General features: G+C 38.5%; 2 long non-coding RNA genes, 1 other non-coding gene and 2 pseudogenes across 27 annotated transcripts; 2 read left to right on the top strand and 3 right to left on the bottom strand.

Annotated features, from left to right (window-relative positions):
* The first annotated feature begins 131,550 nt into the window (after positions 1 to 131,550).
* Positions 131,551 to 861,021, top strand: LOC147343611 (uncharacterized). 22 transcript variants are annotated; one of them, XR_015156274.1, is made up of 10 exons: positions 131,551 to 131,727; positions 132,536 to 132,584; positions 147,848 to 148,025; positions 168,472 to 168,546; positions 259,771 to 259,841; positions 529,187 to 529,245; positions 639,053 to 639,159; positions 738,068 to 738,116; positions 784,779 to 784,850; positions 849,112 to 861,021. It is a non-coding gene; the product is annotated as an uncharacterized LOC147343611 (long non-coding RNA). The 22 variants fall into 22 exon arrangements; XR_015156273.1 differs by lacking the exon at positions 639,053 to 639,159; XR_015156271.1 differs by lacking the exons at positions 639,053 to 639,159; positions 784,779 to 784,850; positions 849,112 to 861,021 and adding an exon at positions 740,192 to 741,164 and having other exon boundaries at positions 738,068 to 738,118.
* LOC147343615 (chromobox protein homolog 1 pseudogene) lies at positions 141,971 to 145,008 on the bottom strand (annotated as a pseudogene). Its single transcript, XR_015156270.1, has one exon. The product of XR_015156270.1 is annotated as a chromobox protein homolog 1 pseudogene (transcript).
* On the bottom strand, positions 146,446 to 146,535 carry LOC147343614 (U6 spliceosomal RNA; annotated as a pseudogene).
* On the top strand, positions 210,704 to 210,870 carry LOC147343613 (small nucleolar RNA SNORA81). The gene has a single exon (XR_015156524.1). It is a non-coding gene; the product is annotated as a small nucleolar RNA SNORA81 (small nucleolar RNA).
* LOC147343612 (uncharacterized) lies at positions 418,949 to 423,586 on the bottom strand. Of its 3 annotated transcripts, XR_015156295.1 has the most exons (4): positions 423,571 to 423,586; positions 422,752 to 422,863; positions 420,991 to 421,184; positions 418,949 to 419,400 (listed from the first exon to the last, which is right to left on the bottom strand). It is a non-coding gene; the product is annotated as an uncharacterized LOC147343612 (long non-coding RNA). The 3 variants fall into 3 exon arrangements; XR_015156293.1 differs by lacking the exon at positions 423,571 to 423,586 and having other exon boundaries at positions 422,752 to 422,892; XR_015156294.1 differs by lacking the exon at positions 423,571 to 423,586 and having other exon boundaries at positions 418,949 to 419,386; positions 422,752 to 422,892.
* Positions 861,022 to 943,222: the final 82,201 nt, after the last annotated feature.

Raw genomic sequence — 943,222 nt, 5'->3', positions numbered from 1 at the left:
CTCCATTATTTCTCACCTGCAAGGGCATCTTCTTAAGGTAAACGGAAAAGCCTTAGTGCACCTGGGGCGGGTAGGGACTCTATGTTCTTTCTTCTTCATTGTCAAAGCCATGGGTTTCCAAGGTAAGGACAGAGCCTAGTGATAGCAGTATGGCAGTCATATCCCTCATTTTTGAATAAATAAACCCGTATACAATTTGATCTCTCATTTACTTCACTTATTCACTTGTTTGTTCATTCAACAGATTTATTTATGAAGCAGTTCCCCGGGAAAGAAAGGGCCTTTCCTTAGCATCAAGGGGGAAGGAAGAGAGGCTGTTCAGATATTTAAGCCTGATTTTGTATGACTTTTGACAGTTTTTAAATTAAAATAAGATTTAACTTGGAAGGGCAAGAGCTGCTATCCCTGGAAGTATTAAAATATCTAAAAAAATTGACACCGAAAGAACTTGCAAAATGTTTTTAAAAATGATTACCCATGTTGCAATGACCGTGTGGCATTCCAAGGTTTCACAGCGTTCAATCAACATTAATTAGTATCCTCTGTGTGCTTGGTGCAGGACAACTGTATTGGGAGTCACAAAACAGACCGTGAAGTCCTTGACCATAGGCACTCAGTTACCGTCTAAAGGTAGAAAACCTCAGAGAACGTACTTCATGCTCTGGGTGAGAGGATGTAGTCAGCAAGTACATCTGGTGAGAGAAACAGAGACGCTTTCATGGAGATCGCACTATTTGAGTTAGTCCTGAATATCGAGTAGGATTGTATACAACAGATACGAGGGGTATTTTGTTAGTTACATGTCCGACTTCGGTCCCTGTTTGGAATTTCTATTTCACTGGCTCTTTAGAGATACAAAACTCACATTTTGTATCTTAAGAAGAGAGGATCGATTCTTTGTGCGCAGTACTTTTCACAGAATTTCTTTGTGTTGCCAAGCTTACCCATAGAGCTGAAGCCTGTCAGAGCTTTAGTTCAAATGTATGATTGAACTAAATTACAACCCTTCACCTCTGCCCCTGGAGCCTTATGCTACCCAAGGCTCCCAGCGGGGATAGTCCGCCTTCTGTGATTTATTTACAGACCGAATGATAAACAATTGCAATTCCTAGGCTTAAACCAATAGCAGGGGTCAGAAATTACTTAAATTTTGTGATTTGCACTTATAAATGTCGTCTTCCAAAAACTGTTATTTTTCTAACATGCTTGAATATACTGAGCCATAGGAATTTTCTTAAATGCAGGGAGGTAATGAAAGTGCTTTATAAACTGTTAAGTTCTAATATTGTTATTATTAGAGATACTTGTTGTTAAAATATTGGCTGATTTTAGAAAGTATAGAGATCTTTTAATTGTGAAATTATTCTAAAGCATGCAGAAGCATTTTGGAATAATCTTTCCCTTTAGAACACTGTGTCTGGTTTTCAAATTCCCTTGATTTATACTTTTAGCATTGTGTAGATTAGCAATGGAGTGTATTATTGTCCTTGAGATGTAGTAATATTTTTGTATAAATCTTTAATCTATCAAGGAGAAGGCTAGGTAAATAGGATCACAATTGTCCCATCATTTTGAAGAACGATTTAAGACCATAGGAAATAGTGACTTACCTTTTCCAGAGAGGCAACTAATTTTTTTGTATTTTTACTTATAGCCAAATTTATCCTGCCTACCTTTGATTAATTGAAACAGTATGTTATCATAAACCTTAACAGAAAAATTATTCTTCTTCTGTTTTAACCAGAAGAGAAATGTGAAATGTTTTGCTTTCTTGGACCTGCTTTCTGTGTCTCAACATCATAAAACATTCTTGACACTTCTATAATCTTTAACTTCAATTTTTTTTTTCTTGGCTTAAACAATCAAAATGAATTACTTGAATTTTCTCCTCCTCCTCCTGTACAAAATGGAACCTAATTTATCCTTCTACTCCCAACCCCTGGGACCATTCCTTTTACTTCTGTAGTCTCTATTATTTCCACCTTGTTCAGGTTGGAAAGTTGTAAGTCTCCTTACACCCCACCCCCTCCTGTATTCTCCCTTCTAGTTTCTGTTTATTCTGCCTTCTAGAAATCTCTTACATCCACTTTATTTCCATTTCCACGGCTGCTCCGTGTTTAGACTCTTTTCGTTTATTGTAAGAGATTCCTCCTGTCCCTCCCCAATTTATATTCTTTCTAAAAATGTGATGTGAGGTGATGGTGTTGTCAGTTCCTCACAAAGAAACTTTGCACGGGTCCCCGACACGAACACCAGCTGTTTAATATGTTTAGATAGTCTTCCGAGCTCTGGCTCTCAGTTATTTTCTGAGCCTCTCATTCTGCAAAGTAATCAAGTAGATCCCCCACCCCTGCACCCGTCTTCTGTTGCAGACCTCCGCCCCTCTCCCTCTCCCTCTCGGCTACCTTCCTCTTGCTTAAACTTCGATGGGTTAGCTGGTGACTGACTGTTTCATTGAACTTTGCACACCCCACTTCTTGTGTGTTCTGGTATTTGTCCACTCCTGGGTTTTGTCTTTCTACCTGGCTTTGTTTGCCACTTGTACTGTCTCTGGCTTATCTGCCTGATTCTGTTCCTTGCAAGTTTCATATCTACTTGTTCTCTCAATTATTTTTTAGCCTCCTTAGACCAAGCTCCTTGTCTTGTATCTATAAACTGCTGTTGGCTTGAGAGTGGCAGTGTATTATTTTTTTTTGAGAAGAGGAGAAATAATTTTTTAATTGAAAAAATAGTTGATTTACAATGTATTGATTTCTGATGTACAGCAAAATGCCTCAGTGATATATATATATATATATAAAATACATAAATATATGTGTGTATAAGTTATACATATATATTATATATGCATATATATATATTGTTTAGTTGCCAAGTCATGTCCAACCCTTTGTGACCCCATGGACTATAGCCTGCCAGGCTCCTCTGTCCATGGGGTTTCCCAGGCAGGAATCCTGGGTGGTTGCCATTTCCTTCTCCATGGAAGTGTATTTTTAATCAAATTACTTTGTTGCTATAGGTCCATGATAATGGTGCAGTAGATAAAATGGATCTTTGAGTGTATTATGACTTTACCTTGTGATGCATAAATATATATTTGTGTTATTACTGATATTTTCTAATGGGAGGGTCAAGGAGGGCAGGGTTTTATTTATTTTAATTTTATTTTTTTTAACACCAAAAACATTTTGTATTGTGGTGTAGCCAATTAACAACATTGTGATAGTTTTAGGTAAAACGTGAAGGGACTCAGCCATACATATACATGAAAGGAAGGCGGGGTTTTGGCCACTGATCTGAGTTTAGACTTTAACTTTTCTTTCCTGTTTGTGATCCCTGCTAGAATTCTGAATTTTCAGTGCCACTTGGTGACCTGATAAACAGGAATTTTGTGTTACTATGAACTGAGCAGCATTTCAGCATTTGACTGTTGTATCGTCATTTCTGTAGGCTCAAAATGTAAAAGAAATCTTTACCTTTTAACCCAAGAGTATCTCAGGTTTCAGTCCTTAGCCTCTTTCTACCTAGACTCATCCCCAAAGAAGTCCAGTGGTATTAAATGTCACCTACACGCTGAAGACACACAAATGTGTATCTCTGGTTTCAACTGCATCCTGAGCTCCAGGCTCATATCTCTAATTGCATGCTAATTCTTGCCTCTTGGAAGAGTCATAGACAATTCAAACATTACATATGCACAGGAGGATTCCTGCTCCCTCGCTGACATCCTTGGGCCCCTACACCTGCTCTGCCCTTGATCTTCCCCATCTTAGCAAGGGGCCACTCCATGCTACCCATTGCTGGGCAAAAAAGCTCACCTTGACTCCTCTTTACTTCGTACACCCCAACCAGCAAACACGAACTATATTCGAATCTCACTTTTCTCACCACATCTATTGAGTTCAGTCTACTTCCCTCCGTACATCATTTTCCTGGGTTATTAAACAGCCTCTTAACTCATTTCTCATATATTCACTCTTGTCCCTTGCATTTTATTCTTCACTCATCTGCTAGAGTAAGCCTTTTGAAACATGAGACAGATAATATTTTCTTTTTTTTTAATTTTATTTTTAATACCCAAAGCATTTTTTTTTTATTGAGGTTTAGCTGATTAACAATGTTGTGACACTTTCAGTCCCTTTCAAGTGAAGGGACTCAGCCACACACATATACACACATCCATTCTTCCCAAACCCCCCTCCCATCCAGGCTGGCACATAACATTGAGCAGAGTTCCACGCGCTATACAATAGGTCTTTGTTGATTATCCATTTAAAATATAGCAGTGTGTACATGACCTTCCCAAAGTCCTTAACTATTCCTTCCCCCCAGCAACCATGAGTTCTGTTTTGTAAGTCTGTGAGTCTCTTTGTGTTTCGAAAGTAAGTTCATTTGTATCATTTCTTTTTAGATTTCACAATAAGGGATGTCATGTGATAGTTCTCTTTCTCTGAGACAGATAATATTTTTTTTTTTGACAGATAATATTTTCATATGCTTAAAAACTTGCTATCATTTTTCAGATCAAAGTAAAAGTCACTAACTTGCTACAGTGAACAAGGCTTTGGATCATCTTGTTCCCTGACTCTTCCCTGATCTCAAGTCCAACCAAGTCCCCCTCTTCCATGATAATCCTCCAAGATGCCAGGCAAACGTGCTTCTCCTGTGTCAGGGCCTTTGCCCAGAAAACTCTTCCACCAAGTGTCACCCATGGCTCCGGGACTTCCCTGGTGGTCCAGGGGCTAAGACCCTGTTCCCATTGCATGGGGCCTGGATTCAATCCCTGGTCGTGGAACTAGATCCCATATGCTGCAACTTAGAGTTGTGGCTCCTGCATACTGCACTGAAGACTGAAGATCTGCATGCCAAATAAATTAAAAAATTCCTTTCCCATAAAAGAGCCAAATATCACCATAGCTCACTTTCTCTCCCTTTATCCAAGCCTCTGCTTAATATTGCCCTGTCATCAGAGGAGTCTTTTCTGACTCCTTCATTTAAAATGGTGTCCTCACCATTCTCTAGTCCCTTTGTTGTTCAGTTGCTGAGTCATGTCTGACCCTTTGTGACCCCATGGACTGTAGCACGCCAGGCTTCCCTTTCCTACACTGTCTCCGGAGTTGCTCAAATCATGTCCATTGAATTGGTGATGCCTTCCAACTATCTCATCCTCTGCTGCCCTCTTCTCCTTTTGCCTTCAGTCTTTCCCAGCTTCAGAGTCTTTTCTAATGAGTCGGCTGCAGTCCCTAATTTTACTTTATTCTTTTCCATAGCACCTCTTACAACCTGACATGTTTCATATACACTTTAAAAAATGTCTTTCCTGGTAGCTCCCCCCTTCTCTAATGTGATCCTCACGAGATCAGGGACTTAATTTTGTTTTTTGCTGTATCACCAGTTTTAAAAATAGTACTTGGTATATGGTAGGCATGCAGGTACATATTGCACACATGAATGAGTGTATTCAAGAGGTACAGTGGAACTATCTTAAAGATTGTCTCAAATCGGCTAGGTGCTGAATATTTATTTGTAGAAAAGACAAACAAGCAAACGATAAAGAGCTCAAATCTTTTCTGAATATTTTTTCTCAATCTTTGGGTTAGTTTAGTACTCCCAAGTCTCGCAGCTTCTTTACTTCTAATGACTCACTGTGCCTCCGTTCCATTTAGTTGATTGTTTTCTACCTTGTATTGGTGAATTAATTTTACATAGATATCCACTCTTTTTAAGAAGACTATAAATTTCTTGAGGGTGGACACTGGGTTATTTGTATTAGGTAAAAAATGAGATTTTAATACACAGATTGAACCTGTTTCGTTAGAATTCATTTTAGTTATATTGTCAAATACATACAAATGATTAAAGATTAAGGCATATTGTACATTGTATGACTTTGGGTCCAAAGGTTAGGGTAAAATGGAATTCAAAGAAAAAACTCTGGAAAATAGCACCTGTACCCCTACTCTGACTGTTCTTTGTTCTGTACAGTAAATTCTATATATGACAGAATAACCCCCTAGCTTCTTGGAAGGTGATTGTAATAATATCAACACCAGCATTGATATCAACACTTGAATAGGTCCCAACTGACAAATATTTGGGCAAGAGTGTTGAATATTCCACTGTAAAAGTGTGAATGGAGGTTTAAACATTTTCCTCACATTTTCAACACACATTAGGTAACACAGGTGTTTAGTACAAGAAGGATGGGGAAAACGTGCCCTCAATTATTTATGGAAAAACAAAGAATATGTAATTTTCTTTTGTTCCATAAAATATCCCCCAATCATGTAATGCAAGACTTTTGATTTGGCCCGTGGTGGCGTTTTCTTGGTGTCTGTTGAAAGACCATCACCACATCCAAGTAAGACATTATAATTTTTTCCTCTCAATTTTGTTTTACTTCCTTAATTTCATGTTTTCTGTAGCTTTAAATAGATAGTTGTATCTTCCGAAGTCATTATTTAGGTAAACCATACAGATCTGACCTTCCCAATCTTTTCACATAAATAATTCACTAAGGTGTTTAATTCTTATTTTCTTTAAATATTTTTTTTTTGATGTGGACCATTTTTAAAGTCTTTCTTGCCTTTGTTTCAATATTGTTTCAGTTTTATGTTTTGGTTTTTTGGCCACAAGGTGTGTGGGATCTTAGGTCCCTATTAGGGATCGAACCCATATGCCTGTGTTGGAAGGTAAAGCCCCAACTACTGGACCACCAAGGAAATCCCTGATTCGTATTATTTTCTATCTCCTAAATTTTCTTTAATATTCTGTATTTTTCTTACCCAAAGTCCCAGAAGCCAAGCATAACATTGACACTGGTCCTCTGGGTCTTTTTCGAGACTCCCATATCACTTCTCAGATGCCTGTGTTGGTACCACCCACATCTCAGTCACTGGTTTTTTTTCAGCTGTCATCACTCATAGTAAATCCTGTTTTAGTTTCTTATAACAGTTCTATGTCTCTTCTATTATTATACTTTTACAAGGACCTTCCTTCCATTACAGAAAGGTGTTTTATAACATTCCCTACAGAGATATTACCTTACTAGGCTGGATCTTATTTTTATTGCCTGCCTCCATTTCTAATCTGACTGTATTACTTGGTTTCATTTCTCAGCTCTGAATGTTAACAACACTGCACAGATGGATGTTGTGATTTGCTTGCAGAGGTTATTAAGATGCTATTTGCTTCTCCTCCCCAAAGTCATTAATAAAGATGGGGAAAGTCAGGTCAAAAAAAAAAAATCCCTGTGTTACAGCATTAGAAACTCTCCCCCACCCCCAAACGAATTTAATATGCCATTACTTAACCCTCCCTTTTGTTTTCTTTCAGTCAGTTGATTCCCTTTTGCTGTGCTCATGGCAAAAGAAATGTAGCCCAATTTTGTGAGCTGAATTAGATGAGTCCCTAAACTTTTGTCATTGTTAGAGTCGGGATTTAGGACATTTTCTTTTATGAATTAGTATTAACAGCATCAAAAGAGCTTAATGAGATTCACCTGGTATGATTTGTAAGGTGATTATTTTTCAGAATTTACTGAAAAAGAGAAGTCCTTTGATTTGTTATGCTTTCAAGGAGTAGAAAACAGCAGCTGGGAAAGGATATTGAAAAGGGTCAAAGTGTGTTAAGGCACGGCTGAGTTTCTTTCCAACAGATTGGTGGGAGTAATTTTGTGTTCAACTTATACTGGTGTCAGCAGTCTGAACCAGACAACACACAGAAAGGGCAAACAAAAAATGACTTATGGTCATTCATTTAACAACTGATTACCTACCCCAGCCGCTGGGATGGCAGTGATGAATGAGGGACATATAGGAGGACATGGCAACCCACTCCAGTATTCTTGCCTGGAGAATCCCCATGGATAGGGGATCCTGGTGGGCTGCAGTACCTATAGTCAAGGAGCCAGACATGACCGAAGCAACTTAGCGTGCAGCATGCATTCCTTACTTTGGGCTTCCCAGGTGGCTCAGTGGTAAAGAATCTGCCTGCAATGCAGGAGATGCAGGCTGGGTTCCTGGATTGGAAAGATCCCCTGGAGAAGGAAATGGCAACCCACTCCACTATTCTCGCCTGGGAAATCTCATGGACAGAGGAGCTTGTCGGGTTACAGTCCGTGGGGTTGCAGAGTCGGATGTGAGTGAGTGACTAAACAACAATTCATTACTTTGTAGACTTGTTATACTGGGGTTAGCGGACAGGTGGAAAGACCATTTTAGGACAGTGCTCTTATCCAGAAAGTTCAAGGTGCTATAGGAATTAACTGGGGGAGGACCTACCCTTTTTAAAAGTAATTGAAAATGGAAACATCTCAATTTTGAAGCTGTTAGCAGTTCCAATGGACTGGAATGGCATAAAAAAGTTGGATGAATCAACATAGAATACTTATTTACAAAATTTTTTATTTATTTATTTTTGGCTGCACTGGGTCTTTGCTACTGAGAAAAGAGGACTTTTCTCCAGCTGCCGTGTGCAGGCATTCAAGTGCGGTGGTTTCTCTTGTCACGGAGCACAGGTCTAGGGAGTTCAGGCTTCAGTAGCTGTGACGCATGAGGTTGGTTGCCCTGCAGCATGTGGGATCTTCCTGGACCAGAGATCGAACCTGTGTCCTCTGCATTGGCAGGTGGATTCTTAACCACTGGACCACCAGGGGAGCCCTAGAATACTTATTTATTTGGGTGAGTTAGCATAGACTAATAATTTAATTGTATTAAATTAGCATAAAAATAATTTGTAAGGCCAACGGAGAAAGAGATATGGGAAATTTTTAGCAAAGGTGTTGAAAACACATATGCTATACTATACAGTTCTCCTAAAAATGTAATAAGAATATGCATCAGTGCCATGCAATATGAAGAATACTATTGAATGTTATTCACTGATTACTCTTCACAGCACAACTCTTAAGTACTCAGTAGATGTTCATTTAGTTGGTGAATAGAATTAAGGAGATGCAGAGGGGATAAAGAAAGTGAAAGTGAAAGTCACTCAGTCATGTCTGACTCTTTGTGACCCCATGGACTGTATAGGGGTCACAGAATTCAGTCATGGACTGAATTCTCCAGGCCAGAATACTGGAGTGGGTAGCCGTTCCCCTCTCCAGGGCATCTTCCCATTCCAGGGATCGAACCCAGGTCTCCCAGAGGGGGTAGAATTAGTGGAAACTTCAATTAGGAATGACTACATCAGAGGACAAACTTCACCTGGATGATTTTTAATGACTGAGAGGGAGGCTTTAAGAAGCGGATTGCATCCTATATGAGGTTCGAGTCAGGGAGTCTCTAGTGGGACCAGCCAGCCTGTTCCCTAAAGGGAAATAGGTATCTCTCTGAAGTGAACTTCAGAAAGTACCTTAAATTTTCATGAATCCCAGGAATAGAGTCTATTATGAAATCCTGAAACACTCAAAGATGGCTTTGCTTCCAGGAAGGGCACCATCTGAGATAAACAAGGTCATGTGATGTCCTGACATGGCTATCCTGGCCTTGAAAATGTAGAAATGCTCTTGGTGCAAAGGAAACAGTGCAGCCCATTCTCTGAACTCAGCTTTGCCTGTAGGAGTGGAGCCCTCTGCAACGGTCAGCTTGAGAATCTTAGATGTAGTCTCCACATGAATGTCTTTATGTTCTTTAATTATATATTCCATTCCTGTTTGGTTCTGTTCTGTTTTTGCCATGTTCTTCATTTTAAGATTTGCTGCCCTGCCAGAATCTTCTGGCTACATGAAGATGGATCACTTGGAGGGCTATTTACAACTCTGCACTTTATCCTCCTGTCTTCTGCTCTTTTTGATTTTACCTGTATCTTCTCCTCTGGGCTTCCTTGGTGGCTCAGTGGTAAAGAATTCACCTTCCAATGCAGTAGACGTGGGTTCAGTCCCTGGGTTGGAAAAATCCCCTGGAGAAGGAAATGGCAACCCATTCCAGTATTCTTGGCTGGGAAATCCCGTGGACAGAGGAGCCTGGTGGGCTAGACTCCTGCTGCTGCTGCTGCTAAGTCGCTTCAGTCGTGTCTGACTCTGTATGACCCCATAGATGGCAGCCCACCAGGCTCTGCCATCCCTGGGATTCTCCAGGCAAGAACACTGGAGTGGGTTGCCATTTCCTTCTCGAATGCATGAAAGTGAAAAGTGAAAGTGAAGTTGCTCAGTCGTGTCCGACTCTTAGTGACCCCATGGACTGCAGTCTACCAGGCTTCTCTGCCCATGGGATTTTCCAGGCAAGAGTACTGGAGTGGGTTGCCATTGCCTTCTCCGGGGCTAGAGTCCATGGGGTCACAAAAGAGTTGGATACAACTGAGCAGCTAAACATCAACAACAATCTTCTAGTCTGTATCAACTGCTGGTTTTGACTTCAAATTCTTCTGATATTAGGAGTTCAAAATAGAAAAATTTCCTTTCACAACTTTCTTTACTTGTCAATATCTCTTTAAAAGAAAGTAAGGATGGGGATAAAATAACACAAGTTATGGAAATAGAGGGAGACAGCAGCAGGGCCAAGAGCAAAGGAGCATGTGGGCGGTGGTCATCCACTTTGCTGGGGACTCTAACATTTATCGGTCTTGGGACTATGATGGCTTTTGCCATCTTAAAAGTGTTTCTGTTCTCTGTTTCCTGACAATGATGTGCAGCAAGTATGGTCTGCTGAAAATAAGACTTGATTATAAAAAATTGCAGCTGTAATCTGGATCCTGCTGAGATGGCAGATTATGAAAAACAAATTGTGAAAAATCACATTTGGGTGAAAACCAAATACGTGAAAACCAGGCAAGACTTTGGTGACTTTCATTCACCACAGTGCAGCTGTCTGCCAAGCAAAAAATAATAAATCAACAAGGGATTTTTGTGGCAAGGCAATTATCTAGTACCTTGACTGTGGTGGTAGATACAGAAACCTACTCTGGTGATAAAACTGTACAAAACCTGATAGGGGGGCTTCCCAGGTGGCACTAGTGGGAAAGAACCTGCCTGTCCATGCAGGAGACAGAAGACATATGGGTTCGATCCCTGGGTCAGGAAGATCCCTTGGAGAAACACATGGCAACCCCCTCCGATATTTCGTGCCTGAAGAATCCCATGGACAGAGGAGCCTGTGGGCTACGGTCCATAGGGTTGCAAAGAGTCAGACATGACTGAGGCAACTTAGCACACACTCAAAACCTAATAAACACATACTCAGACTCAAATGAGGACAAATATAAGGAAATCTGAATAAGATTACTAGATTGTACAAGGTCAATTTTCTGAGTGTGGTATTGTATTGTAGTTTTGTGAAATGTTACCATTGGAACAAATTGGGAAGAGTATATAGGGAATCTGTCTCTATTATTTCTTATAACTGCATGTGACTTTATAATTATCTTGATAAACATTTTGATTTAAAAAAGGCTTGCAGTGAAAAATGTCTGGTTTCGGTATTATATCATGATGATTTTGCCTCTGAAAAATAAGTCAGAGCAGACTCCTTTAAACATTAGGGTGTAAGGATATAGTTCCAAAGGAAAACCATTTCTGAAAATTTTAGCTAACTCATTTGCTTAGAGGAAGGATGATATCTTAATCTAAAAATTTCTCCAAAGGACGTAAAGTTTAAAAGTTTCAGAGTCATATAAGCAATTTGGAAATAACGCATAAAGATTCACTTTCAGTGAATTTGTAAATAATGTGATATGCTATCATATGTGTGAATTTAAATTCAGTTAAATATAATTACACAATTATTTAGAAATCAGAGTCTATATTCACTGTTTCCTAATCTGTAAAAGATGAGTTCTTTCCCAGCACATCCAGAATGTAATCTCTATGTATAAAATCAAGTAATAAGTAGTAAAAACACTAAGTTTACCATTCCAGGTCATTGCCATTTGAGAGTCTGTGTGTTTATGAGCTCAGGAGACCAAATATTTAGTCCAGCTGTTCTCTTAATCAAAACTTTCTCTGAACTTTCTGAAAACGCTTTTGGACTCTATGACACATTAATTTGGATGTCATCAGGGGAAGGAGTGTTTGCTTTTTGAGGAGAGTGAAATAGTCAACATCTACCAAGTTAAGTCTGGTAAATAAAGTGGTAGATGAGATTGAATCATATTCTCTTGGGTCAAAAACAAGGAGTTACTATAAAGCAATGCATTTACTTTTCTTGTGTGGTTTATGTATTGGTTCTGAAAAAAGTAAGAAATGTTTAGAGCTCAAAGGGGTAAGCCTTTAGGACACTCATTTGTGTATGTTTATTATAGAACCAGAGTTTTATGACTCTGGGCAAATCTGATGCATAAAATGATTTGATACTCTGGGTATAGACCAACCAACAAAGACATATTTGCTGAATACTTTTCTATATTCCAAATGATGAAGGAATTGAAAAAAAGAGTACTAGATATATTTTCAACCCCATGAAATAATCCCGTTCCATATATTTCGCTTACTTCCTATACTTAATGGGCTTCCCAGGTGGCGCTAGTGGTAAAGACCCTGCCTGCCAATGGAGGAGACATAAGAGATGTGAGTTCGATCCCTGGTCAGGAAGGTCCCCTGGAAGAGGGATTAGCCCCCCACTCCAGTTTTCCTGCCTAGAGAATCCCATGGACAGAGGAGCCTGGCGGGCTACAGTCTATAGGGTCACTCAGAGTCGGACACGACTGAAGTGATGTAGCACACATAATTATTCATGGAGAGACCAGCTACTATTGACCAATTTTATTGAGAGGTTGGTGATTACTGCATTCTGTGTATGCAGCATGCAGTACTTAGCAGGTGTGTGTGAAACTGGATCCTTGTGGGCCAGAGCTGCTGAGTGGGAGGAATCCTTGTCACGGAGCAGAAGGAAGCCTGTGAACTCCTAGGATGAACTGATATAAAGAACTTGTGAGAACTCTTCCTGTCAACAGTCTGGGGAGATTTCCTTGTTCCCAGAGAGAGCTGAGAAGCTCTTCTTGAGTCCTTTCCCCTAGGAAGGTAATGCTCCCCTATTTCTCCTCTGAGGGTGCCCAAGCCAGTGCTGTGTTCCCTGTAGTTGAGTGCAGCTCTATTCCAAGGTCAAGAAATCAGGGACTTCTCCAGGTGTTAAGTGTTGGGCTTGAGAATGAAACCTGTAGACTGTGTAAACAGGAATGAAACCTTCATTACACTGGGGCCTGTGAGTTACTCAAAGGTTCCACTCTGGGCCCACAGATTGTGGACTGTGATAAAGTTATAGAATATCTGTGTTGCTCTCCCAGTCAGCCTTGTTTTTGAATGTTGATATCTTTGATCAAGGATGCAAAGTGATTTTAATCTGCTTGTTTACCTGTGGAAGAATGACTTATTTGCCATCTCAAGTAGGTCATCTAAAATTTTAATTTAATGACCTATTGAGTTCCACAGACTTTAAAAATAAGCATTATATCAATGTAAAACAATGCATATATAGAAAAATTCCTAACAGAAATATTTGGGTTACAGATATCACAATAGGAAGGTTCCCTTTTAGAGCATGAGAATACATAATCTAGACAGCGTGGTGTGTTAAAAAGGAGAGGGGAATCCAGAAAAAGGAGAATTGGAATAACTTGTATTTTTCATTTTTTTTGTTTCTTTATCTTAGGTTTTGTGGGATCCAATTCCATGATAAAATTTTCCCTATTATTATTCTCCTGTTGAGCCTTATGATTAGGAAGAAACTAAAAATGATCTTGCCTTGCTACATTTTGGTTGAGTAACCTTATTTTTGGACAGCATGAATACTAATCAAATTAAGTTTATTAAATAAAATCCTGTTTCTTTCAAAATTTGCCTCTGTAGACCCCATACCTCATTAAATGTCAAGATAATTCAGTCATAATGGTTACAAGGGTTATTCTTTACATAAGAAAGAAAGAATTGTTTTCCTGTAAGTGAGTAGAAACTGCTGAAAGATGGGGCCCCAGCATCGTGCTTTTATCTCGAGTTCCTGGGGGAGTCAAGGTGCTAAGAGATATTATCCATTGTCCTCCAAGGTATTTTTAAAGATCCTTAGGCTTCCCATGTGCTAGAAGGTGAGAGAGGATTTAAAGTCTTTCTGAGAATGATTCCTCACATTACTGTGGTTTTTTTTTTATGACTAATACAATACTTTCCCAACATCTGTGATGGGTTTTTTTTTTTGCCCCTCCAAGGTGGTGAACACAGCTAACTTCTCTTAAGAAACAGAATAGTTAAGTATAAGTACCAGATTGTTTACACTTAGCTCCAAGTGGTTCAAACCATTCATCCTCTGAAATACTTCTTTTTTTTCCCTAAGAAAAGTACAGCTATATGTTTATGAATACTAGAGAAATTCAGCTTTGGAGAGGGAATGTAGCATTTCAGTTGCTGTAGCCTTTTTATTGGGATATTAGCTATTATTTATAATAAGAAGCTCCAATTTTCTCTCCTGGGTCTATCTGTTGTAAAGGGTGTAACTACTGCCCGCCCTGCCCCACCCCCGCCCCAGCACCTCTGGATTCTGCCTAAGCGAGAATGAATCCCCTTTGGCAGTAGAAGTGAAAGTGAAAGTGTTAGTCTCTCAGTCATGTCTGACTTACTGTTGGCGACTGCATGGACTCTAGCCTGCCAGGCTCCTCTGCCTGTGGAATTCTCCAGGCAAGAATACTGGAGTGGGTAGTCAACCCCTTCTCCAGGGGATCTTCCTGACCCAGGGATCAACTTCCAAAATATGGAATGTAATTTCCATGAGGAAGGAGATTTTTCTCTCTTTTGTTTGATGTTCCATCCTGATTGCTCAAATAATGCTTGGTATGTAGTGGACCCTCAGTAAATATTTGTGGAATGGATGAATGAATCCTTAAGAAAAACTGTGGGTTGTGGGTCTGTTGGAGTTTGATTTCCAGGGACCTTCATATGGGGAGAATGTTATCAACGAGTTGCGCCGATGTGTTGTTTCTCCTTTATCCTAAGAAAAGCTTGCCCCCTTCTTCCAAGTTTGGTACCCGAGGGAGAAGAACTCTGTGGCCAAACTCTGCAGCTCTTCAAGGGGCCGTAGTTGAGAATTTGAAAGCCCTCAGAGTGGCTGCATCAGGCTTGTAGAGAGATGCCCATCAGCAGAGGGACTGTTCCAGGGCCACATGGCAGGCTGGGCTGGGTGCTGGCTAGGTGTGGAAGCCTTTCTCAGACTCATCAAATGCATGCCGTAGACCTGGTTAATAAAGTATAAACCAACAACCAACGATTCTGTTTTAGAGTTCTTATTTCATCATAAAAAACCCAAAGTATGTGAAGATAGGTTGGAATGTGTAAAGAAAAGCTAAGAAAGCAGATTTCTGATAAGACCAGCATGTGACTTGTATAACAGCTGAATTACAGTCTGAAGGATGGAATGCTGACAGTTCCTTCTTGTGACCGCTAGGAATAGGCCACTTTTGAGCCAATCTTAAAATGAGAAAATACTTTGAAGAATTATGCTTGACATGGAGTATATCTCCCTTGTTATCAGTGGGGGTTCCACTGCTTACAGGGTGGGTGGAGATAATGCCCATGTCTTTGGACATAATGGCTTTTGACAGACAGACCAAAATAATTCCTTTTTAGCCATGCAATTGTCTGTAAATCTGCTTAGTTGGTCATTCAAAGTGACGACATTCGAGATATAGTTGATGCACTGTTTATCTTAAAGAAACATTTTAAAATTAATTCGTCAGACCTGTGCAATATTTTATCTTTTCAGTTTAATAATATCCAAATGTGCTTTGGGTTGCTTTTGGGAGGCAAAAAAACACATGTGTGTTTGCTCATAAATCAGTCAGTTAGCTTTGAAAATATAGTACATTTCAGATATGTAGCAAAGACCCTCAGAGCAGTTATTAAAGCAGCAAGAGGAGTTGAGTTTGCTTCAGTTTTGGACTTTTAATAGACTTCACTGTTACGTAGTGAAGACAGAATTGTGCCATAGAAGTCTCTGGTTAAGAGCCAAGACGTTTTCTTTTCTATTATTTTCGAGCCTTTTGTTTCTTTTCACAGAAGGAAACATATGCATTTATACTGTTGGGTAAAATTTGGCTCAGACAGTAAAGAATCCGCCTGCAATGTGGGAGACCTGGGTTCAATCCCTGGATTGGGAAGATCCCCTGGAGGAGGGCATGGCAACCCACTCCAGTATTCTTGCCTGGAGAATCCCCAAGGACAGAGGAACCTGGTAAGCTATGGTCCACAGGGTCGCAAAGAGTCGGATATGACTGAGCGACTATGCACATTAGAAAAGATAATTCCCATAAACCTACTCTCTTGACTCTTTAGATAAATATGTTGGCCCATGAATTTGAAATTTCAAGTTATGACTTTGTAAGAAATTTCCATGTACTTCCAGTGAAGGTATTATTGCACTGGTGTTCTTTGCTTGATTTATCATAAAATTATGTGAGACCTTTATGTTTGTCAAAATATATATCAATGTAACTTGAAAGTTATTTTAAAATACACATCAAATTCATCACTTTATTCTGTTAGTTGTCTCTAAATAATTCTATTTCCTCCTTTGTTTTAATTGCACCTCTTGTCACACCAGTACAGAACATCATCTCTTTTCATTAAATGATCTACTTGCATAGAATCCTCTCCTAATGTACTGTGATGGTTCATGACACAGGAAACACTTTATGGTTTCTATGTAGAAAAGCAAAGTCTCAATTGAATATTCAAATAAATTGTTGTGGAACCACACCAAAGTGTTAACACATTGATAGAATTAAGACTGTAACTTATTTTTCTCTCATGCTTTTAAATATTTTCTAAAAGTTCTACAATAAGCATGAATTGCTTCTAAAATATTTTAAGATTCATTCTCATTTTAAAAATTTCAAGCAATACAGAAAGGTTACGATGAGAATATATGGGGCTTCCCCAATGGCTCAGTGGGTAAAGAATCCGCCTGCAATACAGGAGACACAGGAGATGTGAGTTTGATCCCTGTGTCAGAAAGATCCCCTGGAGGAGGGCATGGCAACCCACTCCAGTATTATTGCCTGGAGAATCCCATGGACAGAGGAGCCTGGCGGGCTACAATCCATGGAGTTGCAAGAGTTGGATGGACTGAGCAACTGAACAGCAGCAGTAAGATGAGAATATATTATCACCTAAAATCTTACGACTTCAAAATAATAGTCAGCAAATTAGATGAACACCATGCCAACACTGCTGTCTCTCCTTCACATATATACTCATAGACACACCTACACACACGACATACACATACACACTCAGAGGGCAAAGGACAACTAGCCAACTAGTTGGAGACAGACAAAAAATAAAGTTTTATAAATCCAGGATCAAACTATACATGCTTATTTTAAATAAAGGCTTACATTTTGTATTTCCCTAATAATTAAAAAAAGCTTTTAATTTTATATTGTAGTATAGCCAATTAACAATGTGATAGTTTCAGGTGGACAGCAAGAGGACTCAGCCATACATATACATGATATACGTGTATATTACCTTAATAATTTATATCCCCCCAAATTAAGCCTTATTGAAAATACAGGGTCACATACTATCAAATACTGGAACAGAAACATACAACTATAGTGTTTTCCGTTATGGATTTAGATACAGGCTGCATCAAGCTTATTGTTGTTATTTTTCAGTCAGTAAGTCGGTGTGACTATTTGCGGCCCCATGGACTGCAGCATGCCAGGCTCCCCTGTCTTTCACTGTCTCCCAGAGTTTGCTCAAATTCATGTCCATTGATGCTGGAAGCCAGCATATTGCATATTGAGTGCATACTGCATATTGAGTGCAGCACTTTCCACAGCATCATCTTGCAGGATCTGGAATAGCTCAACTGGAATTCTATCACTGCCGGGAGCCAGTGTGAGGAACTCCGCCCATGGCAAAGGTCATGAGGAAGGAGGCTCGGCATACACAAAGGCAGGATTGAGCCTCAGGAGTCCCCCTGGAAATTCTCGAGCATCTACCCCCAAAACCAGAGTCTGCCTACTTTCTGCTTTGTGCTTTCACCTACACCTCTGACTTTACAGGGGGCTGTCCCCCACTACCTCTCTCTGAAAAAAGAGTTAGCTTACAGCTCCAGTTAATAATTCCTGGGTGTGACAGTGTTTTAACCTACAAACTCCTTTGGAAATCCTCTAGCCTGCCTGAATAGGTTTTTCCGGCCACATGTGATTGTTCAGAGCCTCCCAACTGTGAGAGGCAGGAGATGTTCTAAACTGTCTAAACACAGATTCCTTTGAGTAGTTAAAAGATTGATTAGAAATTGTATTGGTGAAGGGTTTTTCACTTGTTGGGCCAATGTTTGCTGCTAAGTCTCCATATCCCTTACCTACTGTGTCCTTGGCAGTGTATTGATTGATATAATGGGTGTATAGAAATGTAAGTAGTAGCCTCAATGTTTGTAACCTTGGACACTTGAGTTAATTCTTTTCTTGATTGAGCCCACCACACCTTTGCCCTATAGGAATGCAACTTTATCTAATGCTTTTGGAGGGTGGCTCCTGACTAATCACCTTTAGAGAAAAATAAGTTTCTTAAAATGTTAACAGGCCTCCTGGCCAGAAGATGATGTAAATCACCTAAACTTTTGCATACGATGAGTTTAAAAGCCTGGCTTCGATTAGGATCAGGAACTGCTGTCCTTGCATGACTCTACCGCTTCCCCCATTATCCTCTATGCACAACTTAAGGTATAAAAACTACTTTGGAAAATAAAGTGCGGGCCTTGTTCACCGAAACTTGGTCTCCCCATGTCGTTCTTTCTCTCACCTTCTGGCTGAATTATTCAGCCTCTTTTCTCCACTGAATTTCCTCATTGAGCTATTCTTATTTCAGCCTCTTTTCTCCACTGAATTTCCTCACTGAGCTATCTTCATTCTATTACTCTTTATATCTTTGATGAATATTTAAATAAATAGGTCGCCGATGCCGTCTCTCCTTCGAATACCCTGGATCAGCCGGGGCTGGACCCCGGCACATTGAATTGGTGATGCTATAGCCCCCTTCTCCTTCTGCCCTCAATCTTTCTCAGCATCAGACTCTTCACATCAGGTAGCCAAAGAATTGGAGCTTCAGCTTCAGCATCAATCCTTCCAATGAATATACAGGACTGATTTCCCTTACAATTGCCTGGTTTGATCTTGCTGTCCAAGGGACTCTCAAGAGTCTTCTCTAACACCACTGTTCGAAAGCATCAGTTCTTTGGCACTCAGCCTTCTTGATGGTCCAACTCTCATATCTTTACATGACTACTGGACAAACCATAGCTCTGACTATACAGACCTTTGTTGGCAAAGTGATGTCTCTGCTTTTTAATATGCTGTCTAGGTTGGTCATAGCTTTTCTTCCAAGGAGCAAACATCTTTTAATTTCATGGCTGCAGTCACCATCTGCAGTGATTTGGGAGCCCCCCCCTCCAAAAAAAAAAATCTGGCACTATTTCCACTGTTTCCCCATCTGTTTGCCATGAAGTGATGGGACCAGATGCGATAATCTTAGTTTTTTGAATGTTGAGTTTTAAGCCAACTTTTTCACTCTCCTCTTTCACCTTCATCAAGGGGCTCTTTAGCTCCTCTTCAGTTTCTGCCATAAGGGTGGCATCATCTGCGTATCTGAGGTTGTTGATGTTTCTCCTGGCGGTCTTGATTATAGCTTGTGATTCATGTAGCCCAGCATTTCGCATGATGTACTCTGCATATAAGTTAAATGCTTTGCCTACTTTCTCATCTAAGGCATATAAAGCTCATGCTTCCAACCCCAGAAGTTGTTGCAAATACCTGGTTACACCTCCTACTGCAGTGACAGCTTACCACTCTGGATTGAAGTTCTCATTTCATTTTTTGGCATTTGAAAATTTCTACATCCTTTAAAGTTAATTATATTATTATTTCTAGCTCAACAATATATTTAAAAGAATCTGAAAATATTCTTTAGTATTTCTATGTGTCTATATGATGAGAATTTTTTAGAACATTTATTCTACAATATTATTAAAAATGGAGCATACAATATCCTTTTAATTGGTTTTCCCTTTCTGCTTTAGCCTCTTTCCAATCCATTTTCTACATTATAGGCAATGTGATATTAAAATACAAATATGATCATGTCACTTCCATGGTAAAATAGCTTCAGTAGCTTCCTTGTTGTGGGCTGAACCTTCCTGGTATCTGTGACTGTGACCTTATCTGGAAATAGAATCTTTGCAGATGTAATCAAGGTAAAATGAGATCATACTGGATTATGTTGTTGTTATTTAGTCGCTAAGTGGTGGCCCTCTTTTGCAATCCCATGGACCATAGCCTGGCAGGCTTCTCTGTCCATGGGATTCTCCAGGCGAGAACACTGGAGTGGATTGCCATTTCCTTCTTCAGGGGATCTTCCCAACCCAGGGATTGAACCCTTGTCTCCTGTATTGGCAGGCAGATTCTTAACTGCTGAGCCATATACTGGATTAGAGCAGGCCCTAATTCTTGGATTGTTGTCTTTAGTAAAAGGGAACTTTGAAGACAGATGAACACCCAGGGAGAGGCCTCGTGGTGCTTGCTGGGAATTTTGTTGCCACAAGCCAAGGAATGCCAAGGATTGCAGGCAGCCCCCAGAGGCTGGGAAAGGGACTCACAATAGTTTCTCCCTGTGAGCCTCTTTGTAGGAGCCAACCATGTGATCAACTTGAATTCAGACTTCTGGCCTCCAGACCTGTGAGAGAAACAAATTTCTGTTGTTTTAAGTTACCCACTCTATGGTAGTTATAGTCACCCTAGGAAATGAACACACTGGTAAACAGATGGACCAGTGAAAACACATAGAGCAGACCAGAGAAAACTGGAAACAAATTTTTTCAGAAGTGAAGCCTGAAAACAAGCTGACCAGCATTGCAGAATGAACACTCTTCCTGCCATAATTAGTGTAAAATAAAAGAGCCTCAGTATGCTCTGTTATGCCTTTTTGATTTTTCCTGCTTTAGTTTTCTAACTTCACCTTGCTTCTGCTGCTTTCACTGGCCTGTTGCCGTTCCTGGAATAAGTCAAGCTCTTGTCTGACTCAGGGATTTTTGTATATGCCTATCTCTCTGCCTAGAAAACTCTTTTCCTACGTTCTGCTTGGATGGCTGTTACTCATCATTTATATCTGGTAAAATGTCACTCCTCAAAGACCTCTCCCATAATATTTTCCCCCCATCTGAATTAGGTTCCTTAGTTAAATCTTGTCATGCACTCCCCACCCCTGCTTCCTAGCATTTATCATGGATTGTGACTAGAATACATATGTTATTAGTATGATTGTTTTTTTAATGTCTGTCTTTCCCGCTAGACTGTATTCTCCATTAGGCAGCAACTGTATCTGTTTTACTCTTCTGTGTTTCCCTAGCTACCAGCATCATGACTGGTATGCAGTAAGTATTTTTGAGTGAATGAAAGCACATTTTGTAGCTTATAATTAGATAGAAGGACACAAAGAGAAAAATATCCATTTTTCAAATTTTCTTCATTATGGCCAGAGTATAGTTGAGCCATTTCAGTCATTTTTACTTATGAAGCTATTCTGACAGGTTAATCATAAATGCCATCATAGTAAAAGAGCAACTACTCTTCATTCACCAGAGTCGTATTTTGAAATATATTTGAAATGCCATGCTGTTGCTGCTAAATCGCTTCAGTCATGTCCGACTCTGTGCAACCCCATAGACGGCAGCCCACCAGGCTCCCCCATCCCTGGGATTCTCCAGGCAAGAACACTGGAGTGGGTTGCCATTTCCTTCTCCAATGCGTGAGAGTGAAAAGTGAAAATGAAGTCGCTCAGTCATGTCTGACTCTTAGCCATCCCATGGACTGCAGCCTACCAGGGTCCTCCATCCATGGGATTTTCCAGGCAAGAGTACTGGAGTGGGGTGTGTATAATTAATATTTTCACTGGTTGCTTATAGTAGATACCATTTAGATATTTAAACTAAGTTGGTTCAGTATTCAAACTCAGTACTCTATGCCAAGATAGCAGAAACAGTCAGTGAAGATAGTGTAAAATGTGTGCTCTCTCTAAAACTTGTGTACTTACATATAAACTTGTCATTTTGTGCTTAATTACAGGCAATATCTAAGATTACCCAAGATTTTCTATATAACAGTTCTCAAAATTCTTTCTAGAATGTGGCTCATGAGGCCCTCATGACGGAATTCTCCACCTGCCTTGGTTTGGCAGAAAGCCAGCTCACTGACCCTTACAGCAGGCTGTGAACTCACCTTTAAAATGATGTATGTTTCCTGAGTGTTTTCTCTGTACTTGTGCCCTGAGACAGTTAAATTATGGAGGGCACCATTCTGTAAGTCGAAATATATCACAAATAAGTGTGGCCCAAGGAATTCTGAGAAAATACAACTGAAGGGACAGCTACCATGGCCAGGCCCAGCTACTCCATTAAAGAACAGTCTGCTCTAGCTGGCCTCAGTTAGTAAGTACATTTATTTTTTTTGGAGTTTTTTTTGACATGTACACACTGTCTTGTTATTTCTTTATTTTTGGCTGTGCTGGGTCTTCTCTGCTGCCCGAGCTTTTCCCTAGTTGTGGAGAACTGAGGCTGCTCTCTCGTGGTGGTGCATGGACTTGTCGTTGTGGTGGCTTCTCTTGTTGCAGAGCACAGGCTCTAGGCACGTGGGCTTCGGTAGTTGCGACACGTGGGCTCATTAGTTGGGGCTCACGGACCCTAGAGCATGCAGGCTTCAGTACTTGTGGCTCATGGGCTTAGTTGCTCTGAGACATGTGGAATCTTCCCGGACCAGGGATTGAACCCGTGTCCCCTGCACTGGCAGGTGGATTCTTATCCACTGAGCCGCCAGGGAGGTTGCAGCAAGTAAATTTTAAGGTTATTGAAGAAAGTAAGCAAACACTAGGAGCATAAAGACAGTTGTTTCTAATCAACTTAATGGAAATATAACATATACAATAAAAGTATACATTTTAGAAGTAGTTTTGATATAGTTGGATAAGTGCATGTGACATCACCAGCATGTGGAACACTTATGTCTACTTAGAAATTCCCTCTTGTCCCTTGTCAACCTCCCTTCCCCAGTCGTCTCCCAGCCCCAGGCAACCACTGATCTACTTCCTGTCGCTATAGGTTAACTTTGCTTCTTCTCGAACTTTGTATACACAGAATCATACAATATTCATACATTTGTGTCAGGCTTCTTTTGCTCAGCATGAAAAAAATTGCATATTTTATCAAATATTTTTAAGAAGGATGATTTTATCTACTGTATCATACAAAATGCCAGTTGACCATTTTATCTTGAATATACCTCAAACAAGGCTCTCGGCTTGGTCTCCTCTCTAATCATCTTCTGATAGTCTGCTGCAGCTCTATGGGTTTTTGATTGGAGTGGGAAGTCCAGAGGTCCAGGTCAATTCTCAACTGAACAAAGATTTTCCACCAGAAAATGTACTGGCACTCCCCATATATGATGGTCCAATATCCCCATGACTGAGACTCTGAACTGTCAATGCTCCACATTTCACGGCTGTTTGTAATGCTGGAAGCAACCAGGTCTCTTTTTCCCAACTTGGCTACCTTGGATCTGCTTAGGGAGATCTCTGGTGAAAACTGCAAAGCAGGAGAAATCAGGCTTTGGTGCTTTCCCAATGACCCTGCATGTTTCCTCTTTTTCCCATGTCATCTGCATCACTCTCGCGCCCCAGCAATCTCCCGTTGCCATTCCCACACAAGCTTGTCTTCCACTTGTTTCCCTACCAGCAGAACCCCGGTCTTCAGGGTCTCATTTCACCCAACGCTGCTCTCAGCTGGCTCCCATTTCAACTAGCTCCCATCAGTTGATGGGCTAATCAACTGCTTCTTAATTGTGGGATGCAGTCATGTGCCTAGCACTAGTAGAAACTGTGGTGAGTTAAGATGTGGTCTTGTTCTCAACGAGTCCAGAGAGTGGTGGGGGACCTTCCTTCAGACAACAATTCTAATCTACAGTCTTTTCTCTTCTTCTTCAAGGTCCCTGTTGTGTATTTGGGAAAGCGAGGGGACTTGTGGGTCCCCACTGCTCAGTTATTCATGTGGCCAGTACTTCTCCATGTCATGTGTTTCTCTCTGCACGGTTGTGGGACACTGTTCGCTTTGTTTTCAGTTGTGACTTGGATTCCGAGAGAGTGAACCCTCTCACAGTCATTGTGATACCACTGCATGAAAAGGAAGTGAGGGAGTTATGTGTAAATAAGAAGTTAGTCCCACTTCTAATGGACCCTAGAAACCTGTTCTGTCACCACCGTTCAAAGTTATGTGGACAAATCAAGGAAATGACGGTACACTAGGGAAGATTTAAAAACCGTCTCCTAATTATTACTTCTTTATTCATCCAAAAGAATAGTGCCCAAGAAGTTAAATGTGTGTGTGTTCTTCCTGTTATTAATCAAAATAGTCTGTTAAGAAAAATAGCTTGCTAAGAGGATTTTCCAAGACCATAGGACATTAAATTTCTGAACTCATTGTATGAAGAGTTCATTTCAAAATTAAAGTTTTAAATAATTTTCTCCCAGAAGTAGGTTTTTAAAAGCATAGTTTTGGAAATGGTAGAAAAGTATGTTAAAAAAATTTAAGTATGCCACTTTCATTTCTGTGGCCCCCAAATTAATATAACACCATCATTGTCAACTGAAATAGGAGGCATTTAAGGGGCAGAGCAGAGGGCCGTACTTTAAGTGATTTGAAGTTACCTTAATATGATTTTAAGCTCCCGGAATAGGGAGAGATTTGGAACTTAAGGATATATAGGGATATATTAACCTTTTCTCAGAGGTTATATAGCAGATAAGAAGAGCTCTAAAAAAATTTCTGGGTCTAATGCAGTGCGTTCAGACAAATGCTACCTCCAAAAAAGGCATATGGATGAATAGATTGGCCAGGAAATTAAGGTTGAAAATGAACACTTTTGGAAATGATGAGTTTGGAAAACAAATGTATTTTCAGAGATGTGGAGTGGAAGAAAAAGGGAAAGAGGATACGATTTATGAAGATTTTGTGACCTGGTTCTAAACAAGGTGGACTAGTCATGGTGATTTGGCCTTCAGATAGATACTATCATACCATGATTTATAGCCGGTGGTGTGGTTTACTCGCTAAGTTGAGACCCCATGGACAGTAGCCCACCAGGCTCCTCTGTCCAAGGAATTCTCCAGGCAAGAATACTGGAGTGGATTGCCAGTTCCTTCTCCAGGGCATCTTCCCCACCCAGGGATCAAACCTGGGTCTCCTGCACTGCGGGCAGATTCTTTACCAACTGAGCTACCAGGGAATTCCCCTGGGAGTGGGTAAAGGATGCTATTTGCATTGACCGTACAGTCTTATTTCATCAGAATTTAGATCTTTAAAATAAATGGAAGACATTTGATGACATTTGTATAGTAAATTGCAAAGAATTGATTACAAGTGATAAAATAAAAAAAACATGTTGAGAATGAACTGGTGAAAAAGATTAAAAAAGTATATTTGCATGTGGAAGTAAAACTGGCCTATTCAGCTCTGGGTCCAGACTCTTATTTTCTTATGGTGTGACAGGCAATTTAAACTACAAAATTAAACAGTAAGGGATATGGCTTTAAAAACAAATGAATTTAAATCTCGGAAGAAATCCAAACTTCTTAAAATGTACTTTGTTATTCCAATGTTCCTTTTATTTAATAAAAGCTTTTGTTTGCAAGAGCTTATAGTGGGTGGTCAACATGGATTTATTGTAAGATTTTGTCACTGAAGAACAGCTTTAATGAAATATCAGATGTGATTTTTGCCCCAGATCCACCACCATTAAGTTGTTTAAGTGGTTACACTTATAAAACCTTTGAGTTTTTTCTCTCTTTTTTGGTATTAGTATATTTTATTTGTATTTTTGATGTGCTGGCTATTTTTTTCTTGCCTGCATCCCCTCTCCCAGAAGCAAAGAAAGGATGGGTTTCCAGGGATTTTTCACAATTATCACCCAAAGCAGTTCCTAAATCAAGGATCAGGAAGGCGGTTTTGCCGTGGACCTAGACCTAAGTCGGGTCTGACCCAGTGGGCATCTGCCCTGTACCCTTGCTTAGGACCCTGTGCCCAGAAGCATCCTGCACTTGATTTAAAGGTCTGCTGTCAAGGTCCTGAAACTCTTAATAATTTTTGAACAAGAATTCTGCATTTTCATTTTGCACCAGGTCCCACAAATCACAGCACCATTCTTGCTGACAGTAACATGAGAGCTGACATTTATTGCATTCACACCGTGTACCAGGCACTGTTTTAACTTTCTCATATATATCAGCGCATTTAATATTTATCACAACCCTTGGAGTTCGGTCTTATGGTTCCCACATCACAGAGGAGAAACTGAGCCCAGAGAGGATAAATAAGGAAAACGAGGCCACAGTGGAGCAGAGATGCTGGCCCGCACGGCCTGCCCCTAGCACAGCGTCCCTGGCCGCTAACCCACCGCCTCCATCCCACACGATTTCTCTCCCAGCTCTCTCTTACAAAATTCTCACTGCCTGTGGTCTGCTGAAATGGGCAACCCTGATGGAACCCCATGTAAGGTGTGCTTTCTGGAAATGCGTGGGACAGGTACAACCTTGTGACCTGAAGAAGCCAAGCATGATTCTTTAATCTCCTCTAAAGGAAGTAGCTGTTACTGTGGCCAGGTTTCTGAGGGAACAGACCGACAGAAAGGAACTGAGTGAGGGAAAGAACTTAAAAAAAGGTGAGAGCATGGGCTGCAGACACGCAGGGAAGGGCCTGGGCAGCCAGCCAGCTTGGGAGGAACGAGGGGCAGCGGGACCCAGGCGGGCTGCTGGAGAAAGGAAAACGTAAAGAAGAGCAGTCCGTGTTGCCTACTTCGCAATTTGATTGCAGCAGATGCTGGAGACCAACACAGACAGCTTTTAGATTGTTTTAGGGGGGCTAAGTGAGAACACTGTTTTTCTGATTTACAGGTGGCTGGATCTGTGAGGCTGGTGGGCATGTGACTGGATGTGGCTAATGGAGACCAACCGCTGGGAGAGGCAGGGAGAGGCCTTCTTGCCGCTGGGGCTGGGTAGAGGGTTTGCAGGCTAACCCATTTCAGGCTACCCAGGGAGGTCTTCTAGCTGCCCCTCAGATCCTGTTATCTAGGACACGGCACCCAGTAGGCACTCAGTAGTATGTGAGCAGTGAACGGATGAATCTAGCCACTACCCACTGTGCTAGTGTTTAGTGACAGTGAAAGTTGCTCAGTCATATCTGACTCTTTCCAACCCCATGGACTATACAGTCCATGGAGTTCTCCAGGCCAGAGTACTGGAGTGTGTAGCCTTTCCCTTCTTCAGGGGGTCTTCCCAACCCAGGGATCGAACCCAGGTCTCCCACATTGCAGGCAGATTCTTTACCAGCTGAGGCACAAGGGAAGCCCAAGAATACTGGAGTGGGTAGCCTATCCCTTCTCCAGCAGACTTTCCTGACCCAGGAATTGAACCAGGGTCTCCTGCATTGCAGGTGGATTCTTTACCAGCTGAGCTATCAGGGAAGCCAGCTAGTATTTAAGGCAGGCTCAATACTGCAGTCCATTGGGTCTCAAAGAGTCAGACACGACTGAGTGACTGAACAGCATCAATACTGAACAAGTATTTTTCTGACTTATTGGGTGTACCAAGTTATAATTTGTCATACTTCTCCATTCTGGCCCTCCTGTAATTCTTGGTGTGCCAAGTAGGGCAGGGAGCTGGGATACTTATGTCTTCTTGGGTATTGTGTTGCCAGTGCCCAGCCTGGCACATGTTAGGAGCTTAGATATTTCCTGAAAAACAAAATGAATGTTGTTAATGGGGAATAACAATTCCAGTTAATATTTGAGGTCCTAGGTTCCATATTTTCCATCCTAGGTTAAGTGCGGTGATCCAGCTCACTGCATTTTTGTATTCTGATGTAGCTTGTTCATTACTGATAAGCTCAGATGCAGGCTGTCTGTTTTGAGGTAGCTAGAGTGCTAAAGGTCGGTAAACTCCCCATTTGCTTTGAAAGAGAGCCAGCTATGAGGAGGCTCTGAAGTATCTACCTTCCAGACAGTGTCATCTTTGGAAGGGTATTTTTCTTCTTTAATATCATCAAACGTAGAGCTCAAAGACCCTGGCAGCCATGTGATTATAGTTAGCTATGTTAAATGTCTGTGCCATGCCTAAAATTTCTATTTTTGAGCCTGGCCCCATAATATGTACTGCAGGACTCCTAAGTCTATAACAAGGCAGTCCTACATGGGTGCCTTCTTCCTAAAGATTTTACCATCTCCCTCCTCCCCCTGCCCTTTTAATAACTAGACCTGTATTTTTGATCAGAGAGGTTAGGGACTATTGTTCATGTCACTTCTGATTATTATCACAGCCAATTTCAGGCATATTCTATCACTAGAGTATCTTAGAATATTCTAGTGATAGAATATTTAGTGAGTCATCCTATCTAAAGATTCTATCACTTAGGATGGCTCACTATTCATTTCTGGTGAGAAAGTGTTCTTTTAGTAAATTTCAGTATTGATCTAAAAGGCCTGATACATTAAATAAAAGGAAGTAACAGAATATTCCCAAATAGTAAGCATTTTTGAATCTCAGTTATGTAAAAAATGATTTATTTGCTTAAACATCTGCACATCTGAAAATTCAGACATTTAGACTATGAGCAGGGACTCTGATCATCTTGCTTATAGCTCACATCGACTGCTAGGACTGTGCCTGGAAAATACTAGAAATTCAGCATTTGTTGACTGACTTCTCAGAATTCTGAAATCATTTTTGCATTAAAAAGCTTTGAGCTTGATTTCTGATCAATAATTGAAAATGCTGCAGTGAACATTGGGGTACATGTGTCTTTTTCAGTTATGATCTCCTTAGGGTATATGCCCAGGAGAAGGCAATGGCAACCACTCCAGTGTTCTTGCCTGGAGAATCCCAGGAGGGGAGCCTGGTGGGCTGCTGTCTATGAGGTCGCACAGAGTTGGACACAACTGAAGTGACTTAGCAGCAGCAGCAGCAGTAGGGTATATGCCCAGTAGTGGGATTGTTGGTCATATGGTAGTTTTATTCCTAGTTTTTAAAGGAATAACCATAATGTTCTTCATAGTGGTTGTATCAATTTAATACACCCTCACCAACAGTGCAAGAGGGTTCCCTTTTTTCCATATCCTCTCCAGCATTTATTGTTTGTAGATTTTTTGATGATGGCCATTCTGACCGGGGTGAGGTGATACCTCATTTATAATAGCTAGTACATGGAAGCAACATAGATGTCCATTGATAGATGACTGGATAAAGAAGTTGTGGTACATATATACACTGGAATATATCACTCAGGCAAAAAAAGGAACACATTTGAGCCAGTTCTGATGAGGTGGATGAATCTAGAGCCTATTATACAGAGTGAAGTAAGTCAGACAGAAGACGACAAATATCATATATTACCAAATATATATGGAATCTAGAAAGATGGTACTGATGAACGTATTTGCAGGGCAGCACTGGAGATGCAGACATAGAGGACAGACTTGTGGACACAGCAGGAGAAGGAGAGGGAGGACTAATTGAAAGAGTAACATTGAAACATACACATTGCTGCTGCTGCTGCTGCTAAGTCGCTTCAGTCGTGTCTGACTCTGTGCGACCCCATAGACAGCAGCCCACCAGGCTCCCCCGTCCTTGGGATTCTCCAGGCAAGAACACTGGAGTGGGTTGCCATTTCCTTCTCCAATGCATGAAAGTGAAAAGTGAAAGTGAAGTCGCTCAGTCGTGTCCGACTTCTAGCGACCCCATGGACTGCAGCCCACCAGGCCCCTCCGTCCATGGGATTTTCCAGGCAAGAGTACTGGAGTGGGGTGCCATTGCCTTCTCCACACATACACATTACCACATGGAAAATAGCCAGCCAGGGGGAATTTGCCGTGTAACACAGTGAGCTCAAGCCTGGTGCTCTGTGACAACCTCGAAGGGTGGGATGGGGTGGGAGGTGGGAGGGAGGTTCATGAGGGAGGGGACATATGTATACTTATGGCTGAGTCATGCTGATATATGGCAGAAACGAACACAATATTGTAAAGCAGTTGTCCTCTAGTTAATAATGTTTAAAAATCTAAAAAATTAAAAATGGATAATTAATAAACTGATAAATTTATTATTATCTACTCCTACTGTGTGTCCTTCGGAGTGATGGATTATGCCCCTAGGCACTGTGATGTTATAAGCAGGGCTGTTGGATGCCTTGAGGAAAAAAGAAGAGAACAGAATCGAGAGGATAAGAATTGCTATCACCATTAGTTGTCCCCCTTTGCCTTATTGATTACGGGGCTAGTGGAAGGTGTAGGGAGTCAGCATTTCCAAGAGGAATGTGAAAGATGACAGGGCACATACCATTTAGGTGCGGTGTGACCTGTCTGTGTGTGCACGCTCAGTCGCTTAGTTGTGTCCAACTCTTTGTGACCCCATGGACTGTAGCCCACCAGGCTCCTCTGTCCGTAGGGTTTCCCAGGCAAGAATACTGGAGTGGGTTGCCATTTCCTTCTCCAGGGGCTCTTCCTGACCCAGGGATTGAACCCAGATCTCCTGCGTCTCCTGCACTGGCAGGCGGATTCTTTACCACTGTACCACCTGGGGAGCCTCATGACTTGTCTACCATCTGGTTATTTATCTCCTGAGCCTAAGCGTCGGGGGAAAGCCTGGTGCCTGAAAGAACATCTTAGGAATGTGATGCAAACAAAGGATGTGCATCTGGTCCACACGGGAATGTTCTCTGCTACTTAGTTTGGCAGATGGGAGTGCTTTTACGGAAACAGAATCCTGAGTCCTAGGAAATCATTTTCTCTTTCTGTAAGAAGACTCAAGAGGCTGTACACTTACCTTCAGTGGCATAATTCTAGGTGTCTATTAAAGGTTTAAAACCCGATCAGGTGCAAAATATCCATGTGGTGTCAAGGCACCAGGGAGCAAGGCAAATGCCTTGCAGTCTCCATCAATTCTAACAGTGCTGGCATCTGCTGTCTCTGTGGGTAGCAAAGACTTTTACAAGCAGTCCTTCACTTCTCCAAGCATGCTAGAAAGGTAAAAATCCTTAAGAGAAACTCCGGATTTAGGGGGAGTTTGAAACTGCACTGGGCTTCCCTGGTGGCTCAGAGGTTAAAGCGTCTGCCTGCAATGCAGGGGACCTGGGTTCGATCCCTGAGTCAGTAAGATCCCCTGGAGAAGGAAATGGCAACCCACTCCTGTATTCTTGCCTGGAGAATCCCATGGACAGAGGAGCCTGAAACTGTATTATAAATTGCTTCTGCTAACTCCTTGTTGCCGGTAAGCCACAGACTTTAAAATGGAACACATTTCACAGTTTGGGCTTTCCCATCATTTCTTTCAGGTAAGCAGCTGTCCTATTTCCTCTAAAAAGGTAATAAGCCTAAGAACTCACCGCAAGCTTTCAGGGTGTGTGGCTAGAGAGGCTGGAGTGGGAGCCCTGTGATGACTCCTCCCTTCATTAGCTCCTTCACTGTGGTAGATGGCAGGCCCTGGCCAATTCTGTTGTTATGTTTATGCGGAGGAAAGACAACGGCACACCAGCTTTAAGAATGTTGATTTCTAACCACAGAACCAGACTTCAGAGAACCATTTTAGAATCTGCAGGAATGTCATATTCAGTTACTTATTTCTGAACCTCGCCTCTGTGGCTCAGCTGGTAAAGAATCCGCCTGCAATGTGGGAGACCTGGGTTTGAGCTCTGGGTTGGGAAGATCCCCTGGAGAAGGGAAAGGCTACCCACTCCAGTATTCTGGCCTGGAGAATTCCCTGGACTGTATAGTCCATGGGGTCGCAAAAGAGTTGGACATGACTGAGCGACTTTCACTTTCACTGGTGGTTCAGTGACCAAGAATCCACCTGCCAATGCAGGGGACATGAGTTCAGTCCCTGATCTGGGAAGATTCCACATGCCACAGGGCAACAGGGCCTGTGCGCCCCAACTACTGAAGCTCACATGCTCTGAGCTTGTGCTCTGAAACTAGAGAAGCCACTGCAGTGCAAAGCCCGGGGCACCATGGCTAGAGAGTAACCCCTACTCACTGCAACTAGAGACAGCCTGTGCACAGAAATGAAAGACTCAGCTCAGTCAAAATATTAATAAATTAATTAAAAAATACTTATTTCTGACCACAGAGAACAAGTTCTAGAATGGAATTATAGAAGAAGCTCTGTATAATCGGCACTCAGGGTCCATGGGTTCCATAACTGTGGAGTCAAACCAACCTTGAACAGAAAATATTTGGAAAAAATCTTCCAAAAAATTCCAAAAAACAAAACTTGAACTTGCTGCACGCTGGCAATTATTTGTATAACATTTACATTTTATTTACAGCTATTTACATAGAGCTTATATTGCATTAGGTATTCTAAGTAATCTAGAAGTGATTTAAAGTATGTGGTACAATGTGCATAGGTTAAATGCAGATACTGTGCTGTTTATAAGGAACTTGGAGGATCCTTGGATTTTGGTATCCAAAGGGGTTCTGGAAACAATCCTCCATAGATACCAAGGGTTGAGGGACAACTGTTTGTGGAAACCAGATGGACTCTTTGCTTCAGTCACTGGAGTGTGGAAGGAATTCAGCCCAGAGAACTTCTGAAAGAGCCAATATAAGGAAAGAGAAATGGCTCTGAGAGGAACTTGACTTTCCCTGGGCTCCAGACTTTTTTCAGATTCAGTTTTCATGCCGAGCCAGATATTCTGCAGATTACAAGTGACTGCTGGCTCTTCTCACTTGCTCCCCCAGCAAACTCTGTTGTTCGTAGATAACCCAGTACAGAAGATCTCTGGGGACTGTGATTGGCAGGTACCTTTATCTTTAATTAATGGGTATGGTAAAAAAAATTTGCGCAAAGTGATAAAAATAATAACATTCAATTAGCAAGGGCTTCCTGTGTGTCGGGTAATGTTCTAAGTGCTTTAAAAAAGAGGATGTAACTCTTTCAGTGCTTACCCTTGCCATACAAGGGGGTGTTGTGTAACTTTAATTTTGAATATGAAAAAGAGGAGGCTTAGGGAGGCTTAGTATCTGGTCCAGAATCAAACAGCCAGTAAGTGATAGAGCTGTGGTTCAAATGTAGGTCAGCCTCACTGCAAAGCTGTTCTTGTTAACTACTGCCTCTAAGATGAAAATAAAAATGGGAAAGTACTACACAATATTTATACAGTGCAGTGGTTTCAATCTGGGGGAAAGTATTTCTCAATGATTCCAGTTCTTCCTTCTCTCTTCCCTGCCACAATCCATTGAGAACTACTGGTATTACACTTTATAAAGTTATAAAGGGCTTTCATGTACATTTTCTCAGCCAGAACTTGGGACTTTTTCAGCTTTTCTATCTCTGATGGCTCTCTTATTTCCTTAATGATGGAGTAAGTTCTAAAATATAATGTAAATTGTAAGGGCATATGAAGTAAGGTTGCCAGATAAAATACAGGGAACCCAGTTAAATATGAATTTCAAGTAAACAGAGAATAATTTAAGAAAATTTACATATGTACCAAATATTTCAGGGGATGTACTTATACTAAAATATTATTGCTTGCTTTTCAAAATGAAAATTTACCTAGCGTTCTGTATTTTTATTTGCTATATCCAGCAGCCCTAATTAAATCAGAGAGGCTTGTGTATAAAGGCTGAAAGTTGAGTTTGCTATTTCACACCACTTGCTCATCAGCTGGGAGAAGGCAATGGCACCCCAGTCCAGTACTCTTGCCTGGAAAATCCCATGGACGGAGGAGCCTGGTGGGCTGCAGTCCATGGGGTCGCTAAGAGTCGGACACGACTGAGCGACTTCACTTCCACTTTTCACTTTCATGCATTGGAGAAGGAAATGGCAACCCACTCCAGTGTTCTTGCCTGGAGAATCCCAGGGACGGGGGAGCCTGGTGGGCTGCTGTCTATGGGGTTGCACAGAGTCGGACACGACTGAAGCAACTTAGCAGCAGCAGCTCATAAGCCAAAGGAAAACAAATGAAGAAAAAGAAACCTTGGGGCAACTACACTGAGTGCTTAGATCTACTCATTTTGTATAACTGTGCTTTCCATCAAATCTTGCTGATACCAAGTAGTGTTTTCAGTCATTGATATTTTGTGTAGTGTGGAAATGACTAGAAGCTTTCAGATCAGATCAGATCAGTCGCTCAGTCGTGTCTGACTCTTTGCGACCCCATGAATCGCAGCATGCCAGGCCTCCCTGTCCATCACCAACTCCCGGAGTTCACTCAGACTCACGTTCATCGAGTTAGTGATGCCATCCAGCCATCTCATCCTCTGTCGTCCCCTTCTCCTCCTGCCCCCAATCCCTCCCAGCATCAGAGTCTTTTCCAATGAGTCAACTCTTCGCATGAGGTGGCCAAAGTACTGGAGTTTCAGCTTTAGCATCATTCCTTCCAAAGAAATCCCAGGGCTGATCTCCTTCAGAATGGACTGGTTGGATCTCCTTGCAGTCCAAGGGACTCTCAAGAGTCTTCTCCAACACCACAGTTGAAAAGCATCAATTCTTTGGCGCTCAGCCTTCTTCACAGTCCAACTCTCACATCCATACATGACCACAGGAAAAACCTTTACAAGGGTTGTATTACTTTTATCAATAGTTCAGCTGAAGCTCTACCCAGACAAGAGATTCAATGTAAACTTTGTTTTAATATTTTCATTAAATGTACTGCAGGGACCTTGAGGTTTTCTGGGAAAAAAGTCCTTCCATCAGCAGGGACAAGGACTTTCTGAACTGAGATCAGCATTTCTGCTTTTGAAGGCTCAGTGGTGGACTGCACACACTGAGTTCTGGAGTTATTCCCCTAATAACTTTGATTCAGAAAAGCTACCTCTGTTTAATAGAATGAAACCACGAATATTTCATAAGTGCCTACTTTTCTGGGCAAAGGAAGCTTCTTTGTTAATAATGTCTTGGCTGGAATCCTGGTGGTGGTGATGGTGGTGTGTGTGTTTCTGTGTGTGTGTGTATCTGGAGAGGTGGATGAAATGGGTGTGTATTTCTTTCCTAGAGTGATTTTGACAGAAAAACTACTTGTCTCTGGAAGTTTACTTGAAGAATATTTTAGAAATATGTCTGTTCATTGTGGAGTACATGTTTTAAGCAACAAACCAACTTGTAAAACTGCATTGCAGCAACATTTATTTAAAAAAAAAAGTTGCACCTGGTATAAGTAGTGAAACATAAGTGGGACTTAGTGAAAAGAAAGAAATCAAGAAAAGCTTTATTTTCTGACAGTATTTATAGGTTTTTAAGGCCCTGGTTGCCATTGCTTTTTTTCTGAGTTGCCTTCTCTGTGATTGATGATGTGTCTCAGATTTGGTTACTTTTCCCCACATGTTAATTTCAGATGTTTTCCACGGGGTGAATATGGATTGATAATACACAGGGAAGTACAAGTGCACAGGAGAATTTTAATATATAATAAAAAGGAATTCTGTTGTAAGTGATCTGAGAGTTCAGTTCTTTTATCCACTCTCTGTTTTATTTAACAACTCCCAGTCTATTAAGACTTTGCTTCACTCAACGATTTCATGTTAATCATCTTTTGTTTTATAACCCCTATTTTCCTGCTGCAATCAATATCCCATCAACTTCATCCACCATCTACTCTGTGATCTATGAGAAGGCGCCCGTACAGGGTTGAATTCATACCAGAGCGATTGGCAAATGTTACCAGCATTTTATCCAAAACATTTCTTCCAGCTTATTCTCATAATTTTGCTGCTTTTCACAAACTTGCTTCCCTGCTTTTAAAGAATAAGGAGTGATAAGTAAAATATAAAATGTCTGTGACAGGCTATAAAAGCTGGGCTCAAAACACAAAAGTTAAGTCCATGAAACAATGATGTAAGTTAAGCGTGGCCTCTGTTTTCACATTGTGTGGCAATTGCAACACAAACCTGATGAATTTATTTCCACTTTGCTGGCAAAACTGGATCTTTTCAGTGAGACCATATTTTAAGCCATTTTTTGGATCCTGCTGGTATATTCAGACTGCCTCGACTCAAGCAAAATCAATCAATTTGGCACCCTGTAGATGCATCATACTGATAATCTCAGATCTTTTTCCTTCTCTGTATTTGCCTGCATTTGGCTGGTGGCAGCTGTCTTTTATATCATTAGTATAAATCCAAGTTGCACACCACAGGAGGCTCTGGGTTCTTTGTAAAGATTAATTTAGAAATTAAAAGTGCATTATCCTCCTCTAAAAATACATTACCCAAACTGTGATGCCAGCATTTTTAATCAAATTAATGATTAAGTTACCTCATTTAATCTTATCATCAAATGTAATTGTTTCCTTATCACTCAGAAGTAGGCAATTAATTCTTTCTTGATGTCTGTTAGGACGTTTTGTCTCACAAAAGGCTTTTAACAGTAGTGATGACACCTTGTACTTTTCAATGATTATAATATTCCTTTTAGAAGATACTATTTTCTTCTTAAATCTTAAATCTAATTCCCAGTGTCCACATGAGGCAAATATATTTTAATTTGTTCCAAGATGTCTTTTTATTTTGAGTGTATAATAAAACATAATGAAAGAGCAAGTTCAGCATGTGTGTAAATTCTCCTTCTTGCTGAAATTGCTTAGATCCTTTATGAGGAAGTTCCAACAGCAGTTTATTTTAGTGGCCTAATTCGAAGAAGTTAATAATCGGTGCCCTGATATCCTCTCAGGGAAAGTGCTTAAAAAATAAAATTAGTACACAAAGGCAGATTTATTTTAAAGAGTGACACACATTAGGGATAAACAAGATAGAGTACCTATCAACATACATAATGTCCAGTTATGTTGTTGAAAATTATTAAGAATATGTTAATCACACTTAATGCTCTCTCTGTATATGTGTGTGTATATATATATAATTTTTTTTCTGCAACTCTTTTTGCATTTTGTCTCTTGATAAGAAAATCCCTTTTGTAGTTGCTATCACCCTCTTTTTTAAAAAAAAATTTTTTTTGGGGGGGTCATGCTGCATGGCTTGTGGGGATCTTAGTACCCTGGCCAGGGATGGAACTGGCTCCCTGCAAGGGAGGCACAGAGTCCTAACCAGTGGACTGCCAGGGCAGTCCCGCTATCACCCTCTTCACTCTGGAATTTTGAAATCAGCTTTTACAGTTTGTTGTGTCTGGTGACCCAAGCAGATGTTGCTTAAAGTAGTAAATGACATCAGATTTTTCTCTGGGCATCTGAGCTGTAGGTGACCAGCATGCCGATTCTTGAGGCTAATTCCTTTCACTGGAAGAGAAGATTGCTTCATAGGACGCTTTCTTTTCCTTGCTGCATCATCTGGAGCTAGACCAGACACAGCCCACAGGGTCTTGGACACATTAATTCAGTTCTTTTCTTTTAAAAGACTTTAAACTGTTAATTTTATATTGGAATATAGCTGATTACAGAGAAGGCAATGGCAACCCACTCCAGTGCTCTTGCCTGGAAAATCCCAGGGACGGGGGAGCCTGGTAGGCTGCCGTCTATGGGGTCGCACAGAGTCGGACACGACTGAAGCGACTTAGCAGCAGCAGCAGCAGCATAGCTGATTAACAATGCTGTGATAGTTTCAGGTGAACGTTGAAGGGACTCAGCCATACATATCCATGTATCCATTCTCCCCAGACTTCCCTCTCATCCAGCCTGCCACATAACATTGAGCAGACTTCTCTGTGCTATACAGTACATCCTTGTTAGTTATCCATTTAAAATAAAGCTGTGTGTACATGTTGATCCCCAGCTCCTTAACTACCCCTTCCTCCCATCCTTCCCCCTGGCAACCATAAGTTTGTTCTCTAAGTTGATGAATCTGTTTCTGTCTTGTAGATAAGCTCATTTGTATCACTTCTTTTTAGATTCCACATATAAGGGACGCCATCCGATATCTCTCCTTCTCTGTCTGACTTACTTCACTTGATGTGACAGTCTCTAGGTCCATTCATGTTGCTGCAAGTGTCTGCCACGTGAATTTAGCTCTGACCTTGTACCACGCCATGCCCTCACAGACTCACGCTGAGAACAACTACCATCTACAAATGAAGATATTTGCTGAGGATTTTGTGCCTTGCTAATAAAACATGGAGAAAGAGCTATTTATTTGGCAGCAATTACTCAAAAGCAGTGTCATGCATTTATGACAAAACTCATATATCTAAAGAAAAGTGATTTACTCACAGTGGGAATAGATTTAACACAGATTAGAAACATCTTTTCCTCCTTGTCTGCTTTATCTTTTGTATTTTATAGGAGGTTAAGACCAGCTCTGAAGTATTATTAATATGTTTTACTTTGATTGGCAAAAAGTCATTTTAGCCATATAATGAAATTCCACCATTTACTAATGACGTCTGCCTTTGAAGTATAACTCTTTCATTGCAGATACAAATTATGTTTTGGATATGATATTGTGCTGTTTAAATGTGAGTTTCTGACATGCTAATTTATAGTGGCTGGCAGATGAGGAGACCTTAGGGGAAAGACAAGATCAGCACTTGGACAACTAAAAGGCGCAAGGGTGATAGATTCAAAGATCTATTTTCAGGAAAGAATTATTCTTAAAATATGTATTTAAATGGGAGTAAGTAGAGTAAGTAGCGGAGAAGGCAATGGCACCCCACTCCAGTACTCTTGCCTGGAAAATCCCATGGATGGAGAAGCCTGGTAGGCTGCAGTCCATGAGGTCGCTAAGAGTTGGACACGACTGAGCGACTTCACTTTCACTTTTCACTTTCATGCATTGGAGAAGGAAATGGCAACCCACTCCAGTGTTCTTGCCTGGAGAATCCCAGGGACGGGGGAGCCTGATGGGCTGCTGTCTATGGGGTCACACAGAGTCGGACACGACTGAAGTGACTTAGCAGCAGCAGCAGCAGCAGCAGAGTAAGTAGACCATGGTTCTTCTTTAGGGCTTATGGATGCCAAATGCCAGGATTGAAAAAAAAAAGAGGTCAAAGATCAAGTAATTTGGGAGACTTTAAACTGACCCTGATTCTACTGTGAACCCAGGAAGAAACAAGAGTGTCTGAAGAAATGGGTATTAACAGGCTGTCAAGGTATCAGGCCAGTGCCCTGAGGTGGTTCCGCAAGTTCCTCCTCCTCCTCTTCATCTGCTTGCTTGCTGCTCTTCTCATCAAAGGGCAAAACAAGACCACCTCTACTTGAACCCAAGCTGGCCTTGTGACTGCTGTGACCCACAAAATGTTGTGAAGAAGACATTCTGGTACTTTTAAGCCTAAGCCTTAAGACAGGCTTCCACTTCCTTTCTCTTGGAATATTTGCTCTTGAAGCCTTTACTCTCAGGAACCACTTGCTATGGACTTCCATGGTGGTCCAGTGGTTAAGACTCCATGCTTCCAATGAGGGGGTCATGGCTTTTATCCCTAGTCAGGGAACAGGGATCCCACATGCCATAAAATTATAAACAAGAGAAAAAGAAAGCACTTGCCATGTTGTGTGAAGCCCAAGCTGCATGAAGAAGAAGCCATGTAGAAGAGAATCAAAATGTTCTAGAATTGCACCAGATAAGCTCACAGCACCAACACCATCCATACGAATGAGTTATTTTGGATATTGCAACTCTAAGCCCCAGATGCGGAGAAGGCAATGGCACCCCACTCCAGTACTCCACTCCAGTACTCTTGCCTGGAAAATCCCATGGATGGAGGAGCCTGGTAGGCTGCAGTCCATGGGGTCGCAAAGAGTCGGATATGACTGAGCGACTTCACTTTCACTTTGCACTTTCAGACATTGGAGAAGGAAATGGCAACCCACTCCAGTGTTCTTGCCTGGAGAATCCCAGGGGCAGGGGAGCCTGTTGGGCTTCCGTCTATGGGATCGCACAGAGTCGGACACAACTAAAGTGACTTAGCAGCAGCAGCCGCAGCAGCAGCAAGCCCCAGATGAACTGAAGCCCAAACTGTTATCACACGTGGCAGAAAACCCACCCAGCTAAATCCAGCGACCTACAGAGTCATGAAGGATGCTGCAAGATCTACCTCATGGGTACCTTCTTCTACTCCCGGAAGTGTAGTCGTAGGTTGGGCATGGCTCTGAGTGTTACGGTGGATCAGTCACCAGAAAAGGTTTCTGTGTATCTGTAGCTTACCTGCCCGCAAAGAACTTATGCCTCCACAGTCCCCATGCTGTGCTGTGCTGTGCTAAGTCACCCAGTCATGTCCAACTCTTTGTGATCATATGGACTGTAGCCTGCCAGGCTCCTCTGTCCATGGGGGTTCTCCAGGCAAGAATACTAGAGTGGGTTGTCATGCTCTCCTCCAGGGGATAGTCCCAACCCAGGGATCGAATTCAGGTCTCCTGCATTGTAGGTGGATTCCTTACCTTCTGAGCCACCAGGGAAGCCCATGAATACTAGAGTGGGTAGCCTATCCCTTCTCCAGGGGATCTTCCCGATCCAGGAATTGAGCTGGGGTCTCCTGCATTGCAGGTCGATTCTTTACCAGCTGAGATACCAGGGAAGCCCCCTCGTGCTGTAGTAAAGTAGATTTTTGCATTTTAAAAGGATGGTTGGTGTGTGCTGGGCTGATGCTAGTCTATGGTACCAGGAGGGTTCTTGAGGGTGAGGTTAGAGGTACTTCCTGTATTCTCAGAGGATGATTTTGGTTGTGAAAGTGACAGTGAGAGAATGTTGAATTTTAGTTGAAAAAATCTTCTGAGATGTTGTCACAGACTTCTAAAGGAACCTTGATATTTAAGCAGGAAAATGGTGCTTTCGTATTTGAATCCATGTGGCAGAGAAACAAGCTTTGTCCAAGAGCTATTTACACATTTATGCTTTGTATGTTTTACATTTTATATTTATGTTATATTTTAGCTTTTTTTATGTTATGTTTTAGCTTCCCACCGCCCCCCTTTTCCCAGATCAAATCAAGGCTTATGCTTTTGTATATAAATGTATGGTTTGTTTTTCAAATGTTTAATTTCCTCCTTAACTTTAATTTTTTTTGTTTCTTGTTAAATATTATTTAAAAGCATTATGAAGTTTATTTTATTTATCCATGGAACAACCTGATATTTTTCAGAAAGCGTAGATCATAATAAAGATGTCAAAAAGTGTACAATACATATAAGGAAAGGAGAGAATATTTTAGACCTATTTATTTGTAAATAGTTTCAAATTTATAGAAACATTATAAGAATAGTATGTAGGACACATGCATACTCTTTATCCAGATTCAGTTCAGTTCAGTCGCTCAGTCGTGTCTGACTCTTTGTGACCCCATGAACCGCAGCACACCAGGCCTCCCTGTCCATCACCAGCTCCTGGAGTTTACTCAGACTCATGTCCCTTGAGTCAGTGATGCCATCCAACCATCTTATCCTCTGTCATCCCCTTCTCCTCCTGCTTTCAATCTTTCCCAGCATCATGGTCTTTTCAAATGAGTCAGTTCTTCGCATTAGGTGGCCAGAGTATTGGAGTTTCAGCTTCAGCATCAGTCTTTCCAATGAATATTCAGGACTGGTTTCCTTTAGGATGGACTGGTTGGATCTCCTTGCAGTCCAAGGGACTGTCTTCTCCAACACCACAGTTCAAAAGCATCAATTCTTCAGAGCTCACATCCATACATGACTACTGGAAAAACCATAGCCTTGACTAGACAGACCTTTGTTGGCAAAATAATGTCTCTGCTTTTTAATATGTTGTCTAGGTTGGTCATAACTTTTCTTCCAAGGAGCAAGTTTCTTTTAATTTCATGACTGCAATCACCATCTGCAGTGATTTTGGAGCCCCAAAAAATAAAGCCTGTCACCATTTCCACTGTTTCCTCAGCTATTTGCCGTGAAGTGATGGGACCAGATGCCATGATCTTCGTTTTCTGAATGTTGAGTTTTAAGCCAACTTTTTCATTCTCTCTTTCACTTTCATCAAGAGGCTCTTTAGTTCTTCACTTTCTGCCATAAGTGTGGTCATCTGCATATCTGAGGTTATTGCTTTTCTCCTGGCAATCTTGATTCCAGCTTGTGCTTCATCCAGCCCAGCATTTCTCATGATGTACTCTGTATAGAAGTTAAATAAGCAGGGTGACGATATACAGCCTTGATGTACTCCTTTTCCTATTTTGAACCAGACTGTTGTTCCATGTCCAGCTCTAACTGTTGCTTCCTAACCTGCATACAGATATCTCAGGAGGCAGGTCAGGTGGTCTGGAATTCCCATCTCTTGAAGAATTTCCCACAGTTTGTTGTGATCCACACAGTCAAAGGCTTTGGCATAGTCAATAAAGCAGAAATAGATGTTTTTCTGGAACTCTCTTGCTTTTTTGATGATCCAACAGATATTGGCAATTTGAACTCTGGTTCCTCTGCCTTTTCTAAATCCAACTTGAACATCTGGAAGTTCATGGTTCACGTATTGCTGAAGCCTGTTTTGGAGAATTTTGAGCATTACTTTGTTTGTGTGTGAGATGAGTGCAATTGTGCTGTAGTTTGAATATTCTTTGGCATTGCCTTTCTTTGGGATTGGAATGAAAACTGACTTTTCCAGTCCTGTGGCCACTGCTGAGTTTTCCAAGTTTGCTGGCATATTGAGTGCAGCACTTTCACAGCATTATCTTTGAGGGTTTGAAATAGCTCAACTGGAATTCCATCACCTCCACCAGCTTTGGCCATAGTGATGCTTCCTAAGGCCCACTTGACTTCACATTCCAGGATGTCTGGCTCTAGGTGAGTGATCACAGCATCATGATTATCTGGGTTGTGAAGATCTTTTTTGTATAGTTCTTCTGTGTATTCTTGCCACCTGTTCTTAATATTTTCTGCTTTTGTTAGGTCCACACCATTTCTGTCCTTTATTGTGACCATCTTTGCATGAAAGGTTCCCTTGCAATTTCTTATTTTCTTGAAGAGATCTCTAGTCTTTCCCATTCCATTGCTTTCTTCTATTTCTTTGCACTGATTACTGAGGAAATCTTTCTTATCTCTCCTTGCTATTCTTTGGAACTCTGCATTCAAATAGGTATATCTTTCCTTTTCTCCTTTGACTTTCACGTCTCTTCTTATCACAGCTATTTGTAAGGCCTCTTCAGACAACCATTTTGCCTCTTTGCATTTCTTTTTCTTGAGGATGGTCTTGATCCCTGTCTCCTGTACAATGTCATGAACCTCTGTCCGTAGTTCTTCAGGCACTCAGTCTATCAGATCTAATCCCTCGAATCTATTTTTCACTTCCACTGTATAATCATAAGGGATTTGATTTAGATCATACCTGAATGGTTAACATTTTATTCTGTTGCTTTCCTATGTCCCACTCTCTCTCTTTGGGGTTGTGTATCTGTTTGTGTATTTTAAATAATTTTTTCCTCTTATACCATTTGCGAGTAAATTGCATTCACCATGGCCCCAAAGTCTTTAGTGTGTGTTTCCAAAGAATAAGGATATTATCTTAAATACAGTAATTATCAACTTTACTATATTTAATATTGCTACAATAGTTTTATCTGGTCTACCATTTATTTTCCAGTTTTGTCAATTGACCTAATAATGTCCTTCATTGTCCCTTTTTCTTCTGAAGTACATAATCCTGTTTAGGAACAGATTGGCAAGTCTCTTTATTTTCCTTTAACCTGAAACATTTCCACAGCCTCTTTTTGCCTTTTATGACTGTGACATTTTGAAGAGTACAGTCCCTTTTTAAAAAACACAGTGTTTCTCATTTTGCAAGTGTCCGATGGCTCCTCATGATTCCAATTTAGGTGTGCATTCCATGACAGAAGTGTGCCCTTCTCCAGAGGCACACGATGTCCACTTGCCCCTTGATGTTGACATTAATTTTGATCACCTGGTCAAGGTGTTCTCCAATTTATCCGTATACTATTTCCTACTCCCCTCACATGCAACTAATAGGCTATCTGGGGAGACCATGCAGACATTCTACTTCTTATGAACCGCCCCTCCCTGCCCCCACACCCCCTGGATTTGGCCTCTGTTGGTGACTCATGCCTAAACCAAAGTTTAGGATGATGGTTGCAGAAATCTGTTTTCTACATTCACCAGTTATTCCACATTTACCAATAAACATTTAGCATTCCATAAGCAAGAGCCCTTTTCCCTCCCAACTGAGTTTTTTTTTATATATATAATATGTATTTTTTATTCAACAAACATTTATTAAGCCCCTACTTTATACAGGTAAGCATTTGTTACACATGTTAGATGCTTCATATATAAAGCACAATTTACTCTCATAATAGATGCTTTATAGCCAATGATGAATAAAATGTGAACATTGTTCTTATGATAAGTCCAAAGTTCTTCATATAGATTACTAGGCTTCATAATTGCTAAATTAAACGGCTTTTTTTTTTGTTGTTGTTGTTGTTTTCCTTTTGGTCTTTACCACATTCACATTCTTAAACAATCTGATGTACAGCAGTTATCAGGAATTGGGCCAGGTACTGGGAATGTTCAAGACAGAGTTTGGACTCATTAACTCTATGTTTTCAATGGTCTAAAATTCATCACAGTCCTTAATTATTTTAGTATTTAAATTATCTCAAGTTAGGATCATGAGAACATCATGAAGTGTCCTTGTGATGCCCTCATTTTAAAAAAGCACTTTCTTACTTTCTGGCATAACAAGATTTCCAGGTTCATCTTGTATGCACTCTATTGTAGCCCTGAACTCAACCATTTCTTTAAGGAGCCCTGGTTTCTTTTGGTGGGAAATTGTATTACATACAAAGATCTCTTGGCATTAATGTGCTGGGAGTGTGACTTTTGATTTTTAAATTGGCTTTAGAAGAATGCTGTTCACTCCAAATTTTATTTAAGAACTATGGCCAAAATGATGTCTACCTACTTTTAAATGTTAAAAATATTTATTTAATTTATTTATTTGGCTACATCAGGTTTTAGTTGTGACAGGTAGGATCTTCATTCTTCGTTGTGGTGTGCAGACTCTTAGTTGCAGCATGTAGGATCTAGTTCCTTGGCCAGAGATCTGGGTAGTAATGTGATGCTGCTATAAGAAAGCTCTGAACACATAGGTATTTGGGAGAAGAGTGGTAACCCAGTAACTGTATTGAACAAAGGATAAAAAAGTACAGAGAATTTGTGGGGGATTTTTTTTTTAAATTTAAAGAATAGGATGATGGAGATGCTTTTATCTATCTCTCTCTATTTTAAAAATTTGTTTGGCTGTACCAGGTCTTAGTTCTGGCACACAGGATCCAGTTTCCTGTCTAGGGATCTGGCTCGGCCCCCCTGCATTGGGAATGTAGAATCTTAGCCATTGGACCAGCAGCGAAGTCCCTATCCATGTTTACGGAAGTCCATATCTATGTTTACAAAAGACAAATGACTAATTTTCTGCCTTACACTGAAATTGATACATAAATTCAGGTGACTGTGTCAGAATGAGGTGCGTATTTGAGGACATCATCTAGATAATTAAATCTCTGAGTCTGCTTTTAAGGATAAAAATTTCATTTCTTTCTCTCTAGAATCTTTTATTATTAGCACCTGTAGTGAAAATGTAATAAAATTAATGTTTGTTCTATTCTAAAAACATAGACTATGTTACTAAGTACAGATAAGATGTTGAGTGTATTATTTATTGATATTTTAGAAATACTCAGAGGGTTGGCTATAAACTGCTATAATTTCACTTCATGTTGAAATTATTTGCTTGTCTTTGTGCCATTTGTCCAGAAAATTCTGAGATTCAGTAATTTGATGTGTTATGAAAAAAGAATGAAGAAAACCTCAAGGTCCAACACTAATGGGAACGTAACAGTCAGAATTAGAATGTAAAAAATGTAGTACCATAAGAAGCAAATCAGGATTGAGTGTGTGCCTGAGGAATGTGTCCTGAGATCGGTTATAGGGATGCCATGCCACACCCTAGCTGTCAGTGATACGTGTGATATTGAATGGAGTATGTAATAGAATCTCCCATTTCTAAAGAGTGGTTACACAATGTGGCTGAGAGCAGCTGAGTGTGTGAGTGTGAATGTGTGTGTGTGCATGCGTGCCTATGTAGGTGAGCTGTGACAGAGGGAAGGAATTTGCCAAGTTTCTCTGTTTGTGAGGATGCAGTGGACTGCCAGGTTTTCCTTTTTCTAGTTTCTACCCATAATAGGGACGATATTTGGAGATCTATCACTATGCTTTTCTTTTTCATTCAGAGGAGCTAATTTGCTTCAGTTCAGTTCAGTTCAGTTGTTCAGTCGTGTCCGACTCTTTGCGACCCCATGAATCGCAGCACGCCAGGCCTCCCTGTCCATCACCAACTCCCGGAGTTCACCGAGACTCACGTCCATCGAGTCGGTGATGCCATCCAGCCATCTCATCCTCTGTCGTCCCCTTCTCCTCCTGCCCCCAATCCCTCCCAGCATCAGAGTCTTTTCCAATGAGTCAAGTCTTCGCATGAGGTGGCCAAAGTACTGGAGTTTCAGCTTTAGCATCATTCCTTCCAAAGAAATCCCAGGGCTGATCTCCTTCAGAATGGACTGGTTGGATCTCCTTGCAGTCCAAGGGACAATGTTTTACTTTTGATATTTGAAACAGTATTTCTGAGTCTACGGTAAGCCCCGAAACCAGGGACTGAAGAGTTAAAAATGAGTTTTTAAAATTTAATTTCCGTAACAGATCTGTGATTCGACTAAATCACAAAGTTTTACTGTAGGCTGTGGGGCAGAGAGAATCAGAATAGGATGTCAGAAAAATTCCTGTTGTAGAAAAACTGGAGCGCCTCCTCCTCCTGGCCTGGGACTCACAGCAGGCGAAATGGAGGGAGGTGGGATAGATAGAAGGTGAGGCACAAGTGTCATGGTGAAATCTCACAGAAGAGTCATCAGCTAAGCTGAGGGGAAAAGGCAGAGGGACTTTTGCTTACCGTTCTGAACTTTGGTAGGGAGACCGAAGTGCAGGGCAACCCCATAATAACAAAGGCTGTCATCATGGAGTAAAAGCAGCACGGTTGGGCAGAGGGAGCTGGAGTCAGCACTGGGTCCCTGCTTGGTCACTGTGGCTCAGACGGTAGAGAATCTGTCTGCAGTGCAGGAGACCTGGGTTCGTTCCTTGGGTTGGAAGGATCCCCTGGAGAAAGAAATGGCAACCTACTCCAGTATGCTTGTCTGGAGAATCCCATGGACAGAGAAGCCTGGCAGGCTACAGTCCATGGGATCGTAAAGAAATGGACACTATAGAGCGACTAACACTTTCACTTCAAGTCTTCCCTGGTGGCTCAGATGGTAAAGACTCTGCCTGCAATTTAGGAGACCCACGTTTGATCTCTGGGTCAGGAAGTTCCCCTGGAGTAGGAAATGGCAACCCACTCCAGTATCCTTGCCTGGAGAATTCCGTGGACAGAGGAGCCTGGTGGGCTACAGTCCATGGGGTTGCAAAGAATCAGACATGACTGAGCAAATGACACACACTTGGCCATAAGGGGAAAGTAGATGATCACCAGCTCTGTTGATAGCCAGGGCCTTGCTTCCAGGGGTCCCTAACGAAAGCAGGGGTGACCCTACTGCAAAGGCCATAAAGTAAACAGTTCTTTAGGAGACAGATGGTGACCATGGATGAGAACGAAGGGATGAGGGGAAGAATCAGCATTGATCAAGAAAAGAGAATAAATCACAATCTTTCCAGGCATGTCTTGGAAGAAGTTGTGTTAAGGGACCAGGGAACATGGCAGGCTGGTAGTTTTACAGCAGACATCAGCAAAGATATAAAGGACCCATGCAGACCCAAAGCTGCTTCCTAAAATTGCATATTCTCCTCTCCATAAGCCACCATTGTGGATACTTTCAAGACTGAATATTTACCCCCCAAAGACAGAGTCAGTTGCTGAGAGCTGCTATTTGAACTGTAAGATTGAGTCACCATTAAATGGCAAGTTGAAAGCATTTCTCTGCAATTCCCCCATGGTACCCCAGTATGATAGAGGTTTGAGAGAAAGATTCAATTAGTCATAGATAATGAAAATATTACATTTTCTTTGCTTGAGTAGAAATGTATGACTTAAGATTCCATTACACACTCTTTGGCAGAGGGAGGGCAGAGATCATTCCAGAATCCTGGCAGGCAGTTTATCTTACTGGGCACCCCCACTCCACTCCCTCTTATGGCAGTTCCCACTAATTTTGGAAGCCTGAAAATTGGATGGCTATGCCTGTTGCCCACGCTGTGTTATGAGGCTCCATGGAGAGTCCCATGTATATATTTTGAGTTTTCCTGGGTAAGATGTCCATAGTATTCAGTTATGTGTGAAATAGATTTGGTCCCAAACCGTCTGAACTCAGGAGAATCAACTGTAATTGGTTCTGGGAGATAAAATATGTTTCCCCAGGAGCTGATGATTTTGAAGGCAGTTTTTCTTCTGGGCCAGATAGACATGAATCATCAGATAGGTGTACAATGCAGCGTCTTTGTTTCTGACCACAGGATCCAGACGTATGGCTCTGACTAGTGGTTCCAGGTTTCTGGTCAGTCTCACTGGGTTAATAGTAATTGCTAACATTTGGCTGGAGCTTTAAACTTTTCCCGGTACCTTCATGTGCGTTTGTCACATTAGAGGGGGCCTCTAGTACTGCATGATTTGTTTCTCCCCTTTCTGACCCACACACCCTCCCATGGGGTTTTGTCTCTTTGTAAGAATTTCTTCACGAAGTCGATTCAGTTACTCAAAGCTGTTATAGAATAAGACAAAAATGAATGAGTAGAGAGACCCTTGGCCTTTCCTGCTCTAGAATATCCCGGTTCCCTGTTTGTGGTCATAGAAGATAAACTTTAGTTGGTATTGGGAAGTGTTTTTTCCTCTAGTTTGACCTGAGGTCGCTTTTCAACAACAAGCAGCTAAGATGGCTTGGTTCAGCTAAGTTTTTTCAAATTGCCTGTAAGCATTTCTTTGAAAGCGTTGGTAATCCATAGACATTCTATAAAGGGCCAAATCTTAGGTGCTGGCCTTTTACTTACATAGGTGGCTAAAAATGATCAGAATTGGAAGAATTCACAACAATTAAGTCTACTTTTAGAAGTACATTAGCATGTGGCTTCGTAAATTCACATTTCATTCCTATAAAAACCAGCAAGCGCTGTCACAGAAAATACTGTCAAGATTTACAGCTTCTTCATGAGGCCCAGGGCCAAGCCAGAGGGACACCAGGTACCCTAAGCCTACTTATAGCTGCCGTCTCTGAAACCCTGCTCTGTAATTTGGTAAGTGTTTTAAAAAAAAATTCTGCTAAATGGCTACCACATGGTGGAAAATTAGCAATCTGGGACTGAAACTTTTGTGTGGCATTAAATCCACATATGGAAAAAATTAAATATCATCCTCAATGCCCTCCATGTGCTCACTTGTATTAAATGAAATGCTTAAAAAGTGTGACATTATTTAACTTTTATAAGGTTTGTCACATCTAGTAAAATTATTACGGTTCTTTTGAAAAGCTTCATACAGGTGCCTTCTGAGCTCACATCAGTCTGGCTGTCTTATGGTATACAAATAATTTGTTACCGAGTACAGCGCAAGGCAATCAACAGAACTCCAACCAGGGCAACGTAATAGAGCACAGAATTCGGTAACTGGCAACAGGCAGTGCCCTAGTAAGTTTGGTCCCTAATCATCTTCTTCCCTATGGAAAGGATTTTATAAAACATAAAGGGCGAGGTATTTACCATAAATTAAGAAACTCTGACACTTTAAATGACTCCAAGTATTTTATATTTTAGTAGATTTTAAACAGTGCCATGCAACATTTGCAAATGTGCCTGGGTTGCTCAAGAAATGTCATAATCATATTGATGCCGCTGATAAAAAGGGCTTTTCAGGGAAATTTGTCAGCTCAACTCTGTTTACTTTGGTGCAGGGAGGTATTTCCTGAGCTTGAGGGCTAGTTGCTCCATTTACTAGAGGCTGGCTAGTAATGGTGGAGGCTTGGAACCCGGCTGTTCCTGGGAACCTTGAGCTCTGTTTCAATAGGTGTGGTTTATAGCCCATCAGTGTCAGAATCATCTGGAGCAGTGGTGCCCAACCTCTTAGGCACCAGGGCCTGGTCTCATGGAAGACAATTTTTTCCACAGACCAGGGGTTGGGAAGATGGCTTTAGGATGACTCAAGTGCATTATATTTATTGTGCTCTTTATTTTATTTATTTATTTTTGGCTACGCTGGGTCTTCATTGCTGCGCAGGCTTTCCTCTAGTTTTGGAGAGCAGGGGCTACTCTCTAGTTGCGGCATGTGGGCTTCTCATTGTGGTGGCTTCTCGTTGTGGATCTAGGATGTTTGGGCTTTAGTAGCTGTGGCACGTGGGCCCAGTATTTGCGGCTCCCGGGCTCCAGAGCACAGGCTCAATAGTTGTGGTGCATGGGCTTAGTTGCTCTGTGGCATGTGTGATCTTCCCTGATCAGGGATTGAACCCATGTCTCCTGCATTGGCAGGTGGATTCTTTCTCACTGAGTCACCAGACAAGTCCGTGTGCTGCTGCTGCTGCTAAGTCACTTCAGTCGTGTCCAACTCTGTGCGACCCCATAGATGGCAGCCCACCAGGCTCCCCTGTCCCTGGGATTCTCCAGGCAAGAACACTGGAGTGGGTTGCCATTTCCTTCTCCAATGCATGAAAGTGAAAAGTGAAAGTGAAGTCGCTCAGTCGTGCCCGACTCTTAGCGACCTCATGGACTGCAGCCTACCAGGCTCCTCCATCCATGGGATTTTCCAGGCAAGAGTACTGGAGTGGGGTGCCATTGCCTTCTCTGAGTCCATGTGCACTTTATTTCTATTTCTCTTACACCATCTCTACCTCAGATCATCAGGCATTAGACCCCAGAGACTGGGGACACCCTGACCTTGAGGATTTGTTGAACATGTGTGATCTGGGTTTCATTCTAGATCTACCACATCTGCATGCATATTAAACCCTCCAAGTGATTCTCATTCATTCTAAAGTTTGAGAGACCCTGACAATCTAAAGCCCTTTGGTTGTGGTTGTAGAGAGAAAACCAAGGCTGTGAAGTTTATCAGATGGCTCAACTATATACAGCTGTGTATGCAGTGTGCAATGATGTTTATTATCCAGCAATCCCTGGAGGTTTTCAAATGTGCAAATGTGGTCCACAAAGAATTGGCTCCCTGGGATAAGGTGAATTGTAACAGTGTATTGACTAACCTACTGTCATGGCATTCCATGTCAGAAGGACTCAGTGCGTTCAGAGTTTCAGGCTGGTGGACGGTGAATAAGGAAACCATTTGTGTGGAGACTTCATACCCAGAGGCCTCAATCTTTCCATACAGTTTATGCAGTGTCCTTACTTTTCCTACATTTAGATTCCAGTCCTGGAGAGTTTTTAAAATTTTTTTTTAAACTGTGGGCCAAAAGAGTTTAATCTGCTCAGATCTGTAATAGATCAAACTTCCAGACAGTTTAAAAGGTGTACTTGGTTTCAAACAGAGCATAGAAAAATTTATCAAACCCAATTCATCCCTGTAAAGAACAGGACTGAAGTCCGTTTTATGGCTTCATACTGTGAGACAATGTCTGCTGGGCAAAAGCTCCAAGGGCTGGTTAAACAATCTTAATGTCATGAGAAATATCTGGGCTCTAATGGCACCCTGAGACGAGCCGGAAGGAGTCAATGACTATGTCTACAGGAAAACAAATGGGCTGCTTTCAAGGAGGATTTTGAGGTTCTCAGGCACAGTTATTCCTATCACCCCATGTTGCTGCTGTTCTCAGTGATCATGTCACTGTGGCTTATGTTACAATACCTTTGGCTGCCTCGGTCTAGATTCCCCATGGAGCAGCAAACTGCTCAAGGCAGCTGGCATACAATCAAATGCTCAAAGAGCCACTAAAAATGTAACCACTTGTAAATGTCAATGTTTTCCAAATAAGTGTCTTCTCTTTGGTTCCAAATTTTGTGTGGTACAGTCATGTCACTTAGGAGTGGGCATCAGGGTATCTGATGGGACCACTCCTGTGGTTACTTGCTCTCTGTTTCTATAGGACTTCTTCATGAAGCAGTGGTAAAAGCCTGTGAACTGTGTAGTTTCACCCCACAAGCACCTCTTTGTTGCTGTTGTCCAGAGTATTCCTTCCTCTTGGGTTATCTGCAAGGAGTGACTGTTAACTTTTCATGTTAACTTCATGCCTTTGAAGTTCCAACAGAATCACCAGTGTTGGGAGGCAATCCTTTTCTTTCCAACAATGGTCCAGGCTGAGTTTTGTGGTACAAAAATAGTGTTTGTCATCTTTTTCCACTATTGACAAAAAAATGAGCATTTATCCTCCAGCAGCCAACAGTCAACAGTTTTCAAAAGACTGGTAAAATGCATGATATCTGTTTGTTTATATTTCCGGTTGAGAGTGCAGATGGATAACTCTTGGATTTTGGAATCAATTGTACTTTCTAATGAAATATATGGTTCCATTTGTCAGGAATAGAAGAGTCAACCACCCAGTTTTGAATGTGGCAGTTGGCCTTTGATTGCTTTGAGTCAATGGAGGGAAGATGATGAGGGCTGGGTCCAGCTGGAGTGGGCTGTAGCTTCTTTCCCTGAAGCAGAGATCTGGCATGGTTGGGTCTTGGCTTTCACTTGCCAGGACAGTGTGTGTATTGAATAGAGGAGAGCTGTTGCATTAAATGAAGCTTCGTTCCATGGCAGGGCTGCCTTCTGCATGGCTTAGAGCCCCACAGAAAGTCTCCCTGCCATCTGGCTCCAGGGAGGGCTGGTGGGGAGTGCTTCTGCTGCATGAAACCTTAAGTCCATAGTCCAGATGAGATCTTCAAGGACCACTGACAGTTTGTGACACTTGAAGGGAAAGGAAGTAAAAAAACACAGACTTGCTCCTCCACCGCTTTGGAAAATACTAGTTAGGAGAACAGTAAAATATTTCAGAAGTGATCTTATATGACAAGATTAAGATGGATCATTTGTTGATTAGTTAGTGTGAAGTCATTTGATATATAAGATGTATGTGGTTGTGTTTGTACATCTGTCTATATACATGTGCGGTGCTTAGTCACTCATTTGTGTCCAGCTCTTTGCGACCCCATGGACTGTAGCCCACAAGGCTCCTCTGTCCATGGGGTTCTCCAGGCAAGGATACTGGAGTGGGTTGCCATTTCCTTCTCCAGGAGATCTTCCCAACCCAGGGATCGAACCTAGGTCTCCCACATTGCAGGAGGATTCTTTACCGTCTGAGCCACCAGGGAAGTATATAGAAGTCTGTATACATATTTATAATGGCGCCCCACTCCAGCACTCTTGCCTGGAAAATCCCACGGATCGAGGAGCCTGGTGGGCCGCAGTCCATGGGGTCGCTAAAAGTCGGACAGTACTGAGTGACTTCACTTTCACTTTTCACTTTCATGCAATGGAGAAGGAAATGTCAACCCACTCCAGTGTTCTTGCCTGGAGAATCCCAGGGACGGGGGAGCCTGGTGGGCTGCCGTCTATGGGGTCGCACAGAGTCAGACACGACTGAAGCGACTTAGCAACAGCAGCATGCACATATATTAACTTAAAAAGCACACACATATATTTGTTTGATCTGTTGATACATATCCAAGGACTTTTAAAAAAATTTCTTGTTGGCTGATTGGAATCCTGATTGTCTTTCTTCCAGAAGGCGCCACCGGAAGTCATTTTTCATTTCTTTAAAATACAGTGAGAACTTACAGGGACTGGCAGAGCAACCTGAAGGTAGATTCCTTATGAAGTTTTACCTAATCTGATGACTATTTTAAAAATGTGACTCATCTCTATTCTAAAACAATCACCTTCACTTTATTACAGAAAAAAAAATTATCTTTTTACACTCTCAATTTCAGTAATAGTTCCTTAATTTAGGTAGTTAAGAATACAGCTAGTATAAAGGGGTTGGGTACAAACTCAACAGACTCATGATAACCAAACAGCCCCTGGGATGGGAGGAGAAGAGAGCAGGAGGTAAGGAGTGTTCTGCAGCCAGAAGTAACATTGCTCAGCTTGCTTTGTAGAGCAAATGGAGAGCATTGGTTAATGAAGGGGCTTGGAGAAAAGAAAAGTCATTTAATAGATGTTCTGTTGTATTTAAGAGGAGAAAGCCAGTGTCTTTCACCTATCTCTGTGATGGACCCACGACTTAGAAAAGTGGTGTGAAGGACCTTTCTTAGGGCTATGTAGACGTGATTCTAATTAGAACTGTAAACCTCGAGTGTATAAATTGTTGTAACTTCTCTGATGGACATAAGCCTGGTCAGCTAGGCGAGCACTAGGGTGTGAACTGAGTCAGGCTCCCATTCTTGGACCTCACTTGTCCAAGTCTTACTGGGAAAGTAGCCTATGGAATACCTTTGCCCTTCTATATATGAAAAAAATTGAGACTTGACAGCCACATGGAAAAAAAAAAGATATTAGTTGAAGGGCAGACCTGAGAACAACATCTGGTTTTGGTAAAGTCTGGCCTTTGTGCCCAGTTTTACAGTTAAGCTGACTGAAGTACCACAAGGTCATGACTCGTCTAGGGTCAGCTCGTCGGTCAATAGCTCAGTTGCTATCTGATCCCCAGACTCTCGTAACTTTCAACCCCATATTTTAGCTATTAAGCCACGTGGCCTGCTACAGAATATGCCACGAGACTTCCCAGATGTGCACCAAGAGAAATCCTTCCGTGACCCAGCTAGCATCAAGGCCCCTCCGGACATCCTGGTTATTAAACGTTCTTGGAGACCTCTCCTTCAGTGTAAGTGCATTAACCCGCGTGTCGTGAGGATTTCCCCAAATGACAGTGTTATAAGATTTTCTTATGAGGTCACTTCCTAGGAAGGCAGGGATTTAAAAGCCGCCACAACCAGCAGTGAAGCAAGCAACATGTGGCTTTGCTTTCTGTCATTTTGAGCTATAAAGAATTTATATAGATAAGATTTCTAAGACAGCTGATGTTAGCTTTTTGTTTGTTTATAGGCTTTGGTTTCACCTTGAAAACATCCTCTCTGAACATCAGAAGTGCATTTCATCCCTGAACGGTATATTAACTTCCAACATTTCTGACTTCCAGTCATAAGGATTTCAAAACCAATTGCGTATAGCACTGAAGCTTTTCACTTTTAATGGTGCATTCAGAAGGCCAGCTTTCCCCATTTTCTATGCTATCTCCATCCCATTAACTACTATCAGCTCTGATAGAAACCAACCTTTCGCCTTGAAAAAAAAAATGAACCACATTCTAAAGTTACATCTTGCCTTTTGAAGACAGTATTCATACTAAGAATATGTTGACAGCTGGTGTTTATTTTCCCCCAAACCATCACTCAAACTAGTCTTTTATTTCCATTAAGATTTGTTGGTGACTTTTCGCTTGGGCCTAAACAATGATGGGCCCCGTGTAGCTCAGTTGGTAAACGCATCTGCCTGCAGTGTGGGAGACCTGGGTTCAATTCCTGGGTCAGGAAGATCCCCTGGAGAGGGAAATGGCAACCCACTCCAGTATTCTTGCCTGAAGAATCCCACGGACAGAGGAGCCTGGCAGGCTACAGTTCATGGAAATCGCAAGAGTTAGACACGACTTGACACTTTCTTTCTTTCAATGCCACAAAATACAGGGCATTTTTTTCAGCAATGTCATGGAATTTTTATGGGACATTCTGTTTTTATATTAAAAAATTCCCACCTAATTTGTTAACTTAAAAAAAAAAAGTTTATGAACTTGCTGGGACTTTTTTTTTTAAAAACACAGATTGACTTCCTCATACTGTCCAACTCTGCATATGATTGTCTGAAACAAATTTGCTAACTCTGGGTAATTTGGTATTTTGGTTCTCTAGAACATACTACCAATCTTGTGTAACCAGCGATTATCAGCAGGCCGCGTGACACCCAGAGATCAGGAACATGGCAGGAGAGATGTAGAAGCCAGGCTATGGGACGAAATGGGCCACCCCGCCAGGAGGCCTTAGAACTAACAGTTCAACTACATCCTTCAGGATGTGCTTCTCTTTTCCCAAGGTGGTTCTGAGAAAAGTCAGGATACCACCAATAGTCTCTGTTCCCAAATCTAACATAGGCTTCTTCATGGAAATCTAGTAGAGCCAAGGTGTGTCTGAGATAATATCCACAGACTGCTTCTGTCACTGCTTCACTCTGAGGCCTTGGAAAACCATTTCAGTTTCTGCTTCTGTCTTGTCCCATGGGTTATATTCTGGAAAAACATGACCTAAACTGAAATGATGAAAGTCAAATCTAAGTTTTTCATAGAAATGGTGTAAGAGGGAATTATGTCCATTTTAATAAGAAACACCACATTTCTTTCTTTCTTCCTTCCTCCCATTCCTCATTCTTTCCTTAAGAAATATTGAGTATCTGTTATGTGCAAGGCATCGAATACAGTGGGAAACAATGCATCATGTGTCCTTTTAAGTCACATATTGTTCAGTTGCTCAGTAGTGTCAGACTCTTTGCAACCCTATGAACTGCAGCACGCAGACTTCCCTGTCCTTCACTACCTCCCAGAGCTGGCTCAAACTCGTGTCCATTGAGTTGGTGGCGCCATCCAAGCATCTCATCTTCTATTGCTTTCTCCTCCTGCCTTCAATCTTCCCCAGCACCAGGGTCTTTTCCAGTCAGTCAGCTCTTTGCATCAGGTGGCCAAAGTATTGGAGTTTCAGCTTCAACATCAGTCCTTTCAATGAGTATTCAGGACTGATTTCCTTTAGGGTTGACTGGTTTGATCTTGCTGTCCAAGGGACTCTCAAGAGTCTTCTCCAACACCACAGTTTGAAAGCATCAATTTTTTGGCACTCAGCCTTCTTTATGGTCCAATTCTCACATCCATACATGACTACTAGAAAAGCCATAGCTTTGACTATACAGACCTTTGTTGGTAATGTCTCTGCTTTTTAATACACTATCTAGTTTTGTCATAGCTTTTCATCCAAGGAGCAAACTGTTTTCCATGAACAGTATGAAAAGTCTTTTGGACTCTGTGGGAGAGGGAGAGGGTGGGATGATTTGGGAGAATGGCACTGAAACATGTATAATATCATATAAGAAACGAATCGCCAGTCCAGGTTTGATGCAGGATACAGGATGCTTGGGGCTGGTGCACTGGGATGACCCAGAGGGATGGTACAGGGAGGGAGGTAGGAGGGGGGTTCAGAATGGGGAACACGTGTATACCCGTGGCGGATTCATCGGATTCATGTTGATGTATGGCAAAACCAATACAATATTGTAAAGTAATTAGCCTCCAATTAAAATAAATAAATTTAAATTAAAAAAAGAGAAAAGTCACACATTATAAATCTTTAAACAGTGTGTACAAATTAAACATTTGTATGCACTATTAAGCAAAATTAAGCAATTCAGTCATTAGCAATAATTATACCTAATTAAGTATTTAATCAAAGTACTTAATAAAGTTCTTTTTACTCTTCATCAATCCTACCATATTTTGATGGTAATCATTTGTACAGTATAAGAACACTTCCAAACAGGAACCCAACTTAATCATCAAAACATGTTTGTTGAATTAAGTGGTGACCATAGACTTCAGAAGGACTTATTTGGGACATTTTAAAAGAAATATATCATTTATTATTTTCCTGACTACATAATATTATTTCATTGCTGAAAAATTAGTAAATTCTAGAAAATGTGAGGAAGAAAATAAAAATCATTAATAATTCTGTTACCCAGAACTAGCTAGCGCCACTGATATTCTGATATATTTCTTTTGGCCTTGGTGATGTGTGTTTGTATATAAACAAAGAAAAAAGAGAAATATTGTCATATTTATTTATATAAAACAAAGCTGAGATCACATGGTCCATATTGATTTTAAACTTGTTTTTAAAATTTGATTAGTAAAGTATGATTTTTAGTGGACTACAGAATATGGCATCATGTGAATATACACATAAATTGGAGGCTATTTAAAATTTTTAACTGGTGTAAATAACTCTGATTGTATTTTTTTGTTGTTTAAATTCATTTTCTAGTAAAAGTTTTATTGAAGTATAGTTGACTGGCAGTGTTTCAAGTGTATAACAAAGAGTTATCCTTACATATAAACCTTTGTGTACATCTTTGAATATTTCTTAGATAAATTCCTAGAAGAATTACTGAAGTTACTGACCCAAAGGAGATGATTACTTTTTAAAGCTCCTAATTTCCCTCCAGTGTATTTAAATTAGCAGTCAATGAAAATAATTGCATCCTATATATTTTTTAATGTTGTATATGGAAATTTTAAATGATTATATTTTGGAAATATTTACACAGAAATTACATTCTGATTATGGAAATGGCAATAGACATGATCTGAGAGAATGAATCTTGGAATATCTTTCAGTTAAGCTTACATGAGTACTGTTTACTTTTTAGTTGCTGAGTCATAGAGACTGACTCTGAAGGCCTTAAATTATATAGGCCAATATCTTACCAAAATGAGACTGTAATATTTCTTTTGTTTTTGGGGGGGACTGTGATATTTCTTTTAGAGGGTCATTTTGTTTGTGCTTGAACACTTCCAGGGACCAGGAGTTCACAATTTCACCAGGTAACCCTCATATTTAGTCTTTTCTTACGGTACTTAGTTTTTTTTTTTTTTTTTTTAACAATTTTTATTGGAGGATGATTGCCTTACAATATTGTTCTGGTTTCTGCCTTACGTCAACATGAATCAGCCACAGGTATACATACGGCCCCTGTCTCTTGAAGCTGCCTCCCATCTCTCTCCATCCCACCCCTCTGCTTATCTGCCTTTGGGTCCTTGGAGGTGATCCAAACAGACTTCATTGCCAGTGAACCACATTGTTGGTTTACATTTCCCAGAAGTCATGTGTGGTACATATTATCTTCAACCCATATTTAAAAATTTACAGTAAACTAGGGACAATTCTAAAAGAATCCAGCAAAATAATGGCACTAGATATAGGTCAGTTTCAAGTTACCTAATTATGGTGTACATGACTATATTGGACCGTGTGCCTCTGCCTCCTAGAATGATGAATTTGCTATTAAGGGGAATGTCTTAGACTGTATATATTCCCTGAAATATAATCCTGTGATTGGGACACTGGGGATTGTATCATGGGGAGTTTCCTGGTATGCAGAATTCTTACAAGAAACACTATATTTGTAGGGTTGGCCAACATGATGCCTTCTTATTTATTATTTAGTATTACCATGATAAATAGTAACATTTATATAATACTTTTTATTTAAAATTATTGCACTAACATTATTTTCTACTTTGATTTCCCAAATAATCCTGTGCGGTAACTATAATTGTTCTTGCTATCCTTTTTCTTATTATTAGGTATAACTACATTTTCTCTACTTTGTGAATGAAGTCAATGTTTTGCCAAAAGTCACAGTTAACTTGAACTGAAATCAGTGCTGAAGTTCAGGAACAGAATTTCTGATTCCACATCTTGTACTCTCTTCACCTCTTAATTTAATATAGTACTTTGGTGGTTCATTGTTTCTTTTTTTTTTCCTTACAGATTAAAAAAAAATTAATTAATTGTTTGGCAGTGCTGGTCATTGGTGCTGCACACGGGCTTTCTCTAGCTGTGGTGAGCAGGGGCTTTTCCTTGTGGTCCGTGGGCTTCTCATTGCAGTGGCTTCCCTTGTTGCGGAGCACAGGCTCTAGGTGCGTGGACTTCAGTAGTTCTGGCTCGTGGGTTTAGTTGCTCTGGTGGAATCTTCCAGGACCAGGGATTGAACCCCTGTTCCCTACCTTGGCAGGCATATTCCTATCCACTATACCACAAGGAGAGTTCCGTTGTTTCTTAATGCTTATTGATTTTCATGATTTTACTATGAAGTCAACACCTAAGAGTTCTCTATGGGTCTTGCTGCTGCTGCTAAGTCACTTCAGTTGTGTTGCATTCAAAGCACCCTGTGGACTTGGGTCAGATGGAGTCTTTTTTTTAAGAGAAGAAATTTGCATTTGTATCCCATGTTCACATGGCCAAAACCAATTTTTTTTTTCAGACTAGTACAAATTTTATCAACAAGAGTGAATAAAGGTCAAAATCTTTCATGAGATTTGATTGCCTGTCACATTTATTGGGAGGAAGTAAAAAAATGTAGAAAAGCCTGTGACTGGCACATGGTGAGTATCTGCTGATACTGGGCACCTTCACTGTTGAGGAAGACGGGGCCAAGTTGGAGAGGGCAAAGATGACCCCTTTTGGGTCTAGTTAGTATTTATTTGTATCCATTTGCTGTTCATTTATAAACATTGACATCCAAAAGGTAGAAGAGAGGGAGAGCATAGATTTCTTGAGCCATGTATGACCTTTAGCTCCTTGAATGAGAAATGCCCGGGTGAAGATAAAGGTCATGTTGGAAGTGAAGTATCAAGACTTTCATTAGTCCATGAATCAGAATTTTATTTCAGTCTAACTCTTCATGCCGCACCCTAGGGTGTAGTAAAACAGAGTTCTAATCAAAACAACATAATGAAATATAATCTAAAAAAAAAAGGTTTATAGCTGAGCCTTCAAAACAGATGTGTTTTGTTATTTTAATAATAAAAGTGTCTAACCAACAAGCTTCTTTTGTAGGTCAGTATGATCTGTAAGATGCATTTTTTTTCAGAACTTCAAGCAGTCGGGTGGTTAGAAAGGCATTTAAAGGTCACATAAATAGAATGAAAATGGAACTTGGAAAGCTTTCAAGTTAGGAGCAGTGTAGGTAGAGATAACATTAACTTTCTTAGGCGTCACTATGTAATTTTTTCTATGTGGACGGACTGATTGAACTCAGTGAATTTGTTGATTCGGTTAATCAGTAAGTATTAAGTGGTGGCTATGTGTCAAGAACATTATTAGATCTTGTACCTGATGTGGTCCTTTACCGCCACAAGTGGACAAGAACAGTCAGGAAGTAAAAGGCTAATTGTCAACTGAAACACATACGTCATATGATTGCACTAAGCTGTTTGCACAATCCCATGTTCTCAGGCACATTGCCTCCCAGAAAATGTTTCAGCTAGGTTTAACTGTGAAGATTTAAGTATCTAATTCGAGAATTATAAAGAAATTAGAAGTTTAGATCCTATATTTCTCAATTATTGTGCATGTTACTCAGCTTTTAAAAGCAAAGAATTATCAGTAGTGGTAGTCACCATATCAGTGGAAATTGTTTTATGGAACTGGTGTCTTTATTATTTTAAAATCCCATGACACTAACATTTGTAAGATAAACAGCTTTCATAGATGAAAAATGTATTAATAGCCGACAATTAAAAAAACTGACAATAGCATATATTTATTTATGCAAATGTATTTAATATTCTGAAGTTTGGCTCTAAACCTTTGTCACATTCAAAGTCTAGGGTTTCTCCTGAATCATTTTTAGTATCTGCAGTGATGCATAATATCATGATAATGTATGGCTTTCTCTAACCCATATTCCTGCTCTGTATCTTCTTAGCACTTGGAGAGAGTTTCTGGCTACTATACCTTGGAGACATATTGAAGTATACTATGTTTAAATGAACATATGTTGTTTCACTTTTTCCTTATTTGATTAATAATCTCTGGAAGGTAGATAACCTGACACTTCTGATAGGTAGATATTTGGAACCGAAGAGAGGATCCTTTGTGGATTCACAATAATGTTTCCTAGCTCTGAAAACTCTGTTATCTTTCCCAAGAGATTTGGCTACATTCTTATAGGCGATGGGCTTCCCTGGTGGTGCTAGTGGTAAAAATGCATCTGCCAGTATAGGAGATGTGAGAGACATAGGTTCGATCCCTGGGTCATGAAGATCTCCTGGAGGAGGGCATGGCAACCCCCTCCAGTATTCTTGCCTAGAGACTCCCGTGGACATAGGAGCCTGGTGGGCTACAGTCCATAGGATCTCAAAGAGTTGGACATGACTGAAGCGACTTAGCATGTACATGCATTTAGGTGATAACAAGTTGTAACACTAGTTGCAACAGTAACTTGCACATGGGAAATTTCTTTTGACTTAGATTGCAAAATAAACCTTTATTTCAGAAATGTTAAAATATGAAAAAGATGATCTTAGAATTAAGGAAATAGAGCAATTAAAGCAGAGGTGGCCATGTTGCTTCCTAGGAACTTGACCAACTGGGCAAAAGAGTTGGTGAATTTAGTCTGTTCTTGCATGATGTCTGATAACCTTTTAGCCACATTGATTCCTCTGAGGGTGAATGTGTATGTTTATGGTTGACTGCTTTGATATATTCCATTTCAATTTCAAAATACCAGAAGCCAAGAGTGACTAAACCAATTTTATCAGTTGTTCACAAGAACACAGAAACCAAATGAAGATCTAGAAAGAATAAGACGTTTAAAGAAATTATGTTTTTCTGTTAACATTAATGTTAAAAAATAGCACTGAAACAAAACCAAAACACAATTCCTTCTCTTCCTAAGAAAAAATTCAACACTCACACTCATAGCTTTTAAAAAATACGATGGTTATTAAATAAAAAGTATGTTTAATTTTTTTTACAGCATTGATAGTCTTCCAAAAAATATATATAGCTACTAAAATAAAAAGAAAGAAAATCAACAGGTATTATTTCTGATGCTTGATACAAATAGTGTGTAGATAGAACCAAATGCGGCTGGCTAGTTCTTTAGCAATGACAAATTAATTATCAGTTTGAAAAGGAATTTATATATGTATAAATTATAAAAGCGCTGGGCCTTTATTTCTAGTTGTGGTGAGCAGGAGCTACTCTTCACTGTGGTGTGTGGGCTTCTCACTGCAGTGGCTTCTTTTCGTTTTGCCATCTATCTTTCCCAGCATCAGAGTCTTTTCCAATGAGTTGGCTCTTCTCATCAGGTGGCCAAAGTATTAGAGTTTCGGCCTAGGCATCTGTCCTTCCGATGAATATTCAGGGTTGATTTATTTAGGATTGACTGATTTGATTTCCTTGCAGTCCAAGGAACCCTCAAGAGTCTTCTCCAGCACCACAATTCAAAAGCATCAATTCTTTGGCACTCAACCTTCTTTATCTTTCAACTCTCACATCCATACATGACTACTGGAGAAACCATAGCTTTGACGATACAGACTTTTGTTGGCAAAATGATGTCTCTGCTTTTTCATAATACACTGTCTAGGATTATCATACATACACACACACTTTGTATGGTTTTCATTCTAAAATTTACAGAAAAGTTATAAGCATAATGCAAAGAACCTTTTCCTAATCCTTTTGAGAGAAAATTACTTATGTGATTCCTGATCATTTTTGAATTCTGTTTGGTGTATTTCCTAAAAATAAGAACAGTTTTGTACATGTCCTTAATATAATTATCAAGATCAGAAAATTAACATTGATACATTACTACTGTATAGTTTGAAGAAGCCATTCAAGTTTGTTAATTGTCCCGATAATATATTTCTGTATAACAGAAGGATTCAGTTCAGAATCTTGTGTTATATTTAGCTGTCGTATATTTTTTGTTTCCTTCAGTCTGGAAAAGTTTCTCATTCTTTTCTTGACCTTCATCATCTTGACACTTTTGAAGATTACAGACCAGCTATTCTGTAGAATGCCCATCAGTCTGGATTTATCTGATAATTCCCCATGATTACATTCAAGATATGCATCTTTGGCAGAAATACCAGACAAGTGACACTGTTCTTCTCATTACATCATATCAGATGGTGCAAATTTCTATTTCTCACATTACTGATAACAAATTGATCTCTTGATTACGATAGTATCTACCAGTCTTCACTAAAGTTACTCATTTTTCTTTTTAAAATAGCGAGTACTTTGTGGTGAGGTACTTGGAGACTTTGAAACTTTCACATTCCCAGTCAGACTTCAATCAATGTATTTATTTATGTTGGGATGGATTAATGGTTTTCTACTTTATTCAACTGGTTATCATCTGTTAGTATCATTTGTTTGATGTTTCATTTTTTCCTTGCTTTTACTACTGGGTGCCCCTTTAAGATGACATTTTTTGTCTTTTAACATGTCTCTATGAGGATGCCCTTTTCACCCCACGTGGGAGCCGGCACCTTCATCGGGTTTCCCTCCTGCCCCACCTCTTGGATGCCCTCCTTCCCCTGCTCACACTCTGGCACCCTCCTCTGGGCTGCTTTGGTTCCATCCCAACCCTCTGTCAGTGGCAGAGACTTCTTTCCTGCCCTGGCTTTTTGACTGAATTGTTCAGGAAGGAAACAGGAGGATGAGCTTTTGTTCTCGGTCCTGTCCCTCAGTGCCCTTCAGATCTTCACTAATTCATTTAAAAATGTATTTGGAGCCACAGTATAGTGCTGCATACTGTCTTGGTCTAGCACAGATAAAGTCACATCATTGTCCTGTGTTGGGAACACAAAATCTATCAGGGAAGCTAATATATAAATACGGCCACCTGAAATCTACAGTGCTGGTGTTCTTTTTAAAAAATTAATTAACTTTGGGCTCTGTTGGGTCTTTGTTACTGAGTGGGGGTTTTCTCTAGTTGGGCTACTCTTTGTTGCAGTGTGTGGGCTAATCGTTGTGGCACTTTCTCTTGTTGTGTAGCATGGGCTCCAGAGTGTGTGAGCTTCAGTAGTTTGAGGCTTGGGCTTAGTTGCTCTGCGGCATGTGGATTCTTCCTGGACCAGGGATCAAACTCATGTCCCCTGCATTGGCAGGTGGATTCTTAACCATTGGATCATCAGGGAAGACCCGATAGTGTTTTAGTAGAGGCATAAAAGAAGAGACCCTCAAGGGTCATTTTGCCCACAGTCACAAGAGAGACTTCAGAGAAGAGGTCACACCCAAGCTAGTCAAGGACAGTCCAGGCTAGATTGAGGCAGTACAGATCAAGGCATGGAGGCCTGAATATACATAAAATCTCTGGGGAATAATAAGTGGTCTAGGATATTTGGGACCTGGGAGAAAATGGAGGGAAAAAAACTGTATAAGTATAGATTAAGATTATAGCAGAAAACTTGGGGCCAGGGTAAAGGATTCTGAATATCATGTTAAAAGTTCAAACTTTGCAGAGTAGATGAGATTTGTGTTTTAGAAAGATAACTGGCAGCATTGTGGAGAGGCCACTGAAATTACATGAGAGACTAATTTAGGAGGATATTACCCAACCTTTCTTCCTAAGCAAGAGACCCAGGTATGGTCTGCATTAAAGAGCCTCCAGAGACAGGGAAGTTGGGAAATTCTGTCTCTAAATTTGAGCAAAGACAGTTGTGTGCTGATAAATTTGTTGTTCAGTCACTAAGTCGTGTCCGACTTTTTGTGATCTGATGGACCCCAGCACACCAGGCTTCCCTGTCCTTCACTACCTCCAGGAGTTTGCTCAAACTCATATCCATTGAGTAGGTGATGTCATCTAACCATCTCATTCTCTGCCGCCCCCTTTTCCTCCTATCCTCAATCTTTCCAAGCATTAAGGTCTTTTTCAGTGAGTCAGTGCTTCATATCAGGTGGCCAAAGTATTGGAGCTTTAGCTTCGGTGTCATGCTGGTAACCCAGCTCTTCAGAGAAACACAAAGTTCTAATTTGCAGCATTTGCTGAATGTCTGAGGTGTAAACAAATACAGCCACTTTCAAGCTACCAGCATCTCATGACTGAACAGAGCTTGGAAAAGATGAACATAATCTGCTGTCCTCAGTCAGTGCAGGCCAGCTCTAGCACAGTATTGGAAGGTGAAGAGGCTTCCTTTACAGGAAATGAAGCTAGATCATTCAGGCGGCTGCAACAAAATACCATAGACCAAGTGGTTTAAACAACATTTCTTTCTCACAGTTCTGGAGGCTGGGAAGTTCAAGACCAAGGTGCCAGCAGAGCCAGAATCTGGCAAGGGTCTGTTTCCTTCTTCACAGATGACCCTCTTCTCGCCATGTCTTCACCTCAGGAAAGGCAAGGCATCTTTCTGAGGTCTCTAAGGATAGTAATCCCATTTGTAGGGCTCCACCCTCATGATCTAATCAAACCCCCAAATGCCTGCCTCCTGATACCATCACATTTCGGTTTAGGATTTTGACATATGAATTTTGAGGAGATGCTGGGAAAGACTGAAGGCAAAAGGAGAAGGGGGTGGCAGAACATGAGATGGTTGGATGGTATCACCGACTCAATGAATATGAGTTTGAGCAAACTCCTGGAGATAGTAAAGGACAGGGAAGCCTGGTGTGCTGCAGTCCATGGGGTCACAAACAGCTGGACATGACTTAGAGACTGAACAAACAGTTATCTTACAGACACTGTTCTAAACACTTTACATATATTAACTCTGTCATTGTCACTCATATAGATGAGGAAATTTACATACAAAGAGATTAAGTTAACTTGCTGGAGTCTCATATTGGTGAAAGTGCAGCAGCAGCCTGACTCCACCGTCCACTTCCTATGGAATAATCGCTCTGCTACACTTCACTTTCACTTTTCACTTTCATGCATTGGACAAGGAAATGGCAACCCGCTCCAGTGTTCTTGCCTGGAGAATCCCGGGGACAGGGAGCCTGGTGGGCTGCCGTCTATGGGGTTGCACAGAGTGGGACACGACTGACATGACTTAGCAGTAGCACCCTGGGAAGAGGAAAAGTGCAGGGAGGACAAAATACTGCTATCCCCAAATATAACCCACTGCATAAATTATTAATAAGTCAGTTCAAAACCTGGCATATAATAGGTGTGCAATTAAAGTTTTTTTAAAATAAATAAATGAAAACCTCCCTTACACCACTTAACCTTTTTGGAATGAGTGTTTTATAGTATTATACTTCTGTCTTGCTTTTTAATTGGGGATATTTTATAATTAAGATGGTCTTTGAGCATTGTATTTTCCCAAGCAAGAATTTGAGAAACATCAGAAGAGTACGTATTTCTTCAGTTTTGAAACCTTGTGCCAAATATGCTCCTAGACCATGGTGCTCTTCTTTATCAATAGATTTAGTTAGTTCAGTAATTCATTTAGAATAGCTCTTTCTCTCTTGATCTATTTTACCCTGAAGAATTCTTTATGAGGCTGGCCAGGCTATTACCATGGAGAGTTTCATGAGGTGACAATCAGTGCTCTGAAAACCTGCCTTGATCTATGAGCAGTGTCGGTATACTCTGCCTGACACAGTGCTCTGGGATCTGTCTTTACTTTCCTCTGAGCTTGTTGCACCCATAGAGTCTACTTTTCACAAGAAGTCAAGAATGCATTGTTCCATCTCCATGATGAGAGGCAGATCTTCAAACAAAAAAAGAAAACCTCTGCATTTTGAAAGACCAAATAGGTTGGCACTTAAAAGGGAATTCTAGTTGGTTAATTTAGGGTGCTGAGAAAAACATCCAGCATAAAAACGCTATCTGGCAGTGGGCCCACAACATTTTCAACTGGTTGTGAAATGGAGAGATTTTCATCACGTCGGGGACTTTGCTTTTCATTATCATGTCCTCTGACACAGGAGAATAAGTGAGGATGCACAGATTGGTCATGGTATCATGACTACAGTCATGAGCATGATCAATGCCAGTTGTAGCAGAACCAGAGATGGCCTCATGCTTGCTGACATATTTGAAGTAAAAACAACTGAACAAAAATTTTAAAATGTTTTCCCTAAAGGTCATTTTGTTCTTTTTGATTTTTGCCTTCTGAGTTTTTTCCCCTTTTGTGTCTGAGAAGATATTCTGAAAATGTGAAGAGACTTTAGCTAAAAGAAGGCTTTAGAAAGTTGTCAATTTTTGGTGGTTTTTTTTTTTTTTTTCAGTTACTTGGCACACAAAAATTTATATGAATCCTCTGTGGTACTGGGCAACTTTCCAAGGCAGCTGTCATCCACATGATGACTCAGCAATTCAGACCACTTTAATCTTTTTGTCTGTGAAGTCCATGTAAGACCTCCATGTTCTTGGATGAAAAGAGAATCTTAGCGTTGTGTAGAGGTTTTTCATGGCTTCAGGCTGAAAGTGACAAATATAGCATGTCTGCTCTCATTTCACTGGCTGGAAGTTTTCATGTGGCTGTGTGTGACTGCAGGGATCTTGGAGGGACAGTCTTCCGTGTGCCCAGAAAGAAGAGGACTAGATGTTGGTGAGCACTGATCATGGCTGCCATAGCCATGTTGTCCCCTCAAGCTTGCTAGACATCAACAGAATCCAAACGATGTGTGATCCAAATGAATCTATTAGACGCCTAAGTTTTCTGCCACTTGTAAAAGCTAACACAGTGAAACTGCTGCCATTGTGAAGTCCATTACTTTCTCTTTTTTTCATTTCTTGTTTCTGTAAGTTGTTTGAGATTCCTCAAATGAATTCCGCCTCTCATAGAAATTTTTCCTTTCTTGTTTGTCTATTATTCTGTTGTTTCAGACAGAGGAATGTTGCTCGAGTCCTTGGGTAGAGTCTAGATTTCTTTAGTTGCAGCCGTAGCCCCAACAACTAATGTACTTACTTATCAACACTTTCAAGTCTGAATTTCTTCAACCTGAATCTTCCATGCACTATTGTAAGAACATTTAGAGTTGTGTGATGCAGTTGGCCTCAATAGGACTAGTGCACTTTTTCTGCACTCCCAACCTGGGTGTTGGACTGATCTTTTCCCTGTACATCCTTTAAGGCTGCTTAGTGTCCAAAAGGAAATGGCCAATTTAGGGATGATTGGGGCAGGTGTTTGCATCCAATATTTGTTTATTGCATTTCTAACACTCTTCATGGCTTTGTATAAACCCAAGTTTCTGATATAGTTTTCCTTTTTCTAGAAAACTCTTTTTAATATCCTTATAGTATAAATCTGTGGGCAGAGAATTCTCTAAGTTTTGGTTTGTCTGACATTTTATCTCTCCATTTTTTTTTAAATTTTTTAAAATTAATTTTATTTTATTTTTAAACTTTACATAATTGTATTAGTTTTGCCAAATATCAAAAGGAATCCATCACAGGTATACATGTGTTCCCCATCCTGAACCCTCCTCCCTCCTCCCTCCCCATACCATCCCTCTGGGTCGTCCCAGTGCACCAGCCCCAAGCATCCAGTATCATGCATTGAACCTGGACTGGCATCTTGTTTCCTACATGATATTTTACATGTTTCAATGCCATTCTCCCAAATCTTCCCACCCTCTCCCTCTCCCACAGAGTCCATAAGACTGTTCTATACATCAGTGTCTCTTTTGCTGTCTCGTATACAGGGTTATCGTTACCATCTTTCTAAATTCCATATATATGCGTTAGTATACTGTATTGGTGTTTCTCTTTCTGGCTTACTTCACTCTGTATAATAGGCTCCAGTTTCATCCACCTCATTAGAACTGATTCAAATGTATTCTTTTTAATGGCTGAGTAATACTCCATTGTGTATATGTACCACTGCTTTCTTATCCATTCATCTGCTGATGGACATCTAGGTTGCTTCCATGTCCTGGCTATTATAAACAGTGCTGCGATGAACATTGGGGTACACGTGTCTCTTTCCCTTCTGGTTTCCTCAGTGTGTATGCCCAGCAGTGGGATTGCTGGATCATAAGGCAGTTCTATTTCCAGTTTTTTAAGGAATCTCCACACTGTTCTCCATAGTGGCTGTACTAGTTTGCATTCCCACCAACAGTGTAAGAGGGTTCCCTTTTCTCCACACCCTCTCCAGCATTTATTGCTTGTAGACTTTTGGATCGCAGCCATTCTGACTGGTGTGAAATGGTACCTCATAGTGGTTTTGATTTGCATTTCTCTGATAATGAGTGATGGTGAGCATCTTTTCATGTGTTTGTTAGCCATCTGTATGTCTTCTTTGGAGAAATGTCTATTTAGATGTTTGGCCCATTTTTTGATTGGGTCATTTATTTTTCTGGAGTTGAGCTGTAGGAGTTGCTTGTATATTTTTGAGATTAGTTGTTTGTCGGTTGCTTCATTTGCTATTATTTTCTCCCATTCTGAAGGCTGTCTTTTCACCTTGCTAATAGTTTCCTTTGTTGTGCAGAAGCTTTTAAGTTTAATTAGGTCCCATTTGTTTATTTTTGCTTTTATTTCCAATATTCTGGGAGGTGGGTCATAGAGGATCCTGCTGTGATGTATGTCAGAGAGTGTTTTGCCTATGTTCTCCTCTAGGAGTTTTATAGTTTCTGGTCTTACGTTGAGATCTTTAATCCATTTTGAGTTTATTTTTGTATATGGTGTTAGAAAGTGTTCTAGTTTCATTCTTTTACAAGTGGTTGACCAGATTTCCCAGCACCACTTGTTGAAGAGATTGTCTTTAATCCATTGTATATTCTTGCCTCCTTTGTCAAAGATAAGGTGTCCATATGTGCGTGGATTTATCTCTGGGCTTTCTATTTTGTTCCATTGATCTATATTTCTGTCTTTGTGCCAGTACCATACTGTCTTGATAACTGTGGCTTTGTAATAGAGCCTGAAGTCAGGTAGGTTGATTCCTCCAGTTCCATTTTTCTTTCTCAAGATTGCTTTGGCTATTCGAGGTTTTTTGTATTTCCATACAAATTGTGAAATTATTTGTTCTAGCTCTGTGAAGAATACTGTCGGTAGCTTGATAAGGATTGCATTGAATCTATAAATTGCTTTGGGTAGTATACTCATTTTCACTATATTGATTCTTCCAATCCATGAACATGGTATATTTCTCCATCTATTAGTGTCCTCTTTGATTTCTTTCACCAGTGTTTTATAGTTTTCTATATATAGGTCTTTAGTTTCTTTAGGTAGATATATTCCTAAGTATTTTATTCTTTCCGTTGCAATGGTGAATGGAATTGTTTCCTTAATTTCTCTTTCTGTTTTCTCATTATTAGTGTATAGGAATGCAAGGGATTTCTGTGTGTTGATTTTATATCCTGCAACTTTACTATAATCATTGATTAGTTCTAGTAATTTTCTGGTGGAGTCTTTAGGGTTTTCTATGTAGAGGATCATGTCATCTGCAAATAGTGAGAGTTTTACTTCTTCTTTTCCAATTTGGATTCCTTTTATTTCTTTTTCTGCTCTGATTGCTGTGGCCAAAACTTCCAAAACTATGTTGAATAGTAATGGTGAAAGTGGGCACCCTTGTCTTGTTCCTGACTTTAGAGGAAATGCTTTCAATTTTTCACCATTGAGGATAATGTTTGCTGTGGGTTTGTCATATATAGCTTTTATTATGTTGAGGTATGTTCCTTCTATTCCTGCTTTCTGGAGAGTTTTTATCATAAATGGGTGTTGAATTTTGTCAAAGGCTTTCTCTGCATCTATTGAGATAATCATATGGTTTTTATTTTTCAATTTGTTAATGTGGTGTATTACATTGATTGATTTGCGGATATTGAAGAATCCTTGCATCCCTGGGATAAAGCCCACTTGGTCATGGTGTATGATCTTTTTAATGTGTTGTTGGATTCTGATTGCTAGAATTTTGTTAAGGATTTTTGCATCTATGTTCATCAGTGATATTGGCCTGTAGTTTTCTTTTTTTGTGGGATCTTTGTCAGGTTTTGGTATTAGGGTGATGGTGGCCTCATAGAATGAGTTTGGAAGTTTACCTTCCTCTGCAATTTTCTGGAAGAGTTTGAGCAGGATAGGTGTTAGCTCTTCTCTAAATTTTTGGTAGAATTCAGCTGTGAAGCCATCTGGACCTGGGCTTTTGTTTGCTGGAAGATTTTTGATTACAGTTTCAATTTCCGTGCTTGTGATGGGTCTGTTAAGGTTTTCTATTTCTTCCTGGTCGAGTTTTGGAAAGTTGTACTTTTCTAAGAATTTGTCCATTTCTTCCTCGTTGTCCATTTTATTGGCATATAATTGTTGATAATAGTCTCTTATGATCCTTTGTATTTCTGTGTTGTCTGTTGTGATCTCTCCATTTTCATTTCTAATTTTATTGATTTGATTTTTCTCCCCTTGTTTCTTGATGAATCTGGCTAATGGTTTGTCAATTTTATTTATCCTTTCAAAGAACCAGCTTTTGGCTTTGTTGATTTTTGCTATGGTCTCTTTTGTTTCTTTTGCATTTATTTCTGCTCTAAGTTTTAAGATTTCTTTCCTTCTACTAACCCTGGGGTTCTTCATTTCTTCCTTTTCTAGTTGCTTTAGGTGTAGAGTTAGGTTATTTATTTGACTTTTTTCTTGTTTCTTGAGGTGTGCCTGTATTGCTATGAACTTTCCCCTTAGGACTGCTTTTACTGTGTCCCACAGGTTTTGGGTTGTTGTGTTTTCATTTTCATTCATTTCTATGCAAATTTTGATTTCTTTTTTGATTTCTTCTGTGATTTGTTGGTTATTCAGCAGCGTGTTGTTCAGCCTCCATATGTTGGAATTTTTAATAGTTTTTCTCCTGTAATTGAGATCTAATCTTACTGCATTGTGGTCAGAAAAGATGCTTGGAATGATTTCTATTTTTTTGAATTTACCAAGGCTAGCTTTATGGCCCAGGATGTGATCTATCCTGGAGAAGGTTCCATGTGCGCTTGAGAAAAAGGTGAAATTCATTGTTTTGGGATGAAATGTCCTATAGATATCAATTAGGTCTAACTGGTCTATTCTATCATTTAAAGTTTGTGTTTCCTTGTTAATTTTCTGTTAATTGATTTATCCATAGGTGTGAGTGGGATATTAAAGTCTCCCACTATTATTGTGTTATTGTTCATTTCTCCTTTCATACTTGTTAGCATTTGTCTTACATACTGCAGTGCTCCTGTGTTGGGTGCATATATATTTATAATTGTTATATCTTCTTCTTGGATTGATCCTTTGATCATTATGTAGTGACCTTCTTTGTCTCTTTTCACAGCCTTTGTTTTAAAGTCTATTTTATCTGATATGAGTATTGCTACTCCTGCTTTCTTTTGGTCCCTATTTGCATGGAAAATCTTTTTCCAGCCCTTCACTTTCAGTCTGTATGTGTCCCCTGTTTTGAGGTGGGTCTCCTGTAGACAACATATGTAGGGGTCTTGTTTTTGTATCCATTCAGCCAGTCTTTGTCTTTTGGTTGGGGCATTCAACCCATTTACGTTTAAGGTAATTACTGATAAGTATGATCCCGTTGCCATTTACTTTATTGTTTTGGGTTCGAATTTATACACCATTTTTGTGTTTCCTGTCTAGAGAATATCCTTTAGTATTTGTTGGAGAGCTGGTTTGGTGGTGCAGAATTCTCTCAGCTTTTGCTTGTCTGAAAAGCTTTTGATTTCTCCTTCATACTTTAATGAAATCCTTGCTGGGTATAATAATCTGGGCTGTAGGTTATTTTCTTTCATCATTTTAAGTATGTCTTGCCATTTCCTCCTGGCTTGAAGAGTTTCTATTGAAAGATCAGCTGTTATCCTTATGGGAATTCCCTTGTGTGTTATTTGTTGTTTTTCCCTTGCTGCTTTTAATATTTGTTCTTTGTGTTTGATCTTTGTTAATTTGATTAATATGTGTCTTGGGGTGTTTCGCCTTGGGTTTATCCTGTTTGGGATTCTCTGGGTTTCTTGGACTTGGGTGATTATTTCCTTCCCCATTTTAGGGAAGTTTTCAACTATTATCTCCTCAAGTATTTTCTCATGGTCTTTCTTTTTGTCTTCTTCTTCTGGAACCCCTATGATTCGAATGTTGTAGCATTTAATATTGTCCTGGAGGTCTCTGAGACTGTCCTCATTTCTTTTAATTCGTTTTTCTTTTATTCTCTCTGATTCATTTATTTCTACCATTCTATCTTCTAATTCACTAATCCTATCTTCTGCCTCTGTTATTCTACTATTTGTTGCCTCCAGAGTGTTTTTAATTTCATTTATTGCATTATTCATTATATATTGACTCTTTTTTATTTCTTCTAGGTCCTTGTTAAACCTTTCTTGCATCTTCTCAATCCTTGTCTCCAAGCTATTTATCTGTGATTCCATTTTAATTTCAAGATTTTGGATCAATTTCACTATCATTATTCGGAATTCTTTATCAGGTAGATTCCCTATCTCTTCCTCTTTTGTTTGGTTTGGTGGGCATTTATCCTGTTCCTTTATCTGCTGGCTATTCCTCTGTCTCTTCATCTTGTTTAAATTGCTGAGTTTGGGGTGTCCTTTCTGTATTCTGGCAGTTTGTGGCGTTCTCTTTATTGTGGCTTTTCCTCGCTGTGTGTGGGTTTGTACAGGTGGCTTGTCAAGGTTTCCTGGTTAGGGAAGTTTGTGTCGGTGTTCTGATGGGTGGAGCTGTATTTCTTCTCTTTGTTCAGTCGCGCTGTGGGGAGGGAGGGAGGGATGCTGCAAACAAATAACACTGGCGTGCGCTCACAGTGCCTCAGCCACACTGGGTCTGCCCCCGCTCACAGCGCGTGTAGCCTCCCTGCCCACACTGCTCGGGCTCTAGGTTGTTCCGCCGGGAACAATCCAAGGCTGGCTCTGGGCTGCATGTACCTCCCAGGTCCAAGCCGCTCGGGTTCAGGCACTCGGGTAGTCCTCAGAGGCGCAGACTCAGTTGGGCCTGAGTTTTGTGCTCTTCCCAGGTCCGAGCAGCTCAAGTGATGAGGTGTTTGGCGAGCGCCAATGCTGCGACTTATCGCCTCCCCGCCACTCGGTTATCTGGGTGTAAAACCGGCGCACCTTCTCAGGCAGATGTTAACCGTCCAGACCCCCAAGAAGTTTTAGTTAGCAAAGAAGCCTGCTTACAGTTTTATAGATAATGTCTCTCTGGGGCTGCGATTGCCCCCTTCCGGCTCTGGCTGCCTGTCACCGGAGGGGGAAGGTCTGCAGCCGGCTATCTCTGTTCAGTTCTTTGTTCCATGCGCGGGCCTGGCGGTGTCTTAGGTTGGGGCTGGCTTTTCGCGTGGTAGATATCCCACAGTCTGGTTTGCTAGCCCAAATTATTTCGCTCAAATAGTGCTCAGGGTATTCAGGCCAGATTCTTACTCTAAGCGATGCAGCCTGCGCTGCGCCTCCCTGCCCAGCCCCCGCTTGCTAATGGCGCGTGCAGGCGTCTGCGCTGCTTCTCCGCTGGGGGAGTTACCATAGGACTCGCAATCTTCGAGTTTTAATTGTTTATTTATTTTTTCTTCCTGTTATGTTGCCCTCTGTGCTTCCAAAGCTCGGCACAGATTCGGCAGTGAGAAGGTTTCCTGGTGTTTGGAAACTTCTCTCTTTTTAAGACTCCCTTCCCGGGACGGAACTCCGTCCCTCCCTCTTTTGTCTCTTTTTTTGTCTTTTATATTTTTTCCTACCTCCTTTCGAAGAGTTGGATTGCTTTTCTGGGTGCCTGATGTCCTCTGCCGGCATTCAGAAGTTGTTTTGTGGAATTTACTTGACGTTTAAATGCTCTTTTGATGAATTTGTGGGGGACAAAGTGTTCTCCCCGTCCTACTCCTCCGCCATCTTGGCTCCTTCCCCTCTCTCCTCCATTTTTGGAAAGGTATCTTTTTGGGGAATAGAGCACTCTATTGACAGCTTTTTATTTTAGTACTTTGAAGGTATCACTCCACTGTATTCTGTGTTGCATGTTTTGTGATGAAGAGTCTACATAATCTTTTCTTACTGTGAAGAACTGTGAAGGGTCTGAGATTTTACTCTATTCACAAGCTAAAAACTTAGTCTGCCACAGGTTCATAGAAGCTAGAGGAAGACATGAGATTTCTGAGTGAAACAAAGAACTTTATTACTCATGGCACAGAAAACAGAATGAGCACAAGCATATTTGCATCTGTTCCCCTTGCCCCCAAGTCCTACAAGGATGATGCAAATGATCCCAGATGGGCTGCATTATTGGAGAGGAACCTGAAACTTAGGGGACCCAAATCTTTGATCATGAGCAGTAAATGTAGCTATCTTTTATTCTGGAGAGAGACAGTCTATCTTCTAAGACTGTAAGCAAACCTGCCTTTTGCTCTGGAAAGAGACACCATTTCTATATCATCAGGCTGTTTCATAGACAATATTGTATGGATAGTCTGGAATAATGGCCAGTGTTTCACTTACAAAGATATTCAGAAACACATGTGACCTATAGAGAGTTGTCTCTCTACAGAAATATGTCTCTCTCTCTTTTTTTTTTTTCTGACTGCCTTCAGGATTTCCTACTTGTTTTCAGCACTTTGAATGTGAGATACCAGGTGTGTATATGTGTTCATGCCTGCAAGTGTGTGCGTGTTTTGTTATTTATTTCTGTTTAGTGTTCTCTGAGCTATTGGATCTGAGGTTTGGGGGTGGTCATTGATTTTGTCACACTCTTGGCTAGTATTTCTTCAAATAATTCTTCTCTATTTTCTCCTTCTCTTCTGGAATTCCAGTGATACACATATTAGTCCATTTGATATTATCTCACAATTCCTGGTTGCTCTGTTCTTTTTCCTCCCTCATTCCTTTTTTTTTTTTTTGCTTTGTCTTTCAGACTAGGTGATTTCTATTGACTTGTCTTTATCTTTGCTGAATCTTTCCTGGGTTTTATGAGATTATTCATGAAGCTATAGAATGTATTGTTCATCTTTATTACTGTGCTTTTCATTTCTAGGATTTGAACTTGTTTGCTTCTTTTTTCCCTTCCAGATATAATTGACATATAACATTGTGTAAGTTGAAGGGATACAGTGTGATGATTTGATGTATGTGTATGAGATGATTACCACAGTAGGGTTAGTTAACATCTCCGTCATCTTACATAAGTCCCCTTTTGTGTGTGTTTGTGGTGAAAACATTTAAGATCTACTCTCTTAGTAACTTTTAAGGATACAGTACAGTATTGTTAACTACAGTCACCATGTACATTAGTACATTAAACACAGTGCGTTAGATCTCCAGAACCGATTCACCACGTAACTAGAAGTTTGTGCCATTTGACCAATATCTCCTCATTTCCCCTTTTCCCCAGCCCCTGGCAACCACCACACTATTCTCTGCTTCTGTGTGGCTTCCTTAGATTCCACATATAAGGATATTACACAGCATTTGCATATCACTGTGTGACTTATTTCACTTAACATAATGCCCTCAAGGTCCATCCATGTTTTGCAATACACACATATGCACACGTATGTACACATATGTGTCGTAAATGCATGTATAGAGAATTTTTAGACACTCAAAAAATAGAACCTGGCCCCACAATCTTTTAAAGCAATTTCTTTCACTATTCCAGAGAAGCTATATGTAAATGCCTTAATACACAATGATATATATAAATCGCCTTTGAGCCTGTCATGGGTTGAATTGTGTTCCCCAATAATTCATATTTTAAAGTTGTGACTTCCATCGCCTTAGAATGTAACTGTATTTGGAAACAACATCTTTAAAGAGGTAATCAGCTTAAAATGAGGTCATCAGGGTGTGCCTAAGCCAGTATGACTAGTGCGCTAATGTAAGGGAAGCATAGGACATACACAGGTACAGAAAATAACATCATGGCACAAGGAGAAGACAGTCATCTATAAGCCGGAATGAGATGTGTGGGGCAGGTCCTCCCTTCACAGATCTCGGAAGGAACCAACCCTGTTGACACCTTGAACTTGAATTTCTAAGCTTCCAAAAGCATGAGACAAATTTTTGCTGTTTAAACCACCCAGTTTGTGGTACTTCATTATAGCTGTTCCAGAAAACTATAATGGCCTTCCCACGTGGCTCAGTGGTAAAGAATCTGCCTGCCAGTGCAGGAGATGCAGGTTTGATCCCTGAGTCGGGAAGATCCCCTAGAGTAGGAAGTTGCAACCCACTCCAGTATTCTTGCCTGGAGAATCCCAAAGACGGAGGATCCTGGTGGGCTACAGTCTGTGGGGTCACAAAAAGTCAGACACAACTGAGCATGTATGCATGAAAACTAGTATAGGACCTATAGGCATAGACTTCTTTCAGTTACTAGCCCTGTGTGTTACCCTAAAACTTTGAAACTTAGAATAGACATTTTATTTTGTTCTTTGGTTGGTCAAGCATTCAGATTGGACAGTAAGGATGAATTTTCTCTATTCCATGCTATCTGAGTCTTCAGCTAGAAAGACCAAAAAGACTGGTGGATGGAAATATCTTAAGACTCATTCATTCATATGTCTGGTGCTTGGGCTGGAAGGATGCAGACTAGAGCTATTGACTGAAGAGCCTGCATATGGCCTTTCCAATAGCTTGATGGCTTTATGACAGATGTGAGCATGGCTCAGGAATTCAAGCATGAATGTTCCAGCATACTGGCAGAAATTGCACCATCTTTTATAATCCACCTTAGGAGTCACACAGTCACTTCTGCCACTTGATCTAAGTGATTATAAGCCTGACAAAATTCAAGGTTGGTCAGGGAGGGGGCCGATGTGGACCATGTTTTAGAACCTTCACAACTCCCTGAAATTATTTCCTTGGGAGGACTGGCATGTTTATTGCAAAGCATATTTTCTTTTAATATAGGTCTTTGTAAGTCTTGGCCTATGTGAGATTAGACAAAAAGGGTAAGGTCAGATTAAATAAGGTCTGAAAGTCAAGTGGAGAAAGTTCTATGTGGTTAGGTAGGAAAATTAAGATTGATTTAGCTTTTTAGAGATATGTGAATGCAAAGAATAGAACCTCTTTATCTCCTTTTTAATAAGAAGATCAAATACACCAAAGTCATCCTCTGAGAGTATTAATATGGGGGAACTTTCAGATGAACACATTAATCAAAGCCTCATGCCCTGATCTAAGCAAGAGTTTGCCTGAGCCAGAAGCTCATTTGACAGAATCAGAAATGCTGAAATGCAAACGTCAAAAATATGGTTACAACTTGTAGTTTTATATGAAAGTCAGGGCCAGACAGATGTCTCTTCTCCTTGATAAAAGTGAATTCATGATATATCCAGTATTTAAAAGGACACTTGATCTAGCTGCAAATCAGTTTAACTCCTGGGCAGGGAGCTATGCTAGGTGTTACGGAAAGTATTGAGATGTGTTAGAACATGGGTCCTCCTTTAAAGAAGGTGTAATTTAGTTAGGACAATTCCCATAATAAGCTGAAATAATTAAAGCACAGAAAAGTTAAGTATACCTTGGCTAATAAAAATATTTTTAAATGATTCAGGCAGTTCCATATCTTAGAATTTATTTCCCAGACTATTTTCATATTTCTACTACAGAGAAGAGTTTGATGGGTTTAAAAGATAAGTGAAGGAAGAAGAAGCTTTCTTTCCTTTTGGAGGCTAAAGTCCATTCCTCTGCTTTTTTATTCTACCAAGAGAGAATATAAGATGAATGCATTTCTATTTTGCAAATTTTCTTTACAGTGAAATTTGCTGTTTGAAGGATCTTACCTGGGATTCCATCCAAAGGGTTGAGTCACTATTTTATTAAAAAGGCCTCTTCTCTAAGGTAGTCTTTTGAATGGGTCTTAAGGACAAGTGGGTTATTGTGGGTCTCTTTTTATAGAAGTCTTAGATTGGCACACCTGTATTTTCCCACTTCTAGGGATCAACAGAAGCTTGAAAACAAATCTTTGTCTAATGCAGACAAATGTACAAATGTACATGCCACCAGGTTATAAGCAATACAGGAATGTTGCCTGGCTGTTTATGAACTTCTCCAGCAGGAATGACTTCTGGTTTTACAATTTAAGGAGAGATTGAGACAGATAAAAGGAAAGTTTAGATTTGTGTTTATGTACTGTTCTCTGTGGCGGAGTATTTCTTTTTAACATATGTTTGGTTGGTATTTGAAAATGCTGGGTTTGTACAGTGCTATACTGACAAGTCAATACTCCTAAGAAGAGTCATACATTATGTTACCATTTGCTCAAAAAGCACATGGACACAAGATGCCACAAAAAATACTATTGGTTTTTGAGAAGCAATTTATCTACCTTCATAATTATATGTATGTGCATGTATGACACCGAAGATGTAATGGCAATAATTTCTGTTTCCTAATGCAAATGCCTGGTGCTGCTGCTCTGGCATAGGCAAGTAAATAAATCAGCACTAGCAAACCTGAAATCATTCTCCAGGCAGGGATTCTACTACACTTATCACCCAAGAAAACAAACACAACAAAAAGAGTAACGCGGAAGCCTGTGAAATATGGGGGAGGTGGGGCATGCTTGCTGGGAAGCAAGGAAGGAAGCGGAATTGACACATGATAGGTAACCCATTATTAAACCTGGGAGACAGATCAAAGCTCCATTCCACCCTAATTAGATCAAATACGGCGCCATTTGTATTCATTTCTGAATGACAACTGCGTTTACAGTGAAATATCTTTGTAATATATTCTGGGAGATGGGATGCTGAGGATATGGGATGTTGGCAAGGACTAAATTGTGGTAATATTACATTATAGATCTTAGGCAAGGCTCTTTTTTTTTTATGCTATAATGAATTCAGGAAAGAATAAAGTGAGGTAGAAGGCGACTTATGATGTGACTGGATGAACAGTACTTTAGCATTCCAAAGATGAGGGAGGCAGAGCACAGGATATGTCAAGGGATGGGGGGCATTTCTGCAGTTAAAAATCACCTTTTGCACGGTTGTGTCAAAGGCAATTCTTCTCTTTCCTTTAGACCTCATGGTTTTATTTATGTAGTTAGTTTACATTAATGTGCTCAGCAGCAGCTTTTGGTAATGTATTCACATTCCCAACACAAGGCATAAATCCTGCAGATTAAAAAAAGTGTGTTTAAGACTATAGGTTTATTTTTACTCGGATTAAAATGAAAGTCCCTCTTCTGATGCTCATTTGCAGGAGTTCTCATATGAGTTGATGCCTCTGATTTTCATCCTTCCTTTTGGAATTGGAGGGGTAGCTCAATCTACCGACTCAATATTATAACAGCCTGTCCAGCAGCGTGTGCTCTGGCAAGATAGGTTATGCCTGGGCTAAAGCAGCGTCATTATGTCTTTTGGAGCCTGCTAGACTAGGATTCTATAACTGGCTCTTTCTTGAAGTGAGTCTTCGGGGCCGAATTTTCTTATATCTAAAGTAAGGGGACTGAACCAGGTACCCTTTAAACTTCTTCCAGCACCTATAATCACTCTGGAATCAAAGAAGTGGCCTCTTACTTATTTCCCCGTATTTCCTAAGCACTTAGAAACAAATTGCCAAATAATGTTTATAAGAGTATAGGAATGGAAGGGACCCTGAAAAGAATCTGTTCCTTTTTCCTGGTTTGATTTGAATACTTCAGATAGATGAAGAACTGATCACATTTGAAGGTAACTGGGGAGATAGAAATGAACAAATATTGTTGAGCATTCACCCTGGGACAGGCTAATTGGATCCTCAGAACAGCCCTGGAAGAGGGTGGTTACTGTCTTGTCTGGCATCTGGGGATCTTGGGCTCAGAGTTGCACAGGGTTAGTTAGCTGGCAAGAGGCAGAGCTTGGGTTTGTGCCTGGCTCCATCTACTTCTGGGCTTTCCTGCTGGCTCGGCTGGTAAAGAATCCGCCTGCAATGCGGGAGACCTGGGTTCGATCTCTGAGTTGGGAAGATCCCCTGGAGAAGGGAAAGGCTACCCACTCCAGTATTCTGGCTTGGAGAATTTCATGGACTGTGTAGTCCATGGGCTCACAAAAATCTGCACATGACTGAGCAACTTTCACTTTCTGTTTACTTCTATAACAGCTTCTAGAGTCACAGCTCTTTGCCCTAAACAGCGCCTTAAAAAATACTGATCAAAATATATTCTTCACAGTAGCAAGAATCTGCTAGTAAAGCAATTTATTTGAATGACTATGATGTGAGGAAGGTGTGGGACAAGAACTGTTCCCACTGAGCAGATGTAGATACTCAGGCCTGGAAAGGTGGTGATGGTGTCAGTGGCAGCTTCGAGGGTGAAGCTCTAGATGTTTTCTCCTCAACTGACCTTCATTTCTCCACCTACTGTAGAAAAGTCATTAAAAAAAATTAAATTGTCTTAATTCATTTTATTTTTTAATTAAAATGTATTTCTTTATTTGAAAAATATATGTTGATTTTCATAATGAGCTTTCCAACCACAAATATTCAAATATCACTTTCATACAGCTTTTAGCATAAAATTTTTCCAACATATTTTCACCTAATCCTTTGAATATCCAACAGACTCATCAATACATTTTTCAAAGCCTACTACTCAGTTGCCTCAGCTGTTCTTGCTTCATTTAAAAAAAATATTTATTTTTAATTGGAGGATAATTACTTTACAATATTGTGTTCATTTCTGCCATACATCAACATGAATCAGCCATAGGTATGTATGTGTCCCCTCCCTCTTGAACCTCCCTCCCATCTCCCACCCCATCCCACCCCTCTATGTTAGCACAGAGTACTGGATTTGAGCTCCCTGCATCGTACAGTAAATTCCCACTGGCTATCCATTTTACATATGGTAGTGCATATGCTTCTGAACTGTGGTGTTGGAGAAGACTCTTGAGAGTCCCTTGGACTGCAAAGAGATCCAACCAGTCCATCCTAAAGGAAATCAGTCCTGAATATTCATTGGAAGGACTGATGCTGAAGCTGAAACTCTAATATTTTGGCCACATGATGGGAAGAACTGACTGATTGGAAAAGACCCTGATGCTGGGAAAGATTGAAGGCGGGAGGAGAGGGGACAGCAGAGGATGAGATGGTTGGATGGCATCACCGACTCAATGGACATGAGTTTGAGTAAACTCTGAGAGTTGGTGATGGACAGGGAGGCCTGGCGTGCTGCAGTCCATGGGGTTGCAGAGTCGGACACGAATGAGTGACTGAACTGAACTGAACTGAAGTGCATATGTTTCCATGCTATTCTCTCAATTCGTCCCACCCTTTCCTTCCCCCGCCGTGTCCACAAATCTCTTCTCTATGTTTGCGTCTCCACTGCTGTCCTGCAGGTAGGTTCATCAGTACTGTCTTTCTAGATTCCATATCTATGCGTTTAAGGTAGAGGTGACATCATATCTCTGGAGCCAGAGCCGTGTTGGGGGGTGCAGGGAAAATGAATGCTAGCAGCCCTTTCTGTGTGTGCATTTTGACTGTCCTCTCAGCTGTAAACTGCACAGAACAGTGTGCACCTTGATGTATTGTGAGGTTACCTGAGCTCATGCTTCGGCTGGGAAGGGGCTCAATAAACTCCTTCCTCTATCTTATAAATGTATTGCATTCAGATGAGAGCAGAAATCTACGGCTTGTCTCCACAGTGACACTATTGTGACTAGAAATTAGACACAGTGATTTTGCAGTTTTTTTTTGAAAATAGAAGGCCTTCACAGAGCTGTATTAAATTAGTCAGTTTCTACAGAGCTCCATTTTAGGTGTCCAGGCTGCTGCCACTGTAAAAGCATAATCCAAACACAAAATGATTTTCAAAATAATTCAACCCCATTGAAATTTATGCATAAAGACAACATTTAAAGAAATATTATTTTCAAAAATCAACACACATACATAAGTATCCTTAAGGTTTGTGTAATGTTACTGAGCTGTGAAATGGAACTGCCCGCTCCTCTCACCTGAGTGCTGGCATCTCCATCTTTCTTGATGTATGTTGGTGTTAATTATTTAACATCATAAATAAGCATCAATAGGAGTCATTCACATTGACAAAAATTTCCTCTTAAGTATATTGGGTTGGCCAAAAATGTTTCTTTGGATTCTTATGGAAAAACCCTAACGAACATTTTTGGTCAATCCAATATAAAAACTACTTAAAAAGGAACAATTAGAATATTAAAAAAATATTTTCTTGATTTTAATAATAATTTAGTTAGATGTGGCTGAATATGCACTGGATTACTCATGTGTACATTACAGTACACATGAGTGGAGTCATGTGTACATGGCACAGATTAAGTTTCATGTGCCCAAGATTGCTCATTTTAAGTAAAGTGTCTCTAGCCACATATAGTGAATTCACAGCACTTCTCAAAAATCCTCTGAAGAGAATGCAGAAATAGTCCTTAACCTGGATATCCAGCAGAGGACAGTAAAGTCCCAGTTTTATTTTCTGAATGGTTTCTTTCATTTGACTGCAGTTGTAGAGTGTTGAAGCACTGGGGTGGTTGACGTGTAATTGCAGACATTAAACATTTCCGAGGAGAGACATAAAATGTATTGTGAGGTCAATGAAATTCTTTGTCAAGTCTTCTCTGCAGGTCTGACCCCTTAACATGGCGGTGCAGACCTGAAGGATAGGCCCGGCACTCACGGACTTGCAGTATCAAGTGTACAATGAACTTCACTGGCCAAGCACTTGCGTGTTTTATTTTGTTTAAACAGCAACAGCTTTCTCTGCAACTGTGTTAGTGTACAATTTCACCAAGCTATTCATAAATGAGTTATATTGTTTTCATATCTTATCCAATTGCTTTTGAATTTCAAGTTCTCTTAAGCAACAGACCATTCGGATTTGGTAAGATGGAAGGAAGTTTCTGTTCTTTCTCCTCAACCCTCCATACCCTTTCCTCCCTTCAAATTTTTCTTGGGAGTTGTCTGGCAATTTGGCATGAGTGGAAAATGAAGAACAGTTTCTTTTTTTCTAAGTGAATTCTCAGAGGGCTAAAGGAAAATAGAGAACTATGGTGGGAGTCTTTGGTGAATTTTAATCATGTTTTGGGTGTCAATCCTTGATCTAGGTGAGTAGAAATGCTATGAGTTACTTATCAAGGAGGTTGATGCCTAATGCAGGGCCACAATAAGCTATTTATATGGTCAAATTGGAATAAAATGTTATGGGCATAAGTCGTTCAGAACCACTAATTCCTATGTTTCTTTGGAGAAAATCATGAAAAATGTGGGCAGTAATAACATGTTTTGGTAAACCATATTTTTGAGCTCTGTGTAGCCACTCTACTGTTTGTGGTCCATGCTGGAGCTGACCAGTGGGTAGTCACGTTACATATCATATCAAAGACCTAGTGAGCAAAAGGAGAAAAAAACTACATTGGGCAATATGTATATATTTTTAGCTTAGAAATTCAGAAAATGACTTGTTGACTATGGTGACTCCACTCAGTGTTCCACTGGTTCTGGACATTAGGAAAGCCTTGAGGGCTGAGATTTTGTTCTTTCTGGAGAGTTCCCAGAACATAAGTTCTTCATCTTCAAAGCAGGCCATTTTGCTTACCTGATGAAAGAAATACCACTGTTTAGATCATTGTCTGTTCTCCATATAAATTGTTGGACAAATGAAATGGATTATTATTTTAAAAAGTCAGGGCGAAATCAATTGAAGAGTTTTTTATTAGGCATATGCAATCTATATTTTCCATTACAAACTGAAATTTTTTCCTATTAAAAACTTATTTAGTCCATTTATTAAATTTTTGCATTACTCTTTTGGAAATGATTGAAACCTAATCTTTATGCTGGAAGTACATTGTACTGTAAGCTTAAATGAAATATAAATGTCTTTAATAATTACTCACTATGCTAGGTATAGAGAGGTAAGCAAAGAAATGGGAAGGCGTTATCCTTATCCTTGATGTATACAACGTCATTGAAGAGATGAAGCCAAGTCATGCGAAAGTACTAAGAACAGGATAAGACAGTGTATCATTTAGAGCTTTACTTCAGATTAGTAGTATAATACAGATTAGGAGAATACAAGATCACTGGAGACAGATGTGATATAGGAAAACTTGTTGTTGAGGTAGGACTTGAACCAGATAGTGAAAATGGTCTGCTGTGGGGCAGAGATGAAGGGTATTCAAGATGTTTATTCTTCTTGGACCTTGAAATGGGGTTTACCTATGCCTTTGTTAGAGCAAGTGTCATACTCTGGAAATTATTTACATGTGGGTCCCATATCCCATATTAGAAGTGTAAGCTGTTGAGGGACAGGGCATGTGTGCTTGCTCAATCACTTCCGTCGTGTTTGATTTTATGACTGTATGGACTGTAGCCTGCAAGGCTCCTCTGTCCATGGAATTCTCCAAGCAGGAATACTGGAGTGGGTTGCTGTGCCCTCCTTCAGGGGATCTTCCTGACCCAGGGATTGAACCCATGTCTCTTACATCTCCTGCATTAGCAGATCAGGTTCTTTACCACTAGCACCACTTGGGAAGCCCCCAAGGAGGGGCAGGGACATTATCTTAAATAACTGGGAGTCCTCCACTTTGCCTGGCTCACAGTAGAAAGTTAATAAATATTGTTGAATTAAAAAAATGGAAGCTGAGGACTGGAATGAGCATGACATCTGTGTGTAGATTTAGGGTGAAGTGGAGAAGATAGGGCTCAGTAAGGAAATCCTACCAGCTGAAGCAGAGAATTTGTGTTGAGAGTAGTAGAAACAAGTTTGAAGCAATTGAGGGATGTTACCATTAAGGAAATAAAGGAAGAATTTTTATGAGATATGGTAGCAATAAGAAACCACTTAAGCGGTAATGTGACATAAAGTTAATGTTATAGGAAATTAATCTGGCTGTGATGCATCAAAACTAGCATCAAAACACTAAAGTATTGGAATTTGACAATACAAAGGCTTTTTTCCATTTTTTATGTTTTTCTTTTTCTTAATTGTATTAAAAATTTTTTTATGGCGTATAGTGGCTTTACAATGTTAACCATTATATTAACCAATGTATTAACCATTGTGTTAACCAAAGCTATTACATGTTAACCATTAACATGTAAATGTGTTATTTTCTGCTGTACAGCAAAGTAAATCAGCCATATGTAATACAAAGACTTCTAAAGCAGTCATACTTTTCCTTGCAACCTAAAATGATGAATATACATGAATAAATTGTTGGTCAACATAGTTTCACAAAAATAACTTCTTTTTCTATAAATAAGAAGAAAAAATAGTCACTGAAAGAGAGAGTTAAAGCCAGAAGAGTTACCTTGAAATAATGTGAACTCATTTCTTTAGCATGTTCTAAGCAGATTCTTATTACTTTGCAATTTCTAATTTTAGTAATAAACAAGCAGGTAATAAATGACAACCATTAACATGTAGCAAATAGACTTCCATGGAATATGGTGGTGGTTTAGTTGCGAAGTCTTGTCCAACTCTTGTGACCCTATGGACTGTGTAGCCCACCAGGCTCCTCTGTCCATGGGATTTTCCAGGCAAGAATACTGGAGTGGGTTGCCATTTCCTTCTCCAGGGGATCTTCCCGACTCTGGGATTGAACCTGGGTCTCCTGCACTGCAGGCAGATTCTTTACCGACAGAGCTACCAGGGAATTCCCCTCCATGGAATATGGGGGAGCTTCATTTTGAAGCCAGAGGTGGTTACTTTAACAGGGTGATGTTGAATGTTCAGGGGAAAAGCTTTTTTCTACAGAGTGCTGTGTTTTATGTAAACAGAGGTGGTTACTTTAACAGGGTGATGTTGAATGTTCAGGGGAAAAGCTTTTTTCTACAGAGTGCTGTGTTTTATGTAAACAGGGAGTGTCAGAAAACAACATTAGCAAATTACCTGTGTGACTTGTGACAGAGATACATCACACTGCTCAAAATGAGCAAAACAGCCAGGACTCTGGGATTAGGGCCTGAATCTGGCCTCCGGCTGGGCTGCACGGGCAGTCAACAGTTGGGGACTTTAGCGGAAAGACACATGTTTGGTTGGCAGGCTTTAGCCTTATCACCTCATTGGTTTAGCCTTTCACCTCATTTGTAAATGTGGGAAAAGAATCATCATCGCCCATCCTGAGGTCTATTCATTCTCTAAGGTTAGTACAAATATCCCATCCCACCTGTCATATTCTCTTTTCCCTTGACTCTCTTCCCTTTCTGTTCTTACAGATTTTATACCTACTTATTTGAACTGATCATATTGTATTTTTCAGCACATTTAATGACTATCTATATGTCTGTCTCCTCCCACTAGACTCTGATTTTCTTGAGAAAGGGATCCACATTTCATTATCATTATTTTTGTATCTTTAGAACAATTAGCCTGGGAAGAAAAATGAGTTAACACTTTACTGAGGACAATGTGGTGTGATGATCAGAGACTAAGATTTAGGCTCAGATAGGTTTATGTTTGAAGGTCAGTCCAGGCAAGTGTTAAGAACTTAGGCAAATTACTGAACATTTCTGAGCCTTGTTTTTCTCCTCTGAGAAATGAGGAGAATGATACCTATCACATAGCATCAAAAATGGATTAGAAGAACTAGTATGTGCCACTGCAAAGCTTGGGTTGCAATTATGACCTCTAACTTCACCTCAGACCTCAGGGTTGAGCAGAAATCCTGTCTCCTTAATAGCATCTCTTTTCCATTCACTACAGAGGACCTGTACATTCACTAGCGCAATGCTTAGATGGAGAAGCTCTATACAGTCAGCAAAAACAAGACTGGGAGCTGACTATGGCTCAGATCATGAACTCCTTATTGCCAAATTCAGACTTAAATTGACGAAAGTAGGGAAAAACACTAGACCATTCAGGTATGACCTAAATCAAATCCCTTATGATTATACAGTGGAAGTGAGAAATAGATTTAAGGGACTAGATCTGATAGATAGAGTGCCTGATGAACTATGGACGGAGGTTCATGACATTCTACAGGAGACAGGGATCAAGACCATCCCCATGGAAAAGAAATGCAAAAAAGCAAAATGGCTGTCTGGGGAGGCCTTACAAATAGCTGTGAAAGAAGAGAAGTGAAAAGCAAAGGAGAAAAGGAAAGATATAAGCATCTGAATGCATAGTTCCAAAGAATAGCAAGGAGAGATAAGAAAGCCTTCCTCAGGGATCAATGCAAAGAAATAAAGGAAAACAACAGAATGGGAAGGACTAGAGATCTCTTCAAGAAAATTAGAGATACCAAGGGAACATTTCATGCAAAGATGGGCTCGATAAAGGACAGAAATGGTATGGACCTAACAGAAGCAGAAGATATTAAGAAGTGGCAAGAATACACAGAAGAACTGTACAAAAAAGAGCTTCACGACCCAGATAATCATGATGGAGTGATCACTGACCTAGAGCCAGACATCCTGGAATGTGAAGTCAAGTGGGCCTTAGAAAGCATCACTACGAACAAAGCGAGTGGAGGTGATGGAATTCCAGTGGAGCTATTTCAAATCCTGAAAGATGATGCTGTGAAAGCACTGCACTCAATATGCCAGCAAATTTGGAAAAGTCAGCAGTGACTACAGGACTGGAAAAGGTCAGTTTTCATTCCAATCCCAAAGAAAGGCAGTGCCAAAGAATGCTCAAACTACCACACAATTGCACTCATCTCACATGCTAGTAAAGTAATGCTCAAAATTCTCCAAGACAGGCTTCAGCAATACGTGAACCGTGAACTTCCTGATGTTCAAGCTGATTTTAGAAAAGTCAGAGGAACCAGAGATCGAATTGCCAACATCTTCTGGATCATGGAAAAAGCAAGAGAGTTCCAGAAAAACATCTATTTCTGCTTTATTGACTATGCCAAAGCCTTTGACTGTGTGGATCACTATAAACTGTGGGAAATTCTTAAAGAGATGGGAATACCAGACCACCTGACCTGCCTCTTGAGAAACCTATATGCAGGTCAGGAAGCAACAGTTAGAATTGGACATGGAACAACAGACTGGTTCCAAATAGGAAAAGGAGTACGTCAAGGCTGTATATTGTCACCCTGCTTATTTAATTTATATGCAGAGTACATCATGAGAAACGCTGGGCTGGAAGAAGCACAAACTGGAATCAAGATTGCAGGGAGAAATATCAGTAACCTCAGATATGCAGATAACACCACCCTTACGGCAGAAAGTGAAGAGGAACTAAAAAGCCTCTTGATGAAAGTGAAAGAGGAGAGTGAAAAAGTTGGGTACAGCTCAACATTTAGAAAACTAAGATCATGGAATCTGGTCCCATCACTTCATGGGAAACAGATGGGGAAACAGTGGACACAGTGTCAGACTTTATTTTTTTGGGCTCCAAAATCACTGCAGATGATGATTGCAGCCATGAAATTAAAAGACACTTACTCCTTGGAACGGAGAAGGCAATGGCACCCCACTCCAGTACTCTTGCCTGGAATATCCCATGGATGGAGGAGCCTGGTAGGCTGCAGTCCATGGGGTCGCGAAGACTTGGACACGACTGAGCGGCTTCACTTTCACTTTTCACTTTCCTGCATTGGAGAAGGAAATGACAACCCACTCCAGTGTTCTTGCCTGGAGAATCCCAGGGATGGGGGAGCCTGGTGGCTGCCGTCTGTGGGGTCATACAGAGTCGGACACGACTGAAGTGACTTAGCAGTAGCAACTCCTTGGAAGAAAAGTTATGACCAACCTAGATAGCATATTCAAATGCAGAGACATTACTTTACCAACAAAGGTCCGTCTAGTCAAGGCTATGGTTTTTCCTGTGGTCATGTATGGATGTGAGAGTTGGACTGTGAAGAAAGCTGAGCACTGAAGAACTGATGCTTTTGAACTGTGGTGTTGGAGAAGACTCTTGAGAGTCCTTTGTACTGCAAGGAGATCCAACCAGTCCATTCTAAAGAAGATCAGTCCTGGGTGTTCGTTGGAAGGAATGATGCTAAAGCTGAAACTCCAATACTTTGGCCACCTCATGCAAATAGTTGACTCATTGGAAAAGACTCTGATGCTGGGAGGGATTGGGGGCAGGAGGAGAAGGGGACGACAGAGGATGAGATGGCTGGATGGCATCACTGACTTGATGGACGTGAGTTTGAGTGAACTCCGGGAGTTGGTGATGGACAGGGAGGCCTGGCGTGCTGCGATTCATGGGGTCGCAAAGTCGGACAGGACTAAGTGACTGAACTGAACTGAACCAATATAGATACACACATATTGAGCTCATATGTCTTAAGTTGGACACCTTATCCCAAACCTGTTCTGCTTCTTGTGTCTCTACCCCAGTAAATGAAACTGCCACCCACTCAGTAGGCCAATCTACGGATTTGGATTTTTTTTTAGTTTTTTTAGAGTTCCTTTTTAAAATTGGAAAGTATTCCTTATTAGTAGAATTATCACAGATATATGTAATAGTCTACATAGTTTTCATCTATTCCCCTTTTCTTTGGCTTACTGCCTCAAAGTTTTTATTTATTTTTTAATTTTATGTTGGAGTATATCGAGACCTTCTAGAACTAACACCAAAAAAAAAAAAAAAAGTTCTTTTCATCATAGGGTACTGGAATGCAGAGGTAGGAAATCAAGAGATACCTGGAGTAACAGGCATGTTTGGCCTTGGAAGACAAAATAAAGCAGGGAAAAGGCTAACAGAGTTTTGGCAAGATAATGCATTGGTCATAGCAAACACCCTCTTCCAATAACACAAGTGGGCTGTAGTAAGCATCACTACAAACAAAGCTAGTGGAGATAATGGAATCCCAGTTGAGGTATTTCAAACCCTAAAAGATGGTGCTGTGAAAATGCTGCACTCAATATGCCAGCAAATTTGGAAAAGTTAGCAGTGGCCACAGGACTGGAAAAGGTCAGTTTTCATTCCAATCCCAAAGAAGGGCAATGCCAAAGAATGTTAAAACTACTGCATAATTTCACTCATCTCACATGCTAGTAAAGTAGTGCTCAAAATTCTCCAAGCTAGGCGTCAATACTACATGAATGGAGAACTTCCAGATGTTCAAGCTGGATTTAGGAAAGGCAAAAGAACCAGAGATCAAATTGCCAACATCCACTGAATGATGGAAAAAACAAGGGAGTTCCAGAATAACATGTACTTCTGCTTTATTGACTACGCTAAAGCTTTGACTGTGTGTGTCACAACAAACTGTGGAAAATTCTTCAAGAGATGAGAATACCAGACCACTTCACCTGCCTCCTGAGAAACCTGTATGCAGGTCAAGAAGCAACAGTTAGAACTGGACATGGAACAACAGACTGGTTCAAAATTGGGAAAGGAGTATGTCAAGGCTGTATATTGTCACCCTGCTTATTTAATTTATATGCAGGGTACAACATGTGAAATGCTGGGCTGGATGAAGCACGAGCTGGAATCAAGATTGCTGGGAGAAATATTAATGACCTCAGAGATGCAAATGATACCACCCTTATGGCAGAAAGCAAAGAAGAACTAAAGAGCCTCTTGAAAGTGAAAGAGGAGAGTGAAAAAGCTGGCTTAAAATTCAACATTCAGAAAACTAAGATCATGGCATGTGGTCCCATCACTTCATGGGAAACAGATGGGGAAACAATGGAAACAGTGACAGACTTTATTTTTTTGAGCTCCAAAATCACTGTGGATGGTGACTGCAGCCATGAAATTCAAAGAAAGTTGCTCCTTGAAAGAAAAGCGATGATTAACCTAGACAGCATATTAAAAAGCAGAGACATTGCTTTACTGACAAAGGTCTGTTTAGTCAAAGCTATAGTTTTTCTAGTAGTCATGTATCGATCGGAAAGTTCTTTCTTTCCATAAAAAAAGCTGAACACTGAAGAATTGATGCTTTTGAACTGTGGTGTTGGAGATGACTTTTGAGAGTCCCTTTGACTGCAAGGAGATCCAACCAGTCCCTCCTAAAGGAAATCAGTCCTGAATATTCATTGGATGGACTGATGCTGAAGCTGAAGCTTCAATACTTTGGCCACCTGATGCAAAGAACTGACTCGTTGGAAAGACCCTGAAGTTGGGAAAGATTGAAGGCAGGCAGTGAAGGGAACAACAGAGGATGAGATGGTTGGATGGCATCACTAATTCGATGGACATGAGTTTGAGCAAGCTCCGGGAGTTGATGATGGATGAGAAGCCTGGTGTGCTGCAGTCCATGGGGTTGCAAAGAGAAACAACTGAGCAACTGAACTGAACTGAACTGATAGTTAATTTACAATGTTGTGTTAGTTTCAGGCATACAGAAGTGGTTCATTTATACATATACATTTATCTGTTCTTTTTTGAATTGTTTTCCCATTTAGGTCATCACATCACATTGAGCCGAGTTCCGTGTGCTATACAGTAGGTCATTGTTGGTTATCCATTTTAAATATAGCAGTGTGTCCATGTCTTTCCCAAACTCCTTAACTATCCTTCCCCTCACCCACCCTGCCCCGGGTAATCATACTTTGTTTTGAATTTGTCTTCTTTGCCCTTCACACCTAAATTAACCACTGAGCTTTGTCAATCCGTCCAATCCCCTCTTTACCCACTTCCACTGCCCAAGCCCCCGCTATCAACATTTCTTGCCGTGTTCTCCAACAACAATCTGTAAATGGTTGTCCTGCGTCTACAACCCTGCCCCCCTCTATGAATTCATTTATATAACACACAAATGTGAGGATTTTCAGACCACTCGGGTTTGGGCCTTGTATATCTATCTAACCCTGTGTTCCCTTATCAAAGCACTTGTCATGATATATTAGGAGACATGTTTGTAATCCTCCCTGTGAACTCCCTGAGGGAGGGAAAGCATGCTTGCCTTGACGGCACTGTAAACAAACATTGTAGATGGCAGGTATGCCATAAATGGGGGAAAGAAAGAACAAAGCACCTAGCATGGACCTTGAAAGAGTAACCCTTCTCTTCATACTCTTATTTTCCCCATCTTCTTACCTTTTTTTAAAAAAAAATTTATTTATTTGGTTGCACTGGGTCTTGGTTGCAGCACTTGGATTTTCAGGCTTTTCAATCACTGGGGCATGTGAACACTTACTTGCGGTATGTGGGATCTTGTTCCCTGACCAGGGATTGAAGTAGGCCCCCACTCCCCTCTGCACTGGGAGCATGGAGTCTCAGCCGCTGGACCACCAGGGAAGTATTCCCCGTCTTCCTTTTCTTTTTCTTCCTTCTTTTTCTCTCCTACATATAGTCATTGGTTTTAATTTGTATCATTGTTTTAACTATGATTAATATCATAATTATTATCATCATCAGTTATCACCTAATGTCACTTCTAGCAACAACTAGAACCTGGATGGGGGCCCAGCAGAAAAGACTGCAGGGACTCTGCTGAAAGCTACTCAGGGGACTTTCGAGGAGAAGGAAGGCGTTCTGGACCCTCCTCAGTTACTTATTTGAAGGCCTCTGATGGAGGCAAGAGGGCTTCCCTGGTGACTCAGATGGTAAGGAATCTGCCGGCAAAGCAAGAGACTCAGATTCGATCCCTGGGACAGAAAGATCCCCTGGACAAGGAATGGAAACCATTCCAGTATTCTTGCCTGGAGAATTTCATGGAAAGAGGAGTCTGGCAGGCTTGCAAAGAATTGGGCATGACTGAGCAACTGATACTTATGGAGGAGAGTAGCAGGTGCACTTCTCACACTGATATACCTGGAGCATCAGCCTGACTGCTTTCAGCAGAAACAGATATGTCAACTCCATCTCCAGTGGCCTAGCTACTGGGCTCCATCTCATTTGTCCACAAAGCCAGAGGGTTTTGAATAAATTAAATGAACTTAACTCTCTACTCCTTGTACTTTGGTCCTCAATTTTTCTCTTTCAGTATCTTCTTGCTCTCTTTGTCCATAGGGACCCAGTATTCTTCTGCCTAGAAATCTTTAAATCTACACTCATTATATAGAGATTAAATGAAGAAAGATTAGGCAACTTGCTGAAAGTCACATGCAACTAGTCATTTGCTGAACAGGGACTAGAACTTGGGTTTTCTGAATTCTAGAGTTTTTCCTCCCATAACAACTTGCCCAATGTGAATTCAATTCACTGACTGAAAACCAGAAATGAATTCAGAATGGAGCAATGGAGATTGTCTATGAGTGTGTGTGTGTGTGTGTTTGGTATATGGTGTGTTTTGGAGGCGAGCAAGTGGTTTTTGTTGCTCATTCACTTCTTCCTGCCCTCTGCCACTACTTTTACTCCTTCATGCTCTCCCCTCCTGTTTTCATCTTATTTTCCCCATTCAGTTGTCCCATTCTCTGCCTGTCTTTGTCTCTCCCCATAAATTGCCCTTTTTCAAATGCTTTCTTCATTCTTTCCCAAATCCTAATCCCTTTTATCTTTGCCTTCTATTTCTCCTTCTCCTTTCTCTGCAGCTCCAAAGGTTCAATAGTTCCCTAAAAAATATGAAATGTTGGAGCTTTAAGGGACATTAAAGATGTATAATTTTGATTAATTTATATCATATCCAGTTTTATAAGGACTATTTGATATCCAATGAGCCTTTGGAAAGTCTTAAATTTTTTTTTTTCTAAATTGGTAATACTACATTTTTTTCAGTAAAACTAAATCAAGCACTTGAAGACCAATTTCTCCCTCGGGAACTTTATATCTCCTCACAAAAGAGTGTGTATGCCAATCTTTGCCAGTATGGAAGCTGTATGAAATGAACTCTTTGCAAATTGTAAATAAAGAGAAAGTTCTATAGTATGTATCTATATCTGGTCTTAGGGGGCAGTGGTAGGTGTAGGAGGGCAAGATTTTGAACACAGATTAAGCAGAATGTTGTCAAATTGAGGAATGATGATAGTGGGACTAAGTTGAGAAGAATCAGTTAAGGCAAGAAGACTGGATGAAGGAAACTTGGAACCTTGGTTGACCAATGGGCAGAGATGAAGGCTGGAAGAACTGTGAAGCAGGCTGTGCTGCTGAGGTCTGAGGTCAGCTTGGAGTCAGGGGTTTTCTCTGTTGGCATAGTGTCCCATTACCATGGGCACCTCCTGTTTTCCTCCACCTCTCATGCTCTGAAGTGGAGCCTACTGAAGGGTAAGGCTTATAAATGCAGGACTTGAAAATTAACAGAAAATGCCCTTATTTATAGCAGATTGCTTATTGTCTATGATGGATGATCATACCTCCTGGGAAATGGATGTTTCAGGGCCTCATATTTTCCTTTAACAATCCATCCATCCTGTTCATTCAGGCCTTTTTTTTTTTTTTGCCTTGCCACATGTTTGGTTTGTAAGATCTTAGTTCCTGGAAAAGGGATGGAACCCTGAGCCCACAGCAGTGAAAGCATGGAGCCCTAACCACTGGACAACCAGGGAATTCCAGGGAAATCCAGGTCTTGATGTTGTCTTTTAGTGACCTAACTTCTGGGGTCCAATGCTTTCTGGCAGGACGGTGACAGGAAGTTCTTACTTCTCCTACCTAGGTTTCCTCTTAATAGGAGAGTAACGTAGGGGGCTTAGTGAAATATCAGAGCATCTGAATTAGCTGATACGTGGTTGTGGTTAAACATCATAGACCAGCCTCATACATCTTCCAGTCTAGACACTCTGGACTGCAAGTTCTTTGGTTTCTATTTAAATAGTGTAGAGATTAAGATCACAGATTAGGTGGGGTGGGAGGTAGGGGGAAGTTCGAGAGGGAGGGGACATATGTATACCTTTGGCTGATTCATGTTGATGTTTGGCAGAAACCATCACAATATTGTAAAGTTATTATCCTCCAATTAAAAATAATATAAAAAATTTTAAAAGTCACAGATTAGGGATCCAAATTGCCTCAGTGCTTCTTGTGTGACCCTGGACACATTATTTTACCTGTTTCTTAGTTTTAACAACTTTAAAATGAGGATAATAATAGTAAAAGTAAGGGCATGTTCAATTCAGTTCAGTTCAGTCGCTCAGTTGTGTCTCTCTCTCTGTTACACCATGGACTGCAGCATGCCAGGCCTCCCTGTCCATCACCAACTCCTGGAGTTTACTCAAACTCATGTCCATTGAGTTGGTGATGGCATTCCAACCATCTCATCATCTGTCTTCCCCTTCTCCTCCCACATTGAAGGCAGAAGGGCATGTTAATAATAGCTATTATATTTGTTGTGGTTATGGCCAAGGGTATGTCCAAATTGGCATAGGGGAAGAAGTCTTTTGAAGCTGCTGGGAAAATCATGCTTTTAGATCTGTGTGATAGATGATGTCTGAGCACCCATTTCCTTCTACTTCCCCTATCTGTACTACAGAGGCTGCAAAGCCCAAAGCTACATCTTTCTTAGGCATCTTTGGCTGGAGGTTCTGGATGGAAATTGGCCTTACCAGTTAGGTTCTCTCAAGTTAAGATTTGGAAGGCAGAAATGAGAAGGAAGTAGTGTATTCATTAAATGAGCAGCTCTAAAGTATTAGAGGCAAAAGAGGAACTGTTTAGATTGGGCCCATATTCTTGTCTTATTTGGACAAAATGTCAAGTCAGATCTCAAGGGATGGGAAAGAGATTCTGGAGGAGCAGTTAAATGAATTGATGCCCACGGGTGAAAATCTGGCTGAGGATGAAAACCCCAGATGAGCTTTGAAAGGCAGCTCCCACTGTGGGATTCCTACGTCATAGAACGAGGTGAGCACGCTGTGCTGATTCCTTGAGGACCTGAGTAAGGTGATCTGCGCCACCTCTGCGGAGGGGTCTTTCCCCTCAGTGTATGTCACTGGTAGCTTGGAGTAGTTCACTTGGACAAGTTAAGCCATTAGCATATTTCTTTAAATCCTCAAAAATGTAGGCTCAGTGGGAGTGCTTGCATAAAATAAGCCCCCTAAAGTGTTCACGTTAACCACTTGTCCAAGAGGAGAGAGAGGCTGAAGGTAGAGAACCTTGGTGTGAAATTCCTGGGGCATATTTGCAAATCAAGCAGTGCTGTGCGCCTCGTTCTTGGAGGGTTAATGAGTATCTACACGTGAGGGTGAAGATCAGATGCCTAAGAAGTTTAGTCACACACCCTGGGCCTGGGTGGGGGGTTGCCAGGAACCAGTTTAGCTGGGATTTGGACAATCTGGACAGATTTGTAAAAACCCATAGCTTCAGGCTTATTCACTCAGCCAGAAGGCTTCAGTGGGCTGAGGGCAGCCAGCAGAAGGAACGGTCAGGGTAAACAGTGAAAGTGGATTCTAGACAGTGGGCCAAGGCAGCTCCAAGCCAGGTTTGTGCTCTCTGTGGCTTGACTTTCCTGATTTGAGCCAATTTCTTTCTTCCTTTCCTCTTCTTTTTTAAAACTCAATCTCCTCCTTTTTTTCTTCTTTGTTTTTCTCCCTTCCTTCTTTTCCTTACTCCTTCTCTTTCTGCCTTCTTCTATTTTTTAAATTTTTTAAAATAAAGTTACACATGGTTTGAAGAGTCAAATAATTGCATTTGGTCTGTTATGAAAAATAATCTGCCCTCCCTCTTCTCTTACCTCTTTCTCGGAGGCAACAGTTTCAAACTTTAATTGCCCTCCCCCTTTTGGTTCTGCCACTGTATAAAAATAGCATGATTTTATTACTATTCCCATATTTTCAATTTTAGGTATTATTTATGGGAGTTAAGGTTTTTTTTTTTTTCTTCTTTCCTTCTCTCCTCTCCACCTCCTCACAAACATCCTTTCCATTAGGTTATACTTTTGGTTAGATCCACAATCACTGTTTCATGATAGTGGCTATGTAATTACCATCCACTGCTGAGCCTGTGGCAAATTGTAATTGCTTTTCTTTTATGGCTTTTTGTCTTTTCTGGATTAATAACTGTTTTTTCATGTTGTTACTTCTGCGTGTTTTTTATTACTAATACAACCCCAGGCTCCCCAGTGTTTGTCTAAATCCCCTGTGTAAAAGTTCCGATCTGGTGGATGAACCTAGAGCCTGTTATACACAGTGAAGTAAATGAGAAAGAGATAAATATTGTATATTAACACATATATATGGAATCTAGAAAAATGGTACTGATGAATCTATTTGCAGGGCAGGAATAGAGACACAGGCCTAGAGAACACAATGCCCCAAAAGGAACTCTGTGGTCACAGATCCCCTCCAGGAGTTTCATTAGCCAGGAAAGATGGACTTGTCACCAGAGAGGAGGCTATAAATGACACCATCCTCAGACCCACATTGTCACAAACTACCTCACCTCCCATCTTGTTATTATTTGGGAGTATAATTGCTTTACTACGTTCTGTTAGTTTCCACTGTAGAAGAAAGTGGATCAGCTCTGTGTATGCATACACGCCCTCCTTCGTGAGCTTCCTTCCCCCCACCCCATCCCACCCTCTGGGTCATCACGGAGCACCGAGCCGAGCTCCCGGTGCTCTACAGCTCTTCCCTCTAGCCATCTACTTTACTCATGGAAAGTGTATACATGTCAATGCTGCTCTCTCAACCCATCCTCCCCTCCCCTTTCCCACCATGCCCCCACGTCTGTCTCTGTACTGGCGTCTCTATGCCTTCCCTTCATCAGTGAACCTCCTGTCTGTTCTGATAGGGCCCATTCAGCCTCCTAAAAATCATCTTCTCTCCCCTAAGAGACCTACATCTCCCCTCCCCTTGCCTTATTAAGATGGTATTTAAGCCTGAATTCCAAACCACCTCAGGAAGTTACTCCTTTTCCTCTAGATAGCTTTCACATATACATGAGGTATGCATGTTAATAAACTTCTGTTTGTTTTTCTTTGGTTAATCTGTTTTTTTTTAATTGCAGGGTTTTCAGCCAAACACTCAGAAGGGTAGAGGGAAAATTATTTTTCCTCCCCTACACTATCCTGTTGGTGGTGTTCTGAACATGTATGCTTATGTTTGGGATCTGGACGTCTGTCTGTTTTCAAATAGGCTTCTCAACATTCCTCCACCCTCACCCCATGTCCAGAGTTATGTGGTTCCCTAAGCCTATAGGGATCTTGGCATGTCAGTCAAATTGGTTATTGGCTTTCCTTACTGCTGGTTGAGGAGTTGTCTTTCTTTGGTCTGCCAATAAATTGCCACATGTCTTTCTGCTTTCCAGCTGTGGTTTGGTTTTTTTTTCCCTTCTCCCCATCCCGGTAGATCTAGGCCCCGAAAAGCTTTTTTTTCATGATATTTCAGTGGAATTTTGTGAGGGCATGAAATTAGATATGTGGGATTCTTAGTCTCCTTCCTAAGGCAGTTTCCCAGCCCTGAGATTAGGGAGCGACTTTCCCCACTCAGAAAGGCTGCTTTCTCTTCTGGAGGATGTGAGGTTCACCCCAGGATTGGCTGCCTGTGGGCTAGTGAAGGGCTTCCCAGGTGGCTCAGTGGTAGAGAATCTGCCTGTCGATGCAAGAGACACAGGAGACGCCGGTTTGATCCCTGGGTGGGGAAGATCCTCTAGAGGAGGAAATGGCAACCCACTATATATTCTTCTGGGAAAATACTATGGGCAGAGGAGTCTGGTGGGCTACAGTCCATGGGGTTGCAAAGAGTTGGGTATAACTGAGCACACGCATGGGCTAGTGAAGATTCAGGCCATCGTTCATGGCTGTATTCTCTGAGGCTCAGTGTAACTTCTAGGGGCAAGACAAAGGACCTGACAATACCATGTTTGCCTTGAACCTTGGCACCATCTTCTCTTTTTTTTCAATATTATACCTTTCATTTTTGTGACCACATGCAACCCCAGTCCCTCCCCTGTCTCAAGTGACCTGAGTTAAGTGCACGCCTTCCTGAGGGAACCAGAAATCATTTTCCTTTTTAAACTTTATAGTTTATACTGGAGTATAGCTGATTAACAGTATTGTGATAGTTTTAGATGGACAGCAAAGGAACTCAACCATACATATACATGTATCCATTCTCCCCCAAATTCCTCTCCCATTCAAGTTGCCATATAACATTGAGTAGTGTTCCCTATAATATACGAGTGAGCTAAGTTGCTTCAGCCATGTCCAGCTCTTTGTGGTCCTATTGACTGTAGCCCACAAGGCTCCTCTGTCCATGGGATTCTCCAGGCAAGAATACTGCAGTGGGTTGCCATGCCCACCTCCAGGGGATCTTCCCAACCCAGGGAACGAACCCAAGTCCCTCATGTCTCCTGAATTGGCAGGTGGGTTCTTTACCATTAGCACCACCTGAGGTAGGTTCTTGTTGGCTATTCATCTTAAGTGTGGTATATACATGACACTCCCAAGCTCCCTAACTATCCCATCTCCCCATGCTTTCCCCAGCAACCATAAGTTTGTTCTCTAAGAACCAGAACTCATTTTCTGAAGGGCCTCACTGGGGCTAGAGCTCCCAGAACTTTTTCTTTGCCTGTATCATATTTCTCATTCTTTTACTGCCCCTTCACGTTATGGCTTAGCTGTTTTGCTGGGTGTATTTAAGAGACTAATAATGGCTTAATGCATTATACCTTAAAACCCTTTTGCTTTCAAGCAGTAACTCTCTCATGCTTATAGCTCAAGGTGTGCTAAAGGTGGACTATTCAGGCAGTATTTTTGACTGAGAGGTTTTCCTCCAGTGTCTGTTTATGTAAAGCCACCCCAGGGGTGACATCTTTGTGACTTTGTTCCCATTTGGGAGCTAAACTAGCTGAGTTTATTGGGAGTAAAGCAAGGTAAACCTTAGGAGTACAGAGTTTTTATGGCCAAAAGAGAAGACACTGCCTTGAAATTTGTTTCTACAGTGTTTCGATGTACCGATATTCCAATCTTGCAGAAATCGACTGGATTTCATGGAATTTGAAGTCCGTTGAAAGACAATCTGTTGGAGTCATTTCATGAACTCAAAGCATTCAGAGAAAAAGTGTTTGCTCAGCTATGGTGATTGAGAAATTGAAGGCAGCTAGAGTGAAATGTCATGCTTGGTTATCTGTTGCTCTGACGCCAGATGAGAGTAAAAGTTGAACTTTGTTTTTGAAAGCCACCGTGGAAAGTGGAAACATTGATTCTGGATTGCTGGGTGGTGGGGTATTATTCATGTATCCAGAAATAGAAGCATTCTTGCCTCAGTGGGCTGAGGTGACAGCATCAATTCTTATTATTGCAATATAGCCCAGTTGCCTTCTTTTTTTTTTAATTTTGAAAGAGTAAATATTTAAATAGGTAATACAGAAACATTATTGCCAATTTTCCTCTACAGGCCATGCCTGGTTAGTGAAAAGAGAGAGTCAGGCAGAATTCACAGGTGGAGAAAAAAATATTGTAGAAATGACATGTAATCCTTTTAAAGCAAGGGCATTGGAATTCTCGACTTGCAGTTGGCCAAACTGAGCAAACTTTTCTCTGAAAAGGCATTTTAAGGGAAAAAAATTAAGAATTTTCTTAAGCCATGTGATTAGAGTATAATGCGTATTTATGGTCCCCCCAGGTGATACACAATAAAAATGGTTAAAACCTTTAGTCCTTTTAGTAGTTCACAGTTTTATTGCCAAAGTTATTTTGTAGATTTTATGCTTAAAGCAAGGTCAGTGTATTGCACTGTATAAATTATTCTAAGTAATTGCTCAGTTATTTTATGGCTTAGTCACAGGATTTTTTCATTATTAAACGTAGCCTTTCTTTTAAAGTTAGGATGGGAAGGGCAATATAAATCACAGGGCAGCTTGCCATTGGGGGTTTCAGTTTTACCTGTGATAAGGGTTTAATAACAATCTGGCCCAGACACCAGTTCCTTCTCAATTACCTTTCCACATGGGCATTAGTTCACACTGTTTATTAAAAACTCCCCTTGTAGTTTTTAAATGGAGTGTTTCAGATTAATGGCCCCCATGGAGTTTAACTTCATTGCACTTCATTAAAGCTAGATTGCACAAAAGGTTACTTCAATTAAATCCAGAACTCGACCTTAAATCTGTATAGATTTTTTTTTTCAGAAAATGTGATAAAATTGTTCTGCCAATCCTTTGAGATTAACAAGGCAACATCCCTTTTAGTTACCCAAGTGCAAAACTCATGAGCCTGTTCTGAATTTTCCCATAGCTATATATTTGGGGCTTTACGAAATTAGAAGCCAATCCATGAAAAGAGCCTGGGGTTATAAGTGGATGAAGTTACTGAAGACCAGACCCACCATGTGAGACTAGAGAGTTTGTGAAACCTTTTGTTACAATTTGAGTGGATGCAGTAAGTTGAGTACTTTAGAAAAAAATATTTTTGTTTCCCATATAATAAAAATATTTTTCTGAATAGCTTGGTTTGTGTGTTCCAGCAGAGAAAATGATACAAAATTTTCACTCTTCCTAAGACTTTTTCTCCCTTGGCTACAACAATCTGTAAAGCATAGCTTGTGGCAGGTCCTAACTGTTGTTTCCTCTGAAAACTCATGATAATTGGAAGCATTAATTACTTATCCTACACTGTGAGAGTATGGCCTCATTATCTTCAGGCAATGTGTGAACGGATGCTCATTAATATCATAACTCAATAACTCAATTTTTTTTTCTTTTTGTGAGTTTCAATTGACTCAGTGAAACCACCCCAGATTCATTTTCTCCTCCTTTTGGGTAGGTGAGATGTCAAAATTGTGCCTTCTTATAGCCCATATTTGTATGTTGTTTATAATTTTAAGAGCTCTTATACTTTAGTTTTTTTTTAATGCTTATGATTTTTATTCTTAAAAAAAAGTCCAGTTGAAAATGTCTAAGTGTTTAAAGAACTGATACTATCATTGTTTGTCTTTGAATATCTTCCTGTATCTGAGGTTGTTTGTTTTTTGATTTTTGTTGTTCTACTTTTCTGCTGATATTTTTGCTTTTTACTGGGATTTTATCTGCTTTTTATGCTTGAAAGTGGCACTTAGTAAAGGATGCAAAATAATCTAAGTATTTATTCCAATATCTCATACTTATACCTGACAACATACACTGTATGTTTGAGTGCAGGGTCAGTACTCAGCAAAGAGAGAAGAGCATTGGGTGCCTTTTGTGAGTTTTCCCAGGAGGCTATCATGCAGGCGAACTTAGGGTCTGGCTCTCAAGCTGGTAGGCTCAGAAATTAGATTTTGTCAACAAATCATCCACAGTGAGGGTGGAACTCGCAGAAGCCAAATGCATCAACAAGAATGCTCATTTGAACATCGTCCTGTAGACAGACCTGCTTTAGAAATCTAAACATTTCTAGATGGTCACTTGCCCACAAAAGAGGCTAAGAAAGTTCTAAGTTTGGTATTTTTAATCTCTGCCATGCAGGGGGTCTTGCTAATGTAACCATTATACTAAAATCCTTCAGCTAAGGTTCTCTGTTTGAGACTGTCCTCAATGTCTGCATCTCTGACTTTTTGTTTGCTGCTTTTGACAATCCATTTTACCATTGCCACATTCAGTTGTTAAGTTCTTTAATGTGATGAATCAGATTATTGTTTATTTAATTTTTATTGGAGTATAGTTGATTTACAGTGTGGTGTTAGTTTCTGTTGTACAGCAAAGTGAGTCAGTAATACATACACATATATCCACTCTTATTTAGATTCTTTTCCCATATAGGTCATTACAGAGTATTGAGTAGAGTTCCTGGGCTATACAGTAGGTCTTTATTAGTTATCCACTTTACATATTGTAGTGTGTATATGTCCATCCCAATCTACCAATTTATCTGTCCCTCCTTTCCCTCTTGGCAACTATAAGTTCAGATTATTGACCAGAATTTTGCTGACCTGCAATTTATTCTGTCTCCTTAAGGTGATGTTACTTAGCTTGGTTCTGATACTTTGGGTCTTGATTTCATAATTTAATTCATGAAGAGTGATATTTTAAAGTTTATCTTTGTTGAGGTATAATTGGCGTATAACATTGTGTATGTTTAAGGTGTTCAACATGTTGATTTGATACATTTATGGGCTTCCCTGGTGGCAGAGCTGGTAAAGAATCCTTCTGCAATGCGGGAGACCTGGGTTCAATCCCTGGGTAGGAAAGATCCCCTTGAGGAGGGCATGGCAACCCACTCCAGTATTCTTGCCTGGAGAATCCCCATGGACAGAGGAGCCTGGAGGGCTACAGTCCATGGGGTTGCAAAGAGTTGGACACGACTGAGCAACTAACGCTAAAACTGTATTCCAGTATGGTTTTTCACTGCAGTGTTAGTTAGCACTTCTATCACATCATTTCATTTTGGTGGTGGGTAGAATTAAGATTTGCTCTCTTAGCAATTTTGTTAGCAAGTTTATAATATAATATTTTAAAATCTGTAATCACTGAGCTGTGCCTTAGGTCTCCAGGACTTACTTATCTACTGGTTGTAAGTTGTACCCTTGAACAACATCTCCCCAATTCCCTACACCCTAGCCCCCAGTAACCAACATTCTACTCTCCATTTTTATGAGTTTGGTTTTGTTAGATTCCATATATAAGTGATATAATACCCTTAGAGAGTGATCTTAATTTTCTTGTTTCCAAGTACTTGAAATAACATTTTATTACTTTACTGTCAACATCTAACATTTAACTCTCATAATAGCTATGTCAGGAATACACAGCAGATGGGTATCATCCCCAGTAGATAAGGAAACTGAGGCTTTAAAAAATTTATCCAAATTCACACAGAGTAATAGGGCAAACCAGTATTGAAAGTGATGTTTTCTTACTACAGGCCCTCCTGATGGAAGACTTTCTATCGACTAGAATACCTAGCAAAGTGCTGGGATCATTGCAGGTGCTTACTACATATTCATACAAAAAATAAGTGAGAATCCATCTATGAAAACAAAATGAGACAAATTATTAGTACCTTGAGGCAACATTAATTGTGGAAATCTAGGCTTCTTGCTCCTCACTTAACTGTGTCAAGCTACTAAACTAATTTCAGTTTTATGATTTGGAAAATGAGCATCATAATTCTTCTTGATGTAAATTAGTCAGGGTGTGACTGGACCATGAAGATTCAAGACAGGTTATTGGAATGGCCATGAGTCATAGACATATGGATGAAAGTTTAGGAAGATATTAAGCAGAAAGTTTAGGATTATAACTAAGGCTTTCTAGGTCATAGAGTTATAATGGAGGTCAGAACCCTGGATAGATCCCTAGTCTACAGCAATTGTAACTGTGAGAAAACTCTTCCAGATTCAGTTCAGTTCAGTTCAGTCGCTCAGTCATGTTTGACTCTTTGTGACCCCATAGACTGCAGCACACCAGGCCTCCCTGTCCATCACTAACTCCCAGAGCTTGCCCAAATTCATGTCCATCAAGTCGGTGACACCATCCAACCATCTCATCTTGTCGTCCCCTTCTCCTCCTACTCTCAATCTCTCCCAGCATCAGGGTCCTTCCAATGAGTCAGTTCTTTGCATCAGGTGGCCAAAGTATTGGAGCTTCAACTTCAGCATCAGTCCTTCCCATGAATATTCAGGACTGATTTCCTTTAAGATTGATTCTTCCAGATTAACACCTTTTATTTACATTTTGCTTTCCTGGGTGACCTCTCCCCAGGTAAAATTCTCTGGCTTGAACATTGAAGGTTTCTAAGTTTGGAGAGAGATTTTTATTAATGAGGTTGTGTGTGCATGCTAAATCACTTCAGTCCTATCTGACTCTATGTGACCCTATGGGCTGTAGCCCCACTAGACTCCTCTGTCCATGGGATTCTCCAGGCAAGAATACTGGAATGGGTCGCCATGCCCTTCTTCAGATTATCTTCCCAGCCCAAATTGATTTGGGTCTTTTGTATCTCCTGTATTGGCAGGTGGGTTCTTTACCACTGGCGCCACCTAGGAAGCCCATTAATGAGGTGTTCAAGTTGCAAACATCAGAAATCAACTCTGGCTGACTTCAGTAAAAATTAATTAGAAGTGCCTGGTGGGCTACGGTCCACGGGGTCGCAAAGAGTTGGACACTGACTTAACGACTTAACGACTTAATGTTCATTAGAAATATTTTAGAAGAGTCAGTGACAAGTCTGGAGAACCATACTCAGAAAATAGGAAGGAACCAAATGAAACTAGGTAGCTGAGAACACAGCCATTAGCCCTGCTGCTAATGAACAGTCACTGCCCTGATGCTGCTGTGCTCTTAACTACTCTGTCACAATGATAGAATATCTACCATCTTCAGAGCTTTGCATCACTTTCTCAAGATCCTAAACCTGAGCAGAAGCTCTGCTTGTTCAGGCTCAGGTTGTTCAGGCTTGGGTCATGTGTCTCTGCCCTGCTTTCTGGGAACAAAAATGTCACATATCTGCTCTTTCTTTGGCTTCTATAAAGGGAAGTGTTCCAAATAGAAAATATGGGGAACTTTTATTTTATTATTTTGTCTTAATGAATTTTTTCTCTGAATTTCAGGATTCCCACTCTTGGAAGAGCTGGGTGAGCTTTTGGACTGGCTTTGGCTTTGGCTCGCCCTCTCTTCCCACCCACCCACCAGGCCATAAATGTTGTAGCTGGAGCTCATTGAGTATGGCTAATACCCAATGGTTACAACTTGATTTTAGTGCTCTGCTTACCTTTCCAGGTTTCTGATTTGACTTAGATTTATAATTCTTAGTATTTCTTACTTTCCTGCCAACTCACCAATATTTCCTTAAAAGATGTACAAATACTGTATCTACTACTTATCTTTATTTCCAGTGTGCTTAAAGTGTTAAAAGTATAGTTAAAGGGTTAGTTGCTCAATGGTGTCTGATTCTTTGTGACCCCAGGGACTGTAGCTCACTAGGCTCCTTTGTCCATGGGATTTTCCAGGGAAGGTTACTGAAGTGGATTGCCATATCTTCTCCAGGTGATCTTCCCAGCCCAGGGATCAAACCCTGGTCTCCTGCATTGCAGGCAGATTCTTTACCGCTGAGCCATCAGGGAAGTCCCAATACCTGTAAATCAAACATGCAGAAATAGGAGTTAGGACTAGTTCTTTGAAACTACCCCATTAAAAAGAACAAAAGGATGCATATGGAAATAGTGAAGAAAGTGATTCTTGGATGTGAGAGAAGGAGGAGTGAATGCATTTAAAGAAACATGCTCAGATGATAAATCTAAAGGACTAAAGAACTATCAATCAATGCTCAGTAGACAGAACCAAATATAAACATCATGACATAGTTTACTTGGATTGTTTACTGTGTCCCTGCTATTTCTGCAGTTTAAGCACTTCCTTAAAGAATAATATCCCAAGAACACACAGACTGGTGAAACAAAAAGCCATGTGGTCAAATCTGAATTTAATAACCATGTCAAACCCATAGTATATATTGGAGTTTAGCACTAGGATCAGCTTCTGGCTGAATTTTGAGCATATATTTGGACTTTGCAGCTCAAGAAAATCCCCACAGGTAGATTTGCATGATGAGAGCTATGCTGAAGTCAAGATGGGAGTCCTGAGGTTCACTTTCCCAACTAGGAGAAGGGAAGAAATTGTTTTTATTTTTATGATTGGTAGTATTTGGTTACTTCTGATGAAGTTAAAAAATGTCTAGCTAATGGAGTCTATTGATGAGGGAAAACATTATTCAGCATGTTAGTCAAGTTGCTCTGAGCTTGCCAGAATGATTTCAGAGGAACCCTTGACTCACTCCCATCTCAGTAGTTCTCTTGGTGATTGTGTCAATGAGATGCGCTTCCTAATGTAAGCCTGAACCAGCCACACAAACTCCCCATGCCTCTGTTTCTCTTATGGCGAATTTTAGAACCTTATTAGAAGACTATTTAAAATATTCATAAAACTTTTAGGTATTGTGTTTAATACATTGATGGTAATTGATGCACTGCATTGATACTAATGTTGGGTTGATTTTTCATAATTCTGCCATTTAAATGATCAGCTTGAGCAGTATGGAAAATATAGAATTAAATTTCACTGTTGAAACAGCCCAAGGTCAAATAAATACCTTTTCCCTTGTAATATGTGCAATGATGTTTCATTTAACCAGCAATAAAGGAAGTAGGTATTTCATATAAATGACTTTTTCAGGCAATTTAAGGTTACCCCTTAAAGAACTGTAACTTCTAAAAATTTTAACTTGTTTGAATGGAAAGCATTAAAAAGTGCATTGTCCAAATCCTGAATTTGGAAATAAAAGCACAGAAAAGTACAGAGACTAATCAAATCCATATTTCCTTCACACAAATTTCCCTTCTTTATAAATAGAGGATATTGAGTGTAATTTAATATTTACAAAATGACCCTGGTATTATTATAAACATTGTTATTACACCATGCTGTGTGATAAAATATCACTCATGTTTGTGGAGTACTTGGATAGTTCAAAATTTTATTGAAGTGCTTGCAGAAAACATGAAACATATAAAGAAGAAAACCAAAATGTCTACAAGCTCACTGGGCAGAGGCAATCATTGCTAACATTTGGGCATTATTACTATATCTTAATAAAATTGAAGTGTTACTCTGTCTACAATTTTCTAATCCTTCTCTAACTTTTAAACATATTATGAATGTCTTCGCATAGCCTTGTATATTCCTGATGATTTATTTGCTAATGGCTACATGATGCCCCATTGTGTCGTGGACCATTATTTCTTAACCAGTCTCCCACTGTGGTGGTCATTTACTTCCCCAGTGTTGAGCCATTGTAAGCATGCTTCAGTGAACACCTTTGTACATGAATCTTGGTGGACATCTTAATTAACATATTCAGCAAGTGTTTATGGAGCATTTACAACGTATTAGGAAATACTCTAGGTGTTTGGGATACAAAAGTGAGAAATCCTTGTCCTTGTAGGACTTAAATTCTAGTAGGTGGAGACTGACAATAAACATAAATAAGTAAATCATATAGTATTAGAAAGTGATAAGTGCTATGAAGGTTAATAGCATTCCCTTAAGATAAATTCTCAGAAGGCTCCTGACACATATTCTAAAGTGTCTTCCCGAATGGTTGTACTGATTCGTGTTTCTACCAAAAATGTTTGAATGTCTCTTTTCCTACCCTTGAAAACAGGTGTTTCTAAAGAAAAAAAAAATACTGTTTTGTTAAATGAAATGTATCTTATGTTTAAATTTGCATTTTCTGGATGCTAGCGATTTTTGAACACATTTTAATATGTTTGTTGATTATGTGCATAATCTTCTGTAAAACTCTCTTTCATGTCTTTTGAATACTGCAGAGTTGGGTGGCTCAGTTTTATAGAGCTCTATAACAAAGTACCATTAACTTGGCACCTTAGAACAACAGAAATATTGGGTTGGCCGAAAAGTTTGTTTGTCCATATTATATAAAAATCTGAATGAAAATTTGGCCAACCCAATGTATTGTGTCATAGTTCTAGGGGCTATAAATCCAAAATCAAGGTGTTGGCAGGGCCGTACTTCCTCTGAGGGGTGTAGGTGAATCATTCCTTTCCTCTTCAAACTTCTGGTGATTTCCTGGCAATCTCCAGTGTTATCTGGCTTCTGGATGCATCCCTCCAATTCCCTATTGTCACATGATGTTCTCTTTTGTGTGTGTGCCTCTTTCTCTTTGTCCAAATTTTTCATTTCTATAAAGACACAGTTATATTGGAACAGGGCCTGCCCTAATGCCATCCTCGAAGAAGGAAATGGCAACCCACTCCAGTATTCTTGCCTAGAGAATCCTGTGGATGGGGGAGCCTGGTGGGCTGCTGTCCATAGGGTTGCATGGAGTTGGACATGACTGAAGCAACTTAGCATGCACGCATGCATTGGAGAAGGAAATGGCAACCCACTCCAGGATTCTTGCCTGGAGAATCCCGGGGACGGAGGGGCCTGGTGGGCTGCTGTCTATGGAGTCGCACAGAGTCAGACATGACTGAAGTGACTTAGCAGCAGCAGCGATGCCATCCTATCAACCTTATTTACAATTTGAACATCTGTAAAAGTCCATTTCCAAACAAGGCCACACTCACAGGTACTGAGGAGTTAGGACCTCAGCATATTTTAGGGAGACACAGTCCAACCAGTAACAGTGCCTAAATCCCATTCTTTATTCCTTTTACCTCCTGGAGGAAGAAATGGCAGCCCACTCCAGGATTCTTGCCTGGAAAATCCCATAGGGCACAGGAGCCTGGCAGGCTACAGTTCGTGGCTTCACAAAGAGTCAGACATGACTGGGTGACTGAGCACACACACCTCCAGGCCTTAGAACAATCAATGACAAATGGGAAGTGAGATTTACTTTCTTAATTTGTGTATGCACTCTATGATTCTCTGAGGCCAAAATGGAGTAAATTTAATCCTCCAATTTTGCTCAATTCAAGCTCCAGCCCGTCTGCGTAGATAGGTCTGAGTCTACAGTGCCCACTTACAATTTATCTACTCAAACTCATTGGCGTAGTCAAGGAAGATAGTTGGACTGAGCCACACAGCCATTCATGGGGAGGGGGCAGGGGAAGAGAGAAAGACTAACAGAAGCAGGCTCTGAGTTCTGCCTAGAGGGACGTTCTGTGAGGGGACAGAGAGAAGAGGACTGTCCACGGTGTCCCGCAGGATATTACAGGTAACTGCTACATCTGAATCTAGATGCTGAATGAAAGCAACTCAACTGTCTGGTTCTTGCTTCTGAGATTTTGACACACCCTTTTAAACTCTCTTGGCAAGCACTGGATAAAGAGGTAAAGGCAGAGATGGAATTGTTTTCTCTGACACCTTCTGTCTGCTCTCCCTGAGTGGAAGTTGCAATAGAAGCTCCCTCTTCCATGGAAATGTAAAGAGAAGGGATAAGACTAGTTTTTATAGCTCTTCTGTCCCCTACTTGCAGTTCTTGTCCTTTCTGTTCTATTGTCAGGCTATTTGCCATCACTTATTTCTGACAATGTCTGCTTCCAGAAATCTATTTTTTGTTCTCTTGTGCAGAAGCCAAATCATCAAACTTGATAATTATACTCTTGGTAATGCCTAAAGGCAGTGCTATGACTTAGTGTAAAAGTTTTGCAGAGCTCTTTTTCAGTAACTGCATTTTTGTCTACTTTTGAGTTTTTAACTGGTTTTAGGATGGGGTGAGATTCCTGGAGAGCTCACCACTAAGTAAGGTAATAGTTTTTTCATATAGAGTGAATATTATATAGCAATAACCTTAACTAATGAAGCAGCAAGTAAACAGAAGACCATTTCCCTCTAGAACTAAAGGGCAGCATCTGTACAAAAACAAAAACAAGATGTAAACACGTTATTAAGAAAACCTTTAAAATAAATGCTATCTAAACATTAAACTTTGAAATGACCCCAGGAAATATGAGCTGCAAGAAGTCAAAGGGAAATGTGTTTTCACTTGACAAGTGATGATGATAGGAACTACTGACAGTATTGGATAGAAGGACCAAGTTCTTAGTTGAATTATCCCAGCCAGGACTAAGGCTGTGAGCTGGTTTCTAAGTAACCCCATTCCACAGTCATCTCTTAATTCCTTCCTTGTTTGTGTTAATGTTGGTGGCCTTTGAAGTAAGAATGAGCTGGTAATTTCCTGACTCAGTTTTTTTATTTTTTTGTAAAAGGACTAATATTACAATAGTAATTATGTAGCTAGTATATTCTGGAAAACTTGGTCTTCTATCATTTCTATATGCTCGTGGATTTGAATATTGATAAGGTAGTAAGTGCTGAAGTGATTTTATCACGTCTTTGGTTCTCCATTTGTCTACTTTCCACAGGAATGAGATTTCAAAATAAGCACCTAATGAGCCAAGTTCTCCATGTGTGAATCTTTCTTTGGAAGGAAGCCCTCTAAGAACTTCCTCAGGAGGATATTGTATCTGCCTGGGCAGGATCAGGACAGCGTAGTGTAACTCCACTCTGTATGATCCTAGAATTAGAGAGTTGTTTGGAAGTCTAACGCTAAAATGAACAGAAAAGAAGAAAGACCAACTCATCTTCTCAGGAATTCTTTCAGCCCCATGATAGCAATCCTTCAGTAATTCTTTTTTTTTGCCTGATATTTTGAACTTTCAGTTATCAAGAAATAATATCAATCAACAACCAAACAGCAGGCAGCTTGTTATAAGAGAGAACTATCACTTTTGTTAAACAGGAATCTTATTTGACCAAAATGTTGAGAATGACTTTGGAGGAAGGATATGCCATTCATTGAGACATCTCTTCAGTCACACAGCAGTGCAGATTCTATCTCCTTTGTCTCTCCCAAAAGATTCCTTTTCCTTCTGCTCCTGCTTTAGTTTAAGTGTCCTTAATCTCATTTCACTTAGATTACAACTAAAAGCTCCAACCAATCTTCTTGACTTCAGTCTGGTAGCCTTCATTCCATCATAGACTCAACCCTGTACTTATCTTCTAAAAGATAAACCTGATTACATCATCTCCTCTTAGAAAATTTCAGTTACTTTTTTTCCCCTTTCAGAGTAAAGTCCAAATCCTAGCCAAGTATCCAAGCTTCCCATGACCTGGCTCCTGCCAACACATCAGACTTCATCTTTCTTGCATATGGCAGGCATTCAATGCATTTTGCTACTGCTAAGTCGCTTCAGTCATGTCCGACTCTGTGCAACCCCATAGATGGCAGCCCACCAGGCTCCCCCGTCCCTGGGATTCTCCAGGCAAGAATACTGGAGTGGGTTGCCATTTCCTTCTCCAATGCATGAAGGTGAAAAATGAAAGTGAAGTCGCTCAGTCGTGTCCGACTCTGAGCAACCCCACGGACTGCAGCCTACGGGGCTCCTCCGTCCATGGGATTTTCCAGGCAAGAGTACTGGAGTGGGGTGCCATCGCCTTCTCCGTCAACGCATTTTACATACTGGGTAACACTGATCACCCCTCAGGGAGGTCTTAATGGTCGGGTTAGTCCTATGTCCTTGGAGTTGAAGCGCACTTCCAAATGATAATGACATCCTTTGTGAATAGTAGCTCAGAAACTTTTCATTCTCAGGATCCCTTTACACATGTAAACATTATTGAGGACCCCTAAGGAGCTTTTGCTTTTGTGGGTTACACCTATGTATATTTCAGTTCAGTCGCTCAGTTGTGTCCGACTCTTGGCGACCCCATGAATCGCAGCACGCCAGGCCTCCCTGTCCATCACCAACTCCTGGAGTTCACTTAAACTCACATCAAGTGGGTGATGCCATCCAGCCATCTCATCCTCTGTTGTCCCCTTTTCCTCCTTCCCCCAATCCCTCCGAGCATCAGGGTCTTTTCCAATGAGTCAACTCTTCGAATGAGGTGGCCAAAGTACTGGAGTTTCAGCTGTAGCATCATTCCTTCCAAAGAACACCCAGGGCTGATCTCCTTTAGAATGGACTGGTTGGATCTCCTTGCAGTCCAAGGGACCCTTAGAAATTAAACAGAAATTTTAAAAATATTTGTTAACTCATTTACTAATGACACTAAGTCCAACGCACTTTAACATAAATAGCATATTTTTTATGACAAACATCTATATTTTACAAAAGCAGAAAAATCAGTGGAAAACAAAATTATGTTCATATTTTTCTAAACCTTTTAAATGCCTGATTAGTGATAGATGGCAGATATATTGTTAGATCTGTTTTTGTATTCATTCTGTTGTGATAAATTGTTTCAGTTGATGTATAGGAAGAAAAGTTTCATATGGATATGTAGTTAGAAAAAGGAAGAGTATTTTAATAACCTTTTTACATGATTGTGGACATTCTTCTTTGATATTTCACCAAAACACGACAAGTGGTAGTTTCTTAAAAGTTAGTTGCAGTGTGAAATTGAAAGCATATCAGTACATTTTTACACTTCTACATAAAAATCCACTTTCTATTTTGAATGGGTCTATTATGCATTATGATTTTTTAATATTATGCTTCAGTCATTTTGAAAATGTCAGTTCATGACTTATACATTTCTTCTAAATATTGACCCATTTAAAAATTCAATATCCAAAAATTACATTCACTTCTATCATCATCAGTCTCATTAGAAAAGCCTGAAAGTATCAGGACAGTTCTCAAGTTGGAAATTTATCCTTAGCAGTGAATGCTTTCCTTGAAGTGACAGACTCACTTTGTTCATTTTTGTGAAAATGTCTGCCAAATGCCCAAGTCTGAACAACCATAGTTTACCCATCATTCTTTCTATTAAAAAATGATGTTTCCTGTAGGAAAAAAAAAAAAACAATTGACTAGTTCAGCTCATGACTCAATCACACAAGTGATTTTCTTCAAGCAAAAACTTTAATTCAATATGTATAGCAGAAGTGCTGTCCATATATTTCCCATTTTATCACACTGAATATTGAAATAACCCAATATCCAAGGATTAAATTGATGAAATTAATAATCTATGTTGCTTCTTTAAGGAGATCCCTAAGTCTCATGGACGAGTGTTTGGAGGTGAAAAATATGATAACTGCCTGTTGAGTTTGCTGCCTCTGCCTTATTTGTGCTATCGCCCAGCAGTGTACCTGCCCTCGCTACTGCACCATCAGTGTGAATGTTGACACAGTGTGAAAGGCAGCCACGTCTTAGTGCTATTATGAAAATAGTTTTGACCTTGCTTACCCCTGAAAGGGTTTGGGGACTTCGTGGGTTGGTAGACCTCACGCTGAACCGTACTATTTTAGAGACCAGCCAGTAAGTACTTTTTCTTCCCAAGAAAGGACTTGTTTTGAATCTCAAGAGAAACAACAATTTGCATATTTGATCTAACTTTTGTAACCCTAACTCTAAAAAGAATTTTTGATAATTATCTCTGTTGGATTTTTAAAAATCGAATTATGCAGCAATGAATATTCAAAAGAAAAAGTGTAGCAGTAATAATTTAATGTATTGAATGCTTTTTATGCTCCAGACACTTTCATCAAATTTTACATATACTTCACTTAATATGCACAACAACCTTAACAGGCAGGTACTATTTTTGTTTCCATCTACAATGAGGAATTGAAGTAGTGTGTGTGTGTGTGTGTGTGTGTGTTAGTCGCTCAGTCGTGTCCAACTCTTTGCGACCCCATGGACTGGAGCCCACCAGGCTCCTTTGATCATGGGACTCTCCAGGCAAGAATACCGGAGTGGGTTGCCATTTCCTTCTAGTGACGTTAAATAATTTACCCAAGGTTCACATAGTTATGGGCTTCCCTGGTAGGTCAGCTGGTAAGGAATCTACCTGCATTCCAGGAGACCCTAGTTCAATTCCTCGGCAAGAAGATCCCCTGGAGAAGGGAATGGCTACCCACTCCAGTATTCTGGCTTGGAGAATTCCATGGACTGTACAGTCCATGGGGTCACAAAGAGTTGGACAGGACTGGGCAGCGCTCACTTTTACATAGTTATTAAGTGGCACAGTTAAGTGTGTCAAACTCAGTTCACTCTAACTCAAAGACTACACATTAATCATTACTAAAGTTTCTAATAAACTATTTTCCATCCTAACTACATAAATGAAAGTTTGGTATACTTTCAGGCATACATTTGGACTTATCATGGATGCTCCTAACTGTAATTATTCAGTGTTACTTCTTCTAGGAAGTCTTGTCCACTTGACTCGATTTAAATTTCTCATTTTGGGGCTTTTATAGTTTCAGTGATTGCATGTATTGCTGTTTTCCATTATTACTGATATTTTTACCCCTCCTTTATTTCCACTTACTGTAAGCTCCTTTAAGTCAAACATAACTTCTTATTCCATGTTTATAGTATATCCCAGGCTTCTCTAGTGGCTCGGTTAGTAAAGAATCTGCCTGCAATGCAGGAGACCCAGGTTTGATCCCTAGGTCAAGAAGATCCCCTGGAGAAGGGCATGGAAATCCACTCCAGTATTCTTGCCTGGAGAATCCCATGGACAGAGGAACCCGGTCGGATACAGTCCATGGGGTCGCAAAGAGTCAGACACAACTGAGTGAGTAGTACTTTGCTTCATAGTATATTCCAAACTAACCACTGCAGCAATAGTGTCCCATTCACAAACATTCTGTGAGCTTCAGCTCAGCTGTGTGGTGTCTTGCACACCGCCACAATCCTATTGCAGCTCTCATCGTTGAGAGGTAGAACATGTTTTACTTCCTCTTGGATCTGGTCTGACCTTATACCTGCTTTGGGCATAAAATGTAATGGAAGTAATCTCATGCAAATTCCAAGCCTGGGTTTCCAGAAGCTTTGCATGCTTCCGCTCATTGTTTTGGAGACCTATTCAGCTACCAAGTGGATAAGACCCACCTAACCTACTGGAGGATGACAGGTCATGTAGAACAGAGATGAGTCCTCCTAGTTAAGCCATCCCACAACAGCCAGACCCCAGCCCACCAAGCAACTGACTGCATATGTATGAGTAATCAGCCCAGATCAGCTATATCCGGACCCAATATAATTTATTTATTTTAAGGAATTGGCTTATGTGAGGATGAGGCTGCACAATTTGAAATATGCAGAGCAGGCTGGTAGGCTGAAGACCCAGGGAAGAGGTGATGCTGTCACTCTACTCCAAAGGTAGTCTGGAGGTAGAATTCCCTCCTCCTCTGATCTCAGTCTTTTTTCTCTTAAGGTCTTCAACTGATTGGATGATGCCCACACACTTTATCTGCTTTACTCAGTATCTGCTAATTTAATGTTAATGTTCAGTTCAGTTCAGTTGCTCAGTCGTGTCCGACTCTTTGCGACCCCATGGACTGCAGCACACCAGGCTTCCTTGTCCATCACAAATTCCTGGAGCCTACTCAAACTCATGTCCATCTTGTCAGTGATGCCATCCAACCATCACATCCTCTGTTGCCCCCTTCTCCTCCTACCTTCAATCTTTCCCAGCATCAGGGTCTTTTCCAATGAGTCAGTTCTTTCTGTCAGGTGGCCAAAGTATTGGGGTTTCAGCTTCATCATCCTTCCAGTGAATATTCAAGATGGATTTCCTTTAGGATTGACTGGTTGTCTCTCCTTGCAGTCCAAGGGACTCTCTGAGAGTCCAACACCACAGTTCAAAAGCATCAATTCTTTGGCACTCAGTTTTCTTTATAGTCCAACTCTCACATCCATACATAACTACTGGAAAAGCCACAGCTTTGACTAGACAGACCTTTGTTGGTAAAGTAATGTCTCTGCTTTTTAATATGCTTTCCAGGTTGGTCATAGCTTTTCTTTCAAGGAGCAAGTGTCTTTTCATTTCATGGCTGCAGTCACCATCTGCAGTGATTTTGGAGCCCAAGAAAATAAAGTCTGACACTGTTTCCATTGTGTCCCCATCTATTTGCCATGAAGTAATGGGACTGGATGCCGTGATCTTAGTTTTCTGAATGTTGAGCTTTAAGCCAACTTTTTCACTCTCCTCTTTCACTTTCATCAAGAGGCTCTTTAGTTCTTCTTCACTTTCTGTCATAAGGGTGGTGTCATCTGCATATCTGAAGTTATTGGTATTTCTCATGGCAGTCTTGATTCCAGCTTGTGCTTCATCCAGCTCAGCATTTCTCATGATGTACTCTGCATATAAGTTAAATAAGCAGGGTGACAATATACAGCCTTGACATACTCCTTTCCCGATTTGGAACCAGTCTGTTGTTCCATGTCCAGTTCTAACTGTTGCTTCCTGACCTGCACACAGATTTCTCAGGAGGCACAGCAGGTAGTCTGATATTCCCATCTGTTTAAGAATTTTCTACAGTTTGTTGTGATCCACATAGTCAAAGACATTGGCATAGTCAATAAAGCAAAAGTAGACGTTTTTCTGGAACTCTTCTTGCTTTTTCGATGATCCAGTGGATGTTGGCAATTTGATCTCTGGTTCCTCTGCCTTTTCTAAATCCAGCTTGAACATCTGGAAGTTCATGGTTCATGTACTGTTGAAGCCTAGCTTGAAGGATTTTGAGCATTACCTTGCTAGCATGTGAAATGAGTGTCATTATGTGGTATTTTGAACATTCTTTGGCATTACCTGTCTTTGGGATTGGAAAGAAAAATGACCTTTTCCAGTCCTGTGCCCACTGCTGAGTTTTTCAAATTTGCTGCCATATTGAGTGCAGGACTTTAACACCATCATCTTTTAGGATTCAAAATAGCTCAGCTGAATTTCCATCACCTTCACTAGCTTTGTTCATAGTAATGTTTCCTAAGGCTCACTCAACTTCACTCTCCAGGTTGTCTGGCTCTATGTGAGTGATCACACCATGATGGTTATCCAGGTCATTAAGCCTTTGTTTGTATAGTTCTTCTGTGTATTCCTGCCACCTCTTCTTAATATCTTCTGCTTCCGTTAGGTCCATACCATTTCTGTCCTTTATTGTGCCCATCTTTACATGAAATATTCCCTTGGTATTTATAATTTTCTTAAAGAGATCTCTAGTCTTTCTTATTCTATTTTTTTCCCCCCTCAATTTCATTGCATTGATCACTTAAGAAGGCTTTCTTATCTCTCCTTGCTTTTCTTTGGAATTCTGCATTCAGATGGGTATATCTTTTCTTTTTTCCTTTGCCTTTCATGTCTGTTCTTTTCTCAGCTGTTCGTAAGTCCTCCTCAGACAACTATTTTGCCTTTTTGCATTTCTTTTTCTGGGGGATGGTTTTGATCACCACTTTCTATATAATGTCACAAACCTGCATCCATCCATAGTTCTTCAGGCACTCTGTCTATCGGATCTAATCCCTTGAATCTATTTGTCACTTCTACTGTATAATCAAAGGATTTGATTTAGGTCATACCTGAATGACCAAGAGTCATTGTTCGGGAGTGAATGTAGGCAAAGAGTTGCCTTTCTTAAAGCAGGTTTTGGGTGCCATGTGGAAAATTCTTGAAGTATTCTTCCATTGCTCATTAAGTAAATATTAATTAACTTCCTTACCTATTATATGTTAGGCCCTGTGCTATACATTCCCTCTCAACATTAATCTCTATTCTCCAGGTATAAAACTAAACTAGAGCATCTTTTTCTTATAGGAGTTCAGCCTCTTCTTATAACAATTTGCTGTTTTTTATGTTCCATCTCTATTTTGTATGTTTAAGTACTTTCAATAGAATAGTATGTATTGGCTGTTCTCTTGGAAGAAAGTACTCTTTTTCCCCCACTCCCAGAAACAGTGTGGTATTGAGCTGGTCCAGCACGGTCCTTCTTGCCAAATCTTTGTTTCTTCATTTTGTTCACAGATCTCTTGAGGCAAGGATTACAAGCAGTGCATTGTTTGTGTTTCTGCCTTTTGGCAGCAAAGAAGAGCTTAAAAACACTCCAAGACGGGTATTTCCCGTGCTGTGAAACAAAAGAGCAACTAGATGAAAGTGCTACTCACTTAAGATCTGCAAAACTTTCCAACTACAGCTGAATCTTGGCTTTTTGACTCGTCTTCAGTTCTGAAATGAGGGAATCAGCTTTTCTCTTTGTAAATTTATCATTTAACTGTGAAGATTCTAAATGCATGCTGCTACCTTTGAGGATAACTGCATATTATGCTTAGTCACTCAGTCATGTCCGAGTCTTTGTGACCCCATGGACTGTAGCCAACCAGGCTCCTCTGTCCTTGGGATTTTTCAGGCAAGAATACTGGAGTGGGCTGCCATTTCCTCCTCCAGAGGATCTTCCTGACCCAAGGATTGAATCTGTGTCTCCTGCATCTCCTGTATTGGCAGGCAGGTTCTTTACCACTGAGCCACCTGGGAAAAACTATATATTAGAGACTAAATATAATCCTAATAAGTACCATTTATAGGAGGCTTAAAGGTATATTAACATTTAAGCCATTAAAAGGCTTAAACGCCATTTACAGGTTGGCGTTCTTCGTGGCTCAGATGGAACTCTGCCTGCAGTGCAGGAGACCTGGGTTCATCCCTGGGTTGGGAAGATCCCCTGGAGGAGGGCATGGCAACCCACTCCAGGATTCTTGCCTGGAGAATCCCCATGGACAGAGGAGCCTGGAGGGCTACAGTCCATGGGGGTCACAAAGAGTCGGACACGACTGAGTGATTAAGCATAGCACAGCACTCAGGTAGTAAGTGGAAGACTGGACATGAACACTGGTGTCTGTGTGACACCAGGGCCCATGGTCTTGAACCCTGCTTTAGAAAGCCTGACATGATTAATAAGCCAGTGCACTGTTTACAGAGTGATGATGCAGTTCTAGTTCAGTGGTTGAGTGCAGGTCCCAGACCAAGACTGCCTCAGATCAAATCTTTGCTTCTTTACTTATTAGCTGTTATTTAATCGCTCTGTGTCTCAGTTTCTTCTTCTTGAAAATGAGGATAATAGTATTGCCTTCTCCCTGGGGTTATCACAGGGATTAAATTAGTTAATACATGTGAAATGCTAAGAATACCACTTGGCACATACAAAATGCTGCTAAATGTTATCTATTCTTACACAAATGTATGAGGCTTTTCCATCAGACTGTCAACTTTTGGGTTTCCTGTGCAGCTAAATCAATAATATTACATTTAGTTGCTAATGACTTTTAGATTAAAGTTGTTTCTACACTAAAGGATAAAAAAAAAGTCAATTTGGAAACATGTCAAGCCAGTTGCCAACTCAGTGAAAATATTAGTCAGAATCATTATTTGGTGTCTCGAGGAACAAAAGCAGAAACTCTTTTTGTAACAAAGCTTTTAAAAATCTTTCCATTGGTTGGATGATTTTTATATTGAAGACAAACTTCAATTTATTAAGAAGAAAAAGAAAGGAAAATTCATGGGCAGGGAAGTCAAGACTTTTGCAGTGTGGTTCTGTACCATGCCCTCTCTAACATGAAGTAGTCAAAATGGTGGGAGTTGGTCAAGGATGGTCTTTTCCCAGGAGCTTCTGAGGGTGTGTGGGCATCTCAGGCGAATCATCAGTTGTTCCATAATTCAGTTTTTCTTGTTGTAATTAGTGAATAGAAGTTCCTTACTTAACTGCCCCTTGAGAAGGTCTCAAGTGTACTGGTGAATGTTTTGATGTATAGAATAGAAATGCAGCATCAGTCAGGGCTTTCATCTGTTTTAGAATGTCCCACATAATTACAGATGTTTCACATTATTAAATGTATACGCTTTCAAATGTTTTTGCAATTTTAATAAATTGTCTTAATATTTTATAAAATTGGGAAAATATAGAAAAGCAAGAAGAATAAGATAAAAATCACATGTAATCCCCCCATACAATATCAGTACTGTTGTCTCCAGTAAAATGTTATTGTTTTAAGATGTTTGCATGCCCTAGTGATGTCTGAAGATGTAGGATGAAATGAAAATGTGATTATTCATGTCAGTCCCAAGAAAGGTGTTATTTGATACTTGATACAATTTATCCTGGCTTTAAAAAATATGTTAATCTGAGCTGAAATAACAGTAGAATTTATTAAGAATTCATCTAAGAGTTATAAGTCAAAACAAGGCTGTGCTATCAAACAGTTTAAATCACAATAATGTGAAGATGAATTGCAATTTTGCAGCAAAATCATGATGGTGTTATTTTTTTGTCAGGCAGTATTTCTCGTTGGGGTGTTGGGGTGGGGTTGCTAAAGTTGGTGATTTTTTTGGCTGCACCAGGTCTTTGTGGGTGCACATGGGCTTTCTCTAGTTGTGACAAGTCGGGGCTACTCTTTAGCTGTGGTACGTGGGCTTCTCATTGCAGTGGCTTCTCTTGTGGAGCACTGGCTCTAGGATCGCAGACTCAGTAGTTGGGGCGCACAAGTTTAGTTGCCCTGAGGCATGTGAGAGCTTCCTGGACCAGGGAGGGACTGCAACTGTGTCTCTTGCATTGACTCCTAACTACTAGCCCACCACAGAAGTTCCTAGAGTTGGTGATTTTTGAGGACTAGCAACCTTGTGAAAGGGCTTCTCTGGTGGCTCAGATGGTAAAGAATCTGCCTGCAATGCAAGAGACCCAGGTTCTATCCTGGGTTGGGATGATTCCCTGGAGAAGGGAATGGCAACCTACTCTGGTATGCTTGCCTGGAAAATTCCAGGGACAGAGGAGCCTGGTGGGCTACACCATGGTGTTACAAAGAAGCAGACACACAGAAACACACACACACACACACTCGACCCTGTGAAAAGCAGAGGCATTAAGCTCAAAGATGGCTCCGGGAGTTTAGGTGCCCCTGGGGGACCATCTCACAGCACTTGGGGAACTGTCTAACCACCTCTGTGGTGTAACCCAACCTTTGACATAAAAGATAAGTTGTGCTTCCCACTAATGGATGGAAATGTCAGAATTGGCTGCCCAAGTGGAAATAGCAGTGAAGTCACAGTTATCATCTGAAGCCACATCTATCCTGGTGCCTGAGTAATTCTCAATAAATTCTCCTGGGTTAAACAGATGACCATAATAGCGTTTCATATTAGCTTTCTGAAAAAGAACTCACTTCATGTCTTTTCCCTGCAGGCTAAAACTCCCCTGGGACTCCTTGGAGAAGTTAACAAACTAAGATTTAGAATGAGGCAGGATGGTATCAAACCTTCCCCTTTGGGGGAGCCTGTGACGAAGCTGGTAATGCCAGCTGGCAGGTACAACTCCTGTCTGCCTTCCCAGCACAGGCCAAGCCATTTATTTTCCACAATCATAACAGTCCAGCCCATCCATTATGTATCTAGGATGTCTTGGGAGTTCACGGCCACTGTACTCTTTGCAGCATGCTTCATGTCTGTGATCGGGATGTCTGAGATACTCTCATAGGCAAATAAATTACAGTGTCAAGTTAATGGTCTGTACCTGAGGAGGATGAGCTGGAAGGTCAGTGCAACAGGTGTGGGCTGTCGTTGGATTCAGTGGGTTATGCTTCCTTACACAGTGCCTGACATCAGCACATAAATTTCTGAATACTGGATGTGATAAAAGACAACCTACAGCTTTTTGTTTGTTGAAAGGAGAGGAGAAGTAGACCATGAACATGTTTTTCTGCCTCTAATTCTTCCAGTCATCCTGACACACGGAAGGAAGAAGGTGGAGACAGTCGGCAAACAAGAGCATGGTCTTCTATCCTGGTTGACTGTTTTGTTGTGCGTCTTTAGCCTGCTTTTCTATTTACTTTTATGAACCACAGACAGGGTCTTAGGAACCATCTGGTAGCAAGTTGAAGGGACCTAACATAATAGCTGGTTTAAAACTCAGTTGACCAACAGAGAGTCAGGTTCTAACTTGCCTCTGACCTCAGAAGCAACTGATGATCAGGCTGCAGAACTGGGTCTACTGACCTCCAGACATTGAAGTTTTCATCATGTCATCCCATTTTTCTGAGATTCTGAACAGGAATGGATTTATTTGTCTCTTCAGTTATAGTGTTCTTCGGTTCTGTGACACCCGTTTGGTAGTTACATTTTCTCTTTGTTGAAGTTCTCACTGTATTTGTCCATTGTTCTCCCAAGTTCAGCAAACATCTTAATGACCATTACTTTGAACACTCTGTTGGGTAGGTTATCTTTCTGCATCTCATTAAGGATTTTTCCCTGAGGTTTTTATCTCGTTCTTTTATTTGGAATATAGTCCTTTGTTTCTTCATTTTGCTTAACTCTCTGTGTTGGTTTCTATGCATTAGATAAAACAGCCACATCTCCGAGTCTTGAAGGAGTGGTCTCATGTGGGAGATGAATCTTATGTTTCATCTCTGCCCTAGCTCTCAGCCATCTCTCAAATCTTTGTGATTGTCCAATCAACCTGTCCTATTTTTAATAGCTCTTAGGAAATGAGGGTGTGCCAAGACCTGTTAAGTGTCCCAAAAGGGAGGCTTTCAGGCAACACCTAGATTCAGATTGATTGGAATCTAAATCAATCTGGAATCAGCTAGACCCTCTGGCAACAACTTTTAAAGTATGTAAATGTATTCAGTCCAGTGTGACTGCATGCATAAATCCCCACTGGCCACTGCAGTCAGACAATATGGAGGTATCCTCTGGGTGACTGTTAAAAAAACCAGACAAGTGTATAAGCTCCTTTCTGGGAGATACAGGTGAGCTTAGTGAGGCCATGGGAGAGAACAGAAATGGTGGCAGCTGGCCCTCACTGTCTAAGAGCGCCTCCATAGGCCTCTCTGCTGTGTGTTGTTGCTTAGTCCCCAAGTCATGTCTGACTCTTTTGTGACCCCATAGACAGTAGCCCGCCAGGCTCCTCTGTCCATGGGATTCTCCAGGCAAGTATACTGGAGTGGGTTGCCATGCCTTCCTTCAGGGGATCTTCCCGACCCAGGAATCAAACCTGCATCTCTTGTATTGGCAGGCAGATTCTTTACCACTGAGCTACCAGGTAGCTACCAGCTACCAGAAGCCCAGGCCTCTAGACGGGTGCCAAACCTGAAGCCTGCCCCTCAGGCCAAAGCTCCCAGAGGAGCAACTGGCCTTTTTCACAGAAAGACTGGGGGTGTGTTTCAGTCTGTGGTCTGTGCAGTGCCCCGGGCTGGTAGCCCACCCACAACTGTCTCTCCAATAGTTACAAATCTGTGGCACCCAAGAACACAGGCCTCCCTGGGCTCCAGAGCCAGGAGATCAAAAGGCACCCCCTGGGCAGCAGCCACAAGACCCCGGGTATCAGATGTAGGTGAAAAACCCTCTGGGCTATACTGTACTCTGGAGTGTGGCAGAGGGAGAGCATGGAGAGGGTCCCGTTGGCTGGGGTAAGGTGGGGAGAGTGTACAGATGCACCCACATGCGGGAATCAGCAAAGAGGGAGCAAATTAATAGCACCTGCAGGAAAAGCAAAAGATGATGCCCCTCGGGCAGCACGCCTGCAGACACATGCTCAATTAGACGCTCTCACCCCTCAGGCTGATGCGTGAGGATTAGCACATGAGGCTCATTCAGGTCAAGTCTGGACACCTCAGGATGGGCCGCTTCTGCACTGAGCTCTGGGCAGGTGAGCCCCAGCCCTCGAGCCTTTTAAGAGCCATTTCTCAAATTGTAGCCTTGCGGGTCTTGTGGACTTGAACTCTGCTGGCTTTCAGAGCTAGATGTTTGGGGGCTCATCTTTCAGGTGCAGGTCCTAGAAGCTGGGCTGAGTGACGTGGGGTTTACACTTGGCTGCCTGGGAAGAAGCTCCAGGTTTTGCACTGCTCTGGGGGGTGGGGTTTAGGATGAGATGGTATCCCAGCCTCTCCTAGTGGCTTCAACGTGGGCCTTTTCTCATTTGCCGGATGGCTAGGAGCTGCACAGACAGATTTTAGTTTTTTTTTCTCCAGAGGAAATTCCTCCATTTGTAGCTGCCCAGGATCCTCCAACATGGCCATCTTGAACTGGAACCTGCGAGGTCATTCATTAACTTATATGCATCCATATGTTCACTCATGCCTTGAAACCTTCAAGGAATCTACTATTAAGGATTTTTTAATATGTTAATTAAGGGAACTAGATAAATTTGAGAGTTCAAAGGTTATGAAAGTATTTTTGTAGACATCTTTTTTTGGCTGTGCTGGGTCTTCAGTGCGGTGTCCCGGCCTTCTCTAGTTGTGGCAAGCAGGGTCTACTCTTTGTTGCGGTGCCTTGCTGTGGCGTGTGGGTTTCTCTCTGTGGTGGCTTCTCTTGCTGTGGAGCTCGGGCTCTGGAGCACATGGGCTCAGTAGTTGGTGGCACAAGGATTTAGTTGCCCCATGGCATGTGGGATTCTTCCAGACTAGGATCGAACCTATGTCCCTGGCATCAGCAAGTAGATTCTTAACCACAGGACCACGAGCGAAGTCCTTGTGTAAATATCTGATTGAAAGAATCATCTCATGATGAATTAAAGAAATCTAGGATATTTTGGTGCCTGTCTCTAACTTTTTGAGATTGATTTTATAGGAGATAATTTTATCCTTTTGGGAACCATTTTCAGAGGGAGAAGCTTGGAGGTGGAGAGGATCAACTGGATGCATGCTTTGCTCTCTTTCAGTAACTGTTGCTATGACACACAAGCTGGTGTTCATGGGCATTCACTTGACATCTTCGTGGAGAACAAGTTTTTTTATTTCTCTGACAGTTATTCTAGAGCAAGTAAAAACAATACTGGTTTTCTGAAGCATTTCTTAAATCAACCCTTTTGTGTCATACAGGGCAACACCTTGTTATTAGGTTTGTGGAATACTGGGGTTCTCAATTAGCCTTACTAAAACACACACACACACACACTTTATTCCTCCAATGTATGTTGGAGAATAGTATCCACAAAATAACCTTTATAGTGAACCCGACTTCCTGAGCTCTGCTAATGCTGGCAGATCACATCTGGATAGAGATAAGGCTGGCGACGAGATGTCTCCTTCTCAATTCATGCAGTGAACTGCTTCATTGGAGGGGAAGGATGGTGGCAGCAAGATGGTGTAGAAGGACCTGTGTTTTAAAAAGTCAACCAGAAAAGAAGAGCGAGAAGTAGAAGCAAAGAGAAACAGCTACTAATCTTCTGAGTAGTTTGCTTTCTGGGGAAAAAGTTAACAGCTGTGTAAGTTTTATGGTCCTGTCCACACACTCAGAGGGCTTGCTGTTTCTGGCATTTGACGAGATTTGCACGCCCACGGTTCACTTGAGCTCTGTGAGTCTGTCATTTACAGCAGACATTGGAAAGAATCTGGCCCTCCTGGTGAAATCGTTTGGTATCTAGATTCATCAGGTATACAGACGATAATTTTTGAAAAGATGCCCATGTAATGTGTTGATGGGGGAATTGAAAGGCTGAGCTGTCTGAGAAAGACTCAAAGGCAGAATGCTGGGAGGTGCTGAGTGTTAGCTCAGTCTCCTGGTAGGTACTTTTCATTCATTTCTCTCTAGCATGTGGTGTATTTGCTTTTGCTTTGTCAGAGAATTTGGTGCCAAGTGTGGGAAGCAATTATTAGGGTTGGTGACAATCCACATATGTGGAATTTTGAGGGCTTTTACAGATTTTATAGATTTGGTGCAGCTCCACAGCAAACTATAAAATCACTATTGCAGCTCAGAAGGTTGTAAAAGTTAAAGTACAAATATCTGAATTATGGGGTCCAGGAAAGCATGCAAGCAGCAGTTTAGTGACCGTGTTCATCAACATCAGGTAGCATTCTAGTGATTCACTTGGGTAAATACTTTTAGCAGCTTTTTGCCATTATAATTCCTTGAAGTAGACTGATAATTTTATTTTCACACTTGGTGATGACATATGGACCAAGGTTATGTAGGGCTTCCCAGATGGTGCTGTGCTAAAGAATCTGCCTGCTGATGCAAGTGACCCAGGAGATTCAGGTTCGATCCCTGGGTTTGGAAGAATCTTTGGAGAAGGAAATGGCAACCCACGCCAGTATTCTTTCCTGGAAAATTCCATGGACAGAGAAGCCTGGCAGGCTACCGTCCGTGGGATTGCAGAGTTGGGCACCACTGAGCACACACGCAGACAAGGTTATGTAACAGACAGACAAGGTTTCTAATAGGGTAAGTAGAGCGAGATCTTCACTTTTGAGATAAAGAAGTTGGTGTATTTTATTAGTTATATTATTAATAGTTACATTATTTTACATATTTTACTAGTTACATTATTTTTTGGTCCTTATTTTGTTCTATTTTTGAATTTGAAGTCTGTTATATATTGATAGAAATGGGTTAAAAATATCAAATTCTGCCATGCATCTATACATTTTTGTTCAATACATTTTGGGACACTTTTAGTTGGCATATTAAAGTTTATAAATATTATGTCTTTCAGTTCAGTTCAGTTCAGTCGCTCAGTCGTGTCCGACTCTTTGTGACCCCATGAATCACAGCACGCCAGGCCTCCCTGTCCATCACCAACTCCCAGAATTCCCCCAGGCTCACGTCCATCGAGTCAGTGATGCCATCCAGCCATCTCATCCTTTGTCATCCCCTTCTCCTCCTGCCCCCAATCCCTCCCAGCATCAGAGTCTTTTCCAATGAGTCAACTCTTCGCATGAGGTGGCCAAAGTACTGGAGTTTCAGCTTTAGCATCATTCCTTCCAAAGAAATCCCAGGGCTGATCTCCATTAACATAATACAATGCTCTCTTAACTTAAAATATTTTTAAGACTATGTTGCCTGAAGTGATATTGCCAAACCTGCTTTCCTTTGGTATAAGTTTGATTAGTTAAAATGTACTCAGCCCTCAATTCATTCTATTTCAGCTTTCTATATGTCTCTAGTAAGCAGCATCTTATTGGGCTGTGCTGTTGGATTTTATTTTAATTCAAATAAGACGCTGCAAATGGAGGTAGACGAATTTAGGCCTTTAATATCCAATGCAAGTTTAAGGTGTTTAAACTCACGATTGCCTGTTGTCTTTCCTCTGTGTGGCTTTGTAGATAGAGACTGCGAGCAAAGCTAAGAGATGTGGGAATGGAGCTGGGACGTCTCTGAGCTCCACATGGAGTCTTAATTGTGATTAGCAAGGGGCCAGGTGCTCGCTTGTTTTGTCTGCAGGATTATTGCACACACGTCACATTATGTTCACGCTCTTGTACTTTCTTACTCACTTCACACCTTCACATCTCACATACTCTCGCATGTTTTACATTTTCTAGCTCCATAGCATTTAAAACTTAGCATTGAGGGGTGACTGACACTTCCTGTGTAACCTGCTGAGCACTGTTAAGTGACTGCAGGAGAGCAAACCCTTTGAGACCCCAGATTCAGAGAGAAGTGGAGAAGGGTCGGGGAGCTGATGCCTTGGAGAATTCCATGTGCATCTGGGTCTGGCATCTTGGCAGCAGAGGGTGAGACGCTGGCATGTGCATAGAGCAAGACGAACACTTATTTTCCTCCTCACTTCTGTAACCAGCAAGCAGTGCTTTATCACTACCAGCTATTCCATGGACTAAAATGTTTTATTTCTATGTAATAAGGCAGACATTGCACAGTTTAGCTTACATATTTAAAAAATAATATTCATCTGTCTCAAGGGGGTACCTGTTCATTTTTACTGAGGATAATTGTACCAACAATAGTAGCTACCATTTGCTGAGTTTCTTCAACATGCCCACCACAACACTGCACTTAGGGTACATTATCACCAGCTCTTGTAATCTAGGACAAGTTTTTATTTCCAGCTGATAGCTGAGGAAACTGAAGCTCATACAGCTAACAGACATCAGAGCACCCAGTGTTTAGCTTGAAGTCCTAGGTCTTCCTTGTTCAAGGAGGGTCCCATCTGGGTCACTGTCTGTCATGAACCAGGTTAGGACATAGCTTGGGTTAGAGAATCTGCCCTGTTGGGGAAGCCTTTCTCCTCTCCTGTTCCTTATGGGGAAAGCACTAGAACTGATGAGTAGCATGGGTTTGTGGTCTCAAAAAGTGAAAGTGTTAGTAGCTTAGTCATGTCTGACTCTTTGGGACCCCATGGACTGTAGCCCTCCAGGCTCCTCTGTTCATGGGATTTTCCAGACAAGAATACTGGAGTGGGCTGTCATTTCCTTCTCCAGGGGATCTTCCCGACCCAGGGATCAAACCCAGGTCTCCTGCATTGCTTGCGGATTCTTTACCATCTGAGCCACCAGGGAAGCCCGTTTGTGATTTATTTTTTGCCTTTCTAATATGAGCCTGAGAGGAAGCCTGTAGATGAGGGTTAATCAGCAGTCTGGAGGCTGGTGTCAACCGTTTACAAGAGTTGCTGAGGACATTAACTGCACCTGGAGATTTTGGACCTGCAGGACATTACTGTGGGCAGAGGGGATGAGGCCACTACTATTTGGGAAGCTGAACTTGGATGTTGCTGCTCCTTCCAGGGAAAAAGCAGACAGGAGAGTGGTCTCGGCAAGGTGCTGTCCAGGCAAGGCTGAGTGAGCAGCTGGGGCCACTTTGGGCCAATTTGCTTTGAGCTCCTCACTCTTTCTACAATATCACACTGTTTTCATGTTGTTTGGTAGGTTTTATTTTTTAATATCTCAGTGGGAGAATGTGTGTTTTGTGAAAGAAATGACCAACCGGTAGAAAACTTTTCATCTGTAATAAATCTTGGCCAGGTTTGAGTGAATGGCCTCCAAGGAAGGACTATTTAGAATAGAACTGGACAAAGTGCTAAATAATATACTGTCCAGCAAATCTACTGCCCTCAAGGGAGAGAATCGAATGACTCAGTATCAGTTTTCCATCTTCAGTTTCAATAACCTGATGTCAGGATCCAACTGCAGAACATTCGGGCTGCCTCAGTATGCTCCCCATGTCCCAGGTTCCTCTTCTCATGATCCCTTTTCCTCTGTGATGTCAACCCCAAGGAGCTTAACGAGTACACACACGGAAGTCTTTCTAATAGTGCTGTGAAGTGAGGGGAGTATAGTGATGTGCCAGAGAAATAAAATTGAATTTGGACCACACAGAGATCAGCCATTAACACCAAAGACTGAGTTTTAGTGGTTGCGTTTCTCCCCAGTTGTATTGAGAAATAGTTAGTATTCATCACTATATAAATTTAAGGCATAGAGCATGATGGTTTGATTTACATATAGTGTGAAATGATTACCCTAGTAGGTTAACATCCATATTCTCCTACAGATACAAAAAAAAAGAAAAAACAAGAAGAAAAAAAATCCCTCTTTATAGGAGAACTTAGAATTTATTCTCATAACAACTTTCCCATGAATCTTACAGCTTTACTCTTATAGCTGCTATAGTTATTGTGTAGTGCATTAGATTCCTAGGACTTGTTTATCTTATAATTGAGTTTTTACTTTCTGACACATTTCCTTTGATTCTTCCACCCTGCTTCTAATAATCACAAATCTGATCTTTGTATTTATGAGTTTTTTTTTTTTTTTGAGATCCCACATTTAAGTGATATTGTATGTTACTTGTCTTTCTGTATTATCCCTAGTGGCTCAGATGGTAAAGAATCTGCCTGCAATGCAGGAAATGTGGGTTCAGTCCCTAGGTCTGGAAGATCCCCTGGAGAAGGGAATGGCAATCCACTCCAGTGTTCTTACTTGGAGAATTCCATGGACAGAACCTGGCAGTCTATGGTCCATGGGGTCATAAAGAGACAGCCACACACACACACACACACACATATTATTTCATTTAGCATAAAGCCTTCAAGGTTATTGTTGTAAATGGGGTATTTCCTCATTTTCTGTGACTGAATTATATATATATCTCATAACTTCTTTATACATTCATTGACTAGCCCTTAAGGTGTTTCCAAGTCTCGGCTATTGTAAATAATGCTGCTATAAGTGTGCTGTGCTTAGTCTTTCAGTTGTGTCCAACTCTGCGACCCCATGGACTATAGTTGGCTAAGCTCCTCTGTCCATGGGGATTCTCCAGGAAAGAATACTGGAATGGGTTGCCACACCCTCCTCCAGGGAATCTTCCCAACCCAGGGACTGAACCCAGGTTTCCCACATTGCAGGCAGATTCTTGACCTTCTGAGCCAGCAGGGAAGCCCATGAATACTGGTATGGGTAGCCTATCCCTTCTCCGAGGAATCTTCCTGACCCAGGAATCAAACTGGGGCCTCCTGCATTGGAGGTGGATTCTTTACCAGTTAAGCTACTAGGGAAGCCTTGCTGCTATGAATATGGGGGTACAAATATTTTTTTGAGTTATGTTTTTGATTTCTTTAAATATATTCCCTGAAGTGGAACTTCTAGATCATATGGTAGTTCTACTGTTAATTTTTGAGGATACCTCATGCTGTTTTCCAGAGGGATCCCTTGTGGCTCAGACGGTAAAGAGTCTGCCTGCAATGTGGGAGACCCAGGTTCGTTCCCTGGGTCAGGAAGATCCCCTGGAGAAGTAAATGGCAACCCACTCCAGTATTCTTGCCTGGAAAATCCCATGGATGGAGGAGCCCACGTGGTCACAAAGAGTTGGACACAAGTGAGCAACTTCACTTTCTTCTTTCTTTTGTGTTATTTTCCAGAGTGCCTGTACAGTTCCACCAGCAGTGCACAAAGATTTCCTTTTCTCCACATCCATGCCGGCATTTGTTATCATTTGTCTCTTTGATGTTGGCCGTTTTAATGGACGTGAGGTGATATCTCATTGTGGTTTACATTTGCGTTTCTCTAATGACTAGCGGTGATGAGGATCTTTTCATCTGCCTGTCACACTTTTCTAAATCTGTTTTGGAGAAATGTCTATTCAGGTCCATTGCACATTTTATAGTTGGGTGATTTTATTTTTGATATTAGTTGTATGAGTTCTTTACATATTTTGGATATTAACCCCTTATCAGACATGTGGCTTAAAATACTTTTACCATTATGTTGTCTTTTTACTTTTTAAATCGGAATCTTTGTATATTTTTATGATACGTCCTTTGTATTAATGTGGCTGTTTGTGGGTGAAAGGAGTAAGAGAATGAGCTTTTTTGTTCACTATTCTAGGTGTTTCCAAGACTTGCTGTATAATCAGTGCCTTTATGACCTTTCCTTCTTTTATGGAAGTAGTTTGTTTCCAGTACATCGGAGCATTCAAAATTAGGCTGAAAACAGCAACTCTAGTGATTTTCTAGCAGCAAGAAACTTTTTCTTTGATGAGGGGGAAATTCTGGAGGGTCAGGAAGGAAGGTGTGTTCTGAGGTGGAACTTAGGGGAGGAAATGTATCAACTTACAGATCCTGGGTGCAAAACCAAACTGGTCTCTATTCTAAATGAACAACTAGTTTCTTTTTTTTTTTTTCCAGTAAGTCCGATGACGATATGAGTAACTTGGCATAGAGAGAGGGAAGGATGGTAAGTAAGCCTACTATACTTTCTAGCAAGTGGCCCTAGCCAGCTTCACTCTAAGTTTTAAAATTTACATTTTAAAGATTCTTTTAATCTACTGTTCTAAAGAAGTTTCTGAGCATGTTTTTTGGAATATCCAGATTACCTGGTGTTGGAATGGGAAAGGGGATGTTCAGATGTTCGCACACTTCGCAGGGCTCCAGCGTTCTGGGAGGAAAAGTGCTGGGTGATCTCTATTTGCACCAGTGTTCCTTGTGACTTTTACTCAATGGTCTGAGTGGAGATCCTTCATCCTGTGCCCTTTTTAGGGAAGCAGGAGAAAAAAAGGATCTTCACAGGTGGCACCAGTGGTAAAGAGCCTGCCTGCCAACGAAGGAAACATAAGAGATGTGGGTTCGATCCCTGGATCGGAAAGATCCCCCAGAGGAGGGCATGGCAACCCACTCCAGTATTCTCGCCTGGAGAATCCCCATGGACAGAGGAGCCTGGTGGGCTACAGTCCATAGCGTTGCAAAAAGTTGGACACGACTGAAGTGACTTAGCATGCATGCACAGGAAATAAAAATCAGGCTCCTTTTTTATATGAAAGGAAAGATTTTCCAGCTCATTCCATCTTTACTGTCTGCGAATCTCATTCTGATATGTGTTCTGGTATGTACTTAAACACTGACATCTTTCTATTAATTTTTATAAATGGCTGATGATGAATAATGGCTCCCACTGCCCCAGGGTAGACTACTGAGAAAATTTAAAATTAGTCTTCTGGTCTCATCTTTGGTTAGTAAAACCAAATGCTTGTGAACAAGTTCAATTACAGTTTAATACATTATTGCTCTAATGATGTTTTGCACTGATTATTTTTATAACAACTTCATAGTTTATATTTACAAGAATATTGTGAAATTAGAGTACAAAGTTTACATACGTATACTCCTCACCATGTCCCCTATCATTAATATATTATTCTATTACATTATTGTGGTGCCTCTATTATAGTTAATACATTATCATTAACTAAGTCCATATTTTATTTATGTTTACTTAGTTTCCACTGAGTGTCATTTTTCTGTTCCAGGATCTCATGTAGGACACCATATTACTCTTAATTGTACACATTATGTTACACTTGACACTAAGTTGCCAAATCTCTTTAGTCACCTCTTGGCTATTTCTTAGGCTTTCTTTGCTACGTGTGACTTTGAAAGTTTGAGGAAGACTGATCAGGTATACTGTAGGATGCCCCTCTCTTGGAATTTCTTTCATGATTAAACTGAGATTAAGGATTTTGGGAAGAAGGCAATGGCACCCCACTCCAGTACTCTTGCCTGGAAAATCCCACACATGGAGGAGCCTGGTAGGCTGCAGTCCATGGGGTCGTGAAGAGTCAGACACAACTGAGCGACTTCACCTTCACTTTTCGCTTTCATGCGCTGGGGAAGGAAATGGCAACCCACTCCGGTGTTCTTGCCTGGAGAATCCCAGGGACGGGGGAGCCTGGTGAGCTGCTGTCTATGGGGTCGCACAGAGTCAGACACGACTGAAGTGACTTAGCAGCAGCAGCAGCAATGTTAAAGGTAAAGTGCTATAGTTTCCATATTGTATCAAGAGTACATACTATCAGTGTGACATCACTGTTGATGTTGACCTTGATCATCTGGCTAAGGTGGTATTCGTCAGGTGTTCTTAGTCTTCTTTTCTCTCTTTCCATAGTGTACTCTTTGGAAAGAAGTTATCTTGTTCAGCACACACTTAAGGAGTAACTGATCATCACCCTCCTTTTGCATGAGGTTGTTTTATGTTACACTTAGATTCTTTTGTCATGGATTGCTTAGCATTAGTGGGCCCCCAGCCTCCTAAGTGATTTAAAAATATTTGCATACATTAAGGTTTATTCTTTGTTCTGTGAAATTATACGCTCTATTTTGCTGCTCTGCTAAGCCATGTCTGACTTTTTGTGACCTTTTAGACTGTAGCCTGCCAGGCTCCTCTGTCCATGGGATTTTTCAGGCAAGAACACTGGAGTGGGTTGCCATTTCCTTCTCCAGGGGATCTTCCTGACCCAGGATCAAACCCACATCTCCTAGGTCTCCTGCATTGGAGGTGGATTGTTTACCTGCTGAACCATTGGGTAAAATTCTATGGTTTTACAAATGCAGAACATCATGTATCCACCATTACCATATCAGAAAGTTTCCCTGACCCTAAAACTATCCTCTCTGATTTGCCTATTCAACCTTCCCAAACTCATGGCAACCACTGATCTTTTCACTGTTGTTTTCACTTTGCTAAGCAGAGCTGTAGTTTTGCTTCTTCCAGGGACTTCCCTGGTGGCTCAGATGGTAAAGAGTCTGCCTGCAATGTGGGAGACCTGCATTCGATTCCTGAGTTGGGAAGATGCCCTGGAGAAGGAAATGGTAATCCACTCCAGTGTTCTTGCCTGGAGAATTCCAAGGTCAGAGGAACCCGGAGCCTGGCAGGTTAGAGTTCATGGGTTGCAGAGAGTTGGACATTACTGATTGAGTAACACACACACACAGTATGTAGCTTTTTCATATTGGTTTATTCTACTTAGCAATATGCATTTAATGTTCATCAGTATCATTGGGTATGTTGATAGCTCATTTCTTTTTATATGGAATACTATTTTCTTGTGTTAGTATACCACAGTTTGTTCATTCACATATTGAAGGACATCTTTGCTTCTAATTTTGGAAATTATGAATATACTGAATAAACATTTGCATGCAGATTTTTGTGAGGACTTAAGTTTTCAAACCAGTTGGGTAAATATCTAGAAGTGTGATTGCTGGATCATATGGTGAGGCTATGTTTAGCTTTGGAGGAAACTGACAAGTTTTCTTCCAAAGTGGAATTACCATTTTGCATTTCCCCCGGCAATGAACGAGAGTGCTTGTACATGTTTGCATGTTTTTTTCCAGCAATTGGTGTTTTAAGGCTTAAATACTTACCCATTCTAACAGGTATGTAGCTCTTTTAATCTATTTTTCACTGTTTCAATTTGTAATTCTCTAATGATATGTGATATTGACAATTTTTTTTCACATACTTATTTGGTATCTGTGGGCTTCCCTTGTGGCTCAGATGGTAAAGAATCCACCTGCAATGCAGGAGACCTGAGTTCAGTCCCTGGGCTGGGAAGATCATGTGGAGAAGGGAATGATAGCCCACTCCAGTATTCTTGCCTGGAGAATCCCATGGACAGAGGAGACTGGTGGGCTATAGTCCATGAGGTCACAAAGAGTTGGACATGACTGAGCGACTGCACAGCACAGCATTTGGTATCTGTATAGTTTCTTTAGAGAGATATGTTTAGATCTTTTCACACTTTAGAATTGGGTTGCTTGTTTTCTTATTGTTGTATTGTAAGAGTTCTCTGTATATTTTAGATATGTCCTTTTTTCAGAAATGTGTTTTGCAAATGTTTTCTCCCAGTTTGTGGTTTGTCTGTGATACTGTTTTTCAATGTATTTTCACACTCTAAAGGGATACTTGGTGAGGAAAAGAAGTGAGTCGATTGTAATGTCTCTATGTGAAAATGCTCAACCTACTCCCTCTAGGAATTTATTTTTCATTGCCTTTCCAAAGGCATTGTTCTTTTCAAAGTCTTATGCACAGTGTAAGAAAGATATTATGAGCAGATATCAGTACCCAAATATGTAAAGAAAAAGTGCATTTAAAAAAATTTGATTCTCCATGTTGAGTTGATTTATAGTGCTTTCCAGGTCTACTGTATCCTTCTACTTTTCCATCCATTCTATTAATTTTTGAGAGTTTGATATTGAAACTCCAACTAAAAATCTTAATTTGTTTACTTAAAAAATAATTGTAATATATAATGGAACTGTATATTTTATATTTTCCAAGTTTCCTATAAATGTGCTATCATACTTTCATAATTTAAAAAAGAAAAAAAGAGAAAGGTAGAAAGAAACAGATAAAGTTCATTTAATTATTGTATGTTTAACCCAATTTAAAAAATTTGATTCTCACAATGACCCTGTGATATAGATGAGGCGGGTGTTTGTAATCATGTTTATTATCAACTTTGATAGGAAAGTTTTGAGATAAGGAGACACCCAGGAAAATAACATGATTTGCCCTGAGTTTCACAGTCAGCAAGAGATGAAGCCTTGACCACACTTCTTTTTTTCTCCTGGCCCCAGATTCTCTTACCTGTGTCACACTAGCTGCTGCTGCTGCTGCTAAGTCGCTTCAGTTGTGTCCAACTCTGTGAGACCCCATAGATGGCAGCCCACCAGGCTCCCCTGTCCTTGGGATTCTTCAGGCAAGAACACTGGAGTGGGTTGCCATTTCCTTCTCCAATGCATGAAAGTGAGAAGTGAAAGTGAAGTCGCTCAGTCTTGTCTGACTCTTAGCGACCCCATGGACTGCAGCCTACGAAGCTCCTCCATCCATGGGATTTTCCAGGCAAGAGTACTGGAGTGGGGTGCCATTGCCTTCTCTGTGTCACACTAGAATTCTGTCCAATTAATGGGAAACCATTATTGCTTTGGTTTAAAGTGCAAGCTCATGGATAATCCACATAGGTAACCATTTATTTTTCTGATGCATTTGATCTTTGGCTGAGTTGGATAAATAACTTGTTCAAAATGGAATGAGCTAAGGTGCATCCTGAACTTTTAACTCCATCTTTGCTTTCATGATGTTTTGCAGCCTCAGTTATAGTCTGTCATCTGATTCTTCCAGAGAATCCTTTATTGGATGCAGTGTTTTAGTACAGATAGTCCTTGGCATTTACCAATGTTTTCTTTAAAAGTTTGGGAGGAAAATATCTGGTATTTAACCAATTTGAAAACTGAAAGTTCCTTTAGGGCAGGATTTCTCAAACTTGGTGCTGTTGTACTTTGGGCCAGATATTTTTTTTGTTGTGGAGGGCTCTTGTGCATGGTAGATACTAAGCAACATTCCAGGACTCTACCCAATACAATAGATGCCAGTAGCATCCCTCTCAGTTGTCATAATGAAGAATGTCTTGGATACTGCCAAATGTCCCCTTGTGGGGAGGAAACACTTTCTGTCAGGCTCTACTGCTCTAGTTTTAAACTGTTTAGTGAACAGTGATTTAGCCAACAGTAGATTCCCTGGTGGCTCAGACAGTAAAGGATTTGCCTGTAATATGGGAGACTGGGGTTCAATCTCAGAGTTAGGAAGATCCCCTGGAGGAGGAAATGGTAACCCACTCCAGTATTCCTGCCTGGAGAATCCCATGGACAGAGGAGCCTGGCGGGCTACAGTCCATAGGGTCGCAAAGAGTCAGACATGAACTGAGTGACTAACTCATTGACTAACACACACACACAGATCATATTAGGTTAATGTCAAGAAGATACTGATTTTATAAGCTAGCAAAATTCATTGTTCTATATTTTTATTACCTTATTGGTATTGTAATTTAGTATTGTTGTAGTTGTTTAGTTGCTCAATTGTGTCCAACTCTTTTGCAACCCCATGGACTATAGACCGCCAGGCTCCTGTGTCCATGGGATTTCCCAGCAAGAATATTGGAAAGGGTTTTGCCATTTCCTTCTCCAGGGTATCTTCCTGACCCAAGGATCAAACCCGCATCTCCTGCTTGGCAGGCAGATTCTTTACCACTGAGCCACCTGGGAACAGATTCTTTTAATTTAGTATAGCAAAATAAAAAACATTTTATTCAAAATTGTGAATAAAATGGAAGGAATAGGGCTAAACTAGGGGAGGGTTAGGAAGGATGACATGGAGGTCAGCTATGGGTTAAATAAATTTTTGGCAAGGTTAAACAATTTTATGGCCCATGGAAAAGTTCCTCATAGGAGCATCTTTTGCCTTTTGTCTTTTCATTGTAGAATCATGGAATTTTATTGTCTGTAGGGCCTATAGTGATGAAGTAGTAAGTGCTAGAACAGAATAAAGGGTGAAATATTATTGTTGGATCCAGTTTCTATTTTAACACAGTCTATTACTCTGAGTACTATAATATACATACTTTAATTATAGAAAATCTATAATTCATTATGAGCTTCCCTCCTAGCTCAGTTGGTAAAGAATCTGCCTGCAATGCAGGAAACCTGGGTTCAATTCCTGGGTTGGGAAAGTCCCCTGGAGAAGGAAATGGCAACCCACTGCAGTATTCTTGTCTGGAGAATCCCATGGACAGAGGGGCCTGACAGACTACAGTTCTTGGGGTCGCAAGAGTTGGACACGACTTAGCGACTAAAGCACCACTACCATAGTTCATTATAGCATTAATTATAGCATAGACATAATCTAGGAATTACACATTATAACACTTGAATATTGAATTTAAAAATTGTCCCTCTCTGAAACTGGGACCCCTAGAGAAATGGCTGATTCTAGAGCTAGGGCAGGGAAAATTCATGAGCCTGGAACATTTTGTGGTAAAAGGAAGGGGAAAAATGAGAAGCAGGGCATGTCAAAGGAACATGGGCGCTGAATTCTAAGAGTTACCAGTATCCAGAGCTGGAACAATTGAAGCAATAAAAATAAATAATAAATACTACTTAATTATAATCTGAACAATACAATATTTATAAATTCATATTGATATAGAAATAAAGGATTGAATGAATATTTAAGTGGTAGAGAAGTGACAAGTCTTTATTACAGAAAAATTCCAAATAGTAAATGTAGAAAGAATGAGGGAAATGGAGAAAACACCACTAGCATGCCACAGTAATAATTGCTGCAGACAAGATTCATGGATGAAAGCTAAAATGAATGGCTGAAATATTAAGGAGCAACAGAATATTTGCTCAAAAAAATTCTCCCCCAAATATTTATTAACTACTGTTGTGAATTTAGTACGTGTCTACAAATTTTTGGTACTTCAGTTCAGTTGCTCAGTCATGTCTGACTCTTTGCGACCCATGGACTGCAGTACTGGCCTCCCTGTCCGTCACCAACTCCCAGAGTTTACTCAAACTCATGTCCATTGACTTGGTGATACCATCCAACCATCTCATCCTCTGTTGTCCCCTTCTCCTCCCACCTTCAATCTTTGCCAGCTACAGGGTCTTTCCAAATGAGTCAGTTCTTTGCATCAGATGGCCAAAGTATTGGAGTTTCAGCTTCAGCATCAGTCCTTCCAATAAATATTCAGGACTGATTTCCTTCAGTATGGACTGGTTGGATCTCCTTGCTGTCCAAAGGACTCTCAAGAGTCTTCTCCAACACCACAGTTCAAAAGCATCAATTTTTCAGTGCTCAGCTTTCTTTATAGTCCAACTCTCACATCCATACATGACTACGGGAAAAACCATAGCTTTGGCTAGATGGACCTTTGTTGGCAAAGTAATGTCTCTGCTTTTTAATATGCTGTTTAGGTTGGTCATAACTTTTCTTCCAAGGAGCAAGTGTCTTTTGATTTCATGGCTGCAGTCAAAATCTGCAGTGATTTTGGAGCCCCCCAAAATAAAGTCTGTCACTGTTTCCATTGTTTCCCCATCTATTTGCCATGAAGTGATGGGACCAGATGCCATCATCTTAGTTTTCTGAATGTTGAGTTTTAAGCCAACCTTTTCATTCTTTTCTTTCACTTTCATCAAGAGGCTCTTTAGTTCTTCTTCGCTTTCTGCCATAAGCGTGGTGCCGTCCGCATATTTGGGGTTATTGATATTTCTCCCAGCAATCTTGATTCCAACTTGTGCTTCAGCTAGCCCAGAATTTCTCATGATATACTCAGCATATAAGTTAAATAAGCAGGGTGAAAATATGCAGCCTTGACATACTTCTTTCCCAATTTTGAACCAGTCTGTTGTTCAATGTCCCATTCTAACTGTAGCTTCTTGACCTGCATACAGATTTCTCAGGAGGCATGTCAGATGGTCTGGTATTCCTATCGCTTGTAGAACTTTCCACAGTTTGTGGTGATCCACACAGTCAAAGTCTTTGGCATAGTCAATGAAGCAGAAGTTTTTCTGGAACTCTCTTGCTTTTTGATGATCCAACAGATGTTGGCAATTTGATCTCTGGTTCCTCTGCCTTTTCTGAATCCAGCTTGAGCATCTGGAAGTTCACGGTTCACGTTACTGTTGAAGCCTGGCTTAGAGAATTTTGAGCATTACTTTACTAGCGTGTGAGATGAGTGCAATTGTGCGGTAGTTTGAGCATTCTTTGGCATTGCCTTTCTTTGGGATTGGAATGAAAACTGACCTTTTCCAGTCCTGTGCCCACTGCTGAGTTTTCCAAATTTGCTGGCATATTGAGTGCAACACTTTCACAGCATCATCTTTCAGGATTTGAAATAGCTCCACTGGAATTCTATCACCTCCACTCGCCTTGTTTGTAGTGATGCTTTCTAAGGCCCACTTGACTTCACATTCCAGGATGTCTGGCTCTAGGTGAGTGATCACACCATCATGATTATCTGGGTCATGAAGATCTTTTTTGTACAGTTCTTCTGTGTATTCTTGCCACTTCTTTTTAATATCTTCTGCTTCTGTTAGGTCCATACCATTTCTGTCCTTTTATAGAGCCCATCTTGGCATGAAATGTTCCGTTGGTATCTCTAATTTTCTTGAAGAGATCTCTAGTCTTTCCCATTCTGTTGTTTTCCTCTATTTCTTTGCATTGATTGCTGAGGAAGGCTTTCTTATCTCTTCTTGCTATTCTTTGGAACTCTGCATTCAGATGCTTATATCTTTCTTTGTCTCCTTTGCTTTTCGCTTCTCTTCTTTTCACAGCTATTTGTAAGGCCTCCCCAGACAGCCATTTTGCTTTTTTGCATTTCTTTTCCATGGGGATGGTCTTGATCCCTGTCTCCTAGGTAATGCAAATTACAACATATCTGAGAGAAGAACTTTCTAGGCAGGAGGAGCTGGTAGAGCTGAGATTATAGTGTACACACTTGTCTTTTGCCTTCCTGAGCAAGCAAGCAGGTCATCGTGGCTGCAGCAGTGAATGAGGGTGGAGTTATAGGAGAGGAGGTTGGACAGGTGTGGGAGACAGACCGTGGAAGCCTCGGAGGCCATCCAGAGAATGCTGTCTTTTATGCTGAGTGGGGAGCCATGGAGAGGGTGTTGAGCAGAGGAGTGATGTGATAAAACTTAATTGTCTCCCCCTTGGGCTTCCCTTGTGGCTCAGCTGGTAAAGAATCCACCTGCAATGCAGGAGACCTGGGTTTGATCCCTGGAAGATCCCCTGGAGAAAGGCAAGACCACCCACTCCAGTATTCTGGCCTGGAGAATTCCATGGACTGTATAGTCTATGGGGTCACAAGCATACATGACTGAGCAACCTTCACTTGAGGCATGTAGGGTCATAGTTCCCAGACCGGGGATAGAACCTGTGTCCCCCTGCAGTGCAAGCTCAGACTCTTAACCACTGGACCACCAGGGAACTCCCCAAACTAGTTTTATTTACTTATTTATTTTTGATTATAAATCTATATAGTTTTATTAAGACAAAAAACTGACAGTGTTGATATGAAGTTTACATTTAAACAACTTTTCACAAAAACCTAACACATGCCTAAAAATTACAATGGAGTTCTAGATGCAGATCAAGATGATGTCAACAACTGATGGATCTCATGACTCAAGACAGCGTTTTGGATTTTAGTTAGTTCTTAGGATTAAAAAATTTGTTTTGTTTTAAAGTGAACCACTACCCCAGTATGAATATTTATCTTCTCCTGAGACCAGGGCTTTTGAAATCATTCAACTCTTGAACTTGTGCTGTCAGTGACTGAACCCTGCCACCAATGGTTTCAAAGTTCAAAAAACAGAGGCTCCAAGAGTTTTCCACCCTATGAGCACCGGCCCTTGTCTTTCCCTACTCACTTACCTCCTATACCACTCTCTGCCCTTCCCTAAATACTTCACCAGTGGCTTGGATGGAGAAGCTGATATTTGTAACTTCACAATAGGAAAAGAAAGGGTCTTCTTGTCAGTTTCATGAGTAGCACCTCTAAGACAGAATGATCTGCCTGTGTATACACTCCAATAAGACTTATCCTCCTCAACCAGTTTCCATCCCCCAAATGGCAGCTTTGGTAGCTTCTTATTCCTTTGTTGGGAACAGCATTAAGCTCAGGCAGGGAATACCTTGGCTTCTAAGTTTCAGGCATTCACAGCTTTTAAACAGTCTCTCACAGTCCTCATTTAGGTTGCCAATGACATGTTTTGAAAGGATACAATATTCTGAACACAGAACCCAATCATCATTAGTTGTTCTTTCCTTTGTTTCACCGTTTCCCCAAATTTCAACAAAAATGATCCTAACCCATCTCCCTTCTTTCCCACCCCACCCCACCCACCCCAAATAATACACCAGTAATAGCCAAAAACTACACACATGCTACGCTGTAAAAATGCAGAGTTAACACTATGGGGAAGAAGGCTGTGTGGGTTGTGGAGATGCTCTTTGAAGATCTACAGTACCTCTTGCTCTCCCACATCCCATTCTACGTTTTGTCCTTCATAGAAGACCCTTTGCTTTTTTTTAAAGCAAAGTTCAGAACGGGTTGCCTTGAAACACTGACCCTCCTTCCCCTCCACCGGGATGGGTGTGCAAACTGTACAGCATGGAATGGCTTTGAAGCCCTTGGGCTGCTGTAGGGCACAGAAACTATACTGGCTCTTCAAAGGACATCTTCTCAAGCCACCTTTATGGTGTCAAGACAAGGAGAACTCCTTCTTTCCCCACTTGAAACCCACAGTCAGATGTGACAGGGGCTGGTATTCAAGAAAGTTAATTCTTATCATCTTTTTTGTCATAATCCTCTGAGGGGTAAGAATGCCACGTCAGCCTTTCCTCATAGAAGGATATGACAACCTGCGGGCACTTGACATTGGCTTCCTTGGCAGGGACCAGATCAGCCTCATCAGAGTTCTTCCATTTCATTAGGAACATGAGTTCTCCACTGGAGTCCGTAGCTCCAATAATCCTCTCTGGTTCCAAACCCCGGGCAAAGCCTCGTGGCTTTTCTGACTCTTCTTTCTTCTTTTTTGGTTTGCTCTCCTCCCCCTTATCTTCCGAATCAGAATCAGCTTTGCGTTTGCCTCCCTCTGATTTATCCGTCTCGTGTGCTGTTTTCTGTGACTGCAGAAACTCAGCAATGAGGTCAGGGCAATCCAGGTTCTCTTCTGGTTCCCATGTGTTATCCTCATCTGAGAACCCCTTCCACTTTAGGAGATACTCCACTTTGCCCTTTACCACTCGACGGTCTAGAACTTTTTCCACCACATATTCTTCTTCCTCTTCTTCTAGCACCTCCTCCACTTTCTTCTTGTTTTGTTTTTTCCCCATAGTGCCCGCCAGCTTTCTGGTATAAAGGATGACGCTGCTCAGAGCAGCGCCCACAAGCCCAAGAGGAATCGGTGTCGCGCTACTGGCGGGTCTTGTCCGGCCGGCCGGGGGAGTGGAGACCAGAAAAGCAACAAGCCGGGTGATCACTGTCGAGCCCCCTCACTGAAGCGGCGTACCGCAGACCCCTGCCAACGGCCCTCCCCTCAGACGAACAAAAAAGACCCAAACTAGTTTTAAAGTGATATTTCTGACTGTGGCACCTGGATAGACTGCAGGAGTCAATTGTAGAAGCAGTGAAACCTACTGGAGGCTAGTACAGTATCCGGGTGAGAAATGATGGCTGCTTGAACTAAGCTGTAGCTCTGCAGGTGGTAGCAAAGTCAAGTTCTGGTGGGATCAACAGATTTTGAAAAGTGGGATCAACAGATTTTTCCTGAGGAATTGGATATAGTGTATGAGAGGAATAAGAGAATCAAGAATGATGCTCAGGTTTATGGCCTCTTGCATTAATAAAAACCCTTTATATACAGAAATACAAAAGGAAAACATTGTAAAAGATGTTATCTTATAACAACAACACCTGCTTTTGTATTATAATCTCATACCATTGTTATTTGAAAATGCCAATGGAATAACTCTTTGTCTGAAAAAAAAATTCATCTACAACTTATAGTTCTCTGGGAGAAGTGTTCATTTTTCACATCAGCTTGCTTCTAGCAGAGGCACACAGCTAAAGAGATGACTCTCATGTCTTGTTCTGCTCAGTCTTTGAGAATAAGTGTTTAAAGTACTAATATTTGTTTTTGGTTTTGCTCTGCTTGGAGGAACAGCTCATAAGTACTCCTGGTGCTTACAACGATGAAAATAATTATTACTAATTGTGTCTATGGGCATGCAAGGCATAAATATGTACAAGATACTTAATAATAACAGCATTGTGGTATCTATTCTCACTGTTTCAGAGTTTACCTTGGTTAAGAAATTCTAGCAGGAGCTCTACACATTGCCTTTTAAATCATTGCAGTAAACGATGATTCTTTTTTGGCTTTTAGGATGGGGAACACGTGTATACCTGTGGTGGATTCATGTTGATATATGACAAAACCAGTACAATATCGTAAAGTTAAAAAATAAAATTAAAAAAAATTTATTATTGGAGTTTTTTCATTTCATAACAGATTTTCAATACTTAAAAATTGTGATTATAGCTTTTTTAGCTATAGTTTTTTTAGCTTTTTATTGGAATATAACTGATTAACAATGTTCTGTTAGTTTCAGGTGTACGGCAAAGTGATTCAACTGATTCATACATAACTATATGTATACATAGATCTATTCTTTCTCAAATTCTTTTCCCATTTAGGTTGTTACATAATACTGTGCAGAGTTCCCTGGGCTATACAGTAGATCCTTTTTGATAATCCATTTAAAAATATCCTTTTCTAACAGATGAAGGATCTAAAATCCAGAAAGATTACTTAACCTGTTTATGTTTAAATAGATACTGAAGAGTGGGGCTGGGCTTCCTAGACTCCAGACCTGTTTGTCTTCAAAGACAACGTTCTTTTTGATTTGCTGCTGTTCAATCTCAGGGACTTAGATGAATGATGTATTTGTAGGATGTTAATTCAACAAACATTAATTTAGCGCTTCTGTATGTCAGAAACTCAGTTAGTTTGACATTGGAGGATAAGAAGATTGATTGATTAGTTGATTAAATGACTACTGAATACCCATGATATGCCTGGAGGTGTGCAGGGCTGTAGGAAGACAAAGATGAATGGTCTTTGCTCTTGAGAAAGAGTCACTGGTTCTCAGAGGTGCTGGACAGTGATGATTGAATCTTATAAAATAGTAGCAGAAAACTAAATGGATCGGCTTTTGTTTGGGATGGCTGTTCTGATTGATTCAGGCGTTTCAGAAATGTATTAACTTTCTACTTCTTTGAATTGGAAAGTCTACACAATAGTATTTCAAGAATGGTTTGAGACAGGCCTGTATTTTGCTTTTTTACATATCATTTTCATTCAAATGCTTATTTTTCTTCAAAACTCACTACTAGATATGTGATGAATAAAGATATAGTATTCAAATCACTTGAAGATCTGAATGTATCATTTCACAACACAGTTATCGGTACTTAAGAACTCAAGTGTCATCTCTTCAGAGATCTTCCTTGCCTCTATTGTCTAAATTAGACCCCCTTTCCAACCACTCGACATCACTTTATACTGTTAAATTTTTTCATGGCTTTATCACTATCAGATACTAGTATCCATATGCCCATTTGTTTACTTCCTGTCTTTTACTACTAGAGTTTCATGAGAAATTTTTACAGTGATAAAGAAATTTAACTTTACTTAGGTAAATTAGAAAAACGGATTGTAGTGTTAGAATTTTTCAAATGCTTTACTTCTGAACTATTTTTCAGGATGTTTGTATACAAACCATAACAAAAGAGAAGACAACAAACACATTGCTTTCATTCAAGTCAGAGTATTTTCTCAGTTCTGAACTTGTCCCTATCACTTCAGTTTTTAATTTTTAACAGAGGTGTTGTTTTTCTGTTTCTTTTTTTAAAAAAATTCACAAAGTGCCTATCATCCTTGCACTGGGGCCATGTTAATCCTCATTCCAATTTTAGTATATCTGCTTCCAAAGTGAGCACTGTTCTTTTTTGAGAAAGTGCTTGATTGACACAATACAACATTTAAGTGGATGAAGGGTCAATGATCACCCAAAAAATTAAAAGATATTTTCCAATCAATATGATTTTCTCTTTATATCTTTGTCTATATTAAAATATGTTTCATGTGAAAAAAAATCATACTTGCATTCATAGATAGTCTAAATTGCTGGGACTAAATTTAACACATATAAATCCATGGTTGATCTAAAGACAACACAGAGTCAAATATTTATATAAACTCATTAATGTGAATATTTGCCACAAATTAAAACATGAACAAAATTGTTAGGAAATAGAGGAGACAGATGTAAAGATCTAGAGCAAGAACGTCTCAGACAGAGAAAAGGCAAGAACAGAAGTTTGAAGGGTGGTAAAGGGTGGAGGATGTGTGAAGTACCCATAGAATGCCAGAGGAGAGAAAAATGTAAAGGTGAGCAAGAACCAACCACGTGGGGCTCTATGGGACAGAGTAAGGAGTTTGCGTCTTATCCAGGATAACTGCCAAGTTAGTGGAGGGCTTAAGCAATGAATGGCATGATCTGATTTATGATTTAGAAATATCCCTGTGGTCCCTTGGTGGGAAAGGGATTATAAGAGGGTAAGAATTAAAACAGGAAATTCCGTTAAGAGGCAATTATATTAGTTTAAGAAACAGATAGTTAGGACTAAGATAGTGCTACTGCAACAGAGAGAAAAAGGTGGGTTCAACTGATGGGCTAGTTGTGGGGAATGAGGAGAAAAGGATGGGTCTGCTAGACTTTGGGCCTGAACAACTGGGTGAAGAGTGCCATTTACTTGGATTGAAAGTCAAGAGTCTTGTTTTGGATGTGTTAAGCTTCAAAGGCCTATTAGATATTTAGGTAGTGGTATTGAGAAGTTCTATCCTACTGGCCTGCCCAGAAAGAGACCACACAGCCCAACCTCTCTTGCAAAAAGGCAGGTCTGCCTGTCTAAGCTCCCCAGCAAGGGCAGCCGGGGCAAAGGCAGCACTGAGCCAGACCATCAGACCTCACTTTCCCGATGAGGACGTGTGTACATGCTCAGTTGCTAAGTCCTGTCTGACTCTTTGTGACCCCATGAACTGTAGCCTTCCAGGCTTCTCTGTCCATGGGGTTTTCCAGGCAAAATGCTGGAGTGGCTTGCCATTCCCTTTTCCAAGAGATCTTCCTGACCCAGGAATAAAACCCAAGTCTCCTGTTTGGCAGGTGGATTCTTTACCACTAACACCACCTGGCAAGAGAATGCCCTTAAAAGGGGATATTTTGTATCCACTTCCTCTCTTTTCCTACAGGATAGAAGGTGGATGTTGCAGGGAGACTGTTCTGACCATGTGGCTTGATTAGAGTTCCCTGAGGGATGTCAGAACAATGGAGCAGGAGGCATCCGAGGCCCTGGATGACTTCGTGGAGTGGAGCTACTCACCCTCTCCGAACCACTTGTCTACTTCCAGAAAGCGATGTCAAAGAGAAGTAAGTTTCCCCTTGCTTGAGTCCTTAATACCACACAGTGGTTCCCAAGTTTGGGTTCTGAAAATATGCTAGTCTTATTAGGCCATGTCATGAGGTCACATCAACCACCATTTAGGAACCTAAAGCATTCCTGGCCAAGACTAAGGTGCATTTTGAAAAAGTGGAAACTGCTGTATTGTTAAGTTCAGTTTTCTCCTGAGTTTGTTACTACCTGAGGGATTACTCAAGATTTGTTAATAAGTCCATAGGTATTAAAATTAAAAGAAAAAAAGACTGAAGAGTAACACAGAATTCTCTTAATGTTTTCAGTTACATGACAGGTGCCATTTGTCTCATGTAGCTTTCTGCTTCTGTTCAGGAGATGACCGTATTAGCATTTCTTTAATTTTGGGGTGAATCCTGAACTCTCCATCTTGTTTCAAGTACAAGGAGGTGAATAGGCCACATAACAAAACAGTTTCATCTCCATGGCAGGATCTTGGATTCCCTTCTTTCAGCTGCAGGCTGAGCAGATTAGCTTTTCCGTCGTTCTGCCAGTCCAGGGACTCACAGGTCGAAAGTCCCCCTGCTCTATAGCAGGTTAGCAGCCTTTTATTCAGCTGGATGAGGAATGTAGCCTTAGTGAGGACTGTAAAAAGCAGTAATGCAAAGTGTCTCAGCTTTTTAATGGAGTGGTGTTAATCATATTTCTGGCTTTTAAAATGCTGTTGGGGGAAACACATTTTTGTTTGTTTCAAATACAACATTTTATGCAACTCGATAAGAAAAAAAACATCACTCTTATTTTTATAAATACTCCGATTTGCTTTGTTAGTTCAAGTTGTATCTTTGTCTAGCAACTCCTGTGGTTCTTAGAAAGTATGCTAATCACATAGCTTTGCTAACAAGTTAGTGGTTAATGCATTCTGTTAACCACTGCTACTACAAAAATGCAGGTTTTCCTTTTACTGCTGTGCAGTCTTCTTCCCTAATCATTTCCTAACAGGTGGCGTACAAGTTTCAGTGGGGTTGAATGCAGGTAAAATTAATTTTAATAATATATTGAATTTAGTTCCATGTATCAAAAATATTCTGGGCAACTCTGGAAGACTGTGAGGGACAGGGAAGCCTGGCATGCTGCTGTCCATGGGGTCACGAGGAGTTGGACATGACTTGGCGACTGGACAAGAATCAGAAATATTATCATTTAAACATGTAATAAGTTAAAAATTTTAATGAGGTATTTTGCATTGTTCTTTCATACTAAATTTTTGAAGTCCGGGGTGTAGTCTGCGCTTCTAGCATAATTCAATTTGAACTAGCCCATTTCAAGTGTCCAGTGGTGACTGTACTGGACAGCACAACTCTAATCACTGAGATGACTGGGATTCAAGAAGAGATGACTTCATTATCATAGCTCTTAAACCCTGTATTGTTCTCTGTCTCTCTCTCTGTCTGTCTCATTCCTTGAGAAATATACACACCCACATAAGCTATTGTCAAAACCCTCAACCTCACTGCCAGACCCATCTGACTTGATTTTGTGAGAAGGGCTGTGTGATGTGGTGCTTCACGTTATGAACTAAGTTCGACTTGGGTTTCTCCTAAGAAACTGTTGAATCTGAAATACAAAAGGGGATCCAGCAAAATGCCATCACACTCATCTGCTCAGCCCCTTTGAAAAACCTCAGATTACCATAGAGAAGGATTGACACTTTGTTGTTACAACTTTTTGTCAGCTGTCATGACTTTTATTTATAGCCAGTGACAATGCATTTTGTATAATAGGATTGGCCAGTCCATATGGGTAGGAATTGATGTGAGAGGATCATGATTACAATTTCAGCATATGTTTTTAACAGTGCCATGTTGTGCATTTGAGTCAATGCTTGAAACCATATGACATTAAGAATGTATAAAGAAAAAGACATAGGTGAAGGAGATAAAGAGGTGTAAATTTCCATTTGCAAAATAAGCGAGTCATGGAGATGAAAAGTACAGCATGTAATAATGACGTAGTATTTGTGTGACATGGTAACTAGACATGTGGTGATCATTTTGTCTTGTATAGAAATATTGAATCACTATATTGTGTACCAGGAACTAACATAGTGTTGTAGGTCAATTACTTCAAAACAAAAAAACAAAAATAGAAAAAGAGATCAGATTTGTGGTTACCAGAGGCAGGGAGTAGGGAAGGGGGAATTGGATGAAGGTGGATAAAACATACAAACTTCCAGTTATAAGATAAATACTAGGAATGTAATGTACAACATGATTGTCATAATTAGCAAGAAAGTTGTTATATATAAAAGTTGCCAAGAGAATTAATCCTAAGAGTTCTGTCTTAGGGAAACAAGGAAACATATTTTTTCTTTTTTTCTTAATATTTTACATCTATACGAGACGAGGGATGTTGACTAAACTAATTGTGATAATCATTTCATGATGTATGTAAGTTGAATCATTATGCTGTTTGTGAAAGTGAAAGTTGCTCAGTGTGTCCTTCTCTTTGCGACCTCATGGAATGTAGTCCATGGAATTCACCAGGCCAGAATACTGGAGTAGGTAGCCTTTCCCTTCTCCAGGGGATCTTCCCAACCCAGGTATTGAACCCAGGTCTCCCTCATTGCAGGCAGATTCTTTACCAGCTGAGCCACAAGGGAAGCCCTGTTCACCTTAAACTTATATAGTGCTGTACATGAATTGATGGACTTCCCAGGTGGCCCTAGTGGTAAAGAACCTGCCTGCAAATGCAGGAGACACAAGAGACGCCAGAGACACGGGTTTGATCCCTGGGTCAGGAAGATCCCCTGCATGAGGGCATGGCAACCCACTCCAGTATTCTTGCCTGGAAAATCCCATGGACAGAGGAGCCTAGGGGGCTATAGTCCATGGGGTCTCAAAGAGTCGGACATAACTGAAGTGACTTAGCACATAAGTGAATTACATCTCAATAAAACTGGGGGAGGGGGAAGAAAAAGAAAAAGAGCTTCTTCCAAGACAACTCATGAGATAGCTATTAATATAATATTGCTTCTTTTTATTTGAATTATTTATTTAAGCATGTAATTAAGGGAGGATGTGGCCATGTAATTGATGCCTTCATTAATGCTATTTCTGTATTTGTATCTTTAAATCTGGCCTATGCTAGTGAAGTCTTTCAGAAACAGTCTTGTAGACCAATGGATGATGGTACGGCTTCTATATTTGCCAATAGCTGGGCAAGTTCATCCAGTTTCTCTGGAACTCCACATTCTCATCTGCAACGAAAAGCATTCAGGTGAGGATAAACATCTAGGAAAGTATCTAGTATAGTGGTGGACATGCAGTCAGCTCGTGTTTTCTTTTCCACTCCCAGAATCCCAGGTACTGGTGCATAGTTCTAGTTTAGCTCTGTTCAGAAGTAGTAGTATGAGGTCATAATGTGCAGTTTTAGGGGCATTAAGAATAGTGTCAGTGAGATAAAGGCATCTTTGTATTTTTTATAGACCACTGGGGTCAGCTAGGTTTAAAATTCACTGGGCAAAATTTTGCAAACTATCTTAATTATTTTAATGTTATAAAAGCATGTAATCTTGTACTTCTGATGTCTGGGTAATTAAGCTTTGAACACCAGTGACTTCTAATCTTCCATAGTTTCATAATCTTGCATTTGTTTCACTGCGGATTGGTCATTACTCATCACCACCTTTCTGCTTCAGTTGAAATCTTTTTCACTGAGGCCAGGAGGGGACAGGATGGCTTTGATTATAAATTACTGTAAAAACAACTTTTATGTGTTAAGCTGCATGGAATTTTTATTTGCTTGCTGAATTTTATTTTATGGGTAAAGAAGGTAAATAACAAAGCAATTGTACTTAGCAGATGAAAAGACACATATGAAAACGATAACTTTAGCTGTGGCTATCTCTGACCTAATATAACAACTATCTCAGTTTCTAAAGCCTAATTATGTTTCGTAGAAACTTTTAACTTTGCTGATATAACTCAAGAAGAATTCAAATAGCTCCTTAGGTTTCCCCCAAATATAGCAACTTTATTAATCATTGTTTATTAATTGCTTTTTTAGGTTAAGAAAAATGGTAAAGGAAGTTTTTAAAGTTTAAGTCATTAAAATAAAATGGAATTTGACATTTAAATACTTTACCCTTATAAACTATGGGACATTTTGTGCATTACATAAGTTTTCTGGAGTTTTTGAAACGGCTTTAAACAGAACTTGGTTCTTTTAAGTTTATTTTCCCAGGAAACTTTGCTAGCTAGTGAGAAATAGTTTATTTACTTGGTGTGCATGTATGTGCTCAGTTGCTCAGTCATGTCTGACTCTTTGCAAGTCCATGGACTATAGCCCACCAGGCTTCTCTGTCCATGGGATTTCTTAGGTACTTTCTGGAGTTTTCTCCATGGGATTTCTGGAGTGGGTTACCATTCCCTACTTTCTGGGGTCTTTCTGACCCAGGGATCAAAACCACATCTCCTGCACTGGCAGGCAGATTCATTGCATGCGCCACCTGGGACACATATAAATACTGAATGTTAAATGTTTTGGAAAGATAAAAAAGGCCTGAATGTATCAATTGCTGTTCAGTTCAACATTTTAAGCATACCGTTAAAACAAATTGTCCAAACATACTATGATTTTCAAAATTATAACAAAAGTATGTCATGTCACTGCTGCTTCTGCTAAGTCACTTCAGTCGTGTCCGACTCTGTGCAACCCCATAGACGGCAGCCCACCAGGCTCCCCCATCCCTGGGATTCTCCAGGCAAGAACACTGGAGTGGGTTGCCATTTCCTTCTCCAGTCATGTCACTATAACTCTCATAAAATATTGATATATAGATTGTGTGTATTATATTATATATAAGCATATATTATCTATCATGCAGTGATATATATTTTATTATATAAAATGTAATATTTTACAGGAACTGCTTTTTCAAGCAGAATGCCATTTTTTGTTGAGAGTTTATATAAACTCTACTCTTTGATTATTATTTACCTTTAAGAAATGATATAGCCCTTTGGACAAATAAATCTGGACAAAATTTTCCCTTCTGTTTTCCACAGAGCTGGTTTAGTTGAAACCATTTTAGTTTTTTAAACTGACAGATATTTTAGCATGGATTTTATCTTGATTTAACCCAAGTTTGGGATTCTTCGGTTCTTTACTTTGGAGTTGGGAATTAAGCCTCAAGAATGATCTTGTCTGATTGGAAAAGTTGTCAAAAGCAAATGTATCAGCAAGAATGGCAAAACAGGGGGTTGTGTTAGGGGAGGATGCTCAATCAACTGGCCATTGCACTCTGGAATACTTGACGAGTGCAGCTGTCATGGAACACAGCCAAGGTCATGTCCAGGAACACTTGACTGAGTTAAAAACCTCAGTCAAAACCCAAAACAAACCAGAAACAAGCACATCAGACTCATGCATAATATCTGCTATACCTGCCTGACATATCGCTGCCTGGAACATGCTAACAGGTCAGTCAGGTCAGTTACAGGTAAATATCATAAAGGTGCATTGTCTCTGCCTCTTTCATTCCTGCTTTAATGACCTGGCCTGCCCATTTACCATCTTCCAGGTATCTACAAGAGCCTGTCCTGGGCACTAGGCTTTGTTCTGGAGTCTTTCCCAGATTGCCCTGACATCTGCTTTCATGGTTCAATGTTCCCCGTCCCCGGTCATTTCATCACCTGGTTTAGTTTTAGTGTAAAGAATACAGGGGCTTCCCTGGTGGCTCAGTGATAGAGAATCCACCTGCCAATGCAGGACACTCTTGATCCCTGGGTCGGGAACATTCCCTGGAGGAAGAAATGGCAACCCATTCCAGTATTCTTGCCTGGGAAACCCCATGGACAAAGAAGCCTGGTGGGCTACAGTCCATGGGGTTGCAAAGAGTCAGACATGACTGAACAACTAAACAAGACCACTAACAAAGAATTCAAACTTTAGGTCAAGGAAATGGCAACCCTCTCCAGTATACTTGCCTGGAAAATTCCAAGGACAAAGGAGCCTGGTGGGCTACAGGCCATGGGGTTGCAAAAAGATGGACACAACTGAGAACACATGCCTTTAAGTCACAGCTACCATTATGGTAAATTCTTTAACTTTTCTGTGCTTCAACTCCTTTATCTCTGAAACAGTTTATTACATTAACTAGTTAAAATCCCAAGCCTTGCTAGGAAGGTTTATAGATCATGGGTCTTTTTATTTGCAAGGAATAGAGAATAAAGGTAAAAGCAGAGAGAATTTAAAGATAAAGGGATAAGCTTGTTTAGATGACAGTTATGTTGTTTGCTTTGAAATGGTTCATTTTATTCATTCATTTTAGAAATTCTTGTTGGTTAGCTCCAACTGTTTACCACATACAGTGCTAGGCTCTGGGTCTAAGCAAATACAGAGAACACAGCTCCACGGGCTCCTGTTTTCATGGGGAGGGGAGTGGTGAGAAACAAGACCAAACAGGTATAAACTGGAAGCATTGTGAGTTATATGTCAGCAAGGGGAACCATCCACAGGAGCACAGCGTTCTGTCTGTGACACGGAAAGTTGTCATAGAGAAGGAGAATTTGCCCTGAATTTTGCCAGGGTAAGGCTCTTCCTAGACTGGAAATGGTGGCAACTGGCCCAGGAAAGGCTTGTATGAACAGTAGGGCTTCTAGGAACAGAGATAAGGAAAGGGATGGAGAAATCGAGGGAGATTAGGACACTACAAAGCAGGAGGATGTTGCAAAGGATTTGCTTCCAGCAGCATTTTTGTTACAGTAGTTGGCTGTGGTAAGCTGTCTAATGAGGACCTGTCTATTGCCTCCTAGTACCCCGTTCTGTGCTAGGTGCTGGCAGACACGCTTTAATAACTAACTCAAGAATGGCTTTTAGAATCAGGATTTAAAATTCGCTTTTGTCCTTATAATTAGCAAAATTTTTGTATGTGTTTTGGTTTGTATTTGAAATGATGAGAAATATGAGGTGTTTCTACGTCTTGTGAGATTGAAAAGATGAAACAGATGATGAGGTTTTTTTTTTGTGGTTGTTGTTCAGTTGCTTAGTTGTTGTCTGACTCTTGTGTCCCCATGGACTGCAGCACGCCAGGCCTCCCTGTCTTTCACTATCTCCCAGAGGTTGCTCAAATGTCCATTGAGTTGGTGATACCATCCAACCATCTCATCCTCTGTCTCCCGCTTCTCCTCCTGCCCTCAATCTTTCCCAGCATCAGGGTCTTTTCCAATGAGTTGGCTCTTGGCACAGGACATGGAAGGTGGGCAAAGTATTGGAACTTCAGCATCAGTCCTTCCAATGAATATTCAGGACTGATTGCCTTTAGGATTGACTGGTTTGATATCCTTGCTGTCCAGGAAACTCTCAAGAGTCTTCTCCAGTACCACAATTAAAAACCATAAATTCTTTGGCTCTCAGCCTTCTTTATGGTCCAGCTCTCCCATCTGTACATGACTACTGGAGCAACAGTATCTTTCACTATAATGACCTTTGTTGGAAAAGTGATTTATCTGCTTTTTAATATGCCATCTAGGTTTGTCACAGCTTTTCTTCCAAGGAGCAAGTGTCTTTTAATTTCATTACTGCAGCCACCATCTGCAGTGATCTTTACCATCCAATGTTTATATTCTAGTCCTATGTAGAGTAAGCTAAAGCTTTTATTTGGACATTCAGTTCAGTTCAGTTCAGTTGCTCAGTCGTGTCCGACTCTTTGCGACCCCATGGACTGCAGCATGCCAGGCCTCCATGTCCATCACCAACTCCTGGAGCTTGCTCCAACTCATGTCCATCAAGTCGGTGATGCAATCCAAACATCTCATCCTCTGTCGTCCTCTTCTCTTCCTATTTGGATATTCAGTTCAGTTCAGTTCAGTCGCTCAGTCATGTCCGACTCTTTGCGACCCCATGAATCACAGCACGCCAGGCCTCCCTGTCCATCACAAACTCCCGAAATTCACTCAGACTCACGTCCATCGAGTCAGTGATGCCATACAGCCATCTCATCCTCTGTCATCTCCTTCTCCTCCTGCCCCCAATCCCTCCCAGCATCAGAGTCTTTTCCAATGAGTCAACTCTTCGCATGAGGTGGCCAAAGTACTGGAGTTTCAGCTTTAGCATCATTCCTTCCAAAGAAATCCCAGGGCTGATCTCCTTCAGAATGGACTGGTTGGATCTCCTTACAGTCCAAGGGACTCTCAAGAGTCTTCTCCAACACCACAGTTCAAAAGCATAAATTCTTCAGTGCTCAGCCTTCTTCACAGTCCAACTCTTACATCCATACATGACCACAGGAAAAACCATAGCCTTGACTAGACGGACCTTTGTTGGCAAAGTAATGTCTCTGTTTTTGAATATGCTGTCTAGGTTGGACATAACTTTCCTTCCACGGAGTAAGCATCTTTTAATTTCATGGCTACAGTCACCATCTGCAGTGACTTTGGAGCCCAAAAAAATAAAGTCTGACCCTGTTTCCACTGTTTCCCCATCTATTTCCCATGAAGTGATGGGACCAGATGCCATGATCTTCGTTTTCTGAATGTTGAGCTTTAAGCCAACTTTTTCACTCTCCACTTTCACTTTCATCAAGAGGCTTTTTAGTTCCTCTTCACTTTCTGCCATAAGGGTGGTGTCATCTGCATATCTGAGGTTATTGATATTTCTCCTGGCAATCTTGATTCCAGCTTGTGCTTCTTCCAGTCCAGAGTTTCTCATGATGTACTCTGCATAGAAGTTAAATAAGCAGGGTGACAATATACAGCCTTGACGTACTCCTTTTCCTATTTGGAACCAGTCTCTTGTTCCATGTCCAGTTCTAACTGTTGCTTCCTGACCTACATACAGATTTCTCAAGAGGCAGATCAGGTGGTCTGGTATTCCCATCTCTTTCAGAATTTCCCACAGTTTATTGTGATCCACACAGTCAAAGGCTTTGGCATAGTCAATAAAGCAGAAATAGATGTTTTTCTGGAACTCTCTTGCTTTTTCCATGATCCAACAGATGTTGGCAATTTGATCTCTGGTTCCTCTGCCTTTCTAAAACCAGCTTGAACATCAGGAAGTTCATGGTTCACATATTGCTGAAGCCTGGCTTGGAGAATTTTGAGCATTACTTTACTAGCCAGTGAGATGAGTGCAATTGTGCGGTAGTTTGAGCACTCTTTGGCATTGCCTTTCTTTGGGATTGGAATGAAAACTGACCTTTTCCAATCCTGTGGCCACTGCTGAGTTTTCCAAATTTGCTGGCATATTGAGTGCAGCACTTTCACAGCATCATCTTTCAGGATTTGAAATAGCTCAACTGGAATTCCATCACCTCCACTAGCTTTGTTCGTAGTGATGCTTTCTAAGGCCCACTTGACTTCACATTCCAGGATGTCTGGCTCTAGGTCAGTGATCACGCCATCGTGATTATCTGGGACATGAAGATCTTTTTTGTATCGTTCTTCTGTGTATTCTTGCCACCTCTTCTTTATATCTTCTGCTTCTGTTAGGTCCATATCATTTCTGTCCTTTATTGAGCCCATCTTGGCATGAAATGTTCCCTTGGTATCTCTAATTTTCTTGAAGAGATCTCTAGTCTTTCCCATTCTGTTGTTTTCCTCTATTTCTTTGCACTGATGGCTGAGGAAGAATCATATATAATGCCTATAGCATTTTGTTTTCATTAAACTGGCTAGAGTTATCTCTCATCATTTCTTTGAAGCATCAGATTTTAAAATCATTTTTTTCCTCTGTAAGTCCCCTAAAATTGTTTTGATTTGTATTTTATTACATATGGGAATGTTGAAAGAAGCCTTGTTAAAAAGGTTTATTTCCTTAGACATTTAAAAATTTTCCCTTTTGTTTTAAAATGATAACTATGTATATATAGTAGTTATATTTCCCACTGAATGCACACTGGTTGTGCAGGTTGCATAACTTTGCCATCCTAAGGGTTAATAAATATATTAAATAACTTGCATCTGGGAAACACTGATTTAACAGATAATTGCTTATTCGCATTTCTGCTGGACATGTTAAGTTTCATGGTGCAAAATGAAAACAGATGAGCAAATCAGAGGCTCTGGGTTACACAACTGATGTGAGTGAAAATATGAGTAGCATCAATAAAATCTGGAGATCACAGTAGAGAGATGGAATCTATTAATTGGGAATTCATAACAAGGGAGTGAGCTTCCCAAGTGGCACTAGCAGTAAAGAACACACTTGGCAATGCAGGAGACTTAAGAGACGTGGGTTTGATTCCTGGGTTGGGAAGATCCCCTGGAGGAGAGCATGGCAATCCACTCCAATATTCTTGCCTGGCGAATCCCATGGACAGAGGAGCTTGGTGGGCTACAGTCTATGGGGTCTGAGTTGGACACAGTTGAAGCAACGTAGCATGCACAACAAGAGGATAGAGGACATCTGCAAAGGAAACCTCCGTTGACAAATAGCAGGAACTGAGGGGTAAAGCATGTTGCTGCTGCTGCTAAGTCACTTCAGTCGTGTCCGACTCTGTGTGACCCCAGAGACGGCAGCCCACCAGGCTCCCCTGTCCCTGGCATTCTCCAGACAAGAACACTGGAGTGGGTTGCCATTTCCTTCTCCAATGCATGAAAGTGAAAAGTTAAAGTGAAGTCGCTCAGTCGTGTCCGACTCCTAACGACCCCATGGACTGCAGGGTGCCAGGCTCCTCCGTCCATGGGATTTTCCAGGCAAGAGTACTGGAGTGGGGTGCCATTATTAAGTAGTGGAATTCTAGCCAGTCAGGTAATCAAAGAACATCTAAAATATCTATTGAGAGATTTTCACAGGAGAAGACCATTACAAAAAGTTTGGTTTTTTTTTTTTGGCTGTAGATACAATTTTACTTCAGCAGAAAGATCACCTATGATTTTTCTAATCCTCCTTATCTAAGTACTGTACTGCCAGTAGAGTGGTATAAGTAGAAAAGCCAGAATCCTGTTTAATAGATTTCTATCCCAACCAATGTCCTTCAACTAAATTAAAAATAGCTGTTAATTTTTTTATTCAGATCTACTTTCTAAGTTGTATTCCACTCTGTGATCTCCTTGCCTAATTGTTCACTTCATCAATATTTACCAATTTTCCTGAATTTTAGGTATCTAATTTTGTATTTCCATGTTTTCATCTGAATTTCTTTCAGATTTTAATTTTCTGTAATTCCCACATAGTATAAATTTGCAAGAGAAATAAATCAATATTTGATAATGATCTTAAACTGCATCTTTATTTCAACTCTATCTACCTCAGAAAGGATTTGAGAGGTTTTAAAAGAATGAAAAAAAAAAAACAACCCCAAAAACCCCAAGTCATAAAAAGTGTGGAAAATTAGAATCAAACACTACTTTTGCAGAGGCCTGCTAAGACTTTTGTCTGTCTTGTTAACAGGTGTAACAGCAAATTGGTTTAATATAATAGGTTCTCAATAAATGTTTTCCAAGTGAATGTGAGTTAGAAGATGGGGGAATGATGATTTTTTAAAATATAATTTTCTTCCATTTTGCTTGGCCTCCTGGGAAGGAATCAGGTAAGGTAGGTGAAAAGGGAGATACAAGGTTAGAGACTGACATAAAGAGTTAGAGGGATTTCTCTAACAGTTCTCATCACAAGGAAAAAAATTTTTCTTTTTCTTTTATTTTGTATATGTATGAGCTGATGGATAATCACTAAACCTATTCTGGCAATCATTTTATAATGTACATAAGTCAAACCATTATGCTCTATATCTTGAATTTATACAGTGCTGTATGTTAATTAGATCTTAATAAAACTGGGAGGAAATACAGGAATACGGGGATCTAAAGTGCTTGGGTGGGCAGCACTGATTGTACTGTTAAGATTCTACACTGAGTCTCTTTGGATTCTGGAGGAAGTTTCAGAATGAGATTCTGAACAAGGAAGACCTTGTTGGTAACCCTTCACTTGCAAGGTGAGCAAAGTTTAGCAGGTTACTAACCTCTTGTGGCTCAGCTGGTAAAGAATCTGCATGCTACGGGGGAGACCTGGGTTTGATTCCTGGGTTGGGAAGATCCCCTGGAGAAGGCAAAGGCTACCCACTTCAGTATTTTGGCCTGGAGAATTCCATGGACTCTATCTATAGTCTATGGGGTCACAAAGAGTTGGACACAACTGAGCGACTTTCACTTTCCTCATCTGTAAAACTGGGATATACTTAGTTCACAATATGATTATGAAAGTCAATTGAGTTAAGAAATTTGGAAGCATCTTTGAAGACTTCAAGGTAAAAATATTGTAATCAATAAAATCTCAAAATGAAGGACCTTTGCTTACTTTATAAGAATAATTTCACAAATGGATCCCAAACACAAAACTAAGGTCCACCTTTTATATTAATAGAAGAAAAAGATTTATATTTTGTTTGAATCAGAATCAGTTCCAGGTAACCTTAAGCAGCTCTCTACAGATAAAACTGAACCCAAAAATATTTTCTATGAGAAAAAGATTGGGGAAAATTAACTCACACAAAGTTGGTGAGTTTGTTTAGAGTGTGTGTTAGTCACAACAAAGCTGACAAATTGATTTACAACTTAAGTGAGAAAGTTCAATTCCTCATTAAAAGAGTGTTCTCAGGCCCAAGAAACAAATACTATTTCCTATGACAAATATTTTTTCTAAACTTTGTGGTTATCATAAAACCATATCACATGGGAGCTGAGCCTCATGGTTAAACATTATTTGACTGCTTGCCTGGGAGAAGAAAACAAAAATTAAAAAGAAAGAAAACATATACACCAAGGAAACTAGAATTGAAAGAGACACATGTACCCCAATGTTCATCTCAGCACTGTTTACAGTAGCCAGGACCTGGAAGCAACCTAGATGTCCATCAACAGATGAATGGATAAGAAAGCTCTGATACATATGCACAGTGGAATATTGCTGCTGTGTCGCTTCAGTCGTGTCCAACTCTGTGCGACCCCATAGACAGCAGCCCACCAGGCTCCCCTGTCCCTGGGATTCTCCAGGCAAGAACACTGGAGTGGGTTGCCATTTCCTTCTCCAATGCATGAAAGTGAAAAGTGAAAAGTGAAAGTGAAGTCGCTCAGTCATGTCTGACTCTCAGCGACCTCATGGACTGCAGCCCACCAGGCTCCTCTGTCCATGGGATTTTCCAGGCAAGAGTACTGGAGTGGGGTGCCATTGCCTACTCCTCAGTGGAATATTACTCAGCCATTAAAAAGAATGCATTTGAATCAGTTCTAATGAGGTGGATGAAACTGGAGCCTATTATTCAGAGTGAAGTAAGTCAGAAACAAAAACACCAATACAGTATACTAACGCATATATATGGAATTTAGAAAGATGGTAATGATGACCCTCTATGAGAGATAGTAAAAGAGACACAGATGTAAAGAACAGTCTTTTGGACTCTGTGGGAGAAGATGAGGGTGGGATGATTTGAGAGGATAGTGTTGAAACTTGTATATTATAATATGTGAAGTGGATTGGCGGTCCAGGTTTGATGCATGAGACAGGGTGTTCAGGGCTGGTGCACTGGGATGACCTGGGGGATGGGATGGAGAGGGAGGTGGGAGGGGGGTTCTGGATGGGGAACACATGTGCGGCCGTGGCTGATTCATGTCAATGTATGGCACAAACCACTACAATATTGTAAAGTAACTAGCTTCCAATTAAAATAAATAAATAAATTAAAAAAAAACAATAACAACAACAACAACAATAAAATAAGCCACACTCATTTCTCTTTCCTGAATGAGAGTAACATAAAAAGGAATTGTAATTATAAGAAGAAAGAAAGCGCGTATATATCCAAACTTAAAGTAGGTCTTTGACCTCCAGCAGTTCATAAATCATCAGAATAGTGTCTTCAACCTTCTCTCTTTTATCTTGCTGAGAAGAACTATGACCTGCACACCGCTTGATCCTCAAAGTAATTATGGTCAGAATAATTATTTCCTTTTTAGTTTTCCCATCAAATATCATTGCAATATGTAGTCTTCTTTTCACTTAATCAAAAACATTCAAAATATTGAGACATAATTCTAATGCCACACTTGTCATGTATCTTTTACACCTTTTACAGTAAAAACTAGCAGTGTAGTAGACACTTTTTGATACCCAGTAACTAAAAATGTTCAATAAATCTGTTGAATAGAATGTGAAATTGAATGGTGAAGTGAGCTTGGTAGACTTATTATTCTTACTTTTTAAAAAAAAAATCAATTTGTTGCATGTTTTTAAAAAGTCGCTTTCAATCCTATTCAATTTAATAATATTAAGCCCTTCTTGGCAGATAGGACTTTCAAAGTATTATAGAGAACAGTAAAGATGTTTGGACACAGCTCTATATTCAAGTAGCTTTCAGACTAATCAGTGAGAAAAAAGCTGAACATATGAAATAAGGGCTACACTTAGTAGAGACCATAACGTTTATAGAAACTCACAATGGGGAGTAAACTTAAAATCAATGACAGTGATATGCACATATTTGTCAAACTCAGTGACATCCTACCAGCATTCTGAAAAAGTGAAAGTGAAAGTTACTCAGTCGTGTCCGACTCTTTGCGACCACAGTCCATGGAATTTTCCAGGCCAGAATAATGGAGTGGGAAGCCTTTCCCTTTTCCAGGGGATCCTCCCAACCCAGGGATCCAACGTCTTCCACATTGTAGGCAGATTCTTTACCAACTGAGACACCAGGGAAGCCCAAGAATACTGGAGTGGGTAGCCTACCCCTTCTCTGGTGGATTTTCCCAACCCAGGAATCGAACAGGGGTCTCCTGCATTGCAGGAGGATTCTTTACCAGCTGGGCAGTTTGAAAAGACTTTATTAATTGAGGAGATATTAAAGAGCAACAATAAATCTTTATATAGTAGATTGATAACTGAAGGAAAGTTAGAATTTTTTCAGATGGAAAGATTCTTTCAGATCATATATTCCAATGCTTTAATTTAAAGATAAAGAACTAAGGTACAGAGAGATTCATAACTACCCTAAGGTCACACAGCACATCATAGACATTGGAGCAAAGCTCTTTAGTCCCCCTTTGTGTCCAGAAAGATATGATATTTCTTCTAGAAGGAAATCGGAAGGGATGGCGGTGGGGCCCATATGACCATGTCTTAGGTAATGTGATCATTTTAACAACTTTAATTCTTCCAATCTATGAACTTGGAATATCTTTCCATTTATTTGTGTTGTTTTGTTAATTTCTTTCATCAATGTCTAATAGTTTTCAGGGTACTGGCCTTTCATCTCCTTGGTTAAATTTTACCTGCTAGGTATCATCTCCTAGGTGTTTTATTCTTTATGATGTGATTGTAAATGTGAATGTGTAAGTGATTGTAAAGGTATTTTCTATGTATGGTATTGTGTCATCTGCAAATAATGAACGTTTCACTTCTTTCCCTCTAATTTGCGTGCCTTTTATTATGTATTTTTGTCTCATTTCCGTGGTTTTGCTATTTATGATAAGACGTCAATAATATTAATAACTCTAGGTTCATTTGTGTATAATATGTTTTTTCCTCTGGTTGCTTTTAGGATTTTTTTCTTATCACTGTTTGAAGTAATGTGAGAGAATGTGCCTTTTGGGAGAGGATGTGTTTCTCTTTTTCAAATAAGCTTTTTACTAAAGTATAGTATGCATGCATAAGAGTGAACAAGTCAAATGTATACAGATGGATAAATCATCACAAATTGAACATGGCCATATAAATACCACCGATTCCCTGGTGGCTCAGCTGGTAAAGAATCTGCCTGCAATGCGGGAGACTTGAGTTTGATCCCTGGGTTGGGAAGATCCCCTGGGAAGATTTCCCTAGAGAAGGGAAAGGCTACCCACTCCAGTGTCCTGGCCTGGAGAATTTCATGGACTTTATAGTCCATGGGGTCACAAAGAATCGGAAACAGCTGAGCAACTTTCACTTCCATATAAGTTCAATCCAAATCAAAACATAAAGCATTACCTGAACTATAAAAGCCCTTTGAAGCCCTCTTCTGGTTACTGCTCTTAGCATCTACCTCAAAGAAACTACTCTCCTGATTCCATACACGGTCGGATTTCAAATAACTGAAATTATACCATGCATTTTATTTGTGGCTAGATTCTTTTGCTCTCCATTATATTTGTGAGATTTAATACATCTTGCTGCTTATGCAATGGCACCCCACTCCAGTACTCTTGCCTGGAAAATCCCATGGATGGAGGAGCCTGGTGGGCTGCAGTCCATGGGGTCGCTAAGAGTCTGACACGACTGAGCGACTTGACTTTCACTTTTCACTTTCATGCATTGGAGAAGGAAATGGCAACCCACTCCAGTAATCTTGTCTGGAGAATCCCAGGGACGGGGGAGCCTATTGGGCTGCCGTCTATGGGGTCGCACAGAGTCGGACACAACTGAAGCGACTTAGCAGCAGCAGCTGCTTATAGAAATAGTTTTTTATATTTATTGGTATTGTGCAAATATTCCCACACAGTTATCTCTTTATTAGATTGATGGACATTTCAATCCCTTCCATTTTTTACTTTTTAAAAATAATGCTGCTATTAACACTCAGGTACATGACTTTTGGTGTACATATGTATGAGCATGTATTCATTTTTGTTGAGTCTGTCCTTAGAATTGAAATTGCTGCACCATAAGATATGAAAAGATTCCATTTTCGTATCAACCAATAGTACTGTGTTACAAAATGGTTTATACTAATTTGATTTTCACCAGATGTACACGAGTTTTCCAGTTACTCCACATCCTTGTAAACACTTGATATTTTCTTTAAGTTTTTGTTATTTTGGTAGATGTATAGTATTATCCCAATGTTTTCTTATATTTCTGAAGACTAATGAAAGAGAATCTCACTCTAGTCTTTTTTTAAATTTTGAACTCCTGGTCTTCCTAGATCATATCTAGGGAATGACTATCCTTAGATAAAATGGGTGACTATCCCATTTTAGTCACCTTGAGTTACTGTGGTAATATATGAATACATACATGCTGCCGCTAAGTCACTTCAGTCGTGTCCGACTCTGTGCGACCCCATAGACGGCAGCCTGCCAGGCTCCCCCGTCCCTGGGATTCTCCAGGCAAGAACACTGGAGTGGGTTGCCATTTCCTTCTCCAATGCATGAAAGTGAATGACAAAAGAGGCAAGAATATACAATGGATTAAAGACAATCTCTTTAACAAGTGGTGCTGGGAAATCTGGTCAACCACTTGTAAAAGAATGAAACTAGAACACTTTCTAACACCATACACAAAAATAAACTCAAAATGGATTAAAGATCTCAATGTAAGACCAGAAACTATAAAACTCCTAGAGGAGAACATAGGCAAAACACTCTCTGACATACATCACAGCAGGATCCTCTATGACCCACCTCCCAGAATATTGGAAATAAAAGCAAAAATAAACAAATGGGACCTAATTAAACTTAAAAGCTTCTGCACAACAAAGGAAACTATTAGCAAGGTGAAAAGGCAGCCTTCAGAATGGGAGAAAATAATAGCAAATGAAGCAACTGATAAACAACTAATCTCAAAAATATACAAGCAACTCCTACAGCTCAACTCCAGAAAAATAAATGACCCCATCAAAAAATGGGCCAAAGAACTAAATAGACATTTCTCCAAAGAAGACATACAGATGGCTAACAAACACATGAAAAGATGCTCAACATCACTCATTATCAGAGAAATGCAAATCAAAACCACTATGAGGTACCATTTCATGCCAGTCAGAATGGCTGCGATCCAAAAGTCTACAAGCAATAAATGCTGGAGAGGGTGTGGAGTAAAGGGAACCCTCTTATACTGTTGGTGGGAATGCAAACTAGTACAACCACTATGGAGAACAGTGTGGAGATTCCTTAAAAAACTGGAAATAGAACTGCCTTATGATCTAGCAATCCCACTGCTGGGCATACACACTGAGGAAACCAGAAGGGAAAGAGACACGTGTACCCCAATGTTCATCGCAGCACTGTTTATAATAGCCAGGACATGGAAGCAACCTAGATGCCCATCAGCAGATGAATGGATAAGAAAGCAGTGGTACATATGCACGATGGAGTATTACTCAGCCATTAAAAAGAATACATTTGAATCAGTTCTAATGAGGTGGATGAAACTGGAGCCTATTATACAGAGTGAAGTAAGCCAGAAGGAAAAACACCAATACAGTATACTAAAGTATATATATGGAATTTAGAAAGATGGTAACAATAACCCTGTGTAAGAGACAGCAAAAGAGACACTGATGTATAGATCAGTCTTATGGACTCTGTGGGAGAGGGAGAGGGTGGGGAGATTTGGGAGAATGGCATTGAAACATGTATAATATCATGTATGAAACGAGTCGCCAGTCCAGGTTCGATGCACGATATTGGATGCTTGGGGCTGGTGCACTGGGACGACCCAGAGGGAGGGTATGGGGAAGGGGGAGGGAGGAGGGTTCAGGATGGGGAGCACGGGTATACCTGTGGCGTATTCATTTCAATGTTTGGCAAAACGAATACAATATTGTAAAGATTAAAAATAAAATAAAAAAATAAAAAAAAAGAAAGTGAAAAGTGAAAGTGAAGTCGCTCAGTCACGTCTGACCCTCAGCAACCCCATGGACTGCAGCCTTCCAGAGTACTGGAGTGGGGTGCCATTGCCTTCTCTGGAATACATACATGCATATATATATAACTGTGGTAATATTTTTAAAAGTTTAAACCAACTATAGATACTGCAATCACTGCTCACAGTTCTAAGCTCACAGAGAAAGCTTTCTTCCTCTCAGCTTCCTTTTTATTTCTTGCAAGCTATCCCTAAGCTGCTTGAATACATTTTTTTTTTTTCATGTCTAGGAAGAGCAGGCAACAAGGAAAGAGAGCCGTGTACTAATACGGGTGAGAGCATCCTGGCTAAAAATGGTTGCTGAGCAGTTCTTTGAGTGTCGTGTTGCTGGTGGCTCTGGGCCATTGTCTACTCATGGTCTGGTCTCTGGAAATGCAGGTATAGGCAGCTGAGACTTGGTCTTTTTTCAGGAAATCAGTGGTCTGTAGTGGAAAGGTAGGTACCACTTTCATAGCCTTATAGAAGGTATAGCTCCATTGCTCCCACCAGTAGGCAGTTCTATTTGTAGATTCTCCATGAAAGTCCATTCACCATATGAAACCCTTTGATGAGGGAGATTATTTGGCCGCCTGTAACCTTGCTGTCTTCTGTGGCTATTCTGGGCCCATGAATGGCCTGAGAATCTCTGACACACCAGTCTTTACTCTTTGAGACGGTCATGTCCAAATTTCATAGACTTTTTGAGCATGCTGGCCTTACACTTCCTACCTTTCTTGTAATCACTCAGATTGGGGGAAGGACAAGAAGGCTAGTCTCTGGCTTTCTGAATAGTCTCTTTTAAACTCTCTTGGTCCCTTATTATATCCTTTTTTGGTGGGCAAAAGTATCCAAACCAATACTGTCTGGTCCTGGTATAGTGTGGGAGAATCTGGCACTAGGAATATAGCGCCCAGTCAACTTGGCAGTTAAAAATATCATCCCTTCTATGTGACATATGAATTGTCTCCATGATATTCCTGTCCTCTAGCTCAGTCCCTAGACTTGGGGCTGGGAAGGGGCGAGTAGTGACTCTGAACTCCTTCCTTAACTGCGGCTCACTTGTGGTCCTTCAAAGTGTCTATCTCGTAACTTTTCCATTATTGTTTCTATTGCCAAGTACCTGATTTCTATATGTTACCGAGTTAAATCCTTGAAAAGAGAATCCCTCTGGTTCACCTTGTTCCTGTTTGTGCAGAAATTTGTTTTATTTTTGGCTGTGCTGTGTCTCTGTTGCTGTGTGAGGGCTTTTTCTAGCTGCTGTGATTGCGGGCTAGTCTTCACTGTGGTGTATGACCTTCTCATTGTGCTGGCTTCTCTTGTTGTGTAGCACAGGCTCTAGGCATGTGGGCTCAGTAGTTGTGGCTTATGGGCTCCAGGGTGCGGGCTCAGAGTTGGGGTGCACAGGCTTAGCTGCTCCATGACATGTGGGATCTTCCCAGACCAGGAATAGAACCCTTGTCCCCCGCAGTGGATTCTCAACCACCAGACCACCAGGCAAGTCCCAGTGCAGAACTTTCAATGTCAGGCCCTCTCCTAAGTGGCAACTCTATGGATTGGCCTAACTGCTTTCTATTCAACTGGTAGCCCACAAAGAAGCTAGGACAAGTGTCAAGTGGAATTTCTGATGCCCCAGAACCATTGTTTTGCTATGACCAGCCATATGTGGAGTGTGTCTTTTGTGCAGTGCTTGACCCAGCCTGGTTATACTGATGGATTTTCACTGCCTTGTGCATCTTGTGACCAATAGCCTGAGAATGCAAAATGCTGGGGTTAGGAGTGGGTGGGTGGCACTATGACTGGGTGTTTCTCTGTGTAAGACTGTGAAAAATGCAGCCAAGAAAACTGGATGTTACTGCTTTCATTTTGTTTCAGGATAGGCCTGCCTGGATGATCAAAACAGATGGAAAAGAGGCATATGGGGCAATAATCCTGTTCCTTCGCCTCCTGGTAAGTCAAGCCTTACATTGAGAGAGCTAATATCTCACTTCCCTGTTTTCTCTCATGCTGAGGTCAGCTAGAGTTTACCAGGGATGTTCCTATGTATATTACCTCTATTCTTGAATAGGCTTATATCTTGGTGGCAGACAACATTATAACTTTAATGTTCAGCAGCTGGTTAAGAATTTTTTTTATTAACTTGATAATGCTCAACTTGATGTCTTTTCTCAGCACTGTCAGAGATTGCTTGTACTGCCTTTTATCTTTTGACTATTTATGAGCATCCTGGATATTTAGCCACATGTTCTACATGGATTTTTTGATAGGAATTTAAGTTTGACTTTATTATGATCACAAGCATAAACAAGCGTATAAAGATGTTGTGATGAGTTGCAAGGCTGCTTTTATTCATGTGTGTGCGCGTATGCTTAGTTACTCAGCTGTGTCAGACTCTTTGCAACCCTATGGACTGTAGCCCCCCAGGCTCCAGTGTCCAGGGGATTCTCCAGGCAAGATTCTGCAGTAGGTTGCCATTTCCTTCTCCAGGGGATCTTCCTGACACAGGGATCAAACCTGGGTCTCCAGCATTGCAGGCAGTTTCTTAACCATTTGAGTCACCTGAGGAGTGTAACCAAATGAGGATGCAATGAATACTTGCGTAAAGAATTGGAATAATGTCAGTCTAGGAACTGCAAATTTTAGGAAGGTATTTGGATATTTGAGAGCAGCGAATTTTTACAAATGGAATGGTTAATCATTCTAATGCATCTTGGGGGAAAAATTAGGCTAATTTTCAGCAAGAGCTGCTTCTTAGCATTATCTTCACAAGGCCTTCTGAGATAACACAGCGGTCACAATTGCTAATAGGCTTTATATCTATTAAGTTGTTGGCATTTTATCTTGATACACTGATAGAATGAGTTTCAAGAATACATAACAGAGTGCAATAGCCTCCAGCTACCAAATGCTGGATTTAATTATTTATCAGGACCAGTGTGTGTTTAGACATACTGCTTGCAGTGTAGCACGTCAGCATCATTAAAATTGAAATTAGAGATCCAGTAAGACTCCATATAAAGCCAAAGCATGCCAGTATTTGGGGATCTTGGAGATTTTCATTCTATTTTGTAGAAAAGAAAACTGAGAGGGAAAAGGAGTTATCTCAGGTTATGCAGTAGGTTTAAGGCAGGAACACAGTTACATCTCAGCTCTTCTACTTCTCTGTCCTAGGATTTCTCACAGTACTGGACCATTTTATTTCCAATTCCTTCATTTTGTCTTCTTTGCTATGTATTTTGCCACCGCAACCGTATCGATAGCCTATCCTTTACCCCACATGTTTAATTTTTTATCATGGTGTCTCTTCATAAATAAAAATACTAACTGCTTTTGGAGAGAAAACCTACACCACTCCTCCTTGTGTTTTTCTGTTACTATCGCACTCACAACACTTCTGACACCAGTTGTGTATGTGTTTTTTTTTCTCCCACACCGAGCAATTCTGTGGCACCAGCAGGTTGCCCTACAGTGTAACTCAGTTATGGCACTAGTTACCTGGAGAAAGTGTCATCTCCCGCAGGTGAATGTCTCAGCCCCACGGAACTGTGCCCACTCCTTCAGATGCCATCTGCAAGTCCATGTTGTCTGTGTTTCTGACCGGTCAGCTGTAAGTTGGGGGTTTCCTGCTAGAATGGCTTACAGAACTCAGAGAAATACTTGTGTTCACCTGTTTAGTATCTAGTTAAGGATGCAGATAAACAGTTAGATTGAAGAGAGATGTAGGGCAGGGTCTGGCAGGTCCTGAGCACAGGAGGGTCTGTCCCCATGAAGCTGGGCTGCATCACCCTCCTGATACAGAGAAGTATGCACCAACCTGGAAGTTACCCAAACCGTGTTGTATTAGGACTTCGTATTGGCTTCGTCACAAAGGCACGGCCAATTATTAACTGTTTCTACCTCTTTCTCCCTCTCTGGAAAATGGGAGATGGGGCTGAAAATTCCAAGTCTCTAATCCTGGCTTGGCCTTTCCTATGACCAGCCCCATCCAGGAGCCCACCAAGACTCACCTCATTAGGACAGAAGACACAGCTACCAGGAAATTCCAGGAGTTTAGGAACACTGAGACATGGATGGAATCAAAGACCAAGTATTAGAGCAAAAGATGCTCCCAGCATTCTCATAACTAAGGAAATTAAAGGGATATTTAGGAGCTCTGTGTCAGGAACCAGAGGCAGGGATATAATTTTTATTTCACAGTTGATATAAATAATTATTCTATCATTTTGCATTTTGGGTTCAGTGTGAAGTCAGTAACAAATAAATGTTATAAAAAGTGCTCTATACGAGACAGCAAAAGAGACACTGATGTATAGAACAGTCTTTTGGACTCTGTGGGAGAGGGAGAGGGTCGGATGATTTGGGAGAATAGCATTGAAACATGTATAATATCATATATGAAATGAGTCGCCAGTCCAGGTTTGATGCACGATACTGGATAATTGGGGCTGGTGCACTGGGACGACCCAGAGGGATGGTACAGGGAGGGAGGAGGGAGGAGGGTTCAGGATGGGGAACACGTGTATACTTGTGGCAGATTCATGTTGATATATGGCAAAACCAATACAATATTGTAAAGTTAAAAAATAAAATTAAAAAAAAAGTAAAAAAAAAAAGTGCTCTAGTCCTTTAGAGCACAATAGAAGGAGCTAAATGACAGCTATGTTGTGAATGGACAGAAAATGGCTCTCTTATGGACGACCACATATCTGACATTATTGAACAGATCTGTTAGTCCTCATTTTTTTTTTCTTTCTGAGAGTGGTGGATTTTAGGCCTTATGTTTTAAAAGTTATTTTGACATATAAATTCACAGAAACTTACAAAAAATGCACTGGGACATCTTGTGTACTCTTGACTCATTTTCTCCCAGTGCTGACTGGAGAAATATCTTGGATCTCTATAGTACAATATCAAAACCCAGGATGGTTTACATGTACAGTTTTATCACATGTGTAGATTTGTGTCATCACTGCTACCACAATCAAGATAAAGAACTGTGCCACAGGGCTTCCCTGGTGGGTCCAGTGGTTAAGAATCCATCTTGCAGTGTGTGGGATGCAGGTTCGATTCCTGATCCAGGAGGATCCCACATGCTGTGGAGCAACTAAGCCCATGCCCCTAGAGCCCATGCTCGGCAACGAGAGAAGCCACAGTAATGAGAAGCCCACAAACCACAGCTAGAGAAAAGCCCACGTATAGCAATGAAAACCCAGCATAGCCAAAAATTTTAAAAATAAATATTAATAAATTAAAAAAAAGCCTTCATCACAGTGCTTCCTTATATATCTCTTGGCAGTCACACCTCAACCCTTTTCTGCTATAGTTCTTACCCTTGTTAATCACTATTCTGTTCTTCATGTCTATAATTTTATTTCAATAATTCTTATACACAGAATCATAAAGTATCATAGGTTCTTTTTTTTTTTTTAAATAAAAAATACTTTGCGGCACACAGGCTTAGTTGCCTGGAGGCATGTGGGATTTTCCCAGACCAGGGATCAAACCTGTGTCCCTTGCATTGGCATCATAGGTTCTTTAAATGGAAGAAACAAGTCAGACTTTTGTTAGCTCTGCAAAATAATTTTTAACAATCATTTGTTTCAAGTCCTATCTGTCTTGAAAAATGTACTCCGTCTTTCCCATATTTTCTAATATCAGGATAGAAAATCAGTAAGAGGCAAAAAAAATTCTATTTTCTCCACTTGAAATATAGATTGTTCCATTTTCTCTTTCTCTGTTTTTCATCATAAAAAGTAACTTACTGCTCGTTCCTTCTTCTAAGAAAAGTTAGTAATGAGTCTTTCATATAGTTTTTAATGAAAGCGCAGATTATCTTTAAAAAATGTTTCATTATATGTGTTTCTTTCTGGGTTTTTACAACAATTAATCAAGATGGAAATAGATATTTAAAAAGCAAAATACGAAATGATCTTGCTCTAGAAATCCATCATTTCTGAGAAAGTACCCCCTCTTCCAAATTGTCTGTGAACATTATTCACATTGCCATTCACTTTTATTCAACTTCTGTATTTTTTTAAGTTTATATAGCTGATGTGGGTTCATAACTAAGGTAATGAAGTGTGGAACCAACTGATTGTCTACCCATTACAACTGATATTAGTGATGGCTACTGGGAAACTCCCTAAACCACTGCTACTGGGAAACTCCCAAAACCACTGCTTTGCTAAGTTATTATACAAGGGATTGCCTAAGTGCTAAATGTAAACCTATTGATGCATATAGGAAGCCATTTGTATTAATATGATTAAGAGACCCTACCTAAATCTGATGAAAAATTACTTGAAAGTAACAGAGGAAAGAGTCCTTATTTTAGAGTAAATGAACTATTGGGAGTAATTATGATTAGTCCAGCCATAATTGAATTTAATGAGACTTAATAGAAACAAATTAGACATAATTGGAAGTGAAGCAAAAGTCAATTAAATCTTTATAATTTTAACTTTATAAAAATTATTGAATTAAATGACCAGGATCAATTAGCAAAGGAAATAAAGCCATGAAATGCATTTCTAGGAAACTTGTACTTTTTTGAGGGGAAAGGCATTGTTTCCTTGAATGATTAGAGTTCAATGAAAATTAGTTTAATCAGTTTTGCAGTCTTAGCAGTTTAATAACTTCAAATGAAGTAATTATGCAAATTTATAATTTTATATACAAAGTGCTGCAGAAGTTGTTTTAAGGAATCAAGGAGTAGAATTTACTTGATATAATAAAATAGTGTATTAATAAAATTCAGTGAATTCAGGTGGTTTGGAATAAAGATATGGCTACTCTTGACATTCACTTCAGAACTGAGTTAGCTGTATAAGAATTACAGTTGATCTGTTGTAGAAATTGTGATTGAAAATACATTCACTACTTTGCTCTTTGTAGACTTGCCCTGGGAATCAGTCCTTATTCCTTTAGCACTCTTGTCAGCTCCAACTACTGTTATACTAAAGATCCCAAGTCAGTTTTTATTCAGTAACTTAAGTGAAGTTCTGTGCAACTGGTCACCTAGCAACTCAATGCTAATAACCTGTGGTTGAGGATGACAGAGGATGAGATTGTTGGATGGCATCACCGACTCAAAGGATGTGAATTTGAGTAAACTCCGGGAGTTGGTGATGGACAGGGAGGCCTGGCATCCTGCAGTCCATGGGGTCGCAGAGTCGGACATGAGTGAGCGACTGAACTGAACTAAACTGACTGAAACAGTCTCCTCACAATACAGCCAGAGTCGATCAGACTGTTGTGATTCTTGTATCCTTGGTATGCAAGGAAATGTATATCATGACTCTTTCTGTGATGCTTAATGGCCTTCAAAAGGGCTCCTGAACATGTACTAACTTTGAAATGTGATGGAATTAGACCGCAGTTTTGATTTGGTGAATGAACTATAATTCTCTAATGATGATATAAATATTAATTCTATAATGACCAGCACAAAGGAAAAAAAGTAGCAAATCAAGTTCAGGAAATAAATGTATATATGAGCTGTGTAGATGCAGCACAGCTTTATAGACACGATTCTTTAAATACATTATGTCTGAAATCAAACCATCTTCATACACTGAAGATTTTGCTGAAGCATGTTTCCTTTAGTTTTTCTTTTAAAGACAAGTGCATATTTAATCAGGTTCAAGTCAATGGAATTATGACTTTATTAATACAGTGGGTAACTCCATCATTTATGCAGTGAGATTTTATTAAAAGATATGAACTGAGAGGTGTTTGAACTAAGAATTTGGAGAATGAAGGATATACATCTGTAAATAAGAAATATCCTCACTTTTGTCCCTTATGTACCAGAACACATTCAGCCCCAACCACTATGATTCTTACATAACATAATGTCCTTCCTGATGAGGCAGGCCTGGGTATCTTCTGCATCTCAGGAGAAGTGAGGAGAATCTCAAGATTCATGGCAAGGGGTGCTAATGCTTTTGTGGTGGTGTGTAGTTAAAGTTTTCTATGTGCATATAGATGCCATGTTGAAGTTAATGGATTTTTAAAAGAATTGGCTTATTTATTTTTTAATATATTTATTTTAATTGGAGGCTAATTACTTTACAATATTGTATTGGTTTTGCCACACATCAAAATGAATCCACCACAAGTATACATGTGTTCCCCATCCTGAACCTCCCTCCCACCTCCCTCCCCGTACCATCCCTCTGGGTTGTCCCAGTGCACCAGCCCCAAGCATCCAGTATTATACATCGAACCTGGACTGGCGATTCATTTCATATATGATATTATACATGTTTCAATGCCATTGTCCCAAATCATCCCACCCTCTCCCTCTCCCACAGAGTCCAAAAGACTGTTCTATATACCTGTGTCTCTTTTGCTGTCTTGCATACAAGGTTATCGTTACCATTTTTCTAAATTCCATATATATGCGTTAGTATACTGTATTGGTGTTTTTCTTTCTGGCTTACTTCACTCTGTATAGTAGGCTCCAGTTTCATCCACCTCATTAGAACCGATTCAAATGTATTCTTTTTAATGGCTGAGTAATACTCCATTGTGTATGTACCACAGCTTTCTTATCCATTCGTCTGCTGATGGACATCTAGGTTGCTTCCATGTCCTGGCTATTATAAACAGTGCTGTGATGAACATTGGGGTACACGTGTCTCTTTCAATTCTGGTTTCCTCGGTGTGTATGCCCAGCAGTGGGATTGCTGGGTCATAAGGCAGTTCTATTTCCAGTTTTTTAAGGAATCTCCACACTGTTCTCCATAGTGGCTGTACTAGTTTGCATTCCCACCAACAGTGTAAGAGGGTTCCCTTTTCTCCACACCCTCTCCAGCTGTCAAAAGATTCAAATACCTATCCCTGATCTCTAGACCTTTCAGGGCTTTGGTTATTTCTTTGTGTTAGAGGATGTTAGAAGCAGTGCTTCAATTCAGAGCAGGTGATGCTTAAATAGGAGCAAAGGTGAAAGAAACTGAGAAAACAGAAAATCAGCGCCTAGGTCTGGCCTTGTGCAGGGTGAGTCAAAAGGTCTTCTTGGGCCCCTTTTTGGATCTTACCCGTCCTCTGTGATTTTCCACCCATTCTTATCCCTTTGAGGAAAGGGACGGAAGAGAGGGTAGAAATAACTAGATCAGAAAAACAAGGAGCAAAAGGCAGGGATGTAGAAAAGGTGGTTGTGGAAGATGGAAACCCTGAAGTGTGAAATAGAATAGAGTTTGAACTTCAGTTAATATTGATGTGTGTGTGTTCAGTTGCTCAGTCGTGTCCAACTCTTTGTAACCCCATGGACTGCAGCCTGCCAGGCTCCTCTGTCCATGGTATTCTCCAGCTGAGAGTGCTGGAGTGGGTTGCCATTTCCTCCTCCAGGGGATCTTCCTGACCTAGGGATCGAACCTGCATCTTCTGCGTCTCCTGGGTCTCCTGCATTGCAGGCAGATTCATTACCACTGCGCCACCTGGGAAGATGCATTGTTGCTGCAGTTCTCAAATGTGCTCTATTTTTATTCAAGTGTACATTGAATGCTTCTTGTGTACATGATATTTTGATAAGATCTGAACTATTTTTGAGGCTGTGAATCATCAGGAGGAAGGATTGAAGGGCTGATTGTTTTAGTGGTCTGGATCCATCACCAGTAGGAAATACACCACTGCTGATGTCTACTCCCTGTTCCCGTGCATGCATAGCCTGGCCCATTACCAATGTCACCCACCAGAATGGTACATTTCTTACAAACGGTGAATCTACATGGACGCATCATAATCACCCAAAGTTCATAATTTACCTTAGGGTTCACTCTTAGTGTTGTGCATTCTATGGGTTCGGACGGAAGTATAATGATGAATATCCATTATTATAATATCATACGGAGTGTTTTCACTGCCCTAAAAATCCTCTGTGCTCTATTCATTTCTTCCACCCCCTTCTCTCCACAAACTTGGATTTTCAAAATTGTCTTCATAATTTTGCCTTTTTTCAGAATGTTGTAAAATGGGAATTGTTCAGTGTGTAGCCTTCTTAGGCTGACTTCTTTTACTTAGTGATATGCGTTTTGGCAACCCACTCTAGTATTCTTGCCTGGAAACTCCCATGGACGGAGGAGCCTGATAGGCTGTAGTCCATGGGGTTGCGAAGAGTCAGACAGGACTGAGTGACTTCACTTTCACTTTTCACTTTCATGCATTGGACAAGGAAATGGCAACCCAATCCAGTGTTCTCGCCTGGAGAATCCCAAGGACGGAGGAGTCTGGTAGGCTGCTGTCTACAGGGTTGCAACAGAGTCGGACACGACTGAAGCGACTTAGCAGCATGCGTTTAAGTTTCTTCCGTTCTTTCCTTGGCTTGGTAGCTCACTTCATTTTGGTGAATAATATTCCATTGTATGGATGTCCATTACCTAGTGAAGAGCATTTTGGTTGTTTCCAAACTTTGGCAATTGTAAATAAAAGTGCTATGAACATCCACATGCAGATTTTTGCGTGGACATAAGTTTTCAATGACTTTCTGTAAATACAAAGGATCGCAAATGCCAGATCACATGGTAAGAGGATGTTTAGTTTTGTAAGAAACCACCAAACTGTCTTCCAAATTGGCTGTGCCATTTTGCATTTCCACCCCAATGAATGAGAGTTCCTGTTGCTTCACATTCTCATCAGCGTTTGATGTCAGTGTTCTGGGTTTTGGCCATTCTAATAGTGTGTAGTGGTATCTCACTTGTTTTAATTTGCATTTCCCTGACGACTCATGATGTGGAGCATCTTTTCATGTTTATTTGCCATGTAGGTATCTTCTTTGGTGAGGAGTCTGTTAAGGTCTTTGGTGCATTTTTTTTAATCGGGCTGTTTGTTTTCTTATTGTTGAGTTTTAAGTGTTCTTTGTATATATTTCCTGAGGTTTTAGGTGGGCTTTGCTTGCCTGGTGGCTCAGAGGGTAAAGCGTCTGCCTACAATGTGGGAGGCCTGGGTTCGATCCCTGGGTCTGGAAGATCCCCTGGAGAAGGAAATGGCAACCCACTCCAGTACTCTTGCCTGGAAAATCCCATGGACTGAGAAGCCTGGCAGGCTACAGTCCATGGGGTCACAAAGAGTTGGACATGACTGAGCAACTTCATTTCACTTCTAAATTGCACAAGTAGATTCAGTTTTTGAGTCTAGTTTCATTATTTGTGTTTGAATGGCCACTTTAAGGCATTTAAATTTATGGTGATTACTGATATTTAGATTTATTATACTCTCTTATTTAGGTGCTTTTTTGCCTCAAAATTTTTATGCTTCTTTCCCCTACTCCTTTTCTGATATCTACTGAATTGATGGAGTTTTAAAAAATTCTTGACCCCCTTCTACTTCTGCATAAGGAAATAAGCTAATGTGAGCCAGAGTCAGCAGAACCAACACATAATTTATGTGTTTTGCAGCTTTGATTTGTGGGTGCTTGTTCAGCCATTCATTATTGGTGGGAAGTTTGTGGGTCCCAGTTGTGAGTGTGTCACTCAAGACAAGTTTTATATTCGTTTCAGCCTGGTGTTCCAAAACATTCCCTACCTGGGATTTCTTTACATTTCTATCTTGGCTTAGGTTTCCTTAGATCCTGCTGAAGTATAAACTCAAAGTCCAAACCTGTTTCAGGGTAGGGCTGTGGTTTTTCATTCTCAAGGGGAGGTTTTTTTTTCCTTTTTTAGGACTCAGACTCATAGATGGACAAGTTCTTCTTCCATTTCTTTTCTTTTGTTAGAGGCTTTTATTTCCTGATTCATGAGTTCTGAATTTATCCAGTTCTTTGCCTTGTGGAGGCTCAAAGCCTTGCCTTCTGTCCCTTGCACAGCTTTGAGATCCATGTTTCAAGATTCTTGGGATTGGCAAATGTTCCCAGGGCAGTTATAATTTTTGTTCACTTTGACCATTCAGGTTTTCTGCTTTGTGGTGTTATTTCCCTGCAACACCCTCCACCCCTATATTTCTCTCACTCTCTTGGGCACACAACTGTGTATTTAAATGGATATTTGCTATATTTTATTTGCTATTCTCTATGTGTTTTACAGTAAGGGCTTTTCAGAATATCCAGTTCAACTTACTGCTGCTGCTGCTAAGTCACTTCAGTCGTGTCCAACACTGTGTGACCCCATAGATGGCAGCCCACCAGGCTCCCCCGTCCCTGGTATTCTCCAGGCAAGAACACTGGAGTGGGTTGCCATTTCCTTCTCCAATACATGAAAGTGAAAAATGAAAATGAAGTTGTTCAGTGGTGTCCGACTCTTTGCTACCCCATGGACTACAGCCTACCAGGCTCCTCCGTCCATGGGATTTGCCAGGTAAGAGGTTTATTTTAATGTACCTTCAGTTCAGTTCAGTTGCTCAGTCGTGTCCAACTCTTTGCGACCCCATGAATTAAAAGACGCTTACTGCTTGGAAGAAAAGTTATGACCAACCTAGATAGCATATTGAAAAGCAGAGACATTACTTTGCCAACAAAGGTCCGTCCAGTCAAGGCTATGGTTTTTCCAGTGGTCATGTATGTATGCGAGAGTTGGACTGTGAAGAAAGCTGAGTGCCGAAGAATTGATGCTTTTGAACTGTGGTGTTGAGAAGACTCTTGAGAGTCCCTTGGACTGCAAGGAGATCCAACAAGTCCATTCTAAAGGAGATCGGTCCTGGGTGCTCATTGGAAGGACTGATGCTAAAGCTGAAACTCCAATACTTTGGCCACATGCGAAGAGTTGACTCATTTGAAAAGACCCTGATGCTGGGAGGGATTGGGGGCAGGAGGAGAAGGGGACGACAGAGGATGAGATGGCTGGATGGCATCACTGACTTGATGGACGTTGAGTCTCAGTGAACTCTGGGAGTTGGCAATGGACAGGGAGGCCTGGCGTGCTGCGATTCATGGGGTCGCAAAGAGTCGAACATGACTGAACGACTGAACTGAACTGAATCATTTTTAGATTCTTTTTCCATCTAGATAAAAGTCATTCTTGCCTCTTCACACTTGAGACCCTCAAGGGTTTCTGTTGAGCCACATGGTGATCTATTGCTATGCTCTCTTAATACAACTGAACTTCTTTGAATTAGTTTTATAATTTTGATTGTTCCTTATGGATGGGACATTGGCTTCTATTAACATAACTATACATAGGTGTCACTCATGCTGTCAATTATGGGACATTGAAATCAGCTTTTATTCATGCTGGGCTAATGCTGGGTAAAAATAAAGGTTACTGAGACCTTAATGAGATCATGGCTCTAGTGTTCTGAAACAATTCTTTATTCTATAAGCAACTTACACATGGCCTGAAGTGTCCTAAATGCTCAGTAGAGCAAAATGAGCTACGTTTCCTGTGAGTTGTTTATTTGACTCATTCCTTCTCCCTCTGTGTGGTTCAGTGTATTCTTCTTTCTTTTGTAGGAACTTCTTTTCTTTCCTAACTCCAATCATAAATCTCTGCCCCTCACTTTAAGGGTAGGCTCATGACCCAGACTGGGCCAATGATGGAAACTACACTGTCTACAAGATTTGCCTGAGAGTAAGTAGGTGGTTCAGTTGGACTTATCACAAAAGAAAGTAAATGAAGGGAAACTATTTATCTCAGTGCACAAAGATGCTAGCAGAGAGTCACTGGCTTTGTGTTTCCTGCTGTGGGGAAGAAGTGGGTCTCAGGTTGGAGGGGAAAAAACCAACACACCAAGAAAGTGGCAATGAAAGGCCTAGGGATAGGGAGCCTTGGCCCATTACAGGCTCTGGTCCTAGCTTGAGGTCCAGCTTTCCCCATGATTTTCCTGAAGTTTTGTTAGGAAAGCTGCCTTATATAGGGTATCTGTTTCTTTGAATCAAGAGTGCTGATCCCTTAGCATCTTCTGAAAAAGTATTTAAATGCTTTAGTATTATTGATATGGTTTTGGTGCTGAACAAAGTGACTTACTCAGATATAGTCTCTGTATTTTAGGATTTGCATTTTAAGAACTGTATTTCCGGCACTCTTTCTTTAGAACTGCTAAGTTCAGTGAATCTTTAATGTCCACTTTTTGAGCATACAGTTAAAGATTAGTTTAATAGTTGACAGTTGTATATCTTTCCAAGAGGTTCAGACCTACTTCAGTTGAGCGCTAAGTTACTTTCTGGCATTGGTGTGTGCAGAGCTTTTGCTGTCAAGGTTAAACTGTTCCCTTCTCTAAGAGGTAAGAAAATTGATGCATAAAACCTTTCAGTGTAACAGCTATCCTTTTAGGCCCCCAGGCACTGGGAATTTGGTTATCTTTTCACTCCACAGACAATTGACCCATTGTTTGCACTAGATAATCTGGCTTTGTTCGAGCACACTGCTGTTTGTGTTTTTAATTCCAAATCTTACCTCATTATGAACAATTTTTTACCCTTTGCTCTGGGGAAATGCTAATGCTGCTTGTTTATATAGAAAGTAAAGCAAAGCAGTCAGTGTTACCATTTTGGCTTGCTTTCACAGGCCAAAAAGTATAGTTCTGTATTCATTTGTTGAAGTTTCTTTCATTTTCTCCTTTTTATGTTGGATGTGCCTTTAAACATAAGCTAGTAGTTCAGCCAGTTTGCTTCATGCATTGATTACTAACCACCATCAGTAATGTCTCCAATGAGTCTTTTGTTCTTTTTGATTTATTTGTCTCTACTTTCCTTGTTCTAAAGCCCATGGTGAGCAACCATATTTTAAGTGGATATCTGGAATAACAATGAAGTTCACCACTGTGTTTCCTGGGCTTAAATCAAGATTTATCTGATGTGCTGAGACCCTGGGACAGACTGTTAGCACTTGGAGGGCCTGTCAAGTACCCATCAGTGATGGGAGGAGTTAAGTAGACTCACACTGTCATATTACCACATGTGTCCCCGATGCTGTCAAAAAACACTACCACTGGGCCACCAGGAGCAGCCACAGAGAGTCAACTGTTGTTTTGTTTTGTAATGAGTCATTTTATGTGTTTTCAATGAGCCAAAACATTTTCTTTTCCCCATAGAGTTTTTTCCTTTGAGTTATGCTGTTAAGTTCTGTTGTAGAATTTTATAAAAACAGTCCAGTGATATTCATCTTTGCATCTCTTATAAAGTGGTTGAAGATGCTATTTTTATGCTTCACAGTGACTTCTTGATGAGAATCTAAGGAAAAATTGCTTTTGGGACTCACTATTCACAAAATCTGTGCTCTGTCGAAGCAGTTGTTTTATTTACACTAAGTAGACGGTATGAATTGTGTTACCTTCTTTGGACTGACTACAAAGTGTAAAACAGGATCTGTTACTCATCTCTGGAAAATGTGGGAACTGGTTGGCACTGTGATGAGTCTTTCCCCTGCCTGTCTTTTCTTTCCCTTGCTTTACACTACACATCATTTTTTCTTTACTTTAAAGCAACTTTTTATCTTATGACTTTGTATGCATTTCAATAAAATTTTTTTATAAGAAAGCAAGGCATAAATAGAATGGGGTAGGCATTTCTTATAGTGATACCTGAAAGTGAAAGCATTAGTGACTCAGTCGTGTCCAACTCTTTGCGACCCCATGGACTGTAGCCCAATAGGCTCCTCTGTCCATGGGATTCTCCAGTTAAGAGACAGTAGTCATCCCCTTTTCCAGCAGATCTTCCCAACCCAGCAGTCAAACCCAAGTCTCTTGCATTGCAGGCAGATTCTTTACCATCTGAGCCACCAGGGAAGCCCTATAGTGATGCCTAGTCTTGCCCCAACTCATATAGTGACACAGTCTTCTAATAGAGGTAGCCTAAAGCAATAAGCAACAAAGTTCTGTACACAGCCAAAGTAGATGTCTGTAAGTGCCTCCGTTAAAAATCCCATGCCCATGGCTTCAAGTGATTCCGTTAGCTCTTATTTCAGAGCCTAATCTTAACATTACAATTTATTTAAAGAACCTTTAGTGTGTGATTTCTAAACTCATAGTAGATATAAAATGAGACAATTAGAAAGAGTGCTCTGAAGAAATAGGGAGAAAATAGGGGCACCAGTAGTAAAGGCAGGGAGAGAAAAACCAGAAATAGGTGAACGAGCTAAACTGTGTAAGTAAACCCACATATTTTAATAGGACTTTTTATATCTATTCTGCATAAATGTATACCATGTCTACTATGTATCTACATAATAGATTATATATTAGACTGAAATATATATTCAGTTATATACATCAGATCAGATCAGTCACTCAGTTGTGTCCGACTCTTTGCGACCCCATGAATCGCAGCACGCCAGGCCTCCCTGTCCATCACAAACTCCTGGAGTTCACTGAGACTCATGTCCATCGAGTCAGTGATGCCATCCAGCCATCTCATCCTCTGTCGTCCCCTTCTCCTCTTGCCCCCAATCCCTCCCAGCATCAGAGTCTTTTCCAATGAGTCAACTCCACATGAGGTGGCCAAGGTACTGGAGTTTCAGCTTTAGCATCATTCCTTCCAAAGAAATCCCAGGGCTGATCTCCTTCAGAATGGACTGGTTGGATCTCCTTGCAGTCCAAGGGACTCTCAAGAGTCTTCTCCAACACCACAGTTCAAAAGCATCAGTTCTTCGGTGCTCAGCCTTCTTCACAGTCCAACTCTCACATCCATACATGACCACAGGAAAAACCATAGCCTTGACTAGACAAACCTTTGTTGGCAAAGTAATGTCTCTGCTTTTGAATATGCTATCTAGGTTGGTCATAACTTTCCTTCCAAGGAGTAAGCGTCTTTTAATTTCATGGCTGCAGTCACCATCTGTAGTGATTTTGGAGCCCAGAAAAATAAAGTCTGACACCGTTTCCACTGTTTCCCCATCTATTTCCCATGAAGTGATGGGACCAGATGCCATGATCTTTGTTTTCTGAATGTTGAGCTTTAAGCCAACTTTTTCACTCTCCACTTTCACTTTCATCAAGAGGGTTTTGAGTTCCTCTTCACTTTCTGCCATAAGGGTGGTGTTATCTGCATATAGATTTATATAATATGATATATATTACATTTTTGATATAAATATATATACTCATGAATGTTATATTGATATGATCTAATATAATGATGACTAATTTAATTATCTAGAATTTTTGGCTGTCCAAAATTCTCATATTTCAAAGACTAAGTAATTGAATTTTGTATTATATAAATTATTGTGTGTGTTTGTCACTCAGTTGTGTCCTGTTCTTTGTAAGCCTATGGACTGTAGTCTGCCAGGCTCCTCTGTCCAGGAATTCTCCAGACAAGAATACTGGACTGGGTAGCCATTCCCTTCTCCAGGAGATCTTCCCCACCCAGGGATTGAACTCGGGTCTGCTGCACTGCAAGCAGATTCTTTACCTTCTGAGCCACCAGGGAAGCCCATATAAATATTATTATCCTACATTTAAACTTCTAATTCATGTGAATCATGAAATACATTGAAGAGCCACACATGGAAGTGTTTAATCTCTGAAGCTCACATGGCAAAGTTGATTAAGTAGATTCGAAATTACATTGATAGAGGCTTAATATCTTCTAGTTTCATTAGAAAAGTGTTGATTAATAGTATGCAAATGGTGGGATAGATCTGTTTCTGGGGTGCAGTTCGATCCCTGGGTCAGAAAGATACACTGGAGAAGGAAATGGCAACCCACTCCAGTATTCTTGCCTGGGAAAAATCCCATGTTCAGAGAAGCCTGGCGGGCTACAGTCCATGGGTTCACAAAAGAGTAGGACACAACTTAGTGACTAAATAACAGCAAAAAATACTTTGAAAAGCTTTCCTCCTGATCTCACACTTGTCCCCATCCAGTTTCCGTGACCCACATTATTAAGATACTATTATTATTAGTTCCTTGTATGTCCTTCCAGAGTTTCTGTTTGTATATGCAAACAAAAACAAATATATACACTTAGGTTCTCACTTTTTACAAAAAATATAGTATTAAACCCACTGTTCTAATCCTTGCTTTTTCTCTAAACAATATTTCAGTCAGTATGGAGAGTTTATGCAGTTTTAAAAAATGACTGTATAGGTATACTATAATGACTGCATAAGTATATCCATTGAATAGATATACTGTAATTTATTTGACCAGTCCCCTATTGAAAGATAGTAAAGTTATCTCCCAATCCTTTGCTGATAATGCTTCAGTGAATACAGTTATGCATACATGATTTTGCACATATTCAAGTACTTATATCTGTTGTATAAACCCCAAAGTGGAATTTCTCTGTCAAAAATTATATGTATTTGTAACTTTGATAGATACTATTTGCCTTCCATGGGGATAATAAAACATTATACTCCTCAGCTCCATGGCTGGCATATGTCATGAAACATTTTTTGCCGGTCTAAAAGGTTAAAAATGGTATTTCAGGGTAATGTAATTTGCATTTCTCTTTTCATAACGAAATTGACATCTGTCAGAGTCATTTGATTTTTTCTGAGAATTATCTGTTTATGCTTTTGGATCCTTTTGTTTATTGTTGCTAATCTTTCCCTTATTGTTTTCTAAAACTTCCTATATATTAGAAAGATTAACCATTTATCTGTATTATGGTTACAGATGTTTCCTCTCAATTTGTCATATACCTTTTAATTTTGCTTCTCACTTTTTGCCAAATGGAAATTTTTTTTTCTTTATGTGGTAAGTTGTTAGTATTTTATGGATTTTGGGTTTTCAGAAACAGAAAGGCTGTATTTACTCTAAGGTTGTAAAGGAATTCGGTCTTATTTTATGTTACTTTTATGATTTTATTTGTATTTAAATTTATGTTTTATTTGGAATTTGTTATTCTGGTATGCAAAATGAGAAATGGATTCAATTTAACTTTTTAATATATCTACACTATTTATGGAAATATTCCCTCTTTCCCTCATGTTTGGATTAATCCTCTTTACTGGTGACTGAGTTGAGAGACGCTGGCAACCCGCCTCTCCTGGAGTGAAATCATAACCTTTTGGCTGGGAGTGGTGTTAAAAAGGAGCTCCCATCCTCTCGGCCTCAAGAAAGAGAGGAGACATTCTGTAATATGTAGCTGGGGAAGGAATGGGAACCATTTCCGGCTGAAATGACTTAGAGTCCCAGTGTTCTTATAGACATTTAGGAGTTTTCTTGAATAAATGCTTATTGATTTGCAGTATGCCTTTAGGTCCATTTCCAGAGATTTTAAATGTTTGTGTTTTGTAATTTTTACCAGTTAAGTGGTTGTTTCACTGGGGAGAGACATGTACGCCAAGTTTGTCAGTAATTCTGGAAATCTGAACAAATTCTTCAGTGTGTTCTTCAGCAAAGTTAATGATTTGTTTGTGTGTGTATAACATTTGTTTATATTTATACATATATATATATATCACATGTGGTATACATTATTTTTATACTTATTATTATAATAGTTATGTTTGTTTCTTCTTTTGCCTTATGATAGATTTTATGTATTTATAACTTTTCATAAGTTTCTCACCATATGGTCTAATTTATTGGTTTGTGAACTGTTTTTCTTTTAGCTAAGTTTGGATAATTGCTTGGTGGTTACCTCGTAAGTGATAGCTTTGTGTAACATTTTCGGTCATCCCTTAATTTACATGGTATTTGTTGCTTCCTTATTTGCTCAGTGTTAAAATTAGGTGCTTTCACTTTCTGCTTCTTTCTCCCTTCTTCTCACCACTGGCTTTAATCAGTAGCATTATCAATGTTTCAGTATTTGCTATTCTACTCTTAAATTTGCTTATATTTCTACAATTTTATTTTTATTGCTTTAAATGATATACCCTGGCTTCCAGGTACTATTATAGAGAAGGTGAATGAGGTCAGTCTCCTCAGGTCTGCTACCTGTGTCTGTGTGCATTGTGTCTACACAACTCAAGGGGTTGCTGTTCAGGTGAGAGTCCAAGTGAATGATGCCCCTCAGAACTGTGCACTGTAAAGAAAAAGTAAAATACGGTGACATAAGGAGGAGAAAATTTGTTTTGGAGGTTATCAGGAAAGATTTCCCAAAAGAGGTATTGTTTGAAGGTTACGTAAGGTGTGCTGATGTCAAGGGAGTAAATGAGTTATTCTTAAGAAACATTAAAGAGACTTAGGGCCCTTCAACAATATGCAGAATAGATAAAATGCAATAATCTTGTGGAAGATCATCTTCCACACAGTGTGAATGAAGAAGTAATAAGTAATAGTAAAACTCTAGTTTCTGTGTTTAACAGAATATTATCAATGTAGTCTTTTCACTAGTTTTCAGTATTGCAAGGGAAATATTCATGTGTACCACACCTTTTATTTATGTACGGGCTCAATAGTCGTGACTCGCAAGCTGAGTTCCCCATGGTATATGCAACCTTAGTTCCCTGACCAGGGATCAAACCCACGTCCCTGCATTGAAAAGTTGATTCTTAACCAGTGGACCACCAGGGAAGTCCCTACAGCACCTTCTTAAAAATTGCAATCAAAGAATGCTCTCAATGATTCTGTTAAAATTGATTTAATGATTACCATTCAACTGAAATGCTAATGTCAGGAAGAAGCTGCAAATGTAGCAGAAGTTTATACTACTAACAAAAATGCTTAAGAGTCACACCTAGTCATACTTTTAAATGACAGGCACACGTACACAAAGGGAATTTGAAATAAAAGAGGCTTGTTAATGCTCTTTTATTTAAAATAAATGATATGAGTCTGGATTAATGATTTGCATGGTGATCACTCCACTTGTATTGAGAGCCAGTTAGGATTCTATTGGCATTTTCCTTGTACCAACCAGTGTTGCACAATGTAGGAAGCACAAGGACTGGAGAGGTCACATTCTGATGGCCTGAAACTTTGAGTGATTACAAAGTACAGAAGTCCCATGAAGAAAGATCATTACCTGCTGTGTCCCTTGTCTTCAAAAGTCGTAATCAGATTATCAGCTGTAAGAATATTTTCCCCTTTGGTTACCAAATAATGACGCTTTTATAATAGCAGGTCAGCCTAGAATAGCATCAGCCAACATTAATAAGTTAAAGGCACCATTGGGGCAAGAGAAGAATTGGCAGGATTGCTGATCTTGTCTATTCTCCATGTTAGTTTTTTTTTGTTTTTTCTTTCTTCTAGGTTCATTTCCAGACAATCTCTTTCATTTCTTGTGTGTTCATCTTTGCAGTATAAAATGCCTTAGTGGTAGCAGAAAGTAATTAGCACATACAGCCTGGAATCTCAACTTTTACATTTTATTAATGAGCCGATTTGAGTTCCCCTTTATCTTTTAACTGACCCCAGGAGCATTAGTAAAAAGTATATAAATATGAATACAGGTATAGTAATAAAGGAGAATTATCAGTCACCCTTAATCTAATTGGTGTCACCTTAGCTTTTAGTAGGGTAATAGGGTAGAATTGCCACCGAAAGTCATTCAAGACTACATTGCTCACTAATTAACTCACTTAAAAAAATTAAATGACCTTTCAAAAATGAGTAAAACAGGATCTGTTAGGAACCATTAAAATATATATTTGTGAAATAGCATTGGTAGAATATTTAATCATAGAATCTCAGAGTTTTGAGGGACCTTAGTGATTCATTTCCTACAAGCTCTACCCATGAATCTCCTGAAACACCCTCTTGGTAACAGTCTTTCTGAGACTCTAGTAACTGGAAGTAATTTCACTGTGTCTGACACGCCAAAATCTTTTATCTAGTTTCATTAATTCTTAGATTCTTTGTATGAAAAATACCCTGTAGAAATAGTATAATGACTGGAACAATATTTCACTCTTTTGGATAAAGGTGCAATTTATGCAACCCAGTACTTGTGGCATATGCATTTAGACTATTATGACTACATTTGGCACATAGAGAAATAGAGAAACACAAAGCATTGTTGTGCTGCCTTTGAAGAGTTGTAATCCGGGATCTAGGAAGAAACATACAAAGAACAACTTCATATAAAGCTGAGTATGACATCACCCAAATTAAACACACTTGCTAAGAATTATGAGTAACCATGCACAATTAACAAAAATAGACATAACTGCAAGTCAAGCCAGTGGGCATGGCGTCCCTTATTCCTTAGGAAAATTTTCCACATTAAAGAAGCTTTCAAAATGACAGTTTTACATGGGAAATCCACAGGTCATTTTTATTTCGGAGACATATCGAGCAGTTCACTGCCTTTGTTGTATATGTTAGTTGAAATGCTTTAACAATGCTTGTGATTTTGGTTGTTATCTGCCGTATCAGAAATGGATTCAAGCTAGGGCTTTTGGCTTTTTCACTTTAATGAGCATGAAGCAAAAATTTACTAGCATTCAGTGCCTCCCCCTAGTGCTAATCCAAAGCAGGTTTTCCAATAAAAAAAGTGTCTCCTTCGCCTCTCTCTGATGGTACATCTCCAAGTGAGGAGGGAGTGTGTTTAAGGGTACATGATGATGAATTAATAATGGGCACAAGTGATTTTTCTTAAGACAGTTTGTCTTCTGAGCATTCTTCTAACATATCCTTGATTTCAGTAACAATTTCAGTAGATTTGATGGTATACATTATAGCTGATCGTTCACGATCGGACCCAACTGATCTCGAGTGGCCTCATCCTGCAGCACCCTGAAGCAGGATTTCAGCTCCTGGCCAGAGATGAAGTGAGGCTAAGGCAGTAAGGGAGTTCAGTCCTGGCCACCACGAGGGATCAGTGGCTGATGACAAGACCCTGGCCTGTCAATTTTGTAGAGATGAGTTTCCACATGGAGATGGAGAGTAGTGAGACAAGTGTTTATTAGCAGGAAAAAGACTATAGCGCATGTGGATAGATACATGGGTGGACTCAGAGAGAGTCATGTTCCCAGGGCAATTTTAATTACTTTTGGGCATTTCTTCTGGGTTTCCTCTGGCCAGTTACCTTGCTTTGCCTGGTTCTGAGTCTGTATTTGGTATATCTCACAACCACTTCCTAGTACCTGTTCTCTTATTTTAGAGTATAGCTGCAGCCTGGTGTGCTGTAGTCCATGGGGCTATGAAGAGTCAGACAGACTTGGCAACTGAACAGCAACAATGTAGCTGATTAATAATATTATGATAGTTTCCTGGAGAGCAAAGGGACTCAGCCATACATGTATATGTATCCATTATCCCCCAAACTCCCCACCCATCCAGCAGAATTATATTTGTAAAGAATCTTTGAAACATGCCTCCATGTTTCTCTGACAGCTGTAAGAGAATCTGCAACCTACAAATGCTATTTCGTTTTTGTATTATGAGCTTCTTTCTATCCATATAGCATGGTGGGATGTGTCAGATGAAAGGAACAATAGTATTAAAAGGTACCTGCATTGGAATTTTGATTTAAGTTGCTATGGAAAATAGTCCATGGACGTTGGTTAGGGAATAGGAACATTTTTCTTTCCTTTATTGGATAGTTTTTTTTTTTTTAACTTATAACTTGCTTCTGTAGAATTGATGGTAAAGGTCCACTGAAATCTGTTTTTTCTTTAATCTATAATATTTTTGGTCTGACATTTATTGACTGAATATATTAGATTATATCTGATAGGTCAGTCTTTCATATGCCACTTAGCATCAGAGATAAAGGTGCTTTTAAGGAAGTCCTGCAGCTATTCTCTTTGTACCAATATAGACTGTATTGAGGATGGAGACATATCTCCCATGTGACATTGTAGGGCACATCTGCCAGCAAATCCCTGATTGATAAATTAATTTGCTTTACCAAAGTATTGTGATCAATGCAAAGTGATCAATGCAAAGAAATAGAGGAAAACAATAGAATGGGAAAGATTAGAGATCTCTTCAAGAAAATTAGAGATACCAAGGGAACTTTTCATGCAAAGATGGGCACAATAAAGGACAGAAATGGTATGGACCTAACAGAAGCAGAAGATGTTAAGAAGAGGTGGCAAGAATACACAGAAGAACTATACAAAAAAGATCTTCATGACCAAGATAATCACGATGGTATGATCACTCACCTACAGTCAGACATCCTGGAATGTGAAGTCAAGTGGGCCTTAGGAAGCATCACTATGAATAAAGCTAGTGGAGGTGATGGAATTCCAGTTGAGCTATTTCAAATCCTGAAAGATGATGCTGTGAAAGTGCTGCACTCAATATGCCAGCAGATTTGGAAAAGTCAGCAGTGGCCATAGGACTGGAAAAGGTCAGTTTTCATTCCAATCCCAAAGAAAGGCAATGCCAAAGAATGCTCAAACTACTGCACAATTGCACTCATCTCACTGGCTAGTAAAGTAATGCTCAAAATTCTCCAAGCCAGGCTTCAGCAATACGTGAACTGTGAACTTCCAGATGTTCAAGATGGTTTTAGAAAAGGCAGAGGAACCAGAGATCAAATTGCCAACATCTGTTGGATCATTGGAAAAGCAAGAGAGGTCCAGAAAGACATCTACTTCTGTTTTATTGACTATGCCAAAGCCTTTGACTGTGTGGATTACTACAAACTGTGGAAAATTTGGAACCAGATGGGAATACCAGACCCCCTGACCTGCCTCTTGAGAAATCTGTATGCAGGTCAGGAAGCAGCAGTTAGAACCGGATATGAAACAACAGACTGGCTTCAAATAGGGAAAGGAGTACGTCAAGGCTGTATATTGTCACCCTGCTTATTTAAATTCTATGCAGAGTACATCATGAGAAACGCTGGGCTGGAAGAAGCACAGGCTGGAATCAAGATTGCCAGGAGAAATATCAGTAACCTCAGATATGCAGATGACACCACCCTTATGGCAGAAAGTGAAAAAGAACTAGAGAGCCTCTTGATGAAAGTCAAAGAGGAGAGTGAAAAAGTTGACTTAAAATTCAACATTAAGAAAATGAAGATCACAGCATCTGGTCCCATCACTTCATGGATAATAGATGGGGAAACAGTAGAAACAGTGACAGCCTATTTTTTTGGGCTCCAAAATCACTGCAGATCATGACTGCAGCCATGAAATCAAAAGACACTTACTCCTTGGAAGAAAAATTATGACCAACCTAGACAGCATATTAAAAAGCAGAGGCATTACCAACAAAGGTCCATCTAGTCAAAGCTATGTTTTTTTCAGTAGTCATGTATGGATGTGAGAGTTGGACTATAAAGAAAGCTGAGCGCCGAAGAACTAATACTTTTGAACTGTGGTGTTGGAGAAGACTCTTGAGAGTCCCTTGGATTGCAGGGAGATCCAACCAGTCCATTGGAAAGGAAATCAGTCCTGAATATTCACTGAAAGGACTGATGTTGAAGCTGAAACTCCAATACTTTGACCACCTGATACGAAGAATAGCCTCATTTGAAAAGACCCTGATGCTGGGAAAGATTGAAGGTGGGAGGAGAAGGGAACAACAGAGGATGAGATGGTTGGATGGCATCACCTACTCAATGGACATGAGTCTGAGTAAACTGGGAGTTGGTGATGGACAGGGAGGCCTGGCGTGCTGCAGTCCATGGGGTCACAAAGAGTCGGATGTGATTGAATCTCTGAGCTGACTGACTGATCAAAGTATTGAGTTGGACTGGAAGTCAGTAGACCTGCTTAAGCTGTTTGTTATCTGCTAGCTGAAGACCATAAGGGAGGCTACAGCAGCCTTACTTCCTCACCGGTAAAAACAGTGAGCTAAACATGATGTTCTTTTTTATTTTTTTTATTTTTAAACTTTACATAATTGTATTAGTTTTGCCAAATATCAAAATGAATCCATCACAGGTATACATGTGCTCCCCATCCTGAACCCTCCTCCCTCCTCCCTCCCCATACCATCCCTCTGGGTCGTCCCAGTGCACTAGCTCCAAGCATCCAGTATCGTGCATTGAACCTGGACTGGCATCTTGTTTCATACATGATATTTTACATGTTTCAATGCCATTCTCCCAAATCTTCCCACCCTCTCCCTCTCCCACAGAGTCCATAAGACTGTTCCATATATCAGTGTCTCTTTTGCTGTCTCGTACACAGGGTTATTGTTATCATCTTTCTAAATTCCATATATATGCGTTAGTATACTGTATTGGTGTTTTTTCTTCTGGCTTACTTCACTCTGTATAATAGGCTCCAGTTTCATCCACCTCATTAGAACTGATTCAAATGAATTCTTTTTAATGGCTGAGTAATACTCCATTGTGTATATGTACCACTGCTTTCTTATCCATTCATCTGCTGATGGACATCTAGGTTGCTTCCATGTCCTGGCTATTATAAATAGTGCTGTGATGAACATTGGGGTACACGTGTCTCTTTCCCTTCTGGTTTCCTCAGTGTGTATGCCCAGCAGTGGGATTGCTGGATCATAAGGCAGTTCTATTTCCAGTTTTTTAAGGAATCTCCACACTGTTCTCCATAGTGGCTGTACTAGTTTGCATTCCCACCAACAGTGTAAGAGGGTTCCCTTTTCTCCACACCCTCTCCAACATTTATTATTTGTAGACTTTTGGATCGCAGCCATTCTGACTGGTGTGAAATGGTACCTCATAGTGGTCTTGATTTGCATAGTGGTCTTGATTTTCATTTGCATAATGAGTGATGTTGAGCATCTTTTCATGTGTTTATTAGCCATCTGTATGTCTTCTTTGGAGAAATGTCTATTTAGTTCTTTGGCCCATTTTTTGATGGGGTCATTTATTTTTCTGGAGTTGAGCTGTAGGAGTTGCTTGTATATTTTTGAGATTAGTTGTTTGTCAGTTGCTTCATTTGCTATTATTTTCTCCCATTCTGAAGGCTGTCTTTTCACCTTGCTGATAGTTTCCTTTGATGTGCAGAAGCTTTTAAGGTTAATTAGGTCCCATTTGTTTATTTTTGCTTTTATTTCCAATATTCTGGGAGGTGGGTCATAGAGGATCCTGCTGTGATGTATGTCAGAGAGTGTTTTGCCTATGTTCTCCTCTAGGAGTTTTATAGTTTCTGGTCTTATGTTTAGATCTTTAATCCATTTTGAGTTTATTTTTGTGTATGGTGTTAGAAAGTGTTCTAGTTTCAGTCTTTTACAAGTGGTTGACCAGTTTTCCCAGCACCACTTGTTAAAGAGGTTGTCTTTAATCCATTGTATATTCTTGCCTCCTTTGTCAAAGATAAGGTGTCCATATGTGCGTGGATTTATCTCTAGGCTTTCTATTTTGTTCCATTGATCTATATTTCTGTCTTTGTGCCAGTACCATACTGTCTTGATAACTGTGGCTTTGTAGTAGAGCCTGAAGTCAGGTAGGTTGATTCCTCCAGTTCCATTCTTCTTTCTCAAGATCGCTTTGGCTATTCGAGGTTTTTTGTATTTCCATACAAATTTTGAAATTATTTGTTCTAGCTCTGTGAAGAATACTGTTGGTAGCTTGATAGGGATTGCATTGAATCTATAAATTGCTTTGGGTAGTATACTCATTTTCACTATATTGATTCTTCCAATCCATGAACATGGTATATTTCTCCATCTATTAGTGTCCTCTTTGATTTCTTTCACCAGTGTTTTATAGTTTTCTATATATAGGTCTTTAGTTTCTTTAGGTAGATATATTCCTAAGTATTTAATTCTTTCCGTTGCAATGGTGAATGGAATTGTTTCCTTAATTTCTCTTTCTGTTTTCTCATTATTAGTGTATAGGAATGCAAGGGATTTCTGTGTGTTGATTTAATATCCTGCAACTTTACTATAGTCATTGATTAGTTCTAGTAATTTTCTGGTGGAGTCTTTAGGGTTTTCTATGTAAAGGATCATGTCATCTGCAAATAGTGAGAGTTTTACTTCTTTTCCAATTTGGATTCCTTTTATTTCTTTTTCTGCTCTGATTGCTGTGGCCAAAACTTCCAAAACTATGTTGAATAGTAATGGTGAAAGGGGGCACCCTTGTCTTGTTCCTGACTTTAGAGGAAATGCTTTCAATTTTTCACCATTGAGGATAATGTTTGCTGTGGGTTTGTCATATATAGCTTTTATTATGTTGAGGTATGTTCCTTCTATTCCTGCTTTCTGGAGAGTTTTTATCATAAATGGGTGTTGAATTTTGTCAAAGGCTTTCTCTGCATCTATTGAGATAATCATATGGTTTTTATTTTTCAATTTGTTAATGTGGTGTATTACATTGATTGATTTGCGGATATTGAAGAATCCTTGCATCCCTGGGATAAAGCCCACTTGGTCATGGTGTATGATCTTTTTAATGTGTTGTTGGATTCTGATTGCTAGAATTTTGTTAAGGATTTTTGCATCTATGTTCATCAGTGATATTGGCCTGTAGTTTTCTTTTTTTGTGGGATCTTTGTCAGGTTTTGGTATTAGGGTGATGGTGGCCTCATAGAATGAGTTTGGAAGTTTACCTTCCTCTGCAATTTTCTGGAAGAGTTTGAGCAGGATAGGTGTTAGCTCTTCTCTAAATTTTTGGTAGAATTCAGCTGTGAAGCCATCTGGACCTGGGCTTTTGTTTGCTGGAAGATTTTGATTACAGTTTCAATTTCCGTGCTTGTGATGGGTCTGTTAAGATTTTCTATTTCTTCCTGGTCGAGTTTTGGAAAGTTGTAGTTTTCTAAGAATTTGTCCATTTCTTCCATGTTGTCCATTTTATTGGCATATAATTGTTGATAGTTGTCTCTTATGATCCTTTGTATTTCTGTGTTGTCTGTTGTGATCTCTCCATTTTCATTTCTAATTTTATTGATTTGATTTTTCTCCCTTTGTTTCTTGATGAGTCTGGCTAATGGTTTGTCAATTTTATTTATCCTTTCAAAGAACCAGCTTTTGGTTTTGTTGATTTTTGCTATGGTCTCTTTTGTTTCTTTTGCATTTATTTCTGCTCTAAGTTTTAAGATTTCTTTCCTTCTACTAACCCTGGAGTTCTTCATTTCTTCCTTTTCTAGTTGCTTTAGGTGTAGAGTTAGGTTATTTATTTGACTTTTTTCTTGTTTCTTGAGGTATGCCTGTATTGCTATGAACTTTCCCCTCAGGACTGCTTTTACCGTGTCCCACAGGTTTTGGGTTGTTGTGTTTTCATTTTCATTCATTTCTATGCAAAATTTGATTTCTTTTTTGATTTCTTCTGTGATTTGTTGGTTATTCAGCAGCGTGTTGTTCAGCCTCCATATGTTGGAATTTTTAATAGTTTTTCTCCTGTAATTGAGATCTAATCTTACTGCATTATGGTCAGAAAAGATGCTTGGAATGATTTCTATTTTTTTGAATTTACCAAGGCTAGCTTTATGGCCCAGGATGTGATCTATCCTGGAGAAGGTTCCATGTGCACTTGAGAAAAAGGTGAAATTCATTGTTTTGGGATGAAATGTCCTATAGATATCAACTAGGTCTAACTGGTCTATTGTATCGTTTAAAGTTTGTGTTTCCTTATTAATTTTCTGTTTAGTTGATCTATCCATAGGTGTGAGTGGGATATTAAAGTCTCCCACTATTATTGTGTTATTGTTAATTTCTCCTTTCATACTTGTTAGCATTTGTCTTACATACTGCGGTGCTCCCATGTTGGGTGCATATATATTTATAATTGTTATATCTTCTTCCTGGATTGAACCTTTGATCATTATGTAGTGACCTTCTTTGTCTCTTTTCACAGCCTTTGTTTTAAAGTCTATTTTATCTGATATGAGTATTGCTACTCCTGCTTTCTTTTGGTCCCTATTTGCATGGAAAATCTTTTTCCAGCCCTTCACTTTCAGTCTGTATGTGTCCCCTGTTTTGAGGTGGGTCTCTTGTAGACAACATATGTAGGGGTCTTGTTTTTGTATCCATTCAGCCAGTCTTTGTCTTTTGGTTGGGGCATTCAACCCATTTACGTTTAAGGTAATTACTGATAAGTATGATCCCGTTGCCATTTACTTTATTGTTTTGGGTTTGAACTTATACACCGTTTTTGTGTTTCCTATCTAGAGAATATCTTTTAGTATTTGTTGGAGAGCTGGTTTGGTGATGCAGAATTCTCTCAGCTTTTGCTTGTCTGAAAAGCTTTTGATTTCTCCTTCATACTTGAATGAGATCCTTGCTGGGTATAATAATCTGGGCTGTAGGTTATTTTCTTTCATCATTTTAAGTATGTCTTGCCATTCCCTCCTGGCTTGAAGAGTTTCTATTGAAAGATCAGCTGTTATCCTTATGGGAATTCCCTTGTGTGTTATTTGTTGTTTTTCCCTTGCTGCTTTTAATATTTGTTCTTTGTGTTTGACCTTTGTTAATTTGATTAATATGTGTCTTGGGGTGTTTCGCCTTGGGTTTGTCCTGTTTGGGACTGTCTGGGTTTCTTGGACTTGGGTGATTATTTCCTTCCCCATTTTAGGGAAGTTTTCAACTATTATCTCCTCAAGTATTTTCTCATGGTCTTTCTTTTTGTCTTCTTCTTCTGGAACCCCTATGATTTGAATGTTGTAGTGTTTAATATTGTCCTGGAGGTCTCTGAGATTGTCCTCATTTCTTTTAATTCGTTTTTCTTTTATCTTCTCTGATTCATTTATTTCTACCATTCTATCTTCTAATTCACTAATCCTATCTTCTGCCTCTGTTATTCTACTATTTGTTGCCTCCAGAGTGTTTTTAATTTCATTTATTGCATTATTCATTATATATTGACTCTTTTTTATTTCTTCTAGGTCCTTGTTAAACCTTTCTTGCATCTTCTCAATCCTTGTCTCCAGGCTGTTTATCTGTGATTCCATTTCAATTTCAAGATTTTGGATCAATTTCACTATCATTATTTGGAATTCTTTATCAGGTAGATTCCCTATCTCTTCCTCTTTTGTTTGGTTTGGTGGGCATTTATCCTGTTCCTTTATCTGCTGGGTATTCCTCTGTTTCTTCATCTTGTTTAAATTGCTGATTTTCGGGTGTCCTTTCTATATTCTGGCAGTTTGTGGAGTTCTCTTTATTGTGGCTTTTCCTCGCTATGTGTGGGTTTGTACAGGTGGCTTGTCAAGGTTTCCTGGTTAGGGAAGCTTGTGTTGGTGTTCTGGTGGGTGGAGCTGTATTTCTTCTCTCTGGAGTGCAATGAAATGTCCAGTAATGAGTTATGAGATGTCTATGGTTTTGGGGTGACTTTGGGCAGCTTGTATCTTGAAGCTCAGGGCTGTGCTCCTTTGTTGCTGGAGAATTTGCTTGGTATGTCTTGCCCTGGAACTTGTTGGCCCTTGTGTGGTGCTTGGTTTCAGTGTCAGTATGGAGGCATTTGATGAGCTCCTGTCAATTAATGTTCCTTGGAGTCAGGAGTTCCCTGGAGTCAGGGTTTGGACTTAAGCCTCCTGCTTCCAGTTATCGGTCTTATTTTTACAGTAGTTTCAAAACTTCTCCTTCTATACAGCACCATTGATAAAACATCTATGTTAAAGATGAAAAGTTTCTCTACTGTGAGGGTCACTCAGAGAGGTTCACAGCGTTACATGGAGAAGAGAAGAGGGAGGAGGGAGTTAGAGGTGACCCAAATGAGATGAGGTGGAATCAATAGTGGAGAGAGTGGGGTAGCCAGTAGTCACTTCCTTATGTGCACTCCACAACTGGACCACTCAGAGATGTTCACGGAGTTATACAGAGAAGAGAAGAAGGAGGAAGGAGACAGAGGTGGCCAGAGGGATAAAAGGGGGGAATGAAAAGGAGGGAGACAGATCCAGCCAGTAATCAGTTCCCTAAGTGTTCTCCACCATCTGGAACACACATAAACTCACAGAGTTGGGTAGAGTAGAGGGGGGTTAGGGAGGAGACACAGGCGACCTGGTGGAGAAAAAAGAGAGTCCAAAGGGAGAGAGAGCAGTCAAGCCAGTAATCTCGCTCCCTAGTGAAAAATGGGTCCTGAAGATTGGGTTCTTAAAGGTACAAAATTGGTAACAAATACATAAAAGCAAAAATTAAAAATCTAGAGTAGAGTTTGGAATTTCAAAAATACGATGTTAAAGAAAAGAAGAAGGAAAAGAAAGAGAGGAAAAACAAATAAAGGAAAACAAACAAGATCACAAAAATTATAAAGAAAATACAGGTACAAAATTGATAACTAATACCAAAAAGCAAAAATTAAAAATCTAGAGTAGAGCTTGGAATTTCAAAAATACAATGTTAAAAAAAAAGGAAGAAGAAACATAAAGAGAGAAAACAAACAAACAAAAACAATGTCGCAAAAATTATAAAGAAAATACAGGTACAAATTTGATATCAAATACAAAAAAGCATAAATTAAAAATCTAGAGTAGAGTTTGGAATTTCAGATATACAATGTTATATAAAAGAAGAAGAGAATGAAACAGAAAAGAAAAAAAAAAGTCACAGAAATTATAAAAAAAAACTGTAAGTACAAAATTGATAACATATACCAAAAAGCTAAAATTAAAAAACTAGAGTAGAGTTTGGAATTTCAAAAATACAATGTTAAAGAAAAGAAGAAGAAAAAAGAAAAAAGAAAAAAGAAAAAAAAAACAAAGTCAAAAAATTATAAAATATATATGTATGAAGTTTGCTGAAGAAGAAAAAAACAGGGTCTTTTTTTTTTTTTTGCAAAGTAATAGGTTATAAAAGTGAAAATTAAAGGAACAATAGAGGACTAAAAAAAATTTTTTTTTAATTAAAAATGAAAGAAAGAATGATCGTAAAAATATATCTAGGACTTTCTCTGGTTTTGTTGTATTGTGGGTTCAGTTCATTTTTGGCTAGTTCCTTGGTCCGACTTATATTTCTCAAGATCTATAGGCCCCTTCCCATGTAGTCCGTAGTAACCGCGGGGTTTTTTATCTATTGCCCGTAGCTTCCAATGCGTTTCCCTCTGTTATAACTTCTTCTGTTTGCTGGTCTCTTCAGTGTCTGGCTTCCGCCCTGACACAAAGGGGACGGTGGGGGAAACTTTTTTTTTTTTTTTAGGCTCACTTGTTCAGTCTTGCTGTGGGGAGGGAGGGAGGGATGCTGCAAACAAATAACACTGGCGTGCGCTCACAGTGCCTTAGCCACACTGGGTCTGCCCCCGCTCACGGCGCGTGTAGCCTCCCTGCCCACACTGCTCGGGCTCTAGGTTGGTCTTCCGAGAACAATGCGAGGCCGGCCCTGGGCTGCATGTACCTCCCAGGTCCAAGCCGCTCGGGTTCAGGCACTCGGGTAGTCCTCAGAGGTGCAGACTCAGTTGGGCCTGCATTTTGTGTTCTTCCCAGGTCCGAGCAGCTCAGGTGATGAGGTGTTTGGCGAATGCCAGTGCTGCGACTTATCGCCTCCCCGCCACTCGGTTATCTGGGTGTAAAACCGGCGCACCTTCTCAGGCAGATGTTGACCGTCTTGACCCCCAAGAAGTTTTAGTTAGCAAAGAAGCCTGCTTACAGTTTTATAGATAATGTCTCTCTGGGGCTGCAATTGCCCCCTTCCGGCTCTGGCTGCCTGTCACCGGAGGGGGAAGGTCTGCAGCCGGCTATCTCTGTTCAGTTCTTTGTTCCGTGCGCGGGCCTGGCGGTGTCTTAGGTTGGGGCTGGCTTTTCGCGTGGTAGATATCCCACAGTCTGGTTTGCTAGCCCAAATTATTTCACTCAGATAGTGCTCAGGGTATTCAGGCCAGATTCTTACTCTAAGCGATGCAGCCGGCTCCGCGCCTCCCTGCCCAGCCCCCGCTTGCTAATGGCGCGTGCAGGCGTCTGCGCTGCTTCTCCGCTGGGGGAGTTACCGTAGGGCTTGCAATCTGCGAGTTTTAATTGTTTATTTTTTCTCCCTGTTATGTTGCCCTCTGTGCTTCCAAAGCTCGGCACAGATTCGGCAGTGAGAAGGTTTCCTGGTGTTTGGAAACTTCTCTCTTTTTAAGACTCCCTTCCCGGGACGGAACTCCGTCCATCCCTCTTTTGTCTCTTTTTTTGTCTTTTATATTTTTTCCTACCTCCTTTCGAAGAGTTGGGTTGCTTTTCTGGGTGCCTGATGTCCTCTGCCGGCATTCAGAAGTTGTTTTGTGGAATTTACTCGATGTTTAAATGCTCTTTTGCTGAGTTTGTGGGGGAGAAAGTGTTCTCCTCCGCCATCTTGGCTCCTCCTCCAAACATGATGTTCTAATTGAAGCCATCTTCCAGAAATTAAGTTCTAGAATTGCATGAGATCTCCTGTTCTACCTGCCAGCTTTTTTCTCTGTGTAAAATGGTTCTGGATGGTCATTCTGATTTCTTATTGCACTGATGAGTCTACCGAGCTGATCAGAGATATTTAATCTGCTGCTTGTGCAGTTCATGGGAAGATTCTTGATCACCATAGTCACTCTGCCCCTGGGGCTGAGTAGCATCAGAATATGCCACTTTCAAATATGCCGTTTTGACATGTGGATTATTTATAAGAAACCTTCTCAGAACTTCCCTTATTTGACTAAATGCAGGAACTTCTGAGAAATGAGAACTGCCATAAATCTCCTCTCTGAGGGAATTGTATGGTCAGGAAGAAGATGGCAAGTCAGCACCAACAGTCTGCACAAAACCAACCTTATTAAAGTAGCCGTGTATTCCATTAGTTTTCACATATTTTTCTTTCCACAATTGGCTGTTCCTAGAAGTCCAGCCCCTCCTTCCCTTTTTCTAGGCATATCTCCATAACTTATTATCCTCTGTTAAAATGGCATATAAGCTACCGAGTCCAAACATTCCTTGGAGATTTTACTTCTTTTCTGTGTAGACCCTGTCGATGTAAAGTTAAAAACATCATTTAAATTTTCCTTTTTCTCCTATTTACCTGTCTTGTATCAATTTAATTCATAGGTCCCAGTTACAGAATAGAAGAAGATAGAGAAAAACTTTTTTTTCCTACCTCACAAAATGCTGAGGATGAAAATATTCCCATTTGGTTTACAGTAATGAGGGATTTGATTCTTTTCTTGCTCTCTCCTTCATGCCTACAATTTGAGGATTCTGTAAGTCTAAAAAGCTCCCAAGCTTATTAGCACCCTGACACAGCTAGCCCTGGACTGCAGCCAGCACTTTAAAGTTTGAAAAGTTACAAGCTACTCATACTGTCATAAAGTAGGTGAGGTAGAAATTATACTGTCTCCTAGCATGGGTATATATAGCATGGCATGGCTTTTTGCCAGTTTCACATCACATCTGTCTCCTGGTTTAATATTTTATATACAGGGTCACACAGTCAATTCTAGACTCATTAAAAATCAGCTTGTTTCTATATTACTAAATGATTCATAAGGAGCCAAATACTTCTAAGTCACTGTGGGACAATACCGTAAACTTCCCAAAGACACAAAATTATCACTCTTACAGTATAAAAACATTTGGCTAGGAATCACAAAACCTACATTTTAACTCAGGGTCTGGTACTAATTTGCAGTGTGACCTTAGGCGGATCATTTCAAGTCTCTGAGCCACAACGTCCTGAGCTTCAAAGCCACAGCTTCTTTGGCCTCCCCTGAATATAAAGTTTGCTCTGTGCTCTAAGGCCATGATTCAGTTTATTACTCCAGTAGTAACATATTTTCAGGCAGTAACTTGGAATAAAATTCAATTTTTATAGAATCTCCAGATAATTGGAGAGAATAATTGGAGAGAATTTTATTTCAGTGTTGTTGCCCATGGATGGCAATATGTCCCAGGTCCCATCCCAATTCTTGAAGCATTATAAAATATGAGAGCCTAAAGTGATATGATTAGCCAGTAACAAAGACAGTGGTTCTCTCTCAGACTAGGTATCAATTTTAAGAACCAAAAGAGATTTTCAAGCATTTTTGCAACTGAGCCAAGATACCTGTGATGGTAGAAGTACAGTTTATGTAAAAAAAAAAAAAAAAAAAAAAACTTCATTTGTATCTGACTACAAATATAGAAACATCTGAAGGCTCAATTTCAGCCCATTCTTCAGTATGTGATGTGTTCTGGGGTTTCTACTCTCTCCTTCTCAATTTAGAAAGAGGATCAGCCTTATTTTAACTCAGTATGAAAGAGACTCTGGGAAGTCACATGTCATTGATTAGATTCCTGAGAGCTTTGTAATGCAAATCATACTGCTCCTTTCTTCTTACCAACAACTTAATTTGGGACAGGATTGATTGACCAGAATGTTTGCTAATCAGTTTGAAACAAGACTAGGCCGGGGGCCAATGGAGGCTTGCCAGAACCTCCCTTCGAAAGATGAGGTCGACAGCTGGTCTCATTTTGGAAATGCTTTTGCCCATTATCTTATCATTTGGTCCATTTTATATGGTCCACATCTCAAATTACAATAGTAGTTTTGAAGGCAGTCCAGAGAAAAGGGGTGGGGGGAAGACATCACACAAAATTTAGAGATACTGATTTAACAATACTTTGAAAATTAGGCTACCCTGCTGTAGATTAAACAGCCTTCAATGCCGCCTGTTTTTTTTTGTTTTTTTTTTTAAGTTGTTAGGTATACGATGTACATGCTTGCTAAATCATTTCAGTTGTGTCCTTCTCTTGTGACCTCATGGACTATAGCCCTCCAGGCTCCTTCATCCATGGGATTCTCCAGGCAAGAATACTGGGTGGGTTGCCATGCCCTCCTCCAGAAGATCTTCCAGACCCAGGGATTGAACCCCCATCTCTTATGTCTCCTGTATTGGCAGGCGGGTGGTTTGGGGCCGCAGAGTTGGACATGACTGAGTGACTAACACTTTCACTTTTCCTTAGGTGTATTGCCAGTTACTGCTGAACTCTAGTCTTTGGATGTAGCTAATGTGACAATATGTACAGATGAAGTAGGGAGAACAACTTTCTAACCATCAGAACATATGGATTATTTGTGTCACTCTCCAAAATTTCAAAATAAAACTGATTAAATGCACTCAAACCGAGATATTATGAAGTCACTGAGATTGCAGAATCATAGGATCCTCTGAGAGCAGCCCTCCGTTGACTCATAGGAGGAATACATGTAGCCACATTAGGTGATAGAATTTCAAGTACTTCTAGCTGAAGAACTAGTGAGTTAGATCAGACAACATTGGATCCATGCAAAGGGCCCCTGAGAATAGTCATTCTGTGAGGTATCATTATACATGACGCTTACAAAAGGCAGGAAGAATGACCTTAAATACACTAAAATATGAAAGCTTTTTCACTTTAAAAATATTTTACAACTTATAAACCATAGTATGTGGTTATAGCATTACATTATTAGTGACATAAATTTTAAAATGGCAAACATTAATATTCAGTAATACAACAAAATAATATTTCATTAACATCTTAATTGATCTAAAGATTTTTCTGGCTCACTTTTCTGAAAATTTGCTTATAATAGATAATCAAAATGTATTCTTTTGTGAACTTCCATTTTCAATCTATGTAATTTAGAACAACTTCAGGAGAAAGTAAGACTGCAAAAAACTTTTTTTTAAAAACTTTTTTAAGTCCTTCAGCTTTATTCCAGAAAACACAGAATGAAAATGGAGAATCTTGTTCATTGCCTTCCCATTGCAAAAACTTAAACGATAAATTTTAATTTTGTGGAGGATCTTTCTGATGATGAAATTGTTATTAGAAAATTTGAGTTTTTATAGTATAGGCTGTGACAAGATTGGCATACTTTTTCTTAAAAACCTGTTATGGTATTATCTTTGTTGATGTGGTTATTAATTATATATAGATGAAATGTACACTGCTGAGAAATGATATCATATACAAGAAGAGAATCCATAGAAACATGAGAAGTTTATTATATGATTTGTAATATCCTGAACTATCAAAACATTTCTTATCTACTATCAGAAGTAAACAATGAGCCATATTTTGGTGCACATAGGTACAGATATAAGTGAAGAAGCAGAGCAACCAACAATTTCTAGAAAAAATTTGTAAAGCTATTTATAAATATTTTTTTCACCTTTTGTGGTAGGCATCTTCTGACATGGTCCTAATGATCCTTTCTTCCTAGTACTTGTCCTGTGTATAATAAGTATGTTATACTTCTGGTAAATTATTTTGATTATAAATTTTAGTACTTCTAGAGCTGATGATTTGTGCAGGGCAATTTTTCTAAAAAGATTTCACTCTTCACTCTTCATAAAATCATTTTAAGTAAGTTTGAATGCAATTTTGGTTGTAAATTTATACAATGGCCTTTTAATATTTCCTCCAATATTGCCTGTAAGTCATGGAAGTTATACAAGTGAAAGTGGTGTCATGATTTGTACATATTTCAAAATGATTATTTACATGTTCTCTTGCTATATTTTCGATTACAAGAAAGAACTGGCTTCTTCATTAATAACAAGTTCATCTGGAGTTTAACATGGTAATAGTATTACTTTCTGCTGAATGTGATGATTTTTAATTTAATTTCTATTTCTAAGCCTGTGGCTATTTGCTTTGCAGTGTAGCAGATTTTGAAACTGGAGATTCTAAATTTTTTAAAGAATTCTACTGACTCCCTGATATGCTTTACTGTGATATCCCTGTGCTTGTTTTTGTCTGATAACAATTTAACTGGTGAGATTTGCTGCCCGAGAGAAAGCAGTTCCTGCCCTAGTGCCCAGTCCAGAGTTAATACTTGTGCGGATGCTGTAGGCCAGGCTCTGGGGACAGGGGCAAGTGGCTTCCCATCACAGTCCCGGGAGCTGCCTCCCCGCCATTCAGAGCCCTGCTTTCTCCAGATGACCCTGCCACTTTTGCTGCTGCCTCTGCGGTTGCAGCAGCCGATCTGGGCTGTCTGCCTAGGACTGTGGTGCCAGGAGTGCCCCGAGGCATGCGGTGGTTGTGCCGTCTCCTCTGCTCCCAGGCTTGATCCCACGCATGCGCACAGATTATCGCTGGGCCACAAGCACTTGCATGCGCTGCTGCCTGATGCATCTTCCCTGCCCACGCAGGTGCTCTCTTGTTCCACTGGGCTTCAGAGAACACGATTTCAAAGAGGACATTTTTAAGAATTTCAAGATAGAGATAACAGTGCATTAAACCTTCTGAGCACAGGGCCCTGTGTGACTGTCCAGGTCAGATGCCAATGAAGCTGGCCCCGTCACTAGCCCCTAGGGTGCTCTGACATCCTGCTATTTCCCCTCACTCCTTCAAGGAGAATGATTCTCCTTTTTCGAAAGCCTCTTACATTTCCTCTCCCATTCTCATTCTTATTTGTTGACACTGGGCCATATTTCTTTGACCCCCTTCCCGCCCCGTAAAATAGAAGTAATAAGATGAGAGCTTCTGTAAACGTCTATAAACTGTTACTCCCTCATCAACCCACTTGTCTACATCTACATCCAAACACTCTGTTTCTCCCCTGTTAGTCTGTGTGTTACACTTGAGCACCAGTCCCAGCATCTGCCTCTGATTCTAGCAACTCTCCCCTCGGCCTCCTGCAATATCCTTTTTAACTCTGTCTACTACAGCATTCCTGCCAACACGTACAGTGGAGTGTCTCCCATCTAAATATAACCTTTCCTGATCTTATATCCCTCTCTAGCTACTACCTCATTTATGTTTTCTTCTGAGTGAAATTCTTTGAAAGAACTTTCATATTCTATCTCTGGGTCGAAAAGATCCCCTGGAGTGGGAAACGGCAACCCATTCTAGTATTCTTGCCTGAAAAATCCCATGGACTGGGGAGCCTGTTTGGCTACTATCCATGGGGTCACGAGAGTCGGACACAACTAAGCAAGCATGCAACTCATATTTACCGTCTCCAAATTATCTTTTCACTTTTGCTTTTAGACCCACTTCAATCAGATTTTTGCCTCAGTCACTTCAAAGAAATGGCTTGTTTCAAGAATACTACTAACTTCCACATTGTTAAATCCAGTGGTTAGTTCTTAGTCCATTAAGGACATCAGCATTTGCACCCCTGGTGGTTTCCTCCCCTTTACTTGGTTTATAATGCCAGCCACGCCCCTTCCTCACTGGCCACCCCTGCTCTCTGCTTGGCTGCTTTCTTCTCTTGTCCTGACCTCTATACACTGCAAAGCCATAAAGCTCGCTTCTCTGTCATCTTCTTTACCTTCACTTACTGCTTAGGGCTCTCACACAGTCTTATATTTTAAACCATCATTTATATGCTGATGACTCCCAGACCCAAGTTTTAGGCCAGACTCTGTCCCTGAACTCCAAACCTATATAGTCCTCTCTCACTATCCTAGAGTGTTCTTATGGAAACTTTGTAAGCCGACATGGTGTAAAGCGAAGAAGCAGTTACCTGAGGGCACATGTTGCTAAGGAATGCACAAAATAAATCTAGGTAAAGCACAGATGCTCACACAGACACAGTTCGAAGCTGTGGGGCTTGATGCTGAGGCAGTGAGTGTAGTTCTGGGAGACAAGCTTGGTGGGGCCACTCTTACTGCTGGGGGTGCACACTGCCTCTGAAATGCTCAGTGCTATTTTCACTCTTCACCTTTTTTTTTTTTTTTGAAAAGCAAATATCCTCTTTGGATGTCTTTCTGTTAGTAAAAGCAGGCACTAACGCAGGTCTTTCATAAAAGCAAAGTGGCATAAAGCAAACTTACGGAAAGGGGGTTCCTGGGTATTTAATGATGCTAGAGACCATCCTTGCCCTTTCTTTCTCAGTCTGTCAGCAAATTCTGTGTGGTGCCATCTTCCAAAGTGACCCATGTTCTGACTACTTCTCATCACCTACCCTGCTGTACTCCAGTCCAAGTCACCATAATCTTGCACTTGGATTATTCCAATAATCTTCTAACCGGTCTCCCTCTTCTGTTTGTATTTCTTGGCAGCCTGTTCTCTATCTGGGGGTCCTGTTAAATGGCAGATCTGGTAATATCAGTCCTTTGTATCAGTACAAAACCTCCAATGGTTTTCCACCTCACATAGAAAAACCAGCGGTCCTCTAACAGCTCTTAAGACCCTCGCTATCTGCTGCCCCCACCGCCCTTCTTCCTGTTTCCCTTCCCACATTTGTCCTTTGTTCACCTTGCCCTGTACTTCTTGCTACGCTTTGAACTTGTTAGGTGATGCTCCTTCCTCTGGGTCTCTGCTTGGAACATTCCTTCTCCAGATATCCTTGTGGATCGCCCCTCACTATGTCTTGCTTAAATGACTTCTTCTAAGTGAGGCCTTCCCTGACCACCATGTTTAAGATATCAGACTGGCACTCCCTGTCTCTGCACTATTTTTTTTTTTTTTTTCTTTTTTCCCATGGTATCAGGCATTTTTGTTTTGCTTAGAGCCTAGAAGTACTTGGTACATACTAGTCATTCAGTATATATTCGTGAATTGAGTGAGTAAATGGAAGTTGTGAATGAAAACAGGATGGAGTGTATACCTCCAGGACTTAATGATGAATGCTTAGTTACTCAGTCATGTGCAACTCTTAGCAGCCCCACGGACTCTAGCCCCCCAGGTTCCTCTGTCCATGGGATTTTTCAGGCAAAAATACTGGATTGAGTTGCCATTTCCTTCTTCAAACCATCAGAACTTTGAGATTGTTGGCGATTTGTCTCAAGATCTCTGTAAGGACATTTCACACTGTAAGAGGTATCAGGTCAAACTGACAAGGCACTGACCTTGTGGTCTTGCATTAATTAGCATGTTGTGATATAACTGAAAGGTATGAAAGAACCAAGACAGCTGTCTTTGCAACTCCACTAGTCAGTATCCATATTGGTTATGACTGCATGAGCCAATAGGCCCTGGAGTATATGAAATCAACGGTGTACATAATAAACAGCCTTTCTGCAGGAAGCTGGATCAGCTCTTTTACATCACTGAGGTTCTATCTGTGATAAAGAAATAGCAAATATGCTCCATGCTGTGCTTGAAAAAGCACCAAGGGCTTTAGGGTAGAAAGCCATCCCACTTCCTTTCAGCAGAGCATGAAATCACCCTATTACCTTTTACCAGGTTACTTACATAAGGAGATTGTGCCTATTAATAAAATGTCATGCATCCTTGTTTCTCCAAGGAAAATGATGACAAAATGGTGCTGTTTCCTCTGCCCATTTCTTTGGGGTCACCTTTTTGCTGTGCTGCCTTGTGGTCAGCATGGGTGGGCCATGAGGTTAGATTGTTCGTCTGGACGACTTTGAAGTGGGTTTCCTGATGCTGAGGCTTTCTGTTAAGTCTGTATTATGGGATCTTTGTTTTCTGGATAATCCATGTCTAATCGGGAGAGAGAGTAGTGCAAATACTATCATATACATTGCATTTGTCACATGTTCGTGTTGCTGGGTGATGCCATACATGGTTTTCTTTGCTTTCCTGGAATAGATTTGTTTTAATTGGTGCCTTACTTTTCAGTTAGGTTGTGTTTGTCTCCTGACTAAGTCACACCCACTCACTGATGTTATTCTAACTGATTTTTCTGCCCTCCTGCTAAGCTGGTTAAAGCTTTCCCACACTCATTTTATTATCAGCTGACTTGAACTTTCCTTCAATGTCTGACGCTCAATTTTAAACTAAGAATTATATCCAGAACTTTTACAAAGTTGCTCATGTAGACATTAATTACAATTAAAAAAATAACTGCCTATTAGTAAGGTTGACATAGTAATCCAAAATACCCTGATAGATATACAAAAAATTCTGAGACTACCATGAGAATTTAAAAATGAGAGCACCATCCCATATATGATGGTGTTACCCAAACATTTGGGCTAAAAAATCTGTATTTTTGATGTTTCTGTGTAGTATAACATAGACAACCTCAATATATTTAAGGCATCCCACTTAAAATGCATATTAGGGATTTAAATTTTGGTTAAATATTTTTTAGTTCCTAACTCGGAGAAGGCAATGGCACCCCACTCCAGTACACTTGCCTGGAAAATCCCATGGACGCAGGAGCCTGGTAGGCTGCAGTCCCTGGGGTCGCTAAGAGTTGGACACGACTGAGCGACTTCACTTTCACTCTTCACTTTCATGCATTGGAGAAGGAAATGGCAACCCACTCCAGTGTTCTTGCCTTGAGAATCCCAGGGATGGGGGAGCCTGGTGGGCTGCCGTCTATGGGGTCGCACAGAGTCAGACACGACTGAAGCGACTTAGCAGCAGCAGCAAGTTGGCACATAAGATGTTCATCACCATTATTTCTAAGACGGAATGATAAATATTTAACAAAAGAAATAGTAAAAGATGGCATATTCATACAATGGAATGTCATACAGCATTTAACAACAGTTAAAATTGTTTTTAATATGTCAAGCACTTATTACAAAATATGGAAAATAACAGGAAACTGTAGTTATTTTCCATGTATAATCAAAACTATATAATACTACACATAAGGAAAATTGCTGGCACGAAATACATCAAAAAATTTAAAAAATTGTGTTTATAATCTTAAAATTTTATTTAAGATTTTAAATTTAAATGTATTGACATTTATTTGTTTTAAAAATTTCATTGAATTTTTGATTAAAATTATTTTACTAAGCATTTTAAGATGCTAAAACTAAAAATAATTCAAAGAATTGTTTTACATCTTTGCAAATCTTCTTAACATGTTACTTAATAGGCATCTGAATTCTCCTGTTTCTGTGTTCAATAGGTTGTGATATTCCCCATCATGAAGATTCTAGAAAACCCCACCATGTTTACGAGAAAACAAGAGTGAAAGGGCAAATGACATCTTAGTATTATTATGAAAGTAGTTTTGACCTCATGTAACCACTGTCTCTCAGGGCCTCACTGGGCGGCACTTTGAGAATCCCTGGTCTGGGTCCTCTCTGACCTGATCTTATAAGCTGGCCCAGTGAGCAACATGGAGCTATGTACCTGCCTATCCTGAACCCTGATCCCTTCTGTTCAGTTCATTGCCCAAACAGTTCACTCTTCTGAGTTAAGGCATTATTCTCTATCAAAGTGCAAATACCACTGGGAGAGATAATATATTAAGCTGTTAAAAGCTCTCAGTTCCTTAGGGTGAACAAATTGAATTCATTTCCAGGAGACCAAAAGGAAGTGAAGGAGAGAGAATAAGGGCCAAAAATAGGGTATGGAAAGACCCCTCTCCCCAGCTGAGGAGCAGCCTTTTTGGTTTCCTAACAGGGCCTGAGAGCAACCTGGTTCTGGATACTTAGCCCATAGCTATGAAAAGAAGCCATTTCCTAATCTATTTTAATTGCTTATCCTCAAGAGTTACCTGAGTTACTCTACCCCTGTGGTTGCTAATATCCAATTTGGACTCATTGATCCAGGAAATAGAATTACAACCACTAATAAAAAGCCAATCAAAATAAACCCCACTAATGTCTATGAAAAAGCATTTTTTATTGCTAACCATGCAGGTTACTCTTTATTAATCTATCCTCACCCTATTTTGTCTTTCAACTTCATGTAAATGTAGAGATGCCTTAATGCTACCTTAACTCCTCATGTTTTTCTTAAATAATTTTTTCTTTGCTTATGACTTATCCTTATGGACATGAGTTTCTATTTCTTCATTTCTAGAAAGTAACCACAGTGCACACAAGAAGACAAGTAACTGCCCTAGATTGTAGATACTGAGGTGGATCTCTTTCTTAACGTCCAGTGTCCTTTGATATTTGGTGCAATATATCTTTAGACCAATCTAAAAAATGAGTTTCCAAAGAATGAACAGAGAAAAAAAATTAATCATTCCTTTTGAGCATCTGTGCTGAGACGTCCCTGGAAATTAGACATCCCTAGTCTTTGTTAATAGAGCAAAATGGAAATACCATGTCAGGTAATGCATGGCAATTCAGTGTACTGGTAGTTTCTGCTGATGGAATCACTACAAACACACTTAATTGGGGGTAAAAAAACCCAATAAACTTTAACTACTCAACATGCAGGTCTTTGTATTGTTTCTCCCCACACGGGCTGCAGCAAGCACCTTCGGAGAGTAGAGCTGACTTCTCCCTTGTGGGATGAGATTGCTGACCCAGTTACCTGGTGCCAGCATCTTGAAAGGTGAGGGATCTGCCATTTTCAGGCAATATTGGGTCACTCTAGGGCTGGTGGCTTAGTGGTAAAGAATCTGCCTGCCAATGCAGGAGACATGGGTTTGATCCCTGGTCCAGGAAGATCTCCTGGAGAAGGAAATGGCAACCCACTCCAGTATTCTTGCCTGGAAAATTCCATGGACAAGGGAGCCTAGCAGGCTATAGTCCATGGGGTTACAAAGAGTAGACCCAATTGGGCAACTTTCACTTCATTTTGCTAATCACTGATATTATTTTTTGGATAATCAATTGAATGCATAGTTTTACCACCAGCACTGTGGACAAGGAGCTTCCTCTCAGCCTCATTTATAGGAAACTTGCCTTCTCAGACTCCTCCTTTCACATACTACTGCTTCAGAGGTGCCCCTGACTCTCCAGTGGTCAGAGAAGTTGCTGCCGACAGTCCCGGTCTGGACAGTCCAGTGCTAACGGAATGTCACTTATATAATAAGTTGAGCAATTTTTTTTTTTAAAGGGAGTTTGGAAAGAAAATGGACAGCTGCTCCAAACATTTTGGGACTGGAATGAGAGATCATGGATTTTCTCTTTGTGGAAGTCTCTATAGGTAGACGGCTTCTGGTTAATGAGAAGTGTGTGTTTTTCTCTGATGCAGTGCTGTCTCTTCATGCTTACCTGTTCCCCTCTCTATCTTTGCCCTCCAGCCACACTGATCCTCCTATGGATCTAGTCTTGCTGTGTCACCTCCTGCTGAGGGATTGCCGGGGATTTCTAGCCATCTCCTCGTTCTTGACTGCTCACTCACAAATCCTTTTCTTTAGAATCCTTACTGGATTCTCCAAACTGTCCTGTACTCTTGAGGTTCTCTGCTCCTCTGTGACATAGCACACACCTCAGTGGACTTGCAATGTGTTTTAGTTTATGTGATGATTTGGCTGATGTTTTCTGCTCACTGATTGAGAGCAGGGTCTTCTGTCTGCTTTTGTTTACTGCTCTATCCCCAGCGTCTGACATGTACAGGGAGCTTAATAAACGCTAATGTATGAATGATGGAACAAGCTCACAAGCCTTTATTGAGTACCTACTATGTTCCAGGTACTGCTAAGTGATGAGAATACACCAGTAAAATATGTCTTGTCTTCCAGGAGCTTCAGCTCCCATGAGAGAGAGTCATGTTAGGAGATAAACTGGCAAACGGAGTGATAAGAACTACTACAAAGATATAAAAGCCAAAAATGAAGAAATCAATAAATACCACCATCAAACAATCAAAGAGAAACTTTGAGGATATAGAGCAGTTGTCCCCAACCTTTTTGGTTCCAGGAATGGGTTCGTGGAAGAACATTTTTCTATGGACCATAGGAGGGAGGATGGTTTTAGGATGATTTAAGCCATTACATTTATTGTGCACTTTATTTCTATTATTATTGCATCAGCTCTGCCTCAGATCATCAGCATTAGATCCTGGAGGTTGGGGAGGGGACTCCTGACATAGAGTATATAGCGACTAATTCTGCCAGTGGGTATTAGCGAATGTGGGCATAGGCAGGATGGAAAGAGCCAAGCCTTGGATCAAGCAAACCTGAGCTTGAATTCCAGTTTTGGTCCTGAGCCTCTCTGATTATGTTCCTGTTCTGTGAAATGGAAACAATAATACTTAACTGTTACTTACTAGGCAGGGAACTATGAGACGTACCTAAAAATAACGCTGCTGCTAGTGTGGGTCATTTCCCTTAAGATCTAGCTAAGATTTGTGTATGTCTGTTCCGTACCAGTGCAAAGCCCAAGTTTCTTCCCCAACTGTCTGCACATTTGCACAGGATTTACGTCTCATGGCCATCTCAAATTTTGCTTTCCTCCTCTACTGAATTATTTCTCTCTGCTTGTTCTTTGCTCTCTTGTTTCAATTGAGAAAGTTTATGCCATTGAATTTCTGGAGGCTTTCTGAAATTTTGATTGGACATAAAATATGACTTCCGAATGTTTTCAATTTCTTGCAGTTCCTCATTAGCTAGCATTACTCTCCAAACTAAACTAAAATTTACCTTGTCTTAAATGACAAGCTATGGCCTAACTGATGAGTAATTTTAATTTGTCAGTTGAAAAAACACTGACTTCCTCATGAATAATCACATCCAGTTTTAGTGTGATTTTTTTGAGGTTGCGGGGTGAGAGCAGAACTGAGAATAAGAAGCGTTCTTATCAGAGTATCCTGGATACTAATACATCTTGTATGTAATTTTCCACAGAAGTATTGATTTTAATCAGCCTTCACGATGTAGCACCACATTTGTCAAAGCAGAACAACCCAATATGCAGTTTTTTTCTTAGTGGAAAACTGGCCATAATGAATGTGCTAAAATATATTAGTTATCTATTAACCTCAACATGCAAGAAAGCACCAGATCATTAGCTTGTGTCATGAAAAAATGGCAGCTGGTGGCAGCCTGACCCACTACAGTAGAAAGCTGAATCAGCAGAGCGGGTGGCCTGTGAAGATGGCAGTTTGTGAGAAATGTCTGGCTGAGTGTGAAACAGGGATCTTATTAAATAAATGCATATGATGCATAGTGAATTATACCACTTACGGCAGGAAAACATCGCCATTTTATCAAACTAGTGTGCTGCATACATCAGAATTCATGGGATCATCTATCTCTGGGATACTGTGAGAGTTTTGCAGTTCTGGAAGGGTTTCAAGTTAAGTTTTGATTAATTCTTGGTGGTTTTATCTGGTTATTGAAGGGTAGCTTGATTGTGTGTATTTTCCCCCTTTTCTTTCAAGCTCTGACAATTTTGATTAAATTTCCCCTTGAGGACTGGGAACAAAATAGCAAGGTAACTGTCACAACTTCTTGGAGATGAATGGCTTTAAGTAGTTTGAGCACAGCATCCCAGAGTTACCTCTCTGGGAGATTAGTGGAAGGCAGTAACACTATGGAGATCATAGTACCTGCCAGCTGTTGATACTTTGAATTGATTGTAACGGCCTTCTCCTAAAGTTAGATGCAGAATTTTATTTCTATTTCTCTCACAGTGCTTCTCATCTCATAATCAAACAACCATCATACTACTGATGTAGTCAGCTTCAGTGTTCAGTGTGTAAGTTGTGTGGGTGAAGGATTCAGTTTGTGTTGCTGGTCCAAACTTTAGCTGTAAGAAAGCATAAACCAAGTCTGGAGTAGATAAGGCTGTTCACTAGCAAGAATGAAAAAGGTTGTTACTTATGCCTTATAGCCATGTTGTGGGCTGTGATGAATAGAATTTCACTCACAATTGCCAAAGAGAAATCTACATGGTCTTTGAATGTGCAATTTACCTACAAATCTTTTGCAAATCACCTTCAACCCTATATATTTACATTTGTGATCTTCCTAACTGTGATGTGCAGTCTAGATTTAGCCCTTATGGGATGTTTTAATGGACAGGCACTTGATTTATTTCACAGTTTTCAGGGTTAAATTAATAAGCATTGTTGAGCACCAATTAAGTCCTGGGACCAGTGCTACCATTGGACTCAAGGAAGTGTAAAACTCTCTCAAGGGTCTCATAATCTAGTGCTATAGAAATATATTAAAATATAGGACCTAGAGGAGGGAATCAACATTGTGTAGGACCCAGAGATGGTACAGTATATGAAAGCCTATGTACTTGTATTTATCTATGAAAATTCTTTATGGAATAATAAAATAATAATAAAATCTTCAGGACTGAAACACATTTTAATTTTATTAAATTGGTGATTTTTTTTCTTTGAGCTTGTAAACATCACTGATTGTGGAACGTTAATGGAATAAGAACAGCACAGGACAGACATATCACTTTATTAGGTCAAAAATAACCAACTAACACATAGGAAAGACACATAGTGAAGTTTAATTTTTAGATTGTATTTAAAAAAATTAGGTAGAGTAAGTTTTATAAAACCAAGAGCTAGAAGACTATTTTCCAGGAGGCTATTTTTTAACTTTAGTTGGAGAATAAGAAGGTGAAGCAATAAAGTTGAATTCCATTGAATTACACTAATAAGTGCTAGTCTGACAGATACACACACAAATAAACATGTATAAAAGTGTGTACATGTGTATGTACATGAACACACATACGTGATTTCCTCTGGTGGCAGTTACAAATAGCCAAAAACCTGATGGCTTAAAACAAAAGAAATGTGTTCTCTCATAGTTTGGGGAGCTAAAATTTTTATTATTTTTTTAAATCGAATCCTTGATTTTGTTTTGGGGTATAGCTGTGAATATACCTGTGAATATTATAGCTGCTAATAATGTTGTGATAATTTCAGGTGAACAGCGAAGGGACTCAGCCATGAATATACATGTATCCATTTTCCCCAAACCTCCTCCCATCCAGGCTGTCATATAACACTGAGCAGAGTTCCATATGTTATACAATAGGTCTTAGTTGGTTATCCATTTTAAATATAGCAGTATGTACATGTCCATCCCAAACTCCCTGTTTCTTCCCCCTGTCAACCATGAGTTTGTTTTCTAAGTTTGTGCATATCTTTTTGTTTTGTAAGTTCATTTGTAATATTTCTTTTTAGATTCCACATAGCAGTGATGTCATATGATGTTTCTCCTTCTCTGTCTTACTTCATTCTTTATGAGACTCTCTACCTCCATCCATGTTGCTGCAAATGGCTTTATTTCATTCCTTTTAATGACTGAGTAACATTCTGTTGTATATATGTACCACATTTTCTTTTTTTTGATGGTTTTTATTTATTTATTTTTATTTTTTTTCTTTCTTTTTTTAAAAATTTAATTTTATTTTTTAACTTTACAATATTGTATTGGTTTTGCCATATATCAAAATGAATCTGCCACCAGTATACTGATGGACATTTAAGTTGCTTCCATGCCTTGGCTATTTTAAACAGTGCTGCAGTGAACACTGGGCTACATGTATCCCTTTGGATCATGATTTTCTCCAGATATATGTCCGGGAATGGAACTGCAGGGTCATATGGTAGCTCTATTTTTAGCTTTATAAGGAACCTCCATAGTGTTCTCCATAGTGGATGTGTCAATTTACATTCCCACCAAGAGTGCAAGAGGATTCTCTTCTCTCCACACCCTCTCCAGCATTTATCATTTGTGCATTTTTTGATGATAGCTATTCTGGCTGGTATGAGGTCATCAGATCAGATCAGATCAGTTGCTCAGTCATGTCCAACTCTCTGTGACCCCATGAATTGCAGCACGCCAGGCCTCCCTGTCCATCACCAACTCCTGGAGTTCACTCAGACTCACGTCCATCGAGTCAGTGATGCCATCCAGCCATCTCATCCTCTGTCGTCCCCTTCTCCTCTTGCCCCAAATCCCTCCCAGCATCAGAGTCTTTTCCAATGAGTCAACTTTTCACATGAGGTGGCCAAAGTACCGGAGTTTCAGCTTCAGCATCATTCCTTCCAAAGAAATCCCAGGGCTGATCTCCTTCAAAATGAACTGGTTGGATCTCCTTGCAGTCCAAGGGACTCTCAAGAGTCTTCTCCAACACCACAGTTCAAAAGCATCAATTCTTTGGTGCTCAGCCTTCTTCACAGTTCAACTCTCACATCCATACGTGACCACAGGAAAAACCATAGCCTTGACTAGACGAACCTTTGTTGGCAAAGTAACGTCTCTGCTTTTGAATATGCTATCTAGGTTGGTCATAACTTTCCTTCCAAGGAGTAAGCGTCTTTTAATTTCATGGCTGCAGTCACCATCTGTAGTGATTTTGGAGCCCAGAAAAATAAAGTCTGCCACTGTTTCCACTGTTTCCCCATCTATTTCCCATGAAGTGATGGGACCGGATGCCATGATCTTCGTTTTCTGAATGTTGAGCTTTAAGCCAACTTTTTCACTCTCTACTATCACTTTAAAGAGTCTTTTTAGTTCCTCTTCACTTTCTGCCATAAGGGTGGTGTCATCTGCATATCTGAGGTTATTGATATTTCTCTCGGCAATCTTGATTCCAGCTTGTGTTTCTTCCAGTCCAGAGTTTCTCATGATGTACTCTGCATATAGGTTAAATAAGCAGGGTGACAATATACAGCCTTGATGTACTCCTTTTCCTATTTGGAACCAGTCTGTTGTTCCAGTCCAGTTCTAACTGTTGCTTCCTGACCTGCATACAAATTTCTCAAGAGGCAGATAAGGTGGTCTGGTATTCCTATCTCTTTCAGAATTTCCCACAGTTTATTGTGATCCACACAGTCAAAGGCTTTGGCATAGTCAATAAAGCAGAAATAGATGTTTTTCTGGAACTCTCTTGCTTTTTCCATGATCCAGCTGATGTTGACAATTTGATCTCTGGTTCCTCTGCCTTTTCTAAAACCAGCTTGAACATCTGGAAGTTCACAGTTCACATATTGCTGAAGCCTGGCTTGCAGAATTTTGAGCATTACTTTACTAGCGTGTGAGATGAGTGCAATTGTGTGGTAGTTTGAACATTCTTTGGCATTGCCTTTCTTTGGGATTGGAATGAAAACTGACCTTTTCCAATCCTGTGGCCACTGCTGAGTTTTCCAAATTTGCTGGGTATGAGGTCATATCTGATTGTAGTTTTGGTTTGCATTTCTGTAATAATTAGTGATGTTGAGCGTCTTTTCATGTGTCTTCTGGCCATCTGTATGTCTTCTTTAAACTAATGTTATTTAGATCTTCTGCCCAGTCAAACATACTCACACATATGTGTGTATGTATATAATATATGGAGCTTCCCTGGTGGCTCAGAGGGTAAAGAATCTGCCTGCCAATGCAGGAGACCCAGGATAGATCCCTAGGTCGGGAAGATCCCCTGGAGAAGGGAATGGCTACCCATTCCTGTATTCTTGCCTGGAGAATTCCATGGACAAAGAAGCCTAATAGGCTACAGTCCATGGGGTCACAGAGAGTCCAACACATCTGAGCAACTAACACTTTCATTTTCACATATGTAGTGTATATTACTGATATTAATTATGTATATATGTAATATACATATTAGTGCTATAAGAGTGTTAATTAAAAGAAAAACTTTCTATAGAAAAATTGTCCAAGTATTTGGTTGGCCAAAAAATTTGTTCAGGTTTTTCCATAAGCTGCTATAGAAAAACCCAAATGAACTTTTGGGCCAACCTATTGGCTGCTGCTCCTGCTAAGTCACTTCAGTTGTGTCTGACTCTGTGCAACCTCATAGATGGCCGCCCACCAGGCTCCTCTGTCCTTGGGATTCTCCAGGCAAGAATACTGGAGTGGGTTGCCATTTCCTTCTCCAACCTATTGGAAAACCAGATATTTCACTAAAAAGAATACAAAAAGGTTAATGAAAATGAACACTAGGCTCAAAAGCATAAATAATGAAGTATATAAATTCATAAGATACAAATATTTTAGCTTATCAAATTGATAGATATTTTAAAAAATCAGTGTTGTTGACAACATGAGATAGGCATTTTAAAACATCAATGATGAAAATTATACAGTGCTGTATGTCAGTTACTTCTTAAAATTAGAAGTAAAGAAAGAAAAAAAAATGAGACTAGCTAAGAAAGCGCAAAAAATATTTCCTTTCTTCCTTCCTCCTCCTCCCTTCTTTCCTTCTTTCCTTCCTCCTTCCTTCTCTCCTTCCATCTTCCCTTTTTCTGTTCATCACAGGGATCAGATCTGCATTGTGGTTTGGCAGCTCTCCTGCCCAGCCTCCTCCAGCCCCTTCCCAGTTTCCCTCAGGGGCATTTCTCCCAGTACATCTCTTGCATGTCTAATACTACTTTGGTGTCTGCTTCTCTAAGACCCAGACTTACTGTGTTCCAGGCAGAGGTTACAGAAGTATAAAGGTCCTGAGGAGGCTGGCATTTTTAAAGATCATCAAGGAGGTCAGTGTGGTTTTCTTGAAGTAAAGAGGGAGAAAAGTAGCAGGAGATGAGGTCTAAGATACATATGAAGTCCTTGCAGAAGAAAATTAACTGCCTTGGTTAATATAAAATCCTTTTTAAAGAGAGGGATCAAAAATGCTAACCAATGACATGTGTGTTAATTACAGAATTTAAGCAGAGGGCATTACAAGCTGAGTATCCGACAGTCTTCTCATTAGCGGCACTCAACATCTGTCTACGTAGTAAATGTAAGTGGCCAAGTTCTGGGCCATTAAAATTTTCATGTAACCCATTAAGGCGACTTATGGGCCTTAGTTCAAAGGGTGTTGCCATTGTATCTGTGAGAGTGGTAGCAGTAGAGTATATTTTATGCAAATCTAATAGATTTGTAATGAATGATCCTGCTTAATAAGCTAGTTAAACCATTTGAGCATTTACTTGCGAGTGATCATAAATGTCTTTTTCTAAAACTATTTTACAGTGCTAATCGTTTAAGTATAGCAGCATTTAACATAACGCCAAGCACACAGCAAGCTTATTTTGTTCCTGATGGTACAGATGAAGATGGGGGTTCTTACGTGGTGTCGGCCACTCAGAGGAGCCACCCGGGGCTACTGAGTGACCCGGAAGTAAAGAGACTAGAAAGTGTCTTTTTGGAGGTTTGAGACTTAAATCCCTGTGTCACCACAGACTGTACACTTGACCTAGTCTGGACTTGAGGGCACTTTCCACAGGGCATTTAATGCTTTTACCTCCTCTCTTTTATGTTCATCATTTGTAATGTTTAACTCTGTTAAACAGTTTCTCTGCTTAACTCCTGGGAAGCAAAAGATTAGAAAATCCTTTTAAACTTCAGAAACAGACCAACACTCAGTCAAGCGATAAAAGCTTCAGAAATTTGTCTGGAATATTATCACTGTATATCAACTGAAGTCAGATGAAGAGCTCCACATTCATCCAAAGTTCTTTTTCATACCAATTAGATACTCTTCAAAGGTGTGATTACCATTTAAAAATCACTTTGGAGTACAGGATAGACAACAGATTTTTAATGTCTTCCACTGTCTTTCTGTGTTCATTGTATTTCATTGGCAGCTTCTTATTTCCCCAATGAATCGTGGGATTTCCAAGGACTTCCACACCCCCACCTCTGTAAGTTAAAATTCTGAACAGAAACTCAGTTCACATGGAGAACTAGATTCAAGTACCAGGGAAAGTCTGTAATAATTAAAAATGTGGTTGCATGGATTGTCAAGCTGTCCCAGACTTCTCCTTTCACCCCCACTTTGAGCAGAGAACTATTTCCAGCCCCAGAGGGGAGCTGCCTTGCACATAAGAGGAGGTAAAACACGGAGCTTGGCAGTGTCACGGCCATCATCTGTGGCACAGCTGAGATCCAGACTATATCTCTGCCTGGCTCTCTGCCGTGTTTCTTGCTATCTTGTGTCATCTCGGAAGGATAAGAATGGCATGGAAAAGAGTTCAAGTTTGTGAGCATGGCATGGGGACTCTTTAAGAAAGGGTGTAAGTTTTGTGATCAAATTAAAAAAGCCTGTTTGCTTTTCCAGGGTTATAATGAATTGCCCAGAAAGCAACAACTTCTTTTCTGGGTGGCAGCTGATCCAGGCTTAATGATATGGAGGGTAGCCCCTGACTTATAAACCTTCAATGTCTTACTGTTTCTCTTTGGATAAAGTACAATTCCTTAAAATGGCCTTCAGAGCCCCCAAGATCTGCCACTGCTTGTTTAATCCAGTCTAGCCTTTCACAAGCTCCTCTGTTCCACTTACTTCCTTCATCCCTTGTATTCGCTTTGCTTCTTCCCATGATAGGGGCTTTGTGTATTCTAGACCCTCTGCCTGCAACACCATTCTCTTCTCTCTTTGTCTTAATAACTCCAGCTTGTTCTTTAGATCATATCTGCATCACTGCTTCTCAAGAAAACCCTCCCTACCCTCTGCCTGGCCCAGGGCCTCCAAGTCGCCGCTTTCTTGCTGTGTGTATCTCTCTGTTTATGTGAATATTTGATCTTCTCCCCACCCCTCCTCCCACTAGAGCATGCATGTCTCAGGATAGGCACTGGGTCTCGTTTGGTTAATCAGTGTATCTCCAGAACATAGCGCACTGCCTGGCACAGAGAAGGGGAAAAGTGCTCAGTATACATTTGTTGACCCAGTGCCTGAGCAAAGGTTTTAGAAGAACGGTTCTGGCCCTTACCACACAGGAGGCTGGCCTCAGGCACACTCTGATGTTTTAAATGACTCAATAAGTGACATGTGATGCTTTGAGAAGCATCCTGTCCAGAGTCAGGTACTTGCAATCCTTTCTTTGTTCTGCTGTTAATGAGCTTTCAGACTTTGGCAGGTCATTTAATGTCTTTATATCTCTTCATATGTAAAATGGATTGTCAGTATCTGCTTTATTTACCTTACTGTGTTATCCTTTTATACCAAAGGATAAAAGATATTAAAGGTCTAGGTAATATTTGTGTGATCCAGACATTATCTGGTAAAAAGGGGTTGGTTTTAGGCAGTTCCTTGCTCTCATAAACTGTGGATTCCTAAAAATGTATTTGAAAGTTGAAAAACAGTCATAAGAGTTACATATCCAGAAAACTAAAATGTTTTAAAATTCCTAGTAATGGGTTGTTACGTGCTTCCTGTCTCAGATTCAGAGACCCCGTGAGGTGGGTGAGACCTACGCCTGTGTCCGTACAGAAGGCCACCAGCTATCCCTGGGGATGGGAAAGGTGATCCGACTGTTTCCCCTTCTCCTGGGCTGACAACACCTCCTGCCCTTTGCACAGCAGCTGAAGCATTTACTCCTTTTTAAGTAGTTGGAAACAGATGTAGCAAAAGGGGGTTGTATCTTTGCCACCCATAGTAGCTGCAAAAATGACCTTAATGTTTATATTTACAGCCTTTGCTGTATAATATTGTAGAACCCTCCCAGTTTGATTTTAAGCTTAGTCATGTATCTTAGTGTCAACATTCTCCAGAGGAACAGAATCAATAAAATCGATCTATCACTCTTTTGATTGATTTATCAGTCGACCTATCTGTCGATCTATCTCCCCAGGTTAGAAACATGATTGTTATCCTCACAGACTCTGGACTAGCCCTACCTACCTGAGTGCTTTATGAAACTAGCCCTGCATTGTCAGTGCCTCCCATCACACCGACTTACATAAACCTTCCTTGCCTTGTCACAACCAGTAGGGATCATAGAAAGGAAGGGTGTCAAACGCATATCCGGCTCATACCCATCTCTGTGTCTGTGAGCGGAATTGATCTCGAGTATTTCATTGTGCCACAGCAAAGTGAGAAGTGTCCCGTGGAAGGGCAGAGGGTGTGGAAGGGGGAGGAGAGGCCTGAAGTTTTACTTTGAAAGCATTTGAACACCCAACCCCTGGTTCAAGTCATTCTACTCAGGATAGGCCAGGTCTTGCTGTGGGTTAAACAACCATAATATCTTGATTAACCCGAAAGCTGCTTATGGCTCTTGTGCATATCTGAGTGACCTGGTCCACACGGTCACTCAGGAAAGCTGATGGAGGCACCATCTCAGTGTAAATTGGTCGAGATGGCACTGGTAAACACTGAAAAATTTTTGAAACAAACTCATGGTGCCAGAGCATGGCATTGCTTTTAAGCTTTTAGTCCAGAGTGAGAAAATCTGCACAATTGATTTTGAGTCAGAGGAATTGGGACAGTGAACTTCACAGGCTCAATCTAGGACCCTCATCTCAGTAGAGACCTCAAAACCCTTCAGGCCACAACATTCCACAGACAGCATGTTGCCAGTAACAGAAGAGGCAGGGCAATGAGCAAACCACCCTCTGTCCACAGACGAGAACACTCGGATGTTTGGCAACATTCCCTGTCTGTGCAGCTGGCTCCCTCTCTCAGCCCGGATGGGTTTCCCTGCTGCACGGTGCCCACGCTTCTTGACATTCAAGACAGCACTAGGGCTGGGTGAGCTGTGCAGCTCTTCTGCTTTCCAGCCCCTGCAGCTTGGCTTATGCAGCTCAAGTCCCCCACAGGCCTGGCATCCGGTTTCCTTCTGGGAGGTATCTGCCTGCTGAAAGAACGGGAGGCTGGGGGAAGAATAGATAGAACAGGATCCACAGGGCTCTGATTCTCAGGGGAAAAGCAGCATGACCGTGGCCCCGTGGTTCTGTTCATGAGAGGCTTTAAGTAGAGATCCTGTTGATTCCTGTGAGAAGTTTGGACAAACTGAAATGATGCTGTTGGAAGGAAAGCTTCTGAACACTGGGAGAATCCATATCATAAACAAAAGGGGCCTTTTGTATGCTCTGTATACCCCCTACAAAAGTGTGCTCAATAAATAACTACATGCTGTTCTGTTCTCTGAAAAATGCAATGACTGGAATCTTTAATACCATTTCTGAGATTTCCTGCGAGAGTTGATACACACATTCTACTAAGTTCAAAGCACCATTTTCCTCTAATTGTTTTCAATATTTCTTCATATGCTTAGTGTCTTTCAGAAAAGCAATGGCAGATTGCTTTCCTTAGAAGGATAAAAGAGAATCAAATTCCATGATTTAGTCTTTTAAAAGATGAGAAAAAAATCCAAACATCTAAATTCAGTGTTTTTTCTCGTTTACAAATTAACATTAACATTATTAACAAATTAATAATGTCCAGAAGTCTGCTGCTGTCTTATGTTGGCAAAACTAGGTAACAAATTGAAAAAAGTTTGACTTTATTAGTATTCTCAGAAATATTTGATATAAAATTTCTGATCTTCTTTAGAGCAGGGTTTCTGAATTATTAGAGAAACCAAAAGTATGGCTTCTAAGTTCTAGTAAAGTCAAAATATTCAGAGGAAGGACATAGCAGAAAAAATGTAGTGGCATCTGAAAACCCAAGACATCTCTCTCGAAGCCCTAAACATTCCAGAAGAGGTCATTTGTTCTCACCGCCCTTATTAGATCTTTGTTCTTTCTAGCACAGATTAAAAATAGTTTTATAAGTCACTCTTGATTTCATGATTTTAATACGTGATAGAGAGGAACAAAGTGAAAGGAAAGCGTCTTTAGATCAATGCTTTTTTCTGATGCCTCAAAAATATCAAGATAATTAGATAATCCCTTGATCTGCTTCTTTTCTAAGTATTCTCAGGTGTGACTAAGTTGGTTTCTAGATAGACCTCATTGAACACTAATGGTAAGACCTGAGGGTTTACATTACACCATGAAAAGACCAAGTGTTCAGGTGCTAAGTCGTGTACGACTCTTTGTGAACCCATGGACTGTAGCCCACCGGCTCCTCTGTCCATGGGATCTTCCAGGCAAGAAAATGGCAATGGGTTGCCATTTCCTTCTCCAAAAAGGCTGAGGGGAACCCTTAATAAAGGTGGTTGGATCAAGAGGTAGGGTAGGACTCAGTCCTCAGCTGCGCTATTAGCCAGATTTTATTCTGAGTCTGTATGGAAACTGTGCCCCTCAGGAGCAATCTTAGCCTTCATGAGTCAAGTTCAAACGGCTCCTTGCCAAGCCTTGTGGTTTACTTCTGTCCCTGAGTAGCTGGGGTCCTACCGTTTCTCTTTGTCCTCACTCATCTTTCTTCATTTCCAGCTTCCTTTCCCATTAGCTTGCTCTCCTCCAGGGTGGCTTCTCTTCAGTGGGTTCTTAAGAGGCATCTGCTGTTGGATCTTTCTTGCTTTATCAGGGGTTTATGGCAACCTCTCGGGGCATGAGGAATCAAGACCCCTGTTCTGGTTTCTTGTGAAGCTCTTCCCCTGACTTAACAGGTGACCTTGTTTCCTTTCATACTCCTCATCTTCGAATCACACCCTCCCTGTTCTTTTGACTCTTTTGTTTACAGCCAGGAAGCATTTGATGGTGGAACATGCATTGGTGTGGGAGCGAGGACAACTGGTTTCTAATCTCAGCTTAGAAAACTCCAGACTGTATGTCTTTGGGAAAATGACTTAATGCGTTGGGTTCAGTCAGGTTAGTCTCTCAGTTGTGTCTGACTCTTTGTGACCCCATGGACTGCAGCACACCAGGCTTCCCTGCCCACCACCAACTCCCAGAGCTTGCTAAAACTCATGTCCATCGAGTTGGTGTTACCATTCAACCATCTCATCCTCTGTCATCCCCTTCTCCTCCTGCCTTCAATCTTTCCCAGCATCATGGTCTTTTGTAATGAATGAGCCAGTTCTTTGCAACAGGTGGCCAAAATATCAGAGCTTCAGCTTCACTATCAGTCCTTCCAATGAATATTCAGGATTGATTTCCTTTAGGATGGACTGGTTGGATCTCCTTGCAGTCCAAGGGACTCTCAAGAAGCTTCTCCAACACCACAGTTCAAAAGCATCAATTCTTCAGTGCTGAGCTTTCTTTATAGTCCAACTCTCACATCCATACATGACTACTGGAAAAACCATAGCCTTGACTAGATGGACCTTTGTTGCAAAGTAATGTCTCTGCTTTTTAATATGCTCTCTAGGTTAGAACTGGACATGGAACAACAGACTGGTTCCAAATAGGAAAAGGAGTATGTCAAAGCTGTATATTGTCACCCTGCTTATTTAACTTATATGCAGAGTACGTCATTAGAAATGCTGGGTTAGATAAAGCACAAGCTGGAATCAAGATTGCTGGGAAAAATATCAATAACCCCAGATATGCAGATGACACCACCCTTATGGCAGAAAGTAAAGAACTAAAGAGCCTCTTTTTTTTTAATTTTTTTTTTAAATTAATTTTATTTTATTTTTAAACTTTACATAATTGTATTAGTTTTGCCAAATATCAGAATGAATCCACCACAGGTATACATGTGTTCCCCATCCTGAACCCTCCTCCCTCCTCCCTCCCCATACCATCCCTCTGGGTCGTCCCAGTGCACCAGCCCCAAGCATCCAGTATCATGCATTGAACCTGGACTGGCATCTCGTTTCATACATGATATTTTACATGTTTCAATGCCATTCTCCCAAATCTTCCCACCCTCTCCCTCTCCCACAGAGTCCATAAGACTGTTCTATACATCAGTGTCTCTTTTGCTGTCTCGTATACAGGGTTATCGTTATCATCTTTCTAAATTCCATATATATGCGTTAGTATACTGTATTGGTGTTTTTCCTTCTGGCTTACTTCACTCTGTATAATAGGCTCCAGTTTCATCCACCTCATTAGAACTGATTCAAATGTATTCTTTTTAATGGCTGAGTAATACTCCATTGTGTATATGTACCATGGCTTTCTTATCCATTCATCTGCTGATGGAATCTAGGTTGCTTCCATGTCCTGGCTATTATAAACAGTGCTGCGATGAACATTGGGGTACACGTGTCTCTTTCCCTTCTGGTTTCCTCAGTGTGTATGCCCATCAGTGGGATTGCTGGATCATAAGGCAGTTCTATTTCCAGTTTTTTAAGGAATCTCCACACTGTTCTCCATAGTGGCTGTACTAGTTTGCATTCCCACCAACAGTGTAAGAGGGTTCCCTTTTCTCCACACCCTCTCCAGCATTTATTATTTGTAGACTTTTGGATCGCAGCCATTCTGACTGGTGTGAAATGGTACCTCACTAAAGAGCCTCTTGATGAAAGTAAAAGAGGAGAGTGAAAAAGTTGGCTTAAAGCTCAACATTCAGAAAACTAAGATCATGGCATCTGGTCCCATCACTTCATGGAAAATAGATGGGAAAACAGTGGAAACAGTGTCAGACTTTATTTTTCTGGTCTCCAAAAATCACTGCAGATGGTGACTGCAGCTATGAAATTAAAAGACATGTACTCCTTGGAAGGAAAGATATGACCAACCTAGACAGCATATTAAAAAGCAGAGACATTACCAACCAAGTTCCATCTAGTCAAAGCTATGGTTTTTCCAGTAGTCATGTATGGATGTGAGAGTTGGACTTATAAAGAAGGCTGAGTGTTGAAGAATTGATGCTTTTGAACTGTAGTGTTGGAGAAGCCTCTTGAGAGTCCCTTGGACTGCAAGGAGATCCAACCAGTCCATCCTAAAGGAAATCAGTCCTAAATATTTACTTAAAGGACTGATGTTGAAGCTGAAACTCTAATACTTCAGCCACCTGATGCTAAGAGCTGACTCATTTGAAAAGACCCTGATGCTGGGAAAGATTGAAGGCAGGAGGAGAAGGGGACAACAGAGGATGAGATGGTTGGATGGCATCACCGACTCAGTGGGCATGAGTTTGGGTAAACTCCGGGAGTTGGTGATAGACAGGGAGACCTGGCATGCTGCGGTTCCTGGGGTCACAAAGAGTCAGACACGACTGAGTGACTGAAATGAACTGAACTGAAGGTTGATCATAGCTTTTCTTCCAAGGAGCAAGCGTCTTTTAAGTTCATGGCTGCAGTCACCATCTGCAGTGATTTTAGAGCCCCCCAAAATAAAGTCCATCACTGTTTCCATTGTTTTCCCATTTGCCATGAAGTGATTGATGGGACCAGATGCCATGATCTTAGTTTTTTGAATGTTGAATTTTAAGCCAGCTTTTTCACTCTCATCTTTCACTTTCATCAAGAGGCTCTTTAGTTCTTTACTTTCTGCCATAAGGGTGGTGTCATCTGCATATCTGAGGTTATTGATATTTCTCCCAGCAGTCTTGATTCCAGCTTGTGCATCATCCAGGCCAACATTTTGCATGATGTACTTTGTATAGAAGTTAAATAAGGAAGGTGATGATATAGAGCCTTGGCGTACTCATTTCCCAATTTGGAACCAGTCAGTTGTTCCATATCCCGTTCTAACTGTTGCTTCTTGACCTGCATACATATTTCTCAGGAGGCAGGTAAGGTGGTCTGGTATTTCCGTATCTTGAAGAATTTTCTACAGTTTATTGTGATCCACACAGTCAAAGGCTTTGACATGTCAATGAAGCAGAAGTAGATGTTTTTCTGAAATAATCTTCCTTTTTCTATGATCCAGCAGATGTTGGGAATTTGATCTCTGGTTCCTCTGCCTTTTCTAAATCCAGCTTGAACATCTGGAAGTTCATGGCTCATGTACTGTTGAAGCCTGGCTTGGTGAATTTTGAGCATTATGTTGCTAGTGTGTGAGATGAGAGCAATTGTGTGGTAGTTTGAACATTCTTTGGCATTGCTTTTCTTCGGGATTAAAATGAAAAGTGACATTTTCCAGTCCTGTGGCCACTGAGTTTTCCAAATTTGCTGGTATATTGAATGCAGCATTTTAACAGCATCATTTTTTAAAATTTGAAATAGTCAAGCTGGAATTCCATAACCTTCACTAGGTTTGTTCATAATGATGCTTCCTAAGACCCACCTGACTTCACACTCCAAGATGTCTGACTCTAGGTGTCACACCATCGTCATTATCTGGGTCATGAAGAAAATTTTTGTACAGTTCTTCTGTGTATTCTTGCCTCCTCTTAATATCTTCAGCTTTTGTTAGGTCCATATCATTTCTGTCCTTTGTTATGCCCATCTTTGCATGAAATGTTCCCTTTGTATCTCTAAATGTTGAAGAGATCTCTAGTCTTTCCCATTCTATTGTTTTCCTCTATTTCTTTGCATTGGAAGCCTTAGGAAGGCTTTCTTACCTCTCCTTGCTATTCTTTGGAAATCTGCATTCAGATGGATTTATCTTTCCTTTTCTCCTTTGCCTTTCACTTCTATTCTTTTCTCAGCTATTCATAAGGCCTTCTCAGACAACCATTTTGCCTTTTTGCATTTCTTCTTCTTGGGGATGGTCTTGATCACTGCCTCCTTTACAATGTTATGAACCTCCGTCCCTAGTTCTTCAGGCACTCTGTCTATCAGGTGTAATCCCTTGAATCTATTTGTCACTTCCACTGAATAATCATAAGGGATTTAAGTCATACATGAATGGTCTAGTGGTTTTCCCTACTTTCTTCAATTTAAATCTCAATTTGGCAATAAGGAGTTCATGATCTGAACCACAGTCAGCTCCTTGTCTTTTTTTTTTTTTCTTTTTTTTCCCCTTTGCTGACTATATAGAGCGTCTCCATCTTTGGCTGCAAAGAATATAATCAGTCTGATTTCGGTATTGACCATCTGGTGATGTCCATGTGTAGAGTCATCTCTTGTGTTGTTGGAAGAGGGTGTTTGCTGTGACCAGTGCATTTTCTTGGCAAAACTCTGTTAGCCTTTGTCCTGCTTCATTTTGTAGTTCAAGGCCAAACTTGCCTGTACTCCTGGTAGCTCTTGATTTCATACTTTCGTATTCCAGTCCCCTATAAAGAAAAAGGTATCTTTTTTTTGGTGTTAGTTCTAGAAGATCTTGTAGGCCTTCATAGAACCGTTCAACTGCAACTTCTTCAGCATTTGTGGTTAGGGCCTAGACTTGGATTACTGTGATAGTGAATGGTTTGTCTTTGAAATGAACAGAGATCATTCTGTCATTTTTGAGATTGCACCCAAGTACTGCATTTTAGACTCTTTTGTTGACGCTTCAGGTTATTTTATAATGAGATTTCAGATGAGTCAACAAAAGCTATTGGTTCTGAACATGAACACTAAGTAGGGACTTAAATTATAGTGCCTCTAAGCTTATCTCCTCCTGGAAGCTTCTAATGCTTCCTAGGAAGGAAGTATTGTTATCACATATCCTCTGGTCTGGCAGCTGGCATCAGTGGTGTGGTGGTGGTTGCCAAATGAATAATCAATATATAATCCAGATATCAACTGGGATTTCCCTGTTCCTATGATCGAGATACGGAGAAGGCAATGGCACCCCACTCCAGTACTCCTGCCTGGAAAATCCCATGGATGGAGGAGCCTGGAAGGCTGCAGTCCATGGGATCACTGAGGGTCAGACACAACTGAGTGGCTTCACTTTCACTTTGCACTTTCATGCACTGGAGAAGGAAATGGCAACCCACTCCAGTGTTCTTGCCTGGAGAATCCCAGGGATGGGGGAGCCTGGTGGGCTGCCGTCTATGGGGTCACACAGAGTCAGACATGACTGAAGTGACTTGGCAGCAGCATGATCGAGATAAGAGTGGCCTAACAAGCATGTGTCTTCCTATAGCTGCTTAGTTTATGGTTTGTATCACTTGTGCGTGATGAACCTGTTCCACATGGCATCCAATCAGTTATAAAATTCCACCTCTTCTTTGATTTCCATATAAAACCACACCTATCCAAGGGCAAGGTGCATGGAGATATGAAGGCAATATAAGGAGTGATTATATTGCAGAAATACAACTTCTAGGCGAATGTTAGATGACATTGGTCTCAAATGTTCCCCCCAACCCTGCCCTCCCCAGTCTATATGCTCCATATCCCTGAGATGAGACTTGATAAAAAGGAGCTCTTTTTCTCCATAAACAGCTCATAAAAGGAATTTTGAGAGCTTTTAACATATGATCTAAGAACCATTTATTTTAGAAAACTCACTTTTAGACCATTTATTTTAAAAAATTCATTCATTTTCTTATTCATTCTAGATTTCAGAAAGAATTATGAAAATAATTTAGTATTGCCACCTTCTCCATCCCTACCCCCTGCCATCCCCAATACACAAATTAAGGAATTTTCAAAATAACTGAAGCCAAAATCTTTTTAAAAATATTTATTTATTTGACTGTGCTGGGTCTTAACTGTGGCATGTGGGATCTTTACTTGTAGCAGGTGGGATCTAGTTCCCTGATCAGGGATTGAAAACAGCCGCCTTCCTCCCTTCCCTCACCCCGGCATTGCGAGCACAGAGTCTAAGCCACTGGACCATTAAGGAAATCCATGAAAGCAAATGTTTTTTTGTATGAATCATGTAGTTTTCAAAGTGAGCCATTTGACCATCTGTGGCTGGTTGGACATCTATTCTTAGTGTGTTGTGTATCACTAATACTAGTGTGAACCTTCTAGAGAGGAAAGTAGCTAATCAATGAAGATGAAGAGCCAAACCACATGAAACAAATCCAACAGCTTCAGTTCAGTTCAATTCAGTCACTCAGTTGTGTCCAACTCTTCGCGACCCCATGGACTGCAGCACAACAGGGTTCCCTGAGTTTACTCAAACTCATGTCCATTGAATCAGTGATGCCATCCAACCATCTCATCCTCTGTTGTCCCCTTCTCATCCCGCCTTCAATCTTTCCCAGCATCAGGGTCTTTTTCAATGAGTCAGTACTTCGCATCAGGTAGCCAAAGTATTGGAGTTTCAGTTTCAGCATCAGGCCTTCCAATGAATATTCAGGACTGAATTCCTTTAGGATGGACTGGTTTGATCTTGCAGTCCACGGGGCTCTCAAGAGTCTTCTCCAACACCACAGTTCAAAAGCATCAATTCTTTAGCATTCAACCTTCTTGATGGTCCAACTCTTATATCCATACAGGACTAATGAAAAAACCATAGCTTTGACTAGATGGACCTTTGTTGACAAAGTAATGTCTCTGCTTTTTAATATGCTGTCTAGGTTGGTCATAACTTTTCTTCCAAGGAACAAATGTCTTTAATTTCATGGCTGCAGTCACCATCTGTAGCTTACAAAAATTTTATCAAGCTCTGCATGATTGGCATTGATTGTCCCAGTAGATGTTATTGACACTTACAGACCAAAGAAAGGTACACAGGAATGAGACTCCAGAGGCTGGGGAGAAAGCTGCTTTTTGCCACTGAAACATTTCTGAGAAGGTAACAGCACCTGTAATGTCACTTGTAAATGTGGGGCCTTAGGTAGTTTTTTGGGACAGCCTAGACCATTTTCCCTGGTGGCTCAGAGGGTAAAGCATCTACCTGCAAAGCAGGAGACCCAGGTTCAATCCCTGGGTCAAGAAGATCTCCTGGAGAAGGAAATGGCAACCCACTCCAGTACTCTTGCCTGGAAAATTCCATGGATGGAGGAACCTGGTGGGCTACAGTCCATGGGGTAGAAAAGAGTCGGACATGACTGAGCAACTTCACTTTTCACTTTCAGACCAGTTAGTGACTAGGGTATAATCTAGGACTCGCACACAAAAAGCTGACTGCTTCTATCCATTTACTTGTTGTTTATTCAATAAATGAGCCCTTTACAACTGTGGCCACCAATTTTGATGTGTGGGTTTCCTCCCCACAAATCCAAGCAGTGATCAGATACCAGTTGAGTGTCCTACAATTCACTTCAGTTCTGACAATATCTATCCAGAGAGAGCATCAGATCCTTCAAATGTAAGACTCTGTCCTACAAGACTGGGTTTCCCCGGTGGGCTCTGTGGTAAAGAATCTGCCCACAATGCGGGAGACACAGAAGATGTGGGTTTCAATCCCTGTGTCTTGAAGATCCCCTAGAGGAGGGCATGGCAGCCCACTTCAGTCTTATTGCCTGGAGAATTTCATGGACAGACCATGGGGTCACAAAAAGTTGGACATGAATGAGTCCCTGTTAAAGACTTAACACTTTCACTTTGGGACTTTCCAAGTGGCACTGGTGATAAAGAACCCACCCAGCCAGTGCAGAAGACATAAGAAACGTGGGTTTGACCCCTGGATCAGGAAGAGCCCCTGGAAGAGGGCATGGCAATCCACTCTAGTATTCTTGTCTGGAGAATACTGTGAACAAAGGAGCCTGGTGGGCTACAGTCCATGGGGTCACAAAGAGTTAAATACAACTGAGCACACACACACACACACACACACACACACACACTTACAAGGCTGCCCCTACTTTAGAAGGCAACTGAGAATCAAGGTGATTATCTCTGCTTCGGATCAAATGGCTATAAATGAAAGGTTTCCATGATCCCCTCCTTGGGTTTGATTAACCTGCTTAGAGCAGCTCACAGAATTTAGGAAACCAGTTTGCCACTAAGTTTGTCAGGTTCATTGCAAAGGATAGCCAGATTCCAGGATTAGGAATAACCAGATGGAAAAGACATATAAGACAAGGACTGGGGAAAGGACATGGAGCTTCCATGCTCTCTGGATGTGCTGCTCTCCTTGCCTCTCCATGAGTTCACCAACCTAGAAGCTCTTGAAATCTTCCTCTGCATTTTTGTGTCAGCTTCATTACATAGGTATGGCTGATTAAATCTCTGATCTTTACTGATTGATTCAACCTCTATCTCTTTTCCCTTCCTGAGGTTGGGGAAGAGGTAGGATTGAATGTTCCAACTCTCCAGTCTCCTGGTTGGTTCCTCTGGCAACCAGCTCCCATCCTTACGTGAGATCCAACAGTCACATTATTCATGTAAGAAGAGACACCTTTGAATGCAAAAAAAAAAAAAAAAAAAGAAGAAGAGACACCTTTGTAATTCCCATTACTTAAGAAATTTCAAAGGCTTTAGGAGCTCTATTCCAGAAACAGGGATAAAGACCAAATATATATTTCTGACTATAAATCATGGTATCACACCCTTAATAATATTGTTATATATAATAACTCTTAATAACCTCCTACAGAAATAACCTCCTACAGAATTTGTTGAATATTTGCTATATGCCAGGCACTGAGTTAGGTGCCGACTAAGAAAAGTTGCCTTTGTCACTATTCCCTAAAAACTTATTATGATTTACTCTGATTGTGATCCCCGCTGTTGAAGTCTAACTGACATTTTGATAAATATTTATCTCTATTGATTCACTTTGTCAATAGTTATGTAGGAAGGCTTGAATATAGAGATTGTGAAGACCCTGTTTGCAATTGGTATAAAATGTGAGGGATGTTTTCTCTGTGAACCTGTTCACTTCAAGTCAGTTTAAATATGACATTTATCTTCCAGTTTATTTTTAGGAGAAATCTGATATTGGTGAGTGTAGAGAAACAAGTAAGTGCTGGGAGATGAAATGCCGTTTTTACCTACCCCACCATCATCTTTGGAACCAGATTCCTTTCTTTGCTTAGCATTTCATCTTGTATTGTTCGCTGATCTTTCAGGTCTGTGAAGAGCCTAAACTCTCTTCTATTTCCTGTCTGTTTTGTCCATGTTTCCCTAGCTTCAACTTTGCCCCCTCCTGGAATCTCAATGAACGTTTTAGTCCTGAGCTTTTGAGGGGCCTTTCCTGGTTCCGCTACCATTCTCTGTCAGTCCTCTTTTTTTCTACATAGAATTTTTTTGGTTAACTTTTATTTACTATTGGTCTATATGATGCTTACTTTTTTTTTTTTTTTTTTTGCTTTGTTTCTCTTGTTAGAAAATAAGCAAGGGCTGGGTCTAGCTTATTCAGTATCTTATTTCCAGTAGTCTAACTGGTAGATAATTAATAACTATGAATAAAAAATTAAATATTATGAATTATATTTTGTCCTTTCTTCATGTAGTTTTTGTCCCAGAATCAGCTTGGGTTTGTGTGTGTGTGTGTGTATTTAAGTTATCTTTTCATAGTATTATTCATGAGATTAAAAATTTGGTCAGTGTATTGCTGAGAGAAGCAGAACCAGTAGGGTGTGTGTGTGTGTGTGTGTGTGTGTGTGTATTTTTAAGGATAGAGAGAGAGATCTTTTAAGGAATTGAAGAATTGGCCATTGGAATTATGGACGCTGACAAGCTGAAAATCTATAGGTTGGGTAGGAAGTTAGAGATACAAGAAAGAACGGTTGCTGCAGTTCATGGCCAGCTGGCCAAACTCCTTCTCTCTTGGGGGAGTCAGTCTTTGATCTGTCCAGGCCTTCAGCTGACCGGGTGAGGCCCATCCACATCAAGGAGGGCAATCTGCTTTACTCAGTCTGTTGATTTAAATGTTAATCTAGTCCAAAAACACCCTTGAGAAACATTCAGAGTTATGTTGGATCACATATCTGAGCACCATGGACCAGCCAAGTTGACACATAAAATTAACCATCACTGTTGATCTGAAACTTTAATGTTGACAGAATTGTCCTAGAGTCAGGACACATAACTGGTTGGGTGAGATTAGGTGCTTGTCCTGTTTTTGCAGTTCTATGATTTGAAGCAATCCCCAAATCTCTGGAATTCAGGTTCTTTACATTAACAAATGGGTAGTGTGAATCAGAAATTGGCAAACTACAGCCTGTCAGCCAAATCCAGCCACTGCCTATTTGTCTGGTGGTACAACCTTAGAGTGGTTTTTACAGATGAACACTTGAGATCGATTTGATTATCAGTGTTGAAATAATTTTCTAGGTCCAAGATGAAGCCACTCTTACCCAGGGTAGCATGTCAGCAAACTCAGATAAGTTTCATGTTCCCGTAAATGTTCCACTTGACCAGAAACAGTCAGCCAACCCCTAAATGCCAAACCAGCTCTGGGCTTTACACCTATTTCCTTGTTTTTCTTACCCAAATAATTTTGACTAAATGGGCCAACCCCTAAATGCCAAACCAGCTCTGGGCTTTACACCTATTTCCTTGTTTTTCTTACCCAAATATTGACTAAATGGGCCCAGCCAATCAGCTACTTTCTCTTTCTCTTCCTTGTTCTTTATGCTTTATCCTATGAAATTTTCCTACCTTCCACCCCATTTTGTAGTTTTTTGAATGGAGAATATCCACTTCATGAAGTGTTAAAGTTTGCTTGTGCCACCTAAATTGTTTTCTATAATCATTTTTAATACAGGGGACTAACTTTGAATCTCAATTAGGCAAGATTTTATTTCCCTCTCAAAGAAGTCCATTTATCTTATTTGTAGACCTGTATTATAGGTCTACTAATTATAACTATAATGTACTAACTATACTAACTATAATATACTGATTAACTATAATATACTAACTAATAATCCTGCTTTGAATGTTGTCAATAAAAGCATTGTGGAAATCTGTTTTAATTCTTCTCATATTAGTATCTATGTAATATGTTTTATTTTTCCTTTTGACCCATGAATCTTAAAATATTTACAGTCTGGCCTTTGATAGAAAAATTTGTTGATGCTTGATCCAGAAGTCCTTCAGTGAACTTGCGTCATGACAGTCTGCGTTCCTAAGTTCCCTTGGGAATGTAGCACATTGTAGAGATTGTCCATTTGATGAGTCCCTTGTGAACATATTACTGAAAGAGCAGTGTCCTAGATTACACGAGTATTGAGGGATTCTAGTAGGTAAAGTGACAGGGGCATGAGGACAGGCTGGCCGTAGGGCTGTAGACGCATGTTCCCATCGCATCTGCCCTGACCCCATATCTTTGTGCCCCTGAAAAATGAAGGCAAGTGGAGGAGGTAACAGCTGTGTTCTCAGCCACTGCTCAGGATCCTCTGCACTCTGCTTCCAGCCTGCCCTGGTTATACTCCTGTTTCTATTGGCGTCCGGTCTTGAACTCACCTGCCATTCGCCAGCACCTTGCCTGCCTTTGGAGGTGGTGCTGGGCTTTGGTTTATTTCTTTGGTTTGGATGCCACCTGTCGTAACCTGACACGGCGTGGATGCAGCCACTCTCTTTTCCTCTGGTCCAGACCACCCTGAATGAGCCTCCCTGCTCTGGCTCTTGGCTGGTCTGCTCAGCATCCTGCAAAATTCAGCCTGCAGTGGCTCCTTTTTGGGTAGATGCCAGGGCATTTATGTCCACCAGATACTTTACCCAGAGGAAGCTGAGAGGAAGGCTGAGAGAGCCTCTCATTTGAATGCATGTTTGTTAGGGCAAGCTGTTCATCTTCCATATCTTCCTTCCAGTGGAGAGAAGGAAAGTGCCAGGCAAGTGTAAAGTGGTTTATACAGAGTAGCTCAGCTGCTTTCCCTCCTCTGAAATCAATAATTGATTTTCATTCCTACAATGCCCATTTCACAGTTTGATACCAAGCATCCATGGAGATGATATTTGGAGTCAGTGAAAAGAGAATTTTTGCAAATGTCTTAGGAGATAAATTAGCTTCAGAATCAGATATCTATTTGCATTGTGCTTCACTTTTCCATTGTAGGTTTTCACTAACTTGATTCCATTACAGCCTTGAATTACAAAATAAGCCTGAGGCACAGATAGCTGTGAAAAAGTTTTGTTTTGTTGAGTGTTTCAGAATCTAGAGGTTTAACAAGAGTTTACAGAATTGTGTGAATCCACCACCGCCCCCCACCTCCATTTTCCGCATTTCACTTTCGTTGCTTTCTTTTTTGTTTCTGTTTCATTTGGTTTTATTTTCAACCCTGTACAGATTACACCACCCAGCTCTGTCATTAACTGGAATTTCCAGAAACCAGTGATTCCAAGTAGAGGTTTGCCTCTCTTGCCCTGGAGATACTGCTCTGTCCTAGAGACCCCTCTGTACATTATGAGGCTTCCTTTGTGTCCATGATTCCCCCTGGCCTGGAGCACATTAGTAATAGAGGGAATAAAGCAGACAGCCAGACACAGTGGAGAAACTGCAGGCCTGGGCAGCATTTTCCACCCAAATTGGAAAGCCTCCAAGGAAGGTGGGTGGCATTGGGAGGTGATGGAAAAGGAGAAATCTGAAAGAGTCTCCTGGGGTTCTACAAAGCTCTACAGAAACTAGAGCATGGACTAAGCCATGTACATTGGAGCTAATTATGTAAACACGTTTTGCTGGAGGAAAGACTTGAGGACTAGTTTGGTTTTCTGCTTCTCAAGTATATTTGGACAATGGCTGTTCCTTTCCATTGTAATTCATTTTTTCTTTGAAGGCTGATACTCACTTAGATTCTTAATTCTTGTATAGTTAGAAAAGTAAAAGTCGCTCAGTTGTGTCTGATTCTTTGCAACCCTATGGATTATACAGTCCATGGAATTCTCCAGGCGAGAATACTAGAGTGGGTAGCCATTCCATTCTCCAGGGGATCTTCCCAACCCAGGGATCGAACCCAGGTCTCCTGCGTTGCGGGCAGATTCTTTACCAGCTGAACCATGAGGGAAGCCCAATTTAAATCTAGATTAAAATAATTCAAAATTCTGAAAGGGATTGCTTCACTTGTTTTAACTCTGTCTATGTGAATGGATTCCAAATTGATTTTTTTTAAATTTTATTTTATTTTTAAACTTTACATAATTGTATTAGTTTTGCCAAATATCAAAATGAATCTGCCACAGGTATACATGTGTTCCCCATCCTGAACCCTCCTCCCTCCTCCCTCCCCATAGTCACTTCTTGAACTGTCTCTTGTTTTCTAAAGACACTTGGTTTCTTGCCTTCAGTTCAGATTGATTTGCCCCAATTTTAACTCCTGGTCCTCCCATTAAACAGGTCCTCACTCAACTACCTTACTCCTTTTGTGGATGCTATTATTGTCTCAGCTTCCTGCATTCAAAGCTAGATTTTGCTCCCTTTCTGCCCTACATCTGCCTTGTCTTTGTGTTTCCAAGTCTTGTTAATGTAGCCTTTGTGCCCTGCCTTTGGTTTCCATTTCCATAGCACCACTCTTGATGCCTCGTTTTGCTGCCCCATCATGACCGCATAGGCCACAGGTCTTGATGTTGCTTTACTCTTCTCTCACATATTTTCAAAGTTGACTCACATGACTTTCTAATACAATAAGCAATATTCTCCTCACTTTACAGATGAATAAACTGAGAAGCAAAGAATTTAAAGAACCTGTCCAAATTCATACAGATGGTTCAGTATTAGAACCCATCTTGTACCTGGTGTTAAAAGATAAACTGAGACATATGAAAAATTGAAGAGTTTATTTGAGCAAAAATCTATGCAAATCAGGCATTATCCCATCCAGCAGATACAAAGGAGTTCTGAGGAGCTGTTCAAAATGAAAAGCTTTTACAGGCAGAAGGGAGTGGGAACAAGAAAGCTAGACTAAACAAAAAGTGAGCTGTTTTTTTTTGCGAGTTATTTTTTTTAGGGGGTGGCAGGGGGCGTCTATCCAGGCAGATGACCTAACTAGTACTGATCAGGTGACTCCTGAGTGTCTGGTTTAAGATTCTGTTTCTGTGAGAGCCGAAGCTATGATTAAGTCTCAGTTTGGTGATGTGGAGCTCAGCATAGCAACACCGCTTTCAGTTTGTGTCTTATTTTTGATACCGGTTCTTGTGAACATGGCCTGCTGGTTGTCCTGTTGCAGTAGTTTCTTCTCTTCAATTCTTCACAGTGTGCATACCCTTCACACTCTGCACTGTTCTTAGCTCAGAGCTATATACAAAGATTTTTATAACCTGAAAGGAAAGGTCAAAACTCCTTAGTTGGCATTAAGTATCCTCCCCAATCTTTTTAATTTACTTATTTGATCTTCTCTTACTCTTTTCGGTTACTAAAAAAAATCTGCTCCAGCAAAACCTGTCAAATCCTTTGTTCTTAAGCACCCTCTGCCCTCTTCTGTGAGCTCTTGATCATTTGATTCCTTCTGCCTGAAGTGCCTCTTTTCCTTATGTTCAATCCCGTATTTTTCATGCAGCCTTTCCCATTTGCTCATTTGGGCCGTATGCTGCTTTGTAACATGTATGGCAGGGACTGTCTAGCTGCTCTCTGATCTGTTTCTTCTTGGAAACATACAAAGACAAAAGTACTTTTCTCAGCCTCTCTGATGGTTATGTTAGTAGCATATGACTGTGATCTGGCCAATGCTATGTAGGCAGAATTGACATATACCAATTTCTTTTCCTTGTCATGTGTTGTAATCATGTGTAACATGAAAGCAGATCAGATCTCTGAGTTTTCCCTTAGAAGAGAGCCATGAATTTGCATAATCGAGACATAAACTTTTATTATGTTAAGTCACTGAAATTTGGGGGCTGTTTGTTATAGCAGCAAGTGAGCATTGTCCTGGCTAGCTCATCAGGTCTGTTTTGATTGATATATGTAAGTAGATTAATATTCCCATTCAGATTTTAGAGTTGAGGATGGAGCCGCCACTTACTTATTCCCTTTTCTCCACTTTTCCTTCCTTTCCTCTTTATCTTTCATCCCCTCCCTACTTTTCTTCATTCCCCATTTAATCTTAGTTGAGATTTTACCAGGGAATTGATTCTGATGACTCCAGAGATTTAATAAAATAAATAAAGAAGTCTGAGCACTGAAGAATTGATGCTTTCAAACAGTGGTGCTAGAGAAGACTCTTGAGAGTCCCTCGGACAGCAAGGAGATCAAACCAGTCAGTCCTAAAGGAAATCAACCCTGAATATTCATTGGAAGGACTGATGCTGAAACTGAAGCTCCAATACTTTGGCCACCTGATGTGAAGAGCCAGCTCCTCGGAAAAGACCTTGATACTGGGAAAGATGGAGAGTAGGAGGACAAGGGGGCAGTAGAGAATGAGATGGTTGGATGGTATTGCTGACTCAGTGGACATGAGTTTGAGAAAACTCTTGGAGTAGTGAAGGATGGGGATGCCTGGCATGCTGCAATCCATGGGGTTGTAAAGAGTAAGACGTGACTGAGCGACTGAACAACAAAAACAAATAAAATCTGATCTTGGCTCTCAGGAAAGTAACTATTTAGTAAGTAACTGATAGTCTAGTAGTTGTGTACAATTTAAGCTTTTTTTTTTTTTTTTCCCAGTTTAAGCTTTTTATTTCTCTGTAACTCTTAACTCCATTGTTTAGGCATAACAGATGCTCAGTGACCAGTCATGAATGCATATTGGGACTTCAAGGGTTCTCAAGACTTAACTGGTCTTGAACGATGTAGGAATGATGAGTCAGGGCCAAGATTATTTTATGCTCGAATAGCCCCAGATGGTCGTTGGTTGGGTACTGTGGTTAAACTGCACGCAGCAACGTGGAGAAATGACAGATCATTCTGATTTAGAAAGTGAATTTGGATGTGTATTGAGTATTATTTGCATAGCAAAGGATCCTTTGGGGGCTTCTGACTTTGTGCTCTCTGAACTCCTAATTCTCTGGCTATCAGATGATATATATCATCCTGTTCTCATCAACTGCCAGGTGTATTCTTCCAAAGCACCGTGTGGTTCTGCATTTGCCCATTATTTTAGTTTTCATGTTTTTGCCCTGGACTGATTTTTTTTTATCATTATGATGTCAGCCTCCATTTTTATGCTGATGATACAGTTATATCTGTCTTTGATTTCTGACAGCTTTTCTCTTTCTTTGTCTGGCAGGCATTAAATCATTAATGTTTCAAAATCACATACAGCTGAAAGTTTGTAAAACAGAATTTCTAGTGATGAACTCCTTAAAACCAGAGACAACACAGCTCTCTCTCTCTCTGTTTTTTGCCTTTGCTGACCTCCAATTTCACTTCAAACAGGTATCCAGTGGGTTATCTTTGATTTATAATTGTTTTTCCTGATCTCATATGTATGGAAACATGTCTTTTATCATGGAAACCTTGATAGAATGTAGGTGTTTCTCTCCATTACTGATGCAGGAAGCTTTTCAGTCATGATTTATATCTTTCAGGTTAAATTACTGAGAAACATGGCCTTCCTGAAGCCTGGCTATCTCCACAGCAAAAATAGTCCTGACTTGGCTGCTTTGCTTTTGACACTCACAATACATCATTGCACTGCCTGCTCACTAATTAGCAATTCCTTCTCTGATCTTGTTTTTCCACTAGGGGTTTTTTTGCACAACTTTCTTTCAAGTTAAGCTTCCATCTTACCTTCCCAAGCATCCTAACTACTGAAAACAGTTTATCTTTCACTAGGGAGCCACTGCTTAAAATCCCACAAGAATATCAGAGTGGTTCTTCTACTGTGCAATTTAGAATACTGCATCAAAAAAAAAAGGGAAATGGAAAAAAAAAAAACCCTAACCATTATGAGATTCATCTATATTAGGTAACAGCCATAATGTTGTCCTTTGATTATCTTATTTAATTCTTACTACAACTGCATGAGCAAAAATCAGATGTGAAAACTGATGAAGAACTTAAGGGACCAAATAACCTGCTTTAAGTCCACATTATGGACTACATCCAAAGCAGCAGATCTGGATAGAGACACAGAAATGTCTGATTGACTCTGAAACTCTGGCTTTGGTCACTGTAAGAGAATTCTAGTGGGAATACTAAACACCAATTCTGATACTAATGCAAATATTCCTTGAAATACTGAAACACTGGAAACAATGTAAACAAGTAAAATGTAAAGAAATAAAATGCAGATATAACTTACTATGTGTTATCACTGATTTGGAATGCTATTCCTGATAATATCTTATCTACCCTGAGTATAAGATTTGGTTTTTCCTGTGGTCATGTATGGATGTGAGAGTTGGACTGTGAAGAAGGCTGAGCGCCGAAGAATTGATGCTTTTGAACTGTGGTGTTGGAGAAGACTCTTGAGAGTCCCTTGGACTGCAAGGAGATCCAACCAGTCCATTCTAAAGGAGATGAGCCCTGGGATTTCTTTGGAAGGAATGATGCTAAAGCTGAAACTCCAGTACTCTGGCCACCTCATGCGAAGAGTTGACTCATTGGAAAAGACTCTGATGCTGGGAGGGATAGGGGGCAGGAGGAGAAGGGGACGACAGAGGATGAGATGGCTGGATGGCATCACTGACTCGATGGATGTGGGTCTGAGTGAACTCCGGGAGTTGGTGATGGACAGAGAGGCCTGGCGTGCTGCGATTCATGGGGTCTCAAGAGTCCGACATGACTGAGCGAGTGATCTGATCTGAAGCATATTTTATGGCACCCCACTCCAGTACTCCTGCCTGGAAAATCCCATGGACGGAGGAGCCTGGTAGGCTGCAGTCCATGGGGTCGCTAAGAGTTGGACATGACTGAGCAACTTCACTTTCCCTTTTCACTTTCACGCATTGGAGAAGGAAATGGCAACCTACTCCAGTGTTCTTGCCTGGAGAATCCCAGGGACGGGGGAGCCTGGTGGGCTGCCATCTATGGGGTCGCACAGAGTTGGACACGACTGAAGTGACTTAGCAAGCATATTTTTACATTTTTTCATTGTACAGAGCATAATGCAGCATTTAGTGGGCTTGGCTGTGATCAGTCTTTGAGGCTATATCAAACCTGTGAGTGGTGGTGTATGGTCAAGAGTCTTGAATGCTTCGCTGAAAAGGGAAAGAGAAGAGAGAGAGAGAGAAAGATGGAGGCTACCTGTTTCTATTTGTTTTGTCCTTTTGCCCTGCTGGTCCTCTGGGGCCAGGCCGAATAGGAGAGTGGTAATGTCTTTAAGAGAATAGTACATGAGAAATGAAAAAACACAATCCCTGCTGAGGGTGGGTTTAAAAGTGTCACAGTACTGCCTGGGACATAGCACTTTGTTAGGAGAGTGGCTCCTCCTTTATGAATATTTGCATCCTTTTGCTGTTCAAGATAATGAAAAGTGAAAGTGACAGTCATTCAGTCGTGTCTGACTCTTTGCGACCCCGTGGACTATACAGTCCATGGAATTCTCCAGGCCAGATTACTGGAGTGGGTAACCCAGGTCTTCTGCATTGCAAGATAATAAATATAGCTTATTAATAACTTCCCCTTAATATTACTTATCATTTCAACATATTTCTTGTGTCAAAATACTGCCACTTCCCTTCCTAATATCCATCCTCTCCAACCCCTCTCCCCCAGTTGCTAGTTGGGAGCCCTTGGTAATTTAAAGTCATTGTGTTCATGTCTTTCTCCTATATTATAGATATATAACATTAAGTGTGTGTAAGGTAATTATGCTCACACACATGTAGTACTAAATAGAAGAAACACCTTGGCTTCTATCAATGAAAACACTTTATTAGAATACAAAAGTTCTCACTTACAGAGTTTGAGTACCTATACCATTTGCCATGCCACTCAGTTCAGATCAGTCGCTCAGTCGTGTCCGACTCTTTGCGACCGCATGAATCACAGCGCGCCAGGCCTCCCTGTCCATCACAAACTCCCGGAGTTCACTCAGACTGATGTCCATCGAGTCAGTGATGCCATCCAGCCATCTCATTCTCTGTCGTCCCCTTCTCCTGCCCCCAATCCCTCCCAGCATCAGAGTCTTTTCCAATGAGTCAACTCTTCGCATCAGGTGGTCAAAGTACTGGAGTTTCAGCTTTAACATCATTCCCTCCAAAGAAATCCCAGGGCTGATCTCCTTCAGAATGGACTGGTTGGATCTCTTTGCAGTCCAAGGGACTCTCAAGAGTCTTCTCCAACACCACAGTTGAAAAGCATCAATTCTTTGGCGCTCAGCCTTCTTCACAGTCCAACTCTCACATCCATACATGACCAGTGGAAAAACCATAGCCTTGACTAGACAGACCTTTGTTGGCAAAGTAATGTCTCTGTTTTTGAATATGCTATCTAGGTTGGTCATAACTTTCCTTCCAAGGAGTAAGCGTCTTTTAACTTCATGGCTGCAGTCACCATCTGCAGTGATTTTGGAGCCCAGAAAAATAAAGTCTGACACTGTTTCCACTGTTTCCCCATCTATTTCCCATGAAGTGATGGGACCAGATGCCATGATCTTCGTTTTCTGAATGTTGAGCTTTAAGCCAACTTTTTCACTCTCCACTTTCACTTTCATCAAGAGGCTTTTTAGTTCCTCTTCACTTTCTGCCATAAGGGTGGTATCATCTGCATATCTGAGGTTATTGAGATTTCTCCTGGCAATCTTGATTCAGCTTGTGTTTCTTCCAGCCCCACATTTCTCATGATGTACTCTGCATATAAGTTAAATAAGCAGGGTGACAATATACAGTGTTGACATACTCCTTTTCCTATTTGGAACCAGTCTGTTGTTCCATGTCCAGTTCTAACTGTTGCTTCCTGACCTTAATGCATGGCGAATAGAAGGGGAGAAGGTGGAAGTAGTAACAGATTTTCTCTTCTTGCGCTCCACAATCACTGCAGCCATGAAATCAGAGGATGATTGCTTCTTGGCAGAAGGGTAATGACAAACCTAGACAGTGTGTTAAAAAGCAGAGACTCTGCCAACAGAGGTGCATATAGTCAAGGTTTTCATAGTGGTCACGTGTGGTTTTGAGAGCTGGACCATAAAGAAGGCCGAACGCCAAACAATTGATGCCTTTGAACTGTGGTGCTGGAGAAAATTCCTGAAAGTCTGTTGGACAGTAGAGAGATCAAACCAGTGAATCTTAAGGGAGATCAACCCAGTATAGTCACTGGAAGAATTGATGCTGAAGCTGAAACACCAGTATTTTGGTCATCTGATGCTCACAGACGACTCATTGGAAAAGTCCTTGATGCTGGGAAAGATAGAGGGCAGAAGGAGAAGAGGGCGTCAGAGGATGAGCTGGCTGGATGGCATCACTAATGCAATGAACATGAACTTGGGCAAGCTCTGGGAGTTGGTGAGGGACATCGAGGCCTGGAGTGCTGTGGTCCATGGGTTGCAGAGTCAGACACAACTGGGCGACTGAAAAGGAACAACATGCATGAATGACCTATTTTTCTATTTGCAAATGACCTATTTCTATTTGCAGTACTCTAAGTATTGATGCTTTTTTTCAACTATTGTTAATTGACATTTTAAAACTATATGATACATTTTTCTGCCTTGGTAAGCAGAAAATAATCCAAACTTTTCTTGATGCTTCAGGTTCACCATGATCACATATCCTTCTGTACTTTAGATATAGATTTTTGGCTGTGTCCACTGTCACATATTCTCTTAAATAACTTCTGGATTAATTTATTTTCATGGGCAGTTGCTTGGGCATTTTTATCGGACTTTTAAAGGCAACCAACGTAACTATGAAATCAAAGGGTGAAGTTAACTTCTAAATTGTCTCCTCTATTTAATTCTCTAATGTTCCCATCTCTACTAGTATCCATTGTATTTGGACATCCATTTCAACCTCTCATTGGAAAACCACGAGGGCTTTCCTTGTGGCTCAGAGGTTAAAGCGTCTGCCTGAAATGCGGGAGACCCGGGTTCCAACCCTGGGTTGGGAAGATCCCCTGGAGAAGGAAATGGCAACCCACTCCAGTATTCTTGCCTGGAGAATCCCATGGACGGAGGAGCCTGGTGGGCTACACTCCACAGGGTTGCAAAGAGTCGGACACGACTGAGCTACTTCACATCACTTCAACCTCCTCGAATCTCAGTGTTATTATTTTCAGAGCACTGCGTTACTCACCTTATTTCTCTCTTTTACATTTCGCTTTGCTAATTTTTTCATATCTGTATTATTTAAGTACATTTTTGTTCTACCTCTTTTATTCTCTTTCTCTATGTTTATATTCATAAGCCTAGTTGATAGAAAAGTCTTCCTGAAATTGGTCCTCAGGATTTCTCTCTTGAGCCCATGTAGTCGTTTTTACTTTTATACTTTTGATTATGCATATTTTGGATAAAGAATTTCTTCTGAGCTCTTATTTATTTATTTTTCAATTGGAGGAAAGTTACAATGTTGTGTTGGTTTTTGCCATACAACAACTCAAATCAGCCATACACACATCACCTCCCTTTTGAGCCTCCTTCCTTTACCCCCATCCCACCCCTCTAGGTCATTGCCAGGCTGAGCCCCCTGTGTTATGTAGCAACTTCTCACCAGCGATCTGTTTTACACAAGGTTCTCTATATGCATCAATGCTACTTTCTCCATTCGTCCCGCTCTTTCCTTCCCTCACTGTGTCCGCAAGTCTGTTCTCTATCTCTGCATCTCTATTCCTTCTCTAAAAATAGCTTCATCAGTACCTTTTTTCTAGATTCCATATATATGTGCTAATATACCATATTTTCTAAGGTCTTAATATCATCATCTTAGGTAGTACCTTTTTTTTCTTCATTTTTGGTTGAACTGCTGCTGCTGCTGCTGCTAAGTCACTTCAGTCATGTCTGACTCCGTGCGACCCCATAGACGGCAGCCCACCAGGCTCCCTCGTCCCTGGGATTCTCCAGGTAAGAACACTGGAGTGGGTTGCCATTTCCTTCTCCAATGCATGAAAGTGAAAATTGAAAGTGAAGTTGCTCAGTCGTGTCCGACTCCTAGCGACCCCATGGACTGCAGCCCACCAGGCTCCTCCGTCCATGGGATTTTCCCGGCAAGAGTACTGGAGTGGGGTGCCACTGCCTTCTCTGGGATGAACTGCTAGGTTGCTCTAATTTCTTTCAGAGCACAGTTTGCCTACAGGATCCACAGTCAACTTCAAACATGTGAATCAGAGGCGCTTTTTGGTCTTCCCATTTTCTCATTATCATTACAGATTAGAGAGGAATTTCTCTTGTCCAAAAGTCCGAGAAGAGTACTCTGTTTTATTACCTCCAATTACTTCATGCTTTCTCCAATTTCACTTTGTTTAGAACCCTTTTTTTTTTTTTAACAGATCTGAACTGATATAAGCTATGTTTGTGGCTCTCTAAGCTTGTAGTCTTAGAAATTTCTGTTAATAGGAATTTATGGATTAGCCGTTCTTTTTTCAGAGGCAAAGACAATGTTGTATCAGAAATGTAGACAATTTGCTTTTACGGGAGCTTTTGCAGTTTAATTCTTAGAACGCTGTGGTCCATTGGGGAATAGTTAATTTAATCACTGATACAGGCATGCCAGTCTCACACTACAGCTTATATATTACATACATCTTTCAGAATCAGGACTACACTCTGAAGCTTTCAATAACACCATTGTGTTTCTTGTTTTGATGCTCAAAAACATTTTTGAGGCTGTGATATCTTTTTGAGCTCTATAATTGACTCACACTCCCCCTCTGTGATTTCTTTTAGAAAATATTTCTGCGACTTTGTTCTCAGAAATGCTGAGCCACAAAGTGTACCTTTTTCATCGAGTAATTGATCACAATAGTTATTGCCAGCCCTTCTGAGAGCCTAGAGAGAAATGTTTCTGTTTTCCTGCTTTTTCATACTGATATTTGCAAAAGAAGCAAGTAGAGTTTCTCATCCCATTTTTGAACTGATTGCAAAAAGAAGAGCCAGATGACAGAATGGACCATCAAATCCTGGTACCCTTCCCTTTCATTCTTGTCCTTTACTAAGTGTTTCTGTGCTTGGAGAATGCAGGGCTTTGAGACAGATTAATGCAGCAAGAAGCTCACTGTGCTCCCTGGAGACTCTGATTGTTTCCTGGTGTTCTCTTTGGCTGTGGGAAGCGTCATCTTTCAGGTTCATCGTCTGTGATGATGGAGTCTCACATTTGAAAGGTAGCAGTGCCGTGTACGTCTCCACTATCTGACTTTCTCTGGACTAACACGTATTGTTAGTATTGAGATGACATATTTCAAGCTTCATTTTTGTTTTCTGCCTCCTCTTATTGTCATGTTATTAAAAGTGTGTTTGTCTTGGGGCCTGGAGGGTGAGTAGGGCTGGGGGAGGATGGGAGAAGAAGGGACCTAAGACACCAAAGACATAACTTGCTTTGAATTTAAAACTCCATGAATGTTTTGGGTAAAAAGTTTTTTTTTTTTTTTTTGGCCAAAGTAAATATTTGATTGTTTCCAATTCTTTTAAAATACTCTGTTTTATTTTTTATTATTTTTTTAAATTTTATTTTATTTAACTTTACAATATTGTATTGGTTTTGCCATATATCAAAATGAATCTCCCACGGGTATACATGTGTTCCCCATCCTGAACCCTCCTGGTACTCTTGTTAAGCATCTAGTAAAGTTTTGGCAGCTTTGTTCAGCAAAAGAACATGAATACAATCACCATGTCTTGTAGTTATTGCTTGAGGGTAGCTCAAACAAGGCATGAAAGAAGTTAATTGGAGTGTGCTTCTAATTTATCAACAATATTTAGTCAAATTGAATATCTGATTAACAATTTAAACATGTTGAAGATATTTTAATGTCACAAGAGTGATTGTGGCCAAAGGTATACATGGTATCTTGTATGTGCCAAATAGTTCCTTATATTATTGGCCAGCCAGGGAATGGGTTTCCATTGGTTAGATAGCTTTATGGAACTGAAACCATATCTCTGAGGTATGAAGGCACAATAAACAGAATATTCACATCAGATCAGATCAGTTGCTCAGTCGTGTCCAACTCTGCGACCCCATGAATCGCGCACGCCAGGCCTCCCTGTCCATCACAAACTCCTGGAGTTCACTTAGACTCACATCCATCAAGTCAGTGATGCCATCCAGCCATCTCATCCTCTGTTGTCCCCCTCTCCTGCTCCCAATCCCTCCCAGCATCAGAGTCTTTTCCAATGAGTCAACTCTTCGCATGAGGTGGCCAAAGTACTGGAGTTTCAGCTTTAGCATCATTTCTTCCAAAGAAATCCCAGGGCTGATCTCCTTCAGAATGGACTGGTTGGATCTCTTTATAGTCCAAGGGACTCTCAAGAGTCTTCTCTAACACCACAGTTCAAAAGCATCAATTCTTTGGCTCTCAGCCTTCTTCACAGTCCAACTCTCACATCCATACATGACCACAGGTAAAACCATAGCCTTGACTAGACGAACCTTTGTTGGCAAAGTAATGTCTCTGCTTTTGAATATGCTGGACCTAATCTTTTGGTCTGTTCAGTAAGCCAGTTTTAGGGTAATGATATTTTCAAAATGCTAGATTTATAAAGTCAATCAGTGAGGCTATTTCCTTTAACTTCCTTTGTCTGTAGTTTGGCTACGTTACCATCAGAAAATAATGGTTCCTTGGTTCTTTTTTGGTTTATGTATTAAGGCATATCCTTTTACAGTCTAAGCTTAATCTTTTTACCAATAGAAACACAAATACCCTCAGTTTTAAATTAAAAATAGCTATGTAATTACTTATTAAATGATACAAACATGATAACCTCAATCAGTAATTTGAATTCTTTAAATTTGGAAATTTTACAACTGAAAGAGAACTTACAGATCTTGCCTAAGCCTTTAATTTTAAAGGTGAAAAGCTTCCCAGGTGGTGGGTGGCGCTAGTGGTAAAGAACCTGCCTGCCAATGCAGGAGACTTAAGAGACGTGGGTTTGATCCCTGGGTCGGGAAGATCCCTTGGAGGAGGGCATGGCAACCCACTCCAGTATTCTTGTCTGGAGAATCCCATGGACAGAGGAACTAGTGGGCTATAGTCCATGGGGTCGCAAAAGAGTCAACATGACTGCATCAGAACACAACACACAAAGCACTTAGATAGCCTGCTGTCAGAGTTTTACCTGTATTAACTCATATATTTCTTTTGACTTGATAAAGTAGTTCTTATTATCCTCATTTTACAGTTAGAAACTTAGGCCCGGGGAGGGTTATTTCTCTTTTGCGGTAAAAGAGCTGGAAGGCAGCAGAACCACAGTGCAGATTGTCTGGCCCTGGAGGTCACATTCTTAACTAGCACTGGTCTTCACTGCCTTGGAGGAAATCAAAACACAAGGAAATGAAAGGACTTGCCAAGGTCACACAGCTAGTCAGTGGTAGCAATTGCATCATACATTAAAAATATATAAAGACCAGATTTAAACAAATAAACACCCGCAAGTTCATACTGGTTCTTTTTCTAAGTAAATTCTTAACATATTTGATCTCACTCTAACATGAATTTTATGTGCACACTTCATTAGGCTATTTCCTTATAATTAAACCAGATTATTTAAACTTGCACTACAGATCTTTCATATTTCTGCTGTTAGTGAAAGCCCTTGTTGGATTGCTTTGACAGTCTTTGGCTTTTACTAGCAACACTCTCACTTCTGCTTTAGAAAGGGCAGGTAGGAACAATGAAGGGGTCAAATTAATGTGGGTTTTCTGAAGTCAGAAGGGGGCTTCCTTTCACTGAATTTCCTAAATTAGAGAGAAAGTGGTTCCATTCTCAACAGGAACTGCCCTTGACATTACTTATAAGCATTTTCTGTGAAATGACCTCTTTAATAACCAGCTATTTTGAAACTTCTGTTACAAATAATTTTTTTTTTCAGAGATCTAGTATTCCTTTGGAACTGTTATTTTGAAGAGGATCTTGACCTTTATTTGGATTATTAATACATGCTCCATTGTAAAGAAGTTGAAAAATATAAAACACGAAGGAAAAACTGTACTACTATCTTTAACATTTTGGTCTGTTTCCTCTAGGATGTTTTATTCTGCGTATTTTCAAAAGAATGGGAATACAACATAGATATATTTGTATCTTTTCTACCTTAACATGATATTGTGAAAATTTCCGTGTTATAAGTATTTCTCAAAACTAACATTTTTGTTTTGTTTGTTTTAACTTAAAAAAAATTTTTTTTGGGGGTGTGCTGCGTTGTGTGAGGGGGTCTTAGTTCCCTGACCACAGTCAAACCCACACTCCCACTCTGGAAGCATGCAGTCATAACCACTAGGTGGCCTGGGAAGTCCCCAGACTAACATTTTACATCGCCACATTGTTATTCACCACCCAATGGGCCATACTTGGTAATTTTTCTGTTTTTAAACTTTTAGGTTGTTTTAAAATTTTGCTGTTACAAAAAATGTAGAGACCTCCTTTATATAAGTTTTGGTCTGAGTTTGTTTAGACTAGATTTCTAGAAGGAAGAATACTGAATCTGAGATCATTAATCTGAGATTGTCAGTCTTGAAATTTGCTACCAAGGTTTTTCATGAAATGGTTTTACCAAGATACACTGCTACCAGAGAATGACTGCTACACCAGGGTCAATATTGACCACTATCACTAAAAAGTAAAGCACTCAGTAATTTGATAGGCATTTCAAAATGTGCTTTAATCTGAGTTTCTTTAATGGATAAACAATCTTATAAGATTGTTTATCTGAGAATTTTTAGTTCAACCCCTTGGTTAACTTTTCTTCGGTCTCACTGTTTTTTAAAACATCTTATGTATGAACAATATTCACACTGTGACAATCCCATTCTACTTCAATTTGCACTCTTTCAAAATGCTCCTTTCCTATTTTCCATACCCTGATTAGTAGTGGGGAGGTCATTTGCATGCTACTTCCACATCTGCTTTCTTTTCTAACATCTTACTCTTTAGAAAGGGGTGGGGGGTGGATGGGAACCTCCTCAAGATAATCTGACAGCCTTCTCCTGGGAATCCCGGATCAGAAAAACCATGGGCCAAGCAGGCAGGAGGTGGGAAATTGTTTAAATACTATCATGCAGCTGCCAGCGGTCCCAAGTGTGGTTTCCTTGTGCCCTCCTTTTGTTCCGTATGCTGCTGCTAACCATCTTTCATGAAAAATGTACTTGATGTACAGAAGGAGTATTAGGACATGAAGTTTATGACCTGGCAGGAGAGAAAAGATTATATACCTGTTGTATGTGACTATATATTCTTGGACATATACTATTTATTTACTTTAAATTTTTAATTGGAGGATAACTGCTTTACAATGTTGTATTGGTTTCTGCTGTACAACAGTGTGAATCAGCTGTTAAGTATACATATATTCTCTCCCTCTAGAGCCTCCCTCCCACCCTCCTGCATCCCATCTCTCTAGGTTGTCACAGAACATTGCCTGAGCTCCCTGTGCTACACTATTTATATTCTTATATTGGAGAAGGAAATGGCAACCCACTCCAGTGTTCTTGCCTGGAGAATCCCAGGGACAGGGGAGTCTCGTGGGCTTACGTCTATGGGGTTGCACAGAGTCAGACATGACTGAAGCGACTTAGCAGTAGAAGCAGCATACATAGAATATAATCTTGTACATAATATCTTGAAATGTGTAATATCTTGAATAAGTACATTTCAAATATATATTCTTATATATATATTTGTGTATATCTATAGAATTGATGCTTTTGAACTGTGATGTTGGAGAAGACTCTTGAGAGTCCCTTGGACTGCAAGGAGATCCAACCAGTCCATTCTGAAGGAGATCAGCCCTGGGATTTCTTTGGAAGGAATGATGCTAAAGCTGAATCCAGTACTTTGGTCACCTCATGCAAAGAGTTGACTCACTGGAAAAGACTCTGATGCTGGAAGGGATTGGGGGCAAGAGGAGAAGGGAATGGCAGAGGATGAGATGGCTGGATGGCATCACTGATTCGATGGACATGAGTCTGGGTGAACTCCGGGAGTTGGTGATGGATAGGGAGGCATGGCATGCTGCGATTCATGGGGTCGCACAGAGTCAGACATGACTGTGCGACTGAACTGAACTGATGATGTATGTTATATCATAAAAAATACAAGATAGTTATAATAAAATTAACACATTGAGATTGCTTAATATATTTATATTTTAAATATAAATAAGTTTCAGCTTTAGCATCAGTCCTTCCAAAGAACACCAGGACTGATCTCCTTTAGAATGGACTGGATGGATCTCCTTACAGTCCAAGGGACTCTCAAGAGTCTTCTCCAACACCACAGTTCAAAAGCATCAATTCTTCGACGCTCAGCTTTCTTCACAGTCCAACTCTCACATCCATACATGACCACTGGAAAAATCATAGCCTTGACTAGATGGACCTTTGTTGGCAAAGTAATGTCTCTGCTTTTCAATATGCTATCTAGGTTGGTCATAACTTTCCTTCCAAGGAGTAAGCGTCTTTTAATTTCATGGCTGCAGTCACCATCTACGTGATTTTGGAGCCCCCCAAAAAATAAAATCTGACACTGCTTCCACTGTTTCCCCATCTACTTCCCATAAATTGGTGGGACCAGATGCCATGATCTTAGTTTTCTGAATGTTGAGCTGAAAGCCAACCTTTTCACTCTCCTCTTTCCCTTTCATCAAGAGTTCTTCACTTTCTGCCATAAGGGTGGTGTCATCTGCATATCTGAGGTTATTGATATTTCTCCCGGCAATCTTGATTCCAGCTTGTGCTTCCTCCAGCCCAGCGTTTCTCATGATATACTCTGCGTATGTTAAATAAGCAGGGTGACAATATATGTCTCATACATAGTATATTAATTATAAACAATGTATAATGAAATTATATAAAATACTAATACATTCAACAGTGTATTAATGCACAATAATAATTGTAAGTATGCATATATAGGGCTTCCCAGGTGGTCCTAGTGGTAAAGTATCAGCCTGCCAATGCAGGAGACATAAGAGACGCGGGTTCAATTGCTGGGTCTGAAAGATCCCCTGGAAGACGGCATGGCAAACCACTCCAGTATTCTTGCCTGGAGAATCCCACGGACAGAGGAGCCTGGTAGGCTACAGTCCATGGGGTTGCAAAGAGTCAGACAAAAGGTGTCTTAGCATGTCATGAGGTGACTTAGCATGCACTCATACATATATAAATATATACATATAAACTTATATATATATATATAATATAAATGTGTGTTTAATAACTTCCTGCATATGTTGTTGTACACATCACACACACACATACACAGATGGAAGGCCATGACACATGTTGCATTCCAAATGAATGAAGCAGACAAGTGCCACATAGTGGAGGAGACAGAACAGTGAGGACTATGGAGGCTGGACAGGCTTGACCAAGTATGTAGGACTTAAACCCGACACTGAGGAATGAGGCATCGCCAGTAATGAAAAGTCTGAGAGAGCTAGAAGTTCAGCCAAGTTGTGTCTGAGTAGTATTTTCTTTTTTCTGTGCAAAAATCTCCTCCCAAAGGGGCATGTGGAGGAATGGGCACAGCACGTTCTAGAGAAAATACCAGGCTGTTCTGGTCCAGAGGATTAGTTTAGGTGAATAGTGGCACAGTTGTGGAGATAGTGGGTTGCATTTTGAAGTGTTGTATGTTTTGACCCGTTGAGAAGGTTTTGACCATGGTCATTAGGAAGCCATTGTAGGTGTGATCCGAGGTTTATGGGCATTTGACTAGAGCCTCTTTCACCAGGGGATGACCTGTGTCCACTGAAAATGAATGAATTTCTACAGTGACCACCATTTCTCTAACTTACATAGCACTGGTAAAATTTGTGAATGACTAACACTATTCTCTCATCTGACTGTGGCACAGACCCGCCTCTCTAGGCTTCCATGTGCCCACAGATCTTTGTTAGTAATAGAATAATTATCCAACTATATATCTATAGCATTAGTATAGCCACAGAACGTGCTACTGTTTATATGTTTTATGCTAAAATCTGTTATGTTTGTCTTTTGGGTGGGAACTGAATTTAATTCTCCATGTTTAGTAAAGTCTATACCTTAAAAAATATGTGCTAAATGAAAGAACAAGTGTACCAGATTTGTAATTTCTAAAAGAGAACTGATAATTTGTATTACGAGGGATTAAAATAATTGAAATGATCCAAAAACCTTTGTAACATAGAGACAAAGTCTACATGATCATAGCATGACAATTATAAGATGTTTTTCCAGATAATTTAAGCAAAATATCTGTTTCCATCTGAACCATTTCAATTTTCCACTTTGCTTGGATGAGAAAACTTACTGAAAAGAGAGACAGTGCTCATTAGTATGTGTTAGTCACTCAGTCATGTCTGACTCTTTGCAACCCCATGGACTGTAGCCCACCAGACTCCTCTATCCATAGCATTCTCCAGGCAGGAATACTGGAGTGAGTAGCCATTCCCTTCTCCAGGGGATCTTCCTGACCCAGGGATCGAAACAGGGTCTTCTGCATTGCAGGATTCTTTATCCCAGCCACTGGAGAAGCCCCTAATGCTCATAGGGACAATATTTAAAAAATAAAACTAGAGAGGGTCATGGGCCATTTTGTTCTACTTTACACAATAGTTTGTAATTTGATGGCAAATCTCTCAGATCTGTGGATAGTCTCAAAACTTCAAGGTAACTATTTTAATACTTATATTTGTGTGTAGTACCCAGAAAATGGTATTCATTAGAGTTACTGACCAACAGATTTTACTCTGTGATAATATAACAATTCCATTTTATTTGATTCAGTGTGAGTTATAGAGTTCCTCTAACGAACTATGTGTGTTTATCACAGGGCCATGCTCCTACCCTTGTCCATATAGTTGTTCAATCGCTCAGTCATGTCTGACTCTTTGCTACCCCGTGGACTGTAGCCCACCAGGCTCTTCTGTCCATGAAATTCTCCAGGCAGGCAAGAATACTGGAGTGGGTAGTCATTCTCTTCTCTAGGGGATCTTTCCAACCCAGGAATTGAACCAGTGTCTCCTGCATTGACAGGTGAATTCTCTACCACTGAGCCACCTGCAAAGCCCCCAAATTTCTCCTTAGTGTTGGCTTATTTTGTATCCAGTCACCTGATAAACCGGAGAAGGCGATGGCACCCCACTCCAGTACTCTTGCCTGGAAAACCCCATGGACGGAGGAGCCTGGTAGGCTGTAGTCCATGGGGCCACGAAGAGTCGGACACAACTGAACAACTTCACTGTCACTTTTCACTTTCATGCATTGGAGAAGGAAATGGTGACCCACTCCAGTGTTCTTGCCTGGAGAATCCCAGGGAGGGGGGAGCCTGGTGGGCTGCTGTCTATGGGGTCGCACAGAGTCGGACACGACTGAAGCGACTTAGCAGCAGCAGTAGCAGCAGCAGCACCTGATAAAGAAAACATTCAGTGTTTTCCAAGTTAAATATTCCTTTTTTCCCACTGACACGATGCTTTGATTGCACTGCTTAAATTGAGGGCTGAAATTCCGGAAAGAAACTGTAAATTATTCCAGTTCAACAGGAAGAAGGATGGTTTTTCAACTACACATATGAGGCTACAGTTGAGAGACCATGGGAAACATTTGAGGCGTTACAAATTAGACAACTGTAACGTTTTATCACTTATGATATTTCATTTGGTATTTACAAGATATACCCAAAGGGATCCTCATCTGCTTTGCCATATGGAAAGTTTATAAATGTTAGAGTACGGAGCAAAAGCAAAATGGGAACAGGAAAGAATTTTAAGGTGGTTTAGGTACTCAAGAGCAGCGGCCTTTCCTTTTGTTGAGAAACAGCTGTTGCTTTAGGGGAAGGTAAGCACAGATTATTTTCCTCCTTATTCCTTTGGGGTCTGATAAAAATATCAGAGAATAAACATCCCCACCATTTATTTTATTTTCTGTCATTTTCTAAAGGTGACTTTATTTCATGATAGAGTCAACCAACAGAATCAATCATGTCAAAGCATTTAAGTGGAGGATTTTTATTTATTTCTTAGTTAAAATAAAGGAAGAAGAAACTCAGGTACTCAAAAACAATTTATGAACCCAAGTTTGCATTTTTTTCTCTGTACATTGAAGCCAGCATCATCTTAAAAAATATTTGAAAAGAAAAGAAATTGAAAGTGGGCTAAATTTCTGGAACATAAAACAAAAAAATTATATAAAAGCTAAGAAATTGAGTATCCAATACAAGCCCATCCACAAAGGATCAAAATATTAATTCAAATATGGGAAAAGTATTTCATTTACAGTTTAGAGGTGTTGAGATCAAATCAATAAGCAGAAACACTAATACATGTTTCATAAAAAGGACAAATGTCAAAATATGATATGTTTCATAGGAAAATATTTGCGTCTATTGAGAGAGGTGTCTTTCTAAAGCTTCTGGGAATTTGTAAAAATTCAAAATCATGTAAAGTGTTGATTGCTGAAATAAAGTGAAAAGTTCTACCTAGCGTTTAGAAAGATTGGCTTTTTTCTATCAGCAGTAATTCTAGTTTCTTTTAATAGTTTTGCTTTCAAACAATTCCACCCATTTTCATATATTTATAATTTCAGAGACTGACTTGGGACATTTTTCATTTCTGTTCACTGACATTCATTCAACACATTTTATTGGTCATTGTGCTATTGATCAAGTGCTGTGTTTGGAAGTTGGGCTTTGTCATGAGAAGCCAAGGTCTTTACGGAACATGGAGTCCACTGGGTAGATGAGAACTGGGAGGATGAGAAGTGAGAACAGTCACCGCCCACTATGCGTGTGCTGTGAGGCATCTAAGCAGAGACCCAGAGACCCAACTCGGTTCCATTCCTTTCTAGACATGTGAAATCTTTAGAACAAAGAGAAACTCCTTAAATCTCCCTCTTAAACTGGAGAGAAAAAATGATCCATGGCATGCATAAAACTAAGCTCAGGAAGAAAATACTGTGGATGACTACTTTGACTTTTAAAAAGACTTAATGTTTTTAAAATATTTTAGGGTTACAATAAATCTGAAAAAGAAATTCAGAGATTTCCCACTTAGTCACTGGCCCTAAACATGCATAGCCTCTCCCATTATCATCACTTACTAGAATGGTACTTCTTTTTTTTGCCAAAGATGAATCTACATTGACACATCAAAATCATGCAAAGTCTGTAGATTTATGGTTCATGTTTGATGTTCAATCTGTGGGTTTTGGATAAAAGTGTAAGGATATATATTCATCATGATAACATCATATGGAGTATGTTCACTGCCTTAAAGCCCTATATATTCTACTCATCTTTCCACCCTCCCATCTCACTAATCTTTATACTCTCTTCATAGTTTTGCCTTTTTGAGAATGTCATGTAGTTGGAATCATATGGTATATAACCTTCCAATTGGCTTCTTTCACTTAGTGATACACATTTAAGATTCTTCCATGATTTTTTTTATGGCTTAATAGTTTATTTCTTTTTAGTGTTGAATACTATTCCACTGTCTGGATATACCACAGTTTATCTGTTCACCTATGGAAGGACATCTTCATTGCTTCCAAGTTTTGACAATTATGAATAAAGCTGCTATAAGCGTCCATGTGCAGGTTTTTGTGTAGACATAAGTTTTTAGTTCCTTAGGGTAAATAAGGAGCATGATCACTGGATCACATGGTGAGAGTACATTTAGTTTTGTAAGTGTTCTCCAAACTGTCCTCCTAAGCGGTGTGTCATCGTGCACTCCCCCCCGTAATGTATGACAGTCCCGTCATTCCACTTTCTCACTAGCATTTGTTGTTGTCGGTGTTTTAGATTTTGCCCTTTCTAGTAGAGCTTCCCTGGTGGCTCAGGTAGTAAAGAATCTGTCTGCAATGCAGAAGACCTGGGTTCTATCCCTGGGTTGGGAAGATCCCCTGGAGAACGGAATGGCAACCCATTCCATTATTCTTGCCTGGAGAATCCTATGGACAGGGGAGCCTGGCAGGCTACAGTCCATAGGTTTGCAAAGGGTTGGATACAACAGAGCAACTGACACCCCCCCACCCACAGCAGGGTCTCCCAGGTGGCGCTAGTGGTGAAGAACCCACCTGCCAATGACGTAAGAGATGTGGGTTTGATCCCTGAGGAAGGAAATGGCAACCCACTCCAGTATTCTTGCCTAGAGCATCCCATGGACAGGAGCCTGGCTGGTTACAGTCCATGGGGTTGCAGAGTCAGACACAACTGAAGTGGCTTGGCACACACCGTAGTTGTATAATAGGATCTTGTTGCTTGAATTTGCATTTCCCTAACGACATTAATGTGGAGCGTCTTTTACATGCTCATGTGCCATTCTTCTGTTAAGGTCTCTGGAGAAAAATCCTTTATCAGTTTATGTTTCTACTGATTTATTTTCTCACCAAAAAAATGCAATATAGTTTAAGCCTTTTCCCCAGATATCTTTATCTGATCTAATAGTTTGATTTCAGTCCCCTGAGACTTTAAGAGTTGAATATAACATTAAAAGTCTTGATAAAGTAAATCATATTCCCTTAAGAGTCAATGGAAAAACATTTTCTATGAACTTCTTTGAGGGCAAAAATCTGTCCATGGGTTCCCCAAACCTCAAGGTACAGTTTAGTCTTTTCTGTCTTCCAAAGGGTTCACAAAAGGCTCAGATTCCTCTCTATATAAACCAATTTAAGGCCACAAGTGTAGATTCACTTGTTTTACTTTAGTTTTGGTTAGTCATGGAAAAGTACTGTTGATGTGGAAATACATTTTCTTTTTGAGCGTGGGAGTAAGTGTTTTTCTGTTACAGACTCTTACTGTTACCTTTATGTGAATAAAAGCCACACACAGACACACACACACATGCATGTACACATTTCTGCTATTGACTTAGATTCAGAAGATCAAATTTTTACTGTTACTCTTTTGACTTCTCTTTACTTTTAATGTCTTTTTGTTGTTGAGATGAAGCTTTGGGTGAGAGTTTAACACAGTCTAGAGTAGAATTTCAATTTTGGATATCTCTTTGACTTTTTACAGCTTTCTAGTCAACTGGAAACTTCACAAGGGAAAAGAAAAAAGAAAAAAAAAATGCTGCTAGACCTTCAACTGTAAGTTTCATGGGTCTATTTATTTTAAAACTGACGTTTCAAGTATGGCTGTATTGCTTAGTATATTATTTCAGCATATCTGTATCTATGTTACTAGATAATGCAACTGTCTTTGATACTTTGTACAAGTAATACAATATTTTTGTCAATGCATGGTGGTAGAGTGTTCAGAGGTAATTGGCATCTGAGAAAGTGTCTTTAAAAACCTAATGACCGTCTAAGTCTTGTTGGCATTTTTCTTTACTTGTGTCAAGGGGAAATCCCTCAGAAGGGGCACAGCAAACATATAAAAATTTTATTATAAAGCTGCCAGCATTTGACCTTAGAGCAGGTCCAATTGACAAAGAATCTGCAGGATATGAAACATTCTCATTATGATGTCATGGCAACATTACTCAAGTTATTAATTCTCCAAGTGGGATGATGGATGTTATAGGGTGGTGAGGTCCTTGGCAGAACATATTGCTTAATTATCTTCTTTTAGTACCAGCAGACAGTCATATGCCTATGATCAAGTACCATTCAAGTGAATATGAAACGAATTCATAAGGAGAGAATATTTAAAGATCTTATCCAATAAAAGAGCAGATTAAATGTCAGATCTTCATTAAAGGTTCTTTAATCAAACTTCTTTTTGCGGTTTTATGACAAATCCTTCCATTTTGGCACTTGAACCAAAGACCCTTGTATCTGAAATGAACTATTCTGTCACTTGAGCTAAAGGGTAATTTAATGATTTTTAAAAGAGAAATTTACGGTCTGGTAGGTTAGACTCACGAGTAGAATCTGGAAAGCCTTTAATTTTAGTGTTGGAATTAATGTCTCATCTCTGATCTTTTATAAGCCCTTGAATCCCTGTGACTCAGTTTCCCTAGATGTTAAAAACAGAATACAGTAAAATAGTATGAATACTTGTAATATATATAGTGACATTTGTCAAGTACCATCAAGATTCTTAACAGTCTGTGATTGACTTAGATAATTCTGAAAAAATGCTGTGGCTTTAACAAGTTATTTACTGCAATTGTTTTAATTAGTTACCCAACTAGTTAATGTTTAGGTGAGTAAGTTTTAAAATGGAATGGCCAGTGGGATATAATTTTATTCAGGTGTGCAGCAAAACAGACTTCAGTGCGTGCTTAGTCACTCATCTGTGTCAACTCTTTGTGACCCCATGGACTGTAGCCCGACAGGCTCTTCTGCCCATGGGATTTTCCAGGCAAGAGTACTGGAGTGAGTTGCCATTTCCAACTCTAGGAGAATCTACCTGACCCAGGGATAGAACCCATGTTTCCTAAATTGGCAGGCAGATTTATTACCACTGTGCCACTTGGGAAGCCAAACTTCAGTAGTACTGTGTTGTTTTCAAATGAGAAGACGGTTACATAGAAAGAAATCCCCAACATCAGGGAGCTTCAGGAAGGCACACCCTAGGGAACTTCATGTAATCTTAAATACCACTGATGGGTGAACCTTTTAATCAAATATTGTGAGATATTTCAAATATCAGTTCCCAAATAATAGCATCACGTTTTTAATTTTAAAAAGTCATTACATTGTGCTCAATTAATTTTAGGGGTATTTTCCTACTTTTGGAATTAAATTTTTATTCTGTTGCCTAAAAAAGAGTATCAGATCCAAATATAGCACAGCTCTGCCTCAGAGAGAGCTGATTTATAGAAGAATGATTTTGTGGTAATAAAATTGGAAATAATTTATTATCTATTTACTTCCATGGCACTCGTTGTGGGAATGTAGAAATAAACCTGGGAAGTCAAATAACTTGGTTATCTGCAACCAAATCTATGTGTTGGTCAGTTCCATACCTTGGTGAATTGTATGCTTTCAAAGCTAAAGTTAAGTGTTTGCCTTATCTGAAAAGTTTTTGTGTGAGAGATTATAGCATGAAAACAATTATATTGGGTTAAAATATGGAAGAAGTAGTTTTATTGAAAACTCTCATTAATTTTTATTGTTCAAAATGATTAAAGAAGACAATTTAGGTGGTTAATACACACTTTATTTAATACCACATGAAGCAGAGAACTGCAAAATGAGATGGGAGATAAGAAGCTTTTATAGGATAAAGAATAAAGAACAAGGAAGAGACAAATAGAAAATATCTGATTGACTGCAGCCAGAGTCAACCTTGTTTAGAGTGAGAAGACCCAGAGTTGGCTTGGCATTTGGCAGTTGGCTGACTGGGTGTACTTCATTTCTGGTCAAGCAGAGCATTTACAGAGACATCAGAGTTAACGTAAGTTTTGCTTTGCTATTGTGTTATCCTAGGCAGACGTAGTTCTATCTTGGGCCTAGAAATTTATTTCAGCAAAATCAACTAGAACTGTTTGCAGATGGCCTAACTATTCTATTGTAGTGTTGCTTTTAACTATGGCTTGACAAAACAATATTAAGGCAATTATTTAAGACAAAGTAATCAGATTCTGAATCAAGGCCAATGATATATGCTCAATTGAGTAGGCTAATTAAATTTTGGTTTTTTTGAAACCAAGAATTCATATCTGATAAATATTTATTAATTAGATGTTTTGATTAATGAAAACATATGAATCCTGGATTCTTGGTACACAGGTTTTGGTGCTTTTGAAGATCAAAGGAAATCAAATAGATTGTTAATATTGAAGATATTATAAAATAGAAAATTTTATGAAACAATATTATGTAAAGACCTAAAATAGAAAATAATGAGCAACTAGAATCCATTTGAATCACATTAAGTCATTAAATCAAAGCATTATTTTAGTGGGATAGTGCTCCCTGGTGGCTCAGACAGTAATGAGTCTGCAATGCAGGAGACTTCGGTTTGATCCCTGGGTCAGGAAGATCCCCTGGAGGAGGGCATGGCAACCCACTCCAGTGTTCTTGCCTGGAGAATCGCATGGACAGAGGAGTCTGGTGGGCTACAGTCCATGGGGTCGAAGAGAGTCAGACATGACTGAGCACACAGGCACACAAATGTAGATTATTGGTATGCAGGATACTACGTGAGTCATTATTTCAATACTTTTGAGATTCGTTGAACCACTTTATTACAAGGAACATGTAGCAAAACACATGCTTCATTAAGCAAGTTGGGGGAGTCATCCCATGGAAATTTCTTTAAGAATGCTGTTCATATTATTTTAAAACATAATGGCATCTAGGGATTTTAGCCTGAACTATGTTGTTCAATGCTTTGGTTTTCATCCCAACACTAAATGGCCTTCAAAGACTCCTTTATTTTGCATTTAACAGCTTGTGTAACATGTCTGTAAGTGGTTTTGTTGTTGTTGTTACTGAAATTAACATTCTCACATGAGCATAAACGGTAACTTCTTTAGCTGACAGCAATTCCTTTAACTTGTGGATTACTTCAGGAACTACACATACTTTCTTAGTTATGCATTAACATGCTAGAAGAGTTATTTATTTGAGACAAGTTTAATAGCTAAAGATTAAGGGAAAATGTAGTGTTTTAATAAGCGTAGTTTTGCCTTGGCATTGACTCTATGTTCAATATTTGAAGATTAAAATATGATAATTTATGTTGTAAATTAAGAAAAACTAAACCAAATTTATATGACAAGATAATTTTAAAATGACTTATTTCAGTAATAAAACAAGTTTAATTTAGACTCTCTTCTAAAATCTAGCCTTATCTGAGAATTCATCTTTTCTGCTTTACTAATACTGCCTAGATGAGCTGTTGATGAAGGAATTGGACAATGTATTTTGAAATCCACTAGTAATTTTTTTTTTTTTTTTGAGTTTTATGTCAAGAATCGGCTTCCATTCCTTCCCAATAGTAATGGTATACCTCAAACGTTAGAACTAGATAGATTCTTTTGTGAAAGGAGGAGCTATTCCCAAGATTGACATTTGACTTTGATGTACAAATGCTTTTCAATTCCAATGAATGCCATTATTTGCTTAAGGAGTGTTTGTTGGAGCCATGGAGAGACTCAAATAGTTCTAATATCAACAGTACCTAGAAAGTAATAATAGATGTTAGCCCAAATAGCTTAAGAAGAACGAATCATTTGTCTAGAGGTAAAAGATAAGAAGTCTGCAATGCTTCTTTAAGGCTCTTCAGTGCATTATCAATATTTTCCCAAAATTTGATTTGAAAACTAGATCTTTAGTAGATTGTCAATGTTAATACACAAAGAATACTTGATTTTGTATCAGCATCCACTTTATTGGTATAACCTTACTCATGATTTCCCTAGTGTTTTTAGTATACATAGAACTAATATTAAATATAATTCCTAAAAATGTTATTATCGAATGGTTGACTTTTCGTGAACCTTAACATTTTAGAAGAGAGTGGATTTCACTGAAATGGACTCACCATTCTTCATTTAGTGCCCTACTTAACATAAACTCCTTTGATTTTTTTTTTTGTAGACATCTTACTGCATTTAACTTCTAGAATGTTGTGTTCCTCACCAGGAGTCCACCATGTAGATAGATTGAAGTTGTTTGTGGAATGAATGAGAAAAATAATTCATTGGCTATGCAGTCCTGTTAAGAGCTCTAACTAACATATATTTGAATTGAAGGAAGTTCAGAAACCACAGGACCAAACTTTGGGTTGACAGATAGAATAGTGAATTTTTCATTTTACGCAAGCCCCTAGTCCTCACAAACACTCTCCTTAATAAAGTTGGAAAAAGATGGCAAACTAACATCCAGGAGTACTGAAAGCCTCTTGTGATAGAGTTCAAACACCATATTTTATTGACACCTTTCTGAGTGATATTAGAAGCACAGATATAGAACATTTCTGGCCAAACAGCCATGACATACACTGTAGATTTGGAATGAATGCTATTAAGATAACATGTTTCTCTCTTTTAAGGGGTGACTGACCATGTGTATCACCTCTTTTACTTTATCATCAAGAATGACTGGGTGAGATGGGGCCGACAATTTTGATGAGCATTGATCTGTTTCAGAAATGAATTAAGTCAGAGATTTAAGGGCTCAGAAATAACTTTAGGCTTTCCCTTTTAAACTGATGATATCTCATTTTCTGAGTTCACAGATGAGAAAAGAGAAGCAAGGTAAAAACTCAATTTAAGTCTGAAGGAGAATTTCTGTTTCCTTCTGTGTTGTATTTATCAGCCGATAATCCTACAGTGAAAGCTTATGTTTTCCAGCTAGTGAGAGTTAGGGCAGAAATACAGAGTGTTAATTAGAAAGTTATCCCTGTCATAATATTTTTTCATTTTGCTCCCCTCCCAATATAACTAGGAAAAATATTGTTTTCATAAAATACCAGAGTGAACATAACCCCGGAATTCTAGTCTTATAACTACTTTCAGATGGAGGTACAAAAATGATACTTCAAAATGTTAAAAATAATCAATGTGAGTAAAAATTGGACTTTGAGTATTCGACTGCAGTGTTATTACTTCCTCTTGTTGGTGTGTTTCCAATTTCAGAGACTGTGGGGGAAGGACAAACTCTACATGTACATGATCTCCCTATTTTGACTCCATTCATTTAGAAGATCTAATGGTTTTATTTTTAGGCTTAATGCCCTTGAGATTCCTTAATAATTTCAAATTCCATCAGAAATGTCCTTACCTTCAAAATCATGTATAATGGATTCATTTCTTTTGATTTGTAAAGTGGCAGAGTATATAAAATTGATACTTATCACAAAAATCGTAAAACACCTTCATTAAGTCAATTACTGAGAATGGCTTTAATGGATAGTGTTTGGGGATCCGTGGTCTCCATATATTTCTCCCACTGTCACTGCTGGAATTAGAGTGTGGCTGGTTGAACAAAAGAATTAGTATGTGTAAACTTTTCAGCTGACTTGTTCAAGGGGAATGGGCTGTGAGAGGAGAGCTGACGAATGATCAAAACAGATTATAAAGGGAATGTTTAAAACTTAAAAATACAAGACAATTATTGCAAACACTGAAAGCTAATAAAAGCAATGTATTATAAAAATGTTCTGGAGACACAGAAAAGCACATTTTAGAGGTAAATGAAGAGAGCCAAAATGACAAAATAGAAAGCAAAAGAGCAGAACTTAAAATTTAGGTGTGTTTGTATGTCAATAAATGTCTTCTCCAGTTTGAAAACCAACCAAGTGTCTATGTATATTACATTATGTGAAAAAAGTCCTTGGAGTTTAGGGACTCTTTTAAAGTCATATATATTTCCTTGCATAATATTTGATCATTTGCTTACTTTGTAAATCGATTATATTCATTATACTGTGTTAAACACTTGTATCTCACCAACATTATTATAATTCTGTTTAAACTCTCCAACAAAATATTGCTTAAACACAAGTGTTGCCTTTCTTCCTTTTGAATTTTATTTAATAATAAAATTTCAACAAGCCTACTGAATAGATCAGCTTTTTAGAAGACCAAGGCTTTCCTTGAGATAGAAAGTTACAGAGTTTTGCCTTTTAAAAGTTTCTTGAATGTACACATTACGGGCTGTTTCTCTTCTTTCATTATCAGAGACAGCAGTGCCTCCAGCCTAGTGTCAGAGTCATCTGTTTGAACCAGGAACACTTTATCAAAGTCAGGAGGGTGAAATAAGGCTGGATTTTCGCCAAGTATATTTGTTAGGCTCTTGAATATTAAATCACAAGCTGAATCACTGTCTAATTTCTTTCTTACCTTTTTTTTGTTGTTGTTGGAGGGGGCAAGTCAGGAAATGACTCTGCAGAGATAAATTCTGAATTAGCCATTCAGTTCAGTTCAGTTTAGTCGCTCAGTCGTGTCCGACTCTTTGCGACCCCATGAATTGCAGCACGCCAGGCCTCCCTGTCCATCACCAACTCCTGGAGTTCACCCAAACTCATGTCCATCGAGTTGGTGATGCCATCCAGCCATCTCATCCTCTGTCGTCCCCTTTTCCTCATGCCTCCAATCCCTCTCAGCATCAGAGTCTTTTCCAATGAGTCAACTCTTCACATGAAGTGGCCAAAATTAATAGGTCACAATTTGTACAGAAACCTGTCTCTTTTCATCTTTCTAGATGAAGCACATCTTCATTAATGTTGTTTTTTTCCTATGAGGTTTCTGAAATCATTCAAAGGCTAAGGAAGATCTATGCCTTGGGTGACTCAGTATATAGTAGTCCTTGGACTACAGCAGCATAACTTGAATGAAGGAATGTAATCGCTACATTGTAACACCAGGGTGAGAGCAAGCATCTGATTTGTGCACTCCTGGGCTGTTAGGAGATTTTTTGTTCCATACACCATTTTTTTAAATAGACAGTAAACATACATTCGATTTTCCAGACACTTCAGCACCTCTTTTCGCAGATACAGTTGAAAAGGTTAGGACCTATTTTGCTGTCACTGTAGTCTAAGCTTTATACCCTTCCTTTAGCTTGCTGACTATCCATTTGGAATTTGGCTGATTGATTTCTCAATAAATTTCCTGTTCTAGTTGTGGGTTGCCAAATTGAATGTACTCTATGTGCTTTCTAATATTATCTCCAGGAATTGAACAATGACAGTTAAGAGCATCATCTCAGCAGGGAGTAGGTAGCTTATTGGCATTTACTCTCCTTAGAAATATATTAGGAAAGATGCTAGTGTTTTTGAAATATTGTTTGCATCTTGTGCATGCCTTTAACATGTCCCTCCCACCAGACAACGATGACAGTGATAACAATGGGCTTCCCCAGTGGCTCAGACAATAAAGAATCTGCCTATAATGCAGGGGACCTGGGTTCAATCCCTGGGTTGGGAAGATCCCCTGGAGAAAGGGAATGGTTACCCATGCCAGTATTCTTGCCTGGAGAATTCCATGGACAGAGGAGCCTGGTGGGCTACACAGTCCATGGTGTTGCAAAGAGACATGACTGAGCAACTTTCACTTTATCACCAAATAGTGATGATAATAACAATAATAAAATTAAAAAAGAGAAAGATCTGTGATATCCATATGAAACTGCAGTTAATTTCAGTTAGCAATTTGTACCTACATAAGGAACAATTGCAATGGCACCCCACTCCAGTACTCTTGCCTGGAAAATCCCATGGACAGAGGAGCCTGGTAGGCTGCAGTCCATGGGATTGCCAGGAGTCAGACACGACTGAGCGACTTCACTTTCACTTTTCACTTTCATGCATTGGAGAAGGAAATGGCAACCCACTCCAGTGTTCTTGCCTGGAGAATCCCAGGGACGGGGGAGCCTGGTGGGCTGCCGTCTATGGGGTCGCACAGAGTCGGACACGACTGAAGCGACTTAGCAGCAGCAGCAAGGAACAATTGATAATAGTGGTCACAGTTTATACACTGCAGTGAGCTAGGGGTGATAGTTGATGTGCTTTGAACAAGGCAGTACTGCATTGCAGGCAGATTCTTCACCGTCTGAGCCACCAGGGAAGCTCCTTGAGTACTCAGTCTTTGGTATTTTGAGCAGGTCTCTTTCTTGATTATGGCTTGTTCTAATCGGCTGTGGCTGCATACTTCTTCATGAGCTGCAGTGACTTGAGGGGACAGATTCTCACCCCTTTCAAGTCCCTATTTAGTGCTGGCTTTTCCTTCTCAATATTGTTGTCCAGAAGCCCTAACCCTGTCCGCTAGGAGCCAGTTTAAAGTCTTGGTAACTCAAGTTTCCTCAAACACAGAAATCAGTTTTGGCTCCCCAGAGGAAACAAACTTGCCTCCCAGATACCCCCAGAAACTAACACTGTCTGTCTGAGTCCTGGAGCACTCTGCAGTGATGCTGAGTTAGGCACTGCAGAGGTAGTCTAGGAGTTCATTACGTGCTCTGTTGCAGATCCAAACAGTGAGATCCCCATGGTTGTCTTCGGTGTATGTGCACGGACTTGTAGCATTTGAATCTTTCAAATTCAGAGTCTAAATGAGGCTGTGTTCCTCAGAAGCAGGTAATCGATGTCAAAAAGCAGTTTTCTGAGCTGCTCATTAAACATCTCACTGAAAGACTGAACTTCTGGAGTGAGGGAGAGGGCTGAATGAATAAAGTCACACACATGGTTAACTCTAATCACAGAAGACGCCAGTTCTAAATTCTAAAGTAGAACAACCCTCTGATGAGGAAAGATAGCATCTTTCAGAGAGGGAGGAGGTGGAATGTCCCAATCTAATAAAGCCCACTTCTGGGGTCCTTAGCTTTAATTCAGAGTCTTCATTTTGTTCAGTCTTAGCTCTGGCTTAAACCATCAGCTGCTGTCTTCCCACTGAATGGCTTCCTTTTTAAATAGGTTGCAGTGGGTAACCACGGTGATGTCCCAGTCCTAAACTGCTTCATTCTTTATCACCACCGTTTCATTCCTTAGCTTGGAAGTTATCTCATAATTTGGCCTTGAACTCCAGGTAGGAGTATTTACCTAGACTTCAGGGACCACTAATCAGTGGTTCATAGTGAAAACTGTATTTTCAGGTAATTGGGTCTTATCTTACTCCTTTGTTCTACATGTTTATAAACATTGTTCTAAGAAAGGGTATATTGGCTTCCCCAGACTACCAAAAGATGCTCATTGCCCCCCAAAAGCTGTATCTCCCTCTCCTCATGGTAAGACTGCTGTCTCTTACTTCAGTAACTCTGGTGTCCTTTTATCTTGCAATCAGCTTTCATTCTTCAGTCTTTTCTAAATTAATTTTAGCGTTTTAAGTTTTTTTTTCTTCTTTTCATGTGGACCATTTAAAAAGACTTTATTGAATTGTTACGACGTTGCTTCTGTTTTATGTTTTGGTTTTTTTTGGCCATGAGGCATGTGGAATCTTAGCTGCCCCACCAGGGATTGAACCCACACCCTCCTGAATTGCAAGGTGAAGTCCTAATCAATGGACCACTAGAGAAGCCCCTCTCAGAGTCTTTTTTTATTTTTATTTGTTTTAAACTTTTATTTTATTTTTAAACTTTACAAATTGTATTAGTTTTGCCAAATATCAAAATGAATCCGCTACAGGTATACATGTGTTCCCCATCCTGAACCCTCCTCCCTCCTCCCTCCCCATACCATTCCTCTGCAGAGTCTTTTTTTAAAATTCAGGTACAGTTTATTTACAATATTACATTAGTTCCAGGTACACAACTTAATAATTCAATATTTTATATGTCACATTTAAAATTATTTATGAAATAATGGCCATCTTTTCCTGTGCTATACCATATATCCTTATAGATTGCTTACTTTATGCATAGTAATTTGTGCCTATTAATCCACTGCTGATAACCACTAGTTTGTTCTCTATATCTGTGAGTCTGTTTTTGTTATGTCCATTCCTTTTATTTTTAGATTTCACATATAAGTGATATTGTACAATTATTGTCTTTCTCTGTCTAACTTATTTTGCTAAACATGATACCCTCAAGGTCCATCCATGCTGTTGCAAATGGCAAAATTGCATTCTTTCTTATGGCTGAGTAGTTTTCGTGTGTGTGTGTGTGTATGTATATATATATATATGTATATGTATGTGGAATATGCATGTATACATACACACATACATGTACACATATATGTATGTGCACACACGCACACATGTACTTACATACATATATTTATATGTGTATGCATGTATGTGCATATGTGTGGAACATGCATGTATACATACATGTATGCATGTATGTGCACATATATGTGGAATATGTATGTATACATATATGTATGCATGTATGTGCATATATATGGAATATGTATGTATACATATATGTATGCATGTATGTGCATATATATGTGGAATATGTATGCATATATGTATGCATGTATGTGCATATATATGTATGTATGTGGGATATGTATGCATATATGCATGTATACATATACATATATTTATGTATATAATGTGCATATATATGTGTGTGTGTGTGAGTGTGTGGAGAGAGAGAACACACTGGAGAAATAATTATCTTCAATTTTCCTCTGATTTCCTGCACAAAATATGGGTAATGCTGAGATCTATGACTTTGAAAACCATATTTATCTTTTTTTAAGTTAAAAAAAGAGAAGTGGAATAATGAAAGGGAAAAGACATTCTTTTCTTTTCTTCTATGTGTACATAGAAGGGTTGTACAGAGTTACATCTATAATTCACAAGGCCTATGATTTTTGAAAGGAAATGGTTGCAGTTATTAATCTGGGCAAGTTCTTTTTGCAAACTTTGGGCATGTAAAAGAACTGAGGTTTGAATTTCATATTCAACCCAGTGTTTCCATGTTAGAGTTGTAAGCAACTCTAGAGTAGTGAGTGTGGGTGTTAAAGAAGATGTGGCATTTTCACAGTCCATTCTCTTAACATTTCAGTTTGGTAAAATCCCATTATAACTAAGAGTATTTTTCCACATGCTCAGGTCTTCCTGATTCAGAATTCTCATCAGAAAATAATTAAGATACTCTACAAGTATTTCACTGTTCTCTTCAGTTTTATTGGGCAAATTCCTAGGTAATGAAAGTCTAAGCTAGTTCTCGTTCCTTAGTTACCCTGGAATTTGATTGTTTAGAATAGCCATTAAAGCAAGTACACTAGTTGGTTAGGGCTGGTCTTACAAAGGGCCTGGAGTTATGAAAAGTTGGGGAAAGCATACTCAAAATCCGGGGCAAGGTCAATGAGGCTTAATCCCTCATTGAGTCTATGAATCTAACATAACAAAAGACTGGAAAGAAGACTTCAATACTATCTGCCACAACACTTCCTCTGGGTTACTTAGAGATTAGCTAAATAAAATTGCTCTTTGCCAGCACCTCAGAGGCTGCTACACTCTGATCCCATATGCAGAATGATTATGAGTTTTTATAATAGGCTAAGCCAGCTGAGACTTGGTGGGTGGACTGTTCAGCAGTGTGGTTGGATCCATTATCAGGGTGTTTCCATAGACTAAGCCCTGGGCTACGACACTTAAAATCAGCAGGCCCAGCAAGCACACCACACCTCTTTAAGCTGAAGCCTGCAGTGCATAAATAAAAGTAGGAATGGATTAGTCTTTTGGGGGCTCATCTCCAAGTGGAAATGCGTTAGAAATTACAGCAAGGACAACTTTCTAAATTATTTTCTTATGTATCATGCTGTTCTTTAGTCTATATTTTTAGTGCTTCCACTTACTGACTTCCTTCTCTTTCCTGCTATTTCTAGTACATCTCCAATAATGTATTTTCAACGAGAATTCAATTATCTGGAGAGACAGATGTGGTAAATGGCAATTTGAGGACCACTTTTTTTTCCATGTTGATTTCAAAGCTGACTCATGATTCTAGCTCTGGTGCTGTCAGGAGGGAATCGCTGTCAACAGGCTGTTAAAAATGAAACCTAACAGTGAAGGAGAATGGATGAAACATCAAGTAAATCTCCTGTTCTTACCGATTGCCTCATTTAATTAGCATCATTTTATTGAATTTTTAATAGAATGAAATGAGATTTTAATGTAATCTTATTGAGTCTAGACCTACCTCAATACATTAATTTATTATGAATCTTTCCTCAATAATTTATTTTGTATGAAACTATGCAACAAAAAGTTTCCCAAATTGTCAGCTATTTGTCAGCTTTCAAAATTTTCTCCTAAGGAGTTATTTGTAATAATGCAAAGAAAGCAAAGTGAAATCACTCAGTTGCATTTTGTTTACCCTTGTGTTAGTTGAGGTAGTATGAGTGCTTAAGATATTTATATTTGCTAAGTTTTCATAAACTTGGAGATTGAACTTCAATTATATTAACCCTTTAGACATATAGAACAATGGCAATACCTATATAATCCTCTGATGCATCTGACAATGGGAAATCATGACAGGTTTATTTAATGGTATAATCTGGTGAGTCTTATTGCAAATCTTATGCTTAATTTGAGTCATACAATATGACTTTTTTTTAGGGGAAATTTTTTTTATGTCTTTTTCATAAAAAAATTTTCCCCTAAAAAATGTCTTTTTAGGCGAAATTTTTGGTTCCCCTTCAAAAATCCTGAGGATGCTTTTGCCCATTAACTGTTTTTGATTATTTTATTCCAATGTATTTAGAGAATTGGTATCAGACTTCTCAACCAGAGCTCTTAATGAACTGCAAACATGTAGAGTTCCCTCTATTTTAATGAGAGGATAATAAAGCCAGAAAGATATTTGGAGTTGCCCAGAGGAAAAGTTATAGAAAAATCAAATAACTTATTGGCATCTTTGAATAGAAAAGCTTTTGATAAAATTCATGTGACTATATTTTTCTATGAAGTTTATCTTTAAAATATTTGTAAAATTATATAAGTAATCTATTTTTATTATTGAAATGTTACAAGCATAAATAAAAAATAAAAACCACTTATAATTTAAACCCAGAGACCCACTATTGATATTTTAGGTAATCATGTAGACATTTCTATCAGTGTGTTTCAAAGAAGGTGAGGAAAAAAACTGTTCATAATATTTTGTAATGATTTTAGACTCAACAATATATTGCTTGTCAACAAAATATCACTAGGAACATATTTTTTTAGTGACCGCACAGAATCTTTTTGTGTGGTTCTGCTAAAATGTATTTAATCAATCCTCAGTGTTGGTTATTTAGTTTATTTTATGTATCTTTTCTATTAATGCTATAAATATCGCTGAGACAGTCACTTTCCCCATAAAGTTTTGTGTACTTCTTCGGATGTTATGATAAATTCCTAGCATGAGACTGAATTCATATCTCTGACAAATGACTTTGAGAGGACTTCAAAATCTCATGACAACCTATTTTAAGTCTTCCTACTTTATTCAATCAATGAAATACTATTTCAATAGCTACTTAAAAGAACAGGTTATTTTGGAGGAGAGGGTTGCATGGACAGACAAAAAGGAAAAAAGAAGAGAACAAATTATTCTCCTGCTCCTGAATCCAGAGCAGAAGTCATTGACCTTACAGTGGATATTACTTATGGAGAATCTGGTGTCGGTGTTGTCTTCAGTCAATACAGTTCAGTCGCTCAGACGTGTCCGACTCTTCGCGACCCCATGAATCGCAGCACACCAGGCCTCCCTGTCCATCACCATCTCCCGGAGTTCACTGAGACTCACGTCCATCGAGTCAGTGATGCCATCCAGCTATCTCATCCTCTGTTGTCCCCTTCTCCTCCTGTTTGGTTAACTTTGTCTTCATTATCCCTGTTCACAGGTGAGAAAGACAAATACTGCTGGATCTTAGCACATCGCCTTGGCACTGTGGCCTTCATTCTCAGATTATTTGTACAGCTTGCACTGCTATGTTAGTTTCTTGTGGTGGCACAAGTCACCACTAACATAGTGGCTTAAAACAAGAGCAGTTGATTCTCTCACAGTCCTAGAGGTCTAAAATCTAGGTGTTGGCAGGACTGCACTCCCTCTAAAGGCTCTAGAGGATAATTATTGCTGCCATTTCCATTTTCTGGTGGTTTCAGACATTCCTAGGTTTGTGACTGCATCACTCTAACCTTTACCTGTAATCTCATTGCTTTCTTTTTTCTGTGAGTCTCTTACAAGCATGCTGTCTTTTGATTTAGGGCCACCCGGATAAGTCAGGATGCTGTCATCTCAAAATTCTTACTTAATTATATCTGCAAAGACTCTTTTTCCAAATTAGGTAACATTTATGGGCTTTGGGGATTAGGGTATGAGCATACCATCTGGGGGATGTCATGCTGGACTCAGCATCAGAGAAAGGCAAGGCTCTCATTAGTCCCTCTCTTCCAAATCTGTTATGGCAGAAAGGAAGAATGGGACCTGTTCCAAAGGTCACATTTCCTCTTGAGATCGAGGCTGAAGAGTGGAAGTTTAACTATAACTGGCATAACAACTTCATTATGCTTGTGGATATATATTTAATAAAATAGAGTATTTTTTTTTCTTTTCTGGATGGAATGTATTGACTGGTCCTAAATCACCTTGATTTATTTCCTGTTTTGAATCTCCAGATATCCACCGTTGGGACATTGGCTACCTGGGGTTTAGAATTTAAAATTCTAAATGAGGTTTCTTAGCTTTCCTCTAGGTGGTGAGTGTTAGTGTTAGTTGCTAAGTCATGTCTAACTCTTGGTGACTCCTATGGGCTGTAGCCTGCCAGGCTCCTCTGTCCATGAATTCTCTAGGCGAGAATACTGGAGTGGGTAGCCATTCCCTTTTCTGGGGATCTTCCTGACTTAGGGATTGAACCCAGGTCTCTTGCATTGCAGGCAGATTCTTTACCATCTGAGCCACCAGGGAAACCCATCTTTCCTTTATGGTCTAACAGTTTTGCTTCCAAGATACGTAAGGTGTGGACTTAGACAAATTCTGTAGCTTTTTCAAAAGGTCTTTTTGCCTTTTCTCCCTCTTCTAGTTATAGAAAGAAGAAAAGCAAGCTAGAAAGACAGGGAAAGAACATAATCTCTTTGCTAGCTCTGGGCTCCCTTTCTGTTGTCAAAAGTCTCAATTCCCCAGCGATCCCCAACCTTTTTGGCACCAGGGACTGGTTTCACAGAAGACAATTTTTCCATGGACTGGGGTTGGGGGGATGGTTTCAGGATGATTCAAGTGTATTACCTTTATTATGCACTTTGTTATTACATCAGCTCCACCTAGATCATCAGGCATTAGATCCTAGAGGCTGGGGACCTCTGGTCTGAGACACAGAACAGGTTCAGGAGCTTTGCAGCCTGGCTGTGTGGATGAACATCGAGTGCTCCCCTCAGAATTCTGAGGTGGAAGAGGTCTATGAAGCTGCCCCTCTTTAGAGTGCCTTTTTGAAGTAGGGGTGACAGTAATGCATGATAACCGACTGAGCTGAAGCTGGCTGACCCTAGTCTTGTGTCTTCTCCCAGGAGAGGCAGTTTATACTCTCCATTTGTCTGTGGGACTCTTCCTGAGATATTTTCTAAAGTCTGGTGGTGCTAGTGATAAAGAATCTGCCGGCCAAAGCGGGAGACACAAGAGATGTGGATTCAATCCCTGGGTCAGGAAGATACCCTGGAGAAGGAAATGGCAATCCACTCCAGTGTTCTTGCCTGGAAAAAGTCCATAGACAGAGGAGCCTGGTGGGTTACGGTCCATGGGGTTGAAAAGAGTCAGACATGACAGAGCATGTGCATGCGCACGCATGCACATGCGCGCACACACACACACATATACACACACACCTTAATTAAACAGAATTGTTCTCTAAGGCTCTAACATATCCTGGTATTATAGTTGTGCAACTTGACTTTGGAGACAGGTCCATAACGGTACTGGGTGGGGGTTATAAGAAGTTCAAGGGTTTGTACAGATTTCCGTTCTTTAGTTTTGTATCAGATATAAGTGAAACGAAGTGAGAGTCACTCAGTTCTGTCTAACTCTTTGTGATCCCATTGACTGTACAGTCCATGGAATTCTCCAGACCAGAATACTGGAGTGGATAGCCATTCCCTTCTCCAAGGGGGTCTTCCCAACCCAGGGATGGAACCCAGGTCTCCCACACTTCAGACAGATTCTTTACTAGCTGAGCCTCCAGGGAAGTCTGGCATCAAATATATATGAATATTAAAAAGTGAGTTTTCCCATATTTTATTTACATTAAAATATTGGTTAGGCCAAAAGAATCCCTTCGGGTGTTTCCATTATATCTTACAGAACAAACTTTTTGGCCAACCCAATAGGTTTTGTCTATGTGGCTTTCCATCTTTATAATTAACATCAAGAAAACAATTCTTTCAAACTCTAGGCTTGAAAATTCAAATAAATACTGATATACTGACAAATATTGATAATTTTTATATCAATAACATTTCTTTCAGGGAAGGCTAATGTGCTATTAAAAAATACTGTTGAAGCTTTCCCCCTCCACCCCCAATAGGTGCTTATTCTATTAGTGAATATGAAAGTTTGGCTTTTTTCCTTTCAGTTTCATTGAGATGTAATTGACATACAGCTCTTTATAAATTTAAATTTAGTTAATATCCATCATCTCCTATAGATTTTAGAAAGTGGTTTTTCTTCCCCTTGTGATGAGAACTTTTAGGATTCACTCATTCAGCCACTTTCATATATATCATACAGCATCACTATAGTCATCATGTTGTACATTACATCCCTGGTACTTATTTATCGTACAACTGGAGTTTGTACCTCTCAACCCCCTCCTCCAATTCCCCCTCCTCTCCCCTTGCCTCTGCTAACCACAAATCTGATCTCTTTTTCTATGAGTTGTTTTTGTTTTTTTTTTAAGTATATGAAAGTGAAGTGTTAAGTCGCTCAGTCGTATCTGACTCTTTGCCGCACCATGGACTGTAACCCTCCAGGCTTCTCTGTCCATGGGATTCTCCAGGCAAGAATACTGGAGTGAGTTGCCATTCCCTTCTTTAAGGGATCTTCCCGACCCAGGAATAGAACCTGGGTGTTCTGCATTGCAGGCAGATTGTGTACCGTCTGAGAGAGATCATACAGTATTTCTTTATATTTTCCTGTCTGACTTGACTTGGCGTAATGCCTTCAAGGTCCTTCCATGTCATCTTAAAGGTTGACTTCTTTTGAGAAAATTTTAAAATAGCAGTGGGTTAAATAGGTAATTGTTTCTCTCTTGTTTAAATCTGCATTGATGCAGCCGCTCTGCTCCACAAAACTGTGAGGGGTGCAGGCTCCTCTATTGCTGCTCCTCTGCAGAAATTAGAGTCCGCTAGACTATGGCTTCCCAGGTGGTACAGTGGTTAAAGAATCTGCGTATCAATGCAGGAGACGTAAGAGACACAGGTTCGATCCCTGGGCCAAGAAGATCCCTTGGAGAAGAAAAGGGCAACCCACTCCAGTATTCTTGCCTGGAGAATCCCATGGACAGAGAAGCCTGGTGGGCCCCATCCAGTCCATGGGGGTCGCAGAAGTCTGACACTATTTAGGGACTGAGCACAGGCTGTTACTCCAACGGGGTAGGGCTGCGCCCAGTGTTGTACTGATAAATGTTTAACAGCTTTCTGGACAGAAGCGCTCATTTGTGGCATTTGCCAGTTTTCCTCACAAGCACGCTCGCATCATGATCCATTTCAAGTATCATGGCCCTAAAAATGGAGACAGGACAAGGAACACATGATTGGCTCTCCTGAGCTGGTATGATGGAATCCAGCTCTTCTACACCACTCTGCACCCTGATGCAGTGAGCAGATCTGGTTTTTCTTGAGGACATGGCTAGGACAGGGGTTCTCAGTCTCAGCGTTGTTGACATCTTGAGCTGATAAATTCTCCATCGTGGGGGCTGTTCTGTGCATCATAGGATGTTTGGCAGATCCCTGACCTCTACCCATGAGATGCCAGCAGTATTTCCCCTGTTGTGACATGTAAAATATCTTTAGACATTACTAAATGTCCCCTACGGGCAAAACTGCCTCCAGCTGAGAATTGGCCTGGAGGAAGGGAGAGTTGGCTCAGTATAAAAGCTGTGCAGTTGTTTTGATGGTCTTGCTCACATTTTGAGGCCAGAGAAAAGGCCTGATGTTTACTGTGAGCTTGATAAATGTCTGTCAAATACGGTCTATGCAAAGCCAATGCTTTCACATATTTCTGAATATGGATTTATGCTTCTTCTCTGGCTGATGTGTGACAGGTGGAGTCCCTGCAGTCTGTTTACTATACAAGGCAGGGTTTTAAATGGTAGTTGAAACATTTTAAAGTATTGATTTTCCATAACTGGGTTATCTCTAGTGGAAACCATATATCGATCAGTTCTTTCATCTTTAGGTGTGTAAAGAAACTGGCTGATTTAATCTCTAAAAAGAGGAAACTCTTACATTGTTTTCTGTGAGAACTAAAACACTGAACTAGAGAGAGGTCAAAAAAATTTATAGATCTTGGTTGGGGGCTTTAAATGTTGATCAAGATATAAGCAAGGTGGGGATTTCCCTGGAGGTCCAGTGGTCAAGATTCCACACTTCCATTGCAGGGGCCTAGGATTCAGCCCCTGGTCAGGGAACAAGGGTCCTGCATGCTGCATGACTTGGCCAAAAAAAGAGAAGAATCAGGTTACAAACAGAGTGAATGCTTTGCTGAATTTACTGTTTTCATGATTTGGAGGAAAGATGTTGGAGATGTTATGGTGGGCAGATATTCATTTATTTAAAGGCTTTACTGATCGTGGGAAATAAAATTAAGAAATGTAAACTTAATGGTTTTAGTATTAATTTAATACTAACAAAATATCAGTATTTATTTAAGTTTCATTTTGTGCTAGTACATTCAGACTCTCATCAGTTGTGGTAGACTGAAAAATACGGCCACATGACTTTGCAGCTTTATTGAGCCTGTAATCATTTCCCCACCACCTGACTCTGTGCTGACCCTGTGACTTGCTTTGACCAACAGAATGTGGAACAGTAATATAAAGCCCCTGAGACCTTGCAATTTTTGTGCTCTCTTTCTTAGAATATTGCTGCCGCCATGTGAAAAAGCCCATTTATGAAAAACTACATGGAGAGAGAGGCTGAGCTGTCTGGGCTGAGCCCAGACCAAACCAACCCTTCAACTCCATCCCAACACAACGTGAGCTCATGTTGTTGTTGTGTTCAGTCGCTAAGTCCTGTCCGACTCTTTGCAACCCCATGGACTACAGCACGCCAGGCTTCCCTGTCCTTCACTGTCTCCTGGAGTTTGCTCAAATTCGTATCCACTGAGTCAATAATGCTATCTAGCCAACCCATCCTCTATTGCCCCCTTCTCCTCTCGCCCTCAATCTTTCCCAACATCAGCGTCTTTTCCAGTGAGTCAGCTTTTCTCATCAAGTGGCCAAAGTATTGGAGTTTGATTTCAGCATCAGTCCTTCCAATGAATACTCATGATTGATTTCCTTTAGGATGGACTGGTTGGATCTCCTTGCAGTCCAAGGGACTCTCAGGAGTCTTCTCCAACACCACAGTTCAAAAGCATCAATTCTTTGGTGCTCAGCTTTCTTTATAGTCCAACACTCACATGCATATATGACTGCTGAAAAAACATAGTTTTGACTCTACGGATCTTTGTTGGCAAAGTGATGTCTCTGGTTTTTAATACCCTGTCTAGTTAGAATGCCCCTAATCCACAACACCGGCATCACCACCAAGTGCTGTGGGGGATGTGGAGTAACAGAAACTAATACACATTACTGATGGGAATGTAAAATGCTAACAGCCACTTTGGATGAGACCTTGGAAATTTCTTATAAAACTAGACATACTCATACCATGCAATCCAGGAATCATGCTCCTTGGTGTTTATCCAAAGTCATTGAAAACTTATGTTCACACAAAAGTCTGCACACAGATGTTTACAGAAGCTTTTTTCATAATTGCCCATATTTAGAAACAACCACCACATCCTTCAGTAGGTGAATTGTTAAATAAACCGTAATAGAGTCAGACAATGGAACACTATTCAACACTAAAGTGAAACAAGCTATCAAGCCATGAAAAGACGCAGAGGAAGCGTAAATGTGTAAGTTAAAGAAGTCAGTCTATGGTGGCTACACACTGATTCCAACTGATTCTGAAAAAGGCAAAACTATGAAGAGAGTAAAAAGATCAGTGTTTGCCTGGGGTTGTGGGGAGGGAGGATGAAAAGACAGAGCACAGAGGATTTTTAGGGCAGTGAGAATATTCTGGTATTATAATGATAGAAACATGTCATTGCACAATTGTCCAAACCCGTAGACTGCACAACACTGAGTCAAGTCTAATGCAAGTTATGGAATTTGAGTTAAAAGGATGTGTCATGGTAGGTTAATCAATTGTAACAAATGTATCACTGTGGGAGCATGCTGATAATAAGAGAGAGGATACGTGTGTGGGAACAGAGGTATATGGGAAATGCCTGACCTTTCCATTTTGCTGTGGACCTAAACCTGTTCAAAAAGTACAACATTTAATTAAAAACTATTTCAGTGCATTTACACATATATATTTCTTTCACATCCCTCTACCCTACCACCTACAAAGCATATCACAATTATTTTTGTTAACAGGGGTTAAATAATAGGAAATCCAGAACATGTTATTTTTGAGAATTACAATGATAAATTGATTGCTTTTCTTTTGACTCTCTGATACTGGTGATGTTAGTCAGCCTTTATATCCTCAAGCAAAAAAATGTCAGTTGCTCAGTCGTGTCCAACTCTTTACAATCCCATGGACTATAGCCCGTCAAAGCTCCTCTTTCTATGGAATTCTCCAGGCAAGAATTTTGGAGTGGGTTGTCATTTTCTTCTCCAGGGGATCTTCCTGACCCAAGGGTTGAACCCAGGTCTCCTGCATTGCAGGCAGCTTCTCTACAATCTGACCCACCAGGGAAGCCCCAGCCACTTACATCCTCAGACCCTGGATAAATGGCACTGCCAAGTGGCCTGCCCCTTCTCCATCAGTACTCTTCTAAGAAGATCTCTTTCCTGTCCTTTTGTGAATTCCTTTTGTGGTCTTGGAGGCTGTCTTTCTGTGTTTGTTTTAATTTGTCTTATGACGGAGGTTGAAAAATCTTTCCATCTCCATATGCTTTCAGACTATCTTTTCCTACCTTTGAAAATTACCTTTTCTTGTCTATTGCCCATTTTTGATAGAATTTCTGGTTATTTTATCCTAGTTTGAAAAGTTCTTTGTACATTAGGAGGATTAATACTTTATCTGTGATTATGTTACTAATATTTTATCCTCATTTATTTATCTTTTGATTTTGTCATGCAAATTTTATTGTTAAGCAATCAGAAGTATTTCATTGCATCTGGATTTAAATAAGAGTTAGAAATCTTTCCCTAGTCAGAGGTAATGGGTACAGAGTTTGTTTGGGGTGATGAAAAAGTTCTGGAAATAGATTGTGGTAATAATTGCATAACATTATGAACATAATTAATGCCACTATATTGTACACTTAATGATGAATACTATGTTAGGTGTATTACACCTTTTGCATTTTTTTACAGCAATTTAAATGGAGGTGGTTGGTTTTTTCAAATCCTTTATGTTTTACCTGCAGGTTTTATAGTTCGATACACTCTTTTCTGTCAGTTTTGTCCTCGTCTGTGCAGTTTTAATAGACAGTTTTGGAGGAATAGGGGAAGGTTAGGTGCTTCTTCTCTCTGTTTTCTCAGAGTACTCAGTTATCCTTTATTTTCTTCTTTCTCTCACTACCTCTTCTTGTACCTGATTATCCCTGTAGATGCAATTCTAGACGCCACATTTGGGCCTACAAGTTTTTGAAGTGTTAGCTGTTAAGTTTTACCCGACTCTTTGCGACACCATGAACTGTAGCCCACCAGGCTCCTCTGTCCAAGGAATTCTCCAGGCAAAAATATTGGAGTGGGTTGCCATTTCCTTCTCTAGGGGATCTTCCTGACCCAGGGATCGAACCCAGGTCTCCTGCAATTCCAGACACATTCTTTACCATCTAAGCCACCAGGGATGCAAGCACAGGGATCCTTTTTGTCTCTAGTGCTGTCATGTATTTTGGCGTTTGATGTTGGCCTTTCTCCTTTTGAGGGTGACATTGTCACATTGTCTGTGCTTTGTCTAAGTTCATCACTTTGTTTGATTCATTTTCATGAATGACTATGGCATTGACTGAGATTCTGATTGACCCATAGGTAGTTTAAAGATCAAAGCAATTGGCTTCTTCGTTATGCCAAAGGCATGGATTATATATGGTTGTATTTTTTTCTCCTTATGGATTTTATGGTTTTCTTAATTTAAGGTGGAAAGAGGAAGGTTGTGTAGGAGATTGGCAATCATTAAGCTGCCATTTAAGGCTTCCTGAGTGATGCTAATAGTAAAGAACCTGCCAGTCAACGCAGGAGACGTAAGAGATGCAGTTTTGATTCCTGGGTTGAAAAGATTTCCTGGAGGAGGGAATGGCAACCCACTTTAGCATTCTTGCCTGGAGAATCCCACGGACAGAGGAGCTTGGTGGGCTACAGTCCATGGGGTTGCAGAGTTGGAGATGACTGAACGACTAACACTTTCACTTCCAGTATCAGTAAAGTGCTTGAAACAATTCCTGGCACATGTTAAGCCCTCTGTACGTGCTAGTTAAAGATGAACATATGATAAAACGCAATGCAGTAAATTGAAAATTAAAGGTGGTGTATAACAAAATAGGTGAGTGGTGATAGGGAGAGGGAAGGCCAGGATAGGTGATGAGAGCCCTCTTCCTCCTGGAAAGCTGTTCATAGGGTACGGTGGCAATTTGGAGGGACTAACATGTGTTTATCTGAAATTTTCACACTTGAGAAAAAGATACAAAATAAGTCTGTTTCTACTCAAATTTTGCACGAAGTGAACCAGGATGAGAAGGATTTACTGTATCTTGCTATGCTCATGTAATTGTCATGTTTTATAACGGTTTTTTAAGATGTGGCCAGTAGATGATTCTTTAAGGTTCTGCTTATGTAGAGACATTATTAAATCATAAACTAAACCTTGATAGTTACATGCCTGAGAAGTATAGAATTTACTCATCAGACAACTGGCATTCAGAGGTAGATAGTGTGTCTAGAATATTTGCATTTGAAAATGATGCTGAAACGTTTCACCATTTCACTATCAGAGGGTCTTAATCAGGATCACAGATGATTTCTGGGGTCATCAAACGTAGGAAATGTTTCTGTACAAGTGCGTTTGTGCATTTGTACATTTTTCCTGGGAAAAGACCTTTCAGGTGATCATAGGGGTCTGTCTCAGCAAAGGTTAGCAATCACTGGTGAAGAAACTGCGATCATCTGATTTCCTAGTTACGAATACATGAAAGTACTTCTTTTAAAACTCTTCACCATTTTAGGATGCGATATCTGGAAATTACCTTATTATATGTAAAAGGAAAAGAATCAAGAAAATGAAATACATACTATTTATGCCTAAAATGCATTTTTCTTTACTTGCTTTTATTTCTTTTATATATTACTATAACGGCATTATATTAATTTTTTAAGTTTGGAAATCACCTCTGTTTACTATCATACTACTAATGTTTGATGTTTTTAAAAAGACAACAAATTTAAAGATTTTTTAAAATAAATTAGGTTCCAGGTAGACTATATTATCAAAGGATTTCATTTCAGGGTAATAAATGGGGTGTTACATTTTTTTAAAGAGGGCCCTAGTCTAATAGGATTGGGAACCATTCTGCTGTGCTGTATGTAAATAATTTCAATTGGGAAAAATCTAATACTGATACTTTTCAAGCTGTCTCCAGAGAATTTAATGATTTTAGGGCAGGAAAAAAAATTGTTTCTACATAAGCTCTATGTTTGAAGGGAGAGGTTTAAAGAAAAAAACAAAATTCTATAACAAAGGAAGAAAAATGTAAATGCAAAAATGACTCTGTGTCTCTTTCTCTTTCTTAGTCTCTGTCTTTCTCATCTTCCTCTCCATCTGTGTGTGTGTGTGTTCAGTTCTATCATGTTTTATCTTTATATCATCCTATATACAGTGATTCTTGCACAGAGCAAGCATGTAATATATCTGTTAATTGATTCTTATTCTGCCCGATCACCAATTCTCTTGTCCTTATCCCCCCACAATAGGGTTCCATAGTACTAACAATGGAAAGGGTAATAAGTGAATCTAAATTTAATCCCTTTTTGTTTAAACTAATCTCTCTCTAATTAATGGCTTCTCATTCCATTAATGCTAATGAATCAGGAGACTTCTCTACATCCATGCAGGAAGCACTCAATTAAATCATCAATTTGAAAATTAGACAAGAGATCAGAGTCCAGCTTCCCATTGTTCCCTGGGCGAATTTTTGCCTAAAGAAAAGGGTGTCTGAAATACAAAGACTGAATGAAGCCTTCTCCCTCCAGTGCAAGCCTCTTAATTCTGGATTGTGTCCTAGCTTTTCCCACACATTTTAAAATCCACATGTTGTAAGGGTTCCACACCATAGAAGATTACACAGAGGGACTCGACCCTTCTGAAAATCCATCCCCTCTCTCACCTGAGATCTGGTCAGGAAGACTGATACTAGATCTGGGTGTGTGCACTTTGAGAAGCCCCCTCTGGGTGACTTCTGTGTCACAGACTGATCTCAGCGAGGCAGCAGTGAGTGGTGGCGTGAAGCGAGATCTTAAATTTTCTGCTCAGGAACTGAACCTGGGTAGCCTGGATGAGAACCAGGAATCTTAGCCACCAGAGCAGCAAGGGCTAGAGGCTAGAAGCTATTTTTTCCCAGGTCTTTGCCCCCAGTGAAAAATGCATTGATCACAGAGGCAGAAACTGTAAATGCAGGTACAAAGTTTATTAGAGACACAGCCCAACAAGAAATGGGAGGGCATATAGAGAAACAGTTTGTTTAGTTAAAGACAGAAGCAAGGCAGAGATGCATACTCAGAGAGAGAGTGTGGGTGTCTCCCCTAGTGAGGAGGAGCTAGTAAAGAGGTGGTAAAGCCATTTATATAGGGCAGTTCTTCCAGGTCTTTGTCTTTCCTTTGGGCCAATTATTTGGTTTCTTTTTCCTGACCTACCCTGGGACACTCTCCTGGGTGTGCACACATCCCTCAGCCACGATGGATCTCGAAGTGAAGGCTTCTGGGAAGAGCAATACTCATCATGGTCTGGTGTTATCCCCTGAATTTTGACCCACAAGAAGCCTTTCTGTGCATGTGTAGTGCCTCCCTTGTCCCAAAAGAGTGAGGAGGGAGATCCCTTAATCCTTTACTCAAACAGAGTTTTCTGCCTCTTTGTCCTTCCCATGACTATTACCTTGACTTCTGCCATGACTATTAACCTAAAGGGGTTACAAGAGACAAGGACTGGCTATTTATCCTGTTTCTGTTGTTACTTCCATTTTGGAGAGCAAAAAGGAGGTTGGTTGTCCATGCCTGAACTGGAGCCCACCTATCTCTTGTCTTAGAAAACATAGCCATTATAAGTATCCAGCCTGAAGCACCCTTCTTTGTGCCCCATGAAATGTAAACAGGAGGCCAGTTGTAAATGTCTAACCTGGAGCCCGTCTATCTCCTACATCAAGATGAGTTTCACCCCCCCAATCTCCCCTACACACATCCACAAGGTGAGGTCCTCTCTAAGAGGCCCCTTCCACGGCCATACAAGTATGCTTTCTTCATATGGCATGGCTTAAAGAAAGAGAGAAACTTTTATTCTTTAATTGTTTGGAACTTCACTATTTAAAGCTACTTTAGCTGACAGCTGTGGAGTCATAATACAAAATATCAAGTGTTGATAGCTTCATGTGTAAAAAACCTTTTGGGCCAGGGGCTGTGCAGGGTGATGGAATGTACCTAAATGAAGGATAAGGGACTGGCTTGCAGAGACTCCCAGGCCAGGTACTCAGAGACACCCGTATGTCACAGGCCTCAATAGTTAAATGTCAAATTAAACAGAAGTCTTGACATGCATTTGTCATGCGTTGCTTAATTGAGATTTCCAAATGGAATTTTTAGTCACCTCCAAAAGAATCATTAAGACGTACAAACTATTATATATAAAATAAATAATGTACAAGGACATATTGTATAGCACAGAGAATATAGCCAATATTTTATAATAGCTATCAATGGAGAATAGCCTGGAAAAACATTGAATTACTATGTTGTACACCTGAAACTAATATAATATTGTAAATTGACTACACTTTAATAGAACAAAAGTGTACATCTCAAAACCCCCCAGAAGAATCTAATTATGCATACTTCATGAAAGCACAATTAGTCAAGTCATACACCTTAAAACATAGCATCAGTGCAGAGCGTAACAACCTGATCTATGAGACCAAGCTCTTGAGATGTTAGCTCTGTCCTTAGAAGAGTGCCAGGACATAGGAGGTAGTTCATAAATATCTTTTTGAATGAACAAGTAAATGAACCTAACTGACATTTTTCTTACTAACCTCTTTGAATTTTATACATATTTCAAATTATAGTATTATTAATTTCTTATTCTCCACTTTCAGAGAGACCTCAGCAGATAATGTGCAAAATTTAGAATGCTTTGGGCAAGGATAATAAGCATGCCCCATCTCTATCTGTAAATGTTCTCTTGGTTTGGACTGAAAAGATACAGCCAAGAAGATAAAGAGGAAGAGACAAAAGAAAAGTCCATGTGTACTTAATGTTTACCAGTGCAGTAAAATTTTCCAATATACAGAGAAAAGACAACGTTGCTTTAATTGGATCCAGTCTCTTTGAGTTCTCTTTCCCTATTTTCCCCTAAAATAAAGAAAGTGGGAGTGGGGACCTAGCCAAATGATGATTTAAATTTAGTCAAATATTTTTGGGGATGCCAATTCAAGAGGTTGCTAAAGTTTATTTCTCTTTCCTTCATGGAGGTGCATTTCCAACTCAGGCACATGAACTGGACTGGAAGAGCAATCAGTTATAAAGAAAAAAGTGCATTTGGTGTCTGCCTCTGTTAGCTGGAAAAATAATTGAAAGCATGAGTGTTGTATGTTTTCTGTAAAACTTCAAAAGTGTACATAATCACAGAAAGGAGAATGCCATCTGCTTGTTGTTAAGGTCATGTTTTATTTTCTTGCTTATTCTCTCAACATATTCAGAAAACTTAGGTTTATAAAGAAAATTAATTATTATTTATGCTAGGTATAGATCAGCAAGGAATTTACTCATTTCCCTCTTTCCATTAGTAGCAGAGTGGTGTTAGATAATAGATTAGAACCATTTGGCATTTAATCACCGTCACCCGCTCTTAGAAATTACTCACCAGCCAAAATAATCAGAAGAAACACTTTCTCAGAAAAAGAAAGAATCCATCTTTTGTATACCTAATAACATGCTGGCAGCTTTGCAAAGTTTGGTAACGATTGCTTTTGTTCTGCAGTGTGTAAGGGGTGCATTGTCAAGTAGAATTTATAGATCATTTGCTATCAGGATTCATCTGTCCGAACATCTGTAGAATCGCTAATGTTCAGCATTAAAGGCACAGAGTAGATGATACCAGACTTCAGAACTTTCACCCCAGACCCAGGGAAGTGCAGGGGCCTGCCCACGGTAATCCGGTTACCGACTGGCAGAATCGGGGCTGGAACTCAGTTCTCCTGATTCCCGGCCCAGTGACTGTTCCCACTGTGAGTGTTCTGTGTAGGCAGTACCCGTCTTTGCTAGAATAGATGCAGCTCTATTACTCCACGAGTGGCTTCATCTGCACGTCACAAGCACGTATTTAGGAGAGATTACATTCCAGGCCGCTTTAGATAGACCACCCCATGGTTTCCACATAGTGTTTATTCCATAGGTTATGTGATTAGTTGCTTTACTATTTTGAAGTAATAGCAAGCTCAGCCTATAAATTCCTTATTATTTGTGAATTTAGTTCAAGGTACTGTGTATCAGTGGTAAAGATTCTGCCTGCTAAGGCAGGAGATGCAGGTTTGATCCCTGGCTCAGGAAGATCCCCTGAAGAAGGAAAGAGTAACCCACTCCAGTGTTCTTGCCTGGGAAATCCCATGGACAGAGGAGCCTGGTGGGCTACAGTCCATGGGGTGGCAAAGAGTCGGACATGACTTAGCTACACAGAACAAGTACTGTATGTGAGTTGTTTGCCAAATGAGAATCAATTATTAGATGCCAGGATTACAAAAGAAGTACAGGCCCTTGCCTTTCAAGAACCTACAGATGTGTTATTTAGAATGAATGGGCAAAATGATACTGAGTTGAAAACACCTTTGTTCAGATGCTGCCTTTAAAAAAAGTTTTCCTTCCGTTTCTTAGGCTATTTTTTTCAATCTGCTTCTTCTCCCTCTACAGGAAGTGTCTCTGAGGTGCTGGGGTTCCTTAGGGCTCTGCCTTAAATTATCTGCTCTATTCTCTTCCTGGATTATCTCATCATCCTGCAGGTTCTATTATTATCCATCAGAACACTTATTAGGGTCCAGGAGTCTGTGACTTCCCTAAAATTCCATGCAAAATCAGTGTGCATGCCCTTAGCTTTTGTAACGTTCACAAGACTGCAAAGCCCTGTGGTGTGGATAGTTCCCAGGACTGCCCCCAGGGTACCACCACCACGTGGTGAGTCACAGTCTCTTGAGGCTTAAAGGGCACAATGCTTTTCACAGTCTCTCATCCCCTTCCCAGGCTTCCCTCCAACCCCCCGCCCCGCCCCAGCTGGTTTCCATTCCTCCTTGTGTGTTTCCTGTCTTAGTAAATAACCTCACCACCCACCAGGTTGTCCCAAAGTCCAGGGACTTCCAAGATCTTTCCTTCTCCCTCGCTCCACACATCCGACCTAAGTCCTGTGGGTTCTCTCTGAATATCTCTCCAACCCCCTCCTCTATTTCCAAAACCACTGCCCCTCCCAGACGGCCCCATCCTTCAGTCAATGCAGTAGGCTCCTTGCTGGCCTTCCTCCTGTCTCTCTTCAATCCTTTCTATGCACTGAGGTTAGAGTGCATTTTCCAAAATAAGACAAGACCACACCACTGCCTGGCTTAAACCCATGAGTGCATCTCTGTAAACTCCAGGGTTCAACATTACAAGAAGTACATAACCTTGCCGAAGTTGCTTCACTCTCCGCAGTATCGTTACTTGCTGTAACCTCTCCCCGCTTTTGCCGTGTCCTTCCTACAGCTCCTTAAACCTCCGTGTTCTCTCTCATCTCCTGTCCTGGAGATTTTGCTTTCACCTGTTCTACCATTCTCCCCTCAACGCATCTCACCACCTCTACCCCAGCCCTCTCCCGTTCCCCCATTCTCCTCATTCACCAAGCTGACTGCAATTCATCCTTTGGTTCTCACTTCCTTGAGGAGGCTGATCTAGCTTTACCTCCCTGCTATAGGCGCCCATTCCCTCACACCTTCCCACTCAATCGTTTAATCCCCACAGTGCTTTATTTGTCCTTCCTCCTCCAAGGGCTCCCCTGGTGTCTCAAATGGTAAAGTATCTGCCTGCAATGCAGGAGACCTGGGTTCAATTCCTGGGTCAGGAAGATCCCCTAGAGAAGGGAATGGCAACCCACTGCAGTATTCTTGCCTGGAGAATCCAATGGACAGAGGAGCCTGGCGAGCTACAGTCCATGGGGTCACAAAGAGTCAGACAAGACTGAGTAACTTTCACTTTCCTCCTCCAGGGACTAAAAGCCTCGTGAGGGCAGGGCTCACATGTCATGTTTCCTATTATATTCTTACAGCATCTGGGACAAGGTTCATACTTGCAGGCGCTCTGTAAATATCTAGTGAATGAATCAAAGCCAGTTTGTATCAAACAGACAGTGAAGTACAGTTAGAGACCTGCAGAAAGTCACACCATTGGTCACATTGTCACCCAGGAAGTAGGGCTTGAGCTCACTGGTGAAAAGTGGATAGGGCATGGCTTAGTCAAGACAAAGAGAAGAGAGTAGGGCATGGGAAAAATAGTATTAAATTATGAGGAAAGTATTTGAATTGACTCACAGATGAAAAGGCGGTTATATGATCAGTGGAGAGAGGAGAGGCCAGGGAGTCTGGCTCATGGCTGGTTTACATCTAGTGCAAGCAGCGGTTGGCCGAAATTGTAAGCGTTGGGTGGGAACAGAGTGTAGATGGCCTTGAATATTAGAGTGAGGGGGAAACCCAGTGAAGTTAGAGCAGGGGAGAGACATCCAGCAAATGACGTGACATTAGACAGGGGCAGTGTTTCAAAAACTAGCCATTAGTGAATGCCTTTGGGATTTTTTCCTACATATTGCTTCATCTTTCTCCTTATATTATTCTTCTATTTAATTGGTCTATTTTCAAAGGAAATTGCATCACTACTATACATGAAATACAAATACCACTTGTCATTAATGGAAACAAACATAAAAAATAAATCGAATAAATAAAATAAACATATAGATAAATAAAAATAAATTAAATAAGTAAAAAGAAAAAAATTAAAAAATGTTGAATTCTAGATAGGTACCATTTTCTGTCCACATTTCTAAGTCTGAAGTCTGTTCTCTTTTGGACATAAAGATAAACAGATTCTAAAGAGGTAATAAAGATCTGCAACAAAACAAATCTTCTCCTTCATGAACCATAACAATAGAAAGAAAATTAAGTAGGAAATTCGTGTCTCACTGTATGACTAGATATTATTTGGTTCCATATAAGCTGTGTTGTACTGTGCTTAGTCACTCAGTCATGTCAAACTCTTTGCGACCCCATGGACTGTAGCCTGCCAGGCTCCTCTGTCCATGGGGATTCTCCAGGCAAGAATACTGGAGTGGGTTGTCATGCCCTCCTCCAGGGGATCTTTCCAACCCAGGGATCAAACCCAGTTTTCCCACATTGTAGGTGGGTTCTTTACTGTCTGAGCCACCAGAGAAGCCCAAGAATATTGGAGTGGGTATCCTGTTCATTCTCCAGGGGATCTTCCTGGGCCAGGAATTGAACAGGGGTCTCCTGCATTGCAGGTGGATTCTTTAAAGCTGAGCTACCTGGGAAGCCACATAAAAAAATCTCCACTTCCATCAGTGTTAGCTGCCCTCACTTTGGATAGCAGTGGTGTAGGGCCAGGACCTGCAAGCTTTTTCTCCATCTATTTTAGGCTCTGGGGCCATGCAGCCTCAGTTGCAAATACTAACTCTGCTGTTATAGCATGAGGACAGCCAGAGATAAAACACAATTAAATACGTGTGGCTGTGTCCCTGTAAAACTTTATTTCTAAAAACAGGTGGGACTTTTGGATGGTGGGATGTCCAGCTGGTCCTCTGTACCTGCAGGTTCTACATCTCTGGGTTCAACCAACTGAGGATCAAAAATATTTGAAAAATAAAAATTCCAGAAAGTCCCCAAACACAAATATGTAGTAGAATTTGGATTGTGTTAAGAAGTTTTATAAATTTTCTAGAGGTGATTTCAAGTGAATGGATGTGTCAGAGATTATGCAAATATTATGTGTACAAACATTATGCAAATATTATTATGCATGTGTTATGACATTTTATTTGAAAGACTTGAGTAACCACAGATTTTGGTAGTCGGGAGGGGGTTCTGGAACCATTCCCCTGTGAATACTGAAGGATGACTGTAATGTGCTGACCCTTGATCTATATCAGTGGTTTACAAATTTATGGTGTGGTAGGGATTACTTATGCTATGGATTGAATTGTGTCCTCCCAAAGAAAGATAGGGCTTCCCAGGTGGCACTAGTGGTAAAGACCCACCTGCCAAAGCAGGAGACATAAGAGACATAGATTCCATCCCTGGGTTGGAAAGATCCTCTGGAGGAGGAAACAGCTACCTACTCCAGTGTTCTTGCCTAGAGAATCATGTACAGAAGAGCCTGGTGGGTTACTGTCCATAGGGTCGGAAAGAGCTGGACACCACTGAAGTGACTGAGCACAGCACAAAGAAAGATATATTGAAATCCTAACCTCCAGTACCTCAGAATGTGATGTTATTTGGAAATAGGTTCTTTACAGAAGTAATCAAGTTAAAAGGAGGCCATTAGAATGGACCTTAGTTCAATATAACGGATGTCCGCATAAAAAGGGGAAATCTGGACTCAGAGACAGACACACACAGAGGGAGATGTGAAGACATAGGGGGAAGATGGGCATCTCAAGCAAGGAATGCCTGAGGCTACTAGAAGCTGGGAGAGAGGGCTGGAAGAGATCTCTTCCTCGTGCCTTTAGAGGGAACACAGCCCTGCCAATAGACCTCCAACCTCCAGAACTGTGAAATAAGAATACACTTCAGTTGTTCTAAGCCACCGAGTTTATGATACTTCATTACCATAGACCTAGGAAATTAATATAACCTGTTTTTTTTTTAATATAAAATTTGGGGCCCTACCTAAGACCTACTGTATGTGTAGGGACCAGGCATAGGGCTTTAAAACTAAATCATCATACCTGCCACAGTTGATTCTAAGCCCATGGTTGGGTCAAAGCCCCCTGGTCTTCATGGCAGAGCAGAGAAGGCAGATTGGTCTCAGACCACCTAAGGGGAATCAACTGTAATAATCCACGTGGGTGGTGATGCGGGGCTGGATTAAGACTCAGGAACTTGGACTAGAAAGGAAGGTGCTTTGATCGGTCTGATAAGAAGGGCACAGTAAATGTTTGGGGAATAGCAGTTGGAGGTGAAACAGATGCACTTGCCCATCCCAGAGGAAATTTACTATAGGGATGAAACATCCCCATGAGATTTGTGTTAGAGACAGATGCTTTAGGATCATCCCTATATTTAACATGAAAACCAGTGAGCTCTCAAAGGGAGAGAGGAGGAGAGAGAATGCTCTTTGGGACTCGATACCATGATAGATGGTGGAGGGAGAGAGAGCCAGAGAAGGAGACTGAACAGGAATGGTGTGATGGATAGGAGGAGAAATTGTTATCAGGGCAAAGGTTTTTAAGAAAACCTTTGTTTTCTTAAAGGAGTCATTAGAGTCAAATTTTATAAAGAGATCAGGGAGGGAGATCAGAAGGGAACATAAGGAGGCAGTAGATATGGGTTTCATGATGCCTTGGCAGCTTCGAGAAACCACCTTCAGCAGAGTGTGGAGCGAACTGAGGTTTGTAAACATTAAAAGTTTTGTTGTAAAAGGAAACAGCAAATACGAGGGGGAGAGATGGCTCATTACACATTTTTCCCCCCAGTGTGGGACATCTATGCCTGTTTGAAGTCAGAGGAAGAAACCAGTAAAGACACACTGAAAATTACTAAGAGTCTTCAGAGGGAGCATGGCCCTGCCAACACCTTGATCAGAAGTGGATTCCCATTCCCACTGGAATGGAACTGGGAGGGATTCTTTGCTTCTTAGTGTTGTTCCTCTGTTCCCAGTTTCTGATGGAGATTACTAGTCTTTTCTTCCACCCTCTGTCCCTCTGCATTTCCTTCCTTTCTTCCTTTCTCTCAATAGGATTTGTTCATCAAATACTGTTGATAAACAGCAGCTTGGAGCCTGCCATTTCTTTAAATAATTTTTTTTGGATCTTTTCTTTTATAGTCTAGGCAGTTTTAAGACAGGAGTTGCATTTGTCTGGAAACACCTTCTAAAGGCTCTGAAATATTTATTCATTATAATTCCCTGAAAAAATGTTGTTCATATTAGTTGATCTATGTCTCTATCAGTTTATCTTTCTACTTATCTAATACGTATTTCATCTAAGGAATGATTTGAGGTGGCTGTTATAAAATGATTACAAATTATAAATGGATAGGTGTAAATATTTATTACTCAGAACAATCTAAAAATGAAAACTGGAAAATGACAGATCACTTTAGTCATGAAAATGCACAACAAGAAATTCCAGGATAAAACCCACTTTTGACAAGAGAGAGAAAGACTCAAACAGGCTTTGCTCCTGGCCGACTGGATAGACACATCTGATTTTACCAGTTGCGGATAAGACAGAGCTAGCTGAAGCTCAGGCCAGAGAGATGAGATACACCATGGAAGCCTGTGTGCTTGATTATGACATCAGTGACTAGTTCTAGACTTCAAACCCATGGCTATGGAACAAAAAGGGTTTTAGCTAATTTTCTCAGCATTTATTCCAGTACTGACATGAAGCAAATAGCAAAAAAAAATTTTTTTTGAAGTCCAAAATATTAATACAAAATAGATAGGGTCAAAGAGAACAGAAGATGCAAAGAGCCTGCACACTAAGCGTTCACCAGTGCCCTGCTAGGGAACATGTGGATTTTAATGCCACACCAGAGCAATAAAAATGAAATGTCCCACCATCTTAAAGGTTTGGGACTTGTAATAGAATAAGCATTTGATTAATGAAACAACATGTACTATAAAGAACAAGGGATCATAAAAAGCTGGTTTTTAACAGCCTAAGTACCTTTTGCGGCTTGAAGTTCTTTATCACCTTGTAAATCACTGCTGGAGAGAAATAACCAAAGTGAGACAAGGCCAACTTCCATTACCAGCCTGGCCACCTTGGGGCTTTGGCTCCGGTTTCTCAACCATATTCTCTTTGCTAACACTCTGCGGTACCTTGCCTTTATTATGAGGAAAGGAAGGCTGGGTCACTGTGGTGACTCTGCTTTTAGTAAATGTCTCAGAACAAATATGCCCCCTCAAGAGGCACCTTCCTCCCCCTCGAAGTCTCTGTTCTGCCATCAAACATGCCTCCACTGGTAGAAATGAACAACCATGGGTATTAGCCAGCCTGGACCCCCAAATCTTGTGGCTGACATCAGCACAGATTAATTTGTCCCAGGTTGGTGTGTGGGTGGGCTGCAGTGGAGCTCAGGTCCGACCCTCATGCCTTTTATGTCCAGAGTGCAGGTCGAAGAGCATCCGCACAGGGGCAGGCTTTTCCTCACAGCACAGGAAGGAACCCAGGAAGCTGAGTCAAACATCATGAGCTCATCGGGAACTTCTGAGCAGGCGTGGTATTCTTTACATCTGCTCACATCCAGTGGCAGAGGCAGGTCACATGGCTAGGCTCAAAGTCAGGGGAGGGAGGAAATCCCCCCCACAGCAAATCCTGGCCAGGTTGAGGAGGTAAGGATGAACTGGAATCAACTCATCCCAGTCAACATACTGTGGATTATGCAGGTAGGCTGGTCATGCAGTCATGTAATTGGATGCCCTGGATCTTCACCGATGATCTCTGAGATCAAAGTGGGTGTTCTAGAGAGGAGAGAGGTGCTCTGTGTGTGGTGTATCTTATTAAAATGTCAGGAAAGAACTCCGACTTTAAGAACTTTGACTCAGTGTACAGCCTTGACGTCAAGCAAATTCTTGTCAAAAATGGCTAATTGATACTAGGAGCTGTGCTAAGCAGGTTAAACACATCATTTCATTTAGTTCTCACAATGATCTTCTGAAGTGGGTCTGGTTATCCCCATTTTTCATGTGAAGGAACTGAAGTGTAGAGATCAAGTTGCACAAAAAGACAGCATGCGAGGCAGTCCAGAGCTGGGGTTTGAATCCATATATGTTGGACTTCAAATTACTGTGCCACACTGGAAGATGTCTCAGGTTTAAACTTGGTGAGAAACTGACACTCAAAATATATGTGTAAAATTTTGTCTCGTGTTCATATACTTTGATTCTCAACAATTACACTTCAAGGGATTTATCTTAAGGATAAATGTATTTATCCAAGGGATGATATATTATGATATAAAAAAGATGTTCTAAGACTAAACATTAATATAAAACTATGGACTTTGAATAATAATGATGAGTCAGTCAGTCAGTGTAGGTTCATGAATTGTTAATACACCACTGCAGTATGGAATGGTGACAGTAGGGGGCGCTGTGCATGTGTACGGATGGGCTAAATGGGAACTGTGCTTTCCGTTGAATTTTACTATGAATTCAAACATGCTCTAAAAAAATAAAGCTTATTAATAAAAAAAGAAAAGAAAAAAAAGTAGGAGAATGACATTGCCCACAGAGTGGGTGAAAAAAGGTACTTGAATAGCAATGCTCATGGCAATCCTATTTATAATGGAGAAAAACTGGAAATAATCTGAAGGATTAAGCATAAGGGATTTGTTAAGCAATACGATACATCTGGAGGTGGCTGCAAAATTACTACTTAAAAGAATATTTAATGTCATTGAAAGTGTGCACAGTGAGAAGAGGAGACCTTAACAATATGCATAGTGCAACCACAAATTTGTAGAGAGAATAGTCATGTATGAACTGCAAGTAATTCTGGGTAACATATATGTCTTTAGGTGACCCACCTCCACATTCCCACCAAATTTATCACATAAAAATATTTTGAATTTGCAGCTAGAGACTGTACTCTCTCAGCAACACACACTCTTCCAAAATGGTCTTGTAGCCAGATTTGAGCTGGGAATATCTTATTTTCATCCATTCCCTGGGAGTACCATAGAGCAAACTGAGCTTCTGGGCATGTCCTCTCTAGACCCCAATTTGGGATCCAGGGATAATAGGTGTACAAGGGGTAGATGGTCTTGTGGGAATTGTACTTTCCCTTGAATGGTGATTATTACTTGTTATTGCTTCCTAGACTGAAAGTGAAAGTCACTTAGGCATGTCTGACTCTTTGTGACCCATGAACTACAGTCTATGGGATTCTCCAGGCCAAAATACTGGAGTGGGTAGCCGTTCCCTTTTCCAGGGGATCGTCCCAACCCAGGGATCGAACACATGTCTCTTGCATTGCAGGCAGATTCTTTACCAGCTGAGCCACCAGGGAGGCCCAAGTGTCCCGGAATGGGTAGTCTATCCCTTCTCCAGCAGATCTTCCTGACCCAGGAATCAAACTGGGGTCTTCTGCATTGCAGGCAGATTCTTTACCAGCTGAGCTGCCAGGGAAGCCCTCTTCATAGATTAGACATACTTTATTATGAACATTTGTATTATAGTAAGACACAAATAATACTTACTATTTTAACCATTTTTAAGTGTACAATTCAGTGATGTGGTATTTAGTACATTCAAATTGTTTAACCATCACCAGAGATACTTAAGTTTGTTGTTTATACTGCTTGTAGAAGTCATATATATTCCTCAAAGCAAATGATAAGAATAATCTACCTTCCCATCTCTTAAGCATATAATTTTTAAAAGTTGAATTAATATTTATGTGTATGGATATGTATACACACATGGCTATATGCACACATGCATGCTTACAATGTTTTACATAGATTAATTACCATAAATGCATAATTTTATTGAGCCCTGCACTCCCTTTATCTCCTGTTTTGGGTGCAAACTTAGATGAGGCAACAGGAACATAATTCCACGTGAGAATACTATGATACATAGTGTAACACTTAAAATTGGTTTTGGTTTTAAATGGGAAGGCAGACACCATTAGCTTTAAAAGAACACTTGTTTGGGAATTGAATAGCTAGCATATTTGTCAAAAAATAATAAAAAATAAAAAACTGAACTAGAACAACAACCACAACATCCAGAACACTACACCTCATTAGTGTTTGTGAGGAAGGGGAATATATTTCTCACCAGTAAATCCTTCTCAAGGCAGAACAGACAAGAAATAAGAACTGTGGTTATTGACTAATTGTCAGTGGTAAAACTTTCTCCTGCGTGAAAGCAGTGCCTCAGACTCCCTAATAATCGTATTGCTGAGAGCTAACATTTACTGAGTGTATATCAAGCATTTTCCTACCCAAATCATGTTTTAGGGGCATTTTGCAGCAAGTGATTTCAATGTTTTATTGATTTAATTTATTCATTAAGTTGCTTGAAAATATTGAGTTGTTCTAGATCAGGTTTTTCTTTTTCCAATGAAAGTGAATCTGATAGCTTAATCTGTTGGACTTTATTTTTTTCTTGAAAAATTAACCCATGACCTATTGGATGATCCTAAAGTCATCTAGTCTTTATTATAATTCTTTCTTATATAAGATAGTAACATCAAGTTTGTTTTAACCTCAGGATTCAATTTGGTTTCAATGAGCAATTTAGACACCATTAGAGTGAAACAAGAATTTAACTTAGAGTGAGTAGATAATAACTGATGTCTAAAATGCTTCCAAACAGCTATTAACTTTCTAATACTATACTAAAAGCTTTGCCAAACTAATAACAAGTCACTGTGTTTATGCAATTATTCTGAGGGCTGACCCATTCACAACACTTAAGGATACAAAACTCTCATTTAAACCTCTGAAGTTTTGAAAAAATGTAGTCCTATTGTCCAAATATTATAGATCTATACTTATAAAGTATAGACAAAAGGAGACCAGATGAATTTGACAAAGATTTTGGAATGGAGGTCCTGACAGTCACAGTTTATATTAATCAAAATGAGTTGCTAAATCCAAGCAGATAACACAATATTTTTGCTTTTGCAACAAAGTAGAGAGGACTAGAAAACTGTTAGTCAAGGAATCATACAATTGGAAGCAAGAATTGTCCTCCATCTCCAGATGAGGGACCAGAGGCCCAGAGAGGTGAAGTGCCTTGTTGAAAGTCACTCAGTGGGTGTTGTCCCTCTGACCTCTGACTCTTGCACATGGCCATCTGGTATTCGCTAGAAGAGCATCTGAGGGAGATATTTTGACCTTTTTTGGAAAGATCACTGCTCTCTAATATTCACCCTTATTGAAAATGCCTTTGTTTGGAAAATCTACAGTAACTTTCATGGAAATGAAACTGGGAGTCATCAAAGTTAATGCTCCATACCGAAGTCAGCTACATCCTGGGCTCACCTTGCACAGGTAAGCCTTCTACAAGTCAGTGAAGGTTTGAGAGAGAAAAGTATTAAGAAAGAACCAGTGTTATTTTCCAGAAAAAAATGAGAGGATCTGTTGTTCTTGTCTAAAGTAAAATGGATTTTATTAAAATGTATTCACAGCATGGGTGCATGTGTGCTCAGCCGTGTGCAGCTCTTTGCCACCCCATGGACTGGGGCCCGCCAGCCTCCTCTGTCCATGGAATTTCCCAGGCAAGAACCCTAGACTGGGTTGCCATTTCCCTTTCCAGGGGATCTTCCCTACCCAAGGATCGAACCTATGTTTCTTGTGTCTCCTACATTGGCAGGTGGATTCTTTACCAACTGCACCACCTGGGAAAGCCCATTCACAGCATGAAGAAAAGCATAAAAATGGAGCTTCGCTTGCTGATGGATAATGACCCTTCACTAATCCATGTGCTCCCCATTCTACCTGTTGGTGGACCGTGTAATCGATGTGCAATATCACTAGCCACCTCATGGTTTAAACTTAGAAGGAAAGTGAAAGTCATGACTTCAGCCCTCATCACCTTTATCCTCATTTTTCTTGTCTTTGATGATGAAAAAGTGCGCGACTTCCAAAATAAAAAAAAAAAAATGTCCAAAGTGAGTGGCTGAAATCACCAAGTATTATTCAGCTATCTGGTTTCATCCTCTCATAGAGAACATGAGAGTGATACGGATGCAACTCATATACAATGCCCTCTTTTCTCCTGTTATGTAAGCATTCCGAAAGGGGAAACAACGTTAAAAATTGAACCCAGGAAAGATGCATCGTTATGAATTATGATTTAGCGGCAGAGTCACCGCGGGGGAAAGAGAACCTGTCGTTCTTACCCTGATGGTACTGCGATAAAATACAGGAGGATGTGGCTTTGGCTCTCCTTGATAAATTGAGCACTAGAAAAGCCATGAATGTGAAATTATCTAGCACATGATAAATCTGCTGCAATAAATAAGAATCCAATAGTCAGAAGGAGTAGGAACTGCGTGAACCAAACTTTGCTTCAAACTCTGCCCCTCCAACTTTGGGCAGGATTCCAGGCTCTCTGAGGACTGTATAATTAGGCTCTTTAGTTCATAATTAGTACCACAAAAATCCTTGCCTGGAAACAAAAAGCCATGGAGCATGCAAGTTTCACCTTTAAAAATATGCCCAAAGGGTTTGTCAAGATAAATGTGGAGTTAGTTGAAAATTTGTTGTTCCTTTCAAATTATCAGGGTGGCACCATCTTCCAGGGATTTCCCTCATAGCTCAGTCAGTAAAGAATCTGCCTGCAATGCAGGAGCCCTGGGCTCGATTCCTGGGTTGGGAAGATTCCCTGGAGAAGGAAATGGCAATCCATTCCAGTACTCTTACCTGAAGAATCCCCTGGGCAGAGGAGCCTGGCTGACTATAGTCCACGGTTCACAAGAGTCGGACAAGACTTAGTGACTTAAACCACAACCACCACCACTGTCTTCCAACTGACATTGTGAGAGGTTATGTGTAGGAACAAGATAAATCTTTTAACCATGAATTCATTTTGCCTCGGCAAAACCTACATTGGCATCCAGGCACACATGATGATCATATTTTAAATTATTTGCAAAATTCTAGAAAGTGTAGTCAGAAAACTCCAGTTCTCCCCTTTATAAATAAGCTAATCAACAAAGATATATTAAACACCCCCAAGACTAGCAGCGCATTAATGTTTTTATGACAACAGAAGGAGAATTTAAATTCAGTTCAATTTATTATAGTACTTTTTGAACAAACTCAAGGATTCAGAAGTTTGTTCATAATAATTTCTGATTGTTGAAAATGTGACTCTCTTGTGATTGAGGTGAGCAGGAGTTAAATTAAGTGATATTCTTTGTTGTTATAAGAGAATTTCTGATGCTTAAGTACGTTACTGAATGGACAGATCAATACCAAGTGCTTCACCTTTGGCCTCCTAAAGGTTGAGTCAGTAAGAGTAGCTGGGCCTGCACGTGAGGCACCCTCAATATGAGAAAGAGGTTGTAAAAGTTCAGCAAATAAGTAGGAGAAATAAAGCTCTGGTATGATATTAAGGATGAACTGTTTGTGTACTGCATGCTCAGTCACTTCAGTTGTATCTGACTCTTTATGACCCCATGGACCATAGCCCGCCAAGCTCCTCTGTCCATGGGATCCTCCAGGCAAGAATACTGGAGTGGGTTGCCATGCCTTCCTCCAGGGGATCTTCCAGACCCAGGGATCACGCCTGCCTCTCCTGCATCTCCGTCTCCTCCATTGGCAGGCGGATCCTTTACTCCTGAGACCAGCTCGATAAACTGTTTATGTTTGTTTAAAAGATTACTGCATCGTGTTATTCAGTATAGCTACAAAAAAGAGAAAGTGCTATTTTTCATAGCTTGATGAATTACACACGCCCCTCCTAATGGGTCTCTTTTACTCCCTCCTTATTTTCCATTGACTTTAATCTCTGGTGGTAAACCACAGCAGAAATGAACACACTTCGTCATTTATTTCCATACGTTTTCCACCTCATCCTTGTTGATTGTAAGCCTGTGGTCTGTGCTTTTTGCCCCCGTGACAGGATATCACAAGGTGAAAATGTAAGGACGTTGGTCTCCTTTGATATAATTTCTAAATATCTGTGACATTAGGCAACTAGACAGAACTTCAGGTAAACCAAGAGAAGAAAGGGATTGTTTCTCTTTTATCCCTAAGACTAGAAATTCCTCTGGATGCAGACAAGTGGGGTGCTGTTAGAATGGTAGCTCCAGAGAGAGAAACCTCACTTTCTAGATCCCAGGAAGAGGTCTGGGTGGTCTGTAAATCCTCAGAAAGCTTTGTGAACATGAGAGCAGGGAGATCATCCACACGGAGAGAGCCACGAAGAGGTGGAGAGGCGATGGCTGCAGACTGAGTCTGGGCAGTGACATAGACAGAGTCACGAAGCTTTCCATGATATTGGTGGCACTGAAATGTAAGATCGGATCCTGTGTCTCTGTCTATGGCACAGAAGTAGCTAAGAGATGCATGAACCAGGAGAAGCATGGACAGAAATGTGTGACCAGTGGTACAAGCATATATGGGATGGAATTCCCCCACATGATGACAAACATCTCATCCGATGCTGGACTGCATAAATGATGTCTCAGACCAGCTGCTTCCCTTGTACTGGTTCCCTGGAACTAGGATATCATTTTAGAAAAGAAGGAGAAGCAAATTGACTGATAACTAATTTTTCTCAATTCCAATAGCATTAGAATCTCAAAAAAGAATTTTAAAATAAAAGCAACTCTTCTTAACTCATTTTCTGCACACATTAGTTTGTAGACCGAGGCATACAGGTTCACTGTATATTCTGACTTTCAGTAAAGAGCTTAATTCCTTAGAGAATACATACACATATGATTGCTTATGTGAGAGGCTTCGTGGGGCATTGGGAAGAGGTTAGATGAGGAGGCAGAAAAGAATATAGAGTCTCTGGCCTGTTCAGTTTTCTCATGTGCAAAGTGAGGAACTTGGAGGGATGATGTCTGAGGACATTTCTAGCTCTGAAAATGTGACTCTGTGAGTCTCTACTCTCCTATTTGCCAAATTGTTGGCTACTGCTACCAGATTCAGCGTTGCCCATAAAATACTCACCTAGAAGCTTGGCACTCCGGTGGTCAATGAATGCTACTTTCTGTCATCGTTTCCCCTCAATAACAGTATCTGATGACCACTTTTCTAAGATCTAATTCACATGAAGGGCCAGTAATTTCTCCTTCCTGTATGTTTCAAGGGCAGGTCTTGTTCCCGAAGAGCCGTGTAACATGCTGCTCTGTCAGCGTATTTGTTCTGAGCGCCCCCTTCTGGAGTTCTTTCACCTGTGGTTGAAGGGCTTCTCTCTGTGTCTGAACAGGAGCAGTGGTACAGGACTTGGAGAGTGGCTGGGATGGCCTGCTGGCTCACTGGTGTCGGGATGACTGTACACGTGTCCCTTCCTGAGCCTGTGGGCTGTTCCCTGGTGTGTGTCAACTCTGACTGCCTGGTACATTTGCTGGCTAAGTATTTCTGACTGATGATCTGAGTAGCTCCATCTTGTTCTGTTCTCTCTCGCCATTTCCTAGTCATACCCCATGACCTGCTATGGCTTGCCTTTGATGCGTGTCCCAGCCAGTGAGGCATCTCTGGTTCTGGGCCGACAGATTTAGAATTCTAGCAAGTTATTGGGGATAACCTTTAGATGCTGTCAAACTCCAGCGGCCCTTTGACAGTCTGGTAAAGTCCTGTCTCAGGAAAACCTTTTATAAAGCATCAGCTAGCATGCATATGATTATAAAATAATGAATTATGTTCAATCTGCTTATCAAAACATTTTGAAGGATGTTGTGATACAAGAATATATGTGCCTCCTTATTAATGCATTAAATAATAAGAAATTGCTGTGAGTTTGATGATTACTATAAATTTGAAGAGCTGATGATCATAAATATTTTGCGGTATCTGTAAAACTGTACTGTAATATGAAAATATCCATAATTTATATTTTGGATCACAAATATTGCTAATACTATTGTGGTATCCCTCATATTCATAATCAGAGGAAGTGCTATAAATTTCAGTTAAAGAAAATAAAGATACATTTTCCCGTTTGTGCTTATGGTCCCCTTAAGTGAATTTTCAGAAGCCCCAATCTAGTTTGATTTCCTAATTTTATCAGGAAACAATGGGCCAGACATGTAAAATGAATTACCAGGATCACATAGTTCATAGTCGACCAAACGGAATTCAATGTTGATCCCCTTAACCCATTTCTCTTTTTTCCAAGCTCACTGCTCCTTTTTTTCACTGAATTGCAAGATGGCCTTTATTGCTGATTTTGCTTTATGATTCTCCCACAGATGTGTTTTCTCTGTGTTGCGTTTGATTCTAGCATTCCATACAATTCTCTCTCTCTGAGGTGCTTTCATTCTGTCTGGATATTAGGGCATTTGGTTTTCTTCCTGTCACTCTGCTGTTTTTGAAACACTTTCTAGATTGGCAGAAGGAAATGGTAACCCACTCCAGTACTCTTGCCTGGAAAATTCCATGAACTGAGAAGCCTGATAGGCTACAGTCCATGGGGTCACAAAGAGTCGGACACGACTGAGCCACTTCACTTCACTTCTAGATTGGCATCCCATTCATATTTTATTAATCTTTAGATTTTATGTTGTTTAATTTTTTTTACATATACTTTAAAAATTATTTTTAATTGGATTATAATTGCTTTAAGTGTGGTGTTAGTTTCTGCTGTACAACAATGTGAATCAGCCCCTCTTGAGTCTCCCTCCCACCCCACCCCCATACCATCCCCCTAGGTCCTCATGTACACATACTGGTTTTAAAATTTTATTTTAAATTTATTTGTTTTAATTGGAGGATAATTACTTTACAGTATTGTGCTGGGTTTTGCTATACATCAGTATGAATCAGTCATTGGTGTGTATGTGTCCCCTCCATCCTGAACCCCCTCCTGCCTCTGTCCCCACCCCATCCTTCCAGACTGTTGCAGGGCACTGGCTTTGGGCACCCTGCATCATGCATCAAACTTGCACTGGTCATCTATTTTACACATGGTAGCGAAGGAGACACAGATGCGAAGAACAGAGGTTTGGACTCAGTGGGAGAAAGAGAGAGCGGGATGATTTGAGAGACTAGCCTTGATACATATCCATTCCATGTGCTTTTAACTCTGTAACTAGGCCACATGCTTTTTGAGCTTAGGGAATGGATATGACATATTTTATTTCTTTGCCTCTTTCACAGCCCCTGAAAAGGTGTTGTCTGCAACTACATGCATACAGTGGACATCATATCAGCTTCCCACCCAGACAGACCAGTGCATGAATATAATAACCTCAGTCTTATTTTGGCCCAGTATTAACACAGCCATGCCATGCCTTACATTTCCTTACCTACTAATATTTACCTGTGCAGAGAGTCATATAGTGGGAGACACTGCGTAGCAGGCAGTTAGGACAGCATCTAGCAGAGGCACATTATTATTATTATTTCTCACTATTTGTTTGATTTGATGATTCTTACTTGCTGGTATCTGGGTGTCTCTCATATATATTTTTATGGTAGTGGTAGAAAATTAGAGCTGAATAAGGTGAAACTTGTGGAGTGGAGCGATGTTGAGCTCACCCATACATCTTAGTAACTGTTTATTGTGGGCGTGCCGTGTCTATCTTCTCCCTCCTTCAAAGAATTGATCCCATTGAACAGGGCCATGTTTTAGCCTCAGATTTTACAGCTCTGTTCACCAGTCAATGAAATTGTTTATAAGGCTTTCAAAGCGCTAAGAAGAGGAACCCTTGCAAAAGGGGAATTATGTTGGCATTTTAGGAGGCTAATACATGACACTCATTTTTCCCTGTGGAGTTCAGAATATAATGAGACATATATGCAGAAGACGGAAGAATGGAGACCAACATTTTATTTTTTATTTATTTATTTTTGAGACCAACATTTTAAAACATGTTATATATTTTAAAAATTCTAATCATGTTGGGAAATGACTTTAGCTCTGCTAATACTTCCCCCTAAACTGAACTCTCCTTCCCCAAGCAAAACAGAACAAAATAAAAGCCAGAGGGTATCCTCGTGTGTGAGCAGACAGCCTCCCCTGATATATTGTCTCTCTCCTGGCTCCACACCGGGAAAAAGGGAGAGGAAGTTTCTCTGCTGTGTATTGTTTCTTCTCCCAAACTCTATAGTGAGATCACCCACTCCTTGTCACAGAAGAAGGACTAGAGGAAAGAGGCAGAGAAGGCTATGTATTCCTGAGTCGTCCTCAAAATGTGGACCACGGCCCACAGGCACCAGCAGTTCCTGGGCATAGTGATAATGCCCACTGTGGACCACATTCCAGACCTCCTGCAGGGTTGGTTTAGCAATCTGTGTTTTAACCAGCCCTCCGGGCAACTCTGATGCAGGCTTCACAGTCTTCCCTGGTGGCTCAGTCGGTAAAGAATCTGCCTGCAGTGCAGGAGACCCAGGTTTGATATGTGGAGAAGGGTATGGCTACCTTCTCCTAAAAGGGTGTTCTTGCCCAGAGAATCCCATGGACAGAGGAGCCTGGCGGTCTACACTCCAGGGAATCCCGAAGAGTCAGACATGACTGAGCCCTTACAATATTGTAGACAGATGCTCCCTATTGGAATTGCTAAAGTAGGGCCTAGGCATCTGCATTGTTGTTGTTAAGATTTAAAGATTATCTATGTTGGGGCCTCACAGGCAGAAAAAGTTTAAATTGGGATCCCCAAGAGCAGAGCCTTGGGGGCTGGTGTGTTTTGAGAGGTCCTCAGATGGTTCTGATGTGCGGTCAGGGCTCAGGGCTACTGTGCACTCTAGCTCATTCCTGTCCACAGGGAAACCTGGGCGCTGGGAAGGGCACAAGGAACAAACACTGGTTGTGACTTTGAACTCTCAGTCCTACCACTTGGGTGTCTTCTTTCTTTCCATCTCACACTTGTCAGTGTGAATATTAGGAAGTCACCTACCACATGGGTGACCACCTGTGGAATCTGGTGATGAAGAGCCTTGGGGGATGGTAGGTTCCCAAGGCAGGAAACACTAAATGAATTGAATGGTACCTGGCCAAATGCCATGGACACCTCTAAACTTGTCACCAAGACATGGATGACACTCTTTCCCGACTTAACGAAATCTCGAGTTGGCAGAAACTACTTAATGTGTTTTAAAAGGAATGTTTCCTTACATCTTTGAAAGGAATCCAAGCTCAAGACTGTTCTGACACACTGGATTATGCTTCAGAAGGCTAGTGAAAAACTAGGAGAGAAACAAAAAAACTGCAGGTTTGTAGGATGAGTGTGTATTTGGAAGAACAAAAGTTCTTGTTGTAGATGGTTTCTGTTGACAGTGCACGCAGAGGTCTCCTGAGAGTTCTTTAAATGCATTTTTATATGCATGTTGGGGCTTCCCAGTGGCATTTGTGGTTCGGAATCCACCTGCCAGTGCAGGAGATGCAAGAGACATGCATTTGAATCTGGGTCAGAAAGATCCCCTGGAGTAGGAAGTGGCATCCCACTTCAGTATTCTTGCCTGGAAAATCCATGGACAGAGGAGCCTGGTGGGCTACAGTCTACGAGGTCACAAAGAGTGAGATACAACTGAGCCACCAAGCACAGAACTACCCAGTAAACTGGGTAGTTTTTTCCTCACAAAAACTCATTGCACATCCATTCAATACTTTGCTTTACATAGATTCGTTGGGGAGTGAAGTCATGCGAGCTGAATAAACAGCTGTGTACCTCTCACCATTGCTTTGGAGAACTCCCAGGCAGCTTGTCTGTGCCTTTTACACAGGGCCACCTCTGCAAGAGCCCTCTGCATAGAAATATGTGAGCTACAAATGTGAGCCTGTATGAAACTTAAGATTTCTCCAGTAGCTACATTAAAACAAGTAAAAAGAACATGTGCAACCAATTTTAGTAATATATTTTATTTAACCCAATGCATTGAAAATATTTCTTATTTGAACATGCAAGCACAATAAAAAATTTATGCTGAAATAAGTATGAAAATATTCTTTTTTTGTACCAAATCTTTGAAACCCCACTGTGTGTTTCACACTGAAAACACATGTTAATCTGAAGAGGCCACATTCAAGTACATCAGAGCCTCAGTAGCTTAGAGGTTGCTATACTGGGTAAAGAATTCTAGAATCTGGTTCAGTCATCAAGTTTGCCTCACATCTTTCTTATGTTTTCTCTCTAGTAAATAACTTAAGTTTGAGAAGTAACTTAGTGTTTCCCCTTGACATTCTTTGTTAATAATTAAGAGCATATCACCAATAGTCGTTCTCATTAGCATTAAGAAAATATTTAAGAAATCCTATTTCCCTTTCATGCTTCTCATTTATTTTGAAAAATACCATTTCTGTCAGAGTAACTTTGGCAGTGTCGTTTTTCAAAAGGCCTTTGAGCTTATAGCTGGACAAGGTTGAGATTGCCTGGAAATGCTAACTTGAGAGGAATGTGGGCTAATATTTAAATACTCTTTAAAAATCAGTAAGCAGTAGTTCAGTAGTTCTATAGGGGCTAGAATGAATCTAATCATGCAAATATAAATGAATTGTAAGTGGACAATTATTATTGTATTTCTTAGGTCACACTTCCTTCTGTTTGGTCCATGGAATTTAACATACTGACCAACTATCCATTGCTTTAATGAAAAATAGAAGTGAATTGTTAGTCACTCAATTGTGTCTGACTCTTTGAGATCCCATGGACTGTAGCCTGTCAGGCTCCTCTGTCCGTAGAATTCTCCAGGCAAGAATACTGGAGTGGGTAGTCATGAGCTCTTCCAGGGGATCTTCCTGACCCAGGGATTGAACCCTGGTCTCCTGCATTATAGGCAGATTCTTTACAGTCTGAGCCACCAGGGAAGCATATTATGAAAGATAGCCAGGTAACAATAGGAATGGCTGCAGGAAGAAATACAGCTGCTAACATATTTGATGTATTACGGCAACAAAGATTCAATAATTATTGATTGATATGATATTGATTTTTTAAAAATTTAAACTTTTTTAAAATTTAAAAAATTTAAAAGCCACTCATTTTGTAAATCTATTGACCAGAATTGCAAACACTAACGGTGTTTGGGATACTTGGGAAGATAAGAGATCAGAATTTTATTTTATTAAATCTGAAGCACACAATTATATATTTCATATGAAAATAGGTATATTTCACTTGACATAAGAACTAGAGGATTGTGTGATTCAACCTGAAAATATAAAGAAATAATGCAGTATGTCTAGCTGACTTTAATCTTTTTTTTTTTAAGTTTGAGGTGTACAGCATTATAATTTGACATTTGTATATACTACAAGATGATCTCCATCATAAATCTAGTTTGCAGCCATCACCATACAACTGACCCCCTTCACTCATTTTACCCATCCCTAAACCCCCTTCCTCCCAGTAACCATCAGTCTGTTCTCTGTACCTGTGAGTCTGTATTTGCTTTATTTTGTTTGTTTGATTTGGTTTATTAAATTCCACCTATGAGTGAAATCATATGGTCGTTGTATTTCTCCGTCTGACTTACTTCACTTAGCACAATACTTTCAGGATCCTTCCATGTTGTCACAAATTGCAGGATTTCATTCTTTTTAAAGGCTAAGTAGTAGTCCTTCGTGTATATATACCACATCTTCTTTATCCACGTATCTATCCATGGCCACTTTGGTTGTTTCTACATCTTGGCTGTTGTAAATAATACTGCAATGAACATATGGGTGTACACATCTTTTTTTGAATTAGTGTTTTTGTGTTCTTTGGATAAATACCCAGAATGATATTGGCTCTTAACAAATAAACACATGCACTGATATCATGAAGAATTAACTACAAAATCAGTTGTGTCTTCCTGGTATACTTTATTTAAATCTTCACGTCCATTTTGACAGTTGATAATGGTCATATCTTGAATTTTTTCAGTTTCAATATACAGAATGGAGTCAGGGGAATAAACTAACTATATTTCATGCATTCTAAGCTGCACAATTTTTTCCCTCACATTTTAGGGTTTTTTTGAAATTAGGATGAATCTTAGAATTGATTATAGCTTAGTATTAATTGCAGTTAATATTTCTTTGAGTTGCATAAAATAATAATGTATTTTACTATCTTTCCTGTACTCAGTTCAGTTCAGTTCAATCACTCAGTCATGTCCGACTCTTTGCGACCCTATGAATTGCAACACGCCAGGCCTCCCTGTCCATCACCAACTCCCTGAGTTCCCTCAAACTCACGTCCATCGAGTCGGTGATGCCATCCAGCCATCTCATCCTCTGTCATCCCCTTCTTCTCCTGCCCCCAATCCCTCCCAGCATCAGAGTCTTTTCCAATGAGTCAAGTCTTTGCATGAGGTGGCCAAAGTACTGGAGTTTCAGCTTTAGCATCATTCCTTCCAAAGAACACCCAGGACTGATCTTCTTTAGAATGGACTGGTTGAATCTCCTTGCAGTCCAAGGGACTCTCAAGAGTCTTCTCCAACACCACAGTTCAAAAGCATCAATTCTTTGGCACTCAGCTTTCTTCACAGTCCAACTCTCACAACCATATATGACCACTGGAAAAACCATAGCCTTGACCAGATGGACCTTTGCTGGCAAAGTAATGTCTCTGCTTTTGAATATGCTATCTAGGTTGGTCATAACTTTCCTTCCAAGGAGTAAGCATCTTTTAACTTCATGGCTGCAGTCACCATCTGCAGTGATTTTGGAGCCCAGAAAAATAAAGTCTGACACTGTTTCCACTGTTTCCCATCTATTTCCCATGAAGTGATGGGACCAGATGCCATGATCTTTGTTTTCTGAATATTGAGCTTTAAACCAACCTTTTCACTCTCCTCTTTCACTTTCATCAAGAGGCTTTTGAGTCCCTCTTCACTTTCTGCCATAAGGGTGGTGTCATCTGCATATCTGAGGTTATTGATATTTCTCCCGGCAATCTTGATTCCAGCTTGTGCTTCTTCCAGCCCAGCATTTCTCATGATGTACTCTGCATATACTAGATTAGATAAATTGCAATTACATGGAACACTTATGTGGCATACTTTGTGCTAGACTCTATGGTAGGCAAATTTGAGAACTCCCATTGTATCTTCACCATAAGTCTCTTAAACAGATTGGAAAATGGAAATGGAGAAGAGTGAAATAACTCACTTAATTTCATGCATTTAAAAATTGTGGGATCTAAATTTCTGATGTCAGATGCTACATTTGAGTGTCTTCAGCAATCTGTTCTTTCCTGTCTCCTTGTATTTGAACCAGATTCTCTTTATGCTTAAAACATGGTTTCATCCTCCTTCTCCACCTCCTAATCCCCTCTGAAACTTGGAGAGATTCCACCTTCTTCAGGAAGCCATCACTACATCTCTGAATTAGAGGGCCGTGTTTCCATGGCACCCTCTTCCTATCTCTAAATCACATTTCACTTTTTAAATTTCTTTTCCTCCCCATTGCAACATGTGCGCTCTGTATGCTTTAACACCTGGCAGAGGGTTTGGTGTGGAGTAGACCCTAAGTATATATTTGTTGATTGATTTAAGGTTATTGTAGCAGTAGCTAGCTGTTATGCTTCATCCATGTTCTTTTTTTCACTTGCTGACATTTTTCTTGAGTTTCTAAGTAATTTGCGCCCTGTTTCTAGTAAGACACTCTTCAGAATTCTTGAAATCCTCATCAAACATCATGAATTTTGCTTCTCTGTCCTCTGGCAACTTCCATGTAAGAAATATATAGAAACATTCATAGCCTTGGGTATTTCTACACTTCCACAAAATACCCTTTTAGGGCTAAATAATGGAACTTCATTTTCAAAGTCTTTGTTGGAATTTTTACACGATCAAAGGCTACTTGATATAATCAAGTTGTATTTAACTACTTGGCTTCACATTTGATTTTCTTCTTTCCTATTTTTAATCAGCTTCTCAGAAGAAAAGGAAAACATTCTTTCAGGCTATTACCAAAACATAGATGATTCAAAAGTGAATTTCAGATTTGTGAGTCCCTAATACAAGGCTTGTTTTTGGCTCAGCTTGGGGCAAAAATCAATGAAAAACTGTCCAGTTTTTAATAGAGTAGGGCTGTAAAACATAATTCAATGAATATAACAACTAGATTTGAATTTTATATTATATAATGGGTGGTGTAAAGGATGAAGGAAAAGAAAAGAGAAATGGGGCAAAGGAAATGGAGAAAAAGAGAAAAGATAAGAAAAAGAAAGAGGAATAAGTGAGGACGGTTGAATAGAGAGAGAAAAAGTCAGAGGAAGAGAGAAGAGGGGTGCAGGCAGGATGCTGAGAATAAGGTGCCAGATGATTGATTGGTCAGTATCTCAAGTGTGAGGAAATGGCCTCTGGTGTTGACTTGGCCCCTGGCCTGCAGTCTATTACATATATTCCCACTCTGCTTTGAAATGATTCATTCTGGCCCATATTCACAGATAATTCACTGCTCTTCATTCTTTAAATTTCAGAGATGCTACCCTGAGTGGGATGTCATAATAATCCCACAGAGTATAAATTAGTCATGAGCAGCAGTGTCAGTGATGAAACATTAATTTGAGGTCCAAGTGAAATCAAAGGAAAGGTTAGATCTACCTAGGTACGTGAGGCTTCCTATTCTGACTCAGAGACCCTTACAGTTGGAGTTCATTGATCATTTGGAAAAGAAGCCATCTCTAAATTCAGTACATATCTGAAAAGCATAAATGAAATGACATTTCTACAAATTGCTGCCAGTAAAATGCTGAATGAACATCGAGAGAATTAATGTGCCTTCAACAGTGAGAAGTGCAACCTTCACTGTCCTGAGGATCAGGCCTAAATAGGGGTTATTTCAGCTGTGCGACTGGTGGTTGTGTTTCTTGAGTTATGGTTGATTGCTAAGTCACTGTCCTTGCAAATTATTCTGGCAGCATACCGTGCAGTGACAGGCTGAATCTAACCCATCTATCATGCTACAGGGCCCAATTTTCCTTTCTGATTTTCTTGGCAGACTTTGGGTTCCCTTAAGAAAACTATAGCACTTGCTATTCTTGGGAGATTATTAGAGGTAGGTAGTCAATCTAGTTATCCCTGAGATATCTGAGAGTACGCCATTTACGTGCTTGAAATTTTTTATTTCCTTCATTTGGAAGAGTAAGATCGAAGTAGCAAGAATAGATGTGTGGTGATGAATTTTGGTGGTGTTATTTATTTTATGAACATTAGATAACTACATTATAAGCATATATACTTAAACATATTCTAGAAATCTATTTACTTATATTCTAACTATATATTCTTCTCATATATATGTTCTCATGTATATTCGAATGACCTAAGTATACTGTGCTTCCAGTAACTACAGGGATAGGTAATGTAGTAGCAAGAGCATGATCTTTGGAATTGGCTAGATGAAGAATGTGAGGCTAAGTGATTTCTCTACAAATATAGTGCCAGAGGTGAAGAGCTGCAATTTTTTCTTGGAATTTGTGTGTGCGTGCTCAGTTGCTCAGTTTTGTCCAACTCTTTGTGACCCATGGACTGTAGCCCACCAGGCTCCTCTGTCCCTGGAATTTTCCTGACAGTACTTGAGTGGGTTGCCATTTCCTTCTCCAGGGGGTTTTCCTGACTCAGGTATCAAACCTGAGTCTCCAACATATCTTGGAATATCTGGATTTGAAACTAATATTCTAAAGTACTTTATCATTACACCTCTTCGCTTATAAATTTATCTATTTTAGAAGCCAATTCTGAAGATTTTGAAGGCTATGGAAAAATTAAAAATAATATTTGCAAAGGATATAAAATAATGACTAACACACAGGGGACATTCAATATGTAATAGTTTTCCTTATTATTGTTCTATTATATATTTTTTAAAGAATAAAGTTGGAAGAAAAAGCTTCTGAGTGAATAGTGATATCATACAAAATTGATGATTTAAAGCAGCTGATTTTATTTTCTTGGGCTCCAAAATCACTATGGATAGTGACTATAGCCACAAAATTACTAGATGCTTGTTCCTCAGAAAAGCTATGACAAACCTTGACAGCATATTATAAAGCGGAGACATCACTTTGCTGACATAGGTCCATTTAGGCAAAGCTATGGTTTTTCCAGTAGTCATATGCGGATGTAAGAGCTGTACCATAAAGAAAGCTGAGTGTTGAAGAACTCATGCTTTCAAACTGTGATTCTAGAGAAGACTCTTGAGACTCCCTTGAGAATTTCAACAACAAAAACAAAGCTGATCAGGCTATTTTAGCTTCATTTATTCACAATTCTAATACATTTTCCTATCTAGGTTCTGAGTCCACTGATAAGAAGCAGCAAATTAAGACTGTTAAAAAAAAAACAATAATTATGAGACTTGATAGTTGAAAGCATGAAAAAGACAAAATTGTAAAATTAAGCACATGAACTAAAACATAACAGAACAAAACCAAAATCAGCCTACTGGGATTATTTCATTTAGGAGGACAGTAAAATCGTTAGTTCAGTTGGTCTCGAGGAATACTTTGATATAACAATTTGCATTGATTAATCATCTGTAGCTTTTCTTATAGTGTGGTATGCTGCTAATGACTTATTTCTGCTTTCATGTGTCTGGAAAACTATAATTCACCTTCATTTCTAAAGGATATTTTTACTGAACAGAGGAGTTTAGGTTGATTTTTTTCCGTCTATTTTCAAGATTTTGCTCCACAGGCTTCTCACTTGCACTTTTCAGTGAGAAATCCGCTGTCACCCTTATCTTTGTTCCTCTGTACATTGTGGATAATTCTTATTGACCTGCTTTCAGGTTTGCTACCATTTTCTTCTGCAGTATCTAATCTGCTATTACTCCCTTCTGGTGTATTTTTATCCCTAGAAGTTCAATTTTGGCCTTTTAAGTAGCTCTCATGGCTCTACTCAACTTTTTAAACATACGGAATGAAAAGATAATAACTATTTCAATGTTCTTTCCTAGTAATTATAACATCTACATAACTTCTGGGTTGGTTTCAACTAATTTGATTTTTGTCTTCATTATAAGATGTATTTTTGTGTTTCGTTGCCTACCTGGTGATTTTTGATTGAATGTTAGATGTTGTAAATTTTATCTTTTAGGGTACTGTATAATTTTATCACTACTTTTGAACTTTGTCCTGGGACACAGTTACTTTGTTTAAAAAAGGTTTATTCTTTTCAGATCATGCTTTCAAGACTTGTTATATGAAAACAGAGCAATGCTTCAGATCAGATCAGTCGCTCAGTTGTGTCCGACTCTTTGCGACCCCATGAATCGCAGCACTCCAGGCCTCCCTGTCCATCACCAACTCCAGGAGTTCACTCAGACTCACGTCCATCGAGTCAGTGATGCCATTCACCCATCTCATCCTTTGTCGTCCCCTTCTCCTCCTGCCCCCAATCCCTCCCAGCATCACAGTCTTTTCCAATGAGTCAACTCTTCGCATGAGGTGGCCAAAGTACTGGAGTTTCAGCTTTACCATCATTCCTTCCAAAGAAATCCCAGGGCTGATCTCCTTTAGAATGAACTGGTTGGATCTCCTTGCAGTCCAAGGGACTCTCAAGAGTCTTCTCCAACACCACAGTTCAAAAGCATCAATTCTTTGGTGCTCAGCCTTCTTCACAGTCCAACTCTCACATCGACACCCGTTACTGAGACACGACCCTCTCAGTTTTCTATCAAATGATCTATAAGTCATGAGTTTTCTAGTCTAGTTGGTAGGAAAAGACAATGTTCTCAATGATTTTCCCTCGAATCATTTGTTTTTAATTGGAGGATAATTGCTTTACAGAATTTTGTGGTTTTCTGTCATATATCAGCAACAATCAGCCGTAGGTACACCCATGCCCCTCCCTTCTCCCCTCTGCCTCCCCATCCCACCCCTCTAGATTGTCACAGAGCCCCTGTTTGAGTTCCCTGAGTCATACAGCAAATTCCCATTGGCTATCTAATTTACATATGATAATGTAAGTTTCCACGTTACTCTTTCCATACATCTCACTCTCTCCCTCCTCCCCTTCCGCCGTGTCCATGTCTCTTCTCTATGTCTGTTTCTCCACCACCTAAATTCTTTGGGGTAGTTCTTTTCTCTTAAGTCATGTAATTTCCTTACATGAATGCACTAATCAGTATTCTGCTGAATACTCTAGGGGTGTGCATGCATGCCAGGTCACCTCATTTGTGTCTGACTCTTTGCAACGCTATGGACTGTATACTGCCAGGCTTCTCTGTCCGTTGGATTCTCCAGGTAAGAATACTGGAGTGGGTTGCCATGCCCTCCACCAAGGGATCTTCCTGACCCAGGGATTGAACCTGCATGTCTTATGTTTCCTGCATCGGCAGGTGGGTTCTTCAGCACGCGTGTCACCTGGGAAGCCCGAGTATGTGTATAGCGTCCTTCAACCCTTAACTCCGAGGCTAACAAACTTCTGTGAGGGCCATTAATAGCCATTTATGTCTTGAAGCACATACAATAACCACCTTGTAGCTCAGTACTTTTTACTTTTTAAAATGAAGCATCAAGAATAACTATTGCTGACCTGCATTCTGTGGCCTTCACAGGTTCCAGAGAGATTTCATCTGTGCTTTTTCTTCCAAAGTTTATGCAGAGATTATCAGCACATGTGTATGTGGAACTGGTTTTTTCTTGAAACCAGTTGACAGAGAAACCAGTATCCATGATTGGGGGAAGAAGAGGAAACTATTTATGTCATCTAGAATTATCTGCCAGTGTTACTGAGGAGTACTTTGGACATTGTAGGCCAGTGTAGCTGTCTACCTGACTCACCCACCATCAGTTAAATAGTGAACAATTCTGTTGTTTTTCATGATGTGAAGTATTTGATATTAATTGCCTTTTAGACATACTCCCAATCTCCTTGTATCTAGAATAATAGGTGCAGTGTTTCTGTTAGTTTATAAATAAATTCATGTGAAGTTGTTACTATCTATTCATGAAGACAATGCATGGGGAATATTTATTGCATGCTATCTAACATAGATGATTAGTCCCACTAGTGGATTTGGAATGCTGTGTGGACAGAGACTGCATCTTTATTCCTTTCGGTAGTCTAGTTATTGGTAATAACTTTATTACAGTGAAGAGCTTCCCTGGTGGCTCAGATGGTAAAGAATCTGCCTGCAATGGGGGAGATGCAGGTTTGATCCCTGGGTTGGGAAGATCACCTGGAGAAGAGAATGGCTACCCACTGTAGTATTCTTGCCTGGAGAATCCCTTGCACAGAGGAGCCTGGTGGGCTGCAGTCCATGGGGTTGTAAAGAGTTGGACATGACTGAGTGACTAACTCAACACACAGTACCGTGAACAGATACATCTGTGGATTGTGGGCACACCCAAGCAGGATATCAATGCTGGTAATGTTTCTTGAAAGAAATACCAAACATTACACCTACATATTATTAAGGAGTAGGACTAAATATGTAATTGCTGGGCCCAAAGACAAATTAAGAACTGATGCTTCATTCAAAGCATTGGAAGCCCTTCACTGGGAGGACTGATGCTGAAGCTGAAGCTCCAATACTCTGCCCATCTGATGTGAAGAGCTGACTCATTGAAAAAGACCCCAATGCTGGGAAAGATTGAGGGCAGGAGGTGAAGGGGGTGACAGAGGATGAGATGGTTGAATGGCATCACTGACTCGATGGACATGAGTTTGAGTGGAAGATAAGGAAGCCTGGAGTGCTGCAGTTTGTGGGGTCCTAAAGAGTTGGAGAAGGCGATGGCACCCCACTCCAGTACTCTTGCCTGGAAAATCCCATGGACGGAGGAGCCTGGAAGGCTACAGTCCATGGGGTTGCTGAGGGTCGGACACGACTAAGCGACTTCACTTTCACTTTTCACTTTCATGCATTGGAGAAGGAAATGGCAACCCACTCCAGTGTTCTTGCCTGGAGAATCCCAGGGACGGGGGAGCCTGGTGGGCTGCCGTCTATGGAGTCGCACAGAGTCGGACACGACTGAAGTGACTTAGCAAAGAGTTGGACATGGCTTAGTAACTGAACAACAACTATGAGGACAAATGGAAAAGTAAGTCAGCTTGTTAAAAAGCAAATATGAAGAATTTCAAGACAGTGACAGTAAAGCATTAAGCCGAGTGCTGGGCTCTATGTGACTGTACATGTCACATACCTTTGAAACCAGCCCTGTTAAGGACTGTAGGAAATAGAACCCAGTTTCAAGTGCAAAGAACAAAGACAAACGGAACAGTGCCACTCAAGGTGTTCAGATGTCTAGGGCTGGAGAACTCAGTATTTTTTCCAAAGAAGAAACCTATTAAGGTTAGTTTGAAAAGAGTGATTGCTATATGCTATATACCACTGGTCTAATTAAATTTGCTATACTTAATCCTATCATTATGAAAAGTTAGTAGTTGAAGTCTTAGACTTTAAAAGGAAAACTGTAGATATTGTAAGGACAAGCACTGAGCTTTGTATTTGGAGAAACATTGACCCAATATTTCACTGCCGATTGAACATGCTGTGGCTGTTTGAGCACCTTGAATTAGTAGCATTACTTTTATACTTCAGTTTTGAATACTTCCAAAGTTATGCAAAAACTTAAAGCCTTAAGCTTAAATGAAATACTGTGGTTAAAACTATTAACTTGAACGTGTAAAACTAAGCTGCTTAAAATATCTCATAAGAAATATATTTGCTTTGGGGGAGCTGAATAATTTTCTGGGAACACATCTTTCATTTGATTGATTTTAAAAAAGCATTCATATATGAATTAATATGCCATAAAATTTTGATTTACAATTTCTAAAAGCCAGAGTAATACCATCTACAAAACTGTCAAGATGCATTTTGGGCTGTCCTTCTCCTTCCATTTTTTTTTTCCTTCTTTTCTTTCAAAGGATTTAAATGCAATTGGGATTATAAAAATCACATTAAGATTGAAAGACTGTAGAATAAGTTTCACCTGGGGTGCTTGTTAAAAAATGCAATTTCTGGGGTTTCATTTCAAATCTGTTCAGTGAGACTCTGCAGGCAGACTCCAAGAATCTGCATTTTTTACGCTTTCCAGATGTTTCTTATGCACACTAAAGTTTGAAGACCACTGCCCTCAAATTTTAATTGTCATTAAAAAGAACTTTTAATGGATACAGCCATCATTTCATATTATTGATTGATAGAATCTGCTGTAAGTATACAATCACCAAAATATACAGATGTGTTGCCTTGCTGGAGAGAAGGAAAGTCAGACCTCTTGACTGCGTCATGTCTTAAGCTCAGCTGTGATATTTGATGACTGGCTAAACCTAAAAGCCAGCAAAATGTGTGTCTTCGGTCCCCACCCATCCTCTGACACCACCTCACTGTCTTGAGGTTAATCTGTATATAGGAATGCTTTATTCCTGCTGCCTGAATTTCTATAGAAAGACATGGGTTACAAAGTCAGGCGCTGCAGACTTCTGTAGGCTTCTCATCCAAAGAGTCAGTGACATAGTGCTGGATCAGGCAGCGCTCACCACTGATTTAATTTGATCTTTCCAGGGAGGATTAAAAATATTGTTCTCACCCCAGTGAAAATGCTGCTGCTAAGTTTCAATATGTCAGAAGCTTTTTCATTTTTCCAACGCCAGTGCTGGCTAGGATGGTAAGTGACAACGCTGCCCTATTTGCATTATCTTCCTTAGCCTGCACATTTTTCAACCGTGTCAAAGAAGAGGTGATTTGAAGGGAAACTCATGGAGAATATAAGAAGGGCTCTCAGCCCGTGCTCTGCAGGATGGGGAACAGAGCTGAACGTGCCTGCAGAGATGAGTAAAGCCTTTTATTGTGGGCACCTGCCCCTCACCGCCATGCGATTTTGTACACTCCCAGCAATGCCACCACTTTGCCTTGAAATTGGAGGCCTCGGTTATGAATTTTATAACAGTCTTCAAAAGTGGGGCTTCACTTAGTGTGTGCCTAATTTAGAGATAATTAATATTGTATCGATCATGTCATGTTTGTAAAAACCCTGTACTCATCAAAGTGTCTGCAGACACATTGTTTCATTTAATTCTTGCCCAAATCCTCTTAGGTATACAAAGCAGATACTATTATCCATGTCACAGAAGAGGAAATAGAGACTCAAAAGCTAATTAGTGGGGTCAGCATTGGGCCCTCAATTTAAAAAAAAAATTTTTTTTGTCCATTTTTGCTGTTCTTCCAGTTGATTTTTTTGTTTTTTTGCTGTTTTGATCCTCATTGCACTGTACATGCTTAGTCGCCCTGTAGGATGTGGGATCCTAATTCCCCAATCAGGGATCTAACCCATGTTCCCTACATTGAAAGGCAGATCCCCAACCACCGGGCCACCAGGGAAGTCCCTGGTGGGGACTTCAATTTTTGAACTTTGAGATTAAAAAATAACTCATATCTCTGGGAAGAAAATAGTTGTACATGGTACATCTGGTTTCTTTTTTTATTTTTATTTTATTTTTTTAAATTTTATTTTATTTTTAAACTTTACATAATTGTATTAGTTTTGCCAAATATCAAAATGAATCCGCCACAGGTATACCTGTGTTCCCCATCCTGAACCCACCTCCCTCCTCCCTCCCCATACCATCCCTCTGGGTCCTCCCAGTGCAGTAGCCCCAAGCATCCAGTATCGTGCATCGAACCTGGACTGGCAACTCATTTCATACATGATATTTTACATGTTTCAATGCCATTCTCCCAAAGCTTCCCACCCTCTCCCTCTCCCACAGAGTCCATAAGACTAAAAAGTGTGTTTTTTTTGGTTTTGTTTGTTTCCTTAGGTCATGCTGTTAGTGTACTGTTGGCTCTGTTCAGCTCTGAGGATCGAGACAGTGTCACTGCTTCTCACTCTAGGGGTTATGAGTGATATTCTTCCAGAATTTAAAAAATGGATTGTGGTTATAAGTGTGTCCTGAGGTGCAACGTTCATTGCTCTCATTTGTTATAAGTACATTATCAGCATATTATTAGCCATTATGTTCCAAGACTCGATGGACATGAACTTGAGCAAACTCCAGGAGATAGTGAAGGACAGTGAAGCCTGGCATGCTGCAGTCCATGGGGTCGCAGAGTCAGACATGACTTAGCAATGAACAACATGCTCCAAGATGCAAAATGACATGTGGATTTTTAAAAGTCCTACCTGCTGATCTGATTGGCTAGTATTCCAGGCCTCCTCTGTTTATAGCTCTGTAACCTCTGGGATATTCTGACAGACCCTAGTATGTTTCTTGTCCAGAGTATAAAATAGTGACAGTACAGGCTGCTGTGTCAGATCTTATTAGGCATTAAAATTCGAATACCTCACGCTTGTGACAAAGATGATAACAGGCATTGAAAATTCCACAATAGGAATCTATTCTCACAAGGAAGATTGTAATGAGCATGGGAAGAGCTGCAGAGGGAACCCATTCTCATTATGTTCTGAAGCCCAATTTCCTGCCTTCAGCATGAACTGTGGTGTCTGGGCTCCTTAATCAAGAATGTTCCATTTGAGGAAATAACACATCTAGCAGAAAACATAAATTCCGCTTCTGAGCACCTATCCTATAGGAGAAACTGTTTCTTCATTCAATTAACCAAACTGTAATTAAAAGAAAAAACAACTCATTTAAGAAGCCTCATTACAGAAGATAAATGTGTGTTTGTGTGTGTATTATGATTGTGACTAATTAAAAATTAACTGATTTAGTACATTTGAGGCAAAAAAGTGTTCCCATCACCTTCCTCTAATTGCAGTATTTACCAAGGACCTGGACTGTACGCTTTCTGCCCAGATGATTTTGCTGTGTGATCATAATGCTCCTTCTGTGATTAGAGAGAGTTCATAAGTATTGAAACAAAAACTATCTTGTTAGCTTTCTTGTTGTTGTTAAGACTGCTTTAGGTATTTTACATTTTTCATTTCTGTCTTAAAAAGGATTTACTGCTACGAATCATGGCTTACATCACTCCAGGCAATAGTAAGGCATATTGTCTTTTCTATTTTACTCTCACTGTGATTTGAAAGTGGGCCCACCAGATGTGCTGCTAAGTTAGTTGGTGTCCTTTTGAATCTACCAGCATGGGTATGTTTTCCGATTACAAATGTGATAAAGTATTAAAAAACGCAACCAATGACAAACCCAACAGGCAATGCCAAACCGAAGGAAATTCTGTCTGTCCCACAACTTCAGAAGTTGGCTCTTTGCCACACCTTCTGGGAAGATAGGACTTCCCTGGGAGCTCTGTCGTTAAAGAATCCACCTGAGATGCAGGAAGTCTGGATCAATCCCTGGGTTGGGAAGATCCTCTGGAGAAGGAAATGGCAACCCACTCCAGTACTCTTGCCTGGGAAATCCATTGGACAGGAACCTGGTGGACTACAGTCCATGGTGTCGCAAGAGTCCTACACAACTTAGTGACTAAACCACCACCAGGACAGATGATGCAAGTCAGAGCAGAGCCTCTTTGAAGTTCTCTGGACATAACGGATAATGAAGGGTCACAAAGCGAGATCATGGATATCTCAGATACTACAGATCCTGATGTTATGAAAGGAGTATTTCATCCAAGCATGGCTAAGAAGACTAAATCTGAGTTGGCAGTTTTAGAAATCCCATCTCATGTATGTTGTCTTTTCTGACATGTTTTCCAAAACTGGAATATTTCTGCTGACTAGTTTCCAAGGCTTCCTCTCTTTAGACTATTCTTCATTGACTGCACATTCCCAGTGTATCCTTACTAAAATGTGAGCTAATGTAGGTATTTTTCTCTAGTACACGCAGCTCTCAGTATAACTTCTGTGTAAGTATTTATTGAGGACAAAAGGCATGAAGAGGGCAGACGACTGGAGCTCGGGAAAGAACTGGTGCTGGCTGTTGAGTTAGGGAGTGTGAGGAGGAGGAAAAGGGCTTTGAGCACAAGGTGAGTGAGACAGCATGCATGGGCTGAAGAGAGAAGCATGGAAGCTTCGAAAGAGAGGTTTGGTTTAGGGTGCTGAAATTTGCATAAATTGCACAGGCCTGGGAAGGGTGACAACAGGAGGTGGGCAGAATGGGATATTTGGGTGGAAAATAGCATTTAGAAATTGGCTCATCCCTTAGCTATAGTGGAGGGCACGCCCTCTGCCACATCACTGGGAGGTCACTGGATCCATGGATCTTGAGTAGTTCTGTTCATATGATGTGATTCTATGGCTTTTCCTGATTATTGATCTCCAGAGTTCTAAAAGCCAAGAGAGATAGAGGTCACAGTGAAATCAATATTTCCATTATGAGATAAGAAAACCTCGTAAGGGGAACCTACACAGATGAATTTGTATACAACCAAACCTAGACTTAAGAATCTTTTGAAGATAATACTGGGATTATGTCTCAGTTTTTAAGCTTCTTTTTTTTTTCTATTATATTTATTATGTTGAAACACAGTAGTTGTTTCCTGTTAGCTAATATAAATAACATAAATAACACTGTCAAACAACAAGTTGGAAGTGCTGACAATTCTAATTTCACTTTGATTTATATTTGCTCTCCACTGTTTTATCCCTCCTTGAAATAAAACTGAACAATAGTATGTTATAAATATAGAATTAACAGATATTGAAATCATCTTTTCAACTGCTATCATTTAGAGTGAAATTAAATGATCAGATAGTTATTTTGTCAGTTACTGGCAAAATTGTTTAAGAGCCCAAGAATCGTGACAATTAATCCATACATTGTCTATTGAATCCTATCAAAGGCTTGATTTTATTCAAAGGGAGGAAAAGAAAAATAAAGAGCATTAGGGAGGGAGGAAAGAAATGAAGAGAACAGTAGAGTCACTGCAATAAATTCACTTTATTCCATTCTGTACATGCCCTGAATTAGTAGGGACTAATAATACACTGATTTGTCTGCAGTAACATAGCATTCTGTACTTTAACCCAACCTTAAATTATACATGCTCTTCTACTACCACTAATTATAACTAGTGTGAAATAGGAACAGTTGAGCTCAGCACCTTTCTGTGGCTTTTAAACCTTGGGAGTTGTTCTTACTTTGACTTAATGTAATAACCTTACTTCATCTTTGGTGTTCTTACTCAACCAGTGGAAGCACAAGTATTCACCTGGAAACCTCAGGGAAGATCTAATTGGAGACATGCCTATACTTCTTTTTTTTAGTTGAAAAATTGGAAACATTATCTCCTATATTGATAAATCTATATTCAGTTCATACTGATTGATGTTCAGTGAACATAAAATTGATCGGTTTATCTTTGTAGCATTAAAAAACCTTGTTATTCTGTTCTTCCAATTTCCAGTTTTATTTTGAAGGTAGACAAAGAGCATTTTCTTCCTTTTTTAAAAAGATATTTGAGTTTAGTAACTTTCAAGGCCCTAAGTTTATTGGCATAATTTAATGGAAAAATTTATGCTTCAAAGCATTCATTTTTCTTCCTAAGCTTTGTGGTTTCCAATTTCTCAACTGCTAGGTGGCTTTTAGTTTACAGGGCAGAACAGAATCTTCTCAACTTTTAAATTCCCTTAATAAACTATAAGCCAAGGACACGATCTCATCCTTATTCATGTCTTTGTGATTATTGAAGTGCAGTTACTCTTACATGTATTTATCTTAATAGTAAGCTTAAGCATAAATAGTCCTCTTTTTTTGACTAATTTGTTCCAAAATTTTATTAAGCCTGAGTGCAAATAAAACAACAGTTAAACAATAGATTTTTTTTCAAATTAAACTTTTATTTTGTATTGGAATATAGCTGATTAACAATGTTGTGATAGCTTCCGGTATACAACAGAGCAACTCAACCGTACATACACGTGTCCATTTTCTCCCAAACACCCTCCCATCCAGGCTGCCACATCACATTGAGCAGAGTTCCCTGTGCTCTACAGGAGGTCCTTGTGGGTTATCCATTTTCAATATAGCAGTGTGTACCCATCCTCCCCGACACCCTAATTATCCCTTCCCCTCATTTTTCTCCCAGGTGGCCATAAGCTCCATTTCTGTTTCGTAGGATCTTCCTGACCCAGGGTTTGAACCCAGGTCTTCTGCATTGCAGGAGGATTTTTTACCAGCTGAGCCACCAGGGAAGACCTTCTTCCTCTTTAATACCAGCCAAACGTCATGGCATGGTCTGGATATTCTATAATTTACCACATAGTACAAAGATTAACCTGAAGTTATTTTGTTGTCAATGACAGGAAGGTCATTTAAGTTAATATTTGCAACTTTACAGTATATACATGATAAAATATGATTTGGGGCAGGATTCTGGTTGATGTGTTGCCTCTCTGTTGCATGGTATGATATACTTCCAAGTTGGAATTATCCTTAAATTTTAAGACTTCATCTTAAAGATAAGAAAATAAGAATTAGTTTAGGAAGAATAGATGGTTTGCATGGCTATTTCATGGCAGAAACAGTTTTCAACCCCAGGTTGATTTATCTGTGGTCCTATGTCAGATGAAAGTCTTTTTGATAACTCAGAAAATATTAAGACTCCAGCTCCAAGGAATATTTGATTTCTATTTTGAAATGTACACCACTTTAGCCGGGCTACTCTAGAGGTGCTATATATGCCGTCTTCTGCCTGTCACTGCTACCTTAGATTCGAGTGGATTGTGTTCATAATAACTACATTTCTTCCAGAAGCCAATTTTTTAAAAAAAATATAATACAGGCCATGGTTCCATCCAGTTTTGAAGCATGCTGATTGTAGGTAGCTATATTTATTATAACAATTGAAAGGAGAACACCATGAAAATAAAAGTCTTCCATAAGTAGGACACTATTTCATCTGATTTAGAATTGTGTAAGTTGAAAGCAAAAATAACAGAAAGATCTCTCTAACCTTTCTAAAAAGAAGTCCTAGAAAAGAATGAGTTCTTTTTTTCCCCAATGATTTCTAAGTAATGACTCTAAATATGCATGTGATTTTAGAACATATAAGAATATTCCTAGTATTTTGTTGTTGTTGTTCAGTCGCTAAATTATGTCTAACCCCATGGATGCCCCTCTTTTGGGCCAGCATCACATTTTATTTCTTTTACTTTTTGTTCTTTTCCCTTTAAGATGGGTGAAAAGAAGACCTGTACAATATTTCATGCTTGTACCAAGATACATGTACTTTTCCCCTCGCCTTTTTCCAAGACAGTATATTGTTCTGTAGGAGTTAGGGTGGTGCAGAAAGTGGAAAGGAAAAAGAAAGACCTGATCCTTGTTTATTTGTCTGCTGCTTTTGACTTTAGTGAGATGTGAAATCACTCTCGGGCTTTAGTGTTCAGAAGCATCATCTGGGCCTTGTTAAAAGCATGTTCCTAGATCTGGCTCTCCGAGGTCTGTTCTTTCTGGAAATGTGCTGGATGATCATGCCCGTGGCTCCCGGACCTTCTAAAGAGTGCCGTCTGAGAGTCTGAGTGCCCTTAGAAAGGAGGGAGGTTGCTGGAGGTGCTTTCGTGACTCTTTCCGTGCCCAGTGACAGTGTTCTCAGTGACTTGGAATTTCATATTTTTCCTTTTTTTCTTCAGATGTTAAATCTTTGTGGGTGAATCTTTAAAAGATGACTGGGAAAAAATGCAAATATATTGAGCATTCACACGTCAAAGAAGATTTCTTGGCAATCCAAGAGGAGATTCAGAATGCAAGGTTTTTTTTTTTTTTCCCTCCCATTCTGTCCACTGTGGAGGACACCCAGCGGCTGCTGGCGGTACTGCATGAGGAGAAATACCCTAGTCTTTCCTTCTACACCTCAGTCTCTTGTCTGGGTTTGCCATTTGCTGAATCCAGTCAGAGGTAAGCAGCTTCTGAACCAGCTGAGCCCCGGAAACACAGATGGCAGGAGTCACGGGCTGGGATACAGAGCAAAGCCTGCGAAGACAGAGAGAGAGAGGCACAAACTGAATCTGAGGGCCAACAGGCCAGGACCTGGCGGATCTTCTTGGCCTGAGAGAGAATGGGGCCTCCCAGGTGCCTCAGTGGTAGAGAATCCCCCTGCCGATGCAGGAGATGCAGGAGAAGTGGGTTCCATACCTGGGTCAGGAAGATCCTCTGGGGGAGGAAATGGCAACCCATTCCAGTATTCTTGCCTGGGGAATCCCATGGACAGAGGAGCCTGGCGGGTTATAATCCATTGGGGTCGCAAAAAGTCAGACACTCCTGAGCGACTGAGGACACACACTGAGAGAGAATCAGGACAAGCACATCGTCTAGAGTGAGTGCACAGGGAAAGCAAAGCCCCAGGGATCTGAAGATCCAAGTCCATCCAAAGTAGTGGAGGCTGGGCACTGTTCTCAGTGTCAGAACTGAAGACCACCCACAGGGGCTCTTTCTATTGCAGTAGTCTGAGATTCCCAGAAGAGCAAGAACTTCGTCATGGGGTGGCCTCATTCCACCTGAGCAATGAGGCAGGCATTTTTGAGCAGAAATGGCTCGGCTCAGACATCAAGCAGAGACGATGCCTCAGCAGTGCCATGCCTGGCACCCCCACTCCCCCCCCGTCCCCAGTTCCCGTCTGGGGTCTATTTGGAATGTCTGGCTCTCATTGCCAGTGTGATTGGAATGCAGCAGAAAGCTAGGACTGGCTCCCTTGGAGACGTTAAAAAAATAAGCTACCAACAATTGCATTAACTGTGTAAGAATAAAAAAATTAGGGCAGTTGGGCCTTGGTGACTGTTTATTTTCTATGGAGTAATAAACTCTGTTCGTGTTTTTAGACTGTCCTCTGGACAATAAAAGAGTAAATTTGCAGTCAAGTAAATTTGCAAGAATTTGGACCATTTCTTTCCAAGTACCAGGCTCTTTAAGGGCCAGCATCAAATGAAATTTGGGATGTATGCATGAAGCTAAGTGACTATTACAAAAGTCATCGTCTGCACAAGGCTCCATAAATTCAGACCATGGAGAGCTGTCTAAAGGGATTTGCACTTTCCCTTCACATGGACTTGAAAGGTGCCTTACTAGTCTGCAGCCAGTCCAGAGGCCCCGGCTGGAGCAGACAAGCTGTGTGCGGCCAACACCTGGCCACCGACTTTCCCAGGAACCCTGAGGACTTCTGATGCGACAATTAGGAACTGGCCCACATAACATTTCCTGAGAGTAAGCTTGGTTTTAACTTCATTTCTTGGTTAAGAAGTTCTTGTGTTTCAGACAGGTGTAACCTTTCCCTTTTGCTTCCTGATGAAGGACATGTGCGAGATATTCTGGCTAACTTTGGGAGATCGGTCATTGGTTTTTTGTCAGCCTTGTTTTTTAAAAAATCTACATATTGCTTCCCCTGTTCAATCCATCAGTTTACACTTGAAAAGGTCATGTTTCTCTCAGCAGGAAACCTTGGAGAAATCCTTCGCTATGATTTATCTTATGTTACATGCCCTGATAAGAGATTCCTAGGAAGCAAGGCCTATTAGTTCCTGGTATGTTCATTCCCCCAATGTCCAGTGTGAAATAAATACCGATGGTTGAGTTTGGCGTATTCTCTTGGATGATCTAAAGGGGGTGAAGGGAATGGCAGTTTTCACGCAGTGGCTTATATGGTTCAGACAGGTGAGTTACAAGAGTCTCCCCTTGTAGGTGCTAGAATGTCAGCGATAGCTCTTACATTCAAATGTGCCCCTCCAATATTTGGTATAAAGATAAGCATGCGTCCAAATATTTAGTATTTTATCATCTTCACAGTCTATGGTGGTTTTAAAAACCTATTAGTATGTTACAAACAATAACCCTTTTCTTAGCCCTTTTCCCACTAAACTTCTTCAGGATGTTAATCATTACTGACATGATAAAGAAAGTCTAGATACCATTTTTAAAAACCACTGCATTTCAAAATAATATTCAGTGAATTTCAGAGCAATTAAATGTCTACAGTATTCAACTCTGAACTATTTTCAGTGGAAAGGCCAGGCAGCTCGAGGGGAAAAGCCAAATATGAAGTTAAATAGTTTGTTTTCGTGGGATGACATTTTGAGGGAGACCGGTTTTGAGAGACAAATCATATACGATTTGTCTGTGATAAGGACAAAATCAGTTATTATATACAAAACATTTATGACACCAATTCAATTGTAAAATATCATTATTTTCCCCATTCTGTATCTCAGAAGTTTAAAATATATCAAGTGTATTTATTTGGTTCCCTCTAAATAAGTAAACCAGGGCTTCCCTCATAGCTCAGTTGGTAAAGAATCTGCCTGCAATGCAGGAGACCTGGTTTCAATCCCTGGGTTGGGAAGATCCCCTGGAGAAGGAAATGGCAACACACTCTAGTATTCTTGCCTGGGAATCCCATGGACAGAGTAGCCTGGCGGGCTACAGTCCATGTGTCGAAAGAGCCAACAGCAACTAAGCCACCACCAAATAAGTGAAAAATATTAGTCACTCAGTCATGTCTGACTCTTTGTGACCCTATGGACTGTAGCCTGCCAGGTTCCTCTGTCTCTGGAATTTTCCAGGCAAGAATGTTGGAGTGGGTTGCCATTTCCTTCTCCAGGGGATCTTTCCAACTGAGATTTAATGTGAGTCTCCTTCATGGCACGCAAAGTCTTTAATTCTTATCTCAAATGTTAATTTCAGCCAAGAACATTTACTCAAGAAACACTGTATGTCTCCAATGTATAAAGTCCTAGGTTGGTTGCTAAGAATGCAACAGTAAACAAGACAGAAAGTCCTCCTCTCAGAATGCCCAAGTGTGGTGGGTTTCCTGGCACTAAATTCTGCTAGTGGGACTGTAGAGAAGCTTATTAAGGGGTAGAAGATAGTTGTTTAAAATCAAGTTCAGGTGTGCATGGTACACCTAAACACATTTCTGCCCTGGCTTTCGTCTTGAGTGGTTTCTCCAGTTGCACAGGTAGGTTTGACCTGCTCCCCCTAGAGTCTTTCCCCACAGCTGGCTTTAAACAAGGCATGAAGTTGTAAGGCTGTTTTGCACTCAGCTTGATCTTAAGTCTGTAATAAGGGCTTCAATATAAGAACTAGAACTAAAACTAGAACCTGAATCTTACCCCTGGGGCTAAAACCATCAGTGTTAATAAGCCGTATAAATTACACTGAAGGACTGGAGAAAGAAACGGAAGGAAATCAGATTACCGTATCATGAGGCCTGGTAATCAGGGCATTTTGGCTTCATGTGGTCAGTGTTGCTGGGACGCTTATGCTTATGTAATCCTCACTCATGGCTGTTCCTCTTTACTCTGTAGACCAGCACCTATATGTCTTAGTTATTATTGTTTTTATTTGTAGATTTTATGTTAGTATTGCTTCCTTAACCATGACAATAACTGAAGAGGATATCAGGATCTGTTAATAACTGATACTTAGAGCTTATCATTTTCAAAATATATTTTTAAAATTATTTAACTATAAGGAAAATTTGCTAGAAAGTTTTCAGATTAGTTTGCACTTTAGGAAAATTATTTGGTCCTCTGAATGATAGGAGGGAAATTTCTTCTTATTCTCAGACAATTAAAAAGTATATTGTTATTTATGCTTATTATGCTGAACTAAATATAAGGGGAAGAAGTCTTTTATTACCTAGTAATTTATGGACTTTGAAATAGATTCTGAAGTAGCTTTAGGGGTATCACCTTGGTTGGTTTATTGATATTTGATGATGCTGACTACCTTTCTCTGAGGAAAATCATTTGACCTTCTCTCCTCATTTCCCACCCCACCCTTCCTTGAAGGTCACATGGTGTAATAGAATAAAGATTGGAATAGTGTCTGGAACCTTGCATTTTAGTCTGATCTATATATTTGCTTATTGAAAATCTATAAAAATCTTTGATTTAAATCTCCCCATTGAGAGCCCAGTCTGTGATGCTCTGTTATGACCTAGGGGATGGGATGGGGAGTGGGGTGGGAGGGAGACTCGAGAGGGAAGGGATATGTATTTTATATATATATATACATATATATATATATATAATGACTGATTCACACTGGCAGAAGCCAACACAACCTTGTAAAGCAATTATCTTCCAATTAAAAAAATAATTTAAAAAATTTCCCTATTGTTGCACTGAAACCTAGAGTACAAACTCATGCAACTCACAAAGTCTCAAATGGGAGAACTGATATATGTGAAAAGATTTCTAACCCTACAGAATATTTAATATACGACTGAAGTGACTTAGCAGCAGCAGCAAGGTATTATAATCACTAGACTCTGGCCTAATACAAGGTAATCTCTACATGTGGACAAATATCCATATGGTGCAAAAAAGTGCACAGCAGCAGTTTTCTCTGTCTGCTGTTTCCCAGTTTTTCAGTCTCCCAATTTCACATCCCGGAGGCAGCTGCTCTTCCTGGTAAGTTCTGGAGACCCTCTGGGGACACTGACAAAGCAAGAGATTTTCCTAAGCACATTTAATAGACCTAGGGCCTACTTCTAGGAGAATACACTTTTGTATTTAGTAGGTCATAGTTCTCAGTGTGTGATATTGCTCAAGATTTAAGGAATGCATCAGAATCATTTTTCCTGTTTCAAGTAGGAAAGAGTAGAAAGCCGCCTGCTGTGAGCTTGCTGAACCGGTGTATTTCTCAGGTATGTGTTGAAGTTCATGGAGCACCACCTAAAGAGATGGAAGTAATGCTACACGGGAATATGGCCTTTCAGCAACACACACAATTTCACACCACACGTTATTAGTTCTTGTAAAAGCTGCTGCCTCTCTCTCTCTTCTCTAGGTCACTGGATGACGGCTTTGGCAGAAACAAATAGCAGGTGGGATGACACGTATTTGTGGATTTTAGGTTAGAGCTTGACTTTAGCATATTGCTGTGTCTCTTTTTCCAGACTTGCCTTCCTTTCAGGGGCTCGACACCTCTTGTTAACATAATGATTAGATTCAAGGCCTGCAATTTAGCCAAAATGGAGTCACGGGTCAGTGGGCCCCTATTATCACAGCTGGGGTTGCAGTCCCATGTCGACTGTTCCAGAACAGCGAGTGTATTCATCTCAGCTGTGCCATCCTGGGCAATGTCAAACACCCCTCACATTCTTTCCCAGGGGGCTGGTTCTCTTAGGTTTCTTCGTTTTTTTTTTTTTTTTTTTTATTTCAGAGTCCATGAGGGATGTGTCAAATGTCTCCTATATCTTTTACCCTTTAATTTGTCCATTTTTTGCCTTAGAGGTCAATTCCAACTGGCTATGATCCTAACAGCTGAATATGACCAGGGGCCAGGTTTAGAGGGACCAAGAGGGGAAATTTGAAAGGGCAATATTTTCACTGCCCATCAGTAAGAGTCAATTGTATTCATCATTACTTCTCATAAAATTCTACTTCAAACAATGAAGAAAGCCTCTCTCTAAAATGTTTATGTCACCTAAGGCTGGCAGAGACACTTGCTTGGGATTTTGGCCTTGAAAACTAGCTCATCTTTGGAAAAAAAATTAAGTCTTGCTGATGAACAAGTAAAAAAAAAAAGGATAATCAAGTTCATTATTTCAACACAAATAACAGGGAATTAAAAACTCTGCAGACCTTTGGATAGACTTAGAAATCTTAGGGTTGCAGGTATTGGCCCAAGATAATATTTTGCTAAAGTATTATGTCTCTTTTCTTGAGAATCAACATTCTGAAATTATCATATGGTGAAAGAATTCCCAATAGAGAAACTTAAAACAGTATGAGCACAAAATATGGTTGAGAGCCTAAGGTCTTGATTGAAACTGTGAGTAATTTTTCAGTTTATGAAAACCAATAAAGTAGCAGAGTGATTGTGAAAACATTTCACACATATTAAATTAATGGGTACGGTATGATTGACTTCCATTTATTATCCAACAATCACTAGAGAATTTTCAGACTCTCCTTATGTAGTTTCAGAAACGTGACTGGAATTAATTTTACTTTGATACAGACATGATGTACACCGAGTTAAATTTTTCCTCTCTAGTTGGCTATTCATCGCCATAGTGATTCCATAATTCTGAGATGATGACTTCTGCCCTCTTTACTTGTCTGGCATCATCTTGGCTTCAGAGACATAAAATAACTTGGACTTTTGAGATGAATAGTGTTGGTCCATTTGAGTAGCTATTTCTCTACCATCTTTTCAAATAGATAAGGTTGTATTGCTTTAGTTCCATTGTAATGCCCTTCTGACCCTCCTGCACATAGATACTGCTGTGCTGTTTTAAGGAATAGTATTATAATGCTTCCACATAATTTTGCCTTTTTCAAAGCTGTATTCCAGATATCTTTACTCTTTCTTGTTCATCCTCATCCATTCAATGCTACTTCCGTTTTTTCTTCCCAACTTCCATCTGGTTTCTTATGTTAAAACTATCTCATTCAGAATAAACAAAATTGTGATACTGCTACACTTCATAAATGGATACAAAGTTTATCAGGGATTTGTGGAAGAGAAACAAAAATAATGATAAAATATATTGTTTATTTAATGCTGACTGTCAGACAGACACACATTATCCCCTTTAATTTTTTTCAACAATCCGGTGTGACAGATGACATATTGATTTTAAAGGGAAGCTAGGTAGCTCATCAGGGTTACACAGATAATAAGTAGGAAGTTAGAACCCAAGAACCCATACTTTGGGTACCATGCTATACTGTACTTATTGACCTGTGTTTCGAAGAATATCAAATAATGAGGGATCTAAGTATGGAATATTTGTCTATAAATAACTTCTATGATCTGTGCCATGTTGAATAATCTTTCCTGAAGAATTCCATGGACAGAGAAGCCTGGCGGGCTACAGTTCATGGGATTGCTAAGAGTTGGACACAACTGAGTGACTAACACAAGGTCATGAATATTTTCCCCTATGTTTTCTTCTATAACAGATTTTCCCAAACTGTCTTGGTTTATGGAACCTTTAATATGTTAGTAATTTTTTTCAGAGAGCTCCTAGGCCAAAAGAAACACCTAACAATTCTGTTTATTAAGTAGGTAGGTTCAAACAACTTAGAGCTTCGCAGGTTCATTGGTAAAGAATCCTCCTGCCAGTGCAGGAGACATAGGAGACACAGATTTGATCCCTGGGTTGGGAAGATCCCCGTAGGAGGAAATGATAACCCACTCTTACATGGGAAATCTTATGGACAGAGGAACCTGGCAGGCTCCATAGAGTCACAAAGAGTCAGACATGACTTACTGACTTAACATGCATGAACCAAACAATAAGGATTTATGTTCCAAATCGTGTGTGTGTGTGTGTGTGTGTGTGTGTGGTACACTCAGTTGCTCAGTGGTATCTGACTCTTTACGATCCTGTGGACTGCAGCCTGCCAGGCTCTTCTGTCCATGGGATTCCTCAGGCAAGAATACTGGAATGGGTTCCCATTTCCTCCTCCAGGGGGTCTTCCCTGACCCAGAGATTGAACCTACATCTCCTGCGTCTCTTGCATTGGCAGGTGGATTCTTTACCACCACACCACCTGGGAAGCCCATGTCCTAAATCATAATATATGTTTGAAGCAATAATATAAATTAACTAAAAGAAAAATAGTATTTCTATTTTATTCTTCAATACCCTAATTATTTACTAGTGGGGTATATGCCTATTACCATTCAGAACTCCTCAAATCTTGGAAACTTATTGGACACCATAAGTTTCATACTCTATCCATGTTAATTTTCACACAATACTTATGTTTTTTGTTGTTCTTTCTTTTAAAAAATATTTATTTGGCTATGCTGAGTCTTAGTTGTGGCATGCAAATTTTTAGTTGCAGCATGTGGGATCCAGTTCCCTGACCAGGGGTTGAACCTAGGTCCCCTGCACTGGGAGCACAGAGTCTTAGCCACTGGCCCACCAGGGAAGTCCCAGTAGCTACCACCGAGCACCTGGTTTTGCAAAGGTATGGGTGGAATAAAATGTAGCACAATGTAACACTGAGAACATGAGTACCTTGAGTAGTTTGTGAAGGGCCTGACAGAAGTCTGTATTACTGTTTCTCTCACCAATGTGAAATATCTGATGGCATTTGAGTTTGCTGCACCCCCCCCCCAAGGCACCTTGACAGACAATCTAATTCTAGAAGTTTTATTGTTTAACATTTCACATTTATGTTTATGCTGCTAAGTCACTTCAGTCATGTCTGACTCCGTGCGACCCCATAGACAGCAGCCCACCAGGCTCCCCTGTCCCTGGGATTCTCCAGGCAAGAACACTGGAGTGGGTTGCCATTTCCTTCTCCAATGCAGGAAAGTGAAAAGTGAAAGTGAAGTCGATTAGTCGTGTCCAACCCTTAGCATGGACTGCAGCCCACCAGGCTCCTCCGTCCACGGGATTTTCTAGGCAAGAGTACTGGAGTGGGGTGCCATTGCCTTCTCTGATTTATGTTTATAATCCCTCTCAAATTAATCTTTGTGCACAGTGTGAGGTGGGTACCACAGTTCTTTTTTATTCTTGCTCTTTAAGACTGTCCTGACTTTTTGTCCTGTTTTTGATCCTTTGCATCTGCACATACATTTCAAGATTCATGTGTGATATTCCACTGTAGAAACACCTCTTCTTTCCAGGGCAGTGAGACCTGTCTGTGACTGTTGTCAGGTTATATGTCTGGGGGAAGGAAGGGGATTTCATTTGTGCTTTCATACATTCCCTTTCTCCCCTTTGTGGTGATAGCTCTGCTCCTTCAGTGTGTTTGACGGCAGTGTAGGGAGGAGGAAAATGGAAAACATCTGAATTAACCAAGAAGGATGCAGTCTTCTTGTGGGCTGGTTATGGCTCTTCATCATGTCTCAGTGAGTGTTGGTTGGGCTTTGGGGCACATGGGTAGAAGGTACCTAAAAGCTGGTTCTTGCACTGGGACGTGTGTATGGACTCTCCAGAGGCCACCTGGGGAGGAGGACCTCCTGTCTGAAATTCTCTATGCTCCCCTCCACCTCGGCATATTCTGCTGCTCTTATTTTTACCTCTCCCTACACACCACTATCATCTTGGTGCCGGAATCCTTTATCTAAAGGAATGTCTTGAGTGGAATGTTGGCAAGAATCCTTAAACCCAGCTACTTAGTATGGCTCTATCTTTCTCACAGGGTTCTCACACTGTCCTGTCATCTCCCTCTACTCTTAGATTCTCTTTTCCCAAACAGGATAACATGGAGATGACTGGCAAATACACTGGCTGAGCAACGTGTGTCCAGAGAATAAGATGCCAGTTTCCTCTTCTTGCCTGCATCACTGTTTTCATGGGTGATGCTCAGTCTCTGCCTTTGTGGTGGAAGAAGGTGAAGAATTTCTCCACAAGCACTTTATTTTAACGACAAGTTCCAGTGACAAGTTCATGCCATCACCTTTATTGACTGTACAATGGTGGTTGTTGTTGGGGCCATTCTGAGCAGGCATTTCTCAGTAAATTAGGCAAACTGTTGGCAGAATTTGAACTCTGTGTGGCCACTAGTGACTTTGGTTTTTAGTTTTGTGTCTCAGCCATAATCCGGCCCCTGCCCCGCCTTAAGAAAAACAGCAACGACAACAAATAATAATTCCATGGCCTCTTATTTAGGCTAGTTTTTGTTCTCAAATCTAAAAGAACTAAAGACTAGTCTTAAACTTGTCTCTAAAACGTGCTTATCTATTTTTAAAAAGAATGTATTCTTTTTCCAGCTTTGTACAAGATTAATAAAGTAACAAATGAGACCAAGGTATTGATAGTCAAGAAATATGTGTAAATGTTTCCTATGAGTTCAGCTGGAGAAGGAAATGGCAACCCACTCCAGTAGCTTTGCCTGGAAAATCCTATGGATGGAGGAGCCTGGTAGGCTACAGTCCATGGGGTCGCAAAGAGTCGGACACGACTGGGCGACTTCCCTTTCCCTTCCCTTATGACTATATAGTTGTTTATAGTGGAGAAGGCAATGGCACCCCACTCCAGTACTCTTGCCTGGAAAATCCCACGGATGGAGGAGCCTGGTAGGCTGCAGTCCATGGGGTCGCTAAGAGTCGCGCACGACTGAGCGACTTCACTTTCACTTTTCACTTACATGCACTGGAGAAGGAAATGGCAACCCACTCCAGTGTTCTTGCCTGGAGAATCCCAGGGACGGCGGAGCCTGGTGGGCTGCCGTCTATGGGGTCGCACAGAGTCAGACACGACTGAAGCGACTTGGCAGCAGCAGCAGCAGCGTGAGTTCAGCACCATTCCGTCTTCTAAATCTGTATGTGAATATATCTGATTTAATGCAAACAAAGTTTAGAAATTAGGCATTATTTTAACTGAAGAAAACTAAGATGCTGAGAAAATTGTTGTTCATGAGCCCTGGTTAATTTGCTACTGAGATTGCCATTTCCCCAAAGTAAGTAATATTTCATGAATACAACTTGGGTGTGTATCCATCTGCAACTCAAAAACGGATGACCTCTTAATATATCAGTTGTCATCTTCTTATACTAAAGAAAGCGTATTAAATCTTGAAAGTCTGAGGTAATTGAACTTCAACCAAAAGTGATTTTTTAATTAGATGATCTATAAACTACCTGGAGACTCCCTTTATGAGGTTAGCACTGAATCAATAGTTCACCTCTGTGTTCCTGGAGTTACTTGTTTCTTTGATCTGGAGACAGAAAGAGAGGTAGTGCTAGAGATAAACAGGGAGAAAAGACAGGATGAAAGTGCTAAATTTACTTCATTTAGCTTGTTGACTTCCAAAATTTAGGCGAAATTGCCAAACATGTATTTCTTGTGACTTGATTGTATTCAACTTGCAGGTAGTTGGAGAATCTGGCAATATGAAACACTGAGAATCCCAGGGACAGGGGAGCCTGGTGGGCTGCCGTTTATGGGGTCGCACAGAGTCGGACACGACTGAAGCGACTTAGCAGCAGCAAGTTTAAGAAACAAAACCATAGTTTCCTTGGATGTTCAGAAAAGTGTAAAGCAATCTCTCCTTTCAATTAAAGTTCTTTTTATTTCTTTCTTTTCTCTCTCTCCCTATTTCCTTTTCAGAGCGGCACCCAATGTTTTTATCAGAGTTTTCAGCTTATTCCCAGATTATTTGGTACTTTTAAAATGACTTGATTTTTATTTGACTGTTTGCATCCAGTTTTAACTTAGTGATTGTGGCATATATTGACAGATACTTTATTCTGTTGGAGAATCTCATTAGATTTTTTTGTACTTTTTTGTTTTAATTTCATGTAAGTTATAAAAACCCTAGTTAACCTGACTTGAATCTGATTTGAAATGTAATCAGTGGAGGCCTACCTCTACTTCATTAAGATGTTGGAAAATTTGTGTTTTTATTCATCTCACTGTATAATTAATTTTGGTTTTGCTTTTTGATGCAAATCTGAGTTGTGTTTTATTCATATGATAAAGGCCCTGGAATAAATCACCACCTTTATACTATCACATGGAGCAGATGGCCCATATCATTGAAATTTACAAGATAAGTCCAAAGCCATTTTTCAGATACTAAACCAAAGTTGATGAAGGATCTTTTTCCTGGAATTGGAGAGAAAGGTACAAATTGCCCTCAATAAAGTTTTCTTTAACTTTCTGTTGTTTCATAATTTGATGACTTGAAGATAATGCTAACCTATCCAGACTCTAGACTTCCTTTTTTTCCTCAATAGATTACTTTAAACTATGTTTTAAATTAAATATAATGCTTATCTGTCTACACTATATTTATAGATTATTTGGGTCAGCATCATTAGTAGCCAAAATAATTAGAACACTAATATAAAGTGCCTTCAAACGTGTGTGCGTGCTTCACCCTTTAATTAGAAAGTCCTTTATAGTTTCATGTATGGGGCACCCTTATCACATTTATGGGAGATTTTTTTCTCCAAAGAATTAATTTAAATGATTTAGAAATTATGTGTGGAGAGGAATCATTACTCTTAATGACTGAACAGAGGGAATTCATTTGAAGAAATATTGAAATTAATAATCAGGAGTCCAAATACAAAACTGTCTTATGGAACTTTGATTTTATTTCCAAAATGAAGTGTAAACTCCTCATCCCATGAAGAAATAAAAATTTGTTAATCCAGATATGTTATCTATGAAATTATCTTCACTTAATCTCATGAAGTAAAATTAAAAATTTTTTCATGTAACGTGTAAGTTTAAAGTGTACAAGGTGATGATTTGATATACATGAATATTTGATAAATGATTATCACAATAAAATTAGTTAACATATATATCATCTCACTTAGTTGCCATTTTTGGGAGGTGGTGAGAACTTTTAAGATCTACTCTCTTAGCAACTTTTAAGTACCCAATAAAGTTGTTGCTATTGCATGGTTAACTATAATTATAATGCTGTATGTTAGATTCTTCAGAACTTATTCATTTTATAGCTGAAAGTTTGTACCATTGACCAACTTTTCCCTACCCTCTCCCTGGCAACCACCTATCTACTCTCTGTATCTATGAGTTTGATGTTTTTAGATTCCACATGTAAGTGAGATCATTCAGTATTTGTCTTTCTCTGTCTGACTTATTTCACTTAGTACAGTGGCCTCAAGTTTCATCTGTGTTGTTACAAATGGTGAGATTGCCTTCTTTCTGTAGCTGAATAATGTTCTACACACACCGTGTCTTCATTAATTATTCATCTGCTGCTGGTCACTTAGTTTGTGTATCTTGGTTACTGTAAATCATGCTGCAGTGAACATCGGGGTATAAATATCTGTTCAAGATACTGATTTCATTTTATCCACATATATGTTCAGAAGTGAAAATGCTTGGTCGTATGGTAGTTCTATTTTTAATTGTTTGAGGAATCTCCATACTGTTTTCCATACTGGCTGCACCAATTTACATTCCCACCAACAAGAATGGGAATGTACATATGCTCTACAGCATATTTGTTCCATATGCTCTACAGCATCAATCCCATGGTGTTTGCTAACAACTTTCCTAATGGATGTGTTTTACATTGCCTTTGCATTGAGCACCTTTTCAATGTACTGTTCGCCATCTGTATATCTTCTTTAGAGAGACAGGGACAGAGAAAGTAGACAGGGACAGAGAAAGAAGTTATGGTATAAAATGTTAATAATATACAAATCTTACTAAAAGTACTTGCTTACTAAAGGGTGTTCTTTGTACTATTTTTATTCTTATTTCCTTTATTAATTAAAAAGAATATATTGGCTCAGGTAACTGATAAATCCAGGGATAAACTTTAAATATGACTTTAAAATACCACTAGTAATTTTCCTCTGTTTGTGCTTTCCTCTGAGTTGACTTCACTTAGAGTTAGTTTTGCCAGAGGCAGGGTGACAGTAAGATCTTGCCGTTGTTCAGTCTCTCAGTCACGTCCAACTCTTTGTGACCCCGTAGACTGTAGCGCACGAGGCCTCCCTGTCCTTCACCGTCTTCTGGAACTTGCTCAAACTCATGTCAGTGATGCCATCCAACCATCCTGTCCTCTGTCATCCCCTTCTCCTCCTGCCGTCAGTGTTTCCCAGCATCAGGGTCCTTTCTAATATCTCATAGCATTTCTTTAAGTTTGAAGAGATTTCCAACTAAAAAAAGCTTCTGAAGCTGGAATTCTAAGCTTCTGAACTGGAATTCTAAGGTTTATTAAAATACCTGAGAACAAATCTTAAAACTTTTAGGATATCTTAAAATGAGTTTCCATTTAAGAGACTTAATATACTTCTTGAATTATTTGTACCATTCAGCAGTATTTCTACAGTATAAAGTAATTAGTTTGTAGCTATTTAGGCAGATTGCTTTCATGGGAAAGAAAAACTGGTGGAAGGGACAGGCAGATGGCACGGAGTTCATGGGAGAAAGCTAAGGTTACTGAGCAGGAACTGGGCTTTGATTCTACCCTGACCCAATCTTGAACTCTGGCAAACAAGACTCAACTGCAAGTCTGAACCCAAAGCTGTAGGACATAAAGTTCTTCCGTTATTACGGAAGAAGCTTTCAGCAAATCAAAGATTAATCTGCAACCTTTGAGACTGTGAATTATTCTCAGTTTCAAGAAAATAAAATTTTTCTCTTCCATGGGAGTTTGTGGGATTTGCATGATAATTTACTTCCGTGTGGCATCTAAGTTCTTCCATAAACATAACAAAACACACAACAAAACAGATTTAAAAACCTAGTATTTAAGTGAAAGTCGCTCAGTCGTGTCCAACTGTTTGTGACCCCATGGGCTATACAGTCCATGGAATTCTTCAGGGCAGAATACTGGAGTGGGTAGCCTTCCTTTTCTCCATTATTTCAAATAGTTTACTCCTACTTTTATACATATAAAAAAAGCCAACACTTCATCATTGTTCTTTGTTCTTTGGTGAATTGCCATTTTCTCCTAAAGCTGCTTATGAGTGGAAAGCAGATCAGAATGCTCTACAGTCCTCTTAAAGTCTAGAGCTGAACTCGTTCCCCCTCATCCTTGCATTTGTAATCTCACATTTATATAACCTTTCAAGTGAATTTCAAAGATACTTCAAAAATTCTACTTGATCAGTAAAATTTGCCAAATTGTATATTCCTTTCTGTAATTTTCTTTAAAGTTCGGCTTTGAGAACAAAGATGTCCACATGTGGTTTATAGATTCCCTTGGAAAGCAAAGCAAGGAGGAGGGAACTAGAAAGGCAGAGTAAATGAATTTTTTTTTTCTGGTCTGTGTCTGATTTTGATTATTTGGGACAGAGTCAGTGTTGAACTAAGTGGAAAATTAAGACTAAGCAAGTTGACCGAAGTCAAACACCAGCTGATACTGTAGCCAGCGCTCAATACTGACTCTGTCCTAGGTGCTGTGCTGTATGTGTGTGTCTTTCAGTCGCTTGGTTGTGTGACTCTGTGACCCCACGGATAGTAGCCCATCAGGCTCCTCTGTCCATGGGATTCTCCAGGCAAGAATACTGGAGTGAGGTGCCATTCCTTTCTCCAGGGGATCTTCCCGATCCAGGGATCGAACTAGGGTCTCCTGCATTGCAGACAGATTCCTTACTATCTGAGCCACCAGGGAAGCCCAGATGTTATGCTACCAGAAGTCATAGTTTGGAGAAACCTCCCTTACATCATGTGCTTTATTTTCCTTTCTTTCTTATTTTCCCAGTGGATGGGGCAGCAGAACTGATTTGCTAGAACTCAGATGGCAGAGAGACAACTCACCTTGCAGGGCTGAGAGAACCTGCCAAACAAAACAAAGACAGAGTTAAAAAATACCTTGCTACTGCTGCTAAGTCACTTCAGTCGCGTCCGACTCTGTGCGACCCCATAGACGGCAGCCCACCAGGCTCCCCTGTCCCTGGGATTCTCAGTGTATCATATTGCCAGATTCTCCAACTGCCTGCAAGTGGGGTGCTGTTGCATACCTTAGAGGTCACCTATTCTGACTCTGCGTTCTGCAGATGAAAAACACAAAAAACCGCACAGCAACAAATAATTAAGGTCTGGAGAAGTTTAATTGGTTGATCAAAATACCCTAGTTTCTAAGATGAATGTTGGGCAAATCACTTATCCTTTCTGAATCTCAGATTGTTCGTTTGTTGAAAACATGTGAGTAATTATTAACTAGGCTGTGTCTGACCCTTTTATGACCTCATAAGATTATAGCCTGCCAGGCTCCTCTGTTCATGGGATTCTCCAGGCAAGAATACTGGAGTGGGTTTCCATTTCCTTCTCCAGGAGATCTTCTTTACCCAGGGATCGAACCTGAGTCTCCTGCATTGGCAGGTGGATTCTTTACTACTGAGCCACCTGGGAAGCCATTATAAAGATACGTAGGGCTATTGGAAAGTTAAGATCATGTTTATAAAGAACCTAGTATACTCAGTGTTTGACAGGTATAGTTAGTGCTTGACACCCAATTAAGGTGGTCTTTAACTGTTAGAATCATGCCTTATGTTTTAAGATTATTAATGATGATTATATTTATCATGGTCCTGGTTGAAAGCAGAAAGGGGAAGGCTTGGTGCTTGCTTGAACCTTTCTCAGAGCTGCAGAAATCCTGGATCCAGAGCCTTGTCACACATGGTGAGATCTAGTCTCATTTGAAGTAATGATCAAAGTTCTGCATGGTTTGTGCTGAGAGGTAGTTTTTCTTTTTTCTTCTTTTCTCTCACATGTGCCCCTTGCTTTCATTTTGCTCAGCTTTAAAACATTTGTTCTATTTACATGAATGTATTCAACAGGCAGATTGTTCCTTGCCTGAGAATTCTTCCCTTGGATGCAAATAACATTTCTTAATCTTTCACAGCTGGTTCAAGAAGTATGCCTGATGAATCACCTAGAGGAGATAGAAAAAAGGATAAAGAGAAGACAAACAAAAGCAGAACATTATACAACCCTTGAGCAGCCCATTAACCATTTAACTTATGCAAAATATGCACCGACTGAAGAACTGTTTTAGATGGAAGCCATAAGGCTTTCTCTCGGGCTGTGGAAAGACAAGGTCAGACCTTTAATGCTTTAAAAATGCAGAAAGGTTATAGTCAGTTGAGAATTCCTTGCCAATCTTGTGAAACAAACTTGGGTCAAAAAAACCCAAAAAAACAAAAACAATCTTGAAGCTAGAAATGCTCTGGATAGATTTGAACCCTTCCCCTGCGGGAGAGGGAAGGTTTTTTTCTCAGGCCACACTGGTCCTCCCCAATGCCTTTCTAGGGAAATTTGGTACTTACAAAGGCCATTGTGTGTGTGTGTGTGTGCGTGCCTCTTCAATCATGCGTGCTCAGTCGTGTCTGACTCTTTGTGACCCCATGGACTATGTAGCCCGCCAGGCTTCTCTGTCCATGGAATTCTCTAGGCAAGAATACTGGAATGGGTTGCCATTTCCTCCCCACCCAGGAATAGAACCCATGTCTCTCATGAGTCTCCTGCAGTGGCAGGTGGATTCTTTACTGCTGTGCTATTTGAGAAGCCCACAAAGGTCATTGGTGGTCTTCAGTTTTATTTACCAATTAAAAACAGCTTTAAGAAGAAGATTTGTTTCTCTTTCCTAAGAGAGGTGTTGGGAAATTGCTGGAGGCTGTGAGCTTGCCTGGCGGCAGGCACAGAGCATACATTGGACACTTCTGCTGAGTTTGCAGAGCGAGGTAATGTATTTGCACACAGAACTGAAGTAGAGAGGATGCAGGCCCTGCTCCCACGGAATTTCCACTCTGGTAGATAAGTGTTCCTACAACTTGGGAGGAGACCAGCTGCTGAGAGTGAGCAAATTGCGAAACATCTTTTTGATCAAATGCAAAAGTCAGCAAGCAATTCAGTGTGTCTCCATATATTGCAACGGGTAGCTCTATGTTGGCACATGCCTCTTCTCCCCCAGTGAGGTCTAAATGTGAAAAGAAGTGAGTTATAAGGGAGAAAAATGGGTTGGCTTTCACACTGCATAAAGTGGTGATGATAAGACAGTCATACTGAGAAGAGGGAGTGGCAAGAGATAGGACTCAGGCGGCACAGACTGTGGAAAGCTGTGGGGTTGGGAGGAGATGAATCCACGCATTCCTTCCTGTCCTCCTTTATTCAGCAAATATTTATCCTAATCCTGTTCCTCCCCTGATTAAAACCCTTCAGTGGTCTTCTTTATACCTAGAGTGTAAAACAAATTTCTCTCTCAGACTGTCATGGGCACAATGACATGAGCCCTGTCAACCTTCTCATCCTCATCTTACACCATCTCTCTAGTTCTGCTGTTCAGGTACAGTTTTCCTTTCTGAACTGAACTCTTTTCCCTGTAGGAAATACTGCATAGCATCACACCTCTGTCACACCCCACCACACCCTTCTTTCTCTCTCATACATTCACACACACACACACACTTTTCCAAGGGCTGGTTGCTTCTCATGTTTCTAGGCTCAGCTTAAATCTCAACTACTCAGAGAGACCTCCTCTGACCACTCTGTCCAAGCCCCAGTGTTTTTCTCTATCTCAGAGCTGTATAAGGGCTTTCCGGGTGGCTCAGACGGTGAGAATCTACCTCCAGAGCAGGAGTTCTGGGTTCAATCCTGGGTCAGGAAGATCCCCTGGAGAAGGAAATGGCTACTCACTGCAGTATTTTTGCTTGGAGAATCCCATGAACACAGGAGCCTGGTGGGCTGTTGAGGTCCTTTAATGGACCGGAACCTGGTGATCCGGAGTCGACTGTTAAGAAAGTAAAGGAGAGAGAAAGAGGCTGATATTCCTTGGTTTACGCAGAAAGCCAATAAAGTCCCTGACACGGGGCTTGCTCTGTTCATGGAGGCCTCAGACGCCCTCTCAATGGGGTGAAGGTGCAGAGCACCTTCTCGAGAGGGTCTTAGAAGCCCAGGCAGGAAAGTGGACTCAGAGAGCCTCTGTGCTCCAGGGGATCAGCCTGAAAAAGAGAGAGAGGGAGAGAGGGAGAGAGGGGGAGAGAGAGAGGGGGAGAGAGAGAGTGTGAGAGAGAGAGAAAGCAAGACACGGGGACCAAAGCTCTGATGGAGCAAAGGTGTTTTAATCAACATGGTGTGGGCATATATACTGTAGTTATTCTCAGCAAAGATAAAGATAAAATTCCAGACTTACAAAACATAGGCGATCCATATTAAAGAGACAGAGAGTTGTAAATAATCACTTTTACCATATGGTTCACAAGAAGGAAGAGGGTACTTATCACCGTATAGAAAAACTAACGAAGGAAATGCCTGGATTCCTCAGCCCCTGGGAGAGGCTTGCCTCTCCTCTTAATTCCTGAATATTCAGGAATTAATAAGGAACAGAGAATTCCTGACAGATCCAAAACAGCACACAGGAAGCCTCTTGTTAATTGCTTCCTGACAGTGGCCTACAGTTGATGGGGTCGCAAAGAGTCAGACACGACTGATAGAGCTGTATTCGTTCCTTCATAGCTCTTGTCTCCACATATAGCTGTTTTATTTGTTGGTGTATTTGTTGTGTGCTTCTGCCTCTAGAAGAAGGGTTTCCCTGATAGCTCAGCTGGTAAAGAATCCGCCTGCAGTGCAGGAGACCCGGGTTCAAGCCCTGGTTTGGGAAGATCCCCTGGAGAAGGGAAAGGCTACCCACTCCAGTATTCTGGCATGGAGAATTCCATGGACTGTATAGTCCATGGGGTCACAAAGGGTCGGACATGACTGAGCAACTTTCGCTTTCACTTTTTTACTTTCAGTGCCTGGCATGGAATAGGTGCTCAGTAATGAATGGACCACGGAAGGCTGCAAAGGCTGGGATGTTAAATGATGGTGGAAGAGGCTACACAGTGAAATCTCCTTAGTCTCAAAAGCAGCCTGTGGCTTTCATTTCTAAGCTTCTTCAGGGACAGAGACCTCCGGTGGAGCAGCGTCCAGCAGCACAAGGGAGGGGGGACTGGAGTCAGGCAAACCACAGTAGATCAGGGTCCTGAAACCCTCAGAAGAGCTTGCTGCTGGATTCTGTTCTGAACGTCTGAGTGTTTATGAGAACACGCTTTGCTAATGTGGGTTCTTTCATCCTATGTTGCCTATTGGCCAGTGGCTCTTGCACATTATTCTCTTCATACTGGAAGGCAGTGCCAAAAAGTGCCAGTGCTCTCAGACAGGGCAGTGTGTTGAAGTGTGAATATTTTGGTCCTAGTCCCTGGCATATCACTGAGCCATGGTTAGTGACTGGGTCACCATCAACACCCTCTGCAGAGCTGTCGAGAGCCCCAACTTCCAGCGAGTGGGCCGTCTAAGAATCCTGTATGCAGTCGGTTGGTGGGGGGGAGGGGTACGTGCTGAGTACCAGGCTGGCCCTTTGCTCTCCACAGATCCTTGCATCCTGCCCTGATGGAACCACACTCCCCTTAACAGGGGTTCTCCTTCTGCTCCTCCGGCCGCCACATCCCTAGGTTGTGACACGGTTAGACCCATGACTCTCAGCTCATAGTTGGCAACTTCAGGGGTCTAAAGAATGTGGCGGTACTGCTCAGTTCTTCCAGAGCTCAAGAACAGACATGCAGATCCCTTCCTAAGACTCTCACTGTTCCCAAGGCCGTTACGCAAAGTAAATTCTGATGGTGATTACTCTGGCTCTTTCTTAGATCAGCCTGAATTTAGAAAAGGATGGGGGACATAGTGGGGAGTAGGCTCCTACAGTGATCGTCATCTCGGCTCCCTTTTCTGGTTGCTAATTTCTTCCGTCTCTAACTAAGAGGTAGGACCAAAGTCGAGATTTCCAAACTCCAAGATAACACACTTGAGTCCAGAAGATAGGTGCTGGTTGAATTTCACAGAACGTTGTATCATTGCAGTTAACTTTGCTGGGAGCAAAGAAAGAAAGTGGTCGCCTTGAGAAGAGAGAGGCATCTGCTGTTTGAGGCATTTGAGGTTTGTGATTCGGCTCCTTTGTAATGAAGCCAAGGTGTTGGCAAAAAGAACTGATGGTGTCTCTGCTCGGCTGCATTCAATGAAAATGAATCTGCGTGAAGAGGCTCCAGGTAAACGCCTCTCCTCTGGGGATGCCTGAAAATTCGTGCAACATGCCAGAGGAATATAAAGCACTGGCTTTTAAAAGCTAAACCTTTTAAAACATTTTCCATCCTTTCATGCAAAATTGACAGTGTTTCTCACCTGATCATTTCGTCCACAACAGGGAAAATTTGTTTTCTGTTAGAACATGAAAGGCAGTGAGAACAGAGCACATTACAGAAGTACAGACACTGCACAGTGCCTGAGTAACAGTAAAAGGAACTCTCAGGCTATTTATAAAACATCTTAAACTAGTTTTACATCAGAGTCATATAACTTCTGCAAAATATATCCCTTCTGGGTAGGGATTGAATAAGCTTAAGGACATGTAATCATGTATACTGTTTATAAAGAGCTGTGTAAACAGGTGTTCCGTGGTGTTCTCACTAACTCTTTTCCATCAGCTTATTAAAATAGTTGTTGATCAAGGTAGTCTCCAGGTACTGAACTGATAAAGCAGAATTTCAGATGATAATTAGGTATGGTGTAAAGAAGCTCTGAAGGTTTAGTATTACCTGATATAGTTGTTGTTCAGTCGCTCAGTCGTGTCCAACTCTTTGCGACCCCATGGACTGCAGCACGCCAGGCTTCCCTGTCCATCACCAACTCCCAGAGTTTACTCAAACTCATGTCCATTTAGTCAGTGATGCCATCCAACCATCTCATCCTCTGTAACCCGCTTCTCCTCCTGCCCTCAATCTTTCCCAGCATCAGGGTCTTTTCTAATAAGTCAACTCTTTGCATCAGGTGGCCAAAATATTGGAGCTTCAGCTTCAGCATCACTGTTTCCAATGAATATTCAGGGTTGTTTACCTTTAGGATTGATTGGTTTTAACACTATTATTATTACTGATGTGGTTTTTATTAGAGGGGCCATTGGCACATAACAAAGACCATTACTTCTTTCTTGGTCTTTCTCCTGATTATTCTCCTTAAAGAGGTGAAGTCTTCTTCCTTCTTGGGCTGTCACTGGCTGCATAGCACTATGTTTTTTTCACAGAAACATAGTCTTTACTTTTGTCTTTTTCTTTGACTTACTGTGTCTTTTTCACAGAGACACTCTGGTAGGTGCCTCATGTGAAGCCTTCCTTCTTTTTCCTGAATTCTCTAAGATGAGTGGCTTTGGAAAAGGAAGCCATACAGGCATTATCCACGTGATTGAAACAACTTAAATAATTATTTCAAGTAACAGTGCCTAACATCTCAATACCAATTAAGGAGAGATTTCTATCAGTTTTTTAAAACTTAAACAGACCAAATAGACTGGATTAATTTTGATTAATTGAATTAACCTTTAAGAGTTTATAAATTTATATTAACATTTGGCTAATTCAACTTTTGGTCATGAGATAAACTTTGAAGAACTTCTTTGGGCAGCTAAATTTTATGAGATGAGAATAAGTGTAGCACAAATTTCCCAATAGTTTATAAAAAATTTAAAAAACCCATCCCATGTCCAAATTAATATAGACATTGCTGATATATTTAATTTATCTTACCTACTTAAAAGACCAGGGCTTCCCTGATAGCTCAGTTGGTAAAGAATCCACCTGCAGTGCGGGAGACCCTGGTTCTATTCCTGGGTTGGGAAGATCCACTGGAAAATGGATAGGCTACCCACTCCAGCATTCTTGGGCTTCCCCTGTGGCTCAGCTGGTAAAGAATCCGCCTGCAATGCGGGAGACCTGGGTTTGATCCCTGGGTTGGGAAGATCCCCTGGAACAGGCAACGGCTACCTACTCCAGTATTCTGGCCTGGAGAATTCCATGGGCTGTATAGTCCATGGACTCATAAAGAGTTGTACACAACTGAGTGACTTTCACTTTCACTTAAAAGACTTATTGTGATGAGCCATACAGGAAACATATGGGCTGAGAAATAGCTATTTTTAAAACCAGGTTTGCATTTCTTTAAGTTTTTAAGATTATAACAGCTTTTTCTTTTCTTTGGTAATTAAATCTTAGCCCAAAGTAGAGTTATAATTTTGTAAATAATTTTCTGATTTACAGAAGTTCAGTATTATTCTTAAAATTGTATATGAAAATTGTCTCATACAATGATGGCTTGTAACAGTACTAGATTGCCTAAAGCATTCTGGTTTGTGCCTCTCGTCTAGGTGTATCATTAATTGCAATCTCTTCACTTTCAAAAGTGTCCTGGTTTGGACAATAAATTTTATATTCACCATATTTATTCATCATTGGTAGATAAAACTCTACCCAAGTATCCACACCAACAACAATGATATTAACAACATTATTTATAGAGTAACAAAGAGAGGGTTATTTTAAGCTGGACCATAAATGAAGAATAGTATTACAGTTAGTCAGGAGAGGATAATGGAAGACCGTTTTATCTGCTTTGGGTAATGTGAGTTATTAGAGTGAGCCATAGGTTGGATTACTGGAGTCCAGCCATAAATCTGAACCCTTTGAAAGGCACAGAGGGTCTGGTTTGGTGCAGTAAGAAATGGTGAGTTATTGAAGCATTCTGAGAAGATATGTGATAGATTTAAAACCACCGTAAGAAAGCTAATATGGCTGCTGCTGCTGCTGCTAAGTCGCTTCAGTCGTGTCCGACTCTGTGCGACCCCATAGATACAAAAAACGTTAGAGTAGTATGTAGTAGTATTCCTAGACCATAACTACTGAAAGTGGAGCCTAGTAGGTAATCTAAAAGGCAGTTCTAAATCAATAAGCAAGCAGAATAGCTGGTACATCACCCACAGGAGGCGTCATTCTAAAAGGAATGGTAAGAGGTATATATAGTTACAAAGATAGTAATATGGAAACTGAGTAGAAATGAGATTGGAATGGGAAAGTTGAATAACCTGGCAATTCCCTAAGCCTACTAGTATATAGCTTCAATGGTCTTTTTTTAATGGTTTTTATGGTTAAAGATAAGGTTGTACCTTGAGGATTTAGCTCAGGATTGAAATAAGTAATCCTCTCCCTTATTCATAGTTATTATATGAAGCCATATTTGAGACATATTGGTATTTAATGTTTAAAAGAACTGTGAATTCTTTTAGGTTAAAATTAAATGGAATTTTGGGCTTCCCTGACAGGTCAGTTGGTATCTGCTTGCAATGCAGGAGACCCTGGTTTGATTGCTGTGTCAGGAAGATCTGCTGGAGAAGGGATAGGCTACCCAATCCAATATTCTTGGGCTTCCCTTGTGGCTCAGGTTGTAAAGAATTCACCTGCAATGCAGGAGACCTGGGTTCAATTTCTGGGTTGGGAAGATCCCCTGGAGAAGGGAAAGGCTACCCACCCAAATATTCTGGCTTGGAGAATTTCATGGGCTGTGTAAGTCCATGGGGTCTCAGAGAGTCGGACACAACTGAGCGACTTTCACTTACTTCATAAAGAGGTTGAAACAGCTGTAGAATTTTTAAAAATGTAAATAAAATCATGGTTGTCTATATGGAGTTTTTGAAGGTTCATTTAATGTACTCAGGAGACAACTTAATCTTGTGAGTGCAGCATCATAGAAAACCATAATGACACCCTCTCACAAATAATACTATGATGTTGACAGAGACAGTATACACAGAACAATATTACTTTGTCCTCACTCAGTATTTATTTCTTCTATTAAGAAGTTGTCTGCAACTTGTGTAAGATAAGATGTCAAAAGCTAGAGAAGACAAGGGTGATCTATCTATCTATCTATCTATATATAATATGATGCAATTTTCTCAGATAATCCTTTATTTTAAATTGCCAAGTGATTCAATTTTTATAATCCACCAATATCTCTATTGTTTATTTTCTTTCTTCTTTAAGTATTGATAGCTCATATTTTATCTTTGGGCTTCCCTGGTGGCTCAGTGGGAAAGAATCCGCCTGCCAATGCAGGAGACATGGGTTTGATCCCTGGGTTTGGAAGATTCCCTAGAGAAGGAAACAGCAGTCTACTCCAGTATTTTTGCCTTCGGAAATCCTATGGATATAGGAACATAGTGGGGTACAGTCCATGGGATCACAAAAGAGTGGGGCATTCTAAACAACTAAATAGCAATTAGCGACTAAACAACAATGACAATTTTATCTTTACTAACTTAGAGCTAAGCAGTAGTAAACCTTTTGAAAGGCAGAATCATAGAATATATTGGAGAACAAAGAAGGAATCACTCACTTCCTTGTGGTTTATATAAACATCTTAAAAATCTTAGTTGACACTTCAGGAACTCATTATGTATGTAGGCAAAACAGATGAGGGGCAAATACATCAGAGTCTCTAATAGGACTTCCCTGGTGGCTCAGACGGTAAAGCGCCTTGCTTACAATGAGGGAGACCTGGGTTTGATCCCTGGGTCAGGAAGATCCTCTGGAGAAGGAAATGGCAACCCACTCCAGTGCTCTTGCCTGGAAAATCCCATGGACAGAGGAACATGGTGGGCTACAGTCCACTGGGTCGCAAAGAGTCAGACATGACTGAGCGACTTGGACAGCATATGGCTTTCCAGTTGTACAATCATGAGTGAGTTAACTGTTTTTTATAATAGTGATACTAGTCTTGGTTAAAGCTACCCACTCCAGTATTCTTGGGCTTCCCTGGTGGCTCAGATGATAAAGAATCCTCCTGCAATGCAAGAGACCTGGGTTCAATCTCTGGGTTGGGAAGATCCCCTGGAGAAGGGAACCGTTACCCACTTCAGTATTCTGACCTGGAAATTTCCATGGACAGAAGAGCCTGGCAGGCTGCAGTACATAGGGTCACAAAGAGTTAGACACGACTGACTTTCACTTTCACTTTTCAAGCACTGAATCAATATTCAATAATTAAGGATCGAACTTTGTATAGGTTTCATAATATGTTTAATGGATCAAAAGAAATCATTTCTAAAGGGTTAAAACTAAGTATGGGAACAGTGTCTCAACTAGGAAAGAATATCAATAAAGAGAAACTGTAAAAAAAAAATTGGATTTGAAAATTGCAATCATTGAAATAGAAAATTCACTAGAGCAGCTCAGCAGCTTATGTGAAATGTCAAACGAAAGCATCAGAAAACCTGAAGATAGTTCAGTTGAAATTGCCTAATTTGAGGAACAGAAAGAAGAATGAGAAAAATAAACACCTTCAGACACCCATGGACTCCATCAAGCATATCAAAATACCAGATGTTCCAGAAGAAGAGGAGAGAGAAAAAATGTCAAGAAAAAAAGTGATTCATGATATATAAGGGATTTTCAATAAGATTAAATGCTGACTTCTCATCAGAAACCATGGGGGATATAAAAAATAGGATGGCATATTCAAAATGCTGAAAGGAAAAAAAAATCAGCTGAGATGTCTGTATCCAGCAAAATAATATTTTAAAAATGAAGGCGAATTCAAGATATTTCTAGATAAATGGAAACTGAGAGAATTCATTGATAACAAACTTGCCTGGAGAAAAATTAAAAAGGTAGTAGTAGTACTTCAGGTTGAAATGAAAGGATACTAGATAGGAACAGGATTTTACACAAAGAAATACTGATCAATAAAGAGAAAATTCAACTTAATAAGCTCAGGAATGAATCACTGCCAACCTTACAGAAATAAAAATGACTATAAGAGAATACAGTAAACAACTTAGTGCCAAAATACTACATAACTTGGAGAAAGTGGACAAATTTCCATGACTAGTAAAACGAACTCAAGACGAAAAATCTAAATAGATACATAACAAGTACAATGACTTAGTGGCATCAATGAAGTCTATAAAGCATTTTGAAAAGAATTAATATCAAAACCACCCTCTCTTTAATAAAAGAGAACTGAACACTTCCAACTAATTCTGTGAGACCAGATTTACTCTATGCACTGAAACTAGACCAAAATTATGAGGAAAGAAAACTCTGGCTCTTTTGAATGCAAAAGATTTGATAAAGAGCATCTATGAAAAACATACAAGCACCCCTCATACCGAATAGTTGAAAGATTAGATGCTTTCCACCCACAAGATCAGAAGACATGGACATCTACACTTTTATGCAACATTGTATTGAAAGCTTTACCCAGGGCAATTGGGGTGGTGGAGTAGGGGGGAGAGAGAGAGAGAAAAAGGGCACCAAATTAGAAAGGAAGAAGTAAAACTATTCCTATTTATAGATGACATAATTTTATATATAGAAAACCATAAAGAATCCTCTAAAAAACTACTAGAACTAATATGTGAGTGTAGCATTGTTGCAAGATACACAGCTGAAATAATAAATAAATTGTATTTCTATATACTTGTAACAAACACTCTGAAAATGAAACAATGAAAACAATTCTGCTTAGCATCAAAAAGGATAAATACTTAGGAATAAATTTAACAAAAAGTTGGAAGTCTTCAACACTAAAAACTACAGAATATTGTTGAAAAAAAGTAAAGCAAACCTAAATAAACAGGACATTCCAAGTTTATGGCATGAGCAACTTAATATTATCTTAGATGAACACACCCCAAATTAATCTACAGGTTTAATGCATACTCTGTCAAAATCCCATCTGAATTTTTTGCAGAAATTGAGAAATAATCTTCAAATTTATATGGAAATGCAAGGGACTCAGATGGCCAAAAGATATTTAAAAAGAAGAAAAGATTTGATTACTTACATTTCCTGATTTTGAAGCTTACTCCCAGCTATATTATCTAAAATAGTATATTGCTGGAATAAATGAATAATTAAATAGAATAGAATTGGGAGTACAGAAATAATTTACATTTGTGGTGCACTGATTTTTGACAAGGGTTCTGCTGCTGCTGCTAAGTCGCTTCAGTCATGTCCGACTCTGTGCGACCCCACAGACGGCAGCCCACCAGGCTCCCCCGTCCCTGGGATTCTCCAGGCAAGAACACTGGAGTGGGTTGCCATTTCCTTCTCCAATGCCTGAAAGTGGAAAGTGAAAAGTGAAACTGAAGTTGCTCAGTCGTTCCCGACTCTTAGCAACCCCATGGACTGCAGCCTACCAGGCTCCTCTGTCCATGGATTTTCCAGGCAAGAGTACTGGAGTGGGGTGTCATTGCCTTCTCCGTGACAAGGGTTCTAAGATGCTTCAATTGGGAAAGAGTAATTTTTTCAAAGGCTTCCCAGGTGGCGCTAGTGATAAAGAACCTGCCTGCCAATGCAGGAGACATGAGACTCAGGTTTGATCCCTGGGTTGGGAAGATCCCCTAGAGAAGGGCATGGCAACGCACTCCAGTATTCTTGCCTGGAGAATCCCGTGGACAGAGGAGCCTGGCGGGTTTTGGTCCATGGGGGTCACGAAGAGTCAGACACGACTGAGCCATTAACACTTTCATTTTCGATCTTTTCAACAAATGGTGCTGGTGCAACTAGATGTCAATATGCAAGTGAATAAAACTGGATCACTAACTTACATCATACAAAAAAGAAAAAAAATCAGAGACATAAATCCATGAAACTCTTAGAAAAAGCAGAGGAGTAATTTTTTCTGACTTTGAGTTACAGCATTTCCCTAGATATAACACCAAAAGCACAGATAAGAAAAGAAAGATTACCCAACAGGAAATTAATTTAGCACTTTAAAACTTGCTAAACAGGTAAACTGGACAAACAATTCCATTTAAAATGAGCAAAAGATCTAGTAGGTATTTTTTCAAAAATGAATGCAAATCACAAACAAGCACATGAAAAGATGCTTGATCTTTAGTCACTAGGGCAATACAAATTAAAATTATAATGAGATATCAGTTCATACCTAGTAGGATGGCTATAGTTAAGAAGTAAAAATTATTGATGAGGACTGGAGAAGTTGAAATCTACATACATTGCAGATGGGAATGCAGAAATTGTACAACTACTTTGAAAAGCAGCTTTGCAGTTTTTTAAAATGTTAAGAGCAGAGTTATCATATGAACTACCAATCCTATTCCTAGATATCTACACAAGAGATAAAAATGTATATCCACATAAAGACTGGTATATGAATATTGATATCATCATTATTCATAATAGTCAGAAAGTAAAAATAACTCAAATGTCTATTAACTGATAAATGGATAAGTAAAATGTGATTTATCCATGCAGTGAAATATTATTTGTCAACATAAAAAGAAAAAAAATACTGATATATGCTACAATATGTGTGAACCTTAAAAACAATATAGTAAGGAAAAGAAACAAGAAATAAAAAACTCATATGATTTCATTTGTATGAAATGTTCAGAATGGATAAATTTATAGAGAAAGAAAGTAGATTAATGGTTGTTCAGAGCCCTAGGTTGAAGATGGTGAATCCGGGCAAGTAGAGATGACTGATAATGTGCATAGGTTTCTTTATGGGGTGATAAAAATGTTCTAAAATGATTGCAGTGATGATTGTACAACTTTTTGAGAATATTAAAAGACATTGAGTTGTTTGTTTCTCTAGAGCTGCAAAGTAATGAGGTTCAAAACCCAGGGACCTGGGGCTCACAAACCACTGTTGGTACAAAGCAAACCTGGGCTACCCTTTCCTCAGTGAGATATGGCCAAGTTGAAGTTGAACACTGGCCAGAGAAGAAAACGAATCCCACCTGTGTAGACATCTAAGTATGAACAAAAGCCATCAGCATCAGCATCAGACAAAACCAGAGAGAGCTTTAAATGGGTGAAACATATGGTGTGTGAAGTGTATCTCAATACTTTTGTTTTAAAAAGTATACTGATCTTTAGTTTTCAGAGATTTTTCTTAGTTTCTAAGCTTGAGACATTGCTGCCTTGCTTGAATGTAGGCCATTTGAAAGGCAAGCAAGGTGAAAAGACAGCTTTCAGAATAGGAGAAAATAATAGCAAATGAAGCAACTGACAAACAACTAATCTCAAAACTATACAAGCAACTCCTGCAGCTCCATTCCAGAAAAATAAATGACCCAATCAAAAAATGGGCCAAAGAACTAAATAGACATTTCTCCAAAGAAGACATACAGATGGCTAACAAACACATGAAAAGATGCTCAACATCACTCATTATCAGAGAAATGCAAATCAAAACCACTATGAGGTACCATTTCACACCAGTCAGAATGGCTGTGATCCAAAAGTCTACAATCAATAAATGCTGGAAAGGATGTGGAGAAAAGGGAACCCTCATACACTGTTGGTGGGAATGCAAACTAGTACAGCCACTATGCAGAACAGTGTGGAGATTCCTTAAAAAACTGGAAATAGAACTGCCTTATGATCCAGCAATCCCACTGCTGGGCATACACACTGAGGAAACCAGAACGGAAAGAGACATGTGTACCCCATTGTTCATCGCAGCACTGTTTATAATAGCCAGGACATGGAAGCAACCTAGATGTCCATCAGCAGATGAATGGATAAGAAAGCAGTGGTACATATACACAATGGAGTATTACTCAGCCATTAAAAAGAATACGTTTGAATCAGTTCTAATGAGGTGGATGAAACTGGAGCCTATTATACAGAGTGAAGTAAGCCAGAAAGAGAAACACCAATACAGTATACTAACACATATATATGGAATTTAGAAAGATGGTAACAATAACCCTGTATATGAGACAGCAAAAGAGACACTGATGTATCGAACAGTCTTTTGGACTCTGTGGGAGAGGGAGAGGGTGGGAAGATTTGGGAGAATGGCATTGAAACATGTATAATATCATGTATGAAACGAGTCGCCAGTCCAGGTTCGATGCACGATACTGGATGCTTGGGGCTGGTGCACTGGGACGACCCAGAGGGAGGGTATGGGGAGGGAGGAGGGAAGAGGTTTCAGGATGGGGAACACGTGTACACCTGTGGCGGATTCATGTTGATATATGGCAAAACCAATACAATATTGTAAAGTTAAAAAATAAAATAAAAAAATAAGCTACAAGTCAGGAAGAAATAAATAAATAAAATGTTACTTGATGTTCCTTTGATAAGTCTTCCCAAATCAAACTATAATAAAGTTCCTTTGACCTCTAGCTAACTTTGGGGTGCTTCAAAGTTCCCCTGAGGAACTGCAAAGGGAGATATTAAACTAATCATGTGTATTTGGTATGTTTGGTTTAAGGGAAGTGTTGTCAAATGAATCATAAACTTTGTTATATAATATGGTAAATGGTACAGGTATTCTCAAGATTATAGGGAGTTCCTAAAAATCTGATATGTCTTGGTAAAATATTATTAGTCATAATTTTAGTTATCTGAAAATATTACATGTCACAGCAGTTATCAGATTAAAATTTGCCTTTTTTTAAGCCTTTTGTTAATATAGACAGTTATGGTTTTACTCTAATGCCTTTGCAAAATATCTCATCTTCAAGATTTATAAAAAAGACTACAAGTTTCTGACTTTCAAAATGTAATACTGAACTGAATAAAAACTTGAAGAATTAAAAAAAAAAAAAGAAAGGCAGTGATGAAGTTGGTTTAGAAAAGACCACAAATCAGGACTTCCATAGTGGCCCAGTGCCTAAGACTCCACACTCCAATGCAGGAGGCCTGGGTTCAATCCCTGGTCAGGGAACTGGATCCCACAGGCCACAGCAAAGAGTTCACATACCATAGCTACAGCTCCCACATGCCAGAACTTAAGATCTGGTGCAGTCAGATAAATAAACAAAAGTATTTTTTTAAAACAGTAGAAGATATAAAATTAGGATATCTCAGTATTCCTGACTCTCATATTATTGGAGCAGAAAACAAAATTGATTTTTTCAATATTTTACAATGCTGCATATTAAATACATTCTTCCCTTCATACTCCTATACAAATTAAAATTCACCCCTCTTGCAACTAGAGTTTTGATCTTGTCTCCCTATGAGTACGTGTGTGTGTGTGTGTGTGTGTGTGTGTGTGTGTGTAGCTGGAGACTGTTATGATCTGGCTTTGAGATACCTCCAACCTTTCTTTCCAGGGATAGCTCCTTTGATGTTGGAGCAGGGACAGGAAGGAGGATACATGATGTAATCAAAAGATATACTTGGGAGAATGGCATTGAAATATGTATAATATCATATATGAAACGAGTCACCAGTCCAGGTTCGATGCACGATACTGGATGCTTGGGGCTGGTGCACTGGGATGACCCAGAGGGATGGTATGGGGAGGGAGGAGGGAGGAAGGTTCAGGATGGGGAACACATGTATACCTGTGGCGGATTCATTTCGATATTTGGCAAAACCAATACAATATTGTAAAGTTTAAAAATAAAATAAAATTTAAAAAAAAAAGATATACTTACATAATGATTGCAGGGCAATGGACAGGAGCTAACCTTTAAAATCTGGTTTAGAGTCTCTCTCTCTTTTTTTTTTTTTTTCTGATGCTGATGGTTTTGTTGATGTCAAGATGTCTGCATAGGTAGTAGTAATGTTTATCTCTGGTCATCATTCAACTTTAATTTGGTCCCCATTCTCACTAAGGAAAGAGTATCTAGTTTTCATTTGGCACCAAAGGTGATTCAGGTCCCCAAGTCCCTGTCCTTGGTTTTGTAGTTGTTTAGTCACTCAGTCATGTTTGACTCTGTAACCCCATGGACTACAGCACACCAGCTTTCCCTGTTCTTCACCATCTCCCAGAGTTTGCTCAAACTCATGTCCATTGAGTCAATGATGCCATCCAACCATCTCATCCTCTCTCTTTCCCTTCTCCTCCTGCCTTCAGTTTTTTGCAGCATCAGGGTCTTTTCCTGATGCAACAGGCAGCTGTTTGCATCAGGTGGCTAAAGTATTGGAGCTTCTGCTTCAGCATCAATGTTTCCAATGGGTATTTAGGGTTGATTTCCTTTAAGATTGACTGGTTTGATCTCCTTGTAGTCCAAGGGACTCTCAAGAGTTTTCTCCAACACCACAGTTCAAAAGCATCAATTTTTCGGTGCTCAGCTCTCTTTATGGTCCAACTCTCACATCCATACATGGGTATTGGAAAAAGCATAGCATTGACTCTACAGACCTTTGTTGGCAAAGTGATGTCTCGGATTTTTAATATGCTGTCTAGGTTTGTCATAGCTTTTCTTCCAAGGAGCAAGCATCTCTCAATTTCATGGCTGCAGTCACCATCTGCAGTGATTTTGGAGCCCAAGAAGATAAAAGTCTGTCACTGTTTCCATTTTTCCCTCATCTATTTGCCATAAAGTTATGGGACCAGATGCCATGATCTTTGTTTTTTGAATGTTGAATGTTAAGCCAGCTTTTTCACTCTCTTTGACCTTCATCAAGAGGCTGTTTAGTTCCTCTTCGCTTTCTGCCGTAAAGGTGGTGTCATCAGCATATTTGAGGTTATTGAACTTTCTCCCAGCAACCTTCATTCCAGCTTGTGATTCATCCAGCCCAGCATTTCGCATGATGTACTCTGCGTATAAGTTAAATAAGCAACCTGGAAATATACAGCTTGACATACTCCTTTCCTAATTTGAAACCAGTCTGTTTTTATATGTCCAGTTCTAACTGTTGCTTCTTGACCTTTTTTTTTTTTTTTGCAGGAGACAGGGAAGGTAGTCTGTCATTCACTTCTCTTTAAGAATTTCCACAGTTTATTGTGATTTACACAGCCAAAGACTTTACCATAGTCAATGAAGCAGAATATTTCTGGAATTCTCTTGCTTTTTCTATGATCCAACAGATGTTGGCAATTTGATCTCTGGTTCCTCTGCCTTTTCTAAATCCAGCTTGAACATCTGGAAGTTCTCAGGTCATGTACTGTCAAAGCCTGTCTTGGAGGATTTTGAGCATGACCGTGCTAGTGTGCTAAATGAGGGCAATTGTGCAATAGTCTGAACACTCTTTGGCATTGCCCTTCTTTGGGATTGGAGTGAAAACTGACCTTTTCCATTCCTGTGGCCACTGCTGAGTTTTCCAAAGAGGCTGTCTTTGAATTTGGGGCCTCATTAACAGGCAGCACTAGAGTAAGTTCTTCTTTAGTATCCTTTTGCATTCATGTGGAGCCGTGGAACTGCTAATTATCTTTCCTAAGCATTCACAGTGCCATGGGGAACTGTGATGGAAAATGACTCCATCTTTTTCTTTCATGTATGTTCTAACATATTCCATTCAAATCCTTTGGTTTGTTCTCTGGCTGAGAGATGAACGCTCATCTTAATGTTCACATATGCCCCCAATTTCACAGTGCAGATGTCAAGCTCTTATGTAGACTCTCTCATCCAGCTCTACCTTTGGGTGGCAACATCTGGACCTGCAACTTCTCCAGCAATGTAAATATAAAGCCAAAGAATGATATCCCAAATTTTCATTCTTGCACACTCCATCAGTATTAAACCCCTCCTCTCTTACTAAGAATTAGAATGCTGCTCTCCCAAAGAGAATACATATAGTCATCCCTGTTAAGACCTGAAAACATAAAATTCCAGAAGAAACAATCTGTAATTTCAGTCTTAGCAATGATTTTGTAATTCCAACTCCCAAGCCAAGGGAAACAAAAATAAATGACACTGCATTTAACTACAAAGCTTCTGCATAATGAAGGAAACGATTTCAAAACCAAAAGGCCGCTTGTTGGATGGAAGAAGATATTGGCAAATCATATATCTATTTAGATGTTAATATCTGAAATGTATAAAGAACTCATACAAACAAGTCAACAAGAAGAAGACAAATAACAGGAGTAAAAACTGGGCAGAGGAGCTGAATGGATATTTTCCCAAAGAAGACACATATATGCCCAACAGGCACATGAGAAGATGCTCCATATCACTCATCTTCAGGGGATTGCAAATCAGAGCCACAATGAGTCAGAGTGGCTATCACTGAAAAGACAAGAAATAACATGTTGTGGAGAATGTGGAGAAAAAGGGAAGTCTTGTCCACTGTTAGTGGGAATGTAAATTGGTGCAGCCCTCCAAATTTGGCTCAAATGATAAAGACTCTGCCTGCAATTCAGGAGATCTAGGTTCAATCCCTGGGTTGGGAAGATTCCCTGGAGAAGGGAATGGCTACCCTTCAGTATTCTTCAGTATTCTTGCCTGGAGAATTCCATGGCCAAAGGAGCCTGGCAGGCTACACTCCATGGGGTCACAAAGCGTTGGATGTGACTAAGCAACTAACACTTTTACTTTTCTGTGGAAAACATAATGGAGTTGCTCAAGAAATTAAGAATGGAACTATCATATGATCCAGTCATTCCACTGTTGGGTATTTATCCAAAGAACATGAAAACACTAATTCAAAAAGATACATGCACCCCTATGTTCATTGCAGCATTATTTACAATAGCCAAGATATGGAAACAACCTGTGTCTATCAATGGATGAGTGAATAAAAAAGATGTGGCGTATATACACAGTGAAATACTACTCAGTCATAAAAATATAAAGAGATCTTGCCATTTGCAGCATGGTTGGGCCTAGGGGGTATTATGCTTAGTGAGATGTCAGAGTGAGAAAAACAAACACCTTATTATCTTGCTTACATGTGGAATCCAAAAAACAAAACAAAGTACCAGACAGAAAGGAGAATAGATGCATAGATACAGAGAACAAACAGGTGGGTGCCAGGGAGGAGGGGATGGAGAAATGAGTGAAACAGGTAAGGACAATCAAGAGGCACAAACTTCAAGTTACAAAATAAGTGAATCATAGGAGTGAAATGCACAGCATGAGGAATGATCGTCAATTATATTCTAATATCCGTGTATGGTGACATAATGACTAGACATATTATGGTGATCATTTTGTAACGTATAGCAATAGCTAATCACTGGAACTGATTTAGTGCTGTAGGTCAATTATACTTCCGTCAAGACAACAACAACAACAACAAATCGTTAAGAGGGTTATTTCTGATTTCATTTCTCTGTTTTAGTTCCAGGTCGACGATCAGGTCTCATATTCTCATATTAGATTTTTGTGTTTTGTGTTTTTTTTTTGAAGTATGTATTAAAAATTTTTTAATTTATTTTTAAGTGAAGAATAATAGCTTTACAGTATTACATTGATTTCTACCAAAAGTCAACATGAATCAGCCATAGGTTTACCCATGTCCCCATGTCCAATTTTTAATTGGAGAATAATTGCTTTACAATATTGTGTTGCTTTTCAATATTGTGTTGGATACATCGGCAGGAATCAGCCATAGGTATGCATATGTCCCCTTCCTCTTGAAGCTCCCTCCCACCTCCCACTCATTCCCACCACACTGGATTGTCACCGAGCAGTGGTGTGAACTCCCTGCATCATGCCGCAAATTCCCACTGGCTATATATTTTTATATATGGTGTATATTTTAAATATTTTTATGTCTTACCTTCCCAACTATTTTTGAGCTATTTGAGGGCTCAGGTATTAGTATGTTCCTTCCTTGGAGCACCTGCAAATCTATGTGCATATTAGGTGCTCAGGATACATTTTATCTTAATGTCTTTTTCTCTTCCATATGAATTAGAAGTGTGGCAATTTCCTATCGTATGATTTTCAAAACATTTTGTACTGTTAAAAAAGAAATAATAATTCTTCAGGCTATCAAAATACTGATAGTAGAATATAGCAAATGAAATTATTCTTCTTACAGTTGTAAAACCTAAAATAAAACCTTATGGCATCTGCCTTAAGGCCCATATTGGTTTCAGTCTGTTATGTGAACTTTTCCATGCTTATTAGACACTTAAACTTAGTTTATATGGATGAGATTAAACAGATTAACCACTTGTATGAGAATGTAGCTACTGAAAAATTCCTTTTGGCCCAAAACTCAATCTACATACTGTATGAGTAAGAGAGATGGACAGGAAGATGAAAAATCACTGAGTCACTGCAAGTGATTTAATTATAAATAGAGTTTTTATTAGTAGTGTTAATTTGTGCTACCTCAGCTAACCTGACAATAAAGGTTTCACAAGCTACAATGACATCTGGAACCAAATCACATGTAGGAATTATGCAGCAGCAATAAAAGCCACCTAATTAGCATTGCAAATAGTGTTCCAGCATTTATGTGATGTCTGCAAATTTGCATACAGATACATAATTACATAATTTGCAGCTGTTGTGTTTGTTCCATAAGACCTTGCCACTTTATTAGCAGAATATGTAAATCAGGAATTAATTCTCTTTATCATTTTCATTCTCAGCCTTCCAAAGATGTGTGGTGAATCATGGTGGTTTGGTGCAACTCTTTTATATGGACTTTATGACCTTGTCTTAGATTGGTTTTATAACAAAACTATATCCTGTGACTTATTTAGTGAGAGGGATATTTTTGAATGATTTGTAAATACCATTTGTAAGTATTCATTATCTGACTTTGCCTTTCCATATCTGTCTTTGAAGTCCTTTACTTGCTCTATCAGTCTAGAAATATGGCCCTGTTATGCTAATTTAAAGAGGTTAATCATGTATTTGCTCTTATCTGTATCTTTCAGATAGTAGTAACTATCTCATAGTCTTAATTAATACAGTCCACTGGAATGGAAGAATCTAATCAAAATGGAATAACATCTACTAAGAGCTTTAGATACAGAAAGCTGAGCAGTTTTGGCAGTTAAACATACAACAGAAAAGAGGTGCACTCACTTATTGTCAATCTTTCTGAGGAACGGCTAGTTGAACTAACAATAGAAAGTATTAGTATAATTCCATGTAGTAGAATCATAATTTTTTATACTTCAGATCTAGAAGTTGTGCGGGAAAAAATCCCACCATGGCTTTGTGATTTACTATAAACTAATCAGATGAAAAAATATGCAATGAAGTGTGCTGTGATGTCTTGAGACGGTCTAAGCTTAGGTATAGTTCGTATAAGATACTGCAGAGAAGTATAATGTATCTTTTGATAGATAGTGGACTTCTGTGTGATATCCTTGGGTACTGGAGTAAAAATTATTTTGGAACATCAGATTAAATGTAGAAATAAATAGTGGTCTTCAAGGAGAAGTGCCTGGATAGGATGAGATTTGAAGATATAAACTCCATTATTCATTCTTTCATCTATTTATTTAACATTTATTGAAATAGGTATTGAGGAAGAGAAGTCAAGTTGGTTATAAAACTGGGGGCTGAAGATAAGGGAGACTAAAGTGTTAAATCTCACCGTAAATCTCATAAGTTAGTATTATTGAAAGTGAAAGTGAGAGTGTTAGCCTCTCAGTCTTGTCCGACTTTGTGACCCCATGGGCTGTAGCCTGCCAGGCTCCTCTGCCCATGGGATTCGCCAGGCATTCTCTAGGCCTCCAGCAGTGGAGTGGGTGGCCATTCCCTTCTCCAGTGTATCTTCCTGACCCAGGGATCAAACCTGGGTCTCCTAAGTGGCAGGCAGATTCTTTACCATCTGAGCCACCAGGGAAGCCCCATTATTGGTTACTATCAAATAATGGGATTTCCCAGATGGTGCAAGGGATAAAGAATCTTCCTGCCAGTGCAGGAAGCACAAAAGACTTGGGTTTGATCCCTGGGTCAGGAAGATTCCCCCTGAGTAGGAAATGGCAACCCACTCCAATATTCTTGCCTGGGAAATCCCATGGACAGAGGAGCCTCCTGATCTATAGTCCATGGGGTCACAAAGAGTTGGATACAACTGAGTGTACATGCACACATCAGATATGTTTTCTCAATACCCATCTTTATGGAGTGCTGGGCTGGCTATAGTGGAAGTGAAAGTCGCTCAGTCATGTCTGACTCTTTTTTTTGTCTGCTAGGCTTTTCTGTCTTTGGAATTCTCCAGGCTAGAATACTGGAGTGGGTAGCCTATCCATTCTCCAGTGGATCTTCCCAACCCAGGGATTGAACCCAGGACTCCCACATTGCAGGTGGATTCTTTACCAACTGAGCCACCCATAATTCAATTTAAAAAAAAATAAAATTCCTACCTTTATAGGAATCTTAAAAGTAAAACCCATGTGCAAAAAATCAGATCAGATCAGATCAGATCAGTCACTCAGTCGTGTCTGACTCTTTGCAACCCCATGAATCGCAGCACGCCAGGTCTCCCTGTCCATCACCAACTCCTGGAGTTCACTCAGACTCATGTCCATCGAGTCAGTGATGCCATCCAGCCATCTCATCCTCTGTTGTCCCCTTCTCCTCTTGTCCCCAATCCCTCCCAGCATCAGAGTCTTTTCCAATGAGTCAAAAAATGACAGAATGATCTGTTCGTTTCCAAGGCAAACCATTCAATATCACAGTAATCCAAGTCTATGCCCCAACCAGTAACGCTCAAGAAGCTGAAGTTGAACGGTTCTATGAAGACCTACAAGACCTTTTAGAACTAACACCCCCAAAAGATGTCCTTTTCATTATAGGTGACTGGAATGCAAAAGTAGGAAGACAAGAAACACCTGGAGTAACAGGCAAATTTGGCCTTGGAATACGGAATGAAGCAGGGCAAAGACTAATAGAGTTTTGCCAAGAAAATGCACTGGTCATAACAAACACCCTCTTCCAACAACACAAAAGAAGACTCTATACATGGACATCACCAGATGGTCAACACCGCAATCAGATTGATTATATTCTTTGCAGCCAAAGATGGAGAAGCTCTATACAGTCAGCAAAAACAAGACCAGGAGCTGACTGTGGCTCAGACCATGAACTCCTTATTGCCAAATTCAGACTTAAATTGAAGAAAGTAGGGAAAACCACTAGACCATTCAGGTATGACCTAAATAAAATCCCTTATGATTATACAGTGGAAGTGAGAAATAGATTTAAGGACCTAGATCTGATAGATAGAGTGCCTGATGAACTATGGAATGAGGTTCGTGACATTGTACAGGAGACAGGGATCAAGACCATCCCCATGGAAAAGAAATGTGCAAAAAATAGATCATTAAATTAAATATAAATAAATGAAACTCTGATTGTATATATTTTGTGGCTTATGTTCATATTTAAACAGAGGTAAGGGAGGAAAAGTCCCCATATCCTTTGATATAGGGTTTCTTAAAATTTCTCCTATCTTCATGATAGTAGCTATTAAGTTAATGCCTTTACTTATTAGGAGAGTGAATATCTTTCATGTGGTTGAGCTCACTAAGAATCTGTGTACCTTTCTCTAATTGCTTTTTCTCTTTACTTCTTGTTGTTCGGTTGCTAAGTCATGTCTGACTATTTGCAACCCCATGGACTGCAGCATGCCAGGTGTCCTCATCCTTCGCTATCTCCTGGAATTTGCTCAAACTCAAGTCCATTGAGTTGATGATGCCATCCCACTATTCTCCCTCGACAGGATATTTTTATTCTTTTACAGATTCTTTATTCTTGGCTGTTTAAAATTACCTGCGTGGAAAATATATAATTTGATTCATGATGGAATTAATAGAATAGAAAGCGTTCTGCCTCAGGCTTGCCATAAATTTTTGATCACTAGAATCTTTAGTGACCCCCAACTCAGTAATCTAATTTTGGTCACTTGATCTGGTAGCCCATTCTACATTCTGAAGATGGTTCATTGATTCTAGTAGCAGGAATACAACAGTACTTTCACAGCAACTGTTCTTTGAAATGGAAAAGGTGGCCACACAGAGGAATGAATGACGCAACTTCTCTGCCAGTGTCTTTGCTTATGTGATTTAGTTCTTCTCCTTTCTTTCTGATTTCAGCTTGAGATAATTTTTAGACTTTCACAAATACAGCCTTGCCTACAAAACTAGTCACAAAAATCGCTCTTTTTCTCAGTGTAGACTCTTGAAATTTTTCGTAGAACTGGCTGGAACAGTTTCCAGGCTGTTGCATCCATGGCAGGTCAGTGTGCGTTTTCTCATCTGCCCCAAATCTCTAGATTCTCATGGAAATGTGGGTTATCTCAGTTCCCCCAACTCCCATTGTGCCAACTTTGTTCTTTAAGTTTTTCTTACTGTGTTCATAGAAAAGTGGAATGATTATTACTGTTAGCCTGGTGGGCTGCCGTCCATGGGACCTTTATGTGGGTATGAGTCACGTCTTCCTCTGCACTCGTTTAATTGGGTAAACTGATTTGTCTGCTCTGTAGCTTCAAAAATGCTTATGAACTTATAAACTCTCATAAACTACTGCTCTTCCTTAATAAACATCAGAAATTATAATAATGATAAAAACATTTTTGCAGTAGAAAGGTAAAAAAATATTTAAAGGATAATTTGGCAATTTTCCACTTAAGTAATGAAAGTGAATTAAATTATGCCTTAAATTACAAAAATTATTATAATATTAATTAACAGTTTCTACTATAGCCATAATCAAATGACTAAGTAGTTATTTCCTGAATCCAACAGTGTTCCTTACAAAGAGGTGGAAAGTATTTCTTTTATGCCAGAGCAGTTATTAAATTCTTTCCTTTCACCTATTACGGAGCAAACTGTTCTGGAATTTTATGGCTTCTATTAAGTTACAAATGGAAAAATATCAGGTTCAAAACTTATAAAGTTGGATTTACTCCAAGGAAACAAATATATTATTAATTCATTTCATTTTGTAATAGCGAGAGTACCATATTGATAAGCTCTAATAATATGAACTTTATAATATTTCAGAGATATTTTTATGTTTACTCTGACACTTTCATTGAAAGTAGTAAAAGTTAACCTATAGCTTATGAAAAAATAGAGTCTTAAAAACTTATTGTTGCACTAAAAAATAACCAATTTCTATGTTAAGATGGGTATTACAGAGAAGGGGAAAAAAAGCTATCAGTTAGGGGGCTAGGGTTCTGTTCAAAAACCAGAAATTGCTCCAGGCTTTTCAAACAGGATGGTATTTAATTCAGGGAACTTAAATGACTGAAGCGACTTAGCAGCAGCAGCAGCAGCAGCAGCAATGCTTTCAAACTTCATGAGATGCTGGGAAAGTGAAGGCCAGGGCAATGTATATGAACTCTTGGATCACTCTAAGCTTTTAGAGAACCAAGGGGTCACGGATTCAAGAAAGGAATGCCGATCATCATATTTTTTCTCCAACATTTAGGAAAGTGATTTTCACGAGCTCACCTGGAGGCCACCACGAAAACCTCCTGTTTTCTGTATGCCTGCATATTTGCCTGCTGTGTCCAGAGACTGGTTCAGATGGCCTCTGCCTCTCTTCTCCATTCCAGATCCTTGCAAAGTCTTTTCATCAGCAGCTCTGCTAGGTGGGGATGCGGTGATGCTGGGAGGCTCTTAGGAGTAGCACAGGACTGTGTGGCCCAGAGGTAAGCCACAGCAGGGGTATTATTATGAGCACTCTAGAATCTTTTGATACGGTCGAGTATCTCTCAGTTAGAGGGATCTGGCATTGCTTACAGAAGGAAATGGCATAAAAGAAAGCAGTATCATTAACCCTGCATGGTACTGAATTCCTGGTGTGATTTAGTCAGAGAATGGGGAAGCCCACCCATTTCTGTATTGGGAGGTTTCATCATCTACATTTCTCATCACCTGTGGACACGCATTACTACAACCCCTGCCTGCATCCTCCCACGCTGAGTCACCTCCCCACCACAGTTCTTTTGTGTATTGTGTTTGGGTGAGCTTCCTATCCTGTTTCCTAATCGTTTCTTCCTTCCTTTCTCTCACTCCTGCCTGCTATTTTTCCTATTTGTAGCACTTCTTACCACGGGAATTGGCTTAGCAGCGTGGCGATGTTACATCCAGAAAAGACCTGTGAAATCTTTTTCATCCCTTTTTGGACTGATGGTTATTTTAATCGAGCAGTTGATGAGCTCAGCATCTTCCCCTCTTAATTGCAGCTTCTTCCTATCTTAGCCAAATTTGTTGTTGCTGTTCAGTTTCTCAGTTGTGTCTGACTCTTTGCAACCCCACAAACAGCAGCATGCCAGGCTCCCCTGTCCTTCACTGCTTCCAAAGTTTGCTCAAATTCATGTCCATCAAGTTGATGATGCCAAACTTAGGGAAGAATAAAGACTAGGGTGGGATGTATCATCTTCTGGTTTATCTTACATGCTTTCAGTTCACCCTGATGAAGCACCCAGCACTTCTGCCTCAGTTCTTTAGATTCCTCTCATTTTACAGTCTTCATTCATGCTCTGTAACCACCGCTCTCTCTTAGGCTTATCCTCTGGACTTGCTGTCACACAGAGTGGCTTAATATCTGAAACATGCCCTGACATTTTTTCCCACTGCCTTTTGATGCCTGTATTCTCTCTCCTGACTGGCTTGTTTTCTAGTCTCATCTCTACCTTCAGTTTCCTCACCCGTCCTTGTCTTCTAATGTATTATTTACTCTTGACTCTTCACAAATGCTATTTAACCTGTGTCTTGGATTATCTCAACTTTAATTTCACCATATAAAGTTAATTTCTAAAGAAGAAACAACTAGAACCCAATGGGCAGCCAACTCAGTAACAACCCCCTTATATTTTTATTCCCTCTTTTTTTTTTTGAATCCCTAATGGTAATCACACTTAGGGGAAACTCAATTGGTTAAATACACAAATGAACCTAACTCCTTATTTTCTCTACTTTTATTCCTGGCGTGCTGGGAAAAAGCATCATATAATTCTACTTACTGACTGAATGTACATTCATGATTTCTATATTCAGCGGGGCCCTTCATTTGTAATTAATCTTTTTTCTAATTCCTAATTAGATAGTGTCTCTGCCTAGGTTTCTTAGAAAATAGTGCTTGAGACAAATATTAGGGGCTATGGTTCAGTATGAGTGCAAAGAAATAAACATTAGGGGGTTGTTACTGAGTTGGTCACAGCCATGTCACGTAGAATGTCATCAGCAAAGCTGCAGGAGGGGCTGCCTCTCTCAGGAGTCCATGCAAAAGCAGAAAGCACCAGGACTTACCTGCTTGTGGCTGTCTTCCATTGGTCAAATTTCACCCCCTGGGGCATCCTCTCCCTCACTTTTGGGTTCCAGATATATGGATGTTGAGAAAGTTCTGTGGCATCTTGCATCTTCATATCAGCTGGAAACCCTGACGAGGGAGGGACGAGGTGGCTGGCGTAGGTATCAGGTGGCTGCCATCAGGTATAGTCACGGTTGACATGAGGGCAGGGGTGCAGCCCAGCACAGGCCGTGCCTCTGGTTTGTACTGGCGGCAGTGACTGGCTCTAGAGTCGAGGCACTGTCACAGGTTCTTGTCAGAGATTCCACGGCCAGAACACAAGCCACGTGCATGTGTCCGGAAAGGCACATCGGTGAATCTGTCATTTTCTTCTCTGGAGGTTTTCACAAGTTATTACTATTATCAGGTGATGAGTAGTCCGTATGAGTGACACATTCATAATGTTTTGATATTTCAATTTTTATTATTTTTCAAGGACAGAATATCTTATATGTATATTTTATATTGTACTGTTATATGAATGTGTTGTGTCAAAACAGCTCAATGAGTAGGCTTGGGTAGTGTTAAACCATTACATTTAATAATGACAGAGACTCAGAAAAGGTAAAAGCCTTGTCCAAAAGTCACAGAGCTATGGTATTCTGGTAAAAAGAACTCTGGACTAGCAAGGAAAAAATGTAAATTTTCATTCTAGCTCTATATCTTACTTTTACATTTGTTGTTGTTTAGTCGCTCAGTTGTGTCTGAGTCTTTGCAACCCCGTGGACTGTAGCTCACCAGGCTCCTCTGTCCATGGAATTCTCCAGGCAAGAATACTGGAGTGGGTTGCCGTTTCCTTCTCCAGGGGATCTTCCCCACCCAGGGGTGGAATCTGTGTCTCCTGCATTGGCAGGTGGATCCTTTACCTCAGCCCCTGGGAAGCCATTTCATCATTGTTTAACCTGGGAGCACCGATATCCAGACCAACCTGGAGAAATGGGCTAAACAACCTCTGGTCTTGCACTGGGCTCCTATTAAATAGCTCACCGATGTTTTATGGAAGTCAGTGTCTGCACTGTTAAGATTGGGGTAGAAAGAGTATGAGAACTATGTGCATTACTTAGCTTGTGACTTCTGTGCATTAGAATTCAGGGCAAGCCAGTTTTATCTGTTTATTAGAAAATGTCTTTTGGTTGGAATTAAAAATCTGGTTCCCACTAAAACAAAACATAAGAGAAAAGTTCTATTTCTCTCTCATTTTCTCTCTTTTGATAGTAAATAATTTTGGTTTTTACATTGTAACATTTCATGGTACTAAAGGTATTATTTTATAAACATAAGTCGTACTAATTTCTTTGAGGTTCAAATATGTAAATTAAGGTTAAGGATCAGGATTTGTTTTTTTCCTGCCAAGAATATGATTTTACATCCAATTTCACAACTAAATAGGCTTTCAGAAAATAACAAAGAACTATAATCAAAGGTAACAGAATTTGGGAAGCCTAATCTGCAATCACAAACAATTTTGGTCTTAAGGCTGAACAAGTAAAAAGAAATAAATGAATGGACCATCATGAATATGTTGGCCTCTTTCTGTTGCCAGGGGCTGATATAGCTTTTATGTCTTAAAAATATGCAGGTTGCTTCTTCCTGGTGCAAACATTTAATAGCAGAGTTATTTCTGCATGTTCAAAGTTGATTGAATTAATCCTCTAGTTGGATTAGTTCAACTGGCTCAAGCTGGATGTTGCGAACCATTCATCCTGTTTGCTGTTTAATTTCCTCACCATTTCTTTGCATTTACATCAGTCTTTTGGCCTAACTGGTGGTGATCTCATACAACCAATCGTGTACATTGGTTATTTTAAGCATTTCTTAATAATAATATTCCAGAATATTTTTATTTCCTAATCAAAATTCGAAGTAGCACAAAATAGTCCAGGCTCCTTGGCGGCATGAAATATGGATGTAAATGAAACTCTGTAGTTGGAAGCTAATTCAATGTTTTTTTCTTGATCAAGAAGAGATAATTAGCACATCTACAAAAAGGATGTCGTTTTTATTATCTGTGAAGACGTTGCCACAATGAACACATCAATACCTGTACAAATAAGAAGAATGCTACAATTCATTTTCTGAGCTGCTATGAATGGGAAAGAAAAACAATTTGACCTTATCTTTTTCTTTATAATTAGCATTGCTGAAACAACTCTAAAGGCAAAACCAAAAGCTGGTAAAAATATAGACTGGTAACAAGTTGAGAAGAGTTTATTTTAAAAGAGACCTGTAATTATTTAAGGAATATACTACCTAGAAAGGCCTGTGCTTTGAAAGTGTGGAACACTGGGCAACAGAAAACTACTGATTCTTTAATAAGAAGTAATAGAAGGAACCGGAGAAGACAATGGCACCCCACTCCAGTACTCTTGCCTGGAAAATCCCATGGATGGAGGAGCCTGGTAGGCTGCAGTCCGACTGCAGTCCGACTAAGAGTCGGACACGACTGAGTGACTTCACTTTCACTTTTCACTTTCATGCATCGGAGAAGGAAATGGCAACCCATTCCAGTGTTCTTGCCTGGAGAATCCCAGGGACGGGGGAGCCTGGTGGGCTGCCGTCTATGGGGTCTCACAGAGTCGGACACGACTGAAGTGACTTAGCAGCAGCAGCAGCAACAGAAGGAACATAAAGCAAGGGACTGGGCTCTCTTAGGAAAACTGAGCTGCCGGGAAAGGAATATATTAACAGCTTGACAATGAAATATGCAAAATGCATCTTTAAATTGCTGATAAAGTTCACAAGGCCAAGCTCCACAAAGAGCAGAACCAGGACCTTTGGGACATAATCTTTGATCTTGTGCCATTGTTTATATTCATAAAGATTCTTGGTTTTGTCATGTGTAAAATTATGATAAACTCTATGGCGTTCTCCACTTTGCCAGTGGGCTGTGTTCCAGGATTGTTTGGATCCTAAAACATAATTAGAAGTACCTGTATAGAATCTCTCTATGTATTGACAGAGGGGGTCTGGAACACAGAAAACCCCCTTCCTAGGTAACCAGTGACCCCCTTGGCCAGGAACTTCCCTGGTGGCCAAGGGGTAAAGAATCTGCTGACCAATGCAGGAGATACAGATTCGAACCCTGGGACAGGAAGACACGTTGGGATAGGAAATGGCAACTCATCCAGTATTCTTGCCTGAAGAATCCCATGGACTGAGGATCCTGGCAGGCTGCAGTCCATGGGGTTGCAAAGAGTTGGACATGACTGAGCACACACACACACACACACACACACTTACACTCACATGTGTTCCTCAAGTGTTCCTCAGGAGAGTAGAGATTTTGAACACTGCCAGTTTAGGGACTGAAGATCATGGGCAGATCGGATTTTCTTTGAATTAAAAATGCTCAGGGCTGTCTCTGAGTCTTGTGTCAGTTCCTTGCTGTCATCCCAATCTGCCATTTTTTCCAATTAAAGGGACATGGAACTAATTTGCCAGCTCTTGTTTTTTTTACCACTGCTACTGCAGCTTCCAGCAATGAACTCTCTACTCCTTGACCCACTGGAGGAAAGGGTGCAGTGAGTCACCTGCCTTTCTGTTGCTAAAGAAGCCTAAGGCTTATCTGAGGTTTTATAACATTCATTCTTTGAATGGGCTCTTTTTTAAAGGACATATTATGTTTTAGATTCATGATTAGACATTAGCAACATACAGATGGAAAGGCTTAGTTCTCTCTCTGGAAGGAAGTCAGTGCTAGACAACAGATAATTAAAATAGTATGTGACAGTCACTGCACACCCATGAGGATGGCTACTATCAGAAAAGCCAGAACATGAAAGTGTTGGTAAAGATGTCAGAAAACTGGAATCCTTGTGTGCTATTGATGGCAATGTAAAAGGTGTAGCCACTATGGAAAACAATATGATGGTTCCTTAAAAATTTGATCCATGTGATACAGAAACTCCAATTTTGGATGTTTTCCAAGGTCTCAAAGAAATATTTGTATTCTCATGTTTCATACCAGCATCATACAATAGCCAAAAGGTAGACGCCACCTACGGAGAAGGCGATGGCACCCCACTCCAGTACTCTTGCCTGGAAAATCCCATGGAGGAGCCTGGTGGGCTGCAGTCCATGGGGTCACTAAGAGTTGGATACGACTGAGCGACTTCACTTTCACTTTTCACTTTCATGCATTGGAGAAGGAAATGGCAACCCACTCCAGTGTTCTTGCCTGGAGAACCCCAGGGATGGGGGAGCCTGGTGGGTTGCCATCTATGGGGTCTCACAGAGTCGGACATGACTGAAGTGACTTAGCAGCAGCAGCAGAAGCCACCTAAGTGTTCATTGATGGATGAATAATAAAGAAAATATTACATACATACAATTAAATATTAAAGAAGAATGAAATTCTGACACATGCTGCCAGGTGGATGAACCTTGAGGATATTATGCTAAGTGAATAAGCCAGTTAGAAAAAGACAAATACTACATTATTCGACTTATATGAAGTATCTGAACTAGTCAAATTTGAAGAAACAAAGAGTAGAATGGTTGTTGCTGGGCAGGTGAGGGAAAATCGGGAGGATTATTTAATGGGTGTATAATTTTAATTTTGCAAGATGAAAAAGTCCTGAAGATTTGTTGCACGACGATGTGAATATGTTGTTGTTCAGTGGCTAAGTCATGTCCGAATCCTTGTGACCCCACGCACCATGGCATGGCAGGCTCCTCTGTCCCCCACTGTCTCCCAGAGTTTGCCCAAATTCATGTCCACTGAGTCAGATGCTATCTAACCATCTCTACTCTGCTACCCTCTTCTCCTTTGGCCTTCAATCTTTCCCAGCATCAGGGTCTTTTCAGATGAGTCAGTTCTTTGCATCAGGTGGCCAAAGTATTGGAGCTTCAGCTTCAGCATCAGTCCTTCCAATGAATATTAAGGGGTGTTTCCTTTAGAATTCATTGGTTTGATCTCTTCGTTGTCCAAGGGACTTTGAGAGTCTTGAGGAGTCTTCTCCAGCACTACAATTTGAAAGCATTAATTCTTGGGCATGAATATATGTGAATGTATTGTGTTAATAGGAAACATGATTAAACTGTACCCTTAAAAATGGTCAAGCTGGTAAACTTTATGTTGTGCATTTTACCACAATTAAAAATAAAAATATATAACATATGGCAAATTCTATCATAGATGTATAATGTGGATTGTGAGGATAGAGAAAGACAGTACCAACTGTTGCAGGGCTCGGGTGTATGTGTGGAAGAGCTGGCCTGTTAAACAGTGAATGAGAAGCTCCCCAGAGAACGGGCAGAAAGACATCCTGAGCAAAGGAACAAGCAGATCCAGGCAAGATGCAAATCCTGCTGCTCTCTATGGCTGGGATGAAAACAGAGGAGAGAAAAGACAAGAGGAAAGTCCAGATTGTCAAATTACTTAGAATGAATATCTGAACTTGGCATTAATTGGCCCTGCAACTGGAAATGGATTTCAGTCTTTTCAAACCTCTCATAAGCTTTGATAGCCATGTCTTCTTCTGCACCAGTGAGGGTCACAGTTGAAAACTCGGATCAAAAGGGCATAGCCCCACATAGGCAGGCTCTGCAGAATGAAGTGGGGAGGGAGAAGAGCAGAGAAAGATTATCAGTGAAAATGCAATTCAGAGGGGCTCTGGCTGCCTCATTCAGCCACAAATTGCATTTCAGGCCCAGTGAGGAGGCAGGAGATACCTGTACAACATATGAGATTACTAAGAAAATATTTGCAATGTGGAGCTTTTGAAAGAGGTGGTTTTGTGAAATGGGAAGTTGACTAAAAGGTAATTGTCTTTTGAGACACAGAGTGTTGATCGGTAAAATGACAAGACGTTATCAGCAATACGGAGCTCAAGGCTGTCACATGATTTGTTTTTTACTACCAGTTCCCAAAACATTTTGAGCCTGGCGGCTGCTTTCTCCTTCCAGGCTGCACTGCTTGTTGAACCCTTTCTTTCTCAACTTAGAGAGCAGATTCACCCACTTCTTGTGGCTTACGTGTGGAGCATACACCTAGCCAAATTCAGCCTTTTTCATAACGGATAAGGCCAATGATATTTCATAAATATGAGTTTTCAGGGAAATCATGGTAATTAATTACCTTAAAATTTTAATTAAAAAGATTCCATTTTAATGGTTATGGGAAACATAAGATATAATACTTTTAAAGTAAGACATACAACAATGCAATTAAAAAAACACAGCCCTGAAAGTATAAACTAGCTTCATTCAGAGGTTCTTAGATTTCTCATCATCTCCTTGGTGGCTATTAGTTGAGCGCCTCTGATGGGCTTTCTAATTCGAAAGTTGCAGAGCCTATTTCTTGTCTGGCTCAAGAGCCGAAACAGTCTTATGTCTTACTAGTTCTCTGTTCTTATCCTATTATCCTCCCCTTTCCTTATGGTGATCTGGTCATGCAGGCCTGCCTGTTCCTCAAACACACCAGGCCTGCTTCTGTTCAGAGGCTCTGCTAACTGTTCCCTGTGCCCGGAACTCTGCCCTCCAATTGCTGTCTGGCTCCCTCCTTTGAATGCCACCATCCACATTCACCTTGTTAAAACTCTCTCTCTCGCTCTCTCTCTCTCTCTCTCACACACACACATTCTAGGCTCTTGCCCTACTTTATTTCTAGAGCACATATCCTCATTAAACATACTATACTAATTTAGATGTGCTTTTTATAATTTGTGTAATGACTTTCTCCTGGTTTCCAGAACTGAATCTCTGTGAGTTAGATGAGTACATGATGTATTATATAGTCTAGGATACTTTGACAGTGCATTGCTTTTTATTTACAGTTATACTAAACAGCTGTATATGCATACAGGGATGTGGTCATTATGTTTGTGAAAGCTGAGGTTTTGACTCTACCAGTACCGTTTTCAGTGTTTAGTTAGCTCATGGTGCCTAGTATAGGCTCAGTGTCTAGCTAGATCATGGTTCCTAGTACAGGCTCATGGTGCCTAGTATAGGTTCAACTAATACTGTGTTGGGTGTTGAATTTGCCACTTCATGGCAAATAGATGGGGAAACAATGGAAACAGTGAGAGACTTTATTTTTTTGGTCTCCAAAATTACCGCAGATGGTAACTGCAGCCATGAAATTAAGAGACGGTTGCTCCTTGGAAGAAAAGCTATGACCAACCTAGACAGCATATTAAAAAGCAGACACATTACTTTGCCAACAAAGGTCCATCTAGTCAAAGCTATGGTTTTTCCAGTAGTCATGTATGGATGTGAGAGTTGAACTATAAAGAAAGCGGAGCGCGGACGAATTGATGCTTTGAACTGTGGTGTTGGAGAAGACTCTTGAGAGTCTCTTGGACTGCAAGGAGATCCAACCAGTCAGTCCTAAAGGAAATCAGTCCTGAATATTCATTGGAAGGACTGATGCTGAAACTGAAACTCTAATACTTTGGTCTCCTGATGTGAAGAACTGGCTCATTTGAAAAGACCCTCATGCTGGGAAAGATTGAAGGCAGGAGGAGAAGGGGACCACAGAGGATGAGATGGTTGGATGGCATCACCGACTCAACAGACATGAGTTTGAGTAAGATCCGGGAGTTGGTGATGGAGTGGGAAGCCTGGTGTGTTGCAGTCCATGGGGTTGCAAAAAGTCGGACATGACTAAGAGATTGAACTGAACTGAACTGGGTGTTAAATAGATGAATGAATTTTGAGAGAGATCTAGGTTCGAATCTACATCATTCCTTGTTTTTCATTGATTTTTCTGACCCCTCCTTCCCTCTTCTATCCATTCTTCTCATTGCTAATTAAGCAACAAGTCACTCTACTATCTAAAAAACTCCATTATCATCCCAGAAGTTAGAGTGGATGCTCCAAAATGCTTAGTGTGACCTTGCAAATCCTGCCACCATCTTGATTACTTCAATCTTCTTTTCAGTACGTTTCTGAAAGAGAATATACCACTCTTGAGGTTCTTAACTTGTTTAAAACATCCTTGTTTCCCACAGTATCAAGCTCTTTCACATAGACACTTTTGCACAGTGCTATCTCTTCTGCCTAAAATCTCTTTTCCTCCCTTAATTTTGCAAACTCATTGTTCATCTTCTAAAACCTCACTCATGGGTCACCTTGTCACGTCCTTGAGACACCCAAGTATTTTGTTTGGTAATACATATATTACCTCTATATTTTAAAAGAATAACCTCTAGGTATCTCTCATATTTGTTACAACATAATATATTTCAAAATGTCATAGGATTTTACATCTCTCCCTCTTGTGTGTGTCTAAATTAAATTCATTTCATATTCTAGTGTATTCGTATTACACTATTTGCATTTGAAAGACTTTAGTATTTAGTTTGTATTTGATTAAGACAAACTAAAGACTTTAGTTTGTATTTGAAAGACTTTAGTAAGAATTTCACACTCTAGTGGTATCTATGGCAAGTAGTTCAAGTATCACTCTAATGCCACAGCAGAGAGTTTGTTCATTAGCATAGAGAATACTCAAAATACTTTTTTTTTCTTTGTTTAAATGTACAATTCCCAAGATAAATAGCTAGCTAGAAAAAGATTTATGGACTTTGCTATCCCTTTGCAAATGAAGTACTGGAACCTGGCAAATTCAGCAGGGTCATACCTTTAGTGTTGAGTCAAAGTTTTCAATGCCTGTTTGGTCTTTTCACCCCACTCCTGTCAGGACTGTTCTGCCTAATCTAACTTAAAGGTTAGCCAATCTTGTCATTAGAATGTAACTGTGATTCTCTTAGAGTAAACCTTCCATTTCAAGTGCTTCTCAGAGTGGCTAGGGCAGAGAGCAGGACCTCACTGAATCTTTTCTTTATTTTAAGTGCATGACTATTTTGAAACCCCTTTGCTTTTAAATGTTTGAATTTGCAGCAGGATTGGTTTGCAACTTGTCTTTAATTTTTTACCTTGTTAAAAAAAAAAAAGTTCCTACCTGCCACCTATTGCTGGAGAAAACAGATCTATAACCCCGTAGATGTTAGTGAACACATTTGTTAGGGTCAGTCTGAAGTGGAATTATAGTGATTCAATTAGAGTTGGGGTCAACTCTCACCACCAGGGTTGTGAACTCTTTGGATGTGAGCTCCATGGATCCTGCCACATTGGTGAGCTGCCTCACAAATGCTTGTTGAGTGAATGAATGGAGACATACCACAGAGATTGTTAGGGTTCAGTTCCAGACACCACACTAATGCAAATATCTTTCAGTAATGTGAGTTTCCCAGAACATTTAAAAGTTATGTTTACACTACATTATACTCTATTAAGTATACAGTAGTATTATGTCTTAAAAAACAGTGTACCTACCTTAATTACAAATAGTTTTATTGCTAAAAAATGTATTACCTGTGGGTTGTACCTTCTGTGAGTTGTAACCTTTTTGATAGTGGAGGACTTGAAATATTCCAAGAATTACTAAAATGGGAACAGAGAGACAAAGTGAGCAAATGCTCAAGTTGGAAAAATGGCACCAACAGACTTCCTCAATGCAGAGTTGCCATGGACCTTCAATTTGTTAAAAATGAAATGCCTGCAAAGAAGAATAAAATGAAAAGCAATAAAGGGAGATATGCCTGTAAATGAAATTATTAGACCTTTAACATTAGAAGCAGTGAAAGTCAACATAACTGAAAAGACTGAAAGATAACAAAATTAGTAGGGTCATAGTGGGAGCAACCAACAGGGAATCGAAGATTTCCAGGATATGAGACTTTTGGTGCTAACACTGGTACAGTCCTGGGAAATATAGGGTTGGTCACCCTGCTGTGCCTTTTTCTTGTTTTTATTTGAATATTTATTCACATTAAAGCATTTAAAAATATGCAAGGTAAAATTGAAGTGACTAATGATTTCCTGGTGCATATAAATTCTATCTAAAATTCTTAGAATTAAATCACAACATGGAATTTCTGGATGTTATCAAACATTGTTTAATTTGGGTAGCCACAAATGATTTTTTATATTCTCTAATATCCTCTTAAATTGAAAGATGTTACAGATGGTTCTGTGACAGAACCATCTTATGTAATAAGACCTTTTTCTTTTGTAAAGATCTCTATGGTTTCTAAGACATTCTAAAAAAATGCAATTTCATCTTCACAATAAGCATATAAGGCAGGAAATACAGGACTGTGAAGAAAGCTGAGCGCCGAAGAATTGATACTTTTGAACTGTGGTGTTGGAGAAGACTCTTGAGAGTCCCTTGGACTGCAAGGAGATCCAACCAGTCCATTCTAAAGGAGATCAGTCCTGGGTGTTCTTTGGAAGGAATGATGTTAAAGCTGAAACTCCAGTATTTGGCTACCTTATGCGAAGAGTTGACTCACTGGAAAAGACTCTGATGCTGGGAGGGATTGGGGGCAGGAGGAGAAGGGGACGACAGAGGATGAGATGGCTGGATGGCATCACCGACTCGATGGACGTGAGTCTGAGTGAACTCCTGGAGTTGGTGATGGACAGGGAGGCCTGGCGTGCTGCGATTCATGGGGTCGCAAAGAGTCGGACATGACTGAGCGACTGAACTGAACTGAACTGAACTGAATACCGTTAGTCCATGGGAGTTACTGTGAGAATTCATCTAAGAACTTGGAACTCTGAAAGAGTTTAAGTCTCTAACATATAAAAAGACATGATTTCTATGAGACCCTAGGTATCAGTTTCCTAATTATAGATCAGCTATCAGTATTAATATATATCGGGAATGCTTTTACTAAAAACAAACAAAAACCAGAGTTTCACCTAGAAGTGGCCTAAAATGCCAATAAAGTAATTTAATGATCTATCACAAGTTTAGACTGGCAATTCAGGGTTAGGAGTGCCTTGATGATGCTACTAAAACCCAGCTTTCTTCCAGATTTATATTCTGTTTCAAGTGTGTTGGCTTGACTCCTTTCTTCATAACTGAGTTTGCCAGCCCCTGGTATCAAGAATACAAATGTTTCCCTGGAAGAGTCCAGCAATCTTCAGCTCATCTGTATTGACCAGAGTGCGAGAAGCTATGCCTAGTTCCAAGAGAGGACAGAGAAGCAGGTGTTTAACTTCTTTACTAGCAGTAGGCTAGTGAATGGGTTTGGAATTAGGCATCGTCCTAGCCAGTCAAAAAACTAGGTTTTCTGTGTAATATTGATCAAGCCTCTTAACCTCGTGTGTAAAAAAGATCATTATAATTTTATAGTGTACATCTGTTCTACTGCCTGCCCAGCATCCCATCTTTGCTTTTCAGGGGTCAAATCTTTCTCATTTTCAGTCCCTGTGGGTTGGGTGGAGCTGACTGTCACTCCTGACCAACAGGAAATCCATGTAGCCCTGGCCACAGAGCTGGGTTGGGGATGGATTCACAACCCCAGCCTGACCACACCTTAGACTCTTACTGTAGCTCTCAGGAAAAAGGTGTTTTCTTACACTTGCGAGGTAGGTTTATTAAGTAGGAAGGCTGGTAGCCCGCACTATTGGTGACCCTGATTGCTATCACACAGGGAGAAGGTAACTGAGAGTAAATACAGTGGAGAGACAAGAGACAGAGACAGAGAGATAGAGGGACTGTATCCTGGTGCCATTATTTAGCATTAGAAGCCACCTCTGCCTGAAATTAGAAACTCCCTGTTTCTGGCATAATTGCATAACTTTCTATTTACTTGAGCTGGATTTTCTTCCACTTGCAATCCAATCATCTTAGGGCTATTGTTAAAATTGCTGTCTACCACAACATATAATCATGAATGTAAATGATCTTTATAAACTCTAAAGTGCTATATAAAAGTGAGGGATCTTTTCTCAAAAATAGAACATTCCTCCTGCTTAAAACTCTAAATCCGCAGTGTGTATGCCCAGCAGTGGGATTGCTGGATCATAAGGCAGTTCTATTTCCAGTTTTTTAAGGAATCTCCACACTGTTCTCCATAGTGGCTGTACTAGTTTGCATTCCCACCAACAGTGTAAGAGGGTTCCCTTTTCTCCACACCCTCTCCAGCATTTATTATTTGTAGACTTTTGGATCGCAGCCATTCTGACTGGTGTGAAATGGTACCTCATAGTGGTTTTGATTTGCATTTCTCTGATAATGAGTGATGTTGAGTATCTTTTCATGTGTTTGTTAGCCATCTGTATGTCTTCTTTGGAGAAATGTCTATTTAGTTCTTTGGCCCATTTTTTGATTGGGTCGTTTGTTTTTCTGGAGTTGAGCTGTAGGAGTTGCTTGTATATTTTTGAGATTAGTTGTTTGTCGGTTGCTTCATTTGCTATTATTTTCTCCCATTCTGAAGGCTGTCTTTTCACCTTGCTAATAGTTTCCTTTGATGTGCAGAAGCTTTTAAGGTTAATTAGGTCCCATTTGTCCCACTGCTGGGCATACACACTGAGGAAACCAGAAGGGAAAGAGACACGTGTACCCCAATGTTCATCGCAGCACTGTTTATAATAGCCAGGACATGGAAGCAACCTAGATGTCCATCAGCAGATGAATGGATAAGAAAGCTTACATATACACAATGGAGTATTACTCAGCCATTAAAAAGAATACATTTGAATCAGTTCTAATGAGGTGGATGAAACTGGAGCCTATTATACAGAGTGAAGTAAGCCAGAAGGAAAAACATAAATACAGTATACTAATGCATATATATGGAATTTAGAAAGATGGTAACAATAACCCTGTGTACAAGACAGCAAAAGAGACACTGATGTATAGAACAGTCTTATGGACTCTGTGGGAGAGGGAGAGGGTGGGAAGATTTGGGAGAATGGCATTGAAACATGTAAAATATCATGTAAGAAACGAGTTGCCAGTCCAGGTTCGATGCACGATACTGGATGCTTGGGGCTGGTGCACTGGGACGACCCAGAGGGATGGTATGGGGAGGGAGGAGGGAGGAGGGTTCAAGATGGGGAACACACGTATACCTGTGGTGGATTCATTTTGATATTTGGCAAAACTAATACAATTATGTAAAGTTTAAAAATAAAATAAAATTAGAAAAAAAAAAAAAACTCTAAATCTGATGCCAGATGCATATAGAATCACAGAGGGGCAAGTCCTAGCCCTGCATACAAACGAGTAATTTCTACTCTCAGTTTTCTTGAAGTTCCACATAAGAAAACTCCTATTACAATGGCAACTGCCAGGTTTCCATGACTGTGAAGTAACAATGACTATTTTCTGCTTCTCCTGCCCTCTCGCCCTAAAAACTGGCTTCACTTTATTGAGCAGCATAGTTTTCCCAGGTGACTCAGTGGTAAAGAATCTGCCTGCCAATACAGGAGACTCAGGTTCAATCCCTGGGTCAGGAAGATCCCCTGGAAGAGGAAATGGCAACCCACTCCAGTATTTGTGCCTGGGAAATCCATGGATGGGGAACCCTGGTGGGCTACAGTCCATGGAGTCAAAAAAGAGATGGACAAGACTGAGCACATAGTTTTCCTTGGCCTTACAGGGCCCTTGGGCAAATATCTTGTATTTTGAGATTTGCGAAAATGCCCAGATATGATACTTTCAGGCTCCCCATATGTATAATTTTCTTCTTTGCCTGGTTTCTCATGACCAGCTTCTATACTCAGACCACTCATTGGCCTGTGCTCTTCTGCTTCGGGTACCTGGATTCAGACTCCAAATCTTACCAGTGTTTTTCCAATTTAATGGTAACCTGGATGCTCAATACAAGCTAGTTCTTCAGCTTCATTCAAATAATTTCAATGGGAAAACTAGGTTTTAAAAAGGGACTACTCTGTCTCTTATCATTTACTATTTCCCATATAGAAATGTGAACTAACATGAATTGGAAAACCCAGAGCCAATTTGTATCACCTCAATATTTGTAACCCTCCTAGAAACCCAGGGATCTTATGAGGAAGCCTTTTGTGTGACCATTTTTGCACATATAAGGATGACCTGGAAAGCTCCAATAGGTTGAAGAAGGTCTGGCCTGAAAACAGTTCCTGAGAGTCTGTTCTGTGGTGCAGCATCTTGTCAGTAAATCTAGTTAACCATCACTTTATCTATCTATCTATCCTCTATTCCTTTCATCTGGCTCTCACCTGTCTGAACTATCACTATTATCATATCTGAATTTGGGACAGTTATGCTTTTAAAATCTTATAACTCAGAATTCTTGCTGATGCTTTTGGACGTGATGATATCTGATTGTATTTTAGGGAAACATAAAATAAATCATTTTGGTTTTTTAGTATCTTAGGCTGAGATGTTTTTATTGTGTATCTTCCATCATTATTCAGCATTTTAAAAATTCCTAGAAAACTGTACTTCAAAATAGAAGCTTTCAAGCACATACTTAGTTCAGTATACTTGAAGAGAAATTTTTAGATCAGAATTAAATCAGGAAATTTATCAAGTGGTTAAAAATAAGGTAATTCAATTAGTTTTGAAAGAAATACATTGAGGTATTTAGTAGCTGCAATACATTCTTCTTGGTGATTATGTCTTAGGCTTAAGAAATTTATCTTCTTATAATAATATTATAGAATAAAACATAAAAGCCTTAGATCTGAGCAGCAAGTATTATGCATTTAGCAATTGCTAAAGTAAAGCAATTACATGATAGATTCCAGCTCACATGTAAAAGGAGGAACACATATTTAAAAGTGCCCACAAGTATAATCTATACTCCAGATAGTAACAATGCTCCAGAAATTCAGAGTAGGTCTATTTTAGGTTCTTGTTACCAGAAATAACCGTTTCTGAAACAGCTTAGATTTCCTCCAGGTGAAAAGTTAAAAAGCCAAAGAAAGAAAGATTAAACATTTTACTCACAGAAAGCAATGGGAGAAACTTACCCATTTCCAGGTTTGAGTGCGTGGAATTCTCAGACTGAATTCAGCAGGGGAGACCAAGCATGGTGGTTGGCTTCCAGCATTCCATCCCACTGGAATGAACATTTTGACTTGACTTCCAGGGTTAAGGTTGTTATCTACTTATTATTTACTTTCTGGTTCAGAGTTGTGTCATAAAGACTGGCATCATGGTTTTCATTGATATTAAGAAAGGCCTTCCAGAATCTCACAGGGTTAATAAAATCTGATGGGATATTTCTTATGCTAATGGCTATTTAGGCATATGGTATTTCTCACAATCAGGAGACAAATTTTCCCTGAGGACAGGGGTTTGTGGTTAGCACAGACAATCAGTTAATCTGGCTTTCTAATCCTAAGGTTTGCACTGGATTTCCATACAACCTGCAGAGGGAGATTAAATTGTCAGCACTCTGATCAACCAGAATTTAAATATGGGCTAAGTCTAAAGAAATCATTTTTGTCCTGTGCTCTTAATTAATACCTGTCAAGAGTCTGGGGAAAGATTTGCTACTGAACATAAGGAATTATTTGGACATAAATCTGTATGTTAATTTCTAATGCATTTACCTGTGGATAAAAATATGGAAGCTAAGATCCTGCTTCAGGGAATGACAAGCCAAATTATCTACTTTATTGCTATAATTATCATTAATTAACTAATTAATTTTTTAAGTTTGTGGTAGGGGTTTGATATATAATTATGGTTTTAATAATATTTTTATTGATAAATGTATGTCTTTATTTTCAGAATATTAGCTAACATTTATGTAATACCTCTTATTGCAGGAGTTGTCCAAGATATACAGGTATATGACATATAGAAATATGCATACATATTTCAATATATATGTATATATGTGTATACCTTTAGGTATGATTATATATGTATTTTTTTGTTCAGTTGCTCTGTTGTGTCCAACTCTTTGTGACCCCATGGACTGCAACACGCCAGGCTTCCCTGTCCTTCACCATCTCATGAAACTTGCCCAAACTCATGTCCATTGAGTTGGTGATGCCATCCAACCATCTCATCCTCTATCATCCCCTTTTCCTCCTGCCTTCAATCTTTCCCAGCATGAGGGTCTTTTCTAGTGAGTCCGCTCTTTGCATCAGGTGGCCAAAGTGTTGGAGTTTCAGCTTAAGCATCAGTCCTTCCAATGAATATTCAGGATTGATTTCCTTTAGGATTGACTGGTTGGATCTCCTTGCAGTCCAAAGGACTTTCAAGATTCTTTTCCAACACCACAGTTTAAAAGTATCAATCCTTCAGTGCTCAGCCTTCTTTATGGTCTAACTCTCACATCAATACATGCTTACTGAAAAAAATCATAGTTTTGACTATACGGACCTTTGTTGGGAAAGTAACGTCTCTGCTTTTTAATACACTGTCTAGGTTTGTCATATGTATATGTATATCTCAAGCCCTCTGAGGTTTATCACTGTATTCATTTTGCACATAATAAAATTGAGCTACAGAAATATATTGTCCAAAGTTACCCACTAAGTAAGAGGAAAGAAAAGTTGGGATTTAAGCCTAGTCAGTCTGTTAGCAGTCTATAATATGATAATTAAGATACCCTTCAGTTCAGTTCAGTTCAGTTCAGTTGCTCAGTCATGTCCAACTGTTTGCAACCCATGGACTGTGGCATGCCAGACTTCCCTGTCCATCACCAACTCCCAGAGCCTACTCAAACTCATGTCCAGTGAGTCACTGATGCCATCCAACCATCTCATCCTCTGTCGTCCCCTCTTCCTCCTGCCTTCAATCTTTTCCAGCATCAGGGTCTTTTCAAATGAGTCAGTTCTTCCCATCAGGTGGCCAAAGTATTGGAGTTTCAGCTTCAGCATCAGTCCTTCCAATGGACATTCAGGATTGATTTCCTTTAGGATCAATATGATAATTAAAATATCCATAGTTAATCAGATCAGATCATAGAAAACACTTATTAAGGATTAATATATAATAAACATTTCCTTGGGCATCAAAATCACTGCTGATGGTGACTGCAGCCATGAAATTAAAAAATGCTTACTCCTTATAAGGATAGCTATGACAAACCTAGACAACGTATTAAAAAGCAGAGACATCGTCTGTATAGTCAAAGCTATGGTTTTTCCAGTAGTCATATACAGATGTGGGAGCTGGACCATAAAGAAGGTTGAGCCAAAGAATTGTTTTCTTCAGCTTTTCAATTATGGTGCTAGAGCAGACTCTTGAGAGTCCCTTGGATTACAAGGAGATCGAACCAGTCAACCCTAAAGGAAATCAACCCTTAATATTCGTTGGAAGGGCTGATGCTAAAGCTGAAGCTCCAATAGTTTGGCCACCTGATGGGAAGAGCCAGCTCATTGGAAAAGACCCTGATGCCAGAAAGATTGAAGGCAAAAGGAGAAGGAGAAGGCAAAAGGAGAAGGGGGTGGCAGAAGATGAGATGGTTGGAAAACATCACCAACTCAATGGGCATAAATTTGAGCAAACTCCAGGAGATAGTGGAGGACAGAGGAATGGAGTAAGTTTGACCTGCTGCAGTCCATGGGGTCAGAAAGAGTTGGGCATGACTTTGCAACTGAACAGCAATAACTTTCAAAATTTTCTTTTGTTAATTTGTTTAGTCCTCAAATCAAATCTATAAAATAGGTTTTATCATTGTTGTTCTCATTTTATAAATAAAAATAGTAACTTTCCCAAGGTTGCACAGTTAGCAAGTAGATGATGCAGGATTTGAACAGAGGCAGTCTGGCTTTAGAATCTATGGTCTTAATTGACATGATACTGCCTATTGTTAATAATAGTACTAAAATAGTATTAATACTGTATTTATCAAAATGGTAGCCATTAAGTGTATTCATCAAGTATTATGTGCTGGGCTCCAAGTTCATATTTAAGCAAACTTATTCCATTTAATTATTTTTAGACCTTCCAAAGTAGGTGTTTGAGGCTCATTTTAGAGATGAAGAAGAAGAGATTAGAGATTAAATATCCTCAAGGTCTCATAACTAATAGAGGGAAAACTAGAATTCAATTCTGTTCTTTCTGATTCCAAGGCCTATGTTATTTTGCCCACACTTCACATTGTCTGTCAAGTTTCTGCTGATAACATGCTCTATTACAGTAATAGTTGCTGAGGGCTTTGTACAAAGAATAATGTATTGGGAATATGAAACGCTCAGAAACTGCAGGTCTACAAAGAAACAAAACTGAGCTAGCATTGTTTTTAAGAAAGGAAATTATAGAGTAGTAAAATTTGACTCTAGTGAATGATATCAAGGAAAATAAAAATCAACTAGATAACCAAGTTATGAAAAAATAAACAAGAAACTAAACAATTAACAATTATAAGTGGCACCACTGATTTTATTTTCATTAAAACTATTTTTAAAGTAAGCATGTGTATATGCCTTTGTATCTGATACATATTATGTATTTACATACATTTTTGATACACATTCAAAATCTGTCTTTGATAAATGACTTCTCCAATTAATTTTCACTATAAATAATATTCAGTTCAGTTCAGTCACTTAGTCGTGTCCGACTCTGCGACCCCATGAATCACAGCATGCCAGGCCTCCCTGTCTATCACCAACTCCCAGAGTTCACTCAAACTCAAGTCCATCGAATTGGTGATGCCATCCAGCCATCTCGTCCTCTGTCGTCCCCTTCTCCTCCTGCCCTCAATCTTTCCCAGCATCAGGGTCTTTTCAAATGAGTCAGCTCTTCACATCAGGTGGCCAAAGTATTGGAGTTTCAGCTTCAGCATCAGTCCTTCCAATGAACACCCAGGTCTGATCTCCTTTAGGATGGACTGGTTGGATCTCCTTGCAGTCCAAGGAACTCTCAAGAGTCTTCTCCAACACCACAGTTCAAAAGCATCAATTCTTTGTCACTCAGCTTTCTTCACAGTCCAACTCTTGCATCCATACATGACCACTGGAAAAACCATAGCCTTGACTAGATGGACCTTTTTTGGCAAAGTAATCTCTCTGCTTTTTAATATGCTATTTAGGTTGCTCATAACTTTCCTTCCAAGGAGTAAAGTGAAAGAAAGTGAAGTCACTCAGTCGTGTCCAACTCTTTGCGACCCCATGGACTGTAGCCTTCCAGGCTCCTCTGTCCATGGGATTCTCCAGGCAATAGTCCTGGAGTGGGTTGCCATTTCCTTCTCCAGGGGATCTTCCCAACCCAGGGATCGAACCCGTGTCTCCCACATTGTAGACAGAGGCTTTATTGTCTGAGCCACCAGGGAAGCCTCCAAGGAGTAAGCGTCTTTTAATTTCATGGCTGCAGTCACCATCTGCAGTGATTTGGGATTCCACCCCACCCCCAAAATAAAGTCTGACACTGTTTCCACTGTTTCCACAAGTTATATCTTACAGGTTTGAAAATTATAGATTTAATTATTTTATGCTTTGTGATTTAATGGACTTTCTTTTCTTAATAACACCCAAAGGTCATTCATTCTTTTTTTTTTTTTTTTTTACATATGTTGTTAGTTGCTAACATGTGTACTTGTGACTTTGCATACATATGAGAAAGGTGGTAATGCCACTTATCCCAAGAGGTAACATATTTACCCATGACTTAAATGGACTTCAACACTTCATCAATCATCTTTTATTTTTCCAGCTGCCCCGTCATGAAAGGTGCTGAATCATATATTCTCAAATATTATTGTTTTGAACATGGAGATCTTTAAAAAATAGCTAAAGCAATTTGTAATATAGAATGAATTAAAGATGCATATTTCATGAAAACTTGAGGAAAATGAGATATAAGTTGGGCATCATTTTTTAAAATATGCATAGTCCCTAGATAAGGATTCAAAAAGTAATGTAAATGGGACCATAGTAACTTTCACTATTTTATTAATTCCCAGAGATTTTCTGTATTAAGTCATGTTTTTTTATTTGTACTTGCTGGTCTTTAGACTAAGAGGGTCAGAAGTGGTTAAACCCTCAGACTTTGAGGGTTTTGTGTATATTCTTAGGAATAAAGTGTAATTGGCTTATGTGTTTGCTTATTCAGTCATGTCCAACTCTTTGTGACCCCATGAACTGTAGCCCACTAGGCTCCACTATCCATAGAATTTTCCAGGCAAAAATAATGGAGTGGGTTGCCATTTTCTACTCCAGGGCATCTTCCAGACTCAGGGATTGAACCCTTGTCTCTTGTGTCTTCTTCATTGACAGGTGAATGCTTTACTACTGAGCCTCCTGGGAGGCCCAATTGGCTCATGGGAATTCATAAATATAATCACTTTCAGTATGGCCTTTTATATATTAATTATTGCCTTTATTTGAAAATACTCAATGAGCTTGTATGGAGTTATTTTAAAATTAATATATATATATACCTTTTAAATATTTACTTGTTATATCTGTGAATAAATCATTAACTTTTTTATTATTACTACTACTTTTATTGCTGTCACTACTAACCCTTCCCTACCTAGTATCTTTTCTTTAAATGCCTTTTTTCCCTATCTTTTTCTTTTTTTAAATTGAAATATAGATGATTTAAATATTGTGTTAGGATTAGGTGTACAACAAAGTGATTCAGTTATATGTACATATATAGCTATTTTTTTCAGATCCTTTCCTCTTATAGATTATTACAAAACATTAAGTATAGTGCCCTGTGCTATATAGTAGATCCTTGTTGGTGATCTATTTTATATATAGTAGTACATGATTGCTAATCTCACACTCCTAATTAATCCCTTCCCCTCCTTTCCCCTTTGGTAACTGTAAGTTTGTTTTCACCACCTAGTGTCTTGAAGGAAATAATAGACCATCCTCAGTACTTTATTTTGAAATTTGAATGTTTCTTAGGATGGAATTTCTGTTTTGAAGTCATTTAGTCATTTGTGATCATTACTATTTGAAAAATAATGAGCAAATGTTCCTGGATGACAGAATGGTTGTCAGAGTCAGGTTTCTGTCAAAACAAAACTTTATTTCCAAATTGAAAAATAGAATAATCTTGATTTGGAAAATGTTTATGCTGTACCTATATTTCAGGTTTATGCAAGAAAAATGTCAAGGCAAAAAGGAGAACATTTCTCCCTGCAAGCAAAGATTTTGTGAGCTGATAGAACACTCTAAGAAAATTACATACCAAAGATAAGTGGGGCAGCATGCAGCTTGATGTCTGGCAGGCACCATGGTTTAGTATATTTTACATGAATCAAAGCTTTAGCTCTGTGATCTGGTAATAGTTAAGACTTTAGCCTGTTGATAGCTTGAATGACAATGACTGGCATCTACTGTACTGATTCTAGGAGGTAGTTTGGCAACTTGAAGAATACAACTTTGATTCTAAGCCTTCCCAGAAAATGTATGCTCTCTGAAGCATATGCAGTGCTATAATGTCTGCTGTTAATTCTTCACACACCAGTTTTCAGGATAATTATACCTTATATCTCCATGACACAATATCGATTATCCAGCTTGTGGATTATTGAGGCCTTGTATCAGACTTGGTGCCCTTATTTTGGCTCTTTCACTTTATAGATCCTACCTTGGAAAGCACTGAGGTGGAGAGGCACAGCAAAAGTTGAAAATGTCACTTTTGCAATAATTTGCAGTATTTTATGATTGTATGTCAAAAACTTAATTTGGTAGGAGTAAAACAATGGTTGCAATCCACTCCAAACTACAACAATCATTTATACTATTCATAAATTTGTAATATGGACAGAGCTGGTAAAGCCACTTGTCTTTGTTCTAAGTATCATCTGTTGGAACATATTGACTGTGCCCTGGAGGATTCATTTCCAATATGGCACCCACATAACTGGCAAGTTTGGGATGGCTGGTTGCTGGAAGCTCAGTTTGGGCTATGGGATAGGGTCTCTGTTTCTCTTCACATGTTTTCCCACAGACCACTTGGACTTTCTCTCACTGCATGGTGGCTTGGTTCTGAGAGTGAGTCGTTTGTAGAGACGTGGATGGAACTAGAGTTTGTCATACAGAGTGAAGTAAGTCAGAAAGAGAAAAACAAGTATCGTATATTAACACATATATGTAGAATCTAGAAAAATGGTACAGATGAAACTATTTTCGAGGCAGGAATAGAGATGCAGATGAAGAGAACAGATATGTGGACAGAATCGGGGAAGGTGAGGGTGGAACAAACTGGGAGATTAGGATTGATGTAGATACACTACCATGTGTAAAACAGCTAATAGAAAGCTGCTGTATAGGAAGCTCAGCTCCATGCTCTGTGATGACCTAGATGGATGGCATGGAGGAGGGTGGGAGGAAGGTCCAAGAGGCAGGTGATATATGTATACATATAGCTGATTCACGTTATTGTACAGCAAAAGCCAACACAACATTATAGAGTAACTATACCCCAATTAAAAAAAAATGGAAGTGAAGTTGTCTGAGCCATCACTGATTATACACTATTCTATTAACCAAGCAGTCAGATACCTCAGATTCAGGGAAGAGGACATAGACCCACTTCCTGACAGGAGGTGTGTCTGGAAATTTAGGTCCATGTTTCAATACTGCTACATAAACTGACCTAAAAAAAAAACAAACCCTAACTTTCAGATACCCAGTTTATTCATATATTTGAAGTCCCTACTGGAGCTAACTTCTCAGTGCAGCACCAAACCCAGATGAGAGATTTCAGTACAGATGCTAAAATTCTTGCTATGATTTTTCCTGTTCTGGTTTCCTCACTACTCCCTGAAGGCCACCAAATATTCAAACAATAATGAAAATGCAGAGTAAACTTCCCCTTCTTCTGAAAGCTGCACCTGAATGAAATAAATAGGGGTCCATACTGATCTCTAATGAACCCTCAATTTCCTCTGAAATAAGCCAAGACCAGGCAAGCACAGAGCTTCTGCCTGCATGTACATTACTCCTTTCTCCTCCCTAAAATAGCTTGAGTTTTTGTTAAGTAATTCTACTTTCCTACCACATGTCTTTTCTCTGGAAAGTCACCTCACCCTCAATTCCAAACATATATCTCAAAAAACTGTTTACAAAAGATCATAAATGATGTTGGATCCCATCTTTTCTTCTACATACGTAAATGACACATGTATATGTATTGTTCCTTAAAAGGAATCACAGGGCCAATGATGAGAGAATTCAAAGAATCCATGCCCAGTGATGCCTCTGGATAAAAGGCCTATGATGAGCAGTGAAACTGGGTAAATCTAAATAAGGATAGCAAATACAACCAGTGTGATTTCCTTCATATTTTCCACATTTGGCCTTCAGAGGCAGGGTAATGAACTTTGGAATCAGACTATTTTAATTTGGATCCTAGCTCTGTAGCACTGTACTATTAGGAGACCTTAAGACAATGATAATTTCTCTGAGAATTGATTTCCTAATTTGTAAAATAAAGCTAATATTACCTAACTCATAGGCTTGTAATGAAAATTATATCAAATAATACATAAAAACATTTAGCATAATAATAGTATATAACAGTATATAAACAGTGCTCAATAAATACCATTTCTAATAACAGTTATGCTTCAGTTAATAGACATTAAATGAAAATATTTAAGTTTAATTCATATCAGAGGCAAGAATATGTATGTTGTTCAAATTACTACTGCAAAAGAGGAGTAGACATATACTCTACTTGTGTCTAATTTTATGAATGAGAAAGTACATTCTTGTTATATATTCCGTTCATTTAATAACTAAGTATTGAGCACCACATTTGGGCCTGGTACAGATCTAGTGCTAAAGATATACAAATGAATGAAAGAGTAAAAAGTAAAAAGAAAGTTTTGCTCTTTGTACATCATAAAGTAATAAATGCTATGGTGAAAAATACTAGAAGGAAGGCCAACAGGGAATGTTGCAGGGAAGGATGTCACAATTTAAACACAGCAGGAAGGGCAGGCTTGACTTGAGAAGGTGATATTTGGTGAAAGGTCTGAAGGATATGAGAGACGGACACGTGTGTAATACCTGAAAGAAAAGCATTCCAAGCTGGGGGAACACTAAATGCTAAGTACCTGAGATGGGAAGGCCCAGAGGCCAAGAGGACTGAACAGACAGAGAGAGGGGAAAATTAGTTTAGAGGAGATTACAACTGTAAGGAGATCTACAATTATAGGCCCTTTCTAGTTATTATAATAACTTTGGATTTTATCTAGTATGAAACAGAACCCATTGAAAGGCTTTAGTCAGGGTAGAAGTGAAGTATTAGTCACTCAGTCACATTCAACTCTTTGTGACCATCTGGACTATAGGTCCATCAAGCTCCTCTGTCCATGGAATTCTCCAAGCAAGAATACTGGAGTGGGTTGCCATTCTCTTCTCCTGGGGATCTTCCCGACCCAGGGATAGAACTCAGGTCTCCTGAATTGTGGGCAGATTCTGTATCATCTGAGCCACCAGGGAAGCCCTAGGCAGGGTAGAAGCATGCTTTAATGTAAATTTGAACCAAGAAAGAAATGATACAGTTTACATTCTACATTAGAACCACCAATTAAAATATGACCTGCCATTGATTTTAAGTCATATGCCAATCTCAGAGAATCTTACAGTGTGAAAAATAGTATATCTTAGAGATGGAACTCAGTATTTAGGAAGTAGATTTGTTGATGAGTGGGATGCGCATGAAACGGAGAAGTCAAAGGCAGTGCTACAAGATAATTTTAACTTTGCTCAGGCAACAGAAAGGATGGAATCACTTTTTATTTAGACAGAACCATTTGAGGAGGATCTTTGGAAGGCCATTATGATTAGACCTGGATCTGAAGACTAAGACCCGAGGACCTCCAGTGTTTGGAGATCACAAATGGTGCAGATTAACAATGGACGATGAGAAGTGGCCATTGAACTAGAGGGAACACCAGGATCGTGTGGCGAACTGGAGGTCAAGGGAGCAGTCAGCCGTTTTCAGAATGGGGCAGTGACTCAAGCGTTAGAGGGGTACTGGCTTGTTTAGTCCAACCACATGAGATTCAAATCCTAGTGTTTATAGGGAGACAGGGAGGAGAAAAATTCAGAAGCAGAAATGAGGCTGAGGAAGATGCCTATTTCATTTCCAAAGAAAGATACATAAGAAACAGTGTCTTCAGAGAAAAAAGTAAAGGAAGTTACTTTTAAAACAGATTGAGGATATAGGGGATTAAGTGAGATTTAGATTGAATGAGCTTCTGGAGTTAGAAATTAAAGAGATGGAAAAGTATAAATTAAGAAAAAGTTAAGGGGAGAGAGGCTTACCTGGTAGCTCAGTCAGTAAAGAATCCACCTGCAGTGGAAGAGACTATGTTGCGGGAGACCCAGGTTCAATCCCTGGGTTGGGGAGATTCTCTTCCCAAGGAGAGGAGGAAATGGCAATCCACTCCAGTATTCTTGCCTGGGAAATCCCGTGGACATTGGAGCTTGGTGGGTTACAATCCACGGGGTCACAAGAGTTGGACACGACTTAGTGACTAAACCACCACCACCAAGGAGAGAGAGAGGATATTTAGAAACAGATTAGTGGCTAGGGTACTAGAAAAAAATAGGAAAGGCTGGGCTTCCTGTGTGTCTGAAATAAATAGGGATATAAGACACAAGGAGAATTAGTCATGATGGAGCAAGGTACACAGTGGGGGTGAGATCTCTGGAGTCTGCACAGCTCTGAGTGTCCCATTTTACTTGTACTAGTAAAGACCTGGAGCTCAGTGGAGAGGTGGTCAGCTTACTTTTGACTTTTTCCGCCTTGGCCCCTCTCCATGGAAGCTAGCAAAACAAAGGTCTTATTCTCAGCATGTTCATGTCTTCTCCACCCTGTGTTAGATAAGCTTACAAACATCATGGTGGTGCTGGGGAGAGAGCATTGGAGAGACTACACAAAACATTCCTAGAGATTCTCTGAGTGGTAAAATCATAGACTGTGTTTTCTTCTTGGGCTTCCCTGGTGGCTCAGAGGGTAAACAATCCATCAGCAATGTAGGAGACTGGGTTCAACCCCTAGGTTGGGAAGATCCCCTGGAAGAGGACATGGCAACCCACTCTAGTATTCTGGCCTGGAGAATCCTCATGGACAGAGGAGCCTGGCAGTTTTCTTCTTAGACATGTCTCTGTGAAAAGGAATTATGTATATAAATCAGCATGAAATGATTATGGTTGACATAAATAAAATAAACATTATGGAAGGCATGGAGGAGGGCTGCATATAATCCCCTTCTCTTTTTAAACCTAATTCTGGATTTCTTGCTTATTAGCTTCTGAAGGGCAAAGTGATTTTCTTTTCAATTCTGTGTCTCAACCCCTAGTGTGAAATAACCACCCAATAAACACTTGTTGAATGAATGAGGTGGGATGCATGCCTTGAAGTGTGAGAAACCATCAAACAGAAAGGCAGTGTAGGGCTACGTAAAAAGATGTACTACTTTTGCACAGTCTAGTTCAATTATGGAGCTCATTACTCAGGATAAAATGTAAATTTATGTAGGAAGGGTGCGATAACAGATACCATATCCAGACAGAGGCTGGGTGTGATTGAGGGTGTAGCTCCAAGTTTTTAAGAAAGATATAAAGTATGAGACAGTTCTACTTATTACATCACAAGCCTTAATGATGTTTCTCAGACAGGATAAAGAATTTGAGTGACCATGTCCCTGAAGGCATTTTTATTCACTGACACTAATCACATTCTTAACTTTGGGGGACATTTTATTGTTCATAGAGTATTATATGTTATTTATTGTCATCATGGTTTTGACTCATGCACCTTTATTCTAGGCATTCAGGTTTTAAAATTCATAATCGGGTCCTCAATTGTCAAATTAGTTTAATATAATGAATTGCTTATACTACCCATTTGCATGCTGGATATACCATTTATTTTCTAAACTAGAACATTCTGGGACATCTCAAGAAAAAGGCACTAAATTTTAAAGTTTTCTGGCCTTCCGAAATCTTTTATGTGCTTTATTTCAGTGAAAAGGACCATTTAAGCCTTGGACCCAGCACATTTGTATTCCTTGAAAATGTTTCCAAAATCTATATCAATGTATTATGTATACATTTGAAATGAGGTTCCACACTTCATAAACCTATGTTCTGTATTAAACTTCATCTGGGGAAGTCTGTATCAGTTTTCTAGGGTGTAAAGTGATGGAAAAAATGAATCTTGTTTGAATTGATGTTAGCTTGCTTATGAAATAGCCTCTTGGGGCATGAAGGAGAGTGGCTGGAAATTTGTGTCTGCAAAGTAGACTGGAATCTGTTAAAAATTACCTCCAGATAAGAGGAATGAGCTGGGTAATGAAATGATTTCAATAGTATGAAACATTTGTTTTTAATGTAGAAGTCATTGGACACGAGAACTGTCTGCTTATAGTTTTTTTCCTCCCTGACAAGGGATTTCCTGCTCTTAAAAATATCCTTTCTAAATTTCTGTTGAATTGTTTGCCAATGCAATCCAGAAATCTTGTTAGTCTAAGGTGAGAAAATCGGTATTAACTTTCCTTGTGCTAACATTTCCACTATTGACCTAGGATTAAGCAGCCAAAAGCGTTCATCCCAGAAACACACTTGAAAATGAGTGACACCTGCATCCAGATGAAGAGATATTTTAGTAAATGCCCAAAACAGAAATCCAGCTAAATTTTGAACAGTGATTTGATTTTCATTGTGAATATCATAGGTTTGCCTTATATTCTGAATTTAAAATATGTAATATTGTTCTATACAAAATACCGGTAACCGTGTTAACTCACTCTAAATTAGTTAAACATTTCTTTTCAACTTGCGCATTAAAGAACTCACTAATCCCTGAAAGAAGTAGATTGATTTTAAGACCCTTAACTTTACCTTCTGTTTCTTTCCTCTGTACTATTTCCTAGTGCTTCTCTATGAGGTGGCCTCTATTGTGTGTAGAATCTGGGTAAACAGAAAAAAAAAGCATATGCCTGGTCACCAAGGGAATATTTAAAAAATATTTTCTCAGTTTAATTGGCAGATTCATTTGCAATCAATTTGCATTTCCTTTCCTCTGAAAAATGAATTCAGAAGTTAGGTAATAAAAACAATGTCTCATCTTGAATACCATTTGCATAAAATACATCCTAATGTTCATGGTGATTTTACATTGAAAATTGCATCATTAGCAAAGAAAAAAATAGGCAAACTTACAATAGAGTGTGTGTAAATCCTCCTGTTCATCACCCCTGCTCTTTTTCAGAAGACTCTGAATGGCACGATCTGGTATTGCTGATGTACCGTTCTCACCAATAGTCTTGCCCAGAAAGAAAACCTTTTATTTCTACTTTCTTACATTGGAGCACTATAATTCCCAACCCAATTTCAAGCCCACCCTAAAGGATTCAGCCAATATCTTCCTTTAACATAACCTTTCTATATTAATATAGACACTTCTGGTACAATTTTGTTTTCAGGGAAAGAGAGAGAGAGAGGAAGAGAAGACAGAGAAAGTAGAGAAGGAGGAGAAAGAGAAAATGAGGAGAGGAAGAGGAAGACCATAGGAGAGAAGAGAAAAAAGATAAGAGAAATGGGAAGAAAGAAGGAGGAAAATCATATCTTATTTGCAAAAGATAAAAGAACAACCAACAATTTGATATAAAAATGTCCCAGGAGTAAAAGAAATCATAGAACCCTCCCCCCACAGCCCCCGCCACCCTGCAAATGGATACATATTATACGAGTTCTTTAAATATCAAATTCTCCAAAAGCTGAAGAATTGATGCTTTTGAACTGTGGTGTTGGAGAAGACTGTTGAGAGTCCCTTGGACTGCAAAGAGATCTAACCAGTCCATCCTAAAGAAATCAGTCCTGAATATTCGTTGGAAGGACTGATGCTGAAGCTGAAGCTACAATACTTTGGCCACCCGATACGAAGAGCTGATTCATTGGAAAAGACCCTGATGCTGGGAAAGATTGAAGGCGGGAGGAGAAAGGGATGACAGAGGATAAGATGGTTGGATGGCATCACCGATTCCATGGACTTGAGTTTAAGTAAGCTCTGGGAGTTGGTGATGGACAGGGAAGCCTGGCCTGCTCCAGTCCATAGGGTTGCAGAATCAGACAGAGCTGAGTGACTGAAGTGAACTGAACTGATTGGAGAATATCCAATTCTCCAAACTTAGCCTCGCCAACCTTTCCTTTGCAAGTGTGGGTCTTCTTGGCACTCTGATCACTCAAAGCAAAATATGAAATAGGGTGTCACATTGGTCATTCAGTTTGTATAGTTCCTTAGTGTTCATTTAGGTATTGGACCTCTAATTTTTATTCTTGTTTTTATTTTAATGTCTATTTATTTGGCTGTGGCAAGTCTCAGTTGTGGCACATGGGGTCTTTAGTTGTGGCATGTGGGATATAGGTTTCTGACCAGGGATTGAACTCAGACTCCCTGCCTTGGGAATCAGCCACTGGACCACCAGGGAAGGCCCTCTAATTTTCAAAAGGTAGTTTCTTTTTAAAAGATCTGTGTTTTTAAAATTTGCAAATGAGATGGAATATCTGAGTGGCTTTGAAGGTCTCATGAACTGTATTTTTTTCTTTGAATGTCCAGTGTTCATCAAATGACATTGATACATCAATATTTAATTAGTTGTGCCTCTTATTTTGTATCCTGTTCAAACTCTTTCTCTCAATTACATCTTCTTCTAATAATTCTAGTGTCTTTTCTCTGTGTCTTTGACATGTACCAGGGTCAAAAATGGAAACTTGAAAAATGTTTTAACCATTAGGACCTAAAATGAATGGTAATTTCTGGCTAATCCTTTAATAAAAATACTATTCATTATATTTGAATTTTTTTGGTAGCTCAGTACTGTTATATGTCAAATATGTGTGTGTGTATGTGTATGTGTATATATATATATACGTATATGTATATATATATATATATATATATACACACATATATATACATCTCGGAGAAGGCAATGGCAGGCCACTTCAGTACTCTTGCCTGGAGAGTCCCATGGATGGAGGAGCCTGGTGGGCTGCAGTCCATGGGGTCGCTAAGAGTTGGACACGACTGAGCGACTTCACTTTCACTTTTCACTTTCACACACTGGAGAAGGAAATGGCAACCCACTCCAGTGTTCTTGCCTGGAGAATCCCAGGGACGGCAGAGCCTGGTGGGCTGCCATTATTGGGGTTGCACAGAGTCGGACACGACTGAAGCGACTTAGCAGCAGCAGCAGCATATATATATATATATTCAAATGGTCTCACTGATTTGGGTCCTATTGATTCCTTGTCCTATGATAAAAATGAAATCCTCCTAATTATCTTAAATTGATTTTTTTTTCTTCTTAAGAAAGAGACTAATTTAGCTTAAGACATGCAAGGCTGGTGAAATTATTTGCATTTATCTCCTCTTTTTGCTTTATGTTTCAAAATCATAGGATGTTTTTTATGATTATAAATGATTGTTTTTTGAGTTGCTTTTACCACCTATCATCTCAATATGTGATTATTCTGTTTAGCTGACTCACTTGAAAGTGTATAAAAGGAAACAGCAGCATCCAAAGAGCAACAATAAGAGGCATTACTGACAAAATGAAAATGACATATTTGAGTTGGAAAAACTTGTCTGATTATATCTGAGCTTGAAATTATATAAGCACCTTTTCATCAAACTCACAACCAATAAGTTGTGAGAAAATAACTCACATTTTCCACCTTTAAGTTTTCTTGGAAGAGAGTTTTTTTCAAAAATATTTTCATAGATTAGATAGTTCAGTTGCTAACTTCTAGGTGAGGAAATAACAGAATAAATTAATGTAAACAAAGCTGGAAACAAAGTAAAGGTCCAACAAAAGGAAAATGGTGCAAGAAATGGTAGTATAACCAAAATAGAAGGCAGTGTTAGAAACCCTGTTATTACAAAGTGTAATGGCAAAGGAAAATTCAAGTAAAAAGGTCACATCTTAAGGATATAGATATATATACATATATATGTATAAAAACACATTAACTGGTACATACATACATATACCTAAAAAGAGGAGAACACATACTGAAATGTACACTTTGATTATACCTGCATAGCAGCATTTCCATTTTTCTTTCCGTTGCACAATTTTGCTTATTTTTTCTAGTATAGGTTTTTAATAATCAGAAAAATATTATTGGAAATGCCAAAAATAGCAAGAGAAGAGGCTTAGTGTATTCTATTAATCCCCAAACTAAAACATGTATGTATGCATGCTCCATCACTGAGTCGTGCCTGACTCTTTGCAACCCCATGGACTGTAGCCCACCAGGCTCCTCTGTCCATGGGACTTTTCAGGCAAGAGTACTGGAGTGGGTTGCCATTTCTTTCTCCAGGAGATCTTCCCAAACCAGGGATTGAACCTGTGTCTCCTGCACTGCAGGCGGACTCTTTACCTGCTGAGTCATCAGGGAAGCCCTCCAAACTAAGATAATACAATTCAAAACAAAGCCAAAAGTGCTCATTCAAGGATGAGAGAAAGAGGATGGTTTGACTGAATCACACTGGGCTTTGTCATTACAAAAACCTAGTTCTGATCTTTTGTTGATTGGCCTTGTAGTAGAGTGATAGCTTATGGTGAACGATGTTGGATTTGTGATCTACGAAGAAGATTTAGCTTCAGGACCAAGGACTGGGCTTGATCACTCAGAGCTTTTGTGTGGCAGAAGTTTTATTAGAGTGATGAAGGACAGAGAAATCTTCTGACAAAGACATCAGAAAGGGGATGGAGAGTGCCCCACTTGCTAGTCTTATCAAGGTCTTATATACTTGATCCCTTGGAAGGCAAGGAGATCCAACCAGTCAATCCTAAAGGAAATAAGTCCTGAATATTCACTGGAAGGACTAATGTTGAAGCTGAAACTTCAATACTTTGCCCACCTGATGTGAAGAGCTGACTCATTGGAAGAGACCCTGATGCTGGGAAAGATTGAAGGCAGGAGGAGAAGAGGATGACAGAGGATAAGATGGTTGGATGCTTTCACTGATGCAATGAACATGAGTTTGAGCAAGCTCTGGGAGTTGGTGATGAACAAGGTAGCCTGGTGTGCTGCAGTCCATGGGGTTGCAAAGAGTCAGACACGACTGAGCAACTGGAAACATAAGGAAACACATACCCTTGAGCAAGATGAGTGGTTTTGTTGTGTAATCATTAGCTCTGGCCTAAGGAAAGTTAAAGATCATTGTCATAACAACTCAGAGTTTAAGAAAAAATGTCTTATGTGACTAAGACAAAACAATTTAGGAAAAAAAATGTTTGTCACTTTCTCCTCCTCGAGAGCCCCAGATCCCTTTCTCCTCCTCCTCAAGGGCCCCAAACTCCTTATCTAAGAATTAACTCTCTCAAGAGGTGCTTGATATTTCTGGGCCTTGTTGTGACTATTAATGAAAATTCATAGAAAGAGCCCCAAATGGTAATTCTTGTTTTTAAGATTGTGTTCATTTCATTGTAGGCAGTAATCGCTTCACATTTTGTTTGGAGATTCATGACGCTACAACTCGTCTCCTTCTAGTCACTATCACCTTTGGGAGCCCCCTTCCTATCATTTACTAAAAAGTTCGGTGCTCATTTCATTTTTTAAAATTTTATTTACTTATTTAGTTAGTTATTTTTGGCTGCTCAGGGTCTTGGCAGGCTTTCTCTAGTTGTGGCCAGCGGGGGTTTCTCTTCCTTATGGTGCACAGGCTTCTCACTGCAGTGGCTTCTCTCATTACGGAGCATGGACTGGAGGGTGCACGTGGGCTTGCTAGTTGCAATTCACAGGCTCTAGACCACGGGCACAGTAGTTGTGGCACAGGGGCTTAGTCGCTCCTCGGCATGTGGGATCTTCCCGGATCAGGGATGGAACTCATGTCCTCCGAATTGCAAGGTGGATTCTTAACCATTGGGCCACTCTCTCTCACTTAAGAGACCCTTAAGTGCTTATTTCTTGCTTTCCTCTACTAGTAAAATATTTGGAGGGCCTCTCTAGTAGTTCAGTTGGTAAAGAATCTGCCTGCAATGTGGACCCAGATTCAATCCCTGGCTTAGGAAGATCCCCTGGAGAAGGGAACAGCTACCCACTCTAGTATTCTCGCCTGGAGAATTTCATGGACAGAGGAGACTGGCAGGCTACAGTCCAATTTTGCTGTTTGCAACTTTAGCAATGAAAAACAAATTCTTTTTATATATGATTTATGCCTTTTTAAAAAAGTCTTTATTGACTTTGTTACAATATTGCTTCTCTTTTTATGTTTTGGCTTTTTTGTCCCCAAGGCTTTATGACCAGGGGTTGAATCAGCCCTCTGCTACATTGAAAGGCAAAGTCTTGACCCCTGGACTGCCAGGGAAGTCCCTATGCTTTATACCTTTGAAAATTTTTATTAAAGAAACTTATTTGCTAATGTTTTAATCTGGAGCAGAACATATTTCCAATATTATAATTTAAATAAATACACTTATTTTAGTGACTAATGACTATAGAATTAATTCTACAATATTTATATTAGTAATATCTTACATTTTATTTTTTTGCCTGTGTAATCAAAGCCTTTGCCTTTATTAAACGTAAATGAAATATTTAACCAGCAGTTTCCAAAGCTACAAAGGACAGAGAAAGAAAAAGACTCTGAGTTCTTTAATCCCTGATATTATACCACCATGGTGGCTATATATTGCAACTTTTATAAAGTGAGCATGTGAATATTTCTACCACAGACAACAAGGAGTATTTTAAAGGTATTAGAGACTTTTCCTGTGGCTATAAATATGAGTAATAATGTCTGTGGACACACTGTTGAAGAGTCACTATATGAACTAACCTGTTGCATAATAAAAATCACTAATGGGGTGCCATTCTTAATTACTCCTGCAATGTTTTGACCAGACATTATTTTCTCATTGATAAATACATTGATTGATTTGGCAAATATTTATCCAGTATCTATTCAGTTGTAGACACTATTCTTTATATATTAGTTAAACCAAAGTAGATAAAAAACTGATCATTTAATTAGTATTTTAATAGCTGGTAAACTTTCCCCATCCGTACTCTTGATACTTACTACTTTTATTTGGTAACAATTGACAGTTAAGAATATATACCAACTTATATGTTTGACTCTAATGAAACCTCAATAGATAGAGGGATACCAGATAAGATAAGGCATATGGAGTGTTATACACATGGAACAGATTTCAGAAACTTTTACTGAGAGGGCAACCAAGGCTGAAAGATACTAAGCAGCTTCTCTTATGTAACATGTTGCTTACCTCTGATTAACAATCTATGATCTGATGTTGATGACATCAGCAGCCCTGGGCAAAGTCAAGTAGACCAGGCTTTGATACAATTTCTTTTTTTTTTTGGCAATTCCAACTTGTAGCAATACTTTCATTATTCTTAGACACACTTCTACTTTCACGTTTTCTCACACACTGGAGGGGTTTTATGTGTGGTGTGAATGAACCTACATCTCCACACGTTTTAACCAACAGTGGGAGGTATCCAGGAATCTGTTGACTGTCACTGACACAGAGGGAATCCCTTGTGCAAACTCAGACTCCTGTTAGGGACAGCACTTGGCCTTCTGGGAGCTGAGTCAGATAATGAATGGTTGTGTAAAATGGCTTTAAGAAATAGAAGTGTTGAAAAGAGAAAAAGAGAGGAAGGAAGAAAGAAAAGGAGAGGAAGGAAGAAAGAAAAGAAAGAATCATTTTTTGCTTTGAGAGAAGAAAGCATTCAGTCTTCAGCTGCTAGCCTATAAAAATGCAGGTGGTTTAGTATTAGTTTTTGACCTCAGAGTTTATTTTGTGAATACGAGGTACCTTAATCACTTTTAGAGGCATGGTTTCAGTCATAGAACCTAGTTTATTCAATTCTCACTTTCTAACACATTTTCACTATGTTGACCTCCTTGGAACACAGCTTTAAAGACAGATAAGAAATCAGTGTAAGAGTAATGGTGAGATTAATGCAGCTTTGCTTCCCTAATGAACACCTACCTCTTTTCAGAGTGGCTATTTCCTGGGATACAGTTAAGCACAATTTAAATACAGCAGGATTTAAATTAGGCTTATAAATAGAAATTTACCTTCTCTAAAGCTTGTAGCAATTGAATTATTTTATTGCAGTGAACTAGTTCACATGGCATATTTCTTGAAAGAAATGGGTAACTGGCGGTAGCATAGACATAGTTCTACTATATAATTCTTTGAGATTACTAGCTGTACTTTTATATTAAGCCTATAACATAATAATTATAATGATAATAAATACCATTCTTCACCTTTTACATTGCTGTTGTTTTAGTCACTAGGTCCTGTCTGACTCTTTGTGACTCCCATGGACTGTAGCCCACCAGGCTCCTCTGTCCTTGGGATTATATGGGCAAGAATACTGGAGTGGGTTGCCATTTCCTTCTCCAGGGGATCTTCCCAATTCAGGGGTCAAAGATGAAGTTCCTACATTGGGAGGTACTGGCAGGCAGATAGTTTACCAGTGAGCCATCAGGGAAGCCCATCTTTTACATTACTTAGAGCTTATATGTAGTTCCACATAGATTTTTTAAAAATAGATTTAAAAAACTATAAATTTTTATATAGATAAAATCATAGATTCTCAAAAAACTATAAAACATGGGTAGTCCTTATTTTGGTAGTAAGGAAACAGAGGTCAGGTGATTAAGAAGCATCCCATGACGTCACAGTTTATAATGACAGAGCCAAGACTTAGACCTGGCCTGTCAGGCTTTCTGTCCTGCACTGGTCCCATTATTATACTATGTGCTCTTAAATTAATACTGACCAAGTCAGGTGGGTTGTCTAGAGAAAGGCAGCCCAGTGGGATTATTCGTGTACAGTGTTAAAGTCTAGTATTTTGCTTACTGAAGCATGGGGGAAATCCTAATGCTCTTAGATTTGGTACTCTGTGCACTGCCTGGAATGATGGCAGGCTGGTTACGAGAAATACAGAGAAGTCAAGTCTGGCTATTCATTTTGGAAGTTTCAATGATAACTTATCTGCTTGTGGCAAGGTGTAATTTAGTGAGAAAGACTTGCAAAAAAAGTTCCCATGGAGAGTTATCAGTCAGCCTTGGATCAATGTATTAACAAGGAATTAATACTTTCAAACCCTTGGATTAAATCCTAATAGATAGGGAAAGGAAGAGTCAAGGAAAGCCCAGAACTCACTAATAAGACTAATATCTGATATGTAATTGGCCATCTGTATGTCTGAAAAGTAATTTGAAATCTTCTTTCAATTAGAAAATGATTTAACCCCTGGTTCATTTAAATAGAATTCTCATTTGGATAACTGGAAATGTGTTTTGATTTTCATGAAACTATTCAGTAACAGATCTGTTGGGGAAAAACAATATATGTATGTAAATATAGATAAGAATAGACCGGTTGCCCAGAAACAATAATCTACCTTTCTCATGAGAACATAGTATAAATACAGATGTGTTCTTTTTATTTCTGTGTTTAAGGTTAGAAATTCTTGTGTCTAAGCCTTCTTTCACCCTAGTTCTGGAAGAAATTTATTTGTACTTCAAGCCCTCTGTTTGGTCTGAGAATGAACTAGGCAGATTGCCCACTTCTAAATGAAACATGGATGATTCGTGCAAATTTTTATTGGTAGGAGGACCATTAACTAGCAAATATACTTAGTTTTGCTGGAAGTAAGGACAAGGTGGTGGTGGTGGTTTAGTCACTAAGTCGTGTCTGACTCTTTTGTGACCCCAAGGACTGAAGCCCTCCTCTGTCCATGGGATTTCCCAGGTAAGAATACTGGAGTGGTTGCCATTTCCTACTCCAGGGGCTCTTCCCAACCCAGGGATCAAACCTGGGTCTCCAGCACTGCAGGCAGATTCTTTACTGACTGAGCCTCCAAAGAAGATCAAGGAATAGGTAAAGTCACTCTGATAACAAAATGTATTATCCTGGATAGTAATATTTAATTCTAATCAGAAAAGGTCTTATAATCACAAAATAATGACAAGGTAAATTGGAATTTGCTTTAGTGAAATTTAGTGGATACATATCACGGGGGATGGGGGTACATGTGTGATGCTTTTCCAGGAGGGAGACAGAGGCAGGAGGTTTGCTCTTGTCTCTGATTCCACTGAGGTCCATGTTTCAAAAGAACAAAATTATATATAAGTTTTCTCAAATAAGGTAGCATGTAAGAATTTTTTTTTTTAACTTATATAGTGATAATATTGTGTTTTTACTGTATCTTTTAAAAGAGGATGGTAGGGAAGAAGAACAAACTTGTTCATTTGCTCTTGGTAGTACTACCCACTCAAGGAGAGTCTGTTTTCACAAATAACGCAAAATTTGAATATGATAGAGGCCTGCATTTTTAGCTATGATAGAGTATCACGGAGCATATCAAAGGCCCTTCTGGGAACAACTGGAAAATCTGAATAAATTTTAAAAATCCATCTCTTTGAAAGGCACCAGAGTGCCTCTGAGACAGCCAGGCTTTGAGGAGTAGGATCCAGACAAACTAGAGCTCTTTGAGTGTGAATTTAACATTCCGTGTGTTTCATTTACCCTTTACGTCATTTGCTGATAGGAACAGAGAAGGGATCTGAGAGGGAGTGAAGGGAGGAGGGCAGGAAATGTGGAAGGGCTGAGAGTCCTGAAGAAGGTGGCCGCTGAGAAGTAGTGAGAAAGTCGCTCAATCGTGTCTGACTTATTGTGACTCCATGGACTAGACAGTCCATGGAATTCTCCAGGCCAGAATAGGGAGTGGGTAGCCTTTCCCTTCGCCAGGGTATCTTCCTAACCCAGGTATCGAACCCAGGTCTCCTGTTTTGCAGACGCATTCTTTACCAGCTGATCCACGAGGGAAGCTGAGAAATAGAGAATTTAGCGGTTTTAAGCAATCTCATGGAAATTAATTGAAAGGAAGATATAAAAGCTGAAGTTTGAGGCTGTCAGAGTAGCCAGAAATAGAGAGGCCAAGAACTCTGAGAGAAAGGAGCACAGAGAAGTAAGTTTGATACTTGTTTTTTTTCCACTGAGGCTTTTGCTGAATTCTTAGTATGTATAGGGCAGAAATATGAAGAGTCAATCATAAAGCAATTGAATATGAATAGAGTTTTTGCAGCCTTATGGTGTTAAGGAAAGTTAAATTGAAATTTGGGAACTTCTTGGTTGGGACTTTTAGTGGGGTTCCATTAAAGACAGGAGAAGGAAATGGCAACCCACTCCAGTATTCTTGTCTGGAGAATCCCATGGACCAAGGAGCCTGGTGGGCTACAGTCCATGGGGTCGCAAAAGAGTCAGACAGGACTGAGCAACTAACACACACACACACACACACACACACATATTAAAGACTGAAACCATATCTTAAGACAGCATGCTCTGTCTATGATGAAGTTAATGTGATTGTTGTATGTGTTTTACATCAGCTGTTGGCTAGATGACAGAGAAAATCCTCTTGGGTGGAAAATATTCAAAGCCACTATAATTTTCTCATGTAAAATGTCCACATTCAATAAAAATTAGCACACCTCAATGAACAGGGCAAGGTAAAAAAATAAACAGTAATATATCCAAAGGTGATTAAGATACTAACATTATCAGACGTGAATTTTAAAGTAACTGTGGTCAACATGTTTAAGAAAATAGGAAATAAGATGGAGAATTTCACATGAGAACACAAATCAATAAAATGGATCAAATAGAAATTCTGTAATTGGGACTTCCCTCATGAGTCCAGACGTTAAGACTTTACCTTCCAATGTAGGGGCTGCGGATTTGATCCCTGGTTGGGGAACTAAGATTCCACATGCCTTGGGGCCAAAGGAAAGAAAATAAAAACAAGAAAATAAAACAGAAGTGATAATGTAACAAATTCAATAAAGACTATTTTTTTTTAAAACAAATTCTATAACTGAAAAACACAATAATTGAAATTAAGAACACCAGAGATGTATTTAACAGCCTATTGACACAGATAAAGAGAGAAATAGTGAACTGGAAGACAAGTTTGTAAAAAAAAAAAAAATCCAGATTGAAGCATGTAGAGAAGAAAGGATGGGAAGTAGAGATGCTTGTAAGGAGACATATGAAATGGTAAGAGAATGTGAAATATATATATATATATTGTTGGAATTGCAGAAAGGGGAGGAGAGAATATAACTGGAACAGTGTTTAAAGAGAGAATGCCTGGGAATTTTCAGAATTGATGAAAGGAAAACTTAGCCACAGATTCCAGAAATTCTATAAACCTCAAACAAAATAAATACTAATAAAATTATTCCTTAGCTCTACTGAAAAGCAAAGGCAAGAAAAACTTAATAAGCCATCAGAGAATAAAAGTAGTATCATCAAAAGAACAATAAGACTGACTGATTTTTCAAAAGAAATGAAAATGGATATCATTTTAAAGAGATAAAAGAGAACATCTGTCAACCTAGAATTCTATTCCTGGCAAAATATTCCCCCAAAATGTGAGCAAAATGAATACAGTTCCAGAGAAGCAAAAACAAAGGGATTTTGTTACTAGTCATTTGGTCGTTAAGTTGTGTCTGATTCTGTGACCCCATGGATTGTAGCCCACCAGGATTCTTTGTCCATGGAATTTCCCAGGAAAGAATACTGGAGTGAGTTGCCATATCCATCTCTAGGGGATGGTTTAGTAGACTGGCATTAAAAGGATGTTCTTCAAAAAAGTGGAAATTTCCCCAACAGTAAAAAACAAAAATGAATGAGGAAAGGGAGCAAGAAAAATTGTAAAAATGTGTATAAATATAAATGAAAGCATATTGACTGTATTAAACAATGCTAATTAAGCATTGTGGGAATATTTAATATATTCTGATATGGTAAGGTACTTGTAGCATCAATTTGAATGACAGAATCACACAAAGTGGGAGAATGTAGTGGACTGCAATAAAGAACTTTAAGAACCTAAGCTTGTCTGAAAAGTCATTGAAGCACTAATTAATAATTGACTGTAACAAGCCAAGGATGTCTGTTTTAACCTCTCGAGTAACCACTAAAAGAATAAGGATTTATAATTCACAGCCTAATGTATTTGGAAATGCAATAGTAAAAGAATAAAACTGATTACTCAGAATGCTTTCTTTGAAATGAATTTCTGTGTTTCCCCTCAGGATCATTTTTCTCTGGCCTTAACATACTGATTCACTTTATTATTATTATTTCCATGCAGGTTAAACACAGATTAATTACTTTTAGGTGTATACAATTTGTGTGTGTGTGTGTGTGCCTGAAAGCACCTCCATTTCACTTTTAAACTTAAGAAAATATATATATATATATATTTTACTGGACACTGAATACTAACTAGGCAGTTATTTGGTACAAAGCATTTCAAAGAAAGCTTTCTGTTCTTTTCTGCCTTCTATTAACATCTATGGAGAAGGCAGCTCCAGTCTTGTTCTTCTCCACTGAGAGTTAAGTATTTTTCCTTTTGTTGTTTACAATTCACTACCTTTCCCCTCATTTTAGCCACTTTAGTGTGATCTGTCTAGGTGTATTTCCCTTTGAAATTATCCTGCATGTGTTTCTTGTATCAGTGAGCTGAGGTTTTTTTTTTTTTTTTTTCAGGTTTAGAAAATTCTTGGCCAATGTGTCTTTAAATATTGCCATTTTCCTGATTCTTTTCCTCCTCCTCTGGAATTTTGTTCACAGTTTCGTCTCTGTCTCTTATACTTGGTTCTATATTTTTATTCCTTCTCCCCCTATAGTTTCTTATCCATCTCTAACACTTGGTTCTATATTTTTTATTCCTTTTTTTCTCTGTTTATGATGGCCAGTGTTTTAGTTTTCTAGTTCTGTTTTCTTCTATATCAAATGTATGAACTGATTTATTAAGGATTTCATATTAGTTATGGTATTAATATTTTTCAATTCTAGAATTTGTATTGTGTTCTTTATTAGTGATTCCTACAATTTGAAGAAATTCCTCTTTTATTTCCATCATCTTGTCCTGTATTTTCTGCACATAATAATTACAGTTATTTTAGATTTTTCATAGTTTAAGCCCAACATCTCATTTAAATGTAGGTCTATTTCTTTTTTTTTTATTGGATTTTCGCTGTAAAATCCTGTTTCTTGTCTTTCCTAGTATTTTTTAAATTGAATGCCACTTATTGTGCATAAAATAATTGTAGCATCGCCATACGATGATATCTCCATCCAAAAGTGATTACTCTTTCTTCTGCTGGTGAAATAAGCTATGGTAGGGACAAGAAAAGCACTGATTCAGAATGTTTTCTCATCATAGAACCGGGAGGATTTGATACTGGGTGAGTGATGGGTTAGGTGTCCAGGTGCAGGAGAGTGTGAGGAACCGAAGCTGACTGCCAGAATGGCGGTTCGGGAGGCTTGGTAGCTTACGGTGCTATTGCCTGAGCTGGGCGACACTGAGGAAGGACTTGTGTGAAAGGTGGTGTGAACAGGAGTTCACTTCTGTATGTGTGAATTTAAGGTGGCACTGCCATCTGAGTAGAGGCAATGTCATATGCAGTTTCTTGTCTGAGTCTGTCAGCTTTGCCTTGGGCTTGGCTTTCCAAAGTCACTCAGCTCTTTCACTCTTGCTTCAGAGAAAGGGTAGATAGTGCAACAATTAAAAGTTACTATGTTTTGGCAAGTATGTTTTTCTTCAATTAGTGCAATCTGGCTCCTTGCCTTCATTTTAATGATTATGGAGAAATCTGTTAACTGCTACCATCTGTGCCCTCACAAAACGGCATGATGACTGTTGTTTGATTTAAAAAGGAGGACTTATTGTCCACATCTATTTTCTTAGTTTGCAGTTCTTAAATGTACTTGAGCTGATGTTGAAAGCAGAGCTGTGAGCAGCAAACTTGGCATAGCTATCCATGAGCGCAACATACTCTGGGCACAGGGTGAATTTGATGGACAAGCTTGTGTTCTAATCATGTATTACAATCCCCACAACCTCTGAATAACTTGAAGATTTTCTCTTTGACATTTTTCTCTGCAGGAATGGCAATTAAAACACTCCCTGGATTTCAGCTAACTTAACATTTTAATGTATAAATAACAACTCACCTCCTGGCTGTTGATAGACTATTGCTTATTGTTCTAGAAACTTTGATTGAAGAAAATAGTTCTCAACTCATTAAAACCAGTATTCTTATTCATGAATATGTTTCAAATACTAAATTTCTCAGTGTTCAGCCTGATCCTGAACTATTCTCTTCATGGGTAGTGTTTTGACTGAGACTACTGATTTTGTATAAAATGTATCTACAGAATAGCCTTTTTTTCCCCCTGAAAAGGCTGCTTTTTTTTTTTTTCTGAACTTTCTCTTTTCTTAGTTTTTTTTTTTTTTTTTAAAGAAAGCATGAGAGAAGAAATCCTGCCTGCTTCTCATGTTCAAGCTATTTTTTCTCTTCTTTATATTTTGTATGCCCTAATTTTGACAGAATTTTTCAGAACCTTAACTGTCAGGTTCTTGAAATCCAAATCGAGATCTTGAAGCCAAAAATGCATCAGAAAACCAAGCTTCCCTTTTATTTACTACTGTATCCTTGGCCCCAGTAGCAGTGCATAGCACATAGTAGGCATTCAATTTTTGAATAAATGAGTAAAGGATAAAGGGATATAGTGGCCTGTGATTGCTCATTAACAAGGGAAAACTGTACTCTGGTACTTACACCTCTAAGACGTGGGCCAACCAGCGCCACAGCTCAAGCTCAGTCTATTTTTTGAATCATTTGCAAAAGACAAATGAATCTTCCTTCAAGTTTAGAGTAAAGAGGTCATGTAACATAAAGATGGTGACACAAACTACAGGCTAATTCAGGATAGCATTACTCTTTACTTTTTATTGCACCCATAATCTACTCAAGGAAAAGAAACAAGCTTGACTCATTGTCTGTATGGAAAATATATTTTTGAGTTCTACTCTAGGCAGGTTATAGGTTTTCCTGGGATTGGCCATAATCTATTTATTATGGGGTCAGTAACAATTTTATATTTCATGCTGTTTGTTCCTGAAGCTAATTATAATCATTAGATATCTTAAATCCTTTTCTGATGGATACAAATTTACGTTTTGAATAAATAGGTTCTTTCACAATATGTTTGGAGAAGGAAATGGCAATCTACTCCAGTACTATTGCCTGGAAAATCCCATGGACAGAGAAGCCTGGTAGACTACAGTCCATGGGGTCGCAGAGAGTCAGACACGACTGAAGACTTCACGTTCACGTTCATAATATGTGTCCTTATATAACACTAGAGCCTCCTAGACTGTTACAACTCTTCTTGCAAGATAAATTTGTAAGCTTGACTCCTGGACAGCCTTTTATTCCCATCTAGCAAACAGTACTCTTGCCTGGAAAATCCCAAGGATGGAGGAGCCTGGTGGGCTGCAGTCCATGGGGTTGCTAAGAGTCGGACACGACTGAGTGACTTCACTTTCACTTTTCACTTTCATGCATTGGAGAAGGAAATGGCAACCCACTCCAGTGTTCTTGCCTGGAGAATCCCAGGGATGGGGGAGCCTGGTGCGCTGCCGTCTATGGAGTAACACAGAGTCGGACATGACTGAAGTTACTTAGCAGCAGCAGCAGTTGTATTAATACAAAGACTTTGCAGTCACTCTTGGTATGTGGCTTAAAATTGAAAAAAATCTTGACTGTGAAGGATTGAGGCTTTTTTCCCCACAGTAGTCACATCTCCTAGTCTTTTACAATTTCAGGGTTTGGTCCTGACCCAGTATTACCTTTTCTCTATAATCCAAGGACAGCTTGTGCTTCATCATTTGCTTTTTACTGATGAACTCCTTCTCCGCCATAAGATACTTTGTTCCCAGTAGACTGGGATGACAGTGAAGACTATGACAGATAGAAAGCCTTTATCTAAGCTTGGTGGGCCCAGATGTGTCAGCAAAGAAGGAAGGATGCGATGGTGGTCAAAGTTTTAGTCATGCCTGATGGTGCTAGGAGAGAGATAATTCTGGAAACCATGTGACTTTAGTAGTAGAAAGTTCTGTTATTACAGTAAGATATTGTGCTGTGCTTCAGTTCAGTCGCTCAGTCGTGTCTGACTCTTTGTGACCCCATGGACTGTAGCACTCCAGGCCTCCCTGTCCTCCACCTCCTGGAGCCTACCCAAACTCATGTCCATTGAGTCGGTGATGCCACCCAACCATCTCATCCTCTGTCATCCCCTTCTCCTCCTGCCTTCAATCTTTCCCAGCATCAGGGTCTTTTCCAATGAGTCAGTTCTTCTCATCAGCTTCAGCTTTAGCATCAGTCCTTCCAATAAATATTCAGGACTGATTTCCTTTAGGATTGACTGCTTTGATCTTCTTACAGTCCAAGGGACTCTCAAGAGTCTTCTCCAAGACCACAGTTCAAAAGCATCAAGTCTTCGGCACTCAGCTTTCTTTATGGTCCATTTCTTTACTTTTTTATGGTGCTGTGCTTAGTCAATGGCACCCCACTCCAGTACTCTTGCCTGGAAAATCCCGTGGATGGAGGAGCCTGGTGGGCTGCAGTCCATGGGGTCGCTAGGAGTCGGACATGACTGAGCGACTTCACTTTCAATTTTCACTTTCATGCATTGGAGAAGGAAATGGCAACCCACTCCAGTGTTCTTGCCTGGAGAATCCCAGGGACGAGGGAGCCTGGTGGGCTGCCATCTATGGGGCCGCACAGAGTCGGACACGACTGAAGCGACTTAGCAGCAGCAGCAGCTTGGTCATTAGTTGTGTCTGACTCTGTGACCCCATGTCTGTAGCCAACAAAACTCCTCTATCTATGGAATTTTCCAGGCAAGAATACTAGAGAGTATTTGCTATTTCCTCCTCTACGGGATATTCCTGATACAAGGATTGAACCCATATCTCCTGAGGCTTCTGCATTGACAGGCAGATTCTTTACCACTGAGCCACCCGGGAAGCCAATATCTTGTAACAAAATTCAAATACAACCTTTCCTAAGACAATGAACATTTATTCCTAATTACATATTTCTTTCACTCATAGATAAGGAAACATATAACTGGTAGATAGTTTCCATCTATTGTAATTTCCAGGCTCCTTTTGCCCTTACATTTGAACATTTTTAGATGGAAATGTCTTACAATTAAAGTAGATCTTTAATTTGGTACATTATTTTTCCTTGTAAAGTTGTTATTTAATTCACTGTATTATAATTCTATTTCTAAATTCGATTTCTATTTCTAAATTTTAAAATGCAAAGGAGAAGGAAAATAATAAGGAAGGAGAAATTATATAGATGGAGATCAAAATATCTGTATATGCTGACTAATCTGGACTGGCGACTACATTTAAGATGTATGTGGTCTGGAGTCCATGCCTGCTTTCCGTATATGGCAGCAAGGGCAGAGAAGTCTACCGTTGCTTGGTAGCTTGTGGTGCTATTTCCTGAGCTGGGGAACACGAAGGAAGGGACTTCTCTGAAACATGGTGTGACTACGAGTTCACCTTTGTACCTGTGGATTTGCGGTGTCTTTCTGTCTGAGCAGAGGCAATGCCATGTGCAGTTTTCTGTATGAGCCTGTGTCAGCCTTGTGTTGAGTTGTGTTTGGCTTTCTACAGTCACTCAGCTCTTTCAATCTTGCTTCTGAGAAACGGCAGATAGTGTAACAGTTAACATGTTTTAGCAAGCATCTTTTTCTTCAATCAGTGAGAGTTCCTCCTTTGAGCAAGGTAATTTGAGAAAAAAAGCAAACCCAGAGTTTCTTTTCTAGGGCCCTAGTAATTAGTCATTCCTGTTTCCTTGGGGAAGGTAGTAAGTTTGAGAAAGAGGAGCAATGTTCCTCCTCCATTTTTTCTCAGCTGGGAGTTGGGTAGAAGCTTTCACCATTCTTGTAAGACCTCTAGAAGTGAGGAATTATCGTCTCTATCGTTAGAATTGAGGAAAAGTTATGGAATATACAAAATATTGCCTCTAATAGTTAAAAGCATGCGAGCTCAGTCGTGTCCGACTCTGCAACTCCATGGACTGTAGCCTGCCAGGCTCTGTCCATGGAATTTTCCCTGTGAGAACACTGGAGTGTGTTGCCATTTCCTTCTCTAGGGTATCTTCCCCACCCAGTGGTCAAACCTGCGTCTGTTGCACCTCCTGCGTTGGCGGGTGGATTCTTCACCACTGCGCCACCTGGGAAGCCCAAATCAGGATAAACAGAAACAAATTATGATATTGTTATTCTAAGATATCTTCAAACCAAAATGTAGAATTTATAAACATTGAAGGAGCAAGAGAGGTTTTCTTCTATAGGTTAGGGAAAAGCATCTAAATATTTTGTCTCTGTCTGCCAACCCATGCTGACAGCCAGTTAAATGCATTCAGGCATCAAACAATTAACATTTTAGAGGCATTTACTAAGGCTTGATTAGAGGTTACTTTGGAAGTAGAATAAAACCAAGACACATATTTAAAATACACTGTGTACTCAATTAATGAAACTTTCTATTTAAGCTTTATCTAAAAGTCACCATCTAAAGTGACTTATCGCTTACAGTGATTGTTCTTGAAGAGGTGTGGTTATTCAGCAGAAGGTATAATCTAGCAATTAGAAGAAGCTGCAATATTGGTTACTTGTAGGTATGCAAATCTTCCAGAAGCTCTGCAAAATTGGCTCAAGGTTTCATTGCTATATTTTTATTCTAAGAACTGACCTCTTGAAGTTAAGTACTAGTAATACAAAGTTCCCAGAAAGAAAGAAAGGCTGAAATCTTACACCCATGGTAGAAATGGTAGTTCATCACTAATATAAGTATTGCAAATAGAACCAAATATGTTAGATTTAATATCCTAGCTCCATGGTTGCTGTTCACAGATTTACTTTTTCTATTCAATATTTTCTATATTTGTAGGAAATATTATCTTGATGTCCCAAATTCTTGTGATTGGAAAAAGTCAGATTGACATTTTTTGTTATGTAACTATGAAAATCTAGTTAGCCTTTTTGCTGCTGCTAAGTCGCTTCAGTCATGTCCGACTCTGTGCGGCCCCATAGACGGCCTCCTACCAGGCTCCTCTGTCCCTGGGATTCTCCAGGCAAGAATACTGGAGTGGGTTGCCATTTCCTTCTCCAAGTTAGCCTTTTTAGGAAGTGTCTATAAACATTTTCACAGAATTTAGAATTTTCTGTAGGGATTGGTTTTGAGAATGAACTGGAGTCCTGTTTTAAAAAACTAGATGCCATTCACCAACATTCAGTATGGGCAGCACATATTCCCATGAAGATCGATCATTTTCCAAGTATAGGATTAAGTGGTATTTAAAAAGATTGAAGGACCACATATTAGAACCCCGAGGCATAGATGTATCTTCAAGGAATTTAACTAATTTAGAGAAGTAATTACATATGAAGTTATTAGCTGTTTGTATGACCTTGTTAAAAATGCCTTAAACTTTCTCTCTTCAAATCCCTCCAATGAGAAATGAGAGTGTTGGCCCAAATAGCTGCCAAGGTTTGATTCAGCTCTATGATTCAGGTTGAGAGTAATTTCAGAGTAATATGGTCACAGTAATCATAAGGCAGATTATGTACTTATATGCTAAAGACTATGAAGAATTGTATTGCTCTGAGTCTTGCAGAATGCAGGAGACATGGATTGGCAGACAAGGAAGAAGGGCTGTGATACCTTCTGCTGAGACAGCTAGGGTAACCTTCCAAACTGTGCTGTTACCTGTTGAATCCATTTTATCTGTTGTCTCTCTGAGCATGTACTTTCTCCAAGCCAAAGAGATCAGTGGCTCTCCATTCCCTACAGCCTGGGTTTCAACTGCACAGAATGGTTAACCCCACACCCCCACCCACCGTGGATTCTGACCCAGGAACCCTGTGCTTCTCCAGTTCTGGCACCTACTTACCATTATTCCTCATCTACCCTTTCTAAACTGTTTTCTGTTTCTATTCCTCTTCCATGCTATATCGTCTGTCTCTTCCACATTAACATTTATAAAAACAACTGATGCCTCTAAATAGCTGACATTTTCCTTGGGCAAGCTTTGGGATGCCAGCTGCAAGCCGCTTTTAGTGTGTGTGTGCGTTAGAGATGGCATGGAGGATGCTTCTCTTCCTCTCCCTACCTTCCACCTGAGGTCACAGAGAAAGGACTTGCTGCCACTACCTTTAGTCCATAGTGGAAGTGCTGAGAAGTTGTTCCTGTCGCCTTTCTCCTGTTTCTATTGGAGGCCCCTTGAGCTTGACAATTCTTCACTGTTTAAGACTGTGACTCTCAGAACAGTGTGGCTTCCCTATGATTGTATGAACCCAAAGCACTCTCTTTATTTAAACCCTTTCTTTCCCCAGTGGTTCTGTCTGAGCTCATTGAGAACCAGAGTCTCCTTACTTGCTCCCCTTCTTGGGAGATGGACTGATGAGCCTAGAGAAGTTGATGACAGTTCAACATTCATTAGCCATGGTTCTCTAATGGGCAGGGCTAAGATGGTGAAATTCCCTTTTCTCCCCAACCCATCTTAATGATGTACAGCTGACAAATAAAAACTAAATATATTTAGAATGTGCAATGTGATAATTTAATATGCATATACAATATGAAATAATTACCAGTTATGTTAATAAACATATCCATCACTTCACACACTTACATTTCTATGCGTGGTAAGAGCACTTCAGATTTGCTCTTAGCAGATTTGAAGTATACAAGTATACTTGAATTAACTTTATCATTAACATATATTGAATTAACAATATCGTTAACTACAGTTACTGCATGGCATGGACAGGGAGGCCTGGCGTGCTGCGATTCATGGGGTCGCAAAGAGTCGGACACGACTGAGTGACTGAACTGAACTGCATGGTATATTAGATCCCCAGAATTTATTAATCTTATAACTGATAAATTATAGTTTTTAACCAACTTCTCTCTACTACCACACCTCCCCTACCCCCATCCCTGGCAACCACTGTTATACTTACTCTCTGGTTCTGTGAGCTTGATGTTTTTAGATTAGACATATAAGTGAGATCGTACAGTGTTTATCTTTCTCTGTCTGGTTTATTTTACCATTTCCCTTAGCATAATGTTTTCCAGGTTCATTCATGTTGTTGTAAGTGGCAGGATTTCCTTTTTTTAAAAGACTGAATAATATTCCATTGTATATATAAAAACACTTGTTATTTAATCATTCATCTTTTCTCATTTTTTAAAAATTATGACTTTATTACTGAGTGTGATTGATGAAATGTATGGTAAGGGTACACTCAGCTTTTTTTTTTTTTTAAGAAAGCACCAAACTCTTCCAAAGTGACTGCACTACTTTGCATTCTTACCAGCTAAGCCACACTTTGCAGGTAGGACTTATTTTTCTTTTTCTTGCTCTATGCTTTGGTGCAGCAGGCTGACAGTGTCTCTGTGGGCTTATACAGGTCCTGTTGACAGACAGGCTTGTGGAGAGAATGCAGAAGGCTCCCACTGTATATTCTAGTGTATCAGAGCCCACAGTCTAGTAGCAGTTAAGCTCTTGCCTGTCATTATTAATGAAATGGACCCTGGAATTACATTTAGCATCTTGTATCTGTCTTCTTCTCTTTCAGTTTGGTCAAAATAAATTAATGGATATTTTGAGTATCTTGAGCCTCATAAGACTTAGAAACTCTTCAGCTCTGTAAGTGCTTATAAGTTAAGCCCTCACATGGGTTTTCTAGGAATGTTGAAAATTTTGTGTGGGTTAGGATTTTGTATTATTGATTCTCTTTACTGCCTAAAACTCTTAGTGCCTTGTTCATTTTAGGTACTTGGTTTATTGAACTGAATAATATTAGCTACACTTATTGAGTGTTTACTCTATGCCAGGCTCTGTTCTAAAGTTTCTGTATGTATTAACATATTTAAAACAAAAACTTTAAGAAGGTATTACATTTATTAAACCACTTTATCCATGAGAACAAACAGGCTCAGACATGTTAAGTAATTTCTTCAAGGCATCCAGTTAGTAAACATCCAGTTAAGTTTTGGAATCCGGCAGTCTGACTCCCGGAGAAGGCAATGGCACCCCACTCCAGTACTCCTGCCTGGAAAATCCCATAGATGGAGGAGCCTGGTGGGCTGCAGTCCATGGGGTCGCTGAGGGTCAAACACGACTGAGAGACTTCACTTTCACTCTTCACTTTCATGCATTGGAGAAGGAAATGGCAACCCACTCCAGTGTTCTTGCCTGGAGAATCCCAGGGACGGGGGAACCTGGTGGTCTGCTGTCTATGGGGTCGCACAGAGTTGGACACGACTGAAGTGACGCAGCAGCAGCAGCCTGACTCCAGAGTGTGGACCATTGGATTGTGCCTTCAGAGAGGAAACTAACATTGACAATGACAAAATAAAATGACACTTGAAAAGCTTTTGTTGTTCAGTTGCTAAGTTGTGTCCAACTTTTTGTGACCTCTCGGATTGTCAGGCTTCCCTGTCCTTCCCTACTTCCTGGAGTTTGCTCAAACTCATGTCCATTGAGTCAGTGATACCATCCAACTATCTCATCCTCTGTTGCCCCCTTCTCCTCCTACCCTCAATCTTTCCCAGCATCAGGGTCTTTTCCAATAAATCAGCTCTTTGCATCAAAGAGTATTGGAGCCAAAGTATTGGAGCTTTAGCATCAGTCCTTCCAATGAATATCCAGGGTTGATTTCCTCTAGGACTGACTGGTTGGATCTCCTTGCTGTCCAAGGGACTCTCAAGAGTCTTCTCCAGCACCAAGTACTGTCCTTTAATCTTAAAAATGGACAGTATTATTATTATTAATAGTATGGTGCTATTTTTAGTAGCACCTTAGGGAAAAGTATTAGTGGCTGGAAGATATCTTGAGAGATCATTTAGTAGGGTTATTTTCAAATTGGGCCCCTTGGATCTCATCAGGGAACACACTGTGTGTGTGTGTGTGTGTGTGTGTGTGTGTGTGTGTGTAGAGGGTTCATTACAAGCCCTGGAGAAGAATGGGGTAGGCCTTGACCTTATTTTTTATCACTTCTATACACTAGAGTCCCATGTGTGATTTCAGTTGAAAAAAGTCTCCAAGCTGCTAAAATAACTTGTTTGAAAACTACACAGAGGGCTTCCCAGGTGGCTCAGTGGTAAAGAATCCGCCTGCCAATGAGACACGGGCTCAATCCCTGGGTCAGGAAGATCCCTTGGAGAAAGTAATGGCAAGGCCCTCCAGTATTCTTGCCTGGGAAATCCCATGGACAGGTAAAGCTGGTGGGTTACAGTCCATGGGGTCACAAAGAGATGGACACACACACGCACAAAAACTACAGAGAACGCCACCCAAATTTCCGAGGGTGATTGGAATTCTATTGGTTTCCATACTTTATAAGGTGATTTTTTAAAATTTATTTTTAATTGGAGGATAATTGTTTTACAATGTTGCGTTGGTTTCTGTCCTACAACAACACAAATCAACCATAAGCATATCTATGCTCCCTCCCTCTTGAACCTCCCTCCAACCATCCCACTCTTCTAGGCTGCCACAGAACTCCCTGTGTTATACAGCAACTTCTGGCATGAATATTTTCACTGTTTACTCTGTTAAATAAACCAGAGAACTAAAAACACTTTGTTGCTTCTTCAATAGCTCACTTAAAAATAGAGCAGTTTCCTACTAGGTTAACAGACAATCGACTCAGTTGTCAATAACATGGAAATACAATAAATCTGAAGTACAGAAAATGTTTTCCAAGTAAGGCAGTTACGATGCCAGATATTAGCAGCAAAGGCATGCTTTGTGGTACTACAAATCACAGTTCTGCTTTGTCTTCCATACCTTAAATGCTCAGGCTGTAAAATCAGGCTATGTCCTTGCTAGCTCCTTCCCCTTCCATAGATCAGAACCTACATTCACACATTCTCTTTGCATCTATGCCCACTTCAAGGTTCTTCTCCTTTCCTGTGCTTACCTGATGCTGTCTGGGCCCCTTCAGTAGCAAGCCCGTAACTTTTGGTGTGTTATATTTACCACCGCTTCTGTTTCTATAATGTGCTTGAATGCAGTGTAAGGGTAAAGACCATTTTTCTGGATCTTGAATTCATGGGCTCATAACAAATAAAAGTCGTCAAAACTTCAAGGTCAAATGAATAATTACCTAGATCCCTTGAGAGAATTAAAAGGAAAAGTGTAGAGAAAAGAGACACTGTTTAATAGCTGGGTAGCTTTAAATTCACAGCAAGTAAGTTTTCAAAACAGTTATTTAGTTTTATTTCAACAGGCTGAAAAAAAGACAAAAAAGGATACAGAGTAAGTTACTTAAAGATTAGAAACAAGAGGAAAATCAGCAAATATATAAGTAATACAATTCTCAGTAATAGCTGAACCTCAAAGTTCTGTAGTACTCATTTAATTTATGTTAATTGCAAATTATCATAAAATAGGTTTGACAGCTTTATTTCACCTTTAAAATTTCAGTTCAAATCAACTTGCATTTGGGAAAACAGATAAAACATAGATGGTTGCTTCTGCCCTGAGATTTAAGGAAATGACTTACGTAAATACCTAACCAATTAATTAAAGGGAATTATTCTTGGAAGAATGAACTCTGAGAGATACTTGAAGTATGTTTTTTATTTCCTGTTCCAACCCTACAGTCATTTAATTGCTGTTTAATTTGACAGGCATATACTTGTGTTCATACTAAATTCTAGCAAATTATAGTACATTCATAGTTTCAGACTGTAAGGGCCAATATTTTTCCATACTAGAAGTTGATTACTATTATAAATAACCAAGCCTCATTGAAACTAGGGGTTAGGATTTATGCATAAAAAAGAAGAAGAAGAAAACAAGAATTATGAACACAAGTTTTCAATGATCTGGAAGATTGAATCACAATTAATCTTTTGGTCTGAGGCAAAAGGTAAACACAGGTAGAAATAGTTAAAATGATACTTAAAAAACTGGTCATTTCTTTTCTTTCTAGAAAACCTTATCTCATATACAGGAGTATCAATGTAGGTTTTAGTTCTCAGGCAATATATGATTTGTCTGAAAACTGAGTTACGAACCGAGGTAGATGCAACCATTTTGCTACTTTCAAATCAGCTGGCATGAAATGATGACTAGTAATTGAGCAAGAAAGGTCATTTCTATTTTATCTTACTTTGTGATACAGTAATTTCCAAGCCATCTGCTCTTTGGAATATCTATGCAGAGGAAATGAAGAATTCCGAGATTTATGCAGAAACCTTAGAATCCATCCAGAGCTCACCCATAAGCCTTCAGAGGACGTCAGACAGACATTAGATACCCCAAGACAAAGGCAAACCAGAAACACCTAAGAAGGAAGTGGTCCAGACGGTACAGCTCCCCTGAATACCTGGCTCTGTTCTTGTGTATCTGATCTTTATTTTCTTCAGTAGGGAATTCTTAACCGTCATAAATTAACTTGCAGAATCACACTATTAATGATAATACTATAATTCTAATTCTACCTGAAAACCAAACCAGTTTAGAAACTATAGACCCTCTCCCCTACGAAAATACTAAAACATGATGAAAGATGAAGTAAAGAATTCCTATTTTTCCCAAGGGACAAAAAAAAAAAAGAAAAACAGGAAAAGACAGAATCAGACGACTGGAACTTCTCTTCTGGAGCTAATTGTGGTTCATTATCTCATGTTTTATGATCAGCAATTCAGACTGGGGGTTGACAAACACCACTTACCCAAAAGCAGTCGGCTGTGTCGGCTGAAGCAGAGGTTGCCTGCGAGATTTCTGAGGCAGTTATGCTTCGAATCAACATTTGGCCAACGTTGAAATGCCAGGAGGGAGTGCAGCTGTGAACGAGACCGGTTTCGCTGGTGCATCCGGCAGACCCATAAGCTGTGTTTTTATGACAGGGCCTGGCTTTAATTTTCTTGGTTTGACAAAATCTGACTATCTCTGGCAGAGCCATCTGTCCATTTGACACATTTTGGCCTCAGCAGAAGAGGAGGAGCAGGTCATGCAGCGAGGGACTCGACAGTTTGAGCATCGAGTAAAGGAGAGACCTTCCACCAACATGTGTGGCGGTCTGGGGAAAAGGATTTCAAGGGCCTTTTTTATGCTGGATCAGAGAACATACTTGGTGTTTAAGGTGAGGTCTCACCTCCCATTGCTTCACACGTTGGTGGGAAAGGGGCCCTTTTGGTCCATGGAAATATGAATTGGGGCTCCTCACAAATGCACAGCCCTAAGCCTAGAAATTCTGTTATTAAATAATATCCATTATTTCTTCCCTTTGAGAATCTGAGAAACCAAGTAGCCTTAAGAGAGTTTTGTCATTCTTTGTACAGGGATCTTCACTTGTTTTCCATTAGCACCACTTCCTCCACAGTTTCAGTTACCCACAGTCAACCCTGGTCTATTCCATCAGAAAAGAACAATTCACACGTGTGCACCTTCTGAGTAGGATGAGGAAATCTCGCGTGAAGACATCTCGCGTGGTCTGGCTCAGCCGTGACTCCTCCCTCTCTTCAGCAAACCCCAGCCATTAGTAACTTACCAGGCAACTTGGTAGTCAGGCCCGCAGTCTTCATATCAGCAGGGTTTATGTTCAAATGACCCTTACTTAATAACGGCGCCAAAACTCTAGAGTAATGATTTGGCAATTGGGGTATGCCAAAGAGAAGTCGTGAAGTGCTTCCTCTAAGGGAAAAGGTGACTTAAGAAGGAAAGAAATCCTACGAGGAGGTTGCTAAGACCTACCGTAAGAACAGATCTTTTATTCTTGAAATTGCAAAGAACAAGAAATTTGTGCTAGTTTTGCTGTCGCACCTCAGACTGCAAGGTATATAACTGCTTAACTGCTTAAGATGAAAAAAGCCTTACACTTGTAAAATAAAATATTTCGAGAGAGACTGTGAATTGCTGAAACTCAGCCTCTGTTCACTGGTGCTGAACAATAACACAGAGACAAGGGTTTTGGGTGAAGTAGAAAGAAATAGCTTGACTGCTTTGCCAGGCAAAGAGGGGCACAGCGGGCTGCTGTGGTCAAGACTGTGGGTCCTGTCCTGGAGGGGATAGTGCCCTATCTTAAAGTGTTCAACAAGCAATGCGACATCAGCTGGTGCACGTTCTTCTGATTGGTTGGTGGTCAGGTAATCAGGAGTCAACACCATCAACCTGGTTCCAACCACGTGGGCAGACACAGTTAACTTTTCCCACCTGGTGTTTCAGTAGCTGCAAAATAGTTCAAAGGATATGGCTGAGAGTATTCGCTAGTCCTTGAGGAAGAACTAAAGGTCCTTGATTTTAATGGCCAAAGTAGTAGTATTTTGACTTGCTTGAATGTTTTCCTTTCTTTCTGCATTTTCTCATTCCTCTGTTTAATTTTATTCTTTGAGTAAAGTTTCTCTGACTTCCCTGGTGGCTCAGACGGTAAAGCGTCTGTCTACAATGTGGGAGACCTGGGTTCGATCCCTGGGTCAGGAAGATTCCCTGGAGAAGGAAATGGCAACCCACTCTAGTACTCTTGCCTAGAAAATCCCATGGACGGAGGAGCCTGGTGCAGGCTACTGCTCATGGGGTCGCAAAGAGTCGGACACGACTGAGCGACTTCACTTTCACTTTCAAAGTTTCTCCGTAGCAAAAGGCAGGCAGAGGACATGGGTGGGGGCTCTTCCTGGGAAGGCCTCACAGGGTCCTGCTCAGATACACACATTCAAATAACTTTTATTACAGCATATTATAATCTGTATTATTATTGGTTATTATTGTTAATCTCTTATTGTACCTGATTTATAAATTAAGCTCTATCATAGGTATGTATGCATAACAAGAAACATAGAACATATATGGTTTGGTGTGGTCCATAGTTTTAAGCATCTGCTGGAGTCTTGAAATGTGTCCTCCAAGGCTAGGAGGGAGTACTACTGTATAAAGTATTTTGCCACAAAGTATACAGGTATACAGAATATAAACTGTGGATAAGTGGTTTTAATTTTGGAATTGAAATTGAGAATTCAGCATTTCTACTTGTTCTGATTAATTTCCTCTTAGTATCTAGACTCTGTTGGGTTATGAATATGAGGTTTATCAACATCTCACAATGAGTCTGAGAGTGAAATAGATCATTTAAACAAACAAAGTAGAGGATAGGTGTTTGTTAGCTTTGAAACTAGCATGACTGTGCTCATGCAGAGATGATTAAAGGGGATTGTGTTTACTAGACCCTCAAGATTTGGAATCTGTGAAACAGAACTGAAACTAAAAACAACTCTGTTTTCACTTTATCACCCCTAATAAAATTTTCTAATTATTGTTGTTTACCTGATATCAAGATGTAAATTACTCATGGTTAATGCCTCTTCCCATATGATCTACCACTGTACTGGTTTCAAAACCCCACCTGTCATAGGTGAGTTGGTTTATTGGAAAGCTGTAAAACGAAGTAATAAAAATAGCCAGTGCATCTAATTGCAGAGAGCTCAGTATGTCAGTGGAGTATGCACTTTTGTTAAATATCAAGACAGCATTTATTGTGATGAGGATTGTAGTGAGAAAGAAGGGAAAATTGGATGGTGACACTTTCTCATGCCAGCCATGGACACAGCCTGAGACATTACCAGAATTTCTTCTATTCTCATTAGATTCATTTCAGTTTAAACCTTCTCTGGTGTTTCAATCACAGGGATGTGAACATACAACATAATTTAAAGGTGATTCTTGTTGTTAAAATGTTCCAGGTGTAGGCTATTCACTGCTGCTGCTGCTACTGCTAAGCCGCTTCAGTCGTGTCCGACTCTGTGCAACCCCATAGATGGCAGCCCACCAGGCTCCCCTGTCCCTGGGATTCTCCAGGTAAGAACACTGGAGTGGGTTGCCATTTCCTTCTCCAATGCATGAAAGTGAAAAGTGAAAGTGAAGTCGCTCAGTCGTGTCCGACTTTAGCAACCCCATGGACTGTAGCCTACCAGGCTCCTCCGTCCATGGGATTTTCCAGGCAGGAGTACTGGAGTGGGGTGCCATTGCCTTCTAGTGAATAGCAATTGGAGAAGGCAATGGCACCCCACTCCAGTACTCTTGCCTGGAAAATCCCAGGGACAGGGGAGCCTGGTGGGCTGCCATCTATGGGGTTGCACAGAGTCGGACACGACTGAAGTGACTTAGCAGCAGCAGCGGCAGAAGAATCCAAACACAATTTTTAATCTCCCTCATTCTTTGTCCTTTCTCCAGGTTTTTTGTTTGATTTTTGTTTTTAAATCATTCCCTGGGTATACTAAGAAGCACAGTGCTATGAGCTGGGGTCTTGAGCAAAGATGTTTCAGTCAAGATACTTTATTAATTGTCCTTTGTAATAAGCAATGTCCAAATGTTTGGTAACTTATCAGTAGGATGGCCTCATAAAACTCATAGGTAAGCAGAGATTAAAACTGTTTTCTCAGGAAAAACAAAAATGTTGCCAAACCCAAGAGGTTTCATAAGAATCATGGGGATTGAGAGCTGAAATGTCCTTGGAAATGATCCTTGTGTTCAGATGAAAAGCCAGAGGTCCACAAAGGTGAAATGAATTGGCTAAGATCAAACAGATACATTGTGGAAGTGATCTTTTCCTCCCAGCACTCTTAACATGTTTCAAGGTGGCGGGTGTGGGAGTAGTGGAGCGAAAGTGAAGTCTACCAGTTAAAGTAGCAGGAAAAAGACTTAGTGTCAGAGGCGATCTCTAACCTATGCCTCTGTACTCTGTCATTTGCAAACTGGACAAGCTGATGTGTATATGTGTGTGTGTTCATATTAAAAAAATATTTCTCCTGGCAGGTATCTAGAAGTTTCCTTTTAGGATGCTATAAATCAATGAAAAACTTTCCTTTCTAGACTTGTCTCAAGTCCTAATTCTGTGCAATTTATAATATGGGAGAATCTTCAATGTTATTCTGAGATCAGTCAGTCATACCATTTTCAGAAATCTAGTTGGTAATAAAACTGTCTTCAGTGAGTATTATACTTTTGCATTAAAGGCTAAAAAATTATCTTTTTAACAGGTTTCTTTGAAATCTGGCAAAAGAACATCTGGCTCACTGGTCTGGTCTATGATTTTTTGGTCCCCTTTTCAGCTATAGAATATTTTCAGTTTTTCTTCAGTTTTTCCTTGAAGAACTGCTTGAAGTGCTCTGAAAGCTGCTCAGAAGTCTTACCAACAGGGCTCTGGGCACATTGGTGGGGTGGATTCTGTGGGCTGGCTCTGCTAGGCAGATACCCCCATGGGAGTCTTGGAAGAATTACAGGATGTAATTGAGGCAGTGGCCACACGGCGGCAGCATGCTGGAGAGATTTTGTTTCTCTGGGATGCTCTGGTAGAGGTTTAAGTGGCAGAATCATGTGTGTTAAGTCACTTCAGTCCAACTCTTTGCAATCTGATGGATGTTTGCCTGCCAGACTCCTCTTTCTGTGGGGTTCTCCAGGCAAGAATGCTGGAGTGAGTTTCCATGCCTTCCTCCAGTGGATCTTCCTGACCCGGGGATTGAACTCGCGTCTCTTGGGTCTCCTGCTTGGTAGGAGGGTTCTTTACCACCAGCACCACCTGAGAAGCCCATGAGGGGCAACCAAAATTGGTGTTCTTGCCCTGCCAGAGATTCTGTTAGCCATCTGCTGCTGCTGCTAAGTCGCTTCAGTCGTGCCCGGCTCTGTGCGACCCCATAGACGGCAGCCCACCAGGCTCCGCCGTCCCTGGGATTCTCCAGGCAAGAACACTGGAGTGGGTTGCCATTTCCTTCTCCATCTAGTACCCTATAATTAAGCAGTTTCAGTTCATATTACTCTGCTCAGACTTCCTTAACAAAATGTTATAAACTAGGTGGCTTGTACAGCAGAAATCTATTTTCTCGTAGTTTTGGAGCCTGGGAGGTTCCAGCTGAAGGTCCAGGAGGGTTTCTATCTGGGAAGAGGTCTTGTACTGGCCTGCAGATGGCCACCTTGCTGCATCCTCATGGGCAAAGAAAGGGAGCAAGCTCTCTGGTGTCTCTTCTTATAAGGACACTAATTGTGTTGGATCAGGGCCATACTCTTATGACCTTCAGTTCAGTTCAGTCGTGTCCCACTCTTTGCAACCCCATGAATTGCAGCATGCCAGGCCTCCCTGTCCATCACCAAGTCCCGGAGTTCACTCAGACTCATGTCCATCAAGTTGGTGATGCCATCCAGCTTATGACCTTAACTACTTCTAAATATAAAGGCTTCATGTTGAAATAGTCACATTAGAGGTTAGGGCTTCAGCGTAGGAATTTGGGGGGCACAGCATTCAGTCCATAGAATGGCTTAAATTATTCGAATGGATTCTGCTTTTGGAAAATTTTTGACCCCAAAATACATGGGGTATAATTTCTGTGTTTTTAAACTTGAATTCACTTAGAAGAACTAGATGCTTTTGTGCAATCCTCTTGTAGAACTTTTATTCTTTCCCATTGATGTTAAATATATTAAATATCCTTTAATAGTAAGAGTAGAAACAAAATAGAGTGTGAGGGTTTCTCTTTTCTCTCTATTTTCAGTTAATATGTGATTTAAAATACATGCACCCAAGGACATTATTTACAATTGCCTAATGTGTAAACATGGAGAAGGCAATGGCACCCCACTCCAGTACTCTTGCCTGGAGAATCCCATGGACAGAGGAGCCTGGTAGGCTGCAGTCCATGGGGTCGCTAAGAGTTGGAGACAACTGAGCGACTTCACTTTCACTTTTCACTTTCATGCATTGGAGAAGGAAATGGCAACCCACTCCAGTGTTCTTACCTGGAGAATCCCAGGGACGAGGGAGCCTGGTGGGCTGCCGTCTATGGGGTCGCACAGAGCTGGACACGACTGAAGCGACTTAGCAGCAGCAATGTGGAAACAACCTACGTGTCTGTCAACAGATGAATGGATAAGGAAGATGTGGTGTATGTATGTATACACACACACACACACATATACATACATTATGTGTGTATGTATGTATACATCCATAGTATAGTAGTGTACATAGTAGTATACATCCATACTCAGTCATACTGAGTCATACTATTCAGTCATAAAAAATGAAGTCTTGCCATCTGCAGCACTGTCGGAGGATTTGGAGGGCATTGTATAAATCAGACAAAGACAAATACTGTATAATATCACTAACACATACAATTTAAAAAACACAGCAAAATAATGAATATAACAAAAAAGTAGACTCACAGTGAGAACAGGAAAGAGTAATATAGGTGTGGGAGAGTGAGAAGTACAAACTCTTGGGTGTAAGATAGGCTCAAGGATGTATTGCACAACATGGGGAAATACAGCCAATATTTTGTAATAACTGTAAATGCAAAGTAACCTTTAAAATTACATAAAATTAAAAAAAAATTAAAATACTAATTAAAAAATGGAAAAACTGTTATATGAAAATCCCATCAACAGTAATATGTAAATATATTTTTAAAATTGAGTACATTTTAAAATGTATTAAATGACATAATTTAAAAAATAAAATTCATTGGGATACAGTTTTCATATGGTAAAGTTAATGCACTCTTTGTTTTTTTAGCTATCTCTTCCAGAATCCTGGGCTGTTTTATCACTTACTTAGTTGTTAAATTACTTTTTAATACTATTTTAAAAATTGTATTTTTTTTTTTTTTTTAGCTCTTACTCTTCCCCACATCACTCCCGTTGGCCCTCGTTTTTATTCTCTGTAATAACACCTCCTCCTAGTGAAACCCTGTATCTCAAATTGGGACTTGAACTCATGGTCTTTAAACTAAGATTACACATCTGGTCTCGGGACTTAATGAAGCTTGGGTTCTTGATGTCTCGTTGCAGAAATAAATCAGTGAGAGACAAAGTGATAGGTAAGAAATGGATTTATCTAGAGAGAAACACACTCCAGAGAAAAGATCAAGGGCCATCTCAGAAGGCAACAGTGGCCCCAGGGTATGGGCTTGCCAGTTTTTATAGGAGTTGGTAATTTCGTAGACAAATGAGTGGGAAGAGTATTCTAGCTATTTGGTGGAAAACGTATGGATTTTCAGAAACTGAGCCACAACCCACTTTTTGACCTTTCTGGTAGGCCTTGGAACTGTCATGCTGCCTGTGGGTGTGTCATTCAGGTCATTTAGCTTGCTGGTGTGTTATAATCTGTATGTACTGAGGCTCAAGGTCCAGCAGAAGTTGACTTCTCTGCCACCGTGGACCCATCTGGTTCTAATTAGTTTATTTCATTGTCCTCAGGCTATGTCACTCTGTCAAAGGTAGTGCTCTTCCCCGTTCCCTCCAATTTCACTATCATCAGACTCTGCTTTCTGGGAAACTGAGGCTAAGACACCATATATATGCCAGTCACATTCAAATATTAATATATGTATCTAAAAGCCATACCTCTCTCAAAGACTCCAGATTTGTATAACTATCTTCTAGACAACATCACCATTTGGATATCTAATAGACATCTCAAAATTCATGATCTTTTCCCTCCACAGTCCTCCATATCTCAATGCAAAGCATCTTTATATCCAAATTCCAGTCACTTCCCACTACTATCATCCTGATCTGAGCCACCATCATCTGTAGCTTGGATTATCACAATAGTCTCTTAAATGCACTCTATATTTCTACGTTGATTCCTACCCCTTACAAGTTATTTTTAACACAACAACCTTAGGGGTTCCAACTAAAGCATGAGTTAGTATGTCACTCCTCTTTTCCAAATCCTACAAGGGCTCCTCATTTCAATTGGTATAAAAGTCAGTGTAAGATATTAACAAGGCCCTTACAATTTGACTCTAACAGCAGGAAGAACAGGAAATACCACTCTATTTACTAAGAAGGGAAAGATTCATTTATAAAGTGATATTTTAAAACTTGTAGTATAGTTGATTTACAACATTGTCTTAGTTTCAAGTGTGCAGTGTAGTGATTTCATTTTTTAATGCACTCATTTAAAATATAAAGTGAAATAAATTTAATGTATATTCCCTGTAGCCACCATCATGTTAGCTATAGAACATTTCTATCACTTGAAAACTTTTTTGTTTTGCCCTTGCTTAATGATAAGTTTATAAACTTGTATACATAGCTTTGACCATAAAATCACCCCAGGCAACCCCTGATCTAATTTCTATTACAATAATTTAGTTTTACCTGTTGTAGAACTTCATATAAATGGAACCATCAGCATGTAGTCTTTTATTCTAGTTTCTTTCACTTAAATATTTTTGAGGCATGTCCATCCTGTGGAATGTATATACAATTCATTTCTATCTTATTTTTTGAGGCTCATTTCATTGCATGCCATAATTTGTTTATCTGCTGATCTATTGATGGTTGTTTGAGCTGTTTTCAGTTTGAGGCCACCATAAATAAAGGTGTGTGAACTTTCAAGTAAAAATCATTTTGTAGATAAAACTTTGGATTTCTCTTATACAAATGCTCAGCTGTAAGGTGGGCCATAATGTAAGTTAATGTTTAATTTTTTAAGAAACTGACAAATGGTTTCTAAAGTGGTTGTACTGTCTTACATTTCCACCATATATAGGAGTTTCAGTTGCTCCATAGTTTAACCAGTGCTTGCTGACGTCAGTCTTATTCTTTTAGCCGTTGTAGTGGGCATGGAGTAATATCTTATTGTGCTTTTAATTTGCATTTACTTAGTGGCTACTGGTGTTGATGATCTTAAGCTCTGTATGCTAATGCATGACTTTAAACTATTTTATGTTCTTACAGCTCCATATATGTATAATCTAAAATCCTTTACTCTTTTCCACATTTTGTTCTTTTTATTTTTCCTTTTCTCTGGCTTTAACATATCTTAATGATAGTCATACTTTTTCCATATGTGTTCTTAATAATGTGCAACCCTTGTATTTATTGTTCATAGCTGCTTGAACTTATTAGAAAGTTTTTTTTTCCTTGACCAATTACTCAACCATGTACTGAACCCAGGCCCTCAGCAGTGAAAGTGCAGTGTTCTAACCACAGCACTGCCAGGAAATTCCTGCCACCCAAATTTCTATAAGTACCTAGTCATTTTCTTCCTCATTCTGTAGGTTACAATAAGAGTGGAACTTGATTTTCCTTTGAATGATCTTGCCTTTTAGAATCATCATAGAAGCTGCTGTTTTTTGTAATTTTTTGAAATTTGCCTTGTTTGTAAACTTAAGGGATAGATTGGATCATGATTCATTGTAACTTTACATTCATTCAATCATTTGTTTATTAATTTAATAACAAAAAAGTATTGTGCTAGGCCTCATTCCAGGCAATGGGGATATAGTGATGAGCAAAACAGACATGCAGTATTTTGGGAAGATTCTAGATGCCGTGTGACTTACTAAGTATATTCTATTGTTGTTTTCATTTCAGTTTAACTATTGCTTGATTGCTGGAACGTATTTAATGAGCACTTGTATGTGCAAGGCTTGGCAGAGAAACAAAATGAGTACATTCAATGAATTTTTAGTCTTATATGGGATATGTCAATAGTTATTAGTTGAGTAAAAATCACATACTAGTAATGTCATTAGGTGCTGGGGATTCCCTTGTCAGGAAAGCAAGCCGTGGTTCCAATCTTTATCTAGTGGTGGGAAGTGGAGGCAGGCATTATTCAAATAATCATGTCGACTTGGAATGAGAATCAGTGGTAGGGTGTAATGAGAATGTGTGCAGGAAGATCCAATATAGTGCATGGCTTGTCATGTTCAGGGAAGACATCGCAGAGGAAGTAACATCTGAGACGATTCAATCTAGGTAAAGGCAGAGAACATTAAGACCTTTATCCAGAGGCAGCCTGACATGTTTGAAAAGCTGAAGATGGCCAGTGTAACTGGAGTTAGAGAACAAATCACACAAACAACGTTGATCTGGCTCTTCAGTGCATTGCAATCTGGCTCGTACCTCCAGTTCTCTCCTGGAATTGGTCCTGCAAAGGTTAACAGCGACCTTCTAGCTGTGAAATCCAATGGATGCTTTCCATTCTTCTTACTTCCTGGACTCTTTCAAATACTTACCACTCCCTTCATTGTGAAGCTTCAACCTCAATTTTAGGATGCCACAACTGATTATCCTCCTGTTCTCTCACCACTCCTCCTCAGTCTGCTTTCCTTTTGCATGACAGACAAGGCTCCTTGGATTTTGGCTGCTGTCAGTCTTGTTGGAGCTCCGCTGGTCCGCATTTAGCCATGCATGATGACATCGTGTGTGATATCTGTGCCATAGGAAAGCACTATGTTCCGGTGATTACAGCGGCTGAAATGGGGTTCTGACATTTTAGGAGCAATTGTATATCTAAAGCTAAGAAAATATTTTTTCTCTTATGTTTCTGAAAACCTAAGTGGAACTTGATAATCAGAGATTTATCCTGATTGTTTACTTACAACAAATGTACCCAGGCACTGTACTAGATGATATAGAACATGACAGTTAAGATTTCTGTTGTAACTTCCTTCTGAATGCGGCTTATGGGCTATTTTTTTCCAGGAACCTTTCCTGAGACTTGACGCTTCCCCAGATACCCTCACTATGAGACCTCATAGTGATATGAACTTTCCTCCTGCATATTTTATACCACGTAGTAAGCATCAGTTTACTTTTTATCTTTCCTTCCATATTGAGAGTCTTCTCCTTTATACATATGTACCTAATAAACCAGAGAAGGCGATGGCACCCCACTCCAGTACTCTTTTTTTTTTTTTAACTTTACAATATTGTATTAGTTTTGCCAAATATCGAAATGAATCCGCCACAGGTATACCTGTGTTCCCCATCCTGAACCCTCCTCCCTCCTCCCTCCCCATACCCTCCCTCTGGGTCGTCCCAGTGCACCAGCCCCAAGCATCCAGTATTGTGCATCGAACCTGGACTGGCGACTTGTTTCATACATGATATTATCCATGTTTCAATGCCATTCTCCCAAATCTCCCCACACTCTCCCTCTCCCACACAGTCCATAAGACTGATCTATACATCAGTGTCTCTTTTGCTGTCTTGTACACAGGGTTATTGTTACCATCTTTCTAAATTCCATATATATGCATTAGTATACTGTATTGGTGTTTTTCTTTCTGGCTTACTTCACTCTGTATAATAGGTTCCAGTTTCATCCATCTCATTAGAACTGATTCAAATGTATTCTTTTTAATGGCTGAGTAATACTCCATTGTGTATATGTACCACAGCTTTCTTATCCATTCACCTGCTGATGGACATCTAGCTTGCTTCCATGTCCTGGCTATTATAAACAGTGCTGCGATGAACATTGGGGTACACGTGTCTCTTTCCCTTCTGGTTTCCTCAGTGTGTATGCCTAGCAGTGGGATTGCTGGATCATAAGGCAGTTCTATTTCCAGATTTTTAAGGAATCTCCACACTGTTCTCCATAGTGGCTGTACTAGTTTGCATTCCCACCAACAGTGTAAGAGGGTTCCCTTCTCTCCACACCCTCTCCAGTATTTATTGCTTGTAGACTTTTGGATCGCAGCCATTCTGACTGGCGTGAAATGGTACCTCATAGTGGTTTTGATTTGCATTTCTCTGATAATGAGTGATGTTGAGCATCTTTTCATGTGTTTGTTAGCCATCTGTATGTCTTCTTTGGAGAAATGTCTATTTAGTTCTTTGACTCCAGTACTCTTGCCTGAAAAGTCCCATGGACGGAGGAGCCTGGTGGGCTGCAGTCCATGGGGTCGCTAAGAGTTGGACATGACTGAGCGACTTCATTTTCACTTTTCACTTTCATGCATTGGAGAAGGAAATGGCAACCCACTCCAGTGTTCTTGCCTGGAGAATCCCAGGGACGGGGGAGCCTGGTGGGCTGCCATCTGTAGGGTTGCACAGAGTTGGACACGACTGAAGCGACTTAGCAGCAGCAGCAGTGCCTAATAAACAGACATGTCTACCCTCATTATTTGCAGATTTCATATTTGCAAATTTGCCTGATCACTAAAATATATCTGTAGTACCCAAGTCAGTAATCGTGGTGTGTTGTAGTCATTTGCAGATGTGTATAGTGATGTCTGAGTAGCTGGATACGTACGTTCCCAGCTAAGGTTGAACACGGAGACACTCTGCCTTCTTGTGTCAGCTTTTACTCTAAACAAGTGTCCTTTTAACAATCCATTTAGTACTGTATTTTTTGCATTTTTGTGCTTTGTGATAGTGGCCTAATTGTTTAAAATGGTCCCCAAGTGTTGTGCTGCAGGGTTGTCAAGTGTTTCTAAGTGCAAGGAGGCTGTGATATGCCTTATGGAGAAACGACTGTGTGCAGATGATCTTTATTCAGGTATGAAGCTCGAGTGCTGTTGAGTATAAGTTCAATGTTAATGAATCAAAATATATGTTAAATAAGGTGTTTAAACAGAAACATAGTAGAAAAAGTTATGTGTCAATCAAAATTATGACAAAAATGTTGTGACCAGTGACTTGCTGCCATTGTAATTAACCCTGTATTTCCCCAGAAAACTCAGTATTTGTTAATTTCAGTGTTTATAGCATCTTTATAGAACTTAACGTCACTATAGCAAATAGTGAGAGTTGACTGTGCATATGTATGTACTATGGAAAGACAAGGAGAGAAATAAATAATATATGATAATTGTTCAAAAGAGGGAGAAAGATTGTCTTCTCAAAGGTAGAATATGACTCATATAGAAGTTGCTATTCATGATAATCCTTGAATAAAGTATAGAATTTCAGTAGGTGGAGCTGAAGCTTAGGGAATCCTAATGGAAGGTAACAAAACATGGTCAGAGATTAGGGGTGTTCTTGGGTTCCTATGTAGTTTAGCTCAAAGTAGAGTGCAGATAAGTGGTTAGTGTCATTCTCTGTTGAGCCTCATGTGGGAGGGTAAGATGATTTTGGTTTATTTAGTAATAAATATTTAATAATAGATAGTGTTTAATGTGTGAGCATGTTTGTGTACACACTCAGTCACGTGCGGCTCTTTGCAACCACATGGATTATAGCCCTCGGGGCGCCTCTGTACATGGACTTCTCCAGGCAACAATACTGGAATGGGTTGCCATTTCCTCTTCCAGAGGATCTTCCTGACTCAGTAATTGAACCTGTGTCTCTTACATCTCCTACACTGGCAGGCAGATGCTTTACCAATAGTGCCTCCTGGGAAGCCCATACTAATTTAGCATTCATCTTTTAAATGATTTTTTGTTGTTGCTGCTTAAATGGTTTTTAAAATATGGTTTAAAAAAACTGCCTAACATCCTCTCCTAACTTTCCAGTAGAATATCTATTAATATAAAAATGAATGCCAAATTCACAGTAACATCTAAAGTAGGTCTGATTACACTGCTAGAATTTGGAAGGAATTTTCAGCAAATAAAAGGCTGATAGCATTGATTGCCTCCTGGAAACAAGAGCAGAGTTGCTAGTTCTGGCTTGGGAAATGTGAGATGTTTAACTAGGCAATTATCTTTTCTATGTAAATGTTACTTTTGGAGCTGCCAAGACACAAAGCCTTCTTTCCTTTACACAAACTAATATGCTACTGAAAACAAGTGGGGAGAAATTAAAGGAACTGTGTGGATGGTGTTACTGCACAAATATATCCTGGGTTGTGTATTTTTCTGCCTCAAATACTGAAAATTTACCTGGAAGTCAGACAAGAAGTAGTTGGGTTTTATAACCCCAGACATGAAGGGGCAGCAAGGGGAGATAGTTGAAATGCTGAAAGGGAGAGTCATAAGGAAAGGTCAATGATGGGAGGAACTGTGAACTCTGAGAGCTGTGTTCAACTGGAGGTGACACTTAGGAGACGAATTGGGAGGACTCATGTCTCAATGCCATTCCTTTCCCTCCATCTGAGTTCTTAGCCTCTGATGAATACAGCCAGAAGCCAGAAAACAAGGCAACATTTTGATTTTGTCTACATGGATCAGGTTCCCAGGGCATACAGGAGAGTAGAGAAGACTAGAAAATGGATCTGAAATTACTGAAGGGGAGAACATGCACGCATACACATTTTGTATACAAATATAGCATAGGTAACATCTAGGCCATCAAGTTTCCTAAAATCCATTCTATAGTATACTGTGAAGAATAATTCAGTTGACATTTGATTTGCTAGTAGTCCAGATATCTATTAATGGCTATTAGTAATTTCTGAAATAAGTTGTTCAGATGAATTCATTAGTTGAAGTAATTCCCCTTGATATAAGAGAATGGCTAAATATCTGTCTTCAAGAATTTAAAGCTAGGGCTGCCTAAATGTAGATGACTTGGCTCTCTCACTATATTAGTCCTGTATCCCTTTGGTCTTCAATAAGAGAATGATACATTTCAGGGACTGTCCTGAGTAAGGAAGTTACTGAGTAGAAATGTTCTAGTGCTAAATCTGGAAACTTCTGTTACATAAAGAGTTTGGTAGTTATCACTCTGTCCATAAAGCAGGAAGCCTAATAAACTGAACGTTAGCAACTTTTCTTGGATCGAGCAGAGACCTGAGGTCACATGGCAAACCACTATCTTGAAATCTGGAGAGACAGTGAATACAAAGACTCACAGGCAGGTACACAGAATCACAGCCAAGACCAACTTTCTTGGAGCAGAAGCAGTAGGAGGCAAAAACTTGCAGGAACACTTAATTGGTAATGTTTCTAAGGTGCTAGGCTCAGATGGTAAAGAATCCGTATAGAATTCAGGTATTGCAATGCGGGAGACCTGGGTTTGATCCCTGGGTTAGGAAGATCCCCTGGAATGGGCAACTGACTCCAGTATTCTAGCCTGGAAAACCCTATGGACAGAGGAGCCTGGAGGGCTACAGTCCATGGGGTTGCAAAGAGTCAGACACAACTGAGAGACTAAGCACAGCACGAAGGAGGAGTGTGGAATGATGTGAGAGTGAGACACTCATGGGGACCCTAATCTTTGGGAGCCCCGACACTCCAGGTGCAGCATACAACCCCGCTAGGATCTCATGACTCAAGGCTGAGAGCGAGCCTCACATGGCTCTGCGGAGAGGCAGAGAGTAATCCTTTCAGAAGATGTGTGGAGCCTTCTCTGTAGCTGCTGCTGCTAAGTCGCTTCAGTCGTGTCCGACTCTGTGTGACCCCATAGACGGCAGCCCACCAGGCTTCCCCGTCCCTGGGATTCTCCAGGCAAGAACACTGGAGTGGGTTGCCATTTCCTTCTCCAATGCATGAAAGTGAAAAGTGAAAGTGAAGTCACTCAGTCGTGTCCAACTCTAGCAACCCCATGGATTGCAGCCTACCAGGCTCCTCCGTCCATGGGATTTTCTAGGCAAAAGTACTGGAGTGGGGTGCCATTGCCTTCTCTGTCTCTGTAGCAAAGGTCCAGAATCCATGGGAAGAAAAGATACCTCTGCTCCAGCCCCCTCTGGACTTCATGTCCTGCCACTGAGAAAGGGAGGGAAAGCTAAGAAACACATGTGATGGCCAGGAATAGACGCCAGCGAAATCACTGAGATTTAACCATGAGATTCTAGAATGTGTCACACCCTCCACACCTGCACACAGGACTCCACTAAAGTAACAGTGGATTACAGATTAAGGGGCTGAAAGACAGAGTCTATCTGAGGAGTCCTTAAGGAAACACAAAGGCAGCTATAGCACACGCAAAAGGCATTAGAGTGATTTGAAGCCTCTGGCATCCCTGGCTATCGTAAACACTAAAAACATAGCTCAACTCCTAGCCATACTACAGTAAATCCTCACACTAAAGCCCAATCCCTGTTAATTAAAAAATCATCTCTTCTAATTAAAAAAATTACAAGGCATGCCAAATAAAAACAATCTGAAGAGACAAAGTAAACATAAGAATCAGATTTAGAATGACACATTTTGGAATCAGTAGACAGGGAATGTAAAATAATTATGATTAGCACATTAAGGGCTCTATTTAAAAAAAATAGACAATGTGTAAAAACAGGTGGATAATGTCAGCAGAGAAGTGCAAACTAAGAAATAATCAAAAAGAAATTCTAGAAATAAAAAATACGGCAACAGAAATAAAGAATGTGTTTGATGGACTGATGAGTAGTTAAGGTTCAGGTGAGGAAAGAATTAGTGACCCTGAATGTATGTCAGTAGAAATGTTCTAAAAACAGAGAGGAAAACAATTTAAAAAGTGAGAATATCCAAAGACTGTGGGACAATTACAGAAGGTATAATACACATCTATAGGATTGCCAGAAGGGGAAAAAAGAACAGAGCAGAAGAAATACTGAAGTCATGATGGCTGAGAACTTTTCAAAATTAATGATAGACAACAAATCACAAATCTGGTTACCTCAGAGATACCCAGAAGGATAAATTTAAAAAATCTACATGGAGGGATATCACATTCAAACTTCAGAAAACGAAAAGAAAATCTTGCAAGCAGCCAGAGATGGAAGAATATTTCACTTAGGAAGGAGCAAGGATAAGAATTTACAACAGAAATCATACAAGCAAGAAGAGAGTGGAGTGAAGAGAGCAACAACAAAGAAAGAAAAATCTACCAATCAAAAATTCCCCATCAGGAGAAATTATCCTTCAAAAATGGAGGAAAAATAAAGATGTTCTCAAACAAAAACTGGGCATGTTTATCACCAGATGATATTTTTTTGTTTGCTTTTGTTTGGTTGGTTTCTTTTTTCACCTCTCAAGCCCTTATTTATTTCAGCTCTCCAATTGCAGGAACCCCATCTGAGAATTCCAGTCCAGATGAAAGAGATGTATAGTTTCCAGGGGAATTGTTGAGGGAAAATTCAGTGAAATGACCACTGTTACTTTCAGTTGAACAGTCTGTGGGACCCTCAGAAATACTGTCCAATCAGATGTTTAATAGAAAAGACCGCAGAATACTCTGAAACCAAAACCAGGGAACATTCTCTTGCCAAAGATGATATGTTTTGAAAGAAATGTTCCAAGTAGTTTACAGGAAGAAGAAAACTGATACAGGTCAGAAACTTGAATCTCCATAAGCAAAGAAAGAGCATTGGAGAAGTAAAGAAAGGCAAAAGTCTTTTACTTTTCTTATTCTTAATCCATCTAAAAGATAACATTTTTAAAGTAATAATAATAGCAACACTGTGATTATATAGCTAAGTGAAATAAATGATAGTGTATTAGTCTGCTTAGACCGGGTGCCTTAAACAATGGATGTTTATTTCTCACCTTCTAAGGCTGGTAAGTCTAAGACAGTGGTGCGGTGCAGTTTCGTTTCTGGTGGAGGACCCTCGTCCTGGCTTGCAGACAGCTCCCTTCTTGCAGTGTCCTCACATGGTTGAGAAAAAAAGGGCGCTTCCGGTCTTTTCTCCCCTTCCTTTTCTCCCCATCTTGAGATCCAGAAGATGCCGTGACTTCTAAATCTATCTGTCACCTAGCGGCACTATCTCCAAATACTATCGCATTGGAGGTTGAGGCTTCAACATATGAATTTCAAGGAGATACAACTCAGTCCATTGCAAGCAATGTCATAAGGGATAAAAGGGAATGATGGGGAATATTCTGTTATAAGGTACCTAAGTGGCATTTAAGATTAATAGCTTAATTAAAAATGTATTATTCCAAGGAAACCACTGAAATCTTTAAAAAGTATAATTGATATGCCAGGAGAGGAGGTAAGATGAAATCATATACAATGCCCACTTAAAATGAGAAGAGACAGAAAAGGGGGCTTCCCAGTGTTTATCTCAGTGTTAAAGAACTCACCTGCTGATGTAGGAGATGTGGGTTCAATCCCTGGGTCAGGAAGATCCTCTGAAGAAGGAAATGGCAACCCACTCCGGTGCCTGGGAAATCCTGCGGACAGAGGAGCCTGGCGGGCTACAGCCTGGCAGGTCACCAAGAGTTGGATATGACTGAGCATACACGCAACAAAGAAAAAGAGAGACAAAAAGAGCAAATAAAAGCAGTAGAACAGTTTCAAACATAGTAGATACTTACCCAATTATATCAATACTAACTTTAAATTTAACTGGTCTAAATATACCAATAGTTTTCAGATGATAAAAGCAACAGCATATAAATCTGTAATTTCACTTCTTTCGCTGCCATAAACAAAGTATATGGGTTGCCATGATACATCTTCCTGATTCCTTTTACTTCTCATCTATCTAAGTCTTTATATTTAAAATAGGATTCAAGTAGACAAGAGTTGGGTCTTATTTTTTAAAGTACAGAATACCAGAATAGATTTAAAAAATAAGACCCAACTCTTGTCTACTTGAATCCTATTTTTTTTTTCTTTTTTTTTAAAATTTTTTAATTTCAGATACACACATGGTCCCCATCCTGAACCCTCCTCCCTCCCCCCTCCCCATACCATCCCCCTGGGCCTTCCCAGCGCACCAGCCCCAAGCATCCAGCATCGTGCACTGAACCTGGACTGGCATTTGAATCCTATTTTAAATATAAAGACTTAGATAGATGAGAAGTAAAAGGAATCAGGAAGATGTATCATGGCAACCCATATACTTTGTCCATGACAGTAGCGAAAGAAGTGAATTACAGATTTATATGCTGTTGCTTTTATCTTCTGAAAATCCAAAGAGAATAAAGCACTCACCCACACTTTGATGAGGAAAGGAAATGGAATAATTGTCAGTTTTAGCATTAATTAACAGTTTTGGTGAGAGGAATTTCCTAACTGCCCTTAAAAACCAAGCATCAAAATAGATTGATTCTTCAGAATTACCTGCAGTTCATTTTCAGGGATGTTTTAGATCACGGTTGTCCTGAAGAGAAGATAAAAGAAGACTAATGTGACAAGCAGAGGAAAAAATATCCTAAATAAGTTGACTGCTTAATTTCCTCCTTCCTTTACTCTTTTAAAAGTGACTCCATTAGTGCTGAGGACTTCCCTTTAGAGTTAATGACTTCATTTGGATATCAGGAGTAAAATCACTCCATATCATACATAATCATGAAGGTGTTTCTTCTGATTCTCAGAGAGAAAGTTGGTGAACATTCTAACAGCTGACATGATGTTCTTTTTTATGACAATCCTCTGATTATTATTTCAGAGTGCCACCCACATATTACAATTCTCTTTGTCTTGTCAAGAAATGATGTTGAAAATGTGAAAGGTTGCTAAGTGCTTTTGTGGAGATAACAAGGCAAAACACATTATTTAAAAAAATGTTCCATGCCAAAAAACAAAAGAGCACATGTCATATCTCGCCATTGAAAAATCTTACAATTTATATCTTCTAAAATGTATATTGGTGAAATAATGTCTTATTTTAAAGGAAGAAACACCATATTTTCCCACCTTGACATTAATCACACATAACTTCCTTGCGATGATGTTTTAAGGATGTATGCTGGACTAAATTTTGGAAAACGATTGGGTTAGTTAGGCCGTAAGTACATTGGGTCATATAAATGCGACATGTGTTTAGAGAAAAGGCTGACTACTAGTAGCTGTTTTTATATTTCTCATTGGAATTAACCTCATATGTCCCGTAATAGCATTAAAGATACATAGCACATTTTGTGAATTTCTATTCATATGTTGTTAATGTAAAATGATTCTGATGGCGTTCCTGAATCCTTGTGCTCTGTACGTAAATAACTATGATTGCACCCAGATTCCACCTGTCTTCCTGCAGATTTCCTCTTCCCTGAGGTGGAGATAATATACTGGATAGTTTCCTTGCCCATCTGGCCAAGCTATTTGGTGATATATATACACACATACACACACACACACACACACTTGTGTGTGTATGCATGTGTGTTTGTGTTTTGAAAATGGTCAAGTGTCATATGTTACTGGAGTTACCCTTATTGCTTTATGGTACCTTAATTGTGGCCTCTTTGATTGCGCTGTTAACCAAGCAGTATTTTGTAAGTATAGCCTGCCTCCAAGAAAAGCCAGCAATGATCAGGGAACTGTCTCTTCACTTTCCTCTTCTAGGGAGAATAGAAACAAATACACAAGTTGGAATCCTGCGTAGTGCTATTTATTCCAAGTGGGTTCTCTTAGACTTCTGCAGGCAGCTCTGTTTCACATTTCTGGGGTACATGACCTGTAGCTACTCTAAAATTTTCTAGAGTCTCCAGGGCCAAAACTCTTATATGAAAACAATGTATTATTCAGTTGGTGATTTTACGAGAGAACAGCATCACTGCATTTGCAAACACTGAGGAAAGTTAAAACCCAGTGAGGAGGGAGCAGTAAGCCTACAGCCAAGCGAGGTTTGCACGTGAGCGGACTGACGCTCTCAGCTGACGTTGTGCTGGAGTCAAAGATTCCTCACTCTGCTATTAGAATTCAGTGTTACACCCCTGTCTTCTGCTTGAGGCATGAGCATTTTAATTGTAAGAAAAGCAGTTACTTATCTCACATAACTCTTTAACTTGGCTGTTTGTCTAATCATCACTTTATGAAACTGTGCTGCTGGTTTTACTTACTGGAGTCCAAGGGGAATTAAAAGGCAAGTGCCCTTCCTCATTCCAGATAGACAACCAAACTCTTGAATATTCAATATTTTATTTGGCTTTAAAATACAAGATTAAGCCTGGGATAGCTTGTAGTATCAGAGAGTAAAGTCGTGTTCAGAAAAACCCACAAGAATGGGGACCTGTCAAAAGAACACAGGTGCCCAATCTGAGAGAATTCCCAATGGCCATAGAGGGACAAATTAAGGCAGCAGGCCCCAACCTTTTTGGCAGCAGGGACTGGTTTTGTATAAGATATTTTTTCCACCGACTGGGAGGAGGGGATGGTTTTGGGATGATTCAAGTACATTACATTTATTGTATGTTTATTTCTATTATTATTACATCAGCTCTACCTCAGATCATCAGGCATTCAATCCCAGAGGTTGGGGACCCTTGATTTAAGGGACAAAATAGATAACATTAATATTGGATTATAACCCATAGTATGAAGTTAATATATATGCACCTATACTGATATGAATAAATGATTAAAAATAAATGGGGGAGAAGTTGCAGAAAAATACCAAATAATATAGGTAGTTATTTTGCTTTTTAAAAGGTGAAGCTTAATCCCTGCTCTCTGCCCCTATCCCTCTACCCACCATGGGCTAGGTCTAGTGACCCAATTCATAAAATAGAATAGGGGAAGGAAAAAAGTAATGCCAGAGTGGGAAAACCTAGCAAAAACTACCTTAAACAAGTGATAAAAGTTCACCTTCCCATGTCATGTGGATGTCATGTACTCCTGATATGGTGTGATGGGAAAAGCGTTTCATCTCTGAAGTGTTTTTCTCCCCACGTCTATAAACCCAGTCTAACCATTCTAAAGGAGATGAGCCCTGGGATTTCTTTGGAAGGAATGATGCTAAAGCTGAAACTCCAGTACTTTGGCCACCTCATGTGAAGAGTTGACTCATTGGAAAAGACTCTGATGCTGGGAGGGATTGGGGGCAGGAGGAGAAGGGGATGACAGAGGATGAGATGGCTGGATGGCATCACTGACTCGATGGACGTGAGTCTAGTAAACTCCAGGAGTTGGTGATGGACGGGGAAGCCTGGCGTGCTGTGATTCCCGGGGTCGCAAAGAGTTGAACACGACTGAGCGACTGAACTGAATCATGAGAAAGACTTCAGACAAACCCAGATTGGAGTGAAGTGGGTGGTTTATGGGATAGCTGGCCAATACACCTCAAGACTCTTCAGGTCATGAAAAACAAGGCAAGTCCAGGGAACTGTCACAGACACAAAGAGATGGTGGAGATATGACAACTAAACACATCGTGTGGTGCTCTGCACTGGATCCTGGAGTAGGAAAATGACATTGATGAAACAATTTTTTGAAGTTTAGTTAATAATATATAATGTAGTGGGATGAATGGTGGCTCCTTCCAAAGAGATGTCCCCGGCCTAATGCCCAGAGCCTGTGAATGTTACCGTCTTTGGAAAAAGCATCTCTGTAAACATAATTAAGGATCTTAAGATCACTCCACATTATCTGGTAAGTTCTAATTCCAATGACAAATGAAACACAGACACAGGGGAGAAGGCAGTGTGATCATGGAGGCAGGGATTGGAGGTTGGAGCCAGAAATCCAAGGAATCCCAACTACTAGAAACGAGGAGAAGCCAAGAGCAAAATTCCCTGTAAAGTTTTCAGGGGAAGTATGACCCTGGGGACCCCTTGATTTTGGATTTCTGGCCTCAAGAACTGAGAGAATAAATGTCTGTTGTTTTAAGCTACTGTGGTTGTAGCAATTTGTTACAACAACCTTAGGGAACTAATGAATGTACCAACCTCAGTTTCTTATTTTGAATGAAGAACCACAGCAACACAATATGTTAAATTTAGGGGCGCTAAGTACAGAGTATACAAGAACTCTCTGTACCATCTTTGCAACCTTTCTGTAAATCTAAAACTATTCCCAAATAAGTTTGTTAAAATAACACAATTCAACTCAAAAAAGGTATAGATTTTACTTCTACTTTGTTAAGAGTCTGACTTTGAGTAATACAACTACTATACCATTAGATTTCTTACAAATAGGGAGCTTCCCCAGTGGCTCAGTGGTAAAAAACCTGCCTGCCATGCAGGAGACATGGGTTCGATCCTTGGGTTGGGAAGATCCTTTGGATAAGGAAATGGCAACCCACTCCAGAATTCTTTCCTGAAGAATTCCATGGACAGAAGAACCTGGCGTGGCTGCAGTCCATGGGGTCACAAAAGAGTTGGACATGACTTAGCAACTAAACAACAATCTTACAAATAAAAGCAAGAATTTCTAGAAGAGAAAATTTTCAGATGGAGAATGTTGATATGACAAAATGCCAGCTCTGGAACAACAAATTCACATACTTGGATTTTGTTGTGTTTCAGAGCTCCAGAAATTTCCTTCTGGTCTGTATTGATTGAGGTGATTGGTCTTAACCAGAGCTGTCAGTGACACTGACACAAAGTATCCTTTGACCTTCAGTTCAGTTCAGTCGCTCAGTCGTGTCCGACTCTTTGCGACCCCGGAAATCGCAGCACGCCAGGCCTCCCTGTCCATCATCAACTCCCGGAGTTCACTCAGACTCACGTCCATCGAGTCAGTGATGCCATCCAGCCATCGCATCCTCTGTCGTCCCCTTCTCCTCCTGCCCCCAATCCCTCCCAGCATCAGAGTCTTTTCCAGTGAGTCAACTCTCTTTGCATGAGGTGGCCAAAGTACTGGAGTTTCAGCTTTAGCATCATTCCTTCCAAAGAAATCCCAGGGCTCATCTCCTTCAGAATGGACTGGTTGGATCTCCTTGCAGTCCAGGGGACTCTCAAGAGTTCTCCAACACCACAGTTCAAAAGCATCAATTCTTCGGCTCTCAGCCTCCTTCACAGTCCAACTCTCACATCCATACATGACCACAGGAAAAACCATAGCCTTGACTAGACGGACCTTTGCTGGCAAAGTAATGTCTCTGCTTTGGAATGTGCTATCTAGGTTGGTCATAACTTTCCTTCCAAGGAGTAAGCGTCTTTTAATTTCATGGCTGCAGTCACCATCGGTAGTGATTTTGGAGCCCAGAAAAATAAGGTCTGACACTGTTTCCACTGTTTCCCCATCTATAGCTCCAGAAATTTCCTTCTGGTCTGTAGTTGATTGAGGTGATTGGTCTTAACCAGTGTTGTCAGTGACACTGACACAAAGTATCCTTTGACCTTCAGTCAAGTATAAATCTACACTATTTCGCCTCCCTGCCTCTTAAGTTTACACCAATGGTAACCAGTCAAGGTTGTTTTACAAAAAACCCATTGATCCAAATAAAGTAGGTTTTTCTATGTCATTTTAATTTTAACTAGAAGTACGTGATTCAAAATTTATAAGCAAAGTTATGCAGTTTTTGCAATTTTTAAATTTTAATTAGAAAATATGGAAATGCCAACCATGGTCATCTCACTCTGCTCAGTCCAAAGAAGAACCCCTTAGGCATGACTAACCAGTCTGAGGAATGTTACCTAAAATTAAGACTTGCCTTTAAGTAAATGAGTGACTCAGGGCAGAATGTGAGGGTTATTGTGTTGAACTGTATGTATTTAGTAGGAAATAACAGCTGAAGATACGGGCAGCAAGTCCCTAAAGAAAGTGAACATTCTGTTTCTCTGTGACTGAAAATTACACAACTGCAGAACTCAAGGGTCAGTTAAATACCTAGAAACAAATGCTTAATATTCAGGAAAAAAGAAAGGAGAGAATCTATTTTTGATGGCATGAAGTAAAGTGAAGTGTTGTGACTATAAATCGCCACAGATAGCCTTGCAACTGTTTTTGATGTATCATTGGTACTTCATCGATTACTTTGTGAAGCCTTTGTGGCCTCATCACTGGCCTCATCCCAGCTCTGCTTACTGCTTTGATCAGGATGAATTATGAGAGACTATATGGAGAAGGCAGCACAACATATATTTTTTTCCTAGTGGAAGGACTTTGGTTATATAAAATAATCAATTTGTATCTACTGAAAATGACCAGGAAGGGCTACTGAATTTTTGTATAGAAGAAATGAAGATATTCAAGACTATAAATTTTTAGAATAATAGATACACTCCTTTTAAAGTCATTATAAAGCAATGCTATCATGGGAGAAAACCAAATAGCACCAACTCATGCTTGTACTAATTTTTTTTTAGGTTCTGAAAGCTAAAACCAAGTCCTTTTAAAGATGAATCTTTCTCATTTGTAAGAATACAAATTCTTAAGTTTGTAAAATGTCTGGTTTTCACAAAGATACGGGCTTTCCCGGGTGGTACTAGTGGAAAAGAATCTGCTTGCCAGTGGAGGAGATGCAGGAGTCGCGGGTTGATCCCTGAGTTTGGAAGATCCCCTGGAGGAGGAAATGGCAATGCACTCCAGTACTCTACTTGGAAAATTCCATGGACAGAGGAGCCTGGTGGGCTAAGAGTCCAGACATGGAATTGCAAAAAAATCAGATATGATTGAGAGACTGAACACACATATTTGGCCAAAATATTCTTTTCCCAAATATAAAGCCCCTAATTTAACTTTAAGGCAATAGTAGATTCTCAAACTGGTAAACAATGATTTTTTAAAAAAATCACATTATAAAGTGGCATAGGCTGAAAGGGTGAAAATAAGCTAAGTCTGTTATTTTAGTAGTCACTTCTAAAATGAGTATGTTAAACTCAGGGCCAAGAAAAAATTTCTCCCATGGAAAATTATAAAACCAAATAAACTTATACTGGCATTATTTCATCTTTCATTTTCCCAGTCATGGAGTCCATTTGTTGTCAATCAATGACATTTCTTGATTACTCTCTATTCTCTGAACACTTCTATTGAGATGTTTGTGGGTGTGACTTGACAAGAGAGTGTACCAACAGTTTTCCTTCAAGGTGTCTAAATTCTATTTTTTTTCTGTTATGGACTTTGTTGTTTATGTAATGCTCATTCTAATATTCGCTTTTCCATCCCAGGTTTTCTTAAGGTCACTGCTATTGACATTTTGGGCCAGTTAAGCCTTGCAGGGAACTTTTTTGTGTATTACAGAATAAGTCAGTATGATAGGTAGTTTTATGTGTCAACTTGGCTAGACCATGGAGCCCACATATTTGGTTAAATGTTATTTTGATTGTTTCTGTGAATGTGTTTTTTTTTTTGGATGGGATTAGTGTTTAAATCAGTGAATTTAGAGTAAAGAAGATTGCCCTTCATCATGTGGGTAGACCTTATTCAGCCAGATAATGGTATTCTTGGGCTTCCCTTGTGGCTCAGCTAGTAAAGAATCCGTCTGGAATGAGAGAGACCTGAGTTCGATCCCTGGGTTGGGAAGTTCGATCCCTGGTGAAGGGAAAGGCTCCCCATTGCAGTATTCTGGCCTGGAGAATCTATGGACTGTGTAGTCCATGGGGTCGCAAAGAATCAACTGAGTGACTTTTACAAAGGTCTTAACAGAACAAGGGCTGACCTCAGAAATACAGGAAGGAATTTTGCCAAAAGAGAGCCATAGGCCTTGAACTGCAACTGAAATACAGGATGGAATTTTGCCAAAAGAGAGCCATAGGCCTTGAACTGCAGCTGAAATACAGGAAGGAATTTTGCCAAAAGAGAGCCATAGGCCTTGAACTGCAACTGAAATACAGGAAGGAATTTTGCCAAAAGAGAGCCATAGGCCTTGAACTGCAGCTGAATGTCCAGTCTGACAAGAATGACCAGTCTGCAATATTTTGTACTTTCCAAGCTTCCACAATTCTTATAGTTCCTGATAGTTCTAATCTCCTTTAGGTAATGGCCTTCCAGTCACTTAAGGCTTGGAAAATAAGATTTTGAAAAATCCTTCATTATTTTGTGCAGATGAACTCTTACTTGGAAGAATATTATGCTTTTGACAGTTCTCTGCATGAGGCAATTAAAAAAAAAGATCTCTGTGGCTTTTCCTAGGTTTTTATTGTTCTGTTGTACCTCATGTTCATGCCAAGGGAAAAAAAAAGAGAAATGTGTTCAATTATTTAATAATTGAAGACAGATGCTAGGAACTAGAATGTCTCCTTCAGAAAAAACCCAGAACTCCCATACCAGAAACAGTAACCTGATAAATTAGAAAGAGAAGACAGTGACCACAGCTAAAGCAGCGAATCTCAGTGTAGTTTTCCTTGTTCCCTGAAGTCTGTGACAGGAGCACACAGCCAGTGTCACTGTTTGCACATGATAGGGGCTTGCCCAGCCACTCCAGTGCTCTTGCCTGGAGAATCCCAGGGACGGCGGGGCCTGGTGGGCTGTAATCCATGGGGTCGCTAAGAGTCGGACACGACTGAGCGACTTCACTTTCACTTTTCCCTTTCATGCATTGGAGAAGGAAATGGCAACCCACTCCAGTGTTCTTGCCTGGAGAATCCCAGGGACGGGGGAGCCTGGTGGGCTGCTGTCTATGGGGTTGCACAGAGTTGGACATGACTGAAGTGACTTAGCAGCAGCAGCAGCAGCAGCAGCAGGGGCTTGCCCAACCCAGAAAGATTGGTTCATGCTTCGCTCTACCTTTATATTCCCAGACCTTATATCTTTAGTTTGCAACAATACTCACTGATAATATTTGAACATAAGGAAATTTTATAAGCACCAAAATTTACTTGTACCTGAGTGAGTTTATTTTAATCAAACTCAGGTTCAGGAAGACTCAGTCTGCATGTTAGGGTAGAAAGCAGTGTCCCTCCAAGTTTTCTGGCATTTTAGAAGTCTCATTTTCCTGTAAATCTTTTGGGGGCATTCAGGCTTTATTTTTTTTAATTTATTAACTTAGTCTTAGAAACTGGGTGGCAAAGTTCCCATTTTTTCTGTAGGAAAAAAGAGCTAAAGATTAAGTTTGCTGCTGGACTATGTATGTGATAAGATAGGACTAGCATTGGACACCGGATGAATTTGTTTCACTACGTATTTAAACACTGGTGTTAATTTGATATTTCTTCCTAGGTGTGTGAAGTACAGTACTTTATGTTAGTAAAAAATAATCCAAAGCAAGTATTTTCATAAATGCCATCTTCAAAAATTTTTATTAATGGGCATTTCAGTTGTTTAAAAGAAGAGTTTGGCCAATAAAGGAAAGTACAAAGAGAAGAGAGGGTCAATTCTAAAGTCATGAATAGTGACAAGTGAGATTATATGGAGAAAGGAAATCAATCCCCCCAAATGAAAAAGGGCAAAGGAGGAGGTGAAGTAAATGAATCATTACTCACAAGCATCCAGTGTCTCCACATTTGTGAGCTAGAATGTGAAAAAAGCCTTGAGGCACTAGGTAATAAAATAGCATGAATAAATTCCAACAAACTTCAGAGACAAAGATGTGAGAGAGGATTTGAAAAGTTCCAAGGGAGAATTTCTCTTCAAATTTTACTTTTCTCCTTCCATTTATGGCCATGAAACTCTGAAATGATGTAGAGTTCAGATGGGTCTGTAAACTTTATTTGGCTATATCAAACATCAAGCTGCAAAGTGGTAACACAATCTTGATTTGAGTTAAAATATTGCATTTGAGTCTGAGCATCACCTCTGATGAGCTGGACTGCCTGGACAACATATTCACCTTTTTGGTGCCCCTTTCCCTTTTCTCTCCTAAAGCCTAAAGCTGTGGATCAGCTTCTCTTTCAAGTTCACTCCAACTAAAATTCTATGAGTGAGAAAATGACATTGTTGATATTCTATTGACTGGGAGAATATTCACTTTTCCTTTGACAACTGTAATATCTGAATATTAAACTATTGCCTGTTAAAACTTGAAGGGGGTATTATAAAAAGAGGAGGATCCAGAAACTTTACCAAAACTGATTAACAAGCTAAAATTGACCCCATCTTTTGAAAATCTTAAAAGAATTTAAAGATTGTGTTTTGTAATATATCTTACTCTGTCTCTCTGTGTTGATTAGGGTTTGCCAGAGAAACAGAGCCAATTTATATATACATGTACATATATATGTATTTTGTGTGTGTGTATGTGTATATATATGTGTGTGTGTGTGTGTGTGTGTATATATATATATATATATTGGAGGAGAGCATGGCAACCCGCTCCAGTATTCTTGCCTGGAGAATCCCATGGACAGAAGAGCTTAGCGGGCTACAGTCCAGGGGGTTGCACAAAGTCAGACATGGCTGAAGTGACCGAAACACACATGCATGTGTGTATACATATATATTATATTACACACACATCAATAATAATAAAAAATCAAGAGACTTATTGTAAGAAGTTGCCTCACATGATAATGAAGTATGACAAGTCCCACAGTCTGCAGGATGAGTCAGTGATCTGGTGACTGAGGAAGTACCTGATATCTTTGAGCTAGGAATCAGGAAAAGGTGGTGTCCTAGTTTGAAGGCCAGCAAGCAGGAGAATTCTTTCTTACTCAGGTGAGGGTCAATATTTTTATCTATTCAGGCCTTCAACTGATTGGATGAGGCTCACCTCCATTATGTAAAGCAATCTGCTGTACTCAGTCTACCTTTTAAAGTGTTAATCTCATCAAAAAAATCCTCACCGAAACACCAAGGATAACATTTGACCAAGTATCTGGGCACTCCATGGCCTAGTTAGGTTGACAGAAAATTAACCATCACACCAGCTAAAACGTCATAGCTATTGCATTCTGTGTTCTTCCTTTATTTTACAGTGTATGTGGTTTAAATTTGGTGGAGACGCTGATGTGCTATTTCTTAGATTCTTTTGGAATCCAGAATTGGCACCTTGCCATTTGAAATGCCTAGTACCATTAAGCATATGTGTTCTCAGTTAAGTTACTTAATGAGATCCCATTTGCTTGGAAGAGGTTATGCTCCTTGGGGGAATAAAGTATGCTCTCTGAAAAATTATTTGCTTATCCTAGGATGGAACCCATTATTATAATCTTGATAAAAAAAAAGCCTCTGTAAAAATTGAATAGTAGGGTCATGTCTAAATAACAGCATATATTTCAGCTAGGAATGAAATGGCACAGGGCTCCAGGGTTGGGGGACCCTTCATTACAGATGTTTAAGTGACTATTTAAATTCAGAATGAAAGTAAAGGAGGATAAGTCTAGTACAAAAATTAAGATGATAAGAGAAAAAAGAGGAAAGAAAGAAACCAAAAAAAAAAAAAATACGGTCTACTTGTCTGTGTAAAATGTTTGTGACACTTCTCTTTACTGTTGTTCAGTTGTGAAGTTGTTCCGACTCTGATCCATGAACTGCTGAATCCAGGGTCCTCTGTCCTCTACTATCTCTCACTGCTAAGTCACTTCAGTCGTGTCCGACTCTGTGCGACCCCATACACGGCAGCCCATCAAGCTCCTCCGTCCCTGGGATTCTCCAGGCAAGAACACTGGAGTGGGTTGCCATTTCCTTCTCCAATGCATGAGAGTGAAAAGTAAAAGTGAAGTCGCTCAGTCGTGTCTGACTCTTTGCGACTCCATGGACTTCAGCCTACCAGGCTCCTCCGTCCATGGGATTTTCTAGGCAAGAGTACTGGAGTGGGGTGCCATTGCCTTCTTCGCTACTGTCTCTCAGAGTTTACTCAAATTCATGCCCATCGAGTTGGTGATGCTATCTATGCACATCATCCTCTGCTGCCCCCTTCGACTTTTGCCTTTGATCTTTCCCAGCATCAGGGTCTTTTCCAGTTAGTTGGCTCTTTACATCAGGTGGCCAAAGTATTAGAGCTTCAGCATCAGTCCTTCAAGTGAATATTCAGGGTTGATTTCCTTTGGGATTGACTGGTTTGATATCCTTGCAGTCCTCAGGACTTTGAAGAGTCTTCTTCAGCACCACAGTTTGAAAGCATCAATTCTTCAATGCTCAGCTTTCTTTATGGTCCAACTCTCACATCCATACATGACTACTGGGAAAACCATAGCTTTGATTTTGTCAGTCAAAGTGATCTCTCTCCTTTTTAATATGCTGTCTAGGTTTGTCATAGCTTTCCTTCCAAGGAGCAAAGTGAAAAAGTTGCTTAGTTGTGTCCGACTCTTTGTGACCCCATGGACTATACAGTCCATGGAATTCTCAAGGCCAGAATACTGGAGTGGGTAGCCTATCCTTTCTCCAGGGGATCTTCCTGACCCAGGGATTGAACTGGGGTCTCCTGCATTGCAGGCGGATTCTTTACCATCTGAGCTATCAGGAAGCCCTTCCAAGGAGCAAGCATCTTTTTATTTTGTGGCTGCAGTCACCATCCCCAGTGATCTTGGAGCCAAAGAAAAGAAAATCTGCCACTGCTTCCCTTTCCTCCCTTCTATTTTCCATGAAGTGATGGGACCAGATGCTGTGATCTTAGTTTTTTGAATGTTGAAAAATTTCAAGCCAGCTTTTTCACTCTCCTCTCTCACCCTTATCAAGAGGCTCTTCAGTTCCTCTTCACTTTCTGACATTAAAGTGGTATAATCTGCATATCTGAGGTTGTTGATATTTCCTGGCAATCTTGATTCCAGTTAGAACTGGGCATGGAACAACTGATGGGTTCAACATTGGGAAAGGAATATGACAGTGCTGTATATTGTCACCCTGCGTATTTAACCTATATGCAGAGTACAGCATGTGAAATGCTGGGGTGGCTGATTCATAAGCTAGAGTCAAGACACTTCTCTTTAGAGCAGGATTTTATGGCTCTGCCCTGAGGAGCAGAAGCTGCTTCACAGGTGTCACTATGATCACCCAAAGCCTGACTCCTAGGTGTTAAAGGGTCACTTTTCTGAATGACCTTTTGTCCTCTTTATTCTGCCCCCTGTAAGACTCTCATCTTCCCCATGAACTCTACCTTTGCATATTCCGTTCAAGGGTTAGGCCGTCTTTTAAAACTGGATTATCACAGTAAGAGGGGACCGAAAGACTTTCTCTAAATGAAGAAATTAAATGTTCCCTTAACCCAAATATCCTTCCCAAGAGTAAAGGACTAAATTCTGGCTCACCATTTTCTTAGAAAATTATAAAAGGGTCCTTTTTAAAAAACCTAAAGTTGTTTTTGCTGGGAAATGTGAAGAAGCATCATTTCTGAATCTGAATAAATTCTGCAACCTGCATTGGGATTCTTCAACTGCTTGGTTAATAGACATTTCTTGTAAATATAAGAAAACATGCCTTTGCTTAAAGGATTTATGTACAGATCAAGCAATATTTGTTTATATACAACTTTATATGTCTTCATGTAATACAAAGAGTTATATTTTCATGAGAGCTTTTTCTTAAAATCCCCTTTCTGTGTTCCCACTTCTAGTTCTGACACACAACACAGATTCACTGTCAGTACAACTGAGAGAATACTGGGAAAGAAGGAGAGGGAAAGTCAGAAATTTAGTACTTGTTAATGAGTGATGCCATCTATGGGGTCGCACAGAGTCAGACACAACTGAAGCGACTTACCAGCAGCAGCAGCGAGTGATACTCTGTAGGTAATTGTGATTCTGCCTGACTGTCCCCAGCCAGCCCTTCCTGAATTCTGGCTACAGGACCTTTCAGAGGTAACCTCCTCCTAAAACTCTAATACACATAAGAGCAGACACCTTTAAATAAATAATATTGATTATTTAAATAATATCGATGATCTCTTAGTGGGGATTAGAATGACTCAGAACAAGGACTCAAGGATCTGAAAAAAGATTGGGTGGGCACTGAAGTCAATTTCACTGACTTCTTGCATGTGCTCAGTCACTAAGTCATTTCTGACTCTTGACTGCTACTCTGTGGACCATAGCCCACCAGACTCCTCTGTCCATGGAATGCTCCAGGCAAGAATACTGGAGCAGATTGCCATTTCCTACTCCGGGGATCTTCCCAACTTCGGGACTGAAACCACATCTCCTGCATTGACAGGCTGTATGTATTCAACACATATTTATGGTTAATTTATTAGGTTTCAGGCACAGTTCTACCTGGTGAACAAGAAATTAGGTTCTGCTTTCAAAGAAAGACCCAAAATTTGTTACCAGTGGTAGTGTGGAAACAGTTAAAATTTTTGTTAAAAAGAGAAATTATCAAGCAGTGACATAAACAGCGATAAGTATGGGTGTAGCCTGGGTAGTCAGGGAAGAACTTGCTAAGTGAATCTGAGACTGATTCCTGGATGATCAAAAATGGCAAGCTGAGCTCAGAGGCCAGAACCTTGCCTCACTTCATCCAGTCTGCATTTATCTGTTATGTGCAGTGGAGTTTAAGTCTTAGAAACTATTAAATTAGATAACACTGAAAGAGCCTTAAGGCTTGTAAAATTCTAAGATGCAGGCAGCCCTTGCTCTTTTATGGATGATGAAGGCAAAGATACTAAAAATGCTTATGTTTTTACTGACAAGACTAATCGTGAGCCTATTGAACACTCACTATTTTGCAGTTACTATCCATTATTTCATTTAATGTTTGAAAGACTACAATGGATTAATGCCTGTTGCTGGTACACAATCACCTTTTATTGTTCTATCACCTAATTTTTGACAGTGTTTCTAAAGTAGGAGATGCCTTTACACGACCTCCAGTCTGCGGTGTGAATCCATCTACCTACCTATCTACCTGCTTACCTGCATGTGTGTGCTCAGTTGCTGAGTCATGTCAGACTCTCCGTGGCCACCTTGGAAGGCCACCTACCTACCTACCTACTTCTTATCTCTATCTACTTACCTACCTACCTACCAACCTATCTCTTATCTCTATCAAATGTTATCAACTATCTTCTGAAATAAGTTTTTCAAAACTATTTATCTTCTGCAATGCATTCTGATAGTTTTCTCTTTGATTCTACTCTATTTCATGTTTTTAAATAAATATTGGTCATTAGTAAATAAGTTGATTTACAGCTCATTCCCCCCCAACTCTATCAAGGTATAATTGACCAAGTTGTAAGATATTTAAAGAGTACAAACAATATGATATTTTGATATACAGATATACTGTGAGAGGAGTCCCCTCAAAGAGTTAATTAATGAACCCATCACCTCACATGTTTATTTCCTTTTTGGTGGGATTCTTTAAGATTTATCCTCATAGGAAATTTCAGTTATACAACACAGTGTTACCAACTATAGTCATCGTGTTATTCACTAGAACTTAGACCTGGTTCATCATCTTAAAACTGAAAGTTTGTACCTGTTAATGAACCTCTATTTCCCCTGCCCTACAGCACCTATCAATGACTTTTCTCCATTCTAAGTTTGATGTTCTGTTTTGTTTTAAAATTCCACATATAAGCAATACCGTGTAGTATTTTTGTCTGTCTTATTTCACGTAGCATAGTGCCTTCCAGGTTCCTCTGTGTTGTCAGAAATAACAGGTTTTTCTTCTTATTCAAAGGTAAATAATATTCCATTATATAGAATTTTTCTTTAATCATTCATCTATTGATGGATGTTAACTTGTTTCCTCCATTATTGTTGATAATGTTCCTTTAAACTTGGAAGAACAGCTATCTCTTCAGGATAGTGATTTCCTTACCTTTGGATAGATACGCAGATGTGGAATTGTTGGATAATTTGGTAGTTCTGTGATTCATGTCTCGAGGGATCTCCATAATTTTTCCATAGTGTATACACCCGTTTACGGTTTTCCCAACAGTGTGCAAGGGCTCCCTTTTCTCTACATCAACACCAGTGTTGACTGTCTCTCTTGTTTCTGGCAATAGATCCTAAACAGGTACGAGGTGATATCTCTGTGTTGTTTTCAATTGTGTTTCCTGATGATTAGTGATGTTGAGGAATTTTTCATGTACCTGTTGGCCATCTGTACATCTTTTTTGGAAAAATGTCAGCTTGAGTGCTGTATCAGTTTGATTTTGTGGGGTTTTGATACTGGGTTGTATGAGCTCCCTGTGTATTTTGGATATTAACCCCTATCAGATGGGTGATTTGCAGTCTTCCCTCTTGTTCCATACATGACCTTTCCAGCCCATTGATGGTTTCCATTTCTGTGCAGTTTTTAGGTTTTTGTAGTTCCATTTATTTATTTTTGCTTTTGCTGCCTTTGCTTTTGGAGTTACAACTCGCTTTTGAAAATCACTGGTATGCATAATAACAGTTGTGGATCTGCATTTTGCTTCAGGATAGGTCTGGATTTGAATCCTAAGTCAGCTATTTACCACTCTTTGAATTTGAAAAAAATCACTTTACTTTTTCAATATCCTTTTCTGTCATCTGTAACAAGGAGTCAATAAAAGTAACTCTTTTAGATAGTTTTGGGGGGATATTAAATGAGATAAATCAGTTGAGTTCAGTCACTCAGTCATCTCCAACTCTTGGCAACCCCATGGACTACAGCACGCCAGGGCTTCCTGTCCATCACCAGCTCCCGGATTTGCTCAAACTCATGTCCATTGAGTCAGTATAATATGTAACACAGTAAGTGCTCAATAAATGGTATCTAATTTTTATTATTAAAATTTTTCTCTTAAAGTGTGCATGCTTTCAAGTATCATTTTCCAGTTATTTTCTTTTCTGCCTGCCTAAAAGAAACAAACATATATAATAATAAACATAGCTCATAAATTAGGCACATAACACATCTTTAATTTAGGATGAAGTTCTAGTTTACCATATATGGCTTACTTTATTCGAATATACTGTAGCAAAAGTCTTCCAAAGTAAAATATCTCATATAATGAAGCCACCTGTAGGTGGATCTATTCCATAGGCCCATTGTCTTTAATCACTTACTCTATAAGTGAAACTTGCTCAGTCACATCTGACTCTTTGTGACTCCACGGATTGTAGCCCGCCAGGCTCCTCTGTCCACGGGATTTCCCAGGCAAGCATACTGAAGTGGGTTGCCATTTCCTCTTCCAAGGGATCTTCCCGACCCAGGGATTGAACCTGGGTCTCCTGCATTGCAGGCGGACTCTTTAACCAGCTGAGCCACCAGGAAAGTCCACTAGACAACTCAATTTAAAAAAAGATATTGTAAAATTATGACTAACATAAATAATAATGTCTAAATTATGATTTTGTTTTCTAATATTCTCCCAATTGTTCTGAAGTATTTATGCTGTTAGGCTTCCCAAGTGATGCAGTGGTAAAGAATCTGCCTGCCAATGCAGGAGACGCAAGAGATGAGGGTTCCATCCCTGGATCAGGACGATCTCCTGGAGTAGGAAATGGCAATCCACTCCAGTATTCTTGCCTGGAAAATTCTGTGGGCAGAGGAGCTTGGCGGGCTACACCCCATGGGGTTGCAGAGTCAGACATGACTGAGCACGCATGCAGAGATTTTCTGAACTTTCAAAAAATGACATTATTGATTGCCAGTGACCCAAACATTGACCTATGTCAATACACATCCAAACATTGGTCTATATCAATACATTGTCTATATCAATACATATTAAATGATACCAGTTGATATTGTTAGTCACTGAACACTTCTGGTATCATTTCATTAGTCAGAAGCTTTTGTAGTATAAACTCCATAAGAAGAGAGTTGATTGTATGTGTTTATGTTTGATAGTTTTCCTTTTTTGTATGCTTTATTGCAGATTTGGAAACAAATATTTAAGCCTCAAAAAGTGAATACTCTCACAGAGTATTAATAAATTCTTAAATGTAAAACTACAAAATATAATTCTTATTTAAGACTGGTTTACATTTTTATGATTAGAAAGTACAAAGGATTTCATATTGTATGTAGATTTATTCCATAAAGGACTGTATTTCCCTTTCATTTATTCATTTCTTTCCTTCTTCCTAATAAGCACTTGTAGTTCCTGTGAATTTCCCAGGTGATTCATGGAATCCTATATTTCTTTTAGCACATTAGTTCTTTAATACTAATTTTTAAAAAAACTGAGCTATGTTTTGATAAAATGTGTCATGGTGAATTTCTGCTTGCCTGCTCTTTCTTTAAGTTGACTCTTAGTTATGGTGAAAGTTGCATAATGATGCAGTTTACTGGCCTCTGGATTATTCCAGTGTCGATGGACTGCGGCTCGCCTATTCAGCTTCAAGACAAGACACGAAATGGCAAGCTTGATGTTGAAAATCATAAAGTTCATGAGTCGGCATTCAAAATAATAACATTCATTCCTCAAAATAATGGCACTCTTTGTTCTACAGTTGTGTTATTGAATAGTCAAGAATTGTTTGTTGCTTCATGAAAAATTTATCTTGAATGTTCAATTCTGTCTGGTTCAGCTTCATCACGGTTTATGTATAGAATTAATAGATGTTAAGGATAAAATGTTTTTCAAAGTTTCTTTTAGAACTGATGCCTGGTTACAAGTCACTAAAACACATCTTTAAAAAGCAGCGTATCTAGTAGCTTGCTATGCTGATTTCAAGAGTGAAATAAAGTTAATCTTATCTTACGTTGACCATTATAACTGAAGGACCAAACGTTAGAAGTAGCAGCTACTATTGTATAGTGCTTTAGAATGGGCAGAGTGTTTTTCTGTGGGTTGTATCAGTTGATCCTCATACCACCCTGTGAAATATTAATCTTACAAAAATAATAAATGACTCAAATCAGTTATTTATCAGTGCCTTATATGTGCATTATCTTACAACTAACTTACAGGCCATTTACTTCTATTATTTGTATACATTATGTGCTTAAGAGGGTTAAACACTTGCCCTAACCTCATACTTATGCTTAGTAATTGGTAGATATATTAATAGAACTTGGCAATGGCACCCCCTCCAGTACTTTTGCCTGGAAAATCCCATGGACGGAGGAGCCTGGTAGGCTGCAGTCCATGGGGTCGCAAAGAGTCGAACATGACTGAGGGACTTCACTTTCACTTTTCACTTTCCTGCATTGGAGAAGGAAGTGGCAACCCACTCCAGTGTTCTTGCCTGGAGAATCCCAGGGACGGGGAAGCCTGGTGGGCTGCCATCTGTGGGGTCGCACAGAGTTGGACACGACTGAAGCGACTTAGTAGTAGTAGTAATAGAATTTGAACTCTAGTCCATCTGATATCAAAATTATGTCCTGAACCAAAATTATAAAATTGGCTTTTTAACTACTTTGAACAGAGCCTTCAATATGGTGTGGCTAAATTTGAATGTTTGAACTGTGATGTGCAAGAAAAAATACTCCGAGTTTCTTTAAAGTTCAGATCTCATCACCACTAATGGGATAAAAGTGGAGCAAGTTTTCAACTCAATATAAGATAGAATGTTTTAATAACTTGTGCTTGTCAAGAATAAATCAGGCTGGTTTTATAATTTTATTGCGATAAAATACAGCATAAAATTTACCATTTCAACCATTTTTAGATGCACAGTTCAGTGGTATTAAATACATTCATAATATGCAGCCATCACCATCATCTGTGAAAGAGCTATGAAGACTTAGCTCTTTTCATTTTGTGAAATTGAAATTATACCCATTAAATCCATTAAATATCTCCCCATTCATTCCTTCCTCCCCCAGCCTCTGGCAACCAACATTCTTTCTGCCTCTGTAATTTTGACTCCCATAAATTTCTTATATAAATATAATCATACTATTTGTCTTTTGGGGATTGGTTTATTTCATTTAGCATAATGTTCTCAAGATTCGTCCATGTTGTAGCATATGTCAGAATTTCCTTCTTTTTAAAGGCTGAATAATATTCCATTTTATGTATATACCACATTTTGCTTATTCATTCATCTGTCAATGTACTTTTGGATTGTTTTCACATTTTAGCTGTTGTGAATAATGTTGCTGTGAAGGTGATTGTACAAATGTCCCTTTAAGACTTTACTTTAAATTCTTTTGGGGTATATACCCAGGTAATATGTTAATTCTATTTTTAATTTTCTGAGGAACTATCACAGGGGCTGTACCGTTTTACATTTCCATGAGGAGTGCACAAATGCTTCAGTCTCTCCACATGCTCACTAATACTTGTTACTTTCGGCTTTTTTTTGATAGTAGCAAATCTGGCTGTGTTTTGAAGTGATTTCCCAATCATTGGAACTGTGCATGCAGTCTGTCAGGGATAAGAGTGAAGCAATTTGTGTACCTGGTGTGATTTAGACTGTTCCATGGGTGGCCTTTTGAATTTTGGATTCTGTGGTTGTGTTTATATGAAAATGGATTTGTCACTACTGGGCATATTGAAATAAGCTAATTGCAAAAAGAAAATGATAATAGAGGGTATGTTCAGTTTTGCATTAAATATCCCTCAAATTCCATAATAGACACTTGGGATTTTAAAAACCTATTCTAATAATAAAATGCAATTATTGTGCATTTAGGTCTTCTCAGCTGTAAAAGGTATAAGACAATCATGAGAACATAAGATTGAAAAAAATGGTGATTTAACACTTGTAGGAAGAATGATTCTTTCTGCTGGAATCTGCGGCATACCTTGCTGATAAATATTACAGATACGCATTGCACATTGTGCTGTGAGGCAGTGTTTTACTGACAGAGGGAGCACTTTCACATTGAACTCTGTAATATATGGAGATGACATAAGTAAATAATATACATCCTTAAGTTTTCTCACCTCATACTATTACAGTTAGAAGTCTGCTGCAGACAATTTGACTGTTCTATCGTTCTTGTCATTGCTTGATATGAAACAGCAGATACCTTGGTAATTCTGTATATTTCCAACTCCAGTATATGTGTGATATTTTGGGTTTAATAGGTTTCTCTTGTTATTTATTTTATGAGAGATACAGTAATGTTCATATTTGTTTGGCAGTAAGGTCAAGGTGTTTTACATCTAAGAATATAAATTTCTCTCTAACTTGTTTTTAGTTGCTCTATTTTTGTGAGGGTTCTGTTGGTATTTCTCAATACTTTTAGTTTTGCCCTTCTCAATTTTAATATTTGAGTGGTTTAAAACTTCAGTTTACTTTTCAAAATTATCTTCCTTTTATTACACAAGCAATATACTCACTTGCTAAATAAATAATTCAAGGAGTTCAGAATACAAAAGGCAGAGTATTCTCCACCTAGCTCCTTTTCCACTCCACAGAGCTCATCTATGTTGTTTTCTCCTGGTGGTCACATTTATATCTCAAATGATTTTCTACCTTAATTTGTTGTTATATCAGCTAAAAGCTATCTGTAATAGATCTCTGTTACGACAGATGACAAGCTTAGCTCACTTACTCGAACCCCCACTCACTTTCTCATCTCTTCCTTCTCCTGCTGTTATTTGATAGAAGATTAGTCAATTCTCTCCATTTGATATCTTTATAATATTAATATATTTAAAATTAAACTAAATATATTTAAGTTTCTATTTATCCAGCAGCGTTAAGCAGTATACCCACTTTGTAAATTTAGAATTTAGCATCCCTCAATGTCTTTCCACTATCCACTACCTCTTAAAATTTGCCATTTTTTTACACTTAGCCAATTTCTAAAGATCTATGGCATTTTATTTTCTTTCTTGAGGACCATCTCTTTTTAGTAGTGTTTTACTGTGACTTTTCCTGGAGTTTTCCCATCACATTTTTTGCTTCTTGTTTTGCAAAACAATAATGTACCTTCACACTGTCACTAACTTCATCCTGTTTCTTGAGCACAGAATTGATTTGTAAAAAACCCCACTGTCTTTTTGAAGGTCCCTTAACAGGCATCCTGAGTTTGTTCATGCGTGGACATCCTGGATGGTGCTGTGCATCTGAGTCAGTTCTGTTGTTCGGGGTGTCTGTGTATCCTTCTCGCTTGGAATTTTTTTTTTCCTATATTCTTAGAATAAACCATTTAGTAAATTTTTTTCTATCAAAATGTTTGGAAGACTAAAATATACAAGTTTAGAATATCTAAAATGTATTTTTCCCCTCTCATCAAACAATAGTAATATTTTGATTATTTATAGTTTGCTAGATTGAAATTTTATTTTCCTCATAGTTCATTGCAGAGGCCAACTTTTTATCTTGTCAATATCCCATCTTTTTCTTTCCCTCCTGGAAACTTTTGTCCTGGTGCCAAATCAAAGGTCACTTTGGCTGCAATGTAGACAGTAGGCTGAAGGCGCCTGAGTGGGGCCTGAGAGCAGTGAGGGGGCCCTGAGGCAGGTTAGGTGACAGGTTCTGCTGGTTTGTATTTAGGGACTAGTGAGAAATGGGGTGGAGAAGGCAATGGCACCCCACTCCAGTACTCTTGCCTGGAAAATCCCATGGATGGAGGAGCCTGGAAGGCTGCAGTCCATGCAGTAGCTGAGGGTCGGACACGACTGAGTGACTTCACTTTCACTTTTCACTCTCATGCATTGGAGAAGGAAATGGCAACCCACTCCAGTGTTCTTGCCTGGAGAATCCCAGGGACAGGGGAGCCTGGTGGGCTGCCGTCTATGGGGTTGCACAGAGTCGGAGACGACTGAAGTGACTTAGCAGTAGCAGAGAAATGGGGAGAAGTAGATGGATTCCAGAAGGGTTTAGGATTGGACAGACTGGACATGAGAAATCAGGAAGAGGTGGTGTCAAGTATTGATACTAAGGTTTCTAGGGCTAAGGAGCTGTGTGAGTGATGGTGCCAAGGTCTGAAATTAGAGGGCGGCTCAAATGGGAAAGAATCTGCCTGCGAAGCAGGAGACCTGGGTTTGGTCCTGGGGTCGTGAAGCTCCCCTGGAGAAGGAAGTGGCAACCCACTCCAGTATTCTTGCCTGGGAAATCCCATGGACAGAGGAGCCTAGTAGGCTACAGTCCATGGAATCGCACAGAGTCAGACACAACTTAAGCAACTAGTACAACATGAAAGAGGAATGAGTGCATGCAGAAGGATTATGATTTAACTGTGAATGTGTCAAGGCTCATTTCAGACACCTAAGAGGTGATATCAGGTAGGATTTATGAGTCTGGGGCAAAAAAGTTATGAACTGAAGATATAAAGTTGTGAGTTATGAGTGCATAAGAATCATGTAGGGAGTGCAGAGATGGGGGAAAAAAGAAGACTCAAGATCCTGAGTAATTACACTGGTATTGGATACCTTCTGGTCAGAGGAGAATGGGTTCAAACAACAGACAGATAAAAGAGTATCTAGATAATTTGGAGGAAAAGCAGACATTTTTGCACAAAGAAGCAAAGAAAGGAACTTGTTTCTGAATGAAAGAATGGTCGGTAGTACAGAATCTTTCCAAAAAAACAAGTCAGATGAGAACCGCTGTATTTGTAATCTGTGATGACATTATTGAAAGTGTATTTGTTAATGTGATAGTCCCTAGAAACAATTCGGTGTGAGTTGATATATGAGTGAGAGACTAATATTGAAAACCCTCCAGACAAATTTGGCCATGAAGAGAGAGTAAGGCTGTTGGTTGGAATAAATGGTAGAATAGGTCTCATTGTATTTGCTTTTTTAAAACATGGAAATAACCTGTATATGTTCAATAACAGTAGGTAAATAGCTTGCTACAAGGATCAGTTGAATATAAAAGAAAGAAAAAGCATAATCTATGCTAGGAGATGACAGACTTTTTCTGTTAAGTGCCAGATGGTAAATGTTTTAGGGTTACAGGTTATATGGTCTCTGCCCCAACTATTAACTGTGACATTATAGACCTGAAGCAACACAGACAATACAAAAATAAATGAATATGGATATTTTCCAGTCAAACTTTATTTATGGATGCTGACATTTGAATTTTATATAATTTTCACACATCATGAATATTAAATTTTTTCTAATCTTTTGAAAATGTAAAGCCAATTTCTTAGCTCTGGGCCATATAGAAACAGGTGAGAACAAGAGATAGTTTATCTCCTGGTTCATGAAATTTAAGACTCCTGAGGAAGTTGGCGGGGATTTTCAAAGAAGAGGTAGAGAAGATTTGTCTGAAATTTAGGAGAAAGGGACAAATTCTGGTTTTACTGCACAGCAGTGCTCTGACCTTGGGAAAGTCCCTTAGCAGTTCTGGCCTAGTTTTCTCATGTAGATTACCATACTTGCAATCCCATAATCTTTTTCTTTTCTTGAAAGACATAGGCTAGGCCCTCCAACATAACTTCTGACCCATTTAAAAGATCGCAGCAACATTGCCAGAGTTATAATAATTGTTTGGGTAATTTCTCTCTCAGCAACAGTGACTTAAGGCCTAAGGGAGACACTGAAACACAATTGAATCCTGAAGGCAAACATCCCTTGTTTATTATACACCTATATTGCATCTTATTCTAACTTTCCAAAATGCATATACAAAATGAACAAGTGTCTGTTACTCTGAATGTCAAGAAATTCCTGAATTGAGAAGTGAATGATAGGATATTTTGGTTTTAGTGAATTTTGCTAGTGATTGCTATTGTTGCATATCACTCTGTATGAGCTTCCCTACTTAGTAAATAGAGTTATCTCAAATATTAATGCTAATAATCAAAACTAGTATGGTCTAATATGTTTCCTCAGTGTTGCTACTTTCTCCCTGACATCCTTCAGAGTACAGATATCAGAGCAAATCGAGAAACATGCAAAGAAATAAAAAATAGATCATACCTTGTATTTTAAAGATATTTGGAAGCCGTTTATCATCAGTATCTTTCTTAATACTTAATTACAGTATTTAAACATAAATAAAAACCAACTGGTATATATCCCCTTCAGCACCCTTGGCAGAAAACAGTAATCAATCTTGACACTTTTCCCTGTTGAACTTGGAAATGGTTTCAGAAGTCCTCTCCTCACAGGTTCCTGGAAGTTCCGACCTCTGATGGAGGAGAGGAGACCAACATATTCTCACTTGGTTAAATATTTAGTATTCTCTTTTCATTTTGGAGCACTGAAAACTTTGCTAATAAATTACACAATTTTGTGATTCTTTGTCACATTATTGGAGTTGAAGAGAGATCTCATCAATTCCAGATTAACAGGCGCTCAGTTTCAGGCTATGAGTTTTTTAAGAGCAGAAACATTATCTGTATGAATTATGTCAAATTGTTTTATCCTCAGTGGCTGGCACAGTGCATAGTACAGAGTTGGCGCTCATTCATTCATTCATTTCACAAAATGCTGAATGCCTTCATCTGTGTCAGGAATCATTTTAGGAAACAGAGAACAGTGAACAAACAACACACATCTCTCTAAGGGAAAGAGAAAACAAGCAAATCAACATATAAGATATACAATGAACAGTTTGAATAAGAAAAATTAAAATAATGTTAAGAAAAATTAAAATAATGTTAAGAAAATAGAATGTGTTTTGGGTATAGGGCCAGAACTGGCCTCTCTGAAGAGGTGACATTTGGATAAAGACCTGAAAAAAAGTACAAGCAAAGGAGGACATTGTTAATAGAATGAGGAAGGCTGATAATTCTGTGGTACTGCACCAACTGATGGAGAAGGCAATGGCACCCCACTCCAGTACTCTTGCCTGGAAAATCCCATGGATGGAGGAGCCTGGTAGGCTGCAGTCCATGGGGTCGCTAGAGTCAGACATGACTGAGCGACTTCACTTTCACTTTTCACTTTCATGCATTGGAGAAGGAAATGGCAACCCACTCCAGTGTTCTTGCCTGGAGAATCCCAGGGACAGGGCAACCTGGTGGGCTGCCGTCTATGGGGTCGTACAGGGTCGGACACGACTGAAGCGACTTGGCAGCACCAACTGAAAGATGAAGTCTGTTTTTTTCCCTCTTGAGTTTGGATTTGTCCTATGACCTGCTTTGACCACTGAGCTATAAAAAATAAAAAGTGACGCTGTGTAAGGTCCATAGATGGAATTTAGGAGATCTGGAGCTTCTACTTTCATATTCCTGGAACATTCCCCTTTTGTAACCAAGCCACTGTATTGTAAGAAACTCTGGTCCCATGAAGAGGCTTTGTGGAGGAGAATTAGCTCGAGTGGAAAGCCCACGTATCAGCTGCTTGCAGGAGAATAAACCTTCTTAGATGGAGCCACTCAGTTGAGCGTCTATGTGATGATACCTCTAGCAGATGTCATGTATAGAAGAAATGCCCAGCTTGAGCACAGCCTACACACAGAATCATGAAAGATATACATGTCTCTGTTGTTTTAAGCTACTAAGTCTTAGTATCATTTATTATGCAGCAATATGTATCCAAGATACATTTTAAGAAAATATAGCAAGTGCAAAGGACTTGAGATGGAGTTGTATTTGGCACATTTCTGAAACAGGAGAACATTGTGAACAAAGTAGAGTTATTAAGATTATTAGCACAGAGATCCTGAAGCCAGATCATCTATGGTCTTCTTCTATACCCAGGATCAATAACCAAGGCCAAAGTTTTATTATAACACAGCCACACCCATTCATTTATGCATTATCTCTGGATGCTTTCATGCTATATTAGCAAATTGAGTAGTCATGAGATCAATCATATGGTCCCCCCAAAAATCTAAGTTATTTATTACCTAGCCCTTTTCAGGAAAAAAAAAATTATCAATCTCTGGAATAAACAGGGTAATGCTTTGTAGTGCTTGAGTAGACAATATCCACAATGTGGCTGTGTTTTACCAACATCTCTACTTTGTGGAGAACGAACTAAAGAAGGGAAGACAGAAGCAGGAAGACTACTAAAAATGCTATAGTCAAAAGATGGCCGAGTAGAACTGGTAGAATTGTGAAAACTGGTCAAATGCAAGATATATTCTGTATGTGGAGTTGGCTGAGGTTTAGACTGATTAAAGAAAGTTCAAGTATGACTCCAAATAATTTTTGGCTTCAGCAATTGACAAAATCAACTTAGAAATATTTGTTGATTATTTTGATGTAGTGATGGGGAAAATTGGTTTTGGTACACCATATACATCTATTTTACACATTTTCTTTTTTTAGGATTTTTTTTTTATAGAGTCCATTTAAAAAGTCTTGATTGAATTTGTTACAATATTGCTTCTGTGTGATGTTTTGACTTTTTGGCCATGAGGCATGTGGGATCTTTGCTCCCCAACCAGGGATTGAACCTGCACCTGCTGCCTTGAAAGGCTGGAAGAAGCACAAGCTGGAATCAAGATTGCTGGGAGAAATATCAATAACCTCAGATATGCAGATGACACCACCCTATGGCAGAAAGTGAAGAGGAACTAAAAAGCCTCTTGATGAAGGTGAAAGAGGAGAGTGAAAAAAATTGGCTTAAAACTCAACATTCAGAAAACGAAGATCATGGCATCTGGTCCCATCACTTCATGGGAAATAGATGGGGAAACAGTAGAAACCGTGTCAGACTTTATTTTTTGGGGCTCCAAAATCACTGCAGATGGTGACTGCAGCCATGAAATTAAAAGATGCTTACTCCTTGGAAGAAAAGTTATGACCAACCTAGATAGCATATTGAAAAGCAGAGACATTACTTTGCCAACAAAGGTCCATTCTAGTCAAGGCTATGGTTTTTCCTGTGGTCATATATGGATGTGAGAGTTGGACTGTGAAGAAAGCTGAGCGCTGAAGAATTGATGGTTTTGAACTGTGGTGTTGGAGAAGACTCTTGAGAGTCCCTTGGACTGCAAGGAGATCCAACCAGTCCATTCTGAAAGAGATCAGCTCTGGGATTTCTTTGGAAGGAATGATGCTAAAGCTGAAACTCCAGTACTTTGGCCACCTCATGCGAAGAGTTGACTCATTGGAAAAGACTGTGATGCTGGGAGGGATTGGGGGCAAGAGGAGAAGGGGACGACAGAGGATGAGATGGCTGGATGGCATCACAGACTCGATGGACATGAGTCTGCATGAACTCCGGGAGTTGGTGATGGACAGGGAGGCCTGGCGTGCTGCGATTCATGGGGTCGCAAAGAGTCAGACATGACTGAGTGACTGAACTGAACTGGAATGTACCCCAGAAAGCCATTTTGGACATGGCTGCTTGACTACACTAACCAGTCTCCACTCCACTTTTCCACAGAAATTGTCTGCTCTGTTAAGAGGGAGGCAGGAGAGGTGGGTCTTCTAAAAAATAACCACAAACAAAGGCTCAATAAGGGAGATGGATGCTCCCCAGGAAAACGGGAGATGATCTGCATTAGCATCACAGGAAAGAGAAACCAGCAAGCGGCTGTGTGCATCTCTGCAGCATTATACGGCCCAGCTATGGGAAGTTTTACACAGAAGAAGAAAGCTCATTTAACAAACTGCCTCTCCTATGCCTTCCTGAGGGAGCTGTGCTTGCAGCTGTCACTTCCAAATGTGGTAACTTATTAGTTTCAACATCAAAAGATGTGTGACCTGCCTTTTCTCAAGAAATGGGAGCCTTCCCAACACCTAGAAACTCTCCGTTGATTAGAGACGGCCGGTGCTTTGCTCAGTGGAAGCAACTTGTTCCTGTTCACAGTGAACCCTTGGGGCGCTCGGCAGGCAGCTTCCGGTCCCCCTTTGAAGAATCTGGCCACAGAGTTTGTCTCTCGGCCAAATCCCTCTAAAGCGACAAGGTATTGTTGAAAATGTCTGCTCAGCACTCTGCTCTCTAATAGAGACTTCCTTTCTCTCAAGGCAGGGTTTGTATGAGAATTTTCTTTTTTGAATCAAGTTCTGGTTTGATCCCTTTAAAGAGGAGCAGAGGACAGGACAGCCAGGGACAAAGTGTTCAGGAACAAGAGCTCCTTTGGGAGAAGAGATGAGAAAGTACAGATGGGCCACCCGGAGGCCCACAGGACTGAGGAGCACTGAGCAGAGAGCCCAGGGGGCCTGTGACGTTCATTAAATGGATTTCTATTGCCTTTGAGACTTTGTCACCAAAAATGCATGATATGCACACTTGAGTATAGTCTTCTGAATTCAATGAAGAGATGAACCTATTGGTGAATGACTGTAGCACAGCTGGGAAAATAAACAGAGCTCAGAGAACTGAGGGGCCTGCGTCTGATGGCCGGGTGTCCATTCTGAACTCCTAACCAGCGGGGACTGGAAGCTCCTTGCCCCAGACTCGGCCCTAAACGAGAATGATATCAGATGCAATTATTAAGCACTGACAACTTTTTAAGCTTGGGAATGGCTCCCCTTTACAGCTGCTCAGCAGAGACTTTTGTATTTACGAGCACTTGGTGATTGCCGTGACAGGTTTATTATTTGTTGGCTTTCTCCAGCATTGCGCAGTAAAAATTGTTTTCAAAGCGTATTCAAAAGTGGAGCTGGCTGTCATTGTAGCAAACCGAATCCATCCTCTGATATATTTCACTCCCTTGATTGATAACTGGCTCCACGGTTTGGCATTTCAGGAAAAGAGTGGAAAAAGAACAAGTCTCAGAGGTCATTAATCCTTTTTCTCACTCAGACTCCCCTGGGTAGCTGCTTGTGCCATTATCCGCATTTCTGCCTGCTGATCTCAACAACGCTGTGCTGGCCCCAGACTCCGGGTGCCCCTTCCCGTCATGGCCGTGCTCCTGTCCGGATAAGTCGCCTCCACTGAAGCAGTGAAGAGGCCACTTCCTGGACAAGTACTCTAAGCCCGGGGTGGGGGAGGGTCCCTTAGATCACAGCTTTTCAAAAGGACCCTTCCTGGCAGCTTTCCACACTCAAACAAGGAGCTGAAGGAAGTTTCGAGAAGCCCTTTTTGCCGCTGGAAGCAACACAAGACACAAGAGCGTGTCAAGTTTGAAGCGGGCGTTCACCTGCACATCCTGTGAATCCGTTTCCATGGCCATTTGATATAATTATTCTTGATGTTCACCTATTGTGCTGTGAGTGAGTACGGAGGAGAGCTATAACTGTTCATCTATTTGACAGGAGCGAATAAACCTTCTTTGCTGTCAGGGAGAGAGGCTGTTATTTTTTTATAGCTGGAAAAAAGCTCAGAGTGTACTGGATGAAATGTCAGGCATTGTTAAAGCAAACCAGCCCCCCAAAAGAAAGAGCAGTCAGTGATTATGAAAACCTGGTATCTCTAATTAATCAGAACATGAAACTTTGGGGGATTAGGGTTGCATGAATGTTTGGGGTGGAGGCGTAGAAGTCTCCTCAGGGTCCTTTCCTGGCTTGCCTTATTTCAAAGAGAGAGCTCTAGCTCCTGATGGGTTCAAAACCCCTAGCTCTGAGATCCTGCTGAGGATTCAGGATAAAGTGTTCCTGTCATTTGCCAGGAACCTGGGGGTGTTTCTTTGCCGCTGTAAGTGTTAACTTTTGCAGAACATTTAAATTAACCACAAATATCCTCTCCATCTGTCCTCTATGGAATAAATTCTTCTAGGCAATACTTCCCCTCCCATCCTGAATTCTTCTTTTCTTTTTTTTTTAACAACTGGAGCTTAAGTATTCTAAACCCTTCAAATTGCTTTAATTTCCATTGAGTGCCACTTTATCTACTGCATCAGTATTTTTTATTGTTTGGGGGAAGCACTGAACCAAACTTCAGTGGGAAAGTTTTAAATGATATGGGATAGAAAAGTGTATAAAAATCTGTAAGTCTGTTCCCAGTCAGTAAAAATGAGTAATAATGGTTTGGAGGGGTCCTTCCAATTGGTTCACTGACTGCTCAGGGAAGGTTTTGGGATTTGGGGATTAAAACAAGAGGAAATGGATGGGGCATTATCCCATAGGCTGTTAGGGAAAATGCCAGGCTCACCCTCACTGACAGTGCTCTCTGCCCCTCTCGCTCTCTCTAGGACTTCAAAAATGAAATCTGCATTTCTGTTTGCCTAGTTACTGTAAACATGTATGTGCATGCATGTTTGTTTTCTTCCCAAAATATATGTGAAAAAGATATTTGCAAAAATTCTGTAGTGATCTTCTGATGAAAACATGGATTTCCAAGTACTCTTGATATGCTGCAGTGTTTGAGAAATCAGTTGTATTGAGATATGGTTTACATAAAACAAAATTTACTCCTTTTAAGAATTATAGTTGATGGGCTGTGACGAATATATATAATCATACAACCACAAGCACAGTCAAGATTTGGAACTTTCTCATCAGTCTATAAAGTTCACTTGAATTCTTTTGAAGTTAGTTTTCTCCCCTACCCCAAGTCCTTGGCAACCTACTAATCTGCTTCATGTCGCTGAAGTTTCACTTTTTCTAGAATGTTGTATGTATGTTTCTGTTTAGTGTATGGTCTGTCTGGCTTCTGTCAGGTAACATCTTGCTTTCTAGTTTCCTCCATGTTATTTTGCATATCATTCCTTTTTATTGCTGAATATCATTCCATTACGTATGGATACAGCAGTTTGTTAATCCAGTCCCTGGTAGGTGGACATTTCAGTTGTGTCCTGTTTCTGGCTATTATGAGTAATGCTGGTGTTAACATATTTACAGGACTTTGTTGTTGTTGAGTCACTGAGTCGTGTTTAACTCTTTCTGTCCCCATGGACTGTGTAGCCTGGCAGGCTTCTCTGTCCATGGGATTTCCCAGGCAAGAACACTGGAGTGGGTTACCATTTTCTTCTCCAGGGGATCTTCCTGATCTAGGGATCGAACCCAGGTCTCCTGCTTGGCAAGTCAGATTCTTTACCACTGAACCATCAGGAAAGTCTTACAGGACTTTATGTAGACATAATATACTCTGTGTTTAGCCTGTACTTTGGAGGCTGTACTTTGCCTAGTAGGTTTTTTCTAGACATCATCGAATTATTATTACTTAGTAAAGATTCTTGAAATTAGTCATTAGGATTAACGGTCTGGCTGCTTTAGGTTAGAATCTGAAACTCAGAGTAGTCACTCACCATTATAGGCTAAATTGTACCCTCCCAAATCCACATGTTGAAGTCCAGTATCTCTGAATATGACACTGTTTGGAGACAGGATCTTTAAAGAGATAACTGAGGTAAAGGAGATCAGATTAGTAGGCCCTACTCCAATATGACGTGTCTATATGAGAAGAGAAGATTAGGATGGAGCAACACATGCCACAGGACAACCACATCAGGACACAGAGAGAAGGTGACGTCTTCGGTGCAAGGAGGCTTCAGAAGTAACCAAACCTGCCAACACATTGATCTTGAACTTCTAGTCTCCAAAGCAGTGAAAAAATAGATTTCTGTTCTCTAAGCTGCATGGTCTGTGCTACTTTGTTATGAGCACCAAAGAATTGATGACTTTGACCTGTGGTGCTGGAGAAGACTCTTAAATGTCTCTTGGACAGCAAGGAGATCAAACCAGAAAATCCTAAAGGAAATCAACCCTGAATATTCATGGGGAGGACTGATGCTGAAGCTCCAATACTTTGACCGCCTGATGCAAAGTGCTGACTCATTGGGAAAGACCCTGATTCTGGGACAGACTAAAGGCGGGAGAAGGGGATGACAGATGTGGAGATGGTTGAATAGTATCACTGACTCAATGGACATGAGTTTGAGCAGACTCCGGGAGATGGTGAAGGACAGGGAAGCCTGGCATCCGCAGCCCATGAGGTCACAGCGTTGGACACGACTGAGCAACTGAACAGCAACAACAGCTTAGTTATAGCAGTCCTAGCAAACTAATAGATCAACTCATTTATTTAGTAAACAATCATTTATAGGAAACAAAGTTTGTGCTAGACACTGTGTAAGGGACAGCATCTAGAGATGCAATAACTTCCTGTTCTCACAGAGCTTAAGTTCCAGTCGGTGAAAACAAACAATAAAAGTAAACAAACAAGACACAATAAACAAAAATCCAAGAAAATATCAGGTAGCAATAAAAGCTATGATAGGAAGAAAATAGAAATGTGATAGCAAGGGGTTGCTGCTGCTAAGTTGCTTCAGTCGTGTCCGACTCTGTACGACCCCATAGACGGCAGCCCACCAGGCTCCCCCGTCCCTGGGATTCTCCAGGCAAGAACACTGGAGTGGGTTGCCATTTCCTTCTCCAATGCATGAAAGTGAAAAGTGAAAGTGAAGTTGCTCAGTCGTGTCAGACTCTCTGCGACCCCGTGGACTGTAGCCTACCAGGCTCCTCCGCCCACGGGATTTTCCAGGCAAGAGTACTGGAATGGGGTGCCATTGCCTTCTCCTAGCAAGGGGTTAGTGGGTTACTTTTGACTGGATTTTCAGGAAAGTCAGAGGAAGATGTTTAAGCTTATAACAGAGTGATAATAAGGAGTCAAGCCTGAGATGATTCAAGGGAAAAGGACTCCAGATAGAGCCATGGCACAAAATGCTGTAGGAAGATGGATAAAATTAATGTTCAGTGAATGTCTGGTTTTTATCAAGCAGGGTGCCAGGCTCTTGGCACACATTATGTCTAATTCTCATTAGAACTCAGAAAAGCTATTTCTATTTTTACAGAAGATGAAACTGAGGCTGGTTGGTGAAATAACTCACTCCACACACTGCAAAATCCACAGTCATAACATACTTATAAATGTAGACATTAATGTATTTCTATCTAAACATTTCTTTGCTTATTAGACCGGTGGGCTCTCTATTAGACCATGTGTATCCTGAGGGTAAGCAATGACTTCCCAAGAGGTACTAGACTTGGGTGGTATGAAGGGAAACAATTTCCAGATTCTAACTTTATTTTTTAGTCTGTCCTAAAATTGATCTTCCTTGAGAATATCCCTGAGATGAAAAAGCTAGTCTTCTCTCCCTCCCACCCCCATTTTCTCTTTCACAATAGGAGAGCATCTCTCCTCGCAAGGAATCTTTCCATACATGTGACCCAAGGATATTAATGGATATAAAGGGAGGTTTTGAAATGTTGTTAGTGGTGAGAGAGTGCATGGCTCTGATGACTTGGTAAAAATACTTTTTACAATCAGGTAGTTTTCCTCTTCTTTGCTCTGCAGGAGAACCTGCTGGATTATTAGCAATGGCTTTTTCTTAAGTGATGAATGACTATGAAATTTTATATATATGATTCAGAAGGATTTTTAAAAATTGAGTGGAGTTGCTATAACCAAACTCTGAGTTCCTGTCTACTTATTTATGTGAACAAGGTTTTCAGAGATTACACTTATAACAATGAAAGGAATAAAATTGATGCTGAATTCTCATTCTAGCAGTAATAGCCACAGATAATATGACCCAACTGAAAAACTAAACAAACCAGCTCTACCCATCTCATTAAGAGATACATTTGCAATGAAAATTGATTTTACTATTAATTACTTAAAATCCAAATATATATTTTTTCAACTGGCTTCTAATAATTATTGTGAAGAAAATTCAGTCTTGAAGAAATTTAAACACTTGGAAGCTTATGGTCATATAACGTAAGGATAGCAAATTTCAATGTATATTTAGAACATTGTTTGAAAAATGTAATTGAGTGATCAATAAAAGGCTCTTAAGCATAAGAACATTATATAAAAATACTATTCTGTGAGGATGAAAATTAAAGAGAAAAGAGCAAGAAAAAATTTCTGGGTCTTAAAACTTATAAGTATCAATTTTATATATAGTATTTTAATTTCTTTTGTATTTAAATGCATAAGTTAACCATTGATTTAAAATTTTCAATATTTAAATATGCTGAAAATGTAATTTTTTACAGCTACGTGAATTTCAGATAATTTTTGAAAAATGTCAACCCAGGTCTTCTGTTCAACATGTCAGTGCTTGGATCCTAATCACAGCCTAATCCTGTTGCACCCACAGTGGTCTCACTAATAGCCTTATTTATATGTGCTATACTTGGTCTACTTAGTTCCGAGAGACTCACTGTTGGATCATCTGTTCTTCTTAGAGTCTTAACACTTCATGCCTCAGTAAACATTCTCCTTGGTTACTTACAGTGTGAATGTGACTGGGGATACAGGTTTATATAATGCATGAGGCAAAATAGGATGCAGAAGTTAATATCTCAGTTTATAGCTGGAATTCAGACTTTACATCTTCTTTTACAGCTGCTTTTTGGATTCTTTTAGGGTAAAATTTCTATGTGCTTTGTTTTTTTCTTTTTTTTAATTTTATTTTATTTTTAAACTTTACAATATTGTATTAGTTTTGCCAAACATTGAAATGAATCCGCCACAGGTATACCTGTGTTCCCCATCCTGAACCCTCCTCCCTCCTCCCTCCCCATACCCTCCCTCTGGGTCGTCCCAGTGCACCAGCCCCAAGCATCCAGTATCGTGCATCGGACCTGGACTGGCAACTCGTTTCATACATGATATTATACATGTTTCAATGTCATTCTCCCAAATCTCCCCACCCTATCCCTCTCCCTCAGAGTCATTTTTGAAATGAAGATAATCATAGCAATTACTTCCTATAATTCTTGTGAAGATAAATATATGTAAAGTGCTTAGTGAAGTGTTTAGTCCTTGGGATAATATCGTGTGACTTTTTACACATTTCTGGCAGAGTTATCCGTGACCTTATTACTCACGTCTGTAAGTCAGCGTCTTTCTATACTGTAAAACTTACCAAAATTCAGTGAATATATGTTGCCACCTTCCTTAGAATTACAAACTAGAACTTTGACATACTTTCATACAAAGTAAGTTTCATTCTATACAAAACAAGCCTTTTGTGTGCTCTTCTAATTCCACTTGAGTACAAAGTTCATTTACTTTATTTTTCAAATTTGATTGTTTTATAACCAAAGGTATATTTCCTATGAGAAATGCAAAGACTTGTGTATGTGACGGAATAGTTGGTATGTTTACATTGGGATTAAAGAAATTATCTAGTGATCTAACTGCATTCGTTTTCTTTTCAGTAGATGTGATTTTCTAATCCTTTGCTAAAATAAGTGATGAATTTCCTTCCTTAGCATTTAGAGAGTAAATGAAGGATTAATAGTCGGAAACCTAGATTTGAACCAGTTGTTGGATTCCATTGGTAGTCTCGCTCTTCCCTGAGCCTCCCTCAGCTTCTCTGTGGCCCGGGCGCACTGAATCCGTTGCTCTTGGGTAAATTCTCCTCTCCCTCTTCATTCATTCTTCCTTTTTACTCCTGTAGGTTAACCTGAATGATTTGGAATTGATCCACAGTGGTTGTACACGCATGCTGGTGTGCAGGTGCACTATGGCAGCTCACTCAAACGTTTAGGTTAGGAGGCAAGATCTCACAATGCATGTGGCTTTACATGGCACCGATGTGATATTTGGAGAGTCAGGACTTGTTAACTTGATTACTCACCACAGGTGGAGGAAAGTCATCTACAAACTTCTGTCTTGTTGAACTATTTAAAAGAGAATTGCATATTATTGGGAAGTATCCCTTTTACCTAAATTGCTAACACATAGTTCTTCTGAACATCTAATTTGAACTGGGTAAGGGAAGCAAGACAATCATCAGTGCAAGAAAGTAAGGAAATTAATTATGTACTCAGGATCTCATAGCTGGTCTGTGGTGCAGATGATCTTGAAAGCAAAATACTGTATACTTTAATTAAACATTTTTCCTTATGTCCTATGAATCAGCATATAACAACCCTGTCTTAGTATATTAGAAGTTTATTAGAACTAGTTCATCCATTCATTCCAAAAAATATTTTTGAGTACCTACATCTAGGTATTATATAACTAACAGAGGCTAACAGGTTTTTCCTTTCTACTTTTAATTCCTGAATTTTATTAGGGGAAATATGTTCCTGTCTCTTACTGAAAGTTGATCTAGTGCTAGCTGGTGAATATTTCACTTCAAATAATATGCAAAGAGCTTGGATGGTCCTTCATGTCTTTTATCCCTAAAATAATATACAAACCTTTTGTTACTTCCTCCTAAGTAAACCAGGTCTACCTGTTATTAAGCTATTTTTGTTGGAGGAATTGATATGAGTTACTTATTTACTTTTATCTTGTAGGGTCCTTTCTTTTCAGTTATATCATTCCTTTTACCATGAGCAGGTGCCATCTCTAACATCTCCGAAAGATTATGGTTGTTGCATTTCCTATTCCTAAACTGTAAATGTGAATTTTTGAAAACCCAATTTTTTGTATGGTATTATAAGCATGTAGCAAGTCCAAATGTCTCTGACCTCTAATTTTAAAGTCCTTTTAGTTATGGGACTTTAAGTGTTTGAAAGTCAACATTTAATTGACTATTTCATGTTGTTTTCCTATCCTTGTTAAATTACTGCTGGTGCTGCTGCCAAGTCACTTCAGTCGTGTCCGACTCTGTGTGACCCCATAGATGGCAGCCCACCAGGCTCCACCTTCCCTGGGATTCTCCAGGCAAGAACACTGGAGTGGGTTGCCATTTCCTTCTTCAATGCATGAAAGTGAAAAGTGAAAGGGAAGTCACTCAGTTCTTTCTGACTCTTAGCGACCCCATGGACTGCAGCCTTCCAGGCTCCTCCATCCATGGGATTTTCCAGGCGAGAGTACTGGAGTGGGGTGCCATTGCCTTCTCCATCTTAAATTACTAAATTATATTATTTTAGTATAAAGTAAAATAATACTAACTGTAAGTATTATTAATTTAAACTTTCTATCATGTTGACATTTAAAATATTATTAGTCAATTAAAAGTAGTATTAATTCATCTTCTTAAATTGTATATCCAGTTAAGCCAAGTAATATATGTAGACATTTTAACTATAAAAGATTCAAGCAATCATGTAAAGTAATTTGAAGACCCTTTTCATTCTATTCTTTTCAATTCTGCTTATTTTACTGGCAGTATCATCAATAGATGCTTTTTGATAGTTTCAAATATTCTCCTGATATACATTGTATGTATATATATGTATGGATCTTTACTATACATCTATCATGCATATGCACATATGAATACATATGTTTGTAAGTCTTTTGTCCTTCTCCACTTCTGTCTTTGGTGTAAAATATGGTTGAATAAGAGTCTTATCCTAAACTCATCATTCTGGGTTGTCTTCTGTTTTTAGAAATTGTTTTATATCATCCTTCTAATTACTTACACTTCCTAAATATACTCCTCCAGCCATTTCTATTTTTTAAATTTTCTTCATGTTTCTGATGCTCTAATAAATTCCATACTCAGTCTTTTTGGATAGTTTACTAGAAAAGTCTTTCTTTAATATATCAACTAACTAATGAGTTTTTCAATTGAGTAATTTTATTCTTTTAGCTCATCTATTCATTATATAGAAAGATTTTTAAAATTTCTGAGATATACAGGTGGTTTTTTTCATGTATATACAATATTCTTTAAGACCCTTTCCTTGTTATACTTTTTAATTAGGTTGCCATGTCATGGGTGTTAGTTCCTTGGGTTTGGTGTGTTTTGAGTTGGGTTGACTTTGGTTTTGACACACTGCTCACTAAAGCACTGTTTCAATTTTGATGCTCAGTTCATCTCTTGCTTTGAAAAAGCCTTGTGCATCAGGCCGCTCAGTTTACAGGAATAGGAGTTGAGTGACTGCCAGTGAGGCATCACAGTGTCTGAGGGCTGATGGGGGTGAAGGAGTTCCCTGATGTAACTAACTGGGACATTTTGTTGTCTTGCTCAGGGAACTCCTCATCTGCTTTCTCAGGGGCATATGTTCTTCTTCTGCTCAGCGAAAGGCGAAGACAGTGGAGGGACTGGTGGGGTGTAGGAGGTTCTGTTGGTTATGATATTAATCATTCCTGATAACTATCCCAGAGCAGTTTCTAATCTGTGCAGTCTTAGTGCTGAACTCCTTGCAAATCTCTCTTACGTCAATAATGTTTTTTTTCCAGATTGTTATTGTTTATGATTTCTTTCTGGCTACTATTTTTCTTCATAGTTGGCTCAGTGCATTTCCTTTCTTTAGGAATTCTTCAGACCTTTTTATATTTTTTCTTATTTCTTGAGTTTTTCTTTTTGAAAAATTTATTTTTCCATCATTACGTGGGAAATAAGATAGAAATGATTTGCTCAATCAGGGTGCTACATCACATTAATAGAATGAAAGAAAAGACTGTTAGGTCTATAATTTTAGACCTAGATATTCCTTATCTTGTACTTACACATTTGACTTTTGTGATCCCAATCGTAAGACATCATTTTTATTCATGCAACATTCTGTCAGAGTATTTATAGTTCAGTTTTCTGACATAATTGATATGATTATTTTGAATCTTGGGGTTATTATGCAACATATTCCTTTCTTTCTATGCTTAGTGATGTGTCGATTTCAAAAGTATGACTTGGACTTTGTTGGAATCAAGAGAAAATTGCTAATAGGAGACATCTAGGAAAAAGCACTGTGGTACTTCACCAAAGACCCCGTGGTAGCTGATATGAGACATTGAACCCTCTCTAGAGAAAGTTATTTAGGATGGCAATGAAAACAGGACTTACTTTGCTTTCAAGACTACATACTATAGCAAACAAATAATAATAAATGTTTATTGAATTGTTAAGTGCCCAACACTTTTCTAAATGCTATTAAATGTGCTAACTCAATCCTCATAGTATACCTTTGTGTAGGTGTTATAATTAATGATTATACCCATTTTACAGATAAAGAACCTGAGGTATAGATTTGTTAAATAATTGGTATAATTGGGATTTGACCCCAAGAAGTTTGATTTTAGATTTTGTATTCTTTTTTGTTTGTTTGAGGGTGTTTTAAAATTTATGTATTTTATTATTTTATTTTTAATTGAAGTATAGTTGACATACAATAATATATTAGCTTTAGGTGTACAAATAGTGATTTGACAGTTTTATAGATTACACACATACAAATTATTATAAAACATTCTTAACTAATATGTTCCATTATATATTTGCAATAGAATATTTGGAAGGTGTTTTTTCCCTTTTGAGAAATATAGTCAAGACATTATTCTTTGGGAATGAAACCCATTTTGTATTCAACTGGGGTGATTTCATTAAATCTCCAGATAATTTAAACTAAAAACTGTTGTGAAAAAAATGACCATTTGGGAGAAGACATGCCTCCAAAGCCCACAAAACTCATCTATGTACCTATATACATTTTGAGAGTGAAACTATTTTTTGAATGAATAATTTGAAGCCTTTTTATAAGTTTCACTTAAACTTGATTTTTGTTTATTTTTTCTGGCACATTATTTACTTTGGATCTCAATTGACATGTCTTAAATTTTGCGTGGTACCTAGCTCGTCAGGTGTTCTGAGACAGGTGGTGTCTTGGGACAGAGGTCTCATCAGCCATACAGTGTCTGCAGCAGTTTTTTAAAAGGTAATATATCATTTGAACCAGGCTGTTCCCAGTGCAGTTGTTCAGGGATTATGTTTTATAATCCAGCCTTTTTCTGTTGACACTATTTAATATGCTGACCTCTTCTGGAAACCACATTAACTCTTTCAGGAGACTAGATTCTGTGTAATATTCTGAAACAGCAGATTCCTAAAGTAAGTCCTCTTGAACCCTGAAGAAGTGACTTTTATTTCCAGATGTGCCCTGTTTCTGAGAAATAGCTTTAGATCCATAGAGAATTGATTCAATGAGTGTTAATTGATGATGATGATGATAATGGTACCAGAGCTATAAATCTATCTTCTCTGCAACCAGTATAAATGTTATTTTCATTCCTGACCCCACAAAAATATGTCTTAAATATTTGACTGAATCTGATCAAATGTAAATTGTGTATTTTAATTAATTTTAACATATCTTCTTTTACTTTTGAACACTTATTAGTATGCAATGACATTAGTAAACTAAGTTTTAATGTTGTAACTATGTTACATTCTAGCTGGAATAAAGAATCTGCTATTTTCTAAGGAAAACAAGGCATACATTTATAAAAAAATTAGAAAATGCGCATAGAGTAAAAGGGAAAAAAAAACCTCTAACACTACCAGACATAAGTACTGTTAGAATTTTGTATAGTCATTGCAGTATTTCTCTGTCAGTGTCTCATTTTTATATTTTACAAAACATGGGGTCACATTAGTTTTTAATAATAGCATTTAAAGTTTTTAACAGGTTAAGAATGTCTTTCCTGCATCATAGTCTTATGCCATGTTATTTTTAACTAATGTATATATGTTATTGCCATAATTTAACTATTGCTTTATCAATGGGTATTTCAATTCTTCTATTATTTTTGTTTTTGTCACAATAAATAACATGTATGTTTCCAAGAAGGAAAATTATTAGTTCAAACAGTTTGCAAAAGTTTAAAGTTTTGCAAAATTCCCTTATAGAAGAATTTTTCAGTTTACACTTTTGACCACTGTATATGAGTAATGTTTTAACTGAATTCTAAAATTTCTAGTACTCATATAAAAAAATAAGAACTATATCTAAGACATCACAAAAAGAACAGAATATGGGGTGAACTGAATTTCCTGACATCTGTTATACTTACGATGACCAGGCTTGTCATCATGGGTTTGCAGTAATTCTCTAATCACAGATTCCAGAAGCCAATAGGAAACAAACCCAAGAAAGGAATGATTATTGCTTTCTCTTCAGTGCAACAACAAAAATACTTTCATGGTGAGGAAAAGACTTTACATAGCATTATTTTCCATTTTCTTTCATTTGACAAGCATTGTTGACAATATAATAAAATACTATGTATTCGTCTTTTACTATATGCCAGATACTATTCTAAGTGCCTTACATATTTGATCTCACATCCAGATGATATTTTGATATGAGTTAATGGAAACATCCAGCTCATGTTTTTAATTAAGTAGACCAAAAGAATAAAACATAGGTAGTCTGCTTTGCAAGGATTTGCCAAACTATTGGCTCTTATTTGCCAGAGATGTTGGCTCTGCCTTTTGGGTAGAATGATCACCCCTTGACCATGAACCAGTACTTTTACTCTTGTGTCAAGTCTTCCAGTTCCTCGACTTATTTTGGTACTAAATATTTTCAGTTTATTATCATGTAGATATGACCTTGTGCCTCTTATTAGTAATACAGAATCTAAGCACACATTTTATATTTTAGCTACAGCACATCTTCTTTATCCATTCATCCATCAGTGAATACTCAGGTTGCTTTCATGTTTGGGCTATTATAAATAATACTACAATGCACATGGAGGTGTGGATATCTTTTTGAGTTCGTGTTTTCACTTTTTTTATAGTGGCTGCACCACGTTGGGTTCCCACCAACAATGCCCAAGGCTTCCTTGTTTTCCACATCATCACCAGCATTTGTTATTTCTTATCTTTTTGACTATAGTCATTTTATCAGATGTGAGGTGATACCACGGTTTTGATTTTCATTTCCCTAATGTTTTGTGATGTTGAATATCTTTTTATGTGTCTGTTGGTGATCTACATATCTTCTTTGGAAACTATTTACATCATCTGCTTATTTTTTAATCAGATTTTTTTGCTTTTGAGTTATATGAGTCTTTATGTATTTTGGATATTAAACCCTTATCAGATATATGATTTGCAAATATTTTCTTCCATTTATTAGATTGCTTTTTCCATTTTGTTGATAGTCTCCTTTGCTGTGCAGAAGCTTTTTAGTTTGGTGTAGTCCCATTTCTGTTTTAAATTTTTTTCTTTTGTTGCTTTTGCTTTGATGTCAAAACCAAAAAATCATTCCAAGATTCAGGGAGTTTAGTGCCTATATTTCCTTCTGGGAGTTTTATGGCTTCACATCTTACATTCAAGTCTTTAATCCATTTGAGTTTGTTTTTGTGTATGGTGGAAGATGGTGGTCTAGTTTCATTCTTTTGCACATGGCTGTCCAGTTGACCCGATACCATTTATATAAGAGACTGTTCTTTCCCCATTGTATATGTTTGGCTTCTTTGATACATTAATTGATAACGTATGCCTGGGTTTATTTCTGGGTTCTCTATTCTGTTTCATTGATCTGTGTGTCTGTGTATATGCAGATACTATACTGTTTTAATTACTATAACTTTTTAATGTAGTTCGAAATCAAGGTGTGTGATGCCTCTAGCTTTTTTCTCCCTTTTTAAGATGGTTTTAGTTTTTTGGAGTCTTTTGTGGTTCTTGCGTTCAATTGTTTAAACCAGTTTCTCAATTTTTAAAATAAATGAAGAAAACCATAATGCTAAGTAACTTTAAAGATTAACCTGAGGAAGAAAATCCATATGACCATATAAAAGCCATGTAGGCTACCAGCATAGCATCCTAACTACACTCCTATTCTCTATTCTTACACAACCAAATTCATTTTTGCTTAGATTATCTTTATAAAAAATAAAATAATTCATACTATCTACTTTTTAAAACCTTTCATCAGCTTTTCCTAGCTCTTGGAATAAATGTAAACTGTCTGAGAAAGCAATCATATGAGACCTGGATCCTGTTTGCACTCTGATCTCACCTGGCAGTATTCTTCCATTCTCTTACCATCTGCTATAGGGATAATAACGGAGAGGGCAATGGCACCCCACTCCAGCACTCTTGCCTAGAAAATCCCATGGACGGAGGAGGTTGGTGGGCTGCAGTCCATGGAGTCGCACAGAGTCGGACACGACTGAAGCGACTTAGCAGCAGCAGCAGGGATAATAAACCTTTCTGTTTCTTACAATGGCAGACTTGTTTCTCTCTTGGAGTCTTTTCACTAGACACTGTTATTGCCTGGAGTATTCACGTCTCTGGTCTCTTCTGAATCTCCACTTAAATCTCACCTAAACAAAAAAGACTTTTCTGACTACCATTCTATGAAAACTATGCAACAGGCATAAATCACCATTCTATTTTAATTATCTAAATAATTCTTTCCACTAGATAATGTTTTTCATGTTTGTTAAATCTATTTGTTCTATTTCATTAATTTACTGATTCTAAACCCAAAGTCTTAAAATATTTTTATATTTTTAAATCAGAATATGTCTTACAATAACATATATAAAAATTAAATGGTATTACTTTTTAGGCATACTATAATAAATAAAAATGATTTCCATTATTTTCCATAAAATCCCATAATTTCAAAATAATGGAAATTCCACAGACAGAGGAGCCTGGTGGGCTATGGTACATGGGGTCACAAAAGTCAGACACAACTTAGCAACTAAAACAAAACATAATACATGATGGTAAATCTGAAAATAGTTATTTCTTTGATTCAAGGGTTATAATACCTATGTAATTATTTGTTTATTTTATGACTACAATTAAGTAACTCATTACATTAGACTGCAGATTCTACTAAATCAAGTATCTTGTCTGGCTGGTTGTATCAGCAGAGCCTAAAGTAATGCCTATACTGAAAATTTTTTGGTTAACAATAGCAAGCCAATATTTAACAGGAAACCATTGAAATAGTCTGTTTAAATTTAGTTATTAGATAAGAAGACCTAAAAGCTACCTTACATATAACAAATTTTAGGAAATGTGACTTTCTGAAAGTAAATTTAAATATTATAAAGCCAAATTGATTATATTTGTGGAACATGACTAGCTTTCTAGAAAAGAGGAAAAATATTAGTATTGTCTCTAATTAGAAGATTAAATATAATTGTTTAGTACATAAAACATACACTCAAATAAAAAACTTAAGAAACACTGACATGAATTGCTTGAAAACAGAATGTTAATGTAATTAGTTAAAAAACATAAAGGTTAACTAAAACTATTGTACTACAGCAATAAAAACAAATCCTAAGAAAGTAACTAAATAAAAAATGAAGTGAAATATGACTTTATTAAATGAGGCAAGAGAAAATTTAGCATGACCAAAATATCATTTTCCTCTGAATTATTCAATAAGATGAATGCAAGTATAATAAAAATCAGTAATCTTTTAGTGTAGCAAATTCATGTACAAACAGAAAAACAGAATGGAAACTTCAGGGACAAGTCTAAGTATATAGAAAACATTTTTAAATACCAATTTTTCCTTTTTCTGCTTTTTGTGGTTTTAAATTGACCACTTAATTTGATTATATTTTAGCTTCTTTCTTAACTTTTCAGTTATACTTCTTTAAAAGTATTTTAGTTGTTTCCTTAGAGTTTGTGATATTTATTTTTATCTAATTCCAATTTACTTTAAAGAAACACTACTACTTATTACAGTATCCTGATTTCTCATCCACCCCTATCTCTTGGGACATTTCACTTCTATGTATGTTATAATCATCCGGTAAACTACTATCATTACTGTTTTAAACAAATCATTATCTCTTAAATTAAGAATATAAAAATTAAAAAGTTGTATTTTACCTTCATCCATTCCTTATTTAGTGCTTTTCTTTCTTTATGTAGATCTGAAACTCTGAACTATTTTATTTTCCTTCTGACTGAAAGACTTAACATTTCTTACTGGATAGGATTGCTGGCAACGGATTTCCTCAGTTTTTGTTTGTCCAAGAAAGTCTTTGTTTTTCATTCACTTTTGAAGAATAATTACACTAGATGTAGACTTCTTATGTTGTGGCATTTATATTTCAACATTTTAAATATTTCATTACATTCTCTTCTTGTTTGCTTGTTTTCTGGTGGGAAGTCTGTTGTAATTCTTTTTCCTTTTTCCTCCAGAGATAAGTTTTTTGTTTTATTTTGTATTGCTTTGTTTTATCCCATCTATCTTTTTTTTTTCCCCTCAAGATTTTCTCTGTTTCTAGTTTTCTAAAGTTTGAAAGTGATCTTCCTTGGTATGACTATTTTGTAATTTAACCTACATGGTATTCTCTATGCTACTTGATTATATTTGTGGTTCTGTATCTATCATAAATTTTGGAATATTTCTGGCTAGTATTTCTTTTGCTTTGTTGTCTGTTTATGTTCCTTCTAACATTCCAACTACATACATGTTGCATTTTGTGATATTGTCCCACATTGGTTGGATATTCTGTTTTGGCTTCGTTGTTCAGTCGCTAAGTCATGTCTGACTCTTTGTGACCCCATGGACTGCAGGCTTATCATCCTTTATATTCTTTGAGTTTCAGTGTGAGTAGCTTCTATTTAAATATCTTTTTTTTTTAATTTTATTTTATTTTTAAACTTTACATAATTGTATTAGTTTTGCCAAATATCAAAATGAATCCGCCACAGGTATACCTGTGTTCCCCATCCTGAACCCTCCTCCCTCCTCCCTCCCCATACCATCCCTCTGGGTCGTCCCAGTGCACTAGCCCCAAGCATCCAGTATCGTGCATCGAACCTGGACTGGCAACTCGTTTCTTACATGATATTTTACATGTTTCAATGCCATTCTCCCAAATCTTCCCACCCTCTCCCTCTCCCACACAGTCCATAAGACTGTTCTATACATCACTGTCTCTTTTGCCGTCTCGTACACAGGGTTATTGTTACTTTTCGTGGCCATACTGAATATACTAATAAGTTTAAGGCATTCTTCATTTCTGTTATTTTGTTTGTAATTTTAGACTTTCATTTCATTCTTAGAGTTCTCATCTCTCTGCTAATGTTACCCTGTATTTTTGAATACAGTCTATTTTTTACTTTAGAACCCTTACCATATTAATCTCAGTTACAATAAACCCAAATATGTATCATATCCAAGTCTGATTCTTATATTGCTTAGTCTCTTCAGATTGTGTATTTTCCTGACATGCTTTGTAATTTTTGTTACTGTTGTTGCTGAAAGCCAGACATGTTGTGTCTGGAACTAAGATAAATGGGCTTTTAGTGTAAGGGTTTACATTAATCAGGCTAGGAGTTTGGCTGTGTTTCTAATTATTGTAGCTATAGGTATAAAGGCATCACATTCTTCTGTATTCTTGGTTTTCTCTCCCTTCTTGATTTTGGGTTTCAGTACATAACTCCTCCTCAAAGAAATTCTGAGTCATGGACCTTCCAACTGTAATATACCTTTCCTGTACCAGAGGTCTCTTAAAGGTATAGAAGAAGAAGAGAGTTCTATAATTTTCCAGATAAAGTCTAGTCTTTTAGTTGGCCAACTCCCTGGATTGTGACCTTCACAAGTGGTATGCATTTTATTCCCTTTTCCCTCCTCCCTTCCCTGACTGCAGGTTTCCCAATCTATGCTTTGAAGCTTTGAGCCTTGTTATCCATAGTTATAACCTTGTTTTTGTTTGTCTCCGCATAGATGAGAGAAAGACTAGAGATGGCTGGAGTGAGTAGTAGTTTTCTTCTCCCAGTTGGGATAAGATTTCAGAATTGAGACTGGGCAAAAAGTTCTTTCACCTGGAAAATAGGCCTTTTCATAGATGAGGCTGTGGCATGTTTCACAATTGTTGCTGTTCCTTCTTCCCTGCCAAGCTATGAGATCTTCTGCACATCCACATGGTGAGAATCTGATCAGATCAGATCAGATCAGTTGCTCGGTCGTGTCCGACTCTTTGCGACCCCATGAATCGCAGCATGCCAAGGCCTCCCTGTCCATCACCAGGTCCCGGAGTTCACTCAGACTCACGTCCATCGAGTCAGTGATGCCATCCAGCCATCTCATCCTCTGTCGTCCCCTTCTCCGCCTGCCCCCAATCCCTCCCAGCATCACAGTCTTTTCCAATGAGTCAGCTCTTCGCATGAGGTGGCCAAAGTACTGGAGTTTCAGCTTTAGCATCATTCCTTCCAAAGAAATCCCAGGGCTGATCTCCTTCAGAATGGACTGATTGGAAATCCTTGCAGTCCAAGGGACTCTCAAGAGTCTTCTCCAACACCACAGTTCAAAAGCATCAATTCTTCTGTGCTCAGCCTTCTTCACAGTCCAACTCCCACATCCATACATGACCACAGGAAAAACCATAGCCTTGACTAGACGAACCTTTGTTGACAAAGTAATGTCTCTGCTTTTGAATATGCTATCTAGGTTGGTCATGGAGAAGGCAATGGCACCCCACTCCAGTACTCTTGCCTGGAAAATCCCATGGATGGAGGAGCCTGGTAGGCTGCAGACCATGAAGTCGCAAAGAGTTGGACACGACTGAGTGACTTCACTTTCACTTTTCCCTTTCATGCATTGGAGAAGGAAATGGCAACCCACTCCAGTGTTCTTGCCTGGAGAATCCCAGCGACGGGGGAGCCTGGTGGGCTGCCGTCTATGGGGTCGCACAGAGTCAGACACGACTGAAGCAATAGCAGCAGCAGCAGCAGCAGCAGCAGCAGGTTGGTCATAACTTTCCTTCCAAGGAGTAAGCATCTTTTAATTTCATGGCTGCAGTCACCATCTGTAGTGATTTTGGAGCCCAGAAAAATAAAGTCTGACGCTGTTTCCACTGTTTCCCCATCTATTTCCCATGAAGTGATGGGACCAGATGCCATGATCTTCGTTTTCTGAATGTTGAGCTTTAAGCCAACTTTTTCACTCTCCACTTTCACTTTCATCAAGAGGCTTTTGAGTTCCTCTTCACTTTCTGCCATAAGGGTGGTATCATCTGCATATCTGAGGTTATTGATATTTCTCCCGGCAATCTTGATTCCAGCTTGTGCTTCTTCCAGTCCAGCGTTTCTCATGATGTACTCTGCATATAAGTTAAATAAATTGGGTGACAATACACAGCCTTGACGAACTCCTTTTCCTGTTTGGAACCAGTCTGTTGTTCCATGTCCAGTTCTAACTGTTGCTTCCTGACCTGCATACAAATTTCTTAAGAGGCAGATCAGGTGGTCTGGTATTCCCATCTCTTTCAGAATTTCCCACAGTTTATTGTGATCCACACAGTCAAAGGCTTTGGCATAGTCAATAAAGTGGAACTAGATGTTTTTCTGGAACTCTCTTGCTTTTTCTATGATCCAGTGGATGTTGGCAATTTGATCTCTGGTTCCTCTGCCTTTTCTAAAACCAGTTTGAACATCAGGAAGTTCACGGTTCACGTATTGCTGAAGCCTGGCTTGGAGAATTTTGAGCATTACTTTACTAGCTTGTGAGATGAGTGCAATTGTGCAGTAGTTTGAGCATTCTTTGGTATTGCCTTTCTTTGGGATTGGAATGAAAACTGACCTTTTCCAGTCCTGTGGCCACTGCTGAGTTTTCCAAATTTGCTGCCATATTGAGTGCAGCGCTTTCACAGCATCATCTTTCAGGATTTGGAATAGCTCAACTGGAATTCTATCACCTCCACTAGCTTTGTTTGTAGTGATGCTTTCTAAGGCCCACTTGACTTCACATTCCAGGATGTCTGGCTCTAGGTCAGTGATCACACCATCGTGATTATCTGGCTCGTGAAGATCTTTTTTGTACAGTTCTTCTGTGTATTCTTGCCATCTCTTATTAATATCTTCTGCTTCTGTTAGGTCCATACCATTTCTGTCCTTTATCGAGCTCATCTTTGCATGAAATGTTCCTTTGGTGTCTCTGATTTTCTTGAAGAGATCCCTAGTCTTTACCATTCTGTTGTTTTCCTCTATTTCTTTGCATTGATTGCTGAAGAAGGCTTTCTTATCTCTTCTTGCTATTCTTTGGAACTCTGCATTCAGATGTTTATATCTTTCCTTTTCTCCTTTGCTTTTCGCTTCTCTTCTTTTCACAGCTATTTGTAAGGCCTCCCCAGACCGCCATTTTGCTTTTTTGCATTTCTTTTCTATGGGAATGGTCTTGATCCCTGTCTCCTGTACAATGTCACGAACCTCATTCCATAGTTCATCAGGTACTCTATCTATCAGATCTAGGCCCTTAAATCTATTTCTCACTTCCACTGTATAATCATAAGGGATTTCATTTAGGTCATACCTGAATGGTCTCGTGGTTTTCCCTACTTTCTTCAGTTTAAGTCTGAATTTGGCAATAAGGAGTTCATGGTCTGAGCCACAGTCAGCTCCTGGTCTTGTTTTTACTGACTGTATAGAGCTTCTCCATCTTTGGCTGCAAAGAATATAATCAATCTGATTGCGGTGTTGACCATCTGGTGATGTCCATGTATAGAGTCTTCTCTTGTGTTGTTGGAAGAGGGTGTTTGTTATGACCAGTGCATTTTCTTTGCAGAACTCTGTTAGTCTTTGCCCTGCTTCATTCCGTATTCCAAGGCCAAATTTGCCTGTTACTCCAGGTGTTTCTTGACTTCCTACTTTTGCATTCCAGTCACCTATAATGAAAAGGACATCTTTTTTGGGTGTTAGTTCTAAAAGGTCTTGTAGGTCTTCATAGAACCGTTCAACTTCAGCTTCTTCAGCGTTACTGGTTGGGGCATAGACTTGGGTTACTGTGATATTGAATGGTTTGCCTTGGAAACAAACAGAGATCATTCTGTCGTTTTTGAGATTGCATCCAAGAGAATCTGATAAGGATCCTCAAAAGACACCCTATGTGGGGATAGAGGAGCTAAGACTATGGTCCAACGAGTTTCTCCCTCTCAAGCTAGTCCACACTCAGCCTCCAACCATTTTTCAAAATTAAATTCAAGTGTTCCTACCAGTTTATGGCTCAAGCAGTTTCTGCTTTAGTTGAGTAGATCTTGGTTGTTGTAAACTCTGAAATGTGACTCTCCAGGTTTTGGGTGATGGTTTGTCCTACAAATTCAGCACCTTCAATTGGTCCAAGGAAGTCATTGACTTGCAGTTTAATCAGCTTTTTCTAGTTACAAAGATGGAAATGAAAACACACTAGCTATATACACACTGGGGCTGAAACAGTATACATTAATTTTTGAATTTTAAATTAGAGAAGAGAGAGTTTATTAAATTCATTAAGATATTTATCTGAAATGAAAACTGTTTAGCCCTTCCTCACATACAACACCCAAACAAATTAAAAATAAAGATTTCAGTATACAAAATGTGGTCACTAAGTACTGCAAATCAATTTAACATGATAAAAATATGTTAAAACTTATAGTATAGCCAGGGTAGGTTTTTCTAAATGCATCACCAAATCCTGACAAAGGCTGAAACCATACATGATTAGATTCACAGATTTGACTACATATATAAAGGACTTTCCCACTCTACATCCAACTGAAAACAAACAAGAAAATAATTCTATGTTAAACAATTTTAAAGTGCAAATACTGAAGAAAAATATTTAAGCTAATATGTAGTGGAATTCTTGCTATCGTCATCTGATAAAGGAAAACATTGTACAAATAAATTACAAAGTTGTTTGTGTAACATTCTGGGTAAAATGAAAGTTCAAATGACCCACAACCATTTGAATGATTGTTTAGAAAGAAATGAAAATTTTATCATTTTTCATCTATCAGGATGACACTGGTGACAAATTCTAAAAAAAAAAAATAATTATTGTTTAGGGCTTTAATACTTGACCTGGAAAAATGCTCTTGATTCTTTTTTTTTTAAGTGTAGAAAATATATCCAGGAGATAATGAAAATGGAAACTGTGCTTATCTCTAATTGATAAAATTACATGTCATTACATGACATTATTTCTACTTCTAATAATAAGTATTGAATGCTTTCTATGGTAGAGATGCCTATAATTATATCCTTCACCCGGCAATCTGTCCAATTCAGAGGGCTTGAAGCAGGGATTTGAGGATCTTACAAGTGGTTGTGGACCCACTCGCTGCCAGAAATGATTAGAAGAGGGCTGGTCAGATCTCAGTGGAGTCAAATAGATTTGTTTTGGTCTTTTGATAATTTCATTTTAGACCTTTTGAAATTGGAATCAAGTAGAGCTCTAAGATGTTTCTCTGGAGGAGGGCATGGCAATCCACTTCAGTATTGAAGCCTGGAGAATCCCATGGACAAAGGAACCCGGTGGGCTACAGTCCATGGGGTTGCAGGGTCAGACACGACTGAGTGACTTAGCATGCACACCCACAGAAGATTATTTAAACACTGAAGCTATTGTATTGGATAGCTATAACGAATTACATGTAATCAAGTGGGTGAGCCAAGGAAGAACTGGTTAGTGATTAAAAGCAAGAGGTAGTACCTTGGAGGGTATAAAAGAAAGAGCACCACCCCAGGAGAAGAAAAACCAGGGACAAGAGAAGGAACAAGAGTTGTTTTATTCAACTTGCAATTTTCCAGTGCATTTCTCAGGTGGCACAGCTCTATTTCTGTCGTTAGAATCTAAGTTCTTTCATTAATATATTCTTTTTCTTCTGGCATGGTTTTATCCGGATTTCTATTACCTGCAAATAAATGATTACAAGACACTTGTAAAATAAGAAAAAGAAAACACTTAAAAAAATGTGTTCTCTTTGACCCAGCAATTGTATATAAAGGAATTTATCCTAAGGAAAGAATTATCAATATATACACAATAGAACATTTATCCAGCAATGTAATCAGAATGATGTTTGTAAAAATGAAATCTGAAAATATCCTATCTATCCTTTGTAGGCTTTATGAAATAAAGAATATGGTTCTATTTTGGTAGAGCACCTATGATCATGGGAGCAGAAGACACAAACTATTAAGAGTGTTACAGCTGTGTCAAGGCTACCTTTTATAGTTTTGTTTTCTCTCTCTTGTTTTTTTAACCATTTTATTAAACATGTTCTATGTTACTGTTTGTAACAAGAACAACAAAGTATGTTGTATGTTGTTTTTAAAAAAGATAAAAGTAGTTTTCTCTGACTCAAAGGAGCTATCAGACCTCATCTCTGATATTTTCTTGTTATCTGAGCTCTTGCCTGGACAATCCCATGGACAGAGGAGCCTGGTAGGCTGCAGTCCATGGTGTCGCTAAGAGTCGGACACGACTGAGCGACTTCCCTTTCCCTTTTCACTTTCATGCATTGGAAAAGGAAATGGCAACCCACTCCAGTGTTCTTGCTTAGAGAATCCCAGGGACAGGGGAGCCTGGTGGGCTGCCGTGTATGGGGTCGCATAGAGTCGAACATGACTGAAGTGACTTAGCAGCAGCAGGAGCAGCAGAGCTTTATCTTATCTGAATTTGCCCCTTTATTCTGTTCCCCTTCCCCTGTCTCAGGTAGTCAAAAAATCTTAGATTCTTAATTCTCCACGCCTAACACTTTGTAGAGCCCTAACTAGTGTATCTTTCAAACATGAATTTATTTCATTTCCTACTCTCTGCATTCATTGTAGTCACTGCCTGAGTTTAGATTCTCATGATTTCTCCTTTTCTTCAGTGATCTTCCTCCCTCTGTGTCCTCAACCATTTGCTGATTAAATGGCTAAAACACAAATCTGTTCTCATTACTACTGCTTAAAATATTTCACTGAATCCCCACTACCTAATCAGCTGTTGGGAAACCTTGTCAGTAAAGGGCCAGATAGTAATAGTTTAGGCTTTTCAGGTTACTGTCAACTACTTGAAAGCATCTAAAGACAATAGGTAAATGAACAAGTGTGTCTCTGTGCCAATAAAACTTTATTAGAAAAATAAATAGGTGGTGGGCCAGATGTAGCCACCTACCACAGTTTACTGACCCTAGCTCAAAAGAATAAAGTCCAATCTTGATTGTATTTACTTTTTTATATCACATTCTAGTCTCTAGTCCCCATTGTCTCCACTTTAGACTCTTAGGTCCTCATTCATTTACATTGATTTACACTTCTATGCAATGGAAAACAAAAGCAAAAAAAACAGTATTATTTCCTCTTCTTGAAAGAACTCTTCTTTCCTGACCCCTTGACAGAGGCTTATTTTTCTTTCAATACTAAGATTTGACGGCGACTTAGCTGAGAAAAATTTCCCTGATCACTTACATTCTTCTTGACCATTTTACTATATAAACTTTAGTTATTTTGCTTATCACACAGTCCATTCTGAAGGAGATCAGCCCTGGGATTTCTTTGGAAGGAATGATGTTAAAGCTGAAACTCCAGTACTTTGGCCACCTCATGCAAAGAGTTGACTCATTGGAAAAGACTCTGATGCTGGGAGGGATTGGGGGCAGGAGGAGAAGGGGACGACAGAGGATGAGATGGCTGGATGGCATCACTGACTCGATGGACGTGAGTCTGAGTGAACTCCGGGAGTTGGTGATAGACAGGGATGCCTGGCGTGCTGGATTCATGGGGTCGCAAAGAGTCGGACAGGACTGAGTGACTAATCTGATCTGATCTGTTCTCTCTTTCTAGACTAGCAGCTACTTAAACACAAGATCTGGATAGCAATCCCTCAACAAATCTTTGGAGAGTCCAGTAGAATTGCATGTGAGAGTGGGGCTTCAGAAAACATCCTTCGTCAGCATTGGTGGCTGAGTGGTGCAGACTGAATACTTGAGCAGAAACAGAAGGCTTGTTAAACAAACAGCTTTCAGGAGAGCCTATGTGATTAGATCTACAGACAAGAGAGAGCTTTAAGCACAGAGTCACAGGAACCATACATTAATATTCAGGGAAGAGGGTCATAGACAGAGGCCCTGCACTCTCCAGGCATTCCAGTTATGAGGACTAAGAAAGCTTACATACTTTTATGTTAAAGTGCTTTTTGCTTTCCTTTCTGATTTACGTGGGGAAGGGGTTGTGAAGAAGTTAGAAATACGAAGAAAGAAAGGATTCGTTTTAGTCTTGCTTTTGGTTTCTATCTTATGCTTTATGTTTTGTGACAGTGCATACTTGAGGTTATTTTTGCTGATAATATAGCAAAATAGACCCCACTGAATAGATGTTAGTGATCCTGAGTCATCAATAGAGTCCTGCCAACAGTTAGGTTTAGCAAAGATTGCCTCAAATTGCTAACACACCATTTTTAATGTCTTCAATATTAAAAGATATAAGAGAATTTTCACAAATATGTTAATAAGTGAAGTGAAAGTGAAGTCGCTCAGTTGTGTCCGACTGTTTGTGACCCCATGGACTGTAGCCTATCAGGCTCCTCCGTCCATGGGATTTTCCAGGCAAGAGTGCTGGAGTGGATTGCCATTTCCTTCTCCAGAGGATCTTCCCCACCCAGGGAAGTTAATATGTTAATATTAAATATGTTAATATAAGGAATAAATTTATGAGATGAAAGATGAACATACATTGCCATGAAAATATCTGCCCTTTTTACTACATCTTTACGTTTTTCACACGGTTCCTGGGTGTAGGATTTTTTTGTTTCTTTTCCAGGTTTTTGTGTTATTATCCACTTTTAGATAACCTTAGTTTTAAGAGAACCTGATGATATGGTGATAATCAAGGCAGAAACCCAAACTGAAAGCCCACTTTAACTCCTTATATAACCATTTTAAATCCCCACTATGTTTAACTCCATTTGGAGCATCTAAATTGAACAATGACAAGGTTAGTGAAATAGACATTTGAGTGGAAGACTGTTAAAGAATCAAAGATATGATAGAGCACATTGTATGGAACTATCAATTTCTTCTGCACCAGGGGAAAGATTGACATATTCCATTTAATTAGAATCTATAGATAAAATAATAATCTGGATAGATCTGTCTCTTTTTCCCTTTCTTACACACAAACGTACTCCACATTTCTGAACAACTTGAAACTGTAGGGTGCACTTGGAAAATGGTGTGTGCCCAATTAAAAGATAAAATATGAACCTGAGGTTTATTATTATTATTTTTAATTGACAAGTCTAGCATAGCCCTGGGACATGGTAACAGATAATATATTTTGAGGTGAATGAGTCTGTTTTACATTTCTGTCATTTTTGGCATCAGATCCTGGTTTTGATCTACATGAATGAACTCGACCTAGATTGCTGTAAGATTGCTGACTTCATGATGTTCAATTTGATCTAGCCATTAAGTGCTATTTAGACTTTTTTGAAAAATGATTCAGCCCTGATTCTGACTTTTATGCTGGTGCAATTCCTTTCAATGACAGAGATTTTACAAAAGAATTTCAATCAGGTGTTATGCTGATTTAAGTGGGTTGAATTATGGAAAAGACTCACCTTTGGTGACTTAATCAGGACAAGAGGCCCAAAGAAGTATGACTTGATACAGGATGCAGATTAAGACCCAGCAGTCAGGTAAAGAGGAGGTGTAGGAAGAAGGGAAGCTGGCAAGTAGGTGACATACCTCTTAACATGATCTGAGACAAATTAAATATCTTATATCTGATTATGCAGTAAGAGATTTTGGATTAGAAGAAATAAAACTGTTTTTAATTGTACTGAGTACTGGATGTTGGGCTTCCCTTGTGGCTCTGCTGGTAAAGAATCTGCCTGCAATGCAGGAGACCTGGATTCAATCCCTGGGTTGGGAAGATCCCCTGGAGAAGGGAAAGGCTACCCACTCCAGTATTCTGGACTAGAGAATTCCATGGACTCTATAGTCCATGGGGTTGCAGAGTTGGACACAACTGAGTGACTTTCACTAATAACTGGGTATTGGTTCATGATGGTTACCTTTTTTTTTTTTAATTTCCCAACATTCATCTCCTAAGCTGATGTATTATTCTTATGCTAATTTGCTTTCTTATTTTTTAATTTACTGATCTTGAATTTATTTTGCTTTACATTTTCTGTACTTTTATTAAAATATCACATGTTTATTATTTGAAAAGAAAAACAAGACTGTATATAATGAAGCGCAGAATTTCCTGCCATTTCACTGCATTTCTGAAAGTTTGATATATCTCTCTCCTTTTTGGTCCTTGTTCACCCAGACTTATATATGGTCTGTTTGCAGGGCTGTTTTTTAATATGCTGGTACCATAATTGTTCATGGATATCCCCCCGTCTAAGGATATTCTTTTAAAATATTTATATGTTTAAGAGTTAAGCATTTAAAACCCATAAAATTAAAAAGAAATAATGAGTACTCATCATACTGTATTAACACACTTCAACATTTTGCCTATTCTCTTTTGTGTTACAAAGATCGAGTTCCTTGTCCCTCATCCATTCCTCTTCCTCCTCAGAGGCAACCATTTTCATGTACTCTGGGGTGTGATCTCCCACAATAATTCTTACATTTTTATGTTCAGAAATGAAATTTACATAAAGTGTAACATACTGTAGATATTCTTTGATGTGTTTTTCATTTTAAGTCTCTCTTGTTAGGAATAGTACTACCACATGATTCTCTCTTTTGAATATTCCATCATGTAGTATCTATTCTTATTTTGATGGAGTGTAAGATTGCGGTCGTGTTGCTTCACTGCTTCTATGAGCATCACTATATCTGTTGCCTGGTATATGTGCATGAGCTTCTAAGGAACCTTCTTACACAATGTATGCCCACTGTCAAGCAGCATCAGAGTCACGCGGAAGCTTGTCAGAAATTCACACTCGCAAATTTCATCCAAGACTGACTGAATCAGAATCTGCATTTAACAAAGCTGTTAGTGACTTCTGTGCATATTAAAATTTGAAAAGCATTGCCTTAGAAAGAGGTACTGGAAAGTGAAATCATGAAGTCATTGGAACTAAAGGCTCAAACATTTTTCCTAAATGGTTACTACCGTATATAGTCGCTACCATCAATGTATTAGAGTTGGTGATTCCTTGCACAGGGGTCAACATTTGATGCGAGCACAATTTTTAAAATTTTGCCAATTTGGTTGATGTGAAATAGTATTTCATTTCAACTCTAATTTTCACTTTCCTGATTACTAATAAGATCACTTAGCAATTACTCCTGCTTTCTCCTGTATTTTCAAATTTCCCTCTCTCTACATCAAATATAATACTTTAATGTTTTCTACCTATACTAAGAAAGAGAAAAACAGAACACCTCTTCACTTTATTCTCCCAGCTATGCATCTATTTCTCTCATTCTCTTTATAATAACAAACCTCTTTGGAAAAGAAGTCCATATCTACTGTTTCAGAAAGCCTTTGACTGTGTGGATCACAACAAACTGTGGAAAATTCTGAAAGAGATGGGAATACCAGACCACCTGACCTGCCTCCTGAGAAATCTGTATGCAGGTCAAGAAGCAACAGTTAGTACCAGACATGGAACAATAGACTGGTTTCAAATCGGGAAAGGAGTATGTCAAGGCTGTATATTGACACCCTGCTTATTTAACTTATATGCAGAGTACATCATGAGAAACGCTGGACTGGAAGAAGCACAAGCTGGAATCAAGATTGCCAGGAGAAATATCAATAACCTCAGATATGCAGATGACACCACCCTTATGGCAGAAAGTGAAGAGGAACTAAAGAGCCTCTTGATGAAAGTGAAAGAGGAGAGTGAGAAAGTTGGCTTAAAACATAGCATTCCAAAAACTAAGATTATGACATCCGGTCCCATCACGTTGTGGCAAATAGACGGGAAAACAATGGAAATAGTGAAAGACTTTATTTTGGGGGGCTTCAAAATCATTGCAGATGGTAACTGCAGCCATGAAATTAAAAGACAGTTGTTCCTTGGAAGACAAGCTATAACCAACCTACACAGCCTATTAAAAAGCAGAGACATCACCTTTCCACAAAGGTCTGTCTAGTCAAAGCTATGTTTTTTCCAGTAGTCACGTTTGGATGTGAGAGTTGGACTATAAAGAAAGCTGAATGCCAAAGAATTGATGCTTTGGAACTGTGGTGTTGGAGAACAATCTTGAGAGTCCCTTGGACTGCAAGGAGATACAACCAGTCCATCCTAAAGGAAATCAGTCCTGAATATTCATTGAAAGGACTGATGCTGAAGCTGAAACTCCAATACTTTGGCCACCTGATGTGAAGAACCGACTCATTGGGAAAGACCCTGATGCTGGGAAGGATTGAAGGCAGGAAGAGAAGGGGACAACAGAGGATGAGTTGGTTGGATGGCATCACTGACTCGATGGACATGAGTTTGAGTAAGCTCCGGGAGTTGGTGATGAACAGGGAAGCTTGGCATGCTGCAGTCCATGGGGTCGCAAAGAGTTGGACGTGACTGAGTGACTGAACTGAACTGATGGTATTTGGTCCCATTTACTTCAAAAATGCTCCTTTTTCAAGAATATGCATTATTTCCATACTGTTAAATCCAGTGATTAATTTTCAGTCCTTAATTTACTTGACATTTCAGCAGCATTTGCCCCAGATGATCACTTTCTCCTTTCTGAAATAATTTTTCTCTTAGCTTCCGTGACACTAATCACTCTTGGTTCTTCTGCCTCACTGGCTACTTTTTTTTGAGTTGTTTGTGAATTCATCCTCAGTTTTCTGTCATTTGGAATGTCATAGGTTTTACTCCTTAATTCTTTTCTCTATCCATATCAGCTTCTTAAGTGACCAGATTAAATTTCATGATTTTTGAAATTATCTCTCTGCTCATTGTTTCTTCAGTTGTACCTGCAGTGTGGTTCTCTTGAATTGTAAATGTCAGTATCCAATTGCCTATTACCTGCAAAGAAAGAGTTAGTTGCTCAGTCATGTCCGACTCCTTGTGACCCCATGGACTGTAGCCTGTCAATTTCCTCTGTCCATGGGATTCTCCATGCAAGAATACTGGAGTGGGTTGCCATTCTCTTCTCCAGGGGATCTTTCTGACTCAAGGATTGAACTCAGGTCTGCACTGCAGGCATATTCTTTACCATCTGAGCCACCGGGAAAGCAAGCTTCTTTAATGTATCTGAACGTAATGCGTTCTTTAACACTTCCTCCACCTCAACTTGTAAATATTTTCTGTGGTCCTTCCATTTTAGCGAATGACCAATCCCTGCTTCCAGTAGCTTACGTTCAAAATGTATTCACTTCCTATTTTTATCTGACACTCTACATCTAACCCATCAATAAATCCCTTCAGTTGTAACTTCATCTTATATTCGGATTCCAGTCACTTACCATCTCCACCATGACCCAGCTGATCCACGTCTTCTTAGTCCTGAGCTATCATTGTTATAAGTCCTGAGTATCTCTCTGCTTCTGGACTTGCCTCCTATCCCAGTAAACTGTATTCCCCACTTCAGAGTTCTCCTTTTAAACATAAGACACTGGCCTAAAACACTGCACGGGCTCCTGTCTCACAGCCTGTGACCAGTGATCGGCTGATATGGCCCAGGATCACTGCCACATTTGGGAGTGACTGTTTAAGAGCCATTTCAGTCCCACAGTTCAAGGGGGGATCAATCAAGATGGTGTAGTGACAGCATTGGATCGGTTTTTCCCTCTGCCTGATCCCCCCTTCCTTGCTGCCTCATAGAAATATTGCCGAAGCACACATCTCAAGAAATCTTCTATATGCAATTTTGTGTACCAGAATCTGTTTGTAACAAATACAGTCTAAGACAGCTACTTAAGTAATGTTTTAAAAATATCGCATAAATACCTTACCACATTTAGCTGAATACTATGCCTGCCAGTTAATTCTGACATGGTGACACCTGTCAGTCACCATTTACTTGGCACATGTGCTGTGAAGCGCATTTTAATATATGTTGTAGGTTACAGAATACATAAGAACAAGATTCCTATCTTCATTAGCTGATACATTTGAGAGAAATAAATGAGAGAAACAGCAAAACATTGAAGAATAAGCATCACAAGGAAACTACCCAGCATGTGTTTTTCCATGGAGCAATAGGGGTCCCCACAATGGTGTGTGTGTGCAAGATACAGATGCTCAAGTGAGATACATGACTCATTAGTTCAGTTCAGTCACTCAGTCGTATCCAACTCTTTGAGATTCCTTGAATCACAGCATGCCAGGCCTCCCTGTCCATCACCAATGCCCAGAGTCCACCAAAACGCATGTCCATTTAATTGGTGATGCCATCCAACCATTTCCTCCTCTGTCATCCCCTTCTCCTCCTGCCCTCAATCTTTCCCAGCATCAGGGTCTTTTCAAATAAGTCAGCTCTTCGCGTCAGTTGGCCAAAGTATTGCAGTTTCAGCTTCAACATCAGTCCTTCCAATGAACACCCAGGACTCATCTCCTTTAAGATGGACTGGTTGGATCTCCTTGCAGTCCAAGGGACTCTCAAGAGTCTTCTCCAAACCACAGTTCAAAAGCATCAATTCTTCGGCACTCAGCTTTCTTTATAGTCTAACTTTCACATCCATACATGACCACTGGAAAAACCATAGCCTTGATTAGACAGACCTTTGTTGGCAAAGTAATGTCTCTGCTTTTGAATATGCTATCTAGGTTGGACATAACTTCCTTCCAAGGAGTAAGCATCTTTAATTTCATGGCTGCAATCACCATCTGCCGTGATTTTGGGACCAAAAAAATAAAGTCAGCCACTGTTTCCACTGTTTCCCCATCTATTTCCCATGAAGTGATGGGACCAGATGCCATGGTCTTAGTTTTCTGAATGTTGCGCTTTAAGCCAACTTTTTCACTCTCTTCTTTGACTTTCATCAAGAGGCTCTTTAGTTCTTTTTCACTTTCTGCCATAAGGGTGGTGTCATCTGCATATCTGAGGTTATTGATATTTCTCCCAGCAATCTTGATTCCAGCTTGTGCTTCTTCCAGCCCAGCATTTCTCATGATGTACTCTGCATGTAAGTTAAATAAACAGGGTAACAACATACAGCCTTGATGTACTCCTTTTCCTATTTGGAACCAGTCTGTTGTTCCATGTCCAGTTCTAACTGTTGCTTCCTGACCTGCATACAGGTTTCTCAAGAGGCAAGTCAGGTGGTCTGGTATTCCCATCTCTTTCAGAATTTTCCACAGTTTATTGTGATCCACACAGTCAAAGGCTTTGGCATAGTCAATAAAGCAGAATAGATGTTTTCCTGGAATTCTCTTGCTTTTTTGATAATCCAGTGGATGTTGGCAATTTGATCTCTGGTTCCTCTGCCTTTTCTAAAACCAGCTTGAACATGACTCATGCTTGTCTATAAACTGTTATCTTTCTTGATGCAATAAGTATCAAAATTAACAATGAGCATTAAAAATTTTTAAACAACTTCATAGGATACTTTTATATCTACTATGTTCAATATTTTTAAAATGGAGCTCTCATTTATAATTTTTAAGATTGCACTTTCCTAATTATTTTTGTTATATTTTGCATAATTATTAGTCTGAAATAGGTTATATATAAAATGGGTATTTCTCAGTTTGAAGAGCACTATAATAGGATGAAAAGTGAATAAATATTTGACTTTACTTGGAACGGAATAGTTTAAATAAGGAAAGTATTGAAAACTTTGGTATGGAAAACTTTGAATAAGGTTTTAAAATTGGTAAGGAAATTGACTAATGAAGATAAATAGATAGGAATGTCTTGTGGCTATGTTTTGCTGCTGCTGCTGCTAAGTCACTTCAGTTGTGTGCGACTCTGTGTGACCCCATAGACAGCAGCTAACCAGGCTCTGCCGTCCCTGGGATTCTCCAGGCAAGAACACTGGAGTGGGTTGCCATTTCCTTATCCAATGTATGAAAGTGAAAAGGGAAAGTGAAGTTGCTCAGTCGTGTCCGACTCTTAGCGACCCCATGGACTGCAGCCTACCAGGCTCCTCCGTCCATGGAATTTTCCAGGCAGGAGTACTGGAGTGGGGTGCCATTGCTTATATGCCCCATATGTGGAAAGTTGTATCAACTGCATAAAATCACAGAGCAGAGTGATGGAGGGATGTGCCTACAACCTAGATTTCTGCTTATCACAAGTTTGCCAAGGGAATTATTCCCAGTGAAACTCCAGTGGTCAGTAGGGCAGGTGGAGTGCACTCAGGATTAGGATTAAGTTTGAGTCAAATGGACAGTCTTGAGGAAGTCCTAGGATCGAGCAAGTATGTAGATTCCTGTTTCTCTGGAAAGAGTAAGCCATAGTCTGTGTTGACTCTCTGGGCTCCAATAGAGAGAGATTTTTGTGTGTGTGTTAAACCTAACAAATAAGGGCCTTTGGGCTTTAGAGGCTGCTGCAAATATTTAGTCCAGTCAGGCTCACCATCCTTTTGTTTTATAAACACACATTCTGCAGATCCACATTAGCAGCTAACCACAAATATCAGTCGGCAGTAAAAGTGTTTATCACGTGGTAAGACCTAAAATCTAGAACTTGCACTGTGGCCACAGAACTATGGAAGGGCTCTGCATGACACTCATACATGAGAAATACTGAAGGGATATACACCAAGATATTAGTTGGGAATATTAATATTATGGCTTCAGAAATATGAGTGATGTTTTCTTCTTCCTACTTTTCTATTTTTCTGAAGTTTGAATAATAAGTATACATTTATTTAAATATAAATATGTATACATATATGTAATACTTTTAATAGTAAACATATTTCTTTAGACACATGTATTGTGAGTCTGAATAAGAGATAATAAAAATGGGAAATACTTTTTGTTGACATGACAAAGGTAAATCTTGAACAGAACACATTAGAGAAAAAGATTTTAGGAAACAGATGTAAAAAAAGAAAAAAAAACATTTAGGAGATATTAAGGAGTCAAGAATGATTTCATAATTTGAAATTGGTCATTTGAAAAGATAAAAAAATAACAGCTAACTTAAATTGAATAGTTGCTACATTAATTGAGATGTACCATATTATGAATAGTATTTCAAACATTTAGAGTGAATTAGTTCATTCCTTGATAAGTAATGATAATGAGATGAGAGAATTAAGATAATAAGGCCTATGTTTAGGGGAACCACCTGGGAGTCTCTCCCCAGCAGTTACCATGATTTCAAACTTATTATGTTTAAAACTCACTATCACTCACTTTTGGTAGTGACTATTCTTTTCCCACTTCGTTACACATACCTTGGAGTTATTTTTGACCTCTCTCATTCCCCTTTTAGCATCTAATTCATTTAATCAGTCTATGTCACCTTGGCAAGAATCACCTTTGCAGATTACAACTGAAATTTAAAAAGCAATACAGGTACTGTTTCCAGAAACTATTTTATATTTGAGAAGGGAAAGATAAAAAATTCACAATGTTGAATTTCTGCCGTGGTGTAGCCATTACAGTGAGCATTTTATGTATTTTCTTCCTCTTCTTATTTGTAGATAAGAGGTATTGTAGATTTTACTTTTTATTTTTCCAAAAATGATTATGTCTATGGTTATGTAGATTATTATTTAAGTTGGCCAACATCACCCATATCTTAAGTGAAAGATCTAGCATCCACTCTAGGGTATACGTAATTCCTACTGAATAACATAACCATATTGATAAAGGCAATTCCAAAGAATGCTCAAACTACTGCACAATTGCACTCATCTCACACGCTAGTAAAGTAATGCTCAAAATTCTCCAAGCCAGGCTTTAGCAATATGTGAACCATGAACTTCCTGATGTTCAAGCTGGTTTTAGAAAAGGCAGAGGAACCAGAGACCAAATTGCCAACATCCGCTGGATCATCAAAAAAGCAAGAGAGTTCCAGAAAAACATCTATTTCTGCTTTATTGACTATGCCAAAGCCTTTGACTGTGTGGAGCACAATAAACTGTGGGAAATTCTGAAAGAGATGGGAATACCAGACCACCTGATCTGCCTCTTGAGAAATCTGTATGCAGGTCAGGAAGCAACAGTTAGAACTGGACATGGAATAACAGACTGGTTCCAAATAGGAAAAGGAGTACGTCAAGGCTGTATATTGTCACCCTGTTTATTTAACTTATATGCAGAGTACATCATGAGAAATGCTGGACTAGAAGAAGCACAAGCTGGAATCAAGATTGCCGGGAGAAATATCAATAACCTCAGATATGCAGATGACACCACCCTTATGGCAGAAAGTGAAGAGGAACTAAAAAGCCTCTTGATGAAAGTGAAAGTGGAGAGTGAAAAAGTTGGCTTAAAGCTCAACGTTCAGAAAACGAAGATCATGGCATCCGGTCCCACAACTTCATGGGAAATGGATGGGGAAACAGTGGAAACAGTGTCAGACTTTATTTTTCTGGGCTCCAAAATCACTGCAGATGGTGACTGCAGCCATGAAATTAAAAGATGCTTACTCCTTGGAAGGAAAGTTATGAACAACCTAGATAGCATATTCAAAAGCAGAGACATTACTTTGCCAACAAAGGTTCGTCTAGTCAAGGCTATGGTTTTTCCTGTGGTCATGTATGGATGTGAGAGTTGGACTGTGAAGAAGGCTGAGGGCCGAAGAATTGATGCTTTTGAACTGTGGTGTTGGAGAAGACTCTTGAGAGTCCCTTGGACTGCAAGGAGATCCAACCAGTCCTTTCTAAAGGAGATCAGCCCTGGGATTTCTTTGGAAGGAATGATGCTAAAGTTGAAACTCCAGTACTTTGGCCACCTCATGCGAAGAGTTGACTCATTGGAAAAGACTCTGATGCTTGGAGGGATTGGGGGCAGGAGGAGAAGGGGACGACAGAGGATGAGATGGCTGGATGGCATCGCTGACTGGATGGATGTGAGTCTCAGTGAACTCCGGGAGTTGGTGATGGACAGGGAGGCCTGGCGTGCTGTGATTCATGGGGTCACAAAGAGTTGGACACAACTGAACGACTGATCTGATCTGATCTGATTGATATTCTAAAGTGTCAGGTGATTGATTACATAGTGATAAATTAGATTCATTGATATGTCTTAAATTACTAATTCAATAATGCCATAAATCCATTTTCCAAACAAAATTGTAAGCAGTTTTGAAATTCGTTGATCTAGGTTGCCAAATAAAATACAGGACACCCAGTTTAATTTGGATTTCACTTAAGCAATGAATAATTTTTTAGTAATAATCATCTCATTATCATAATTATTATATTTCATACCTATGGAGTGGTATTCTGAACATTTTAATTAATTTTTATCATAGCCCTATTAAATAGTTACTGTTAGTGTGTCTCAAGCAATATTTGGGACATATTCGTACTAATAAAACTTAACTGTTTTTCTGAAATTCAGATAAAGTATGTCCTACGCATTGCATACTTTAACTGAAAATGTATCTGAAATACAAATTTGTGTATCCTGTATTTTTATTTGCTAAATTTAGTAGCCTTGTTCTAGGCACTCATGTCTAAACTTGTAGATACAGCTTCAAGCAGGAGGAAGAATTCAGTAATTATCCTTGTCTCTTTGTCATCACCATCATTATAGAATAGCACCCTGGAGTGCTATTCTAAGCATTTTATTTAATCTTTACCATATGAAGTAGTTACCATTAATAACTGTTTATGACTGATGAGTAAAGTGAGGCAAATATATAATCATTTTACGATAAAAAATTAAAACCAATGATTTAAAAGTTTGATGGATCTTAAAGCATATTTGGATATTTAGGAGCCAGAAATGTGATTCCCACACCCAGATTAGCTCTGTTAAAAGTACACATTTGAGATATCATTCATACATTTCTAAATGTGCTCATCGTAAGACAGTATGCACTATGCTATGAATTTAGCATGCATGAAACTGAGACATTTTTGATAGCTGAAAATTTAGGAAAGGCATTTAGGTAAAAACTGTAGTATATATTTATATCCAGCAGAATTTTGTTGGTTTTTTTTTTTTCTTTCAAATGAAGAAGTTAGTACTTCTCAGTATAAATAAGCCACCTCCATCACCGACTCCATGGACATGAGTTTGGGTGGACTCCATGGACATGAGTTTGGGTGAACTCCGAGAGTTGGTGATGGACAGGGAGGCCTGGAGTGCTGCAATTCGTGGGGTCGCAAAGAGTCGGACATGACTGAGCGACTGAACTGAACTGAAGGCTATTTTAGCATGCTTAAGATATTTAAATTTAGGGGTTGTAATTTACCATTTTGGATAAAGTCACTTCTTGCAATCTTAAAGTATCCTCTTCTCCTTTGAATTTATAAACCCGAAAATATCAATCTTTAAAGTTCTGATGATGTTTATAGGATTCAGAAATATTCCACTGTTCTAGTATTATGTTCGTGTATATTAATCTGTGGTTCTAAACTGTTAAAAATTTTCCTGTGAACTGTATATTACAGCATTAATTATTTGACTTTCCATTCTGTTTTTCAAGTTTTGGTTTCTACTTCCTTCTTGAAACATAATACATTAGCTTATTAACTGTAGTGTTTTCATCTTAAGTTGCTTCCATTTCTCTAGCAATTGAGTTGTTTACTAGACATTTTAAATATTAGAATTCTGTTATGCTATTGTATTTTATTTACATAGCAAAGAATTTCTTGCAAAAATTGTTGCTTCTTTTTACTAAAAGTTATTTTATCACATTCCCTTAATTTTGTCCTATGGACATTTTTGTTGTTGTTGTAGGCATGCATTATTGATTGGTTTATGTAAATAAATGGGGTAATAGGCTTAATAGAAATTTGCAAGTAACTTTTCTAGGAGATGTATTTGTTTGCATAATAAACATGGCTGAATAAATAGTTTGCTTTTTCAGGACAGTTGACTTTCAAGGCTTCTTAAGAAGGGCACTCTTCAAGTCCCTTCTTATCTCCGTGACTCTGTGACATGTTATAGGGCAAGCTGTTAAGTGGTTTAGGCTATCTAATAATACAAACATTGACTAAAGAGCTTTATAGTCTAACACCCACTTGACAAGATGTTCTGCTTTAAGTTGTATGCATAAGGTCCCAAGACAAATTTCATTCCAAGCCAACTCATTCTTATAGATAATCTAGGTGTAGGAAACCGAGAGTGTCATTTTCCTTTCTGCTTTATTATATCAATATTCAGTAACTGTTTAATGGAGTAATTAGAGTTCTTGTTAGTGAAAATTGAGGATGCCTTCTCTTTCTAGTGATCCCATCTGTTAAATCTGAACTCAAACAGAATATTTTCCTTCTGTAAGAGAGGAAGGTGTTTTCTTCTCATAATTTGGGATGGGAGGGAACTGTTACTTTGTGACTGTTACATTCAAAAGTCTAACAGAAAAATGATAGGAGAGAATAACTTCAAATGGAAAATTGCCCTGATGATTTGAGGAGAAGGGTAAAACTGACATTTGGGAAGTATCATTTTATGAGAAACAGATGAATCCGAAGTTGGAAATGAATTTAGTGCCTACTATAATTAAATTGGTAGAATACCAGTTATGGTGATCTCAAATCATAACAATGCTCACAATTTCAAATAAATAGATATCTTTAGAATGGAATAGTGGAGAAGGCAACGGCACCCCACTCCAGTACTCTTGCCTGGAAAATCCCATGGATGGAGGAGCCTGGTGGGCTGCAGTCCATGGGGTCGCACAGAGTCGGACACAACTGAGCAACTTCACTTTCACTTTTCACTTTCATGCATTGGAGAAGGAAATGGCAACCCATTCCAGGGTTCTTGCCTGGAGAATCCCAGGGACGGGGGAGCCTGGTGGGCTGCTGTCTACGGGGTCGCACAGAGTCGGACACGACTGAAAGTGACTTAGCCGCAGCAGAATGGAATAGAGATGGCAGGGAAAATAATGATTTGTTAAGAGCAACATGGTATTATAAAATGGAATATATCTTCCACGGTAGTTAAAATCTTAGGATCTGGAGTTAAACAGAATTGAGTTAAAAACTTGACATTCATTTCTTATCAGCAAACTGCCTCAATTTTCTAAACCTCAGTTTTCTTTTATTTAAAATGTGGGTAATAACATGTAACTTGTAGAGCTAATGCAAGAAAGGGTGCCTTCAATGGATACATTGTACAATATTTCTGGAAGATGGAAAGCACTGGGAATAAGATTGGTAAGAGAAAATGAAAAAGCTTTGAAAAAAAAAAAAAGAAATTCACGAGAACACTATGTTTTATATGAGTAAAAGCACATATTCATAAAATTGTTAAATCTGGATGAAACTGTAAAGACCTGGAGGGGAAAATGGACAGTCAGGTCACTGGGTTAAAGAAGGGCATTCAGATCACCTGATTGGTGAGACCTTCCCTTTCCTCCATTCCAGCCCTTCACATTGGACCTGCAGGAAGCAGGGCTGGACCGTGGGCTGAAAACCAGAGCTACTCTGGGGCTCTGGAGAAATGCTTGTCTAGAGAGAGTTCCTATAACAAGTTTTGGAAATAGTGAGAGACGCTGAGCACAGTGAGTGAAGACAACAGGGCTGAGGAATTTAACAAGAGATTGACAGAAACAAAGCCCTTGTTCTGGAGAACAGCATACTCCTGTGCTCCACATTCTGAATAATGGCAACTAATCAGAAGCCTGCCTACCCCTGCAGACTCGCCTTTTCTAAAGACAGTATAAACATGATAAATCAAGTAGAAGAAGCAGGTTAGTTAGTTAAATAGATTAGAGCAAGAGGTCATATGTGTGGCTTTCCACCTTTGAATTGCTTTGTTATATTTGCAGCATTCTCATTTTTTAATACCTCATGGTCGCTCTCTAAAGAACCAAAGAACCAAATTCCCCAACCTTCCTCACATTCAAGATGCTAAAATAGGACTTAATTTCCAGCTGGTATTTACACTAACATGAGACATGAATTCAGAAGAGGGGAAAGACCAGGAGACACTCTGCTTGCCAGAGGACAAGGGAGAGAGAAAGTTTTCAGAGACAGTGGAGGCAGATGTCCCAGAAGGGCCATGCCAATGACCCAAGGACTAGGGATCCATCTGTAGCTAGGCCAGTGGGACAGTTCAGGAATTGTCTCTCCCTGGATAGCTTTCAACTGGTTCTTGTATCCTCCTGGGGATCAGTTCAGTTCAGTCAGTCATGTCCAACTCTTTGTGACCCCATGGACTGCAGCACGCCAGGCTTGCCTGTCCATCACCAACTCCTGGAGCTTGCTCAAACTCATGTCCATTGAGTTGGTGATGCCATCCAACCATCTTATCCTCTGTCATCCCACTCTCCTCCTGCCTTCAACCTTTCCCAGCATGAGGGTCTTTTCCATTGAGTCAGTTCTTCACATCAGGTGGCCAAAGTATTAGGGATCATGTGTACTAATGTGAATTCTTATATTTACTTTCTAAGTAAAACCAAGAATCTGTTCTGTTGCTTTCATCAATGAACCCCACATAGTATAGTAATAGACCCCGAAGACACTGGGAAGTGGAACTTGGTTATCAGACCATAGGATGGGACTCTGGTAGGCTGAAACATGCAGTGGCAAATTGGGATCCCAATGTGTGCACAGGGAATAAAAACGAGCAGGTTGACAGCATTCAACATTATCACCCTCTAAATCAATAATTTAAAATATTTATTCATATTTTGGTCACGTTTGTAATTTGTTTTTCATTGCTGAGTGGTATTTCATTGTATGTTCATACCACAATTACATTATCTTTTCTCTCATTGATATATATTTTGACTGTTCTAGTTATTGATTATCATGGATAAAATGGCAATAAATATACAAGTCTCTTTAAAAAAAATGTATTATTAGTAAAGAATGCCAGGAATACGGAGAGTGTTGGCAATGTCTAACTGGGAATAAATTAGCAATGTTAAAACTTTGAAATCTCAATGTAAGGAATAGTGACAAAATCACAGGGTTCCAGTGACCCTTCCTTAATATTGTTTGCACAGAAGGAGGTGTGTAACAACAACAACAAAAGAATCAGAGCCAGTTGATGGTTGATAAAGATCGAGGAGCTGATGACTAGGATGGAAACATCAGGGCTGATGCAAATGAATCAGAATAACCACAGTTCCTAAGCCCAGCCTTGCCTCCCTTGTCAGCAGAAAGTCTCTCTTCCTCCATTTGATGAGACTATTCTTGACTTGACTGCAAATCCTATGGCAGCCTGGCGGGAGGAAGCAGCTCTGCTGGAAGAAGCCATTTCTCCTCAGGTGCCGTCCAACCACCCCTCACTGTCTCCAAAGTCCAGCACGCCCCAAGGAGCAAATTAGTGAGTCAAACCTGGGAAGTGGCTGGGACAACAGCAGAGAGGCAAATATTTTGCTTATCTTTACTGTCAAAAATCTGTCTAACGTTCGTGGGACGCTTCTCAGGCTGCTCATTGTCCCTAGGACAGGGGACGAGAAGCATAGCTTCTGGCTGGCGGGACCGCACAGCATCACACCCTCAGCAGAGATGGTGTATCCCATTTAGCCACTCAGGCGGCTGGCAGTGCGTCTGCTTCTTCAGCCTGTGCCGCTTCCTAGACCCAACAAAGGCGGTAGAAATGAGGCTGAGGTGCCCCTGATGCCTTGGTATAATCTACAGGATGGATTTTGACAGTGAAGACATGTAGCATTATTGGCATGAACAAATCAGCTGTGACCCGCTCCTCGCTTCCTTCTCTATGATGGCAACCCCCTCCAGTGTTCCTGCCTGGAGAATTCCATGGACAGAGAAGCCTGGCAGGCTACAGTTCATGGGGTCGCAAAGAGACATGACTGAGCAACTAACACACACACACCAACACACACACACAGGCAGATACATTTTTTTTTTCCTCTCCAGTCTAGACACCTTTTCCTTCTTTTTCTTGCTTCATTATCATGGCAGGAATCTCTAGGATTGTGTATAAACTAGAGTAGAAAAGGTTAGAGTGGACACCTTTATTTAATTCCTGATTTTTGTGGAAAAGCATTCATGTTTCACCATTAAATACGATGTTAGCTGTGTGGATTAGCTTTCCTATCTGTTTCTACTAGTTTGCTTATTCCAGTTATGACTCAATTTAGAACAATTTATTTTGTCTTCACTGTGTATATTTTTGTTTATTTAATGCCTCATAATTTTGCTTGACTACCAGACATTATGAATTTTACATTTATTGTGTGCTGGATAAATTTAGCTTTGTTCTGAGATAGTTCACTTACACAGAAAGAATAGGATCCTGTTTTGTATTGCTTTTCAGCTTTGTTAGCATCTAGTCTAGGGCTATTTTTTCCCATTACCAAAACAAGACCCTTCTGAATATATTACTCAATGCCCAGTGAATTACAGGGAGAATGCAATGGCACCCCACTCCAGTACTGTTGCCTGGAAAATCCCATGGATGGAGGAGCCTGGTAGGCTGCAGTCCATGGGGTTGCTAAGAGTCAGACACGACTGAGCGATTTCACTTTCACTTTCCACTTTCATGCATTGGAGAAGGAAATGGCAACCCACTCCAGTGTTCTTGCCTGGAGAATCCCAGGGACGGAGAAGCCTGGTAGGCTGCAGTCCATGGGGTCGCACAGAGTCGGACACGACTGAAGGGACTTAGCAGCAGCAGCAGTGAATTACAAAACTTTCCAGCCTTGCTGTTGTTCAGTTGCTCAATCATGTTTGACTCGTTGCAACCACATGGACTGCAGCATGCTAGGCTTCCCTGTCCTTCACTATCTCCCAGAGTTTGCTCAAATTCATGTCCCTTGAGTCGGTGATGCCATCCAACCATCTAATCCTCTGTTGCCCCCTTCTCCTCCTGCTCTCAATCTTTCCCAGCATTGGGGTCTTTTACAGTGAGTCAGTTCTTTGCATCAGGCCAAAGTATTGGAGCTTCAGCATGTGTCTTTCTAATAAAAATTCAGGGTTGATTTCCTTTAGAATTGACTGGTTTGATCTCTTTTATGTCAAAGGGACTCTCAAGAGTCTTATCCAGCACCGTAATTCGAAATTATCAATTCTTTGGCACTCAGACTTCTTTATAATCCAACTCTTACAACCATACGTGACTACTGGAAAAACCATAGCTTTGACTCTACAGACCTTTGTTGGCAAAGTGATGCCTCTGCTTTTTAATATGCTGTCTAGGTTTGTCATAGCTTTTCTTCCAAGGAGCAAGCATCTTTTAATATCATGGCTGCAGTCACCATCTGCAGTGTTTTTACAGCCCAAGAAAATAAAGTCTGTCACTGTTTACATCGTTTCCCTCATGTATTTGCCATGAAGTGATTCCATGATCTTAGTTTTTTGAATGTTGAGTTGTATGCCAGCTCTTTCATTCTCCTCTTTAATTGTCATCAAGAGGCTCTTTAGTTCCTCTTCACTTTCTGCCATTAAGGTGGTCATCTGCATATCTGAGGTTGTTGATATTTCTCCTGACAATCTTGTATCCAGCTTGTAATTCATCCAGCCCAGCATTTCCTGCATCAGGAAGTGGCTACGTGTATAAGGCACACTTAACGAAGTTCTCTAGAGTTCTGTCTGTGCATTTCTCTCCTTTCCAATTATTTGTCCTGTAAAGTCGAGCAGTCTTTGCCTTTCCAGTCTTCCAGTTAGGTCTCCCCAGCTGTGTGACATTGCTGATCTTCGCTAATAACTCCCTTACCTACATTTCAGTCTAGAAACACCCTCCAAGCCAGGACAAGTGCAGGGCTTGTCTTGTTTTTCATCTCTCAGGGATCACTGTCCTTCAATTGCGTAATGTCCAGTGTCTTGAAAAATGTTGTTTTATTTATTTTGTCCATCTTTCTAATTGATTCAGGAGGGAGAATAAATCTGGAATGTTTTGCTTCATCTTGGCCAGATGCAGGTGTCTTTTATGCACGTTAAAAATTTGGCAATCATAATTGTGTGGATTTCAGGGCCTCAGAGCTCTGGTTTGAGTCTGCCACTCAAGCAGTGATACTCCCAGGCAAGTTATGGAACTAATCTGTGTCTCAGTTTCCTCATCTGTAAAATGAGATGACAATACCTACTTTATGAGTTTGTTGACCTTTAAATGAGAGGAAGTCAGGGAAAATGAGTTTTTATTTTGCTCTATGATATTTTCTGTTTTTAAAATTTTTGATGTCAAAAGTTAATGCATATATTAATATGCAGTTTTAGAATAGAGTAAGAACCTTTATAATCTAGTTTTCTATTTAGTTGCTAGCAGTATAGAAGTCTGCCTATTGAGGCAATGTTCACCATCTTCTCTAATTCTACAAAGTATGCAATATAAAACCACCTATACTGAATTATATAAAATTTAAGTTCTCAGATGAGCACTGCATGAATGTGGGTGCTAAAAGTACTTTAAACTTATTTAATTTCTTCAAAACAAAAAGGGCTTGAATAAACAAGTGAAAATATGTTCATTTTGAATCATACAAATGTGTAAAGTATAAAATAAATCTTTTCTGTAAATTACCCAAGTTTAAAAATATATTTCTTTGAAACTTTAAGGCAAATTTTACACTACCATAAACTTGTAACAGCATTATATTAGAGACAAAAAACAGAAATCTGAAACATGTACTAATTTCTTATTCAAAACTTTTAAATTAAAAGAAGTGCATTTATTCAAGAGTAATCCTGTGTTGCTGCTGCTGCTAAGTCGCTTCAGTCGTGTCCGACTCTGTGCGATCCCATGGACTGCAGCCCACCAGGCTTCTCCATCCATGGGATTCTCCAGGCAAGAATTCTCGAGTGGGTTGTCATTTCCTTCTCCAATGCATGAAAGTGGAAAGTGAAAGTGAAGTCGCTCAGTCGTGTCTGACTCTTAGCAACCCCATGGACTGCAGCCTACCAGGCTCCTCCATCCATGGGATTTTCCAGGCAACAGTACTGGAGTGGGGTGCCATTGCCTTCTCCCAATCCTGTGTTATATTTTTATTTTCTGCTTTCTCAGCTGTTAAGATTGGAATGTTAATAGTGACAAATACAAGGAGGATGTGACAATGACTTGTAAACCATCTTGGAAATATCTGACAATAAAATGTTATAATAAGAAGAATGTCATTTTTATATTTGAGAAATACAAATTATCCCACTCCTGTTATCAGAAGTTATCCAGAGAGATGTATTAGCAAACACGTGCTTGTTCAGTCACGAGAGCAAGTCTTCCTTTTGAAGAAAGATTCTTTAGAAATGTTACGACACATGAGGAGCTCTTGTTATACATATATTAGATCTTTCTGATTACCGTACCTATGTTATGGTATTAAATTTTTAAAAACAGAAATGTCATTTTTATGTTTTTCTACAAGGCAGAGATTGCCTATTTCCTACAAGGGAAATAGGTTTATGCTTCTGTTCTTTGAATCTGTGTGATATAATATTCAGAAATACTTTAGCATTATTTGGTCAAGTGCAAAATGTCAGGAATGTTTTATTTTTCACCACTTTTTCCTGAATATATGTCTGATGAGATCCTTCTGTTTCTTGTAAACTGGAAGTCAGCACTACAGGGCTTGCTGTGAAAGGATGACAAGCGAGTTACCACAAGCCCATTTGTGCAAAATGATGGCTGTGGTTCCCCGTTAGGAGTTGCTCAGCTGCGAAGATGAAAAGATGGTCAAACAGAAAGTTGCTGGATCCTGGAGATCAAAATGCAGTCTGCTGCGTGTCATGCCTGCCTACACTGGCACCTCAGGGTATTGGTAGTAGGAGTTTGGGAGGGCGCCTAGGCAAGAAAACGGTATCGGGCATCAAATGTGTGGTCTTTGTGGTGGTGGTGTTCAGTTGCTAAATTGTGTGCGACTCTTTGCAACCCCATGGACTGCAGCATGCCAGACCTCCCTGTCCTTCATTATCTTTGTAGTAATTTACTATTAAACCTGATCCATTTTTGTCTTCTAAAATACATCATTTGTAGTTTATTTGTAACGACAGGTGACATCAGTGTGAAAGGATGGAGTGAGGCTTGATAATGTATAAAAGAACGAAGTAATAACTGTCTGAGCACCCAGAGCAGTACTGCCTTATACACCAAGCAATCAGTTGTCCTCTTAACAACCTCAGTGATTTCTCTGGCTTTTTTCCTCAGGTTAAATCAGGAAACTTGGGTCTATGAAAGAAAAATAAATATAACATAGTTATACAATTTAATTTAAAACAAAACCAAAGAGCAGATCTAAGTATCTGTGCCTAAGGAAACTTCCCAACCGTCTGGCACAGGCAGACAGAACAACGTGGTACAGGAACACAACATAAGTTGCCTTCTAAGTTTGTGCTTTTGTTTCCCTAAGAAAAATAGGCAGCTAGACAAATGTCCAGTTAATCTATGTTATGCTCCAATACTGCTGATGAAGCTTCCTATCTTTTTTTAAAAATAAATATTGCTCTATGAAGAATCCGTTACATGCTCCAGATTTAATGTTATTAATTTGATGGGTAAATTTGTAGCAAAATGAAAAAAGGGCAAGAAAAATCATTTGTACATTAGATCCTGAAGGGATCCAAGTTTAATCCCAGGTTCTTAACAAAATTGTAATAGAAAAACTGAGCCATACCATAAATTTCTTGTAGAATTCATCATCCAAAGAAGATTTTTTTTTCTGCTCCATTCCTGTGCTAAATGTCTTAGTTCAGAGAGGGATTGTGTCTACTATAATAGATTTATAGCCCTGTAATATGAACTGATGCTCTCATGATGTCTGTTACCTTTGATTTTAGATTTATACACTAGCTCCAGTTTTTTAAGCAATTGTTTTCTTTCCCTCCTATGAGACATATGATCAGTGCTAAACCATCATAGACAACTGGAGACACTGATGATTTCCTGTAATGAACAGGAAAGGGTCCCAGATGCCTGATGAAACACTCATTCTTTCTGAGACAATAGTCACAGGCTAGAGACAAATCTTCTAGTTTTTCAGCCTTGATCTCTGCTACTGAGATAAAGTAGAAGATATAATGGATCTGTTTCTAATAACCAAAAAGGTAATGAGTCTAATAAACTTAGTTCTAGAATAAAGCAAAAGCCAAATAAAATGCCAACTGAAATTGTAATTACAATGAAAACCCTTTCTAGGAGAAGACAGATTAGATCCTATAGAAGCAAGATTTGAACACATTAAAATTTTAAACTGTTCAAATTCTACCAGAGATGTGGACTCTTCAAACACTTGTGATTGGCAACCTGGTGGCTTTGAACTGCAAGGTATGATCCTTTCAGGCGCAGGTTGCAAATTAAAATTGTGGTTTGGGAAATAAGAGGTAGGTTTATAGTAAACAGGTGGCTTCTGTTCAAAAGAGAATTGCTGGGGACTCTTTTATGACCATGCTGATGCTGTGACATATTAAGTGGAGCTTGTCTCTTTTCCATCTGCTGTAGACAACTGCTGGAGGCGGAACCCATTTAGGAGATGGTATACTCCATGCAGCTGCTCCGCCATATCTCATAAATAAAGAATCCAATCATGCCTTCATTCTCCTTTATTAGACCCAATTTGTCAGGACTGGGTCCTTGTTCTTTTAGGCAATTGTCCACAGAGTATGGCTTTTAAAGAATTTGTTTTGGGGATGTGATTTTTTAAAGATTAACTCGGTGTTAACAGAAAAATTGTGAGTTGCATTTTGGGTTTATATGTGCTTGATTATACTTGACCTATAAAACTAGGCTTGATAAAAAGCCCTTCCCTGGTAAGTGTAATGCTTATTTGTCTCACAAGAACTCTTCTGACTTGCTTTAATCTCCCCTTGGACACACTTGTCTTAGAGTTTTTATCTCTAAAAGAAGCAATTTGGTGGAATGCTCTGTTCTCTGCATACATCATTCAACTCATTTACTTATTGCTATGTTACTTTTGTGATTCACAGATAAAAATGAACATTAAAAGAGAGGTACTGTTTTCTAGCTTTTGTCTGTTTTTCCCAGTGGGGAGTTTGATACTTCATCAAATGAGATAGTACTGAAAAGACAAAAGGACGTATCCCTTTTTGTAGATATCAAACTATTTTGTTTAACTTTTAATAGTTTGCAAATCCTGACTTAGTGTTTTGCTCAGAACCAGACATCCTGCTGTAATAAGTGTGTTGGTGGAGGAATGTTTTTTCCCTGCCTTGGGTCTGGATTGCATTCAAATCATTGTATAGATTAAATGACATTTAGTACATGTGATTTGTCTGAGAAAAACCTAATGTTAGGAAATTTTGACTTTTGTTGGCAGAACATTCTCACATGTCAGGATGTCACTGGCTGATAAAACACACAAAACCACCAAGTCTAATCGTGTCTGTAGGTTTCCAATATGTTTGGTAGCAAAAGAATTCCAGTTCCTGTGTACATTCAAAGTTCACAGTGTATAGCAGGCAAAGAAAGGAATATCCATCACCAGTAAAACATTGAGGGACTCATGAAGCATGGGATGCCTACCTTGCTCAGAAATTAAATAGTGTAAGTGATTCTGAGTAGCCTTTTAAGGTCACCCATGGGTCCTTTCTCCTCATTCCCACCATACGTAACTGTCGAGATGCAGCATGTGTTTAGGAAAGATACACATTTTGGTAGCATAGACAAATGTCTTTGATCCTATCCAGAATTTATGAGTCTGTAAAATGTATTATCAAGCTAATTAATCTGATATATTCAATTTAATAAAGCAGAACAAAATCTTTAAACATTGTAATAGCTTGCCGAATTCTGAATAAAGCAAAATAAGCCATGTGTTTGAGAGACCAAACTTGAAAATTGAAAGACCTTTGGGAGTTGAGGTGAACTCTGAGTTCAGAGTTAAACCTCTGCCGTTTCATCGTTTGCTCTTTAACAATGGAGTCTAAGCATGTATTTAAGAGACTGCTTTGATAAACGATGATCTTTGCTTCCTTATTATTTGAAGCAAGTGGCTGAACGATTGGCATCACTTCCTACGTACCAGAACTAGTTTCTTCCTGTTTGATAGTTTCACCATGATTTAGTTTAAGTAGCATGCCCATCTCTAAAAGGTTTTTAAGACTGTAAAATGTTACATCTGCACAACTGTATTAATATTTCATAATAGTGTTGTAGTTATTTAGCAAATGCTAAAAATATTTTACTTTTTTCCATTTTAATGCATTTACATCATGTTGGCTTTCCTCCTTTGTTTTTCTCCACGACTTGGATGTTTTTAAATAAGAACTAAAGAATTTAGAAAAACAAGTTTAAGTCTTGGCAGTGAAATGATAAAGCATAGATTGGGGTTAAGCAATTACCTATTTAGAAGATGACAAATAGCAACCTTTAGCTATCTGACATGAATTTTGATTTTTATAAAATGATCAACTTATGGCCAGAGTTAGAGATGCTTTCTGTTGTGAAGAATTCACTTTGTAAAATCTTACGCCTGCTTTACAAAGGGAGAACAATTGTTAGGGCAGTGCCTAGTAATTTTCTGGAGGATGATGTAAAGAATTTCGTCTCAGAACATTGAGAAAGCATTAAATTTTAGGAATTTAATGGAAATTAAATTAAAGGAAAGGAACATGATATATTAGGTAACAGTAATACGTATTGAGATGAAAGTCATGCTTATGATGTGTCAGCCGAAGGAGATAAACGTTTTTCAAAAGAATCTGATCTAAAAGAAGCAGGAGTGGCAGGTACAGGTACATGGAGAACTGTGATGGACAGGTTCTGATTGAGGGGCCGTGATGAATAAACTGGATGGCAGTGTTGTGAGATCATGCTGGAGATTGCCTGCTAGATGGAGGAGAAGCTTAATACTTTTCTAATATAGTTCACAAAACAGAGAAATTACTGTGCTGATGGCTGACCTCAGACATTCAGAATACTCCCAGAAACCTCACTCCTCTAAAACTGCACTCATGAGGGGTATCTGCCCTGACTTTGTGCTGATTTCACTCCTTGCTTGTGGGAGCATGAAACTCTTCCACTTTTAATTTAATTTAAAGAACTCTTTGTTAAACTATAAATGACAGTGTATTTACTTATTTGGCTTCAGAAAGCCAAATGAGAGTGGTAGTTTCTCAGACCAAGAGATGTAACAGTGGAGATGGTCACAGATATTTGGATGGTAGTTTATATTTTGAAGAGAGAATTTAACAGATTATATGCCCAGTAGCAGAGTCTTGACTTTAGAGGCTTCTTAACTACCAGTGTCTCTTGAGAAGCTCATAACCTCAGCAGACACACTTGTTTTCTGTTTTGCTTTTTTTTTTTTTTTTTTTAAATCCATTTTGGTTTTAGTCTTCTGGTTGTGTGAATCCAGTTTAGTCTTCTGGCTATGTGAAATTGCTACTGTAGAGGCTGTGCCTTTATGAAGTGCATTCTGTAATCTGTACCTCATGAGTTCTGTTTCAAATTTTGTCTCCTCAGAGTCCAGGTTTCACACTCAGGGGTTATATGTCACTTTCCTACAATGATTCTTTTTCTCTTGACTGGGACATTGAGAGAGGGTAGACCTTGAGCTATCTAGGACAGGAAACACTGAGATTGCTAGAGAGGGATTTTAAGTGTCTGAAATTAAAGGAAAGAAAGGAGGGACCACAAAAAAGGACTACCTAATACCTGTCCATTAGTTTAGAACACGGCTGACTGTGGCTGTAGAGATTCAAGCTATACGCATTTACCTTGTTCTATATGAAACGTTTATGAATTAGAGTCTACTTTTTGTACCCACAATGGAACAGGCCAATAATTTAATCTCCCCCCACATTTTTTAGTAAAAAAAAAAAAAAAAAAGCCCTATGATATATGGTTTTTTAAATTACACAGCAGTTTTACTTTTTCAGCTATTTACCTGGCTTCAAGTACTATTTTCAGTGAGAGAGTACATAGTAAATTAAGCTGCCAGTGTTGTCAGCAATAATGAACTTACACTGTCAAACACTAATTTCTCCCAATCTTATCTCATTAGACTACCACAGTACTTCTGCAGTGAGTTCCTTCATACTAAATATCCATTATTTTATGTGACTATCAAAATGAACTTAAGAATTCAGCCATAAAAAATGAAAATAGAGCCACTTTTGAGATTCTTTCTAGACAAACGGGTTCTAGCTTTAGTATGAATGTAAAAGTTAAGTAAAGTGAAGTGAAGTCGCTCAGTCGTGTCCGACTCTTTGCAACCCCATGGACTTTAGCCTATCAGGCTCCTCCATCCATTGGATTTTCCAGGCAAGAGTGCTGGAGTGGATTGCCATTTAATCACAAAGTTAAAATCATATGTATATGTATACATTAGTTCTTTAAGAAGTTAATAAGCTAGTTGATTTGTATGTTCATAATGGATATTGCAGTAGGTGAAAAAATCTCAAAGAAACTTACTGAATCGAGTCCTTAACAGTTGATTTTTATCTTGGTATTCATATTATTGGATATTATGCTTATGGCTAGGATCAGAATCTGTATATCTTCTGCCAAGTCAATTTTTGTGGTCATGGTCAATAGCCACTCTCATTCCTACCTATCATTCCTAGTTAGGACTCCAGGAGACATTAACATAAATGAGATATGAAGGTAAATTTATTCTTTCCGTATGTATTTATTAGATGCCTATCATAGGGAAATAGTAGAAAAGAAACAGAACTGCAAGTTGAATACTGCTTAAATTCTAGTTGGGGAGGAGATAGAGTTTATATCCTAGTTGGGGAGGAGACAGTAAAAATAATTATCTGCTTTGTAAAATGACTAAATGTTATCAAGAAAAATAAATCATGACAACAGTTTAAGGATGGATGGGTGTGGACAGCACTATTTTATGTAAAGAAGTAAATGCATGGTCTTTATTAACACTTATACTGTGATAACCAACCTCTGTAGATCCATAGCCCTCATGGGTTCTAATGAGTGCTGTTGAGCTATAAGAAGTCTTTGTGCCTAGGCCAATAGCTAGCCTAAATTATCTTCCTTTTCTGTTGACCTAACCTTGGAATTTGCTTAGCTTCTCAGTGTTGTATGAAACTAGTATTATCATATTAACGGATGAGAAGGGAGTTTCTAAATATGGACTCAAAAGAATAATTAAGAGCCATCATCTAAAAGGAGACACGCATGAAATTGACCAGAGGACATGCTGGGTAAGCAAACAGTTTTCAGTGCCTTATCTATTTATTCACAGCAAAAGCATCCTCCAGAAGGGTGGCCCAGCCCTGTATTCTTCAGGGTGAGATGCTATGATCTCAGGGTGGGGTTAAACCTTGAGTTATCAAATCTGGCTGAGTTGAAGAATCCCTTGAAGATTATTTTAAAAATTAGACTTTGAGCTGAAGGCTTAAACCACATGAATCTGAATATGTGGAAGTGAGGTTCAGAAAAACTACTTTAAATAAATAAAGCTCATCAGTTTTATTGCTTTTCAGGGTAACACTTTACCACTTTAGTGATGGGAGTTGGGGGAAGGAAGGCAATACAATACTAGATTGCCCTAAAGTAGCACTTACTCATTGATGAGCCATATTCACATAAACAGAAGTAATGTGCAGAATACAGCTTCAACAAAATAAAAATCTCTCAGTGTAGTGTCCTCAGAAAAATTTTAAAAATATTTTATACTTATAAAATGTTATTTTTTGTGCAAACATGTAAACAACAGAAAGTTAAAGGCTCTTGGAGATTAAAAATATAATTTCCAAAAAATATAACAAAAGAGTTGTGAATTTCAGTCCAAGAATGTCTCCAGCCCATAGAGATAAAAGGCAGGGGGGAAAGGGAAGGAAAAGAAAAGAATTAAGGTGACCATTCAGGAGATTCAATGTTTAATTCATAGAAATTTTAGCAAAAAAAAAATGACAGAGAAAATCAGGGGGAAGGAAATAATAAAAGATAAAAAGAGAAAGAAAAAGAAGAAAACAGAAATTCGCAGTGTTCAAAGAGACAACTGAGACTTCACAATGAAAGGGCAAGAACAAGTGAATAAGATTGAACACATGTATCAGTCTTTTTTTTTTTTTTCTAATTTTATTTTATTTTTAAACTTTACATAATTGTATTAGTTTTGCCAAATATCAAAATGAATCCGCCACAGGTATACATCAGTCTTAAATAGAAGATTCTAAATGTTTCCAGAGAGGAGAGGAAAAGCAAAACAAAAATGACAATCCATTTACAAATAAATGAGAATTCAGTGGGCATAAAGATGGTAACCCACTCCAGTACTCTTGCCTAGAAAATCCCATGGACGGAGGAGCCTGGTAGGCTGTAGTCCATGGGGTTGCTAAGAGTCGGACATGGCTGAGTGGCTTCACTTTCACTTTTCACTTTCATGCATTGGAGAAGGAAATGGCAACCCACTCCAGTGTTCTTGCCTGGAGAATCCCAGGGACGGGGGAGCCTGGTGGGCTGCCGTCTATGGGGTCGCACAGAGTTGGACATGACTTAAGTGACTTAGCAGCAGCAGCAAAGCAAAATACATGTTAGTTGACAGCTGAGCAAATCCTATCCATGACAGCCTAGAATTTTGAAGCTAGGAAACAATTAATTCTGTTTAACAGGATAAAGATATTTTCAGATACTCAGGAACATCTCATAAAGTGTACTTGTTGTGAATACATTCTTAAGAATGACTACCAGGCAATTGGCCATAAAAGACAAGGAAGACAGTGGTGGGAAATAAAAGAAAGGGCCAACCAAAGTTTTTATACTGTTAAGTGTACTGAAGCTCCTAGTACTTGATTTTTCAGATGCAAGATATAATATTGTCCTGCCAACCTAACATCCATAAGGTGATCATAAACTTATTCTAGTTCTTTTTCTCTCCCCATTCTGTATTTTGTTAATTTATTATTTTGATAATATATTTTATAATACTTATCCACTATTTTTAAAAAATTGTGGTAAAATATATTTTTTAAATGTGTCATTTTAATCATACAATTCAATGACATTAGGTACACGGACATGTTGTGTAACTATCATGGCTATTTCCAAAGATGTTTTTATCATTCCAAACAGAAACTCTGTAACCATTAAAAAATAATTCCTCATTTCTTTTACTCCCCAACCCCCGATAAACTCTAATCTGCTTTCTGTTTTATGAATCTGCCTATTCTAGATATTTCATATTAAGTGAAATCATACAATAATTTTCCTTTATTCCTTGTTTATTTCACTTAGCATAATGTTTTTAAGGTCCATCCCTTGAAGCATGCATCAGAATCTTGTTGATTTTTATGGTTTAATAATATTCTACTATATGCATATGTCATATCTTAAAAGACCCATTTATCCACTGATGGACCCTTCAGTTTTTCCTCACTTTTTTGCCTCACGAGTAATGCTTCAATGAACAATGACAGACATGTGTTGGAGTCTCTGTTTTTGATTTTTTGGGTGTATACCTAGGAGTAGAATTGCTGGGTCATATGGTAACTCTAAATTTAACTTTCTGAGTGATCATCAGACTGTGTTCCACAGGGGCTATACCATTTTACATTCCCACTAAAAATGTAAACGTTACCAGGGCTCCAGTGTTTTCACACCCTCACCAGTACTTGTCATCCTGTGTTTTTTATCATTGTTGTTGCTGTTCATTTGCTTTATTAGAGTCATCTTATCAGGTGTGAGGTTATGGAAGTGTATCTTGTGTTTTGGATTTGTATTTCCCTACTGATGAATACTATTGAGCATCTTTTACTGTTCTTATTGGCCCTACGTGTGACTTCTTTAAGAGGTATCTAAGTCCTTTGCCCATTTTTGAGTTTGGTTATTTTTTATTGTTTTATAGGAATCCACTATTTTTCACTTTTATGTACCTTTTTAAAGTGTGAGTTCTATAATTAAATATATTTGGTGCTCATCACAGATTTTTATACTTGAAACATCTCTAATCATTTAATGGTTTATGAGGCATATTGATAAGTAGTTTCTTTAGAATAGGCTAATGAATGCCATGTCCCTCAGTTCTTACATGTTCTTCTTAGTGGCAAAACATCAATGATAATTTGGCTAGATAAAAAAATAAATCCTGGGTTCATATTTTCTTGAGGAAAAAAATGTTTGTCTATTCTTTTTGTAACATGTAATGTTGTTATCAATAATCTGATGCCAATTGGATTTTTTCACTTTCATAAATCATGTGAATTTGTTTATTTTGGTAGGGTCTGGATGACAAAAATATTCTTAACTTTAAAATCCAATTGTTATATTAGTATTCTGGGTCAAACTTTCCAACTACTTGGGATCTCGATATGTGGATTCAAGCCTTCTAATTTCAGGGCAGTTTTTAATATATTTTTTGTGTTCCATTTAGCACTCCAGATATACTTGTCTTTATTTTTTCCTTTTTATCCTTTCCTCCCATTTTTCTTACTGAATTTTCTACGGTGTTATTCAGTCTTGAGCTTTTTCAGATTTAGTCTTTATAAAATTTGATTCTATCTTAATTATGTCCTACAATTTGTCAGTTCTCATTTTGTATCTTCCTTTGTCTAATCATTTTCTTCCTGAGCTTATTATTTCTGATTGTCTTATTTTCAAGCTTGTATCATTTCTTAAGTCGATTTTAGCTCATTTTGCTAAATGTAACTTACAGTCCACCCCCTGTATTGGCTCATCGTTTGTATCCACTGTTCTATATTCACAGATTGAACCAAATGCAGACCTCATAGTACTGTATTATTTACTGAAAACAATCCTGTATAAGTGAACCCATGCAGCTGGGTCAAACTCATGTTGTTCAAAGGTCACTATATCATTAAAATTAATTTACGCATTGCTTTTCATTTACTATAACTATTAGAATATTTAAATTCACGTGATCCACATTATATTTTTCTTGCACAGTGCTGATTTAAAGAGGCAAGAAAAGACTGTGTAGACTTGCACCTAAACAAAAGATCCCCTCACTGTTCCAGTCTCTTCAGCATGGTTCATTGTGATATCATAAAGGTTCCTATGCCACATAAATTCCCCCAGGATGCCCCTATTCTGAATTTATATTGAAAATTGATGGTGCTTTTAGGAGTCAATAGAAGATTACAAGATCCAGAATTCCAGCCAAATATATACATCTTGTTATCATAAACATATAAAAGGCTTGTGACAATGTTATGAGTTTTCTACTTAATGGAAGAATTTCAAACAAATGCTCAGGACATCATATGTACAGTTAAATATGTAAACATTTATTCAGTGTCGGTAGCTCTCTAACTTTATTAAAGACTCATTATTACAGACAGAGTCCCTTTTCATAATCATCCAAATCTCAATGTTGTCTCACAGTTTAAATAATAGAGTTTTCCCAATCTAATAAATGGTGGTAGTATAGAAAATGGGACATTAACAGCGTTGTAAACTGATGTTTTAAATATAAAACTTGATATTTAATTTGTAAAGTAACAACAATCTCAAGGGTGTGTGGAAATATAACAACAAAAAAACTAATTTTCTTTCTATTTAAGTCAGCAAAATGGAATGTCCAGAGGTGAGGGAGTTTTTGTTGAATGAAAAGACAAGTGTAAGGTGATAATGAAATATACAGTTTAACTTATCGTTTATTCAGAGCCTAGGTTCTCATGCCAAGCCTCAGGATCTAGCTTGTCCTAAGAACTTTTTAGCACTTACTTTAATTGAGGTCTGATGCTTCCATAGAAAATAAAGAATGATAGAGCCATTAAGAAGACATTTTTCAGTTCTGAAAAGGTAATGTGGAGGAGGTCAAACATTATTTACAAATGGTCTAATGCATTTTCTGAAAGTTAAGCACATGCCTTGAAGATGCTGTATTTTGTTACAGTAAACTAATAAATCTTGCCCCCAAGGTGAGAACTGTTGTTAGTTGACACGAAGTACTGTTGGTGTTGAGACCTCTGGGACTCCCACCACCAGGTCTGAGACAGGGGGCCGGACAAGCCCGTACAGGGTGAGATGTGAGGCTGATCTGTCAGTAGGGGCTCGGGCAGTGAAGACTAAGTGTCTGAACCGGTGGGCTTGAGGCCTGCTTGCGTGTGGTTAGACTAGAGTTCTCAAGGATAAAGATTCCAGCATATTGCGTCTGGCTGGTGATTGGAAATGGATCGTGTGGGGCAGTCGTCTAGCCATCATTCAGGAAGGTGGCCCGTTGATCTCCTAAAATCTCATGGAAAACACAGTTGCAGGCCCCCAAGACAAGAGTTAAGAAAGGCTCCCCATTGCCTCGTAAAACTAAAGGAAAGGGTAGTGACCAAGCCCTTCTCCTGTGCCTCTGAATGCCTTGCTGCTTTTGTGTGCTCTCCTAACACCCGAGGGTATTGAGTGGCACAGCCATGGTGGCCAGTGACCCCAGCACTGATAAGAAAATAAGGGGGTGGGAAGGAGCATTTGAGGCTCATCTGCTCTTCCCAGGCAAGATCCCTAGCTGGTGTGCCTGGGCTTTCCTTAGTACTATGGCTTATCATCATGCCTGTGGACTGCTTAGCATCCAAGGGCTTGAATGCCCCACCTGGGTCATAGACTAAATGCCCTAATCAGAGATGGTGCCCTGGTCCCAGGAAAATTGATTGACATTCCCCAGTGGTAGTGGGAGGCTTTAGGACCCTTCCCTCTTTTCCTATAACCACCCAGAACGTCTTCACTGTGAATGATAAGATAAAAAAACAGAAAACCATGAATATGTGTGTAGATGCCTAACACAGAAAAAGAAAAGAGAGGAGTTCCCCCAGTAGGAAAAATGGGGCTGGAAGAACGAAGAGTTTTACTCCAAGACCTCTGGGTTGTGTGCCCCTTCTGTTAAGCTATTTACTATGCTTACAAAAGCCCTAATTCTGAGAGTTACAGGGAAAAATGCCATTGACCCATTGTACTCTCCTGGCACAGTGAAGGGGTTAATTCAAATCCAACTTAGGTCCAAGGTCCTTAAGCCACACAATCATTGCCATGAGGGAGGCCCTTAACCCCAAGGATACTAACTTTGGGATATTTCAAGGAAGAAATGGAGTAAGTATGAGCAAAGAGAACATTTCCCTTCCCCCTTTTCACAAGTTTATTAAGTGACCAAAAAAGGCGGGGGTGGGGAATGAGAGAGAAGAATGCGATAGGAAGAAAGAGGAAAAAACAGCTATAGCTCCTATCTCCCCTAAATCAATAATATAATTACACTCATATAGGTCTTGTTTATCATGCTATTTGACAGCTTAGAGGCAAGAGTTTCTTGATTTTAAATTGAGATTGTGGAACATTATATAATCACAGAAAAATCATGGTGTATACATGATATCTTATTAGCATAAAGTTACAATAACTAATATTTATTGTGTAATAGTACAGTTATACCTGGGTATCTATCTATAAGGGATGGTTCCAGGATCCCCTGAAGATACCAAAATTCAAGGATGTTTAAGTCCTGTATATAAAATGGCATAGTACTTGTAGATAATCTATAAGCAATCCTCCTATATGCTTTAAATCATCTCTAGATGACTTATAATACCTAATACAATGTAAGTGCCATGTAATAGTTATAGTGTAAATGATGTGCAGACAGTTGCTGGCATGCAGAAAACCTAAATTTTGCTTAGGAATTTTCTGGATTAAAAAAAAATTTTTCCATCCGTGGTTGGTTGAATCCACAAAATGAGGACCCTGCTGATTCAGAGGGTCAACTGTGTATGGCACAGGTTTCACATGTAGGATTTTATTTAATAGTTAACTTAAAACAATATTTTGTGGACAGTGCTATTATTACTCCCACCTCGAGTTTAGATATGATAAACCCTAGCAAAGTAAGTTGCCCCAAAGTCCTATACTTTTTAAGAAGGAAAGGTAAGTGCAAACCTGGGCCCACTGGTTTCAGAGCCCACTTACTTACATCTTACATGCTCAAAGTATGTAAGCACATTCTGCCTTGGTGAGTGTGAGTAATAGAGAGCCTGTCGCATGTGATGTAAGGCGGCGTGTGTCTAACTTGAGTGTGTCCATGAACCACCGGGAGATCTTCTGTAGACCACGCTTCGATCAGCAAGGATGGGGGTCAGAGCGCGGTGATGAGTGTTTAGAAGATAGTGTGGAGATTCCAATGCTGATTTGGGCACTGGCTCGCCCTCATAATAACTGCACTCTAGGACTTCTATTGCTTGCTGGAAAGAAACAAGCATTGTATGTGGTATCTGTATTGAATATCTGCTGTGTTCTGGATATCGTCCTAGACACTAGAGATAAAAAGCAAATAACCCATTGTCTCTGTCTTACAGGAGCTTCCTTCACAAAGGACTCTGAATGAAGTTGATAGTTTCTCTTCTCGTCAGAATGGGTGAGTACTGTCTCAAAGATGGTGAACTGAATACTGCCCAGTGAATTTGAGGGGGAAGACCACATTTAATCATACTCCCATATAAATACGACAGTAGAATATTCCAGCACTACAAATCCTGCCTCTATTTTTCAGGATTACATCCGTCACTGTGATTATAAACATTTCCTTCTTCCACCCGAATGTCCTTAAGTTTCGCAAAGATACAACCACAAAGAGCATTTTTGACATATTAATTATATATTCTTGATGCCTGACAGTGTTATTTTTAAGTTTTCCTCCCAATTTATAGAATGTATTGTTTAAAAGAAGAATGAGGTTTAACTGTGCATATCTATTACAAACTTCAGATATACTCTGTGAGCGGTTTTAAAACTTATTATGCTGTTACCTATTTGTATTCTGGAATCATGTTGGCTACCACTTCTTCCCTCTAACTTACATTAATTAGGCTACAAACAGAGATGAATAAGGCAGCTAGTGAATCAAGATGACTAGCAATAGGTGTAGTAGAATAGAAAATCAGTAACTTTCAGAGTAAATACAAATTTATAAATTCAAACTGGTTGATAAAATAGCTCAAAAAGACCAATGAGAAACAAAAATCTAAATTAAGGTGGATAAAAACGTAGTTCAAGTGATTCCTATCTGGTTTATGTACAAATGAGAATGAAATATTTACATGTCACAGGTAGCTTCATAATGCTGACAGCAAAATCAATTGTTCTAGCAGATGCTGGAAAAATCTATGGCATTGTAGAGTTCAAAGCTGATACCAAATCATAAATACAATATTCAAATCTAAAAGTGAGCACAGCTTAGAGAAATGTGTAGCACATGTGAACCGAAGTTCATTATTAATCTTATAGAGGTATTTACTTATCGATTTATTCTCTTATTCATTTTTTATTCATTCATTCATTTTTGTTCATGGGAAGATTCGAATCAGCATATACAATCACCCTGTAAGGGTTTCAAGTAGGGAAACAAGGGCATGGATATTTAAATATATTTAGGAGATGACCACATAACTTTTTCTCCTGTAATGTCTAGTGGTACAGTCTTCATAGACATAGACTGGATGTCCCATCTTCTGGGCTCTTGTCAGTATTTTCAAAATGAGATAATAAGTAATGGCTAGATTAGAGTATCTCTTACTGGCATCTCACTAAACCGCAGTCATGCTTTCACTGTTCTTGAGAAGCCTAGCACATTTACCCACCTCTCCAGGTTCTTACACAAATTTAGTGTCCGGACGTGTTTTATAGCCTCTTGCCTCAAAGGTCACAAAGCACACACACATACGCAAAATGTTTGTGATGCCTGAAGGCATTCCAAGTTCAAGATAAATAACACCTAACAGTGTTAGAAAAGCTTGACTTGGACGTGCCCATCAGGTAACAGAGGATGGATGTCATTGTAGACAGAATTTTCATTACGGAAAAATGAGTACGGTTTGACAGACAATTCATTTTATGCTTTTCATGCCAAGATTATATCCCAAGAGTTATGTTTCAAAGTCACGAAAAATGGGGAATACATTTAGACTTCCTAACTAAAAATAATAATAGTAATTAGCTCACCTTTGAGGAAATGTGATAAAAATATTAATGACTATCAAAACGTATTGAAAGCACAGGATTTGCAATGATTTAAAATAAATATTCTTTATATAGAAGTAGATATTTGTTGAGTGCAATTTAGAGTGCTTTGGTAAATCATTCAGATGTCTGTATGTCAGAAGGATTAACCTTATATTTCTTTATGATAAGAACTAAATTTCAATTCTTTACAAAGCAAATAATGTAGATCTTATGAGATAAATATCTTAAGTCTTTATTAACAGTGATAGTATACATGCTTCAGAAGGGAAATCTCAATTCAAAGTGAAATATTTGATTTATACAGCCTAATCAGAAATTATGAGGATTAACCACCCATCCTCCTCCAAGATTTTAGAAATAATATATGGAAAATAACTCAGTTTCCTTTAAAGGTAACACTCACAGCTCCACATAACAAGTTAGAGATCAAAAATCTTCATCGCAGCACTGTTTATAATAGCCAGGACATGGAAGCAACCTAGATGTCCATCAGCAGATGAATGGATAAGAAAGCTTTGGTACATATACACAATGAAGTATATTACTCAGCCATTAAAAAGAATACATTTGAATCAGTTCTAATGAGGTGGATGAAACTAGAGCCTATTATACAGAGTGAAGTAAGCCAGAAAGAAAAACACCAATACAGTATACTAACACATATATATGGAATTTAGAAAGATGGTAATGATAACCCTGTATGTGAGACAACAAAAGAGACACGGATATATAGAACAGTCTTTTGGACTCTGTGGGAGAGGGAGCGGGGGATGATTTGGGAGAATGGAGTTAAAACATGTATAATATCATATAAGAAACGAATCGCCAGTCCAGGTTCGATGCAGGATACAGGAAGCTTGGGGCTGGTGCACTGGGATGACCCAGAGGGATGGTATGGGGAGGGAGGTGGGAGGGGGGTTCAGGATGGGGAACACATGTACACCCATGGCAGATGCATGTTGATGTATGGCAAAACCAATACAATGTTGTAAAGTAAAATAATAATAATAACAATAAAATAAATTAACCATCATAAAAAAATAAATAAAAGGGTCCTTGATAAAAAAAAAAAATCTTAAGATATATTTTGCAATGGGAATGAAGTTTCTTAAGTGAAGTTTCATGAAGGAGGCATATCCCTTAAAAGTTTTTTTGACCTGATTAAGAATCTCTTTCATTAACTATGGTGAATGCTTTTCAGTAAAATGAGAAAGACTGGATTTGATTAGCTGAGTTTTGACTTCGCAGTGCTACTTGTGGATCTGCGGTTATATACATATATTTATACGTATTTTCTTTACTTAGTCCAATGCCAATAGAGTATTTTACCATCCAGGGTCACTGAAAACTGGGTTAATTTCTAAAAATTAGGACTGCAGGTGTGTCCAGTATTGTGTGTGTGTGTGTGCACATGTGTGTGTGTGCACATGTAAGTGCTCCTCCTGGCCAATCAGCATCATTCTTCCAGATCAGCCCTCTCTGTGTTGGGAAACACAGCAAATTACAGTTCCTGTAACAAGTCTTTCATAATTCTTCCAGAGAGGAACTGGATCCTTGTTGCAGTTGCTGTTTGAGATACCTTATGAGAGGACCTGATTGTCATGACTTCATCAACAGCCTTTGTGACTGCTGGTCAGTGTTCCAGAGTAGGGGCCTCGTTTGGCTCAGATCCTACACCCCCTCCCAGGTCAATGGTGCTGGAGAGGCAGGACTATGTTTTAACAGAGTGCAGTTAATAATAAAAGCATAATTTATATAACTTAGACGTAAGAAATGAACCTTTAACATATTTGATATAAATTTTTCGGTAGTTGTTTGTCTTTGCCGTTTTATACGGTAATATAATGTGTAATTATTTCACATTTTATACAGTCTTTATGGTTTTTCCTTGATACTATAATTTTAAAAGATATCTATTCCAAGAAGAGAAAAAATACATCTAATTTTTTCTCTTCTTTCATTTTTTATATTTAACATTGGGTTAATTTCAGATAAAGTGTGAAATCATGATCTTACTTTCATTTTGTATTCTTCAATCAGTATTCAACACCATGAGTGAACAGTTATTCTGGTTTTACTGATCTGAAATGTTACCTTGTTTTTCCAGTAAATTCTTATACATAGGTCTATTTCTGTGTTTTCCAGTTTCTTCCATGTATATGTTTATTCTTCTATCATTTCATATTTGTTTAATTTCTAAAAGTTTTAGTAATTTTAGATATTCTATGGTATTATTTCATAATATTTATTCTTATTATGTATTCATTTGCTAGATGAATTTAGAATCATTTGTCATGTTCCAAAATATTCTTGTTAAAAATTTATTTCAATTTAAAAATAGATATTTGCGAGTTGACATACAACGGATTAAAGAGTTAATATAATATAGTTTCCTATCAATAATGTGATAATACTTTAACTCAAATTTCATTTTGTGATGTTTAGTCAGAATTAATGTTTGACTCCCTTTTTATATTTCATGCCTTTCATTTTCTTGTCTCTTTTATTTCCTATATTTCAGTTATATTTTCATTGTTTTCTACATTGTGTTGTCTCTTTATGTTGTCTCTTTTCTATCTAGTGATTTGAAAAATATATAGCCCATTGCAATTAAAAAATTTTTTTAAATACTTAAAAACAATGTATTTTTAAGAGTGGTTTTAGGTTCACAGCTAAATTGAGTAGAAAATACAGAGAGGTCTCAGATTCCTGCCTCCACACACATGTAACCTCCTGCAGCACATGGTACATTTGTTATAAAAGATGAACCTACATTAACACATCATTATCACCTGCAGTCATTAGTGTTCATTCTTGATGTGGTACATTCTATTGGTTTTGACAAATGTTTAATGACAGCAGAATATTATTCAGATAGAAATGATCTATCAAGCCATGAAAAGATACAGAAGAAACTTAAATGGATATTACTTAGTGAAAGAAGACAATCATGAAAAGCTACATATTGTATGATTCTAAGGATAATACATTTTGGAAGAGGCAAAACAACAGAGAGAGTACCAAATTCAGTGGTTGCCAGAGGTTAGCATCACATGCAGACATGAATAGGCAGAGTATAGAGGATTTTTAGAGCAGCGACACTGTATAATACAGTGTGGATACATAGTGTTACACATTTGTCAAGCTCTTTGGACTTTTAATTGTATTTTTGTTTTAAAAACCATTTGAAAATTTTCTGCAATTATTGCCATCATGAATGTAACTAGCTGGCTCCCAGCAGATGTAATTGGACTCAGCTATTGTGTAGCTCCAAGGTGGACTCAATAGCTATTTTCCCAATAGGAGACAAATCTGATCTCTAACAATAGCATCGCTTCTCAACATCGAATCAGGGCACAGGGGCCTAATCAGCTCAAAGAGGTCTCTCTTCTTTCTCAACAAATGGCTCAGTTTTTAAAGACTTTGTGAGACAGTCAAGGCTGTATTAACACTAACACCCAAAATATTCTCTTGCTGCTTATTTCTTGAAGACTTTCCAAAGATCTAATTGTTCTAAAAAATCATATAATAGTCTGTGTGACTGATTCATTATATAAAACATCAATTTTCAACTCAGTCCTTCCTCCCCTGCTCTATCAAATCTGTATTACTCATCATAGAACGTTTTAAAGACTATAATTTTTCATGCCAGTTTATCACCACTCTGTACTATGCATCAGATAGTTAAGCAGGTACAGAGGAAATTCGCTGTGCACTGAGTGTTAAGGTGAAAATTCATCCTAAGGTGTAACAGAGAATTATAGCCGGGCTCAAGGATCCCTTAAGATGATCCCAAAGTATAGACCAGGTTTCACTTAAAAGACTCTCTGCCCCTTAAATATTTCGATTTACACAATTCACAATCCAAACCTTGATTTCAGACCTAACCTTACCAGGTTTTCCCCTTCTATTTGGTTTTGCAACCATATAGACCATCTGTTTCCATCAAGGCCAACATGGATGCAAGATTCTGCTCCATCAGTGGCTCTTTTATCAGGTATAACAATAATTTTGTTATTTTTTTTTCTGAAGAATTAGAATTTTCTGGGAAAGAGTCAGATCTACTATACATGGCCTTTGAGGCAACTTAAAAATTTTTTCCTGCTTCTGCCTTTGGTCTGGGGCCTGTTTGCACTTCCCTTCCTCCCCACTAACAACTTCTGCTCCTTACATGGTGCCTGCCTCCCAATACACAACCCAATAGGAGGGTGTGTTCAGGCCTTCCTCCATCTGCTGCTTTTGTTGGGGAGTAACCCTTCCAATCCCAAAGAAAGGCAATGCCAAAGAATGCTCAAACTACCACACAATTGCATTCATCTCACACGCTAGTAAAGTAATGCTCAAAATTCTCCAAACCAGGCTTCAGCAATATGTGAACCGTGAACTTCCAGATGTTCAAGCTGGTTTTAGAAAAGGCAGAGGAACCAGAGACCAAATTGCCAACATCCGCTGGATCATCGAAAAAGCAAGAGAGTTCCAGAAAAACATCTATTTCTGCTTTATTGACTATGCCAAAGCCTTTGACTGTGTGGGTCACAATAAACTGTGGAAAATTCTGAAAGAGATGGGAATACCAGACCACCTGACCTGCCTCTTGAGAAATCTGTATGCAGGTCAGGAAGCAACAGTTGGAACTGGACATGGAACAACAGACTGGTTCCAAATAGGAAAAGGAGTACGTCAAGGCTGTATATTGTCACCCTGCTTATTTAACTGCTATGCACAGTACATCATGAGAAATGCTGGGCTGGAAGAAGCACAAGCTGGAATCAAGATTGCCGGGAGAAATATCAATAACCTCAGATATGCAGATGACACCACCCTTATGGCAGAAAGTGAAGAGGAACTCAAAAACCTCTTGATGAAAGTGAAAGAGGAGAGTGAAAAAGTTGGCTTAAAACGCAACATTCAGAAAACAAAGATCATGGCATCCGGTCCCATCACTTCATGGGAAATAGATGGGGAAACAGTGAAAACAGTGTCAGACTTCATTTTTTTGGGCTCCAAAATCACTGCAGATGGTGACTGCAGCCATGAAATTAAGAGACGCTTACTCCTTGGAAGAAAAGTTGTGACCAACCTAGATAGCATATTGAAAAGCAGAGACATTACTTTGCCAACAAAGGTCCGTCTATTCAAGGCTATGGTTTTTCCAGTGGTCATGTATGGATGTGAGAGTTGGACTATAAAGAAAGCTGAGCACCGAAGAATTGATGCTTTTGAACTGTGGTGTTGGAGAAGACTCTTGAAAGTCCCTTGGATGCAAGGAGATCCAACCAGTCCATTCTGAAGGAGATCAGCCCTGGGATTTCTTTGGAGGGAATGATGCTAAAGCTGAAACTCCAGTACTTTGGCCACCTCATGTGAAGAGTTGACTCATTGGAAAAGACTCTGGTGCTGGGAGGGATTGGGGGCAAGAGGAGAAGGGGATGACAGAGGATGAGATGGCTGGATGGCATCACCGACTCATTGGACGTGAGTCTGAGCAAACTCCGGGAGTTGGTGATGGACAGGGAGGCCTGGCATGGTGTGATTCTTGGGGTCGCAAAGAGTCGGACACGACTGAGCGACTGAACTGAACCCTTCCAAGGTTGCCTATTTTTCAAAGTCCTTCAAAGCATTATAATGAATTTTTGGGTAAATGTTTTCCATTTCACAGAAGTACAATTAAAAAGTAATTCTTCTCACTCGTAACCCATGTATTTCAGTATAGATCCATTTCATAGTCACAAAATCTACGTCAGTGGCATTTCTAATTTGGAAGTGCATGTACAAAAACTTTTGCTTCCAGCAACATATGGTTTGGGTCCCTAAAATCATGATTTAAGAGCTAATATTTTATTTCTTGGGTTGGAAAACTGTTTATATTAGCCTTTGAATATATGTCAACCAAGGCATACAAGCTTTCATTTGACACCATTATAAAGAACACATGTCATGCATCATTTCTGTATTTTTAAAGCTTTTATTTAATTATATATTAAAATAATAGATGATTTAACAAGTAGTTTCCACCTATCTGATATGAGATTTAAAAATATACTGTAAAAGTCAGAATAAAATATATTTCAGAGTACATTTTAATGAAACATTTTGAATCAAGTTTCACATTGACTACAATGTATCCTTTGGCCCATTTCTAGAGCAGATTTGTATATAGACGGCAGTTGTCAGGAGACAAGAGTTATGATTGTGCTCTAAAATTTATTTTACTACAGACATAAACTCTAGAAAATTTTTATAGTGTATTTTTCCCAATTGGTTTCCACTATGAACTGTGCCTTTTGAAATACCATGAGTATTTTAAAGTCTGTAAAGGAGTGAAAAGAAAGATTTACGTCTCCCAAATGTAGCTTGTCATAGATCCTCCACATTTGTAAATGGACTCTGGTATTTAAGAAAATGAGTTTTGTCTAAAGTATCTTTTTGTTGTTATCAGCATTTAGCATTATGTTTTACCTTTCTCTTAGACATTCTGCTGAGTTGGCACCTGTTGTGAGTCAGGTTATTCTAGGTGCTGGGACATACCAAGACCAAAACAAAGACCGTCCTCATGGAGTTCACTTTCTAGTGGGAAAGACGGATAACAAACATGAAACAAAGTAAAACAGGATATGTTAGATTGTGTTAGGTAAATGGAGAAAAATAAAGCAGGCAGAGATGTAGATTGAATGGTGGAGACTTAGGCTAATTTATAGGATGATACTGAGTATAAAGGAAATAATAAGCCAAGTAGATTATCTGGGGAAAGAATATCCCCAAATGGTCCTGGGGAAGGGCCCTGCTTGCTACTTTTAGGACTAATAAGAGGCTCAGTGTGGCTTTTAGAGGTGCTGCCCTGTAGAAGTGGTTTAACTTGTCCAGGACACAGTTTGCTTCCATGGTAAATAAGAACCATGCTAGCTGAGTCAACTCTATGTCTGTAAACTTCTTAAATGACCAACAGTACAGAAGAATAAAAGAGGCTAGTTCAGGATTCAAATGGCTTCTGCTTTTACCAAAGAGCATAGAGAAATGAAGGCAAGGGAATCAGGTGGTGAAAGATTCAAATTGATGCTCTCTGATAATCTGTGTGGAAGGAGGGTAGGCACTAGCTTTTTTTCTTTTTGATGATTTAAATTTGTGTCATCAATGGCAAAGTCAAAGGGGGAAATGTCTCATGTGATTTTTCTCACCACAAACAGCAACAACAATAAAATCATTGGTGACTTTGACTGCTCTTCAGTCTCACTCTAGGCAATTGATCACAAATTGCTTACACCTTCAAAACATAACCAAAACTTGTTCCTTTTTCATGCATTCCACCCTTACAAAGATGATCTAAATCACTATTCTTTTTTTATATGAATAATTGCAGTACTTTTTAAATTTTTCCTGTTTCTAAAGGTTCATCAATATTACTATCTCAGAGTAAGTCCCAAATCTCCCAATGTCCTACCTAGACCTTCATTGGCCACCACCACCTATCAGATTTCATTCTTACCACTCACTCATTAGACTTCCCTGGTGGCTCAGAAGGTAAAGCGTCTGCTGACCGTGTGGGAGACCGGGGTTCGATCCCTGGGCCAGAAAGATCCTCTGGAGAAGGCAATGGCAACCCACTCCAGTACTCTTGCCTGGAAAATCCCATGGATGGAGGAGCCTGGGGGGCTACAGTTCATGGGGTCGCAAAGAGTTGGACACGACTGAGCAACTTCACTTTATTTTACTCACTCATTGACTCTGACCTCTTCCATTCTTAAATAACAAGCACTGTTGTCCTTAGGGCTCCTGTAGTTACTATTCTCTCCTGGAAGTGCTCTTCCCATAGATGTCCATTGACTTCCTCCCTTCCTATGTGTCTCTCCAGTGTTACCTTATCTGAGGCTTTGTCTGAGTGCCCTGTTACATAGCACTGCTTATCTCCTTGTTTACCATGGTAATAATCACCACATTACCCTGTATTTGTTGACATTTTGTTAGGTATTGTGTGCTATTTAGTACTTACCCAAAGGAGTTAACAACTTATGTTCACACAAAATCCTGCACATGAATATTTATAGCAGATTTATTTATAACTGGCAAAAATGGGAAGCAACTAAAATGTCTTTCAATAGGTGAATGGGTAAGTGAACTGCAGTATGGCCATATAATGGAATACTATTCAATGATAAGGGGAAACAAGCTATCAAGGCACAAACAGATATGGAAGAAACTTATTGCATTATGTCAAGTGAAAGAAGCCAGTGGTGTAAGGCTACACACGATATGAAATTCTGGAAAAGGCAAAACTAGAGACAGTAAATAGATCAGTTGTTGCTATGAGTTCAGAAAAAAGAAAACAAGGGATGAAGAGGTAGAACACGGGATTTTTAGGACAGTGAAATTCTTCTGTATGATAATGTAATGGTGGATACATAACAGTTTACATTGGTCAAAACCCATAAAACTGTACAATACAAAGAATGAATTGATGTAAATTATAGATCTTAGTTAATACTAATGTATCACTATTTATTTATCAATTATAACAAGTATACCACACTAATAAAAGATGTTAGGAATAGAGGAAACTGGGGGTGGTGGAGTGGGAGAAATGAAGTATATTAGAACTTTATAATTTTTGTGTAATTTTTTGCTAGACCTAAAGCTATATTAAAGAAATGGTATTAATTAATTCATATTTCCACCAATATAAGCATACTTATTACTAGCATATATAAAGTTATAATAGAATCTAGAAGGAAAAGGAACAGTTCAGTTCAGTTGCTCAGTAGCATCGCACTCTTTGCAACCCCATGAACCGCAGCACACCAGGCCTCCCTGTCTAACACCTACTCCCAGAGTTTACCCAAACTCATGTCCATTGAGTCGGTGATGCCATCCAACCATCTCATCCTCTGTCATCCCCTTCTCCTCCTGCCCTCAATCTTTCCCAGCATCAGGGTCTTTTCAAATGAGTCAGCTGTTCACATCAGGTGGCCAATATTGGAGTTTCAGCTTCAACATCAGTCCTTCAAATGAACACCCAGGACTGATTTCCTTTAGGATGGGCTGGTTGGATCTCCCTGCAGTCCAAGGGACTTTCAAGAGTCTTCTGCAACACCACAGTTCAAAAGCATCAATTCTTTGGCGCTCAGCTTTCTTTATAGTCCAACTCTCACATTCATATATGACCACTGGAAAAACCACAGCCTTGACTAGATGGACCTTTGTTGACAAAGTAATGCCTCTGCTTTTTAATATGCTGTCTAGGTTGGTCATAACTTTCCTTCCAAGGAGTAAGCATCTTTTAATTTCATGGCTGAAATCACCATCTGCAGTGATTTTGGAACCCCCCAAAATAAAGTCAGCCACTGTTTCCCCATCTATCACAGTTTATTGTGATCCACACAGTCAAAGGCTTTGGCATAGTCAATAAAGCAGAAATCCATGTTTTTCTGGAACTCTCTTGCTTTTTCGATGATCCAGCAGATGTTGGCACTACTATAACAAAAAAAATTGAGAGGCAGTAGAGACTGTTGGAATTTGACTGGATACCTGTGTGTTCAAATTTTCTAATTTTTCATTGTGGGAACACAGTAGATACAGTATCAGCTCATTTTAATATTAGGATTAAATATTTAATTGCATATATGTTGTGTTTTTCCTTGACTACACTTTTTGAGAGCAAAGAGTATTTCTTGGTCATCTCTGCATTCTCTTTGAGTGGCATCATGATAAGGTCATAGGAACTGGATAAAAAATATTTATTGAGCAAACAAATAAAAGTCCCCATAATAAAACATAGATCATGAAGGTCATTTGCCATTATACCATTATATCAGTATTATAAATGTTTATAATCAATCTTATTATTATCACAGAATTGTATAGTATTTATTCCAAAAAATTGTATTACATCAAAACTATTTGAATATTATTCAGAAAAGTTTTGAAAGCCGCCTCTCCCTTACTGGGATATCATTTGGCCTTATTGATAAGGAAAATCTCATATGAATCAAATATATACTTATACAACTCTTTTAGCTATGTAATTTTATTTTTAAAATATTTGTGTGGATCACAATAAACTGTGGAAAATTCTGAAAGAGGTGGGAATACCACCTGACCTGCTTCTTGAGAAACCTATATGCAGGTCAAGAAGCAACAGAACTGGACATGGAACAACAGACTGGTTCCAAATAGGAAAAGGAGTATGTCAAGGCTGTATGTTGTCACCCTGTGTATTTAACTTATATGCAGAGTACATCATGAGAAATGCTGAGCTGGAGGTAGCACAAGCTGGAATCAAGATTGCTGGGAGAAGTATCAATAACCTCAGATATGCAGGTGATACCACCCTTATGGCAGAAAGTGAAGAGGAACTAAAAAGCCTCTTGATGAAAGTGAAAGAGGAGAGTGAAAAAGTTGGCTTAAAGCTCAACATTCAGAAAACGAAGATTATGGCATCTGGTCCCATCGCTTCATGGGAAATAGATGGGGAAACAGTGTCAGACTTAATTTTTTGGGGCCCCAAAATCACTGCAGATGGTGATTTCAGCCATGAAATTAAAAGATGCTTACTCCTTGGAAAGAAAGTTATGACCAACCTAGACAGCATATTAAAAAGCAGAGACATTACTTTGCCAACAAAGGTCCGTCTAGTCAAGACTATGGTTTTTCCAGTAGTCATGTATGGATGTGAGAGTTGGACTGTGAAGGAAAGCTGAGCACTGAAGAATTGATGCTTTTGAACTGTGGTTTTGGAGAAGACTCTTGAGAGTCCCTTGGACTGCAAGGAGATCCAACCAGTCCATCCTAAAGATCAGTCCTGGGTGTTCATTGGCAGGACTGATGCTGAAGCTGAAGCTCCAGTACTTTGGCCACCTCATGCGAAGAGTTGACTCATTGGAAAAGACCCTGATGCTGGGAGGGATTGGGGGCAGCAGGAGAAGCAGACAACAGAGGATGAGATGATTGGATGGCATCACCAACTCAATGGACATGAGTTTGGGTGAACTCTGGGAGTTGGTGATGGACAGGGAGGCTTGGCATGCTGTGATTCATGGGGTCACAAAGAGTCGGACACAACTGAGCAACTGAACTGAAGTATGTACAATTTCTAGATTTGTTAAGTTTACGTAATTTTTATAAGTTAAAGTTAAGCACTGAAGACACCATCATTTCAATTTTTATTTTTAAAAAGTGGGCTCAATTTTATTTTTAAATAGTTTATATATAACTAGCAGCATGTGGGGAAGGGGGAGTTTTGGTGATATTTATCTGAATGCCTCTTAGTGAGCTAAGGGGTCATACAGAGCAGACTTGGGATAGAAAGAACATTCCAAGTAACTAATTTCCTCACTTTATACAGGAAAGTAGCAGTTGAAGAATCAAAGAGTGCTCTTTCTCCACGTGGAAAAGTACATGACTTTTCCCCCAGGCAAAAGCCTGCTTAGGGTTCTTTTCAGCAAAGGGCAAGGATGACTTGAGTAGAGTCATTTTCTAAAAGGCCAGGAAATAGCTGCTCATTTTCCCCCTACTACCTTGCTCTAGTTACTCTATATTTGAAAAGGTGAAATAAAAGTTGGCGCGTTTATGTGAGGGCCATGCCAAAGTGCTTCTGGCCTTATTGCTCTCCTGCTTCCCTGAGCCATTTTCTCTTGTGCTTGCTCAACACTTAACTGGGACTCGCTTTAAAATAGTTTTTGTATTTTTTAATAGCTTTATTAGGTGTACTTAAATAAAAATTGTGTATATTCAAGGTGGAGGATGTTCTGATATGCATATACATGGTGAAATAAGTGTCACAGTCAAGCTGTCTAACATATGCATCCCCTCACATGGTGATGGCTGTATGTTTGTGTGTGCATGTGGTTTGAACAGTTAAGATGAGAACTGGGCCTCTTTTACCATTCTAACCCTTCCAGTGCTTTTCATTGTCCTTTAGCCCCCTCTAGATAGGAAGGGTAAGAATTTTGTGCATTTGATCAGTGCTTCAAACTTGGGTTTATGAATGAGAATATTGGTTTATTGGTTCTCATCACCAGAGCATCCGTTGTGCCTCTCACTAAGACGAGAAGAACCTGAGACTTCCCTTTTAAAAGCCCATCATACTTAATTTTCTATACTTCAAGAACTTATTTAATAAAGTGATTTTTTTTCTGCTTTGGAGAAGTCTTGAAAATAAAAACTAGATGTTTGGGAAAAGCATAGCCCGAAGAATGAGGTAGTGAGCATTTTGTTGTTGTTCAGTTATTAAGTCGTGAAGTGATGGGACCAGATGCCATGATCTTGGTTTTTGGAATGGTGAGTTTTGAGCCATCTTTTTCACTCTCCTCTTTCACCTCATCAAGAGGCTCTTTAGTTCCTCTTCACTTTCTGCCACTATGGTGGTATCATCTGCCTATCTCAGGTTGATGATATTTCTCCTGGCAATCTTGATTCCAGCTGTGCTTCATCCAGCCCAGCATTTCACAGGATGTACTCTGCATAGACGTTAAATAAGCAGGATGAACATAGGTAAATACTTATAAGTAAATTGATAATGTAAGCCCAAGATGGGCAGAATTTTCTCTCTCTCTTTTTTTTTTTTTTTTTACTGATATAGCTGTACAACTTAGAATATCTTCCAGTGTATAGTAACTACTTGAAAAATATTTTAGGAATGAATGAATAAAACCAAACCTAGATCCTTTTTGGCTAACGGACAATGGGGAAAACCTTTCTGCTTAGAGATGATGAAGAAGGAGCAAAGGCAGCCCTTCTCCTCTGATGCTTCTCCTTTCATTTGTTGAAGAAACAAGTGTGTGAGCATCCTGACAGAGGGTGACAGGGCCCAGCTATCTGCATAGAGGCTGCACCATCCAGACCTCAGCAGCCCAGCTAATTTAGGGTCTTCACCTTGCTTCTGGCAACGAGTACAAATTTGCATGGATAATTGTGAGTTATCTGTAATTATTTTAAAACCCATTATTTACTTTGTATTTTGTCTTTCTCTTATTCCCTCTAGACAAGAGAAATCAGAGTCCTCCCCCTCAAATTACATGCAAGTGTTACTATTTAGAATCTGGCCTTTCTTTATGAAATAGCATAGAGTATTTGACTGTTAGCTGTACCCCCAGCAGTTCTATTACCACTTCTTAAAAAAAATTGTTGCTGGTTTTCAAACATGCATTATTCTGATCAAATGTAAAATCATTTGAGTCACCATGACAGGTCTAGCACCAAATGATGGTAATATAGAAATAATTATTAAATTGTCACTTAGAATAGTAACAGATGCTGAGCAAGGAATAAAGTCAAAGTCTTGCTTTTGAGACTGTATTCTAATTGCTCTCTTATCTTTGTATAGGAGTGTGTATCTTATGTCTAGGGGGTTATGAGTTTCAGAAATAAAAGTTATTAACTTGAACTGCACAAAGTATTACTAATGTGAAAGTGGACGTTGAGACTGTATTCTAATTGCTCTCTTATCTTTGAATGTATAGGAGTGTGTATCTTATGTCTAGGGGGTTATGAGTTTTAGAAATAAAAGTTATTAACTTGAACTGCACAAAGTATTACAAATGTGAAAGTGGATGTTTCTCTAATTCCATACATAATTTTGAATAAAATTCATGACGGTGATACTGAGTTGAACACAACTTACTTCCAAAAGGTAATAAGCTTATGGTAGATATGCTATAGTCAAGCCAAAGAAACACAAAATTGGTAATTGTAGATCAAAGACTTAGCTTAATACTTTTATGTGTGTATGCACATATGATTATGCAGATAAAGTACAAGTAATAAAAAGCAGTGCTTTAGAATTGATTTAGTTTCTGTGTTTGAAAAATGTTTATTTCTATGACCTAAAAACTAAAAGTTTCCAACTTACCATGATCCCAAATATGAGAAACAAGAAGATGCTTATAATAAATGCTGGAATGATGTAACTGGCTGCTTTTTGAGGTACACTGGTTTAATTTACAATCTATTCAACCACCCTAGTGGTGCAAGCACATAGCGATCATTTTTTTTTTTTAACCTCTAAACTGAAACTTTAAATAGTGTAAATATTTATGGATCTCTTGCAGCCCCGAACCTGGCAAAGTTTGTGCAGATCTGATTGAGCATTGTTGAGGAAAAGGATGGGAGTGGAGAAGGGGAGAGAGAGAGAGAATTTAAAATTGACAGTATATTCAGAATAGAAAGTTGGACTCTCTGAAATTTTTAAAGAATGCCTAACTGTATGTTAAAAGTGGTTTGTCTGCTTTATAATTCTAAAGTATTAATTTACATATATGACATGTATATATCTGGGCTTCCCTGGCAGCTCAGACAGTAAAGAGTCCGCCTGCAATGCAGGTGACCCAGGTTCGATTCCTGGGTCAGGAAGATCCCCTGGAGAGGGAAATGGCAACCCACTCCAATATTCCTGCCTGGAAAAATCACATGGATGGAGGAGCCTGGTGGGCTACACCCCATGGGATTGCAAAGAGGTGGACATGACTGAGCGACTAAGACACATGTATTCTGTGCCAATTTTAGTATAAAAACTCATTATTTTTGAAATTGATTTTCCTTATTAAGAACTTAGTGTTTAGTGAGAAATTTAGGTTTCTATTCAACCAAGAGTGTAATAACCATGATATACTAAGAAAGGTTGTATTTTATTTGTATAGTATAATTTTGAATATCCAGAAGGCTGTCACATACAAACCTCATTTATTTGGCACTATAACGTTTTATCATAGGAAGAGCAAGTATTGATGTTTTTAACAAAGTTTAAGGCATATATCCAGTCTTATTAACAAAGAGGTGCTAATTGATTGGATTAAGAAAAAATATAACAAAACTAGCATCTATGAAGCAGGTTCTATGTGCTCTGCTTTCAAAATGGCACTCTAATGATGGAATTTTTCTCCCCATTTTACCTGTTTGAGAGATAGAACTGGAAGTTAAACAAAACTATTTATATCTGATTTTTGTTGATTTTCATTCTACCAAACATTTTTGCTTATTCCTATTAGAGTTTTTACATATGAACTTGAGTTATAACTTAGATATACTTGCCATACAGAGAAATAGACTATTGAGTTATTGATATTTTTAGAGTCCTGAGAACTAGGCTGGAGTATATGAACTTTTTGTCCTGAAAGCCCTGAAAAAAACATATTTTAAGATAGGAGAAAGAATTTTTTGGAAATTTTGGAAATTTTGATACATCTCAAACCATTAACATTTCAACATTTTAAATTTCCAAATAAGTTTCCTTTTCTTTTTTTAAATTCCTCTGTCATCCTATTTCTAATTCTTACTCTTTTATGGATCTTAGAACTCTGAATCTTACCACATCCTTCAGTCAGGGATGGGAGGGGTACATGGACTCTGGCATGATTCAGGATGCTTTTAGTCTATGTTGATGCATATAGTTGCAGTGAGTCCGCATTTCACAGCTTACGCACTTTAGTTTAGGGGGAAAAATGTAGATTTGTTTTTCTATATCAATTTGATTTATAATATTAACTGCTATTCTATTTTGGTGGCTAAAAGTTTAATCTCATGTACTTCTGGGTAAACACAGTCAATTCCAGTTTCTTCCTGGAATTCCATTTACATTTTGGAGAGTTTTATTAGAAATGTCAGTGTTTGGAGACGTGAAGGCTGCTTGATTCAGGTGTCATCTCTTCATATTTGCATAGAATAAGATATACCTTTTTCTTATCTGATCCTTGGTTTCTTTCATTAGCCAGTCTGGCATATTTTACCAGATTCTGAGTTCAATGATTCTCACAATACAACCTATACCAGGGATGCAAAGCTTTGTCTAACCCTATGGATTTATGACTTTTCCCTCTATCCTCAGTACAGAGAATCTTCATTTCCTTTGGGGTAGAAAAGTGACTTTCATTTTGCCATACATTCTTCTTAATCTGTTATTTATAAATTAACTTTTGTTTCTTGAGTTCTTTCTTGTTCTAGTATTCCGTTTTCAAAGAGATTTGAGAAACCTTGTCTCCCATGTAAAATGTCTTTACAGTGAGTTTTAAAAGTTTTTTTGAAGAAAAAGCCAACAAGTAGTCTTGCTATACTCTTCCTCCTCTGAAGTAGAGTGTAACCTACAATTCATAGGTATAAGGATAAAAAATGAATTATTTAGAGGAAAATAGATTGCTTAAAACATTGCATTGCTCTGTTATTAAAAAAATGAAATTCTAAAAGAGTAATGGTTTAAGGTATAATATTCACCTTCATGAAATGAATCAAAGCAACCATTTTAGAGTATGTTTTCAAAAGCGTTGTAATTGGAGAAACCAACACTCCTCTCAGTTGATAGAATATCTAGGCAGAAAATCAGCAGGGATATAGAAGAACTCCTTCATCAAACAGGACATAATCCACATTCAGAACACATTATTTCACAATGACACAATTGACTTTCTTTCAAGTGCACACAATGTGATAAACCAAAGTAGACCATGTCCTTGGTCATAAAAAAAAAAAAAACAACTCCAACACATTTTTTTAAATTGAAATCATGCACAATATATTCTCTGACTACAAGTGAATCAAACTATAAAGATAACAGGAAGATTGTCAAACATTTGAAATCTAAACAACAAATTTATGAATAATTTATAAATTATAAAGAAAGTCATAAGGGAAGAAAAAATATTGAACCAAATGAAAATAAAAATAAAACATACTAAAATTTTGGGGACACAGCTAAAGCAGTGCTGAGGGGAAAATTGATAGCAGTAAGTGAACATATTAGAGAAGGGAAAAGTCTCAAATCAGTAATCTACGACTCATACTCAATAAACTAAAAACATCAAAGGCAAAATACACTCAAAATAAGCAGAAAATGTAAGCAACAACATACTTATAGAAAATCAATAAATCAAAAGTTGATTATTTGAAGACAACAGTAAAATTGTCAAACTTCTAGCAGAACTTACAAAGTAAAAAAGAAACTATTAATATGAGAATGAAAAAGGGCATATCACTAGATCTCTTGCAGATTTTTAAAGGACAATAAAAGAATACTGAGATCAAATAGAATGATTTCTCAAAAAGTGCAAGTGCCCATAACTCACTTACTATGAAATAATTTAAATAGATTTATAATTTTTAAGGAATTTAAATTATGAGTTGAAATCTCCCTCCCCGCACCCCCCCCACACAAAAAATTTCTTTGTCAAATGATTCACAGAGAAGTCTATAGACATTTAAAGCAGAATTAACACCAAGTTTACACAATCTGTACTAGAAAATAGAAAAATAAAGAGCTCTTCTAAACTCAATTCTGAGGGGAGTATTACTGTGATATCAACAATAGAAAAAAATTAACACCATAAACTGAAGGCCAATATCCCTCATCAGTATAGATACAGAAGTAATTCATAACAGACTGACAAATACAATTTAGAAATATATAAAGAGAATTATGTACCAAATCCAAGAGAGAATTTTTTCAGAGATGCAAGTCTGCATCATCATTAATAAATTAATTAGTGAAATCTACCTTAGCAATAGGCTAAAGAAAGTCACATGACCACATTCATTGATGCAAAATTAGCACTTGACAAAATACAGCACTTTCTTGATTAAAAAAGAAAATAAACCTCTCAAAAAACTAGGAATAAAGAAACATGTCTTTGACTTGATGAGGAACACATAAAAAACCCTACAGCTATCATAATTCTTGATGATGAAAAATTGAATGAATTTCCCTTAGTATTGCTGCTGCTGCTGCTAAGTCACTTCAGTCGTGTCCGACTCTGTGCGACCCCATAGATGGCAGCCCACGAGGCTCCCCCATCTCTGGGATTCTCCAGGCAAGAACACTGGAGTAGGTTGCCATTTCCTTCTCCAATGTATGAAAGTGAAAAGTGACAGTGAAGTCGCTCAGTTGTGTCTGACTCTTCGAGACTGCCTGGACTGCAGCCTATCAGGCTCCTCCATCCATGGGATTTTCCAGGCAAGAGTACTGGAGTGGGGTGCCATTGCCTTCGCATGTTCAGTGCAATCCCTATCAAAATATCAAGGGCAGTTTTATAAGAACTAGAACAAATAATTTAAAATTTTGTATGGAAATAGAAAAGGCCCCAAATATTCAAAAGAATCTTGAGAAAGAAGAAACAATCTTGAGATAGAGAACAGAGCTGGAGGAATCATGCTCCCTGACTTCAGACTATACTACAAAGATACAGCAATCTGCAGTAATCGAAACAGTATAGTACTGGCATAAGAAAGACCCTTAGATCAATGAAACAGGGATAGAGAGCCCAGAAATAAATTCCTGTACTTCTTATTAGTTAACCTACAAGAAAGGAGGCAAAAATGTATGATAGGAAAAGCATACGATAATTCTGCCTAAAGAAAATCATGCAATATATTTTCTTTAGACACAACTCAAATTACATTAGGCATCGGAGAAATCACACACTGGAGAAAGGCCTTATGAGTTCAGTGTATGTGGTAGACTGTTCAGTCAAAACTCCTACCTCATTCGGCACCAAAATGTCCACACCAGAGAAAAAACATGAATGTAGCAAATGTGGGAAATTCTTTATGGGCAGGTCCACCCTCATTATTCATCAGAGAGTCCACACTGGAGAAAAGCCTTATGAGTGCAGAGAATGTGGGGAAGTCTTTAGGTACAACTCCAGCCTCATTAAACAGTGGAGAGTTCACACTGGGGAAAGGCCTTATGAATGTGTCAGTTGTGGGAGAGGCTTTAGCCAAAAGTCCCACCTCCTTCGGCACCAAGAAGTTCACACTAAAGATTATTGCAAACAGGGGAAGACTTCAAAGCAAAGTCTGGTCTGATTTAGCACTGGGCTGGACTGCTATCTAGGTGTTTAAATTTTTTTTTAATTGTTGTAAAGTACATGTAACATAGAATTTACAGTCAACCATATTTAAGTGTAAATTCAGTAGTAATAATACATTCACATTGTACACAAATTTAAAAAAAAAAGGTGTGCCTAAAGAAAAATATATGATAGAAAAATCACTTATCACTTTGATAAGTGATGCTGGAAAAACTGGACAGCTACATGTAAAAGAATGAAATTAGAAATTCTCTAACAGTATATACAAAAATAAACTCAATATGGGTTAAAGACTAAATTTGAGTCCAGCTACTATAAATCTCCTAAAAGAAAGCATAGGCACAACACTCTTTAATATAAATAGCAGCAATATATTTTTTGATCTATCTCCTAAAGTAGATAGAAGCAAAAATAATGAAACCTAATTAAACTCAGAAACTTTGCACAGCAAGGAAGACCATCAACAAAATGAAAAGACAACCTACTGAATGGGAGAAAATATTTACAAATAATATAACTGGTAAAGGATTAATGTCCTACATATACAAAACAGCTCATACAACCAACATAAAAGAAAAATTAACCTGATTAAAGGATGGGCAGAAAATCTGAGTAGACATTTATCCAAAGAGAAAATGCAGATGACCTACACACGTGTATATATTTTATATATGTTTATATATATTTTTAAACTTTACATGGAGTCAATAATAGCAACTTGAATATAAATACAAGAGAGAATTAAAGCCAATAGTTAAAAGTACTTTTCAAAACAAAACCAGAAAAAGAACATACATATATAATAACAGTAACCCATTAACTGGTGGGCTGCCGTCTATGGGGTTGCACAGAATCGGACATGACTGAAGTGACTTAGCAGCAGCAAAGAAAAATGGGATTTTTTTTCACTGATAAACTTTATACGGATATAGTATGGTGTGTCACTTAGTAATGTAAGTTTTTGTGTTGATGAGAGGTCATTATCTCTTTGCCTCTGGCATTGAGAATACAGAGAAATTGAGCTGGGAATTACAAATGATATATTTGAATATGACAGGGTTTACGTACAACCAAAACAAGAATACTTTCTCAGACTAAGAGACATCACTGTTCCAAACAATTTTAGATTTTCATTTAATGACTCAGATTTGAGCCAAGTTGGTCTTGAATATCATTTTGATAAAGAATAAATCTTAATTCAAGAACAAATGGAAAACTGAACATTCACTGAGGAAGTACCACTATGGATGAAATGTCTGTTCCACTTTAACGGATTAAAGAACTGTTTTCCCTCAGTGTCTGTTTTCCTTAAGTGTTCAAATTAAACAATGTGTGTTAAGTTTGTGACTTAAGGTGAAAAAATTTAGTGGAAAAATTTTGAGTTGTAATTAAATTATTGTTCTGTATTGCAGTATGTGATTCTTCCCTTGATTTGCAGATGTGCTATTCTTAGGCAGATTTGAGGGCTTTAATTAACTGGAGCTGGATTTCTATGTAAAGGTACAGAGTTCCTAAGTGAGAACAAGAAGTTCTTGCCATTACATAAGTGATTTGTTTCATAGGATTAAAATCAGGAAGGATCCTGCTGTCTTATAACAGCACACGAGGACACACTCCTGGGCCAATCTGGTGATTGTCTCTGGTATGCTCAATTAAAGCAGTTTTATTCTGACTGTATTATATTTAGATACTAATATGGTATAGAGCCAGCCAGGACTGTGGAAAACTGTTGGCCCAAAATGGCATAAATAACTAAAATTACAAGTAGTCTTGTGAGTTTTATATTGATACCTTGTTACTCCAGGGAACACTGGCTCTGAGAGTGTCTGTTTGTTGTAAATTGAAGTTTTTATTTTTAGATCCTATTTTTTCCTCTTAACAGAATTATTTCAGTTGCTAAGAAACTTTGTTTTCCTCACTAAAAAAAATAGTTAAGATCTTGTTATAGAGTTTCAATTATCTTTTTTCTTTTGTTATCTAATTGATTTCTCTATTAGATTAAAAATATTTTATATTGAGGGAAAAGTTTCTTTTTTATATAACCAAGATTTTCCTTAAAAATGGAAGAAGAAAGTAATCTAACTTCTCAGTTTGTCATCATCTTTTTAAACTTGTCTAATGCAAGGACACTCGTTTGGGAAGTTTCTATGGTGATTTGTATAGTATATTACTCATAGTAGAGTCTATTTAATAACTTTTAATGTTCTTGAATTAATAGAAGTTGAATATTAGATGTACATTGCCCAGTTTAAATTGTAAATGATCCTCTTTACTTAGAATTGCTGCTGATGCTGCTGCTAAGTCGCTGCAGTCGTGTCCGACTCTGTGCGACCCCATAGACGGCAGCCCATCAGGCTCCCCCGTCCCTGGGATTCTCAAGGCAAGAACACTGGAATGGGTTGCCATTTCCTTCTCCAATGTGTGAAAGTGAAGTCGCTCGATCATGTCTGACTCTTAGCAACCCCATGGCCTGCAGCCTACCAGGCTTCTCCATCCATGGGATTTTCCAGGCAAGAGTACTGGAGTGGGTTGCCATTGTCTTCTCCATGACCCACCTCCTGACCCCATGGACTGCAGCCTACCAGGCTCCTCCATCCATGGGATTTTCCAGGCAAGAGTACTGGAGTGGGGTGCCATTGCCTTCTCCATTACTTAGAATATATTATATAATATTGGGGTTTTGAAATGGTTATAATGAGTCAACTATAAAATGTGACTGGTTTACTAATAGATGATTTTTTATTGCACATATGACAGACCAGTGAGGGTGTGCATACAATTGAGTAGTTACCCTACCTACATTGATTTGGGAACCTGGGTTTTGTTCTTTTTGTAGTTTGCTCCTTCCTAGGACCTCCAATGGCACCCCACTCCAGTACTCTTGCCTGGCAAATCCCATGGATGGAGGAGCCTGGTAGGCTGCAGTCCATGGGGTCACTAAGAGTCGGACACGACTGAGCAGCTTCCCTTTCACTTTTCACTTTCATGCATTGGAGAAGGAAATGGCAACCCACTCCAGTGTTCTTGCCTGGAGAATCCCAGGGATGGGGGAGCCTGGTGGGCTGCCGTCTATGGGGTCGCACAGAGTCGGACACGACTGGAGTGATTTAGCAGCAGCAGCAGCAGGACCTCCAAATCTCTGAATTTACTTAGTAGCAGGTTAGAAAATATAGGGAAGGTACAACCACTTCTTAAATGCCTGGTCATATCGAAGGGACCCTCCTAATTACTAGGGACGCTCCTAATTCCTAGTTATATTGACTGGAACTAATCTCACAGCTATGCCCAGATACAAGGGGAGAGACAGAGAAGTGGAAGGGGGAGTTTTAAACAGAAGGAATTAAAATCAAAACAAGAAGGCACAAGAATGCCTGGCATATACCAAGAAGGGAAAGTTGCCTGCTGTGTCTTCTGTATTATGCGATGGAAATGTGTGAGAGGAGCTGAGCTGAAAGATAAGGTAAAACTGAAATTGTGAAGGATCTTGAAAAGGAGGTGGAGAGGTTTTTGGGGGAGGAGGAGGTTACCTGAATTTTAGAAGATAGTATATATTTGAAGCCCTGTGGAGGACTGGAATCATGAGTGTGGATTAATTTAGGGAACCAGATACTTCGGAAGAAAACCTCATGCATAAGGGACACGGCTTCCTCAGGCATTTAAGTGGTGGAAGGAGGATTTCTTCAGTTTCTCTTTGTGTCTGAGAGCTCAACTGAGTGCAGCATAGAAACACTCAGCTGGGAAAACAGAGATGTTTAAAGAGACAAGACTGTGCCAAGCTAAACCTGGATATTTTATTATCATCACCACTCTCTCCAGATCTTTGGAAATTACACACATAACACATAATCTTTAGGAGTAACAATTTTACCTCACCCACACAGGTTTTTTTCCCTCCACTTTTACCTATTACAAATAATTAACCTACACCTGCATACTTTAGGTAATGTGTGTAGGTAACGTATACCTGTTACCTGTTACCAGCAGTTAACCTATAAAGCAACAACATGTCTATTTTAACACCCAGCCCCTCTTCCCCTGCTCAGGATATCTTTTGCTTTTAGACTAAAACACACAAGTTTACATTATGATCTGTATAGACTGTGTTTATCTAGGATCTAAAACATCACTGGAATGTACCTTATTTATTAATAGAAGTTAGCGAGGATTTATGGCAAATAAATGCAGTTATTACTGTTAGTATGAAGCATATATTACTATTAGTTTGATTTCTCCAAGACTGGATGTGAAGGTAACGTTTTTGTTTAGTCCTGGTTCTCTTTAGGGAAAAAAAAGTATAAAAATGAGAATGAAGCTACAAAACTAAGAAATAAAATAATTTGACACCGAAGTACTGTCTTTAAAAATGATCTAGACTATAATAGTCCCTTATTCTCAAGAATATTATTAATGATAATTTATTTTCTAGCATAATAGAACAGAATTGCCTTTGTTTTGTTGTTTAGATAATTGGATAATCAATATTAGTGACAGTAATAAGTAATTTGAGTTAATTTTCATTTATTTCCTGAGAAGTAAAAAATAGTGGTAAGAAAAAAACAGCACTTGCTTTCTGGCATTTCATAGCATCGAAAGTGCCTGTTCTAAATAGTTACTTGCAGTGGAGCAGTACAAGTATCCCTGTGGGGGAAAATGAATATTGAAATATTTTTCTCTTGATTTTGGGTTTTCATGGATGATAAAAGTGCCTTCAAGGAATGGACAGAAAAGCTACATAAATTGAGCTATAATAACAAAGTAAAGCACCAAATTAATCAGAAAATCTAGATGAAATCCCATTGTTCCATGACAAGAAAAAAGCCATTATTGTTTTACTTCTTGGTTAATTGCAATGGATGGTATACTCAATGTTAAATCTTAAGAGATTGATAATTATTTTAGAAGAGAATCAGTCATCTTGTTTCTAAAAATGAAAGAAGCATTTATATGCTTAAGTTGGAACAGCATGACTATTTTGCTTCATATGCAACCATATCATGTGCAGAGTTAGGGCAGAAACAGCTTATTAGTGATCTTCAATTCCCCATGACATATATGGTTTACTTTATAAATTTTCTCTTTGGAGAGCACAGAGAACTCTTTAAGCTCTTTCCCTGGCTGGCAAATGAAGCAATGCTGCAGTGCCTGTTATTGGTATTTTAAAAGTTGGTCTGCAAATTGAGGGCACTAAAGAGCTATTTCTAAACAATAGAGCATTTCCAAAACTATAAAATTCAGAACGTATTATTATTCCTTCTGTAATGCCTGTTAATTTTCTATAGTTAGAAGACTTTTAGAACTGAATATTATTTCTCACATATCAGATTGGCAAATATTACAAACTCTGAAAAATCACTCTTAAGCAGGATGTGGAAAATCAGGCACTCTGATACATTGTAGGTGGGAATCAAATTGATAAAACCCTTGTGCAGGGGAATTAGCTAAGAAAATCATCCCTCTGTTTACTCCCTGCCTTAGCATTCTCATTTCTATAAATATAGCTGGAAGATTCACCTCCCCAAATAGGAAAAAAAAAACATGCACAACATTCTTTTGTGTGGCATTATTTGTAAAAAACAAAAGATGAGGGAATAAAATTAATGTCCATCAATATAGGATACATAGCCAAATGGAATATTATCAAGTGTAGACATTCTCTCTCTCTCTCTATCTCCCAGCGAATGAAACAGGTTTCTGTAATAGCAGTTTGAATGCTGAAATATATTTGTAAGTGATCAAAGCAGAGAGTACAGAATGCTATATATATTATATAAAAAGAAAAAAGAATACATCCAGCTTTTTAAAATGTGTTTAAGGGAAGTTATGTATAGTAGGAGAGTCGTCCTTATTTCTACCAAGACATAGTGAATGTTTTCAACTTATGCAGCCCTACACTATCTAAATACTTTTTCATTGCTGTAATTAATTCTCAAATTGACTCTCTTATCACTCTATTAACTTGCCATTTTCTTTGGAACTTTGCTTCATCAAAATGAATTCGTATATATGGGGGAAAAAGGATACATACAGACACTAGACACATACCTAGTATGATAAACAAGGAACTAATGACAGTGGTAGGTAGAAACAAAATAGATGAGTTTGGAATACAATTAAGGCTTTTCTGAGTAAGTCTTTAAACAATGGTTTTTGACTTTGGATTGTGAGTGATTTCAAATATGCCAAAATTAAATTGGGTTAAGTTGAAGAAAATGAAAATGACTATAATTGAAATTTACAACAAAAACAGTAGAAAATTTTTAGAGGTTAAATTAGCATAATGATATTGAACATCAAAAGCAAGAAGCGAGCTAGAAAATTGATAGAGGGGCTTGTGGGTTTAGTAATTATCATCCATAATTTGCAACTTACCTCTAGTTTCATGATATTGAAACTCTTAATAGTCTGTCTTCACATAAAATTCCACTCAGTACTTTCCCTTGCAACTGAGTTGGAAGGTTATAGCATGGTCTTTTCTAGTCAGCCCTTAAAAAAAAAGTTTGGTTAGTTTAGTTTTTCTTATGAGATCACTGTCAAAATAGTACACTGTGCCCACTGATGTGTTCATAAGCTGTGATGAGCCCAAGTGACTTAATTTATGTTCTGATTGCTTTATTCATAATGCATAGAACTTGCCAAAGAAGTCGTTGAAGAGAAGATAAATAGAAACTGATTACAGCACAAACCAGGTGTGCAAATAAACATCATAATCTCATTTTAACTTCCCAGTGCTATGGGTGAGTGTCATTTTATCCACCGTTGTTGGCAATTCAGCAGTCATCACTCATGCTCAAGCAGGGTCGGTACCTACTCTGAATCGATGGATCAAGCATTGTATCCCTGACCATGGATGTTTTCATCACACCTCTTTTAGACTTTGAGACGTACACTTCCCTAATACCAAATTCCAAACTTTCTGGCCTGGCAGGCCGGGCTCCTGATGTGCTTGTTCTGTGTACCTCTCTAGCTCACTGAAATGGTTCTATTTGAAGACCTATTATATTCTGCCTTCTACATGTCAAACTCAGGTTTTCTCCTACTGTAGATTTCTACACCTTGTTATATGCTTTATTCTGTTATCTTTTTTTTTCCCCCCATGATGATATGACTAAGGCACTTAACTTTTTTGAACATCAGTTTTCTGTTTTTGCAAATTAAGGGGTTAGATTAGGTGGTCTTTAAAATCACTTTACATTCTAAAGTATAATTTATGATTTAAAAAATATCTGAAATTCTTCCATTGTGTTTTAATGAAATTAAGGGAAAATTGTAGAAAATACATATTTATTTCTTTTTACAAATGAATAATAACATCAATTATTGGGATTTCATATTTTTATATTTTAGGTACTTGTGATGTATTATCTAATAACATAAAATAGTACTTAGTCTAGATATAAGTACTTTATTATTTTCTTCTGTTAACCATAACTTAAAGATATGGGTCTATAAAACAATATTTGCTGTGAAGCACTGATTGAAAAATTTTGGCAATTATGAATATATTACGTAGGTTTCTGTGGGTATATGTTTTTGCTTCTTTTAGTGAAATAACTAGAATTGGAATTACAGAATCTTGGTGTTTGTTAGTTTTATAATAAAACTTTTTTCAAAGTGATGCTGTCATTTTACATTCTCACTAACGATATATGAGAGTTCTTGTTGTTATAAATCCTTGCACATGTTCAGTTCAGTTCAGTCATTCAGTCATGTCCAACTCTTTGCGACCCCATGGACTGCAGCATGCCAGGATTCCCTGTCCATCACCAATTCCTGGAGCTTACTCAAACTCATGTCCATTGAGTTGATGCTATCCAACCATCTGATCCTCTATCGTCCCCTTCTCCTCCTGCCTTTAATCTTTCCCAGCATCAGGGTCTTTTCCAATGAGTCAGTTCTTTGCATCAGGTGGTCAAAGTATTGGAGTTTCAGCTTCCGCATCAGTCCTTCCAATGAACACCCAGGACTGATCTCCTTTAGGATGGACTGGTTGGATCTCCTTGCAGTCCAAGGGACTCTCAAGAGTCTTCTGCAACACCACAGTTCAAAAGCATCAATTCTTCAGCACTCAGCTTTCTTCACAGTCCAACTCTCACATCCATACATGACCACTGGAAAACCATAGCCTTGACTAGACGGACCTTTGTTGGCAAAGTAACATCTCTGCTTTTTAATATGCTGTCTATGTTGCTCATAACTTTTCTTCCAAGGAGCAAGTGTCTTTTAATTTCATGGCTGCAGTCACCATCTGCAGTGATTTTGGAGCCCCAAAATATAAAGTCTGTCATTAATTTTTTTTCTGTCTTATATATTTTGTCACCTTTTCCCTTATGGCTAACAGTATTGAACACTTTTTCCTGTAAATATTGGCTATTTGTAATCCTTTTCTGAATAACTGCTAAGATATTTCATATAAGGTTGATTGTCCTTTTATAAAGTTAAAAAACTTTTATTTTTAGAGTAATTTTAGGTTTACAACAAAATTAAGAGGAAGGTACAGAGATTTTCCATATTCTCCTTGCCCCCAGAAGTATATAGCCTCCCCCAGTATCAACACCACCAGCTGGAGTGGCAGTTTTTTTTTGTTTTAACTAAGGATAAATCTACATTGACACAGCATATGGATTATTCAAAGTCCATAGTTTAGGGTTCACTCTAAACTATGTATTGTTTATTCAGTGTCTTTAGATAAATGTCCACCATTATAATATCACACTTAGTATTTTTACTACCCTAAAAATCCTCGGTGCTCTGCCTGTTCAACTCTTTTCCCCTCCATCCCTGGCAATCACTGTTCTTTTTGTGTCTCCACGTTTTTGCCTTTTTCAAAATGACATGCAGTAGGAATCAAACAGTTGTTAGCCTTGTCAGATGGATTATTTTACTTAGTAGTATACATTTAAGTTCCCTCCGTGTCTTTTCATGGCTTGATAGCTCGTTTCTTTTTAGTGTTGGATAATATTCTTTTGTCTCAGCGTACCAGTTTATTTATCCATTCACTAATCGAAGGACATCTTGGTTGCTTCCTAGTTTTGATAATTACATGTAAAGCTGCTAGAAACATTCATGAGCACATTTTTGTGTGGGCACGAATTTTAAACTTCTTTGGCTAGGTCCAAAGGAGAGAAATTCGTGGATCACATGGTAATAGTATATTTAGTTTTGTAAGAAACCTCCATGCTGTCTTCCAAAGTGGTGCCTTCCATCAGCAACGAGTGAGTTCCTTACGCTCCACATCCTTGCCAGCATCTGGTGGTGTTAGTGTTCTGAATTTTGCTCATTACAGTAGTTGTGTAGTGGTATCCCATTGTTTTAATATTCATTTCCCATGATGATATTTGTGGAATATCTTTTCATATTCTTGTTTGCTATCTGTGTACTTTCTTTGATGAGGTGTCTGTTAAGGGATTTGGTTCCCTTTTAATTCAAGTTGTTTATTTTCCTATAGCAGAGTTTTTAAATTTCTTTGTATATTTTAAATAGTAGTCCTTTATCAGATGTGTCTTTTGCAGATATCTCCCAGTTGATGGCATGTCTTTTCTTCCTCTTGACATTATCTTTGGCAGAACAGAAATGTTTTATTTTAATGCAGTCTAGTTTATCAATGATTTCTTTTTCTAGGAGTCTGCTTTTGGTGGTGTTGCTAAAAAGGCATTGCCATATCCAAGGTCATGTAGATTTTCACCTGCGTTATCTTCTAGGAACTTTATAGTTTTGTGTTTTACATTTAGGTCTCTGATCCGTATTAACTTTTGTGAAAGATGTAAGGTCTGTGTCTATATCAGTTTTTTTTTCCTATGTAGATGTTCAGTGTTCCACACCATTTGTTGATCTCTGGGAAATTTTTACTACTGTTTTAAAGATTTCTTCTGTATCTTTCTCTCTGTCTTTTCCTTTAGGTAGTCTCATGACTTTAGGTTATATCTTTTGTAGTTGTGCCACAATCCTTGGATAACCTATTCTGTTTTTCTTCCCCCAGTCTTTGTTCTCTTCATTTTTTGGTTTTCATGGATTCTTTCCTCAGCCACAACCAGTCTACTTATAGGCCTGTCAAAGGCATTCTTCATTTCTGTGACAGTGTTTTTTATCTCTAGCATCTCTTTTTGAGCCTCTCTTGGATTTTCCTCACTCTACTTACGTTGCCTTCTGTTCTTGCATGCTGTCTACTTATCCATTAGATTGCTTAGCCTACTGATCATAGTTGTTTAAAATTTCTGATCTTATCATTTCAACATTCCTGCCAAGTCTGACTATGATCCTTGCTCTGTCCCTTCAAATTGTTTCTTTTTCCTTTTGATATGCATTGTATTGTTAGTTTGCTTGTTTTAAATAGCTGAATATGATGTTCCTGATAAAAGGAACTGCTTGAATAGAACTTTATGATGTGGTTTAAACAGGTCTTTAGTGTTGTGAGGTGTTGGGTGAGGAACAGTGTTTTATAGTCCCATGATTAGGCTTCAGTTTTAGTTCTCTTTCTCCCTCACATGGGACAGGATGGCTAGACCCTGCTCAAGTTGGGGGTTTCCCTTTCCCTGCTTAGTTAGGCTCTGATCATACCCCAGCAAGTTAAGGTTAGGTTAACTAGTTTTCCCTAACAAGGGCAAGCCTTGTTAACCACAGGGACGTCTTCCATATTTCAAAATGATTCCTTCCCCCTCCCCCTTGCCAGAAGTTTGTGGGGATTTTTCTGTGGGAATCTGATCGAGTTCCTTGAGCCAACTCTCACAATATTGTAGACCCTCCCTATGACTGGGTCCCCCTGGAGTTTTTAATGCTCAAACTTGGACTTGTCTGAACTTAGCCTTGGGTAATTCACCCGTTACAGTTCAGGTTTTCCTACTCTGGCACTTTCCACTCCTGAGTCTCTGATCAGTGAAGCTGCAGCTCTCTCTGCTTGTCTGTGTGATTCCTCAGTCTTAAGGGCAGTGGTTTGCCCTGAACTCTCTCCATCTTATGGATTCAAAAAGAATAGTCAGTTTTCCAGTCTGTTCAGCATTTTGTTGTTGTTGTTGTTGCTAAGATGGAATGACAGCTTCAAAGTGTGGAACTGGAAACCTGTGTGGAACTGGCAACCGGTGTGGAACTGGAAACCTGATTGATCTTTTATTATTTGATATAGGAATTCTTTACAAATTCTGGATACAAACCTTGTGTTAGAGATATGTTTGGCAAATATTTTCTTCTACACTGTTGCTTGTCTCATAATTTTCAATTTATTTCCTTTTCTTTTCCAAAAGCTTCATGGTTGTAGTTTTTGTGCTTATTTGTATACACAAACTACTGCAAACTAATTTTTGTGTGTGGTGTGAAACAAGAGTTAAAATTTAACTTTATCATTTGTTACTTTTTTTTGCCATTTGTTGTTAAAAATCCCGTTTCCCATTTACCTTTGTGTAAAAGCAGATGACTGGGATCTAGTTTTATTCTCGCTATTCTGTTCTATTTGTTGATTGTAAGCTAATACATACAGTATTGTTATTCTTTTTTTTTTCCGTTTGTAATTTTTATTAAAAAAATTTTTTTTTAATTTTTTTTTACTTTACAATATTATATTGGTTTTGCCATACATCAACATGCATCCACCACAGGTGTACACGTGTTCCCATCCTGAACCCCCTCCCACCTCCCTCCCCATACCATCCCACTGGGTCATCCCAGTGCACCAGCCCCAAGCTTCCTGTATCCTGCATCGAACCTGGACTGGTGATTCGTTTCTTATATGATATTATACATGTTTCAATGCCATTCTCCCAAATCATCCCCCTGCTTTCCCACAGAGTCCAAAAGACTGTTCTATACATCTGTGTCTCTTTTGCTGTCTCGCATACAGTGTTAGTCTTAAAAATCAGATAATAAGAGTTCTGTGACTTCATTGCTTTCTGTTTCATTGTTATTTTTGCTTATTTTCATTTAAATGTGAATTTTAGAGTTGGCTGGTGGATTTCTGCAAAAATATCTGCTAGAATTATGTTTGGGGCTATACTGAACCTGTAAATAATTTGGGAAGAATTAACATCTCAATATTGACCTTATAATCTATGAACATGGGCTGTGTCTCAGATTGTTTACCCTTTGATTTTTTTCAGTAATATTTTGTAGTTTTCTGTAGTGATGATACCCAATTTTTCTGGAAATTATTTTTAAATAGTTTATGGGTTTTGTTGCTATTGTGAAGGACATTAATTTTTTATTTTCCAATTTTTGTTGCATTATAAAAAAATTCAACTGACTTTTAAATTTTAACATTGGGGTATGTGTATCTTTTCAAAATTATATTTTTCTCTGAATAAATGCCCTGGAATGGGCTTGTAGGATCATATGGTGACTCTATTTTTAGTTTTTTACGGAACCTCCATACTGTTCACCATAGCGGTTGCACCAATTTACACTCCCACCAACAGTGTAGGAGGGCTTCTTTTTCTCTGCATTCTCTCCAGCATTTATTATTTGTAGTCTTTTTGACGATGGCCATTCTGACTGAAGTGTGGTGATATCTCATTGCAGTGTTGAGTCACATGGAAAATCCCATGGACGGAGGAGCCTGGTGGGCTGCAGTCCGTGGGGTCGTTGAGGGTCAGACACGACTGAGCGACTTCACTTTCACTTTCCATTTTCATGCATTGGAGAAGGAAATGGCAACCCACTCCAGTGTTCTTGCCTGGAGAATCCCAGGGATGGCGGAGCCTGGTGAGCTACCGTCTATGGGGTCGCACAGAGTCGGACACAACTGTAGCAACTTAGCAGCAGTAGCAGCAGCAGCTACATTGAACATCTTTTCATGTGCCTTTTGGCTGTCTGAATGTCTTCTTTGGAGAAATGTCTATTTAGGTCTTCTGCCCATTTTGTTGATTGGGTTGTTTGTTTTTTTGACGTTGAGCTGTATGTGCTGTTCGTATATTTTTGAAATTAATCTCTTGTTGGTTGCATCATTTGCAAATATCTTCTCTCATTCTGTAGTTTTTTTTTTTTTTTTTTAATGGTTTCCTTGAAGTCTTTTGCATTCTCATCTTACCTCTTGTTGGAGTTCTTACTGAATTTATCCAGTCCATGATGGTACCACCTTTGGGTAAACTTTTTCCCAATGATTGTTTGTGCTAAGAATCAGAAGTATACATATCACAAAAAAACTCCATGGATAACACTATTTAAGCCTTATCCGCCAATCTATCTCTGTGCCTAACTTCATTCCTGACTTAGAATAGGTGCTCATTATATTTGGATAAATTAATGAAGGGAAGAAAGGGTGCTATTTTCTGGGGACAGGAGGTGTGAAAGGAACCATGTGAAAATGGTAAGTCAGTAAGGACACTGGGGATAGGTGAAAAAAACTGGACTTGCTGTAGAGTATCTGCTGAGGAAGGAAGGAAAGGGGAGTTTGAAAGGGAATACATTTTACTGCTGCTGAGAACAGGCCTGAAGATTGGAGAAAGCAATAGGGAGGGAGCACGAGGCATCATTATATTCTGTTTTCAGAGGAACATTTAAAACCAAAAGTGTAGCATTCTGGAATCCTGTGTCAAAAGATGGATTCAATTATACAAATATGCTTTAGATTTATGATGGCAAGAGGCAACTCGTCTTTAAACCTTTGTGTTTCGGCTCCATTTAGAATGTAGCCCAAAGGCCAACCACATTAACCAGGTAAACTTTGTTTGCTTAACAAATTTGGGTTATGTCTGAGTGAACAACTATGAAATACTACATTGTATTATATATTTTTAAGTGTTTGGCAGCATATATCGTGGTTTGGGCTGAGTTATTTGTAGGGTGAGTCTAAAACACATTATGTGGGATCCATGCAGTCTTGATAATTATTTTGACAAAGACCTGCAGATGCCTCTCACCGAGAGCAGGAATTGAGTTTCACATAACTGTCTCAAGTACTGCCCCATATATCAATTTCAGATATGGTCAAGTGTTTCTGTTGGTAAGAAAAGTACAAGAAAAACTGATGGAAATATAAGAACATGGAAACATTAGAAGAGATGAAATTACCAAATTATTTATGTTAAATAACCACAAAAGTACAGAAAAAGAAAATGTCTAAATATCTGCCGTACTAGATATGAATTATACGGGAGTAAGTAAAAGTTATAAATCACTTTAAAAATAGCAGTCTTCAGATGTCCTCATGTATTTTATTTTACGTATAAACTTGCTGCTACTGCTAAGTCACTTCAGTCGTGTCCAACTCTGTGCGACCCCATAGACAGCAGCCCACCAGGCTCCCCCGTCCCTGGGATTCTCCAGGCAAGAACACTGGAGTGGGTTGCCATTGCCTTCTCCGATAAACTTGCTAGAGTTTATCAAATCTTCATGAAGCTTTTAGAGAAATAGAGGAAGGGAAGAGACATATGGTAGTGGAGAGATAGAGAAATGCAGATACTAAATTTTTTCCAGGCAAAAATATAGACCGGCTTCTGTTCTTCAGCTCCAAGGGTCAAATGCCCTGGTGGGAATAATGGCTAACACATGAATGCAGTCATAATACGGTCTGCCCATCTATTATGGTATATGCTTCTGCATACACTCACTGATGTGTCCCTAGGGTCTACGTCAGCACCTGGTGCATATAATGGTTAAATACTCAATAAAATGTTTACTGATCTGAAGCTAACTTTTATATGAGAGACATGGACATTTGGAGTCTGATTTTGTTTAGAGGATATTTTTTTAACGTGTTTATTCTCTCCACATAAAAATAGATGATATTCTTCAGTTCTGATGCTACACATAAGAACCTGGACTCAGGGCTGTGTTTTCTACCTCTTGAAATCCAGGAAACCTCCAACTTACAAATGAATTTTACTACAAAGTTTGACTGCACTGTTTCTTTTTTTACCATTGCATTTTCACTAGCACATTTTGTCAGTTCACTTTGGTAAATATGTGTTACATGTACACACATACATTGTTTTGTAAATTTCAAAGATGAAACACATAGTTGTAGACACTGAGAGTTTAACGACTAGGAGAGAACACAGGTATAGGGAAATAATGTAAATAAGAGGCTGATGGTGAATATGCTAGGGTGGAAAACACAAACAGTGTGACATTTGAGATAAGATATAAATTCTAAGTGGCTGAAAAATGTAGTGAAATTACAAGACAGACACAGCTGAGTATATTTTAAAATTGATAATTTTAAAACTAAGACTATATATAAATAAAGCTGATATCTAAGACAACACACTTTATATTATTGTAGATGAACCTATAGTCAGAGAAACATTTATTAAAGTTCTACCCAATGACCAAACAGTTTAATAAGTTGAGAGCATTTTGAAATATGCTCTTTACAAACTATTTTGAAAATCACCATACAAAAAATAATTGCTGCTTTTCAGGGGTTTTATTTATTTTTTAAAATCTCAGTTTATTTATTTATTTATTTTTTTACTTTACAATATTGTATTGGTTTTGCCATACATTGACATGAATCCGCCATGGGTGTACATGTGTTCCCCATCCTGAACCCCCCTCCCATCTTCCTCCCCATCCCATCCCTCTGGGTCATCCCAGTGCACCAGCCCCGAGCACTCTGTATCATGCATCGAACCTGGATTGGCGATTTGTTTCACATGTGATAATTTACATGTTTCAATGCCATTCTCCCATATCATCCCGCCTTCGCCCTCTCCCACAGAGTCCAAAAGACTGTTCTATACATCTGTGTCTCTGTTTCTGTCTCACATACAGGGTTATCGTTACCATCTTTGTAAATTCCATATATATGCGTTAGTATACTTTATTGGTGTTTTTCTTTCTGGCTTACTTTACTCTGTATAATAGGCTCCAGTTTCATCCACTTCATTAGAACTGATTCAAATGTATTCTTTTTAATGGCTGAATAATAGTCCATTGTGTATATATACCATAGCTTTCTTACCATTCATCTGCTGATGGACATCTAGGTTGCTTCCATGTCCTGGCTATTATAAACAGTGCTCCGATGAACATTGGGGTACACGTGTCTCTTTCAATTCTTGTTTCCTTGGTGTGTATGGCCAGTAGTGGGATTGCTGGGTCATAAGGCAGTTCTAGTTCCAGTTTTTTAAGGAATCTCCACACTGTTCTCCATAGTGGCTGTACTAGTTTTCATTCCCACCAACAGTGTAAGAGGGTTCCCTTTTCTCCACACCCTCTCCAGCATTTATTGCTTGTAGACTTTTGGATCACAGCCATTCTGACTGGCGTGAAATGGTACCTCATGGTGGTTTTGATTTGCATTTCTCTGATAATGAGTGATGTTGAGCATCTTTTCCTGTGTTTGTTAGCCATCTGTATGTCTTCTTTGGAGAAATGTCTATTTAGTTCTTTGGCCCACTTTTTGATTGGGTCGTTCATTTTTCTGGAATTGAGCTGCAGGAGTTGCTTGTATATTTTTGAGATTAATTCTTTGTCCATTGCTTTATTTGCTATTATTTTCTCCCATTTTGAAGGCCTCTTTTCACCTTGCTTATAGTTGCCTTTGTTGTGCAGAAGATTTTAATTTTAATTAGGTCCCATTTGTTTATTTTTGCTTTTATTTCCAATATTCTGGGAGGTGAGTCATAGAGGATCCTGCTGTGATTTATGTCAAAGAGTGTTTGCCTATGTTCTCCTCTAGGAGTTTTATAGTTTCTGATCTTACATTTAGATCTTTAATCCATTTTGAGTTTATTTTTGTTTATGGTGTAGAAAGTGATCTAGTTTCATTCTTTTACAAGTGTTGCCCAGTTTTCCCAGCACCACTTGTTAAAGAGATTGTCTTTTCTCCATTGTATGTTCTTGCCTCCTTTGTCAAAGATAAGGTGTTCATAGGTGCGTGGGTTTATCTCTGGGCTTTCTATTTTGTTCCATTGATCTATATTTCTGTCTTTGTGCCCATACCATACTGTCTTGATGACTGTGGCTTTGTAGTAGAGCCTGAAGTCAGGCAGGTTGATTCCTCCAGTTCCATTCTTCTTTCTCAAGATAACTTTGGCTATTCGAGATTTTTTGTATCTCCATACAAATTGTGAAATTATTTGTTCTAGTTCTCTGAAAAATACCATTGGTAGCTTGATAGGGATTGCATTGAATCTATAGACTTCTTTGGGTAGTATATTCATTTTCACTATATTAATTCTTCTGATCCATGAACACAGTGTATTTCTCCATCTATTTGTGTCCTCTTTGATTTCTTTCACCAGTGTTTTATAGTTTTCTATATATAGGTCTTTAGTTTCTTTAGGTAGATATATTCCTCAGTATTTTGTTCTTTTCATTGCAATGGTGAATAGAATTATTTCCTTAATTTCTCTTTCTGTTTTCTCATTATTAGTGTATAGGAATGCAAGGGATTTCTGTGTGTTGATTTTATATCCTGAAACTTTACTATATTCATTAATTAGCTCTAGTAATTTTCTAGTGGAGTCTTTAAGGTTATCTATGTAGAGGATCATGTCATCTGCAAACAGTGAGAGTTTTACTTTTTCTTTTCCAATCTGGATTCCTTTTATTTCTTTTTCTGCTCTGATTGCTGTGGCCAAAACTTCGAAAATTTATGTTGAATAGTAGTGGTGAGAGTGGGCACTCTTGTCTTGTTCCTGACTATAGAGAACATGCTTTCAATTTTTCACCATTGAGGATAATGTTTGCTGTGGGTTTGTCATATATAGCTTTTATTATGTTAAGGTATGTTCCTTCTATTCCTGCTTTCAGGAGGGTTCTTTTTTTTTTTTTATCATAAATGGATGTTGAATTTTGTCAAAGGCTTTCTCTGCATCTACTGAGATAATCATATGGTTTTTATTTTTCAATTTGTTAATGTGTTTTACATTGATTGATTTGCAGATATTGAAGAATCCTTGCATCCCTGGGATAAAGCCCACTTGGTCATGATGTATGATCTTCTTAATATGTTGGATTCTGTTTGCTAGAATTTTGTTAAGGATTTTTACATCAATATTCTTCAGTGATATTGGCCTATAGTTTTCTTTTTTGTGGCATGTTTGGGTTTTGGTATTAGGGTGATAGTGGCCTCATAGAATGAGTTTGGAAGTTTACCTTCCTCTGCAGTTTTCTGGAAGAGTTTGAGTAGGATAGGTGTTCAGTTCAGTTCAGTCACTCAGTCGTGTCTGACTCTTTGCAACCCCGTGAACTGCAGCACGCCAGGCCTCCCTGTCCATCACCAACTCCCAGAGTTCACTCAAAGTCATGTCCATTGAGTCGGTGATGCCATCCAGCCATCTCATCTACTGTCGTCCCCTTCTCCTCCTGCCCCCAATCCCTCCCAGCATCAGAGTCTTTTCCAATGAGTCAACTCTTCACATGAGGTGGCCGAAGTATTGGAGTTTCAGCTTTAGCATCATTCCTTCCAAAGAACACCCAGGACTGATCTCCTTTAGGATGGACTGGTTGGATCTCCTTGCAGTCCAGGGGACTCTCAAGAATCTTCTCCAACACCACAGTTCAAAAGTATCAATTCTTCGGCACTCAGCTTTCTTCACAGTCCAACTCTGACATCCATACATGACCACAGGAAAAACCATAGCTTTGACTAGATGGACCTTTGTTGGCAAAGTAATGTCTCTGCTTTTGAATATGCTATCTAGGTTGGTCATAATTTTCCTTCCAAGGAGTAAGCGTCTTTTAATTTCATGGCTGCAGTCACCATCTGTAGTGATTCTGGAGCCAAGAAAATAAAGTCTGACACTGTTTCCACTGTTTCCCCATCTGTTTCCCGTGAAGTGATGGGACCGGATGCCATGATCTTCGTTTTCTGAATGTTGAGCTTTAAGCCAACTTTTTCACTCTCCTCTTTCACTTTTATCAAGAGGCTCTTTATTTCTTCTTCATTTTTTGCCATATGGGTGGTGTCATCTGCATATCTGAGGTTATTGATATTTCTCCCAGCAATCTCGATTCCAGCTTGAGCTTCCTCCAGGCCAGCATTTCTCATGATGTACTCTGCATGTAAGTTAAATAAGCATGGTGACAATATATAGCCTTGACATACTCCTTATCCTATTTGGAACCAGTCTGTTGTTCCATGTCCAGTTCTAACTGTTGCTTCCTTTGGGTGGTTCATAAAAGTGCTACATCAAATTCTGCTTGCTTCTTGCTTTCTGTTAGTTACTTCTTATTTATTTATGTTAGGAACAATGAACTACTTCACATAAACAAAGTTCCAAATTCGAATACTTTTATTGACATTAGTAGATATTTTTAGAAGGATTTGGTCACTATCAATCCTCCATAATTTTAATAATCATTATATATAAAAATCCAATCACCTTCTTAATTTTCATGTTTAATCATATGAAACTTTCTTTAATGAATTTCATTTAACAATGATTGTATTCAAATTTTGATTTTCCTGACAGTGGTTAAATTATCCATGCCTTGCCTCAGTGCTAAGCATAGAGCAGTGAATAGACTGACATGGCCCTGCAAAATAAGTAACACTGGAGGAGACAGACAAGGAAGATCATCAGGTCAACAAGTTAATATAATAATGTGGGGACTGTAGGCACACAGAGAAGTGAAGAATTTTCAAGAACAGAGGTCAGAGAAGGCCTTTTGGCAGAGGTCACATTTATGCTCAGTCTTGGCCACATGAGAATCCCTTCTCCCGGTGAAGAGAGAAAGAATGAGTAAGAGGGTGCAGTTAGTGATGAAGTGGCCTTGAGGCAAAAAAGAGCACAGACATGAAGAATAGGAAGAAACTCAACATTGTTGAAGGATAGAGCACAGGGAAGGTATTGACAAAGGAGGAGTGAAGAAGTAGGTAGAAGTGAGGTGGCAGAGGACTTTGGAAGCTATCTGAGGACCTTTAGTTATAGTTCAACAGTCAGGAGTCAAGGGGGTCTTTCAAGTCTTATACAGAGCAGTGCTGTGTTAAGGAAGGAGACTTTGGCTGCAATATGAGAAATCTATTGCAAGGGTACAGAATGTGTAATAGAAAGGAGGTATTTTGGGCTGTGGAAGCAGAATAATGGAGGTCCAGATGAATACAGAACCAAGGGCCAGAAGAGTTGAGTAGCAGTTGCAACTGCCAAGATCAGACAAACAGATTCAAAGGATTAGATCTGATAGAGTGCCTGAAGATCTATGGACGGAGGTTCATGATTTGTACAGGAGGTGGTGATCAGAATCATCCCTCCCACAAATAAATGCAAACAGGTTGTCGGAGGAAATCTTACAAATGGCTGAGGAAAGAAGAGAAGCAAAAGGCAAAGGAGAAACATAAAGATATAGTCATCTGAATGCAGAGTTCCAAAGGATAACAAGGAGAGACAAGAAAGCCTTCCTAAGTGATCAGTGCAAAGAAAAAGAGGAAAACAATAGAATGGGAAAGACTAGAGATCTCTTAAAGAAAATTAGAGATACCAATGGAACATTTCATGGAAAGATGGGCACAATAAAGGAAGAAACGGTATGGACCTAACAGAAGCAGAAGATATTTGTAGAGGTGGCAAGTATAAATAGAAGAACTATATGGAAACAATATTAATTACAGATAATGACAAAGGTGTGATCACCCACCTAGAGCCAGACATCCTGGAGTGTGAAGTCAAGTGGGCCTTAGGAATCATCACTACGAACAAAGTTAGTGCAGGTGATGGAATTCCAGCTGAACTACTTCAGATCCTAAAAGATGATGCTGTGAAAGTGCTGCTCACTCAACATGCCAGCAAATTTGGAAAACTCAGCAGTGGCCACAGGACTGGAAAAGGTCAGTTTTCATTCCAATCCCAAAGAAAGGCAATGCCAAAGAATGTTCAAACTACTGCACAATTGCACTCATCTCACATGCTAGCAAAGTAATGCTCAAAATTCTGCAAACCAGTCTTCAACAGTATGTGAACTGAGAACTTCCAGATGTTCAAGATGGATTTAGAAAAGTCAGAGGAACCAGTGATCAAATTGCCAACACCTATTGGATTATGGAAAAAGGAACAGAATTCCAGGAAAATATCTACTTCTGCTTCATTGACTATGCTAAAGCCTTTGACTATGTGGATCACAACAAACTATGGAAAACTCTTCTACCTCTTGAGAAATCTGTATGTAGGTCAAGAAGCAACAGTTAGAACTGGACATGAACAACAGACTGGTTCCAAATAGGAAAAGGAGTTTGTCAAGGCTGTATATTGTCACCCTGCTAGGCTGTGTATTGTCACCCTGCTTATTTAACTTATATGCAGAATACATCATGAGAAACACTGGGCTGGAAGAAGCACAAGCTGGAATCAAGATTGCTGGGAGAAATATCAATAACCTCAGATATGCAGATGACACCACCCTTATGGCAGAAAGTGAAGAAGAACTAAAGGGCCTCTTGATAAAAGTGAAAGAGGAGAGTGAAAAAACTGGCTTAAAGTTCAACACTCAAAAAATTAAGATCATGTCATCCTGTCCCATCACTTCATAGCAAATAGAAGGGTGGAAAAGTGGAAATAGTGGCTGACTTTATTTTCTTGGGCTCCAAAATCACTGTTGATGGTGACTGCAGTGATGAAATTAAAAGGCACTTGCTCCTTGGAAGAAAAGCTATGACAAAACTAGACAACATATTAAAAAGCAGAGACATTACTTTACAGACAAAGTCTATTTAGTCAAAGCTATAGTTTTTCTAGTAGTCATGTATGGATGTGAGAGTTGGACAATAAAGAATACTTAGTGCCGAAGAATTGATGATTTTGAACTCTGGTGTTGGAGAAGACTCTTGAGAGTCCCTTGGACAGCAAGGATATCAAATCAGTCAATCTTAAAGGAAATAAGTCCTGAATATTCATTGGAAGGACCGATGCTGAAGCTGAAACTCCAGTATTTGGCCACCTGACATGAAGGGCTGACTCATTAGGAAAGACTCTGATGCTGGAAAAGACTGATGGCGGGAGGAGAAGGGGACGGCAGAGGATGAGATGGTTGGATGACATCTCCGACTGGATGCACATGAATTTGAGCAATCTGTGGGAGTTAGCGATGGGCAGGGAAGCCTGGCGTGCTGCAGTCCATGGGCTCGCAAAGTTGGACACGACTCAGTGACTGAACTAAACTGAAGATCACACAACTGACTTGGTATCAGGAGGAGGTGTTGATGATGTTTTCCAGGATTTTCTCTTAGGTGATCAGACTTCTGAGGCAGAACACTGAAATAAAAAAATAAAAAAGAGTTTTGTTGGGGATTGATCTGATGGAAGGGAATGAACAGTTCCGTTGGGGATATGTTGAGTTCAAAGCACTATGAGACCTCCCTACAGGTGAGGATGTATAGAAATTTACTCAATGTACAAACTTAAAACATAGTCAGCTTAAATTGTAAATATTTGTGTGTGTGTGTATATTTAGAGAGATGATGGCTGAGGTGAAAACTAACATTTAATGGGTTGATAGATAATAAATGTCAAAAATTATTGAGAATGATTGATAGAAGATAGAGGAGGAAAAATCACATAAGTGGTATGGTAGAAGAGAGAATTTTCAGAAGAATAGGACAGTGCACAGCATAAAATAGCCCTGAGTAAACAAGGACTGTATGTTAACTGTGTTAAGAAGATTTCCCAGCACAGTCTTTTGTCCTTTGCAAGGTAGCATGTGGTGGATGCTTGGGGTGAGAGCTCAACTGCACTGCAGGAAGGATTTCTTAGTTCAAGATGGAACATGTAGCCAGAGCTTGCAGATAAGTTGGTTTCAGAAATTTGTTCTTGAAAGTGTGAAGAGAGCCAGTGTAATGACTAGAAGAATAGAGTTAGTTTAAAGAGATCATTTATTTTATGTGTTTTTGTTATATTGGGGAAGACCTGAACAAGTTTCTTTTCAGTGATGATGTGAAGGGGCCTATAGAGAGAGTATGAAAATATAGTAGCAGCCATAGATGGAATATGAACTGAAATGACTGCACAGGTGGAAGAAGGCAGGATGTAGAGTCAAGAAGAGAAATCAACTGTGCACAGAAGAAACACCTTCTAGCAAACTATGGCAGGAGGAGGAAAAAGAAGGTATGGATGTAACCAAGGCTTTATATTTCATGATGGAATATCTGAAGGGGTTGCTTTTTGATGATGGGTGTTTTCTCTAAGAAGTAGGAGGCAAAGAACCACAAAACTACTAGATTTGGCAAAATATCATTTTAATATCCACTTCATCTAAAGATAGTGATATTAATTAATATTTGACCAGTTTCTCCTGGAGATCATATTGAATGTGCATATCCCTATACATTTTTCGCTTGATGTTGGAGGTTACATAGTGATATCAAGGAGAGGATATCGACCTGAGTATTGCAAAGTTTGAAATATATATGTATCATGATACAAATAAATACATATTGTTGGAGACATATGTATCTCCACTGATTGTATGTATGTGGGTGTGTATGCAAGTGTTTTATTCTTACAATTGACCTTTGAACAATAGGGTGTTAGGGATGGTAACCCCTCTACAGTTGAAACTCTACATATAGCATTATAGTCAGACCTCCAAATAGGGGCTCTGTGTTCAGAGATTCAATCAGCTACTAGCAAATCATGTAATACTGTGTTATTTCTTGAAAAATATCTGCATATAAATGAGCCCCTACAGCTCAAACCCCTGTTGTTCAAGAGTCAACTGTATCTTTATGTACATAGGTGTGCAGGATTGACTGACAATGATTGGATCCAACCTGTGTGTCATTGTTTATGTGTCTAGTGATTGACTGAACTCTTGTCTCACATCCTCCGTCACAACCATTTTTACCATCACCATCACTAAACAATTCTGTGAGTCGTCTTTTAATCGTCATATCTATCCTCAAAGGTGATTAATACTAACATCTGCATTTTAATAAGTTGAGGAAACCAAAGTTCAAATAACTGGTCAAAGGTCACACACTCTGTAAGAGACTGAGCCAGGATTCTGTCCAGATAGTCTTGCCTACAGAGCCCTTCTCCTGGCTGCAAAGCTCTAATGACAGTGAGCAGTGTTGAGTTCAGTCGTCATTGGAACGAGTTACTTGGACTTACCTTGGAACTTTGGGTTCAGAAAGAACTTTTGCTTTAGAAAGAAGCATCTGGAGAGGAGTGATTCCAGTATGTCCTATATTGATATTCCAGAAAGTAAGAGAGCTAGAATGAAATTGTAGTTATCATTCTTCTACATACATACATATTTTTAAAAGTTTTTGAATACCTAGTGTCATAAGAATAGCTGCTTATGTTTTTTTATCCTATATATTTTAAGAAAATAAAGAAAAAATATTATCTTTTGTTTCAAACTACCTTATTCAAGAGTTCATGAGTGCCTTGAAATTACATTCATTTTATAAATTAGTAAATAATTTTTTCTCATTAACATTTTGTGCAAACATACGTCATCCAGATTCCATTTCAACTTTTGACTTTCATGGTAAATTAATAATTTTATGGACTCCAGTATGGAAGACCATTTCATTAACTATGGATTCTTAAATTCATATTCCATTTAAATATTTCATGGAGGGGAAACAAAAAGCTGTTCCTATCTGGGTATTATATAGAACATTCAGTTGCTATACCTTTCCGAAGCTGTATTTTCTTTGGTGTTGAGTAACAACAGAGACATATCCAACTTTGACATACCTGGGGGAATGTAAACTTTTGGATTTGGTCCACTTCGATTATAGACTATTTGTTACCGTAAAGTTTGATTCATTCAAGATGAGAAACAGGACCTAATTTTGGCCTCATAAAGACATGCCACCTTTTTGATCTATGTGCTTAGCCAGCAAACAAAAACAGAAGAGGTACATTCATCTAGCAGATAGGCTTTCACAGTATATCCGCAAGCCAACTGGATCTGTGCCCCTGCAGAACGAGCGAGTCTGTATGTCTATCGGCTCTGATAACCTTGAGAAATTATCCTTACATTTTCTACGTACCATGCTAACTTTGGCATTATCTGTCTGATAAGTGTAAATACAAAAAAATGCTTTGAGATTTTTACCATAGTCATTGAAACTGATATTTTAATCTAAATAGTAACTTAACATCAGTGGGACATTCCAGAGTTACTCTCTCATGGAGTTTTAATTTTCCTCTTTTTGGAGAAATGACCTTGCAGTACTGCGTTAAAGAGCAAGTAGCTGACTCAATGTTTACACCAGGGTTGTTCAATGCGTTTCAGTATAATAATGATAAATGAGAGAATGCATTTTTGCATATCATAAGTATCTTCTGAAAGTTATGAAAAATCACATATCAACCTAGACACTGATTATGTCCATTGTCTGTTTTATGTAATATTGAATTTATTTTCACGGAAATGCCTCAGGTGAATACAACTCTTTCCAGCTCAAGGTTTATATTTTGGGAAATAATTCACAGAGTTCAATGAGTCTAAGTTTGATAAATTTATTGTCACAGAAGCACCAAACGTCTTTTTCTGATACTTGCTCACAGATAGAGACTCAATGGGCCAGGTAATGAGAAGCAGAAATTTAGTGCAGGTGATTGTCCTGGTTTCCACGTATTTGTATTCACCTCCCGGTGCTCATGTTTACTTGCATGATGCATTGCTGTTTGCTGAGAGCTGCCATATCCATTTCTCTTTGGTACAAAGCTGTGGCTGTAATTTCTGAATGCCTCTGAAGCTCCCTGCTCGAGAATGTGTGCACTATCACTCCTGCTAGAACTGCACATCTTTGGACATTGTTATTGCCTCTAGATAAAATGATGGGGAGAGGAGAAGTGGTCAGGAGTAAGAGTTGAGGAAATATGTTTCACTTAACAAAGATCTCATCTGGAGCCTGGTGGAAATCAGCGCTTACTTTTAGAGAAAAATTCTTCTCCCGGTAGAACTTATTGACTCATTGAAGATAAAGGTGTATTTTTTCATTCCTGGCTTTTTCTCAGGGAAAGCAGCACCATCATTCCTCACAGTGATGTGGGGCAAGACTAGTGGGAGCTCTGCTCTCCCACAGTGAAGCCACCATAAGAACCTGGGTAGGTTCAATATGGCAATCTATTTGCGTCTTGTCTTTGTTGAGAACACATCAAGGGTTTCTCTTTGTCTGAAAAAGTGAAAAGTGAAAGTGTTAGTCACGTAGCTCTGTCCAACTCTTTGCAACCCCATGGACTGTATCTCACCAGGCTCCTGTGTTCATGGGATTCTCCAGGCAAGAAGACTGGAGTGGGTAGCCATTCCTTTCTCCAGGGCATCTTCTCTACCCAAGGATTGAACCTGGGTCTCCTGCATTGCAGGCAGATTCTTTAGCATTTGAGCCACCAGAGAAAAATAAGTAACATGTATGCTTCTTTGCATGGCCTGTCAGGCTCTAAATATTTCCACCCTGACCTTCTTCCCAGCATCATCTTTCCCATTCTTCTATTGCACACTTTGCCCAGACAGACAGTTTATATTTTTGTGGTTCTATCTATCTATCGAGCTATCTCGGGGCTTTCAGTTGCTTCTTCTATGTTCAAAATTGTCCTCCTAGATACTTAGAAAACTGGTTCATTTCCATTGCTTATATTTTATTTCAAATGCTGGTTCCTTAAAGAGATCTTTACTCACGAAAATAACACCCCCGAACCACCTTTTTAGTCATTCCATATCTCTTTATCCTATTCTATTTTCTTCATCGCATTTATATATGTAAATTCTACATAACACTATGTATAATGATCTGTAGGTGTTTGTCTAGTCTCTCTCTCCCTAAAGCTCCAGAATGTAAGCTCCATTAAGTAGGGGTTATGACATACACATTGCTTTATCCCCATTGTCTAAAACATGATCTGTCACTGGAGTAGGTACCCTGAAATTTTTCTTAAAAAATTAAAAAACCCACTTATTCCTTGTAAATGATTTCCTTGAGGAGAAAAAAAGGAGAGCATTTAAATGACTCAAGCTAACTTTTGAAAATTAGGACTGTTAAAGACTCATTTATCTTTTGAAACCTTTTTAGAGTTCCTTTTAGATGTGAGTTTGTTGGCATCCGTGAATTTAAAAAAAAAAACAACACACACTTTCTGTATTGCTTTTAATAATGTGATGTGTTTCTGTGGGAAAACTGGTTTGGATGTTAGTTGCAAGTATTGACTGATAACCACCTGCAGTGAATGGCTAGTTTGGCTTCCGTTCAAGGAGCAGACAATAAAAGGAATCAAATTAATGTTGGGAATTCTGCTCATGGAGTAAAGGGGTTAGATGGCGAGTTGCCCTTAGAGCTCTCTGTGCCAAGACAGATGGTGGGAGAGGGAAACAAGCCGTGGGAAACAGAGTGGAGAAAGCTGTCTCACAGGGGCTCCAAGCACCGTGCAGTTCTGCCCGCCTGGCGGATTTGCTCGTGTGTCTCCGGTGACTGTTGCCTTCCCGTGAGTCTGCACACATTGTATACCTTCTGTGCTCCTCTAAGAGTGCTGATTGGTAGAGCTATTTAGAAACTAGCTAGAAACCAAGTCATCATTTCTTAGTTAAGGCAGCATTTTAAAATGCAAGGGACTCCCAATTCGTCCACTGCCTCCTTCCCTACCTGTGTCCACATGTTCATTCACTACATTGGCCTCTCACTTTTGGCGTATAATACACTCACTTCAGTTCAGTCGCTCAGTCATGTCTGACTCTTTGTGAACCCATGAATTGCAGCACGCCAGGCCTCCCTGTCCATCACCAACTTCTGGAGTTTACTCAAACTCACGTCCATCGAGTCAGTGATGCCATCCAGCCATCTCATCCTCTGTCGTCCCCTTCTCCTCCTGCCCCCAATCCCTCCCAGCATCAGAGTCTTTTCCAATGAATCAACTCTTCGCATGAGGTGGCCAAAGTATTGGAGTTTCAACCTCAGCATCAGTCCTTCCAATGAACACCCAGGACTGATCTCCTTTAGGATGGACTGGTTGTATCTCCTTGCAGTCCAAGGGACTCTCAAGAGTCTTCTCCAACATCACAGTTCAAAACCATCAATTCTTTGGTGCTCAGCTTTCTTCACAGTCCAACTCTCACATCCATACATGACTACTGGAAAAACCATAGCCTTGACTAGACGGATATTTGTAAGCAATATAATGTCTCTGCTTTTCAATATGCTATCTAGATTGATCATAACTTTCCTTCCAATGAGTAAGTGTCTTTTAATTTCATGGCTGCAGTCACCATCTGCAGTGATTTTGGAGCCCCCAAAAATAAAGTCTGACACTGTTTCCACTGTTTCCCCATCTATTTGCCATGAAGTGACGGGATCAGATATCGTGATCTTAGTTTTCTGAATGTTGAGCGTTAAGCCAACTTTTTCACTCTCTTCTTTCACTTTCATCAAAAGGGTTTTTCTTCACTTTCTGCCATTAAGGGTGGTGTCGTTTGCATATCTGAGGTTATTGATATTTCTCCCAGCAATCTTGATTCCAGCTTGTGCTTCCTCCAGCCTAGCGTTTCTCATGATGTACTCTGCATAGAAGTTAAATAAGCAGGATGATGATATACAGCCTTGACGTACTCCTTTTCCTATGTGGAACCAATATGTTGTTCCATGTCCAGTTCTAACTGTTGCTTCCTGACCTGCATACAGATTTCTCAAGAGGCAGGTTAGGTGATCTAGTATTCCTATCTCTTTCAGAATTTTCTACAGTTTATTGTGATCCACACATTCAAAGGCTTTGGCATAGTCAATAAAGCAGAAGTAGATGGTTTTCTGGAACTCTCTTGCTTTTTCCATGATCCAGCGGATGTTGGCAATTTGATCTCTGGTTCCTCTGCCTTTTCTAAAACCAGCTTGAACATATGGAAGTTCACGATGTTATGGATGTTATCTGACATATGTTATGGATGTTACCTGGAATGCGATGTTATCTGACATCTTCTCATGGTACAATCCTGAATACTTCTGCTTCAGTTATCATTTATGTAGTATTCTATCTATTTTAGCATCATTTTGCTCCTAGATTTTTGGATTTCACAATTTAGTAAAATTTGAAAACACAGATTGGGATACCAACAATGGTTATCTGATTTTTAATTTTTAAAGTTAGAATATGAAAATTTAAATTAAATTCTTATCACCTAATGTCACAGTCATTTATTTGATCTGTGTATCTTTATTTTTTAAATTTACTATAAACTGGAGCACCGTTGACCTTCCTGGGAAGACAAAACCCTCTTTGTTCTATTTTACATTCATAATTTTTTTTTCGCTAGTTGTCTCTTGTTTATTCTTTTTCCAGCAAACAATGTCTCATTTTCATCTTTACATGGGAATCTTTTTCTATCCTGCCAGTTTACAGACTTCTGCTACATTTGTGCCTCTCATAATTACAATTAAAGAGCTTTCAGAAATAAACAATCTTTTTTTAATATAAATTTATTTATTTTAATTGGAGGTTAATTGTATTGGTTTTGCCATACATTGACATGAAGAAATAATTCATCACTAAGTGAGGAAATCTTACTTCTTCTTAATATGCAAAGCAGCTAACATTGACATAAAATAGGTAGCAAGTCTGATGGAATACAATATTCCAGAAATATTTATTTTGTGAGGTTATAGGATAACTGTCTCTATATTCAAAATATATATACAGAGGAATAGGAATGAAAGTTTCAGTCATTCCAGTCTTCTTCAGTCCATGTTTAAAAAGACAAGTGTATGAAGATCCTGTGCAATTGTTACATATACAGACTAGCAAATTCAGCCAGCCAGATTTTGAGTAACTTCAAACTTTTTCCAGTTGCACTGAGAAAACCTACATGCTGGGAAAACATTGGTACTTTACCTTCATTTATTCTTTACTACTACTACTACTACTAAGTCGCTTCAGTCGTGTCCAACTCCGTGCGACCCTATAGATGGCAGCCCAACAGGCTGCCCCGTCCCTGGGATTCTCCAGGCAAGAACACTGGAGTGGGTCGTCATTTCCTTCTCAAATGCATGAAAGTGAAAAGTGAAAGGGAAGTCGCTCAGTCGTGTCCGAGTCTTAGCGACCCCATGGACTGCAGCCTACCAGGCTCTGCCGTCCATGGGATTTTCCAGGCAAGAGTACTGGAGTGGGTTGCCATTGCCTTCTCCGATTTATTCTTTAATGGTGAAGAAATCCAGAATAGCTTTTAACATTTTTCCATAAGTATTTTATTTACCATACTAATAATATGAACTCGAGTTACCTGTTTTCCATCTTTACAGTTCATTATTGTCTCTTAACAGAATTGTATACAATGATACTATCAAGATATTTACATTTACTTGTGCTTAGTCACTCAGTAGTGTCCGACTCTTTGTGACCCAATGGACTGCAGCCCACCAGTCTCCTCTGTCCATGGAGATACATTTGCTTAAGCCTATTAAAAGAGCCTTAGACCCTTTGTTCAGTTTGATTCATGTAGGAACATTGACTTAAGTATTCTAAAATATATTTTCTGTGAACCCTGCTCCTCCAAATATGGTACTGTATGCCAGATGAAATGGTAAATAAAGTAGTTAAGATAATTAAGATAATTACATGGATATCACTCAAGCTCATATTTTAGAGAGGGAGGTATGCAATAAACAAGAAAGCACGCAGAAAGAAATAAATAGAAGAGTGACTTCTTGTGAGCTCTTTGAAGCTTTTTGTTGTTTAGTTGCTCTTTTGTAACCCCATGGACTGTAGCCCACCAACTTCCTCTGTCCATGTGATTTCCCAGGGAAGAATACTCGAGTGGGTTGCCATTTCCTTCTCCAGGACATCTTCCTGGACCAGGGATCGAACCCACGTCTTCTGCATCTGCAGGCAGATTCCCTTCCACTGAGTCACCTGGGAACACCTCTTTGAAGCTTCAGTTCAGTTCAGTTCATTCGCTCAGTCATGTCTGACTCTTTGTGACCCCATGAATCGCAGCACACCAGGCCTCCCTATCCATCACCAACTCCCAGAGTTCACTCAAACTCATGTCCATCGAGTCGGTGATGCCATACAGCCATCTCATCCTCTGTCATCCCCTTCTTCTCCTGCCCCCAATCTCTCCCAGCATCAGAGTCTTTTCCAATGAGTCACCTCTTCACATGAGGTGGCCAAAGTACTGCAGTTTCAGCTTTAGCATCATTCCTTCCAAAGAACACCCAGGGCTGATCTCCTTTAGGATGGACTGGTTGGATCTTCTTGCAGTCCAAGGGACTCTCAGGAGTCTTCTCCAACACCACAGCTCAAAAATGTCAATTCTTCGGCACTCAGCTTTCTTCACAGTCCAACTCTCACATCCATATATGACCACTGGAAAAACCATAGCCTTGATTAGACAGACCTTTGTTGGCAAAGTAATGTGTCTGCTTTTCAATATGCTATCTAGGTTGGTCATAACTTCTCTTCCAAGGAGTAAGCGTCTTTTAATTTCATGGCTGCAATCACCATCTGCAGCTTAGGAAGTCCTAATTTCTGTTGAGTGATCAAGGACAGCATCTTTGTGATACTGACATGTAAGCTGAGGTCTAGTAAATCAGAAAAAGTCAAACCTGCTGCCCTCAGGCAGAGGGAACAAGAGGTGAGGAGGTGCTGGGTGAGAGAAAGGGATGGAAAATGATGGAAGGCCAGCATGACCTGAGATGCTAAGTGCGGAGGAGGACAGAAATGAGGCTGGGGTGGGCAGTGGGAGGTGGGGTGGCTCGTTGAGCAGGCCTCTTAGGCCAGGAGACAGTTTCCACTGAAGAGTTTGCACATTTCACTGACTTTATGACTGCGTAAACAGCTTCCAGAGAATTACGTTTATTAAATAGCTTTATGTTCATATACAGGAAATGAATGTGTGACAGAGACTATTGAAGAAGTAAGAAGAGTGTTTTCATGCAATAGCAAGGCCAGTTCAATGTATTCCGTCCCCACAAATTACAAATAAGCTTTCAACAAGGGCTATTTTATGTGTGGCTTAGTTTATAAGAGCCCACAGGCCACAGCTGAAACTGTTTAATGATCAAGTACAACCTGGTCATTTGCATCATGGTTATGAATCCCTTCATGGATTATTTAAAGAGTTCACACTGGTTTGTTTAACCACAAAAATGAAAATTATTCTAGAATCTCAGAACTACAATTTCTTAAGGATGTTATTTAAATAAAAAGAATCATAATGAACAGTATTTGAATGCAACAATTTCTATGAGGGTAAGACAGGTTTCCTTCTTTCTCCCTTCCTTCCTTCACCACCTTTTAGTACAGTATACTTACTGGAGATTTATACTCAATGAAAAAACTTCAATGTATGACTAAGATATACTCAAGTAGAAATCAGTGAAATAGTTCTAGAAGAAAAAAATTTCTCTCTTTATTTAAAATACAATATCAAAAAAAAATAAATAAATAAAATAAAATACAATATCATCAAAACATAATACATATAGAATGAGAGCCTCTCTATGGTTTTTCCTGTGGTCATGTATGGATGTGAGGGTTGGACTGTGAAGAAGGCGGAGCACCGAAGAATTAATGCTTTTGAGCTGTGGTGTTGGAGAAGACTCTTGAGAGTCCCCTGGACTGCAAGGAGATCCAACCAGTCCATTCTGAAGGAGATCAGCCCTGGGATTTCTTTGGAAGGAATGGTGGTAAAGCTGAAACTCCAGTACTTTGGCCACCTCATGCGAAGAGTTGACTCATTGGAAAAGACTGTGATGTGGGGAGGGATTGGGAGCAAGAGGAGAAAGGGACGACAGAGAAGGAGATGGCTGGATGGCATCACTGACTCGATGGACGTGAGTCTGAGTGAACTCCGGGAGTTTGTGATGGACAGGCAGGCCTGGCGTGCTGTGATTCATGGGGTCGCAAAAAGTCGGACATGACTGAGCGACAGATCTGATCTGATCTGATCTGATCTGAGAGCCTCTCTGCTCTGTTTCTCTGGTTCCCCTCTACCGGAACCACACTTGAACCTACAGTAGGATACACACATTGCCATGACTCCACTCTCCTAGGGCGGTTTTGCAAGTGTGCACATAATCCTGGTTTACATTCTGCACTCTCAAAGAATAGCTGAGACTGGATTTAACCAACTGGTGTTTATGTCCTACTAACAAGAGGAGAGAGAGGTGTGTGTTTGATACAAGGTGTGTTTATTGTTTTTTGTCAAGAATCTGACTCAAAGTTCTATCGCTGCAGATCACCAGACAGTGAACACTTTCATAGATTTCCTTTTGGAATTTTAAATTGTAGATTTGGGATGTTATTAGAAACTCCTTCTCACTCTCAAAACTAGACACAGCTCTCAAATAATTTTTTTCTTCACTGTATTTGTTAAAACAGGACTTTGAAAATGCTCCCGTATTCTTTTCCCCAGTTTTTTTTTCTTTCATTACTTAATTTGAGAACATACCCTTCATTCAGAATATTTTCACATCTACAAGTGCAACATAACTAAACAAGAGATTAGCTCTTCTATTTAGAATCCCCAGTGTTCATGTGTAATTTTCACAGGTAAGCACTGTGCCATAAAGAGGGGCATTAGCATTTTAATTTAACAAGGTAAAGACTGTAGAGATAGTTTGTACTCCAGATCACTAACAAATCGCAAAGGATGGCTTGCTGATGAACTAAAATGGCAGCAAGAAGAGACCCACGAATAGGGAAAAGGGACATTGGGTTTCACTGGGATAGTCCTTAGAAAGTGAGGAAATGCAGAAAAGCTGGGGTGTCTGGGTTCTTATGCTATTAGGGTTCGTTCTCTCTCTCTCTCTCCACTCCCACTCCCTTCCTCCCTCCCTCTTGTTCTTGTCATCAATACAACTCTCACACAATCTCTGTAATGTGAGTTTCTCTCCAAATGTTACATTCCCCTTCAGGTAATGTTCCAGTTCCCTGTTTACAAAGTTCAATATCATCTCTTAATACAGCAATTTAGGAAATCTATATTTGCTGTCTTCATTTCTTAAATACTTAAATGCCCACTCACTTTATCATAAGTTATTTCTTTACATAAACTATTCTCTGCTGAGTTGTGTTTTGCTAGCCAACTCCTAAAGGAGTTGTACTGTATTTTCTCTTATTTTTACAATTATCTATCAATATAATCATAACACTTTATCATACTGTATTATGCTTTTCTAATTCTTGGTAATCTCTTTCTATTGAGTTAGTGCCTGAAGGGCAGAGAACATATTTAATGTGCTTACTGATGTATTCATAATGTCTACTACAGTACCTGGCATATAGAAAACTCAAATAAATATTGGTTTAGTTAGAATCTTAACAAATTAGTTGTAGAAACTTCAGAAGGTACTCTTGCCTGGAAAGTCCCATGGACAGAGGAGCCTGGTGGGCTGTAGTCCATGGGGTTGCAGTCCATGCTCAGTCGGACACGACTGAGCAACTTCGCTTTGACTTTTCACTTTCATGCATTGGAGAAGGAAATGGCAACCCAGTCCAGTATTCTTGCCTGGAGAATCCCAGGGATGGGGAAGCCTGGTGGGCTGCCGTCTCTGGGATCGCACAGAGTCGGACACGACTGAAGCGACACAGCAGCAGCAGCAGCATCAGAAGGTAAAAATTATGCAAAAGAAAATGAAATTTTAAAAGTTTATATTTCCATCACTCAGAAGACTTTAGTTAAAAATTATATGTTTAACTCCATATTTTCTATGTGTGTGCTGACTGATTTGGTTCACTGTGTTGAGTCCAAATTTTTCTTATCTTAAAATCACCATTGTTTCTTTAGATGTTTTATTTTTTTTCTTTCCCCAAAGTGAAATTTTCTGCATATCTTTTTTACCTTTACATATATTTGTTCCTTTTTGTATTTCATACATGCTCACACACATACCCTATAGCATACACACAAATTTAAGAATTTGATTTTGTTTTAGACATTTTGCATTGATTAATGTTTTCTCTCTTAATTTTCTGTCCAGTTCCCAAACCATGAGGAAGACAGTTCTTCTCTGTCTTTCTGTCCTGTTAAGCCACCCAGCTCTTGCTTCTAGTGTAGATACTGACATAGCAGCTTGGATGCCATTGAGGGTTTTGATGTTTTGTGCTAACTTTTAAATGTCTGGGTGTTGTGGAAGAGTAGGTTTCTAGGATTTGGAGTATCTGGAATTTTGGGACTTTATTTTCGCTTCCTTTCTCTGTAATTTAAGAAAAAAGTAATATACAGGTCTTCTATGTACATACACAGTATTTCCCTTTTGCATCTTTTGTCTTACAGAGAAGCAACCTAATGAACATTTTGGCCAACCCAGTATTTCTTTTACTCAGACTGAGCTGCCAGTTGCCTTAATAGTGCCAGGATTTTGTTTGATGTGTCTTTTTTAAACATGACATTTATGTTTCTGTTTGTTGATATTGTTGTCATTTCTTTCCCCAAGACTGTAGTCCTGCATAATTACATTTCCCACATACACATACTGATTACTTGCTTTCGCCAGAGGTGGGGTTACCGATTTTTTTCCCCCTTTTTCTTTCCTGGATATGAAAGTGAAGTGAAGTCGCTCAGTTGTGTCCGACTCTGCAACCCCATGGACTGTAGCCTACCAAGCTTCTCTGTCCATGGCATTTTCCAGGCAAGAATACTGGAGTGGGTTGCCATTTCCTTCTCCAGGAGATCTTCCCCACCCAGGGGTCGAACCCAGGTCTCCAGCATTGCAGGCAGATGCTTTACTTGACCTCTATGAAGAAAATGCCTAAGTGAAGTTTTATAGCTTCAGGTACCATGACAACACACGAGAATATCCTAAATTTATCTCCCAATTTACTCCACTGTACAATTCTCCAGAATCAGGCTGTTTAGAATTTTCTATCACTGGGGAAAAAAAAAGTCTTCAATTTTGATGAACTTTGGGATCCTTTAGTTGTCATGCCAATGGTATATCCCTTCCTCTTTTTCAATTTTTCTTTGATTATTTGAACAGTATTTTATCCTTAAATATTAAGGATATTGACACTTTTGCAAGTAATTGCAAATATTTTTAGATGTTTATTACAATTAGGATATTTTTGATTTAGATAATTTAAAGTTTCATGTAATCAGATCTAATATTTATGTAGTAATACTTGCTTCTGTATTTATAAGCTAGATTGATTTGTGACTTTGTTGTATTTCTAAGGTTTTAGTACCAGCGTTGTGCTAGCTTCATAGAGTCAACTAGGTAAAATTCTACCTTTTAGCAAGACTTGTAATAATTTTTTTGAAAGAAAATTATTTCTGAAGTGTTCAGAAGAATGTAAATGCACTTATAGGGCAATAAAATTTTCATCTCAACACAGATCTCTTTTTAATTAATGAACCCCCTCCCCATTTTGAAGTTTCAAAAGCTTGCTTTTATATTTTTATAACAGATGTTGCTTATATTTCCATTACAAAGATATTTCTAAGGAGCATTTCTCAAAGTCTCTCTGAAAATACCAATTCCATAAGAGATTCTCAGAAAGTAGTCATCAGTTCTAGATACACAGTGAATACCAGCATATTCTAGGTACCAGAAGATCCTGAAATACAGAAATCATTTTAACATTTAAATCAGAATTTCAAAGATATATTTTATGACAAGCCCTTTGTCTCTTACCTTTTAGTAGCTTCAGAATAAATTCTGAGACCCAGACTTTTGGAAATGTTAGTCAACCAGATGACTCTTATTCAGGCCTTATGCTGGTATTTATTTTTGTGTGATTATTTTCCCTTGAACATGGAAAGGTCTGTAGATACCAATTGTTTGCTGACTGAGACAGTGGAGAATCTCCTTGTTTCCCAGTATCTATGCCTGATTAGTTTCAGCATGCTTTCGTCAGATATTCAGCGGGCAGTTTGAAGATTTGTATGGTTTCTGTGGTACTTTCTGTTGTCTAGCAGCTGTTTTTCTAAAATGAATCTTCTGAACTGAGGAGGAAGCTCCAGTTTCTGCTACTTCTTATACTTGTTTTTTATCAATTTATTTTATATACTTCTCAGTGATTTTAAGTCTCCCCTTTTATAAACTCTAAGTTGCAAATTGCAACACCAAGATATGTGTGTATATATCTATCTATCTATCTATCTCTCTCTCTCTATATATATATATATATCTTGTTCTGTTTCTCTGGAAAAACCCAGATTAATACAACAATTACTAGGAGGCTTTGGTTTATTTTGTGTTACTTAACCCTGCTTTTCTCTGCTTCTTCACTTCCTGTTTCGTGCCTTACATTGCAATGATCTGATGTTTGTTAATGCATTTTCTTTACTGTAATAAATTTTGTGCTTTCTATTTATCTTCTTTTTATTATTGTTCTTACGTATATTTTAACAGTGACTTTGGTTATTTTTGGCTGTGCTGGGTCTTCGTTGCTGTGGAGTGTGGGGGCTGCTGTCTAGCTGTGGTGTGCTGGCTTCTCACTGCTGTGGTCTCCCTTGCAGAGCATGGGCTTTGGGGAGCTCAGGCTTCAGTAGCTGTGGCACATGGTCTCAGGAGTTGTGGCTCCCTGGCTGTAGAGCACAGATTCAATAATTGTGATGCACGGGCTTAGTTGTTCCATGACATGGGGGATCTTCCCAGATGAGAGATCAAAGCTCTGTCTCCTGCGTTGGCAGGCAAATTCTTTACCACTGAGCCATCAGAGAAGCCCTGTGATCTTATATTTTTAAAATGCAAACTAACCATTAAATTTTCTTAATAATGTGAGTATCGACTATGGCTTTCCCACCTACTTAAGAAGATTCATAGTGCTATGATTATTTTCTACTATCTCTCTTACTGTAGTCAAGTATTTTACTTTGGCCTTGAGTTTATCTCACCAATTTATTTTTCTAAATATTTTTAATACTCAAAGCTGACTTAGGTTAATCAACTTGCTTTTTCCTATTTTTCAAATTTCTTTCTCTATTTTACCCCATCCATTTCATTCCAGGTCTCTTAATTATTTTTAACACAAATCTATAGATGATAAGAGCTTCCACGGTGGATCAGTGGTAAAGAATCCACCTGTAATGCAGGAGACGTAAGAGACCCAGGGTTCGATCCCTGGATCAGAAATATCCCCTGAAGGAGGAGATGGCAACCCTCTCCAGGGTTCTTGCCTGGAGAATCCCATGGACAGAGGAGCCTGGCGGGCCACAGTCCATAGGGTTGGAAAAGGTTGGATAAGACTAAGTGACTGAGTGCACACACACACATAATAAAGATTTTACTTTTGAGTGTCTGAAAATAACTTTGCACTATTTTTGAAAGTGAGTTTTTTGAATTAGACTCTGGCTCTTTTACTCATGCATGATCTTGGAATATATTATTTCATTGAATCATGTATATATCCCAAATAACATATTTAATTATACAGTATCAAAAATCGTATTTGTTAATATCATCACCAATGTCATCAGAATAGTCTTTAACTACTCTGAAGCCATAAAGCTCATTGTAGTGGGAATGTGTTTTCTACAATTCTGATTTTTCAATTGAAAGTTTAAATTTTATCATTGACCACAAGTATATCCACTGTTTCCTTTGATGTGACGGCTTCACTGTGTTCATTTCTGGAAAAAAAAAAATGTTTCCCAAATACTCAAGTCTGAATAAACATAGTTTTTTGTCAGTCATGAAACTCGGTGATAAAAGTATTTGGTTCTGCTCACTGCTCAAATAATGGGCCAAATGCTTTTCCTCAAGACAGCTAGCTTACTTTACTGTGTTGAAGTGCTTTGTGCATATTTCTCATTTCATCACACTGAATATTTTTTTAAATATGCTTAGAAGTCAAGATTTGATAAATAGAAATCACTGCTTCATCAAGGCATGGCATAAAAAGTTATTCATTCCTCTGAGGGTATGATTGTGAAGAAGGCAGTGACTGCTGGTAATAAACATGTTTGACCTCATGGACCCCCTGAGTCTTGAAGACCTCCTTTGGTCTTCTCATGGACCACACTTTTCATGATAAATGCTTAGAAAAAGGCAAAGAAATAATATTTTTATTTAACTTAAAATTTTTAATTTTTTGCTATAGATCGCTTTTTTCTTCAGTTCAGTTCAGTTGCTCAGTCATGTCCGACTCTTTGTGACCCCATGAATCGCAGCACGCCAGGCCTCCCGGAGTTCACTCAGACTCACGTCCATTGAGTCAGTGATGCCATCCAGCCATCTCATCCTCTGTCGTCCCCTTCTCCTCCTGCCCCCAATCCCTCCCAGCATCAGTCTTTTCCAATGAGTCAACTCTTCACATGAGGTGGCCAAAGTACTGGAGTTTCAGCTTTAGCATCATTCCTTCCAAAGAAATCCCAGGGCTGATCTCCTTCAGAATGGACTAGTTGTATCTCCTTGCAGTCCAAGGGACTCTCAAGAGTCTTCTCCAACACCACAGTTCAAAAGCATCAATTCTTTGGTGCTCAGCCTTCTTCACAGTCCAACTCTCACATCCATATGTGACCACAGGAAAAACCATAGCCTTGACTAGACGGACCTTAGCTGGCAAAGTAATGTCTCTGCTTTTGAATATGCTATCTAGGTTGGTCATAACTTTTCTTCCAAGGAGTAAGCGTCTTTTAATTTCATGGCTGCAATCACCATCTGCAGTGATTTTGGAACCCCCCAAAAATAAAGTCTGACACTGTTTCCCCATTTATTTCCCATGAAGTGATGGGACCAGATGCCATGATCTTTGTTTTCTGAATGTTGAGCTTTAGGCCAACTTTTTCACTCTCCACATTCACTTTCATCTGCATATCTGAGGTTATTGATATTTCTCCCAGCAATCTTGATTCCACTGCTTCTTCCAGTCCAGCGTTTCTCATGATGTACTCTGCATATAAGTTAAATAACCAGGGTGACAATATACAGTCTTGACGTCCTCCTTTTTCTATTTGGAACCAGTCTGTTGTTCCATGTCCAGTTCTAACTGTTGCTTCCTGACCTGCATACAAATTTCTCAAGAGGCAGGTCAGGTGGTCTGATATTCCCATCTCTTTCAGAATTTTCCACAGTTTATTATGATCCACACAGTCAAAAGCTTTGGCATAGTCAATAAAGCAGAAATAGATGTTTTTCTGGAACTCTCTTTCTTTTTTGATGATCCAGCGGATGTTGGCAATTTGATCTCTGGTTCCTCTGCCTTTTCTAAAACCAGCTTTTTTCTTAAAAACAATATTTTTAGATAGTATTTTTCTCTTGATGGTAAAATGATGAAGATTTTTAAAAAATATTTTAATGTATTTTTATACTGTTCTACTGTGTTTGTATTATTTTCATGAAGAAGAAAAAAATACTGATTCATATTCTTGGCTATAAACTGGTAGGTTTCTGAATAGGAGATAAAAATAAAAGATACATCTTTTTTGCTAAATGTGCCAGATACTTGGGCAGGTTTTGGCTGAAAGTAAATGATGTGGAGGAGGATAGGTCTAAAGATAAAGAAGAGGATATCATTGACCAAAATAGGTCCCAGGTAACAAAAGGGGAAGTGAGGCCAAAGCATGTGGCCCATTTACCGTCACTTAGGGACGTGGCAAGACAGGTGCTGCTACTTCCATTCTTTGCAGATGATCTTAGGGTAAATTAATGGAATGAATGTCCTTTGAACATACAAAAATATGTGAAAGAGAGAACTGGAGAGTTAAGAGACCTGTATTAAGGATAGACTATATAAAGCATGGTATCTAGTGCAAGAGGAAAATTTGGACTCCTTCTTCCAAAATTATTAAGAATTTCAAGATGGCTAGTATGTCTGAGGTCCTACTGAAGACCGGAGGCTACCAGGTATCTACAGAGGCTGTACGTTCATAAGCTCTCACTAGTCTGACAATCTAGAAGTGTTTTAGAGCCACAATTCTATCCCCTGAATTATTCCATCCCCTGAAATATTCAAACATTTTCCTCCAGTATCATAATAGCAAATCTAAAACAACTGGACATCTACCAAGTATAGGCTGCTGCCTTTTTTTAAATTTTTTGGTTTTGGGAGCTTTCAGTAAAGTTAAAAATGTTGGAACTTCATTTGTGGAAAAGAAAGTTCAAAGGATCACCCTTTGTAATGACTGTTTCTAAACTTGACATGTTGTATTTTCAAGTTTGTTCATTAAATATTGCCTCAGTTTCACATCTTGGTAGTGTATAGTCAGTCATTTCAGCGTGTGTCTCCAAATATTAACACTGGCTCTTGTATGTTCAGTTATAAATATTTCATTGTGCAATGTCACTGATATCTAGAGGTAAAATTTATGAGGAAATAAGTGTAAAGAGTTTCAGAAAATTAAGGCAATCATATAATAGGTGTTCACTAATAAAAAAGGAAAATAAATATTAAAATTTGTATTTTAATCTATACATTATTCTTTCAACATAGAAGATTTATTTTCTGCTTTATTTTTTATTTTTCTTAAAGTCAAACCATGTTGTCTTCTGGTGGGTCAGGTACAAAATTTCTTTATTTCTCAGGACGGAAAATCAATTCCATAAAATGATGATAAATGAGACACAATTTTTAAAGTTGATCTCATGCCCTTTTTTGTATGTAGTGAGCCACTTTAACTGATGGCAGCTGTTTCTATTTTAGATACATTTTCTTCGGTAGGCATATTTGTATTTAAAATTTTATTTTAATGACATTTATTTTTTCTAATTTTACAAACAATACATATTTGTTACATATAACTAGAAATACAAGCATAAAGAAAAAAATTAATGACCACTTATAATCCTCCCCCCAGAGACAACCAACAGTAGCATTTTGATGTGTTTTTTCCATGAGTCTACATGTTTATTTTTAGTTGAGATATAATTACCTCATCACTATGTTAGTTCCAGGTATGTAGCATAAGAGCATAGTGATTAACTGTTTCTACCTATTACAAAATGACCACGCTCATCTGTCTAGTTACCACCTGTCACCATTCAAAGATATTATAATATTATTGACTATATTCTCCATGCTGTGCATTTCATCCCTGTGATTTTTTTTTGTAACTGGATATTTGTACCTCTTAATCAACCTCACCTATTTGACTCATTTTCTAATCTCACCTCCCCTCTGGTAACCAGTTGTTTGTTTTCTGTATCTATTAGTTCTGATTTGTTATGTTTCTTCAATTGGTTTTTGTATTTCACATATAAGTGAAATAATACGGCATCTCTTTTTCTGACTTATTTCACTTAGCGTAATACTCTACGTCCATCCATGTTGTCTCAAATGGCAGTATTTTATCATTTTTTAAGGCTGAGTGATATTCCACTGTGTAGTGGACTATATATATACACATATACACTCACACATATTGTACTTTTGTCACATGTATATATATAAAATATCTCTTTACCTACTCTCTATCAATAGACTTAGATTGCCTCCATATATTTTCTACTGTAAATAATGCTGCACTGAACATCAGTGTGCATGTATCTTTCAGAATTTATCTTTTTGTTTTCTTCAGGAAGAAACCCAGAAGTGGAATTTCTGGATAGTACAGTAGTTCCATTTATACTTTTTTGAGAACACTCCATAACGTTTTCCGTAGTGGCTGCACCAATACACATTCCCACGGACAGTGCACTAGGCTCCCATTTTTCCACATCCTCGCCAGCACTTGTTATATGCTGTCTTTTTGATAATTAATCATTCTGAATGATGTAAAGTGATATCATTTGGTTTTGATTTTCATTTCTCCAATATTTAGTGATGCTGAACATCTTTTCAAGTGTCTGTTGGTCATCTTCGTATCCTCTTTGGAAAAATGTCTATTCACTCCCTCTGTCCATTTTTAAATTGTTTTTGATTTTGACATTAATTTGGAAGAATTCTTTGTGTATGTTGGATATTATCCTGTTATCACATAGCTGGTCTTTTCATTTGATTGGTTAGTGTTCTTCACTGTGGAAAAACTTTTTAATTTGATGCAGTCCCACTTGTTTAGCTTTGCTTTTGTTTTTCTTGCCTAGGCAGATAAAAATATCCAAAAAATATTGCTCAGGTCAGTGTCAGAGATACTAATACTTATGTTCTCCTTCTAGAAGTTATGTGATTTGAGGCCTTTCATTTAAGTCTCTAATCCATTTTGAGTTTATTTTTGTATACGGTATGAGAACATTTGATTATTTTGTTGAAGAGGCTGTCTTTTCCCCACTGTTTATTCTTGCCTCCATTGTCACAGATTAATTGATCACATGAGCCTGACAGTTCTGTGAAAGATGTCAGGAAATTTGTTTGTTAGGAATTGCATAGAATCTGTAGATTTCTTGGGTAATATGGTAATTTTAACAATGTTAATTCTTCCAGTCCAAAAGCGCCATATATTTTTCCATTTGTTTGTGTCAGTTTCTTTCATCAGTGTCTTACAGTTTGCCAAGTACAACTCTTTTACCTCCTCCTAGATTTATCCTAGATATTTTATTCTTTTTGATACAACTGTAAATTGTTTTCTTAATTTCTCTTTCTGATAATTTGCTGTTAGTGTGTAGAAACCCATCAAATTTCCATATATTAATTTAGTATCCTGAAGCCTTACTGAATTCATTGATGAGTTCTCATAGTTTTTTGGTAAGATCTTTAGGATTTTCTATATATAGTGTCATATTTATTCCTTTCCCACTCAGATTTCCTTTTCAATTTTTCTGATTGCTGTGGCTAGAACTTCCAATAGTATGATGCAGAAAAGTGATGAGAGCAGGCATGCTTCTCTTATTCCTAATCTTAGAGGAAATGTTTTCAGCCTTTTCCCATTAAGTATCATGTTAGCTGTGAACTTGCCATATATGACCTTTATATTAAGGATATATTTTAAAAATTCAATAATCACATTTATCCAATGTGAGGATTTGTAGTTCTATTAAGCCTAGTTTGTTATTAAAGTATAATTGATTTACAATCTTAGTTTCAGGTGTACAACAAACTGATTTGGCTATACATATATATTTATTTATATGCTTTTAAAAATTATTTTCCATTATAGGTTATTACAAAATATTGAATATAGTTCCTCTGCTATTTTTAAGTTAATACTTTTTGTATAGGGACAGCATACGAATTTTAATGCAATAACAATTTGGCATGTGTGTGCCTGTGGCTGATTCATGTTTATATATGTCAAGGGGCCAACACAATATTACGGAGCAATTATCCTTCAGTTAAAAATAAATTTTGAAAAAAGAAAAAAATTTGAACAATACCTAGAGGTTCTTTGAAATGAAATATATTAGATGTGTAACTATTTTACAGCAGGGAAAATGCTGGGTCTTATCAATAGAAAGAAACTATATTCCATCCATATTGCAATATATTTCTGAGAAATCTACTTAATATTTTCTTAAAGGCTCTGTGTAAAAGTGAGCACTACATTTGTGAAATTGAGTTTTAGTTTAACTAGAGGGGAGTTATTTACTTCTTCATGTATGAATTTAGCTATTTTTAATTACCTGTTGTAGGTTTTAGATCAAACAACTTATACTAAACCAGTACTGAAGCATGGATGAATTTCTCTAAGGTGTTTATTTATAATTAACAAACACATAGTACTTATTATGTAGTGTGCTTTTCTGAGCCTTTCAGAAATATTAGCTCATTTATTCTCATAACAGCCCCAGGATAAAAGGAGTATTATTATCTCCATTTCACAAAAGAACCAAGGGAAAAAAAACGCTAAGTGGCAGTGTCTATGGAAGCCAACAATAACTACTCTCTGTTATTAATAAAAAGTTGGGGGGAAAAGAGACCGCATGTTTTGCTCAAGATTATACAAGTTACAAATGGCAGGGCCAGGATTTGAACCCAAACTTGTCTAAGCATTTAATCACCATGGCATTAGGCTATTTTTTAGAGATACCGATTTTTGGTTTTCTCTTTGAATTTTCTACCACTGAGTCTTTCCCATTCCACCGTAATAAGGCCCCTAATGTTTACCTGCTTCAGAGATCTTTGCGCAAATGAATCAAAATTTCAGGAAGACAGTTTTTTTTTTCTGACTTTTTTTTCCCCCGTGTATATAAAAACATAAGGACATTGAAGACATAAGTTATACAGAGGGGAGATACAAGAGATTGTCATTGAGCGTTACAGAAGCATAGGTTAATCCCAGATGCTGGTGAGGAGATAAAGTCAGTAATTCCCTTATTTTTAAGGACCTCTTCCAAAGCAGTCGGAGAAGGCAATGGCACCCTACTCCAGTACTCTTGCCTGGAAAATCCATGGACGGAGGAGCCTGGTGGGCTGCAGTCCATGGGGTTGCTAAGAGTCGGACATGACTGAGCGACTTCACTTTCACTTTTCACTTTCATACATTGGAGAAGGAAATGGCAACCCCCTCCAGTGTTCTGGCCTGGAGAATCCAGGAACGGGGAAGCCTGGTGGGCTGCCGTCTATGGGGTCTCACAGAGTCGGACACGACTAAAGCGGTGTTCAAAGATGATGGCCAGTCTTCAATGGGGATGGCTATCGGTGAAACTAAGGTTGCTGAACCCAGTGCCCCAATACTCTCAGCTTTTTACTGCCAAGGGAAATAGAGCCGAGGGGCTTCCAGGGACTGCTATGGCTTTCAGCAGTGACCTTAACTGGGTAGGTATTAAATGTATGTCTTTCACTTTCTAGGCATTATTTGAACCTATAGATTATTTGAATCAGTTGTACTATTTTTGTATGTGTTTACTTAATGGGAAATCATTGGTTTGGGAAAAATTAGGGAGTATAAAAGAGAAAATTTTAGTGTAGGTATTTCTGTATTACATATGCATAAAGAGATATAGTTCTTCTTAATCTAAAGAGGTTTTTTTTTTCTGGTTATTTTTCTAATGCACATTCTCTTGTTTAGCATAAAATAGGGAGGAAATGAATAATTGTAAATGAATGACTAAGATATTGTTTTTGAGGTTTTAAAAAATACATTCCCATTTGTATACTTGGAGTAGGCCTTTTGCATTGACCTGCTTTTTTAAAATATATCAGTTTTGTGAATGGAATGAAATTTCTGAGGCTAAGTACAGATATCTGCAATTGAAATTGATGTTAAAAAAAGGAGTTCTGAGTTTCTGCCAATCTTGAACATTCAATATGTGTAAGAGAGAGCTCCTGATTTCAAGAATAATAAAAAATACATAACATCAACTGGCTGAATCGTGCTATTGTGTCCTAAAGGGGAAAGAGAGAGTGGTGGCTTCTCTCTGGCTATTCCTGGTTACTAGGATATCACTGGGGAAAACAAGAGGTAGGAAACTCTATTAAAAGTAGATCGTCATTCATACGTATTGCAAATATCATGACACTCCCGGGCTTTCTCCAGGTCTCTGCACTCAGTACTGCAGTCAGGGTAATATTTGCTTTTCGTCCTTTTCCAAGGATTGAAGCTAGTAGTGGTGGCTTCTGGCTGACTTTAGAATTAATTGTTTATCTAGTCCAGATCCAGAGTCACTTGGTATGGTATATTGTCATTTTGGCCCAGAGGCATAAAAATCACAAGGGCAGCAAGCGTAGTGTAGAAATTGGTCGAAAGCCTCAAGATGGCTCTTGGGAGAATCACTGAAAACTGTACACAGTTGATTGTTGCCTTGTTTTGAATTTTAAGCTCTCTGGGTGCCAGAGAACTATTAATGCTTTATAATTTTGGCTGCTAGAGGCAATTTTTGTTTGTCTGCTTCGAGGAGCCAGTCTATTGATGAGTCAAAGACAGTCATTGTCTATAGCACACAGTGACTATGATTGGATCGTCTTCTGTGTTTTCTTTTCAGAGGCCAAATTGTTCTTGAAGCTCCCAGCGAGCTTCTGACTCCTTAGACGTTCTGTCTGTCCCTGAGGCTATGAAACCTGCGATATAAGAATTTAATATTCTTTTCCACAAGAGGCACTGGGATTTATGTTCACTCTCAGAGTGGTGGGCCTAATAGCCTCCTTTTCTGCCTTTGTAAATACAAAATACATGAACAGCACTATATTGGATATGGGGCTTTAATTTTTTTTTCCCCTGGAAAATAAACTTTTGGGGTTTTATATATAGGAAAATGCTTTTTCAAGATAACTTTTCCATTTGGGATTTTGCCCAGGTTTACAATTTTCAAAATCATGTACAAGATCAAAATAATTCAGGAAATGTTTTATGAGGTATAGCCCTAGGTGGTTGAGTGAAAACTAAGATAAATCATTATGACATAATAGTAGAGACAAAATGGCTTGATACTACTATATAATTGGAAAATAAAGGCAACTTTGAGTAAGGAATTTGATCTATATTCTGTTCTCACTGGACCTGTTTACACTATGGTAAACTCTGAGTTTCTAGAAACCTTATCCAATGAATTTGTCATTTTCTTTTACTTACTCTTTGGGAGTAATTGACAATATGAACATTCTTTATCTTGAAATTCATTTTTCTCTTACAACTTACTCCCTCAATTTCCTTTTGTTTTCTTCTTTTTTTCTGAGCTCTGCCTTCCACATCTCTTTAGTACAATTATTTTTCTCCACCCATGTCTTAAATAATTCTGTTTCCAAGGATTGAAGCCTAGAGCTTATTTTCCTTCTATTTTATTGCTTTACTCAGGCTCTTTTGTTTATGTCTGTTCTTTCATCTGCTAGTTTATAATAATGAATCCAAATTTATATTTTGATCTAGAATTTTTTCATGTGCTCTAGAATTATATATATTTTGGCCACCTGATGTGAAGAGCTGGCTCATTTGAAAAGACCCTGATGTTGGGAAAGATTGAAGGCAGGAGGAGGAGGGGACAACAGAGGATGAGATGGTTAGATGGCATCACCGACTCAATGGACATGAGTTTGGGTAAACTCCAGGAGTTGGTGATGGACAGGGAGGCCTGGCGTGCTGCAGTCCATGGGGTTGCAAAGAGTCAGACACAACTGAGCGACTGAACTGAACTGAGAATTATATATAGAACTACCTCTTAGACATTTCATGTACTCTTCAGACAGCATTTCAAAAATTGGAATTAGTGGCTTCTTTTTTCCTATCTGAGATACTTCTACAGTTCTCTCATATTGTGGCACAGACACTGACATCATGGGTCTGACATTCATTTTACTTGCCAAGTCTTTCTTCACTTGCATACTTTGCTAGAAGTGATGCTCTTAATGCTTGTTAATTCAGGATCATATTCAGTCCCATTTTCACCCTTTCTATCCTCATTGGCATTGACTTATTACAAGCCTCCCTCAAGCAACTCTGATTCACTCCTTTCAGCCCTGTCCTCTCCAGTCTGTCTTTCACATGGCAATAAAAGCAACCTTTTGAAAATGGTAATTTGAAATCATTATCTAGATTTCCTATCTCAATGACTGCCAAAGTCTATAAAATATGATTCATATTTCTAACATGTGCATGCATGTGTGTATTTTGGAATTAAGTCTCGGATTGATTTCCTATCACCAGATTGTGGTGATGGGGAAAGGGAACCTGTAGTAATCAACTGTATCTATCTATTGGAGGCTGATTTTCTTCTCCCCAGATTAGGTAAGACTACAACACAGGTTAAAGTCTTTATATTAATTTTTAAGAAAAATAGAAATCACTAAAGTTTTTGAGCTGACTGATGACTTCGGTGGTTAGTATGTGATGCTTTTGAGTCACAAAAAAGGATTACTCATTGATTGAAAATTGGCTTAAACTCTTGCTAAAATTGGTGAAATTTTCTGTATATAAATATAAATCTAACTCTATATATTCATGTTGATTATCCCAAATTGTAATTATTTTTACTATTCTGCATGCTTGCTAAGTTGCTTCAGTCGTGTCTGACTCTTTGCGACTCCATGGACTGTAGCCTGTTAGGCTCCATTGTCCATGGAACTCTCCAGGCAAGAATACTGGAGTAGGTTGCCATCCCTTCTCCAGCGGATCTTTCTGACCCAGGGATTGAACCACATCTCTTGCATTTCCTGCACTGGCCCTTTTACTACTCTTAACATCTTCTAATAATCATCAAAAATGCACATAGATCTCAAATCAAGTATTGTTCTCAAACTTGGGACTTTCCTGGGTGAAATTTGAAACTAGCCTCTGTATAGACGACAAGGAAGGACTGAAGAAAAAGACCACTCTAGATTGGTAGGCAGCAGATTTAATAAGAAAGTGAACTTCCTTACAGGGCTTATCTTGGGCAGCCACAAGATGAGTAGATTTCCAAACCTACCACCAGAATCTTTACTTTATAAAGGGACCTTTACTGGGCCTTTAACACAGTCCAGATGGTTCAAATACCACACTGGTCTCTCTTTTCAGTGTCTGTGAAAATAGCTACCACTGTGGGAATGGTGGGCAGAATGTACATTCCAAGGACAAGGAAGGAGGTGAGAAGCCCAGATTGCCCAGGTCCTGCTCCCCTGTCAACTGGTAGCCATGACCTATCAATGATCTCCTTCTAGTCTTTATCCTTTGTGACCAACTCTAGCCATCTTAGATGTCCTCCTCTTTTGTAATGTGCCCTGGGCATTCATCAAGAGGTTTTACAAGCATGGAGGTGCTCATTCCATGACAATCTGGCTACTTTGGAGCAGCAATAAAGGCACATTCAAGAGCAAGCACAGATCAAGATAATGGTTCCCAAAATAAGTAACAATTTTTTTTCATCAAGAGCCCATGACCCAAATTGCTAATTTATCAGGTCCTCTAAGCTGAGGGTAAGATCATTCAGGGTATTTATTTAGGTTGTAAGGGATTTGATAACAATAATACCTTACTAGACTCATCATGTTTAGAGAAGGAAATGGCAACCCACTCCAGTGTTCTTGCCTGGAGAATCCCAGGGATGGGGGAGCCTGGGGGGCCACCGTCTATGGGGTCGCACAGAGTTGGACACGACTGAAGCAACGCAGCAGCAGCAGCAGACACATCATGTATGAACATGGAACATTTTGTTTGAATAATGGCACAGGGTGCCTCCTTGCAAGAAGTAATAATTTCAAGGTCATCCTATTTTTGAGGATTTTTTTTTTATTAGAGATATTTTAATGTTTGGTAAAGCCAAGCTTTGTTGATTTCCATTTAAACCTAGTTAGATGAATTTAGTAAGGGCTTCAATATGTATTATATTGCCCTCCAGGTCAATACAGGGCACAAAAATGGTAGAAAATGATCTCTGACAGTGGAAAACAGAATGTGTTCATCTTGCTTTAGGAGAGGGAGGCTGGTGACTTTTGTTATCATGGGTGGATTCTTTCCTGTGTGCAGGGAAAATTCAGGGAGTAGTGGTCCAACCACCCCGGAGGAAGTCATGGTCAAAGATTTGTGCCATATAGTTATTGAGTTTTATTTGGGATGAGCTATTCAGTCTCTACCATGTGAAGGTAATTTTATCTTGCAATTCAGTGAGCAGGAATCTTTATGATTTTGATGTGTTTGTGGTCATGTCATGCATACTATGCAACTAATTGATGAATAATTTTTCTTGTTTGTTTTGGATTTTAATATTTAGATTAAGGCATTATTCTTCAAGCTGTTGTAATGACAAAATTTAGACTTTATTTTTTTTATTTTTTAACTTCACAATATTGTATTGATTTTGCCATATATCAAAATGAATCCGCCACAGGTATACATGTGCTCCCCATCCTAAACCCTCCTCCCTCCTCCCTCCCTGTACCATCCCTCTGGGTCATCCCAGTGCACCAGCCCCAAGCATCCAGTATCGTGCATCGAACCTGGACTGGCGACTCGTTTCATACATGATATTATACATGTTTCAATGCCATTCTCCCAAATCATCCCACCCTCTCCCTCTCCCACAGAGTCCAAAAGACTGTTCTATATATCAGTGTCTCTTTTGCTGTCTCGTATACAGGGTAATCGTTACCATCTTTCTAAATTCCATATATATGCATCAGTATACTGTATTGGTGTTTTTCTTTCTGGCTTACTTCACTCTGTATAATAGGCTCCAGGTTCATCCACCTCATTAGAACTGATTCAAATGTATTCTTTTTAATGGCTGAGTAATACTCCATTATGTATATGTACCACAGCTTTCTTATCCATTCATCTGCTGATGGACATCTAGGTTGCTTCCATGTCCTGGCTATTATAAACAGTGCTGTGATGAACATTGGGGTACACGTGTCTCTTTCAATTCTGGTTTCCTCAGTGTGTATGCCCAGCAGTGGGATTGCTGGATCATAAGGCAGTTCTATTTCCAGTTCTTTAAGGAATCTCCACACTGTTCTCCATAGTGGCTGTACTAGTTTGCATTCCCACCAACAGTGTAAGAGGGTTCCCTTTTCTCCACACCCTCTCCAGCATTTATTATTTGTAGACTTTTGGATCACAGCCATTCTGACTGGCGTGAAGTGGTACCTCATGGTGGTTTTGATTTGCATTTCTCTGATAATGAGTGATGTTGAGCATCTTTTCATGTGTTTGTTAGCCATCTGTATGTCTTCTTTGGAGAAATGCCTATTTAGTTCTTTGGCCCATTTTTTGATTGGGTCATTTATTTTTCTGGAGTTGAGCTGTAGGAGTTGCTTGTATATTTTTGAGATTAGTTGTTTGTCAGTTGCTTCATTTGCTATTATTTTCTCCCATTCTGAAGGCTGTCTTTTCACCTTGCTTATAGTTTCCTTTGTTGTGCCAAAGCTTTTAAGGTTAATTAGGTCCCATTTGTTTATTTTTGCTTTTATTTCCAATATTCTGGGTGGTGGTCATAGAGGATCATGCTGTGATGTATGTCGAAGAGTGTTTTGCCTATGTTCTCCTCTAGGAGTTTTATAGTTTCTGGTCTTACATTTAGATCTCTAATCCATTTTGAGTTTATTTTTGTGTATAGACATTCTTATATTACTTCTTATTCATCTTGGTATTTTTTACCAATGTCTTTGTTTGCTCTGTGCTTAATTGTAGAGTATTGGCTACATCAGACTTGGTAGTTCTTTTCCCAAATCCTGAGAAAAGTTCCCCAAAGCTCCAATTCAGGAGATGTTTTGTAATAGTTAATCTGAGACCAATCTTCCCCTTCTGCTACTGTCGTACCACAGAGCAGGACTAGGCAGTCAAATAAATGAAAAATAATAGTGAGTGAAAATGGCTTTCCAACTATTTCATTCCTTCTTGTAGCAATTTTGATCAATGCTAAATTTCTCTGTTGTGGAGTAATGAACATTCAGCCATACCTTATGAAATAATCAAAATTAAAGTTAAAATATCAAGTTCAGTTCAGTTCAGTCACTAAGTCATGTCCGACTCATTGTGACCCCATGAATCGCAGCACGCCAGGCCTCCCTGTCCATCACCAACTCCTGGAGTTCACCCAAACTCATGTGCATCGAGTCGGTGATGCCATCCAACCATCTCATCCTCTGTTGTCCCCTTCTCCTCCTGCCCCCAATCCCTCCCAGCATCAGTCTTTTCCAATGAATCAACTCTTTGCATCACGTGGCCAAAGTATTGGAGTTGCAGCTTCAACATCAGTCCTTCCAATGAACACCCAGGGCTGATCTCCTTCAGAATGGACTGGTTGGATCTCCTTGCAGTCCAAGGGACTCTCATGAGCCTTCTACAATACCACAGTTCAAAAACATCAATTCTTCGGCACTCAGCTTTCTTCACAGTCCAACTTTCACATCCGTACATGACCACTGGAAAAACCATAGCCTTGACTAGACAGACCTTTGTTGGCAAAGTAATGTCTCTGCTTTTTAATATGCTATCTAGGTTGGTCATAACTTTCCTTCCAAGGAGTAAGTGTCTTTTAATTTCATGGCTGCAATCACCATCTGCAGTGATTTTTGAGCCCCCAAAAATAGTCTGACACTGTTTCCACTGTTTCCTGATCTATTTACCATGAAGTGATGGGACCAGATGCCATGATCTTAGTTTTCTGAATGTTGAGCTTTAAGCCAACTTTTTCACTCTCCTCTTTCACTTTTGTCAAGAGGCCTTTTAGTTCCTCTTCGCTTTGTTACTTTGTGTCAAAGCTATAAAAAATTTTAAATTTACTACTTTCTATTAAACTTAAGATGTAGCAGTCATAGTTATACTTTAATAACACCAGGCTATGTTATATATTTGTCTTAAATGTATCAACCTGTTGGGAAGAAAGAGAGTCTGAAAAAGGTGTTAATTTTTCAGTCTCTGACAAGCTGTCTACCAAATGCCTTTCCTGTGACAATAAATAGGTTTTGTTTGACGTGTTTATTTACATGATATTTAATATACCTTGCTTTGAAAGGAGAAAAAGAATAACTTGAATCAAGGGCAGATTCCTTTGCTTCATGCAGGTAAGATAAATTCAAGATCTCTAATACAAAAAAGCACTAATCTTTCCCTGCTGCTGCTGCTGCTGCTGCTGCTGCTGCTGCTAAGTCGCTTCAGTCGTGTCCGACTCTGTGCAACCCCATAGACGGCAGCCCACCAGGCTCCCCCGTCCCTGGGATTCTCCAGGCAAGAACACTGGAGTGGGTTGCCATTTCCTTCTCCAATGCATGAAAGTGAAAAGTCAAAGTGAAGTTTGTTCAGTCGTGCCCGACTCTTAGTGACCCCGTGGACTGTAGCCCACCAGGCTCCTCCATCCATGGGATTTTCCAGGCAAGAGTACTGGAGTGGGGTGCAATTGCCTTCTCCGAATAGTGAGAGCCAAAAATTCTTCATACCTTCCTTTCTTTTGTTGTTCACTTAGGGGAAATCCTATTCTTGTTTTCTCCTTTTGAAGTGAATGGACTAACAATAAATAGAAAACAGTAAATATTATAAAATTCTGGGATTCACTGCACAATGGCTTTTCCCCTTTCACAAACTTGCAAATAATACATTTATTAGAATATAATTGGGTTGTCAATTCCTCCTTCAGGGGATCTTCCCAATCCAAGGGTCTAACCTGGTCTCCGTTATTGCATTCAAATTCTTTACGGTCTGAACCACCAGGAAAGCTCAAACTGGATGGGGATAATTTGTAAGCAGAAGTCCTTTTTTTTACTAAAGACAAGCAAATCTGAGAGACTTACAAGTTTCAAATACTCCTACAACACTTCAAATTAATTTCATGTTCATTAGCTGAAAGTTGTAGTTAATTACAACCCACTCCAGTATTCTTGCTTGGAGAAACCCATTAACAGAAGAGACTGGTGAGCTACAGTTCATGGGGTCACAAAAAGTCGGATTCAACTGAAGAACCAAGTGGGTTCACACACAGACACTTGTATTCCACTACTGGTATGTAACATTGACATCTACTCAAGTTATTTATTTCTTTATTTTTTAATAGAGACGTTTGCACTTTTATAGACTTTTGCTTCAAACTACTTTAGAAAACAGGAAAACATTTATAAAAATAGTAGAGTGATGAAAGCTCTTCTGAATTTTAAGAGAGACTATGACTTTCTCTTGTGGTGCCTGAGAGGTAGGAGCACAGATAGAACACACATGTAGGACAATTTCATCTAGTAGTTTTTTTACATTTTTTTTTTTAAGTGGACCATTAAAAAAAAAAAAAAAAACCTCTTTATTGGGTTTGCTACAGTTTTGCTTCTGTTTTGTTTTGGTTTTTTGGCCGCATGGCTTGTGGGATCTTAGGCCCCTGATCAGGGATCAAGCCTGTACCGCCTGCATTGAAGGTGAAGTCTTAACCCTTAGACCACTAAGGAAGTCTCCATCTAGTAGTTTTTTAAGAAAGTATTAATTCTCAAATTTTTCCATTTTTGTGTTTGTAGATAAAATCTATTTTTTCCTCCAAGGATTCCAAACAATAACAATGTGTTTTTCAAATGTTTAAGTGTTAAGAAATTTATGTACATTCCCTAAAGGAGCCTAAACACAAGTTTCAAGTTTCTAAAGAGTAGTTATATATAATGAAAGAAAAATATTTTTTTTCACGCTATGGGAAAATCTGTTGAAAGTAACCATTGAGCTTTGTAGAATGTAAAAATCAATACTTGATTTTTTTTTTTTTTGCCAGCAAGATGTTCTTGCAACTTGTTCACTACACAAAATGATTACTACTAATAGTAATATTATATATATATATATAATATGTGTGTGTATATAATTTTTGCAAATAATTCTTTTGGTGCTGTCCAAAACTGTGAAAAGATTGTGCTACTTGATAGCAGCTTTTCTTGTTGATACAGCTCAAGAGTTCAAAATATAATGTTTTTTCACACATAGTAGGACTGAAATTATGTGTTGGAAAAACATTGTTGCTTCATTTTAAGGCAATGCAAAATACAAACAAAGCAAGCATTACAAGCAAGAAAGGAAAATACTCAGATAACTGTTTCTGGGAGGGATCTGAAGGCCTAGTGTAACGGTTGATGTGATATTACAACCAGTTACAGGCATAACATCTAGGGGACAGGAGGTGTGTTTTCAAATCTATTTGAGTAGAAAACAAAACTGATCCCCATACAGAAAGCCAAAAATCCAGACACACTGCTTCCCCTGTGGAATGGAGACTGGAAACAGTGCCCTTAGCCTGCTGCTAAGTCGCTTCAGTCATGTCCGACTCTGTGTGACCCCATAGATGGCAGCCCACCAGGCTCCCCTGTCCCTGGGATTCTCCAGGCAAGAACACTGGAGTGGGTTGCCATTTCCTTCTCCAATGCATGAAAGTGAAAAGTGAAAGTGAAGTCGGTCAGTCGTGTCCAACTCTTAGCGACCCCATGGACTTCAGCCTACCAGGCTCCTCCGTCCATGGGATTTTCCAGGCAAAATACTGGAGTGGGGTGCCATTGCCTTCTCCAGCCCTTAGCCTAGAGAAGTGATGTTATCAACACAAACTGGAATATCAAGCAGGTGCCAAGTGATAATATTATCTCTAATTTCACATGACATCAATGGCAAGGCAGTTCTCATGAGAAACACACAATTAGTCTAGATTCTTTGAAAAGCTTATAACCCTAACAGGACAAGTGTTACCAACTGAAACACTTCTTACAGAAAGGGAGAACCCATCATTAGATCACCATAAAAAGTTACAGCGATACCAGGAAGCAAACTGCTAGGAGTGAGACCTAGCTGATTAAAAACAGGAGGTTTGTACTCTAAGAATGAAGTTTCTGAACGTGTAAATCAAGTATATTGGAAATGATCTCAGAGAAAGGAGACAAATCATTAAATAAAAATGAGACTGTATTAAAAATAGATTTTCTAAGTTAAAAAATCAAATCACCAGACATTTTAAACATTAGATTATCTAATGATGAATAAAGCATTAGCAGACTTAATTAATTAGAATATAGCTACACAATCACTGAATTTAGATCAGTGATGGAAAGAAACAGAATATATGAAAATGAATTTGAAAAATGGAGGCATGCAGGCAAAGTTCCAGCCTTTATCTATTAAAAGTTGAAGAAGCAGGTAATTGAGAAAATGTGAAGATATGTGATACTCTAATATAGTTTGTTAAAATTTTTCCAGGATTGAAGAAAGACAGGAGTGATCAGATTGAAGGTTTATACTGAGTTCCAAGCAGCACAAATAATAACAAATGCCCAGACAGACACACGGTGGTACAGGGGCTGAACATCAGAGACAAAGGGGCAGCAGATGGCGTAGAGGTCACATGGGAGCATCAGTGAAATTCAGGTGCCAGTGCATACCTGAGGAAAACGAAGACAATGTCAGACAATAAGCAAACAAACAAAGAACCCAGATGAAGAAAATGCAAAGTAATTGTATACGACATTAATTGTAACAGTTGTCAAAGTTTTAAGGTTTTGACTGGTAAAAGTTGTTACAGATTATATCTGGATAGGTATTGGCTGGAATTAAGATGATAACACTAGTAAAAATTTTTAAAAGATGGACATTAAATGCTACATTTAAGCATGGGTGTTAAGCAGTTAAATGATAAACCTAAAAGTACACTGCTTTAATTTCAAAACAGAGAAAACAATATGGGAATCAAGGAAATGCAATCTATCCAACAGTGGGCAGGAAAGGGAGACATAAAAACAAAGCAAAAATACTGTTAATTAGAAACCACAAAACTAAGTCATAGAAATTATTTCACAAGGTCAGTCATAATAAAACTCCTCTTAATTTAAGGCTGAAAGTTACTCTTTTTTTAAACTCTATATTTTATATTGGAGTATAGCCAATTAATAACATTGTGATAGTTTTAGTTGAACAGTAAAGTGACCCAGCCATAAATATGCATGTATCCATTCTCCCCCAGACTCCCCTCCCATCCAGGCTGTAAGGCAGAAATTTTCTGAGTGAATAATAATAACCCGACAATGTGAAAATTATAAGATTCCTAACTGTCTATCAGTAAGAAACTGGCATAGAAAATTGTAGTGCATTTGTAAAATGGCACAGTATAAGGTATTTAAAGTGAATGCACTGGATCTACGTGTATTGACCTAAGATAAACCATGGAAACAATTTAGAAGGAAGTAAGATGCAAATGATACATATGGATTAATATCTCAGTGGATAAAAATCAAACAGTGGCTTGCAAGCGTACATCATATTATCCCTGACTATCTAACTCTGCCAACTTCTCTTAGCATTCTCCCCTTAAATTACTGTGACCTGTTCACAACTGACCTTTTGCAGTGACTGAGCCAGTGTGTCTTCATGTCGATGCCTTTCACTCTGCCTGAGATGTTCTTCCTTCAGATTTACATATACCTGTTCTGCACTTCACTGAAGTCTGCTCATGGTCACCCATCAGGGAGGCTTTTCCTCCCCACTCTAGCATCACATCTCTGTTGTGGTCGTGCGCTATTCCTTCATTATGTCCCCTGACATTCGATTAGATACTTAATTTTTTAATTTATATATTTTAAAACCATTTTATTGAAGTAGGGTTGGTACAAAAAGCTGTTTATCTGTAATGTACACAACTTGATGAGCCTGGTGACAGAGAAACCCAAAAGATGATTAAAAGGTGGTGGAGACTCATGGAGAAGAGAATGTGAGTGAAGATTTGTTAATCGTGGGCAGAATAGGAGGTTAACCGACCATGTTCCATTGGTGTTAAAACACAGAATAAGTTTGCTGCTGCTGCTAAGTCACTTCAGTCGTGTCCGACTCTGTGCCACCCCATAGACGGCAGCCCACCAGGCTCCTCCGTCCCTGGGATTCTCCAGGCAAGAACACTGGAGTGGGTTGCCATTTCCTTCTCCAATGCATGAAAGTGAAAAGTGAAAGTGAAGTCGCTCAGTCATGCCCAACTCTTCACGACCCCATGGACTGCAGCCTACCAGGCTCCTCTGTCCATGGGATTGTCCAGGCAAGAGTACCCATTTCCTTCTCCACAGAATGAGTTTAAATGCTTAGAATTCTGATGAAAATACCTGTTTCTTGTGACAAGAGAGAGAGATGAAGAGAATATTGTTAAATTATTGTACTAGTAACTTGACTAATGGTAGATAATCTAGGTAGAAAACATCTTTTTGAAGATAAGAAAACATAAATGGACCTATTTATGAATAATAATACCCACAAAATGTTGAAAGCAATAGCAGTAACTTCATTGCTGCTTAATTGTGGGACCAAGAGGCCTAGGTTTAAAGCTGAGCTTACACACAGCTTAATGACACATAGATACTGACAGTCAAGCATTCTACTGAAGTATTTTCTGTTAAGCCTATTACATTTATTGATCAGTTGAATGCCTTCACTCATTAATTCATGCATTTATCATGTATTTAACTACAGACTTATTCATTAAGTAAATGGAGTAAAGCAGTAAGATAGAGTGAAATTAGCAAGAGTTAATTAGATCATTCATTCTTCACATTTAGAGTGCATATCATATGCCAGACACTAGGACTGTGGTTAATAAGTAAAGCTCCCTTTCCTTCAAGCAGATCACAAAATAAAAGAGGACTGTACATAAACGCATATTTAAGAAATCGGAATGAGTGCTACAGTAGATATGCGTTTGCATACTGCAGTGATGTCCAGTGGAAGGAGGAACCTACATCTTTTGCAGGCGTTCAAAAAAATGACATAACTGGTATTTCAGAGTGAAGGAACAGTGTGGCAAAAGCACAGAGATAAAACATTGTCACAACTAAACAACCCGGTAACAAAGTGAGCTTCAGGCAATTGAATTTAAGTCATCAAAATAACCAAACAAATATGGTTACTTCAAAATGTCAATTTTTAATGAAGCTATTTTGGTCATCAATGAAATTTCCTGTTCATTATCTGCCATCTTACCTCTTCTAAGAATGTGAAGACTTGCATTTGAAATACCACCACTCTTTGCTGCTGCTAAGTTGCTTCAGTCGTGTCCGACTCTGTGCGACCCCTTAAATGGCAGCCCACCAGGCTCCCCCATCCCTCGGATTCTCCAAGCAAGAACACTGGAGTGGGTCACCATTTCCTTCTCCAATGCATGAAAGTGGATGTGAAGTCGCTCAGTCATGTCCGACTCTTAGCGACCCCACTTTTATACAGGACTATTAAGAGGTGTTTCCTATATGTTAAGTAAAATTTTATTCAGAAAATTTTAGTGCTTTTCATGACTTCTCTCTTGAGTTGTGGTTTCTTCAAAAGCATAAATGTACAGATTAACTGTACTGATTAATGACTTATTTTTCATAACAATTTTCTCCACTGCCTATCAGAATAAAAAGGTAATTATTGCCAAAGTAGTCAATGGCTGAGAACTTAAACAGAAGTTTATCAATATTATCATGAATAATATTGGTACATTATTTAGTGTATAACCTTAGCTCAGTTATACTCAAAAAGATACACTCTCATCTATGACAAGAGAACTAAAAACCTGAATTAAAGAGACATTATTGGGCTTTCCGGGTGGTGCAGTGGTAAAGAATCTCCATGCCAATACAGGAGATACAAGAGACATGGGTTCGATCCCTGGGTTGGGAAGATCCCTGGAGTGAGAAATGGCAACCCACTTCAGTATTCTTGCCTGGAAAATTCCAAGGACAGAATAAATGGGTAGAGAACAGTCCATGGGGTCACAAAGAGTCAGACATGACTGAGCAACTGAAGACATACACAGATACACATGCCGTTGCCCATGGAGCAAAGAGGAGGAAACAAAAGGAACTCCAGTAATCACCAATCCGCAGAATGACCTTCAATTTACGGCCTCACTATGCCAGAAATCCCATTAACCACAGGTGAAGCAAGAAAAAATATCAGTAACAACTCTCACCGCATATTTCCTGGAGATGAAGGTAGAGTTAATGAGAAAATGTTAGTAAAACATTTTAAGCTTCTTTGTAGGAGGACACTATATAAATACAGAGCAATATTATTAGTCATTTTAATGGGCTGGGAATTTTTACTGCTTGAGAATTCTACCCCATTTGACTTACGCTGCTCTTGCATTGCTGTATATTCTTTGTTTTACAGCTTAGCAAAGGTATTTTAAATTTCTAACTTTCTATTATCTCTGAGTATTAGGGTTGTGCCAACCAGCACATCTGTACTTAAGAGTTCCAAAGGTAGAATCTGATATTTAATGACTTTTGAATTCCATGGCTGGGTAGCTGTGTTGAGAGACATTATTTATTATTGTGCTATGTACAAATGAAAATCACAGTGAAAAAGGCAAATGCTTATCTAGAAAATATAACTTCTTGGTTGGGTAGGTGGCTGCAGAAATCCCAGGGCAAAACCTTTTTATTAGAACTCAGGAGCCCCACTCCTCTTACTCTCTCAGTCAGTAACAGGCCAAGCAAACCATTTCAGGTTCAACCAAAGAGTAAAGCTTTCAAGGATGACAATCTTCTCTTCATTCCAAGTAACTGCAAACAGTTACTAACTCAACATAACAGTTAGTTATGTTGAGGCCCTGATTAGTAAGGTGGTGTTAAACGTTTCTTCGGGAACTAGATTTTACCAGTATATTTCAGAAAGTGAAACTTCAAAGCTGAGTTTGTGTGAATATATTCAGGGAGGCACATTTCACCTTTTCCTCTGATAGATATATCAAAGTGGGTAGTGCTGCTAGAATAAAAGATTTTGTAGTAAGAAAATTTCTTATTATTTTAAGGGCTGCCTCACACAGTGCTAACAGGCTTTCTCCTTTCTGACTGTTCCTGCTTGAAGCACGCTGAAAGTATAGCAACAGGCATAAGGACTTCCCCCATTGCTCCTCTGCCTTTAAGTTTCTAAAGGTTTGATACCCACTCTCTTTATGTGGCCATTCGTTGGTCACATTTCTATATCACTCAAGTCATGAGTTTTTTCCCATTCTGTATCCCTCCATCTTCATGCTAACTTACAACGTCCACATCGATACCATCACTTTGGCCTTGCAGAACTTTAACCTTCTCAACTCAGGATACATTTTTTTGCCTCTCTTAACCTTCTCCTGTGACTGATCATTAGATCATATCATCTCTCAGACTATTCACTTTCTGGAAAAAAAAAAAATCCTTTCTCTATATTTATTCCTTAAATGTGGAGCTTTCTTAGAGGTATGTTTTCAGCCCTATTCTTTCTGTTCTTGACAAACTTCCTGGGTTCTGTTCATTCGAAACTACAGTTTGGGGTACTTAGCCACCCCATATGCTTACATAAATAAGCACACTCTTGCTACACATACCCACACAAAGACCCCTATACAACTTGTGGCTTATGTTGTTTGAGTTTATACATACATATATAGTTTGTGTATATGTCTAGCTGTGATTTTCTTTACTTTAATCTTACTTGGGGTTTACTGAGTTTTGCGAGGCTACAAATTTAAAATTTTCATAGTATTTGGGAAGTGTTTGGTCATATTTTAAATTTTGCTCTCTGCCAGATGTCTCTCTTTTATCTTTTGGGAATTTCAGTTACTGTTCTATTGGAATGTTGAAAATTACTCCATATATTACTATGGTCTTGTTTTTCTTTTTAAAAAAGATCTATTATTCATAGTGAATAACTTCTACTCATCTAACTTCCTGGTTAATGATTCTTCTCCACCTCAAATCTTCTTTTGTGTCCTCTGTGTTTATTTTTTTTTTTCATTTCAGATATTGTATTTTGTAATCTCTAGAATTTTCATATCTTTTTCATAGTTTCCACTTTCTCACTGATATTACCTATGTACTCACATTTAGCAATTTTTCATTATTATTTCAACACATCTTCCTTTGATTATTTGAGCCTGTATATTATACATGTTGTCTACTAAATCCAAAATCGGTGCCTACTCAGAGTTTCTATAGACTTTTGTCGGGGGCGGGGGGTGCTGGTCTTTTGTATATTTTTTGTTTGAATATTAAGCATTGTAGACAATACCAGGTAGTGACTCTGGATTCTGTTTTGTTCTTCGGAAGGTTGTTTTTGTTTTGTTTCTTTTCTTTTAATAATTCAAGAACTTGCTGACGTTGAACTGCAAAACAGTGTACAACCTCAAATATCTCATATCAGACTTTTTATTTGAGTTTCCTCCTGATTGCTTTCCTGAGGTCCTTCATTCAGCTCTGTTGTTTAATAATTATGCAATTATTTATGCAGAGGTTATGTTCAGTTCAGTTCAGTTCAGTCGCTCAGTCGTGTCCGACTCTTTGAGACCCCATGAATCGCAGCATATCAGGCCTCCCTGTCCATCACAAACTCCCGGAGTTCACTCAGACTCAAGTCCATCGAGTCAGTGATGCCATCCAGCCATCTCATCCTCTGGCGTCCCCTTCTCCTCCTGCCCTCAATCCCTCCCAGCATCAGGGTCTTTTCCAATGAGTCAGCTCTTCTCATGAGGTGGCCAAAGTACTGGAGTTTCAGCTTCAGCATCATTCCCTCCAAAGAAATCCCAGGGCTGATCTCCTTCAGAATGACTGGGTGGATCTCCTTGCAGTCCAAGGGACTCTCAAGAGTCTTCTCCAGAGGTTATGTTGAGACACCCAAAGCCAGAAAGGATTCTACTCTTTGCCACCTCAGTGTTGCTCAGGCTGAGGAATGCACTCAAAATGCAGCACAATTACACATCTTTCCAGAGTTTCTTTATTCATGGTACTGCCAGGTCCCCTGGAGAAGGAAATGGCAACCCACTCCAGTTGCCTGGAGAACCCCCGTGGACAGAGGAGCCTTATAGGCTACAGTCCATGGGGTCGCAAGAGTCGGACACGACTTAGCAACTACACCACCAGCACCACCAACCTCGCATCTCCTCCACACGTGTACAGTTTAGAACTTGTTCAACCTGTGTGTATTGTCTCAGACGTTTGGCATGTGTTTTCTCTATGAGTGAGACTTTCTCACTTTAACAATATTGTTCTATAGTGTTTAGTTGCTCTGTTGGTTGCCCTTAAACTAAGTCTACCCGCTCCACACCTCCAGTTGGCAAAACTCTGTTTGAACTGCCTAGGTTTGGGAGAATGCGAATATCCTTGGTTCAAAAAAAGCAAAAGTTCTTTTTACTTGATGTAGCAGGTGATTTTCATAAACAAACACTTCACACTTTGTTGCTGGCATTTGGCCACTTTTCTATATGCTGAATTGATCGTTTTACTATTTTTGTCTATGTTTATTTTTAGATCCTACAGATAAGAATTGCCTGATTTCTTCACACTGCCCTTAGAAAAAGTTGAGCCCAGATTACCATTTTAAAATACAAATATTTAGTCTTCAATTTTGTTGAAAATTTGTTTTGAGGTGCAAAAGCAAATCACCTCACCTTCAAATTCCTTAAAGGCTAAAAATAATCCCCTTAATTGTTATGATCGGCAAAAAGAGTGACCTGGTTATATTACAGATAAGAAAATACAAACAAGATCTAACCACTAATTTTTGTAAATTTTTTTTAAATTTTATGCTTTACTTATCTATTTGATAAGGACTTTTACAGTGCTGATTTTTCTCCAAAGAGCTACTTTTGGAATTGATGGCCATACATGCTCAAGTGGCACTGCAAAATGACCACCTCTAGGAGCCTTTCCTTCCTTCCTCTGAACATCAGTACAGCTCATACCTGCTTCAAACGTCTGCCTCCGCCTTGTTAAAATAAGCTCGTTAAGCAAAGAGCATAAAATCTATGTGTTTCTGAATGTGGCATAGTACACAAACAGAGAAGATACCGACTAGACCACTATATGGGGTCAGTTTTCACCTCCTCACTGTGTAGGACTTTATTTTTAGTCATTTTACTCATGTTGCTCTTGCTCTACATTTACCAGCAGAGCGAGTTTCTAAATAGTATATCCAAGTTTCTAAATAGTATATCCAAGTTTCTAAATAATGTATCTTATTGGGGTCAGGACGATAAGAGATATCAGGGCATGCATTGCCATCTTTGGTTCAGAATATGTGGTCAAGTGAGTCATTGCTAAGTATTGAAAAGAAAGTTCCTAAACTATGAGTTATTTAAGGTTTTGTAAACTTAGAAACTCTCTAGTAGATAACAGTAAAACTCTACTTCCTCTTTTACTGTTATGTTTTATGTCTCATTTTACTTATACCTAAAAGAAAAATCTCTTACATAATTGAGGCAATCTGTTGGGATATCTGAGTGAAACTCGTTGCAAAATACTCATACATATTTGAGGAAGAAAAAACAGCATAACAGTTATCAGCATCACGTGTGATGTTTTTGACATAATTCAGTTGTTGTCTTTTCATTCCCCTAAACTGTCACTAACTTTACATTACATATCTGTTTTGTATTATTTTTCTTAGTAAAGCAAGAAAGGAAGCTGTAGCAAGGAAGCAGTAAATTGCTTTTTAAAAATTGCCTTTTGGCAATTAACTTTTCCTTGTATTATGAAAAGCAGGTATTGATAAACTAAAAACTCCTCTGTGTTTCCTCTTTCAATATTAAAGCAATCTAAGAAGTTTTAGTTGTGCTCTTCAGGCTAAATTCTCTGTACACATGTCCCTATTAAGATCAATTGCAGTGCCTTTTTCTCAAAAGGACTCCAAGTAAACAGCAGTAAATCATGCAGCTTGTTTTCCAGCATTGCAAATCTGCATAAGAATAACAGAAAACAGTAGATTGAAAACAGTTCTCTGAAACTCGAGAGAATAAAATCAATTCAGAGGACATGCAATAATGAGCTATACTGCAAAGCTCGGCTTAAAGAAGATACCTTTGTTTAGGAACAATATTTGACAGTTTTTTAGATTTATTTTTTTATTGCCACATGGTTAAGGGTTTTCTTTGAAAATATTGACCAAAATACAATTGAGCACATTTCATATCAAAATGTAGCAGAGACAAATCAATGCAAATACATATTATCACAACCTAGTCAGATAAGAAATCCTTTTAGATGTAAGCAGAATGACAACATTGACATTTGTAAATCCTTGCCTTTCAATAGCATGCTTGCATGCTAAGTCACTTCAGTCCTGTCTGACTCTTTGAGACCCCATGGACTATAGCCCACGAGGTCCTTTGTCCATGGGATTCTCTACGCAAGAATACTGGAGTGGGTTGCCATGCTCTCCTCCAATCTTCCTGACACAGGGATCAAGCCAGCATCTCTTATGTCTCCTGCATTGGCAGGGGGATTCTTTATCACTAGTACCACCTGGGAAGCCCCATTATTTTTTTTTTAAAAAATGACATTAATTACTAGAAATTTACATGTATGAGATAGGAAACTTGTATTGTTGTTTTCCACACATTAATTAAAGACATTTCATCAGCTTAGTGATTTTTGGCCACTGCCTTAGTGGCACATTACTCTTTTATATTTTTCTTTTAATTTTTTTTGACCAAAAAAAATCACCAAAATTTAAAAACTGAAGGATGATGAGGGTATGAAATACGCACAGCAACATGTTTTCCAACAAAAATTCCTTCAGGTGGTGCCAATCTTTATAAAGCTGCAAAAAAATTAAAATTTTAATGTTAGATAATACTTCAGGCTGAGTGCCAAACCCTTTCCAATCAAGATCAAAACAATTCTGAAAGATAATGAATCAATAAGGAATGCTTTCTGATGGTATTAACATCATTAAGTAAGTTTAAACCAGCTTTCAAAATGTAATTCTGAGTTTAGTTCAAAGAATTCTTGATAATGTAAATAAGACACAAGTTGGTCAAGTGTGTATGCAAGCTATCAATAGTTTAGTGATCTCGGTAGAAGTTTTATTTGTTGTTAGGAACTCCCTGAAATCTTTAAAGGCTGAAATGAGAAAATGTGTATTTATTTTTATTAAATAATCTCACAACTCACAATGACTCCATAATGCAGGATTATAGATTATAACATATGCTTAGTCAGAGAATGAAAATTTCTGAAACTGTGAGATTTCACAGTGTTACAGTGTGAGTTAGGTCCCTATTTGTAATCTACTATATACAACAGCTATTTAAAATTTTCACTGCTAAATAGAGGCTGGTGAGAAATCAGACAAGTTAAAAAAAAAATTCTAACTGAGCAAAGCCAGTGTACCCTGAATAATCCAGCTTTGTTTTGTTTTTCTGTTACTATTTTCTCATACTTCTTGAAGGGATAGATAAAAAAATTTTGCATTAGCCAAACATTCTTCTTTTACCTTCCACTTACTAAAACTAAATAGATAGATGGATAAATAGATAAATAGATTCTAAAATAATATTGGGCAAATGTAATACACCCAAGGATTCCAGAAAAAAATTTGCTCTCTTGAAGATAAACAAAATCACCACAAAGCATGATCACCATTCCCCTGACCGCAGGAGAATCTTTATATGTGTTTGTACTGTTTTAGTGTGTATTTGGTTTCAGTTTTGTTTTTCTAATGTTCTTACATCTGTGACCACATTGCTGTCTCCAACTAATGTTTTACTTGGTAGCGCGTCATTGCTGGAAATGGAGCAGTATGCTTTTTCAGTTCATGAATACAGTATTTACTGAAAAGGGGTATTTTCTGCTATGATAATTTTCCTGGCCAGACAGAGTCTAACAATAAACATTTGTTTTACTTCTGATCCCCACAACAAGGAGACGTCTGCCAAAACTGTGGTTGTGAAAAGCATTTCCTCAGAAAGGGATAAGGGTATAACCATAAATTTAATTGTATACTCTAGTCTCTAAAATGACTCAGAATCACCAACTCTCAGCCAAACTTTCCCTTCCTTTTTTTCCCCTTTTCCTTCCATTTAATAAAACCATGAACTCTGAGCAGAGGAAGCAATAGGGGACTTTATCAAACAAATCTCAGTTATAAAATTGTCACCCAATGTTAAAACATTTTGTTATAATGAAAGTGAGAAGTGAAAATATTTCTGACTACATTGTTGGTAGGGGAGAGACGTGTGTTATTTTCTGGGTCCATTTTTGCTTAATAAATTGCATGAATGATACTGCCTCTAAAACTTTTGGGCTCTCTGAGATACACATAAAAGAAGAGAGAGTCATTTTCCCCTCCACCTGATACTTTTAATTAAATCAATAATTATAGTACATCTGGCTAGGTCCTTCTAATTGGAGAGTTAGAGCCTTTGAGGCCAACTACTTCTAATCTTAGCGGTCAGATGGTAGGAATCCAAAGTACGTGGAAGGTCAAATACTCATATTGGAGATGATATAATAATAGAATCAAATAATAGATGATAGAATAAAAATCCCAATGTTAGAAAGAACTTGTGGATCAAGATTTCATTGTTTTTTAAACCTCTCCTTATGCTTTTCTGCCCTATCTTTGCTGCTAAAAGGGTTGAATACTGTATTCATTGTTTCTTGTACGTTTTCCATCTTTGAATACCTTGTGCTTAGTCAGTCGTGTCCGACTGTTTGCAACCCCATGGACTGTAGCCTGCCAGGCTCCTCTGTCCCTGGGGATTCTCCAGGCAAGAATACTGGAATGGGTTGCCATGCTGCCATCCAGGGGATCTTCCCAACCCAGGGATCGAATCCAGGTCTCCCACATTGCAGGCGGACAGTACCGTCTAAGCCACCGGGGAACCCATGAATACTGCAGTGAGTAGCCTATCCCTTCTCCAGGTGATCTTCCTGACCCAGGAATCAAATGAGTCTCCTGCACTACAGGTGGATTCTTCACCAGCTGAGCTACCAGGGAAGCCCTGAATTAATATTATTCATTTCAACTCTTGTCTCAATAACACTTCTCGTTCCTGGTTATTCTCTTTGGAACTTGGTCCAATGTATCATTTCAGATGTTCTTGGATTTGAACACAGTTCTCCAAATTTATCAAGGAATAAAATTAGAGACAATGCTTTCCTATAATTAGGATTCAAAAACACTATTGTCTGTTCGTTTATAATGTTATTCAAGTCTTCTATTTTTATGTTGATTTTCTCTCTAGTTGTTCCATTCATTATTAACAGGGGAGTATTGAAATCTCCAAATATTTTTAGTTGAACTGTCAGAATTTCTTCCTTCAGTTCTGACATCACTTAAACCTATCACATCAGGAGTTAGAGTTTCATTTTATGAATTTGGGGGAGACACAAACATTCAGTTTCTAACTGAAAATCTGAAAAGTCCTACTAGCATCATACTTCATGGTGAATTTCTTTTTCCTAATCTTAGAGGTAAAGCAGATATATACTGCCATTTCTGTTCAACATTGTACTATAGATTTTATCCAGGAAAACTAAGCCAAAAAATAAAAGAACAAAGCATTTAAATTGAATGGAAAATGTAAATCTATGTCTATTTGCAGATGACACAATACTGTATATAAAAAATTATAAGGGCAGCAATTCAAAATGCTGAAGAGATAATAAATAAGGATGAAAGAATATCAACTGATATACAAAATTCAATGGTATTTCTGTATACTGTCAATGAACAACCCAAAAATGAAATTAGGAAAACAATTCCAGTTCTAATAACATTTAAAATATATATAAGAACAAATCTAATGAAAGAAGTTCAAGACTTGTATACTTACAACTACAAAACATCATTGAAAGAAATTAAAGATGATCTAAATAAAAAGGAATATATCTGTATTCAAGAATTGGAAGACTTGATATTGTTAGTATGGCAAATTTATCTACAGTATTCTAAGTGAATGAGGCCCCAAACAAAAGGCCACATATTATGAGTCTACTTATATGAAATATCAAGAAGAGGCAAGCCCAGAGACAGAAGTAAACAATATTTGGAAGAGGGAAATTGAGAGGAGTTACAGCTAATATTTGGTGTGCATTTTCATTTTGGGGTGATGAAAATGTTCTGGAATTAGATAACAGGGATGGTTGCATGAATACATGAAAGAGCACTGAATTATATACTTTAGAAAGTGTAATTATATGGTATATGAATAGTGTCTCTAAGCTGTTCTTGTTGACAAACCATTTTTGGTGTGTATTTGAATATTTCTCTATGCCTTCACTAAAACATAAAACTGTCCACAGTAATGGAGGTCTTTATTTCAGATATACTTGCATGATACACAGATGCTGTGATATATACTCTCTACATAAATAAAACCCTTAAAAAAAAATTTGATCCCTTGGCCTTTCTTCAAAGTAGTCCTTTAGGTTCCACTTAGGGAAATGTTTCTGATCTCTAGCATGCTCTGAAAATTGCTCTTTAAAAAAAAATTGTAATCCCAAGAATTATATAACTCTCTTATGGCGCACTTAATACATTTTATGTTCTTTCTCAAGTACAAAGATAAAGAGAAAGCTTTTATTATGGCCTTTCGAAAGAAAGATTTAGTTAGTTCCCAACAAGGGCCAAACTGAGCAAGTGATCCTACATGTAGAGTGCAATTTTATCTTTATTGACACCGTTTAAACACAGTATAAATTTCACTGTTCTAACATTTTATATGGAAAGCCATGTAGGATACACTTTCCCTCATGTCTTCTTCACACACTAATAGACTTAGTATAATGGAGTGCGGGACGTGTACCTTTGTTATTTATTTAATGCTTGTGGTGGTGAAAGTTGCTCAGTCATATCTGGCTCTTTGAAACCCATGGACCATATGGTCCATGGAATTTTCCAGGCCAGAATATTGGAGTAGGTAGCTGTTTCCTCCTCCAGGGGATCTTCCCAACCCAGGGATTGAACCCAGGTATCCTGCATTGCAGGCAGATTGATTACCAGCTGAGCCACCAGGGAAGCCCATTTAATGCTTGTAATATGAATAAAAGTATAACAAGGTAGGTGGAAACATGATTTATCTATCCAGTGCGTTTGTATGAATATTTGTTGTTTAGTTGCTTAGTTGTGTCCAACTCTTTGTGACTCATGGACTGCAGCACGCCAGGCTTCCCTATCCTTCACTATCTTCTGTGGTTTGCTGAAAGTGATGTCCATTAAGTCAGTGATGCCATCCAATGATCACATCCCCTGTCATTCCCTTCTCCTGGCTTCAATCATTCCCAGCATCAGGGTCTTTTCCAATGAGTTGGCTCTTCATATCAGGTGGCCAAAGTATTGGAGCTTCAACTTTAACATCAATCCTTCGAATGCATATTCAGGACTGATTTCCTTTAGAGGTGACTGGTTTGATCTCCTTGCTGTCCAGGGGACTCTCAATAGTCTTCTGCAACACCACAGTCTGGAGGCATCAATTCTTCAGTGCTCAGCCTTTTTTATTGTCCAGCTCTCACACCCACACATGACTACTGGAAAAATCACAGCTTTGAATAGATGGACCTTTGTTGGCAAAATAATGTCTCTTATTTTTAATATACTGTCTAGGTTTGTCATTGCTTTTCTTCCAAGGAGCAAGAGTCTTTTAATTTCATAGCTGCAGTCACTGTCCACAGTGATTTTGGAGCCCAAGAAAATAAGGTCAATCACTGTTTCCACTGTTTCCCCATCTATTTGCCATGAAGCGATGGGACCAGATGCCATGATCTTCGTTTTTGGAATGTTGACTTTTAGCCAACTTTTTCACTCTCTTCTTTCACTTTCATCAAGAGGCTCATTAGTTCCTCTTCACTTTCTGCCATAAGGGTGGTGTCATCTGCATATCTGAGGTTATTGATATTTCTCTTGGCAATCTTGATTCCAGCTTGTGCTTCTTCCAGCCCAGCGTTTCTCATGATGTACTTTGTATATAAGTTAAATAAGCAGGGTGACAATATACAGGCTTGATGTACTCCATTCTCAATTTGGAACCAGTCTGTTGTTCCATGTCCAGTTCTAACTGTTGCTTCTTGACCTGCATAGAGATTTCTCAGGAGGCAGGTCAGGTGGTCTGGTATTCCCATCTCTTTAAGAATTTTCTGCAGTTTGTTGTGAAATCACTTTCTTACTTTTACAAAATCTACTGAAGGTGATGTGCAGCAAAATCATGTCATCAAATAAAGATATGTTAAAAATATGAGGAAGTATTATCAAGAGAATGACTTAAATAGACCCAAAGCTGTTAAACACTCTCATCACTTAATGACTAAATTACTGAAATGTCTCCAAATAAGATTCTCACCCTCTAACCTAGTCCACTTAGCACATTCTTTATGCATCCAATAAATTTAAATTCCTGAAATACTTTTTTACTAAGACCTATAAAATCTTAAAATAATGATCATACTTAGGGCTTTTGTAACTTTTTTCATATAAATTATCTAACTTTACAATAACCCTAAGAGGCAGGCAGAACAGTTGATATATCTTTAACAGTGAAGAATACCATGATACAGAAATAGAAAGTTACTGATCAAAAATATGTCAAGTACAAATAAGTTTAAGGTGAAAAGTGTGGAAAAAGGTATACCAGACAGTAATCAGAAGAAAGTAGATTTCAGAGCAATAAACATCATATATTGTATTTTATAGGGCTAAAGGGTCAATTCATGAAGAAGCCATCATGATAGTAAATGCATACACAGCTAACAACACAGCTTCAAAATATATAAAGTTTAAGCTATTTTAAAGAAAAATAGCCAATTACAGTTAATTTGTAGATAATAGTCACAGTTATGGTAAGAATCTTCAATACTTCTCTCTCAGTAATTAAGATAGCTAGTAGCAAATTAGTAAGGGTGTCGAAACCCCGGAAAACACTAATTGCATTTATAGATCACATAATAGCAGAATAATTCACATTCTTTTCAAGATCACATGGATCATTTGCCAAGACAGAACATATTCTGGGCCAGAAAATAAGTCATATTAAATTTCATAAATTGAAATCAAACTGTACATCCTGGACCTTGTAGAATTAAAATACAGACAAGTAGTAGAAATATATGTGAAAAAATCTGAAAATATTAAAAAAATAAAACTTGTATTTGTAAATAGCCCATTTGGTGAAAAACACAACATAATAAATAACTAAGTTGAATGAAAACTCACAGTATTTAAAAATTTATGAGATGCTGTTAAATTAGTGCTTAGAGTGAAATGTGTAGCATCAAATACTTGATTAGAAAAGGAGAAAAGTCAGGTATCAGTTATCTAAGCTTCCACATTAAACAGCTACTAAAAGGAAGTAAGTTGAAACCAAAATAAGCAAGAAGGAAGGAAACAGTAAAGATGCAAGCATAAATTAATGAAATTGAAAGCAGAAAATCAACAGACAAAATAAATAAAACAGACAGTTTTTTTAAGATAAAGTTAATAAGCTTATAGTCAGACCAAAAAAGAGAGAGAGAGAGAGAGGATACAGATTATCAATATCAAGAATAAAAAAAGAAGTGGGGAGGGGAAACGACAGATTCTGAGGTTTTTAAAGTATGAGAAATATTAGGAAATGTTTTATGTCCTTCTGTCCCTAGATAAACTGGACAAATTCCTTGAAAGCTATGAAGTACCAAAGCTCATGGGGAAAAAATAATCCAAATAGTCTATGTGTATTAAAGAACTTGAGCTATGAAAGCTCCATTGGTGAAATCTGTAAAAATATTATAAATTCTGTAAAAGCTTTCTCTGGAAAGGGAAAAGGAAGGGATCTTTCCCAATTTACTTTATGACAACATAATTACTCGGTTACCAAAACCGCAGGAAGACATTTCAAGATAAGTCAGCTATAGGCCATTACATGATCTCTCTTGAGCATAAATACAAAACTTATCAGGACAGTTTTATTAAGTAGAACTCAGTGACACATAGTATGGATAATAGGTCATAACAAGGCATGTTTCATTTTGGACATGCAGGATTCATTTAACAATTGAAAATCAAACAGTTTAATTTGCTGTATCAATGTACAAAAGAAATAAAACCATACAATCATGTCATTAGAGGCAAAAAAGCTTAACCTGCATTCCTTACAAAAACTCTCAACAAGCTAAGAATATAAAGGAACATCTTCAGTCTCATAAAGGGCATATACAAACAGTGTATGGTTAGCAATAAAATACGTTAACCTATTAAAAGACAGTAATTTGGTTTCTGGTTTTGGGTATTATGAATAAAGTTTCTATAAATATTCACAGGTGGATTTTTGTATGTACATAAGTGTTAACTTCTCCTGGGTAAACATTTAGAAGTGAATTTTATGGCCCTTAGGATAAATGTATATTTAAGTTTGTTAGACAAACTTCCAAACCATTTTCCAGTTTGCATTCCCACCAGCAATTTCTGAGCATCTGAGCTCACATCCTTGCTGGTACTTGGTGTAGTGTGGAGAACAATTCTACAATACCCCACTGCCTTTCAGTGTCTCATTGGATCATTGCTTCAAGGACTTTTTAATCCCTCCAGGAGAGATCTTTAAACATTGTGGATGAAGGATTCCCTGTGAGGCTTGAATTTCCTGAGGGGTGTGTTGGCAGTCTGCTTGCTGGGCTCTTATGTGATTGCTATCAGACTAGATCTGTCAATTTCAGGAGATGCCATGTTACTGTTCCTTTAGATAACCAAATCTCTGCTGTTGTCTGCTCTTTAATCTCTGATATCTTTTCCTTAATGGTGTTCAACAAAACTCCCTGAATGTTATTAAATGTAGTGAGGAGATTTAGAAACCACTGCCACTGGCCAATGATTGTAGTTCTAACAGGAGCATAGCCTCCTCTTGTGTTCTTAAATCGCTCAAAATGATTGGATAAAGCTCCTACCAGCTGTCTCTTAAAGGCACATGGTCATTCTAGAAGTAATAAACCCCTTCTTTTAGATGTATTTGGCACTTTTTCTGCAGGTTACCAGGTGGTTATTGAGTAATAAGGAGAAAAAACTGAAACCAACCCTTTTAACCTAGAGGATGGAGTAGCTTTCCTCAAAGGTTATTTTAGATGGCAGACGGTAGAACATTGAGATCCCTGTTGTTGCTGGTTCATAAGACCCTGTAGCTTATTATGCATATCCAGACATTTACAGATAAACAGTGGCATAGAGCACTACTCTTTGCGGAGAAATGTCACTGTCCAACTTTGAGAATAATTCAGAGAATTAAATAGAAGTACTATAAAAATTATTGAGTTTTTTTGGTGGGGAAACTATATGGCAGTTAAGAGTTCCATTACATCTTTTTATGAAGAATGATTTTCCTAGTCAATTGTTCATCATTATGGTTATAATGCTACTTCTGATATTTATGTCATAGATATTTTCTAATACTGCTGGAGGCTTTTGAATGAAAAACTTCAAATCATACAGATAATTCAAAAAGGACACTCAGTAGCAAAAGCTCTAATCTTTTCAGAAATTTTCAGTAGTGTCTGAAACTTTTGACTTAAAAGCTATTCATACTTTTATAAGTGTACAAAATAGATATATTCAGTAGCAAAAATCTTGATATGCATATTTTTAACTTTTTATTTTGTATTGGGATATAGCTAATTAACAAGGAATGTTGTGAGTTTCAGGTGAACAGTGAAGGGGGTCAGCCATACATATACATGTATCTATTCTCCCCCAAACTCCCCTCCCATCCAGGCTGCCACATAACGTTGAGCAGTTTCCTGTGATATACAGTAAGTCCTTGTGGGTTATCCATTTCAGATATAGCAGTGTGTGCATGTTGATGCCAAACTCCCTAATTATCCCTTCCCCCCATCCTTCCTCCTACGACATAAATTCATTCTCTTAAGTATGTGAGTCTCTCTGTTTCGTAAGTGCATTTGTATCATTTATTTTTAGATTCCACATATAAGGGATGCCGTATATTTTTTCCTTCTCTGTCTGACTTCACTCAGTATGACAATCTCTAGGTCCATCCATGTGGCTGCAAATGGCATTATTTTATTCTTTCTTATTGGCTGACTAAAATTCCACTGTATATATGTGCCACATCTTCTTTGTCCATTTCTCTGTCAGTGGACAATTAGGTTACTTCCCTGTCTTGGCTATTGTAAACAGATATATGCCCAGGAGTGGGCTTGCAGGGACACATCATAGCTATATTTTAATCCATACTGTTCTCCATAGTGATTGTACCATTTACATTCCTACCGATAGTGGAGGAGGATTCCCTTCTCTCCTCATCCTCTCCAGCATTTATTGTTTGTGAATTTTTTGATGATAGCCATTCTAGCTGGTGTGAGATGACATCTCATTGTAGTTTTGATTTGCATTTCTCAAATAATTAGTGATGTTGAACATCTTTTCATGTGCCTCTTGGCCTTCTGTATGTCGTCTTTGGAGAAATGTCTATTTAGATTTTTGCTCATTTTTTGAGTGGGCTGTTTGTTTTAATGGTGTTAAGCCTTACATGTGTGCTAAGTTGCTTCAGTCATGTCCCACTGTTTGTGACCCCATGGACTGTAGCCCACCAGGCTTCTCTGTCCATGGGATTCTCCAGGCAAGAAAACTAGAGTGGATTGCCATGCCCTTCTCCAGGGGATCTTCCCAACCCAGGGACTGAATCTGTGTCTCTTATGTCTCCTGCACTGGCAGGAAGCCCTGTGAGTTGTGTGTAAATTTTGGAGACTAATCCTTTGTTGGTCACATCAACAAATATGCAAATACTTTCTCCCAATCTGTGGAATGTCTTTTTGTTTTGTTTATTTTGCTTCCTTTGCTGTGCAAAAGCTTTTGAGGGTAAGTAGGTCCCATTTGTTTATTTTTGTTTTTACGCCCATTATTCTGGGAGACAGATCAAAAAAAATATTGCAATTTATGTCAGAGAGTATTCTGCCTATGTTTTCTTATGTTTTAAAGTGTGGTCTTTAATTCATCCTGAGCTTATTTTTGTGTATGGTGTGAAAGAATGATCTAATTTCATTTTTTTCTTTACATGTAGTTGTCCAGTTTTCCAACCACCATTTGCTGAAAAGACTGTCTTTGAAACATTGTGTAGGCTTGCCTCTTCTGCCATAGATTAATCCATCATAGGTGCATGGGTTGATATATATAATTTTTAAATCAAAACAGTTATCTCAAAAATCTGGCTATTGATTTTTTTCTTATTTTATGGAGTAACAAAGACTTGTGAAATACATGGAGGAAATGAAGGAATGTCAGTGGCAGTCATTTTATTTTTTTTCTTTTAAATTCTTAATCGAAGGAACCGATGATCTGAAGATAATGTTGCCATTTCTGGCACTGTGGCAGCTGACTGCTTTTCTGATGAAGGGCACTTCAGCCTGAGATTGGTGCCGCAAGTTAATTCTCTGTGTCCTCTCCTGACCGGGAGCAGAAGGGTAGCAGGACAAAGGCAGACGTGAAGGGGAAGAAACCAGTGCCTTAGTTAGTTCCCCTCAGTCTGTGTGTTCTCTGTTTTTTTTTCACGTCTAAACACTTGTCTCCCTAGTTGAATTGTAAGCTCCTTGAGAACAAGGGCTTCAGCTTCCCTGATTAGCCATAGGTGGTGACCATCATGCACTGGTTGTATTGAGTTGACTGCAGTAGGGTTTCTCCATCAGTACTGTTGCAGGGGCGTGGGAAGCTAAGGTCTTTCTCCAAGCATGCACCTTTATGTTTCCAGGCAAAGCTCCCTCCAATTGTTCACCACATCTGGGGGCCTTTTATCACTTCTCATTCTCCTTTCTCTCTTTGCATTAGCTAGCACTATTTTTCAGTTCCACTGTCTTATAACTCTGTCTTCTCTTGATCTCCATAACATCATACCTGAACATTCTTCTATCCAATGAGCTGCTTCCTTTTGTCTCCTAAACATAGCTCTCCCCTAAGACTCTATCCTCTGGAACAGTGTGAGATGGTAGAAAGAATGCACATTATTATGTGTCCCTTAAAAATACATGTTAGTCAGAAATTTTCCCAAGACTTAGGACTATGTAACTTTTTACACACAGTATATGCTTATAAATACTTGTTGGTAATGAGGATTTGGGGGTAAGACTAGCTTGTTTAGAATAAAGGAACAAATAACATTACTTTCCAGGGTCTCTGCCAGGAACAGAAATATACCTAGGATTCTGTTTACCTGGATCGTGCCAAAGTGGTATGGAAGCAACTTAGAATATCTGGATTACTAAAGAAAGAAAAAAAGAATCAACACCTTTGGCAGTAGATGGAGAGATATTTAAGCATGGTAGCAGGAATAAGAGAATTGGAAATGTCCACTATAAACACGTTAAAATGCATTATAAGGTACAGTTACCATGATACTTATATTTTATACACATGCTAAAGAAATACAAAATTGCAAAGTCATTAATCTGAATTTTGTCAATGAAGGAAATAGTGGGTCTAGTCACTACCATTAGACCAAGATAATAGTATTTCTCATTCATAATCTTCCAAGGGGACTCTAGAAATTTAAATTACATTTGTAGCTGGAGCTGGAAACAGACAAACAAAAATTTGCCAAGTATAGTAATTGGAATTTTGTTAATGACACGATAATAGATGCCCAGAAAATTGTTGATTGCCTGGCACACAACTGCTCACTGACCAAATAACAACTCAGGGCTTACTGCCAAATGAGTAGCTTAAGATTCTTCTTTTCATTCCTCTATCCCAACCGGTAGTCTTTTCATTCTCCATTTTTAATGAGATATTTAGTGTGGGCTTATGCGTACAAATACAACTTTGTAAACTCTTATACAAATAAATGACTCTGGGATTTTGTGTAGGACCAAACTAAGCTTATCAGATTCAATAAGAATACATGTTTGAACATGGTTTAAAATACAATTACATGTTGTCTATTTTTCATCTTAAATTTTATATTATTGTAAGTTCCTAATATAGAGTTTTCTTCCTTTCATAATTATTTCTAATTATTCTTAACTATGTTCCATGTATAGTAAATGCTATTTAGTTTCATTTTTGTTTCTGGATTATAAATGATTATGATTGGAAGGAAGGTTTTCTAAAATTTTTAAACACCATTTTATTTTGGGCCTGCTTACAAAGGAAAGAATCCTTAAAATATTCCAGTTGAAAAAAATAATAAGCTACTGTCAGCAGGCTGACTTGTTTTGGTTTGGACTTCTCTGTATTTTAAGGTATATTTTACCTTGGAAGGGGCCTAACCTCTCATGATTCTTGTGGCCCGTTTCTCTGCTGCTACCTCCAACTCCAGGTGTTTATGGAAAAGTTTAGCACTTTTAAAACGTTGGCTTGTCTGATAACGTCTTCCCTCAGTTATTTTAAGCCAAGCAGGAAAGGAGCTGCCGCTGAACACCTGGCAGCTTTACTCTTCTTATTTACTACCAGGGCTGGAACACACATACACACAAAAATAATCACCCACCACGTTTCAGGCCTTCCCAAGGGTAGGCTGCTGGAAGTGGTGCGTGGTGTCAGGAGCGTGGATTCAGAGTCAGATGCCAGAAACGCAGTCCCGACTCTGCTGTTGCTCTCTGATCAGCTTTGGGAAATGTTTCCAATCTCTCTAAAACCTGTAAAATGGAGATGAAAACAGTTTGGATCACTTGAGGTTATCTTCAGATTAAATAAGGCCATCAATGTGACATCAGTGTTAGCATAGTGACTGGTGCATAGTATATGCTCATATGTGTTAGCTATTATTACTTTAGCCCCACTTTTTAAAAAGATAAGCATTGTTCAATAGGTATAATCAACATGCTGGAGCTTCCCAAGTGTCACTAGTGGTAAAGAACCTGCCTTCCAATGTAAAAGACTTAAGAGACCTGTTTAGATCCCTGCGTCAGGAAGATCCCCTGGAGGAAGGCATGGCAACCTACTTCAGTATTCTTGCCTGGAGCATCCCATAGACAGAGGAGTCTGGCAGGCTACAGTCCATAGGGTAGCATAGAGTCAGACACGATCGAAGCGACTTAGCACACAGCACACAATTCACATACTATAAGATTTACCCTTTAAAAGAGTACAGCTTAGTTGGTTTTGTATATTAATAACATTGTTCAGCCATCACCACTAAATCCAAGATATTTTCATCATCCCAGAGAGAAACCATTTGTTTTTTTTGTTTGTTTTTTTTTTTTTTTAGGTGGCAACTGTGGTATCTCATTTTATTTATTTATTTTTTTAAATTTTATTTTATTTTTAAACTTTACATAATTGTATTAGTTTTGCCAAATATCAAAATGAATCCATCACAGGTATACATGTGTTCCCCATCCTGAACCCTCCTCCCTCCTCCCTCCCCATACCATCCCTCTGGGTCGTCGCAGTGTACTAGCCCCAAGCATCCAGTATCGTGCATCGAACCTGGGCTAACAAACACATGAAAAGATGCTCAACATCACTCATTATCAGAGAAATGCAAATCAAAACCACTATGAGGTACCATTTCACACCAGTCAAAATGGCTGCGATCCAAAAGTCTACAAGCAATAAATGCTGGAGAGGGTGTGGAGAAAAGGGAACCCTCTTACACTGTTGGTGGGAATGCAAACTAGTACAGCCACTATGGAGAACAGTGTGGAGATTCCTTAAAAAACTGGAAATAGAACTGCCTTATGATCCAGCAATCCCACTGCTGGGCATACACACTGAGGAAACCAGAAGGGAAAGAGACACGTGTACCCCAATGTTCATCGCAGCACTGTTTATAATAGCCAGGACATGGAAGCAACCTAGATGTCCATCAGCAGATGAATGGATAAGAAAGCAGTGGTACATATACACAATGGAGTATTACTCAGCCATTAAAAAGAATACATTTGAATCAGTTCTAATGAGGTGGATGAAACTGGAGCCTATTATACAGAGTGAAGTAAGCCAGAAGGAAAAACACCAATGCAGTATACTAACGCATATATATGGAATTTAGAAAGATGGTAACAATAACCCTGTGTACGAGACAGCAAAAGAGACACTGATGTATAGAACAGTCTTATAGACTCTGTGGGAGAGGGAGAGGGTGGGAAGATTTGGGAGAATGGCATTGAAACATGTAGGAACCCTTTGTTTAGTAGTCATTTTCCTTAATCTCCCCCATCCAGGTTCCTCATAACACTAATCTTTCTATCTCTGTGAATTTGCCTATTCTGGACATTTAATGTAAATAGAAATCATACAATTTGTGGGCTTTGTTTGGCTTCTTTCACTTAGGATATTACTTGCAAGTTTCATCCATGTTGTAGCATCAGTTAATGGTGTATTTCTTTCTTGGACAAATGCTATTTCACTGTATGGATATCCTGGAGATGGAGCATCCCCCATATGGAAGCTAAAGGCTGAGCTGCTGTTTGGGCCCATGTTCTTCTTCCATACTAGGAAAAACTTTTCTTCCCTTCTGGGTACACAGTGAACTTTCTTATGTTGTTAACTCTCTATTCATATGGCACCTTATCAGTCCACCAATGTATCTGCTTCCCGCCCTCCACACATACCTGGGAAGGGATTGGGTCTTGTTTAGTCCAGGAGAGGGGTGTGTTTAGTCCAACTTCCATGATGGCTCATCAAGAGGGACTGTGGCTGTGGGAGATGGTAACATACTACAGGTGCTGATCTTTTTTTAAATTTTTTTAGTTGAACTATACTATAGTTAATTTACAATGTTGTGTTAACTTCTGTAGAGCAAAGTACTTCAGTTATATATGTATACACATTTTTTATTCTTTTCCATTATGGTTTATCATATGATCTTGAAGATAGTTTCCCTGTACTATATGATAGGACCTTGTTGTTGACCCATTCTATACATAGTAGCTTACACCTGCTAGCTCCAACCTCCCACTGCATCCCTTACCCCAAGCCATGTCTGTGATTCTGTTTGTGTTTTATAGATAGGTTTATCTGTGCCACATTTTAGATTTCATGTGTAAGTGATATTATATGGTATTTGTCTTTATCTTGCTGACTTACTTCACTTAGTATGACAATCTCTAGTTGCAGCCATGCAGCTGCAAATGGCATAATTTCATTCATTTTATGGCTCGGTAATATTCCATTGTGTATATGTACTATATCTTCTTTATCCATTATCTGTTGATGGATATTTAGGTTGCTTCCATGTCGGCTATTTGGAGAAGGCACTGGCACCCCACTCCAGTACTCTTGCCTGGAAAATCCCATGGACGGAGGAGCCTGGTAGGCTGCAGTCCATGGGGTCGCTAAGAGTCGGACACGACTGAACGACTTCACTTTCACATTTCACTTTCATGCATTGGAGAAGGAAATGGCAACCCACTCCGGTATTTTGCCTGGAGAATCCCAGGGACGGGGGGAGCCTGGTGGGCTGCCGTCTATGGGATTGCACAGAGTCGGACACGACTGAAGCGACTTAGCAGCAGCAGCATGTCAGCTATTGGAAATAGTGCTGCTATAAACATAGGGATGCACATATCTTTTTGAATTATGCTTTTCTCCAGATAGATGCCCAGGAATGGTAATTTTATTTTATTTTTTTTAGTTTTCTGTGGAATCTCTGCATTGTTTTCCATAGTGGTTGTACCAACCTACATTCCTACCAACAGTGTAGGAGAGTTCCCTTTTCTCCACACCTTCTCTGGCATCAGTTATTTGTAGAGTGTTTAATGATGGCCATTCTGGTCAATGCAAAGTGGTCCTGCACTGTAGTTTTGATTTGTATTTGTCTAATAATTAGTGATGGGGCTTTCCAGGTGACACTAGTGGTGAAGAATCCACCTGCCAATGCAGGAGATGTAAGAGACGCTGATTCGATCCCTGGGTCAGAAAGAGCCCCTGGAGGAGGGCATGGCAACTCAATCCAGTATTCTTGCCTGGAGAATCCCATGGATAGAGGATCCTGGCTATAGTCCATGAGGTCAGAAAGGGTTGGACACAATTGAGTGACTAAGCCCAGTGATTAGTGATGTTGAGCATCTTTTTATGTGCCTGTTGGAAAAGACCCTGATAGTGGGAAGGATTGAGGGCAGGAGGAGAACGGGGTGACAGAGGATAAGAAGGTTAGATGGCATCGCCAACTCAACAGACATGAGTTTGAGCAACCTCTGGGAGATAGTGAAGGACAGGGAAGCCTGAAGTACTGTAGTCCATGGAGTCGCAAAGAATCGGACACAACTTAGTGACTGAACAACAACAGTTGGCCTTATAGATGCTGATCTTGTTGTATTTCTTTCTGTCAGTGAAGCCTGGGTCTGTCCAATGCCATGCATGTTGAGTCCACTCTGGTCCCTCTGAACCTGTAGAAGATTCAGGGGGCCAGTCTGCAGGTTCCTACTTCTGGCAATTGGCAGTGTTATGAGCTTTGCTGTCTTTCATATGGTAAGAGTCTTCACTTGGGATTGGCAGCTGGATCTTTCTGCCTCACAGATTGCAAATATGCAGATAGGAAAGAAAATAGGTCCTGTATTCTTTATATTTAATACTTTCATCATATAGCATAATAGTTTGTTATTGTTTAGAAAATGTTTTAAATGTGTTGGTATTCAGCTAGAAGTAGTAGCTGAGAATTTCATTAAAAATTCAGACTACAATATTGGTCTTTGGTGATGAGGTGATTAGTAATAGTGTCTAAAGTCATTCCTATCATGCCTCTGTGTGTGCTCAGTCATGTCTGACTTTTTGCAACCCCATGGACTGTAATTCGCCAGGCTCCTCTGTCCATGGAATTGTCCAGGCAAGAATACTGCAGTGGGTTGCTAATTCCTACTCCACATTCCTGTCATAGGTTGTCAGTAAAGATTTCTCCTAGTCTTTAGGACCCTGAAATCACAAATGTTTATCTCATGTTCACTGGCCTATAAAACAAGCAGTGGAGTTACCTGTCTGGGGTTAGTGACCCAGCATACAAGCAACATCGAAGCCAAAACCGTAACTAAGATCAGTGGTCTCGCCAGAAAGGACCTGAGTTTGGCATGCACTGCAATGTGTCCACCTTGCCCCAGTCTACCAGAGCTGAAACATTGATATAGAAATACGGCCCAGGTGATGGCTTGGGGGCTGGAGTTGCCCTCATTCCAACTTTCATTCTTTGAGGGTGCGCACAAAATGTCTTTCAATTCAGCTTTTTAAAAAGAGGTCTTGGTGGTTTTCTTTTTGGTCTTGTTTTCATCTCAGAAGAGCCCTTAACAAATGGAATTATATTCAGTGCGTGTTAGGGGTTTGTCCAATTGCATCAAATATAATCCGATTTTAAGCCCTGTGTGAGCTAAGGCCTATAGGGGGAAGATACTGCAAGAGTCCGTTTTTCACAGTGGTCTTCATCTTTGTGCTGTATCAGGAATACTGGAGGGGCTGAGAGGGCTTTATCATCCCTCCTAATGTCAGCAGTGACACCCCTTCTGATGTCACAGTTGCATCAAGATTATGTTCTATCACTGAGTTCTAAGCTCAGGAATTCAAGTTTGAGACCCAAACCAATAACACAAACAGCATTTCAATCAAGGTGGACCATTTGGCATTATAAGAGTGGTTATTCAATAGGGAGAGGAGCCTCTCACATGGCTCAGCAGGTAGAGAATCCACCTGCCAACGCAGGAGAGACAGGAGACGCAGGTTCAGTCCCTCGGTTGGGAAGATCCTCTGGACAAGGAAATGGCAACCCACTCCAGTATTCTTGCCTGGGAAATCCCATGCAGCCTGGTAGGCTACAGTCCATGGGGTCACAAAGAGGTGGACTCGACTAAGCGACTAAGCATGCATGCAATGAGGAATTTAAAAGATATTTCCACAATTACGTACACTGCCCTGTAATGGTCTTGTTTGTAACTTCCTTTTTTCCATTGTGTGTATATAATTTTAACCTTGTGATATTATAGATTTTATATCTCTGAATAGATTCAAACAGAAGTGAGTTTTTAATACATATATTGAAGAAAACTCTTGTAGCATAATCCTACATCCTTTTAAAGCTAAATGTACTAGTTAGGGGGAGAATTAATTCCAAAGATGAAAGATAAGACATGGATTTACCTCTCCGATATTTAACTACTTTCATAAAAGATCTTAAAACTTTGCTTAAATCATTCCTTGAGACTTTATTTCATTGTTAAGATCTAATGTCTGAAAACACCCTTATAAAAAACAATTTGACTAGATTCTAGGGTAGGAATATAACTATAAAAGATTAAGTGATCACACTTAATCAAAAAATTTAAATAAATGATGTCTTTGATATTTCTTATTTTTAAAGGAATAGTTTTCTCACATTTTTAGTTCTTTTACATTATTACTAAAATAGTTGAAAAGAGAGATCTTGACTTTCTGAAAGGTGAGAATTTTTTCTAGTTGCTTAAACTGTTACTGGGAAATTTAATTCTGTACATGAATGATCAACTCTCAAATAAATATGATATTGCAATAAAGAATATTTACTTAAAATGTTCTGATTGTAGTTTAATCTTTGGTATCTCTGAAGCTCTCTTTAGCATTCGTGAATTTAATATTTTTAGGACATCAAGCCAAAGAAGTAGGGACTGAGAAGTGGTCACTCTAATGTTGGCTATGGCTTAGAGAGTTATCCTAGAAATACCTTAATTTCAAAGGCATGATCAGGACCCAGAATGTCATTTTTCTTATAGGGTATCTAATCTACAGGGGTCTGACCCCATGGAAGCATATCTACCTTAAGAATCCTGGATAGTAGACAGGTTCCTCCTATCTATTTAGTCTGTAAGATTGGCCTTCCATAAATGAGATTGTCTTCTGTCCTGATCAGGTAATAGCTGCTTTAGGTCAAGAAGGAGAGCTTTAATATTTCAGTCCCCTCTGCCTATGTCAAAGTTTCTGTGTCATGAGAGAAGCAATGGGTTGAGGTAAGGCCAGGGCTGAAAACTCCAGGCAGTTCACACCCTTTTGAAAATGTTACCTGGTGAAGACCATAAGGATTTACAGGAATTTTATCCCTTATTGTTCTCTCAAATGTGAAATTCATCATGTTTGTTTCTTTTAGGCTTACAAACTGATCAGTTATTCTTTGATCCTGAGCACTCAAACAGAGCAACAGTTTGGAGAACTTTTCCTTATCAATTTAAACTGGAATGCAGATGTAGAAAGTAGGGAAAAGAAATAAAGTCTCTTGAGCATCTTTCATATGCTGGGCACTAAGCTTTATATTTTACATAAATAACTTTATTTAATCTTAAAATGAAATTGGGTACAATTATGCCCATTTTATCGGAGAAGGTGGTGGCACCTCACTCCAGTACTCTTGCCTGGAAAATCCCATGGATGGAGGAGCCTGGTGGGCTGCATTCCATGGGGTCGTGAAGAGTTGGATACGACTGAGCGACTTCACTTTCACTTTTCGCTTTCATGCATTGGAGAAGGAAATGGCAACCCACTCCAGTGTTCTTACCTGGAGAATCCCAGGGACGGGGGAGCCTGGTGGGCTGCCGTCTATGGGGTCACACAGAGTCGGACACGACTGAAGCGACTTAGCAGCAGCTTAGCAGCATGCCCATTTTATGGATGACACAAAAGGTGAGGTAACCAGTTCAAGATTATATCTTCAATTTCTGGTGAACTGGATATTTAAACCCTATCTATTTTGTTCTGAATGCTAGGTCTATGGAGATTTCCATTTCCCTCTTAATAGTGCATTCTAACTAATAGAATAGAGATTTTAATTTATGCTATTTTGAATACTTAGTGGAACCTAAAAACATAGCATATTAAGAGAACATGCTCCCTCAGAGAATGTTTATTAATTCAGTGTTGGTATAACATTATTCTCTCAATAAATCCTCAAGTTAAGAAAGCTTAGAAAAACAATTGTGTGAGGATGCCAGGAAAGATACATATATATGTGTATATATATTGAAATCTGTGGCATTTTAGTGCCTCTGAGCTCAATGACTTGAAAACAACTTTAGGGCTACTTCCAAAAATAGTAGACAGCAGTCATTTACCATGGAAATAAAATAAGAACTGCTGCAGTGGCTTTGTATTTGTATGAAACCATTTGGAAGCTGGAGAATCATTTTCCACACATGAAACATTTTGCTCATTAATGGAACACATTTGATTCATTGTGCATCATAGGCCTTTTGGCGGGTTGTGTTAGACAAATAAACTTAGGCTCAATTCGATGGAAGGAAAGTTAATGTGTAGAGATGCTACTTATGATCAAGTGTGACTGGTGCCATAGGAACAATAATTTGTCAACCTCCGTAAGAATTAAGAACTCGAGGCTATTAATTCTGAAACGTGACAGGATTTGTATTACATGTTGCTTAGAAATATGGTTGATCAAATTGATGGGAAAATACAATTTAAACATCAATTGCTCCTGTAGCTTTCGTTTTTGGTACTTTATAAGCACTGTTTCTTCTTGGGAATTTCCAACCCTGCTTTTGAAAGTTATCACATGTATTTTCCTATCTGTACAGTGCTGCATATTTATTAATTCAACAAATGTGTATTAACTTTCTGCTATGATGGGTCTGGTTTTATGCTGATGATAGAAGCATCGCATATGCCACAGTTGCTCTGGACGTTTGACGTTCTCATTATTAGAGTTTACAATTCAGGGTAGATATTTGAGTTGCCACAGATGAGTTTTCATTTCTAAAAATGGCAGTCACAGCATTTCTGGGCCATAATTGAACATATGCTCAAGGTGGTTTTGTTGCCAGATGATCTGAAATTGAAATGCCTGCAATGAGTTGTTCTGCATGTTAATATTTCATAACTTCTCCAATACTATCACATTTCTATTATTATGAAATGATATATTTGATAATCAATGGGGTGATTTCTAAATTTGTGGGATTTCTTCTGCATTTTCTAATATGTGAAAGTCAATTTAAATATAAAATCCATAAAAATGCTTTGGTAAAGGAAAGAAAAAAAAGTCGACCCACTTTCACTTTCTCATCTACAAGTTTGTAGCCAATTTCAGGCTTGCTGTGCTTAGTCGCTCAGTTGTATTCAACTCTTTGCGACCCCATGGCCTGCCAGGTTCCTCTGTCCATGGGATTCTCCAGGCAAGAATACCAGAGTGGGTTGCCATGCCGTCTTCCAGGGAAATCTTCCCAACCCAGGGATTGAACCCTAGGTCTCCCACATTGCAGGCTGATCGTTACCATCTGAGCCACTGCTGCTGCTAAGTCGCTTCAGTCTTGTCCGACTCTGTGCGACCCCATAGACAGCAGCCCACCAGGCTCCCCCATCCCTGGGATTCTCCAGGCAAGAATACTGGAGTGGGTTGCCATTTCCTTCTTCAATGCAGAAAAGTGAAAAGTGAAAGTGAAGTCACTCAGTCGCTAGGGAAGCCCAATTTCATGTCTAGATCACTCATAAGTGGGGTTCTATTTCCTATTTATATACTCTTATTCTGAAATCTGCTTTATTTACACTTGCTCTTCTAAATCTGACATTCTGTTCTATTCAAATATAGTTTGAGATTGCTCACATACAGTCTGGACATGATGCTTAAATTTGACTTTTATTATATAGTACTAGAAACGAGAAAATGAGTATGCTTCATTACTTTAGAAAAAAAGAGATTTAACACTAGTTCAGCAATGCTTGATGATATTGCTACTTCAAATTATTTTGGTTCATTGATTAAATGTAAGGCAATGTGTAAACTTTTAACTAAATTTATATGAGACGAATAGGTACTAATCTGTGATTTCAAATATTTCTGGGTGTAAGTTTATCCTCTGCATTTTAAATTTGTATAGTAAAGACTGCACACTGATACGAGCTATCAGAATACAAAACATAATTCTTACCTATGATATGTTGATTTTTTTTCAAGTCTTGAAGATATCTTTTTATAATTTGAGGCATCGACTTTACAGTGCTTATTCTCCCTAAGAATACATAAAGCATCCTCTTTATTAATTTTCTGTATCCAAGGGCAAATCTGATTATAGTTTATACATAGTCCAAAGATGCTTAAGAGAAGGTTATAACAAGGCTAGCCATTGATCATACCAGTGAATTTTGTAGGTTTATAGGTATAGCCCAACTCTTTCTTCTACTGTGAGTAGAATATAATACAATATGCAGGAAACATACAGGTAGCCTCAATAAACACTATGAGTTAAATTTCACCAAAACATTCTACTTATGAGCATGCTATACAAAGGTAATAAGTGACTCTGTAAACATAGGGTCAGATCAGATCAGATCAGTTGCTCAGTCGTGTCTGACTCTTTGCGACCCCATGAATCGCAGCACACCCGGCCTCCCTGTCTATCACCAACTCACGGAGTTCACTGAATGTGGATTTTACTAAACTATATTTTTAAAAGAAGAATCAAGGTTATATGAGCAAGGCCAGTAGTAACATCTCATTTCATGTAGGTACTGAGGAGTTCACAACAAACAGATGGGGTAATAGTGAAGCAGTGACAGATTTTCTTGGGCTCCAAAATCACTGTGGATGGTTGCTGCAGCCATAAAGTTAAAAGACATTTGTTCTTTGTAAGGAAAGCAATGACAAGCCTAGACAGCGTATTAAAAAGCAGAGACATCTCTTTGCTGACAAAGGTCCATACACTCAAAGCTATGGCTTTTCCAGTAGTCATGTATGGATGTGAGAGTTGGACTATAAAGAAGGCTGAGTGCCAAAGAATTAATGCCTGTGAACTGTAGTGCTAGAGAAGACTCTTGAGAGTCCCTTGGATTGCAAGAAGATCAAACCAGTCAATCTTAAAGGAAATCAATACTGAATATTCATTGGAAGGATGGATGCTGAAGCTGAAGCTCCAATACTTTGGCTACACGCTGCAAAGAGCCAACTCACAAGAAAAGACCTTATAATTATAGCTTATAATTTGAGAGTTGTGAGTTCTTATGTCTTTGAGTTCTGTTGAGTGATGCTGAGAAAGGAAAGGATATGGTGTGTATCATGGACAAGGTATGTACCCTGAAGGTTAATTCTGATCAATGTAAAATAAACAGTCTTGGGGATCTTCATGGAGATGATTGCACAGACATCCCTCCTTGTTATCAAAAGAATTCTTGAAGAATATAGTTTCTATTGTTTGAGAGGTAATGACTACCTCAGCAGTTTCATCCACTCAATTTTTATAAAAATTGTTCTTTGGTTCTTGGCCAAACTTCTTCCCATATCAAAAAAGTCCTAGAGCTGGAAAGTGGTATTAAATACCCAGGTTAAGACCAAAGAATATTGGCATTAACAAAGTGTGAATTGGTGTGGGTAAATTCCTGGCATTTATGCTCAGTTCTAAATGTAACTGGATCGCTCTTATCTGGAAATGTGATTTGAGAGCGTAAGAAAGAGGAATCTGGCCAGGGCCACAATTTGGCATGGGTATATCAGAAATACCATAAGCATGGTCTTTTTTTACAATATGATATTTTATTGTTTGGACTTCTGGCTGCTTGCTGAAAACATGCATTTGTGGGAAATATATGGAAACATTTCTTTTTGATAAATAAGGAAATACTTGAGTAGAGATTTAGTTTTTGATTCTTGTATGTGCTATTTTTGTTCAATAACAGTGTTTTGCTTTTTCTTTGCTTATGTTGGGAGAAAAGACTCAAGTTTTATGCAATCACACTTGCTTTTACATTTTAGCAAGTTGCTCTTATAAAGCAAACTAGGAAGCCACATATATTATTTCTACATGTTTCCAACTGTGTGGAAAATTAGTATTTTGAAACTTCAGTATATTATATATACATACACATATGTCATTCATCTCACAGGTAACAGTGATGACTCCTTGGCCCAGTGATTTGATCAGGCAGTAAAGCAGTCGGAAAAACACTTACCTTTGAAAGATTGTTCTAAGTTCCTGTTTCTCTTTGCTAAGGTACTGTTTTAACAAACTATTTCTAATTTAAATTCTGGGACACTCTCACTTTTCTAAAGTATAGAACAGCTACTCTGATCCATGCTGTGTGTATAGGTGGCAGTGATCTTTCACTGATGCAGTGATGTGGATGTAAATGTACTGGATTACAAATGGAAGGTGAATTTATGAGATGCAAACAAATCCCACGAGTCTATTTTTGGGTAGATTTGTTTAGTTTTATGAAAGTATGAGCTTATGCTGATGAAAATGTTGTTATGAATGAGGGTAAACTTCAGTCGCCAGCTTTAAGTGTGATGTAAGTCTGTCCTTTCTGATCTTGAGCCGTTGTAGACTTCTGATGGGAGATTGGGGTAGGGGGTCATCATCTCTTCTTAATACACCAAAAACAAAATCATGACCCATTGAGCAACATGTTTCCAATACCCCTGCTCCAGGAGGTCATAAACGGCTAAGCATTAGTGTAAAAACTTTTTTGTTGACATGGAAAATATACTAGAAGACATATTTTTCTTTTATAAAATTCACAGTTTCGTGAGTGTCATAATGATTCTACAGATACTTCAAGTAGAACTTCTTACATCACAGGTATTTGGGGGGATTGTTTGTTTGTATTTTTTGGCTCTGCCATGTGGCATCTTAGTTCCTCTGCCAGAAAAGGAACCTGCACTCCCTGAAGTGGACAGGAGGAGTCCTAACCACTGGGCCACTAGGGAATTCTGACAATATGGTGTTGATGCTCCATATATTTCTGTTTTCAAGAAAACCTGGTTTAATCTTCAGCATAATAGAAGCCATTGATCAGAGAAGTTTGTTTAGCATTTATTTCTAAGTAACATTCCTTGTTTTTAGGGGGCCAAAAATATGCAAGACTTGTGGAGTAACATTTTCTTAAACTAATTAACCAGCTGGAGCTTATGACTATGTGTTAGGTCAGCTAGTAGTAATAGTAACTCACTGCATTTGGTGTGTTCTTACAAAGTATCAGCCATTATTCTAAGGTCTTCAGATTATTTGACTCATTTAAATCCGTATGTGTTTAGTCACTTCATAGTATCCAGCTCTTTGTGACCTCATGAAGTGTATCGCCTGCCAGGCTCCTCTGTCCGTGGAATTCTCCAGGCAAGAATACTGGAGTGGATAGTCATTTCCTCCTCCAGGGGATCTTCCTGTCCCAGAGATTGAACCTGGGTCTCCTGCATTGCAGTTGAATTCTTTACCATCTGAACCACCAGGAAAGCCCTTATATCCATGTAATAACTCTATTTCCCACTGATTCTATGCTGAATACATTAAAAACATTTTTATAGTTTTAAAGTCTGGATATGTCTTAAGATGGATGATTTCTTACAATTGCTATCCATGGGGCAGAAGTTAAGATGGTATTTGTTATTACTTGCACATGTCAAAACATCAAACTCACCAGTCTTAAAATATTCAGAAGCGATGTCAGGGGCTAGGAAGGATGTCCCAAGGGGGTAAACAAAACACTGTAACTCCTAAGAACCACTTTGTTAGTGGATAATAGAGGTAGTGGTGAGCCACCCGGGTTGAGCAGTGTTCCTGAGCCAGAGTCAGCTGTAGGCTGGTTCTGGAAGTGTAAAGCCAGATGGGGAGCCCAGCACCAGTGGTGTTTAGTAGGATTTGTGTGAAGAAGTGCTGTACTATTAACACTTCTGATAGCACAATGGACAGTATACTCTAAGGAAAAACTCAGACACTGACAAATCTGATTCAGGAACTGGTTTGGAAGAGTTTGAATATGAAAAAGTTTTAGGAATTTCTAATTCCAATTTATGATGCTTATATTTTCCTCAGTGTATTTGCATGATACTGGCATATGATTAAAATGCACAGTTCTGAAAGAGTACTTTTAATTTGCATACAAAATAAAATTCATAGCATTAAGAGCTTTCTGTCATATTTTAATTGGCTCTGGCTTTCCTTCCCAGTGGCATTTAAAATTTTGTCTAATTATTAGGAGTTTTTTAGACTGTATATTGACAGCATCATTATCTCTATTTTATATAGACGAGGAAATTGTGACAGAAGTGACAGAACTCGAATTTAGATTAAGCGTGTTTCACTGTATATGATACCTTTGTACAGCACTGTTTCTGATGATGTCATTACAGAAAAGTTATAATGTGTTTTATTAAACCATGTACAGTGAAGTTAAAATACATTTTCAAACTTCTCTTTTATGAGTTCCTGTCTCAGACCATGATTCTAGGCACTTCTGTCCCTCTAAGGAGGAGCTAATAAAGGAAGTTTAATCCTTTTCTCTGCGCCTTTGTAGCTCCTTCCTCTTCAAGTGCACTGAAGCAAGTTTAGTCAGAGAATTCGACTCAAGGCAGAAAGTGGAGGGAGCCCATTGTTGCTGCCAGACCAAGTTGCACTGTAATCCAGAAACTGTTACTAAGGCAGGCAGTGTATTTTAATTCCCCTCTGGCTTCTGTGCAGAAACTCCACCTATGGTTGCACAGGTTGTATCTATTCTTAATTGGTTCTGCTCCTCTATCTATTTTTAATCAGTTGGAAATCTTCAGGGGAATGTGGCTGAAGGATTAATTCCTTCCAATCTCCCAACATATTTGCCTTTCTAAATCTATGCCAGAAAAACAAAGATGTTTCATTTTATATTCATCTAAAAAACTGTACAAAGAGAAAGTAAAACATCTTTCACTTTTTATCATTCATATGAAATATGACTTACAGAAAATAGGTTAAAATTAAAATTCTTCCTTGGGATCTTTTTATCATGTATATGTCAAATATTAGAAATCAGTTTGCTTTTTGTGATCTTCAAATGCAAACATAAAACCAAGCGTTTATTTCTAAAGTATTTTTCATTTCAGTCTGATATGAAGATTTGATATCATCCAGGTATATGGTCTGAAAAAAAAAAACAACAGAAGCTTTTTGTGCCTGTTTATCACATTGGGTTAATCTAAAGCTCAGCCATTTCCTTTTCCTGTATTTGCTTTACTCCAAAATTTTAAAAATAGGATCTTACAATCAGTGATCTTTACTTTTAAGTATCACCTTTCTCTTCCATCTTTAACATACAAATGGGAACCATGATACTCTGCTTTTCATTAAAACACATAACACAAACCCAAACTTTAATTTCACTCTAGAGGCAACAAGTTTGGTAAAAATATTTATTATGCAACAAACAATATTGTCATCACAGTTTTGTGCTGAAGTTAAAGGAAAAAGTACATATACATGGAAACTCAAATTGATGTCCTTATCAGTGTGTCTGAAAGCTGGCGAGTAAGTCCCTTGTGGTTTTACAGCACGTGTTCTTTCACATGATTTTCCATTATTCTCAGGTGTGGCTCACAGCTTATTAATAAAGAAAAATAGTCATTTCCAACAATGGATTCAGTATCTGCCATATCTATTCCATTATCTAAAAATTAAATTTCAGGAGAAAATAATGTCAATATAGTCTTTTATGTTTTATTCTCAGAGGTCATTTAACATACATTTATAAAATTAATCTTAAACATGGAATATCACTTTGGAAATACTACTACAAGAAAAACTGAATGGGTAAGTAAATGGAAAACTTCTATAAATGCAATCTATACATTTCACATATCCAGAAAGTGTTAAATAAAGTGAATTATTATCCTTATTATTAACAAAAAGTCAAGGCTTTCCCTAAAGGGATATGAATATAGGAACATTTGAAGTGAAGAGTTAGAGGAAAGCAGGTTCCTCAGTTGCTGTTTGTACAACTATGTCTTGCTTTAGGGCTTCCCTGATAGCTCAGTTGGTGAGAATACGTCTTGCTTTAATATTATAGATATTTTATAGTTTAATTGAAATGGGATGTATAGTACTTGATACTCTTCCCTCCTAAAAAAAAAAAAACAACAAAAAAAGTCCCACCCTGTTCATCAAAGGCACAAAGCATGTTTATCCTGTAAGGATGCAATTTTTCAATAGTATTAAATCCTATAATTTTTTAAAGAAAATTGACATAATCAAGTGTGCTTTTAAATGTTAGTCCATCATACAGGCAATATAGTTTGGGATTTAAGCCGAATTCTACCTTCAACAGCCCTTTCTTGTATCTCCTAAAATCACGCAATTACATTGCAGCCTTTTTGTGACTTTAATTTGAGGCGCATGTTGTATTTTGGTCATCAGGTGGTTTGTGAAATATATGACTCAGATTAACAGGGAGATTGGATACTTGAGTTTTGCTTCTCTGAAGGACTCCAGATATCTTTTTGCTTTTGAATATGATAACATTTTCTGTGATTTGTTCCCTCAGTCTCATACTGCTTCTCATGTCAATCCTTCAGACATGTTTGAACTTCTAGCATTGGTTCCAGGATCTTAGTAGAGTTACATGTGAACATTTGATGAAGAATTTGCATTTTTATTAAACAATGGGAAAGACATGTGTCTGGTATGTTACTTTGCTGCCAAGAAAAAAAAAAAAGCGGGGCTTTAATTATCCAGTGGTCCAAGGGTCAGAGTTTTTATCACTTATCATTATTTAGGATCTTGAATTGTGCTCCTAGTAATATCTGGAGAATTGAGTGGACCTGATGGAGAGAAAAGTATCATATGGGGATATTGGTAATCAATACTTTCACAATACCATCCATATTCATGAATCTTTCTGAAAGGCTGAAGACTTGACAGTCTTTCCAGGAATTTCATCCATCCCAGAAAATTTATCCTAGGAGAATGTGCTCTGAGCAAGGGTTGTAGTTGGTGTTAGCCTTAAATAGGAAAAGCCAGACACAGTCACTCTAACACTCAACTTGAAAGCAAATAAGAGTCAAGTAAATATGAACCAAATGCCTCTGTTAACAATCCTTATAGTGTTTTTTAATATTTTGTAATTTATTAGTGTCAGATGTTGAAATCAGGGCTCGCTTGCACAATGGTTTATGGTAGACAAACTTCAAAGATTTCATTGAGTAAGTAAACACATCTCTTTATTGTCTCAGTTTCCAACTCTCTTCTATTGTCCGTTGAAAAGAGACATCGTGTATTTTGGCTGACACTCCTTGTTATTATCCATTCATTCTTTGGGAGTGTAAAAGCAGATAATGCTGAAAGGAGTTGGAATTTTTCTCATGTAGTCCTTGTTTCACAATAACTGCCTCTAATTGTCATTTTATTCAGAATTGGTCCCTTTGCTGCTGCTGCTAAGTCGCTTCAGTCGTGTCCGACTCTGTGCAACCCCATAGACGGCAGCCCACCAGGCTTCCCCGTCCCTGGGATTCTCCAGGCAAGAATACTGGAGTGGGTTACCATTTCCTTAGGGGTCAATGAAATTGATTCAGAAATATCTTGGATCTGGAAGCTTCTTTGAGCTGAGCATGCCTAAGTTCCCCCACCCCACATTTATCTCATTAATATAACTTTTTCCCAAAAATATATAGTGGACTTTTCCAAAAATATATACTATACAATTTTTGCAAAAAAAAAAAAACTCCAACATATAATATTGTCATAAACTACAAAGTTTGTTTCTGTGACAAGTAAAACTTGTATTAAGAATACATCTTATGAGTTGGTGAAGTGATATGTTTATTCGTTACTAAGAAGAATTCCTGGATTTTTCTCCCTGAGAATGTGACAGTGGAGCAAGGGCGTGAGAGAGGTGACAGAATGATCCATAAGACTGTCTGGGAGAAAAGCTTCACAGGCAGAAGGTGAGGGTGAGCCGAGCACATTGGCAGAACTCAGAGGAGCCTGTAGAGCACTGAGCAAGTGCAGCTCTGCATTGTGGTTCTGTTGCTCAGTTGCTAAGTCATGTTGACCCTTTGTGACCCCATGGACTGCAGCAAGCCAGCCTCCTCTGTCTCCTAGAGTTTGCTCAGATTCTTCAGTGAGTCGGTGATGCTATCTAACCATCTCATTGTGATTCTATTCATGCTTTAATGACCCTCATCAATCAAGGGGAAAGAACATGTCATAACATGTTTATATCCCCACAGTTGCAAGAAAATGATATTTAATACATGTTTGTTTGAAGTCTAACGATAGGGACTTGGGGAAGTTTAAGAATTAGTATCACAAGCATACACCTAAAATACAGAAAAATTAAAAGGAAAGAATGAAGCTTCTGTGTACCAGATCTTTGCACACAGATTCTTCCCCCCTCCCCGCAAAGACATTTAGTTCCCATTCTTGTTATTTTTTTGTACACAGATTCTGAGTGGCAATTATTTCCAAAGCCTGCATTAGTATATAGATTTTCTTATGTAATTTTTGCATGAACCTTGACTATTTGATTGTGAAGATTAAGCCAAGTAATAAATAGTCTGATGTTGGCAACATGTTACCGCGTACCCTCACGTAAAGCTGAAACAGTAATCTTTTTATGAAAGGACAGACACATTGGGGCATGTTGAATCAATGGTCAAATGGAGGTTAATTTCCAGAATCTGTTGAATAGAAGAAATTGGATAAAATTATCAACCAGATTCCAATTGCAAGAAGTCAGTGTAAAGGTTTTTGAATCTTACTTTGTTGGGTTCTTAGATAGCAACATGATTTGCTTGGAAGAGAACAGTTCTGTGGATAGGAATATGGGACTACGAAATGAACATTTGGGATTCTAGTAAGTGGGAAACTGAAGGACCCAGTGCAGAGAAGCGTGTGTATATTACAGAACAGAATGGATCCTTAGGCTATTGTAGATGTTATAACCTGAGCCAAAATTTGTCTCAGAGTTTGGAGTGGAGCAGACGATACAGGTGATTTATGTGAGTCTAGAGCCAAGTAACCCATTACTGTAAAAATGGACTACTAAGAGTTATTAAAATGAGGAAGGGTAACATCAGTATTTCTCCTTGGAAAACAGAAAATAATCACTTGAGATCATTTAAAGTGAGTGCAACATATGAGAAGCAGAGCATTGACTCATAAATGGTTTGGCAGGCTTGAGTTGTATCCATTTGAAATAAACTTTATTTGTTTAGGTTGAAGCCTCTCTTTTTTTTTAAGAGTTGGCTTCACATAGTGAAGGGGAATGGCTACATAGATGTATTTTGTATAGTCATTAAAATGATTGTGGTGGGATAGATATGGCACAGCCTTCAATACATGACTTAACTGTTGGAACAGGCCAGGTGTGGTGATCTTACTCACTTTTATTTTTTTTTTAATTTAATTTTATTTTTAAACTTTACATAATTGTATTAGTTTTGCCAAATATCAAAATGAATCCGCCACAGGTATACGTGCGTTCCCCACCCTGAACCCTCCTCCCTCCTCCCTCCCCATACCATCCCTCTGGGTCATCCCAGTGCACTAGCCCCAAGCATCCAGTATCGTGCATCGAACCTGGACTGGCAACTTGTTTCTTACATGATATTTTACATGTTTCAATGTCATTCTCCCAAATCTTCCCACCCTCTCCCTCTCCCACAGAGTCCATAAGACTGTTCTATACATCAGTGTCTCTTTTGCTGTCTCGTACACTGGGTTATTGTTACCATCTTTCTAAATTCCATATACATGCGTTAGTATACTGTATTGATGTTTTTCCTTCTGGCTTACTTCACTCTGTATAATAGGCTCCATTTTCATCCACCTCATTAGAACTGATTCAAATGTATTCTTTTTAATGGCTGAGTAATACTCCATTGTGTATATGTACCACTGCTTTCTTATCCATTCATCTGCTGATGGACATGTAGGTTGCTTCCATGTCCTCGCTATTACAAACAGTGCTGCGATGAACATTGGGGTACACGTGTCTCTTTCCCTTCTGGTTTCCTCAGTGTGTATGCCTAGCAGTGGGATTGCTGGGTCATAAGGCAGTTCTATTTCCAGTTTTTTAAGGAATCTCCACACTGTTCTCCATAGTGGCTGTACTAGTTTGCATTCCCACCAACAGTGTAAGAGGGTTCCCTTTTCTCCACACCCTCTCCAGCATTTATTATTTGTAGGCTTTTGGATCGCAGCCATTCTGACTGGTGTGAAATGGTACCTCATAGTGGTTTTGATTTGCATTTCTAATCAATGACTGTAGTAAAGTTGCAGGATATAAAATCAACACACAGAAATCCCTTGCATTCCTATACACTAATAATGAGAAAACTGAAAGAGAAATTAAGGAAACAATTCCATTCACCAATGCAACGGAAAGAATAAAATACTTAGGAATATATCTACCTAAAGAAACTAAAGACCTATATATAGAAAACTATAAAACACTGGTGAAAGAAATCAAAGAGGACACTAATAGATGGAGAAATATACCATGTTCATGGATTGGAAGAATCAATATAGTGAAAATGAGTATACTACCCAAAGCAATTTATAGATTCAATGCAATCCCTATCAAGCTACCAACAGTATTCTTCACAGAGCTAGAACAAATAATTTCACAATTTGTATGGAAATACAAAAAACCTCGAATAGCCAAAGCGATCTTGAGAAAGAAGAATGGAACTGGAGGAATCAACCTACCTGACCTCAGGCTCTACTACAAAGCCACAGTTATCAAGACAGTATGGTACTGGCACAAAGACAGAAATATAGATCAATGGAACAAAATAGAAAGCCCAGAGAGAAATCCACGCACATATGGACACCTTATCTTTGACAAAGGAGGCAAGAATATACAATGGATTAAAGACAACCTCTTTAACAAGTGGTGCTGGGAAATCTGGTCAACCACTTGTAAAAGAATGAAACTAGACCACTTTCTAACACCATACACAAAAATAAACTCAAAATGGATTAAAGATCTCAATGTAAGACCAGAAACTATAAAACTCCTAGAGGAGAACATAGGCAAAACACTCTCTGACATACATCACAGCAGGATCCTCTATGACCCACCTCCCAGAATATTGGAAATAAGAGCAAAAATAAACAAATGGGACCTAATTAACCTTAAAAGCTTCTGCACAACAAAGGAAACTATAAGCAAGGTGAAAAGACAGCCTTCAGAATGGGAGAAAATAATAGCAAATGAAGCAACTGACAAACAACTAATCTCAAAAATATACAAGCAACTCCTACAGCTCAACTCCAGAAAAATAAATGACCCAATCAAAAAATGGTCCAAAGAACTAAATAGGCATTTCTCCAACGAAGACATACAGATGGCTAACAAACACATGAAAAGATGCTCAACATCACTCATTATCAGAGAAATGCAAATCAAAACCACTATGAGGTACCATTACTCACTTTTAAGATAGATGAAATCCTCAGACTTTAGATAGTGTAAGTCCAATGTATAGGGTGAATTGATTCATTTTGTTGTTGTCCAGTTGCTAAGTTGTTCACTTCACACACACACACACACACATGCACAATTTTCTAAGCATGCTTTGTATTTTCTGTTCTATTTTATCTTCACAGCTCTTCTGTGATGCCGTGTTATTCTTTTTCCCACTTTATAGATGGGAAAATAGAACCAGTGTCATCAACTTCTTGCACTTGTTCAGTTATACTTATCGCACACAACTATATGCAAGTACTTGCCATGTGTTGGGAATAAAATGATGAATATGTTAATCCTTGCCTTGAAAAATCATGATCTAATTAGAAAATGGCTTAATCGGCTTGGGCTGCTCTAACAAAAATACCATAGACTGGATAGCTTATAATAAAGTTGATTTCTTACAGTTCTGGGGACTGGAAAGTCCAAGATTAAGGTGCCGGCAGATGAACTATCCTGAGGGCATACTTCCTGGTCATATATGACCACCTTCTGTCTGTGTGTTCAGATAGTGGAAAAAGTGAGAGATTTCTCTGGGGGCTCTTTGATAAGGACACTAATTCCATTTTTGAGGACTCCATACTCATGACTTAAACAACTCCCTAAGGCCCCACCTCCACGTATCACCACAGTAGGTTTCAACATGTGAATTTTGAAGGAATATATACCTCCAGTCTATAGCTGGGAGGTAGACATGAAATTCCTGTATTTGATATGTACAATAATAGAGGTAACTTCCAAATGTCTTAGGAATATAGAGGAAGAAACCCTGGTATACACAAGCATATAGTCAGGGTTAATATTAAAAATACTTTACAAGATGCATGCATGGATTCCAGTTGTGACCATATTCTGATAACTTGAATAGCAGCCCTGCAAATAGATGAGAGAAGATGTTCCACATGGATACGTGTGTGGTCAGTCACTCAGTTGTGTCCAAATCTGCAACCCCATGGACTGTAACCCACCAGGTTCCTCATGCCCAAGGGATTTTCCAGGCAAGAAAATGCTGGAGTGGGTAGCCATTTCCTTCTTCACTACATGAATATTCAGTTCAGTTGAGTTTAGTCAGTCATGTCTGACTCTTAGCGATCCCATGGACCACAGCATGCCAGGCTTCCCTGTCCATCACCAACTCCCGGAGTTTACCCAAACTCATGTCCATTGAGTCAGTGATGCCATCCAACCATCTCATTCTCTGTCATCCCCTTCTCCTCCTGCCTTCAGTCTTTCCCAGCATCAGGGTCTTTTCAAATGAGTCAGCTTTTCACATCAGGTGGCCAAAGTATTGGAGTTTCAGCTTCAACATCAGTCCTTCCAATGAATATTCAGGACTGATCTCCTTTAGAATGGACTGGTTGGATCTCCTTGCAGCCCAAGGGACTCTCAAGAGTCTTCTCCAACACCACAGTTCAGAAGCATCAATTCTTCAGTGCTCAGCTTTCTTTATAGTCCAACTCTCACATCCATACATGACTACTGGAAAATCCATAGCCTTGACTAGATGAACCTTTGTTGGCAAAGTAATATCTCTGTTTTTGAATATACTGTCTAGGTTGATCATAACTTTCCTTCCAAGGAGTAAGCATCTTTTAATTTCATGGCTGCAATCACCATCTGCAGTGATTTTGGAGCCCCCAAAAATAAAGTCAGCCACTCTTTCCACTATTTCCCCATCTATTGGAGGAAGCTAATTTAAAATGAAAATTTTATTTTAGAGAATACAGAGAAAATTTTCTGTTATTTAATCTTTGTGTGCTCGTCTATAAAATAGGAATAACAGAAAATTCCTTCATAAAACTATTGGTAGGATCAAAGAGTCAGACACAACTCAGCAACTGAACAATGACAACAATTTTTAAGTACATTTATAAATTAATTCTAAATTCATTTAAACATATAAAGTGTTTAAAACATAAGTCAGTACTCAAAAATGTTAGCTCATTATTATTGCCACAGTTTTTATGCATCTTATTTGCATTTTGGAGATATATGCATCTTAAAAATTATGCATCAATGTAAATATAAATATAGAAATGATTCACTTTGACACTGATGATGAGGCCTTTGATATGGGGTGACTTCTTTTGAGACTCATTTCCAAAACTAAGGTACATGAACATCTCTACAACAATTTTTTTCTCTGAGATGTTTTGAATATCAGTTATCAGTTGTCTGCCACCTTCCTGTGTGGCTAAGATGTGATGTGAAATATGGACAGCCAGTCCAGGTCCTCAGGATGACCAGTGCTCTAACATGAGTCTGCTGGTATTACCAGAGAGTGGCCATGAGTGAGATCACGAACAGCCTGTGCAATTCAGAGAAATCCACTCAGAAATAGCACCGGGACACATTCAGAATGCGAGATGCCACTGACTCCCCTTTGAAATCACCACTCATTTCTCGTGCCCTAATAATAGCCAATGGACATGAGTTTGAGGAAACTCCAGAGATGGTGAAGGACAGGGAAGACCGGCGTGCTGCAGTCCACAGGGTCACAAAGGGCTGGACACGACTTAGCAACTGGACAAAAAATAGCTAATGACATTTTTAGCCCCCCTTCCAAATCACAGAGAGAAGTTCTGTGATAGATTTTTATCATTTTCATTCCAACAAAGAAATGTGTGTTGTATTGACAGATCCTGGGATACAGGATGTAATTCTCTTTCTGCCTCAAGAAAGCATCACTTTTATTTCCAGACTTAATAAAACTGTTATAAGAAAATAGTAACAGATGTATTTTCTTGTTGTGTTTCAGGGCATCTAAATAGTTAGATTTGTGTTTTCAAAAATCTGCAGGACCAAAGACTCCCTGAGGTTGAGCTGCTAAATATAGTAGTAGCTGGTCAAGTTTCTGGGTCTTATTCAGTAGATGAAAGCGGTTGGTTTTTGTCATGGTTGCAAACTCCAAGCCTGTGAGCAGAGACAGTCCTAGTTGATGGGAATAATGAATACAGTCCAGCGTGAAATATGCCAGGAATATCTTAGAGGCAAAGCATGAAAATACTCTGACATTGTGATTTTTTTCAGACATCTAAAACATGTTTTATGAAAACTGAGTGTCTTTTAGATGTTGATATGATTGAATATGAGTATTACATCATTTGTTTTCTTTCATGTAACTTTATGGACATGAAGCAGGAGCCATCATTTCAAAAATAAATGCTATACCCTAAAGCACAAGGCCACATCGAAAATTTGTGTTTTTGTTTGTTGTATCTTTGACATTTTTGCATTTACATCAGAAACCTAGCTTCAGTTTGATATCTTTAGAAGATTTTGCAGGATCTAATTATTTGGCAGTTAATCTAGCACTCTGACCCACACTTAATGATGTGCCTTGCATTATTTCTGAAGAGCAACTTGTGTATTTGAAATATTTAAATTTGATTTAGAGGAAACTATTTTAGTGAAAAAGTGACTCACTATAGGTTTATAAAATAACAGAGTAATGGGTACAAAACTCTCTAATGGGTTTACTAAAGCAGATTTTTTTAATTTAAATAAAGCAAGCCTTTTGACTATACCCCATCTTTTTAAATTAAACTATATCTTGGATTAGCTATGATGCATGTGAAATAAAAAAACAGACACGAAACAGTGGAGAAAAGGGAGACAGTGTTGAGAGAGGAAAGGAGACGAGTGATGTATTATACATCCACCTGTGTACTTGAGATTTGCTAAGACAGTGACGGCTGCCAAAGGCTGTGCTTGCTTGGACATTTGATGGTTCCTCTTAATTCTTGCTCACTGCTTGCATCCTTATTACATCTAATGAGCCAGTTGCTCCACAATACACTTGTCATCTCCTATTAGCCAAGTGTTCAATTATCAGTTTTCTCTGCTTCCCTTTGACCTTGGATAATTTGAGAACGCTGCACTGTGACTAGATGTAAATGGACATAAGAACAACACAGGCAGTGGTTCCCGACTCACACCTGTGACATCCTCAATAATGTTAGAGAACTAATTATTAGGAACCTGAAAATTTTTGTTGACTTGCCACTGTAGGAAAACAGACACTACAGTGATTATTCCTCCATGCTTCGCTATTGTAAGGTGTATTTAAATAATTAAGGAATATAAACAACAAAATATGAGGTAAAAATCTTGGTCATGTTTTGACTTCCCCTGGTTAAAAAATTCATATAACACACTCTATTTTCCCACTACTTTTATTATCATTGATATTTTAAAATTTTTACACCTCATGCTGGGAAATCACCTTAATGTGCCCATAAACCTGGCCAGATCACAGGATACTTCTCAAACTTTAGTGAACTCAAATTTCAGAAGAAAAGTTTCTTGAAAATTGAGATTCTAAGCCCCTAATTGAGTGCTAATTAGGAGGTATAGGATAGGGTCCAGGAATTTATCCTTTTAGTAAGCATCCAGATAATTTTCATGTGGGTGGTCCATTATCCACACTCTGAGAGCTATTGCTTTAGGATATTCCAAATATTGTTAAAGTGTTTCTCTCTTCAGTTCAGTTCAGTTGCTCCATTGTGTCTGACACTTTGTGAACCCATGGACTGAAGCATGTCAGGCTTCCCTGTCCATCATCAAATCCTAGAGCTTACTCAAGCTCATGTCCATCTAGGCGGTGATGCCATCCAACCATATCATGCTCTGTTGTCCCCTTTTCCTCCCACTTTCAATCGTTCCTAGCATCAGGGTCTTTTCAAATGAGTCAGTGCTTCCCATCAGGTAGCCAAAGTATTGGAGTTTCAGCTTTACCATCAGTCCTTCCAATGAATATTCAGGACTGATTTCCTATAGGATAGACTGGTTGGATCTCCTTGCAGTCCAAAGGACTCTCAAGAGTCTTCTCCAACATCACAGTTCAAAAGCTTCTATTCAGTGCTCAGCTTTCTTTATAGTCTAACTCTCACATCCATACATGACTACTGGAAAAAACATAGCTTTGACTAAACAGATTTTGTTGGCAAAGTAATATCTCTGGTTTTTAATATGCTGTCTAGGTTGTCAGAGCTTTTCTTCTAAGGAGCAAGCATCTTTTAATTTCATGGCTGCAGTCACCATCTGCAGTGATTGTGGAACTCAAAAAAATAAAATATCTCACTGTTTCCATTATTTCTCCATGTATTTGCCATGAGTGATGGAACCAGATGCCATGATCTTAGTTTTCTGAATGTTGAGCTTTAAGCCAACCTTTTCAACTCTCCTCTTTCACTTTCATCAAGAGGCTCATTAGTTCTTCTTCACTTTCTGTCGTAAGGGTGGTGGTATCCGCATATCTAGGGTTATTGATATTTCTCCCAGCAATCTTGATTCCTGCTTGTGCTTCATCCAGCCTGGCATTTTTCATGATGTACTCTGCATATAAGTTAAATAAGCAGGGTGACAATATACAGCCTTGACATACTCCTTTTCCTATTTGGAACCAGTCTGTTGTTCCATGTCCAGTTCTAACTGTTGCTTCTTGACCTGAATACAGATTTCTCAAGAGGCAGGTCAGGTGGTCTGGTATTCCCATCTCTTTAAGAATTTTCCATAGTTTGTTGTGATCCACACAATCAATGGCTTTGGTAGTCAGTAAAGTAGAGTAGGTGTTTTTCTGGGACTCTCATGCTTATTTGATTACCCAACAGATGTTGGCAATTTGATCTTTGCTTCCTCTGCCTTTTCTAAATCCAGCTTGAACATCTGGAAGTTTATGGTTCACGTACAGTTGAAGCCTGGCTTGGAGAATTTTGAGCATTAATTTACTAGCGTATGTTGCTGCTGCTGCTGAGTCACTTCAGTCGTGTCTGACTCTGTCGACCCCATAGATGGCAGCCCACCAGGGTCCTCCGTTCATGGGATTTTCTAGGCAAGAGTACTGGAGTGGGTTGCCATTGACTTCTCCATCACTAGCGTGTGAGATTAGTGCAAGTAGTTTGAACATTCTTTGGCATTGCCTTTCTTTGGGATTGGAATGAAAACTGACCTTTTCCAGTCCTGTGGCCATTGCTGAGTTTTCCAAATTTGCTGGCATATTGAGTGCAGCACTTTCACTGCATTATCTTTTAGAATTTGAAATAGCTCAACTGGAATTCCATCACCTCCACTAGCTTTGTTTGTAGTGATGCTTCCTAAGGCCCACCTAACTTCACACTCCGGGATGTCTGGCTCTAGGTGAGTGATCACACCATCGTGATTATCTGGCTCGTTTTTAGGCTGGCATATAAGTTAAATAAGCAGTATGCTCTTTACAACTTCGGACCTTACTCCTCTCTTAGAATGTAGCAGAATGACCCAGGAGTTACGACCCTCAAGCATTTATATTCATCTTTAAGTTTTATTTATCTGTTTCTGACTGTGCTGTGTGCTGTGTCTGCATTGCTCTGTGGGCTTTTCTTTAGCAGCGGCAAGTGGTTGCAGTGGTCTACTCTGCAGTTGCAGTGCACGCGTTTCTCATTGCGCTAATTTCTTTGGCTGAGGAGCACAGATTCTAGGGCGTGTGGGCTCAGTTGGTGTGCCTCCTAGACTCTGTAGTTGCAGCTCCCAGGCTCTAGAGCACAGGCTTAGTGCTTGTGGTGCATGGGCTTAGCTGCTTCATGGCAAATGTGTTCTTCCTGGATCAGGGATTGAACCCATGTCTCCTGCATTGACAGGTGGATTCTTTACCACTGAGCCACCAGGCAAGTTGGATCATCATGCACTGAGGGCCAGACATCATGCCAAGTGTTCTGCATGTGTTAAGGCCTTTAACCCTCACAGTCTGGTATTGTCACCTTACCAAGGGGTCATGGAGACAAGTCCAGTTCCATTCACTCACTGGCTGTGAATCTCTGAGAAAATAGTAATTCCAAGCTCCCTAAATCAGTGCTCTCATCTGAAAAATAGGAGCAATATAGAACCACTGGGAGGATTAATAAGAAAGCACTTGGAGTAGAGTGAGTTTCACCTGGGAAAAATAATTTAAATACCAAACACACATTTCCCCCAAGGAACTTCAAATACAGTCAGGGCAATCTGTAGTGCAGTGGTGTTCCTTTCTGCTGGATAAAGGTCTCAGTCTCTACCTCTCTTCTGTACATTGCTGCTGTTGCTCCAAGTCGCTTCAGGTGTGTCTGACTCTTTGCCACCCTATGGACTGTAGCCTGCCAGGCTTCTCTGTCCATGGGATTCTCCAGGCAAGAATACTGGAGTGGGTTGTCATTTCCTCCTCCAAGGTATCATCCTGATCCAGGGATCGAACCCACATCTCTATGTCTCCTGCATTGGCAGGTGGGTTCTTTACTGCTGGTGCCACCTGGGAAGCCCATTCCTTACATTACTGGTGAGAAACCAAGAAGAGATGAAATCAAACAGCTATGACCCTAAATGACTGTTTTCTTTTACTTGATTTTTTCTTCATAATTCAAAAACAAAATCTATAACAGCACAATAATGTTTGGAAAGGAATTATAACTAATTCCTGGGATTAGTGTTCCAAGGAGAAAAATGAAGATTTGCTACATATTTATCTTTAATATAAATGAAATATTTTTTATATTTTGTGTATTTTCCTTTTCCTTTTTTGGAATTTTGAGGTTGTTAAAAGCTGTCTCATATTAATAAGTCTCATGGTGATAGTGGAAATACACAAAACTTCAATTATGGGGCTTAAGGAATCTAATAAAATAAGGCAACAGGAAAGCAGTGATAAGAGTTAAGACAACCATGATGGGAAGAGAAAAAGTAATCTGGTTTGAAGCACCAGTTAAGTTTAATGTTTTGAATAAATGGACAATCTCAAAAAGATTAGCTTGACTTAAATTGCTCATTTAAATGTTTATATTCTGTGGTCTAAAACCTTGACAAATGAAACAGTAACCCCGACTTACATTTGCAAATGTAACTCTTATATTGATTTTTTTTCTCCCATAAACTACCTGCCATTGAATGCCATAATGTGCCTCTCGATTACAACTTATTCCTTTATGGACTTCTGCTCCCTTTAAATTTAGCTGCCTGTCTTCTTTGACTGAAGAATGGTGTCAGCATTTCTTTTTCTAGTTCTGCATCAGTCCACAGATCATGCATTTATTATCCATCTGTGTTTGTCTCTCTGTCTGTATTTTAAAATGACAATTTATTTTTGAACTACTTGTAGCAATATTTAACCACTGAACCTTTTAATTACTTACACCGCTGAAAAGCAGAGTACATTTAAAGTTGGGGTGAGGGGGAACTCCTGGTGCATGAAAACTGAATTGAAATAGAAAATGACTGCTCCTTTCCCATTAGATATCCTGCCAAATTTATAGTGCAATAAGAAAATCCAAGGATAATGTCAACAGCAATTGAGAGCACATTGTCTATTGTGAATAATATGAGAATGTAATTGACGCATTCAGTTTGAACCAGGAGTAAGTATAGACAAAAATAAATAAATAAAAAGTAAGGCAAAAAAAAAAAAAAAGAATATCTACAAAAGAATAAACAACAGAACAAGAATCCTTCCCCTCTTTCCAATTGAGAATTTCAATCACATGGGTCTTTTCCTAGTGGGTCATTCTGAAGAACTGTGGTGCTATCACAGGTTTCTAGGTTTGTGGAATGAATGTTCAGCATATATCAGTTATCTAGCTCTAATTAAGTGAAAGGTGGTTATTTAGCATACTTTATCCATCCTTGAAACACTACTTCATCTTTATTCTGTGAACAAGCAGTAGTCCTCAAAAATACTGAGTTTAATTTCTGGTTTCAGATAGCATTTATTTATTACCTAATGCATGCATCATACTATTCTTACAATTTTTTGCATAAATTATCCCATTAATTGGAAAAAAAATCTTCCAACATTCCCTTAGCTAAGTGATAAAATTGTCACAGCATGCCTGAGAGAGTTGAATTGTCAAAATATTCAGACGCTGAACAAATACCTCACTAGCTAAGTACCAGGACTAGTATTTGATCAGATAGTCTTAGTTTGAATATGGTGGTGGAGGCTGATTTGGGAATTACAGATTTCGAATTACTTTTCTACCACTTTGTCTTAATTTATTTTTAATAACTACTTTTATGGTTTTAGAATTAACATTGTTTCACATGTAAGCAATACATAAAATATATAAGAAACAGTTACCTATAAATCTATTGCCTAACAACCTCTAGTCATACTTTTCTATATTTCATTCCATTTTTATTTTATATACATATAAATGGTAGGTTATATAACTAGAATTTGGTAGGGCACAGTTATAAAACTGGACTTCCAGATTCTGCAGTGGTAAAGAATCTGCCTGCCAATGCTGAAGACGCAAGAGATGCAGGTTTGATCCCTGGGTTGAGAAGATGCCCTGGAGAAGGAAATGGCAACCCACTCCAACATTCTTGCCTGGGAAATCCCATGGACAGAGGAGCCTGGTGGGCTACAGTCCATGGGGTCACAAAGAATCAGACACAACTGAGCACACACACACACACATAGTTATAACTAATTTATATTGAACACTTCATATTAAACGTGTTCTTTTGAATAGTTTTTTCTTTGCTCCAGATGAAATCTCAGGCAGTTCTCCAGCTTTTCTGTTAACTCCAAAATCAATGCAAGTCTAAGGAAGAAGCACAAGCTGGAATCAAGATTGCCGGAAGAAATATAAATAACCTCAGATGTGCAGATGACACCACCTTTATGGCAGGAAGTGAAGAGGAACTAAAAAGCCTCTTGATGAAAGTGAAAGAGGATAGTGAAAACATTGGCTTAAAGCTCAACATTCAGAAAACTCAGATCATGGCATCTGGTCCCATCACTTCATGGGAAATAGATAGGAAAACAGTGGAAACAGTGTCAGACTTTATTTTGGGGGGGGCTCCAAAATCACTACAGATGGTGATTGCAGCCATGAAATTAAAAGACGCTTACTCCTTGGAAGGAAAGTTATGACCAACCTAGATAGCATATTCAAAAGCAGAGACATTACTTTGCCAACAAAGGTCAGTCTAGTCAAGGCTATGGTTTTTCCAGTAGTCATGTATGGATGTGAGAGTTGGACTGTGAAGAAAGCTGAGCACTGAAGAATTGATGGTTTTGGACTGTGGTGTTGGAGAAGACTCTTTAGAGTCTCTTGGACTGCAAGGAGATCCAACCAGTCCATTCTGAAGGAGATCAGTCCTGGGTGTTCATTAGAAGGACTGATGCTGAAGCTGAAACTCCAATACTTTGGCCACCTCATGCGAAGAGTTGACTCATTGGAAAAGACCCTGATGCTGGGAGGGATTGGGGGCAGGAGGAAAAGGGGACGACAGAGGATGAGATGGCTCGATGGTATCACTGACTCAATGGACATGAGTTTGAGAGGACTCTGGGAGTTGGTGATGGACAGGGAGGCCTGGCGTGCTGTGATTCATGGGGTCGCAAAGAGTCGGACATGACTGAGCAACTAAACTGAATGTGATATCATAACTCTAACTTCAGAGGTCCTGTCACTTTGAGATTGGGTCTCAGGCTGAAGGTATTATGGGTAATTGGCACATGGATGGTAGAGTACTAGTCTGGCGGGTACATGTGTAATCTAATACTGTATGCAGGTAATGCATATAGTTGCTGCTTCTTTCTTGGGATACAATTTCTCCAGAACACCCTTTGCATCCTTAGCTGCAATGTCTTTGACATTGGCAACATCTCACCGACGGCTTACCTGTCACCCATCACACAACCTCTGGGCCTCCAGCTTCCATCTCTTCTGCTGAGATCTCCTCTCTCTCCTGGCCCCTTTGGGCAGGAGTCCTGCTCCACCATTTGTGAAAGGACAGCTCCCGCCCAGCTCAGCTGGGTTTTTTCCCCTTTGTTAGCTAAGCCAATATATCACAGGAATTCATGCCAGCCTCTGAGTGCAGGTCCATCTCGTTTAACTTGGGTAAGGAGAAGCACATTACATGCTCAGACTAGCAGGATGCAAAGAACACTGACCCCTCTCACCAAATACTGCTTTTTTCCCCTCCAGGGAGATATTGTACTGATGTGGAACAGTTTTATGATCTGTACTCATGCCCTGTACAATATTAGGGACAGAAATTTAGGATGTGCTGGGTATTTGACATATATTTATTTTGGCTTCAGCTGATCTTAAGAGAAAAAGAACCTTAGTTTAAGTGTTACATGTGGTCTGGAATACATACAAATAAGTTCTTGCTTTTTTCATTTAACAGTGCATTAGGAGTATTTTTGTATATTGGAAGAGGCTAGTATAATATCTGAAGACTGTTTCATAATGCATTATAAGAAAATACTACATTTTGAAACTATTCCCATATTGTCATTTTCATTTTTATCAAAGTTAAATGTATCTTTAATAATCATTTTAGAATATAAATTTAAAACATTTAGAATGAATTATTTGAAACAGAATCATTGGATCAAAGGATAGGAACATGCTAAGATTTGATATGCTTTTTACAATTTTCAGAACTACTAAAATTAATTTACATTTTTATCCACTGAGTTTGATAATGCTCAAATCTCTGACAAACCGTGGGTGTTATTTCTCTGTGTTCATTGAATGACCAGTTTACTAAATTCTATTGTGAATTTTTGTTTAAATTTTTATTCTTGTATGTATTTCCTAAATGGAACTATCCCTACAAAATGATCACCTTTTCTCCCTTAAATACACATATGCTAATTCCCTCCTTGTTTGTCTTATTCACTTGGACAAAATTCAAGTAACAGTGGTAAGTGATTATGGAGCATACAAGTGAGACAGAATGGATTTGAATGCCTACTGATACAGTGGCAGCTAGCATCTACAGCTTAGAACAGAGAAGACCAGAGTGATTAGAACAGAGTGATTCAAAACACTGCCATTCCGTGAGGTCAGTCTCCTTGTCTTAGAGCTTGTTGAGATGTGTGAGCCAGCAAAATCAGAATTACCCACCACACACAATCCTGACTCCATAGTCAATAAAAATATGACAAAGGAAGTATTTCTCTGATAATGAGTGATGTTGAGCATCTTTTCATGTGTTTGTTAGCCATCTGTATGTCGTCTTTGGAGAAATGTCTATTTAGTTCTTTGGCCCATTTTTTGATTGGGTTGTTTATTTTTCTGGAGTTGAGCTGTAGGAGTTGCTTGTATATTTTTGAGATTAGTTGTTTGTCAGTTGCTTCATTTGCTATTATTTTCTCCCATTCTGAAGGCTGTCTTTTCACCTTGCTTATAGTTTCCTTTGTTGTGCAGAAGCTTTTAAGGTTAATTAGGTCCCATTTGTTTATTTTTGCTTTTATTTCCATTATTCTGGGAGGTGGGTCATAGAGGATCCTGCTGTGATGTATGTCGGAGAGTGTTTGGCCTATGTTCTCCTCTAGGAGTTTTATAGTTTCTGGTCTTAAGTTTAGATCTTTAATCCATTTTGAGTTTATTTTTGTGTATGGTGTTAGAAAGTGGTCTAGTTTCATTCTTTTACAAGTGGTTGACCAGATTTCCCAGCACCACTTGTTAAAGAGGTTGTCTTTAATCCATTGTATATTCTTGCCTCCTTTGTCAAAGATAAGGTGTCCATATGTGCGTGGATTTCTCTCTGGGCTTTCTATTTTGTTCCATTGATCTATATTTCTGTCTTTGTGCCAGTACCATACTGTCTTGATAACTGTGGCTTTGTAATAGAGCCTGAAGTCAGGCAGGTTGATTCCTCCAGTTCCATTCTTCTTTCTCAAGATCGCTTTGGCTATTCGAGGTTTTTTGTATTTCCATACAAATTGTGAAATTATTTGTTCTAGCTCTGTGAAGAATACTGTTGATAGCTTGATAGGGATTGCATTGAATCTATAAATTGCTTTGGGTAGTATACTCATTTTCACTATATTGATTCTTCCAATCCATGAACATGGTATATTTCTCCATCTATTAGTGTCCTCTTTGATCTCTTTCACCAGTGTTTTATAGTTTTCTATATATAGGTCTTTAGTTTCTTTAGGTAGATATATTCCTAAGTATTTTATTCTTTCCGTTGCAATGGTGAATGGAATTGTTTCCTTAATTTCTCTTTCAGTTTTCTCATTATTAGTGTATAGGAATGCAAGGGATTTCTGTGTGTTGATTTTATATCCTGCAACTTTACTATAGTCATTGATTAGTTCTAGTAATTTTCTGGTGGAGTCTTTAGGGTTTTCTATGTAAAGGATCATGTCATCTGCAAACAGTGAGAGTTTTACTTCTTCTTTTCCAATTTGGATTCCTTTTATTTCTTTTTCTGCTCTGATTGCTGTGGCCAAAACCTCCAAAACTATGTTGAATAGTAACGGTGAAAGGGGGCACCCTTGTCTTGTTCCTGACTTTAGAGGAAATGCTTTCAATTTTTCACCATTGAGGATAATGTTTGCTGTGGGTTTGTCATATATAGCTTTTATTATGTTGAGGTATGTTCCTTCTATTCCTGCTTTCTGGAGAGTTCTTATCATAAATGGATGTTGAATTTTGTCAAAGGCTTTCTCTGCATCTATTGAGATAATCATATGGTTTTTGTTTTTCAATTTGTTAATGTGGTGTATAACATTGATTGATTTGTGGATATTGACGAATCCTTGCATCCCTGGGATAAAGCCCACTTGGTCATGGTGTATGATCTTTTTAATGTGTTGTTGGATTCTGATTGCTAGAATTTTGTTTAGGATTTTTGCATCTATGTTCATCAGTGATATTGGCCTGTAGTTTTCTTTTTTTTGTGGGATCTTTGTCAGGTTTTGGTATTAGGGTGATGGTGGCCTCATAGAATGAGTTTGGAAGTTTACCTTCCTCTGCAATTTTCTGGAAGAGTTTGAGCAGGATAGGTGTTAGCTCTTCTCTAAATTTTTGGTAGAATTCAGCTGTGAAGCCGTCTGGACCGGGGCTTTTGTTTGCTGGAAGATTTTTGATTACCGTTTCAATTTCCTTGCTTGTAATGGGTCTGTTAAGATTTTCTATTTCTTCCTGGTCGAGTTTTGGAAAGTTGTACTTTTCTAAGAATTTGTCCATTTCTTCCACGTTGTCCATTTTATTGGCATATAATTATTGATAGTAGTCTCTTATGATCCTTTGTATTTCTGTGTTGTCCGTTGTGATCAAAACCACTATGAGGTACCATTTCACACCAGTCAGAATGGCTGCGATCCAAAAGTCTACAAATAATAAATGCTGGAGAGGGTGTGGAGAAAAGGGAACCCTCTTACACTGTTGGTGGGAATGCAAACTAGTACAGCCACTATGGAGAACAGTGTGGAGATTCCTTAAAAAACTGGAAATAGAACTGCCTTATGATCCAGCAATCCCACTGCTGGGCATACACACTGAGGAAACCAGAAGGGAAAGAGACACGTGTACCCCAATGTTCATCGCAGCACTGTTTATAATAGCCAGGACATGGAAGCAACCTAGATGTCCATCAGCAGATGAATGGATAAGAAAGCAGTGGTACATATACACAATGGAGTATTACTCAGCCATTAAAAAGAATACATTTGAATCAGTTCTAATGAGGTGGATGAAACTGGAGCCTATTATACAGAGTGAAGTAAGCCAGAAGGAAAAACATAAATACAGTATACTAACGCATATATATGGAATTTAGAAAGATGGTAACAGTAACCCGGTGTACGAGACAGCAAAAGAGACACTGATGTATAGAACAGTCTTATGGACTCTGTGGGAGAGGGAGAGGGTGGGAAGATTTGGGAGAATGACATTGAAACATGTAAAATATCATGTAAGAAACGAGATGCCAGTCCAGGTTCGATGCACGATACTGGATGCTTGGGGCTAGTGCACTGGGACGACCCAGAGGGATGGTAGGGGAGGGAGGAGGGAGGAGGGTTCAGGGTGGGGAACACATGTATACCTGTGGCGGATTCATTTTGATATTTGGCAAAACTAATACAATTATGTAAAGTTTAAAAATAAAATTAAATTTAAAAAAATGGAAAAAAAAAAAGAAATCTTGAAAAAAAAATACAATTTGACTAAATCTTGGGGAAACTGTCTCTTATAGACTATGTCTTTAAACATTTCCATGAGGTCAGCACTATTCAAAAATTAAAAAAAAAAAAAAAAAGAGGAGGAAGGTTAACAGAAGGAGAAGAAAGACAGAAAAATAAAATTTACTAGAACCCAAGAAACAAATTCATTGATTGGACCAATTTTAGTTTTTTTATTGAAAAGCAGATGAACATAAGATTTGTTAAGACTGGAATTTGGATAAAAAAGGAAATGTTACTTGAGATAACTTGAAAGTTCTTTAGACATTTATTTGAAGGTAGATTTATAGCTGTCACAAAACTCAGTAAACTATGTCATTATAATAACATTCAGTTCCTTCTGTACAAGAACATCAAATCCCTTTCCAAGATCCCATATTAATTGCTAATCCATTATTTTTTTTAATGCCACCTTAAAAAAAATCTGTTGGTTAGAAGTAGTAGGAAAAAGAAATTGTGAAAAGCAAATATAGGAGGCAAAGATGGGAAAGGAGTTAGAAAAGGACTTAAGAGTCTGTAAGATGGGCCCTTTTCTCAAATATAGCAAAATATCTTATTCTATTGTGACTGAACTCTGTATTTAACTTCATTACTTTCTCTGCACTATCAATAAATTCATATCTGGATAAAAACTATTTGGATATGAGAAATAAGGACAATAGCGAGAAGATATGATGTATATTTAGACTATTATCCACAACTTCATATGAATGAATTTACTACAGATTAATTTTTCCAACATTTCATTGAACTCATCAACACAGTATGGAGGAGACTCAGAGGGAGGTAGGAAGGAATAATTAAAAAAAAAAAAAAAAAGGAAGTATTTGAGTTTTAGGAACAACATAGTGACCATGAAGGGAGGCTGTTTTCTCCCTTCAGCTCATGTTGGGCTTGCGGTTTTGTTTTGTTTTAAGGAAAGACTTACAGTATCTGAACTTTCCACTCTTCCTCTTGGTTGGAAAACAGTTGGACATCTCATTTGAATGTTGCTCTGTCATTAAACACCTGGACTTCCTAGGTGGCGCTAGTGGTAAAGAATCTGCCTGTAATGCAGACCTGGGTTTGATCCCTGGGTTGGGAAGATCCCCCGGAGTAGGAAATGGTAACAACCTCCAGTATTCTTGCCTGGAAAATTCCATGGACAGAGGAGCCTACAGCTCATGGGGCCTCAAAGAGTTGGACACAACTCACCGACTGAGTACAACATACTGTCATTAAACTGGTCAAGTGTACAGTGTTAAGCAAAGGTAGAGAAAGGAGTAGAAGACAGAGACTTGCTCTCGGGCAGGCTGCGTTCTCAGTGTGTATTCTGTGGGTGTGCTCAGTCCTTCAGTTGTGTCCGACTCTTTGGGACTCCAAAGGCTATAGCCCGCCAGGCTCCTCTGTCCATGGGATTCTCCCGGCAAGAATACTGGAGTGGGTTGCCATTCCCTTTTCCAGGGGATCTTCCCCACCCAGCAATTGAACGTGGGTCTCCTGTATTGCAGGTGGATTCTTTACCATCTGAGCCACCAGGGAAGTAGAAACCACAAAAGGCTAATGGAGCTTGAGGGACCCCACTGATACCATACCAGTTATGATAGATCACCCATGTGGAGAGAGAGGAAATCCTGACTCCCAGAGTGGATACCCCATGTCAAGAGCTAGGTCCCCATAGCATCCTCTGAAATAATCTGCAAATCTGGTAAAAGAACTGTGCCATGCTAGCAGAGCAGCAACGGTCCCACCAGCATTCTCACCCTCTTCAGCAATGATCCCAGGGAGACCTCTCCTTGTTCCTTTATTCCTTTTCCCCATGTGAACACTGGAGTGAATCATACATGCTGGAAAGCACTCCTCTCCCCACACACTTAAACAGAAAAGACACTTTTAATTAAATGTGTGGGTGAGTGGGAAGAGGAAAGAGGTTTGTTTTTGTTTTTGTTTTGATGGTGCTGGGTCTTTGATGCTGTGAGGGTTACTTTCTAGTTGCAGTGTGCGGGCTTCTCACTGCGGTGGCTTCTCTTGTGGAACACGGGCTTTCAGTGAGCGGACTTCAATAGTTGCAGCACATGGGCTCAGTAGTTGTGGCAGGAGGAGTTAGTTTCTCTGCAGCATGTGAGGTCTTCCTGGACCAGAGATCTAACCTGTGTCCTGCATTGGTAAAGAGGTTCTTAACCACTGGACCACCTGGGAAGCCCGGAAAGAAGAATTTTTAGTTAAATGAGTTTGGAACTTTAAAATGAATAAGATTGAGGCTTAAAGAACCCATACCACCTGTATAATTATGAAATCTGACAACAAGTACAGTGCTTTGTAAGACAGAGAACAATTTTTAGTATTTATTGGGATAAAATTTCATGTTTATACACAACGAATTAGTTATATAAGTTATCCAGATTCTTCATTCATGAATATGCTTCTTGTTTCACTTTAAGAACATTATAGGCTATGGGTTTGAGAAATAAAGTAGATCTTTTTTTTTTTTTTTTTTTTAACCACCACATTAAGTGTTATAGCCCACCTCTCTCCTCCTCCTGGTGCTGCCTCTTCTTACTATTTCTGTTTCCATTCCCTGCTCCCTAAAATCTAACTTCTAACTCAACACGTTACCAACATAGCTTTTGTGAAATCCAGCATTGAGTCTATGGTACTATATTTGTGCTCAGTTCTCATCTTACTTGACCTGCCTTCAATAGTTTCTACTGTTGACCATTTTTCTTTGATGGAAGGTTTCTTGGTCCCCCACTTTAACCTTGACCTCCCAACTGTTCATTTTCTGCTTTGCATGGTCATCATCTTCTAGGTCAGTTATTTTTTAGCTCTAAAGGGTTTGGTTTCGGACCTTCCTCTCAAATCTTTAGTCAGTCTCATCTGTGGCCATGGCTTCAGTTACCACCCATAGGCAGATGATTCAAAAATGCATCTCTCTTGCCCAAATCTCTTTAAACTCAAGGTTGGAATTATTTTAAAAATATTTACACTTACATCTTTTTCTTCTAATTTCTGAGATAATTCCTAGACTTTATTTTCTAATGCTTCCATGACCTTTTATTTGGATAAATCTAACAGCTTTTCATTTTCTGATCGTTCTTACATTATATCATTCTGTTCTCATTGTATGAATGAAATATCTATTTGATCTTATTCTAAGGATAGCATTGCAAGTATTGTGGCCTCACAGTCTCAGAATTACATTTTCCTCATCTATTTTTGTGTTTTTCATTTTGATTACTTTAGCTTTTGAGTTTGTTTTTTGTTTTGTTTTTTTCTCTTATATTTCACCACCTCTGTGTTAAAATGTGAAATGTATTAGTTGTCTGTGTTTTGGTTTATTATTAGGGAGAAGGCAAAATGCTGGGAAATCCTATTTTTCTTGAAGGGTCCAAGTTTTTATTTTGGGACTTCATGGCAGTTGTCTGTTAACACATTTTCCTCTTATGTTCAGTGTCTTGCAACTAAACACATTTCTTCTGTATATATGAAGTACTATTTTCTCCTCATATTTAAGGATTAGTTTTATAGCCCTGTGGTAGTATTATTTTATATCTAGGCCTGGTGTTGGCTAAGGGTAGGGTGTTCCATTTCCTTTCAGTCCACACTCCTGTTGATTAGGTAGTAATAGTTTTCTCAGAATTCAGATGGGGGAAGGGTGATGTGAATATTTCTCACTCAAGATTCTGGTATTATGCAGTATTTGTGAGTAATTTGGAAAGCAGTTCTTTCAGGCTGCAGAAGGATTTCCTCCAGATCATGCTATCTAGTGTTCTGACATGAGGAACACAGATTATTCCTGGACTAAACATTCCCATAGTTCATTTTCAACTGATGGCATCCTCATATTCAGGATATAATTTCCACTGTCTTTCACCTTCCATTCTTGGATATGTTTTACTTATCAGTTCATATAAAATATTTATTGAATTTTAAAGCAATTATCACAAGCTTATGGCACAGAATAAGTCAAAATACATGAAGCAGAGAAATATGCTTGTTAAATAAATTATGTAGTTCAGCATCTCTGGAAGTTTGTGAGAAATTGAGTATTCTGTTTTTTAAATCATCATTCAAAAGCCATTAACTATTGATAGGTAATCAACAGATTTTCAATAGAAAAGAATTTTGCATTTTCAGTAGAAAATCATTAACTATTGATAGGTAATTAATAGATTTTCAATAGAAAAGCACTTTGTATTTTCAATAGAAAATCATCAACTATTGATAGATAACTTATGATAGGTCACTTCTCTTATAACAATTATGTCACTAAAGTATTACTCTGTATGTTCTAGATTCCCCATCTCAAAAGAAATTTTCTTTCAAAAACGGAAGATTTATAATCTGATGCACTATATACTTAGAAAATATTCAAAAAAATCAAACAGTAAGAGTTTTTGTCATAGGACAATATATAGATAATACAAGCTTTTCTGCGTGTATATTTTACAGAATACAGAATTGACCACATACTTAACACTGTGTCACATAAATGTGTGAACCTAGAGATAGGAAACCATTAAAGGCCACCTTGGTGAAACCTTTAGAGAATGTCTGGGAACCACTAGAGGACTACAGTGGTGGAAATCCTCCTATCTACACTCTCATCCATTGCCTTGAGGCCACTCAAATATTATCAGCTCTTCACTTAGGGAAGTATATATGAGAGTTCAAAGGTCATCTCCAAGGCAATTAATAATTTATATTGTTGTTGTTGTTCAGTCTCTCAGTCTTGTCTGACTGTTGCAACCCGTGGACTGCAGCACGCCAGGCTTGCCTGTCCTTCACCATCACCTGGAGCTTGATCAAATTCATGTCCGTTGAGTTGGTGATGCCATCGAACCATCTCATCCTCTGTCATCCCCTTCTCCTGCCTTCAATCTTTCCCAGCATAAGAGTGTTTTCCAATGAATCAGCTCTTCGCATCAGGTGGCCAAAGTATTGGAGCTTCAGTTTCAGCGTAAGTCCTTCCCATGAATATTCAGGATTGATTTCCTTTAGGATTGACTAGTTTGATCTCCTTGTAGTTCAAGGGGCTTTCAAGAATCTTCTACAACACTGCAGTTCAGAAGTGTCAATTCTTTAGTGCTCAGCCTTCTTTATGGCTTTATATTCTATACGCAGATAATTTCATATGGACACATACACACATACAAATACATAAACACTTTTAGAACATTTTTTTCATATAAGCATGAATATATATGAATATACATGTATGCATATTTAGTATATAATTGGAATTTTTGATCAGTATATTGACAGAAAATGGACACATTTTTCAAGCCACTTGCTGGGAACATGTATCCATATTATATTTTGAGTAAAGCTATTGTACTCCTTATACAGTAGAAATTTTATTTTCAACTTTGATTATTTTTTTTCTTATAAAAATGATCTTTGGCAGTTTGTTATGAATTATAAATATTGTAATTGGCATTTTCCCTTCATAGAAAGTACACTATGGGGTATTCACTTAGCCTGTGCCTCTTTTGTAAAAACTACTTCCAGTCCACCATCTCTTCTAAAGAGGTGAGGACTAGCCAGAGAGGAATGCACTATTTTACCTTACCTCCCTATCTTCAACTGCTTGGACCTGTAATGAATTCTTGTCTTGAAGTAAACTAATATATGTGGTAGGCCATTCAGATTTTCTCTCTGGAGATTTTGAGCCAAAGGACTCAGAGAAAGTCATCAGATAATGGTGAGTGTGAGACTCGCAGAGAGTTGACACTGAACAATTCAAAGCTACATGCAAATAAAAATTATAGAGCAGGAGGAAAAGTGAAAGGGTTAGTCAGTCAGTTGTGTCCTTCTCTTTACGATCCCATGGACTATAGCCCGCCAGGCTCCTTTCCCAATGGAATCCTCCAGGCAAGGATATTGGAGTGGGTAGCCATTCCTTTATCCAAGGACTCTTTCCAACCCAGGGATCAAGCTCAGGTCTCCTACATTGTAGGTGGATTCTTTAGCATCTGAGCTACCAGGGAAGCCCAAAGGAGAAGGGGAAACCATTATAAAACAGGACACGTCACTGAGCAGAAGAAAGACAGGAGTGAAAAGGGCTAGTTGTGTGGTTCTGGGTCGGGTGATGAGATTGCACCTTGCCCTCGGAGCTCCAAGGGAGTCCCTTTCTCTTGAGACGGTTGACTGCTCTCTTCTTTGTTTCTAAATGTTCCTGTTCAGAATTTCTATCTTGTTCTTTAGGGCTAGGATTTCTCTCATTACATATATTTTCCCAAATCTGCTTTTCTAACTGTGCAATTTGTTCATGTTAATATATTTTAAAGTATTAAGTAAAATGATCAAACAAATTAGAAGGTAAATGAGGAAGTATGAGAAGTACACACTTGGAAAACAAAATGTATTTCTAGGTAGAATGTGTTTGATGATGTAGCAAAACTTGCTATTTTTTTGTTTATATATTGTTATATATATATATATATATTTAATTAATATCCTACCATGGAGTTTTACTATTTGTGGGATGATTTTGGCAGATACTGTAAAAATTACTGGCTTATTAGATATATAATTTAATGAAATTTAATATTTAAAACTTTGGAAACTTTGAATACATTTTTTTATTCCCAAGTTCTTTAGCAAAGATTGCTGCTATCATTGTTGCTAAGTCGTGTCCCACTCTTTGTGACCCTATGTACTGCAGCATGCCAGGCTCTTCTGTCCTTCAGTACCTCAGTAGAGCAAGCATAAAAATTCCTACATATAAAAAATAATTGTAGTGAGCTGACAGAATTCATCTCAACGTTATTGAACTCTAAATGACACTTTCATAGTTTGAGGCCAAGGTCAGTTTATTTAATATAATTATTCATTGACTTTGAACATACCTGATGGAAAATTCTATTTTAATTTGTCTCATGAACTGAGTTTAATACTATTATTTGCTACATTAAGGGACAGCTAACACCAAATAGCCAAATAGCATCAATAGCCAAATCTTATACCAGACCTTTTCTCAGTGTAGTTTTATTTACAGACATGATTTTATCTCTAATAGTTTCTTTTTCTTCTTCTTTAAAAAGACTCTGAATGTTCTTTTATTATAATAGTGCTGAAGTAATAGAAACTTGAATGTTGTTAGATCATGCAATAAAAAACAGAGTTTCAACAATCTTTCTGAGAAAATATAAACTGCCTTCAGTTTAGGATTGAAGGCAATTTGAGGGATAATACACATGGAGGAAACACCATGTAAAACCTCCTTGCTGTTAATATTAGTGTATGTTAGCTCTGCGTACTGCTCCAGCTGTGTTTGCAGCTGTTCATGCCAAATCTGAGAGCCCAGAAACCATCACAAATGAACATCACTTGTCAGAAAGGAAAATGATGATACCAGTGAGGTCTGAAAAAGAAGAATAAAGAAGTCAAAGAGAACTGGTAGAATCAGGACATATACGTGTGAAAACTGGGGATTACTTAAAATGCTCATTTGGAAATAGGAAAATATGGTCATATTCCCCTTTGCTATTATTTTAAAGAAAAATGTTGAGAAGCAAAGTTCTTTTTCCTCACTATTAAAATTAATTGACAAATGCCACAGCTGATTTCAGAAACAGTTAACACTCAGGGAAATGAAAAGCAAATCCTTTACATTTCTTTATCCCATGGTTTTTAGTGACACAAGTCAAAGGATCCCATAAATTAATCTTTTCCTTGCAATTTTTCACATTTAGGTCCTCTCAGAAGTCAAAGTAACTCTAATGAGAAAATGAGCTTGAATATCAAAATTTTCTAGCGATGCTGCTATGTTAGTACTTACGTTGTCAAAAAAAAAAAAAAAGAGTATTTCAGGTGTTGAAATAGTTAATAGTAGGAAACAATGTCATTTGTGCCCGAGTCACTGTAACAACATATGAATAATTAAATATTCCAATAAATGTTCAACTATGGCTCACTTGTGTTTTATGAGGCACAGTGACATTTTTAAGAATATTCAGGCCTGAAATAGTAAAACCCATGACAGAAGTAAATATTGTGATTACTGTTGCACATAAACATAATATTAGGTTTTTTAGGGTTTTGTGGTCCTGTAGTTAATATCTATTGATACAAAGGATTACAAATACGGATTGTCAGAAGGCAATAGATAGGCTTATTTCTCTTATTAAGCACTGAATTTATAAACATGAAAATGTTAAAGCAATCTTTAACAGCAGCATGAAGAGTAAATATATATGTTTACGTAATAGGATTTATTTAGTCTCCAAACTGGGACTTGGAGTAGGCTAATTAAAATATAATAGCTAAACTTCTCAATAACGTTTCTTTTTCTCTCAGGTGATTTATTTGTTTTACTTTTTCAATGTGGAAATCTCATTTTAACATGATATACTTTAGGAATATCAAGTGTATTCCTATGATCATAAATTCAAAGAGACTGGTAGAATATAAAATCACTCTATTGTAACTACATTTTAGGATGTTGCAGGCTTAAGAACACATGATGGATTTGCTGTCTGTGCTCTGATAAAATGGTATTTAGGGTGTGCAGGCTTTAATGTTCTATTAAAGGCAGTAATTGGTGCTCTGTCACTTTAACTCATCCCCTGACGCATATTGGACTTCCCTGGTAGCTCAGATGGTAAAGAATCCACCTGCAATGCAGGAGACCTCATTCAATACCTGGGTTGGGAAGATCCCCTGCAGAAGGAAATGGCAACCCACTCCAGTGTTCTTGCCGGCATCATATTAAAATCATCTTACTTAGTATTTATCTTATTACAATACCTTTCTTACATTTATTAAGAAAATTGAAAATTAGCTTGTGATTGTGTTCACCCTTCATGGAAATCAAAGGTCTTCCTGAAAAAGCTTTATGTTTGTGCTGAGAATTGCCCCTTTTCCAAAGATGATATGCTGGTTAGACTCCAAAGGGAAGGATAGACAGAAGTTATATAGAAAATATTTTGACAACTATCAGATAGATGTGATCATCTTTTAAACTCTAGGACTAGGAACAATAAAATACCTTCTCCAGTACTGAATAGATTTATTTTGGATAAATTATTTTTTCTGCATTAAGGGATGAGTTTAATCATATAAGAAACAATTGATTATAAACTAATATATAAGGAAATTAAGAAAAAATGGGTTGAATTAAAGAAAACTATGTAATGTTTTTATGTTAAAAATGACACATTGACTTAGAGGAAAAAGATGAGGGAGTGGATTGAAACTTACTCTTCAAAATAATAGGCATTAGATTCTTGAGATTAAAAAGAGAAGAAAAGTATTAAGTGTTGAATTTAAAATTCTAAACAGCATAGTCTCTCTGTCTCCTTTTTTTTTTTTTTACTACAGATCATTGATAATGGAGATTCCCCAAAACAATCTTACAAAATCGTTAAAAATCCCTTTTCTTGTTTCTTAAAACATGTAAAGAAGACAATGAATAAAATCAATGTTTCTTACTACTGAAGGGCTGACAATACCATGCAACACAGAACATGTATTTTTCTCACAAGTTTATGTTTTCTATTTTTTGTAAGCAGGCTTCATTCACTGGGATACTAAAGGCTTCCAGTCTTGCTAGAATTGTAAGATGATTTGTCTTCATGAAAATTTGTTTTGTCTTTTTTTACATTTTTAAATGCAAAAAAATCTCTGGTAGTGGTTATATCTCACACCAGTCAAAAAGTAGAGAACACAATAAAAGTTTCATGTGTTCATTAAAGTTTTACAGGCACTGCAATGCCTGGAAAAATAGTTGTTGCTATAATCCCCTGCAGTAGTTCTGGTTGGGCGGTATCTTATTCATTACTGGATGAAGGATTGGGGAGGAGGATTAAAAAGGGACAAAGAAGATTCCACAGACAACCACTGATAGGTTATTTGGACTGTATTCAAGGTTCTCATAGCTTCCTGTGCTGCCATGTGTAACTTGACAAACACTATCTGGGAGCAAATAGGGTTGTGGGAACTTAAGCCACAGCTTAAAGATCATAGGGGGTTATTCAGTGGAAACTCTATAAGAGGACACAGTATTTTGCTAATTTCAAAATCAAGGTTTAACATTCATAAAGACTATCCTTCCTAATTTAACTTTTAAAAATAATTTCTCTTGGGTTAAATTTATTTAATTCTTTGTGATTTGTGAATGTCCCTTAGTATATGCTATATCTGGTAACTTTGACCAAGATTTTCAGTTCAGTTCAGTCGCTCAGTCATGTCCGACTCTTTGCGACCCCATGGACTGCAGCATGCCAGGCTTCCCTGTCCATCACCAACTCCCAGAACTTACTCAAACTCATGTCCTTTGAGTCGGTGATGCTTTTGGTGTCGTTTATTTTTAATAGTGTGTGTGTGTGTGTGTGTGTGAGCTCAGTCGTGTCTGACTCTTTGCAATTCCATGGACTGTAGCCCACCAGGCTCCTCTGTCCATGGAGTTTTCCCAGCGATGATACTGGAGTGGGTTGCCATTTCCTTCTCCATTTAATAGCACAGACATAAGCATAAACTGTATGGAAAAAAGTTTGTATTTAACTAAATTTAAAGGCTTACCACTGAATACATATTTTTGAATGGCAGTAATAAATCATTAAGGGAAGAAAGGAATGAACAACTAGTGAAATCACATATTACTGTAGAAAGCTGAGAAATGTTCAGGTAACTCAATAATGCTAATATTAATAAGAAATTAAGAAATTTTTAGAAAACATTTGCTAATTAAGAATAATGAAAGACCAGCAGTAAATAAAATACCTAAACAATATAAGAAGTTAATAATGTGACGAGATGCTAAATATTTTTGCATTCTCTTTCACAAGTAGATAGAGCCTCCCTTAGACTACTTAATTCATTTTGAATCTTCTTTTCTTACTTTCAGCTTTTAGCAAGAAGTGGTAAATGGGACGGTATATTGCATAGCTGCTTACTAAGTCTGCTACTGTCTTAATTGGCTCTCTTAAATTTCTCAGGTCTAATTTATTTCTCCAGTCTTGTGGAGTAACTAACTCCTGCAGAATTATCAACTCTTTCCATGAAGATTCTTTTGAATGACTTTGAACTCTTTCTTATGCTAAAGGTTCCCTCCGCCCCCTCTCCTCCGTAATTACTCAGGCTTGTGAAGTTTCCATGCAGGTGGCAAGAACAGTATTGAAGGCCTTGGCACTTCCTGGTTCCTTTAGATCTTTCAAGCATCTTCATGTCCTCAGTTTCTCTAACTACTCTGTGATCACGCCTTTTCATCCATTATCTTTATGGAACATGACTTCTTATTTCAAAGCAAGAATTCTTTCAGACTATCTGGATGTAGAAAATAAATTGAGACATAGATTCTCCCACTATTCCATTCCTCTTGTCACAGTGAGGTGGTTAGCAGTTATGTATTATTTTTATCCATACATGATTGGATTTTTTCCATTCAAAACCATTTATTGAGCAGTTATATTCCAAGTACTGTATTCATTTCTTGGGCTATAAAATCTAGTAATACATAGTCTATACTGTCCAGAGGATTACAATGTAATATTAAGAATAAATATGAAAAAATGCAATAAATCTAGTAGATAAAAAAATGTAGCAAGCCTAATATTGACAGGCCTCAAGACTAGAATGTGTAATTGTCTTTATATGTATATATATTTGATTTTTTGAACTAAATGTAGTCTCTATTTAGAGTATCCCTGTTCATCTAATGACAAACCACAGTCTCCATCAGTTTCAACATTTTTAGTAATTTTAGCTGTAATACTTTCTCAATTCCCACTTAAATATCAGTGCTTGAATTTTCTCTTCATTACTATGACTGCCTCTGTAAGCCCTGAAGTCAAGGACATCTCCTTTAATTGTGTGATACTTAACCACTGTCTGTTAAAAAGTGGAGATATCTGACCAAAGCAGCAAGGGGGCCCCAGGCATACTGCTAGCAAAGGAAGATCACACTCTGCAGAAATCAGACAGTGGTTAATAGGGTTCCCCCACCACACGGAGATTTGGCACTGTTTTGAAGGTGGGGGATGCTAAAGACACTGGTTTATTTTCACAAGTTTGCTGAGTTTCCACAAGGAGACCAAACACAAGTCACCTACTGTACAATATTCTGATGCAGACTCCACTCCATCTTTCTCTCCTAAAGAGAGCAGGTGTGTGCATGTCCTCCAGGCTCACACCCAGTCCTGTTTCACTGCCTTTGTTTTGACGGGAAATCCTGTAGATTTCTCAAGAACAAAGTTGTTATTCAGTAGCTCAGTCATGTCTGACTCTTTGCGACCCCATGAACAGCAGCACACCAGGCTTCCCTGTCCTTCAGTATCTCCCAAAGTTTGCTCGAACTCATGTTCTTTGAGTCGGTGATGCCATCCAACCATCTCATCCTCTGTCACCTCCTTCTCCTCATGTAATGAAGCCTGTTTCTTCTTCTATGCTCTTTCCAATTCCATATAGTGCAGCAGTTATTGATATCGTTGTAGTTTCCTAATTATCAAAAATATTTTGAAAAACACACAGGCAACCAGCATAAAACAAATTTTCACTTTTAAAGTTATGCAGTTCCATCAAGTCTCATAAAAAAATTACTTTGGATGTCTAGGAGAAACATCACACATAATGAGACAAGGGAACTAAAGACATAAAGAATAATATTGGAATAAATCAGGTCATTGAACAAATAGGAGCTCCATCATGTCTGGGTCCCTCCCATTCTCCATGATTTCCATGTTATCTATAATCTTGGGGTCTCCTTAAGGTCATTGCATCTAGATGATGTCTTGTTTCTGGTCATCATCAGTGACTCTGGATGGCTTTTACTGACCTATAACTAGTTCTATCTGGTTCTGATCCCATTTGCTTCTCAAATATCCATAATCATCTTTATTGACTTCTACCAAATTTCCCATTTTCACTTTATCTCTGACATGTGGTATATAAAGTTTTCCACTACGATGTCCCTGGTTACATTTAGCAGATTTCTGCATAGTTTCTAACCTTTTTCTGTCAGTAAATTTTTGACATTCCTATAGTGTAAATAGCTTCATGTACTTTCTTTTATTTTTCCTCAGCCACAGGAAACCCAGTGGACCTGCTTCTTAGGATCTGACAACCTACTTATCTCCTTTCATTTACTGCTCCCATAAATATCAGCTGATAGAGAAATGAGTCACTCTCATTTTTTTTGGAATCTCCATATTCAACTAGAAATGTTGAGTTAATGTTAATCTTACAATCTCTCCATTTCTTTTTATTTCCAAAAACAATACCTTAGAAGATCACAGGTTATTATTCCTTCTTGAGAGAGTTATAGCAATAACAAAATCTCCAGATCTCCTTTTCATTTCCCCAACTTGTCCATCTAAAAAGAGTTGGGAAACCTTCTCTGTGAAGATGTGTGTGCTAAGTCACTTATGTTCTGTAGCCCACCAGGCTCCTCTGTCCATGGGATTCTCCAGACAAGAAGACTGGAGTGGGTTGCCCTGCCCTCCTCCAGGTGATCTTCCCAACCCAGGGATTGAACCCACTCTGTTACGTCTCCTGCATTGGCAGGCTGGTTCTTTACCACTAATGCCACCTGGGAAGCCCCTATGGAGATGAAAGATATGAAAAATCTATGCAAGAATATTGGGGTTGGGATCCAGCACCTGAGCATGGGAGTTCATTCATTGTTAAAGGATTAAAGAGAGATAGAGAAAGTTGCTAAGGAGGTGGGAGAGTTGATGATAGGAAAATGTGAATGCTATTGATTAATTTTCTTTTCTAACTGAAATAATAATAATAAAGATTATCAGCCAAGGATGCAAAGAGGGAGCACATATTTAGAAGTTTGAAGACAAAAGAAAGTCAGAACTGAATGTCTTAGAAAGAGGGATGACCAGTGGACTATGGAAATGTGCTGTGATTACCATGAAGTATTGAGGACTCACTTGAGGGTATGTTTGTGAACTTAAATATGAGACTAATCAGCATGGTCTTTTTTTTTTCCCCCAAAGTCGTGTTCATTTCATTCAGGTTATATAGAATTATAAACAGAGTAGATAGGGTGAGTTTTTTTCCAGAGAAGTATATGTAAGGAAGAGAAGGTTAAGACAGTTGAAGGTAGAGACAAAGAAGTAATTATAATTATGGATTATGGAATCTAAATTAAGTGCATGGTAGAATTTGAAAAGGTCATGAGATAAAAATTTTGGAAATCTAAAGGAGGGGTTAGATCATAGATTTTTTTGGGGGGGGAGATTGAATATCCAAGAGATAATTATATCTCCAAAAGAGAGTTGGTATAAAGTTACAGTTGTGTCCGACTCTTTGCGACCCCATGGACTGTAGCCTATCAGGCTCCTCCGTCCATGGGATTTTCCAGGCAAGAGTGCTGGAGTGGATTGCCATTTCCTTCTCCAGGGGATCTTCCTGACCCAGGAATTGAACCTGGGTCTCCTGCATTGCAGGCAGACGCTTTACCATCTGAGCCACCAGGGAAGCCCCCATAAAGTTACAGAGGAAGTTATGACAAGATTCAGTGTTACTATTGTATAAATATGGTGGAGATGTAGGGAAATGGACATTGAAGACATTTCTGGATTTCTGGAATATATGCACATTTTTGTACTTCTGGATCATGCTTCTATTCTAGTCTATCATGTTTAAACATGTAAAGTAATTTATACAACTTAAATCAGAGTGTCGGTTATCTTTAGAATGCTTTATGTGGTTTATTTTTGACCAGAAATAATAGTTTTTGTATAAATACTACTCTGAAATAGTCTAGCCAAAAAGAATGTCATCAGTTACTTTAAAGTGAAAGAGGAAGGGGAGAAAAGAAGATAATGTATTGCAGACTTATTGTGCCAAGATATATTCTAGAGTAATATTCAAACATCCAATTTGATCCACACAGTAACTTTTCACTAGAGGCTGATATAGACATACCATAAGCAGTTGTTTCAAAATAAGTCTTAATATGATAATGTTCAAGATGAAAAGTGTGAAGACTAGAATCAACCTAGCAAAGATTCCTTTTATACTATGTTTCAAAGATAAATTTGCGTCATTGTAAAGCCTGGCACGCTGCAGTCTATGGGGTTGCAAAGAGTTGGGCACAACTGAGTAACTGGACAACAGCAAAATAAATTAACAAATAAAATACTTATGCAGTTACAATTGAAATCCCTGAACATAACGCATCACTGTTTAAATTGTGAAATGAACATATATTAATAATATCAAAATTGAGCAAACAATTTTTGTCCATAATCAGCAGGGCATAAAGATGATTTGCCCTTTATGAAGAATTTATATGATGAAGTCAAAAAGAAAGGAAGTGTAATTTGAGTTAAAGTAATAAAAATTATTCTCTTTAACTGTGGAAAATTCTGAAAGAGATGGGAATACCAGACCACCTGACCTGCCTCTTGATAAGTCTGTATGCAGGTCAGGAAGCAACAGTTAGAACTGGACATGGAATAACAGACTGGTTCCAAATAGGAAAATGAGTATGTCAAGGCTGTATATTGTCACCCTGCTTATTTAACTCATATGCAGAGTACATCATGAGAAACGCTGGGCTGGAGGAAGCACAAGCTGGTATCCAGATTGCTTGGAGAACTATCAGTAACCTCAGATATGCAGATGACACCAGAAAGTGAAGAAGAACTAAAGAGCCTCTTGATGAAAGTGAAAGAGGAGAGTGAAAAATTTGGCTTAAAACTCAACATTCAGAAAACTAAGATCATGGCATCTGGTCCCATCACTTCATGGCAAATAGATGTGGAAACAGTGGCTGACTTTATTTTTCTGGGCTCCAAAATCACTGCAGATGGTGATTGCAGCCATGAAATTAAAAGGTGCTTACACCTTGGAAGAAAAGTTATGACCAACCTAGACAGCATATTAAAAAGCAGAGACATTACTTTGCCAACAAAGGTCCATCTAGTCAAGGCTATGGTTTTTCCAGTAGTCATGTATGGATGTGACAGTTGGACTATAAAGAAAGCTGAGCGCCAAAGAATTGATGCTTTTGAACTGTGGTGTTGGAGAAGACTCTTGAGAGTCTTTTGGTCTGCAAGGAGATCCAACCAGTCCATCCTAAAGGAGATCAGTCCTGGGTGTTCATTGGAAGGACTGACATTGAAGCTGCAACTCCAATACTTTGGCCACCTGATGCGAAGAGCTGACTTATTTGAAAAGACCCTGATGCTGGGAAAGATTGAGGGAAGGAGGAGAAGGGGACGACGGAGGATGAGATGGTTGGATGTCGTCACTGACTCAGTGGACATGGGTTTGGGTGGACTGCGGGATTTGGTGAAGGACAGGGAGGACTGGTGTGCTGTGGTTCATGGGGTCCCAAAGAGTCAGACACGGCTGAGTGACTGAACTGGACTGAACTGAATATTTCCTACTTGAATCCACACTATACATTCATGATAATCAACACACTCCAAATCTAATTCATTTCTAGTATCTACCAGCCAAATGACCACCAGGAACATATGTGCAGTTAAACAGTTGGGTTTACTCCTCATTATAGCAAGAGGGGCCCCCAGCTTTGGAGACCTATAGGGTGTCAGACGGAGAAGGCAATGGCACCCCACTCCAGTACTCTTGCCTGGAAAATCCCATGGACGGAGGAGCCTAGTAGGCTGCAGTCCATGGGGTCGCTAGGAGTTGGACACGACTGAGCGACTTCACTTTCACTTTTCCCTTTCATGCATTGGAGAAGGAAATGGCAACCCACTCCAGTGTTCTTGCCTGGAGAATCCCAGGGATGGGGGAGCCTGGTGGGCTGCCATCTCTGGGGTCACACAGAGTTAGGCACGACTGAAGCAACTTGGCAGCAGCAGCAGCAGCAGCAGGATGTCAGAGGTGTTAGGATCTTTCATAGAAATTGAGCACTAGTTTGGTGTATGTAGAAGAACCTAGGGAGCAGGGGATGTTTGCCCTAATTAAGGACTTTCAGAAATCAGGGTCATTTCTATGATTGATCATCTAAATAAATCTTACCCATAAGGAGGAATGACTACAGTGAGGCTAAACATATATTTGGTTTAGTAGCGTGTGATGGACAGGGAGGCCTGGCGTGCTGTGATTCATGGGGTCGCAAAGAGTCGGACAGGACTGAGCGACTGAACTGAACTGAGCATGCACTTGTTTGAGCTGATAGAGGAAGAGGCTTAATGTTTTGTGGGTACTACAGTGACTTTGTTTTTGTCTGTTCTTAAAAGAATAGACAAACAATTCTGAAGTGGTTTTACTTAGTCTTATTTTTAATATTTTCAGAGTAACCTTGTCTGAACTTACTATTCTGTGACACTTTTTAATGGACTTTAATAATGGCAAATATAAATAGAGATGTAGGACTCTAGTTCTAGATATAAAAGTAGTATTTATTAATAATACAGTCAGATAATGAAGCAAAGGCCTGAGTGCATCTGTTATCAAGGAATCTCAAAGAACATTTTTATCTTATTTTTAACAGAAATGTCTTTTTTTCCACTCTTTCTTTCCTCTCATGGAAACTGCTTAGTAGATTAGTACTTAGGAGTTATTGATATGAATTACCTCCTAGTTCACTGTTGACTGGGCTATCCAGGTGGTTCACCGGTAAGAATTCCCCAAGAGATGAGGGTTCAATCCCTGGGTTGGGAAGATCCCCTGGAGAGGGGCACAGCAACCCACTCCAGTATTCTTGCCTGGAGAATTCTGGACAGAGGAGCCTGGTGGGCTACAGTCCATGGAATCACAAAGAGTTGGACACGATTGAGTGACTGAGCACATACAGAGTTCTAGATTTAGATAATTCTAGATACAGGGATATTTTAAAATTCTAAGTCTACCCTCCCTAAACATTTGGCCTAAGCCAACCTTCTTAATCTTTCCAAGCCCCAGTTTTTCTTTGCATCTTTACAATATAGATATTGAAGTGTGGGGTCTTGTGAAGAGGTACTGGGTAACCTGGTTAGGAGACTTAATGTAGGATATGTAACACAAACTAAATATTCAGCATATTTTATCTAAGAATATTACTACTCTTCCAAATACCCAGTAAGTTTTGATAAACTATCAAAATCAATTAAGCAGACCAGTGAATCAAAATTCACTTTGTAGTTTAATTATCCTTAGCATCCTTGATTACTTTCAATAATTATTTCAGAAAATGAAGAGAATAGAAGAACTTTCCATGGGTTAAGATTAAGTGAAATCTGTAAAACCAAGCTTGAAAGTGAAAGTGAAGTCGCTGTCATGTCCGACTCTTTGCGACCCCGTAGACTGTAGCCTACCAGGCTCCTCCATCCATGGGATTTTCAAGGCAGAAGTACTGGAGTGGATTGCCATTTATTAAGAATTATTTCATTACTGTCACAAAGTATTTTCTAGTCAATATATTTTGAAAGCATTTTCCTTTAAAATATTTGCATGTTTAGGTCATGTTAACATATGTCAAAACATTTCAAACACGTCAGCAATATCATATAGCAAGAACTCTTCCTATTCAAATATATTCCTTTTGTTTTACTATTTTTCCAATTTATCATGTCAGAGTTTCTGTGATTAGCATTATTACAATTATATATACCTACAACAAATGTCCGTCTAGTCAAGGCTATGGTTTTTCCAGTAGTCATGTATGTATGTGAGAGTTGGATAATAAAGAAAGCTGAGCACAGAAGAATTGATGCTTTTGAACTGTGGTGTTGGAGAAGGCTCTTGAGAGTCCCTTGGACTGCAAAGAGATCCAACCAGTCCATCCTAAAGGAGATCAGTCCTGGGTGTTCATTGGAAGGACTCATGTTGAAGCTGAAACTGCAATACTTTGGCCACCTGATGCGAAGACCTGGCTCATTGGAAAAGACCCTGATGCTGGGAAAGATTGAGGGCAGGAGGAGAAGGGGAGGACAGAAGATGAGATGGTTGGATGGCATCACTGACTCAATGGACATGGGTTTGGGTGGATTCAGGGAGTTGCTGATGGACAGGGAGGCCTGGCATGCTGAGATTCATGGGTTCACGAGTCGGACACGACTAAGCAACTGAACTGAACTGAATAACACATTTATTCATTATTCTGATGTATCTGAATGTATAAAATACATATCTGATTGATTTATATTGACTTCTGAAAATAAATCTGAATATCCTAGAACATATCTTATAACCCTATTTTATACTGGTTTCAGATCAAAATAATATTGCAAAAAATTTAGCATTTCAATAATGTCATTTCAAACACAACTAAAATTCTAACTGGGAATGTTGGAAAGGAAGATGAAAGATGGAATAACTATATCATACTAGTACATAAACTCATGAACTCATGAATTTTTTGTTTACTTTACTCCTAATATTTTACAGACCCTACAGATTTTTGCCTGATACAAAGTAAGTGCTGAAAATATGTATATTTTTGACTAAATAGGTGAAACATTAAGAGTGTTTTGTAAATGCAAATTTACCTAATATAAAAGACATATAGTGCTTATGGTAATTCTGTGTAAAACTTAGTTCACATTTTATATACTTTAATTATCTGCTATATAAAGTATCATCCTATATTTACAATTATTATATTAGCAATTAAACACTCAGAAGAAATTAAAGACCCAAGGGAAATAACCTCAAAGCCACACAATAGATTTAAATATTTGCAATAGCTATTTTAAGAAAAATATTATGAAACAATTATTCTTCTAATAAAGAGGGGGAAATGGTTTTCCATTTTAGTAACAACATTATAATTAGTCAAATAGTTTTTCTGTGGGATGTTTCAATGTAATTTCCATACTGCAGACAATTAAAATAAGTCATATATCTCACATAAGTTCCGTGCTTTCCTTAACATTTTCTCTTAGTGTTGACTTCTCAGTGAATACCATATAGTATAATTCTTTATTTTAAATACTTAAAAGTGTACTTAAGTTAACTTACTGTAATAAAATTATTTAAAGGAATTTTGAAAGTACTTTATTGACATATACAATACATTGTATAAAATTCACTATTTTAAGTGTACAATTCAATGATTTTTAGTAAATTTAAACAGTTGTGCAACCATTAATATAGTCCTATGTTAGAAAATTTCCACTACTCCAAAAAGATTCTTCTTGATCATGTAACTAGGGTACGGTAACCTACCCCACCTACAAACCCACGTAAACTCCAGTTAAATGGAATTGCATATTGTCTTTTGCATCTGACTCATATAGTGTAATGTTTTTAGAGTCCTCTATATGGTAGCATGCGTGAATTCTTTTTAATTGCCAAATAGTACTTAATTGTGTGACTGCACATGTTCTGCTTCTCTGTTCATTAGTCAGTGGACATGTGGATTGTTCCCAAGTTTTGACTATAAAAAATAATACTAGTATGAACATTTAAATGCATGTCTTTGTGTGGGTGATGGACAGGGAGGCCTGGTGTGCTGCGGTTCATGGGGTCACAAAGAGTCAGACACGACTGAGCGACTGAACTGAACTGTGTGAGCATGCTTTCATTTCTCTTGGGTTGATTACTAAGAATGGAATTGCTGGGTCATATGGTAAATGTATGTTTAATTATCTTATGGAACTGTCAGCCTGTTTTCAGAAAGGCCGCACCATTTCACTGCCTATTGTAATAATGTATGACGATTCCTATGTCTTCATATTCTCACTAACATTTGCTATTGTATATCATTTTTATTATAGCCAACTAGTGCATGTAAAAAAAGTATGTCATTTGGCTTTAATTTTCTTTTTCCTTAAAAATAATTATATTGAGCATCTTTTCATGTATTTGCTAGGTATTTTTTCCCTTGTCAGTCATGGTTTTGGTGTTATATATAAGAAGTCTTGCATTGGAGAAGGAAATGGCAACCCACTCCAGTGTTCTTGCCTGGAGAATCCCAGGGACGGGGGAGCCTGGTGGGCTGCCGTCTATGGGGTCGCACAGAGTCGGACACGACTGAAGCGACTTAGTAGCAGCAGCATAAGAAGTCTTACCCTCACCAAAGATGTAAAGCTTTATACCTATATGTTCTTCTAAATCTTATAGTTTTAGTACTTACATTTAGATCTATGATTCATTGTTAGTTAATTTGAATAAAGTTATATAAATTCATATTTTTCATGCGGATGCCCAGTTGTCTCAGCATTATTTGTTAAAACGATTATCTTTTCCCCATTGAAACTCAATGGGAAAAAGTTACAATTTGGCTCTATTGTAACAAATTAGCTATAGATTTAAAGCTATATTTCTAGATGTTGAACTTATTTCCCAATTATCTATAGTTCTACACCTAAGCCAATAACTTATGTCCTGATTGAATTTCTGTATAAACTTTAGAAACTGCAAAAAATTTGTCAATTTCTACAAAAATCAACCAACCAGCCTAACAACAAAGAAGCAATGATAGCTCAATCCAATGACAAGCTTAAAGCTCCCAAAGAGACTTTAATAAGGGATTGTGTCGAACCTTAGATCAGTTTGGGAAGAAATCCATGTTAACAATATTGAATCTTTCTCTCCATAAATGGTCTGTCTCGATTTTTTAAGATGTTGTTTAATTTCTTCCTGCAGTGATTTGTAGTTTTCAGTATGTAAGTCTTACACTACTTTAAAAAAATCATCCCAAAGTATTTTATTTTTTGATGCCATTAGGAATGAATTTATTTCTTAGTTTTATTTTTGGATTATTCGTTGATAATATTTAAATACTTGTCGACATTGGTATATGGATCTTATATCTTTTAATGTGCTGAACTTGTTGGTTACTTCCTAGAAGTGTTCCTGTGCATTTCTCAGAATTTTTTAAACCTAAAGGATACAAATAAAGACAATTTTATGTCTTTCTTCATAATATTGATGCCTTTATTTCCTCCTGTTGCTTCATTACATGTTGAACTTTCAGTACAAGATTCAGTAGGAGTCACTATCCTTGCATTATCTCCAATTTTTTAGAGAAAGCATCCATTTTTTAAAAAAATATAAAGTGTGATGTTAACTGTAGGTTTCTCATGTTTGCCCTTTATCATGCTGGGGAGTTTTTTGTCAGATGTTTTCTTTCATTTTGATGTAATTGGCTTCTTTATTAAATACTGAACTCATAGGATCAGCTGATAATTGTTCCCTCCATTTCTACTTTTATGGGAAATTTGGGAAGGGTAAGTATTTCTTTGTTAAATGTTTGAATGAATACATCCATGAAACTAACAGGGTCATGTGAGTTTGCTTTGAGGGAAAATTTTTATTTATTAACCTAATTACTTTACATTTTATTGTTTTATTCAGATTTTCTATTTCTTCTTCAGTTGATCAGAGAAACTGGTAGTTTTGAGGAAAATCTTTCATTTTATCTATGCTGTCTAATTTGTTAATATAAAGTTTTCCATATTATTATATGGAAATATAATATATGGAATATAATATATTATATGGAAATATAAAGTTTTCCATATTATTCTCTTGTAATAATTTTAATTTCTGTTATATCAGAAATGATGCCCATTCTTTCATTCTTTAGATCTCTTTTTTTAAATGTCAGTCTACCAAAATTTTATCAATTTTATTTATTTATTTTTAAAACAACCAACTTTTGGTTCATTGATTTTTCTGTTAATTTTTTGTTTTTCTTTCAAATCTTTACTATTTCTCTATCCTTACTTGATATTTAGTTTACTCTTCTTTCTTGAACTCTCAAGGAAGGTAGAAAGTTAGATTGTTCGTATGGATTCAGCTTACTGTCTGCTGTCTTTTTATTTTAGCTTGAATATTTCACTTAGTGCTTTTTTTTTTTTTACTTAGTGCTTTTTTTAAAGGCTGGTTTGCAGCAGTGAATGAGCTCTTTCTTGATTTATTGTAAATGCTGTATTTTTGAAGAATAATCATTTGAAGCCATTACATTTTGGATCCTTTTTTAAGCAGCCATTTTCATTTCAGTTAAAGCATATGTGCATTTTCTAATGCGTATTACTCTTGTGTATCTACACAGCTTTGCTAAAGAATAAGTCAAATGAGAAATAAACCTCTTGATAACTTTCATGTGAATACTTAAGGTAACACAGCTTATCGCTAAAAGGCTGTTGGCAACTAATTCTTGGAGAGAGTATGATGATTTGGTGTCCAATAGGGCTTCCCTGGTGGCTCAGTGGTAAAGAATCCACCACAATATAGGAGACTAGAGTTTGATCCCTGGGTGGGGAAGATCCACTAGAGGAGGAAATGGCAACCCACTCCAGTATCCTTGCCTGGAAAATCCCCTGGACAGAGGAACCTGGCGGGCTACAGTCCATGGGGTCACAGAGAGTTGGACACTCCTGAGTGACTAACAGTTTCACTTTATTTATTTATTTGGTCTATCTGTCTTTTAATGATCTCAAGGAGTGGTCTACAAATGTTTTACACATGTTTATCAGGAGGAGTGGAAATCAATGTGAACTGTTAAAGGTCACAAAGGGATGCCTGTGTCTGAAGCAATCAAAGCCAAAATATATGTTTCTACTACATCGTCTCTGACAGGTTAATGTCTCTAAAAATATACCACTCGTTTCTTTTTGGCATTTGCTATTCTTTACCACGTGAGCCACAAGGAAAGCCCCACAAATCTCTGTTAAAGTAATTACTTAAATTTCAGCTGTCCTCCTTTTGGGTGGAGTAATTTGGCAATGAATTTAAAATCAGTTATTTTAAATTAAAAAAAAAATCAATTGTCCTGCATTCATTCCCTATTCCTCTAAAAATTAGGAGGTTCACTACTATGAGAAACCATCTTTTTTTTTTTCCAGATAAAAGTCCTTTTTAGCTGTGTATCTGTACTGCTATATTCTAAACAAAGAAAGCTAGCAACACAAAGAACAGAGAACATTCATCCCTTTCAAATCTTGTCTCCAGAATTCAAAGGTAGAATTTTCCTGAAGCAATTTGGCTGGAATGTGACCTGTTGCACTGGCTAGTCATTACCTTTTGTTTCTAGTGACCCTAATACTCTAAATGGACTTAGCAGCATTACATATTCACAAACCAAGTGACTACCCACAGGGCTATTCAGAGATTGCTGTTCATCCACAGAGTACCATCTCCCTGAACACACACACATACACACTGGTGCATACCGTATCCAACTTTGTGGATACTTCTGCTCCCTAAACTGGAGGAGAAGATGGGATGAGGGAGAAGGGAACCAAATCTTGCATTCCACTTCATATGCAGGTCATTAGCTTCAGTATCTGGAACTCTCCGGGGCTCTAGGAATTCCTGTCCCACCATTCCTGTGACCTCACAAAATCATACTCATAATTCTGGGTTGATTTTTGCCAACTGTGTGATTAGAACCGGAATCATTTTCCTATGTCAATTTAGAAGTCTCCAGAGTGACTGTAGACTCAACTATTTTTTTCTTATCTTGTTCAGTCTCTAAGTCAGGTCGAATTCTTTGCAACCTCATGGACTTCAGCATGCCAAGCTTCCTTGTCCTTCACCATCTCCTGGAGTTTGCCCAAACACATGTTCATTGAGCAAAGATGCCATCCAACCATTTTATCTTCTGTCTCCCCCTTCTTCTCCTGCCTTCAGTCTTTTCCAGCATCAGGATCTTTTCTAATGAGTCAGCTTTTCTCATCAGGTGGCCAAAGTATTGGAGCTTCAGCTTCAGCATCAGTCCTTCCAATGAATATTCAAAGTTGACTTCCTTTTGGATGGACTGGTTGGATCTCCTTGCAGTCCAAGGGACTCTCAAGAGTCTTCAGGACCACAGTTAAAAAGCATCAATTCTTCTGCCCACAGCCTTCTTTGGGCTTCCCAGGTGGTACTAGTGGTAAAGAATCCACCTGCCAATGCAGGAAACACACGAGATGTGGTTCAATCCCTGGATCTGGAAGATCCCTTGGAGTAGGAAATGGCAACGCTCTCCAGTATTCTTGCCTAGAGCATTCCATGGACAGAGGAGCCTGGCAGGCTACAGTCCATTGGGTCGCAAAGAGTCGAACACGAGTGAGTATATACACACACAACCTTCTTTATGATCCAACTCTCACATGTATACATGACTAGTGGAAAAAAACATAGTTTGACTATATGGACCTTTGTCAGCAAAGTGATGTCTCTGCTTTTTAATACGCTGTCTAGGTTTGTCATTGATTTTCTTCCAAGGAGCGAGGGTCTTTTAATTTCATGGCTGCAGTCACTGTCCACAGTGAATTTGGAGACCAAGAAAATAAAGTCTGTCACTGTTTCCATTTTTTCCCCATCTATTTGCCATGAATTGATGGGACCAAATGCCATGATCTTCGTTTTTGAATGTTGAGTTTTTTTTTTTAATTTTATTTTTAAACTTTACATAATTGTATTGGTTCTGCCATATATCGAAATGAATCCACCACAGGCATACATGTGTTCCCCATCCTGAACCCTCCTCCCTCCTCCCTCCTCCCTCCGCATACCCTCCCTCTGGGTCATCCCAGTGCACCAGCCCCAAGCATCCAGTATCGTGCATCGAAGCTGGACTGGCAACACGTTTCATATATGATATTATACATATTTCAATGTCATTCTCCCAAATCATCCCACCCTCTCCCTCTCCCACAGAGTCCAAAAGACTGTTCTATACATCACTGTCTCTTTTGCTGTCTCGTATACAGGGTTATTGTTATCATCTTTCTAAATTCCATATATATGCCTTAGTATACTGTATTGGTGTTTTTCTTTCTGGCTTACTTCACCCTGTATAATCGGCTCCAGTTTCATCTACCTCATTAGAACTGATTCAAATGCATTCTTTTTAATGGCTGAGTAATACTCCATTGTGTATATGTACCACAGCTTTCTTATCCATTCATCTGCTGATGGACATCTAGGTTGCTTCCATGTCCTGGCTATTATAAACAGTGCTGCGATGAACATTGGGGTACACGTGTCTCTTTCCCTTCTGGTTTCCTCAGTGTGTATGCCCAGCAGTGGGATTGCTGGGTCATAAGGCAGTTCTATTTCCAGTTTTTTAAGGAATCTCCACACTGTTCTCCATAGTGGCTGTACTAGTTTGCATTCCCACCAACAGTGTAAGAGGGTTCCCTTTTCTCCACATCCTCTCCAGCATTTATTGCTTGTAGACTTTTGGATCACAGCCATTCTGACTGGCGTGAAATGGTACCTCATAGTGGTTTTGATTTGCATTTCTCTGATAATGAGTGATGTTGGGCATCTTTTCATGTGTTTGTTAGCCATCTGTATGTTTTCTTTGGAGAAATGTCTATTTAGTTCTTTGGCCCATTTTTTGAGTTTTAAGCCAACTTTTTACACACCTCTTTCATCTTTATCAAGGGGTTCTTTAATTTCTCTTTGCTTTCTGTCATTAGGGTGATATCATCTGCACCTCTGAGGTTGTTGACCTTTCTCCCGGAAATCTGATTCCAGCTTCTGTTCATCCAGTCTGGCATTTCACATGTTGTACTGTGCAACACCCAGTTCCCCCACAGCCAGTCCCTTCCTGTCTTGATAAACCATCAACTTCATCTCTGCAGTTGACGAGGGATCTTGTCATGGGCAGTTTGTCTGTTGGCTGAGAAAGGACTGCCAAGTGTCTGACTCTGGTGTGGGTCCATTGCTATCCAAAGTCTATTTCTTTTGCTAAACTTCTGGGCTCACCTCTCCTCTACCCCACTTTCATACACCTCAGCTACCAGAAGTTCCACTTTTATTGTACTCTAATTTTTAATATCCTATGGTTCTCTTAGTTTCTATATCATATACTGTTTGGTGGCATGTATCTGATTACTTCAGCATCTGCTAAGACATTTTACATATAAGCCCATAATGTAGGTAAAATTTTTTTAAGATTGAAGAGTTATTCTGAGAAAATAGTAGCATTCCCTGAATTTTTGTATCTTAGCTTTCAAACCATAACTAACATGTCAAGTATTTTCTCACTTTAAGTTTCTTGTTCACTTCAGTTCACTTGTTCAGTCATCTCCGACTCTTTGCAACCCCATGAACTGCAGCATGCCAGGCCTCCCTGTCCATCAGCAAATCCCTGGGTCCACCCAAACCCATGTCCATTGAGTTGGTGATGCCATCCTACCATCTCATCCTCTGTCGTCCCCTTCTCCTCCTGCTCTCAATCTTTCCCAGCATCAGGGTCTTTTCAAGTAAGTCAGCTCTTTGCATCAGGTGGCCAAAGTATTGGAGTTTCAGCTTCAACATCAGTCCTTCCAATGAACACCCAGGACTGATATCCTTTAGGATGGACTGGTTGGATCTCCTTGCAGTCCAAGGGACTCTCAAGAGTCTTCTCCAACACCACAGTTCAAAAGCATCAATTCTTCTGCACTTAGTTTTCTTTATAGTTCAACTCTCACATCCATACATGACCACTGGAAAAACCATAGCCTTGACTAGGTGGACCTTTGTTGGCAAAGTAATGTCTCTGCTTTTTAATATGCTGTCTAGGTTGGTCATAACTTTCCTTCCAGGGAGTAAGCGTCTTTTAATTTCATGGCTGAAGTCACCATCTGCAGTGATTTTGGAGCCCAGAAAAATAAAGTCAGCCACTGTTTCTACTGTTCCCTCATCTATTTGCCATGAAGTGATGGGACCAGATGCCATGATCTTAGTTTTCTGAATGTTGAGCTTTAAGCCAACTTTTTCACTCTCCTCTTTCACTTTCATCAAGAGGCTCTTTAGTTCTTCTTCACTGTCATAAGGGTGGTGTCATCTGCATATCTGAGGTTATTGATATTTCTCCCAGAAATCTTGATTCCAGCTTGTGCTTCCTCCAGACCAGCGTTTCTCATGATGTACTCTGCATAGAAGTTGAATAAGCAGGGTGACAATATACAGCCTTGACATACTCCTTTTCCTATTTGGAACCAGTCTGTTGTTCCATGTCCAGTTCTAACTGTTGCTTCCTGACCTGCATACAGATTTCTCAAGAGGCAGGTCAGGTGGTCTGGTATTCCCATCTCTCAGAATTTTCCACAGTTTTTTGTGATCCACACAGTCAAAGGATTTGGCATAGTCCATAAAGCAGAAGTAGGTGTTTTTCTGGAACTCTCTTGCTTTCTCGATGATCCAGCGGATGTTGGCAATTTGATCTCTGGTTCCTCTGCCTTTTCTAAAACCAGCTTGAACATCTGGAAGTTCACGGTTCACGTATTGCTGAAGCCTGGCTTGGAGAATTTTGAGCATTACTTTACTAGTGTGTGAGATGACTGCAGTTGTGCCGTAGTTTGAGCATTCTTTGTAACCCATAATCATTTGTTGGCTTAGCATTTATGCCCTCTTAAGGCCCCATTTCCTATTGGTAGTTCTCCTTAGGGAGATTTAAGGGTGTTTTTGCTTTGTTTATTTGATAACTCCTGCAGTTCTATATATTTCATTACAATCTTTGGAACACTCAAATAAACAGAAAAATGAATATTTGGGTAGGCTCACAGTGAAGCCATGGTGGCACTGGGGGAAAGTATTCATGCCGGTGTGTTTATGAGTAGGTGTGTGTATGTGCGTGTTTCTTGAAGGGAGTTTGTTCAGGGATGATGAGGCAGGTCTGCGTATTGTGTCTAGGATTGATATGCATATCCTTAGCTTTGCCAGTTATGTCGTGCTCACTCTTAGATCTAAATGTAACTTTGTATTCTTCACACAAATTGCTAAGGTTCAAGATTATAGAGTTGTGTATTATGTCATCCAATCACCCATTTTGAGATATTTGGGGTACACAGACAACAGTCTTGGCTTACTGTGAGAGTGGATCACCGTTGGATCCTCCATCTCTCTGAAAAGAGTATTCCGCATGTCGGTGGCCCACTTAGTTGACGGGGAAATGTGCTATTACATAATTACAAGTACAATGTAAATTAGGTTTTCAAAGGTAAAGAAATAAATCAAAACTAAAGTCAAGTCCAAATGCATTCTGCCAGTCAGTGAGCTAAGCAATTTGGTACAGAGACTGGGCTGCCAAAGTCCCACAGAAATCTAATTGCTGCAAGATACAGGGTATGCAATTAGGTGCAGCACTGTGATGCTGAAATGAAGCCAGTCCTGGTTTAAAGTCCACCGTGAGACAGTAGAATAGCAGGATGGTTTGAAACAATCCTGAGGCTGAGAATAACCTATGTATACTGCAAGGAGTTCCCCAGGGGGTTAAGAATGCTTATCTTTGTATCCCCTAAATGTGATTTCTGTCCTTTATCGAGCCCGTCTTTGCATGAAATGTTCCCTTGGTATCTCTAATTTTCTTGAAGAGATCTCTAGTCTTTCCCATCCTGTTGTTTTCCTCCATTTCTTTGCATTGATTGCTGAGGAAGGCTTTCTTATCTCTCCTTGCTATTCTTTGGAACTCTGCATTCAAATGGGTATATCTTTCCATTTCTACTTTGCTTTCCACTTCTCTTTACACAGCTATTTGTAAGGCCTCCTCAGACAGCCATTTTGCTTTTTTGCATTTCTTTTTTTGGGGATGGTCTTGATTCCTGTCTCCTGTACAATGTCATGATCCTCCATCCATACTTCATCAGGCACTCTGTCTATCAGATCTAGTCCCTTAAATCTATTTCTCACTTCCACTGCATAGTCATAAGGGATTTGATTTAGGTCATACCTGAATGGTCTAGTGGTTTTCTCCACTTTCTTCAATTTAAGTCTGAATTTGGCAATGAGGAGTTCATGGTCTGAGCCACAGTCAGCTCCCCATCTTGTTTTTGCTGACTGTATAGAGCTTCTCCATCTTTGGCTGCAAAGAATATAATCAGTCTGATTTCAGTGTTGACCATCTGGTGATGTCCATGTGTAGAGTCTTCTCTTGTGTTGTTGGAAGAGGGCGTTTGCTATGACCGGTGCGTTCTCTTGGCAAAACTCTATTAGCCTTTGCCCTGCTTCATTCTGTACCACTGGAAAAGACCAACCTAGACAGCATATTAAAAAGCAGAGACATTACTTTGCCAACAAAGGTCCATCTAGTCAAGGCTATAGTTTTTCCAGTAGTCATGTATGGATGTGAGAGTTGGACTAAAAAGAAAGCTAAGTGCAGAAGATTTGATGCTTTTGAACTGTGGTGTTGGAGAAGACTCTTGAGTCCCTTGGACTGCAAGGAGATCCAACCAGTCCATCCTAAAGGAGATCAGTCCTGGGTGTTCATTGGAAGGACTGATGTTGAAGCTGAAACTCCAATACTTTGACTACCTGATGTGAAGACCTGGCTCATTGGAAAAGACCCTGATGCTGGGAAAGATTGAGGGCAGGAGGAGAAGGGGACGACAGAGGATAAGATGGTTGGATGGCATCATCAACTCAATGGACCTGGGTTTGGGTGGACTCCGGGAGTTGTTAATGGACAGGGTAGGCCTGGTGTGCTGTGGTTCATGGGGTCGCAATGAGTCAGACACGACTGAGCAACTGAACTGAATGTGATTTGTTCAAAGCAGCTGAATCACAAAGCAGAGAAAAAAAATCAACTATACCAAGATAAAGTAGAGACTTTGGTTATGTTGGTACCTGCTCTACTTTGGATTCCTTAAATTCATACCTGAACTTGGAGGAAATCATCTTACGAAAATAATGCTTCCCACAAATGCTGATCAGGTGCATGTGCCTGAAGACGAACAGTGAGAAGGGAATATTTGCTGCAACATGACTAACAGTCCCTTAAACAAAACACATTCTGATTATAGTATAACAGGAATTTTAAATCCTTAGCTATGATCTACTTATCAGTTAAAATGTTTTTTTAACATATTTCCAGTACAAGCACATTTAATATTCCTTTGTGCTAGTTTGTAAGAGGAGTTTTCTTCACTTGTGCATTTTATAAAAGAACAACAGAATAGACATTTTTCAAATTACATACTTGAAGATTTCTTTATTGTTAGCTTTTGACCTTGAAAGTGGATTCTCCATTTCTCAGCTTCTTTTTCTTTTTCATATTGATTTCTTCTTTTGCCTGTGATGAAGCTTCTTTTTTGTCAGTATTCCTGAAGCCCTGTGGCATGCTTTCTCTGAGCTTTGTTCTGGTACGGAGAGTGTCAATTATCTTCTTTTCTTCAGTCTAGGTACCACCTGACTGTGTTCCCCAGCATCACTGCTTGGTATTGCAATCACACTGCTCTTGCCTTAGTTGATAATCTCTCGGCACTTCAGTCACACCTGGGTGCTGATTAGATTCAATTGCATCTCGCCTTTATCCTGTATCTGTGTCTTCTACGTGATTATTAAATGCTGCTCTTATTCCTACTGGTAGCTATTTAAAGTTATCCTGATTGTGTCTTCTTGAGAAACTTCTGAGAATTATTTAGCTTTCTCTGAAAGGTACCATTGACTAGATCACAGTGATTCTTTTAACTTGAAAGATTCAAACTTTGAAATTCACATTTCATACTTAGTTTGAGGGTCAAACAATATTTTGATGTACCACAGCTTCTAAAAGAAATATAGTCTTACTTTCTCAAGGGAAACCTGTGGCTTAGCATCAGATTTATAACAGAAAATAGAGATATAGAGGAGAAAGTTGGTGACTGTTTTAGAATAGTAAGTTGAAAACATGGTTGAAAATGGGACATGTCTACCTCCTTTTGCTATTTTTTGAATGTATACCTATTATTAGTGTAATCAAATTGGAACGATCTTGATGGAACTCTGTGAGAAGATTTTGACAGATTTCTAACTCTGGAGAAATAAATATTTATTTTACTATAAAGGCACTGGTTATTTTCTTATAATCCAAAGGTAATAAAGTGGAACTTTTTAAACTTCCTGTGACCTTTAAAGGAAATATCAACAGTGAATGTTTTTGAGTTTTGTGGGTTTTTTTAATAAATAATTTTTGAGCATTTTTTACCTTATTTCTTTACATATTTTGTCAGTGTTGTGAACCCAACAGTAGGTTGTCACAGATGATTTGAGATAGAAACACTTGGATTCAAAGTCTATTCCTATGACTCTGTAACTGAATGAGTATCTGAGAAGTTTAAAGTAAGTCAGTTAGCTGGACTCCAAAAACCTGTTTTCTTTTGCCTAAAAAAGGGACATTAAACCACCTCCTCCTCTTTAAAGACTCAAAATGAAGTATATACACACACATACACACAAAAGTTTATATAACTTATTACTAAATCCTAAGTATAAGTCACATAGTTTTCCCCCCAGCACTGGAGGAAATCTGCCCTTTTGAGTAATTAGGGTTCATGTGTCAGTCTTCAGTGGGAAAATTTTCTAATGGATCCCCATTGTTAGTTTTGCATTTTGATTATTTTCACTTTATGCTCTCATTTTTTCGGTTTTACTTTGGAATCCAACCGCTGAATAAGATAATAATGTAGGATGCTGGGAGTTAAACTACACTGAATAATGAGGAGTTCTGTATTAATGAGAAACTGCCATGAGATAATACAGAGATGCAGAGGGAGTGATTGACATGGTCAGCCCTAGCAGAGAGGCAGGTGGTGGGGAAGGGGCCTTGAAGGACCCCTGAAGCTTACAGGCTTATGGTAGAGGTGGGAGAGAAGGGCACCGTGGGCAGAAAGCCTAGCTCGTGGAAGGTATATGGTCTAAAAGGGTAGGTTCTATTTGGTGGTTGCTGGATAACTGGGTATGGCAGGAATCTACCCACAGAAAAGACCTGAAAAAAATGAAACTGGGAATTTGGGGCAAGATAGTGATGACAGCTCTTTTTATATCCAACTAAGGAATTTTATTTTATACCAACTAAAGAGCCTCTTGATGAGGGTTAAAGAAGAGAGTGAAAAAGCCTGCTTAAAGCTCAACATTCCCCACCATCTGCCTTATGCCCCCTCTCTGTTGGGCTGGCCGTGTCAGAGGCTCCCTCTGCATTTCTGTATTCTCTCATGCCAATTTCTTATTAACACATAACTTCCTATTATTCAGTGTAGTTTAACTCCCAGCATCCTACATTATTACCTTACTCAGCTTCACCAACTCAATGGATATGAGTTTGAGCAAACTCCGGGAGACAGGGAAGGACAGGAAGGCCTGGCATGCTGCAGTCCATGCGGTCACAAAAAGTCAGACAGGACCTAGCAACTGAACAACAGCAAAGGAATTTTGAGTTTACTGGGAGAAATTGGCTACTTTGAAGAAATATTAAGAAAAATACATGCGGGAGATTTTTTATGAAAAGAGATGAGAAAATGATAAGAATTAAAATTCTTAGAAATTGTATATGCTAAAGTGAGAAATAAGAATGAACTAAAGCAGTAGTAATGAAATGTTAGAAGAGGTTGCGTGTGATAAACATGCATTTTTTCAAAAGAAGGTATTCATATTTAATGGGTGGGGAGTTCAGAGACATTTGGTGTAATGAAAGACGGTGTCAATAGGAATGCTTTGTGTGTGTCAAAAAAATGTAGGGTCAAAAAAAAGAGACAGAAACACTGAAAAATATATTGCTGAGGTATGTGGTAATATAGGAAAAAATTAAATCAAGAATGCCTTTGATGGCAGTATGGGGTTAAAAAAAAAAAAACAGCAACATGGGAAGGTTTCAGAGGAAAAGAACCCTAGCTAGGAGTATTCCAGTGAAAACTTTTACTTCTGCCTTAATTCTCCCCAAATTTATATGTGGGAAATTTAAATAAGAAAGCAAGAGTATTAATTCATTTGAAGGCTGAATAGGAAATAAACGATTGGAAGGAGCTCTAGTAACTGGCATCCCAGTGCCTTTCACTCATGAAAATCACTATATAACATGAGCATTATGGATATGAAATTGTACATAATTATATAGAAACAGTACTTATGAATTATGTGAAATTAAATCTACTTGTAGAAAGGCACAAAGAGCTCACCTAACTTTATTTTTTTACTCAGTACAGTTATTTAGCTTGAGCTTGGGGAAGAAAAGAAGATCAGTAAATTCAATATCAGAAAATATAGAACTTTCAGGATCTCAGATGTGAGCTATAGATTAGATTCATCTGTCTGTGTATAAAATTCTGCAATACTTTCTTAAAAATATTATGTATTGGCCTAAAGAACTTTCTACACAAGTAATGCCGGAGAGAAGAGAGAAAGAGTAGATACTGTTTCAGTTTGTATCCATGTATTCTGGAGATATTAAAATATTTTTAATTTGGGATGTAAGAGCTAATTTCATTTTTTCTGCTACCGCCTCTCTCTCATTAGTAGTTATGAGTGTGTTAAACTGTGAATGTTGGGTTTTAATATAGTGAACTAGATTTCCATGCAGTGCTAAACTATGCAAACCCCGATCTTCTAAACTACTCTTTAGAGTAGTACTAATAGACAATATGACAAACAGAATAGGTAAAAATCAGAAGATGCACAACGTCAAATATTAGCAAAAAAAAAAATAGGTATAGCACTAAAATTCTCCTTTCTTGCTAGTGGGAGTGTGAAATGATAGACTTCGGAAAACTATTCAGCAATGTTATAAATGTAAACATACATCTGTCTTATTGCACAGTCATTTCACTCCTGTGGAATGAAAAGATATGTCCACAAAAATCTGCACGTTTTCATAGAATGTTTATAGTGTCCATAAATGTTATGTGCTTAGTCACTCTGCTGCTGCTGCTGCTAAGTCGCTTCAGTCGTGTCCAACTCTGTGCGACCCCATAGACGGCAGCCCACCAGGCTCCCCCGTCCCTGGGATTCTCCAGGCAAGAACACTGGTGTGGGTTGCCATTTCCTTCTCCAATGCAGGAAAGTGGAAAGTGAAAGTGAAGTCGTTCAGTCGTGTCCGACTCTTAGCAACCCCATGGACTACAGCCTACCAGGCTCCTCCATCCCTGGGATTCTCCAGGCAAGAACACTGGCGTGGGTTGCCATTTCCTACCCCAAGGCATGAAAGTGGAAAGTGAAAAGTGAAAGTGAAATCGCTCAGTCGTGTCCAAGTGACCCCATGGACTGCAGCCCACCAGGCTCCTCCGTCCATGGGATTTTCCAGGCAAGAGTACTGGAGTGGGGTGCCATTCCAAATCTTTTCAATCCTATGGTCTGTAACCCACCAGGCTCCTCTAATCATGGGATTTTTCAGGTGAGAATACTGGAGTGGGTTGCCTTTTCCTCCTCCAGGAGATCTTCCCAACCAAGCAATAGAACCCACATCTCCTGTGTCTCATGCAGGCAGATTCTTTACCCACTGAGCCACTGGGGAAGCCCATCTGTAAATGGAAATAAACCAACTTTACATCAATAAAAGAATGGATGGATGAATATTATTCAACATACAAAGGAAAGATTCACTAATATGTACAGTGAGTCAGTATCAAAACCACTAAGGAAGTGGAGCTAGACTAAAATTGACACATTGCATTTCATGCCTCTTACATATGGTTAAAAAAAAAGACAAAACCAATCTATAAGAACAGAAATTAGAACTGTTATTGCTTATGAAGGAGCAGAAAAAGAGAAGAAAGGAAATTTCTGGGAAAATGGAAATGTTTTTGTCTTGTTTAGGGTATTATTTGGTAGTTTGCGCTGTCAACATTTATTGAATCATGTGCTTAAGTTCTTCGCATTTTACTGATCAAAAAAAAAAATTCTAGGATCACTGCTTCCAAGTCAATTGTCAAATAACTGCCAAACCATAACAACACAAATAGAGATTTGCAGATATTTCATCATATAATGTATTTCTGAAATTAAACCTCTTTAAAATTTTATGCAGATCTAATTCGTTAATAGGAAAGTAATTAACATTTATAGAGTAATAAATAGCTTCTCAGGCCCTGAGATAGTGAAATAAAATATCCATCAATATCTATGTATGAAAGTCATACCTTGAATATTACCCAAGATGGAATATGATCAAGGATATCTCTATAAAGAGCGATCTGATCCAAATAAAGTGATAGCCTGAAAAACATACTTGTTGATGGGTAGCAGAGTCCATTTCAGAGGACTATCAAGAAGGAAAGCAGATTTGGGATGAAGCAGATAAAAGAAGAAACATCTGGTCTCCTTATGGAACATGCACAAGTGCCTCTGTCAGCTCGTTTGTCAACCTAGACTTTCATGGAAAAATGATGACATATGATTAAAATTGGGGAGCAGAAATTTCAGAACATTAGGGATCGGGATGAGCAAGATGATGTAGTTTTATGCAGTACAATCTAACCACCAGCCCAAGTTCTCATCGGCTAGGGGAGCCCCTTGGGTTGTTCCTAGTCACGTAGCTCTTATCCCTGCCTTTCTTCTCACCTAAGTTCTTCACCTATCTAGAAGTGTTGAATTGGATGACACAAAATTGACATTTAAAATAAAGAATAGAGGTCAGATGGCAAGTAGGAGTTACTTCTTCCATCAGTTACAATAAGCTAGGAGTTATTACCTGGAATTCAGTACTAAGAAGGGAGAGAAGTCTTGTCTAAGCTCGGGAGAAAAAAAAAGAAATTACTAATTGGCAATAACTGACTAGCAGTATCTACAAAAGTTCATACACAGTGCATGTAGTTGGGGATCCTAGACTAGAGGCTATGTCAGCTTAAAGGTGTACATTTTTAACCTTGATTTTCTGGAGCAATACTTTCTGCTAATATCCTCATTGCTGCTTCTGATAATGAGAAACACAGTTCATGAGCAGATCTTCCAGCATTTAGTGGCACTCTGCAAACGACTCTACTGCTTGTAAGAGTTTTCATCAAACTGTTGCTCTGAACCTATGTATGGATCGTAAAATCAGTTTAGTAGGGTGTAACTATGATGTCTTTAGGGATAGAATAAAAGAATATAGAATGAATAGAAACAAATTTTCAGTTATACATACACATTTGTATTATGTGATTTAAATAAAATTATAAAATATTTATTACTAAGGAGAAGGGTCTAGAATATTTGAAATCTGCTTATTTGTGGGGTCATTCCTAGTAAAGTGGGCTTTTTCACTACTTGAATTATCAGTGACCTGAAATTTTTCAGTAGATGTTCTGAGAGCTGAAGTACAGGATAAGGCCTGTTGGTCACAGCGGATACCCATGTGACATCAGTATTCAGACTTCTTGATTTTAGGAGAAATAGGTAACAAATGTCACATTAACATAATTTAATATTAAATCATTATCAAAGGTTATGCTTGTGCTTGCTGTGCTCTGAGTTTGAGGTTATTGAAGAGAGTTGGGTCTGGAGTATAATTAACACTGTCAGATGCTCAAGGGCAGAAGGGCGGCCTAGGTCACCCCTTGTCACGTGAAAGTCCTGAGGTGTGGTCCTGAGAGGCCTGAGAGCTAGTGCGGGGAAGTCGTTCTGCTGAGTTAAAGCCTGAGCATCACTTTAATGTAGGGGCACTGATGCTTCAAAATGATACATCGATTCTTGGAAGATTACCTGAGATGAAAGTCTCACACTGAAACACATTGCTTCAGGTTCCTTCTACTAAATATCCAGCCCATATGTTAGATGCTAACCTCCGCCTGCCCCTAGCCCTCTGGACAAACTCTGGACAGTCTCTGGAGACAGCTGTACACCTTGAGCGCCGTCAACTAAAGGAAGCCCCTGGGAGTCATAACAGGCTCCTGTCAAGAGCTAATGCCTTGCGGGGACATCTTGATATTCCTGTTGCTTTGCTGAAGAGAAGAACCACAGCTTTTTCCCTGGAGACTCAGCAAACATTTCCATGTATAAAGAGCCTTTTACAGCTGTGCTAGAGACAGAAAGGGAAGCTGTGAGTCTGCTTTAGAATTTCCACCTTAGGATAAGGATGGTAGAATTTCCGACCTGTGAAACACTCTTGTTCCAGCTCAGTCTGCTGCACACCAAGCATCATATCCGAATTTCCCAAACCAAGTGTATAGGAAAGAGAGGTTAAGTGCCTACCTGGAGCCAATGTTGGTGATTATATTTTAAAATTCCTTGAAGAGTGATTCTGATTCCCATATGGCACTTTGCAAGAAGGTGATTTCAGCTGGTAGGAAACAGAGCTTTCTGCCACTGGATTGCTTGTTCTGTGAAGGAGCAACCTGAGAAACCTAATGTAATGACATGGTCACTCATGGAAACTGCGGTTCTTATTAGAAGGTTAAATTTTATAGTCTCAGTAGGAACATGGATTGTGCTCAGTATGCAGTGTAAGTTCAAATGCCAAATGAATTTTTAAAAGTGGAAGTTACTGTCCCTTATGCACTGGCAAACTCACCTACTAGTCACGCATGCTGAAATATATTACGCCAAGGCTGGTGATGTGTTCACTTTGATATACGTGCCTGTCTTACCTGTTTTCCTTGCAGTATGGGGATGGGGACAGTGGGATTTGGTTATTGGCTATGATATGCAGCAAAGCAAAGTAGCAGTTGTGTGAACTCACCATTGTGGCCTTTTAGAACCATACCATGTAGGTAAGGAAGAAATATCTAATACAGAACCCCAGATTGTTTTATATAGTTCTCTTCTATGAGAAAGTGAATTATGACATGTATACCCAAAAATGAATGAAAAAGGAAAGATGCTATGGATGGCTTGCAAGGCTTGAACATGGAATTGTTGGCTGGTACACAGATTTGCTTCCCTGGTGACTCAGTGGTAAAGAATCTGCCTGCAATGCAGGAGACCAGACGTGGGCTTGATCCCTGAGTCAGGAAGATCCCCTGGAGAAGGAAATGGCAACCTACTTGCCTGGGACATCGCATGGACAGAGGAGCCTGATGGGCTACAGTCCATAGGTTGCAAAGAGTCAGACATGACTTTGGAACTAAACAACAAGGCGGATTTGCAAAAGCACTTGCAGTCAAACTGTGTAGTGATCGATCAGAGCTGATAACATTTTCATGCATGTTTCTTCACGCTATTTCACGCAGCGTTGCTGGAGCTCCGAGACCCAGAGCTTAGAGCCATAATGGTGCGTGGACTGGGTCTGAGTTGCCCAGTTCATGTAGGACTGAGGCTACCCTAGCACGAGCGAGGGTGCTCAGGGCCTTTCTCAGACACCCAGCCCTCTTACAGTTTCTCAGCTGGATCTTTAGTCTCCCCCCACATGCGCCCTGCTTTGTCCCGGATCTCAGGCCAATCCTGAATGGAGGCCGGACACATTAACAGTATTGAGGACATCTTTACTGTGCTGCCTTGAGACATCATGGTGCCCCTTCTCCTACTGCGAGGTGTTTTTGTGGTACTTTAAATCACATATTTCAAACTCACCTGGACATTATGATCCCTGTGAAGGTTTCTGGAATTCTCTAGCATCCCGTACGTGGCATTCTCACATTCTCCTTTCCCTGACCCAGTGATTCTGTCCTGATTCTCCATCTCCAATTATTAAGCTCTTGAGCACACTGATTCCAGATTTATAAAAACCACAGTGCCTAGCCTAGAGGGTATTTTCTGCAAATTATAATAAAGTGCATCTTCTGAGTGGGCTGTGTCCTGGGCATGTGGTAAGTGTCTTAGTGTGTGGACCCATATATTATGCAGCTATTAAAGAGGGCTTACTCTCTATGGAGATGCAACTCCATGCCAGGCTAGATGGCTTGGAAAGTAGAGTAGGCACTGGATTTCAGGCCCAGACATTCCTCATCCGGCTGTCCATGTGCATTGGACAGCCTGTGTAACTATACACATGGCTTAGACCCATTTTATGAATTATTTTTCTGGGAGGATGTTTAGTCCAGAAATTGCTTTAGTAGTCGTTTTTGCTCCTACCTGGATCTTGACTTAGCATAGAACTTACTTCAGTTCAGTCGCTCAGTCGTGTCCAACTCTTTGCGACCCCATGGACTGCAGCACGCCAGGCTTCACTGTCCATCACCAACTCCCGGAGTTTACTCAAACTCAAGTCCATTGAGTTGGTGATGCCATCCAACCATCTCATCCTCTGTCGTCCCCTTCTCCTGCCTTCAATCTTTCCCATCATCAGGGTCTTTCCCAATGAGTCAGTTCTTCACATCAGGGAGGATCATTAGGTAGAAATTCTGGTTGCCAACTACTGCTAAAATGTGAAATTCTAACATCATCTAGATTTAGCAAATAGTATATTCCTAATAGTCATTTGCACCACCCTTGTCACATAGGCATCCGTATTAACCTAATGCCTAAAACAGTACCTAGTATATTTTGGTAGAAATATAATAGAAAAGGTACAAGTGAAGCTAATGATCCATGGCTTCTCCCCACCATTGGCACCTTCCTACTGGCCAAGTACCAGATGTAAACTTCTCCCACACTGGCTGTATTTTGCTGCCAGAAAAAACACCCTATGTGGTCGAGAAATAGCAGATATAAGAGTAAGGATTAAAAATTACATTGAAATGATATTAAATGAAAATACCAATTGAAGACATAAATACTGTGGATTGAAGGGAATATTCTGTTGACTGGTTTTGGGTGCAGTTGCTAAATTATTTTACCAGAAAGAGTAAAGATGTCATAGCAGTCTGCAGATACCACCATACGTTATATTTATTTCTGCCTTAGATGGTTAATAAAAGTGAAGTTTGCCCTTGGGAAAATCCACACTAGTTGTACAGATCTTAACATCCATTTTTTCTCCTTGTACCTTCCTACTCATTACCTCTTTAGCATCTTAAAATCCCTAGTAATGAAGTTGTTGCAGCAATTTTCGCTCATGTTTCTGTTGTGGACTTTATTTATTTATTTATTTTTTTGTTTTTGCTCTTTATACACACAATGTATGCACTTTGTAGTGACAGCGTAATGAGAGCTGTTTTCTTTTTGAGCCTGAGGGACTGTGTATCAAGGACAATCACTGAAGAATATTTGTGGCCTTTTTTTATGTAATAGAAAATTTCAGCTTCTCAGACAGCTTGGAAATGCACCAGGAAGGAAATGAATGTTTTCTTCTCAAATGTGTCATTCTGTATTAGCAGAACCTGGACAGTTTGAGAATTATTGCTTGTATATCTGGAATTAAATTTTGAATGCTTTGAATGCTCATTCTTTACAAGGGTGCCACATTCTCAGCAGTTTAGCCATTAATAGTGTTTTCTGGCACAACAAATACATGTTGGAGGGAGTTCATCACAGCCACTCTTCTTCCTTACTGAACAAAATGAATGAGCATCCATTGCACAGATAACAAAGCAATCAAGAAAGAATTTTTGTTTCTTTTTAGCTCAACTGAAAAGTGATAAGCATGCTTGCTGAAAACTGGTGGCCAAAGAAGACATTAAAATAAACTTGAGGATTTGTTCTCATTTAAGAAACAATAGACTGAAATGCTGTGATGCCTTTCTGAAATGAACCATGTGGGAATTGGAGATATAAAATGGTTACTAAAGGGGGCAGTAAAATTATCTTCCATGAGAATACATGTGCTGTTTTCCTCAATCACTTGTCTTTGGTCATTCCATTGAGGTGAAAATCAGTCACATATATTTCTAAGGAAGGAGGGAGGATCTCATAAAAAGATCAAATTATCAGAATGCAAAAAAAAAAAAAAATTAGAAGAACTGACTCCGGTAACAGGGTAAAATCAATGAAATGATGCTATAAATCTACCATTGCAGTAAGATGATGGAAACAGTGACATTTGAGTTGGGCCTTAAAGAGCAGATGGGGTTTTGACAGGTAGAAATGAAGAGAGCAGATGAGACAGCTGACATAGGATGATGGGTGCAGAGGAGAGAGAAGGGCTCGGAGGGCACAGACTTCAGGCATGTAGATGGGGCTTGTGAATTCCAGCGCCCGCAGGGAGCAGGCCCCAAGATGACTAGGGGATGAGGCTGGCAGGCAGAGCCAGCTGAAGGGCACGGGGCCCATCGAAAGGACAGCAGATATGAAACTCCTGCTTTTTGCCATTTCCAGAGACAGGTCCATTTTATCAAAAGATCTTTAGGTGATATTTCCTGTGGCTGCTGTGCTTTGTTTTGTTGGAAGGTGGACGACAAGAGTCTTCTGCCAACTGCTAGTCAACATATGGCTCCATCACGTCCAGGACATGCCTGGCGCCACCTCCTCAGGTTGTACCCTTGGGGTTCAGCTGGTAAAAGAATCCGTCTGCAGTGCGGGAGACCTGGGTTCAATCCCTGTGTTGGGAAGATCCCCTGGAGAAGGGAAAGGCTACCCACTGCAGTATTCTGGCCTGGAGAATTCCATGGACTGTGTAGTCCATGGGGTCGCAAAGAGTGGAACGCGACTGAGCGACTTTCACAGGCTCGCTACAGCTGCCTCTCCCAGCCCTGACCCAGCCCTCCCAGCAGAAGGCACTGCAGGCAACACCGCCTTCTGCCGCCTCCAAAAGTCTGACCACTAATCATTTCTCTCTGCACCAATGTGGGAACCCACTTTGGGAATATGTTGATATCATTTATTCTCAAAGTTCTTTTTTCATGTTTTGAAATCGGCTTTATTGACATGCAACTTACATAAGTATCAGCAATTGTCATTGTATATGATTTGTTGTTTTTTAATTGAGTATTAATATAATTGATTTACAACATTATATGTTTCAGGTGTGCAACATAGTGATTCATAAATTTTATGCTCCATTTATAGTTGTTAAAAAATATTGGCTATATTCCCTGTGCTGTGCCATATATCTTTGTAGCTTAATTTGTACATTGTAGTTTACACCTGTTAATTCCCTACCCCTATTTTGTCCCTCCTTCTTTCCTCTCCCCATTGGTAACCTCTAGTTTGTTCTTTATATATGTGGGTTTTAAATTTTTTGTTATGTTCACTAGTTTGTTTTATTTTTTACATTCACCATATAAGTGGTATAAAAGCTTTGGCATTCTCTGACCTATCTCACTAAGCATACTAGCCTCCAGGTCCGTCCATGCTATTGCAAATGGCAAATTTTCATTCTCTTTATGGCTGAGTAGTAGTCTACTGTGTGTGTGTGTGTGTGTGTGTGTGCACACACATACATACATATGCCGCAACTTCTTAACCACTCATGTTGATGGACACAGGTTGCTTCTCTATCTTGGCTTTTCTAAGAAACGCTGCTATGGACATTGAGGTACATGCATCTTTTTGAATTATTGTCTTCATTTTCTTCAGACATATACCCTGGGGTGGAATTGCTAGATTATATGGCGGTTTTATTTTTAGCTTTCTGAGGAACCTCCATGCTGTTATCCACAGTGAGTGCAGCAATTTACATTCCCACCACCAGTGTACGAGGCTTGCCTTTTCTCCACAGCCTCACTAGCATTTGTAACTTGAGGTATTTTTGATGATAGCCATTCTGACAGGTGTGAGATGATGTCTTATTGTGGTTTTGGTTTGCATTTCTCAATGATTAACAATGTTGAGCACCTTTTCATGTGCCTGTTGAACATCTGCATTTCCTTTTTGGAAAAATGTCTATTCAGTCATTTTGCCTATTCTTTTTTTTTTTAACCGGATTATTTGTTTTTTGGATTTTGAGCTGTATGAGCTATTTATTAATATATATTGAGGACATTAGCCTCTTATTGGTCATATCATTTCCACATTTTTTCTCCCATTCAGTAGGTTGTCTTTTCATTTTGTTGTTGATTTCCTTTGCTATGCAAATACTTGTGAGTCTAATTGGATTCCATTTATTTATTTTTGCTTTCATTTCCTCTGACTTAGGAGACAGATCGAAAAACATATTGCTATGACTTATGTCCAAAAGTGTTCTGCCTAAGTTTTTCTCCAGGAGTTTTCTGGTTTCAGCCTCACATTTAAGTCTTAAATCCATTTTGAGTTTATTTTTGTATGTGGTGCTAGAAAATGATACAATTTCATTCTTTCACATGTAGTTGTCCTATTTCCCCAACATAACTTGTTAAAGAGACTGTTCCTGCCCCACACCACCCTGTTCTTGCCTCCTTTGTCATAGATTAATTGATTGTAAGTGGGTGGGTTCTGGTATGTGGGATTTTTTGACATATACATGGTGGTGGTGGTGATGGTGGGGTAGTCACTAAATTGTGCTATCCCATGGACTGTAGCCAGCCAGCCTCCATATGAATAGGCATATAATCACCACCACATCTCAATATGTTCCTGTCTTATGCTTGAAAATAATTCTTAAAAAATAAATATTATGAGGATCATAAAGAATATACTTGTGGTGTCTCAATGTAAGCTCCTTTGGGGAGGAATGATTCAGCCTTTGACATTGAATAAAGCTGCTGGAGATTGGAGGTAGGACTAGCCTTGAAGACACAGTCTTGAGGAGGATATCTAGGAACCTTGTTCATGAGTATCATGGGGCATTGTGGGGGTCAGTTACATACCAATAACAATGGGAAGTTTTCAACATTATTGCTGATGATAGAACTTAAGAGTTCCCCACACCTACAAAAATGAAGAATGTTGTTACTTTATCAAAAATAATGCTATTTACCAAGACTGGTGTTCCTAATCATTTATACAGGATTGTCTCTCATCAAAATAGAAATCATATATATCATTGATAATAGTAGATGTTCTTGGAGGGATTTTATTTCATTGTTACATTAAGGAGATTTTTTAGTGCTAAAATGTGAGGCGATTGAACATGTTGTGTGAACTTAAATTTATTGTATTAAAAGGTTCACTGGAGCAAAGAAAAGTTTCTGTGAGTTAAGATTTTTATTTATTTTTTTCCTAAGCCAGTGTGAATACTTTTCACACACGGAGATGACAGTGAGGGTTCTGTGAGACAGCAATGCAACCTCAAATGCCAGCGTACATGGCCTTCACTTAATTATTTAAAAAATGGTTTTTACGTACTCTTAGGCAATTGGTCCATACCAAGCAGGGGAAATAGAGGCCACTTCTATCTCCATTGAGCTTTAAAACTGAGTGGATAAAAATAGATGTTTATCAAATGATGCTATAAAAATATAGCTTAAGTGATAAATACAGAGAATAAAATGTATAAGTAGCTAGTCTATACAGTAGCCCCCACGCCCCATCCATGGTTTTGATTTCTGCAGTTTCAGTTACCTGAGATCAACTGCAATCTTTAATTATTAAATGGAAGTTCCAGAAAGAAACAAATCATGTTTTAAGTTGTATATCATTCTGAGGATCACGATGACATTTCCCTTCATCCTGTTCCTTCTCCACTGGGACATGAAGCCTTCCTTTGTCCAGCTTTTACTCACAATTGGCCACTCAGTAGCTGCTTCGCCAGAGTGACTGTTGCAGAATCCAGGGCTTGTGGTCAGGTGACTCTTATTTTATATGATGGCCCCAAACCACAAGAGCAGTGATGCTGGCAATGTGGAGATGCCAGAGAGGAGCCTTCACGGGCTTCCTTCAAGTGAAAATGTGAACATTCTTGACTTAATAATGACTTAATGAAAGAAAAAATATCATATGTTGAAATCTACAGTAAAAACGAATTTTCTGTCCGTGAAATTGTGAAGAAAGAAAAATATGCTCTGGTTTTGATGTCACCTCATACTGCAAAAGTCACATCCACTGTACGTGATAAATGCTTAATTAAGATGGAAAAGGCTTTAAATATGTACAGTAAGATTTTGAGACAGCCTACATTCACCTAACTCTTATTATAGTATATGGTTATCATTCTCCTATTTTCTTATTCGTTACCATTGTTAATTTCTTACTGTGCATAAGAGTCGGACATGACTGAGTGACTAAGCATGCACATGCCTAATTTATAAATGAAGCATAATCGTAGGTGTGTATGTATAGGAAAAAAACATAGCTTATGTGAGGTTTGGTACAGTCCATGGTTTAAGGCATCCTCTGAGGGCCTTGTAAAAAGGAGAATTGCTGTACTGGGAAATCTTAAAACTCTGGGAATATTTGAAAACTTTCCTTGGGAAGGAGATAGTTGAATTGAAATCTCAAGGTCAGGATCCTATAAGGAGGGTGAGAGGCCAGAAGAGACCCCCTTTAAGGGACTGTGGTTTGGGAGGACATCACTGGGGAAAGATGGTCAGTGCAGATGAAGTGCGTGGAGAGAGAAGGTAAAGTAGAAAAGGCAAGCCGAGCAGAGGTCCAGTGCTGAGGGCATTTATCAGCCACGTCACAGACCTGGCCTTTATTTTATGAGAATGGCAGGTTTGAAGGATTATAAGCAGAAGAGCAGCAGGATCTGGTTTTGAAAATGTTCAGGCAGCAGTGTGGAGAATCATTTAGAAGAGGACAAGAGGAAAGGTAAGACAGACACCAACGTGTGTGTGCGTGTGTTTGTGTGTGTGTGTCGCTCAGTCGTGTCTGGCTCTTTGCGAGCCCATGAACTGTCGCCCACCAGCCTCCTCTGTCCATGGGATTCTCCAGGCAAGAATATTTGAGAGGGTTGTCATCCCCTTCTACAGGGGATCTTCCCAAACCAGGGATCGAACCCAGGTCTCCTGCACTGCAGGCAGACTCTCTACCACCTGAGCCACCAGCTGAGAGACAGTGATGTGATGGTAATTGGATTATTCACACATCCACAAATTGCGGTGGAGCGAGCACTTTGCGCATTCCAAACGTGACTCAGTGGCTGGAGAAAGACAGGGTCGTGGGGAAAAGTGACAAAATTCCTGCTTTTCATTCTGGACTTGGGAGTCAAGAACAAGCGAAAAATTAAATATCCAATAGTCAGGGTGTATCAAGTGCTAAGAAGAAAATAAAGGAGCAGTGGGGCAGCCACAAGAAAGGAGGGAAAAATAGCAAATATAAAAGTGGGTATACAAATTTCAATTAATAGTCTCTATATGGAGATAGGAAGGGTACCTACTCTGCACCAGGGTCATACAATTAATTAGCAAAGTACAGAAATTAGAGTGTGTGTGTGTGTGTAACGTTTAAGATGGTGAGAAGGGTTTTATCAGAACTTTCTTTTCTGGAAAGGGTGATGACTCAGTTGTTAACTTTCTGAAATCTGCAGCTATATAAATATGTTTGTACTAATCATTAACTCTATGTCTATCCCCAGATTCATAAATGAAATTCAATAAATATATAGGGTCTGAAAATGAGCTGTTATATTTGTCAAAGCATTTATTAAATACAATTAATGTCTATTGTTCAAATTGTATTCTCAGTTTAAACATGAGATCTTGGTTAGGTTAACTACTGGGGTTAATGAAAAATAAATTATGCCAAATAAATAAATGATGTCTACTGAAATTGATATTTAAGAAATTGAAATCAGAATAAGCACCCTCCCACAGTTAGTAGCAGATAGTCTAATATTATCTAATGTACTTTTTTATGGACTATTTACAGAAAGAGAAATGGCTGATATTAATTTTTGAAGACGATTTTGTAGCTCATGCCAGTAGTACTTAATTTTATAATATTTGGCAATCTAGAGCTTTCACAGTTAAGTGTTCTAAGTTACTTAGAGAAGATTTAGGATTAATATTCCTTCTGAAATCACCCTGTCTAGTTCAATTTTAAAGTATCTTTTCCTTGATATTTACATTTCTGTGGTTTTCTTTAGAGACCACTTAGATTTACTATTTAATAAAACCAATTTGCCTGTATAAAGTTACATTATATATTTTAACTTTATTATTAACTGGAGAAGAAATGTTAATTCATTTTAGTTTTCAGTTTATATATTTGAAAACTAAAGTACTGGGAAAACATGCCATGCACAAAGGATTAAGAAATAGAATATTAACATTCTATTACAAAGACTAAAATGAGAAAGAAGTTGTCGTTTGTTTGTTGACCAAGAAGTATGATTCAGTACCAATTTATACCGTAGGGTTGCATAAGTGACTAAATTATGTGAACAGTTGCTGCAGTTTGCACAGTGAGGATATCATAATGTAATTTTAAACACTGAAACCTCCGAAGTCTTATATGATACCATCAATCTTTTCATCCAGTTTTAGGACCCAAATGTTCGTGCTTAATTTGACAAATTAGCTCAGAAAAACAGATTAAGCAACAGTTCACTATTAACTTGGTGATCCCAACATCAACTTCTTTTATGTGTATGTGATTTTGATAGTTAGGTTATTAAACATTTTAAATCATTTTCTAAGTAAACCCAGTCTGAAAATTTTTATAAAAAAGTACTGTAGGAGATTTATGATAAAAATGGATCACAACTGAATGGGTAACGTGGAAATGAAACTACCACCTCAGTAGTGTCCTAGCACTTAGATCTATTTAGTTTCCATAGAAATGTTAAGGAAAATTATACTGGTGCTTATTTAATTTTTAAAAATGTCGTAATAAGTTTCAGATATTTATTTTAAAAACTATTTATATACATACATACTACATACATGCAGACACTTACACACTGGCATGTGCAAATACAAATATATTTTTCCAAAATCCTTTCACATTTGGTATCTTTGTCATCAGCATTACCTTACATGATCTCAAAGACAATTTTCATTTTTTATTGTACAAGTGAGTCAACTAAGGTGCACCAATTTTCAAGGATTTACTTGTGACCCATTGTCTTAGAAGTATATCTAAAATTATACCACAGTCTTTTGAGGTACAATCTTAAGCACTTTTTACTATATTGTCCTGCTGGTATATTTTTCAAAGCTGCAAACTGAAGTTTCATGGGACCTTATTTTCCAAATCACATATGTTGAATGGATACTATTTGTCCACCCAGTGTCACTGTCTCTTTTCTATGCGTCCAACATGAAGTATGCAGGGCTTCCCAGTGGTAAAGAACCCACCTGCCAGTGCAGGAGACACAGGTTCCATCCCTAGGCTTGGAAGATCCCCTGGAGGAGAAGTGGCAATCCACTGAAGTATTCTTGCCTAGAAAATCCCATGGACGGAGGAGCCTGATGGACTATAGTCCATGGAGTTGCAAAAGAGCTGGACAGGACTAAGTGACTAAGCTACAGTAAAGTATATGTTCGAGTTTCATTTGTAGGTGGGTGTGGGCCTTGTGTCTAAAGTCTGGCAAAAAGTATCTTAACAGCAGCATTGTCTGAGACTTTTCTGGAAGCTACATTAGTGTTGCCACAGGGGCAAGAAGGGACATTCTGTGCTTTTCTTTGTCTACCTTTTTGCTTCCTGGAAAGCAGACTGGCGGCTGAGGTTCCAGCTGCCATGTCTTTGGCCATGAAGTAATCATGCAGATGAGACTCACGTGCCAAGGATGGAGAAAGCAAGGAACGAATAAAGGGTTTTACTTCAAAATAAATTCATGAAACCTATTGGTCAACTTTGTATTGTAAACCACCTGACTACTTTTACATGGCAGAGTACCTGTGTTCCAGCCACTATTATTTTAGATTTTCTATTATATATAGACCAACCAAATCCTAACTGATATGATATTGAAACCGTTCATCTTAGATTGAGTCTTGAACCCATGTGGCCAGGACTTGAACCTAGCCAAAACCCATAGTCTTCCAACTGAGATCCCATGCCTGGTTTTAGAACCTAGTGAAACTCAGGTTCTTGATGTCTCATCACATGAAGAACTCAGCAAGAGACACAGTGATAGGTGAGAAGTGAATCTATTTAGAGAGAGACACATTCCACAAACAAGCATGTGGGCTATCTTGGAGGGCAAATGCAGCCTCAAAATGTGGTGTGGTTAGCTTTTATGGGCTGGGTAATTTCATAGGCTAATGAGTGGCAGGATTATTTCAACTGTTTTGGAGAAAGGATGGAGATTTCCAGGAACTGGGTCCACTTTTTGGTCTTTGATGGTCAGTCTTGGAACTCTCGTGGTGCCTCTGGGTGTGTCATTTAGCTTGCTGATGTTACAATGAGCATGCCCTGAGGATCAAAGTCTAGTTGAAGTTGACTTATCTGCCATCTTGGACTCATTTGATTCTAATCAGTTTATGTTGTGTCCTTGGGCAAGGTCCTTCTTTCAAAAGTGGTGCCCTGACCTCTTCCCTTCTTTTTCAATATTAAAAATGTGAATATTAGTAATCTATGCATAAAAGTGTTGTTCAGTCTCTCAGTCATGTCTGACTCTTTGTGACCCCATGGACTACAGCACACCAGGCTCCCTGTCCTTCACCATCTCCCAGAGCTTGCTCAAACTCATGTCCATTGTGTAGTGATGCCATCCAGTCATCTTGTCCTCTGCCGTCCCTTTCTCTTCATGCCTTCAATCTTTCCCAGCATCAGGATCTTTTCTAATGAGTCATCTCTTCGCATTAGATGGCCAGAGTATTGGAGCTTCAGCTTCAACATCAATGTTGTCCTTCCAATGAATATTCAAGATTGATTTCCTTTAGTATTGACTTGTTTGATCTCACAAAAGTTGGGTTTTGCATTATAGGAAGATGACTTACATTTTGTCTTTTCACTAATGAGTCAAATGCATATCAATTTCTGTGTGCTTATCAAATATTCTAAAACTAAAGAAAATCGTCTTACTAGATATAGTATAATTTTTAAGTCTAATATTTAATGTGCATTTTTGTAGAATACCCATCTAGTGATTATGAACATAATATTTCACCCATAGCCCAAAGGGAAACTGGGATAATCTGTCACAGCACAGATTAATGGAACAAACTCCTAACACACAGGCAAGTGAATTATTTCTCTTCCACACTCTTTATCTAACTCTGTGACTTTGAGCAGGTCACCCAAGATCATTGGGCTTTTACTTTCTCAGTTGTAAAGTAGGTGAATGAGCCTTCTGTAACTTGACTTCTAGCTTTAAAACTATTGACAAATAATATAATGAGAATCCTTATATCATTCTTAGTTTTGAAAACAGAAAAAGTAGAGCAGGAAAAGTCTTGAATAGACAAAGTAGACAATAAACATAGTTTAAGAAATACAATATATATTTATTTATGTGTAAAACTTTTATTCTTTTAATAAACATCATTACATAGTCAATTTTCACATTTTTCAAGCTCACTGCCTTTTCCAAATCATTGAATTTGTCAATGTAAATGGAAGAGAAAAGTTATTTTCTTTAACTCAGATTTAGTTAACCAGAGATGCTATGTAAGAAAAAGGACATAAAAACCACTGTAATAGGAGTTTTTTAAAATCTGAAAATTACATATTGTCTCTTGGTTCTTGTGAAAAATGTTTTCAAACATCAGCATGTTTCTTCACATTTGCATTTGTTTCTAGTGAATTACTAGCTTATTCCAACAAGCAAGTAATTATCTAAGTTTTAGGGGGAAAAAAATCACAATACTATTAACTAGATACTGGACAGATGTTAATAGCACTTCATTTCATGGTTCTCTGATACAGATGTTCCTGATTATTTATAGAACTTTTTGTCTGGGAAACATTAACTGAAATGCCCAATGTATAAGGAAACATATTTATGGCAATCACATGCATGCATGCTAAGTCACTTCAGTCATGTCCAACTCTTTGCCACCCTATGGACCATAGCCCAGCAGGCTTCTCTGTCCGTGGGATTCTCCAGGCAAGAATACTGGAGTGGGTTGCCACGCCCTATTCTAGGAGATCTTCCCGACCCAGGGATTAAACCAATGTCTCTTACATCTCATGCCTTGGCAGGTGGGTTCTTTACCACTAGCACCATCTGGGAACCCCTAGGGAAATCATATGGGTATTCAAAGATGGGTGGCACAGATTAGAGATTTTGATTGAAAGTTCTAAAGAGGACTAATTTCAGGCTAATGCTGAATCAAACTTATTTTACAGAAGAACTCTTTCAGTGAAAGAGAAATAGGAAGCAGATTTATAGAGATCCATTTTCCCAAACCGGTTACTCTTAAGCAGAGGCCCCCAACACCGACTGTCTCAAGAGCACTTTAGTTTTTAAATTGAGTTTAACGGTAATGAAAATAAAAAATGAAAACTTTCAGACAAAACATCATTACTAGAAGTTGCTGCAGCAGTTGAAATACAGCACTCTAAATTGAGTTTTTGTTTGGTTTGATTTTTGGTTGTTTAAGTTTTTCTATTAAGAGCCAGGGCTCCCACCTATGACATCAAGGAAGTTGCCAACTGAGTTATAATATGCTAAAAAATGAGTCTGCTGCTGCTGCTGCTGCTAAGTTGCTTCAGTCGTGTCCGACTCTGTGCGACCCATAGATGGCAGCCCACCAGTCTGTCCCGTCCCTGGGATTCTCCAGGCAAGAACACTGGAGTGGGTTGCCATTTCCTTCTCCAATGCATGAAAGTGAAAAGTGAAAGTGAAGTCGCTCAGTCGTGTCTGACTCTAAGTGACCCCATGGACTGCAGCCTGCCAGGTTCCTCTGTCCATTGGATTTTCCAGGCAAGAATACTGGAGTGGGGTGCCATTGCCTGTGAATAACTTCTATTAGGACAGCGAAGGGCAAAGGACTTGGAAGCACAGTCCTTTAATTCAAGCTATTACAAATATTTTCCTTTTCAATTTACACCTTTATTTTTCTTGTGGCCCATTGCCTGATTATATATCTGATAATGGAAGTGCATTTCCAAAAGTACTTCAGGAGCACACTTACTTGGAATTTGAAAGGCAGACAGACTTTTGCTTAGAGATGTGAGGACCCATGATGTGGATTTCCCTGTGGGTAACAACACTTTACAATATCATCTCTTTACAGGAGACTCTAAAATGAACCCAATATTAAAATCAGAAGAAATGCTATTGATTCTGTCTTTTGTAATGAAAAGGATATGGACCAATAAGGTCAATGTGTTCCAGTGGGAGGAGGAGGGCTAGAACCAAACAAGCAAGCAGACACAAGCAATGAGCAAATACAGGAAAGATACACTCAGTGGTTCATTTTCTTTTCAGTTGCACAGTGCAGCATGTGGGATCTTAGTTCCCCAACCAGGGATCAAACCTGTGACCCCTGCAGGGGAAGCACAGATTCGTAACTGCTGGCCCACCAGGGAAGTCTCTCAGTTGTCCTTTTTGTCATTGCTCTAGGATACTACTGAAATTTAAGAAGTGTATAAAACAACTAGCTCATAGAGGAAGAAAATAGCATTTATTTTTGTTAGGTTCTGTTGTATTGCAGAACTTCTTAACTAGATACAGCTGATAAAGTGCTAAAAAATTGGAAGGGAAATGATAAAACCAGTAAACAATAACAAAAACTCACTGGAAAATTTCAGTTTATTAAATGGCATGTTTTGAAGACAATGATATAAAGATAGCCAAAACTGATAGAAATTGACTTTTCTGGGTGGAAATATGAATTTGATAACGTTGAAGCACTATATATGGTTTGGGCTACCCTTTTTTATTCATTTTTAAATGTGTTGAGGATTTCCTAGGAAGTAAGAAGTGGTGCTAAATTCTCTAAAAACTACTACTTCATTTAATCTTCTCAAGAATTTTGTGGAATAGATATTGTTAACCTATCTCATTTAACTTACCAAAAAACCCTAAAACATGGAGAAATTATTTAAATTTATGGATTATTGCTGAATAATATCTCAGTATTTAAGCATTAACATACTACATATGTCTATAATGGAAATAAGAAGCTTATATTTAAAAGTTTTTGATTATACAATTGTTAAAAACAAATTCTGTCATTCCCTAGTTGTTTCCAAGTGTAGAATATTTCAGGCATAGAAAAAAATACATTTGTTACTACTAAAAGTTAACATAATGAAAATGTTTTGTATCATTTTGTTGAGTTGCTTAATTCTCTTTCAGTACAGTTCTGTTCAGTCATTCAGTCGTGTCCGACTTTTTGTGACCCCATGGACTACAGCACGCCAGGCCTCCCTGTCCATTGCCAACTCCCGGAGTTTACTCAGACTCATGTCCGTTGAGTCAGTCATGCCATCCAGCCATCTCATCCTCTGTCTTCCCCTTCTCCTGCCTTCAATCTTTGCCAGCATCAGGGTCTTTTCCAATGAGTCAGTTCTTTGTATCAGGAGGCCAAAGTATTGGAGGTTCAGCTTCAGCCTCAGTCCTTCCAATGAATATTCAGGACTGATTTCCTTTAGGATGGACAGGTTGGATCTTCTTGCAGTCCAAGGGATTCTTGAGTCTTCTCCAACACCACAGTTCAAAAACATCAATTCTTCCGTGCTCAGCTTTCTTTATAGTCCAACTCTCATATCTATACATGAATACTAGAAAAACCATAGCTTTGACCAGACAGACCTTTTGGCAGGGTAATGTCTCTGCTTTTTAATATGTTGTCTAGGTTGGTCATAACTTTCCTTCCAAGGATTAAGCATCTTTTAATTTCATGGCTGCAGTCACCATCTGCAGTGATTTTGGAGCCCAGAAAAAATAGTCTCTCATGGTTTCCATTGCTTCCCCATCTATTTGCCATGAAGTGATGGGACCAGATGCCATGATCTTCGTTTTCTGAATATTGAATTTTAAGCCAACTTTTTCACTCTCCTCTTTCACTTTCATCAAGAGGCTCTTTAGTTCTTCGCTTTCTGCCGTAACGGTGGTGTCAGCTTCGTATCTGAGGTTATTGATATTTCTCCCGGCAATCTTGATTCCAGCTTGTGCTTCCTCCAGACCAGCATTTCTCATGACGTACTCTGCGTAGAAGTTAAATAAGCAGGGTGACAATATACAGCCTTGACGTACTCCTTTTCCTATTTGGAACCAGTCTGTTGTTTCATGTCCAGTTCTAACTGTTGCTTCCTGATCTGCATACACATTTCTCAGGAGGCAGGTCAGGTGGTCTGGTATTCCCAACTCTTTAAGAATTTTCCAGAGTTTGTTGTGGTCCACACAACCAAAGGCTTTGGCATAGTCAATAAAGCAGAAGTAGATGTTTTTCTGGAATGCCCGTTTTTTTGATGATCAACAGATGTTGGCAATTTGGTCTCTGGTTCCTCTGCCTTTTCTAAATCCAGCTTGAACATCTGGAAGTTCATGGTTCATGTATTGCTGAAGCCTGGCTTGGAGACTTTTGAGCATTTCTTTGCTAGAGTGTGAGATGATTGCAATTGTGCTGTAGTTTGAACATTCCTTGGCATTGCCTTTCTTTGAGATTAGAATGATAACTGACCTTTTCCAATCCTGTGGCCACTGCTGAGTTTTCCAAATTTGCTGGCATATTGCATGCAGCACTTTCATAGCATCATCTTTTAGGATTTGAAATATTTTTTAATTTAAATTTATGTATTTTAATTGGAGGATAATTACTTTACAATATTGTATTGGTTTTGCCATACATCAACATGAATCTGCCACGGGTGTACACGTGTTCCCCATCCTGAACCCCTCTCCCACCTTCCTCCACATATCATCCTTCTGGGTCATCCCAGTGCACCAGCCCCAAGCATCCTGTATCCTGCATTGAACCTGGACTGGCGATTAGTTTCTTATATGATATTATACATGTTTCAATGTCATTCTCCCAAATCATCCCACCCTCTCCCTCTCTCATAGAGTCCAAAAGACTGTTCTATACATCTGTCTCTTTTGCTGTCTCGCATACAGGGTTATCGTTACCATCTTTCTAAATTCTATATATATGCGTTAGTATACTGTATTGGTGTTTTTCTTTCTGGCTTATTTCACTCTATATAACAGGCTCCAGTTTCATCCACCTCATTAGAACTGATTCAAATATATTCTTTTTAAAGGCTGAGTAATGCGAAGAGTTGACTAATTGGAAAAAACTCTGATGCTGGGAGGGATTGGGGGCAGGAGGAGAAGGGGACGACAGGATGAGATGGCTGGATGGCATCACTGACTCGATGGACATGAGTCTGAGTAAACTCCAGGAGTTGGTGATGGACAAGAAGGCCTGGCGTGCTGCGATTCATGGGGTCGCAAAGAGTTGGACATGACTGAGCGACTGAACTGAGTACTCCATTGTGTATATGTACCACAGCTTTCTTATCGATTCATTTGCTGATGGACATCTAGGTTGCTTCCATGTCCTGGCTATTATAAATAGTTCTGCGATGAACATTGGGGTACATGTGTCTCTTTCAATTCTGGTTTCCTTGGTGTGTATGCCCAGCAGTGGGATTGCTGGGTCATAAGGCAGTTCTATTTCCAGTTTTTTAAGGAATCTCCACACTGTTCTCCATAGTGGCTGTACTAGTTTGCATTCCCACCAGCAGTGTAAGAGTGTTCCCTTTTCTCCACATCCTCTCCAGCATTTATTGCTTGTAGACTTTTGGATCACAGCCATTCTGACTGGCATGAAATGGTACCTCATTGTGGTTTTGATTTGCATTTCTCTGATAATGAGAGATGTTGAGCATCTTTTCATGTGTTTGTTAGCCATCTGTATGTCTTCTTTGGAGAAATAGCTCAACTGGAATTCTATCACCTCCGCTAGCTTTGTTCATAGTGATGCTTCCTAAGGCCACTTGACTTCACATTCCAGGATGTCCAGCTCTAGGTTGGTGATTACACCATTGTGATTATCTGGGTCATGAAGACCTTTTTTGTATAGTTCTTCTTTTTAACTTGTGTTTAATGACCAACTGGAGTGTGCCCTTAAGAATGTCAGATCATGTATGAAACGAGTCGCCAGTCCAGGTTCGATGCACGATACTGGATGCTTGGGGCTGGTGCACTGGGACGACCCAGAGGGAGGGTATGGGGAGGGAGCAGGGAGGAGGGTTCAGGATGGGGAACACAGGTATACCTGTGGCGGATTCATTTCGATATTTGGCAAAACTAATACAATTTTGTAAAGTTTAAAAAAAAAAAAAAAAGAATGTCAGATTGGTGAATCATGGAGAGGCCATCTCCCTAAAGTGCCCCAAAGGAGATTGTCAGAAAAATCTGAGGCTAGTGAAGGTATGGGAGAAGGCAATGGCACCCTACTCCAGTACTCTTGCCTGGAAAATCCCATGGACAGAGGAGCCTGGTAGGCTGCAGTCCATGGGGTCGCTAAGAGTCCGACACGACTGAGCGGCTTCACTTTCACGCGTTGGAGAAGGAAACGGCAACCCACTCCAGTGTTCTTGCCTGGAGAATCCCAGGGATGGGACAGACTGGTGGGCTGCCATCTCTGGGGTCGCACAAAGGCAGACACAACTGAAGCGACTTAGCAGCAGTAGCAGCAGTGAAGGTATAGTTTATATTTTTAAAAAAGCATAAGTTGACAAGGGATTCATTCTGGAAGCTAGGATTTTTCTCAAAGATGAAACTGAGCATATTGAAACATACCAGCAAATTGTCCAAGACATGAAGCAAGTGGAACTCCCATACCCTACTATAGGGAGTGTACAATGTATAAACACTCAAAAAGTCTGACAGTTACTTATAAGTTAAATATACGTAAGTACTTACTGTTTGTCCCAGCAGTTCCCCTTGTAGGCATTTACCCACAGGTGTGAAAACATATTCACAAAAAGATATGTCTTGTTCACAGAGCTTTATTCATAATATCCAAGCACTGCAAATAGCCCAGATGTTTATTAATAGATAAGTGGATTTTTTAAAAAGTATATTCATGCAGTTAAAAGGTACTCTCCAAAGAATAGAAACAGACAGCTAATATACATAACTTCAGGGATGATTCTCAAAAACATTTTTCTAAATGAAGGAAGCAAGACACACACACAAAAGTAATATTATATGATTGCATGTATATGAAATTCTAGATAGGCAAAGCGATTGTGATGGAAAGCAGCAGACAGGTGGTCCTCTGGGGGCTAAGGGTGGGAGTGGTTTACTACAGAGGGATGAGAAAATTTGGGGGGTAATGGGAATGTTCTTTAACTTGATTGGGGGGATTACGTAAGTATATATTTTGTCAAAAACCTTTGATCTGTAGACTTAAAATGAGTTTATTTTTGTGTGTAAACTATTTAAGAAAAAATGCTAATATTGCATTTTATGTTTTAACAACCTAGCCAGAAAGAATAAGACATGGAGAGAATTAAAGTGATGAAAGAACCTGAGTAAGCAAAAGCCAAATAATGAATTCAGACTTAGTTTTATCTTAATTCAGAACTGATAGGGCACCATTTTTCTAAAATGTTCTGCACTCTGTGCTGTATCTGTGGTCTTGTTTGCTATCCCATGCTCTGTAACATTCATCACGGTCATGACCAGTCTCCATTGATTTGAGCTGGCATTGGTTTGAGTGTAAACTATTTTAAAGTTAGTTTAAATAATTAGAAGAACAAGTAATGATGTTAAAAATAAGCATAAGTTAAAAGTGAAATACACCTGATGCAAAGATTATGTCCCATTTATTATTAATGTGGGAATTGAGCTACATATGTGCCAGAAGTGAAGAATATGAATGCAGTGATGTGTGAACCGGTTATAACTGTTAGAAAACTTTGCATCAGAATTGAAATTTTTGTGGTTTCTTTTTCTGTTTTTTTCATTATTGCTCTCTGGACTTGCTTTCCATTTATAATCGTTGATTGTTAAATGTTTTCCGAGATTTCTGATTTCTCTATATTTGAGGTGACCATATAAATTGTCGTGCAAATTTTGATACTTTTTGAGAGAAAGGGGATACTAGGAAAATAGACTTTAAAAACTATAGTGTTCTGGGAGAATTAGGCTATAAAATTGTCCTGTGTAAAATCCTTGTTTGGGCATTATAAATTTTCTTATTGGAGCCATATTAAACTATAAAGTTTTCCAGCTTCATTTTATATACCACTTCGATTAGGACTGCATACAGAGTTGGACTCAGTAAACACTTGTTGCAAGACTTAAATTTTACTTTTTCTTACCTAGAGAATAAAATGCGATTGTTTTCCACTAGAATTAGGAATTTGTGCAGACTTAATACTGAATTTCTTCCTATAGTGGCCCATTAAGCAGAATATTTGTTTAAAATTATGCTATGATCTCCTCAAACTACTATATTCTTTTGAGAACAGCTTTATTTTCCCAAATTATTTGAAAGAGCTTCTCATGGAATTCTTACAGATAGAGGAGATGAACTGTCCATGCCGTGAAAACAGGATTTCAAACTTTGAGCAGATTCTTATTTATTTGAATAAATGTTCTCTGGTATGTGGAGTCTATCAGTTTATCACAAGTCAGGGATCAGGTTACGCTTCTGTCTTTCCTTACAGCTTTCATGGGCTGTATGGCAGCTGCTGTGGGCTGACTTGGGTCCCTCCCAGAATTCACATGTTAAAGCCATAACTCTCGATAGCTCAAATGTGGCTATATTTGGAGATGAGGTATTTAAAGAAGTAATAAAATGAAAGTGTGAGCTTTAGCATGGTCCTAAGGTCCGTCTAGTCAAGGCTACAGTTTTTCCAGTGGTCATGTATGGATGTGAGAGTTGGACTGTGAAGAAAGCTGAGCACCAAAGAATTGATGCTTTTGAACTGTGGTGTTGGAGAAGACTTTGAGAGTCCCTTGAACTGCAAGGAGGTCCAACCAGACCATCTTAAAGGATATCAGTCCTGGGTGTTCATTGGAAGGACTGATGCTAAAGATGAAACTCCAATACTTTGGCCACCTCATGCCAAGAGTTGATTCATTGGAAAAGACCCTGATGCTGGGAGGGATTGGGGGCAGGAAGAGAAGGGGATGACAGAGGATGAGATGGCTAGATGGCATCACCGACCTGATGGACATGAGTTTGAGTGAACTGTGGGAGTTGGTGATGGACAGGGAGGCCTGGAATGCTGTGATTCATGGGGTCACAAAGAGTCAGACACAACTGAGCAACTGAACTGAACTGAACTGAATCTAATCTGACTGGTATTCTTGTAGGTAGAAGAAATTTAGCAAGGGAGCATGTGTACAGATGAGAGACCATGTGCAGACAGGAAGAAGAAGATGGCCATGCACAAGCCAAAGTGAGGGGTCAAGAAACTTAATATAGCATCTAGATCTCCATTGCTATTGCCTGGCTACACTGCTTAGACTAACTACAGGTCTAGCTAGACCAAACTGCTCCATGAATTCCCTCTGACCCAGTCTGGAAAGACCATTAAGTCACTGCTATAGAAACTGCCTGGATATATGGCCCCCAAACCTTCTTTCTTTCTCCACACCCAGACCAGTGGACCCAGACGAGTCTTGCTTGATGCATGGCCCTGTTTTTTTTAATCAATCACAGTATGGAAGAGTAGCTTTCTATTGTAACATGTTCCATAGGAGAGGTTTAAAATAGAGAAAAGGTGACTTATTTGATTCTGTCTTTATCATCATATGCGTGGAAGAAGGAATCCCTTCAATAACTGTGTTTGAGAGCTAATTAGCCTGATTAGAAAGTGCTACTCTCCATGTGCTAGCATGTAATTTCCCAGCACGGTTCAGTAGCAGGATGTTAAAGAACCCAGCTAAAAGGATCATCCTGTTCTATATCTCAGGGTCTTCATTGTTCTGCTGTGCTATCACATAATGAGAATGACTGGCCTAATTCAATGAGAGGACTGTACTATTTCCTCTTGGCTTTTGTGAGATAGAAATTATCTCCTAATCTGGAAATGCCAACTGTGATGATCTGCGCTATCATCTCCATGTAATAGGACTCATGAGAGCAAGCAACCACATTTGCCTCTTTCTCTGAAATCCCTCTGTGACACACATTAGGATGTTCTCCACAAAGAACACACCTCAAAACCCATGTGTCTGTTCACCTTGTGGTGGTAAACAGTATGCATTGAGTCAACCACCATCCGAATCTCTCTATTCTGTTGTTCAAATCTTACCATGTTATTTTATTCAGGATAAGTGCAGAACTATAGTAGTATAAATTTTCCATTTTCAATGTGTTCCATAACCTCTATTGAATGTTTTTTATTAAAGGCCCAATGTACAGGATATTGTTACTTTTTAGTCATATTGGCTTATTTTTGTGGTACAATGGTCTTGTCCACTATTACTCAAAACTGAATGCCGAACTCAGAGATCTTACAATCTACTATGGGGATAATTCCCCTTGTGGCTCAGCTGGTAAAGAATCTGCCTGCAATGTGGGAGACCTGGGTTTGATCCCTGGGTTGGGAAGATCCCCTGGAGAAGGGAAAGGCTACCCACTCCAGTATTCTGGCCTGGAGAATTCCATGGACCGTATAGTACAGGGGATCATAAAGAGTTGGATATGACTGAGTGACTTTCACACAATCACAGGGATAATTCACATATACAGTTAACAGTAACTTAAGACTTTAGACTTCTGAGGGTATGCTCTAAACAGTGGATTTTCACTGCTGCATTTTGATATTCAGAAACTGAATTAAACCTGGGCTTTGTAACAAACTAGAGGGCTGGGAAAGGGTAGGAGGTGGGTGTGAGGTTCAAGAGGGAGGGGACATTTGTATACCTATGGCTAATTCATGATGATGTATAGCAGAAACCAAAAAAATATTGTAAAGATATTATCCCTCAATTAAAAATAAGTGAATTTTAAAAATATGTGAAATTATAAAATGACTTCAGAACTACATACACACTTACACACTTAACTGAGACTGAATAAAAGGAGATTCTAAAAAACTTGATTAACAAGAAAATGTCATTTTTCATTTTTCATTTCCTTCCAGTACATTTACTACAAAAGTGTTAGACTCAGGGATAGATATACATTTATGTAATGGAGGAACTAGTAAATTTTCTCCCATTCAGATAGCATGCTGGAAAACTCTTAGGGGTGAGTAGTGTAAAGCTAATTATCCTTGACATAAAAATAGTTAAGAAAAATAAAAAAGCGTGATGGTTGAGGATTGACAGAAAGAGAAAAGGGTTTTGATTTCTTAGGATGGCAGTCTTCTACTTTCAGATGTTGATAGTAAATCAGCATTTTAAAATCCCTCGTATTAAATCAAAACTTGAAAAAAATCTCTTCTGAGTAATCTGTCCTTGTGGTAGTGCTGGTATATTAGGACATGGTACAGAAAGAGGGCAGAGCAGTCATTAGAAATGGGTCAGAGTAGAATCAATAATTCAGTGAACAGAAAACTCTAATAGAAGAAAATAATTATCAGGAAAAAAAATGTATACCAAGCCCCCAACCTAGAGTTAGTGGAAGAAAAGATACATTTCCCACTAATTACAGAATAAGACTCTCTCTCAAGACATCCTACCTGGTTGGGAAAGTAAAGGACAACCAAAATGCCCTAAGGGAAACTCAACAGGAAAACAAACATCTGGATTATAGTATTAAATGACCTCAAAATGATTCATAGAGCTCACAGTATTTTCTGGTAAGGAGAGAACAGTCTTCCATGAGCCCTTAATCGAATGTGTGTTCAGTGATTACCTCTGGCTGCTGCTGCCTGGGACATTCCCTGGAAATCTTCCTTTTCAGGAGCATTATTTTCTGCCCTATTTTTCAGGCCTCATTTTACCACTTACAAAACTCAATTCTCCTCTGATTTTGTTGCAAATCATTATAATTTAACTAGTCTCAAATCTATGCAAAATCTGTCCCTCTTCATAGACAAAGAAATAGCAAATTATTTTATCCCTAACCAACAAGTCTAAATATCAAAATTCTAAAATATAATACAATTGAAATGTTCATGTGTGAAACAGCAAAAGTGAACAACATATATGAACAACAAATGTGTTCATAATTTGTTGCATATACTACAAAGTTCTCCATTCTAGATATTTCCCTAGTCTGCCCAATTACATAAATCATCATTGCTGCAAAGGACTGAAATCACTAATTGCAACATTTATCAAAGTATGATATATATATGGCCAAATATTAGCAAAATAAATATATAATATTAAAACATCAGTGATTCTATGGGTTCTTTAGAAAAAGAACATTCTGTAACTTTGTAGTAGCATCAGTTATTCTCTTACCATCTACATAGGCCCTTTTAAATATTTTCCATATGGTTAGGACCCATAAGGAAAATTCAGTCTCAGTTAAGTGTGTATATAGTTCTGAAGTCATTTTATAATTTCACATATTTTAAAAATTCACTTATTTTTAATTGAGGGATAATGGCTTTACAATATTTGTTTGGTTTCTGCCATACATCATCATGAATTAGCCATAGGTATACAAATGTCCCCTCCCTCTTGAACCTCACTCCCACCTCCCACCCTTTCCCAGCCCTCTAGTTTGTTACAAAGCCCAGGTTTAAATTCCCTGAGTCATACAGCAAATTCCCTTGGCCATCTAGTTCATGTATGGTAGTGTATATGCTTTCATGCTACTCTCCATTTGTCTCATCATCTCCTTCCTCCCCCGGTACCCCACCCCCCGCGTCCATAAGTCTGTTCTCTGTGTCTGAGTCTCTATTGCTACCCTGCAAATAGGTTCAACAGTACCATTGTTCTACATTCCATAGAAGTATGTGTTAATATACGATATTTATTTTTCATTTCTGACTTACTTCATTCTGTATAATAGGCTCTAGTTTCATCTGCCTCGTTAGAACTGATTCAAATGTATTCCCTTTTTATGACCGAGTAATATTCTATTATGTATATGTACCCCATCTTCTTTATCCATCCATCCTTTGATGGACATCTAGGTTGCTTCCATGTCCTAGCTATTGTAAATACTGCTGCAGTGAACATTGGGGTACCTGTGTGTTTTTCAGTTTGGGATTCCTCAGGGTATATGCCTGGAAGTGGTATTGTTGGGTCATTTGTAGGTTTTTAAGGAGTCTCCACACTGTCTCCCATAGTGGCCGTATCAATTTACATTCCCACCAATAGTGCAAGAGGGTTCCCTTTTCTCCACACCCTCTCCAACACTTTTTGGTTGTGGATTTTTTGCTGATGGCCATTCTGACCAGTGTAAGGTGATATCTCATTGTAGTTTTGATTTGCATTTCTCTAATAATGAGCAATGTTGAGCATCTTTTCATGTATTTATTAGCCAGCCATCTGTATGCTTTTTTGGAGAAATGCCTGTTTAGGTCTTTTGATCACTTTTTGATTGAGTTGTTTGTTTTTCTGATATTACGTTGTATGAATTGCTTATATATTTTGGAATTAATCCTTAGTCAGGTGTTTCCTTAGCTATTATATTCTCCCTTTCCGAGAGTTGTTGTTTCACCTTGTTTATAGTTTCCTATGCTGTGCAAAAGCTTAATTAGGTCCGACTTATTTTTGGTTTTACTTCTATTATTCTAGGAGAGGGGTCATAGAGGATCTTGCTGTGATTTATGTCATACAGTGTTCTGCCTGTTTTCCTCTAAGAGTTTTATAGTTTCTGATCTTATCATATAATATTTTGATAAAATGTAATAAAATTAAATTTTCATTGCCAGTCATTATGTCATGTCTGTATTACCTCAGTAGTCTGTACCACAAACTCTGAGGTAGATACTATCACATCTAAATTTTACATGTGAATGAACAGAAGCACAGATGGGCTGAGTAACCCCTGCCAAGTCATCATCTAGTGCATTGTGTGCTCATTCTTGACCCTGGAGTCTAACTCCTGGGTTAATACTTTTATCCACCATTCTTGGTAGCCACACTCTTATGCATTATTATAGATCAAATTTCGGAAGCAGTGCCGTGTATCAGTTCAATTCAGCAAACATTGAATGAGTGCCTGGCCTGTTCTTTGGACTGGTGATACAAAGATAAGTATTAATGAGTAAAAGTCAGGCACTCTCTGAAACTTTACTTCCAACCAGCAGTTAATATGAGAACAATCAACTGTTTTCCCACTACAAGGTTAACTCGGAAGTCTGTATGGCTGTCCTCTAAGATGACACACGACTAACCTAGAGACACAATCGTGCAAGAATGTATCTGCTTTTCTACATCATAATTCATTTCATTGTAAATAAATCATGGCTCTTAAAGTGGATAGGTTTTAGCCCCACTCCTGATATCCACTCCTTTACTAAAGTCATTCCTGGAAAGGTGGAGTGACTGACCTGATTGAATTTGGAAAAATGATGTATGCTCTGTTCAGCCCTTCCATCTGCCAAGGGACCAGTTGTTATTGGGGGCTGGGTTCCTCTGCTTCCTCAGAAACTGTGCTCCTGGGGAAAGGAGGGCTGCAGGGACTGGATGGGGAAGCGTGTCTTGTTCTGGGATTCAATATTAATAGCTCAATTCAGTCAACAGGCTTCAACTATGTCCTCCTACGTGATTTCTCTCAGTAGGGGGAGTGGAAAAAGGAGTATTTTTGTTGGCAAACTCACAAGCATTTATTAGACATAATTCTATTCTCCAACAAGAAGCAGACAACTGATGAGTGAGTATATAGGCATTATTACCTAAGAAAACACTTAAAATTTGCTGAAAGTTGTCATCTTTCATATGTATATAAATATTCACGCACACACATATATATGTATATATATAGTTCAGTCGTGATCCCATGGACTGTAGCCACACCAGCTTCCTCTGTCCATGGAATTCTCCAGGCAAGAATACTGGAGTGGGTAGCCATTCCCTTCTCCAGGGGATCTTCCTAACTCAGGGATCGAACCCAGGTCTCCTCCATTGCAGGCATATTCTTCTTACTGTTGGGGCCACCAGGGAAGCCCATATATATATTCACTTACAGGTATATATACACACTTACATGCATATACATGTGTATATAAAAACACACAACATATATATAAAGGTGCATATATGCACACATATGTGTGCATATAGATAAGTAGATACATAGTCCTAAAGAATAGTAGCCAAACTCTTAGTTGCTTCTTTCTTTCCAATAATTGCAAAGTCTTAAAACGTGCACTTCCTTGCCCAGAATTACCTCTAACCACATTAATAACTAAGATTACTTGGAAATTGAGATCTTAAATCATAGGAACATCAGTTATAGGAAATAGAAATTTCTTAGATACTAATCAAAGTATCCATCTTTGTCCCGTATATTTGACATTTTAACTTTCATGAAAATCTAGCTTTCCCCAAGAGATAGCCCTGTCTCTATAGCCGTCAACTTCCAGCCTTAGTGCATTCATTGAAATTTTAGTGTCAATACTGTAGCTATGTAATAAAGTTTATAACTCATAGCATTTTAGTACAGTCATAGAGAACAAAGAGTGATATCATAATTGCACGAAGGGATCATTAAGTCACTGGCTAGAGTGAAAATGCTTCTGAATGAGCCCAGAAGAAACTCTGTGAGACAGGTGAAGGATTCCATGCTAAAAGGCCAAGGGATGTGACACTTTGTCCTTCTTGCCTGAGGCTTGTGCAAGTCAGCTTTTAGGAGGCACTTATGAAATTGACATTTCTGCACATGGTATCCATGTGGCTATGTTGCAAATATGCTGAATTCTGGCCCCTTTTGCAATGGTGAAAAAGTAAAGTCATTTCATTACTGATTTACGTGGGAGTTATTATCTGCAACATCTGTACACCCAACACAAGTTGATTTAATTTGCTCAAATTTCCTGGTAATCATGCACATTGACATGGAAAGGACATTCTTTCCCTCCTTACTGTCTTGAAAAAAAAAAAAAAAGAATAACCACCCATTTCCTCCACTTGAATTTAATGCACATTCACCAATGGCAGCCTTGGAGAGTAGCTTGTTGAAGCGTTAGAAGGATTAAGGCAGCTTTACTTGGCATCATTCTGGGAAAATAGAATCCTAGCATTTTTGCCTTTAGAGTTTCCTTACTGGACAGTGAAATGCAAAACTCAAGGAAGGTAAACTGTCAGTTTGCAGTGTTGCTATATGAAAGTGGAGGATGTGTAATCACTGAAGAGATGAACTGTGTCATCTTTTTTTTTTTTTCCCCTCCGTTAAATTCAGGATTGTTCCCTCTGGTATAATCTTCTTTTTTGCCCTCTGTCCAGTTCAGACTTAAATGATACCAGATGTTGGCTGTCCAGCAATATTTTGCTCATTTCTCAGTTGGAAAATTGGCTCTCTTTTTTTTTTGCTCATTTCTTTCAAATCAAAAGATAAAAAAAATTTACAAATTATTGTTGCCTGCAGCAAACCATGAGTTAATGTCTATCGTATTCTGCACCAATTATTAAACATTTATTAGGTGGCCACTCTGAACAGAACACTACCCCAGACTCAGTTTGACCCCAACCTACTAGTATGAAGGTCTCAAGGATTTCCAGAATTAGCAACTTTATATGAACAATAATCATAGGGACTTCCATGGCAGTCCAGTGGTTAAAACTACACGCTTCTACTGTAGGGGGCCTGAGTTCGATCCCTGGTAAGGGAACTAAGATCCTGCATGCTGTGCAGTTCAGCCAAAACAAAACAAATAAACAGAAACCTCAAAACAAAAACCAATAATCATTTGTATAAAGTGAGCATAGGGCTACGCCTGCCAACGCAGGAGACGTAAGAGATGCTTGCTTGATCCCTGGGTCAGGAAGATCCCCTGAAAGAGGGCATGGCAACCTACTCCAGTATTCTTGCCTAGAGAATCCCATGGACAGAGGAGCCTGGCAGGCTACAGTCCATGGGGTCGCAAAGAGTTGGACATGACTGAAGCAACTTAGCAGACGGCTGTATCAGTCTGCTTGGGCTGCCATAACAAAGAACCATAGACCAAGTGACTTAAACAATAGAAACACATATCCCCACAGCCCTGGAGGCTGGGAGTCTGAAATCAAAGTGTTGGCAGGTTAAGTTTCTCCTAATACCTCTCTCCATAGCTCTCAGATGACTGCTTTTTACTGTGGCCTCACGTGATGATTTTTCTGTGCACACACATCCCTCTTGTGTTTAAATTTTCTCCTCTTATAAGGACACCAGTCAGATTGTATTAAGGTTCATGTAAATGGCCTCATTTTAACTCAGTCACCTCTGTGAGGGCTCTGTCTCTAAATACAGTCACATTCATTGGTACTGAGATTTAGGGCTTCAGCCTGGGACTTTGAAGGGGGTGGACACACTGTAGCCCATAAAGATGGCCATGAATCTGGACAGGAAATGAGGCATTGGATTGCCTGCCAGCGGGGACTGCTGACAAGTACAGAGAGACAGAATCTTCTGCCTGCCCAGCCTGTGTCTTGTAAGCCCCATGACCTGGAAGCAATGCTGAGACTGCACTCAGGGTGAGATCTTAAACTGAATGAAGAAATACGGAAATGACTAAGATTGCTTTGAGTTTAAAAAGGCTGGTTTCTTACCATCTGAAAAGCATAGCCATTAAGTGCAGATACAGGAAAAAAAATTTTAAGTAGCTTTTCTCTGGCCGGTATCTGCGACTTGGGATTGCACACACAGCATCCATGCTGTCTACACTGTGTGACTGCACCATGAGCCTGGGCTGCAGAGAGCTGAAAGAAGTTCAGGCGCACTGAAGAGAAGCAGGTTATTGAAAAGTTTCAGGGGATTCACAGACTTAAGTGGAAGGCTATCCAGAGCAGAAAGAGGAACGTCAAGAACCAGGAATATCCAGAGACAAGAAGCAGGAAGCCGAAGGAAACAGCTGAACAGGACTAGAACGTCTGCTAAGAATACCGCCGCCGCCACCTGCCGCTGCTGGGATAAATGACTTCCGGGCATTCTGCTAGTCCTTGCATCACTGGCTCCAGTAAGAAGTATATGCTTGTTTCCTGTGAGGTACTGGGACAAGGAAGAGAAAGGTCTGGCTCCTCGGCTTTGTACTGGAAGACAGTCTCTCGGAATTTTCCTCAATTCTAGGCTGTACACGCCAGGCAAGTTAATTTTTCAGTAGGAAATAGGGATGACAAAGAGCAGAAGTGGAGAAACCAAAATCTGACATCCCCCACCTTCCTAGCACAGAAAAAGCAGCCAGTGTAACAGCCATTGTTGTTTCTCTAGTAATTATTATTTTCAATATTTGCATGTTTTCAATTCTAAAATTTCCCTAAGAAAAAGCTACACAGCCAGCTATTGGTAGACTGTGCTTAGTCGTTCAGTCATGTCTGACTCTTATGACCCCATGGACTGTAGTCCACCAGGTTCCTCTGTCTGTGAGATTCTCCAGGCAAGAATACTGAAGTGGGTTGCCATTTCCTCCTTCAGGGGATCTTCTCAATCAAGGGGTCGAACCAGCACCTCCTGTATTACTGCATTGCAGGTGGATGCTTTACTCACTGGGCCGCTGGGGAAGCCCCAATAATTATTATTGCATACGATCAACTCCAAAAGTTCCCAAAGGGAAAGGGAAGTTCAGTGTTGCCTAGAATAGTTAGATAGAATTTAATAGAGGGTGTTCCAGGGGAGCAGATCTTGAATGCATAGGATTTGTATAATTAGAATATTAAATTGGGTATCTTACATATTCCAGGGAGGAGTAGTATGATCCCAGGCAGGTAGAGGGTGGAAGCTTGATGGATGTTGAGTATGAAGATGGTTGCCTGAACTGAATGGGGGCTGCTTCTGAAAAGTTCTGACAGACCAGGTTGAACACTTCCAGAAGGAGCTCCTAGGGAGGCTCCTGTGTTTCCACAAGGAGGGGTTTGATTCACTGGTTCAAAGGAAGCCACTGTAGATTCTCGAGCAGCCATTCCCAGTGGTACAACGTCTACCTTGCTTGAGGTTTAAGGACAGAACAGCAGAAGTTGTTCAGGATCTGGGAACCACCATTATCATCAATTTTCCTTTAAGCTACTGTTAAGCTGTTCCCTGATACCTAGTATTTCTTTATCTTTGGAAATTTTGTTAGCAACTTCGTTCTTTGTATTTTTTCTTTCAGTTTCAACAATAACAGCAACAACAAAAACTATCCTATCTGCTACTTATTTCTGTTTGTAAAACAATTTGAAAACTTTTTGTTTCATCACAACAAAGAAAATAAGCTTTTTGAATTTTTTTCCTGATGCAAACTGGTTTTTATTTAGAGCCAGGAAATATTTTTGTTCCTAAAAAGAAACAAGAAAAGCATGAACAAGGTAGCTGGGACAATATTTGGTATTCTAAGGTTTGCATGAAGTATTGATTTGTGAAATCCATGTTCAATGTAGGTGTCTCTAAGTGCAAATTTTGTATTTTATCTTTACAATATAGGCATTTACTTCCCCGCATGCCTTACTTTATGGAATACTTTTCAGAGTTTATTTTCTCTTAAGTCTTTGATCCATTTGACTGAATTTGTTCTATGTGAAGGTCAACATAGATCTATGATTTTTTTAAAAGAGATTTGGATTGAAAACAATGACAAATAACTCTTCAGTTACTACCATAACTCCTGCCCTCTGCTTCCCATGTTGCCCACCTTTGGTCCTACATGATTCCTTAGTAGCATGTTGAACTCAGATGCTGGGCAGGCAGTGAAGGGCACCATGGGAACTACTAGGGCAGAGGGCCATGGAGAGTGTTGTGAATGAGATATGCCTCCAGTGAAGAAAACTGCTGTATGCCTGCCCCTTTGTGATGCCCCCTGGTTGCTTCTGCCACCAGGAGGTGGGGTCTGTTTCTCCAATTCCTTACATTTTTAAAGTTGATGTAATTATTTATTTTCCTCTAAATACTTGCAAACCATGGCCTTTTTCATTATATTAGGAGCTCCAGTCCCCCCAAAGTAATACATTAGCACATAATTTTAATATAATAATGATGCTAAAATATTTTTAAAGAGCTACAGCTTAAAAAGATTCAGCTCTATGCTGATTTATAGCTCTCTTGTGCAGTATGTAATTACTGGATATCTTTACTCAAGTGGAGAAAATATATTTAAGATACTGAATTAAGCATTTTTCCTCAAAATTAATGCCTTTGCTTATATTTGCACATTCTTAATTTTTTATATTTCTTTCGCTTCTCATTCTATCAATAAAACCATCACACAACCGTCTTCTTGTCCCTCATCAAAACAAACAGAAATGAATTAATCAGTCAAAATGATCAAGAGACAAATATAGCTTTTCAAAAAAAATTTTTTGTCATCCAATACATTAGTAAACATCTTCAATAGTGTACCAGATTTCTTAAAAACTTCAAAAGTAGTTTATATAACCAGTGCAAAAAAAAAAAAAGTTTCCTAATTACTGCTTCATCTTTGTATTTTTATTTCTTTGAATCTAGTTGCTTCACAGCGTTGTGTTAGTTTCTGCTGTACAGCAAAGTGAATCAGCTGTATACAGTCACATATGAGTCCAAGTTGGCTTCAGTCCTGTCCGACTCTTTGTGACCCTATGGACGATAGCCTGCCAGGCTCCTCTATCCATGGGATTCTCCAGGCAAGAATACAGGAGTGAGTAGCCATTCCCTTCTCCAGGGCATCTTCCTAACTCAGGGATTGAACCTGCGTCTCTTGTATCTCCTGCATTGGCAGGTGGGTTCTTTGCCACTAGCGCCACCTAGAAAACGTATGTCCCCTCTTTTTTGGATTTTCTTCTCACCCGGATCACCACAGAACACTGAGTAGAGTTCCCCGAGCTATTCAGTAAGTTCTCATTAGTTCCCTATTTATAATAGTAGTGGACATTTGTCCATCACATTCTCCCAGTTCATCCTGCCACTCCCCTACCCCCTTGGTGTCCATGCATTTGTTCTCATTGTCTGTGTCTCTCTTTCTGCTTTGCAAATAAGGTCATCTATACCACTTTTCTAGATTCTACATCTATGCTTTAATATGGTATTTGTTTTTTTTTTTCTTTTAAAAATACAAAAATGTCTTGTATTTTTTTAATTTAATTTTATTTTTAAACTTTACAATATTGTATTGGTTTTGCCATATATCAACATGAATCTGCCACAGGTATACATGTATTACCCATCCTGAACCCTCCTCCCTCCTCCCTCCCCATACCATCCATCTGGGTCGTCCCAGTGCACCAGCCCCAAGCATCCAGTATCGTGCATTGAACCTGGACTGGCGACTCATTTCATATATGATAATATACATGTTTCAATGCCATTCTCCAAAATCATCCCACCCTTAAAGAAAACCTGTAACTTATTAAAATAAGAAACAAAGTTTTAGGAAACAAAGTTTTATGCCACTATATTCTCAGCATTCTTGTAGTAATACTTAATTTTCTATTCTCTATGATACATGTAATTACTAAGGGACACACTCCACTTAAAAAGTTGAAGATATCATTTTCTGTCACTCTAGGGGAATTTTCAGCCAACATGTTTGAGTGGCACTTGTGAGGACGGGCCCTTAGAAACCTAGGCATTATCTTCAGATACTTGGAATGAGCTCCAAGACCTCCCTTTCTGCCTCAAACTCAACAATGACTTGCCAATAAGACATTTTTTGCCATGATCCCATCCCCAGGTGTCCTAACTACTTATCAAAGGGATAGATCATTTTCTGCTCAGCAATTCAAAATTTCCTCTGATGCAGCTGGCAGGCTGGAATCAGTGTTCCTCAGCACGAAACCAGCATCACAGTCACAGTAGCTGTCAGATCAGATCAGATCAGATCAGTCGCTCAGTCGTGTCTGACTCTTTGCAACCCCATGAATCGCAGCATGCCAGGACTCCCTGTCCCTCACCAACTCCCGAAGTTCACTCAGACTCACGTCCATCGAGTCAGTGGTGCCATCCAGCCATCTCATCCTCTGTCATCCCCTTCTCCTCCTGCCCCCAATCCCTCCCAGCATCAGAGTCTTTTCCAATGAGTCAACTCTTCGCATGAGGTGGCCAAAGTATTGGAGTTTCAGCTTTAGCATCATTCCTTCCAAAGAAATCCCAGGGCTGATCTCCTTCAGAATGGACTGGTTGGATCTCCTTGCAGTCCAAGGGACTCTCAAGAGTCTTCTCCAACACCACAGTTTAAAAGCATCAATTCTTCAGCACTCAGCCTTCTTCACAGTCCAACTCTCACATCCATACATGACCACAGGAAAAACCATAGCCTTGACTAGACAGTCCAGGTCAAAGCTGTCTCGCTGGTAGTCATTGATCTCATCACCATGCAGTTAGGGATAAAAGTTATAGTGATGGCAGATTTTAATTCTTTGTGTCAACAAAGAGTAAAAGGACAGCCAAGACACCTTCAATAACTGTCTGTATTTTAAAATCTTATAGACGAAACTACACTTGATAAGTGTCCCAACATTCCTGATATGTTATACAGGTACTTTGGTCCTTGTGTGTATCTTTGATTAGACATTAGACTCTTGATTGATTATGGCTTTTGAAAATTGTCATGTATATTTAGGTATGTCTACATTGGACATATAGTTGTTAGAACGTGTTATAACCTTTGCACTGAGAAATGGATATAATACCCAACATGGAAGCTGGAAATGGGACACACCATATTTTACTTTCCTTTGGTTTTTTTGTGAACAGGAATATCATACTAACATCTATTTACCTAGAGAGAAATAGGTATATAAAAATATCTTCTTTTAGTTTATTTTTAATTGTAGGATAACTGCTTTACTAAAAATATCCTTAAGACAGATTACCTGGCATTCATTTATAGTTATCATATGTAGTGTATGGTAAGATTACTTTTAATATGACAGTGTATTTTAATGTACTAACTAGTCTATGAGCTAAATGGGGATAAACACTTTTTTAACATGTCATTATAGGTGGCTCAGTAGTAAAGAATCTGCCTGCAATGCAGGAGATGTGGGTTCAATCTCTGGGTCAAGATTCCCTGGAGAAGGAATTGACTACCCACTCCAGTATTCTTGCCTGGGAAATCCCATGGACAGAGGAGCCTGGCAAGTTACAGTTCATGGGGTTGCAAAGGAGTCAGACATGACCTAGCAAATAAACACAATAGCAAAATACTTCCAATAGTAAAATTAACATGAGTAATAAGAGCAATATATAAATAGAACCTAGTTACTGAGTTATTTGTTTCAGGAACAATGCTAAATACTTCTTATATATCTCATTTAACCCTCAAAACCATTCTACAAAGCAGCTATTATCTATATTTTACAGATAATGAAACTTGAGGTTCAAGTAAGCAACTTTCTCAAAGTCACATTTTGCTAAAGGGAAGGTTCGATTGTTTTTATTAGAGGTAGCAGCAGCGGCGGTGGCGACAATAAGCTGTTTACTCTCCCTTCCTTCCGTTAGACTGCGTGCATCTTGAGGTCCTCTGGCTCAGCTTTATCCCACGTGAAACTCTCATGCATCACTAACGTATGCTGAGGACTGAATATAGGCCGTTAGTATGGTTCTGGCTCAAGCCCCACTCCTGGAGGATCACATGTGTGTAAATCAGGGGCTTCCACATGTGGAAAATCGTTAAGTAGGGAAATATTATGAAGAGGTTTTGCTGTACACACTTTGTAATAATTTACAGTGTTTGCTCGAATGCATGTCCTACATGGTAGAGCAATTACACAGGTAATAAACCATGTATCTGAGAACAGAATACATAACATCTAACCTCTCCACACACACTTGATTTCTCCTGATTTATTAATAATTGTCTTATGTTTAAGTGATTTCTCTTACTATGTTTTGCTTCATATCACACTGTGGCAAGACCTTAGCCAAACAGTTGCTATACTAAAATTATCTCCTACTTCTTAATCCTACATTTGCTGGCATATAAAAAGTTTTGTTTTATAGTCGACAATATGGTTGAGCAATAGGGAAGAAAGATGAAAAGAGAAACATACAAAAAAGAAGAACCATTGAGAAGCTTATTAACAAGTAAAAATGTACAGAAACTGGAACCAATTCATTCTCTTCTCCTGCAACCAGTTATAAGCACATCATGGCATTTTCTGAAGCAGAAAACATTTCTACAATGCTGTTTTCAGTGCTGTATCAAACACCATGCTAATTTGAACACAAAGTTCTCCAAGTGACAGGTGATACTTATAACAGTATATTTTTTAAATGTTGTTCAAAATACAAATGACAAAGGGAGCAAAACCACTGGCATTCTCAGTTTATAAGCTAGCTTTTTTATCTTAGTACTTTAATTACGATACCATTTACATAAGTGAATTTGAATAAGCTCTCATCTGGGGTTGACAATAAGTCTGTTTTTTTGTGTTAGTGCTTAGAAGCTTTTTCACTAAGTGAAAGTAATGTGATGGAGGCTCTAAGTAACTGAGACCATGCCAACATATGACACTGAATAAATCCTAAGTGCTGATTCATTTTCATCACTAAATAATTTGATTTGTTACAGTTATCCCTATTTGATTACTGAAGCAGGTGAGATAGTCAGATACATTTTTAATAATGAATGATATTGCAAAAATGAAAGTGAATCTGTTTTTAAATAAGTACCTGAAAAAATCAGATATGACCTTTAAATATTTGAGTCGTCTGACTTCCTATGACTCATTAACCTATCATTGTCAATGGAAAACTAGTATTTTTAAGAGCAATTTTTCTGACTCTCTTTAACTTAAATGTATTACTTCTAATTCTTGAAAGGACATCTGAGAAGTAAATCCTATTCTTCTTCTTTTATAGATGAGGAAGCAGATGGCCAGAATAGTTCAGCAAATTGACCCTAAAGTCAGTAAGTAAACGTTATAACTAAGATTTCAGCCCAAATCTGTCTGGGTCTAATGTCTGCTCTCTTTCCAACATACCATTCTGCTTATTGAATTACAGTAAATTGGAGAAACCAAGCCTGTTTCTATAAAATTTTATCTAATGTATGATTGTAGTCTTCAATAAGTTTTAAAACAATTAGTCACTATCCATTCAAAATCAGTTTGAAAAGAGTGCAAAACCAGCCAAGACTTTTTATCATTGCAACTGCCCACACAGATATACTAAGTCTACCAAAAAGTTGACTAATTTTTCAAAGCTTCACTGGTATTTTAGAATATCTTAAGACTTGTATATAGTTGAGCATTTTTTATCTCAGAGCTTACAATACCTAGTATTTATTTCTGGTAACAAAGAAAGGACTGTTAGGTCAGCTGAAATCTCAAACTAGGTAATTTAAATCTTTCTTATACTGGGATATGATACGTGATTAAAACTCTCCACCAAAACAAAATAAGTATTATAGGCTCCTATATTACAAGGGAGTTTCCTACTGGATTCTTCAGTGGAAATTCAAAATTAGGAAAAACTAAGGATAGACAAGAGAAGTATTATTTCATATATAATCATATCTCAAATATGTAGTTATAGACAATAATCTCTCTGTGTAATTCAAAAAAGGCATTCTATATGTAGTCAGTAAACATTTCAGGAGCATACTTTCAAAATAGTGCTCTTTAAATTTATCTCTGGTTTTAATACATACAAATGTTGTAGTTAAAAATAAGAGAATAATTGCCAAGAACGAACATTTCCTTAGTACTTAAATTTTCATGACACTCCACCCAGCCCTACAGGCAAATAATTTATTACATAGAATCAAGACTACCTTCTTCAAGCAATTAAAAAAAAAATCTAGCAAATGGAGTCTAGAAACATAATTTGCTGGGGAAATTTTTCAATGAAATGATCTTTAAGTCTCTTTCCAAGTCCCAGTGCTATATTTTCATGATTCTAATTGTAAAAACTGTTTTGTTGACTGGAAGATGGCAAGGAAACATTTGTTGTTTCTTCAAAAACAGTGAAAGTTGTAGTGTTCACGCACTAGGAATAATGGAATGGTGGGGAGGGATGAACCCTTAGGCAGAGGCTGGGGATCTTTGTTTCCTCCTCTGCAGCCACTGATGGAATGGTATAATCTTGATTGAATAATTTTTGAATTCTTTGATTCTCAGTCTTTCTCCATAATCTATGAAATCGAAGTTTAAAAACTGATGTAGGGGATTTTCTCAAAAACCAGAAACATTTAGTTGGTCCAGGTTTGTGTATATGTTGATGGTAACATCAACTGTTAACAAATAACTGGACCTAAGTCAGAGCATTCTGCCGCTGTCATGAAGCAGAAGCCTTCTGTCACAGGGATATGTGTTCACCTGAGATCCTATTCCCACTCTGACACTGACCATCCCAAACAAGGCCAGTACCCACTTAGGTGTAGAAGGAGGCTGTGGATACAATGTCTACAATAATTATTGCTTATTCTTTTTGATCCTTGAAAATCCTCACATTCCCTAACAAAAGAATTGGAGTTCACATTTTAAAGAGACAGAAACAGGATGGTACCAAAAATATCTTGGACTAAAATTACACGAGAATGATTGAAAGCCTCCAGGGAAAAGTCATTTTTTTTTTCATCCTCTTAAACTCTTTTCTCTTGTTAAAACTCTTAGTATGGAGGTAATAGTGCTTTCTAATCCAGACGAAGAAAGTCATAGCATTTTGGGGGGAATATTGTTAAGTTTTTATAAACCATCTAAGTTAGTAATATGTATGTTTTATGTGTATGAATTTATGACTTAGTACTTGGTTAACATAACTGGTTTAGAAAAAAACACTTTACAAAAATAAAAGTTTAAAAAATGTGGTTAGTGGTTAAGAACAGTAAAAGATATAGAAAACCAATCTCCCATACCTTTAAAAGTGAATGTGGTTTATTGGCTTACAAATAAAAAAGTCCAAGAATAGATGGACGTTAGTCAAAGTGTGAGGAGAACTGTCTCTATGTTTCCTGATTTACTTGCGTTTCCATCTCTTGTCGGTCATCTTCATCCTTAAAATGTTATCCTGTGTTCATACGATGTCCATCAGCTTTGTCTGCACATCCAGTGTGAGAAAATGGCCACTGTCTTCAATTGCTGAACAAATGCCCCACATTTGCTCTCACTGGCCCATCTCGAAGGTGCTCAGCTTTGGACTAATTTGTTTGAGCACAGTGGTGCCTGGTCTTGGTTTAGGATAGAGTTAGATAATGAAACACTGATGAAACAATCTTAATATTAAAAAGTAGTGGGAAATCAGGAGCTACCCTTGGACCTGGTGAGGAAGTAAATCCCACCCAAATTACCTGGCTGCTGAGCAAAATGAATGGAGTGGTGGTAGGTGGAATGGAAGGTTGGTAAGATAACCACAGTATCCACTGGGAATTCTGCCACTTCAGTAAACATTATCAAGAGTAGTCTGTTTCCCCACAGGAAACTTGGAGATCAAACAAGAACTCCATGCCTTCATAGAGTTATACTGGTAGAAAGAAATTTAAAGACAACCCAATCTAGTCCTCATACTTGGAAGATGGGAAAACTGAGACTCAAAGAGGTTAGATAATTTGTCCTAGAAAATATAGCAGAACTTGGAGGTAGTCTCCACATCACTGCCCCCATCTAGTGCCCTTTCTATGACACATTTGTCATTTATTTATTCATTCAAGATGTAGTGATCATTGCTGTCTCCTGTGTTGCCTATTGAAAAGTGTCTGGATATCTATCGCAGATTCATGTTCATACATAGCAGACACCAACACTATAATTTAAAGCATTATTCTCCAACTAAAGATAAACAAATTAAAGAAAACCCACTTCAAAGGCCACCTTGTCCATTAGAATTTTTCAGTCTTTGAGTCAAAATTTTCTTTTTCATCTTATACATGGTCATGGCATATTTTACTTCTCTCAATCACTTTTTACATTTTTGGCTTTATCTCTTTCACTGAAGTTTAAGTTCATTAAAAAGGATGTGCCGTTCATTTCTCTGTCTTTCAGGGTGCTGCCTACATACTAATGTTTGAATATGTGAATGAAAAAAGTAAATATTAATATTTTGCTCAGGAAGTGGTGATTTGAGAGTTTCTTAGGAGTAGACAGTTTGCACCCTTTACAATTAACCAGAATCATGTCTACCATCCCTTAGTTGTAGCTGGGACTGAACCAGTCTTGCTATTGGTAACCCAACATTTGGAGTCAGGTCAAATGTTGGAGTGAGTGAAGCCTGCCTTCTTCCCTTCTGCCCAGTTGTTTGGGGGCATCACTGTTCTCCTGAAGAAGCCAGTATGTCTCACAGATAACAGTACCACAAGTAGCTTTCCCCAGCCCTCAGTCAGTTCAGTCACTCAGTCATGCCCAACTCTTTGCAACCCCAAGGACTGCAGCACCAGGCTTCCCTGTCCATCACCAACTCCTGGAGCTTGCTCAAACTCATGTCCATTGAGTTGGTGATGCCATCCAACCATCTCATCCTCTGTCATCCCCTGCTCTTCCCACCTTCAATCTTTCCCAGCATCAGGGTCTTTTCAAATGAGTCAGTTCTTCGCATCAGGTGGCCAAAGTATTGGAGTTTCAGCTTCAGCATCAGTCCTTCCAATGAATATCCAGGTTGATTTCCTTCAGGGTTGACTGGCTTGATCTCCTTTCAGTCCAAGGGACTCCCCCAGCCCTATCAACGTATATAAGTTGTTCTGTTCTATTCCAGCAGACTCTTCTAGGAATCATTTGAAATACATTTATTCTAACTTTATGTTCCTAATACTCTCAGTGGTATTTGATTTTTATAGGCACTCTTGAGGTAGAAGTTCTATGGAATCTAAATTAAATTTTGAGTTTGAAATAGCATGATAAGGTAACAGTATGACCTTTAAACACAAGATGGTCTTCTTTGTCTTTCTTCTATTTAATTTGCATCCCTACTTGCCCATTCATAAAGCCAGCCCAGCCTTTACTATGTCCTGGTTCGTTTCATAATATCCCTTGAAATTATGTGGAGAGGAGCAGGGGTTGAGGGATCATGGAAAGCTTCTCTACAATAAAATACACTTCATTGGACCCGCTGGGACTCCAGTCTTTTTTGACAAGTACAAAATTGATGATATATCTGTGATGGGAGAAGCTGAAATAACTCTAACATAAGTGTCACAGCCTCAAAGTCATACCAGAAGTATTGCAGACACTGTTATGTGAAAAGGAATCTATGTTTATTAAGAGGCCACGCATTAAAACTTTTAGGGTACTGAATCTGCCCAGAGAGAGATATATGGAGACATATTGAGATGGGTCCCTTCTTTCTGTCAATATTACATTATGATTAATTTGAACAAGATAGTAAATCTTGAATTGCAAATGAGATAGCTAAAACTTAGCTGTTTATCTTTGCTGTCACAGTACCACATATCAAAAAGAATACCCTTCAGATTAAATGAAAATGGTCTCTAAAAGCAATTTTACTGCACCATTGGAAATGGTGGGTGTGGAGTGAGTAAATTATTTCATAATAGACAGTCTATAGAAAAAAAAAAAAACTTCAGTGAATTTTTAAACTCTCCACCCTTCCCTTCGGTTATATTTTTACTTTATTTTTCATATATTTTGCCAGAAAAATATGGATTGACTTCTTAATAGATGTCTAAACAGCAAAGGTTTGTATCATAACAATAAGGCCAGAAAATAAAGCCAGCATGTTAAAAGTAGTGTTTGTAGTGGCAAGCACAATATAAAAGCGTGGATTCAAGTTGCTTTTTATAATCCTGTTTTCAGTCCTTTGGACATTTATAACCTTGTTGGCTTGAGAATTCAACTTTTCCATACTTCATCTAAGTGATAAGGTGTTTCTTTTGGAAAGCTCTAGGAAAAATAATCCTTTCCGTTATTTTTGAATTATGAAGGCATAGTTGCACCAATAACTAAAATGCCTGATCACAACCATTTCAAATCTGGCATGTGGTTAAGCCTCCAAAGAAACAGTTGCATTTAACAGAAAGAATACGAAGAGGGGCACAAAATAGTCTAGCCTCTACTAAGTGGCTCACTGGCATTTACTGAAGTTTGATTCCCAGTGAAAGGAGACTTTTTGTCATTGCTTGTTAGATGTGACTTATTTCTGAACAAAACATTTAAGGTCATATGATTTTTTTGGAATGCTAACTTGGGTTTTGAAGAGATGTGGAATCTTCGATTCATTTTCTACGTCATTCAGGTGCGCACTTCAGATGACAAGGGGGGCTTGAAACAGGATGGAATTCTGTCTTACTGCACTCAGAAACCTCATTCTGTTTTACTGCCCACCCCCCACCCTGCACTTTGAATATGGGAAGAACACATTACACATTATCATTTTTCTGATGGAAATGAAGATAAGCCACTCACATAATTTATATTCTTCCCATTCAAGCTTCATGTGGAGCAAATCTAAGCAACACACTCTGATATATCAACACCTCATTTATCTGTTACTGTCATGTTTTTTCCATAAAAGAAAATGTAAAGAAAACTAAAATCTATACCTTTAAGCACTGAAAGATCTTCTGGTTTTCTATTTAAGTAGTTTTTAATCCTAAAATGCCTTACAAATTTGCTTCTTATTCTTGTCAAAAAAGAAGCAGCTATCTATAGTCTACTATAATTTTATAATATCTCAAAATCATTTATTATAATACTTAATGCAATCTGCTAAAATATAGTGTTGTGGAATCATATGAGTATATAAAATTATAAATAAAAGACTGGATATTTATTGTTCTATTTTAGTAGATGTTGAATAATCAAAAATTATTTTCCCCTACAATTAGTGGTCCAGAGGTACTCATGTGCTTTTGTTTTTACCTTTTTAGATGACGTTCCCTCTTATATCTCACTTTTAAACTGCCAATTTTTGGCTTCTATAAATACGATCCTTCTAGCAGTCATTCACTCCCTCTAAAGCATTTCCTCTAATTTTCTCTTTGGTCTGGAAAAGAGAATAATTGACTGTTTAAAAAAAATCAGTCCTTTTAGAATACGAATCTGACCATGTTCATAACCGTGCAGTAAGTGCCCACCTCATGCAGTCCGAAGCTGTTCTTCCTCGTGGTCTCCCCGCACCTCCATGACCTGCTCGCACTGCTTCCTCATCGCCTTGCCCCTCCATCCTTGCCCTTGCTCACTGTGCTCAGACCTGGGAGTGATTTACTGTCCTGGAAAACACTTTGTTTTCTCTTGCCTTAGGGTGTTTTCACTCGTTCGTTCCCTCTTTCTGAAACAGTCTCCCCAGGTATCCATCTGGTTAACTTGCTTGCATCCTTTAAACCTTTATTCAAGTTTTGCCTTCACAATGATGTCTATTGTGCATTCTCCACAGTGTCACATCCCATTATTTTTTTTCAGAGTATTTATCACCTTAGAACCTATAATATATTTTAATAATATATTATGCTTTTCTTTCTTTTTCCTCTTACTAGAATATTAGTTCCAGGAGCCAAAAATATTGGTGTTTCTTATTTATTTATCCCCTGGCACATACAATAATAGAACATCATGAAGCACATAGTAAGCACCAAGCAATATGTTTTGAATTAAATGAACACATTTTCAAATTAAGTCCAACATTTAAAAAGCCAGTAAGAGCTGTCACAGTGCACGTGTTTGAACTCCCTGAGTCACACAGCAAAATTCCCACAGGCTATCTATTTTACATATGGTAATGTATATGTGTCCAGGCTACTTCATGCCCTGTGACAACCTAGAGGGTGGGAGGTAGGAGGGAGGTTCAAGAGAGAGGGGAGATAGATAGATAGATAGATAGATGGATAGATATACTTACCTATGGCTGATGCATTATTGATGTGTGGCAGAAGCCAACACAACATTGTAAAGTGATTATCCTTCAATTAAAAATGAATACAATATTTTTAAAAAGTCAATAAGAGTAGAAAGTGTTACTGCTGATCAGTAGTAACGATTCAAAATGGTTCAAAATTTTGGTCAAAATTATTTAATCTTTATTGTGACTGCTCAGATTCATTCTAGATTAATTAAAAGATTCTTCTATTTGAGTTAGTGAGATTTGCAGATATCTTTGGATTAAAAAATTTACTATTAATAGAAAGTGAACCTATCTAATCCAAAACTTAAATTTAATCCCATATATGAACTCTAAACTTTAGCTAAAATCAAAAGAAAGAAAAAAAAGCTTGATATTCATTTATTGTTTGCTGTCTAAAACTTTTCCTAGTCATTAAGGAAAAATAGTGAAAAATGTTAGAAATAAACAAAATGTATGATTCTCCAAGATCACTACCTCATAACCTCCCTGCTGAAATACCCCTCTTATAACACCTTTGGAGTTATAGACTCCCCTACATTTATTCTGATTACTCACTGATGATTGAGCCATTCCTCCTGAATCTTGGACTCATCCTGTCTCAGCTTTGATCTGTCTCTTCCCTATGCTTTTGCTTCTCTGGACTGATTTACGACTTTTGAGCAATCTTAAGGCCTTCTCTTCTATAATTTCTACTACTGAAATAAATATGCTCTTGCTTTGCTCAACTTAAGAAATCTCAGGCCTTTGCCCTACGTAGTTATGTTTGGAATTCAGTTCCAGTTTACTCGGGCCAGGATTTTCCTGATGCCACTTAAGTTCTGGTTATATCATCTTTCTGAACTGGTGTTTTACAAAATAGCCTATCAGAATAATAATTTTAAGGTAAAAATAAACTAAGGTAATTTACATAGAAGGAAAGATAGCATCACTTTTACCCTGCCCATGATAAAATAAACATATACAACTTTCCTTAGATAAAATTTAAATAACTACAACTGTGGATCAGAAGTAATCCTATCTGAAAAACTGCTTTATGACTACTCACTGTAGACAGTGGTTGGTGGGTAGCTTAGTGTTTCTGTTACCCAGACAAGATACAAAGTCCTGTTGATGTGTTTACAAAGTCTGTTATTATACACTCTTGACTCTCAGTCAGGCTCCTTTCCAAGTTGCTCTTTTTATTTTAGGCTTCAGACTGTAATGCTTATTTTAAAGTATTCCGCACCAAAATGTAACACGGCATCTACAGCACAGTTAATAGCTAGTATATATGGTTGCAACAAGACACAGTGGAAAGTGTTAAGAAATGCTGAAGTGTCAATGTTATAGTGGTTAGCATAGCTGCCTTCCAAAAATGATATTGCTTCTGGCTCTTGATGCATGAGTTAGCCATGCAGAGATGTCAGGTAGAACTCTCCATTGACCCCTTGTTGAAGTGGAGATTCATGAGTTTAAGAGTCTACTTTGCTCTGCTTTACAACTCCTTTGGAAAAGGACACTTGAACTTTGGTTTGGTTGAGTTCATTAAGCTGCATGAAATCTCCAAGTGCCAGAGAGCAAGCCTGGCATGATCAAGTAGTGTTAACACTCTTAAAATAGTTGCTGTGACTATGAGAGAATCAATTCCTAGGCAGGTTGATAAGAAGTCCAGGGTCCCTGAGGAGGTGAAAGGGGTCTGGGGCTCTCAAAGAGGAGATAGGGGTCTGGAATTCTCAAGGAGGAGTAAAGCACAAATGCCTTTTATCCCCCTACATTCCTTAGTCACATAAAAAGTTTTTTTCTTTAAGCCCAGAAGTGATGCTTACACAACAAACAACTCAGTTTAACTCTATGCTAAGTGTATATAACAACAATGTATCCTGCTTGAGGACAGCTTCTCCTTTCTGAAAACCTTCTGACTAATTCTGTTGTCTTAAAATGTATATTATGCGAGTGGGTCTGGTAAGATCTTTCTTTTGTTAGTTCTAATCCTATCATCTTAAAATGTAGACTGTGGGAGTGGGTTTAGTAAGATCTTTACAGCCTTGAGATATTTCTTTGATTTATTGTAATAACCAATTAAAAAAGTGTATAATTCCCTTGCTAGGACGAGCGAGGCGGGCACTCTCCATCCCCCTTCTGATGCCTATGTCAGGAGCTTTCTGTGTTTCTTTTCATACTTTAATAAAACTCTGCTACTCAAAAGCTCTTGAATGATCAAGCCTGGCCCCTGGTCCAGAAGCTAAATCTTCTTCTTCGGAGATCACGAATCCAACATCATTCACTGTAAGCTTTCAAATATCCAAAATATTTTTCAAGTCCCATGAGAAGGATTTCTTCATATAATAGGTATTATTATGCTAGTACTGAGAATATTAAAACCTTAGTCAGAAAAGTCTTGGCTAACATCATATTAGAAAACTCAAATCAATTCATGTTTTTCAGTAGGGATGCTCTGAGGATTCAGTTTGCTTTCTTCTCCCTAAAACTGAACAATGAACCAGAGCAGAAAAGATAGAGTAAATTTGGTAGTTTAGGTTTTAGGGGCTCAGGTTCACTTGAATTTGAGTTATTGCTCAACTAGCACACTAATCTCTGTTTAACTGGCTGCTTGTCATCATTCTGTGCCCTAAACTGCCCTGAGTATGATAAACAGTATGGAAATAGGATTGCCTCATAAGTATGCCCAGATTTTCCTCACATAAGCTAAATTGTCAGTCAGACATATAGTGCTCTAGAGTGAGTACAAGGCTTGTATGATTATTCAAGCAAATCTTTCCTGTTTCAGAAGATATGATTTCTATTGGAAAATATGGTTTCTATCCATGAAGAAATAAATGCTAAGCTTTGTTTTTTCCTGATATCACAGAGTATCTACTGAATGCTCTAATATTAATTGGAAATGGTTTGGATTTATGCAGAATTTGAGTTTATGCTTTTGTGCCCTGTCTGATGTACACACAGTTAATCTGTTTCTCCTCCAGGCAACGATCTATCTCCCTCTATTCCATTAAGAGTATATTTAGGTATCTTATCCTGGTCATGGTCTGTGACTTCAAGGCAGGGATTATATGAGAGGCAATCAGTATTTAACTTGTTTTTTATTTCTGTTCTTCCTCAGGTAAAATAATAAAACATTTATGCTACAATAGACCAACAGTTTGGGCCCAAAATAGTTTCCTTTCTGTACAAAGGGAATTTTTATGAGCTCACCAAAATGAGCAGTAACTGCTTTTCAGAGGGACAATTAGTGTAGTAAAATAAATTCCAGGTTCTGATTTTGCCGTCATGATTGATTCATTAATAAAACATTCCAGGCATCCCTTTGACACTGAGGAAAACCAAATATTTTCAGATGTGGCCAGCTGTCAGGCAAAGGAAAAGTCTCCTCCAAGGTGTTTTCAGACATTTTATTTACTTTGTCTCCACTGAAACATTCTTTTTAATTGTCAACCACATAGTTGCAGTTGGGCTTAGCCTTTGTAATATGGATTACTTGGAAAAAAAATGAAAAAAATATTGACTGGAAAGCTGATCTTTTAATAATCTAGACATCTTTATAGAGAGTATAAGTTTTATTCACACGAAGCCTCTGTCCTTCTAATCAGATATTTTTTGATTATCTGATTAAAAATTTTTTTATTGATCTAAATACTATTTTTTTAATAGTATTTCATAGTATTTAAATCTCAATACCTTTTTTATTCTCTCAATACTACATGTCTTGGAAATTGATAAAAGCCCATAGTAGGTTGAGGGGCAATAGAGGTAGCAGATATGAGTGATCATTAAAGCTACTAGAGGAATACATTAACTAAAGAGGAAGAAAGAACTTGACAATGAATAATTAACTGAGTGATGAATAATGAGATCCTGTTGTATGAAGATATTTTGCATACTTTTTGTACTTTGTGGTCAGTTGCTTGCCCTATAATTTTATTTGACAGTGATCAGGAAACTGGCACATTAAGTGGTATCTTCATTTCCCTCTCATTCGCTCTGGTTTTCACTATCAGCATTTGAGTTATTTATTTCTAATCTGGAATCTCAGTTGAATAGTAAGAAATATGAATGCAGTGGATAATTTGGGGGGAAACAATTTATTTATTATTTGATTGATTGATTCCAAGCATTCAAAAATATACAAATAACAATTTAGTGAGGCTTCATGATATCAAACTTTATGTGCCAGAGCACCTTCACAATTAACTTGACATAACTAAATGAAATCCCTCCTGCTTCTCCTCCTCCCTCCCACCCCGTTTCCTCCATCCATTCTTCCTTCTCTCCTTTGTTTCTCCTCTCTTCTTCTTTCCTATCTTCAGTTGTCCATCTTAACTACGTTTTCTTGTAATGCCCCGAATCATATTTTGTTATTGAATGTTGTTCCTTTTGTTCGAGTTAATATTATTTAGTCTGAAGTGAATTACTTTATACAAGTCATATTCAGATATTACTGTGCATCTTTATTTTGTTGCTGAACTGCGCGCCTAGTTGCTCAGTCATGTCTGACTCTCTGCAGCCCTTTGGATTGTAGTCTGCCAATCTCTTCCGTCCATGGGATTCTCCAGGCAAGAATACTGGAGTGAGCTGCCATGGCCTCTTGCAGGGGATCTTCCTGATCAGGAATCGAACCCATGCCTCTTGTGTCTCCTGCACTGCAGGTGTGCACTTTAGCTGCTAAGCTATCAGGGAGGCTATTCTATCATAAACACTGAAATATCAAATAAATCACTTACACGTGTCACTATGCTTTTAGGGCATACTCAAGAGGAATACTGCTTTTCAAATAGCCAAAAATCATATTAGAAATCTGAATATATGTTACCATTGTTCTCAAATTCCATGTACAGTCACTGTTAATTTTAATAAGTCAACTTGATTTTGAGTTCATTCACTATTTTCCATTTGAGAGGACATGTTAATTAATATGTCAGAGGGAGTAGTGGGTTGAGATTAAAGATGATTAGTGAGGAAAAGTTAAAGAAGAACAAATTTCAGTTAACAACTTGGAAAAAAAAGAGCCATATCTCAGCTTAAATTTCAGATAGAACTCAATTAAATAGCCATTATTTGCATAGAACTGAGGTCTTATATATTACACTGCCTTAACTTTCTATTACATTTCTCATAATATCACAACTAAAGTAGTGGGCAGAAACTGACATGCATACTGTTTTATCTTAGAATGGTTATATTTGATTGAATTTTCCATGCACTGTCAACATTTCTGCTTTAGAAGGAAAAAAATATCCAAGGAAAAATAGACATCTTAAAAAGGGAGAAAGAGCTTTCCAGATTAAGCACTATTTTCCAACGTTGATAAATATTAGTTGACTTTTTATGACAGGAGATAGCAGACATTGTTGATTCACTACTCATCAACTCCTTCTTCTTTCCATGCTACCAGAATTCCATTTTTTCAGTGATGCTATATCAGGGAGCAGTACCCTATACACAGTTTGGTTTTGGTCAAAGCCAGTTATAGTAATTCCATTCCTTTTGTCGTGACTTTTATGGGTGTGAACATGTAACTCACCAACTCAATTCTGTTCCATGAAACTTGAGGACAAATTGAAGAAAAACAGGAGTGGGGGCTTCTAGAAAAGGTTTTTCTCAGTCATAAAAGGATACTAAAAAAGATGATCTCATTATACCTCTGCTCTATCTGAAATATGGGGCTTTCCAGGTGGCGCTAGTGGTAAAGAACCTATCTGCCAATGCAGGAGATGCAGGAGACATGGGTTAGATCCCTGAGTTGAGAAGATTCCCTGGAGGAGGACATGGCAATGCACTCCAGGAGTCTTGTCTGGAGGATCCTATGGACAGAGGAGCCTGGTGGGCCATGGTCCATAGGGCCACAGAGAATCAGACACAACTGAAGTGCCTTAGCACTCATGTACTATCTGAATGTGATTCCTGGAGTTGCTTCAGCCATCTTGCTAGCAAAATGAAAATGAGGCAAATGGAAGGAAGGAAGCAGAGCCAAGAAAATCACAGAGAAGTGAGAACATTCTGGCAATATGATGCCAGGTGTGGCTCTGCCTCTGGACCTATGGCTTTGCGAGGTAGTATATTATAACTACACTATTCAAGTTAATTTGAGTTGGCTTTTCTATTACTTTTAACCACATTTTTTCTATCTGATAAAACTTATTTCTTTTTAATTTAATTACCAGGCTTGTTCCTGGACTTTCTGTTTAGTAAGCCTTAGTTTAAATAAGTATTGTTAATTTTCTTACTTTAAATCAACTAAATGAAGCCAAAAAGCATTTCTAATTTTGGTTGGCATGCCTCTAATCTTTCCCCCCCACCCCCCTCCCCTCCCCCCCTCCCGTCCCCTCCCCCCTCCCCCCCTCCTCCCCCACCCCCCGCCCTCTGCCGCCACCCCCACTTACCACACCCGAGAGATTCTCACAAATCTAATCATAACACATCAGGTTGAAAACCACTTCATTGTGTTCTACCATGTAAATAGTTGCAGAAAAACCCTTAGTACATTTAAAAAAATATGATCTAGCGATCATTATTTCTTTAGTGATTTGAATACTGAAGGCATTTGAGGCTTTATTGTGTCAAAGACTGTCAGATTATATAATTTACCAAATGCAGTCAAGGTGCTTGTTTTCCCATACTTCAATCACATAGACTACTTGGAGTTAGTTTGTGGTAATATTTAGAATAACAATGAAGAAATCTATTAAAGATATAGTTGTCAATAGCATCAAATGCTTCTGAGACCAATCTATGAATCTGATATTCAAATCTGCCTTATAGCGTTTAAACTTGACTTGTTGTGCAAGACTGTATTGCCTTAGTTCCTTGTAACTTTTAAAATCCCTTTATTAACAATATTCCATAATAAACTTGACAGTGACAAAGCTTCATATCTTTTCAAAGTGGTCCCCACACTATTACTACAGGATTCTAAAGTTTTTAGCAGCTTTCATAATAACAAGTGCTACTTATTTATTGCTTAATATGGGCTAGGTACGTACACAGGCCCACAGAGGCACGTGCACACCCACCTGAAATAAAATATGCCGATGTATTGAAAATTCACTAGGAAATGGAAAAACAAGACTATTGTTGTTGACTTCTATCTTATAACATCACTTGCAGTTGTAGTAACTGTCACAGCAGCACCAGATTACTTTTTTGTGTTTCTAAAGGTAATGCAAAATTTTATGCCTCTCTAAAACTTTATTATATTTTTATGAAACAATTTGGCTAATATAGCACTTGTATAATTCTAGGGTATGCAACCCAGAGAGTTTTGAAGGTGGTTGTTATTTTGAGCAACATGAAGGCCTTTTTAGCTCTATTGTCTATTTTTTAATATATTTTCTCCCTATATCTGCTCGGTCAGAGTTGAGTGAGTAGTATAATACTCTCATTCTGAAATGTTTCCCATGCATTGCTGTTGTTCTTATCCTTGGCTCCAAGGAAAATCTATTCTACAAAGCAGCAGGGATCAGGGTTGACACTAGCTTTCTTGTAATACCTTCAAGGTGTCAGAGAAAAATTTTAGAATAGAAAGGATGCTGTGGTTGCTTCCCAGAGAGAAAATCAGTTGCAAATGCAGTTATCCCTGTACCATGACAGAGGCTAAGTAGGACTGGTCCTGTGCAGAAAGCAGTGGTTCTTGCTGTGTGATCTGACTTGCATCTCTAGGTCAGAGATTTAAACATGCTGAAATATACACGTACCTTACAATTTAGCACATTTGCCTCAGCTTTCTCTTTCTATTTTGTCCACAGAGCAAATGAGGGAGGATCAGTTTGTCTGGATTCATCAGGGATAAGGAACTTAAGACAAAGGTCTGCCATGTAGGCCTGAAGAGATGTGTTCAAGGTCATAGCTCGCATTTAACCAGAAAGACAAAGACAGAAAATAAGAATTAACAGATCTATCCTGGGATTAATGGTAAATTTCAGTGAAATTTGAGAGTACCTGAGGCATTTGTCTACTTCTTGTAAAGGATAAAATAAGGTGATACCTGCATGCTTTGGCTATTTGAGTTCAAAAGGATTCTGACCAATAAATGTAGAAAGTGTGTCAGTTGTAATATAACTTCCTCAGAATGCTAATAGATAGTAGAGGGAAGAGGGCACGATTTATTTATATAACTTTGGGGAATTCTGGTTCAAATCTAGTAAACATGATTCCTGTATGACTTTCTGTATCTTTTAATGGACATTGAAAACATAACAGGTCATTATAACTTTCTAAATTAAATATATGGTGGAACTAGCACTCCGTATAAAGTTCTTCAGGAAACCTTAAAGTTAACTCTTGAACAACACACATTTCAACCATGTGGGTCCACTTATATGTGGATATCTTTCAGTAAATATGTACTACAGTATGTGCCACAGTGCTGCACAACCAGAGTTGATTGAATATGTGGGTGCTGAACTCTGGATACTGAGGGTCAACTGTAAAGTTACATGGGGGTTTCCGACTAGTCGGTAACCGTAACTCCTGAATTCTTAAGGGTAAATAAAAAGTTAGTATCTTGGCCCCTTTAAGAAATGGATTCTACTACTTTGGCACATTATTGTTCAGTTGCTCAGTTGTGTCCAACTCTTTGCCACCCCATGGAGTGCATCACACCAGGCTTCCCTGTCCTTCATCATCTCCTGGAGTTTACTCAAACTCATGCCCACTGAGTCAGTGATGCCATCCAACCATCTCATCCTCTTTTATCCTCTTTTTCTCCTGCCTTCAATCTTTCCTAACATCAGGGTCTTTACTAATGAGTCAGCTCTTCACATCAGGTGGCCAAAGTATTGGAGCTTCACTTCAGCACAGGCCCTTCAAATGAATATTCAGGCTTGACTTCCTGTAAGATTGACTGGTTTGATCTCTTTGCAGTCCAAGGGACTCTCAAGAGTCTTCTCCAACACCACAGTTCAAGAACATTAATTCTTCAGCCTTCAGCCTTCTTTATGTGTTTCTATATTCCTTGCATAAGAGTCAGTTCAGTTCAGTCGCTCAGTTGTGTCCAACTCTTTGTGACCCCATGGACCACAGCACACCAGGCTTCCCTATTCATCACCAACTCCCAGAGCTTACTCAAACTCATGTCCATCGAGTCGGTGATGCCGTCCAACCATCTCATCCTCTGTTGTCCCCTTCTCTTCCTGCCTTCAGTCTTTCCTAGCATCAGGGTCTTTTCCAATGAGTCACTTCTTCAAATCAGGTAGCCAAAGTATTGGAGTTTCAACTTCAGCATCAGTCCTTCCAATGAATATTCAGGACTGACTTCCTTTAAGATGGACTGGTTGGATCTCCTTGCAGTCCAAGAGACTCTCAAGAGACTTCAATACTACAGTTCAACAGCTTCAATTTTTTGGTACTCAGCTTTTTCTATGGTCCAACTCTCACATCTGTACATGACTACTGGAAAAACCATAGCTTGGACTAGATGGACCTTCGTAGGCAAAGTCATGTCTCTGCTTTAAAATATACTGTATAGTTTTGTCATAGCTTTTCTTCCAATGAGCAAGAGTCTTTTGATTTCATGGCTGCAGTCACCATCTGCAGTGATTTTGGAGCCCAAGAAAATACAGTCTCTCAGTGTTTCCATTGTAGATTGTCTCAATTCCTAGTGATTGTGATTTAACCACTCTTATTGTGTAAACAAAGTAGAAGTTTGACTTCTTCTGTTTTTATTTTACCTCATTCTACTAAAAGATATTCAGTCCTATGATATGAACTTTTACCTCATTTTAATTCTTGTCAGTTCCATATTTCAGGCTGTGAATCATCCCTAGACTTTAGTCATATGTCTCTAAGCAGCCTCTACAATAACTCAGTAGGATATCTTAAACCATACTCAAATATTGCCCTTAAATGAATTGTCTAGCAGGTCCTCTAAAACACAGCAAGATAATCATCACCACCACAACAGCAGTAATTACAGTTACTAGCATGTATTGAGACATCATATGTCAGACGGGCTTCCCTGGTGGTGGTGCTAGTGGTAAAGAGCCCACCTGCTAATGCAGGAGACATAAGAGACATGGGTTAAATCCTCGAGTCAGGAGGATCCCTGAATGGCAACCCACTCCAGCATTCTTGCCTGGAGACTCCCATGGATAGAGGACGTGGTGGGCTACAGCCCTTAGGGTCACAAAGAGTTGGATACAACTTAAGCAAGTTAGCCCGAACACGTATGTCAAGCACTTACATGAACGACCTTTCTTAATAACTGTAATCCTCACAATAAATCTAGTAGGTAGGCAGTTATTTCATTTTATGGTTGAAAAGAGAACCTCAGAAAGATCATGTAATTTGCTCTGTGTTCCTCAATAGAAAATTGTTGAAGCAAGATTTAAACCAAATAGTTTTCTTTTTAGAGTACGTGTGTTTAATTGCAGTTATTTCATTTCTTAATGTTTACTATTTCTGTCTACAACAGTATGAAACTGTAAAAAGCGTTAGTCATTTTGCAACCCCATGCAAAGACTCTTTGAAACCCCATGGACTGAAGCCTGCCAGGCTCCTCTGTCCATGGAATTCTCTGGACAAGAATACTGGAGTGGGTTGCCATTCCTTTCTTCAAGGGATCTTCCTGATGCAGGGAATGAACCCAGGTCTCCTGCATTGCAGGCAGATTCTTTACTGTCTTAACCATCTCAGAAGCCCCTACACCAGTATACTTTTCTGATAATAGAGGCTTAATAAACATATGGAATTGTCAAATCTAAATTAAAATTCCATTAAGCCATTTAGTGTTGTAAACTTCTTTAATTATATTTCTCACATTTGGACTATTCTTTTCATTCTTATGACCAATACGAAATGTTTCCTTCACTTGATTTTTTTTTTTTTAATTGAAGTTAAGTTGACTTAAAATGTTGTGTTAGTTTCAGGTATACAGTAAAGTGAATATGAATATATATACATATTCTTTTTTAGATTCCTTTCCATTACAGGTTAATGCAAAATATTGAGTATAATTCCCTTTTCACTCAATTTTTAGTAAAACGTTTTACTAATCTCTAAGAGGTAATAGCCCTCTCTGTTCCAACATGATTTGCATATACCTGCCAGATTAATCTTCTGCAAACATTGCTGTCATCATATCACCTACTACTCAAGCATCTATATTTGTCCTTTTTCTTAAAGATAAATTCCATAACCCATAAATGGTTTACAAAAGTTTTCACATGTAGTTTTCATTATCCTTATAAACTGAGGCTCCATTCCAATAAAGAGATCTACCAGTCGTGGCATCAATGCAGCCTCCAAATTCCTGGCTTAAGTTTTGGTATTCTGTTGTTGTTCAGTTGTTAAGTCGTGTCTGGCTCTTTGCAACTCCATGGACAGCAGCACGCCAGGCTTCCTTGTCCTTTACTATCTCCCAGAGTTTACTCAAATTCATTTCCATTGAGTCAGTAATGCTATCCAACCATCTCATCCTTTGTCTCCCATTTCTCTTCCTCCCTTTAGTCTTTCCAAGAATCAGGGTTTTTCCCCAATGAGTCAGCTTCTCGCATCAGATTACCAAAATATCGGAGCATCAGCACCAGTCCTTCCAATGAATATTCAGAGCTCATTTCCTTTAGGATTGACTGATGTGATCTCCTTGTAGTCCAAGGGAATCTCAAGAGTCTTCCCAGCACCACAATTTTAAAGATCAATACTTTGGCGCTCAGCCTTCTTTTAGTGTTGTATATGACTCTCACATCTGTATATGACTATTGGAAAACTCATAGCTTTAAATATACAGGCCTTGTCAGCAAAGTGATGCCTCTGCTTTTTAAAGTGCTGTCTAGGTTTGTCATAGGCATTCTTCTAAGGAGCAAGGGTCTTTTAACTTCATGGCTACACTCACTATCCTTAGTGATTTTGGAGCCCAAGAAAATAAAATCTTGGCATGCAGTCCTTTGATTCTAGAGCAGGCTCTTTCTCTTCATTATTCAAATTCCACCAGTGCATAAAAAATGCATTAGAATTCTTTTATAAGCTACCACATTAAAGAGTGTCAAGATATTTTGTAAGACACAGTTACAAGAAATAATTCAAATTACCTATCTGGTCTTGCTTCAGCCTGCAGTACACTTTGGCCACATTGCAGTAGCAGTGCGCTGTATAGCTACTGTCCTGAATGGAAGTTGGCCCTGTGATACAAGACTCTATCCACTTAATATACAATTATCTACAGATAATTTTTTCTTGCTGTAGTTAAGGTTTAATAATGAGATAAGTCACTTAGTTGATTATGGAGGAAGGAGGGATCTAATACACTCCTTGGAAGCCTTTGCCCATTTATTTTGTGTGATATACAAAAATTCTAAGGATAAACTGATTTCTCTCTCTCTTCCTCTAAAATTAAAAGTTATATAGTTAAATAATTTGGAGAAATTACTCAGACATCCATAAGAAAATAAAAGAAAAAGAAAATATAGTGCTAAGTCGTGTCCAACTCTTGCGATCCCACGAACTACAGCCTGCCAGGCTCCTCTGTCCATGGGATTCTCCAGGCAAGAATACTGGAATGAGTTGCCATTTCATTCACTTAAAATTCCCACCAAAAGAATGAGGAAGGAAAATAAATAATTTTGAGGGTATTTTATGTATCTTATTTCTTAGATACCCACTTAGAAACGGTTGCACACTTGGTTCTAGGATAATTCAGAGCTTAGCTGCAAAATTGAGTTCAATAATTTATCAACATTTTCTGGCATTTCTTAATATAATCCATGCCAACAATTTATATAGGAGTATTAGAGTTGATTTTTCAAATTTTTAAGCAGTGTATATAATGTTCCATCCTTTGTAAATACAGTGATAGCATTTTTCTGTAGTTCAGAAGTTGGCTAGGTCTACGAGAATAGAGGGACCTGGGGATTGAATGTATTATGATATTTAATTTGATTATTTACCTCATTATGGGTTTAGTTTCCCATCTCCCTCTGAGAGTGAAACATACACAGAATATAAGTTTTCTGAAGTATTCTAGGTATGAAATTACAGGCAGATTAAAATCTCATGAAGTGTATCACCTAACCCAAGTTAAGTGTGTATCAGTGGGAGGAAATGATGAATATTCACTTAAAATCAGTTTGCATCCTTCAATCAATCTTATAATATTATATTTCCTATTTAATTAAACAGAGGGGTTGAATCAAAAAGCCTACTTTTATTTTCTCCTGTGTGAACAAATATATACTGGGAACCTCAGTGCTGGCTCCATTCACAGTGAGTTTACAATTCAATCTAACATACAGCTTAAAATGATCTGCAATTTGATTCTTAAATTTGTAAATGCCAGGCTTGTGAATTAGACCTGAAAGGAAATGTTAAGCAGGGATTTCGAAGTCTGAATGTAAAACACAGAACAATTTGTATGTGGACGAAATTACTTGCTTCTATTACACTGTATATACTCCAGAGAGACTTTTGTCTAAAATGAAAGAAAATATTCCAATCATTTTTAAGCTATTAACATGTGGACCTTCTGATCTGTGTGATTTATTGCTATTCCCACAAGCAGTTACATATCAATCTACTATGAGCTGAGAAATATTCCCAGTTCTACAATAATTTTGGTTTTCAAATTGGAGCATAGCAGCTAAGGTACTGTCATTATGAGAACGGACCATAGGTTTTTGTAGTGAGACCTCACTTATCAATCAACACCCTTTCCTTCTTTCCCTTGCCTCTTCTCAGACATTGAGTCACATTGAATCTAATATACACCCTTTGATAAAACATTACAAGAAGGCAATGTGATGTTGATAGAACACACTTGTAATAACTACCCTACCCAACTCCAATTTCAAATAAGATGAATGATCCACCTAGCCATTTCAGCTGAAATGAGAATCTCCCATGTCCTTTCCTGGCATTGATTCCAAAGACCTAGCATTTAAAGGCTACTCCTATTGAACTTAAATCATGTTAAGTGTTTTGCAATACAGAGATGGGAATTTGAAGCTAGTAAGTGTATAAAGTTTGTAAAACAAAAATTTACTTCTGATTTAAACTCAAAATCAGATAAACAAACAAAAAAAAGAAAATTCCCGTATCGACAAAGTGAAATAGAAAATTGGGAAATTGCAAGTTCACAAAAATATTTTTCCTTCATTTTAAGCTTTTCTCCTCATGATCAAATAAATTCAGTTTTTAATTGGAATTCATCCATGCCCCTGACAGATTAGCAAATTTATATTACTAATTGCCTCAATAGCCCTTTCACTGTAAAAGATGAGGCTGGGTAATTAAGCTTTAGAAAGAAACTGTGTATCTGAGTTCTGCCTGAAATAAACTGAAATTAACATCATGAACTAACATGTACATATGCATATAATTGTCTTATGAACTTGTATGTACATAGCCATATGACTGTCTTTAATAAATTCCATATTCAAAACTTATTTTCTCAATAGCCCTTTCACTGTAAAAGATGAGGCTGGGTAATTAAGCTTTAGAAAGAAACTGTGTATCTGAGTTCTGCCTGAAATAAACTGAAATTAACATCATGAACTAACATGTACATATGCATATAATTGTCTTATGAACTTGTATGTACATAGCCATATGACTGTCTTTAATAAATTCCATATTCAAAACTTATTTTCTTTCACCACAAAAACAGCATGTTGAATAAAAATTTGCCTAATTGTTTATTATCTCTAATATACTTCCTTCTCAGCGAATAGCCAGGTTAGTTCCCAGCCTCCCTTTGGTTGAGACAGCAAAGCTTGTGCCTGAATTCTGACAAATAGGATGTGATCAGAGCAACTTAAAACACTTTCAACTCTTTATGTTTTCTTGGCTTCAAACCTCTGAGTGTTCTTCTGAATTAGCATTTTTCTCAGAAATCTCTGTAAGTGCAGGAACCAGGAAATAGCCACACTTGAATATTTCTTATGCCCAACATATATATGCTGTATAGAAAGTGAAAGTGAAGTCACTCAGTTGTGTCCGACTCTTTGCAACCCCATGGACTATAGCCCACCAGGCTTCTCTGTCCATGGGATTTTCCAGGCAAGAATACTGGAGTGGGTTGCCATTTCCTTCTCCATATGCTCTGTAATGGAAAAATAAATTGTGTTTTTAAATAAATCAGCAATGAATTATACATACATTTTCCCTATGTTCTAGCTTGCCCAGGACTTACCAAGTTTATATATATTTCTCTGGCATAATTATTAATATGGCCACCTTTCACTAACCATCCTCTGCTAAGGAGATTTTGGACTATCCTGGTAGCTCAGCCGTAAAGAATCTGTCTGCAATGCAGCAGACCTGGATTTGATCCTTGAGTTGAGAAGATCCCCTGGAGAAGGGAAAGGCTACCCACTCCAGTATTCTTGGGCTTCCCTGGTGGCTCAGTTGGTAAAGAATCTGCCTGCATTGCGGGAGACCTGGGTTGGATCCCTGGGTTGGGAAGATTCCCTGGAGAAGGGAAAGGCTACCCATTCCAGTATTCTGGCCTGGCCGTACTCCATGGACTGTATCGTCTATGTGGTTGCAAAGAGTTGGACATGATTGAGTGACTTTCACTGTACTTCACTTCACCCTCAACCTGTTGTCTTGGTTGCAGTGACCTAGCTATTGTCTTTCCTTTCCTATATAAACCAGTTGCCAGGATCTGCACAGATGAGATGATGAGTGTTGGTTCTCTTTGTGGACACATTCTCACTAGTAAGTAAGAATTGACACAGGGGAGATTCCCACTTTGCAACACGCCCTAACGCAGTAATGGATTTAGGCAGCATCAGTGGCTGCTGACACAAATTAGAGAGCTACCCGACAAGCTCCCAATACTTAGAAACCTTGCTTGCAAAACATCCAGCCCTAATCTGATTAAGCCTCCAGTTTTAAATAACAGCGTACAGGAACAAAGGACATGGTAAGTGACATTTCTGGAAGAAACTGCAAAATCCGATGGGTAGAATATTCTACAAGACAAAATAATTAGTCTCTCAAAAAAAAAAATCATGAAGAGAAAGAAAAAAAAAACGGGGTGGGGGAACCTAAAGATCAAAAGAGAGTTCTAACTATATCAACCATTTGCAACATGTGGATCTGATCTAGATCCTGATTCAAATAAGCTTAAACAAATATGATAAACATAGAAAATGTCTGGATATTTAATTATATTAAGGAATGCCTTAATTTTAGTTATATGCTGAAATATTTATAGATGAAATGATATAAAGTTGGAAATGTGATTCATAGTAATCCAGGACAAAGGAGAAAGGAGAGGTGGAATAGATGGAATAAGATTGGCCATAGCTCGATAATTGCTGAAGCTGAGTGATAGATACAATAGTTTCATTATACTATTCTCTCTGCTTTGTCTATGTTTCAGGTTTTACATATTGGATTTATATATATGTATAAAGGAATATGTGTGTGTTTCTTCCTCTACTGTGTCTCCGCTATCCTGCCTTTCAGGCAACACTTCCGTGTTATCAGTTGTCACAAGTCATGAGGGATCAGAGAGCACCTTTCTGAGCCTTCAGCCCCATTGCTTTGGTTTCAGTTTCAGATACCAGCCAGCCCTTCCAATCCTTTTGGTGAAGATTCTAGAATGCAGTTCTCATTCCCTGTGAAAGTAAGTGGTTATAAATTATAAATGAGCAAATAACTGATAAGGAATAGGGGGAAAAAAACACACAGAACAGTCATTAGTGGAAGAAATAAACAAAATGCAATAGATTCAAAATAGGAGCCACAATATATGTAACATCTACATAGTATAAACACCATCTAGTGGCTCAAGGTTAAAATCTGATGTTTACTAGATAACCTTTGACAAATCTTGGAACAACTATTCAGTCTCATTCTGTTAATTTGTAGAATAAGAAATTAGAACTCCTGTGTGATAAACTCGTATGAGCATTAAATAACGTACATGAAGATACCTGGCACATGGTAGGAGGGATTATTTTGAATTTTTATGGGCTACTGAGTACAAGTACAGAAAGGCATTGATTAATAGATAATAGTACATACACTCAGTTATTCTACCAAATATTCATCAAGTATCTACCACAAGCTATGCATTTTTCTTTGAGGATATAGCAGTGAACACAACAGAGAAATGCCTGCCTTCATAAAGCTTGCATTCTAGCAGTAATAACTCAGATACAGTACATGATTAATACAGTTTTCAGTATCTATTTCTTAAGTTTCTTTAAACTACTGTTTGAAGCAACACACACTCACACACTCTAAGAATGAATCTTCACTCTGATCTTTCTCTCACGAGAAGAGATGAACAGTGAAATTGAGGTTTACGAGCCACTTCACGCATCGGTATTCTCTGAGGGTGGGAGTACTGGTGGGTGTGTTTTCTAAGAACTTGGCCATGTACTTTCAGCGCTCCCTGAGCCAGACGGAGGCAGGTGGTTACAATCTGCAGCAGTTTTACTTAACTACTTTGCTCCATTTTGCAAGCTTTGCTTTTCTCAAGTTCAGTGACACTGCACCTGAGAACTCATCAGTATGTGGAGACATGTGCTCCTACAGTAAACATAAATCCCTCTTTTAAGAAGGAGTTAGAACAGCAAAACACAGCACTTTCCTTTGTAGAATTTGTCACTTATCATTTCAAAGGTTGTGTTTTTCCAGGGGGGAAAGGTTGTCTTGTTTTGTTTTTAAATTTGTCAGTGAGCCAAATGGAGAAGACACACAGGTGTGAGGATTTAAACGGCAGTGATTGACCTGCCCACCCACAACGAATTCTAACTAGGAAATTAAGGATGTTGCCAGTGTTTGCCAGCCTGATTGCTCTATCCAATGTTAATTTATGAGCTCTGTGATGCCTAGCATGTCACGAGGAGATCCTCCCCATTTTTCTCTAAAACCTGCTGGGACATATCATTATACCTGTGACTAAAAATAACATACGCATTCCAGGCAATGTAATTGAAGTGATTTCTTTTAATTGTTTGAAAAATAGTTTGTTAGATAGGTTCAGTCTGTCCCAGTTCCCATGATCCACGTGACATTAACGTTCTGAAGTCCCTCGGCCCCTCTTTTTGAGCAGTTAGCAAGCAGTGTTCAGTTAGGTGAGTGTTTCCACAGTGGCTGAGTTGCAAAAATTTTTTCTAAAATAATTTTGAGCTTCCTCAAATCCAAACAATCTTAATTTTCATAATAGGGATTTGGGAACTCGTGATTTCACAATTACTGGGGAGGCTGGTATCCAACTTAGAGGATATAGGGCTGAAGACCACAAAGAAACTAGAGACACGTGAACATATCATGCAGGGAATCCAAACTGGCCAAGCCGTGAGAGACACTGGATTATGATAGTGAAAGCAAATGGTGTTTCTGATTTCAAAGTGCTTGCAATCAACTGCAATGGACGGAGTGGGACATAATAGATACAGTCTTACAATAGAATATTACAGCTAATATTTGGGAAATGGCAGGTGAAGAAGTTGGATGGGATAAACTGTAGATGAAAAGGCAATAGTTGAGATTAGAATATGTGTTGTGTCCCAGTGTTGATGATTTGACCTTTGAAATATGATAAAGCCATAAAGGTGGCCCTCCCAGTTGCAAAAAAAAAGAATGTGAAAGAACATGAAAGATGAAAACTTATTTAAGGTAGGATTATGTAAATTGTACATAGAGTACTTGTTTGAGATCATAGCAGAGTAATCTTTCCAAACATAATTCTGTCCTTAAAAGTATTGACTTGCAATTTGGAACCCCATATTCAAAAGCAGAGACATTACTTTGCCAACAAAGGTTTGTCTAGTCAAGGCTATGGTTTTTCCTGTGGTCATGTATGGATGTGAGAGTTGGACTGTGAAGAAGGCTGAGCACCGAAGAATTGATGCTTTTGAACTGTGGTGTTGGAGAAGACTCTTGAGAGTCCCTTGGACTGCAAGGAGATCAGCCCTGGGATTTCTTTGGAAGGAATGATGCTAAAGCTGAAACTCCAGTACTTTGGCCATTCTTCATGTGAAGAGTTGACTCATTGGAAAAGACTCTGATGCTGGGAGGGATTGGGGGCAGGAGGAAAAGGGGATGACAGAGGATGAGATGGATGGATGGCATCACTGACTCGATGGACGTGAGTCTGAGTGAACTCCGGGAGTTGGTGATGGACAGGGAGGCCTGGCGTGCTGCGATTCATGGGGTCGCAAAGAGTCGGACACGACTGAGCGACTGAACTGACCTGAACTTAGGATTTTATATATGTATACACTACACACACACACACACACACACTTATCATTGGCCAACAAAGATAACTATATGTCCTTCTTTCTTACTTGGATGCTTTTTTTTTTTTTTGCTTGATTTCTCTGGCTAGGACTTGCAGTACTAGGAGCTGAGAACAGGAGTTAGTGAAATACCTGAATAGAAGTAGTGAAAATAGGCAGCCTTGTCTTGTTCCTGATCTTAGAAGAAAAGCACTCAACCTTTCACCATTGAGTATGCTGGTAGCTGTGAATATGTCATGCTTGGCTTTATTATGTTAAATATGTTCCTTCTACTAGTATATATATAATTTGTTGTGTGTCATGAAAAATATTGTATTATGTCAAGTGCTTTTTCTGTATCTACAGAGATGGTCATACAATTTTTATCTTTCATTCTATTCATGTGGTGTATCATAATTATAAATTTACACATGTTGAACCACCCTTACATTGCAGGGACTATTTTCACTTTTCCACAGTGTATGATTTTTTTAAATGGAGGTTAATTAATTTTATGTTTTGCTGAGAATCTTTGCAATTATCAAGAATATTCCAATCTTATTTTTTACCTTATACTTAGTAATGTTTAGTGAGTGATTACCTCCTAACGGGACATCTAAAATAATGGGACATCTATTTATTTATATGAATATTAGATTTTAAGAAATCCTTATAAAAATAGCTTTTTTAAAAAACAAGATTCACATTGAAAATTTGGAGACTATTAGTTTATGTCATCAGTAAGTGTAATAATACGTATTTACTTTGTATATTATACAAAGGACAATATACAAAACAATACCGCTGATTTTGGATTATAGATTGCTTTAATAGACTTTTAATATTTTACTTCATCTAATATATGTTATGATGTATAAATTCCATTCTTCCGTTTGATGTTTTTCAGACAGCTGTGTGATAGATTCCACATGACATTCCCAGTTGGAATGGCCCCTATAGTAGTCAATGCCCACTTAACATTTGTCTAATGAGATTTGTTCATAATAGGAATACAAAGCTATCCATGATCTGGGAACCATTACATATCTAGGAAACTTTTCTACAACAAAAACAGCGAAGCATGTTTTTGTCAAAATATTTTATATTCTTTACAAAGCTGTTGCTTTAAATAAGATAAAAACATTCCATCAGGATTTTCTTTAGGATTGACCTGAAGGATTCTTTTCTTAAGGATTTCAGCCACACTGATTTTTTAAGATTTTTCTCTTTAAATCCTATTTGTGTCAGATAATGTGGCTAAACAAAAGATGAGACAACTGTAAAGTTAAATCTTTAAAACCAGTAATTTGAAGCATACTCTCCTAATAACCAGTAATTTAGGAGATACTCCATTTTATGTTCTTAAAAATTAAATTTTTAATTAAATGCCTCCAAATCTAAATTCTTTAATGTTTAGTGTATACAAAGAGACTTAAATATGTATTTTAATAATCAAAATTCTCCCAATTTACAACTTATAAGTTTATTTTTTGAGAGATATTCTCAGAAGGTTATTTATTCATTCACTCATTCATCGATTTATTTATTTATATATTTTAGGACCCATATCTTATTATCAGTTCTCCAGAGACTATATTTATTTTACTATAAGCATGAATGACGTAGAACATTGTTCTAACAATGTAAATGTTCTGTGATTGATTTAAACTTAGCTCTATCAGAATTGAAAATAAAGTAAAATTGTTATATTTGACATTTGGTGTGACTGGAATTCACATTTTTAAGTATTAAGCATAGTTTTTTATTTAAATAATACTGTAAAATGTGTGATTTTTTTATACTGTATTGGAAACAAAAGAGATTTTGAGAATTTTTCAATCATTCTGGATTCTAGTTCTGATTCTACTGCTAAATAGATGTCTAATACAATTATGTAAAGTTTAAAAATAAAATAAAATTAAAAAATAAAATAAAATATGCATTGGATAACATAAAAAAAATAATAATAAATAGATGTCTAATCTTAACGTATTTCTTAAACTTTCTTTGCACTTACTTTACTCCCCTGATAAATGTAAGTTTGGACCAAGTCCATGACTTTGTATAATTTTTTTTCTGCTTTGAAATACATGATGGAAGCTATTCTTCTTGAGATCATACTTCCAACTTGTTTCTAAGAATGTGCTACATTCCCAGGGTAATTATTAACTCTGTGAAAAATTGCAAGTATATTAGTGTTGCTGAACTTCAGTTTGCTCATTATCGCTTCAGTCGAGTCCGACTCTGTGCGACCCCATAGACAGCAGCCCAACAGGCTCCCTCATCCCTGGGATTCTCCAGGCAAGAACACTGGAGTGGGTTGCCATTTCCTTCTCCAACGCATGAAAGTGAAAAGTGAAAGTGAAGTCGCTCAGTCGTGTCCAACTCTTAGCAACCCCATGGACTGCAGCCCACAAGGCTTCTCCATCCATGGGATTCTCCAGGTAAGAGTACTGGAGTGGGGTGCCATTGCCTTCTCTGAAATTAAGATGTTATCATGAGAAACGCTGGGCTGGAAGAAGCACAAGCTGGAATCAAGATTGCTTGGAGAACTATCAGTAACCTCAGATATGCAGATGATACCACCCTTATGGCAGAAAGTGAAGAGGAACTCAAAAGCCTCTTGATGAAAGTGAAAGAGGAGAGTGAAAATGTTGGCTTAAAGCTCAACATTCAGAAAACTAAGATCATGGCATCTGGTCCCATCACTTCATGGGAAACAGATGGGGAAACAGTGTCAGACTTTATTTTTCTGGGCTCCAAAATCACTGCAGATGGTGATTGCAGCCATGAAATTAAAAGATGCTTACTCCTTGGAAGAAAAGTTATGACCAACCTAGATAGCATATTGAAAAACAGAGACATTACTTTGGCAACAAAAGTCCATCTAGTCAAGGCTATGGTTTTTCCAGTGGTCATGTATGGATGTGAGAGTTGGACTGTGAAGAAAGCTGAGCGCCGAGAAATTGATGCTTTTGAACTGTGGTGTTGGAGAAAACTCTTGAGAGTCCCTTGGACTGCAAGGAGATCCAACCAATCTGTTCTAAAGGAGATTAGTCCTGGGTGTTCTTTGGAAGGACTGATGCTAAAGCTGAAACTCCAATACTTTGGCCACCTCATGCGAAGTGTTGACTCCTTGGAAAAGACTCTGATGCTGGGAGGAATTGGCGGCAGGAGGAGAAGGGGACGACAGAGGATGAGATGGCTGGATGGCATCACCGACTCAATGGATAGGAGTTTGGGTGAACTCTGCGAGTTGGTGATGGACAGGGAGGCCTGGTGTGCTACAATTCATGGGGTGCAAAGAGTCGGACATGAATGAGCGACTGAACTGAACTGAATAATACAAAGAAAGGTATGAAAAGAGTGCAAGGTTTGGCATAGAGGAATTACTTATCAAATGATAGTTATTATAATTTTAGGTCTAAATCTTATATAATTATCAATTCAGTCGCTCAGTCGTGTCCGACTCTGCAACCCCATGGACTGCATGTAGCACACCAGGCTTCCTTGTCCATCACCAATTCCCAGGAGTTGTTCAAACTCATGTCCATTGAGTCAGTGATGCCATCCAACCATCTCGTCCTCTGTCGTCCTCTTCTCCTCCTGCATTCAATCTTTCCCAGCATCAGGGTCTTTTCCAGTGAGTCAGTTCTTCACATCAGGTAGCCAAAGTATTGGAGTTTCAGCTTCGGCATCAGTCCTTCCAATGAGTATTCAGGACTGACTTGATCTCGTTAGAGTCCAAGGGACTCTCAAGAGTCTTCTCCAACACCACAGTTCAAAAGCATCAATTCTTTGGTGCTCAACTTTCTTTTTTGTCCAACTCTCACATCCATACATGACTACTGGAAAAACCACAGCTTTGACTAGATGGACCTTTGTGGACAAAGTAATGTCTCTGTTTTTTAATATGCTGTCTAGGTTGGTCATAGTTTTTCTTCCAAGCAGCAAATATCTTTTAATTTCATGGCTACAGTCACCATCTGCAGTGATTTTGGAGCCCAAGAAAATAGTCTCTCACTGTTTCCCCATCTATTTGCCATTAAATGATGGGACCAGTTGCCATGATCTTAGTTTTCTGAATGTTGAGTTTTAAGCCAACTTTTACACTCTCCTCTTTCACTTTCATCAAGAGGCTCTTTAGTTCCTCTTCACTTTTCTGCCATCAGGGTCATGTCATCTGTATATCTGAGGTTATTGATATTTCTCCCAGCAATCTTGATTCCAGTTTGTGCTTCATCCAACCCAGCATTTTGCATGATGTACTCTGCATAAAAGTTAAATAAGCAGGGTGTCATTATATAGCCTTGACGTACTCCTTTCCCAATTTGGAACCAGCCCATTGTTCCATGTGTGATTCTAACTATTGCTTCTTGACCTGCATACAGATTTCTCAGGAGGCAGGTAAGGTGGTCTGGTAGTCCCATCTCTTTAAGAAATTTTGGCAGTTTATATAAAATATGTATTGTTACTACTATCATCAATATTATTGAGTTAACTTCAGTAATATCTTCCGCATTAAAAAAAGTGTATTTGAGTACAATATGTTATGGAATAATTTTATATCTAATAACATTTTGTAATGAAGTAAATAACCTGAACTTCTAACCTGCAAACAGAAGTATTTTTGTTGTTGTTCAGTCACTAAGTTGTATTTGACTCTTTACGATACCATGGACTGCAGCATGCCGGGCTTCCCATCCCTTTAGAAACCCTAAAATAGATGATTAGAAAATATCCTTTGTGTGCTGTAAATCTGTGTTTTCAAGCACCCTTGTATTCATTGACCAGGGTTGCATAATAAAATACCATAGATAGGTGGCTTAAAATACAAAAATTTATTTCTCACATTTCTGGAGGCTGGAAATCCAAGATCAAGATGCTGGCAGATTTGACTTCTCCTGAGGGCTCTCTCCTTGGCTTACAGAGAGCTACCTGCTCTCTGTGTTTTTACATGTCCTTTTCTCTGTGTGCACTATTTCCCTGGTAAAAGGTCCCTGAGGTGAAAGTCGCTCAGTTGTGTCCGACTCTTTGTGACCCCAGTCCCCAGTCCTGTTGGATTAAGAGCCTACCTGAGTCACCTTATTTAAAGCCCTATCTCCAAATACAGCCACACTGGGAGGTGGGCCTGCAACATATAAGTGTTGGGAGATATAATTCAGTCCATTAAAATCCATTACTCAGCCCAGGAGAATTATCAAAGCATTTTCTAGGATATATGAGCTCTGTATAATGTCTTGTTGGGTCATGTGGAAAACAAAGACTAAATCCTGAGAGCAGATTTCATAGTTGCACGTGTGCCTTTAAGTTATGTGTGGTGGCTCAGGTGGTAAAGAATATGCCTGCAATGCAGGAGACCCAGGTTTGATCCCTGAGCTGGGAAGATACCTGGAGGAGGGCATGGGAACCCACTCCTGTGTTCCTGTGGAGAATTCCATGAACAGGGGAGCCTGGCAGGCTGCAGTCCATGAGGTCACAATGATATGGACACATCTGAGTGACTAACGTTTTCACTCCACTCGGTTCATTTTTAGAAAAAAACTCACTACTCATAAAGAATACTTCTGTGACCAGATGTGTAGAGTTTTTCCCACACTGACCTCTTCTCTGAAACCAGCTCAGTATTCTACAGTTTAATTCTGTGCCTAGCCAGGGTTGCTTCCCTGGTGGCTCAGATGGTAAAGAATCTACCTGCAATGTGGGAGACCTGGGTTTGATCCCTGGGTTGGGAAGATCCCCTGGAGGAGGGCAAGGCAACCCACTCTAGTATTCTTCCCTAGAGAATTTCATGGGCAGAGGAGCCTGGCAGGCTGCAGTCCATGGGATTGCAAAGAGTCAGACATGACTGAGTAAGTAAATACACATAAACAACCGGAGTTAGCTCAGACCCCACAGGGCGGGGGCCCAGTCCAACAAGACTGACACCTCTTTCAGATGCCAGGTTGAAGTAGCAGGTTCCCCGGTTACTCCCAACTTCTACAAATTAGAGGTTCCACTACTCTTTCCTTGGGTTCTATAATTTGCTAGAGAAGTTCACAGCCCCAAGAAAATAGCTTAAGTATCGCCAATTTATTACAAAGCATATTTTAAAAGATATTACTGAATGGTCAGATGAAGAGAGTCATATGCAGTGAGCTTTGGTAGAGTCCAGACCCCAGGATCTTTTTTCTTGTGGAATGAGGTTGTGCCACATTCTTGGTATGTACATTCTTGGCATGTACATGTGTTCACCACCCCAGAAGCTCTCGGAACCTCATATGTGGGGGATTTTTATGGGGGCTGCATCACGATAGGCATGATCAATTAATACCTCAATTTCTAGCTCCTTTATTTCTAAAAAAAAATCTGGAGAGTGGGGCTTAATGTTATAAGCTTCTAATCATGACAAAATTAAAAGACACTTGCTCCTTGGAAGAAAAGCGGTGACTAACCTAGTCAGCATATTAAATAGCAGAGACATCACTTTGCTGACAAAGGGCCGTCTAGTCAAAGCTATGGTTTCTCCAGTATTCGTGTATGGATGTTAGAGTTGGACTATAAAGAAAGCTGAGCACCAAAGAATTGATGCTTTTGAATTGTGGTGTTGGAGAAGACTCTCAAGAGTCCCTTGGACAGCAAGATTAAGCCACTCAATCCTGAGGGAAATCAACCTAAAATATTCCCTGGAAGGACTGATGCTGAAGCTGAGGCTCTAATACTTTGGCCACCTGATGCAAAGAGCTGACTCACTGGAAAAGACCCTGATGGTGGGAAAGATTGAGGGCAAGAAGAGAGAGGGGTGACAGAGGATGAGATGATTGGATGGCATCACTGACTCAATGGACATGAGTTTGAGCAAGCTCTGATAGATAGTGAAGGAGAGGGAAGCCTGGTGAGCTGAAGTCCATGGGATCACAAAGAGTTGGACATGACTTAGTGACTGAACAACAACAATGAGTTGGCCTTTCTGAGACCAACCACCATCCAGAAGCCCACCAACAGTCACCTCATTGGGACAAAAGACATTCTTGTCACACAGGACATTTCAAGGAATTAAGGACTCTGTGTCAAGATCCAGGGCCAAAGATCAAATATTAAAACAGATTATTCTCATAGTATTTCTACTTAAAAGGGTTTTAGGACCTCAGTCAGTAACCCAATATATATTGCTTATTATTTCATAGAAATTATTCCAAAGAAAATAAGCATGGTGTGATCCAGACTGCATGTCCAGCAGAGTGGCAGAACACATACTCTGAAATATACTTCTGCCATAAAACACACATGTGCTGGATAAATTACAACCATAAACATTTAAATGCATACTGAGTCTGTAAGAAAGTACCAGAGATTCACAAAGGCTTCTAGACCAAGGTTGGCTTGGGATCCTAAGGAAGGTGGAGCCTCTCTTGTGAAAAGAGATAAGCAGTTTTCTCACTGACTGATCCTGGTGCACAAGAACTCTTCTTTCATATGCAGACATAGAAATACAATGCTCAGCAGACAAGTCTCCCATTCAAATTATCATAAAATATGATATATCACATCCTATTAGGAAAAACATCTTTGAACTATCTATATACTAGGATAAATATGAAAGCTAAATTTAAACTAATGGATGGAATCTTTTTACTTCATTATTAACCCAGACTTTTCCATGAACTCTGTTTATTCAATTCTTTGTGTATTCAAAAAATTCCATTTTTCATGCTTATCACATTTCACAGAAAATATAACATTAAAAGGAACCCCCAAACTTTTAGGATTTGCTTATGTTAGTAATATCTTTAAAAGGATAATCCGACTTTGAGTTACCTCATTATTCCTTCACCACAAATCATGTAATCAGTACATATAGTTGTTGAGCTATGCTTGTTGACTGAAAACCAGATAAACTCCTTAGTGGTTTTTGTGTTGTTGTATGCATGCTTAGTCGTGCCCAACTCTTTGGGACCCCACAGACTGTTGATGCTATGGACTGTAGCCTGCCAGACTGCTCTGTCCATGGAATTTTCCAGGCAAGAATACAGGAATGGATTATTTCCTCCTCCAGGGGATCTCCACAACCCAGGGATCGAACCCTTGTCTCCTGTGTCTCTTGCATTAGCAGGTGGATTCTTTACCACTGAGCCACCAGAGAAGCCCCACATTAAAATCAGAGGAACTCAGTCTCTGTGCAGTACAAAAAAAGAAAATAAAAAAGTTGCATTCAAGAAAATTAAACACTTTTAGAAGGCCACATTTTGAATGGAATTGGAGCAGTGCTACAATCATGGAGAATACAAAAGGCAGACACCATAACCGTTAAAGTCAAAGTAAGCCAGAATTTATTTGCCTTTTTTAATGGGCACGCAGACGGAGGCAGGTGATATTACAGTGTTTACACCAAACTGCATGAGCTGAATGGGCTAAAAGAAACAGTTGGATTATCCATGTGTCAGCATTCTAATCCTATCAGGCTTGTCAGCACTATAATTTCCATCACTTGGTTTAAAATACAGAGGTGGAAAGTGGGAATGTTTGTTTTCTTCTGATGAGTCATATGACTCAGAGCAAAGTAAGGACTTAGAATACTTCAGAAAATGACGGAGTGTTGCAAATTATAGTGGTTTTGTTCACAGCTGTATAAATTTATTTTTTCTATAAAGCAGGTACACATTGAGCTGTATTTCCTAGGGTGCAAATTCCTGAAACAGTGATTTTCCACTCTTCTCTGGTTGCAGGAAACCGAGCAACTTCCAAGTTTGCCTAACTCCAGTGAAACAATTTTGGAAATGAAAGAATCTTGCTTAACTTTTACTTTTGGACGAAAATTTTCAAATGCAGCAAAACTTGCCTCTACAACATAGACATATGCCTACTTATATCACTGTGTACCCTTATATAATATTTAAGGAATCATTTAAGAAAATAATAAAGGCCATGGGAGTCTATACTTATATTTCCATCAGAATGGCAGACTAGATATTCTGAAATGCCCTTTTGGCATAAAAATATGCAGATGTTGGATAAATTATAGCCATAAGCTTTTGAATGCATTACTGAGTTTACAAGAAGGGGGCGGAAATCCCCAAGGGCCTCCGTACCCTGCTTCTCCCGCAAAACTGTAAGCTGATATCAGAGTGGTAAATAAATGTGAAAACCGGGGCTGCCCTGAATACAAGGAACTTTGGCAGGAATAAAGAGCTTTAATGGAAATTGGACACTAGAACTTAGATCTGGCAGAGGAAAACCTAAATCTGAGGAAGCTATACAAATAGAGGATAATTCAAGTATAAGTTTTAAGCTGTGAACTGTCCTTTGGAAGTAAAAACAATTCAGTAAACAGCTTATTTTTATAGGCTTCAGGTGAGAAAAAAAATTGATGGTACTAATTTCTCTCTGAGAATTGCTAAACTTTTCTCAGGAGGGTCTGTGGTTTGAATTTACATTACTTGCACAATCAAGGAAATCTCAACTATAAAAATTAACCTAAAATTCTGGCAAATAGGTATACCTCCTGTCAAGAGTAAAGGAATATCTCTTTAATGAACATCATTCTCAGGCCAGGCCTTCAAAGTTCCTAAGATTTGGTTTGAACAAATAAAATTTGCCAGTTAAAATATAACAAATATACGAGTAATCAGAACCTATTAGATTTATATCACCAAGGACTTTATAGATTGGAATATTGAATGTCAATAAAAATCATTGACATTTATAACTCAATGGAAAAATTAAGTAGTAATTTAGATATACTTGAAAAGAGAATTAGAAAAGTTTTGAGAAAATTATATATGTATATATTTCCACTAAATAATTGATAAATATACCTTAAAGTACACATAAAACATTAAAACACTTGGCCAGACATTTTTTGAGTTCAAGTATAATAAGCAGCAAAGATTTTAAGGGTGCAGATGTTATCATTACTACTACTACTAAGTCACTTCAGTCGTGTCTGACTCTGTGCGACCCCATAGACTGCAGCTCACCAGGCTCCCCCGTCCCTGGGATTCTCCAGGCAAGAACACTGGAGGGGGTTGCCATTTCCTTCTCCAATGCATGAAAGTGAAAAGTGAAAGTGAAGTCTCTCAGTCGTGTCCGACTCTTAGCGACCCCATGGACTGCAGCCCACCAGGCTCCTCCATCCATGGGATTTTCCAGGCAAGAGTACTGGAGTGGGGTGCCATTGCCTTCTCCGAGATGTTATCATTAATAGGATGTTAACTATAGGTTTAATAAGATGCTTTTCATTTGACCAGGAATTTTCCTTTGCTCCTAGTTTTCTGCATGATATTTAGAAATCAAATATCTAATGATTTTATGAAATGATTTAGCCACATCTTTGAAAAGGATGATATGCATTTTTATTTATTATTTTAGTATGGTGAATACACTGGTCGATCTTTAAATATTTTAAACAATCTTGTTTAAGATCTTGGAATAAACCTCATTTGCCATTGTGCTTTTGTTATTTGCTGAATTCTACTTTTTTAGGTTTTAATGCTTCTGAGTCTATATTCAAGACAGATACTTTTTTATAATTTTCTACCAATTTCTTTATAATTTCTTATTTATCAGGCTTTGTAATCAGTTGCATGATGACTTTATTACATAAGTTATAAATTGTTCTTCTTTCATTATTTAAGAAAGAATTATAAGATTGGTATTCTGTCTTCATAAAATATATAATGGAGTTTACCAATTAAACCAGTCATAACAATATTTTTTAAATTATGAATTTTATATACACCACTTTTCTATATCTTGGTATGTCCATTTGTGTTTTAAAAGGACTTTTCCATATTATCTAATTTGAATTTATTGACATGAAGTTTCTAGTGTTTGGATGATAGAAAGTGACACCCGTCTTTCATTCCTCATATTAGTAGATTATTTCATTTCTTTTTGGTTGATCACTCTTGCTAAGTATTAATTTTATTAATCCTTTGAAAGCATTAGGTTTTTATTTTAATGACTTTCTCCATTGTCAGTTTTTCTATTTTACCTATTTCCATTTTCATTTTATTGAATCCTTTTTCTTGCCTTCATGTGTAATTTGCTCTTCTTTTGTAACCTTTTAAGATATAAACTTAAATAATTGACTTGTACTATACATTTCAAAAGAATTACATAGAAAATATCTTTTAATTTCCCTTGTGTGTTTTTCTTTGATCTGGGAAATTTAAAGTTGCTGTTTAATTTTCAAGTATTATGGTATTTTTTAGCTATTTTATTATTTGTGATGTCTATTTTAATACTGCTATATTAAGAGAGTAAGAACCTATACTCCTTAATAATTTTGATCCTTTAATGTTTATTAAGGCTTAAATTCCTGGAGAAGGAAATGGCAACCCACTCCAGTATTCTTGCCTGGGAAATACCATGGAGAGAGGAGCCTGGTGGGCTATATTCCATGGGGTCACAAAGAGTTGGTCATGACTTAACAACTAAACAACAACAAAGGCTGGAGTTATCAACTTGCATGTTCCTTTAAAAAATGTATAACCTGATGTTGTGGTTAATGTTCTATAAATGTCAAGTAGGCAATTTGGCTGATAGTGCTTTTTGCATCCTCTATATCATCATCATTTCTGTTTCTCTGTGGTTCTATGTTAATCAATGACTAAATGATAAGTATTAAAATTATAAAATGATGGGTATTAAAATTTAAAAATTATAGATATTAAACTCTCTGTTGATTGGTCTATTCCTTTCCTTAGTTCTGTCAGTTTTGCCTCATATTTTTTTGAAACATTGTTACTGATTGAATTTAAATTATTTATAGCGTCCTGTTTCAGTGACTTTTATGATTATGAAATTTTTATCTTTGTTTTTGGATATACTGAATGTCTTGAAGTCTAATCTTTTTCAATAGTGTAGAGCCATACCAGTTTTCTTATGCCTAATGATATCTTGGTCTGTGTTTTCCTTCCCATGTATGTATGTTCCACCTGTCCTTTTCTTTATATTTAAAATATATTTGCTTACACAGCATATTACAAGTTTGAGCTTTTAAAAATAATTAATTGTGTTTAGTATGGCTAGTTCTACTTTTATATGGTGTACTTAGTATATTTTAGTTAATGTTGGTCATTGATAATGTACTGGCTTAAGTCTGCCATCTTAGTATTTGTTTTCTATTTGTCTCACTTCTATTTTTTGTTTAAAGAGATAGGAATATCAGACCACCTGACCTGCCTCCTGAGAAATCTGTAGGCAGGTCAAGAAGCAACAGTTAGAACTGGACATGGAACAACAGACTGGTTCCAAATCAGGAAAGGAGTACATCAAGGCTGTATATTGTCACCCTGCTTATACAACTTATATAACTGAACTGAACTGAACTTTTCTGCCTTTATTTGGATGAATGAATTATTTTTTAGTGCTCAGTTTTACCTCTTCTGCTACCTTTTAGTTATAAATCTTTGAGTGTATGTCTGTGTGTGTTGAGCATTATTCTAAAGAATAAGTATGCATGTTACAATAGTATTTCAATAATATAGTAATAATGGAAAAGATCCATAGTAAGGAAAGAAAGTAGGAAAGTAACAAAATATTATATATATAGTTTTATCACTATTTCTCATCACACACACACAAACACACAGAATCCATTTTTAACACATATATAGGACATACTGAATTTTCCTCCCTATTGCAGATGTGACATAAGTATGATAGGATAAACAGTTTTGAAATTTTAAAAAACAAGAAATTTTAAAGTCTTATTCCAGGCCCCTATTGTATCTTCAATATTCACTTGCTTCCAAGTTTTTAAATTATAAATTTAAGAAGGCAAAGCTTGTACTTTCTATTTATTTCTCTAAATCTTGTTTATAGTGCCTAGTAGCTAAAATTAGGTGAAACTGCTTGGAAAATTATTAATATGTTAAGCACTAACCCTACACAAGCTATTAATGAATAATAATTCATTTTACTTTTGGGTAATACAGAATTTGAATGATTGTGATAATCATGGAATCTAAGTGATGAGTACTCTGTGTATCATTTTACTATGCTTTTTCAGTATCACAAATGATCAACATTATATATAAAGTAATATTTGCACCCAACTCAAATCAACTTTAACCCACTAGAGTACTCTTGCCTGGAAAATCCCATGGGCAGAGGAGCCTGGTCGGCTGTAGTCCGTGGGGTCGCTAAGAGTCGGACACGACTGAACGACTTCACTTTCACTTTTCACTTTCATGCATTGGAGAAGGAAATGGCAACCCACTCCAGTGTTCTTGCCTGGAGAATCCCAGGGACGGGGGAGCCTGGTGGGCTGCCGTCTATGGGGTCGCACAGAGTCAGACACGACTGAAGCGACTTAGCAGCAGCAGCAGCAGCAAATCAACTTTAAAATTAACTTAATAAGCAAAACCCACATTTAACAAGAATACTTTAGTTAAGTTTTATATGAACTAAAATGATTCATTTTTGAATTCCTTTAATTATCAATCTCCCCTCAAATATTTAAGTTGTGAATAATTTACTAAGAAAAAAGAAATAGCTATTTAGAAATTCATTTATTGTGTCAAATGGAGCATGCCTACCGTTGAAAGTATAACGTGAAAATAGTCTTTCAATCTTTTCCTTTAATCTCCCTTTAAAAAAATCATAGTGATTGTAATTTTGATTTATAAGAATTACTACTCTAAGACCTTTATTTGAGCAATGTTTTTCAATCTTATTATCTTTTAAAAGTCGATGTCTTTGAACATTCACTCTTCCAATATTAGTGATACCATACATTATCTTATGCAGAGTGAAATGCTTATCTTTAACCTATTGTTTTGCTCCCTTACCACATTCTGTAATTTATTAATTAAAAATTAGAAATTACATTTGCTACTTTCAAGAAAATGGTAGCAATCTATAATATAAAATGAAACTAATAGAATGTATACTAATGAATGCCATCTTTCAGTGTTATATAACATATTTATAAATATACTTTCAACAAATCTGTACCATTGTGTTATTAGACAGATGGTGTATATAACAAGCCATGTGCATTATAAAAACATTCACACAGATTCATAACTTCAGCAGGTAATTATCATGAAAGGTAATTTTTATATGGGAAAGTACCATGATGTATGTTTTATTTTACATATATATATACATAAAATAAAAATTGACCAGTACATGAAGTAATGTATAAATGATAAGAATGACAAAAGTAGATAAACCTTTATGTGGCTGTTGTCAGTTTCAAATAATATTTTATCCGTGTAAGTATAATTTTCACCACATTAACTAGTAAAACATGAAGTACAAAGAGTGTTCTGATAATACCCTAATATTCCATAAATACAACTTGACAACCTTCCCAGTGAGGAGTCTTATTATCAAAATGAAGTATATTATTATCATCCTTTATCATATTTTATAACTTATAAAGAGAAGTCAAAGTATTTATAAATAGCCTTGTGTAACTTTGGTTCTATTGAGTGGAGATGATCCAATTTTCCATCTTCTCTGAAAGATCCATTTTAGTTATATAACTAAAGATTTTTTAAGGTTTTGTTTTCATTTTAGTTTTAGTTTTCTTTTTAGTTAAACAAAACTCCCAGTTTTTCCATTTCTTGTTCTTGATTATCAGTATGACAAATCACAAGCGTGGTCTCAGATTTTATTCTTTAATCTCTGGGAAGATTTAGGAAGGTTTGGAGTGGATTCCCTCAATCCCACATTGTAATATTTGGGATATTTGATCATTCAGTTCAGTTCAGTCGCTCAGTTGTGTCTGACTCTTTGCATCCCCATGGAATGCAGCACACCAGGCTTACCTGTCTATCTGCAGCTCCCAGATCCTACTCAAACTCATGTCCACTGAGTTGGTGATGCCATCCAGCCATCTCATACTCTGTCTTCCCCTTCTCCTCCCGCCTTCAGTCTTTTCCAGCATCAGGATCTTTTCCATTGAGTCAGTTCTTTGCATCAGGTGGCCAAAGTATTGGAGTTTCAGCTTCAGCATCAGTCCTTCCAATGAATATTCAGGACTGATTTCCTTTACGATGGACTGGTTGGATCTCCTTGCAGTCCAGGAGACTCTGAACGGTCTTCTCCAACACCACAGTTCAAAAGCATCAATTTCTTCAACGCTCAGCTTTCTTTATAGTCCCACTCTCACATCCATACATGACCACTGGAAAAAAAATAGCTTTGACTAGACAGACGTTTGTCGGAAAGGTAGCGTCTCTGCTTTTTAATATGCTGTCTAGTTGGTCATAGCTTTTCTACCAAGTAGCAAGCGTCTTTTAATTTCATGGCTGCAGTCACCATCTGCGGTGATTTTGGAGCCCAAAAAGCAAAGTTTCTCACTGTTACCATTGTTTCCCCATCTATTTATCATGAAATGATGGGGCCAGATGCTATAATCTTCGTTTTTTGAATGTTTTCATTCAAAAAGCCAGCTTTTTCACTCTCCTCTTTCACTTTCATCAAGAGGTTCTTTAGTTCTTCTTTGCTTTCTGTTATAAGGATGGTGTCATTTGTGTATCTGAGGTTATTGATATTTTTGATGTAATGTAATTTGATCATTAAAGTGAAGTCGCTCAGTCGTGTCCGACTCTTTGCGAACCCATGGACAGTAGCCTATCAGGCTCCTCCGTCCATGGGATTTTCCAGGCAAGAGTGCTGGCGTGGATTGCCAATTCCTTCTCCAGGGGGTTTTCCATATGTACCTGTGCACTGAAGCAAATAATTAATATGGTGAGAAGTTTCTCCATAACGCTGTCTTCTTTAATGCTGAGGTATTTTTTCAGAGAAAACTATTTCTCTGTATGAGTAGCTCTTGTGCACAGCCAAGTATTCAGTCTTCAAGGAGCCAAGTGGGTCCAGATTAGCTGTGTAAGAGAACAGCTTTTGTTGATGGAGCAAGTTTTCTTTCATATACAAATAGTACTGCCCTTAGCAGCTGAATTGCAGACTTCTCTAAAGGCAGTGTGACAAGCAGATGCTTCTTAGAGTATTCAGGGAGCCTGGCTCACCCAACAAAAGTATTACCTTGCTAAGGAGAGAACTTGCAAAATGGCAAGTACTCTGTCCACTATATGTGGAAAAGATAGTTTTCTTTCACTGATTCTTTACAATTTCTATCAGCATATCAACAGAAACTAGGTGCAGTGTTCAAAAATCTGAGACTTTCTAGTCAATGCAATAAGTATGCAGATAACGCATGTAATACAAATTCTTTGGGTTGATCTGTGGATTACTCTGCAAATACAATTAGCTCAAAGTTGTAAAATAGCTTTGGAAATAAAAGAGTTCATAACATTTGTAATAAATTCTTCATATAATATATTCCATAATTCCTCATGTGTATCCAGAATCTTTGATTTCAATCAGACTTATAGAGGGAGCTGTGGATGCCTGTTTTTCCTGACAGAAATGCCAGCTGTTTATGTAAAGGCTGGGGCAGGGCAATAAAACCCATCTCTAAACTTTACATGAAATATGTAAGCCTAAATATTCAGAAAAGATCAGTCAGCACTTAGGTTTCCTGAACTGCTTTATAAAACCCACAGGAGTGTCTGAGAAGAAAGTGAATTTGAGGGGCCATTGAACACAGACCATTTTCCAATTACAGGCACACCTGTGCTGCATAGCTTTCTGCTGATCTGTTGTGAGCATTTTACAGAGTGGTTTCATAGTCCTTCAAATTCCTCATTCTTCAGTCCAAAATGGTCTGAGGGTGTTGTTGGCAGGCTTGGACTTATCACAGACTTCTCTCTGAGATAATTTGATACCCTACCCACAGTGTAAAATGTTTGGCCTGGTTGAGTCTCAGATGCCACCCATTGACACTCTAATTAACAGCCTCAGTGCATTGGCTTCTGGGGAAAAAAGGAGTTGTTTTCTTTCAGTTAGTGAGAACCAATTGCTGGAAAAACCAATGACTCAGCTCTTTGCGGTGAAACTATTTACATGGGCAAGAAAGGCTGCTGCAGGCTTATAAAAATCTTGCTGCAGATACTGTTTTTTCTTTCCTTATGAAACTGTGGTTCAGGTGGAGTCATGCATCTTCAAACTTTTTTTTTTTAACATCTATTACTTAAAATAAACATGTGCTTTGCTGCCAGAGGATCTGAACAACAATTACCTTAATTATTTCTGTTTACTCTTGGAGTATCCAAAACCACAGTATGAGAGCTGTTGGGCTTTTAAACACCCCTTTCTATGCAGTTAGTAAACAGTAAAGGATGAATATAAAGTCTATCTGTATTTATGCGGTGGTTTCAAAAAGCCCACATTTTTGAATTGCAACTTCAGCATTTTTTTAAAATCCTTCCAACTATATTTTGGATATCTCCTCTGGAGAAAAAACGTTAATGAAATAGCATAGCTTGCTTTTCTAAAGCTTAAACTACATTTTGGAATCTTTTCCAGCATCACTGTTGCTCAAGATTTCCGAGGGAGAATATCCTAGAAGTAGTGAGACACAAGGCAAAAATAACGTCTGAGACTCTTTATAGATGTGATTAGGAAAAGGCACACACTACCCTTCTTATGTTTTGTTGGGCAAGTTTGCCTTTATGCTCTTGACTATCACATTAAAGGAAATACTCCAGCGCTGAAGGTGGTGCCTTCTTTTGACTCCCTCAGTTCACTTAGAGTCTGATTTTTTTTTCTTCAGCAGTATTTAAGTTCACTGTAAAAAAAAAAAAAGCTAAATTTAATAACCTACCAACAAGTATTTTGTTTAAAAAGTCAATTGCAGAAAAAAATAAAGATATCTGTCATAATATGCATAATATTTGTCATAAAATGCAAAGTGCATTTTCTACTAGCAATGGAAACAGTGGTCAGGGAACACCAGTGTACACTTCCCTTGTGAAATGAAACCCAAAATGGAGTTGGGATTGCTAAGAGAGCTCTCTAATTAGAGCCAAGAAGACATTAAGGCTGTGTTACTCGGGTACTTGTTAGCCGAAAGAGAACCTGACTCTTGAGCTGATGAAGGCATCAAGAATATCTGGCAGGTTCTTGTGGTAGTCTCACTACTCATCAGACCCCTATCTTAAACTTGTGGCCCCTTAAGGACAGATATTTCCTGACTCACATCAGAGTCGATCACAATTTTCATTAGGTATCTGTTGACAACCTCATGGTTTTTTGTCTGTATAAGCAAGCCCCTGACTCTTTCTCGTCCCTGGAATACTCTTTTGAGGTAACCTGAATCTTTGTCTCCTGAATTGAGACACCTTATAAACTCTTCTCTTATTGGCAACCTCCTGCATTATTTGGGGGAGGGAGTTTGGCAGTCTAAGAGATAATTAAATGTTACTTTTAGAATCAGATTAATAACAAGCCTCATATTAACATTGGCTGTACCATGAAAGTTGCTGTGTATCTGAGAATAAAATTCCTTTTTGTGTCTTAGTTCCTCATCTACAACATAGAAATATTACAAAAATATGTGCCTACCTCTGGTAAGGGAATACTGTAAGCCTAGCTCTTTTCACATTGAATCAGTGTCCGTATGTATGAAGGTGTCCTGAAGGTAAATAGACTCTTGGGTACCACTATTAATTCTTACAGCCATTTCAGTGAATATATTGAGGTTGTAATTTATTTGTTGGCCTTTTAGCTGAGGATAGTGGGGGAGTCTAAAGATTTCTCAGGTTATAGCAACAACTTTAGAAATAGCTGTAAAGAGTGTTTAATTCATCACTAGTCAACACTAGGTCTATAAAAGTTGGAGTGATTCTGACTGTATAAATTTCAGGTGTATATTCTATGAAAAGTTTTGAAATTATCAATACTTTTTCCTCTCTCTCTTAGTCATCCTTTTCCCATCAACATTAAAAGAGGTTGAATAAGAATTAAGTTATTTATAAAACCAATGGGAATAGGCTTGTTAATAATGTCTAGAGGCACCTTTGTGATAGTGGTAGAATGCTTTGGATTGTACTCCTCATTTCACCTGACATAGCATTCTCTCTCTTGGTTTCTTATGTATTTTTTCTAAGCAATTAAAACTGTACCAATTCTTAATTTAGCTCATTCTACAATTGAATATATTAAGGTTAAATCTGTGTTCTTTACAATGATCGTAATCTTGTAGAAAATGTCTTGCATAAAAGGAATTATTTTGAGTAATACTTGCTAATGAACTTTACTTCATTTTTATTCATTTACAGATGACATTAGATACTCAGAAGGGGGAGGAAACATACTTGTCCTTGTCATATAGCAAAACAAGGACGTTTGGAGATCTAATGCAGGAATATTGTATCTACCTGTCAAGAAAACAGCAACTAAAGTGTTTGTTCCTTCCTGGGGGGTCTTCAGTCAGTGAGGTTCTGTTTTAGAAACGGTTGTAGGTAGAAACAGCTAATGGCAAGCCCTATACAGTATCATGTACAAACTCAGAATTCAGGACGTTTTGCTGATAACAATAGCTAACACAAGGCACTGTCACTCAAAGTACATTTAGGGACTTCCTTGGAGGTCCAGTGGTTAAGATACACCCTCCCATGCAGGGGTACAGATTTGATCCCTAATAGGCAAAGTAAAATCCCACATGCCTCCCAGCCCAAAAAACAAAATATAAAACAGGAACAACATTGTAACAAATTCATAAAGGCTTTAAAAATGGTCCACATCAAAAAAATGTTTTAAAGTACATTTAAAGTAATTTCTTTTTTTTCATTTTTTAAAAAATTTATGTATTTTAATTAGAGGCTAATTACAATATTGTATTGGTTTTGCCATACATCAACATGAATCTGCCACGGGTGTACACGTGTTCCCAATCCTGAACCCCTCTCCCACCTCCCTCCCTGTACCATCTCTCTGGGTCATCCCAGTGCACCAGCCCCAAGCATCCTGTATCCTGCATCAAACCTGGACTGGCGATTCGTTTCTTATATGATATTATGCATGTTTCAATGCCATTCTCCCAAATCATCCCCCCCCCAACCAAAAATTTAGAGAAGAGCTAACACCTATCCTACTCAAACTCTTCCAGAAAATTGCAGAGTAATTTCTGAGGATCCATTGGCAAAATCGCTCTCCAGGAAATATGTGAAGTAATACACCCTTTGTAGGCAGACCTTAAAACCAACACACTGCATTAGCCTCTTGACCAATCACAGAAATAATCTCGCTTTCATTCACAATGGCTTTAAAATAGTGATAGTGTGTTAAAGCATTGCAGCTATTTGAATGCCAGTTTTATAAAAGCCTTACCTGGTCTCTCTTGCTGATGTAGATCTATAATAGACTGAAACTTCCTGGAGTTCAGTTAAGTACTGAATTATCCCAGGGCCAATTTATTAGGACTCTGTTTTAAATGCACCACAGGATGCTAGGCTGACTTCAAAAAAATCTTTGATTCTTAGGACACTGGAAAATAGAATCCAGTTATCGCAGGTTTTCTCGCTATTATACCCCAAAGACAAACGCATGTTTATTAAACTTGGGAGATTTTCCTTTCAGACATTTCATAATCAGGTTGGTATCCATAGAGCCTATGCACATATTTGGTGGTAAGACAACACTAGGTTGGCAGGGACCTCTCTAAGGAGATTTTGGTTTTGACAGGAAGGACACGGAGATTCTGTCTGCCATATTGGTCACTGATCATGTTTTTTTTTTTTTTTTTTTTTTTAACAGTGTTTCACTCTATTGTATTGCAGATGCTGTATCATCATACAAGTGGTTTGAGGGAATGCTGACTTCCAATAAAAGTAATGCTGGTTTTATTAGCGGTATGTACCTAAAATGTATTTTAAATTGTTCTACTTTTCTAAGTGTGATTTTGAAGGATCACTACAGAGATCCAGGGAGGAAAATGGGAGTCATTTCAGAGAGAAGAAGCAGCACAAAGAAAAGTCAAACTTGTTGAGGTTCAATCTGCTATTTGAGAAATGAAATTTTCATTCTACAGTACTAAAATATCACACGATAACATGTAAATTTAAACATGTAGTGATACAAATGGATTCAAAAACACAAACCAAATCATTAGATTCTCACAAGGTATTTGCTAGAAATTTATAAGCATAGAAACCCTTCTATTCATGTGAAACGTGGGGTCAGCTACATTTCTGTGTTTGCTGTAAGTCTGACTTTCTTACAGATTTAATCTAACTGGGTTAACCAAGCAGAGTAGAAAGACTGCTGATGTGTACACGACACATGAAAACTCGCATTGTTATGAATGTAAACAGGTGTAAATAGGACTTGGAGTAAACAGGACTAAAGAAGCAGGGATTTTAGTCCCTGCTTCAAATTTTTCAAGTTTTCAATTTTGAAAATATTCTCTCTGTATTGCAAGGTGTAACACAAATGAAAATCTGAAACTGTATGTCAGAAGGAACTAGAATGTGTTTTTTGGAAATACTGTACAGATTTTTGACTAGGTCCTAGGGGGAAAAAGCTAGAAAAAGAAATTACTTTTAATATGCAGTATAGATAGTTGGAGCCCTGGGATCAAACGATAGGCTCATGATGAATAGATACTTTGGGACAGCTCAGAAGTCCCTTGGCTTTAAAATTCCTTGATACTGTACTTAACCTTTAGAACTTTCCAAAAGCATACTGCACTCAAGTTGCTCCCTTGAAAATTTCCACTTTGAAAACAAAGTCTAGAATTACAGAGAAAATTATGACCCAGTGCCCATGTTCAAAATGTATGTATGTGGCCTCTGAAGAAGGGAGGCCCATGGGAGAGGAGTGCCGACTAGAAGCAGAGGTGAGCTGAGGAGCTGGACTTGAAAATCTACCTCTCTTTCAAGTTGGACATACCTTTTCCACTGAGGAGTATCCATATGATTTTCATTTTGTAATCATTGCCTCATATTTCCTGTCTGCATATATTCATTTTCTGAATGAAAATTTATATTGCAGAGGTTCTCCTTGATTTAGAATTTTTTTTGCTCAGTCAAAATTTGTTCTCCCAGAGAATAGATACTGGGTAAGTTTCACACTTTTGAGAGACACTGTAAATCTCAATTTATGGGCCCTTTGAGCAAGGGACTGATTAAAGGCAATTCATGAAGTAAGACAGCCAAAGAGAGCTTCTGGTCCAAACTTCTTTTTTACAAATTAGAAAGTAGATGTTTAGGTGTTTATTCTAGATCAGTTAGCTTGAGAATTTATAGAACTAGAACTTAAGCCCCTCCTACCACCTGTTTACTTTCATCCCTTGAAATCAGTTACAGTTTATGTGGATTTCTTTGATATTGCTTAAATTTACAGAAAAATATATAATCAAACCATTACTGATGATCTATCCTTAAGGTAGCATATGTTCATTTTTTTCTTTTTTCAAATCTCAAAGCATATGTTTGACTTTTAAAACCATTACTAAAGGTCCATAAATTAGACAAATCTCAATTCTCATTTACCCCAGACTATGTAGTGTATTGTGACTCCAAATTGGGGACATACAATTAAAGGTAAAATTTTGTGTTTCAAGAGATTTTTCAGGTGTCAGCTAAAGCGCATGGAATGTAAAAGTTCTTTAAAAAACGAATGATAGGAAGCCACTCGTGTCCATCAAGAAATGAATGGACTAAAAAATACAATATATATTCATGCAACTTAATATTTTTCAGTCTTAAAAAGGGAGGAAATTCTGATATTATGCTACAACATGGATTGTTGTACATTGAGACTGTTGTGCTAAGTGAAGTAAGCCAGTCACAAAAAGACAAATACTATATGATCTCACTCATATGAAGTTTACTGGCTAGTGAAATTCATAGAGACAGAAAGTAGAATGGTAGTTCCAGGGGCTGGAGAAGGGAGAAATGGAGAGTCTTGGTTTTGCAAGATGAAAGCATTCTGGAGATTGATTGTACAGCAGTATGAGTGTGCTTACCACCACTGAACTGTACATGTTAAAACGGTTAAGATGGTAGATTTATGTTTTGTGCGTTTTACCACAATTAATAATTTAAAAAACAAATAAACATAAAAACAAGAAACATTAGATAAAACTAAACAAAATAATCCTAAAGGAAAACTCAAGTCTGATGGTGAGAAAAAAACTAAAGTACACTTTTTTTTTTTATTTTGCTTGATGTGGTTTTCAAAGAAGAGATAGTTAGCAAGCCTGCCCATTGAAAGAAAATAGAGAAACTGGAGCTAATGGCACGGTGATATTTATTTATTGATTTTATTCACTTATACGTTTGTTTATGATTAAGAAATTGTTGCCATTTGAATGTGTAAAGAGTCAACATAGTCCACAGGTTAAAGTCCAAAGTCTACTCTGACTGTTTGAATCCTAGCTCAGCTATTTAGTGATCACTACCCTTGGACATGTTACCTAATCTCACAGTGCTTAGATTTCTCATAATAATATGGGGGTAATTATACTGCTTGTCCCAGAGAGTTGTGCAAGGACTAAAAAAAATTAAATATCTACTGTCAAGGCTGTGGTTTTTCCAGTAGTCATGTATGGATGTGAGAGTTGGACTATGAAGAAAGCTGAGCGCAGAATTGATGATTTTGAACTGTGGTGTTGGAGAAGACTCTTGAGAGTCCCTTGGACTGCAAAGAGATCCAACCAGTTCATCCTAAAGGAGATCAGTCCTGGTTGTTCATTGGAAGGACTGATGTTGAAGTTCCAATACTTTGGCCACCTGATGCGAATACCTGGCTCATCTGAAAAGACCCTGATGCCAGGAAAGATTGAGGGCAGGAGGAGAAGGGGACAACAGAGGATGAGATGGTTGGATGGCATCACCGACTCAATGGACATGGGTTTGGGTGGACTCTGGGAGTTGGTGATGGACAGGGAGGCCTGGCATGCTGCAGTTCATGGGGTCGCAAAGAGGTGGACATGACTGAGTGACTGAACTGAACTGAACTGCACATAGGAGCATTTAAAATCTGATACTTGATAAATATCATACAGTACATGCTGTATTTAAAAAAATAAAATAGATACAAATTTAGAAAATAATTACCAGTTAATATAGTACTCAATCTTTTGTGAATTATTAGTAGACATAATGATCAAAATAATGCTTTTGTTCATTTTGTCATCTAAAATCTCTCTCCTGTCAGAAAATTTCAACAGATCATTCCAATGTTTTTGCATTTTCTTTTTTTTTTTTTTTAATAATTACACTACTATACAATGTTTAACACTGAAAGAAAGAGAAGAAAGAAGTAGGGAATTCACATTTATTATCTGAAATACTGGGCTGAGGAACAACAATTACATTCTATTGTTAGGTATCAAATGCTGGAATCACAGTGATGATTGAATGATTCGTTGGTAAGTTGTGCTCATGTTTGGTTTTGTTTTTTATGCCTTAGAATCAAATATCAGCAAGTGGTTCAGATTCAATGGTGATGATACTGTGTCATTAAAATGATTCAAGTAACATGAATAGGAATATTGCATGTCACATTTAAGATGAGTTCACTGTTAAGAGTGGGCAGTGTATTTTGAATAATGTATTACAGATGTGCCTTCAGCAGTATGTAAGAAATTAGAACACAATCATTAGTCAAATTTAATAGGATCACTTGTATAATTAATATTAGTACAGAGAACATATAATAGCAAGAAGAAAAATTTCCTAAGAAATACATCTGAAACTTCTTTTACATATGACCAAGTAAATGTTGGGGAAGCTATAGTAAAATCCTTGAGATAGAGGCTAATCCATATCAAGCAATGAATCAGTCTTTCAGAGGAGTTTATCATTAAAACCTTGGAATTAAACATATGTTGAGACCATTATTACATTCATAATGTTAAAACTTTAACTATTTCAAAATTTAATTCTTCACATTAGACTTGTGCCTCAAAGTAAGGATCATAAAATATTACAGACTGCTGAATTCATCCTTCAGCAGTGATCTCTAATTTTCAACCAAAACAAAACCCCACCAGCAAAAACCAAAACCCAATGTAAATGAGGCTAGATTTAAATTATTTTTAGTAATATAAAATGCTTTAGAAAATATATTACTAGATTCCAGTTGTTAAAGTCCCTATTAAAAATTGATATCTCTCCAAACTTTACAAATCTCCAACTGGTGAGTCCATGAACTCTTAGAAGGCTGCTGCTGCTGCTAAGTCACTTCAGTTGTGTCCGACTCTGTGCGACCCCATTGACGGCCGCCTACCAGGCTCCCCCATCCCTGGGATTTTCCAGGCAAGAACACTGGAGTGGGTTGCCATTTCCTTCTCCAATGCATGAAAGTGAAAAGTGAAAGTGAAGTCGCTCAGTCGTGTCCGACTCTTAGCGACCCCATGGTCTGCAGCCTACCAGTCTCCTCCGTCCATGGAATTCTCCAGGCAAGAGTACTGGAGTGGGGTGCCATTGCCTTCTCCACTTAGAAGGCTAGGATCATATTTATAGTAATAGAGAACCTAATTGAAAGAAGAATGGCAGCCTTAATTGGTTTTTATTCATTCAGTTCAGTTCAGTTGCTCAGTCATGTCCGACTGTTTGCAACCCCATGAATTGCAGCACGCCAGGCCTCCATGTCAATCACCAACTCCCGGAGTTCACCCAAACTCATGTCCATCGAGTCGGTGATGGATCCAGCCATCCTCATCCTCTGTCGTCCCCTTCTCCTCCTGCCCCCAATCCCTCCCAGCATCAGAGTCTTTTCCAATGAGTCAACTCTTTGCATGAGGTGGCCAAAATATTGGAGTTTCAGCTTTAGCATCGGTCCTTCCAAAGAATACCCAGGACCGATCTCCTTTAGAATGGACTGGTTGGATCTCCTTGCAGTCCAAGGGACTCTCAAAGTCTTCTCCAACACCACAGTTCAAAAGCATCAATTCTTCAGTGCTTAGCTTTCTTCACAGTCCAACTCTCACATCTATACATGACCACTGGAAAAACCATAGCCTTGACTAGACAGGCCTTTGTTGGCAAAGTAATCTCTCTGGTTTTCAATATGCTATCTAGGTTGGTCATAACTTTCCTTCCAAGGAATAAGCATCTTTTAATTTCATGGCTGCAATCATTACAGATATATAGAATTGATTGTTATTTACAAGTCAAGGGGAATGAGTTTGAGAAACACATAAAGTGACCTGGCTCCTATTGACTACAGGAAGGAACCAATTGTAGTATGAAATCTTCATAAATCCTTATAAATCTTCATATAACATCTTCATGTAACTCAGTGGTTAAATTCATAAGGAAAATACATTGAAATTGCCCAGCTCTATTCTTGTCTAGTTTTCTGGGTGTAGCTGGCTCATTCAGAGATGGGTAAGTTGTGAACATGTGGAATAGCTTGGGCAAACCTTCCTGATCGGACTTCTGCTGTCAAGAGGAGTTTGTGTTGTTGAGTACGTCCTGCTGGTGAGATAGGGAGCTCTCACACTATCAGGTGATACCTAAAGGGAACTTTTGACTTTTTTGTTCCAAAGCTTTCTAGTATAGAGCATGACAACCAATGAGGATGATTTAGCCCAGTCTCCCAACTCCCAATGTGCACTGCACATCGTCACCAAGCCAGTCTGGAAACCCTGCTTCAATCTTGTCATTCTCTTGCTGAAAGACTTCAGTGGTTCATCATTTATAATAGATTTCCTTGGCAGTATAGTTGAGGCCCTGCAAACTAACCTATTTAATAAGCTTGTCTCTTGCTATCCATCTGTTAAAAGCCTTCATTTCAACTAATCATTTACCAGCCTTCAAATGTAATTATGTATTTTATTTGCCCATATTTCTTAAATACCATGAATTTGGCCCATTTTTTAATCCAAAAAATACTTTAATTATCATTCAAGATGAATCAAGCCTGTATTTCTCCATGAGAAACAGAATCTACAGTGAATTTCATTCCCGTTTTAATTCCTGAAGCTTTTATTGTTCATTTTCACTTAGCTTATTCATCCCTGTACTAGTAACACTGTGTTTAATTTCCCCATTCTTCTTACTCATTTCAGCAATTTAATAGATATATGCCCACTTTTCCTTAGTTTTCCTTACACACATATATGTATAATTTATATAATATATATATATATGTATATATAGGTACTATACGTATATTCCTGCATGTAGTACCTATTACAATGTGTTTCCTTCATTAGACACTTAACAAATATGTGCTGATTGATCTATAAATATGTCATAAACCTACAAAAGATAATTTTGGGCAATGAAGAATTGGTTTATCTGGAGGAGGCAAAAAATCATAGGTCTAAACCAACTCTTTCCTCTAGCAACCAGTACTGCTGAAAGAATGGTAACCAAGCTAGGTAACCCAGTGAACAGACTCAACACATGCTTAGGACACCATTACACAAAACTAGATAATTTTTGAAAGACTATCTATATCCGAACTCAAAGCACATCAAATTAGTCACCATGAGGAAAATCAGAACTCGGATGACTTTCTCTTAATTTATGATTTAACATTATTTTTACCTTAGATCGCTATGGTGGCAGAAAAGTGAAGGAGTGATAATCAATATTTTAGTTCAGTTACTCAGTCATGTCTGACCCTTTGCGACCCCATGGACTGCAGCATGCCAGGCTTCCCTGTCCATCACCAACTGCCGGATCCTACTCAAACTCATGTCCATCAAGTGGGTGATGCCATCCAACCATCTCATCCTCTGTCTCCCCTTCTCCTCCCACCTTCAATCTTTCCCAGCATCAGGGTCTTTTCCAATGAGTCAGTTCTTCGCATCAGGTGGCCAAAGTATTGGAGTTTCAGCTTCAGCATAAGTCCTTCCAATGAATATTCAGGACTGATTTCCTTTAGGATGTACTGGTTGGATCTCCTTGTAGTCCAAGGGACTCTGAAGAGTCTTCTCCAACATCACAGTTCACAAGCATCAATTCTTCGGCACTGAGCTTTCCTTATAGTCCAGTTCTCACATCTATACATGACTACTGGTAAAACCATAGCTTTGACTAGATGGACGATTATTGGTAAAGTAATGTCTCTGCTTTTTATTGTCTAGGTTGGTCATAGCTTTTCTTCCAAGGAACAAGCGTCTTTTACTTTCATGGCTGCAGTCACCATCTGCAGTCATTTTGGAGCCCTCCAAAAATAAAAGTCTCTCAGTGTTTCCATTGTTTCCCCATCTATTTAACTATGAAGTGATGAGACCAGATGCTATGATCTTAGTTTTCTGAATGTTGAGTTTTAAGCCAACTTTTTCACTCTCCTTCACTTTCATCAAGAGGCTCTTTAGCTTTCTTCACTTTCTGCCATAAGGGTCGTGTCATCTGAGGTATCTGTATCTGAGGTTATTTGTATTTCTCCCAGCAGCCTTGATTCTAGCTTGTGCTTCATCCAGCCTGTGATGTTGGATGATATACTCTGCATATAAGTTAAATAAGCAGGGGGACAACATACAGCCTTGACGTACTCCTTTCCCGACTTGGAACCTCTCTGTTCCATGTCTAGTTCTAAGTGTTGCTTCCTGACCTGCATACAGATTTCTCAGGAGGCAGGTCAGGTGGTCTGGTATTCCCATCTCTTGAAGAATTTTCCACAGTTTTGATCCACACAGTCAAAACTTTTGGCATAGTCAGTAAAGCAGAAGTAGATGTTTTTCTGGAACTCTCTTGCTTTTTTGGTGATCCAACAAATGTTGACAATTTGATCTCTGGTCCCTCTGCCTTTTCTAAATCCAGCTTGAACATCTGGAAGTTTGCGGTTCACATACTGTTGAAGCCTGGCTTGGAGAATTTTGAGCACTACTTTGCTGCAATATTACTATGCTAAAGCATTACTATGCTAAAATACATAACCCGACCCCAAATCTGGACAGGAGACAGTAGACTTTTATGTCTCTACATCCTTTGCTGTAGGATGTAGAGACATCCTTTGTTGTTTTTGATGTAACAACAACATCCTTTTTTAAATAATATGAACAGTCACAGAACTAGTATATGTATTCCTTTTCAGTAAATTTCCAAATAGAGAGAATGGAAGTAGCCCAACTGTAAACTTAGTGATTGATGGGTGTTTCTCAGTGTTATGTGTGTTTGGCAGGAATATACTGTATCAGGAAAATTACTTGATCTTGTCAGTAGCTCTGACGGAAAGAAAGAAATGAAAAGGAGAGAGGAAAAGCAAAAATAAGGAAAATCTTAAAAAGGAAGAAAAGAAGGAAACATGAAAGAAATCATAAAACATATATTATCTCTGTTTCAATATGAAACAAATTAATCATGTTAAAATTAAAATATAAATTCTATATTTATAGACATCAGGAGCTATAAGGAAAGACACTATTAGGAAATATTACAATAAGGGGAAAGGTATTAGAAATAAACTTTTAAAATATTATTTTTAATATCTCCTATTTACCCCTTGAATTTTTATAGCTGAATGGTAGCATTTGAGTCAAGTGTAGAGAAATTGGATCTGGTACTCTGCAATCATCACCTGCCTCTGGGCAGAGGATTCAGTGGATAGTAGAATAAAGCTGCAGATTGTCTTCAGATTCTCAAATATTCAGTAGGGTAGCTTCTGAAAATTGTAACACCTATTTATGCTTTTCTTAAAAAGAATACTGGATGGTAGCTGTGAATGTTTCATTCATAGAGAAAACAGGTAAATTAGGGAACCAAAATTGTTGTGCCAAATCTTGGATAGAAGTTCTGAGCTGCAAAGTAGAATTTGTAGAAGCTAGTCTGAAGAACTCAGTGGTCACCCGGGATATTCCCATCATCCCCACCCCTTCAGCCTTGCAAATCACCATGTGTATGCAGAGAGCACATAGTCCTCTGCTTTTTCCTCCATTTGGGTACACACTTTGTGTATTGTATTTGGGAAGATTATGCTTTCAGATGGCCCCCAGATGGGGAATACTTACTCATATTGTGGCAGATAGACCTCTGAAAGTCACTGGTGTGAAACAAATATTTTGAGAGACTACCTCCACCTCCAATCCAGGCCTGTGTTCCCCACTTTGATCTGTTATTCTGAGATTCTGGATTTTGAGAGAGTTTATCTGGCTTCCCAAGACTGCCTCAGGCACCTTCTTATCTATTACATTAGCAATAATCAATTCCAGTCTTGAATATAGGGAAGGCACCTTCTCAGGCTGGGTGATGCTAACTAGTGTTCAGGAATCTATACTTTTTTCTGGATGCTGTGCTATCAAATTGGAAGAAGTGTGACTAAGGGCAATAGGAAAATACACAGAGCAGCTTTGCAATCCAAAGTCTAACTTCCATGCTAAGTTCTGGAGTATGGTATTTATAAGCCTAGGGGCGTGTCTGTATTGATAGTTCTATGAAACAGTACTCCTGCGCTGTATTTTATCCTGAGTCATTTCATTCTCTCAGGAAGAGTGTACTAACCCTGCTTTACACATGAGCTTAAATGCAAGCCAGTGAAATACATTAAGTGATCTGAGAGTGGAAAAGTTCTTGAAGTCTTTGTGCTAATGGAATTTGTTTAGTTGATGGGAAATGTGAAAATATATATATATATATTTTTTTTTTTTTTCAAAGGTTGAATGATGCATGACTCTGTACCTAATCAACAATAATTGCTATACTAAGCTAATTTCAGATAATATTCCAAAAAGTTAAAGTACACATTTAAGAATCATTAGATTAAAAATTACCTCTTTATTTGCTGAAAATATAGATATTTTCTTATATACTTGCTTTCTAAGCTCTTAGAAATAAAACTACATCATAAGTGGAAAATGTTATTACAAGAAATGTATTTCAATCTTAGGTTAGGTCTTTCTCCATTATTCCATTTAATTTTACAGTGCAATATATTTTTTGTGAGAAAATTCTAATATAATGGAATAAACCAGGCAGGATATATATTTTTTTCAAATGAGAACACTGCCCAGTATGCTTATTGTTTGAATGATGACTTTTGAAGTGTAGATACCGTATGATTATTTCTAAATATATCGATCACTCTTTCAGTATGTAACTTTAATTCCTTTATGTGCAATGAAACTTTGTATGTAGTCCTTAATTGCCTAACATAATATAGGTACAATTCAGATATTCACAGTGTTTATTAGCAATAGATTGTGTAATAAAAGTGAAAGTGTTATCTGCTCAGTCATGTCCGAATCTTTGTGGCTGCATGGACTGTAGCTCCATTCACAGTGTTTATGAGCAATAGGTTGCTATTTTTATGAAAATGGTTGATATAACTAAGGGTAGGACATTTACCTTTCCTTCTCAGCAACATTTTGTCTGTGACATGTGAAACGATGTTCTAATAATTAGCACTGACCAGTTAGAAAAGTCTTTTAAATAAACCATATTTTAAAGGAGTAAATACATTAGCTGAAAACGATAGCATGACCAGTGTGCAGTGTTGTATGGACATGCCTATCCAACGTGTTCAGTGCCAGGAAAATGTTTTAAGGCCCAGGATAAAGATAAAAACACGTGGCAGTAAGTGCCTATACCAAATAAGAGTTTTATCCTTCTGTCATAAAATACATCACCTCTATTTTCAGCTGGGCCTTAATAACCCTTGGCAATCATTCAGTCTGTCTCTAATTGCCTCAATTTTTCCATTTTCCAAAATTGATTCTTGTCTTTTTCCTTTTCCTCCCTGGATCTTCCTACTTATTTTATGGAGAAAATAAGAGTCCAGTAGACAAAGACTTTTCAACTTCTTGAAAATCTTTATAAAATTAATGAGCTTCCTTCTTCTTTTCCTTTTTTTCTAATTTAGTAGAAGTGTTATCTCTTTTTTGGCCCAAATCTAATCCATCTTTCACCTTAAAACTTTGCGCATTCATCACTCTTTCTTGGCTTTATCGTCACCTCTTTCACTACAGGTTCCTCATTCTCTAAACCATAGAACGTACTCATGTCTCTTACATTTAACATCTCTCCCCTCCCTTAATTTCACCCTAAATAACACCTTCATCGATTCCCTTCTTTCTACTAAACTACTTGTACAAGAGTGTCTGATACTCTGCATTCAGTTGGGTATATCTTTCCCTTTCTCCCTTGCTTTGACTTCTCTTCTTTGCTCAGCTATTTGTAAGTCCTCCTCAGACAACCATGTTGCCTTCTTGCATTTCTTTTTCTTTGGAATGGTTTGGTCACTGCCTTCTGTACAATGTTATGAACCTCTGTCCATAGTTCTTTGGGCACTCTGTCTACCAGACCTAATCCTTTGAATCTATTTGTCACTTCTGTTGTATAATCATAAGGGATTTGATTTAGGTCATACCTGAAAGGTCTAGTGGTTTTTCCCTACTTTCTTCAATTAAAGTCTGAATTTTGCAATAAGGAGCTGTTGATCTGAGCCCCAGTCAGCTCCAGGTCTTGCTTTTGCTGACTGTGTAGAGCTTCTCCATCTTCAGCTGCAAAAAATGTAATCAGTATGATTTCAATATTGACCATCTGGTGATATCTGTGTGTAGACTCGTCTCTTAGGTTGTTGGAAAAGGGTACTTGCTATAACCAGCATGTTTTCTTGACAAAATTCTATTAGTCTTTGCCCTGCCTCATTTTGTACTCCAAAGTCAAACTTGTCTGTTATTCTGGGTAACTTTTGACTTCCTACTTTTGCATTCCAATCCCCTGTGGTGATACGGACATCTTTTTGGTGTTAGTTCTAGAAAATGTTGCAGGTCTTCATAGAACCAGTTAGCTTCAGCTTCTTTGGCGTCAGTGGTTGGGGCATAGACTTGGATTACTGTGGTGTTGAATGGTTTGCCTTGGAAACTAACCTTCAGATGTTTATATATGATCTTCTCTTGACCATCTGTCCAGTACATCTTGCGCCATTCCCCTTGTGAAATTATTCAGTGGGTACGTGCCTTACCATTTGCAATTCTCAGAAAGTTGCACGATCTCTTGTATTAGGGCCTTTGTATCCAAGATGGCCTGTGTATGACACTGATTTGCCATCCTCATCTGGCCACTCCTAGTCATCCTACAAGACTCAGAGCAGAAGATTCTAAAGATCATCACAAAATAGGCTGAAAAATAGCAGAAGGTTTTAAATGTTGCCAAGAGTAGGTGGGGAATATTAAGATATAATTCAAAGCCAAAGTAATTAAAGTTAGTATATTTCTTACCCATAAATAAATAGATCAGGAAAAATAGATCCAGAAATCCTAGGAACACAAAGAGGTATCTTTATTTTATGTAAATCTGGCATTTCAAAACAGGGGTAGAAGGAAGATATAAAAAAAATATTGCTGGAGCAATTTTTTCAGTTAACAGAGGAAACTTGACTGGCCTGTTTCATCACAAACCCCAATGAAAATGTAGACAGAAAAAAGATCAAACCTAAAATTACAAAGTAATAAACATTTACTCTAAATGAATAAGTATTTATTTAGAATAAGAATTCTAAATATTTAGAATGTGGGTAGGGGAATAGTATGGCTTATTAAAATATAAAACTAAAAGCAGAAATTATAGTTAAAGTGATGAAAATGACTACAGAAGAAGTCCTAGTAGTCAAAACATTTTTAACCAAATGAAGCCCTCAAGAAACCATGAGAGTCAGCTTTAACATTTTCTAGTCCATGGGATTCTCCAGGCAAGAATACTCAAGTGAGTTGCCATGGGAAGATTCCAGGGAATCTTCCCGATCAAATGTGGGCCTCCTGTGTTGTGAGTGGATTCTTTACCATTGAGCCACTGGGAAGCCCTTTCTAGGCCCACAGAGTCCAAAACTAACTTACAATGTTCCCATGTGAAGGGTGATTTTATTTTATCCTACTTATATCTTGGTTTATTTTAACAAATTCTTATAGAATAATGTTATTAGTCATTGTTCAAAACAGTTCATAAACCTTCTCCTCCTATTTGAAGATTAAAAAATGTTGAGAAATATGATATTAATAGTCATGATATTCTAAATTTAGGAAAACATAATGTATTAAGGTATATCAAGTTTAGGGAAAGGGGGAAAAAAACTAAAAACAAGTCAATTTTCTTTATCCCTCGAGAGAAACAATTACTCATTATGACCAGAAAGGCTGTTTTTTTCAGTTTATTTGAACAAGATATAAACAGTATGTTTATAGACCAGGCATTGAGTCAAGGAAATAGTGCATGTAGATATTGGAAATAAAATTTTTTTTATAAAAGAATTTTTTAAATAGAAGAGGTCCTTAATGTTGGTACAGTCTGCTTTTTTAATAACTCATACTTTAATAAGTTACAACATCATTATTATTACAATTCCATATATCAGCTAAGACATGGCCATTTTTTATTATTGTATATTGGTTCAGCCTGGCGATAACAAAAACAGTCAGTGGCATTATCTACCACTGGGTTTGCATTCAATAGAAATATTAAAATATTATACTGTGCTTATATAACTATGCAGAAATTTTAAAATATTGTTGCTGGGGAAAAAACCAAGGTATCACAAACTTCATAAAATTGAGAGGAGTTGTAAATCAGCAGATATGCTGAGAACAGAGAATCTTTAGCCTTAATGAGTTGCTTATTGGTGTGAAGCCAGGTGAGTCTACATTCAATTAGGAGACAAAAGAACAAAATTAAAACTATTGATGAAAGCTAAGCAATAAACCATCTATTCTGTGTCTAAAGGAAATGAGTAATTAGGGCTTAGGTACTATGTAGCTCCCCAGAAATTAAACCCTGACTTTCACATATTTTAATTGAGTTTGTAGTTCTGAAATGCACATTTTAAATTGAGCATTTATTGAAAGATAACATAAGGTAAAGTTTGCAAGTCATAAGTGTATATAGATGAATGAATTATTTTATTGAACACACCTGTGTAATCCACACCCAAGGCAAGAAATGGAACATGACCAGCACCCCCAAAACCTCCTTTAATTCTCCTCACCTTTCTCTTCCCACAACATATCCACTAGCATGGACTATTTTTGCCTATTTTTAATTTTATGTGTCTTATTCCTCCTTCCTTTCTTCCTTCCTCCCTTCTGTTTTCCTCTTTTTTTTTTTTGGTAGTTGATTCCTTGCATGTATGTAAGATTTACATCATGTATGTAAGATTTACCCATATTGTTATGTTAGAGAACTTTATTCATTTTCATTACTGTATATACTGTCCATATACTAAAATTTATCTAGTCTAATTAAGAAAAATTTCATTGTTTCCAGTTACATAGAATGCTGCCAACTAAAGGCAAAGCTGCACATATCTTTGAGCTCATATATACACATGTATGTTGAACATATGTAGGGATGGGACTCCAGGGCCATAAGGTACGCATATTTAAACATTAGTTGATATCAGCCAAACAGTTTTCTAATGTAGAGTTTTAAATTTATATTTGCATCTTTACCTCATATTTTTACCAACACTTGGTTTGAATGTTTTTTACTTTAAATCATTCTGGTGGGTGTGTAGAGGTACTTATTTTGGTTTTAATTTACACTTCTGAAATGACTGATGGTCTTGAGCATTTTTTTATTTGTATTCATATGTATTGTGGACATTCTCATTGGGAAATGACTGTTTAAACCTGCGTTCTTTCTCTTACTGAATTGTGGGAGTTGTTTTCATGTCTGAATACAGCCTTCTTGGAAGGTATATGTGTGAAATATCTTCTCCAAGTCTGTGGCTGGCCTTCTTCTCAGTTCTTGCTCTCAGGCTTGTAAAGAACAGTGCCTTGTTAAGTTGCGTCTTTTCTCAGGGATGCTTTCAACAGAATGCGTGTTTTGGTATTCAGAGATTCTTCAGTGTAATGAAGTTGAAATACTTGAATAGTTTTGATTCTTCCCAGTCAGAAAGTTTTTTGTCACATACAATAATCTGCAATCAATAGGGATCTGAGTTTTCTCTGTGTTCTAATGTAGAAGGCATTCCCTGTTGTTTTTTTAATAAGTGTATCCAATTGATGTAGAGCCATTTATTGAAATTGCCTTCCTATTTCTACTGCTCTGTAATTCCACTTTTGTCATGTATTTAATGCCTGCTTATATGCAGGTTTATTTCTAAATTTGCTCTTCTGATTCAGTACTCCCCTCACTTCTCCGACCTGTTTTAATAGGATAATTTTGTTACAAATCTTACTGTTAGCTAGGGTAAGTCGTCTCTTTTTTCTTCAAAATTGCCTTGGCTAGTCTTGATTTCCTAAAAACTTCAGAACTATCTTGTCTTATTTTTACAAGAAATCCTTTAAATTTTGACTGACATTTTACTGAATTTACGACTTGTATCTGGGAGAATTGATAATTGGTCCCCAAGATTCTTAATGGCAGTGGCATTATTTCTGTGAGTAGAATCTTGTCAGATCTAAGCAGCTCATTAATTGCTGTGCTACATCCTTATTACAGATAAGGCTAGCACACCTTTCAGAAAGATAGCTACAAATTTATGGCCTTAATGTTGAGTATTTACTGATACATGAAATATTCCCTGTTCTAGAGCATTCTCTAGACTGAGGAACAACTCTAGGACTGGAGAACTCTAAGAACTCTAGGACTGGGCAAACAACTCACTGCTGAACAACTGTCTACAGGAGAATGTTGGATCCCACCAAAAAAAAATACACCTCACATCCAAGGTCAAAGAAGAAGCCCAAGCAATGTGGTAGGAGGGGCGAAATCATGGTTAGAATCAAACCCCATACCCGCCAGAGATGCTCGGAGGACTCAAACAAAACCTTCTGCGACTTCACAGAGACTGAGCCAGACCTGCCTTTGAGTATTTGAGTGTCTCCTGTGGAGGTATGGGTTGCAGTGGCCTGCTACAGGGACAGGGGCTCTGGGTGCAGAAGACCTGGGTATGGCATAAGCCCTCTTGGAGGAGGTTGCAATTAACCCCACGTACAGCCGCCAGAACTTACACAGGACTGGGGAAGCAGATTCTTGGAGGGTACACACAAAGCCTTGTGCATGCCAGGACCCAAAGGAAAGGAGCAGTGACCCAGAAGAGACTGACTCAGACTTGCTCATGGGTGTGCAGGAGTCTCCAGCAGAGGCGTAGGTTGGCAGCGGCCTGCTGCAGGGCTGGGGGCACTGAGTGTAGCAGTGTGTGCGTGGCATTATCTTCATCACCTCCACCATAGTTTGGCCTCAGGTCAAACAACAGGGAGGGTACACAGCCCCGCCCACCAACAGAAAATCGGATTAGGATTTACTGAATATGGCCCCACCCATCAGAACAAGACCCAGTTTCTCCCTCAGTCAGTCTCTCCCATCAGGAAGCTTCCATAATCCTCTTATCCTTCTCCATCAGCGGGCAGACAGAATGAAAACCACAATCACAGAAAACTAGTCAAATTGATCACATGGATCACAGGCTTGTGTAATTCAATGAAACCATGAGCCATGCCCTGTAGGGCCACCCGAGACAGACAGGTCATGGTGGAGAGTTCTAACAAAATGGTCCACTGGAGAAGGGAATGGCAAACCACTTCAGTATTCTTGCCTTGAGAACCCCGTGAATAGTATGAAAAAGCAAAAATATAGGACACTGAAAGATGAACTCCCCAGGTTGGTAGGTGCCCAATATGCTACTGGAGAACAGTGAAGAAATACCCAGAAATAATGAAGAGATGGAGCCAAAGCAAAAACAACACACAGTTGTGGATGTGACTGGTGATGGAAGTGAAGTCCAATGCTGTAAAGAACAATATTGCATAGGAACCTGGAATGTTAGGTCCATGAATGAAGGTAAATCAGAAGTGGTCTAACAGGAAATGGCAAGAGTGAACATCGGCATTTTAGGAATCAGTGAAATAAAATGGACTGGAATGGGTGAATTTAACTCTGATGACCATTATATCTACTCCTGTGGGCAGGAATCCCTTAGAAGAAATGTAGTAGCCCTCAGAGTCAACAAAAGAGTATGAAATGCAGTACTTGGATGCAATCTCAAAAACAACAGAAGATCTCTGTTGATTTCTAAGGCAAACAATTCAATATCACAGTAATCCAAGTCTATGCCTCAACAAGTAATGCTGAAGAAGCTGAAGTTGAATGGTTCTATGAAGACCTACAAGGCATTCTAGTACTAACACCAAAAAAAAAAAAAAGATGTCCTTTTCATTATAGGGGACTGGAATGCTAAAATAGGAAGTCAAGAGATGCCTGGATTTGGCCTTGGAGTACAGAATGAAGCCAGGCAATGGCTAACAGAGTTTTGCCGAGAGAACGCACTGGTCATAGCAAACACCCTCTTCCAACAATACAAGATAGGACTACATATGAACGTCACCAGATGGTCAATACTGAAATCAGATTGATTATGTTATTTGCAGCCAAAGATGGAGAAGCTCTATACAGTCAGCAAAAACAAGACTGGGAGCTGACTGTGGCTCAGATCATGAACTCTTTATTGCAAAATTCAGACTTAAATTGAAGAAAGTAGGGAAAACCACTACACCATTCAGGTATTACCTAAATCAAATCCCTTACGATTATACAGTAGAAATGGCAAACAGGTTCAAGGGATTAGATCTGATAGACAAGTGCCTGAAGAGCTATGGACAGAGGTTCATGACATTGTAAATAATGCAGTAGTCAAGACCATCCCCAAATAAAGAAATGCAAAAAGGCAAAATGGTTGTCTTAGGAGGTCTTACAAATAGCTGAGAAAAGAAAAGAAGCAAAAGGCAAAGGAGAAAAGGAAAGATATACCCATCTGAATGCAGAGTTCCAAGGAACACCAAGGAGAGGTAAGAAAGCCTTCCTCAGTGATCAGTGCAAAGAAATAGAGGAAAACAACAGAATGGGAAAGACTAGAGTTCTCTTCAAGAAAATTGGAGATACCAAGGGAACATTTCATGCAAAGATGGGCACAATAAAGAAAAGAAATGGTATGGATCTAACAGAAGCAGTAGATATTAAGAAGAGGTGGCAAGAATACACAGAAGAACTGTACAGAAAAGAACTTCATGACCCAGATGACCACGATGGTGTGATCACTCACCTAGAGCCAGACATCCTAGAATGCGAAGTCAAATGGACCTTAGGAAGTATCACTACCAACAAAGCTAGTGGAGGTATGGAATTCCAGTTGAGCTATTTCAAATCCTAAAAGATGATGCTGTGAAAGTGTTGCATTCAATATGCCAGCAAGTTTGAAAAACTCAGCAGTGGCCACAGAACTAGAAAAGGTCAGTTTTCATTCCAATCACAGAGAAAGGCAATGCTCAAATTATTGCACAAATGCACTCATCTCACATGCTAGCAAAGTAATTCCTAATTCAAAATCCTCCAACCAGGTTTCACTGGTACATGACCCGTGAACTTCCAGATGTTCAAGCTGGATTTAGAAAAGGCAGAGGAACCAGAGATCAAATTGTCAACATCCATTGGATCATCAAAAAAGCAAGAGTTCCAGAAAAACATCTATTCCTGCTTTATTGACTATGCCAAAGCCTTTGATTGTGTGGACCACAACAAACTGTGGAAAATTCTTCAAGAGATGGGAATACCAGACCACCTGACCTGCCTCCTGAGAAACCTGTATGCAGGTCAGGAAGCAACAGTTAGAACTGAACGTGGAACAACAGACTGGTTCCAAATCGGGAAAGGAGTACGTCAAGGCTGTATATTGTCACCATTCTTATTTAACTTATATGCAGAGTACATCATGCAAAATTCCAGACTGGATGATGAACAAGCTGGAATCAAGATTGCTGGGTGAAATATCAATAACCTCAGATATGCAGATGACACCACCCTATGGCAGAAAGCAAAGAAGAACTAAAGAGCCTCTTCATGAAAGTGAAAGAGTAAGTGAAAAAATTGGCTTAAAACTCAACATTCAGAAATCTAAGGTCGTGGCATCCAGTCCTGTCACTTCATGGCAAATAGATGGGGGAAAATGGGAACAGAGACTATTTTGGGGGCTCCAAAATCACTGCAGATGGTGACTGTAGCCATGAAATTAAAAGACACTTGCTCCTTGGAAGAAAAGCTATGACCCACCTAAGACATTACTTTGCCAACAAAGGCTCATCCAGTCAAAGCTCTGGTTTTTCCTGTAGTCATGTATGGTTGTGAGATTTGGACTATAAGAAAGCTGAGCACTGCAGAATTGACGCTTTTGAACTGTGGTGTTGGAGAAGACTCTTGAGGGTCCCTTGGACTGCAAGGAGATCCAACCAGTCCATTCTAAAGGAGATCAGTCCTGGGTGTTCATTGGAAGGACTGATGCTAAAGCTGAAACTCCAATACTTTGCCTACCTGATGTGAAGAACTGACTCACTGGAAAAGACTCTGATGCTGGGAAAGATTGAACATGAGAGGAGAAGGGGAAGACAGAGGATGAGATGGTTTGATGGCATCACTGACTCGATGGATAAGAGTTTAATAAGTTCTGGGAGTTGATGATGGACAGGGAAGACTGTTGTGTGGCAGCCCATGGGGTCACAAACAGTTGGACTTGAGTGACTGAACTGAGCTGAACAGAGCCATACTCAGTATCGTTAGGCATATTATTATCTGGTGGAAGTGATGGGAACAGGTATGCCTCAGTGTCTCTACAAATTATCTAGTGTCTCAGAAATTCAATTTCATTACATATATATTGACTACAGTTTGGTGTATGTAAGAGAGTGGAGACTTGATTGAAATAAATATTGGGGATATGATGAGCTATATGAATTGGCAAAATTTCCAGATAATATGAAAAAAAAAGTTATGTTTGTATCGTGGAATCAGATTAAGTAAAAATATGTGATCCAAAATTTTAAAATAGAAAAGAAATAATACAGTCTTCTAATCAGATCAGATCAGTCGCTCAGTCGTGTCCGACTCTTTGCAACCCCATGAATCGCAGCAAGCCAGGCCTCCCTGTCCATCACCAACTCCCGGAGTTCGCTGAGACTCACGTCCATCGAGTCAGTGATGCCATCCAGCCATCTCATCCTCTGTCGTCCCCTTCTCCTGCCCCCAATCCCTCCCAGCATCAGAGTCTTTTCCAATGAGTCAACTCTTCGCATGAGGTGGCCAAAGTACTGGAGTTTCAGCTGTAGCATCAGTCCTTCCAAAGAAATCCCAGGGCTGATCTTCTTCAGAATGGACTGGGTGGATCTCCTTGCAGTCCAAGGGACTCTCAAGAGTCTTCTCCAACACCACAGTTCAAAATCATCAATTCTTTGGCGCTCAGCCTTCTTCACAGTCCAACTCTCACATCCATACATGACCACAGGAAAAACCATAGCCTTGACTAGACAAACCTTTGTTGGCAAAGTAATGTCTCTGCTTTTGAATATGCTATCTAGGTTGGTCATAACTTTCCTTCCAAGGAGTAAGCGTCTTCTAATTTCATGGCTGCAGTCACCACCTGTAGTGATTTTGGAGCCCAGAAAAAAAAGTCTGACACTATTTCCACTGTTTCCCCATCTATTTCCCATGAAGTGGTGGGACCGGATGCCATGATCTTCGTTTTCTGAATGTTGAGCTTTAAGCCAACTTTTTCACTCTCCACTTTCACTTTCATCAAGAGGCTTTTTAGTTCCTCTTCACTTTCTGCCATAAGGGTGGTGTCATCTGCGTATCTGAGGTTGTTGATATTTCTCCCGGCAATCTTGATTCCAGCTTGTGTTTCTTCCAGTCCAGCGTTTCTCATGATGTACTCTGCATATAAGTTAAATAAACAGAGTAACAATATACAGCCTTGAAATACTCCTTTTCCTATTTGGAACCAGTCTGTTGTTCCATGTCCAGTTCTAACTGTTGCTTCCTGACCTGCATACAAATTTCTCAAGAGGCAGATCAGGTGGTCTCGTATTCCCATCTCTTTTAGAATTCTCCACAGTTTATTGTGACCCACACAGTCAAAGGCTTTGTCATAGTCAATTAAAGCAGAAACAGATGTTTTTCTCTTGCTTTTTCTAAAGTTAAGGATGTAACTTTAGAGACTGACTAAAAGTGAGTGACTCTAAAACCAGGAAAATTTCATTTTTCTCTGTATCCTGAAGGTTGTATGAAAAGTCACAGTTGCCTTCATCCACTGAAGGAAGAATTTCCCCCCAAACACAGGATGCTGTGCTGCTTTTTAATATGTAGTTATACCTGATTACCAACTAGTTGATGTTGCTGTTTTATATGCATAATGGCTCCATTTGTAGCAAGCACCATTCAGAGCCAATGAGATCTATGAACAGGTTGGAGGTGCGTTTCGGGTTCAAGGATGCCGTGAGGAACTCCTCATGACTCATCCAACTCCTCAGACCTCACATCACGGTGGGTTTTGGGTATAACAAATGTGTAGGCTCTGTCGATCATTTTCATTCTAGTCCTTGTGTTGATTCTTCTCTGACTCAAATATCAGTTACTGTTCTCCTTCTTCAGAGTATCTGCTGACCACTCTGGAATCTTCAGTGTCCTTACTGAATGTTTCCTCCATCTCTTTGCACTGAGGGCAAAATATATGCGGCTGATTTTGCCACTCTTCACTGCACTCATTATTAGGGTTTAACGTGAGTTTTTCGTGCTGCCCAAAACACTTCCAGACCACCACTTTTCCATATTCCTCAGAGTTCACGTTGAGTATGCCTCCTTGACACTTGTTCTCATTCACTGCAGATTTTATCTCTTGGATCATACTCTTTCTATATATTCCGTGTTTTGCCATCAAGCTACATGTATTGCACAACTCACGTAATATTAGTCTTTGAGTTCTTTTGCCTCCTAAACTCTAATGATCTTGCAAATGTTTTATTTCTCCCATTGACTTGACTGCTATATTTTCTCCCAAATCATCAGCTATTTCTGGTCTTCAATTCTTTCTTTAGCAAGCTTATGCTTTGCTAAATTACTTCAGTCAGTATTTTCACACTTTTTCACCTGATTATTCTAAAAACTGGACTGAAACACCTTCATACCTGGATTAATCTTTAGTTCCCACTACTCTCATCATCCCTACTTCTGCTTTACCTCAGAGTGATGCTGGAGAAAATTTCAGTGTTACAGATTGATGTCATGGCACATTACAATTACAATTTGATGACAGTACCCAGCATCAAACACATTGTCACACTATTCAGGCAAATATCCTATTTCTCTAATTCATTTGTTCTTCCTTTATCCAAAATAGCTTTGTTCAGCCTTTTTCATACCTTAAAGATTTTCAATACCACCATCAGATACTTCACTCTTTGCTGATATCCCTGCTTTCTATTTATGTAGATTTTTTTTAAAAAAGCTATCAAACATGAACTTCTGTAGTTCTTCTTTTACTTAAGATGTAAAAAGCTGCAGGAGAGCATCTCTCACACCCTAACAATGAAAGAAAGCAGGATAATCTGTAAAATTAGAACTTACTGTTGAGCACATCATACAGCAAATTTCACAAAATAACTAGCTAAACTGAGAAAATTGCAAGGATGAGAAGCTCATTCAGGAGAAGTTAGAAACTGTGAACTGTTTAACATTTGACAGACCATGGGAGGAAGAGACAGCCACTATTAAAGCAGGTAAGGGGTAAAAATCTTCATTTTTCATAAATTCTAAAAGAATGGAGCAGAATATGTGTCTGAAGAGAACAAATACTTCTGTCAGAAACTACACATGCAAGAAGACTGCAAAAACATCTGTAAAGTACTGTGAGAAAAATATATATGGCTTAGAATTGTTTATTTACCTACTGAAAAAGGCTTTCAAAAATGAAATGAAATTTTTCTGACAAGCAAAAATGAGGAAAATTCATTGCCAGCAGACCTGAACCACAAGAGCCACTTCAGACATAATGAGCGTGTATAAAATGAACATTTGGTTCAATACAAAGAAATAAAAATCACAAGAAATAGAAAAGTTGAAGATGAATATGAAAAGATAATTGGCTGCTTATAGGAAAAATAAGGGACTTCCCAGGTGACACAGTGATAAAGAATCCACCTGCCGGTGCAGGAGACACAGGAGACATGGTTTCAGTCCACCCAAGGTCAGGAAGATCCCCCGGAGGAGGAAATGTCAACCCACTCCAATATTCTTGCCTGGAAAATTCCGTGGACAAAGGAGCCTCACAGCCTACAATTCATGGAGTTGTAGAGTCGGACACAACTGAGCGACTGAGCACACACTCAGGAGAAATAACAACAAGGTTTTGGAACATATATAGAGATAAAATATGTGGCAAATGGAGCACAAAGAATGGGATTATGGTAGTTGAAGTGCAATGCTGGAAGATTCTTATACAATACAATGGAATGGTATGATATCATGTGAGGATAGATTGTGAAGAGCCAAAAATGCATACTGTAAACACCAGGCAGTGACTGAAAATATTTTTGAAAGAAGTAAAACTAAAAAGCAAATAGGTAAAATCGAGAATAAAATATGGTCCGTCCCAAAGAAGAAGATAAAAGTGGAAAATAGAAACAACACAGGCAGTAGGAAGAAACCAGTAAGGTGGCAGGTTTAAAAATCCAGTAATGTCAACAATTGCATTGAGTATTAATAGTCTAAACATAACAATAGCATGTTAGTAATTGTTTGAGTTCATAAAAAAAAGAAGACCAAAGTATGAGCAACTGATTTTAATATGTTTAAAAGCTATTAGAAAAGCCCCTGATGCTGGGAAAGATTGAAAGCAGGAGGAGAAGGGGACGATAGAGGATGAGATGGTGGGATGGCATCACTGACTCAACGGACATGAGTTTGCGCAAGCTTCAGTAGATGGTGAAGGACAGGGAAGCCTGGCGTGTTGCAGCCCATGGGGTTGCAAAGAGTTGGACATGAAGAATGACTGAATAACAACAAAATAGGTAAAAGCTAAAAAATGGAAAAATAAATAATGCAAACTTTAATTATAAGGGAGTTGTAATGGTTATATTTATACATATACAAATGTAGACTGCAGATTAAATATGCTTTTCAAGAAGAATGATGGACATTATGAGAAAGGAGCCAATTCATAAAGAAGATTTAATAATTTAATACATATGCACAAAATAAAAGGGCTTCAAAAATGCTTACTAAAAGAACCTGGGATAGAAAGTAGCTTTGATTCTTTGAAATATAAGATACAAACTGCCAAAACTTACTTTTGTTGTAATAGATGAATCATCTTAAAACTATTGAAATAATTCTTAGTTCAAAAACCTTCCCACATGAAAAACTCTAGGTCTAGACTTTTCTGGTAAGGAAGACAAGATAAATGACCAGTGTAGCTGGTTATTTATTATCTGCTTGTTTGTAATTTAATTGTGCTCATCTCTGTGTTAGGCGCTATACTTGATTTTGGTGAAGCAAAAGTGAGTGTAAAACATTCTGCATCTTTTTCAATTATGAAAGCATAGGAAAAGGGAGAAATGAGAATTGGTGCCAGTCTGTAACCTTTTGCTAAGAAGTCTAAAACTAGTTTAACCTAGAATATGCTGCTGATTTAATTAGCTGATTTTACTCGTCTACCTGTGTGTTCCTATCATCTTTTTCTTTTGATTTATTTTCTTAACAATTGAATTGTCACTTGATTTTCTAAGTAATAAAAAAATACATTGTATTTCATTTTGAGCCATTGCAAAACCACTTTTCTATATAAAATTTTTCATGAGCAATTTTCTGCTAATACTGCACTGATCTCACGTGCTAGCAAAGTAATGCTCAAAATTCTCCAAGCCAGGCTTCAACAGTACCTGAACTGTGAACTTCCACATGTTCAAGATGGATTTAGAAAAGGCAGAGGAACCAGAGATCAAATTGCCAACATCCGTTGCATCATCGAAAAAGCAAGAGAGCTCCAGAAACACATCTACTTCTGCTTTATTGACTATGCCAAAGCCTTTGACTGTGTGGATCACAGCAAACTGTGGAAAATTCTAAAAGAGATGGGAATATCAGACCACCCTACCTGCCTCCTGAAAAATCTGTAGGCAGGTCAAGAAGCAACAGACTGGTTCCAGATCAGGAAAGGAGTATGTCAAGGCTGCATATTGTCACCCTGCTTATTTAACTTATATGCAGAAGACATCATGTGAAATGCTGCAGTCCATGGGATCGCAAAGTGTCAGACACGACAGAGTGACTGAACTGAACTATGTGCTTCACAGTTGTGTCCATGTGTGTTATAGTTTCAGAAAACCTAAATAATCGATTTTGGTTTTTATGAGTCTTTTCACCACAAATTATGAACCTTCCAATCATGAAAACTATTATGTCATTAAACCATTACATGTTTGAAATATATTCATGTTATAAAAAATGACAGATAATTGTTTGGAAACCTGTTAATAAAACCTGAAAGTACATACTTGAAAACAATAATGATTCAAAACCCTTAGGTGTATAGCACTAAACTGCTTTGAATTCTGTTATTTTCACGTATCAATTTTAAAAGCAGTTTTCAATGTTTAATCAGTACATAATTTGATTAGAAGGTGGTTTAAGGTCTTTCTTCTCTGCACATCACATATATTCTTTATCACAAAAAATAGTCTTATTCAACTATTTTACTGATTTTTTAACTATCCTGAGGAAGCATGGTTTAGAAGGAAATCACTGCACAGGAGTCTGAACACAAGGTTTCTAGTCCAACATCATGACTTACTTCCTCAGGGCCAGGAATTTTTATTTCTGTGTTTTATAGAAATATATTTTCCCATAGCATACATAATGAATAATAGTAACTCCTAATCTTGAATATTACTTTGTATTTTTAAATGCATCTTATCATATTGCATGAGGCAGTTCCATGCTTACTAAGTATTAGGAAGACAATAACAATATTACCAATCCATAGAGGAGCCCAAACTGGAGGTTATCAGGTTCATGGCCAGGGTATGGTCTGGGACTTCAATAAATGCGTCTCAGTATGATTCTTTCTACTGAACACAGGAAGCAATAAGTATCTATTGAGAAAATGAGCAGTTTACAAAGTGAACTGTAACATGTAAATGAGAGAAACATTTTCTGAGCGGTGCTACAGGCTCCAAGGTAATAGCCCATACTCCCAGCTGGGGTTTCCAAAACCATGAATTGCTCACTACTATACTGACAAATTTGGAGAAGGCAATGGCACCCCACTCCATTACTCTTGCCTGGAAAATCCCATGGACGGAGGAGCCTAGTAGGCTGCAGTCCATCAGGTCGCTAAGAGTCGGGCACAACTGAGCGACTTCACTTTCACTTTTCACTTTCATGCATTGGAGAAGGAAATGGCAACCCACTCCAGTGTTCTTGCCTGGAGAATCCCAGGGACGGGGGAGCCTGGTGGGCTGCCGTCTACGGGGTCGCACAGAGTCAGACACGACTGAAGTGACTTAGCAGCAGCAGCATGCTGATAAATTAAAAGATGCTTACTCCTTGGAAGGACAGTTATGACCACCCTAGATAGCATATTGAAAAGCAGAGACATTACTTTGCCAACAAAGGATCGTCTAGACAAGGCTTTGGTTTTTCCAGTGGTCATGTATGGATGTGAGGGTTGGACTGTGAAGAAAGCTGAGAGCTGAAGAATTGATGCTTTTGAACTGTGGTGTTGGAGAAGACTCTTGAGAGTCCCTTGGACTGCAAGGAGATCCAACCAGTCCATTCTGAAGAAGATCAGCCCTGGGATTTCTTTGGAAGGAATGATGCTAAAGCTGAAACTCCAATACTTTGGCCACCTATGCGAAGAGTTGACTCATTAGAAAAGACTCTGATGCTGGGAGGGATTGGGGGCAGGAGGAGAAGGGGACAGCAGAGGATGAGATGACTGGATGGCATCACTGATTCGATGGACGTGACTGGATGGCATCACTGATTCGATGGACGTGAGTCTGAGTGAACTCTGGGAGTTGGTGATGGACAGGGAGGCCTGGCGTGCTGCAATTCATGGGGTTGCAAATTGTTGGACATGACTGAGCGACTGAACTGAACTGAACTGAATGCTGATAAATTCCCTCCCATCATTAGGCTTAAACTTCCAGAGGTCAAGTAGATGTAAATGATCCCATGTTTCTGGTTTCTTTGTCCAACTGAACCAGTTACCCTTTCCTCCATTGTTGCTGTTCGGTTGCTAACTTGTGTCCACCTCTTTGCAACCCCACAGACTGCAGCATGCCAGGCTGCCCTGTTCTTCACTATCTGGTGGAGTTTGCTCAGACTCATGTATATTGAGTTGGTAATGCCATCTAACCATCTCATCCTTTGCTGCATGCTTCTCCTTTTGCCTCCAGCCTTCCCAGCATCAGGGTCTTTTCCAATGAGTTTGTTCTTCACATTGGACTAAAGTATAGGAACTTCAGCTTCAGCATGAGTCCCCCCAATGAATATTCAGGCTTGATTTCCTTTCAGATCACTGGTGTGATCTCCTTGCAGTCAAGGGACTCTCAGGAATCTTCTCCGGCATCACAGTTCAAAAGCATCAATTCTTCAGTGCTCTCCTTCTTTATGGTTCAACTGTCACATCCATACATGACTACTGGAAAAACCATAGCTTTGATTATACAGACCTTTGTCAGCAAAGTTATGTCTTTCCTTTTTAATAATATCTCTAGCTTTGTCATAGCTTTCCTTCCAAGGAGCGAGTGTCTTTTAATTTCTTGGCTATAGTCCCTGTCCTAAATGATTTTGGAGCCCAAGAAAATAAAATCTGTCACTGCTTCCACTTTTCCCCCATCTATTTGCCTTAAAGTGATGGAACCAGATGCCATGATCTTAGTTGGTTGAGTGTTGAGTTTTAAGCCAGCTTTTTCACTCTTCTCTTTCACTTTCATCAAGAAGCTCTTTAGTTCCTCTTTGCTTTCTGCCATTAGAGTAGTATCATCTGCATATCTGAGGTTATTGATATTTCTCCCAGCAATCTTGATTCCAGATTGTGCTTCATCCAGCCTGGCATTTCACATGATGGACTCTGCATATAAGTTAAATAAGCAAGGTGACTATACACAGCCTTGTCATACGCCTTCCCCAGTTGTGAACCACTAAGTTGTTCCATGTCCAATTCTAACTGTTGCTTCTTGACCCATATACAGGTTTCTCAAGAGACAGGTGAGGTGGTCTGGTATTAAGAATTTTCCATCTCTTTTAGAATTTTCCAGTTTGTTGTGATCCATACAGTCAAAGGCTTTAGTGTAGTCACTGAAGCAGAAATAGATGTTTTTCTGGAATTCTCTTGTTTTTTCGATGATCCAACAAATGTTGGCAATTTGATCTCTGGCTCCTCTGCCTTTTCTAAACTCAGCTTGTGCATTGTTGAGTTGTGCAAGCCCCTTTACCATGACAAGGCTGGAATCCACGAAGGGGACACTTTCCTCCTAGGAATTTGGAATTGGGTCTCAAGAGGCTCTATCATTAGAATAAGTGTGCAGATATGGAAATAAGCTGAATCACATACAAGGTAAATTAATAGAATTAAGACTCATTAACTTTTACTGCAGATGTCCCAGGTGGCATCTGATTTCGTACCACCCTGGATACTTTTATTTATTTTTATTTAAATAACTGTGATATAATTGGCAAATAAAATTGTAAGGTATTTAAAGTATACAATGTGATGATTTGATATATGTATATATTGTGGAAGTATTCCCCCACTTATTTAAATAATACATCTACTCTCTCACCAAATTTTAATTATACAATACAGTGTTATGAATTATAGTTACCATGTTATATATTTGATCCTCAGACCTTATAACCAGCCATTAGTATCTTTTTACTAACATTTCCCTACTTGCTCCACCCCTGAGCTCCCTGGCAACCAGTTTTCTATTCTCCATTTCTATTATTTCAAAAGTTTTTAAGATGCTACATATTAGTGAAACCATACAGTGTTTTATTTTTCTGCCTTACTTATTTCACTTAGTGTAATGCCCTCAAGGTCCATCCATATTGTTCCAAGTTCCAAGATTTCCTTATTCTCTAAGGCGGAACAATATTCCACAGTGTGTGTGTTTGTGTGTATACACACATTATATTTATTTATTCGTCTGTCTATAGACACTTAAGTTGTCTGAGTATCTTTAAATATTCATTGAATTACATGTTATTTGTAGCTTTATGATAATGTCTCTCTTCTCAGTCCTCTCAATCTGCCCACACATTTTGAGAAAGACTGAATGGTTTCTTGTTCCTTGCCACCATAAAATTCTTGTACATTCAGTTCATTTCAGTTCAGTTCAATCACTCAGTTGTGTCCAACTCTTTGCGACCCCATGAATCACAGCACTCAATGCCTCCCTGTCCATCACCAACTCCCGGAGTTCACTCAAACTCATGTCCATCGAGTCGGTGATGCCATCCAGCTATCTCATCCTCTGTTGTCCCCTTCTCCTCCTGCCCCCAATCCCTCCCAGCATCAGAGTTTTTTCCAGTGAGTTAACTCTTCGCATGAGGTGGCCAAACTACTGGAGTTTCAGCTTTAGCATCATTCTTTCCAAAGAACACCCAGGGCTGATCTCCTTTAGAATGGATTGGTTGGATCTCCTTGCAGTCCAAGGGACTCTCAAGAGTCTTCTCTAACACCACAGTTCAAAAGCATCAATTCTTCGGCGCTCAGCTTTCTTCACAGTCCAACTCTCACATCCATACATGACCACAGGAAAAACCATAGCCTTAACTAGACGGACCTTTGTTGGCAAAGTAATGTCTCTGCTTTTCAATGTGCTATCTAGGTTGGTCATAACTTTCCTTCCAAGGAGTAAGCGTCTTTTAATTTCATGGCTGCAGTCACCATCTGCAGTGATTTTGGAGCCTAAAAAAATGAAGTCTGACCCTGTTTCCACTGTTTCCCCATCTATTTGCCATGAAGTGATGGGATCAGATGTCATGATCTTTGTTTTCTGAATGTTGAGCTTTAAGCCAACTTTTTCACTCTCCTCTTTCACTTTCATCAAGAGGCTTTTGAGTTACTGTTCACTTTCTGCCATAAGGGTGGTGTCATCTTTTATTATTTCTCAGATAAAGAAATTAAAGAGGTCAAACCTTGTCGAAAGTGCCACAACTACGAAGAGGCACAGTCTAAATACAAAAGAACAGGAGTGATTATTTTTCAAAAAGAAGAAGCATTGCTAAAAATGGTACTCATTGATAATAACAGATTCTTTCCAATTTAACTTCTATAAAAGTGGGGAGGGGAAAATCAATCAACTTTACCTCAGAAAATGTGTATCAACTGAAGTTTAGTAGACAAGATGGTAGTAGTGTTAGTCGCTCAGTCGTGTCCAAGTCTCTGCGACCCCATGGACTGTAGCCCACCAGCCTCCTCTGTCCATGGGATTCTCCAGGCAGGAATACCAGAGTGGGTTGCTGTGCTCTCCTCCAGGGGATCTTCCCAACCTAGGGATTAAACTCAGGCCTCCTGCATTCCAGGCAAATTCTTTAACATTTGAGTTACCCAGGGAGAAGGCAAGGTACTTGAGTACAGCTTCCTTCCTCGAGACAGGGCAGCTGTAGTTGCCACCACTGGTCTTCTCTGTATCTTCCCAAGTCTCTCATCCCCAGAGAGCAGGCATTAGCTGGATGAGCACTTTCTTACCTTAAGGTGTCAGACTGCTGTGTCCGATGATAGAGGTGAGAAACCTAAGCTAGTAATATTTTGAAGCAAGAGAACATCCATAGGATTTCTTTTAATCGGCCTTTGGAAGCCACTTCTAGTACAGATTTTCATAGCTCTGGTTTATCACTAATTTAATTATGCTTCTGGAATGGATTATGTGTTAATTTTAGAATTCCTTAGGCTTGGTTACAATTTTATGGCTACCTTAAGCCTTCCTCAAGGGCCTAATTTTCATAGAGCAATCAAGTGCAAGCATTAAGTAAGACCAGGGGTCATTCATTCTCCTCTCTTTTCTGCAAGCAGTACTTTTATAGAGCTTTCAGAAGCTGTGAGGAGGGAGTACCTGAAACCATTTCCTTTTACTGCTGAACTGCTGCTCCTATCAGACTGCTCATTAATTATGCCAATTACATTTTGAACAGTACTAGAAAGTGCGAAGGGTAAAATACGAATCAGTACATGATTTTAGTACTTGATTTTGTCCAGAATTTTATATTCCTTTAGGGTTATTTCTGCTCAAAAACAAAGTGTCTATAAAACTTCTATTATTATTTTTGCTTCTAAACTGCATGTATTGACTACCTCCAGAGCTCTACCATACAGAGCTTAATAAAGTCTTTTATGTTCAAGACATATACATGTATGCTTTGTAATAAGACAAGCCATATGTAAAATAAGAATCTCCTCTGTGAATGTTGTGCTTGATAAGAAGTAAAATGGATACCCATGCAACCACCCCCCAGCTTAAAAAAAAAATTTTTTTCCCCCATAACCTGAAGCCCCCTGTGTCTCTACCAGGTAATAATCCTCTCACATGACCTAATGGTAATCTGTCCTTATCCTGAATTGTGTATTCATTTTTCCTTTTCTTTATAATTTATCCATTTTATGTATACTTCACACACCTGTGTTTGAATTGTATGCCAATAGAAGTGGCTCAGATGGTAAAGACTGCCTGCATTGCAGGAGGCCCGGTTTCAGTCCCTGGGTTGGGAAGATTCCCTGGTGAAGGGAATGGCTGCCCACTCCTAGTATTCTTGTTTGGAAAATTCCACAGAGGAGATTGGCAAGCTATATTCCATGGGGTTGCAAAGAGTCAGACATGATTGAGCGACTAACACTAACAAAATTACTGTATATTTTTAAAACCTTTTTTGCTCAAAAATACCTAAGATTTATCCATTTTGATTCATGCAATATGCTAGAGGCCCATTCTATATATCATTCACGCTATTCATTATTATTGTTGTAAAGCATATTGATTATATGGTCATGAGACTTTGTTTACTCCGTTCATAGATACTTAGGTTATTTGAAATGTGTTGCCCTTATAAACAATGTGGCTGAGAACATTCTCATATCAATCACTATTGCCACATATAAGAGTTTCTCTAGGGAAATTATCCCACGTCCCCATTTCCATGTAATAAAACACAAATATCCATTTATCATACTGGAAAAACAGTTAGATCCGCTCACAGGAGAGGGTGACTAGCCTAGGGGCTCTGGCTGCACTCAGCCCTGTTTTCCCCTCTAAGTGGAGCTCTCAGGCACATCCATAACCCATTCATGGTATCATATGCCCAGATGATGTCCAGGAATGAATTGTGCCATCTTCAGGAATAAACATCCTTATTTTTCTGAATAATGCCAAATGGTTTTGAAAAAAAAAAAAAGATGTATCAGTGCAGCAGGAAAAGACTGTTAATTGAAATTGAAAATAACTTAATTGAAAATAACTTAAATATTAAGTTAATAAATGAGTATTTTAAAAATTATAGGCAGAGAAAAGAGGAGGGCAGAGCACCCTGGGACTAGGAGCCTCTGAGAATTGTCTGGACCAGAAGGGAAGGGTCAGGAGAATGAGCTGTTGTAAAAACCGAGAGACTGCAGCTACAGGAGAGTAGCAGTGGCCTTACTCAGACACAGCCTGACACTGGGGCCTCTAAGGAAGGAAGCCAGGGAAATCAAAACTCCACATCTGATCTGCTGGTCTCTCCCATTGACCAAACCCCCCTAGAAGCAAAAAGCAAGAAGCACGCTCAATGTAGAAATTAAAATCACCCTTTTGGCCTTCAGAGAAGGATGGAGTAAAAGTGGAGAATGGATACAGAGTGTCAAATGAAAAATCACAGTAATAGTAATTTACACTCCTGTTAGACATGTGTATTCCAATGATTCCTACCCTTGCTAGCAATTTTTATTATGCAGCAATTATATGTGATATCTATTGTGTAGATATTATGTCTCCATTTATTTAGATATTTTAAAGTCTTTCAGCTAACTTTTCTCCATAGAGATTTAGTGCATCTTTTGCTAATTTAATCTTTGGGATAGCAATTAATCAAGAACTCAAATTATTACTTTAAAATGGTTGTTTTAACTAGTATTATTTTTAATAATGACAAATTATTATACATGTTTTCTTATTTTTATTGGACATTACTTATAATGTTCTCTTCATTTTTTGTTCATTTTTCTATTGGGCTTATTATCTTTTTACCTTTTGGTGCATTCATTAAATACATCAGATTTTTACTGCAAGTGCAACAAATGTGTTTTTACTATAAATGCACAAATATTTTCTCTGAGTCTGTGAGGCTTATGAACAGAAATTCTTAATTTTACAATGATTTAATGATCAAGTTCTCCCTTCTTATATTTATTTTTCAGTGTGTGTTTTAAGAAATGTTTTTCTTTTTTTTTTTTAATAATTTTATTTTTTAACTTTACAATATTGTATTGGTTTTGCTGTATATCAAAATGAATCCACCACAGGTATACACTGAAGTCATACGTTTATTCTTTAATATTCTTCCCTAAATTATCAAAATTTAAGTTTTTAATCCATCTGGAATTTTTTTTGTGTGTATGGTATGAGGAAGGGATCTGATTTTACCTTTTTCTATATGATTTTTTTCCCAGATGCATTTATTGAACCATTAATCTATATGACAAATGCTAATAATTTCAAATTTTAAATTTGAATTTAAATTTTAAATTTTCAAATTTCAAACCCCCAAAAAAGTATTGGACTGCTTCAGGGCACTGTAGCAAATTTATTCCATTAATTTATTGTGCTCATGTTGAACTATTAGAAAAACATCTTAATTAATAAAAATTTTAAACAACTATTGAACTTTGGTCAGGTAATCCATCTTCTTTAATCTTTCCTATGAATTATCTAGATTGATGTGATCAAATAGATCTTTCTATGATGCTGGAGCTGTTCTGTATCTGCACTGTGCAATCCACTGACCTTTAGCTATACATGAGTCATGAGCACTTGAAATGTGTCTCATGTGAGTGAGTAACCGAACTTTTGTCATAGTCGTCAGCTACCTCATTGGACAGCCCATATCCATGATCCCTAGCATGTTTTGTCTTTCATATAAATATCTTATAAATTTCCATCAAATATCCTGTTGCAAGGCTGCTTCAGATAGCATTGTATCAAGTGTTCAAAATAATTGTAACTAAGATCATTAATATGGAAATTTCTATTCATAAATTTGGAATATGTCTCAATTTACAGAGATATTATAAAGTCTTTTAACAAAACATTATAACATTTTCCATGAGAGTATTTTTAACTTTTGTCCATGTATCCCTGTCATTTTTTTTGTTGTTGCTAATGGAAATAGCATATTTTATGTTACATTTTTTAATTTATTTAGTGCTGGTATATAGAAATATATTTTTATGTCTTGCAGATTGATAAACTATTATTTCTGATAATTCATGGGATTATATTTGCATAATTTGAAGATGTGCAAATATTTTTTTCTTTTCTAATTGAAAAAATACTTCCCTTGTCTCATTGTACTGACCAAAATGTTGAAAGTGCTAAAAAGAATACTTTTGTAATGATCAGGATTTTAAACAGAATTGATTTTGTTATTTCACCACTCAGCTTAGAGTTTTTATAAGCATCTTTTATTAAGTCAAGTTAATTTCTTTTCCTGGTTTATTATAAGTTTTTATTATGAATGGGGTTGGATTTTATTATTGCTTTCTGTATGTCTATTGATATAACCATATAATTTACTTCCATTAAAGTAGTGTAGTGAATTATATTAATAGATTTCCTGGGACTAAATTACCTTTGCATTTCTGGATAAACACAATTTGCATTTTGCTAGATATGATTTTTTTAATGTTGTTTTGGACTTTTCATGTTGAGGGGTATAAATCTGTAATTTTCTTTCTTAGGTTACAATTTTCTGAGTTGTGTATCATAGTATACAAGAGGCATAAAATATTTCTCCTCTTTTCCTGTTTTCTGGAAAAGTCTGTATACTGTTTCAACCCCCTGGTCCATGAATGTTAAGCAGAAAATTTCCTTGGCCTAATACTTTCCTTTGTTAGGTGTCTAACATGTTACTAAATATTTTACTAGATATAAGATTGTTTGAATTATCTGTTTGTTAAGCTAATTTCAAAATTAAAAGTTATTTTTAAATTTGTTCTATAATTTATCTATTTCATATAATTCGAAGACTAATTGCCATGATGTTGTCCAAATATGCAGTTTTTATTCTACACTTCTGCACATGTTGTTATATCTCTCTTTCCTTTCTTGATATTATTTGTTCCATTTCTCTTGCTCTCTCTTTCTCACCTGGGATCATTCTTGCCAAAGAAATTTGTCAGTGTTATTATTCTCATCAGTAAGCTAATTTTGGGCTTGGTTGATTGTCTAGATATGGTTTTATCTCAATCTTTCATTTTATTTATATTTTTTATTTTTAAAATTTTTATTATTTTCATTTCTTCTGCTCTCATGTGGACTTTTCTCCCTATTTGGCTTACTTTCTAATTTAGGCATTATTACTTCCCCATATTTACTCTTCTTTCTTTTCTAAAATAATGTTAATACTTTAAGTTACAAATTCCCCTTTAAATAGCGTCTTCTCTATATCCCATGTATTAAGCTTATAGAAGCATTAATAAATATCATTCAGCTCAAGTGATAATTTGGTATTTTTGGATTTCAAGCATTTTCTTCTTTCACCAATGAGCTTAATGTCACAGTTTTGTGTAATTTCCCAGTGTCTAGTTGTGGGGCTTTTTGTTACTTTTTTGATAGTTAGTTATGTTTATATATAATTTCAGTTTCACCAGAAAATATTTTCTTATGAGATTAACAATTTGATATTTACCAGTGTGTGAATTATGACCTCCTCCTTGGTTTTGCTCTCTAATATGTAAATGAAAGGAATGTATATTCTTCAAAATGGGAATGTAATTAATATTTCATATACTCCCATAGATGTTCCTCAAAAAATCAGTTTCTTTACTGACCCTTTTTTTTTGTACTTGGTCTTTAATGACTGTAAGTTGTTCATTAAAATCTCCTCCCTCTGGTGATGTTTCTTTTCCACTTTGAAATTATATCACTAGGTGCATGCAAGTTTAGAATTGCTACATATTTCTGATAATTAGAATATTTATTAATAGTTAAAAATCTTCCTTATCCCTAGTAATATTGAAACTCTATATTGTAGGGTAAATATAGTTACTCTATTACTAACATTGTATGATACAATCAGTGCTTGTCATTTTCTTGACTGATTATTCCTTATTTTCTCTGCCATCTTTTCAGCTCACTTTGCTTCTTCCTGACATCTATTGTTATAAGTTCCCTTTATAAATATTTTGGCCTTTGCTTAGAATGTATTTCATATTCCCCTCATATTGAGAGAGTTCAACCAGTTTTTAATATTAACTTGATTGCTAATTTATATCTAAGTGGCTGAAGAAATTGCTATTTTAATGGATTAACTTTTACTGCTGAGAAGTCAGCTATCTGCCTGGTAATCTGCTTTCTCTTTGATTTATTATAGAAACTTTCCTCTGATATTTTGCGTTTGATACCTTTACTACAATGCGTCTAAGTACTGACTTCTTTCTATTTATCTCTTTGGAGATTTTTAGATTTCTGGATCCAACAGTTGTGGTTTTTTGGGTTTTTTTTTCAATTTTCAAACATTCTAAGCTAATATCTCTTCAAATACATCCTCTAATTTTTAATTAGACTTTATTTATCTATTTCCTATGGCTATTTGTGCCTCATCCATGTTTCACATAATTATCTTCCTTTGCTGCATTCTGTTATTTTAGGTAACATACTCTCTCCCTCACTCATTTGTTTTTTTTTTTTTAAACTGTGCTTAATCTACTGCTTAATTAGTCCCTAGAATTTCTTTAGAAAATGATACATAATTTTCAATTTTAGAAGCTTTAAAAATTATTTTTCATTAGTTTCTAATATACACAAGCAGGTTTATAGTTTCTGGTCTCTTTGTACTTTAAATATCCACTAATATTCATTAAACATTTTAAAATACTTATTTTATATTTTCAATCATATGATTCTAATATCTATCTTGTAGTATCTTTTTTCGAGTTTCACACATTTTGATGTTTTTACGTGTATTTTGTAATCTTTATTTCAAATGCACGTTTTATGAAATATAGTTTAAATGGATTCCTGTAGTCTAGAGAGTGTTTGCTTTTTTGTGTTGAATGTGCAATACGTTGCATTACCATCCCAGGGAAATTTTAATTCTCAACTTACCCTACATTTTTGGTGGGGTGGATTATGAATTCCAGTGCAAACCCACTTGAGAGCCAGAATTTCTTATAAGTTATAAGAGAGAGTTCCCCCACACACACTCCGCCAATACTCAAAGGAATTTCTTTACCACTTTTCTTTGAGGGGTCAGTTTCCCTTGACCCTCCTTTCAGCCACTCTAACAACAATTGCTTTCGGTCTTTCTTAACTTGATATAGGAGTATAGAATTTTGTGTTTCTTGTAAGCCTCGGCCTTTGTCTCCTGTTAGACTTAAAATTTGGAAAGGATCACTTATGTGGAAACTACTGAAAGAGATGAAAATTTGTATCTTTATTTCCCCTGTATTACATGTGATACTGAAATGATTTATAGTTAAGAAAGATGAATTCTGCTTTAATATATTATTCAGAATATAGCACCTCTGGAATCCTCATAACATCTGCAAGGTTAGTATTTCAGAATTAGGAGAAATTATTTACATGATTTATTTCTGGGAGTTCTAGGGTGTAGAATTTTGTAAATTACTGAAAAGATGACAAGTTACAGGAAATTAGGAGATATGAACCCTGCTATCTTAGATTCATAAAAATCATCAACTAACACAGGACAGAAGGCATTTTGAATGTATTAAGCTTAGTAGTTAACATTGGAAAGCATGCATTCACTTTATTATAATACTTTTTCATGAACATATATTGTCTTCCTAAAACTAAATTCCTTACAAATTTAGAAGAATAAAAGAGAATTTTATTAAGTTTGGCTGAGGTATCAATAAATTTGACAGCCAGACATTCTATCTGGATCTTGGTTTAATAAAATCTTTTTCTTTTAATTAATAAAATATTTTTCTTTTAATCTTTTCTTTCTTTTAATTTCTCTGATTTGAATTGTACTCATTTCTTCTTTCAGCCTGATCAGCAATTGTCTGCCTTGCTGATGGATATACAGAATATGAGAGTGAGAGGCCTCATTAGTCACTGATGACTGTCATGTCATCATCAGACATTATTTTGGTTTTAAACTGTCTTTCTCTTATTCTATAATGAGATACATGCTTCTAAGAGGAAGTTGCTACAATATCCATTTACAATTTCTCTTTGTCCCTTTATAGTTATAGAGAAAATCAGAATAATAGGCAAGCTAAGTCCATCAAAAGAGAATAGCGACCAGCAGTACTGAAAAAAATTATGGAAAGTTTAAAGTCATAAATAATCATACATTTACTGAGATATATTCTTAATTTCTTTGATTGAAGTCTTTTACTTGAGAAAAAGTTTTTCATATAAATCAGTCTTGTTGAGTATTCACAAATAAATCTAAGATTCATATAAATTATTAAGAGAAATTAAGGTAACCATACCAGTTTTTAAATAGTGAGAAATTTTGGATTCTTTATTTATTTATTTTATTTTTAAAAATAATATTTTACAATTATATTTTACAAATATATTACAATATTTACAATATTGTATTGGTTTTGCCATATATCAACATGTTGGTGGGAATGCAAACTAGTACAGCCACTATGGAGAACAGTGTGGAGATTCCTTAAAAAACTGGATTCTTATTAGCAATTCCACACTGTGTAGGGGTTTCTGAGAAGTATATATGAGCTGAAGGAAGGAAAGAACCATCACTGTCAGGAATAGTATCCATAAAGCATGGATATTTTTTAGGAATATTGTAATTCATAGTTTGTATAGTAGTGATTTTGTATGTAATTGGATTACATGTTTAATTCTGTTTATTTGTAGAAAAAACAGTTCATATGCTTATTAACAACTTTGCATAGTTTTTATTATTTATAAATCACTTTAAATTCATTGTTCTTCTAATCTTTAAACCAAGCCTATAGTTAGGAAGGACAAATACTGGATTTCTAAAACTCTGGACTGAAAGACCAGTCCGTATTGTTGATTTCACAAATTAGGAACTTTTCAAAGATTTGCTCATGGACAAAGAGCTAGTTTGTGGACATACTAATGTCGTTTTAGGTTTTAATGCGGGAGGCTTGAAGAAGTTAAAGATTTACTAAGAGCAAAATTGGCATGGCACAGAACAGACATTTAAAATAAAGCCTTCTATCTAGTCTGTATTATTTTCCATATTATCATGCTGTCCGATGTTTAATCATTTTTTAAATTTGTTTTAACATTTCTGACAAAAAATTTCTTGATTTGTTTAAGAAAAATCAGTCTGGCTCCTTCATAATAGATTATGATTTATTTCTTCAATTTGATATATATTTTTAATTTATCAAGTGGAAAATTGAATATCTCTTGCTATTTTTACAAACTGCATGCTAACCTCAACCTTGGTTTGAACATATTATAGGAAGTGGCCTTAGGAATGTTTGGACCAAAAATCCCAAATCCTGACCCATAACTTGAACTGACCTTTATAAGTGCACAGGAAATTTCTTAGAAGATTTATTTCCAGATGAACCAAATTGCTTTCACAGAGAGGGTGCAATCAAAATTTCATATGGGGAATTTAAAATATATCAAAACATAGCCTTGTTTTTATGGTTCTAAATTTTAAATAAAAGTTTTCCATTATACCACTCACAAAAATTAACTCAAAGTAAATTAAAAATGTAAATATTAGTCCTGAAACCAAGAAAATCTACAGAAGAGGGAAAAAAATTGCAAACCATACATCTGATAAGGGGTTAATATCCAAAATATAGAAAGAACTCTTAAAACTCAATAGCAATAATAATAATCTAATTTTAAAATTGTCAAAGAACGTAAATAGACATTTTTCCAATGAAGATATACATATGGCCAGCACATACATGAGAAGATTTTCAGCATCACTAGCTTTAGGGCAATGCACATTAAAATCACAATGAGACATCACTTCATGCCTGTTAGAGTATTCATCATCAGAAAGACAAGAGATGGAAAATTCCGTGTGGATATAGAGAAAAGGAAACCCTGATTCACTTTTGGTGGGATTGTAAATTGGTACAGCCACTATGGAAAATAGTATCTAGGATTCTTAAAAAATTAAGACTGGAACTACCATATGACCCAGTAATTCCATCTGGGAATGTATTTAAAGGAAAGAAAAACACTAAGTTGAAATGATATCTGCACCCTCATAACAGCATTGTTTACAACATCCAAGACATAGAACCAATCTAAGTGTCTATCAAAGAATGAATGGATAAAGAAATTGTGATGTATACACACACACAGTGGAATATTATTCAGCTATGAAAACAAGGAAATTCTACCATCTTCAACAATATGGATAAACCTTAAAGGCATAATGCTGAGTAAAATAATTCGTACATAGAAAGACAAATACTGCATGATCTCACTAATATGTGGAATATTCAAAAGCAAACCAAAAGCACCAAATCCAAGTGTTGGTAGAAAAGAAAAGGGGAAAGAGATCAGATTTGTGGTTGCCAAAGGTGGGGACAAGGGAAAATTGGAGGAAAGTGCTCAAAAAGGTGCAAATTATCTCCCATTTATGAGATAAGTAAGTACTAATGATACAATGCATGACATGATGACTATAGTTAACACTGCTCTATCATATGTAGGAAAGCTGTTATGGAATAAATCCAAGAGTTCTCATTACAAGAAATTTTTTTCTTTCTTTTCAGTGCATCTATAGGAGATGATCAATGTTAACTAAACCTTTTATAGTTATCATTGCATGCTATTAATATATGTAAATCAAACCATCACACTATACATCTTAAGCTTATAGAGTGATTTATGTCAATTATTTTTCATCAAAACTGGAAGAGGGATGCTTTCCATTAAATATCTTAAGAAGCATTTATTTATTTTATGAAAATAATATAAACTAAAGTGAATTTCCATAACTTAAAAGTTTCAAATATCCATAACTCAATTTCTATCAAACAAAAACCTCATTCATAGTTTGAATTGTGTGCACATCCTTACTTCATGAGTGGCTTTGTGAAAAAAAATTGTTTAGGTTTTTATTACTTTACTTATCTGGAGAAATACATTAAGCACCTAAGAATACAATTACAATTAAAAGTGATAAAGTTTTAATGAATGAATGAACAGGGTAGGAAAGGATGGTAAATTATAGAACTTAAGTAAGTTCAAGTCATGCATGGAATGCTGTTCTGTGACATTCAACCCCTTTAAAGGTTGAAAAACATAATTCCCTAGTTCTTGAGAAGGTTGCCAGCTGAGAGATTTCAACTGTCAAGTTTATCCTAGATTAACTCTTACCGTGGACAGCCTCTTCACTTTCTTAAGGTCATACCACTTCTTCTAAGGGCAACCAATATCCCATAGGTCCATCAGCCCATTTTTCCTGAGTATTCCACCTTGTTCATGATCAAATACCCTAGCTTCTCATCACTACGTGACTCAATATAGTTTTAGCCTAAGGGTGCTTCTCTTTTTGCACAAAACCAATAACCGATGCACCACCCAAAATTCTATGAGTAAGAGGGTTTCTTCTTCCCCATTGTCTCTCAAGACTCTCTGCAACCAGGGCTACAATGAACCAACACATCTGGGAACCAAGCTTTGACTTCTTTCTTTGTTAGTTGGTATATAATATTCTCTTGAAGGTAGCATGGCCTTGCTCCAGAATCTCAGGAGTCTGCATTGTGGTTGTCCCGTTGGGACTTGCCAGAAATGCCACACATATCCTTTCTTGCTATTGATGGATCTAATAGCTTAGTTCATCTGACCCAAGAGATGGGTCGCTTGGACCTTAACGTGGACCTTCCAGGCTCTAGATTCTATCCAATGTTGACAACACTCATATCTTCCTGTTTGGTTAAAATTTATTTTCCTTGGTATAAAGTGTGTTTCAGAACCCAAAGGAATCTTCCAGACATTATGCTTCATTGCTCTGTGGTGGTCTGCTTCTGGGGAAGAGTGTGGACTTGGGCAAGTAAGTCCAAGAAAGGACAAGCAGCTAAGATTAATTGCTGAACAATTTTCTTAGGTTCTGGGGAAAAACTTAATCACAAAATAAGAGATATGGATACTAAGGCACAGAATTCATGACACTGAGGGTATGATTGTAGGGGTAACTTTCCCATGGTCACAATTCCAGATATGAGGTTGAGACTGGTTTTGCTTTGCTCTGTGTCTATTAGGTCATGATGAATTAACTCTCATGTTCAAACAGATCTTGTGTTAACTTACCATCATTGCACAAATATTTCTGTTGTTGTTTGTATGTTTATTTAGTGTCTACCGTAGATAAGCATAACATTTTTAGCTTTTCAAAGTCATACAAATAAGTAGTGTTAATTGTACACATAAATCTCTTACGTATACTACTTATTTTGTTATTTTTCTGAACATGCACCTTCCTCTCCTTTGCACATATCCAGTGGATTTATTTTAACCAATAAAATGAACGAGGTCAAATCTGGTAAACATTACTCTAGCTCATTTTTGGCATTTCAAAAGTGAATTACAGCAAACCATAATAGTGCTTGTGAAAGCACAGACAAGCAAATACAGTGATCTCCCAGGGAAGACATTTTAAATCATTTCGCTTTTTGAAATATAGGTAATGAAATAGTGACTTACCTCATTTTTTTACTTAGAAGAAAGATAATTATTTCCTTGTAGGAGCTCATCATGTGGCAAGTGCCTAAAGAAAATGGTATAATGGAAAGTGAATGCATTATAGTTCTCTTTGTCTCATTTCTGGAAAAAAAAAAAAGTAACATTCCGATCAATTATGTTCAATTCACAATTTATCTAGACATTCCAGCAATGAATAGAGAAATTAGTTCTATTAATGACAAGTATCTTGTGGAGACAGATATAATTTAATTTGGTTTAATTTTATATTTTATTACAAAATCTTTACAAAAAGGGAAAGATTAAATTAATAGAAGACATATCCTCCTACTTTGGTCTTCATGAGTAATTAAAAATTAGAAATGAGATTTTGAGTAAGACTTTTGATAATCTGTCAGCCTATGTGTTTCTGTCAAGCACCGAGAGACCAACTTTGACATGCACATAATTTTTTTGTCAATTTAGTTTGCCATTTACAATGCAGTAGAGGAGAATAGATTTTTTAAAAATATATTCGACTAAGAAGAATTAGCTTGCCTAATGGAATAATCTTTCACATATGTCAATCAAATGACCACTAAATCTATGAATCATCTTAAATAGCACACTATGGGGAATAAAATAAAAAAACTTGAGCATTTGAAGTGAAAAAAAAAAACCACTTTAGGATCCTTTCACATTAATAAATATCATTCTTATTGCCTTCCATTGGTATTGACCTTTTTTTCCACAAACAGTAAGAATACTTAGCATATTGTCTTTAGTATTGGTTTGTTGCATTGAAAATGGAGGCATGCTTTGAAGATTACAGGAAATAGTTTTAGTGGTCCCATAAGGTGTTTTTCTCAGGTCAAAGAAATAATCCAGCATTTGACAGTGATAAGTGCACAGACTGAAAACTTCACGGAAGTGTATATAGGATTGCCAGGGTTACCTTAGGTGAGAGTTTGGAAAGTACTTCCGGAAATCAAAGGTAAGCGCAAATTAATACCAAATGCCAGTAGTTTTGTTAAGATGGAATTAAAAATCAGATATTAAATATATTTTAATTTAATCTTACTATGTCAAATTGTCATCACTCATAGTCTTTAGTTAGTCAAGCTTTTTTTTTTTTTAAACTATCATCATGACAAAAAAAAAAAAACTAATCATACCTTTTCAAACATAAAATTCTATGAAGTACTATTTTAATGACATATTAGGATGTCTGGAAAAAAACAACTTTAACTTAAAACTAGTAGGTTATTATTTTAAAATAAAGTAATCACCCACTATATTTAGTAGAAAAATACATATATAAATGTAAGACCCAGCTTGTTGGAATATCATTTCTCTGTGTATTCTCCATAAGTTGATTCCTTGGATATCCCAAAATAATCTTGAATTCTGAATAGTTAGGATCATTGATTGGATGTTTCCATATTATTATTGAATATTTTCCATAAACTACTATTGATAATCTGAAAACAAACAAAAAATATAAAAAAGCCTTTAATTTTAACAAGTACATAATTCAGTTAAACGTATCTTTTTATTTCTCATTTTGTTCAGAGATACTTCTGTTAGTGCAATTTTCTTACATTGTGTTAAAAACAGCTATTTGAATTATTTAATTTTATTTTTCTTAGGAACTTCTGATAGAGTAGACTATTCAGATAGGCACTTTTCAATGACCTGTAAACTTTTTTGTGCAATTACAAGAAGATTTTCCCATTTACCCTTCCCACTGCAGAATGGATAACTAATGTGTTATGGGAAGTCTGTAGAGGAGAAAGTTAATTGCCATAATTTCTGGATAAGAAAAGAGAAGTCAGACAAACCACTGAGAAGTATTCTCTAGATTGCCCATTGCCACCCGTCCAAGTGTTTTATGATTGTTTGTTTTTCCTGATCAAAGCTAGGAACGTAAGTATAAATAAAGCAGCACTAATACCTTCCTAGGAAGGCAGAGACTTTCTTCCTTTGTGTATTACATATATCTTTTTAAACAACTAATTTAAAAAGATATATGTACCCCTATATTCATCACAGCATTATTTATAAGCTTATTGTTATAGTAAAGATTCTACTTCCTTGTTTTCTCTGATACCAGATTTCACACTAACAATCTGTGCTTAATTTAAATCCAAATATATATTCAAATTTTGATTTATGTCAAAGGAATATTAAAGTGATTATTTTATAAACTAATTCAACAACAAATTCTCAGAGAAGCTAAAATGCACATTAATTTCAGTTACAAGAAAACAATCTCTTTGATGTCAGTTAAAATATTTTTAATTCCAAATACTGGAAGCTATCTTAGTCTTTTTAAAAATAGCAGTAAGAATATATAGCTCATATGACTTAGTCTAGGTGAGACTGAAATACTATGTCTAAGACTTAGGTCCTCTTAATCCCTGATGCCTTCTACTGTATTTCCTTCATCAGAATTCTTTCTCCTTATGACTCAAGATTTATTTGAAGGCATAGAAATTACAGAAAAAATGGGATAATGTTTGAAATTAGGGTTGCCAGATAAAATACAGAATATCCAACTAAATGTCAATTTCAAAAAACACAAATAATATATTGAAAGGGACATTTGTTAAATACATACTCATTTTTACATAAAATTCAAATGCAATAGAGTATTCTATACTTTGACTTTCTAATTAAATCTGATAACTTTAGCTGCTGCTACTGCTAAGTCGCTTCAGTCATGTGTGACTCTGTGCGACCCCATAGACGACAGCCCACCAGGCTCCCCCGTCCCTGGGATTCTCCAGGCAAGAATACTGGAGTGGGTTGCCATTTCCTTCTCCAATGCGTGAAAGTGAAAAGTGAAAGTGAAGTCGCTCAGTCGTGTCCGACTCTTCGTGACTCCATAGACTGCAGCCTACCAGGCTCCTCCATCCATGGGATATTTCAGGCAAGAGTACTGGAGTGGAGTGCCATTGCCTTCTAAAGCAGACATTTCAAATCAGTAAGCTTTTTTTTAATTGGTGCTCAAACAATTGATAAACTCTGAGAAGTGTAACTTTTAATCTCACACTGTATACTACAATAAATTCTACATGAATTATGAAGCTAGAGGTACAAAACTGCAGTTAGAAAAATATATGTGGGAAAATAGATATGATTTGTATGGGGAAGAGCTTTACAGAGACAAATCCACAAGAAATAGAATGCTTTATTAAAATGTAGAGAGTATATATATTCTTTAGAGCAATTTAAAGGAGAAGGCAATGGCACCCCACTCCAGTACTCTTGCCGGAAAAATCCCATGGACAGAGGAGCCTGGTAGGCTGCAGTCCATGGGGTCACTAAGAGTCAGACACAACTGAGCGACTTCACTTTCACGTATTGGAGAAGGAAATGGCAACCCACTCCAGTGTTTTTGCTTAGAGAATCCCAGGGACGGGGGAGCCTGGTAGGCTGCCGTCTATGGGGTCGCACAGAGTTGGACACGACTGAAGCGACGCAGCAGCAGCAGAGCAATTTAAAGTAATTGACTTATGCAGTTGTTGAGGCTGGCAAGTATGAAAACTGCAGGAAAGGCTGGCAGGCTGGAAGCTCAGGGGAGAGTTGGTACTGCATCTGAAGTCTGAAATGTGCAGACGAAACCATAGCAAGATTTCTGTGTTGCAGTTTTGAGGTACAATTGTTCTTCTTTAGGAAACCTCAGCTTCTTTAAGAGAGCTGGCTGAGGAAGCCCACCTACTTTATAGAGCATAATCTTCTTGACTCAAAAATGTTCTTTAAATGTTCAGTTTAGTTCAGTTCAGTCACTCAGTCATGTCCAGCACTTTGCAACCCCATGGATTGCAGCACACAAAGCCTCTCTGTCCATCACAAATTCCCAGAGCTTGCTCAAACTCATGTCCATTGAGTCAGTGATGCCATTCAACCATCTCATCCTCTGTCATCTCCTTCTCCTGCGTTCAATCTTTCCCAGCATCAGGGTCTTTTCCAATGAGTCAGTTCTTCACATCAGGTGGCCAAAAGTATTGCAGCTTCAGCTTTAGCATCAGTCCTTCCAGTGAATATTCAGGACTGATTTCCTTTAGGATGGGCTTCCCTGGTGGCTCAGCTGGTAAAGAATCTGCCCACAATGCAGGAGACCTGGGAAGATCCCCTGGAGAAGGGAACGGCAGCCCAGTCCAGTTTTCTGGCCTGGAGAATTCCATGGGCTGTATAGTACATGGGGTCGCAAGGAGTCGGACATGACTGAGCGACTTTCACTTTTACTTCCTTTAGGATTGACTGGTTTGATCTCCTTGCAGTCCAATGGACTGTCAAGAGTCTTCTCCAACGTCACAGTTCAAAAGCATCAATTCAATGGTGCTCAGCTTCCTTTATGGTCCAACTCTCACATCCATACATGACTACTGGAAAAACCATAGCCTTGACTAGACGGACCTTTGTTGGCAAAGTAACGTCTCTACTTTTGAATATGCTGTCTAGGTTAGTCGTAGCTTTTCTTCCAAGGAGTAGGCGTCTTTTAATTTCATGGCCACAGTCACCATCTGCAGTGATTTTTAGAGCCCAAGAAAATAAAGACTATCACTTTCTATTGTTTCCCTGTCTATTTACCATGAAGTGATGGGACCAGATACCATGCTTTTGGTTTTTTGAATGTTAAGTTTTAAGTCAACTTTTTCACTCTCCTCTTTCGCTTTCATCAAGAGGCTCTTTAGTTCTTCTTCACTGTCTGCCATGAGGGTGGTGTCATCTGCATATCTGACATTATTGAATATTTCTCCTGGCAATCTTGATACCAGCTTTTGCTTCAACCAGCCTGGCATTTCACATGATGTACTCTGCATATAAGTTAAATAAGCAGGGTGACAGTATACAACCTTGACGTACTCCTTTCCCAATTTGGAACCAGTACATTGTTCCATGTTCAGTTCTAACTGTTGCTTCCTGACCTGCACACAGATTTCTCAGGAGGCAGGTAAAGAATTACAATTACATGGTAAATATTAATTACATCTAAAAAATAACTTCACGGCAACATCTAGTCTGATGTTTGGTCCAACAAATGGGCACCATGAATCAAGTTGACTGATGAAATTCAGCATAACGGAGTTATTTTTAAAAGATTTTTAAAAATTATAATATAAAGTATATAATTTTAAAAAGGAACATATACTCAACAAGCAAGATTTTAACCAACCCTCAGTTCAGTTCAGTTCAGTCGCTCAGTCGTGTCCAACTCTTTGCGACCCCATGAATCACAGCACGCCAGGCCTCCCCGTCCATCACCAACTCCCAGAGTTCGCTCAGACTCATGTCCATCGAGTCAGTGATGCCATCCAGCCATCTCATCCTCTGTCGTCCCCTTCTCCTCCTGCTCCCAATCCCTCCCAGCATCAGAGTCTTTTCCAATGAGCCAACTCTTCCCATGAGGTGGCCAAAGTACTGGAGTTTCAGCTTTAGCATCATTCCTTCCAAAGAAATCCCAGGGCTGATCTCCTTCAGAATGGACTGGTTGGATCTCCTTACAGTCCAAGGGACTCTCAAGAGTCTTCTCCAACACCACAGTTCAAAAGCATCAATTCTTTGGCGCTCAGCCTTCTTCACAGTCCAACTCTCACATCCATACATGACCACAGGAAAAACCATAGCCCTGACTAGACGGACCTTTGTTGGCAAAGTAATGTCTCTGCATTTGAATATGCTATCTAGGTTGGTCATAACTTTCCTTCCAAGGAGTAAGCGTCTTTTAATTTCATGGCTGCAATCACCATCTGCAGTGATTTTGGAGCCCAAAAAAATAAAGTCTGACATTGTTTCCACTGTTTCCCCATCTATTTCCCATGAAGTGATGGGACCAGATGCCATGATCTTTGTTTTCTGAATGTTGAGTTTTAAGCCAACTTTTTCACTCTCCACTTTCACTTTAATCAAGAGGCTTTTGAGTTCCTCTTCACTTTCTGCCATAAGGGTGGTGTCATCTGCATATCTGAGGTTATTGAGATTTCTCCTGGCAATCTTGATTCCAGCTTGTGCTTCTTCCAGCTCAGTGTTTTTCATGATGTACTCTGTATATAAGTTAAATAAGCAGGGTGATGATAAAATAAAGATATTAAACCAAAAATCAATATAACAGCATAGCTATTTCTTACATTAATATAGGTCTAAAGTGTCTTAATCTGTTTTCTTGGACTCAGGAACACCTTTGAAATGTACATCTCACCTTTGATAACAGGGAAATATCAATTTTAAGTTTCTTTATGCCAAACTTGTTAAATTACTATAATGCATGATTCAGTCTTAACTTTTATGCTTAATTATATTCTTTTGTAAATATGATATCTTTGTTTAGTTCCATTTTGTTTAGTGGAATTTATTTTAATAGTTGTTGAGTCAGAATGTACATTTTCCTTCCTGTAGCAGATCTCACTTATAAATATATAATGATACAGATATAAAGAGATAACTTGAGTAGGAAACGAAATGAGTTATCTGGTAAGCAGCTGTTCCCTTTAACTAGTAAACTTCCCTAGTTCTTTAAAGTAATTTATTTTAAAATTTGTTTTTTAATTAGTAAGCTAAATTTTCATCAATAGTATTAATATATTAAAAAGAATAATTGTTAAGGAGTTCCCTTAGGGAAAGCTAAGGAAGGGAACCAGAATCCTTTCTGGGTAAATATGCACAGAGGGAGAGAGTAAAGAAAGTTTTAGCAAGTGTTGCAAAATTATTTTGTCTAAGAAAACTTAAGAATAAGTTATACTTATTATGTATTCACCAGGCTCGACTTTTTATAAATGCTATAAATTTAATGAATGCCCCTTAAGGCTTCTTAAAGTCACTTCGACAATAGCCTGAATTATATAGTGTAAAAAGGCAGACACCAGTTGGGACGATATTATACCAAAAATTAAATGTCAGTGAACACTAGCATTACAACATCAAAGCTGTAAGCCACATAAAATCCATGTTTTGCATACTAAGAATATGTATTTGCATCTTATTTGTGTTGTTAATATTTATCTTCAGTGCAATCAAGGATATAGTATTCTCCATGGAAAAACCAATGTATTTGTTTTTAATGTTCAATAAGCCTTATTTATTTAAAATTCTGGGCTTTATGCATCTTGGTTCCCCTATGGCTTTATTATTTAGCCCCCATGTTTTTTCTTTATAATCCAAGGATAAGTATTTCTCAAGTAGACAACTTCCATCAAAATGATAGATACTTAAGTTTATATTACACATGCAGTAGTCTCACGGCATGTTAGTTACACGAACTCCACGGCCAAATATCGTCAAATGGTCTAAGGGATCATTGAAAGAAAGAAGAAAGGAAGGAAACAAGGAGGGAGTAGGAGGGGGAGGAGAAAGAAAGGAAATACGTCGAGTGCTTGTCATGTACAATTGCTATCTCCACATTTGTACTTTTCATACTTTTCCTCTATTCTGTATATTATCTTGCAAATTATATAGCAATACTTAATTTGTTAAAAAAAAAAAGAGTTTTGAGTAGTCAAGGAACTTTCTCGAGGTCATATAAAATGAGTTGAAAGAACCAAAATTTGGTAAAAATAAAATCAAGGGTGTGGTCTCAACTCAACATCATCATGCTCATGCTTGGTCCATGTCTGACTCTTTGTGACTCCATAGACTGTAGCCCACCAGGCTCCTCTGTCTATGGGATTCTCCAGGCAAGAATACTGGAGTGGGTTGTCATTTCTTCCTCCAGGGGAACTTCCCCACCCAGGGATCAAACTTGAGTCTCCTGCAGCTCCTGCATTGTCAGGCAGATTCTTTATCACTGAGCCACCAGGGAAGCCCATATTTGAAACCAGGGAATTCAAACTTGAAACCCATAGGAAAGTGCGGCACGAATTGAAGCAAGAGGTTTGGCCCTTTATACTTCCTGGTAATCAGTTATTGGACACGGTTGACCCTAAGCAATGGGAGTGGGTGAATGTGTGAGTGAAACAGCAGGTGAGATAAGTCTTTAGAGTAATAGGAATTTCCTAGAGAAGAGGAAAATGGTAAATGACCAGCCAGCACTACACCTGATGAAAGTAGAGAGCTCTGTCTGGCCCTGATAACATCCACTTTCCAACCCCATTCAAATAAAAATAGATCCCGAAATCACCGTATTAGTAGGAAGTAGAGTCTTTGAGACTATCTCTGCCTCCTCCCATATGTTAAAAAAACCTGGAGGCACTCACTTATCCAGTCAGAAGATCTATCAGTTCAGTTCAGTCACTCAGTCATGTCTGACTCTTTGTGACCCCATGAATCAGAAGGTCTATGGACATATATATTTATATCATGAAGAAATAAATCAATATAATGAGGGAGGAAAAAGCATAATTATTAGAAAGGTAGAGACATGTTTTTTGTATATGATTTGATTTTCTATACACATAATCAAATAAAATTTTTCTATATAGAAAAGTCAAATAATCAAATAGTTCTATTCAAAGTAATAAAATACAGAAAAATCAGATAGACAAAATTAGAAACTGTATGAAGGTACTAATAGTTACAAGGTCAATATATGAAAATCAGTTCTATATACCACTAGAATCTAATTAGAAAGTATGATATATTGGAGAAACACCTTATTCATCATAAAAGCAAATATTATACCTAGGAATAAATCTAACATAAATGGGCAAGATGTTCATGAAAATATTCTGAAGCCTTTTTGAGGGCAGTAAGACCTGAATAAGGATGCAGCTATACCACATTAAAGAACATAAGGACTAAGATTGTAAATATATCAGTCTTACCATTGTAATATAAAATTATATACACACACACACTCCAAGTTGATTTTAAAATGAAATATATTGAGGCTATAAAATAAAACATAATTAAGGCAATTTTGAATTACTGGTTTATTTTCCTACTTTGATGTTGACTTTAAAATGTAACTATAATTATTTCAGGAAAGCATTAGCACAAGGATAAGCAAATGACCAATAGAATCAAAAGAGCATTTATGGAAACAGCACAATAGAGCTGGCATTGAAGATTGAGGAAGTAATTACTTGTGCATATTTAGTTATGCAGAGAACAATGAGGTAAAAACAGATTCTTATTGTACTCTAAAAGTCAACAAGTCCAGATAAGGATTGAAGACCCTAAGGTGATGTGTGACTTTATGAAAACTCTAGAGGAAATTATGGAATAACATCTTTGTGACATTGGTAGAAATGTACACTTTTAAAAAGATATAGAAGCTAAAAGTCAGGAGTAAAATTTGAAAGTAAATGTTCTGTATACATTAAAAAATAACTTACCTGGGTACTCCTTATTGGAGAACTCAGAAGACGTTTACTTAGAACCTAATATAGTAAAATAAAAGTCATTGTAAAAGTTACATAAACCTTTCTTAAAGAAATTCATAAGTTATGTATTATGAATTATATATTATATATATATTATGAGTAATACATTATATACATTTTTCACTCTTCTAAAAGTCCATAGGATTTTTACCCCTTTTGAACTCCAAAGAAAGAAAAGAAAGTGAAGTCGGTCAGTCATGCCCGGCTCTTTGAGACCCCATAGATAGTAGCCTGCACCAAGCTCCTCTGTCCATGGGATTTTCAAGGCATTTGAGCTCCGAGCTGACCAGTAATATGCCTTCCCATATTTTCTTAATTTCTTTCCTAAGCAATCTTTTATCTACTTTTAGTCAAATATCTAAGAAATGAAGACAATGAATAAATTTGCCCTGGATAGTCACCAATTCAATGTTTATATTGTCATCAGAAACAAGTGCCAACTATTATCAACATTTTGCAGAGTCCAAGGAAGTGCATATAGGTTTTTATAAAGATTCACAGGATGAATATTAAATTGTCCTTACCAGAAGTTTTTAAAACTACCTATGGGAAAGCAAATATCAATAGGTTTGAAGGTATAAAATTTAGCTGCCAAATTGATATTTTAGAGATAAAAAAGAGGCATTGACTATCTTTTGAATGTAGATATTTTGTTCGTGATGCAACCAAACTGTGTTGATGAAATACAAAACATTTTAAGAACTATTTTATATTTTAGTAAACTGCATCTAAATCCAGGGTACAGGGAATAACGCACTGACATCCAATACAGAACTGAAAATCAAAGTGTTTGTAATATACTGTTTTAAAGAATGGAAGAATCAGAGTTATTTGTTGTATCAGACTTCACTTCAAGTACCAGTTCTTTAAGGAAGTCTTTCCTACAGTGATCACTAGTAGCATGCTATACCTCCCTGTTACATTTTTCACAGGTGAAGATTTCGCTGTAACATTTTTCACACTAGTCTCTATGCTCCGTGTTGGCAGTGGGAGTCTCCGCGTTTGCTCACCATTGAAGCATCAGTTATCATGTCCCACAAGATTGCAATCGGACAGATATCTTCTAAGAAATTTGCAAGGATTAACTCATTTGATCATCACCATAATCTTGTAAAGTAAGTACTATTATTTGTCCCTGCTTTAAAGATGAAGAAACAGAAGCAGAAAGTTAGTTTATCCCAGGTTGTACATCTATTGGCTGGCAAAGACAGGATTTAAATCTAGGCAAGAGACACTTTGTCAACAAAGGTCTGTCTAGTCAAGGCTATGGTTTTTCCAATAGTCATGTATGGATATGACAGTTGGACTATAAAAAAAGCTGAGCACAGAAGAATTGATGCTTTTGAACTGTGGTGTTGGAGAAGACTCTTGAGAGTCCCTTAAACGGCAAGGAGATCCAACCAGTCCATCCTGGAGGAGATCAGTCCTGGATGTTCATTGGAAGGACTGATGTTGAAGCTGAAACTCCAGTACTTTGGCCACCTGGTGCAAAGAGCTGACTCATTTGAAAAGACCCTGATGCTGGGAAAGATTGAGGGCAGGAGGAGAAGGGGACGACAGAGGATGAGATGGCTGGATGGCATCACCGACTCAATGGACATGAGTTTGGGTAAACTCCAGGAGTTGGTAACGGACAGGGAGGTCTGGCGTGCTGCAGTTCATGGGGTTGCAAAGAGTCAGACATGGCTGAGCAACTGAACTGAACTGAACTGAGTAGAACTTGCCCATGAACGAAGAGGTGATCAATGTTTAGGAGTCCAAGATGGCTGAAAAGTATGGGGTTACTACCAGAAATAAGGGAAGCAACAGGCAGAAAGAACTCCAGTTCTTTGTATGAAGGTTTCCACAAGTCTTTGGTTGAGTCCTGGAATACCAATCTGTACAAGCCTAGGATAAAACTCTTGGAAGTTTGAAAAGGAGCTACTGCAAGAGAAAGTACAATTCCCAGGAAATCAAAACTGAACCATTGCAAAATCTCACATATAGCTGGGAATCAATTATTTTACCTCCTATTAATTGAATAGAGATACCTTGATGCATAGCTCAGGCATTAAATGGAAACGGCCAGGTGGATCCTGTTTTAGCTGTGGGGCCAAACTAACCTTAGAATAAAGACTACTCCAAGCTCATTTTCAAATTAAAACACACATATACACTTAGAAAGTATGTTTAAGTAGTTTTTGTCTTCATACCTCATCCAAAACCCTTTAAAGAAACACAACACTATTCATCAGTCAACAATGGAATTTCACAATGTCCAGAATCCAGGCAATAATTTTTGGTTATCCAAAGAAATGGAAAAGTTACTACTAAGTTTTTTTTAAAAGTAGTCAATAATAGCAAATCTTGAGATGACAAAATGAAGAATTGTTAGATAAGAATTTTAAAAGAACCATTTTAAGGCTTTAAAGGAAAATGTGAACTTAATGAAAATATAAATAGGAGATACGAAAAACATATATATTGAAAAGTAAATATAGGAAATAAAAATATGCTTTAGTAAATTAATACCAAAGTAGGTATTTCAGAAGGAAAACAAACTAGTGATCTCAAACATATAGTAATCATGGCCATCTAAATGAGATACAAAGAGAAAAAAAGAACTGAAAAGAAGAAAAACCTAAGTGATCTATGGGATAGATCTCACAACGTTAGAAATCTATGATAATAGATTTCTGGAAGGAAGGAAGAAATATGGCATCGGAAAAGTGAAATATTTGAGAAATAATATAGAAAATGTACTAACTAGAAAAAAAGTAGGAAATTCTGTCTGTGTGTATGTGTGTGTGTGTGTGAATTCACTTTTATTTCAGGGAGGTTTAAACAGTTGTTATGTCAGATCAGGAAACTTATTTGCTAGTTTTATGAGGTATATTTGACATATAAAATTATATTAGTTTTACATATAAAACATAATGATTCAATATTTATATGTATTGCAAAATGATCACACAGTAAATCTAATTACTATTTGTTATCATTCACATTTGGGCTTCCCTGGTGGCTCAGTGGTAAAGAACCTGCCTTCCATTGCAGGAGACGAGAGATGTGGGTTTGATCCCTAGGTCAAGAACATCCCCTGGAAAAGGCAATGGCTTCCCGTTCTAGTATTCTTGCCTGGGAAACCTCATGAACAGAGGAGCATGGCAGGCTATAGTCCATGGGGTTGCAAGCAAGTCAGACACGACTTTTTGACTGAACAACAACAGTCATTCATAATTACAGAACTAATTTTCTTGTGATGGTAACTTGTACGGTTTCCTCTTTTAGCAACTTTCAAATACGCAGTGCAGTATTTTTAACTGAGGATCGCCGTGCTGTGCATTACATCCCCATTACTCATTGACTTTATAACTTGAAGTTTGTACCTTTCACCCATTTCCCCACATGCCCCCTCAGCCCCCTGCCTTTTGGCAACCACCCATCTGTTCTCTGTATCTATGAGGTTTCCCCCCCACATTCCATATATAAGTATTTGGTATTTATCTTTCTCTGTCTGACTAATCCTAAATAACCACACAATATATGGAAATGTGTAGGATGCAGCAGATCCAACTTTGTATGGCTCAAGAGCCCCTCCCTGAATCCCTGTCCCTACTTCATTAGGTCTGTTTATACTGTGAGACTGGCAGGCAGGAGGCTATTTTCCTCATTTACACCTAAGAAATCTGAAGCCTGAAACAATCGGAAACCCTCATGAATGTCCTAGTAGTAGAACTAACACAGCTGTGTTCAGATTGCCTGTCTACTTCTTGCACCACACTGCACCCTCTTATAATAAAATCTATAGATTCAAAGACATGAGCAGTATGTCTATTTTATACACATATATTAGAGACATCGGAGAAGGCAGTGGCACCCCACTCCAGTCCTCTCACCTGGAAAATCCCATGGATGGAGGAGCCTGGTGTGCTGCAGTCCATGGGGTCGCTAAGAGTTGGACACGACTGAACGACTTCACTTTCACTTTTCACTTTCATACATTGGAGAAGGAAATGGCAACCCACTCCAGTGCTCTTGCCTGGAGAATCCCAGGGACGGGGGAGCCTGGTGGGCTGCCGTCTATGGGGTCACACAGAGTCGGACACGACTGAAGTGACTTAGCACCAGCAGCAGCATTATAGACATAGGCTTATATATGCAGAGAATATCTCTGGAAAAATACAAAGTAATAGGTGAGGAGGAAGATCGTTGCCTTCCAGTGCAAAGGGAAACTTAAGTGGCTAGAATGCTATGGTCATGTGAGGGGGTCTTCTTTCCACTGTGTATCAGTTTATATGTCTCATAAATTATACATCATCTCAAATGTGCCTATATTTCAAAATAAAATTTAACTAAATGATAAGGATAAAACAAAAGTAATTTTATGTCTTGAATTTTATTCAAATTTGATTGTAAAAAAAGAACTATGTGTACTATAAAAACATAGAAATGAAGATATATCATCATCCTCTTTATATTTATTCAGTCATTTTGTACAGTTGATGTGTAGTTTAAATGCTAAAAATAGCATTGTGCTTGAAATCCTTTACTTTTTCTTAAAATTGGCCTTTTGGCATATAGATTATCCCATTTTGCTCCTTTTTCTTATATATTATTTTTAATGACTGCATCTTATTCCTTTGTATATTTGTATGATAATTTTTTGGCAGTTATTCCAAACATTGACATTTTTATTGCTCATAATTTTTCACTTTGAAAATAATTAAGTGTGCAATAAAAGTCCTTAATACATAAAACTTTATTTATTTGTAAGTTTATGCTAAGATAAATTCCTATAATTTTAATTCCTATGTGAAAATATATAAACATTTTTAAAAATTATTTTGCATCCATCCAACCTGTACTGTATTTCCTCTATTTTAGCAGTAACCTCACTATCAGTCTTCCCAGTAGAAGGCCCCATGACATCAGGGACAATTTGTGTCCATTACTGACTTTTCCTTGGTGTCCAGCAGGTGGTAATGGCTGATTTGGGGATTTCCCAAACAATACTGGAGTGGGTTACCATTTTCATCCCCAGATATTACCAATAGATTTCTCCCACTCTATACAATTTCCTTTTCTTTCCTACAGTGGCTGGGAATGTCTCTTTCAGCTAACGTCTTTATTATTTCTTTTTTTTAATTTATTTTTAATTGAAGGATAATTTACAGTGTTGGTTTCTGCTGTACAACAACATGAATCATGTGTACACATGGTCGTATGTATACATCAGTGCTATTCTAATTTATCCCACTCTCTCCTTTCTTCTCTGTGTCCACAAATGCATTCTCTATGTCTGTGTTCTCTACTCCTGCCCTACAAATAGGTTCATATCTACCATTTTTCTAGATTCCGTATTAAATTTTCATCAAGAGTTCATTATTTTACTAGCTTGATAGATGAATATCATATATGTCTTTGATTTTTAATAAGTCCGAAGCTGCCCAATGTCAGTTCCTATTATTTGTAGGCTTTTGTTTTTTCCCTCTCTCTCAAATTATCTACCTATATCCTTTAGTGTGTATCTTATCCATTAGAATAAACTCATCATATGTTAAAAATTCTAATCCTTTGACTTTTATATTTCTTTAAAATATATCCTCAATTGCTAACTGCTAATTAATTCAATTTAATTAAAAAGAAAATGTTAATTTTTCAAGTTAATGTTCAGGCAAATGCTACTTCAAGAACATATATATCACAGTCAGAAGAAGCTGCTGCAAGGAGCATATAATTTTAAACATATGGTAGTTATTTTTTCTACCTCATAGCACAGCCATGCTGTTTTTCTCTCACCAGACCAATTAGTTGTTATGCCAAACTATTTTTGTGTATTGTTTAATCCCTTTCTATGGTAACATGATTTTTTCAAAAGTAAAGATAACAGAGACTGGTTAAGAAACTAAAGTCAAATGAAAATACCTTCTTCCATAAAGCATTACTAGTTGGAGCCAAATTAGATTTTGAAAATTATCCAGAATATTAATACAAAAATGTTTAGAAGTGTGGCCAAAAAGAGAAAAAGAAATCTAACTCCCATGGAGTCCCCATGCCCATCACACAATAACCAGAACCAGAAGTGCTCAGCTCAGCCTCCCACAATCACAGTTGAGCCCTTCAGCTGGACACTTAAACCCCGTACCCTCTACCTGCAAAAAAACTGAAAATAATAGACCTTAACATGAAGAAAATAAATGCAGTTCTCAGATAAAATAGAAAAGATAGGCATGAAGTGAAGTAAACTTTGTACTATGTTCATGCAAGAGAACTCTTCACATTAAACATGAACAAGAGAAACTTGTGGGCAGCCAAAAATAGTATAATAAATGAAAAAAAAGAAAAAAGACTACAGGCAAGGAGGAAAAATCCATTCTAGATTAAAATAAAACCAAGAGAAGAGGGGGAAAAATCATTCTTTGATGTTCTTTTAGTTTAGATGAAATACATGTGGATATAAATTAAACAGAAAAATATGCCAACATGATGACAAAATGACAGAGAGGGGAAAACACAAATTTCCTAGTGCTAGGAACTGTGGGAGAAAAATAGCATTACAGCACAAATAATAAATACACGAAAAAGAAATACACATTTAAAAATACAAATAGAGAATGATTTGAAATATTCATAGTAAATATAGAGGAAAAGTACCAAGATAGATAATAGGTAATAACTAAATAAATTTAATTATAAAACAATTTAAAAAAGAAATATAAAGTATAGAAAACAAATATGCAGATAGTGTTTTTAAAATGGCATCCAGAAAACACAGTTTTAATGTGGATCATAGTTTATTCAGTGATCAATGAATGAGACTATCTATTTGGGAGAAAAAAAGAAAATTGGAACTCTTCCTCACTTTTTACATAAAATATTTTATAGTTGTAGGCTGTTTTGTTCTGTGAAAGATTTCCAAAAACTCAATAGGTAATGTGAGAATTCTATTAACTTAGCATAATGTTTTGTTGAGCAATATGAGTAGTTCTGTATTTCTACAGAAAAAGGGACTTAAATTAGTTGGAGTTTATAACTTTAAAATTCTTACATTTATGTATCTTAAAGATACATAAAACTAAAAGTATTTTTAGGAGTTAAGTAATACATATTCCAGATTCTATCTGCTACAATAGTAAGGAATCAATACTTCATCGTAACTGTGAGCCAACATCAATGATCCACAAAGGGTTTAATCTGTAACTACTGTTTTGTTTTACATATTATAGCTGTTTTTATTGACTTGCATTTCAGTGGCACTTAGGTCAACAATCATATAAATAAATGGTTGAAAAATATTATCTAAGATTTTTATTTGACATCTGTACTAATAGGTTTAACTGAATCAAAATGTAGACATTGAACATTCAGGATAGTATTACTATTATTTAAAAAAATTATAAACAGCTGTTCAAACATACATCAGCAAGTATTGAGTCCAGTTTATTATTTGGAGGGAAAAAATGACAAGATTTATACAGTATATATTTTGGGTAAAATGCAAAGAATCAGTCTGCCCTAGGAATATTATAGAACCTCATCCTGAGAGACATTGAGTGACTATCATAAAGCATTTCTCTAATTTATGACCATTTGCTCTAATGTGGGTAAATAACATGACATAGATATTACAGTATTTTTAATACATTTTGAGATGAATATTCTTAAAAGAACATCAAGATGTCTATTTATTTACTCACTAGGAAATTACACCAAAATTCAACTTATAAAACTTTAATTTTATTTATTTAAATAGCTGTGTTATAAAATAATTGCATTTTGCTCATAACTGTATCACTGTTATGTAGTTTTCTTACCCTGTCAGTAGGGAAAATCATGGTCCATTATTTAATCAAAATTATATTTAGGGTACTTCTATGTTAAATAATTAGGTGTGATTCTAGTGTTTTAAAATTGAATAAAACAATTGATCCAAATATTGTATTTCTATTTATTAAAGGATTTCAAGTATTTATTATTAAAAGGAAAATAATAAACTCTTGCACATATTTTTTCAATACTAAATCAATAGGATAGATATTACTGTATGCTAGTCTGTGGTAAATCAAGGAAATGAGTGCTTATAGTTCTTCCTGCAAGTAAGGAACTGGGGCTCAGAGATAATGGCCTTAAAGAAACAGTGACAACAGGGTGATATAAACTAAGAAGAAATAGGAAGAATATAAACTGAAATGTGTTTAAATTTAAAAGTCAGAAATAAAAAACAGAAGGAAGGTAAATATGATTGCAAGTTTTGATCATTTATTATATTAAAACAAATATATTCCTCTTGCCCTGCATGTCTTGTTGTTCAGTTGATCATATTAAGCAAAGGTATGTACATTTGCAAGATATGAATACTCAATACTTAGAAGTCAGTGGCTTGAAAGGGCTTTATAATGACATATACTAGATATTTTTCCATATCATAAATTTAATTTCAAAGGAATATGTTATCTATTCCAAAATTTCAAAGATGAAGTCACCGAAGAGCTGCCTGAATTAGAGGTGAGGTTTCATAAAACATCTGTAAAGCTTGTATCTTTTTTCACTAGTGTCTTTTGAGTTAAGACTTAGGAAGACCAAATTTCAACATTACTTTCTTTTTACTACTTATCCATATGAGGCAGAGAAGCCGTCAAAAAAGGAAAAAAAATCTTTGAGTGATTATTAGAAACATTTCATTTTAAATATCTACATGGTATTTCTCTATCCCAGTCATTTTTTTTCTCTTTCTTCTTGTTGCTCATTTCTGTTTATTTTTCCCTGTTGCACTACTTCTTTTTTATAGGGGTATAATTGACATACAAAAAAGTTATCCATGTTTAGTACATACATCTTGATGGGTCTGAAGTCAACATATACCTATGAAACTGCCACCATAAACAATGCTGTAAATATAACCATCCTTTTAAATAATTACACTTGTGAGTACATATTGCTATCTTCACACATGTCAGTAATGAAACTGGTTTGAAAGTTGTAATTTGTTTAAAAGTTTCAAAATGTCACTCTAAAGACATGAGGCTTGGCTCAATTAAGTCTCGTTTTAACTCCTGAATCTGACATTTGCCACTGTGTAACTGGATAATTTAATTTACTTAAACTACTGAAGTCTGTTTACTCTAAAGTGGAAATAATGACACCTTTTATAGGATTAGTGTGGGGATTAAATTAAAGGCAAATGCTTAACATATAGTAAGAGTTATCGGTTGAATTATATCCCCACAAAATTTCACATGTTGATGTTCTAATCTCCAATACCTCAAAATGTCACCTTATTTGGCAATAGGATCATTAAAGATGTAAGAGTTACCATGATATCATCAAAGTGGACATCAGTCCAGTATGACTGCTCTCCTTATAAAACGGGGGAGACCTGTGCATAGGGACCTGTATGCAAGGAAAGCATCACATGGAAAATGAAGACATGTGATGATTGGCGTGATGCTTCAAATAAGCCAAGAAAGGCTGAAGATTGCCAGCAAACCACCAGAAGCCTGTCAAGGGTCCTGGATTCTCTCTCACAGTCCTCGGAAGGAACCAATGCTGCTGACACCTTGATCTTAGACTTTAGCCTCCAGGGCTGTGAGGCAATACATTTCTGTTGTTTAAGCCACCCAGGTGGTGGTATTGAATACTCTGTTAGACAAACCATACAGTGAAGGGTTTGGGGGCTTCCCAGGTGGCACAGTGGTAAAGAATCTGCCTGCCAGTGCAGGAGATGCAAGAGACATGGGCTCGATCCTTGAGTCGGGAAGATCCCCTGGAGAAGGAAATGGCAAACCACTCCAGTACTCTTGCCTGGAGAATCCCATGGACAGAGGAGCCTGACAGGCTATAGTCCATTGGGTTGCAAAGAGTCAGACGTGACTGAGTGACTGAGCACCCACACACACAGTGAAGGATCAGCAAATCTTCATGTCTGGGAGTTGTTCTACTACTGACCACTAGATAATTCAGACCTTTGAGTTTCATAAAATATCACATAAGATCATCTAATTAGTTTTCAAAAAATCACAAAACTGAGAAATTTATGATTAATGAACAATAAAATTTCTAGTTGCCTTATGTTTCCACATTTTTATATTATTATATCACTTGTATATTATTCCTGGATAGGAAAAGATGTTCCCAGCATCATATTTATGTAAAACAGCAAAGTTTTATTATGTCCTAATGGAAGCCAAAATGATATTCTGTATTTTAACAACAGCTCATTTATTTAAATGTATATTTATAACCAAAGTTACTTGAATTATTATATAAATATCTTCCAAAATATAAATTTAAATATGTGCATTTTAAAGTTATTTCTGAATAATTTCAAGACATATTCTTTGCTTTTTTAAGACACACTATTTTTGGAAAAGTGTAACCTAAAAAAAAAATGTGCATTTTATATCTTTTGCCAACCTTGAGGCTATGAAAAGAAACTCTCATTTAAATTGCAATATTGTGAAACTGGAGGCCTTCAGGCTGAAGAAGGATTCCAAAAAACATTATGGAAAATTCAAGCATTTATTGGCTATGCCAGCTGGGAAGGTTTCTTGATTGAATGGTGTTTGGAAAGCAGCAGAAATGTACTGTCAAATGTATAAAAGTCAACATCTCTCCAAGAGGGAAGACAAGAATGGGATTGGTATTTTATTACATACTTTCCTATGAGGTATTTTAAAGTAGCTGCAACATAGCATTTATATGACCTGAATGCAGGGTAAATTGGTAATTTTCAAGAGGACTCCTCATTGGAAATGACTTCTAAGAGTGAAATCAAGCTAGCATCAAAGCATTTTCTGTCATTATTACTCCCTACTAGCATGGAGAGAAACACACAGCCCAGTTCCCTCAGGAGCTTAACATCTAGCAAGAAATCCACTTTGCCATCATTTGAGTAAATTATGTAATGAGAACAGGCATGTGTCAGGATAATTCATTGTTTGGGGAGATACAGAAAGTAGCAGTAAGATAACCCTCTGTGATATCTTGATTTATAATAAATATACATACGGTCTCGTCCCCATTTCTGGTGTGGAGCTCCTAAAGTCTTTGGAATTTCTTCAGTGATAGGAGACATAATGGTATTTTTGTTTCTTTAATGAGGTGACTTTTGGAAAGCCCCTAACCAAGTTTTCCAGGAGACTAAGTGGGTAAAGAATCCACCTGCAATGGAGGAGACACGGGTTGGATCCCTGGGTCAGGAAGATCCCCTGGAGGAGGGTATGACAACCCACTCCAGTATTCTTTTTCTTGGAGAAGCCCTTGGACAGAGGAACCTGGTGGGCTACAGTCCATTGGGGTCACAAAGAGTCAGACATGACTGAAGCAACTGAGCACAACCAGGTGGTTAGAGGGTTGGCACCTCCAGTCTCAGTCCTGCCCCCAGCCTCTAGGTATAGAGAGGAGCTGGAGGTTGAATTGATTGCCATGGACCAATGATTTAATGGTTCATGCCCATGAAACGAAGTCTCCACAAAAACCCAAAAGGAGAGGGTGCAGAGAGCTTCCAGTTGGTGAACACATGGAGGGTCTGAGAGAATGGCCCATCCAGAGAGCATGGGAGCTCTGCGCCTGATGATGGTTTCCGAGAAGCACTGGGTGGTGTATGAGGAAGTCCACCCCGCCCCCCCTCACACACACTGGAATTGGGTCCAGGAACCCTAAAGTACCCTTGTTATTTGGAAACTAAATGTGAGGACAGTAGGGACCTGATAATCATTCATTAATTCATTTTAAAAATATGCACTGAGACTTGTCCAATGAAAAGCACAGATGAGTACACGATTATGAATAAAGAAAATAAAAGTGTCTGCTTCCATAAGATGCATCTGCTATGAAAGACAAGTGATAAAACATTATATAATCTACAAATTCTGGAATTCTGTAAAGGAAGCAAAGTAGATATATTAATAGTGAATATTGAGGGCCTGAAAGAAGGGAAAGAGTTGTTTTGATTTTTGGTCAAAAGTCTCAAACGGAGAGTAATATTGAGATTGGGACCTGAACCAATGAAGAGACAGGACTTGAAAACAGCAGCTGAGGAGTGTTCCAAATCTCTGAAGAAAACCTGTAGAAATCCTAAGATGGGAAAGAACTTGCTGTGTTTTCTGAGAAGAGGGCAGTAAATTAGAGATTCAGTAGGTTCCAAAGCACAGAAGTCGGCATTACAGGGCATGATAGGATTTTAACTTTAAAGTATTGAAATGAGATTGAAAGTTTTACAGCAGGAAGATTTTTTTAAGCCTATTAGTTGTCTTTTTTTTTATTTAGGTCGTGTGTGGAGATTCCTTCAAAGGAAGACTTGAGATTCAGTGGGAGATGGGTGAGTAGACTACCACAGAGGTGGAAGACCAGTGATAATTATTTGAACCTGGGTGATCAGGTGAAAATACTGGAAACATTAAGGTGTTCATGCAGGTGAAATAAACAAAAACATTTAGAAGTGGTTTGGGGGAATGAGCACACGCCCTAAGAGTAGTCATTCAAAAATCAGGGAGAAACATTAGCCAATATGAATACAATTTCAGCTCAAGAGTGCTTGTCCTGTACTATTAATACATGTTTAAAATACAAGGGTGTTGCAAGTGGAATCTGAGTTTTGGTAGTCTTTCTGATAATTAAAGGAGTTAAGCCATTCCATTTGTTAGGCAGCCATTATACTTAGAGCATACACCTATGGTTTTCATCTCTTCTCATTTTCAGTCCAGTTCTCACCAGAGTTTAACAAAGTTAGCTGATGGAAAAGTGAAGTTCTGACAATTACCATCTTCAGTCTTGATAATTTACTTCTTGTAAAAATTGTTAGTTGTGTTTCTAAGATCTCTCTGCTGTTTGTTTGTTTTTAGTTTTATTTAGTTGCATTTGAATTATGTATGACTGGGTTATCTAAGCAAATTTAGTTACTTGAAAACCAAAATTCTTTTTAAGGTGCTTTACATACCTATAAACAGAACATGGAACCAATATTCCAAGTAAGACTAATGGCAAAAACTGGTATAAGGATTCTAGGAAATACCACCAGTGCCTTCTCTCAAAGAGTGTATGAGCATGGATGTCCTTTTTAATTTTGATGGGATTCAGACACCTTGACAATTATCTAGAATGGATTTATAGAAAATATTGTGCAGAATACATATAAAATTCAAGACGACTAATATGACCGTTTCTTTTGAAAATATGGGGAACTATAAAGATTGAGTATTGTGGTTGTGTTCTCACATTGATTTCCTGATGGCTTAGCTTTTAAAAATATTGCCTTCAACCAGGGTTTAGAAAATCTTTGCTTTTTGTTGCTTTGTACTTTTTAAAAACTACTTTATCAGCCACAGAATTGCTCCTTTTGTGTGAAGAGTGAGCTTCTGTGTTGTTACTTGGCAAATGGTTTCCATTTTCCTTCTATTATTAATCAGGAGATGTTAGGGTGCTGGGGAATTCGTGGTAAAAACATTAGATCTTCATCAAATATTTACCGAGTGCCCACTTGATTTCAAAGTAGCACAGGATTTCTTTGGGATTCTGCTCTGGGAATTACTGAAAATATGGTAAATAATGGTGTCTAATTCAGAATTATTGTGATGATTGTATGGAATAATATGTATTAGGGGACTTATTTAGCATGATCATTTGCTATTTGTAATTGTTCAACAAAGATAAACATAAAATAATTAAAAGCTACTTTGGTTGTTACAATATTACACAGATTAAAAAATTCACAATCCTTTGGGTGACAAGGTAGAAAAAAAAAAAAAATAGGAAAAAAATCTGAAGGACTCTTGGCCAAAAGATGATCAAGTTCTTACTAAAGAAATGTTTGTGAAGTTGGATAGGAGAATTAGCAGATTGTGTGACTGCCTGGAGGGTGTGAAATGAAGAAATGGGATGAAAACGGGATCCCAGAGTGGTCTGGATTGCTTGGTGGATGGTGCTGCCCCTTCTGTGTTGGGTTGAAAACACGAGTTTAACAAAGTTTTGCTTTCAGTGACACTACAGGTACGCTTCAATGACAGCATCAGCAAAGACTTCATTCTGTTTTTTTTTTTAATTTTTTAAATTTTATTTTATTTAACTTTACAATATTGTATTGGTTTTGCCATATATCAAAATGAATCTGCCACAGGTGTACATGTGTTCTTCACAGCTTTTTCTATGAAGACCCAAGGTGAGTACAAGCAATCATTTATGAGTATCTGTCATTTATTGACCTTTTTAAAAGTGCATGTTCTAGCATTTTTTCAGGTACCAGTTTTGCATTTGCTTCTTTTTTTCATGTTTACATGTTAAACCTGCTTGTAATAATTGGTAATATTAAGTAATCATATGAAGCTTGTGATGACCGTCAATGTTTGGAGGATTGGAAAAACAATCTGTGATTTTATTGGAGGATAGGATAAAGAAAGAGAAGAGAGGCCTTTATTGACTGTCCTGTAAACTTAAAACTGCTGTCTACTTACCATGTGAAAAATTAATCATATAATTTTTTAAAGACACAATATTGAAAAAAAGTATTTTAACTAGAGTAACTTTTTAATGAAAACTGATGTCTGCACATATTCTAGTAGAAAGTGAATGTATATTAGTCAACAGTAATTTAATTTTCAAAAATATAATTTCTCATTGTTTCCATACGGTATAAAAAGACTTTCTTCTTTGAAATTGTCTCTTATATGACTAAGTAACTGATAAGATTCACAATTTAGGTTCTACTGGAGAAATTAGCAAAATGCTGTTATTGAAATCATGTCTTAATAGAACTTCTGAGTTCTGAGTCCCTATTTCTTCTCGGTCCTTCTTCTTACCCTGTTTCTTGGTTTCTGTCTCTCCCTCTCTCCTCAAATATTGAGTCATAGTCCAGATAAAACAACTTAAATATAAAGAAAATACAGTTCCCCTGATAAAAAGATGTCAAAATCTCACCCATAATTAACATTTGTCTCTTTGTCACAGGTCCTAGGAGGAAAGTTAGGTAAAAATCACAGGATTGGGGATAAATAGAAAAAATTGTCCAGTAATCACTGGGGTTGGTTGCTCACAATCAGCACTCAACAAAACATAGTCAAAGTGGGTAAAATAGAGAAATATAAAGTAATATTTTATGGTTTGTGTTCTCACATTGATTTCCTCATGGGTTGGCTTTTAAAACCATTGTTTCAACCAGCATTTAGAACAGCTTTGCTTTTTGTTTCTGCCTACCTTTTTAAAAACTACTTTATTAGCCATAAAATTATGGCACAGGATTTATTTGGGATTCTGGCTCTGACATTTTCTGCAAATGTGGTAAATAGTGGTGTCTAACAGAATTATTGTGACAATCGCATGCAATATTTAAAAACTACTTAGGTTGTTACAATATTACAATAATTTAAAACTTCACAATCTTTGGGTGACAAGGTAGAAAATAAAGGATAGGAAAGGAATATGAAAGAGTCTTGGCCAAGTGATGATCAAGTTCTAACTAGAGAAATATTTGTGATATTGGGCTTTAGAATGACCAGATGATGTGTTTATCTGCAGTGTCTGAGATGAGGAAATCGGTTGCAAACAAGGAGATCCTAGAGTCTGTCTGGATTACTTGGTGAATAATGCTGCTCGTTCTGTGTTGAGTTGGAAAAATGAACTTTAACAAAGTTTTGCTTTCAGAGACACTACAGGTAAGTTTTCATGGAGCCATCTGCAAATACTTCATTCCTCACACCTTTTTGTCTGAAGACCCAAGGTGAGTACAAGCAGCCATCCAAGACTGTCTGTCATTTATTGACCTTTATCAAAGTGCGTGTTCTATAAAACTATAACATCTTTTAGACGCTGCTGTTCTGTTTAGTTGTTATGTTCATATTTACATTAAACCTGTAATAATTGGTAATATTAGATGATTTATGAAGTTTGTGATGATTATCAATGTTTGGAGGATTGGAAAAATAATCTGTGATTTTGTTGGGGAATAAAAGAAAGGAATTAAAGAGAGGAGAAGCATTTATTGATTGTTCTATGAACTTAAATAGCTGTGTACTCTCCATGTAAAAAAAATTAAATCGTACATTTTTTCAGTTAAAGACATGAAATGGAAAAAGGGATGTTAGCTAGTTACTTTTTAGTGAAAGCTGGTATCTAGAGATATGCTAGGAGAAGTTGGAGGCATATTAGTGAAGAGTCATTTAATTTTCATAAATGAGTTTTCTTAGTATTGTTTCCAGATGGTTTAAGTAGATTTTAATCTTTGAAATTATCTCTAATATGACTAAGTAACTGGTGTGAGTCACAGTTCAGTTTCTGCAGAAAGGAGCAAATAAATATTACTGAAATCATATATTCCTAGAACTTCTATGAGTTCTAAATCTCTATATCTCTCCTGTCCTTCACCATCCCTTTTTTCTCGGTTTCTGTCTCTTCTGAATTACTGGACCATAGTTCAGACAGTTGCATGGAGTGATATGTTTAGGGGACTTATTTGGCATGATCATTTGCTATTTGTAATCATTCAACAAAGCATAACATAGAAAACTTAAAAGTTACTTTGATGTTATAATATGACAAAGATTAGGAAATATCATAATCCTTTTGGTGACAAAGTAGAAAATAAAAGATATGAGAAGAGTTTGAAAGACTCTTGGCCAGGAGATGATCAAGTTCTAACTAGAAAAATGCTTATAAAGTTGGGCAATAGCAATACCAGATGGTGTGACTGTCTGGAGGGTGTGAAATAAAGAAAAGGGAATGAAAACGGGGGATCCCATAGCCTGTCTGGATTACGTGGTGGATGGTGCTGTCCCTTCTGTGTTGGGTTGGAAACATGAGTTTAACAAAGTTTTACTTTCAGTGACACTGCAGGTAAGTTTCAATGGCAGCATCAGCAAAGGCTTGATTCCTCATGCCTTTTCCTCTGGAGACCCAAGATGAGTTCAAGTCGTCATCTATGACGTATTTCATTTATCGGCTTTTATTAAAGTGCATGTTCTATAAACTATAACATCTTTTACTTGACAGTTTTGTGTTTGCTTGTTTTGTACATATTAAATTGTAACAATTGGTAATGTTAAGTGATCATATGAAGCTTCTGATGAATGTCAGTGTTTACAGGATTGGAAAATAATCTGTGATCTTATTGATGGAAAGAGAAAGAAAGAGAAGAGAGGCCTTTGTTGACTGTCCTATAACCTTGAAACAGCTGTCTACTTTCCATGTGAAAAAATTAAATCATGCAGTTTTTCAGTTGAAAGACATCATATTGAAAAGAGGATTGTTAACTAGTTACATTTTGGTGAAAGTTGATGTCTGAAGATATACTAGTAGAAGCTGAAGGTATACTGCTGCTGCTAAGTCACTTCAGTCGTGTCCGACTCTGTGCGACCCCAGAGACGGCAGCCCACCAGGCTCCCCCGTCCCTGGGATTCTCCAGGCAAGAACACTGGAGTGGGTTGCCATTTCCTTCTCCAGTGCATGAAAGGGAAAAGTGAAAGTGAAGTCGCTCAGTCGTGTCTGACTCCTAGCGACCCCATGGACTGCAGCCTATCAGGCTCCTCAGTCCATGGGATTTTCCAGGCAAGAGTACTGGAGTAGGGTGCCATTGCCTTCTAGTGAAGAGTAATTTAATTTTCCTAAATAGGTTTACTTATTGTTTCCAGATGGTGCAAATAGATTTTCTCTTTGAAATCATCTCTTATATGACTGAGTAACTGGTAAGAGTCACAAATTCGGTTCTGCTGCAAAAATTAGAAATGAAATATTATTGAAATCACATCTTCTTAGTTTAGTGAGTTCTAAATCCCTATTTCTTCTCTGTCCTTCTCCATCCCCGTTTCTCAGTTTGTGTTTCTTCCTCTCTCCTCAATTATTGGGCCAAAGTTCAGATAAAATAACTTAAATAAAAAGAAAATACAGCTCCTTTAATAAAGAGTTGTCAAGATCACATCCACAATTCCATTCCTCCCTTTGTCACAGGGATCAGTGACAAGACCAGGTAAAAATCAGGATTGGCGATTAAAAAAAAAAAAAAAAAAAAAGACCACTAATCACTGGGGTCTTTTGCACACAATTAGCACTCAGCACAAGTTAGTCAAAGCAGGAAAATAAAGAAATACAAAGTAGTTTTTTATGGTTTGTGTTCTCACATTGGTTTCCTCATGGCCTGGTTTTTAAAACTGTTGCCTTCAACCGGTGTTGAGAATAGCTTTGCTTTTTGTTTCCTTCTACTTTAAAAAAAAAACTATTTTATGAGATAAAATTGCTTCTGTGATTCCTTATAGATATTTTGGATGAAAAGTGAACTCTCATGTTGATTATTACTTGCCAAATGCCTTCCCTTCTCCTTACTTCATTATTCAGGAGGTGTTGGGTGCTATGGAGTTCATGATAAAGACATTTGACTTTCATCAAATATTAACCAATTGCCTACTTGATTTCAAAGTGGCACAGGGTTACTTTGTGGTTCTGGCTCTCGCATGTCCTGCAAATGTGGTAAATAATGATGTCTAACTCAGAATTATTGTGAAAATTGCATGGAGTAGTATGGGTTTGGGGACTTAGTTAGAATGGTCGTTTGCTATTAGTAATTATTCAACAAAGTATAACAGAAAATTTAAAAATTAACTTTGGTTGTTATAATATTACAAAGATTGAAAAACAATCACAATCCTTTTGGTGAGTAGGTAGAAAATAAAGGATCTGGATCAGTCTGTCTGGATTACTTGGTGGATGGTGCTGCCCCTTCTGTGTTGGTTGAAATATGAACTTTAACAAAGTTTACTTTCAGTGACACTGCAGGTAGGTTTTCATGGAGGCATCTGCAAAGATGTCATTCCTCACACCTTTTCCTCCGAAGACCAGAGGTGAGTACCAGCAGTCATCCATGACTATGTCATTTATTGGCCTTCTTCTATAAAATATAACAACTTTTAGGTACCAGTTTTGTGTTTGCTGGTTTTGTTCATGTTTCCATATTAAAGTTGCTGTGATAATTGGTAATATTAAGTGATCATATGAAGCTTGTGATGGTTGTCAGTGTTTGGAAGATTGGAAAAATAATCTGTGATTTTACTGAGGGTAGGAGATAGGCAATAAAGAGAGGAGAAGCATTCATTGACTATTCCATGAACTTGAACAGCTGTTGACTCTCCATGTGAAAAAATTAAATCATACAGTTTTTCAGCTTAAAGACATAATATTGGAAAGAAGGATTTTAACTAGAGTAACTTTTTAGTGAAAGTTGGTGTCCTCAGATATTCTAGTAGAAGTTCAATGTATATTAGTCAACAGTAATCCAGTTTTCATAAATAGTTTTTCTTATTGTTTCCATATGGTATAAAAAAGACTTTCTTCTTTGAAATTATTTCTTATATGACTAAGTAACTGGTAAGATTTACAGTTTAGATTCTGCTGCAGAAATTAATGAAGAGATGTTATTCAAATCACATCTTAATAGAACTTCTATGAGTTCTAAATCCCTATTTCTTCTCTACCCTTCTCCACCTCTTTTTTCCCAGTTCCTGTCTCTCCCTCTCTCTGGAAATACTGGGCCAAATTTCAGAAAAAATAAATACAAAGAAAATGCAGCTTCTTAATAAAGAGATGTCAAAATCCCATTCATAATTCCACTGGTCTGTCATGGGCCCCAGTGGCAAAGCCAGGTAAAAAAATCACAGGATTGGAGATAAATAAAATATGACTGCTAATCACTGGGTTTGTGGCACACAATTAGTGCTCAACACAGGTTAGTTCACGTGTGGAAAACAGGGAAATAAAAAGATAGTGTTTTATGTTTCATGTTCTCACATTGATTTCCTGATGGCTTGGCTTTTAAAACCATTGCTTTCAACCGGAGTTGAGAGTATCTTTGCTTGTTTCTTTCTACTGTATTAAAAGCTACTTTATCAGCCATAAAATTGCTCGTGCAAATCCTTATAGATATTTTAGGTGAAAGTGAACTTCTGTGTTGATTGTTACTTGGCAAATGCCTTCCCTTCTCCTTGTCTTTAATCAGGAGGTGTTAGAGTGCTGGGGAGTTCATGACAAGACATTGGACCTTCATCAAGTACTTACCAAGAGTCTGCTTGATTTCAAAGTGGCTCATGGTTTCTTTGGGTTCTGGCTCTGGCATTTTCTGTAAATATGGTAAATAACGATGCCTAACTCAGAATTATTATGACAATTGCATGGAGTAATATGTGTTTGGGGACTTATTTAACGTGGTTATTTGCTATTTGTAATCATTCAATAAAGCGTAACATAGAAAAATACAATATCACAATCCTTTTAGTGACAAGGTAGAAAATAACGAGTCACAGAGTTTTTGCCAGGAGATAATCAAGTTCTAACCAGAGAAATGTTTGTGAAGTTGGGCAGTAGAATTACCAGATAGTCTGACTGTCTGGAGGATGTGAGATGAAGAAACAGGATGAAAATGGGATCCCAGAGTACAACAGTCATCTATGACTGTCATTTATTGACTTTTATTAATGTCCATGTTCTATAAACAAAACATCTTTTCAGTACTATTTTTTCCCTATTGTGTTCATGTTCATATTAACCTGCCTGTAATACTTGGTAATATTAAGCAATCATATGAAATTTGTAAAGATTGTCAATGTTTGGTGGATTGCAAAATTAATCTGCGATTTTATTGGGAAATGAGAGCAAGCAAAGAGAGGAGAGGTATTTATTGAGTGTCATATAACTTGAAACAATGGCTCTCCATGTATAAAATTAAATCATACAATTTTTCAGTTTGAAGACATAATGTTGAAAGGAAGGATTTTAACTAGAATTACCTTTTAGTGAAAGCTGGTGTATGCAGATACGCTAGTAAAAGTATAGTAGTCAAGAATAATCTAATTTCCATAAATAGGTTTCCTGATTATTGTTTCCAGATGGTATAAATAGATTTTCTTCTTTGAAATTATCTCTTATATGACTAAGTAACTGCTAATATTCACAGTTTCGTTTCTGCTGCAGAAATTAACAAAGTGATGTTATTGAACATGTCTTAATAGAACTTCTATGAGTTCTGAATCCCTATTTCTTCTCTGTTCTTCTCCATCTGTGTTTCTGACTCTCCCTCTCTCTGGAAATATTGAGCTAAAATTCTGGTAAAAAAAAAAAAAAACTTGAATGCAAAGAAAATACAGCTCCTTTAATTAAGCGATGCGAAGATCATATCTATAATCCATTTGCCTATAGGGCCCATTGGGCAAGGCCAGGTAACATAGAATTGGAGATAAATTTAAAAATGGCCTCTAATCATTAGGCTTGTTGCCCACAGTCAGCAGGCAACACAGTTAGATAAAGTGGGGAAAATAGGAGAGGGGGTCACAAACCACTCCAAGGAGAGGTCTTCAAAGGAGGCTCCCTAGTATGTCCTGTGGTCTCTGTTTCAGCAAGGGACAAGACAGACTAAGTGGGAAGTCATCATCTGCTTCTCAGAGCCTCCAGCAGGGTCTATCTGAACCAACTCTCTGCAGATGGAGTTGGAAACTCAGCAAAGAGCCTCTAAGTTTCTTGGCTTTTTAAGGAGTCTGTCAGTGGAGTATAATGGTTATGCTGCAGGTAGTCTTGTCTATCAGTTGCTCCTTCTGTTCCAGCAACTCATGTTGCCAAATAAATTTCTTATCTAAAGTAATGCTCTTGGTTTATCACTCTGAGACACTCACAGTCCTACAGCACATGTACTAATCTGTATTTAGTACCGGTTCCCTTTTGGTTATAACATGAGTTAGGTTAAATAAAATGTCTTGGTCTTACTTTCTTCTTTAGGATAAGTCAGCAAAGGTTTTCTATGAAGTACTATCTGAAGATGCTCCACCTGTGGGTGCAAAATGCTCCACAAACACTGTGGTCTTAGGGATTCACACTGCACGTGGTGTTCTAAAGGCTCTGTGAGGATCGTCAAAAACAGTATTAAAAAAAGGAGAAAGCTTAGCTTGTTCAGCTTGGTTTTTTCAAACCATTTAATGACATCCCATCTTTTTATCTACTATCGCAGAAACACTGAGATAGAAGATCACTGAAAATACCTTTTAGAGGTAAATGTTTATGAGAGTTTTTCCAAGTCCTCTACAGAAACAAGGTATGCTTTAGTGAAGACTCTTTATTGCAACAAACAAGAATCTAGCCCAATTAACTTAAAAAGAAAAGAAAATTCAGTAGATTACTTGAATTTGGGGTGAAAATAAAGAGAAAGAATGTTGCAGAGTCTCAGGAATAAAATAAACCCTTGAATAAGCACTAGAAACCCTAAAATAAGCACTTGAATAAGAACAAAGTTCTATCTCCATCTTCTACCTCTCATTTCTTCTTCATGCACGCCTAAGCCTGGCATTATCTTCTTTCTTAGTCCACATGATTGAAAGCTTGATTACAACAAATTCCAAGTTTACGTGTTCCCATTCAGTCTCCTGGAGAAACCCTCCATAAATTTTTTCTGGCTCCATAATGACATTTTTGTGAAGAGAGCTGATTGCCCAGCTTGAGTCAAGGACCCATCCCTGGGCATATTGCCTGTTATAAGATAAATAAGGTCCTCTTATAAAAACATAAAAACATGTATTGTAACATATTTGTAACATTTTTACTATGTTATTTTATTATATATATATTCATATGATCATATTATATATATATTTATTATGTTATAAAACATTATTTTGACATGTAAATAGAGCAAGGAAAAGTAAGGTGATTCCCAGAAATGGGGTAGCGAACTGGACACAGAACACAATAGCTGTAAGCATTTGTTCAGTTCATGGTGTTCTCACGACAAGAATACTGAAGTGGTTTGCCATTGCATCCAGTAGTCATGTATGGATGTGAGAGTTGGGCTATAAAGAAAGCTGAGCGCCAAAGAATTGATGCTTTTGAACTGTGGTGTTGGAGAAGACTCCTGAGAGTCCCTTGGACTGCAAGGAGATCCAGCCAGACCATCCTAAAGGAGATCAGTCCTGGGTGTTCATTGGAGGGACTGATGCTGAAGCTGAAGCTCCAATACTTTGGCCACCTGATGTGAAGAACTGACTCATTGGAGAAGACCCTGATGCTGGGAAAGATTGAAGGCGGGAGGACAAGTGGACAGTGGAGGATGAGATGGTTGGATGGCATCACCAATTTGATGAACGTGAGTTTGAGCAAGCTCCAGCAGTTGGTGATAAACAGGGAAGCCTGGTGTGCTGCAGTCCATGGGGTCACAAAGAGTTGGACATGACTGAACTGAACTGCATACACATAAACAGTGATCAATGATATTAATTGTTTAATTTGCTATTTTTGCTGTGCATGCAATCTTCCCTTCTGGATATTCTGTGCTTCATTGCTGACCCAGTCGATTTCCTAGAAATCTAAATCTTGTGAGATTTGTTTCTGCCTTGCTTTTGCCAGCTAACTTTGTTCTAAAGTATAAACTACAACTTTGTCTCAGAACACCATCATAATTTCTGGGGCCAACTACTTAAGTGCTATAAAGAAAGGTCCAGACCCCTGAATTGATTACATGCTTTTTCCTATTTTAGTTTACTCTTAAAAATATCACTGTTTATTCCTGCTTGGATTTCCATGAGAATAAATATCTATTTTCTTTCTTGTCAAATTTCCTGAATACCTTCTTTGGCTCCACACTCATTGATTCTGTCCCCTAAGAGAGCAAATTTTAAATTTATCATCTAAATTCTGACATATGAGAGTAAAAGTGTGCGTTATTAACTAATAATTATGCCAGGACTACAGACATATAGTGAATCTGTCCTAAGAAAAAGAGGTTGAATGATTACTTTTATGGACTTTAACTCTACAGAGTATTGCTATCTATTCAGTCTTTCACTAGACCTTCTGTTCCAGTCAATATCTGTACAATCTTTGACTAGAACTTCTGTTGTTAACAGTCATTTAAAATTTTATAACACTAATTATAATAACTGCATTTATTGACTTATAAGACATATAAAGGATTATGCTAATCCTATATATGCAATTGATTTATCCTCATGTGAAATACTACTAAATGTTTACTATAATTGTGGCTGTTTTTATATATGAAATAGTATTGCTTAGAAGTTAGTTCTTTGGTGCCAAGTTTATTCCTATAGTTTGTGGTGTTGATGTTTAATGGATTTTGAAGAAATTGAGAGAATTTTAGGTTGGATTATTTCTGAGACATATTCTCTCCCTCTAATGAGATAAATAAAATGGTTCCTAACTTGGAAACCAATTGTGCAACTTGCTTGGATAGATAAGAGAGTAGGTAAGAACCCCCAAGTGGGTGGTAAAACTCATGTGGCAGACACCGTCTCAAGGGAAAGTAATTCAATAGTTTTATCAAGGATAGCAAGAAATGGTGTGGACCATATGACCAGGGCCAGAAAAAAAGATTATGCTGGCTACACCAACGTGAAAGTCCATAGGCGGTACTTGAAGCTGAAGGAAGAAGAAACAGGGACTGCAGAGACAAAATAAAACACTGCCTCAGTTGAGGAGTATAAAAATATTATCCAGAGCAAGAGAGTGTTTTTTGATGATCCTACTAAGTCAGACGTCTTGCTGACCATCCCTCAGACCCATGGCCCAGACTCATCCCACAAAACCTGCCACGTTGCTGGTTTGTGTCGGACACACAGAGCTTTCCTGTTTCACTCCTCATGGATTAGTACCTGCCCATATGTGAAGATTTTATATGTCATTTCCTTTTCTTATTGAACATATATGTTCATTTTCAAGCAGACTTACAAAAGAGAAATTTTTTTTTTTTATCATTCATAGACAAAATTTACTATTTTACTTTTTTGTAAACTTAGCATTTTATCACCACTTATTAGCTCTATGACCCTGTAAAGTTATTCAGTCCCTGTGTCTTAGTCTTCTCATGAATAAAGTGGAGTGCTATTTAGCAAAAGAGAAATCTTTTAAAGTACTCTGACGATTGTGTTGCCAGTCAACATGTATGCAGTTCATCTCAACACTGTTTCAGATTCAAATTTGATGAGCATCCTGTCCATGTTATGAGAATGGGATTTATTTTCGCCACCATGTTATATTCAAAGGGGTTTCACAGACAAGTTGCATAACTAAATTTGTCTCTTCCTTAAAATATACCATAGTGAACTGCATGCTTAAATCAGAACACCAATACCCCATATCCTTACTTTTGAATTCAGTTCAGTTCAGTTCAGTCACTCAGTCCTCTCCGACTCTTTGCGACCACATGAATCGCAGCACGCCAGGCCTCCCTGTCCATCACCAACTCCCAGAGTTCACTCAAACTCATGTGCATCGAGTCGGTGATGCCATCCAGCCATCTCATCCTCTGTTGTCCCCTTTTCCTCCTGCCCCCAATCTCTCCCAGCATCAGGGTCTTTTCCAATGAGTCAACTCTTCACATGAGGTGGCCAAAGTATTGGAGTTTCAGCCTCAGCATCAGTCCTTCCAATGAACACCCAGGACTGGATTTTTGAATTAGTATGTGGTAAAACGAAGTGAAAAATAGTCAGGAATAACATATGTGAGTATTTGAAACAATTTTCAAGTGAGGAGGAACACAAAAATCCCTCCTTTCTTTGAAAGACATTAAATTCAGTTTAGTAGTTTAAAGCTATCTTTCAGCAATTGTGTTTTAGTATATGTTATTCAGCAACTTTTCATCAAAATATTTCACTTTTCACTTGGTGAGTCCCTATAAACATTGTTTAAGAATTAAATCTAAATAGTAATTCACATTTTTAGAAGGAACTATATAAATGCCAGCAGTCTTGTCTAATTTATTAAAGAAGTTTTACTGGATAAATGCATGTAACAAATAGGAAATAGAGATTATTTCAGGTATTACCCTGAAGAGACATGTTCACTACAGAGCAGGGATTGTATCTTTAATTAGCATCGAGTTTTATATAGATAGCATCAGAAATAAATAGCAAAAAAAACCCCAAGTATTTGAATTCTGAAGATGTTTAATACTTTATTATGGCCACTTGAGATTAGACAAAAGATATCAAAAAATCTAAGAATGTCTCTTGGTACATCCTCTCCCAAAGCTCGAAATGTCTTATGGTCCTTAGTCCCACTATCTGACTCTGAAGATCAGCACTGTCAAGGAATTTGCCCATAATTGTGCAATAACTAAATCCAGTTTTGCTTCAATGTATATATAGCATTTTTTCCACTCTCTTGTGTGAAGTCATAAATGTTATGTGTTATCTATAGGCAACCTATTCTGCTGGTTTGCCATTTTTAAAATACATCAAGTATTTTATTTCCAACAAGATCCTAAGTTCCTGGAGAGAAAACACTGCCTTCTACTCATTTCAGTATGTCCCCCTAATACCTGGCACAATCTTGAAAAAAAAAATAGAAGAAAATGGATATCAATCATTGTAACACTGTGTTCATTTAGGTCACAAATATTCACGGAGCACTGGCCATATGAATGAGCAGTGTTTCAAGCACTGTGGATACAGCAGCAAATAAACGATGCTTTTATGGAGTGTATCACTTATCAACTCCTTTGATTCAAAGATCTTATTGAACACTGACTAGACACCAGGTACTGTGCTCTTAGTAAGAATATAAAAGTGAAAATTTAATCCATTTCATATTTCAAGAAACTTTTAGTGCAGTTGGAAAAATAAATCATCATGCTTCAATGCTGTGATAGAGATAAACACAGGGGTTCAGGAAGCACCAGTGATAGACCCCAGTTCACACCTGGACAGAGAGCAGTCCAGAAATGCTTCTTGGAGGACGTGATGCTTAAGCTGACGTAGAGAGTACTGGGTTGCTTTGCAGGTGGCGAGACCTTAGAGAGGGTAGAGGTGGTGGAGGTGGGAATTGAGAGTGGAGAGTCAGTCCAGGCAGACCCAAGGGCGTGTGCAAAATCAAATACTGAGGGCATATCCCATGATTAAAAGTGAAAACAGTTCAATATTGAATAGTTCAATATGGCTGGATAATAGAAATGTAGACAAGAGAAGCTGCCAAGGGAAGGCGAAAGACTGATCACAAAGAGCTTTGAACACCTGTGAAACAGTGTGATCTTTTTCTGGAGGATAATTGGAAGCTATTATGATCAACACAGACTAAACCAGTAAACTGTATTCTGAGGCATAAATAAAATGTTTTCTCAAATTCTATAAACACATGAACAATTTTTGTGTTCAAGGCATTCCACAAGATTTGTAGAGAGCATAAAAATAATGTAGTATTACAAATCTTGTCCTCAGTAAATTCGCAATTTATTAAAGGGCACAAGCTAAGTACACAAATGAGCACATAAAACTGGAATGCAATCAGAATCCCAAGAGACGAGTTCTAAAGGACAGAAAGCAACCACATTATTCTGATGAAAGGTGGAAGCTTCAGGATTACATCTGTATCAGGTTTTGAAGGATGGGTTTCATTTCAACAAAGAGAATTAGAGGAACAGTCGTGAACATGAACCATGCAGTAATATGGAAAATTAGAAAGCAAACCAAAGTAAAGGTTATGAATCAGCCAGAAACCAAGTTTTGCCTTGAGTGTGTAAAAGTGTGTGTGTAAAATTTGAACGTAAAGTTCAAGTGTGTGAAGTTTGTTGAGGGGGTTAACTCCACAGCTTGCCTTCTTGTCTTCTCTCAGCAAAACTCTGACCTCAGACCTAGGTCATAGGTGGCTTCTTGTTGTCATTCAGATCTTAGGGCAAATATTTGCTCCAGAGAGACTCCCCCTGCTTAGGTACCTCAAATGGAAGCTTCTGTTTATCCTCTATCATGACACTCTGCTTTATTTTCCTAATTTTTTTCACTATAGATCTCCCATTTTTATAATGTAAGTGGAATTAGTATGGTTTCCAGTACTTTTGCCTAGAAAATCCCATGGATGGAGGAGCCTGGTAGGCTGCAGTCCATGGGGTCGCTGAGGGTCTGACACGACTGAGCGACTTCACTTTCACGTTTCACTTTCATGCATTGGAGAAGGAAATGGCAACCCACTCCAGTGTTCTTGCCTGGAGAATCCCAGGGACGGGGAAGCCTGGTGGGCTGCCGTCTATGAGGTCGCACAGAGTCGGACACGACTGAAGCGACTTAGCAGCAGCAGCAGCAGTACATATTTCACTACTATACCATAGGTACAGATATCTAAATTTGTACATATCTGCATGCCTGTAACAGGCCCCCAATGCCTATTTCTGGAATGTGTAAAATAATTGACAAAATCAATAAGATCAGAAAACAGTTTGAGAAGCTTCCATAAGAGCTCTGGCAAAAGAGATTAAGCGCCAGAGCAAGGACTGTCGCAGTTGAATTAGGAAGGAGGAGAGATGGGCCAGCTAGAATGGTGGGATTTAGTAGCCTTGACTCAATGTGCAAGTAAGAAAGTTAAGGAAAAGTCTCAAAGTTCTGGAGTCAATAAATAAGATAACAGTAAATCCAGGGATATTTTGAGTTTACAGTGTGGTGAAACATCCAGACGATGACATCCACTTGGAAACTCAGCTGTTGAGTCAAGAAGAGAATTAGGGCCGCAGACCCACACCTGACAACTGATTTATGGAGGTAAGTCCTGGCTTCCCACCCATAGCCATCCTCCCAGCAGGAAAACCTTTCAAAAGTATCAGCAAAACTCAGGAGTTAAGTGCACTTATTACTGCCTTCCTAGTATCATTTTTTTTTTTTCCCAGACAAAAGCGTTTAAGCTACTTGAGCTCAAGATACACAACCTGATATCACACTCTATTCCTCCCTTCTCTGGCAGGTCGCTTTTTCCTGATGCACAGTCATGTTCAGCCTCATGCATCCCTGCGCAGCTTCTCTCAGATCTCTCCTTGGCAGAGGTATTTTGTTTGATTCAGGTGTACGTACCTGAGACTTTACTATGATTTCTCCTCCTTTCAGGAAATCCTCTCATGATTCACCTCTCTCTATTTTGCATTCCTTCTGCTGCTAAGTTGCTTCAGTCGTGTCCGACTCTGTGCGACCCCATAGACGGCAGCCCACCAGGCTCCCCCATCCCTGGGATTCTCCAGGCAAGAACACTGGAGTGGGTTGCCACTTCCCTTTCCAATGCATGAAAGTGAAAAGTGAAAGTGAAGTCTCTCAGTCGCATCCAACTCCCAGTGACCCCATGGACTGCAGCCTACCAGGCTCCTCTGCCCATGGGACTTTCCCAACTCCATTTCTTTATCCAAAAGTGTGCTGTGACTTATTCTTCTGTTTAAGGCAGATACATTGGATTCATATAAAATGGAAGCCATGTGCAGTTTTGAAGAAAATGATTGGTGAGGAAAATGGGTGTGCCCTTAATGATATGGGTGGGCTGTGGTACCACCAGGAACTGAAAAATGATTGGATGGAACTCTGTATAGCAAGTAGGGCTCAGTCTTTCTATTAAAGAGGACCTAAAATAATGACTGCAGATTTCTAATAATTTGATTTAATCATTTAATTCTTTGATATGAATATTTCTGTGAGACTGCAGTAAAAAAGCGTAACAAGGCAAAAAGTATCAAGAAATGGGTAAGTTTATAAATTAGGATATAGAAACAGAAAAGGAGCCAGGTCAGAGATAGAGGAACCAGAATAGAATAGTGTTGATGAATAATGATAATGATGATAAGTAATATTTATTATCCTTTTACTGAGGACCTACTATAGATATAATCACTTTATACATATTATTCTTTTAAGTAATATCCCATTATTTTAATGTACATTGAATACTGGAGGTTTTAAAATTAGAAAAGTTAAGTAGCTTTACAAGGTCACAGAGCTAGTGTGTAGATATGCCTATTGGTTGGTTGGACTTCAGATTTCCAAGCCAGTAGTCAGTAGGCTAAAGCAAAAGCCAAAAAAAAAAAAAAAAAAAAGTTTGAAAAGAAAAGAAAAAAGAAAGGCAGGCAAGTGTCTTAAATGCTGCAAATAATCAGTGAAAATAACGACAGGGGAAAAGGCCGCTGGGTTTGGTAATTAAAATGTCATTATTAATCCTTGAGAGAGCAATATTTTTAAGGAAGAAGGAGTGTTAGAAATCAGATTGTAGCCTATAAAAAGAAGATGGTATTTTCTGTAAATGAGAGATATTAGGGAAGCTGAAAACAAAGTAATAGTGAATTGAGCATTCAATTCAAATTCCCATTTGATTTTTTATTCCAGATTTTCATTTATACATGCAATATGCTAACAAATAGACATTAATAAAGTTGTAATTCATTTAAATCTTTCAAAATACTTTGTTCTCATCTTAATGAGTAAAGAGAGAATGATTATCATGGACTAGCTAATTTAAGCTGCATGCTAAGGGCCAGTGTTCTGGGTAGAGCAATTTTTAAGAAGAATAGCAAGGATTGCTTTTAAAAATGTAAGTGAACACTGTGCAGAGGGTCTTCCATTTATCTTCATTTCTGAGGTCAGAAGCTAAATTCAGTTGTAATTCACAATCTGGCAGGAGAGCGACCTTTAGGGTGAGCTGTTTCAGTCTCCAACATGTCCTTGTATGTTCTTACTTTAAATGCGATACCTTCAGTAATAAGACTGTCTTTTTTGTTAAAATTTTGTTGCAATCATTATATATACATATTTCATTTTGGACATATATAACTTTTAAAAAGTAATATCTGTGTTTGACTCTAGTTTCTATTTTTATGGCACAGAATAAGTTTAAATGTCATTGGACATATATTTACATAAAATTCAGTCTTATTTCTTTGGGGAGATATGAGAGATCAATTGGGTCTTACATTTGCAAAAGATGCTGGTTCCCCAAGATGAGAGTAATGGCAGATAAATTGGGTTTCCCACTGTGGAACTCCCCAGAGATTTGTGCTGTAATACGGAGTGGAAGGGATGCCTTGGAGAATTTTCTTGCTAAAGTACCTATTTCTACATTTACTTACTTATATGACTATCTGCCATGAATTAGGGAATATAGAAATTTAAAAGAATACACTGAACTCTAAGAATATGCTATAACTGAAGATCTTTATATTTTGAAGATTAAACAACATATAAATGAATATAGGAAAAGTGCTTTATCTGAGAATTAGAGTCTTTGAAAAAGATAAAAATGTGCAATAGCTTAAATATGGATGTGAACTTAGAATATTTGTAATAAATTCTTTTTTTGGTGGCAACAAATAATTTATTATTTAACTTATGTGGAATTACCAAGACTATGTACCTTTAAGCTATTATGGTTTATTGATGAGGCCCTAGTGATTTTGGAGTTCTTGGGCTCAACTGAACAACAAATGTACCTTTAAAACTATCCAGGAGTCAACAGATTCAGAGGTAGAAGAATAAATAATGACTTTACTTCTTTGTTATTGTTTGGGAGGTCAGGAGAAAGACAATACAATTGATTTTGAATGCATATTGGCTTATATTACATTCTAATTGATTGTGCTGATAAATAGTAAATTGAACTCTACATTTTATTTGGTTTCAATGCCAAATTCTTGACAGTAATTAGTTCTTTGAATCAGCAGGAAGTATGGATAATTGTAAGTATTATTTTAATAATTTTTGTAGATTAATCAGTTTTTTTCATTCTGCTTTTTGTTTCAACAGAAGATCTTATTGCGCTTAAGGAATATAGTCATGTTCAGTTCCTATTTATTATTAACTATAGAATGCTTAGGTTAAGGCTCCATGATCAGCCTCAAGTGAGATGTGCTGCTTTACTTTAAATTACTTCCATAAAAAAAAAGGAAAATATGTTCATGACAACAGTATCATAATTGGATTCTCACCTGAGTGTAGCTTTTACAAGTTTTTAAAATACTTTTTTGGATCATTTAATTTTTTTGTGATGTTCCTTCCTCCCCCCTTTCTCCAAAATATAGCATATATATATATATATACACATATTATATACACACACACACATACATATATATCTGCATTAAAAATAGTCTGTATCTTATCTACTAAAAGTAAATAGTTCCTTCTTTGTATCAAATAACCACTGATTCACAATGTTTATTGTTTAGTAGGTTTATACAGAAAAATGAGTTTATCATTAACATGCATCCAATTTTGTACTTGATTTATGGTCCCTAAAATGTTTTTTTAAGTCAAAACTTCTAGTAATGTACAAAGGTTTTATAAGGATGGGTCAACGGTCTCAGTTGAGTCTGAATCTTACCAGTATCTTCTAATAAGTCAATCCAGTCATTGCGATCTCAGTTTGTACCCTAGAATCAGTAGATGTCACTTCATCACTTATATTCCATCTCTTTACTCCATCTCTTATTTTAGGCATAATGTTGGTGTGCAGAACAACTGTGTGTGGTTTGTTTTTTTTTAAGTTTTTCCATGCTAAACAGACAAATTCTTTCAAAACCCGTGGGGTATTTACTGTTTTCTCCGTGCTTTGGATACCCTGGTTCTGCTTAAATTACTTCTCAAAATCTCTGCTGTATAGTGTGATGGTTACAAATTTCCTCTCCAGCAATGTTGTAGTTTGTGCCTTACCTAAAACTAGTTTTGAAAGACTCATCCTAAAAATGTTCTTTTCTAAATACTCCGGTCTTTATCACAGACACTGGGAAAGACAGGGAGTCAGGCCAAAGGGAATAGTCACTTGGATAAACAGGTGAGCTTTGGTCTAAAACACTTTTTGTTTAGAGACATTTGTGTTTTGTTCAGCAGATAAAAATGGCATGACTATGATCTCAGAATATACATGACATTTGAAAATTTGTAAGTAGTTATCCACCCTTAATCATCAACTTCATCTGACACCAGTGGAATAGCCAAGGAAGCCCAGTGGAATATCCATGAAGTTTCCTTTGACCAATTGCAGATCAAGTGACTGAGTGAAAGTAGAATTTTAATTCTGAATATCAGACCTATAAACTTGAATGAAATTCTAGAGGACTTGAACAACGCTGACCATTTACGTGGCCTCTTGACATTGCTAAATAGTCCAACTTTTTACAAAAGGCAGAAAGTTTCCTCTGGTGTTTCCAGAGTCTGAAAGTCCCCCTTAAACACTTTTTGTGTTTGTTAAGAACACAACTTTAGGAGATTATTATTAAAATATGTTCTTATATGAGAAGAAGGAGAAATAAGATATAAAAGAATAAAGGTATGGGTTTTTACGAGAAAGTCAGTGACAGAAGGCCTGAAATATGAGTTATCACATAAAGGACAATTATAGTGGAGTAATGAAGGATGGGCAGAGAAGGCAATGGCACCCTACTCCAGTACTCTTGCCTGGAAAATCCCATGAGCAGAGGAGCCTGGTAGGCTGCAGTCCCATGGGGTCGCTATAGTCGGACACGACTGAGCGACTTCACTTTCACTTTCATGCATTGGAGAAGGAAATGGCAACCCACTCCAGTATTCTTGCCTGGAGAATCCCAGGGATGGGGGAGCCTGGTGGGCTGCCGTCTATGGGGTCGCACAGAGTCGGACACGGCTGAAGTGACTAGCAGCAGCAGCAGCAATGAAGGGTGGGAGGAGAGCAAAAGGGGCCTGGGCGTCAGGTCTGGGGTGAAAAGGAGGTGGACTTGCAAAAAGAAAAAGCTCATTTCAAAGGGTGAAGGGCCCCCAACCTCGCATCAGTAATTACCCAAATCCCTCATCCAAAGCTTATAATTTTTCCCAACCCTGAAGGAACTTAATTCCTTCAACATAGTTTTCTTCTAAGTACAACGGAACCAGTTTAGGAGATTGTTTTCTAAGATAAATATATTTTCTCAACATCAGTGTTTTTTATTAATGTATTGTCAACTGTCTCATCATTTCTATTAGTATTTCTTCTACAACATAATATTATAAATGCTTCAATTATTCTAGTGATTAAAAAATTAAGCATAGGAAAAAGATTCAAAGAATCTGTATTAAATAGTAGTATAAAGAATTAGTAGGTACAATATAGTTTTTAAAATATCCCAATGAAATGCAGGGCTCCACAGGCAAAGTTACTATGTCATTTTTGGTTCTATAAAATAATCTAGAACATGGTAGGTAGAGATATCTACTACAAGTGAATCGAATGAATTGGTCAAGAGGAAATTTCTCAAAATATACTTCAACTTCAAATGTCTGAAAGAGGTATGAGATCTGCTCAACAACTTTCAGGGAATGCTGAAGACAAAGGAGCATATTAAAAAAGCACCACGTAGATAAACAGCCAATTTAGACTGAAATTACAGAATAAAAGATCCAATGTCTTCAGCGAACACAGTGCAGAGGGGATGTGGAGAGAGACAGAGAGAAAGAGAAAGATGAAAAAAGAGCTGTAGATTAAAGAGAGAAGGCTACAATGTGTGGTCTATGATTTTATTCTGATTCAGAGGGATAAATTAAACGCTATGTATGTGAAGAAATGTGTATAAAATATAATATTTATAAAATAATTATTAAATTTGAACACTGATTATTAAAGAGTCATCCTTAAGGCTTTTCAGTGTGAAAGCAATATTGTGTTTATGTTTTTTAAAAGTTATCTTTTCAGAAATATGCAGTGAAATAGCCATTGATGAAATACTGTAATGTTTGGGAGTAGAAAAAGTTGGGAGAATCAAATTAATCAGATTTTCCATGAACTGTAACTATTAAGGGTTGGATAATTAGAAGATGGAGTTGACTGTACTCTTCTGCTTACTTCTCTAAGCATTCGAAATTTTCCGAAGTAAAGTTGTCAAATATATACGACAGTCGTAAAGTATATAAACACAACATATCTTTGAATCACTATTTTTCTATAGAAAATTCTTCACAAAAGAAAAAAAAAAAGAACCTGAGAATTCGCAACTCTTTCCTCTCAATCTTTATTTTTGGCAATCTTTAATGTTTTCATTGACCAAATATATATGTTACCTTGAGATGTATACACTATAGAACAGTCTCTAGCCATTAAAGATTACCTTGGGGGAAAAAAATAAATCATGTAAAATGATCCTGAATTTCACTCAGGGAGATAGATCATTCCACGGTTATGTCAAGGGAAAAATCACATTGTACAATGTTTGTGATATCAAATATGATCATTGCAAAATATCTTTAAAATATTTTTAAAAGAACATTCTAATTGCATTGAGTATTTCTAACTTAATTTTTTGGTCCTCAATTTTGTATTTTCTGTTCTTCATTTAATCTGTGAAACAGATATAAAATGATAAAAATCGTGTCCCTTTTTTTTGTTCTGTCCTAAGCCAAGTTTCGTTGATCATTTTCACAACTTCTCTAAATCTTAGATATTTATGATCATTCCTGTGTTTTATATATGAAGAAACAAAACAAGGAGAAAAATGTACTCAAGAAAATGACTGTGCACATCTATGTTCTTACTTGGGGGCATTTTGAGGATGAATATAGGACTTTAAATGTATCTGAGAAATGTGCTTCAAGTATTAAACAGTAATAGCAATCTTGGTACATGTAAAGAAGCTTCATTTGCTTTAGCTATTAGTCACAAAATATCCCTTAATATATGGGCTTCCCAGATGGTGCTAGTGGTAAAGAACATACCTTTGACAATGCATGAGACATGAGTTCAATCCCCGTGTCAGAAAGATCCCCTGGAGGAGAGCATGGCAATCCACTCCGGTATTCTTGCCAGGAGAATCCCATGGACAGAGGAGTCTGGCGGGTTACAGTCCATAGGGTCGCAAAGCAACACAACCGAAGTGACTTAGCACACATGCATCCCCTTATATATAATTGTTTGGTTACCAAGTTGATTAGTAGACAAAGATTAGTAGAAGATTTCAGATTCTGATAAAGTATTGGTAGAACTGTTTTCACATTACCTTTTCGGAACTATTCCTGGGTAATATTCATAGAACTTTGGTTAACCTTGTTAACAGAGTTTGATGTTTAATTTGCAATGACATGGCACACTCTTTAATCTATACGTCAAATAAAATCTTTGCTAGACCATTGCAGTTTGAAGGTACCATAAAAGAAGAATTAAGTTGGGACAGTGAAGAATGCCTCTCCCCAGACTGACTCAAGACCAGAGAGAAATGATGCAGCATTCAAGTAACAGCATTGCTGTTTGGTGCATTGTCATTTGGTGCAGAAAAATACAGTATCAGCACTAATTCCAGAATATTCTTGCTTATATACTCAGAAAATGATTTATCCTGACTCTTTATTTTCTAATAGTGCTTATGCTAGCTCCTACCAATGAGAAAAACCTCCTTGCCTTTACGGTTTTTGCATTTTGCATGTTTCAAAGTAACCTAAGTATTTTTCTGTATTTTTCCTTAATGCTTTTAAAGTCTGGCTTTTTAAAAAATATTTCAGTTCTTCAAGCTTTTTTGAAATCTTTTTTTCAAAGTAGCAGAATAAGATCATTAGAAGAGATAGGCAGGATACAGGAGCCGACATTTTGTGAAATTTTATCTGGAGCCCCAGTATTTTGAGATTTGTGTCTCTTTGAAAATAGCATTAATGATGGACGGACAGTACTAGAACAATACCACGAGTCCATGAAGAAAATTGCAAATTGCTGAGGAGGGAAAGTTTGGGGGAGCAAAGGGCACGACATGCTGTAGTAGTAGCGGATCTCTCCACAAGATGGCGGTCATGGTTTAATAGTAGGTTTTAATTAGTATATTCAGGATTTACAGTGTTGACACTACCAAACACAAACAGATACTTGAAGGTTACATAGATAAATATGACAACTTTCTACAGTGTTTCGTAATCTAGTATATTTTCAGCAGATATGTTTCTGACAAGCCCTTGGAGAAAACATAGTCAAACACCCAATGCATTCGTTAGAGACCTGGAAGGGTTATGCCATAGTCATATGTTTAAACTAGACCTAGAAAAAGGCTACTCTCAATGGGATCAAATATAATTTAGAAATTATCCTCAGAAGGAACAAACTAATTTTTAAGTTGCTTAACTGAAGGCCCAAACAGAATTCAAAACTATTTAAAGAAAAAAGACCCAGGCATTCAACAGTGTAATGTTTACAATATCCAGAATTCATTTTTTAAAGTAAACAGCCAAAGAATCAGGAAAATGTGACCCACATCTGGTTAGAAAAAGGTCAGTAGAAACTCATCATGTAGCTATAGAGGTGATGGAATTACTAGCAAAGATTTTCAAATAGCTACTATAAATATACTCAAAGACTTTAGAAGATGTAAATATGGAGGAGAGAAAAGGAGGCTAATAATAAAGAACCAAACTTCTAGAGTTTAAAAATATAATATCCAAAATAAAAATATTAACTGAATAGGTCTAGAGACAGATTAGACCCTGCAATAGGAAATGATTAATTAAGAATATAGGAATAGAAACTATCCAAGTTGAAATACAGAGAAGAAAAAAAAACATAAGATAAACATATACTAAATCTCAGTCAACTGTGGGTAAGAACCAAGAGCTTCCATATTATATGCAGTTGATGTCCCAAAAAGAAAGGACAGAGTCGGGGTAGACACAGAAAGAAATATTTCCAGAAATAATTTCAATATTTTTTTTCAAACTTGATAAAACATATAAAATCAAAGTCCCAGTGATATTGATAAACCATAAGCAAATAAGCATAACAAAAAATATATCAGCTGCTGCTGCTAAGTCGCTTCAGTCGTGTCCGACTCTGTGAGACCCCATAGACGCCAGCCCACCAGGCTCCCCTGTCCCTGGGATTCTCCAGGCAAAAACACTGGAGTGGGTTGCCATCTCCTTTTCCAATGCATGAAAGTGAAGTCGCTCAGTCGTGTCCGACTCTCAGCGACCCCATGGACTGCAGCCTACCAGGCTCCTCCGTCCATGGGATTTTCCAGGCAAGAGTACTGGAGTGGGGTGGCATTGCCTTCTCCGCAAAATATATCTAGGGACACCATAATCAAAGTGGTAAAAAAAATAAATAAAGATAAAAGCAGCAAGAAAAAAAGATACCTGTTATGTAGGGAAACATACTGCAAAATCTTAGTCAGAAATAGTGAAATTTTGAAGTCAATGGAATGACATCTTAAAAGTATACAAACAAAATTCAAAACTGTTAATCTAAAATTACCTATCCAGTAAATGCTACTTTAAAAGTGAAGGAATGTATAAACTTACTTGGGGCACAGACAGAGTAACAAAATTTGTTTCTAATAGACCAGTACAATCTGAAATATTAATGATATTTCTGCATGTCAAAGAGAAATGATATAGGATGAAGGGTTTAAACTACAGAAGTAGTATAGAAAATGTTAAATATTTTAGTAAATATAAATATAATTTTTTAATTTATCTTTTAAAATTTCTTTAAAAGATAACTGTTAAAAGTAAGTATAATAATGTATTTTAAAGTTGCTAACGTAAACTTCAAATGTGTTACAAGATAAAGTCAATGTACAGGATGTCAAAAGGAAAGCATACTATTTGTAGATCTCTTACATTGTATGTTGGAGTAGAAAATGGCAACCCACTCCAGTATCCCTGCCTGGAAAATTCCATGGGCAAAGGAACCTGGTGGGTTACAGTCCATGGTGTCACAAAGAGTCGGACATGAGCACGTGACTGAGCACGTACATTGTATGTAAAATAGTACAGATAATATTTATTTGAAGATATACCATAATAACCAGTGAAACTGAAAGTTACTCAGTCGTGCCTGACTCTTTTGCGACCCCATGGACTACACAGTCCATGGAATTCTCCAGGCCAGAATACTGGAGTGGGTAGCCTTTCCCTTGTTCAGGAGATCTTCCCAACCCAGGGATCGAACCCAGGTCTCCTGATTGCAGGCAGATTCTTTACCAGCTGAGCTGCAAGGGAAGCCCAACTTAACCATGCATAAACTCTAGACCAACCACTACAAAAAATAAATAAATAAAACATAGAATAAACTATTAATAAAGATTAAATCAAGTCACAAAACAGTCTCAATTGTTACCAAAAAAGAGAGTAAAAAAAAGAACAAAGAGAAGATGGGCAAAACTAGAAAATAAAAGGCAAGATGATGGGGCAAAATGAAGCATATTAATAATGAAATAGAAATGATCTAAATAATCCAATTAAAATAAAAAATTATCAGAGTGAATACAAACAACACGAATTATAGGCTATCTAAAAGAAACAGCATTTCAATATAAGTGGTAGTTAAAGAGTAAAATAATTTACAAATTATACAATGAAAACAATAATCAAATAAATTTGTGCTAGCTATAATATATTAATACCAAAGCAGACTTCATAAAAGCAGGATTACAAATGACAAACAGAACAAACATTATTATACCATTTTAAATATGTATGCATCAAATTGCAGAGCTTCCTATATGAAACAAAAATGAGAAGGTGGTAAATCAATGGTGATATTTGAAGATTTCCACATTCTTTTATTTGTAACTGATAAGTAGTGTGAAAAGTAAGTGTATAGAATATTTGAATATTTTTATTATTCTGACATAATTGACATTTATAAAAGAGTTCGTCCAGCAATGGCAGAATACACATTTTTTTCCAATTAAACCGAATAGCATACTCTAATACCAATATAAAAAACAAGTCCAGTAGTTCTTTCAAACAATAACACAAAAATCCTTAAAAATATTAACAAATTGAAAGTAGCAATATGCCAAAAAATGGTGATACAAAGAAAATGAAAACAAAAAAAATTACACTTCATCACAATTAAAACTCAGCTTCATTCATATTTATATTAGAGGTTGCTTTTTGAAGTATAAATACACAACTTTCAAAAATATGAGGGACTATTTTGCCATCATGCTTTCACATATGTCTGTCTCATTCTGCATGTGGGAATTCCATTACACATTTATTAGACCTTTTGATACTGTCCCATAAGTTTCTGGGCCTCTGTCCATTTGTTTATAAATTTTTTTCTGTTTTCTCCAGATCAGATAATTTCTGTTTAACCATCTTAATACGTACTGATACATTCCTCTATCATCTACATTTCAAACTTCATTTCATCTGGTGAAAATTTAATTTCAGGTGTCATAGTTTCTGTACTAAAATTTTCTATATGGTTCTTTAAAATTTTTCTGTTTCTCTCCTGACATTGTCTACGATCTCCTTTATTGTGAGAATATTTCCATTTATGTAACAAAGCATAGCAGTAATAGTTACTCTCTTTGTCTGCTAATGCCACGTTCACATCATCTTAGGATATGCGCTCATTAATTTTCTTCCGTCTTAGACTGACATATTCATGGTTCCTTACACATCAAGTAATTTTTTATTTTATCCTGGACATCACAAATATAGTATTGTGGAGATTCTAGGTTCTATTTTATCCACCAAAATGTCTTAATGTTTTGTTTTAGGAAGCAGTCAACTTGCTTGGAGTCAAGCTGCAAATCTTATTGCTTGGACAGGACCTCAAATCTCTGTTCATTTATTTTCACTGCAGTTACGTGATTACAGAATAATAAACTGAAGCTTGTATTATAGTAATTGAATGATTTGCCTATAGTAACACAAGAGAAAGAACAATTTTTAAATTCATGCTTGTGTGATTTTACAATATCCCCAAACTTCTAGCCACTATTGTACTTTCATTTATCTGATTACTAGATAAATGTTTTGAATTCTAGTATTAGAAATTTCCCAAAAATACTTTGAGAAAATATATTTTATTATTGTGGGAAATTCTAAAGAAAAAATCAGCAACTTCCAAGTTAGCTTATACTTGAGAGTAGATTAACTTTGTACATTTTTGTAATGTTACCTGTTGTTCAGTTGCTTAGTCCTGTCTGACTCTGCGACCCCATGGACTGCAGCACACCAGGCCTCCCTGTCCATAACCAACTCCTGGAGTTTGCTCAAACTCATGTTCATCGAGTCCGTGATGCCATCCAACCATCTCATCCTCTGTCATCCCCTTCTTCTCCTGCTTTCAATCTTTTCCAATATCAGGGTCTTTTCTAATGAGTCAACACTTCGTATCAGGTGGCCAAATATTGGGGCTTCGGCATTAATCCTTCCAATGAATATTCAGGATTGGTTTCCTTTATGATTGACTGGTTTGATCTCCTTGCATTCCAAGGGATTCTCAAGAGTCTTATCAACACCACAATTCAAAAGTATCAGTTCTTCGGCACTCAGCCTTCTTTATTGTTGCCATTTAAAATCGTAAAATGAACATGAAAGAGGCCTAGAAAAGCAATATATTAATTATAAAAACCTTAAAATTATATAATCTTCTGTAGGAGCAGAATGTTTGATGAAAAGATATGGGGATTTGATAGCTATCATTTATTAATCATGTGTAGCATTAAATAACACATAAGATTCTCAGTATTTTGAGGCAGATACATGGATGAAATAAAACATAAGAAGGACCAAGTGCCATGCTAACTGGTAAGTTGCTTCAGTCGTGTCCGACTCTGTGCAGCCCCATAGACGGCCTCCTACCAGGCTCCTCTGTCCCTGGGATTCTCCAGGCAAGAACATGGGAGTGGGTTGCCATTTCCTCCTCCAATGCATGAAAGTGAAAAGTGAAAGTGAAGTCGCCCAGTCGTGGCCGACTCTTAGCGACCCCATGAACTGCAGCCTACCAGGCTCCTCCATCAATGGGATTTTCCAGGCGAGAGTACTGGAGTGGGGTGCCATTGCCTTCTCCAAAGTGCCATGAAAGAGGTCCTATTAAATATACTTTCCAAATCTACCATAGATGAAATTTTCCACCAAACTCCATCTCTCCTACAATTGATATAGGAGAGAGAAATCCTGAATTAATCACTAACTGACTTATTCCCCAGTATCACTTCTGGGGCAATTTTGAGCCACTCCTCTTACAACTGCCTCTGGAGACTAAGTGATAGACAGTAGCTACCTGGACAATTGCCAAATAATGCAGCAGAAGCAGGGGTAAGAGGAAGATCAGAAAGTTCGAGTTTAAAACTCAGTCGATGCTTTGTGGGGAATGCCCCCAGGATTAGAACTCATTACGCATAGAAACAGCTTTGACAATAAAAAGGAGAGGACTAAAAGCACACAGAAATTTAAAGTGAGAAAGAAAAACAAACAAGCGGGCACAGTGTTTACAAGGGAAAAAGTGTGTGTTTGGGGAAGGAGGAGGATTTTAATTATGCCATTCTGATAACAAATAGATCATGTGATTTAAATACAGTTTCTGTTTCCCACATGTTGTTTTTCACTTTGATACTTAGATATCTATTCACCTATAATTAACATATTTGAACACTTACAACAAATCACCACTGTTGTCTTTGTATGTGTGTGTGTGTGTGTGTGTGCGCGCGCGCACGCGTGCATGCGTGCGCGTGCTCAGTCATGTCTGACTCTGCGACCCCATGGAGTGTAGCCCATCAGGCTCCTCTGTCCATGGGATTTTCCAGGCAAGAATACTGGAGTGGGTTGCCATTTCCTATTCCAGGAACTCTTCCAGAGCCAGGGAATGAACCCACATACTTTTTCATCTCCTGCATTGACAGGCAGATCTTTACCACTGTTTCACCTGAGAAGTCCACTTTTCTCTTTATCTTCCTGCTAAAATTAATACAAGTTTTCCTCTTAGAAACGGCCATTATATATTTAAAAACATAAATTGAAAAAAAATGTGTCATTATTTCTAATAACCTTAGGGAGAACTAGTGTAAAAGATATTCTTTCCTTTTAATTTTTCACTCATTTAGAAACTTTTAAAATCATTAGAAAATACATTTAAAATGTATAAAGTTATCCCATGGTCTAACACTATTATATATATAGTTATTTGGGATAGATTGGCGAACTAATTATATCATATTGTCAAGCAAAATTTGCACCTATTGCCCCTCCCAGTCTTTTAAAGTTCTTGAACAATTTTACTTTATTTAGGACAATGTGTTTATTATACTCTAGATATAAATGTACTTTTTCAAAAAATTCTGAAAGAATATAATATTCTTTTCCATTAGTACTTGTATGAATAACTCAAAGTCATGGGCTAAGCAAATAAGCATATTTCCCTCCATGGTTTTCTTAATATTAACAAAGAAATTTATCACATAACTATGATATTTTAAAAAGAAAAAATCTGTATAGATAGTAATGAATCTTAATCTACAAAGGGCATGGTTGACCTTTGACTTATTTTAATTGATTTTATTTTTCACTGAAAGCCCTATGGTGAAAAATACATATTCTTATAGTTTATGTTTCAATTTCTCTTTTTTCTTAATATGGAAAATTTAATTTAAACATTTGATATATTAGTATTATAAGGAGCATTTTTTCTGTATTAGATTCTTTTTTGCTAAGAATTCTATTTACATAACTACCAGGGACATTTATGTTCTACTCTTACACTTTGGATATATTTTTATATCAGAAATATACCCCTAATATAAGTAATTATGAATTTGAAATAAGAAGTAGAACCTTGTGACACAGAAAAGAGTAGATGAGAATTCTGAGAAAGAATATACTTTTGATTTTAAGTAAGCACCAAGAAATGTCACTGGATATCATTACAACAACTAGATTATATTAAATTTCAAAAACCATCCTGTAGTAAATATTGTAAAGATAGTCTTATTTTGTTTCAGTAGCAGAAGTATCTATTTTAAAAATCTACCGGTGTTTTGTTGTTTTGCCATTGTAATGGTGGTAGTAAGTTGCCTTAATAAATCTATATACACTATCATTTTTGAAAAATGACCTAATTTCAAACTGAAAGGAATCATAAAACTCAAAACATTTAAGAAAAAATTTGAATTTTAGAAAGCATAGCTATAATTTTCTTTGAAAGCAAATGCATAAAATAAATAGACATATGTTCACTATCTTGATTGTGGTGGTCATTGCACTGGTATATAAAAATATTTAAAGTTATCAAATTGTACAATTTAAATGTGTTGACTTATTGTATGCTAATTATACCTCAATAAGACCATTAAAGAGAAACAGGCACACTAGAATCTCACTTTAATGTAAAATTGTCCTGAGGTCTTGCCCCTTCAAAAATACAATAAAAATCTTACCAGTCATTCAGTTATAAAGATCCCTTGACCAGTTCCCTCAGAATTGTACATTATAATACAGTAAACAGTTTTGTAATGAGGTTATAATGAATAAATATTAATGATAATTTTGGTTTATTCCTATACAAAACAGTTGTCCCCTGGGTAAGTCAGGAATTTTAAAGATTTTGTAACAAGTTCAAGCTCATTGAAATATTTTATAATCAACTGGATAATATAAAGTCTGATTAGCAAAGTACAGATTGACAACAGTAAAACAGTGAGGCTATTTCATCTATGAAAAGAATTTAAATTATGAAAGTCAATGAAAATAGTTAGTAAAAGGTCTCTATCACTGGGAATTAAACAACAGTAGATGGCATATTATATCTATTACAACTTGAAAATATTCCTTAAGATAATTAGTTAATATTGGACTCAGGCAACTCTTGTTTAGTTTTCTCAATTTTGCAGAGGAACTCAAGAGCAGGGTTTAATGGACCACATTATTCCTTAGGAAGATGTTCAACTGATATAGAATGTCCTTATGGATTTGGAAGTGAAAGAAAAGGGCCTCAAAGAACATAATTCTGCTTCATAAGTTATAAATTCAAAAACTGATGTCTTGTCTTAATATAGTATAATTTACACAATTTTCCCCTAATATAAATATAGAAAAATAATTTCTGAGTGATTATGCTAATGGGAATGATAACTTAAAAATTATACTGATTTAAGAATTGATTTAACCTAAGGAAATTAAATTTCATTTCTTTTGATGTGATTTCTTTTGATGTGATCTTTGTCACATCAAATTGGTTGTATATCAGTTATTTCATATAGCTCCTTGTAATATTTGAGGATAGGATTTGGGCCCTGATCTTAATGACACAGTGTGTCTGGAAAGAAAATTAATAATGAAACAGCAAATTTGAATAACACTGTAGACCAGATGAACCTAACAGACAAGTCCAAAATATCCCATTCAACAGCAGCAGAATAAATACTTTTCTTAAGTACACACAGAACTTCTTCCTAGATAGATCACAAACTAGTTCACAAAACAATTCTTAACAAATTTAGGAAGTTGGAAATCATTCCAAGTATCATTTATAATTAGAATGTAATAAAGATAAAAATCAGTAATAAAAGGAAAATGGGTAATGTCAAAATGCATACTGATTAAATAACAGATTCTTGAACAAAAAATGGATCAAAGAAGAAATCAAATAAAAATTAGAATGTATCTCCTGACAAACTACAATGAAAAAACACATATCAAAACTCAAAGGATACAGCAAAAAGAAGTATTCAGAAGGAATTTTATAGCAATACGTGCCTACATTTAAAGTGATGACAAATATAATGTTAGTAACCAAATTTTACACCTCAAAGACTTAGAAAAGGACTAGAAAACTGTCTAAAGTTAGCAGAAGGAAATAATAGAGATAAAAGTAGAAATAAGAGAATAGGAAAGTAATGCGAAAAGTTCACAAAAGTGAGATTTGGTTGTTTTTGTTTGTTTGTTTGTTTAATACAAAAATAAAATCACCAAACCCTTAGCTAGACTACCTGAAAGTAAAAACAAAGAGTCAAATATGTAACTACCAGAAATGAAAGAAATATATTACAGCTGATGCTATAGAAATTTTAAAAGATCATTAGAAACTATTATGAACAAGTATACATCAACTTGCTGAATAACATAAAAGGATAAATTCCTAGAAATATACAGCCTACCAAGATTGAATTATAAAGAAATAGATAGCAAGGAGTCATTACTCAAAGGGTACCAAGTTCCATCTCTGCCATGTGAATAAGTCCTAGAGCTCTTGTGTACAGCATAGCATCTGTAGTAAACAATATTCTATTGTATACTTGAAAGTTTGCCAAGAGAGTCAGTCGTACTTGTGTTCTTATTAGAAAAGGAAAACCCCAGAAATAACAAATAAGGAGGGCAGGAGCAAACTTGTGAATGTGAAAGTTGCTCAGTTGTGTTCAACTCTTTGTGACCCCATGGACTATACAGTCCATGGAATTCTCCAGGCCAGAATACTGGAGTGGGTAGTTGTTCCCTTCTCAGGGGGATCTTCCCAACTCAGGAATCAAACCCAGGTTTCCTGAATTGCAGGTGTATTCTTTTACCAGCTGAGCCACCAGGGAAGCCCCAAAATATTGGGAGTGGGTAGCCTATCCCTTCTCCAGGGGATCTTCCTGACCCAGGAATCAAACCAGGGTCTCCTGCATTGCAGATGGATTCTTTATCAGCTGTGCTACCAAGGAAGTCCAAACTTTTGAAGGTGATGGAAATGTTTATGGCACACATAACATATGTACAGCTTTTTCTTTTTCAATCGTACCTTGATAAAGTGGTCTAAAAATAACATTTTCCTGAACATGAATAATGAATATTGTGAAACCTTCCATCTATCTCAAATTAACATATGGGTAATATACAACCCCCTGAAACATACCTTATGAGTGCTTTTAAAAAGTTTAACAAAATAGTTCTAAAGTTGATCCACAGGAACAAACATGCAAGAATAACTAGACATTTATTTGAAAAATAAAAAGCAATGAGGGAGACAGGATACCAGATGGTAAAATGTCATAAAAGCCTCATAAAAAGACAGTGTAAGGCAATGCAAAATAACACCAATAATAAGAAAAAGAGAACAGATAGCCCTGAAATAGACTTACTGGGTGAAAATTATGCTTTTTGAAATTAAGTAGCACTAAATATATTATTCCGGAGAAGGCAATGGCACCCCACTCCAGTACTCTTGCCTGGAAAATCCCATGGATGGAGGAGCCTGATAGGCTGCAGTCCATGGGGTCGCTAGAGTCAGACATGACTGAGCGACTTCACTTTCACTTTTCACTTTCATGCACTGGAGAAGGAAATGGCAACCCACTCCAGTATTCTTGCCTGGAGAAACCCAGGGACGGGGGAGCCTGGTGGGCTGCCGTCTATGGGGTCACACAGAGTTGGACACGACTGAAGTGACTTAGCAGCAGTAGTAAATATATTATTCAGGCTTCCCTGGTGGCTCGATGGTAAAGAATCCACCTGCCAGTGCAGGAGACACAGGTTTGAATCCTGGATCAGGAAGATCCCTTGGAGAAGGAAATGGCAACCCCCTCCAGTATTCTTGCCTGGGAACTTCCATGGACAGAGTCGGCTACAGTCCATATGTTCACAGAGAGTCAGACAATACGGAGCAACTAAATAACAAGTGTATTATTCATTCATTATGTTTGGAAAATGGCTAATTTGAAATTTTTCTAGAAATTCTTTACCTATTCCATACAATAGCATTATCAGCCATCATTTATATAGAAAATATAATTACTGGACATGAAAAAAAGCTTGTTTTACTGGACATGAAAAAAGTTTATGTTTTACCTTATTGACTCTAGTAAAATATAATGAAAGATTTAAAACTTTTCTAGTTAGAAAATAACTATTTTAATAGTTATTTTAATAGTCTATAGTAATAGACTATTACAACTCCATTGTTAAATAACCATCAGAAATAAAGAGGCAGAAATATAGTAAAGAGATATTTACTAGAATAGGTAACAGAATGGTTATATTATGAAACAATTAAAAAGTAATTTCTATTAATGATCATGAAAAATAGTCATTAATACTTCCAGATCATAATTATCTTGATAGTTAACCTATGCACTCCTGGTTAGATTTGTTAGAACATCATAATTTATCTCAGTAAACACAATTAGCGTCGACCTCAGTCTTAAGAAAGGACCTCATACCTCATAAAGCAAGGGGCTTTCTATTGGAGTGTTTTAATTAGAAATAGGGTGGACTGTTTCTCCTTGTCCCTTGGTAGATATAATAGAACTACTGTAAGTTAGGGCTTTTTTTTTTCATCTCCAGAGATCTTTAATATGAGTTTTGGGGAAAGTTTCTCAATTATTAAAGTTTAAGGCATGACAATTGAAAGAAATGAATTTAAGTCAAGGGTTTTAGATTATCATCTCAATGAGAAGTGAAATCAGCACTTTCAAAATGCTAGAGTCTAAACATTTTTCCTCCCAGTGTGAGAAACCGTGAGCAGCTTAAAATAGCAGCTTTTGTTACTTAAGATTATTAGTTTAGATAAGCAGTAGACATTATCATAGTGCTAAAATAATTACAGGTTTTATTCAGTTTTAACTTGTCACTAATAACAGTCTTTCATTGCATTGGTCAGTACTGAAATGTATAAAAGATTTTTTCTTCTACTCTCAACATTGTTAAATACACACACACACACATAAAACACAAAAATTGCCAAAGACGTGTATTTCTTTCTTTCTTTATATGTTCTTGCCTTTTTTCTCCCTGATAAATATTGAGGCACACAAAGTGTGTTGCAGCTGTAAAGACCCTCTCAGGAACCTGGGACAGAATTTCCTGGAATTAATCCCCCATTAATGCTGAAGGAGTGTAGGTTCATTTGGTTCAGAAAGATTTCTTTATTTTACTTGAGAGTTTATATTGTAATTTTGATAATATCTTGCTTGGAAAGTTAATTAGTTTGATTGGGAATCATGGAGATTTTGTCCCGAAAGTAAAATAATAGATTTTTCAAGTCTAAGTTGAACTTGGTTTTGCTGGATGGGTTAGTTAAGGGAGTATAGACCTAATCTGGGACAAGAAAACATATGCATTAACCTTGTGTATTTGCCCAAAGTCTTTCTATTTCCATACTGAAATGAAATAACAACACAAGCACACAGCCTGTGAGTTTGTATGAACTTTATCACCCGAAAGCTCTCTATATTTCCTTTGGCTTCATATTTTAGATTAGCTGTAAGGTCCAGTGGAAACTCCTGTCATCTTATTTTAATGAATTCTTCTTCAGCAATTAAATTGCTTAATTGAAGCACTCTTACAGCAAGGGATCTCACATTAGAGACGACTGAAAACTAGCAAAGTGAAAGTGAGGTCGCTCAGTCGTGTCCGACTCTTTGCGACCCCATGGACTGTAGCCTACCAGGCTCCTCCGTCCCTGGGATTTTCCAGGCAAGAGTACTGGAGTGGGGTGCCATTTCCAAGTTGTAAATAGCAAAAGATTCCCTTGGTCAAAGAAAATTGGGGAACTTCAAAACTGACTTTAAATGTTTTGGCTTGCTCTGATCCAGGCCCACCCTGCGGTGCTATGAAGATGGTGAATTTGTCATCCTGTACCTTCTCTTACCCATGCTAAACTGTTGAAATTAGCTTTTAAGTTTTATTCAATAAGAAACTTGTAGTGCTTTCTGGTTAAATAAAAAACATAGTCATGTCTGATAATACTTCATGTATGTGTGAGTATAATTCATTAGATTAATTAATTAGTAACAGAAACTAACTTTACCATTACCTGAATCTTAACAAAATTCAAACATTATATCTCAATTTTCTCCAAGTTAACTGTCTTCTAATACTGAATTGGAAATGCCAATTCGCTGCCTCTCTCTTTCCCATTCAAACACCAAGTCCTATGTATTCTTTCCTGAGAACATCATTTTCTGAATGAAGTACTTAGGAATATAACAATTCCCATTAATATGAAAAGTCTACATAAATGCAAAAGGAAAAGTGGATATTCACAGTTATACAGAGTATAGCATAGAGTAACATTTGGTCAGTTTGTTAAGGTTTTTTATTTTTCTCAGGTTGGAAAACCTTTATAAATCAAGATTATATCCAAAATTTTACCACCAAACTGGTGCTGAGACTGAACTGATGTGACCACAGCAATGGAATGGTTAGACCTGTGTGTCATGTTGGCCTGCCATCATCCCAACTTATGCATTACATATACTCTCAAATGAGGTGTTTATTGTTTTGTCTTTGTTTGATTTTTTTTTTAAGTGGGCTACTACATGTCAACATCTTTCCTACTCCTGTTAATTGCAGTTAATTAAATCATTTTTTCTCCCACAGTTCCAGATTCAGTGTACACGATATGATTAAAGGAAATAGAAGTGATTTTCCTGAATTTTGACAGAAATAAGTATACACAAATATGTTCAGTAAAAGTGTTAAGAGATTGTGTTTAAGAGAGGTGTGTTGTCAGAATTCAGCCTGGGGATAGATCAGGGAGGAGATATTCTGAATTAAACACTAGATACTTGCCACTACCTACTTCTGTAGTACACAAATGTAAGTAAAGCATTTGAGATTGAGTGATTGATTCTGAGAGTAAAACAACAATAATATCAACAACTGTGAACATTTGTTTTTAAATTTCTCTCTGGGTTTCATAAGAACAAACAAAATATAATGCAAGACAGCCACATCAGAGCCTTTCAAACAAGGTGGAATAATAATAAATATATAATAACATAAAATAGCTAAGAACTTGTTTATAAATACTTTTTATTACTATAGTTTTCTCTTTCCCTTCCTTCATAAAGACTGCATTTCTCTTTTACAGCATTTGTTATATTGAGAGTGAATGATGTGCTAAAAGAAAACAGAACTATCTGTGTAACCATAAGATGAAACAATCAAGTGATTTTTTTGCAAAGAAATATGAGTCACTCTTCAAGTGGCTAAGAGAATATGGGAACAGATGTTGAAATAATAAACATCTTGCATTATTTCATTTAGAGGAAGCTGTATAAATTCCATCATAAAATAAAGTACTTGGTACACTCTGAGAAATATGTCATCATCAAACAAATGCCTTTTTTATTACCAGCAGGAAGAACACAGATGGCTTGCTTGCTCATTTTGGTATTTATTAAAATAAATGTGCTAAAGAGCAGGTAGATGCCTTTCTATTTTTGAGACACATTCAATGCTATAGACATATATTGAGATCTCTTTCAGAAAAACTGTTCAGGACCCATATGACATTGTCATGTACTATGAAGATGTTTGATGGAAAAATGATTTTTTTTCTCCATTCAATTGTAGTAGTCAGTGTGGTTAAAATATTTTGACATTTTCAAACAGTACCAAGGTGAGAAGTACCAGGAAGAGTTTGAGGAATGAGTCATCATATCCATTCCTTTCTCAGTACAAAAAAGGCAGAAGTGTGTACCTTACAATGTTCAGTCACACTTCACACTACTTCACTTTTAAACTGAGTTACCAGCTGAAAGAGAACTGCTTTCAGTTTTTACAAGGAATTCAACACTCTGGAGAAAAGATATTTCCCATACTTTTCTGGCTTGTCATTGTTTCAGGATTTCTCTAATGTCTTTGATTTAAAATATATATATAGCCTTTATTTCCCTTACATTTTACCCGTATCTTTCTCTCCATATTATATCACTATATCTTGGATTTTAATGTTGTTATAATACATTTAAGCCCTTTTATCATTTTTTTCTAAAAGTAAAATGCAATGCCTATTTTGAAATGTCAAAAAAATATGTGTTGGAATACATACAGAGTTTTAATCCACAAAGTTATCCATTTCTATTCTGGGGAAAATATAGGAATAGTTCATGACATGCATTGTTGAATATAAGAATAGTCAAATAAATGACAAATGTAGTTTGGCTTGAAGTTTTTAGGAATAGAATTGCCTGTATTTTCTATTTCCCTGAAATCGATGTACATAGTCAATGATAGATGCTACATTTTATGCTCATTGGATGTGAAGTAGAGTAGTCACTAAAAAACAAAAAAAAAGCAAATAGTGTGTTAGTGAACATTTGTAATAAAAGTAATTTTGTATAATTAGTTATCTTTGGTTTAGTGGTTATTTTTTTAAGCCAAGGATATATTCAGTCATTTGAATATTAATATCTAATGATGTTAGATATTAATATTCCCTTCTCCATTCCCTGGAGAAGGGAATGGCAAACCACTTCAGTATTCTTGCCTTGAGAACCCCATGAACAGTATGAAAAGGCAAAATGATAGGATACTGAAAGAGAAACTCCCCAGGTCAGTAGGTGCCCAGGATGCTACTGGAGATCAGTGGAGATATAACTCCAGAAAGAATGAAGGGATGGACCCAAAGCAAAAAGAATACCCAGCTGTGGATGTGACTGGTGATAGAAGCAAGGTCCGATGCTGTGAAGAACAATATTGCATAGGAACCTGGAATGTCAGGTCCATGAATCAAGGCAAATTGGAAGTGGTCAAACAAGAGATGGCAAGAGTGAATGTCGACATTCTAGGAATCAGCGAACTGAAAAGGACTGGAATGGGTGAATTTAACTCAGATGACCATTATATCTACTACTGCAGGCAGGAATCCCTCAGAAGAAATGGAGTAGCCATCATGGTCAACAAAAGAGTCCGAAATGCAGTACTTGGAAGCAATCTCAAAAACGACAGAATGATCTCTGTTCGTTTCCAAGGCAAACCATTCAGTATCACAGTAATCCAAGTCTATGCCCCAACCAGTAATGCTGAAGAAGCTGAAGTTAAACGGTTCTATGAAGACCTACAAGACCTTTTAGAACTAACACCCAAAAAAGATGTCCTTTTCATTATAGGGGACTGGAATGCAAAAGTAGGAAGTCAAGAAACTCCTGGAGTAACAGGCAAATTTGGCCTTGGAATACAGAATGAAGCAGGGCAAAGACTAATACAGTTTTGCCAAGAAAATGCACTGATTATAACAAACACCCTCTTCCAACAACACAAGAAAAGACTCTACACATGGACATCACCAGATGGTCAACACCAAAATCAGATTGATTATATTCTTTCCAGCCAAAGATGGGGAAGCTCTATACAGTCAGCAAAAACAAGACCAGGAGCTGACTGTGGCTTAGATCATGAACTCCTTATTGCCAAATTCAGACTTAAATTGAAGAAAGTAGGGAAAACCACTAGACCATTCAGGTATGACCTAACAAATCCCTTATGATTATACAGTGGAAGTGAGAAATAGATTTAAGGGCCTAGATCTCATAGATAGAGTGCCTGATGAACTATGGAATGAGGTTCATGACATTGTACAGGAGACAGGCATCAAGACCATCCCCATGGAAAAGAAATGCAAAAAAGCAAAATGGCTGGGGAGGCCTTACAAATAGCTGTGAAAAGAAGAGAAGTGAAAAGCAAAGGAGAAAAGGAAAGATATAAACATCTGAATGCAGAGTTCCAAAGAACAACAAGAAGAGATAAGAAAGCCTTCTTCAGCAATCAATGCAAAGAAATAGAGGAAAACAACAAAATGGGAAAGACTAGAGATCTCTTCAAGAAAATCAGAGATGCCAAAGGAACATTTCATGCAAAGATGGGCTCAATAAAGAACAGAAATGGTATGGACCTAACAGAAGCAGAAGATATTAAGAAGAGATGGCAAGAATACACAGAAGAACTGTACAAAAAAGATCTTCATGACCCAGATAATCACGATGGTGTGATCACTGACCTAGAGCCAGATATCCTGAAATGTGAAGTCAAGTGGGCCTTAGAAAGCATCACTACGGACATAGCTAGTGGAGGTGATGGAATTCCAGTTGAGCTATTCCAAATCCTGAAAGATGATGCTGTGAAAGTGCTGCACTCAATATGCCAGCAAATTTGGAAAACTCAGCAGTGGCCACAGGACTAGAAAATGTCAGTTTTCATTCCAATCCCAAAGAACGGCAATGCCAAAGAATGCTCAAACTACCACACAATTGCACTCATCTCATGCTAGTAAAGTAATGCTCAGAATTCTCCAAGCCAGGCTTCAGCAATATGTGAACCGTGGACTTCCTGATGTTCAAGCTGGTTTTAGAAAAGGCAGAGGAACCAGAGATCAAATTGCCAACATCCGCTGGATCATGGAAAAAGCAAGAGAGTTCCAGAAAAACATCTATTTCTGCTTTATTGAATATGCCAAAGCCTTTGACTGTGTGGATCACAAGAAACTGTGGAAAATTCTGAAAGAGATGGGAATACCAGACCACCTGATCTGCCTCTTGACAAATTTGTATTCAGGTCAGGAAGCAACAGTTAGAACTGGCCATGGAACAACAGACTGGTTCCAAATAGGAAAAGGAGTACATCAAGGCTGTATATTGTCACCCTGCTTATTTAACTTATATGCAGAGTACATCATGAGAAATGCTGGACTGGAAGAAGCACAAGCTGGAATCAAGATTTCCGGGAGAAATATCAATAACCTCAGATATGCAGATGACACCACTCTTATGGCAGAAAGTGAAGAGGAACTCAAAAGCCTCTTGATGAAAGTGAAAGTGGAGAGAAAAAGTCGGCTTAAAGCTCAACATTCAGAAAACGAAGATCATGGCATCCGGTCCCATCACTTCATGGGAAATAGATGGGGAAACAGTGGAAACAGTGTCAGACTTTATTTTTCTGGCCTGCAAAATCACTGCAGATGGTGACTGCAGCCATGAAATTAAAAGACGCTTACTCCTTGGAAGAAAAGTTATGACCAACCTAGATAGCATATTGAAAAGCAGAGACATTACTTTGTCAACAAAGGTTCATCTAGTCAAGGGTATGGTTTTTCCTGTGGTCATGTATGGATGTGAGAGTTGGACTGTGAAGAAGGTTGAGTGCTGAAGAATTGATGCTTATGAACTGTGGTGTTGGAGAAGACTCTTGAGAGTCCCTTGGACTGCAAGGAGATCCAACCAGTCCATCCTAAAGGAGATCAGCCCTGTGATTTCTTTGGAAGGAATGATGCTAAAGCTGAAACTCCAGTACTTTGGCCACCTCGTGCTAAGAGTTGACTCATTGGAAAAGACTCTGATGCTGGGGGGGATTGGGGGCAAGAGGAGAAGGGGACGACAGAGGATGAGATGGCTGGATGGCATCACTGACTCGATGGACGTGAGTCTGAGTGAACTCCGGGAGTTGGTGGTGGACAGGGAGGCCTGGTGTGCTGCAATTCATGGGGTCGCAAAGAGTTGGACACGACTGAGCGACTGCTCTGATTTGATCTGATCTAATGATGTGGTATAACTCTAACTTATTCTGGTCTGTTTATGAAATGGAAAAATAATCCTTAACATCCCAAATATATTAATAGTCAGTCCCTTCATTTATTTATCGAGCAAGAATGCAATTTTGAAAGAATTATATGATGGTAGAAAGTGGCTCTTAGTATTATTTTTAAAAATCATAAGGATACTTATTCACTTTCCTAACGGTTTTCACTGCTGAGATCAGAGCTCTTCCCTGTTGATAGCACTACCTCATATATATTTGATCAATGAACCATAATATCTTACCAATGGGGGTAACACAGCTTTTGATGATGGAGTATATATTTAAAAAACATCTGTTCTGAGGTAGAAATTATACTTTATTGAGCAGAGTTTTAATGCATTGTTAATTCAGAAGCTCCCTATATAGCCTCCAGGTTTTGAAATGCAAGCCCATGAAAGAAGATTTAATGTGGGTTTCATATTTCTCTGCCAAGTTGTTTATACAGTTTCAGCTACAGTTGTAATATATATGTGTGTGTGTGTGTGTGTGTGTGTATGTATGTATGTGTGTGTGTGTGTGTGTGTATATATATATATATATATATATATATATATAGTGTAGCTTCTAGTCAAGGCTGTGGTTTTCCAGTGGTCATGTATGAATGTGAGTTGGACTGTGAAGAAAGTGAGCGCCAAAGAATTGATGCTTCTGAACTGTGGTGTTGGAGAAGACTCTTGAGAGTCCGTTGGACTGCACGGAGATCCACCCAATCCATCCTAAAGGAGACCAGTCCTGGGTGTTCATTGGAAGGACTGATGCTAAAGCTGAAACTCCAATACTTTGGCTACCTCATGAGAAGAGTTGACTCATTGGAAAAGACTCTGATGCTGGGAATGATTGGGGGCAGGAGGAGAAGGGGATGACAGAGGATGAGATGGCTGGATGGCATCACCGACTCGATGGACATGAGTTTGAGTGAACTCCGGTAGTTGGTGATGGACAGGGAGGCCTGGCGTGCTGTGATTCATGGGGTCACAAAGAGTCGGACACGACTGAACGACTGAACTGAACTGAACTGAGCACTATTAAAAATACTTGTTTTATAAAATGCTAAATGTTACCCATTAGAGTTGAAAGTTTTGGAGGAGGAAATGGCAACCCATTCCAGTATTCTTGCCTGGAGAATTCCATGGACAGAAGAGCCTGGTGGACTACAGTCCATGGGGTCACAAAGAGTCAGACATGACTGAGTGACCAACACTTTCACTTTCTTTCAGAGTTGGAAGTTTTGGCAAATTGAATTTAATATTTCTAATTTTAAGTTTATAAAAATGTAAGACCCTTCTCTGGAGTGCAGATGTATAATAAGGTAGTTTCCTTTTGAGGCCCAAAACCTTTTCTCTTCAAGGAAATCATCTTCATTGAATAAACAACCAATTGACATTTGCTTATTCATTTGCATGTTCGTGAGGGTTGGCCTAACTATAGAAGAAAGCACTTTACTAGATGTATTAACCAATAAATTAGCAGATAACCAAGAATAACCACGACCAAGTAGAATTTGTTACAAAAAAGCTGTGTTGATACAACATACAGAAATTAATTGATATAATATGCCACATTAACAGAATGAAGATGAAAAGACTTACATGATCATCTCAATTGCAAGAAAATAAATTTGCCAAAATACAACATATTTCATGATGAAAATACTCAGAAACCTAGAAATAGAAAGAGACTCCCTCAACATAATGAAGAATATTTATGAAATACTGCCAGCTTGATAATATCAAATGGAGAAAGACATGATGCTTTCCCCCTAAGATTAGGAGAAAGAGGACGCCCTTTTATCTCTTCCTTTCAACATTGTCCTGGACATTTTAGCCAAATCAATTAGACAAGAAAAATAAAGGCTTCTAAGTTGGAAAAAAGTAAGTAGAACTACCTGTATTCTCATATGATGTAATCTTATATAAAGAAAATCCTAAAGAATCCATATAAACTTTTAGCACTTACAAATAATGACAAAATTTCAGGATTCAAAATGAATGTGTAAAATTTATTTGTATTTCTATAAACCCATAGTTAACAATCTAAAAAGGAAATTAATAAAACAATCCTATTTGCCTTAGATTAAAAATAACAAAAAACTGTGAAACTCTTAGAAAATATAAAATATATATTCATGATGCTATATATGACATCAGTTCTTAGCTATAACACTGGAAGTATAAAAAATAGGGGGGAAATAGATCATTTGAATTTTAAAATAAAAAAACTTTACAAATCAAAAAATACTATAAAAAAGTGAAAAGACAGTTTGCAGAGCGGGAAAGAAATATTTGCAAATCGTATATCTGGTAAGTGTCTAGTACCCAGAATTTATGAAGAATTCTTACAAATTATCAACAACAATAAATAATCTAGTTTTAAAATGGGGATAGGACTTGAATAGACATTTCTCCAAAGGTAATATACAGATGGTCAACAAGCATGTGAAAGATGTTAAATAGTATTCAGGTAAATATAATTCAAAAGCACAAAGAAATACCACCTCAAACTCACTAAGGTGGCTTAAACCAAAAATTAAAAAATGTAACATAACAAGTATTGTTAAGAATGTATAAAAATCAGTGACTTCATGTGTTTCTGGTGGGAATATATATTTCCCCAAATAAAATGGTGGATACGCTGTGGAAAACACTTTGACGTTTCCCCATTATGTTCACCACAGAATACCCTGTGACCTAACAATTCCAGTCCTCGGCATATAAATTTCTATGTTGAAACAAACATTTGTATGTGAATTTCCTTTGAAGTATTATTGAAAATAACCAAAAAGTGGGAACCTCATAAATGTCCCTCAATGAAAGAATTAATAAGTAAAATGTCATCACATTTACATATGGATTATTATTGGACATAATTATTCAGCAATTACAAGGAGTGATGTTTTGGTAAACGCATACACCATAGTTGGGGAGAGGAGACAGAGCAGCAGACAAAATACTAAAAATAATTTGGACAACGTGTGTATGTTTTTAATGGGAAAACATCTTAGATTTAGTGCCACTTTTGTATTTTCCTCATAAAATGAGTTAGCAGCTTTCAGTATGCTCCTAGGTTTGGGAAAATATTCATAAAAGTCTATTACACTTGGGACTAACCGAACCTCATATTAACTTTTTCATGTGTGTGGCCCACAGCCACTCCTATGAAAATCATTTTTGCAGCCTTTGTGGGGGAATGCTGCCCCTAGAGTGATTTTCTCTTCACTGGTGAGCCACATTCCCCAACGGAATCACTGATCCAGGGATATTTTTCTGTTATTTTCCCAGTATAAGAATTTCCTTACCATGGAGGTAGTGTAAATTCACATTTTATAACCACCATATCATCTTCCCAATCCCAAACAGAGACCAGAGCTTTGAATTATCAATAGAACTATAATATTTCCCCTACTCAGAGCCTAAAGAAAGGACAAGCTATTTGTCATTTTACTGGCACTTTTCAGTATTTTCTCATATCCCTTTCAGGGTGGAAGGAACCCCTTGAGTGCTCTATTTTAGGTGGGAGATTATCTTATAAGTCCCTCCTTTAAATTGTCCCAATAGCTTGCTTCTTCTGCACCTATAAGCATAAAAAGCTAAGCTCATAACTATTAGGGAATATGTTCAGGTCAGGTTTCTATCAATGTGCCTCCAACTGCTCTATGTATTTAAAGCAAATTCTTTGCAATTCATGTCCTCTTTGTATCTGTTCCATAGAGATTCCACTTTTCTTTCCTTTTCTTTTTTCTTGCAAGCATAACCATGCTTTTAAATGTATTTTTGTTGTTATTGTTTAGGAGTTTGTAGCAACAGAATTTTTTCTTTAGTCTCTGAATCCATTTAGCCAGAACAAAATATTTCACCCCATTGTGGTATTTATTACAGCGGGTAGCAAATTTGAAGGTATAACAGGCATGGAAAATTTATAATATATTGTATTATGTAGGTATAGTTTAAAGTTACTATAATGTCAGTAAGAAATTAGAAAAAAAGTAGTTTATTAGAAGAGAATAGAGACTACCCCAATGCATGAGAATTTTATGCATAAAAAGATAATAGTTCATAGATAAACTTATCTTTATCCTTAGGTAACTTTGAGTTCTCCTGTGTAACAAAATTAACTATATACTAGTTAAACACTAGTTAAATTAAAAACACTTTAATTTGTTTAGTGTTTGTTGATTTATTTACATAGGAAAACTTTAAGCTACTAAGAATAAAGACAAGTGATGATTCTAAAGTCTTTTTATTGTGAATTTGTGATCTAGGAGGAAACTTATATAAGAAAATTGAACATCAACTTTAACATCTGCTCGGATATTTGTAATGAAAAAATAATGGCCTCAGAAATCAAGGGGGTTTGTTATGAGATTAACATGATTTGGTGAACTGAGGAAATTAAAATGTTTTTGCCAATTTTCCTTAACTGACATTTTATATAAGCCAAAAAATATCATGGAAACTAAGGAGTAAGTATTTCAAACAGTATTGCTCCTGATGAACTAAATATTTAGCTTACTATTTGCATTTTCACTCCTTTCACTAGAAAATAGCTTAAAGGTAAGTTAATTTCCATGCTAAACCCAAAGTTGGCAAGGCCTCTACTGCTAAATCAGAGTTGACAAGGAAGAGAAATCAGAGCTTCAATTATAACACATTTTGCTATATTTAAAGTCTGGCTCACATGAATTGATACACAGCTCATATTTTAGATGCCAAAATATTGTAATATAAACCATTCTTAAGAGTCACAAGTATCTTTAGCTCTTGTTCACAAATAGAAATTGAGATAATATAAAAACTCAAATAGAAAGTTATCTTTTTATGAAAAGTATTGACTTAAAAATAGTCACAACCTGAAAGTGGAGAGTTACATTTTATTTAGTAGGAATTTTTAGGACTTCAAGCCTAGGAGGCAGCTTCTCAAATAATCCTGAGAGAACTCCTCTGAGGATGCAAAAGGAGGAGCCAGGTTATATAGAAGTTTTACAACAAAGGGTGGGTAGCCTAAACATCAAGATTGCTGTTAATTAAAGGAAACCAGATGTTCCAAGTTAAAGAAGTTAGCATTTTTCTATGTATGGGAAGACAGAAGAGTCTGGGCTCACTGAAATCAGTCCTTTCATATGCATCTCGGCTCTCTGGGGCCAGTATCCTGTATTTTCACATCCTGAGTTCCTGAAGCCTCACCATAGGGAGTGGCCACAGCATGATCTTGCAGTTGTTCTCCTTTCTGAGTGCCCTGGAGGGCTGGAATTGGTGATGTCTGTGACTTCCTTGTTTACTGACATGGCAGGAAATACTTCATTTCTCAAAAGAGCATATTTGTTTATTTGATTTGTTGTCTGAGGCATTCAAAATAGCTTCCCAAATTCTCAGCCTCTACAAATTCATTTTTTCCTGATGTATCATTATCTTCTGTGCAGTTGGAGCACAGAATAATAAAGGAGGGAAGACCTCTGTTGAAGCCAAAATGTCCAATAGCTGAGGATAAGGAACTAGGAAAAAATTCTTTCAACAAATTATAGCAAAGTGTTTTAGCTGAACTTTATATTAGCATTTAAGCCTCACTGTTTGCTGTGCTAGTGGTCAGCCACCCAAGTGATGTGTACTTACTGTGCTCATATACATGGGGATGGGGTAGGACTGAAAAACAGCATTCTGTTCAGGGATACTTGTGGACCTGAGTAAAGTAAATATCAGGAATAGTGATAGATATGTTTGTTCTATCTATATGATAGATAGATTGTTTCATGTCAACAAATAATAGATTTGTTGCCTGTCTATCCTAATATACTTATTTTAAGCTCCAGTAAAGAGTGGATCAGTTCTAATGAGGTGGATGAAACTGGAGCCTATTATACAGAGTGAAGTAAGCCAGAAGGAAAAACACCAATACAGTATACTAACGCATATATATGGAATTTAGAAAGAGGGTAACAATAACCCTGTGTACAAGACAGCAAAAGAGACACTGATGTATAGAACAGTCTTATGGACTCTGTGGGAGAGGGAGAGGGTGGGAAGATTTGGGAGAATGGCATTGAAACATGTATAATATCATGTATGAAACGAGATGCCAGTCCAGGTTCGATGCACGATACTGGATGCTTGGGGCTAGTGCACTGGGACGACCCAGAGGGATGGTATGGGGAGGGAGGAGGGAGGAGGGTTCAGGATGGGGAACACATGTATACCTGTGGCGGATTCATTTTGATATTTGGCAAAACTAATACAATTATGTAAAGTTTAAAAATAAAATAAAATTAAAAAAAAAAAAAAAGAGTGGATTGGGACCATATCTTACCAAACAGTCTTAGAAGAGCCAATGTGAGACTCAGACACATTATATAATGCTGCACTCTTGTTGCATTATTGTCTCACTGCTGCACCATCGTCTTGTGATGCCCTGGACTTTGAGTGTCTGGCTCAAAACAGTCAGATAGCACTGTTACTTGATTGGAGTAACATACCATCTTTACAGAGAAGCATGAGCGGCCAAAAATAATTGGCTAGACCTTCGAGGGCTGAGACATTTCTCAGTCATAAGAGTAGGGGCCAAGAAAAATAATGTGTTATTATGGTCTCATTTGTACCCAGACTGGTGAAAATTAAGAACATTCAACTTGCCTTTCTCTAACTGGCAGCTTTGAAAGGAATCAGAAGTAAGCATAATATATCATTTTGTCTTTTCAGAATTTCTATTCATGATGTTTTATGCTTCATATAACCAACAGTTTATTATCTTTCTCTTCACACTTGCTCTTTCTACTTTTCCCATCTTGATTTTAAAAATGTGAACTCAACCTCCAGGGTGCTCAGACAAAAAAGCCGTAGTCATCCCTGACTCCATACTTTCAATATATTATCCATCTATATCCAATCCATTCTGTTGGCTATGCATTTTAAATATATATAGGAGTCTAATAACTTCTGAATAACTCAGAATTGTCCAATGGAAATATTATGCAAGCCATAAATGCAATTTAAAGTTTTCAGGCTACGTGAAGTGAAAGTTTCTCAGTCGTGTCCAACTCTTAGTGATCCCAAGGACTCTACAGTCCGTGGAATTCTCTAGGCCAGTATACTGGAGTGGATAGCCTTTCCCTTCTCCAGGGGATCTTCCCAACCCAGGGATCAAACCCAGGTCTCCTGCTTTGCAGGTGGATTCTTTACCAACTGAGCAACAGATAGCTACATTAAAAAGAAAACCAAAGAGGTGAAATTAATTTTAATATTTTATTTAACTCAAAGAGCATCTAAAATATCTCAACATGTAATCAACTTTCATAAATATTAATGAGATTTAATTTTTCATATCATATCTTTGAATTCTGGTGTGTGTTTTTTTTTACAGTTAGACTCCACCTTAGTTCAGAGCTGCCACATTTCACATGTTCAACAGTGAACAATAGGAGATTTCAAATTGGACACAAGAGCTCCAAATAATAGTTTTCTGAGGTCACTTTCTACCTTTCCCTCTTACACACTTATTCTCAATGTTTTAGCAAGAGACATTATAAAATCTATAAAACCTATAAAACAGATCCTTATAGTATATGTACATATACAATGGCCCATATTCTATATACATATGATGCTTATTTCTTTAAATACGCAGTTTCACATTTGTTATGTGTGATGGAGCTCAGGGCACTGTACCCCAAAATATGGCACCTTGCCATATTGCAAATCTTAAACTAAAGGAATTTGAGAAAATGGTAGAATTAAGAAGGTCACTCTGACCTCCCTGCACCTTGCTTTCTTCCCAGAAAATAGGAGACAAGTCATCCATATGAGAAACGTCCTCAATGTACCAGAAGGAAGGAATTCATTTTTATCACCAGAGATGGGGAATTTGGGGGTCAAAAAATCAGTACAAACCTTGCTAAATCAGTCCATATCTTTCTAATTACTTCTTTACATTTAACCTCCCAGCCCAGAATTCTGTTAATTCTTCACAATGTATTTTTTGTTTGTTTGTTTGTTTGTTTATAAATTATAAAAGTTTCCTGCTCTGGTCACATCTTTGCAATTTCGTGCTCTTGTGAAGGCACCCATACACATGTAAAAAATTAATGAAATTTGTATCTTTTTCTCCTTTTAATCTGTCTTTATCGGTTTAATTTTAAAACCTAGCCAGGAAACCTAAGAAGGAATAGGAAAATGTTGTGCTTCTCTATCTAATTCACTAGTGCGCTTTAGTAAATAAAGCTATATAACTACTCCAAATATATCAATTTTAACAATTTATTGTCATTGACAGTATGGGTCATCTCTCTGAAGGGAGAAAGGCTCTAAACAATGCATAAAGCAATGTAAAACCATTTCATTGTTACAAAAAAATTAAGTGAAGAATACATTAATTGGAAATTCTTTTGTCTTTCCAGTTACTTGACTTATAACCATGTGCACCTATCCATTTGAATAGAATCATGTAGACCTGTGGTCTTAACTTTCATAAAGGAAACAGATTTTTACTACTTGAAGAACTTCCCAAAGGAGATTTTTATGCTCTGTAGAATTAAAAAATACAGCATAAAAATGTTTAAATAAAAATAAGGATATGAACCCAAATTTTTCTTTAAAATTTTGGCTCCCCCCAAAAAAGAGTAAAAGATATTAGTGTAGCACTTCACTTTTTGAATGCTTTGTTTTTCAATGAGATGGTGGTAAATAATACAGGAAAATAATAAAACATGAATAAACTCTTCTTGGTACCACTTATTAAAATAGAAAATGAAAATTAAATTATATCAGCCCTTAAAAATTCTCTAGGCAGTATAATTCTTACATCACCTACCTTCAAATTCTGATCTTTTGAATCAGGAAAAAGTTATTGATGAAACATGCCAAATGATAATTTGAGAACAATTTGCTCTCTGATTAGGTATATTTAAATACAAAGCTTATTCCTATCAAAATATGTTTCAGATTTTGCTGAATTAATCCTTTGCTTAAGTCAGTAGTTCTCATACACATCATGTCTAAATCATCATAATTAGGTAGAATTATATCACGGTTATAGTCATTAGCCAAATATTTTTGGAAAAGATCTATTCGTTAGTCCTGTCAGTGGGATCTGTTGTTTTCCTGTTGTCATCCTGAAAGTGTCTTCTTCAATTATTGAGAATAGAGATGAGTTAGGAGGATGTAATTGTGAATGTAACAGGAGTTTATTTTTATGTCCTTGATAACTAGGACCTACATGATAGAGAAAAGTATTTTGGCAAAGCATGAACTAGTGCATCTGGTTTATGACCATATGTTCTATCATTATTAGCAAAGAATTGACCAGATGAAAAATTTCTTGAAAGGATTTTTGTGAAAGTCAACTGTATCATTGAGTGCTGATTCAAGAAAAGAAACAAAATGTGTTGGCTTCCCTATAAATGAAAGAATGAATCAAAATTGATTCCCTTTTTGCAAAACCACCCACCATTCTGAGATATTGTACAGTAAATCTTACATTTTTTAAGTAAATAGTTTTGAATTGAAGTCATGGCAACTAATTATTTCTAATCGTATCCTTATAGTGTTGTTGTTGTTCAGTCGCTAAGCTGAGTCCAAATCTTGCAGCCCCATGGACTGAAGCATGCCAGGCTTCCCTGTACTTCACTATCTCCCAGAGTTCACTCAAACTCATGTCCATTGAGTCAATGATGCCATCCAACCATCTCATCCTCTGTCGTCAATCTTTCCCAGCTTCTGGGTCTTTTCCAATGAGTCAGCTGTTTGCATCAGGTGGCCAAATATTGGAGCTTCAGCTTCAACATCAGTCCTTCCAATGAATATTCAGAGTTCATGTCCTTTAGTATTGAATGGTTTGATCTCTTTGCTGTCCAAGGGATTCTCAAAAGTCTTCTCCAGCACTACAATTGGAAAGCATCAATTCTTCAGTTCTCAGCTTTCTTTATGGCCCAACTCCTATATCCATACATGACTACTGGAAAAACCATAGCTTTGACTATAGAGACCTTTGTCAGCAAAGTAATTTCTCTGCTTTCTTAATACACTGTCTAGGTTTGTCATAGCTTAGGGCTTTGCTGGTGGCTCAAATGGTAAAGAATCTGCCTGCACTGCAGGAGACCTAGGTTCAATCCCTCGATTGGGACGATTCCCCTGGAAAAGGAAATGGCAACTCAATCCAGTACTCTTGCCTGGAGAATTCCATGGACAGAGGAGCCTGGTGGGCTACAGTCCATGGACTGCAAAGAGTCAGACACCAGTCACTTTCACTTTTTCTTGCAAAGAGCAAGTATCTTAATTTCATGGCTGCAGTCACCATCTGCAGTGATTTTGAAGCCCAAGAAAATAAAATCTGTCACTGTTTACCCTTTCTCCCCATCTATTTGCAATGAAGTGATGGGACCAGCTGCCATGATCTTAGTTTTTTGAATATTGTTTTAAGCCTGGTTTTTCACTCTCCTCTTGTTCACCCTCATGAAGAGGCTCTTTAGTTCCTCTTCACTTTCTACCGTTAGAGTGGTATCATCTGCATAGCTGAGGTTGTTGATATCTTCCCCAGCAATCTTAATTTCATCTTGTGATTCATCCAGCCTGGCATTTTGTATGATGTACTTTGCTTATAAGTTAAATAAACAGGGTGACAATATACAGCCTCGTTGTACTCCTTTCCCAATTTTGAACCAGTCTGTTGTTCCATGTCTGGTTCTAACTACTGCATCTTGATCTGCGTCCAGATTTCTCAGGAGACAGATACGGTGGTTTGGTATTCCCATCTTTTTAAGAATTTGCCACAGTTTGTTGTGATCCACACCTTCAAAGACTTTAGCATAGTCAATGAAGCAGAAGTAGATGTTTTCCTGGAATTCCCTTGTTTTTTCTAAAATCCAGGGGATCATCCTTATAATACTAATTATCAATTTCAATATCATCATCTGTTAACATTTTTTGAGAATGTGTCCCTTTTAAATATTGTTTTGCAACCTCTTCCCATACTTCAATATTGTTAAATCATATATTTTTGGTTAAGTCAAGAGTTAGTGCTTACATTAATATGACCTGTAAATTTTGACTATCTTTATAGACCACATTTGACTTTTTATTTTATTTTTTCCTTGAAAGCTACTGCCTTTTTAATATTAGTTTATAGGCTTGATTGTTTATGCATTTCTCACTGTTCATCACAAAACCACTTTCACATTAAACTAGTCTAAATTTTTTTTTCATATCATAAATGTGTTTGTATGCTTAGTCGCTCAGTCATATCCAACTCTTTGTGACCCCATGGAGTAGCCCACCAGGCTCCTTTGTCCATGGGATGTTCCAGGCAAGAATACTGGAGTGGGTTGTCATGCCCTCCTCTAGGGGATCTTCCCAACCCAGGGATCAAACGCAGGTCTCCCACATTACAAGCAGATTCTTTACAAGCTGAGCCACCAGGGAAGCTCAAGAGTACTGGGGTGGGTAGCCTATATTTTCTTCAGAAGATCTTCCCAACCCAGGAATTGAACCGGGGTCTCTTGCATTGCAGGTGGATTCTTTACCAGCTGAGTTACCAGGGAAGCCCATCATAAATCTATCCACAAATTTTTTATTTCCTAGAGACCTACCTCCTATACCCTCTGCCCAATATAAGACATATATATTATTTTAGTCTTCAAATATCTTTTTCTGTTAGTTTTAATCATTCTGAATATTTGCCACAAATAACATAGAAATTATATGTATTTTAGCCCTAGGATTTTTGAAAATAAATTCTACTGTATCATCATATTTACAGGATAATATAGATGGTATGGGATTCTAGATTTAAAATATATCGTTCTAGGGATTTAAAGCTTGACTCCATCATTTTCTAGAATCTGATTATACTGTTGAGAATTCTTTTTTAATTAAAGTATAGTTGATTTACAGTGTTGTGTTAATTACTGCTGTACAGCAAAGTGATTCAGTTAAGCACATATGTGCATCCTCTTTTTTAATATTCTTCTCTGTTACGGTTGATCATAGGACACTGACTGTAGTTCTCTGTGCTGGCAGTAGGACGTTTTCAGTACTGGCTGGTCCGCAGAAGGCATTCTAATACGAGACAACAGAAATTCGTGCAGAGAATACAATGTTGGAGCCAGACACACTTAGATTCAAAACTCAGCTCTTTCACTTACTGAGAAAGAGAAAAATGAAACCTCTGTTTTCTAATTTGTAAAATAAGTGTAGTGATTTCTACTTGTGAAGGCATATGTGGATTAAATGAAATAACAAAAATAAAATGCAGAACATAATATATGCATGGCTTAACTATATTTACAAAAAACACGATCAGTGGCATAATTATGATAAGTTCATTTTTCTCTTATGCAGAGTACAAATATAAGCACTCGGGGAATGGTTGTTTAAGCAGTTTCTAGATACTCACACCCCTTTCTCAGGAGCATTGCAATACTATATATGAAATTTTAAAAGTTATTAATAATTTTTCTACCTTTTTCAAATCAATAAACATTACTTTTATCTTTCCTATAGTTCTTGAAACAGACATACTTTTAGTATGATTATCCTTAAACCTATTAAACTATTTCTGCAATTAAGTGACAAATGAAGATTTTCTTCTGTATGGAATAATCTGTAAAACAGTATCTTCCCTTGGGTTGTTTTGGCTTCAGCCCAATATACTTTATTCCCATGTATTCAGTCACAATTATAGCTGAAAAGAAGCTATAAAATAAATGTAAATAATTACCCTTCAGTTCAGTCGCTCAGTCATGTCCGACTCTTTGCGACCCCATGAATCACAGCACGCCAGGCCTTCCTGTCCATCACCAACCCCCGGAGTTCACCCAGACTCACATCCATCGAGTCAGTGATGCCATCCAGCCATCTCATCCTCTGTCGTCCCCTTCTCCTTCTGCCCCCAATCCCTCCCAGCATCAGAGTCTTTTCCAATGAGTCAACTCTTCGCATGAGGTGGCCAAAGTACTGGAGTTTCAGCTTTAGCATCATTGCTTCCAAAGAAATCCCAGGGCTGATCTCCTTCAGAATTACCCTTAGTTATGTGTTAAAAGGAAACATGAGATTATGGTGAGAAATATATTTATAAATGACATTTGTATCTGTATCTTATCAATAGAGATGGACAGAAAGATATAGACAGAGATTACTATTTACTTGAAATGATTCAAGTGGTCATTATCCTAAGGGCTACCAGCAGTACTAGAGCACTGATGCCGTGTATGTCTTTAGGCACATTCTGTCTCTGGACAATTAAAACAAATATAATTTATTGCTGAGCACAGTGGTACTCTCAAGTTAATATCTTTGCAAATTCACCAATCTATTAGGATGTTTCTGCCTACCTTGATAGCTTAGATTGCATATCAAAATCATTGATTAGTTTCCATAGATTTGGTACCTCACTGTAATACATTTCAAAGTTATATTTTAACCAAACTTTAAAAATATTACTCAAGGACTAGTTGAAAAAGATGTATTCATTGTTAGAGAGTAAGTATAGTGGGGTCGCTAAGAGTTGGACATGACTGAACAACTTCACTTTCACTTTTCACTTTCATGCATTGGAGAAGGAAATGGCAACCCACTCCAGTACTCTTGCCTGGAAAATCCCATGGACGGAGGAGCCTGGTGGGCTGCCGTGTTGGGGTCGCACAGAGTCGGACACGACTGAAGCAACTTAGCAGCAGCAGCAGCATTGTCATGTATGTGCTTATAGTGAGTCATAAGTAAATTTATATACACATTACTAATTATACATAAGTGCAATCAAAGCAAGGCAGGTGTGTTAGTCATTCAGTTGTGTCCAACTCTTTGTGGCTTCTCTGTGCATGGAAGTCTCCAGGCAAGAATATTGGAGTGAGTAGCAATTCCCTTCTCCAGGGGATCTTGCTGACCCAGGGATTGAACCTAGGTCTCCTGCATTGCAGATAGATTCTTTACTGTCTGAGCCACCAGGGAAGCCAATACAATAGCATATTCTAGAAACCTGCCTCTCTAGAATGATGGAAAGTTTTCATTTTGTAGTAGATCAAGAGCTCTTTAGTCATGACTAAGATAGTCTTTCTATGTGGTTCTGATTTTTATGCTACAGCCTCTAAACTGTACTTTGATTTTGAATATTTGGGATAAATTTATTTCCTTGAATCATAATGAATTACTAATTGTTAATAGTTCTGACCTCTGTCTAGAGTTCTTCAAAGCTCATATTTAAATTATTGAGATGATCTGTGTCAGATAAACTTAATCAGCCTTATAAAAGTGCCCTGTATATATGCATTCCTGTTATCACACAACGCTGTGTAGTACAGTTAGTGACAATGAGCATACAAAGAGGATATAAAAATCTTCCCACTTTCAAATATTTGTGAATGATGTCTAAGCCTTAGAAAGAAATTTTATAAAATTTTATGACTCAGAAGGAGCACAGATATATGAGAGATCAGTAAAAGTGTTATTGGATAGGATCATATCTCAAAGAGAGTGGTAACTTGGGATAAGGGTGTGGACAGACTGATAGTCATAATTATGTGTTGTTGAGCCCATTGAGCTAATTCTAAAGGCAGTGTGTGATCCTGATGGGTTTGTGGTCTGAGTCATGGGACTGTTAGCCAAGAAAAAAACCATTTTATTCCCAATTTCTCAATCCAAAGAGATGGGTGTTGTTGGGTTGATTAGATCTGCTGGAAAAACATGACCCTGTACATGAAGCCAAAAAAGATAGATGGTGAGATTGAAAACAGCTGAAGAGATTGTATACATTGAACTGTGTTAGAGGAAGAGGAGTCTGAGTACTGAAGTCACTTTTTTTATACATCACCTACCACTTGAGGTAGAGCCACCTGATACAAATGGCTGACTCATTTGGAAAGACCCAGATGCTGGGAAAGATTGAGGGCAGGAGGAGAAGGGGACGACAGAAGATGAGATGGTTGGATGGCATTACTGAATCAATGGACATGAGTTTGGGTAAACTCTGGGAGTTGGTGATGGACAGGGAGGCCTGGCCTGCTGCGGATCACGGGGTTGCAAAGAGTCGGACATGACAAGCGACTGAACTGAACTGAGGTAGAGACATAGTCTGAGTATTTAAGAACATGCAGTCTTCCAAATTGAAACAGTTATAATTTCTACAATAACCTCTGATTCATTTTCCTGAGTTTTCTTCTGTCCTGTCTAATAGACCTTAGCATAAATACAGTACAATAGGGTATAATGTACTTATAAGAAAATAGACTTGAACCACAGGTGCAAGAGTTCGCTCCATTATATGTCTGTGTGATCTGAGGTATATTATTTAAGCTCTCCCAGCTCTAGGTTTCCCATCCTGAAAATACTGATAATAATAATGTCTCTGACATAGGGTTGTTAAAGAAAAAAAAACATTGTAAAGTATTGTTTAGCAAAATGTTCAGTAAACTATAGATATGCAAAATGTTTCAGCTACACTCTTTTCATGGTGGGAAAAATAATGCAGTCCTAGCTGTTATGTAGACATCATCTTCCTTTTTAATTTCAAAAGGGAGAACTGAAGCATCTGATTTCATGATAGTTCTTTGGTTTAAATGTAATTATATTACAGCTTTTTACATTTTAATTTGATCAAGAGATGAGTTCAGTTTTTTACAGTCTAAGATATACAGAGTAAACGCTGTGACAGAGCTTTAGTTTGTTATTGTAATATCTAGAAATATCACATATATTAAGTATTCTGATTCTACATTTTGGATCTTTGATAAATATACCTTTGATGTATAATCACATCATAGAAAAATAATTTTATACTATTTTTGTCATTAATATAATCTGCTATAGAAAAAAGTTCAAAGAGGCTTGCCATTGTTTATATTTTCTTTCCATTTTATTATGCTTCATTATATAGTATTTAGCATACTAAAGAATTATAAGTCTCTAACATAGAACATTCAGAAAACGAAGATCATGGCATCCAGTCCCATCACTTCATGGGAAATAGATGGGGAAACAGTGGAAACAGTGTCAGACTTTATTTTTCTGGGCTCCAAAATCACTACAGATGGTGACTGCAGCCATGAAATTAAAAGACACTTACTCCTTGGAAGGAAAGTTATGACCAACCTAGATAGCATATTCAAAAGCAGAGACATTACTTTGCCAACAAAGGTCCGTCTAGTCAAGGCTATGGTTTTTCCTGTGGTCATGTATGGATGTGAGAGTTGGACTGTGAAGAAGGCTGAGTGCCGAAGAATTGATACTTTTGAACTGTGGTGTTGGAGAAGACTCTTGAGAGTCCTTTGGACTGCAAGGAGATCCAACCAGTTTATTCTGAAGGAGATCAGCCCTGGGATTTCTTCGGAAGGAATGATGCTAAAGCTGAAACTCCAGTACTTTGGCCACCTCATGTGAAGAGTTGACTCATTGGAAAAGATCCTGATGCTGGGAGGGATTGGGGGCAAGAGGAGAAGGGGACGACAGAGGATGAGATGGCTGGATGGCATCACTGACTCGATGGATGTGAGTCTGGGTGAACTCCGGGAGTTGGTAATGGACAGGGAGGCCTGGCGTGCTGCGATTCATGGAGTCGCAAAGAGTCAAACACGACTGAGTGACTGATATGATCTGATCTGATCTTAACATAGATAATTTTCTTTACATTTTACTTCTTGGGTTGTTTTATAATTTTTCATATGCCTGCATGTATACAAATATAATATCACCAATTAAGACACTTTTATAATCCACAATCTGGCTTACTAATGCCTTTTCAAATGCTTCTGTTACAAATACTTGTCTTGTTCATTTTTGTTATAGCTCTTGAGAACTTATTCATTCGTACAAATCTTTGTATCCAAATAAAAATAAGTAATGATAGTAAATGTTGAAAGTTGTAAGTAATGATATGCAGTGTGCTGGATAAAACAACAGTGAACTCCAGAAGCAAGATCAAATTTGTATTGATTTTCTTCACTACTTTACACATGAGATAAGTTGTAGATTTGTGAATAAACCTTAAAGAAACCAAACCTATGTAAAATATTAGGTAATATGAAGTTATTTTTGTTGAAGTTCAAAAACTCTGCAGACTGAGGCAACTATCCTTAAACCATTTAACAAGCATTGAGTGTAGTAGCTGTGTACATAACATGATACTCCAAATTAAACTTTTGCATCTCAAGTGACCTTTAGAGCAGTTTTACAGTTCATAAATTCTCTACAATATTGCTCTGTGGAGTGGTTCTAATAAATCTTAATTCTGCTGTAAACATTAGTACACCTATTAAAAATTGCATTTTCAGTCCAAACACAAATACAGGAATGGGTCTCCTCTGCCATATGAAGAATTTACAATAGAATTCATAAAATAGTAGACATAATTTTGGTAGAGAGAGAAAGCACTACAAATTACTTATCATTGACATAGGGAAAATGAAAAAATCAGGTGGTCAATATTTACACATATTTAAAACATGTTTAAGAGTCATACATTTCCATGTGTACCATGGTGAGGGGGGATCTAATTTGTTAATGTGATGAAGATTTGAGACTGTATGATGGAGAAAGAAGAATCTAAGATATGAAAGCCTTAATTCCTTATAGCTTGCAAACTTTCTGTATTGAGCACATAAAGGGGGTTCCGCACATTGGTTATGTTTGATTGGTGGAATCTCAGTGTATTCGTTCCATGAAAATTTGATTCATCTGGAATTTTAAGTTTGCGATTACATTCGGAGAAAACTTATGGAAATCCCTATGTTGACGAAGTTGAGCATACTCTTTTATATCTGAGTTATGAGCCCAGGAGAACAGTGTTGGGTGAAGACACATGCAAATGCTGAGATTTAATTGACGGTCTGTGTTGCCACTGTCTTCAGCCTAACATTTTACAAGACTATTTCAAAATCAGGAATATAAATAAATATTATTTGATCCTTTCAGATTGTGCTGAAGCTGTCGACATGGAGAAAATGTTTCTAATGGACTAAAAGGGAAAAGCAAAGGACTTGGAACATGTATTTCCTTCTCATTTCTTGTAGGCAGCCCCTCCCCCATGCGTCCATTTCCTTCTCATTTCTTGTAGGCAGCCGCTCCCCCATGCTTCCATTTCCTTCTCATTTCTTGTAGGCAGCCCCTCCCCCATGCGTCCTACTTCCTCTTCCCAAATTTCAAATAGATTGTTGGACTTCTGGATATAGCTTCTGTGTTCCTTAACTTATGACATGTTTCCTTCACTTTTTGCCTGATATTCTTAGGAAACGCCTAAATATAATCATCTACTTGATTTATTTTCTCTTCAGAATTGTCCATTCCACTATTTACTGCATTGGTTGAGCTTTAAAAAATGAACATTTTAATTCCAAAAACTTGTCTGTGCAGATCCTTTATTAGGGGGTAGAATATCTTGTTGTATATCTCTGAAGATTTGCAACACATCTATATTTTTTCTCAAGTCTCTGTTAGCTCTATTTGTTCCGTTGAATATTAGTTCTGCTATGATTATCTTCTTTTTAGTTTGGTTTTCTTCCAATATTGAGGATTTGGGATTGTCTGCTCAAACTTACATTTGAGAATTCCTATTTATCTTCCTATTACATTTACTTAAGTCTGAAAGGCAGGACTTGACCCCTTGTGTGAGAGATCTCAGCCTTTTCGAGGATGAGCAATTACCTGGAGAATTGTGCAGAATCTCTGGTCTTGGTCCTGCATTTGTGCTATAACCTGGGGATAATTTCATCACTATTTGCTTTCTTAGCATGAATGTACCCGTAGGTGTCTGTATTTGTCAAATGTCCTGCTTCTTTTAATTCCTCTCCACTTAATCATGACATATTTCTCAGGGCATGAACTGAGAAATGACTGAGAACTGAACTGAGAAATGACATTAACTGAGAACTCTCACCCACTGACTCTTGACCTTAAATTTCCACATATTTTTCCTATCAATAAAAACACCTCTCCTACACTTACGGACTTTTACTTCTTTGACTTTATTTCTCCATAGACTAGATAATTGTGTTTTTTCTGTCTTTCAAGGATCCCATAAATTTATTTGCTTTAATGACACTGTATCTTTTTTTCCTACTCTACATTACATTTATCGTATAAAAAATAATCTTTTCTGTCACACTATGGAATTTGAGGCCCAGGGATATATGTCCTGTCTTAATGCAACATATTGATTATTTTGTAAACAATTATGATGGTAATCCTGATATCACGAATTAGTATAGCAACCTTCTAACATAAAGTTTTAAAATCAGATAATGTGTCTTATTTACTCAGTGCTATGGAAACTTGAAAGAGGAAATAAAACTCTTTACTCTTTGTGAAGACTATTTAATATGGGACCCCTGAAGATCAATCACAAAATAGGCCCTGTAGAAAAAGATTTAGACATTAATTACCATTAAGGAAACTTACTTTATCTTAGGTTTATTTTAATTATGATTCAAGTACAATCATTTGTATACTAGTCTTTAAGAAGTAGCTTTTCTAAAAGAGAACATTACAGTTTCATTAGATAAAAATTTTTATTAATGTCATTTAAAATCTTCTCCTACTTAAGAGAGTATTTGACTCATGAAAATGTTACATTGATTAAAATTTGTAAGATTTACAGTGTCAAAATTAAGAGGATCCATTAGTCTGCATTGTTAAATCATTTCAAGCACTTTTCAATAACTTAACTGTTAATCCAAGTAGCAAATTAATTAAGTATGACTTATATCTGAAGATTGACTTTTCTTATGTAGAAATAAAAAGTTCAGTGAGCTGTGTGATGGTTTTAAGGATGATTATTTTCACTATGAGACAAAGGTAGCCTGTTGATATTTTATCACCAAAAGATGTCAAATGGCCATAGAGAACAGACTTATGGACACAAGGAGGCGGAGGAAGGAGAGGATGGGATGCATGGCGCGAGTAACATGGAAACATACATTGCCATATGTAAAATAGAGAGCCAATGGGAATTTGCTGTATGATTCAGGGAACTCAAACTGGGGCTCTGTGACAACCTAGAGGGGTGGGATGGGGAGGGAGGTTCAATAGGGAGGGGACAAAGGTATACCTATGGCTGATTCATGCTGATGTCGGCAGAAACCAATGCCCTGCTGTAACGTGATTATCCTTCAATTAAAAATAAATTTAAAAAAATGTCAAATGGCAAAGTGAAGTCAAATTATACTGAAATTGCTTCTAGTGAAGTGATTATTTATATTGGTACAATGGCTGACCTTCCTCCGCAGACACTAGAGGTCTAGGAAGCTGCCTGAGAGCATCATGCATAGTGTAGCCTCATAACTTCTATGTTTATTGCTTGAGGCCCTGAGTAATAGTATATGATCAATAACAGTATTGACACTTCTTGCCTTCTCATTTCTGGACCCTTGTTCTCCCAGGAGATGAAAGACTAAAGCATAGATCTTCTTAGCCAGTCTATCTTGTTCCAGACTAAGGGAACATGCTATGTCCACATTTCTGAGATCTAGCTGGAAATTTTCTGTTTGTATGGTGATGATAATTATGTCTGTTTCTTGACTGTGATGTCTGGGTTATATGGTTCCCAAAATGCTCTTAATGATCCAAGAATGAGGGGGAAACACATGGACTGAGGTTTCTCGGAGAACTACTTATTAAGCAATAAAGAGGAGGGTCCTGAGATACTCATTATCCCCCAGTTGATAGCTTGTGTCATAAAAATGGACAGGACCTTGCTCTCCTGAACTCATCCAAGACTCTGTTGGTAGGTAAAGCTTACAGATAAAGCAAATTTTATTATAGTAATGATTCACAGCTTTTCTATTTCCATCTTCAAAGTACAGAAGGTGTTCAAAGTTTCTTCATTATACTTAAAATCCAAATTAAAAAGAGAGAAATTTCTGTTCATTGTTGTAACAAGAATAAACTCATAGGTCATAGACAAGGTGAGCTAAAAATAAAATCAAGGTTATTAAAGGTCAGTGTCTCAGATGACTGCATATTATACAAAGGAATGTTCCTAACCACACATGGAAATGAAGATCAAAATAAAGGGCAAATTGTTTCTTCACACTGCTGGTAGCTGATGGCCTAAGGAAAGATAGCAAGATTATCTGAGAGTGCACCTCCATTCTCTAGAGGAAAGAACTAGAGTGGGAGCAGTGTCATGTGGCCACTGCTTACACCAGTGGCTTCTAAATTTGACTGCACGCTGGAATCATCTGGGATCTTCAAAAGTCACTGGTAACCCACTCCCAGTCATTCTCATTTTTTTAATATAGGATGTGACTTGGAATTTGAGAATTTTAAAAGGTCCCTAGATGATTTTACTGTGCAGCAAAGATTGAGGACTACTGACTTATGTGACTATTAACATGTGAATTTTCAGCAGTTTCATTTTCTCACTCGCCAATCGATTATTAACGCAATTCCTGCCTTGTAGAGTGGTTGGGATGATTAAACAAAGATACTATGTGAAAATACTTTGGAAATGGGCAAGGCAATACTTACAGGTAAAAAAATCAATTAGTAGCTTATAAGAGTCTCAAAGGTTTATTAAAGTTTTCCCGATGAGTTTACAACTCTGGTGATAGTCAAATATTGAAAGGTTTAGAGTCTTTACAAATTCAGAGATCTAACGGTGCTCTGAAATGTGTTTCCGTCTGTATTACACTCATATTCTGATACTGAGCTATCAAGTTGTGACTAATGCAGTGCAGCACACCAGTATGTATGTAAGTTGGCAACCGGAGGTTGGTCCAGCTCTCTGATTCACTTGACATCTTGAGCATGTCATTTAACATTTCTATGCTTTACTTGTCCATAAAATGCAGAGAAATATGTGTACTATTTCTAAAGTGTAGGGGAAGAATCAAATGTGCTGATAGATGAAAGTCCTTTGAAAAGTAAACACTATTAACCTTCTATAAAAATAAAAATTAGCAATAATTCCAAACTGAGAAACAAGCAGCAGGGTATTGTGAATGGAATATAGACCTGGGAAATTGGTAGCCTTTCTCTTTCATTTTCTTCTTAAAGACAGAGATCTGAAACAAATATGACAAAAATCTCATCACTTGTTAAACGGTCCCATAATTGGTACATAGCTATCCACTAAGGAATATTGGTAAAGAATCAGATGGCAAAGAATCTGCCTGCAATGCAAGAGACCTGAGTTTGATCATTGGGTTGGGAAGATCACCTGGAGACTGGAATGGCTACCCACTACAGTATTTTTGCCTGGAAAATTCCATGGAGAGAGGAGCCTGGCGGGCTGCAGTCCATAAGGTCACAAAGAGTCAGACCTGACTGAGCAACTAATACTTTCACTTTTCCTACCATTATATGTTTAAGATAATTTATAATTAAATTACAAATTAGAATATGACTTCCAATATTATAATTGTTTCAGTTTTCACAAGTCATATAACCTTCCTGGTCCTTTCCTTGTCATTTTATGAACAGAGAGTCTTTACTATCCCTTCTGAACTGTAACATTCAGATTCAAGTGCTTAGTTGATAACCTGATGCTGATTATAACAGATATATTTACATGCTTTGAAAAAAACAAAGAAAATATATATTTTATCATTTGAAGCAATTGAGAAATGAATTCAGAGATGTGGTCATCCAGGAAAAAATTGCCAAATGCCGTGGTGACTCCTTCACAAGAAAGACATAAGGTTATAAAGGTTACAAGAGACATTGAATTTGGGCAAATGTAATATGTATAAGATAAAGCTAATATCTTTGGAAAACCAAAGGTTTAGTCAACAACCTCAGTCCAAAAAGGATCCCAGGAGCACACTGGAGGGCATCAGTTATAAATTAGATTTACGGACTTCTAGTTCTGTGTGTGTGTTTATAATTAGAGGTAAAATATGGATATTAAAATAAGCATAAATATGTGTATGTGTGTATAACATAGATATAAAATCATTGATATATTCAGTCCCCTTCTGTTTAGCAATATTGCACATTTATGGCCTCAGTGTAAAGCCAAATCCTCTCACACAATATATAATTGTCAACATTTCTAAACCTTAGCTTGCTTTTCATGATTTTCTTCTAGGTTCAATCCATAGACTTTATCTTTAGTAAATGTTTCACTATCATTGTCTCTATTCAGTATAGTGAAAGTCAGATTTTTCAATTAAGAATTTCTGGTCTCATGTGCTACTTGAATTAACAATTTAATCAATTACTTTTTTAAGTCCTAACCAGGCCGGGTTCTGATTAACTTCTGAGATCAGACAATATCCTGTGCATTCAGGGTGATGTGACTGTAGACATTTTTTGGTGAGGCAGAGGACATAGGGCTGAAAGACATCTCATTTATTATAATCTCCCCTTTTCAACTACTTGTACAGAAAGCCTGACAGCTGAGTGTTCACATACATGTACACAAACACACACACACACACTGACAGCTGAGTGTTCACATACATGTACACACACACACACACACACACAGAGTCCTGTTTGCAATGACAGCCATGCTCCAGAGAGAAACCTGATAGGGAGGGAGGAAGATCAGGTGTGGCTCCCCTGCTTACCAATCAGATTCTCCAAATACACACCCACCTACATGCACACACACATTCATATCCCAATCTTTGCTGTAACGTAGCAATAGTCATAAAAGTTTTTAAAACGCTTTGTGCTTCATGTAAGGACTGCATTGCTATCTCATGCTACAGTGGACATCTGCGTTTCCTGCATGCTTTTTGTGGTTTAGGATACAAAGCATTTTAATTCTCACAGTTTTGTGGGCAGGAATTAGAGCGGGGCTTAGCAAGCAATTCTTCTTTGTCACATGGTTGGCAGAGGTCACTTGGGGATATTTAGCTGGTGCCTAAGCCCTTCTAGAAGGTCCAGGATGTGTTTGTTCACTTGTCTGATGTCTTGGCAGAGGAGTTGGAGTGCTGGGCTCAGCTGGACTGTGAATCAAAGCTCTTACATGTGACCCCTCCAGGCAGCATTCCAATAAGTCATATTTCTTACATGGCAGGTCAGGGTTCCTTGGAAAAGCATCCCAAGAGTTTTGTTTATTTGTTTTGTTGTTTTACCAATAAATCTGTGTACTTTCCATATTGCTTTTATGATACACGTGTGTTTTAATCTTGCTTTTCTTTATATCTTGATCTTAAGCTTTAAGTTCAATTCTTCCACGTCACTTCAATTTTTTTCTTGAATTTCTACCTCTGTTCTCAAACATATGCCAATGAGAAACATTTTCAAAATAAAATGTAGATTATTACTGCCACTTTAGTTTATGTATGTGCTTTTGAAATCTTTAAGCAGATATGGACTTTTGTAATTGCCCTTTTGCATTCAATGACCAAGATAGGCTTTTATTCAGTTAGTACTTTTAGATTTCCTTGTAATAAATTGTGCACTTAGCTGTATTCAAAAATGATGGAAGAAATGGTCCTTATATTTTTGCGCTTTGTAATCTATTTCAAGTCTGACAAATATGAAAAAAGTAACAGTGGAAATTTCCAGTAATAAAGAAAAATGTGCATTTTATGCAAGAGTACTATAAAATATAAAATGAAATTATTGGTTTGTCAGAAATAGAGCAGGCGGGCGTTTGTATTGAGACAGAGGACCCTGAGCCAGTTATTGCAAGAATGCTGGCTGTGCGTCATCACAGACAAGGATGTGGACTTTCTCTGAAGAGCTGAAGGGGAAGGGATGTGTCCTTGGGTTATGGCCGGATACAGTGAATAATCATAATGAGTAATGTGCCTAGACGTGATAACTATAAGAAATAGCAGAAGGTTAAGGGGCTTATGTGGCAAAATAAAGGTCAGATTATCTCATTTTCATGTAAACTGAAGTCATTTATTACTCCTTTCATATTTGCTTGAGGAAATGAAACTACATCTATCTATTATCTATCTTACCTATTACATGGACTCTCTTTCTTTACCTCTCTATTTCTCTATTACTTACATGTTTTTTTCCTTGCATATACCTGAGTTAATAATGTTATACCCATGTTAATTTCCTGGTTCTGATAATATCATTCGTTATGGAAGGTATTGTAACTGGGACAAGTTGGCTGAAAGGTACTTGAGAACTGCCTGTAGTATTTTTGCTATTTATTGTGAGTCTTAAATTACTTTTAAAAAGAAAAGTTATGCTTAAAAAAATTTAATGCCTTTTTCTTAAGTATGGCTGTAGGTAACCAATATACATTGAAAAGAAAATAGGAATAAAGGTTATCAAATTATCTATTGTTTAGTAAAAACTCATTCTCTTTGAGGAAAAGGTTAGTTTGGAAATATATCTTCATCCAAGCTAAATAACTAAATTCCTAAAACATTCTCTAAAAATCTGTTAGTCTTAAAAAGCAAACTACTCTATGAGGAAGGGAAAATTAGGTCAATGCAGTTTCTTACTAACATGATAAAAACAGAAGATAGTAATTGTACCCATCTTTATATATATTATGAGGAGGGAATGGCAACCCACCCAGTATTCTTGCCTGAAGACTTCCCATGGACGGAGGTGCTTGGCAGGCTACAGTTCATTGAGTCACAGAGTCAGACATGACTGAACGACTAAGCACCGCACATAATTATTATATTCTCTTTTCTTATATTTAATATAGAAACTATCTCCTATGTTATTTGATACTTAAAAGTTATAGCAAAGCAGTTGGAAAATGGAATGTTTTATGCTCTTATTTTGTTATTCTTTCTATAACTACATTTTGTGTTGTTATGAAGCATGCTTATTTCTGCTTTCTTTGGCAGTTTTTTCTTTACTTCCATACTAAGTAACCGATCTTATTACATTTTAAATTTAGGAGAAAGAATTTGATTTTTAGCAAGGGTGACATGTTTATGACTTGCTTATTTGTTTTCTACCCAAGCTGGCATTTTTTAAAGTCCTAAAATAATCACTCGGACTTTAAGAACTAAATCGAAGCACTTCTTTAAGCACTTCTCAAAATTAAACCTCTCTTGTGAATGGCTGTTAAATGCACTGTTTCTCTAAAATTCTCATCATCTTGGATCTCTTAGCAACTTTTATCTGCAAATCTGCTGCTGTTTTAGAAGTCATTATTTCATTATCCACTGTCCGCAAAGCTCTTCTGAAGTGTTAGGCAAATATTTCTTTCTTAAATCTTTCTTCAGTTCCCAAGTGAAAAAGTTAAGACACACAAAAAAGAAATGACTTTCCTGGGACCATTCTCATTCATTTTCTGAAGGAGCAGGTTATTAGGAAGTGTGAAGGCACTGTTAGTCCATTCAAAAGAGAGAAAAGGGTATATAGTGGATTTTGTTTGTCCTTTAATCAGAGACAATAGTCATGAAACAGTTAACTGGGGAAGAACTGTATTCTGTAGGTGATCTCAATAACCTGACCATCCAAGAACAGAGTCTTTTATTTTAAAAAAAATTTGTCCTTTTCTTGTTTTTGTTATTTTGGGTTTCTTTTTTAGTCTTGAGATCCAACCAGTCCATCCTAAAGAAGATAAGTCCTAGGTGTTCATTGGAAGGACTGATGCTAAAGCTGAAACTCCAGTACTTTGGCCACCTCATGCGAAGAGTTGACTCATTGGAAAAGACCCTGATGCTGGGAGAGATTGGGGGCAGAAGGAGAAGGGGACGACAGAAGATGAGATGGCTGGATGGCATCACCGACTCAATGAACATGAGTTTGAGTAAACTCTGGGAGTTGGTGATGGACAGGGAGGCCTGGCGTGCTGGGATTCATGGGGTTGCAAAGAGTCGGACACGACTGAGAAATTGAACTGAACTGATATGTAAACAACAAGGAATACTATAGCAAGAATTTGGTGAATTTATTTAATGAATATTTATATGAGTTCAGGACTCTTTTCAACCCTTGAGTTCTGCCCATCATACACAGGCACACACACACAGAAGTCACTCAGTCATGTCCGACTCTTTGCGACCCCATGAATTGTAGCCCACCAGGCTCCTCAGTCCATGGGATTTTCCAGGCATGAATATTGGAGTGGGTTGCCATTTCTTTCTCCATGTGCTCATCATAGTGCTTGAATAAAATCTTTATTATAATGTCTATTTAGGGTGAAATGTACTACTGAGAACTCATTCATTCCATAACCAATGTTTATAGAATGTGTATTGTATGCCAAGCACCATGTATCAAGATTACAGCATCAGATACCTTAGCAGTTAAGAATGTGATCTTTGAAGTCTCATGTTTTGTGCTTGATTTCTGCCTCTGCCACTTACTCATTGTGTGGGCTTTGTTCATTGTGTGTTTTTAATTTTCTTTCCCTCAACTTACCACCTATAAAGGGGGCAGAGTTATAGGATAACTTCTTCATAAGTTTGTTATGAGAGTTAAATTAAGCTATATATGTTAACTATATGGATGTGAGAGTTGGACTATAAAGAAAGCTGAGCACCGAAGAATTGATGCTTTTGAACTGTGGTGTTGGAGAAGACTCTTGAGCGTCCCTTGGACTGCAAGGAGATCCAACCAGTCCATCCTAAAGGAGATTGGTCCTGGGTGTTCATTGGAAGGACTGATGTTGAAGCTGAAACTCCAATACTTTGGCTACCTGATGCAAAGAGCTGACTCATTTGAAAAGACCCTGATGCTGGGCAAGATTGAGGGCAGGAGGAGCAGGGGACGACAGAAGATGAGATGGTTGGATGGCATCACCAACTCAATGGACATGGGTTTGGGTGGACTCCGGGAGTTAGTGATGGACAGGGAGGCCTGGTGTGCTGCGGTTCATGGGGTCGCAAAGAGTCGAACACAACTGAGCAACTGAACTGAATTGAACTGAAGTGTTACTAAGTATTACTAAGACATAACTTCACTCTGAAAGATAACAGCACCAATACAGAGATAGAGAAAAATCTCTACTGGGATATTGTTGTACACAGGATACAATACAAGGTGAAAAGGCTGAACTATAATATGTGCTGCAGAACAGAGACATCTTTGAGTAGATTTGATACTAGAGCTGATTTGAAGGAAGGCAAGAGATAGATGAGATGGTTGGATAACAAGTACAAGTGAATGCCAGGGTCAGTATGTGTGAACACACAGAAATACAGTCATACCAAATTGCAGATTCTACTGGAGAAAGCATATAGCATGTATCTATGGAGGGGGTGAAAAAGATAGGTCTTGGAAGTTATGGCCAAACTGAGGCTACCTTTAGAAAGCAGGAAGTTTACAAAGCAGAAAATTGACTGATACAGATTGCATATTAATAAAAAAAAATCAGCCTGTCAGCTGTAGGGAGGATGGCAAGGCAGTACCACACTGGACATGGGAAAGCTGGTCAGTGGGTTTAGGCAGTTGTTTAAGGCAAGGGTTAAGTAATGGTAATGTAGGAAAAAAAGAAGTTTCTGAAAGCTGTTAGTATAGATGGAATGTGTGGAGTTGAATATGAGGTGATGAAGTCAAGCAAGGACTTGAAATACTGAATCTGAGAAACTTGCTGGATTTGCAAGTGAAGATGGACTGGGGACACTGGAATATGGGGAGGGGTTTAGAGTTTAGAAGCATATTCTAGGCTAGAGGTATAGATTTGGGAAGCTTAACCAGTTAAATGGTTGTTGAGGCCAAGTAAAAGTTTCAGAAGGCTAAAGAAAGAGCTCTAGTGAACATTATTATTTAAAGAAAGAGTCAATAAGATCAGTAATATAGGAAGGGTCCAGAAAATATCAGTATTAGGTAGCTTGAAAGACATATTAGCCATCGGGGTTCCCTGGTGGCTCAGTGGTAAAGAATCCACCTGCCAATTTTTGCCTATGCAGGAGACAAGGGTTCGATCCCTGGATTGGGAAGGTCCTCTGGAGAAGGAAATGGCAACCCACTCTAGTATTCTTGCCTGGGAAATCCCATGGACAGAGGAGCCTGATTGGCTACAGGCCATTGGGTCACAAAGAGTCAGACACAACTTAGTGACTAAACAACAACAAGCTGGTCATCACTGTTAAATGATTTCAGGAGGTATGTGTTCTCTGGATTTACCAATTTGGATGTGACTAAACACTTTATTCAAGGAGAAGGCAATGGCACCCCACTCCAGTACTCTTGCCTGGAAAATCCCATGGACAGAGGAGCCTGGTGGGCTGCAGTCCATGGGGTCGATAAGAGTCAGACATGACTGAGCGACTTCACTTTCACTTTTCACTTTCATGCATTGGAGAAGGAAATGGCAACCCACTCCAGTGTTCTTGCCTGGAGAATCCCAGGGACGGGGGAGCCTGGTGGGCTGCCGTCTATGGGGTCGCACAGAGTCCGACACGACTGAAGTGACTTAGCAGCAGCAAACACTATTCAAAGCAGGTCCCCTCTTATGAGATGGTAACTAGCACATATATTTTCTTTCCATGCATCAGTTATAAAGTTAAATGTTTGCTTAAAGTTTTTAAACCTGCATTTACCCTCTTCACTGTGGTGTTTTCTAAAAAAATATATTCAACTTGTTCTCACTCCCTGGTGTGAAATAAAACTTTTATATAGTCTGAACTTTGATTTATCATGGACTACCGATGGTTGCAAAGAAAGTAGAACCTCTTAGAATAAAGTAGGACTGAAACGGATTATATAAATAGAATTTATCTGGAAACTGTGACAATAAGCATTTGGTCTTGGTTAGTTTGCATAAGCTACTCATCTTTCTTTTCCAGGATCTAGACTACAATTTCAGGCTTCCTTTCACCTCACCCAGAGTGACAAAATTGTGAGGTTTATTTCATCTTTATGGAGTTGAAGACTATGCCACATTCCTAATTCTACCCATGACATCCATTCAAGCTTGAATTGTTACTGTTCATTAGAATAGTTTTCAAATTTCTTCCTCAAAATATTCCTCAAATGGAGAAACCACCAAAAAGCTTTTACTCAACTCAAAATGTACAAAAACAACTCTTCTTCACATGTGCGATGATACTCGAAGAATACAACAAAAAATAATTCCATAAGATATTCCCTATCATGTAAAATCTAAGGATTTTTTCTTAGCTAGTGAAATTTCACTAGCTAATAATCAGCAAGGCTGGTTATTTTCAAAGAATGCTGTTGCAGTTTTATGTATACAAACATTAAGTAAAGGTTTTTAAACATAAAATGCTGGGAAAATACTGCTCTTAGTAGTTTAAAAAAAGAAAAAGATGTGCTTTGAAGAAGACAAACGCATCTTAACTCTACGGGAGTCAAAAGATAACCAACCTTTGATCTGAGTGCCTGTATTTCAGGGGGTGAGAACAAGAAGTTAATGGAAATTTTTTCATGCGTTGGAGATGCATTTTGAAGCTGGGGTGAGGAACAAACAATGTGTAACTCTTTTTATGACACCTTGTGAGACTTAAGCATAGGCCAAGCTACTTTGGGGCCTAACCATTCTCTAACTGACCCGAAATTGGACGTTTAGAGAGGCTGTTTGGTATTTCACAAAGGGCATCCTAGGTGAAGTTCCTGCTATGGGTTTCATGGTCAATTGTAGCAACAAAGAAATGAATGAAAGTAAAATAATACATTTGATCCAAATCAGAACACACCACACAATGGGGAAGAGAATCCAGGTATTCGTGTTTCAATCCCCTGAAACTATGCTGGCATGATTCTGTCTATGAAGGTTGAGCTACAACTGTTGTGGCATGGACAGGGCCCTGACCTGAGACACCCCCCATTCCTAGCCCTGTTCCCATACCCTTACAGAGAACCCCCTTTCCACACCAGCACACCAACTCATCTCCAAATTGGCCAACAAGTCTTACCTCTTTCGATTAATTGCAAGTTTATTTGAAGGTCTTCTTGGCCTTTTTCTTCCATAGTGACAGGACAGGGCCCTCTGTTTAATTCACAGTAAGGATCTCATATTTCTTTTCTAGGCAAGCAGGACTGGGCTCTCTGACAAGTCTGTGGGATTCCTTATATCAACCAGTTTACTTCTACTTGGGAAATGTGTGTAACTAGTTTAGATATACTGTTGTTAGGACGTTGTTAAACCCTTCATCCAGAATACTTCTATTTTGTGTAACTAAGAGGATCATTGCATTGTCGACACTATTTTAAAAGCAAACAAACACCAACAAAACCCTAAAATACCATTGAGCTCTGTTGCACCTCATGCAATACCAGAGTTACTGGAAATCAAATAGATGAAGCCAGATTAATCAAATTTCATTTGTTCTGTATAAAAACTGGTGAATTACTCTGAGGACACATAAAATGTAGCAGTTTTTACACATGTATACAAAATCCAATAAAGTATACCTGCATACAAAATCCAGAAAGATTTTTTTAAAAAAAGGTTGAAAGAGATTTGTTTCATTTATTTTTCCACCCTTCTTTATATTGCTGCTGCTGCTACTAAATCACTTCAGTCATGTCCGACTCTGTGCAACCCCGTAGACTGCAGCCCATCAGGCTCCCCCATCCCTGGGATTCTCCAGGCAAGAACACTGGAGTGGGTTGCCATTTCCTTCTCCAATACGTGAAAGTGAAGTTGCTCAGTCATGTCTGACTCCTAGTGACCCCATGGACTGCAGCCTACCAGGCTCCTCCGTCCATGGGATTTTCCAGGCAAGAGTACTGGAGTGGGGTGCCATTGCCTTCTCTGCTTTATATTGCTAGATATTGTAAATAGAATAAATTTCAGCTGCACTGCTTTAGAACAAATAATCACCAGTTTTTCAAAAAAAAAAACATGAAGAGATTTGAAGTGAGAGAAAAGTTCACTACAGGACTTTGGATAAAAGTCCTGCCTTGCAAAATCTGCTCTCCCTAAGCAGTAGCCTGTGGGATTATTAGGGTGACCAAAATTTTCCTGAAAAGTATCCTATTATCAGAAATTCCCCAAGTTTTGAAAATTAGTCTTTTTCAAATTAAGGCAATCTACAGTATAAAGAAAAACATGGAAGAAGGAGGGAAAAAAAAAAGAAAAAAAAAAACAACAAAAAGTGCTGGAGTGTTAGCTTTTTAAATTGTCCATTAAGATTTTTAATAGAAATGCACCAGCTCAGTTTTGAAGTTATTTAAGATGTTACATTAGTAGTGATATGTAGCAAATGTTTCATCCAACAAATTCTAAATAACTGTGAAAAGATTTAACGAAGTGCCAACTGGATATTAGAGTGCGCTGTGGGTTGTTTCGTTTCCAATTTGTTATTCTTGTTTCAAAATAGTATTCAGTTCTCCCTACAGGTAAATGCAATGCATGAATAATTGCCTCTATATAATTCCAATTAATAGCTTTAAGCAAAGCCAAATTTACTAAAAATGTGCTAAAATTCAGCATGTATATTGAACCAGAACTCAGAAACTAAAAGTGAAATAATATTTTTAGAGAGATCCTTTCCTCTATGAGAATTTTGCTGTATCAGTTCTCAAAACCAAGCTGTGCATATATTTTGTTCTAAAGCATGATAAAGAACAATTATTTCTAGCAAATATCAAGAAAGCATAATTACTAATATTGAATAAATTTAATTCTTATATGTTCCTTATTCCTTGTATAAAGAGGAAATTACCAAATCCTCCTTTCGGTGGAAATACTTATTGCTTTCCTGCTAATATTCTCTCTTATGACAGTGGTGATTGCTGCATATCCTCTTGAATATTTGCACCAAGGTATTCCCAGTTACCTCTTTAATGTTCAGTAGATCTAACTGTCTATATTATCCTCTGCTTGCTCATTTTAGCTGTGCCAATTCTAGACTCAAGATAAGTTTACAGTCATCAACCGTGTCTATAGAATTTCATGTATTCAGCTGAATTCATACCATGTGTCTTCACAAATTATAGCCTTCACCATAAACATTTTTCTATTTCTCTTTATTTATTTTCTGGCATAAACAAAATGTTTTGTATTATGTAAAGTAATAAAATTAGTATTTTATGGCTTACAAAGCATTAATTTCTAGTTACACAGTTAGTCTGTTTTTCTGATTTATTGTTCAGTCGCTGAGTTGTGTCTGAACTCTTTGTGACCCCATAGACTGCAGCACACCAGGCTTCCCTGTCCTTCATTATCTCCCAAAGTTTGCTCAGACTCATGTCCATTGAGCCAGTGATGCCATCCAACCATCTCAGCCTCTGTCACCCGCTTCTCCTCCTGCCTTCGGTCTTTCCCAGCATCAAAGTCTTTTCCAGTGAGTTAGCTCTTTGCATTAGGTGGCCAAAGTATTGGAGTTTCAGCTTCAGCATCAGTCCTTTCAAAGAATATTTAGGGTTGATTTCTTTTAGGATTGATTGATTTGATCTCCTTGCTGACCAGGGGACTCTCAAGACTCTTCTCCAGCACCACAATTCAAAAGCATCGATTCTTTGGAGCTTAGCCTTCTTTATGGTCTAATTCTCACATACTGCTCATGGGGTTCTAAGGGGACGACAGAGGATGAGATGGTTGGATGGTATCACCGACTCAATGGACATGAGTTTGAGCAAGCTCTGGGAGTTAGTGACGGACAGAGCAGCCTGGCATGCTACAGTCCATAGCGTCACAAAGAGTCAGACATGACTGAGCGACTGAACTGATCTGAACTCTCACGTATGTACATTAGTACCGGAAAACCCATAGCTTTGACTGTATAGACCTTTGTTGGCCAAAGTATTGTCTCCGCTTTTTAATATATTGTCTAGGTTTGTCATAGCTATTCTTCCAAGGACAAGCATCTTTTAATTTCATAGCTGCAATATCACTATTTGTGGTGATATTTTATTCATTCAGGACACTTGTATCAACCACCTGCTTGAAGTAAAATACTAAGTGCTTGTCAGGAAATGGGTGAAAAAGACGACCTATGTCCTTATGGAACTTACTAATCATGGTAGATACAAATGTAGTACTATCTTTATAGTTTTGTAACAAATTCCATTCATGAGATATGTACTATCGAACATACTGAGTAAAGAAAACACCCCAGTTTTGTTTTTTTTAAGAGAAAGTATTTTTAGAATCAGTAATAACTTCTGAATACTTAAACTGAGAAATTCAAGCATACTTTTGTTTCTTTAAGCTATCTTATTGTACTATCTAGCAATCCTTTAAAAAGCCTGGCTGGGAAAAAAAAAATCCCATTATATGTCTATTGAGAACATTCCTGATTACATCAATGCTAGTTCTGGGAGAATTGTCTCATTAAATTACAGCAGGTTAAGTAACAGTGATCCATAAAATGTTTAAATTATATTTTCTAAATCAGGATTTAAAAGATGTTATCTCTGTTTCCAGAGGCTCCCCCCCACCAAGAATCCTTTGCCCACCTATAGTATATTGGAAAGAAATTGTATCAAGTATAGCAGAAGAGAACACAATTGTTGAATTGATAGTAAACACCTACACATAAATGCCAGACCTATTCATTCCTTATGATGTTTTAATAAACAATTTCTATTACCCAGATGATATGAATTATTACTTTATTATCACAGATCAAATCATAAAAGAATAACTCTGAGAAGTCCTGTGGGATTAAAGCCTTCCACCCCTCTCCCCACACCTGTCCATCCACACGTGATTCATGACCTCAGGCTGAGTATTCATATAAGTGGAAACACCACCCACACACCAAACAAGTTGATTAAGCCATCCTTTTTTTTTTCTTTGATCACTGTTCATGTTAAACCAACTCCAGCAAACACAGTAAGATTTATTGTAAATGTATATCACTTACAATAATACATATTTTATTTGTAAATGAAATGTCCTAAACTTGAAATACTTTCCATCTTATTATTTAATAATGTGCAGCTGTAATTCTACTTGAAGTCTGAATTGTGATAAACATCATCAATTTTATAATACATTAAAGGAGAGTTCTCTTGGATTTCAAAAACTCAGCACAATCTTATACAATTACCAGTAAACCTTTTCAATTGGAAGAAGAGTGAAATCACATTTAATCCTAAATCTGCATTTCACATTGATAAGAGTTCACTTAAAAATAATCTCAATGTCTTCCTTACTGGAGAAGTAATAGGGAACTTACATACAGGAAGACAAACAGAGAATGTTTAGACTAAAAATGATCATAGCTCAGGCCGACTGAAATTGCTGAAAAGTTCTGAAAGCAGAATGGGAGGCCAGAAGACAGTTCTTTGGTTACCAGGATGTGAAACTATTTTTTATCTAGAAGATAAAAGATGATTTAAAAATCTTCAGTATCCTAGGCATTCAAAGTAGAGACATAATACATATATCTAAACCTGCTTTAGATTATTCAGGCTATTATCAAAGGAACTTCAGGAATTAGATCAGAAGTAGAAAAATAAGGGCATATGACTGCAGTCCATGGGGTCGCACAGAGTCGGACACGACTGAGCAACTTCACTTTCACTTTTTACTTTCACGCATTGGAGAAGGAAATGGCAACCCACTCCAGTGTTCTTGCCTGGAGAATCCCAGGGATGGGGGAGCCTGGTGGGCTGCCGTCTATGGGGTCGCACAGAGTCGGACACGACTGAAGCGACTTAGCAGCAGCAGCAGCAGCAGCAGCATGACTGCATCTAAGGAAAAAGTGCACAGGAAAATAATCTTTTTCTCATTCTTTTCCCCTGGAGATGTTGACTTACAAAATTTCCATTTATGCTTACTTTGGATTTGGTGTGTGTGTGTGTGTGCACATGTAAATGCAACTAATTCATAGTAGATAAATTTTAAAAAGTAGCAAAAAACTTTTATATCAGCAGAGTCTAACTGTAAAGCAATGGAAGTCCTCTTTTATGCCTCTTCATTAATATCCTTTTAGGAAGACAAACTTATTTGGGCATGAGGAGGAGTCAGAAATATACCCATTCAACCAACACTTGAGTGACGATTGTGTGCCTCTTATGACTGCTCAAGTAATTGACAGCCGTCCATATAATCACCATCAGGGAGTTAGGAAATTCATACAGCTCCAGTGAATTATTGTCATTAAAAAAACTGTACAACTTCTATAATATTGTAAGTTCAGTTCAGTCACTCAGTTATGTCCGACTCTACAACCCCATGGACTGCAGCACACCAGGCCTCCCTGTCCATCGCCAACTCCTGAAGCCTACTCAAACTCATGTCCATCACGTTAGTGATGCCATCCAACCATCTCATCCTCCATCATCCCCTTCTCCTCCCACCTTCAATCTTTCTCAGCATCAGGGTCTTTTCCAATGAGTCGGTTCTTCACACCAGGTACCAAAGTATTGGAGTTTCAGCTTCAGCATCAGTCCTTCCAACGAACATTCAGGAATGATTTCCTTTAGGATGGACTAGCTGGATCTCCTTGCGGTCCAAGGGACTCTCAAGAGTCTTCTCCAACACCACAGTTCAAAAGCATCAATTCTTCGGCGCTCAGCTTTCTTTATAGTCCAACTCTCACATCCATACATGACTACTGGAAAAACATAGCTTTGACTAGATGGACCTTTGTTGGTAAAGTAATGTCTCTGCTTTTTAATATGCTGTCTAGGTTAGTCATAGCTTTTCTTCCAAGGGGCAAGCGTCTTTTAATTTCATGGCTGCAGTCACCATCTGTGCTGATTTTGGAGCCCCCAAAATAAAGTCTCTCATTGTTTCCATTGTTTCCCCATCTATTTGCCATGAAGTGATGGGACTGGATGCCATAATCTGTTTTCTGAATGTTGAGTCTTAAGCCAACTTTTTCACTCTCGTCTTTCACTTTCCTCAAGAGGCTCTTTAGTTCTTCACTTTCTGCCATAAGGGTTGTGTCGTTTGCATCTCTGAGGTTATTGATATTTCTCTGGCAGTCTTGATTCCAGCTTGTGCTTCATCCAGCCCAACATTTCACATGATGTACTCTGCATATAAGTTAAATAAGCAGGGTGACAATATATAGCCTTGATGTACTCCTTTCCTGATTTGGAACCCATCTGTTGTTTTATGTCCTATTCTGTTGCTTCTTAACCTGCATACAGATTTCTCAGGAGGCAGGTCAGATGGTCTGGAATTCCCATCTCTTTAGGAATGTGCAGTCAGTACTACTGACTGTCCCAGGTAGGCCTCTTAAGTGCTAAGGAAAAGAAAGAAAATGAGGTTGCTGACTCTTTGTGACCCCATGGACTGTAGCCTGCCAAGCTCCTCTGTCCATGGGATTTTCCAGGCAAGAAGACTAGAGTGGATTTCCATTTCCTTCTCCAGGGGATCTTCCTGACCCAGGGATTAAACCTGGCTCTCCTGCATGGAAGGCAGATTCTTTATCATGTGAGCCACCTGGGAAGCCCATTCATTATCCAAGGGAGATGCCAGTACCTCAGTGCTCACTTAGGAAAGATTTTTCAGAGTGATAATAAACATGCTTTTAAAATCTTTAAAAATCACCTTAAATCTGGGACAGCATGTTCATTTTCATTCATTTCCCTTGGATATGAAATCTTTCTTAAGTGGGCACTGAGTTCTAGGCAACTATGGCAGTCAAAATAATCATCCCTCCTAAAATGTCCACATCCTCTTCCCCAGAACTCAAGCTAGCTATCTTAAATGACCAAAAGGACTTTGAAGATGTGATTAAGTTAAGGACTTTGAGATGGGAGATCATCCCAAATCAGCAGCATGGGTCAGTGTAATCCAAGGGTGCTTATAAGGAAGGAGGGAGGCAGGGGAGGCTGAGAAAGGGATGTTATAACTGAGATTGTTATGCAGAGATTGTCAGTTCAGTTCAGTTGCTCAGTCGTGTCCAAGTCTTTGTGATCCCATGAACTACAGCACGCCAGGCCTCCCTGTCCATCAGCAACTCCCAGAGTCCACCCAAACCCATGTCCATTGAGTCGGTGATTCCATCCAATCATCTCATCTGTCGTCCCCTTCTCCTCCTTCCCCCAATCCCTCCCAGCAGCAGGGTCTTTTCAAATGAGTCAGCTCTTTGCATCAGGTGGCCAAAGTATTGGAGTTTCAGCTTCAACATCAGTCCTTCCAATGAACACCCAGGACTGATCTCCTTTAGGATGGACTGATTGGATCTCCTTGCAGTCCAAGGGACTCTCAAGAGAATTCTCCAACACCACAGTTCAAAAGCATCAATTCTTTGATGCTCAGCTTTATTCACAGTCCAACTCTCACATCCATACATGACCACTGGAAAAATCATAGCCTTGACTAGATGCACCTTTGTTGACAAAGTGATGTCTCTGCTTTTAAATATGCTATCTAAGTTGGTCAGAAAAATGCAGCCCTGAAGACCCACTTAGATATATGACCTCCACATTGGTAAAATAATACATGCAGATTCTTTTAAGCTACTGCATTTGTGGTCTTTGGTTACAGAAGCAATAGGAAACTCATACAACAATGTAAAGACATTTTTAGTATTTTTAAATTTACATCTATCTATAAAGTAAGGAGAATACATAGTGTTTAGAGAGAATTTATAAGTATTTGTATAGTATACATAATATGATATTAAACATAGTTGAAAAAATGCTAAGAATCCATTAAAAGGTAAACCACTTCATTGTATGAATATGGTCAGTTATGAAAATAACATGAGAATTTTTTTTCAGTCTACTGGGAAAATATCCTAAAATTTTCATTCAAATGAATTGCAATATTGTGAGTTACATCTCAAAAAAGATCAAAATTGCTATCCCTTTCAGCTTGATTTTTTTGGTAATTTATAAGCAATATAAAGATTATGTAGACATCAAAAGTTAATAAACACAAAAATGAGAGTTAACAGATATGGAAAACAGCAGAAGGAAATATTAAAGACATCAGTGTATCAAATATAAATCACATCATATGTCATTTTAAAACTGAGATCAGTTTTTAAGTAAATCTAAAAAAAACTTGATCCCTCCCAAATCTATAAAGTGGAGTATGTCTAAAGAGAATGTTAACATAAATTACTTTTCACCAATTATACTTCAGAGCAACAAAAAGCATTATCTCAGGGATTTTGCTTCCTCACTTATGGTTTTGTTTTTTTTTTTTTTTTTAACACTCTTGGCTGTTTCATGGGGCTCTGAACTAACAAGCCTTCCTTTTTTCCTGTGAGTCTGAGGATAAATTAGTGCTTCTCTTCAACACCTCTAAAACAACAACAAAAAAATACTTTCATTTGCTTTTTTATGAGAAGAAAATGATTAACTATTTCCTTAGACCATAGAGATAAAAAGCTAAGAATTATATTTTAAAACTATATATTTCATAAATATCTATATGATATGCCATGCTGTGCTGTGCTTAGACGCTCAGTCTTGTCAGACTCTTTGCGATCCCATGGATTGTAGCCTGCCAGATTCCTCTGGGCATGGGATTCCCCAAGCAGAAATACTGGAGTGCGTTACCATTTCCTCCTCCAGGGGATCTTCCCAACCCAGAGATTGAACCCAGGTCTCCTGCATTGCAGGCTGATTCTTTACTGTCTGAGCTACCAGGGAAGCCCATATTATATGGATCCTAATCAAATAAAAACAGTTGCTCAGAGACTTTAATTGTAAATTGCTGAAGAATTATTAACATTATCTCTTATTGTGTCGTTTGCTCCCTCCCTCATCCCACATTTAAAATATCTGGGCATCTGGAAATTCTGGGTTTTCAAGCAAACAAACAAAAAGCTTTCCTCAGCATAGCCTAGAATGTCCATGAAGAGTTGGGAAGTCAGAAATTCTCAGGCCTCAGATGGGGACAGAAACGAACAAGAAGAAGGGAGCAAAAAAGTACTGAAAATGTGTACTTGGGCTGGAAGTTAAGTGGTTTAACTGTTAATTGTCTGTTTTACGAGAAATATTCTGCCATTTTTCCCATCCTAATATTTTGGATGGGGATATTGTAAGAAACCTTTGACTCTAAAGCTTTCATCCGCCTATAGACTATGGACTTTATCCTTTGAATTTAGGTCATGTTTATCTGACACTTCACAACTTCTGTCTTCGACAATGTCCCTGTGCTAAAGGGTGATCAAATAACAAAATATGACCTGAAGTGGAAGAAAGTATGTAGTTCTACCTCCTTTGAGCTTAACGGACAAACTTGGACAATAATTATATAAGTATTGGTCTAACAGTGAAGGTCTTAGACACTGCATTTCAAAAACTTTGGTTGCTAACAAAGTTGAGGCTAAAATGGATGTAGATATTGATATCTGTTGATTGCACTCTGTCTGTGTGAGAATCGTACCTCTCACTGGGCATTACTCAGTTGATCTTAGTTCTCAGTGCATTAATCAAGGGTCTTCTTTGGTTTTTTGACTTAGAGTTAGTCTCTCTGAAGCTGCCAACACCCAGTACTAGGGGAAATTGCCCTGTGGGCCTTCAAGGGAGAGACAGAGAAACACAGCTTTGCTCTTTACCTCTTGCGGTTTACATTCTCAAAACCGTTGAGGAAATATCACTTAAGCTCATATTAACATTTATATATGTGTGTGTGTATATATATACACACACATGTGTATCTTTCTCTCTCTCTCTCTCTCTCTCTCTGTGTATCAGCTGCCAATACAGATAGAACAGACACAGGTTTGATCCCTGGGTCAATAAGATCTCCTGGAGGAGGGCATGGCAACCGTCTCCAGTTTTCTTGCCCAGAGAATCCCATGGACAGAGGAGTCTGGCAGGCTACAGTCCATAGGGTTGCAAAGAGTCAGGCATGACTGAAGCGACTTAGCAAACAGGCAAATATATATTTTTTAAAAAGTATATCTTCAAGTATGAAGAAGACAATAATTTACTTTTTTCCAGAAATAATATGCTGTTATCCTTATCAAAGGGACAGCATGAATAAAAAAAGATCTGTGTTTCCATAAGTTGTCTGGTTGCAGTGGCATTCTGTAGGACACATAGTAATTAGCTCTGTATTTCTTACAGAGAAATTTCTTACAGAGGTGATTGTCTTATTGCTTTCTTAATAAGCCCTAATGTTAATACTATGTTTTCATAAACATACTTGAAAATTTCCCAAAGGAAACTTTTATAAATCTGTCATTTGGTTGACTTTTATGTCTTTATAACTTCTAAAGTCAACAACTAACAATTTTCTTTCCTTATGCTTAGACTATTTTCAATACTTTCATTTAAAAATACCCTGCTGTAAAACAGATCTGAGTATAAAAACCATAATAAACAATTAGGATTATGTTCTTAAAACATCATTCACTCAATAAGAAATTATTTAATCTAGTTTTGTAGGTACAAAATACTAACTTTAAAATGTACTTCTGGTGAGAATTGGAGAAGGAGATGGCAACCCACTCCAGTATTCTAGCCAGGGAAATCCCATGGGCAGAGAAGCCTGGTGGGCTGCAGTCCATGGGGTTGCAAAGAGTCAGACATGACTGAGGGACTATCACTCACACCCTCACTCTGGTGAAAATCATGGGAGTTCTCCTTTAAAGAGAAGAATATAAAGATAATCATTCTGGCTCTAAAAAAATTAAAATTTCCTATAAATACTATTGAATAAGTGCTATTGTTAATTATAAATTGGAAGAAATCAATAATGTGTATAATACTGCTCACAAGGTCATCCTGAAGTCTGTTAGTAGTTACAAGTTGCTGTTACTTGTATGAATACTCAAGATTTTGCTCTGATTTAGGAGATCCAAAAAGTTTCTTGCCTGAATGCAGCATAAGTTTGAAGCATCCATATGGAACCCAGTCACACAGACGTGTGCCTTAGGGGAGTGTGTGAAGGAACCACAGGACTCTGGCAAGGAGCTGGAAGATACAAATTAAAAGCATGGAAGTATGTTAGGGAATTGAAGCTTGATGTACAGGAGGCAGAGGTTAGGCAAATACTCATTGGCAAAGTTACAATAAGATTTAAACACAAAAACATATTCTATAAATCCTGGTAATCCAAACCAGATCTGAACCTCTGTTCGGGTGACCCCAATTCCACCGCACCTCTAAATGAGCCCTTGTAAACTAGGTACATGAAATCTGCTCATTTATTCCAGGAATTTGATCTAAGTGATGTTAGTGTTGTTGACAGCACTGTGTGGTTTCTAACCAAATATTTGTTGCAATTTTATTTCTGCAATGTTAAGTAGAAAAAGTTTTACTTCACCATTTTTATCAGCCCCCGTTACTGGGATTCAAAGAAGAGAAGTTTCCAGTCATTTGCATGAATTTGAATCTTTTCTATTGATACCTGACCGCTTGCCCATCTGCAGCCCAGGGAAGCAGCTCTAACGTGAAAGATGGGAGTCTGTGATGCTGTAACTGAGACAGCTTCTGATTCTGACTGAACCTTCATAGAGCTGCACTTTCTGAAGAGACAAATGCTTTGATATTGTCAGAAAAAATTTTCACTTTAACACCACAATCAATCCTGGAGTCAAGGGCATCAACTGGACCCTAAGTCAGGCTTTTTAAATCTGTATTTTGAATCTTCCTTAACTGTGATAATGATAGAAAGTTGTCATATAAAGGAAGAGTTACCTTTTTTTTTTTTAACCTTTGTATGGTCCTCAGAGGCCTTGGAGAAGGAAATGGCAACCAACTCCAGTATTCTTGTCTTGGAAATCCCATGGACAGCGGGGCATGGCGAGTGTGGTCCATGGGGTCGCAAAAGAGTTGGACACGACTGAGCAACTAAACAACAGCAGAGGTCTTATTGAATCCATAAGTAGAATTAACTCAATAAATCTAAACAGAAGATCCTGCTGTGATGTATGTCGGAGAGTGTTTTGCCTATGTTCTCCTCTAGGAGTTTTATAGTTTCTGGTCTTACGTTTAGATCTTTAATCCATTTTGAGTTTATTTTTGTGTATGGTGTTAGAAAGTGGTCCAGTTTCATTCTTTTTCAAGTGGTTGACCAGATTTCCCAGCACCACTTGTTAAAGAGATTGTCTTTAATCCATTGTATATTCTTGCCTCCTTTGTCGAAGATAAGGTGTCCATATGTGCGTGGATTTACGAGACAGCAAAAGAGACACTGATGTATAGAACAGTCTTATGGACTCTGTGGGAGAGGGAGAGGGTGGGAAGATTTGGGAGAATGGCAATGAAACATGTAAAATATCATGTAGGAAACGAGTTGCCAGTCCAGGTTCGATGCACGATGCTGGATGCTTGGGGCTGGTGCACTGGGACGGCCCAGAGGGATGGTATGGGGAGGGAGGAGGGAGGAGGGTTCGGGATGGGGAACACATGTATACCTGTGGCAGATTCATTTTGATATTTGGCAAAACTAATACAATTATGTAAAGTTTAAAAATAAAATAAAATTGGAAGAATAAAAAAAAAAAAAAAAGATAAATAAGGGCATACTCTGGAAAAAAAAAAAAAATCTAAACAGAAGACACTATCTGTGGAGATCTGGCTATCGAAGCACAGAAGACATAGATGCTGAGAGCACTGTGTGCTATGAAGCTAAAACTCATTCTGCAGAAACTCAGCTTCAGATTTAGTTCAGGAGTGATTTGCAATTACATTGCTTCCTCATGTTCTAAATGCATTAGATGGGAAGTGACTTAGGTTTAGCAGCTGTAACAACATACCATATACATGGGCTTCCCTGGTAGCTCAGCTGGTAAAGAATCCGCCTGCAATGCGGGAGACATGGGTTTGATCCCTGGGTTGGGAAGATCCCCTGGAGAAGGGAGCGGCTAACCACTCCAGTATGCTGGCCTGGAGAATTCCATGGACTGTATAGTCTATGGAGTTGCAAAGAGTTGGACACCATTGAGTGACTTTCACTTTCCCTTGAACAACAGATGATTTTGGTTCCTAGTGAGCACTCTCTTCCTGGCTTGCAGATGGCCACCTGCACAGCATCCTAACATGGCAGAAAAAGACTAAGTAAAATCTCTAGTGACTCTTCTTATAAGGGCACCAATTCCATCAAACTTAGCTATTCCCCAAAGACCGCATCTCTCATAACATCACAGTTGGGCTTGGAGCTTCAACACATGAATTTTGGAGGAACACAATTCAGTCCCCAGCAGGAAGGCATCCCACATTCTAATTCACTTGTTTTTTTTTACTTTCCAAACCATCCAACACCAAACTGAAGAAGAGACTATGAACGGTTCTATCATGGAGTGTCCCAACTGTAGCTCATGATTGGGCAAAATCTTAGTTAAAAGTCATGTGATGTTTAATGTAACAAAAACTACTTTTAGTAAAGCACAAAAGGAAATCAATACTAGGATTCCTATCTTTCATTTTGATCTATGATGAATAGAAAAACCCAGCACATTTTCCATCAAGATAGCACTCTCAAAGAAAGTACTTTGTACTTGTCATTACCTAATTCTCCTTGAGAGAAAAATTGAAGCTGCTTAATTATCAGAGTCATTCTCCACCTGCCTTCAGAACAAAAGGTTTTTAATAAAAGATTTGCTTCTTCTTCACAAATACAGAGTCAGAAATTTATCTTGAAGTTCCACTCTATTTTTTTAGCTCTCTGTGAACCCTACAGGAAGTGGGGTTATTTGCAACATGTATCCCCTGACTGAACAACCAAAAAAAGTTTTAGTTCAGACACCATCCAGCATATTTGCTGAGGGAGCTGCATGGACAAGGAAGAAACAAACCCTGTCTTGGGTTTCGTTTCCTAAGAGAAACATAGAGAAAGGCCCTCCCCTCCATGAAGACACCAAAAGAGCTGGAATTGGATAGGATGTGTGTCAATGCACCATGTTTCAAAACATGAAATTTTGGGAGCTTCCTTTCCTGGACTAGTGGGGAAAAAAAAAAGTAGATTAATAATATGTTTGATATTAGTCCAAATATGCCTTTGTAAGAAATTACCCATTGCAGAGTATATTTAATTAAATGAAGAAATTTAAAATACAGATAGATATTTTTCTTTTGGGCAATCAGAGCAAACACAACAAAGAACAACCCACTCAGGGACTGTTAGATTATATGCTGTCATCCAAAGCGATTAACAATAGACATATTTAGAAGAAAAGCTTTGTCTGTGTCAGACAAGAAACATCTTGGGCTTTTTCTTTTTCTTTTCAAACATCACTTATAGATTTATTAGCCGTGAAATGTTGAAACAGTTTCAGAAATCCTCCAAGCAGAATATCTTGTATGGGAAGTAGCACATAGTAGGCATTTCATTATTTTGGCTTTCTTCCGTGATTGGGACAAGTCTGAAGAAGAGGCAGGGAGAAAGACATGGAAAGAAGCTTCTTTGCTATTTTTATATTATAGAAAATATTATACTTCATTATATTATCTCATATCATATCGTATACTTACTTCTTTACTACAAATCGCTTCCCAGGCTAGCCCTTTCCATGAAGTCAAGAGCTGATCCATGGAGTCTTATACATTTACTGGAGCAGTCATTTCACTTACAGATTTGATACCCTCTCTTGAGAGGCAGAGCACTCTGTATCAAAAGTCTGAAAAGACTTAAGGTTAATGAACTTATGGTATGACTTGCTCTGAGAGTAGATGTGTATACATACATACATGTACATATAGGTGTGTACATATATTACATGTACACACACACATATACACCAATATAACAATAATTTCAATTTATTTATTTATTTATTTGGCTGCACTGGTCTTAGTCACGGCATGCAAACTCTTAGTTGAGGCATGTGGGATCTAGTTCCCTGACCAGGAATCAAACCTGGCTTCCTGCATTGGAAGCCCAGCGTCTTGGTCACTGGACCACCAGGGAAATCCAAATGTAACAATTTTATAATATCCAACTACTTGCATTTCAAAGAAAAAAAAACTTGATATATCCTCTCCATTTTTAGTATAGCTTTATTTCATCGCTAGGCTTCTGGAGTTCTTGGGAAATAGAATTTAATTTTTCAATAGACCTTTAAAAAAGCTGTTTAAATAATTTCCCAAACTCGTGTTATTTATGTAAATATTTGTAGGAATCAGAGTGTATTTTCTTTCCATTAGTGAGCTGTGAATACCAAAACTCACTGCTCTACCAGTTATTAATATTTTTCATTCTTCTTAAAAATCTATTATGGGCCTTTTTCTTTTGATCCTGTAATAATATTAACAATGGCAAACCCATTTTTTCAGTGTTGCTTTACTGAATGTAAACACTAAATTAAAAATACAATACTTTCCTTGCAGTCAAGTGGTTATACTATATTATCTATCCTATCAAAATGTTTGCCTTCCAACTCAGAGGATGAGAGTTTGATCCCTGGTTGGGGAGGTAAGATCCCACAAGCCTCACAGCAAAAAAAAAAAAAAAAAAAAAAACATTTTTTTAAAAAGATGCAATATTATAACAAATTCAGTAAAGAATTTTTTTTAAAAAAATGGTCCATATTAAAAAAATCTCTAAAAAAAAAGCAATAAAGAAAAGTACTAATATTTATATATTTTTAAAAATACAATGACTCTACTGTTTCCAGTACAGAGAAGCATGCTGCAATAGATACTGTCTTTGACCTATGCAAGTACCACCATACTATGCTCTCACCTGGAGAGTTAAATCTGGGTGTTCAGCAGAAGAAACACATGTATTCTTAACAACTCTGTTTTTCAGAGAACTGTACATCAGACAAAAGCATTTTCTTTAAAATTTCTTTTAGATGAAGGTTCATGTGCATATGAATGGTGCGCTTTTACAAGTTGCCAAAGAAACTATGAAATTTATTCACTACTAAAATATAAAAGATAAAAGCATCCTCAGTTCAGTTCAGTTCAGTCGCTCAGTCGTGTCCGACTCTTTGCGACCCCATGAATTGCAGCACGCCAGGCCTCCCTGTCCATCACAAACTCCCGGAGTTCACTGAGACTCACGTCCATCGAGTCAGTGATGCCATCCAGCCATCTCATCCTCTGTCGTCCCCTTCTCCTCCTGCCCCCAATCCCTCCCAGCATCAGAGTCTTTTCCAATGAGTCAACTCTTCACATGAGGTGGCCAAAGTACTGGAGTTTCAGCTTCAGCATCATTCCTTCCAAAGAAATCCCAGGGCTGATCTCCTTCAGAATGGACTGGTTGGATCTCCTTGCAGTCCAAGTGTCCTAGTCTTAGAGTTTCACCTTTATCCTGAAATTGTAGAACTTCTGAGATAAAAATATGCACCCAGTAGACCTGAGTGTGAAATTTGCTTTTAAAAACATAGTCAATGTCTGTATTATCAAAGTTTGATATAATTTGAGTTAACTCCTGAAGGACCATTTTCCCAAAATATTCTGGCACCGTTGTTCCATTGTAAATAAAAGAGCTCACCTAATTAACAGAGGGGATGGGACAATTTCTGAAGCAAGTGTGAAAAGCAAGTGAATGCTTTCCCTAAATAGAACACGTATCGTTTAAACAAAATGTCTCTGTTGATCAGATATTATAGCATTTGATTTGCTTCACACTGTGAGGCAAATCTGGCGATCCATTCAAAATCAACATGAAGGTTTGTAAAGCAGTTTGTGGTCTGCAGTAAACAGTGCTGGGTTGATCTCTAAATAAGAAAAAACGTTGCCCCCGAGGACAAGAAGTGCAGGATAACGCACAGACAATATTCTGTTTTTCTCTACATTTCCCAGTGGGTGCACATTTTAATAAACTAGCCTAGCACTGGCATCAATGCCCCAGGTATTGCAGAACTTCTATTTCTAATTTGCATTCACTAACTCATCTCTCTTCTAGCTTTGCTTTTCTAACACTTATATGGTTGGGCTAACATATCTGTTTTGGTTTTCCAAGATGTGTGTATTTTTAGTCCACTCTCAAAAGATGGAGGGATGGTTTTCCCTCAGTCTCCTGATTCAGCAAACACACTCCCCATTGGCTTGTGCGAGCCTGGGAGGGAACGCAGAGGAGATTACTGCTGTTCATTACTGAGCTGTCATGTAAACTGCTTATTTAAATTGCTCTTGACTTTCCAAATAATATCTCTCTTAAAAACAGCTATTTACTTTCTGTAGTGCTGGCTTGTGCTACTATATATTTTAGTTTTCGTCTTTTCATCATTTACTCACAAGGCTACCCATCATCTGAAATAACATTAATCAGACAAAAACTTGTCTAAAGAGTGACTGTCTCTGTATATGGACACTGGTAAGCTAGCTGACTGGATTTCCTCAGAGGCATGTACACTTCACTCTAAAACTTTGTTTTAGCTTAAGTACATAATGGCAAGTTTAAATCAGGAAAAAAAAAAAAAAAAGAGTTGATCCTTTAACCCTACATTTCCTTATGTGGACTACTCATGTTAAGACACATAAGATGCTATTGGCTATATTTAAAGAAATCTGGTGATTTTATAACTGAAGTTGTTCTTTTTAAATTTGTATCGGTGAATCTTTAATCTATTGCTGAAAATTTCAGGCTCAGGAGAGATTTAGTCATAACATGGGGTTATCAACTTTTACTGTGTTCTGATTAATTTCACAAATAGAATTTGAAGAATCCAAAGTTTAATAAATTTTGGCCATAATTCCCTACTGAGTAAATCTGGTGGAGCTGTTTCTACTTCTCCAAGGCTCGGCTTAATGTCCTTTGGCAAATAGCCTACTCTTGTCGATATGCCAGTTGGAACATGAGAGTGGGTCCCATTATCCTTTTTTGCTAACATTTTATTATATCATTTGACATAAGTCCCAGGCACAACACACACTGCAGTTCACCCACTCAGGATCAGTGAGCCCACCTTCTACAAAATGAAGTCACGGATGATGTATATGTATGTTCAATATGCTATACTGTTCCCTTCAGACTTGTACTTTAGAGTATCTTAGACACTGCTGCTGCTGCCAAGTCACTTCAGTCATGTCCGACTCCGTGCAACCCCATAGACAGCAGCCCACCAGGCTCCCCCGTCCCTGGGATTCTCCAGGCAAGAACACTGGAGTGGGTTGCCATTTCCTTCTCCAAGGCATGAAAGTGGAAAGTGAAAGGGAAGTCGCTCAGTTGTATCTGACTCTCCGCGACCCCACGGGTTGCAGCCTACCAGACTCCTCCGTGACATGTGCCAAATCAAGTTAAAGATACCACTCCTATTCACAGTGCATGCCATTTACACGTCTTTACTTCCTAGTTTCAAGTAGAAGCTACTCAAAGACTGTCAGTCTCGAAACAGCATTCATATCCCTCAAAAGATCTATTGTTTATTTTTTAGTAAAGAGGCAGGGAAATAGCATTCAATGAATCCCATCAAGTCTGATGTTAACCTAGCTATCTAGAAGGGATGCTGGTTTCTTAGGAAATATTATGGTATAATATGGTGGTAAGAATGTGGTTGAGAAGATTATGGAACTAGATTCCCAAGTTTGAATCCTGGTCCCAGTACTTGACTGATGCTTAATTATGGATCCATTACCTAAATTCTTTCCTTAACTGTGAAATGAAACTAGTGCTCTTGCCAGCATCAAAGGATTATGAAAGGAATTAAATAAATTGTTGTATATAAAATGCTCAAAGCAGGGCTTGCCACAGGGGAAGTACACAATAAATATTAGATGCTATTGTTGCTATTTATACCATTGTTATTGTCATTATGATTATTTAAGGTAAAGTGACTTTTATTGCACAGATGCATGCAGTTTCATTTAAGTGTCTTCAAGTTGCATGGTCACTCCGAAAACGGCATTCTCAAAAGAAGTTGAAGTTCTGAGAAGGTGGGACAAATTGAGGGAGTAGCATTGACTTATATACACTAGCATATGTAGAACAGACAGCTAGTGGGAAGCTGCTACACAGCACAGAGAGCTCAGCTCAGTGCTCTGCGATGACCGAGAGGAGTGGAACTGGAGTAGGAGGTGGGAGGGAGGCTGAAGAGGGAGGGATATGTGTTTACTTGTAGCCGATTCGCGTTATCAGAGACTAACACAGCATTGTAAAGCCATTATCCTCCAATTAAAAATTTTTTTAAATAAAACATTCTCCCCCAAGTTCTGATTTTAGCGTTGATTTCATGGTTATATTCTCAGACTCACAATGGCCCCTATCTCTTTGAATTTTATTACTTATAGCATATTCCAAAGAATCAGATGATCATGGTTGAAGTACATTCTTGGCAGGATATAAAAGCAAAGCTTTTACTCTGAGGTGAAGCTGAATGAATACTGCAGCTTAAGTCTCAAATCTTATATACTTGCCCCTCCCAATGGAATCTTAATAAAATGAGCATCTTACATCTTACATGGACCAAACTTTGCAAACAGTCCAATCAGCAAAAATTTGTTTTAAGAGGCATTCCAATACTTAAATGGTGCTTCTAGGGAAAAGGTCAGTAAAACACACAGCACCATTTCTTAAAAGTACTTTTTTTTTCTTCCCACTGCTCTTCCCAGTTCTTATTCTCTTACCCTTGGCTTTCCCCTTCCTTTCTAATGTAGACTAACTTAAATTCTCACATTAAGGAACCAGATTGATCAAACCATAATTCTTTCAGTCAGCGAGTGCACGCGTGCAAATGTGCGTGTATGTGCTGGGAGTAAAGGAGACAGGTATTTACACATGTTAATAAATTTGGTCCCGAAATAAACTTGGCAAATCATCAAAGGTAACATAAAACCAGGGAATGTATTGTAAATATCCATAAAACAGCTATTTTGAAACATAAGAAAGAGTCAGGTATTCAAGATATTTTGAGCAGTTACTATGTGTTAGAAATCAAGAATGTTTTATTCTTTTTTTTTTTTTTCAATTAGGTTAGTGGGAGAAACACACAAGAAAAGCAACACCAATTTAATGATAGAATTATGTACCAGGTGATATCGAAGTGTGAATCCAATGCCAGGTAAAGGAAGGGGTCTGTTTCCTTCAGGTAGCATGGCAGACGAGGGAGAAAAGTCCTCCTTGAGAAGGTGACACTGAAAGTAACCATCTTTGTTGTTTATTTGAGGTTGTTATTATCTCATGGTCTTAGAGATACTGTTACTTTTATTTGGTATGGGTTGTAATGTTCTGTTACACTTTTTTGTTTTGTTTTTTGACCTTTTAACTCTGTCACAGTATATTGTTTGCTCATATTATTATTTTAATTTCTTAAAAAATTTCCTAAAAGGAGCTTCTTTTTCGTAAGCAGGATTTATATATGGTTGTCAAAACATATGACGCTGTAACACAATATTACCCTCAAAATCACATTACAGATTAAGTGAGGCTCCCTGGGTAGACAAAGACATTAAGTCATCATGTATGACCTTGTTGCTAAAGGAAAACCTACTATGAATTCAAGAAGATTCAAGCCTTAGTCTAGAATGTCATCTTAATGTCATGTTCTCTCTTTGCATAATGCTAATTACCCTGTACAAAGAGCCTGTGTTTGGTTTACTTTCTATGATGTTTATAACCTGCTAGTTTTATCCAAAATACATAGTTGCATATTTTCTTATATTTTCTATTTAAAGTGTTGAAATTAAAAATATTAGTTAATGCTGCTGGTTATTAGTTAAATGTCATATTTGTTTTGTCCTCTATGCCCTAATCATCTCTTAAGCTGGTTTTAGGTTTATTTTCTTACTTTGAACTATGAATGGTGAGGGAAATGAATTGGTGCAGATGAAATCTAATCACAGATAATACAACTGCTGTTAATTAAATGGTCAAGTAAGCCTCAAGCAAAATGAGAGACTACTTCCAGCAAAAAATGGAACTTTAAAACATGCTGACATTAATAGGAAAAAAGGGAAATAAATTCATTCAAAAAGTACAGCAAAGAAAACCCTAAATGTTGGTACTAGAGTGGGTAGCAATTAGCTTCTCTGGGGGGGTCTTCCTGACCCAGGAATTGAACCCCGGTCTCCCATATTACAGGCAGATTCTTTACCATCTGAGCCACTGGGAAATCCCAAATGTTTTCTAACAAGCTCAAAAAGGATAGAAGCAAATCCTTCAAACTTTACGGTGCTATT

Source organism: Bos grunniens, chromosome 27 (assembly GCF_055505025.1).
Source record: "Bos grunniens cultivar Pamir isolate PY7600 chromosome 27, Bosgru_T2T1.0, whole genome shotgun sequence".
Classification (NCBI taxonomy): domain Eukaryota; kingdom Metazoa; phylum Chordata; class Mammalia; order Artiodactyla; family Bovidae; genus Bos; species Bos grunniens.
The sequence above is the reverse complement of the archived record's forward strand: the minus strand, read 5'-3'. Positions and strand labels throughout refer to the sequence as shown.